The following is a 1,153,433-nucleotide window of genomic DNA, read 5'->3' on the forward strand; positions in this document are numbered from 1 at the left end:
TTTTGTTTGATTAAATTGCATCTGTATTGCTCAGAGTATCTCATAGTTAAAAGCAAGATGAAAATCAGATGAGAATACCTTTTGAAATCATTAAGAACTACAAACCAAACTTAAATGGTAAAATGAATGCAACTCCCCTGCCTTAAAGGGTCTTTGGTTCATGTAAACAGAAGTTAAGATGAAACACCTGAACAGTTTACCAGCTCATATTAAAAACATGTTTAAACCTAGAATGGTTAACTTGGAGCCACAGCCCAGGACCAGAATCCAGGGTGTTTGATTTCATTTTCTGTATTTACCACAGTCTTCACAGTCAGCACAGCTCTCTGAGAGCTAAAGTACAGCATTATTCAGAGAAGTAGGAGGAATCCTGCAAGGATTTCTCAAGATTTCAATGTTATAGAAATCTCTAGCTCAGGTAGAACTACAATAATGTCCAAGTAAAGATAGGAATGTGAAAATGCACCAGAGAAATGGGGCATGCTCTATGTCAGGAACTGATGATTAACAGACAGGCTGCAAAGAAAATCACTGAAAGTGAGTCTTTATTTGTGCAAATCTTTTCTCTTCCAAGCAATGGAGATGCAATCAGAGATCCAGCTACATGACTGGGTTACCAAAGGATAGACGATAGATTAGATGTCTGTGAAAGGAAGAGGAGCATCCAAGTGCAAAGTATCAAAGTATATTGCATATAAATATTGGATGTGGTAATAATATCAGGACAATGAAAACATTTTGGTGGAGCACATGGAAGGTACGAGGTTCTGCTTTTAGATGGTGAGTGGTCTTGAAACCAAAAGTAAATGTGCATAAAAGAAGAGATCGGTTGAGAGAAGTTTGAAGTACTTGTGATCATAACAGTACAAAAAAAAAAAAAAAAAAAAACTCAATTGAATTCCCATCCAGCTCAGGAGCTTTTTTCTTTGTGTCATATCAGAATGTTGAATTCTGGATGCAAAACTTCACTTTTTCTTTGGCACATAGACTCTTTCACCAAATGCTGGAAAAGATGGATCAGTGATCACATCCAAATGAATAGAAGTGATAACGGAGAAAGAGAAGTTTGACACATTTGCACACACATTGTCTTCACTGTGAAGTCAGGCAAAAGTTTAACAGAAGAGGAACACACATTTATAGATGTACAGTGCTTATCAGTGGGAAAAGAATGAAATGTGGTCAGCCAGCCCTCCGAATTCACCCACATCAGAATGCCACCACTGGGAATGTGGAAGGAGGCCAATACGCTGGGGTTTGCTATTACATGTTGTTGTGGTTGTGTCCCTTTCAAAAGCTGCACACAGTCATCATGGTCATCCTTTTTAATGACCAAGTGAACTTCAAGCAAACCCCATACTGCGCTCACTATATTTCACATAGCCACTCCTGTCTTTTTTCACATTTTTTATCTTGCTTTCTACATGTGCAACCAGTAAACAAATTCTGTTACAATCTTCCTGCTAATCTCATCTCAAATACCCTTAATGAGTAAACATTCTACTGTCTCTTCAATACTCATCAATATGATTTTAGGTATTATCAGTACAGTTCAGAGGGCTTTGTTGACTTGCTGTATTTCAGCACCTAAAGGCTCACAGGCGATAATTTGCAGAAATAAATATAACTATCTTCCTATCTCCTTCAAACGTTCTCTTTGAAATAATATAAGCAATTATTAAGAATATTAACTCATTCAAAATAGAAAGTATAGCAAGTAGAAAGGAAGTCTTAAAAATCCTGATTAAACTCCCCCTTCCCCCCAACAAAAAAAAAATATATATATATATAAATAAATCTGTGCAAATGCAGGCAATAGAGTAGACTCAGTAACTATTGTGTTGTCAGAACTCACTCATCCTAGCCAGACACAGGAAACAACAGAGAAACTGATGCCAAAATTCACTTTTGAGAGTTCCAGGATCTGTAATAGTGAGAGCACATACAAAAAATATGTGGCTGCATTATTTTTGTTATCTGACACAAGACGTTAGCAAAAGAAAGGTCCAAACAGTCCAATAATTTTAATAAATTATTTGTGGAAACAGTATCCTTTAATACTGGAATGTGCTCTTGATAGTAAACAGGTAGATATCTATATCTAGGGATACTAAATTTGGTTGGTAATGTGTTTAACTTCACAAAATGAATACAACGATTTCTCTGTACCCTCCAACTGAGAACTAAGTTTTATACCCCTCTCCACCAAGACAGCGGTCAAAGAGTAATTAGACCTGTTATGAAGTATTATAAAGCCATCATTATTTCATGCATGAGAGCTCAGATTTCAGTACATTAACACAATCACTGCATATCATATTTTATACAAACTCATGATGACAGATTTTGTAACTTACTAAAGCAAGACCTAGTGAAGTTCTTCCCTGTATGTGCATACCCACTGCACCTAACCAGCAATGATGGAGTAAATACTTTTACATCTAAGATTGTATAGCACTGCCATAGATCAAGTAGAGGCATATACTCGGTATTTACTTGAGACAAGAGAGAGAAAGGAAAGTATTTCATATAAGCCAAAATCCAAGAGATTCACATATCAGACCTCAGAGAATTCATCTGTAATCCACAAAGATTGACCAGTTTAAGTAGACAATGTCGCTTCCTTACGTGAAGCAAGGTGTTTGGATGTTAATGTCCAGTGTTACTGTGAACAAGCTGTGCCCATACTTAGGATGCAGATCACATCAGTGAATCCTGTCTGGGCTGGCAGGAGCAGAGACAACAGAGGGACATCTGACCTACTCAAGTATAGTGAATGCTCAAAGTATAGTGAATACTCAAGTATAGTGAAATGCTCAGCTGCATTTCAGGCTTGCAGGGATATTATAGCTTGTAAAACAGTATCTTTAAAAGTGTGCTAGGGAGGTATTGAATGAGGGCAACTTCTCTTCTAGACTGATAACTGTCAAGAGCTTCTCGTACAGATGACAGGCATCTGTTACGTTTTATGTTGTCTGCTTTTGTGTTCACACTATCGAGGAACAAAACTCGTGGAAATAACTACATTAGAAGCTCGGAGAGATTCAAGAAAACTTCTAGCTTTAGATGTTTCCTAGGCTGCAAAACTGTTGGCCAAAAGAAAGAGTGCAATTGAGGGCATCAGAGAAAGGAATGAGGGAATGAATCAGGATTGAAGACATCATGGTGCATCTGGTGTGCCTGCTGAAATGGTAGGGAATGGATTACATAGATTAATTGTGTCATCCTTCATCCTAGTGATCATATGATATCTCAGGTCTCAGTAATACAGTACATCTGGAGTGAAAAATGATTTAGTATGAAACAGTCATCAGCTTTGTCTGGACAGATGGCTACCAGTCCTTGAAAAGAAGCTAGAGGTTTGGAAAAGTCAAGTACACCCACATATACTGGGGTCAGAAATGGCAAATACTAACATGTATCTTGGGGAATTGACTGTCTTCTGGCTGCACCTGGGAAACAAATGAAGGACCCTTTTCCCCTATTCCGGTAGACCCCAGCAATAACAGTGGCCTGCCCATGACCTGCTAGTTCAAAAGTCCAGTATGTGGAAATGCTATGCTGAAAATGGAAAACATGCCTCCTTCTGAAGGAACTGCTGAGCTAAAGGTCAGTACTCATAAACATGCAAGCTCTTAAATGGAAAGACTATTTCTCGTTTATTTTTTTGTTTTAATGTGAAGCAAATCCCTCAATCTAAGCTCCACAATTCTGAAATACCCTGGACTTTCACTTTGGACACAGACTTCATGTTTGGCCTCTATGATAATAAGGAGCTGAGGCTATGATGAAGGTTCTTTTAAAATTTAGACTTCATTCAAATGTTGATGACTTGTGTTCTAAATAGAAATATGTTAGACTTTCTTTGACTCCTCTTATTCAAGCTCATTTTTTGTTGTATGTATTCGGAGGAAAGTACAGTCACACCGAGTGATGTAGAGAAAAGGTAAGTGGAGAAATAATGCAGATAATTGAAACATCTGTGAAAACTGAAAGGAATCAAAGCTACCTAAACAAGTACACCAGCATATGGATAATTAGCTCCAACACTGCTATCCTTCACACCATTTCAAAGTGTAAGTAATTAATTGATAAATTAATTGATAAAATCTTGCCGAGGCGACCGGCTCCGGGGCAGACGCGTGCTGCAGCGGAGCGCGGGATCGGGACAGGCAGGGCTATTTTTCGGGCATCGAGCCTATGTGAGGGAGCCGCCAGGCACCAGCAGCCCTCGTGAGGGAGGCTGACGAGGCGTAGGCGGAGCCAGCAGCGTCAGCGACAGCTCCTCCCCCCGGCCGTTCAAAGGCAGCCCTTAGGGAGCGCGAGCGACCAGGAGCGCGGCGAACAGGGCCGGCAAACAGGGAGTGACACGGCAGTTAGCGAGGCAGTGAGCGCGGGCAGGAAGGGCGGGGACCCATCGTCGCTCTGTTGCAGCTACCTCTCCCTTCCGTGCTTGTAACCTGCTTGCATAGAACCTGACCATGGTATCAACCAGGCAGAAAACCATGGCCTCCGCATCTCGTGCAGCATCTCCAGCCACGGTCACCACAGTGGCTACTCAGACGGAGGGATCCGGGAAAAACACAGCCGTCCAGGTCCTGGGCTGCAGAGTGTGCCCCAGCCTTCTGTCGGTCTCCGACAGCAGTGGTGGGTATGCCTGTGGGAGGTGTGCCCAGGTTGAAGAACTGCTCAGCCAGGTAGCGGTGCTCCGGGAGGAGGTGAACAGGCTCAGAAGCATCAGGGAATCAGAGATGGAAATTGACTGGTAGAGGTGCACTCTACCCTCTCTGAGGCAGGCTCACGAACCTGCCACAGCACAGGCGTCTCCTGTTATGCAGAAAACGGAGGTTCCCTCCTCCTGCCAGGCAACGGGAGGAGACCTAGATCATGGGGGGGAATGGAGACAGGTGCCTATTCGGGGTGGTAGGCGAGCCCTCTCTCTGCCCACCTCACCTTCTCATCTACCCTTAAATAATCGATATGAAGGACTAGAACAAGACAATCTGAATGACAAAGTAGATAAAAACCTGTCCCAGCTGGAGGGGGCGCCTAAGACAAGGCGATCTACACATCGCATTGCCACATCATCCTTCAAAAAAGAAAGAAGGACTATTGTTATGGGGGGCTCCCTTCTGAAAGGGACAGAGGGACCGATATGCCGACCGGACCCAACCCGCAGAGAAGTCTGTTGCCTCCCTGGGGCTCGGGTGAGAGACTTCGCCAAGAAAGTCCAGCGCCTGGTACGGCCCACTGACTACTACCCGCTACTGGTCTTTCAGGCTGGTAGCGGTGAAGTAGCAACGAGAAGTCCGAAGGCGATCAAAAGAGACTTTAGGGATTTGGGGCGACTACTTAGAGGATCAGGGGCGCAGGTTGTGTTTGCCTCTGTCCTTCCGATAGGGGGGATCGAAGCTGAAAGGCGTGCTGTTCACATAAACTCGTGGCTTCGAGACTGGTGTGACCGGCAGAACTTTGGGTTCTTTGATCACGGGAAGGTCTATGCTACACAGGGCCTGATGGCACCGGATGGGATGTGCCTCTCTCGAAGAGGGGTAAGGATCTTTGGTCAGGAGTTGGCAGGGCTGATAGATAGGGCTTTAAACTAGAGTCGAAGGGGGAAGGGGCTAAAACCAGGCACGCCGGTGAAGACCTAAGGGAAGGTACGCTAGAATCAGAGGGGCTGGGTGCCAGTGAGGTCCTTCGGGCAGATCCACAAGGTGCTGAGTGTAAGGAGACGCACCTGAAGTGCTTCTACACGAACGCACGCAGTATGAGGAATAAAATGGATGAGCTAGAAGTCCTGGCCCAGTCCCGCAACTACGACATCATCGGCATAAGCGAAACCTGGTGGGATGAGTCCTGTGACTGGGGTGTTGCGATAGATGGTTACAGGCTCTTCAGGAGGGACAGGCAGGGTAGGCGAGGTGGTGGGGTGGCGATGTATGTGAAGCAGGGGCTGGACTGTGTGGAACTTCAGGTCGGCGATGGCAAAGTTGAGAGCCTCTGGGTAAGGATCAAGGGACGAACGAATAAAGGGGATGTCGTTGTGGGAGTCTATTACAGACCGCCTGGCCAGGATGATAGCGCCGATAAATTATTCTTTACAGAACTAAGAGAGGCCTCGAGATTAACTCCCCTTGTCCTTATGGGGGACTTCAACTTGCCAGACGTTAACTGGGAGTGCCACACGGCTGACACGAGCAAGTCCAGGAGGTTCATGAAGCACCTAGATGATAACTTCTTGGTGCAGGTGCTAACGGAGCCAACTAGGAAAGGTGCCCTCCTAGACCTGTTGCTGGAAAACAGAGAGGGTCTGGTGGGAGATGTGGTGATTGGTGGCCGCCTTGGTCAAAGCGACCATGAAGTGGTTGAGTTCAAAATTTACGGTGACAGAAGGAAAAGTGCCACCAAAACCTCATCCCTAGATATGGGGAAAGCGGACTTCAGGCTGCTCAGGGAACTAGTCAGCAAGGTCCCCTGGGAAACTGCTCTTGAAGGCCTCAATGTCCACCAGTGCTGGTCATTCTTTAAGCGATGCCTCCTAGAAGCACAAGATCAGGCAATTCCTAAATATCGCAAGTCAGGCAGGCGGGGCAGGAGGCCGGCGTGGCTGACCAGGAACATTCTAATGGAGATTAGGCGGAAACAGAGAGTGTTTCGCTACTGGAAGGAGGGCCAGGTGTCATGGAAAGAATACAGGGATGCTGTTCGTGTTTGTAGGCAGAAAATTCGTGTGGCCAAAGCACACCTAGAGTTGAAGCTGGCTGTGTCTGTGAGAGAAAATAAAAAGGGCTTTTTCAGATATGTGAATGGAAAAAGGAGAACTAAAGAATACATAGGGCCGCTCCTTGATAGGGAAGGTCTCCTCACAGACAATGACATAGGCAAAGCAGAGACGCTTAACGCCTTCTTTGCCTCTGTCTTCAATGCCGATGATGGGCTTCGGGACCCAGGGTGCCCTGAGCTGGAGGACCGGGACGGTGGGGATGACAAACTCCCAACCGACCCTGAACGTGTGCGGGATTTGCTACTCCACCTGGATCCCTACAAGTCCATGGGTCCGGATGGGATTCATCCCCGGGTGCTGAAAGAGCTGGCGGACGTCATCGCGGAACCTCTCTCAATTATTTTTCAACGATCCTGGGAATTTGGAGAGGTCCCGGTAGACTGGAAGCTGGCAAATGTTGTGCCGATTTACAAGAAGGGTCAGAAAGAAGACCCTAGCAATTACAGGCCTGTCAGTCTCACGTCAGTGCCTGGTAAAATCATGGAGAAGATGGTTCTCGAACTTATTGAGGCGCACCTGGGGGACAAAGCAGTCATTGGTCCCAGCCAGCATGGGTTTGTGAAGGGTAGGTCCTGCCTAACTAACCTGATTTCCTTTTATGATAAGATCACCTGTATGATGGACCAAGGGAAACCAGCTGATGTGATTTTTTTGGACTTCAGCAAGGCTTTTGACACGGTTTCCCATAGGATCCTACTGGACAAAATGTCCACCATACAGCTAAATAAAAACATCATACGATGGGTGAGCAATTGGCTAACGGGCAGGGCCCAAAGGGTTATGGTAAATGGGGCTGCGTCAGGCTGGCGGGCGGTCACCAGTGGTGTCCCTCAAGGCTCCATTTTAGGGCCGGTACTTTTCAATATTTTTATAAACGATCTGGATGTAGGAATAGAAGGTATTTTGAGCAAGTTTGCTGATGACACCAAACTTGGAGGAGTTGTGGACTCAAATGAGGGTGGAAAGGCCTTGCAGAGGGATCTGGATCGGTTGGAGAGCTGGGCGATCATCAACCGCATGAAGTTCAATAAGAGCAAGTGCCGGGTCCTGCACCTGGGACGGGGAAACCCTGGCTGCACGTACAGACTGGGTGATGAGACGCTGGAGAGCAGCCTAGAAGAGAGGGATCTGGGGGTCGTGGTAGACAGCAAGTTGAATACGAGCCAGCAGTGTGCCCTGGCGGCCAGGAGGGCCAACCGTGTCCTGGGGTGCATCAAGCACGGCATCGCTAGTAGGTCAAGGGAGGTGATTGCCCCCCTCTACTCTGCGCTGGTGCGGCCTCACCTCGAGTACTGTGTGCAGTTCTGGGCACCACAGTATAAAAAGGACATGAAACTGTTGGAGAGTGTACAGAGGAGGGCTACGAAGATGGTGAAAGGCCTGGAGGGGAAGACGTACGAGGAACGGCTGAGGTCACTGGGCCTGTTCAGCCTGGAGAAGAGGAGGCTGAGGGGAGACCTCATCACAGTCTACAACTTCCTCGTAAGGGGGTGTCGAGAGGCAGGAGACCTTTTCTCCATTAACACCAGTGACAGGACCCGCGGGAACGGGGTTAAGCTGAAGCAGGGGAAATTTAGGCTCGACATCAGGAGGGGGTTCTTCACAAAGAGGGTGGTTGCACACTGGAACAGGCTCCCCAGGGAAGTGGTCACTGCACCGAGCCTGTCTGAATTTAAGAAGAGATTGGACTGTGCACTTAGTCACATGGTCTGAACTTTTGGGTAGACCTGTGCGGTATCAAGAGTTGGACTTGATGATCCTTAAGGGTCCCTTCCAACTCAGGATATTCTATGATTCTATGATTCTATAATTCCAGGAAGCCACCTGAGGCACAACAGTAGCATAGAAACTATCACAAACTGTACATAAATTGGGCCAACTGTGATGTATAAGAAATGTTTGTTCATTATTTTTCATGGCTATATTAAGAAGGGAACAAAAGGAGCTGCTCAAGCAGCGGTAAAAACCTTGAGACATCCTGCCTGTTGATGTCTCAGATATACGGTTGAGAGAACTTTGTGTAAACAGTACAATTGCCAACCCGATAACCCACTGCCCTATCTTAAGAAAAACTAACATGACCAAATAAGGAGGAGAAACGCTGCAAACTAAGCAGAGGAAGACTACTGCCTTCATCCGCGCGACCACCAGAGGGACAGAGACGACCCCCTAGCAACAATCGACGCAGCCGCAGTACTAGAAAGGGGCCACGTAACCCCGGAAGAACCTGATGATAAAAGGGGACTGCGAAAGGGGGAGGGCGCGCGCCGTTTGGAGGAGCATGGACTCCCCGGCCGTCCAGCGCTGTTTTGCTTGCTGATCGCTTACTCAATAAACTAATTCTTTCTGGCTAAAAGAGTAATTTATAACAAATTTGGTGCCGTGACTCGGATAGAGGTAATTTGATCGAGAAACCTATCGAAGGGGGCGCCCCGCCGATTTCGGCGGCCTTCGCCGGGACTACTCCCGTTCAAGCCCTCTACCGACGAACCCTAAATTTCGGGCAGCAAGCAAATAAAGCCGGCAAAACCTCTAGGTAATCTCTGTGCACGAAGGCCAAACGAAGACCCACGGGGTGGGTAAGTATAGGCCGGTGATCCGTTCGGTCGGGGTTGGTGATCCCGGAGTGCGTCTGTGTGAGACGTCCAATTGCGGACGAAGTGAGTGCGGACCCCTCAGTAGTGCGGTTCCCACATCCCACGAGGGACTGGGCCACGACAAGGGGGAAGCGGCTGTGTGTGTGTGTGAAGGCACTCCGGAAGATGGGACAGAAGAAGAGTAGGCCTTCTTGTCCCATGGGTGGGGTAATGCCTAGTGCTAGGTTGCCCCCTATTCCCCCAGATAGCCCACTGGGGTTAATGATTAAGAATTGGAGTGATTCCCCTTCTAGGCGAGGAAAGGATAAAGTAAAAATAATTCATTATTGTGTTGAAGTTTGGGGAGGTAGGCAAATTATTGGCCCATATCTGGGTCGTTTGACGACTGGGTGTGCCAAGCCTTAAATGTTTATGTAAATGCAAAGGAACCTTTTTGTTTAGAGGAGAGCGAATATGCGAGCTTTTGGATTGGCTCAGAGAATCGAGTTAATCTGTACCCTTTAAAAGAAAAAGGAGGGGCAAAATTAAAAATTGTGGAGCCAAAATTACAATTTGTGGAGCAAGAGGTAAAGTACCTGGGTCACCAGTTAAGTAAGGGGACTAAGAAGTTAGACCCAGACAGAATCAGTGGAATATTGGCTTTAGCGTCCCCGCGAACTAAAAGGCAGGTATGACAATTACTAGGATTAATAGGCTATTGTAGACAATGGGTAGAGGATTATAGTGGAAAGGTAAAATTTCTCTATGAAAAACTGACTAGAGACAGGTTGCTGAAATGGACTCGGGAAGATGAGGAACGACTGAACAAGTTAAAGGAGGAACTAGTACGCCCCCCAGTGTTAAGCTTACCAGATTTAAGGAGGCCGTTTTGTTTTTTTTGTGAACAGCGCAGAAGGCACGGCATACGGAGTGCTGGCCCAAGAATGGGCAGGGAGTAAAAAACCTGTGGCCTATTTGTCTAAATTATTGGATCCGGTTAGCCGGGGTTGGCCAAACTGTTTGCAGGTAGTGGTAGCTGCTGCCTTGTTAGTGGAAGAAGCACAGAAGATCACTTTTGGGGGGGAAATCAAAGTAATATCTCCACACAATATATGCGGGGTACTGCAACAGAAGGCAGAGAAATGGATCACTGACGCCAGATTATTAAAATATGAAGGAATTTTGATTTCCTCTCCAAAATTAACATTAGAAACAACCTCCCTACAGAACCCTGCTCAATTTCTTTATGGGGAACCAAATGAGTCCTTAGGACATGATTGCCTCCGAAATATAGAAGAGCAAACGAAATTGAGACCTGATCTAGAAGAGGTGGAATTACCCATCGGTGAACAGATATATGTGGATGGTTCCTCGAGAGTAGTTGAGGGAAAGCAAAAATCAGGATAGGCGTTAGTAAACGGGAAAACATTTGAGATAGTGGAATCTGGACCTTTGAGCCCTAGGTGGTCTGCCCAAGCTTGCGAGCTATATGCCATATTGCGGGCCCTAAAATTGTTGAAAAATAGAAGCAGTACAATATATACAGATTCAAAATATGCTTATGGGGTAGTACATACATTTGGTAAAATATGGGAAGAAAGGGGGCTCATCAATTCACAAGGAAAGGGTTTAATACATCAGGAATTGATTACCCAGATTTTACAAGCTATCAGAGAGCCCAAAGGAATTGCCGTAGTACATATAAAAGGGCATCAAAAAGGCCTCAACCCTCAGGTTAGGGGTAATAATCTAGCAGATCAGGAGGCAAAAAGGGCATCATTAATGAGTATAAGAATTATAAGAACGAGGGAAGATTGCCCAGACTGTGGGAAATAGTTAATACTTATACTTAATACTTAATATATAATAATTAATATAATAATTAATAATATAATAAATATATAATAATACTTAATATAATATTTAATACTTAATACTGTGGGAAAGACTTAAAGGAATTTCCATGTTATGATTGCTGGAAGGATTTTGGTTTTGATGCCATACAATGTAGTTGCTCGTTCTGGGAAAAGGAGGAAGGGAAAAATCCGCATTGCTACTTGCACGGGCCCATATATACATTGCTCTGCTTTACGCAGCCAGAAAAAGGATAAAATGGCTCAAATGGGTATAAAAGAGATGGGGGTAAATGGGTATTGCCCGATGGACGGGAGATGCTCCCTAAGTCTGCAGCTTTAAGAGTGCTACGGAGGTTTCATGAAAACACTCATTGGGGAGCTCAAGCACTAGTGGATCAATTTGCTACAAGGTATATGTGTATTGGGATATACAATGTAGCAAAACGAGTTGTGAATGATTGCCTTGTCTGTAGGAGAGTGAACGCCCGACAAATGAGAAAAAGAGTGTTAGGAGGTCGGGAATTGGCGCACCGACCTTTTGCCAAAATCCAGATGGATTTCACAGAGCTTCCAAAAGTAGGAAGGTATAAATACTTATTAGTGATTGTAGACCATCTCACGCACTTTGTCGAAGCTTTCCCGACGACGAGAACAACGGCCCATGCCGTGGTGAAAATACTATTAGAAAACATTATCCCGAGATACGGGATTATAGAAACAATTGATTCTGACCGAGGCCCGCACTTTGTATCGAAAGTGTCCCAAGAAACTATGAAAGCTTTGGGGACAGATTGGGAATATCATACTCCGTGGCACCCTCAAAGCTCTGGAAAGGTGGAACGAATGAATGGTGAAATTAAAAAGCAACTAACAAAGCTTATGATGGAGACAAAAACCTCCTGGGTGAAATGTTTACCGCTTGCACTATTGAATATCCGGACACAGCCCCGAGCCGATGTCGGAATCTCACCTTTTGAAATGCTGTATGGTATGCCTTATGATTTAGAGATGCCATCTGATCGCCCCCAGGTACAGGATATCCAATTAAAAGCTTATTTAATACAGCTTATGAACCGACGGAGGGAGTTGCAAGCGAAAGGCTTGGTGGCTAGATATAGCAATCCATAGGATACAACCTGGAGATAGGGTTCTAATTAAGACATGGAAAGAAACGTCTTTAACACCACGGTGGGGAGGCCCCTATGTTGTTTTACTTATCACAGAGACGGCTATCCAGATGGCTGAGAAGGGGTGGACGCATGCCAGTCACATGAAAGGACTGATCCAGAAAAGCGAATGGGAAGCGGTCGCAGGCCCTGATGACTTAAAGCTCACGTTGAAACGAACTCGATAAATATGGTCTAACTGTCTATGTATCGTAAAAAAAGGGGGAGAGGGGACCCTGTTTGATCAGAAAAAGGTTGCAGTTACCCGAGAAACTCCCCTGAAGAACACTGCTGCTGCCGAGAAGAACCTGCACCTTGTAGTTCGCTGCAACCGAACTGACAAGCGAGGCAGAGAGTGAAACAGTGGGGAATTACGTGGCCAGGTAAAGAACTCCGGAAAATGGGCCCTAGCCATTTTTTTGCGATACATAGTAATGGGTACGATTGTTTTCACTGTTCCTGAGTCTGCGCACCCTCACAAACCTTTTAAATGGAGCCTGATTAGATGGGAAGATCACCATGTTGTTCAGCAGATAACTACTGCTGGGGGACTGATAGGGGAGGCATCATCTATATAAAGAAGGAAGAGACTAAGAGTCCCCAACGGGTGGGACCAAATCAGGAACTGTCGGGGAGTGTTTTGAGGATTCAGCCTACACAAACTTTTAGAATGCTAACTCCTAATAGCCCTAAACCACTGGAGGTTGCTAATAAATCAGTAAACCCGGAGTACGGGATTAGAAATGAAGGGCTGACCGGGAGAAACATATGGAGAATCATGAATGCTAGTTATCAGTTGTTGAATCAAACAAATCCAGACGTGCCTAGACCTTGCTGGTTATGTCTTGATATAAGGCCCCCATATTACGACGCCATTGGGGATCTGGGAGAGACCACCCGTTCAAACGAAACCGATCCCCCACAATGCAATTGGGGAAGGGGTAGGAATAACATTAACGGAAGTAACTGGCAATGGCAGGTGCGTAGGCACGGTCCCTGGTGAGAAGTTCCATCTATGCAATATTACAGAAAATGTTACACAATTAGACAAAGAAAAATGGTTAATACCAGCAGATAACACTAGATGGGTCTGTTCATTGATGGGTGTTACTCCTTGCTTATCACTCAAACTCTTTAATGTGTCTCAAGATTTCTGTATACAGGTAATAATTGTACCAAGAATTCTGTACCATTCTGAAGAGTGCTGTGTATATGCAGACCACACTGGAGTAGTGAGGGATACAATGATGAAACTCAGAGAAGGATTGGAAAAGAGGAAACGAGAGAATGAAGCCAGGCAGAATTGGTACGAATCTTGGTTTAATTATTCACCTTGGCTTACAACTTTGCTGTCAGCAATAGCAGGACCCTTGTTGTTATTAGTGTTAGGGCTAACCTTTGGACCATGTATTTTTAACCGAGTAATCGCGATTGTAAAAAGCCGTTTAGAGGCAGCGCATTTGATGCTTATCCGTGCTAAATATGAGCCTGTAACTATGGATGAGGATGCAGAAACTTTAATGCTCAGTAGTCAGGCATACCAGGAATTAATGAACAAAATAACTAGCTAAAAGAAAAAGGAGGGATTGTGATGTATAAGAAATGTTTGTTCATTATTTTTCATGGCTATATTAAGAAGGGAACAAAAGGAGTTGCTCAAGCAGCGGTAAAAACCTTGAGACATCCTGCCTGTTGATGTCTCGGATATACGGTTGAGAGAACTTTGTGTAAACAGTACAATTGCCAACCCGATAACCCACTGCCCTATCTTAAGAAAAACTAACATGACCAAATAAGGAGGAGAAACGCTGCAAACTAAGCAGAGGAAGACTACTGCCTTCATCCGCGCGACCACCAGAGGGACAGAGACGACCCCCTAGCAACAATCGACGCAGCCGCAGTACTAGAAAGGGGCCACGTAACCCCGGAAGAACCTGATGATAAAAGGGGACTGCGAAAGGGGGAGGGCGCGCGCCGTTTGGAGGAGCATGGACTCCCCGGCCACCCAGCGCAGTTTTGCTTGCTGATCGCTTACTCAATAAATTAATTCTTTCTGGCTAAAAGAGTAATTTATAACACAACCACTTTCTCTGCTATATTGTGAATGCATGCATTACAGAAACCAAATTTTCCACATGTACTTTGACGCCTGTATAGGACACATCCTACATGATTGAATGACTTTCCTTTCAGATGGCCTCTGGAGCAGAAAATGCTGTGAAGTCTGTCCTAAATCCAGTAACTGCTGTACTTCGGGAAATTAACCATCCATAAGTCATGACTGCAATGGAAATAAATATTACTGATCGTACACGAAATGTGGCCATGCAGACAGAAAGTGAAAAGCAAGAGAGGAGATAATGGAAACACAGGCACATAAATCAATGAATTTAAGACTACTAAGAGAAGGGAATTCATTCAACAAGATAGTTCTATTAACATCCGGGTTTTAACATAGAAGATAAGATGGTTTTGAGCCACTTATCTCAAGTGAATTAAATGACAATTGTAATGTAAGTAGTGCCCTTCATTCACCACAAATAAATGATGTGCCCAGAGTAAAACAAAGCAAATAGAAACCAACTCACAGGATGAGGTTGGCAGTGAAATCCGAGAACATTTCCATGTCCTATTTACACAATTAGGGGCACCTGCAAGGAGAATAGACTATTTTCTTTTCTAGTGAAATTAAAAATAAAGAGGCAGCTTGCCTCAGGATGGATGCTACTACTTGCAGAGAATTTCTGAGACAATAGGTTAGTGCTTCTAATATATGCAGCCTTGAATTCAATGTCTTATTACAGAATATAGTGAAATAGATATACAAGTACTCAAGAAGAACAGACAGAAATGTTTTAGAGTAAAATTGAATGTTTAATAGTAAGCATTTTAATAATTACTGAGATGTGAATTAATTGATTTGAAACAAAAAAATGTTTCCCACTGTTTTGTGCTAAATTAGCAGCCAGTGCTTTTACCTCCACTGAGACAGAGCATGCTGGAAAATGAGAATGGGAGTTGAGATACACAGCCACAATTGTCTGCCTCATGTTTGATCTTGAGAAACTCCCTTGTATCCAGTGCAAACTGCTCACAGCGCCCCTCTTGAGTAAAAAGCTGAAGATATTATTGTATCTCTGCTCACAGGTTATCCACCAGTGAATCTCACTTAATTTGCCTGTCCCCCCTCCCCAGCCCCAACCCCAACCCCAAATAAGAGTTACCATTGTTTTATTTTTACAAGTGGAAGCAGAAAAAGACAAAGTGATGCTGCAGCAGGTGCCAAAGACAACTGCATTGGAGCCAGTGGCTGATGAATTCTGCTCTATGTGCCCTTCAGATTGTGCTCCCTGCCCAAACAGTACTGTAGAAGACTACCACAATACCAACTTTTTTCCACTAACTGAATACAAGCAGAGTGATCCAAAAGCAGAAGCCAAGCTCAGTAACCCTTTGCTTAGTAGGCAAAGGATGCTAAGATGTGAACATCAGCAGGCTTGTGTTGTCACATAGCCTCTGCAGGCAGAAGTGCTGTGCTCTCCTTCAAGCCAGAGGAGGTCACAGTCCAGTCATAAAAGTTGTGTGACCATTTCTATGGGAAGGATGTAATGCAAAAGCAAAAAAGGTCTAAACCAGAACACATCTTAACTACGCTTAATGTTGGGAATCTGCCTCAGGACAGAAACTTCTGCAAAATGAGAGGCAGGATTCTCAGTCAGGATTATCTATGAAACCCTAAGGCCTTGATTTCATTTTGAATATAGGACATTTTACACTGAGCCACACAGAGAAGAAAGAAAACACTTTTGAGCAAAAGACTGAATTTCCCTTGTCTGAAATAATAAGCTGTCTGCACTGAGTGGTATCATCAAGTGTTTGTTCATCATGAATACAAGCAGAAAACTGTGCTAAGAATGGAGACTTCTTTGATACCCATTTTAGAGCCCTTCAAGTCTGATGTGGGAAAGCTACTCTGTATTTCACAAAGGTCTGCCAGTTGCTGCCACAACTACTGGTACTGCTGCCACAGTAGAAGTCAACTTCCTCTGTGTCACAGGGAGTCCCTCCCCTCTGCTCGCACAACAGGCTCTTCCGTATCTCATCTCTCAGTGACAGTGTTCTTCAGAAAGGAGGAATTCTCTGCCCTGTCAACCCTGACCCCTCCCAGAATCTCACGCATTTTTTCAAGGCACATCTCAAAACCTGTGGACCATATGCACATCTGCAATCCCAGCCTGGAGTCGGTGTAATTCCTTTACGCAGAGTGCAGATCCAGCCCCACAGTATGCTTTTTTCTGGTGCCTTTGCTTTTTCTTCAGCTGTGTTCCTGCTTCAGCATGTTCTGAAAACTTCGATGACACCTGATGTGGTGGTGGGATGCTTTGCAATCCGCGTACCTTCTGACCACAGCCTAGTGTCCTCAAATCTATGTAAGATTTAGAAAAAATGTTTTTAGAAAAATAATTATACAATTAATTTATTATAATAAAGGGGAAATTAATTTCCTTTCATCTTTGGAAAAAAACAGTAATTATGATAAACAGGCAAATGGACTTTAAAAACTGTCTTAGATTCAGAGAAACTAGAGAAATACCCTAGCTAATTTCCTTTTACACTAGTGAAACGAAGAGCTATTCCTCTGCAGTCAGTAGATTTAAACCAATGTACAACAGCAGCACTTAAGAAGAAAATAAGGTCCTGTATTCTTTTAATAGGACTTGAGCTTGGTACCATAGTAAAAATGAATGCTGCTGCAAAACACATGCTAAAAGCACACTTTCAACAAGTGTTCTAGTTTTCAGGAAGCATAAGAAGAGTGCTGATAAAACTTTGGCAGAAGGTCTCCAACATCTGCTTACTGTGATCCCTGTTGGATAGGATAGGATAGGATAGGATAGGATAGGATAGGATAGGATAGGATAGGATAGGATAGGATAGGATAGGATAGGATGGAACGGAACGGAACGGAATAGAACAGAATAGAATTGAACAGAACAGTTGGAAGGGACCTAAAAAGATCATCTGACCTCTTCAGGGCTGTCCAAAAGCCAAAGCATGTTACTGAGGGCATTGTCCAAACGCCTCGTGAACACCGAGAGGCACGGGGCACCAACCACCCAGCTAGGAAGCCTGTCCCAGTGCCTGACCACCCTCACGGCACAGAAATGTTCCCTAACGCCCAGCCTGGCCCTCCCCTGGTGCAGCTCTGTGCTGTGCCCGTGTGCCCTGCCATCGGTGACCAGGAGCAGAGACCGGCACCTCTCTGCTGCTTCCCCTCCTCAGGGAGCTGCGGGGAGCCATGGGGTCACCTCTTGGCCTCCTCTTCTCCAGGCCGGACAGCCCGAGTGTGCACAGCCTCTCCTCACGGGCATGCCCTCCAGGCCTCCTGCCGGCCCTGCTGCCCTCCTATGGGTGCCTTCAAGTACCTGAACACCCTTTTTGTGCTGTGGGGCACAGACCTGCACACAACATGCAAGGCAAGGCTGCACAAATGCTAAATATAGCAGAGGAATCACCTCTATATGCTGTGCTGTGTTAATGCACCCCAAAATGCAGTTTGCCCTCCTGGGTGCCAGAGCACACAGCTGGCTCATGTTGAACTTGCTGTCCACCAGCACCCCCAGGTCCCTTTCTGCAGGGCTGCTCTCCAGCCACTGGTCTCCAAAACTGTGCCTGTGTCCAGCATTACTCCGTACCATCTGCAGCACCTGGAATTTTCATTTATTGAGCTTCATATGTCATTTCATGCCATTGCTAATCGCCCAGTGCGCCATCCTATTCAGATCCCTCTGCAAGGCCTCTCATCGCTCCTGGGGGTTTTCTAATTCCTAAAACTTTCAAATGTGCTCTGCATAAAGCAAACTAAGAAGGGAAGGGACATGAGGAAAAAAGAGATTTACAAACAACTCCCTTGCTCCTACCTACATCAAATTTGTTTCTCTCTCTCTAAAAGGAAAGGCACTTTTTCACCATCTCTATTTTTCTGTTGAATTTACAACCTGAAGTGATATAGGAAAGCCTGGTTAGCAACATGGCAATACAGTCTGACAAAATAATAAGTTTGGAAAGTGGAAACAGCTTGCATATGCGTCCTTCTAGCTCAGAGAACTGCAGGCAAATTTTGGCTGTTAAAAGAAACAGTCACCTTGCCAGGATGGGAGTTCTTAAGCCATAAAAACCTTTTGATATTTAAAAAAAAAATCAAACAAAGGAAGTTAAACACCAGGAAAAATTAAGGTTTCCTGTTGGAAAAATAAATAAATAAATAAATAAAAATCTTGCCTTTTCCACCCCCACCCCCCCCCCCCCATTTCTTCCTATCTCTCCGTTTCTGAAACAGTCAGTTTTCACTACTGGTTGGTGATGGGCTTCCATATTTCCAAATTTGTAAAGTAAGAACACAATCAGTCTTTTTGGGGAGAGATTAATTTCCTAGTCTTTCCATCCTTCCCTTTATAAAATGGCTTTCATATTTTAATCTCTGTTTTGTCAGACTGTCAGACCTTCACAAGCTGTAAATTAGAACTGAATCCTGAATTATTGACAGGCTTTCTTGGACAACATTCTTTCATCTTTAAAAAAAAAAGGAAAAACAAGAAATGCACTGTCCATACCCCAGAGAGGTTTTGTTAACTTCGCTTCTGAAAAAGCCCACATTTCAGATGAAAACTCTGAGCGGTCTTACTTTCTGCAGACAGATACGCATACTGGACATCAAACTGAACCTATTCATAGTGGGTTCATTATAGGGCCCTCAAAGCAACAGCCGAACAACAGTAGCTACCATCACTTTTTATTTATTGACTATTTTTACAAGTATGAGAATGGCAAGAGAAAAAAAAATAGCAAAATAATAACTTGCATAGAAATATATAATTTGTTTTCTGCCATGATGCTTACACTGGAAATCTATATTATTGTTGTATTTGACTATTTATGCCCCCAGTGCTAAAGGTACACATAACAATTGATAGTCATTTTTACTATGCTCTTTGTCATGAACACAGATAGGCTAAGGAAGTGCTGTTACTCACACTTTCCAGACAGAGAACTATAGCACTGACAAATGCAGTAGGCTGTTGTCTGTGGAACAAAAACTAAAAGCAATTTTTCTAGCTTTTCAGAAGCTCCAGATAGCATCACCTCCTTCTTACCTCCCCAGAGCACTTGGCTACCAGCACATTAGCACCAATGAAATGCTATGATAGCATGCTGGGCATCAGGAAAACTATTATCATCATGTATCAGCACCCCAAGAGAGTGTGTCCTGACTACCTCAAGCTATTTTGTATCTTACAAATAGGAAGGAGGAAAAATTAGGTTCATTGGAAATGTCTTTCACTGTTTTGTTTCTTGAACTTATGTTACCACACCAAAAGTAGTTCTATATATCCTCTCACTTTCAGCTTTTCTGATCAAAAATATATATACATATCAAAAGCATGAAGTCCCCTTTCATGGGGGACTTTGAAAATTATGGCCTTTCTATCCCTAAACATAAATATTTAATTACATCCCTGTCAAATCAAACACAAAAAAACTCCTCAGGTCAAACCAAAACAATGCGTAAGGGAAGCAATTTGGGTAGAAAGAATAATACAATGACATAAATATTTCCACAAGTCTCCACAAGATATCTATTTAAATATTAATCAAATTTTAAACTGTGGTTCATGTGCCACAGTGAACAACCAGTTTTTCAGAAACTCTTTGCATCAAGCAGATGTGGAAATGAATATGGAATTTAAGAAAATACATTTCTTTCAGGAAGATACTTAGCTAGAATACAGGCTACCATTTTAAGATTTTTTAGCAAGTGTAGAGTTCACAAAATATATTAAGACTACAAGTTCCTCTACAATTACAAATCATTATATTCAAGGCAAATGCTCCACAAAAGTCAGTGCATTATGAAAGTAGGTCACACTAAGTAGTCATGTGTCCTGCAAGGCTTGGAAATTATTTACAAAACTATTAAGGGCCATAGTTACCTATCTTCTCTTTGAAGTATATTACTACAGGTTATTTATTTCCGATATTTACAAGCATTTTAAACAAAAGACAGGGCATTTCTTGGAGAGATGCCAATGCAATAACAAATTGGTTACAACCATTCAAAAGGGACACCAACCTCCAGAGTACACCCCCTTTGTTTTATTTCAGTACAATCAGTATACTCTTTCTGAGAACTTGTACCAGGCTGCAGCACATCAGACTATTTATTCATGAGGCAGTTGCTTGAACATTTAAATAAAGAGCAGTAAGAATTATGAAAGGATTGATAGCATTTCAGACACATAATCTGCCTGAAATACTTGTCCATGTACCCAACTTACTTTACTTAGTTACAAATTTCTGGCTTTGCCTTTGGCTAGCTCTTTCAGCGCATGATGGCTAAACTTTTCTATTCTATGTGCAAGAATTTATCAGCTTGTTTTCCTAAAAACTTTAGAGAAACCTAAGATACTTCCAGATTACACAACTTGTAATAATGACAAATTTTCACAAAGTGAATTCCAGATGCTTCTCAACAGCCATTTGTAATAATTTGGATGTTAGAGTCCTTTCAACAGAAAAAAAAAAAAAAAAAAAAGAGGCCTTCACAGACTGTAAACAAGAATTTGTAACACTAAAAAAGAGAATTAATCTCTCATAAACTTTAGGTAGGTTTCTAAATACCAGTATTTACTACAATCAGATTAACTAAGATCCATTGTTAGGTTTCAACTGGGGAAATGCATTCTTTTAATTAAAACCAGTAATTTTTAATTAAATTTTTTTTAATTAAATCCAGTACCTAGAGGGGGCCTACAGGAGAGCTGGCATGGGACTCTTTGCCACGGAGTGTAGTGACAGGACAAGGAGTAATGGGGCTTTGGGCAACCTGGTCTAGTGAGAGGTGTCCCTGCCCATGGCAGGGGGGGGGGTTGAAATAAGATGATCCTAAAAGGTGCCTTCCAACCCATACCATTCTGTGATTCTATGAAAACTGCCACAATATTTTCTGGGATTTCCTGCCTGGAAGATACAACTTGCGTACTTCATAAAAGGCATAACCTTTTAAACTTTTTTCATCAGGAAGCCACATGCTCATGAGCACAACGCACCTAGAACATTGGCCAAAGCATTCCAGCCTTTCCAAACACCTGGAAAGAAGTGTCTAAATCACAGCAACACTCAGCACTGCATTCAGCTTTGGCCGGAATAGTTAGCAAACATCCCACAGCAGAACAAGTTAAAAAATAGTTGCAGAAGCACTACATATGCCTTTCAGGCCAGCCTCCTGTCCCCAGGGGTGTGTTGCCACCCTTTGGAGCCCAGATGCACAGCCAAAAAGAGCAAGGACAGGGACCAGCAGTGCTTGGTCGCATCAGATCACTTTCCCTTCAGATCAATGCTTCTGCAGCATCACGGGGCTCTCTGGGCTTCTCTCTTCCTTGCAAACGCTCTCCCCAGGACCTAGGCTGTACGATACTGAGGATTTGAAGTATCTCTTACTCTGTACTGGGACAGGACATTATGGGTGTGACCAGGTTTCATGTCACATAAACAGTGAATAGATAAGGGCTGCACTTCCTCACTGGCTATCTAGAGAAAAGGAAACCTAAGAAGCAGGGTCGCAAAAATCCACCAGAAGCCACGAGAAGGAACAGATTCCTGCATACCTTCACCTTACCGAGATATGGAACCAAAACTTGCAGGGTCAGGCAATGCTAGGTTATGCCTGTTTGAAGCAGCAAAAAGAAACCCTCAGTGGAGATTCAAAGACATGTCAGGAGATGTGGGAGGGGACAATGCTCTTTTGTTTTATTTCCTTTATCGTTTTGTCAAGTGATTCTACAGGTGACAGAAGGAATAGGCACTGGAAATATTGCACATACTCAGCTTAAAGGCCTAGTCAAGCTGCAAAATACCTCATATTCTGACCCTGGCCTTCAACAAAACAGGCGAGGCATCAGCTGAGTCCTGTACACCAGCTCATGTCCCATTGCCAAGCGCCAAGAACAGAAAAGCTGGAGGCTAAAGGCTGCAAGTAGAGGATCTGAATTTTCTGCTCATCCTTTATGTTCTGCAGCCAGCAAGATCTGTGGGATGACCCTACCTTCTCTCCTCCCAGTACAGATGTCAGCATCCAGGAAAAAACAAGGAGGGAGAAGTATCTGAAAGCAAAAGTTTTCCCACTTGCCTGGTGAAAGAGTTGATGGAGTGCAGTTTAAGCAGCTGGAAATGCAAAGCACTTTCTATCTGAATTTAAAGAAAATTAATAGGAACAGATTGCCCACATTAAATCCAAGTTATTTTTTTTCTTTGAAATTGAGTAGCCATTAATATAAACTCAAGTCTGGGTTGTTGTGTTCCTATGCTTGAAAATTGGGAGAGGGCTGTGCTCTTGTAAACCTGCATTGCCCATATTTCCATCATGCGCTCCAAGAGACTGAATTTCTGAAAATGTTCCTAGGTTATTTGAGTTGGCTGTGAAGTAAAGTGGGTAAGCTACCTTCTCAAAAAATGGTAGTACTCCAACCAGTAGCAAACTTAGACATGCTGTTGGAAATCCTAGTTCACTATGACAGATCATTTCTTGGACAATATTTTTACAAGGCAAATGTCACAAGGAAAATGAAGCCTACCCAGAAGTATTGTTCAAATAAATATTGACTACATCTAATGGCACTAACTAAATAGATCAAGCTAATATGAGCAGGTGTCCTGGTTCCAGTTAGGACAGAGTTAATTTTCCTCATAGTAGCTGGTAGGGTGCTATGTTTTGGATTAGGATGAGAAGAGTGCTGATAACATGCTGATGTTTTAATTGTTGCAGAGCAGTGTTTACACCAGGCCAAAGACTTTTCGGCTTCTCGCTCTGTCCTGCCAGCGAGCAGGTTAGGGGTGCAGCAGGATCTGGGAGGGGACAGACCCAGGACAGCTGACCCCCAACTGGCCAAAGGGGTATTCCATACCATCTGACGTCATGCTAAACAATATATAGGGGTGGCTGGCCAGGGTGGGGGGCCGGCTGCTCGGGGATAGGCTGGGCATCGGTCAGCGGGTGGTGAGCAATTGCATTGTGCATCACTTGTTTCTTACACATTATTATTAGTAATACTATTATCATTATCACTATTATTATTATTGTTATTATTATATTCCTGTCTTAATAAACTGTCTTTATCTCAACTCACAGGCTTCACTTTCCCATTTCTCTCCCCCATCCCAGAGAGGGAGTGGGGAGGGTGAGCGAATGGCTGTGTGGTGTTTAGCTGCCAGCCGGGATAAACCACAACAGCAGGGAAAAAAAAAAAGCAAAGACCAATAGATAAATTTTGTCATGCATCTGTCGCTAACCTCATACTTTTTGCCATGCATTTGGAGTGGGAGACCAGAAGGAGACAAATTGGAGAAGGGGGACAGATACTATGCCTTGTTCATTCCCATTGAAAGCACAGCTCCTGCAGATTTCCTATCAGAAAAGGCTCTGCAGCAGTCAGATATGTGGAGGGAAAGAAGCTGCAAGCAGATGCTCCCAAGTGCATAGAGATGTGAGAAATATGCTGGGGGTGGAAGCAGGAGAGGAAAACACCTGCTACTGAAATGAGCAAAAGTGCTTAGGGGGAGGATGGGGATAAACAGTGCAGGAAGACAATTTCTGGACTTAGACAAGAGGACAGAGAGTGTAGAGGGATGCTGACGGATTGGAGGGAAATACTGAGAGCCCTCAGAGGTAAAGAGAAACCCAAAGATTAAGTGGGAAGGAAGAAGTGTGGGAAAAGGCAGGAGAAGAGGTGTCCAAGTGCTAGGAAGAACAGCTACTTTGGAAATGGATTTGCCTTCAGTGAATAATTATACTATTAGGTGATTTGGACTAGTTTTAGAAACACACTGGCAAAAACACACTGTCTTTGGCATGTTAAAGCCTCCTTACTCTGCTGCATTAAAGTGCAGCTACATGAACTCACAAGAGCTCACTAGCGAGAGGTATTCAGTCCCTTTAAAAAAAACAGATATAACGAGATTGAAAGTACATGTGTGGAGACTTTCAATGCTAAGTAGACCACATATTAAGATTTTTAATAAGAAGTATGTATGTGAATGGTTGAAATCTGACATCCTTCATTCCTGCCCTTTTGGCTTATGCAAAGCTGGTCATGAAAATGAGCCAGTTCACTGGTGCTCACTTCAAAAGTCAGTGCAAATCCTAAACTAATGGATTGTTACAAGTCAGAGAACTTCTGCCATCTTGCACATTGAAAGTATTATTTTGATAATGATTTATGTTGTGTTTTTTTTCCATAAATATGTTTGGAAGGCTGCTCTCAAATTATGGAATGCAGTTTTCTGGAGTAATATGCCTCTCAAGGAGTACTGCTCGGTTCTTATGAGAGTTAATAGAACCAATGGTGAAAAACAAAGCGTTCAGAAGCTAGGAAACATTGCAATTACAGCTGCTCGTGGAAGATCAGTCCAGACACATTGTCTCTGTGGAATATACTACAATTTAAATAACACAACCAAACAACGTCTCCACAGGAAAAGACTCATTGAGAGTCAGTTCAAAAATATTTTGGTCTTTTGCTTATTTGTTAGTTTGGGAGTGGCTAGCTTGTTTTGCTGTAACAGATCAGTAAAAATAGCTGCTGGCACATCGATGCTACAGATGTGAACTAGAAATCAGTATGTGGGAATCAACAAGTGCCCTCTTGGACTCAGTCCGTTGTTTGTCTTTGTTAGCTGCCAAGTGGGTCTTGGCAAGCCCAAGTGATCTCAGGCCAGGTAATTTCTTAGAATCATAGAGTCATAGACTTATTAAGGTTGGAAAATACCTCCAAGATCATCTGGTCCAACCATCCCCCTACCACCGATGTCACCCACTAAACCATGTCCCTAAGCACCACGTCCAACCTTTCCTTGAACACCCCAGCGACAGTGACCCCACCACCTCCCTGGGCAACCCGTTCCAGTGCCTGACTGCTCTTTCAGAGAAGAAATGTCTCCTCATTTCCAACCTGAACCTCCCCTGGCACAACTTGAGGCCATTCCCTCTAGTCCTAACACTGTGAGAAGAGGCTGACCCTCAGCTCCCCACACCTTCCTTTCAGGTAGCTGTAGAGAGCAATAAGGTCTCCCCTGAGCCTCCTCTTCTCCAGACTCAACTTATTCTTACGTGCCTTGCCATTTTGAATACCTCAGAGAAGCACAACCTAAGATACACATGGAAATCTGAAGATTTGGCATTTTTATCAAAACCTAGAGCGATGGTAAGTGATCACACTGACTAGATTTGGTGTTTTACTTAAGAAATTACATTCTTCAGAAGGAGATTTTTGCCATTGGTAAAGTTATTCTGAGTTATCTGAACACTTGAAAATAGCCAATCCATACATGTATCGAGACTGACATTTCATGCTTGTTAATAACATGATAACTGAAATAACAATATGGCAATCTGTAAGCAATCTGGGTGACTTCTGGAGTGCACTGAGGATAACATCTTGCTGCAGACAGCAGATAGCCCAATGAGAGAAATGTTACTGGACCTGATGCTCACCAACGCAGATGAACTAATTAAAGAGGTCAAGACTGGAGATGGTCTGGGCTCCTGCAATCATGCCCTAGTAGAGTTTGTTATCTTGAGGGATATTGGCCTGGCAAAAGAGTCAGGACCCTGAATTTTAGAAGAGCAAAAAGTTGTTTACAGATTTAATGGGTGAGATCCCTTGGAAAACTGTCCTTATGGATAAAGGAACTGTTCAGGCTGGCAGGACTTGTCATAGAGCACAAGAGCTCTCAATTCCCATGCATAAAAAATCAAGCAGAGAAGACAGGAAACCGGCATGGCTTAACAAGGACCTGCTGATGCAAACTGAAGAGTAAGAAGGAAATGCACAGGCAGTGGATGCAGGGATGTGCGGCCTGGGAAGAGTACAGGGACACCACACGGACACGTAGGGGTGAGATCAAGAAATCCAAGGCACAATTAGAGCTGAATGTAGCAAGGGTTGCAAAGAATAATAAGTGATTCTACATGAACATTAGCCAGAAAAATCTAAAGAGAGTGTACCTCCTCTGATAAACAAAATGGGAGAAATGATGACAACAGACAGGGAGAAGGTCAAGGTACTCAACTTTTTTTTGTCTCAGCCTTCACTGGCAAATCACTCTTCCCACATCTTTCAAGTCCCTGAACCTTAAGGCAGGGACTGTCAGAGCAAAGTCCCTCCCACTGTAAGTGAAAATAGAGTTCAAGTCCACCTGATGAACCTGAACCTACATAATGCTGTGGGGCCCGATGACATGCATCCCAGGGGCCTGAGGGAACTGGCTGATGGAGTTGCCAAGCCATTCTCTGTCATATTTGAAAAGTCCTGGCAGTCAGACAAAGCCTCCAGTATCTGGCAGAAAGGAAACATCATTCCCATTGTTAAAAGGGATAGAAAGGAAGAACCTGGGAAGTACAGATGAGTAAGCCTCACCTCTGTGCCTGGGGAGATCATGGAACAGACCCTCCTCAAAACCACATAAAGACACATGGAAGACAAGGAGGTGATTCAAGACAACCAACATGGACTCATCAAGGACAAATCAATGCCTGACCAATCTAGTGGCCTTCTGTGATGGAATGACTACATCACTGGACAAGAGATGAGCAGCTGATGTTATCTACCTGGACTTCTGTAAGCCCTCTGATATGGTCCCATACAACACCCTTTTCTCTAAATCAGAGAGAGATGGATTTGAAGGGTAAACTATTTTATTAATAAGGAATTGGCCAGATGGACACATCCAAAGAGTTGTGGTCAATGGCTCGTGTCCAGGTGGAGATCGGTGATAAGCAGTGTTCCTCAGGGGTCTGTATTGGGACTGGTGCTATTTAATGTCTTTATCAATGACAGACAGTAAGATCGAGTGCACCCTCAGCAAGTTTGCAGACAACACTAACCTTACAGGTGCAGCTGAAAAAACAGAAGGAAGGGAATGCCATCCAGAGGAGCCTGGACAGGCTTGAGAAGTGAGCCCCTATGAAGTTCAATAAGGCCAACTGCAAGGTGCTGCACCTGGGTCAGGTCAGTCCCAAACATCGGTACCAACTGGGTGATGAATGGATTGAGAATAAGTCTGTACAGAAGAATTTGGGGGTAGTGATGGATGGAAATTCGGACATGAGCTGGCAGTGTGTGCATGCAGCCTAGAAAACCAACCATATCCTGGGCTACATCAAAAGCAGCGTGGCCAGCAGGTTGAGAGAGGTAATTTTCTCTCTCCCTCTGCTCTCATAAGACCCCACCTAGAGTCCTGAATTCAGTGCTGGGGTCCCTAATATAAAAGGGTATGGAGCCATTAGAGTGGCTCCAAAGGAGGGTCATGAAGATGACCAGAGGGCTAGAGCACCTCTTCTTTGAGGACAGGCTGAGGGAGTTGGGGCTGTTCAGCCTGGAGAAGAGAAGGCTCCAGGGAGACCTTATAATAGCCTTTCAATACTTAAAGAGGGCTTATAATAAAGATAGAGACTTTTTACAGGAGCATGTAGTGATAGGACAAGGGATAACAGTTTTAAACTGAAAAAGGATATATTTAGATTAGATTTTAGGAAGAAGTTCTTTATTGTGAGGGTGGTGAGGCACTGGCAGAGGCTGGCCAGAGAAGCTGTGGATGTCCCATCCCTGGAGGTGCTCAAGGCCAGGCTGGATGGGGCTTTGAGCAACCTGGTCTGGTGGGAGGTGTCCCTGACCATGGCAGGGAGCTTAGACAAGATGGTCTTAAAAGTTTCTTCCAACCCAACCTATTTTATAATTTTATAAATATTTACTACAATAAAGATTAATTTATGGCTACAGGGTTAAAAAAAAAAATCTTTTCTTTGGCTAACATAGCTTATTTTCCACTAAAGATACCACAAAACATCTGTCATAGCTGCTGAACTCCACATTTTTTAATCAATATTTACATAGGCTTCTCAGTGCAAACAGGAATTATTTCTGCATCATACAATATCAGTTCCAGTTCTTTCTCCAATTTCGCTTTCTCATAGAAAACGTACATCCAGACTTAACTGAAGTTTATTGCCAGGCAAATTAATTCTAACAGAATGAAACATTTTCCTGAACTGAAAGGCAATATGCAATAAATACAAACTAATTTAAGCATCAGCTCCACCTGCTTTGATTTTTCTTCCAAACTAAATGCTATTGAGATGCTGACAAGTGAAAGTCTGTCATTGATGTTTAGGAACAAAAGCCAAGACTTGAAGAGGACTGCAGGCCAGACAGACAGACAGACCTACAAAGCCACAAAACTGCTTGACACACAGTGCTTTGCAATGTCTATTTTCACACTGTCAGCTATGGCAAACTACTCAGTTCCAAATATTTAGAACCATATCACAAAATTTATCAAACAATAAGCGTCAGGAAAGTTTGTGACTAACATCAGCCTGCTGCCATCTTCTGGTGAAAAAAATCAGGACATTGACGAACCACGGGCAAAACCAATCAGTTCTCGCTTGCTCCCATTATCCTGGGCTTTTATCTTACAGTCAGCAGATGGTACACATGACTCATGCAGTGATATAACTTTGAGAGAACAAGCTGATTAAAATTGTCTCTCGTGGGATCACAAAATAGTGATTTCACAGGGAGTAACGATCCTTTTCACAAACCCCCTTTCACTGACCCTTTACTGTACCTAGAGTAATGGGAACAGTTGTCCAGAGGAACAAGGCAGCTTCAGCAGTAAGTAGTACTGCTGTTCTACCCAAAGAAATGCACCAATCCAACAACACTAAAATACACCTCAAACGCCATCTATTTACATGCACTGTAAATAGACAAAATAATCTCCTATTGTTCTTCTAAAATTCTCTAATTCTCCTAAAATCAGGAAAGATGGAATTTGATACTAAACAGGTAAAGCGGGTTTATGTTAACCAAGCCAGATCTGCAAGGGTATAAGCAGGTGGCACTCCACTGATGTCTCCTACCACTTAGTCTTGATTCTTGCCTGTTCTTTTCGTTGAGTGTGTGCAGCTGTGGAATGTTCTTCACAGCGTGAGGCATCCTGCGATTTGAGAAACCTGTATGTGGTGACTCCAAGGGGAAATCCAGGATTCACATCCCCAGGTCACTTCTTTCCATACATGCAAAGAGCAGCAAATTCTTCACGATGTAACCAAACTGATGGAGAAGGAAGACAGAGGAGAAAGCTGTTTAAGGGGCACTGTGACATTAGCTGTGATGCTTGGGATGTCTAGCAGAAAGATGACAACTTGCAAACCTTTAGCCCTTTTATTCCAGCCACAACTAGCTCTTGAACTGAAGTTGTCTCACAAGTCGAACTATAATTTAGAGACACTATTTCAAATATTTAGACCAACACACTTGAAGTAAGTTTACTCATAAGGCACTACTGCCATAGGTCAATTGAGTGTCAGCTATTGCTAGAGGCACAAAATGCAGGTCTGCAAATTATTCTGGCAAACCATGTAACAAAAAGGCATATGCACGATTTGCAGAAGACCACGAGGCTCACAAAAATACACTACTCATATACAGCACCGCCACTATTTTCCTTACAAACTATTTTCCACTCACAAACAAGTTTCACCAGAGCCTGAAAAGCAAAGAAAGGATTCTAGCAAGGAAACTGAAAATGGATTGAAGGTCACAAGTGCCCTGCTGACTTCAGAAACACAACACATGTAGCAGTTCCTATCTTCAAAACCCCACCAAGAGCAGTTGTGCTTTCATAACCCTGACCTAGTTTCAATAGAAAGACCCCATCATTTTTGAACACTGTCTTCCATCAGAAGGTATAGTTAGTCGTTCAATGACCCATGAAAATACATAGATTTTGAAGCAACATAATTAAGCTATTTTTTTGTTTCTTGCTAGGCTATCTTCATTTTAACCCATCTAATAGTTTGAGACTTTAATGTTTTATTGTTTTCCAGAATTGTATACTGCTATAATGCCATGTTGAGGCCTATGAAAGAAGATATCTCAGAATGCCTAACATCACAAAAACTCTTCTCTTCTGGATACATTTGCTTTACCCCTATGTAAAAAGAATTTTTGAAATGACAAATATTAATTTTGCACTCCTACCTATTCAAAAAAAAAAGACAATACTGCCAAATTGATAAACGGTAAACCCTTGATAAAATCATGATTTTATGATATTAGCACTTCCCACGTTTGTGAAACAGTGGCTATAGACGTATGTTGAATAAAGCTTACTCAGCTGAAAATACACTCTTGACTAAATCTTGAAAGGTAACTTGAAGAGACAACTACCAGCATTGCCACAGATTGTTCTTCCTACTGCAGAAAACCTGCCTGGAAAATCAGCATAGCTGGTCAAGCCCCAGGAAATGACTCTTGCCTTGCACAAATTGTCTGCATTTTAGTTCAATATCAACTGCTTTGATTTCCTATAAATGGCTGTTGATACTCCCTGAATGCCTGTGTTACACAGTGAGAGCGTGACCTTTGAATCTGTCTCAGCCTTGGTCTCTGCTGAAGACCAGCCTTCAGCTGTCCCATGTCTGACATTAGCAGGTAAGTCCAGGGAAAGGAAGACTTACCTCTAGCGGAGGAGGATCACATTAAGAAACTTACACAAACTGGACACATCCAGATCCATAGGACCTGATGGAGCACCCACAAGTGCTAGACAAACTCACCCATATCATTTTGAGGACACTCTCAGTTAATATTGAAAGGTTGTGGCAACCAGAATCACAGAATTGTAGGGGTTGGAAGGGACCTCAAGAGATCATTGTGTCCAACCCCCAAAGAAGAGGCTCCTCAGGACTGGGGGGGGATCAACTGTCATTCCCATCTTTAAGACCAAGAACAGGAAAAACAGGCCAGTCAGCCTCAACATCACCCTGCGTAGATGGCAGAGCAAACAATGCTGGAAAACCAATTCCAGGCAAGAAGGTAATTTGGAGAGGTCAATATAGATTTATGAAGGGGAAATCAGGGTTAAACCAACCTGATAGCTTTCTGTAATGATAAAACTGGCTTGGTGGATGAGAGGTAAGCAGTGGATGTTGCTTACCTCAACCTCAGTGAGGCTTTTGACATTGTCTCCCTTAATGTTCTCACAAACAAACTGGTGAAGCATGGACTAGGTAAGCAGACAGGACGATGGACTGAATAATGGCTGAGCTGCCTGGATTCAGAACCTGAGATGATCTACACTGCAAAATTCACAATCAAGCACCTTTGATAGAAGTTACTACCAGGAATTTTGATTTAGTCCTTCCATTAAAATGAACTGACTGAGATCTAAACACTATTTCCATCTCATAAGAGCATGTAATGCAACATGGAACCAGAATAGCTATAAGCAAACCTGTTCCAAGGACAGGGGAAACATATTTCTCAGTTTACCTAATGATCTTTGATTATCTGTACAGCACTGTTCCTGCATACATGTACAGCTTTCTGTGTTATTCTGAATCACATTGGTAACACACAGCCCACCACTTCCTTTCTTTCTCACAGGCTACTTTAGCTACCATCTACTTTACTCGCAACAGCTACCAGTTATGTCCCGTCATTTCATTCAACTATTACCTGCAGGAGCTACAGCATAGACATCATCAGTCCTATTTGGATTTAAAACATCTATCTTCCACACCTCTAATTAGACTTCTTGCATTGAATTGTCTTCACCTAAAAGTTTCTTGGGACAAGGACTGTTCTTAGTCTATTTGTCTTTGCTCAGTTGTTTCACTTATTTTTTTATGAAGGATACTGTGTAAATAAGCTCTTTAACCAATTAAAGGTGTCCACACACAAACACAAATGATATAATTGTGTCCCTGGCTCCTGTGGTGCTTTCCATTAAACATGAAACTGCTTTTTGCAGCTTTGCTTGCCTAGTTTTCATAATTGCTTACTGCTAAAATGCTTGCAGCTGGAAGAGACAGTTAAGTAGCCAGAAAGAACATGTATGAGTGATTATGGATTAGATCCACTTGTTGGGGATGTCTCTGCCTACATGTAAATGTATCAGAAACCACTGTTCGTGACAAAGCAAAGCACCACCAGATGTGATACATGACTTAGAATTGTTGATGTACCCAGAATAGGAACAGAAAGATACTCTAACCCTCTGCATTTCTGCTTTATGCCAACTAAACAGAGTTCCCCATCTGTGAGCCTACACACAATGCACCAGGCACAGCTGAACAGCCTCGCATAGACTGGAGTGCAGGTAGGTAACACCAGGTAGGTAGCATGGTCCAGAAGCTGCTCTCCATATTATATGGAAGAGCCACTTCCAAGCGGTACCACATTTAACAAGTTAGCCCACCTGAAGTTGCGTAAGTGCTGCAGGTGGAAAGACAGAGCTCTTCTGCAAATCACTAGCAGAAACTGGATAGAGTAATTTTTTGGCAAAGTTTTTCCAAATGATGCAACCCACAACAGTGAACCAGAACTATCAAGCCATGAATGTAATTCAAGCTTGCTAAAGGACCACATGACTCATCTCAAACTGGAGTACTCTCTTTTAAATTCCTACTCATCTTCTTCCTCTCACCAATTAAAAAATAAAATATTTGTTAGCTACTTTTATTTTATGTCATCTACCAGTTCAACTCTGAGAAACCTCTCCATAGCTACACTGAAGATGAACAAACTCTTCTCCATACAAAACAATGAAAAGTTATGAGTTACTATGCAAAAGCATACAATCATTTCAACATACATATATATATAAACTATAAATAAATGCTACACCATGTTACAGCACATAATTTTGTCCTGTTCCCTTACAGAATAGAACAGTGGTAGTTGGAAGGAGCCTACAAAGACCATCAGGTCCAATTGCTGGACCACTTCAGGGCTAACCAAAAGTTAAAGCATACTATTGAGGGCATTACCCAAAAGCCATTTGAACACTGACTGGCACAGGGCATCAACCACCTCTCTAGGAAGCCTGTTCCAGTGTTTGACCACCCACCCTCACGGTAAAGAAATTTTTCCTAATGTCTTATCAAATACACTGAATAAAAATCTGCCTCGTTCTCACTGATCCCCATGGAACTGTGAAAACTGCTCATCTCTTGAGCAAGGCATTACGATGGCCTCAGCTGTGAGCTTATGGCCTATGGGCTCAGTATTACTTCCTTGTGCATAAACGTACCCGATATGCACCACCAAGGAAGGAAGGAAGCCTTGTTTGCAGTTGCTCTTGCCCATGTACATTCTTAGTTTCAGAGATTTTAGTCAGAAGACACAAATTGTTGGGATGGGAAAAAAGAAAACAGCTACAAACTCACTGTCTGAAACACCTCAGTGTTGCTGCTGCTACAAAAAGCCAGTTTGTGTGACTGCTCTCTAGTACAGAAGTCACAAAAACATTGCACAAAATTGTATCTGTAGCTGCTACGAACACACTGTTGTTCCCCCAACTCCACCTCCTCACTGCTCCACAAGGGAAGGATTTCATCCTAAATCTCAACATAATTATGATGTCACCCTAATATAAACCTAACCAAAATTTTAAAGTATTCACCACAAACCAATAGGCAGGCGAACTACTACCTACAGCACAAAATCCATAATTTTCTAGTTGCCTGTAATCAATTAAAAAAAAGATTCCTAAAGCACACAGATATTTTTTCTTTAATATATACTACTTGCAGTCAGAGGCCAGGTATTCACAGGAAACAAACAACATCCATGCTCAAAGTTCTTTGCTGTTACTTCTTAATCCAGAACTGTGAACATGGCAGCAATCCAAAATCCAGTTTAATTTTTCTTAAGGTAAGCCATAATAAAGGTATTATCTACATCTTTAATATTTAGCTACTCTAGCAGTTCATCTAGCTCCTTTGGGGACTCAATTGTCTCTGCAGGTCCCTTCCAACTCAGGATATTCTATGATTCCTGAAAGACTACTGAGAGGCTCAAAGACGGGCCTATGTGGTACTTGGTCAGAACCAGAGGATCCCTTTCAACCCAGATCTGAGTGCTATAAATTTAGGTCCTTGATACCGTGGCCCCCTAACAGGATAATCAAATCACTGTTGTTCCTCTCTTTAACACGTTCCAAAGTCAAATCTAAATAACAATCAAAAAAAGGAACAGTAAATACAGGATGAAGAATGGAAGGAGCAGTGGTGTTTGTATCTTATCGGTAAGACTTTGATAAAAAAACTTAAGATACAGCTTAGTAGTCTGGTAACATTTGTATTAGTTTTCTTTTTGGAGTACATGCATTTGTTACTCATGATGAATAAAAATAATGCATACCAGGCTGATGTGAACTCTGTGTGGGCATCTTTCGCTTTTTACTGTCTTTAACAACAATAATTTAACAACTTTAAAGCAAACTAAGGCAAGAGTCAGATTATTTTTTCTACCTAATCATAATTTTTACTTTTAACCTGCAAGCATGGGAGAACAGATCTCATGCCAGAAGGCCTAAAGTTCATTACTACTTTCAAGAAAAGAGCTTGCGTACACTCACAAGAATTACACTTAACAAAACTACTAATGCGTCCTGCTATTTTCAGTTGTCTCTTGCATGTGTAAAGCTCTCACCCTTCGTCTTTTCCAGAATTTGCATGTTTACAGAGGAAGTATCACTTTGTACTAAATAAAACACTTACCAAAGACAGTAACACCTATTCAAAAGCCGGTTTGTAGGCAAAGTTTAAAGCTCTCCTCCTGGAGAGGCAATCCACTTACATAAGCCAAAATGGGAAGTCTCTCTGACACGTTTACTCTTATGACAAAACCAAGAACCATAACATTCAATAGGCACTATGTGGAAAAAATCATTACTGTTTTAAAACTGCTCTAAAATACCTTTATTTCTAATTTTCCATATGCAACTTATAGCAGTCAAAAACATCTGCAGCCGTAAGGAGCAATGCAGCTTGCTAGCCAAGGAACTACTACTCCAAACTCCTTCCCCCATCCTCTTTTACATACCCGCAGGAGCGCAGCTGACAAACGCATTTCTTCAAGGATGCAACCTTGTGCAAAGGCACAGGAGACGTGGGAGGCATGTTTGCTAAGAAAAACGGTTACAGATCAGGTAATGCTCTATAGTGGAAAAATCTCCTTAGCAGCAGCAGTCCCTGGAGACAGTGGTATCAGAAAAGAATCTGGGAACCTCCAGAAGCATCATTAGAGCGCACAACGATGGTACAGACTGTACTGACAGAGCACATCCCAGCTCATCAGCTCCTTTCCTGGCCTGGTGGTGTCCTGACCAGAGCTCTGTGGGTCCTGCTTTCAAGGCCCTCCTGATCAGGGCACCACTCCTTGGGACAGTCACCTAGGAAGCCTTTGTGAAGTCACCAGCGCCAGGCTGTAGAGCACACAGTTCTGCAAGCAACACGGCTCTGTTTATTCCAGACAGCCCACAGATATTGTCTGAGCTTCCAATTCTGTCTCTGACCATGACTAGATCAACATGGAAATGGAGTATTACAAAACATTCCCCTCTTAGCTGTTCTGCTGCTAGTGCTTTGGTACAAGAACAAAGTATCTTCAATGAGTTAGCAGTCAGCAGCCACCTTATAACTTCCACAACTGGCCACATAAATCTCTTTTCATTAAACCTGTCAAATTCTGCTTTAAAAGGAAAATGTCATATATACGTTTTAAGAAGAATCTCAACCTTTCTCCAACTGTTTTGGAAGAAAAGATGAGAAAGATACACCAGAACTGAAAAACAAAATTGCTTTGAAATGCTTCAAAATACTGTAAACACATAAGGTTAGGGGTCAGTACTCCTGTAGTACATAGTTTATCTGGCGGAATTTGAACTTTTACAATTTTTTCCCCTATTTTATATATTGTCAGTTAGCTACATCACAATGTCATAAACATGTATGTATACATAATATACATACTTATAAAAATTAGATAATATCTACTGTTCAGAAATAAAGTAGCATTAACACTATCACAAACCATAAATTTTTAAAACTTCATTTAAAAAATTTTATTCAGTAAACTGTCTAAAAGAATATGCACTTCAGTGTCAGTTTTTTGTTTTTTTTTTTTTTTTAAATAAAGGGGGGTCTTTATCAACCGGGAAAACCGATGGTAATACTTGACTAGAAGTCTCAAAAGGAGAGGAGAATCATACGAAGAGAGAGCACAAAATACACACGTTTTTCAAAAAGGCAAGACAGATTTTAATAAGGAGTTCATTACTTCTCATTTGAGTCTGTTTTTCCATTTTCTAAAATTACATCATACCCACATCATCTGCTATTTTTTAAACTGTGTTTACAAAATATATCATTTTGTACACAGCTGATGGGCTGTTCGCAGAATACTGAAGTGGATTACATAGAATTGGAGGAACGAGGGAAGGCAACTGACGCTTGAACAAGCGGTCTGGAATATAGGCTCAGCAAGAAATAAAAGGAACACAGCTTCTCATCTGGGTAGTGTTTGGAGAAGATACTACACTCACAAGTGCACCATAATTATAATACTATGGTTATGCTTATGCTCTACAAATTCTATCCTGATGATGGTTCCTTTGTGCCCAGCTTCTCATTCAACTGCTCTTCATCTGGAATAAAAAACGTATTAGTTAACATCGTGTAATATTCAATTAACTGACAGAAATACTGTTCCAGAAATATCTGGCGTATATTAAAAGAAAACATATAAAATGTTACTTCTAATTTTTTTAGTTGTTTCCAGTCTGATAAAATTATCTGCTACCAATACAGCTTTTGCTTAAATTTGTGGCTAAGTTACTTTATTGCACCTGTACAGCAGAATTAAGAGGAAAATAGATAGCACGAGTGTTCATGTTCCATTTCAAGAGAATGCTTGGAAGCCTTGCTCAGGTTGCCTCCTATACTGGCAGTATCTTAGTCCAAAATATCTTCTATTCTACCCTTTGATAAGGAAAATAAGAAAAAGGCACAGTCATGCTCACAATCAACTTCCGTCACAGCCTCACCTGCTCTTTTCACAAAATAATACACTAAAACAACACTAAGTGTTAAGTTCTGTATTACAGCACTGGGGGAAAAGACTATGCGCCTTAGAAAGTCAAAGTTATTTTTCAGAGCTGTAACTAGCAGACTCACAGCAGCAGAATTTTATTTCTCTTACTTCAAGTGAGGTTACTGTAAAGCAGAACTAAGCAATCTAACCTAAACCACTTACAAATAAATTTACAAATAACATGAGTCATGCATACAGTAAGCTTTCCTCCTCAAGCACCACTTGAAAAAGCATCACAAACTTTGTTTGATAATTTAAACTGGTAATCCATAGCAAAACACAAATCTCACTCGTCCTTGAGACTGACCTGTTCTGCTAAACTCCTAGCATGCCACTAAAAATATGTTTTGGTGAAACAATCTTCTGTATAGCTATTACTGGCTCATCTTCATTTATGTATATCAAAAGTCAACCTTGGATCTAATAAAGCACTGCAACAATGGTTAACCAAAGAGGACGCTATACTGGAAGCACAGGGGACAGGCTGGAATTCAGGAGAGAACCATAGAATGGTTTGAGTTAGAAGGGACCTTAAAGATCACCTGATTCCACCCCCCCCACCATAAGCAGGGACACCTCCCACTAGACCAGGTTGCTCAAAGCCCCATCTAGCCTGGCCTTGAACACTTCCAGGGATGGGAATATTTCATAGTAAAAAGTGTACCAGTAAGTATTATAGACTGAACACCTGACTGAAACCAAAAAAGTTCCAGTTACCTACAGTGCATTTCTAAATAGCCAAATTTGCTCAGAGTAAACATTATTTCATATCAACCTCATGAATTCTCAAAATTTAACTTCAGATTCAGCTGCAGATTTCCTTAGAAAGTCAAAGAATAACTTTTCTCCTACTTGCAAGATGCTGATAAAACTAGAGAAAGGAAGCCTGTTTGCTTTGCTTTTGTCTCACCTTCCATAGGGAATAAGCATACAAATAATCTTTCATCCCACACTTCCCTATCAAGGTTCAGCTGTTCAGAGTAGGACACCTATGGCAGTATATCTGGAGTCAAAATGGACAACACCTTGTTACTTTAGCACAAATACGTGGACACTTACCCTTCAGTTTATGTATTAAGTCTAATGGGATTTTGTGTATCCTTGATGCCATTTCCTCCAGATCTTGAGAGAACACCAGCAAAGGCAACAGGGAATGATTTCCTTTGGGAAAAGATAACGGTGATGGTGTCTTGGTAAATTCTTCATCCAACCTGAACAGATCCAGAGCGCTGCAAAAATCATCTCTTTCTTTTTCTGGTCTAAGATTTAGGTCTGATATATAACTTACAGATTCATCTCCAGTATGTGTCTGATGCAGTTTCTCTCTATTTCCAGATGCAATCTTTTTCAGCATTTCGTATCTGCTGAACTGAGACTGTACATCTAGATTTGATTTTTGAGCACAGTCTTTAATTTTTGTACTACCTGGTACATCCTTGCTGTTCAATACATCAAAATCAGACTCCGAGCTTGTAGATTTATTAGCATCTATGCTATCAAAATCTTTTGGAAGAGTCTCATGCAGTATTCCTGCCTCAGCTACTTCACAGTTGTCAGAACTTAACACTGAAGGTGCATCCCACTGCAGAATTCTATCCACTAGAGAATCCCAAAGTTGGTTTGAGGGTACAGTATTTATTTTACTATTGCTTTCTGAAAAAATATCCAGAGTATTTACACTGTTCTCTACATCTAGACAAGTAGATTCTTCTGTCTTTTGTACAAAATTTCTGCTCAAAACAGTGTGCTCTAATTCCTGTTCTTTATCACTCTCATTCTCTTGCACTCCAGATGTTTCCCAAACTGGACATCCACTGATATTATTTATCCTCATCTGGTTCTGAGCTGTAAATTCTGTACAACTTAGTTGGGACTTTGTTTCTAACAAGGGAGAATCAAAGTCAGGTACAGGAGATGAAGAGGTAGACCAGACTAAAGTAGGATCTGCTTTATTCTGTACTGTAGGACTAGCATCCATTGGAGCTTCTTCTGTCATGACTTCAGCTGGGGCCAGCTCTGTGTCTGATGAGTTGTCAGTCTGAATAGCTTTTCTCCACGAGCTTCTGATTTCAGTAACTAAATGAAACAAACCCAGGTAAAATTTTAGTTCTTTCATACTCTCCATTAATGTATTTCTCTTCGGTCACTTTAGTAACATAAACAATCCACAAAAGAGGATGTAATTACTGCTTTATACTGCGTACGCTAGTTTTCCCAGCCATTTGCCCCACAACAGAAAGGGGACTCCACACACAGGGCACATCCACGTTAAAGCAAATTTACAGTGTGTTCATTAGTCATAGTACACTGTGTTACACAAAAAGGAGCCGGTTAGGATAACTTGCAGCTTCACTAAGTGAATTACTTTTCTTCTTGTGTGGTATCTACAATGTCAATGAATTAATCACATTTCTAATCAGTGACAGAGTATTATAAAAGCAGGGTTTAGACTTACGCAGATTTTCAGGAGTTCGGGGAATTTGCCGCCTTGTCAAAAATGGGTTAAAAGTCAGTGAGCTAATGAGATCTTCTAATGTTATTCCTTCTCCACCACCACTCTGAGGTGACTCAGATGTCACGGTTTTTACAACCTGTAGGATGTTAGAAAAGCGCAAATTCTGAGAAAACAAAATTGTAACTTCTTTGTTTCTGCCAACCTATGGACCCAAGCAAATACCATTCTTCAAATCATCTGAAGAATCTGGAACCTCTTGACTCGTCTGCAGTTTACTGTTTGGGCTTAAAAATGAGCACAGTGACCTACAAACATAAAATTAAGATACAGGAGTGAAATCAGAATTTGATTTGAAGCTCCCTAGTCGTCTATGAATCCATCTTAAAAATAAGAAAATGGGCTCAGAAGATACTTGAGACGCTGGTCAAGAATAGTACAAGAATGAAGATTAGAGCTACATTTCCAACAACAGAACATCTCAGCAGATGACAACCAACTGCCCCCTTTCAGTGAAAGATGTAATTTACTTTCCAAATCAAGCTACAGTAAATTTAATAAGTTTTCTAAAGGAATACCTCATTTAAATCTTAACTAAAATATTGGAAACAAAGAAGTTAAATCCTTGCCTAGAAACCCCAAGCCTGTTAAATATTTAGCTCATAGAATTTCAGAAACAAAAAAGGACTGCTAAATTCTAAATATATGCAGTCATTTGTAGATTAAAATACAAAAGGTGGTAAAAATCATACCATGATTCTACTGAAAGCACTACTCACTTCATGATGGCTGTACTGGGTCTGGCTGGGATGGAGTTAACTTTCCCTGCAGCAGCCAATACAGTGCTGGCACAGCATCAGGAATCCCTCTAACCCCCCCAAGAGCCAGCAGGCTGGGGGTGGGCAAAAGGTGAGAAAGGAACATCACCAGGGCAGCTGACCTAAAGCAGCCAAAGGAGTATTCCATACCATATGTCACATACAGCAATAAAAGGTGGAAAAAGGAAGAAGAGGGGAGGGGTGGGCTCTCATTGTAAAAACATCTGTTTTTACACGTGTGCTACATGCGTTGAGGCCCTGCTTTAAGAACGTGGTCAAGCATCGCTAGTTTGTAGGAAGTAGAGAGTAATTTCTTTCCTCTGCACTTCCACACAGCCTTTGCCTGTTATTTTTTTTTCCCTTTTGCCCTTTCCCTTTTTTCCCTTTAGTTAAATTATTTTATTAATAATATTTTTTCCTTCAATTAAGTTATCCTTATCTCAACTCATGAGTTGTTTCTTCCCTTTTCTTCTTCCCCTCCTCTTCTGAGTTGTGGTGGAGTTCAGCTGCCTAGCAAGGTAAAACCACCACAATGGCTTAAAATTATAACTGCTCAAGCTCTACGCTTTCAGGTTTAGTTAACTGGGTGGTCACTCCTCAAATTTGGTGATTACTACCTAACAGAAAAATCTGTTCATATAAACAGATTAGAAGAGGTATTTATGATAACATTGGCAATTTGTTCTCTGAACTTAACGACCATTTATGTAAAAAAAATTTTTTTGAAAATCACAACATTTCCTAACCTCTTCTGCCAGTTCCTCTCTGGCTTTCTTAAGAGGGTCTTCCTTTTGGACAGCAGACCCTGTCTGGATAACTGTATTCTCCAATGATTCTGAAATGGTGAGGTCCTCCTCCGTCTCCTCTGAGATCTTTGGAGTGACAGGTTTTTCTTTCCCATTGTAAGTTTCAATATGGAAGTCCTAGAGGAATACACAGGAATTATTAGAAGTTTTAAATTCAAGCGTCCGAAAACTAGCATGAAGGAGCTGCTGCGCAAATTCTGAGAGCAATGGCTTCTGTGTTTATGTCAATGAAAATATCTCAAAGTCTTAAATTCTAACTAATCACAAACCATTTTGACACTCGTATTTTTGAAAAAGTAGAACATAAATAGCAGCTACAATAAACTATTGTACAGAACACATGATTTATCACCTGCAATTACCTTTAAACACACTGCAGTGAACAACTGTACAATGGTCAACTGCACATCCAAGTTGCCTTTAGGCCCCATTATACCCCTTAATTTCACACACAGCTTAAAGGAACCAGTGTGACCATTGTTCATATCAAAAAAACTGTTTCAGCTGGCAGGGAATCTGTGACAAACAGTATGTTGTGCTAGAAGTCAGCAGCAAGTGCCTATATTTCTTCTTGTCCTTTCCTAGTGCTTACAGAAGTTTGTGGCAGTTAGCTTTCACTGTCTACGACTCATTCAGAAACGTAGTCATATGATTTAAAAAAAAAGAAAAGCATGCTAGGTCTAGGCTCCAATCAATGCAAAAAAGCAAGTACTACAGAAGTTTAACTTCTTTGACATTTAGGACAATACTGAAGAATAACCTTTTCAATTAACGTGTCACTGCTTTCAGATGCTTCTGACAAGTCCAAAGATTCTGAAGAGATCCTAAAAAGAAAAAACCCATTTTAGAAAGAAAATAAGTGGCATGCAAGCCTTAGTAAAATGCCATCATATACTTGTGCACACCGTATCTGTCCGTTACGATTTCTCTCAGTTCGTCCCGGTCATCAGAAGGCAACTTTACTATAGGGAGAACATGTGACAATTAGAGCAGATTCAGCCCTACTTGTGTATCAGTCTCCCAAACTTTATAATTATGAAATTCTTTTACTTGATTACCACATAGAAAAATAAGTGTTTTTGCAGTATTTTTTGCAAACAAGTCTTCTACATTCTGCTATCAAACATAACTGCAAAGTCTTCTGCAGACTTGATAACGTACTTTTCCCTAGATATTCTTCCTCCAAATCCCTCTGATATCCACAGATCTGCCTGAAAGCAAACTCATAAATATTTAAACACACATCATCTGGTTACCAAATACTCAAGTCTTATCAGTTCTGATGACTGTAGTGTTAATGGCAACACTCTACCATCTGATGTACAGCCCTCATTAGTTAAGAACGTTATCAAAATTAGTTAAGAATAATGGCAACTTTAACTTACTGGTAGCTGTCTTTACAATCACAAATAGACAAAAAAATGCTGTGTCAAGTCAGTGAGAGAAATACACGATTTAATTGTTAACTACTTGGACAACTTTTGAGATTCATATGCAAATACATCTGCTGATGACTAAGTATAGGACAGCCTCCTTTGCTAACTCCCTCTCTCTTCTATTAGGCAACTTGCAACTATCTGTAGGATTTCTATCCTGAAACAGCATTATTCAAAAAGGGCATTAAACTTTCCTGCACTTACAAAATGACAGGTCAAAACCTTTCATAATACTGTATATAATACTATAGTCTTGTGTTTTAATCTTTTGTTGGAACTGTAATAACAGAAGTGACAAAGTGATTTTAGAAGACTTGTGAGAAAAGCCCCATTCATAAAGTATTAGCACGATAGTTTTGCTCAAGTCTGGGATTTCCGTTTGGTTTTGTTTGGAGTTTTCTTCTTTTTTTCTTTTGTTGTTTTACTTTTTTCTTTAAACACAAAACCAGGGAACATGTGAATATCTGTTCTCTTGGTCTCAGGCAGTAACAACTATGTATTGGCTACCTCATCCCAGCCTGAGAAAGAGAGTTCTCCATTTTTTCCCCTCTGCCTCTTGAAACTTGAATGAATGTTGTTAAAAAGTTGCAGCTAAAAACTTGCAACTCCACTGCTGCACATTCTACCTGGCAGCAGCCAGTTGGTCCCTCTGTCTTCAGATGGAGAAAGCCACAGTTACATCAGGACCATCTTGCCCAATTAGGTAGTTGTGACATGTAAGGAGTGGGCTAATGAAATATATTCCTTTGATGCTTACAAATAAGCTTCTCTGATTTCCACTGCCCTTTTTTTCCCCAATCAATTTCTCATTGAAGTCATACCATCTTGTTGGTTGTAGTGTTGAATTATCCATCATACTTCCCGATGTCTCATCATCTTTCTTGTAATTTATATCATAAATGGAGTCACAAATATCTAGAAAATGTCAGAGTTTTAGTATTGCTTCTTTTGTTTTGCTATCATTCAGGCTTCCCAGGTGATAAAAGCGACTCAGACCACCTCTGTACAATATTCACAAGATGGAATTCATTAACACTTCAAGCAAATTCATAACCAGTGCAAGTGGATCTTAATATTTTTGCTTGGGAACCACCTGCAGCCACAGATGCCACTAACAGCCACCACCTATTTGTGTTGTTTCAGAATGCATGTTCCAGAGATAGGATTCTATCTGCTCCCCTACACATATTAATGAAGATGAAAGAACGTTAGGCAATTGTGACGAGCATTCATTCAGAACCAGGTTATCAAAGACTGTCAAAGAGACTTGCAAACAAAAGTAGGAAGTCTTCCAGACTCAAAGGAACTTCTTTTCCCTCTTCCCACCACAATTGATAGAAGCTCCTCTGGTCCACATACCTGGAATTCATGTTGTAAGGTAACATGAGACTGTATCCTCATAAGCTTCTTCTGCAGTATGAAGAGAGTGACATAGCTTGTAATAAATCAAGATCCTATCAAAAGGAAAAAAAAATACAAGCAAGCTGAGTAAAAGTGTGTAACATCAGCAATTAACACATTTACAATAGCTTTTCTTCAAAGCAGCACCCAGACTCAACATGAAACTTTTGCTGTCTCTGCTGTGTGCCTAGGCAAGGGTATAATCTTGAATCTCTGTAGAAATACGAGTGTCTGAATGAAACCGTTGGTCATATAACACTTTAAAGGGGAAAACCACAACTCTGCAGATGTTCAGTGACAGCACATGAAAGCTCTATTTCCAGAGCAGAGGGAAAAAAAAAGTATTAACCCTTATTTATGCTGATCTACTGTCTTGACAAAGTAGTTCCACTCACCATCTCAAATGAAGACACCAGCTGTCTTTAAGTTAAGCGCATCTTCTTTGCAAAAAGAAAAACTAGTTCATAAAGCAATTTCTGCTACGCTGTACTATCTAATTCACTAACCTTATATACAAAGCTTAACAGAGCTATATAGCATTCTATTGCAATAAAACACATCAACTTAGACGTATACCCCTCCTATCTTCATTCTTTTTCTTCCCCAGAATCAGATAAACTGAACAGTACTTACTGGATCTGGACCTCTCTTTAAACAAAAAGCACACTAGTCAAGAAAGCTTTTCCACTTCATTTCCAACTCCTTCTGTTTTCCAGAAATCGATTCTCTCAATGACATACAATGTTGCTCTTCTATTTTTTGCCTATAACATGAGCATGAAAAATGAACAGGAATACATTTGTTGTTGGCGATAAAAATTCTGCTTAAAAATGGAGCATATTACATGTTCCCCTCATGCTGCAAAACCTTTGATATGCAGGAACTTATTCATGCATTTGTTCTTGCACAAAAAAATAAATAAAATTCACAATCTAAAAATCAGCTGCTAGATTGTCCTTGTGCTTCTTTACAGCAGAATTAGAAAAACCATGCTAAAATACAAGCTTAAACTTTCCCTAAGCTAGTTTCAGTTCAAGTTTTAAAATCACAGAGCTAATTATGTAATAGGAAAAAAGCAGATCATCTAACAAACCAGACCTCCAAGAACAAACCCTAAAATATCCATGAAGCAAGGGCAAGAGAATGAAGTTACCTAGTGAAGAATTACAAAGATTACTTGAATGGACAATCAAGACAAAGGTGAATTTGTCAGAGGCAGAGGGGGAAAAAAACAGAACTAACGTTCTCACTATAAACAATAATTTTAGAAAAGATTCTAAGACAATCTTCAAACTAAAGAACAAGACAAAAATTCCAGACAAATACCTCACTGCTTTCAAATTCGATAGTATTTTATTTTGGAATTCACTTGTATTCTTGATGTCTTGGAAATGTTTTGATTTAAATTGACAACATTCATCTCTTAAGATCCTCAGGGCTTCATTTAATAACTGAATGACTGTTAAAAAATTCAGTTTTTCACCTTCATATAAATTTCCTGTACACACCTTGAAGTATTCCAAGAGAAAAAACGTATACGTGAACAATCACAACACATCAATATCAGAAAGTTATGTCTTCTATATTCAGCACAAGCACACAATGTTCCAGTTTGCAGTTTGATTCCATCCCTGTTTGTTAGATTTAAGCTTCAGGTTGGTTTTCCTGATTAGCATCATCTGCTTGAAGACAGGCTAAAAAGCTGTACGAACTAAGAATGCTTCAACTAATGGGGTATTCTTTTTAAAGACTGCCTCAGAAGATGGTGCAGGCCTAAACAGCACATATACTGCACACTAGAAACAAAATCCATTAGGAATGATAGTTCAAATGGCCAAGTTTTATAATGTCTGACCAATGAAAATTCAAGTGGTAATCAGACAGATTTAACAATGCAGTTACTTAAAAGTTCATAACTTAAACACCACCAATACAGAACAGCAGCATAATCACAACAAACTTTTACATACTTTTTTTAGGACAAAAGGACAAAAAATCACTTACTTCGTGCATTTCACTTTCAACTTTGTCAGCCAACAGCTGTGGAACATTGACATTAGTTCCAGCTAAAGTGTACTGATCAACATGCCCTTCAATTACAGAGTCTACGATTTCAGTTTCCTTTTTCAGAGATGTCCATTACAAATGTCCACATATTGCGGACCTTAATAGGCAAGAAGGACAAAAATACTACATTAAAATGTTTGCTGAAATACTATAATGGCACAATATCAAAACAGCGTAAGAGCAGATGAAAGGGCTAGCATAATCATAGGCAGACAATCAGAAATACCAGTATCTGAGAGCAAGTGTTGTAAAAACGTTAGAAATACAGTAATCTGCCACAGATTAAGAATACTCACCTTTTGAATTCTCTCTGTTTTGTCATTTTTGTTTTGGTCATTGAGTTTCATCCTACACGCACATGCAAGACAGAAGTGGACTACAATGAAATTATGGTTCATAACATTTCTTAGAGCTAAGAAATTCATTTTATATATGCTAACTTAGCTCCAAGGAAAAGTACTTACTTAAACAACTGTTGCTGGTGGTATGCATATTCAGATTTTATCTGTTTTATTTCTTTAATTAAAAACCTAAGGAAAAAAAAATCAACAGTTACCACAGATTTTTTTTTTAATATAGTTTTTCTCTGCTACTCTCAGAATTCCTTACAATCATTATGTGATTACACTTATTCTTTCCAAATCTGCATACTGGAGCAGTTTTGGAACAATGCAAACATGGATATACAAGTTCCTTACCATGACACTGTAGAGAAAATGACACTGTACAGCCTGGAAAGCCACTAAGATATTTATAAATTTAGCTGTAACTTATTCTATTGCAATGGCATGGCTTTTATTAGACCAAGTACATTAATGAAGTTACTAGTTACTACTATACTCAGCATCATTCCTATTCAGCACACCCACTGACTGCATTACCAAGTCATCTTCAGTGCAGTCAAAAAGTTGCCCAGATTGCTCACACATGACTGTATTGCTTTTCCAGCTAATATCAGGGTATGTTCAAGTTATCAGTAAGAATTAGGATCTGAAAGCCTAAAATGTGTTTGACTTGCTTTAAGAAGCAAACTTTCCCAGATCAAATTTTCATCAGCTTTCTCTGATTGAGGGGTGTGTAGCAGACACACACCACGTGTCTTAGCGGCAATGCCTCTGATTTTTGATCCAAAGTCATGAAACAGACTGATCCCCTTTTACGCAGCTAAGTTCCATGCACTGAAACTGCTCTTTTACCTACACTGCATCCCCTCCTCCTTTTCTGCTCTTTCCCAAATAGCTTGCAACCGCCCGCTACAGTACCCCTGTCATGTGAAGTATCCTACCCAATTTCTGTAAATTCCAGTGATATATAACTATGTAACTGACCAAAGTTCCAGTTATTCTTGTTTCCCAAACTGCAAGTGATTTTCATAAACAAGAATAAAGAAAAAGCATAATGTTGGTGAAATAATTAAGGGCTATGCAAATAAGACGTGTCCCACACTGATAAAGCAATGACCAAATATCTCATCCTGAAACAGTTTTATTCTACGATATGATCCTTAAAGTATTAAGAAATCATAGTGCTATACATGCAGAATTCCTGGATCATTTTTAGTGCCCAGGTAATCCTATCTTCCAGTATATAGCACCTCCTAACTGAAAAACTAATTTCTTCCAAACAGTAGAACAGTTGATTAAAGGAGGCAAAGGGGGAAAAAAATAGGACATTCAGCAAAACTCACAAGGAAAAAATCAGATGCATTCTACTCAAATCCTTTTAAAAACACATGCAAAAAAGTTTTATGAAAATACTCGATTTCTTTAAATACATTACTTACTGTGATTTTTTGTTATATTCTCGAATAATATCCTCCTTTTGCAAAATTTGCAGGAGTTTATTACATGCCACACTACATCTTACTTCTGCCTTGTACATACCCTCAGGCATTAAGTTTACAGCTTCAGCAAAAGATGTATTGCTGCCTAAATGAAAGTTAATAATTGAGTTATATCATTCACTTTTAGCAAATAGACAACTTCCTGTTCTACCTAGTTTTAATTAAGAGAATCACAAACAAGGTTGCCCATTTTACCTGGACTGAAGTAGAGTATTCAGGATACTATCTTTTTTGCCAGTTCTTTCTATTGCATACATCCTCCCTCCTTCACTCTCACCCACTTTCCCCGTTCTTTATGTCACCAAAAGAACATTAAATGCCTAGAACAGACAGTCCTGATCTTTCAGAATTACTCATGTTGTGAAAAAGAGCACAGGCTGAAAAGAATACTTTTGAACTGAACCATTGCACGCGTGCACAGACAACCCACCTCCACATCACACAGACAAACTTAGGAACAAGATCTATAAAACAACAGCAAGGAAAATAATCTGCATTGTTCTACCGGCAACAGCTTTATGCTAGTGCACAGCAACCCTGTTAAAAACTTTGAACTGAGCAACCAACACTGACCTAACTTAAAGCTCTTGGCATATGTTAAAGCACTTCACAGATTCACCATCAAACCAGACAAGTGAAATAATGTTATTATTCTGTTACAGCTTACCTACAGAGTTCTTTCTCAGGTTCTCAATCATTACATATCTTGCAAACCGATACATTAGGTGAATAAATTTATGACCAGCAGGAGAAAGAAATGAAGAAGTTGCAATTTGAGGAAGACAGCTTTTGCTTTCATTCTTGAACAAGTTAAATAGATTTTAAACACAAAATTAGACTAAGGAATAAAACCTAAACAACAGCCATCAAACACTCTGCTGAGTACAAAAACACTGCAGCCTACTTATTAGCAAGTCCGATGCAAAGCTAATTTACCTTGCCACCATCGTTGACGCTTTTTCTAGTCCAAGGAAGAGACTGACACTTTTTGAACATTCTACCACCACCCCTAGTTCCGTATATAAAAAATAGCTCTGAGGCAAAGACTGAAATCAGTGTTAGGTAAATATTAAAAACTTCTGCTCTCCTCACTCCTAAATGTAATCCCTTCCGATTCATATTTTCTACTGAGGTCATTAATCAGTGTATTTTGTCACACTTTTATCTTGCTCAAAGATTTTGTATGGCTGGCTTTCACCTTGTCAAAAATAAAAGTGCTCCAGTACCTTAAAGATCTAGAAATCAGATCTTTATTAAAACAAATGCAGCATGAGAAGGCATAGTAATCAATGATTCCTGAAGCAAGCCATTTTGTCTCTTTCCATTTAGAAAGCCTGCCTTAAACTTTATTCTCTTTTCCCCATGAAGAAAGATTAACATTAAAAGTTTTTCATGCATCTGAAACCACTTTTACAATAACAAACACTCTCTCATTTAATTTAAGCAATTATCTCCCACGTTGAAGCAAATTATTCTCAATGATGGAAGGAATCTCACACAGATTTTAGATGATACTGGTAGGTCCCTTCCAAATCAGTATACTCTACAATTCTATGACTTCTGTGTAATAAAATATTGTCATCCAAAAGCAATACACAACAGTTTTCTGATCCAAAATTAAGACTTTGCCACCTATGCTCTGCCAAACAATTTTTTTAAGAAGTCTATCATCAGCTGTGTGAAATAAGGCATAAGATAAAACCTATTTGTCTAGTAAAGCAACTTTATTTAAAACTCAAATATGTTCTCTCAAAACAAAAGAATGAGGTCACAGAAACCAGCAGCATATCAATTCCCACTCTTGTAATACTTACTGTGATATCTTTTAGCCATGAACAACATTGCTTCCTAAATTCACTATCTCTGGTTATTTGTTCTGGTAACATACAGTCCCTTTTCCATGCAAAAACAGCAGAGGGGAGAAGAGAGGGAAAAAAAAAAGCAACTTCAAAACATACCCAAATACTCAGTTACATAATTAACCACTACAACATCTGAACTAAGACGAAGTTTTCTTAGTGATGTCCCCTGGAGAACTCAGAGAATATGGTAATATTGCCTACGAGAAGAATAGCTACAAGTCTGTTAAATAGCTAGGTCTTCTTGCCATAAAAAGTTAATTACAGACTATTTCAGAAACAAATTTGTCTGCAGTTCTTTTTAACTCAGGAAAAGAAAGTGAAAAAGCAGCCTGAGAACTTATAATTTTCTTAACAATGGTTCTCCTCCAGCCATTTCTTTAAATTGTACGGTAAAATAGTTCAGCTATATGAGAATACATTAAGATAGGGTTCTCACAATGTTGAAGATTTTAGCAGGTATTCATAAAAGGAAGAAGTTACTTGATGTTTGGTAAGGGAAATGAATGGAAGAGATAAATTATTTTTCAGCTAGGAAAAATTTTTACCAAACTTGTCAAGTTACAGCTACTGTCAGAAACCTTTTTAACTAGGGCAAGTTTTCTTATGCATTACAGACTTGTGATAAAAGGGAAATGAGTTCTGTGACAGCACGTTCTTTACCTACAGTACTCCTCGGGAGACCGTTTTTTTACTTCAGCACCCATGCAAACCACATGGTTCGTTATGTGCACAGCACGAACTGAGCAACCCAAAGGCTCACCTGAAAACTTCTTCTGCACGCATCTCATCCAACTTGGTAAACAAGAACTGGGCAACAACGCGGAAAGCACCTACGTTTGGTGTATCAAACATAGACCTAGCAAACAAACACACAGCTGCGTCAGGAACGGTTAGGCTAAGGAGTTTATAGAGCGTTTTTACCGGTCGCTCAGGACTAATGCGGGATACCATTTTGTAACGCCATTCGGACACGTCCCCCTCACCACGCACCACAGAAGGCCCCCACACACAAACACACACACCCCGCCATGTTCTCCCCCTCCCCGGCCGCCCCCGGGGCTCACACGCCCAGATCGAGCTCCCTGTCGAAGAACTCCGCAGCAGCATCCGGGTCGAAGCCGAGCGCCAGCAGGCAGAGCCAGAGGTGGGTTCGCTCCCAGTCGCTGCCCATGGTACCGGCTGGAACATCCGCCGCCGCCGCCGCCGTCTCCCCCTGCCCCTGCTCCCACCCCTGCCTCCGTCGCCCCGCTGCCATTTTCCCCGTCCCGCCAAAACCGCGCTCCCGCCGCGAGACGCCTCGCCGTGCCCTGATTGGCCGCGCTCCGCGCGCTGCCCGCTGGGAAGTGTAGTCCGGGAGGTGGTGCTCCCTGTCCCGGGCACCGCCGCCATCTTGCGGCCGCCGCCTGGGCGGGGCCGGTCAGGCGCCTCCGCCCTTATTCCTTGCTAATCCCCTCACAGACCCGAGGCGGACACCAGGCTGCGCAGTTCAGTCTTTTATTTCAAGGCATTTCCGTGACTCGGAAGTTCTCGCAGCAGCCCGCCCGGCGGCCCCGTCACATCCCCCAGCCGCGGGCTCGGCCTGATCCCCAGAGAGACGTGCAGCGAGCGCTGCTCGCCGGGCGCCCACCGTCCCCGCTGCTACAGGAAGCTAGCCCGGGTCCTCGTTAAAAAAAGATTATCGCTGACACCAGAAATACCTCTACCTTCGGTTCCCTCTCTTGACCGTCATTATTATTTTTTTTAATTATTTTTCTATTGTCCAAACCTGTTTCTGTCTCTTCCCTTTTCCCTCGCTCTTTCCAACGTCTTCCCCTTTCATTTTTAGCTCCCGTCCTTCCTTCTGGAAGGAACATCCTGTTATAAATGACTGAGTCCCAAATAGGATTACAATCAAAGTTTACAATTTATTAAATGAATAGAGGCAAGCAAACAGCGCTGGGTGCACCGGGAGTCTCTGCTCCACCAGGACGCACACCTGTTACGTAAGGCGGCTGGTTTTTATGCTCCTAGGCTAATACATATTCATTACTACTTCTAGAAGAGGCAGGGTTATTATAATTGGTTTCCCGAATCCGAAGTCCTCCCAGGTGCACCTGCTTATCAGTCTCTGTTGGTTTCTCGGGGGCCGCTCGGACAGGGAGGCTCGTATTCTTCCTCCTTATCTAGTGGTCTCTTGGCCGGCTGTGAGAAGTTACTGCACGTCTGTGCAAAGTCAGCAGTTTTTCTCTGAAGAAATCCCTTTGTTCTCTTCTCACCTAAACCCAGGCCTCAATGTTAACCCTTCACACCCCTTAGTGGCACGAATTGCTGGACTATTCCTTACAATTCCTCCCTTTTTTTTTTTCAATATCATCAATTCGTGTCTCTTCTTCAACTTTTGTTAGTAGCAGTTGGATTTCATCAGTCAGTTCTCGGGGTGTCCATTTCTTAAGCATCATTATCGACACATCACCTTTTCTCTCCCAAAGTCATCACAAATTGGGTGCTATTTATTATCTGCCGTATCAACAACGTAAAGCAAGGTATCATACAAGGTATAAACAATAATGTCATTACACCACATAAAAATAAAAATAGCATTCTTTTAACCCATGGTCCACCGGGCAACCATGGAAAGAAATCCCAATCCATACCCTTCCAAGTTTGTACTGGGACGTGGGCTAGCTTTTTAATTTCTTTTGTTATCTGCTTAACCACTTTCCCATTATCATCAATTTGTAAACAACAATTAGAATCGTTCAGTTTTCCACACACTCCCCCTTCTTCTGCTAGTAAATAGTCTAAGACCATTCTACGTTGAAAGATAGCATTCCTCATCTGAGTGGATTGATCAGCCAGAAGATCCAAGGTCGTCGCTGTTTGATTGGTTACAACTTCGAGGATAGCTTGCGACCTAATTGTTCGGTTCAAATTATAAATAGGTTCTCGGGCTCCTGACACCAACTCATTCGGGTTCCAGGTAGCTGGCCCATAATGCTGTATGATTCTTTCAGGAGGCCATTCATCCTTTCCCCATTTTTGGGCACTATCCCCGGATAAGGAAGTATCAATAGATCGTTTTACTCTGTTCAGGTCATCATATAATCTTATTCCTAAATGATTTCCTTGTGTTTGTGACAATAAAAAGAACAAGGGTCTTATGTACCCCACATAGCATATTCCCGACCAGTTTCCGGGTAGCCTCTTGTAAGCATGTTTGCCACACACCCAATAATGTCTCTTTAGGGCCCACGTCCCGTTTGGAAAATGACCATCCCATCCATCTTTACCCTTTGGGGCGTGATAATACAGAGTGTCCTTGTTACCGAGTGGTCCTGTTACAATGTCTGCCCCGTTTGTACTCATATATGCACGCTTCCAAGCTCCCACGTTGGGTTTCCACTTACAGTCACAATTCAGTTCTCTTTGGCGACCTGTCATATTATAAGCCTTTTTCGCCGTCCAATCTTGAGAGTGTGGGAAGCGCCTTCAATCATGGGGTTGGGCCCGCTTTCAAAGCTTGTGTTACCATTCAGCCCTTCAGGGTGATCCAGCTCCTGGAAAAACTAATCACAATTTTATTATGGGTTTAAAAGGTTCTCATGTTATTTTTCTCAGGACAAACTGATCTTGGTGTGGGAGAAGTCCGGTCGAGGCACTCTCACTCGGCGGTCAATACCCATAGGGGTTGCCTCCCTCGGTAGACCATACACGCCGCAGTGGAGGGTCCTACCCCGGTCTTGCCTTCTCCCTTTCCTCCCTTCAGCCTTGTCCTCTTTATCCAGTGCCCTTAATTCATGCAGAACCTCATTGCTGGGATATCAGTTCCTCTTTAGTCTCAGTTTCAGTTCCCCAGGAGTGGACTCAACCCTCCAGGCTTCGGTAGTTATTGGTCCTTTTATTCTGGATGCGTGGGTCCAACCCCTTTCTGCTGTTCTCACAGCTGTTTCAGTAGTAAGTAAAACAAGGTACAGTCCCTCCCATCGGGGGTTCAATGATTCTTCTCTCCAGGTTTTTATTAAGACCTTGTCTCCTGGTTGTATTTTATGAATAGCAAATCCTAAAGGTGGTGTCTGAGTCATCATCCCAATTTCTCTTAGCTCCTGTAATCTCCTTCCAATGGTAATTATGTATTTCTGGATACTATGATCCTCAACTACATTGTTCCCTAGGGGCATCCCTTGAGAATAAGGCATACCATATAACATTTCATATGATGATAACCAGTCTCACTGTGTGGTTTAGTTCTTATGTTTAAAAGTGCCAATGGTAAGCATTTCGTCCAGGGCAGCTGTGTCTCGATCATTAACTTAGCCAATTGTTGTTTTATTGTTTGATTCATCCTTTCTACTTTCCCTGAGCTCTGTGGGTGCCACGGAGTGTGGTATTCCCACTGAATACCTTTCAAGGGGTACATCCTTCAAATCTTTGTGGCTGGCGTATGTTCGATTATTTCCACACAATTGTGTTCCAACGGTCCTTCTTCTGGAACGGTTCCTAGAAATACTGCTGGATATAACAGGTTAGTCGTTTTCAAGGTTATGTCATCTTGTTCAGTTAGGATTGCCTGATATTTCATCATCCAGCTGGGTGATAACCAGTGCCCCCCCCCCCCTTTGTTCCAAAACGGTTGTTACCATATGTGGTCCAAAAACTTCAATATGTTTTCCCATTTGAAGGCAAATAATTTTCTACTATCTTTATCAAGAGGTATGCAAAAGAAGGCATCCTTTAAATCTATCACGGTAAACCATTTATATTTCCCTTTCACAGATGTTAACAATGTGTAAGGATTAGCTACTACCGGGTGAATATTCTTTGTTATTTCATTTATTGCTCTAAGATCTTGTACAAATCTATACTCGCCATTCGGCTTCTTTACTGGAAAAATTGGAGTATTGTATTCCGACTTACATTCTTCCAGAATCTGATATTTGAGAAATTTGTCAATAATTTTCACCATTCCTGTGCCTAGCTTCTATCTTAAGTGGATATTGTTTGATTCAAACAGGTTTGGCTCCTTCCTTTAATTCCACCTTTACCAGTTGTGCCAGTTTCGACTTCCCTGGTACATCTGTTTCCCGTACTGTTGCTATAACTGCATTTTCTACTTCTCTTGGAATATTAACAAAGGGTTTATCTTTGATCATTAGGATTTGGCCTACTTTGGACTCAGGTACCTTCATTATTAATTCTCCATCCTCAAAGGTTATTGTTGCATCTAATTTGGCTAATAGATCCCGTCCCAAGAGTGGCATCGGGCATTCTGGTACATACTAAAATTCATGGGTTAGTTCCTTACCCCCAAAACGCAAATCAAGGGGTTGTAAGAATGACCATTCCTCCTCTTTCCCTGTGGCTCCAATTATTGCAGTTGTCTTAGTTCCTAATCGTCCTTTTAAACTATTTAACACTGAATATGTTGCTCCTATTACATTTACAGCCTAATTAACACAGAGAAAGAAGCTCCCATAACCAACAAAAAATTCAAGCCTCTGTCTTCGTTTCCTAGCTTTATTTCAACTAGTGGACCTGCTAGGGTAGATGCCCCAGGTCCCCATCATTCCTGACTGTTGTAAGTTTGTCCTGCAGCCTAAGACAATTTCTTTCTGATATCAGGGGCTGATTGCCCTGGAAAGAGGCTAGCCAGTTGCCTCTCTCTCTCTTTTTTTTTTTTTTTTTAAGCCAGGTCCATTTTTTTTTTTCATTGCATTTCAAAGTTGGTCCAGAAATTCAAAAATTCCATAAATTCCATAGGGGTTTCTTTTGGACCTTGTTGGAACAGATTCTCAACTCCCAATAGCCAATTTAACCAGATTTTAGTATTTACATAATTTCCGGGGTGATTAGGATCTCAGTGAGGGGGTCGGTCAGGGGAATGCAATCGTTGAAAGTTCCCTGAGCGGTCCCATTGGCAATCTGAGCTCACACAGGAACTCAGGTTGTTTCAAGAGTTAGCTGCTTTTCTGTTTCCACGACAACTCTCTCGGACCCATCACGGTCCCCCTGCCCCAGAGGGTTCACACCCGCGATTTAGAGATCTCAGCCTCGGGTTGAGACGGAACTATTAACATTCCTACATCCTCCTTCCCTGCTCATTCAACTTCAAACAGCTCTGTTAAATACTACATGCCACACAACCTTTAACACCTTCAACAATCCTTTTAACACTTCCTTTATCTTTCTCCAGCCCGTACTTTTCTAATGCCAACACCAAAGGCTCAGTCAGGGGCCAACTTAATTCCAAACCTTTTCCCTCCAACATGCTGAAACAACATATCACTATACAACATTTCATCCTATTTTCCTTCTCTCCTCAAAAACATTAATTGCAAGACACTATTATAGTCGATTGATACATAAAGTGGCCATTTAGTTTATATAGTGGCCACCATTGATTGCAATACTTAGTGGAAGTCCTCTTGCTTTCTGTGCCCCCATTTCTAACAATATCCTTCCAATGTGCCAATATGCACCCAAGGAGGCTTTTTTTTTTTTTTTTTAGGACGCCTTTTTTTTTGGATTTTCCCCTTTTCCTTGATTTCCCATTCCCTTTTATTTATTTATATTAGTTACTGTCCCTTGTTTCAATTTCCACGCAAACCTTTTTATTGCAGGTTTTTACTATCTTTTCCTAATCTTCTTCCCAAATGTCCCAATTCTCTGGGATTAAACTCTTCTTTCCACATACAAACTTTACTATTTCAGATTATTAATGAGCCCCATTCCAATCATAAATCCGCAGGACTTCGGAAAAACACCTGAAGCACTCAGCCTTCTGTCTTCTAGACAAACAATAACACCTTTTCCACAAAATTTACATTTCAATAAGACCGAATTTCAAGCCAAATGCTAATTTTTCTCATGCACTTTGTTAGTAAGCCTACACAAAACAAGGAATCACTCCTGTGTATCCGTCAAGATGGGGGTTTAAAAAGGTATTGAGGCCTAAATAAATTCGCTCTCCCCCTTCTTACCGAATTCCCAGGGCTCAGGCCCGAACCACCAAAGAAGTTACTCTCCGTTCTACCACTTTGATAATCAGTCAGCCCCCCTCCCCCGATACTTGGGAAACTGACCGAACACCACCGCGAATATACCCAAACTTCTAAACTGTTACTTAGATAATGCTCCCACCTTCCTCCTTGACACAGTCAAAACATTTAAGAACAAAACAGGATTACAAGATGCACCACCGGGGGTGGATTGTTAGGATATAGAGGTGGTAGGTTATCCAATGACTCCCATTCATCATCTTTTTCTTTTTCCTTTTTTTTTTTATTTTTTACTTTTTTGTTCTCTTCTTCGTCAAACTTCTCGTCTGCTTTTAGTGTAAATATTGAGGCTGGAAAAGGACGTGAGATCCTGATCCATAATCCTGCATAATCACTTTCCTCCTGGCTAAAAGGTTCCTTTGAATTAACATGTATATTTAAGGCCTGGCAAACCCAGTCTTCAAAGGATCCGAAAACGGGCCAAAAGACATGTGGTCTTAAAGGCTCCTTTGGCCATTCTGTCATACAATACTGGACCATTTTTAATTTACTTTTTCCCTTTTCTGGGGCCCCTATCGTTCCAATTTCTAATCATTATCCCTAATGGACTTTCTGGTGGTATGTCTGGTAATTTGCTCCCTTTTCTCTGGTCCCGGGTCTTCAATTTTGTCTGACCCATCTAGGAATTTTACTGTGGCAATTCCTACAGCCCTTGGTTGCCTTAGTGAGAGTGTCTTGCAGGGGGTTTAGGACCTATCACCCACCCACGAATCCTATAGGAATCGCTTCGGTCCTTCACCGGCCAAGTCCCTCGCGGGAGATTGGAACCGCGGTTAGAAGACCTCCACAATCGCTTCGGAACTACGTTCCGTCTCAGTCACACTCTCACACACACAGGCAACCGAATCCCACCCAACCGAACGGTATACGCCTTAAATACTTACGACTCCGTCGTCTTCGTTCGGATCTTCGTGCGCAGAATTACGGGCAAAATATAGTGCTGCAGCCGGCAAAGGGAGCTCATAAAGAAATCTAAATCTTTGCTTGCCCTTATTCAGGTTCAAGATGGCATTAGCCCTGACCTGACTCGAACAGGAGCCACCAAATGGTGGGGGCGCCCCTCCTAGATCAAGTCAGAATTCAGGAACCAAGACCATCCCGGACGAGCCCCCAATTGTTATAAATGACTGAGTCCCAAATAGGATTACAATCAAAGTTTACAATTTATTAAATGAATAGAGGCAAGCAAACAGCGCTGGGTGCGCCGGGAGTCTCTGCTCCACCAGGACGCACACCTGTTACGTAAGGCGGCTGGTTTTTATGCTCCTAGGCTAATACATATTCATTACTACTTCTAGAAGAGGCAGGGTTATTATAATTGGTTTCCCGAATCCGAAGTCCTCCCAGGTGCACCTGCTTATCAGTCTCTGTTGGTTTCTCGGGGGCCGCTCGGACAGGGAGGCTCGTATTCTTCCTCCTTATCTAGTGGTCTCTTGGCCGGCTGTGAGAAGTTACTGCACGTCTGTGCAAAGTCAGCAGTTTTTCTCTGAAGAAATCCCTTTGTTCTCTTCTCGCCTAAACCCAGGCCTCAATGTTAACCCTTCACACCCCTTAGTGGCACGAATTGCTGGACTATTCCTTACAATCCCTTTCTAAGCATTTACCCTCTTCTAGTCTCAGGTCCCATAACCAATACTATCAGGATGACCAAAATTTTTTGCACGCAGAAGGCATGTAGAGAGAAAGGGCATCCTTTTGTGCATAAAGCATCCTTGGATAAAGCACCCAAAGGGACCCTACTCTAATCTCTGTAGGCACAGTGCCCAACAAAAAAAAAAAAACTGAGAGAATCTGAGACAGCCAAAACCTCCTGTCCTTTCCAGCAGCAAAGAGGTAGATGCAGAAGAGCTTTCCATGTAGACTTGAAAGGGGAAACTTCGTGGGCAAATCTTCATCAACTCCTTTTGTTGGCAGCCCTTTATGCAAAGCACTGGTGTGTTCTCTTGGCTGTTGCCAACAGGAGAACAAACAGCTATACAAATATTTAACAAAGACTAGATCAGTTGGATGCACTGGCTAAGCTATACCTGGTTTATAGAGCAGGAGCGTGACACACAAGCTAATGAATTAACCTAGCATGTAATCCTCAAGGGGTAATAATCAGTTTTGATGCAGCTAAGTGAAATAGCACTGATTTTAAAAAGTCCAAAGCTAGGTAGGATCAGCTTCAAAAAGGAGAAATATAGGTTAAACATGGCAAAAATACATTGTATCAAAAAGATGTTTTTCTGCTTTTCTTCATTCAACTCTTTGCCCTGTGGTGTATGGGCCATTTGTGCGTGAAAAGTCTTGTTGATCTTCATCCAAATCCAAAATGTCTGGGATATCATCTGACTCTGAAGAGAGGTCTGTAATAGTGAAATCTGGAACCTGTATAGGAACAAAATTTCAATCAATTCCAAAGTAAAACTAAATAAATTTGTGCAGTATTCCTGACTGAAGTCAGGAGATGAAGATGCTCAGCATCTCTAGAAATCAGACCCAAAGTACTGAATAGGGAGTGAAATATGATCAGTCACACATTGAACATAAATATAGCATTAAGACCAAATATTATGCAAGATCTAAATCAGTTGCTTGGAAGACAGGATTTGGTAGTAGAAGTGGAACAGAGCTAAACACACTGAGTGCATTTAGTGAAAACAATGACTAGAAAATTAAAAATTGAAGATTTTAAACTTGTTTTGCCTTTCTTCTTTCCTTGGGATCAATGGGTTATACAATGGAGAAGCCTAGAGAAGCTTGATATAGACTGCTTTGTACTGCCCTGCCTGCCTACCACATCAAACCTTTCCCAAGGACACAAATATCCGGAACTGGAAAAATACGCTGACCTCTATTTCAACTGCATATATTGTATTCTGTATTTTAAGCAGCTACTGGGTTTCAGAAATAGTTAGACATTAGTGGACACATGGATGTTACACACTTCTAAAAACCTTGGCTAAGACACTCAGGAGCTTAAGTCCCATTAGCAGGACTTAAATTACTTTGCCTCTTCTGAAAAATGAGATAGAATTAAGCAATTTACTCATAACCAGAAGTTTTCTACCCCAAGTGAAAAATTCATATATGTACAGTTTGATTCATGGTTAGGTTTAATGTTGGTAATATGATGAATACTTGAAGACAGACAGGATCATCACGTGCTTGCTCATGGGACTTTGGTTCTGTATGTCTGAAGAAGCAGTGACTTGAAGAGGCTTCTAAGCGTTTAGAATCACAGAATCCTGGAATGGTTTGGGTTGGAAGGGACCTTAAAGATCATCTGGTTCCAACCCCTCTGCCATGGGCACGGACACCTTCCACAAGTTTTTAAACTTGTTTTGCCTTTCTTCTTTCCTTGGGATCAATGGGTTATACAAAGGAACCTGCCTAGAGATAAGGTTGCCCAAAGCTCCATCCAACCTGCCCTTGCACACTTCCAGGGATAGGGCATCCACAGCTTCTCTGGTCAGCCTGTACTGGCTGGAGAAGCACTTTTAATTCATTCAGTAACTGCAAAACACCTTGCTTATGATCAATTTTATGGAAATTTTATGGAATATTTTACCAATTTTATGACCAATTTTTAGGAAAAACATACAAAAGAGAAGTCTATGCTTTGCCTTCCCTGAAGACATGCCAGAAGAACAGAGAACACACCAAAGGAGAAAGATTGCTACTGCAGCTATCAGGCTGTAGACAGCATTGAAGCACTGAATGTGAATTACTCAGTTCCTTGGAGAGTAGTTGGCTGTAGGACACCGGGTACTTAGAAATATTAATTAAAATATTAATTAAAACTGAGCTTTGGTAGACTTTAAGCAGCATGCCATGTATCAGGCAATAGTATGAGTACAATGAAATGCCTACACCACTTTGAGAGCCTAAGCTTGCTCAAAATTAAATCAGTATTAAATCTTCTCCTAAAACTCAAATGGCAGCAGGAATGTGGGAAACACATTCTTCAACCAGCAAGAATCATCCTGCATCTTTCTGCTTATTGCATTTACCGAAATCTCTAATTACTGTACTTAGAAAAACAATATATTTTGTCATTATCAGCAGATGACCCCATACCTCATATCATAGTACAAATGGAGATATGTAACAAGTCTAAGGCAAAGTAGCTCTTGGGGAATTTGGAGTTCGTTTGCAAATTCATTTAAAAATATGCCCAAATAGATAGTTTAACCAACTGGTTTATCCCCAGCACAAATATAGGGGAGAGAATGAGTTGAGAGCAGCTCTGAGGAGAGGGACTCAGGGATGTTGGTGGATGAAAAACTCCAAATGAGCTGGCAAAGTATTCTTGCAGCACACAAAAGTCAACTGCATCCTGGGCTGCATCAAAAGAAGCCTAGCCAGCAGGTCAAGAGAGGCGATTCTGCCTCTCTGCTCTTGTGAGACTCCAACTGGAGTCCTGTGTTCAACCCTGGGGCCCCCAGCAGAAGAAGGACATGGACCTGTTAGATCAGGTCCAGAGGAGGGCCACAAGGATGACCAAAGGGCTAGAGCACCTCTGCTACAAAGACAGGCTGAGGGAGTCGGGGTTGTTCAGCCTGCAGAAGAGACGTTCCAGGGAGACCTTATGGGGGCTTCCAGTACCTAAATGGGGCCTACAGGAAAGCTGGGGAGGGACTCTTTGTCAGGGAGTGGAGTGATAGCATAAGGGGGAATGGCTTTAAACTAAAAGAGGGTAGATTTAGATCAGATATATGGAAGAAAACCTTCACTCAGAGGGTGGTGAGGCACTGGCACAGGTTGCCCAGAGAAGCTGTGGATGCCCCATCCCTGGAGGTATTCAAGGCCAGGCTGGATGGGACCTTGGGCAGTCTGGTCTGGTGGGAGGTGTCCCTGCCCATGGGAGGGAGGTTGGAACTGGATGGCCTTTAAGGTCCCTTCCAACCCAACTCTGTGATTCTATAATTCTGTATTTAGACTGAGCAGGGTACATAACCATGCTCAGTAACTATGTCTGACCATTGGTAATTTTCACTACAGCATAGGTATGTCACCTCTATTACTTATGTCCATGTTTCTCCTACTGATAATAGGATAATCAACATTTCCATTTAAGTTTATGCTCTCTTTACATCCTTAGTGCGCACATAAAGGAGTCAACTGCTTACAAATATACTAGTAAGATGTTCATAGCCATTAAATAATTTTAAATGGGAGTGTAGCTGTGCATGAGAGTAAAACAGCATTGGTGTCAGTATCATTTATCTCAGTTTTGAACATACTAAGTTGTTTTAAAAGCACACTGCCACCTGCACCAGTCTAAGTAAATCCCAGTCTAAGTAAATCAATGCAAAGCCTCCACTGTTACGGGCTTGCTTAGATAAAGGACTTTCACTTCTGTATCACCTTTGTGTTTAATTGTACTCTCATTTCATAGTTGCTAGGAAGTTGAAACAAAGCCATAAGACAATTCTTGCAAGAATAGGGCTAGATATGACCCTTCTTTGTACTTTTCCTCTGTAAGATGGAGTTAGATCTTCTGAAATGAAATAGCATAAAACTTGCAGAACCCTTGCATGGAATAGTGTAGTAGGTTCTGCTCTGTTAATATTTTAGGTTTTCTTCATTCCATGTGAGATTTTTCAGCAGTTATTAGAACGCACATCAGCTTCAGTTCACAGGTTCTGGAAGATGTCCAAGACATCCATGCCTCCAGTGGGCAATTTAATCGGCATTCTACCTGTGCTAGAAAAAGTTATGTTCTGTCTGAAGTCCCTTAATTGCAATAAAGACTAGAGACATGCTATACTAAATTACCAGCAAGAAGATATCCATGCCATAAAAACTACAGTTCAGTTCCAACACCCAGCGCTGTCCTCATTAAGATGATCCAATAATCTAAATGCAAGGATTTGTACTGGGTACAATAAACCAAGAACATACTAATTCACCATTATTTAGCCTTCTCTTCTTCCAAGAAAGAGCTCCCTATTCCACTGGGAGTTGGAAACTTAATATTCTGTATACGTGGTTTCTATGTGGGGAAAAAAGTCACAGTACGAAAATGCAGGAGTTTTTGTAGTGTGTTGGTGTAACAGGCTATCAGCACAAACACATAAACACAACCAGGCATTGCTCTAGTTGTGACCACCAGTTGTACTTCAGCTCTAAAAGGCCAGAGTAACTTACAGAGTTACCCAGAGTTACTTAGTGTTTTGATTCACACTGTTTAGCAACTTCTTTGAAGCTGAGACCAACATTGCTAAATTAAATGACTGCAATGCACAGTTGCCTAGGGTATGCATCAAGAACACATCTTACCTGGACAGCAATAAACCAAGAAAGCTTTTTTCCCAAGTAACAGTAATTCTCATCAAGGGAAGGGAGTTATAGAAGTTACTAGGGAACAACTCCACTCAAGTAGATGAGTGTTAATTCACATTAGTCACTCAAGTTCAAAAGAGGGTACATAAAGTAAAAGAAAAAAAAAAAGATTAAAGCTTGCATTGACAGTTGAAGAGTACACACTCCTACCAAGTCAGCAGCCAAGGCAGGTAGCTGGGAGTCTCATACAGACAACATCTACTAGATGGGGAAGACTGATTTTTTCTTTCCTATATCCTTTTTTCCTCACTGTAAGGCCATCCACCTGTTCACAGTCTGGACAGGTAACAGTAAGCACAAAAAAAGCAACAGTAAAGCAAAGACTGAATGGAAGGGAAGAAGGAAACACTGCAGCAATGTTATCTATGCACACAAATAGATTTAGATTTTCAATGTGTCTACTTCATTTGCATTGCAAGCTTGCTTTCTCTTGGACCCAGATTAAAGGAGTCACAGAACAGCAAGTTATGTTTTACACACCATACAAATGGAGACAGACTTTGGCTGCTGAAGCATTTATTACTAAGGTACAAAATGTATTACAAAAAGTTGGCTACAAAAAGCATACAACAGCAGGCACCTGAGTATGAACAGCATGAATCTTGTCTTTATACTGTCAAAAATATACTTTGATAATGATTTGGTCAGGTTACTGTGTAATACAATAGTAAGTTTATATCGTTAATATTAGCACTGTCACAGCATTCAACTCCAGCTGACTCAGTCAGAAACCCCACTTTCAGCTTTGGAATTCTGCCCTCACAGAATCCTCATGAATCATGTAACAGTTCAATTTGAGACAGTCATTAAAAAAATAATCAAATGCATGATCTGCAGCAAGTACAGAATTCAGGCATACCTCGCTAGAATGCAAGGCTTTTAAAGGCATTTCATAGCATGTAAGGCTTTTATATTACTCTGGTAGAGATTAAGCAGCAGATCAAATGCTTTCAGCTGGGATAAGAATCATTTAGAGTAAGGATATTACTACCATTAATAAGCATAGTGAGGTTTCTCAACTGTACAAACAAGGCATCTTGACAACTGTAAGCTGCCAGTATTTAGGCACTTCTGTTTGTTTTAGAGTGTCTTTACTACTCAGGACAATACAATGCATTTATAGGAGAGTGTCCTCTCTAAATCACTTCCCCACTCGTAAGTTTTTTCCCTAAAGCTTTTTGACAGCTACAGTTGTTAGTCACTTGTTTGGTCAGTCTGCAGAGTACATGTATGCTATGCAGTTTACTCAATAAGGTGTTCAAGCTGTTTGTCTTCCTGGCTGGAATTTTTCTCCCCTTCACCTTTGCTCTCAGCATGCTGAATGCCAGGCAGTTGTGGGTAAAAGGGACCTACCAGCCAGTTGAGCAGCGTGTTGTTAACAAGATAATCCATCACATCATCCAGAGACTCTTTCATTTTCTTTAGTTGTCCTTTGCTAGTAGCAAAAAAGCTGTCTGATAGTTCTGGAAAAGAGGATGCTGACTGGAAGATCTGGTAGACATCACCTGCCATTGACCCAACACTGTAAACCTGGTCCTGCACATTCTGTGGCAGACCCTGTAGGCTTGAGACCAGTGTGAGGCAAGTGGTCTGAAGCTGCTGAGTGAGGCTCTGTGCAATAGCTAGAGTTCTCGACTCTATGTGCTGGAAACAAAAACATAATAATCGCCTGTCAGTATCTTTTTGTGACTGTAGCAGTTTTATGTTATTTAAGAGACAAGGAAGCAAAGTAAAAGGGGTGAAAGTAAGATACAGCAGATAACATAAGGATTAAGCAAGAAGAGTAACAGACAGCTTCAAAGTACTTGATTTCTCCAATGTTCAAGTACTTTGGAACAGAAGCATTGGTAGTATCTACCCAACAACAGATAAGGAAGCTCTTGTATCAACTCTGGATAGCAAGTTAAAGCAGAGGAGTATTCTAGTGGATGAACCGCTATTCAAAGCTCTATAAGACTCAGTGAGTCTGTTCCTCAGGCTGCTTTATGCTGAGGAATTGCTATTTCCAGTTTGGCCATATGAGATAAGTGAATCCTAGCTGGTCTAGATATGGTTAATATCCCAACAAGTTCGCAGAATGAGGATTCTCTTGAAAGGAGAATAACCCTTTAGTGTTTGCAGGAAGTAGGCTCATTTAAGAGTTAGGATGTCCTCTGCTTTTCATAAGAGGAAATGGCAGATGCCTGAACTTCATCATTTAGATTCCACTTTTGTATAGAAGCATTCTGTGCTGTTAAAATGAGATGCTGTGCACTTTGGGGACTGTTAGTTAGCCAGTGTTACCTCGACAGTATGCAGTCCATTTATTTCCAGTTTACATTTACATCTATTTACCTCAGCACTATGCGACTCATCACCATCATTTTGACCTGTATATTTCTTCCATTCTGCCCAGGATTGACAGAGTTTTTCCTGAGCATTAAGAAGTTTCTGATTGGCACTATTCACGTTCTTTCTGGCATACTCGATCTGAAATACAGCCAAACAAGGAAGTAAAGTAAGAGTCCAAACAGTTCTATTAGGGCTACCCTAAAATACCAGCTTTGTATTTTTTTTTTTAAACACTTAAAGTTCAAACGAAAGGCTTTGGAGAACATAAGGATATGCTCCTTCTCCACAGAAAAAGCTAGAAGCAGTTTCAAGATGTTATGTAGTCTACCCCTCTACACCTCAACTATTTCATCCTTCCCCACTGAACTCGTATACATGGAGCTCTAAGTATATAGAAGACCATAACTATGTACAGTTTGTGCTGTACATAAAGGTACATAGTTAGGATCAGATGACTGAAGCACTCAGGAATGCTCAGAGATACCCACAGCAAGAATAGCAAGCCCATGAAGAATCCTACATTTTGTTAATATAAAGACTGAAGTAAAGCACTGAAGTGTTTCTAAATTGCAAGACACTTTCTTCAATGAATAAATGTGTCAGAACTGACCCTTTACAACAAAAACACCTTTTAAACATTACTTCTATTTATGCAGTGCTTAAAGTTACAAGTAATTGGTCTGTTTTTACAGATCAACTTGATTTAGGACTTCTCCTGACTGGTGGTAAAAAGCTCCATTGGGAAGTGCTTTATATTTTGAAAATCAATTTAGTCACAGCTATCTGATTTTTCCCTGTTTGTTCTCTACATTCGAAAGCTATACCAACGATTTTATATCTAAAGTGAGAACTTGAACTTACCAGATTAACAGTATGGTGGAGCTGAGAAATCGTCTCCTGGCTTTTCTGTTTAGCATCTCTAACTTTGTTTAAGGCTTGCTGGTAGGCACGTGCACGGACCTTTGATGACAGAGATCCTAGCTGAACATAGTAACTTGGCTTTTGAACTCCAAGTTCAAAACCTTCAACTTTTGCAGCTTCTTCTTCTAGAAAAGTGGAAAGGGAGCAGATTGACCAGTGGAACAACACTTAAGAGGCCTGACGATATTTCATTTGCTTCATAATAACTGAATATTGGATTTGTTTAGTAGTCCTTTAACAGCAGGTTTGGTTGACAGGCACACATGTAACCCTTAGGTTCATTCTGCTTGCCTGTCAAGAAAACGCTATTACAACCAGGAAGGCCAAAGACAGTTTGGGAAGCACATGCTCCCTCCCTGCTATGAGGTAATAAATGGATGACTGCTTGTTTCTCTCCAATACATGTATACCATCAAAATTAAACCTGAATTGTTCTTACCTAGTTTTGCTTCTGTGAGTGGGAGATACTGGTCCACTAGGGTCTCTGATTTAGTGTGAGCAGTGGAATGGACAGTGCTCTCCATCTGCACCACACGACTTCTCAAGACAGTGTTAATGCCACCATTAACAACGGACTTGGTCATTTCTACACTGTCTTGCATCGCTTCTTTAGTCTTGCCCACAACTCCAGTGATTGTGTGAGCAACAGTTTCCTTGGCACCAGTCACAGTGGTTGTTACAGCTTCTCTGGCTCCAACAACTACATCCTTAGCATTGGCAACAGCCTGACAATGAAAATAGGTTGATTCACTAAAAATATTTGATAAAAAGAGCTACATAATCCAGGAAACAGAATTATATTAAGGCTCATACAAGTATTATCTAGGAAGAACTTGCACTGAAAGCACATAGACAAAACAAAGATATGATTGTCATGCAGCCTTCAGCTCAACACTCTTCAGTGAATGTAAATCAGTTTGTTTTACAATGAGCAAGAAAAAGTTTTTACAGGATGCCCACCAGTGAACAGCAGCTACAGATATATCAAGTAGCAGGCTAATGTAAAAAAAAAAAATAAATAAAAAATAGCTCAGTGACCTTCCAAAAGCAAACGATTCTACAGAAATGCACTCCATCTCCTCACTACATCTAAGCTGTGAAACAAGTGCAGCTTACAGGAACTCCCCTCACTGCATTTTTCATATCAACAGCAAAGAGACAGGTATAGAGATCTTCTGCTCAGCATATGTACATGGAGAAGACTTACCTTGTCAGTGGGTTGATTCAGTATAGGCAGTCTCTCTTCAATTTTGTCTAGACCCATACACGTGTAGTTGTTGGCAACTACAACTATAAAAGAGATTACAACAGTTCAACAGTTGATTTTAGGTTTTGTTTTACCTTAGTATAAATAACTCCAATTGTTATTTGTTTTTGAAACGGAGCTCACACAGCAGCACATTTAAAGTAGCTTCTCTCCCCTTTTCAGGGGAATTTGAGGTAGCAAAGCCCCACAAGAAGGCTGGTCTACAGTGCCTTAAGCAAGCTCACTTGCAGGCAGAGGAAGTCTGTTCATATACCTTACAAGCAACTGTTGTAACAGGTTGAAACACCTGGCCTACTGCCAGTTGAAGAAACTAAGGCTTCTAGTTACAACAGCCTTTTGACACAGTTGCCAAATTTAACCACAAGTTACAAGAGAGAAAGCACAAAACACTTGAAAGTAGGTGAAAGGTGAGGAAGGTGTTGCACAAGCAACTACACAGTCACCTTGCAAATCACAAGGAGCCAGTCAGTTCAGTATTATGAAAGCTGGAATCAGCTTTGGCTCTGGATTCCACCACTCCCCCAAGTCATACCTATCTGTAATAAGTTACTCAACAAGCCTTGCTTGTTGAGATGGTTGTCAGCTAGCTGAAATAACACTCCAGACCAGCATGACTGTGCTCAACTGTAAGCACATGTTAATATATAAAGCAATCAGTTGAATTAAAGGTATCAACAGCTCCATCTTTGCCTTACTTTGTGGTTCCAGTTTCTAGATGATAGGCATAGCACTTGTCATGGCTACTGAAGTAATTGTCTTCACTCCTTTCTCTGCTATCTCACATACTGACTTCAGATAGGGATGGTTATCCTTTGTGGTAACATAGGCTGTCGATACCATATCATAGGTGGAGCTCACCAAAGGAAGGTTTGCTACCCTTGATACAATGTTCTGTTTAAAGAGAAAGAGGTTAATTGACTATTTTTCTGAACTATACATTAAAAACCCTACTGGGCTATCTTAAACATACCTGTTGTGGATCAATTGCTGCTAATGCCATTTTTTCAGGTCTTCAGTCTTACACAGCCTATGAAAGAAGCATGTCAGAGTTAGGACATCCTCATATCCACTTCATTTAAACACCAGGCTTTCAAACCAATAATTGCTTTATAATCAACCCCACCAGATCAAGGGGATTAAGGATGTTTGTTCTTGCATATAGGAGATCCTTTTTATTTTAACAATTTAAAAGTCCAAAAGCTTTGTTTCCTAATGCTTTTCATTGGTTTAAGCAATACGAGTACGCCAGATGCAAGAAACAGGCTTTGAAATACAGCAGTTCACTACAGAATTACAACTTGAGTCATGTCTTTTTTCTAGGAGAACTACATATACTTGGTCTCAACTGTTGAGCCAGGGTGAAGGAAACCTACCCAGCTGTTCTTAAGCTAAGAGTTTATTAAAACTCTCATTTAGGAAGTCTAAAGGACAGATGAAGACTCTACCACCAGTATCTTTAATCAGATTAACAAAAGGGAGTCAAGTTTGAAATGTGATTAGCTGTTGTTGTCCAAATATTGTGGACACTTGAAGACTGCGGTGAAATACTTATCTCTAACCTCAAATTAATTCTCACCCAAGTTACTCCACTAAACACAGTGGGCTCATTATCTCTGCTGCAGTGTCTGATGCCCACACAGGGTTTCCACTGCTCAGTTACTCAAGAGTTAGAATTCCTGTAGCATGCACAGTCAGAACTCTCCCACAACAGGAAATAACTTTCCTTTGTGCTAATTTAGGAATTACTACCAAGCCCACATTGAAACAGGCTGGGGAGAGCAGTTGTTCAGCAAGCCTATGCTACGCAATTATCTATCTTATTATGTTGTGGTTTAACCCGGCTGGCAGCTAAACACCACACAGCCGTTCGCTCACCCTCCCCCCTCCCTCTCTGGGATGGGGGAGAGAAACGGGAAAGTGAAGCCGGTGAGTTGAGATAAAGACAGTTTATTAAGACAGGAAAATAATAATAACAATAATAATAATAATAATAGTGATAATGGTAATAGTATTAACAATAATAATGTGTAAGAAAACAAGTGATGCACAATGCAATTGCTCACCACCCGCTGACCGATGCCCAGCCTATCCCCGAGCAGCCGGCCCCCCCACCCCGGCCAGCCACCCCTATATATTGTTTAGCATGACGTCAGATGGTATGGAATACCCCTTTGGCCAGTTTGGGTCAGCTGTCCTGGGTCTGTCCCCTCCCAGCTCCTGCTGCACCCCCAGCCTGCTCGCTGGCAGGACAGAGCGAGAAGCTGAAAAGTCCTTGGCCTGGTGTAAACACTGCTCTGCAACAATTAAAACATCAGCATGTTATCAGCGCTCTTCTCATCCTAATCCAAAACATAGCACCCTCCCAGCTACTATGAGGAAAAATTAACTCTGTCCTAACTGGAACCAGGACAGATATCCACCCCTTATTCCATACCATTTATGTCATGCTCAGGTTACACTCTGTCCAATACATTCTAATTAATCACCATTTTTCATCTATGATATATAGCAATCATGGTAGTGATGACATACAGTATTATATAATAATTAACATACTACAATTCAACTCATGGGCTATTCTCACCCAGTATCAAATCCCCTTGAGGTACACACCGGACCTCCCCATTCTTTTGCATTACCCACCAAGTGCATCCAGGTCCCTGAGCAAAAGCAATTCCACGAATGGGTTTGCCTTTTCCTGAGGCAGGAGTAGCCCAGACTGTTTTACCCAGCATGTTTCTTACGTGCACTACAGGAACTTTATCCCCTTCTACAGTGCGTAACAGGTTTGATTGGGCAGGTCCAGCTCGGTTGGCAGATCCCCTGGTATTGACTAACCAGGTGGCCTTTGCCAAATGTGTATCTCAATTTTTGAATGTCCCAGCACCCATTGCTTTCAGTGTAGTCTTCAACAGTCCATTGTATCGTTCAACTTTTCCAGAGGCTGGTGCATGACAGGGGATGTGATACACCCACTCAATACCATGTTCTTTGGCCCAAGTGTCTATAAGGTTGTTTCGGAAATGAGTCCCATTGTCTGACTCAATTCTCTCTGGGGTGCCATGTCGCCATAGGACTTGCTTTTCAAGGCCCAGGATAGTGTTCCGGGCGGTGGCATGGGGCACAGGATATGTTTCCAGCCATCCGGTGGTTGCTTCCACCATTGTAAGTACGTGGCGCTTGCCGTTGCGGGTTTGAGGGAGTGTGATGTAATCAATCTGCCAGGCCTCTCCATATTTATATTTCAGCCATCGTCCTCCATACCAAAGAGGTTTTGACCGTTTGGCTTGCTTGATTGCAGCACATGTTTCACAGTCATGAATAACCTGTGCTATAGTGTCCATGGTCAGGTCCACCCCTCGATCACGAGCCCATCTGTAGGTTGCATCTCTACCTTGATGGCCTGAGGTGTCATGGGCCCATCGGGCTATAAATAATTCACCTTTATGTTGCCAGTCCAGGTCCACCTGAGCCACTTCAATCTTAGCAGCCTGATCCACCTGCTGGTTGTTTTGGTGTTCTTCAGTAGCCCGATTCTTGGGCACATGAGCATCTACATGGCGTACCTTTACAACCAGGTTCTCTACCCGGGCAGCAATATCTTGCCACAATGCCGCAGCCCAGATGGGCTTGCCCCTGCGCTGCCAGTTGTTCTGCTTCCATTGCTGTAACCACCCCCACAGGGCATTTGCTACCATCCATGAATCAGTATAGAGATAGAGAACTGGCCACTTTTCTCGTTCAGCAATATCTAAAGCCAGCTGAATGGCTTTTACTTCTGCAAACTGACTCGATTCACCTTCTCCCTCAGCAGCTTCTGCAACTCGTCGTGTAGGACTCCATACAGCAGCTTTCCATCTCCGATGCTTTCCCACAATACGACAGGACCCGTCAGTGAACAAGGCATATTTCTTCTCATTTTCCGGTAGCTTGTTGTACAGGGGGGCTTCTTCAGCACGAACCACCTCCTCCTCTGATGATATCCCAAAGTATTTGCCTTCTGGCCAGTCCATAATCACCTCCAAGATTCCTGGGCGACTGGGGTTTCCTATTCGAGCCCGCTGAGTAATCAGTGCAACCCACTTGCTCCATGTAGCATCAGTTGCATGATGCGTAGAGGGGACCCTTCCTTTGAACATCCAGCCTAGTACCGGCAGTCGGGGTGCCAGGAGGAGCTGCGCTTCAGTACTGACCACTTCCGAAGCAGATCGAACTCCTTCATATGCTGCCAATATCTCCTTTTCAGTTGGAGTATAGCGGGCCTCAGATCCTCTGTATCCCCGACTCCAAAACCCCAGGGGTCGACCTCGAGTTTCCCCAGGTTCTTTCTGCCAGAGGCTCCAGGTGGGACCATTCTCTCCGGCTGCGGTGTAGAGCACATTCTTTACATCTGGTCCTGTTCGGACTGGCCCGAGGGCTACTGCATGAACTATTTCCTGCTTAATTTGTTCAAAGGCTTGTCGTTGCTCAGGGCCCCATTCAAAAGCATTCTTCTTACGGGTTACTTGGTAGAGCGGGTTTACAATCAGACTGTAATTTGGAATATGCATTCTCCAAAACCCCACGACACCTAGGAAAGTTTGTGTTTCTTTTTTGCTAGTTGGTGGAGACATAGCTGTTATCTTGTTGATCACATCCATTGGGATTTGACGACGTCCATCTTGCCATTTAATTCCTAAAAACTGGATCTCTCGTGCAGGTCCTTTAACTTTATTCTGTTTTATGGCAAAACCGGCCTTCAGAAGGATTTGGACTATTTTCTTCCCTTTCTCGAAAACTTCTTCTGCAGTGTCACCCCACACAATGATGTCATCGATGTACTGCAGGTGTTCAGGAGCTTCCCCCTGCTCCAGCGCAGACTGGATCAGTCCATGGCAAATGGTAGGGCTGTGTTTCCACCCCTGGGGCAGCCGATTCCAAGTATATTGGACTCCCCTCCAAGTGAAAGCAAACTGTGGCCTGCACTGTGCTGCTAGAGGGATGGAGAAAAATGCATTAGCGATATCAATTGTGGCATACCACTTGGCTGCCTTTGATTCCAGTTCATACTGGAGTTCTAGCATGTCCGGCACTGCAGCACTCAGTGGTGGCGTGACTTCGTTCAGGCCACGATAGTCCACTGTTAGTCTCCACTCACCATTAGACTTTCGCACTGGCCATATGGGACTATTAAAAGGTGAATGAGTCTTGCTGATCACTCCTTGGCTCTCCAGTTGACGAATTAGCTTATGGATGGGACTCAGGGAGTCTCGGTTGGTGCGATATTGCCGCCGGTGCACAGTTGTGGTAGCGATCGGCACTTGCTGTTCTTCAACCCTCAGCAACCCCACAACAGAAGGGTCCTCTGAGAGACCAGGCAAGGTAGACAACTGTTTAATGTCCTCTGTCTCCAAAGCAGCTATGCCAAAAGCCCAGCGGAACCCTTTTGGGTCCTTGAAATATCCTCTTCTAAGATAGTCTATGCCAAGGATGCACGGAGCATCTGGGCCAGTCACAATACGGTGCTTTTGCCACTCATTACCGGTTAGACTCACTTCAGCCTCCAATACAGTTAACTGCTGGGATCCCCCCGTCACACCATAAATACAGATGGGCTCTGGCCCTTTATAGCTTGATGGCATTAGAGTACATTGTGCACCGGTGTCTACCAAAGCCTTATACTTCTGTGCGTCTGACGTGCCAGGCCATCGAATCCACACAGTCCAATAAACTCGATTGTCCCTTTCCTCCCCCTGGCTGGAGGCAGGGCCCCTCTAGTCCTGGTCAGAATCTTCATTTCCGTGTTTAAAGGACTGCCTGCTGGAAGTTGGAGCAGCAAACCTTTCAGAGAACTCCTTTTTCCCAATTGTTTTCCTTTGCAATTCACGTACCCGTGCCTCTAGGGTCGCAGTAGATTTTCCATCCCATTTTCTCATGTCCTCTCCATGGTCACGTAGGTAAAACCACAGGGTGGCGCGGTGTGTGTGCCCACCATATTGTCTTCCTTGCATAGATGAACGTTTACCCCTAATAGCTGAGACACTGGTTTGTACAGGTGGGGAGGAAAATAATCTCTCTTCAAGTTGGTGGATCTTCTCAGAAAGTTTCTCCAAGGTATTCTCTTTTAGCTGGTGGACACTGGTTCGTTCAGGTGAAGGGGAAGATAATCTTTCTTCAAGTTGGTGGATCTTTTCAGAAAGTTTCTCCAAAGCATTCTCTTTTAGCTGGTGGACACTGGTTCGTTCAGGTGAAGGGGAAGATAATCTTTCTTCAAGTTGGTGGATCTTTTCAGAAAGTTTCTCTAAAGCATTCTCTTTTAGCTGGTGGACACTGGTTCGTTCAGGTGGAGGGGAAGATAAATTCTCTTTAAGTTGGTGGACCTCTTCAGAGAGTTTCTCCACAGCTGAGACACAGGCCTGTAGGGAAGAGGAGAGATTTCCTTCGTACTGCCGGAGTATTTTAGTCACTTCATTCACTGTGGGATTCTCCTCCGCTTTCCAGGCTAGTATTGCCAATGAGCTGGCATATGATGATGGGGCACTCTGTACAAACTTCCGCCACATGGGTAGTGTACACCGGACTGCATCTGGATCTGCGGATGTTTGTGCGTCGTCTAGGTCCTTATAAATTACTTCCCGTACGGCCAATTCCCTCAGGTACTGAATTCCCTTCTCCATGGTGGTCCATTTGCTTGGTAAACATACAAGTTCTTCCTTGAAGGGATACCTTTCCTTCACAGCTGACAGGAGACGCCTCCAGAGGCTGCGAGATTGTGCTCCATCTCCAATTGCTTTGTCAATGCATGCGTCCCTAGCAAGGGATCCCAGCCGCCTGGCTTCCTTGCCCTCCAATTCCACATAATTGGCTCCCGTGTCCCAGCACCGGAGCAGCCAGGTGACAAGCTGCTCGCCTATACAGCGACCAAAATCTTTTCGCACATCTCGTAGCTCACGCTGGTATAGAGTCCGGGTAATTACTGTTGATTTTTCGACATCCTCATCCTCATCTTCAGTCTTCTGCACCTTTGATGGCCGGTGTAGAGTCCGGGTAGTTACTGTTGATTTTCCGACATCCTCATCCTCATCTTCAGTCTCCTGCACCTTTGATGGCTGGTATGGAGTCCGGGTAGTTACTGTTGATTTTTCGCCATTCTCATCCTCATCTTCAGTCTCCTGCACCTTTGATGGCCCAGCCTCGTCTTCACTACGCCCAGACCTAGCAGAAGACTGTCTGCGTTTTAAACGACCTGAGCCTCTATACCATTTCTTCACCTTGTCTACAGGGGCAACTTGCACTGCTACAGCTCGTTTCTCTGACCCAGACACAGGGTCTGCCACAGGGGTTGGAATACCCTCTGCGGGGTCAACTTGCACTGCTACAGCTCGTTTCTCTGACCCAGACACAGGGTCTGCCACAGGGGTTGGAATACCCTCTGCGGGGTCAACTTGCACTGCTACAGCTCGTTTCTCTGACCCAGACACAGGAGTGGGAGCAGCTGCACGAGCTGGGGCAGCTGCAGGAGCTGGAGCGGCTGCAGGGGCTGGAGCTGGAGCGGCTGCAGGAGCTGGAGCTGGAGCGGCTGCAGGAGCCGGAACGGCTGCAGGAGCTGGAGCGGCTGCAGGAGCTGGAGCTGGAGCGGCTGCAGGAGCTGGAGCGGCTGCAGGAGCTGGAGCGGCTGCAGGAGCTGGAGCTGGAGTAGCTGCAGGAGCTGGAGCGGCTGCAGGAGCTGGAGCTGGAGTGGCTGCAGGGGCTGGAGCTGGAGTGGCTGCAGGGGCTGGAGCTGGAGCGGCTGCAGGAGCCGGAACGGCTGCAGGAGCTGGAGCGGCTGCAGGAGCTGGAGCTGGAGTAGCTGCAGGAGCTGGAACTGGAGCGGCTGCAGGAGCTGGAGCGGCTGCAGGAGCTGGAACTGGAACGGCTGCAGGAGCTGGAGCTGGAGCGGCTGCAGGAGCTGGAGCGGCTGCAGGAGCTGGAGCTGGAGCGGCTGCAGGAGCTGGAACTGGAGCGGCTGCAGGAGCTGGAACTGGAGTGGCTGCAGGAGCTGGAGCTGGAACGGCTGCAGGAGCTGGAGCTAGGTTGCTAGTAGCATCAATTGCAGCTCGATAGGCACAAGCCAGACCCCAGCACGCTACAGTGATTTGTGTCACTTTGGAACTGCCAGAGTCATGACACCTTTTTTTCAAGCATTCTGCCAGCTTTTTAGGATTTTGCAGTTGTTCAGGGGTGAATGTCCAAAACACTGGAGGTGACCACTGCTCTAGAAACCTGCCCATATCCTCCCACACTCCCTGCCACTCGCAACTATCCCGCCTCAAGACAGATCTCCGGATGAGATTCCTAAGTAGTTGTTTAACCCTCCACAAAATCTGAAGCGCATTCAGGAGACATAACAACAAGAGCAGGCTGGTCTGAGTATCCCAAGGATATTCAACATCTCGGAGAGCCACCGTAACTAGCTCGGGGGATAAGAGGGTGGTGGTGAAGGAGAAAGGGAGAGTGAACAGGTAGGGAAACATGTCTTCCCCTGTCCCCTTCACAGATTGGCTCCCTAACGAAAACAGGCAATAGGTGTAATTGCTAATAGTTTCCGAGATATGGGTTCCAAAGTATAGAGTCGACGTCAGTGCTGAGTACAAATACCAGGTTAAAGTCGTGACCAGATATTTCATCATTTCATAAGCCATTGCTACACCGCACAGTACCATAACAATCTTAAACCAGGGCCCGGAAAGGATAAACAGTGCAACAGGGAGCACATACAGAAAGTAACGCACCATAAAACTCAATTTGGAATACAGGTACAGCAGACTGGAGATTAAGGCAATCAACATCGTGACTAGCAACTATTAAGCAGGTCCGATACTTATACCAATTTTAGTTTAACACACTCTGGTCAGATTTGTCGATATCTCAACCCTTCGGGCCCCACGTTGGGCGCCAAGAGGACTGTTGTGGTTTAACCCGGCTGGCAGCTAAACACCACACAGCCGTTCGCTCACCCTCCCCCCTCCCTCTCTGGGATGGGGGAGAGAAACGGGAAAGTGAAGCCGGTGAGTTGAGATAGACAGTTTATTAAGACAGGAAAATAATAATAACAATAATAATAATAATAGTGATAATGGTAATAGTATTAACAATAATAATGTGTAAGAAAACACGTGATGCACAATGCAATTGCTCACCACCCGCTGACCGATGCCCAGCCTATCCCCGAGCAGCCGGCCCCCCCACCCCGGCCAGCCACCCCTATATATTGTTTAGCATGACGTCAGATGGTATGGAATACCCCTTTGGCCAGTTTGGGTCAGCTGTCCTGGGTCTGTCCCCTCCCAGCTCCTGCTGCACCCCCAGCCTGCTCGCTGGCAGGACAGAGCAAGAAGCCAAAAAGTCCTTGGCCTGGTGTAAACACTGCTCTGCAACAATTAAAACATCAGCATGTTATCAGCGCTCTTCTCATCCTAATCCAAAACATAGCACCCTACCAGCTACTATGAGCTACTTAACTCTGTCCTAACTGGAACCAGGACACAAGCCCACATTGAAACAGGCTGGGGAGAGCAGTTGTTCAGCAAGCCTATGCTACGCAATTGTCTTCCAACGTGCACTCCCATGGAGAAAACAGTAATACTCCTCCCCATATAAACCCTATAAAAGGGAGAAGGGAAAGAGATAATGCAGTACCACTTCAAGAAAACACACAAATATGAATACTCAGAAGTGCATTGTCATTCTGTGAATACACAGAAGCCAAACAAGATCTGTAAGCACTTTTTGCTTTGACAGCTCCACAGAGCACTTCACTCCTGAAAGGATGGCAGTTCTGAAGGCTGTGTTGCTAGGTGTGCCAGAAAGCCCAACAGCAGCTTTCCTTTTTACATATATGATAATATCAAAACAGGATGCATTAATTTTTTGCTTCGGGTCAAGTAAAAATTTCTCTTTCGTTACATAACAGGCAATGACAACAGCGTGCTGTTAACACTTTGCAGGCGCATTTGCACACACCAGCGCGCACACGTGCCAGAAGGCAACTCCTGTAATGTGATTAACCGCTGTATACGAAGCGTGCAAGCAGGTAATAAACACGGGCTACGAGAATAACAGAGGAGCCCCCCGTCCCACCCACCGAGCACTCCCACAACCACCACACGCCCCGCAGCCGCCCGCGCGGCGCCGCACGCCGGGTCGCGGCTGATGCCGGCCGGCAGGAGGAGGGGCCCTCGCCTGAGAGATTATTCGAGGCTGGCAGCGCGTCCCAAAAGGCCCGGCCGCAGGCAGCGAGGCTGCGTGATTTCATTCGGCAAGGGGCGAGCTCGGGCCGGCCGCACGGGTACTCGGAGCCTCCGGAGCTACCCCTGCGCCCAGCGGGGGCAGAGGGGCAGACCCCGAGGCGCAGCCCACGCTGTGAGGGCGCCGTGCCGGGCCGGGGGCGGCCATGTCCATGTGGTGGAGCCGCGCGGAACTCACCTGGGCTGGGAGCGCGTGAGAAGGGAGGAAGGGAGAGCTGCGCGCGCGTCACGGCCGCTCCTCGTCACGAGGTGGGGTGGGGAGAAGAGAATTAGTTCCTAAAACAAAACAAAACAAAAAAATAAAACCGCGGAGAAACTTTATTACAGGGAACTCTTGTTCAGCCTTTCTGTCAGAAGGTCCCGGTAGCTTTAATTGTTTAAAGGTGGGAAATGGCAAGGAACCAGCGTATCTGTCAGCCTCAGAACACCGAGACTCCTTTCTGCCCCATTACTGCACCCTAAACAGCAGTCATCCTGCAAATGCTGTTTTAACTTTTACTGCTCTTTACACAGACCGACATCCTCTTCTGATTATCACTGTGCCAGGACAGCAAATTCCTCTAATACAGAGCAGTACAGTAAAAAGTATTGTTATCTGCCCAGGATGGGGACAGAAGGCTTCCTGCAAAAGCTTGGTAGAAAAATACAAAAACCATCTCTCCTTCTTATCTGTTATTCCCTTGTTGCAATACCCTTTGTCTACTGCTATAGAGATTCTGACCCTTGCTCCCACAGGACACTATCTTCCTAATACAAAAGGGTAGATTTAGATTAGATATGAGGAGGAAATTCTTCACTGTGAGGGTGGTGAGGCACTGGCACAGGTTCCCAGAGAAGCTGTGGATGCCCCATCCCTGGAGGTGCTCAAGGCCAGGCTGGATGGGGCTTTGGGCAACCTGGTCTGGTGGGAGGTGTCCCTGCCCATGGGAGGGGGTTGGAGCTGGGTGGTCTGTAAGGTCCCTTCCAACCAAACCTTTCTGTGATTCTGTGATTCCTGGACTTTGGGAAAGAGCATATGTTTGTTTGTTATTCAACCTGTTCAAAAAAGACCTTCCCAGAATGGTGTTTCAGTTTGTTTCTGCAAAGTAAAATCAGTTCACTCTTCTTGTTTCAGAGCAGAACAGATTAGAAAACTATTCTGGAACAAAATAGGGATTTTCACTTCTCTGAAGTGCTTTATCATGCCTCTGTTAGGACCCATACCAAACACTTCACAGGCACAGGCACTCCACTTTTTCTCCTTGTAGTTATCTGAGACCTCCATTTGTTTCTCATTCACAGTCATATGACTTCTCAGGTGTAAAACATTCAATTGTCAGAGATATCTGTACTGGGAATTCCATAGTATTCCAGGCATTTTAGATACGAATACGCATCACTGTTATTTGTAGTACAGGGACACCTGCAACTCTTGCAGTCCAGGGACGTACTCTGCCAGAACACAGCTGGGGCACAGTCGGGATAGCTGACCCCAACTGACCAAAGGGATGTCCTGTGCCATGCAGTATCATGATCGGCAACAAAACTGTGGGGAGAGAAGGGGGAAGGAGGGGCAGTTGGAGTGATGGCACTTGTCTTCCCAAGAAACCATTATGTGTGATGAACCTGGCTTTCCAGAAAATGGCTGAACATTTGCCTGCCAGTGGGAAGCCATGAGTGAATTCCTTATTTTGGTTTGGTTGCACAAGCAGCTTTCGGTTTACCTATTAAGCTGTCTCTATCTACCCACAAGTTTTCTCACTTTCACCCTTCTGATTCTCTTCCCCCATCCTGATGCAGAGGAAATGAAGGAGTGGCTGTGTGGAGCTCAGTTGCTTACTGGGGTTAAACCACAAGATATGCTGAGCCAGGGTCAACTGACAGATAGAAAGATAGTCTATTTGTAAGAACTTGTACAAAGATTTTCATTTGGCATCATGCCTAGTGGATGAAGAGATATCATGGGGAGTCGAAAAGGAAGCAGTGAAGTCAATGTTTACTTCAGTATACATAGTCTGTGTTAACCTTCCACCATACCTGGAGGTTCTATTAGACTCCAGAGGTACACATGGAAGTCAGGCAATGTGATGTATCATTTGTACTTCATATATAAATTGATATTATCTGCAGTACTGTTTAAACAAGATCATACGTGTCCACTGTAATTTACACATACCATGCAGATGACATTTCAGACCCTTGCATCAACAGCTGCAACCAATCATCTTTAGAGTTACAATGCATCAAAATTATCTTCAGGTAACGCAGATTTTGCCATGATGGTGTCATTCATATCTCAGTATTTCTGTATCTGAGTGTCTGTAAACTTGCTTCAAATCCCTATCTTGTAAAGAAATATGTATGTACTTAGTTTCATGGAGATAACTGCCAATTTACAAAAATAGTTCACTACCTACTTTAGATTTGCACAGAGGTAATTGGATATGCCATTCAGTATTTGCTGAATAAAGCTGTAAATAATTTCACTGATTTCATCAGACCTATTCATATGGTTGTATCCACTGAAGGATCAGTGTTGCAAAGTCCAAGTAGTTATTGAGATGTATTACAAAGAAAATCAAAGCAATCAAATGGGAATGGGATTAGAAAGAGAAGAAGAATCTTTGATCAAGAATTCTAATTGCAGCCACATCCTTTGCCACACCACCCTCTGTAAGAAAGTTATTTACCTCTTAAGATTTTGATAATAGGCATTTAGAGTGCTTATTAATACAGTGAGCCCTCCTATCCAGCTGCCTCCTGGCCATCCAGGGGCCTTGTGAACGTACTGCCAGGGTGTACTTTGTAGTTTACTAGCGCTGAAATCAGGCATACTGTTTGCAGCCAAAATACCACCTCGAACTGCTTGTTACCCTTTGGGGATTATGCCCTCCTCAGATTTGTTTGTGTAACAGCCTGTTGTTGCCTGTTTATAACTAAATGTTATCATACATATTTGTAATGGTTATTTTTTTTCTAACACAGACCATTTTAACCATGGTAGGAGAAACTCTCCATGATCTTGGCCTGCAAAACAGTGAGCACAGAAAGGTGGCCCTCTGGAGTAGTCAAGAATCATGTCCAACACCACAGCTTTAGGAAAATGGCGGGCTTTAAAGAAGTGCCTCCGGTGACAGTTTGAGGTTGTTTGGAGTGAGCTAGAGGCACGAGACAACTGAGGCATACCTTCCATGTGCCTCAGGTTCTTACACGTAACACTGGCACTGCATTGCTTCTCAGCAGTCAGGATTGCCCTAGGGACACTAAGAGAAAGAAATTATTCAAGGTCCTGAAAGATAGATGATTTTCAGCATCCATAACATATATAATCAAGTCGATTATTATGGTTCCTCTGCTTTTAAATATTTCTAATGTTCAAAGCATGTATTTTTTTCACAGTGTTTATAAAAGTTGCTTTGTCATGAGATACAAGTGAGTCCAAATGAACTGGGAAGCAGCGTACTTGTCTTGGCCACCTTGAGGCTGTTGTCTGTGACCAAACATAACAATCAAAGTTATCTTCCCGCAGCTGTCTCTCACTGTTCTTCTTTACTTCCAATCCCACATTAATTCATTTCTAGGCTTTGCGGTCCTGCCTTGCACTGTTCTGTCTTTGGACCTGTAACTACCTCCTTATCCACTTAAGCTGTCTATCTACCTTACATCTTGGTTTTGGGGTTAAGTCCTCGGTATATTGCTGCATGAAAGCTTTCCCCTGGTCTTGGTTAATTATGTCAATAGCTTCTCTGCTGTGGCTTACTTGACTTTTTCTCTCCTAAGGAGGGGATATCAGATTTGTGAGGCATGATCCTCCTTTTCTAAGTCCACATTAATCATCTTTATAAGAATAGCAACCTTATTCTGCTCTGCCCAGGAGCACAGCACTCTTTTGATTCTGAGCAGCATGATCTGCAGTTTTTCTCTATTACACGCTTCATTTCTAGAATGTACTTATCTTCTGATAGGTCATGTTTTTTCTTAGCTGTCCAAAGATTATTACCTCTTACCTCTTCAGCTGTGACTGTCAGCTGATTTAAAAGAGAGGAATTGGATAGGAGGTAGCTCTGCTGTGGACTCCTGAAGAAAGGCAAGGGCAAGCAGAAGTATAGGCAAGCTGATACTGTTGCCCACGTCGTGAGTACAGTAGATCTGAGATGTTTAATTAAGACAGAAGAGGAGGGGAACTCATCCTAGCTTGAGAGGGACAGGGAGTCAATTACACACTATACATACCTACATATTGCACAGAGGTGTTTTTTTTGTTGTTGTTGTTTTTTTTTTGTTTTGTTTTGTTTCATTTAATTAGTGGTGTCTCTGCTCCTGCCAGATGTCTTTGGAAAGCTAAGCAGCAACACATTGTTGAAACATATTGAAACATGCAGCACTTTCAGAAAGATCACAGAAAGCCTTCGTCTCATGTGACATACACGTTATAGCCCTGTAGCTTTCATGCTTTACATGCCATAAAACACTGGATGAGGCCATGACAGAAGTTAACAGAAGTATCAACACCCAGAAAATATAGTTATCGGAAAGAATTTTGTTATCATAGATACAAGACAAGCACAGGAAAAAAATACCCAGGCCCTATTCTAGAATTAAGGAATGTATCTGTTATCACCAGGGGAAACAGGTCAGAAAATGATAAGGATTTAAACTATTTTAATATCATATTCAGTGCAATGGAGAGAAGGGAGATGTAACCATAAGCCACCAACTGAGGTGTCCATGGACACTTATCTGGTGTCATAATTTATAACTGCCTAAAAGCTGCAAGAGAAACCATTCTGCTAACCAGAGGCCAGACAATTTTGCTCCTGAGCACTTCTGACAAGCATATGCACTTGCAGCACATGTCCTTAAGAAGAGGGCATAGAGTAAGGGAATTATGGTTACTACTTGTAACTCAGTGCTAAAAATAAAAATTAAAAAAAAAATTAAAAAATAAAAAAATCCAGCTCTTCATTTTCAGACTGTTTTTCAGTTTTCTTAAGAAATCAACATTCCAAAAATATTTCAGTGTATTTATATAAAGTTATCATGGCTTATTCCTCTTTGAGAATGTCATGTTGTTTCATTGATGTTAATTACCAAGTCAGTACTGTAGTCAGTACTGTTCATGTTTATCTGCAGTGATAACAATGGCATTCAAGACTTCTCAGCATGCTGCACAGATAAAGTTCCTTGAACACAGTTCTTTCAATATTAGCTGGGTGAATCTCATGCAATTTCATTTTCACAGAATTTAGCCCTTGTTTTGGATTTATAGGTACTAGATGTAAACCATAGATTCCTTGCTAGACAATAAAATTGTAATATATTTAGTTAGCTGCATAGAATAATAGTTATCATATGCATTTGACTGATGCAATGGGAGTATTGACTACAACACTTAAAATGGATTGTGCTATGAAGACATCATCAGTCTATAAAGCTACTCCAATACCTTTACTCGTTTCTACTTCACTAACATGCTTTTATTTTGCTCTGTATGCTACGCCTATGAATGACATCATTGCTTATACGTAAAATGATCTCAGAATGTATAACATAATCGGAGGACACTCTACTGGATGCTTTCTATGTAATCTAATATAGAAGCTATTTTTAAGAGTGCAATATTATTTCAGTCTGTGAGTGTGGGAAGGATAAGGGGTTGAATAATAATTTAATATCGGTAATTGCTCTGCTAGAGGTGTATTGTCGCAGCAAAGATCAGTACATTTTAGACAATGGACAGATAAGAAAAATTTCTGGTTTTGTATGATGTTTTACTTGTCAACTGGTGGTCTGACAAAAAAAAAAGTATAATAGTGGAATATAAGTAGCATAAAATGACCTTCATGTTCACTCAAGAAATTTTATAAAACCCCTCATGCTGATGAAGCCTGTATCAGTCAAACAGCAACACCAAGAAATTTTAATACATCAGAACAATAGTTTATTAGCAGTAGTTGCTGGTCTATCAGGATTTCGTTTTGGTTATGCTAGGATGTCTCTGATGGTTATGGCTTTAAATGTCAGGGATCAAAAAGTGCCTGGTCTTTAAGGCAAAAAAGCCATGAGTCAAGTGTGCCCCCAGCACAAGCAGTGCCCTCAGTGGCAGGATACAGTCCCACAGGGTCTAAACAGGGTCCCCAAGCAGGGTCAGGGCCCATCAACAGTCTAGTAGCCATCAGGTAAGGCAAAATAATTAATCAGGCCCTAGGTCATTGGAATGGAGGACTACATGCTTTAAAAGAGAGACAGGCAGGGAAGAAAAGGTGGGGGCGTTGCTCTTTGTGTTAAGAAATTGATAGATTGTGAAGACTTGCCTCTGAGAAACAGCCACGAGCAGGTTGAAAGCCTGTGGGTAAAAATTAAGAACCAGACCAGCAAAGGGCACCTTGTGGTTGGGGTCTACTACAGGCCGCCCAATCAAGGGGAGCCTATGGATGAGGCCTTCTTGCTCCAACTACAAGAAGCTCACAGGCTCTCATCCTCCTGGGATCACCTGCATGTCTGCTGGGAAAACCATGTGGCAAGCAGTAAGCAATCCAGGAGACTCCTGGAGTGCATTGAGGACAACTTCCTCGTCCAGTTATTAGACAAACCAATCAGAGGAGAAGAGTTACTGGAGCTGGTGCTCACCTATGTGGAAGAGCTCATTAAAGAGGTTAAGACTGGAGGCAGCCTGGGTTGCAGTGACCACACCCTGGCTGAGTTTGTGATCTCGAGGAATACGGGCCTGGCAAAGAGGAAAGTCAGGACCTTGAACTTCTGAAGAACAAACTTTGAGCTATTTAAAGACCTAGTGGACAAGATCCCATGGGACACTGTCCTTAGGAACAAAGAAGCTGAACAGAGCTGGCAACTCTTTAAGGTTGTTTTCTTAAAGCACAAGAACCCTCCGTGGCCATTTGTAAGAAAGCTAGCAGGAAAGGCAGAAAGCTGGGAAGAATACAGAAACAGTGTCCAGATGTACAGGGATGGCATCAGGAAAGCCAAGGTACTGACAGATATAAACTTGGTGAGGGATGCAAAGAACAACAAGAAGGGGTTCTACAGGTACACTGGCAGCAAAAGAAAGACTAGGGAGAGTGTAGTGCCTCTGATAAATGAAGACGAAGAACTGGTAATGGCAGACATGAAGGTACAGGCAGAGGTACTTATCAACTTCTTTGCCTCAGTCTTCACTGGTAGTCAGGCTTCCCACTTCTCTTGAGTCCCTGAATCTCTAGGCAGGGGCTGGGGGAGCAGAGTACCTCCCACTGTAAGGAAAGAGCAAGCTCGAGACCACCTGATGAAACTGAGCAGGTACAAGTCTATGGGGCCTGATGACATGCATCCCAGGGTCCTGAGGAAATCGGCTGATGCAGTTGCCAAGCCTCTCTCCATCATATTTGAAAAGTCCTGGCAGTCAGGCTAAGTCCCTGGTGACTGGAAAAAGGGAAACATCTCTCCCATTTTTAAAAAGGGTAGAAAGGAGGACCCAGGGAACTACAGACCTGTGAGCCTCACCTCTGTGCCTGGCAAGACCATGGAACAGACCCTCCTGGAGGCAATGTCAAGGCACATGCAAGACACTGAGGCAATCCAAGACAGCCAGCATAGCTTCGCCAAGGGCAAATCATGCCTGACCAATCTGGTGGCCTTCTTTGATGGAATGACTGCATCAGTTGACACGGAAAGACTGACCAATGTCATCTATCTGGACTTCTGTAAGGCTTTTGACACAGTCCCACATGACATCCTGATCTCCAAACTGGAAAGATATGGATTTGAAGGGTGGACCACTGGTGGATAAGGAATTGGCTCTGTGGCCACACAGAGAATGATGGTCAATGGCTCTATGTCCAGGTGGAGGCTGGTGGCAAGCGGTGTCCCTCAGAGGTCTGTCTTGGGACCGGTGTTATTTAATATCTTTATCAGTGACACAGACAGTGGGATCGAGTGCAAGTTTGCAGATGACACCAAGCTGAGTGGTGCAGTTGATACAAGAGAAGGAAGGGAAGCCATCCAAAGGGACCTGGACAGGCCAGAGAAGTGGGCCCATGTGAACCTAATGAGGTTCAACAAGTCCAAGTGCAAGGTGCTGCACCTGGGTCAGGCCAATCCCAGACTTGAGCACAGACTGGGAGAAGAACTCACTGAGAGCAGCCCTGCAGAGAAGGACTTGGGGGTTCTGGTGGACAAAAAGCTCGACATGAGCCAGCAGTGCGTGCTTGCAGCCCAGAAGGCCAACTGCATCCTGGGCTGTATCAACAGAGGGATAGGCCGCAGGTGGAGGGAGATGATTGTGCCCCTCTGCTCTGCCCTTGTGAGGCCCCACTTGGAGTGCTGCGTCCAGGTCTGGGGCCCCCAGCACAAGAAGGATGTGGGGCTGTTTGAGCAAGTCCAGAGGAGTGCCACAAAGATGATCAGAGGGCTGGAGCACCTCTCCTATGACAAAAGGCTGAGAGAGCTGGGGATGTTCAGCCTGGAGAACAGAAGGCTCCAGGGAGACCTCATTGTGACCTTTCAATACTTAAAGGGGTCTTATAAAAAGGATGGAAAGGGACTCTTTATTAGGATGGATAATGACAGGACAAGGGGGAATGAAGAGGAGGCTCGGGGGCGACCTTATCGCTCTCTACAGGTACCTTAAAGGAGGCTGTAGCGAGGTGGGGGTTGGTCTATTCTCCCACGTGTCTGGTGACAGGACGAGGGGGAATGGGCTAAAGTTGCTCCAGGGGAGGTTTAGGTTGGATATTAGGAAGAACTTCTTTACTGAAAGGGTTGTTAGGCATTGGAATAGGCTGCCCAGGGAAGTGGTTGAGTCACCATCCCTGGAGGTCTTTAAAAGACGTTTAGATGTAGAGCTTAGTGATATGGTTTAGTGGAGGACTTGTTAGTGTTAGGTCAGAGGTTGGACTCGGTGATCTTGGAGGTCTCTTCCAACCTAGATGATTCTGTGATTCTGTAAACTAAAAGAAGATAGATTTAGAATGGATGTTAGGAAGAAATTCTTCACTGTAAGGGAGGTGAGGCACTGGCACAGGTTGCCCAGAGAAGCTGTGGGTGCCTCATCCCTGGAGGTGTTCAAGGTCAGGCTGGACAGGGCCTTGGCCAATCTGATCTAGTGGTTGTCATCCCTGCTTACGGCAGGGGGGTTGGAAATAAATGATCTTTAAGTTTCCTTCCAACACAAGTCATTCTGTGATTCTGTGATTCTAGGTGAAGCCAGGAAATAAAAACAACGATTTAGGAGCAGTAGAAAGCAGGAATGGAGAAAGGTATACAGCTCAGGCCTAAACTTAAATGGTGTGCCTGGGCCATGAGCAGAGGGTCTGTGGGTGCTCAGTGAGACCAGTCACAGCAATTAAGGTTTTTATAAGTGCACTCAGAGCTCTGACATAAAGTTGCAATTAAAGCCCTTAAGAAGTCCTATGGATGCAGAGATTCTTACATTTTCCTTCACCTGCTTATCTAGGTGATACTAATGACTCTCTATCAGCTGATGGGATGTCAGTTATCCTAGAAAAGAGAGGGCTGAGACACATTGTAAGAGATCATTATTTCACTCCCTTGTCTACAATAGTATTTGTCGTTTCTGGCAGGAATCTGTTAAACCTGTTTTTAAGACCCTCTGACAACGAGTTTCATAACCAATCCAGGCAATCTGAATCTTACCATTTATAATGGTTACACTGAGTGACTCACAGTGCATTTCAAGGACTTTGGTGGCTCTTCTGTGCTCTGCAAAAATAGAGATCAGGTACTATTCTTCTTTTCTTTAGGCTGAAGGGCTCTATTTCATTCAGCCCTTCTTTGGCCATGTTTGTTAGCCTGATGATCCTCATTCTTCTTCTGAAGTAGAAGCTGTGTTCTTATATTGAAACACTTCTGGTCAATCCATATTACCAGGATCTCACTATGATATTGACCTTTATCCTAGATTTAAAGCAATGGTTAGAGCTAGGCTGTAATCTGTTATGATCTTCAGAGTCTTCCCTGAAGAACGACCTCACAAATGGTTCATTATCCAGTGCCTGTGCAGACATCTTGACATCAAGCAACATTTTGCATTCAACTTCAGTGAATTTCATCCTTTATCCTCATTTGGACAGTATCTCCATTTTCTCTAATAAGCCAAGTTAATTTCAAAAGCTTTCCTACATATTTCAAGTTATTTATTGTGGTGTATATTTCCACGTTTCAAGAGGATGAATGCCAGTGTAACACAATACTTCAGATGGCCAGAGTAACATTCAGATGCCCTTCATAAGTGTGCAATAAGTTACTGAAGTTTTCTGAAAGACCTGTTACCATTCATCAGATAACTCCTGACCTTTGCAATATGATAAGGTGTGACTGAGATTACTCGTGACATTACTTAGACTATTTCCTTGAAGAAAATTAATGTTTTGTTGTTGCTGTTGTTATTCAGTAACACTGCAAAAATCTAACTACATTCTAGGCCCATAGAGCTAAACACAGAGCAAACCTAAGTAATACAACACACAGTGGGGCAGGATGCTGGAATGAAAGAGGTTGCTATAGTTGTTTATGAGAGATATGGAAAGTTAGAAGTGACTTATCTGAAGTCATATAACAGATCATTGGCAGTACCGAAAGGAGAACTGAATGAGTCAGATATCTCAAATTGAAAAATAACCAGAAGTTCTTTGTTTCTGTGCCTTCCTCTGCAGCCTCCTCCAGTTCAACAAAAGATTGAACAATTTCAAAGAAATTGTATTTAGCACCCAACAATGCCTGCAGGAGTTTATATTAGGCACTATTAGAAATTTTCACTTTTGGAAAGCATTTCAGGTTATTATTGTTTTTTTAATTAAATATTAAACTTGACCACACAAAGCATAGTTTATATTAGTGTCACTTACTTACTTAGCTTTCTAGAATATATCTACCTTGCCGAGGCGACCGGCTCCGGGGCAGACGCGTGCTGCAGCGGAGCGCGGGATCGGGACAGGCAGGGCTATTTTTCGGGCATCGAGCCTACGTGAGGGAGCCGCCAGGCACCGGCAGCCCTCGTGAGGGAGGCTGACGAGGCGTAGGCGGAGCCAGCAGCGTCAGCGACAGCTCCTCCCTCTGGCCGTTCAAAGGCAGCCCTTAGGGAGCGCGAGCGACCAGGAGCGTGGCGACCAGGGTGGGCAAACAGGGAGTGATGCGGCAGTTAGCGAGGCAGGAAGGGCGGAGCGCTCACACCCGCCCATAGGGACAACTCCTCCAACGGCACTCTCCCGTCAGCTGGGCGGCAATGGTCTCCACCAGGCACGGTGCTTTCTCTAGGAAGTCAGTACGCACCCAGACCGACTGCCCGTCCAAACATGCGGCAGTTCAGGTCTCCGGATGCGGGGAGTGTCTGAGCCTCTTGCTGCCATCGGCGGGAGGCAGAGAGACTGCTTGCGTGAGGTGCGAGCAGGTGGATGACCTGGTCCGCATGGTGGCGGAACTCAAGGAGGAGGTGCAGAGGTTGAGGGATATCAGGGAGTGCGAGCGGGAGATAGACTGGTGGAGCGACTCCCTGCAGGACCAGAGGGAGAGGGACCAGGGTGAGACGCTCCAAAGGGGGGTGGACCCCCTGCCCTGCCTCCATCGGGCAGAGGGAGGGGACCTGCGAGTTGAGGAGGAATGGAGACGGGTCCCTGCTCGACCTCGCAGGAGATGCCCTCCCCTTCCGGTGCCGCCTTCCCAGGTGCCCTTGAACAATAGGTTTGAGGCCCTGGAGCTGGAGAGACCGGTGGGTGAGGATGAGGTAGGAAGCCTACCCAGGAGGATGCCTGAGGTGAGGAAGTTGACTCCACGCCTCAGGACTGCCTCCACCAAGAAAGAAAGAAGGGTGATTGTTGTGGGCGACTCCCTCCTCAGGGAAACGGAGGGCCCTATTTGTCGGCCTGACCCCACACATAGGGAAGTCTGCTGCCTCCCTGGGGCCAGGGTCAGAGACGTTACCAGGAAGCTTCCCAACCTGGTTCGCCCCTCTGACTATTACCCGCTTTTGATAGTCCAGGCTGGCAGTGACGATGTTGAAAAGAGAAGCCTCAAGGCTATCAAACAGGACTATAGGGGGCTGGGACGATTGGTGGAGGGAGCGGGAGTGCAGGTGGTGTTTTCGTCTATCCCTACGGGGGAAGGGAGAGGCACGGGGAGGACACGGAAAGCTCGCGTGGTTAATAGGTGGCTCAGAGGCTGGTGCCAGCACAGAAATTTTGGGTTTTTTCACCATGGGGAGCTTTACTCGGCACCCGGCCTGATGGCCCCAGACGGGTCCCTATCTCCAAGGGGAAAACGGATCCTAGGCCAGGAGCTGGCGGGGCTCATAGAGAGCGCTTTAAACTAGGTAAGAAGGGGGACGGGGCTCAAACAAGGCTTGTTGGAGCTGTGCCGGGGGAAACAATGGCTAGGCCGGGGAAGAAGGCGATGGCCCAGCTGAAGTGCATCTACACTAATGCACGCAGCATGGGTAACAAACAGGAGGAGCTGGAAGCCATTGTGCAGCAGGCAGGCTACGACTTGGTTGCCATCACGGAGACGTGGTGGGACCGCTCCCACGACTGGAGTGCTGCAATGCCTGGCTATCGGCTCTTCAGGAGGGACAGGCAGCACAGAGGGGGTGGTGGCGTGGCTCTCTACATTAGAGAATCTTTTGATGTTGTGGAACTCCAGGCTGGGAATGATAAGGTTGAATCCCTGTGGGTTAGGATCCGCGGGAAGGCCGGCAAGGCTAGCTTCCTGGTCGGGGTCTGTTATAGACCGCCGAACCAGGATGAGGAGACGGATGAGGAGTTTTATAGGCAACTGACAGAAGTTGCAAAATCGTCGGCGCTTGTCCTCGTGGGGGACTTCAACTTCCCGGACATATCCTGGAAACACAACACGGCACAGAGAAAGCAGTCTAGGAGGTTTCTGGAGAGCGTGGGAGATAGCTTCCTGACGCAGCTGGTCAGTGAACCTACCAGGGGTGGTGCCCCGCTAGACCTTCTCTTCACAAACAGAGAAGGACTGGTGGGAGATGTGGTGGTTGGAAACTGTCTTGGGCAGAGTGACCACGAAATGGTAGAGTTCTCTATTCTTGGCGAGGCCAGGAAGGGGACCAGTAAAACTGCTGTATTGGACTTCCGGAGGGCTGACTTTGAGCTGCTCAGGACGCTGGTTGGCCGAGTCCCTTGGGAGGCGGTTCTGAAGGGCAGAGGAGTCCAGGAAGGCTGGGCGCTCCTCAAGAAGGAAATCGTGATGGCACAGGAGCGGTCCGTCCCCACGTGTCCAAAGACGAGCCGGCGTGGAAGAAGACCGGCCTGGCTCAACAGAGAGTTGCGGCTTGTGCTTAGCAGAAAAAAGAGGGTTTATAATCTTTGGAAAAAAGGGCGGGCCACTGAGGAGGACTACAAGGATGTAGCGAGGCTGTGCAGGGAGAAAATTAGAAAGGCCAAAGCTCATCTGGAGCTCAACCTGGCTACTGCCGTTAAAGACAACAAAAAATCCTTTTACAAATATATCAATGCGAAACGGAGGACTAAGGAGAATCTCCATCCTTTACTGGATGCGAGGGGAAACCTAGTTACTAAGGATGAGGAAAAAGCTGAGGTGCTTAATGCCGCCTTTGCCTCAGTCTTTAGGGGCAATACCGGTTGTTCTCTGGATACCCAGTGCCTTGAGCTGGTGGAAGGGGATGGGGAGCAGGATGTGGCCTTCGCTATCCATGAGGAAATGGTTGGCGACCTGCTACGGAGCTTGGATGTGCGCAAGTCGATGGGGCCGGATGGGATGCACCCGAGGGTACTGAAAGAACTGGCGGAGGAGCTGGCCGAGCCGCTTTCCATCATTTATCGGCAGTCCTGGCTATCGGGGGAGGTCCCAGTTGACTGGCGGCTAGCCAATGTGACGCCCATCTATAAGAAGGGCCGCAGGGCAGACCCGGGGAACTATAGGCCTGTCAGTTTGACCACAGTGCCAGGAAAGCTCATGGAGCAGATTATCTTGAGGGTCATCACGCTGCACTTGCAGGGCAAGCAGGCGATCAGGCCCAGTCAGCATGGGTTTATGAAAGGCAGGTCCTGCTTGACAAACCTGATCTCCTTCTATGACCAAGTGACGCGCTTGGTGGATGAGGGAAAGGCTGTGGATGTGGTCTACCTTGACTTCAGTAAGGCTTTTGACACAGTTCCCCACAACATTCTCCTCAAGAAACTGGCTGCTCGGGGCTTGGACTGGCGTACGCTTCGCTGGGTTAGAAACTGGCTGGATAGCCGGGCCCAGAGAGTTGTGGTGAATGGAGTCAAATCTGGTTGGAGGCTGGTCACTAGTGGTGTCCCCCAGGGCTCGGTACTGGGGCCGGTCCTCTTTAATATCTTTATCGATGATCTGGGTGAGGGCGTCCAGTGCACCCTCAGTAAGTTTGCAGATGACACCAAGCTAAGTGCGTGTGTCGATCTGCTCGAGGGCAGGAAGGCTCTGCAGGAGGATCTGGATAGGCTGGAGCGATGGGCTGAGGCCAACTGTATGAAGTTCAACAAGGCCAAGTGCCGGGTCCTGCACCTGGGGCGCAACAACCCCAAGCAGAGCTACAGGCTGGGAGATGAGTGGCTGGAAGGCTGCCTGGCCGAGAAGGACCTGGGAGTATTGGTTGATAGTCGGCTGAATATGAGCCAGCAGTGTGCCCAGGTGGCCAAAAAGGCCAACAGCATCCTGGCTTGCATAAGAAACAGTGTGGCCAGCAGGTCTAGGGAAGTGATTGTGCCCCTGTACTCAGCTCTGGTGAGGCCGCACCTTGAGTACTGTGTTCAGTTTTGGGCCCCTCGCTACAGGAAGGACATGGACGTGCTCGAGCGAGTCCAGAGAAGGGCGACCAAGCTGGTGAGGGGTCTGGAGAACAAGTCTTACGAGGAGCGGCTGAGGGAGCTGGCGTTGTTCAGCCTGGAGAAGGGAAGGCTCAGGGGCGACCTTATCGCTCTCTACAGTTACCTTAAAGGAGGCTGTAGAGAGGTGGGGGTTGGTCTGTTCTCCTACGTGCCTGGTGACAGGACGAGGGGGAATGGGCGAAAGTTGCGACAGGGGAGTTTTAGGTTGGATGTTAGGAAGTACTTCTTTACCGAAAGGGTTATTAAGCATTGGAACGGGCTGCCCAGGGAGGTGGTGGAGTCACCATCCCTGGAGGTCTTTAAAAGACGTTTAGATGTAGAGCTTAGCGATATGGTTTAGTGGAGTACTTAGTGTTAGGTCGGAGGTTGGACTCGATGATCTTGAGGTCTCTTCCAACCTAGAAATCTGTGATACTGTGATACCTCATGCAGCACAAGGGAATACAGCATAAATAAGGCAATCATAAAAAGATAAGCCAATCTCTGTGGTTGTAGCATAGAATATCCTATCCTTTTAGTTTGATTTTCCTTATTTATCATCTTTGTACAGTCTGTTTTTTTTACGTTTTGATGAAAAGCTTTTACTATAGTCAGAACCAGGTCCCATATTACTGTGCTGAATGCTGATTGTGGATTCCAAAGCAAACAAGGATTCAAGATCAGGTCCTCTGTCTTGATACTGATACAGATGGGATTTGGCCACTTCTGACCCATTCACTTGCAAATCGCATACACTTGTAAAGGAAAGATCTGTAAGGAAAGATGAATTGATTGTTGGCTGGTACCATATGTGAACAGTATTGTATTTTCTTTTGACAGCTTTCTATCTTTCTTTCAATAATGAAGAATACTATTCTATCCTGTTTTCCCTATGACAAAAGAAATTTGCCAGAGGTCTCTAACACCTAAAGGATTAAATTCTAAATAAAACATTAACTTCACAAAGACAGTATTTTTAAAGCAAATGCTTAAACAATCTCTTTAAGTTCTAGGAGAAAGCTGTTCAACAGAAAACTAATGAGCTACACATCCTCAAAGATAAAGGAACAGCATTCCTTTTCAGAGGAGCAGTTTCCCCCTTCTCTCATATGCTCTCATGTAGACTCCCCCACCACAAAAGCCAAGATACGTCCTATAATTCACCTAAACCACCTTTTCTTTCTTTCTTTTCTTTTCTATTATTATTATTATTATTTTTTAGAAATTAGCTACTTATTATTAGTTAACTGCAACTTTTTCATCTGTGATTGAGAATTTCTTTTATTAAGCTCAAAGAGCTGCCTTACTGGACGAAGACTATTTAATACATTTCACAGAAAACTAAAAGGAGGTTCAAGCTTTCTCTGCTTATGTTTCCTTATACTTGACAGAGAAAGAGAAAACAAGGCCAGCTAGTCAGCTACTGTAAATCATTTCAGCATTACTGATTTCAGTGGATCTGTGCTGACTTAGCACCAAAAGATCTTGCTTTAAAAGCTTTTGGAGACAGAATCAAGTCTAGGGTCTCACTGCATGAGAAATGTTCTTCTGCTGGAATTCAAAGAGGCTTCCACTGCAGCTTCGCTCCTCCTCCTTCACGTGTCCTTCCCTGCTACTTTGAGGTTTTCACAAACTCCCCACCTCTACGGCTTTTTTCTTAAACATGGCTAAATATGTTTCTCTTCTAAAGCATGTTGGTGTTGCTGGAGCACACTGGACAGTGTCCTTTTGACAAGATAGTGGCCTTGAATATGAGTTACTGGTGTGTAACTTGTGCACAGTAACTTTAACAAACTCTGGTTAAACTCCACTTGGCTGCTTTGACACCATCTATAAACAATGATTCATCTTTTGCTGTAGCACATAGTTCACCAACCTGCTAAATCAAACATTGCTATTAAAACTGACTATTACATGCTTGCTGAACTGTATTCCATGGAGCTGGCCTGCGATTCCAGAATTATTCCACGTGTACACAAGATGATGTATTCTGGTCAGTGATGCAGGGGAGTGAGAATCAGCAGATCAAGGTTCAAAATTCACTGGTAACGAAGAGGGCCTCCCCTAGACTTCATACTGGCTAAATATAAAACTAGTGATATAGAAGTTCTGGCACATTGTTAACATGGCATTCCTCTCACACTCATTAGCTGCATTGAGAGGCAGAGCATATAAGTTTGGGTGTCCCATTTCATTCAGTTGCATGGCTTCCAGACTGCAGATGCTCATCTCCCAGTGAGACTGGAGCATAAAACCATTGAGCTGGTGTCCACCTGTGTTGATCTATCCTAACCTACAGAGTTTGGGGCTAGTTACTTTGTTTTTTCCATGGTAGTTAAATGCTCCACATGGATGTTGTGACATTTAATAGCTTGTTTACTTCTGAATGTTTTTCTGATGCTCAGAAATACAGCCCCTCACCCACAGTGCTCAAAATCAGCAGTAAAGCCAACCCATAATGCTAATGTAACTGTTTTAAATGAATATCTTACTGTGTTTTATAATGTAGAATTTTCCTTTAAGAAATGGGAAAACCTAGGCAGGGAGATAACATTACTCTACACAGGAACAAACTCTTCCTCAGCTCCAGCTAGAGATCCTGGATACTCAACGTTTCTGAAAGTCATGCCCAAATTGGACATTCATTATCAGAGGCTATCAGAGTAGTTGAGTTCTAGCTTCAGTGTTTTTATCTTCCCAACTGTAAAACAAAAATGTTGAGTTCACTTTGTTATTAACATATAAATATGAGATGCCCTTAATGAGCTTCAGCCTCTGGGGAAGTTTTAATCTGCAGTCCTGAATAGCTATGTGTTCAACAAGTTCTTGACAGAGGCTCAGGAATGTCAAGAAGCCAAAGAAGAAAAGGTTTTATAAACCAGATCCTGGTCTTTGATAACATCTCAGATGAAACAGGAATGACTGAAAGGAGGAGTAAGGGAACAGATGACAGTCAAAAGCGCTGAACCTTTGGTTTACCAACCATAGACAACCAGTCAATGATTTCTGCTGGCTAAAGTAACAGGACTCAACCAAGAATGATCCACACTTAATGAAAACTGGTCTGTTTAAACATCGTGAGGCTCACTCATGTTGATTCCCTTTTCTTCCATGACATTTCCTGGCTATGTGCATTGGGGGTAATAGGTTTGCTTAAAGAACAAAGCACAGAGACTGTCAAGGTATATAACAGTACAGCTGGAACAGAAGCTCAGGGCTGCCTGCAATATCTGTTAGGAATACTGGACTTCCTGTAATCTGATTGTTAAGAAAATGTTTTTCGTAAATCATCTGATTTGTTAAGGGACAGTAAACAACAGCTGTTTTGGCAATGATTGTGAATTCCACTTTGATATTTTAATCCTTGTTTTAATGGTCTAAAGTTCTAAATTTCTCTTTGACTGAAGTCTTCCCAAAGAATACAATCCAAACATCTGTGCTGTGCTTTCCTGGAGTTGAGATGGGCTAGAGAACTGCAGAAGAGCTGCTTTGGAGTGGCTCTTTTATCTCTAACCTTGATTAATGTACTGTTCCACTTTGTTTCTACCACAAAGGGCCTGTGAATCAGGCTGCCATGAGCATTCACAAAAGCTTCCGTGTGCAAAGACATTCATGAGTATCCCTCAAGCAGGGATAACACGTACTATTAATAGTACATGTATATGCTCTGAAATGTTGCTATTCTGGGCATTAGAACTATATTGATTCTGTAGTGAAGGATTTCTATACTGGTAGGTAGGGAGTTACAGAGCACATTATAAATCATGCACAACATTGATTTCTGTATTAGTCATTCCTGTCTTCACATTTTTGGTTTGTTAATATTGCACAAGGGACTTTATTTCATCAGTACCAAACATCTGGATAACTCCTTGCTTAGGAGTTAAATCAATGTCTACTGAAATCAATGGAAAAGCTCCTATTAGTTTAGAGGCATCTGTATCTAAACTAGCACTCTTTTAGCTTTGTCTTTTTTACAGGAGCAGGAAGTTTTCTGAATCTGAGCAACAAAATATTCTTCCTCTGAACTAACTCAGAATGAATCATAATGAAGGAAAGGTTTGTAGATTTTCTAGAAGTGAGAGACTTTGAAAAGCTTAGTTTTTAATCCGTTAGTTTGTGTGAACCTTCACTGATTTTACATTCAGTAGGCTAATTTAAGAGTACTTTGTTTTTGAGAGAAGGCTAAGAGACTGTAGTCGCCATCCTTCTTTTCCTTTGCAAGTTGAAGAGGTTATTTTCCCTAGCTGTTTGTCTTCCTTTGGCTCTATGAAGTTACTTAGTATGAAGTCCTTAGATTTACTGGCAAAGGACTCCCTGGGAGTATTACTTAATTCAGTTCTGGCAAGATCAGTTAAACTAGCTTAGGCAGGTTCAAGGCAGACAACAAGCAACTCAGGCTGTGGGAGGATGTTTCTCAATGTTCTATCCCCTGAAGTTCAAGGAAAGCTAGTAAAATGGACAGACACTGAAGGCTGTTCCTTGCCAGCTCTTGCTTCCACTTAACACAACAGGAGTACAGACATCAGGAAGTCCATGACAGTCCAGGAGTGTAGCAGCAACTGTAATGGAGCCCGGCAGAAGAAAATGCACTTACAGCAGAATAAAAATAAATGGTATCTCCACAAGTTTAGTTGAATTTCTGAAAGTGGAGAAGTTCTGCTGAGAAGATAATTTTGTGGAGTGCATTCTAAAGGTTTAAAGGACCTGGTCTTCCTTTCTGCACACCTTACTATTATTCCATCATCTAGCTATCTATAACATAACACAAGTGCAAAACTCCATCTGTCATCATCTTTTATTAAACTATTTTGATAGCTTAGTAATTATCCATCATAATGTATCCACTTGTATCAACTTCACACATAATTAATGTATCAACTGTATTAATACCCTTTTTGTTTTGGAGGGGAGCAACTACGTCTGTTTTAGGATATTATGACCCAGCATTCTGAAACCTGTTAAAAAAAAAAAAAAAGTGAGCTGAAAGGCATTTTTGTCAACAAAACCACCAAGTTCATATTTCTCTGATTCCCCAGTCAGGCAAATCTCAAAGACAACACGATACAAAGCAATGGAGAAAAACTGCTACCCTATCTTGTTCCCATCTATTTACTGTTCCTTGCCATATCAGATAAAAATAACCCTCTCAGATCTGCCCAATGAGCCAATTGTGTAATGCTCCCCAGTCCAGGTCCATCAAAATAAAGTAGGCTGTTTCAGACTGCTTAAATATCTTTGTTAACTCATGTGGGTTAGTGAATGAATATTCATACATGCAGCTCAACTGCTAGATCTGAAACTGTGGTAACCTTCAGTAAGGGTTACAATCTCTTGCATCAGCACTGGTGAAATGAAAGGAGATTGTGTCTTTCCCACCCAAAACTATAATCATGCAGTAAGATCATCATGGAACAAAACTTGGTAGAATCACATTCTCACTAAAGTAAAATTTCATGATTAGTGATTAGTTGTTCCTAGGATTTCAATTTTAAATTTATTTCAGATCAAAACTTTGAATGAGGTCTTTGCCCTTGCTCTATTTGTAAAGCTCTCTTGTGTAACCAAATGAACAATAGATGCTGACTTGTACCTATGAAAAACTGTACAGGAAGCCTGTGCACTGAGCTCATAAGAGATTTCAGATCAAAGGTAAAAGCAGATTGAATTACAAGGGTAGAAAAAGAACAAAGCACATTTGTTGGAACTGCATATTCCAGTCCTCCAGTAGATCATGTAAGTAACAGCAGTTTGACTATAAAAAGGAAAGATGTAATGGAAAACTCAAGATTACCAGTAACTTTGGGGGAGTGAGTGCATTGCCCTCAGCTGATACTGGAGTGGAATTCTGCATGCAGATAAACTCCTAAAGATATGTTTGTCATTTTGAAAATCTGGTGTATTTGTTACAGCCTGGCATAGTTCCATTCCCCTTTGTGCTCAGCAGTTTGCTGTAAGCAGACTTAATTTTGGTTTTTAAGCCCCTAATTCCCTGGGTTTGGACATTCACTGTTTATTGTTCTGATGCTGTTATGCTGTTCACAGGCACAATTTTCTTCCAGGATGCCAAGCAGTCCAACTGCTTTAAACACCAAAAGAAATGCCCAAACCTCGACACATGTATGTATACTAACATATATAAAAATTAGCAAAAACTGTGTTTAATCCTACATCCCATAAAGCAAGACGTTAGGAAAGTAACAGCCCTCAGTGAGTGTAAGCACTGTGAGAGCATCCCTTCTCCTGGAGGTTTGGCTATCTGTGCTCAGGACTGAAGAAGGCCTGAGCTAACCATCACCATGCAGCATGGGCCAGCTGCTCCCTAGGGGAGGGGAGCTGGGAGCTGAGGGAGATCCCAACAGCTTGCAAGCCACAGAACTGTCTCACAACCCTGAGCAAGGTGAGTAGGGCATGGCCAGGGATGGCAGCCAGAGTCAGCTCAGAGCCCATCACATCAGGCATGTTCAAGGTGAAGGCCAAGGTCAAGCCAGGAATGCAAGTCAGAAAATTAGGGTCACGATCAGGCTCTGTGAGGGTCACCAGGCAGGTCCACAGTGATGAGGAAGGTCCAGTATAAGGCCGGGGTGTCAGCGTGTCAGTCAGCATCTGGGCCTGGATCAGTGGGCCCATGGCCAGGCGTAGGCAGGGCTGCAATGCAGTGGCAGCTGTAGCTCAGCTGGGAGCCAAGCACTAGAAGGGCAGCTTAAATCAGCTCCCATGGGAAGCCCCGGCTTCCCTGCAGTGCTGTCTGGGAGGAATCTCTCCAGAAACACCAGAGGGAGGGGACAGGTGTCAGCTGCACTGTCTCTGCATTGCCCCTGAGCCCAGGCAGCCAAAGCCCCAGGAAGAGAGGTGCTCTCTAGGCCCTTACAGAAAATACATTTCATAGCCACAGTAGGCAATGGCTGCAGAGAGGATTAAAGAGAAACAAAACAAAACCTCACTAACTCAAGACCTGAGAACCCTTTTCATGTTCTGGCAAGCCAACTTCTTGCTCCTTCCAGCCTCCTTTGTCTCTTTCCTGCTTCATCTGGATACTTAAAGTTTCTATAATTAAGCTTAAAAGAAAAAGGATGATACAAAAGGGAAGGAGAGGGGACTTGTCTAAATTACCACATGCCAGCTATAAAGACGTAACAGGATGTCTCTTTTTTCCTCAGAGAAGTTGGGCCAATAGATTGAGAAATTCATCCCAGTTTAGCTGCTTGGTAAGTAAATAACATTGTGACTGGTCTTTCAAATAAGAACTAGGGCAGTTGTCTAGTAACAATGACAAAATTGTTGAAAGTGCTTATAAAATCACGTAAGAACGAACACAAAGAATCCTCTGAGGGTGATTTTTTTTTCATCCAAATCCCAGCAAGCACACACTGAACCCAAGATGCACACAGATCCGTTTGAATATCCCTGTCCTTCCTGCCTCAGCAAAGGGGAGGATTGCAGCAGGTTTATTTTCTGAAGACATTTTGTGAACATCTGCAAAATACTCTGTGGGCAGCATCTTCCCTTGTTATCTTAAGCAGGTGGAACCCACCTTAGTCATTATCTATAAAGGTATCACTAATATTTCTTTCTGTCACCTAACAAAATCCCAGGCTTCCCCACCTTTTCTTATTTTTCTTACAATCTGGTTTTATTGCAGGTATTTTTTTTACGTCAGTTGATATTGTTCTTCTAGCTAAACAGACATTTGAAAACAAAACAAAACAAAACAAAGCAAAACAAAACAAAACAAAACAGAACACTGTATGTCATGTAAAGTTAAAACCCATTTCCTTCCTATTGCTTACACTTACAATGAAACCTGATTTTTCCTTGACTTTCCTCAACTACTCAGCTGATTCTAAAGTCCTCTTTTTGTAAGGATCCACTTTTTCTGTCTGTGAAGGAACAGTGAGTCATTGAGTCAGCAGATAGCAGGCTTCCTGAGTGAGTCAACAGACCCTATCCCCTCCTATTCTGCGGCATTAGTATTCTGTAACACAGTATGATGTGTCAGACAAGCACTGCCGGACTGCTATATACTTCATCCTTGACCTTTCCCCTAGTTTCTTTTTCCTTTTTATCTTTTTGTACTTTCCCAGTCTTTTGTGCCAAAACTAATGCCCTTATGGTTAAAAAAAAAAAAAAAAGGAAACAGGTTCACAAATTAGGGTGATCTTTCCCCCCAGTTCTTTGTTACTTGATCAGCCCTCTGATCAGTAACTGCATTTACACAAATATTGAAGGCAAAACTAGTCACATAGCAGAGATAAAATAATTTCTTCTACTAAATTATTAATGTCAGCACCCCGTTTTTTTTTCTAAATCTCTTCAGTGGAGCCTACTTATAAAGCTGTCTTTCTGATAAAGCTGGAAGATCACAGAGCCTCTAGCAGAAACAAACATCATGGCTTCCTTTAAAGGCATGTAATATTTCTCGGAACAGCTGCAACTAAGAAAAGCAAAACAAAACAAACACACACACACACAAAAGAATAACTGCATGTTAGTGTTTCATACGAACTTCTAAATTTTGGACCCACAATCAGTCACATTTGTAAATGTCATTCTGAAGAAAAAAACATTAACTTTTCAAAAGCACAAGGGTGACAAGTGATCTGTCCACCATCCCTCAAGAAGCAGACAAATTCTAACATGTATTGCATGAATCTCTCAGGATTTAGAGGCCATTCTTGTTCTATGACAGTTATTCCGGGGAAAAAGGTTGTATTTTCTTGGGTTATTGGCAGATAATGATTCATTTAGATATGAATCAAACCAAAAATAAAGCATTGTGCTGTAAGATGGCTGGTATTCATAAGCTGAGACACTACACTGAACAATGAAAGCACATGTAATTTAATATTTTTGATGCAAAGGGTCTGCTACCCTAGGTGAAACAGTCTCACTTAGTCTTGAGCTCACTTTTTAGAATGACTTAACTTTCATGCTCACTTTCACATCACTTTTTCAAAAGATCGCACTTATGAAGTTATTCAAATTCCTTGAGTCTACTGGCTTCCAGCAAACTCTAGTGCACATTGTATTTGAATAAAAAATGAGTAGACCTGACCTATGGACTGCTACAGTAGATAAATATATAATGCATAAGGCCACTAATCTTTCTCCTTGTCAGCAACTATGGCTTTAGCAGCTTTTCAGCATTTTTTTAAGATGCTTTTAACCCAGCACTTACCTTTCTAGGTTTTCCCACAAAGCTTCGAACAATATATATAAATAATTTAAAATGAGTGTGCATTTCTTTCCTTGATCTTTGATGTGGATTACTGGGGGGGGGAATCTATTTCATTTGTTTCATAATACTGTCTAAGTATTAGCTCCACCCATGTTACTAAAATTATTTGCATATACACATAATGCTTTTCAGTACCAGTGAAGTACGGGAACTTCTGCAGCTGCATCATAGCTAGATGACATTTAATATTTCACAGTGAAATGAACTAAAGTTAACTATTAAAAACTCCTGAAATTTATTACAAAACTAATGTTTGTTTTTATGTAGAAAGAAAGGTATAATATCATGAACAGTAATTTTGAGTAATTTTGAGATTGTCACCTACTTCTTACAATGATAGGTATTTCATACAAGTTCTCTTCCATGCTTTACTTGCTCCTACAAGCTCCTGTAAGTTCTTTTGTTACTATAGTACTGCTTTGAATCCTTCTGTAAAAGTTATTTCTGCACAACTGTATGATATTAAGAATAATTTTGATAATCTATTTAGGAAAGACTCACTTCTTATTTCTGTTTATTGACATACGTACGTAGTATCACACTAACCTTTTGGTATTTTCTAAATATTGAGATACCATTTTGATATCCTGCAACACTTACATGATTTTGTAACATGAAAAATAACTCATTTTGATCATATGGTCTTACTGATATTTTCTCTCCTTATACAGAACCTATGGAAGTTACAAGAATTTATGACATTTTTTGTTCATAACAGATCCCACTAACATTAATAAAAAGTTTACTGCAGATATCAGCTAGAACAAATTTTTAAGGAAAAAAGTGAATGAAGACATGGTAGTGAAAATATGTCTGACCTTCTTGCTAATATTTGCATGTGGGCTACTAAATGAAAGCTCATTCTGAATACCTCATTGTTTCCTCGTATGTTACTAAGCTGTGTGGCACATTATCTGTACTTGAAAAGAGTACTGCACATTCTGGTCATGCCTATCCCCGTAAATAACAATTAGAAATACAACAGGCAATATGATTTTTCTGACAATACTAATTCTGTACCTAATGACTTTTTTCTTTCCAGCATTCCAGTTCACAGAATTACAGAATTACTGAGTCTTGAAGACACTACGGGAAGTCTCTAGTCCAACTCCATGCTCAGAGCAGGGTATCACAGTATCACAGTATCACAGTATCACAGTATCACAGATTTCTAGGTTGGAAGAGACCTCAAGATCATCGAGTCCAACCTCCGACCTAACACTAAGTACTCCACTAAACCATATCGCTAAGCTCTACATCTAAACGTCTTTTAAAGACCTCCAGGGATGGTGACTCCACCACCTCCCTGGGCAGCCCGTTCCAATGCTTAATAACCCTTTCGGTAAAGAAGTACTTCCTAACATCCAACCTAAAACTCCCCTGTCGCAACTTTCGCCCATTCCCCCTCGTCCTGTCACCAGGCACGTAGGAGAACAGACCAACCCCCACCTCTTTACAGCCTCCTTTAAGGTAACTGTAGAGAGTGATAAGGTCGCCCCTGAGCCTCCTCTTCTCCAGGCTGAACAAGCCCACCTCCCTCAGCCGCTCCTCGTAAGACTTGTTCTCCAGACCCCTCACCAGCTTGGTCGCCCTTCTCTGGACTCGCTCGAGCACGTCCATGTCCTTCCTGTAGCGAGGGGCCCAGAACTGAACACAGTACTCGAGGTGCGGCCTCACCAGAGCCGAGTACAGGGGCACAATCACTTCCCTAGACCTGCTGGCCACACTGCTTCTGATACAGGCCAGGATGCTGTTGGCCTTCTTGGCCACCTGGGCACACTGCTGGCTCATATTCAGCCGACTATCAACCAATACTCCCAGGTCCTTCTCGGCCAGGCAGCTTTCCAGCCACTCATCTCCCAGCCTGTAGCTCTGCTTGGGGTTGTTGCGCCCCAGGTGCAGGACCCGGCACTTGGCCTTGTTGAACTTCATACAGTTGGCCTCAGCCCATCGCTCCAGCCTATCCAGATCCTCCTGCAGAGCCTTCCTGCCCTCGAGCAGATCGACACACGCACTTAGCTTGGTGTCATCTGCAAACTTACTGAGGGTGCACTGGACGCCCTCACCCAGATCATCCAGATCATCGATAAAGATATTAAAGAGGACCGGCCCCAGTACCGAGCCCTGGGGGACACCACTAGTGACCGGCCTCCAACCAGATTTGACTCCATTCACCACAACTCTCTGGGCCCGGCTATCCAGCCAGTTTCTAACCCAGCGAAGCGTACGCCAGTCCAAGCCCCGAGCAGCCAGTTTCTTGAGGAGAATGTTGTGGGGAACTGTGTCAAAAGCCTTACTGAGGTCAAGGTAGACCACATCCACAGCCTTTCCCTCATCCACCAAGCGCGTCACTTGGTCATAGAAGGAGATCAGGTTCGTCAAGCAGGACCTGCCTTTCATAAACCCATGCTGACTGGGCCTGATCGCCTGCTTGCCCTGCAAGTGCAGCGTGATGACCCTCAAGATAATCTGCTCCATGAGCTTTCCTGGCACTGAGGTCAAACTGACAGGCCTATAGTTCCCCGGGTCTGCCCTGCGGCCCTTCTTATAGATGGGCGTCACATTGGCTAGCCGCCAGTCAACTGGGACCTCCCCCGATAGCCAGGACTGCCGATAAATGATGGAAAGCGGCTCGGCCAGCTCCTCCGCCAGTTCTTTCAGTACCCTCGGGTGCATCCCATCCGGCCCCATCGACTTGCGCACATCCAAGCTCCGTAGCAGGTCGCCAACCATTTCCTCATGGATAGCGAAGGCCACGTCCTGTTCCCCATCCCCTTCCACCAGCTCAAGGCACTGGGTATCCAGAGAACAACCGGTATTGCCGCTAAAGACTGAGGCAAAGGCGGCATTAAGCACCTCAGCCTTTTCCTCATCCTTAGTAACTAGGTTTCCCCTCGCATCCAGTAAAGGATGGAGATTCTCCTTAGTCCTCCGTTTCGCGTTGATATATTTGTAAAAGGATTTTTTGTTGTCTTTAACGGCAGTAGCCAGGTTGAGCTCCAGATGAGCTTTGGCCTTTCTAATTTTCTCCCTGCACAGCCTCGCTACATCCAGGGTCAGCTGCAACAGGTTGCCAGGGATTGAGTGCAGTTTAGTTCTGAGTATCTCCAAGGATGGACTGTTCACAACTCATCTTGGCAATCTGGTCCAGTGTTTGGCCACCATCACAATAAAACTCCAGAGCATGCACGCTGGAGTTCCAAAGGGACATGAAAAGGACCTGAGTTGGCATGACTGTTAAATGAGATGATGCTATCTTCCCCCTGCCATTGAATCCTTGCCCAGTTTGTGCTCATTGTCTCCTGTGCCATCACTGGACACCACTGAGAAGTCTGGTTCTATCTTCTCTTCTCATGTTCAGAACAGGGACAGCTACAACAGGTTTCCAACGTCTGTGTACAGTTGAGTTCTGAATATCTCCAAGGATGAACAGTCCACAACTCTTCTGGACAATCTGGTCCAGTGTTTAACCACCATAACAATAAAAAAAGGTGTGCTTTTTTTTTTTTCCCTTATGTTTAAGTGGAATTTCCAGTATTTCAGTTTGTGCTCATTGCCTTCTGTCCTGTCAGTGGGCACTACTGAGAGGTCTGGTGCCATCTTCCCTACTGACACCCCTCAATAGGTATTTGTGCATGCTGGTAATATATACCTGACACTTCTCCATGCTAAACAGTCCCAGCTCTCTCAGCCTTTCCTAATAGGAGATAGGCTCCAGTATCTTAATCATTCTTGTGGTCCTTTGTTGGAATGTCTCCAGTAGCTACTTGTCTCTCTTGTACTGGGGAGCCCAGACTTGGACAAAGAACACAGATGTGCCTCACCAGCACCAAGTACAGGGTCTGTACTTGATCACAGACATGTACAAGATCACTTCCTTCAACCCTCTGGCAATACTCTGCCTACTGCATAGGACACTATTGTCCTCTTCTGCTGCAAGGGCACACTGATGGCTCATCAACAGCTTGGTATCCAGCTGTACCCCAAGAGCCTTTTCTGCTGAGCAGCTCTTCAGCTGGTCAGTTCCCAGCATGTGAGAGCGCACAAGGCAATTCCACTACAGATGCAGAGCTTGGAAGTTCTCTTTATTGAACTTCATGAGGTTCCCATCAGCCCATTTCTCCAGGCAGTTGAGATCTCTATAGCAGCACGGTCTTGATGTGTACATTTAAGAGCATGCTCTCCAAGGTTCCAAAAGGCCATGAAAATGAGCTGGGTTAGCATAACTGTTAAAAGAGATGACCTTCTCTTCCCCCACCATTGACTTCTTGTTTTTGCCTCTACTTCTGCATTAGCCTGCTCTTTTACACTAGCAAAATTATCTGGGCAGCTGCTTAGTTAATTACTTTGCAGAATTAATTATTGTAATTTTAAATTAAACATTTCTGTGAGGTTAAAATCACCACAACCTATATGAACACCTCTGCTGATACTATGGATCATGGCAGCTGGAACAGAAGCAAGCACTAGGGAACAAATATAGTGATATCCACCTTTTACCATGGCAGTAATAGTCTGATTCAGCTTGCAGCACTATAATACTTGCATTTAAAATTTTAAGTGAACAAATCAAACAAGCCCAAAACAGCCTGTATATCCAGTTCAGCAAAGCTCTTGGGGAGTGGAGTCAACAGCCTAACTCATGCTTTAGTTGAAGTGCAGTATTTAGGTCTATATAAAACAGATATATTACACACAAGGAGAATGTCGGTACTATACACAGAGTTACAGAACAGGGGCAATGATTTCATCTTGCTGCAATAATTTATTGATTAGTGGCAGGACCAGTATATATGCATATGAAATATATGTCAGGCCCCTGAGTGCACTAACAGGCTCTAATTGCACTGACCAGCCCTGTAACCATCTTTCTGTGTAATTTTCTTATGCAGCTGCTTCCAGCACTGAGCTATCAGATTTGTTGTCTTTGTTTCAGAGCTGCTCTAATCAGTGCCACTGTGCAGCACTGGACAAGACTAATGTGAAAACAGCTGTGTTGAGTCTGCTGTCAACCAGTATCCCCATATCTCTTTCTGCTCTCCTGCCACTTGCCTCCCAATCTGTACCTGTGTCTGGCATTACTACATCCTAGATGCAGAATCTGGCATTTGTTCTTGTTAAATTTCATGCCATTGCTATTGGCCCAATGCTTCGACCTATGTAGATCCCTCTGCAAAGGCTCCCATTCCTTAAGAGAGTCAACATCACCTTCCAGTTTAGAATTACCAGCAAGTTTACTAAGGATGCATTCAACTCCTGCATCCAGATCATTGATAAAAATGTTGTCCAGAACTGGAACCAAGACTGAGCCTTGGGGAATGCTTCTAGTGACTGGTCACTGGCCTGATGCAGTCCCATTCACTACAACCCTTTAAGCTCTACCATTCAGCCAGTTCTTCACCCGGTACATCATGTACCTGTTCATCTCACAGTTGGACAATTTCTCCAGAAGGATACCGTGAGGGGCAGTATCAAAAACTTTGTTAAAATCCAGAAAAACTATATCCACTGCCTTCCCTTCAACCACTAAGTGGATTATCTTCTCATAGAAAGATATTGAATTAGTGAGACAGGACTTTTCCTTTGTGAGCCCATGTTTGTTGGGCCTGATGACAACATTATCCTTTAAGTGCCTTTCAGTAGCACCCAGGATAATCTTCTCCATAATTTTTCCAGACACTGAAATTAAAATTATAGGTCTGTACTTTCTGAGGTTTTCTCTTATGCCCTTCTTTTAAACTGGGATAACACTGGCTAGTTTCCAGTCAATGGGGACCTCCCCAGACCTTTTGTAGACAATTGAGAAGGGTTCTGCTATACCATCTGCTAACTCCCTCGGTACCCAGGGATGAATCACATCAGATTTATAAACATTCAGATGATACAACTGATTCCTTACAATGGCGATGGCAACAAATGTGGACTGCAGCTCTGTAGTCTTCCTGTGTGGCCTGATCTTGCTTAGAGAGATCATATGCTTTCTTTTTCTGTTTGAGTTCCATCAAGAGTCCCTGTTCAGCCAAGCAGGTCTTCTGCCCTACTTACTCAACTTACAACGCAGTGGGATTGCCTGTTTTTAAAAGGTGACTCTTAAAAAGTAACCAGCTCCTTTGGACCCCTAAGGTCTGAAAAGCAGATTCCCAGGGAACCCTGCTAACTCCTTAAGTTAGTATATATTCCTATCTTTTTTAAATTGTATTTTTGAGGGAATTTTTGATTGAAAAATGCTTTTCTAAGTCACTCCTGATATTGTGCTATGACACAGCTGACCTTACCAGTAATTCCAGTACATTGTCCTTTGGTTAGAGTCTACAGAAGATACACAGCATAAAGCCTGTCACTATCATGAGACTGATCAAAGTTTCATACAAAAGTAACAGTTCTGTTGTGCAATTCCACATACATCAGCATAAAAGCATAAAATCTGCAGAAGAGGAAGAAGAGGAAAACAATGGTTCAAGAGGAAGTGATTCAGGAGTAAGCATACCATGTTCTATAAAATACATATGAAACCCTTAACCATACTAGCGGGATAGCTGAACGTTTCTGTTCAGCACAGAAATAATCACTGGAGTAAAAAAAATCATGTTGTGGTTTAACCCGGCTGGCAGCTAAACACCACACAGCCGTTCGCTCACCCTCCCCCCTCCCTCTCTGGGATGGGGGAGAGAAACGGGAAAGTGAAGCCGGTGAGTTGAGATAAAGACAGTTTATTAAGACAGGAATATAATAATAACAATAATAATAATAATAGTGATAATGATAATAGTATTAATAATAATAATGTGTAAGAAAACAAGTGATGCACAATGCAATTGCTCACCACCCGCTGACCGATGCCCAGCCTATCCCCGAGCAGCCGGCCCCCCACCCCGGCTAGCCACCCCTATATATTGTTTAGCATGACGTCAGATGGTATGGAATACCCCTTTGGACAGTTTGGGTCAGCTGTCCTGGGTCTGTCCCCTCCCAGCTCCTGCTGCACCCCTAGCCTGCTCGCTGGCAGGACAGAGCGAGAAGCTGAAAAATCCTTGGCCTGGTGTAAACACTGCTCTGCAACAATTAAAACATCAGCATGTTATCAGCGCTCTTCTCATCCTAATCCAAAACATAGCACCCTACCAGCTACTATGGGGAAAAATTAACTCTGTCCTAACTGGAACCAGGACACTGTTATATTAATATGGATATGGATGTACTGGACAGTAGGAGTAACTAATCATACTAAGTCTAAAAAAAAATTTGTCATTCCATGTCTACCTATTTACTTGTTTTCTTCTAAGAATCTTTGTTAATCCTACAAAATGTTAACAAATGGTCCACCCTAGTCACATGGCTGTTGTGACTAACAGTTATCAGAGGGCAAGCAACACCATCCCAAAACACATGAAATTCCTCCTGACTTCTGAAGCTTCCTCAGCAGACCAGAATTCACTGTGCAAAGGGGCAGGAATGAATTCTTTTCTAGAGGGGAAAAGCCTTCAATAGATTGAGACAGCTAATTAGGATTATTTAACTTGAGAACAAAATAGTCTCTGAACCAGAGTCCAAAATAGTGACAACCAGTGGAGGTGGTAATTATCATTTCAGTCAAAACAGCATTATGCAGTACTGCAGCAGGTTATGGTTTCCAATTTCTGTCCTTCAAATACCACAAGATAATGAGTTATCTGACATTTTTTTTTCTTTTTTTTTTTTTTTTCTTCCCAAGGTACAACTTTCTGCTCAATAAAAACAGTTGAATTGGATGATTTGCTTTTGCCTTTCAGGTGTCATCTACCCAATTCAATAATATTCTACAGCTTACAGTTTATAGGCTTTTTTAAACAAAAGACATAAATTAAACATATTAAAAGAATGTTAACTTCTACATTTGTATGACATGTAAAGAAGCATGTGTCATGACAGGAAGGAAAGTTTAAACAATTCTGTAAAATTTGAAATATCTCCTTATGAATGCTGCACACATTACTAAAAAATGCAGAATCCTTACAAAAGGCTATAGTATGAAGGATGGTGGGAGGGAACAGCCAAGAATTCTTCAAATAATCTCTGTGGAATATTAACAAATCACAAACTTAAACAGTGGCTTTTTCTATGTATAATTCGTAACCACAAACATATTTACAGGGTTTTGGAAGGTGTAGCTAGAAATTAAAATATTTTCCTTTTTTTCTACAAAAGTAACACTATTGTTAACACTTTTAGAACTACCAGGCTTCCTCCCAACACCACATGGAAGAATAAATCCTATAAACCACAAATCTTCCCCTTTCTTCCCTCTTTCAATACTTCTGTATATTCTGTAGGTTGCAAATAAAAGTAAGACACTCACATTTGAAATTACAGCCTGCTATTCTAACTGAAGCTTTGTTCACTAACACTGTCCACACAAAGTCCATGTAACATCAACAGGACCCAATACATTTAAATTCACTTGCAGTGTCAAGATGTTCCACATTATCAATTTTAGCCTGCTTTTACAATAGAAAGTCTACATCAAATAGTTAGGTAAGTATTAAGGTCCATGTGAAAAGCAGGCTTAACTCAATCTATTAGTGCACCAATTCTGACATGAGGAATACGTGAGATCCAATCTAGTAAGGTGATTAAATAGTCATTTAACTTAAATAATATTGCTGAACATACTGATTTAGGGAGTTTCACAACCACATAGAATCATAGAATCACAGAATATCCTGAGCTGGAAGAGACCGACAAGGATCATCGAGTCCAACTCCTGGCACCACACAGGACCACCCAAAAATCAGACCCCATGTCTCAGAGCATTGTCCAAATGGTTCTTGAACTCCAGCAGCACGGAGCTGTGACCACTCCCTGGGGAGCCTGTCCCAGTGCCCGACCACCCTCTGGGTGCAGAACCTTTCCCTAACACCCAGCCTGACCCTCCCCTGTCCCAGCTCCATGCCGTTCCCTCGGGTCCTGTCGCTGTCCCCAGAGAGCAGAGCTCAGCGCCTGCCCCTCTGCTCCCCTCGTGAGGGAGCTGCAGGCCACCATGAGGCCTCCCCTCAGCCTGCTCTGCTCTGGCCTGAGCATGCCAAGGAACCTCAGCTGCTCCTCATACGTCTTGCCCTCTAGAGCCTTCACCATCTTTGTTGTCCTCCTTTGGATGCTCTCTAATGGTTTTGTTCTTATATTCTTCTTATATTGTGGTGCCCAAATCTGTACACAGTATTCAAGGTAAGGCCACACCAATGTCTTGAACATAGACATATCCTTAAATCCTCTCTGACCCTGCGTTTCTCCTTCTAGAAAACAACGTGTCTGTAAGGATTCAGTATGCATTAGCATGAAGCATTTTAGAATCATGGAATCATTAAGGTTGGAAAATACCTCCAAGATCATCTGGTCCAACCATCCCCCTACCACCGATGTCACCCACTAAACCATGTCCCTAAGCACCACGTCCAACCTTTCCTTGAACACCCCCAGGGATGGTGACTCCACCACCTCCCTGGGCAACCCATTCCGATGCCTGACTGCTCTTTCAGAGAAGAAATGTCTCCTAATTTCCAACCTAAACCTCCCCTGGCACAACTTGAGGCCATTCCCTCTTGTCCTATCACTAGTTACCTGTGAGAAGAGGCTGACCCCCAGCTCCCCACAGCTTCCTTTCAGGCAGTTATAGAGAGCAATGATGTCTCCCCTGAGCCTCCTCTTCTCCAGACTAAACAACCCCAGTTCCCTCAGATGCTCCTCACAGGACTTGTGTTCCAGGCCCTTCACCAGCTTCATGGCCCTTCTCTGGACACGCTCCAGGGCCTCGACGTCCTTCTTGTAGTGAGGGGCCCAAAGCTAAACACAGTACTTGAGGTGCAGCCTCACCAGAGCAGAGTACAGGGGGATGATCACCTCCCTGGTCCTGCTGGCTATACTATTCCTGATACAGGCCAGGATGCCATTGGCCTTCTTGGCCACCTGGGCATACTGCCAGCTCACGTTCAGGCAAGCATCAACCAGCACCCCAGATCCTTTTCCTCTGCACAGCTTTCCAGCCACTCTGCCCCAGGCCTGTAGCATTACATGGGGTTGTTGTGGCCAAAGTGCAGGACCCGGCACTTAGCCATGTTGAACCTCATCCCATTGGCCTCTGCCCATTGACCCATCCTGTCCACAACCCTCTGCAGGGCCTTCTTTCCCTCCGGCAGATCGACACTTCCCCCCAATTTGGTGTCATCTGCAAACTTACTGAGGGAGCACTCAATTCTGTCATTCAAGTCATCAATAAAGATGTTAAAGAGGATGGGCCCCAACACTGACCACTGGAGAACACCACTGGTGACCGGTCGCCAGCTGGATTTTACTCCATTCACCAACCTCTGGGCCCAGCCGTCCAGACAGTTTTTAACTCAGCACTAACAACAACAGAAATATTTAACACTATGATAAACATTTCACACTCTGTAGACAGTACAGCTTGAAAATGAAGTCTTCACTCTTAAGATTCTTATTGCTGGACTTTTGAAAATATTTACAGAAACTGAAGTCAGAAGTATTCTGAGAAAACCTACATAAAAAGGCCATACTCTACCATGAAAAACTGAAAGCATATCAAAACCAAATAGAGGTGGGGATAACTTGATGGAAAGGAATGAGATCAACGTTTCAATTTGCAGGATTTTTAGCTCCACCTAATGGTCGGAATGGAAAAGATTTTCCTATCCACCTCATATTTTCTATATAATTGCTATTCAAAGACATGACTCCCTAGGGTACAAATAAAACAACAGACATCATTATATCAAAACAACACTAAGAGTGGCACTTATGGCAGCAATAGTGAAGAAGCACCAGTAGTCTTCATATAATCAACAGCTCATGAACATTTGCTGTCATTGGAGCTATGTCAATATTTAGCACGGCTGCTTCCAAAGAACAGGACATTCTGTTACCCTATTCATACTTTAAATAATACAAAAGATTCTTAGTAGGCAAAGATTGGCAGTGTTTGAGGGAACTACATGAATTTACATTGATGCAGATCTGATCATTATGTTCTGCTTTATTTGCTGAAGCTTTGTTCTATATTGTGTTAGTTACTTGTGTAACACGCTTTCTTTGGATAAAAAGAAAGTCTTTCACGCATGCCACTCAAAGATTTATGCACTAATTCATTAGGTATTTACAGTTTCTTTGTTTTTTTCCAACCAGGCATGAACTTGGAACACAGAACATCAAGCAAAGTCAGTGACATGCTGTGGATAATTATTATTATTAATTTTTTTTGGTAGATATGTACAAATTCTGTATTAACTCCAGTGCACGTAATGAAAAGCACTCTTCTCATAATTTTTGGGAATGACAATGGGAAGGTACATATGGTAGCATAAACTGGATTCTTATTGTAAGTAATTCAGTTGGAATATTCTTGTGAACATAGTAATATGTAAGCTAAAATATATTATCCCACAGTGCCATAAATTACTAAGGTTTGAAATATTTTGTCCTCTTCCAAAAAATAATGCTGTTCTCATACATACATAGCTGAATCCGTATACCCTGCATTTACACTATGACAGACAGAATACCTTCAGTAGTGATAGATCTCTATGAAACGTTTTTTAGTTTTTTAGTTTTTTAGCTTTTAGTACAATAGCTTTTATGTTGTGGTGTTTCTCAGGGTCTAGATGCTAAGCCACCAAAGAATGGGCATCAGATTCAGGCTGAGTTACTAATTGTCTATGAAGGACAAGAATATAGATGAGATATATATATATAATATATATATATCATATATATATATATATATATTATGATACTGACTTGCTTAGTTGTTTGCTCCAGAGAAGGGTAATTTTCTCCTAGTCTGTGTGTGAAAGCAGATAACCTTTCCATGCTTCCCTGCATGGTAATTCAATGTTAGATGAACATTGTGGCATAAGTGCTCTGCAATCAACAGCAACCAATAACATACCACAAGATACTTCAAAAAGCATTTTATTCACTATTCTTTGAATAAAATTATTCTTTAATAGGATTACAGCTCAATGTACATTCTAGTTGCCAATATCACCGTTTTCTTTCCTTGTGATTTTTTTTTTCTACTTAAAAACAGAAAAAAGCCAAAAGGAGAAAACCAGAACTAGATAGACATGGATAATGATAAGACCCTAGTAAGAGATTATCATGCGCTAATACAAATACTTGTAACAGTAAGGAAAAGTATAGAAAATAATGTTTTAAAATATTTAGTTTGATCAAATTTGAGAAGAAAGTGTTTGCTAAACCTAAACTGCACTTTCCCTAAGTAACTTTTTATTAGAATGCATTGTCATTAATACTGCTGTAACGATAGGCAGTTCTGAAAAATTTCCTAAGTGTTTAAAGTAAAAACAGTAAACTTATAACAGGAATCACTGAACCATAGAATATCCATACTTGGAAGGGACCCATGAGGATCATTGAGTTCAACTCCAGACTCTACACAGTGCAACCAAAGAGTTAAACTATATATCTAAGAGAACGTTGTCCAAACACTTCTTGAACACTGGCAGACCTAATGACATAATCACTGCCCTGGGGAGCCTGTCCCAGTGCCCGACCACCCTCTGGGTGCAGAACCTTTCCCTAACACCCAGCCTGACCCTCCCCTGTCCCAGCTCCATGCCGTTCCCTCGGGTCCTGTCGCTGTCCCCAGAGAGCAGAGCTCAGCGCCTGCCCCTCCGCTCCCCTCGTGAGGGAGCTGCAGGCCACCATGAGGCCTCCCCTCAGCCTGCTCTGCTCTGGCCTGAGCAAACCAAGGGACTTCAGACACTACTCATATGTTTTCCTCTCTAGATCTGTAACCATCTTTGTTGCCCTTCTTTCAATACACTCTAGTGTCAAAATACATGACACTATGGAACATACAATACTAGTCTCTCACTGTTATAAATGACTGAGTCCCAAATAGGATTACAATCAAAGTTTACAATTTATTAAATGAATAGAGGCAAGCAAACAGCGCTGGGTGCGCCGGGAGTCTCTGCTCCACCAGGACGCACACCTGTTACATAAGGCGGCTGGTTTTTATGCTCCTAGGCTAATACATATTCATTACTACTTCTAGAAGAGGCAGGGTTACTATAATTGGTTTCCCGAATCCGAAGTCCTCCCAGGTGCGCCTGCTTATCAGTCTCTGTTAGTTTCTCGGGGGCCGCTCGGACGGGGAGGCTCATATTCTTCCTCCTTATCTAGTGGTCTCTTGGCCGGCTGTCAGAAGTTACTGCACGTCCGTGCAAAGTCAGCAGTTTTTCTCTGAAGAAATCCCTTTGTTCTCTTCTCGCCTAAACCCAGGCCTCAATGTTAACCCTTCAAACCCCTTAGTGGCACGAATTGCTGGACCATTCCTTACATCACCAAGGTACATAGTGATCCAGTTTCTAATCACACAAAAGGTCCTTCATGTCTTTTTTAGCACTGTCTAGAGCCTTTCTATTTCTACAGTTTTGCAAATTAGAACACTTGTTATTCTGGAAATGTGGGAATTATGATTACATAAATTTAGATTTCCAGCTACAGTACAGTACTATTTTGAAATTGATTTAGATCACTATATATGTGTTAAATTGTTCATATATGCTTATAATATAAAACACCAAAAGTAAGCTTCTGGTGATGTATAACATCTGATTCTGAATATTCAAAGATCTTCATCAAATATTAATCATTCAGTCATTTTAAACATTCATATATTCAAAATAAAAAAAATGTACAGTTAATAGCTTCCATGTTTTTGATATGACAAAGAATACTAGAATGTATACAAAGCTTGAACTGTCTCATCATACACATACATTAAAAAGAACATCCAAGCATCACTGCACTGCAACAAATACCTTAGAAGTTATACTTCTACAGACTGTCATAGAGCACATGACATTAGTCCATGCTTTCAGTTAAATCTAGCTACTCTGTCGTGCTTGGGAAACATACAAGCAAGGCTGACTACTTTACCAGGCAAACATAAGCTATTTCTGAACTAATTCATATCAGTGTCTTTCACTCAGTGCTAACCACAGATTTATTCATGCTTTTACGTATTTGTAAGACAACATTTACTTTTGGACAACTGAAGGAAAATCTGTTGTTTGTGTGTGTTTGACTTACCTCAGATTGAAACAAAGTCTTAGCAGGGGTTTGCAGTGTTTCATGTATAAACCCACATAATAGTTCAATGAAGTCTGAAAACGTTACAGCAGAAATATTTTCCTATTTGAGTCCTGAGTTTTCTGGTTATTCAATAATAATGAACAATTACAGTACTTTGTTGTGTTTTCATCCTGAAATCTTCCCATATGTTAGAGAAAATATTATTTATACAATATTATAATCAGCATAGAGAGATTAAGGGATTCATAGAAACACAGAATTATAGAATATACCAAGCTGAAAGGGACCCACATGGATCATCGAGCCCTGGCTCCACACAGGATCACTCAAAAATCAAGCCATTTGTCTGAGAGCATTGTCCAAATGCTTCTTGAACTCCAGCAGCACGGAGCTGTGACCACTCCCTGGGGAGCCTGTCCCAGTGCCCGACCACCCTCTGGGTGCAGAACCTTTCCCTAACACCCAGCCTGACCCTCCCCTGTCCCAGCTCCATGCCGTTCCCTCGGGTCCTGTCGCTGTCCCCAGAGAGCAGAGCTCAGCGCCTGCCCCTCCGCTCCCTTTGTACAAGCTAGTTTGAAACAGATGGGGAGAGGTAGAAATACAATGTCTGTTTCCTGAAAAGATACGCTTTTCAGGCTTTGAAATTTATATGTAAACAATAAGGTTCTGTTTTTGGAGGAGGAATCAAGTTATGCTCCCTATAATCCTAATATTGCACTGGAGGCAGCGGCAGCTGCTCCAGGAGGGGAGACAGGGACTGCAATTGACGCTGTCCCTGGAGAAGTTGCGCCGGGGGTTGCAGAGCGGCAGGAGCGGAGGCTGGGGGGGGGGGGGGGTCCTGGTGGGGCCTCGGGGCCATGCAGGGCTGATTCGGGGCCGGCGCCACTCCCCCCTTACCAGCAGAGAGGTTAGGAGTTTTAAGAAGGAAATGAAGTCTTTAATTGAGGGCCTAGCAGAACAGTCAAATCCGTTTCTAAGGCCTAATTTGCATTCCTGGGGGGAAAATGTCAATCTTGAGTATGTTGTTCACTGGAGAAGAATGTTTAGGAGGGGAACGATTCGGCAGGCAGCTATGCAAGAATGGGAAAGAACTAACACCTTCCCCCAGACCGAGAGAAATTCCAATAGAGCAGAAATATCCGCTTATCTAACTGCGATAATAACAACCTACAACATAGAAATCATATGAGAGACTTGGGGTCAGAATTAGAAAGTACTCGGGGATGAATCCTGAGGACCCGGTAGCCCAAGGGCTCTTGAAAGTTCATTTTGTGATTAAAGCCTGGCCAGATATACAGAAAAAGCTCCAGAAGGTGGGAGGATGGAGGGAACAGTGTAGGTAGTATGAAGGTGTATGCCAGGAAGGGAGATGAGAAGGAAAAGCAGAGAGCGAAACAAATGGTATTCACAGTGTACTGGGTAGTGAGGCAGAGGAGGAGCTGGGCCCAGGATGGAAAGGAGAGGAAGAGAGACGGAGGAATGGCAGACAAGGAAAGCTACCTGTGTTGCAGCCTAAATCCTAGCAGGGACAGGCTTTGAGATGTTTTAAGTGTGGCCAGGCCGGCCACTTCAAATAGGAATATCCAGAGTGGAAGAAGGAGGAGAGATTGCTGTTATAAATTCAGAGTAGGGGAGTCAGGGCTTCTCAGAAAGCTAGTTCACTGATAAATGAAAAAGCGTACCTCAAGGGTTCCTCAAGTGTACCTCAAAGGGGATCACTCTACAGTTATCACTGCAGGCAAAACAGACTTAGCATAGAAAGATTAATAAAATATTACCTATTGCTGATGGGCTGGAGTGGTGAGAAACAAGGTTGGGGCACCTTCCCCCATTCACTCTCTTCCACTTCTTCCCTGCCCTGAGTGGCACGGGGCGGGGGGGGGCTGCAGTCAGTCCATGGTGCTTTGTTTCCACTGCTCCTTCACGGTCACTCCCCCCCCCCGCTCTGTTGTGGGGTGCCAACCTTCCTGGACTGGTCCTGTGTGGGTTTCTCCACAGGCAGCAAAAAACAGGCTCTTTGGGAGCTGCTCTGGTGTGGGGTCCCTCTCATGGGGTGCCGACCTTCCTGGGCTGTTCCTAAATAGGCTGCAGTGTGGAGATTGGCTCTGCCGTGGTACACCATGGGCTGCGGAGGGGGGCATCTGCCTTCCCCACCAGGGGCCTCTCTGTGGGCCATGGGGAGGCTTTGGCTCCAGCACCTAGAGCACCTCTGCACTGCACTCCCCCTCCTCTGCACTGACCTTGCTGTCTGCAAGGAGATTTCTCACTCCTCACTCTCCCAGCTGCTGTTGTGCAGCAGTTTTTTTTTTTTTTTCCTTCTCTTGGATGTGCTGTGATAGAGATTTAAACTGCATTGCTCATGGCTTGGCTCTGGACAGTGGTGGGCCCCTTTGGAGCCAGCTGAAACTGGCCCTTATCTAACATGGGGCACCTGCTGGATTCTTCTCACATGGACTAGCACTGCAGCCCCCTCCCTGCTACCAGAACCTTGCCATGTGAACCCAATACACTGGGGCAGCTAGGTCATTACTGGCCTGTAAAGTATCAAGGCTTAAATTAACTAATGAAACCCTAAATGTGATGGGGGTAGAAGGGACTGGGATAACAGTGCCACTTTTGGGGACACCAACCTGAGACTAGGGATAGAATGATCACTGGGCAATTATTGTATGTACCTGAGGCAGGGACTAACTTGTTGGGAAAGGTGTTGATAATGAAATTGGGCATTCAAATAGTAAATTGTTAGACTGGAGTAACAGTGTTATTAATGGGGTGCTCTCAGACCCTGGGAGCAAAGATACATTTGCCTTTGAGTGGAAAGACCCTGAAATGGGGCAGAAGCAGCAATACAGATGGACAATTTTACCTCAGGGGTTTACAGGGCCACCAATTTATTTGGGCAAGTTCTAGAACAAATTTTGGAGCAATTCCAATCTCCAAAGGGAGTGTTGCTGTTACAATATGTGGATGATCTTTTATTGTCAGGACAGGAGAAAACAGTTGTGAAGGAAGCCACTAACAAGCTATTCAACTTTCTGGGAAAACAGGGCTTGAAAGGATTGAAAAATAAATTAAAATTCGTAGTAAGAGAAATCAAGTATTTAGGGCATCTACTGTCTGAGGGAGAACAAAGAATAAATCCAGAGAGGATTCAGGGAATTGTTGAGCTACCCCTACACAAAGCTAAAAAGAAGTAAAAAGTTTAAAGAGAAAGAGGTTTTTAAAGAATGAGGAGTCACGAAGTCCAAAGGAAAACAGATGTTCCCTGAGGGGAGAGAAATGATGAATAAAGTGCTAATGAGGCAAATATTAACTGTTTTGCATCAAGAGGGTCATTGGGGAATTCAAGCAAGGTGTGACACTGTGCTGTGGAAATACGTATGTGTAGGAATATATATATACTCTGGCTGAACAAGTATGCAGGAGTTGTGTAGTATGCTGAAAGGTAAATAGGAAAACTGTCTGCAGTCAGCCCAAAGGGGGCGAGAACCAGGAATTCAACGCTTCCAAAATGTACAGGTAGATTTTACAGAACTCATTACCGAAGGTAGATTTAAATACTTATTAGTCTTGGTTGATCATTTGTCAGGGTGGGTGGAAGCTTTCCCTTCAGTATCTGCTACTGCGAAGATAGTAACTAAAGTGATTCTAGAACAAGTAACTCCCAGGAATGGAATTGTTGAAAATATTGACTCTGATCAAAGAAATCACTTCATGTCAGAAATATTGCAAGGGCTAATGTGGACTCTAGAAATTAAGTGGAAATTTCACACTCCTTGGCATCCTTCCCCTTCTGGAAGAGTGGAGAGGATCAGACACTAAAGAAGCAATTGACTAAGCTCTGGAAACTCACCTTCCCCAAATGAAATGCTTACCTTTGGCACTTCTCCGAATTCAGACTCCACCAAGAAAAGATGTGGGAGTTTCACCATATGAAATATTATTTGGATTGTTGTCCATGGACAAAGGGAATGAATTACCTCAGTTTCAGACAAAAGATGCTTTTCTTAAAAACTATATACTTGGGCTGTCATCCTCTTTGTCATCTCCCAGGACCTGCGGATCATTAGCTCAAACGCCACCTTTGGAAGTCCTGATCCATCCGTTCCAAGCAGGAGATTGGGATCTCATGCGAACATGGAGAGATTTGAAACTGCAACCTGAGTGGGACGGACTGTTCCAAGTGTTCCTGACTACTGAGACGACAGTAAGAACGGCTGAGAAAGGGTGGACTCATACCTGGGTAAAAGCATCAGTTAACCCTGATACCTGAGAGACTGCATTAACAAAGACTTTTAAGGTTAAAACTGTTAAAACTATCTATTGTAAACCTTTAACTTCTCCTTAGAAGAATTCTTAATGAATTAATGAGTAAAAGGGATTGAATTACACAGAATTGGAGTGTTTCCAGGGAACACTCCCTGGAAGTGGGAGAAAAAGAAAGGATGGTATTCAATCCCCACTAAAAGAATCCTTATTAGTTTGTGATTGTTACTGTTTTTCTTAATTATTATAGGGGTGTATATATATACATAGAAATGATGTATTTTAAGTTTATCATAGTAATACCTATTCTCAATGGATTAGTGATAGGATGGAGGGAAAAATCAACGTTTCCAATTAATCCAGAACATCTCTTGAGTTCTGTCTCGAAATAATTGTTGGATTTGCACCCAGATGCCTAGAAAGACTGAAGAGGCCTTGTCCCTGATTGCTATTTCCAGCAGCAACTGTGTCTGGATTCTCTAGATTTCTAAAAATGACAGATCATACTGAGTCCCGGGAAGGAATAATTTTGAAGTTGAGCTCCCTACACATAATCCTGGCTACAATATAAAGTGCTATCAAAGGTGCCTTTTAAACAACACTGATAGAAACTCAGGGGGCAATAGTACTGACCCCGGGTGTGGAAATATTTATGAAATAGGGAATAATCCATACTGTACTGAATATGGTAGCCACAGGAATGCTAATATACATAATGCATGTCTGATACAACATGAAAATCCTGTAACCGGATGGCCTGTCCCGAATGGAAGGGAGTGGTACTGGCTAGATAGCAATAAAGCCAGGAAGGTGTTGCCCCTAGGATGGAAGGGAGCTTGCAACCTGGGGGCAATAATTCCAAATGTAACTATTATTGAAGACCCACAAAGCCAAAGCCCCCTTTAGACCCCAAGCAGAATTAAGCGGACTCCAGATAATCCTTTAGTAAAATTATCTAGCATTTCACAGTTTTGCAAGGTGGTTTTTACCTTGGTTAGGGGTGAGTGAATTAGAAAATGCCATTGTAAATATCTCAGCTATAATTGAAGATCTAGAAAATAAGTTAGATAAGTTTGCAAAAATAGTACTCTAGAATCGAATAGTATTAGATTTATTACTAGCCTCATAAGGAGGAGCATGCACTGTAATTAATACTAGTTGCTGTATATATGTAGATCAAGTGGGACGAATTTGACTGATCTCAAAAATATTTGAGGAAAAAAAAAAAGATCCTACATAGAGTAGCTCAAGATGACACTTCCTGGGGATTTAGAAACATTTGGGAGAAACTAACTTCGTGATTACCTGAATAGAATTGGCTCAGACAACTATTTGTTGGTATTATAATAATAATGGCATTATATATCTGTCATCCCCCGTGACATCCGAAGAAGAATGTTGCACCTTAATGTTGGAAAAACTCAAGAGTGCGGTATGTGAAGAGGTGCAAAAACAACAATAGGAGTAAGAAAAGAAGAGGGGGGAATTATGAGAAACTAAGTTGTGTTTTTGCAGTAGAGAATTACTTTTCTGTATTCCAAGGTAGCTGTGCAGTCATAACAAGGAGAAATGCTAAGTAGATAAGCGGACAGTAGAAGGCCTCACTGTTCCAAAATAAGGTAGAAGCTTGAGAAAAACAGGATGAGCAGTGTGAGAACAGTAAAACAAAGATCACAAGTTCTCAAAATATAAGAAAGGAGGAAAAAAAAGTGAAAAAGGAGAAATTTGAAGAAAAAAAAATTGTACATATATGGTATAGAGGAGCGTCGAGTAGCTTGTGAACCTGTAGTACTCAGCCAATGAGGAAACAGAGGAGGTGATCAGGTGTCAGGTAATAGGGAATAAAAGGTTATAATATGTTTACTATAATGTGCTCCTAATTGGCAGGACACCTGCCATTGCAGTCGCAAATAAAATAGCTTCACAGAAGGTCCTGTCTGAAGAAAATTTGAGATTTTTCTCATAGGGGGAACATCAAATCCCACATTAGCATACATTAGCATTTTGATGGGTTTGATTTTTAATATGTTAATGACCCTTAATGAGCAAAAGGCTACTATAGGTCAGCCTGGAGCTGTTTTTCTCCTTCTTGATTTTTACCTTTTATTCCTTATCTTCCCTGCTTCTGCTAGCTCAAGGCTACCTGTCTCTTACTTTGAGCTAAAAGACTACACAAGCTACAGGCCTCCCTATTTTCTTCAAGGTTTTCTTATTTTTTACCGGCTTTGGGACTACAGTTTCCCCCCTTTGAGACTATGAACCTCACTTTCAGTCTTCATAGTTCTCACTGCATAGTTCTTGTCCATTTCTATTAATTTGAAGAAATATTCTATATTATCTATATCTTGTTTCACTAACATTACCTGGTGAGGTTTGCGCTTGCTGAATCACGTACTATATGAATTCAAACAACTAGGCATGCATCACAGAACACAACTACATATCACTACTATTGCTACAATTATTATAATAATTAAAAACAGTTGTCTTAACCATCCAAAATCTGGCAACCACGACCACAGCCAGGAAAAATCTGGTCCACTACCAAGGGTTGCATCCTGGGATATTTGGTGAAACAGGTGAGATGCTTGCCACACTTGGTTAATGTCTGTTTGAATTTGGTTCTTCTCATTTACATAGACACAGCAGCTGTGGTTTATCACAGCACAAACACCTCCCTGGGCTGCAAGTAGCCCATTTAAGGCAAGATGGTTTTCTAAGGCTATTTGGGATACTTGTTCTATTTCTGTTTGTATTCGACCAAGAGCATCAGTAGTGGCATTGCTTATGATTTCTAAAGTTGCAGAAATATTTACTATTGCTCTCTCAAGTTCTATTACTCCCAATGCAGGAATTAATCACAGAATCACAGAATTGTAGGGGTTGGAAGGGACCTTGAAAGATCATCGGGTCCAACCCCCCTGCCAAAGCAGGTTCCTTAGAGCAAGCTGCCCAGGTAGGCATCCAGACGGGCCTTGAATATCTCCAGAGAAGGAGACTCCACAGCCTCCCTGGGCAGCCTGTTCCAGTGCTCCGTCACCCTCATCGTGAAGAAGTTCTTTCGCATGTTGGTGCGGAACTTCCTGGGCTCCATTTTGTGGCCATTACCCCTTGTCCTGTCCCCACAAACCACTGAAAAGAGGTTGGCCAAATCCCTCTGTCTCCCACACTTCAGGTATTTGTAAACATTAATAAGATCCCCTCTCAGTCTTCTTTTCTCCAGGCTGAACAGACCCAGGTCTCTCAGCCTTTCTTCATAGGGAAGATGCTCCAGGCCCCGTATCATCTTTGTGGCCCTCCGCTGGACTCTTTCCAGGAGATCCCTGTCTTTTTTGTACCGGGGAGCCCAGAACTGGACACAGTACTCCAGGTGAGGCCTGATCAGGGCAGAGTAGAGGGGGAGGATCACCTCCCTTGACCTGCTGGCCACACTCCTTTTTATGCACGTCAGCATCCCATTGGCCTTCTTGGCCACCAGGGCACACTGCTGGCTCATGGTCAACCTGTTATCTACCAGGACCCCCAGGTCCTTCTCCTCAGAGCTCCTCTCCAGCAGGTCATCCCCCAGCCTGTACTGATACATGCAGTTGTTCCTTCCCAGGTGCAGGACTCTACACTTGCTCTTGTTAAACTTCATTTGGTTTCTTCCTGCCCATCTCTCCAGCCGGTCCACATCCAGCTAAACGATATACAGGGGTCGCTAGCCGGGGTGAGGGGGCCGGCTGCTCAGGGATAGGCTGGGCATCGGTCAGTGGGTGGTGAGCAATTGCATTGTGCATCACTTGTTTCGTACACATTATTAGTAGTAGTACTATTATTATTATTTTCCTGTCTTAATAAACTGTCTTTATCTCAACCCACAGGCTTCACTTTCCCCTTTCTCTCCCCCATCCCAGAGAGGAAGGGGGGAGGGTGAGCGAAAGACTGTGTGGTGTTTAGCTTCCAACCGGGTTAAACCACAACAGTCACCTAAACACAAATGCAAACTCCTGCTGTGTGGGATGCCATTAGGCATGCTTGATGATGGATCTTTGAAATTTTTAGGTTCAATCTCTAGTCAGAACAAAGTCATACAAATAAAATAAGCTGCTGAAGTGTTGTCCGTAGTTTCATGTCTGGTGCGTGGCGCCAATACGCACACAGAGTCAGAATCCACACAAAGGTCTTTTAATTAAATAATTAATTATATAACTCTGCAGAGTCAGGTGCCTGGTGATCTTTTGCAAAGCAAGCACACCTCTGACTCGGATCACCGCCATTTATACACAGCAAACTTGTGAAAACTATCTCTGGCTACTTTTGATTGGCTATTACAGCTCACCTAACACATCTCTACTGAATTTGTGCATTATAGAGGAAAACAACTAGCCTGTGATCTTGAAGCTTGAAAGACCCCTTCGGGAAAAGGGGACACTATTGTAATACACAAATGATAGCTACTGAAACAGATCCGGCTCCTTTTCAGGGTCTATAGGGCCTGGATCAATAGGATAGTCCATGTCATCAGGGGGCATAACAGCAAAGGCCTGCCATGGCAGTAGTGGCGGGGGGACCGATGGCATAGCAGGCGGATCAGTAAATGAGCCCACAACTCCCTCACTATCTGGCAAACCACATGTTTCTGACTGTGGTCCCACATGGCTCTTTAAGGCCTCAAAGACTGCTCGCTAGGTGCTGAGCAATCCACCCTCAACCTTGTCGTTTTTAGTAGCAGAGTCCCACACCTTGACCTCAATTTGGTCCCATGTTTCAGGATCGTAAACTTTCTGATTCGTAATAGAGAGAATAAGCTGGAAGGTTCCCAGGACAGTCTTTGTTTCTAAGGACATATGATTCCCCATGGTGCACAACTGCTTACCTTTGGCCAGTGAGAAGCAGTTGTGTGCGCGGGTATGCTTCTCTCAGCACAATGCTTCTTTCAGCAACGTTTCTTTCAGCTTGAGCTTCCTTTCAGCTCGGGTGTGCTTCCATTCAGCGCGGGACCCACTTCTCTCATCAGCTTGAGCTTCCTTTCAGCGTGAAGTTGCTTCTTTCAGCTTGCTGGGTTCGGCCAAACCTATCTTCATGAGGCGATCAGTGTCCCTGTCCCTGTTCTGTTAGCCTGTCCCTGTGATTTGCGGAAATCAGACTCTATAATCGAGGAACAGTTATAAAGCAGGTATGTTTATTTGGCACTGCACACGCACGCCGGGTGCAAGGGGGATAGCTCCATCTAACTTGTGCACCAACCGTTATTGTCAGTGTGCTTATATTAGTGGGACAAATACATATTCATTTCATTTCGTTTCCCATAACTCTCTTGCATATACATCAGGTCTCCAGAAGAATCATTAATGTAGGTTCCCATCTCTATTTGTATGCGTACTGGAGTCCTTGGGTGGTCGTCCAGGGTGCTCTGGTGGTCTTTTGTTGAAGGCCAGAAGTCTTCCTCGCTGCTAATCTGGCCTTTCCTGTCTTTGACAGACTTCAGTAGTCAAGCCAGTTCTTGCTGGTTCCATTATCTATGCATACAGTCTCTTACTCCCTTATCTTTGGGTTGTTAACATACAGTTGTGCTAGCTAAAACCTAGGAATCAGCATCCTTTATCTTATTCCCTGTCTCACCTGTTCCATTAGCCTGTCCCTGTTCATTCATTTTCTGTTTTTGTCCCTGTTCTGTTAGCTAGTCCCTCTTCTTCAAGTCCTTGTTCATGTCCCTGTTTTTCAGGTCCCTGCTGGGGCGCCATTTGTGGCGTAATGACCACACGGAGGCCAGGGTTTCTTTTAGGATCAATAACTTCAGCTACCACTTTATTGAGGACAGGCTCCCTTCTTATACCATTAGCTCTACAAGGGGTGCTTTCTCCCTAGCTAGTCCTTGGGTAAAAACTTCCCCTCGCAACAGCAAACATTTAGCAACTTCCATGTCTTAACAGTTGGAGAACAAGCAGTTTGAGACAGCAAGGGGTCTCATGAATCACTCTTCTTTGTTCTTTCTAACTTGTTTACATTCCTCATGGCTTCATCCTTATGAGTCTGATGATATCACCAACCATGGGGCTTGTCGACCCCCATAGTGATACTCCCACAGCCCCACACCATGATGTCAATGTACTGCAGGTGTTCAGGAGCTTCCCCCTGCTCCAGCGCAGACTGGATCAGTCCATGGCAAATGATAGGGCTCTGTTTCCACCCCTGGGGCAGTCGATTCCAGGTGTATTGGACACCCCTCCAAGGGAAAGCAAACTGTGGCCTGCACTCTGCTGCTAAAGGGATGGAGAAAAATGCATTAGCAATATCAGTTGTGGCATACCACTTGGCTGACTTTGATTCCAGTTCGTACTGGAGTTCTAGCACGTCCAGCACTGCAGCACTCAGTGGTGGCGTGACTTCATTTAGGCCACGATGTTATAAGCGAGACCACGTAATTTTCTGGTCTATCGAAGATATTTTATTAAGTAAGCAGGCACAAGCAAAACAGCGCTGGGCGGCTGGGGAGTCTCCGCTCCACCACAGCACGCAACTTCCCTTTCCAGCGTCACTGTTTTATAGCATTCAAGTTCCGGCTTGTCAGGACTTGTTGAGCCTTCTGAAGCTGCGCGGTCCGTTATTGGGGGTCGTTGTTTTTCACGCGTTGTACTCGTGTTCAAGGGGGGGGGGGCGGGTCGTGAAGTGGCAAACAGGATGTCTGGCGGTGGGTTTCTTCACAGAATCCTTTGTTTTAACAAGGATGTTTTCCCAACCTCCCTTCCTCATTATCTACTCGCTTAATCCCCTTATCACAATGTTGTGAATTGCGAAACCTTATCAGATTCTTTACATCCTTGAAGACAATGAACAAACCCCCTACTAATTTATCACAATGATAGTCCACTGTTAGCCTTGACTCGCCATTAAACTTTCACACTGGACATATAGGACTATTAAAGGGAGAGTGAGTCTTGCTGGTCACTCCTTGGCTCTCCAGTTGACGAATTAGCTTATGGATGGGAATCAGGGAGTCTCTGTTGGCGTGATACTGCTGCCGGTACACCATTGTGGTAGCGATTGGCACCTGCTGTTCTTTGACCCTCGGCAACCCCACAACAGAAGGGTCCTCTGCGAGACCGGGCAAGGTAGACAAATGTTTAATGTCCTCTGTCTCTAAGGCAGCTATGCCAAGAGCCCAGCGGAACCCTTTCGGGTCCTTGAAAAATCCTCTCCTGAGGTAGTCTATGCCAAGGATGCACGGAGCATCCGGGCCAGTCACAATAGGGTGTTTCTGCCACTCATTCCCAGTTAGTAGGCTCACTTCAGCTTCCAATACAGTTAACTCTTGGGATCCCCCGTCACTCCAGAAATGCAGATGGGCTCTGCCCCTTTATAGCTTGTTGGCATTAGAGTACACTGTGCACCGGTGTCTACTAAAGCCTTATACTTCTGTGTGTCTGACGTGCCAGGCCATCGAATCCACACAGTCCAATAAACTCGATTGTCCCTTTCCTCCCCCTGGCTGGAGGCAGGGCCCCTCTAGTCCTGGTCAGAATCTTCATTACTGTGTCTGGAGGACTGCCCGCTGTAAATTGGAGCAGCAAGTTTCTCAGAGAACCCCCCTTCTGCGATTGTTTTTCCTTGCAACTCACGTACCCGTGCCTCTAGAGTCGAGGTAGATTTTCCATCCCATTTTCTCATGTCCTCTCCATATTCATGTAGTTAAAACCACAGGGTGGCACGTGTTGGGTACCCACTATATCTTCTTCCTTGCACAGAAGGATGCTTACCCCTGATAGCTGAGACACTGGTTTGTACAGGTGGGGAGGAAGATAAATTATTTTTAAGTCGGTGGACCTCTCCAAAAAGTTTCTCCACAGCCAAGATACAGGCCTGTAGGGAAGAGGAGAGACTTTCTTCATACTGCCTGAGTTGTTTAACCAGTTCATCCACCGTGGGTTCGTCATGGTCTTTCCAGATCATTACTGCCAATCAGCTGGCATATGATGATGGTGCACTCCGTACAAACTTCCGCCACATTCGTCGTGTACACTGGACTTCATCTGGATCTGTGGATATCTGTTCATTGTCTAGGTCCCTATAAATTTCCTCCCACACAGCTAATTCCCTCAGGTACTGAATTCCCTTCTCCATAGTGGTCCACTTGCCTGGTTGACATCCAAGATCTTCCTTGAAGGGATACCTTTCCTTCACAGCTGACAGGAGACGCCTCCAGAGGCTGTGAGATCGTGCTCCATCTCCAATTGCTTTGTCAATGCCTGCGTCCCTAGCAAGGGATCCCAGCCGCCTGGCTTCCCTGCCCTCTAATTCCACACAATTGGCTTCGGTGTCCCAGCACCGGAGCAGCCAGGTGACAAGCTGCTCACCTGGGCAACGACCGAAATCTTTTTGCATATCTCATAGCTCACACTGGTATAGGCCTTGGGTAGTTATAGATGATATTATGATATCTTCATCTTTCTCTTCCTCTGATGGCCCTGCCACTTCAGAGTAGACTGCCTCGTCTTCTTCTTCCCACCCAGTCTGAGTAAGAGTTCCTCTGCATTCTAAACTACCTGACTTTCTCATCCGTTTTTTCATCTTGGGTACAGGTGCAATTGACACTGGTACAGTCTGTTTCCCTGGCTCAGCCTTGGGGCCCATCGTAGGAATTGGAGTAGCCACTAGGCCTTCCTCAGGGGCTGAAGTGGTGTCGATTGCAGCTCAGTAAACATAGGCCAAGACCCAGCACGTTGCAGTGATTTGTGTGTTTCTGGAATTGCCAGAGTGGTAACACACCTTTTTCAAGCATTCTGTCAGTTTTTTAGGATTTTGCACTTGTTCAGGGGTGAATTTCCAAAGCACTAGAGGTGCCCGCTGCTCTAGATGCCTGCCCATATCCTCCCACACTCCCTGCCACTCATACCTATCCTGCCTCAGGACAGATCTCTGGATGAGATTCCTAAGTAGTTGTTTAACCTTAAACAAAACCTGAAGCGCATTCAGGAGACATAACAACAAGAACATGCTGGTCTGAGTATCCCAAGGATATTCAACATCTTGGAGAACCACCGTAACTAGCTTGGGGGATAAGAGGGTGGTGAAGGAGAAAGGGAGAGTGAACAGGTAGGAAAAAATATCTTCCCCTGTCCCCTCCACAGATTGGCTCCCTGATGGAAAAAGGCAATAGGTGTAATTGCTAATAGTTTCCGAGATATGGTTTCCAAAGTATAGAGTCGACGACAGTGCTGAGTACAAATACCAGGTTAGAGTCATGACCAGAAATCTCATCATTTCATAAGCCATTGTTACACCGCACAGTACCATAACAATCTTAAACCAGGGCCCGGAAAGGATAAACAGTGCAACAGGGAGCACATACAGAAAGTAACGTGCTATAAAACTCAATTTGGAAAACAGGCACAGCAGACTGGAGATTAAGGCAATCAACATCGTGACTAGCAACTATTAAGCAGGTCCAATACTTATACCAATTTTAGTTTAACACACTCAGGTCAAATCTGTCGATATCTCAACCCTTCGTGCTCCGCGTTGGGCGCCAAAAGGACCGTTGTGGTTTAACCCGGCTGGCAGCTAAATACCACACAGCCGTTCGCTCACCCTCCTCCCCCCCCTCTCTGGGATGGGGGAGAGAAACGGGAAAGTGAAGCCGGTGAGTTGAGATAAAGACAGTTTATTAAGACAGGAAAATAATAATAACAATAGTAATAATAATAATAGTAATAATGATAATAGTATTAATAATAATAATGTGTATGAAACAAGTGATGCACAATGCAATTGCTCACCACCCGTTGACCGATGCCCAGCCTATCCCCGAGCAGCCGGCCCCCCCACCCCGGCCAGCCACCCCTATATATTGTTTAGCATGACGTCAGATGGTATGGAATACCCCTTTGGCCAGTTTGGGTCAGCTGTCCTGGGTCTGTCCCCTCCCAGCTCCTGCTGCACCCCTAGCCTGCCCGCTGGCAGGACAGAGCGAGAAGCTGAAAAGTCCTTGGCCTGGTGTAAGCACTGCTCTTAATAACACCATGTTAGTCTGAACATCCCAAGGATATTCAAAGTCTTGAAGAACTATTGTAACTAGCTTGGAGGATAAGAGGGTGGTGAAGGAGAAAGGGAGAGTGAACAAGTGGGAAAAACCATCTCCCCCTGTCCCCTCCATGGACTGGCTCCCTGAAGAAAAAGAGTAAAATGCGTAATTATTAATAGTTTCTGAGGTAGGGTTTCCAAAGTATGGAGTCGATGGCAATGCTGAGTACAAATACCAGATTAGTCTCATGACCAGTAATTTTATCATATCATAAGCCAGTGTTACACCGTACAGCAAAATAATAACCCTATACCAGCCCCCAGAAATGATAAGCAGCACGACAGGGAACACATACAGTAAGTAATATGCTATATAACTCAATTCGGAAAACAGGCACAGCAGACTTGAGATCACAAAAATCAACAATGTGTTTAGCAACTATTAAACCAATGTAACGCTTAATAGAATTTTGTTTTAACACGCTCTGTTCAGATCTGTCGTTATCTCAACCCTTCATGGCCCACATTGGGCGCCAAAAGGACTGTAGTGTTTTAACCTAGCCAGCAGCTAAACACCACACAGCCGTTCGCTCACACTCTCCCCTCCCTCTCCGGGATGGGGGAGAGAATTGGGAAAAAAGAAAGAAAGCCTGTGGGTTGAGATAAAGACAGTTTATTTGGACAGAAAATAAAATATTAATCATAATGATAATAGTACTACTAATAATTAATTATTACTAATAATTAATTAGGCTGGAGCGATGGGCTGAGGTCAACTGTATGAAGTTCAACAAGGCCAAGTGCCGGGTCCTGCACCTGGGGCGCAACAACCCCAAGCAGAGCTACAGGCTGGGAGATGAGTGGCTGGAAAGCTGCCTGACCGAGAAGGACCTGGGAGTATTGGTTGATAGTCGGCTGAATATGAGCCAGCAGTGTGCCCAGGTGGCCAAGAAGGCCAACAGCATCCTGGCCTGTATAAGAAGCAGTGTGGCCAGCAGGTCTAGATTGTGCCCCTGTACTCAGCTCTGGTGAGGCCGCACCTTGAGTACTGTGTTCAGTTTTGGGCCCCTCGCTACAGGAAGGACATGGACGTGCTCGAGCGAGTCCAGAGAAGGGCGACCAAGCTGGTGAGGGGTCTGGAGAACAAGTCTTACGAGGAGCGGCTGAGGGAGCTGGGATTGTTCAGCCTGGAGAAGAGGAGGCTCAGGGGCGACCTTATCGCTCTCTACAGTTACCTTAAAGGAGGCTGTAGAGAGGTGGGGGTTGGTCTGTTCTCCTACGTGCCTGGTAACAGGACGAGGGGGAATGGGCGAAAGTTGCGACAGGGGAGTTTTAGGTTGGATGTTAGGAAGTACTTCTTTACCGAAAGGGTTATTAAGCATTGGAACGGGCTGCCCAGGGAGGTGGTGGAGTCACCATCCCTGGAGGTCTTTAAAAGACGTTTAGATGTAGAGCTTAGCGATATGGTTTAGTGGAGTACTTAGTGTTAGGTCGGAGGTTGGACTCGATGATCTTGAGGTCTCTTCCAACCTAGAAATCTGTGATACTGTGATAATAATAATGTGTACAAAACAAGTGATGCACAATGCAATTGCTCACCACCCGCTGACCGATGCCCAGCCTATCCCCGAGCAGCTGGTACTCTCCATCCCAGCCAGCCACCCCATATTAATTGTTCAGCATGATGTCATGTGTTATAGAATACCCCTTTGGCCAGTTCGGGTCAACTGTCCTGGTTCTGTCCCCTCCCAGCTCCTGCTGCACCCCCAGCCTGCCTGCTGGCAGGACAGAGCGAGAAGCTGAAAAGTCTTAGTGTAAGCGCTGCTCTGCAACAATTAAAACATCAGCATGTTATCAGCACTCTTCTCATCCTAATCCAAAACATAGCACCCTACCAACTCCTAGGAAGAAAATTAACCCTATCCTAGCCGAAACCATGACAACAAAGGGAGAGGACATTCAGGAATATATAAAAATTTGTCTGTCAAAACCTTCCCTCCAATCTCACAATCCATGGGTTGTAAAAAGGGTCTTGAAATCCACTTCCCTGTCTCTCTGACAGTCAGGATTTTTGCTTTATTTAACGATAATTTATTTCTATTATTGGAATTTGTTACTTATGAATGAGTTGCTCCAGTATCTAAAAGGAAATCAGTTATTTCTCCCACCAGGTTCAGTGGAACCAGGGGATCTGCTGGGCAAACTGGAAGTTCATCCCACGGTCCCTGTCAGTCTGAGTCCTCCAGCATAATCAAAGCATGCTCTCTTATCAGCATGCTGGATAGCTTGCTTCATCTTCTGTCAAGTGTGAAGCGCTACTGGGCTAAAATTAGAATCATCCTGAGCCTCGGGAGAGGCCTCCCATGTCCCTGCAGAAACCTCAGAAGCCTGAACCTCAGGAGAGGTCTCTGAAGTCCCCACAGAAGCCTCGGAAATAGGGGAAACATCTGGATTATACAGTGGTAGTGGTGAGGGTACCAGTAACTGAACCTCTTCTTGTTCTAGATGCAGATAAATTGTGGGTTCATCACTTCCTTTCTCTCCTTTCTTTTCAGTGCATAGCATAATATCATCTTCCCACAATCCATATTACGCCTGATTTCTCAAGTCCCAGTACAATGACATAAAAGCACTAACATACATCACCTAGTCCCATGTTCTTTCCTGCCAGCAAAATAATATTAATTGCAATATGGTATTATAATTGAAGGATCCATTTTTTGGCCGTTGTTCCCCCTCGTCCAGTTTGTACTGAGGCCACCCCTGATTACAATATTGCCTCATTTTACCCTTTGTCATATATTCACTACAAAATTTAGATCAATTTTTAAGGATACATCCAAGGGGGGAGGAAGGGGGATTCTGGACTGACTGCTTCCCATTTTCCCTTTGGCAGCTGCTCACACTCGGCTTTGATTTTAACCCATGAATCAGGTTGAGTAGCTCACAGGGCCATCTCCCATTCTTGCCAAACCACAGCATCTACGCATGAGGCTGACAATACACTCTCCAGAAATTCATAGGAAGGTATAAACTGTTGTCCTGGTTCCAGTTAGGACAGAGTTAATTTTCCCTCATAGTAGCTGGTAGGGTGCTATGTTTTGGATTAGGATGAGAAGAGCGCTGATAACATGCTGATGTTTTAATTGTTGCAGAGCAGTGTTTACACCAGGCCAAGGACTTTTCGGCTTCTCGCTCTGTCCTGCCAGCGAGCAGGCTGGGGGTGCAGCAGGAGCTGGGAGGGGACAGACCCAGGACAGCTGACCCAAACTGGCCAAAGGGGTATTCCATACCATCTGACGTCATGCTAAACAATATATAGGGGTGGCTGGCCGGGGTGGGGGGCCGGCTGCTCGGGGATAGGCTGGGCATCGGTCAGCGGGTGGTGAGCAATTGCATTGTGCATCACTTGTTTTCTTACACATTATTATTATTAATACTATTATCATTATCACTATTATTATTATTATTGTTATTATTATATTTCTGTCTTAATAAACTGTCTTTATCTCAACTCACCGGCTTCACTTTCCCGTTTCTCTCCCCCATCCCAGAGAGGGAGGGGGGAGGGTGAGCGAACGGCTGTGTGGTGTTTAGCTGCCAGCCGGGTTAAACCACAACAACTGTACTCACCCTGACTTCCCCTTTATCCCCAGATATTTGGTGGATTCCTTAAAGTGTTGAGCCACTGTACCACTCACTGTCCCCAGACTTTCAGAGGGCTGAGGAAGGACCCCAATAAAATCACTGGTGTGTGCTTGGTCTCTGGCATCTTGCCTTCCGACACCAAAGCTGACGAGTTGGACCGGGCAAGGCTAATTTAGGAGTCCCATCTGGGTTGACAAAGCTATTATCTGTAGGTTCATTCCTGGTGCACATGGGCAATAAGCAGAGTCATAATCCACACGAAGGTCTTTTAATTAAATAATTCATTATAACTCTGCAGTCAGGTGCTTGGTCATCTTTTGCAAAGTAAGCACACCTCTGACCTGAATCATCATTATTTATACACAGCTAACTTGTGCAACTATCTTTCTAGCTACTTTTGATTGGTTGTTTTAGCTCACCTAACATATCTCTATTGAGCATGCGCATTACAGGGGACCGGTGAAGTTGGGTCACCTGTAGTGGTTTTACCCAGCTGGGCAGCTGAGCTCCACCACAACTGCTCTCTCACTCCCCCTCCCCAAAAGAAAAGGGGGAGAAAATACGATGGAAAGGGCTCAAGGGTTAAGATAAGGACAGGGAGATCACTCAACAATTATGATCATGGGCAAAACAGACTCAGCATAGGGAGATTAATGTAATTTATTACCTATTACTAACAAGCTAGAGCATTGAGAAACTCAAAACAAACTAAAAACACCTTCTCCCCATCCACCCTCTTTTACATAGTCCCCCCAAGCAGTGCTGGGGAACGGGGGTTGCGGTCAGTCCATAGCACTTTGTCTCCGCTGCTCCTTCACGGTCACTCTCTTCCCCTGCTCCAACATGGGGTCCCTCCCACGGGATGCAGTCCTTTTGAACTGATCCTGCGTGGGCTTCCCACAGGCAGCAGCTTTTCAAGAACTGCTCCAAATATGGGTCCGTACCATGGTGTCCATCCATTAGGAGCACACTACTTCAACATGAGTCCCCCGATGGGTAGCAGCTCCTGCCAGATCACCTGCTCCAGCATGGGCTCCTCTCCACAGGCTACAGGTCCAGCCCAGAATCTGCTCCAGCAGGGGTCTTCCGTAGGCCACAGCATCCTTCAGGGCAGATCTACCTGCTCCACCATGGGGTCCTCCGTGGGCTGCAGCATGGAAATCTACTCCACTGTGGTACTCCATGGGATGCAGGGGGATAGCCTGCTTCACCATGGTCCTCTCCACAGGCCACAGGGGAACTTCTGCTCTGGCACCTGGAGCACCTCTCCCCTTCCTTCTTCACTGAACTTGGTGTCTGCAGGGGTGTTTCTCACTCCTCTCTCTTTCAGCTGCTGTTGCACAGCAGGTGTTCCTCTTTCTTAAATATGCTCTCACAGAGGCGCAAACAATGTTTCTTATTGTCTCAGCTCCAGCCAGTGGCAGGTCCCTTTTGGAGCTGGCTGAAACTGGCTCTTATTGTGAGAAACACTTATTAGCCAATAATGCAATCTCAGGCAAGAATCTCAGTGAAGTAACATTTTATTCGCAATTGCAATGGCAGGCATCTTGCAAGCAGGAAAGCCCTGTTCCCAAGACAGACCCATGAGGGACACTGCTTGTCACTGGCCTCCACTTGGACATAAAACCATTGACCACTACTCTCTGGGTGCGGCCATCGAGCCAATTCCTTATCCACCGGATAGTCCACTCTTCAAATCCATATCTTTCCAATTTAGTGATCAGGATGTTGTGTTGGTGTGGTGGTTTTACTCAGGTGGGCAGCCGAGTTCCACCACGGCCGCACTCTTACTCCCCCCTCCTCAAAGAGGACGGGGAAGAAAATACGACGCAAAGAGCTTGAGGTCTGAGATCAGAATGATTTAATTAAAGGGAAAGGGAATGGGAAAAAAAAAAAGAAAAAAAGAACAAGGCCGCTCGGAAGCACAGAGAGAAAGGGGAAAAAAAAACCAAGTTATTCTCTACTTCCCATCAACGAGAGATGTTCAGCCACGTCCTGGGAAGCAGGGCCTCAAAACGTGTAACAGTTGTTCGGGAGGACAGCCCCCTCCCCCACAAGAGCCCCCCTTTTTATTTCTGGGTGTGACATCAGGTGTTATGGAATATCCCTTTGGTTGGTTTAGGTCAGCTGCCCTGGGCCATGTCCCTTCCCCATCACTTGCCCACCCCCAGCCTGCTGGCCCCTCTTGGGGGCTTGGAGGGAGTCCTGATGCTGTGCCAGTACTATACAGCAATAGACACAACACTGGAGTGATACCAGTGCTGTTCCAGCTACGAGTGCAGAGCACAGCACTGTGTGGGCTGCTGCAGGGAAAAGTGACTCCATACCAGACAGACCCAGCACAGTTGGACCGTGTCAAAGACCTTACAGAAGTCCAAGTAGATGATATCGTTTGGTCTTCCGTTGTTGACTGATGCAATTACTCCATCACAGAAGGCCACCAGATTGGTCAGGCATGCTTTGCCCTTGGTGAAGCCACACTGGCTGTCCCGGATCACCTCCTTGTCCTGCATATGCCTTAACGTTGCCTCCAGGAGGATCTTTTCCATGATCTTCCCAGGCAAAGAGGTGAGGCTCACCGGTCTCTAATTCCCTGGGTCTTCCTTTCTACCCTTTTTTAAAATGGGAGTGTTGTTTTCCTTTTTCCAGTCACTTGTGGACTTCACCTGACTGCCATGATTTTTCAAATATGATGGAGAATGTCTTGGCGAGTTCATTAGCCAATTCCCTCAGGACCCTGGGATGCATGTCATCAGAGCCCATAGACTTGTATTTGTTCAGTTGCATCAGGAGTTCCCAGACTTGGTCTTTGCTTACAGTGGGAGGGACTATGCTCCCCCAGCCCCCCCTAGAGGTTTGGGGACTCGAGAGATGTAGGAAGCCTGACCACTAGTGAAGACTGAGGCAAAGTTGTTAAATACCTCTGCCTTCTCCACATCTGTTGTTACCAGTTCTCCATCTTCATTTGTCAGGGGCGTTACACTCTCCCTAGTCTAGTTCCCTGTTTCCCTTGTAACAACTTTAGTGCTTGATTTAAGGCATATAATTCACAAGTTTGAGCTGACCAATTACTAAGTAGTCTTCCTATTTCCTCAGGTTTCCCATCTGTCCCTTTGATGATGGCATAACCATTACATCGTCTTTCTTGTACCATCCTAGAAGATCTGTCTATAAACAATATTTCCCCTTCATCCAAGGGTACATCTTGTAAATCTAATCTTATCTTTGGTAATTTATTAGAAGGAGTTATGTTCCACATCCATTGGATCTTCAATTCCCTTTGACAGGAAGGAGGCAGGATTCAAAATATATTCCATATAGTTAAATCATCTTTTTCAGTTGGTATAGAATCATATTTAAGTTTTCTAGAGTCTGTCAGACACTTTTCTGCGTTCTGAGTAAGGATAGTCTTCACTTGGTGAGGGGTAACAACAATCAATTGTCCCCCAAAGGTCAATTTCCTGCTCTCTTCTACCAGTAAGGCAGTTGCTGCTACTGCCTGAACACACGCTGGCCATCCCTGGGATACAGGATCTAATAATTTAGACGGATATGATACAGGTTTTCTTTTATCTCCCCATTCTTGGGTTAAGACCCCCGAAGTAGCACCCTCACTTACAGTTATAAAAAGATGAAATTATTAGTTAGGGCAGGAAGAGCTAAGACTGGTGTCATAATCAGATTTTGTTCTAATTTTTCCACTATTTCTTTCCCTTCTTCTGTCAAATTCAATATATTGGGTTTTTCCTCCAATAATTTGAGATATAATCTCTTTGTTTTCTGCGCATATGTCTCTATCCATAGTCCGCAATATCCAATTAAACCTTAAAATTTCCTTAATTCCTTCTTGTTCTAGGGAGAGGAAGTTGCACAATTCCCTGAATCCTTTCAGGGTTTATTCTCCCTCTGCCCTCAGAGACTAAATGTCCCAGATATCTGACTTCTTTTTTCCACATATTGTAATTTATCCTTAGATAACCTTAGCCCATGTTCTCCTAAAAAAAATCAGGGGTTCATTTGTTGCTTCTTTTACCTTTGATTTTTCTACCCCAGATATCAACAAATCATCTACGCCTTGTAACAACATCACCCCTTCTGGGATCTGAAATGTTTCTAAAATCTTCTCCAAAACTTGCCTGAACAAATTAGGGGATTCAGTGAATCCTTGAGGCAAAACAGTCCATCTATATTGCTATTTATGGCCCGTTTCCAGGTCTTCCCATTCAAATGCAAAAATATCCCGACTTTCAGGATCCAATGGGCAAGCCCAAAAGGCATCCTTCAAATCTATAACACTGAACCATTCGTGTTCATAAGGAGTTTTACTCATCAGGGTATAAGGTTAGGAACTACTCGGTGGCGCTTTCGTATTATCTCATTAACCTTTCTCGGATCTTGTACTAATCAGTACAAACCATCTGGCTTTCGTACCAGTAAAATTGAAGTGTTATATGGTGACATACAAGGCTCCAAAAGACCACGCCTAATTAAAGTTTGCACTACAGATTCCAGGCCCATTTTTCCTTCAAAAGAGATAGAATATTATACTATAATATACTATTCCACTCCCTTCTTGAACAGTTATCTATAAGGGAGTTATACTAAGTCCCCCTCAATTTTCTTCCTTTACCCATACCATGGGATTTATTTTGTTTTCATCATTCTCTGTTAATAAAGTCATTGAGACTGTTATTCCTTTTTCACGGATCTTCAACTGCAATCCTAATTTTACTATTAAATCTCTTCCTAATAATTTGGTTCCTGCTTTGAGTACATATAACAATTCCCCGATGACTGTTTTAGTCCCCTAGTTTAATTCAGTAGTCTCAAAAAGTGACACTACCATACCAAATCTTTCTACCCCTGTTACTCTTAAGGTATTACGAGTCAAATTAAGTCCTGGTATCCTATAAGCTAAGGATGATCTGGTTGCCCCTGTATCTACTAAGAATGCAACCTCTTTTTATTAGGTCCCACCTCCAAATTTATCAAGGGCTCTTGGTGGGACCACTCTTCAGAGAACCCCCTATTCGGAGTTTATGATAGTGAACAATCTCTCTTCCCTTTTCAATTCAGGGCATTCTCGTTTAAAATGACCTATCTTCCCACATTTAAAACATCTTCTCTGTACCTGTTCCTGCTGTGGCTGGGGAGGAGGTGGCCACTTTGATTTTCCACTCATTTCCTATTTCTTCTTGATTTCACCCTGAACCTTGTCTTTCTAGTAAGCTCTTTTCCTGTTGGCTCTCCATTCTCTGTCTCACCACTTGATCCACTGTGGAGACCATAATTTTTGACTTTTGTTTCTGCTTTTCATCTTTCCTTCTGCATACACTTTCTGGGCTTCCCTCAAAAGGTTTTCTAATGGTTATTCATTTCACCTTTCTATTTTCTGAAGTTTCCTTTGTATATCTAGCCGTGCTTTCATCACAAAATTAACCTTTAAAAGCCCCTGTGTTACAGGGTCATCAGGTTTCATTCCTGAATACTTGAATCCTGAATTCCTGAATCCTGTCTCTAAGCATTTCCAATAAATCACTTGGAGTTTCATCTTTACTCTGCTGAACCTCAAAGGTTTTAATAAAATTCTGAGACTTAGGTACTGTTTCTCTAATTCCTCTAATTACAATTTCTCGCAAGTCCCTCTTATTAACCCTATGCTGCGCATCGGTCAGCGGGTGGTGAGCAATTGCATTGTGCATCACTTGTTTTCTTACACATTATTATTATTAATACTATTATCATTATCACTATTATTATTATTATTGTTATTATTATATTTCTGTCTTAATAAACTGTCTTTATCTCAACTCACCGGCTTCACTTTCCCGTTTCTCTCCCCCATCCCAGAGAGGGAGGGGGGAGGGTGAGCGAACGGCTGTGTGGTGCTTAGCTGCCGGCCGGGTTAAACCACAACATAAGTGGTGACTGAGCAAGTGAGCAGCATCCTGTGGGGGCCTGGGTGGCCCTAAAGGGGAAGGGGGGATGTGCTTACCAAGGATGGTGCCAGATCAGAGCCTGCCCTGTTTACAGAAGCCATCCTCCCTTGGGAGATAACAGAAGCCATCCTGCCCTGCAACAAAGAACCACCAGTCTGAAGGAACAGAATATATATGTGTTGAGAACTGATTGGACTATAGTGGACAAAATGAAGATTGTACGGATATAAGAATACAGTGAAAATTTTGAGTATGCTTCCTCTTTGGAGGCACCCAGCTTGAGCTAATACATGGGCACCATTAAATTCTTGCTGCTTTAAATGAGTCAACTCTTTGAGTGAATTCCGGATGCCTGGGGAGCCCCGTTCTGCTAGAGGAAACAATGGGATCCCCTAACAGCATTCAGGCACCAATAATCAATTGTTAAACACCACTTCCTGTCTGGTTTCTGAACTGGCCAGACAGGTGAGTTATATGGGGAGTGGGTTCTGGAGATAATGTGTTGTTTCTCCAAATCAGCTATGACTTCAGAAATCCCATTTTGTGCTGCAGCAGAAATTGGATATTGCAGTACATTAGTAATTTTTGAACCAGGGAGTGCAGGGGCTGCGTGAAGTACATGCGCTGTAGCGTCCCTATTTCTACTGTGTTTGGGATCAGTGTTTGAGCCGAAGGACCATACACTGGCATTCAGCAAACAACAGGTTTGTCTGTTTAAAACATTGAAACCTAAAATATTTTTATCATGGTCTTTAATTGCAAAGGAAGTAGTGGATATGTGCTTCTCACCTGGGAGCCATAAACTGACTTTGGCAGTTTGGCAAATAATGCTCACTCCATTCATACCAGTAATCTTTCACACCCAGCTTCTCGGCATCTTGTTGTGTTAGTATTGAAATTCGTGCTCCCTTATTTATTAAAAACTTCACCAATTGTCCTCGAGGACCAACTGGTATTAAAATATATAGGCCATCATCACTTATACACTGATAAGCCTCCACTCTCCAGACAGGCAGACCCAATTGCCTTCTGGGCATTACTCATTTTTTGGCCTGCAAATCCTCCATAAGGGGAAGGAAGGGGTTGTCTCCCTCTCTGGGAACTGGCACCAAAGAAGTCAAAATACATTCCCTCCCTTCACCGTTATCTTGTTTCTGGAATGCTTCAATCAGACTCAAGATAATGCCAGTAGGCTGACCTTGAATTTTCTGCTCTGGGAATGCCTAGGGCTAATGCTTTCCTCCATAACTCATTTTTCCATTCTCGAGATTATGTTTGCAGGTTTTTAGATTTATTTCCCTTTGATTTAGTTTCTTTTCCCTGTTTCATAGGTCTCACCTTATGATCTCCTCTCCGGAGCTTCACGTTTGTTTTCAGTTGGTGCATTATCTCATTTCACAGCTGTAGTTAACAATGACATTTATTAATTTTGCCCATGTAGGGAGTTGTCTGAGAGCATTATAAGCATTATCACCTTGTTTTTGATTATATTCTGTATCTATTTTAATCTCATCTTGTTTTGCAACTAGATGGGGTTTAAGAATTGTCGGGGCTCCTCTAATGAATGCTTTGACCGTTGCAAAATCTACTGTAGCAGATAGTGGGACATTATGGGGTCCTCATTCGTGCAAGGCTGGTATGCAAGCGGCTTTTGTGACGTCTGTAGAAAGTTCACTTACAGATTTAATAGAGATTAAGGAGGGTTCACCTCACTCCATGGTGTCTATTTCCCCAGCCCAATAAGCTACTTGACTGGTGATAGAATGGACTTTATCTGCCAGGTTGGGTCCTACATTTGAGAAAACTCCCAGACCCCAATAGCAGTTTGCTTCATCCTCACTCAGCATTATCTGGTCGCCACCACTTAGGCATATTCACCACAAGTATTCAGTTTCACCTGGTTTTCTGCTATATGTCTTGCAAATTTGTCAGTCGTAATGGATCTCAGGGGATGGTTTGTGTAGTATCTCGCAGAGTACCACCCCAAGTTCCTTCAATTATTTCTGTTTTAACAATGAGTCTAGCTTCATATTCAGGGGGATTTGAGGGGAAAAAAGGATCATCATCTTCTGTCTCACTAACATCAGGATCACCCCAGATGTCTCCATCCCAATCTTCAGGGGATACTATTACTTTTCTAATATATATGATGTCGGGGGGGTAGGGAGCTGTACTGGCTTTACGAGGCAAGGTTTTGGTAGTGGGGGGCTGCAGAGGTGGCATCTGTGAGAAGAATCCAGATGCTGCCCCATGTAAGATAAGGGCCAGTTTCAGCTGGCTCCAAAGGGGCCCACCGCTGCCCAGAGCCAAGCCATGAGCAACACAGTCCATGCCTGTGTGAGAGCACATCCAAGAAAACGAAAAGAAAGAAAGAAACAAACAAAAAACTGCTTCTCAACAGCAGCTGGGAGAGCAAGGAGTGAGAAACCTCCCCACAGACACCAAAGTCAGCACAGAAGGAGGGGGAGGAGGCGCTCCAGGTGCCGGAGCTGAAGCCCCCCTGCGGCCTGTGGAGAGGCCCCTGGTGGAGCAGGATGTTCCCCTCCCTCCACCCCCCCCCCCCCCGGCCCCCCGATACTTGGGAAACTGACCAAACACCACAGCAAATATACCAAAACTTCTAGAATGTGTGAGAAACAGTCCGTAGCCAATAACTTAGGCTCAGGCAAGGATCTCAGTGAAGTAGTAATTTATTCGCGATTGCAATGGCGGGCGCCCCACAAGCAGGAGAGTGCCTGCTGGTTCCAAAACACAGTTTATATACTTTTTGATGACAGGACCCTCCCTTGTTTCCCCACTGAGTGGGTAATCCAGGTTCACAATCTATCTGATGCTTCCCAGACAATGCATGGCCTTCAGTTGCCGGCCTGTTAAATTTCAAATTTCTTTTGACTTTTTTACTGTTTGAAGTGGTAATGTTTCTTCACTTATCTGACTTAACACCGTGATTTTCACCTAATTGTTCTAAGGAGTCTGGTTGTCTGCATTTTACAAGGTCACCTGCTAAGTTTTCTTATCGCTGCAAGCATATCTCAATACCCCATTCCTTACCTCTAAGCAATGTAACTCTGCAAAAACAACATTTCCATTCCCACAATTCCCCCCTTTTCTTTTTTTATAAATTGTTGATTTTTGCAAAACTTTTCTCTAAGGTGTAATTTGGTAGATATCTTCCTCTTCTTCACCTTCTTTGCTTACCATCTCCTCTAATATAATCACCTTATCTGAGTAAGGTGGTGGCTCCATGGTCATTTGTTTCAATAGTGCAGTTTCAGTTAACCACTGTACTAGTCCTCTTACACAGGGGATAATGCAACAACCAACGGCTGTCAAAACTCCTGCTACTACGATCAAGGATGTAAATATGCCTGATTTTTCTGCCAATTCACTGGCAAGGGTGGTAAACCCTTGCAATGCTCTAGTTACTATGCCATCCGGGGCAGTATTGTTGGGTATAAAAGTGCAACAATGGTTGCTCAGTATCACACACACACACCTCCTTTCTCCACAAGCATCATATCTAATGTTATTCTCTTTTCCTAAGCCATTTTGCTGGTGGCATCTAGTTGTTCAGCGATTCCTCTTATCGCATCCCTTGTATAATTTATGAATCTCTGCTGATTATAATAAATATAAGTAATCCAATCCACATTCTTATTGATTGTTACCCATCAGAGCAGTGACTCAAACCCTGCAGCAATTTGATTCCTGGCTTCCTGTTCATCGGGAACTCCTCTAGGCACCCCAATAGAATCTATGTACGCTCTATCATCAAATGATACTCCTAAGCTTCTTTTACTTCTTCTGGGTATTTGTGATGTTTCTCTTTCAAATGCCAGGGTGAAGGGTATAGCTAATTGAACAAGTGCACAAGTGCCTCCCCAGTTAGATGGTAGGGTGGACCGGAAGATCTTCCCTCCACAGTACCACCAGAGATCTGCCCTGGGGATCTCAACTCTTGAGCAGTTTCCCATCAAGTGCCTGGTAGCATTCAAGGTCCTCGTGCACAAGGCAAATTCTCCCAGATGCTGGGTAGCACTCACACCCTGCCGTGAGAGGCAAGCTGTATGGTTACCTATAGCTGTGGAGAATGCAGGGGGAGCCCTGATATTGCTATCATGCAAGGAAGGGAACAGCAAAGAGAGAGACTTACAGGCCTCATTTCCCTGGGCAGTCTTTTCTTGGTACAATGCAATCATACATCGCATCCCCTGGGAATCCTTGGTCCACCCCAATGGGCAGGGCACTATCTGGGCAATCAGTCATCCCGAGGCACAAGCATAGCAATTGCTATGGTTGAGACTCTGGACAGTATATTTGACCCATTCTATCCAGGCATTCACATCCCCATACCCTGTTTCAATCTCCAATGTTTGAACTGCCGCATTTCAAAGAGGGCCTCCTGTTTTCTCTCCTGTTTTCTCCTTGAGTTTCTCCCTTTCTCTGATGGAAATAGAGGATCATTTCCATATAGCTATTCTCAATCTGGCTGTTGGGCCTCTCCCAGTTATTTGTTCTCTCTGCTCAATTGTCGTTGGGCATTTTAAATCTCCACAAGCTAACACCTCACAAGCATCAAACATGACAGATTGTGGTACATAACCCTCTGTCACATTCACCCATATTTTGACGGGGTATCCCATCTTACTATTATCTGGTCATGCCTTTTCCAAGTTGCCAATTGACCAAGGCTTTCTCTGAGGCCTACAATCACTAAAACCAAAATTAATAATTGATTTTTCCCTGTCATTATTTTTAAACCTCAGGTTTCCAAATAATTATCAATACAAAGAATAAGATGTACACTACTACTATAACAAACCCCCCTTGGGAGCACTTCAATTCACTATAGGTCTGTCCTTTCTCTCAATCACAAGTCATACTCATTAATTACCTGTGAAAATAAAAGGTTAGTTTACAATTGCAAGCTCTTATCCCACTCAGCGTCCACTATGAGATTTTTCTCTTCGATTTCAGCTTCCAACAAGTCTTCTGTAGGAACAGCTTCCCAGGTACTAGGGTCGACGGATGCCTTCACTCGAGTATAGCGAGTCCAACCTTTTTCCGCAGTTCTTATGGCTGTTTCAGTGGTTAGTAGTACTTGGAAGTGTCCTTCCCATTCAGGCCGGAGTTGATCCTTTCCAGGTCTGAATCAGGACCCAATTTCCCACGGGTCCTGAGAGATGACAAAGAAGAGGACAACCCCAGAATACAGTTCTTAAGAAAACTCTCTTGTTTCGAATTGCGGTATCTCATCCCTTCTGCCCAGATAGGGTAATCCGAACAGCATCTCATACGGTGAATTTCCTATATCGTTTCTTGGTGCTGTTTGAACCTGGAGCAGTGCTAAAGGTAAGCATTTTACCCAAGGAAGTTGGGTTTCTAACACTAATTTAGTTAATTGCTTCTTTAATGTCTGGTTCATTCGCTTTGCCTTCCCAGAAGAGGAGGGGTGCCAGGGGGTGTGAAAATCCCACTCAATCTCTAAGGCCTGCATTAACCCTTGCAGTACTTGTGAAGTGAAGTGACTTCCTTGATCTGAATCAATGTTTTCAGCTATCCCATATCTAGGGACTATTTGCTCCAGTGATACCTTAGACACCGTGTTTGCAGTTGCAGATACCGAGGGGAAAGCTTCCACCCATCCAGTCACGTGGTCAATTAGGACAAACAAGTACTTAAGTCTCCCTGCTTTAGGTAACTCAGTAAAGTCTACCTGTATACTTTGGAAAGGTCGAATCCCTGGTTCCCATCCCCCTCTAGGTGACTTATGGATGACCTTTTTATTTACCTTTAGGCATATGGTTCATCCTCTGCATATTTGCTTCACTGAAGTGTATATTCCTACACAGACATACTTTCTTAGCACAGCATCACACATTGCTTGCACCTCCCAATGACTCTCTTGATGTAAAACATCATATTTGCCTCATTGGTGCTTTATTCAGCATTTCTCTCCCATCAGGGAGTATCCGTTTTTCCTTCAGAATTCGTGGCTCCTGATTCCTTAAAAAAAAAACCTTTCTCTTAAAAACTTTTTACTTCTTTCTTAGTATTCAACAATTCCCTGAATCCTCTCTGGATTTATTCTCAGTTTTCCCTCAGACATTAGATGCCTTAAATACCTGACTTGTCTTTCTACATACTGTAATTTATTTTTCAATACTCCCAAGCCCTGCTTTCCCAGAAAGTTGAATAGCTTGTTAGTAGCTTCCTTCACAACTGTTTTCTCCTGTCCTGACAATAAAAGATCATCCACATATTGTAACAGCAACACCTCCTCAGGAGGTTGGAATTGCTCCAAAATCTGTTCTAGAACTTTGCCCAAATAAATCGGTGGCCCTGTAAACCCCTGAGGTAAAATTGTCCATCTGTATTGATGCTTCTGCCCCGTTTCAGAGTCTTTCCAGTCAGAGGTGAATATATCTTTGCTCTCAGGGCCTGAGAGCACTCCATTAATACCACTGTTATTGCAGTCTAACAATTTACTATCTGAATGCCCAATTTCATCATCAAATCCCTTCCCAACAAGTTAGTCCCTGCCTTGGGTACATACAATAATTGCCCAGAGATCATTTTATCCCCTAGTCTCAGCTTGGTATCCCCCAAAGGTGGCACTGTTACCCCAGCCCCTTCTACCCCCATCACTTTTTAGGGTTTCATTAGTTAATTTAATCCCCGATACTTTATAGGCCAGTAATGACCTAGCTGCCCCTGTGTATTGTGTTTGATGGCAAGGTTCGGGAGGGGGCTGCAGTGGCAGCCCAAGGAGGAGAATCCAGAAACCACCCCGTGGCAGATAAGGGACAATTTCATCCGGCCCCAGAGGGGCCCACCGCTGCCCAGAGCCAAGCCATGAGCGACACAGTCCGTGCCTCTGTGAGAGCACATCCACGAAAACAAACGAATGAACAAACAAAAACCTGCTGCTCAACAGCAGCTGGGAGAGAGAGGAGTGAGAAACCTCCCCGCAGACACTAAAGTCAGCACAGAAGGAGGGGGTGGAGGCGCTCCAGGCACTGGAGCCGAAGCCCCCTGTGGCCTGTGGAGAGGCCCCTGGTGGAGCAGGCTGCCCCCCCCCCCGGTCCCCCCCCGTCCTGGTTCCAGTTAGGACAGAGTTAATTTTTCCTCATAGTAGCTGGGAGGGTGCTATGTTTTGGATTAGGATGAGAAGAGCGCTGATAACATGCTGATGTTTTAATTGTTGCAGAGCAGTGTTTACACCAGGCCAAGGACTTTTCGGCTTCTCGCTCTGTCCTGCCAGCGAGCAGGCTAGGGGTGCAGCAGGAGCTGGGAGGGGACAGACCCAGGACAGCTGACCCAAACTGGCCAAAGGGGTATTCCATACCATCTGACGTCATGCTAAACAATATATAGGGGTGGCTGGCCGGGGTGGGGGGGCCGGCTGCTCGGGGATAGGCTGGGCATCGGTCAGCGGGTGGTGAGCAATTGCATTGTGCATCACTTGTTTCTTACACATTATTATTATTAATACTATTATCATTATCACTATTATTATTATTATTGTTATTATTATTTTCCTGTCTTAATGAACTGTCTTTATCTCAACTCACCGGCTTCACTTTCCCGTTTCTCTCCCCCATCCCAGAGAGGGGGGGAGGAGGGTGAGCGAACGGCTGTGTGGTATTTAGCTGCCAGCCGGGTTAAACCACAACGGTCCTTTTGGCGCCCAACGTGGGGCACGAAGGGTTGAGATATCGACAGATTCGACCTGAGTGTGTTAAACTAAAATTGGTATAAGTATTGGACCTGCTTAATAGTTGCTAGTCACGATGTTGATTGCCTTAATCTCCAGTCTGCTGTGCCTGTTTTCCAAATTGAGTTTTATAGCGCGTTACTTTCTGTATGTGCTCCCTGTTGCACTGTTTATCCTTTCCGGGCCCTGGTTTAAGATTGTTATGGTACTGTGCGGTGTAACAATGGCTTATGAAATGATGAAATATCTGGTCACGACTTTAACCTGGTATTTGTACTCAGCACTGACGTCGACGCTATACTTTGGAAACCATATCTCGGGAACTATTAGCAATTACACCTATTGCCTGTTTTCGTTAGGGAGCCAATCTGTGAAGGGGACAGGGGAAGACATGTTTCCCTACCTGTTCACTCCCCCTTTCTCCTTCACCACCCTCTTATCCCCCGAGCTAGTTACGGTGGTTCTCCGAGATGTTGAATATCCTTGGGATACTCAGACCAGCATGTTCTTGTTGTTATGTCTCCTGAATGCGCTTCAGGTTTTGTTTAAGGTTAAACAACTACTTAGGAATCTCATCCGGAAATCTGTCTTGAGGCGGGATAGTTGCGAGTGGCAGGGAGTGTGGGAGGATATGGGCAGGTTTCTAGAGCAGTGGTCACCTCCAGTGTTTTGGACATTCACCCCTGAACAACTGCAAAATCCTAAAAAGCTGGCAGAATGCTTGAAAAAAAGGTGTCATGACTCTGGCAGTTCCAAAGTGACACAAATCACTGTAGCGTGCTGGGGTCTGGCTTGTGCCTATCGAGCTGCAATTGATGCTACTATCAACCTAGCTCCAGCTCCTGCAGCCGTCCCAGTTCCAGCTCCTGCAGCCGTTCCAGTTCCAGCTCCTGCAGCCACTCCAGCTCCTGCAGCCGTTCCAGTTCCAGCTCCTGCAGCTGCTCCAGCTCCAGCTCCTGCAGCCGCTCCAGCTCCTGCAGCCGCTCCAGCTCCTGCAGCCGCTCCAGCTCCAGCTCCTGCAGCCACTCCAGCTCCTGAAGCCGCTCCAGCTCCAGCTCCTGCAGCCGCTCCATCTCCTGCAGCCGTCCCAGTTCCAGCTCCTGCAGCCGCTCCAGCTCCTGCAGCCGCTCCAGCTCCTGCAGCCGCTCCAGCTCCAGCTCCTGCAGCCGCTCCAGCTCCTGCAGCCACTCCAGCTCCAGCTCCTGCAGCCGCTCCAGCTCCTGCAGCCGCTCCAGCTCTAGCTCCTGCAGCCGCTCCAGCTCCTGCAGCCGCTCCAGCTCCTGCAGCCGCTCCAGTTCCAGCTCCTGCAGCCGCTCCAGTTCCAGCTCCTGCAGCCGCTCCAGCTCCTGCAGCCGCTCCAGCTCCTGCAGCCGCTCCAGCTCCAGCTCCTGCAGCCGCTCCAGCTCCTGCAGCTGCTCCCACTCCTGTGGCTGGGTCAGAGAAACGAGCTGTAGCAGTGCAAGTTGACCCCGCAGAGGGTATTCCAACCCCTGTGGCAGACCCTGTGTCTGGGTCAGAGAAACGAGCTGTAGCAGTGCAAGTTGCCCCTGTAGACAAGGTGAAAAAATGGTATAGAGACTCAGGTCGTTTAGAACGCAGACAGTCTTCTGCGAAGTCTGGGCATAGTGAAGACGAGGCTGGGCCATCAAAGGTGCAGGAGACTGAAGATGAGGATGGGGATGTCGAAAAATCAACAGTAACTACCCGGACTCTATACCAGCGTGAGCTACGAGATGTGCGAAAAGATTTTGGTCGCTGTATAGGTGAGCAGCTTGTCACCTGGCTGCTCCGGTGCTGGGACACCGGAGCCAATTATGTGGAATTAGAGGGCAGGGAAGACAGGCGGCTGGGATCCCTTGCTAGGGACGCATGTATTGACAAAGCAATTGGAGATGGAGCACGATCTCGCAGCCTCTGGAGGCGTCTCCTGTCAGCTGTGAAGGAAAGGTATCCCTTCAAGGAAGAACTTGTATGTCTACCAGGCAAATGGACCACCATGGAGAAGGGAATTCAGTACCTGAGGGAATTGGCCGTACGGGAAGTAATTTATAAGGACCTAGTCGACGCACAAACATCCACAGATCCAGATGCAGTCCGGTGTACACCACCCATGTGGCGGAAGTTTGTACGGAGTGCACCATCATCATATGCCAGCTCATTGGCAATACTAACCTGGAAAGAGGAGGAGAATCCCACAGTGAATGAAGTGACTAAAATAGTCCGGCAGTACGAAGGAAATCTCTCCTCTTCCCTACAGGCCTGTGTCTCGGCTGTGGAGAAACTCTCTGAAGAGGTCCACCAACTTAAAGAGAATTTATCTTCCCCTCCACCTGAACGAACCAGTGCCCACCAGCTAAAAGAGAATGCTTTGGAGAAACTTTCTGAAAAGATCCACCAACTTGAAGAGAGATTATTTTCCTCCCCACCTGTACAAACCAGTGTCTCAGCTATTAGGGGTAAACGTTCATCTATGCAAGGAAGATAATATGGTAGGCACACACCCCGCGCCACCCTGTGGTTTTACCTACGTGACCATGGAGAGGACATGAGAAAATGGGATGGAAAATCTACTGCGACCCTAGAGGCACGGGTACGTGAATTGCAAAAGAAAACAATTGGGTAAAAGGGGTTCTCTGAAAAGTTTGCTGCTCCAACTTCCAGCAGGCAGTCCTTTAAACACAGAAACGAAGATTCTGACCAGGACTAGAGGGGCCCTGCCTCCAGCCAGGGGGAGGAAAGGGACAATCGATTTTATTGGACTGTGTGGATTCGATGGCCTGGCACGTCAGACGCACAGAAGTATAAGGCTTTAGTAGACACGGGTGCACAGTGTACTCTAATGCCAACAAGCTATAAAAGGCCAGAGCCCATCTGTATTTATGGTGTGACGGGGGGATCCCAGCAGTTAATTGTATTGGAGGCTGAAGTGAGTCTAACCGGTAATGAGTGGCAAAAGCACCGTATTGTGACTGGCCCGGATGCTCCGTGCATCCTTGGCATAGACTACCTCAGGAGAGGATTTTTCAAGGACCCAAAAGGGTTCCTTCCGCTGGGCTCTTGGCATAGCTGCCTTAGAGACAGAGGACATTAAGCAGTTGTCTACCTTGCCCGGTCTCTCAGAGGACCCTTCTGTTGTGGGGTTGCTGAGGGTCGAAGAACAGCAAGTGCCGATCGCTACCACAACAGTGCACCGGCGGCAATATCGCACCAACCGAGACTCCCTGATTCCCATCCATAAGCTAATTCGTCAACTGGAGAGCCAAGGAGTGATCAGCAAGACTCATTCACCTTTTAATAGTCCCATATGGCCAGTGCGAAAGTCTAATGGTGAGTGGAGACTAACAGTGGACTATCGTGGCCTGAACGAAGTCACGCCACCACTGAGTGCTGCAGTGCCGGACATGCTAGAACTCCAGTATGAACTGGAATCAAAGGCAGCCAAGTGGTATGCCACAATTGATATCGCTAATGCATTTTTCTCCATCCCTCTAGCAGCAGAGTGCAGGCCACAGTTTGCTTTCACTTGGAGGGGAGTCCAATATACTTGGAATCGGCTGCCCCAGGGGTGGAAACAGAGCCCTACCATTTGCCATGGACTGATCCAGTCTGCGCTGGAGCAGGGGGAAGCTCCTGAACACCTGCAGTACATTGATGACATCATTGTGTGGGGTGACACTGCAGAAGAAGTTTTCGAGAAAGGGAAGAAAATAGTCCAAATCCTTCTGAAGGCCGGTTTTGCCATAAAACAGAATAAAGTTAAAGGACCTGCACGAGAGATCCAGTTTTTAGGAATAAAATGGCAAGATGGACGTCGTCAAATCCCAATGGATGTGATCAACAAAATAACAGCTATGTCTCCACCAACTAGCAAAAAAGAAACACAAACTTTCCTAGGTGTCGTGGGGTTTTGGAGAATGCATATTCCAAATTACAGTCTGATTGTAAACCCGCTCTACCAAGTAACCCGTAAGAAGAATGCTTTTGAATGGGGCCCTGAGCAACGACAAGCCTTTGAACAAATTAAGCAGGAAATAGTTCATGCAGTAGCCCTCGGGCCAGTCCGAACAGGACCAGATGAAAAGAATGTGCTCTACACCGCAGCCGGGGAGAATGGTCCCGCCTGGAGCCTCTGGCAGAAAGAACCTGGGGAAACTCGAGGTCGACCCCTGGGGTTTTGGAGTCGGGGATACAGAGGATCTGAGGCCCGCTATACTCCAACCGAAAAGGAGATATTGGCAGCATATGAAGGAGTTCGATCTGCTTTGGAAGTGGTCGGTACTGAAGCGCAGCTCCTCCTGGCACCCCGACTGCCAGTACTAGGCTGGATGTTCAAAGGAAGGGTCCCCTCTACACATCATGCAACTGATGCTACATGGAGCAAGGGGGTTGCACTGATTACTCAGCGGGCTCGAATAGGAAACCCCAGTCGCCCAGGAATCTTGGAGGTGATTTTGGACTGGCCAGAAGGCAAATACTTTGGGATATCATCAGAGGAGGAGGTGGTCCGTGCTGAAGAAGCCCCACTGTACAACAAGCTACCGGAAAATGAGAAGAAATATGCCTTGTTCACTGACGGGTCCTGTCGTATTGTGGGAAAGCATCGGAGATGGAAAGCTGCTGTATGGAGTCCTACACGACGAGTTGCAGAAGCTGCTGAGGGAGAAGGTGAATCGAGCCAGTTTGCAGAAGTGAAAGCCATCCAGCTGGCTTTAGATATTGCTGAACGAGAAAAGTGGCCAGTTCTCTATCTCTATACTGATTCATGGATGGTAGCAAATGCCCTGTGGGGGTGGTTACAGCAATGGAAGCAGAACAACTGGCAGCGCAGGGGCAAGCCCATCTGGGCTGCGGCATTGTGGCAAGATATTGCTGCCCGGGTAGAGAACCTGGTTGTAAAGGTACGCCATGTAGATGCTCATGTGCCCAAGAATCGGGCTACTGAAGAACATCAAAACAACCAGCAGGTGGATCAGGCTGCTAAGATTGAAGTGGCTCAGGTGGACCTGGACTGGCAACATAAAGGTGAATTATTTATAGCCCGATGGGCCCATGACACCTCAGGCCATCAAGGTAGAGATGCAACATACAGATGGGCTCGTGATCGAGGGGTGGACCTGACCATGGACACTATAGCACAGGTTATTCATGATTGTGAAATGTGCTGCAATCAAGCAAGCCAAACGGTCAAAACCTCTTTGGTATGGAGGACGATGGCTGAAATATAAACATGGAGAGGCCTGGCAGATTGATTACATCACACTCCCTCAAACCCGCAACAGCAAGCGCCACGTACTTACAATGGTGGAAGCAACCACCGGATGGCTGGAAACATATCCTGTGCCCCATGCCACCGCCCGGAACACTATCCTGGGCCTTGAAAAGCAAGTCCTATGGCGACATGGCACCCCAGAGAGAATTGAGTCAGACAATGGGACTCATTTCCGAAACAACCTTATAGACACTTGGGCCAAAGAACATGGTATTGAGTGGGTGTATCACATCCCCTGTCATGCACCAGCCTCTGGAAAAGTTGAACGATACAATGGACTGTTGAAGACTACACTGAAAGCAATGGGTGCTGGGACATTCAAAAATTGAGATACACATTTGGCAAAGGCCACCTGGTTAGTCAATACCAGGGGATCTGCCAACCGAGCTGGACCTGCCCAATCAAACCTGTTACGCACTGTAGAAGGGGATAAAGTTCCTGTAGTGCACGTAAGAAACATGCTGGGTAAAACAGTCTGGGCTACTCCTGCCTCAGGAAAAGGCAAACCCATTCGTGGAATTGCTTTTGCTCAGGGACCTGGATGCACTTGGTGGGTAATGCAAAAGAATGGGGAGGTCCGGTGTGTACCTCAAGGGGATTTGATACTGGGTGAGAATAGCCCATGAGTTGAATTGTAGTATGTTAATTATTATATAATACTGTATGTCATCACTACCATGATTGCTATATATCATAGATGAAAAATGGTGATTAATTAGAATGTATTGGACAGAGTGTAACCTGAGCATGACATAAATGGTATGGAATAAGGGGTGGATATCTGTCCTGGTTCCAGTTAGGACAGAGTTAATTTTTCCTCATAGTAGCTGGGAGGGTGCTATGTTTTGGATTAGGATGAGAAGAGCGCTGATAACATGCTGATGTTTTAATTGTTGCAGAGCAGTGTTTACACCAGGCCAAGGACTTTTCGGCTTCTCGCTCTGTCCTGCCAGCGAGCAGGCTGGGGGTGCAGCAGGAGCTGGGAGGGGACAGACCCAGGACAGCTGACCCAAACTGGCCAAAGGGGTATTCCATACCATCTGACGTCATGCTAAACAATATATAGGGGTGGCTGGCCGGGGTGGGGGGGCCGGCTGCTCGGGGATAGGCTGGGCATCGGTCAGCGGGTGGTGAGCAATTGCATTGTGCATCACTTGTTTCTTACACATTATTATTATTAATACTATTATCATTATTACTATTATTATTATTACTATTGTTATTATTATTTTCCTGTCTTAATGAACTGTCTTTATCTCAACTCACAGGCTTCACTTTCCCATTTCTCTCTCCCATCCCAGAGAGGGAGGGGGGAGGGTGAGCGAACGGCTGTGTGGTGTTTAGCTGCCAGCCGGGTTAAACCACAACACCCCCCCTTCTCCATACTTGGGAAAATGACCAAACACCACAGCAAATATACCAAAACTTCTAGACTGTTACTTAGATAATGCCTACATCCTCTTTCCCTGCTCATTCAACTTTCCTAAATCATTCAAAAAACAGCTCTGTCAAACATTACGTACCACAGCTTTAACACCTTCAATAACCCTTTTTAACACTTCTTTTCATCTTTCTCCAGCCTGCACTTTCCCATTTTCCTTCTCTCCTCCTATTCAAAGGCTGTCCCTGATCTTTCCTTGCCTGCCATTCCTTCATCTCTCTTCCTCTCCTTTCCATCCTGGCCCTGACTCCCCCTGAAGATTTTCTTCCTCTTTCTCCAACCCTCTGCCTGACTACCTGCTACACTGTCAAGACCATTAGTTTCACTCTCTACTTTTCCTTCTCATCTCCCCTCCTGACACACACCTTCAGGGCCTCCCACAGGAGGGCCCCCCAGTGACTGTTCACTACATCCCCCCACCTTCTGGAGCATTTTCTGGGTATCTTGCCAGGCTTTAATCACAAAATGAACTGTCAAGAGCCCTTGGGATACCAGGTCCTCAGGATTCATCCTCAAGTACTTTCTCATTCTGACCCCAAGTCTCTCATATGATTTCGGTGTTGCGCATTATTATTATTCCAGCCAGGATCGGCAAGTGGGTATTTCTGCCCTGCCGGTATTACCCCTGGTCCTGGAGGATGAGCTCTTTCCCATTTTTGTATAGCAGCTCTCCTCCTGATCATTCCCATTTCTTTCCCTGTAAACAGCATATTTATATACATAATTCCCTCCCCCCCCCCAAGAGTATAAGTCAGGTCCTAGGAACTGGTCTAATAGTTCAGCTAGCCCGTTGGGGTCCTCAATTAAAGACTTCATCTCCTTAAAACTCCTAACCTCTCTGCTGGTAAGGAGGGGGGGAAGTTCACTTAAGAGGATACACAGTTAGTGTTAGTACTGTTAGTATCAGGGAAGGCAAAATTCTCAGTACCTCTTCTACCTTGTTCTAATTCTGTGAGAGCCTAGAGTACGCTCTTCTCTAGGGACAGTGTTAATTGCAGTCCCTGTCTCCCTTCCTGGAGCAACTGCTGTTGCCATCGGTGCAATATTAGGATTATAGGGAGCATAACTTGGCTCCTCCTCCGAAAAAAAAAGCAATCTTATTGTTTACACATAAATTTAAAGCCTGAATTTTCATCAGACCCGTATTTCGGCCAAAATACTGCAGTTTCCCTAATTGGTTCTTTTGTCCAGACTAATACACAATATTTAACCATTTTTTTTTATCATCTCCTCTAATTTTGAGATTATTTTTCCAATTTCTTGTAATTCTTCAGGAAGAACTGTCGGTAGGCACTCCCCCAGGGATATTTCCCTGTCCCCTGGAACTCATAGTTCCCATTTTTCCTAGCCCTTGTCAGTGTGCTGCTACAGAAATTTCCCTCCTGCAGGGTACCACACGCTAACGTTCCGATTCTGGAAAATGGGGGTGTACTTCCAAGCACTTCCCCGTGCAAGGGGTACTGTACACCAAATTTCCCTGGTGTACTGCCAAGCACTTCCCTGTGCAAGGGGTACCGTACACCAAATTTCCCGAGACTCTTCCTTTCTCTCTTATCTCACGCTTCGTCCATCTCTGGCCGCGCCCCTCGCGGAGCTACGGAACTGCGGATCAGGACTCCACACTCGCTTCGTACAAAAGTACGTCTCAATCACACATCACACAGAGTCTCACCTGACCCCCAAGGCAATACTTAATATTTCTTACCCTGGTCTGTGCACAGAGTTACCGGATCAATTCTTAAACCCAGAGTGCCTACCTTCCCTTCTCCAGTACTTGATGGATCCTGCCTCTTTAATCAGTCTCGGGCCCTCTGTCAGCTCTCCGCAGAACCGCCACCGTTGATGCACAGGACCGCTGAAATCAGCGGGGCATGCCTTCCTGCTGCGGCGGTGGGGCTCCCCAGTAGGCGACTGGATCCCGGACGAACCCTCAAATCGTGAGAAACAGTCTGTAGCCAATAACATAGGCTCAGGCGAGGATCTCAGTGAAGTAGCATTTTTATTCGCGATTGCAATGGCGGGCGCCCCACAAGCAGGAGAGCGCCTGCTGGTTCCAAAACACAGTTTATATATATATACATATATTTTTTTTTTCTCGACGACCGGGACCCTCCCCTGTTTCCCCATTGACTGGGTAATCCAGGTTCACAGTCTATGCAGTGCTTCACAGACAATACATGGCTTTCAGTTGCCGGTATGTTATAAGTCAAATTTTGACTTTTATACTCTTTGAGGTGGTGATGTTTCTTACACAGTGATTTCCGCCTAATTGCTCTAAGGAGTCTGGTTATCTGCATTTTACAAGGTCGTCTGTTAAGCTTTCTTATCACTGCAAGCATATCTCAATACCACATTCCTTCCCTTTAAACAATGTAACTCGGTGCAAAACCAACATTTTTATTCCCACATGGGAAATCGTAATAGTTTCTGACAACTGATGCATTTCTGCCAGGTTCTGCCTACAAGGTCCGACAGAGTGTTTCCAGTTTAACAAACCCGATGTTGTAAACGGAATATGAACAAAAAGAGATTCTCCTCCTGGTCCCACTGCCTGTCTTAACGGAGCCTGGATAACTGGCCCTACCCTTTGTCAGGTTCAAAGTACTATTGGACTATAATTAGAATCATCCTGGGCCTGGGGAGGTGTGGTGGTTTTACTTGGGTGGGCGGTCGAGCTCCACCACAACCGCTCTCTCACTCCCCCTCCTCAAAGAGGAACGGGGAGAAAATACGATGAAAAGGGCTCAAGGGTTGAGATATGGACGGGGAGATCGCACAGTAATTATCGTGACGGGCAAAACAGGCTCAGCATAGGGAGACAGTAAGATTTATTGCCTATTACTAACAAGCTAGAGAAGCGAGAAACAAAGGAAAGAAACCAAAAGCACCTTCCCCCCCATCCACCCTCTTCCATCTCCTCACCCCGAGCGGCGCAGGGGAACGGGGGAATAGGGGTTATGGTCAGTCTATAGCGCTTCTTCGCCACCGCTCCTTCTCGGTCACTCTCGTCCCCTGTGCTGTGGGGTCCCTCCAATGGGATGCAGTCTTTGGTGAACTGATCCGGCGTGGGCTTCCCACAGGCAGCAGCTCTTCAAGAACTGCTCCAGATATGGGTCCATACCACTGGGTCCATCCCTCAGGAGCGAACTGCTCCAACCTGGATCCCCCACGGGCAGCAGCTCCTGCCAGGTCACCTGCTCCTGCATGGGCTCCTCTCCATGGGCTGCAGGTCTGGCCCGGAATCTGCTCCGGCAGGGGTCTTCCACAGGCCGCAGTCTCCATCGGTGCAGGTCCACCTGCTGCACTGTGGTCTCCTCCACGGGCTGCAGGGTGGAACCCTGCTCCACCGTGGTACTCCATGGGCTGCAGGGGGACAGCCTGCTTCACCATGGTCCTCACCACAGGCCGCAGGGGACTTCTGCTCCGGCGCCTGGAGCACCTCTCCCCCTCCTTCTTCACTGACCTTGGCACCTGCAAGGCTGTTCCTCACTCCTCTCACTCTCCCAGCTGCTGTGTGTGGTGCAGCGCTTTTTCCCCCTGTCTTAAATATGCTCTCACAGAGGCGCAAAACAACATCACTTATTGGCTCAGCTCTGGTCAGCAGTGGGGCCCTTACCAGTTATCTCAACTCTTCGGGCCCACATTGGGCGCCAAAAGGACTGTTGTGGTTTAATCCGGCTGGCAGCTAAGCACCACACAGCCGTTCGCTTACCCTCCCACCTCCCTCCCTGGGATAATAATAATAGTAACGGTAATAGTACTACTACTACTAATGTGTACAAAACAATTGATGCACAATGCAATTGCTCACCACCCACTGACCGATGCCCAGCCTGTCCCTGAGCAGCTGGTACCCTCCATTCTGGCCAGCCACCCCATATTAATTGTTCAGCATGACATCATATGGTATGGAATACCCCTTTGGCCAGTTGGCCAGCTGTCCTGGGTCTGTCCCCTCCCAGCTCCTGCTGCACCCCCAGCCTGCCCGCTGGCAGGACAGAGCGAGAAGCTGAAAAGTCCTTGGCCTGGTGTAAGCACTGCTCTGCAACAATTAAAACATCATCATCTTATCAACATTATTCTCATCCCAAATCCCAAACACGACACCCTACCAGCTACTAGGAGGAAAATTAACTCTATCCTAGCTGTAACCAGGACAAGCATAAGGAGAGCACCAACCTAACCTCTCTGAAGAAACAGTGTCCCACCATGAGGGCTAGACCCCACCATGAGTACTGGCCACACATGTGATGAAACAAGGTGATTAAAAAGAAGTGGTATGTATTCTATGAAAAGAAGTTGCCACACAGATGATATTTTGTGTTGTTGTTTGTTTTTTGTTTTTTTCTTCTCAGAATTGTCTAACATGCTATTTTGCATTGTACAGCATTTCTTTTAGTGGCTTTATTTATAATTAAATATATATAGCTTATCAGTTTGGTCATTTATTGTAAAAAGAGAGTGAAATTTTCATCAGCTTTTGATGAGAAGATTGTAACTTGCTCCTAAATTTAGCCCCTCCATGTACTTACTCTTGAAATAACTGGGCATGCTTTGACTGACTGACATTTCTTTCTAAAAGTTTGTTCTTGTTTAACTGGTGACGTTTAAGAGCAATTGCAGTAACACAGAAGGGGAGACACAGAAAACTCAATTCACAGATTACATCTGTTCTATCTTTTTTCTTTGTAATAAGAGGAGTTATATAGTGGAATGTGATGGTGTATCCCATCCTCCCCCCCCCATCTGACCTTTCACTGTTAACCCTGCTCAAGCAGTAATCACCAGTGGCAGCTGTGATGGCTGCATCTGGCTCAGAATGGATTCTGGGGAGACAGATAATAACACAGTATCCAAGGGCTAATTGAGCATGCACCAGTAAAATGTAGCTTGTATGCAAACATGTCTGAGTCAATCATCTTACGCCATAAATAGGGGACAGCCCAGAGCCCATTGAAACCTCCTGCACAGCAGCAGGCTGTATGCCAGGATCTCCCTTTGAGTAGGGATACCTCTCAAGGTTACTCTTCGAGGTTGAGAGATTCCTTACATGCAACAGATCCTCAGCAAGTGACTAATAGCATGTTGAAACTTTGCAAACTTTGCTAAGTTGCATCTCGGATTGATTGTGCACATAAATCTTTTAGACATAAACTGTTGACTAAGTCTGGGACTAAGACTGCATCCAGCCACACCCAGACTCCTCTGAGAAGGAGTTTGGAAAACAAGGAGGTCTACTCTGAACCTCATGACTCAACAGGAGAGTCTCCTTGATGATTTTGTCTGACCCTTTCCTCTGTGCAATAAATAACTGTGTACCTTGCCATTGAATCTTGTTAAACTACTCTCTTATTTACCATTAACTTTGTTAAATCACCATCTTATATCAATAAAACATATTGTGGTGGTTTTATTCAGGTGGGCAGCTGAGCTCTACCACTCCCCCTCCTCAAAAGAAAAGGGGGAGAAAATACGATGGAAAGGGCTCAAGGGTTGAGATAAGGACAGGGAGATCACTCAACAATTATCATCACGGGCAAAACAGACTCAGAGTAGGGAGATTAATGCAATTTATTACCTATTACTAACAAGCTAGAGCATTGAGAAACTCAAAACAAACTAAAAACACCTTCCCCCCATCCACCCTCTTCTACATAGTCCCCCCAAGCAGTGCTGGGGAACGGGGGAATGGGGGTTGCGGTAAGTCCATAGCACTTTGTCTCCGCTGCTCCTTCACGGTCACTCTCTTCCCCTGCTCCAGCGTGGGGTCCCTCCCATGGGATGCAGTCCTTTTGAACTGATCCTACGTGGGCTTCCCACAGGCAGCAGCTTTTCAAGAACTGCTCTAAATATGGGTCCATACCACGGGGTTCCATCCATCAGGAGCAAACTGTTCCAACCTGGGTCTCCCATGGGCAGCAGCTCCCCCCAGATCACCTGCTCCAGCATGGGCTCCTCTCCATGGGATACAGGTCTGGCCCAGAATATGCTCTGGCAGGGGTTCTCCACAGGCCACAGCCTCCTTCAGGGCAGATCCACCTGCTCCACCATGGGGTCCTCCATGGGCTGCAGCATGGAAATCTACTCCACCGTGGTACTCCATGGGCTGCAGGGGGACAGCCTGCTCCACCAGGGGCCTCTCCTCTGGCCACAGGGGAACTTCTGCTCTGGCACCTGGAGCACCTCCTCCCCCTCCTTCTGTGCTGACTTTGGTGTCTGTGGGGAGGTTTCTCACTCCTTGCTCTCCCAGCTGCTGTTGAGAAGCAGTTTTTTGTTTGTTTCTTTCTTCCTTTTAGTTTTCTTGGATGTGCTCTCACACAGGCATGGACTGTGTTGCTCATGGCTTGGCTCTGGGCAGCGGTGGGCCCCTCTGGGGCCGGATGAAATTGTCCCTTATCTGCCACGGGGAGCCTTCTGGATTCTTCTCATGGGGGCTGCCACTGCAGCCCCCCCAGAACCTTGCCATGTGAACCCAATACACTGGGGCAGCTAGGTCATTACTGGCCTGTAAAGTATCAGGGATTAAATTAACTAATGAAACCCTAAAAAGTGATGGGGGTAGAAGGGGCTGGGGTAACAGTGCCACCTTTTGGGGATACCAAGCTGAGACTAGGGGATAAAATGATCTCTGGGCAATTATTGTATGTACCCAAGGCAGGGACTAACTTGTTGGGAAGGGATTTGATGATGAAATTGGGCATTCAGATAGTAAATTGTTAGACTGCAATAACAGTGGTATTAATGGAGTGCTCTCAGGCCCTGAGAGCAAAGATATATTCACCTCTGACTGGAAAGACTCTGAAACGGGGCAGAAGCATCAATACAGATGGACAATTTTACCTCAGGGGTTTACAGGGCCACCGATTTATTTGGGTAAGTTCTAGAACAGATTTTGGAGCAATTCCAACCTCCTGAGGAGGTGTTACTGTTACAATATGTGGATGATCGTTTATTGTCAGGACAGGAGAAAACAGTTGTGAAGGAAGCCACTAACAAGCTATTCAACTTTCTGGGAAAGCAGGGCTTGGGAGTATTGAAAAATCTAATCTAGGCATCTAATGTCTGAGGGAAAACGGAGAATAAATCCAGAGAGGATTCAGGGAATTGTTGAATACTAAGAAAGAAGTAAAAAGTTTTTAAGAGAAAGGTTTTTTTTTAAGGAATCAGGAGCCACGAATTCTGAAGGAAAAACGGATACTCCCTGATGGGAGAGAAATGCTGAATAAAGCACCAATGAGGCAAATATTAATTGTTTTACATCAAGAGTGTCATTGGGAGGTGCAAGCAATGTGTAATGCTGTGCTAAGAAAGTATGTCTGTGTAGGAATATACACTTCAGTGAAGCAAATATGCAGAGGATGTACCATATGCCTAAAGGTAAATAAAAAGGTCATCCATAACCCACCTAGAGGGGGATGGGAGCCAGGGATTCGACCTTTCCAAAGTACACATGTAGACTTTACTGAGTTACCTGAAGTAGGGAGACTTAAGTACTTGGTTGTCCTAATTGACCATCTGATTGGATGGGTGCAAGACCAAAGAAGCTTACAGCAAGTGTAACTCAGCAGAGCATAACAGAATCTAAAAGCTAGACTCCAGAAAGTTTGCGTCATTAAATCTAGTTCAGATAGTTCAAACATTTACATCTACAGCCAGTTTTGTGAACATTGTGCAAGTGTCTCAACAGTGTGATTTCTTACTAAAAATATGATGAAATGGATCATGGTAGAAATTTAAGCTATTTATGTCTTTGCAGGTCTGGAGCCAGGAATTGTCACTAGATGGGATTGTGGTGGTTTTACTTTGCTGGGCAGCTGAACTCCACCACAACCGCTCTCTCACTCCCCCTCCTCAGAAGAAGAGGGGGAGAAGAAAGTATGCTGGAAAGAAAAAAGCCTCATGGGTTGAGATAAGGATAATTTAATTAAAGGGAAAAGAAAGAGGGAAAAAAAAGAAAAAAGAAAGCAAAGGCCATGCAGAAACACACAGAGAGAGAAAAAACACATTCTCTACTTCCTGTTAACGAATGATGTTTGGCCACATCCCGGGAAGCAGGGCCTCAGTATGCATAGCAGGTGTTTGGGAGGACAGACGTCTTCATAACAAGAGCCCCCACTCTCCTTCCCCTTTCCCACCTTTTATTGCTGAGTGTGACATCATATGGTATGGAATATCCCTTTGGTTGGTTTAGGTCAGCTGCCCTGGTGATGTCCCCTCCCCACCTCTTGCCCAGCCCCAGCCTGCTGGCTCTTGGTGGGGGGGGGGTTGGAGGTAGTCTTGATGCTGTGCCACTATTGCTCAGCAGTAGACAAAACACTGGTGTGATACTTTTTTTCCAGGAGCTTCTGAGTAACATGGTAGCTGGGGCAGTAGCCTGAGCATATGTACCACACCTTCGGTCAGAACAAGGTATGTATATCTGAACTGGAAAGCACACCAACATACTCCTTGCAAAGGCTTATACTGGTCCATGCAGCAGACTGGCTTAACCAATATGGAGGTCTAAATATCATTGTAAACATTCTATGTGTTAATAATTTTGTAAGAATTAAAACTGATCTTGGAGCGGGGTGAGGAGGCAGTAGGAGACCTCCAAAAATTCTCAACCCTCTTTAAAATGAAGATTTGTTCTGAATTAATGTGAATGTAATTCACGAAAATTAAGATTGAAAACTGACAATGCTGTAAAAACAGCTCCTAATGGTGAGTGGCTTATGGTGTTCCTTTTGAGGATGAAAAGATGCTTTTTAAAAGCATAGCATTTAATTGAGTACTTGCATTCATCTTTCTGTATCTAAATAGAAAGTCATTCTGTGCAAGTTAGATGATGCTTTGCAATGATGTTTTAAGCCACAGGTCATTTAGTATTGTGAGGTGCTGGAAAAAAAAGTACTAAATTTCCTTTTCTTTATTTAGGGCAAGAAAAGAATACTGTGAGAATCTGAGGCTTGCTTCAGGCAGGCCATACTGTCCCTTCAGTGTCAAAGCCAGATGGCTGGGGAGTGACCAAAGGAGCCAGGGAACTGATGCAGCAGAAAGAAGCAACAACTGAACAACAGCTGAAGGAGCTCTTCCAGAAACAGAAGTTCTAATCCACTGCAGTTGTCTGAATGTTAGAATGATTTATCTACAGAACAACTCATGCTTTACAAGAAAATTTGTGAAGATGAGTACCCTGTTAATTTAGCAGTTAACTTTTAATAAAAGACAAAATTCAGGGACAATGTGATTATGGATTACACATGTAAAACATTGATAAAATCTTTCTTTGGGCATATATTTTAGAGTCAGAAGGAGCTTCTCTTAGCTAGGTACCATTAACTGGGTAGACACAGAAATACACTGAAAGCAATAATTGGCTCAATTAACCTACAGAAAGAGAAAAGCCATCTATAAATACTTTATCAATAGACTTCCACTCCTGAGTCTGTTTTCAATTTGGGATTATGTAGGAGCTTCCTCAGACTTCAGGATTTGTTAAAGGCCACTTCAGGTACACACAAGCTGCCCATGCTTCAGACACAGTTACCTATAGTCACATTCTTGACATCAAAACAATAAAAGTAAACTGGAAAATATATTGTTTAAATGGAATCAAAGGGGAGAGAAATGAGATGTTGAAGAAATTTCTTACATGCAGAAGAATGTTTCAGAGAAAATTTGAGAAAAAAAAAAGAGTGACAGGTAAATAACTCATTTTTTGTCTCAGGATACTATGTATACAAGATGTATTCCTTTGGAGAGTGAGTCTTAAGAGATTCTGAAATTTAAAAAAACAAATAAATTAAAAGTAATATGATGGAATAGGATCATATTATAGAATCATAGAATGCCTTAGGTTGGAAGGGACCTTAAAGATCATGTAATTCCAACCCCCCTGCCATGGGCAGGAACACCTTCCACTAGACCAGGTTGCTCAAAGCCCCATCCAACCTGGCCTTAAACTCTTCCAGGGAGGGGGCATCCACAACTTCTCTGGGCAACCTGTTCCAGTGCCTCACCATCCTCACAGTGAAGAATTTATTCCTTATATCTAATCTAAATCTACCCTCTTTTAGTTTAAGGCCATTACTCCTTGTCCTATCACTACACTCCCTGATAAAGAGTCCCTCCCCAGCTTTCTTGTAGGCCTCCTTTAGGTATTGGAAGATTGTTATAAGGTCTCGCCTTCTCTTCTCCAGGCTGGGCAACCCCAACTCCTTCAGCCTCTCTTAATAGGAGAGGTGCTCCAACCCCTTGATCATCTTTGTGGCCCTCCTCTGGACTTGTTCTAATACTTCTGTATCCTTCTTGTGCTGGAGGCCTCAGAGCTGAACACAGTACTCCAGGTGAGGTTTCACAAGAGCAGAGTAGAGGGGGAGAATCACCTCCCTCAACCTGCTGGCCACACTTCTTTTGATGCAGCCCAGGATATGGTTGGCTTTCTGGGCTGCAAGCGCACATTGCCAGCTCATATCTCGTCAACCAAAATCCCCAAGTCTTTCTCATCAGGGCTGCTCTCAGTCCATTCTCTGCCCAACCTGTATTTGTGCTTGGCATTACCCTGGCCCAGATGCATGACCTTGCACTTGGCCTTGTTGAACCTCATGAGGTTCGCACAGGCTCACCTCTCAAGCCTGTCAAGGTCCCTCTGGATGGCATCCCTTCCCTCCAGCATGTCGACTACACCACACATCTTGGTGTCATCGGCAAACTTGCTGAGGATGCACTTAATTCCATTGTCCATGTCACCAACAAAAGATGTTAAACAGTGCCAGTCCCAATACTGACCCCTGAGGAACACCACTCGTTACTGATCTCCACCTGGACATCAAGCCGTTGACTGCAACTCTTTTAGTGAGACCATCCAGCCAATTCCTTATCCACCCCCAAGTGTGGACCATCCATCAAATCCATCTCTCTCCAATTTAGAGACCAGGATATCATGGGGGACACAGTGTCAAATGCTTTGCATAAGTCCAGGTAGATGATGTCAGTTGCTCTTCCCCTATCCACCAATGCTGTAACCCCATTGTAGAAGGCCACCAGATTTGTCAGGCATGATCTGCCCTTAGTGAAGCCATGTTGACTGTCACCAATCACTTCCTTATTTTCCATGTGCCTTAGCATAGTTTCCAGGAGGATCTGCTCCATGATCTTGCCAGGCACAGAGGTGAGACTGACCGGCCTGTAGTTCCTTGAGTCTTCCTTTTTTCCCTTTTTAAAAACGGGGGTTATGTTTCCCCTCTTCCAGTCAGTGGGAATGTCACCGGGCTGCCACAACTTCTCAAATATGATGGTTAGTGGCTTAACAACTTAATCTGCCAGTTCCCTCAGAACCTGTGGATGCTTCTCATCAGGTCCCATGGCCTTGTGCACCTTCATGTTCCTTAGATGGTCTCAGACCTGATCTTCTTATTGAGTGCACCCTCAGTAAGTTGGGGGGGAAGTGTCAATCTGCCAGAGGGTAGGAAGACCCTTCAGAGGGACTGGAAATTTTGCCTGAAAGCCAAAAGCAGATAAATCAAGAAAGTGGATATTTTAAAATGTAGATTATTTTGAAAACAAGCATGTAAGTATATATGCACTACATTAAACTCCTTTCCTTCTTAAACTCTTCTGGATGTTCCCCCTGCAGAAAGTGGAATAATGCAAAATCTCTGAAACAAAACAGCCAGATCTTTGATCACCACCAAAATGCTCACAGCATTAAAGATGTATGCATGATAAGGTGGCTTAAAATAGAAGCTGCCTACAACTGGTAAAGAAATGTTTTGAGCAATTCTTACTAGTTTAGGGACTTCCTGTGGGAAAGATTGCAGCTTGACTGTTTTGTTTTTTGTTTTTTTTTTAAATGTCCAACACAGAATTTTTAAGAACCATGATATTTAAGAAGATGATCATATATGATTTTAAGCACTTAATTTTAGATACTCAATTTAAAAAGGACAAAATTTAACAGACACTAACAATGACAATAAACATTGAAAAGGAATTTTGAAGCCATTCAAAATGGACTGGACCCAAGGGGGAAGCTACACAACCCCTGTTTGATTCTTGTCCCAGGCTGGGCTTAGAAAAGATTTGACGATGAGATGAAAATTAGTTGATAGGGTGTTTTATTGATCACTACAGTACACCTAAGCCCTCCGTAAAAAAAAAAACACAACTCCAAAAAAATGCAAAACTGAGCAGCAAAGCTGCAAAGCCAATAAAGCTTTGTTTCCCATTTCCTTCTGTATAATGTCTTAGTGAGGGGTAACGGAACTTAGATTTGTTAACGCTTTCTAAGCGTTATTACATGAGTTCCTGGTTTATTACGTGAGTTGTTAAGGAATCAAGAGAGAGACTGATAGTACAATTCTAGGAAATTTATTTCCTTAGGAAGCCTGTCTGAAAAGTTAGATAATTAGAGGTGAAAGAGACTTTAGAAGATCACCACCTCTATTTAGTATCCTAAGGTAGGATCAACTAATCATAGGAGACATTTGTTTAAACTGTTTGGAAATAGATTAATGATGGAGATTTTGTGCCAACGCCAGGCAAACTTCATTCTTCTTAACAAACTTTTCCTAATCTGAATACTTCTTGATGGAAATTAAATCCATTATTTTTTCCAGATCATTACAGACATGAAGAATTTATTCCTTTTGTCTTAGCTGAAGGAGTTCATCTACAGAAGAGAAAATCCAGTCTTTACTATCTAAATAAACCTTTACTCACAAGACTGAATGTAAGGACAAGAGGGATCTCAACAAACCATAAACTTTGGAAACTTTCTACAAGTTCACTGGGCTGTACATCAGAAGATGGCTGTATTTATAGTCAACTCCAAAATTTTGAGGAACCCCATGCAAAAGCATTCTGTCCTGTGGCCTAAAAACCTGCAGTTCGATGGTCAGGTATCCCTTTATCCAACCTGTTGGACTGATTCATCTATAAACTGCAGGAAAGCAAGGAGTTTTGCATTTATTTATTTATTTACTGCAAAGAATGAAATTCTGGACTAAGGTACAAGATCACAAAACAACCTTTTTTCTTTTTTTTTCCTGTTGTGGTGGTTTTACCTTACTAGGCAGCTGAACTCCACCACAACTGCTCTCTCACTCCCCCTCCTCAGAAGAGGAGGGGAAGAAGAAAAGGAAAGAAACAACTCAAGGGTTGAGATAAGGATAATTTAATTAAAGGAAAAAATAATTATTAGGGGAAAATTATTATAAATTAAATAATTTAACTAAAGGGAAAAGTGAAAGGGAAAAAGGGAAGTAAAAAAAAGCAAAGGCCGTGTGGAAGCACAGAGGAACGAAATTACTCTCTACTTCCCACCAACGAGCGATGCTTGAGCACGTCCTTGAAGCAGGGCCTCAACACACGTAGCCATTGTTTGGGAGGACAGACGTTTTCACAGCAAGAGCCCACCCCTCCCCCTCCTTCATTTTTCCACCTTTTATTGCTGAGTATGACATCATATGGTATGGAATATCCCTTTGGTTGGTTTAGGTCAGCTGCCCTGGTGATGTCCCCTCCCCACCTCTTGCCCACCCCTAGCCTGCTGGCTCTTGGGGAGGGGGGGTTGGAGGTAGTCTTGATGCTGTGCCACTATTGCTCAGCAGTAGACAAAACATTGGTGTGATACCAATGCTGTTCTAGCTACAGGTGCAGAGCACAGCACTGTATGGGCCGCTGCGGGGAAAGTTAACTCCATCCCAGCCAGTATACCTGTTCCTTTCAGAGGAAAGTTTTCTAGGAATTGTACAGAACTTGAAATCTCCATATCCCACAAATACCTTCCTAAAGCAATTTGTAGGTCATACCTTCTTTTTCAACTCAATAGATAAATGCAGTGGTAGGTTCAGTGACATTTTTTACCTAAGTATTAACATAAGTGGATTCATATATTCATCTTGTTCTACTATTGTCCTAGACCCGCTAAACTTGAACAGGAAAAAGAGATATTGGCAGCGTATGAAAGGGTTCAAGCTCCTTCGGAAGTGGTTGGTACTGAAGCACAGCTCGTCTTGGCACCCCAACTGTCGGTGTTGGGCTGGATGTTCAAAGGGAGGGTCCCCTTTACACATCATGCAACTGATGCTACATGGAGCAAGTGGGTTGCACTGATTACTCAGCGGGCTCGAACAGGAAACCCCAGTCGCCCAGGAATCCTGGAAGTGCTTATGGACTGGCCAGAAGGCAAATACTTTGGGGATATCACAAGTTGACACGTGCTAAAGAGGCCCCACTGTATAATAAACTACCAGAAAATGAGAAGCAATATGCCCTGTTCACTGATGGGTCCTGTCGTATTGTGGGAAAGCATCGGAGGTGGAAGGCTGCTGTCTGGAGTCCTACACAACAAGTTGCAGAAACTGCTGAAGGAGAAAGTGAATGGAGCCACTTTGCGGAAGTGAAGTGCTCTATTTCTATGCTGATTCACAGATGGTGGCAAATGCCTCGTGGGGCTGGCTACAGCAATGGAAGCAGAACAACTGGCAGTGCAAAGGCAAACCCATCTGGGCTGCTGCATTGTGGCAAGATATTGCTGCCCAGGTAGAGAACCTGGTTGTAAAGGTACGCCATGTAGATGCTCATGTGCCCAAGAATCGGGCTACTGAAGAACATCGAAACAACCAGCAGGAGGATCAGGCTGCTAAGACTGAAGTGGCTCAGGTGGACCTGGACTGGCAACATAAGGGTGAACTATTTATAGCTTGATGGGCCCTTGCCTACCCCCGATAATGCCTCCCTGGGGGCCCGAGCTTTCGACCCGCGGGAACGATGGGAGCTAGTGCGCCAGGAAGCGCTAAAGGACCTGGTAGGAACGGCTTTCCCGGTGCAGGTGCGACCCAACGGTCCAAATGAAAATGCAATGCTAACGCAGGGTCCAGCGCCACCTGCACCCCCGCTGTCACCTCCGGGCACCCACCCACCCGCTCCGCCGCCGGCTGCTGCGTTTCTCAGGTTTGAGCGCCCGCCCGTACGCACCGGGCGCTGCCATGTTCTGCCTGCTGCTGCGCCCGGGCCCGCCGCCTCGCGGGCCCTCGCTCGCCGCCTCCCGCCGCCGCCGCCGCTGCTGCCCCCCCGCCATCCCCTCCACCCCCCACCCCCGGGCTGGCCTCCCCTGAGCCCGCCGGCCCATCTGCTGGCGCTGCGGGCCGCTGCCGGCAGCTCGGCCAAGGATGTGGGTGGATCCCCTGAACAGGCAGCCACAGATCTCAGCAGTGAACACAAACTCAATAAATCCCAGCAGCTGAAAAAAGTTTTCAAAGAATGTGGTGCTGTAGGGGTTTCATTCCATGTTGGAATTTCATTACTATCTCTAGGAATCTTCAACCTGTCTGTTAGCGTTCGCGAGGACCCATAACCACAGAGTGATTATATGAAGGTGCTTTTATTAGGCGCCGGAAGTTAGGGGCATGTCTGCCCAAATCTAACTTCATTCGATTTGTACACACAACAAATATTTATACTATTTAGAAACACACATTTGCATAATATACTCGTAATCATCAGTTATCTTCATATTCATTGGATGAATGTATATTCCATCTTCTATAATCATAGCCCCCTTATTAATCTGATAGGTCCCTTTTTCAGTTACTTAGATACTTTCCTGATTACATTAGATTTCAATGGTATTTACCTTAGTTTCCAAACCATTTATTCACCCAGCAATAATCTCCCAGATACCCCTAATATTTATCCTAACTGCTATCTCTAGATCAAATGAGCATTTATGGTATGCATTGTTAGCAGCAATACTGGTTTTACTACTAATACACCTGTTGCCATGTTAACTTTTACCAACATGGCTGTGTCAAGTGGTGTGGATATGACTGCAGTTCTCTTCAAACTTGGTTTCAGTGAATCATCGCTGCAATCTAAAAGGGCTGCTGGTACAGGCACATTTGTGTTGGCATATGCTATTCACAAATTGTTTGCTCCAGTACGAATAATTTGTGTGCCAGTGATACGGACGGCAATGTTTAACAACAGGAAAACATTACATTGTTCCTTATCCAGCTAAATTAGACGGCTAAGTACCTAAACATGCTTCCTCACAAACCACCGTGTCCCCTGCTCACCACCTTTGGGTTTTTCCAACTAAAACAAGAGTTGCTGTTGTAACATCACAATTTGCGTGAATAACAATCTGTGTGGCTCAAAAGATTACACTGTTTCTCTCTCTTGGGATAGAATATTTGCATTGTGCCAAATGCTAGTAGATATTTTCATATATTTTCTATGCTCTGTGATACCTTAACATATGCAGATTTTCAGACTTGTGTCCTCTTGCATTAGAGATAAAAACCATACATGATGGAGAAATTACATTGTAAATGTGTCTTAGGCTGTTAAATATTTGTTTTTCAGATTTTTTTAAAATGTATGTATTTAAGTACATTTGTTAGCATATTTTTGACAATTTATGTTCATAAATGTTTTGAAGTAATTGTTTCAGGGAAAGTATCTGTGCTGCACGCTCAATAAAAATGTGTTAAATAAAAAAAAAAAGACAAAAAAAAGAAAAAAGGAAAAAAAGAAAAAAGAAAAAAAACTAGTACCTTTGAATATTGTATCGGACTCGCAATACGCTGTAAGTGTCGCTCAGCGCATTGAAAGGGCACATTTGAGACATATCCCAAAGGAAAACTTGTTTCTAAAACTTAAAGAGCTGTTATTTTTGGTAGAGCAGCGAGTGCACCCGTATTGTATTATTCATATGCAGAGCCACGCCATGTTACCTGGTATTTTTGCAGAGGGTAACACACGCGCTGACCAGCTAACTAATATGACCCTGACTGCCCTGGTGCCTAAGGTGCTGGAGCAAGCACGGTTATCCCATGCCTTTTTCCATCAATCTGCCAAAGTCTTGGCGAAACAATTCACTATATCGATCACTGATGGCAAATTGATTGTCCAAACATGTCCTGACTGTCAACAACATGTTTCGACCCCGTCTTTAATGGTAAACCATAGAGGTCTACGGTCCTTACAGTTATGGCAGACCGACGTAACGCATATTCCAGAATTTGGTCGCTTGAAAAATGTTCACTTATCGGTAGATACTTTCTCTCATGCTATTTGGGCGACAGCTGCGGTGGGTGAAACTAGCCGCCACGTCCAGGCTCACTTCCGTGTCGTTTTCGCAGCGCTAGGCATCCCAAAGGAAATAAAAACTGACAGTGGCCCCGCCTATACTAGTCATTCCCTTCAAACCTTTTTTCAAACTTGGGATATCCGACACATCAAAGGCATTCCTCATTCCCCCATGGGTCAAACCATTGTTGAGCGCACACATCGCACCTTGAAAACACTGCCAAATAAACAAAAAGGGGGAGACACCCAGGAAACACCACAGAACAGGTTGGGAAAGGCACTTCACGTAATGAATCACCTATCATTACCCTTTCCTCACGAAGAGGTACCGCCCATAATAAAACATTACAAAAATATGAATTCTGCACTGTCACGGGTGCCACAAGCAGAGCAAGCCTTAGTAATAGTAAAAAATTTAAATACAGGTCTTTGGGAGGGACCCCAGCCTCTAATAACTTGGGGTCGAGGGTATGCTTGTGTCTCCACAAGTCATGGACCAAGATGGGTACCAGCAAGGGGGTAACGCCATGGTCGACCTCCTCCTCACAATCGCCGCTGTCATCGGTTATTGCCAGCCCTGGGTCTCCATCCAACCACGCCGCAACATCTGGGTCACCCTCGCCAACATGACAGGACAAGAAGCACTGTGCCTGTCCCTGGCTAGTGCTAATGACCCATTTACGATATGTCTGGTGGGGAACCCGGCAGATAACAAAGACTGGACTGTCTACTTATGGCAAGCGCCCCTAGAGCCACAGGAATTAGATATCCTGGGATGTGAAACAGCAACAGCATGTGTAAGGTTCAATTGCTCAGGCAAAAAATCCAATCATGAAACAAATGGTCAATGCCACTCTTGCTCCTTATTGCAATGCATCTCTTTGGTGTAATTATACAAAACTATAATAGCATCCTTCCTTGCGCCAGGAGCCACTCTGCTCGGCTGTGGGATCGACTGTGGAACAGACGCCCCCAAGGTGCACCCCGAGCATTTTCCTCAGAAGGGTCTCCACTCTCAGCCGCTCACCACGGGAGTAGACAAGGACCTCCTGAAGCCGCGGACAAATTATTTTAAGTGATGTTTTCTTGTGGCATGAATGAGAAATGCAAGAGGCCTCTTTGCGTGATTGTGTGATTGTGCTGTGCGAGTGAGAAGCAGCATCGCTGCGAAGCAACATCCCTAGCGCTTAGTGGCTTGTTGACTGATGTAGATTCTAGTAGGCATGCTACTTTACAATCGTAATTCTGCATGTGATTCTTACCCTGTTGCTTATTGTACCGTGCTTATTGCAATGTCTGTGGTGATTGATAGAAAAATCTATAGAAAGCGTTTAGTTGGTTGAAAATAAAAAAAGGGGGAATTGTGGGAAAGGAATTTGCAGGTGGCTTCGCGCTGTTTCACACATCCCTGAATTAGAGATAATGAGGAAACAAGCGGTAGAAACAAAAACTTGAGCAAGGTTGAGATAAAGTAAATTGGCTACAGTGTTAAAGATGAGCTTTGGGCAGTGGCCAATTGCTGGCTGGCTCGAGGCGTGTCTGAGGCTCTCTAACCAGTTGTATGACAGATTCAGGCACGTGGACAGCGTGTGGGGCTACGGGGGAAAGTATATGTAGTAGTGAAAAAGGGCAATAAAGGTCTCCTGTTCAAGAGCCATCAGGAGTCCGTGTCTTTCATCCCTTCAAGGAGCAACCCCCCTCTGTCATACAAAGGCAGCCTGTAGTGAGCTTGAGCAACCAGGAGTGCAGCAACCAGGAGCGTGGCCAGCAGTCCATGCAGGAAGGGTGCAGGGTCAGTCTTTTTTGTGTTCTGGGATCAGTAGATGAAGGGCCTTCTCCTGCAACAGAAATGGTGTCCACCTGCCAGTCTGAGGCTGAAACCCAGATGGGGGGGCCACAACCTCCCCAGGCAGGTGCCTACATCCAGACAGGCCTCCCAAGTATCGAAAGAGCGGCCCACACCCTCAGTTCCAGGGAACTCCAGTCTGGAAGTCCCCCCTAGGTCCTGAAGGCAGAGGTGGGTGTCATGGGTGCAAGTGTGCCCAGCTGGATGAGCTTTTCAAACAGGTGGCTCTGTTGCGAGAGGAGCTCACCAGACAGGGTAGCATTCGGGAATCTGAGGAGGAGATTGACAAATGGTATTATATGCTGACATGGTCCGAGCAACAGCCCTGCCTTAAGTCCAGGCAAGGGATAGGTAAACAAGCTTGCAGCCCTGAACAAGCACATTAGAAAGACTCACTGGACAAGGGAGAGCGGACCCTTGTCTCTGATCAGAGCCTGAGGAGGAATCTCTCCCTTGCCCCCGAAGTGCCCCTGCACAATAGATATAATGTTCTAGGACAGGAGAGAGGGGACTCTGAGAATATTAGTAAAGACCTCAGAAAGGCCAGCCACGCAAAGTTGGCTCAGTCTCCCACCTGTATCAGAACCAGTTCCACAAAGAAGGCATGAAGGGTGTTAGTCATTGGAGACTCCTCTCTGAGAGGCATTGAGGCCCCCACTTGCCATCCAGACAATCTCTCCAGAGAGGTTTGTTGCCTGCCTGGGGCCTGTATTTGTGATATTACTAAGAGGCTACCAAGTCTGGTGGGTCCCAAACACTACCACCCCTTCCTCCTTTTTCAAGTAGGATCAAAGGATGCTGAAACAAGGAAACTCCAAAATATCAGAAAGGATTTTTATCACAGAATCACAGAATCACAGCATCATCTAGGTTGGAAGAGACCTCCAAGATCACCGAGTCCAACCTATGACCTAACACTAACAAGTCCTCCACTAAACCATATCACTAAGCTCTACATCTAAACGTCTCTTAAAGACCTCCAGGGATGGTGACTCAACCACTTCCCTGGGCAGCCCATTCCAATGCCTAACAACCCTTTCGGTAAAGAAGTTCTTCCTAATATCCAGCCTAAACCTCCCCTGGCGCAACTTTAGCCCATTCCCTCTAGTCCTGTCACCAGGCACGTGGGAGAATAGACCAATCCCCACCTCTCTACAGCCTCCTTTAAGGTACCTGTAGAGTGTGATAAGGTCACCCCTGAGCCTTCTCTTTTATGTCCCTTGGAAAGATGTTGAAGGGATTGGGAGCACAAGTAGTGTTGTCTCCAGTCTTCCCAGTTGGTGACTGGGACTCAGGAAGAAGGAGATGAACAGGCCGAGTGAATGATTGGCTGTGAGGCTGGTGCCATACGCAAGGTTTTGGGTTCTATGACCTTGGATGCACTTTTGAAGGACCGGACATGCTGACACCAGATGGGGCAGAGCTGACCAGGTGGGGCAAGATTGTTCTGGGCGATAAGCTGGCTGGCCTTATTAGCAGGGCTTTAAACTAGATGTGGTGGGGGAAGGGGATGTACCTCTGAGTGAAGAAATCATACCTGAGAACACTATCACTCTAAGTAACAACAGGAAAATACTTGTGAACTGTCCCAATGCAATTAGGAAGGGTTCTGGAAACTTGATATGACCGATTGCCCAGCTGAAGTGCCTCTACACCAAAGCACGCAGCATGGGAAACAAGTAAGAGGAACTGGAAACCATGGTGCAATTAGACAAATATGACCTGATTGCTATCATGGAAACATGATGGGATGGATCACATAACTGGAACATTGGAATAGAGGGCTACAAACTCTTCAGAAGGGATAGACAGGGAAGGAAGGGAGGGGGTGTTGCCCTCTACATTAGGGAAGGTATTGATTGGGAAGAGTTGCCTCTGAGAAACAGCCATGGACAGACTGAGAGCTTGTGGGTGAGAGTTAAGGACCACACCAATAAAGGACACCTTGTGGTTGGGGTCTACTACAGGCTACCCAATCAAGGGGAGCCTGTGGATGAGGCCTTCTTGCTTCAACTACAAGAAGCGCCACACTCTCACATGGTCATCTGTCCCTGGTGAATGGAAAAAGGGAAACATTACTCCCATTTTTAAAAAGGGCAGAAAGGAGGACCCAGGGAACTACAGACCTGTGAGCCTCACCTCTTTGCCTGGGAAGATCATGGAACAGATCCTCCTGGAAGCAACATCAAGGCACATGCAAGACAAGGAGGTGATCCGAGACAGCCAGCATGGCTTCACCAAGGGCAAACCATGCCTGACCAATCTGGTGACCTTCTATAATGGAGTGACTGCACCAGCTGACAAGGGAAGACCGACTGAAGTTATCTACCTGGAATTCTGTAAGGCCTTTGACACCTGACATCCTTGTCTCCAAATTGGAGAGAGATGGATTTGATGGGTGGACCATTCAGTGGATAAGGAGTTAGCCTGAAGGTCGCACCTAGAGACTGGTGGTCAAGGGCTCTATGTCCAGGTGGAGGCTGGTGATGAGTGGTGTACCTCAGGGGTCTATCTTGGGAATGGTATGATTTAATACCAGTGACATAGACAATAGGGTATAGTGTACCCTCATCAAATTTTCAGATGGCACCAATCTGAGTGGTGCAGTTGATACAAGAGAAGGAAAGGATACCATCCAAAGGGACCTGGACAGTCTTGAGAAGTGGGCCAACGGGAACATAATGAGGTTCAAAAAGTCCAAGTGCAAGGTGCTGCACCTGGGTCGGGGCAATCCTGGACATGAGTACAGACTGGGAGAAGAACTCATTGAGAGCAGCCCTGCAAGAAGGACTTGAGGGTTCTGGTGGACTAAAAGCTTGACATGAGCCAGCAGTGCGTGCTTGCAGCCCAGAAGGCCAACTGCATCCTCAGCTGCATCAAAAGAGGAGGGGCCAGCAGGTTGAGGGAGGTGATTGTGCCCCTCTACTCAGCCCTTGTGCGGCCTCACTTGGAGTACTACGTTCCAACCTTCCTCACAGCAGGCTGCAGGGGAGCTTTTGCTCTGGCACCTGGAGCACCTCCACCCCCTCCTTTTTCACTGACCTTGGCGCCTCCAAGGCTGTTGCTCACTCCTCTCTCTCTCCCAGCTGGTGTTCTCCAGCATTTTTTTTCCCTTTCTTAAAAATGCTCTCACAGAGGCACAAGCAATATTGCTGATTAGCCCGGCTCTGGCCAGCAGCGGGACCCTTATCAAACATGGGGCAGCTTCTAGATTCTTCTCGCAGAAGCCACCCCTATGGTCCCCCCCGCTACCAAAACCTTGCCACGTAAACCCACTACAAGTACCCTCCCCACCAGAAAAGCAGATATTTAGTGAAAAAGAGAAAGAGGTTTTTAAAGAATTAGGAGCCACGGCGTCTGAAGGAAAATGGATACTCCCTGATGGAAGAGAAACGATGAATAAAGCCCTAATGAGGCAAATATTAACTGTTTTACATCAAGAGGGTCATTGGGGAGTTCAAGCAATGTGCGACACTGTGCTATGGAAATGTGTATATGTAGGAATATATATACTCTGGCTAAAAAAGTATGCAGGAGTTGTGTAGCATGTCAAAAGATAAGTAGGATAATCATCCACAATCAGCCCAGAGTGGGGTTGAGAACCAGGAGCCTTCCAAAGCATACAGGTAGATTTTACAGAACTCCCTAGAGTAGGTAGATTTAAATACTTATTAGTCTTGGTCGATCACTTGTCAGGGTGAGTGGAAGCTTTCCCTTCAGTATCTGCTACTGCGAGCTTGGTAGCTAAGGTAATTCTAGAACAGATAATTCCCAGGAACTGAATCGTTGAAAATATTGACTCTGATCAAGGAAATCACTTCATGTCACAAATATTGCAAGGGCTAATGTGGACTCTAGGAATTAAATGGGAATTTCACACTCCTTGGCATCCTTCCTCTTCTGGAAGGGTGGAGGGGATCAGACAGTAAAGAAGCAACTGACTAAGTTCTGGAAACTCGGCTCCCCTGAACAAAGTGCTTACCTTTGGCACTTCTCTGAATTCAACTGGCGCCAAGAGAAGATGTGAGAGTTTCACCATATGAAATATTATTGCTGTACCTGGGCAAAGGGAATGAATTACCTCAATTTGAGACAAAAGATGCTTTTCTTAAGAACTATATACGCGGGCTGTCGTCCTCTTTGTCATCTCTCAGGACCCGTGGATTGTTAGCTCAGACCCCACCCTTGGAAGTCCCGATCCATCCATTCCGAGCAGGAGATTGGGTTCTGATACGAACATGGAAGGAATTGAAGCTAAAACCTGAGTGGGACGGACCGTTCCAAGTATTCCTGACTACTGAGGCGACAGTAAGAACAGCTGAGAAAGGGTGGACTCATTACAACTGGGTGAAAGCATCAGTTGACCCTGAGGCCTGAGAGACTATAAAAGAACCTTTAAAATTAAAAATTAGAAGGAGGTGTGAATCATAGTTATAAACTAACCTTTAACTTCTCCTTTGGAAAAAAAATAATGAATACCATGTGTAATTGGGGAAAAGAGTTGAATTACATAGAATTAGAGTGTTTCCCAGGGCATTCTGTTTTTTATATTAGTATGTATATCATTCTTCATATTCAAATTCAAATGCAAATTCAGAAGGCAATAATATTGACCCTGGGTGTGGAAATATTACCTCTGAGGCAGGGAATTATCTACACTGTACCAAATATGGTAATTATGGGAGTGCTAATATATATATAATGCACACCAGACACAACATGGGAATCATCCTGTAACTGGATGGCCAGTCCCAAATGGCAAAGGGTGGTATTGGCTATGTGGTAATAGAGACAGGGAAGTGTTGCCCCCAGGATGGAAGGGTGCTTGCACCCTGGGGGCAGTAATTCCGAACATAACCATTACTGAGGATATGTAAAGCATAGGCCTCCTTGGGACCCACCTACGCAGAATTAAGAGGACTTAAATTAATCCTCTAGTGGAGAGAGGAACGGCATTTCACAGTTTGGCAAGGTGGTTTATCCCTTGGTTAGGGGTGAGTGAATTAGAAAAAGCTATTGTGAATATCTCAGCCATAGTTGACGAATTAGAAAATAACACTCTAGATGTGATCTGGGCACTGCAAGAGGAGGTAGCAAGTCTGTAAAAGATAGTATTCCAGAATCTAATGGTACTGGATTTATTACTGGTCTTGCAAGGAGGGTTGTGCTCTATAATTAATGCAAGTTACTGTATGTATGTAGACCAAACGGGGAAAATTGAGACTGATCTCAAAAATATTTGGGAGGAAACCAAAATCTTACATGAGGTGGCCCAAGATGACACTTCCTGGGGATTTAGAGACATATTGCACCCTAATGTTGGAAATGCTGAGTGATGTGAAAAGGTGCAAAGCCAAAAATAGGAGTAAGAAAAGAAGGAGGGGGGGGAACTGTGAGAATTAAAGTTGTGTTTTTGCAGTGGAAAATTCCACTGACCTTGCATATTCGAAAGTGATAGTGCAGGCATAGCAGTGGGGAGTATGTCAAGCAGATAAGGAGACAGTGGAAGGTCCCACTGTCCCAAAATAAGGAGGATGACTGAGAAAAACAAGACAAGTAGTTGCAGAATCAGCAAAAACAAAGGACATGACAGATTGCATCTATCCATAATGTTGTGATGACATCACTACATCATCTGTGATGCAGGCTGGAATTAAGAGACCTCAATACATGACCTTAAGTAGCTTTGCATGGACAAAAATTGGGATCAAAAGGATCTTCACATCTCCTGTCGCAAAAAGAGCGTGTTTCAATCATCTAATCCCTGTATATGTTTCCAACAAAATTAATTTAAAAGGTGGTGGATGATTCTCCTTTTCTAACCAAACAAACATTACTTTAAAAAATTCTTGACCCCATATATCCCATGTACACTTCATTGATTTTGCTACAAATATCATTCCAAATATATGTATATCAGTATCATGATGAAATATATAGGCCAGTCAGCCTCACCTCCATCCCTGAAAAGGTGATTGAACAGCTCATCCTGAAGGTCATCTCCAAGAAAGTGGAGGATAAGGAGGTGATCAGGAGTAGTCAGCACGGATTCACCAACAGGAAACCATTAACCATGATGGGATGACTGGCTGGGTAGATGAGGGGAGAGCAGCGGATGTTGTCTACTTCAGCAAGGCTTTCAATACTGTCACCCATAACATCCTCATAGACAAGCTCAGGAAGTGTGGGATAGATGAGTGGACAGTGAGGTGGACTGAGAACTGTCTAGAAGGCAGAGCTCAGAGGGTTGTGCTTAGTGGTGCGGAGTCTAGTTGGAGGCCTGTAGCTAGCGGTGTCCCCCAGGGGTGCAGTTAGTACTGGGTCCAGTTTTGTTCAACTTATTCATCAATGACCTGGATGAGGGAACGGAGCGCACCCTCAGCAAGTTTGCTGATAACACAAAACTAGGAGGAAGTGGCTGATACCCCAGAGGGCTGTGCTGCCATTCAGAGGGATGTGTACAGGCTGGAGGGTTGGGGCAGAGAGGAACCTCATGAAGTTCAACAAGGGCAAGTGCAGGGTCCTGCACCTAGGGAGGAATAACCCCAAGCACCAGTACAGGCTGGGGGCTGACCTGCTGGAGAGCAGCTCTGCAGAGAGGGACCTGGGAGTCCTGGTGGACAGCAGGCTGACCATGAGTCAGCAATGCGCCCTTGTGGCCAAGAATATCCTGGGGTGCATTCGGAAGAGTGTTGCCAGCAGGTCCAGGGAGGTGATCCTGTCCCTCTATTCAGCCCTGGTGAGGCCACACCTGGAGTACTGTGTCCAGTTCTGGGCTCCCCAGTACAGGAGGGACATGGAACTACTGGAGCGAGTCCAGAAGAGGGCTTCTAAGATGATTAGAGGACTGGACCACCTGTCGTGCAAGGACAGGCTGAGAGAACTGGGCCTGTTTAGCCTGGAAAAGAGAAGACTGAGGGGAGACCTCATCAATGTGTATAAATATCTGAGGAGATGGTGTCAAGAGGGTGGAGGCAGTCTCTTTTCAGTTGTGCCCAGTGACAGGACAAGAGGCAACGGGCACAAACTGAATCACAGGAAGTTCTGGCTGAATATGAGAGGGCACTTCTTTACTGTGAAAGAGCACTGGAACAGGTTGCCCAGAGAGGCTGTGGAGTCTCCTTCTTTGGAGATATTCAAAACCCTCCTGGATTCCATCCTGCGCAATGTGCTCTAGGTGATCTTGCTCGGCAGGGGGGTTGGACTAGATGATATTCAGAGGTCCCTTCCAACCTCAGCCATTCTCTGAAAGTATTCACAATGACTAAAGCTGTGAAAGAATTCTGTGAAATCTGAAATGTTTTATGAACAGATCGGTCAAACCTTTACTATGTTTAGTTAGATAGAAGGAAGTTTAGAAACTTTGTACGTGTAAATGATGACCCAGGCCTGGAGGATGTGTCTGAAAAGATTAGGTGAGGAACTCATGGTATGCACATGTCCTCGGATGTGTAAATGACTCAGCTTAGTATGCATGCCTAAATTGACTATCAGGCTATGGATGAACATCAGAAGAACCTGAAAGACCACCAGTAGAAACAAATGTGCATACTTACTTTAATGAGTTCCAGGAAATAGTGTGGATATGTTAATTAATTTTTTCTCAGAAATCTAATGAATATGTATGTTTTGATTGGATATAACCCCTGTAGCTTGAACAATTCGGCATGCACACTAGATGGAGCGATCCCATGTGCGTCCAGCACAGCAATTAAGGAATGCCTGCTATCTAAGACTCCAAATTGAGTCTCAGAGAGTTTCTTTGACCAATTTTTACGGTATCAATTTGGCGACCCAGGTGGGATTTAGCTCTTGAGCCTTGACGGTTCCTGGGATTGTGGAATCTCAGCTGGTGCCGAGAGATTCTCAGAGAGGACCTCAATCCCCAGACCGAAGAAAGAGCCCCTGAGCAAAGACTACTGTTTTATAAGTATAAAGGCATTCTTTTGGAAAATTTGGTTACCTGCCCATAAGACACAGCAGCAAAAGCTATGCAGGGTTGGGTTTAGGGCCTAGGCAGGGGTTCAAGTCCGCATTTGGTTTGAAAAAGCGGTTAGAGTCCCCAGCTTGGCTAACTGAATTTTGGGTTGTTAAGGTTGGTTTAAAGTCCCATAAAGACATAAGGAGATGTCCTATGCAGGGCATGGTCAAGGCCACCAGCATTTGGTGAGTTCAAGTCTCGCCAAAAGGAGGAGGGGTTCGAGTCCCTTGGGGTTCAAGTCCTCTGGATTAGGTACATTCTAATGGGATTGATCACCATCGGGTTATTGGGTGGATTTGCAGATGTAATTTTTGTGTTGCTTTTTCTGTGTTACTGTCAGAATAAGAGTTGTGTATGTCCACTGGTGTGAATGAGTGGATGGTGTGCTGGTGTGAATGACCGGATTCCCAGGGGATCCCAGCAAATAATTCCTTGAGCAACCGGAAGTTTGCTCTCCTGAAGTTCAGGGTCCTGACTCTGCTTTTTGCCAGACCCATATTCCTCAAGATCACAAACTCCACCAGGGCATGGTCGCTACAGCCCAGGCAGCTTCCAGTCTTAACCTCTCTAATGCTCTCTTCCACATTGGTGAGCACCAGGTCTAGTAAGGCTTCACCTTGGGTCGGTCCATCTATTACCTGGACGAGGAAGTTATCCTCAACAGACTCCAGGAATCTCCTGGATTGTCTGCAACCCGCCATGCCGCTACCCCAGCAGATATCCGGGTGGTTGAAATCCCCCATCAGGACAAGAGCTTGTAAGCGCGACGGTTCTTGCAGCTGAAGCAAGAAGGCCTCATCAACAGATTCCCCCAATCAGGTGGCCTGTAGCAGACCCCAACCACTAGATGTCCTTTACTGGACTGATCCTTGATTTTCACCCACAAGCTCTCAACCTGGTCATGGCTGTTTCTCAGGCACAGCTCTTCACTATCTATCCACTTCCTAACATAGAGGGCAATTCCTCCTCCCCTCCTTCCTTGCCTATCCCTTCTGAACAGCTTGTAACCATCAACAGCCACACTCCAGTCATGGGAATCGTCCCACCAGGTTTCTGTGATGGCAACTACATCATAGTTCCCTACTAGCATGGTGGCCTCCAGCTCCTCCTGTTTGTTACCCATACTGTGTGCATTAGTGTAAATGCACCGCAGCTGGGCCACCTTTTGGGAGGGAGAAGCCCTAATACCCTCTTGACCATACTCAGGTGTTTCCATAGTTACCAACCTCTCACCAACCCTTGTGTCCTTCCTGCAAAATGTTATGTCATCCTCATCCTTCACAAGACACAAGACTGCGAGGTCTTGCTAGCACATTCCTCACCCACAAGAACTGGCATGTTACATTCAGGCTCCTTTCTAGTGACCCCGGTTCCACCACCACCCCCCTTCATACCTAGTTTAAAGCTCTGTCAACGAACCCTGCCAACTCCCATCCTAAAACCCTTTTCTGCCGGTGGAATAAGCTATTCCTGTCTGTTGTCAGCAGGCCTGGTCTCATGTAAATTGAGCCAAGGTCAAAAAACCCAAACACCTGCCGGTGATACCAAGCTCAGAACTAAATATTAATCTGCTGGCTCATCGTGTCCAGTCCCACATTATTTCCTATAACTGGAGGGATAGAGGAGAACACGACTTGTGCTCCCAAACCCTTGACCAGTCTCCCCAAGGCTCTGAAGTCCTTCTTCATAGCCCTTAGAGGAGTTCTTCCTATTTCATCACTGCCTACCTGAAACAACAAAAGAGGATAATAATCCGAGGGCCGTACTAGTGAAGGAAGTTTCTTCCTTACATCTTTAAGTTGGGACCCTGGGAGGCAGCAGACCTCCCCGTGTAGCAGGCCTGGTCTGCATATCGGGCCTTCCACTCCCTTCAGCAGTGAGTCACCAATGACAATGACCCGTCTTTTACTCTTTACTGAGGAGGTTTTAATGCAGTGGGTAGTCTGATTAGACTTTGGTGACACCTCCAAGTAGGATGGTGGGCTGAGACTCACTCTTATTGTATGTTTCACCAAATGAATGAATGTGACCCAGTTTTTGAAGGGTTTGCTTGTTGAGGTTGCAATAGGTGGATGAAAGAGCTCTATTGAACAGGGGAAGTAGAGATTATGAAAATTATTTGTGGGAATCAGAAGTTTATTGAGAATCACAGAATCATCTAGGTTGGAAGAGACCTCCAAGATCACCGAGTCCAACCTCTGACCTAACACTAACAAGTCCTCCACTAAACCATATCACTAAGCTCTACATCTAAACGTCTCTTAAAGACCTCCAGGGATGGTGACTCAACCACTTCCCTGGGCAGACCATTCCAATGCCTAACAACCCTTTCAGTAAAGAAGTTCTTCCTAATATCCAGCCTAAACCTCCCCTGGCTCAACTTGAGGCCGTTCCCTCCAGTCCTATCTCTGGTTATCTGTGAGAAGAGGTCGACCCCCAGCTCCCCACAATTTCCTTTCAGTTAGTTGTAGAGAGCAATAAGGTCTCCCCTGAGCCTCCTCTTCCCCAGACTAAACAACCCTAGTTCCTTCAGGCACTCCTCATAAGACTTGTGGTCCAGACCTTTCACCAGCTTCGTAGCCGTTCTCTGGACACGCTCCAGGAACTCAATGTCTTTCTTGTAGTGAGGGGCCCAAAAGTGAACACAATATTTGAGGTGCGGTCTCACCAGAGCTTAGTACAAGGGGAAGATCACCTCCCTGGTCCTGATGGCTACACAATTCCTGATACAAGCCAGGATGCTGTTGGCCTTCTCGGCCACCTGAGCACACTGCCAGCTCATGTTCAGGCAAGCGTCGACCAACAACCCCAGATTTCTTTCCTCTGCACAGCTTTCCAGCAATTCTCCCCCAAGCCCCAAGCACTCACAGAAGTCAGTTATCAGCAGGAACATGGTAGATACTATTAGGCCAGTCACAGAGAGGTGTGAAATATGTTGTAGGAATAATCCAGAAACAGAATAGAATACAATTTGGAAAAAAACTATTGAGGGGTAGGCACCTGGAGAGTATTGACAAATAGACTTTACTGAATTGCTAACAAAAAGAGAGCTAAAGTATTTGTTAGTCCTCGTGGACACATACAGGTTGGCCTGAGACTTTTCTGTGGTGTACCAATAAGGCAAGAGAAGTAGTAAAAGCTTTGTTAAAAGAAATAATTCTGAGATTTGGAATAGCTTTGGGAATGTCATCAGATAGAAGTCCACATTTTATAGCCAAGGCAATTACCGAGATAAGCAGACTACTAGGTATTGGTTGCGATCTGCATACTCCCTACAGGCCCCAGTCTAGTGGCAAAGTAGAAAAAATGAATCATACTCTCAAGACTCAGTTAGGCAAGCTGTGTCAAGAAACCTCAGTGAACTGGACACAGGTTTTACCTTTAGCTTTTTTGAGAATTAGAGTCGAACCTCAAGGTAGACAACATTTCAGTCCGCATGAGCTGAGGTATGGACAACCACACCAAACACCTGGATTGACAGGATAAATGCGAGTGCAAGGAGAAAATGATATGAGAAATTGGCTAATTGCTCTTGGGAGAGTTTTGCAAGAATTGAATAAATATGTAGTTTTGAATAAATCTTTAGGTCTTGATTCCCCAGGGCATCCATTCCAGCCTGGAGATTGGGTATACGTCAAATCCTGGACTTCTGAACCACTACAAGAAAAGTGGAAGGGGTCATTTCAAGTTTTGCTAACCACACACACAGCAGTCAAGTTAGAAGGCAGATGCCAGGGCATTCAGGAAGTGGAGTCACTTCCCCCTGGAATTAACTGGACGAGCCCACACAAGGGTCACAAGGAGCATGCACTCTGTGTGAGAAACAATCAGTAGCCAATAACACAAGCTAAGGCGAACATCTCATGAAGTAGCATTTTTATTCGCAATTGCAATGGCGGGCGTCCTGAAAGGAGGAGTGTGCAGTAAAAGTATATCATAACCTTATATTCCCTATTACCCGACGCTTGATTCCTTCCCTGTTTCCTCATTGGCTGAGTACTACACGTTCACAAACTACTCGACGCTTGTTACTGTACTATATATGTACAATTTGATTTGACCAGCTGTTAATTTCTCCTTTTTCTTTTTTTTTTCCTTTTTCTCTCGTGACTAGAGGGCTGTCCTGGTTCCAGTTAGGACAGAGTTAATTTTCCTCCTGGTAGCTGGTAGGGTGCTATGTTTTGGATTAGGATGAGAAGAGCGCTGATAACATGCTGATGTTTTAATTGTTGCAGAGCAGTGCTTACACCAGGCCAAGGACTTTTCAGCTTCTCGCTCTGTCCTGCCAGCGGGCAGGCTAGGGGTGCAGCAGGAGCTGGGAGGGGACAGACCCAGGACAGCTGACCCAAACTGGCCAAAGGGGTATTCCATACCATCTGACGTCATGCTAAACAATATATAGGGGTGGCTGGCCGGGGTGGGGGGGCCGGCTGCTCGGGGATAGGCTGGGCATCGGTCAACGGGTGGTGAGCAATTGCATTGTGCATCACTTGTTTCATACACATTATTATTATTAATACTATTATCATTATCACTATTATTATTATTACTATTGTTATTATTATATTCCTGTCTTAATAAACTGTCTTTATCTCAACTCACCGGCTTCACTTTCCCGTTTCTCTCCCCCATCCCAGAGAGGGGGGGAGGAGGGTGAGCGAACGGCTGTGTGGTATTTAGCTGCCAGCCGGGTTAAACCACAACGGTCCTTTTGGCGCCCAACGTGGAGCACGAAGGGTTGAGATATCGACAGATTTGACCTGAGTGTGTTAAACTAAAATTGGTATAAGTATTGGACCTGCTTAATAGTTGCTAGTCACGATGTTGATTGCCTTAATCTCCAGTCTGCTGTGCCTGTTTTCCAAATTGAGTTTTATAGCACGTTACTTTCTGTATGTGCTCCCTGTTGCACTGTTTATCCTTTCCGGGCCCTGGTTTAAGATTGTTATGGTACTGTGCGGTGTAACAATGGCTTATGAAATGATGAGATTTCTGGTCATGACTCTAACCTGGTATTTGTACTCAGCACTGTCGTCGACTCTATACTTTGGAAACCATATCTCGGAAACTATTAGCAATTACACCTATTGCCTTTTTCCATCAGGGAGCCAATCTGTGGAGGGGACAGGGGAAGATATTTTTTCCTACCTGTTCACTCTCCCTTTCTCCTTCACCACCCTCTTATCCCCCAAGCTAGTTACGGTGGTTCTCCAAGATGTTGAATATCCTTGGGATACTCAGACCAGCATGTTCTTGTTGTTATGTCTCCTGAATGCGCTTCAGGTTTTGTTTAAGGTTAAACAACTACTTAGGAATCTCATCCGGAAATCTGTCTTGAGGCGGGATAGTTGCGAGTGGCAGGGAGTGTGGGAGGATATGGGCAGGTTTCTAGAGCAGTGGTCACCTCCAGTGTTTTGGACATTCACCCCTGAACAACTGCAAAATCCTAAAAAGCTGGCAGAATGCTTGAAAAAAAGGTGTCATGACTCTGGCAGTTCCAAAGTGACACAAATCACTGTAGCGTGCTGGGGTCTGGCTTGTGCCTATCGAGCTGCAATTGATGCTACTATCACCCTAGTGACAGACCCTGCAGCCGTCCCAGTTCCAGCTCCTGCAGCCGTTCCAGTTCCAGCTCCTGCAGCCGCTCCAGCTCCTGCAGCCGTTCCAGTTCCAGCTCCTGCAGCTGCTCCAGCTCCAGCTCCTGCAGCCGCTCCAGCTCCTGCAGCCGTCCCAGTTCCAGCTCCTGCAGCCGTTCCAGTTCCAGCTCCTGCAGCCGCTCCAGCTCCTGCAGCCGTTCCAGTTCCAGCTCCTGCAGCTGTCCCAGTTCCAGCTCCTGCAGCCGCTCCAGCCCCTGCAGCAGCTCCAGCTCCTGCAGCCGCTCCCACTCCTGTGGCTGGGTCAGAGAAACGAGCTGTAGCAGTGCAAGTTGCCCCTGTAGACAAGATGAAAAAATGTTATAGAGACTCAGGTCGTTTAGAACACAGACAGTCTTCTGCTAGGTCTGGGCATAGAGAAGACGAGGCTGGGCCATCAGAGGTGCAGGAGGATGAAGATGAGGATGAGGATGTCGAAAAATCAACAGTAACTACCCGAACCCTATACCAGCGTGAGCTACGAGATGTGCGAAAAGATTTTGGTCGCTGTATAGGTGAGCAGCTTGTCACCTGGCTGCTCCGGTGCTGGGACACCGGAGCCAATTGTGTGGAATTAGAGGGCAGGGAAGACAGGCGGCTGGGATCCCTTGCTAGGGACGCATGTATTGACAAAGCAATTGGAGATGGAGCACGATCTCACAGCCTCTGGAGGCGTCTCCTGTCAGCTGTGAAGGAAAGGTATCCCTTCAAGGAAGAACTTGTATGTCTACCAGGCAAGTGGACCACCATGGAGAAGGGGATTCAGTACCTGAGGGAATTAGCCGTACGGGAAGTAATTTATAAGGACCTAGACGACGCACAAACATCCACAAATCCAGATGAAGTCCAGTGTACACGACCCATGTGGCGGAAGTTTGTACGGAGTGCACCATCATCATATGCCAGCTCATTGGCAATAATGGCCTGGAAAGAGGATGACGGACCCACAGTGGATGAAGTGGCTAAACAACTCCGGCAGTACGAAGAAAGTCTCTCCTCTTCCCTACAGGCCTGCGTCTCGGCTGTGGAGAAACTCTCTGAAGAGTTCCACCAACTTAAAGAGAATTTATCTTCCCCTCCACCTGAAGGAACAAGTGTCCACCAGCTAAAAGAGAATACTTTGGAGAAACTTTCTGAAGAGGTCCACCAACTTAAAGAGAGTTTATTTTCCTCCCCACCTGTACAAACCAGTGTCTCAGCTATTAGGGGTAAACGTTCATCTATGCAAGGAAGACAATATGGTGGGCACACACCCCGTGCCACCCTGTGGTTTTACCTACGTGACCATGGAGAGGACATGAGAAAATGGGATGGAAAATCTACTGCGACCCTAGAGGCACGGGTATGTGAGTTGCAAAAGAAAACAATTGGGAAAAAGGGGTTCTCTGAAAAGTTTGCTGCTCCAACTTCCAGCAGGCAGTCCTTTAAACACAGAAACGAAGATTCTGACCAGGACTAGAGGGGCCCTGCCTCCAGCCAGGGGGAGGAAAGGGACAATCGAGTTTATTGGACTGTGTGGATTCGATGGTCTGGCACGTCAGACGCACAGAAGTATAAGGCTTTGGTAGACACCGGTGCACAATGTACTCTAATGCCATCAAGCTATAAAGGGCCAGAGCCCATCTGTATTTATGGTGTGACGGGGGGATCCCAGCAGTTAACTGTATTGGAGGCTGAAGTGAGTCTAACCGGTAATGAGTGGCAAAAGCACCGTATTGTGACTGGCCCAGATGCTCCGTGCATCCTTGGCATAGACTACCTCAGGAGAGGATTTTTCAAGGACCCAAAAGGGTTCCGCTGGGCTTTTGGCATAGCTGCCTTAGAGACAGAGGACATTAAGCAGTTGTCTACCTTGCCCGGTCTCTCAGAGGACCCTTCTGTTGTGGGGTTGCTGAGGGTCGAAGAACAGCAAGTGCCGATCGCTACCACAACTGTGCACCGGCGGCAATATCGCACCAACAGAGACTCCCTGAGTCCCATCCATAAGCTAATTCGTCAACTGGAGAGCCAAAGAGTGATCAGCAAGACTCATTCACCTTTTAATAGTCCCATATGGCCAGTGCGAAAGTCTAATGGTGAGTGGAGACTAACAGTGGACTATCGTGGCCTGAACGAAGTCACGCCACCACTGAGTGCTGCAGTGCCGGACATGCTAGAACTCCAGTATGAACTGGAATCAAAGGCAGCCAAGTGGTATGCCACAATTGATATCGCTAATGCATTTTTCTCCATCCCTCTAGCAGCACAGTGCAGGCCACAGTTTGCTTTCACTTGGAGGGGAGTCCAATATACTTGGAATCGGCTGCCCCAGGGGTGGAAACACAGCCCTACCATTTGCCATGGACTGATCCAGTCTGCGCTGGAGCAGGGGGAAGCTCCTGAACACCTGCAGTACATCGATGACATCATTGTGTGGGGTGACACTGCAGAAGAAGTTTTCGAGAAAGGGAAGAAAATAGTCCAAATCCTTCTGAAGGCCGGTTTTGCCATAAAACAGAATAAAGTTAAAGGACCTGCACGAGAGATCCAGTTTTTAGGAATAAAATGGCAAGATGGACGTCGTCAAATCCCAGTGGATGTGATCAACAAAATAACAGCTATGTCTCCACCAACTAGCAAAAAAGAAACACAAACTTTCCTAGGTGTCGTGGGGTTTTGGAGAATGCATATTCCAAATTACAGTCTGATTGTAAACCCGCTCTACCAAGTAACCCGTAAGAAGAATGCTTTTGAATGGGGCCCTGAGCAACGACAAGCCTTTGAACAAATTAAGCAGGAAATAGTTCATGCAGTAGCCCTCGGGCCAGTCCGAACAGGACCAGATGTAAAGAATGTGCTCTACACCGCAGCCGGAGAGAATGGTCCCACCTGGAGCCTCTGGCAGAAAGAACCTGGGGAAACTCGAGGTCGACCCCTGGGGTTTTGGAGTCGGGGATACAGAGGATCTGAGGCCCGCTATACTCCAACTGAAAAGGAGATATTGGCAGCATATGAAGGAGTTCGATCTGCTTCGGAAGTGGTCGGTACTGAAGCGCAGCTCCTCCTGGCACCCCGACTGCCGGTACTAGGCTGGATGTTCAAAGGAAGGGTCCCCTCTACACATCATGCAACTGATGCTACATGGAGCAAGTGGGTTGCACTGATTACTCAGCGGGCTCGAATAGGAAACCCCAGTCACCCAGGAATCTTGGAGGTGATTATGGACTGGCCAAAAGGCAAATACTTTGGGATATCATCAGAGGAGGAGGTGGTCCGTGCTGAAGAAGCCCCACTGTACAACAAGCTACCGGAAAATGGGAAGAAATATGCCTTGTTCAAGGATGGGTCCTGTCGTATTGTGGGAAAGCATCGGAGATGGAAAGCTGCTGTATGGAGTCCTACACGACGAGTTGCAGAAGCTGCTGAGGGAGAAGGTGAATCGAGTCAGTTTGCAGAAGTGAAAGCCATCCAGCTGGCTTTAGATATTGCTGAACGAGAAAAGTGGCCAGTTCTCTATCTCTATACTGATTCATGGTTGGTAGCAAATGCCCTGTGGGGGTGGTTACAGCAATGGAAGCAGAACAACTGGCAGCGCAGGGGCAAGCCCATCTGGGCTGCGGCATTGTGGCAAGATATTGCTGCCCGGGTAGAGAACCTGGTTGTAAAGGTACGCCATGTAGATGCTCATGTGCCCAAGAATCGGGCTACTGAAGAACATCAAAACAACCAGCAGGTGGATCAGGCTGCTAAGATTGAAGTGGCTCAGGTGGACCTGGACTGGCAACATAAAGGTGAATTATTTATAGCCCGATGGGCCCATGACACCTCAGGCCATCAAGGTAGAGATGCAACATACAGGTGGGCTCGTGATCGAGGGGTGGACCTGACCATGGACACTATAGCACAGGTTATTCATGATTGTGAAACGTGTGCTGCAATCAAGCAAGCCAAACGGTCAAAGCCTCTTTGGTATGGAGGACGATGGCTGAAATATAAATATGGAGAGGCCTGGCAGATTGATTACATCACACTCCCTCAAACCCGCAACGGCAAGCGCCACGTACTTACAATGGTGGAAGCAACCACCGGATGGCTGGAAACATATCCTGTGCCCCATGCCACCGCCCGGAACACTATCCTGGGCCTTGAAAAGCAAGTCCTATGGCGACATGGCACCCCAGAGAGAATTGAGTCAGACAATGGGACTCATTTCCGAAACAACCTTATAGACACTTGGGCCAAAGAACATGGTATTGAGTGGGTGTATCACATCCCCTGTCATGCACCAGCCTCTGGAAAAGTTGAACGATACAATGGACTGTTGAAGACTACACTGAAAGCAATGGGTGCTGGGACATTCAAAAATTGGGATACATATTTGGCAAAGGCCACCTGGTTAGTCAATACCAGGGGATCTGCCAACCGAGCTGGACCTGCCCAATCAAACCTGTTACGCACTGTAGAAGGGGATAAAGTTCCTGTAGTGCACGTAAGAAACATGCTGGGTAAAACAGTCTGGGCTACTCCTGCCTCAGGAAAAGGCAAACCCATTCGTGGAATTGCTTTTGCTCAGGGACCTGGATGCAATTAGTGGGCAATGAAAAAGAATGGGGAGGTCCGGTGTGTACCTCAAGGGGATTTAATACTGGGTGAGAATAGCCCATGAGGTGAATTGTAGTATGTTACTTATTATTTAATACTGTATGTCATCACTACCATGATTGCTATATATCATAGATGAAAATGGTGATTAATTACAAGGTATTGAAAAGAGTGTAACCTGAGCATGACATAAATGGTATGGAATAAGGGGTGGATATCTGTCCTGGTTCCAGTTAGGACAGAGTTAATTTTTCCTCATAGTAGCTGGTAGGGTGCTATGTTTTGGATTAGGATGAGAAGAGCGCTGATAACATGCTGATGTTTTAATTGTTGCAGAGCAGTGCTTACACCAGGCCAAGGACTTTTCAGCTTCTCGCTCTGTCCTGCCAGCGGGCAGGCTAGGGGTGCAGCAGGAGCTGGGAGGGGACAGACCCAGGACAGCTGATCCAAACTGGCCAAAGGGATATTCCATACCATCTGACGTCATGCTAAACAATATATAGGGGTGGCTGGCCGGGGTGGGGGGGCCGGCTGCTCGGGGATAGGCTGGCCATCGGTCAACGGGTGGTGAGCAATTGCATTGTGCATCACTTGTTTCATACACATTATTAATATTAATACTATTATCATTATTACTATTATTATTATTACTATTGTTATTATTATTTTCCTGTCTTAATAAACTGTCTTTATCTCAACTCACAGGCTTCACTTTCCTGTTTCTCTCTCCCATCCCAGAGAGGGAGGGAGGAGGGTGACCGAACGGCTGTGTGGTGTTTAGCTGCCAGCCGGGTTAAACCACAACAATACCAAAGAGGCTTTGACCGTTTGGCTTGCTTGATTGCAGCACATGTTTACCCCTAATAGCTGAGACACTGGTTTGTACAGGTGGGGAGGAAAATAAACTCTCTTTAAGTTGGTGGACCTCTTCAGAAAGTTTCTCCAAAGTATTCTCTTTTAGCTGGTGGACACTTGTTCCTTCAGGTGGAGGGGAAGATAAATTCTCTTTAAGTTGGTGGAACTCTTCAGAGAGTTTCTCCACAGCCGAGACGCAGGCCTGTAGGGAAGAGGAGAGACTTTCTTCGTACTGCCGGAGTTGTTTAGCCACTTCATCCACTGTGGGTCCGTCATCCTCTTTCCAGGCCATTATTGCCAATGAGCTGGCATATGATGATGGTGCACTCCGTACAAACTTCCGCCACATGGGTCGTGTACACTGGACTTCATCTGGATTTGTGGATGTTTGTGCGTCGTCTAGGTCCTTATAAATTACTTCCCGTACGGCTAATTCCCTCAGGTACTGAATCCCCTTCTCCATGGTGGTCCACTTGCCTGGTAGACATACAAGTTCTTCCTTGAAGGGATACCTTTCCTTCACAGCTGACAGGAGACGCCTCCAGAGGCTGTGAGATCGTGCTCCATCTCCAATTGCTTTGTCAATACATGCGTCCCTAGCAAGGGATCCCAGCCGCCTGTCTTCCCTGCCCTCTAATTCCACACAATTGGCTCCGGTGTCCCAGCACCGGAGCAGCCAGGTGACAAGCTGCTCACCTATACAGCGACCAAAATCTTTTCGCACATCTCGTAGCTCACGCTGGTATAGGGTTCGGGTAGTTACTGTTGATTTTTCGACATCCTCATCCTCATCTTCATCCTCCTGCACCTCTGATGGCCCAGCCTCGTCTTCTCTATGCCCAGACCTAGCAGAAGACTGTCTGTGTTCTAAACGACCTGAGTCTCTATAACATTTTTTCATCTTGTCTACAGGGGCAACTTGCACTGCTACAGCTCGTTTCTCTGACCCAGCCACAGGAGTGGGAGCGGCTGCAGGAGCTGGAGCTGCTGCAGGGGCTGGAGCGGCTGCAGGAGCTGGAACTGGGACAGCTGCAGGAGCTGGAACTGGAACGGCTGCAGGAGCTGGAGCGGCTGCAGGAGCTGGAACTGGAACGGCTGCAGGAGCTGGAACTGGGACGGCTGCAGGAGCTGGAGCGGCTGCAGGAGCTGGAGCTGGAGCAGCTGCAGGAGCTGGAACTGGAACGGCTGCAGGAGCTGGAGCGGCTGCAGGAGCTGGAACTGGAACGGCTGCAGGAGCTGGAACTGGGACGGCTGCAGGGTCTGTCACTAGGGTGATAGTAGCATCAATTGCAGCTCGATAGGCACAAGCCAGACCCCAGCACGCTACAGTGATTTGTGTCACTTTGGAACTGCCAGAGTCATGACACCTTTTTTTCAAGCATTCTGCCAGCTTTTTAGGATTTTGCAGTTGTTCAGGGGTGAATGTCCAAAACACTGGAGGTGACCACTGCTCTAGAAACCTGCCCATATCCTCCCACACTCCCTGCCACTCGCAACTATCCCGCCTCAAGACAGATTTCCGGATGAGATTCCTAAGTAGTTGTTTAACCTTAAACAAAACCTGAAGCGCATTCAGGAGACATAACAACAAGAACATGCTGGTCTGAGTATCCCAAGGATATTCAACATCTTGGAGAACCACCGTAACTAGCTTGGGGGATAAGAGGGTGGTGAAGGAGAAAGGGAGAGTGAACAGGTAGGAAAAAATATCTTCCCCTGTCCCCTCCACAGATTGGCTCCCTGATGGAAAAAGGCAATAGGTGTAATTGCTAATAGTTTCCGAGATATGGTTTCCAAAGTATAGAGTCGACGACAGTGCTGAGTACAAATACCAGGTTAGAGTCATGACCAGAAATCTCATCATTTCATAAGCCATTGTTACACCGCACAGTACCATAACAATCTTAAACCAGGGCCCGGAAAGGATAAACAGTGCAACAGGGAGCACATACAGAAAGTAACGTGCTATAAAACTCAATTTGGAAAACAGGCACAGCAGACTGGAGATTAAGGCAATCAACATCGTGACTAGCAACTATTAAGCAGGTCCAATACTTATACCAATTTTAGTTTAACACACTCAGGTCAAATCTGTCGATATCTCAACCCTTCGTGCTCCACGTTGGGCGCCAAAAGGACCGTTGTGGTTTAACCCGGCTGGCAGCTAAATACCACACAGCCGTTCGCTCACCCTCCTCCCCCCCTCTCTGGGATGGGGGAGAGAAACGGGAAAGTGAAGCCGGTGAGTTGAGATAAAGACAGTTTATTAAGACAGGAATATAATAATAACAATAGTAATAATAATAATAGTGATAATGATAATAGTATTAATAATAATAATGTGTATGAAACAAGTGATGCACAATGCAATTGCTCACCACCCGTTGACCGATGCCCAGCCTACCCCCGAGCAGCCGGCCCCCCCACCCCGGCCAGCCACCCCTATATATTGTTTAGCATGACGTCAGATGGTATGGAATACCCCTTTGGCCAGTTTGGGTCAGCTGTCCTGGGTCTGTCCCCTCCCAGCTCCTGCTGCACCCCTAGCCTGCCCGCTGGCAGGACAGAGCGAGAAGCTGAAAAGTCCTTGGCCTGGTGTAAGCACTGCTCTGCAACAATTAAAACATCAGCATGTTATCAGCGCTCTTCTCATCCTAATCCAAAACATAGCACCCTACCAGCTACCAGGAGGAAAATTAACTCTGTCCTAACTGGAACCAGGACAGCCCTCTAGTCACGAGAGAAAAAGGAAAAAAAAAAGAAAAAGGAGAAATTAACAGCTGGTCAAATCAAATTGTACATATATAGTACAGTAACAAGCGTCGAGTAGTTTGTGAACGTGTAGTACTCAGCCAATGAGGAAACAGGGAAGGAATCAAGCGTCGGGTAATAGGGAATATAAGGTTATGATATACTTTTACTGCACACTCCTCCTTTCAGGACGCCTGCCATTGCAATTGCGAATAAAAATGCTACTTCATGAGATGTTCGCCTTAGCTTGTGTTATTGGCTACTGATTGTTTCTCACACAGAGTGCATGCTCCTTGTGACCCTTGTGTGGGCTCGTCCAGTTAATTCCAGGGGGAAGTGACTCCACTTCCTGAATGCCCTGGCATCTGCCTTCTAACTTGACTGCTGTGTGTGTGGTTAGCAAAACTTGAAATGACCCCTTCCACTTTTCTTGTAGTGGTTCAGAAGTCCAGGATTTGACGTATACCCAATCTCCAGGCTGGAATGGATGCCCTGGGGAATCAAGACCTAAAGATTTATTCAAAACTACATATTTATTCAATTCTTGCAAAACTCTCCCAAGAGCAATTAGCCAATTTCTCATATCATTTTCTCCTTGCACTCGCATTTATCCTGTCAATCCAGGTGTTTGGTGTGGTTGTCCATACCTCAGCTCATGCGGACTGAAATGTTGTCTACCTTGAGGTTCGACTCTAATTCTCAAAAAAGCTAAAGGTAAAACCTGTGTCCAGTTCACTGAGGTTTCTTGACACAGCTTGCCTAACTGAGTCTTGAGAGTATGATTCATTTTTTCTACTTTGCCACTAGACTGGGGCCTGTAGGGAGTATGCAGATCGCAACCAATACCTAGTAGTCTGCTTATCTCGGTAATTGCCTTGGCTATAAAATGTGGACTTCTATCTGATGACATTCCCAAAGCTATTCCAAATCTCAGAATTATTTCTTTTAACAAAGCTTTTACTACTTCTCTTGCCTTATTGGTACACCACAGAAAAGTCTCAGGCCAACCTGTATGTGTCCACGAGGACTAACAAATACTTTAGCTCTCTTTTTGTTAGCAATTCAGTAAAGTCTATTTGTCAATACTCTCCAGGTGCCTACCCCTCAATAGTTTTTTTCCAAATTGTATTCTATTCTGTTTCTGGATTATTCCTACAACATATTTCACACCTCTCTGTGACTGGCCTAATAGTATCTACCATGTTCCTGCTGATAACTGACTTCTGTGAGTGCTTGGGGCTTGGGGGAGAATTGCTGGAAAGCTGTGCAGAGGAAAGAAATCTGGGGTTGTTGGTCGACGCTTGCCTGAACATGAGCTGGCAGTGTGCTCAGGTGGCCGAGAAGGCCAACAGCATCCTGGCTTGTATCAGGAATTGTGTAGCCATCAGGACCAGGGAGGTGATCTTCCCCTTGTACTAAGCTCTGGTGAGACCGCACCTCAAATATTGTGTTCACTTTTGGGCCCCTCACTACAAGAAAGACATTGAGTTCCTGGAGCGTGTCCAGAGAACGGCTACGAAGCTGGTGAAAGGTCTGGACCACAAGTCTTATGAGGAGTGCCTGAAGGAACTAGGGTTGTTTAGTCTGGGGAAGAGGAGGCTCAGGGGAGACCTTATTGCTCTCTACAACTAACTGAAAGGAAATTGTGGGGAGCTGGGGGTCGACCTCTTCTCACAGATAACCAGAGATAGGACTGGAGGGAACGGCCTCAAGTTGAGCCAGGGGAGGTTTAGGCTGGATATTAGGAAGAACTTCTTTACTGAAAGGGTTGTTAGGCATTGGAATGGTCTGCCCAGGGAAGTGGTTGAGTCACCATCCCTGGAGGTCTTTAAGAGACGTTTAGATGTAGAGCTTAGTGATATGGTTTAGTGGAGGACTTGTTAGTGTTAGGTCAGAGGTTGGACTCGGTGATCTTGGAGGTCTCTTCCAACCTAGATGATTCTGTGATTCTCAATAAACTTCTGATTCCCACAAATAATTTTCATAATCTCTACTTCCCCTGTTCAATAGAGCTCTTTCATCCACCTATTGCAACCTCAACAAGCAAACCCTTCAAAAACTGGGTCACATTCATTCATTTGGTGAAACATACAATAAGAGTGAGTCTCAGCCCACCATCCTACTTGGAGGTGTCACCAAAGTCTAATCAGACTACCCACTGCATTAAAACCTCCTCAGTAAAGAGTAAAAGACGGGTCATTGTCATTGGTGACTCACTGCTGAAGGGAGTGGAAGGCCCGATATGCAGACCAGGCCTGCTACACGGGGAGGTCTGCTGCCTCCCAGGGTCCCAACTTAAAGATGTAAGGAAGAAACTTCCTTCACTAGTACGGCCCTCGGATTATTATCCTCTTTTGTTGTTTCAGGTAGGCAGTGATGAAATAGGAAGAACTCCTCTAAGGGCTATGAAGAAGGACTTCAGAGCCTTGGGGAGACTGGTCAAGGGTTTGGGAGCACAAGTCGTGTTCTCCTCTATCCCTCCAGTTATAGGAAATAATGTGGGACTGGACACGATGAGCCAGCAGATTAATATTTAGTTCTGAGCTTGGTATCACCGGCAGGTGTTTGGGTTTTTTGACCTTGGCTCAATTTACATGAGACCAGGCCTGCTGACAACAGACAGGAATAGCTTATTCCACCGGCAGAAAAGGGTTTTAGGATGGGAGTTGGCAGGGTTCGTTGACAGAGCTTTAAACTAGGTATGAAGGGGGGTGGTGGTGGAACCGGGGTCACTAGAAAGGAGCCTGAATGTAACATGCCAGTTCTTGTGGGTGAGGAATGTGCTAGCAAGACCTCGCAGTCTTGTGTCTTGTGAAGGATGAGGATGACATAACATTTTGCAGGAAGGACACAAGGGTTGGTGAGAGGTTGGTAACTATGGAAACACCTGAGTATGGTCAAGAGGGTATTAGGGCTTCTCCCTCCCAAAAGGTGGCCCAGCTGCGGTGCATTTACACTAATGCACACAGTATGGGTAACAAACAGGAGGAGCTGGAGGCCACCATGCTAGTAGGGAACTATGATGTAGTTGCCATCACAGAAACCTGGTGGGACGATTCCCATGACTGGAGTGTGGCTGTTGATGGTTACAAGCTGTTCAGAAGGGATAGGCAAGGAAGGAGGGGAGGAGGAATTGCCCTCTATGTTAGGAAGTGGATAGATAGTGAAGAGCTGTGCCTGAGAAACAGCCATGACCAGGTTGAGAGCTTGTGGGTGAAAATCAAGGATCAGTCCAGTAAAGGACATCTAGTGGTTGGGGTCTGCTACAGGCCACCTGATTGGGGGAATCTGTTGATGAGGCCTTCTTGCTTCAGCTGCAAGAACCGTCGCGCTTACAAGCTCTTGTCCTGATGGGGGATTTCAACCACCCGGATATCTGCTGGGGTAGCGGCATGGCGGGTTGCAGACAATCCAGGAGATTCCTGGAGTCTGTTGAGGATAACTTCCTCGTCCAGGTAATAGATGGACCGACCCAAGGTGAAGCCTTACTAGACCTGGTGCTCACCAATGTGGAAGAGAGCATTAGAGAGGTTAAGACTGGAAGCTGCCTGGGCTGTAGCGACCATGCCCTGGTGGAGTTTGTGATCTTGAGGAATATGGGTCTGGCAAAAAGCAGAGTCAGGACCCTGAACTTCAGGAGAGCAAACTTCCGGTTGCTCAAGGAATTATTTGCTGGGATCCCCTGGGAATCCGGTCATTCACACCAGCACACCATCCACTCATTCACACCAGTGGACATACACAACTCTTATTCTGACAGTAACACAGAAAAAGCAACACAAAAATTACATCTGCAAATCCACCCAATAACCCGATGGTGATCAATCCCATTAGAATGTACCTAATCCAGAGGACTTGAACCCCAAGGGACTCGAACCCCTCCTCCTTTTGGCGAGACTTGAACTCACCAAATGCTGGTGGCCTTGACCATGCCCTGCATAGGACATCTCCTTATGTCTTTATGGGACTTTAAACCAACCTTAACAACCCAAAATTCAGTTAGCCAAGCTGGGGACTCTAACCGCTTTTTCAAACCAAATGCGGACTTGAACCCCTGCCTAGGCCCTAAACCCAACCCTGCATAGCTTTTGCTGCTGTGTCTTATGGGCAGGTAACCAAATTTTCCAAAAGAATGCCTTTATACTTATAAAACAGTAGTCTTTGCTCAGGGGCTCTTTCTTCGGTCTGGGGATTGAGGTCCTCTCTGAGAATCTCTCGGCACCAGCTGAGATTCCACAATCCCAGGAACCGTCAAGGCTCAAGAGCTAAATCCCACCTGGGTCGCCAAATTGATACCGTAAAAATTGGTCAAAGAAACTCTCTGAGACTCAATTTGGAGTCTTAGATAGCAGGCATTCCTTAATTGCTGTGCTGGACGCACATGGGATCGCTCCATCTAGTGTGCATGCCGAATTGTTCAAGCTACAGGGGTTATATCCAATCAAAACATACATATTCATTAGATTTCTGAGAAAAAATTAATTAACATATCCACACTATTTCCTGGAACTCATTAAAGTAAGTATGCACATTTGTTTCTACTGGTGGTCTTTCAGGTTCTTCTGATGTTCATCCATAGCCTGATAGTCAATTTAGGCATGCATACTAAGCTGAGTCATTTACACATCCGAGGACATGTGCATACCATGAGTTCCTCACCTAATCTTTTCAGACACATCCTCCAGGCCTGGGTCATCATTTACACGTACAAAGTTTCTAAACTTCCTTCTATCTAACTAAACATAGTAAAGGTTTGACCGATCTGTTCATAAAACATTTCAGATTTCACAGAATTCTTTCACAGCTTTAGTCATTGTGAATACTTTCAGAGAATGGCTGAGGTTGGAAGGGACCTCTGAATATCATCTAGTCCAACCCCCCTGCCGAGCAAGATCACCTAGAGCACATTGCGCAGGATGGAATCCAGGAGGGTTTTGAATATCTCCAAAGAAGGAGACTCCACAGCCTCTCTGGGCAACCTGTTCCAGTGCTCTTTCACAGTAAAGAAGTGCCCTCTCATATTCAGCCAGAACTTCCTGTGATTCAGTTTGTGCCCGTTGCCTCTTGTCCTGTCACTGGGCACAACTGAAAAGAGACTGCCTCCACCCTCTTGACACCATCTCCTCAGATATTTATACACATTGATGAGGTCTCCCCTCAGTCTTCTCTTTTCCAGGCTAAACAGGCCCAGTTCTCTCAGCCTGTCCTTGCACGACAGGTGGTCCAGTCCTCTAATCATCTTAGAAGCCCTCTTCTGGACTCGCTCCAGTAGTTCCATGTCCCTCCTGTACTGGGGAGCCCAGAACTGGACACAGTACTCCAGGTGTGGCCTCACCAGGGCTGAATAGAGGGACAGGATCACCTCCCTGGACCTGCTGGCAACACTCTTCCGAATGCACCCCAGGATATTCTTGGCCACAAGGGCGCATTGCTGACTCATGGTCAGCCTGCTGTCCACCAGGACTCCCAGGTCCCTCTCTGCAGAGCTGCTCTCCAGCAGGTCAGCCCCCAGCCTGTACTGGTGCTTGGGGTTATTCCTCCCTAGGTGCAGGACCCTGCACTTGCCCTTGTTGAACTTCATGAGGTTCCTCTCTGCCCCAACCCTCCAGCCTGTACACATCCCTCTGAATGGCAGCACAGCCCTCTGGGGTATCAGCCACTTCCTCCTAGTTTTGTGTTATCAGCAAACTTGCTGAGGGTGCGCTCCGTTCCCTCATCCAGGTCATTGATGAATAAGTTGAACAAAACTGGACCCAGTACTAACTGCACCCCTGGGGGACACCGCTAGCTACAGGCCTCCAACTAGACTCCGCACCACTAAGCACAACCCTCTGAGCTCTGCCTTCTAGACAGTTCTCAGTCCACCTCACTGTCCACTCATCTATCCCACACTTCCTGAGCTTGTCTATGAGGATGTTATGGGTGACAGTATTGAAAGCCTTGCTGAAGTAGACAACATCCGCTGCTCTCCCCTCATCTACCCAGCCAGTCATCCCATCATGGTTAATGGTTTCCTGTTGGTGAATCCGTGCTGACTACTCCTGATCACCTCCTTATCCTCCACTTTCTTGGAGATGACCTTCAGGATGAGCTGTTCAATCACCTTTTCAGGGATGGAGGTGAGGCTGACTGGCCTATATATTTCATCATGATACTGATATACATATATTTGGAATGATATTTGTAGCAAAATCAATGAAGTGTACATGGGATATATGGGGTCAAGAATTTTTTAAAGTAATGTTTGTTTGGTTAGAAAAGGAGAATCATCCACCACCTTTTAAATTAATTTTGTTGGAAACATATACAGGGATTAGATGATTGAAACACGCTCTTTTTGCGACAGGAGATGTGAAGATCCTTTTGATCCCAATTTTTGTCCATGCAAAGCTACTTAAGGTCATGTATTGAGGTCTCTTAATTCCAGCCTGCATCACAGATGATGTAGTGATGTCATCACAACATTATGGATAGATGCAATCTGTCATGTCCTTTGTTTTTGCTGATTCTGCAACTACTTGTCTTGTTTTTCTCAGTCATCCTCCTTATTTTGGGACAGTGGGACCTTCCACTGTCTCCTTATCTGCTTGACATACTCCCCACTGCTATGCCTGCACTATCACTTTCGAATATGCAAGGTCAGTGGAATTTTCCACTGCAAAAACACAACTTTAATTCTCACAGTTCCCCCCCCTCCTTCTTTTCTTACTCCTATTTTTGGCTTTGCACCTTTTCACATCACTCAGCATTTCCAACATTAGGGTGCAATATGTCTCTAAATCCCCAGGAAGTGTCATCTTGGGCCACCTCATGTAAGATTTTGGTTTCCTCCCAAATATTTTTGAGATCAGTCTCAATTTTCCCCGTTTGGTCTACATACATACAGTAACTTGCATTAATTATAGAGCACAACCCTCCTTGCAAGACCAGTAATAAATCCAGTACCATTAGATTCTGGAATACTATCTTTTACAGACTTGCTACCTCCTCTTGCAGTGCCCAGATCACATCTAGAGTGTTATTTTCTAATTCGTCAACTATGGCTGAGATATTCACAATAGCTTTTTCTAATTCACTCACCCCTAACCAAGGGATAAACCACCTTGCCAAACTGTGAAATGCCGTTCCTCTCTCCACTAGAGGATTAATTTAAGTCCTCTTAATTCTGCGTAGGTGGGTCCCAAGGAGGCCTATGCTTTACATATCCTCAGTAATGGTTATGTTCGGAATTACTGCCCCCAGGGTGCAAGCACCCTTCCATCCTGGGGGCAACACTTCCCTGTCTCTATTACCACATAGCCAATACCACCCTTTGCCATTTGGGACTGGCCATCCAGTTACAGGATGATTCCCATGTTGTGTCTGGTGTGCATTATATATATATTAGCACTCCCATAATTACCATATTTGGTACAGTGTAGATAATTCCCTGCCTCAGAGGTAATATTTCCACACCCAGGGTCAATATTATTGCCTTCTGAATTTGCATTTGAATTTGAATATGAAGAATGATATACATACTAATATAAAAAACAGAATGCCCTGGGAAACACTCTAATTCTATGTAATTCAACTCTTTTCCCCAATTACACATGGTATTCATTATTTTTTTTCCAAAGGAGAAGTTAAAGGTTAGTTTATAACTATGATTCACACCTCCTTCTAATTTTTAATTTTAAAGGTTCTTTTATAGTCTCTCAGGCCTCAGGGTCAACTGATGCTTTCACCCAGTTGTAATGAGTCCACCCTTTCTCAGCTGTTCTTACTGTCGCCTCAGTAGTCAGGAATACTTGGAACGGTCCGTCCCACTCAGGTTTTAGCTTCAATTCCTTCCATGTTCGTATCAGAACCCAATCTCCTGCTCGGAATGGATGGATCGGGACTTCCAAGGGTGGGGTCTGAGCTAACAATCCACGGGTCCTGAGAGATGACAAAGAGGACGACAGCCCGCGTATATAGTTCTTAAGAAAAGCATCTTTTGTCTCAAATTGAGGTAATTCATTCCCTTTGCCCAGGTACAGCAATAATATTTCATATGGTGAAACTCTCACATCTTCTCTTGGCGCCAGTTGAATTCAGAGAAGTGCCAAAGGTAAGCACTTTGTTCAGGGGAGCCGAGTTTCCAGAACTTAGTCAGTTGCTTCTTTACTGTCTGATCCCCTCCACCCTTCCAGAAGAGGAAGGATGCCAAGGAGTGTGAAATTCCCATTTAATTCCTAGAGTCCACATTAGCCCTTGCAATATTTGTGACATGAAGTGATTTCCTTGATCAGAGTCAATATTTTCAACGATTCAGTTCCTGGGAATTATCTGTTCTAGAATTACCTTAGCTACCAAGCTCGCAGTAGCAGATACTGAAGGGAAAGCTTCCACTCACCCTGACAAGTGATCGACCAAGACTAATAAGTATTTAAATCTACCTACTCTAGGGAGTTCTGTAAAATCTACCTGTATGCTTTGGAAGGCTCCTGGTTCTCAACCCCACTCTGGGCTGATTGTGGATGATTATCCTACTTATCTTTTGACATGCTACACAACTCCTGCATACTTTTTTAGCCAGAGTATATATATTCCTACATATACACATTTCCATAGCACAGTGTCGCACATTGCTTGAACTCCCCAATGACCCTCTTGATGTAAAACAGTTAATATTTGCCTCATTAGGGCTTTATTCATCGTTTCTCTTCCATCAGGGAGTATCCATTTTCCTTCAGACGCCGTGGCTCCTAATTCTTTAAAAACCTCTTTCTCTTTTTCACTAAATATCTGCTTTTCTGGTGGGGAGGGTACTTGTAGTGGGTTTACGTGGCAAGGTTTTGGTAGCGGGGGGGACCATAGGGGTGGCTTCTGCGAGAAGAATCTAGAAGCTGCCCCATGTTTGATAAGGGTCCCGCTGCTGGCCAGAGCCGGGCTAATCAGCAATATTGCTTGTGCCTCTGTGAGAGCATTTTTAAGAAAGGGAAAAAAAATGCTGGAGAACACCAGCTGGGAGAGAGAGAGGAGTGAGCAACAGCCTTGGAGGCGCCAAGGTCAGTGAAAAAGGAGGGGGTGGAGGTGCTCCAGGTGCCAGAGCAAAAGCTCCCCTGCAGCCTGCTGTGAGGAAGGTTGGAACGTAGTACTCCAAGTGAGGCCGCACAAGGGCTGAGTAGAGGGGCACAATCACCTCCCTCAACCTGCTGGCCCCTCCTCTTTTGATGCAGCTGAGGATGCAGTTGGCCTTCTGGGCTGCAAGCACGCACTGCTGGCTCATGTCAAGCTTTTAGTCCACCAGAACCCTCAAGTCCTTCTTGCAGGGCTGCTCTCAATGAGTTCTTCTCCCAGTCTGTACTCATGTCCAGGATTGCCCCGACCCAGGTGCAGCACCTTGCACTTGGACTTTTTGAACCTCATTATGTTCCCGTTGGCCCACTTCTCAAGACTGTCCAGGTCCCTTTGGATGGTATCCTTTCCTTCTCTTGTATCAACTGCACCACTCAGATTGGTGCCATCTGAAAATTTGATGAGGGTACACTATACCCTATTGTCTATGTCACTGGTATTAAATCATACCATTCCCAAGATAGACCCCTGAGGTACACCACTCATCACCAGCCTCCACCTGGACATAGAGCCCTTGACCACCAGTCTCTAGGTGCGACCTTCAGGCTAACTCCTTATCCACTGAATGGTCCACCCATCAAATCCATCTCTCTCCAATTTGGAGACAAGGATGTCAGGTGTCAAAGGCCTTACAGAATTCCAGGTAGATAACTTCAGTCGGTCTTCCCTTGTCAGCTGGTGCAGTCACTCCATTATAGAAGGTCACCAGATTGGTCAGGCATGGTTTGCCCTTGGTGAAGCCATGCTGGCTGTCTCGGATCACCTCCTTGTCTTGCATGTGCCTTGATGTTGCTTCCAGGAGGATCTGTTCCATGATCTTCCCAGGCAAAGAGGTGAGGCTCACAGGTCTGTAGTTCCCTGGGTCCTCCTTTCTGCCCTTTTTAAAAATGGGAGTAATGTTTCCCTTTTTCCATTCACCAGGGACAGATGACCATGTGAGAGTGTGGCGCTTCTTGTAGTTGAAGCAAGAAGGCCTCATCCACAGGCTCCCCTTGATTGGGTAGCCTGTAGTAGACCCCAACCACAAGGTGTCCTTTATTGGTGTGGTCCTTAACTCTCACCCACAAGCTCTCAGTCTGTCCATGGCTGTTTCTCAGAGGCAACTCTTCCCAATCAATACCTTCCCTAATGTAGAGGGCAACACCCCCTCCCTTCCTTCCCTGTCTATCCCTTCTGAAGAGTTTGTAGCCCTCTATTCCAATGTTCCAGTTATGTGATCCATCCCATCATGTTTCCATGATAGCAATCAGGTCATATTTGTCTAATTGCACCATGGTTTCCAGTTCCTCTTACTTGTTTCCCATGCTGCGTGCTTTGGTGTAGAGGCACTTCAGCTGGGCAATCGGTCATATCAAGTTTCCAGAACCCTTCCTAATTGCATTGGGACAGTTCACAAGTATTTTCCTGTTGTTACTTAGAGTGATAGTGTTCTCAGGTATGATTTCTTCACTCAGAGGTACATCCCCTTCCCCCACCACATCTAGTTTAAAGCCCTGCTAATAAGGCCAGCCAGCTTATCGCCCAGAACAATCTTGCCCCACCTGGTCAGCTCTGCCCCATCTGGTGTCAGCATGTCCGGTCCTTCAAAAGTGCATCCAAGGTCATAGAACCCAAAACCTTGCGTATGGCACCAGCCTCACAGCCAATCATTCACTCGGCCTGTTCATCTCCTTCTTCCTGAGTCCCAGTCACCAACTGGGAAGACTGGAGACAACACTACTTGTGCTCCCAATCCCTTCAACATCTTTCCAAGGGACATAAAAGAGAAGGCTCAGGGGTGACCTTATCACACTCTACAGGTACCTTAAAGGAGGCTGTAGAGAGGTGGGGATTGGTCTATTCTCCCACGTGCCTGGTGACAGGACTAGAGGGAATGGGCTAAAGTTGCGCCAGGGGAGGTTTAGGCTGGATATTAGGAAGAACTTCTTTACCGAAAGGGTTGTTAGGCATTGGAATGGGCTGCCCAGGGAAGTGGTTGAGTCACCATCCCTGGAGGTCTTTAAGAGACGTTTAGATGTAGAGCTTAGTGATATGGTTTAGTGGAGGACTTGTTAGTGTTAGGTCATAGGTTGGACTCGGTGATCTTGGAGGTCTCTTCCAACCTAGATGATGCTGTGATTCTGTGATTCTGTGATAAAAATCCTTTCTGATATTTTGGAGTTTCCTTGTTTCAGCATCCTTTGATCCTACTTGAAAAAGGAGGAAGGGGTGGTAGTGTTTGGGACCCACCAGACTTGGTAGCCTCTTAGTAATATCACAAATACAGGCCCCAGGCAGGCAACAAACCTCTCTGGAGAGATTGTCTGGATGGCAAGTGGGGGCCTCAATGCCTCTCAGAGAGGAGTCTCCAATGACTAACACCCTTCATGCCTTCTTTGTGGAACTGGTTCTGATACAGGTGGGAGACTGAGCCAACTTTGCGTGGCTGGCCTTTCTGAGGTCTTTACTAATATTCTCAGAGTCCCCTCTCTCCTGTCCTAGAACATTATATCTATTGTGCAGGGGCACTTCGGGGGCAAGGGAGAGATTCCTCCTCAGGCTCTGATCAGAGACAAGGGTCCGCTCTCCCTTGTCCAGTGAGTCTTTCTAATGTGCTTGTTCAGGGCTGCAAGCTTGTTTACCTATCCCTTGCCTGGACTTAAGGCAGGGCTGTTGCTCGGACCATGTCAGCATATAATACCATTTGTCAATCTCCTCCTCAGATTCCCGAATGCTACCCTGTCTGGTGAGCTCCTCTCGCAACAGAGCCACCTGTTTGAAAAGCTCATCCAGCTGGGCACACTTGCACCCATGACACCCACCTCTGCCTTCAGGACCTAGGGGGGACTTCCAGACTGGAGTTCCCTGGAACTGAGGGTGTGGGCCGCTCTTTCGATACTTGGGAGGCCTGTCTGGATGTAGGCACCTGCCTGGGGAGGTTGTGGCCCCCCCATCTGGGTTTCAGCCTCAGACTGGCAGGTGGACACCATTTCTGTTGCAGGAGAAGGCCCTTCATCTACTGATCCCAGAACACAAAAAAGACTGACCCTGCACCCTTCCTGCATGGACTGCTGGCCACGCTCCTGGTTGCTGCACTCCTGGTTGCTCAAGCTCACTACAGGCTGCCTTTGTATGACAGAGGGGGGTTGCTCCTTGAAGGGATGAAAGACACGGACTCCTGATGGCTCTTGAACAGGAGACCTTTATTGCCCTTTTTCACTACTACATATACTTTCCCCCGTAGCCCCACACGCTGTCCACGTGCCTGAATCTGTCATACAACTGGTTAGAGAGCCTCAGACACGCCTCGAGCCAGCCAGCAATTGGCCACTGCCCAAAGCTCATCTTTAACACTGTAGCCAATTTACTTTATCTCAACCTTGCTCAAGTTTTTGTTTCTACCGCTTGTTTCCTCATTATCTCTAATTCAGGGATGTGTGAAACAGCGCGAAGCCACCTGCAAATTCCTTTCCCACAATTCCCCCTTTTTTTATTTTCAACCAACTAAACGCTTTCTATAGATTTTTCTATCAATCACCACAGACATTGCAATAAGCACGGTACAATAAGCAACAGGGTAAGAATCACATGCAGAATTACGATTGTAAAGTAGCATGCCTACTAGAATCTACATCAGTCAACAAGCCACTAAGCGCTAGGGATGTTGCTTCGCAGCGATGCTGCTTCTCACTCGCACAGCACAATCACACAATCACGCAAAGAGGCCTCTTGCATTTCTCATTCATGCCACAAGAAAACATCACTTAAAATAATTTGTCCGCGGCTTCAGGAGGTCCTTGTCTACTCCCGTGGTGAGCGGCTGAGAGTGGAGACCCCTCTGAGGAAAATGCTCGGGGTGCACCTTGGGGGCGTCTGTTCCACAGTCGATCCCACAGCCGAGCAGAGTGGCTCCTGGCGCAAGGAAGGATGCTATTATAGTTTTGTATAATTACACCAAAGAGATGCATTGCAATAAGGAGCAAGAGTGGCATTGACCATTTGTTTCATGATTGGATTTTTTGCCTGAGCAATTGAACCTTACACATGCTGTTGCTGTTTCACATCCCAGGATATCTAATTCCTGTGGCTCTAGGGGCGCTTGCCATAAGTAGACAGTCCAGTCTTTGTTATCTGCCGGGTTCCCCACCAGACATATCGTAAATGGGTCATTAGCACTAGCCAGGGACAGGCACAGTGCTTCTTGTCCTGTCATGTTGGCGAGGGTGACCCAGATGTTGCGGCGTGGTTGGATGGAGACCCAGGGCTGGCAATAACCGATGACAGCGGCGATTGTGAGGAGGAGGTCGACCATGGCGTTACCCCCTTGCTGGTACCCATCTTGGTCCATGACTTGTGGAGACACAAGCATACCCTCGACCCCAAGTTATTAGAGGCTGGGGTCCCTCCCAAAGACCTGTATTTAAATTTTTTACTATTACTAAGGCTTGCTCTGCTTGTGGCACCCGTGACAGTGCAGAATTCATATTTTTGTAATGTTTTATTATGGGCGGTACCTCTTCGTGAGGAAAGGGTAATGATAGGTGATTCATTACGTGAAGTGCCTTTCCCAACCTGTTCTGTGGTGTTTCCTGGGTGTCTCCCCCTTTTTGTTTATTTGGCAGTGTTTTCAAGGTGCGATGTGTGCGCTCAACAATGGTTTGACCCATGGGGGAATGAGGAATGCCTTTGATGTGTCGGATATCCCAAGTTTGAAAAAAGGTTTGAAGGGAATGACTAGTATAGGCGGGGCCACTGTCAGTTTTTATTTCCTTTGGGATGCCTAGCGCTGCGAAAACGACACGGAAGTGAGCCTGGACGTGGCGGCTAGTTTCACCCACCGCAGCTGTCGCCCAAATAGCATGAGAGAAAGTATCTACCGATAAGTGAACATTTTTCAAGCGACCAAATTCTGGAATATGCGTTACGTCGGTCTGCCATAACTGTAAGGACCGTAGACCTCTATGGTTTACCATTAAAGACGGGGTCGAAACATGTTGTTGACAGTCAGGACATGTTTGGACAATCAATTTGCCATCAGTGATCGATATAGTGAATTGTTTCGCCAAGACTTTGGCAGATTGATGGAAAAAGGCATGGGATAACCGTGCTTGCTCCAGCACCTTAGGCACCAGGGCAGTCAGGGTCATATTAGTTAGCTGGTCAGCGCGTGTGTTACCCTCTGCAAAAATACCAGGTAACATGGCGTGGCTCTGCATATGAATAATACAATACGGGTGCACTCGCTGCTCTACCAAAAATAACAGCTCTTTAAGTTTTAGAAACAAGTTTTCCTTTGGGATATGTCTCAAATGTGCCCTTTCAATGCGCTGAGCGACACTTACAGCGTATTGCGAGTCCGATACAATATTCAAAGGTACTAGTTTTTTTTCTTTTTTCTTTTTTTCCTTTTTTCTTTTTTTTGTCTTTTTTTTTTTATTTAACACATTTTTATTGAGCGTGCAGCACAGATACTTTCCCTGAAACAATTACTTCAAAACATTTATGAACATAAATTGTCAAAAATATGCTAACAAATGTACTTAAATACATACATTTTAAAAAAATCTGAAAAACAAATATTTAACAGCCTAAGACACATTTACAATGTAATTTCTCCATCATGTATGGTTTTTATCTCTAATGCAAGAGGACACAAGTCTGAAAATCTGCATATGTTAAGGTATCACAGAGCATAGAAAATATATGAAAATATCTACTAGCATTTGGCACAATGCAAATATTCTATCCCAAGAGAGAGAAACAGTGTAATCTTTTGAGCCACACAGATTGTTATTCACGCAAATTGTGATGTTACAACAGCAACTCTTGTTTTAGTTGGAAAAACCCAAAGGTGGTGAGCAGGGGACACGGTGGTTTGTGAGGAAGCATGTTTAGGTACTTAGCCGTCTAATTTAGCTGGATAAGGAACAATGTAATGTTTTCCTGTTGTTAAACATTGCCGTCCGTATCACTGGCACACAAATTATTCGTACTGGAGCAAACAATTTGTGAATAGCATATGCCAACACAAATGTGCCTGTACCAGCAGCCCTTTTAGATTGCAGCGATGATTCACTGAAACCAAGTTTGAAGAGAACTGCAGTCATATCCACACCACTTGACACAGCCATGTTGGTAAAAGTTAACATGGCAACAGGTGTATTAGTAGTAAAACCAGTATTGCTGCTAACAATGCATACCATAAATGCTCATTTGATCTAGAGATAGCAGTTAGGATAAATATTAGGGGTATCTGGGAGATTATTGCTGGGTGAATAAATGGTTTGGAAACTAAGGTAAATACCATTGAAATCTAATGTAATCAGGAAAGTATCTAAGTAACTGAAAAAGGGACCTATCAGATTAATAAGGGGGCTATGATTATAGAAGATGGAATATACATTCATCCAATGAATATGAAGATAACTGATGATTACGAGTATATTATGCAAATGTGTGTTTCTAAATAGTATAAATATTTGTTGTGTGTACAAATCGAATGAAGTTAGATTTGGGCAGACATGCCCCTAACTTCCGGCGCCTAATAAAAGCACCTTCATATAATCACTCTGTGGTTATGGGTCCTCGCGAACGCTAACAGACAGGTTGAAGATTCCTAGAGATAGTAATGAAATTCCAACATGGAATGAAACCCCTACAGCACCACATTCTTTGAAAACTTTTTTCAGCTGCTGGGATTTATTGAGTTTGTGTTCACTGCTGAGATCTGTGGCTGCCTGTTCAGGGGATCCACCCACATCCTTGGCCGAGCTGCCGGCAGCGGCCCGCAGCGCCAGCAGATGGGCCGGCGGGCTCAGGGGAGGCCAGCCCGGGGGTGGGGGGTGGAGGGGATGGCGGGGGGGCAGCAGCGGCGGCGGCGGCGGGAGGCGGCGAGCGAGGGCCCGCGAGGCGGCGGGCCCGGGCGCAGCAGCAGGCAGAACATGGCAGCGCCCGGTGCGTACGGGCGGGCGCTCAAACCTGAGAAACGCAGCAGCCGGCGGCGGAGCGGGTGGGTGGGTGCCCGGAGGTGACAGCGGGGGTGCAGGTGGCGCTGGACCCTGCGTTAGCATTGCATTTTCATTTGGACCGTTGGGTCGCACCTGCACCGGGAAAGCCGTTCCTACCAGGTCCTTTAGCGCTTCCTGGCGCACTAGCTCCCATCGTTCCCGCGGGTCGAAAGCTCGGGCCCCCAGGGAGGCATTATCGGGGGTAGGCAAGGGCCCATCAAGCTATAAATAGTTCACCCTTATGTTGCCAGTCCAGGTCCACCTGAGCCACTTCAGTCTTAGCAGCCTGATCCTCCTGCTGGTTGTTTCGATGTTCTTCAGTAGCCCGATTCTTGGGCACATGAGCATCTACATGGCGTACCTTTACAACCAGGTTCTCTACCTGGGCAGCAATATCTTGCCACAATGCAGCAGCCCAGATGGGTTTGCCTTTGCACTGCCTCGTAGGTTTGCCTTTGTAGGCCTCGTATCAGAACCCAATCTCCTGCTCGGAATGGATGGATCGGGACTTCCAAGGGTGGTGTGCAAAAGATCAGCGGAGAAGGTACAGGTGATTGGGGCCAAAGGGGAACTGTTTGGGGTCCCCGTTATAAAAGAAGTGCTGATTGAATCTAATTCGAAACTGGGGATAGGGTCTTTACTTTTGGTACCTGAGGCAGATTATAATTTATTGGGTGGGGACTTAATAATAGAATTAGGCATAAGTCTGGAAGTAATAAGGAACTGAAAGTTAAATTGTGTCCTCTGAGAGTAGAGGATGAGCAAGATATAAATCCAGAAGTTTGGTATACTCCTGACAGTGTGGGAAAATTGGATATTGCACCTTTTAAGGTGACTATAACCAACCCAAGTGTGCCAATACGAATTAAACAATACCGCCTGTCTGAGGAAGGCAGACGAGGGTTAAAGCCTGAGATCGAACGATTGCTACAACAAGGGTTATTAGAACCCTGTATGTCCCCCTTTAACACCCCAATTTTGCCAGTAAAGAAAAAAGATGGTAAATATTGGTTGGTTCACGATTTAAGGGAAATTAATAAGAGAACAGTAACTAGATTTCCAGTGGTAGCCAACCCCCATACCCTGCTAAGTCATTTACACCCGGAAGATAGATGGTATAGAGTGATAGATTTGAAGGATGCATTCTGAGCGTGTCCCCTGGAAGAAAAGAGCAGAGATTATTTCGCTTTCGAATGGGAAGATCCGGATACCCACTGTTATAAATTACTCTTTTAGCCAGAAAGAATTAGTTTATTGAGTAAGCGATCAGCGAGCAAAACAGCGCTGGGCGGCCGGGGAGTCCATGCTCCTCCAAACGGCGCGCGCCCCCCCCCCCCCCCTTTCGCAGTCCCCTTTTATCATCGAGTTCTTCCGGGGTTACGTAGCCCCCCTTCCTGGTACTGCGGCTGCATCGACTGTTGCTAGGGGGTCGTCTCCGGTCCCTCTGGTGGTCGCACGGATGAAGGCAGTAGTCTTCCTCCGCTTGGTATGTGGTGTTTTCCCCTCCTTAATTGGTCATGTTGGTTTGTCTTAAGATAGGGCAGTGGGTTATCAGTTTGGCAATTATGTTGTTTACACAAAGTTCTCTCAATCTTATGTCTGAGACATCAACAGGCAGGGTGCCTCAAGGTTCTTACCGCCACCTGGGTGACTCCTTTTGTTCCTTCTTAATATAGCCATGGGAAATAATGAACAAACATGCTTCATACATCACACCCACCGAAAACAACAATTGCGGTGGACAGTACTTCCCCAGGGGTTCACCGAATCCCCCAACTTATTTGGACAAGCATTAGAACGAATTCTGCAGGGTTATGACAGGGTACCAGGAGTAACCTTAGTACAATACGTAGATGATTTACTACTAGCAGGAAAGGATGAAACTGCTGTTAGACAAGCCAGTATATGGCTGTTAAATTTCCTCAGCCTACAGGGACTAAAAGTTTCAAAATCAAAATTACAATTTGTGGAGCAAGAGGTAAAATACCTGGGGCACCAGTTAAGTAGGGGAACTAAGAAATTAGACCCAGACAGAATCAGTGGAATATTGGCTTTAACGTCCCCACGAACTAAAAGGCAGGTACGGCAATTACTGGGATTAATAGGCTATTGTAGACAATGGGTAGAGGATTATAGTGGAAAGGTAAAATTTCTCTATGAAAAAGTAACTAGAGACGGGTTGTTGAAATGGACCAGGGAAGATGAGGAACGACTGAACAAGTTAAAAGAGGAACTAGCACGCCCCCCAGTGTTAAGCTTACCAGATTTAAGGAGGCCGTTTTTTCTGTTTGTGAATAGTGCAGAAGGCACGGCATACGGAGTGCTGGCCCAAGAATGGGCAGGGAGTAAAAAACCTGTGGCCTATTTGTCTAAATTATTGGACCCAGTTAGCCGGGGTTAGCCAAATTGTTTGTAGGTAGTGGTAGCTGCCGCCTTGTTAGTAGAGGAAGCAAAAAAGATCACTTTTGGGGGGGAAATCAAAGTAATATCTCCACACAATATACGTGGGGTATTGCAACAAAAGGCAGAGAAATGGATCACCGATGCCAGATTATTAAAATATGAAGGAATTTTGATTTCCTCTCCGAAATTAACATTAGAAACAACCTCCCTACAGAACCCTGCTCAATTTCTTTATGGGGAACCAAATGAGTCCTTAGGACATGATTGCCTCCGAAATATAGAAGAGCAAACGAAATTGAGACCTGATCTAGAAGAGGTGGAATTACCCATCGGTGAACAAATACATGTGGATGGTTCCTCAAGAATAGTTGAAGGAAAACGAAAATCAGGATATGCGCTGATAAACGGGAAAACATTTGAGACAGTAGAATCTGGACCTCTGACCCCTAGCTGGTCAGCCCAAGCTTGTGAGCTATATGCCGTCTTGCGGGCCCTAAAACTGTTGAAAAATAAAAGTGGTACAATATATACAGATTCAAAGTATGCTTATGGGGTAATACATTTGGTAAAATATGGGAAGAAAGGGGGCTCATCAATTCACAAGGAAAGGGTTTAATACATCAGGAATTGATTGCCCAGGTTTTACAAGCTATTAAGGAGCCTAAAGAAATTGCCATAGTACATATAAAAGGGCATCAAAAGGGCCTCACCCCTCAGGTTAGGGGTAATAACCTGACAGATCAGGAGGCAAAAAGGGCATCATTAATGAGTATAAGAATTATAAAAACGAGGGAAGATTGCCCAGACTGTGGGAAAGACTTAAAGGAATTTCCATGTTATGCTTGTTGGAAGGATTTTGGCTTTGATGCCATACAATGTAGTTGCCCGTTCTGGGAAAAGGAGGAAGGGAAAACCCCGCCTTGCTACTTGCATGGGCCCATATATACATTGCTCTGCTTTACGCAGCCAGAAAAGGATAAAATGGCTCAAATGGGTATAAAAGAGACCGATGGGGGTAAATGGGTATTGCCCGATGGACGGGAGATGCTCCCTAAGTCTGCAGCTTTAAGAGTGCTACGGAGGTTTCATGAAAACACTCATTGGGGAGCTCAAGCACTAGTGGATCAATTTGCTACAAGGTATATGTGTATTGGGATATACAATGTAGCAAAACGAGTTGTGAATGATTGCCTTGTCTGTAGGAGAGTGAACGCCCGACAAATGAGAAAAAGAGTGTTAGGAGGTCGGGAATTGGCGCACCGACCTTTTGCCAAAATCCAGATGGATTTCACAGAGCTTCCAAAAGTAGGAAGGTATAAATACTTATTAGTGATTGTAGACCATCTCACGCACTTTGTCGAAGCTTTCCCGACGACGAGAACAACGGCCCATGCCGTGGTGAAAATACTATTAGAAAACATTATCCCGAGATATGGGATTATAGAAACAATTGATTCTGACCGAGGCCCGCACTTTGTATCGAAAGTGTCCCAAGAAACTATGAAAGCTTTGGGGACAAGTTGGGAATATCATACTCCGTGGCACCCTCAAAGCTCTGGAAAGGTGGAACGAATGAATGGTGAAATTAAAAAGCAACTAACAAAGCTTATGATGGAGACAAAGACCTCCTGGGTGAAATGTTTACCGCTTGCACTATTGAATATCCGAACACAGCCCCGAGCCGATGTCGGAATCTCACCTTTTGAAATGCTGTATGGTATGCCTTATGATTTAGAGATGCCATCTGATCGCCCCCAGGTACAGGATATCCAATTAAAAGCTTATTTAATACAGCTTATGAACCGACGGAGGGAGTTACAAGCAAAAGGTTTGGTGGCACAGCGTCCCCCGTTAGATATAGCAATCCATAGAATACAACTTGGAGATAAGGTTCTAATTAAGACATGGAAAGAAACGTCTTTAACACCACGGTGGGAAGGCCCCTATGTTGTTTTACTTACCACAGAGACGGCTATCCGGATGGCTGAGAAGGGGTGGACACATGCCAGTCGCGTGAAAGGACCAATCCAGACAAGCGAATGGGAAGCGGTCGCAGGCCCTGATGACTTAAAGCTCACGTTGAAACGAACTCGATAAGTATAATATATACTGTCTATGTATCGTAAAAAGGGGGAGTGGGGACCCTGTGTGATCGGAGAAAGGTTGCAGCTAACCAAGAAACTCCCCTGAAGAACACTGCTGCTGCCGAGAAGAACATGCACCTTGTAGTTCGCTGCAACCGAACTGACAAGCGAGGCAGAGAGTGAAACGGTGGGGAATTACGTGGCCAGGTAAAGAACTCCGGAAAATGAGCCCTAGCCACTTTTTGCGATACATAGTAATAGGTGTGATTGTTTTCACTGTTCCTGGGTCTGCGCACCCTCATAAACCTTTTATATGGAGCCTAATTAGATGGGAAGATCACCATGTTGTGCAGCAGATAACTACTGCTGGGGGCCCTAGCTTTAAGGTCTCACTGTGTGACTTTGTAACATGGGGTCAAAATATAGCAAACGTGTTTTAATCAATTAAGCTTCTATATGTGCCCAAGTTCTAACACGGGAAGGCCGTATTGTAATTATCCAAATGAATACTATTGTGCTTATTGGAATTGCGAGACTATCGCCACAGACTGGAATACCGGGGCTGGAGCAGATAAATATTTGAAGGCGGGGCACGGGCCACCAGGATGTAACTGGAAGAATAGGGGCGGACCAACGAACCACCATGGTGGAAGTCTACAGCACTACAGGTCAGATCACATGAATTGCAAATTCACATACATCAATGTAACCCAACCGGATGATCAAAGATGGACCCTAGGACAACGTTGGGGAATCAGGTTTTATGAACCTGGAGCTGATAGGGGAGGTATAATATATATAAAGAAAGAAGAGGCTAAGAACCCCCAACGGGTGGGACCAAATCAGGAACTGTCAGGGAATATTTTAAGGATTCAACCTACACAAGCTTTTGGAACACAAACTCCTAATAGCCCTAAACCACTGAAGGTTATTAATAAATCAGTGGGTCAAAAATACGAGATTAAAAATGAAGGGATGACTGAGAATAACATGTGGAGAATCATGAATGCTAGTTATTATTTATTGAATCAAACAAATCCAAACGTACCTAGACCTTGCTGGTTATGTCTTGATATAAGGCCCCCATATTACGACGCCATTGGGGATCTGGGAGAGGCCACCCGTTCAAGTAAAACCGACCCTCCACAATGCAATTGGGGAAGGGATGTAGGAATAACATTGACGGAAGTAACTGGAAATGGCAGGTGCGTAGGCACGGTCCCTGGTGAGAAGCTCCATCTATGTAGTATTACAGAGAAGGTTACACCAGGAGGTAAAGAAAAATGGTTAATACCCGCAGATAACACTAGATGGGTCTGTTCATCGATGGGTGTTACTCCTTGCTTATCACTCAAACTCTTTAATGTGTCTCAAGATTTCTGTATACAGGTAATAATTGTACCAAGAATTCTGTACCATTCTGAAGAGTACGTATATACACAGCACACGGTAGCAGAGCACCATCTAACAAGAAGAGAAACAATCACGGCTGTAACACTGGCTACATTAATAATTCTGGGAGGTACCGGGGTAGACACTGGAGTTGCCTCTCTAGTCAGACAAAGTCAGGAGTTCACCTCCCTACGTGTGGTTGTAGATGAAGATTTAACTCGAGTTGAACAATCTATTACAGCCCTGGAAAAATCAGTAAGGTCACTATCAGAAGTTGTTTTGCAAAACCGTAGAGGACTAGATTTGATATTTTTGCAGCAGGGTGGATTATGTGCCGCTTGAAAGAAGAATGCTGTGTATATGCAGACCACACTGGAGTAGTGAGGGATACAATGATGAAGCTCAGAGAAGGATTGGAAAAGAGAAAGCGAGAGAATGAAGCCAGGCAGAATTGGTATGAATCTTGGTTTAATTATTCACCTTGGCTTACAACTTTGCTGTCAACAGTAGCAGGACCTTTGTTGTTATTAGTGTTAGGGCTAACCTTTGGACCATGTATTTTTAACCGAGTAATCGCGATTGTAAAAAGCCATTTAGAGTCAGCGCATTTGATGCTTATCCGTGCTAAATATGAACCTATAACTATGGATGAGGATGCTGAAACTGCTGAAACTTTAATGCTCAGTAGTCAGGCATACCAGGAATTAATGAACAAAATAACTGACTAAAAGAAAAAGGAGGGATTGTGATGTATAAAGAATGTTTGTTCATTATTTCTCATGGCTATATTAAGAAGGAACAAAAGGAGTCACCCAGGTGGCGGTAAGAACCTTGAGACATCCTGCCTGTTGATGTCTCAGACATAAGATTGAGAGAACTTTGTGTAAATAATATAATTGCCAAACCGATAACCCACTGCCCTATCTTAAGACAAACCAACATGACCAATTAAGGAGGGGAAAACACCACATACCAAGCAGAGGAAGACTACTGCCTTCATCCGAGCGACCACCAGAGGGACCAGAGACGACCCCCTAGCAACAGTTGACGCAGCCGCAGTACCAGGAAGGGGGGCTACGTAACCCCGGAAGAACTCGATGATAAAAGGGGACTGCGAAAGGGGGGGGGGGGCGCGCGCCGTTTGGAGGAGCATGGACTCCCCGGCCGCCCAGCGCTGTTTTGCTTGCTGATCGCTTACTCAATAAACTAATTCTTTCTGGCTAAAAGAGTAATTTATAACATAGTGCACGTAAGAAACATGCTGGGTAAGACAGTCTGGGCTACTCCTGCCTCAGGAAAAGGCAAACCCATTCGTGGGATTGCTTTTGCTCAGGGACCTGGATGCACTTGGTGGGTAATGCAAAAGAATGGGGAGGTCCGGTGTGTACCTCAAGGGGATTTAATACTGGGTGAGAATAGCCCATGAGGTGAAATGTAGTATGTTAATTATTATACAGTACTGTATGTCATCACTACCATGATTGCTATATATCATAGATGAAAATGGTGATTAATTAGAATGTATTGGAAAGAGTGTAACCTGAGCATGACATAAATGGTATGGAATAAGGGGTGGATATCTGTCCTGGTTCCAGTTAGGACAGAGTTAATTTTCCTCCTAGTAGCTGGTAGGGTGCTATGTTTTGGATTAGGATGAGAAGAGCGCTGATAACATGCTGATGTTTTAATTGTTGCAGAGCAGTGCTTACACCAAGCCAAGGACTTTTCGGCTTCTCGCTCTGTCCTGCCAGCGGGCAGGCTAGGGGTGCAGCAGGAGCTGGGAGGGGACAGACCCAGGACAGCTGACCCAAACTGGCCAAAGGGGTATTCCATACCATCTGATGTCATGCTAAACAATATATAGGGGTGGCTGGCCGGGGTGGGGGGGCCGGCTGCTCAGGGATAGGCTGGCCATCGGTCAACGGGTGGTGAGCAATTGCATTGTGCATCACTTGTTTCATACACATTATTATTATTAATACTATTATCATTATCACTATTATTATTATTGTTATTATTATTTTCCTGTCTTAAGAAACTGCCTTTATCTCAACTCACAGGCTTCACTTTCCCGTTTCTCTCCCCCATCCCAGAGAGGGAGGGGGGAGGGTGAGCGAACGGCTGTGTGGTGTTTAGCTGCCAGCCGGGTTAAACCACAACAAGGGCCTGTGATTTTTTTGTTTTTACTGATTTCGCACTGCTCGTCTTGTTTTTTTTTTTTAGCTATCTGCCTTATTTTGGGACAGTGGGACCTTCTGCTTATGTGCTTAACATACCCCCCACTGTTATGCCACTGTTATGCCTGCACAATCACTTTTGAATATGCAAGGTTAGTGGAATTTTCCACTGCAAAAACACAACTTTATTTCTCACATCTGGGAGCTCTATTTCTTAATATGACAGTAATTGACAAATTACATAAGCAAAATGGCTGGGTAAAAACTTCTTAAACAAACCAGAACTGAAAGCCCCCCCCAATGCTATTGCTGTCCACCCTTACGGGTTCCATAGTTTTGTGAGGTGGTCCCTCCCTTGACTTGGAGTAAGTTAAAAATTAACTTCGTGGTTACCCAATTGGTCTTGGATAAAGGAATTATGTTTGTTAATCATCTGCTAAGGTGATCGGATCTGGGGTAGACGCGTTCTGCAGCAGAACAGGGGATCAAGGGGGACAGGGTTTTTTCCTGCATCAAGGCCACTCGAGGAAGGTAGCCGCGAGGGCCGCCAGGACCCGCAGCCCTCCAGGGCAGCTGACGAGGTGTGGGCGGAGCCAGCAGCCCCCCCTGTTGAACAAAGGCAGCCCCTAGGGAGCGCAGTAAACAGGGTGTAGCGTGGCAGTTTGCGCAGCAGTTCACGCAGGCCGGACACTCACTGCTGTTTTCCAACGGTGGTTGTAACCTGCTGTCCCCCTTTCCCTTTGAGGAATGGGAGTGAGAGAGTGGTTGTGATGGAGTTCAGCTGCCCAGGTGAGTAAAACCTCCACAACTCTACTTACTGATATATTGTTAACATATACAGTTCAGTGAATCCTAGCTTTTAAGAAAAAATTCTTCGTATTTTGACATTATCGTTACCATAATATAATTCATATTCAGATACCTCCAACCAACTGGCCAGGTCTGCCTACACTTTGGCATCATGAAAATGTGTGTTTTTCACAAGAACGTTGTTAATTCAAACTTTCTTTTAACCCTTTTTTGTGGTTGAACCCATCAGGCACCTAAGCACCACAAAGCAGTTCACTCCCCCTCCCCCTCCCTCGCTGGGATGGGGGACAGAATCGAAAAAAAAAAGTGAAAGCCTGGGGGTTGAGATAAAGACAGTTTATTAGGACAGAAAATAAAGGAAAATAATAATTATTATAATGATAATAGTACTACTGATAATGATGTGTACAAAACAAGTGATGCACAGTGCAATTGCTCACCACCCGTTGACCGATGCCCAGCCTATCCCCGAGCAGCAGTTCCCTCCCACCCCGGCCAGCCACCCCACATTAATTGTTCAGCATGATGTCATATGATATGGAATATCCCTTTGGCCAGCTTGGGTCAGCAGTCCTGGGTCTGTCCCCTCCCAGCTCCTGCTGCACGCCCAGCCTGCCCACTGGCAGGACAGAGCGAGAAGCTGAAAAGTCCTTGGCTTGTTGTAAGCACTGCTCTGTAACAACTAAAACATCAGTGTGTTATCACCATTATTCTCATCCTAAATCCAAAACCCAGCACCATACCATCTGCTAGGAGGAAAATTAGCTCTATCCTAGTCTAAACTAGGGCACTAGTAATCATAGAATCATAGAATTATAGAATCACAGAATAGCTCTGGTTGGAAGGGACCTTAAAGATCATCTAGTTCCAACCTCCCTGCCATGGGCAGGGTCACCGTCCACTAGACCAGGTTGCCCGAAGCCCCATCCAACCTGGTCTTGAACACTTCCAAAGATGGATCATCCACAACCACTATGGCAACCTGTTGCAGTGCCTCACCACCCTTGAACCTCTGGGCGTGACCTTCAAGCCAATTCCTTATCCACTGAATGGTCCACCCATCAAGTTCATATCTCTTCAATTTGGAAATCAGGACTTCATGTGGGACTGTGTCAAAGGCCTCGCAGAAATCTGGATAGATGACATCAGTCGGTCTTCCCTTGTCAATTGATACAGTCACTCCATCATAGAATGCCAACAGATTGGTCAGGCACAATTTGCCCTTGGTGAATCCATGCTGGCTGTCTTGGATCACCTCCTTGTCTTGCATGTGCCTTGACATTGCTTCCAGGACGATCTGTTCCATGATCTTCCCAGGCACAGAGGTGAGGCTCACAGGTCTGTAGTTCCCTGGGTCCTCCTTTGAAGGGATGAAAGACACGGACTCCTGATGGCTCTTGAACAGGAGACCTTTATTGCCCTTTTTCACTACTACATATACTTTCCCCATAGCCCCATGCGCTGTCCACGTGCCTGAATCTGTCATACAATTGGTTAGAGAGCCTCAGACACGCCTCGAGCCAGCCAGCAATTGGCCACTACCCAAAGCTCATCTTTAACACTGTAGCCAATTTACTTTATCTCAACCTTGCTCAAGTTTTTGTTTCTACCGCTTGTTTCCTCATTATCTCTAATTCAGGGATGTGTGAAACAGCGCGAAGCCACCTGCAAATTCCTTTCCCACAATTCCCCCTTTTTTTATTTTCAACCAACTAAACGCTTTCTATAGATTTTTCAATCACCGCAGACATTGCAATAAGCACGGTACAATAAGCAACAGGGTAAGAATCACATGCAGAATTACGATTGTAAAGTAGCATGCCTACTAGAATCTACATCAGTCAACAAGCCACTAAGCGCTAGGGATGTTGCTTCGCAGCGATGCTGCTTCTCACTCGCACAGCACAATCACACAATCACGCAAAGAGGCCTCTTGCACTTCTCATTCATACCACAAGAAAATATCACTTAAAATAATTTGTCCGCGGCTTCAGGAGGTCCTTGTCTACTCCTGTGGTGAGCGGCTGAGAGTGGAGACCCCTCTGAGGAAAATGCTCAGGGTGCACCTTGGGGGCGACCATTCCACAGTCGATCCCACAGCCAAGCAGAGCGGCTCCTGGCGCAAGGAAGGATGCTATTATAGTTTTGTATAATTACACCAAAGAGATGCATTGCAATAAGGAGCAAGAGTGGCATTGACCATTTGTTTCATGATTGGATTTTTTGCCTGAGCAATTGAACCTTACACATGCTGTTGCTGTTACACATCCCAGGATATCTAATTCCTGTGGCTCCAACGGGGCTATCGGTAATTGGACCACCCAACCATCCCAGTTGTTCATTGCCTCTCTGGAGGCATTTCCTCTATCTGAGAGGTCCACACCCCCACAAGGTGTGGCCCTGTTGATGTGCTGCTAACCAAATTTGTCAGATCCTTATCTTCTAGAGGAATCCCGACTAGGCAGGTCATGAACGGATTTCCCGTGCTGGCCAGAGACAGACACATATGGTTTTGTCCGGTCATGTTGGCAAGGGTGACCCAGATGTTTCATCTGGGCTGGATTGAGACCCAGGAGGCGCCGAAGCTGCAGAGGCGGACAAGGATGATGGTCCCAATCATGGTCGCACGCCACGAGCCCGCACCCATCGTGGTCCTTGCCCTGTGGAAACACAATCATACTCTCGCCCCCAGGTTATTAAGGCATATGGTCCTTCTCACCCCCCAGTATCCAGATTTCTCATCATAACCATCGCTTTTCCTGTTGGAATGGATGTTAGTCCTGATTCCATTAATTTAAAATGCTTAATTATAGGTGGTATTTCTTTGTATTGAAAAGGTAGTGTCAAATGATTCATGACATATACCACTTTGTTTAATCTATTCTGCAGGGTCTCCTGTGTCTCCCCCTTTTTCTGTTTTGCCAATAAGTCCTTTAATATGCGGTGAACACGTTCTACTATTGCTTGTCCTGTGGGTGAGTGTGGGATGCCTGTCTTGTGAGTGATGCCCCAGGTATGGAAAAAGCCTGCGTAGAGCGGCTCGCATAAGCCGGGCCATTATCAGTTTTTATTTCTTTAGGGATTCCGAGGGCGGCGAAGGCTGCACGGAAATGCACCTGTGCGTGACGGCTTGTTTCACCCGTCATCGCAGAGGCCCAGAGCGCATGCGAAAAAGAATCTATGGACACGTGAACGTATTTTAGCCTCCCGAACTCGGGAATGTGAGTAACGTCAGTTTGCCAAATCTGAAGAGAAGAGAGGCCCCTAGGATTAACTGTAGTCAGTGGGCCTGATCATTTTTGACAATCTGGGCAGGTCTGTACTATAAGCTTAGCATCTCCTATGGGGATGGCAAACTGTTTGGACAATGCCTTTGCTGCCTGGTGGAAGAATTGATGTGATAAATGAGCCTGGGACAATGTATTTGGCACTGGGACTTGGAATGCAATGCTAGTCAATTGATTGGCCCGGGCATTTCCTTCTGTAAAGAATCCCGGGAGTGTCGTATGACTTCTAATGTGGATCACGCAATAAGGGTGGGTACGGTGCTCTACAAGAAATAATAACTCTTTAAATTTTTAGAATAGTGCTTTGTTGTGGATGTGTTTGATCTGAGATCTTTCAATTCGTTGTGCTACTCCTACTGCATAATGTGAATCAGAGACAATATTTAGTGGAGCCTGGTCCCGTTGCTTGAATGTCATTGCTACCGCATGTAATTCTACTATCTGAGGGGAGCCCTGTATTGTTTCTATCACATGTTGCCAGTGGCCTCCTTGTTCCCACACGACTACAGCTTTTCTTGTTCTCCCTGACCCGACTGTGAATACTGTTTGTCCTTGGACTGGGTGCCATCAATATAGTGGCTTGTCCTCAACCTGTACATTATTATAAAAGGTAAGCATTTTATGAGATGGGAGATGTATATCAAGTTGACCCTTGAAACCCAAAAAGGCTGATTGTAGCTCTAAGCTATTCTGGAGGCACCAATCAAGATAGTCTTTAACTATCGGAATGATAATGGATTTTGGCTCTTCTCCGGCCATTTCTATAATTTGTTCTCTACCCTTCCTAATCAAATCTGAAAACATTTCAATGCGGGTGGCAAGCGTCTTTGTCGGTTGGTGGGGTAGAAACACCCATTCTAATAGCAGCAACGGGTCTGTTGCATTGGAGTCCCATTGCGCAATAATAGCTAAAGGTTATGGATTCTGGTTGCATATGTAGAGCTGAATGGGTAAATTTTCTGCTTGCTGCTGGCATTATTGGGCAGAGATCTTCTCCTCTATATGGTTTAGTGCTGCCCTGGCTTCATTAGTCAGGCGGCAGGGCGCATTAATATCAGTGTCCCCTTTTAACAACTCGAACAGGGGTGCTAGTGTATGGTTGTCAATTCCGCATTGCGTCCTTATCCAATTTATATTGCCTATAAGCTTCTGGACATCATTGAGCGTGCGAATTTCCATTGTAATGGCTACATTTTGGGGTTGAATACTTTGCTGCAGTATCTTCCAGCCTAAATATTTCCAAGGCGCCTCCATTTGAATTTTTTTCCCGTGCGATTTGTAATCCCCATTTCTGTAACTCCTGCCATAGAGCAGGCAGTACCTCTTGCGTTTTCTGTCGGACTGGAGAGCAATATGTCATCCATATAATGATAGATGTATACGTGCGGGAATCGTTTGCGTACGGGGCATAGTGCTCCTGCTACGTATGTTTGGCAAATTGTTGGGGAGTTTTTCATCCCTTGGGGCAGCACAGTCCAATGATACCTATCGATTGGTTCGGTCTTACTGATTTTTGGGACCGAGAACGCGAATCGAAGAGCATCAGCAGGGTGAAGTGGAATAGTAAAGAAGCAGTCCTTTAAATCAGTAATTAAGATATTCCAATTGCGAGGGAGCATAGCGAGAGAAGGTAATCCAGGCTGGGGAGCTCCCATGTCCTCCATTGCATTGTTTATTTGATGTAAATCGTGAAGTAATTGCCATTTCCTGCTTTTCTTTTTAATAACAAACACAGATGAATTCCAGGGGCTGGTTGTGGGGGTAATGTGTCCCAATTGTAACTGTTCTTGGACAAGTTCTTGGAGAGCAGCGACCTTTTCCGCAGGGAGCGGCCATTGATTCACCCACACAGGATTATTAGTCCTCCAGGTGAGTCTCATGCGCGGTCATTTGTCAATGGCCACTATCAAAAATTTTCCGGAAAGCTCAGGGTGAACTCGCCCTGTCCCATCACATCCCTCCCCAGGAGACTGACAGGTATGAGGGCAGCATATGGCCGGACATTATAGAGTGAGCCTTCATGAGTCTTAATGGTAAGCATATAACGGCTCTGAAAAGTATCGGAGACACCACCAACTCCCACAAGGCCTTTTGTGGTGGAATCTAACGGCCAACCTTTGGGCCAATCCTGAAGAGCAATTACTGTGACATCTGCCCCGGTATCCATTAATACGGTTATTTGTGCACTCGAGGGGTTGGCCTTTGGGTGATGAAGTGTTAGGGTCAGTGTAGGTCTCTTAATGGTGATGGCCGAGGCCCAAAAAACTGATGGGAGTCCCACCGATCCAAACCCCGCGTCGTGTCAGTCACGCGTCTCTGCTTGTGGAACTATGGCTTTAAATAGTATTAACTGTGCAATTCTAGTCCCCTTGGGTATGAGCATTGGAGGAGAAGGAGTCCATGCCATTGCTTGTATTATTCCTTCATGTAAGGAATAGTCCAGCAATTCGTGCCACTAAGGGGTGTGAAGGGTTAACATTGAGGCCTGGGTTTAGGCGAGAAGAGAACAAAGGGATTTCTTCAGAGAAAAACTGCTGACTTTGCACGGACGTGCAGTAACTTCTGACAGCCGGCCAAGAGACCACTAGATAAGGAGGAAGAATATGAGCCTCCCTGTCCGAGCGGCCCCCGAGAGACTAACAGAGACTGATAAGCAGGCGCACCTGGGAGGACTTCGGATTCGGGAAACCAATTATAATAACCCTGCCTCTTCTAGAAGTAGTAATGAATATGTATTAGCCTAGGAGCATAAAAACCAGCCGCCTTACGTAACAGGTGTGCGTCCTGGTGGAGCAGAGACTCCCGGCGCACCCAGCGCTGTTTGCTTGCCTCTATTCATTTAATAAATTGTAAACTTTGATTGTAATCCTATTTGGGACTCAGTCATTTATAACACTTCATATTCAGCATCGATTACTCCAGGCAGTACAAAAAGACCCGTTAGTGGGGTGCTAGACCGCCCTAGCAAGAGGGGGCTGCATCCCTTCCCTATTGGTCCCTTTACGTTTAGAGGTATTTTGCGGACCCGAGTGTCCCAAAGGGTGCAGCTCGTTACTGTGGAAACATCTAATCCGGCGCTTCCTCAGGTTCTGGCTGTGAGGGAATCCACGGTGACGTAGTGGACGGGATCGCTGGAGCAGTGGGCGGCTGCGGTCGCAGCCCGGTAGTCATCATCGCCCAGGGCGGTGACTTCCGCGAGGACGGCCCGCCCACGAAGGAGGGCCGGGGCACTTGTGTCATCGCGCGGCCTCGCCCCGCGCTCTGCTTCCTGTTTCCCTGCCGCGGTTGTAAAGGTTGTCCCTCTGCATTATGCGTCGAACGGCACTGGCTAGCCCAGTGCCATCCCGTGCCGCACCGTGGGCAAACAGTGGGAGGGGCAGAGTTACCGCGTTCCCCCCCCCGCTCCTCGCTGTGGGCATTCGGTGGCAAAATGCCCCGTGGCTCGACAGCGAAAACACCGTTTTCGCCCGGTTTTAAGCGCAGCAGCAAAAGCTCCGGCCAAAGCGGCAGTGTGATGTTCTATGGATCCGACTCGATTGCAAGCCTCTATCATTTGTACCAGTGTAGTATTAGCAGGCAGGGCTTGGAGTATTTTCTTACAGTCTGTGTTTGCATTTTCCACTGCCAGTTTTAGTATAAGGGCCTCTTTGGCCTCGCGGTTGTCAATTTGTTTGTCCAAAGCGTCTCGCAATCTATCAATGAATTGCATATAAGGCTCGGTAATTTGTTGCCTAATGCTGGTAAATGATGGCTGGACTTTTCCAACTTCAGGCAACTTCAACATAGCCTGGAAGGCCAGAGACGCGGACTGCCGCAGGATGGCATCGTTGAGCCTAGCCTGCAATCTCGGATCAAATAACGGCTCAGTCCCCATCAACTGTGGGATCCCGGCTCCCCGGAGGGGGTAGCCAGGCTGCCATTCTATGTTACCCAGGGGGGCTAATTCGCACCCTTCTTTCCATTTTTGCTCCCAGAGTAATTTTTGTGTTGGCGTTAAAATCATCGCGGCTATCTGACGGCAATCGTACGGCACCAGCAAGTGACCAGTCATAACGTTTTCTAACAATGACTGAGTAAATGGTGCATGTAATCCATATGTAGTCACAGTCTTTCTCAATTCCTTAATTAGATCCCATTGGAAGGCATTATATTCATTTGGACCGTTGGGTCGCACCTGCACCGGGAAAGCCATTCCCACCGGGTCCCCGTCTTTTAGCACTTCTCGGCGCACCAGCTCCCATCGTTCCCGCGGGTCGAAAGCTCGGGCTCCCAGAGAGGCATTATCAGGGGCAAGCAAGGCGGGAGCCGAGGGGGTCAGCGGGGAGGGGTTCTGCGGCGGCAGCGGGGAGGGGCTCTGCGGCGGCGGTCCACGGCCCTCTTCCTTGTCATCCCCCAGGTCTATCAAATTGCAGTGCTCTGGTGACCTTGCAGGCTCTGATCTCGGTTCGGCTGCTGTTATTGCCTGGGCAGCGGCATTCTGTACTTCCTTTTCTGCCTGCCACGATCTTAAAGCCTCTGTCACCAGCCGCCACGTAGTCATCACCTCAGCAGCATTAGTATCCCCACTGGATGCTGCTTCCCATATTTTTTCCCCCGCTTGGTCCCAAGTTTTTACATCAAATACTGCGGAAGCCATTGAGGGGAACCCTTGTTTTCGCAAAAATTTCAATAATAGCTTTATCTTAAACAGATCATTTTTTACTCCCCTGTCTATTAGGAGTTGCGTTAGTAATTTCACTATAGCCTCTTCCTCTGCCGAAAGGCTAGCTCCCATGATCAATGCCCAGCCGCTCACCTGTCCGTCAGGTGATGTCCCGGGGTTGAAGCTGCAGTCCAGCTGCGAGCTTGACTTGTTCAGCTGGGTTCCCTTCGGACGCTCGTGCAGCGCTGCTCCTCCCACGTCGGGGTCACCATTTGAAGGGATGCAAGACACGGACTCCTGATGGCTCTTGAACAGGAGACCTTTATTGACATTTTTCACCACTACATATACTTTTCCCGTAGCCCCACGTGCTGTCCACGCGCCCGAATCTGTCATACAATTGGTTAGAGAGCCTCAGACACGCCTCGAGCCAGCCAGCAATTGGCCACTGCCCAAAGCTCATCTTTAACACTAGCCAATTTACTTTATCTCAACCTTGCTCAAGTTTTTGTTTCTACCGCTTGTTTCCTCATTATCTCTAATTCAGGGATGTTTGAAGCAGCGCGAAGCCACCTGCGAATTCCTTTCCCACACTCCTTTCTGCCCTTTTTAAAAACAGGACTGATATTTCCCTTTTTCCAGTCACCAGGGACTTTGCCTGACTGCCAGGACTTTTCAAATATGATGGAGAGAGGCTTGGCAACTACATCAACCAGTTCCTTCAGGACCCTGGGATACATGTCATCAGGCCCCATAGGCTTGTACTTGTTTATTTTCACCAGGTGTTCTTGAACCTGTTCTTCTCTTACACTGGGGAGGGGAATTTGCTCCCCCATCCTCCATCTGTGGGCTCAGGGAAATTAAAGACTTGGGAAGCCTGACTGGCAGTGAAGACTGAAGCAGAGAAGTTGTTGACTACCTCAGCCTTCTCCATGTCTGTTGTTACCAGTTCAGCCTTCTCATCCATCAGAGGGGGTACGCTCTCCTTGGCCTTTTTTTTCTGAGCAGTGTACCTATAGAAACCTTTCCTGTTATTCTTTGCTTCCCTTGCCAAGCTCAGTTCCATCTGTGCCTTGGCTTTCCTGATCCCATCCCTGCACATACGGACAGCATCCCTGTACTCTTCCCAGGCCACATGTCCCTGTTTCCACTGCCTGTGCATTTCCTTCTTGAGCCTCAGTTTGACCAGCAGGTCCTTGCTCAGCCATCCCAGTTGTCTGCCCTCCCTGCCCGCTTCCTTACGCTTTCTTTCTTTCTTTCTTTCACAGACAAGGACATAGGCAAAGCAGAGACGTTTAATGCCTTCTTTGCCTCCGTCTTCAACACTGATGATGGGCTTCGGGACCCAGGGTGCCCTGAGCTGGAGGACCATGACGGCGGGAATGATAAACTCCCAACTGACCCTGACATGTGCGAGATTTGCTGCTCCACCTGGATCCATACAAGTCCGGATGGGATTCATCCCAGGGTGCTTAGAGAGCTGGCTGATGTCATCACGGGACCTCTCTCAATTATTTTTCAATGGTCTTGGTAATCTGGAGAGGTCCCAGTTGACTGGAAACTGGCAAATGTTGTGCCAGTTTTCAAGAAGGGAAGAAAGAAGACCCTAGCAATTACAGGCCTGTCAGTCTCACGTCAGTGCCTGGTAAAATTATGGAGAGGATGATTCTTGAAGTTATTGAAGCGCACCTGGGGGACAATGCAGTCATTGGTCCCAGCCAACATGGGTTCATGAGGGGTAGGTCCTGCCTAAAAAATTAGATTTCCTTTTACGATAAGATCACCCATCTAGTAGATCAAGGGAAACCAGCTGATGTAATCTTTTTGGATTTCAGTAGAGCTTTTGACACAGTTTCACAGAGGATCCTACTGGACAAAATGTCCAGCATACAGCTAAACAAAACCATCATACGATGGGTGAGCAATTGGCTGACGGGCAGGGCTCAAAGGGTTGTGGTAAATGGGGCCGCATCAGGCTGGTGGACGGTCACTAGTGGGGTCCCCCAAGGCTCCATTTTAGGGCCAGTCCTCTTCAATGTTTTTATAAAAGATTTGGATGTAGGACTAGAAGGTGTATTGAGCACATTTGCTGATGATATTAAACTTGGAGGAGTTGTTGACTCCCTTGAGGGTGGAAAGGCCTTGCAGAGAGATCTGGACAGATTGGAGAGCTGGGCAACCACCAACCCGCATGAAGTTTAACAAGAGTAAGTGCCGGGTCCTGCACCTGGGATGGGGCAACCCTGGCTATACGTACAGACTGGGCAATGAGGCGCTGGACAGCAGCCCCACAGAGAGGGATCTGGGGGTTGTTGCTGATAGCAAGCTGAATATGAGCCATCAGTGTGCCCTGGCAGCCAGGAGGGCCAACCGTATCCTGGGATGCATCAAGCACGGCATTGCTAGTCGGTCAAGGCAAGTGATTGTCCTACTCTACTCTGCGCTGGTGCGGCCTCACCTCAAGTACTGTGTGCAGTTCTGGGCACCACAGTACAAAAAGGACATTAAGCTGTTGGAGAGTGTCCAGAGAAGGGCTACTAAGATGGTGAAGGGCCTAGAGGGGAAGACGTATGAGGAGCAGCTGAGGTCACTGGGCCTGTTCAGCCTGGAAAAGAGGAGGCTGAGGGGAAACCTCATCGCGGTCTACAGCTTCCTCACGACGGGGAGTAGAGGGGCAGGCGACAATCTAGACAATCTATTCTCTTTAGTGACCAGAGATAGGACCCGCGGGAATGGTGTCAAGCTGCGGCAGGGGATGTTCAGGCTAGACACCAGGAAGAGGTTCTTCACTGAGAGCGCTGTCACGCATGGAACAGGCTCCCCAGGGACGTAGTCACTGCACCAAGCCTGTCAAATTTTAAGAAGCGTTTGGACTGTGCTCTTAGTCATATGGTCTGAATTTTTGGGTAGACCTGTGTGGTGCCAGGAGTTGGACTCGATGATCCTTGTGCATCCCTTCCAACTCGGGATATTCTATGATCCTATGATTCTATGATTCTATCCACGAGCAGCCAGTCCCCCCACCCCATCCAGTCACCCCGTATTAATTGCTCAGCATGACATCATATGATATGGAATACCCCTTTGGCCACTTTGGGTCAGCTGTCCTGGGTCTGTCCCCTCCCAGCTACTGCTGCACCCCCAGCCTGCCTGCTGGCAGGGCAATGTGAGAAGCTGAAAAGTCCTTGGCTTAGTGTAATCACTGCTCTGCAACAACTAAAACATCAGTGTGTTATCACCATTATTCTCATCCTAAATCCTAAACACAGCACCCTACCATCTGCTAGGAGGAAAATTAACTCTGTCCTAGCCGAAACCAAGACACCTTCCTTTCAGTAAATCCTTGGTGCATGATAAATAACCTCTAAATCCCAAGCTCAACTGCTTGGCCAAGATAAGTTCAAAGCAGTCTTGACATTCATCAGCATACTGTCCCTGATGGAAATTTTTGCATTAGGACAGTGACTGTTTGTTAAATGAAATGCAGAAACTGAGTTTGGTTTAAATACAGACAGTATCATAAAGACAAAAATTATACACGTGACCCACCAACAACCCTCATACAACACAGAATAGGGCTGTAAGCTCCCTGACTCAAAAAGGAGTTCAGTGAACAGACTGAATGTGCTCAACTGTTGTAAGGATGCAGGCAAAAACCTTAATTCTTATTTGGTAGTGAGAACTATATTGAAAATAAAAACAGAATGAGTGAAAACAATATTTGTTTTTTCTCAAAACATCCTTTCATTTTTGGATGCATTTGAAAGCAGCAATCTGCTGCAAATAATTTAAGAATATAAGAGTCACCTTGAAATAGAGCAAAGCTCAGCCTAGTCCAGCACTGAAAGCAATAGCTGCCAGCTGATGGCAACTGCTGCAGGGGAACCTCCTCCCTCTCAAATAGATAGTTTCCCAAATAAAAAACAACCATGTAACAATGGTGAAAGAACACCCTAATATGCCTTTCAATTTTGTTCCCACCTGTTATAACTGACTGAGTCCCAAATAGGATTACAATCAAAGTTTACAATTTATTAAATGAATAGAGGCAAGCAAACAGCGCTGGGTGCGCCGGGAGTCTCTGCTCCACCAGGACGCACACCTGTTACGTAAGGCGGCTGGTTTTTATGCTCCTAGGCTAATACATATTCATTACTACTTCTAGAAGAGGCAGGGTTATTATAATTGGTTTCCCGAATCCGAAGTCCTCCCAGGTGCGCCTGCTTATCAGTCTGTTAGTCTCTCGGGGGCCGCTCGGACAGGGAGGCTCATATTCTTCCTCCTTATCTAGTGGTCTCTTGGCCGGCTGTCAGAAGTTACTGCACGTCCGTGCAGAGTCAGCAGTTTTTCTCTGAAGAAATCCCTTTGTTCTCTTCTCACCTAAACCCAGGCCTCAATGTTAACCCTTCAAATCCCTTAGTGGCACGAATTGCTGGACCATTCCTTACACACCTGTGTTAATACTACTGTGGCTGTATAATGACCCCATACAAAATTACATTCAAATCCATTTCAGACTGGCCTATGGGGAAGTGCAAGCATCCAGAATTACAAAGCACAGGAGACTTGATTTTGCACTACTTGAAGAAAACTGTTTTCCATGTTCTAAAACAAGACAACAAAAAAAGAAACTTTCAAAGGAGTATTCTAGAAGGAGTTGTGCCTTTTCTCTAGCATGAAGTAAAAAAAAATGTGAAAACAGAACTACTAAAAAACAAAGCAACTGGAAGGGTGTTTCTTATACTTGCTCAAAAGGTTCTTGAAGCTGCTCAGCAATTTCTTTGCTTTGACAAATTTATAAAGAAGAAAAGGGGGGAACTGGAGGAACAAAAATGTTTTTGCACCAGAATTGGTCGCCAAAATGTTAGCGTAGCAACCACATAACCACCAAGTGATTATATGAAGGTGCTTTATTCAGCGCTGGAAGCCGGGGCAGGTGCCCAAATCTGGCTTCGAGTCCCGTTACTTCCCAGCCATTATTTATACATCCAACATTACGTAAGGTATACATATTCATTACAGGTTGCAACATCAGCCTCGCATTCCATTCTAATTAGCTCCCCTCCCCTTTGCACATGCGTGGCGCACTCTGGTGGTCGTCCAGGTGGTCGTCCAGATGAAGTAAGGAGTCTTCCTCTCCGCTAAACTTTTCACCTTTCTCACTCGACGCATGCTCCCTCCGCTCCTTGGTTCTGCTTCAACTCATTTCAGCATTTCCAGGCCCTTATCCAAGGTCAGGTTGTACCTGTTCCCTTCCAGGGTTCCCCTTCAACGATTCCTTTAAATGTTCAGTGTACTCCCTAAGTTTCCAGTGTACATAGATTAATTGATAATGTAAGTACATTTGGCAATGCTTAATTATACTGTATGTCCCATCACCTAAGAGACATTAGTAAAACATCCATTCGATTCTCCCCAACACTAACATTTCCCCCCTTTGAAAATACTTCACTCATACCAAGAGCAAGTATTTTCATTACTATTAGGTTGAATCAGGTTAGTAGAGGTTAGTGAGTATAACTTGATATAGAGATTAGTAAGTATAATCTTAACGCATCTTCGTTAGTCTACTATCTTATTGATTCCTCTATGCCTGCTTGTTAACGCCAGTACTATAGGATGGGGGTGGAGTAAGTGGGATAGGGTGTTCTGGGTGATTCCCAGTAACCTACTAACCTCCTTAACCACATTGGCAATGAAATGTGGTCCCCTGTCTGAAGAAATACCCAATGGTACACCAAATCTAGGGATTATTTCCTGTAGTAACCATTTTACCGTTTCCTTTGCTTGGTTGGTGCGACAGGGAAGGGCCTCCGGCCATCCTGAAAAAGTATCAACCCCTACCAATAGGTATTTATAACCTCTTGCTTTAGGCAGTTCTACGAAGTCTGTTTGCCAGTAATCTCCAGGCTCTATCCCAGCTCTAGTTCTTCCCATCTCAGCATGTTTCCTTGCTACCGGATTATTCTTTAAGCAAAGCTCACATTTTGACATTACTGACTTTGCCATTGTTAACATGTGTACCGAGATGACACCTCGTTTCAAATAGGTCACCATTGCTCCTGCACCCCAGTGACATTCATTATGTTTTATTTGTAAGATTTCTCGCATTACTATAGGAGGCACTATGAGTTGTCCTGTCGTAGTCACATACCATCCGTCAGGATTCTTCTGGGCCTTCATCAAATTTGCAAGTCTCTCATCTTCTGCCAAATACTTTGGGTCTTTAGGTAATTTAAAACAAGAGAGGCCTACCTTTGATGGAATTAGAGCCATTACTTTCCATACTTCACGCGCAACCTTCCGGGCCGTCAAATCTGCCAGTCTGTTACCTTCTGCAATCTCTGACGCCCCTCCTTGATGGGCTTTACAATGCATTATGGCCACCTGTTGGGGTTTCTGTACAGCTGTTATTAATTTCAATATTTCTTCCTGGTATTTTATATTAGTCCCTTGTGAGGATAGCATTCCCCTTTCTTTCCATAATGCCCCATGTACGTGGACTACCCCGAATGCATATTTTGAATCTGTCCAAATATTCACGTTCTTACCCTCGCTTAGTTCCAGGGCTCGTGTCAGGGCGACTATTTCTGCTCGTTGGGCTGAAGTCCCCGGAGGTAGGGAATTTGCCTCGATCACTACCTTTGATGTTGTTACCGCGTATCCTGCATAACGAGTCCCATTTTCCACAAAGCTGCTTCCATCCGTGAAAAGTTCCCAATCCGGTCTCCCCAGAGGCTGATCCTTTAAGTCTGTTCTGCTGGCATAGGTATGTTCGATGATCTCCACGCAATCATGACTGAGGTCTCCTTCCTCCGTAGTTGTTCCTAGAAACACTGCTGGGTTCAATAAGTTAGTAGTTCTTAAGATTACATCATCTTGCTCAGTTAGTATAGCTTGATATTTCATCATTCGGCTGGGCGATAGCCAATGGCCCCCTTTTTGCTCCAATACCGTAGTCACCATATGTGGCACGAACACTCAATTTGCTTCCCTAATGTGAGCTCCCTGGCTTCCTGTATTAAAAGGACTGTGGCTGCCACGGCCCTTAAACACGAGGGCCATCCGGCGCTTACCGCATCCAATTGTTTAGAAAAATACCCCACAGGTCTTTTCCAGCTCCCAAGTCGCTGGGTCAGTACTCCTAATGCCAATCGTTGTCTCTCATGCACAAACAGCTGAAAGTCCTTTGATAAGTCCGGCAAGCCCAAGGCAGGCGCCTTTATCAGGGCTTCTTTTAATTTTTAAAGGCCTCTTGGGCTTGTCCCAGGAAAATGAGTGCTAATTGAGCTTTAGCTTGCTCAGTCTCTACGTCTAAATCTGTATATTTCTTAGCAGTTTCTTTCAATCTCTCTAAAAAGGCGGAAGGTGATTCCGCTTTTTCTTGCCTGACATTATACAATTTTGACCAATTTATGGTCCGGGGCATGGCATTCTGTACCCCGACTTGTACCCAATCTTGATATCTCTTCAGCCTCCTTATTCCATCCCCTGTGTTATAATCCCATTGGGGATCCTCGGTGGGGAAGTTTTGATCTAGATTTCCAAGCACTAATCCATTTCGTATAACTTCTCGGGCTCTCTCTCTGGCTGCCCGCAATACCATGTCTTTTTCTGTCGAGTCCATCAAAGTATCCAGGATCACCTGGAGATCATCCCAATCGGGATTTTGGGTTTTAATTATCATTTTCATTACCCTAGCTACTTTATTTGGGTTTTCCCTGTAGGTGCCGGCTGCTTGTTTCCATATCATTAAATCCCCAGCTGAAAAAGGCACCTTAACATATACCGGTCCTTCTGTCCCCACTCCTTGCCTGAGGGGAGCGATTATTTTCCCTCCCTGTCCTGGCTCTTCCGGCGGAGCCAACGGCGCAACTTCCAGATCAATATTTCCATTATTCATTTCCCATAATACTTATTATTCTCTATTGCCTGATGCTGTATACAGCGTCCCTCCTTAGTACATGCACAACAACGTTCCTCAGTTGAAACCTCAAGCACCATTATTCCACAAGCATGCTGCCATTCAGGCTTTCGGCGCAAATAAAAGAATAATTCCACATACGGCAGTTCATCATATTTTCCTTCCCGCTTACAGAATAGCATCAATTGTAAAATTGTATTATATTGCAATGTTCCATTCTCAGGCCAAGTTTCTTGGTCCTCTAGTTTATACTGTGGCCACCAAATATTACAATAATCAATCAGCTTTCCTTTCCGCATTTCTTGACCAAAACCTCCCTCTTTCCAGTGTGCTAGCAAACACCCCAGCGGGGATGTCCGCGGGATAGGTACATCTTTTCCCAGAATTCCTTTGATCTTTTTCATTTTGAGCTTATGATACAAACCCAAAAGCTGCCGGAGCAGCAGCACACTTTCCCAGAAGCTGCCGGAGCAGCAGCACACTCTCCCAAAAGCTGCCGGAGCAGCAACACACTCTCCCGAAAGCTGCCGGAGCAGCAACACACTCTTCCGAAAGCTGCCGGAGCAGCAACACACTCTCCCGAAAGCTGCCGGAGCAGCAACACACTCTTCCGAAAGCTGCCGGAGCAGCAACAGCACACTTTCCAGAAGCTGCCGGAGCAGCAGCGTGCTTTCCCAAAAGCTGCCGGAGCAGCAGCGTGCTTTCCCAGAAGCTGCCGGAGCAGCAGCAGCACGCTTTCCCAAAAGCTGCCGGAGCAGCAGCACGCTTTCCCAGATGCTGCCGGAGCAGCAGCGTGCTTTCCCAGAAGCTGCCGGAGCAGCAGCGTGCTTTCCCAGAAGCTGCCGGAGCAGCAGCACGCTTTCTACATACCAATAATACCAGGTGCTGACCCTTCAGCACAAACCAATACCAAACCACCAATGCCGAACCTGCAGAGCTTTCGCTCTGTCTAACGGACGGCGCCTAGGCTTACCCCGGGAGCTCCCTGCCCAACCGAGCGTGGCTTTCGCCGCGTCTGACCGGCAGGCTTTCCCAACCAAATCGGTACCGAATACCCAAAGTTGAAAGCACCTTTGCTTACCACTCCAGTGGTACGTCGTGAGCAGCGGAGGTCGGTCGTGGTCGACTGCTCCCCGAGAATCCCTCGGTGCCGGCTGGAGCGAAACCGAGACACGATCCGCCTCAGCAGTGCCCACGCCGTCCCATCTGGGTCGCCAAAATGTTAGCGTAGCAACCACATAACCACCAAGTGATTACATGAAGGTGCTTTATTCAGCGCTGGAAGCCGGGGCAGGTGCCCAAATCTGGCTTCGAGTCCCGTTACTTCCCAGCCATTATTTATACATCCAACATTACGTAAGGTATACATATTCATTACAGGTTGCAACATCAGCCTCGCATTCCATTCTAATTAGCTCCCCTCCCCTTTGCACATGCGTGGCGCACTCTGGTGGTCGTCCAGGTGGTCGTCCAGATGAAGTAAGGAGTCTTCCTCTCCGCTAAACTTTTCACCTTTCTCACTCGACGCATGCTCCCTCCGCTCCTTGGTTCTGCTTCAACTCATTTCAGCATTTCCAGGCCCTTATCCAAGGTCAGGTTGTACCTGTTCCCTTCCAGGGTTCCCCTTCAACGATTCCTTTAAATGTTCAGTGTACTCCCTAAGTTTCCAGTGTACATAGATTAATTGATAATGTAAGTACATTTGGCAATGCTTAATTATACTGTATGTCCCATCACCTAAGAGACATTAGTAAAACATCCATTCGATTCTCCCCAACACTAACATAAGCACAGGAAGTACCAGACATGTTGCTTCTTAGGAATGCCCAATGTGGGGGGGGGGGGGGGGGGGGGGGAGGGGGGGGGCGGGCCGAGAACAGGGAGAAAGACAAGTACTAAATTGATATTCAACAGAAAAGCATTTACTGGGTGTATGTGACCATGTAAGAAAGAGTTTTTTCTAGAGATGTCATATTGTTTAGAGGAAAGGAATGTGGTATTGAGATATGCTTGCAGTGATAACAAAGCTTACCAGACCACCTTGTAAAATGCAGACAACCAGTCTCCTTAGGTCTGGTTGAATTAGGTGAATTTCACGGTAATTAGGTGAATAGGTGAATAGGTGGATTAGGAGAATTAGGTGAATTTCACGGTATTTAGGTGAAATTAGGTGTCAAGTCAAGCCAGATAAGGGAAGAAACATTATCACCTCAGAGTAAAAAAAGTCAAAAGAAATTTGAAAAATAACAGGCTGGCAACTGAAAGCCATGTATTGTCTGTGAAGCACTGGATAGACTGTGAACCTGGACTACCCAGTCAATGGGGAAACAGGGGAGTGTCCTGGTCATTGAGAGATAAAGAATATAAACTGTACTATGTGACTAGTAGGTGCGCTCTTGCTTGTGGGACACCCGCCATTGCAATCGTGAATAAAAATGCTACTTCACTGAGATCCTCACCTGAGCCTATGTTATTGGCTACAGAGTGTTTCTCACAATTTGGGGGCTCGTCTGGGATCCAGTCACCTACCGGGGAGCCCCGCCGCCACTGCAGCAGGAAGGCATGACCCGCTGATTTCAGCACTCCTGTGCTGTGGTGACAGTGGTTCTGCAGAGAGCTGACAAAGGAACCGAGACTGGTTAAGAAGGCAGGATCAGTGAAGAATTAGGGAAGAAAAAAAAAAAAAAAAAAGGGTAGGCACTCCGGTTTTGAGAACTGATATCGTTGAGAACTGATCTCGTAACTGTGCATGGTTTAGTGGCTGATATTGGTAGTAGGGTGATGGTTGGACCAGATGATCTTGGAGGTCTTTTCCAACCTTAATGATTCTGATTCTATGATAAGGCATACCTAGGAGAGTACTGGACTGGTGGTGCTGTTAGTGTTATGGAGAACCAAATGGATGTTTTATTAATGTCTCTTAGGTGATGGGTCATAAAGTATAATAAGCATTGTCAAATGTACTTACATTATCAATTAATCTATGTATACTGAGATATTTAGGGAGTATACCGAACAGTCAAATGAATCTTTGAAAGGGAACCCTGGGAGGGAACAAGTACAACCTGACCTTTGATAAGAACCTGAAAATGCTGAAATGAGTTGAACCAGAACCAAGGAGCAGAGAGAGCATGCGTCGAGTGAGAAAGGTGAAAAGTTTAGCAGAGAGGAAGACTCCTTACTGCATCTGGACGACCACCAGAGAGCACCACGCATGTGCAAATGGGAGGAGAGCTAATTAGAATGGAATGCGAGGCTGATGTTGCAACCTGTAATGAATATGTATACCTTACGTAATGTTGAATGTATAAATAATGGCTGGGAAGTAACGGGACTTGAAGCCAGATTTGGGCACCTGCCCCGGCTTCCAGCGCTGAATAAAGCACCTTCATATAATCACTTGGTGGTTATGTGGTTGCTATGCTTACAGTGCTACTGGGGAGGGATAGTGGGGAAATAATATTTAATCCTGATTTTTCTTTAAGTACATTATAGTTGTCATAGTTCTTCCTGCTTTCAATCAATGGCCAAATTAAACAAACAAAAAAATGTGTTCTTCCTGGGTTTTATAAACATAAGTTTGAGTTAATCTAGGTAGACTCAAACAGCAAAGTGAAGATTGCTCTGCTGAGTGTTTTGTCCTAATTTATTATCTGTTTTAAAGATGATACTTTAATTGTGGCATTTAAGTAAAATTTGAATATTATTGCTTTTTGTAACACAGGAAGGCAATCTGAAGAGATATCCAACTCCATATCCTGATGAACTGACGAATATGGTCAAAACTGTCCAGACAATTGTTCATAGACCGAAGGATGAAGAATCTACTGAAGATATTGCCAAGGAGTCGAAACAAGAAAGCCAGAGAGTTTCTGTAAAAGATGTTGGGGTAAAGGTTAGATACAGTATTCTTTTCTGATTTCATCGATTCCTTTTAATTCTCTTCTCCCTCCCCACTAATGCTTTAGCAAGGAAAAAAAAATCAAAATAAAGGACAGAACCTACCTGTTTACCATCTTAAGAAGTCTAATAAATGTTTGTTTTGCAGTAGCAATTTTCCTCTGACACTAAGAACAAGGAATGTGACTTGGGAGCTGGCTGCTTTGGTTTCTGGAGGATAGCAACTTTATCATCCTCTGATTCTTTAACCGCCAAACTTCAAAAGGAAAATCAGGATCTCTCAGTATCTTGCCGCTGCCCTCATGACTTGAGGTTTTACAAGATAAGTTGTGTAAGGAATAGTCCAGCAATTCGTGCCACTAAGGGGTGTGAAGGGTTAACATCGAGGCCTGGGTTTAGGCGAGAAGAGAACAAAGGGATTTCTTCAGAGAAAAACTGCTGACTTTGCACAGACGTGCAGTAACTTCTGACAGCCGGCCAAGAGACCACTAGATAAGGAGGAAGAATATGAGCCTCCCTGTCCGAGCGGCCCCCGAGAAACTAACAGAGACTGATAAGCAGGCGCACCTGGGAGGACTTCGGATTCGGGAAACCAATTATAATAACCCTGCCTCTTCTAGAAGTAGTAATGAATATGTATTAGCCTAGGAGCATAAAAACCAGCCGCCTTACGTAACAGGTGTGCGTCCTGGTGGAGCAGAGACTCCCGGCGCACCCAGCGCTGTTTGCTTGCCTCTATTCATTTAATAAATTGTAAACTTTGATTGTAATCCTATTTGGGACTCAGTCATTTATAACAATTGGGGGCTCGTCCGGGATGGTCTTGGTTCCTGAATTCTGACTTGATCTAGGAGGGGCGCCCCCACCATTTGGTGGCTCCTGTTCGAGTCAGGTCAGGGCTAATGCCATCTTGAACCTGAATAAGGGCAAGCAAAGATTTAGATTTTTTTATGAGCTCCCTTTGCCGGCTGCAGCACTATATTTTGCCCGTAATTCTGCGCGCGAAGATCCGAACGAAGACGACGGAGTCGTAAGTATTTAAGGCGTATACCGTTCGGTTGGGTGGGTTTCGGTTGCCTGTGTGTGTGAGAGTGTGACTGAGACGGAACGTAGTTCCGAAGCGATTGTGGAGGTCTTCTAACCGCGGTTCCAATCTCCCGCGAGGGACTTGGCCGGTGAAGGACCGAAGCGATTCCTATAGGATTCGTGGGTGGGTGATAGGTCCTAAACCCCCTGCAAGACACTCTCACTAAGGCAACCAAGGGCTGTAGGAATTGCCACAGTAAAATTCCTAGATGGGTCAGACAAAATTGAAGACCCGGGACCAGAGAAAAGGGAGCAAATTACCAGACATACCACCAGAAAGTCCATTAGGGATAATGATTAGAAATTGGAACGATAGGGGCCCCAGAAAAGGGAAAAAGTAAATTAAAAATGGTTCAGTATTGTATGACAGAATGGCCAAAGGAGCCTTTAAGACCACATGTCTTTTGGCCCGTTTTCGGATCCTTTGAAGACTGGGTTTGCCAGGCCTTAAATATACATGTTAATTCAAAGGAACCTTTTAGCCAGGAGGAAAGTGATTATGCAGGATTATGGATCAGGATCTCACGTACTTTTCCAGCCTCAATATTTACACTAAAAGCAGACGAGAAGTTTGACGAAGAAGAGAACAAAAAAATAAAAAAGAAAAAAAAAAGGAAAAAGAAAAAGATGATGAATGGGAGTCATTGGATAACCTACCACCTCTATATCCTAACAATCCACCCCCGGTGGTGCATCTTGTAATCCTGTTTTGTTCTTAAATGTTTTGACTGTGTCAAGGAGGAAGGTGGGAGCATTATCTAAGTAACAGTTTAGAAGTTTGTGTATATTCGCGGTGGTGTTCGGTCAGTTTCCCAAGTATCGGGGGAGCGGGGCTGACTGATTATCAAAGTGGTAGAACGGAGAGTCACTTCTTTGGTGGTTCGGGCCTGAGCTCTGGGAATTTGGTAAGAAGGGGGAGAGCGAATTTATTTAGGCCTCAGTACCTTTTTAAACCCCCATCTTGACGGATACACAGGAGTGATTCCTTGTTTTGTGTAGGCTTACTAACAAAGTGCATGAGAAAAATTAGCATTTGGCTTGAAATTCGGTCTTATTGAAATGTAAATTTTGTGGAAAAGGTGTTATTGTTTGTCTAGAAGACAGAAGGCTGAGTGCTTCAGGTGTTTTTCCGAAGTCCTGCGGATTTATGATTGGAATGGGGCTCATTAATAATCTGAAATAGTAAAGTTTGTATGTGGAAAGAAGAGTTTAATCCCAGAGAATTGGGACATTTGGGAAGAAGATTAGGAAAAGATAGTAAAAACCTGCAATAAAAAGGTTTGCGTGGAAATTGAAACAAGGGACAGTAACTAATATAAATAAATAAAAGGGAATGGGAAATCAAGGAAAAGGGGAAAATCCAAAAAAAAAAAAAAAAAAAAAAAAGACGTCCTAAAAAAGAAAAAGCCTCCTTGGGTGCATATTGGCACATTGGAAGGATATTGTTAGAAATGGGGGCACAGAAAGCAAGAGGACTTTCACTAAGTATTGCAATCAATGGTGGCCACTATATAAACTAAATGGCCACTTTATGGATCAATCGACTATAACAGTGTCTTGCAATTAATGTTTTTGAGGAGAGAAGGAAAATAGGATGAAATGTTGTATAGTGATATGTTGTTTCAGCATGTTGGAGGGAAAAGGTTTGGAATTAAGTTGGCCCCTGACTGAGCCTTTGGTGTTGGCATTAGAAAAGTACGGGCTGGAGAAAGGTAAAGGAAGTGTTAAAAGGGTTGTTGAAGGTGTTAAAGGTTGTGTGGCATGTAGTATTTAACAGAGCTGTTTGAAGTTGAATGAGCAGGGGAAGAGGATGTAGGAATGTTAATAGTTCCGCCTCAACCCGAGGCTGAGATCTCTAAATCGCGGTGTGAGCCCTCTGGGGCAGGGGGACCGTGATGGGTCCGAGAGAGTTGTCGTGGAAACAGAAAAGCAGCTAACTTTTGAAACAACCTGAGTTCGTGTGTGAGCTCAGATTGCCAATGGGACCGCTCAGGGAACTTTCAACGATTGCATTCCCCTGACCGACCCCCTCACTGAGACCCTAATCACCCCGGAAATTATGTAAATACTAAAATCTGGTTAAATTGGCTATTGGGAATTGAGAATCTGTTCCAACAAGGTCCAAAAGAAACCCCTATGGAATTTATGGAATTTTTGAATTTCTGGACCAACTTTGAAATGCAATGAAAAAAAAAAAATGGACCTGGCTTAAAAAAAAAAAAAAAAAAAAAAAAAAAAAGAGAGAGAGAGGCAACTGGCTAACCTCTTTCAAGGGCAATCAGCCCCTGATATCAGAAAGAAATTGTCTTAGGCTGCAGGACAAACAACAGTCAGGAATGATGGGGACCTGGGGCATCTACCCTAGCAGGTCCACTAGTTGAAATAAAGCTAGGAAACGAAGACAGGCTTGAATTTTTTGTTGGTTATGGGAGCTTCTTTCTCTGTGTTAATTAGGCTGTAAATGTAATAGGAGCAACATATTCAGTGTTAAATAGTTTAAAAGGACGATTAGGAACTAAGACAACTACAATAATTGGAGCCACAGGGAAAGAGGAAGAATGGTCATTCTTACAACCCCTTGATTTGCGTTTTGGGGGTGAGGAACTAACCCATAAATTTTAGTATGTACCAGAATGCCCGATGCCACTCTTGGGACGGGATCTATTAGCCAAATTAGATGCAACAATAACCTTTGAGGATGGAGAATTAATAATGAAGGTACCTGAGTCCAAAGTAGGCCAAATCCTAATGATCAAAGATAAACCCTTTGTTAATATTCCAAGAGAAGTAGAAAATGCAGTTATAGCAACAGTACGGGAAACAGATGTACCAGGGAAGTCGAAACTGGCACAACTGGTAAAGGTGGAATTAAAGGAAAGAGCCAAACCTGTTTGAATCAAACAATATCCACTTAAGATAGAAGCTAGGCACGGGAATGGTGAAAATTATTGACAAATTTCTCAAATATCAGATTCTGGAAGAATGTAAATGGGAATACAATACTCCAATTTTTCCAGTAAAGAAGCCGAATGGCGAGTATAGATTTGTACAAGATCTTAGAGCAATAAATGAAATAACAAAGGATATTCACCCGGTAGTAGCTAATCCTTACACATTGTTAACATCTGTGAAAGAGAAATATAAATGGTTTACCGTGATAGATTTAAAGGATGCCTTCTTTTGCATACCTCTTGATAAAGATAGTAGAAAATTATTTGCCTTCAAATGGGAAAACGTATTGAAGTTTTTGGACCACATATGGTAACAACCGTTTTGGAACAAAGGGGGGGGGCACTGGTTATCACCCAGCCGGATGATGAAATATCAGGCAATCCTAACTGAACAAGATGACATAACCTTGAAAACGACTAACCTGTTATATCCAGCAGTATTTCTAGGAACCGTTCCAGAAGAAGGACCGTTGGAACACAATTGTGTGGAAATAATCGAACATACGCCAGCCACAAAGATTTGAAGGATGTACCCCTTGAAAGGTATTCAGTGGGAATACCACACTCCGTGGCACCCACAAAGCTCAGGGAAAGTAGAAAGGATGAATCAAACAATAAAACAACAATTGGCTAAGTTAATGATTGAGACACAGCTGCCCTGGACGAAATGCTTACCATTGGCACTTTTAAACATAAGAACTAAACCACACAGTGAGACTGGATTATCATCATATGAAATGTTATATGGTATGCCTTATTCTCAAGGGATGCCCCTAGGGAACAATGTAGTTGAGGATCATAGTATCCAGAAATACATAATTACCATTGGAAGGAGATTACAGGAGATAAGAGAAATTGGGATGATGACTCAGACACCACCTTTAGGATTTGCTATTCATAAAATACAACCAGGAGACAAGGTCTTAATAAAAACCTGGAGAGAAGAATCATTGAACCCCCGATGGGAGGGACTGTACCTTGTTTTACTTACTACTGAAACAGCTGTGAGAACAGCAAGAAGGGGTTGGACCCACGCATCCAGAATAAAAGGACCAATAACTACCGAAGCCTGGAGGGTTGAGTCCACTCCTGGGGAACTGAAACTGAGACTAAAGAGGAACTGATATCCCAGCAATGAGGTTCTGCATGAATTAAGGGCACTGGATAAAGAGGACAAGGCTGAAGGGAGGAAAGGGAGAAGGCAAGACCGGGGTAGGACCCTCCACTGCGGCGTGTATGGTCTACCGAGGGAGGCAACCCCTATGGGTATTGACCGCCGAGTGAGAGTGCCTCGACCGGACTTCTCCCACACCAAGATCAGTTTGTCCTGAGAAAAATAACATGAGAACCTTTTAAACCCATAATAAAATTGTGATTAGTTTTTCCAGGAGCTGGATCACCCTGAAGGGCTGAATGGTAACACAAGCTCTGAAAGCGGGCCCAACCCCATGATTGAAGGCGCTTCCCACACTCTCAAGATTGGATGGCGAAAAAGGCTTATAATATGACAGGTCGCCAAAGAGAACTGAATTGTGACTGTAAGTGGAAACCCAACGTGGGAGCTTGGAAGCGTGCATATACGAGTACAAACGGGGCAGACATTGTAACAGGACCACTCGGTAACAAGGACACTCTGTATTATCACGCCCCAAAGGGTAAAGATGGATGGGATGGTCATTTTCCAAACGGGACGTGGGCCCTAAAGGGACATTATTGGGTGTGTGGCAAACATGCTTACAAGAGGCTACCTGGAAACTGGTCGGGAATATGCTATGGGGGGTACATAAGACCCTTGTTCTTTTTATTGTCACAAACACAAGGAAATCATTTAGGAATAAGATTATATGATGACCTGAACAGAGTAAAACGATCTATTGATACTTCCTTATCCGGGGATAGTGCCCAAAAATGGGGAAAGGATGAATGGCCTCCTGAAAGAATCATACAGCATTATGGGCCAGCTACCTGGAACCCGAATGAGTTGGTATCAGGAGCCCGAGAACCTATTTATAATTTGAACCGAATAATTAGGTCGCAAGCTATCCTCGAAGTTGTAACCAATTAAACAGCGACGACCTTGGATCTTCTGGCTGATCAATCCACTCAGATGAGGAATGCTATCTTTCAACGTAGAATGGTCTTAGACTATTTACTAGCAGAAGAAGGGGGAGTGTGTGGAAAACTGAACGATTCTAATTGTTGTTTACAAATTGATGATAATGGAAAAGTGGTTAAGCAGATAACAAAAGAAATTAAAAAGCTAGCCCACGTCCCAGTACAAACTTGGAAGGGTATGGATTGGGATTTCTTTTCATGGTTGCCCGGTGGACCATGGGTTAAAAGGATGCTATTTTTATTTTTATGTGGTGTAATGACATTATTGTTTATACCTTGTATGATACCTTGCTTTACGTTGTTGATACGGCGGATAATAAATAGCACCCAGTTTGTGATGACTTTGGGAGAGAAAAGGTGATGTGTCGATAATGATGCTTAAGAAATGGACACCCCGAGAACTGACTGATGAAATCCAACTGCTACTAACAAAAGTTGAAGAAGAGACACGAATTGATGATATTAAAAAAAAAAAAAAGGGAGGAATTGTAAGGAATAGTCCAGCAATTCGTGCCACTAAGGGGTGTGAAGGGTTAACATCGAGGCCTGGGTTTAGGCGAGAAGAGAACAAAGGGATTTCTTCAGAGAAAAACTGCTGACTTTGCACAGACGTGCAGTAACTTCTGACAGCCGGCCAAGAGACCACTAGATAAGGAGGAAGAATATGAGCCTCCCTGTCCGAGCGGCCCCCGAGAAACTAACAGAGACTGATAAGCAGGCGCACCTGGGAGGACTTCGGATTCGGGAAACCAATTATAATAACCCTGCCTCTTCTAGAAGTAGTAATGAATATGTATTAGCCTAGGAGCATAAAAACCAGCCGCCTTACGTAACAGGTGTGCGTCCTGGTGGAGCAGAGACTCCCGGCGCACCCAGCGCTGTTTGCTTGCCTCTATTCATTTAATAAATTGTAAACTTTGATTGTAATCCTATTTGGGACTCAGTCATTTATAACAGTTGGGAAGGCAAGAGTAGCCAGTTGGCACACAAGTCACTTAAGATGCAGCATACAAGTGAGGTGATAAGTGCTGTTTGGTGCTGATGTCTCATTACAGATATTTCTGGCCTTTTTTTACTTAACTGGAAGCTTAACGGTATGAATTTACTCCAATAAGGAGGAGAGTAGAAACAATTGGCAAAGACTGGGGACTATATCTCAGTAATCTACAAAGATTTTTGCAGATTACTACAGATTTTTGTAGATTACTACAAACCTGGGCTGGTCCTTCGTGGGTTTCTCCACTGGCAGCATCTCTTTTGGGAGCTGGTCCAGGTGTGGGTCTGTGCCACGGGGTCCATCCATCAGGAGGGGGTTGCTCCAGCTTGGGACCCCCCCATGTGGGAATAGAAATGCTGTTTTTGCAGTGTTACATTGTATAGAAGGAAGGAATGTGGTATTGAGATATGCTTACAGTGATAAGAAAGCTCAGCAGGTGACCTCCTAAAATGCAGACAACCAGACTCCTTAGAGCAATCAGGTGAAAATCACTATGTTAAGTCAAGCCAGATAAGGGGAGAAAACATTACCATCTCAAAAACAGGCCGGCAACTGAAGGCCAGGCATTGTCTGTGAAGCATCAGATAGATTGTGAACCTGGATTACCCACTCCAGTGGGGAAACAGGGGAGGGTCCTGTCATCAAAAAGTATATAAACTGTGTTTTTGGAACTAGTAGGTGCGCTCTCCTGCTTGTGGGGCGCCCGCCATTGCAATCGCGAATAAATTACTACTTCACTGAGATCCTCGCCTGAGCCTAAGTTATTGGCTACAGAGTGTTTCTCACACCCACCCCCACCCCGATCACCTGCTCCTGCATAGGCTCCTCTCCATGACTAAGAAAGGACTAAAAAGTTTTAAGAGTAATAGGTTTTTAAGGAATCAGGAGCCACGAAGTCTGAAGGAAAATGGATACTCCCTGATGGGAGAGAAATGCTGAATAAAGTGCTAATGAGGCAAATATTAACTGTTTTACATCAAGAGAGTCATTGGGGGGTGCAAGCAATGTGTGATGCTGTGCTAAGAAAGTATGTCTGTGTAGGAATATACACTTCAGTGAAGCAAATATGCAGAGGATGTACCATATGCCTAAAGGTAAATAAAAAGGTCATCCATAACTCACCTAGAGGGGGACGGGAGCCAGGGATTCGACCTTTCCAAAGTATACAGGTAGACTTTACTGAGTTACCTAAAGCAGGGAGACTTAAGTACTTGTTGGTCCTAATTGACCACGTGACTGGATGGGTGGAAGCTTTCCCCTCGGTATCTGCAACTGCGAACACGGTGTCTAAGGTATCACTGGAGCAAATAGTCCCTAGATATGGGATAGCTGAAAACATTGATTCAGATCAAGGAAGTCGTTTCACTTCACAAGTACTGCAAGGGTTAATGCAGGCCTTAGAGATTGAGTGGGATTTTCACACCCCCTGGCACCCCTCCTCTTCTGGGAAGGTGGAGCGAATGAACCAGACATTAAAGAAGCAATTAACTAAATTAGTGTTAGAATCCTGACTTCACTGGGTAAAAAGCTTACCCTTAGCACTGTTCCAGGTTCAAACAGCACCAAGAAAGGATATAGGAATTTCACCATATGAGATGCTGTTCGAATTACCCTATCTGGGCAGAAGGGATGAGATACCGCAATTCGAAACAAGAGAGTTTTCTTAAGAACTGTATTCTGGGGTTGTCCTCTTCTTTGTCATCTCTCAGGACCCATGGGTTGTTGGCTCAAACCCCACCTTTGGAATTCCCCATTCACCACCATCAGCCAAGAAACTGGGTCCTGAGCCTGAGGCTATGTTATTGGCTACAGAGTGTTTCTCACAAGGTGCTCCAGGCTCCAGAGTAAAAGTTCCCATGCGGCCTGTGGAGAGGACTGTGGTGGAGCAGGTTGTCCCCCTGCAGCCCATGGTATACCACAGCAGAGCAGATTTCCATGCCCATGGAGGAGCCCACGGTGGAGCAGGGGGAGCAGGTGGATCTGACCTGAAGGAGGCTGCGGCCCATGGAGAGCTCCAACAGGAGCAGATTCCGGGATGGACCTGTAGCCCATGGAGAGGGAACCACACAGGAGAAGGTGACCTGGCAGGAGCTGCTGCCCGTGGGGGATCCAGGTTGGAGCAGTATGCTCCTAATGGATGGACCCCGTGGTATGGACCCATATTTGGAGCAGTTCTTGAAGAGCTGCTGCCTGTAGGAAGCCCACACAGGATCAGTTCGGAAAGGACAGCATCCCGTGGGAGGGACCCCATGGCGCAGGGGAAGAGTGACTGAGAAAGAGCAGTGGAGACAAAGTGCTATAGAGTGACCACAACCCCCATTCCCCCATTCCCTTGTGCCGCTCAGGGGAAGGAGATGGAAGAGGGTGGATGGGGGGAAGGTGTTTTTGGTTTCTTTCCTTTGTTTCTCACTTCTCTAGCTTGTTAGCAATAGGCAATAAATCTTACTGTCTCCCTACTCTGAGTCTGTTTTGCCTGTCACGATAATTGTTGAGCGATCTCCCCGTCCTTATCTCAACCCTTGAACCCTTTGCACTGTATTTTCTCCCCGTTTCTCTTTGAGGAGGGGGAATGAGTGAGTGGTTGTGGTGGAGCTCGGCTGCCCACTTGAGTAAAACCATCACAACTGCTACGTCTTAATAGCTTCAAAAAGAATTTTCATTTTCTACACTATTTAAAGCTGTGAAGCACGTTCTTTTAAAAACAAATAGGTTTGGAAAACTATGCAAGTTTCTTTTCTGACATAATAGTTAAACCAGGCCACAGACAACTTTTTTGGTTAAGTCAACTGCTGCACAATTGTATTATCCTGAAAGGCTGATTTACTCCTTGCGTACTATAGACACCACAATAAATTTTTTCTCCCCAGTGTATATTATACACAAAAAATATATTTTCTTAGTGTCTCACTGTAGCAAAATGCATACTTATGCGTTTAAACTAAAGAAAAAAAAAGTAGTCTCAAGAGCTTTATCTCCCTGAATTGAACCACAAGAGTACCAGAAGAGAATAATAAAGTTGGCAGCTCCACATATACTGCAGATCATTAAGGAGGTGCTGCAGAGGACATCTTCATGACAGCTACTGTTTAGTTTTCCAGCAAAGATGAAACCCTGAAAACACCGGTCAGCAAAAAAAATTGCCGGCAGCTTCAACAGAAATTGCATTTAGCCTAAATACATTATAGCATTTATTTAAATGTCTCTTATCACTACAAGAGACCTCCATAAACTACTCTTTTCAAAATATTGCATATAATTCATGCTATTAGGGTTAATTATTGCAATTAAGGTCGGAGTAATTTTGTAAACAAAATTTATATTAGATATATGCTTTAATTATAGCTACTGTTCCTCAGTTGGGAGCAACTTAATTTACATAGCTACCGTCCCAAATTATATGCCCTTTAATTTTTACTGAAAATTAGTGACATCAGAAAGAACAAAGGAGGATAGAAAGTATCTATATCACATGAATGAGTAGAATGTTTCACACCTGAAAGACTTAAATTCACACTTTCTGATGCTATACATTTCATTTTGGCATTTTTATACTGCAGACACCACAGCATGGTAGCTATACACACAAAAAGGGTACTCCAATGGAACATACAGTTTTCCAGAGTCACTAAGAAAACTGTCTGCTGTACTTTAAGGGCCAGCAATTCATACTTTAGCTTACCGCATGCAATTAATTCTCTACTAGAATGATCTGGACAGATTGAATATTCAATTGTTAGCTCCTCCTCTTCTCAACCAAAATACATGAAACCAGTACTCCTATTTACCAGTTACTGTTGCCAGAGGAAGACACCTTTTATTGCACATCACAAAATATTCACGACTCTATAGCTGGTTATTCATATCCCATCTTTGGGATCTCTGTTTCTCTCTTTATTGACATTTTGTACCTTTGTTAACCTCCTTAGATCTCCAGGATCCAACTCTGAAAATTCAGAGCATTCCTCTAGCTCATAGAAACAGCAGGAACTGCAAAACCATCAACCTGCTTTTAAGCTGTGATCTACTTCCCAATATGCACTACATTTTTAGTCTAACTATAGAAAAAAAAAAACATCCAAAGTATTTTAAATAAATTTAATACAGACTTATTTTGGCAATATTTTTAACTGGTTTTGTCTAAGTTCCAATATCTGGAGTTTAGTTAATCTGTTAGATAAGAGAATAACAAATTATCGTAATATACTGTATTTTATGATAAAAGCAATCTCATAACTTATTTATATTGCTAAATTTACATTTCAAAAAAAATCTATACATTTGAAATAATTTTTTGTTTTAAGAACAAAAATATGTTTTGTGCATAAGTCTGCGTGCTATTTTAAATTAATTTATTCATTTGGGTTTGGTTTTGGTAAAGCAGCTTGTTATAAATTAGTTCTGGTAGAAATCATTCCCGACACATCGTGGGTAAGGTAGATTGAATTTCAATTTATTTGAGCATTTCAGCAAGCAGCGATAAGTAAAACAGCGCTGGGCAGCCGGGGAGTCTCCTGCTCCGCCAACGGCATGCACCTAAGCCCGCCAGAGTCTCGATTTATAGCCTAGTAGTTCCGGGTTTAGTGGCACCTCCTGGTGTCTTCTACAACTGCGCGGCCTGTTGCTAGGGGGTCTTCGTCAGTCCTCTGGTGGTCGTGGGGATGAAGATCGTCGTCTTCCTCTGCGTTGGGGTCATGACTTTGCTGCAGTATGTGTGTTCTCATGCGAGGGGGAATGCCATTTTGCCCTTATTTGGAGCTGGTTTCTACTGCAATTGTTAACTTAACAGGAAGCTCCCATACTTGTTTTTTTCCTTCAACAGGATATTGGGGGGTATAAGCAATCAACCGTTGAAACCTCCCATCAGCAACATTTAATGAACAAACAAGGCTTTACCCATTACACAGCTGATTCACGGAAGAACTCTACAACTCAAAAGCAAATGAGTTATAAAGTAGGTATGTGGTTTATTTTGGCGCCGGGCGCATGCGGGATAGTTCCCAAAGACATACGCAACAATTCGCTCACCCGCATTCTCTTTTATCCCCTAAAATATTACATATGCCTTGTTTCGCAACACATCAATGCATATTCATTTCCTAGCTCCGCCTAGCCCCGCTTTGTATGCTAATTGTCTTATCAGTCCTTCTGCGCTTGCGTTGTACTCTCTGGTGGTCATCCGGGTGGTCGTCGGGATGAAGTAAGACGTCTTCATCAGAGTTGAACTTTTCACCTCGTCTCCTTGCGCGTGCTCTCTGAGCCCTTGGTCACAGTCCGAACCATAAGGTTGGTTTGATCTGGTTCTCGGGGTCCGAGGGGCTCCTGTTACGTCAAGGCCTTGCAAGTTTGGCATTCTTTATCTTGTCCTTTTACAAAAAATGTGAAAACAGAACTACTAAAAAACAAAGCAACTGGAAGGGTGTTTCTTATACTTGCTCAAAAGGTTCTTGAAGCTGCTCAGCTATTTCTTTGCTTTGATTGGCTTCAAGGACTTTAAATCAAGTTCATGGTAAAATCACATGGCAATATCTCTCCAGGGAGACTTTTAGGCCTTCCAGTACCTAAAGGGGCGGAAAGGCGGGGGGGGGGGGGGGGGGGGCAACAAGAAAGCTGGAGAGGAACTCTTTATCAGGGAGTAGAGAGACAGTAACAGCTTTAAACTAAAAGAAGGTATGTTTAGAGTAGATATAAGGAATAAATTCTTCACTCTGAGGGTGGTGAAGCACTGGAACAGGTTGCCCAGAGAAGTTGTGGATGCCCCCTCCCTGGAAGTGTTTAAGGCCAGGTTGGAAGGGGCTTTGAGCAACATGGTCTAGTGGAAGGTGTCCCTGCCCATGGCAGGGGGGTTGGAACTAGATGATCTTTAAGGTCCCTTCACTGGCATCTTGAGGCACCTAGATTTTGCTTAAGGTTCCACCGGACATGCAGGAAACATTTTCCCATAATGATTTACTATCTTAGTCTGCTGCAGGACTTTCTCAATTCCTCGCATTTTTCTGCAACCAGGTGCCTAGCAGCAGCTCAGTTTTATCATCAAGGTAATTCTTTTTTCACATCAAGGAGCTACCACATTTTTCCTATGTGCCAATACATGGACAGGAACTGGGAGCCCACGCTAATGGCAAAACACTGGAAATCTCAAACCAGTGGTACCGTAAAAGTCGGTCAAAGAAACTCTCTAAGACTCAGTTTGGAGTTTTAGAAAGCAGGCATTCTTTAATTGCGGCGCCAGACGCACAGGGGATCGCTCCACCTAATGTGCGTGCCGAATTGTCCAGGCTACAGGGGATATATATAGTCAAAACATACATATTCATTAGATTTCTGAGAAATAATTAACATATTCGTACTATTTCCCGTAATTCGTTAAAATCTGTAAATGTCCCTGATGCATGCGCATTTGTTTCCACTGGTGGTCTTCCGGGGGTCTCTGGTGGTAGTCAGTAGTCTTCCTCACTAAGTTTGTTGCTTGAACCCAGTTCTTGCGCATGCTCAGACCATCTCGTTCTATCTCGTTCTTTCTTATGTTGTTGTTCCAACTTAACCATGCATACTAAACTAAGCATTTACACATCGAAGGACATGTGCATACCAGGAGTTCCTCACCTATTCTTTACAGGCACATCCTCCAGGCCTAGGTTATTCACCCCCCCCCCCCCCCCCCCCCCCACCTGGGATACAATTCTGTATGGTCTTACAGATAAGGCAGATTCTTTAGTGAGTAATGTAGCATTAGACATACAAAGTTTCTAGTCTTCCTTCTATTGACTTGCAGAAAACAGACTCCACAACCTGCAAAGTTGTAAAGTAGAACCAAATCTCCATTCATATGTTAAACTATGCACACCCACACTTTGTTTGACTTTAGCCAGAACCCACTGTACTACACTTTTAATAAGCCAGTTCCGTGAACTTAAAGACTGCTTTTGGTGAAAGAAAGGTTCATAGCTTTGCGACCTTGTTTCATATTGTGATATATGGAGTAATAATTCGTGTCAAGAAGATGGTTGATGTTAATAAAGAAGGGGGAGATGTGGGAGTGTGGCCATGGGGGTCGACAAGCCCCATGGTTGGTGATAACATCGGACTCTTAAGGATGAGACCATCAGGAATGTAAAGAGTTGAGAGGGAACCAAGAAGGGTGATTCAGGAGACACCTTGTTGTCTCGGGTTGCTTGTTCTCCCGCCGTTAAGGCATGGAAGTTGCTGGGGGTTTGCTGGTTGCCGGGCAAAGTTGTTTGACCAATGAAGAGTTAGTGGAAAAGGACTGCTGTGGGGCGAATAGTATAAGAAGGGAGCCTGTGCTCAGTATGGGATGCAACACGATATGATGAAGTTCTGTCATCAATAAAGTAGCAGCAGTTACTGATCCTAAAAGAACCCTGGTGTCCGTGTGGTCGTTACGCTACAAATGGCACCCGAACAGGGACCTGAAGAAAACGAACAGGGACCTGAAGAAAATGAACAGGGACATGAAGAAAAATAGGGACATGAACAACAGGAACAGGGACAGGCTAACAGAACAGGGACCAGGACAGGAACAGGGACACTGATCGCCTAATGAAGATAGGTTCGGCCAAACTCAGCAAACCGCTCTAAGACGCTCGTATAGAAAGTCGCTGGAAATAGGCGCACCGGAGCTGGAAGGAAGCTCAAGCTGAGAGAAATGGACCCGCGCACACAACTGCCCCTTGCTGGCTGAAGGTAAGCAGTTGCGTGCTTTGGGGAATCATACGTCCTTAGAAACAAAGACTGTCCTGGTAACCTTACAGCTTATTCCCTTTATTAACAATCAGACAGTTTATGATCCTGAAACATGGGACCAAATTGAGGTCAAGGTGTGGGACTCTGCTACTAAAAACAACAAGGTTGCGACAGGATTGCTTGGCACCTGGCGAGCAGTCTCTGAGGCCTTAAAGAGCCATGTGCGACCGCAATCAGAAACGTGTGGTTTGCCAGATAGTGAGGGAGCTGCGGGCTCGTCCACCGATCCTTCTGCTACACCATCGGCCCCCCCGCCGCTACTGCCATCGCAGGCCTTTGCTGTTACGCCCCCTGGTGATCTGAACGTTCCTTTCGATCCAGGCCCTATAGGCCCTGAAAAGGAGCCGGATCTGTTTCCCTTCAATCCGGGAGGAATAGGATACATAAGGCCTGAAGGCCGAGTTGCTTAACAACTTAAAGCGAAACATATTGTTCCCACGACTAGCCCTGGAACTCTCTGGTTTTTGTAATCAAGAAAAGGAATGGAAAATGGAGACTGTTATATGGTCTGAGAAAAATTAATGAAGTCATGGAAGATATGGGAGCACTTCAACCAGGATTACCAACTCCAACTATGTTCCCCCAGTCATGGACATTAATAGTAATAGACTTAAAGGATTGTTTGTTAAACACTTGCCAGAATTCGGAAAACTTTGCCATGTTTATGTTTCAATTGATACCTTTTCTGATTGTACATATGTATAGGCGTACTCGGGTTTCTTATGAATATCTAAAAGCAATGTTCTATATATTTAGAAAGTTCGACGGTTGTGTGTGCGTGCTGGTAGAGCGTAGACTCCCCGTGCACCCAGCGCTGTTTACTTGCCTTTTATAAATATTACTAAATTCAGATTGAGTTGTATCTTCATTTATAACAATGTTCTACTCTCTCTTACGCTAATCCTAAGAGATTGAAGATACAAATATCTAATTTCTTATGTGTAGAGCAGAGGCTACTAGGGAAACTTTTTCAACCTCTCCTGGCTGGGAGATACAGGTTGTGTCTAAACTAGTAATTTTCTTGCAGTAATTAATGAGAAATATTGGCCTGAAGCAGTTGGCATTTCTCTCATTGTAACTGGGAGGATTAATTCAAGTTTAATATAATAATACACATCAAATACTTAGACTAGCTGCTCTTTAAACTGCTGGCATAAACACCCATGTTAAGCATTTGAATTGTTACAGTGGAACTGAAAACCTGGTTCCCGCCCCTATTCGCATGTGTACTGGAGTCCTCGGGTGGTCATCTGGCATACTCTGGTGGTCTTTTGATGAAGGCCAGAAGTCTTCCTCGCTGCTAACATTCTGACCTTTCCTTTCTTTGACAGACTTCAGCAGTGAAGCCAGTTCTTGCTGGTTCCCTTATCTATGCATACAGTCTTTTACTCCCTTATCTTTGGGATCTTCCTGTCCTTGTGGTTAACATACAATAGCGTTAGCTAAGACTGTGAGAAACACTCCGTAGCCAATAACTTAGGCTCAGGCGAAGATCTCAGTGAAGTAGTAATTTATTCGCACTTGCAATGGCGGGCATCCCACAAGCAGGAGCGCGCCTACTAGTCACACAGTACTGTTTATATACTTTATTTTTCGATGACCGGGACCCTCCCCTGTTTCCCCATTGACCGGGTAATCCAGGTTCACAATCTATCCGATGCTTCACAGACAATACATGGCCTTCAGTTGCCGGCCTGTTAAATTTCAGATTTCTTTTGACTTTTTTACTGTTTGAAGTGGTAATGTTTCTTCACTTGTCTGACTTGACTTGACACCGTGATTTTCACCTAATTGTTCTAAGGAGTCTGGTTGTCTTCATTTTACAAGGTCACCTGCTAAGTTTTCTTATCACTGCAAGCATTTCTCAATACCCCATTCCTTACCTTTAAACAATGTAACTCTGCAAAAACAACATTTTTATTCCCACAAGACCTACAGAATGAGCTGATGTGCGGAAAACAGACACCACAAACTGTAAAGTTGTAAAGTATCACAGAATCACAGAATTGTAGGGGTTAGAAGGGACCTCGAAAGATCATCGGGTCCAACCCCCCTGCCAAAGCAGGTTCCTTAGAGCAGGCTGCCCAGGTAGGCATCCAGACGGGCCTTGAATATCTCCAGAGAATGAGACTCCACAGCCTCCCTGGGCAGCCTGTTCCAGTGCTCCGTCACCCTCATCGTGAAGAAGTTCTTTCGCATGTTGGTGCGGAACTTCCTGTGCTCCATTTTGTGGCCATTACCCCTTGTCCTGTCCCAACAAACCACTGAAAAGAGGTTGGCCAAATCCCTCTGTCTCCCACACTTCAGGTATATATACACATTGATAAGATCCCCTCTCAGTCTTCTTTTCTCCAGGCTGAACAGACCCAGGTCTCTCAGCCTTTCTTCACAGGGAAGATGCTCCAGGCCCCGTATCATCTTTGTGGCTCTCCGCTGGACTCTTTCCAGGAGATCCCTGTCTTTTTTGTACCGGGGAGCCCAGAACTGGACACAGTACTCCAGGTGAGGCCTGATCAGGGCAGAGTAGAGGGGGAGGATCACCTCCCTTGACCTGCTGGCCACACTCCTTTTAATGCACGCCAGGATCCCATTGGCCCTCTTGGCCACCAGGGCACACTGCTGGCTCATGGTCAACCTGTCATCTACCAGGACCCCCAGGTCCTTCTCCTCAGAGCTCCTCTCCAGCAGGTCATCCCCCAGCCTGTACTGATACATCCGGTTGCTCCTTCCCAGGTGCAGGACTCTACACTTGCTCTTATTAAACCTCATTTGGTTTCTTCCTGCCCATCTCTCCAGCCCGCCCGGGTCTCGCTGAATGGCAGCACAGCCTTTGGCGTGTTGGCCACTCCTCCCAGCTTTGTGTCATCGGCGTACTTGCTGAGGGCGGACACTATTCCCTCATCAAGGTCGTCGATGAAGATGTTGAACAAGACCGGACCCAGCACCGACCCCTGGGGAACACCGCTAGTCACAGGTCTCCAGCCGGACTCTACGCCGCCAGTCACCACCCTCTGAGCTCGGCCAGTCAGCCAGTTCTCAACCCACCTTACTGTCCACTCATCTATCCCACACTTTCTCAGCTTTGCTAGCAGGATGTCATGGGAGACAGTATCGAAAGCCTTGCTAAAGTCAAGGTAAACGACATCCACTGCTCTCCCCCTATCTACCCAGCTGGTGATGCCATCCTAGAAGGCAACGAGGTTGGTCGAGCACGACTTCCCCTTGGTGAATCCATGCTGACTACTCCTCATAACCTTCTTCTCTTCCAATTGCTTGGAGATGGCATCCAGAACAAGCTGTTCCAACACCTTGCCAGGGACAGAGGTGAGACTGACTGGCCTGTAGTTTCTCAGATCCTCCTTCTTGCCCTTCTTGAAGACCGGAGTGACATTGGCTGTCCTCCAGTCTTCAGGCACCTCTCCTGTTCTCCAGGACCTTTCAAAGATGATACAGAGCGGTTCGGAGATCACCTCTGCCAACTCCCTTAGCACACGTGGATGCATCCCATCGGGGCCCATGGATTTGTGTGCGTTGATCCCACTCAGACGCTCCCGAACCACTCCTTCGTCAACCAGGGGGGAGCCCTCCATTTCCCAGACCCTTTCTCCTCCCACCAGGCTCCAGGAGGCCCGGGGGGAAGTCCTTGAAGCAAAGACTGAAGCAAAGAAAGCATTCAGTATCTCCGCCTTCTCAGCATCTCCCGTTACCAGGACACCCCCCTCGTTCAGCAAGGGACCCACATTATCCCTAGTCTTCCTTTTACTGTTTACATACTTAAAAAAAAAACAACAAACCCTTCTTATTATCCTTTCTCTCTTTTGCAAGCTTAATCTCTAGGTGGGCTTTAGCCTTCCTCGTCGCGTCCCTGCAGGCCCTGACAACACTTCTGTACTCCTCCCAAGAGGACAGGCCCTTTTTCCACATTTCATAGACCTTCCTCTTCCTTTTGATCTTGTCGATGAGCTCCTTGCTCATCCACGCAGGTTTCCTGCCCCCCTTCCCTGATTTCCTACTCTTAGGGATGCACCGATCCCGAGCTTGGAAGAAGTGCTGTTTAAATGTTGCCCAGCTCTCACAAGCACCCTTGACTTCTAGTAATGTAGCCCATGAGACACCCCCAAGCAAGTCCCAGAAGAGGTCAAAGATGGCTCTCCGAAAGTCCAGGGTAGCAATCCTGCTTTTTGCCTTACTTCTTCCACCATCTTGAACTCCACCATCTCATGGTCGCTGCATCCCAAGCTGCCCTCAACCTTCACATCCCTAACAAGCCCATCCCTGTTGGTAAGGACAAGGTCCAGAAGCACCCCCTGCCTCGTCGGCTCCTCCACCACCTGCATCAGAAAATCGTCTTCAATGCATTGTAGGAACCGTTTGGACTGCACGTGCCTGGCCGAGTTGCTTTCCCAACAGACGTCTGGATAACTGAAGTCCTCCGTGAGAACCGGTGCCTGGGATCGTGAGGCTACTACCAGCTGCTTGTAGAAGGCCTCATCGACCTCCTCCTCCTGATCTGGTGACCTGTAGTACATCCCCACAACAGTGTCCCCCATACCAGCCCACCCTTTAATTCTCACCCACAAGCTCTCCACTTGTCCTTCACCCTCCCCCAGGTGGAGCTGGGTACACTCTAATTGCTCCCTCACATAAAGGGCAACCCCACCCCACAAGTAGGTATGTTTATTCAGCACGCAGTAACCATTCAGCGCTGGGCAGCACAGGGGGTCACCCCACCACAATCGTGGGCACCCGCCACAGTAGTTCATCTTGTATTTATACAGAAGGGGTTACACAGGTAAGGAAACGCCTATACATATTCATAACCTCTCCCCAAAAGGGCGGTCTTTATTACAATGAGTTCCGAGAAATCGTTTCCATCGTCTCTGCCTTTAACTCCTCCCGACTGTGCACGCGCAGTGCCTCCTGGTGGTCGTGGGCCGGGGTCTTCAGGATGAAGGTTGTATATCTTCCTCATTACGGGCTGGGGTCTTCAGCTGCAAAACTCGTCTAACCCGGTTCTTGCTTAACAGGGAATGTGCTATCTTCACAATGGCCTGGGCTATAGACATCCCTTATCTTCCAGAGCTATCCTGTAGGAATCCTTTATCTTCCAGAGCTATCCTGTCTCAGTCCTGTCCTTGTGATTAGTTTACAATATCTACAGAAATCCCTTATCCTCCAGGGCTATCCTGTCTCAGTCCTGTCCTTGTGATTAGTTTACAATATCTATAGAAATCCCTTATCCTCCAGGGCTATCCTGTCTCAGTCCTGTCCTTGTGATTAGTTTACAATATCTATAGAAATCCCTTATCCTCCAGGGCTATCCTGTCTCAGTCCCTGCTATAGTTCTATAGTTAACCCTTTAGCATCCATTTCTTACTTCACAACATCCTTTACCTTGTTCCCTGTCTCAAGTCCCCCCTTTTCTTTATCCTAAGCAAATTCTTTTGCTTATAACACTCCTCCTTGATTCAAAGTTTTCATAAAATTCTTACCAGTTTCTACTTGATGCTTGATTCGGTTACACTTCCAGGTTTCATAATCATCTAGTCCTTTCATACAGCACCAAAATGCACACTGTACCAATACACAGGTTAAGAATACTAGTAAAAGCAAGATCAATATTCCTATAAACATTTGCTTAAGCCAATAAAAGTTGGGTAACCAAGAGGTCAGTTTGCTCCATAATTCTCAAAAACCCCACGAGGTGTCATCTTGAACTACCCTATGTAAGATATTGGTCTTTTCCCAAATGTTTTTGAGATCAGTCTCAATTTATTTACATACATACAGCAACTAATATTTATTAATGTGCATACTCCCCCTTAGGAGGCTGATAAAAGGTCTAGTGCCTAAAATGTTCTTATTGATTTGTTTTAGTTGCTTGCCCAAAACTATAATATGTTGTCATAAATATTGGTTTCCTACTTGTGTTAGAACTTCTCCTTTGTATGGCATTTGGTAAGGCCTGCCATACAATATTCCAAAGGAGCTTAATTTTTCCTTGGACCTAGGCCTAGTTCTAATTCTAAGAAGTGCCATAGTAGTGCCTGATACCAATACATGTTGGTTTCTTGACAGCTTTTAGCAATCTGTTGTCTTATCAAATGATTCATTTTTTCCACTTGGCCACTCGCCTGTGGCCTATATGGAGTGTGTAGTTGTCATTCAATCCCCAGCACTTTGATGACCTGTTGGATCAGTTCTGCAGTGAAGTGTGGTCCCCTGTCAGATGACATTACTGAGGGTACACCAAATCTTGGTATAATTTCATTCAACGATACTTTGGACACTTCTCTGGCTTTGTTAGTTCTACATGGGAATGTTCCTGGCCATCTGGAAAAGGTGTCTGTTAGTACCAATAGGCATCTAAACCCCCCTTTCCTTGGGAGTTCGAAAAAATCAATTTGCCACTGTTTCCCAGGAACATTTCCCTTCCCTATTGTTCCCATTTGGGGTTTGATTCCTGTCTGTGGGTTATTTTTAAGACATATGACACATTGTTTCAATACCTATCTGACAATGGTATACAAATTAAGTCCCATCTCTTTTCTACTTAAAAACGGTTATAATATTTCAGCTCCCCAGCATGTTTTATTATGTTCTCCAATTACCATCCAATATAATATGGTATCACGATTCTCCCATCATTTATTTGTGCTAAACCTGTAGGTAACATTTTCCATTTACATCTTCAATTAATTGCTTATTGATCTTAGAATATTCTACTTCATCTTCTAAGGCTTTTGTTAATGCCTGGTTTTCTGTTCCTGGTACTAGTGCCAAAATTTGACTCTCAGATGCCCGTTCTGCTGCCCCTTTGGCTTCTGCGTCAACCAATCTATTTCCTCTTTCAATATCAGTATCCCCTGTTTGATGTCCTTTACAGTGCAAAATGGCAACTTCAGGAGGCAGGCATACCGCTAGGAGTAACTTCAGCATCTCTTCTGCATGTTTAATTGAGGAAGATGAGTCCTCTCTCCATCCAAATTGCCCCATGTGCATGCACCATACTAAAGGCATATTTCAAATCTGTCCAAATGTTAATTCTTTTCCCTTTTGCCAGCTCAAGAGCTCTTATCAAGGCGATGACTTCTGCCTTTTGGGCTGATGTTTGTTACCGCATATCCTGTGAGGCGAACTCCCTGGTGGATGAAGCTGCTGCCATCTATATACCAATTCTCTGCATCTTCTAGGGGCGTATCCTTTAAATCTGGTTGGCTGGAGACCGTTTCCATGGTCTTGATGCAATCATGAATGGGCGATCTGGAAACTCTGTTACTGAGGAAAGAGGCTGGGTTCACAGTATTAGTGCCAAAAAATGTAGTAACTAATAGTCCATTCTACACATTCCTTTTCTTCTTCAGTAGCTATCAACAGGTCATCTACGTATCAGCTACGTAAATTGGCCTAAGAGAGAGGGAATGTCAGGGGAGATACCATCACGAGGGAATATACCATCACGAAGACCTCCTGACTTCTGGGATCAGTCGACGGGCTGAGCCTCTCTTCCCCCCCCCCATTGGGATGCCTTTGGGTGAGATTTGAACACTTGGTTATACTGGGTGTCTCCACAGAAACTTAGAAATCTCTACAGAGTCTTTGTGCCTTTTAACGCGTTAATTTCCATGCTGTGCACCTGTGTATTTCATGCATGCTAGCTTGCTTTTCCAGACAGTAAATTATCGCTGGAAATCCAAAGAACCTGTGTACCTGTTTGTCCTGGTTCCAGTTAGGACAGAGTTAATTTTCCTCATAGTAGCTGGTAGGGTGCTATGTTTTGGATTAGGATGAGAAGAGCGCTGATAACATGCTGATGTTTTAATTGTTGCAGAGCAGTGTTTACACCAGGCCAAGGACTTTTCAGCTTCTCGCTCTGTCCTGCCAGCGAGCAGGCTAGGGGTGCAGCAGGAGCTGGGAGGGGACAGACCCAGGACAGCTGACCCAAACTGGCCAAAGGGGTATTCCATACCATCTGACGTCATGCTAAACAATATATAGGGGTGGCTGGCCGGGGTGGGGCGCTGGCTGCTCGGGGATAGGCTGGGCATCGGTCAGCGGGTGGTGAGCAATTGCATTGTGCATCACTTGTTTCTTACACATTATTGTTATTAATACTATTATCATTATCACTGTTATTATTGTTATTATTATATTCCTGTCTTAATAAACTGTCTCTATCTCAACTCACCGGCTTCACTTTCCCGTTTCTCTCCCCCATCCCAGAGAGGGAGGGGGGAGGGTGAGCGAACGGCTGTGTGGTGTTTAGCTGCCAGCCGGGTTAAACCACAACACTGTTGCTGTAATAAATTGCACTTAATTGCACTGTTCCTAGCCATGATAGTTCTCATTGAACGCGACTAGAGTAAGGGCATGTTACGTTGTTGGTGAATCTGTGACCGTGATAGTTCAGTACCCTGAATCCTACCAGACCCGTAACGGTTAATTGGCTACACCCCTTAACGCGACAGAGAAATTGGCGTAGTCGGCAGGATTGCTATGGATAAACTGCTGCAAAAATACAAATGTGCCCCTTCCCAGGCTGGGAAGGAGCGGGCCCAAAAATTTTGGAAAGATGAGAAAGTGGTAGAATGCATTGAGCAGTGTCAGGCTTCACGAAAGATTGGAGAACGGAAGGGTAAAGGTGTGATTTGTGCTGTGTTAGGAGCCTGTTTGTCTTGTGCTCAGCAAGATGCTAAGGAAACTCCTGCTCCCAAACTAATTTCTGATTTCTAATTTCTGTGTTACAGCTTTGAAATCAGAGATTGAGGTGTTGAAGTTATCATTGGCCTTTGAAAGGGAGAAGGGAAAAACAGCAGGAATCAGATTGGATAAACTTTTGAATGAGAATAACGAACTTGTGACTGAAAATGATAAACTTTTGAATGAGAATAATCATCTTAAACAATTACTGGAGAGGTTTAATCACCTGTTAAATAGAACACAGCCTTCTGCTCCGGTTAAGCAGGTTCATAGATTGATGCATAGTGCAGACCCTGAAAGCTGGAATGGTGGTTTTTGGTTTGACAGTGATGACAAAGAAACTGCTGATTCTGAACCTCAGTCGATTTCCTTGAGACCTTTGGTTAAAACTGAAACTACTGTTGATGATGATGATGAGATCCATACTACTGTGCGAATGATTCCATGGTCACCAGCAGAGTTGGTTAAAATACAGCAGAAGTTCTCAAGGCGGTCAGGAGAATCGGAAGTTGAGTATGTGTGGTGAGTTCCTCTTGAAAGAGGAGATCGAAATATGTTGAGTGAGGAAGAAGCAAGAGGCTTTTGGGGACCTGGAGTATTTTTAACTAACACACCAGAAGACTATTATTACTCTATAACTGCACGGACTGCATATTTGCCTTTGAGTAGAAAGACTCTGAAATGGGGCGGAAGCAGCAATACAGATGGACAGTTTTACCTCAGGGGCTTACAGGGCCACCAATTTATTTGGGCAAGTTCTAGAACAATTTTTGGAGCAATTCCAACCTCCAGAGGAGGTGTTACTGTTACAATATGTGGATGATCTTTTATTGTCAGGACAGGAGAAAACAGTTGTGAAGGAAGCCACTAACAAGCTATTCGACTTTCTGGGAAAACAGGGCTTGAAAGTATTGAAAAATAAATTAAAATTTGTAGAAAGAGAAGTCAAATATTTAGGGCATCTAGTGTCTGAGGGGGAGCGAAGAATAAATCCAGAGAGGATTCAGGGAACTGTTGAGCTACCCCTACACAAAACTAAAAAGAACTAAAAAGTTTTAAGAGAAAGAGGTTTTTAAGGAATTAGGAGTCACGAAGTCCAAAGGAAAACAGATGCTCCCTGATGGGAGAGAAATGCTGAATAAAGTGCTAATGAGGCAAATATTAACTGTTTTGCATCAAGAGGGTCATTAGGGAATTAAAGCAATGTGTGATGCTGTGCTATGGAAATATGTATGTGTAGGAATATATATACTCTGGCTGAACAAGTATGCAGGAGTTGTGTAGTAGATGCTTTTCTTAAGAACTATATACTCGGGCTGTCGTCCTCTTTGTCATCTCTCAGGACCTGTGGATCATTAGCTCAAACCCCACCCTTGGAAGCCCTGATCCATCCACTCTGAGTGGGATCTGATGTGAACACGGAGATATTTGAAACTGCAACCTGAGTGGGATGGACTGTTCCAAGTGTTCCTGACTACTGAGACGGCAGGAAGAACGGCTGAGAAAGGGTGGACTCATACCTGGGTAAAAGCATCAGTTAACCCTGATACCTGAGAGACTGCATTAACAAAGACTTTTAAGGTTAAAACTGTTAAAACTATCTATTGTAAACCTTTAACTTCTCCTTAGAAGAATTCTTAATGAATTAATGAGTAAAAGGGATTGAATTACACAGAATTGGAGTGTTTCCAGGGAACACTCCCTGGAAGTGGGAGAAAAAGAAAGGATGGTATTCAATCCCCACTAAAAGAATCCTTATTAGTTTGTGATTGTTACTGTTTTTCTTAATTATTATAGGGGTGTATATATATACATAGAAATGATGTATTTTAAGTTTATCATAGTAATACCTATTCTCAATGGATTAGTGATAGGATGGAGGGAAAAATCAGCATTTCCAATTAATCCAGAACATCTCTTGAGTTCTGTCTCAAAATAATTGTTGGATTTGCACCCAGATGCCTAGAAAGACTGAAGAGGCCTTGTCCCTGATTGCTATTTCCAGCAGCAACTGTGTCTGGATTCTCTAGATTTCTAAAAATGACAGATCATACTGAGTCCTGGGAAAGAATAGATTTTGAAGTTCAGTCCCCTACACATAATCCTGGTTACAACATACTGTGTTATCAAAGGTGCCTTTTAAAACAACATTGATAGAAAACTCAGGGGGCAATATTACTGACCCTGGGTGTGGAAATATTATCCGTGAAATAGGGAATAATCCATACTGTACTGAATATGGTAGCCATGGGAATGCTAATATACATAATGCACACCAGGTACAACATGAGAATCCTGTAACCAGATGGCCTGTCCCAAATGGCAAGGGGTGGTACAGGCTATGTGGCAATAAAGCCAGGAAGGTGTTGCCCCTAGGATGGAAGGGAGATTGCATCCTGGAGGCAATAATTCCAAATGTAACTATTATTGAAGACCCACAAAGCGAAAGCCCCTTGAGACCACACGCAGAATTAAGCAGAGTCCAGATAATCCTCTAGTAAAATTCTCTAGCATTTCAGTTTTGCAAGGTGGTTTTTACCTTCGTTAGGGGTGAGTGAATTAGAAAATGCTAAAGTAAATATCTCAGCTATAATTGAAGAACTAGAAAATAAGTTAGATAAGTTTGCAAAAATAGTACTCTAGAATCAAATAGTATTAGATTTATTACTAGCCTCATAAGGAGGAGCGTGCACTGTAATTAATACTAGTTGCTGTATATATGCAGATCAAATGGGATGAATTTGACTGATCTCAAAAATATTTCAGGAAAAAAAAACAAAAAAACAAAACACAACAAGATCCTACATAGAGTAGCTCAAGATGACACTTCCTGGGGATTTAGAAACATTTGGGAGAAACTAACTTTCTGATTACCTGAATAGAATTGGCTCAAACAACTATTTGTTGGTATTGTAATAATAATGTCATTGTATATCTGTCATCCCCCGTGACATCCGAAGAAGAATATTGCACCTTAATTTTGGAAAAACTCAAGAGTGCGGTATGTGAAGAGGTAAAAAAACAACAATAGAAGTAAGAAAAGAAGAGGGGGGAATTGTGAGAAACTAAGTTGTGTTTTTGCAGTAGAGAAATACTTTTCTGTATTTCTGCACGGAGCATCCGGGCCAGTCACAATATGGTGCTTTTGCCACTCATTTCCAGTTAGACTCACTTCAGCCTCCAATACAGTTAACTGCTGGGATCCCCCCGTCACACCATAAATACAGATGGGCTCTGGCCCTTTATAGCTTGATGGCATTAGAGTACATTGTGCACCGGTGTCTACTAAAGCCTTATACTTCTGTGCGTCTGACGTGCCAGGCCATCGAATCCACACAGTCCAATAAAATCGATTGTCCCTTTCCTCCCCCTGGCTGGAGGCAGGGCCCCTCTAGTCCTGGTCAGAATCTTCGTTTCTGTGTTTAAAGGACTGCCTGCTGGAAGTTGGAGCAGCAAACTTTTCAGAGAACCCCTTTTTCCCAATTGTTTTCTTTTGCAACTCACATACCCGTACCTCTAGGGTCGAGGTAGATTTTCCATCCCATTTTCTCATGTCCTCTCCATGGTCACGTAGGTAAAACCACAGGGTGGTGCGGAGTGTGTGCCCACCATATCGTCTTCCTTGCACAGATGAACGTTTACCCCTAATAGCTGAGACACTGGTTTGTACAGGTGGGGAGGAAAATAATCTCTCTTTAAGTTGGTGGATCTTTTCAGAAAGTTTCTCCAAAGCATTCTCTTTTAGTTGGTGGACACTGGCTCATTCAGGTGGGGGGGAAGATAAATCCTCTTTAAGTTGGTGGAACTCTTCAGAGAGTTTCTCCACAGCCGAGACGCAGGCCTGTAGGGAAGAGGAGAGACTTTCTTCGTACTGCCGGAGTTGTTTAGCCACTTCATCCACTGTGGGTCCCTCATCCTCTTTCCAGGCCATTATTGCCAATGAGCTGGCATATGATGATGGTGCACTCCGTACAAACTTCCGCCACATGGGTCGTGTACACTGGACTTCATCTGGATCTGTGGATATTTGTGCGTCATCTAGGTCCTTATAAATTACTTCCCGTACGGCTAATTCCCTCAGGTACTGAATTCCCTTCTCCATGGTGGTCCACTTGCCTGGTAGACATACAAGTTCTTCCTTGAAGGGATACCTTTCCTTCACAGCTGACAGGAGACGCCGCCAGAGGCTGCGAGATCGTGCTCCATCTCCAATTGCTTTGTCAATGCCTGCGAGATTGTGAGAAACTAAGTTGTGTTTTTGCAGTAGAGAATTACTTTTCTGTACTCCAAGGTAGTTGTGTAGCCATAATAAGGAGGAAAGCTAAGTAGATAAGTGGACAGTAGAAGGCCTCACTGTTCCAAAATAAGGTAGAAGCTTGAGGAAAACAGGATGAGCAGTGTGAGAACAGTAAAACAAAGATCACAAGTTCTCAAAACATAAGAAAGGAGAAATTAAAGGGTTGAAAAAAAGAAAAATTGTACATATACGGTATAGAGGAGCGTCGAGTAGCTTGTGAACTTGTAGTACTCAGCCAATGAGGAAACAGGGGAGGAGATCAGGTGTCGGTTAATAGAGAATAAAAGGTTATGATTTGTTTACAAAAATGCACTCCTCATTGACAGGACGCCCGCCATTGCAATCGCAAAAAAAATAGCTTCACAGAAGATCCTGTCTGAAGAAAATTATTTGAGATTTTTCTCACAGTTTCCAAATAATTATCAATACAAATAATAAGATGTACACCACTACTAGAACAAAAAACCCCTTGGGAGCACTTCAGTTCCCTATAGGCCAGTCCTTTCTCTCAATCACAAGTCACATTCATTAGTAACCTGTGAAAATAAAAGGTTAGTTTACAATTGTAAGCTTTTATCCTGCTCAGAACTATGAGATTTTCTTTCTGATTTTAATTTTCGACAAGCCTTCTGTAGAAACAACTTGCCAGGTGCTAGGGTTGACAGATGCTTTCACTCGAGGGTAGTGAGTCCAACCTTTCTCCGCAGTTCTTATGGCTGTTTCAGTGGTTAGTAGTACTTGGAATAGTCTTTCCCATTCAGGCGAGAGTTTTGATTCTTTCCAGGTCCAAATCAGGACCCAATTTCTTGGTTGATGGTGGTGGGGATTTGAGCCAACAACCCATGGGTCCTGAGAGATGACAAAGAAGAGGACAACCCCAGAATACAGTTCTTAAGAAAACTCTCTTGTTTCGAATTGCGGTATCTCATCCCTTCTGCCCAGATAGGGTAATCCGAACAGCATCTCATACGGTGAAATTCCTATATCCTTTCTTGGTGCTGTTTGAACCTGGAGCAGTGCTAAGGGTAAGCTTTTTACCCAGTGAAGTCAGGTTTCTAACACTAATTTAGTTAATTGCTTCTTTAATGTCTGGTTCATTCGCTCCACCTTCCCAGAAGAGGAGGGGTGCCAGGGGGTGTGAAAATCCCACTCAATCTCTAAGGCCTGCATTAACCCTTGCAGTACTTGTGAAGTGAAACGACTTCCTTGATCTGAATCAATGTTTTCAGCTATCCCATATCTAGGGACTATTTGCTCCAGTGATACCTTAGACACCGTGTTCGCAGTTGCAGATACCGAGGGGAAAGCTTCCACCCATCCAGTCACGTGGTCAATTAGGACCAACAAGTACTTAAGTCTCCCTGCTTTAGGTAACTCAGTAAAGTCTACCTGTATACTTTGGAAAGGTCGAATCCCTGGCTCCCGTCCCCCTCTAGGTGAGTTATGGATGACCTTTTTATTTACCTTTAGGCATATGGTACATCCTCTGCATATTTGCTTCACTGAAGTGTATATTCCTACACAGACATACTTTCTTAGCACAGCATCACACATTGCTTGCACCCCCCAATGACTCTCTTGATGTAAAACAGTTAATATTTGCCTCATTAGCACTTTATTCAGCATTTCTCTCCCATCAGGGAGTATCCATTTTCCTTCAGACTTCGTGGCTCCTGATTCCTTAAAAAAACCCTTTCTCTTAAGAACTTTTTAGTTCTTTCTTAGTTTTCAACAGTTCCCTGAATCCTCTCTGGATTTATTCTTCGTTTTTCCTCAGACATTAGATGCCTTAAATACCTGACTTCTCTTTCTACGTATTGTAATTTATTTTTCAATACTCCCAAGCCCTGCTTTCCCAGAAAGTTGAATAGCTTGTTAGTAGCTTCCTTCACAACTGTTTTCTCCTGTCCTGACAATAAAAGATCATCCACATATTGTAACAGTAACACCTCCTTGGGAGGTTGGAATTGCTCCAAAATCTGTTCTAGAACCTGCCCAAATAAATTGGTGGCCCTGTAAACCCCTGAGGTAAAACTGTCCATCTGTATTGTTGCTTCCGCCCCCACTTCAGAGTCTTTCCAGTCAGAGGTGAATATATCTTTGCTCTCAGGGCCTGAGAGCATCCCGTTAATAACACCATTATTCCAGCCTAATGATTTACTATTTGAATGCCCAATTTCATCATCAAATCCCTTCCCAACAGGTTAGTCCCTGCCTTGGGTACATACAGTAATTGCCCAGTGATCATTTTATCCCCTAGTCTCAGCTTGGTATCCCCCCAGAGTGGCACTGTTATCCCAGCCCCTTCTACCCCCATCACTTTTTAGGGTTTCATTAGTTAATTTAATCCCTGATACTTTACAGGCCAGCAATGACCTAGCTGCCCCAGTGTATTGGGTTCACATGGCAACATTCTGGGGCAGCTGCAGTGGCAGCCTCTGTGAGAAGAATCCAGAAACCACCCTGTGACAGATAAGGGCCAGTTTCAGCCAGCCCCAAAGGGGCCCACCGCTGCCCAGAGCCAAGCCATGAGCAGCACAGTCCATGCCTGTGTGAGAGCATATCCAAGAAAACGAAAAGAAACAAAACAAAACAACAGCAAAAAAAACCTTGCTTCTCAACAGCAGCTGGGAGAGCAAGGAGTGAGAAACCTCCCCGCAGACACCAAAGTCAGCACAGAAGGAGGGGGATGAGGCGCTCCAGGGGCCAGAGCCAAAGCCCCCCTGCGGCCTGTGGAGAGGCCCCTGGTGGACCAGGCTGTCCCCCCCCTCCCCCCGATACTGGAAAACTGACCAAACACCACAGCAAATATACCAAAACTTCTAGACTGTTACTTAGATAATGCCTACATCCTCTTTCCCTGCTCATTCAACTTTCCCAACTCATTCAAAAAACAGCTCTGTCAAGCACTACATACCAACACCTTTAACACCTTCAATAACCCTTTTTAACACTTCTTTCTATCTTTCTCCAGCCTCTACTTTGAACAAAGGCTCAGTCAGGGGCCAACTTAAGTTTATACCTTTTTCCCCCCAGGATGCTGAAACAACATATCAGTATACCATATTTCATCCCATTTTCCTTCTCTCCTCCTTCTTCCACTCCGGATATTCCTATTTGAAGTGGCCAGCCTGGCCACACTTAAAACATCTTATCAAAACCTGTCCCTGCTAGGATTCAGGCTGCAACACAGGTAGCTTTCCTTGCCTGCCATTCCTTCATCTCTCTTCCTCTCCTTTCCATCCTGGCCCTGACTCCCCCTGAAGAGTTTCTTCCTCTTTCTCCAGCCCTCTACCTCACTACCTGGTACACTGTGAATACCATTAGTATCGCCCTGCTTTTCCTTCTCATCTCCCCTCCTGACATACACCTTCAGGGCCTCCCTCAGGAGGGCCCCCCGTGACTGTTCACTACTTCCTCCCACCCTCTGGAGCCCCCCCCCCCATTTATCTGTCCAGGCTCCAACCATAAAATGAACTTTCAAGAGGCCCCGGGATACCGGGTCCCCGGGACTCATCCCCGAGCACTCCCCCACCCTGACCCCAAGTCTCCCACATGACCCCTGTGCTGCGCACTATCACCACTCCAGCCAGGATCGGCAAGTGGGCACCCCTGCTCTGCCAGTACTACCCCCGGTCCTGGAGAATGAGCTCCCCCCAACTTCCGCACAGCAGCTCTCCTCCTGATCACTCCCCTTTCTTCCCCTGTAAACAACATACTTAGTATAGACATAATTTTCCCCCAAGAGTATAAGTTAGGCCCTAGGAACTGGTCTAATAGTTCAGCTAGCCTGATGGGGTCCTCAGTTAAAGACTTCATCTCCTTCTTAAAACTCCTAACCTCTCTGCTGGTAAGGAGAGGGGGGAGTTCACCTAAGAGGATACACAGTTAGTGTTAGGACTGTTAATATCAGGGAAGGCGAAATTCTCAATCTCTCTTCTACCTATTTCTAATTCTTACCAGAGCCTAGAGTACGCTCCTTCTCTAGGGACAGTGTTAACTGCAGTCCCTGTCTCCCTTCCTGGAGCAACTGCTGCTGCCTCCGGTGCAATATTAGGATTATAGGGAGCATAACTTGACTCCTTCTCCGAAAAAGGAATCTTATTGTTTACACATAAATTTCAAGCCTGAATTTTCATCAGGCCCGTATTTTGGCCAAAATACTGCTGTTTCCCTAATTGGTTCTTTTGTCCAGACTGATACACAATATTTAACCATTTTCTTCTTTTATCATTTCCTCTGATTTTGGGATTATTTTTCCCATTTCTTTTCATTCTTCAGGAAGAACTGTCGGTAGGCACTCCCCCAGGGATATCTCCCTGTCCCCTGGAACTCATATTTCTCATTTTTCCTAGTCCTTGTCAGTGTGCTGCTACAGAAATATACCTCCTGCAGGGTACAACACACTAATGTTCTGATTCTGGAAAATGGGGATGTACTGCCAAGCACTTTACCGTGCAAGGGGTACCGCACACCTATGAGTTTTCCAGATTCCCTGGTGTACTGCCAAGCACTTCACCGTGCAAGGGCTACTGTATACCAAATTTCCCGAGACTCTTCCTTTCTCTCTCTTATCTCACGCTTCATCCGTCTCCGGCCGCGCCCCTCTGAAACATGGGATTAGAAATTAGAGAGCGATTGATTAAGAATGAATATGTAGGCAACAGTCATTGCTTAATATGTGGCACATTTGCGATATACTGTTCCTGTGCTGCTCTTAGGCCTCCAGATAACAGGAGCCCCTGGGACCCCAAGAACCAGATCAAACCAACCTTATGGTTCGGACTTTGACCAAGGGCTCAGAGATAAGGAGGACTGTTCACAAAAGGACAAGATAAAGAATGTCAAATATGCAAGGCCTCGAGATAACAGGAGCCCCTCGGACCCCGAGAACCGGACCAAACCAACCTTATGGCCTAGATTGTGACCAAGGCCTCAGAGAGCATGCGCAAGGAGACGAGGTGAAAAGTTCAACCCTGATGAAGATACCTTACTTCATCCTCACGACCCTCAGCGCCTACCACAAGAAGGCACCACGCAAGCGCAGAAGGGAGAAGTTTATGAAAATGACTTCTTGGAGCTAATTTTAATACTAAGTGGGGACAGGTCATGCATATGTATAGGCGTACTGGGAAACTTCATGCATATGTAACTCTTTACTGCATATAACCAAAGCAAGTTGTCGCGTTAGGGGCGCACGACTTTGGTGGGACTACCCCCCGTGCTGCCCAGCGCTGAATAAACATACCTACTTTACAATCTTACTGATTGTGGAGTCCGTTTCCGTGAATCACCTCGCAGAGCTACGGAACCACGGATCAGGACTTCACACTCGCTTCGTACAAAAGTACGTCTCAATCACACGTCACACAGAGTCTCACCCGACCCCCAAGGCAATACTTAATATTTCTTACCTTGGTCTGTGCACAGAGTTACCGGATCAATTCTTAAACCCAGGAGTGCCTACCTTCTTCCCTTCCCCACTACTTCATGGATCCTGCCTCTTTAATCAGTCTCGGGCCCTCTGTCAGCTCTCCGCAGAACCGCCACCGTCGTCGATGCACAGGACCGCTGAAATCAGCGGGGCATGCCTTCCTGCTGCTGCGGCGGTGGGGCTCCCCGGTAGGTGGCTGGATCCCGGACGAGCCCCCAAATTGTGAAAAATACTCCGTAGCCAATAACATAGGCTCAGGCGAGGATCTCAGTGAAGTAGCATTTTTATTCGCGATTGCAATGGCAGGCGTCCCACAAGCAGTAGCGCGCCTACTAGTTCCATAACACAGTTTATGTACTTTTTTTTTTTCTTTTTTTTTTTTTTTCTCGACGACCGGGACCCTCCCCTGTTTCCCCATTGACTGGGTAATCCAGGTTCACAGTCTATGCAGTGCTTCACAGACAATACATGGCTTTTAGTTGCCGGCCTGTTATAAGTCAAATTTCTTTTGACTTTTTTACTCTTTGAGGTGGTGATGTTTCTTACACAGTGATTTCCGCCTAATTGCTCTAAGGATTCTGATTGTCTGCATTTTACAAGGTCGTCTGTTAAGCTTTCTTATCACTTCAAACATATCTCAATACCACATTCCTTCCTTTGAAACAATGTAACTCGGTGCAAAAACAACATTTTTATTCCTACACTTAAGTCATTAAAAGAAATACAGCTTCATACAATGGAACTGCAAGATCCAGAATACAACAATAATAACTTAAATACTTGTACATTAAATACAACTCAGTCAACATATAAGCCTTGGGTAAGATATAAGGAAAGACAGCATAATATATTCATAAAAATGCCTCTACTTACATTTGGCGATAGACATCCGTTACAATACAATATATACAATGAAATGCTATTGCATATTGCACAACATTTGAATTAATGTGTTCACAAACCTATTATCACTCAGACTGATGACTTTTAATTTCTGCATACCACCCATTTCTTCAGGGAGAAATTCAAGCTTATTATAATGCAGAAACAACACGGTTACATACTTCCATTTTTCAATCTGAAAAAAAGAAAAGAATGAATTCATCTTCACAGCTCTAAATACACAATTTCAATTGTTTAAAAATAACTAGCATTACAGCTATTTTTGCCTGTAAAGTATGATAAGATTTATTTTCACATATTCAAGCTCCTTTTAGTCTCAATACAATAGCAACTAACTTCTACTTCTTGCTTCAAAAAAATCAGATTTAATTTAATTATTTAAAAACACAGAAAATCTACTCAACATTTATTAACTTGTTATTCAAATAAAATTTGTCCAGATTTTACAGTTTAAAATACATGATTTTTTTTTACAGTTTTGTAACTAAATACATATCTCTGGTGGCAGCTGTGTTAAAAAGTTATGATCTGCAGCAAATGTCCTTATGTTAGAGAGCTGCCCAACAGATGAAGGCAATGTTTCAATCTCATTAAAAATACAGTCTAGTTCTTCTAAGGATATTAACCTGAAAAAAAAATTACTCCTCTATAGAGTGAGAGGAGGCTGAAAGAATTTTAGTAGATAAGATAGGCTAATGAGCATGTAAAAGGAAGCCAAAAGAATTTCAGTAGATAAGATAGGCTAATGAACGTGTGAAAGGAAGCCAAAGGAATTTTAGTAAATAAGACAGGCTAAGGGACATGTACTATGTCTTCCGCTACCTATTGCGCACGAAAAACAGTTCCTGATAGAAACAGGAAACACATTTCAAGAACCAACTGAAACCGAGTCTGCAGTTTAAGCAGAAGCTGAGAAGCTTATGAGTCTGCGCTGAGACGAGAGGTCAACCAGCGGTGACTAGGAAGACTCACTAATCTTCATCCCCACGACCCCTGGCGACCACTACCAGAAAACACTGTGCAAGCGTGGATAGGAGAAATCTATGAAAATGATTCCCTGGAACTAATTTTATTACAAAGCGGGGATAGGTCATGCATATGTATAGGTGTATCGAGAAACTTGATGCATATGTAACTCTTCACCACATATAACCAAGGCAAGTGCCGCGTTGGGGTGTGCACGGCTTTGGTGGGGCTGCCCCCGTGCTGCCCAGTGCTGAATAAACATACCTACTTTACAGTCTTACTGATTGTGGAGTTTGCTTTCCGCACGTCAAGAGGTTAATTCATCCAACATTAACTGCACACTTTAAGTTTAAATTATATTAATATTACAAATTACAAAATTACAAATGAAATTCAAAATGAAACTCTGAAACCCAAGTGAAATTCAAATCCAAGAAAAAATCCTTTATTAATTGCCTTCTTTAAAAAAAATATAATCATTTACATTATATATATGAGAGCTCTCAGTGAAAACAGGGGGATCAGCAACATCAAATTTTTCTGCAGTACACAAAAACATGCTACTGCAAGGCATAGGAGAAAAGAAATGGGAACAAATACCCTTCATCTGTATAGCACTTAATTCTGAACCAATTATTTTTGCCATCATTTGCACGTTTTAAATTAAATTCATGAACACAAAATTATACATTAAAAAATACTGCTGCTTAACATGTGAAAATACTCAGTATATGAAAAAAAAGATAAATGTGTGTTCAGATTCACTTTTTACAAGCTTTTTGATACTGGTTCAATCATTTGCAATATTTAACACAGACAGAAAAAAAAACACTTTCACTTTCAGGTAGCTGCATGCCTTTGTAAACATTTTGTTTTCTTTCATATTCAGCTTTTCTGTTATAGATTGGTGGCTGCATTAATGACTGAGGAACACAGGTCTTTTGATATTAAATTCTATGTAAAGAGCATACAAGCTGAAAGCTATAAGAAATATGAAGGCGGTTGCTATCAATTTTATTGACATTATATGTAGAATAAATTAAATCAAGTAGAGAAATGTAAAGCAATTCAAAAGAGGAGCCACTGTTACAGAAAAGCTTCCAGAAAGGCAATGCAATGTTTTCTTCAGGTGAAATACTGTTGTGGTTTAACCCGGCTGGCAGCTAAGCACCACACAGCCGTACGCTCACCCTCCCCCCTCCCTCTCTGGGATGGGGGAGAGAAATGGGAAAGTGAAGCCTGTGGGCTGAGATAGAGATAATTTATTAGGACAGGAAAAAAATACGATAATAGTACTACTACTACTACTGTGTATGAAACAAGTGATGCACAATGCAATTGCTCACCACCCGCTGACCGATGCCCAGCCTATCCCCGAGCAGCCAGCGCCCCACCCCGGCCAGCCACCCCTATATATTGTTTAGCATGACGTCAGATGGTATGGAATACCCCTTTGGCCAGTTTGGGTCAGCTGTCCTGGGTCTGTCCCCTCCCAGCTCCTGCTGCACCCCTAGCCTGCCCGCTGGCAGGACAGAGCGAGAAGCTGAAAAGTCCTTGGCTTGGTGTCAGCACTGCTCTGCAACAATTAAAACATCAGCATGTTATCAGTGCTCTTCTCATCCTAATCCAAAACATAGCACCCTACCAGCTACTAGGAGGAAAATTAACTCTACCCTAGCTGAAACCAGGACAAATACCTACCCTCCTATGGAGTTCGGCAAATAAACCTCAAAAGCAATAATGAGTCAATAATTGTACTGAACTGAAGAACACAACAAGCCAAAATATAAGCTTTTATTACATTGTCATATGAATGAAGAATAAGCTTGAAGATTTATATGCACATCTACTAAAATCTTTATGGGAAGATACAGTTGCTTTCACAAATACAGTTTCACTTTTACTGTGAAGTGGAAAGGTTTGACATCCACTCAACTCTTCTCAAGGAAGAATTAGCTGAAGTGAGGAAAGTAAAGACTACTGATCAGGCAAGATCGCTTCATGTCAAAAGACTGCTAATGATTTTAAGTCTGAAAACAAACCATCTGCTTCCCAAATGTCAGATACTATTTTACTAGAACATAAACACAGGTTCACAAATACTAAGATAATAGGTCATTGTACTACAATAATTGGTCATCCTGGACCCCATGTAATTCTGAGACATGTCAGGAACCTAGATGAAATGGACAGATCATTTCCCCAGGAATTTCCTATGCTCTGTGTACATATGGCATAAAATCCTCAACAGTCATTGCTTACTTTACAACCACTACCAGTAAAAATCCACACAACTTTTATCCTGTAAATTCTTGCTTGCTTTCTAATACATAATTCCTTTTTTGGAAGGACTGGGCAATGCTAAATTTGATCCAGGATTTGATCTAGGATTTTTACCCCTGAATTGGAACATAAATTTTAGAGGAGAGAGTTTTTGACTTCAGTGCCAGGGAAGCTCATGGAGTAGATTGTCTTGAGTGTCATCACGCGGCACTTGCAGGGCAACCAGGCGATCAGGCCCAGTCAGCATGGGTTTATGAAAGGTAGGTCCTGCTTGACTCACCTGATCTCCTTCTATGACAAAGTGACGCGCTTAGTGGATGAGGGAAAGGCTGTGGATGTGGTCTACCTTGATTTCAGTAAGGCTTTTGACACCGTTTCCCACAACATTCTCCTCAATAAACTGGCTGCTCATGGCTTGGACTGGCGTATGCTTCGTTGGGTTAAAAACTGGCTGGATAGCCAGGCCCAAGGAGTCGTGGTGAATGGAGTCCAATCCAGTTGGAGGCCGGTCACTAGTGGAGTCCCCCAGGGCTCAGTACTGGGGCCAGTTCTCTTTAATATCTTTATCAGTGATCTGGATGAGGGGATCGAGTGCACCCTCAGCAAGTTTGCAGATGACACGAAGTTAGGTGCATGTGTCAATCTGCTCGAGGGTAGGAAGGCTCTGCAGGAGGATCTGGATAGGCTGGACCGATGGGCTGAGGCCAACTGTATGAAGTTCAACAAGGCCAAGTGCCGGGTCCTGCACCTGGGGCACAACAACCCCAAGCAGAGCTACAGGCTAGGAGATGAGTGGCTGGAAAGCTGCCTGGCCGAGAAGGACCTGGGAGTATTGGTTGGTAGTCAGATGAATATGAGCCAGCAGTGTGCTCAGGTGGCCAAGAAGGCCAACAGCATCCTGGCTTGCATAAGAAACAGTGTGGCCAGCAGGACTAGGGAAGTGATTGTCCCCCTGTACTCGGCTCTGGTGAGGCCGCACCTCGAGTACTGTGTTCACTTTTGGGCCCCTCACTACAAGAAGGACATGGAGGTGCTCGAGCGAGTCCAGAGAAGGGCAACGAAGCTGGTGAGGGGTCTGGAGAGCAAGTCTTATGAGGAGCGGCTGAGGGAGCTGGGGTTGTTTAGCCTGGAGAAGAGGAGGCTCAGGGGTGACCTCATCGCTCTCTATAGGTACCTTAAAGGAGGCTGTAGAGAGGTGGGGGTTGGTCTATTCTCCCACGTGCCTGGTGACAGGACGAGGGGGAATGGGCTAAAGTTGCGCCAGGGGAGGTTTAGGTTGATTATTAGGAAGAACTTCTTTACTGAAAGGGTTGTTAGGCATTGGAATGGGCTGCCCAGGGAAGTGGTTGAGTCACCATCCCTGGAGGTCTTTAAAAGACGTTTAGATGTAGCCCTTAGTGATATGGTTTAGTGGAGGACTTGTTAGTTTTAGGTCAGAGGTTGGACTAGGTGATCTTGGAGGTCTCTTCCAACCTAGATGATGCTGTGTGATTCTGTGAAATATTTTTGAAAAAAGCATTATGTTTCAACTGGGGCTCACAATAAATAAATCTGTGTACAAATCCCTCTCTCATAGAGGAGGTCTAAAAACCCTTAAATTTCACCAACTCAGAAGAGCTTTTTTCAAAACCCACGAAGTGTACAAGATATTGACCTAGAAAACTTGGAAACAAATTTTAATTTTCTAGCAGCAAACAAATGATGCATCTGTACAATACAAGCAAACCAGTCTATCCCAAAAGTAAAGTGCAGGATGTGCTCCCATTACAATTTATTGTTAGTAGTATCTTATGTATCAGGGAAAGGTAAAACATCCATGCTGCATATGATTTCTTACTTAAACTTCCCTCATGAGAAAGTAATACAAAACAGGTGCTACTGCAGCTTAACAACTACAACCAAATTCAGTTAAATGCAACTCTTTTTTTTTTTTTTTTTATACTGTAAGTATATAGTATTCCTACATAAATTGCAGTCCTGGCTCCCATAAATTAATTTTTCAAGAGAATATCTTAAACTTCTTTTTATTTTTTTGTTAATCAATGAAGACTACCTTTCAGACAGATCTTTAACCAAAAAAGCAGTTTCAAAACTTTTTGTGCTATTTCCAAAAGATCTTAATGAAATACATTACCAATAATTGACTCTTCTAGATAAAAGGCTGAGAGAGATGAAGCAATTAGTCAGTAATATACCCAAACAGGTAATTTTACAGCCTAAACTTAGTTCCTGTCTGTTATGGCATAATGTGGGCTTAGACATGTTAGTTTAGAGCTCCCACAAGGCATATCTACACTGTAATGAGAATATGTCAGTAACGGTTATAAGTGTAATACTAATGAAAAAATCCTTAAAAACAATTCTTTATCTACTAAACCATACAGCTCTGCATGATCTGTGGCTAATGAAGTACCTGCTGGTGGTACACAGTGGCTTGACTTTATCATATGGCAGGTCAGTATGTTCCACTATAATTCTATTTGTTTCAATTCTCTGTGCTGGTTTTGGATGGGGTGGAGTTAATTTCCTTCATAGTAGCCTGTATGGCGCCCTATTTTGGATTTAGGATGAAAATAATGTTAATATGTGATAACATGGCATGGTAACACGATGACAAGTTGAATATGAGTCAACAGTGTGCCCTGGTAGCCAAAAGGGCCAACCATATCCTGGGGTACATCAAGCACAGTAGAGCTAGACAGTCAAGGGAAGTGATTGTCCCACTCTGTTCTGTGCTGGTGCGGTCTCACATCAAGGGCTGTGTATAGTTTTAAGCACCAAAACATAAGAAGGATCTAAAAGTATCAGAATGCATCCAAAGGAGGGCAACAGAGATGGTGAAAGGTCTAGAAGACAAGACATATGAAGAGTGGCTGAGGTCACTTGGTTTGCTCAGCCTAGAGAAGAGGAGACTGAGGGGAGACCTCATCCTGGTCTATAGCTTTCTCATGAGGGGGAGCAGAGGGGGAGGTGCCAATCTCTTCTCTCTGGTGACCAGTGCTAGGACCCAAGGGAATGGCATGAAGCTGTGTCAGGGTATGTTGTGGTGTGATTGCCTAAAGTAACTTGGAAAATCAAACTACTATTCATATTCTAAAAAGAAAAGTACAGCACTGAAGAGGTTTTCAGGGCAGGGCGCAGCTGCATGACCTGAGTGTTCCCTAGGCTTCTAACCTTGGATGTTACCGTACCAGGGGAACCTGGTGTGGTAACTCTAAGAAACAATATGGAGTGTAGAGTGGCGTGGAGACACCACAGCTAGGCTCTGACAAGAGGGGGGACTCGATTGTTCTTGTGCACACTGAAACTGATAAACTGCACATTTGCCACCTTGAGCGGACGACCTGTCATGTTTTTGACAAAATGCTGTACTCTAGTGAACTTTTGCTCATTATAACATCATTACAACACCAAAACACACCTCCATCCCAAAAGCTACCCGCCTCCGAGGTACGACCACCCCTCATGGAGCATGTGCTCGGAATTTCTCGGAGCCTATACCTTTAAACGAAGGCAAGAAAACTTTTCACCAATCACAGTTAAGATATGCTTGACTAGAGTCACTCAAGCTCCACCTAAAAGACAGAAAATAATATAAATTGGCTCAAGAGAAATGGAATGTTGGGGAAGATACCATTTTCAGGAAAGATACCATCACGAAGATACCATTGTGACTTCTGGATCAGTCGATGGGCCGAGCCTCTCTTCCCCTCCCCCCGCCCCCCCCCCCCCCCATTGGGATGTCTTTGGGTGAGATTTAAGCACTTGAATAATCTCTAGAGTCTCTGTACCTTTTAATGCATTAATAGCCAGGCTGTACACATGAGTATTTAATGCATGCTAGCTTGCTTTTGCAGACAGTAAATTATCGCTGGCAATCCAAAGAACCTGTGTACCTGTTGCTGTAATAAATTGCACTTAATTGCATTGATCCTAGCTGTGATAGTTCTCATTGAGCACGACTAGAGTAAGGGCGTGTTACGTTGTTGGAGAATCCGTGACCATGATAGTTCAGTATCCTGAATCCAGCCGGGCCCACATCGGTTAATACGTTAGTGGTGAATCTGTGACTGTGATCTGTGATAGTTCAGTACCCTGAATCCAACCAGATCCGTAACGGTTAACCAGCTACACCCCTTTAACGCGACAGATGTTCAGATTGGATATCAGGAAAAGGTTCTTCACCGAGAGGGTGGTCGAGCACTGGAACAGGCTCCCCAGGGAAGTGGTCATGGTCCTAAGCCTGTTGGAGTCCAAGAAGTATTTAGACAATTGTCTCGGACATATGGTCCGATTTTTGGGTGGTCCTGTGTGGAGCCAGGAGTTGGACTTGATGATCCTTGTGGGTCCCTCCCAACTCAGCATATTCTATGATACCTGATTGTATGATACAGAGTCAAGGACATATTCTCGTGCTGCCCTGCCAGCGAGGAGGCTGGTTGGGATGCACAAGAAGTTGGGAGAGGACACAGCCAGGACAGCTGACCCAGACTGACCAAAGGGTTATTCCATACCATACAACGTCCTGCTAAGCAATAAAAGCTAGAGGGAAAGGTAGAGGAAAGGGGGGAGGTTTGGAGCGATGATACTTGTCTTCAAAAAAAAAAAGGTTACATGAGATGGAACTCTGTTTTCCTAGAAATGGCTGAATATCTGCTCACCACTGGGAATCATAGAATCATAGAATGGTTTGGGTTGGAAGGGGCCTTGAAGATCATCTAGTTCCAACCCCCCTGCCATGGGCAGGATGTGATAAACAAAGTTGTGTTTTTGGAATAGAAGGTGTTTTTGCAGTGGAAAATTCCACATATTCAAAAGTGATTGTGCAGCATAGCAGTGGGGAGTATGTTAAGCAGATAAGGGGAAGGTCCCACTGTCCCAAAATAAGGAGGATAGCTAAGAAAAACAGGGTGAGCAGTACAAAATGAGTAAAAACAAAAATCAGGGGCACTCTAGTCATGAGAGAAGAAGGAAAAAAAAAAGGAAAAGGAGAAATTAATGGTTGGTCAAATAAAATTGCACATATATGGTACAGTAACAAGCGTCGAGTAGTTTGTGAACCTGTAGTACTCAGCCAATGAGGAAACAGGGAAGGAATCAAGCGTCGGGTAGTAGGGAATATAAGGTTATGATATACTTTTGCTGTGTGCTCCTGCTTGGAGGATGCCCACCATTGCAATCACGAATAAAAATGCTACTTCACTGAGATCCTCGCCTTAGCTTGTGTTATTGGCTCCAGATTGTTTCTCACACCCAATGAACAGATCCTGATAACAGAAACTATGACTGAACAGCTAATGAAAGACTTACATGAAGGGACACACTTTGGCACTGATGCCATGGCAGATAGCCTAAAGCACTTTGCAATAGGACTAAAAATGCAAATTATCGGAAACCAAGTAGTGCGAAAGTGTCTTGTATGCTGTGCAAACATCCCCAAGATCCAGCCAAAACAGCCGCCGGGGAGACAAGAAAAGGGATGAAACCTGGGGAGTACTGGCAAGTGGACTTTTCCCAATTGCCTAGACAAGGATCATAGCGATATCTCCTAGTGCTGCTGGACATGTTCACTGAATCGCTAGAAGGCTTCCCATGTCAAACTAATAAAGATAGGGAGGTTGTAAAGGCTTTACCGAAAGAAGTAATCCCACACTTTGGAATACCAGAGGGACTAGATCCCTATATCTCCTAAATCTAGGATCACTAGATCACCTAGATCTTTAGGTGATCCTGCTTGGCAGGGGGGTTGGACTAGATGATCTTCACAGGTCTCTTCCAACCTCATCCATTCTGTAATTCTGTGACTCTCCTCAGACAATGGACCTCATTTTATATCAAAAGTAGTTCAAGAAATATCGAGAGCATTACAGATTAGGTGGGACTTACATACTGCATGGAGACCACAATCGAGCAGACAAATAGAATGAATCAAACACTGAAAAAGCAGTTCACTAAAATTTGACAAGAAGCTCAACTAAAGTGGCTGGAAGCCTTACCAATAGCTTTGCTAAGAATTAGGGTAGCCCCCAGAGCCAGAGAAATAGTTAGCCCATTTGAATTATTATATGGCAAACCATAACCTGTAAATGAATTGGTGACAGAAGGGAGTCAAATGCATGTCAGGGGGGAGGGTTGGGTCAGACAATATTTGTGTCTTTGTCTTCCATGGTGTCCTCTCTCCATAGATATGTACAGGAGTGACTACCGATTCCATTGGATGTTCCAGCACACCCATTCCGACATGGACATCAGGTGCTGATCTGAACGTGGAAAGGCTTTCCACTTCTCTAAAGGAGAAGTGGAAAGGACCTTATACTGTTTTGCTCCACTTCTGCACTGCAGTGGAAGGGATCAAAAGAAAAATTGATTGTGGATTCACTACATTTGTGTAAAAGCAGCACCACCAGAAGAGGAAAAGCGAGACACACCATCAGAAGAAAGAGCACAAGAGAAATTGTGGCAAGTTGAACCAACTGTGGACTTGAAACTGCTGTTTAAAAGGACAAAATTATCTTTATTCTGGTTATACTTTCCTTAACAAGGCTGACTTATGGTTCCAATTCTTGGATACAGAATTCTATAGTTCGATTAGCTTTAAAATTAACCCATTTTGCAAATATATCGTCTTGTTGGGTGTGTACATCCATGTACCTGCCTCAGCATGAAGGAACTCCTGTCTATGCTATACCACTCACTGTGAACAAGACAGACGTGTGGCAATTAGCAAACTCGAGTAATGCTCTATCCTATAGATAATGCTCTATCTAGTTCCTCTATCCCTGTATATACTAGCAAAAGAGAAAATCTATCATGTGTATACTCAATTAGTAGAAGTAGGGAGAATGCTGCCCAGGGATCATATGTTTCCTATTCGAGCCCGCTGAGTAATCAGTGCAACCCACTTGCTCCATGTAGCATCAGTTGCATGATGTGTAGAGGGGACCCTTCCTTTGAACATCCAGCCTAGTACCAGCAGTCGGGGTGCCAGGAGGGGCTGCGCTTCAGTACTGACCACTTCCAAAGCAGATCGAACTCCTTCATATGTTGTCAATATCTCCTTTTCGGTTGGAGTATAGCGGGCCTCAGATCCTCTGTATCCCCGACTCCAAAACCTGAGGGGTCGACCTCGAGTTTCCCAGGCTCTTTCTGCCAGAGGCTGCAGGTGGGGCCATTCTCTCCAGCGGCAGGGTAGAGCACATTCTTTACGCCTTGTCCTGCTTGGACTGTCCGAAGGGCTACTGCATGAACTATTTCCTGCTTAATTTGTTCAAAGGCTTGTCGTTGCTCAGGGCCCCATTTGAAATCATTCTTCTTACGAGTTTCTTGCTGAAAAGTCCTTGGCCTAGTGTAAGCACTGCTCTGCAACAATTAAAACATCAGTGTGTTATCAGCACTCTTCTCATCCTAATCCAAAACATAGCACCCTACCAGCTACTAGGAGGAAAATTAACTTTATCCTAGCTGAAACCAGGACAATTTCACAGGCAGATTATTTTGCCTGTGTTGTGTAAGGAGTGGAGCATGTGTATGTCATGTGTTGAAGAAGCTTTGTAACAAGCAGCTGTGGCTGTTGCTAACTCTTTCCCCACTAGCACGTTTCTGCTTCTACATGCTTTCTGAAAATGCTGGTTTTGAACATTTTTCTTTAGTTTAAAAACGTAATTTCAGAAAATCATATTAGTTGTCTAACAACAGTGGCAGTAATTCTTTGAATCTGGCTGTACACTAGTTAGCGAGGCAGCAGTGCTTAGTCATTCAGGAATACTGAATTCCTTACTTCCACGTAATAACCTGCTGGTAACTCTGTTACAGGTGAACCCAGTTATCTATTCCGGTTGTGGAGAAATAGATTGTTTTCTTTTTTTTTTTTTTTATCTTTTTTTTTAATGGAGACTATCGTACTGTGTTTGCTATTTCTCAGTCAGGTTTGTCCTCCTCTACTCCAGTCTAAAGAACTGGCCAGGTAGTTAGGTGGTGCTCCAGTAGGTTCTACACATTAAATGTTATGAAACTTGTAAGAAAAAGTTTTTGACATTTTGTCATTACATTGACAGACTTCTTCTGCAATCTGTGACATGGATTTTGTAGCATTTGTAAGAAGTATGCTTGTTAGAAAGAAAATTTCACTTTAGGTAAGGAAGTTTTTCTTTTTTTTTTCTTCAAAATATTACTGAAAACAACTGCTTTTTTAAAGATGATAGGAGTATAGGTCTGGCAGTAGGATACCAAATCTATTGCATGGCTGCTTTTGCAGGCAGCTTCATCAGTTAATCTCTTTCGTAAGTGCACTGAGTTCCATCTTATGTTTAGGAACTAGTGATTTCTATCTTAAATCTATTCAACATCACTTTACTCCTCTGTCACTGTTGTTCTTGAAGTTAAATAATTTCTCTTCCTTTTGAAATTCACCCTCCAATATAAATTTCAAGATATAAACCCACTTTCTTTTTTTTTCTTTTTTTTTTTTGCTACACTAGACAAGCTAAGCTCATTCAATCTTTTCTCACAGCATATCTCCATTCCTAAAATAATCTTGATAATGCTACTCTGTAGCTGTTATAGTTTCAGTTTGAGCTCTTTTCTGCAGAACCAATACCCAGCTCGTCAGTCTGGGGTGTTTGCTGGTTCAGTGATAATGTAATGGAAGTCAACACTGGGAGGAGAGAAGCAAACATAACTGATGTGTCTTAACAGGAGTAAACTGATAATTCATTAGTACATTTAAGACCTTAGATAGAGCAGCGTGTGCAGTTTTGAGCACTGAAATTCAATGAAGGTGGAGAGCAATTACATAAAGAGTCCAAAGAGAGCAATAGCAAGTATTAGTTATCAAAGGTCTAGAGAACTTGTAAGGAAAACTGAAAGTATTGGTGTCCTTTAGCCTAAATATGTGAAGTCCTTGGGGCAAGGGGCAGGGGAGGAGATGCACAAGAGCAGCTTTACAATACGTGGAAAGTAACTGCAGAGAGAAAAGGAATAAATTGTAACCCATTTCCACTGGCAGTGGGACAAAAAAAGTTGTAATGCAATAGCATAAATACTTCCTTATCTGTTACTGGAAAGTTTGTATTTGTCACATCATGTTAATATCTATTACTATGTCATTGAATGATGATGTAAAATGATGGGTGTTGTTTTCTTCTGACATAAACTGAACTGGAAGTTCTCTCCAGTGGTGAAACAGAGGTTGCATCTGCTTGTTCTGAGTAGGTTCTTGCAGCCGAAGTTACCACCAGTTTGACTATCATTCTCATGGCGTTCATCACTGACAATCAAGCCAGTATATGCTGCTTCCTAAAGATAATTCTGTGGCAAAAGTTACTAAATTCAGTTGACTTGCACTACAAACGCACTACACAACTGTTATGTTATGTTGCTCATTTCTCTTTTTCTCTTTTATTGTTCAGTGGGTGACAGTTTAGATGGCACTTACTTAACCTTTAAGCACTTATTTAAAATGCACAGCATTCAGTTTTTTTTTCCTTTAACAGGATTCAGAACTCTCCTCTGATGAAGAGATTAAAATGGCAGAAATGCAACCACCGCTGATAGAAACCTTGATAAACCAACCAAAAGTGGTAGCTCTCAGCAATAATAAAAAAGGTTATATAACATAAAAAGCAATAGGTGTTACATGATTCAGATGATTCCTTGACTCAGAATGGCTAATTTTTCCAATTAAATTATGTAAAAGATTATTTGTGTTTTAAAAGAAATATGATCAATTCTCATGTTAAGCAATGAAAGCAGAAAAGAATTCTTTAGTATCTTATACTTACTTGAGTGTGGGGTAGAGAAAGCTGTATTGACATCCTAATTTTCTTGATTCTTGTCATCAGTTTAAAAGCAGAGGGGGAAAGGGTGTCTTCTGTTTTGGGGGACTGTTAGCTTGAACACACTTGATATGTTTAAGAAGGAACTGTGTATGCTTTCAAAGTTCTGCATGTGAAGCAGTGTACTTGGTTTTCATAGGGGCTAATAGATTCATGCAATTGAAAACTTTGGAGTCATTGCAAAAACAGAAAATCATTTGATGGATATTTTTGGGAAATATTGCATTATGCAACACTATGTAACACTAGCTTATACCAAGGAAACTTGGAATAAAGCAACGAGTTCAATTTCTTTAACAGTTGAGGGCTATTTATGTCAAGCCCAATATTTCAAAAATAGGAACTATTGTCAACAGTCTTTTGTGAGTTTATAGTTTGCAAAGGTGTTAGCTTATATGTTATTTTTCCAGTAATAAATATCACTGAAGAACAAGATACAGTTTCTAAACACCATAACGTAAACACATTAAATGGTTATTAAACAGATATATGTCTAACTAAATTGGCAAATTTTTTGTTTCAGATGATTCAAAAGATGCTGATTCGTTATCAAATGAAGTTACCCACAACAGCAATCAAAAAACCAGCAACTGTTCCTCTCCTTCTCAAATGTCAGAATCTGTTTCCTTAAATACTGATAGTAGCCAAGATATTTCTCTCTGTTCTCCAGACAAAGAAACATGTGCTGCTGTTTTATCCAAGATAAGGTTTGTAAAATACAGTATACCACTGAGCAAGTATAATAGAAAAATATTACTTAATCTTTCATATTACATGTCAATTTCTTAATTTACTAATCATTCATTTATCATTTATCAAATAATTTAAATGTTAATGTTTTAAAATAATGTTAAGTAACAAAATAGTTCTTTCAAAACAAAACTTTAGGACAATTAAATTCAGAGACCAATTTTAGTATCCAAGACATGGTTACATCTCTTCTAATAATAGGGTATAATAATCTCATCCTTAATAATCTCTGTTATCCCTGCAAAACACTTCCAATACAACATTTTAAAAGCTCTGTTTTTATTTGCATAATGTTGAAGATCAATTTGAGTATTAACATAACTATAAAAAAAACTTTTAGAAACTTATAAAAATGGACTTAGTTTGCTACTCTTTTTGTGGTTTTAGTTAAAATGCGCCATTCTTTTTAAAATGTGGCAATAGAAACAAGACTTTTCTCCAAAATTGTCATTGAACTTGGAAGTATATGATAAGAAATTTAAGTTATTGTCACTTTGTACTTTTTGATACTTTTAAAACGTCTTTAATCATTCCTGTTGCATTTAATTAACCTTCAGAAATCAGTACATGATCATGTAATTGACACAAACGAGTTGCCAAAGTGAGCCCTCTGTATAATGTATTTTTGTAATGGTAAGATAGAAAATCATAAATTTGGTTTTATACTGATCTTTCTCCTGTATTGTGTGCGCAGTATTGCTGTGTTGCATCCTAATGATTAATTTTTCTAAACCAGTTCTTAAAGGAATATCTTGGAATATCTTTCGGAATTTCTTTTAAGAGACATCTTTTCTTCCAGGAGAGAAGATGAAAATTTGAATAACCTTTTGCAAAATGGAGGTGAATTGAGCATTATAGTAGAAGAAAAAATAAATGTGCAAGAGAAGGTTACAAATTTGTCTCAATATGAATTAAGCACTGAAGAAAGATTAGGCCTGGTAGGAAAAGGTGTTGATCTAAGCACTCATATGGAGAAGTTTCACAAATTAGACCAAATAAAAGTGCATATCAATAAACTGGTTAATGAAAAGGCACTGCCAGTTCCTGTAGAAAAGTTAAAAACACAGGAAATAGCATCAGTAAAGGGCTTTTTGAATAATAATATGAAAAGAAAAAAGTGAGAATTTGGAAAATGGAAATCAATATCCTATAAATAAAGTTAATGGACATCCTGAGGAAGCAGTACAGTCTCCCAGTAAAGGTGAACTAATGAGAAGCACTACAGTTGATTTCGATTCTTCTGCTGAGGTGTCTATTTCAAGGAGCACTGAAGATCTGTCCCCACAGAGGTGTGGACCTGTGATGAAATCTCATAGCAACACCAGTATGGACACTGGTGGACTGAAAATCTATGATATTGTCAATGGCAATGTATTTCCACAACCATACTCAGTGGTAGTGCAGATGGGAAAAACATAGTCCAAAGTAAATCCACTACTCTTCTATATGATCAACCTTTGCAAATTTTTCCTGGGTTGTCATTGTCATCATCTGATTTAATATCTTCTACAAAAACTGTGTTCAAGTTTGACTCAAACCACAATCCTGAAGGTGCTAATGTAGTGAGAGGATCAGTGACAGGTGTTGCACAGATGTTCTGCACTCCCCAATATAATATTCAGTACAGCAACAATGCAACAGGAAAAGACACTTCATGGTCCCAGAAACAAAACACTCAACTAGAACAAGCCAGCTTACCTCCTTCACGTCTGCTAAGGTCTGACAGCACAGAAACCCCCAGCTATGTAAAGCATTCTGCCAATATGAATTTTTCCGAGCACAATGTCCGAACCAGTTGTGGTGGTTTTACCATGCTAGGCAGCTGAACACCACAACCACTCTCTCACTCCTCCTCCTTAGATGAGGAGGGGAAGAAGTAAAGGAAAGAACAACTCACGGGTTGAGATAAGGATAATTTAATTAAAGGGAAAAAATAATTATTAAGGAAAGATTATTATTAATCAGACAATTTAACTAAAGGGAAAAAAGGAAAAGGGGAAAAGGGAGGGGGAAAGGGAAAAAAAACAAAACAGAACAAAACAAGTAAAGGCTATGTGGAAGTGCAGAGGAAAGAAATTACTCTCTACTTCCCACAAATGAGCGATGCTTGACCACATCCTTGAAGCAGGGCCTCAACGCACGTAGCCGGTCTTCAGGAGGGCAGACGTTTTTGCAACGAGAGCCCACCCCTTCCCTCTTCTTCCTTTTTCCACCTTTTATTGTTGAGTGTGACATCATATGGTATGGAATATCCCTTTGGTTGGTTTAGGTCAGCTGCCCTGGTGATGTTTCTTTCTCACCCCCTAGGGGGTTTAGAGAGAGTCCTGATGCTGTGCCAGCACTGCTCAGCAGCAGACACAACACTGGTGTGATACAACTGCTGTTCTAGCTACAAGTGCAGAGCACAGCACTGTATGGGCTGCTGCAGGGAAAGTTAACATCCCAGCCAGACCCAGTACACCAGTGTTGCATATAACACTCATCAGTGGATGTCTGGAAGACATATAGATATATGGGCTGTTCCACGAAATGATAAACTGCTCCCCAGAGCAACCAGACACACTCTTCAAAGACAGAGCACTGTATCCTTTACAGCTTCTATAAATGTTGGTGATACTGGACCTTCAAGCCAGGCCCCGGTTCCTGAAGGAGACTATTTAACATACAGAGATTTGCATTCAATGGGAAGAGCTCCACCAATAATATTTGGGCAACAGAGACCTCTTTCTGCCAGGACATATAGCATTGATGGTCCAAATGTACCTCGACTGCAGATTGCTCAGCCATCAGTGAATGAAATGCCAGAAAGAACTGTGTCAGTTAGTGACTTTAATTGCTCATGGACTAGCCCCTCAAAGAGATCAAACCCAAAGGTTAACTCTGAGCACTCTTTTTTAGACCGTCCAGGAAAAAGTAAAGTCATCATGACTGGAGGGAATGGGTGTTGCAACATATTGAGGCTAAAAAGCTAGAAAAGGTAAAAATAATTTCAAACTTTTCTATATTTCTGTCATCCATTTTATATGGAATAAATAAATAATCTGTTTCAAACTGCTTTTAATTACCAGTGAAAATGTACTTCTGATACTGCCTTAAAAAGGATAAACATGCTGAATACTGGAGAAACAGTCAAATGGTAGACTGTAAATGAACTTTTCCCCCCCAAAGAAAAGTCTCTTGTTTTTACATCATATTCCCTTATGCTTCTTGATCTTTCTGTTCTGCCTTTTTTTTTTCTTTTTTTTCCTCTCTATTTTTTCCCTTTAAGAACAAGGAAAGAAAACCAGTAAAATCTATTTGGAAATATAGCTCTACACCTTCAGTTGCTGAAGAATTCAAAAGCCATAATTAACATATATTTGTCTACAAGCTAGTTGTCTCTTGAACTTGGATATTTGACAGACTGTTGAATTAATATTTATTGTTGTGAGATGAGAACACTTAAAAATTGTGTTCATTTCAGGAAATCACAGGAGGTTTTGATATAACTAGAGATGACAAAGAGCATTCTTTATGTACTTTAAATGATATCAAAAATCTGAGATGATTTATAGAGCTGAAAAATTAAATATCTTCAAAGACATCAAGTAGAGACTGGAAGATTATAATGTCCTATGCTGTCCAGTTAAACCACTTTAAAAAATCATCACTAAATATCGGGCAGAATGTCATTAGTCTGATCCTGTTTCCTTGGAGGGAAAATGAGTAAAGCAGGAAAAATGCATTTTGATTATTCCAGCTAGATGGATTTTCTTTTTAAATGTATTTTGAAAAAACATAGTTTGGTTTGTGATTATTATGCCCTACTTCAATATCCTTGATAGCTAAAGAACTTTATTTGGAGATGGTTGAAAAAATTAAACTCTGTATGTGATTTTTATTTGTTGAGGGTTGATTATTTTTTTTTTCATGAGGCTCCTGGAGTACTGGTTTGTTAGTAACTGGAAAGAGAGAGGGGGAGAGGGAGACTTAAACCACTGTGTCTGCTTGTTAGCCAAAATTGGAGAAGCTGGTTATTATTTTATTAGACCTTTTCACCTGATGAAGGTGTAAAAAAACCTTTCAAGGGTTTAATTTGCATAAGGAGTGATATAGAATAGTTTTAAGTCCTGCAAAAATGATTAACAATAGATTCCAGCTAAGTAACCAACATTTATAATCCATTTGACAAGATGTATGAGGGCATATCCAGATAAACTGATAAACTACGATTATCCATCTGGTTGAAGGAAAGTGAAAACAGTTCATGAGACCATTTGTAAAGAGAAATTTGCATATATTCAAGAGAAACAATTTGCATATATGTTGCAAAGAATATTTTATTGAGGGATAAAGAAGAAGGTTGTACTTCCTTTGTCAACTGATGCGGTCACTCCATCATAGAAAGCCACCAGATTGGTCAGGTACGATTTGCCCTTGGTGAAGCCAAGCTGGCTGTCTTGGATCACCTCTTTGTCTTGCACGTGCCTCGACATTGCTTCCAGGAGGATCTTTTCCATAATCTTGCCAGGCACAGAGGTGAGGCTCCACCGGGTCCTCCTTTCTACCCTTTTTTAAAATGGGAGTGATATTTCCCTTTTTCCAGTCACCAGGGACTTTGCCTGACTGCCAGGACTTTTCAAATATGATGGAGAGAGGCTTGGCAACTACATCAGCCAATTCCTTCAGGACCCTGGGATGCATGTCATCAGACTTGCATGTGTTTAGTTTCATCAGGTGGTCTCGAACCTGCTCTTCACTTACAGTGGGATGCAACAATAGATTTTCTAACTTGAGTAATTTCAGTTGCATTTCTACAGACATTAGTTATTGGGAATTTGCATAGTTGTTGATACATATTGCATATGTAAACTTTGACAATGCAAAAAAATAGTTTTCCCATGATCCTTTAGATTTTTTAGAAAGAAAAAAAAGTGGAAAATCTTGTAAATTGAATACATCTGATCTGAAGATATACATACACATTGACATTTCTTAGAATCGCTTTGGCATAGTGATTAGACATAATTTGACATTATATCTTTATCAGTGATATGGACAAGGGGATCAAGTGTACCCTCAGTAAGTTAGGCGCGACCAAGTAAGTTAGGCAACACCAAGTTAGTCATGAGTGTTGATCTGCTCGAGGGTAGGAGGGTTCAACAGAGGGATTTGGATAGGCTGGACCAGTGGGCAGAGGCCAACTATATGAGGTTAACAAAGCTAAGTGCTGGGTCCTCACTTGGGGCACAACAACCCCATGCAATGCTACAGGCTGGGGGAAGAGTGGCTGGAAAGCTGCCCAGCGGAAAGGGACCTGGGGGTATTGGTTGACAGTCGGATGAATATAAGCCAGCAGCATGCTCAGGTGGCCAAGAAGGCCAACAACATTCTGGATTGTATCAGAAATAGCATGGCCAGCAGGACTAGGGAAGTGATTGTCCCCCTGTACTCGGCTCTGGTGAGGCCGCATCTAGAGTACTGTGTTCACTTTTGGGCCTCTCACTACAAGAAGGACATGGAGGTGCTCGAGAGAGTCCAGAGAAGGGCAACGAAGCTGGCGAGGTGTCTAGAGAACAAGTCTTACGAGGATCGGCTGAGGGAGCTGGGGTTGTTTACCCTGGAGAAGAGGAGGCTCAGGGGAGACCTTATCACACTGTACAATTACCTTAAAGGAGGCTGTAGCGAGGTGGGGATTGGGTTCTTCTTCCAAGCACAAAGTGATAAGATGAGGGATTGGCCTCAAGTTGTGTCAGGGGAGGTTTAGGTTGGATATTAGGAAAAATTTCTTCACTGAAAGGGTTGTGAAGTATTGGAACAGGCTGCCCAGGGAAGTGGCTGAGTCACCATCCCTGGAGGTCTTCAGAAAAGCATATAGATGTAGTACTTAGTGACAAGGTTTAATGGTGGATTTTGCAGTGCTAGGTTAAAGGTTGGACTAGATGATCTTAGAGATCTTTTCCAACCTAAATGATTCTATGATTCTGTGACAGAAACTCATCTTAACAGAATGGGTTTTGATGTGTGCCCATTCACAAAGCATAGTTAAAGGTTGAAATTTGCGTACTTCAGTTATTTATAATATTGAGAAATAGAGTATTTTAATATCCTTGTATCCTATAACTAGTGAGATTATGGTAGTAGACAGAAAAATCTGTAACTCAAGACTATAGCATTTATGGAACATGGGAATCCTACAGAGGGATGACTGACTACTTAGGCTGGGTAAGAGTGTGAGGAAGGAAAGGCTGCTCATCTCAGTGCAGAGCTGAACAGCAACTGGGGTTTCAGTAAGAAATGTTGTCATCTCCAGCATCATATTAATGAAATGTTTTGAATACACTGAATGTCTTTACAGCTGTGTACCTTACTGCTGTCATTATACCTATCAAATCAGTGGCAGGTGTCTTTAAAAAATTAATAATAATATTTATTAGAAATATCATCATTACAGTTTTAGTATTAAAATCTCGAGTTTGTATGTGAATCTGCACAGGAAGTTTTCTGGTGAAGTGGTCACAAAAGGTGCTCAGAGAGCATAAAAATTATGTCTGGTAGCTTTGTAGGATTTTTATTTTGTGTATGATCTATTGGGAATTGTTGCAAAATCTCTGAATTGCAAACAATAACAATATAAAGTAACTGTCAATGCTGTCAATCGCACTGCCAGGAAATAGTAGTTGAGATAACTCAGTGAAACAAGTGCTAATAGCAAAGAAAATTTTGTCTAGTTTGATCGAGTATATTAGATTTCAAAGTAAGGTTTTATTTTTCAGATTTGTTCTCAGAAGGTCAGAGCTGATGACTATAATGAAATTTGAGTGAAATGGTACATGATCCAGAAGAATAGTTTTAGTAACGTTCCTAAAATTAAAAGCAGTCAAGCACGAGAAATACTGAAATAATTAAGGAGGAATTGAGAATCACTACTTATAACCTGTATGGCATTAAGAATATTTTTGTTTTATTCAGATATCTTTGACAAATGGACAAATGTGCCAGCCTCAAAGACCTCAGGCAAGCTACAGCCAAGTCCATCATCTCCCTCCTCGATCATCAGTAGCAAGACATCCATCTAGAAAACAATTAATTGATTATCTGTTGTTGAAAGTTGTCCACCAACCTGCCTATACCCAGTCTCAGTGTTCTCCCAGAAAAAGACATGAATTGGAAAAGCAAGAGGTAAGGGTAAAACCTAACAAACGTATGACATGTCAGAGGTAGTGAATTATTATATTTTCATTTACTACTGTTTCTCTATAGATGGTGACAGAAATCATATAGGAATTGATCTCCAGCAGAAGGCAATGTTATCTCAGTGGAGTTCTACTACTGAAATCACACATTCCTTCTAGTTTTGAGCTCTTTTTCCTTTTTATGTGAACATTTTTAAAAAGAAATGTGGTAGATTTTTAACAGAATGTACCAGAAACTTATGTTTGCATCTTTTTACTGTGATAGAAAATTATTTCTTGACTACATTTATTGATCACAACTCATTACTTATGAGAAACTTAAAAGTAAGAAGTAACAGTACAACTTAGAGTACTTTGCATCTATTCATTGCTATCCACAATGGTTCAAAAACCTGCAAATGTAGAAGTGTGCAGCCCTAAACAAAAGCTAGGATTAAAAAAAAAGTGAAAATCTGATGCATGCCTGATAATTATCAATTTTATTTATGGTAGGCAGATGGGGGTAAGAAATTCTTATAACATTTAATGGCTCTCTTTCATTGTCGGCAACCTTTCTGCTCTTGGACACAGGATGTTTCCTCTGTATTGTTTTTTTTGTTTTTTTTTTTTTTTGTTTTTTTTTTTTTTTGAGAAAGTACTGAGAGCTGTGTTTTCATTCTGTGCTAGAATGAGAATGTTCACTTTTTGTATAAAATTAAGCTTACTAATCAATTCTTCCGGCAAGAGAAAGGGGGATACAGTGTAAATACTATGTAAAACTTAGGAAATAGGAGCTAGGTTTGATTTAAACTTCAGCTAGAACTTCTTGCATATGAACATGTATATTTGCTGGGGGCATTAAATTCATTTACATATGTGGTGGGTTGACCCTAGCTGGCTGCCAGGTGCCCACCATGCCATGCTCTCACTCCCCCTCCTCAGCAGGATAGAGGGAGAAAATATGATGGGGGAAAAAAAAACAACAACTTGTGGGTTGAGGTAAGGACAGAGAGATCACTCACCAATTGCCATCATTGAAAAAACAGTCTTGTCTTGAGGAAGATTAAATTAATTTATTGCCAAATAGTAATAGAGTAGGGCAGTGAGAACTAAAAGGCAACTAAAAACACATTCCCCCCACCCCCTTTCTTTGACCTCCTCCCATCTAGTGGCACGGGGGGGGACAGGCAATGGGGGTTGCAAATGATTCGTGCTGCTTTGTCCCTGTCACTTTTCCATCATCACTCTCTTCCCCTGCTCCAGCATGGGGTCCTTCTCAATGGGATACAGTCCTTCCCAAACTGAGCCAACATGGACTCTTCCCACAGACTGCAGTTCTTCAAGAACTGCTACAATATGGGTCCATACCACAAGGTGCAGTCCTTCAGGAATGTACTGTTCCACCATGGGTCCCCCACGGGCTACAGCTCCTGCCAGAACACCTGCTCCAGCATGGGCTCTTCTCCACAGGCTGCAGGTCCAGATCAGAGTCTGCTCCTGCATGGGCTCTCCATGGACTGCAGCTTCCTTCAAGTCACATCCACCTGCTCCAGTGTGGTACACCATGGGCTTCAGGGGGACAGCCTGCTCCACCATGGTCCTCTCCATGGGCTTCAGGGGAACTTCTACTCTGGTGCCTGGAGCACCTCCTCCCCCTCCTTCTTCACTGACCCTAGTATCTGCAGAGTGGTTTCTCTCACATTTTTCTCACTCCACCCTCTTACAGATGCTGCACAGCATTCTTTACCCTTTCTTAAATACAGTATCACAGAGATGCAACCAGCAGCACTCATCTTTGGCCAGTGGTGAGTCCCTTTTGGAGCCAGCTGGAAGTGGCTCTGTCCAACATGGGGCAAGCTCCTGGTTTCTTTTCACAGAGACCACCCCTGAAGCCTCCCTGCTACCATAAACCATGCCACATAAACCCAATACAAGTTATCTAAATATCTCTGAATTTAAAGCTTACATGGACTACTATAATTATAATAATAGTGATATTGGAGTAAAGCCTGTACAGTGATGTAAGATGTTGTATTGGAACCTTGTTCTGAATTAATATTATAATTACAATATTCTAATATTAATATTACGATAGCCTTGAATTGTGATAAATGCTTTTTTGCATTTCTTTTCAAAAGCTTTTGTTCATCTGAATTCCTTTGTAATAATTTAATTACAGTAGCTTTGTATGCAATTTTTCAGCCAGTTCTTCTAACTTTGTTTGTAACTACTTAGATTCAAGTGAGAACTGACAAAGATCCTGAACTTGGATTAACTATATCAGGAGGAATTAGTGGTAGAGGGCATCCATTCAGACCTGAAGATGATGTGAGTATTTTATACTAATGCATCTTAAAATTATTCTGATTAGCAAATGTTTCCAATGTTCACCAAACGGGGGTGGGGGAATCCCCCAATCCCCCAAACCACTAAACTCCAGGACTCAATGGGAGCAAAGTAAGGACAGATAATTATGGAAAATCAAGGTGGTAGATGACCACTGTGGCCACATGGCAACACAGAGGATTATTCTAGCTGAGTGTTTCTTACACTGTTCCAGGTATTAGTCAACAAATCTGAGATAGCGAATTATGGAGTTTACAATTAGAAAGCCTCTTGAGAGAACATGATTTCACCTACAGCCTTATTTCTGGTGGTTCATAATTTATCTTGACATAAACATCTGCCAAATTAAACAAAGAATTGAGTTAAACATCAGGCAGATCAGAATTTGCCATTAAGTACTCCTTTAAAGGCAATTTTCCTGGATTTAACATCAGTAAAGGAAGGCAGTCACAAAAGCCAGTCGATCTGTAGAATATTATTGCATTCCCTTCTACTTAAGATGGAAAATTGAAATAATGGTTTGAATTTCATCTGTACACCCTATTAATTATGAAATAAGTTGTCAAAAGTGTTTTCCACCTCTGTTTTTCAAGGGACCAGCATCTAAACTGTTGCAGCCTGGAGATAAAATAATTCATGTATGGTAGCCATCTAATTAGCTAGCCTGTGTAATATACCAGTTCATTTGTAGTTTGCTTCTTTTCTAAGATCAGAATCTTTTTATATATATATATATATACATTGCCAGTATCTTTTCCAGAAATATTCTTATATTCTGAGATGATGCTTTTAGTTTTCTTCCACATAACATTAAGATAGGTGATATGGGCTGAGGCATTAATCAGTTGGATCATTTTTTTTTAAATTCTGAACATTTTTCACACTTTTAAAGTGTCCCAATGTCATTTAAGATGGAACATGAGTGTGTTCTTTAGGCTTTACTATTATTATTTAACCTGTGGTCATTCATGGGCAGTATTCTGAACAATGCACTGTCTGAACACCAGCAGTTACCCCTCATGACCCACTTTCCCCAGCTGCATACCTCTGTTACGTCCCATTCCATCCTGCAGTTCCTGACAGCTTTTGCTGCCTCTCCCCCAGCTGATAGGCTGAACATGTGCAAGCACCGGCAGAAGCTACCTCTATGCTGACTGATACCTGGCTGGTCATAGCATTTATCTCCTTGCTGAGATATTTTATTCCTGACTTAATGGAATTTTATTTATCTGCATGACATCTATGATGAAGTTTCCTTTTGTTGTTGTCATGCTGGCACTCTGCTTGGGTTTTGCTTTTTGTTTAATGAGGAATTTATAGTTTGAAAAAGCTGAGGAACAAGTTGGATTTGCATGCTTAGAAAATTACAGCCTGCCTCATTTTTCATAACTATTTTTTTTTGTGTAGCAGCACGTTCTCTATACTCGTGATAATCCAAGTGACAATGTAATGACAGTCCTACTCTGTCTTGTTGACATTTAGACAACTTCTGAAGTTTTTATGACTGAACATCATATTTCCCAAAATGACTTTGCTTGGTTACACAACATTCTCTGTAAAACATGGGTTAGACATGAATATCATAATGTATGTCAAATAAAAATATTCTACATGACTAGTGACTAAATAATTGTATTCAAGTCTTAATATACTGTTGCATATTAGGTATGGGCTAGGACAGCCTGTACAGATGATGATTTGGAATGATTATTGCCACTTTTGCTCTCTGAACAGTTTATATGTAAAACTTTCTTTGCAACCCTAGACAGATTTTAAAATTACTGCCTTTATAACAAAGGATCTTGCTGGTAGCTACAGCAAATGTTATGTAACAGCATGAGTGGGCACAACTCCAAAACAGAACAGCTAAGGTGCATGACTGGTCCCTTCTGTCGCTGCATAAGGAGCAATAGCTCAAGGAGAAAGGTGGGATGCACAAGTAGAAGCAATAACAGTTTAAACTGGTCAAATCTAACTATCATTCTGCAAGATTTTACCACCCAGATTGAATATGAATTTACAGTAATACACCCTGAGAAGCTGTTGTGGTTTAACCCGGCTGGCAGCTAAACACCACACAGCCGTTTGCTCACCCTCCCCCCTCCCTCTCTGGGATGGGGGAGAGAAACGGGAAAGTGAAGCTGGTGAGTTGAGATAAAGACAGTTTATTAGGACAGAAAATAAAATAATAATAATAATAATAATAATAATAATAGTACTACTAATAATAATGTGTAAGAAACAAGTGATGCACAATGCAATTGCTCACCACCCGCTGACCGATGCCCAGCCTATCCCCGAGCAGCCAGCGCCCCACCCCGGCCAGCCACCCCTATATATTGTTTAGCATGACGTCAGATGGTATGGAATACCCCTTTGGCCAGTTTGGGTCAGCTGTCCTGGGTCTGTCCCCTCCCAGCTCCTGCTGCACCCCTAGCCTGCTCGCTGGCAGGACAGAGCGAGAAGCTGAAAAGTCCTTGGCCTGGTGTAAACACTGCTCTGCAACAATTAAAACATCAGCATGTTATCAGCGCTCTTCTCATCCTAATCCAAAACATAGCACCCTACCAGCTACTAGAAGGAAAATTAACTCTGTCCTAACTGGAACCAGGACAGATATCCACCCCTTATTCCATACCATTTATGTCATGCTCAGGTTAAACTCTTTCCAATACCTTGTAATTAATCACCATTTTTCATCTATGATATATAGCAATCATGGTAGTGATGACATACAGTATTATATAATAATTAACATACTACAATTCAACTCATGGGCTATTCTCACCCAGTATCAAATCCCCTTGAGGTACACACCGGACCTCCCCATTCTTTTGCATTACCCACCAAGTGCATCCAGGTCCCTGAGCAAAAGCAATTCCACGAATGGGTTTGCCTTTTCCTGAGGCAGGAGTAGCCCAGACTGTTTTACCCAGCATGTTTCTTACGTGCACTACAGGAACTTTATCCCCTTCTACAGTGCGTAACAGGTTTGATTGGGCAGGTCCAGCTCGGTTGGCAGATCCCCTGGTATTGACTAACCAGGTGGCCTTTGCCAAATGTGTATCCCAATTTTTGAATGTCCCAGCACCCATTGCTTTCAGTGTAGTCTTCAACAGTCCATTGTATCGTTCAACTTTTCCAGAGGCTGGTGCATGATAGGGGATGTGATACACCCACTCAATACCATGTTCTTTGGCCCAAGTGTCTATAAGGTTGTTTCGGAAATGAGTCCCGTTGTCTGACTCAATTCTCTCTGGGGTGCCATGTCGCCATAGGACTTGCTTTTCAAGGCCCAGGATAGTGTTCCGGGCGGTGGCATGGGGCACCGGATATGTTTCCAGCCATCCGGTGGTTGCTTCCACCATTGTAAGTACGTGGCGCTTGCCGTTGCGGGTTTGAGGGAGTGTGATGTAATCAATCTGCCAGGCCTCTCCATATTTATATTTCAGCCATCGTCCTCCATACCAAAGAGGCTTTGACCGTTTGGCTTGCTTGATTGCAGCACATGTTTCACAGTCATGAATAACCTGTGCTATAGTGTCCATGGTCAGGTCCACCCCTCGATCACAAGCCCACCTGTATGTTGCATCTCTACCTTGATGGCCTGAGGTGTCATGGGCCCATCGGGCTATAAATAATTCACCTTTATGTTGCCAGTCCAGGTCCACCTGAGCCACTTCAATCTTAGCAGCCTGATCCACCTGCTGGTTATTTTGATGTTCTTCAGTAGCCCGATTCTTGGGCACATGAGCATCTACACGGCGTACCTTTACAACCAGGTTCTCTACCCGGGCAGCAATATCTTGCCACAATGCCGCAGCCCAGACGGGCTTGCCCCTGCGCTGCCAGTTGTTCTGCTTCCATTGCTGTAACCACCCCCACAGGGCATTTGCTACCATCCATGAATCAGTATAGAGATAGAGAACTGGCCACTTTTCTCGTTCAGCAATATCTAAAGCCAGCTGAATGGCTTTCACTTCTGCAAACTGACTCGATTCACCTTCTCCCTCAGCAGCTTCTGCAACTCGTCGTGTAGGACTCCATACAGCAGCTTTCCACCTCCGATGCTTTCCCACAATACGACAGGACCCATCAGTGAACAGGGCATATTTCTTCTCATTTTCTGGTAGCTTGTTGTACAGTGGGGCTTCTTCAGCACGGACCACCTCCTCCTCTGATGATATCCCAAAGTATTTGCCTTCTGGCCAGTCCATAATCACTTCCAGGATTCCTGGGCGACTGGGGTTTCCTATTCGAGCCCGCTGAGTAATCAGGGCAACCCACTTGCTCCATGTAGCATCAGTTGCATGATGTGTAGAGGGGACCCTTCCTTTGAACATCCAGCCGAGTACCGGCAGTCGGGGTGCCAGGAGGAGCTGCGCTTCAGTACCGACCACTTCCGAAGCAGATCGAACTCCTTCATATGCTGCCAATATCTCCTTTTCAGTTGGAGTATAGCGGGCCTCAGATCCTCTGTATCCCCGACTCCAAAACCCCAGGGGTCGACCTCGAGTTTCCCCAGGTTCTTTCTGCCAGAGGCTCCAGGTGGGACCATTCTCCCCGGCTGCGGTGTAGAGCACATTCTTTACATCTGGTCCTGTTCGGACTGGCCCAAGGGCTACTGCATGAACTATTTCCTGCTTAATTTGTTCAAAGGCTTGTCGTTGCTCAGGGCCCCATTCAAAAGCATTCTTCTTACGGGTTACTTGGTAGAGCAGGTTTACAATCAGACTGTAATTTGGAATATGCATTCTCCAAAACCCCACGACACCTAGGAAAGTTTGTGTTTCTTTTTTGCTAGTTGGTGGAGACATGGCTGTTATTTTGTTGATCACATCCATTGGGATTTGACGACGTCCATCTTGCCATTTTATTCCTAAAAACTGGATCTCTCGTGCAGGTCCTTTGACTTTATTTTGTTTTATGGCAAAACCAGCCTTCAGAAGGATTTGGACTACTTTCTTCCCTTTCTCGAAAACTTCTTCTGCAGTGTCACCCCACACAATGATGTCATCGATGTACTGCAGGTGTTCAGAAGCTTCCCCCTGCTCCAGCGCAGACTGGATCAGTCCATGGCAAATGGTAGGGCTGTGTTTCCACCCCTGGGGCAGCCGATTCCAAGTATATTGGACTCCCCTCCAAGTGAAAGCAAACTGTGGCCTGCACTGTGCTGCTAGAGGGATGGAGAAAAATGCATTAGCGATATCAATTGTGGCATACCACTTGGCTGCCTTTGATTCCAGTTCATACTGGAGTTCTAGCATGTCCGGCACTGCAGCACTCAGTGGTGGCGTGACTTCGTTCAGGCCACGATAGTCCACTGTTAGTCTCCACTCACCATTAGACTTTCGCACTGGCCATATGGGACTATTAAAGGGTGAGTGAGTCTTGCTGATCACTCCTTGGCTCTCCAGTTGACGAATTAGCTTATGGATGGGAATCAGGGAGTCTCGGTTGGTGCGATATTGCCACCGGTGCACTGTTGTGGTAGCGATTGGCACCTGCTGTTCTTCGACCCTCAGCAACCCCACAACAGAAGGGTCCTCTGAGAGACCGGGCAAGGTAGACAACTGTTTAATGGCCTCTGTCTCTAAGGCAGCTATGCCAAGAGCCCACCGGAGCCCTTTTGGGTCCTTGACATATCCTCTCCTGAGGTAGTCTATGCCAAGGATGCACGGAGCATCCGGGCCAGTCACAATAGGGTGCTTTTGCCACTCATTACCGGTTAGACTCACTTCAGCCTCCAATACAGTTAACTGCTGGGATCCCCCCATCACACCATAAATACAGATGGGCTCTGGCCCTTTATAGCTTGATGGCATTAGAGTACATTGTGCACCGGTGTCTACTAAAGCCTTATACTTCTGTGCGTCTGATGTGCCAGGCCATCGAATCCACACAGTCCAATAAACAGCTGTCCTGGGTCTGTCCCCTCCCAGCTCCTGCTGCACCCCTAGCCTGCCCGCTGGCAGGACAGAGCGAGAAGCTGAAAAGTCCTTGGCCTGGTGTAAACACTGCTCTGCAACAATTAAAACATCAGCATGTTATCAGCGCTCTTCTCATCCTAATCCAAAACATAGCACCCTACCAGCTACTAGGAGGAAAATTAACTCTGTCCTAACTGGAACCAGGACAGAAGCTGAACTGTTGCCATGTTTTCCCCCATCTTCTCTAGGTTGCTTAGGCCTGCCTGTGTTTGCCAAGACTGTCTTAAGAATGATAAAGTTGCTTAAGAGTCATAAGAAAACTGAAACGGGGGATGATCTTAGGAGATCTCAAGCTCAACTTCCTACTCAATACAGGATCAGCTTGAAGACTGGAATCATAGAATCATAGAATATCCTAAGCTGGAAGGGATCCACAAGGTTCATTTAGTCCAACTCATGGCTCCAAACAGTACTACCTAAAAATTAAACCATATGTCTGAGAGCATTGTCCAAATGCTTCTTGAACTCTGGCAGGTTTGGGGCCATGACCCCTTCCCTGGGAAGCCTGTTCCAGTGCCCAACCATTTTATTACAATTTATTACATTAAGTCTGAACTGGGAAAAAGGGGAGTAAAGTCCTAAAGTGGCTCCCAATGCCATGAATGTTTTTTGTTAAAGGCTTCAATAGTTTTAATTTATCACAAATGCCATTTGGTATCATACTTAAAGGATCCGTTTTCTGGCCGTCGTTCTCCAGCATCTAATTCGTACTGAATCCACTCCTGATTACAATAGTGCCTCATTTTATCCTTTATCAAATAACCACCACCAAATTTAGACCAATTTCTGAGAATGCATCCCAGGGGAGAAGAAGGGGGGGTTCTGGACTGACCGCTTCCCATTTCCTCTAGCGGCTGCTCACACTCAGCTTTATTCTGATAGCTCACTGCGCAGTTTCCCGTTCTTGCTAAATCACAGCACCAATCAAGTAGCTCACAGAGCTATTTCCCATTCTTGCTAAATCACAGCATCTACATGTGAGGCTGACAGTTCGCTCTCTGTATACCCATAGGAAGATATAAATTGTACTCACCAGTCCAGTGACTCCCCTTGACCCCCAGACGTTCAGTGGATTCCTCAGAGCATTGCGTCGTTGTACCACTCGCCTGCCATGGACTCTTGGAGGGTCAAGGCCGGACCCCGATAAAATCACTGGTGTGCACTTGGTCTCTGGCGTGCTCCCCTCTGATGCCGATGCCTTTGAGATGGACTGGGCAAGGCTAATTTAAGGGTCCTATCTGGGTCACCAAAACTGTTGTCCGTAGGTTCGTGCCCGGTGCAATGCACCAATAAGCACGGAGTTGGAATCCACATGAAGGTCTTTTAATTAAATAATTATATTGAGACAGGGAACAAGATAAAGGATGATGATTCCGTAGGTCTTAGCTAGCACAATTTTATGTTAACAACCCCAAAGATTAAAAAAGAATAAAAGACTGTATGCTTTGTATATTTTAATATTTTAGTTAATTCAGTAATATTTACATAGGAAAGTTTTTTATATATTAGTAGAAATGTGCTGTATTTTGATAAAAATTCACTTATTTTCTGTGCTGTTAATCTTTAAAGAAAAGAATGAGCTATAGCTATATAATGGCAGGCTTCAGTGGTTCCCTTCTGAGATGTGTTTTGTTATTGCTTAGTTTCTATTTTTACTGAAAATGTAAAATATTCACACCACGTGTTCATTGCTTTTAATCATGTTATTTTTATCACACACTGCCTTTTAAATGGAAGGCATACAGACAAGTCCTAAATTAATTTGGTCTTCTACATAACCTGTACCTTTAGAAAGGGAAAAGTCCGTAAAGCAGAACTGATTCTTTACTGATCTTGGACTGGCTTTGTATACATTTTGCAGTACGTTTACGTATATCACTGAGGAATTATACTGTGTTGTATTTTTCTTTAATGTCAACAGAAGAACTATATTGTGTCACCTAATTTTTAGCTTTATGTATCACAGGACAATTCTACCAAAAACTGTTTGGCTATGGTAGAACTGTAGGAGTAGAGATTTATATCAGGAAGTTTAGTACTTCTTGGGAAAATACTTGGACAAAGCTAATTTACTAATTTACTTTAGTAAATTAGCAAATGAACCATCAAATAAAACATGGATTATGCTGATTTTACTCAGTAAACTGTGGAGTTTTTAATGGACTGAAATGTGTTCCTTCCTTCTGTGTTTGTGTGTAAAGGTAAATAAATGTCAAGCTAGATTTTGAAGGAGTGGGAGAAAGATGTCTCCTGAGCTAGTCCAGACAGCATTCAGCAAGAGGAGAGATGATGTGGGCACTTTTCATTTTGAATGCATCTTAAACTACATTTTGAATAGAATAAAATCCATTATCAGCATAAGTTACTAAGCATGGCAGTGAGTTGAAGCAAACTCTGTTAATTCTTTCTATTCTTAATAATTCATTAAAGAATCCATTCAACTGATGTAATGAAAAGATGAAGTCTCCCACTTATTATGTAAATATATATATAAATATTTTTGGACTGGAGCTAAAAATAGAAATAAAAATATGTATATACTTGAAAGCATTTTATGAACACAAACATAGCAATAAGCAACACAGAATCAAACCTTTATGATTATTTTGTTGTTTGTTCAAAAATATTCCCTTGTCAACAGCTACAAAATGGTTTTTATTCATCAGCATTTATTCAACATTTCAAATTTTTGTATATAATTAGGTGGTTCTTGAGGTAGCACATGGGGAATAGATAATAAACTAATGTTCTTTAAAGCTATGTGTAATTGACTTATTTAATTTCTAGGAAATTCTCCATAACACAGTTTTATTCTTATGTAGTTTATATAGACCTTAATCCTTTATCAATATCCATTAGTAAAGGCAAATTTGTATTTCAGACCCCTGGGCACTGAGATCATAGAATCATTAAGGTTGGAAAAGACCTCCAAGATCATCTGGTCCAACCATCCACCTACCATCAATATCACCCACTAATATCGTGTCCCTAAGCACCAAGTCCAACCTTTCCTTAAACACCCCCAGGGACGGTGACTCCACCACCTCCCTGGGCAACCTGTTCCAATACCTGAATAGATCATAGAATCATAGATGCACGGAGCCAGCTGTAACTGACTGGGTTATCCACAATAAAAAAAATGCTCAAAATAAAAACAAAGAATATTCAAAATAAAAAAATAAAATCAACTAGGGTAGCCAGTGGCTCTTTTCCTTATAGAAATGAGTAGTCTGTTTATGTCTGAGGCAAATTAAGTAGTTTCAATAGAAGAGAGGGGTGACTAAGTCAACAAGGAGTGTTAAAATTGAGTGTCTTTAGAGTTATTGTGTAAAGAAAGTGAAGACCTAGGAACAAAATAGTATGAGACAAAAATGCAAACATACATGCACTTTTATTGAAAACCACCTGACAACATGTATTGAACTTATGTGGCAAGGTTTTGGTAGTGGGGAGGCTGCAGGGGTGGCCTATGTGAGAAGAGTCCAGAAACTGCCCCATGGCAGATAAGAGCCAGTTTCAGATGGCTCCAAAAGGGACCTACCACCACCCAAAGCTGAGCCAATGAGCAATGCTTGTTGTACCTCTGTGAGAGCACAGTTGAGAAAGAAAGAAAAAAAAAAACTTCTGCACAACAGCAAATGGGAGAGAGGAGTGAGAAAATGTACAAAAACAACCCTGCAGACACTAAGATCAGTGAAGAAGGAGAGAGAAGGTGTTCCAGGCATGAGAGCAGAAGTTCCCCTGCAGCCCATGGAGAGAACCATGGTGGAGCAGACTCAGGGCTGGAACTGCAGCCCATGAAGAGGAGCCCAAGGTAGAGCAGGTGATCTGGCAGGAGCTGCCACCTGTCATACTGGAGCAGTCCATTCCTGAAGTACCACGTGGTACAGACTCATATTGTAGCAGTTCTTGAAGAACTGCTGTATGTGGGGATAGTCCACGTTGGATCAATTTGGGAAGGACTATATCCCATTGGGAGGGACCCCACACTGCAGCAGGGGAAGAGTGGACATGAAAGAGTGGCAGATGACGATGCAACTCCCATTCCCTGTTCCCCTGTGCTGCTTTGGGGGGAGGACTTAGAAGAGGGTGGATAGGGAGGTGGTTTTAGTTTGCTTTTAGTTCTCACTGTCCTAGTCTGATATCAGTAGGCAATGAATTATATTAATCTCCTAATGATGAGCACATTTTGCCTGTGATCTCTGTCCTTATCTCAACCCTTGAGCCCTTTTTCGTCATGTTTTCTCCCCCATTTCCTTCGAGGAGGGGGAGTGAGAGAGCGATGTGGTCAAGTTTAGCTTGCCATCAGTGTGAAACCACCATGCAACATAATAAAACAAGTTGTTTAGTATTTTTTTCCTTTTATAGGTGGATCTGGCATATCAATCTCACTACGTGACTTTTCCTACTTCTACAAAGAAACCTGACATTAACCGTAACAGTTTACAGCCCTGTGTACTGGGTCTGGCTGAGATGGAGATAGCTTTCCCTGCAGTGGCCCATATAGTGTTGTGCTCTGCACTTGCAGCTAGAATAGCCCTGATATCATACCAATGTTTTGTCTATTGCTGAGAAGTTCTGGCACAGCATCGAGACTCTTTCCAGACCGCCCCCAGAGCCAGTAGGCTGGAGGTGGAGAGGGGACATCACCAGGTCACCTGACCTAAACTGACCAAAGGGATATTCCATACCATATGATGTCACACAGCAATAAAAGCTGGGAAATGTGAAGGAGAACAGGGGGATATCATTATGAAGATGTCTGTCTTGTGGAACGACCGCTACATGTATTGAGGCCCTGTTTCCAAGGTCATGGGTGAACATTGCTCATTGATGGGAAGTAGAGATATTTTTCTTTCTTTATGCTTCCACTTGGCCTTTACTTGTTTTTTCCCTCTTTCTTTTCCCTTTAATTAAATTGTCCTTATCTCAACCCCTTTTTCTTTACCTTCTTCTACCCATCTTCTTTTGAGTATGAGTGAGAGAGTGGTTGTGGTGGAGTTTAACCGCCCAGCAATGTAAAACCATCAAAGACCTTTTTGGTGCCCAACGTGAGGCTTGAAGGGTTGAAATAACAATAGATTTGATCAGAGCTCTTTAGAGAGCACTTGAAATTATCATAGTTAACAGTTGCTAGTCATGTTGTCTTGTTTGCTCTTAATATTGTTTTATGTGATCTATGCCATGTTCTCCCTTTTGCTATAGAGCAGATCTGAGAGCTTGCTATGGTGTGTGAGAAACAAAGGTGTGTTACTGCAATAGAAGGTGTTTTTGCAGTGGAAAATCCTCTAGCCTCACATATTCAAAAGTGATTGTGCAAGCATGACAGTAGCATAGCAGTGGGGAGTATGTTAAGCAGATAAGGGGAAGGTCCCACTGTCCCAAAATAAGGAGGGTAGCTAAGAAAAACAGGACAAGCAGTGCGAAAGCAGGAAAAACAAAAATCACAGGCCCTCTAGTCACGAGAGAAGGAAAAAAAAAAAAAGGAAAAGGAGAAATTAATGATTGGTCAAATAAAATTGTACATATATGGTTTAGTAATAAGCGCCGAGTAGTTTGTGAACCTGTAGTACTCAGCCAATGAGGAAACAAGGGAGGAATAAAGCATTGGGTAATAGGGAATATAAAGTTATAATATACTTTTACTGTGCACTCCTGCTTGCAGGACGCCCGACATTGCAATCGTGAATAAAATAGCTTCACAGAAGATCCTGTCTAAGAAAATATTTCTCAAATAGTGTTTGTTCTTTTCTGTTCACTGTACTGTAAAGCACTGGCCTTGAGCCAAATCTGGTATTCAGGCCATGGGTTGCTATCATCTCTGTCCTTTGGGAACTATCTCTTGGAGAACAATAACTACACTCTTTTTTTTTCCTCTGGAAATCAACTGGTAGAGGATACCAGGAATGGTAGCTCCTCCTTCTTTCTCTATGGGCTAATTACAGTAACTTTTGAGTATTTTTGTCCTGGTTTCAGTTAGGATAGTTAATTTTCCTCCTAGTAGCTGGTAGGGTGCTATGTTTTGGATTTAGGATGAGAAGAGTGCTGATAACATGCTGATGTTTTAATTGTTGCAGAGCAGTGCTTACACTAAGCCAAGGACTTTTCAGCTTCTCGCTCTGTCCTGCCAGCGGGCAGGCTAGGGGTGCAGCAGGAGCTGGGAGGGGACAGACCCAGGACATCTGACCTCAACTGGCCAAAAGGGTATTCCATTCCATCTGATGTCATGCTAAACAATATATAGGGGTGGCTAGCCGGGATGGGGGGCCGGCTGCTCGGGGATAGGCTGGGCATCGGTCAGTGGGTGGTGAGCAATTGCATTGTGCATCACTTGTTTCTTACACATTATTATTATTAGTACTACTATCATTATTATTATGATTATTATTATTTTATTTTCTGTCCTAATAAACTGTCTTTATCTCAACTCACCGGCTTCACTTTCCCGTTTCTCTCCCCCATCCCAGAGAGGGAGGGGGGAGGGTGAGCGAACGGCTGTGTGGTGTTTAGCTGCCAGCAGGGTTAAACCACAACAGGTAGCCAGGAATTAGAAGTCAAGGAAGCTAAGCAGCTGGAATGCCTCTCTAGAGAAAGGGTCACTGACAGAGAAATTGGGAGAGAGGCCCAGGTTCTCAGTCTCCCGAGGCAACTCCTGTCAGGTGTGAAGGAAAGGTATCCCTTCAAGGAAGATACTGTATATCAACTAGGCAAGTGGACCACCATGGAGAAAGGTCTCCAGCACCTGAGGTAATTAGTTGTGCTGGACATGGTTTATAGTGATTGGGACAATGACCAGACACGCAAAGGTTCCGATGAAGTCCAGTGCATGCCATCCATGTTGCAGAAGTTTGTACGGAGCATAGCATTATCACATGCCAGCACGGTGGCAGCGATGAATTGGAGAGATGGGATGGGACCAGCAGTGGAACGTGTATCTAGCCAACTTGGGCAATACGAAGAAAAATCTCTCTGTATGGGCCTGCATCTTGGCTGTGGAGAAATTGTCCCAACAGCTCCATCACCTTGAAGAACATATATCTTCCTCCTCACCCAGATGGACCAGTATCTCAGCTCCTAAGAGTCAGCATTTTCCTGCTTGAGGGAGAGAGTACCATAGACACACAGCACGTAGTACCCTGGGGTTTATCTGCACGATCACAGGGAGAACATGAGGAAGTGGGATGGTGAACCTACCTTGACCCTAGTAGCTCAGGTACGTGAACTGCAAGGAAATACAGCAGCCAAAAGGGTGTCCCCTAGGAAAATTACTGTTCCAGTTTCTGTTGGACAGTCCCCCAGAGAGAGTAGAAGGGCTGATGATACTCTGGACCCTGATGGAGGGACTTCTGCTTGGCATTTGCAGGAATTAAGTGACAGATACTCCAACCAAGGCTAAAGGAGGCCTGCCTCTGGTCAGGCAGAGGAAAGGGACAACAGGATTTACTGGACCAGGTGGATCCGATGGCCTGGCACATTGGACCCGCAGGAGTACAACGCTCTAGTGGACACCAGCGTGCGGTATACCCTAATGCCATCAGGCTACCAATGGGCAGAACTCATCTGTATCTCTGGAGTGACAGGGGGGGATCCCAACAGCTAACTGTATTGGAAGCTGAACTGAGCCTAACCAGGAATAAGGGGCAAAAGCAGACCAGTTGTGACTGCCCGGAGGCTCTGTGCATCCTTGGCATAGACTACCTCAGGAGAGGGTACTTCAAGGACCCAAAAGGGTACCGGTATGCTTTTCGCATAGCCATCTTCAGTGCAGAAAAGATAAAGCAGCTGTCTACCCTGCCTGGCCTCTCAGAAGACCCTTCTGTTGTAGGATTGCTGAAGGTTGAAGAACAGCAGGTGCCAATCGCTAACACAATGGTGCACCAGCGGCAACACCACACCAACCGAGACTCCCTGATTCCCATCCATGAGCTGGTTCATCAGCTGGAGAGCCAAGGAGTGATCAGCAAGACTCACTCATCCTTCAGTAGTCCCATATGGCCAGTGCAAAAGTCTAATGATGGGTGGAGACAATCAGTGGACTACCGTGGTCTGAAGGAAGTGACGCCACCGCTGAGAGCTGCAGTGCTGGACATGCTAGAACTTCAGTATGAACTGGAGACAAAAGCAGCCAAGTGGTATGCCACAATCAATATCGCTAATGTATTTTTCTCCATCCCTTTGGCGGCAGCAGCAGCATGCAGGCCACAGTTTGCTTTTACTTGGAGGGGTGTCCAGTACACCTGGAAACAACTGCCCCAGGGGATATCAATTGTAGCATACCACTTGGCTGCCTTTGACTCTAGTTCATACTGAAGTTCTAGCATGTCCAACACCACAGCACTCAGCGGTGGCGTGACTTCATTTAGGCCACGATAGTCTACTGTGAGTGGCTGCAGGCGTGGCCTCTGTGAGAAGAATCCAGAAGCTGCCCCATGTTAGATAAGGGCCAGTTCCAGCCAGCTCCAAAAGGGACCTGCCACTGACCAGAGCCAAGCCAATAAGCAATGTTGTTTGCGCCTCTATGAAAGCATATTTAAGAAAGGGAAAAAACTGCTGTGCAACAGCAGCTGGGAGAGGGAGGAGTGAGAAACAATCCTGCAGACACCAAGGTCAGTGAAGAAGGAGGGGGAGGAGGCGCTCCAGGTGCTGGAGCAGAAGTTCCCCTGTTGGGGGGGGAACAGTATTTTCAGCAGCAAAGGACTCAGGAGCGCAGGTAGTTTTTTTTTTCATCAGCCCTGTTGGTCAAAGGGAAGGGGATTGAAAGGGCCAGATGAATCTGGCAAATCAACAGATGATTACAGGACTGGCGCCACAGACAGGGTTTCGGCTACTTAGACCATGGGACTCACTTTGAGAAACCTGGTCTGCTGGGGCTGATGGAATCCACCTGTCAGAGGAGAGGAAGAGCATCTTCAGTCGCAGGCTGGTGAAGAGGGCTAAACTAAATTCCTGGGGGAGGGGAACCTCAGTCCATCCCACTCCTCCCAGTTTGACTCCGGTGTCAGTGACAGATGTCCAGAGCCTGGAGAAGGGTCATGGGTCAGCAGGAGAGCAGCTCAAAGGAAGTCCAGCCACTCCAGCCAGTGAGTCAGCCTCACCAGGGGCCCAACTGAAATGCCTCTATGCTAACAAACATAGCATGTGGAATAAACAAGAGGAGTTAGAGATGTATGCATGCCTGCAGGGCTATGACCTCATTGGCATTACAGAGACATGGTGGGATGGCTCCCATGACTGGGGTGTTGGAATTGAAGGATACAGGCTCTTTAGAAAAGACAGGCACTAGAAACAAGGAGGGGGTGTTGCCCTCTATGTCAATAACCAGCTGGAGTGCATGGAGCTCTACCTGGGGATGGATGAGGAGCTGACAGAGAGCTTATGGGTCAGGATTAAAGGGAGGGCAGGGACAGGTGACATTATAGTGGGGGTCTGCTACAGGCCACCCAACCAGGAAGACTGAGTGGATGAGGCCCTCTATAGACAGATAGAAGCAACCTCACATCCACAAGTCCTGGTTCTCATGGGGGACTTCAACCACCCCAATATCTGTTGGAGGGACAACACATCAGGGCATAAGCAATCCAGGAGGTTCCTGGAGTGCATTGATGTAACTTCCTTCTCCAGGTGGTAGAGGAGCTAACAAGGAGAAGTGCTATGCTGGACCTTGTTCTCACCAACAAGGAGGAGCTTGTGGGAAATATGAAGCTCAAGGGCAGCCTTGACTGCAGTGACCGTGACGTGGTGGAGTTCAAGATCCTTGGAGTTCAAGAGAGTACAGCAAGCTCTCTACCCTGGACTTTGGGAGAGCAGACTTTGGCCTCTTCAGGGATATGCTTGGTAGAGTCCCATGAGGTAAGACCCTAGAGGGAAGAGGGGCCCAAGAAAGCTGGCTAATACTCAAGGATCACCTCCATCAAACTCAAGAGCAATGCATCCCAACAAAGAGGAAGTCAGGCAAAAATGCCAGGAGGCCTCCTTGGATGAAGAACGAGCTCCTGGAAAAACTCAGGCATGAAAAGGAGGCCTACAAAGGGTGGAAACAAGGACAGATAGTCTAGGAGGAATACAGAGACATTGTCCGAGCAGCCAGGGATCAGGTTAGAAAAGCTAAAGCCTTATCAGAACTAAATTTGTCTAGGGATGTCAAGGGCAACAAGAAAGGCTTCTATAGGTACATCAATGATAAAATGAAGACTAGGGAAATTTGGGGCCCTCTCCAGAAGAAAACAGGAGACCTGGTCACCTGGGATATGGAGAAGGCTGAGATACTCAACGACATTTTTGCCTCAGTCTTCACCAACAAGAGCTCTAGCCACACCACCCAAGTCCCAGAGGGCAAAGGCAGGGAGTAGGGGAATGATGAACCACCCACTGTAGAAGATCAGGTTAGAGACCAGCTAAGGAACCTAAAGGTACACAAGTCCATAGGACCTGATGAGTTGCATCCGTAGGTCCTGAGGGAACTGGCAAATGTAGTTGCTAAGCCACTATCCATCATATTTGAGAAGTCATGGCAGTCCGGTGAAGTTCCCACTGACTGGAAGAGGGGAAATATAACCCCCATTTTTAAAAAGGGAAAAAAGGAAGACTCAAGGAACTACAGGCCAGTCAGTCTCACCTCTGTGCCTGGCAAGATCATGGAGCAGATCCTCCTGGAAACTACGCTAAGGCACATGGAAAATAAGGAAGTGATTGGTGACAGCCACCATGTCTTCACTAAGGGCAAATCGTGCCTGACTAACTTGGTGGCCTTCTACAATGGGGTTACAGCATTGGTGGATGGGGAAGAGCAACTGACATCATCTACCTGGACTTGTGCAAAACATTCAACGTTGTCCCTCATGATATCCTTGTCTCTAAGTTGGAGAGACATGGATCTGACGGAGGGACCATTTGGTGGGTAAGGAATTGGCTGGATGGTCTCACTCAGAGAGTTGTGGTCAACAGCTTAACCAGGGAGTATATTGAAACAAGGAGTAATGGTTTAAATGGAATTTAATTAAATCTTTTTGATTGAGGGTTGATTTAGGTTAGATAAAAGGAAGAAATTCTTTATTATGAGGATGGTGAGGCACTGGAACAGGTTGACCAGTGAAGTTGTGGATGCCCCATCCCTGGAAGTATTTAAGGCCAGGTTGGATGGGACTTTGAGCAACCTGGTCTAGTGGGAGGTGTCCCTGCCCATGGCAGGGGGTTTGGAACTAGATGAGCTTTACAGTCCCTTCCAACCCAAATCATTCTAAGATTCTATGAAATATCAGATTTAGAGAGGGGGAAAATAAGATTTTTGTTGCTGTAGTGGTTAGAATCCCCAGCTATATGTGAGCCCAATTTGGTATAGACCGTAGGATCATAGAATCATAGAATCATAGAATCATAGAATCATAGAATGGCCTGGGTTGAAAAGGACCTTAAAGATCATCTAGTTTCAACCCCCCCTGCTCTGGGCAGGGTTGCCAACCGCTAGAGCAGCCTGGCCAGAGCTGCATCCAGCCTGGCCTTGAATGCCTCCAGGATGGGGCATCCACAACCTCCCTGGGCAACCTATTCCAGTGCCTCACCATCCTCTGAGTGAAAACCTTTCTCCTAATTTCTAACCTAAATCTCCCCTGTCTTAGTTTAAAACCATTCCCCCTTGTCCTATCACTATCAACACATGTAAACAGGCGTTCCCCCTCCTGTTTATACGCTCCCTTCAAGTACTGGACGGCCGCAATGAGTTCTCCCCGGAGCCTTCTCCTCTCCAAGCTAAACAAGCCCAGTTCCCTCAACCTTTCTGCATAGGAGAGGTGCTCCAGCCCTCTGATCATCTTAGTGGTCCTCCTCTGGACCCGTTCCAAGAGCTCCACATCCTTCTTGTGCTGGGGGCCCCAGGCCTGCACGCAGTATTCCAGGTGGGGTCTCACAAGAGCAGAGTAGAGGGGGACAATCACCTCCCTCTCCCTGCTGGCCACCCCTTTTTTAATGCAGCCCAGGACATAGCTGGCCTTCTGGGCTGCAAGCGTGCACTGCTGGCTCATGTCCAGCTTCTCGTCCAGCAGGACCCCCAAGTCCTTCTCTGCAGGGCTGCTCTCAAGTTCTTCTTCTCCCAGTCTATATAAATACCTGGGATTGCCCCAGCCCAAGTGCAACACCTTGCACTTGGCCTTGTTCAACCTCATTAGGTTCTCATGGGCCCACTTCTCCAGCCTGTCCAGGTCCCTCCGGATGGCATCCCTTCCCTCTATTGTATCCACTGCACCGCTCAACTTGGTGTCATCTGCAAACTTGCTGAGGGTGCACTCGATTCTGTCATCTATGTCGTTGATAAAGATGTTGAAGATGTCCGCCCCAAGACAGACCCCTGAGGGACACCACTTGTGACTGGCCTCCACCCAGACATAGAACCGTTGACCACAACCCTTTGGCTGCGACCGGCCAACCAATTCTTTATCCACCTAACAGTCCATCCTTCAAATCCATACCTCTCCAATTTAGAGAGAAGAATGTGGTGAGGGACCATATCAAAGGCTTTGCTCAAGTCCAGGTAGATGATATCCATCACCCTTCCTTTGTCCACCGATGCCATCACTCCATCATAGAAGGCCACCAGATTGGTTAGGCAAGATCTGCCTTTGGTGAAGCCGTGCTGGCTGTCTCGGATCACCTCTTTATCTCGTGCATGCCTTAACATGTCTTCCAGGAGGATCTGCTCCATGAGCTTCCCAGGCACAGAGGTGAGGCTCACCGACCTGTTTTTCCCTGGGTCTTCCTTTCTCCCTTTCTTAAAAATGGGAGTAATGTTTCCCTTTTTCCAGTCACCAGGGACTTCACCCGACAGCCATGATTTTTCAAATATGATGGAGAGCGGTTCGGCAACCACATCAGCCATCTCTCTCAGCACCCTGGGATGTATACCATCTGGCCTCATGGACTTATATACATCCAGTTTCCTTAGGCAGTCCCGGACTTGTTCCACTGTCACAGTGGGACAGAATCTGCTCTTCTTGTTATAAGTGAGACCATACAAATTTCTTGGTCTATCAAAAATATTTTATTGAACAGATGATTAAGTAAGCAAGCACAAGCAAAACAGTGCTGGGCGGCTGGGGAGTCTCCGCTCCACCACAGCACGCAACTTCCCTTTCCAGCGTCACTGTTTTATAGCATTCAAGTTCCGGCTTGTCAGGACTTGTTGAGCCTTCTGAAGCTGCGCGGTCCGTTGTTGGGGGTCGTTGTTTTTCACGAGTGGTACTCATGTTCAAGGGAGGGAGGGTCGTGAAGCAGCAAACAGGATGTCTTGCGGTGGGTTGCTTCACAGAATCCTTTGTTTTAACAAGGATGTTTTCCCAACCTCCCTTCCTCATTATCTACTCGCTTAATCCCCTTATCACAATGTTGTGAATTGCGAAACCTTATCAGATTCTTTACATCCTTGAAGACAATGAACAACCCCCCTACTAATTTATCACAATCCCTCCTTTTTCTTTTTCCAACATATTTTGTTCATTGAACTTCTGGAGTATTCGCTTGCTTAACACTAAAGTCTCTGCACCATCTTCCTCCTGCTCCAGGGATTCATATCTCGTGCGCACAAGCATAAGATGAGCAGCCTCCAACCGGTTTTTTACTATCGCGATTACTCGACTGAATATACATGGTCCGAAAGTCAGTGCTAATATAAACAACAGTAAAGGTCCTGCTATGGTTGATAGTAAGGTAGTGAGCCAAGGCGAGTAATTAAACCAGGATTCGTACCAATTTTGGCAGGCTTCATTTTCTCTTTTTCGTTTTTCTAACCCTTCCCGCAGTTTTGCCATGGTGTCTCTTACTACCCCAGTGTGATCAGCATATACACAACACTCCTCTCGTAGGGCTGCGCATAGTCCTCCCTGTTGTAAGAAAATTAAATCCAATCCTCTACGATTTTGAAGCACCACTTCAGATAACGATCTAACAGATTTCTCTAAAGCTGATATAGATTGCTCGATATGGGCCAAATCCTCATCTACAGCAATGCGTAGAGAGGTAAATTCTTGACTTTGTTTTACCAGAGAGGCAATTCCAGTTCCGGCTCCTGCAGCCCCTAGAACCATCAGAGTGGCTAAAGTGACAGCCGTAATAGGCTCCCTCCTCTTTAAGTGGTATTCTGCCACAGTATGTTGGGTGTACATATATTCCTCAGAATGGTAAAGAATCCTTGGGATAATTACTACCTGTACACAGAAATCATGAGACGAGTTGAACAATTTCAAAGATAAGCATGGAGTTACCCCCAGAGATGAACATACCCATCTGGTATTATTGGCGGGGATCAACCAGTCATGTGACTGATGCCCGTTCTCGATAATATTACATAGGTCTATTTTCCCTTTTGGAACTGTCCCTATACATCTACCTCTTCCCGTAACTTGAGTTAGCGTTATCCCGACCTCCTGTCCCCAACTACATTTGTGGGGGTTGGTTTCATTCGAGTACTCAGGGGTCCCCACATCTCCTATTGCTTCTTAGTACGGAGGCCTAACACTAACACATAACCAACACCCTCTTGTTATGTCTGGGTTTGTTTGATTGAGCACTTGGAAACTGGCATTTATAACTTTCCACATACCACTTATAGGGGCAACCATATTTCCCTCAGTAACGCTGGGGAGTTGTGTTAGAAAGGGTGCTGTTTCGGTTGTACTCGTGCTTCTGCTAGATTGTGTGGAACGGGGCACTTTATGAAGTTGTTCTTTATCTCCCAAACCTCGGTTGGACCCGATGAGTTGCGGTGTCCCTGGTGGCCTGTTTTTCTTAATTAGAATAAATCCTCCTCTGTCGGCCCCATGCTCATAGTATCGTACTCCCCAAGTTCTCCCAAGAATCCATCCCTGATCCGTAGGGTTAGTTACATTCATCCACAGAAACGTGCAGTTCCCTTTTTGTACGGTCCCTGCTCTACGGTGATAGACCGCCTCAACCCTATTCCGATTACTGCAACCCTTAGGCCCAAATTGGACAGTTAAATATTTATCTTTTCCCGCACCTGGATTCCATGCTGAGGCAATAGTTTCACAACCCCAGTAAGCGCAATAATACTGAGCTGGGGAATTACAGTAACCTTTTCCTGGGTTAGAGGCTGGACAAAGATAGAAATCTGATTGATTATTGCACGGTTTTACGGTTGTTATGTTGCAAAGGTCAGTCTTAAAGCTAGGGGCACCAGCCGTGGTGATTTGCTGTACCACAGTGGCGTTGTCCCATCTTATGAGACTCCACTGAAAAGGCTGGTGTGGGTGATGTTGAGTCGTGATGCAGGATGCAATCACCGCGAGAACCCTCAAATACCGGTAGGAATGGCCGAGGCTCATTTTTCCCCACCTATTCACTCCTCTGCCTCACTCGTCAGTTGGGTTGCAGCCAACTACAAGGTTATAGTTCTTCTCGGCAGCAGTAGTGGTCTTCAGGGGCTAGGAGAGCCTCTGCCTCTACCCACGATACTTATCGGGTCCGTCGCAGGGTGAGCTTCAGATCCTCAGTTCCTGGAGTAATCTCCCACTTTTCGTCGTGGATCGGTCCCTTAATGCGACTGGCGTGTGTCCACCCCTTTTCTGCGGTTCGGACTGCTGTTTCTGTAGTGAGCAAAACAACATAGGGACCTTCCCATTGTGGTGTCAGTGAAACTTCTTTCCAAGTCCTTACCAGGACTTTATCTCCTGGCTGTACTTTGTGTATTGCCATGTCCAACGGGGGACGCTGTGCAACTAGACCCTTTTTCTGCAACTCCTTACGCCTATTCATTAATTGTATTAGGTAGGGTTTTAATTGGGCATCTTGCAGATGGGGATGATCAAGGGGTACTTCCAGATCATAAGGCATACCATACAACATTTCAAAAGGCGAGATTCCCAGATCGGTCCTGGGTTTAGTGCGTATATTTAGCAAAGCTAGTGGTAGGCATTTTATCCAAGAAGTTTTTGTTTCTAACGTTAGCTTAGTCAGTTGTTTTTTAATTTCCCCATTCATTCGTTCTACTTTTCCTGAACTCTGAGGATGCCATGGAGTATGATATTCCCAATTAATTCCTAAAGCTTTCATAGTGTCACGGGATACCTTAGACGCGAAATGTGGTCCCCTGTCGGAATCAATTGTTTCTATGATCCCATATCGGGGAATTATATTTTCTAGCAATATTTTCACCACGGTTTGCGCGGTAGCTCTTGCCGTAGGGAATGCCTCGACAAAATTCGTGAAGTGGTCTACAATGACTAACAAATATTTGTATCGCCCCGTTTTTGGAAGTTCGGTGAAATCCAGCTGAATTTTTGCAAAGGGTCAGTGTGCCAATTCCCGTCCACCCGGAACCCTTTTTCTCATATGTTGCGCATTTACCCTCCGGCAAGTCATGCAATCGTTTACAATTCCCTTTGCTATGTTGTATGCCCCTATACACATGTAATTCATGGCAAATTGATCTACCAGCGCCTGGGTACCCCAATGCGTGTGTTCATGTAACCTCCGTAGCACCCTCAGTGCCATTGTTTTTGGCAATACTTTATGCCCATCAGTTAGGACCCATTCCCCTTTTTCAGTTTCCCTTATTCCCATCTGTTTCATTTTCTGCTTTTCTATAAGGGTAAAACAAAGCAATGGAAGCGGAATAGGTCCACTTGACCACAGCGAATTGGCCGGCCCACATTTGTAACAATTTTTATAAGGAGGTGTTTCTTTCTCAGAGCAGTTGCACTCTATTCCCTCGACTCCCCACTCACTCCAGCAATCATAGCAGGGGAATTTCTTCAAATCTTTTCCCCTTCCACAGCTCGGGCAATCTGCTCTTTTCGTTACCTCATATACATACATGAGGGCCGCCTTTTTTGCCTCTCGATCAGCTAGGTTGTTTCCCCTAACCTGAGGACTCAGTCCTCTCTGATGTCCTTTTACGTATACCACAGCAATCTCCTCTGGCTCTCTAACGGCTTGTAAAACCTGAAGAATTAATCCCTGATGAATCAGCCCTTTCCCTTGAGAATTCATAAGTCCTCTCTCTTCCCATATTTTCCCAAAGGTGTGTATTACCCCACAGGCATATTTAGAATCAGTGTATATTGTACCACTTTTATCCTTTAGCAATCTCAGAGCTCTCAGCATAGCATATAATTCACAGGCTTGTGCCGACCAGCTCGGGCTCAAAGGGCCTGATTCTATTACTTCAAACGTTCTCCCATCTATTAGTGCATATCCCGATTTTCTTTTCCCTTCCACTACCCTCGAGGATCCATCTATATATATTCGTTCCCCTAAGGGTAATTCTACATCTTCTAGGTCGGGTCTTAGTTTTACCTGTTCCTCTATATTTCTGAGGCAATCATGTTCAGGCTGTTCACTCGGTTCACCATAAAGGAATTGGGCGGGGTTTTGTACTGAGGTTGTTTCTAACGTTAACTTTGGTGAGGATATCAAGATTCCCTCATATTTCAACAGCCTTGCATCTGTAATCCATTTTTCAGCCTTCTGCTGGAGAACCCCGCGTATATTGTGGGGAGAGATGACTTTAATTTCTCCCCCAAAAGTAATCTTTTGAGCTTCTTCTACTAACAGGGCAGCTGCCACTACCACCTGTAGACAGCTAGGCCAGCCACGACTAACAGGGTCTAGTAGTTTAGATAAATAAGCCACAGGTTTTTTGCTTCCTGCCCATTCCTGGGCAAGCAACCCATAAGCAGTTCCTCCAGTGCTATTTACAAATAAGAAAAATGGTTTCCTTAGTTCAAGGAAGCTTAAAACTGGGGGATGTATAAGTTCTTCTTTTAACCTTTCTAACTGTTCTTCATCTTCCCTGGTCCATTTGAGCAACCCATCCTTGTCCAATTTCTTATACAAAAACTTGACCTTTCCGCTATAATCTTCTATCCACTGTCTACAATATCCTGTGAGCCCCAATAGTTGCCTCACCTGCCGTTTGGTAGATGGGGCTTTTAATGCTAAAATTCCCTTGACCCTCTCTGGGTCTAATCTTTTAGTCCCTTTGTTCAGTAGGTGGCCTAAATACTTTACCTCTTCTTCCACAAACTGTAATTTTGATTTGGAGACTTTCAGTCCTCGCGAGCCGAGGAAATTTAGTAAATCAATACTGGCTTGTTTTACAGCCGATTCTTCTTTCCCTGCCACCAGCAGGTCATCTACATATTGAATCATTGTTGTGCCTGGCACTTTATTGTACTCTTGTAAAATTTGCTCCAGGGCCTGCCCAAACAGATTTGGAGATTCCGTGAAGCCCTGAGGAAAAACTGTCCACCTCAATTGTTGTTTTCTATGTGTATCTGGGTCCTCCCATTCGAAAGCAAAATAGTCTCTGGATTTTTCGTCCAGGGGGCATGCCCAAAATGCATCTTTCAGATCGATTACACTATACCATCGATCGTCCGGATGTAGTTGACTCAACAGGGTATGTGGGTTTGCCACCACAGGGAACAGAGTAACAGTTCTCTTATTAATTTCCCTTAGATCATGTACTAGTCTATATTTACCGTCTTTCTTCTTTACTGGTAAGATAGGGGTGTTAAAGGGAGACATGCAAGGCTCTAACAGTCCCTGCTGGAGCAGTCTTTGAATTTCGGGTTTTAGTCCCCTCCTACCTTCCTCTGAAAGGGGATATTGTTTTATCCTGACTGGTACCTCCGGATTGCTTATGGTTACTTCAAAAGGGTTTATATTTAATTTTCCTACACTTTCTGGAGTGTACCAGACCCCAGAAACAATGTTAGCTTCGTCTTCTACTTGAAGCGGGCATAATTTGATTTCTAACCGTTTATCTATTACCTCTAACCCTATTCCCAATTCTATGATTAAATCCCTACCTAACAAATTATATTCAGCCTCCGGTACTAGGAGTAACGATCCCTTACCCATTTTAGAGTCTGACTCGACTGTCACTTCTTTTATAACAGGGACCCCGAAGGGCTCCCCTTTTGCTCCAATTACCTGAACTTTTTCTGCGGAGGCCCTACATCCAGTGGGTAAGGTTTGGACTGTGGATCTTTCAGCCCCTGTATCTACAAGGAATTCTACCTCTTCGCGCTGGGGACCCACTTTTAATTTTATCAAGGGCTCGCACTTATTTCGGGTCCCCAGCAAATAGAGCCCCTGACACCCCTATTCACTCTTAAACATTCTTTCGTCTTCCTTTCTTTGTCTACACTCTCTCTTCATGTGACCCTTCCTATTACAATAAAAGCAGGTCACGTTTCTTTGTTCTTGATTACCCTTCTCATCCTTTCGAAACTTCCCGTGGATTGGGCCAGACCTCCGACTTGGTCTGATCCCTCTCTGACCTTCCCGTACTGCTGCCATCATCATGCGTACTTGCTTTCGCTCCTTCTCATCCTCCCTGCGAACATATACTTTCTGTGCCTCTCTCAAGAGTTCATCCAAGCCCCCGTCCTTCCAATCCTCTATTTTTTCTAATTTTTTTTCTAATATCTACCCATGACTTTGCTACAAACTGAGTTTTGAGCAGCGCCTCCCCTACCGGGGTTCCTGGATCTAATCCACTATATAGCTGCAGGCTCTTTCGCAGCCTTTCCAACCATTCCGTAGGGAATCTTTCTTTTGCTGCTCATTGAAGGCTTTATTTATATTTTGCCCTCTAGGGACCGATTCCCATATTCCTTGAATTATGATGGTTCTTAGGTCTTGCATGTGACCTCTATGTACGGGATCCTGATTATTCCAATTTGGCGACTGCATTGGCCACTTAATATCTGCAGCCGGGCCTTGCTGGTGCTGCTGGTCCCAAATTCGCATACCAGCGCGCTTTATCATTCCTCTCTCCTCTGAGGTAAAGAGGATTCCCAGGATGGACTGTAATTCCTCCCAGGTATATATATTCGGACCCAAAAATTGGTCTACTCGCTCGGCCACTCCCAGTGGGTCCTCTAATAAATTTCCCATTTCCTTCTTGAAGTCTCTTACATCCCCTGAGTTAATGGGAACAGCCACGTACCCCATTCCCGGCTGAGGTCCCCCTATTGCTATTTCCCACAAAGGGTATAATCCTTCCTTTAAGTCAAATCTTTGATTTCTTGCCCTGCTCCTAGTTACTGACCCTTGTGTCTCGTAGTCCGATTCTGATTCTCCTGATACTGTTGACTCAGAGGGTCCATTAAGGACGGGGGCCGTCGGTGCAGGCGGTGGAACATAGGGCGGGGGTGGTGTTGGGACTTCTAAGTCTTTCCTCTTTTTATCCCACCCTCCTTTTTCTTTTAAGGGATACAGATACGTCCTTGTGTCTGAAATTATCCAAAGGTAGGCATACTCACTTTCTTCCAAGCTAAATGGCTCCTTAGAATTCACGTAGATATTGAGGGTCTGACAGATCTTCAAAAGAGCCAAACGGGGGCCAGAAAACACTGTCCCCTTTTATGGGCTTATTACCCCACACTTCAATGCAATAATAAATCATTTTAACTTTGCTCTTTCCCCGCCTAGAAGGGGAATCACTCCAATGTTTAATCATTAACCCTAACGGACATTTAGGGGGAATAGAAGGTATCCCTATGTCACTAGATCCCCCTCCCATGAGGCCAGAAGGCTTACTTTTCTTCTGCCCCATCTTCTGGAACACCTTCACACACACACACAAACGCTTCCCCCTTTTCGTGGCCCAGTCCCTCGCGGGATATGGGAACCGCACTACCGAGGGGTCCACACTCGCTTCGTCCGCAATTGGACTTCTTGTTTATTGTGTTCCGGGATTCCCAACCCCAACTGAATGGATCACCGGCCTATACTTACTCAATCCTGAGTCTTCATTCGGTCTTCGTGCACAAAGATTGCTTGGGGTTACCGGTTTTATTTGCTTGTGCCTAATTTAGGGTTCGCCGCTGAAGGGCTCGAGTGAGGCTTTCCGTTCCAGGGGCCACCGAAATCGGCGGGGCGCCTCCCCCGAAAGGATCCTCAGTCAATCCGCCTTCATCCGAGTCACGGCACCAAATTTGTTATAAGTGAGACCATACAAATTTCTTGGTCTATTGTAAAGAATGGTCCAGCAATTCGTGCCACTAAGGGATTTGAAGGGTTAACATTGAGGCCTGGGTTTAGGTGAGAAGAGAACAAAGGGATTTCTTCAGAGAAAAACTGCTGACTCTGCCGGTCAAGAGACCACTAGATAAGGAGGAAGAATATGAGCCTCCCTGTCCGAGCGGCCCCCGAGAGACTAACAGAGACTGATAAGCAGGCGCACCTGGGAGGACTTTGGATTCGGGAAACCAATTATAATAACCCTGCCTCTTCTAGAAGTAGTAATGAATATGTATTAGCCTAGGAGCATAAAAACCAGCCGCCTTACGTAACAGGTGTGCGTCCTGGTGGAGCAGAGACTCCCGGCGCACCCAGCGCTGTTTGCTTGCCTCTATTCGTTTAATAAATTGTAAACTTTGATTGTAATCCTATTTGGGACTCAGTCATTTATAACAATTGGGGGCTCGTCCGGGATGGTCTTGGTTCCTGAATTCTGACTTGATCTAGGAGGGGCGCCCCCACCATTTGGTGGCTCCTGTTCGAGTCAGGTCGGGATTAACACCATCTTGAACCTGAATAAGGGCAAGCAAAGATTTAGATTTTTTTATGAGCTCCCTTTGCCGGCTGCAGCACTATATTTTGCCTGTAATTCTGAGCGCGAAGATCCAAACGAAGACGATGGAGTCGTAAGTATTTAAGGCGTATACCGTTCGGTTGGGTGGGTCCACCACCAGAAAGTCCATTAGGGATAATGATTAGAAATTGGAACGATAGGGGCCCCAGAAAAGGAAAAAAGTAAATTAAAAATGGTCCAGTATTGTATGACAGAATGGCCAAAGGAGCCTTTAAGACCACATGTCTTTTGGCCCGTTTTCAGATCCTTTGAAGACTGGGTTTGCCAGGCCTTAAATATACATGTTAATTCAAAGGAACCTTTTAGCCAGGAGGAAAGTGATTATGCAGGATTATGGATCAGGACCTCACGTCCTTTTCCAGCCTCAATATTTACACTAAAAGCAGACGAGAAGTTTGAAGAAGAAGAGAACAAAAAAATAAAAAATAAAAAAAAAGGAAAAAGAAAAAGATGATGAATGGGAGTCATTGGATAACCTACCACCTCTATATCCTAACAATCCACCCCCGGTGGTGCATCTTGTAATCCTGTTTTGTTCTTAAATGTTTTGACTGTGTCAAGGAGGAAGGTGGGAGCATTATCTAAGTAACAGTTTAGAAGTTTCGGTATATTCACGGTGGTGTTCGGTCAGTTTCCCAAGTATCGGGGGAGAGGGGCTGACTGATTATCAAAGTGGTAGAATGGAGAGTCACTTCTTTGGTGGTTCGGGCCTGAGCCCTGGGAATTTGGTAAGAAGGGGGAGAGCGAATTTATTTAGGCCTCAATACATTTTTAAACCCCCATCTCGACGGATACACAGGAGTGATTCCTTGTTTCCTATAGGCTTACTAACAAAGTGCATGAGAAAAATTAGCATTCGGCTTGAAATTCGGTCTTGTTGAAATGTAAATTTTGTGAAAAAGGTGTTATTGTTTGTCTAGAAGACAGAAGACTGAGTGCCTTGGGTGTTTTTCCGAAGTCCTGTGGATTTGTGATTGGAACGGGGCTCATCAATAATCTGAAATAGTAAAGTTTGTATGTGGAAAGAAGAGTTTAATCCCAGAGAATTGGGACATTTGGGAAGAAGATTAGGAAAAGATAGTAAAAACCTGCAATAAAAAGGTTTGCGTGGAAATTGAAACAAGGGACAGTAACTAATATAAATAAATAAAAGGGAGCTGGGGTTGTTCAGCCTCGAGGAGGCTCAGGGGAGACCTCATCGCTCTCTATAGGTACCTTAAAGGAGGCTGTAGAGAGGTGGGGGTTGGTCTATTCTCCCATGTGCCTGGTGACAGGACGAGGGGGAATGGGCTAAAGTTGCGCCAGGGGAGGTTTAGGTTGGATGTTAGGAAGAATTTCTTTACTGAAAGGGTTGTTAGGCACTGGAATGGACTGCCCATGGAAGTGGTTGAGTCACCGTCCCTGGAGGTCTTTAAAAGACGTTTAGATGTAGCCCTTAGTGATATGGTTTAGTGGAGGTCTTGTTAGTGTTAGGGCCGAGGTTGGACTAGATGATCTTGGAGGTCTCTTCCAACCTAGACGATTCTGTGATTCTGTGATTCTGTGATTCTGTGATTCTGTGATTCTGTGATTCTGTGATTCAATGGTCAAATCTTGAGCTGTCAGCGTGATAACACCTCTAAGGAATAGCATGTGGTGCGGGTCTATCGTTGGAAATGGCAGAATGAGAATGGGAGGCGAGTGTTCTTTAAACATTTCTGGTCAGCTTATAATATGACAGGCCGCCAAAGAGAACTGAATTGTGACTGTAAGTGGAAACCCAACGTGGGAGCTTGGAAGTGCGCATATACGAGTACAAACGGGGCAGACATTGTAACAGGACCACTCGGTAACAAGGGCACTCTGTATTATCACGCCCCAAAGGCTAAAGAGGGATGGGATGGTCCTTTTCCAAACGGGACGTGGGCCCTAAAGGGACATTATTGGGTGTGTGGCAAACATGCTTACAAGAGGCTACCCGGAAACTGGTCAGGAATATGCTATGTGGGGTACATAAGACCCTTGTTCTTTTTATTGTCACAAACACAAGGAAATCATTTAGGAATAAGATTATATGATGACCTGAACAGAGTGAAACGATCTATTGATACTTCCTTAGCCGGGGATAGTGCCCCAAAATGGGGAAAGGATGAATGGCCTCCTGAAAGAATCATACAGCATTATGGGCCAGCTACCTGGAACCCGAATGAGTTGGTATCAGGAGCCCGAGAACCTATTTATAATTTGAACCGAATAATTAGGTCGCAAGCTATCCTCGAAGTTGTAACCAATCAAACAGCGACGACCTTGGATCTTCTGGCTGATCAATCCACTCAGATGAGGAATGCTATCTTTCAACGTAGAATGGTCTTAGACTATTTACTAGCAGAAGAAGGGGGAGTGTGTGGAAAAATGAACGATTCTAATTGTTGTTTACAAATTGATGATAATGGGAAAGTGGTTAAACAGATAACAAAGGAAATTAGGAAGTTAGCCCACGTCCCAGTACAAACCTGGAAGGGTATGGATTGGGATTTCTTTTCGTGGTTGCCCGGTGGACCATGGGTTAAAAGGATGCTATTTTTATTTTTATGTGGTGTAATGACATTATTGTTTATACCTTGTATGATACCTTGCTTTACGTTGTTGGTACTGCGAATAATAAATAGCACCCAATTTGTGATGACTTCGGGAGAGAAAAGGTGATGTGTCGATAATGATGCTTAAGAAATGGGCACCCCGAGAACTGACTGATGAAATCCAATTGTTACTAACAAAGGTTGAAGAAGAGACACGAATTGATGATATTAAAAAGAAGGGGAGGAATTGTAAGGAATGGTCCAGCAATTCGTGCCACTAAGGGATTTGAAGGGTTAACATTGAGGCCTGGGTTTAGGTGAGAAGAGAACAAAGGGATTTCTTCAGAGAAAAACTGCTGAGTCTGCACGGACGTGCAGTAACTTCTGACAGCCGGCCAAGAGACCACTAGATAAGGAGGAAGAATATGAGCCTCCCCGTCCGAGCGGCCCCCGAGAAACCAACAGAGACTGATAAGCAGGCGCACCTGGGAGGACTTTGGATTCGGGAAACCAATTATAATAACCCTGCCTCTTCTAGAAGTAGTAATGAATATGTATTAGCCTAGGAGCATAAAAACCAGCCGCCTTACGTAACAGGCGTGCGTCCTGGTGGAGCAGAGACTCCCGGCGCACCCAGCGCTGTTTGCTTGCCTCTATTCGTTTAATAAATTGTAAACTTTGATTGTAATCCTATTTGGGACTCAGTCATTTATAACATCTATCAAAAATATTTTATTGAATAGATGATTAAGTAAGCAAGCACAAGCAAAACAGCACTGGGCGGCTGGGGAGTCTCCGCTCCACCACAGCACGCAACTTCCCTTTCCAGCGTCACTGTTTTATAGCATTCAAGTTCTGGCTTGTCAGGACTTGTTGAGCCTTCTGAAGCTGCGCGGTCCGTTGTTGGGGGTCGTTGTTTTTCACGCGTTGTACTCGTGTTCAAGGGAGGGGGGGTCGTGAAGCAGCAAACAGGATGTCTTGCGGTGGGTTGCTTCACAGAATCCTTTGTTTTAACAAGGATGTTTTCCCAACCTCCCTTCCTCATTATCTACTCGCTTAATCCCCTTATCACAATGTTGTGAATTGCGAAACCTTATCAGATTCTTTACATCCTTGAAGACAATGAACAAACCCCCTACTAATTTATCACACTCTCACCCTCTCCTCGAGGTTCAGTGTCCTGACAGACATAGGAAACTTGACCACCAGTGAAGACCGAGGCAAAGCACTTATTGAGTACCTCAGCTTTTTCCATTTCTGAGGAAGCCAGTTGATGTTTCGTAAAACAAATTTATCATGGCTCCTGTATCACTGGAAAGAATACTTGTGTCCTGGTTTTGATGGGGATAGAGTTATTTTTCTTCTTAGTAGTTGGTATGGTGCTGTGATTTGAATTTGGGATGAGAATAATGCTGATAACACAGTGTTGTTTTTTAATTGTTGCTGGGCAGTGTTTACGCAGACTTAAGGACTTTTCTGCATCTCATAGTCACCAGCCAGTGAAGAAGCTGGGAATGCACAAGAAGCTGGGAGAGGACACAGCTGGACAGATGACCCCAGGGAAGGGAAGATGTAACGAGACTCTACTATTGCTAGTAACAGTCTTTCTGGTCAAAAAAGAGGCATGCAACCTTTTCAATATCAGAATAAAAAATTCATTAACACAATATGGTACATTGCACAACAAAAACCTTGTCTTGTATCAAATTTGGCACTCGATTATTTTAATATAGATAATGAATCAAAATTAAGTGTAAACTGAAATTTTCCAGAACAAAATATATAAACAGCTCAAATTCACTTTTGCTGTCAGTGTCCCCCTCTATTAAGCTCAATAATCATGAAACTGCCACAACATTTTTCTTGCCCTCTTACATATGAAGAGTTCACTGTTTCAGAAAACATCATAAAAAACAGAATTCATAGAAGGAGAAGGTGAATTGAGCCAATTTGTGGAAGTGAAGGCCATCCAGTTGGCTTTAGACATTGCTGAACGAGAAAAGTGGCCAGTTCTCTATCTCTATACTGACTCATGGATGGTAGCAAATGCCCTGTGGGAGTGGTTACAGCAATGGAAGCAGAGCAACTGGCAGCGCAGAGGCAAACCCATCTGGGCTGCTGCATTGTGGCCAGGTAGAGAACCTGGATGTAAAACTACGCCATGTAGATGCTCACATACCCGAGAATGAGGCTACTGAAGAACATCAAAACAACCAGCAGGTGGATCAGGCTTGAAGTGACCCAGGTAGATCTGGACTGGCAACAGAAGGGTGAATTATATATGGTTCATGGGAAGATATGGGCAGGCACCTAGAACAGTGGGCACCTGCAATGCTTTGGAACTTTACTCCTGAACAAGTGCAGAATCCTAAAAAAATAGCAGAATGCTTGAAAAAGGTGCATCACCACCCTGGCAATTCCAAAGAGACACAAATCACTGCAACATGCTGGGGCTTAGCCTATGCTTACCGAGCTACAATCAACGCCACTACAACCCCTGTGACAGACCCTACAGCTGTTCCAACCCCTGCAACCGGCCCTACAGCCGCTCCAACCCATGACGGGCCCTGCAGTCACTCCAACCCGTGTGACAGGCCCCAAGGCTGGGTCAGGGAAACAAACTGCCAGTGTCAGTTGCCCCTGTGCAAAAGATGAAACAATGGATGAGAAAGGTCGTTTAGAAAGCAAAGGAACTCCTACTCAGACTGGGGAGGAAGAAGAAGAAGATGAAGCAGGCTACTCCGAAGTGGCTGGGCCGTCAGAGGAATAGGAAGACAGAGAGGAAGACAACATAAAAGCATCGATAACTACCTGAGGCCTATACCAGCGTGAGCTATGAGATATGCAAAAGGATTTTGGTCGTCGTCCAGGTGAGCATCTTGTCACCCGGCTGCTCTGGTGTTTGGACAGTGGAGCCAATAGTCTGCAATGAGAGAGCAGGGAAGCCAGGCAGCTGGGATGCCTCACTAGGGAACTGGGCATTGACAAAGCAATTGGAAAATGAGCACAAATCTTCACCCTCTGGAAGCTCCTCCAGTCAGGTGTGAAGGAAAGGTATCCCTTCAAGGAAGAACTTGTATGCCAGCGTCCTGGTTTCAGTTAGGATAGAGTTAATTTTCCTCCTAGTAGCTGGTAGGGTGCTATGTTTTGGATTAGGATGAGAAGAGTGCTGATAACATGCTGATGTTTTAATTGTTGCAGAGCAGTGCTTACACTAAGCCAAGGACTTTTCAGCTTCTCACTCTGTCCTGCCAGCGGGCAGGCTGGGGGTGCAGCAGGAGCTGGGAGGGGACAGACCCAGGACAGCTGACCCAAACTGGCCAAAGGGGTATTCCATACCATCTGACGTCATGCTAAACAATATATAGGGGTGGCTAGCTGGGGTGGGGGGCCGGCTGCTTGGGGATAGCCTGGGCATTGGTCAGCGGGTAGGGAGCAATTGCACTGTGCATCACTTGTTTCGTACACATTATCATTAGTAGTACTATTATCATTATTATTATTATTATTTTCCTGTCTTAATAAACTGTCTCTATCTCAACCCACAGGCTTCACTTTCCCGTTTCTCTCCCCCATCCCAGAGAGGGAGGGGGGAGGGTGAGCGAATGGCTGTGTGGTGCTTAGCTGCCGGCCAGGTTAAATCACAACAGTCTTTTTTGGCACCCAACGTGGGGCCTGAAGGGTTGAGATAATGACAGATCTGATCAGAGCGTTTTAAACCAAAGTTTGTATAAGTATTAGACCTGCTTAATAGTTGCTAGTCACAATGTTGATTGCTTTAATCTCAAGTCTGCTGTGCCTGTTTTCCAAATTGAGTTTTATAGCACGTTACTTACTGTATGTGTTCCCCCTCGTGCTGTTTATTCTTTCCGGGCCCTGGTTTGAGATCGTTATGGTACTGTGCGGTGTAACAGTGGCTTATGAAATGATGAAATTTCTGATCATGACCCTAACCTGGTATTTGTACTCAGCAATGTCGTCAACTCTGTACTTGGGAAACCATATCTCGGAAACTATTAACAATTACCCCTATTGCCTTTTTTCGTCAGGGAGCCGATCTGTGGAGGGGACAGGGGGAGATATTTTTTCCTACTTGTTCACTCTCCCTTTCTCCTTCACCACCCTCTTATCCTCCAAGCTAGTTACAGTAGTTCTTCAAGATTTTGAATATCCTTGGGATGTTCAGACCAGCATGTTCTTGTTGTTATGTCTCCTGAATGCGCTTCAGGTTTTGTTTAAGGTTAAACAACTACTTAGGAATCTCATCCAGATATCTGTCCTGAGGCGGGATAGTTGTGAGTGGCAGGGAGTGTGGGAGGATATGGGCGGGTTTCTAGAGCAGTGGTCACCTCCACTGTTTTGGAAATTCACCTCTGAACAGCTCCAAAATCCTAAAAAACTGGTAGAATGCTTGAAAAAAGGGTGTCATGACTCTGGCAATTCCAAAGAGACACAAATCACTGTAGCACGCTGGGGTCTGGCCTATGCCTATCGAGCTGCAATCGATGCTACTGTCAACCTAGTGACAGACCCCGCGGCCACTCCAAGTCCTGTGACAGGCCCAACGACCACTCCAACCCCTACGATGGACCCTGCAGCCGCTCCAACTCCCTCAGCTGCTCCGGCTCCCACAGCCTCTTCAGCCCCTGCAGCCACTCCTGCCCCTGCAGCCGCTCCAGCTCCCGCAGCCGTTCCAGCTCCCGCAGCCGTTCCAGTTCCCGCAGCCGTTCCAGCTCCTGCAGCCGTTCCAGCTCCTGCAGCCGCTCCAGCTCCCGCAGCCGTTCCAGCTCCCGCAGCCGTTCCAGCTCCTGCAGCTGCTCCAACCCCTGTGATGGGCCCAGCATGTATTCCAACTCCTGTGGCAGGCCCTGTGGCTGGGTCAGAGAAACGAGCTTTAGCAGTGCAAGTTGCCCCTGTAGACAAGGTGAAAAGATGGTATAGAGATTCACGTCGTTTAGAACGCAGACAGTCTTCTGCTAGGTCTAGTTATAGAGAAGACGATGCTGGGCCATCAGAGGTGCAGGAGGATGAAGACGAGGATGTCAAAAAATCAACAGTAATTACCCGAAACCTATACCAGCATGAGCTACGAGATGTACGGAAAGATTCTGGTCGCTGCATAAGAGAGCAGCTTGTCACCTGGCTGCTCCGGTGCTGGGACACCGGAGCCAATTGTGTGGAATTAGAGGGCAAGGAAGCCAGGCGGCTGGGATCCCTTGCTAGAGACGCAGGCATTGACAAAGCAATTGGAAATGGAGCACGATCTCGCAGCCTCTGGAGGCGTCTCCTGTCAGCTGTGCAGGAAAGGTATCCCTTCAAGGAAGAACTTGTATATCTAGCAGGCAAGTGGACCACTATGGAGAAGGGAATCCAGTACCTGAGGGAATTCTCTCCCCCATCCCAGAGAGGGAGGGAGGAGGGTGAGCAAAAGGCTGTGTGGTGTTTAGCTGCTGACCGGGTTAAACCACAACAGCCAGACAGACAAGTGGAGAGGAGTATCCAGTACCTGAGGGAATTAGCTGTATGGGAGGTGATTTGTAGGGACCTAGACAACGAACAAATATCCACAGATCCAGATGAAGTCAAGTGTACATGACCCATGTGGTGGAAGTTTGTACGGAGTGCACCATCATCATATGCCAGCTAATGGCAGAAATGACCTGGAAAAAGTGAGAGGAACCCACAGTGGATGAAGTGACTAGACAACTCCGGCAGTACGAAGATAGTCTCTCTTCTTCCCTAAAGGCCTGTGTCTCGGCTGTGGAGAAGCTTTCTCAAAAGGTCTGCTAATTTAAAGAGAATAAATTTTCTCCCTACCTGTACAAACCGCTGTCTCAACTACTAGGAGTAAGCGTCCCTCTGTTCAAGAAGATACAGTGGGTAAACGCCCCGTGCCACCCTGTGGTTTTACCTACGTGACCATGGAGAGGACATGACAAAATGGGATGGAAAATCTATCTCGACCCTGGAGGCAGGGGTATGTGAGTTGCAAGGAAAAACAACTGCAAAAGGGGCGTTCTCTGAGAAAACTGATGCTTCCATTTCCAGTGGGCAGTCCTCCAGACACAAAAATGAAGATTCTGACCAGGATTAGAAGGGCCCTGCCTCCAGCCAGGGGAAGGAAATGGACAGTCAATTTTACTGTACAGGACCTTCACAAGAGATCCATTTTTTAGGAATAAAATGGCAAGATGGATGTCATCAACAAAATAACAGCTATGTCTCCACCAACTAGCAAAAAAGAAACAAAAACTTTCCTAGGTGTCGTGGGGGTTTTGGAGAATGCATATTCCAAATTACAGTCTGATTGTAAGCCCGCTCTACCAAGTAACATGCTGTAATGATTTCAAATGGGGCCCCGAGCAACAACAAGCCTTTGAACAAATTAAACAGGGGATAGTTCATGCAGTAGCCCTCGGGCCAGTCCGAACAGGACAAGGTGTAAAGAATGTGCTCTACACCGCAGCCGGGGAGAATGGCCCCACCTGGAGCCTCTGGCAGAAAGAACCTGGGGAAACTCGAGGTCGACCCCTGGGGTTTTGGAGTCGGGGATACAGAGGATCTGAGGCCCGCTACACTCCAACCGAAAAGGAGATATTGGCAGCATATGAAGGGGTTCGATCTGCTTCGGAAGTGGTCGGTACTGAAGCGCAGCTCCTCCTGGCACCCCGACTGCCGGTACTAGGCTGGATGTTCAAAGGAAGGGTCCCCTCTACACATCATGCAACTGATGCTACATGGAGCAAGTGGGTTGCACTGATTACTCAGTGGGCTTGAATAAGAAACCCCCGTTGTCCAGGGATCTTGGAAGTGAGTGTGAACTGGCCAGTAGGCAAACATTTTGGGATATCACTGTAGGAGGAGGTGACACATGCTGAAGAAGCCCCCTGTTGGGCACCAAAAGGATTGTTATGGTTTAACCCAGCAGGCAGCTAAGCACCACAGAGCTGTTCGCTCAACCTCCTCCCCTTGTGCGATGGGGGAGAGAATCGGGAAATGAAAAAGTAAAAGCTCGTGGGTTGAGATAAAGACAGTTTAATAGGACAGAAAAGAAATAAATAACAATAATATGTACAAAGGAAGTGATGCACAATGCAATTGCTCACCACCCGCTGACCTATGTCCATCCCATCCCCGAGCAGTGGTCCAGTCCTGTTTCCGTGCCCCCAGCCAGCCACCCCATATTATTGTTCAGCATGACATCATACAGTATTGAATATCCTTGGCCAGTTTGGGTCAGCTGTCCTGGTTCTGTCCCCTCCCAGCAACTTGTGCACCCCCAGCCTCCTCACTGGCAGGGCAATATGAGAAGCTGAAAAGTCCTTGGCTTAGTGTAAGCACTGCTTTGCAACAATTAAAACATCGGTGTGTTAGCATTATTCTCATCCTAAATCCAAAACTCAGTACCATACCAGCTAGTAGGAGGAAAATTAACTCTACCCTAGCTGAAACCAGGACACAGTGCTTTAGTTTTCAATATTATTTTAATTACTTTTCAACATACAAAAATAAAACTAAGGTACAGGCTGAAAACTTTTTGTTTGTTTGTTTGTTTACATATTAGCAAACAAAAACTAAGTTTTAGATTCTCTTTAGGTAACAGCACTAACAGTATTTACAGATTTCAACTGTCCACACTCCATTTTCTGGTGAGACAACTAAATCTATCTGAACTAAGTGCCTGCTGATTTACATCATTTTGGCCATTTAGAGATCTGAGCATGCATCACTAAGTCCAATTCACACTTTTAAGATTATGACAATGCCAAAGGCAATAATCCATTGACATAAAACTTAGTATCACCAAGTGGCATGTTGGACCCATAATATGCTCCAATTTGCAATACTCCATTGTTCAGAATTCATGTATTTAGAAGTTGTTTTACGGTTATAATTCTGCTTTCAGACTAACATTTATGGAAATCAAGATGATTAGTCTCCTCTCTCCCAAATGAATGACTAGCAAAATTAAAATGCATGAACTCGAATCTTGTTTCATTACAAACTGAGTGATTTAGAGATGCTTCATATCTACATGTAGAAAATACACACATCACTATAGTATTGCTGCTTTCAATGGTCATACACATGAATGAAAAAAAAAAGTCTGAAAACAGGAATAAAGACACATATGCAGTACATAAGAATTTGTATCATATAAAGCCGCCTTTACTTATCTCTTGCTTAAACCAGAAGAAAAATAACAAAGAATCCCTAAATCTAATAACCATTACAAAGTGTCAGTAAAAGCTAAAGGCAACACAGAGAAGCTACCATATAACAAATAGATTTGGAGAGTTCCAAATTAACTTCAAGTTTTGCCTTAGATGCAGCTGTGGTGAAAAACACTAGCAAACAAATAACAAGCAACGCAGAGCATGATATATACTGCAGAATTTATCTTTTTAGCAGCAGAGTAAAAACACTCAAAAGGTCAGTTCATTCTAGAATCCAAGCTGTGTGCAGGTTGCTGCTGTTAGCCAGCTGACTAATTTAAAGCTAGATGTATCTATCTGAAATTGCTATCAAAAATTAGCAGGTGACTAATGGGTAGACAGAACCCATATCTCACCAATTTCTCAGGCATTCTTTCGATGTTTCTAGTTTCCAAATGAGATGTTGTCCCCCCCACTTAGTTACAACTCTGAAATCTGGAAAAGTGTTTTTTTTGTTTGTTTTGTTTTGTTTTTTAACACCATGTTAATATCAATGTTTGTGAGCAAATTTTCATCCCTCATACCTATGTAAACTTATTGACTTCACTGAATTTATTTGAGTGACAGTCACCTCTATTTTGAGCTTGGATTCCTGTTTCATCCACCAACAGTTGTCTTCTGCTACCTTCCCCTTTTAAAATCCAAAGAAAAATCCTATCTGTTATCCAGAAACACAGTTATGAAATAACTGTGGTCACTAATGGAAGCTTCTGCATATGTGCTTTAAATGCTCTTAGCAAAATGGCACCATATTGTTACTTTTCTGAGCTGACTTATGAGTCACAACATTTTCAATTAAAGGCCGACTCAAATAAAATTACATTTAAAAACAATACAGCTATAATGAATTATGCTGTTCTCAAAATCTTTGCTTAATTTCATCTATTTTATAAAGTGCAAAACCAAACAACCTGACATTGCAGCTCAGCATGCAAACTTACTACAATGAAGACAATGGACTTCCAGTGAAAGATAGACACATTTAATGGGTGGAGCAAGCACGAACACAATTAATTTACACAATCCTGGTGGAGCAAGCATGAACTTCATTACTGTGCTACACTACTGATTTAAAAATGATCTACCCTCTATGGAGACAAGTGTTTTGCAGAACATTAGTTCTCTAGTGGCAGCATTTTAGGAAGAGAAGAACTGTAAACCCCCTAATACAAATACATATAACTTAACAACCCTCACAAATCTGCAAAATATGTGCAAAGCAAAACTAGAAAATAAAAATTTATAAAGATATGGCTTGGGGTGTGGAGGAAGTGTGTGTATTTGGTGTATTTCCTCCCCCCCTCCTTTTGGTCTTTAAAACTTTTTTCTAAGGTAACCTTTAATTCACATAGAATATAACATAATATGTTGCATATGGACTTACATGTGATAAATTAGCTAGTAAGGCTGCCATCCTTAATTATCATTCTTTAAGGTATTTTTTCTTATCTAACTGTGCACAATCCTTTACATATTCTGTAACTGCTATATAGTGAAGCTATGCAATTTTAGAATAACAAAATGCAGGAAATCAAACTAAGTAACTGAAACACAATATGCTACAAGAATTCTGATTTCTCTCAGAGAAGGAGAAACAGCTTTTTAAAGATATTAAAAATAATATACGTATATTTTCACTTGTATCCACATTTCAAATCAAAATAGGCTACCTGAATAAGACCAGATGATCAACTAAAAATATTCCTTTAATGTGTACATGCCAACAGAAACTTCCCTCTAAAATACCTAATTTTATTAGTGAAATGGTGCCAAAGATAACAAGTATACAATCTCTTTGCTTTATGTTACTTACACATTATAAGACAGTTGTTGTTGCAAGACATGATACTTCAGTCTTTCCATAAGCATACAGATTTTTTTTTAAAATCAGAATAAGCTGTTTACCAGCCAACAGCATATGGCTTAAATATCACAAAAAATACTGTCTATACTTTATACGGTAAAGCACTTTCTAGTCTTAAATGGACACGGTGGCAAGAACATTAAATTCTACAAAAAAATAAGAACAATTAATCAGCTTCACAATCAAATTGGGTTTCATTACCTTAGAAATTGGGCTTATTTCTCATTCCCTTTACTGTGTTTTGATTTTCCTTCCATAAGAATTAACTATGCAAATGAAAAGAAACAGTGTTTTTTTTTGTTTTGTTTCTTGCTTTTAACTGAAAGAAATTCTTCCCATGAATTAAGGCAATATAGTCATTTGATTGTACTAAGTTGTATTAAAAATAATCTACTTGATTAGGTACAAGTTCTAAAGATATGACTTTAAGACATCTCACAATGATGAAACTGATTATATTAGTTTAAATAGCACAAGTCATATCTTGACTTAACAAAAATATTTGCTTTTCATTCTCTTTCTTACGTGCTTTCTCCCCAAAGAACGAAAAAAGAAACTACCATACAAATCCTTTGTAAATTAGAACATTTTTTCCCAAATTATTTGTCCCCCCATCAGTACAATTCCTTTGATATCACTCAACAGGCATTAGAGAAAATGATGGAGAGGTAATGATTAAAGCTATCCAAATGTAGATCAAATGTCTAAAGGGCTGTCTGATGCAGGTGATCAAAAAATACTTTGTATTTAGCTGCTACTTTAGTACACTGGTGGTCCCCAAAATTAATCTTTGCTTTCACCTATAAATCTCTCCTAAAAATAAAAAAAATGGAACTTTAGTATTTTAACAAGTGAATTAAGCAACCATTCTGACAAATCACTTGCAGTCTTGTCTACAGTATGGCGATGGCAAAATAGCAAAAGAGAACATGTAAGATTTAGCTGAAAATGAGTATTATCACATATATATTTCTAGAAAATACCACATTTTAAGAAGGCACTAAAGCTTCTGCTTGTGCTCCCGTTTTTGTTTTTTGTTTTAAATAAAAAAAAATATTTTCATAGTGGCACCTGTACTATTTGCAACTGAACAGACACTGCAGTATGTCTCAAAACAAAGATCTAACTTCTGATAATATCATACAGGTGTGCTCACTTCTGGAAGGAGCAAAGAAAACAACAAAACCAAACCCCAAAATAACCCAATAAGCTAACATATTATCTATATTATCACAATATTCCTTTTAAGAACAGGAAAGTAGCATGCACTTCTCAAATACTTTAAAAGAAATATTTGTTTTAGGAATATTAGTAAGAAATTGTTTTAAATAATAAAACCCAAGAAACTCAAGCAATGAGCAAATGAAAAACATAGTAGTCAGTGGGCATTTAACATAACCATAAAACTTTGTTTATGTTTAAAAACCCCTTTTTCTATAGTTGCCATTTGCAACAAAAGAAAACATATATACTTACACACCACTTCCAAGAATAAACAGTACACATTGTTTTTGTGGATTTTTTAACCTATAAGGTAAAACAATACAGAATTCATCAACAAGCAATATTTTAAACAACCTTCAATGCATATCAACTTTTTTTGATAGACAGGTTTACATCTTTGAGTTTCTATTTATTTGGAATAGCTTACAACAAGACTTAACATAAATCATTTTACAAATAAGTACAGCCATCACAGAAACGCATGTATTTTCAGAAACTAATAGTTCTGATAACATCTGCCTTTTTATGGTATAACTACTGGTCCGTGCTCTCTTGCTTTAGAGTATGACGACAAAAAAGTTATCAAAAGAATTGGAAGAGCTACTAGTACTATCAACATATTCAAGTTGATTGTTTTGACATTTTCTTCCTCATTCTGGGAAATAAAAATATTTGGATTTCATTCCTTAGTTGAGTCAAATGTCCATTCTTTGCTCTAAACCTCTTCCATTTTAATTGAGAGGCTTTCTTCATTTGGTTGACAGTTCCCATTCTGTTGTAGTTTGATTTCATCTGTCCTTTGTGTATCTCTGTTGTCTACTTCCTTGTCAGTTTCTGAATTTTGATCCTTGTGATCTTTGTCCTACCAAAGACAAAGTTATTTACAAAAAAAAAAAAAATGCTCATAGCATTAGAGGATATGACAGTATATGACTTCCAACCAACTCTTGGTATTTTGGTTGTCTCAATTTTCACATGCCTATCTTGTGTTGGCAATTTTTAGAATAGATGTATCAACACATTTTTTTTAAAAGGCTTTCTTTTCAAGTGACTGAAGTTAGGCACTTGTAACAACCTGTCATCCAAGAAATCATTGCTGTAAAGTAATCTGTCTTGATCATCAATATTGACATAAAACAGAACAAATAGTACCATGAAATCTATGAGAAACAGCTCCAGAAATTAAGACTTATTCATATTTTCTAAATAAAACAGGATTACGAATTTTCATTCATATTTTTTTGTCAGATAACTAATGCATTTTAAGAGACTTCTTGTGTAAGAGAATTACTTAAACATACTGTGGACAATCACCTAAATCAGTTGTTTTATAACAGTTGAATAATTCTGAGTATAAGCTACTTTTTAAAGGCACACTGCTTTTCAAATTCTAAGATTAAACAATTTGAAGATGTTTCTTTTAATCACACCACCTTCTATTTTGCAAAAGAAAATCCCATACTATTCTTCCCCAAATCTTCAACTTTACTTCCTGCAGAGTCCAATATGCAACCCACGACCAAAGCAAGCAGGGAGAGGCTGAACTGCAGAGTGAAAATTTATTAAAAATAAAATCTTTTGAGCTTGACAGCCAAGATGTTCCTGAACCCTACTTTTTGACTAAACAATCTGCTTCCTGCCTCCTCATACAGATAGGCAGCCAGCCAACTCCTAACATATGGCACCAAACAGAAAAAAGAGAGAAACCAAAACCAAGTGTTTCCATAGCCTATACATACAAGCTCTTATGGGTCCAGTAAAGTTCAAACACAGAGACTTAGCAAACTAGACTACTAGTTGCAGAATGACTCATGTCTCCTACTGGCAAAAGCTAAACCCAAGTGTCTCAAGTGACAATATTTTGGTAAGGAAAAAGGAGAAAATAAAGAAGGAGGGAAATAAAAAAAAGAGGGAAGGAATTCCAGTAATCACTCCACTTGCAGCACTCCACTACTTATCATTTGGTCACACAGCTTACCTTCAAATTAGTGGTGTTTTGATCAGATTGCTCCTTTCTATCTTTTTCTTTATCACTTTTTTTCTTGGAGGTGGAGCATTCTCTCTCTCTTCTTTCATTATTTGTATCCCTTTCTCTTTTTTTTTCTTTCTTGTTTCTGTTTAAGAAAACTTTTACTCAAATCAGAATTTGATCCAAAAGCAAATGTACTAACAATAGTTACATCAAGTGTATTGTACATGTGTATTTGCAAGTACAAGTATTGTACAAGTGTATTTGCATTGCTGACAGATTAGAAACTCTCTAAAGAATACTGAAGCTCAAATCCTATGAACATTTGTTGTTGTTTTTTTAATTGAAACTGAATCATACTGGCCATTGTCATCTGAGATGACTAGTGCAAAGACAGTAAACCAGTGAGAATACTTCCAAAATTGTATCTGTATCCACATTTGATTGCTCTGTTCATTGAAAAACACTGACCCTTTACTTAGAAAAACGAATGACAAATATTAAAGAGCTCCTTGTATAACAAAAATATAAATAAAATCAGAACCACAAATTGAGTTCAGTTCCTTTCATAATGGTGATCTCTATGTCCCATTTAAATTTAACAAAAAATATTACAACTTTTTCCTCCTTTACTGCTTATTAACTTTTATGTTTACATCAAACTGACCTTCTTGGAGAAGGAGTTCGTGAAGACTTTCTTTTTGTTGCTTTGGATGTTTTAGGAGACTTGGAAGGACTTCTACTCTTCCTTTTATGTCTTTCTCTGCAGGACCAAGAAATTCAAGATCAGTAAAGAGACCAAGAATAAACTCAGAAACTGCATAAAAAAAGAAAGCTCTTAAAATGATTTCCCACAACAACTAAGTAAATATCCCCGAGTTTAACATTATATATCACCAACAGTATATGAATTGTACATAGTTTAAAAAAAAATGTTTTTTCATGTTTCAGTTTGGTGGAAAAGGGGAGAATGGAAGTAGAAAGGAGGGAGAAAAAAAAAGTTGCGCCCTTTCAGATTTCAGTTTTGTGTTCATCTTCACATGCTTGTATTCACACCTGATAACAATGGAAGCACAATGAATTCGCTAATACTGTATTTAATAAGAGTTTCTCCAGTCAAGAAAAGAATGCAATTGAATGAGGAGCCACAAGATAACAAGATACATAACTTCAGTAATATGAACTTCAAAACATTACAAGCTCGAGATCACTGGAATTTCAGTTCAACCTGACTCAAGTTTAATTCCTGAATATATAAGCTAGCATTCCTATTGGTTTAGAAGCAAACAGTCAGTGTAAAGTGAAGCTCAAGCTGTTGTCCAAATCAAAATGGATAAGTTTATATTTATTATTTATCATTCTATAATGCACCAAAGAGCTCGTAATACTTTGGAAACCAGCTGTTTTATGCAGGTATGGAATTTGCTGAAGTTGCTATTCTGGAATCTGATCTTGAATAGAACACAACATTTAATGGAATGAGCCTTGCTAATACCAGCAGAAATTGCCAGTGGAACATATGGAATCCCACTGCCTTCTTCATGCAAAAAGAAACAAAAATTTAAGAAAAAAATCTCTGACAGACAATATTCAATGTCTAAGACTGACTGAAATTGATATTACACAGCCTTCAGATTGGGTAATTACTGTGTTATGAATGAAGATACCACTTCAGCCATCAAGAAATCTCTTATTTGTGCTATTGATGAAGATGTTCAATAATACTGGCCCCAGTATTGATCTCTGGGGTACACCACTATTGATTGTTTTTAAAGCTGGACTTCATGCAGTTTTGAAGAGAGTTGGGGTTTTTTGATTGTTTATTTTTTGTTTGTTTAAAGAGAGCAGGTATTACTGACCAGTATTCCAGTGTTATTTAAAAAGGGACAGTGTTTTACTTAAGATTTTGTGTTGACAGCAATGCAACAGGTTATCGGGTCCTGAAGTATCCATTTATATGCTACTAGAAAATAATTGGTTCTGGGAAACAGCTCATGATAAAGGAAACTTCATTAATGAGATAATTCAGAGTGGAAAACAGCATGGAATCTGTGGCATGACTTTATCAGCTGATATATTTGAAAAGAAAAATAATTAACTCCTGTTGGATTTACTGTAATGGAGAGACGCACCACCTCTTACTATCTTCCCAATTTGCTGTCTTAAATCAGTGGAGGGAAAATTTCTTTTGCACATATAGCAGGGAAAACAAAGCCAGTCCTAGGAAAGTTTCAGATGTATTTTTAATTGTTTTGTTTAAATTGTTTCTCAGTACTTCATTCCATGAATCGAAAATTCAGCATTGTTTATAATGTGGCATCTTCTGGGCTGAATAAAAACAGCTTGTTCTGCTGCTATATCGTTAAGTGCTAGCTATTGGTTTCTTGGACAGATGGACTCCATTGGGTAACCAGTGAAACAAGGAAATGGAAGGCAGAGGTACTATCTGTCAAATTTACCTTTCTCTCCCATACAGTATTAATTAACCATGCCATCGTGTCACTATTTCCTTTTCCTTTAGTTTTACTTCCCTTCACCAGAAACAGTAAACTTGCTAAGCTTGTAAACGGAATAAACCACTCTGTGGTTAGCAATTTATACCTGTTATATGGTTTAAAAAAAAAAAAAAGTTTTCATTCCTTATTTGTCAATATTGATGACATTTTTTTTTTAAATGTTAAAATGTAAGTAACCAAGCAGAAGCCACAAGATGAACTAGAAAATAATCAAATGTGAGATTCTTTTGTTGCACGTGCATAATAACAGAGTATGTTCAGACACGATTTCTCATACCTTCTAATAGTAAGGCAGGATCTGTACTATGTTTTATTGTCACACTTGATCAGATGAATGTGTTGTAAAAATAAATAAGCATATTTCATCAGTGGTCTGTAGTCATGATGATCTCTTCCTTGCTCTTAAACACATGATGAAAGAAATATAGCTGGAACTTATGCTACTGAAAGAATTTCATTTGAAGGCTAAATATCAGCTACAGGGCTTTTTTTTTGGTGCAGCAATACTAGCAAAAGAAAGTAGTATATCTTCTTCACAAGTCAAAGTAACATTTAAGATTTTGTTGATTTCTGTGAGGTAAAGATGTTTGCGTGCTTTTTGATGGGCTATATTCAATAGCCATGGCAATCTGAGTGCAATGTAACCCAAATTAGATGAGACCTTAGTAATTCCTTATCCACTTATAACACTTGTTGTAGCAAAAAGGAATATTAGCAGTGGTTGAAGGCATCTGACTCAATTTGATTGACTCAGCATTAGAAATTGAAGCTTGTATGTTTTCTGATTGATATACTGCATCCCTGGTGTTGTGGTTTTGGATGGGATTTAGTTAATTTTCCGCATAGGGGGCTGGTAAGTGCCATGAGAAAAATAATGCACACCAATGCTTACACTAAGCCAAGGACTTCTTGCCGACAGGATCATATGAGAAGCTGAGGAGGCTGCGGGTGCATATGAAGCTGGGAGGGGAAAGAGCCAGGACAGGTGACCAAAGGGATATTCCATACCATGTGACATCATGTGGGACAATAAAAACTGGGAGTGTTGGCAGGGGAATGTAGGACTGCTCCTTGGGGAGTGGCTGGGCATTGTTTGGTGAGTAGTGAGCCATTGCATTGTGCATCACACCATTGCACTGAGGAGGAAGCAGGGCAAAAAGTAGGATTGCGACCCTGGACTTCAGGAGAGCAAACTGTCCTCCAGATGAGTGGTCAGTGAGGTGGATGGATCGATTGGATGGATGGATGGACGGACGGACAGACTGGTTGGATGGCAGAGCTCAGAGGGTCGTGCTCAGTGGTACTGAGTCTAGTTGGAGGCCTGTAGCTAGTGGTGTCCCTCAGGGGTCAGTACTGGGTCCAGTGTTGTTCACCTTATTCATCAGTGACCTGGACGATGGAATAGAGTGCACCCTCATCTAGTTCGCTGATGACACAAAGCTGGGAGGAGCGGCTGATACCCCAGAGGGCTGTGATGCCATTCAGAGGGATGTGTACAGGCTGGAGGGTTGGGCCGAGAGGAACCTCATGAAGTTCAACAAGGGCAAGCGCAGGGCCCTGCACCTAGGGAGGAATAATCCCAAGCACCAGTACAGGCTGGGGGATGACCTGCTGGAGTGCAGCTCTGCAGAGAGGGACCTGGGAGTCCTGGTGGACACCAGGCTGACCATGTGTCAGTAATGTGCCCTTGTGGCCAAGAATATCCTGGGGTGCATTCGGAAGAGTGTTGCCAGCAGGTCAAGGGAGGTGATCCTGTCCCTCTATTCAGCCCTGGTGAGGCCACACCTGGAGTACTGTGTCCAGTTCTGGGCTCCCCAGTACAAGAGGGACATGGAACTACTGGAGCATGTCCAGAGGAGTGTTACTGAAATGATTAGAGGACTGGAGCACCTGTCGTACAAGGACAGGCTGAGAGAACTGGGCCTGTTTAGCCTGGAAAAGAGAAGACTGAGGGGAGACCTCATCAATGTGTATAAATACGTGAGGAGATGGTGTCAAGAGGATGAAGCCAGTCTCTTTTCAGTTGTGCCTAGTGAGAGGATGAGACTCTTCACAAGTCAAAGTAACATTTAAGATTTTGTTGATTTCTGTGAGGTAAAGATGTTTGTGTGCTTTTTGATGGGCTACATTCAACAATACTGGCCTCATCATTGCTCCCCTAATGATAATTCTTTCTGATGAAAGAATTATGAATCTATAGAGGGAAAAAAAGAATCTCTCTCTCACCTTTCACCTTCAAAAAGAAAATTGTCCTTGTTTAGTATCATCTGTATAAAAATTTAACTTCATATCAAAATAGAGCTTTGTAGCGAGTACATTAGAAGAGATGCACTAAATTTCACTAGAATTCTCTGCCTCAATATATAGCATTTGATCCTTTCATATTCTTTTCTTAAATAGCAAGATTCTTAAAGGGGAGCATAATTAACACTAAAATATTAATTTTTAAAATATACTTGGTGGGTTTTCCACCAGTACTCTTATATAAGCTATACATTTTCAAGATCCTGAATCTTTTTTCTACATTTATTTAATTCAATACTCCTGAGGTATACAGGCAGAAAATCTTACATTTTCAAAGGTGGCAAAACTCTGTACAAATCTTCAACCCATGAAATAATGTTAAAAATTAAATTAAAATAGGAATCTGCATTTGCTCAAAGAAACCACAATATTTTGCTCATAAACCTCCCAAAACAGCATGGACACTTCATCCAAGTCAAACAGAACGTTTAGAAACCATTACAGCCTTTTCTGCGTTATATGTATCACAAACTCCTAAACTTTGATGGCTATGGGAACTTTGCTTTTGTCCAGTGATTATAATATGTAGAAGTTTTCCACAATTCATCCAGAATTACATTCCCTCAAGGTAACAGATGAAATTCTGTATCTAAATTTGACATATGATATTACCGAACTGTGGAATTGTTGAGGTATTCGGAAAAGATTTTCTCCACCTAAGCTTCTGAACTTAAGTTAGATGCAACACTTTAGAATACGCCTGAGTTAGCCCACTTACAGAACTTATAATCAGTATAGTAAAAGGAGGCTGTGAGATTGAACATTTTCGTATTTCCATCCAGTTTATCCTCCTTCAGAGGCAAAAACAACAGCTAGATTAACCTTGAATGCTTTTTTGTTTACTATCAGTATGGTTAAGGAACGTTACCTTTTACTTGTACCTGGCCATCTAACTAGCTCTATTGGGTTTACATGACAAGGTTTTGGTGGGAGGCTACAGGGGTAGGCACACTCTTCCAACACGGGTCCCCTATGGGCAGCAGCTCCTGCCAGACCACCTGCTCCCACGTGGGCTCTGCTCCACAGGCTAGAGGTCTGGCCTGGAGTCTGCTCCTGCAGGGGGCTCTCCATAGTCCACGGCCTCCTTCAAGTCAGATCCACCTGCTCCACCGTGGGTTCCTCCATGTGCTGTAGTGTGGAAATCTGATCCACCATGTGTCCTGGTTTCGGCTAGGATAGAGTTAATTTTCCTCCTAGTAGCTGGTAGGGTGCTATGTTTTGGATTTAGGATGAGAATAATGGTGATATCACACTGATGTTTTAATTGTTGCAGAGCAGTGCTTACACCAGGCCAAGGACTTTTCAGCTTCTTACACTGTCCTGCAAGCAGGCAGGCTGGGGGTGCAACAGGAGCTGGGAGGGGACAGACCCAGGACAGCTGACCCAAACTGGCCAAAGGGGTATTCCATACCATCTGACATCATGCTAAACAATATATAGGGGTGGCTAGCTGGGGTGGGGGGCCGGCTGCTCAGGGATAGGCTGGGTCAGCGGGTGGTGAGCAATTGCATTGTGCATCACTTGTTTGTACGCATTATTATTAGTAGTACTATTATCATTATTATTATTATTTTCTGTCCTAATAAACTGTCTTTATCTCAACCCACAGGCTTTCATTTCTTTCTAATTCTCTCCCCCCATCCCAGAGAGGGAGGGGGGAGGGTGAGCGAACGGCTGTGTGGTGCTTAGCTGTCAGCCAGGTTAAACCACAACACCGTGGTACACCATGGGCTGCAGGGGGACAACCTGCTCCACCATGATCCTCTCCACAGGCTGCAGGGAAATTTGTGCTCTGGCACCTGGAGCACCTCCTCCCCCTCCTTCTTCACTGACCTTACTGTCTGCAGGGCTGTTTCTCACTCCTCGCTCTCCCAGCTACTGTTTTTTTTTTTTTTTTCCTCTTCTTTCCCCCTTTCTTAAATATGCTCTCACAGAGGTACAAACAACATTGCTTATTGGCTCAGCTCTGGCCAGCAGAGGGTCCATTTGGAGATGGCTGAAACTGGCCCTTATCTAACACGAGGCAGCTTCTGGTCTCTTCTCATAGAGGCCACCCCTGCAACCCCCCCACTACCAAAACCTTGCCACGTAAACCCAATAGGTTAGCTCAACAACATACCCTTATCTTTCAACTGAGATATATATATTTTTGAATGGATAGCCAGGCAAGTGACATACTTGTTTCCTGCTGTTCAACCATCCAGCCAAGAAAATTCATTGCTTGCCTGCCATCCCTAAGATGGTCTAGTGGCAAATACTACCACCCAACTGTTTGTAAGCTCAACAGACCAACACTGCACAGTATGTAAGCAAGCAAGGAACAATGTAACGATGATTAACTTTAATCAGGACAAAGATAACATGCGATGACCCTCTATCAAAACTTCTGGATTGCTCCAACACAGAAACAGCACAAGAACCATCTACTTACTATATTCAAGGACTATACTACACAGTTAAGTGTAAGGCAAGCACCAGCAGAACAACAGTAAACTATGTTCTGTCAGGTAACATACAGAGCTCTTTGTAATAGATTTTACTTTATACTAAAATCTACAAACAGCAAGAATACAAACTGAATTAGTGAGATGATATTGATACATAAACATTAGAATGTGTGTATTTCACGGTGCCTAACTGTACCGACAAGTCCAAAAAAGCATGAAAAAAGTCTAAACAAACCTGCTGGAGCTGCGAGATCTTCTTGAAGAGCTGTAGCTTCTTGGGGGTGTTCTGGATCGCTTCTCTTTCTTTCTTTTATCATCTCTTCCTTTTTGTTGCTCCTTCAACTTATCCCCATCTTTTCCCTTTTCTTTGTCTCTATCTTTCTCTTTGTCCCCTCCTTTGTCCTTATCTCCCTCCTTGTCCTTCACCTTCTCTCTGTCTTTTACCCCCCCTTCCTCAATATCTTCTTTTTCCTTGTTCTGGTGTACTTCTTCCCTGTCTTTTTCCTTCTCCTTATCTTTCTCCTTTTCCTTGTCCCTGTCCCTATCTTTGTCCTTGTCCCCAACACTCTCTCGATCTTTGTTTCGCTCTCCATCTCTCTCTTTCTCCTTTTCTTTGGTCTTTTCTTTTTCCTTGACCTTTTCTTTGTCTCTCTTATTTTCCCTGTGAAAAGCCAAACACAAATCCATTAATTAATCTTTGAACTTTCTAATAAAAAATACAAGCAACTCTTCAGCATATATTAATTGCTCAAGAGAAAATATGTCTCTGTTTAAAATTTTTGAATAATTATTAATTTTCATTTTCCACCTGTTTACCATGAAAGAGTAGCTATAACAGCTAGGAAAAGTTTGGAAACCAAATGGGGGGGAGGGGGGGAAAGGAGGTAAAAATCAAATCAAACTGTGATCTTCAGATTGATGTTACTATACTTTAATAGAATAAGTTTCTTCACCTCACAGTTACATTACTATACGTACGTAGATTTTCAGCATTTTCTCAGGAGTGCAACAAAGCATACAACTTGTAAATCCATTCTTTACTAAAATTGTGAAATATGTCAAATATGTGAAAATGTAAAATAGACTGCGGATTAACCACCCCCACATGAATAATGATAGCTGACTGGACAGAAGTCTTTATTCTAGTGTTCTCTCACACACACACATCCTGGAACTGCTTGATAGTCCAACATCAATGAATATACAGAAAGAAAAATACAAGGATAAAATTTCACCAAACAAATACTCTCAAAAGGCAAATGTAAGGTCTAAACTCAATCAAGACAATTCAATCATCTGTAATGTCATTAGGAATTCAAAAACAATTGAAGCATAGGAAAATCCAGTAGGATGGTAAAAACAGAAGGAAGGATAACAGAACAAGTCACCTTCTCTAGGACAGACAGAATGATACCTGTTCATAAAAAGAAAAACAGCAAGAAGAAAAAAAAAGGATGTTCCAGTTGTTGAGACAAATAAAAAATGATTAGATTACAGCTCTGGCTGGAAGAGTACATTTTTATATAGGATTATTTGAAAGCATGAGACTCCAAACCATCTTTCCTTTCTTAGCAGACATGAGTTGCCTCAAGGACATATGAAAATGAACAATTGTTCAGAGAGAAACAGGAGAAAGTACAATAGGAGGACTTAATTAACAGGCAGTTTCAAATCCAGGAGAACTAGACTGAAAAAGAGTTGTGTCTATTGGTATTGGTACCTATTCTAGGATTCTTAAAAGAGACTCCTTCAGACACGAAAGGCCCTAAGCACAACCCACACTTTCATTCATTGGAACAAGTGTTTGACTGTATCTTTTTTTCAACTTGAATAGTAGGCCATTTTATGTTCTATAACCTTATGACTTTGGTTCCTATCAGGTTTTGGCAAATATCTCTTTAAGTATCTCACAGAAGGAATGTAAGATCATAAAGATGAAACAGCACACAATCCCTGCAATAGCAAGGGGTCTCACAGCGCCCCAAGAAAAGCCTTCCAGTTATTTATTGCAGATATTTCATTGGACTTCCCCCTTCCAGTGATTAGATCTCTCAAGAAGCTCCATCAAACGAGCAATTGAGAGTCAAAAGGATTGTCATCCATCAAAGCCCAGCTATGTAGCCTACTCCTAAGTGTTCCCACTGATGTCGGCAGATCTGCAGTTCTCTTTCCCAGAAGAAAAAAACAAAAACAAAACAAAAAAAAAAAAACTGCACAACCTAAGTATGAAGGTCCCTTTAAATGAGTTAGGGGCATTACAGAGATGAACCAGAGGAAAAAAAGTACCAAGTCTTCTATTCATGAAGCTACTTTTATAGGCACTTCAGTTTTGTGAATATTCACTATTTCATCCTCAGAAAATCATATTATCATCTGTTGGTTAAAGTCTGGCAGTTAATTAAAGTTACCTTCTTTTGGTGAGCTTAAACATTGATATAAATGTAGAATAGACTTTGGTATCAAAGTTTAGGTACCTCAGTATAAAAAATTACTTTCTATTCTTTTCTCCTATCGTAGGGGATGGGACAAGCCTAGGAACAGAATAAAGCATTTAGAGATTCCATCCTTTACCCATCACCTAAAATGCTGGTTAGATCCCCCCCCAAAGAAAACAACAAAACTTTGTACTGTGTGCTAAGATGAACAGTATCACTTCTCAGGAATGGAAACTCACCGAGAACGAGAGCGACTACTTGATTTCTGCCTTTCCCTAGATCTAGACCGTTTTGTCAGGGGACTTCTGGATTTGCATCTCTCCTTGTGTCTTGAGATTGATCTGTTACCAGATCTACTTCTATATGAACAACACCAGAAGAAAAATACTTTAATACTGAAACTTCAGAAAAATTAGGTCAGCCAAGATATAGGGGGGGAACAACACGCAAATCTCGCCTCACTACAGAAAAGCATATAATTACATCTCAGTAATATACTGCCTACCAGCATTTTTGCAAATATGTATACATTAAGTTTCACCAGTTGCACATGTTCTCTTTTGAAACAATACACCATTTAAGTAATGCTCATATTTTATTATGACCTCCATAAATATTCTGGAAAATATCAATTATCATCATACTGGGATAGCTTTCCTTAATAAATTACAGTGCATAAAATCTACTATAAACAATTTCAAGCAGCACGTAAAAATAGTTAGTTGCATTTTTCTTCTTCTCCAGGCCCAGTCGCTTATTGTAGTCTTGGTCACTGAAGAAAGATAGCATTAACTGGCCTCTTTTTGCTTGGTTCTCCAGCCTTACAATTTAAATGAACAAAAAATAAATAAAAAAACCAACCAAACAAAACACTACCTGTGGTTCAGCATTTAGTCAAGTTACTTTCTCAGTTGAAAGTATTTGTAAGCATTTGCTACATGATAAATAAGGAATGCAAATAATGTGCAAACACTCCAATAGAAATACGTTTAAAGTCTTCTGATATACATATATAGTATAGTCTCAGAGTTGATGAAGAAAACAACTTAAAAATTACTATACTCTTCCCCCCCCCCCCCCCCAAAAAAATATTCCCTATTTTTATAGGATCATAGTCCCTAGGAAAATGAATCTTCAAATTCAGCTTTTTATTTCAAGTTTCACAAAACACATCATTGGATACTTTGACTGAGAGGTTAAGGTACCTTGAAGTTAAACTTACCAAAGACAAAAATGCCATATATATTACTCAATCCTGAAGAACAGAAAGATACAAAAAATACCAGCTCCACCTTTCTTCTGCAGCTCAAGACACAAAAAGTAAAAATATACCAAGAGGATAGGAGAGGTAACCACTTTATACCTACAGCTTTGCTCCACATATAAGTTTAGAAAAACTAATTAGAGGGCAAATTGCTTACAATTTAGTCAAGCCCTTTAATAAAATTTGTATCATAGTGATGAAATGGATTTAGGGGTTTTATAAAACACTAAAAGAGGAAAGTGGTCAGCATAGTTTATTCTTACAGATGAAACTGCTTCAACAGCCCAGAGGCTCTTTTTTCAGCATGTACTCAAAACTGACAGTAACAGTGGTAAATCATTAAAACAAAACATAACTATCAACAGATGTTTAAAACACAAGTTTTCTGCAAGTGAAAAAATGCAAATTTATCTTCTAAAACTCAATTTGGTTTGTGTGTATACAAAATACCACAGATTACTGGAATGTTACACAAAGATTATTGTTCAGTTGTATCCTGAGTTACAGAAACAACAGAGAAGCATACAATAAGGAAGCCTGCAAATGATTCTTCTTGTATTAAAAAGGTACCCAATGGTTTAATGTTATTAGATAGCAAGATACTGCAGTACATGTTATTAAAAAAATGAAGCCTGCACTTAGATCACATTTCTTTGGTTGTATGTGGTATGCCCCTCTGACCAGCTTTTCTGTATGTAAAAGAATTCTAGTTGCCCTGTTAAAAGACAATGCATGAAAGGATGCAACAGAGCTGTTGGTGCAACACTGACACCTTTTTAAAGTTTAAGCTATCAAATGCATTGAGTTTCTCCCCGCTCCCCAGAATGAGAGAAAAAAAAAATTACAGAAGAATGGAGAAAAGTTTACAGGAAAAAAAAACAACTTACAGAAAAGTGATTTACATTGAGACTGTAAATGCTCAGAAGACATTCTTGACATTGGAAGAATACGAACCATTTCAGAAAGTGTCACACACTAGACTGTCTCATTCTTTGAAAAAACGTTAATGGATAAACATTAAGGGTTATCTAGTAATTTAATTTCTTCCCATATTCCAAAGACTGTTTCAGAAGTTAACGATTTTAGCAAAGCAAACACTCTGAAGAATGAAAAACTGCCCCTAAAACCTTTTTCTTCTGACTTTTAAAAACTTAACTTTACATTTTAAGTACAGTAAACAGAAACACTGCATTTGTTAACTAGATGTTTAGAAGTTCAAGACAGCAGGAACTTTCTACTAGCAAAACCAGACAGCCTATCAGAGTTGAGGGTGTTAACAGTAAACTAAATGTTCCATCCACAAAATACAGATAACTATTTTAAAAATACATAGGTCAAAAAATGAAATATGGTTTTCATGACACAAAAGTACCTTCTAGTGTGTTTTAACTGAAAGCAATCCTGAAAATGTTTAGCATTTAGAGGGAAAGAGTATCTGTTCAGAGATAAAGATCACAGTTACTCTGATCTGGTTAGTAAAAGTTACTTATCTTCCCTACAGTGGTACTTGTTTCATAACTCAATAAGAAATCTCAGTAACCACCATCACTCAAGAAAAACAGTATGATCTCAGTCCAAAATAAAAGACATACCTACCTGTGTTTTGAATGTGATCTTTTCCTTCTAGATTGGGATTTTGAGCTAGACCTGGATTCTGAACGAGAATGGGAACGAGATCGACCGCCTTTTCTTTCACTGCTCTTTCCAGACTCTGAGAGGAAAAAACCACTTTGCAGTGTAAGCTCAGAACATTTAAAGATTCCAGTTAACAGTCTGGCATAAGTGGAATGTACCACATATAGTGCAAGGGGCCTACTCTTTGCACATCTTCCTTCTTTGCAAATATCCTTCAGAAACATCCAAGAAAGTCATTGCATATACTCGTTGAGTGCAGCCATCCTGCAGCAGTACACATAAACCAGATAATTATAAAAAGCTAGCTCTATTAGGAAGGGGATTTATGTTGCTGCCACAACGCACAAGATTACAGCAACATATTCTCCTCCTAGTGTATTATTTAATACAGCTACTATATTTTATTTTTTAAATAACCTGAGAAGAATAAATTTAGAGGGCATAATTATTGTTTACATTTTATGCTCATTTTCAAAATTAGGACTTTCCATACTTTTTTGATATTTTAACCATTGTAAAAATATGGAAGTTTTATTCCTCAAACATTATTTGGAGGAGGAAGGGATGGAGAGAAGGGGGGTGAAAAGTTTGATCCAAAGGCCAGGAAGTCAATGGAAAGCTTACCAGTGACCTCAGAAGACTTTGGTTCAGACTCTAAAAGATTGTTATTCTGCTGCTTAACATTAAGGAAACGTTAGAGCTATTTTCTTCCAACCCTAAAAAAAAAACACCAATTGGGGAAAAAAATAAAATCAAGCCCACCAACACCCATCTACTACCTAACCTACATAAGTCAAAGTCTGAGTTTGTTAATAAGAATGACAAAATCCCACTGATCAAAATAAAAAGGAAGATTTCAATTGAAAGCTTAATGAGTTGAGAATTTTTATGCTATGGTTTTCCAAGCAGTTTAAGTCAGCATAAATCAGCACTGAAATGTCCATCTAACCTCTCAACCCATCGACACTTTCCTTTCTTTGACCTTGTGTTTCAGCGTTAACAGGGATCAAGAAACCATTCTGGATGGAAAAAAAGTCCGTTAAGTTTTATCCCAGATTCATTTTCTGATCCCATTTGCTGTGAGGCTGCATATAGTCTTGAGCTAGTATAAGAGCATAGCACAGGGACAAACTTAACCCGCTGAAAGTAAAGAAAGCATAATATTGCTGCTTTCAGCAGCATGCTAGCTTCCCTCTGATCATGAAACTATGGCATTAATGTGTGCTAGAGAATAAAACAAAGCAATTTCTTTTAAAAGTCTGTAAGTGCTTTAAACTGAAAAGATGCCAACATCAAGTCTTACTTAGTTTAGCACTGACTACATATTTTTGAAAACATTCAGCGAGCATGTATCTGAAAATAAGATATGAGGAAATAAAGTCAACTTCATTCTACTGCTTTCTTGCATGAATACAATTTTGATTATTTTCATTATTATTATAATTTGCTTCAATAATATAATTATGAAATAATATAATGAACATGTATTATTTTCATTGGCATGTACCAAAGTATAAACATGTCTGTTAGGTAGCGAACCTAATATACCTACCTGGCTCAATAGCAGCAGATATGAAAGACTGGGCTTCCCTTACTCTCTTCATCACTTCTTCCAGTTCTTTGGCAGCAGCTTGTGGCGTCATTTCAGGAGGCTTCACTATTGCATTGTTGGAGTGATTTATTCTAAATTAGGGAAAAAAGCCGTTAACCCACAAATGCTTTAAAAGGAAAAATGAAAAATAAGAAAGGAAAACACCTTAACTCCCACATATAACTGAAAACTCTAAAGTTCAAGCAAAACTACAGATTTTTCCTAACACTCATTTATGCCATGTCTAAATATCTAAAATGTCTGGCTTTTACTGCTTTCAAATCTTAGAGCTTTTAAATAAGTGAGGCACAACACTTTTGTATTATTCTATATAAATACAGATTAAAGTCTAGAAACCTATTTCTCTATTTTAGATAAAATCTCTAAGGCCTACTGATTGCATAGACAACATATATAAAGTTTAATTAGTACCAAGGACTTTGCAGATTCTCTCGCTGTTATAGCTTTCACTACTTTAAGATTAAATGTAATTATATTTTACTCTATGCCACCCAGATTCTTCTTAGAGAAAGTTATGCCCAACCCTGAAATCGGAGTTTATAAAAGTGTTCCAGTTTGCTAACAGGTCCTTATATTGAATAAATATTAGTCACAGCAGTTTATTGCAGATCAAAATCATAAACATATAAGGATACTAAGAAACCTCTCATTCAATATTCACATTGGTAATTAATTTCTTACTTCAGTGGCCTGTCTCCAAACATAACTCCATTAAAGGCAAGAGCTCGTGGTACAGAATTTTGGTCTGCAAATTCCACAAAAGCAAACCGTGTTGGTTGTGTCTCATCACCTGCCATTCGCACAAATTTGACTTCTCCAACTTGTTTAAAGAATTCAAGCAGTTGATCTGCTGTTGTAGTCTAGAAAGAGACGAAGAGCTCAGCTGAAGTAAAACATATAATGAAAACTACTTATCAAACATAACAGATAATCTAAGAGCTACATAGGTTTTGGAAAGACATCACACCATTATTACATAGGCAGCATGAATTTGGTAATGTTACACTTCAGGAAATACAGATACTATTTTTTTTCTTCCATTAACCTAAAGAATATACTATAATTTAAGACAGTACAACCACAAGCCCTCAAGTAAAACCCTGAAGATCTATATTTAGGTTACAAATACACTTGCACAGGATATTGCACTTTTCAGGCAAATAATTTGAGATAATTGATGAGGGAATTCTTTATACACCTACATCCAAGCTATTTCTGGTACTGGTTGTGATTTTTGATCAACAGAAACAACAACAGACAAACAAACAAAAAAAAAACAAAACCAGAACTTTAAGTCAACTTTTAATCTGTTTCTCCAATAACTTACAACTAGTTTTATTTTTTTGTGATTGATAATACTCTAGTACATACTTCAGCAGTCAAATAAACACTAAAATCAAATACTTAAATTGCCATCAGTCAAAAACAATTATTTTTTCAATTAATTAAATAAAAAAATCGCTGGAAAAAAAATAATCTCTGACAGTCCTAGCTTTCCTGTCAGAAACTCACAGAATGACTGAGATTGGAAGGGACCTCTGAAGATCATCTAGTCCAACCCCCCTGCCAAGCAGGATCAACTACAGCACATTGCGCAGGATGGTATCTAGGAGGGTTTTGAATATCTCCAGAGGAGGAAACTCCACACCTCTCTGGGTAACCGGAGTCTAAATCTATCCTCTTCTAGTTTAAGACCATTACCCCTTGCCCTACTCATTATCTACCCAAGAAAAGAGTCCTTCTCAATCCTTTTTATAAGAACCCTTTAAGTATTAAAAGGCTGCAATGAGGTCTCCCTGGAGCCTTCTCTTCTCCAGGCTGAACAGCCCCAGCTCTCTCAGCCTTTCTTCATAGGCGAGATGCTCCAGTCCTCTGATCATCGTTGTAGCCCTTCTCTTGGCTTGCTCTAACAGATGCACATCTTTCATGTGCTGGGGGCCCAAGACCTGGATGCAGTATTCCAGGTGGGGCCTCATGACAGCAGAGTAGAGGGGCACAATCACCTCCCTTGACCTGCTGGTCACACCTCTTTTGATGCAGCCCAGGATGCAGTTGGCCTTCTGGGCTGCAAGCACACACTGCTGGCTCATGTTGAGCCTTTCGTCCACCAGAACCCCCGAGTCTCTCTCCACAGGGTTGCTCTCAATGAATTCTTCTCCCAGTCTGTACCCATGCCTGGGATTGCCATGACCCAGGTGCAGTACCTTGCACTTGGCCTTGCTCATAATATAGAATCATATCATAGAATCGTTAAGGTTTGAAAAGACCTTCAAGATCATCCGCTCCAACCATCACCCTACTACCAATGTCACCCATTAAACCACGTCCATAAGTACCATGTACAACCTCTCCTTAAACATCCCCGTGTGGGTATTTAAGGTGACTCCACCACCTCCCTGGGCAACCCGTTCTTATAGATATATATATATATAGATATATAGATAGATATATATATATATATATATAAATATATATATATATATAAAAACTTATAGAAGCCAAAATCCCAAGTTAACAACACATAACTGGTCTCCTAGTATGTTGAAAAACATTTCTAAGCTATATGAGTATTTAGCATACTAGAGTACATATTCAAGGCAGAAGACCTGTCACACCCTGCAAACCAGCTTCAGATTTCAACTGTACTGCAAACATAGTGATTTATAAAAACTGTTCTGTCTTGTTTAGAACCGTGAAAGAGTAGCCGTATGTCCTGTTCTCACAAAACTCTAAGTAATCAAAAGAAAGACACCAAATTAATACTCAATTGATCACCACATTTTGTAAGTTTCAATATAAATAATTTTAGGCTGTTAAAATGAACAACAACAACAACAAAAACACACCACACAGCAGAGACAAAAATTTCAGGGAATAGCCTACAAAACATGGAACACAGCATTCTATCTCATGTTACTGCATATTCAAATGTTGGCATCACTTACCACACAAGTAGTACTGAAACCAAAGGGTTTTGATTAATGAAAATAAAACACAAATAGACAAACTACCAAAAAGCACTGCACGATTTAACTTAACATTAAAAAGTCTGCTCAATCCACTCTGGGATACAAAATAAAGGACTGTAACAGAAACTGCTACTTTAAAACCACAGTCTTCAGATACTAATTGCTGGGAAAAGTCACTAGGTTCAGGAAGTTCACTGAGAACACTAAAGAGTCATCTTAAAGAACTCACATTTTATTTAATGCATTAGAAAACTGAGGTGGTTTCTCTCTCCCCCTCCACATTTTGCATGCTTACAAGAACTTTAAATAGTCTATTAGAGCAGTTCACTTGATGTAATCTGTAACTAATTACACTCAGCATTGGAGGTTTCCTTTTAGTTGTTTTTGTGGTTTTTTTTTTCTTTAATAATTTTTCTGCTGCATCCTATAAAACCAAGGGATGTTAGTGATAGGAGACTGGAAAAAAGTAGAAAAAAAAATCAGTAAAAAGGAATTCATCTCTCTAATAATACTAGTTCAGACAACCATAGCATAGCCCTATATTTTGTTCTAAAATCACTGAAACACCATAGATGCCAGATTTATCATCCTTGCTTCCTATTAAATCATAGCCTTCTTTTTTTCATTCAAGTCAGCAGTAAAGTGGCTAACAATGAGTTATAGTGGAACAGTGCTATCAAAGAAATCTCCTATAAAGTGGAAATTATCACCTGATCAAATTCACCATTGCTACAAATGTTTTGGATTACTCTGACAGAGGAAAATAACCCCCCCTAATCCTCTAATAACACATAATGCTGCATCTTCCAAAAATAGGAAAATAATATTTCCAAAAAAAAGTTGTCAAGAGCAATGTTCCAAAATGTATACGTCTTTAACCAAGTTAATTCATAAATACCAGAATAAGACTTATTTCCTTTCAACCAAAAAATTAGCTTTGTTAATGAAAAAACTGTTGAAATTAAATCCATAAAAACCATTCTATGAAATACTCAGATTAAGGGGAAGAAGTAGAAGGCTGACAAACATGACTGACTTGGAAGAGGTAAGGAATAATTTATACTTTTATTCGGAAATACCTTAATGCTTGATTAGAAAAAAAAGAAAACTTATATTCTTTATAAAGTGTATGCACATATATATATATATATTCTGTTAACTCTTGTGCATCATCAACAGAACTGAAAGTTCACATCCATTAGAAATAAGCATGCCCAGCAAAGGGAATAGGATTACAAATGTTACAGTAAACCTCTTAACTTGAATGCTCTTTTAAAACAAACAAACAAAAAAACCCATACAGGAGAGTACAACTTCACTGTTCTGAAAAATCATGCTTGATTAAATAAAAATAGTGGGTACACTGAATGTCTGCAACACCAAATTAGAAAAAAAAATAGATTACAATTCTACACAATGCAACATGTAACTTTCTTTGACACTTTTCTCTATTAAAAAGTTAGTCTAATACTCTTAATATTACACCTTATATTATTCTTTAAACAAGAACTGGAATTCTGGAATGACTGAACGCTACCATGCCACCATCCTCCTGCCCGATCCCCCCCCAACCTACACACACATAACTCAGGGAGGTGCCTGAGCGAAAAAATCTGGACTACAGAATAGGTATTTCAGTAAAGGGAGGAAAAAGAGAGACGTGCGCCGCGGAAGAGCTTTGGGGACAATCTCTGAGCACGCGTCTCCCTAGGCCTTAGATTGTGACTCAGTGCCGGCATCACCCAGCAAGCGGCCGAGCTCTTGCCGCTACCACTAAGCCACAGAACTCGCCGTGCTCCTACAGGCCACTCCGGAGATGCCGCAGGTACTTCAGGACGGGACCGCCATCTTAAGTTCGGATGGAGCTCCTTTCCCCTACCGTTCCTGTCATACAAAGGGGTAGGACCACGTGACCCCGCTCCCCGTGTGGGAGGTTGCGGTGCCCACAGTCAAGATGTGGGGAAGTCAAGTAGGGCCTTCTCACAACTCTCACAACCCCTCTAGACCTTTTCATTCTCCCAGGTCTCTATCGCTCCGGAGACCGGTGCAGGCCCCACTTACTCTGGGGGATAGAGACGCAGCTCCTCAATATCTCCCAGGAAGCCGAAGAGAGTCCGCATCTGCTCGCTGGTTACCGCCGAAGACAGGTTCGTGACCTGGATGACAGATGTGGGGCCCAAGGGGAAACCCAGCGGCACCCCGATTCCTCCGCTGTTCATCATGGCGGAGCCCGCACGACCGCTCCGCTCGCGGCAGTGTCACACGCAGCCAGAGAGACGGACCTGACGACAGAGAAGAGTGTGCGGCGCCCGCCAGAGCGTCCCAGTGTTCGGACGCTCTAGCGGCGAACTCGATTGCTCACCGGAGGTGTTACTTGGCGGGCAGCTGCTTATTCCCTGCCAGATGAGGCGCTTCGGGGAACGGCCGCCCTCAAACCTGCCAGTAGCGCTGAAACTCCTAGCTCAGCCGTAAACGCCCCCCCCCGCCCAAGAGAAGAGAAATCCGTCGCTTCCCAAGGAACCGGCAGGACAGCCTCCTACTGAGAGAGGGAGTTAGGAGAATACAATAATTTACTAACTTTTTAGAAAAGAACTTACTAACGTTTTAGAAAATTATTTACTAACCTTTTAGAAAAGGGGGGACTGAGAGAGGGAGTTAGGGGAATCTTATCAAGTAGAGATAGAGTGCTGACGGCATGAAACTAGGATCCTACTTAGTGTCTTTACTAACTATGGTGCTTGTGCAAATTAATTAAAGCAAGAAGCCTTGGGCCCCTTTACCAAGGTCAGTCTCTTAATAAGAGAGTGAGCCTATCTTAAGAAACTGGTAGAAACTGGTCCTGTGGATGGACAAGATCCAAGAAGCAACTGAGTCTGCGCAGAGACAAGAGGTCAACTAGCGGTGATGAGGAAGAGTCATCAATCTTCATCCCCACGACCCCCGAAGACCACCACCAGAATACACTGCGCAAGTGCACATGGGAGGAGTTTACGGAAATGACTCCTTGGAACTAATTTTAATACGAAGCGGGGACAGGTTATGAATATGTATAGGCGTATTGTGAAACTTCATGCATATGTAACTCTTTGCTGCATATAACCATGGCAAGTTGCTGCGTCAGGTGCGCACGATTTTGGAGGGGCTACCCCCCCGTGCTGCCCAGCGCTGAATAAACATACCTACTTTACAATCTTACTGATTGTGGAGTCCGTTTTCCGCATGTCACTACCAGCTGATGCGCAGGTGATGACCGGGCCACTGCTATAAGGGTGAGACCATCGTGGACTCTCGGCCCTGCCTAGGAAGGAGTGCGGGACCGAAGGCACGGCCTAGCTGTTAACAGCCACATCCCGCCCAGCTTTCTTTCACGCATATGCTGCCTGCTTCCTGAGGATTGGAGAGTAATCCTGTTGGGGGTCATAGAATCAGTAAGGTTGGAAAAGACCTTCAAGATCATCTGGTCCAACTGTCCCCCTACCATCAATATCACCCACTAAGCCATGTCCCTAAGCACCACATCCAACCTTTCTACCCTCAGGGACAGTGACTCCACCAACTCCCTGAACAACCCATTCCAATGCCTGACTACTCTTTCTGAGAATAAAGGTTTCCTAATTTAAAAACTAAACCTTGCCTGGTGCAACTTGAGGCCATTCCCTCTAGTCCTATCACTAGTTACCTGTGAGAAGAGGCCGATCCCCAGCTCCCCACAACTTCCTTTCAGGTAGATGTAGAGAGTAATAAGGTCTCCCCTGAGCCTCCTGTTCTCCAGATGAAACAGCCCCAGTTCCCTCAGCGGCTCCTCATAGGACTTGTGTTCCAGGCCCCTCATCAGCTTCGTAGCCCTTCTCTGGACATGTTCCAGGTCCTTCTTATAGCGAGGGGCCCAAAACTGAACACAGTACTGGAGGTGTGGTCTCAACAGAGCAGAATACAAGGGAACAATCACCTCCCTGGTCCTGCTGGCTACACTATTCCTGATACTAGCCAGCATGCCGTTGGCTTTCTTGGCCACCTGGGCACACTGCTGGCTCATGTTCAGGTGAGCAATCAGCACCCCCAGATCCGTTTCCTTTGCACAGCTTTCCAGCCACTCTGCCCCAAGCCTGTAGCACTGCATGGGGTTGTTGTGACCAAAGTGCAGGACCTGGCACTTAGCCATGTTGAACCTCATCCCGTTGGCCTCTGCCCATTGACCCATCCTGTCCAGGTCCCTCTGCAGGGCCTTCCTACCCTCCAGCAGATCGACACTTCCCCCCCAACTTGGTGTCATCTGCAAACTTCCTGAGGGTGCACTCAATTCCCTCGTCCAAATCATCAATAAAGATATTCAAGAGGATGGGCCCCAACACTGTCCCCTGGGGGAACACCACTCATGACCGGTCTCCAGTTGTATTTCACTCCATTCACCACCACTCTCTGGGCCCAGACATCCAGCCAGTTTTTTACCCAGCAAAGAGCATACGTGTCCAAGCCATGGGCTGCCAGCTTTTCCAGGAGAATACTATGGGAGACTGTGTCAAAGGCTTTGCTGAATTCTAGATAGACTACATCAACAGCCTTTCCCTCATCCACCAGGCGGGTCATCCGGTCATGGAAGGAGATGAGGTTGGTCAGGCAGGACTTGCCTTTCATGAACCCATGCTGACTGGGCCTGATCCCCTGGTTGTCCCGCAAATGCTGCGTGATTGCATTCAAGATGACCTGTTCCATCACCTTTCCTGGCACCGAGGTCAGGCTGACAGGCCTGTAGTTCACCGGGTCCTCCTTACAACCCTTCTTATAGATGGACATCAGAGTAGCAAGCCTCCAATCATACGGGACCTCTCCGGATCACCATGACCTCTGATAAAGGAAAAGCGGCTTGGAAATCACATCCGTCAGCTCCCTCAGCACCCTCAGTTGGATCCCATCTTGCCCCATGGACTTGTGACAGTCCAGGTGGAGCAGCAGGTCTCTAACTGTTTCCACCTGAACTGTGGGGGGTTTCTTCTGCTCCCCGTCCAAGACTTCCAGGTTGGGAGGCTGAGTACTCCGAGAATAAGTAGTCTGGTTAGTAAAGACAGATGTAAAAAAGACATTAAGAACCTCAGCCTTTTCCTTATCCTCAGTACCCGCAATGCACATGTTTTCCAGATGCTGTGGGAAGAATCAATCTCGGCTGCTGGGAGCTGGCACCCTCATAGCAGAGGAAACAAGCACGCCAGCCCAGAAACCACATGCAGTGCCCTACACGGGTGATTGCTGACAGAGAGGCTGTGAGATTGCTCCATCGTATGTGGGAACAATGCTAACTGGTTCTCTTTTACTTTAGCAGAGTGAAAGGCTTCTTGAATAAGATATTTTAAACCCAAAATACCAAAGAGTCTAGGTATAAAACCTCACCTTTAATAGGTCAGCTTTGGCTCTATAATTGATTTGGCATGAAATTCACTAACTCTGCTAACAGGAAGGGTTGTAATGGAATAAGCTGTTAATGGTTTTGTTATAACTTGACTGGGAATCTATCCCAATTAAATTGATTTTTACCTAGAGTTATAGTTCAAATTCTCTTTAAAAAATTAAATTAACTATAGAAAATGAAACTGAGCGCTATGCATATGAGTGATCAGTTGTTTTAACTGCAGTCTTTCTTAGGTGGCAAAGAACTGCATCTTGGCACTGAAAGACTATGGTTTCAGACAATATTTTAATTTTTAAGAATTTCCATACCCCAAACCTGAACTGAAAATGAACTTAAGTACTTAAGTATTCTTGAAGCTGTCTGGGCTGAAAAAAAAATGTACATTTGTGATACTTCCATGAGCAAGTAAGTTAGTTGTTAAGGAATCTCCATGGATAAGTGGGGGTAATGCTCCATATATTGATGCTTGTATATTTCAATTGACAGTAAACTACTACTTTACAAAGAATAAGTTAAAGACTTTTAAATAAAATAAATCTTGGACAATTGCTTGAGATTACTTTAAATGTGTATGTTTCAGGTAGTACTTATTGAAAATCATAATCAGTACAGTCATTCTTTTTGTAAATGGAATCCGGATTCTAAAAATGCAAGATTCAAGATCCAAATTAAATGTTGTTTTTTGTTTGTTTATTTTTTTTTCAGACATCCTGATAGCTTTGTAATTAGCCAAAGCTTAGATAACTTTAACTGGAGAATTCAAGATCTTTTATTACATTTTATGCAAAAATAAAGTCTGGTATGATTATTCTATCATTACATAAAGCATTACATTAAAAATATATATACCGGTATATCTTGTCGAAAGACTGTTAGCAGAGGTGTAGAAATTATTACTGCTCTGAAGATTCACATCCTTTCTCCTTACATCTCTCAGTGGAGGTTACCAGAAAAATGAGCTCTAATTCATCATGAGAAAAAATCTGTAATGTCAGAACTGACTGGGATACCCTCCTTAATGTAAAGTCTTTAATAATAAATATGAAATTTTGAGCTACTTGTCTCCTTCCCAAAAACAGAACAGAAGAAAAACACTTTAGATTTGGTATTTGTCAGCCACAGGATAAAATTAACTTGGAAAAAAAATCTGAAAAAAAAATTGGATTTCAGAAGATGTGGTGGTTTCACACCAATGGACAGCTAAACTCCACCACAACTGTTCTTTCACTCCCCCTCCTCAGAGGAAGAGAAGGAGAAAATACAATGAAAAGGGACTCAAGGGTTGAGATCAGGAAAAGGAAATGGCTCATCAATTACTGACACGGGTAAAACAGACTAATCGTAGGGAGATTAATATAATTTATTATACTAACAAACTAGAGCAGTGAGAAACTAAAAGCAAGCTAAAAACACCTTCCCCCCCCATCCACCTATCCCAGACCTTGAAAAGCAAGTCTTATGGCAACATGGCCGTTACCTTGCCACATAAAGCCAATACAGAAGGGCTTCTACAAACATAGCAGCAGCAGAAGGAAGACAAGGGAAAACATGGGCCCACTGCTGAATGGGCCAGCAGTCCTATTGACAAAGTACATGTAAAAGGCTGGAACACTTAAAATCATAGAATATCCCAAGTTGGAAGGGAGCCATAAAGATCATCATTACAATTCCTAGCCCCACACAGGACGACCTAAAAATTAAACCATATGTCTGAGAGCGTTGTTCAAATGCTTCTTGAACTCCAGCAGGCTTAGTGCTGTGAACACTTCCCTGGGGAGCCTGTTCCAGTGCCCAACCACCCTCTTAGTGAAGAAACTTTTCCTGCTATGCAAATTGACCTTCCTCTGATTCAGCTTCATGCTGTTCCCTCAGGTCCTATCGCGGGTGTCACAACAGGAATTATACACTTCACTCGTAAGAGAGAAGCAGCAATATATTTATTGATGGAAATAGTGATTTAGCAGGGCTTAATTGTGGATGAGACAGCGATTTAACAAAGTTCTAATGGTAAATGCTACATTAACAATATTTATGATGGCAAGGTCACTTGATTATTTACTGCATAGAGGATAGGGTCAGATTAAAAGTGTCAGGAAGACCCTCACACTGAGTCACGAGGTTCAGAATGGAGCCCCTTTTGCCATCCAAACTCCAAGGAGTATAGATATGACTGGATCCTATCCCAATCCCAGACTTAACGATTTATGCCTAGGGGATTATATACACAATCAATCCTTTATATCACTTAGCTAAGATTATGTTGTGGTTTAACCCGGCAGGCAGCAAAGCACCACACAGCTGTTTGCTCATTCCCCCCTAACCCCTAGAGCTGGATAGGGGAGAGAATAAAAAAAAAAAAAAAAAGGTAAAACTCATGGGTTGAGATAAAGACAGTTTAATAGAAACATAGAATCATAGAATCATTCAGGTTGGAAAAGACCTCCAAGATCAAGTCCAAACTTTAACCTAGTACTAAAGTCCACCACTAAACCATGCTCTAAAGTTCTAAATCTACACATTTCTTGAAGACCTCCAGGGATGGTGAATCAACAACTTCCCTGGGCAGTCTATTCCAATGCTGCACAACTCTTTCAGTAAAGAAATTTCTCCTAATATCCAACCTAAACGTCCTCTGGTGCAATTTGAGGCCATTTCCCCTCATCTTATCACTTGGTGCTTGGGAGAAGAACCCAGTCCCCACCTCTCTATAGCCTCCTTTAAGGTAATTGTACAGCGTGATAAGGTCTCCCCTGAGCCTCCTTTTCTCTAGGCTAAACAACCTCAGTTCCCTCAGCTGCTCCTTGTAAGACTTGTTCTCTAGACCCTTCACCAGCTTCGTTGCCCTTCTCTGGACTCGCTCGAGCACCTCCATGTCCTTCTTGTAGTGAGGGGCCCAAAAGTGAACACAGTACTCAAGGTGCGGCCTCACCAGAGCCGAGTACAGAGGGACAATCACTTCCCTAGTCCTGCTGGCCAAGCTATTTCTGATACAAACCAGAATGCTGTTGGCCTTGTTGCCCACCTGAGCACACTGCTGGCTCATATTCAGCCGACTACCGACCAATACTCCCAGGTCCTTCTCTGCCAGGCAGCTTTCCAGCCACTCATCTCCCAGCCTGTAGCTCTGCTTGGGGTTGTTGTGCCCCAGGTGCAGGACCCGGCACTTGGCCTTGTTGAACTTCATACAGTTGGCCTCAGCCCATCGGTCCAGCCTATCCAGATCCTCCTGCAGAGCCTTCCTACCCTCGAGCAGATTGACACACGCACCTGACTTGGTGTCATCTGCAAACTTACTGAGGGTGCACTCGATCCCCTCATCCAGATCATCGATAAAGATATTAAAGAGAACTGGCCCTAATACTGAGCCCTGGGGGACTCCACTAGTGACTGGCCTCCAACTGGATTTAACTCCATTCACCAGGACTCTTTGGGCCCGGCTATCCAGCCAGTTTTTAACCCAACAGAGCATACACCAGTCCAAGCCATGAGCAGCCAGTTTCTTCAGGAGAATGTTGTGGGAAACGGTGTCAAAAGCCTTACTGAAATCAAGGTAGACCACATCCACAGCCTTCCCCTCATCCACTAAGCGCGTCACTTTGTCATAGAAGGAGATCAGGTTTGTCAAGCAGGACCTGCCTTTCATAAACCCATGCTGACTGGGCCTGATCGCCTGCTTGCCCTGCAAGTGCCGCGTGATGACACTCAAGATAATCTGCTCCATGAGCTTCCCTGGCACTGAGGTCAAACTAACAGGCCTATAGTTTCACGGGTCTACGCTCCGGCCCTTCTTGTAGATGGGCGTCACAGGCATCTTAACATTAAGATTGTAATTTATGAGTTATAATTCTACATCCTCCATTACTATTTTCAACCAAAAAAAAAGCTACCTGTGAATTCAAGTTTCCAACGTAGACTGTTCTCCTGATTTCATCAATTTTGGATGGATCCACATTCCCCATAATTGGTGGCTGTGGTATTTCTCCCAGTGCTGTAATGTTAGGGTCCAGTGATGCTGCTGATATTGCCCCCAAACTGCCAAGTGAAACACTGAGCTGGAAAACAAACAAACAAACAAAAAAGTACGCACAGGCAGAATATACTTCACTTGTTAATACTTATCTTCCTTGTGCCTTTCTGTAAAAGTCAATTCAATGAACGTAGGCAATATTTTAAACTGCATGATCCCAGTTGAGTAATTATTTCTTTTAAGAATAAAAATCTACCTACAAATAACCATATATAGTTAAGATTTTCTGTATGCTTCTGTAGTGGTGTAACCCAGCCAGCACCTAAGAACCACACAGATGTTTTCTCACACTATCCACCCTCGATTTTCCTGGAGGCTGGTACATGATAGGGGATGTGATACACCCACTCAATACCATGTTCTTTGGCCCAAGTGTCTATAAGGTTCTTTCAGAAATGAGTCCCATTGTCTGACTCAATTCTTTCTGGGGTACCATGTCGCCATAGGACTTGCTTTTCAAGGCTCAGGAGAGTGTTCCGGGCGGTGGCATGGGGCACAGGATATGTTTCCAGCCATCCGGTGGTTGCTTCCACCATTGTAAGTATGTGGCGCTTGCCGTTGCGGGTTTGAGGGAGTGTGATGTAATCAGTCTTCCAGGCCTCCCCATATTTAAATTTCAGCCATCGTCCTCCATACCAAAGAGGCTTTCACTGCTTGGCTTGTTTGATTGCAGCACATTTTTCACAATCATGAATAACCTGTGCTATAGTGTCTATGGTCAGGTCCACCCCTCGATCACGAGCCCATCTGTATGTTCCATCTCTACCTTGATGGCCTGAGGTGTCATGGGCCCATCGAGTTATAAATAATTCGCCCTTATGTTGCCAGTCCAGGTCCACCTGAGCCACTTCAATCTTAGCAGCCCGATACACCTGCTGGTTGTTTTGATGTTCTTCAGTGGCCCAATTCTAAGGTGTTAGAAATCTTCAGCAAGACACCAGTAACTTTTTTTTTTAAATGTAACAAAAATAAACTACTCAGCTTTGCCTTGAAATCATCCTTTCATTATTCAACAAAAAGGGACAGATAGCTTGACTTCCTCTTTTATAGTGTAAAATTCACAAATAATTTATTAAAGATTTTATATAAAAACAAAGCAAATATACCTTGGAAGGTTAGTTTAGAAACAGATGTCTCTAAATAACACAATTATACTTCATTAGAAACAATGATAAAGTGGAAGCACAAGTAAGCACATTTTGGTCTAGGAAGTGCCTGAACTATCACTTCCCAAGTCAATGAGAGCAATATCGCCTATTTCAAGACAGGGGAAAAAAAGCCATCATTCTTGTGAACTAAAAGTGATTTTCAAATCCATGCAATTTCTCTTATACAATGACCATTATGAACCATAAAGAGAATTAACATCAAAACATCTAATTGGTGATTTTGATCCCACTGTTTCATTATTTGTACGCTCTAAAACAGGTGTTGGAGGACAAGTTTCAAAAAGGATGCTGACCTATATGTGCAGATTTATTAAATATTGCTTTAACCAAGTTTTATTCTGCAACTTCTTTTTTATGAAAGGAAGGAAAGAAGGAAGATACTAAACATTAATTTCTTTTAGGATGCTGATCAATAGCTGTTAAGAATATAAAAGTGGAAATATTGTTTCTAGTAATGGAGACAAAAGAATAATTTAAGGACAGATTTGGGACTCTGCACATGCACATCTTGCAGTCTACCCTCAGAAGAGGCACCACAGCTAAATCTTCATTGATTTAGCATATAAGAGGACAACATCGATGGATCAGATAGTTGTTGTTCTCTGAACACAGAAAAGGCTATTGAGTATAGAAGAAACCAGAAATCAAATAGCAACTGAATTTTACTTACTGTAGTCAAAGGGGTCGGTGTAGGTATAGGAAGCAACCCTGCACCAGGCATCAGGCTTGTCATAGCAGGAGCAGGTGCCAATAGAGAAAGGGCTTTGGCTTCATCTGGGATTTTACCTGAAGAAGCAATTGAAAGCGTTATATGGTGTTGGAACGCTACACAGATTTTCTACACGCTCTATGATTTTACAATTACCCTTACATTTAAAAAGGTTCATTCTTATTTATTACCTGTCTATGACATCCTTACAAAGAAAGTAGTAAGAACAAAAGCAAGGAATAAGTTTTTCCTTTTACCCTGCTCTACTTGGAAAAACAGAAGTGAGCAAAACTTCAAAGACTAGCAATCTCATTAATGGATTATTTTTAAAACTGAACAATGCACACAATCATTTAACACTTTGAACTGTGGGTCACCTGTACTGGAAACTTAATGTTCATGAACCAAACGATATCAAGCATGGACGATTTCCCAGGGCGGTGTTTTCATGGTGATCGAAAGTTGTTTTACACATGACAACCATTCATGTTGGTTGCATCACTAATAGCACACAGAACATCAGATACAGAAAAGAATATCAGTTTTTAAAGTTTAATCCCCAGAAATGGCAAATAACCAAGTCAGTAAAAGAAGAGAGGGGGGGAAGAAGAAGAAGAAAAAAAAAGTATTTGCTATCTGAAATTTGTGCCGACCCCCCCCCCCCCAATCTGGTGTTACCTATCTCTGATATAAAAATAAAATAAAAAACTACTGTGATTCTACACAATTGTCCTGGTTCCAGTTAGGACAGAGTTAATTTTCCCTCATAGTTGCTAGTCACGATGTTGATTGCCTTAATCTCCAGTCTGCTGTACCTGTATTCCAAATTGAGTTTTATGGTGCGTTACTTTCTGTATGTGCTCCCTGTTGCACTGTTTATCCTTTCCGGGCCCTGGTTTAAGATTGTTATGGTACTGTGCGGTGTAACAATGGCTTATGAAATGATGAAATATCTGGTCACGACTCTAACTTGGTATTTGTACTCAGCACTGACGTCGACTCTATACTTTGGAAACCATATCTCGGAAACTATTAGCAATTACACCTATTGCCTGTTTTCGTCAGGGAGCCAATCTGTGAAGGGGACAAGGGAAGACATGTTTCCCTACCTGTTCACTCTCCCTTTCTCCTTCACCACCACCCTCTTATCCCCCGAGCTAGTTACGGTGGTTCTCCGAGATGTTGAATATCCTTGGGATACTCAGACCAGCCTGCTCTTGTTGTTATGTCTCCTGAACGCGCTTCAGGTTTTGTTGAGGGTTAAACAACTACTTAGGAATCTCATCCGGAGATCTGTCTTGAGGCGGGATAGTTGCGAGTGGCAGGGAGTGTGGGAGGATATGGGCAGGTTTCTAGAGCAGTGGTCACCTCCAGTGTTTTGGACATTCACCCCTGAACAACTGCAAAATCCTAAAAAGCTGGCAGAATGCTTGAAAAAAAGGTGTCATGACTCTGGCAGTTCCAAAGTGACACAAATCACTGTAGCATGCTGGGGTCTGGCTTGTGCCTATCGAGCTGCAATTGATGCTACTAGCAACCTAGCTCCAGCTCCAGCTCCTGCAGCCGCTCCAGCTCCAGCTCCTGCAGCCGCTCCAGCTCCAGCTCCTTCAGCCGCTCCAGTTCCAGCTCCTGCAGCCGCTCCAGCTCCAGCTCCTGCAGCCGCTCCAGCTCCAGCTCCTGCAGCTGCTCCAGCTCCTGCAGCCGCTCCAGTTCCAGCTCCTGCAGCCACTCCAGCCCCTGCAGCCGCCCCAGCTCCAGCTCCTGCAGCCGCTCCAGCTCCTGCAGCCGCTCCAGCTCCTGCAGCCACTCCAGCCCCTGCAGCAGCTCCAGCTCCTGCAGCTGCTCCCACTCCTGTGTCTGGGTCAGAGAAACGAGCTGTAGCAGTGCAAGTTGACCCCGCAGAGGGTATTCCAACCCCTGTGGCAGACCCTGTGGCTGGGTCAGAGAAACGAGCTGTAGCAGTGCAAGTTGACCCCGCAGAGGGTATTCCAACCCCTGTGGCAGACCCTGTGTCTGGGTTAGAGAAACGAGCTGTAGCAGTGCAAGTTGCCCCTGTAGACAAGGTGAAAAAATGGTATAGAGGCTCAGGTCGTTTAGAACGCAGACAGTCTTCTGCTAAGTCTGGGCATAGTGAAGACGAGGCTGGGCCATCAAAGGTGCAGGAGACTGAAGATGAGGATGAGGATGTCGAAAAATCAACAGTAACTACCCGGACTCTATACCAGCGTGAGCTACGAGATGTGCGAAAAGATTTTGGTCGCTGTATAGGCGAGCAGCTTGTCACCTGGCTGCTCCGGTGCTGGGACACGGGAGCCAATTATGTGGAATTAGAGGGCAAGGAAGCCAGGCGGCTGGGATCCCTTGCTAGGGACGCATGCATTGACAAAGCAATTGGAGATGGAGCACAATCTCGCAGCCTCTGGAGGCGTCTCCTGTCAGCTGTGCAGGAAAGGTATCCCTTCAAGGAAGAACTTGTATGTCTACCAGGCAAATGGACCACCATGGAGAAGGGAATTCAGTACCTGAGGGAATTAGCCGTACGGGAAGTAATTTATAAGGACCTAGACGACGCACAAACATCCGCAGATCCAGATGCAGTCCGGTGTACACTACCCATGTGGCGGAAGTTTGTACAGAGTGCACCATCATCATATGCCAGCTCATTGGCAATACTAACCTGGAAAGCGGAGGAGAATCCCCCAGTGAATGAAGTGACTAAAATACTCCGGCAGTACGAAGGAAATCTCTCCTCTTCCCTACAGGCCTGTGTCTCAGCTGTGGAGAAACTCTCTGAAGAGGTCCACCAACTTAAAGAGAATTTATCTTCCCCTCCACCTGAACGAACCAGTGTCCACCAGCTAAAAGAGAATGCTTTGGAGAAACTTTCTGAAAAGATCCACCAACTTGAAGAAAGATTATCTTCCCCTTCACCTGAACGAAACAGTGTCCACCAGCTAAAAGAGAATACTTTGGAGAAACTTTCTGAAAAGATCCACCAACTTGAAGAGAGATTATTTTCCTCCCCACCTGTACAAACCAGTGTCTCAGCTATTAGGGGTAAACGTTCATCTATGCAAGGAAGACAATATGGTGGGCACACACACCGCGCCACCCTGTGGTTTTACCTACGTGACCATGGAGAGGACATGAGAAAATGGGATGGAAAATCTACTGCGACCCTAGAGGCATGGGTACGTGAATTGCAAAGGAAAACAATTGGGAAAAAGGAGTTCTCTGAAAAGTTTGCTGCTCCAACTTCCAGCAGGCAGTCCTTTAAACACAGAAACGAAGATTCTGACCAGGACTAGAGAGGCCTGGCAGATTGATTACATCACACTCCCTCAAACCCGCAACGGCAAGCGCCACGTACTTACAATGGTGGAAGCAACCACCGGATGGCTGGAAACATATCCGGTGCCCCATGCCACCGCCCGGAACACTATCCTGGGCCTTGAAAAGCAAGTCCTATGGCGACATGGCACCCCAGAGAGAATTGAGTCAGACAACGGGACTCATTTCTGAAACAACCTTATAGACACTTGGGCCAAAGAACATGGTATTGAGTGGGTGTATCACATCCCCTATCATGCACCAGCCTCCGGGAAAGTTGAACGATACAATGGACTGTTGAAGACTACACTGAAAGCAATGGGTGCTGGGACATTCAAAAATTGGGATACACATTTGGCAAAGGCCACCTGGTTAGTCAATACCAGGGGATCTGCCAACCGAGCTGGACCTGCCCAATCAAACCTGTTACGCACTGTAGAAGGGGATAAAGTTCCTGTAGTGCACGTAAGAAACATGCTGGGTAAAACAGTCTGGGCTACTCCTGCCTCAGGAAAAGGCAAACCCATTCGTGGAATTGCTTTTGCTCAGGGACCTGGATGCACTTGGTGGGTAATGCAAAAGAATGGGGAGGTCCGGTGTGTACCTCAAGGGGATTTGATACTGGGTGAGAATAGCCCATGAGTTGAATTGTAGTATGTTAATTATTATATAATACTGTATGTCATCACTACCATGATTGCTATATATCATAGATGAAAATGGTGATTAATTAGAATGTATTGGAAAGAGTGTAACCTGAGCATGACATAAATGGTATGGAATAAGGGGTGGATATCTGTCCTGGTTCCAGTTAGGACAGAGTTAATTTTCCCTCATAGTAGCTGGTAGGGTGCTATGTTTTGGATTAGGATGAGAAGAGCGCTGATAACATGCTGATGTTTTAATTGTTGCAGAGCAGTGTTTACACCAGGCCAAGGACTTTTCGGCTTCTCGCTCTGTCCTGCCAGCGAGCAGGCTGGGGGTGCAGCAGGAGCTGGGAGGGGACAGACCCAGGACAGCTGACCCCAACTGGCCAAAGGGGTATTCCATACCATCTGACGTCATGCTAAACAATATATAGGGGTGGCTGGCCGGGGTGGGGGGCCGGCTGCTCGGGGATAGGCTGGGCATCGGTCAGCGGGTGGTGAGCAATTGCATTGTGCATCACTTGTTTTCTTACACATTATTATTATTAATACTATTATCATTATCACTATTATTATTATTATTGTTATTATTATATTCCTGTCTTAATAAACTGTCTTTATCTCAACTCACCGGCTTCACTTTCCCGGTTCTCTCCCCCATCCCAGAGAGGGAGGGGGGAGGGTGAGCGAACGGCTGTGTGGTGTTTAGCTGCCAGCCGGGTTAAACCACAACAACAATAAATACTACAAGTGAAGTTGGGAGTTGGGGAGGGCAGAAAAATTTAGATTTTTACTGTCTTACATTCTAGGTCATCTCAGCTTATCTGAAACTTTGATGCAAGCTGCAAATTTACTGAGATTGAAGAAAATCATAACCGATCAGCTAAGCAAGCTATATTTTCCTAAAATATGTATTTACTACAATTTCAAACAAATTATATTCTCCCTGTCATGCTAACAGTTTAAGTAATATCTTATCTGAACTAAACGCAGGTTTAATTCAAAGTCAGTTACAATTAGACTGCTAAATTAACCCCCCAAAATCTTCAAAAATTAAAAGATACAATAGTTAAGCCATTTCTTAAATGCACATACTAAATTTGAAATACAAAGGGATATAAACTAGTACAAACACTTGAAAAGTTCTAATTATACTAGGTATCGATCATCTTTTCAAAATTGTTGGTGTAACTATAGATGACGCCTAACTGAACCCTCTGGTATTACCCCATGCACTTAAATAAAGTAAATGCTTTTATTTAAGTGTTGTTTTAAAAGTCAAGATATCTACAAAGAATGTGCCAGTGTCTTTTACTGCTTTGGTTAGAACTGTGTATTTTAACTACAAACCCCTAACTTTAGGGATTTAAAAAGAAGATATTAATATTCTTATCAAAAACAAAATACTGGAGAATTTTCAAAACTGTTCAATTTTAGCTATGCAAGTTCCAATAAACTCCACAGGAATCATACTACTTAAAAAAAAAAAAAAAGAAAGGAAAAAAAAGTGTTGCAAGCCAGTACTGCAGGTCTGCAGCAAGGATTGAGTTACAATAGGATGCGACCAAAGGACAAAAGAAATCTAAATTAAAATTATTAAACAATTAAAAATATTTAAGAAATATGCAGCATGGGTGGAATAGAAGAGAAAAACAGTACCCATTTTTTCCTCACACCTCCGATTTACATTTATTTATGTTTTGAGGCACCTTGCTCCTTAACATGTAACAAACCACTTTATTTTGCTATCTAAAGCAGAAAGATGAGAAAATTATTAGCTCTTAAAATTAACTGTACAATAATGTCTTCCAGGACTTTTTAAAACCATGCACAAATCTGAGTCATCATCTCAATGTTGAGCACTCTTTACAGGTCTCATTTTGAAGTCAGGCATGCAATGATAGGTGTACCGGATTTGCCCGACTGCTCATGAGAATGAGGTACTCTGCATCTAACTAAATAACCTTCCAAATATACGCTTCCAGTAACTGTGCATGCAAATTAGGCATACAATTATATACCAGTTCTTCTGAAAAAAATCAAAATAATTGTTTTCAAACAAATGATGAACTAGACCATTAACTATTGGACCTTTATTCTGAACAGCCGGCATCTTGCAATTAACTGTATACTCATGCAGGTTTCCACAGGACCAACAGACAGCTCAAGTAAATCCAGTGACAGAAATGGTTCCTAAAATTGTGTGACTGCATTCTAATTTAGATCCTTGGTCAGTCATGTACATAAACATATGCCTAATTTAAGTATGCACTTACATACAGCCAATTAATACACACTTAAACAGATAAACTTAACAGATTAAGGTATTTAGCCTTTTTACATAAATAGGAATTGAGTTAAGCACATAACTAAACAATGACTTAAGTTCAGAAATGTACTTAAATGACAAACCTAAACTTTAAGAATATAGCCCATCTTACTGAATAACTGGAATTATTAATTTGCTCAAATGTTGCTTAAGGAATACGCTAAGCACTTCCATATTCAATAGTCAACTATTATAGCAGTTCAAAGAATGAAGACCATACATATCTAAATTATATGTTAGCAGCATTGTTTCCAGGATATTTTGGTCTCTCAACAACGTAATGCTTTGTTTTAAGTACAAAATCCCAACGGTGAGTTCTGTAAGGAATAGTCCAGCAATTCGTGCCACTAAGGGGTGTGAAGGGTTAACATTGAGGCCTGGGTTTAGGCGAGAAGAGAACAAAGGGATTTCTTCAGAGAAAAACTGCTGACTTTGCATGGACGTGCAGTAACTTCTGACAGCCGGCCAAGAGACCACTAGATAAGGAGGAAGAATATGAGCCTCCCTGTCCGAGCGGCCCCCGAGAGACTAACAGAGACTGATAAGCAGGCGCACCTGGGAGGACTTCGAATTCGGGAAACCAATTATAATAACCCTGCCTCTTCTAGAAGTAGTAATGAATATGTATTAGCCTAGGAGCATAAAAACCAGCCGCCTTACGTAACAGGTGTGCGTCCTGGTGGAGCAGAGACTCCCGGCGCACCCAGCGCTGTTTGCTTGCCTCTATTCATTTAATAAATTGTAAACTTTGATTGTAATCCTATTTGGGACTCAGTCATTTATAACAATTGGGGGCTCGTCCGGGATGGTCTTGGTTCCTGAATTCTGACTTGATCTAGGAGGGGTGCCCCCACCATTTGGTGGCTCCTGTTCAAGTCAGGTCGGGGCTAATGCCATCTTGAACCTGAATAAGGGCAAGCAAAGATTTAGATTTCTTTATGAGCTCCCTTTGCCGGCTGCAGCACTATATTTTGCCCGTAATTCTGCGCGCGAAGATCCGAACGAAGACGACGGAGTCGTAAGTATTTAAGGCGTATACCGTTCGGTTGGGTGGGATTCGGTTGCCTGTGTGTGTGTGAGAGTGTGACTGAGACAGAACACAGTTCCGAAGCGATTGTGGAGGTCTTCTAACCGCGGTTCCAATCTCCCGCGAGGGACTTGGCCGATGAAGGACCGAAGCGATTCCTATAGGATTCGTGGGTGGGTGATAGGTCCTAAACCCCCTGCAAGACACTCTCACTAAGGCAACCAAGGGCTGTAGGAAGTGCCACAGTAAAATTCCTAGATGGGTCAGACAAAATTGAAGACCCGGGACCAGAGAAAAGGGAGCAAATTACCAGACATACCACCAGAAAGTCCATTAGGGATAATGATTAGAAATTGGAACGATAGGGGCCCCAGAAAAGGGAAAAAGTAAATTAAAAATGGTTCAGTATTGTATGACAGAATGGCCAAAGGAGCCTTTAAGACCACATGTCTTTTGGCCCGTTTTCGGATCCTTTGAAGACTGGGTTTGCCAGGCCTTAAATATACATGTTAATTCAAAGGAACCTTTTAGCCAGGAGGAAAGTGATTATGCAGGATTATGGATCAGGACCTCACGTCCTTTTCCAGCCTCAAAATTTACACTAAAAGCAGACGAGAAGTTTGAAGAAGAAGAGAACAAAAAAATAAAAAATAAAAAAAAAGGAAAAAGAAAAAGATGATGAATGGGAGTCATTGGATAACCTACCACCTCTATATCCTAACAATCCACCCCCGGTGGTGCATCTTGTAATCCTGTTTTGTTCTTAAATGTTTTGACTGTGTCAAGGAGGAAGGTAGGAGCATTATCTAAGTAACAGTTTAGAAGTTTGGGTATATTCGCGGTGGTGTTCGGTCAGTTTCCCAAGTATCGGGGGAGAGGGGCTGACTGATTATCAAAGTGGTAGAACAGAGAGTCACTTCTTTGGTGGTTCGGGCCTGAGCCCTGGGAATTTGGTAAGAAGGGGGAGAGCGAATTTATTTAGGCCTCAATACATTTTTAAACCCCCATCTTGACGGATACACAGGAGTGATTCCTTGTTTTGTGTAGGTTTACTAACAAAGTGCATGAGAAAAATTAGCATTCGGCTTGAAATTCGGTCTTATTGAAATGTAAATTTTGTGGAAAAGGTGTTATTGTTTGTCTAGAAGACCGAAGGCTGAGTGCTTCAGGTGTTTTTCCGAAGACCTGCGGATTTATGATTGGAATGGGGCTCATTAATAATCTGAAATAGTAAAGTTTGTATGTGGAAAGAAGAGTTTAATCCCAGAGAATTGGGACATTTGGGAAGAAGATTGGGAAAAGATAGTAAAAACCTGCAATAAAAAGGTTTGCGTGGAAATTGAAACAAGGGACAGTAACTAATATAAATAAATAAAAGGGAATGGGAAATCAAGGAAAAGGGGAAAATCCAAAAAAAAAGACGTCCTAAAAAAAAAAAAAAAGCCTCCTTGGGTGCATATTGGCACATTGGAAGGATATTGTTAGAAATGGGGGCACAGAAAGCAAGAGGACTTTCATTAAGTATTGCAGTCAATGGTGGCCTCTATATAAACTAAATGGCCACTTTATGGATCAATCGACTATAACAGTGTCTTGCAATTAATGTTTTTGAGGAGAGAAGGAAAATAGGATGAAATGTTGTATAGTGATATGTTGTTTCAGCATCTTGGAGGGAAAAGGTTTGGAATTAAGTTGGCCCCTGACTGAGCCTTTGGTGTTGGCATTAGAAAAGTACGGGCTGGAGAAAGATAAAGGAAGTGTTAAAAGGATTGTTGAAGGTGTTAAAGGTTGTGTGGCATGTAGTATTTAACAGAGCTGTTTGATGCTGAATGAGCAGGGAAAGAGGATGTAGGAATGCTAATAGTTCCGTCTCAACCCGAGGCTGAGATCTCTAAATCGCGGGTGTGAGCCCTCTGGGGCAGGGGGACCGTGATGGGTCCGAGAGAGTTGTCGTGGAAACAGAAAAGCAGCTAACTCTTGAAACAACCTGAGTTCCTGTGTGAGCTCAGATCGCCAATGGGACCGCTCAGGGAACTTCCAACGATTGCATTCCCCTGACCGACCCCCTCACTGAGACCCTAATCACCCCGGAAATTATGTAAATACTAAAATCTGGTTAAATTGGCTATTGGGAATTGAGAATCTGTTCCAAGAAGGTCCAAAAGAAACCCCTATGGAATTTATGGAATTTTTGAATTTCTGGACCAACTTTGAAATGCAATGAAAAAAAAAAAAATGGACCTGGCTTAAAAAAAAAAAAAGAGAGAGAGAGGCAACTGGCTAGCCTCTTTCCAGGGCAATCAGCCCCTGATATCAGAAAGAAATTGTCTTAGGCTGCAGGACAAACTTACAACAGTCAGGAATGATGGGGACCTGGGGCATCTACCCTAGCAGGTCCACTAGTTGAAATAAAGCCAGGAAACGAAGACAGAGGCTTGAATTTTTTGTTGGTTATGGGAGCTTCTTTCTCTGTGTTAATTAGGCTGTAAATGTAATAGGAGCAACATATTCAGTGTTAAATAGTTTAAAAGGACGATTAGGAACTAAGACAACTACAATAATTGGAGCCACAGGGAAAGAGGAGGAATGGTCATTCTTACAACCCCTTGATTTGCGTTTTGGGGGTAAGGAACTAACCCATGAATTTTTGTATGTACCAGAATGCCCGATGCCACTCTTGGGACGGGATCTATTAGCCAAATTAGATGCAACAATAACCTTTGAGGATGGAGAATTAATAATGAAGGTACCTGAGTCCAAAGTAGGCCAAATCCTAATGATCAAAGATAAACCCTTTGTTAATATTCCAAGAGAAGTAGAAAATGCAGTTATAGCAACAGTACGGGAAACAGATGTACCAGGGAAGTCGAAACTGGCACAACTGGTAAAGGTGGAATTAAAGGAAGGAGCCAAATCTGTTTGAATCAAACAATATCCACTTAAGATAGAAGCTAGGCACGGGAATGGTGAAAATTATTGACAAATTTCTCAAATATCAGATTCTGGAAGAATGTAAATCGGAATACAATACTCCAATTTTTCCAGTAAAGAAGCCGAATGGCGAGTATAGATTTGTACAAGATCTTAGAGCAATAAATGAAATAACAAAGGATATTCACCCGGTAGTAGCTAATCCTTACACATTGTTAACATCTGTGAAAGGGAAATATAAACGGTTTACCGTGATAGATTTAAAGGATGCCTTCTTTTGCATACCTCTTGATAAAGATAGTAGAAAATTATTTGCCTTCAAATGGGAAAACGTATTGAAGTTTTTGGACCACATATGGTAACAACCGTTTTGGAACAAAGGGGGGGGGGCACTGGTTATCACCCAGCTGGATGATGAAATATCAGGCAATCCTAACTGAACAAGATGACATAACCTTGAAAACGACTAACCTGTTATATCCAGCAGTATTTCTAGGAACCGTTCCAGAAGAAGGACCGTTGGAACACAACTGTGTGGAAATAATCGAACATACGCCAGCCACAAAGATTTGAAGGATGTACCCCTTGAAAGGTATTCAGTGGGAATACCACACTCCGTGGCACCCACAGAGCTCAGGGAAAGTAGAAAGGATGAATCAAACAATAAAACAACAATTGGCTAAGTTAATGATCGAGACACAGCTGCCCTGGACGAAATGCTTACCATTGGCACTTTTAAACATAAGAACTAAACCACACAGTGAGACTGGATTATCATCATATGAAATGTTATATGGTATGCCTTATTCTCAAGGGATGCCCCTAGGGAACAATGTAGTTGAGGATCATAGTATCCAGAAATACATAATTACCATTGGAAGGAGATTACAGGAGCTAAGAGAAATTGGGATGATGATTCAGACACCACCTTTAGGATTTGCTATTCATAAGATACAACCAGGAGACAAGGTCTTAATAAAAACCTGGAGAGAAGAATCATTGAACCCCCGATGGGAGGGACTGTACCTTGTTTTACTTACTACTGAAACAGCTGTGAGAACAGCAGAAAGGGGTTGGACCCACGCATCCAGAATAAAAGGACCAATAACTACCGAAGCCTGGAGGGTTGAGTCCACTCCTGGGGAACTGAAACTGAGACTAAAGAGGAACTGATATCCCAGCAATGAGGTTCTGCATGAATTAAGGGCACTGGATAAAGAGGACAAGGCTGAAGGGAGGAAAGGGAGAAGGCAAGACCGGGGTAGGACCCTCCACTGCGGCGTGTATGGTCTACCGAGGGAGGCAACCCCTATGGGTATTGACCGCCGAGTGAGAGTGCCTCGACCGGACTTCTCCCACACCAAGATCAGTTTGTCCTGAGAAAAATAACATGAGAACCTTTTAAACCCATAATAAAATTGTGATTAGTTTTTCCAGGAGCTGGATCACCCTGAAGGGCTGAATGGTAACACAAGCTCTGAAAGCGGGCCCAACCCCATGACTGAAGGCGCTTCCCACACTCTCAAGATTGGACGGCGAAAAAGGCTTATAATATGACAGGTCGCCAAAGAGAACTGAATTGTGACTGTAAGTGGAAACCCAACGTGGGAGCTTGGAAGCGCGCATATACGAGTACAAACGGGGCAGACATTGTAACAGGACCACTCGGTAACAAGGACACTGTATTATCACGCCCCAAAGGCTAAAGAGGGATGGGATGGTCATTTTCCAAACGGGACGTGGGCCCTAAAGGGACATTATTGGGTGTGTGGCAAACATGCTTACAAGAGGCTACCCGGAAACTGGTTGGGAATATGCTATGTGGGGTATATAAGACCCTTGTTCTTTTTATTGTCACAAACACAAGGAAATCATTTAGGAATAAGATTATATGATGACCTGAACAGAGTAAAACGATCTATTGATACTTCCTTAGCCGGGGATAGTGCCCCAAAATGGGGAAAGGATGAATGGCCTCCTGAAAGAATCATACAGCATTATGGGCCAGCTACCTGGAACCCGAATGAGTTGGTATCAGGAGCCCGAGAACCTATTTATAATTTGAACCGAATAATTAGGTCGCAAGCTATCCTCGAAGTTGTAACCAATCAAACAGCGACGGCCTTGGATCTTCTGGCTGATCAATCCACTCAGATGAGGAATGCTATCTTTCAACGTAGAATGGTCTTAGACTATTTACTAGCAGAAGAAGGGGGAGTGTGTGGAAAAATGAACGATTCTAATTGTTGTTTACAAATTGATGATAATGGAAAAGTGGTTAAACAGATAACAAAGGAAATTAGGAAGTTAGCCCACGTCCCAGTACAAACTTGGAAGGGTATGGATTGGGATTTCTTTTCATGGTTGTCCGGTGGACCATGGGTTAAAAGGATGCTATTTTTATTTTTATGTGGTGTAATGACATTATTGTTTATACCTTGTATGATACCTTGCTTTACGTTGTTGATACGGCAGATAATAAATAGCACCCAATTTGTGATGACTTCGGGAGAGAAAAGGTGATGTGTCGACAATGATGCTTAAGAAATGGGCACCCCGAGAACTGACTGATGAAATCCAACTGCTACTAACAAAAGTTGAAGAAGAGACACGAATTGATGATATTAAAAAAAAAAAGGGAGGAATTGTAAGGAATAGTAAGGAATAGTCCAGCAATTCGTGCCACTAAGGGGTGTGAAGGGTTAACATTGAGGCCTGGGTTTAGGTGAGAAGAGAACAAAGGGATTTCTTCAGAGAAAAACTGCTGACTCTGCACGGACGTGCAGTAACTTCTGACAGCCGGCCAAGAGACCACTAGATAAGGAGGAAGAATATGAGCCTCCCTGTCCGAGCGGCCCCCGAGAAACTAACAGAGACTGATAAGCAGGCGCACCTGGGAGGACTTTGGATTCGGGAAACCAATTATAATAACCCTGCCTCTTCTAGAAGTAGTAATGAATATGTATTAGCCTAGGAGCATAAAAACCAGCCGCCTTACGTAACAGGTGTGCGTCCTGGTGGAGCAGAGACTCCCGGCGCACCCAGCGCTGTTTGCTTGCCTCTATTCATTTAATAAATTGTAAACTTTGATTGTAATCCTATTTGGGACTCAGTCATTTATAACAGTTCCATGCCACAAACAAAGATGTCCTCATTTATTTTATTCAATAATGGAGAAGGGTCTCTCTCTACAGACAGAACCCTGAAAATTTGTCTGTATTTTCAGATAAACTGTCTTCACAAGTTCACCCTCCAGTTTTTAAAATCAGATCAACTAATCAAACTTTTAAACAATTCTATAGAAAATAAATTGGGGGGGGGGTGCTAAAATATCTTATCAATTTCCTTTCCTGTTCTTTAGACATTTTTGAAAAACAAATCAATATGTGAAGCTAACTAACCTAACAGCCATTAGGTTTTGGAATTTTATCTCCTTAATATTTAGAAAAGGAATACAAAGCCCACAAAGATATACAGCAGAACGTATCAGTTATGACAACAATTTTGGACATTAAGAATTATTTAAAATAACTGCTTTGCTGTTTAAATTCATGCTTTTAATCTCAAGACAAATGGAAATGAAGTAAAGATATTTATGTTCTAATAAGGGGAAATTGTCAAAAATAAATATGCCACATATATACCACGTACTTAGAAATATTTCCTAGAAGTTTTTGAGCTTTACCTTGATCAGAGGGTTGGAGCAACTCTCCTATGAAGAGAGGCTGAGAGAGTTGGGGTTGTTCAGCCTGAAAAAGAGAAGGCTCTGGGGAGACCTTATAGAGGCCTTCCTGTACCTAAAGGGGGCCTACAAGAAAGCTGGAGAGGGACTCTTTGGGAGTGTAGTGATAGGACAAGGAGCAATAGTTTTAAACTAAAAGAGGGGATATTTAGATTAGATATTTGGAATAAATTCTTTACTCTGAGGATGGTGAGGCACTGAAACAGGTTGCCCAGAGAAGTTGTGGATGCCCCATCCCTGGAAGCGTTTATGGCCAGGTTGGATGGAGTTTTGAGCAACCAGGTCTAGCAGAAGGTGTCCCTGCCCATGGCAGGGGGGTTGGAACTAGATGATCTTTAAGGTCCCTTCCAACGCAAACCATTCTGTGATTCTATAAATAGAAATACTACTCTGAGATCTTTTTAATTAAAGGGCTGGCACATCAAGCAGGTGTTCTCCTATGTCTCTTGCCAGTTGAGGCCTGTTCTGTTAATACTATGTATTTGAGATAAGTCTGGTCTCAGGCTATATCTGGCTACTTTCAGCTCAACATCTTCCAATGCATAGAACTGGTGTTTGCACACCCAACTGAGATGAAACTCCTCAAATGGCCTCCACATATTCAGGGAGTTGGAAACAGATGATCTTTAAGGTCCCTTCCAACCCAAAGCATTCTATGAGTTTGATCATCACACCTTTAATCTAATTATTTATTTATTTACTCCTTCCTTTGCAAAGCAATCTGTAAGCAAACAGATTAGTTCTGCATTGTCTAGAAATATTTTATGCTTCTTAGGAAGCATACAGTTGTTCTAAATATGTTATGATTGTTACTTTTTCCCATCAAAATGTTTAAGAGCCCTAGTTAACCTAATCCATACCAGCATTCATTTTGCTAAATGCTGAACAGAAATACCTGTGTTAAGCAAGTACTAATCACAGTATTTTATTCTTCTCCAAGTACTCAGAAAAAATTAATTTCATATTCTTCTTACTGAAAATACATGCTTAATCCTCCCCCCAAAACTGCTTTGACATTAAGTTCGTTTTAAAAATACTTCCTGTTCACATCTACTCTAAACATAAAGAATTTTTCTGCTTTTTTAAAAATCAATGGCAAACGCACACTTACAAATAAAATAATTTGTGTGATTCAATTCATGATTCTTATTGGATTTAGCAGTAGTGATTAAAGAGATTACAACTACTGGCAATTACCTCAACTGCCACAACTAAATCCAACAGAGATCATAAAGCTCTCTCCAGCTGCAGTTCACAGCTTGGTGCATTACCAAAGTGAAACCCATTGATTTAAATGCACTTAGCTAGGAAGAACAGTGTCTGAGATGAGATACACCACCCACCCCATCACTTCTGCTTCAGTGGTTCCATTTCACAAGAAAGAAGTAAGACCATCACCTAGAGACAATAACCTTCTCAATCACTCCAGCATGAACTGCCAAGGCTTGTAAGATTATGAGATGACCAAGACAAAAAAAAAAAGTGTTAAAACCTCTTTTAGAAATAACCACCACTGGAGCATGTAGAAGTGCAATACACACATACAAAACTGATTCAATCTTCCCACAAACAACAGTGTTAAAAGACAATGTGCCTCATACAACATGTTCCAACCAAAACCTCAGGTTGCATCTGCACTTATGAGTGATAAACGTTTTCTCTAAAAATTACAAAAACGGAAGGATGAAGTCTTACTGCCACTGACCTCACTGGAACAAGACTGTATTCACAAGTATTTCATGACATTCAGTATCCATGAAAGTTCAATTTCAGAAATAATTAAACTCTTCATATTAGACATAAATAGAAAGCCTTCTTTTAAACAGACCACGCAAATTGGTATATTTTTCACTATTCTAGTCTTCTGACACAATGTGCTCATCTGTTGATTTTAGATGCTTAAATGTATTCCAAACCAAATTTGTCTGTCATTCACAGCATGAAACTTAGTTAATCATATTCAGTGTATACCATCCATCACTGATAAACAGCTTTAGGTCAACTTCAAAATGAAACACTGTGAACTCTTTACAGAACACCATTTTTAAAGAACCAAAGTACCAGTACACAAAGGAAAGAGACTGAACACAACAAAACAAAAAAGGGACAAAACAAAATAAACCAAGGAAAAAAAGCAAAATAAAATAAAAACAGAGACAAGGCATCTATCTTCAGCAGGCCAGACTTCAAACTCATTTCCCCCATGAAAGTTTCACTTGATGGCAGGTTTAGTGGCATGGCAAACAACGCCTAACTCAGGCAAGTGTAACAGGTCTGTCTTGGCCAGTCTAGTCATCTAATAATGCACAAATATCACACAGAAAACATACATAACCAAATTAATAGTCAAAATTCATCTACCAGATAGCGTGGTCATAAGATTTAGAATGGTTAGGATGGCATCTTTTTCTTTCAACCTTTGAGCTCTCAAAGTATAACATTTAAAGAAAAAACTACTGATACATACAAAAGAAAGTCATATTTTGACAGCTTGATGCCACGTCATTTACAATTACATTTTGTTAAATTGTTTAATAAATGTCACAAAATTAACATTGATTTAATTGTGTATTGATTCCCTCCTCATGCTCCCTTGATTTACCACTGTTTAAATGCACTCTAAATTTCAGATGTTATTCTGTTTTTTTAAAACCAAGTTTTCAGAGTTCCATTTTACCTCTCCTCTATGTTCAATTCAGTGCATAAACTATTTGATTAGTGGCACTGTTGGCCAACAATATAATTTAACCTCCCAGTAGAATATAGCCATTGCTACTTTTAAAGTCTGTGATACACTCCACTGATTCCATTAACAATGTATTATATGATACATAGTAAATCAAAAAATGTTGCACTGTGGTCTCCAAAACCATACTTCTACGCAATAAATTCCTCAGAAAGTTAAACCTATATGATTTCACATCTTTACAATTTAAGATCAGTGACTCTGTTAGAAAGTTGCATGGAAAGAGCAAACAGCATTCTGACATTAAAAAAAAAAAAAAGAAAAAAATTGACCTTACAACCCAATCACTTGTTTACCTAATTACATACAAATCTCTGTGGGGTCTAGAATGATTTAGAACAGTGATACTTTTTCCATAATATGTTTTCATCAGAAATACCTAATAAGTCAGCTACAAATGGTGTTGGAAGAAGATTTCTCAGAACTTTGACTTTATTTTCCTTCCATTCATTGTCTACCATTAAGAGACAGGAAAATGTAGCTTTACCTGCCTGTTCTCCTATCACGTCAGGCAGTGATCTCATCACAGGAAAAACACCAGGAAGTGTTGTTCGTACATTAGATGGCAATCTTCCCTCTCTGGTAGTACTGAACCAGTGTTAAGGTCTTTTGGATGAAACATAAAACTAAGATCCTGAATAATTTATAGTCAATTATTTAGGGGCAATTTTACAGTATTAAGGACTCTGGTCCAATACATTTTGCTTACACAAAAGCTTCAAGTGGATATAGCAATAACTTCTTTGGGGTTTAAGAATAAGTTCAAAAATTAAAATCAAAAAGCTCCCAAAGCAAAGGATAAAATCAACTAAAAAAATCTAAGTTTCACAAAGACAAAAATATATGCCCATATTAACAAGACTATGAGAACTGACAGTATATTGTAGGTTAGTATAACCTTTAGTTAAACTGGTTTTAGAATCTATGAAATTTTGGAGACTTGTCAGAGTTTGCTATGAACATCCCAGACCATTATTACAGCAGCACTAATCTCATACTATCCATGTCATGATTTTGCAAACATGCCAAAAAAATAAAAAAACAGTACTCTGGGACCACTGTTAATGGACTCCAAAAAGTCAATAGCATTTTCTGAGCCAAAACCTGGCTCTTGCAGTTAGAAAAGTCATGTAAATAGCAGATATTTCTGTACTTGCTACAGTTTATGGTTCAATCATTCTAAATATTGTAGTTCATGGCAAAACAGCTACCATGTTTGAAGTGAATTTAGCTTTATTCCACCAGCTGGCATGTTTCTACTCCAAAGAGGTAAAAAAAAAAAAAAATCCAGATTCAAATGGGCAGATGCTCAATTCAACGAAGATCCCAATGAAGTCAATGGGGCTTCACCTAACTGCAGTTATCTGCCTATACATTCTTCAGCAATAGTAGGGCCATTCTTCATAGAACTGCACTCAGATCTGGGATATTACATTAACAATAAGAATTTCCTTATATTCAACATATTTGTAAAAGTATGGCCTCTGAGCTAATTAAAGGAACACCTGTAAATTTAGTAAACAACAAACATTTTTATTTTATTAAGAGTTATAAAAATATTTTACACTGAAAGCATTCTGTGCAGATAATTGCATTTTTCCAAGAGATATCTAAAAAAAAGGAGTACCAGAATGCATAAGAAAGCCTTTTTATTGCAAATAAAGTAATATTTTCCACAGTAAGAAGGGGAAACTTAAATCTTTTTATTAAACTAGCAGGTAAACATTTATATGTAAAAAGTAATTATCACCATAAATAACAAATATTTTAAATTACATAAAACTAAAGTGGTCAAATGCATATATAACATGTCTATAAGACAGACTGGAATTCGGTCTTAAAAACACCACCGCCACTCATACCAAAGGTGGTGCATTAAGATCCAAACTGCAATGTTACCTGTGCCAGGAAATTGCCTAATCTTTTCAGTGCTCCACTGACTTCAGTGAGAACTTTATGTGGGAATAAGCTAGCCAACACAAATCATATTGAACGGGAAAACAATTTATTATACCTTCTTCTCCCCCAAAATATATAACAAATATGGAAAACAGAATTATCCTAATTAAAAACATTTTTTTTCCTAATGCTGAATTGAATTAAATCTATATAATTAGGTTGCTTCATTCAATTTTGTTTCAAGATTTTTTTTTCAAAAAGCAATAAAACAAAATAACAGAGCACCACCTCCTTACATGGAAAGCTTAAAACAATTAGCAGACAGGACAAAGACCAAAATTACAGAAGAATGTCTAAAATACCAACCTTCTGCACAGGGCACAACTATCAAAGCTCTGTCAATAAAAACTGTGTTAGTTAGATGCTGGGCCACACCAACACTCGATGCCTCACGAAACTTAATATAACATACTTTGGAAGAAAAAGCAAGAGGTGCGTTGCTGCAAGATAAAAGGAAAAAAAACAATTAGTTACATTGAATAAATTTTTGTGTGTTTTTTTGGTACACTCATTGCAGCCTTCCAGTACTTGAAGGGAGCGTATAAACAGTAGGGGGAATGCCTGTTTACATGTGTTGATAGTGATAGGACAAGGGGGAATGGTTTTAAACTAAGACAGGGGAGATTTAGGTTAGAAATTAGGAGAAAGTTTTTCACTCAGAGAGTGGTGAGGCACTGGAACAGGTTTCCCAGGGAGGTTGTGGATGCCCCATCCTGGAGGCATTCAAGGCCAGGCTGGATGCAGCTCTAGGCAGCCTGCTCTAGCGGTTGGCAACCCTTCCCAGAGCAGGGGGTTTGAAACTAGATGATCTTTAAGGTCCTTTTCAACCCAGGCCATTTTATGATTCTATTATATGCTTTTTTAAATTAAAAAAAAATAATATTTTTTAGACTTCCTGGAAAAATTACCCAAAAGACAAGAATATAGAAATTTACTAACTTGTCTACTTAATATAACTAAAAAGTGATATTAACACCTCCTCCTTTTTATGGAAACTTATAGAAGCCAAAATCCCAAGTTAACAACACATAACTGGTCTCCTAGTATGTTGAAAAACATTTCTAAGCTATATGAGTATTTAGCATACTAGAGTACATATTCAAGGCAGAAGACCTGTCACACCCTGCAAACCAGCTTCAGATTTCAACTGTACTGCAAACATAGCGATTTATAAAAACTGTTCTGTCTTGTTTAGAACCGTGAAAGAGTAGCCGTATGTCCTGTTCTCACAAAACTCTAAGTAATCAAAAGAAAGACACCAAATTAATACTCAATTGATCACCACATTTTGTAAGTTTCAATATAAATAATTTTAGGCTGTTAAAATGAACAACAACAACAACAAAAACACACCACACAGCAGAGACAAAAATTTCAGGGAATAGCCTACAAAACATGGAACACAGCATTCTATCTCATGTTACTGCATATTCAAATGTTGGCATCACTTACCACACAAGTAGTACTGAAACCAAAGGGTTTTGATTAATGAAAATAAAACACAAATAGACAAACTACCAAAAAGCACTGCACGATTTAACTTAACATTAAAAAGTCTGCTCAATCCACTCTGGGATACAAAATAAAGGACTGTAACAGAAACTGCTACTTTAAAACCACAGTCTTCAGATACTAATTGCTGGGAAAAGTCACTAGGTTCAGGAAGTTCACTGAGAACACTAAAGAGTCATCTTAAAGAACTCACATTTTATTTAATGCATTAGAAAACTGAGGTGGTTTCTCTCTCCCCCTCCACATTTTGCATGCTTACAAGAACTTTAAATAGTCTATTAGAGCAGTTCACTTGATGTAATCTGTAACTAATTACACTCAGCATTGGAGGTTTCCTTTTAGTTGTTTTTGTGGTTTTTTTTTTCTTTAATAATTTTTCTGCTGCATCCTATAAAACCAAGGGATGTTAGTGATAGGAGACTGGAAAAAAGTAGAAAAAAAAATCAGTAAAAAGGAATTCATCTCTCTAATAATACTAGTTCAGACAACCATAGCATAGCCCTATATTTTGTTCTAAAATCACTGAAACACCATAGATGCCAGATTTATCATCCTTGCTTCCTATTAAATCATAGCCTTCTTTTTTTCATTCAAGTCAGCAGTAAAGTGGCTAACAATGAGTTATAGTGGAACAGTGCTATCAAAGAAATCTCCTATAAAGTGGAAATTATCACCTGATCAAATTCACCATTGCTACAAATGTTTTGGATTACTCTGACAGAGGAAAATAACCCCCCCTAATCCTCTAATAACACATAATGCTGCATCTTCCAAAAATAGGAAAATAATATTTCCAAAAAAAAGTTGTCAAGAGCAATGTTCCAAAATGTATACATGTCTTTAACCAAGTTAATTCATAAATACCAGAATAAGACTTATTTCCTTTCAACCAAAAAATTAGCTTTGTTAATGAAAAAACTGTTGAAATTAAATCCATAAAAACCATTCTATGAAATACTCAGATTAAGGGGAAGAAGTAGAAGGCTGACAAACATGACTGACTTGGAAGAGGTAAGGAATAATTTATACTTTTATTCGGAAATACCTTAATGCTTGATTAGAAAAAAAAGAAAACTTATATTCTTTATAAAGTGTATGCACATATATATATATATATTCTGTTAACTCTTGTGCATCATCAACAGAACTGAAAGTTCACATCCATTAGAAATAAGCATGCCCAGCAAAGGGAATAGGATTACAAATGTTACAGTAAACCTCTTAACTTGAATGCTCTTTTAAAACAAACAAACAAAAAAACCCATACAGGAGAGTACAACTTCACTGTTCTGAAAAATCATGCTTGATTAAATAAAAATAGTGGGTACACTGAATGTCTGCAACACCAAATTAGAAAAAAAAATAGATTACAATTCTACACAATGCAACATGTAACTTTCTTTGACACTTTTCTCTATTAAAAAGTTAGTCTAATACTCTTAATATTACACCTTATATTATTCTTTAAACAAGAACTGGAATTCTGGAATGACTGAACGCTACCATGCCACCATCCTCCTGCCCGATCCCCCCCCAACCTACACACACATAACTCAGGGAGGTGCCTGAGCGAAAAAATCTGGACTACAGAATAGGTATTTCAGTAAAGGGAGGAAAAAGAGAGACGTGCGCCGCGGAAGAGCTTTGGGGACAATCTCTGAGCACGCGTCTCCCTAGGCCTTAGATTGTGACTCAGTGCCGGCATCACCCAGCAAGCGGCCGAGCTCTTGCCGCTACCACTAAGCCACAGAACTCGCCGTGCTCCTACAGGCCACTCCGGAGATGCCGCAGGTACTTCAGGACGGGACCGCCATCTTAAGTTCGGATGGAGCTCCTTTCCCCTACCGTTCCTGTCATACAAAGGGGTAGGACCACGTGACCCCGCTCCCCGTGTGGGAGGTTGCGGTGCCCACAGTCAAGATGTGGGGAAGTCAAGTAGGGCCTTCTCACAACTCTCACAACCCCTCTAGACCTTTTCATTCTCCCAGGTCTCTATCGCTCCGGAGACCGGTGCAGGCCCCACTTACTCTGGGGGATAGAGACGCAGCTCCTCAATATCTCCCAGGAAGCCGAAGAGAGTCCGCATCTGCTCGCTGGTTACCGCCGAAGACAGGTTCGTGACCTGGATGACAGATGTGGGGCCCAAGGGGAAACCCAGCGGCACCCCGATTCCTCCGCTGTTCATCATGGCGGAGCCCGCACGACCGCTCCGCTCGCGGCAGTGTCACACGCAGCCAGAGAGACGGACCTGACGACAGAGAAGAGTGTGCGGCGCCCGCCAGAGCGTCCCAGTGTTCGGACGCTCTAGCGGCGAACTCGATTGCTCACCGGAGGTGTTACTTGGCGGGCAGCTGCTTATTCCCTGCCAGATGAGGCGCTTCGGGGAACGGCCGCCCTCAAACCTGCCAGTAGCGCTGAAACTCCTAGCTCAGCCGTAAACGCCCCCCCCCGCCCAAGAGAAGAGAAATCCGTCGCTTCCCAAGGAACCGGCAGGACAGCCTCCTACTGAGAGAGGGAGTTAGGAGAATACAATAATTTACTAACTTTTTAGAAAAGAACTTACTAACGTTTTAGAAAATTATTTACTAACCTTTTAGAAAAGGGGGGACTGAGAGAGGGAGTTAGGGGAATCTTATCAAGTAGAGATAGAGTGCTGACGGCATGAAACTAGGATCCTACTTAGTGTCTTTACTAACTATGGTGCTTGTGCAAATTAATTAAAGCAAGAAGCCTTGGGCCCCTTTACCAAGGTCAGTCTCTTAATAAGAGAGTGAGCCTATCTTAAGAAACTGGTAGAAACTGGTCCTGTGGATGGACAAGATCCAAGAAGCAACTGAGTCTGCGCAGAGACAAGAGGTCAACTAGCGGTTGTAAGAAATGGTCCAGCAATTCGTGCCACTAAGGGGTTTTGAAGGGTTAACATTGAGGCCTGGGTTTAGGCGAGAAGAGAACAAAGGGATTTCTTCAGAGAAAAACTGCTGACTTTGCACGAATGTGCAGTAACTTCTGACAGCCGGCCAAGAGACCACTAGATAAGGAGGAAGAATATGAGCCTCCCTGTCTCCCTGTCCGAGCGGCCCCCGAGAAAGTAACAGAGACTGATAAGCAGGTGCACCTGGAAGGACGTCGGATTCGGGAAACCAATTATAATAACCTTGCCTCTTTTAGAAGTAGTAATGAATATGTATTAGCCTAGGAGCATAAAAACCAGCCGCCTTACGTAACAGGTGTGCGTCCTGGTGGAGCAGAGACTCCCGGCGCACCCAGCGCTGTTTGCTTGCCTCTATTCGTTTAATAAATTGTAAACTTTGATTGTAATCCTATTTGGGACTCAGTCATTTATAACAATTGGGGGCTCGTCCGGGATGGTCTTGGTTCCTGAATTCTGACTTGATCTAGGAGGGGCGCCCCCACCATTTGGTGGCTCCTGTTCGAGTCAGGTCGGGACTAATGCCATCTCGAACCTGAATAAGGGCAAGAAAAGATTTAGATTTTTATGAGCTCCCTTTTGCCGGCTGCAGCACTATATTTTGCCCGTAATTCTGCGCGCGAAGATCCGAACGAAGACGACGGAGTCGTAAGTATTTAATGTGTATACCGTTCGGTTGGGTGGGATTCGGTTGCCTGTGTGTGTGTGAGAGTGTGATTGAGACGGAACGTAGTTCCGAAGCGATTGTGGAGGTCTTCTAACCGCGGTTCCAATCTCCCGCGAGGGACTTGGCCGGTGAAGGACCGAAGCGATTCCTATAGGATTCGTGGGCGGGTGATAGGTCCTAAACCCCCTGCAAGACACTCTCACTAAGGCAACCAAGGGCTGTAGGAATTGCCACAGTAAAATTCCTAGATGGGTCAGATTAAATCGAAGACCCGGGACCAGAGAAAAGGGAGCAAATTACCAGACATACCACCAGAAAGTCCATTAGGGATAATGATTAGAAATTGGAACGATAGGGGCCCCAGAAAAGGAAAAAGCAAAGTAAAAATGATTCAGTATTGTATGATAGAATGGCCAAAGGAGCCTTTAAGACCACATGTCTTTTGGCCTATTTTCGGATCTTTTGAAGACTGGGTTTGCCAGGCTTTAAATCTACATGTTAACTCAAAGGAACCTTTTAGTCAGGAGGAAAGTGATTATGCAAGATTATGGATCAGGACTTCACATCCTTTTCCAGCCTCAGTATTTACACTAAAAACAGAGGAGGAGTTTGAAGAAGGAGAAGAAAAACGGGAAAAAGAAAAAGAGGATAAATGGGAGCCATTAGATAATTTACCACCTCTATATTCTAACAATCCACCTCTGGCAGTGGCCCCACCTCCGGCAGCTGTGGTATCTCCACCGCCGACAGCACTGGAATCAGACCGACCCCCGGCTGCATGTACGAGAAGTAGGACTGCCACATATGAGGGAGCTTCTCTATATCCCTTAAGAGAGGTACCCCTGGGAGGCAATCAGGGAGGCATTGGGTTTGTGGAAGTCCCCTTAAATACCACAGATGTAAGGAATTTCAAGAAAGAAATGGGGGCCTTATTAGATGACCCCCTCGGAGTAGCTGAAAGACTGGACCAATTCCTAGGTCCCAATACTTATACCTGGGAAGAAATACAGTCCATTTTAGGGATCTTATTTACTGTCGAGGAAAAAGGAATGATTAGGCAAGCTGGAATGAGAATGTGGGAGAGACAGAATCAGGCAGGACCCCCAGGAGACCAAAAATGGCCAAACGTGGATCCCCACTGGGATCATCAACAACCCCAAGGAAGACAGAATATGAGGGATTTGAGAACATTAATCATACAGGGAATAAGGGAAGCTGTTCCCCGAGGGCAAAACATTAATAAAGCATTTAATGAACAACAAGGGAAAGACGAATCTCCAACAGAATGGTTGGAGAGATTAAGGAGAAGTTTACAAATGTATTCTGGAATTGACCCAAATACAGTGGCTGGAACTGCACTCCTTAGAACGCAATTCGTAGCTAAATCCTGGGGGGACATAAGGAGGAAATTAGAGAAGCTGGAAGATTGGCAAGAGAGGGGATTAGAAGAGTTACTTAGGGAAGCACAGAAAGTATATGTTAGGAGAGATGAGGAAAAACAAAAAGCAAAAGCTAAGATTTTTGTAGCAGCAGTAAGAGAAAGTCAGAGAAATAAGACTCTGTCCGGAGAAAGGAGGGAGAAGGGAATAGAGAAAGCCCCTAGGGGGCAGTCTTGTCGAGAGAAATCCACCATTCCCGCTTGTTACTATTGCAACAAGAAGGGACACATTCAGAGGAACTGTCGTAAGCGGGAGCAAGATGAGAAAACATTCAAAGAAGAATAGGGGTGTCAGGGGCTATATCTTCTGGGGACGTCAACATCAACGGAGCCCTTGATAAAACTACTAATTGGTCCCCATAAAGAGGAAGTTTTGTTTTTAGTGGACACAGGAGCTGAAAAATCTACTATTCAAAAACTTCCAAAAGGAGTAGAGGAAGGGAACAATTATATGTCAGTGATAGGGGCAAAAGGAGAGCCTTTTAGAGTGCCTGTCTTGAAAAATGTAAAAGTAGAAACTGGGAAGAAAACTTATGTTAATGATTTTCTTTTGCTCCCTGAAGCGGAGTACAATTTACTGGGGAGAGATTTGATTTTAAGATTGAATTTGAGCATTCAGAGTCAAGGGGACGAATTGCAGATTAAATTATACACTTTGACACAAAAAGATGAAGAAGTCATTAACCCTTTAGTATGGTATAAGGAGGGGGAGACTGGAAGGATAGAAATGGACCCCATAAATATTCAAATAATGGATCCCCATCGTCCAATCCGAGTCAAACAATACCCTATACCAATGGAGGGTCGAAAGGGGTTAAAACCTGTGGTTGACAGACTTCTGGAAAAAGGAACTTTAGAACCGTGCATGTCGCCTCATAATACACCCATCCTCCCCGTAAAAAAATCGGATGGGTCATACAGGATGGTGCAAGACCTGAGAGCTGTAAATCAGCGAACACTCGCTAAATTCCCTGTGGTGGCAAATCCTTATACTTTATTGAGTCGCATATCTCCCAAACATACCTGGTATAGTGTAATAGATCTGAAAGATGCATTTTGGGCCTGCCCTCTGGATGAGAGATCCAGAGATTATTTTGCCTTCGAGTGGGAGGACCCCGAAACGGGACGAAAACAACAATTAAGATGGACTGTGCTACCACAGGGGTTTACAGAGTCACCAAATCTATTTGGACAAACTTTAGAAAAAATTTTACAAGATTTCACGTTACCTAGGGGGGTCAAATTATTGCAATATGTGGATGATCTATTAATAGCAGGAGAAACTGAAGAGGGAACCCGAGAAGCTACTATTAAATTGCTAAACTTTTTAGGGGAAAGGAGATTAAAGGTGTCTCGATCGAAATTACAGTTTGTGGAACAGGAAGTAAAATACTTGGGGCACTGGCTGAGTAAGGGGAAAAAGAAATTAGATCCTGACAGGGTATTAGGGATTCTATCTTTAAGACCCCCACAAACTAAAAAGGAAATTCGGCAAGTATTGGGATTATTAGGATATTGTAGACCGTGGCTTGAAGGCTACAGTGAAAAGGTCAAATTCTTATATGAGAAATTAACTAATAACCAGCTTAAGTGGTTCACAGAGGATGATCAGAAATTTGAGGAAATAAAAAGGGCTTTAATACAGGCACCTGTACTGAGCCTTCCAGATCTGGAAAAACCTTTCTATCTCTTTGTAAATACATCGAACCAAACAGCATATGGAGTTCTCACTCAAGATTGGGCAGGGATTAAGAAACCTGTAGGGTATTGCTCTAGGTTGCTTGATCCAGTAAGTAGAGGGTGGCCTGCTTGTCTTCAAGCTCTGGTCGCTACAGCATTACTAATAGAAGAAGTTAGGAAGATTACCTTTAGTGCTCCTTTAAAGGTGTATACTCCACACAATGTTAGAAGTGTCTTACAGCAAAAAGCAGAAAAATGGTTAACGGATAGTCGGATCCTAAAGTATGAAGCAATACTAATTGACTCACCTGACTTAGAACTGAGGGTAACCTCTGCTCAGAGCCCAGCACAATTTTTGTTCGGAGAACCACAGGAGGGAGTACAACATAACTGTTTAGAGGTAATTGAGACTCAGACAACAGTGAGGCCGGATTTAAAGGATGCTGAGTTGGAGAAAGGAGAGGCACTGTTTGTAGATGGCTCCTCCCGAGTAGTGGAAGGAAAAAGAAAATCAGGATATGCAATAATTAATAAGAACTTAGAACCTGTGGAATCCGGACCTTTGAGCCCATCATGGTCAGCTCAGGCTTGTGAGCTGTATGCCCTATGTAGGGCCCTGGAACTATTAAAAGGGAAAAGTGGGACGATATATACAGACTCTAAATATGCATATGGGGTGGTCCATACTTTTGGAAAAATTTGGGAAGAAAGAGGTCTAATTAATACTCAAGGGAGGAATCTTATACATCAAGAGTTAATAATAAAAATTTTAAGGGCATTAAGAGAACCAAAGGAGATAGCAGTGGTACATGTAAGAGGACACCAAAAGGGATTGGATTATCGAATCACAGGAAATAATCTAGCAGATAAGGAGGCCCAGGAAGCAGCCCTGAGGACTCAGGTTGTTAAAATCAATGTGATACGAGAGGAAGAAAGGCGAGAAAGAGAAGAAAAGAAATTTACCCCTGAAGAACAAGCAAAATTGGAGAAAATAGGGGCTAAGTTAGAACAAGGAGAATGGACACTGCCTGACGGGCGAGAGATATTGCCAAAAGCCTATGCGAGGCAAATACTGGAACGTTTACATGCACAAACACATTGGGGTATGAAGGCATTAAGCGATCATTTCCTTAAACAATTTGGTTGCATTGGAATTTTTGAAATAGCGAAACAAATTACACAAGGTTGTTTAACTTGTCAGAAAATAAATAAGAAAGTGTTTCGACAAGCAGCTATGGGAGGGAGAAAAACAGCTTATAGGCCTTTCGAGAAAGTACAAGTTGATTTCACTGAATTGCCCAAGGTAGGGAGAATGAAATATCTATTGGTAATCGTAGATCATTTAACACAATGGGTAGAAGCTTATCCTGTAGCACGAGCTACTGCACAGACAGTGGTAAAAATTTTATTGGAACATTTAATACCAAGGTATGGGATAATCCAGTACATTGATTCTGATCAGGGCACACACTTTACTTCTAAAATAATAAAATTGTTGTGTCAATCATTAGGTATTCAGTGGGAATACCACACTCCCTGGCACCCACAGAGCTCAGGGAAAGTAGAAAGGATGAATCAAACAATAAAACAACAATTGACTAAGTTAATGATCGAGACACAGCTGCCCTGGACGAAATGCTTACCATTGGCACTTTTAAACATAAGAACTAAACCACACAGTGAGACTGGATTATCATCATATGAAATGTTATATGGTATGCCTTATTCTCAAGGGATGCCCCTAGGGAACAATGTAATTGAGGATCATAGTATCCAGAAATACATAATTACCATTGGAAGGAGATTACAGGAGCTAAGAGAAATTGGGATGATGACTCAGACACCACCTTTAGGATTTGCTATTCATAAGATACAACCAGGAGACAAGGTCTTAATAAAAACCTGGAGAGAAGAATCATTGAACCCCCGATGGGAGGGACCGTACCTTGTTTTACTTACTACTGAAACAGCTGTGAGAACAGCAGAAAGGGGTTGGACCCACGCATCCAGAATAAAAGGACCAATAACTACCGAAGCCTGGAGGGTTGAGTCCACTCCTGGGGAACTGAAACTGAGACTAAAGAGGAACTGATATCCCAGCAATAAGGTTCTGCATGAAGTAAGGGCACTGGATAAAGAGGACAAGGCTGAAGGGAGGAAAGGGAGAAGGCAAGACCGGGGTAGGACCCTCCACTGCGGTGTGTATGGTCTACCGAGGGAGGCAACCCCTATGGGTATTGACTGCCGAGTGAGAGGGCCTCGACCGGACTTCTCCCGCGCTAAGATCAGGTTGTCCTGAGAAAAGTAACATGAGAACCTCTTAAACCCATAATGAAATTGTGATTAGTTTTTCCAGGAGCTGGATCACCCCGAAGGGCTGAATGGTAACACAAGCTCTGAAAGCGGGCCCAACCTCATGATTGAAGGCGTTTCCCACACTCTCAAGATTGGACGACGAAAAAGGATAAGAAATGCTATACTTTCTGGTATTGTTTTTACAGGGGCAATTGGGCCATGGGCAAGAATGGAGGAATAACTTTTTCACTTTGGGGGAGGAAGTGGCTAGGGCCTTTAACCTTAGTAACTGCTGGATTTGTGGAGGACCGGGGGGAACTGAAAGTTGGCCCTGGGTAGCAGGCCCAGTTGAACCCAAGTGGTGGGTCAGTAATCTGAGCGAAGTTCATAATGGGACGCAATTTTGGAAAGAGGAAGGAGGCCCATGGCAGTTACACTCATCAGCTCGGGGTGTATACTGCTTGAACAGAACAGGAACAGTGGCGGTGGGAAAAAGCATTTGCAATTGGACTCTGTCTCCTGGATATGATTGTACCGATCCTGGATGTAGTCCTATAAACTGTACAGCACGTAGTGGGAAATGGAACACCACACATGTTCAGCTGAGAAATGGGACTTGGCTGAAATGCTCATACAGAGAATTTTTTGGATCCGGATGTAAAACTGTGGCAAGAGCACAAGCGGGGGGACAATTTGATGGTCAAATCTTGAGCTGTCAGCGCGATACCACCACTAAGGAACAGCATGTGGTGCGGGTCTATCGCTGGAAATGGCAGAATGAGAATGGGAGGCGAGTGTTCTTTAAGCATTTCTGGTCAGCTTATAATATAACTGGCCACCAAGGAGAACTGAATTGTGACTGTAAGTGGAAACCCGATGCGGGAGCTTGGAAGTGCGCATATACGAGTACGAACGGGGCAGACATTGTAACAGGACCACTCGGTAACAAGGACACTCTGTATTATCACGCCCCAAGGGCTAAAAAGGGATGGAATGGTCCTTTTCCAAATGGGACATGGGCCCTAAAGGGACATTATTGGGTGTGTGGCAAACATGCTTACAAGAGGCTACCTGAAAATTGGTCGGGAATATGCTATGTGGGGTACATAAGACCCTTGTTCTTTTTATTGTCACAAACACAAGGAGATCATTTAGGAATAAGATTATATGATGACCTGAACAGAGTGAAACGATCTATAGATACTTCCTTAGCCGGGGGTAGTGCCCAAGAATGGGGAAAGGATGAATGGCCTCCTGAAAGAATCATACAGCATTATGGGCCAGCCACCTGGAACCCGAATGAGTTGATATCAGGAGCCCGAGAACCTATTTATAATTTGAACCGAATAATTAGGTTGCAAGCTATCCTCGAAATTGTAACAAATCAAACAGCGACAGCCTTGGATCTTTTGGCTGACCAATCCACTCAAATGAGAAATGCTATATTCCAACATAGAATGGTCTTAGACTATTTACTAGCAGAAGAAGGGGGAGTATGTGGAAAACTGAACGATTCTAATTGTTGTCTACAGATTGATGATAATGGAAAAGTGGTCAAGCAGATAACAAAGGAAATTAGAAAGCTAGCCCACGTCCCAGTACAAACTTGGAAGGGTATGGATTGGGATTTCTTTTCATGGTTGCCTGGTGAACCATGGGTTAAAAGGATGCTGTTTTTATTTTTATGTGGTATAGTGACATTATTGTTTATACCTTGTATGATACCTTGCTTTACGTTGTTGATACGGCGAGTAATAAATAGCACCCAATTTGTAATGACTTCAGTGGAGAGAAAAGGTGACGTGTCGATAATGATGCTTAAGAAGTGGACACCCCGAGAACTGACTGATGAAATCCAATTGTTACTGACAAAGGTTGAAGGAGAGACACGAATTGATGATTAAAAAAAAAAAAAAAAGGGAGGAATTGTAAGAAATGGTCCAGCAATTCGTGCCACTAAGGGGTTTTGAAGGGTTAACATTGAGGCCTGGGTTTAGGCGAGAAGAGAACAAAGGGATTTCTTCGGAGAAAAACTGCTGACTTTGCACGAATGTGCAGTAACTTCTGACAGCCGGCCAAGAGACCACTAGATAAGGAGGAAGAATATGAGCCTCCCTGTCTCCCTGTCCGAGCGGCCCCCGAGAAAGTAACAGAGACTGATAAGCAGGTGCACCTGGAAGGACGTCGGATTCGGGAAACCAATTATAATAACCTTGCCTCTTTTAGAAGTAGTAATAAATATGTATTAGCCTAGGAGTATAAAAAATTAGATGCCTTACGTAATGGGTGTGCGTCCCGGTGGAGCAGAGACTCCCGGCGCACCCAGCGCTGTTTGCTTGCCTCTATTCGTTTAATAAATTGTAAACTCTGATTGTAATCCTATTTGGGACTCAGTCATTTATAACAGCGGTGATGAGGAAGAGTCATCAATCTTCATCCCCACGACCCCCGAAGACCACCACCAGAATACACTGCGCAAGTGCACATGGGAGGAGTTTACGGAAATGACTCCTTGGAACTAATTTTAATACGAAGCGGGGACAGGTTATGAATATGTATAGGCGTATTGTGAAACTTCATGCATATGTAACTCTTTGCTGCATATAACCATGGCAAGTTGCTGCATCAGGTGCGCACGATTTTGGAGGGGCTACCCCCCCGTGCTGCCCAGCGCTGAATAAACATACCTACTTTACAATCTTACTGATTGTGGAGTCCGTTTTCCGCATGTCACTACCAGCTGATGCGCAGGTGATGACCGGGCCACTGCTATAAGGGTGAGACCATCGTGGACTCTCGGCCCTGCCTAGGAAGGAGTGCGGGACCGAAGGCACGGCCTAGCTGTTAACAGCCACATCCCGCCCAGCTTTCTTTCACGCATATGCTGCCTGCTTCCTGAGGATTGGAGAGTAATCCTGTTGGGGGTCATAGAATCAGTAAGGTTGGAAAAGACCTTCAAGATCATCTGGTCCAACTGTCCCCCTACCATCAATATCACCCACTAAGCCATGTCCCTAAGCACCACATCCAACCTTTCTACCCTCAGGGACAGTGACTCCACCAACTCCCTGAACAACCCATTCCAATGCCTGACTACTCTTTCTGAGAATAAAGGTTTCCTAATTTAAAAACTAAACCTTGCCTGGTGCAACTTGAGGCCATTCCCTCTAGTCCTATCACTAGTTACCTGTGAGAAGAGGCCGATCCCCAGCTCCCCACAACTTCCTTTCAGGTAGATGTAGAGAGTAATAAGGTCTCCCCTGAGCCTCCTGTTCTCCAGATGAAACAGCCCCAGTTCCCTCAGCGGCTCCTCATAGGACTTGTGTTCCAGGCCCCTCATCAGCTTCGTAGCCCTTCTCTGGACATGTTCCAGGTCCTTCTTATAGCGAGGGGCCCAAAACTGAACACAGTACTGGAGGTGTGGTCTCAACAGAGCAGAATACAAGGGAACAATCACCTCCCTGGTCCTGCTGGCTACACTATTCCTGATACTAGCCAGCATGCCGTTGGCTTTCTTGGCCACCTGGGCACACTGCTGGCTCATGTTCAGGTGAGCAATCAGCACCCCCAGATCCGTTTCCTTTGCACAGCTTTCCAGCCACTCTGCCCCAAGCCTGTAGCACTGCATGGGGTTGTTGTGACCAAAGTGCAGGACCTGGCACTTAGCCATGTTGAACCTCATCCCGTTGGCCTCTGCCCATTGACCCATCCTGTCCAGGTCCCTCTGCAGGGCCTTCCTACCCTCCAGCAGATCGACACTTCCCCCCCAACTTGGTGTCATCTGCAAACTTCCTGAGGGTGCACTCAATTCCCTCGTCCAAATCATCAATAAAGATATTCAAGAGGATGGGCCCCAACACTGTCCCCTGGGGGAACACCACTCATGACCGGTCTCCAGTTGTATTTCACTCCATTCACCACCACTCTCTGGGCCCAGACATCCAGCCAGTTTTTTACCCAGCAAAGAGCATACGTGTCCAAGCCATGGGCTGCCAGCTTTTCCAGGAGAATACTATGGGAGACTGTGTCAAAGGCTTTGCTGAATTCTAGATAGACTACATCAACAGCCTTTCCCTCATCCACCAGGCGGGTCATCCGGTCATGGAAAGAGATGAGGTTGGTCAGGCAGGACTTGCCTTTCATGAACCCATGCTGACTGGGCCTGATCCCCTGGTTGTCCTGGGCTGGTCCTGTGTGGGTTTCTCCACGGGAAGCGAAAAACGGGCTCTTTGGGAGCTGCTCCAGGTGTGGGTCTGTGCCATGGGGCCTATTCATCAGGAGCGGGTTGGTCCGGCTTGGGCCCCCTTGGGCTGTGGGGAGGTCTGCCTTCCCCACCAGGGGCCTCTCTGTGGGCCGCAGGGGGGCTTCAGCTCCAGCACCTGGAGCACCTCTGCACTGCACTCCCCCTCCTCTGCACTGACCTTGGTGTCTGCAGGGAGGTTTCTCACTCCTCACTCTCCCAGCTGCTATTGTGCAGCAGTTTTCCTTTTCTTGGATGTGCTCTCACAGAGGCACAAATTGCATTGCTCATGGCTTGGCTCTAGGCAGCAGTGGGCCCTTTTGGATCCAGCTGAAACTGGCCCTTATCTACCATGGGGCAGCTGCTGGATTCTTCTCACAGGGGCTAGCACTGCAGCCCCCCACTACCAGAACCTTGCCATGTGAACCCAATACACTGGGGCAGCTAGGTCATTACTGGCCTGTAAAGTATTAGGGATTAAATTAACTAATGAAACCCTAAATGTGATGGGGGTAGAAGGGACTGGGATAACAGTGCCACTTTTGGGGGACACCAAGCAGAGACTAGGGATAGAATGATCACTGGGCAATTACTGTATGTACCCGAGGCAGGGACTAACTTGTTGGGAAAGGTGTTGATAATGAAATTGGGCATTCAAATAGTAAATTGTTAGATTGGAATAAGTGTTATTAATGGGGTGCTCTCAGACCCTGGGAGCAAAGATACATTTGCCTTTGAGTGGAAAGACCCTGAAATGGGGCAGAAGCAGCAATACAGATGGACAATTTTACCTCAGGGGTTTACAGGGCCACCAATTTATTTGGGCAAGTTCTAGAAGAAATCTTGGAGTAATTCCAACCTCCCGAGGAGGTGTTACTGTTACAATATGTGGATGATCTTTCATTGTCAGGACAGGAGAAAAGAGTTGTGAAGGAAGCCACTAACAAGCTATTCAGCTTTCTGGGAAAACAGGGCTTGAGAGTATTGAAAATAAATTAAAATTCGTAGAAAGAGAAATCAAGTATTTAGGGCATCTTGTGTGTGAGGGGGAACGAGGAATAAATCCAGAGAGGATTCAGGGAATTGTTGAGCTACCCCTACACAAAACTAAAAAGAACTAAAAAGTTTTAAGAGAAAGAGGTTTTTAAGGAATTAGGAGTCACGAAGTCCAAAGGAAAACAGATGCTCCCTGATGGGAGAGAAATGATGAATAAAGTGCTAATGAGGCAAATATTAACTGTTTTGCATCAAGAGGGTCATTGGGGAATTCAAGCAGCGTGTGAAACGCCACCCTTGGAAGTCCTGATCCATCCATTCCAAGCAGGAGATTTTGTTTTGATGTGAACATGGAGAGAACTGAAACTGCAGCCTGAGTGGGATGGACTGTTCCAAGTGCTCCTGACAACTGAGATGACAGTAAGAACAGCTGAGAAAGGGTGGACTCATACCTGGGTAGAAGCATCAGTTAACCTGTTGTCCTGGTTTCAGCTAGGATAGAGTTAATTTTCCTCCTAGTAGCTGGTAGGGTGCTATGTTTTGGATTTAGGATGAGAAGAGTGCTGATAACATGCTGATGTTTTAATTGTTGCAGAGCAGTGCTTACACCAAGCCAAAGACTTTTCAGCTTCTCGCTCTGTCCTGCCAGCGGGCAGGCTGGGGGTGCAGCAGGAGCTGGGAGGGGACAGACCCAGGACAGCTGACCCAAACTGGCCAAAGGGGTATTCCATACCATCTGACGTCATGCTAAACAATATATAGGGGTGGCTGGCCGGGGTGGGGGGCCGGCTGCTCGGGGATAGGCTGGGCATCGGTCAGCGGGTAGGGAGCAATTGCATTGTGCATCACTTGTTTCGTACACATTATCATTAGTAGTACTATTATTATTATTATTATTATTTTCCTGTCCTAATAAACTGTCTCTATCTCAACCCACAGGCTTCACTTTCCCGTTTCTCTCCCCCATCCCAGAGAGGGAGGGGGGAGGGTGAGCGAATGGCTGTGTGGTGTTTAGCTGCCGGCCAGGTTAAATCACAACAGTCTTTTTTGGCACCCAACGTGGGGCCTGAAGGGTTGAGATAATGACAGATCTGATCAGAGCGTTTTAAACCAAAGTTTGTATAAGTATTAGACCTGCTTAATAGTTGCTAGTCACAATGTTGATTGCTTTAATCTCAAGTCTGCTGTGCCTGTTTTCCAAATTGAGTTTTATAGCACGTTACTTACTGTATGTGTTCCCCCTCGTGCTGTTTATCCTTTCCGGGCCCTGGTTTGAGATCATTATGGTACTGTGCGGTGTAACAGTGGCTTATGAAATGATGAAATTTCTGATCATGACCCTAACCTGGTATTTGTACTCAGCACTGCCGTCGACTCTGTACTTGGGAAACCATATCTCGGAAACTATTAACAATTACCCCTATTGCCTTTTTTCGTCAGGGAGCCGATCTGTGGAGGGGACAGGGGGAGATATTTTTTCCTACTTGTTCACTCTCCCTTTCTCCTTCACCACCCTCTTATCCCCCAAGCTAGTTACAATAGTTCTTCAAGATTTTGAATATCCTTGGGATGTTCAGACCAGCATGGAGTTATTGTTATGTCTCCTGAATGCGCTTCAGGTTTTGTTTAAGGTTAAACAACTACTTAGGAATCTCATCCAGATATCTGTCTTGAGGCGGGATAGTTGTGAGTGGCAGGGAGTGTGGGAGGATATGGGCGGGTTTCTAGAGCAGTGGTCACCTCCACTGTTTTGGAAATTCACCTCTGAACAACTCCAAAATCCTAAAAAACTGGTAGAATGCTTGAAAAAAGGGTGTCATGACTCTGGCAATTCCAAAGAGACACAAATCACTGTAGCACGCTGGGGTCTGGCCTATGCCTATCGAGCTGCAATCGATGCTACTGTCAACCTAGTGACAGATCCCGAGGCCACTCCAAGTCCTGTGACAGGCCAAACAGCCACTCCAACCCCTGCAGCCACTCCAACCCCTACGATGGACCCTACAGCCGCTCCAGCCCCTGCGGCTGCTCCAGGCCCTGCGGCCGCTCCAACCCCTCTGATGGGCCCAGTGGTCATTCCAGCTCCTGTGACGGGCCCTGTTGTTGTTCCAATCCCTATGACGGGCCCAGCGTGTATTCCAACTCCTGTGGCAGACCCTGTGGCTGGGTCAGAGAAACGAGCTGTAGCAGTGCAAGTTGCCCCTGTAGACAAGGTGAAAAGATGGTATAGAGATTCACGTCGTTTAAAACGCAGAGAAACTTCTGCTAAGACTAAGTATAGAGAAGACGAGGCCGGGCCATCAGAGGAACAGGAGGATGAAGATGAAGATGTCAGAAAAGCAACAGTAACTAACCGAAACGTATACCAGTGTGAGCTACGAGATGTACGGAAAGATTCTGGTCGCTGCATAAGAGAGCAGCTTGTCACCTGGCTGCTCCAGTGCTGGGACACCGGAGCCAATTGTGTGGAATTAGAGGGCAGGGAAGCCAGGCGGCTGGGATCCCTTGCTAGAGACGCAGGCATTGACAAAGCAATTGGAGATGGAGCACGATCTCACATCCTCTGGAGGCGTCTCCTGTCAGCTGTGAAGGAAGGGTATCCCTTCAAGGAAGAACTTGTGTGTCTACCAGGCAAGTGGACCACTATGGAGAAGGGAATCCAGTACCTGAGGGAATTAGCTGTACGGGAGGTGATTTATAGGGACCTAGACAACGAACAAATATCCACAGATCCAGATGAAGTCCGGTGTACACCACCCATGTGGCGGAAGTTTGTACGGAGTGCACCATCATCATATGCCAGCTCATTGGCAGTAACGGCCTGGAAAGAACATGAGGAACCCACAGTGGATGAAGTGGCTAAACAACTCCGGCAGTATGAAGAAAGTCTCTCTTCTTCCCTACAGGCCTGCGTCTCGGCTGTGGAGAAACTTTCTGAAAGTGTCCATCAACTAAAAGAGAATACTTTGGAGAAACTTTCTGAAAAGGTCCACCAACTTGAAGAGAGATCATTTTCCTCCCCACCTGTACAAACCGGTGTCTCAGCTATCGGGGTAAACGTTCATCTGTGCAAGGAAGATGATATAGTGGGTACACACCCCGTGCCACCCTGTCATTTTACCTACGTGACCATGGAGAGGACATGAGAAAATGGGGTGGAAAATCTACCTTGACCCTAGAGGCATGGGTACGTGAGTTGCAAAGAAAAACAATCGGGAAAAATAGGTTCTCTGAGAAGCTTGCTGCTCCAACTTCCAGCAGGCAGTCCTCCAGACACAGTAATGAAGATTCTGACCAGGATTAGAGGGGCCCTGACTCCAGCCAGGGGGAGGAAGGGACAATCGAGTTTATTGGACTGTGTGGATTCGATGGCCTGGCACGTCAGACGCACAGAAGTATAAGGCTTTAGTAGACACCGGTGCACAATGTACTCTAATGCCATCAAGCTATAAAGGGCCAGAGCCCATCTGTATTTATGGTGTGATGGGGGGATCCCAGCAGTTAACTGTATTGGAGGCTGAAGTGAGTCTAACCGGTAATGAGTGGCAAAAGCACCGTATTGTGACTGGCCCAGATGCTCCGTGCATCCTTGGCATAGACTATCTTAGAAGAGGATATTTCAAGGACCCAAAAGGGTTCCGCTGGGCTTTTGGCATAGCTGCCTTGGAGACAGAGGACATTAAACAGTTGTCTACCTTGCCCGGTCTCTTAGAGGACCCTTCTGTTGTGGGGTTGTTGAGGGTTGAAGAACAGCAAGTGCCGATCGCTACCACAACTATGCACCGGCGGCAATATCGCACCAACCGAGACTCCCTGAGTCCCATCCATAATCTAATTCGTCAACTGGAGAGCCAAGGGGTGATCAGCAAGACTCATTCACCTTTTAATAGTCCCATATGGCCAGTGCGAAAGTCTAATGGTGAGTGAAGACTAACAGTGGACTATCGTGGCCTGAACGAAGTCACGCCACCTCTAAGTGCTGCAGTGCTGGACATGCTAGAACTCCAGTATGAACTGGAATCAAAGGCAGCCAAGTGGTACGCCACAACTGATATCGCTAATGCATTTTTCTCCATCCCTCCAGCAGCAGAGTGCAGGCCACAGTTTGCTTTCACTTGGAGGGGTATCCAATACACCTGGAATTGGCTGCCCCAGGGGTGGAAACAGAGCCCTACCATTTGCCATGGACTGATCCAGTCTGCGCTGGAGCAGGGGAAAGCTCCTGAACACCTGCAGTACATCGATGACATCATTGTGTGGGGTGACACAGCAGAGGAAGTTTTCGAGAAAGGGAAGGAAATAGTCCAAATCCTTCTGAAGGCCGGTTTTGCCATAAAACAGAATAAAGTCAAAGGACCTGCATGAGAGATCCAGTTTTTAGGAATAAAATGGCAAGATGGACGTCGTCAAATCCCAATGGATGTGATCAACAAAATAACAGCTATGTCTCCACCAACTAGCAAAAAAGAAACACAAACTTTCCTAGGTGTCGTGGGGTTTTGGAGAATGCATATTCCAAATTACAGTCTGATTGTAAACCCGCTCTACCAAGTAACCCGTAAGAAGAATGCTTTTGAATGGGGCCCTGAGCAACGACAAGCCTTTGAACAAATTAAGCAGGAAATAGTTCATGCAGTAGCCCTCGGGCCAGTCCGAACAGGACCAGATGTAAAGAATGTGCTCTACACCGCAGCCGGGGAGAATGGTCCCACCTGGAGCCTCTGGCAGAAAGAACCTGGGGAAACTCGAGGTCGACCCCTGGGGTTTTGGAGTCGGGGATACAGAGGATCTGAGGCCCGCTACACTCCAACCGAAAAGGAGATATTGGCAGCATATGAAGGGGTTCGATCTGCTTCGGAAGTGGTCGGTACTGAAGCGCAGCTCCTCCTGGTACCCCGACTGCCGGTGCTGGGCTGGATGTTCGAAGGAAGGGTCCCCTCTATACATTATGCAACTGATGCTACATGGAGCAAGTGGGTTGCCCTGATTACTCAGCGGGCTTGAATAGGAAACCCCATTTTTCTCTTTCAGCAATTTCTATGGTCAGGTGAATTGCTTTCATTTCTGCATACTTACTTGACTCATGATTATAATCATGAAAATGATTATTAGTTAAATAATTTAACTAAAGGGAAAAGGAAATGGGGAAAAAAGGAAACAAACAAACAAACAAAAACACAAGCAAAGGCCCTGTGGAAGCGCAGAGGAAAGAAATTATTCTCTACTTTCCGCCATCGAGCGATGCTTGACCACGTCCTTGAAGCAGGGCCTCAACACACGTAGCCATTGTTTGGGAGGACAGATGTTTTCACAACGAGAGCCCACCCCCACCCTCTCCTTCCTTTTTCCACCTTTTATTGCTGAGTGTGACATCATATGGTATGGAATATCCCTTTGGTTGGTTTAGATCAGCTTCCCTGGTCTTCCCAGGGAAGCTTCCCCTCCCCCTTCTTGCCTCCCCCCAGCCTTCTGGCTCTTGGGGGGTTAGAGGGAGTCCTGATGCTGTGTCAGTATTGCTCAGCAGTATATACAACACTGGTGTGATACCAGTGCTGTTCTGGCTACAAGTGCAGAGCACAGTGCTGGATGGGCTGCTGCAGGGAAAGTTAACTCCATCCCAGCCAGACCCAGTACACCTCCCTTGACCTGCTGGCAACACTCTTCTGAATGAATTGGTAGTTATACTGTCAAGTAATTCTTCTCAGTTTGTGAGCAGTAAATCTAGAAATGCGCTGTTCCTAGGTGGCATGTCCAGCATCTGTTGCAGGAAGCAGTCCTCAGTGCATTCCAGGAACCTGATGGACAACTTGTGCACCTCTGTGTTGTTTTCCCAACAAATGTCTGGGTAATTGAAGTCACCCATGAGGACCAGGTTCTGACAGCCTGAGACCTCCTCAAGCATCCAAAGTAAGGTTTCGTCAGCCTTGTCATCTAGGTCGGTAACAGATACCTAACATAAGATCCCCCTTTGGTGATAATCCCTCTAAACTTGATCCAGAGGCATTCGATAGAACTTTTGTCATCTCCATAGTTCACCTCCATGCACTTGGATTTCTTTTTTACATAGAGTGCAACTCCACCTCCTCTTCTTCCTTTCCTATCTTTCCAAAAGAGCTTGTAGCCATCCATTGTGGTCTTCCAGTCATGTGAGTTTTCCCACCATGTTTCTCTGATTCCTATGGCATCATAACTCTCAAACTAGGCACAGAGCTCCAGTTCTTCCTGTTTGTTGTCCAGACTGCACGCATTGGTATACCCGTGCTTGAAGTGGCTGGACATAGGGTTGTTTCTGAATGTGCAGATGTCACAGCTTTGGACATTTCCACCCAAGTTTGTTAGTTTAAAACACGATTCACCAAGTCCTCCAGTCTGCTAGCAAAGATTTGATGCAAAGGGGATCAAATATGTTGGCAGTTTTGGCAATGTTTTTTGATGTATTTAATTATTTTTTATTGATAAGAGTTGGGTTGCAACTGCAAAATCTGTGGTCACCCTCCAGCTTTGAGTCAGTGATCATTTATAATGGCTTTTACTTAGCTTTGTCTTCATACTAATTTTCGTGCAATGTCCATATTTCAAAGTGAAAGTTTGGGCAGCTAAAGCATTTTTGAATAAACAACAGGAAAACTGAAATATTTGTTTTGGTCATAACAATTAAATTTTTAAGGAATTAATTATGTGAGTAATAAAGAGGTTAGCCTTAAAAAATATCTATATCCTAAAAGCTACAAGTATTTTAAAACTATCACAATCACAGTGAAGATGAAAAGCAGCTATTTAATTTATTGTTACAAAGCATCAAACATGGTTATCACTATATTCATAAATAAATAGAATAGATATCATTATGTATTATAAATTTAATTACCAATGCCTTTTATTTGATTATTATCACTACTGGCCTCATATCTTAACTGCATTTTACAAATAAATATTAACATTTTGTTTAAAACTTTTAGTTGAAAGTGGTATGAAATACACTTTATTGCAAAACAAATTGAGTTCAGTATTAATGCTTAAAATTCTTTCAACATTTTGCTCTCTTAAGATGCCTTAAAAATAACATATGGGTATTAACGCTATAATAGAATAATTACAATCTACAATTAAAAAAAACACCACACGTCACTTACTACAGAGTTGATTCCATAATTCAAATGATTAAGTGTATTTTCATAACTTTTTGAATTAAAATGCAATAGAAAAAAATATTTGGAAGTTTTATCTATTTGGAGATAAACCCAGATAATCTTTACAGCATGGTTTCTAACCCTTGCATGCAGCAACACCAACCCCATCAGTCATTTCATATTGCAATTAGTAATTGAGACTATTTTACATGATATTTCATTTTTCCCAGAATTTAATAGTACATCAGCTAACCAAATGTAAAAATTTTTTTCAGTGTTTATTAGAAAACCTTACTTTTTCAGTAGAGGAGCCATGGCTTTTAACTGAAGTACTTCTGGCAGAAATGTTCTCAGCAAAAAATACCTTCTCCATTGTCTGGGCAGGCAACAGGAACAACCACAGACTTGCAGCTAAAATGCAAAGAGTAGATTTCTTCTCATTACCTCGCCAACCAGGGGATCCCCGAAGCAGCACCCAGACAGAGGTACACGAGCACAGGCACACAAGCGGGAACACAGGAACCGCTAAACAGGGTCCATGCTAGGAGATCGCCAGCCTGCTGGTTTCACCTGTTTTTATCAAGACTTTGTGCAGGTGCAGTTTTTACCACCATGCTGTCTTTCTCACTGTGCTTCTTTGATCTCTGTACCAAGACCGGGAGCTCAAGCACAACCAATAGGCCACCTCCAAGTTCACCAAACACCTATGTTATCTATGCACAGGTGTGCTATTTGTCAAACACACAGAGCACAAACAGCAGCAGACATAATTTATATGTTTTTCTACATTGCTGCTCCCCAGACTTTACGCATTCCCAGCTGCAAGGTCACTTGAGCGTATTTATAATCCTCCTCACCAGTCTTTGGCTTTTAACCCATTCCTCCCAACATTCCACCCCCTTTTGCTCAAGTGACCACTGCTGCTGGGCCTGGGAATGTGGGACAGGCTAATTTATAAGGCACACAATAAAGTACATAGGGAAAGGAATAAACATAACCCATTCCCCTCCCTGTCAGGGAATTGAAGCACTCAGCTAGCCAGGTAGCACCAGTAGATTGTTTAATTTAAAGCATTAAGTCCTGAAGACGTTGAATGTTGTCCTCCACGCTAGCTGATTCATCTGTTAAATTGAAGCATCACATGCCTTCAAACCCAGAGCAGCGTCTATGATGTTGAAGAAGAAAGTAGTCCATCATCAATCAGTGTTGTAGGGTTTCTTGGGGTACAGCAGTCACTTTTGAATTTAAGGCAATAATTTCCTTTTATGTCCAATGTAAGCCCTGTGCAAGGGCACACACCAGGTGCTCTATATTTGCTACTTGAAAAGAATAACAATAAGAAGTTAGTTACAGTAAAAAGCCAACCACATTCAAGTATTTACATACTGATCTTGCAGAAATGTATCCAGGGTGTGTGCTTGTAGTACAAAGTTACAAGGCACAATGAGCCAGCCTGTGATAAGGGAGGAAAATAGGAGTGTCATTTCCTTCCAGTAATACATACGCCATTGCTCCAGCTTCTTCAGCTAATATTACCTTGAGATTAGTAACTTGAGACAGATCAATTGCCCATACAGATCAAAGAGCTATGATTTGCACATTTTCAGGTTGAACTTCAATTCGATATTGGATTCGTGACACCAACAACATCATCCCAATACTATCTCCCCTAGATAAGGCACAGGTATTCGTCGAAGATACCTGAAATATGAGAACTCGAGAATCTGATATTAACAGAGGATGTAGAATAAGGAGAGAAACTGGAGTACAGAACCATACTGCATTCTCAGGAGTTGTTATGTGGATTTTCACATCTAGATTAATAGGTTGTGGTCCCACCATACAATCTGTCAGTGTAAACAGTTTCATTTCCCCTGTGGTTAGTATTTTGGGGGAGACACAATGTAGAATTTCAGTCCTCACCATGTTATAATCATAGGGTATCTGATTGTGAATATTCTGGTTGATTAACAAAAAAGCGGCTTAAAGTAAACTCCAATGTTGTAAAGTTCTAGTACTGGTTAACTTTCTAGATTGTTCCTTCAGCATCCCATTCATTCTGTCAATCAAGCCATTAGCTTGGGGATGGTAGGCAGCGTGGAATATCCAATCTGTTCCTTGGTCACTTTGAGTTTGATGAGGAGGTATGTACTGATGGATGAGTTGTTCCAGTGCTTCAATTATGCTATGCTGATTAGCATATTTGGTGGGTTTAGCAAAGAACAATCCTGATACTGTATCCACAGCAGTGAATACATGTCGCCACCCCCTTGATGGGGGCAGGGGGCCAATGTAATCCATCTGCTGGGTATTCAAAGCCCACTGACTAGATGCCTGTACACCTGTTTGCCATGATATAATTTCTGGAGCCAGAGCACATGCAAGTGCTCTCCCTTGTCTTTGTCCAGTTGCCGTGTATATTGTACTCCTGTCTGTAAACCAGGCATCTTTTTTGTGCTTTTCTATTAACTCATCATAAGGGGGTGCTTCATCCACAGGAGATGGAGGGAGATCTCGGCGGGGGGGGGTCCATTAGTGTGGGCACATGATTAAAGGATATGCTTACTAGAAGAGTGGCCATAATCAATAGATCATCAATATAATGGTAAACAGTAACCATAGCCAACAATATTGCTACATCAGTTGCTATCATTTGGTGGCAAATAGAGGGACTGTGTTTATATCCCTGGGGCTATACTTGGAAAGTATATTGCTTTTGTTGCCAGGTAAAGACAAACCGGTCCAGGCTTTCTGAAGCAAGGGCTATTGAAAACAAAGCATTAGGAAGATCCATCACCACCTTCCGGTGTTGTAAATTTTTGTTAATTCTTTCTATGGGAGTAACCATGCCTGTTAGTCATAACTGCAAGTGGGGAGGTGACTTTATTTATTTTTCTATAATCTACAGCCATTCTCCAAATGCAGTCTGATTTTTGAACGTGACAACTAGGATTATTAAAAGCAGTCATGGTTTCTTTAACGATTCCCACTTGTTGAAGTGCCTGAAAGTTTTCAGCAATTTCCTCCTCCCCCCCCGCCCCCCGAATGTGGTACTCTTTTACAGTCACCATTTTGGCAGGCATGGGCAGCACAACAGGATCCCACTTTGCGAATTCACACAAAACAGTTACAGATTGAATAGTAAATCCTCCTTGCAAAGTCCCGAAGCAGAAGCGACGATTTACCATTTCAACTGATATTGGCAGCATATGAAGGAGTTCAATCTGCTTCGGAAGTGGTCAGTACTGAAGCGCAGCTCCTCCTGGCACCTTGACTGCCAGTACTAGGCTGGATATTCAAAGGAAGGGTTCCCTCTACACATCATGCAACTGATGCTACATGGAGCAAGTGGGTTGCACTGATTACTCAGCGGGCTCGAATAGGAAACCCCAGTCGCCCAGGAATCTTGGAGGTGATTATGGACTGGCCAGAAGGCAAATACTTTGGGATATCATCAGAGGAGGAGGTGGTCCGTGCTGAAGAAGCCCCACTGTACAACAAGCTACCGGAAAATGAGCAGAAATATGCCCTGTTCACTGACGGGTCCTGTCGTATTGTGGGAAAGCATCGGAGGTGGAAGGCTGCTGTATGGAGTCCTACGCGACGAGTTGCAGAAGCTGCTGAGGGAGAAGGTGAATCGAGCCAGTTTGCAGAAGTGAAAGCCATTCAGCTGGCTTTAGATATTGCTGAACGAGAAAAGTGGCCAGTTCTCTATCTCTATACTGACTCATGGATGGTAGCAAATGCCCTGTGGGGGTGGTTACAGCAATGGAAGCAGAACAACTGGCAGTGTAGGGGCAAACCCATCAGGGTTGCGGCATTGTGGTAAGATATTGCTGCCCGGGTAGAGAACCTGGCTGTAAAGGTACACCATGTAGATGCTCACTTGCCCAAGAATTGGGCTACTGAAGAACATCAGGACAACCGGCAGGTGGATTGGGCTGCTAAGATTGAAGTCGCCCAGGTGGATCTGGACTGATAACAGAAGGGTCAGATTTTTATAGCCCGATGGGCCCATGACACCTCAGGCCATCAAGGTAGAGATGCAACCTACAGATGGGCTCGTGATCGAGGGGTGGACCTGACCATGGACACTATAGCACAGGTTATTCATGATTGTGAAATGTGCTGCAATCAAGCAAGCCAAACGGTCAAAGCCTCTTTGGTATGGAGGACGATGGCTGAAATATAAGTATGGAGAGGCCTGGCAGATTGATTACATCACACTCCCTCAAACCCGCAACGGCAAACGCCACGTACTTAAAATGGTGGAAGCAACCACCGGATGGCTGGAAACATATCCTGTGCCCCATGCCACCGCCCGGAACACTATCCTGGGCCTTGAAAAGCAAGTCCTATGGCGACATGGCACCCCAGAGAGAATTGAGTCAGACAATGGGACTCATTTCTGAAAGAACCTTATAGACACTTGGGCCAAAGAACATGGTATTGAGTGGGTGTATCACATCCCCTATCATGCACCAGCCTCCGGGAAAGTTGAACGATACAATGGACTGTTGAAGACTACACTGAAGGCAATGGGTGCTGGGACATTCAAAAATTGGGATACACATTTGGCAAAGGCCACCTGGTTAGTCAACACTAGGGGATCTGCCAACCGAGCTGGACCTGCCCAATCAAACCTGTTACGCACTGTAGAAGGGGATAAAGTTCCTGTAGTGCACGTAAGAAACATGCTGGGTAAGACAATCTGGGCTACTCCTGCCTCAGGAAAAGGCAAACCCATTCGTGGGATTGCTTTTGCTCAGGGACCTGGATGCACTTGGTGGGTAATGCAAAAGAATGGGGAGGTCCGGTGTGTACCTCAAGGGGATTTAATACTGGGTGAGAATAGCCCATGAGTTGAATTGTAGTATGTTAATTATTATATAATACTGTATGTCATCACTACCATGATTGCTATATGTCAGTGTCCTATTAATGGTATCACAGTAACAGCCACACAGATAATAATGAATGAATTTTGATAGAATTGGACAAGCACAGAGAGGTGATGGAATGAGAACGGGCTTCAGCATATGACGATCCAACATCATATACCATCTCTTCTGCCCTGAAAGACTGCTGTGACAGATGGAGCCCGAAGTCAGTCACGGACTATGCAAACTCAGTGGACATTCTATATACCATAGATGAAAATGGTGATTAATTAGAATGTATTAGAAAAGGTGTAACCTGAGCATGACATAAATGGTATGGAATAAGGGGTGGATATCTGTCCTGGTTTCAGCTAGGACAGAGTTAATTTTCCTCATAGTAGCTGGTAGGGTGCTATGTTTTGGATTAGGATGAGAAGAGCGCTGATAACATGCTGATGTTTCATTTGTTGCAGAGCAGTGTTTACACCAGGCCAAGGACTTTTCAGCTTCTCGCTCTGTCCTGCCAGCGAGCAGGCTAGGGGTGCAGCAGGAGCTGGGAGGGGACAGACCCAGGACAGCTGACCCCAACTGGCCAAAGGGGTATTCCATACCATCTGACGTCATGCTAAACAATATATAGGGGTGGCTGGCTGGGGTGGGGCGCCGGCTGCTCGGGGATAGGCTGGGCATCGGTCAGCGGGTGGTGAGCAATTGCATTGTGCATCACTTGTTTCTTACACATTATTATTATTAATACTATTATCATTATCACTATTATTATTATTGTTATTATTATATTCCTGTCTTAATAAACTGTCTTTATCTCAACTCACCGGCTTCACTTTCCCGTTTCTCTCCCCCATCCCAGAGAGGGAGGGGGGAGGGTGAGCGAACGGCTTTGTGGTGTTTAGCTGCTGGCCGGGTTAAACCACAATACACATTATTATTAGTAGTGCTATTTTCATTATTATATTTTTTTTCCTGTCTTAATAAACTGTATCTCAACCCACAGGCTTCATTTTCCTGTTTCTCTCCCCCATCCCAGAGAGGGAGGGGGGAGGGTGAGTGAATGGCTGTATGGTGCTTAGCTGCTGAGGTACTCAATAAGTGCTTTGCCTCGGTCTTCACTGGTGGTCAAGTTTCCTATGTCTTTCAGGACCCTGAACCTCAAGGAGAGGGTGAGAGGAGCAGATTCTGTCCCACTGTGACAGTGGAACAAGTCCGGGACTGCCTAAGGAAACTGGATGTGTATAAGTCCATGAGGCCAGATGGTATACATCCCAGGGTGCTGAGAGAGATGGCTGATGTGGTTGCCGAACCGCTCTCCATCATATTTGAAAAATCATGGCTGTCGGGTGAAGTCCCTGGTGACTGGAAAAAGGGAAACATTACTCCCATTTTTAAGAAAGGGAGAAAGGAAGACCCGGGGAAAAACAGGTCGGTGAGCCTCACCTCTGTGCCTGGGAAGCTCATGGAGCAGATCCTCCTGGAAGACATGTTAAGGCATGCACGAGATAAAGAGGTGATCCGAGACAGCCAGCACGGCTTCACCAAAGGCAGATCTTGCCTAACCAATCTGGTGGCCTTCTATGATGGAGTGATGGCATCGGTGGACAAAGGAAGGGTGATGGATATCATCTACCTGGACTTGAGCAAAGCCTTTGATATGGTCCCTCACCACATTCTTCTCTCTAAATTGGAGAGGTATGGATTTGAAGGATGGACTGTTAGGTGGATAAAGAATTGGTTGGCCGGTCGCAGCCAAAGGGTTGTGGTCAACGGTTCTATGTCTGGGTGGAGGCCAGTCACAAGTGGTGTCCCTCAGGGGTCTGTCTTGGGGCGGACATCTTCAACATCTTTATCAACGACATAGAACTGAGTGCACCCTCAGTTTGCAGATGACACCAAGCTGAGCGGTGCAGTGGATACAATAGAGGGAAGGGATGCCATCTGGAGGGACCTGGACAGGCTGGAGAAGTGGGCCCATGAGAACCTAATGAGGTTCAACAAGGCCAAGTGCAAGGTGTTGCACTTGGGCTGGGGCAATCCCAGGTATTTATATAGACTGGGCGAAGAAGAACTTGAGAGCAGCCCTGCAGAGAAGGACTTGGGGTCCTGCTGGACGAGAAGCTGGACATGAGCCAGCAGTGCACGCTTGCAGCCCAGAAGGCCAGCTATGTCCTGGGCTGCATTAAAAAAGGGGTGGCCAGCAGGGAGAGGGAGGTGATTGTCCCCCTCTACTCTGCTCTTGTGAGACCCCACCTGGAATACTGCGTGCAGGCCTGGGGCCCCCAGCACAAGAAGGATGTGGAGCTCTTGGAACGGGTCCAGAGGAGGACCACTAAGATGATCAGAGGGCTGGAGCACCTCTCCTATGCAGAAAGGTTGAGGGAACTGGGCTTGTTTAGCTTGGAGAGGAGAAGGCTCCGGGGAGAACTCATTGCGGCCGTCCAGTACTTGAAGGGAGCGTATAAACAGGAGGGGGAACGCCTGTTTACATGTGTTGATAGTGATAGGACAAGGGGGAATGGTTTTAAACTAAGACAGGGGAGATTTAGGTTAGAAATTAGGAGAAAGGTTTTCACTCAGAGGATGGTGAGGCACTGGAATAGGTTGCCCAGGGAGGTTGTGGATGCCCCATCCTGGAGGCATTCAAGGCCAGGCTGGATGCAGCTCTGGGCAGGCTGCTCTAGCGGTTGGCAACCCTTCCCAGAGCAGGGGGTTTGAAACTAGATGATCTTTAAGGTCCTTTTCAACCCAGGCCATTTTATAATTTTATGATTGTCTTTCAGCAATTTCTAGGGACAGTTGTATGGCTTTCACTTCTGCATACTGACTCGACTCGCCTTCCCCTTCCATGGCAGCCACGACTCCTCGTGTGGGACTCCACACAGCAGCTTTCCATTTCTGATGGCTCCCTACCACATGGGGGGATCCGTCAGTGAACAACACATACTGCTTTCTGTCTTCTGGCAATTCATTATATGGTGGTGCCTCTTCGGCATGAATTACCTCTTGTCAGTGCTCCAAAATCCCTGCCCTCTGGCCAGTCCATGATCTCTTCCAGGATTCCTGGGTGATTAGGTTTTCCCATTCGAGCCCGCTGTGTAATTAACGCTACCCACTTACTCCATGTAGCGTCGGCTGCTTGGTGTGTAGTGGGAATTTTCCCTTTGAACATCCAATGTAACACAGGTAGCCGTGGTGCCAAGAGGAGCTGTGCTTCTGTACCAACAACTTCTGAAGCAGCTCGAACCCCCTCATACGCTGTTAGTATCTCCTTTTCAGTTGGGGTGTAATTGGCTTCTGATCCTCAATAGCCCCGGCTCCAGAACCCCAGAGGTCGACCTCGAGTTTCTCCTGGGGTTTTCTACCAGAGGCTCCAGGTGAGGCCATGCTCCCCTGCTGCAGTGGAAAGTATGTTTTGCACAGCTAGTCCGGTATGGACAGGCCCAAGGGCTACTGCACGAGCTATTTCTTGTTTGACTTGTACAAAGGCCAGTTGTTGCTCGCTGCCCCACTCGAAACAGTTCATCTTTCAAGTCACTTGATATAGAAGACTCACAAGCTGAATAGAACATGCCTAGAACATGCATTCTCCAACAAGCCTAGAACATGCATTCTCCAGAATCCCACAAGACCTAGGAAAACTTGTGTTTCCGTTTTGGTAGTTGGTGGAGACATAGGTGTTATTTTGTTGATCACATCCATTGGGATTTGACGACGTCCATCTTGCCATTTTATTCCTAAAAACTGGATCTCTCGTGCAGGTCCTTTGACTTTATTTTGTTTTATGGCAAAACTGGCCTTCAGAAGGATTTGGACTATTTTCTTCCCTTTCTCGAAAACTTCCTCTGCTGTGTCACCCCACACAATGATGTCATCGATGTACTGCAGGTGTTCAGGAGCTTCCCCCTGTTCCAGCGCAGACTGGATCAGTCCATGGCAAATGGTAGGGCTCTGTTTCCACCCCTGGGGCAGCCGATTCCAGGTGTATTGGACACCCCTCCAAGTGAAAGCAAACTGTGGCCTGCACTCTGCTGATGGAGGGATGGAGAAAAATGCATTAGCGATATCAGTTGTGGCGTACCACTTGGCTGCCGTTGATTCCAGTTCGTACTGGAGTTCTAGCATGTCCGGCACTGCAGCACTCAGCGGTGGCTTAACTTTGTTCAGATAGTCCACTCTCCATTAGACTTTCGCATTGGCCATATGGGACTATTAAAATGTGAATGAGTCTTGCTGATCATTCCTTGGCTCTCCAGCCGATGAACCAACTCATGGATGGGAATCAGGGAGTCCCAGTTGGTGTGATCTTGCCACCGGTGTACTGTTGTGGTAGCGATTGGCACCTGCTATTCTTCAACCCTCGGCAATCCTACAACAGAAGGGTCTTCTGAGAGACCAGGAAGGGTAGACAGCTGCCTAATCTTCTCTGCACTCAAAGCAGCTATGCCAAAAGCCCACCGGTACCCTTTTGAATCCTTGAAGTACCCTCTCCTGAGGTAGTCTATGCCAAGGATGCATGGAGCCTCAGGGCCAGTCACAATGGGATACTTTTGCCACTCATTCCCAGTTAGACTCACTTCAGCTTCCAATACAGTTAACCTTTGGGATCCCCCTGTCACTCCAGAGATACAGATGGGTTCTGTCCCTTGGTAGCCTGATGGCATCAAACTTGCTCTTCGTTTACAGTGTTAGGGACTCTGCTCCCCCAGCCCCTGCGTAGAGGTTCGGAGTCTTGAGAGATGTGGAAAGCCTGACTGCCAGTGAAGACTGAGGCAAAGAAGTTGTTAAGTACCTCAGCCTTATTCATGTTTGTTGTTTCCAGTCCTCCATCTCCATTTTTCAGAGGTGGTACACTCTCCTTAGTCTTTCTTTTATGGCCAATGTTCCTGTAGAATCCCTTCTTGTTATTTTTTTGCATCCCTCGCCAAGTTTAGCTCAGTCAGTGCCTTGGCTTTCTTGATCCCATCCCTGCACGTCCGGACAGCATTTCTGTACTCTTCCCAGGGCACACGGCCCTGTTTCCACTGCCTGTGCAGTTCCTTCTTTTGCCTAAGTTTGACCAGTGTGGTGTAATTGCCTAAAGTAACTAGGAAAATAAAACTAATATTCACTTAGAGTTGGAATGATTCTCTAAGAATGGCTGAACTTCAAGCCACTTCTGGCCAGACAATACAAATCAGTTGCCGGATAACTAACGGATCTACTTACAATAGGCCAGCTGAAATTAAGACAATTTATGCTGATTCTTCCAGACCACCAAATTATAGTCACAATTTTATTTTCACCAAACCGAAAATTGTGTACTGTCTTTGGGGTTATAGAGGCACAGAATTCAAAGGATAAGAAGCCTCTGCCCCCGCAGATATTTGAAACTGTACCAACTCGGCCTCCCATTAGTCTAACTCCTTCCATCTTCACACAGGTCCTTACAGAATTAAAAATGTGGGACAACAACAAGTTCTCTTTAACCCTAGCTGGTCTCTAAAAAAGGTAGAGCTAGCGCTGCACATTAATATCTCAGAAATCAACTCAAAATGTACCACCTTTGTGAGAAACTGCCTACACCGGCTGGTTAGCATGGTTACATGGACGTTCTCTGAAACAATCTCGGCGCATGCCATGGGATGCAACTGGGTTACTGGGAACAGGATTAGGTATATTAAATAGCATAGATGCTGAGGTCCTAATGAGTAGAATAACTGCTACTACAGATGACCTAAGGTAATTGGAATGACCAATAAAATCATCCTTATCAGACATTTTACACCATTTGGAACAAATTGAAGAAAATGATCATCAATTAATTGTAAATGCCCTTGGAAAAACCCAAGGCAATACCTCCCTTGCCTTGAGCTGCATCCAAGCGCAGTTACGGATACAGTCTGTAGCAGCAGCTATTATTAGAGAGGGAGAAGGAAGAACTTCACCCACTGAAATTCAAAAATTGATTTGGGATAATGCTTCAGAATTTGAAAAGGAGTTTCAAACATGGTGACAATTAGTCAACTTTACCTGTTATGCAGAAAATTATAAAATTATTGCCTTTATACTTACCATAAGCAATGCCACCGTATGCAATGTATATCCAATCATTGCATTAGGACTCAATCATAATGGAACTATATTTTATCCTAAGGAGCATAAAGTATGGGCCCATCAAAAGGGAGGAAAGTGGCAAACAATTGATGTAAATGCATGTATTGTGTGTGAACAAAAAGGCTTCATCTGTGAAAGTAACACATTCGACGGCCAAGTCTTGACACTGAACAAAATATTTGCCACTTCAAGATACATCCTAATGAAACCCTTGAAACTGTACTTGTATATATTGGGAAAGTCTGTGTTTGCAGGAGAACCCATTGTGATTCTATAGTCATAGCTAATACTATTGTAAATGCAAGTGATCACTCTAATGTTTGTGTTTGTAACTTTACCAAAATTCTAGGATGTGATTTTAGTTACTCAGCTCCTGTCACCTCTTATCAACTTGTTATATTCAATTATATTCTGCTTCATGATCTGCTGCCTACTCCTATTGGAATGAACCTTGCCTTGGTGAAGAAATTACTGTTACATGAAGACTTAAAGGGGCTGATGAAACAAGTCCGAGAAAATGGATGAAAGACTGATTACTGTCCATCATGATAAAGAAGAAATACATCGAGTGATGGAAAGAGTAAAGAAAGATGAAAAACACCATTGGTGGGACACTTTGTGTGGATGGTCGCCAGCTGCCACAGGAATCTTCAACAAGATGCTTCACCCTGTTGTCATTTTGTTAATGCTCACTGTATTATGCTTTATGATGACAATTAGATTGTATGTTAAAGTCTGGATTATGATGAAACGTTTAGCATCCCTACACAATGTACATACACTCCATAAAACTCATCCCGAGAATGTATGTGATATCCCCGACATATTCCGAATGTCATGAAGCTTGAGTGACTATAGTCATGGGGTGGATTATGTGGTGTAATTGCCTAAAGTAACTAGGAAAATAAAACTAATATTCACATTTTAAAGAAAATGTACAGCATTGAAGAGGCTTTCAGGGTAGGGCATGGCTGCATTACCTGAGCCTTCCCTAGGCCTCCAACCTTATATGCTGTCACACTGGGGGAACCTAGTGTGCTGATTCTAAGGAACAGTATGGACCGTAGAGCAGAGTGGAGACACTGCGGCTAGGCTCTGTGGCCAGGTGGGGACTCAATTGTTCTTGTGCACACCGAGACCGATAAGCTGCACTTCTGCTACCCTGAGCCAACGACCTGTCATGTTTTTGACAAAATGCTGTACTCTAGTGAACTTTTGCTCATTATAATATCATCATAATACCAAAACACACCTCCATCCCAAAAGCTACCCGCCTCCAAGGTGCGACCACCCCTCACTGAGCACGCGCTCTGAATTTCTCAGAGCCTATACCTTTAAACGAAGGCGAGAAAACTTTTCATCAGTCATAACTAAGATATGCTTGACTAGAGTCACTCAAGTTCCACCTAAAAGATAGAAAATAATATAAATTGTCTTAAGAGAGAGGGGATGTTAGGGAAGATACCATCGTCAGGGGAGATACCATCATGAGGGAATATACCATCACGAGGACCTCCTGACTTCTGGGATCAGTCAACAGGCTGAGCCTCTCTTCCCCCCCCCCATTCAGATGCCTTTGGGTGAGATTTGAACACTTGGTTATACCAGGTGTCTCCGCGGAAACTTAGAACTCTCTATAAAGTCTTTGTGCCTTTTTACGCGTTGATTTCCAGGCTGTGCACCTGTGTATTTCATGCATGCTAGCTTGCTTTTGCAGACAGTGAATTTATCACCAGCAATCCAAAGAACCTGTGTACCTGTTGCTGTAATAAATTGCACTTAATTGCACTGTTCCTAGCCGTGATAGTTCTCAGTGAACGCGACTAGAGTAAGGGCATGTTACGTTGTTGGTGAATCCGTGACCATGATAGTTCAGTACTCTGAATCCGACCGGACCCATATCAGTTAATACGTTATTGGCGAATCTGTGACCGTGATAGTTCAGTACCCTGAATCTGACCAGACCCGTAACGGTTAATTGGCTACACCCCTTAATGTGACACCCATTAATCACATGTACTTCAAGTGACTAGTAGTACAGCACCCAACGTAGAACGTCTTCTGCGCTTTACAGGTACCTTCCAAAGCAACGGTATTCCAATCAAACAAAATTCCAAAAAGAATACCTTTGCAAAAGATGGCCCTTGTCTGTCCCTGCGGTGAGCCAGCTGAGGCGAGGAGTACCTCCAAGAATTTCCCAGGGCGCACCTAGAGAGTCCCACATCTCAGCGGCTCCCACAGCTAAACAGAGGGTCCCATCTAGGTCACCAAATTGACGCAGTAAAAACTCAATAACCAAAGTTATTAAGCAGGTATTCTTTATTACGGCGCCGGGTGTGGGGGGGGATCGCTCCGCCTAACACACACACCAAGGGTTACTGGCAGTGTGCCAGTATATTAGTGGGATATATACATATTCATCTCATTTCCCGTAAGTCTCTTGCGTATTCATCAGGTCTCCGAAGAATAATTAACATAGGTTCCCGCCCCTATTCGCATGTGTACTGGAGTCCTCGGGTGGTCGTCTTGCGTACTCTGGTGGTCTTTTGATGAAGGCCAGAAGTCTTCCCCGCTGCTAATCTTCTGGCCTTTCCTGTCTTGGACAGACTTCAGCAGTCAAGCCAGTTCTTGCTGGTTCCCTTACCTAAGCATACAGTCTTTTACTCCCTTATCTTTGGGGTCGACCTGTCCTTGATGTTAACATACAATTTTCTCCAGGCTGAACAGATCTTTCAGCCTTTCTTCATAGGGAAGATGCTCCAGGCCCCGTATCATCTTTGTGGCCCTCCGCTGGACTCTTTCCAGGAGATCCCTGTCTTTTTCGTACCGGGGAGCCCAGAACTGGACACAGTACTCCAGGTGAGGCCTGACCAGGGCAGAGTAGAGGGGGAGGATCACCTCCCTTGACCTGCTGGCCACACTCCTTTTAATGCACGCCAGGATCCCATTGGCCCTCTTGGCCACCAGGGCACACTGCTGGCTCATGGTCAACCTGTCATCTACCAGGACCCCCAGGTCCTTCTCCTCAGAGCTCCTCTCCAGCAGGTCATCCCCCAGCCTGTACTGATACATCCGGTTGCTCATTCCCAGGTGCAGGACTCTACACTTGCTCTTATTAAACCTCATTTGGTTTCTTCCTGCCCATCTCTCCAGCCCGCCCGGGTCTCGCTGAATGGCAGCACAGCCTTTGGCGTGTCGGCCACTCCTCCCAGCTTTGTGTCATCGGCGTACTTGCTGAGGGCGGACACTATTCCCTCATCAAGGTCGTTGATGAAGATGTTGAACAAGACCGGACCCAGCATCGACCCCTGGGGAACACCGCTAGTCACAGGTCTCCAGCCGGACTCTGCGCCGCCGATCACCACCCTCTGAGCTCGGCCAGTCAGCCAGTTCTCAACCCACCTTACTGTCCACTCATCTCCATCCCACACTTTCTCAGCTTTGCTAGCAGGATGTCGTGGGAGACAGTATCAAAGGCCTTGCTAAAGTCAAGGTAGATGACATCCATTGCTCTCCCCCTATCTACCCAGCTGGTGATGCCATCCTAGAAGGCAATGAGGTTGGTCGAGCATGACTTCCCCTTGGTGAATCCATGCTGATTACTCCTCATAACCTTCTTCTCTTCCAATTGCTTGGAGATGGCATCCAGAACAAGCTGTTCCAACACCTTTCCAGGGACAGAGGTGAGACTGACTGGCCTGTAGTTTCCCGGATCCTCCTTCTTGCCCTTCTAGAAGACCGGAGATGGGTAGGTATGTCACAGAATCACAGAATCGTCTAGGTTGGAAAAGACCTCCAAGATCACCTAGTCCAACCTCTGACCTAACACTAACAAGTCCTACACTAAACCATATCACTAAGTTCAACATCTAAACGTCTCTTAAAGACCTCCAGGGAAGGTGACGCAACCACTTCCCTGGGCAGCCCATTCCAATGCCTAACAACCCTTTCAGTAAAGAAGTTCTTCCTAACATCCAACCTAAACCTCCCCTGGTGCAACTTTAGCCCATTCCCCCTCGTCCTGTCACCAGGCACGTGGGAGGATAGACCAATCCCCACCTCGCTGCAGCCTCCTTTAAGGTAATTGTACAGCGTGATAAGGTCACCCCTGAGCCTCCTCTTCTCCAGGCTGAACAATCCCAGCTCCCTCAGCCGCTCCTCGTAAGACTTGTTCTCCAGACCCCTCACCAGCTTCGTTGCCCTTCTCTGGACTCGCTCGAGCACCTCCATGTCCTTCTTGTAGCGAGGGGCCCAAAACTGAACACAGTACTCGAGGTGTGGCCTCACCAGAGCCGAGTAAAGGGGGACAATCACTTCCCTAGACCTCCTGGCCACACTGAAATGTCTTTTCATTCTATAGGTCTTTCTCGGAAAATGTTCATAAGAACTGTTGACTATTTGGTCTTCATCTGCCAAAGTGGTCACTCAGAGCAGGCGGAGTTGGATGTCTGGACGCCAGCACCAGCTTAGCTCAAGTCCTTGTTGCACTTGTCCGGTTCCTTGCGAAGTTGACCTGTCGTTGATCCTGCAGCGTCTTCCTACAACATATAACTTAGATTACAGATTAGTTTTCGCTCAAGGTTAAATCTCCTTGAGGCATGCACTTGATATCCCCATTCTTTTGCATGACCCACCAGGTATACCCCGGTCCTTGGGCGAAGACAATCCCATGAGTGGGTTTGCCTTTTCCCGAGGCAGGAGCAACCCACACTGCCTTCCCCATCCACTTCCCTACATGCACTACGGGGACTTTAGCTCCTTTCACCGTGTGTAGGGGTTTTTTTTTCGGCAGGACCAGCACGGCTGTCAGACCCCCTGTTGTTAACTAGCCAAGTGGCTTCTGGTAGATTTATGTCCCATTGTTTCCATGTCCCAGCTCCCAATGCTTGTAACATAGTCTTTAACAGTCCTTTCTACCTCTCAGCCTTCCCAGAGGCTTGTGGGTGATAAGGGATGTGATACAGCCACTCAATGCCATGCCTCTTGGCCCAGGAGGTGACCAAATTGTTTTGAAAATGACTCCCATTGTCAGACTCAGTTCTCTCTGGTGTACCATGACACCACAGCACTTGCCTTTCTAGGCCCAAGATAGTGTTTCGGGCCGTGGAATGGTTTACGGGGTATGTTTCCAGCCACCCAGTAGTTGCTTCTACCATGGTGAGTATGTGCCGTTTACCTTAGCGGGTTTGTGGGAGTGGTCCGATATAGTCAATTTGCCATATTGAAACCCTAGCCACCTCCTCCTGTTCCAGGGAGATTTTACCTTCATGGCTCTCTTAATTGCAGCACAGGTCGCACACTCATGGGTAACCTGTGTGATGGCCTCAATGGTCAAGTCTACCCCTCGATCACGAGCCCATCTGTATGTGGCATCCCTCCCCTGATGTCCTGATGTTTCATGGGCCCATTGAGCTACAAACAGCTCACCCTTACGTCCCCAGTCCAGGTCCACCTGAGCCACTTCAATTTTTGAAGCTCGATCCACTTCTTCGTTGTTCTGATGTTCTTCAGTTGCGCGGCTCTTGGGCATGTGGGCATCTACACGACGCACTTTTACATCCAGGTTTTCTACCCGAGCTGCAATATCTTGCCACAGGGTAGCAGCCCAGATAGGTTTACTTCTGTGCTGCCAGTTGCTCTGTTTCCATTGCTGCAGCCACCCCCACAGAGCATTTGCCACCATCCATGAATCAGTGTAGAGATACAGTACTGGCCATTTTTCTCTTTCGGCAATCTCTAGGGACAGTTGTATGGCTTTCACTTCTGCATACTGACTCGACAGGGCAGGAAGGCTCTGCAGGAGGATCTGGATAGGCTGGAGCGATGGGCTGAGGTCAACTGCATGAAGTTCAACAAGGCCAAGTGCCGGGTCCTGCACCTGGGCTGCAACAACCCCAAGCAGAGCTACAGGCTGGGAGATGAGTGGCTGGAAAGCTGCCTGGCCGAGAAGGACCTGGGAGTATTGGTGGATAGTCGGCTGAATATGAGCCAGCAGTGTGCTCAGGTGGCCAAGAAGGCCAATGGCATCCTGGCCTGTATAAGAAGCAGTGTGGCCAGCAGGTCGAGGGAAGTGATTGTGCCCCTGTACTCGGCTCTGGTGAGGCCGCACCTCGAGTACTGTGTTCAGTTTTGGGCCCCTCGCTACAGGAAGGACATGGACGTGCTCGAGCGAGTCCAGAGAAGGGCGACCAAGCTGGTGAGGGGTCTGGAGAACAAGTCTTACGAGGAGCGGCTGAGGGAGCTGGGCTTGTTCAGCCTGGAGAAGAGGAGGCTCAGGGGCGACCTCATCGCTCTCTACAGTTACCTGAAAGGAGGCTGTAGAGAGGTGGGGGTTGGTCTATTCTCCCACGTGCCTAGTGACAGGACGAGGGGGAATGGGCTAAAGTTGCGACAGGGGAGTTTTAGGTTGGATGTTAGGAAGTACTTCTTTACCGAACGGGTTATTAAGCATTGGAACGGGCTGCCCAGGGAGGTGGTGGAGTCACCATCCCTGGAGGTCTTTAAAAGACGTTTAGATGTAGAGCTTAGGGATATGGTTTAGTGGAGTACTTAGTGTTAGGTCGGAGGTTGGACTCGATGATCTTGAGGTCTCTTCCAACCTAGAGAAATCTGTGAATCTGTGAATCTGTGACTCGCCTTCCCCTTCCATGGCAGCCACGACTCCTCGTGTGGGACTCCACACAGCAGCTTTCCATTTCCGATGGCTCCCTACCACACGGCGGGATCCGTCAGTGAACAACACATACTGCTTTCTGTCTTCTGGCAATTCATTATATGGTGGTGCCTCTTCAGCACGGGTTACCTCTTCTGTCGGCACTCCGAAATCTCTGCCTTCCGGCCAGTCCATGATCTCTTCCAGGATTCCTGGGTGATTAGGTTTTCCCATTCGAGCCCGCTGTGTAATTAACGCTACCCACTTACTCCATGTAGCGTCGGCTGCTTGGTGTGTAGTGGGAATTTTCCCTTTGAACATCCAATGTAACACAGGTAGCCGTGGTGCCAAGAGGAGCTGTGCTTCTGTACCAACAACTTCTGAAGCAGCTCGAACACCCTCATATGCCATGAGTATCTCCTTTTCAGTTGGGGTGTAATTGGCTTCTGATCCTCAATAGCCCCGGCTCCAGAACCCCAGAGGTCGACCTCGAGTTTCTCCTGGGGTTTTCTGCCAGAGGCTCCAGGTGAGGCCATGCTTCCTGACCACAGTGGAAAGTATGTTTTGCACAGCTAGTCCGGTACGGACAGGCCCAAGGGCTACTGCACGAGCTATTTCTTATTTGATTTGTTCAAAGGCCAGTTGTTGCTCGCTGCCCCACTCGAAACAGTTCATCTTTCAAGTCACTTGATATAGAGGACTCACAAGCTGACTATAGCCTGGAACATGCATTCTCCAGAATCCCACAAGGCCTAGGAAAGCTTGCGTTTCTTTTTTTGCTAGTTGGTGGAGACATTGCTGTTATTTTATTGATCACATCCATCGGAATATGGCGACGTCCATCCTGACATTTTACCCCCAAGAATTGGATTTCCTGTGCAGGTCCCTTGACCTTACTCTGTTTAATGGCAAAATCAGCTTTCAGGAGAATTTGGATTACTTTCTTCCCTTTCTCAAAAACTTCTTCTGCTGTGTTGCCCCACACGAGGATGTCATCAATGTACTGCAGATGTTCAGGAGCTCCCCCTTGTTCCAGTGCAGACTGGATCAGTCCATGGCAAATGGTAGGGCTGTGTTTCCACCCCTGGGGCAGTCGATTCCAGGTGTGTTGGATGCCCCTCCAAGTGAAAGCAAACTGCGGCCTGCATGCTGCTGCCAGAGGGATGGAGAAAAATGCATTAGCGATATCAGTTGTGGCGTACCACTTGGCTGCCGTTGATTCCAGTTCGTACTGAAGTTCTAGCATGTCCGGCACTGCAGCACTCAGTGGTGGTGTGACTTCGTTCAGGCCGCAATAGTCCACCGTTAGCCTCCACTCACCATTAGACTTTCGCACTGGCCATATAGGACTATTAAAGGGTGAGTGAGTCTTGCTGATCACTCCTTGACTCTTCAGCCGATGAACCAACTCATGGATGGGAATCAGGGAGTCCCAGTTGGTGCGATATTGCCATCAGTGCACCGCTGTGGTAGCGATTGGTACTTGCTGTTCTTCGACCTTCAGCAATCCTACAATGGAAGGGTCTTCTGAGAGACCAGGAAGGGTAGACAGCTGCCTAATCTTCTCTGCGCTCAAAGCAGCTATGCCAAAAGCCCACCGGTACCCTTTTGAATCCTTGAAGTACCCTCTCCTGAGGTAGTCTATGCCAAGGATGCATGGAGCCTCAGGGCCAGTCACAATGGGATGCTTTTGCCACTCATTCCCAGTTAGACTCACTTCAGCTTCCAATACAGTTAATTGCTGGGATCCCCCTGTCACTCCAGAGATACAGATGGGTTCTGTCCCTTGGTAGCCTGATGGCATTAAGGTTCATTGTGTGCCAGTGTCCACTAAAGCTTTGTATTCTTGTGGTTCCAATATGCCAGGCCATCGGATCCACACAGTCCAATAAATCCGGTTATCCCTCTCCTCTACCTGGCCAGAGGCAGGGCCCCTCTAGTCCTGGTTGGAGTATCTGCCACTTAATTCTTGCAAATGTGAAGCAGAGGTCCCTTCATCAGGGTCAAGAATAACATCAGCCCTTCTACTGCCTCTGTGGAACTGCCCAACAGGAGTAGCATTTTTCTTAGGAGCCCCTCTTCTTGCTGCTGCATTTCCTTTCAGTTCACGTACCCGAGCAATTAGGGTTGAAGTAGGTACACCATCCCATTTCCTCATATCTTCCCCGTGGTCACGCAGATAAAACCACAAGGTGCCATGTGGTGTGCGTCTTGGGTACTCTCTCTCGAGCAGGAAAATACTGATTCTTAGTGGCTGAAATATCACTCCATCTGGGTGAGGAGGGATATGCTCGTTCTACGAGGTGGTCAAGTCTTTCAGACAGTTTCTCCACAGCTGAGACACAGGCCCGTAGCGGAGCAGAGAGGTTGTCTTCATATTTTTGAAGATGGCAGGACAGATTATACACTGTTGGTCCCATCCCCTCATCCCAATGAATTCCTGACAGTGTACTGGCATGTGATGATGGTGCATTCCGCACCAATTTACGCCACATGGATGTTGTGCACTGGACTTCATCGGGATCTTGAGGTGTCTGGGCATTGTCCAAATCACTATAAATCATCTCCAGCACAGCTAATTCCCGCAGATGTTGGAGACCTTCATCCATAGTGGCCCACTTGCCTACTTGATATACAATATCTTCGTTATGGGGATACCTTTATTTCACAGCTGCCAGGAGTCGCCTCCAGAGGCTGAGAACCTGTGTCCCTCTCCCAATTCCTTTGTCAATTACCATTTCTCTAGAGAGGGATCCCAGCTGCTTGGCTTCATTGCCTTCTCATTTTTGGCTATTGGCCCCAGCATCCCAGCATCGAAGGAGCCAGGTGAGGATGTGTTCACCTGGGTGTCGACCATAATCCTTTCGTATTTCTCGCAACTCACTCAGGGATAGGGATCGAGTGGTTTCTGATTCCTTTATGATTTCCATCTCTTCTTCCTGCTGTTTTTGTGATGGCTCTGCTTTAGAGGTGCCTGCCTTCTCCCCTTCTCCCTCCTTCTTAGGAGAGGCTTCTTCCCTTACTAAACGAGCTGACTTCTGTTTCCATTGTTTTGACTTGACTATGGGGGTGACTGATACCATAGTCGGTTGGTCCTCTGGGTCAGCCACAGCATGTGTTATCTGGTCATCAGATTCAGATACTTCCTCCCTCTCTTCAAGGTGCTGGATGATGTTAAACAGTGTTTGATATGCGTAAGCCAGGACCCAGCACAATGCTGCAAGCTGTCGTTCTCTGGCATTATCAGGGTCAGGGCATACGACTCTCAAACATTCTATCAGGTTTTTAGGATTTTGCACTTGTTCAGGGGTGAAGTTCAAAACTATTGGAGGAGACACCCGTGACAGGTACCTGCCGATATCCTCCCACACACCTTGCCACCTGCCACAAAACTTTTTCGGGACAGATTCCCGGGTAAGCTTTCTAAACAATCGAATAATCTTAGAGAGAAGAGGAAACCCGTTATTCAGAATTAGAAATAGCAATATATGGGTTACACATGGATATTCAAAATACTCAGAAAGCATTGTAATTAGCCCGCTGTGAAAGAAGGAGGAGGTACCATTCCTGATATTATTCATAAACTGACTTCCAGATGAGGAAAGGAAGGCAGTGTAATTCTGAATATTCTCTAAAAGATAGTTTCCATGAGACCCAAATGATAGCAGTGCAGAGCCTGAATGCCAGATTAAACTCAAGGCCAGTGCTTGGCAGCACAGTGAATTAAAAAAAAAAACAGATAGTAGCACATTCTCGGATCGGATATAGAGGAGAAAGGAGAACATGACATGGATTGCACGACACATGATCAAACACGCCAATATTAACAGGACACTGAACATGGTGACTAGCAAGTAAGTGTGTTAGTTGTAAGCGTTTTAATCAATTCTACTGTTATCTCAACCCTTCGAGCCCCACGTTGGGCGCCAAAAAGGACTGTGGTGGTTTTACCGTGCTAGGCAGCTGAACACCACAACCGCTCTCTCACTCCCCCTCCTTAGATGAGGAGGGGAAGAAGTAAAGGAAAGAACAACTCACGGGTTGAGATAAGGGTAATTTAATTAAAGGGAAAAAATAATTATTAAGGAAAGATTATTATTAATTAAACAATTTAACTAAACAATTTAACTAAACAATTAACAATTTAACTAAAGGGGAAAAAAAAAAGGAAAGGGGAAAAGGGAGGGGGAAAAGGGAAAACTAAACAAAACAAGTAAAGGCTATGTGAAAGTGCAGAGGAAAGAAATTACTCTCTGCTTCCCACAAATGAGCTATGCTTGACGACGTCCTTGAAGCACGGCCTCAATGCACGTAGCCGGTGTTCGGGAGGAGGACGGACGTTTTCACAACGAGAACCCACCCCTCCTCTCTTCCTCCTTTTTCCACCTTTTATTGCTGAGTGTGACATCATATGGTATGGAATATCCCTTTGGTTGGTTTAGGTCAGCTGCCCTGGTGATGTTTCTTTTCTCACATTTTTGCCCACCCCCTAGGGGGGTTAGAGAGAGTCCTGATGCTGTGCCAGCACTGCTCAGCAGCAGACACAACACTGGTCTGATACCATTGCTGTTTTAGGTACGAGTGCAGAGCACAGCACTGTATGGGCTGCTGCAGGGAAAGTTAACATCCCAGCCCGACCCAGTACACCCATCCCTGGAGGTATTCAAGACCAGGCTGGATGAGGCCCTGAGCAACCTGATCTAGTGGGCAGCATCCCTGCCTATGGCAGGATGGTTGGAACCAGATGATCTTTAAGGTCCCTTCCAACCCAAGCCATTCTATGATTCTATGATTCTATGATTATATGAAATAGGTTGTGTGACCCCCCCCCCCATCACCAGTGGAGAGGTTAGGAGTTTTAAGAAGGAAATTAAACCTTTAATTGAGGACTCCATAGGACTAGAGGAACACTTAGATCAGTTTCTAGGGCCTAATTTATATCCCTGGGGAGAGATGATTTCAATCCTATGTTATTCACTGGAGAAGAGTGGGGATTAATTAAGAGTGCACCTAACCACCCCTCCCCGCCCCGGACCAGGAGCAATTCCAGTAGAGCAGAAATATCCACTTGCCGATATGAGAGACTTAAGGGACATAATAATGGGGATTAGGGAAGCAGTAACAAAGTCCCAGAATTTTACTGAAGCATTTGAAATCTGACAACAAAAGGATGAATTCCCTAATGACTTTCTGCAAAGACTGAGGGATGGAATGAGGAAGTACTCGGGGATGATTCCTGAGGACCCTCTAGCCCAAGGGCTTTTGAAAGTACACTTTGTGACTAAAACCTGGTTGGACATACAGAAAAAGCTCCAGAAGATGGAAGGATGGAGTGAACAGCCACTAGAGACCCTCCTGCGGGAGGCCCTGAAGGTTTATGTCAGGAGGGGAGAGGAGAAGGAAAGACAGAGAGTGAAACTAATGATATCCACAGTGAATCAGGTAATGAAGCAGAGGATTGGAGATGAAGGGAGAAATTGTCAGGATAAGTCGGACCCAGGGTGGAAGGTTGAGGAAGAGAGATGAAAGAATGATAAGCAGAGGAAGCTACCTGTGTTGCAGTCTAAATTACAACAGGGACAAAGAAGATGTTTCAAGTGTGGTCAAGCTGGTCACCACAGCTGTTATAAATTCAGAATAGGGGAGTCAGGGCTTCTCAGAAAGCTGGTCCCACTGAGAGCCCTTGATAAATTTAGTGGTGGGACCTACTGAAGAAGAAGTTGTATTTTTAGTAGATACTGGGGCAGATAGATCATCACTGGCCCATAAATTAACTGATGAAATCCTAAGGGTGACAGGGGTAGAAGGGATGGGGATAACAGTGCCTCTTTTGGGGGATACCAAAATGAGACTGGGGGATAAAACAATCACTGGGCAAGTACTGTATGTACCTGAGGCAGAGACTAATTTGTTGGGGAGGGATTTGATGATGAAATTGGGTATTCAAATATTAAGTTGTCAGGTGGGAATAACGGTATCAATGAAGTTATTGACAGAAGATGATGAAAAAGAAGTAGACCTCATAGTTTGGGTCAAGGAGGGAAATAGAGGAGGAATTAATATTACCTCCCTAAAGATAGATATACAGGAAGGATATGAGGCAATAAAGCAGAAGCAATACCGTATTTCAGCTGAGGGACAAAATGGTCTTAAATCAGTAATAAGAGAATTGATTAAAGATGAATTATTGGAACCATGCATCTCTCCTTTTAACACTCCTGCCAGTAAGAAAGGCTGATGGTTCTTACCAACTGGTACAGGATCTAAGAAAAAATACAGAGATAGTGCGGAAGCGCCACCCTGTGGTTCCAAATCCATACATTGTGATGAGCAAGATCCCACATGAGCATAAGTAGTTCAGTGTGATAGATTTAAAAGATGCCTTTTGACCCTGTCCACTGGACCCTGTGAGCAGAAACATATTTGCCTTTGAGTGGAAAGACCCTGAAACAAGTCAGAAACAAAAATATAGATGGACTGTTTTACCTCAGGGGTTCACAGAATCACCAAATTTATTTGGGCATGTTTTAGAGCAGATTTTAGAGCAATTCTTGCCATGTAGACCCAAGACACTAGAACCTGGAGCACCTTCTCCCCTCCTTCAATGATTTTGTGAAGAAGGTATAGAAAGGCATCGAGTAGCTTGTGAACCTGTAGTACTCAGCCAATGAGGAAACGGGAGGAATCAAGCATCGGGTAATAGGGGATATAAGGTTATGATATACTTTTGCTGGGCGCTCCTGCTTGCAGGACACCCACCATTGCAATCGTGAATAAAATAGCTTCACAGAAGATCCTGTCTGAGAAAATTATTGAGGTTTTTCTCACACTACAGGTGAGTCAGTCTCACCTCTGTGCCTGGCAAGATCATGGAGCAGATCCTTCTGGAAACCATGCTAAAGCACGTTGAAAATAAGGAGGTGATTGGTGACGGCCAACATGGCTTCACTAAGGGCAAATCATGCCTGACATATCTGGTGGCCTTCTATGATGGGGTTACAGCATTGGTGGATAGAGGAAGAGCAACGGACATGGACTTGCACAAAGCATTTCACACTGTCCTGTACAATATCCTTGTCTCTGAATTGGACAGACATGGATTTGATGGATGGACCACTCAGCGGGTAAGGAATTGGTTGGATAGTCGCACTCAAAGAGTTACAGTCAACAGTTCAATATCCAAGTACAGATCAGTAACGATGTTGTTCCTCAGGAGTCGGTATGGGGGGGACCGGTGCTGTTTAACAACTTTGTCGGCAGCATGGACAGTGGGATCAAGTGCACCCTCGGCAAGTTTGCCGATGACACCAAGCTGTGCGGTGGAGTCGACACGCTGGAGGGAAGGGAAGCTGTCTAGAGGGACCTTGACAGGCTTGAGAGGTGTGCCTGTGCAAACCTCATAAAGTTCAACAAGGCCAAGTGAAAGGTCCTGCATCTGCATTGGGGCAATCCCAACACAAATACAGGCTGGGCAGAGAATGGATTGAAAGCAGCCCTGATGAGAAGGATCTGGGGGTGTTGGTTGATGAGAAGCTCAACGTGAGTCGGCAATGTGCGCTTCCAGCCCAGAAAGCCACCGTATCCTGGGCTGCATCAAAAGAAGCATGGCCAGCAGGTCGAGGGAGGTGGTTCTGCCTCTCTACTCTGCTCTCATGAGATTCCATCTGGGGTACTGCATTCAGCTCTGAGGCCCCCAGCACAAGAAGGACGTGGACATATTAGAACAAGTCCTGAGGAGTGCCACAAAAATGATCAAGGGGCTGGATCACCTCTCCTACGAATAAAGACTGAGAGAGTTGGGGTTGTTCAGCCTGGAGAAGAGAAGGCTCCACTGGAGCCTTCCATTACCTACAAGGGGGCCTACAGGAAAGCCTGGAAGAACTCTTTATCAGGGAATATAGTGAAAGGACAAGGAGTAATAGCTTTAAACTAAAAGAGGGAAGATTTAGGTTGGATATAAGGAAGATATTCTTTACTATGAGGGTGGTGAGGCACTGGAACAGGTTGCCCAGAGAAGCTCTGGGTGCCGCATCCCTGGAGGTGTTCAAGGCCAGGTTGAATGGAGCTTTGAGCAACCTGCTTTAGTGGAAGGTGTCCCTGCCCATGGCAGGGGAGATGGAACTATATGATCTTTAAAGTCCCTTCCAACCCAAACCATTTTATGCTTCTATGATTCTATTCTCTTTCTCTTAACAGTTATCTTCCCATTCCATAAGCTTTCTCCAAAATAACCATAAGACCTGGGAATGACTTTGGCCCCATCTGTCAAGGTGGTTGCTGAGGAAAGCAACCTATCATCGGTTACCAGGGATAAGAGATCGGCACTTCCCTTTCCACTTCCCTTCCTCGGGAAGTTGTAGAGAGCAATGAGGTTGCCTCTGAGCATTCTCTTCTCCAGACTAGACAACCCAAGTGTCCTCAGACTCTCTCATAGGACATGCCTTCCAGTGCTTTTACCAGCTTTCTTTCCCTCCTCTGGACACTTTCAAGGACCTTAACATCCTTTTTATATTGTGGAGATCAGAACTGCACACAATATTCAAGGTGAGGTTGCAACAACCTTAGGGCTACAAAGATGATGAAGGGCCTAGAGGGGAAGATGTATGAGGAGTGGCTGAGGTCATTTGGTCTGTTTGGCCTGGAAAAGAGGAGGCTGAGAGGAGACCTCATCGCAGTTTAAAGCTTCCTCACGAGAGGGAGCAGAGGGGCAGGCATTGATCTATTCTCTCTGGTGACCAGCGGTAGGACCCAAGGGAATGGAGTCAAGCTGCAACAGGGGAGGTTCAGGCTGGATATCAGGAAAAGGTTCTTCACCGAGAGGGTGGTTGCACACTGGAACAGGCCCCCCAGGGATGTAGTCACAGCATCAAGCCTGTTGGAGTTTAAGAAGTGTTTGGACTATGCTCTTAGCCATATGGTCTGAATTTCTGGGTAGACCTGTGTGGAGCCAGGAGTTGGACTTGATGATCCTTGTGGGTCCCTTCCAACTCGGGATATTCTATGATTCTATGACTCTGTGAACAATGCTAAATATACTGGGAGGATCACCTCTTTTTTTACTGGCTGGCTATGATGTGTTTAATGCATCCCAAAATGCAGTTTGCCCTCTTGGCTGCCAGGGCACACTGCTGACTCATGTTCAGCCTGTTGTCGACCAGCACCCCCAGATCACCCCTAGAGACCAGCTGAGCTGCTCTCTAGGCACTCGTCTCCCAAGCTGTGCCTGTGTCCAGCATTACTTCATCCCAGGTGCAGAACCCTGGATTTATCTTTGCTGAACTTCATGCCACTGATGATTGTCCAGTGCTCCAATGGATCTAGATCCTTCTGCAAGGCCTCCTGTCCCTCCAGGCAGTCAACAGAACCTCTCAGTTTAGTATCATCTGAAAACTTGCTGAGGATGAATTCCACTCCTGCATCCTGATCATTGATAAAAATTTTGAATAGGACTGGCTCTAGAACTGAGACCTGGGGAACACAGCTAGTGACTGGCTGCCAGCCAGATGTAGCCCCATCCACTACAACTCTTTGAGCTCTACAGTTGAGCCAGCTCATTACCCAGCATAGTGTGAACCTCTTCAATACACAGTTGGACAATTTGTCCCAAAGGATGCCGTGCGGGACAGTATCACAGAATAGTTGAGGTTGGAAGGAACCTTGTGGTGGTTTTACAGAGTTGGGCAGCTGAGCTCCACCACGACAACTCTCTCACTCCCCCTCCTCAAAGGGAAAGGGGGAGAAAATATGATGAAAAGGGCTCAAGGATTGAGATAAAGACAAGGAGATCACTCAACAACTATCATCATGGGCAAAACAGACTCAGTGTAGAAACGCCAGTAATAAATCCAGTACCATTAGATTCTGGAATACCATCTTTGACAGACTTGTCACCTCCTCATGCAGTGCCCAGATGGCATCCAGAGTGTTGTTTTCTAATTCTTTGATTACAGCTGAGATATCAAAATAGCTTTTTCTAATTCACTCACACTTAACCAAGTGTTAAACCACCTCACAAAACTGTGAAATGCCCTGTTCCTTTTCACTACAGGACTAGCTGGATTCCTCTTAATTCTGTGTTTATGGGTCCCAAGGGAGCTTTGGCTTTGTATGTCTTCAGTAATAGTTCCATTTAGAATTATTGCCCCCAGGGTGCAAGCTCCCTTCCACCCTGGGGGCAACACCTTCCTAGCCCTATTACCACATAGCCAATATTACCCCTGGCCGTTCAGGACTGGCCAGCCAGTTACAGGATGATTCCCATGTTGTATCTGGTGTGCATTATATATATTAGCATTCCTGTAGCTACCATATTTGGTATAGTATGGATAATTCCCTACCTCACAGGTAACATTTCCACACCCAGGGTCAGTATTATTGCCCCCTGAATTTCCATCAGTATGAAGAATGATATACATATTATTATAAAAAACAGAATAGCCTGGGAACACTCTATGTAATCCAACTCTTTTTCCCCAATTACATGTGGTATTCATAATTTTTTCCTAAGGAGAATTTAAAGGTTAGTTTACAACCACGATTCACACCTCCTCCTAATTTTTAATTTTAAAGGTTCTCCTATAGAAACAGTCTCTCAGGTCTCAGGGTCAACTGATGCCTTCACCTGGGTATAATGAGTGCAATGAGTCCACCATTTCTCAGCTGTTCTTACTGTCATCTCAGTAGTCAGGAGTACCTGGAATGGTCTGTCCCACTCAGGTTGTAGCTTCGATTCTCTCCATGTCTGTATCAGAACCCAGTCTCCTGCTCAGGATGGATGGATCGGGGCTTCCAAGGGTGGGGTTTGAGTTAACAATCCACAGGTCCTGAGAGATGACAAAGAGGATGACAGCCCAAGTATATAGTTTTTAAGAAAAGCATCTTTTGTCTCGAATTGAGGTAATTCATTCCCTTTGTCCATGTACAGCAATCCAAATAATATTTCATATGGTGAAACTCTCACATCTTTTCTTGGAGGTGTTTGAATTTGGAGAAGTGCCAAAGGTAAACACTTTGTTCAGGGGAGCCGAGTTTCCAGAACTTAGTCAGTTGCTTCTTTACTGTCTGGTTCATCCTCTCCACCCTTCCAGAAGAGGAAGGATTCCAAGGACTGTGAAATTCCCATTTAATTCCTAGAATCCACATTAGTCCTCGCAATATTTGTAATGTAAAGTGAGTTCCTTGATCAGAGTCAATATTTTCAACAATTCCATTCCTGGGAATTATCTGTTCTAGAATTACCTTAGCTACCAAGCTCGCAGTAGCAGATACTGAAGGGAAAGCTTCCACCCACCCTGACAAGTGATCAACCAAGACTAATAAGTATTTAAATCTACCTACTCTGAGGAGTTTGTAAAATCTACCTGCACACTTTGGAAGGGTTGAATTCCTGGTTCTCGCCCCACTTTGGGCTGACTGCGGATAATTTTCCTATTTACCTTTTGACATGCTACACAACTCCTGCATACTTGTTTAGCCAGAGTATGTGTATTCCAACACATACATATTTCCATAGCACAGCGTCACACATTGCTTAAATTCCTCAATGACTCCCTTGATGTAAAACAGTTAATATTTGCCTCATTAGCGCTTTATTCATCATTTCTCTCCCATCAGGAAGTATCCATTTTCCTTTGGACTCTGTGGCTCATAATTCCTTAAAAACATATTCCACTAAATTCCTTAAATTCCTTAAAAACTCTTTTCCACTAAATATCTGCTTTTCCAGTGGGGAGGGTACTTTCAGACACTAGATGCCTTAAATACTTGACTTCTCTTTCTACATATTGTAATTTATTTTCCAATACTCTCAAGCCTTGTTTTCCCAGAAAGTTGAATAGCTTGTAAGTGGCTTCCTTCACAACTGTTTTCTCCTGTCCTGACAACAAAAGATCATCCACATATTGTAACAGTAATGCCTCCTGAGAAGGTTGGAATTGCTCCAAAATTTGTTTTAGAACTTGCCCAAATAAATTCAGTGACTCTGTAAATCCCTGAGGTAGAACTGTCCATCTGTATTGTTGCTTCCGCCCGATTTCAGGGTCTTCCCACTCCAAGACGAATATATCTTTGCTCTCAGAGTCTGAGAGCATCCCTTTAACAGCACCATTATTCCAGTCTAACAATTTACTATTTGAATGCCCAATTTCATTGTCAAATCCTTTCCCAACAAGTTAGTCCCTGCCTCAGGTGAAGGCATGCACGACATGGACAGCTGATGGCTCTTCAACAGCAGGACCTTTATTGCCATTTTTCACCACTACATTTATTTTCCCCGTAGCCCCACACGCTGTCCATGCGCCTGAATCTGTCTTACAATTGGTTAGAGACCCTCAGACGCGCCTCGAGCCAGCCAGCAATTGGCTACTGCCCAAAGCTCATCTTTAACACTGTAGCCAATTTACTTTATCTCGTCCTTGCTCAAGTTTTTGGTTCTACCGCTGTTTTCCTCATTATCTCTAACTCAGGGACGTGTGAAACAGCATGAAGCCACCTGCGAATTCCTTTCCCACAAAACAGCACAAAGCTCCCTGCGAATTCTTCTCCCACAATTCCCCCTTTTTTATTTTCAATCAACCAAACACTTTCTATAGATTTTTCTATCAATCACCGCAGACACTGCAATAAGCAAGGTACAATAAGCAACAGGGTGAAAAATCACATGCAGAACTACAATTGTAAAGTAGCGTGCCTACTAGAATCTACATCAGTCAACAAGTCATTAAGCGCTAGGGATATTGCTTCGCAGCGATGCTGCTTCTTACTCACACAGCACAATCACACAATCACGCAAAGAGGCCTCTTGCATTTCTCATTCATACCACAAGAAAATATCACTTAAAATAATTTGTCCACAGCTTCAGGAGGTCCTTGTCTACTCCCGTGGTGAGCGGCTGAGAGTGGAGACCCCTCCGAGGAAAAAATGCTCGGGGTGCACCTAGGGGCGTCCGTTCCACAGTCAATCCCACAGCCGAGCAGAGCGGCTCCTGGCGCAAGGAAGGATGCTATTATAATTTGTATAATGACAGCAAAGAGATGCATTGCAATAAGGAGCAAGTGTGGCATTGACCTTATTTTTTTTTTCTTGAGCAATTAAATCTTACACATGCTATTACTGTTACACATCTCAGGATATCTAATTCCTGTGGCTCTAGGGGCGTTTGCAGTAAGTAGACAGTCCAGTCTTTGTTATCTGCTGGGTTCCCCACCAGACATGTTGTAGATGGGTCGTTTCATTGGCTCCACCAGATCCAGGAACCTCCTCCCATCTAACCTTTAGTGCACTGCTGTATTAATCAGCTCCAGATTATCACCGAATGGGTCACCCACAGTCTGGGCTGGACTGAGACCCAGGAGGCACCGAAGCTGCAGAGGTGGACGAGGATGATGGTCCCAATCATGGTCGCATGCCACGAGCTGGCACCCATCGTGGTCCTTGCCCTGTGGAAACACAAGCGTACCCTCGCTCCCAGGTTATTAGGGGATATGGTCCTTCCCACCCCCCAGTATCCAGATTTCTCATCATAACCATTGCTTTTCCTGTTGGAATGGATGTTAGTCCTGATTCCATTGATTTAAAATGCTTAATTATAGGTGGTATTTCTTTGTATTGAAAAGGTAGTGTCAAATGATTTATGACATATACCACTTTGTTTAATCTATTCTGCAGGGTCTCCTGTGTCTCCCCCTTTTTCTGTTTAGCCAATAAGTCCTTTAATGTGCGGTGAACACGTTCTACTATTGCTTGTCCTGTGGGTGAGTGTGGGATGCCTGTCTTGTGAGTGATACCCCAGGTATGGGAAAAAAGTCGCGTAGAGCAGCTTGCATAAGCTGGGCCATTATCAGTTTTTATTTCTTTAGGGATTCCAAGGGCAGTGAAGGCCGCACAGAAATGCGCCTGTGCATGACGGCTTGTTTCGCCCGTCATCGCAGAGGCCCAGCGCGCATGCGAAAAAGAATCTATGGACACGTGAACGTATTTTAGCCTCCCGAACTCGGGAATGTGAGTAACGTCAGTTTGCCAAAGCTGAAGAGAAGAGAGGCCCCTAGGATTAACTGTAGTCAGTGGGCCTGATCATTTTTGACAATCCGGGCAGGTCTGTACTATAAGCTTAGCATCTCCTATGGGGATGGCAAACTGTTTGGACAATGCCTTTGCAGCCTGGTGGAAGAATTGATGTGATAAATGAGCCTGGGACAATGTATTTGGCACTGGGACTTGGAATGCAATGTTAGTCAATTGATCGGCCCGGGCATTTCCTTCTGTAAAGAATCCCGGGAGTGTCGTATGACTTCTAATGTGGATCACGCAATAAGGGTGGGTACGGTGCTCTACAAGAAATAATAACTCTTTAAATTTTAAGAATAGTGCCTCGTTCTGGGTGTGTTTGATCTGAGATCTTTCAATTCGTTGTGCTACTCCTACTGCATAATGTGAATCAGAGACAATATTTAGTGGAGCCTGGTCCCGTTGCTTGAATGTCATTGCTACCGCATGTAATTCTACTATCTGAGGGGAGCCCTGTATTGTTTCTATCACATGTTGCCAGTGGCCTCCTTGTTCCCACACGACTACAGCTTTTCTTGTTCTCCCTGACCCGACTGTGAATACTGTTTGTCCTTGGACTGGGTGCCATCAATATAGTGGCTTGTCCTCAACCTGTACATTATTATAAAAAGTAAGCATTTTATGAGATGGGAGATGTATATCAAGTTGACCCTTGAAACCCGAAAGGGCTGATTGTAGCTCTAAGCTATTCTGGAGGCACCAATCAAGATAGTCTTTAACTATCGGAATGATAATGGATTTTGGCTCTTCTCCGGCCATTTCTATAATTTGTTCTCTACCCTTCCTAATCAAATCTGAAAACATTTCAATGCGGGTGGCAAGCGTCTTTGTCGGTTGGTGGGGTAGAAACACCCATTCTAATAGCAGCAACGGGTCTGTTGCATTGGAGTCCCATTGCGCAATAATAGCTAAAGGTTGTGGATTCTGGTTGCATATGTAGAGCTGAATGGGTAAATTTTCTGCTTGCCGCTGGCATTATTGGGCAGAGATCTTCTCCTCTATACGGTTTAGTGCTGCCCTGGCTTCATTAGTCAGGCGGCAGGGCGCATTAATATCAGTGTCCCCTTTTAACAACTCGAACAGGGGTGCTAGTGTATGGTTGTCAATTCCGCATTGCGTCCTTATCCAATTTATATTCCCTATAAGCTTCTGGACATCATTGAGCGTGCGAATTTCCATTGTAATGGCTACATTTTGGGGTTGAATACTGTGCTGCAGTACCTTCCAGCCTAAATATTTCCAAGGCGCCTCCATTTGAATTTTTTCCGGCACGATTTGTAATCCCCATGTCTGGAACTCCTGCCATAGAGCAGGCAGTACTTCTTGCGTTAAGTTTTCTGTCGGACTGGAGAGCAATATGTCGTCCATATAATGATAGATGTATACGTGCGGGAATCGCTTGCATACGGGGCGTAGCACTCCTGCTACGTATGTTTGGCAAATTGTTGGGGAATTTTTCATCCCTTGAGGCAGCACAGTCCAATGATACCTATCCATTGGTTCGGTCTTACTGATTTTGGGGACCGAGAACACGAATTGAGGAGCATCAGCAGGGTGAAGTAAGTGGAATAGTAAAGAAGCAGTCCTTTAAATCAATAATTACTATATTCCAATTTCAAGGGATCATAGCAGGAGAAGGTAATCCAGGCTGGGGAGCTCCCATGTCCTCCATTGCATTGTTTATTTGATGTAAATCGTGAAGTAATCGCCATTTCCTGCTTTTCTTTTTAATAACAAACACGGGTGAATTCCAGGGGCTGGTTGTGGGGGTAATGTGTCCCAATTGTAACTGTTCTTGGACAAGTTCTTGGAGAGCAGCGACCTTTTCCGCAGGAAGCGGCCATTGATTCACCCACACTGGAGTATCAGTTCTCCAGGTGAGTCTCATGCGCGGTCGCTCGTCAATGGCCGCTATTGAAAATTTTCCGGAAAGCTCAGAGTGAACTCACCCTGTCCCATCACATCCCTCCCCAGGAGACTGACAGGTATGAGGGCAGCATATGGCCGGACATTATAGAGTGAGCCTTCATGAGTCTTAATGGTAAGCATATAACGGCTCTGAAAAGTATCGGAGACACCACCAACTCCCACAAGGCCTTTTGTGGTGGAATCTAACGGCCAACCTTTGGGCCAATCCTGAAGAGCAATTACTGTGACATCTGCCCCGGTATCCATTAATACGGTTATTTGTGCACTCGAGGGGTTGGCCTTTGGGTGATGAAGTGTTAGGGTCAGTGTAGGTCTCTTAATAGTGATGGCCGAGGCCCAAAAAACTGATGGGAGTCCCACCGATCCAAACCCCGCGTCGTGTCAGTCACGCGTCTCTGCTTGTGGAACTATGGCTTTAAATAGTATTAACTGTGCAATTCTAGTCCCCTTGGGTATGAGCATTGCAGGAGAAGGTGAGAGAGGGAGTTAGGAGAATATAATAATTTACTAACTTTTAGAGAATTTACTAACTTTTTAGAAAAGGGGGGACTGAGAGAGGGAGTTAGGGGAATCTTATCAAGTAGAGATAGAGTGCTGACGGCATGAAACTAGGATCCTACTTAGTGTCTTTACTAACTATGGTGCTTGTGCAAATTAATTAAAGCAAGAAGCCTTGGGCCCCTTTACCAAGGTCAGTCTCTTAATAAGAGTGTGAGCCTAGAAAGAAAGAAAGAACCACAGGGGTTCAAGAATAGCCCCACCATATTCGGGAAACAACTAGCCTGTGATCTTGAAGCTTGAAAGTCCCCTTCGGGAAAAGGGGACACTGTTGCAGTATGAAGAAGAAAAGGAATGTGTATAATGGACTATTAGTTTACTAAATGTTTTTTGGCACTAATACTGTGAACCCAGCCTCTTTCCTTAGTAACAGAGTTTCCAGATTACCCATTCATGATTGCATCAAGACCATGGACACTGTATACTCCAGCTAACCAGACCTAAAGGATACACCCCTAGAAGATGCGGAGGATTGGTATACAGATGGCAGCAGCTTCGTCCGCCACGGACTTCGCCTCACAGGATATGCGGTAACAAACATCAGCCCAAAAGGCAGAAATCATCGCCTTGATAAGAGCTTTTGAGCTGGCAAACATTTGGACAGATTTGAAATATGCCTTTGGTGTGGTGCATGCACACAGGGCAATTTGGAAGGAGAGAGAGGACTTTTATCTTCCTCAATTAAACATGCAGAAGAGATACTGAAATTACTCCAAGCAGTATACCTGCCTACTAAAGTTGACATTAAAGGACATCAACTAGGGGATACTGATATTGAAGAGGGAAATAGATTGGCTGATGCAGGAGCCAAAGGGGTGGCAGAACGGGCCCCTGAGAGTCAAATTTTGGCACTAGTACCAAGAACAGAAAATCAGGCATTAACAAAAGCTTCAGAAAATGAAGTATAATATTCTAAGATGTAAATGGAAAATGTTACCTGCAGGTTTAATGTAAATAAATGATGGGAGAATTGTGATATCATATTAAATTGAATGGTAATTGTAGAACATAATAAAACATGCTGGGGAGCTGAAGTAGTATAAGAGTTTTTAAATAGAAAATGGATAGGGCCTAATTTGTATACCATTGTTAGACAGGTATAAAAGTAATCAAGCTCCAAACAGTGGCAAATTATTTTTTTGAACTCCCAAGAAAAGGGGGGTATCAGTATTTATCGGTATTAACTGACACCTTTTCAGGATGGCCAGAAGCATTCCCAACTAGAACAGCCAAGGCTCGGGAGGTAATTAAGATACAAGAAATAATACCACATTTTGGAGTTCCAGCAACTATATCCTCTGACAGGGGACCACACTTTATCTCAAGAGTGGTACAAGAAATTAGCCGCCATTTGGGTACAGACTGGCAACTTCATATCGCCCTCAGTCGAGTGGCCAAGTAGAAAAATGAACCACTTAATCAAACAGCAAATTGTGAAACTGGGAGAAGATGCAAATTTGGTCTGGCCTCAGTCTCTTCCTTTAGCCCTTTTGCGTATACCAAGGGCAAAGGAAGGGTTAAGCCCCTTTGAAATCTTATATGGATGACTCTATGGAATACAAAGAGGGATATCCATGCAAGCTGGGGATGAAATTATGACCTCCTATATGGTGGCCTTAGGTAAACAGCTCGATGAAATTGGACAGCATGTGAGTGGGACTTGGGGTAGTGGGTTAGATGGACCAGTGCACAATATACAACCTGGAGATTATGTGTATGTAAAGTCTCTTGCAGAGAAGACCTTGAAACCACAGCGGGAAGGACTGTTCCAGGTCACAGCGACAAGAATCAAGGAGCAGAATGCCTGGATCTATCACACCAGAGTGAAAAAGGCACCCAAGACCCCATGGAAGGTTACTCAGGTGCAACCTGGAAGGTTACATTTCTCACAGTCTTAATGGTATCATTGGTCAAGGAAACTGAACAGTGGGTGCACAATACCTATGTGAAACTCACCCAGGCAGTGAGTGATAGTTTCAACCTTTCTGACTGTTGGGTGTGCACAGTGCTGCCTAGAGGCAACCTAGAATTCCCCGTATGGGGCATATGCAGTATGAATTGGACATTGACCTTTGCGTACCCAAGAAATGGAACATGTCCATTTGGCAAGGATGATCGTGAACATCTAGGGGAGAGATTTGAACTACTCCCACACGAAAATGTTAACGTATACATGAGATGCTTAAATGATAAAACCTCATGCATAGGTATAGGTCCACTTAGTTATTTAGCCCAGGAACCTGACAACTGTAGTATGGCAGAATATGTAGGAACTTTTAATCTTACTAAAATTAGAGATTATGGTGTAGGTGTCACAATATGTGCTGATAAAAAGGATACAAACTCAGGATCTCACAGCCTCAATTCTCTCATGCAAATTTGCAAGCTACAAAAAGGATTCTATTGCCTATGTGGAGATGGGCGTGCTAGGAAAAGCTTACCCTTAAATTGGAAGGGTCATTGTATTGGGGGCTATCTTAGCCCTCGAGGGGGTATATTCACTAAACCACCTCCGGGAATAGTCCGGACCTTATGGAGACAAACACGTACTGTTCCGAATAACCCCCTCGTGATGAGACCCACGGGATTCCATAGTTTTGTAAGGTGGTTGATTCCATCCCTGGGAATAAGTGAAATAGAAAAACCTATAATATCTCAGCCACATTAGAAATTATTGAAAATACCACAGCTGATGTTCTTTCGGCATTACAGGAAGAAATTTCCTCCCTACACAAAGTAGTACTTCAGAATAGGATGGGATTAGATATGCTTTTAGCCAAGGAGGGAGGACTGTGTACAATCATAAACCAAACTTGCTGTGTATATGTTAACAAACAAAAACAGATTGAGACCGACCTGGAGAAGATTTGGGAAAGGAATAAAATTTTGCATGCAGTAGCTCAGGATGACACGTCCTGGGGATTTACAGACTTGGTAGAAAAATTGACTTCCTGGTTGCCAAACCTAACCTGGTTGAAACAGTTGTTTATCACAGTAACCGTGGTCGTGGTTTTGTTCATGGTTCTTTGTGTAGTGATCCGATGTATCTTATGGTGTTTTAAGAGTACGGGAAACTCCTACAGCGAGTAGAAAAAGAACCAACTCAGACGGAAACTGGAGTCTAACAGATACTTTGAAGGAGTGTTAGATAGAGAAACACTATATTGAACCTAGAAATAGTAAAAGAATTTACTAACTTTTTAGAAAAGGGGGGACTGAGAGAGGGAGTTAGGGGAATCTTATCAAGTAGAGATAGAGTGCTGACGGCATGAAACTAGGATCCTACTTAGTGTCTTTACTAACTATGGTGCTTGTGCAAATTAATTAAAGCAAGAAGCCTTGGGCCCCTTTACCAAGGTCAGTCTCTTAATAAGAGTGTGAGCCTATCTTAAGAAACTGGTAGAAACTGGTCCTGTGGATGGACAAGATCCAAGAAGCAACTGAGTCTGCGCAGAGACAAGAGGTCAACTAGCGGTGATGAGGAAGAGTCATCAATCTTCATCCCCACGACCCCCGAAGACCACCACCAGGAGACACTGCGCAAGCGCAGGTGGGAGGAGTTTATGGAAATGACTCCTTGGAACTAATTTTAATACGAAGCAGGGACAGGTTATGAGTATGTATAGGCGTATTGTGAAACTTCATGCATATGTAACTCTTTACTGCATATAACCAAGGCAAGTTGCCGCGTCAGGCACGCACGACTTTGGCGGGACTACCCCCCGTGCTGCCCAGCGCTGAATAAACATACCTACTTCACAATCTTACTGATTGTGGAGTCCGTTTTCCGCAAGTCAAAGGAGTCCATGCCATTGCTTGTATTATTCCTTCATATTCAGCATCGATTACTCCAGGCAGTACAAAAAGACCCGTTAGTGGGGTGCTAGACCGCCCTAGCAAGAGGGGGCTGCATCCCTTCCCTATTGGTCCCTTTACGTTTAGAGGTATTTTGCGGACCCGAGTGTCCCAAAGGGTGCAGCTCGTTACTGTGGAAACATCTAATCCGGCGCTTCCTCAGGTTCTGGCTGTGAGGGAATCCACGGTGACGTAGTGGACGGGATCGCTGGAGCAGTGGGCGGCTGCGGTCGCAGCCCGGTAGTCATCATCGCCCAGGGCGGTGACTTCCGCGAGGACGGCCCGCCCACGAAGGAGGGCCGGGGCACTTGTGTCATCGCGCGGCCCCGCCCCGCGCTCTGCTTCCTGTTTCCCTGCCGCGGTTGTAAAGGTTGTCCCTCTGCATTATGCGTCGAACGGCACTGGCTAGCCCAGTGCCATCCCGTGCCGCACCGTGGGCAAACAGTGGGAGGGGCAGAGTTACCGCGTTCCCCCCCCCGCTCCTCGCTGTGGGCATTCGGTGGCAAAATGCCCCGTGGCTCGACAGCGAAAACACCGTTTTCGCCCGGTTTTAAGCGCAGCAGCAAAAGCTCCGGCCAAAGCGGCAGTGTGATGTTCTATGGATCCGACTCGATTGCAAGCCTCTATCATTTGTACCAGTGTAGTATTAGCAGGCAGGGCTTGGAGTATTTTCTTACAGTCTGTGTTTGCATTTTGCACTGCCAGTTTTAGTATAAGGACCTCTTTGGCCTCGCGGTTGTCAATTTGTTTGTCCAAAGCGTCTCGCAATCTATCAATGAATTGCATATAAGGCTCGGTAATTTGTTGCCTAATGCTGGTAAATGATGGCTGGACTTTTCCAACTTCAGGCAACTTCAACATAGCCTGGAAGGCCAGAGACGCGGACTGCCGCAGGATGGCATCGTTGAGCCTAGCCTGCAATCTCGGATCAAATAACGGCTCAGTCCCCATCAACTGTGGGATCCCGGCTCCCCGGAGGGGGTCGCCGGGCTGCCGGTCCAGGTTACGCAGGGCGGCCAATTCGCACGCTTCTTTCCATTTTTGCTCCCACAGTAATTTTTGTGTTGGCGTTAAAATCATCGCGGCTATCTGACGGCAATCGTACGGCACCAGCAAGTGACCAGTCATAACGTTTTCTAACAATGACTGAGTAAATGGTGCATGTAATCCATATGTAGTCACAGTCTTTCTCAATTCCTTAATTAGATCCCATTGGAAGGCATTATATTCATTTGGACCGTTGGGTCGCACCTGCACCGGGAAAGCCATTCCCACCGGGTCCCCGTCTTTTAGCACTTCTCGGCGCACCAGCTCCCATCGTTCCCGCGGGTCGAAAGCTCGGGCTCCCAGAGAGGCATTATCAGGGGCAAGCAAGGCGGGAGCCGAGGGGGTCAGCGGGGAGGGGTTCTGCGGCGGCGGTCCGCGGCCCTCTTCCTTGTCATCCCCCAGGTCTATCAAATTGCAGTGCTCTGGTGACCTTGCAGGCTCTGATCTCGGTTCGGCTGCTGTTATTGCCTGGGCAGCGGCATTCTGTACTTCCTTTTCTGCCTGCCACGATCTTAAAGTCTCTGTCACCAGCCACCACGTAGTCATCACCTCAGCAGCATTAGTATCCCCACTGGATGCTGCTTCCCATATTTTTTCCCCCGCTTGGTCCCAAGTTTTTACATCAAATACTGTAGAAGCCATTGAGGGGAACCCTTGTTTTTGCAAAATTTTCAATAATAGCTTTATCTTAAACGGATCATATTTTACTCCCCTGTCTATTAGGAGTTGCTTTAGTAATTTCACTATAGCCTCTTCCTCTGCCGAAAGGCTAGCTCCCATGATTAATGCCCAGACGCTCACCTGTCCTCCAGGTGATGTCCCAGGGTCGAAGCTGCAGTCCAGCTGCGAGCTTGATCCGTTTGGCTGGGTTCCGTTCAGACTCTCGTACAGCGCTGCTCCTTCCTGATCATGTCGGGGTCACCAATTGAAGGCAAGCACGACACGGACAGCTGATGGCTCTTCAACAGCAGGACCTTTATTGCCATTTTTCACCACTACATATACTTTTCCCGTAGCCCCACACGCTGTCCATGCACCCGAATCTGTCTTACAATTGGTTAGAGACCCTCAGACGCGCCTTGAGCCAGCCAGCAATTGGCTACTGCCCAAAGCTCATCTTTAACACTGTAGCCAATTTACTTTATCTCGTCCTTGCTCAAGTTTTTGGTTCTACCGCTGTTTTCCTCATTAACTCAGGGACGTGTGAAACAGCATGAAGCCACCTGCGAATTCCTTTCCCACAAAACAGCACAAAGCTCCCTGCGAATTCTTCTCCCACACTCAGGTACATACAATAATTGCCCATTGATCATTTTATCCCCTAGTCTCAGCTTGGTGTCCCCAGAATGTGGCACTGTTATCCCAGTCCCTTCTACCCCCATTACCTTTTAGAGTTTCATTAGTTAATTTAAGCCCTGATACTTTGCAGGGCAACGATGACCTAGCTGCCCTAGTGTATTGGGTTCACATGGCAAGGTTCTGGTAGTGGGGGGCTGTAGTGGTGGCCTCTGTGAGAAGAATACAAAAGCTCCCACGTCAGAAAAGGGCCAGTTTCAGCTGGAAGAAAACAAAACCAAAACGAAACACTGCTGCACAACAGCAGCTGGGAGAGTGAGGAGTGAGAAATACCCTTGCAGACACCAAGGTCAGTGAAGAAGGAGAAGGAGAAGGTGCTCCAGGTGCTGGAGCCAAAGCCCGTGGAGAGGGCCATGATGGAGCAGGTTGTTGTCCCCCCTCGCAGCCCATGGTGTACCATGGCAGAGCAGAACTCCACAGTGCAGCCCGTGGAGAGAAGCCAATGCAGGAGCAGGTGATCGGGGGGGGATCTGCTGCCCATGCAGGTCCCAAGATGGTGCAACCCGCTCCCAACGGATCCTACAGCACAGACCCACACATGGAGCAGCTACCAAAGAACCGCTGCCTATGGAGAAACCAACACAGGACCAGCCCAGCAGGGGTGGCACCCCCACCTGAAGGCTATCAAACGGGACTTTAGGGGACTGGGGCAGTTAGTAGATGGAGCGGGAGTACAGGTGGTGTTTTCCTCCATCCCTACAGTGGCAGGGAGGGGTACAGAGAGGACACGGAAAGCTCACCTGATAAACACGTGGCTCAGAGGCTGGTGCCAACACAGAAGTTTTGTTTTTTTTGACCACGGGGAGATTTACTCGGCACCCGGCCTGATAACTGCAGGTGGGTCCCACCTATCTAAGGGGAAAACGGATCCTAGCCCAGGAGCTGGCAGGGCTCATTGGCAGGGCTTTAAACTAGGTAAGAAGGGGGACGGGGATGAAATAAGGCTCGTTAGAGGTGTGCCAGGGGGAACAAAGTCAGGGCCGGTGGAGAGGGCAATGGCCCAACTGAAGTGCATCTACACTAATGCACGCAGCATGGGCAACAAACAAGAGGAGCTGGAAGCCATCGTGCAGCAGGCAAGCTATGACTTGGTTGCCATCACGGAAACGTGGTGGGACCACTCCCATGACTGGAGTGCTGCAATGACTGGCTATAGGCTCTTCAGAAGGGACAGGCAGCACAGAAGGGGTGGTGGTGTGGCTCTCTACATTAGAGAATCTTTTGATGTTGATGTTGTGGAACTCCAGGCTGGGAATGATAAGGTTGAGTCCCTATGGGTTAGGATCAGTGGGAAGGCCAACAAGGCAGGCATCCTGGTGGGGGGCTGTTATAGACCACCAAACCAGGATGTGGAGACGGATGAAGAGTTCTACAGGAAGCTGGCAGAAGTTGTGAAATCGTCAGCACTTGTTCTTGTGGGGGACTTCAACTTCCCAGATGTATCCTGGAAATACAATACAGCTTAGAGGAAGCAGTCTAGGAGGTTTCTGGAGAGCGTGGAAGATAGTTTCCTGATTCAGCTGGTTAGTGAGCCTACTGGGGGAGGTGCCCCGCTAGACCTTCTGTTCACAAACAGTGACGGACTGGTGAGAGATGTGGTTGTCAGGAGCTGTCTTGGGCAGAGTGACCACGAAATGGTATAGTTCTCTATTCTTGGCGAAGTCAGGAGGGGGAACAGTAAAACTGCTGTCTTGGACTTGCAGAGGGCAGACTGAGCTGTTCAGGACACTGGTTGGCAGAGTCCCTTGGGAGGTAGTTCTGAAGGGCAGAGGAGTCCAGGAAGGCTGGGCACTCTTCAAGGAGGAAATCTTAAAGGCTCAGGAGCGGTCTGTCCCCCCCCACGTGCCCAAAGATGAGCTGACGCAGAAGAAGACCGACCTGGCTGAACAGAGAGCTGTGGCTAGAGCATAGGAAAAAAAAGAGGGTTTATGACCTTTGGAAAAGAGGGCGGGCCACTCAGGAGGACTATAAAGATGTTGTAAGGCTTTGCAGGGACAAAATTAGAAAGGCCAAAGCTCATCTGGAGCTCAATCTGGCTACTGCTGTTAAAGATAAAAGAAAATGGTTTTATAAATACATAAACACGAAACGGAGGACTAAGGAGAATTTCCGTCCTTTACTGGATGCGGGGTGAAACTTAGTGACAAGAGATGAGGAAAAGGCTGAGGTGCTTAATGCCGCCTTTGCCTCAGGCTTTAGCGTCAAGACCAGTTGTTCTCTGGATACCCAGTACCCTGAGCTGGTGAAAGGGGATGGGGAGCAGCATGTGGCCCTCATAATCCACGAGGAAGTGGTTGGCGACCTGCTACAGCACTTAGATGTACGCAAGTTGATGGGGCCGGATGGGATCCACCCGAGGGTACTGAGAGAACTGGCGGAAGAGCCGACCAAGCCGCTTTCCATCATTTATCAGCAGTCCTGGCTATCAGGGGAGGTCCCAGTCGACTGGCGGCTAGCAAACGTGACGCCCATCTACAAGAAGGGCCGGAGGGTAGACCCGGGAAACTATAGGCCTGTTAGTTTGACCTCAGTGCCAGGGAAGCTCATGGAGCAGACTGAGTGTCATCATGCGGCACTTGCAGGGCAACCAGGCGATCAGGCCCAGTCAGCATGGGTTTATGAAAGGCAGGTCCTGCTTGACGAACCTGATCTCCTTCTATGACAAAGTGACGCGCTTAGTGGATGAGGGAAAGGCTGTGGATGTGGTTTACCTTGATTTCAGTAAGGCTTTTGACACCGTTTCCCACAGCATTCTCCTGAAGAAACTGGCTGCTCATGGCTTGGACCGGCATACGCTTCGCTGGGTTAAAAACTGGCTGGATAGCCGGGCCCAAAGAGTCCTGGTGAATGGAGTTAAATCCAGTTGGAGGCCGGTCACTAGTGGAGTCCCCCAGGGCTCAGTATTAGGGCCAGTTTGTGGCGAAATGACCACACGGACACCAGGGTTCTTTCAGGATCAGTAACTGCTACTACTTTATTGATGACATAACTTCAACTCTCTCTTACTGAGGGCGTAACTTCATCTCTCAGAGTGAGGGCACAACTTCATTCTATCCCTTATTCAGGACAGGCTCCCTTCTTATACCATTCGCCCCACAGCAGTACTTTTCCACTACCTCTTCATTGGTCAACAACTTTGCCCGGCAACAGCAAACACCCAGCAACTTCCATGCTTTAACGGCTGGAGAACAAGCAACCCTAGACGGCATGGCATCTCCTGAATCACCCTTCTTTGCTCCCTCAAAACTCTTTACATTCCTGATGGCCTCATCGTTAAGAGTCCGATGTTATCACCAACCATGGGGCTTGTTGACCCCCATGGCCACACTCCCACACCAGTTCTCTTCAATATCTTTATCGATCATCTGGATGAGGGGATCGAGTGCACTGTCAGCAAGTTTGCAGATGACACCAAATTAGGCACGAGTGTCAATCTGCTCGAGGGTAGGAAGGCTCTGCAGGAGGATCTGGATAGGCTGGACCGATGGGCTGAGGCTATCTGTATGAAGTTCAACAAGGCCAAGTGCCGGGTCCTGCACCTGGGGCACAACAACCCCAAGCAGCGCTACAGGCTGGGAGATGAGTGGCTGGAAAGCTGCCTGGCAGATGTGAGAAACACTCCGTAGCCAATAACTTAGGCTCAGGCGAGGATCTCAGTGAAATAGTAATTTATTCGCGATTGCAATGGCGGGCGCCCCACAAGCAGGAGAGCGCACCCACTAGTTCCAAAACACAGTTTATATACTTTTTGATGACAGGACCCTCCCCTGTTTCCCCATTGACTGGGTAATCCAGGTTCACAATCTATCTGATGCTTCACAGACAATGCCTGGCCTTCAGTTGCTGGCCTGTTAAATTTCAAGCTTCTTTTGACTTTTTTACTGTTTGAAGTGGTAATGTTTCATCACTTATCTGATTTGACTTGACACCGTGATTTTCACCTAATTGCTCTAAGGAGTCCGGCTGTCTGCATTTTACAAGGTTTTCTGTTAAGCTTTCTTATCACTGCAAGCATATTTCAATACCACATTCCTTCCTTCTATACAATGTAACACTGCAAAAACAACATTTCCATTCCCACAATTCCCCCCTTTTCTCTTTTTATAATTTGTTGATTTTTGCAAAATTTTGCTCTAAGGTGTAATTTGGTAGATGTCTTCCTCTTCTTCACTTTCTTTGCTTTCCATTTCCTCTAATATCATCATCTTATCTGAGTAGGGTGGTGGATCCATGGTCATTTGTTTCGAAAGTGCAGTTTCAATTAACCGTTGGACAAGTCCCCTTACACAGGGGATAATGCAACAACCAATGGCTGTCAAAACTCCTGCTACTACAATCAAGGATGTAAATATGGACACTACCATTCCTTTCCATTTACCAAACCAAGATTCCAACCATCCTGTGATGGAAGTGTCTGTTCCTGAGTTTTCTGCCAATTCATTGGCAAGGGTGGTAAGCCCTTGCAATGCTCTAGTTACTGTGCCATCCAGGGCAGTATTGTTAGGGATAAAAGTACAACAACGGTTGCCCAGCATCACGCACACACCACCTTTCTCCGCAAGAATCGTATCTAATGCTATTCTGTTTTCCCAAGCCATTTTGCTGGTGGCATCTAGTTGTTCAGCGATTCCTCTTATCGCATCTCTTGTATAGTTTATGAATCTCTGCTGATTATAATAGATATAATTAATCCAATCCACATTTTTATTAATTGTTACCCACCAGAACAGTGACTCAAACCCTGCAGCAATTTGATTCCTGGCTTCCTGTTCATCAGGAACTCCTCTAGGCACCCCTATAGAATCTATGTATACTCTATCATCAAATGATATTCCTAAGCCTCTTTTACTTCTTCTGGGTATTTGTGATGTTTCGCTTTCAAATGCCAGGGTGAAGGGTATAGCTAATTGAACAAGTGCACAAGTGCCTCCCCAGTTAGATGGTAGGGTGGACCGTAAGATCTTCCCTCCACAGTACCACCAGAGATCTGCCCTAGGGATCTCAAGTCTTGAATAGTTTCCCATCAAGTCCTCGGTAGCATTCAAGGTCCTCGTGCACAAGGCAAATTCTCCCAGATGCCGGGTAGCACTCACACCCTGCCGTGAGAGGCAAGCTGTATGGTTACCTATAGCTGTGGAGAATACAGGGGGAACCCTGATATTGCTATCATGCGAGGAAGGGAATAGCAAAGAGAGAGACTTACAGGCCTCATTTCCCCAGGCAGTCTTTTCTTGGTACAATGCAATCATACATCGCATTCCCTGGGAATCCTTGGTCCACCCCAATGGGCAGGGCACTATCTGGGCAATCAGTCATCCCGAGGCACAAGCATAGCAATTGCTATGGTTGAGACTCTGGACAGTATATTTGACCCATTCTATCCAGGCATTCACATCCCCATACCCTGTTTCAATCTCAAATGTTTGAACTGCCGCATTTCAAAGAGGGCCTCCTGTTTTCTCTCCTGTTTTCTCCTTGAGTTTCTCCCTTTCTCTGATGGCAATAGAGGATCGTTTCCATACAGCTATTCTCAATCTGGCTGTTGGGTCTCTACCAGTTATTTGTTCCCTCTGCTCAATTATCGTTGGGCATTTAAATCTCCACAAGCTAACACCTCACAAGCATCAAACATGACAGATTGCGGTACATAACCCTCTGTCACATTCACCCATATTTTTATGGGGTATCCCATCTTACTATTATCTGGTCATGCCTTTTCCAAGTTGCCAATTGACCAAGACTTTCTCTGAGGCCTACAATCACTAAAAACAAAATTAATAATTGATTTTTCCCTGTCATTATTTTTAAACCTTAGGTTTCCAAATAATTATCAATACAAAGAATAAGATATACACTACTACCATAACAAACCCCCCTTGGGAACACTTCAGTTCACTATAGGCCAGTCCTTTCTCTCAAGCACAAGTCACACTCATTAGTTACCTGTGAAAATAAAAGGTTAGTTTACAATTGCAAGCTCTTATCCTGCTCAGAGTCCACTATGAGATTTTTCTCTTCGATTTCAGCTTCCAACAAGTCTTCTGTAGGAACAGCTTCCCAGGTACTAGGGTCGATGGATGCCTTCACTCGAGTATAGTGAGTCCAACCTTTTTCCTCAGTTCCTATGGCTGTTTCAGTGGTTAGTAGTACTTGGAAGTGTCCTTCCCATTCGGGCCGGAGTTGATCCTTTCCAGGTCTGAATCAGGACCCAATTTCCCACGGGTCCTGAGAAATGACAAAGAAGAGGACAACCCCAGAATACAGTTCTTAAGAAAACTCTCTTGTTTCGAATTGTGGTATCTCATCCCTTCTGCCCAGATAGGGTAATCCGAACAGCATCTCATATGGTGATATTCCTATATCCTTTCTTGGTGCTGTTTGAACCTGGAGGAGTGCTAAAGGTAAGCATTTTACCCAAGGAAGTTGGGTTTCTAACACTAATTTAGTTAATTGCTTCTTTAATGTCTGGTTCATTCGCTCCACCTTCCCAGAAGAGGAGGGATGCCAGGGGGTGTGAAAATCCCACTCAATCTCTAAGGCCTGCATTAACCCTTGCAGTACTTGTGAAGTGAAATTATTTCCTTGATCTGAATCAATGTTTTCAGCTATCCCATATCTAGGGACTATTTGCTCCGGTGATACCTTAGCCACCATGTTTGCAGTGGCAGATACAGAGGGGAAAGCTTACACCCATCCAGTCACGTGGTCAATTAGGACAAACAAGTACTTAAATCTCCCTCCTTTACGTAACTCAGTAAAGTCTACCTGTATACTTTGTAAAGGTCGAATCCCTGGCTCCCGTCCCCCTCTAGGTTAGTTACAAATGACCTTTTTATTTGCCTTTTGACATATGGTACATCCTCTGCATATTTGCTTCACTAAAGTGTGTATTCCTACACAGACATACTTTCTTAGCACAACATCACACATTGCTTGCATCTCCCAATGACTCTCTTGATGTAAAACATCATATTTGCCTCCTTGGTGCTTTATTCAGCATTTCTCTCCCATCAGGGAGTATCCATTTTCCCTCAGGCTTCGTGGCTCCTGATTCCTTAAAGAAATCTCTCTTAAAAACTTTTTAGTTCTTTCTTAGTTTTCAACAATTCCCTGAATCCTCTCTGGATTTATTCTCAGTTTTCCCTCAGACATTAGATGCCTTAAATACCTGACTTCTCTTTCTACGTATTGTAATTTATTTTTCAATACTCCCAAGCCCTGCTTTCCCAGAAAGTTGAATAGCTTGTTAGTAGCTTCCTTCACAACTGTTTTCTCCTGTCCTGACAATAAACGATCATACACATTTTGTAACAGAAATTCCTCCTTGGGAGGTTGGAATTGCTCCAAAATCTGTTCTAGAACTTTGCCCAAATTAATCGGAGGCCCTGTAAACCCCTGAGGTAAAACTGTCCATATGTATTGTTGCTTCCGCCCCCACTTCAGAGTCTTTCCAGTCAGAGGTGAATATATCTTTGCTCTCAGGGCCTGAGAGCACTCCATTAATACCACTGTTATTCCAGTCTAACAATTTACTATTTGAATGCCCAATTTCATCATCAAATCCCTTCCCAACAAGTTAGTCCCTGCCTTGGGCACATACAATAATTGCCCAGAGATCATTTTATCCCCTAGTCTCAGCTTGGTATCCCCCAAAGGTGGCACTGTTATCCCAGCCCCTTCTACCCCCATCACTTGTTAGGGTTTCATTAGTTAATTTAATCCCTGATACTTTACAGGCCAGTAATGACCTAGCTGCCCCTGTGTATTGTGTTTGATGGCAAGGTTCGGGAGGGGGCTGCAGTGGCAGCCCCCACGAGGAGAATCCAGAAACCACCCCGTAGCAGATAAGGGACAATTTCATCCGGCCCCAGAGGGGCCCACCACTGCCCAGAGCCAAGCCATGAGCAACACAGTCCGTGCCTCTGTGAGAGCACATCCACGAAAACAAACAAACAAACAAACAAAAACCTGCTGCTCAACAGCAGCTGGGAGAGCAAGGAGCGAGAAACCTCCCCGCAGACACCAAAGTCAGCACAGAAGGAGGGGGTGGAGGCGCTCCAGGCGCCGGAGCCGAAGCCCCCTGCGGCCTGTGGAGAGGCCCCTGGTGGAGCATGCTGCCCCCCCCCCCCGCCCCCGCCCCTTCTCGATACTTGGGAAACTGACCAAACACCACAGAAAATATACCAAAACTTCTAGACTGTTACTTAGATAGTGCCTACATCCTCTTTCCCTGCTCATTCAACTTTCCCAACTCATTCAAAAAAAACAGCTCTGTCAAACAATACATACCACACCTTTAACACCTTTAATAACCCTTTTTAACACTTCTTCCTATCTTTCTCCAGCCTGTACTTTCTCCAAAGTCTCAGTCATTAGCCAACTTAATTCCATACCTTTCTCCCTCATCCCATTTTCCTTCTCTCCTCCTTCTTCCACTCCGGATATTCCTACCTGAAGTGGCCAGCCTGCCCACACTTAAAACATCCTATCAAAGCCTGTCCCTGCTAAGATTCAGGCCACAACACGGGTAGCTTTCCTTGCCTGCCATTCCTTCATCTCTCTTCCCCTCTTTTCCATCCTGGCCCTGACTCCCCCTGAAGATTTTCTTCCTCTTTCTCCAACCCTCTGCCTCACTACCTGCTACACTGTCAATACCATTAGTTTCACTCTCTGCTTTTCCTTCTCATCTCCCCTCTTGACACACACGTTCAGGGCCTCCCACAGGAGGGCCCCCCAGTGACTGTTCACTACATCCCCCCCACCTTCTGGAGCATCTTCTGTGCATCTTGCCAGGCTTCAATCACAAAATGAACTTTCAAGAGCCCTTGGGATACCGGGTCCTCAGGATTCATCCCCAAGTACTTTCTCATTCTGACCCCAAGTCTCTCATATGATTTCTGTGTTGCACACTATTATTCTTCCAGCCAGGATCGGCAAGCGGTTATTTCTGCCCTGCCGGTATTACCCCTGGTCCTGGAGGATGAGTTCTTTCCCATTTTTGTATAGCAGCTCTCCTCCTGATCATTCCCATTTCTTTCCCTGTAAACGACATATTTATATACATAATTCCCCCTCCCCAAGAGTATAAGTTAGGTCCTAGGAAACTCCTAACCTCTCTGCTGGTAAGGAGGGGGGGAAGTTCACTTAAGAGGATACACAGTTAGTGCTAGTACTGTTAGTATCAGGGAAGTGTAAGAAATGGTCCAGCAATTCGTGCCACTAAGGGGTTTTGAACTTAAAACTTTTAAACTTTTAAACATAAGAACCAAACCACACAGTGAGACTGGATTATCATCATATGAAATGTTATATGGTATGCCTTATTCTCAAGGGATGCCCCTAGGGAACAATGTAGTTGAGGATCATAGTATCCAGAAATACATAATTACCATTGGAAGGAGATTACAGGAGATAAGAGAAATTGGGATGATGACTCAGACACCACCTTTAGGATTTGCTATTCATAAAATACAACCAGGAGACAAGGTCTTAATAAAAACCTGGAGAGAAGAATCATTGAACCCCGATGGGAGGGACTGTACCTTGTTTTACTTACTACTGAAACAGCTGTGAGAACAGCAAGAAGGGGTTGGACCCACGCATCCAGAATAAAAGGACCAATAACTACCGAAGCCTGGAGGGTTGAGTCCACTCCTGGGGAACTGAAACTGAGACTAAAGAGGAACTGATATCCCAGCAATGAGGTTCTGCATGAATTAAGGGCACTGGATAAAGAGGACAAGGCTGAAGGGAGGAAAGGGAGAAGGCAAGACCGGGGTAGGACCCTCCACTGCGGCGTGTATGGTCTACCGAGGGAGGCAACCCCTATGGGTATTGACCGCCGAGTGAGAGTGCCTCGACCGGACTTCTCCCACACCAAGATCAGTTTGTCCTGAGAAAAATAACATGAGAACCTTTTAAACCCATAATAAAATTGTGATTAGTTTTTCCAGGAGCTGGATCACCCTGAAGGGCTGAATGGTAACACAAGCTCTGAAAGCGGGCCCAACCCCATGATTGAAGGCGCTTCCCACACTCTCAAGATTGGACGGCGAAAAAGGCTTATAATATGACAGGTCGCCAAAGAGAACTGAATTGTGACTGTAAGTGGAAACCCAACGTGGGAGCTTGGAAGCGTGCATATACGAGTACAAACGGGGCAGACATTGTAACAGGACCACTCGGTAACAAGGACACTCTGTATTATCACGCCCCAAAGGGTAAAGATGGATGGAATGGTCCTTTTCCAAATGGGACATGGGCCCTAAAGGGACATTATTGGGTGTGTGGCAAACATGCTTACAAGAGGCTACCTGAAAATTGGTCGGGAATATGCTATGTGGGGTACATAAGACCCTTGTTCTTTTTATTGTCACAAACACAAGGAGATCATTTAGGAATAAGATTATATGATGACCTGAACAGAGTGAAACGATCTATAGATACTTCCTTAACCGGGGGTAGTGCCCAAAAATGGGGAAAGGATGAATGGCCTCCTGAAAGAATCATACAGCATTATGGGCCAGCCACCTGGAACCCAAATGAGTTGATATCAGGAGCCCGAGAACCTATTTATAATTTGAACCGAATAATTAGGTTGCAAGCTATCCTCGAGGTTGTAACAAATCAAACAGCGACAGCCTTGGATCTTTTGGCTGACCAATCCACTCAAATGAGAAATGCTATATTCCAACATAGAATGGTCTTAGACTATTTACTAGCAGAAGAAGGGGGAGTATGTGGAAAACTGAACGATTCTAATTGTTGTCTACAGATTGATGATAATGGAAAAGTGGTCAAGCAGATAACAAAGGAAATTAGAAAGTTAGCCCACGTCCCAGTACAAACTTGGAAGGGTATGGATTGGGATTTCTTTTCATGGTTGCCTGGTGAACCATGGGTTAAAAGGATGCTGTTTTTATTTTTATGTGGTGTAATGACATTATTGTTTATACCTTGTATGATACCTTGCTTTACGTTGTTGATACGGCGAGTAATAAATAGCACCCAATTTGTGATGACTTCAGTGGAGAGAAAAGGTGACGTGTCGATAATGATGCTTAAGAAGTGGACACCCCGAGAACTGACTGATGAAATCCAATTGTTACTGACAAAGGTTGAAGGAGAGACACGAATTGATGATTAAAAAAAAAAAAAAGGGAGGAATTGTAAGAAATGGTCCAGCAATTCGTGCCACTAAGGGGTTTTGAAGGGTTAACATTGAGGCCTGGGTTTAGGCGAGAAAAGAACAAAGGGATTTCTTCGGAGAAAAACTGCTGACTTTGCACGGATGTGCAGTAACTTCTGATAGCCGGCCAAGAGACCACTAGATAAGGAGGAAGAATAAGAGCCTTCCTGTCTCCCTGTCTCCCTGGACCACTAGATAAGGAGGAAAATATGAGCCTCCCTGTCTCCCTGTTCGAGCGGCCCCTGAGAAAGTAACAGAGACTGATAAGCAGGCGACATCGGATTCGGGAAACCAATTATAATAACCTTGCCTCTTTTAGAAGTAGTAATAAATATGTATTAGCCTAGGAGTATAAAAAATTAGATGCCTTACGTAACGGGTGTGCGTCCCGGTGGAGCAGAGACTCCCGGCGCACCCAGCGCTGTTTGCTTGCCTCTATTCGTTTAATAAATTGTAAACTCTGATTGTAATCCTATTTGGGACTCAGTCATTTATAACAGAAGGCAAAATTCTCAGTACCTCTTCTACCTTGTTCTAATTCTTGCCAGAGCCTAGAGTACGCTCTTCTCTAGGGACAGTGTTAATTGCAGTCCCTGTCTCCTTTCCTGGAGCGACTGCTGCTGCCACCGGTGCAATATTAGGATTATAGGGAGCATAACTTGGCTCCTCCTCCAAAAAAAAAGGAATCTTATTGTTTACACATAAATTTCAAGCCTGAATTTTCATCAGGCCCGTATTTTGGCTAAAATACTGCTGTTTCCTTAATTGGTTCTTTTGTCCAGACTAATACACAATATTTAACCATATTTATTTATTTATTTATTTTACCATCTCCTCCAATTTTGAGATTATTTTTCCAATTTCTTATAATTCTTCAGGAAGAACTTTCGGTAGGCACTCCCCCAGGGATATCTCCCTGTCCCCTGGAACTCATATTTCCCATTTTTCCTATCCTGGAAAATGGGGGTGTACTGCCAAGCACTTCCCCGTGCAAGAGCTACCGCACACCTATGAGTTTACCAGATTCCCTGGTGTACTTCCGAGCACTACCCCGTGCAAGGATTACCGCACACCAAATTTCCCTGGTGTACTTCCGAGCACTACCCCGTGCAAGGCTTACCGCACACCAAATTTCCCTGGTGTACTTCCGAGCACTACCCCGTGCAAGGATTACCGCACACCAAATTTCCCTGGTGTACTGCCAAGCACTTCCCCGTGCAAGGCTTACCGCACACCAAATTTCCCTGGTGTACTGCCAAGCACTACCCCGTGCAAGGCTTACCGCACACCAAATTTCCCTGGTGTACTTCCGAGCACTACCCCGTGCAAGGATTACCGCACACCAAATTTCCCTGGTGTACTGCCAAGCACTACCCCGTGCAAGGCTTACCGCACACCAGATTTCCCTGGTGTACTTCCGAGCACTACCCCGTGCAAGGATTACCGCACACCAAATTTCCCTGGTGTACTGCCAAGCACTACCCCGTGCAAGGCTTACCGCACACCAAATTTCCCTGGTGTACTTCCGAGCACTACCCCGTGCAAGGATTACCGCACACCAAATTTCCCTGGTGTACTGCCAAGCACTACCCCGTGCAAGGCTTACCTCACACCAGATTTCCCTGGTGTACTTCCGAGCACTACCCCGTGCAAGGATTACCGCACACCAAATTTCCCTGGTGTACTTCCGAGCACTACCCCGTGCAAGGATTACCGCACACCAAATTTCCCTGGTGTATTGCCAAGCACTTCCCTGTGCAAGGGCTTACCGCACACCAAATTTCCCTGGTGTACTTCCGAGCACTACCCCGTGCAAGGCTTACCGCACACCAAATTTCCCTGGTGTACTTCCGAGCACTTCCCCGTGCAAGGCTTACCGCACACCAAATTTCCCTGGTGTACTTCCGAGCACTACCCCGTGCAAGGATTACCGCACACCAAATTTCCCTGGTGTACTGCCAAGCACTACCCCGTGCAAGGCTTACCGCACACCAAATTTCCCTGGTGTACTTCCGAGCACTACCCCGTGCAAGGCTTACCGCACACCAAATTTCCCTGGTGTACTTCCGAGCACTACCCCGTGCAAGGATTACCGCACACCAAATTTCCCTGGTGTACTTCCGAGCACTACCCCGTGCAAGGATTACCGCACTCCAAATTTCCCTGGTGTACTTCCGAGCACTACCCCGTGCAAGGCTTACCGCACACCACATTTCCCTGGTGTACTTCCGAGCACTACCCCGTGCAAGGCTTACCGCACACCACATTTCCCTGGTGTACTTCCGAGCACTACCCCGTGCAAGGCTTACCGCACACCACATTTCCCGAGACTCTTCCTTTCTCTCCCTTATCTCACGCTTCGTCCGTCTCCGGCCGTGCCCCTCGCGGAGCTACGGAACCGCGGATCAGGACTCCACACTCGCTTCGTACAAAAGTACGTCTCAATCACACATCACACATCACACAGTCTCACCCGACCCCCGAGGCAATACTTAATATTTCTTACCTTGGTCTGTGCACAGAGTTACCGGATCAATTCTTAAAACCCTGAGTGCCTACCTTCTTCCTTTTCCCCACTACTTCACGGATCCTGCCTCTTTAATCAGTCTCGGGCCCTCTGTCAGCTCTCCGCAGAACCGCCACCGTCAATGCACAGGACCGCTGAAATCAGCGGGGCATGCCTTCCTGCTGCTGCGGCGGTGGGGCTCCCCGGTAGGTGACTGGATCCCGGACGAGCCCCCAAATTGTGAGAAACACTCCGCAGCCAATAACTTAGGCTCAGGCGAGGATCTCAGTGAAGTAGTAATTTATTCGCGATTGCAATGGTGGGCGCCCCACAAGCAGGAGAGCGCACCCACTAGTTCCAAAACACAGTTTATATACTTTTTGATGACAGGACCCTCCCCTGTTTCCCCATTGACTGGGTAATCCAGGTTCACAATCTATCTGATGCTTCACAGACAATGCCTGGCCTTCAGTTGCTGGCCTGTTAAATTTCAAGCTTCTTTTGACTTTTTTACTGTTTGAAGTGGTAATGTTTCATCACTTATCTGATTTGACTTGACACCGTGATTTTCACCTAATTGCTCTAAGGAGTCCGGCTGTCTGCATTTTACAAGGTTTTCTGTTAAGCTTTCTTATCACTGTAAGCATATTTCAATACCACATTCCTTCCTTCTATACAATGTAACACTGCAAAAACAACATTTCCATTCCCACACAGAGAAGGACCTGGGAGTATTGGTTGATAGCCAGCTGAATATGAGCCAGCAGTGTGCTCAGGTGGCCAAGAAGGCCAACAGCATCCTGGCTTGTATCAGAAACAGTGTGGCCAGCAGGACACGGGAAGTGATTGTCCCCCTATACTCGGCTCTGGTGAGGCCACACCTCGAGTACTGTGTTCACTTTTGGGCCCCTCACTACAAGAAGGACATGGAGGTGCTCGAGCGAGTCCAGAGAAGGGCAACGAAGCTGGTGAGGGGTCTGGAGAACAAGTCTTACGAGGATCGGCTGAGGGAGCTGGTATTGTTCAGCCTGGAGAAGAGGAGGCTCAGGGGCGACCTTATCACTCTCCATACCTTAAAGGAGGCTGTAGCGAGGTGGGGATTGGTCTATTTTCCCACGTGCCTGGTGGGACGAGGACGAGGGGGAATGGGCTAAAGTTGTGCCAGGGGAGGTTTAGGTCGGATATTAGGAAAAACTTCTTTACCGAAAGGGTTGTTAGGCATTGGAATGGGCTGCCCAGGGAAGTGGTTGAGTCACCATCCCTGGAGGTCTTTAAAAGATGTTTAGATGTAGAGCTTAGTGATATGGTTTAGTGGAGGACTTGTTAGTGTTAGGTCAGAGGTTGGACTAGATGATCTTGGAGGTCTCTTCCAACCTAGATGATTCTGTGATTCTGTGATTCTGTGGGAGGGACCCCCATGCCAGAGCAGGGGAGAGAGTGACCGTGAAGGAGCAAAGGAAATGAAGCACCATGGACCGACTGCAGCCCCCACTCTGGACCCCTTGCACCACTCAGGGCGGGGAGGTGGAAGAGTGTGGATGGGGGAAGGTGCCCTCAGCTTGTTTCTTTGTTTCTCACTGCTCCAGCCCGTCAGCAATACGTAAGTACCCCGAATACTTTCTCATTGTTGTGGTTTAACCCGGCTGGCAGCTAAACACCACACAGCCTTTCGCTCACCCTCCCCCCTCCCTCTCTGGGATGGGGGAGAGAAACGGGAAAGTGAAGCCGGTGAATTGAGATAAAGACAGTTTATTAAGACAGGAATATAATAATAACAATAATAATAATAATAGTGATAATGATAATAGTATTAACAATAATAATGTGTAAGAAAACAAGTGATGCACAATGCAATTGCTCACCACCCGCTGACCGATGCCCAGCCTATTCCCGAGCAGCCGGCCCCCCCACCCCGGCCAGCCACCCCTATATATTGTTTAGCATGACGTCAGATGGTATGGAATACCCCTTTGGCCAGTTTGGGTCAGCTGTCCTGGGTCTGTCCCCTCCCAGCTCCTGCTGCACCCCCAGCCTGCTCGCTGGCAGGACAGAGCAAGAAGCCGAAAAGTCCTTGGCCTGGTGTAAACACTGCTCTGCAACAATTAAAACATCAGCATGTTATCAGCGCTCTTCTCATCCTAATCCAAAACATAGCACCCTACCAGCTACTATGAGCTACTTAACTCTGTCCTAACTGGAACCAGGACACTCATTCTGACCCTAAGTCTCTCATATGATTTCTGTTTTGCTGGTTGTTATTATTGCAGTTGGATAAGCGGATATTTCTGCTCTATAGGAATTACTCCCAGTTGGAGGGGGGGGGGGGGCATTGGTTCTTTACCATTCTTACATAGATGCCCGCCTAATCATTCCCCTCCTGAACATTCTTCTCCAGGGAATAACATACTCAAGATTGACATCATTACCCCCCAGGAATACAAATTACCCCCTAGAAACTGATCTGACTGTTCTGCTAGTCCTGTAGGGTCCTCAATTAAAGAGTTCATTTCCTTCTTAAAACTCCTAACCGCTCTGCTGGGAAGGTGGGGGGAGTTCACATAACCTATTTGTCCTTCTCCCACTGGGACCTCCCTAAGAGGATACATAGGAGTGTTAGTACTGCTAGTATCAGGGAAGGCGAAATTCTCAGTATCTCTTCTAGGTTGTTCTAATTCTTGCCAGAGCCTAGAGTGCACTCCTTCTCCAGGGACAGTGTTAATTGCAGGCCCTGTCTCCCTTCCTGGAGTGGCTGCTGCTGCCACCGGTGCAATATTAGGATTATAGGGAGCATAACTTGACTCCTTTTCTGAAAAAGGAGTCTTACTGTTTACATATAAATTTTTTGCCTGAAGTTTCATCAGACTCGTATTCAGAATACTGAAGTTCCTTTTATTGGCTCTTTAGGCCAGACAATTACAAAATATCTTACAATTGTTTTTTTTTCCTGTTTTTGGGTTTTTTTTTTCCAATTCCTTATCATTCTTCCCAAAGGACTATCTTTAGGCACAATTCTGGGGTCTCCATCACCATTCTGCTGTTCCTTGGAGCCCTTATTCCCCATCTCTTCCTGATGTGCTGCTGTGGACTTCACCGCCCATAGGGGTACCACACGCCTGTATCTAAGATAAGGAGAGAGGTGGGTCACACTGCCAAACAATTTACTGTGCCCAGGTTACCATACACCTAAAGGCTCCTAATTCCCCGAGACTCTCTTTCACTCTATGTTTCACTTCGTCTGTCTCTGGCCGCACCCTTCACAGGACCACAGAACCGCAGATTGGGACTCCACACTCGCTTCGCACTAAAAGTGCGTCTCATTCACACTCCACACAGAAGTCTCCCCGAACCCCCCAGGCAATACACTAAAGCTTGCCTTACCTTGGTCAGTGCATGGAATTATTGGGTCTCTTTCAATAATTGTACCTGTACCTACTGTTCTCCCTTCTCCCTAGTCCTTCAGAGAACCTGTCTTCAGTTTAACAGTTTTGGTTCTTTGTCAGCCATCCCGAGACAACCCACCACCCCCGACGGGACTGCTGAAATCAGGGGGGGTGCACCTTCCCGTCCATGATGGCAAGAACTCTCCAGTAGGCGACAAGATCCTGGATGAGCCCCCAAATTGTGAGAAACACCTCAATAATTTTCTCAGACAGGGATTTCTGTGAAGCTATTTTATTCTTGATTGCAATGGCGGGCATCCATATATGTACAATTTGATTTGACCAACCATTAATTTCTCGTTTTCCTTTTATTTTTCTTTCTTCTCTAGAGCCTAGAGGGCCTGCATTTTTTTTGTTTGTTTGTTTTTCCTGCTTTCGCACTGCTTGTCCTGTTTTTCTTAGCTATCCTCCTGATTTTGGGACAGTGGGACCTTCCCCTTATCTGCGTAACATACTCCCCACTGCTATGCCACACAATCACTTTTGAACATGCAAGGTTAGTGGAATTTTCCAATGCAAAAACACATTCTACTGCAAAACCACAACTTTGTTTCTCACAGTATGAACTAAAACTAGAAGTGAACTCCATCCTCTGAAAAATAAGCATTCAAGAAACAAAAATTCAAACCTAACATCAATATGACTAAGCTAGTAGGGTCAGGATCTTCAGGTAGTAAAAAAAAGACTAAGTAGCAAGGTCTGGTATTTCTTCTTTATGTAAAAGTCCTGTTCCCAGAACAAAGGAAGAATAAAACATCAAAAGAATATTTCATCACTCCGAGACCTCAAAAATCTGTTCAGACATGAACTGCTTAAATCCTTCTTCTCTAAGGTTTCCAACAGGACCACACAAAAGAGCAGCAGCTCCAGTCACGCAGTCTTAACTGAAATGAATCATTTCTCCCCACCATCCATACCTATTGCTATCAGAACAAATATTTAACCAACTCCTCACAACATAGTTCACATTCCTCAGTAGCTGTTTTAACCTTTGCTTTTAGCAGTCTCTTACTTAGAGTCTCTTACTTAGAGTCTCTTACTTAGAGCTGATTCATTTTTGTTCCCCACAGTTGTTTGGGTATAACCATTGCTGTTTTAGATCAGCCTATTATAGCTATATTATAAAAATATTAGTTAACATGCATTCATTAGTTATCAGTGAACACCCTACCACAAAACTGAAGTTCTACATCTCAGAATGTTAGCAAGAATGTGAGACAAGGAACAAGATAAAGGATGTTGATTCTGTAGGTTTTAGCTAACATAATTGCGTGTTAACGACTCCAGAGATAAGGGAGTAAAAGACTGTATGCATACATAATGGAACCAGCAAGGACTGGCTTGACTGCTGAGGTCTGTCCAAGACAGGAAAGGCCAGAAGATTAGCAGCGGGGAAGACTTCTGGCCTTCAGCAAAAGACCAACAGAGTACCCTGGACGACCACCCAAGGACTCCAGTATGCGTACGAATAGAGACGGAACCTATGTTAATGATTCTTTGGAGATCTGATGAATATGCAAGAGACTTATGGGAAATGAAATGAATACATATTTATCCCACTAATATAAGCACACTGCCAGTAACCCTTGGTGTGTGTGTTATGCGATCCCCCACCCACCCGGTGCCGTAATAAAGAATCACAGAATCACAGAATTGTAGGGGTTGGAAGGACCTCGAGAGATCATTGGGTCCAACCGCCCTGCCAAAGCAGGTTCCCTAGAGCAGGTTGCCCAGGTAGGCGTCCAGATGGGCCTTGAATATCTCCAGAGAAGGAGACTCCACAACCTCCCTGGGCAGCCTGTTCCAGTGCTCCATCACCTTCACCATGAAGAAGTTCTTTCACATGTTGGTGCGGAACTTCCTGTGCTCCATTTTTTGACCATTTTAATACCTGCTTAATAACTTTGGTTATTGAGTTAGCACTGTGTCAGTTTGGCGACCCAGGTGGGATACTCTCTGTTCGGCTGCGGGAGCCACGGAGACATGGGACTCTCTAGGCGTGCCCCGGAAAATTCTTGGAGGGACTCCTCGCCTCAGCTGGCTCACCATGGGGACAGACAAGGACCATCTTTTGCAAAGGTATTCTTTTTGGAATTTTGTTTGATTGGTGTACCGTTGTTTTGGAAGGTACCTGTAAAGCACAGAAGACGTTCTACGTTGGGTGCTGTACTACTAGTTACTGGGTGTGATTTCGTTGGTACGTTGTTTTAACTTTGTTTAGTTTTGGATTTTTTCTGGCACTTTGACTCTGAACATGTTCTTGACATTGAATAACGGAAAACACTTAACGGATCATGATTTATGCTGGGAAATTTGTTGTAATAAGTGACACTATTTATAGTAGTGATTGCTATTCTGTGTTGCTTGAGTGAGAAGTGTAAGAGGCCTCTTTGTGTGATTGCGTGATTGTGCTGTGTGAGTGAGAAGCAGCATCGCTGAGAAGCAAGTGCGGAGTCCCGATCCGCAGTTCTGCTATTCCGCGAGGAATACAGCCAGAGACGGATGAAGTGTAAGAGATTGAGAAAAGACATCAGAATGGGAAGAACTTTGAGTACTATTAATAAAAAGACCCCTCTGGGTTGTATCTTGGCCCATTGGAAGGACATTGGTGGGCCACATGGAAGAAACGTTAATTGTAAGACCGTAACTAAGTATTGTAACCAATGGTGGATTTAATAGAGAGAAGAAAAAAAAAATCAGGATCCAGACTGGGGAAACATTGATCTAATATTGAGGGAGATGATGGAAACAGAAAAACAGCTAATTCTTAAAACAGCCTGAGTTCATGTGCAAGCTCAGATTGCCAATGGGACCACTCAGGGAACTGTAGATGATTGCGTTCCCCTGACCGACCCCCACTGAGACCCTAATCACCCCGTAAATTATGAACAGTTATGTAAATACCGAAATCAGATTAAATTGGGAATTGAGAACGTGGTTCCAAAAGCTATAAATCATTCAACCCTGTATAGTATCCAGCAAGGTCTGAAAGAGACCGCTGCGGAATTTTTGGCCCAACTTTGAAATGCAATGAGAAAATATACCAATCTGGACCCAGCTTCGGAAGACGAACGGATGCAATTGGCTAGCCTCTTTCTAGGGCAATCGGCCCCTGATATAAGAAAGAAATTACAGAAATTGGAGGAACAAGACTTGGGAAACCCAGAAAAGTTATTGAATGCAGCGTGTAAAGTATTTAGGAATAGGGAAGACGCGAAGGACAGAAGTTATCTAAGGTGATAGCCACGGCTATCACCTTAGATAAGGCTAACAGTGGCTGCACTAGAACAGAAAGAGAGAAGGGGGGGAGGGAAGGGGGAATTGAGAAAGGTAAAGAGAGGACTTTAGGAGGGTTTAGAGGAACATTAGGACAGAACCAGCATGCGTACTGCAAGAAGGAAGGACATTGGGGGAAAAAAAAAAAAAAAAAAAAGATTGCCTTAGGTTGCAGGATAAACTTGCAACAGTCAGAGCAGGAATGACGGGAACCTAGGGAACAAAGAGAGAGGCATGGACTTTTTTGTTGGATACAGCAGCTTCTTTCTGTGTTAATTCAAAAATTGATTCTGGAAAAGCGCTGAGTCTGTAAATGTAATAGGAGCAACTGGCCAACAGGAAAAGACGTTCTTTTTGCAATGCTTGAAATTTAAATTGGGGAAAAATGATTGGAATACATCCATTTTTATACTTACCCAATTTGCCAAGGCCCTTATTTTTTTCACGAGGACCTCGCGCGGATCGGCTGCAGCGAGGGCTCCTGGCAGGGAGACGAACGGATCCAACCTCTAATCCCCTCCCCCCCAATAACGAGGCACAGAGCCGCTTGGTCAGAGCCGCAGCCCCGCCCCGCCCCCCCCCCCCCGAGCAGGCAGGAGATGTGCTTGTGCCGCCGCGGGCGCTGACGTGCTGAGGGCGGAGCCAGGGGTGATAGCAGCCCACCCCCTGGCGCTATAAAAGCAGTCCCTAAGGAGCGCCGCGATGCGAGAGCGCTGCAAGCAGGACCGGCTTGGTAGTTAGCACAGGCAGTTTGCGCGTGGCAGGGAGGAGTGCGAGGTGGATCCTCTCCTCCCTTTCCTGCCTCCCGTTCTCTTCCCCTCCCCTCCCCTCCCCTCCCCTCCTCTCGTCGGGGAACTCTGCCTCTTTGCACCTAGAATTCACCCTGGTGAGCACCTGTTGCAGCAGCCAGGCTGAGGCAGCAACCCAAACGGAGGAGATGATGCCTCTCTGGGTTCATGTGGGCACTCAGGTGGATCCCCTGAGAGGGGAAGTAGCAGTCCAGACAGGTGACTGCAGGGAGCTCCAGAATCTGGAGGCCCACCCTGGGTCCTGAGGGAAGAGAGGGCTGTCATGGGTGCAGGTGTGCCCTGCTCAAGGAACTCCTCAAGCAGGTGGCTGGGCTGCAGTGAGAAATTTGCAGCCTGAGGGGCTCCTGGGAGTCTCTGAGGGAGACGGATAGGAGGTGTCAACCTGCCCCTTCTGATGCTCAGCAGCCCCTTCCGAAGTCCCTACAAGGGGTAGTAGGTGACCCAGCTGATCACATGCAGTACAGAGGGCTTGATTGCCCACAAGACAAAAGGGGCTGGACCCTTGTCTCAGCTTGAAGCAGAAAGAGCCGTTTGCCACCGACACCCACGGTGCCGCCAACCCCCATGGTGTCCCTGGGTGTCCTGGTTCCAGTTAGGACAGAGTTAATTTTTCCTCATAGTAGCTGGTAGGGTGCTATGTTTTGGATTAGGATGAGAAGAGCGCTGATAACATGCTGATGTTTTAATTGTTGCAGAGCAGTGTTTACACCAGGCCAAGGACTTTTCGGCTTCTCGCTCTGTCCTGCCAGCGAGCAGGCTGGGGGTGCAGCAGGAGCTGGGAGGGGACAGACCCAGGACAGCTGACCCAAAGTGGCCAAAGGGGTATTCCATACCATCTGACGTCATGCTAAACAATATATAGGGGTGGCTGGCCGGGGTGGGGGGCCGGCTGCTCGGGGATAGGCTGGGCATCGGTCAGCGGGTGGTGAGCAATTGCATTGTGCATCACTTGTTTCTTACACATTATTATTATTAATACTATTATCATGTTATAAATGACTGGGTCCCAAATAGGATTACAATCAGAGTTTACAATTTATTAAACGAATAGAGGCAAGCAAACAGCGCTGGGTGCGCCGGGAGTCTCTGCTCCACCGGGACGCACACCTGTTACGTAAGGCGGCTGGTTTTTATGCTCCTAGGCTAATACATATTCATTACTACTTCTAGAAGAGGCAGGGTTATTATAATTGGTTTCCCGAATCCGAAGTCCTCCCAGGTGCGCCTGCTTATCAGTCTCTGTTAGTTTCTCGGGGGCCGCTCGGACAGGGAGGCTCATATTCTTCCTCCTTATCTAGTGGTCTCTTGGCCGGCTGTCAGAAGTTACTGCATGTCCGTGCAAAGTCAGCAGTTTTTCTCTGAAGAAATCCCTTTGTTCTCTTCTCGCCTAAACCCAGGCCTCAATGTTAACCCTTCACACCCCTTAGTGGCACGAATTGCTGGACTATTCCTTACAATTCCTCCCTTTTTTTTTTAATATCATCAATTCGTGTCTCTTCTTCAACTTTTGTTAGTAGCAATTGGATTTCATCAGTCAGTTCTCGGGGTGTCCATTTCTTAAGCATCATTATCGACACATCACCTTTTCTCTCGCAAAGTCATCACAAATTGGGTGCTATTTATTATCCGCCGTATCAACAACATAAAGCAAGGTATCATACAAGGTATAAACAATAATGTCATTACACCACATAAAAATAAAAATAGCATTCTTTTAACCCATGGTCCACCGGGCAACCATGAAAAGAAATCCCAATCCATACCCTTCCAAGTTTGTACTGGGACGTGGGCTAGCTTTTTAATTTCTTTTGTTATCTGCTTAACTACTTTTCCATTATCATCAATTTGTAAACAACAATTAGAATCGTTCAGTTTTCCACACACTCCCCCTTCTTCTGCTAGTAAATAGTCTATGACCATTCTACGTTGAAAGATAGCATTCCTCATCTGAGTGGACTGATCAGCCAGAAGATCCAAGGCCGTCGCTGTTTGATTGGTTACAACTTCGAGGATAGCTTGCGACCTAATTATTCGGTTCAAATTATAAATAGGTTCTCGGGCTCCTGATACCAATTCATTTGGGTTCCAGGTAGCTGGCCCATAATGCTGTATGATTGGGCACTATCCCCGGATAAGGAAGTATCAATAGATCGTTTTAGTCTGTTCAGGTCATCATATAATCTTATTCCTAAATGATTTCCTTGTGTTTGTGACAATAAAAAGAACAAGGGTCTTATGTACCCCACATAGCATATTCCCGACCAGTTTCCGGGTAGCCTCTTCTAAGCATGTTTGCCACACACCCAATAATGTCCCTTTAGGGCCCACGTCCCGTTTGGAAAATGACCATCCCATCCATCTTTACCCTTTGGGGTGTGATAATACAGAGTGTCCTTGTTACCGAGTGGTCCTGTTACAATGTCTGCCCCGTTTGTACTCGTATATGCACGCTTCCAAGCTCCCACGTTGGGTTTCCACTTACAGTCACAATTCAGTTCTCTTTGGCGACCTGTCATATTATAAGCCTTTTTCGCCGTCCAATCTTGAGAGTGTGGGAAGCTCCTTCAATCATGGGGTTGGGCCCGCTTTCAGAGCTTGTGTTACCATTCAGCCCTTCAGGGTGATCCAGCTCCTGGAAAAACTAATCACAATTTTATTATGGGTTTAAAAGGTTCTCATGTTATTTTTCTCAGGACAACCTGATCTTAGCGCGGGAGAAGTCCGGTCGAGGCACTCTCACTCGGCGGTCAATACCCATAGGGGTTGCCTCCCTCGGTAGACCATACATGCCGCAGTGGAGGGTCCTACCCCGGTCTTGCCTTCTCCCTTTCCTCCCTTCAGCCTTGTCCTCTTTATCCAGTGCCCTTAATTCATGCAGAACCTCACTGCTGGGATATCAGTTCCTCTTTAGTCTCAGTTTCAGTTCCCCAGGAGTGGACTCAACCCTCCAGGCTTCGGTAGTTATTGGTCCTTTTATTCTGGATGCGTGGGTCCAACCCCTTCTTGCTGTTCTCACAGCTGTTTCAGTAGTAAGTAAAACAAGGTACAGTCCCTCCCATCGGGGGTTCAATGATTCTTCTCTCCAGGTTTTTATTAAGACCTTGTCTCCTGGTTGTATTTTATGAATAGCAAATCCTAAAGGTGGTGTCTGAGTCATCATCCCAATTTCTCTTATCTCCTGTAATCTCCTTCCAATGGTAATTATGTATTTCTGGATACTATGATCCTCAACTACATTGTTCCCTAGGGGCATCCCTTGAGAATAAGGCATACCATATAACATTTCATGTGATGATAATCCAGTCTCACTGTGTGGTTTAGTTCTTATGTTTAAAAGTGCCAATGGTAAGCATTTCGTCCAGGGCAGCTGTGTCTCGATCATTAACTTAGCCAATTGTTGTTTTATTGTTTGATTCATCCTTTCTACTTTCCCTGAGCTTTGTGGGTGCCACGGAGTGTGGTATTCCCACTGAATACCTTTCAAGGGGTACATCCTTCAAATCTTTGTGGCTGGCGTATGTTCGATTATTTCCACACAGTTGTGTTCCAACGGTCCTTCTTCTGGAACGGTTCCTAGAAATACTGCTGGATATAACAGGTTAGTCGTTTTCAAGGTTATGTCATCTTGTTCAGTTAGGATTGCCTGATATTTCATCATCCGGCTGGGTGATAACCAGTGCCCCCCCCCCTTTGTTCCAAAACGGTTGTTACCATATGTGGTCCAAAAACTTCAATACGTTTCCCCATTTGAAGGCAAATAATTTTCTACTATCTTTATCAAGAGGTATGCAAAAGAAGGCATCCTTTAAATCTATCACGGTAAACCATTTATATTTCCCTTTCACAGATGTTAACAATGTGTAAGGATTAGCTACTACTGGGTGAATATCCTTTGTTATTTCATTTATTGCTCTAAGATCTTGTACAGATCTATACTCGCCATTCGGCTTCTTTACTGGAAAAATTGGAGTATTGTATTCCGATTTACATTCTTCCAGAATCTGATATTTGAGAAATTTGTCAATAATTTTCACTATTCCCGTGCCTAGCTTCTATCTTAAGTGGATATTGTTTGATTCAAACAGGTTTGGCTCCTTCCTTTAATTCCACCTTTACCAGTTGTGCCAGTTTCGACTTCCCTGGTACATCTGTTTCCCGTACTGTTGCTATAACTGCATTTTCTACTTCTCTTGGAATATTAACAAAGGGTTTATCTTTGATCATTAGGATTTGGCCTACTTTGGACTCAGGTACCTTCATTATTAATTCTCCATCCTCAAAGGTTATTGTTGCATCTAATTTGGCTAATAGATCCCGTCCCAAGAGTGGCATCGGGCATTCTGGTACATACTAAAATTTATGGGTTAGTTCCTCACCCCCAAAACGCAAATCAAGGGGTCGTAAGAATGACCATTCTTCCTCTTTCCCTGTGGCTCCAATTATTGTAGTTGTCTTAGTTCCTAATCGTCCTTTTAAACTATTTAACACTGAATATGTTGCTCCTATTACATTTACAGCCTAATTAACACAGAGAAAGAAGCTCCCATAACCAACAAAAAATTCAAGCCTGTCTTCGTTTCCTAGCTTTATTTCAACTAGTGGACCTGCTAGGGTAGATGCCCCAGGTCCCCATCATTCCTGACTGTTGTTTGTCCTGCAGCCTAAGACAATTTCTTTCTGATATCAGGGGCTGATTGCCCTGGAAAGAGGTTAGCCAGTTGCCTCTCTCTTTTTTTTTTTTTTTTAAGCCAGGTCCATTTTTTTTTTTTCATTGCATTTCAAAGTTGGTCCAGAAATTCAAAAATTCCATAAATTCCATAGGGGTTTCTTTTGGACCTTGTTGGAACAGATTCTCAATTCCCAATAGCCAATTTAACCAGATTTTAGTATTTACATAATTTCCGGGGTGATTAGGGTCTCAGTGAGGGGGTCGGTCAGGGGAATGCAATCGTTGAAAGTTCCCTGAGCGGTCCCATTGGCAATCTGAGCTCACACAGGAACTCAGGTTGTTTCAAGAGTTAGCTGCTTTTCTGTTTCCACGACAACTCTCTCGGACCCATCATGGTCCCTCCGCCCCAGAGGGCTCACACCGTGATTTTGAGATCTCAGCCTCGGGTTGAGGCGGAACTATTAGCATTCCTACATCCTCTTTCCCTGCTCATTCAGCATCAAACAGCTCTGTTAAATACTACATGCCACACAACCTTTAACACCTTCAACAATCCTTTTAACACTTCCTTTATCTTTCTCCAGCCCGTACTTTTCTAATGCCAACACCAAAGGCTCAGTCAGGGGCCAACTTAATTCCAAACCTTTTCCCTCCAAGATGCTGAAACAACTCAGTATACAACATTTCATCCTATTTTCCTTCTCTCCTCAAAAACAACATTAATTGCAAGACACTGTTATAGTCGATTGATCCATAAAGTGGCCATTTAGTTTATATAGTGGCCACCATTGATTGCAATACTTAGTGAAAGTCCTCTTGCTTTCTGTGCCCCCATTTCTAACAATATCCTTCCAATGTGCCAATATGCACCCAAGGAGGCTCTTTTTTTTTTTTTTTTTAGGACGTCTTTTTTTGGATTTTACCCATTTCCTTGATTTCCCATTCCCTTTTATTTATTTATATTAGTTACTGTCCCTTGTTTCAATTTCCACGCAAACCTTTTTATTGCAGGTTTTTACTATCTTTTCCCAATCTTCTTCCCAAATGTCCCAGTTCTCTGGGATTAAACTCTTCTTTCCACATACAAACTTTACTATTTCAGATTATTAATGAGCCCCATTCCAATCATAAATCCGCAGGTCTTCGGAAAAACACCTGAAGCACTCAGCCTTCGGTCTTCTAGACAAACAATAACACCTTTTCCACAAAATTTACATTTCAACAAGACCGAATTTCAAGCCGAATGCTAATTTTTCTCATGCACTTTGTTAGTAAGCCCACACGAAACAAGGAATCACTCCTGTGTATCCGTCGAGATGGGGGTTTAAAAGGTATTGAGGCCTAAATAAATTCGCTCTCCCCCTTCTTACCAAATTCCCAGGGCTCAGGCCCGAACCACCAAAGAAGTGACTCTCCGTTCTACCACTTTGATAATCAGTCAGCCCCCCTCCCCCCATACTTGGGAAACTGACCGAACACCACCGCGAATATACCCAAACTTCTAAACTGTTACTTAGATAATGCTCCCACCTTCCTCCTTGACACAGTCAAAACATTTAAGAACAAAACAGGATTACAAGATGCACCACCGGGGGTGGATTGTTAGGATATAGAGGTGGTAGGTTATCCAATGACTCCCATTCATCATCTTTTTTTTCCTTTTTTTTTTTTTTCTTCTTCTTCAAACTTCTCATCTGTTTTTAGTGTAAATATTGAGGCTGGAAAAGGACGTGAGGTCCTGATCCATAATCCTGCATAATCACTTTCCTCCTGGCTAAAAAGGTTCCTTTGAATTAACATGTATATTTAAGGCCTGGCAAACCCAGTCTTCAAAGGATCTGAAAACGGGCCAAAAGACATGTGGTCTTAAAGGCTACTTTGGCCATTCTATCATACAATACTGGACCATTTTTAATTTACTTTTTTCCTTTTCTGGGGCCCCTATCGTTCCAATTTCTAATCATTATCCCTAATGGACTTTCTGGTGGTATGTCTGGTAATTTGCTCCCTTTTCTCTGGTCCCGGGTCTTCAATTTTGTCTGACCCATCTAGGAATTTTACTGTGGCACTTCCTACAGCCCTTGGTTGCCTTAGTGAGAGTGTCTTGCAGGGGGTTTAGGACCTATCACCCACCCACGAATCCTATAGGAATCGCTTCGGTCCTTCATCGGCCAAGTCCCTCGCGGGAGATTGGAACCGCGGTTAGAAGACCTCCACAATCGCTTCGGAACTACGTTCCGTCTCAATCACACTCTCACACACACACAGGCAACCGAATCCCACCCAACCGAACGGTATACGCCTTAAATACTTACGACTCCGTCATCTTCGTTCAGATCTTCGCGCGCAGAATTACGGGCAAAATATAGTGCTGCAGCCGGCAAAGGGAGCTCATAAAAAAATCTAAATCTTTGCTTGCCCTTATTCAGGTTCAAGATGGCATTAGCCCCGACCTGACTCGAACAGGAGCCACCAAATGGTGGGGGCGCCCCTCCTAGATCAAGTCAGAATTCAGGAACCAAGACCATCCCGGACGAGCCCCCAATTGTTATAAATGACTGAGTCCCAAATAGGATTACAATCAAAGTTTACAATTTATTAAATGAATAGAGGCAAGCAAACAGCGCTGGGTGCGCCGGGAGTCTCTGCTCCACCAGGACGCACACCTGTTACGTAAGGCGGCTGGTTTTTATGCTCCTAGGCTAATACATATTCATTACTACTTCTAGAAGAGGCAGGGTTATTATAATTGGTTTCCCGAATCCAAAGTCCTCCCAGGTGCGCCTGCTTATCAGTCTCTGTTAGTCTCTCGGGGGCCGCTCGGACAGGGAGGCTCATATTCTTCTTCCTTATCTAGTGGTCTCTTGGTCGGCTGTCAGAAGTTACTGCACGTCCGTGCAGAGTCAGCAGTTTTTCTCTGAAGAAATCCCTTTGTTCTCTTCTCACCTAAACCCAGGCCTCAATGTTAACCCTTCAAATCCCCTAGTGGCACGAATTGCTGGAGCATTCCTTACAGGTGATTGATAACATAAAAGAGGATGCAGAGTCAAAGCAAAAGAACTAGGATGGAAGAATTGTAAAAGGAAATGAATCACCATATAGGCTGTGGTTACACACAGCCTTGAAAAAAAGTCTACGTGGTTTGATTTTGGTGATGAAGGACTGGCTTTGTGCCTGGAAGGCCACATTGCAGCAGCTGTTTAGTGCAGCATTGCCCCAGATGGATCACTGAAAGAAAAAAAAAGGGGGGGGAGGCAGGGTCGAAAGAAGAAAAAACATGGACACAGGAACATAAACAAGACAAAAGTACTACATCTAAATGTGTTTTTTTTTAAGTAAAAAATAAATACTCCAAGAATCATGAAGGATTTCTGCTGACGGCAGAAAAACAATCTAAGACAGGGTGACAAGTTACAAAAGGAAACGACAGGTGCTGAAAGCCAGAAAGGGGCTGAGAAGTACAGCCATGTGCTAGGGACCACTCATTGAGCCGGACGCAGGGAAGAATCGATCCCATTCCAGGGGCCGGGGGCTTAGCCTCACACCCTCACTCGACCGTACAAATCAATTTTCTTTTTGAGCTGCGGCATGCAGGAGTCTAAAGATCTCCGCAAGCATTTGCTACAGGGACGGCACCACCTGAGCAACCCCTAACTTCTCCCGCGGTGACGGTGACAGCTCTGCCCACCGCCGCAGAGGAGGAGGTGACTGCACATGCGCTGTGCGACACGGCGTACCTCCCTTCCGGCCGCCATCTGGCTATCTGCCGCGGCTGTACTTGGCCCCTTGTTCCTGTTTGCGGTTTTCGTGTTTTTTCCCGTTTCGGTAGCGCTGTGCTTGCCCCAGGAAGGTACAAGGGAGACCGTGGGGGTGGTTGGGAGGGTTCGTTACGTGTCTGGGGATGGCGGCGGTGGCTGGGGGGGAGGGGAATAGTAAAGGAAAGACGGTTATGGGCTGAGGTGCTGCGCGCGAGCAGACTATTTTCTCCGTCCCGCCATGGCGGGGTTGGGGCGTCTTCCTGCTGGGGAGTGTGTGGCTGCATAGACTGATGCATACTTGCTCCACCGCTGGGTTGCTGTGGCTTGTGCTGTTGGGTGCTTCCTGGCTTGTTTCATAGGCTTTCTTGTTGCTTCTGCAGATGAAAGAAACAATCATGAATCAAGAAAAGCTTGCCAAGCTCCAGGCTCAAGTGCGCATTGGTGGCAAGGTAGGAATTGCTTCCCCTTCCTGTCTCCTGGCCCGTGAGACTGTACGTCTCTGCCCACATGCAGGGCCTGGGACACGAGGTCCTGAAAGCTTGGGTGGGGAGCAGTCCTGAGGGCTCTCAGTTTGGCTTGACTGTAGGGGAAGCTGCCCTGCTGCAGTGATCTCTAGTCAGTTCAACGGAAGCAGAATGTAGGAGATGAACTTCCAGCTTTTTCTGTTCGGATTTGCTATGTTATAGCTGATTAGAAGCATATGTTCTTGTATGGGCAGTTAGAAGGCACTTAAGGTTTGAAGTAGACCTTAGAGCAAGTGAGCTCAGGTATAGCTCTCATAATAAATTTTAGAGGGTTATGTTCCAAATTCAAGTCGTACATCCTTAAGTTGACCATGGCAGTTTTCTTGCCTTTTAGGACAGCTGAAATTTCTGTACTTGTCATGCTCTTATTATTGTAGAATTAGGAAGTATAATGCGCTTGGAAGACCCTCTTATTTTATCATGACATTTGGATACACTTATAATCGGGGAAAAAAAAAAAGGAAAGACTTTGAACATGTGTATGCTAGCAAATGTTTAAGTTACGGTTTGAGTTTTTTAGCAAGGACTCGTTAATATTGGTTTATATATTTGAGGAAATATACATGTGTTATTTTGGAATACGAACTATTCAACAGAACTATTACTGACAGTCTCCAGTAGCTTTCATTTCTGTGTGGAAGTTTTTGTCTTCAGCTGGAGACTTAGCCTTAAATCAGAGGAAAACTAGTTTTTAACTAGCTTGATGATTTTGCATGTTCTTTAAATGGGTTACTAGTTAACCAGAAAACTATTATATTGTTGATTATGTGTATGTTACTGACATGTATTCTAACACGTTTCTGTCATTGATCATGTAAGAGTATGCATTCAGATTGCAGCTCTTACAACTCTGTGCTCAATATAGGTCTTCTAGAGACATTAAGTGATGCTTATAATATGCTGGTGATGCTGCCATTCAGCTTTGAAATTGGCCTGTGAAATACTTATACTGGGTCTGGCTGGGATGTTAACTTTACTTGCAGCAGCCCGTATGCAATACTTTGAATGTCTGAGCTTGATGGTTTTTTGTTTGTTGGTTTTATAACTGGAAATGATTACTAGAATTCTTCGTGACAAAGTCACCGTATAAATGGAGATTGCCTCCTCCACACCCAAAGTAATCAGCTAAGGGGGAAGAGTAATTTCTGCTTGTGTGAAAAGGCTGCACGTTCTCTGCTGAAAAATTTTCGTGACATTGCAAGGCTGCAGATCTTACAAGCTAAATATTATATTTAGGTGGAGGGGTATTGCACTTCATGTGTAATTTGAGATTTTTGTATAGGGTGTTGGTACAGCTAAACATCATGTCTTCTCTTCCAAACCTTCTTAGAAGACTGGCAAATGAATCTGTGGTCTGCTGTATCCACATTGTTCAGTACAGAGGTAGAGGGGTGTGAACAGCATGTCTCAGCTTGATCAGGGTAGAATTTGCTTACTAAAATCCTGTAATCTTCAGAAGCTTAAATTTGCGGAGATAAAAGCAGCAGCTATTCACTTCAAATTAACTTCAGATTGTCTGAAGCTTGATATCTGTATGTAGTATAGGTAAAAGTGTGTGTGGGGGGGAGGTACATGTTCCTACATAGCCTTTGATTCAAGACAATTTGTAAAAACTTACTGAGAAGTTTTTTGTCCAGAGAAATTTAACATAGGCCTTATGTTGCTCGATTTGTGTGGTAGTCAAGGTACATGAATGAAGCCATTTCTTTCATTACTGTCAGGGAACAGGGAATCTACATAAAGCTTTCTAGACAAAAGACTAAATTTTTGAGTTGTAGTCTTCCACGTTTTAGCTTCATGTGATCTAAAGACAAATTACAGAATCACAGAATGGTTGAGGTTGGTCCAACCCCCCTACCAAGCAGGGTCACTTAGTGTGTGTTGCACAGGATAACATCCAGGCAGGTTTTGAATATTTCCAGAGAAAGAGATTCCACAACCTGTGCCAGTGCTCTGTCACCTGCACAGAAAAGAAGTTCTTCCTAATGTTCAGATGGAACTTGCTGTGCTTCAGTTTGTATCTGTTGCCTCTTGTCCTGTTGCTGGGCACCACTGAAAAGAAAAGAGTCTGGCCCCATCCTCTTGACACACCCTCCCTTCAGATATCTGTATGTGTTGATAAGATCCTCTCTCAGTCTTTTCTTCTCTAAGCTAAACAGGCCCGGCTCTCTCAGCCTCTTCTTGTATGAGAGATGCTCCAGTCCCCTTGTCATTTTCGTAGCCCTCCGCTGCACTCACTCCAAGAGCTCCATGCCCCTCTTGTACTGGGGAACCCAGAACTGGACATAGTACTCCAGGTGAGGCCTCACCAGGGCTGAGTAGAGGGGAAGGATCACCTCCCTCAACCTGCTGGCAACACTCTTCCGAATGCACCCAGGATACCATTGGCATTCTTAGACACAAGGGCACATTGTTGGCTCATGGTTAACCTGCTGTCCACCAGGACTCCCAGGTCCTTCTCTGCAGAGCTGCTTTCCAGCAGATGAGCCCCCAGCCTGTACTGGTACATGGGGTTATTCCTCCCCAGGTGCAGGACCCTGCACTTGCCTTTGTTGAACTTCATGAGGTTCCTCTCGGCCCAGCCCTCCAGCCTGTCAAGGTCCCTCTGAATGGTCCCTCACACTTCCCCTTCCATTGTTTTGTCTTGACTATGGGGGCGAATGTTACCATTGACAGTTGGCCCTCTGGGTTAGCCAAAGTGTGTGTTATCTGGTCATCGGATTCAGAGACCTCCTCCTCCATTTGAGGGTGCTGGGTAGTGTTAACTGCCGTTTGATAGGTGCAGGCCAGGTCCCAGCACAGTGCAGCAAGCTGGAATTCTCCAGCATTGTGAGGGTCAGGGCATACATCTTTCAATCATTCTGTCATTTTTTTAGGATTTCGCACTTGTTCAGGGGTGAAGTTCAAAACCATCGGAGGAGACAACTGTGACAGGTACCTGCCCATATCCTCCCGCCCACCTTGCCACCCACCACCATGCTGCCTCGGGGTAGAATCCTGGGTGGTATTCTTCACTAATTGTTCACTCCATTCACTACTGCTCTCTGGGCCCATCTGTCCATACAGTTTTTAACCCAGCAAAGGGTGTACCTGTCTCTTAATATGCTTTAAATTTTGGTTAGCCCTGAAGTGGTCAGGCAGTTGGACTAGATGATCTTTGGACGTCTCTTCCAACTGAACTATTCTATTCTATTGCATGAACCACATAAAACAGGATCACATAGTACAATCACAGAATCACAGAATAGCCGAGGTTGGAAGGGACCTCTAAAGATCATAGAATCATAGAATGGCCTGAGTTGGAAAGGACCACAAAGATCATCTAGTTCCAACCACCCTGCCATAGGCAGGGACACCATCCACTAGATCAGGTTGCTCAGGGCCTCATCTAACCTGGTCTTGAACACCTCGAGGGATGGGGCATCCACAACCTCTCTGTGCAACCTGTTCCAGTGCCTCACCACCCTCTGAGCAAAGAACTTCCTCCTAGCCTCTAATCTAAATCTCCCCTCTTTTAGTTTAAAACCATTCCCCCTTGTCCTGTCATTATCTGATTGAACAAAGAGTCACTCTCCATCTTTTTTATAAGTCCCCTTGAAGTACTGAAAGGTTGCAGTGAGGTCACCCCAGAGCCTTCTCTTTTGTAGGCTGAACAGCCCCAGCTCTCTCAGCCTTTCTTTGTAGGAGAGGTGCTCCAGCCCCTTGATCATCTTTGTGGCCCTCCTCTGGATCTGCTCTAACAGCTCCACATCCTTCTTGTGCTGGGAGCTCCAGACTTGGACGCAGTACTCCAAGTGGGGCCTCACAAGGGCTGAGTAGAAGGGGACAATCACCTCCCTCGACCTGCTGGCCACTCCTCTTTTAATGCAGCCCAGGATGCAGTTGGCCTTCTGGGCTGCAAGCACGCACTGCCAACTCACATCGAGCTTTTCATCCGTCAGAAAAAATCACAGAATCACAGAACGGATGAGGTTGGAAGGGACCTCTGAAGACCATCTAGTCCAACCCCCCTGCCGAGCAGGATCACCTAGAGCACGTTGCACAGGATGGCATCCAGGTGGATTTTGAATATCTCCAAAGAAGGAGACTCCACAACCTCTCTGGGCAACCTGTTCCAGTGCTCTTTCACCCTCACAGTAAAGAAGTGCCCTCTCATATTCAGCCAGAACTTCCTGTGATTCAGTTTGTGCCTGTCACCTCTCGTCCTGTCGCTGGGCACAACTGAAAAGAGACTGCCTCCACCCTCTTGACACCCTCCTCTCAGATATTTATACACATTGATGAGGTCTCCCCTCAGTCTTCTCTTTTCCAGGATAAACAGGCCCAGCTCTCAGCCTGTCCTCGTACAACAGGTGCTCCAGTCCCCTAACCATCTTCGTAGCCCTCTTCTGGACTCGCTTCAGTAGTTCCACGTCCCTCTTGTACTGGGGAGCCCAGAACTGGACACAATACTCTAGGTGAGGCCTCACCAGGGCTGAGTAGAGGGACAGGATCACCTCCCTTGACCTATTGGCAACACTCTTCCTAATGCACCCCGGGATACCGTTGGCCTTCTGGGCCACAAGGGCGCATTGCTGACTCGTGGTCAGCCTGCTGTCCACCAGGACTCCCAGGCTCCTCTGCAGAGCTGCTCTCCAGCAGGTCAGCCCTCAGCCTGTACTAGTGCTTGGGGTTATTCCTCCCTAGGTGCAGGACCCTGCACTTGCCCTTGTTGAACTTCATGAGGTTCCTCTCGGCCCAACCCTCCAGCCTGTCAAGGTCCCTCTGAATGGCAGCACAGCCCTCTGGAGTATCAGCCACTCTTCCGACCTTTGTGTTGTCAGCAAACTTGCTGAGGGTGCACTCCCGTTCCATCATCCATGTCGTTGTTGAATAAGTTGAACAAGACTGGACCCAGTACTGACCCCTGGGGGACACCGCTAGCTACAGGCCTCCAACTAGACTCAGCACCACTGAGCACAACCCTCTGAGCTCTGCCATCCAGCCAATTATCCATCCACCTCACTGTCCACTCATCCATCCCACACTTCCTGAGCTTGTCTATGAGGATGTTATGGGAGACAGTGTCAAAAGCCTTGCTGAAGTCAAGGTAGACCACATCCACTTCTCTCCCCTCATCTACCCAGCTAGTCATCTCATCATAGAAAGCTATCAAATTGGTTAAGCATGATTTCCCCTTGGTGACTCCATGCTGACTACTCCTGATCACCTTATCCTCCACATGCTTGGAGATGATCTCCAGGATGAGCATCGCCTTTCCAGGGATGGACGTGAGGCTGACTGGCCTGTAGTTGCCTGGGTCCTCCTTCTTGCCCTTTTTGAAGACTGGCGTGATATTGACTCTCTTCCAGTCCTCAGGCACCTCCCCTGTTCTCCATGACCTTTCAAAGATGATGGAGAGTGGCCTAGCAATAACATTGGCCAGCTCCCTCAGCACCCATGGGTGCGTTCCATTGGGGCCTGTGGATTTGCGGATGTCAAGTTTGCTTAGATGATCCTCTTCGACCGAGGGAAATCCTCCTTTCTCTGGACTTCCTCTCTTGTCTCCAGAGTCTGAGATTCCTGAGGGCTTATCTTAGCAGTAAAGACTGACGCAAAAAAGCCATTCAGCAACTCTGCCTTCTCTATATCCTTTGTCACCAGGGCACCCGCCCCATTCAGCAGCAGGCCAACATTTTCCCCAGTCTTCCTTTTTCTACTGATGTATTTAAAGAAGCCCTTCTTGTTGTCCTTGACATCCCTTGCTAGATTTAATTCCAAATGGGCCTTAGCCTTCCTTGTCGCATCTCTGCATACGCTGACAGTGTCCCTATATTCCTCCCAAGTGGCCTGTCCCTTTTTCCACATGCTGTAAACTTCCTTCTTCTGTCTGAGCTTCACCAGGAGCTCCCTGTTCATCCATGCAGGTCTCCTGCAGTGCAGCAAGCTGGAATTCTCCAGCACTGTGAAGGTCAGGGCATACGTCTTCCAAACATTCTATCAGTTTTTTAGGATTTTGCACTTGTTCAGGGGTGAAGTTCAAAACCATCGGAGGAGACAACTGTGACAGGTACCTGCCCATATCCTCCCACATACCTTGCCACCCACAACCACACTGTCTTGGGGCAGATTCCTGGGTGGTATTCTTAACTAATTGCTTAACCTTAGGGAGAAAGAGAAACACATTGTGCAGACCTAGCAATAGGAGTATGTTGGTTACCCATGGGTATTCAAAGTACTCAAAAGCTGCTGCAAGTAGTCCATGGGGAAAGAAGGAGGAGGTACCATTCCTGATATTATTCATAAACTGACTTCCAGATCAGGAAAGGAAGACAGTGTAATTTTGAATATTCCCAAAAAGATAATTTCCAGGAGACCAAAATGATAACAATGCAGGGCCTGAATACCAGATTATACTCAAGGCCAGTGCTTTACAACACAGCAAATTAAAAAAGAAAACAAACAAAAACGAACACAGATTTTAGCACATTCTCCGAACGGATATAGAGGAGAAGGGAGAACATGGCACAGATTATATAAGACAGGATCACATCATAGAAGGTTGGTCATAGGTCTTAGAATTTACAGAAGGCTGTGCTCAGTCTTCGGTTTTATGCCTGTGATAACAGTTGAGGGTAAACTTGCAATTTTTCTTTTTTAAGTACGATGCTGCAGAATTCCCATGAGAAATTGTGGAATGAACCTTCTCTAGTGTATTACTTTCTAAAAGCTACACGCTTCTCAGGAGCATGCAAAGCTTGCCTTATAGGAAGGGAAAGACTGCTGCAGTGTGGTTGGAAGGGTGGAGTGGTGTGCGCCATAACACAGAAACGGGACTTTGTATATTAAGTTGATTTGTGGATGACTGCAGAGAAGTTATGTGACTCTGAGGATTGGAGTTTGTGAAGAACTACCTAAATACTTGTTGTGGTTTAACCCGGCTGGCAGCTAAACACCACACAGCCGTTCGCTCACCCTCCCCCCTCCCTCTCTGGGATGGGGGAGAGAAACGGGAAAGTGAAGCCGGTGAGTTGAGATAAAGACAGTTTATTAAGACAGGAATATAATAATATAAGGAATATAAGGAATATAATAATAACAATAATAATAATAATAGTGATAATGATAATAGTATTAATAATAATAATGTGTAAGAAAACAAGTGATGCACAATGCAATTGCTCACCACCCGCTGACCGATGCCCAGCCTATCCCCGAGCAGCCGGCCCCCCCACCCCGGCCAGCCACCCCTATATATTGTTTAGCTTGACGTCAGATGGTATGGAATACCCCTTTGGCCAGTTTGGGTCAGCTGTCCTGGGTCTGTCCCCTCCCAGCTCCTGCTGCACCCCCAGCCTGCTCGCTGGCAGGACAGAGCGAGAAGCCGAAAAGTCCTTGGCCTGGTGTAAACACTGCTCTGCAACAATTAAAACATCAGCATGTTATCAGCGCTCTTCTCATCCTAATCCAAAACATAGCACCCTACCAGCTACTATGAGCTACTTAACTCTGTCCTAACTGGAACCAGGACAATACTAATTTTATTTTACTTTCTGCAAAGGGTACTGCCCGCAGAAAGAAGAAGGTGGTCCACAGAACAGCTACAGGAGATGACAAGAAACTTCAGTTTTCTTTGAAGAAACTGGGAGTTAACAATATTTCTGGTATTGAAGAGGTAACTGCTTCAAAGGGGAAAAAATGCTTTTCTATATAGAAATATAAAATGTATCAATATTAATTTTCTGGTAATTAACATCTTAATCTGGTCTGTTTAAGTATATTAGTAAGTCTTTATTGAGCTCTAGGAGCTTCAGCTAGTTTCCTGTTAAATTGAAAAATCATGCTAAACTGCTTGAAGTGTATTGGATTTTTTTTTTTTCTTTCAGGTAAATATGTTTACCAACCAAGGAACAGTCATTCACTTCAATAACCCTAAAGTTCAGGCATCTCTGGCTGCTAACACTTTCACTATTACTGGCCATGCTGAGACAAAGCAGCTGACAGAAATGCTTCCTAGTATCTTAAATCAGCTTGGAGCTGACAGTCTCTCCAGCCTGAGGAGATTGGCAGAAGCCCTACCCAAGCAATGTAAGTTGAAACTTGTCTGCTGACAGCATGAAGTGCATTCATAGGCTTACTTGTATAGCTGCAGTGAAATTCAATGCACTCCTACTTTCTGCAAACGTATTTTAACGTGATTATAAAGAAATGGAACTCAGATCTTATTTATAGCTCAAATCCAACAAAGCATATAACTGAATAAAGCAGATGCACCTGTTTCTCAGTATATCTTGCAGTTGTTCTAGGTCTAGAAAGTTGTTGCTGGAGTTGATTTCATGGTAGCTTACTTCTTGATGTGGCTACCGTATTTAACTCTGGAAGAGTTAAATTCTTAAAAGATATGTTTTGAATATGTTTGTTTTTCCACTTTGAATGGAAACATGAGTGACTTGAGGACAGGCATCTTGGTAATGCTTTGCATCCTCACAGGTATGATGAAGGTATTTCTTGTGTGGGCTTTTTGATAGCTAAGAGGGAATTACACAGTTTTCATCTGAAAATGTTATAATTTCTGTATGTGTGTAGGACAGTGTAGAGAACAGGACTGGTATGAGCATTAAGCTGGATATGCCAACTTCTATTCTATCCTTAAATTAGTAAAAGAACAAACATTCAGTTTCTCCCTAGAATTGTGTGGGAAAAGTAGAGGAGAAACTTAAGTATGTGGTGTTTGGAAAAGGTGGTACTGCTATAGGTTGAGAATTGGGAGGAAAAAGACAGGCTTGTAGACACTGGGAATGTTCCTCATGTCCTGCAGGTAGGGTCTTCCTACTTCCTCTTCTCAAATACTTTGTTCCATACCTTGGAAGGAATGGACTTCCAAAACACAGAAAATGAAGAAGCTTATCAAGGTGTCCAGTTTCTGGTAGTAATGAACTTGATTGTTACATTTCTTTTTTTCTGTGCTTTGTTGTCAGCTAAGACAGCCTCTTTTTCCATTCCTAAAGTTGATGTTACTTCCCTCCTGTTAACTTCCTACGGAAAAAAAACCCACTAGAAGTAGTTCTCAGGAGGTGGTAAACTGCTTCTTTCCCAATGCAGCTCAGGTCCCTCCTTCCTAATGTCATCTCTGTAGCTTCTGTGTGGTAGTAGCAGGGCTTGAAAGAAAGAAAACTTGAAGGGTTAAAAATGATCCACTAAGATCTCTCTTCTCATAACCAAGATCTTTCTTCTCATAACAAAATGGGTATGTTCTGGATAAGCTAAATTGTGCAATTTTAATATTAGGGAAGCTTGTTTAAAATGCTTCCTTTTGTACGACTTGGTAAATGGCTATTTTTTTCTACTTTGGGTGGATGTCAAAGTAGTTGCACAAAACTTTCCATTCAGTATTGTCTGCTAGATTTGGAAGCCTGACATCAAAAGAGTGAAGTATCTGAGATGACTGTATTTGTAGGTGCTAAAGGAAACTTAGTCTGGTTCTAGGGGTGAGAGAAAAATGCAGACAGCTTAGGAGGAAATAACATGGTAACAGCTTTCTGCTGTTAAAAACAAAAAGAGTTAGTGATGACCTCATCACAAGCCCTTTCAGACCAAAGTTTCTGCATTGATCTGTCCTAGTTCTCTAGGAATCAGGTTACAGTGATTTCAGAGGTCTGGTATAAACCCATCTCTCCTCGTGTTTTCCTTGAAAACTGAGAAGGATTAATTAGAATAGACTGAGATGATTGAAAATGTGGGACAGCTTAACCTAGGTAGTACAGCTAAGAATAGCAGTAGTAGTAGTGGCACAGGCACCCAGGGACCTGAGTTAAGTATTCCTAGCATTAGAGTGCTACGGTTTCACAGATACTAATTGGCCTGCTACATTGGACGTGATTAAGTCCCAGTATCTCCAGTAAATGGGAATAGTGACTGAGTTTGCAGAGATGTGGACCAAAACACGTGGTTACCTCAATTGATTAAGTGTAAAATTGTGCATCTAGTTTCATATTCCTCTGACTTTTCCAGGGAACAAGATTATCTTTAAGAGCCTTTAGTCATAGCTGTCTGCCTGCAGCTTCAAAATTACACCTTAATTTTTCTTGAAGCCCAAGGATCATAAGGACTCATCTCTTTTCCTTATAACTTGATGTTGTAAAATAAGTAAGCTTTGAGAACCTCTGAGTAGTCAGTAAACCAAGATGCTTTTAAGATAAATTGGTCTTGGCTCTTGTGTGGTAATCATTTTCAGCTACAAGGCACTCAGTGGCTCTAGATACAGGATAGTAACTAGCAAACTGTTTCTAGCATGCATCTTCCCATTTCCAGCGTTGGGCTGTTTGAGCATGATCAGTAACAAAGGGAATGTGAGCTTCCTAGGCTAGTTGTGTTTATTTAGCAGGGGAATTGTTTAGAGCATTGCAGCTTAACTCAGACTCTTAGATAATGTTTTCAAAAAAAAAAAAAACACAAAGAAAAACAACTTTGTAATCAAGATGCCTATGGTGAGCTTGAATAATGCTTTGGAACTACTTGCTCTTGCAGCTGTGGATGAGAAAGCACCACTTGATACTGGTGAAGATGATGAAGTTCCAGGTAAGAACAAACATGAAATGGAGGATAAGGAAGTGATTTTCTGAGAGAGAACATGTGTAGCATAAGGTTAGGCCAACGACAGAAGGAGTATTGACTATTCACTTGCTGTTACAGAATTTCTATGAACGGGTTACGTATCTGTTTTCAGACACAGTGTGAGACTAGGTGAACCATTGGTTTGAGGTAGCATTTGTCCTGTGTAAGAGTAATAACTATGGCTAAGTTAATTATTTAATCTTCAATAAGAAGGCTGGGAAGAAACTGCCTTTTTAGTATCACTTGGCTTAGTTGTGGGTATAGTAAAGTTAAATGATAGTAGGTGGTTCATTATAATGCATAATTCTAAAAGTTCTCGACAAGAAGAATGAACCCTGGAGCTCTTAAACGTTATTTGATCTGTATTTTATAAGATGACTTTTTTTAACGTTGTAAGTGCTTGATATGAAGTAGAACTTGAGAAAAAAATATGTTTGGCAAAGCAGAAGCAGATCAAACTTTGATATCAATGTTTATTTTTCTAGATCTTGTTGAAAACTTTGATGAAGCTTCAAAGAACGAGGCAAACTGAACCAAGTGTCACTTTGAATAAAGTTAAAACTCAAAAAAGCTACATGGAGCTGCTATTTTATATTGTGACTTTTATTTGAATTTATTTCCTGATGAGTTCTCAAAACTTGTAATTGAAAACTCCTTGAACCTGCAGCTCTTCTTAGTTACTGTTTGTATACAATATTATTTTTGTGGCCTGATTGAATAAACTTATGCTTTGAAATAAGTCAGATTGCTGATGAATCTCTGCCTAGACACAACTTTTGAGTAACTTGTATGCAGTCAAAACCCCATCTCTAATGAACTTTGGTATACAATTAAAAATACATTTAAAAAAAAAAACCACAAAACTTTTTGATGTGGCTTCTTGTCAGAAGTATGTGTGTGTGGGGGGAGAAATAGTCATAAATACTAAATCATAAAGGGTATTGCTTTTCTGCAGAAAAGCATCTTCCTCTTGTGGAATTAGAAAACTGGCTTCAATAAAAAATCTGTGTATAATTCAGCATTTTAGATTTAATTAGTGATCTTTCCATTGTTTACGGCACGTGGGAGCACATAATGATGAGTTTAAGTCACTTCGTAATTGTACTGGGTCGGGCTAGGGTATAATTAACTTTCCCTGCAACAGCCCATACAGTACCATGCTCTGCACTTGCAGCTAGAACAGCATTGGCATCACACCAGTGTTTTGTATATTGCTGAGCAATACCGGCAGAGCATCAGGACTAGCTCCAACCGCCACCCCAAGAGCCAGCAGGCTGGGGGGGGGGGGGGTAAGAGGTGGGGAGGGGACATCACCAGGTCAGCTGACCTAAACTGACCAAAAGGATATTCAATACGATATGATGTCACATTCAGCAACAAAAGGCGGAAAAAGGGAAGGGGCAGGCAGGATCTCATTATGAAAACGTTTGTCCTGAACAACGGCTATGTGTATAGAGGCCCTGCTTCAGGTACATAGCCAAGCATCACTCGATGGGAAGTAGAGAATAAGTCTGCTTCCACATGGCATTTTCTTGCCCCCCCCCCCCACTTTCCTTTTCCCTTTATTTAAATGATTTTTACATTAATAACTTTACCTTAATAATTATTTTTCATTTAATTTAAGTTATCCTTATCTCAATCCATGACTTGTTTTGGTTTTTTTTCCTTCCTTCCCTCCTCTTCTGAGGAGAGGGAGTGAGAGCGGTTGTGGTGGAGTTCAGCTGCCTAGCAAAGTGAAACTACCACTCTAATCTCCTAAACTGAAGAAATAAAATGAATTTCTGGAATTACTGGATCCTGTTTGTGTTTGTAGGGAGAAAATTCGTGGGGTCAAAGCCCAACTAGAGTTGAAGCTGGCCATGTCTGTGAGAGACAATTAAAAATGTTTTTTTAGATATGTGAACAGAAAAAGGAGAACCAAAGAAAACATAGGTCCACTACTAGATGGGGAGGGTCTCCTGACAGACAATGACATAGGCAAAGCAGAGACGTTAAACATCGCCTTCACCTTTGTCTTCAACACTGATGATGGGCTTCGGGACCCAGGGTACACTGAGCTGGAGGACTATGACAGTGGGAATGACAAACTCCCTACCGACCCTGAACGTGTGCGGGATTTGCTGCTCCACCTGGATCCATACAAGTCCATGGGTCTGGATGGGATACATCCCAGGGTGCTTAAAGAGCTGGCTGATGTTATTGCGGGACCTCTCTCAATTATTTTTCAACAATCTTGGGAATCTGGAGAGGTCCCAGTGGACTGGAAGCTAGCAAATGTTGTCCCAATTTTCAAGAAGGGTAAGAAAGAAGACCCTAGCAATTACAGGCCTGTCAGTCTCACGTCAGTGCCTGGTAAAATTATGGAGAGGATGATTCTTGAAGTTATTGAAGCGCACCTGGGGGACAATGCAGTCATTGGTCCCAGCCAACATGGGTTCATGAGGGGTAGGTCCTGCCTAACAAATTAGATTTCCTTTTATGATAAGATCACCCATCTAGTAGATCAAGGGAAACCAGCTGATGTGATCTTTTTGGACTTCAGCAAGGCTTTTGACATAGTTTCCCATAGGATCCTACTGGACAAAATGTCCAGCATACAGCTAAACAAAACCATCATACGATGGGTGAGCAATTGGCTGACGGGCAGGGCTCAAAGGGTTGTGGTAAATGGGGCCGCATCAGGCTGGTGGACGGTCACTAGTGGGGTCCCCCAAGGCTCCATTTTAGGGCCAGTCCTCTTCAATGTTTTTATAAATGATTTGGATGTAGGACTAGAAGGTGTTTTGAGCAAAGTTGCTGATGATATTAAACTTGGAGGAGTTGTGGACTCTGATGAGGGTGGAAAGGCGTTGCAGAGAGATCTGGACAGATTGGAGAGCAGGGCAATCACCAACCCACATGAAGTTTAACAAAAGCAAGTGCGGGGTCCTGCACCTGGGACAGGGCAACCCTGTCTATACGTACAGGCTGGGCGACGAGACGCTGGAGAGTGCCCCAAAGAGAGGGATCTGGGGGTTGTGGTTGATAGCAAGTTGAATATGAGCCAGCAGTGTGCCCTGGCAGCCAGGAAGGCCAACCGTATCCTGGGATGCATCAAGTACGGCATTGCAAGTCAGTCGAGGGAAGTGATTGTCCTGTTCTACTCTGCGCTGGTGTGGCCTCACCTCGAGTACTGTGTGCAGTTCTGGGCACCACAGTACAAAAAGGACGTGAAACTGTTGGAGAGTGTCCAGAGGAGGGCAGCAAAGATGGTGAAGGGCCTAGAGGGGAAGACATATGAGGAGCGGCTGAGGTCACTGGGCCTGTTCAGCCTGGAGAAGAGGAGACTGAGGGGGGACCTCATCGCAGTCTACAACTTGCTCGCGAAGGGGAGTGGAGAGGCAGGTGACCTATTCACTGTAAATACCAGTGACAGGACCCGCGGGAACGGTGTTAAGCTGAGGCGGGGGAAGTTTAGGCTGGACATCAGGAAGAGGTTCTTCACCGAGAGGGTGGTTGCACACTGGAACAGGCTCCCCAGTGAAGTAGTCATGGCACCAAGCCTGTCTGAATTTAAAAAGAGATTGGACTGTGCACTTAGTCATGTGGTCTAAACTTTTGGGCAGACCTGTGCGGTGCCAGGAGTTGGACTTATGGGTCCCTTCCAACTTATAAGTTATAAGTTATAACTTATAACTTATAAGTTATCCTTATGGGTCCCTTCCAACTTGGGATATTCTATGATTCTATGATTCTACTATATGATGTTGTAATATATTGTGGGTTCATAAAGGGAAAGTCCTGCCTCAGTAATTTGATCTCCTATGATAAGGTCACCTGCTTAGTGGATGAAGGGAAGGCAGCAGATGTAATCTATCTTGATTTTTTAGTATCTTTTTAGATGAATTATCCACCTGTGAGATAAACAGGTTCATGCTATGCTGTGTGATGAACTGGCTGGATGGTAGAGCTCAAAGGGTTGTAGTAGGTGGGGCTGCATCTAACTGGCAGCTGGTCACTAGTGGTGTTCACCAGGGATCAATTCTAGGGACAGTTCTGTTCAATATTTTTTATCAATGATCTGGATGTAGGAGCTGAATGCATCCACAGCAAGTTTGCTGATGATACTAAACTGGGAGGTGCTGTTGACTCCCTTGAGGGATGGGAGACCTTGTAGAGGGATCTAGATAGATTGGAGCACTGGACAATCATCAGTGGCATGAGGTTCAATAAAGGTAAATCCAGGGTTCTGAACCTGGGATGGAGTAATGCTGGGCATGAGTGCAGCCTGGGAGGGAGCCAAGTGGCTAGAGAGCAGCTCAGCAGAAGGGGATCTGGGGGTGCTGGTTGACAGTAGGCTAAACATGAGTTGGCAGTGTGCCCTAGCAGCGAAGAGGGCAAACCACATTTTGGGATGCATTAAACATAACATAGCCAGCTGGTGAGAAGAGGTGATTCTCCTGCCATATTTAGCATTAGTGCAGCCTCACCTTGAATATTGTGTACAGTTCTGGTCTCTACAATATAAAAAGGATGTTACAGTCTTTGAAAGTGTCCGGTGGAGGGCAGCAAAGCCGGTAAAAGTGTTGGAAGGCGTGTCTTATGAGAGAGACTGAGGACACTTGGGTTGTCTAGTCGGGAGAAGAGAATGCTAAGAGGCAACATCATTGTTCTCTACAACTTCCTGGGGAGGGGAAATGGAGAGGGAGATGCTGGTCTCTTTTCCCTGGTAACTAATGATATGACGCATGGGAATGGCACGCAGCTGTGCCAGGGGAGGTTTGGACTGGACATTAGGAAAAGTTTCTTTACTGTGGGGGGTGGCTGAACAATGGAATAGGCTTCCCAGCGAGATGGATGATGCCCCATGCCTGTCGGTTTTTAAGAGGCATTTGGACAATGCCCTCAAGAATATGCTTTCACTTTTGGTTAGCCCTGTAGAGGTCAGAAAGTTGGATTTGGTGATCTTTGTTAGGTCCTTTCCAGCTGAACTATTCTATTCTATAAAACATGCAGGTTGAGAGAGAACTTTGCTTGGCCTTGAAGAATAATTGCAGGCTGTTGACATCCTGGGATAACTCAATGCTAATGTTACATTTTTGTCTTCAGGGAGTGTTTAATAGATCTTTTCAGGGTGTACCTAATTAGAATCAAATAATACTGTCCCCGTATTTTATTTTTACTTATCTGAAAAAGTCAGTTATGTGCAGGAATAAAGTACATAGGAAGGGAGAGAAAAGACTAAATAGAATTGGTTATGGTTCTTAATGAAATGTTTAACATCTTCAGACATACTGATGTTTCAGGAATATGTTCTTTCTGTTGCTTTTACGTGTTCCAGAGAATGTTCTTGGGCACAAGAGTTCTTAAACTGTGCTCTGACCTTTGTGTAGCTGAAGCTCCCTGGGGGGTGATGGCTAAACTTTACATTTTGGAGCCTTTGCTGTTAATCATTTCCATAATGATTCTAGCTAAGCTAGAAGAGGGCTTGACAACCAGCCTTCTAAGGTTGTCTCTTCAGAGCAAATACTTCTGGAAGTGGAAACGTATCCTGTCTTGTGCAGGATAAAATTCGAGGTAGAACTTTGCTTAATAGATATAGCCATAACATAAAGTTTGCATTGTGCCTGGTACAGGGTGGGGCTCTTTCTGACTTATTATAGCAATGACTTGCCAAGAATGTTTGTCATTGTATTGGGAAAGAGTGGAGGAACTTGTTCAAGCCACGCAGCTCCTGTGGTATGAGGTAAGACAGCAGTTGGATGTGAGCATGACATGACTGAGGTCAGGTGCGAGAACAATTTGTTTACTTGTCTCAGTTCACAAGTACTTTATCATTAAATTACACTTTTTGTTTTGAATTAAATAAGTGCATTCATGGAATTGTGGCAATAAGGTGGAAAAGCTAAAATGCAAAATAAACTGAGGCTCAGGGGAGCCCATTGAGCCTATTTGTAGCTCGATGGATCTGTGACACCTCAAGCTGTAAGAATTAAAGTTGTGCTTTTGCAGTGGAAAATTCCACTAACCTTGCATATTCAAAAGTGATTGTGCAGGCATAACAGTGGGGGGTATGTTAAGCAGATAAAGGGACAATGGAAGGTCCCACTGTCCCAAAACAAGGAGGATGGCTAAGAAAAACAAGACAGTTGTGGAATCAGCAAAAACAAAAAATCACAGGCCTCTTCAATCACGAGAGAAGAAGAGGAGGAAAAAAAAAAAAGGAAAAAGGGGGAAAAGGAGAAATTAAAGGTTGGTCAAATAAAACTGTACATATATGGTACAGTAACAAGTGCTGAGTAGGTTGTGAACCTGTAGTACTCAGCCAATGAGGAAACAGGAGGAATCAAGCATCGGGTAATAGGGGATATAAGGTTATGATACACTTCTGCTAGGTGTTCCTGCTTGCAGGATGCTTGCCATTGCAATCGCGAATAAAAATGTTACTTCACTCACTGAGATCCTCGTCTGAGCCTGTGTTATTGGCTGCAGCTTGTTTCTCACAAAGCCATCAAAGAAGAGATGCAACGTAGAGATGGCCTCATGATCAAGTGGTGGACCTGACCATGGACACGATTGCACAGGTTATCCATGATTGTGAAATATGTGCTGCAATCAAGCAAACCAAGCAGTTAAAGCCTCTCTGGTAAGGAGGAAGAGGTCTGAAATATCAATGGGGGGGGGAGGGGGGGGAGGCTGGCAGATTGATAACATCACACTCTTGCAAATCAGTCACAACAAGTGCCATGGGCTTACAATGGTGGAAGTAACCACTGGATGGCTGGAAACATATTCTGTGCCCCATGACGCTGCCCGGAACACTATCCAAGGCCTTCAAAAACAAGTCTTATGGTGATAAGGCACCCAAGAAAGAATTGAATCAGACAACAAACAAAACAACTTCATAGATGTGTGGGCCAAAGAGCATGGCATTGAATGGGTGTATCACATCTGCTTTTGTGCACCAGCCGCTGGGAAAATAGAATGATACAATGTACTGTTAAGGACTACACTGAGAGCCATGGGTGCTGGGATATTCAAACATTGGGCTATGCATTTAGATAGGGCCACCTGGTTAGTCGACACTAGGGGATCTACCACCTGAGCCCAATCAAAACTATTATGTGCTGTAGAAGGGGATAAAGTCCCTGCAGCGCACGTTAAAAAAACATGCTGGGGAAGACAGTCTGGGCTATTCCTGCCTTGGGCAAAGGCAAACACATGCGGGAGCTGGGAGGGGACAGACCCAGGACAGCTGACCCAAAGTGGCCAAAGGGGTATTCCATACCATCTGACGTCATGCTGAACAATATATAGGGGTGGCTGGCTGGGGTGGAGGGACCAGCTGCTCAGGGATAGGCTGGCCATCGGTCAGCGGGTGGTGAGCAATTGCACTGTGCATCACTTGTTTTGTACACATTATTATTAGTATTACTATTATCATCATCATTTTTTTTTCTTTTCTGTCCTAATAAACTGTCTTTATCTCAACCCACAGGCTTTCATTTCTTTCTAATTCTCTCCCCCATCCCAGAGAGGGAGAGGAGAGGGTGAGCGAATGGCTGTGTGGTGCTTAGCTGCTGACTGGGTTAAACCACAACAGCATGTCATCAGGAGTTATACCTGTTGAGTTTCATCAGGTGGTCTCAAACCTGCTCTTTGCTTACAGTGGGAGGGACTTTGCTCCCCCAGCCCTCACCTACAGGTTCAGGGAAATGAGAGACATGTGAAGCCTGACTGGCAGTGTGTGTTAGGTCTGTCAAGGATGGAGTCACCTTTCCCTGCAGCAGCCCACACAGTGCTGTGCTCTGCACTCGTAGCTGGAACAGCACTGTTATCATTCCAGTGTTGTGTCTATTGCTGCATAGCTGCTTCAAACCTTTTTTCAAACTTGGGGTATCTGACACATCACAGGCATTCCTCATTCCCCCATGGGCCAAGCCATTGTAAAGCGCACACATCGCACCTTGAAAACACTGCCAAATAAACAAAAAGGGGGAGACACCCAGGAAACACCACAGAACAGGTTGGGAAAGGCACTTCACGTAATGAATCACCTATCATTACCCTTTCCTCACGAAGAGGTACCGCCCATAATAAAACATTACAAAAATATGAATTCTGCACTGTCACAGGTGCCACAATCAGAGCAGGCCTTAGTAATGGTAAAAAATTTAAATACAGGTCTTTGGGAGGGACCCCAGCCTCTAATAACTTGGGGTCGAGGGTATGCTTGTGTCTCCACAGGTCACGGACCAAGATGGGTACCAGCAAGGGGGGTAAGGCCATGGTTGGCCTCCTCCTCACAATCGCCACTGTCATTGGTTATTGCCAGCCCTGGGTCTCCATCCAACCACGCCGCAACATCTGGGTCACCCTCGCCAACATGACAGGACAAGAAGCGATGTGCCTGTCCCTGGCTAGTGCTAGCGACCCGTTTACGACATGTCTGGTGGGGATCCCGGCAGATAACAAAGACTGGACTGTCTACTTATGGCAAGCGCCCCTAGAGCCACAGGAATTAGATATCCTGGGATGTGAAACAGCAACAGCATGTGTAAGGTTCAATTGCTCAGGCAAAAAATCCAATCATGAAACAAATGGTCAATGCCACTCTTGCTCCTTATTGCAATGCATCTCTTTGGTGTAATTATACAAAACTATAATAGCATCCTTCCTTGCGCCAGGAGCCACTCTGCTCGGCTGTGGGATCGACTGTGGAACGGACGCCCCTAGGTGCACCCCGAGCATTTTCCTCAGAGGGGTCTCCACTCTCAGCCGCTCACCACAGGAGTAGACAAGGACCTCCTGAAGCTGTGGACAAATTATTTTAAGTGATGTTTTCTTGTGGTATGAATGAGAAATGCAAGAGGCCTCTTTGCGTGATTGTGTGATTGTGCTGTGCGAGTGAGAAGCAGCATCGCTGCGAAGCAACATCCCTAGCGCTTAGTGGCTTGTTGACTGATGTAGATTCTAGTAGGCACGCTACTTTACAATCGTAATTCTGCATGTGATTTTCACCCTGTTGCTTATTGTACCGTGCTTATTGCAGTGTCTGCGGTGATTGATAGAAAAATCTATAGAAAGCGTTTGGTTGATTGAAAATAAAAAAGAGGGCATTGTGGGAAAGGAATTCACAGGGAGCTTTGTGCTGTTTCACACGTCCCTGAGTTAGAGATAATGAGGAAAACAGCGGTAGAACCAAAAACTTGAGCAAGGTCGAGATAAAGTAAATTGGCTACAGTGTTAAAGATGAGCTTTGGGCAGTGGCCAATTGCTGGCTGGCTCGAGGCACGTGTCTTAGGGTCTCTAACCAATTGTAAGACAGATTCGGGCGCATGGACAGCGTGTGGGGCTACAGGGAAAGTATATGTAGTAGTGAAAAAGGGCAATAAAAGTCCTCCTGTTCAAGAGCTATCAGGAGTCCATGTCTTGCATCCCTTTATGTAGGGAAGTGGATGGGGAAGGTGGTGTGGGTTGCTCCTGCCATGGGAAAAGGCAAACCCACTCGTGGGATTGTCTTTGCCCAAGGACCAGGGTATACCTGGTGGGTAATGCAGAAGGATGGGGATATCAGGTGTGTGCCTCAAGGAGATTTAACCTTGGGAGAAAATTAATCTGTAATCCAAGTTATGTGTTGTAGGAGGACACTGCAGAACCAACGACAGGTCAGCTTCGCAAGGAACCGGGCAAGTGCAACAGTGACGTGAGCTAAGCTGATGCTGGTGTCAAGAAAACCAACTTCGCCTGCCCTGAGTGACCACTTTGTCAGATGAAGCTGAAACCATCAACAGTTTTTATGAACATTTTGGGGAAAGACCTATGGAATGAAAAGAAGTACAGACTTATAAATACTTTAATGGACAGAGAACAATGGTGATGAGAATATCTATATATTAAACTATGTGGGACCTGAGTGTGACACAAATTTATGGAATAAGGGGTGGAGGTTGTGTTGGGTCTGTCTAGGATGGAGTCACCTTTCCCTGCAGCAGCCCACACAGTGCTGTGCTCTGCACTCGTAGCTGGAACAGCACTGGTGTCACTCCAGTGTTGTGTCTATTGCTGCATAGTGCTGGCACCGCATCAGGACTCCCTCCAAGCCCCCAAGAGCCAGCAGGCTGGGGGTGAGCAAGTGATGGGGAGGGGACATTGCCAGGGCAGCTGACCTAAACCAACCAAAGGGATATTCCATAACACCTGATGTCACACCCAGCAATAAAAAGGGGGGGCTCTCGTGGGGGAGGGGGCTGTCCTGAACAACCGCTACGCGTTTTGAGGCCCTGCTTCCCAGTACGTGGCCGAACATTGCTCGTTGATGGGAAGTAGGGAATAATTTTTTTTTCTTTCTCTCTGTGCTTCCGCGCGGCCTTATTGTTTCTTTTGTTTCTTTTTCTCCCCATTCCCTTTCCCTTTAATTAAATCATTCTCATCTCAAACCTCGAGGTCTTTGTGTTGTATTTTCTTCCCCTTCCTCTTTGAGGAGGGGGGGGGAGTGAGAGAGCGGTTGCGGTGGAGCTCGGCTGCCCACCCGAGTAAAACCACCACACAGTGAAGAGTGAGACAAAGAAGTTGTTGAGTACCTCACCTTCTCCATGTCTGTCATTACCAGTTCTCCCTTCTCGTTTATCAGAGGGGGTACATTCTCCTTGGCCTTCTTTTTCTAAGCAATACACCTATAGAATCTCTTCCTGTTATTCTTTGCGATCCTTGCCAAGCTCAGTTCTATCTGTGCCTTGGTTTTCCTGATCCCATCCCTGCACATCCGGACCGCATTCCTGTACTCTTCCCAGGTGCCATGTCCCTGCTTCCACTGCCTGTGCATTTCCTTCGTGCACCTTGGTCTGACCAGCAGGTCCTTGCACAGCCATGCCAGTTTTCTGCCCTCCCTGCCCGCTTTCTTACGCAGGGGGATGGAGAGTTCTTGAGCTCTAAGGAAAACATCCTTGAAGAGTTGCCAGCTCTGATCAGCTCCTTTGTCCCTAAGGACAGTGTTTCAGGGGATCTCATCCACTTGGTCTTTAAATAGCTTGAACTAGAACAGAATAGCTTGAATAGAACTTGACTCTGCTCTTCGCCAGGCCCATATTCCTCAAGATCACAAATTCAACCAGGGCAAGGTAACTGCAGTCCAGACAGCCTCCAATCTTAACCTCTTTAATGAGCTCATTTAATGAGCATTGGTAAGCACCAGGTCCAGTAATGCTTCTCCTCTGGTTGGTTTGTGTAATACCTGAACCAGGAAGTTATCCTCAGCGCACTCTAGGAATCTCCTGGATTGCTTACAGCCTGCTGTGTAGATTTTCTAGCAGACATCCGGGTAAAGTCTCCCATCAGGATGGGAGTGTGCAACCATGATGCTTCTTGTAGTTGAAGCAAGGCCTTATCAACAGGCTTCTTGTGATCTATTGCAGGTGGCCTGTAGTAGACCCCAGCCACAGGGTGTCCTTTATTGGTGTGGTCCTTAACTTTTACCCACAAGCTCTCAGCTTGTCCGTGGCTGTTTCTCAAAGGCATCTCTTCACAATCAATCCATTCCCTAACATAGAGGGCAGCACCCCTGCCTGTCCTTCCCAGTTATGTGATCTGTCCCACCACATTTCTGTGATAGCAATCAGGTCATATTTTTCTAATTGCATCATCGTTTCCAACTCCTCCTGCTTGTTTCCCATGCTGCATGCACTGGTGTAGAGGCACTTCAGCTGGGCTACCAGTCACATTGCCTTTTCAGAGGAACCCTTCCTAATTGCTTTGGGACAGTTCACAAGTATTTCCCTGTAGTTTCCTAAAGTGACAGTGTTCCCAGGTTCGTTTCTATCATTCAGAGGTACATCCCCTACCCCCACCTCATCTAGTTTGAAGCCTTGCTAATAAGGCCAGCCAGCTTACCACCCAGAACACTCTTGCCCCACCTAGTCAGGTGCACCCCATCTGGTGTCAGCATGCCTGGTCTCTCAAAAGTATGTCTGAGATTGTAGAACCCAAAACCTTGAGCATGGCATTAGTCACTCAGCTTAATCATTCACTCGGTCTGTTCATCTCCTTGTGTCCCAGACACCAACTGGGATGATGGAGGAGAACACTACTTGCACTCCCGATTCCTTCAACATCTCTCCGAGGGACATGAAGTCCCTTTTGATATTTCAGAGTCTCTTTGTTGCAGCCTCATTTGATCCTCCATGAAAGAATCGGAATGGGTGGTAGTTTTCAGGCTCTACCAGGCTTGGTAGCCTCTTCATAATATCAGGAATGCGGGCCCAAGGCAGCCAGTAAACCTCTCTGGAGAGATTATTTGGATGGCAAATGGGTGCCTCAATGCCTCTCAGATAGGAGTTTCCAATTACTAACACCCTTCGTGCCTTTTTTGTGGCACTGGTTCTGATACAGGTGGTTGACGGAGACAACTTTATATGGTTGCCCTTTTCGAGGTCTTTGCCATTACTCACACAGTCTTTTCTTTCCAGACATATAGCATCATAGCTGTTGCGTAGGGATACTTCAGTGGCAAGGGGGAGACTCCTCCCCCTGCTCCTAGCAGAGATGAGGATCCAATCTCCCTTGTCTTGAGTTGTTGAAGTTTGTTGGTTTAGGCCTGGAAGCTTGTTTGCCTTCCCCTTGCCAGGACTTAAAGCAGGGCTGTTGCTCGGCCTGTGTCAGCACATAATACCATTTATCAATCTCCCACTCAGATTCCTGGATGCTATGTTGCCTGGTGAGCTCCTCTTGTAACAGAGCCACCCGTTTAAAAAGTTCATCCATCTGGGCACACCTGCACCCATGACACCCACCTCTGCCTTCAGGACCTAGGGGGACTTCCAGATTCTGGAGTGGCCTGAAATTGAGGGTCTGGGCAGCTCTTTGGGTCCTCGAGAGGTCTGTTTGGGTGTAGGCACCTGCCTGGGAAGATTGCGGCCCCTCCATCTGGGTTTTCATCCTCAGCCCGGCAGGCGTGGCGGGTAGACACCATTTTTGTTTCACAGATTCACAGATTCACAGATTTTTCTAGGTTGGAAGAGACCTCAAGATCATCGAGTCCAACCTCCGACCTAACACTAAGTACTCCACTAAACCATATCCCCAAGCTCTACATCTAAACGTCTTTTAAAGACCTCCAGGGATGGTGACTCCACCACCTCCCTGGGCAGCCCGTTCCAATGCTTAATAACCCTTTCGGTAAAGAAGTACTTCCTAACATCCAACCTAAAACTCCCCTGTCGCAACTTTAGCCCATTCCCCCTCGTCCTGTCACCAGGCACGTGGGAGAATAGACCAACCCCCACCTCTCTACAGCCTCCTTTCAGGTAACTGTAGAGAGCGATGAGGTCGCCCCTGAGCCTCCTCTTCTCCAGGCTGAACAAGCCCAGCTCCCTCAGCCGCTCCTCGTAAGACTTGTTTTCCAGACCCCTCACCAGCTTGGTCGCCCTTCTCTGGACTCGCTCGAGCACGTCCATGTCCTTCCTGTAGCGAGGGGCCCAAAACTGAACACAGTACTCGAGGTGCGGCCTCACCAGAGCCGAGTACAGGGGCACAATCACTTCCCTCGACCTGCTGGCCACACTGCTTCTTATACAGGCCAGGATGCCGTTGGCCTTCTTGGCCACCTGGGCACACTGCTGGCTCATATTCAGCCGACTATCCACCAATACTCCCAGGTCCTTCTCGGCCAGGCAGCTTTCCAGCCACTCATCTCCCAGCCTGTAGCTCTGCTTGGGGTTGTTGCAGCCCAGGTGCAGGACCCGGCACTTGGCCTTGTTGAACTTCATGCAGTTGACCTCAGCCCATCGCTCCAGCCTATGCAGATCCTCCTGCAGAGCCTTCCTGCCCTCGAGCAGATCGACACACGCACTTAGCTTGGTGTCATCTGCAAACTTACTGAGGGTGCACTGGACGCCCTCATCCAGATCATCAATAAAGATATTAAAGAGGACCGGCCCCAGTACCGAGCCCTGGGGGACTCCACTAGTGACCGGCCTCCAGCCAGATTTGACTCCATTCACCACAACTCTCTGGGCCCGGCCATCCAGCCAGTTTCTAACCCAGCGAAGCGTACGCCAGTCCAAGCCCCGAGCAGCCAGTTTCTTGAGGAGAATGTTGTGGGGAACGGTGTCAAAAGCCTTACTGAGGTCAAGGTAGACCACGTCCACAGCCTTTCCCTCATCCACCAAGCGCGTCACTTGGTCATAGAAGGAGATCAGGTTCGTCAAGCAGGACCTGCCTTTCATAAACCCATGCTGACTGGGCCTGATCGCCTGCTTGCCCTGCAAGTGCCGCGTGATGACCCTCAAGATAATCTGCTCCATGAGCTTCCCCGGCACTGAGGTCAAACTGACAGGCCTATAGTTCCCCGGGTCTGCCCTGCGGCCCTTCTTATAGATAGGCGTCACATTGGCTAGCCGCCAGTCAACCGGGACCTCCCCCGATAGCCAGGACTGCCGATAAATGATGGAAAGCGGCTCGGCCAGCTCCTCCGCCAGTTCTCTCAGTACCCTCGGGTGGATCCCATCCGGCCCCATCGACTTGCGCACATCCAAGCTCCGTAGCAGGTCGCCAACCATTTCCTCATGGATAGCGAAGGCCACATCCAGCTCCCCATCCCCTTCCACCAGCTCAGGGCACTGGGTGTCCGGAGAACAACCGGTATTGCCGCTAAAGACTGAGGCAAAGGCGGCATTAAGCACCTCAGCCTTTTCCTCATCCTTAGTAACTAGGTTTCCCCTCGCATCCAGTAAAGGATGGAGATTCTCCCTAGTCCTCCGTTTCGCGTTGATGTATTTGTAAAAGGATTTTTTGTTGTCTTTAACGGCAGTAGCCAGGTTGAGCTCCAGATGAGCTTTGGCCTTTCTAATTTTCTCCCTGCACAGCCTCGCTACATCCTTGTAGTCCTCCTCAGTGGCCCGCCCTTTTTTCCAAAGATTATAAACCCTCTTTTTTCTGCTAAGCTCCAGCCGCAACTCTCTGTTGAGCCAGGCCGGTCTTCTTCCACGCCGGCTCGTCTTTGGGCACGTGGGGACGGACCGCTCCTGTGCCATCACGATTTCCTTCTTGAGGAGCGCCCAGCCTTCCTGGACTCCTCTGCCCTTCAGAACCGCCTCCCAAGGGACTCGGCCAACCAGCGTCCTGAGCAGCTCAAAGTCAGCCCTCCGGAAGTCCAAGACAGCAGTTTTACTGGTCCCCTTCCTGGCCTCGCCAAGAATAGAGAACTCTACCATTTCGTGGTCACTCTGCCCCAGACAGCTTCCGACCACCACATCTCCCACCAGTCCTTCTCTGTTTGTGAAGAGAAGGTCTAGCGGGGCACCACCCCTGGTAGGTTCACTGACCAGCTGCGTCAGGAAGCTATCTCCCACGCTCTCCAGAAACCTCCTAGACTGCTTTCTCTGTGCCGTGTTGTGTTTCCAGGATATGTCCGGGAAGTTGAAGTCCCCCACGAGGACAAGCGCCGACGATTTTGCAACTTCTGTCAGTTGCCTATAAAAACTCCTCATCCGTCTCCTCATCCTGGTTCGGCGGTCTATAACAGACCCCCACCAGGATGCTAGCCTTGCCGGCCTTCCCGCGGATCCTAACCCACAGGGATTCAACCTTATCATTCCCAGCCTGGAGTTCTACAACATCGAAAGATTCTCTAATGTAGAGAGCCACGCCACCTCCCCTTCTGTGCTGCCTGTCCCTCCTGAAGAGCCGATAGCCAGGCATTGCAGCACTCCAGTCGTGGGAGCGGTCCCACCACGTCTCCGTGATGGCAACCAAGTCGTAGCCTGCCTGCTGCACAATGGCTTCCAGCTCCTCCTGTTTGTTACCCATGCTGCGTGCATTAGTGTAGATGCACTTCAGCTGGGCCATCGCCTTCTTCCCCGGCCTAGCCATTGTTTCCCCCGGCACAGCTCCGACAAGCCTTGTTTGAGCCCCGTCCCCCTTCTTACCTAGTTTAAAGCTCTCTCTATGAGCCCCGCCAGCTCCTGGCCTAGGATCCGTTTTCCCCTTGGAGATAGAGACCCGTCTGGGGCCATCAGGCCGGGTGCCGAGTAAAGCTCCCCATGGTGAAAAAACCCAAAATTTCTATGCTGGCACCAGCCTCTGAGCCACCTATTAACCACATGAGCTTTCCATGTCCTCTCCGTGCCTCTCCCTTCCCCCGTAGGGATGGACGAGAACACCACCTGCACTCCCGCTCCCTCCACCAATCGTCCCAGCCCCCTATAGTCCTGTTTGATGGCCCTGAGGCTTCTCTTTTCAACATCATCGCTGCCAGCCTGGACTATCAAAAGCGGGTAATAGTCAGAGGGGCGAACCAGGTTTGGAAGCTTCCTGGTAACGTCTCTGACCCTGGCCCCAGGGAGGCAGCAGACTTCCCTATGTGTGGGGTCAGGCCGACAAATAGGGCCCTCCGTTCCCCTGAGGAGGGAGTCGCCCACAACAATCACCCTTCTTTCTTTCTTGGTGGAGGCAGTCCTGAGGCGTGGAGTCAACTTCCTCACCTCAGGCATCCTCCCGGGTAGGCTTCCTACCTCATCCTCACCCACCGGTCCCTCCAGCTCCAGGGCCTCAAACCTATTGTTCAAGGGCACCTGGGAAGGCGGCGCCGGAAGGGGAGGGCATCTCCTGCGAGGTCGAGCAGGGACCTGCCTCCATTCCTCCTCAACTCGCAGGTCCCCTCCCTCTGCCCGATGGCAACAGGGCAGGGGGTCCACCCCCCTTTGGGGCGTCTCACCCTGGTCCCTCTCCCTCCGGTCCTGCAGGGAGTCGCTCCACCAGTCTATCTCCCGCTCGCACTCCCTGATATCCCTCAGCCTCTGCACCTCCTCCTTGAGCTCTGCCACCATGCGGACCAGGTCGTCCACCTGCTCGCACCTCACGCAAGCAGTCTCTCTGCCCCCCGCCGATGGCAGCAAGAGGCTCAGACACTCCCCGCATCCGGAGACCTGAACTGCCGCATGTTTGGGCGGGCAGTCGGTCTGGGTGTGCACTGACTTCCTAGAGAAAGCACCGTGCCTGGTGGAGACCATCGCAGCCCAGCTGACGGGAGAGTGTCGTTAGAGGAGTTGTCCCTATGGGCGGGTGTGAGCGCTCCTCCCTGCCTGCCCGCCCTGCCTGCGCCAACTGCCTCGCTAACTGCCGCGTCACTCCCACCGCGTCACTCCCTGTTTGCCGGCCCTGTTCGCCGCGCTCCCTAAGGGCTGCCTTTGAACGGCCGGGGGGAGGAGCTGACGCTGACGCTGCTGGCCCCGCCTACGCCTCGTCAGCCTCCCTCACGAGGGCTGCCGGTGCCTGGCGGCTCCCTCACGTAGGCTCGATGCCCGAAAAATAGCCCTGCCTGTCCCGATCCCGCGCTCCGCTGCAGCACGCGTCTGCCCCGGAGCCGGTCGCCTCGGCAAGTGGCTCTGAAAAGGCGGTGGTGCCCGATTTAAAAGGCCCGCCGCTGACGCTGTCGCTGACGCTGACGCTGCTGGCCCCGCCTACGCCTCGTCAGCCTCCCTCACGAGGGCTGCCGGTGCCTGGCGGCTCCCTCACGTAGGCTCGATGCCCGAAAAATAGCCCTGCCTGTCCCGATCCCGCGCTCCGCTGCAGCACGCGTCTGCCCCGGAGCCGGTCGCCTCGGCAAGTGGCTCTGAAAAGGCGGTGGTGCCCGATTTAAAAGGCCCGCCGCTGACGCTGTCGCTGACGCTGACGCTGCTGGCCCCGCCTACGCCTCGTCAGCCTCCCTCACGAGGGCTGCCGGTGCCTGGCGGCTCCCTCACGTAGGCTCGATGCCCGAAAAATAGCCCTGCCTGTCCCGATCCCGCGCTCCGCTGCAGCACGCGTCTGCCCCGGAGCCGGTCGCCTCGGCAAGTGGCTCAGTAGAAGGCTCCCTTCTCTGTTGCTCCCAGAATAGAAAGTGACCCACCTTCCGCCCTCCCTGTGCACTCTCCCGTGTAAACTGCTGTGCCGCTCCCTGGCTGATGCGCCACACACTGTTTGCCCGCCCTGGTCACTCACGCTCCCTAGGGGCAGCTTTTGTACATGGGAGTGGCTGCTGCTGCCGGCCCCACCCAAGCCTCATCAACCGCTCTTGCAAGGTGTCCTGGTTTCAGTTAGGACAGAGTTAATTTTCCTTCTAGTAGCTGGTAGGGTGCTATGTTTTGGATTAGGATGAGAAGAGCATATCTTAGAATATCTTGGCATATCTTAGAAGAGGATATTTCAAGGACCCAAAAGGGTTCCTCTGGGCTTTTGGCATAGCTGCCTTAGAGACAGAGGACATTAAGCAGTTGTCTACCTTGCCCGGTCTCTCGGAGGACCCTTCTGTTGTGGGGTTGCTGAGGGTTGAAGAACAGCAAGTGCCGATCGCTACCACAACTGTGCACCGGCGGCAATATCGCACCAACCGAGACTCCCTGATTCCCATCCATAAGCTAATTCGTCAACTGGAGAGCCAAGGAGTGATCAGCAAGACTCATTCACCTTTTAATAGTCCCATATGGCCAGTGCGAAAGTCTAATGGTGAGTGGAGACTAACAGTGGACTATCGTGGCCTGAACGAAGTCACGCCACCACTGAGTGCTGCAGTGCCGGACATGCTAGAACTCCAGTATGAACTGGAATCAAAGGCAGCCAAGTGGTATGCCACAATTGATATCGCTAATGCATTTTTCTCCATCCCTCTAGCAGCACAGTACAGGCCACAGTTTGCTTTCACTTGGAGGGGAGTCCAATATACTTGGAATCGGCTGCCCCAGGGGTGGAAACACAGCCCTACCATTTGCCATGGACTGATCCAGTCTGCGCTGGAGCAGGGGGAAGCTCCTGAACACCTGCAGTACATCGATGACATCATTGTGTGGGGTGACACTGCAGAAGAAGTTTTCGAGAAAGGGAAGAAAATAGTCCAAATCCTTCTGAAGGCCGGTTTTGCCATAAAACAGAATAAAGTTAAAGGACCTGCACGAGAGATCCAGTTTTTAGGAATAAAATGGCAAGATGGACGTCGCCAAATCCCAATGGATGTGATCAACAAAATAACAGCTATGTCTCCACCAACTAGCAAAAAAGAAACTCAAACTTTCCTAGGTGTCGTGGGGTTTTGGAGAATGCATATTCCAAATTACAGTCTGATTGTAAATCCGCTCTACCAGGTAACCCGTAAGAAGAATGCTTTTGAATGGGGCCCTGAGCAACGACAAGCCTTTGAACAAATTAAACAGGAAATAGTTCATGCAGTAGCCCTCGGGCCAGTCCGAACAGGACCAGATGTAAAGAATGTGCTCTACACCGCAGCCGGGGAGAATGGTCCCACCTGGAGCCTCTGGAAGAAGGAACCTGGGGAAACTCGAGGTCGACCCCTGGGGTTTTGGAGTCGGGGATACAGAGGATCTGAGGCCCGCTATACTCCAACTGAAAAGGAGATATTGGCAGCATATGAAGGAGTTTGATCTGCTTCGGAAGTGGTCGGCACTGAAGCGCAGCTCCTCCTGGCACCCCGACTGCCGGTACTAGGCTGGATGTTCAAAGGAAGGGTCCCGTCCACACATCATGCAACTGATGCTACATGGAGCAAGTGGGTTGCACTGATTACTCAGCGGGCTCGAATAGGAAACCCCAGTCACCCAGGAATCTTGGAAGTGATTATGGACTGGCCAGAAGGCAAATACTTTGGGATATCATCAGAGGAGGAGGTGGTCCGTGCTGAAGAAGCCCCACTGTACAACAAGCTACCAGAAAATGAGAAGAAATATGCCCTGTTCACTGATGGGTCCTGTCGTATTGTGGGAAAGCATCGGAGATGGAAAGCTGCTGTATGGAGTCCTACACGACGAGTTGCAGAAGCTGCTGAGGGAGAAGGTGAATCGAGTCAGTTTGCAGAAGTGAAAGCCATTCAGCTGGCTTTAGATATTGCTGAACGAGAAAAGTGAATGAGAGATTCACTGTTGTGATGAAGATCGAGGGGTGGACCTGACCATGGACACTATAGCACAGGTTATTCATGATTGTGAAACGTGCTGCAATCAAGCAAGCCAAACGGTCAAAGCCTCTTTGGTATGGAGGACGATGGCTGAAATATAAATATGGGGAGGCCTGGCAGATTGATTACATCACACTCCCTCAAACCCGCAACGGCAAGCGCCACGTACTTACAATGGTGGAAGCAACCACCGGATGGCTGGAAACATATCCTGTGCCCCATGCCACCGACCGGAACACTATCCTGGGCCTTGAAAAGCAAGTCCTGTGATGACATGGCACCCCAGAAAGAATTGAGTCAGACAATGGGACTCATTTCCGAAACAACCTTATAGACACTTGGGCCAAAGAACATGGTACTGAGTGGGTGTATCACATCCCCTATCATGCACCAGCCTCCGGGAAAGTTGAATGATACAAAGGACTGTTAAAGACTACACTGAAAGCAATGGGTGCTGGGACATTCAAAAACTGGGATGCACATTTGGCAAAGGCCACCTGGTTAGTCAATACCAGGGGATCTGCCAACCGAGCTGGACCTGCCCAATCAAACCTGTTACGCACTGTAGAAGGGGATAAAGTTCCTGTAGTGCACGTAAGAAACATGCTGGGTAAAACAGTCTGGGCTACTCCTGCCTCAGGAAAAGGCAAACCCATTCGTGGAATTGCTTTTGCTCAGGGACCTGGATGCACTTGGTGGGTAATGCAAAAGAATGGGGAGGTCCGGTGTGTACCTCAAGGAGATTTGATACTGGGTGAGAATAGCCCATGAGTTGAATTGTAGTATGTTAATTATTATATAATACTGTATGTCATCACTACCATGATTGCTATATATCATAGATGAAAATGGTGATTAATTAGAATGTATTGGAAAGAGTGTAACCTGAGCATGACACAAATGGTATGGAATAAGGGGTGGATATCTGTCCTGGTTCCAGTTAGGACAGAGTTAATTTTCCTCCTAGTAGCTGGTAGGGTGCTATGTTTTGGATTAGGATGAGAAGAGCGCTGATATCACACTGATGTTTTAATTGTTGCAGAGCAGTGCTTACACCAAGCCAAGGACTTTTCAGCTTCTCGCTCTGTCCTGCCAGCGGGCAGGCTGAGGGTGCAGCAGGAGCTGGGAGGGGACAGACCCAGGACAGCTGACCCCAACTGGCCAAAGGGGTATTCCATACCATCTGACGTCATGCTGAACAATATATAGGAGTGGCTAGCTGGGGTGGGGGGGCCGGTTGCTTGGGGATAGGCTCTGCATCGGTCAACAGGTGGTGAGCAATTGCATTGTGCATCACTTGTTTCATACACATTATTATTATTATTGTTATTATTATTTTCCTGTCTTAATAAACTGTCTTTATCTCAACTCACCGGCTTCACTTTCCCGTTTCTCTCCCCCATCCCAGAGAGGGAGGGGGGAGGGTGAGCGAACAGCTGTGTGGTGTTTAGCTGCCAGCCGGGCTAAACCACTGCACAAGGGCTGCTGGATGCTGGTGGCTCCCTCCACTCCCTGGGGTTGCCTTGATGCAGGAACCCCCCTGCACACTGTGATCCCCTGCTCTGCTGCAGAACGCGCCTGCCCTGGAGCCGATCGCCTTGGCAATTCATCCACCATGAGTTCCTCTCCATCTTTCCAGGTCATTACTGCCAGCGAGCTGGCGTACGCTGATGGTGTGCTCTGCACCAACTTCCACCATTTGGGCCATGTGCACTAGACTTCATCTTTGGATATCTGGTCATTGTCCAGGTCACTATAAACCACCTCCAGCATGACTAATTCCCTCAGGTACTGGATACCTCTCTCCACGGTGGTCCACTTGCCCAGGTGACATACAACATCTTCCCTTCAGGATACCTTTCCTTCACACCCAACAGGAGTTACCTCCAGAGGCTGAGGACTTGTGCCCCTTTCCCAATCACTTTGTCAATGCCTCCTTCCCTAGAGAGGGATATCAGCTGCTGGGCTTCCTTGCCTTCTAATTCCTGGCTTCTGGCCCCCTTATCCCAAAATCAGAGCAGCCATTTGACAATGTGCTCACCTGGACGGTGGCTGAAATCTTTTTGCATATCTCATAGCTCACTCAGGGACAGGGATTGGGCAGCTACTGTCTCGTTTATGACTTTCTTCGTCTTTGTCCTCCTGTTCTAATGATGGCCCTAGTTTGGAGCTGCCTGCCTCTTCTGAGTCTTTCTCCTTCCCCCTCCTAGGATAAGTTCCTTCTCTTACTAAACATGTTAGTTTCTGCTTCCACTGTTTCTTCTTGAATATAGGGCCGACTGATACCGGCACGGGTTGGCTCTCTGGTTCAGCCACAGTGTCTGTTGCAATCTTTGCATTAGCCAGTGTGTGTCGCCAGAGCTGGATCTTTTCTCTACTTCCTAGTATATATACTTGGTTTTAAAAAAATAAGGTCCTTGCTGAAACAACACCTTTGCAATGCAAAATAATGTTAAACCCATGAAAAGCAACCATGGGACGTCTATGGAAGTCTACATGCTAAGAATACTCCCAGTCAGGAATACTCAGTCCTGGACTCAACATTGTCATGATTTCCTCTCAGTAAGGAGTTTGATTACAGTCCTAGTTTGTCATTAGCTGTCAGAAACTGAAAATAGTTGGGTTAGTGTTTCTCGGTAGCTTGAACTTCCATTTAACCATACTGTAATTATGCCATTAGGGACCCACAAAGGTCAAAGGATCCACTTGCTCAAAAAAAGTGGCTTCATATCTCTGTTCCAAATATATTGGACAATGGAGAACTGAAAACAAACACCTACATTTCTATTGAAACACAGGTCTGTTTGAATTTTTATTTTGAAAAAGCTAAGGGAACATTCTGGTTCTGTCACATTAAGCTTCGTAACATCTTGATTCCAATGCAGTAGTGGGCACTAATGAATTTTTTCATCAATTTTGCAACAGATTTTTAGAAATATCTTTATAATTGTTAAGCTTATGCTTTAAGGGATCTGCTCTTGTTTAAAATTACTTTCTTCTAATAGAAAAGCAATTAAAATAATTGGTGAAACTATATATTTTATTATGTGTGTGCATATACTTAAGGCAATGTATTGCTGCCTGGATAGAGAATCTGGTTGTAAAAGTACATCACGTAGATGCTCAGGTACCCAGGAGTGGTGCCAATGAAGAACATCAAAACAACCAGCAGGTGGATTGGGCTGCTAGAATTGAAGTGACTGAGGTGGATCTGGACCGGCAACATAAGGGTGAGTTATTCATAGCTTGGTGGGCCCATGACACCTCAAGCCATCAAAGAAGAGATGGAACATATAGATGGCCTTGTGATCAAGGGGTGGACCTGACCGTGGACAGCATTGCACAGGTTATCCGTGATTGTGAAACGTGCTGCAATCAAACAATCAAGTGGTTAAAGCCTCTCTGGTATGGAGGACTGTCTCTAATGAAATTATATACTTCACTCATAAGAGGGAAGCAGCAATATATTTATTGATATCATGTAGTGATCCAACAGAGCTTAGTTGTAAATCAGACAGTGACTTACGAAGATTTGAGATGGCAAGGTACACTTGATTACTTACTTCATAGAGGACGGGGTAAGTCAGATGGGTCAGGGAGACCCTCCTATTGAGTCATGAGGTTCAGAGTGGACCCCTTGCTTTCTAAACTACCTGAACCAAGGAGGTAAGGAGCCTAGGTACAGCAGAATCCACTCCTAGTCGCAGACTTGGTCAATGGTTTATGTCTGAGGATTATATGTTGTAGTGGTTTTCCTCAACTGGGCAGCCAAGCTCCACCACAACCGTTCTCTCACTCCCCCTCCTCAAAGTGAAAGAAGAAAATATGATGAAGAGGGCTCAAGGGTTGAGATAAGGACAGGGAGATCACTCAACAATTGTCATGGGAAAAACAGACTCAGCACAGGGAGATTAATATAATTTGTTGCCTATTACTAACAAACTAGAGCAGTCAGAAAGAAAGAAAAACAAACTAAAAACACCTAAAACAAACTAAAAACACGAACCAGGATGAGGAGACGGATGAGGAGTTTTATAGGCAACTGACAGAAGTTGCAAAATCGTCGGCGCTTGTCCTCGTGGGGGACTTCAACTTCCCGGACATATCCTGGAAACACAACACGGCACAGAGAAAGCAGTCTAGGAGGTTTCTGGAGAGCGTGGGAGATAGCTTCCTGACGCAGCTGGTCAGTGAACCTACCAGGGGTGGTGCCCCGCTAGACCTTCTCTTCACAAACAGAGAAGGACTGGTGGGAGATGTGGTGGTCGGAAACTGTCTTGGGCAGAATGACCACGAAATGGTAGAGTTCTCTATTCTTGGCGAGGCCAGGAAGGGGACCAGTAAAACTGCTGTATTGGACTTCCGGAGGGCTGACTTTGAGCTGCTCAGGACGCTGGTTGGCCGAGTCCCTTGGGAGGCGGTTCTGAAGGGCAGAGGAGTCCAGGAAGGCTGGGCGCTCCTCAAGAAGGAAATCGTGATGGCACAGGAGCGGTCCGTCCCCACGTGCCCAAAGACGAGCCGGCGTGGAAGAAGACCGGCCTGGCTCAACAGAGAGTTGCGGCTTGTGCTTAGCAGAAAAAAGAGGGTTTATAATCTTTGGAAAAAAGGGCGGGCCACTGAGGAGGACTACAAGGATGTAGCGAGGCTGTGCAGGGAGAAAATTAGAAAGGCCAAAGCTCATCTGGAGCTCAACCTGGCTACTGCCGTTAAAGACAACAAAAAATCCTTTTACAAATATATCAACGCGAAACGGAGGACTAAGGAGAATCTCCATCCTTTACTGGATGCGAGGGGAAACCTAGTTACTAAGGATGAGGAAAAGGCTGAGGTGCTTAATGCCGCCTTTGCCTCAGTCTTTAGCGGCAATACCGGTTGTTCTCTGGATACCCAGTGCCTTGAGCTGGTGGAAGGGGATGGGGAGCAGGATGTGGCCTTCGCTATCCATGAGGAAATGGTTGGCGACCTGCTACGGAGCTTGGATGTGCGCAAGTCGATGGGGCCGGATGGGATGCACCCGAGGGTACTGAAAGAACTGGCGGAGGAGCTGGCCGAGCCGCTTTCCATCATTTATCGGCAGTCCTGGCTATCCGGGGGGTCCCAGTTGACTGGCGGCTAGCCAATGTGACGCCCATCTATAAGAAGGGCCGCAGGGCAGACCCGGGGAACTATAGGCCTGTCAGTTTGACCTCAGTGCCAGGAAAGCTCATGGAGCAGATTATCTTGAGGGTCATCACGCGGCACTTGCAGGGCAAGCAGGCGATCAGGCCCAGTCAGCATGGGTTTATGAAAGGCAGGTCCTGCTTGACGAACCTGATCTCCTTCTATGACCAAGTGACGCGCTTGGTGGATGAGGGAAAGGCTGTGGATGTGGTCTACCTTGACCTCAGTAAGGCTTTTGACACCATTCCCCACAACATTCTCCTCAAGAAACTGGCTGCTCGGGGCTTGGACTGGCGTACGCTTCGCTGGGTTAGAAACTGGCTGGATAGCCGGGCCCAGAGAGTTGTGGTGAATGGAGTCAAATCTGGTTGGAGGCCAGTTACTAGTGGAGTCCCCCAGGGCTCAGTACTGGGGCCGGTCCTCTTTAATATCTTTATCGATGATCTGGATGAGGGCGTCCAGTGCACCCTCAGTAAGTTTGCAGATGACACCAAGCTAAGTGCGTGTGTCGATCTGCTCGAGGGCAGGAAGGCTCTGCAGGAGGATCTGGATAGGCTGGACCGATGGGCTGAGGTCAACTGTATGAAGTTCAACAAGGCCAAGTGCCGGGTCCTGCACCTGGGGCACAACAACCCCAAGCAGAGCTACAGGCTGGGAGATGAGTGGCTGGAAAGCTGCCTGGCAGAGAAGGACCTGGGAGTATTGGTTGATAGTCGGCTGAATATGAGCCAGCAGTGTGCCCAGGTGGCCAAGAAGGCCAACAGCATCCTGGCCTGTATAAGAAGCAGTGTGGCCAGCAGGTCTAGGGAAGTGATTGTGCCCCTGTACTCGGCTCTGGTGAGGCCGCACCTTGAGTACTGTGTTCAGTTTTGGGCCCCTCGCTACAGGAAGGACATGGACGTGCTCGAGCGAGTCCAGAGAAGGGCGACGAAGGTGGTGAGGGGTCTGGAGAACAAGTCTTATGAGGAGCGGCTGAGGGAGCTGGGCTTGTTCAGCCTGGAGAAGAGGAGGCTCAGGGGCGACCTTATCGCTCTCTACAGTTACCTTAAAGGAGGCTGTAAAGAGGTGGGGGTTGGTCTGTTCTCCTACGTGCCTGGTGACAGGACGAGGGGGAATGGGCGAAAGTTGCGACAGGGGAGTTTTAGGTTGGATGTTAGGAAGTACTTCTTTACCGAAAGGGTTATTAAGCATTGGAACGGGCTGCCCAGGGAGGTGGTGGAGTCACCATCCCTGGAGGTCTTTAAAAGACGTTTAGATGTAGAGCTTAGCGATATGGTTTAGTGGAGTACTTAGTGTTAGTTCGGAGGTTGGACTCGATGATCTTGAGGTCTCTTCCAACCCAGAAATCTGTGATACTGTGATACCTTCCCCTCATCTGCCCTCTTCTACCTCCTCCCCCCGAGTGGCACAGGAGAACGAGGAAGGGGGGGCTGCGGTCAGTCTGCAATGCTTCATCTCCGCCACTCCTTCATGGTCACTCTCTTCCCCTGCTCCAACATGGGGTCCCTCCCATGGGATACAGTCCTTCCCAAACTGATCTTGCGTGGACTTCCCACAGGCAGCAGCTCCTCAAGAACTGCTCCAAATATGGGTCTGTACCATGGGGTCCATCCACCAGGAGCAAACTGCTCCAATATGGGTTCCCCCACAGGCAGCAGCTCCTGCCAGGTCACCTGCTCCTGCATGGGCTCCTCTCCACTGGCTACAGGTCTGGCCCAGAATCTGCTCCGGCAGGTGTTCTCCACAGGCCACAGCCTACTTCAGGCTAGATCCACCTGCTCCACCATGGGCTCCTCCACAGGCTGCAGTGTGGAAACCTGCTCCACTGTGGTACACCATGGGCTGCAGGGGGACAACCTGGTCCACCATGGGCCTCTCCATAGGCCGCAGTGGAACTTCTGCTCCGGCGCCTGGAGCACCTCTCCCCTCCTTCACTGACCTTGGTGTCTGCTGGGCTGTTTCTCACTCCTCACTCTCCCAGCTGCTGTTGTGCAGCAGTTTTGTTTGTTTTTTTCCCCTTTTTTAAATATGTTCTCACAGAGGTGGAAACAACATTGTTTATTGGCTTGGCTCTGGCCACCGGCAGGTCCCTTTGGAGCTGTCTGAAACTGGCCCTTATCTAACATGGGGCAGCTTCTGAACTCCTCTCACTGAGGCCACCCCTGCAGCCCCTGCTACCAAAACCTTGCCACAGAAATCCAGCAGAGGTGTGTGGCCCACAAGGGGGGCAACCACGTTCCCCTGGCGGCTGAGCCCCAGAGGGGTATGGAGGTCAGGGCATTTTTGGCCTTTGAGGGAGCCAGTCTCAGAAAGAAGTCTGAAAGCTGCTTCCCCTGGAGGGGGTTTTCTCAAGTCCTCCCAAAATGCTGCTGTTCCTTAGGGTCTTGCCGGTCCCCAGGCGAGGAGGGGATCCTGCCCTGCCCTTCCCGGAGTCTTCTTTGGGTCGGCGCTCTCTGCCCGGCGCTCTCTGACGGTAGGTGGCATCCCCGTCCGCGGAGAGCACCGCCTTCAGCGCAGAAGAGCGGTGCCGCGGTACGGGGACCGCTGCGCTCCCACGCGTCCTGGGGACAGGGAAACCCCATAGTTGGGGTCCCGGGGTCAGCGGACATCGAGCGCCGGTGCCCTGCGTGGGGAAATGCGTTTACCTCCGCCCCTCGCTGTGACGCCGCTGTTCGCCTTTCTTCTCTCCTTCCTTTCCTTTTTAAGAAGGCGTATGCAAGGTTGGGAAGGGAACAAGTGGGAGAAGCTATCCTGGCAGAATGACAAGTCGTGATCTCCAGGGACATGCAGGGACTGCAATAACACCAGGTCTTAATTGTCCGCCCTGAGGGCTGACTCAGCTGTCCTCTAGACGGCAAGTCCCTCGTCTTCCTCCTCTGCGACGGGCGATGGCTGAAAGTATTGTCCAAATCTACAAGGGGGGTCCCCAACCCCCCGCCCCCCCCCCCCCCCCCGCGAGGGACCCGCCACCCACCCCTGCCGGCCACATCCAGGAGGAGCCGAGGCCCTGCCGGCACGGCGGGCTCGTTTGTGCTGCCAGGTAACCGGTGCTCTCAAAGAGCTGCCTGTGTCACATGCTCAGTGACACCGGTGCGCAATGTGAAGGTTATAGCAAGAGATCACAGGCAGATCCGACTCTTTTGCTTCTGCTGTCTTACTACAGCGGTCCTTCCCTATACATTTTAAACTCAATTCTTCCTATTTAGAGCCTGGTGGTTTTGTTTTGGTTGTGGTTTTGTTTTGTTTTGGTTTTTGTTGGTGGGTTTTTTTTTGTGTTGTGTGTGTGTGTGCACATGCATGTAGTTTTTTGTTTGTCTGTTTGTTTGCTTAAGATGGTTTTAAACATCCAGAAGCATCAGCAAGTACCAGGAGAAAAGCAAGAATAAAAGGAACAAAATGAGAGCAAAAGGGAAAATGCTAAGTTTTTGTAAAGAGGAAAAACCTCTCAGAGATGAAAATTTTCTTTCTGCATTCTTTTTACTAACCCCAAAAACTAATTAAAATGTCAATTTACTTCTTATTATCTGCAAATATCAAATAACGTTATCAATCTTTCCACAGTAGAAATAGTAGTCAATACTTCATTACTGGTATTGGGTGTTGTTTGCTTGTTTGTTTGTTTCTCTTATGTAACTTTTTGTGGTATTCTCCTGCATGCGTCTTAGTATTGAACAAAATGTACATAGGAATATTTGGAAATAGTAGAAAGGATTGTGTTGTAAATCCATGAAACTGGGTTTGAAACAGGATGCCTTGAAACTTTGAATGAAGACAACCTATATTTCAATAAAATAGTGTGCTTCAGTTTTTTGAAAACTGAGATTTGAGAAGTGAGGATGCTAGACACCAGTCCGACGATTTCTTTTTGAGCACAAAAAAAATGTGCTGCTCCAGCTCTAATTGGATTCCAGTTGTGGGACTGGTGAATTTTCAAGACGTTTCTTTTTAAGACCCCAGTGATTGCATTTATGTCCAATGTATTTTTTTTTTCCCGCTGTGAGCCCCCGCATAAAGGTGGTCTCTGCTCTTTTGCTATCCTCACATCAAGTATCACCTGAAACGGAGGACCAGTGGGGACTTACTTACGAATCAGTCCTTTGTGTTGCTTTCTTTGGGTTGTTGCTCCTGCAATCAAAACAGAATTGGCATTTTAACGGCCAGTGGATTGTTTAACATTGCATAAGAAAGAGTTAAAAACTCATTTCCTGTTAGTCTTTTCCATGATGGAGTGTGCTACTTCTCTTCAGTTAAAAACAATAGCCTTACAACTACACTGTGAGATTAGTGGTGTGCTTTAGAAGCAGTTCTTCAAGAGCTTGCAAGGTCGACTCTTAGAGATATTTGATTTCCTTCTTAAATTAATTAAACTCAGGAAGGGGAAGAGGAAGGAGGGGGTAAAGATATTTCGAAAGCCATCCTGCAGACAGAAGTCTTCATCTGAAGTTTGTTAGCTCACCACCTCCCTCTCTGGTCTGATCAACATCTCTCCTTCTATGACCATGTGACCCACCTAGTCGATGAGGGAAAGGCTGTTCACGTAGTCTACCTAGACTTCAGCAAGGCCTTTGACATGGTCTCCCACAGTATTCTCCTGGAAAAGCTGGAGGCCCATGGCTTGAACAGGTACACTCTTTGCTGGGTTAAAAACTGGATGGACGGCTGGGCCCAGAGAGTGGTGGTGAATGGAATTAAATCCAGCTAGCGACCAGTCACGAGTGGTGTTCCCCCGGGATCAGTTTCGGGGCCCATCCTCTTTAATACCTTTATTGATGATTTGGACGAGGGAATTGAGTGCACCCTCAGGAAGTTTGCAGATGACACCAAGTTGGGGGGAAGTGTTGATCTGCTAGAGGGTAGGAAGGCCCTGCAGAAGGACCTGGACAAGTTGGATCAATGAACAGAGGCCAATGGGATGAGGTTCAACATGGCTAAGTGCCGTGTCCTGCACTTTGGTCACAACTCCATGCAGCGCTACAAGCTTGGGGCAGAGTGGCTGGAAAGCTGTGCAGAGGAAAAGGACCTGGGGATACTGATTGATGCTCACCTGAACATGAGCTGGCAGTGTGCCCAGGTGGCCAGGAAGGCCAGCGGCATCCTGGCTAGTATCAGGAATAGTGTAGCCAGCAGGACCAGGGAGGGGATTGTTCCCTTGTATTCTGCTCTGTTGAGACCACACCTCCAGTACTGTGTTCATTTTTGGGCCCCTCACTACAAGAAGGACATGGAGGCCCTGGAATGCGTCCAGAGAAGGGCTACGAAGCTGGTGAAGGGTCTGGAACACAAGTCTTATGAGGAGCGTCTGAGGGAACTGGGGCTGTTTTGTCTGGTGAAGAGGAGGCTCAGGGGAGACCTTATTGCTCTCTACAACTACCTGAAAGAAAGTCGTGGGGAGCTGGGGGTCAGCCTCTCCTTGCAGATAACTAGCGATAGGAGTAGAGGGAATGGCCTCAAGTTGCGCCAGGGGAGGTTTAGGTTAAAAATTAGGAGACCTTTCTTCTCAGAAAGAGTGTTTGGGCATTGGAATGGGTTGCCCAGGGAGGTGGTGGAGTCACCATCCCTGAGGGTGTTTAAGGAAAGGTTGGATGTGGTGCTTAGAGACACAGTCTAGTGGGTGATATTGGTGGTAGTTGTATGGTTGGACCAGATGATCTTGAATGCCTTTTCCAACCTTAATGATTCTATGATTCTATGAAAAGTCCACCGGTGCCATTTTGGGTCCTTGAAGTACCCTCTCCTGAAGTAGTCTATGCCAAGGATGCACAGAGCCTCTGTGCCAGTCACAGTGGGGCGCTTTTACCGCTCATTCCCAGAGAGGCTCACTTCAGCCTCCAATACAGTTAACTGTTGGGATCCCCCGTCCATCCATAAATACAGATGGGTTCTGCCCCTCCGTAGCCTGATGGTATTAGGGTACACTGCATGCTGGTGTCCACTATAGCCTTGTACACCTGCAGGTCCAATGTGCCAGGCCATCGGATCCACACTGTCCAGTAAATCTGGTTGTCTCCTTAATCTGCCTGACCAGAGGCAGGGACCCTCCAGTCCTGCTTTCAGTACACATCACTTAATAACTGAAAATGCGAAGAATAGGTCTCTTCATCAGGTTCAGGAGTACCCCGATGTTGTGGTTTAACCCGGCCGGCAGATAAGCACTACACAGCCATTCGCTCACCCTCCCCCCTCCCTCTCTGGGATGAGGGAGAGAATCAGGAAATTGAAGGCTGTGGGTTGAGATAGAGACAGTTTATTAGGACAGAAAAGAAAGCGAAATAATAATAATAATAGTACTACTACTAATAATATGTACAAAACAAGTGATGCACAATGCAATTGCTCACCACCCACTGACCGATGCCCAGGCTATCCCTGAGCAGCCTGTCCCCCGACCCTGGCCAGCCCCCCCATATTAATTGTTCAGCATGACGTCAGATGGTATGGAATACCCCTTTGGCCAGTTTGAGTCAGCTGTCCTGGGTCTGTCCCCTCCCAGCTCCTGCTGCACCCCTAGCCTGCCCGCTGGCAGGACAGAGCGAGAAGCTGAAAAGTCCTTGGCCTGGTGTAAGCACTGCTCTGCAACAATTAAAACATCAGCATGTTATCAGCGCTCTTCTCATCCTAATCCAAAACATAGCACCCTACCACCTACTAGGAGGAAAATTAACTCTGTCCTAGCTGAAACCAGGACATATATCCACCCCTTATTCCACACCATTTATGTCATGCTCAGGTTACACCTTTTCCAATACATTCCAATTAGTCACCACCTTCATTTATGGTATACAGAATGTCCACTGAGTTTGCGTAGTCCGTGACTGACTTCGGGCTCCATCTGTCACAGCAGTCTTTCAGGGCAGAAGAGATGTTGTGTGATGTTGGATTGTCACACGTTGAAGCCCGTTCTCCTTCCATCACCTCTCTGTGCTTGCCCATTTCTATCAAAATTCATTCATTATTATCTGCGTGGCTGTTACTGTGATACCATTAATAGGACATTGACATATAGCAAACATGGTAGTGATGACATACAGTATTATATAATAATTAATATAATTCAACTCATGGGCTATTCTCATGCAATATTAAATCCCCTTGAGGTACACACCGGACCTCCCCATTCTTTTGCATTACCCACCAAGTGCATCCAATTCCCTGAGCAAAAGCAATTCCACGAATGGGTTTGCCTTTTCCTGAGGCAGGAGTAGCCCAGACTGTCTTACCCAGCATGTTTCTTACGTGCACTACAGGAACTTTATCCCCTTCTACAGTGCGTAACAGTTTTGATTGGGCAGGTCCAGCTCGGTTGGCAGATCCCCTGGTGTTGACTAACCAGGTGGCCTTTGCCAAATGTGCATCCCAGTTTTTGAATGTCCCAGCACCCATTGCTTTCAGTGTAGTCTTTAACAGTCCTTTGTATTGTTCAACTTTCCCGGAGGCTGGTGCATGATAGGGGATGTGATACACCCACTCAGTACCATGCTCTTTGGCCCAAGTGTCTATAAGGTTGTTTCGGAAATGAGTCCCATTGTCTGACTCAATTCTTTCTGGGGTGCCATGTCCTCACAGGACTTGCTTTTCAAGGCCCAGGATAGTGTTCCGGTCGGTGGCATGGGGCACAGGATATGTTTCCAGCCATCCGGTGGTTGCTTCCACCATTGTAAGTACGTGGCGCTTGCCGCTGCGGGTTTGAGGGAGTGTGATGTAATCAATCTGGCAGGCCTCTCCATATTTATATTTCAGCCATCGTCCTCCATACCAAAGAGGCTTTGACCATTTGGCTTGCTTGATTGCAGCACATGTTTCACAATCATGAATAACCTGTGCTATAGTGTCCATGGCCAGGTCCACCCCTCGATCACGAGCCCATCTGTAGGTTGCATCTCTACCTTGATCGCCTGAGGTGTCATGGACCCATCGGGCTATAAATAATTCACCTTTATGTTGCCAGTCCAGGTCCACCTGAGCCACTTCAATCTTAGCAGCCTGATCCACCTGCTGGTTGTTTTGATGTTCTTCAGTAGCCCGATTCTTGGGCACATGAGCATCTACATGGCGTACCTTTACAACCAGGTTCTCTACCCGGGCAGCAATATCTTGCCACAATGCAGCAGCCCAGATGGGTTTACCTCTGCGCTGCCAGTTGTTCTGCTTCCATTGCTGCAACCACCCCCACAGGGCATTTGCTACCATCCATGAATCAGTATAGAGATAGAGAACTGGCCACTTTTCTCGTTCAGCAATATCTAAAGCCAGCTGAATGGCTTTCACTTCTGCAAACTGACTCGATTCACCTTCTCCCTCAGCAGCTTCTGCAACTCGTCGTGTAGGACTCCATACAGCTGCCTTCCACCTCCGATGCTTTCCCACAATACGACAGGACCCGTCAGTGAACAAGGCATATTTCTTCTCATTTTCCGGTAGCTTGTTGTACAGTGGGGCTTCTTCAGCACGGACCACCTCCTCCTCTGATGATATCCCAAAGTATTTGCCTTCTGGCCAGTCCATAATCACTTCCAGGATTCCTGGGCGACTGGGGTTTCCTATCTGAGCCCGCTGAGTAATCAGTGCAACCCACTTGCTCCATGTAGCATCAGTTGCATGATGTGTAGAGGGGGCCCTTCCTTTGAACATCCAGCCTAGTACCGGCAGTCGGGGTGCCAGGAGGAGCTGCGCTTCAGTACCGACCACTTCCGAAGCAGATCGAACTCCCTCATATGCTGCCAATATCTCCTTTCGGTTGGAGTGTAGTGGGCCTCAGATCCTCTGTATCCCCGACTCCAAAACCCTAGGGGTTGACTTCGAGTTTCCCCAGGCTCTTTCTGCCAGAGGCTCCAGGTGGGGCCATTCTCCCCGGCTGCGGTGTAGAGCACATTCTTTACATCTGGTCCCGTTCAGACTGGCCCAAGGGCTACTGCATGAACTATTTCCTGCTTAATTTGTTCAAAGGCTTGTTGTTGCTCAGGGCCCCATTCAAAAGCATTCTTCTTATGGGTTACTTGGTAGAGCGGGCTTACAATCAGACTGTAATTTGGAATGTGTAATTCTCCAAAACCCCACGACACCTAGGAAAATTTGTGTTTCTTTTTTGCTAGTTGGTAGAGACATAGCTGTTATTTTGTTGATCACATCCATTGGGATTTGATGACGTCCATCTTGCCATTTTATTCCTAAAAACTGGATCTCTTGTACAGGTCCTTTGACTTTATTTTGTTTTATGGCAAAACCAGCTGATCAGCCCTTCTACTCCCTCTGGGGGACTGCCCAACAGGAACCAGAGCAGTAATTTTCCTTGGAGACACCATTTTGGCTGCTGTATTTCCTTGCATTTCACGTACCCGAGCTACTAGTGTCAAGGTAGGTTCCTCATGTCTTCCCCGTGATCATGGAGATAAAACCATAGCGTGCCATGTGCTGTGTGTCCATGGTGCTCTCTCCCTCGAGCAGGAAAATGCCGACACTTAATGGCTGAGATACTGCTTCATCTGGGTGAGTAGGAAGATATATGTTCTTCAAGGTGGTGAACCTGTTGGGACAATTTCTCCACAGCCAAAATGCAGGCCCGTAGTGAGACAGAGAGTTTTTCTTCATATTGCTGAAGCTGGCTGGACATGACATCCACTGTTGGTCCCATCCTATCTCTCCAATTCATCTCTGCCAGCATGCTATCGTGTGATGATGGTGCACTCTGTATAAACTTCTGCCACATGGACAGTGTGCACTGGACTTCATCAGAATCTTTGGGTGTCTGGTCACTGTCCAAATCAGTATAAACCATCTCCAGCACGACTAATTCCCTAAGGTGCTGGAAACATTTCTCCGTGGTGGTCCACTTGCCTAGTTGATATACAATGTCTTCCTTGAAGGGATACCTTTCCTTCACACCTGACAGGAGTCGCCTCCAGAGGCTGAGAACCTGCGCCTCTGTCCCAATCTCTCTGTCAATGACCCTTTCCCTAGAGAGGGATTCCAGCTGCTTGGCTTCCTTGCCTTCTAATTCCTGGCTATTGGCCCCAGTGTCCCAGCATCGAAGCAGCCAGGTGAGGATGTGCTCGCCTGGGTGAAGAGTGAAGAGTGAAATCCCTTTGTATATCTCACAACTCACTCAGGGATAGGGATTGGGTGGTTTCTGACTCGTTTATGATTTCTGACTCTTCCTGCTGTTTTTGTGATGGCTCTGCTTTAGAGTTGCCTGCCTCTTCCACTTTTCCCTCCTTGCATTTTTTAGAAGGAGCTTCTTCCCTTACTGAACGAGCTCACTTCCCCTTCCATTGTTTTGTCTTGACTATGGGGGCGAATGTTACCATTGACAGTTGGCCCTCTGGGTTAGCCAAAGTGTGTGTTATCTGGTCATCGGATTCAGAGACCTCCTCCTCCATTTGAGGGTGCTGGGTAGTGTTAACTGCCGTTTGATAGGTGCAGGCCAGGTCCCAGCACAGTGCAGCAAGCTGGAATTCTCCAGCATTGTGAGGGTCAGGGCATACATCTTTCAATCATTCTATCATTTTTTTAGGATTTCGCACTTGTTCAGGGGTGAAGTTCAAAACCATCGGAGGAGACAACTGTGACAGGTACCTGCCCATATCCTCCCGCCCACCTTGCCACCCACCACCATGCTGCCTCGGGGTAGAATCCTGGGTGGTATTCTTCACTAATTGTTCACTCCATCCACTACTGCTCTCTGGGCCCATCTGTCCATACAGTTTTTAACCCAGCAAAGGGTGTACCTGTCTCTTAATATGCTTTAAATTTTGGTTAGCCCTGAAGTGGTCAGGCAGTTGGACTAGATGATCTTTGGACGTCTCTTCCAACTGAACTATTCTATTCTATTGCATGAACCACATAAAACAGGATCACATAGTACAATCACAGAATCACAGAATGGCCGAGGTTGGAAGGGACCTCTAAAGATCATAGAATCATAGAATGGCCTGAGTTGGAAAGGACCACAAAGATCATCTAGTTCCAACCACCCTGCCATAGGCAGGGACACCATCCACTAGATCAGGTTGCTCAGGGCCTCATCTAACCTGGTCTTGAACACCTCGAGGGATGGGGCATCCACAACCTCTCTGTGCAACCTGTTCCAGTGCCTCACCACCCTCTGAGCAAAGAACTTCCTCCTAGCCTCTAATCTAAATCTCCCCTCTTTTAGTTTAAAACCATTCCCCCTTGTCCTGTCATTATCTGATTGAACAAAGAGTCACTCTCCATCTTTTTTATAAGTCCCCTTGAAGTACTGAAAGGTTGCAGTGAGGTCACCCCAGAGCCTTCTCTTTTGTAGGCTGAACAGCCCCAGCTCTCTCAGCCTTTCTTTGTAGGAGAGGTGCTCCAGCCCCTTGATCATCTTTGTGGCCCTCCTCTGGATCTGCTCTAACAGCTCCACATCCTTCTTGTGCTGGGAGCTCCAGACTTGGACGCAGTACTCCAAGTGGGGCCTCACAAGGGCTGAGTAGAAGGGGACAATCACCTCCCTCGACCTGCTGGCCACTCCTCTTTTAATGCAGCCCAGGATACAGTTGGCCTTCTGGGCTGCAAGCACGCACTGCCAACTCACATCGAGCTTTTCATCCGTCAGAAAAAATCACAGAATCACAGAACGGATGAGGTTGGAAGGGACCTCTGAAGACCATCTAGTCCAACCCCCCTGCCGAGCAGGATCACCTAGAGCACGTTGCACAGGATGGCATCCAGGTGGATTTTGAATATCTCCAGAGAAGGAGACTCCACAACCTTTCTGGGCAACCTGTTCCAGTGCTCTTTCACCCTCACAGTAAAGAAGTGCCCTCTCATATTCAGCCAGAACTTCCTGTGATTCAGTTTGTGCCTGTCACCTCTCGTCCTGTCGCTGGGCACAACTGAAAAGAGACTGCCTCCACCCTCTTGACACCCTCCTCTCAGATATTTATACACATTGATGAGGTCTCCCCTCAGTCTTCTCTTTTCCAGGATAAACAGGCCCAGCTCTCAGCCTGTCCTCGTACAACAGGTGCTCCAGTCCCCTAACCATCTTCGTAGCCCTCTTCTGGACTCGCTTCAGTAGTTCCACGTCCCTCTTGTACTGGGGAGCCCAGAACTGGACACAATACTCTAGGTGAGGCCTCACCAGGGCTGAGTAGAGGGACAGGATCACCTCCCTTGACCTACTGGCAACACTCTTCCTAATGCACCCCGGGATACCGTTGGCCTTCTGGGCCACAAGGGCGCATTGCTGACTCGTGGTCAGCCTGCTGTCCACCAGGACTCCCAGGCTCCTCTGCAGAGCTGCTCTCCAGCAGGTCAGCCCTCAGCCTGTACTAGTGCTTGGGGTTATTCCTCCCTAGGTGCAGGACCCTGCACTTGCCCTTGTTGAACTTCATGAGGTTCCTCTCGGCCCAACCCTCCAGCCTGTCAAGGTCCCTCTGAATGGCAGCACAGCCCTCTGGAGTATCAGCCACTCTTCCGACCTTTGTGTTGTCAGCAAACTTGCTGAGGGTGCACTCCCGTTCCATCATCCATGTCGTTGTTGAATAAGTTGAACAAGACTGGACCCAGTACTGACCCCTGGGGGACACCGCTAGCTACAGGCCTCCAACTAGACTCAGCACCACTGAGCACAACCCTCTGAGCTCTGCCATCCAGCCAATTATCCATCCACCTCACTGTCCACTCATCCATCCCACACTTCCTGAGCTTGTCTATGAGGATGTTATGGGAGACAGTGTCAAAAGCCTTGCTGAAGTCAAGGTAGACCACATCCACTTCTCTCCCCTCATCTACCCAGCTAGTCATCTCATCATAGAAAGCTATCAAATTGGTTAAGCATGATTTCCCCTTGGTGACTCCATGCTGACTACTCCTGATCACCTTATCCTCCACATGCTTGGAGATGATCTCCAGGATGAGCATCGCCTTTCCAGGGATGGACGTGAGGCTGACTGGCCTGTAGTTGCCTGGGTCCTCCTTCTTGCCCTTTTTGAAGACTGGCGTGATATTGACTCTCTTCCAGTCCTCAGGCACCTCCCCTGTTCTCCATGACCTTTCAAAGATGATGGAGAGTGGCCTAGCAATAACATTGGCCAGCTCCCTCAGCACCCATGGGTGCGTTCCATTGGGGCCTGTGGATTTGCGGATATCAAGTTTGCTTAGATGATCCTCTTCGACCGAGGGAAATCCTCCTTTCTCTGGACTTCCTCTCTTGTCTCCAGAGTCTGAGATTCCTGAGGGCTTATCTTAGCAGTAAAGACTGACGCAAAAAAGCCATTCAGCAACTCTGCCTTCTCTATATCCTTTGTCACCAGGGCACCCGCCCCATTCAGCAGCAGGCCAACATTTTCCCCAGTCTTCCTTTTTCTACTGATGTATTTAAAGAAGCCCTTCTTGTTGTCCTTGACATCCCTTGCTAGATTTAATTCCAAATGGGCCTTAGCCTTCCTTGTCGCATCTCTGCATACGCTGACAGTGTCCCTATATTCCTCCCAAGTGGCCTGTCCCTTTTTCCACATGCTGTAAACTTCCTTCTTCTGTCTGAGCTTCACCAGGAGCTCCCTGTTCATCCATGCAGGTCTCCTGCAGTGCAGCAAGCTGGAATTCTCCAGCACTGTGAAGGTCAGGGCATACGTCTTCCAAACATTCTATCAGTTTTTTAGGATTTTGCACTTGTTCAGGGGTGAAGTTCAAAACCATCGGAGGAGACAACTGTGACAGGTACCTGCCCATATCCTCCCACATACCTTGCCACCCACAACCACACTGTCTTGGGGCAGATTCCTGGGTGGTATTCTTAACTAATTGCTTAACCTTAGGGAGAAAGAGAAACACATTGTGCAGACCTAGCAATAGGAGTATGTTGGTTACCCATGGGTATTCAAAGTACTCAAAAGCTGCTGCAAGTAGTCTATGGGGAAAGAAGGAGGAGGTACCATTCCTGATATTATTCATAAACTGACTTCCAGATCAGGAAAGGAAGACAGTGTAATTTTGAATATTCCCAAAAAGATAATTTCCAGGAGACCAAAATGATAACAATGCAGGGCCTGAATACCAGATTATACTCAAGGCCAGTGCTTTACAACACAGCAAATTAAAAAAGAAAACAAACAAAAACGAACACAGATTTTAGCACATTCTCCGAACGGATATAGAGGAGAAGGGAGAACATGGCACAGATTATATAAGACAGGATCACATTAAAATAATAACAGCAAGCTGAACATGGTGACTAGTAAGTAAGTGTGTTAGTCGTAAGCGTTTTAATCAGTTCTACTGTTATCTCAACTCTTTGCGCCCCACATTGGGTGCCAAAAATGACTGTGGTGGTTTTATTCAGATGGGCAGCAGAGCTCCACCACAACTGCTCTCTCACTCCCCCTCCTCAGAGGGAAAGTGGGACAAAATACGATAAAGAGGGCTCAAGGGTTGAGATAAGGACAGGGAGATCACTTAACAATTATCGTCATGGGAAAAACAGACTCAGCATAGGGAGATTCATGTCATTTATTGCCTATTACTAACAAACTAGAGCAGTCAGAAAGAAAGAAAAACAAACTAAACACATCTTCCCCCCATCCGCCCTCTTCTACCTCCTCCCCCCAAGTGGCGCAGTGGAATTGGGGAATGGGGGTTGCAGTCAGCCTATAGCACGTTGTCTCTGCCGCTCCTTCACAGTCACTCTCTTCCCCCGCTCCAATGTGGGGTCCCTCCCATGGGATACAGTCCTTCCCAAACTGATCCTACATGGGCTTCCCACAGGCAGCAGCTCCTCAAGAACTGCTCCAAATATGGGTCCGTATCACGGGGTCCATCCATCAGGAGCAAACTGCTCCAATATGGGTCCCCCACGGGCAGCAGCTCCTTTCAGGTCACCTGCTCTTGCATGCGCTCCTCTCCACAGGCTACAGATCTGGCCCAGAGTCTGCTCCGGCAGGTGTTCTCCACAGGCCACAGCCTCCTTTAGGTCAGATCCACCTGCTCCACTGTGGGTTCCTCCACGGGTTGCAGCGTGGAAATCTGCTCTGCCATGGTACACCATGGGCTGCAAGGGGACAACCTGGTCCACCACGGTCCTTTCCACAGGCCGCAGGGGAACTTCAGGTCCAGCGCCTGGAGCACCTCCTCCCCCTCCTTCTTCACTGACCTTGGTGTCTGCTGGGCTGTTCCTCACACCTCACCCAGCTGCTGTTGCGCAGCAATGTTTTTCCCTTTCTTAAATATGCTCTCATAGAGGCACAAACATCGCTTATTGGCTCGGCTCTGGGCAGCGGCAGGTCCCTTTGGATTTGGCTGAAACTGGCCTTTATCTAACATGGGGCAGCTTCTGGAGTCTTCTCGCAGAGGCCACCCCCTGCAGTCCCCCACTACCAAAACCTTGCCACATAAATCCACTACAAGATGACACCAAGCTGAGTGATGCAGCTGATACTTCAGAGGGAAGAGATGACATCCAGAAGGACCTGGACAGTCTTGAGAAGTGGGCTCATGTGAACCTCGTGAAATTCAGCAAGGCCAAGGGCAAGGTCTTAAATCTGGGCTGGGGCAATCCCAAACATCAGTACAGACTGGGGGATGAATGGATTGAGAGCAGCCCTGAAGAGAAGGAAATTAGAAAAGTCATTAGCTCACTCTTTTTTTACAATGAACAAAATTTTCCGTGTCAGGCAATCCGCTTACAAATTAACAATCAGCTCTGCTGTAGAGATATCAGAGCAAATCAAGTATACACACATATTCTCTCTCTCTCTCAGCACAGCCTTGACAAAGCCTTGGCTCTGGGAATTACTACATTAATCAATACAGAAGGATAAATTAAGTATGAGCATAGTCTTATAGATATAGGAACGAAAGGAATCGTTTATTGAGGATATTCCAGACAAAAAATGATTTAAAAGGCATTAACATACAGGTTGAGATGACAAGGTCAGTAATATTTCTAATGATGCCAGAAGGCCCATCAGATTCGGTTGTGGTGATGATGGGGGCAAGATTGCAGAGCAACACAGCTTCTCTCTCATGTCACATGGTGAGCATGTGCAGCACTGATGGGATCACCAGCCTGCCTCCTCCATAAATCTCCTGCACCCTTTTATGCAACACAGGCCCAAAGCCCACAAAGACTGCTCAGCTTTCTGCATGGTGATAATCGTCACTGGAGCCTGATATATGAGTTCCCGATAATTGTGAGATTAGACCCAACAGACTCCTCAGAGTGGGCAAAATGAAACACAGTAGTAAACCTCTGAAGAACTGAAATTTCAGACTATGAATGATGAGGAACACAGGCCAAGGAAATGGGTTTACAAATGTTCAAATGTAGCAGCAACTGCTTGAGTTAGAGCCTTGGAGGTGTGCACTTAATTCTCAGAACAGGATTCAGATAATACAGAAAAATATTCATATATATATTCAGATGGTATAGAAAAAGAGCATGTTCAGACCTCAGTGATGCAAAACATCACTACAGAAGAAAAGTTCTGAGAACCAAAGAGAGTGCAAACAGCGTGTTCAACAAGAAGAGAACAGTTGCATATGGGTGTGTTATAAATGACTGAGTCCCAAATAGGTTTACAATCAAAGTTTACAATTTATTAAACGAATAGAGGCAAGCAAACAGCGCTGGGTGCGCCGGGAGTCTCTGCTCCACCAGGACGCACACCTGTTACGTAAGGCGGCTGGTTTTTATGCTCCTAGGCTAATACATATTCATTACTACTTCTAGAAGAGGCAGGGTTATTATAATTGGTTTCCCGAATCCAAAGTCCTCCCAGGTGCGCCTGCTTATCAGTCTCTGTTAGTCTCTCGGGGGCCGCTCGGACAGGGAGGCTCATATTCTTCCTCCTTATCTAGTGGTCTCTTGGCCCGATGTCAGAAGTTACTGCACGTCCGTGCAGAGTCAGCAGTTTTTCTCTGAAGAAATCCCTTTGTTCTCTTCTCACCTAAACCCAGGCCTCAATGTTAACCCTTCAAATCCCCTTAGTGGCACGAATTGCTGGAGCATTCCTTACAGGTGATTGATAACATAAAAGAGGATGCAGAGTCAAAGCAAAAGAACTAGGATGGAAGAATTGTAAAAGGAAATGAATCACCATATAGGCTGTGGTTACACACAGCCTTGAAAAAAAGTCTACGTGGTTTGATTTTGGTGATGAAGGACTGGCTTTGTGCCTGGAAGGCCACATTGCAGCAGCTGTTTAGTGCAGCATTGCCCCAGATGGATCACTGAAAGAAAAAAAAAAGGGGGGGAGGCAGGGTCGAAAGAAGAAAAAACATGGATACAGGAACATAAACATGACGAAAGTACTACATCTAAATGTGTTTTTTTTTGTTTGTTTTGTTTTTTTTTTTCTTTTCGTTTTTTTGGAAGTGAAGGGGAAGGTCTCCTGCCCCTTTGCTTGCCTTCTTGCTCATAGGGATGCACCAATCTTGAGCTTGGAGGAAGGGCAACAACCAACACAACTCCAAACCTTGTGACGGACCCTGCAGCCACTCCAACCCCTGCGATGGGCCCTGTGGCCACTCCAACCCCTGTGACAGTCCCTGCAGCAACCCCAACCCCTGCGATGGGCCCCATGGCTCCGCCAGAGAACCAACCTGTGCCAGTATCAGTCGCCCCTATATGCAAGACAAAACAGTGCATGTGAAAGTCAGTTCAGGAGGCCTGTGCACCTGAAAGCTGAGATTGTCTTTGCAGGAGAGGGAAGGAACCTGAACTGAGAAGTGTTTGTTCCATCTTTCCTTCCATAGGAGTGCTGACAGAGTTGCTTATAAATAGCGGCAATCTAGGGTCAATCTAGAAAAAAGTTAATTAAAAGGTAACTGAATCAGATTTGAATGTGAACTCGATTTCAGAAGTTACTTGGGATATGAGGTATGAAAGTCACATGAAAAGAGGTACCGTGGTGTTAGGGGCAGAAAGATGCATTTGTCTGTTTTGCTTTCACTTCCTAGGAGGAGGGAACTGCAATAGCTTGTCTTTCCTAGCGTATCTGCTACACTTAAATTGGGTAAAGCCCCAGCCCATGAGAAAATAAAATACAAGCTTTACCTAGTCAGATCAAAGTCTATATAGTTTCATATCTTTTAACAGGTGTCAAGGATAGGAGAACAAGGCAATACTTCTGTGTGAAACACCTGCCATTGGATATTTGTGGAGGACCTAATGGGAGCCAAACTGCTCTGTGAGACACTCAGCTAGGTAGCTCACCTGCCAGACTACATTCAGGTATGACCACAGCTCACCCTATGTTCAAAGGAGCCTGTCTCTACGGTCTTTACAATTAGTCACAAGTTTTGTAGTTGCTTTAGACCTTTCCTTTCTCCACTGCTGTGGGTCCCTTGGTCACTGGGAGCCTCAGCCATGCTGTTCAGGAGCCTCTGCATGGTCCCTGAGCTGCCTGGCCTCTTCAGGTTGCCCATATTAATGTGAGCCCAAACTCCCAGTATTCTAAGGACCACCGGTTGGGCTTCACACACTACTATTTCCAGTTTCAATCATGTTTTAATTCGTTTAATGAATGCGGTTCAGTGAAAAAGTTAATAAGCAATCAGGCAGTTAAGGGCTTTATCATAATACATTCAAGGGGCAGTGTTAAGGTTGTGTGCACATTTTGCAATTGGGAGTCCTAGGGTTAGAAACATGACTACATTCTAGCATGACTACGCTATTCATTAACACTGGGTCCTTTCTCTTATTTACTGTATGAGACACCATGGAATCCATTGTCTGTAATACTAAGAAAGTTGGAAAAAGGAGGCTTCATCATAATATTTTCCCCTTCCTTTTTCTGAACTGCTTTCCCAAAACTATGATTTTAAGAATGGAAGTTGTTTCTTGTGGGATTCTAATAGCAAGCATGTGCACAGTAAGAAAGGCATGGAAAAAAATAACCTGCCTCCAGCACAACCATCTTCAGCTGTTCAGTATTTTACTCAGTATGGTTTCCACAGCGTCAGAAGAGCTGACAGAAATGAGAAACCCCCTGCACAAGATCTAATAATTTTACATATGACTTTTGACTGAACTTGCCTGACTAATGTGCTTTAAAATAAAACCACATGCTTAACAAATCCAACTTGGAATATTTTCTTTGGCTTCCAGTTCCCTGGCATTCAAGCACTGCTGCTTAATCATCACACTAAAAAAAAATGATTAATTCTAACTTGCAGCAGTTCCAGGCTTCCAGTGACAACATTGTTTTGCATTGTTTATATTTCTGAAAGACTGTTTCTCTAGGACATATTGAGGCCAAACACTTCTATGGATTCAGTCAGTACAGCATCACTGAATCCAGTGAATGCAGAGCTAGTTTTCCTCAGATGTTAATCTGGCATATTTATATTCCTGTCTATTTGTTATGGGATTAAAGCAGCTCTAGCTGCGCAGGTTATTTTTGAATGCCTGTAGTTGCCAAGCCAATTGACCACAACACTCTAGGTCCTAAGGAACTAATTTGGGTATCTTCAGAGTTGCTGTGCAGAGATGAGGAGACAGGACCTGGGCACAGGTGTCAAGGCACATTTTGTTGAGTGGAGATAGCTCATTGAGATGAGGCCCTGTGCAAGACCAAGGGAGACACAGGTACTAGCACCAGAAATATGCAGTGGAGTGAAAACTGCCGAGGTCAAAGCTGAGCCCATGCAAAGGAAGTGGAAGTGGAGGCAAGAAGGAGACCAAGGAAAAAAAAAAAAAAAGAAGGCCATGTACTGCTGAAGAGAAAGGGTAACTGCCAAATAGTCTGAATGTGGTCTGAAAAGCTAATAATTTTCTTCCTCTTCCATAAAATTGTTTTTGTGGGGAAAACAATTTTACTAAACATTACTAAACAAGGGAAATAAGAGTGATCATAGAATCATAGAATGGCCTGAGTTGGAAAGGACCTCAAAGATCATCTAGTTCCAACCCCCCCTGCCATAGGCAAGGGCACCACTCACTAGATCAGGTTGCTCAGGGCCTCATCTAACCTGGTCTTGAACACCTCGAGGGATGGGGCATCCACAACCTCTCTGGGCAACCTAACCTGTTCCAGTGCCTCACCACCCTCTGAGCGAAGAACTTCCTCCTAGCCTCTAATCTAAATCTCCCTAGTCACTACTGGGTGGCTGGAAACATACCCCGTAAACCATGCCACAGCCTGAAACACCATCTTGGGCCTGGAAAGGCAAGTGTTGTGGCATCATGGTACACCAGAAGCAATCGAGTCCGACAATGGGAGTCACTTCTGAAACAATCTTGGAGCTAAAGTGGGAGGAGCTAAAGTCCTTGTAGTGCATGTAGGGAAGTGGATGGTGAAGGTGGTGTGGGTTGCTCCTGCCTCGGGAAAAGGCAAACCCACTTGTGGGATTGTCTTCGCCCAAGGACCGGGGTATACCTGATGGATCATGCAAAAGAATGGGGATATCAGGTGTGTGATAAAAGGAGATTTAACCTTGGGAGAAAACTAATCTGTAATCTAAGTTATGTGTTGTAGGAAGTCACTGCAGGATCAATGACAGGTCAACTTTGCAAGGAAGCGGGCAAGTGCATCAATGACTCAAGCTAAGCCGGTGCTGGCATCCAGAAATCCAACTCTGCTTGTCCTGAGTGACTACTTTGTCAGATGAAGACTAAATCATCAACAATTCTTATGAACATTTTGGGGATAGGTCTATAGAATGAAAAGAAGTACCTATCTATCAAGCTGTGAAAAGACAGGGAACAGTGGTGATGAGAATACCTATATACTAAAGTATGTGGGATCTGAGTGTGACACAAATGTTATGGAATAAGTGGTGGAGGTTGTACTGGGTCTGTCTGGGAGGGAGTTAATCTTCCCTGCAAGAGCCCAAACAGTGTTGTGCTTTTCACTTGTAGGTAGAACAGCATTGATATCACACCAGTGTTTTGTCTAGTGCTCACTGAGCACGCGCTCTGAATTTCTCGGAGCCTATACCTTTAAACGAAGGCAAGAAAACTTTTCACCAATCATAACTAAGATATGCTTGACTAGAGTCACTCAAGTTCCACCTAAAAGATAGAAAATAATATAAATTGGCTTAAGAGAGAGGGGATGTTAGGGAAGATACCATCGTCAGGGGAGATACCATCATGAGGGAATATACCATCACGAGGATCTCCTGACTTCTGGGATCAGTCGACAGGCTCAGCATCTCTTCCCCCCCACACTGGGCCTCCTTTGGGTCAGATTTGAACACTTGGTTATACTGGGTGCCTCCGCAGAAACTTAGAAATCTCTAGAGTCTTTGTGCCTTTTAACACGTTAATAGCCAGGCTGTGCACCTGTGTATTTCATGCATGCTAGCTTGCTTTTGCAGACAGTAAATTATCGCCGGCAATCCAAAGAACCTGTGTACCTGTTGCTGTAATAAATTGCACTTAATTGCATTGTTCCTAGCCATGATAGTTCTCATTGAACGCGACTAGAGTGAGGGCGTGTTACGTTGTTGATGAATCCGTGACTGTGATAGTTCAGTACCCTGAATCTGACCGGACCCATACTGGTTAATCGGCTACACTCCTTAGCGTGACACAATCCTTGTTGCCCTTCTCTGGACACTCTCCAATAGTTTCACATCCTTTTTGTACTGTGGTGCCCAGAACTGCACACAGTACTTGAGGTAAGGCCGCACCAGCGCAGAGTAGAGTGGGACGATCACTTCCCTCGACCGACTAGCAATGCTGTACTTGATGCACCCCAGGATACAGTTGGCCCTCTTGGCTGCCAGGGCACACTGATGGCTCATATTCAGCTTGCTATCAACCAAAACCCCTAGAACCGTCTCTGCAGGGCTGCTCTCCAGCGTCTCATCCCCCAGTCTGTACATATAGCCAGGGTTGCCCCGTCCCAGGTGCAGGACCTGGCACTTGCTCTTGTTAAACTTCATGCGGTTGGTGACTGCCCAGCTCTCCAATCTGTCCAGATCTCTCTGCAAGGCCTTTCCACCCTCATCAGAGTCCACAACTCCTCCAAGTTTAATATCATAAGCAACTTTGCTCAAAACACCTTCTAGTCCTACATCCAAATCTTTTATAAAAACATTGAAGAGAACTGGCCCTAAAATGGAGCCTTGGGGGACCCCACTATTGATCAGCCACCAGCCTGATGCAGACCCATTTACCACAACCCTTGGAGCCCTGCCTGTCATCCAACTATTCACCCATTGCATGATGTTTTTATCTAGCTGTATGCTGGAAATTTTGTCCAGTAGGATCCTATGGGAAACTATGTCAAAAGCTTTACTGAAATCCCAAAAGATCACATCAGCTGGTTTCCCTTGATCGACCAGGTGGGTGATCTTATCATAAAAGGAAATCAAGTTAGTCAAACAGGACCTACCCCTCGTGAACCTATGTTGTCTGGGACCAATGACTGCATTGTCCACCAAGGTGCACTTCAATAACTTCAAGGAAAATCTTCTCCATAATTTTACCAGTCACTGACATGAGACTGACAGGCCTGTAGTTTCCAGGGTTCTCTTTCCTGCCCTTCTTGAAAATTGGTACAACATTTGCCAGCTTCCAGTCTACTGGGACCTCTCCAGATTCCCAAGACCATTGAAAAATAATTGAGAGAGGTCCCACAGTGACATTAGCCAGCTCTTTAAGCACCCTGGGATGAATCCCATCCAGACCCATGGACTTGTATGGATCGAGGTGAAGCAGCAAATCCTGCACACATTCAGAGTCGGTTGGAAGTTTATAATTCCCGCCGTCATGGTCCTCCAGCTCAGGGCACCCGGGCATGCACCAGTCTCTGGGAAAATAGAACGATACAAGGGATTGTTAAGGACTACACTGAAAGCAATGGGTGCTAGGACATTCAAACTTTGGGATACACATTTAGTAAAGGCCACCTGGTTAGTCAACACTAGGGGATCTGCCAACTGAGCTGGACCTGCCCAATCAAACCTGTTACGTACTGTAGAAGGGGATAGAGTCCCCATAGTGCACATAAAAAACGTGATGGGGAAGACATTTTGGTTTATTCCTGCCCAGGGAAAAGGCAAACCCATCCATGGGATTGCTTTTGCTCAGGGACATGGGTAGACTTGGTGAGTATTGCAGAAGAATGGGGAGGTCCGATGTGTACCTCAAGGGGGTTTAATATTCCGTGGGAATAGCCCATGAGTTGAATTGTATTATGCTAGTTGCTATATAATACTGTATGTCATCATTACTATGGTTCCTGTATGTCCTACAGTATCACAGTGATAGTCACCCAGATAATTATGAATTAATCTTGATAGAACTGGACAAGCACAGTGGTGTGATGGAACCAGAATGGGCTTCAGCATGTGACGATCCAACACCACACACCATTTCTTCTGCCCTGAAAGGCAGTTGTGACAGATGGAGACCAAAGTCAGTCACACTCTAAACAAAATCAGTGGACATTTTATATAGATGTATGAAAAGCAGTGATTAATTGGAATGTATTGGAAAAGGTGGGACCTGAGCATGACATAAATAGCATGGAATAAGGGACATAAATGGTATGGAATAAGGGGTGGATATTGTCCTGGTTTCAGTTAGGATAGAGATAATTTTCCTCCTAGTACCTGGTATGGTGCTCTGTTTTGGATATAGGATGAGAATAATGTTGATAATACGCTGATGTTTTAATTGTTAGAGAGCAGTGCTTACACCTGCCAGTGAGGAGGCTGAGGGTGCACGAAAAGCTGGGAGGGAATAGAACCAGGACAGCTGACCCAAACTGGCCAAAGGGATATTCCATACCATCTGACGTCATGCTGAACAATTAATATGGGTTGGCTGGCTGGGGTAGGGGGACTGCTGCTCAGGGATGGGTTGGGCATCGGTCAGTGGGTGGTGAGCAATTGTGTTATGCATCAGTTGTTTTGTACACATTATTATTATTACTATTATAATAATTATTATTTTTCTTTCTTTTCTGTCCTAATTAACTGTCTTTTCTCAACACAAGAGCTTTTACTTTTTTTTCTGATTTTCTCCCCCATCCCACTGTGGGGGCAGGGTGAGCTGCCGGCTGGGTTAAATCACAACAAATGAATACTAGAAGGACTGAGCAGAGTTGTACCCTTTTACATCCCTAACCAATAACTGAGGGTCCTGGGTGAGTAGAAAGAAAATGGCTTGTGAGCTCTCCTTCCACCATCTGTTCTTCTGACACTGCTGAAGCTGAAGTTCTGGGATATATGGTCCATTTGGTTTGGCCATAGGGTACTTAGAATCATAGAATCATTTAGGTTGGAAAAGACCCATATAATCATCAAGTCCAAGCATCATCCTAACACTACGAAGTCAGCCACTAAAGCATGTCCCTAAGCACCACATCTACACGTCTCTTAAATACCTCCAGGGATGGCAACTCCACCCCCACCCCCCACCCCCCGCCCCAAGCAGCCCATTCCAATGCTTAACCACTGTCTCCATGAAGAAATTCTTCCTAATATCCAATCTAAACATCACCTGGCACAACTTGAGGCTTTTTGCATCCTATCATTTGTCACCTGAGAAAAGAGACCAACACCCACCTCGCTACAGCCTCTTTTCAGGTAGTTGTAGAGAGTGATGAGGTCTCCCCTCAGCTTCCTTTTCTCCAGATTAAACAGCCCCAGTTCCCTCAGCCGCTCCTCATATGTTTTCTTTTCTAGTCCCTTCACCAGCTTTATTTCTCTTCTCTGAACATGTTCCAGCAACTCAGTATCTTTCTTGTAGTGAGGGGTCCAAAACCGAACACAGTACTTGAGGTGCGGGCTCACCAAAGCCAAGTACAGAGGGACAATCACTTCCCTAGTCCTGTTGGCCCCACTATTTCTGATACAAGCCAGGATGGTATTGGCTTTCTTGGCCACCTAGGCACACTGCGGGCTCATGTTCAGCCAGCTGTTGACCAGCACCCTCAGGTCCTTTTCTGCTGGGCAACTTTCCAGATACTCTTCCCCAAGTCTATACCACTGCATTGGGTTGTTATGACCAAAGTGCAGCAGCACGTGGCACTTAGCCTTCTTGAATGCCATACAATTGGACATGGCCCATCATTCTAGACTATCTAGATCCTTCTGCAGAGACTTTCTACCCTCAAGGAGATCAACACTCCTGCCCAACTTACTGCAAACTTACTGAGGGTGCATTTGATCCCCTCATCAAGATTGCTGATAAAATTTTAAACAAAACTGGCCCCAATACTACATTCTTCATTCTACTTGCATTCTTCATTTCTGCCTTATAGCATAAGATAAGAATCAAACACTTGGACTTCTACTTTCCATCATGACAAGAATGGTACTTATTGAAAAGCTATCCATCCAGATGAGAAAGTCAATAAGTCATTACTTATTAAATTATAGAGACTGGAATTAGTGGAAAAGAAACAAATTCAAATATATTTGTTCAGCTTCAACTTTTGTTTCTATGCTAGCAGCTTGAAAGGACTGTTCTCAGACTGGAGAAGTAGTATTTAAATCACCTATTGTTTTGGACTGGTGGAACATAAAAAAAATCAGAAATAATTACTTTAATCTTTCCACTGTTTTTTTTTTCTTCCTGTGCATTCAACAAAATATATGCTTATTAAGGAAGTTAGGGGATGTATAGCATTTGATAGCACTGTTTAGGGAAAGCAGCTAAAAGTTGGTTCATGTCTACAACGGCAAGATTTTTCTGATAAATGTCACAGAATCACAGAATCACAGAATTGTAGGGGTTGGAAGGGACCTCGAAAGATCATTGGGTCCAACCCCCCTGGCAAAGCAGGTTCCTTAGAGCAGGCTGCCCAGGTAGGCATCCAGACGGGCCTTGAATATCTCCAGAGGAGGAAAGATATCTGCAGTTTTGCCTAATCTGATATTAGTTAAGCATACCAATTTAGTAAAGGCACAAGTAATTGTAAACACCTTCCCAAGCATTCCAGTTTAGTAAAGGTGCAGCTCTTTGCAGAAGCCATCTTTCTACCCACCTTCTCTGTGGTGTCTTTTAAATATAGAAAAAAGTTCATAAATATTTCTACCACTTATCACATACAAATCAATTAAGATTTTAAAATATTTGATACAAGCATGGTTTTGTTCTATTATCACAGCTTGGAAGTGCTGTGGGAATAATTGCAAAAGTATCATCAATATAAAGCAGTATTTAAATTACATATTACATGTTTATTATGGGTGTATTTTTTTAAATTTTCATATTATGAAAAATCAGATGTATTTAAAATTTTTGTAAGATAAATTGTGTGCTCTAATTTACAGTTTGATGTAGTAATAATCCATAAAAGTTCAGGTCCTTTAGAGTTGTGTTTGCAAATTAATTTTCTTAGGAAGCAGCTACAAAGGATATTGCTGTTTACACAAACAAGAACCAGCTTGCTACATTTTTTTTTCATCAGATAGCTAAATGCACTTTTTATGTTGTTTCAGAGTTTTGTTTTTTTTAAAAAGTTTATATAGAAATTTATATGTGTTGTGGTTTAATCCTGCCGGCAGCTAAGCACCACACAGCTGTTCGCTCACCGTCCCCCCTCCCTCTCTGGGATGGGGGAGAGAATCAGGAAAATGAAGCCTGTGGGTTGAGATAGAGACAGTTTATTAGGACAGAAAAGAAAAGGAAAATAATAATAATAATGATAATAGTACTACTAATAATAATGTGTACAAACAAGTGATGCACAATGCAATTGGTCACCACCTGATGACCGATGCCCAGCCTATCCCCGAGCAGCCGGCCCCCCACCCCGGCCAGCCACCCCTATATATTGTTTAGCATGACGTCAGATGGTATGGAATACCCCTTTGGCCAGTTGGGGTCAGCTGTCCTGGGTCTGTCCCCTCCCAGCTCCTGCTGCACCCCTAGCCTGCCCGCTGGCAGGACAGAGCGAGAAGCTGAAAAGTCCTTGGCCTGGTGTAAACACTGCTCTGCAACAATTAAAACATCAGCATGTTATCAGCGCTCTTCTCACCCTAAATCCAAAACATAGCACCCTACCAGCTACTAGGAGGAAAATTAACTCTGTACTAGCTGAAACCAGGATAATATGGCTTCAAAATTGTAACCTGCACCCAATGCAAATGTACATATAATCACCTGAATGAAGGCTAGTTTAAAAGTGCTGAAACATAGCTACTTCATTTAGCTTAGAAACGAAAGTAGTGGCCGATTAAAAAATGTAATACAGTTTGGGGTTTTCATTAATAAAATATTGTAATGTTAAATAGTTTGGTTGCAAAGCAGATTACAATTAAGATTCCAGTAAAAAAGACTGTACCATTTCTTGAGTTAGAAATTCACCATTCAGTAAGATTAGCAAATTAAGAGCCAAATATAATCTTCTAATCAAATCTACAGTACAGGATGTACTTAGTGCTAATTAGTATTTATACAGTATCTACAAAGCTTAATTTATTATAAAGCTTTAGCAGTCAAATTCATTACTGATTTTACACAAATTAGTTCAAGCATGTTTTATCGTTTTAACAGAGAATTTGAACTATATATTGTTATTCATAATGGTCATATAAAATTCCCACCTGCATGTTACTAAATAATTTTGCTCTAACACTTTTGGTTGCTGCGTTGAAAAAACACTTGATAATGCAAACACATAAAAGATTTTCTAAATTATTGACTTACTTTGACACATTGTTACTAACGTGTTACTTCCCTGTGCTTAGGCTGTGGCAAACAGACTAGATGATGACTATTAAAAGTGGTGGTTATGGATAAAATTTAAACTAATAAAAATGGCAGTAATTGTCATCCTGCTCTTATAAAATGCCCTTCTAAAATTCTATTCCTCCCAAAGTACTATGTTTACATCCATATCACATAATTCCAGAAGACTTGCAGTCAAAGTGAAAGGAAATGCTCCTTGATTTAGAAGTTTGCTTTTACTGTCTTCAGTGATTTTTTTTTAGGATTTGCATCTTTGGTGACATTAAAGTTACCATATCAAAGTTTCAAAGTCCTGCATGATGCATCTCCCTTTACCATGGTTGCATTTATTGTAATTACCCCATGAAGAATTAATACGTTATTTTAAACCTCTTTTAAAACAATCTCTAGTTTTTGCAAATCTCCCTTCTAAATCTCAGTTAAAGGAATTTTTATAAAGTTGTATGTATTATACCAATGCCATGCTTTCTTTATGAAGAACAAAACACTGAAAAAGGAAGTGAGGCACTTCACTAACAAATTGGATAAGCACAGCTCTTTTTAAAGGCACAAATGTTATGCAATTCATATAAAAATAAATTAAATCTACAGCATTAATTCAAACAATCACAATGCCCATAAAATTTACTAACTGCAGAAGTAAACTCTTCTGTCTTTTGCAATTTTGTAACACATTGCACTTAGGAAAATAAAAAACTATATATAACAACTTACATGTTAATAATATATGATAAATGGGCATCAAATTACATTTTTTATGCATCTCTAACTCAACTGTTTTTATGGCATGAGTGGATGGAAGAACTACATGAGACTTTGCCTCTGTTTTCTTTACAAACTAGCAATTAAAGAAGCTGAAAAATGAATATTAATTACAGAAAGCTCAAATATTTCTTACTTGCTTTTCTACTTGTTCAGGTTTAATATAACGGTATAACATATAATTTCATATTTTCATTACTGATTACTATTTTGACTTTATCTATATAAATTTACTAAAATTTTAATACATTTTCCCAAATATTGCAGTTGATCATTTACAGACAGTGTTGAAGTTAACTTCAGTGCTACTGTGAAATAATAAAAAGTTTGCAAAATTACTTTTAAAAGTGCATTTTCTGTTCTGTAGTTCAGCCTCAAAGTAGGTTAACATTTAAAAAAAAAAGAAAGCATGTTAAAATAGTGTTTGAAAAGTAGAGAAGGCTGAGTGAGCTTCTTGCACTTCTTTGATCCAATGACTTTTATGGGTTCATCAGCAGTCTGCCATATACAGTCCTGAAAAATAAAGGTAGTTTTTGCAGTCAGTAGACAAAACAGATTCTGTCACTGTTTTCCTGGGAACAGTTTGACTAACTATGGAAAAACAAAAAAATGTGAAATATTTTAGCCATATTTTAAATAAAGGTAACTATTTATGCATCATTAATCATTTCATAATGTTATAATTTAGCACTACAGAATATATATCATATTAATTTGAATATGTAAGGATATCAGTGTCTTACCAGTGGCAAATTTCTTCTTAAGAAGGGAAAGACAATAACCAGTGCCTACTAGCTCTACATCTACACTTGAAAGGGTGCTTCCTTCACCAATGAATTGCACTGCAAGTATTGATGGTTTACTGGGTCCTTCTGAAAGTTCAAATTTTGCCGTGAGAGCTCCAGAACCTAAAAATAACAGAACTGAAAGGCTGGTTGTTTTGCAAGAACAAGACAATCTCCCAAATGTTTTAGTAGTAAGAAGTAAAAATAACATGACGCTCTTTAAGATCTATTCCTAGAGGCTGTCCTATATAAATTTTTATAAGAGATGAGAGTACAAATCTGTTTTTGCAATAATCTGTTTAAGAAGATGACTAGTGAATGATTTAGAGATAAGTAACATGCATTTGTATGAGATTATATTCAGAAGAATTTGTATACCTGTGGGGGTTTTATCCAGCTGGGCAGCTGAGCTCTGCCACAACCACTCTCTCACTCCCCCTCTTCAAAGGGAAAGGGGGAGAAAATACGTTGGAAAGGGTTCAGGGGTTGAGATAAGGACAGGGAGATCACTCAACAGTTATTGTCATGGGCAACACAGAGTCGGCCTAGGGAAATCAATGTAATTTACTAGCTATTACTAACAGACTAGAACAGTGAGAAACTAAAATCAAACTAAAAACACCTTCTCTCCTTCTTCTACCTCCTCCCCCTTGAGCAGCACATGGGAACAGGGAATGGGGGCTGCAGTCAGTCCATAACACTTTGTCTCCACTGCTCCTTCACGGTCACTCTCTTCCCCTGCTCTGACATGGGGTCCCTCCCACAGGATGCTGTCCTTCCCAAACTGATTCTACATGGACTTCCCACAGACAGCTCTTCAAGAACTGCTCTAATATGGGTCTGTACCACGGGGTCCATCCATCAGGAGCAAAATGCTCCAACATGGATCCCCCATGGATGGAAGGTCCTGCCAGCCCACCTGCTCTGGGGTGGGCTCCTCTCCACTGGCTAGAGGTCTGGCCCAGAGTCTGCTCCTGCTGGAGCTCTCCATGGGCTGCAGCCTTCTTCAAGTCAGATCCACCTGCTCCACCGTGGGCTCCTCCACGGGCTGCAGCGTGGAAATCTGCTCTGCCGTGGTACACGTGGCTTCAGGGGGACAACCTGCTCCACCATGATCCATGAAATTTGTGCTTTCATAATGGCCTTTCCATTACACCACAATTCTATTTCTCTACGGTGGCTTTGTGGATGAGATGCTTCCCTTTGGCCCCTGCTTTTCTACTTCAGAAAAAACATTGCATCTGTAAAAGCTGCAAGGGCTGTGACAACAAAAGGACCTCAGGGAAAGGCAGCTGGGCTGAGAATAACTATTGGCACCCTACCATATGCTATATAAATTAACACTCTGAGCAGATATGCAGAGATTCATTTTTTTTCCTGGAGTCACATATGGTCAAAACAAAGACCTTCAAAATGTTGGTTAAGTTAAATGTTATCTATAGTTGAGCCTATCTCAGTACAGGATTTTTTTTCCAGTTCTTCCACTTACCTCTTCCTACTTTATCTCAATTTTCAGTGTGTGGAAAAACAGAACACATATTAAATGTATTTTTATTTGAATAACTGCTCATTTTCAAATAGCATTGATGTAATAATTTCCTTACCGAGTCTAAGCTCCATTTTAGCGCTACTAATTGCTTTCAAAGGTTTTCACTATTTTTCCTTTTATAATTCATTAATAAATTTATATTTTGACATCTCACTGTTAACAGAATCTCTCAAGAGGAATTTCACTGAGAAGGTGAACTGGTAAACGATACAGCATGAGAAGAAATGTAAACAGGCATGAGGATGTAGAGGTCGAAATGATCACATTTTACTCTTACCATATTTATGTCAAAGAAAACAAAACAAAACAGTTCAACTTGCCTCCATTATCAGAGTTCTCTGAAATGCTAGATATTTTCCAATAAGCATTCATCTGTTCTGCATTCCTGTAAAAGAAAGGTAGTTTATAGTTACAAGCACCAATTTTTAGAGTATTATTTCCCTAAATTTACACTGGTACCTTACAGACCATGTATGTATAACCTACATCTCTAAATGGAAGTTTATAGAAAATCTTGGTCATTAAAATTATCATTAAAACTTAATTGTGTGGAAAACTATACAAAGCAAACAGGTTCAGTGCATCTGATCCTTCATCAGAGCTCAGAGGTACACACCGCCTTTTTATATAATTAACACTGTCCTATGCCCAGGTTATGGCTCCACTTCGAAAACCTTTGTGGTCTCAAAGGCAGCACTGGACAGGCAGCACTGGAAACAGTTTGAAAGCTGGGTCTTTATGCTTCGTGATGATGGTGTGAGGGGAAGCAATGCTGATTGCTCTCACCTATGTGAGACTCCTGGCTGTATGAATTTTATTCCATTTCCATTCTAGTAGAGCTAGTTGACATAAGTGACACACAGTTTAACTTCTGACTCTGCAAAGGAGCAGAAAATAAAAAGGCACCAAGAACCAGAAGCTCTGTGATAGGGCATTTTAACTCTTCGAGCACTTTGCAGCTGTTCCGTCAAAGGAAAGTGAGCAACTTAAAGCTGTTAGTGGCATGAAGTGCTGATAGGTCTGAAACTGTCTTTGGCATTGGTGTAGCAGGAGCGAAATGGTCACACAAGCAACACAGATGATAGTGGTCACTTGCATAAGGTAGAATTATAAAAAAAATAAATTCTTAAAACAAAAACCCACCACGCAACCCACTAGACCAAACATGTAGCACAGCACAAATACTAGAGCTGCCTGGGACACGACTGTATTTTTTTGGTCACCTTTAAGGCTCAAAATTCTAGCCTTTGGTGGTTGTCTAGGTGAAAGGCAGAATACCCAGGCTTGAATCCCTTACTCCAATGACTCCACAATGAAACTGTCACTAAGTTTTGAGTTTTCCTAGCTAACACTAGGTGTTCTTGAGAGGATGTTCCTGCTTTCACTCAGGTTTCATTACTGAAAGGTTTGTAGAAGAGGGAGAGGGGAGACTGGTTTCACCAAAAGTTCTGGTCATGTTGTATAGGTGGGATGGTGAATCTGCCCTTTCTGCAGTGGAATAAGATTAAGATGATCTGGTTAAATGTATTTCTTCCTTGAAATACCAGGTCAAGAAAGATTCAGTCTCTTGTCCACTTAAAAAGATACTGTATTACCACCTTGTCCAATGAACAATGAACATTTAAGTGGATTGCCTCCAGAAACATCAGAACCTACCTAATAAATGCATCAGGTTTATTTTTCTTCTGAACCTTGCTTTATAAGGTAAACTGATGTATAAATGAGAAGGTTAACAAAATCTGACTTCCCTTGGCTTGGTATTCTTGGCTCTCTTAACCTTCATGTCCTCCTCAGCTAAAAAGACCCTCCTGATCCACTTAGGAAAAAAAAAAAAAAGGTCCAGAAATTAAGTTACAGCTGGGTAAGCACATACATACCTCCAAACTATAGGTGGTGGAATTCTGCTCACCTTTTTCTCCAGGGATCGTAGAATGGCTTGGGTTGGAAGGGACCTCAAAGATCATCTAGTTCCAACCCCCCCTGCCATGGGCAGGGATGCCACCTACTAGAACAGGTTGCTCAGGGCCTCATCTAACCTGGTCTTGAACACCTCCAGGGATGGGGCATCCACAACCTCTCTGGGCAACCTCTTCCAGTGCCTCACCACCTTCTGAGTGAAGAATTTCCTCCTAACCTCTAATCTAACTCTCTGTTCTTTTAGTTTAAAACCGTTCCTTCTTGTCCTGTCATTATCTGACTGAACAAAGAGTCACTCTCCATCTGTTTTATAAGTCCCCTTGAAGTACTGAAAGGTTGCAATGAGGTCACCCCAGAGTCTTCTCTTTTGTAGGCTGAACAGCCTCAGCTCTCTCAGCCTTTCTTTGTAGGAGAGGAGCTCGAGCCCCTTGATCATATTTGTGGCTTTCCTCTAACATCTGCTCTAACAGCTCCTTCTTGTGCCTGGGGCCCAGACCTGGACGCAGTACTCCAAGTGGGGCCTCACGAGGGCAGAGTAGAGGGGGACAATCACCTCCCTCGACCTGCTGGCCACTCTTCTTTTGATGCAGCCTGGGATGCAGTTGGCCTTCTGGCCTTCTGGGCTGCAAGCGCGCACTGCCGGCTCATGTCAAGGATCTTTTGTAGCTCAACTTCAGTGAAGCTTGTCACGTGGTATTACATGAGAAATTATCAGTTTATGTGGAGAAGATACAGAAACTAGCATAAGATCAACAAGACAGCCAAAGGAGTTATAGTGAAAGGGGAAATGTCTGGCTGGAAGGAGGTTACCGAGAGAGCTCTTCAAGGGCTGATCTTGCACTACACTTCTTTAAGCATTTCATTAATGACAATAATAATGACTTGGTATGAAGCATGGGAATGTGCTAATGACACTTGTTATCAACACGGAAGAAGGGGGTATTCTCAAAATGGTGGAGAGCCAGAATATATGACAAGAAAAAAAGAATTAGTTTAGGATTGAAGCAATAGAAATAGGATAAGAGTCATTAGTAGAAATTGCAAGACCATGGTAAATAACAGGGATTTCATAATAAACTTTAAGCTTGTCAATTGAAAATAACAGGAACAGAGAAAAGATATAGCCATAATATAGTAAAGAATAATTAAAGTGTGATTATAGTATATATCAGAAGAGGCATTTACAGTAGATAAAAAGGGACTGATGCCGATCTCTCAGGTGCCGGTGAAGCCCCTGAAAAAAATGTACAGTTCTGTGCACCTGTGTTTCAGGAAGAATTCGAATGGGAACAGAGACAAAGAAGGGCTGCTTGGGAATGTATTTAGAGGAACAGAGAACTGATCTCACAAGAGAAAACTAGAATTGCTCAGCATGCTTAGCCCAGCAAAACAAAGGTTGAGAGACAATCTGCTTGCTGCTTATAAATCTACCACAAGGACTGACGTATTGTCCTGGTTTCGGCTAGGATAGAGTTAATTTTCCTCCTAGTAGCTGGTATGGTGTTCCGTTTTGGATATAGGATGAGAATAATGCTGATAACACACTGAAGTTTTAGTTGTTACTGAGCAGCGCTTACACTAAGACAAGGACTTTACAGCTTCTCATACTGCCCTGCCAGCAAGGAGGCTGGGAGTGCACAAGAAGCTGGGAGGGAACAGAACGAGGACAGCTGACCCAAACTGGCCAAAGGGGTATTCCGTACCATACAACGTCAGGATGAACAATTAATACACAGTACTCCAAGTGGGGCTTCACAAGGGCAGAGGAGAGGGGGACAATCACCTCCCTCGACCTGCTGGCCTCTCCTCTGTTGATGCAGCCCAGGACGCAGTTGGCCTTCTGGGCTGCAAGCGTGCACTGCTGGCTCATGTTGAGCCTTTTGTCCACCAGAACCCCCAAGTCCTTCTCTGCAGGGCTGCTCTCAATGTGTTCTTCCCAGTCTGTACTCCTGTCTGGGATTGCCCTGACCCAGGTGCAGCACCTTGCACTTAGACTTGTTGAACCTCATTAGGATCACATTGGCCCACTTCTCAAGCTTGTTCAGGTCCCTTTGGATGGCATCCTTTCCTTCTGTTGTATCAACCGCACCACTCAGCTTGGTGTCATCTGCAAACTTGCTGAGGGTGCACTCAATCCCACTGTCTATGTCGCTGATAAAGATATTAAACGGTACTGCTCCCAGGACAAACCCCTGAGGGCCACCACTTGTCACTGGCCTCCACCTGGACCCTTGACCACAACTTCATCAGTATATTATTTCTAGTGAATGTTTTAGTGCTGAACATCTGTAATGTTAATGCTCAAATATTTGTTAAGCAGCTTTTCGGTTCTGAAAACTATGAGATATATGGAAAATATGGTGGCAAAGGTGAAGTAATGCATTATAAAAGGTAGATGGTGTTGACTGTCAGATGTGTGTAGTAAGACAATCTCTGCAATTTAAATAGAGAAGGTAGATGGTGAGTAAGATGGGACACCAGAGCACAGAGAGGTGAACAGATCTCCCTAAGATCATGCAGCAGCTCAGTGCTGCCTTCCATTATGGGTTTTCCTTTATTTTCCCTCACAGTAAAACCCTGTTTTTTCACGTGAAAGCCATAAAGAACTGTTTAAGTGGTGCAGCACAAGAGATAGCAATGCATGACTTTTACAGCTGTCTTAATGGATGCAGGAGCAAAGGTAGCTCATTAGACAGCTGCAAATACCATCTACTGTGAGGGCATGCCAGTGCCTTGAACACTGTGTTTCATATATGTGACACCAATCTGTAGTGTAACTACGTTTATACAAAATATCTATGCACATTGATACTGTGATTTCTTGTATAGTATTTTGTTAGATGAAGGCTTTATCTATTTGTGTAAACAAATGCACATTCATAAATACATAATGGATTGGCAACTACATGGAAAGTGTGCTGCTGTAGTTCCCCCAAACTTCTCTGAGTTGTAACACTCAGAGAGATGTTTTGGGGAGGTGGAATTAAAGGATAAACAGTTGTTTCTGGGTATTTTCCATTAACCAGGTAAGAAATGAGTGGATTGTGAGAAAGACAATGGCAGTACCATGTTTGGAGGTGTTAGTGTCATTGAGATATTATTTGATTTTCCTAGGATGTAGCCAGGTAAAATCCTTATTGTGTAAGAAATACTCCGAATGCATTTTTTGTTTCCTTTTTTTGTATGCACCACAGTGGTATATTAACTGTCTTACACATAATCTGCGCTCCTATAATGCAACATCGGTATTCTGATCACGTTTTAAAAAATCCCTGAACTTTCAGAAAAGCACTGTCAGTACAGATGTGGATCTAGGTGGTCCAGAAATCTGGTAAGTAATTTCAACTGCTGTTTACAAGTTTTGATTTGCTTTATACTAGCAATTTTACAAAAATGGTGCTGATTTGAACCAGCATTTTGTGGTATATCTCACTGGTGTTTTCCTATCGGTGCTGGAATGCTAAGTGCTTATCGGTGCTAAGAGTTCAGGCTCTGCACTGTTATCATTTGGCTCTCATGGAAACTATCTTTTAGAGAATATTCAGAATTACACTGCCTTCCTTTCCTCATCTGGAAGTCAGTTTGTGAATAATATCAGGAATGGTACCTCCTCCTTCTTTCACAGTGGGATAATTACAACAGTTTTTGAGTACTTTGAATATCCATGTGTAACCAATATACTCCTATTGCTAAGTCTGCATAATGTGTTTCCTCTTCTCTCTAAGGTTAATCAATCAGTTAGAAATCTCACCCAGGAATTTGCCCCGAGACAGTGTGGTGGCGGGTGCCAAGATGTGTGGGAGGATATGGATCTGTCACAGTTGACTCCTACGATAGTTTTGAACTTCACCCCTGAACAAGTGCAAAATCCGAAAAACCTGATAGAATATTTGAGAGTCGTATGCCCTGACCCTGACAATGCCAGAGAACGACAGCTTGCTGCACTGTGCTGGGTCCTGGCTTACGCATATCAAACAGTAATTAACACTACCCAGCACCCTCAAGGGAGGGAGGAAGTCTCTGAATCTGATGACCAGATAACACATGCTGTGGCTGACCCAGAGGACCAACTGACTATGGTATCAGTCACCCCCACAGTCAATGGGCAAAACAATGGAAACAGAAGTCAGCTCGCTTAGTAAGGGAAGAAGCCTCTCCTAAGAAGAAGGGAGAAGGAGAAAAGGCAGACAGCTCTAAAGCAGAGCCATCACAGAAACATCAGGAAGAAGATATGGAAATCATAAAGGAATCAGAAACCACCCGATCCCTATCGTTGAGTGAGTTGCGAGAAATATGAAAGGATTTCAGTCAACACCCAGGTGAACACATCCTCACCTGGCTGCTTTGATGCTGGAACACTGGGGCCAATACCCAACAATTAGAATGCAAGGAATCCAAGCAGCTGGGATCCCTCTCTAGAGAAAGGGTCATTGACAGAGTAATTGGGAGAGACACACAGGCTCTCAGCCTCAGGAGGCAACTCCTGGCAGCTGTGAAAGAAAGGCATCCCCACAAGGAAGATATTGTATATTGTATACCAGCTAGGCAAGTGGACCACCATGGATAAAGGTCTCCAGCACCTAAGGGAATTAACTGTGCTTGAGATTTTTTATAGTGATTTGGACAGTGACCAGACACCTAATGATCCCAATGAAGTCCATATGGTGTAAGTTTGTGTGGGGTGCACCATCATCACATGCCAGTATGCTGGTAGCAATTAATTGGGATGAAGGGATGGGACCAACAGTGGATGCTCTGTCCAGCCAGCGTCAAAAATATGAAGAAATCTCTCTGTTCCACTATGGGCCTGCATCTCGTCTGTGGAGAAACTGTCCCAAACGCTCCACCACCTCGTAGAACGAGCATATCCCTCCTCACCCAGATGGAGTGATATTTCAGTCATTATGAATCAGTATTTTCCTGCTCGAGGGAGACAGTACCCGGGACGCACACCACGTGGCACCTTGTGGTTTTATCTGCGTGACTACAGGGAAGATATGAGGAAGTGGGATGGTGAACCTACCTCGACCCTAGCTGCTCGAGTATGTGAACTGCAAGGAAATACAGCAGCAAGAAGAGAGTCTCCTGGAAAAAAATGTTTCTCCGGTTTCTGTTGGGCAGTTCCCCAGAGGCAGTAGAAGGGCTGATGTTATTCTTGACCCTGATGAAGGGACATCTGCTTCTCATTTGCAAGAATTAAGTGACAGATATTCCAACCAGGACTAGAGGGGCCCTGCCTCTGGCCAGGTAGAGGAGAGGGATAACCGGATTTATAGGACTGTGTGGATCCGATGGCCTGGCACATTGGAACCACAGGAATACAAAGCTCTAGAGGACACTGGTGCACAGTGTACCTTAATGCCATCAGGCTACCAAGGGACAGAACTCATCTGTATCTCTGGAGTGACAGGGGGATCCCAACAGCTAACTGCTGTTAGCTGTTCCAGCCAGGGGTGGAAACACAGCCCTACCATTTGCCATGGACTGATCCAGACTGCACTGGAACAGGGGGGAGCTCCTGAACACTTGCAGTACATGGATGATATTGTGTGGGCAACACAAGAGAAGACAGAAAGCAGTATGTGTTGTTCACTGGTGGATTCTATTGCATGGTAGGGAGCTGTCAGAAATGGAAAGCTGCTGTGTGGAGTTCCACACAACGTGCTGTGGCTGCCATGAAAGGGGAGGGTGAGTTGAGTCAGTATGCAGAAGTGAAAGCCATCCAACTGGCCCTAGAGATTGCCGAAAGAGAAAAATGGCCAGTACTGTATCTCTACACTGATTCATGGATGGTGGCAAATGTTCTGTGGGGGTGGTTAGAGCAATGGAAACAGAGCAACTGGTAGCGCAGATGTAAACCTGTCTGGGCTCCTATACGGTGGCAGGATATTGCTGCCTGGGTAGAAAACCTGGATGTAAAAGTACGTTACATAGATGCTCACATGACCAAGAGTCGCGCCACCGAAGAAAATCAGAATAACGCAGAGGTGGACCAAGATTTGAAAACTGAAGTGGATCAGGTGGACCTGGACTGGGGATGTATGGGTGACCTGTCTGTAGCTCAATGGGCCCATGAAACATCAGGACATCAGGGGAGGGATACCACATACAGATGGACTCGTGATCGAGGGATGGACCTGACCATTGAGACCATCACACAGGTTACCCATGAGTGTGCGACCTGTGCTGCAATTAAGAGAGCCATGAAAGTAAAATCTCCCTGGAACAGGGGGAGGTGGCTAGGGTTTCAATATGGTGAGGCCTGGCAAATTGACTATATCGGACCACTCCCACAAACCCGCTAAGGCAAACGGTACATACTCACCATGGTAGAAGCAACTACTGGGTGGCTGGAAACATACCCCGTAAACCATGCCACGGCCCGAAACACTAGCTTCAGCCTGCAAAAGGCAAGTGCTATGGCATCATGGTATACCAGAAAGAATTGACTCCGACAATGGGTGTCATTTCTGAAAAAATCTTGTCACCTCCTGGGCCAAGAGGCATGGCATTGAGTGGCTGTATCACATCCCCTATCACCCACAATCCTCTGGAAAGGTTGAGAGGTAGAAAGGACTGTTAAAGACCATGTTATGTGCATTGGGTGCTGTGAAGTGGAAACACTGGGACATAAATCTACCAGAAGCCACTTGGCTAGTTAACAACAGGGAGTCCGACAACCATTCCTGTCGAAACAAAACCCCTACACACGGTGAAAGGAGCTAAAGTCCCCGTAGTGCATGTAGGGAAGTGGATGGTGAAGGCAGTGTGGGTTGCTCCTGCCTCGGGAAAAGGCAAACCCACTCCTGGGATTGTCTTCGCCCAAGGACCGGGGTATACCTGGTGGGTAATGCAAAAGAATGGGGATATCAAGTGCATGCCTCAAGGAGATTTAACCTTGAGCGAAAACTAATCTGTAATCTAAGTTATATGTTGTAGGAAGACGCTGCAGGATCAACGACAGGTCAGCTTTCCAAGGAACCGGGCAAGTGCAGCAACTACTCGAGCTAAGCTGGTGCTGATGCCCAGAAATCCAACTCCGCCTGTCCTGAGTGACCACGTTAGAAGATGAAGCTTAAATCATAACCACTTCTTATGAACATTTTTTGAGAAAGGCCTATAAAATGATTAGAAGTACCTACCTATCAATCTGTTAAAGGGTAATGAACAATGGTGATGAGAATACTTATATACTGAAGACTATGGAACCTGAGTATGACACAAATGTTATGGAATAAGGGGTGGAGGTTGTAATGGGTCTGTCTGGGAGGGAGTTAACTTTGCCTGCAGCAGCCCATTCAGTGCCGTGCTCTGCACTTGTAGCTAGAACAGCACTCATATCACACCAGTGCTGTGTCTATTGCTGAGCAATACTGGCACAGCATCAGGACTCCCTCCAACCCCCGAAGAGCCAGCAGGATGGGGGTGGGCAAGAGGTGAGGAAGGAACATCACTAGGGCAGCTGACCTAAACCAACCAAAGGGATATTCCATAACACCTGATGTCACACTCAGCAATAAAAGCTGGAAAAAGGAAGGAGAGGGGAGAGGTAGGCTCTCGTTAAGGAAATGTCTGTCTTCACAGAATCACAGAATCACAGAATCGTCTAGGTTGGAAGAGACCTCCAAGATCATCTAGTCCAACCTCAGCCCTAACACTAACAAGTCCTACACTAAACCATATCACTAAGGGCTACATCTAAACGTCTTTTAAAGACCTCCAGGGATGGTGACTCAACCACTTCCCTGGGCAGCCCATTCCAATGCCTAACAACCCTTTTGGTAAAGAAGTTTTTCCTAATATCCAACCTAAACCTCCCCTGGCGCAACTTTAGCCCATTCCCCCTCATCCTGTCACCAGGCACGTGGGAGAATAGACCAATCCCCACCTCGCTACAGCCTCCTTTAAGGTAACTGTAGAGAGCGATAAGGTCGCCCCCGAGCCTCTCCTCTTCTCCAGGCTAAACAACCCCAGCTCCCTCAGCCGATCCTCGTCAGACTTGTTATCCTCACCAGCTCCAACTTGTTCTCCCTCACCAGCCTCATTGCCCTTCTCTGGACTTGCTCGAGCACCTCGATGTCCTTCCTGTAGTGAGGGGCCCAAAAGTGAACACAGTACTCGAGGTGCGGCCTCACCAGAGCCAAGTATAGGGGGACAATCTCTTCCCTAGTCCTGCTGGCCACACTGTTTCTGATACAAGCCAGGATGCTATTGGCCTTCTTGGTCACCTGGGCACACTGCTGGCTCATATTCAGCCGACTATCAACCAATACTCCCAGGTCCTTCTCTGCCAGGCAGCTTTCCAGCCACTCATCTCCCAGCCTGTAGCTCTGCTTGGGGTTGTTGTGCCCCAGGTGCAGGACCCGGCACTTGGCCTTGTTGAACTTCATACAGTTGGCCTCAGCCCATCGGTCCAGCCTATCCAGATCCTCCTGCAGAGCCTTCCTACCCTCGAGCAGATCGACACACACACCTAACTTGGTGTCGTCTGCAAACTTACTGAGGGTGCACTCAGTCCCCTCATCCAGATCATCGATAAAGATATTAAAGAGAACTGGCCCTAGTACTGAGCCCTGGGGGACTCCACTAGTGACCGGCCTCCAACTGGACTTAACTCCATTCACCAGGACTCTTTGGGTTCGGCCATCCAGACAGTTTTTAACCCAACAAAGCGTACGCCAGTCCAAGCCATGAGCAGCCAGTTTCTTGAGGAGAATGCTGAGGGAAAAGGTGTCAAAAGCCGTACTGAAATCAAGGTAGACCACATCCACAGACTTTTCTTTGTCCACTAAGCGTGTCACTTTGTCATAGAAGGAGATCAGGTGAGTCAAGCAGGACCTGCCTTTCATAAACCCATGCTGACTGGGCCTGATCGCCTGCTTGCCCTGCAAGTGCCGCGTGATGACCCTCAAGATAATCTGCTCCATGAGCTTCCCTGGCACTGAGGTCAGACTGACAGGCCTATAGTTTCCTGGATCCTCCTTCCAGCCCTTCTTGTAGATGGGCGTCACGTTTGCTAGCCACCAGTTGACTGGGACCTCCCCTGATAGCCAGGACTGCTGATAAATGATGGAAAGCGGCTTGGTCGGCTCCTCCACCAGTTCTCTCAGTCCCTTTAGGTGGATCCCGTCCGGCCCCATCAACTTGCGTACATCTAAGTGCTGTAGCAGGTCGCCAACCACTTCCTCGTGGATTATGAGGGCCACATGCTGCTCCCCATCCCCTTTCACCAGCTCAGGGTACCAGGTATCCAGAGAACAACTGGTCTTGACGCTAAAGCCTGAGGCAAAGAAGGCATTAAGCACCTCAGCCTTTTCCTCATCTCTTGTCACTAAGTTTCACCCCTCATCCAGTAAAGGATGGAGATTCTCCTTAGTCTTCCTTTTCGTGTTTATGTATTTATAAAACCATTTTCTTTTATCTTTAACAGAAGTAGCCAGATTGAGCTCCAGATGAGCTTTGGCCTTTCTAATTTTGTCCCTGCAAACCCTTACAACATCTTTATAGTCCTCCTGAGTGGCCCACCCTCTTTTCCAAAGATCATAAACCCTCTTTTTTTTCCTATGCTCTAGCCACAGCTCTCTGTTCAGCCAGGTCGGTCTTCTTCTGCGTCAGCTCATCTTTGGGCACGTGGGGGGGGACAGACCGCTTCTGAGCCTTTAAGATTTCCTCCTTGAAGAGTGCCCAGCCTTCCTGGACTCCTCTGCCTTTCAGAACTACCTCCCAAGGGACTCTGCCAACCAGTGTCCTGAACAGCTCAAAGTCTGCCCTCCGGAAGTCCAAGACAGCAGTTTTAATGTTCCCCTTCTTGACTTCGCCAAGAATAGAGAACTTCCCGAACAACGGCTACGTGCGTTGAGGCCCTGCTTCAAGGACGTAGTCAAGCATCACTAGGTGAGAAGCAGAGAGTAATTTGTTTCCTCTGAGCTTCCACGTGGTCTTTGCTTTTTTGTTTGTTTGTATTTTCCCTTTTCCCCTTTCCCTTTTGCCTTTAGTTAAATTATTTAATTAATAATAATATTCCCTTAATAATTATTTTTCCTTTAATTAAATTATCCTTATCTCATCCCGTGAGTTTCTTCCCTTTTCTTCTTTCCCTCCTCTTCTGAGGAGGGGGAGTGAGAGAGAGAGCAGTTGTGGTGGAGTTCAGCTGCCTAGCATGGTAAAACCACCACAAACCTCATGAAGTTCAACAAGGCCAAGTGGAAGGTCCTGCACCTGGCTCGGGGCAATCCCAAGCACAAATACAGATTGGGTGGAGAATGAATTGAGAGCAGCCCCCAGAAGAAATAGACTTGGGGGTGTTGGTTGACGAGAAGCCTGTGTGCTTGCAGCCCAGAAAGCCAACCAACTGTATTCTGAGCTGCATCAAAAGAAGTGTGGGTGACCAGCAGGTCAAGGGAGGCAATTCTCCTTTTACTCTGCTCTTGTGAGACCCCACCCAGAGTACTACATTCAGCTCTGGGGCCCCCAGTACAAGAAGGACATGGAAGTATTAGAAGGGCCACGAGGACGATCGAAGGGCTGGAACAGCTCTCCTATTAGAACAGGCTGAGGGAGTTGGGGTTGTTCAGCCTGAAGAAGAGAAGCCTCCGGGGAGACCTTATAGTTGCCTTCCAGTACCTGAAGGGGGTTTATAAGAAAGTTGGAGAGGGACTCTTTATCAGGAACTTTAGAGATAGGATAAGGGTAATGTTTTTAAGCTGAAAGAGGGTATATTTAGATTAGATATTCAGAAGAAATTTTTTACTGTGAGGGTGGTAAGGCACTGGAGCAGGTTGCCTGGAGAAGTTGTGGATACCCCATCCCTGGAAGTGTTTAAGGCCAGGTTGGTTGGGGCTTTGAGCAACCTGATCTAGTGGGAGGTGTCCCTGACCATGGCAGGGGGATTGCAACTTCATGATTCCATTGCAGCGCTCCAGTCATGCAAGCCATCCCACCGTTTTTTTGTGATGGCATCTATGTCAGTCTTCCTGCTGCACAGTGGCTTCCAGCTAACCTCTTTAGATTCACGTGGGCTTACTTTTCTAGGTTGTCCAAGTCCCTTTGGATGGCATCCCTTCCTTCTCTTGTATCAGCTGCACCACTCAGCTTGGTGTCATCTGCAAACTTGATGAGGGTGCACTTGATCCCATTGTCTATGTCACTGATAAAGATTAATAACAGTACCGGTCCCAGGACAGACCCCTGAGGTGCACCAATCGTCACCTGCCTCCGCCTGAACATAGAGCCCTTGACCACCACTCTCTGGATGCCAAGTCCTTATCCACTGAATGGTCCACCCTTCAAATTCCATCTCTCTCCAATTTGGAGATCGGGATGTCAGGTGGGACCATGTCAAAGGCCTTGCAGAAGTCCTGGTAGATGACATCGGTCAGTCTTTGTTGACTGATGCAGTCACTCCATCATAGAAGGCCACCAGATTGGTCAGGCACGATTTGCCCTTGGTGAAGCCATGTTGTCTGTCTTGGATCACCTCTTTGTCTTGCATGTGCCTCAGTATTGCTTCCAGGAGGATCTTTTCTATGACCTTGCCAGGCACAGATGTGAGGCTCACCGGTCTGTAGTTCTGTAGGTCCTCCTTTCTACCTTTTTTAAAATGGGAGTTATGTTTCCCTTTTTCCAGTCACCAGGCGCTTTGCCTGACTGCCAGGACTTTTCAAATATGATGGAGAGAGGCTTGGCCAGTTCATCAGCCAGTTCCCTCAGGACCCTGGGATGCATTTCATCAAGCCCCATAGACTTGTACCTGTTCACTTTAATCAGGTGGTCTCAAACCTGCTCTTTGCTTACACTGGGAGGGACTTTGCTCCCCCAGCCCTCATCTACAGGGTCAGGGAAATGAGAGATGTGGGAAACCTGACAGGCAGTGAAGACTGATGCAAAGAAGTTGTTGAGTACCTCAGCCTTTTCCATGTCTGCTGTTACCAGTTCTCCCTTCTCGTTTATCGGAGGGGGTACACTCTCCTTGGCCTTAGTCATATGGTCTGAATTTTTGGGTAGACTTGTGTGGTGCCAGGAGTTGGACTCGATGATCCTTATGGATCCCTTCCAACTCAGGATATTCTATGATTCTATGATTCTATGATTCTACTCTTCCCAGGCCACATGTCCCTGCTTCTACTGCCTGTGTATTTCCTTCTTGCACGTCAATTTGACCAACAGGTCCTTGCTAAGCCATGCCAGTTTTCTGCCCTCCCTGCCCTCTCTCTTACACAGGGGGATGGAGAGTTCTTGTGGTCTAAGGAAAACATCCTTAAAGAGTTGCCAGCTCTGTTCAGCTCCTTTGTTCCTGAGGACAGTGTTCCAGGTGATCCCATCCGCTAGGTCTTTAAAAAGCTGGAAGAATAGGCACTGCTCTGCCTATTCCCAGTACTTTCTGCTTGTTTTCACAAACTTGTACAAACATAGTTATCTGAGAATCACTTCCAAGTACTGCTGTAAATGGCCTGAAGGCCAAGGTAGTGGCAGGTAGTTGCAAGTCACATAATAATCAGCACAATGCTTGAATTGCAGGATAGTGCTACCCGGCTTATAAAGAGCTCCTCATCTACTGAGTTTTTTTTAAAAGAATTTCAATTAGAATCTAATTTTTAAGTTAGAATAATCATCTTTTTAAGAACTGCATTTATCCTGCTCTCTTCTCAAAGCTCATCTGGAGCTCAATCTGGCTACTGCCGTTAAAGATAACAAAAAACGTTTTTACAAATACATCAACACAAAAAGGAGGACTAAGGAGAATCTCCATCCTTTACTGGATGCGGGTGGAAACTTAGTTACAAAAGATGAGGAAAAGGCTGAGGTGCTCAATGCTTTCTTTGCCTCAGGCTTTAGCGGCAAGACCCGTTGTTCTCTGGATACCTGGTACCCTGAGCTGGTGGAAGGGGATGGGAAGCAGGATGTGGCCCTCGCTATCCATGAGGAAATGGTTGGCGACCTGCTACAACACTTGGATGTACGCAAGTCGATGGGGCCGGATGGGATCCACCCGAGGGTACTGAGAGAACTGGCGGAGGAGCCGGCCAAGCCGCTTTCCATTATTTATCGGCAGTCCTGGCTATCAGGGGAGGTCCCAGTCGACTGGCAGCTAGCAAACGTGACGCCCATCTACAAGAAGGGCTGGAAGGAGGATCCAGGAAACTATAGGCCTGTCAGTCTGACCTCAGTGCCAGGGAAGCTCATGGAGCAGATTATCTTGAGGGTCATCACGCGGCACTTGCAGGGCAAGCAGGCGATCAGGCCCAGTCAGCATGGGTTTATGAAAGGCAGGTCCTGCTTGACTCACCTGATCTCCTTCTATGACAAAGTGACACGCTTAGTGGACAAAGAAAAGTCTGTGGATGTGGTCTACCTTGACTTCAGTAAGGCTTTTGACACCATTCCCCACAACATTCTCCTCAAGAAACTGGCTGCTCATGGCTTGGACTGGCGTACGCTTTGTTGGGTTAAAAACTGTCTGGATGGCCGAACCCAAAGAGTCCTGGTGAATGGAGTTAAGTCCAGTTGGAGGCCGGTCACTAGTGGAGTCCCCCAGGGCTCAGTACTAGGGCCGGTCCTCTTTAATATCTTTATTGATGATCTGGATGAGGGGATCGAGTGCACCCTCAGTAAGTTTGCAGATGACACCAAGTTAGGTGCATGTGTCGATCTGCTCGAGGGAAGGAAGGCTCTGCAGGAGGATCTGGATAGGCTGGACCGATGGGCTGAGGTCAACTGCATCAAGTTCAACAAGGCCAAGTGCCGGGTCCTGCACCTGGGGCACAACAACCCCAAGCAGAGCTACAGGCTGGGAGATGAGTGGCTGGAAAGCTGCCTGGCAGAGAAGGACCTGGGAGGACTGGTTGATAGTCGGCTGAATATGAGCCAGCAGTGTGCTCAGGTGGCCAAGAAGGCCAACAGCATCCTGGCTTGTATCAGAAGCAGTGTGTCCAGCAGGTCTAAGGAGCTGATTGTCCCCCTGTACTCGGCTCTGGTGAGGCCGCGCCTCGAGTACTGTGTTCAGTTTTGGGCCCCTCGCTACAAGAAGGACATGGAGGTGCTCGAGAGAGTCCAGAGAAGGGCGACGAAGGTGGTGAGGGGTCTGGAGAACAAGTCTTATGAGGAGCAGCTGAGGGAGCTAGGATTGTTTAGCCTCGAGAATAGGAGGCTCAGGGGAGACCTCATCGCTCTCTATAGGTACCTTAAAGGAGGCTGTAGAGAGGTGGGGGTTGGTCTATTCTCCCACGTGCCTGGTGACAGGACAAGGGGGAATGGGCTAAAGTTGCGACAGGGGAGGTTTAGGTTGGATGTTAGGAAGAAATTCTTTACTGAAAGGGTTGTTAGGCATTGGAATGGACTGCCCAGGGAGGTGGTTGAGTCACCATCCCTGGAGGTCGTTAAAAGATGTTTAGATGTAGCCCTTAGTGATATGGTTTAGCGTAGGACTTGTTAGTGTTAGGGCTGAGGTTGGACTAGATGATCTTGGAGGTCTCTTCCAACCTAGACAATTCTGTGATTCTGTGATTCTGTGATTCTCTTTATATAATCCATATGTATTTATACACACATACACGTTTTTTAACCGTTAAGAGATTTTGGTTTCAAATCACATTATTAAAAATTTATTAAAAATTATTTAAAATTTCTATACTGTCTATTGTCTAAAAGAAAGCAAAAGTAAATTTCATAAAGGCTTGTATTATTATACAGTTGGAATAGGTGAATGTAGTCTGTACTGGGTCGGACTGGGATGTTAACTTTCCCTGCAGCAGCCCATATAGTGCTGTGCTCTGCACTTGTAGCTAGAACAGCACTCATATCACACCAGTGTTGTGTCTGCTGCTGAGCAGTGCTGGCACAGCATCAGGACTCTCTCTAACCCTCCTAGGGGTAGGCAAAAATGTGAGAAAAGAAACATCACCAGGGCAGCTGACCTAAACCAACCAAAGGGATATTCCATACCATATGATGTCACACTCAGCAATAAAAGGTGGAAAAAGGAGGAAGAGAGGAGGGGTGGGCTCTCGTTGTGAAAACGTCTGTCCTCCTCCCGAACACCGGCTACGTGCGTTGAGGCCCTGCTTCAAGGACGTGGTCAAGCACCGCTCATTTGTGGGAAGCAGAGAGTAATTTCTTTCCTCTGCACTTCCACATAGCCTTTACTTGTTTTGTTTAGTTTTCCCTTTTCCCCCTCCCTTTTCCCCTTTCCTTTTTTTCCCCTTTAGTTAAATTGTTAATTGTTTAGTTAAATTGTTTAATTAATAATAATCTTTCCTTAATAATTCTTTTTTTTTCCTTTAATTAAATCATCCTTATCTCAACCTGTGAGTTGTTCTTTCCTTTACTTCTTCCCCTCCTCATCTAAGGAGGGGGAGTGAGAGAGAGGTTGTGCTGTTCAGCTGCCTAGCATGGTAAAAACCACCACAAAGGCCCACCAAAAGGGTGATCATGATATAATAATAGGGAACAGGAAAGCTGATTTAGCAGACAAAGAAGCAGCTAGAAGGGCACCAGAAGACCTACAAGGCATGTTAGTCCCCTGTGCAAAGACTTTACTTAATCCGCCACAACACTCTGCTAAATAGATGCAGTTAGCAGAAAAGCTACAATACATGAAGCGAAAGGATGGGTGGTGGGAGACCCCACCACCAAGTGATGTTAGTGAAACAAGATATAGATAATATACAGTATTTCTTCAGATAATATACAGTATTTCTTCAAATTCATAGAAATGGACAAGAACTATGCAGTGAGAACTATGAAGCCTAAAAGTGAGGTTCATAGTCTTAAAGGGGGGAAACTGTAGTCCCAAAGCTGGGAAAAAACAAGAAGACCTTGAAGAAAATAGGGAGGCCTGTAGCTTGTGTAGTCTTTCTATAGCTCGTGTAGCCTTTTAGCTGAGAAAATAAGGGAAGAAAGAGACAGGATCGACTGTGGAGCAGACGCCCCTAGGTGCACCCCGAGCATTTTCCTCGGAGGGGTCTCCACTCTCAGCCGCTCACCGCGGGAGTAGACAAGGACCTCCTGAAGCCGCGGACAAATTATTTTAAGTGATATTTTCTTGTGGTATGAATGAGAAGTGCAAGAGGCCTCTTTGCATGATTGTGTGATTGTGCTGTGCGAGTGAGAAGCAGCATCGCTGCGAAGCAACATCCCTAGCGCTTAGTGGCTTGTTGACTGATGTAGATTCTAGTAGGCATGCTACTTTACAATCGTAATTCTGCTTGTGATTTTCTCCCTGTTGCTTATTGTACCTTGCTTATTGCAATGTCTGCGGTGATTGATAGAAAAATCTATAGAAAGCATTTGGTTGGTTGAAAATAAAAAAGGGGGAATTGTGGGAAAGGAATTTGCAGGTGGCTTCGCGCTGTTTCACACATCCCTGAATTAAAGATAATGAGGAAACAAGTGGTAGAACCAAAAACTTGAGCAAGGTCGAGATAAAGTAAATTGGCTACAGTGTTAAAGATGAGCTTTGGGTAGTGGCCAATTGCTGGCTGGCTTGAGGCGCATGTCTGAGGGTCTCTAACCAGTTGTATGACAGATTCGGGTGCATGGACAGTGTGTGGGGCTACAGGGAAAGTATATGTAGTAGTGAAAAATTTCAATAAAGGTCTCCTGTTCAAGAGCCATCAGGAGTCCGTGTCTTGCATCCCTTCAGGAAGGGACCTCTGAAGATCATCTAGTCCAACTCCCTTGCCGAGCAGGATCACCTAGAGCACATTGTGCAGGATGGCATCCAGGTGGGTTTTGAATATCTCCAGAGAAGGAGATTCCACAACCTCTCTGGGCAACCTGTTCCAGTGCTCTGTTACTCGCACAGTAAAGAAGTGCCCTCTCATATTCAGCCAGAACTCACTGTGCTTCAGTTTGTGCCTGTTGCCTCTTGTCCTGTTGCCAAAAGAGTCTCGCCCCATCCTCTTGACACACCCTCCCTTCAGATATTTGTATATGTTGATAAGATCCCCTCTCAGTCTTCTCTTCTCTAAGCTAAACAGGCCCAGCTCTCTCAGCCTCTTCTCGTATGAGAGATGCTCCACTCCCCTTATCATTTTCGTAGCCCTCCGCTGCACTCACTCCAAGAGCTCCATGCCCCTCTTGTACTGGGGAACCCAGAACTGGACATAGTACTCCAGGTGAGGCCTCACCAGGGCTGAGTAGAGGGGAAGGATCACCTCCCTCAACCTGCTGGCAACACTCTTCCGAATGCACCCAGGATACCATTGGCATTCTTAGACACAAGGGCACATTGTTGGCTCATGGTTAACCTGCTGTCCACCAGGACTCCCAGGTCCTTCTCTGCAGAGCTGCATTCCAGCAGATGAGCCCCCAGCCTGTACTGGTACATGGGGTTATTCCTCCCCAGGTGCAGGACCCTGCACTTGCCTTTGTTGAACTTCATGAGGTTCCTCACCACCCAGTGCTCCAGCACATCCAGGTGTCTCTGAATGGCAGCACAGCCCTCTGGTGTACATCCACCAATCAGTTCCTCTGTGTTTTGTTAACAGCACCAGGTATGGTCTTTTCCACTTTTCAGCTAGGGGTCTTCCCTCCAGGTTTGCCAGTAAACTTGATCTCCAGGAGGAATCACCCTTAATAGTACATATCTGTGGATAAGACTCAAAGTTTTTGCTAAAGAGAAAAAATAACATGTAAGGGCTTGATTCCCAGTTACATTCGTCTGACTGGATTTTCCAGTTAAATTTACTGCATATGATTTTCCATATAGTATTTCAAACGGGCTTACTTTTTCCCAAGCCCTTGGAGTTATCCAAATTCTTAGCAATGCTATTGGAAATACCTTGGTCCATATTAACTGCGTTTCTTGGCACAATTTTCTTGTAGTCCCAAAGCTGGGAAAAAACAAGAAAACCTTGAAGAAAATAGGGAGGCCTGTAGCTTGTGTAGTCTTTCTATAGCTCGTGTAGCCTTTTAGCTGAGAAAATAAGGGAAGAAAGAGACAGGTAGCCTTGAGCTAGCAGAAGCAAGGAAGATAAGGGATAAAAGGTAAAAAACAAGAAGGAGAAAAACAGCTCCAGGCTGACCTGTAGTAACCTTTTGCTCATTAATGGCCATTAACATATTAAAAATCACACCTATCAAAACGCTAATGTATGCAAATGTGGGATTTGGTCATGTGTCATCCATCCCCCCCGCACACACACTGTTCCTCTGTAATGCGCAAACTCGGTAGAGATAAGTTAGGTGAGCTGTAATAGCCAATCAAAAGTAGCCAAAGAGATAGTTTTCACAAGTTTGCTGTGTATAAGTTATGGTGATTCAAGTCAGAGGTGTGCTTGCTTTGCGAAAGATCGCCAAGCACCTGACTCTGCAGAGTTATATAACTAATTATTTAATTAAAAGACCTTCGTGTGGATTCCAACTCTGTGCGCTTATTGGCGCGGCGCACCGGGCACAAACCTACAGACAACATCCTTATTTGTCCCTTCAGCATTTGGTTCATTCTATCTACGTGGCCACTAGATTGTGGCCTCCATGGGGTGGTATTTAAGTGCCATTTTGTATTCAATATTCTAGCCATTTCTTTAATAACCATTGTCACAAAATGTGGTCCCCTATCAGAAGACATTCCCTCCGGCACTCCAAATCTCTGTGTTGTGGTTTAACCTGGCCGGCAGCCAAACACCACACAGCCGTTCGCTTACCCTCCCCCCTCCCTCTCTGGGATGGGGAAGAGAATCAAGAAAATGAAGCCTGTGGGTTGAGATAAAGACAGTTTATTAGGGCAGAAAAGAAAGGAAAACAATAATAATAATGATAATAGTACTGCTAATAGTAATGTGTACAAAACAAGTGATGCACAATGCAATTGCTCACCACCCGCTGACCGATGCCCAGCCTATTCCCGAGCAGCCGGCCCCCCCACCCCGGCTAGCCCCCCCATATTAATTGTTCAGCATGACGTCAGATGGTATGGAATACCCCTTTGGCCACTTTGGGTCAGCTGTCCTGGGTCTGTCCCCTCCCAGCTCCTGCTGCACCCCTAGCCTGCCCGCTGGCAGGACAGAGCGAGAAGCTGAAAAGTCCTTGTCTTGGTGTAAGCACTGCTCTGCAACAATTAAAACATCAGTGTGTCATCAACATTATTCTCATCCTAAATCCCAAACACAGCACCCTACCAGCTACTAGCAGAAAAATTAACTCTATTCTAGCTGAAACTAGGATGCGACACTTGGGATTATTTCTTTCAACAGACATTTCTCTACTTCCCTAGCCTGATTGCTTCAACACAGGGAACCTTCTGACCAACCAGAAAAGGGATCCACAAACACAAGTAAATACTTATATTGATTACACCTAGGTAATTCAGAAAAATTGACTTGCCAGCACTTACGTGGATTGATTCCATTTTTTTACCTCTCCAGGAGGAGGTTTTACCTTTATTTTAGGATTGTTTTTAAGGCACAGCTCACACTTTTGAGTTATACTTTTTACAGTCAATACCATCTTAGCTCCAATAGAATATCTTTTGACACTCTTTACCAGAGCCTCAGCTCCCATATGGGTTTCTCGATGGACCTGGGTCATCAGTTGTCTTATCATTAATGGTGTAACAATGCATTGTCCATGGGCAGTTATCCACCATCCATTTGAGTCTTTCACACATTTTAATAGCTCAGCCAGCTTTACTTCTTTTCTCTATAGTCAGGAATTGTTATCAATATTTCTCTAGTTGGTAATAGGAGATTTATAGTTCGCCTGATGTCTGCTTGTTTGGCAACTTCATCTGCCTTTTGGTTTCCCTTAATAATAGCGGAGTTGCCACTTTGATAAGCTTTGTAGTGTATTACCGCCACCTCTTTAGTTTTCTGAACTGTCTCGAGTAGTTTCAGGATTTCACTTCCATGTTTAATTGGAGTACCTTTTGATGGCAGTAGTCCCCTTTCCTTCCATATAGCGCCATGAGCATGTATGTACATCCAAATGCATATTTTGAATGTGTATTCAAACATTATAAACATGTATACATATTAACTCACTTTCCTTCAGCTAGCTCCAGGGCTCTTGTTAGTGCTATTAATTCCGCTTTCTGTGCTGAGGCGTTAGATGGTAATACTCCTACCTGCTTTTCTTTGTTTAATGTCATCTGGGTTTTCAGGAAGCATGTCCTTTAGATCTGGTCGGCTGGCATACACTTGCTCAATAGCCTGTGTGCAGTTATGGTTAATTTCTTCTCCTTGATCAAGGCACTACTCATTTTTAACTGAACATCATCTTGTTCCATTAGCAAGGCATGGTATTGTACCAGGCGGCAGGGTGATAACCAGTGGTGTCCTTTTTGTTCTAATACTGCCGCTGCCACATGCGGTATATATACTGTTATTTTTGTCTCATTGTCAACTTCCAAGATTCCTGTATCAACAAAACCGTTGCAGCTACTGCTCTTAAACATCCAGGCCACCCCGAGCTCACTTTATCCAGCTGTTTTGAGAAATAAGCTACAAGTCTTCTCCAGTCTCCTAAATATTGTGTTAGTACTCCCAATGCTACATGCGCCTTTTCAAGGATAAACAGTTCAAATGGTTTGGTTAGGTTAGGAATTCCCAAGGCAGGGGCTTCCATTAAAGCTCTTTTGATGATATCAAATCCTTGTCTGCATTCCGAGGTCCATTCTAACAGTTCCTCTAGAGCTTTAACAGCTTCATATAGGGGTCTAGCCATCAACCCATAATTCGGAATCCACAACCCAGAATTCCCCCAAACCCCCTTAGTGTCTTGAAAATTGGGATATTATATTCAGACTGGCATTCTTTTAATAATCCATATTGTAAGAAGTTATCGATCACTGGCTCCAATCTTTTTTCCTTCTTACGGGTCTTGTTCCCATTTGGAGTTGTACCTTCACCGGTTCTGCTGATCTCACTTGCCCAGGTTTCTCCGTTGCCCACACAAACAGCACTACCACATACTTGATTTCAGATGGTACTTGACTCAATCCTTCTCCCGGAGCATGTTCGAAATTCCCCTATAACAAATATACTTGTGCCTGACAGGCATTATTTTCAGGAATATGTACTTGGATTTTTCCTTTATGAAGGTTATCTGAGCACAGTTTATTTAATAGGTCTCATTCTAACGGAGGCAAAGGACATTCCGGCAAGTATAAAAATTCATGAGTCGATACTCATTTCCCAATTTCACATTTAATTAGTTGCAAAAAGGGTTCAGTCTCTTGCTTTCCTGTGGCCCCAATCAATGGATAATACATAATGCTAATTCTACATTCTTACAATCCAGATTATGGAACAGTGACTAGACCTAATGATAGTTGCCCTAGTCCCATTTGTGGATTTGTTAGTGCAGCCGCTAGCATCTTAAACTTCTGAGATTACACGGGATGAAGGGCCCTAAAGAAATTTGAATTAAACAAAAAAAGTTAGGATTAAAAAAAAATGCTTTAGAATTTTAAATGTTTCACATAATTTGTTGTAAGATAATGCTGTTTTCATGACTGGTGTTTCCCTTTATTGCAGTAAAGCAAGGGGGGGAGACAGCATGTGGGGAGAAGGGACATCTATATTAACTGCCCATTTTGGGAAAGCGTAAAATAATCTAGTAGGTGTGATTAAGAAGAAAATATATTTAAAATCTCCAAGTTAACTTCATAGATCTCAGTGAAAAGTGGGACCTGCTTGCTGAAATTTGCTGCACAACTTCCATCTCTTTATTGGCTTGAAGGTCACACTCAAAGAGTGGTGGTCAATGGCTCTATGTCCAGGTGGAGGCTAGTGATGAGTGGTGACCCTCAAGGGTCTGTCCTGGGACTGGTACTGTTTAATATCTTTATCAGCGATATAGACAGTGGGATCAACTGTACCCTCAGCATGTTGGCAGATGACACCAAGCTGAGTGGTTCAGTTAATAGAACAGAAGGATGGGATGCCATCCAAAAGGACCTGGACAAGCTTGAGAAGTGGGCCCACATGAACCTAATGAGGTTCAACAAGTCCAAGTGCAAGGTGCTGCACCTGGGCCGGGGCAACTCCGGACAAGAGTACAGACATGGAGAAGAACTCATTGAGAGCAGCCCTGCAGAGAAGGACTTGGGGGTTCTGGTGGACGAAAAGCTTGACATGAGCCAGCAGTGCATGCTTGCAGCCCAGAAGGCCAACTGCATCTTGGGCTGCATTAAAAGAGGAATGGCCAGCAGGTCGAGGGAGGTGATTGTCCCCCCTCTACTCTGCCCTCGTGAGGCCCCACTTGGGAGTACTGCATCCAGGTCTGGGGCCCCCAGTACAAGAAGGCTGTTGATCTGTTAGAGCGGGTCCAGAGGAGGGCCACAAAGTTGATCAGAGGGCTGGAGCACCTCTCCTATGAAGAAAGGCCGAGAGAGAGGGGGATGTTCAGCCTGAAGAAGGGAAGGCTCTGGGGTGACCTTACTGCAGCCTTTCAAAACTTAAAGGGGTCTTATAAAAAGGATGGAGAAGGACTCTTTACTCAGGTAGAAAATGATAGGATAGGAGCGAATGGTTTTAAACTAAAAGAGGGGAGTTTTAGACTAGAGGTTAGGAGGAAATTCTTCACTCAGAGGGTGGTGAGGAACTGCAACAGGTTGCCCAGAGAAACTGGGGATGCCCCATCCCTGGAGGTGTTCAAGACCAGGTTGGACGAAGCCTTGGCCAACCTGGTATAGTGGGTGGCATCTCTGCCCATGGCAGGGGAGTTGGAACTGGATGATCTTTAAGGTCCCTTCCAACCCAAACTGTTCTATGATGATGATTCTCTCTGGCAATTCTTAAGTAACCTAGAGTTTATCAGACTGTGTTTTACAGTCTTCCCTATCAGAGAAGAACACATTGTTGAAACAGTGAGGTGAATTTTGGGGGCGGGGGGGTAGCTGGCCTCTGTTAAAATGAAAATGTTAATCTGATCTTCATATCGGTGTGCGTTTTGGTACTAAGCATGAGTGTCTCTTGAAATAAATTTCTTTTCCAAAAAAAAACCAAAAAAAAACTTCAAAGACAAATGTTAGGCAAGAGTAATGGACAAAATATAAATACTTTGATGTGTTGTTAAAGAAAAATCTTTGCTTTCTGCTTGTGTTAGAAGTGAAAGTTAAAGATATTGACCTGAAGTAAGTATGAGTTTTACCTGATCCTTGAATATTTATATATTTTAATCATTAATGTAAGTCTTAAAAATCTTTGGATCACTCTTAGTAGCTGGGAAGGATAAAGAAAAAAGATGGAATTCTGAAAAAGCTTTAGTATTGTTTTTCTCTAAAACTACGTTTGTCTGTTTTTTAAAAGTTTTCTTTCCTCTGTTTTTCTTTTGGCGATGAGTGTTTGTGGTTGGTTTGGCTTGTATTTTTTTCCTGGCCAAATGGCAATATGTATAGAAGGAAGAAACAGAAGTAGTTGCTTGAAACCTTAGCAAACTCATGAAAAATGTATTGTCATAAGTGTAGTGTTGAATAAGTAATAGATTTATTCTTCAGCTTCTATGTTTTATGGTATTTTTCTGAATTTCTTGCTCAATATATTTCAACAGTAGCATTTAAATACCTAAAATAAAATGTTAATGAAATCACTGTAGGGATGTGGACATTCTCTGACTCAGTTTTTCTGGGTTTTGGTGGTGGTGTTTTTTGTTCTGTGAGTGTGGTGGTTTAACAACTGATGGGTAGCTAAGCGCCACCATGCCACTCTCTCACTCCTCCCCCTCAGAAGGACGGGGGAGAAAATATGATTAAAAGAAGGAAAAGCTTGTGGGTTGAGATAAGGAGCAGTTTAATGAAAACAAACAAACAAAAAACGCAAAGGCCATGTAGAAGCAAAAGGAGGAAAATTATTCTCTATTTCCTATTAGCAAGTGGTGTTCATCCACTTCTTGCGAAACAGGACCTCAATATGCATAGCTGTTGCTTGGGAAGACAAACACTTTCATAGTGAGAGTCCCCCCCCCATTCTTCTATTGTTGAGCATGACGTCATATGGTATGGAATATCCCTTTGGTCAGTTTATGTCAGCTGATTTGTCCCCTCCCCACCTCTTGCCCACCCCCAACCTACTGGCCTTTGTGGGATGGGCAGGGGAGTTGGAGAGACAGCCTTGATGCTGTGCCAGCACTGCTCTGCAATACCCAAAACATCAGTGCCATATCAACTAGCTACAAGTGCAAAGCACAGCACTATATGGGCTGCTGTGGGGAAAGTTAACTCTATCCTAGTGTGGGAATAGAAATGTTGTTTTTGCAGTGTTACATTGTATAGAAGGAAGGAATGTGGTATTGAGATATGCTTACGGTGATAAGAAAGCTCAGCAGGTGACCTCCTAAAATGCAGACAACCAGACTCCTTAGAGCAATCAGGTGAAAATCACTATGTTAAGTCAAGCCAGATAAGGGGAGAAAACATTACCATCTCAAAAACAGGCCGGCAACTGAAGGCCAGGCATTGTCTGTGAAGCATCAGATAGATTGTGAACCTGGATTACCCACTCCAGTGGGGAAACAGGGGAGGGTCCTGTCATCAAAAAGTATATAAACTGTGTTTTGGAACTAGTAGGTGCGCTCTCCTGCTTGTGGGGCGCCCGCCATTGCAATCGCGAATAAATTACTACTTCAATGAGATCCTCGCCTGAGCCTAAGTTATTGGCTACGGAGTGTTTCTCACACTAGCCAGATCCAGTACAGTGAGATACCTGTATTTTCTGATTTGTGGAGCACACTGAAACAAAACCTGAAGCGCATTCAGGAGACATAACAACAAGAGCAGGCTGGTCTGAGTATCCCAAGGATATTCAACATCTCGGAGAACCACCGTAACTAGCTCGGGGGATAAGAGGGCGGTGAAGGAGAAAGGGAGAGTGAACAGGTAGGGAAACATGTCTTCCCCTGTCCCCTTCACAGATTGGCTCCCTAAAGAAAACAGGCAATAGGTGTAATTGCTAATAGTTTCCGAGATATGGTTTCCAAAGTACAGAGTCGACGTCAGTGCTGAGTACAAATACCAGGTTAGAGTCGTGACCAGATATTTCATCATTTCATAAGCCACTGTTACACCGCACAGTACCATAACAATCTTATACCAGGGCCCGGAAAGGATAAACAGTGCAACAGGGAGCACATACAGAAGGTAACGTGCTATAAAACTCGATTTGGAAAACAGGCACAGCAGACTGGAGATTAAGGCAATCAACATCGTGACTAGCAACTATTAAGCAGGTCCAATACTTATACCAATTTTAGTTTAACACACTCTGGTCAATTTTGTCGATATCTCAACCCTTCGAGCCCCACGTTGGGCGCCAAAAGGACCGTTGTGGTTTAACCCGGCTGGCAGCTAAACACCACACAGCCGTTCGCTCACCCTCCCCCCTCCCTCTCTGGGATGGGGGAGAGAAACGGGAAAGTGAAGCCGGTGAGTTGAGATAAAGACAGTTTATTAAGACAGGAATATAATAATAACAATAATAATAATAATAGTGATAATGATAATAGTATTAATAATAATAATGTGTAAGAAAACAAGTGATGCACAATGCAATTGCTCACCACCCGCTGACCAATGCCCAGCCTATCCCCGAGCAGCCGGCCCCCCACCCCGGCCAGCCACCCCTATATATTGTTTAGCATGACGTCAGATGGTATGGAATACCCCTTTGGCCAGTTTGGGTCAGCTGTCCTGGGTCTGTCCCCTCCCAGCTCCTGCTGCACCCCCAGCCTGCCCGCTGGCAGGACAGAGCGAGAAGCTGAAAAGTCCTTGGCCTGGTGTAAACACTGCTCTGCAACAATTAAAACATCAGCATGTTATCAGCGCTCTTCTCATCCTAATCCAAAACATAGCACCCTACCAGCTACTATGAGGAAAAATTAACTCTGTCCTAACTGGAACCAGGACACTTTGTTTTATTGCGAATTTAATGGAGAGCAAAGGAGAAGGGATTGAAGAGCAGCTTAAATTGTCCATGTATTTATAATATATTTCAGAATGAGAGTTGTTCAGAATTTGTATTTTGCCTTGTCATATTGAATAATTTGAAGTTATTTAATAATTTAAATTTAAAGGGCAGTTAAGACTGCCATTTGAAATTGGCCTTTTAATATTCTGTTCTGAAAAGCTTCACTTGGAAGCCAAATAATTACATTATGATAAATGGGATATTAATGGGTTCTAGACCTAGATTTTCATCCTGCTGTTGGTTTTACAAGCACCCGTTTTGTTTGTTTGTTTGTTTTATTTTACCAGAAGGGAAAATTTTGCAGATGTGGTCTTAATTACAATAAATACAAGTCATTATTTTGAGCAAATCTTTTTAAAAAAACAAAACATTAGAGGCCAGCAAGATTTAAAAAAAATATCTGGTAGATTTTATCTACTATGTCTAAAATAATTCAATTCGCTTGACATCAATTAGTATGGAGTTGCAACATCACTTTCTCAATTGCCTTATTGTTTGATGTAAGCATAACTTTTCATTTGCAGTTTTGAGAAATGCTATCAAAATGTAGTTTATACTGAGTTGAATGCCATTTTACACTGCAAGAGTTAAATATACATTGTAGAGGTTACATTGCACATATAACCATTTGAGGTACTTAACTGCATAAATCAATTACAAATTAATTCCATTTGGGTAATTCACAATGCTAATTCACAGCCGAATTATTTTTTACTTTCATTGTGGCATCTCTAATTGCAGCACAATGATTTGCTATGTTGTACTATATAAAAACAAACTGAAGCTTGTTGTCTCCATGTTTCTTGTATCTAAGTTCTGTTTGTATCAGATACTTACTTTAAGACTATGAGTATGACATTCATTTTGAAAAGAGTACAAGTGAAAACACTGGAAAATGCTTACTTGTACACTTTTTATTTGATGAAAAAACACCCTTGCACAGCTCTTGCTTTTATGGTGGATGTTCAAGAACAATCATAATTTCATAATAAAGATAAATCAGAGTATGTACTAGCACATGTTTTGGGGCAATAGTGGAAGTAGTTTCTGCATTTGAAGTTTCCACAGTCACTTTACTTCCAGTCGTTTAACTGAAATTTTCCAAGATTTCAATCTTTCACTTGAAGTAGTTGCATAACTCCAGTGAGAGGGGAGGGGTGAAAAAGTTTGGCTGTCTTACAGAATTGGGAACAGTTTTTTTTCCCCTCCCCCTATCTTATCTGTAATGTGTGCATGCATGAACTTGTGTGTATTCCCTCAAAATGATTACATAGAGATGAGTGACAGCGTGTGACAGCGTTAACATGCTAAACATGTTTACTTTTGTGGATACAGTTGCAAGCTACTGTTTTAAACATGGGTCAAGTGTTACCGTAAAAGCCGGTCGAAGAAACTCTCCAAGACTCAATTTGGAGTTTCATAAAGCAGGCAGTCTTTATTGCGGCACCGGGCACACAGGGGATCACTCCACCTAGTGTGTATGCCGAATTGGTCAAGCTACAAGGGTTATATGCAATCAAAATATACATATGAATCAGATTTTCAAGAAATAATTAACATATTCATACTATTTCCCGGAGCTCATTAAATATGTAAACGTCACTGACATTTAATGTGTAAATGTCCCTGACATTAAATATGCACATGTCCCTGCGCATTTGTTTCTACTGGTGGTCTTTCCGGGTCTTCTGGTGGTCGTAGATAGTCTTCCTCACTGTGCTTGCTGTTTGAACCCAGTTCTTCCACATGCTCAGACCATCTCATTCTTTCTTCTCTTATTATTTCAGTTTAGGCATGCATACTAAGCTTAGTCGTTTACACATCGAAAGACATGCATACCATGAGTTCCTCACCTAATATCCCCTCCCCCCTCAAACATCTTATCCTCGCTTTGAGATACAAGTCTGTATTTTCTTAAAAATAAGCTGGCTAATTATTAACCTAAGGTAACAAAGGGGCCAATTCTTAGTTGGGGCTGAAAGTAATGGCACCTTTCTGCGTGTTCTCTCTGCTTTCATGGAGTCATAGAATCAGAGAATGGCTTGGGTTGGAAGGGACATTAAAGATCATCTAACTCCAACCCCCCCTGCCATAGGCAGGGATGCCACCCACTAGATCAGGGTGCCCAGGGCCTCATCCAACCTGGTCTTTTACACCTCCAGGGATGGGGCATCCACAACTTCCCTGGGCAAAAGTCCTCACCTAATCTTTCTTTGCACTTGCACAAATGCTGGTGTGATTCTGCCATTTTTAACTCCCTGCACAAGATCTTATGGAAAACCACTGTTTTGGTTTTTTTGTGTTGTTTTTTTTTTTCCCTGCAAGTTTAGCTCCCTAAAATGGATCATAGTGTGGGGTTAAACAAATTCTAGACCTAGCCAGATTGAAGGAATTAAAGTTAGGACTGCCCTTTGCAATGACAACTGACTGTTACCTTGTGTCAACTATAATAGGAAGCCATAATAATGAATTTATTTACATACTGCACTTAAACAATGCTGTTTGCTTTTTTTGTCTTGTTTAGTCTTAATGAGCTTTTTAAAGTTCTTTTATCTTCTTTGTTGTTCTATGTTCTGCATCTCACTTTTAACTGCCTAGGTTATTGGCTATGAAGAGAAAACAGAGGAACTAACAATACAGTTAGCGAAAGTGTGAAGCTATGCTTTTTTCATTTTAAATTTTTCTTTACATAGCTCTTTCAAGAAAATAAGATAAATCTAAATCTTTGCACTGATGTATGCAATTTTAAATGAGAAGAGGAAACAAAGTAGAAATGCTTCATGTAGTTGTAATGATTTGTGAAAATCAGACTCTATAACGTCGAGATAGTTATAAAGCAGGTATGTTTATTCGGCGCTGCGCACCCACGCCAGGCGCAAGGGGGATAGATCGACCTAACTTGCGCACCAAGGGTTACTGGCAGTGTGCTTATATTAGTGGGACAAATACATATTCATTTCATTTAATTTCCCGTAAGTCTCTTGTATATTCATCAGGTCTCCAAAGAATCATTAACGTAGGTTCCCGTCTCTATTCATATGCGTACTGGAGTCCTTGGGTGGTCACCCAGGGTACTCTGTTGGTCTTTTGCTGAAGGCCAGAAGTCTTCCCTGCTGCTAATCTTCTGGCCTTTCCTGTCTTGGACAGACTTCAGCAGTCAAGCCAGTTCTTGCTGGTACCATTATCTATGCATAGTCTTTTATTCTCTTATCTTTGGGTCGTTAACAGACAGCTGTGCTAGCTAAGACCTAGGAATCAACATCCTTTATCATGTTCCCTGTCTCAGTAATAACAGGCAATTAAATTGTATTTGGAGAGTGTGCACTAGTATTTTACGTTTTCAGTATGAAAGTGAAAATATTTAATGATTTGCTGTACACATGAGTTTGCAATCTGTTTGACCATTGACAGGGCAATCGTTTTCAGTTACCACCAACATTTTAAATTAGATTATCTAGTATTTTCAGGAAATATTAATAGTGGTTAAAATATCTTAGGGTTTGACCTTCATTTGAGATTAAATTTAACATAATATTTAACCTAATAACTTCACTGTCGTTTCTTTAAGGCTTTATTGAATTTGAAGAATGTAAAACATCCAGCGCACTTGAAGGTGAGTTGTTGTAGCATAGTTATTTACAGAACAGCATAGTGGATAGGACCTGAAACTGAGCAGTGAAGTGTATTCAGCATGTAAATTTGTAAAACTTGAAAGTATTCCAATAGACTAAAATGCAGTTGTTCTTTTGAGAAACAAACTTCTACAAAAATAAGACCTACAGTGATTTATAAGCCTAATGCACAACTGCCAGGGAATTTTAATGATTCTTATAATTATACTTTGGCTAAGCCTCTGAATTTGCGATGGTTTGGGTTTGGTTCACTAATGACTGTGTAACTTAAATGACAAATGTCAAAATATGGCTCAGGCTTTTCCCATTTTTGCCATACTACTTAAACCAATTCTAATGCAGTATTGCGGTCACAAAGGCTTCCTATGTTGTTGTAATTTATTTTGCTTAGGGGATTGTTTTAAGTGTTTTTTTTGTTGTTTGTTTGTTTTTGTGAGAAACACTCCGTAGCCAATAACTTAGGCTCAGGCGAGGATCTCAGTGAAGTAGTAATTTATTCGCGATTGCAATGGCGGGCGTCCCACAAGCAGGAGCGCACCTACTGGTTCCAAAACACAGTTTATATACTTTTTGATGACAGGACCCTCCCCTGTTTCCCCACTGAGTGGGTAATCCAGGTTCACAATCTATCTGATGCTTCACAGACAATGCATGGCCTTCAGTTGCCGGCCTGTTAAATTTCAGATTTCTTTTGACTTTTTTACTGTTTGAAGTGGTAATGTTTCTTCACTTATCTGACTTGACTTAACACCGTGATTTTCACCTAATTGTTCTAAGGAGTCTGGTTGTCTGCATTTTACAAGGTCACCTGCTAAGTTTTCTTATCGCTGCAAGCATATCTCAATACCCCATTCCTTACCTTTAAACAATGTAACTCTGCAAAAACATTTTTATTCCCACCATTCCCCCCTTTTCTTTTTTTTTGTTGTCCTGGTTCCAGTTAGGACAGAGTTAAGTAGCTCATAGTAGCTGGTAGGGTGCTATGTTTTGGATTAGGATGAGAAGAGCGCTGATAACATGCTGATGTTTTAATTGTTGCAGAGCAGTGTTTACACCAGGCCAAGGACTTTTCAGCTTCTCGCTCTGTCCTGCCAGCGAGCAGGCTGGGGGTGCAGCAGGAGCTGGGAGGGGACAGACCCAGGACAGCTGACCCAAACTGGCCAAAGGGGTATTCCATACCATCTGACGTCATGCTAAACAATATATAGGGGTGGCTGGCCGGGGTGGGGGGGCCGGCTGCTCGGGAATAGGCTGGGCATCGGTCAGCGGGTGGTGAGCAATTGCATTGTGCATCACTTGTTTTCTTACACATTATTATTGTTAATACTATTACCATTATCACTATTATTATTATTATTGTTATTATTATTTTCCTGTCTTAATAAACTGTCGTTATCTCAACTCACAGGCTTCACTTTCCCGTTTCTCTCCCCCATCCCAGAGAGGGAGGGGGGAGGGTGAGCGAACGGCTGTGTGGTGTTTAGCTGCCAGCCGGGTTAAACCACAACAACCCTTTTGGCGCCCAACGTGGGGCCCGAAGGGTTGAGATATCGACAAATCTGACCAGAGTGTGTTAAACTAAAATTGGTATAAGTATTGGACCTGCTTAATAGTTGCTAGTCACGATGTTGATTGCCTTAATCTCCAGTCTGCTGTACCTGTATTCCGAATTGAGTTTTATGGTGCGTTACTTTCTGTATGTGCTCCCTGTTGCACTGTTTATCCTTTCCGGGCCCTGGTTTAAGATTGTTATGGTACTGTGCGGTGTAGCAATGGCTTATGAAATGATGAAATATCTGGTCACGACTTTAACCTGGTATTTGTACTCAGCACTGACGTCGACTCTATACTTTGGAACCCATATCTCGGAAACTATTAGCAATTACACCTATTGCCTGTTTTCGTTAGGGAGCCAATCTGTGAAGGGGACAGGGGAAGACATGTTTCCCTACCTGTTCACTCTCCCTTTCTCCTTCACCACCACCCTCTTATCCCCCGAGTTAGTTACGGTGGTTCTCAGAGATGTTGAATATCCTTGGGATACTCAGACCAGCCTGCTCTTGTTGTTATGTCTCCTGAATGCGCTTCAGGTTTTGTGGAGGGTTAAACAACTACTAAGGAATCTCATCTGGAGATCTGTCTTGAGGCGGGATAGTTGCGAGTGGCAGGGAGTGTGGGAGGATATGGGCAGGTTTCTAGAGCAGTGGTCACCTCCAGTGTTTTGGACATTCACCCCTGAACAACTGCAAAATCCTAAAAAGCTGGCAGAATGCTTGAAAAAAAGGTGTCATGACTCTGGCAGTTCCAAAGTGACACAAATCACTGTAGCGTGCTGGGGTCTGGCTTGTGCCTATCGAGCTGCAATTGATGCTACTATCAACCTAGTGACAAACCTTGTAGCCGCTCCAGTTCCAGCTCCTGCAGCTGTTCCAGTTCCAGCTCCTGCAGCCACTCCAGCTCCTGCAGCCGTTCCAGTTCCAGCTCCTGCAGCCGCTCCAGCTCCTGCAGCCGCTCCAGCTCCAGCTCCTGCAGCCACTCCAGCCCCTGCAGCTGCTCCAGCTCCTGCAGCTGCTCCCACTCCTGTGGCTGGGTCAGAGAAACGAGCTGTAGCAGTGCAAGTTGCCCCCGCAGAGGGTATTCCAACCCCTGTGGCAGACCCTGTGGCTGGGTCAGAGAAACGAGCTGTAGCAGTGCAAGTTGACCCCGCAGAGGGTATTCCAACCCCTGTGGCAGACCCTGTGTCTGGGTTAGAGAAACGAGCTGTAGCAGTGCAAGTTGCCCCTGTAGACAAGGTGAAAAAATGGTATAGAGACTCAGGTCGTTTAGAACGCAGACAGTCTTCTGCTAGGTCTGGGTATAGAGAAGATGAGGCTGGGCCATCAAAGGTGCAGGAGGATGAAGATGAGGATGAGGATGTCGAAAAATCAACAGTAACTACCCGAACCCTATACCAGCGTGAGCTACGAGATGTGCGAAAAGATTTTGGTCGCTGCATAGGTGAGCAGCTTGTCACCTGGCTGCTTCGGTGCTGGGACACCGGAGCCAATTGTGTGGAATTAGAGGGCAGGGAAGCCAGGCAGCTGGGATCCCTTGCTAGGGACGCATGTATTGACAAAGCAATTGGAGATGGAGCACGATCTCGCAGCCTCTGGAGGTGTCTCCTATCAGCTGTGCAGGAAAGGTATCCCTTCAAGGAAGAACTTGTATGTCTACCAGGCAAATGGACCACCATGGAGAAGGGAATTCAGTACCTGAGGGAATTAGCAGTACGAGAAGTAATTGATAAGGACCTAGACGACGCACAAACATCCACTTGTTTCATACACATTATTATTATTAATACTATTATCATTATCACTATTATTATTATTGTTATTATTATATTCCTGTCTTAATAAACTGTCTTTATCTCAACTCACAGGCTTCACTTTCCTGTTTCTCTCCCCCATCCCAGAGAGGGAGGGGGGAGGGTGAGCGAACGGCTGTGTGGTGTTTAGTTGCCAGCCGGGTTAAACCACAACAAATTGTAAACTTTTATCCCGCTCAGCGTCCACTATGAGATTTTTCTCTTCGATTTCAGTTTCCAACAAGTCTTCTGTAGGAACAGCTTCCTAGGTACTAGGGTCGACGGATGCCTTCACTCGAGTATAGTGAGTCCAACCTTTTTCCGCAGTTCCTATGGCTTTTTCAGTGGTTAGTAGTACTTGGAAGTGTCCTTCCCATTCAGGCCGGAGTTGATCCTTTCCAGGTGTGAATCAGGACCCAATTTCCCACGGGTCCTGAGAGATGACAAAGAAGAGGACAACCCCAGAATACAGTTCTTAAGAATACTCTCATTTCGAATTGCGGTATCTCATCCCTTCTGCCCAGATAGGGTAATCCAAACAGCATCTCATATGGTGATATTCCTATATCCTTTCTTGGTGCTGTTTGAACCTGGAGGAGTGCTAAAGGTAAGCATTTTACCCAAGGAAGTTCAGTTTCTAACACTAATTTAGTTAATTGCTTCTTTAATGTCTGGTTCATTCATTTTACCTTCCCAGAAGAGGAGGGGTGCCAGGGGGTGTAAAAATCCCACTCAATCTCTAAGGCCTGCATTAACCCTTGCAGTACTTGTGAAGTGAAATGTCTTCCTTGATCTGAATCAATGTTTTCAGCTATCCCATATCTAGGGACTATTTGCTCCGGTGATACCTTAGACACCGTGTTTGCAGTGGCAGATACAGAGGGGAAAGCTTACACCCATCCAGTCACGTGGTCAATTAGGACAAACAAGTACTTAAGTCTCCCTGCTTTAGGTAACTCAGTAAAGTCTACCTGTATACTTTGGAAAGGTCGAATCCCTGGCTCCCGTCCCCCTCTAGGTGAGTTACAGATGACCTTTTTATTTGCCTTTTGACATATGGTACATCCTCTGCATATTTGCTTCACTGAAGTGTATATTCCTACACAGACATACTTTCTTAGCACAGCATCACACATTGCTTGCATCTCCCAATGACTCTCTTGATGTAAAACGATTAATATTTGCCTCATTGGTGCTTTATTTAGCATTTCTCTCCCATCAGGGAGTATCCATTTTCCCTCAGGCTTCGTGGCTCCTGATTCCTTAAAAAAATCTTTCTCTTAAAACTTTTTAGTTCTTTCTTAGTTTTCAACAATTCCCTGAATCCTCTCTGGATTTATTCTCCATTTTCCCTCAGACATTAGATGCCTTAAATACCTGACTTCTCTTTCTACGTATTGTAATTTATTTTTCAATACTCCCAAGCCCTGCTTTCCCAGAAAGTTGAATAGCTTGTTAGTAGCTTCCTTCACAACTGTTTTCTCCTGTCCTGACAATAAACGATCATACACATACTTGTAACAGTAACACCTCCTTGGGAGGTTGGAATTGCTCCAAAATCTGTTCTAGAACTTTGCCCAAATAAATTGGTGGCCCTGTAAACCCCTGAGGTAAAACTGTCCATATGTATTGTTGCTTCCGCCCCCACTTCTGAGTGTTTCCAGTCAGAGGTGAATATATCTTTGCTCTCAGGGCCTGAGAGCACTCCATTAATACCACTGTTATTCCAGTCTAACAATTTACTATTTGAATGCCCAATTTCATCATCAAATCCCTTCCCAACAAGTTAGTCCCTGCCTTGGATACATACAATAATTGCCCAGAGATCATTTTATCCCCTAGTCTCAGCTTGGTATCCCCCAAAGGTGGCACTGTTATCCCAGCCCCTTCTACCCCCATCACTTGTTAGGGTTTCATTAGTTAATTTAATCCCTGATACTTTACAGGCCAGTAATGACCTAGCTGCCCCTGTGTATTGTGTTTGATGGCAAGGTTCGGGAGGGGGCTGCAGTGGCAGCCCCCACGAGGAGAATCCAGAAACCACCCCGTGGCAGATAAGGGACAATTTCATCCGGCCCCAGAGGGGCCCACCGCTGCCCAGAGCCAAGCCATGAGCAACACAGTCCGTGCCTCTGTGAGAGCACATCCACGAAAACAAACAAACGAACAAACAAAAACCTGCTGCTCAACAGCAGCTGGGAGAGCGAGGAGTGAGAAACCTCCCTGCAGACACCAAAGTCAGCACAGAAGGAGGGGGTGGAGGCGCTCCAGGCGCCGGAGCCAAAGCCCCCTGTGGCCTGTGGAGAGGCCCCTGGTGGAGCATGCTGCCCCCCCTGTCCCGCCCCTCCCTGATACTTGGGAAACTGACCAAACACCACAGCAAATATACCAAAACTTCTAGACTGTTACTTAGATAGTGCCTACATCCTCCTTCCCTGCTCATTCAACTTTCCCAACTCATTCAAAAAACAGCTCTGTCAAACATTACATACCACACCTTTAACACCTTCAATAACCCTTTTTAACACTTCTTCTTATCTTTCTCCAGCCTGTACTTTCACCAAAGTCTCAGTCATTAGCCAACTTAATTCCATACCTTTCTCCCTCATCCCATTTTCCTTCTCTCCTCCTTCTTCCACTCTGGATATTCCTACCTGAAGTGGCCAGCCTGGCCACACTTAAAACATCCCATCAAAGCCTGTCCCTGCTAAGATTCAGGCCACAACACGGGTAGCTTTCCTTGCCTGCCATTCCTTCATCTCTCTTCCTCTCTTTTCCATCCTGGCCCTGACTCCCCTGAAGATTTTCTTCCTCTTTCTCCAACCCTCTGCCTGACTACCTGCTACACTGTCAATACCATTAGTTTCACTCTCTGCTTTTCCTTCTCATCTCCCCTCTTGACACACACGTTCAGGGCCTCCCACAGGAGGGCCCCCCAGTGACTGTTCACTACATCCCCTCCACCTTCTGGAGCATTTTCTGTGCATCTTGCCAGGCTTCAATCACAAAATGAACTTTCAAGAGCCCTTGGGATACCGGGTCCTCAGGATTCATCCCCAAGTACTTTCTCATTCTGACCCCAAGTCTCTCATATGATTTCTGTGTTGCACACTATTATTCTTCCAGCCAGGATCGGCAAGTGGTTATTTCTGCCCTGCCGGTATTACCCCTGGTCCTGGAGGATGAGTTCTTTCCCATTTTTGTATTGCAGCTCTCCTCCTGATCATTCCCATTTCTTTCCCTGTAAACAACATATTTATATACATAATTCCCCCTCCCCAAGAGTATAAGTTAGGTCCTAGGAAACTCCTAACCTCTCTGCTGGTAAGGAGGGGGGGAAGTTCACTTAAGAGGATACACAGTTAGTGTTAGTGCTGTTAGTATCAGGGAAGGCAAAATTCTCAGTACCTCTTCTACCTTGTTCTAATTCTTGCCAGAGCCTAGAGTACGCTCTTCTCTAGGGACAGTGTTAATTGCAGTCCCTGTCTCCTTTCCTGGAGCGACTGCTGCTGCCTCCGGTGCAATATTAGGATTATAGGGAGCATAACTTGGCTCCTCCTCCAAAAAAAAAAAAGGAATCTTATTGTTTACACATAAATTTCAAGCCTGAATTTTCATCAGGCCCGTATTTTGGCCAAAATACTGCTGTTTCCTTAATTGGTTCTTTTGTCCAGACTAATACACAATATTTAACCATATTTATTTATTTATTTATTTTACCATCTCCTCCAATTTTGAGATTATTTTTCCAATTTCTTATAATTCTTCAGGAAGAACTTTTGGTAGGCACTCCCCCCGGGATATCTCCCTGTCCCCTGGAACTCATATTTCCCATTTTTCCTATTCTGGAAAATGGGGGTGTACTGCCAAGCACTTCCCCGTGCAAGGGCTACCGCACACCTATGAGTTTACCATATTCCCTGGTGTACTTCCGAGCACTACCCTGTGCAAGGATTACCGCACACCAAATTTCCCTGGTGTACTTCCGAGCACTACCCCGTGCAAGGATTACCGCACACCAAATTTCCCTGGTGTACTGCCAAGCACTTCCCCGTGCAAGGCTTACCGCACACCAAATTTCCCTGGTGTATTGCCAAGCACTTCCCAGTGCAAGGGCTTACCATACACCAAATTTCCCGAGACTCTTCCTTTCTCTCCCTTATCTCACGCTTCGTCCGTCTCCGTCCGTGCCCCTCGCGGAGCTACGGAACCGCGGATCAGGACTCCACACTCGCTTCGTACAAAAGTACGTCTCAATCACACATCACACATCACACAGAGTCTCACCCGACCCCCAAAGCAATACTTAATATTTCTTACCTTGGTCTGTGCACAGAGTTACCGGATCAATTCTTAAAACCCTGAGTGCCTACCTTCTTCCTTTTCCCCACTACTTCATGGATCCTGCCTCTTTAATCAGTCTCGGGCCCTCTGTCAGCTCTCCGCAGAACCGCCACCGTCGATGCACAGGACCGCTGAAATCAGCGGGGCATGCCTTCCTGCTGCTGCGGCGGTGGGGCTCCCTGGTAGGTGACTGGATCCCGGACGAGCCCCCAGATTGTGAGAAACACTCCGTAGCCAATAACTTAGGCTCAGGCGAGGATCTCAGTGAAGTAGTAATTTATTCGCGATTGCAATGGCGGGCGCCCCACAAGCAGGAGAGCGCGCCCACTAGTTCCAAAAACACAGTTTATATACTTTTTGATGACAGGACCCTCCCCTGTTTCCCCACTGGAGTGGGTAATCCAGGTTCACAATCTATCTGATGCTTCACAGACAATGCCTGGCCTTCAGTTGCTGGCCTGTTAAATTTCAAGCTTCTTTTGACTTTTTTACTGTTTGAAGTGGTAATGTTTCATCACTTATCTGACTTGACTTGACACCGTGATTTTCACCTAATTGCTCTAAGGAGTCCGGCTGTCTGCATTTTACAAGGTTTTCTGTTAAGCTTTCTTATCACTGTAAGCATATTTCAATACCACATTCCTTCCTTCTATACAATGTAACACTGCAAAAACAACATTTCCATTCCCACATACTCATAATGTGTATGAAACAAGTGATGCACAATGCAATTGCTCACCACCCGCTGACTGATGCCCAGCCTATCCCCGAGCAGCCGTCCCCCCACCCCGGCCAGCCACCCCTATATATTGTTTAGCATGACGTCAGATGGTATGGAATACCCCTTTGGCCAGTTTGGGTCAGCTGTCCTGGGTCTGTCCCCTCCCAGCTCCTGCTGCACCCCTAGCCTGCCCGCTGGCAGGACAGAGCGAGAAGCTGAAAAGTCCTTGGCTTGGTGTAAGCACTGCTCTGCAACAATTAAAACATCAGCATGTTATCAGCGCTCTTCTCACCCTAAATCCAAAACATAGCACCCTACCACCTACTAGGAGGAAAATTAACTCTATCCTAGCTGAAACCAGGACATATATCCACCCCTTATTCCATACCATTCATGTCATGCTCAGGTCACACCCTTTCCAATACATTCCAATTAATCACCATTTTCATCTATGGTATATAGAATGTCCACTGAGTTTGCATAGTCCGTGACTGACTTCGGGCTCCATCTGTCACAGCAGTCTTTCAGGGCAGAAGAGATGTTGTGTGATGTTGGATTGTCACACGTTGAAGCCCGTTCTCCTTCCATCACCTCTCTGTGCTTGTCCATTTCTATCAGAATTCGTTCATTATTATCTGCGTGGCTGTTACTGTGATACCATTAATAGGACATTGACATATAGCAAACATGGTAGTGATGACATACAGCATTATATAATAATTAACATAATATAATTCAACTCATGGGCTATTCTCATGCAATATTAAATCCCCTTGAGGTACACATCGGACCTCCCCATTCTTTTGCATTCCCCACCAAGTGCATCCAGGTCCCTGAGCAAAAGCAGTTCCACGAATGGGTTTGCCTTTTCCTGAGGCAGGAGTAGCCCAGACTGTTTTACCCAGCATGTTTCTTACGTGCACTACAGGAACTTTATCCCCTTCTACAGTGCGTAACAGGTTTGATTGGGCAGGTCCAGCTCGGTTGGCAGATCCCCTGGTATTGACTAACCAGGTGGCCTTTGCCAAATGTGCATCCCAATTTTTGAATGTCCCAGCACCCATTGCTTTCAGTGTAGTCTTTAACAGTCCATTGTATCATTCAGCTTTCCCGGAGGCTGGTGCATGATAGGGGATGTGATACACCCACTCAATACCATGTTCTTTGGCCCAAGTGTCTATAAGGTTGTTTCGGAAATGAGTCCCGTTGTCTGACTCAATTCTCTCTGGGGTGCCATGTCGCATGGCACATATTTCAGCCATCGTCCTCCATACCAAAGAGGTTTTGACCGTTTGGCTTGCTTGATTGCAGCACATGTTTCACAATCATGAATAACCTGTGCTATAGTGTCCATGGTCAGGTCCACCCCTCGATCACGAGCCCATCTGTATGTTGCATCTCTACCTTGATGGCCTGAGGTGTCATGGGCCCATCGGGCTATAAATAACTCACCTTTATGTTGCCAGTCCAGGTCCACCTGAGCCACTTCAATCTTAGCAGCCTGATCCACCTGCTGGTTGTTTTGATGTTCTTCAGTAGCCCGATTCTTGGGCACATGAGCATCTACATGGCGTACCTTTGCAACCAGGTTCTCTACCCGGGCAGCAATATCATGCCACAATGCAGCAGCCCAGATGGGTTTGCCCCTGCGCTGCCAGTTGTTCTGCTTCCATTGCTGTAACCACCCCCACAGGGCATTTGCTACCATCCATGAATCAGTATAGAGATAGAGAACTGGCCACTTTTCTCGTTCAGCAATATCTAAAGCCAGCTGAATGGCTTTCACTTCTGCAAATTGGCTCGATTCACCTTCTCCCTCAGCAGCTTCTGCAACTCGTCGTGTAGGACTCCATACAGCTGCCTTCCACCTCCGATGCTTTCCCACAATACGACAGGACCCATCCGTGAACAGTGTATATTGCTTCTCATTTTCTGGTAGCTTGTTGTACAGTGGGGCTTCTTCAGCACGGGCCACCTCCTCCTCTGATGATATCCCAAAGTATTTGCCTTCTGGCCAGTCCATAATCACCTCCAAGATTCCTGGGCGACTGGGGTTTCCTATTCGAGCCCGCTGAGTAATCAGTGCAACCCACTTGCTCCATGTAGCATCAGTTGCATGATGTGTGGACGGGACCCTTCCTTTGAACATCCAGCCTAGTATCCCCCGGCAATCGGGGTGCTAGGAGGAGCTGTGCTTCAGTACCGACTACTTCCGAAGCAGATCGAACCCCTTCCTATGCTGCCAAGATCTCTTTTTCCGTTGGAGTGTAGTGGGCCTCAGATCCTCTGTATCCCCAACTCGAAAACCCTAGGGGTCGACCTCGAGTTTCCCCAGGTTCTTCCTGCCAGAGGCTCCAGGTGGGGCCATTCTCCCCAGCTGCAGTGCAGAGCACATTCTTTACATCTGGTCCTGTTCGGACTGGCCCGAGGGCTACTGCATGAACTATTTTCTGCTTAATTTGTTCAAAGGCTTGTTGTTGCTCAGAGCCCCATGTGAAATCTTTCTTCTTACGGGTTACTTGGTAGAGCGGGTTTACAATCATACTGTAATTTGGAATGTGTAATTCTCCAAAACCCCACGACACCTAGGAAAGTTTGTGTTTCTTTTTTGCTAGTTGGTGGAGACATAGCTGTTATTTTGTTGATCACATCCATTGGGATTTGACGACGTCCATCTTGCCATTTTATTCCTAAAAATGGAATCACTTGTGAAGGTCCTTTGACTTTGTTTTATGGCAAAACGCTCAGTGGTGGCGTGACTTCGTTCAGGCCACGATAGTCCACTGTTAGTCTCCACTCACCATTAGACTTTCGCACTGGCCATATGGGACTATTAAAAGGTGAATGAGTCTTGCTGATCACTCCTTGGCTCTCCAGTTGACGAATTAGCTTATGGATGGGACTCAGGGAGTCTCGGTTGGTGCGATATTGCCGCCGGTGCACAGTTGTGGTAGCGATCGGCACTTGCTGTTCTTCAACCCTCAGCAACCCCACAACAGAAGGGCCCTCCGAGAGACCGGGCAAGGTAGACAACTGTTTAATGTCCTCTGTCTCTAAGGCAGCTATGCCAAAAGCCCAGCGGAACCCTTTTGGGTCCTTGAAATATCCTCTCCTGAGGTAGTCTATGCCAAGGATGCACGGAGCATCTGGGCCAGTCACAATACGGTGCTTTTGCCACTCATTCCCAGTTAGCCTTACTTCAGCCTCCAATACAGTTAACTGCTGGGATCCCCCTGTCACTCCATAAATACAGATGGGTTCTGGCCCTTTATAGCTTGATGGCATTAGAGTACACTGTGCACCGGTGTCTACTAAAGCCTTATACTTCTGTGCGTCTTTAAGTTGGTAGAACTCTTCAGAAAGTTTCTCCACAGCCGAGACGCACTCGTGTAGGGAAGAGGAGAGACTTTCTTTGTACTGCCAGAGCTGTTTAGCCAGTTCATCAGCTGTGGGTTCCTCCTGTTCTTTCCAGGTTATTATTGCCAATGAGCTGGCATATGATGATGGTGCATTCCGTACAAATTCCGCCACATTTGTCGTGTACACTTGACTTCATCTGGATCTGTGGATATTTGTTCGTTGTCTAGGTCCCTATAAATCACCTTCTGGATGGCTAATTCCCTCGGATACTGGATTCCCTTCTCCATGGTGGTCCATTTGCCTGGTAGACATACAAGTTCTTCCTTGAAGGGATACCTTTCCTTCACAGCTGACAGGAGGTGCCTCCAGAGGCTATAAGGTGTTGCTCCATCTCCAATTGCTTTGTCAATGCCTGCGTCCCTAGCAAGGGATCCCAAGCCGCCTGGCTTCCCTGCCCTCTAATTCCAGACAATTGGCTCCGGTGTCCCAGCACCAGAGCAGCCAGGTGACAAGCTGCTCACCTATACAACGACCAAAATCTTTTCGCACATCTCGTAGCTCACGCTGGTATAGGTTTCGGGTAGTTACTGTTGTTTTTGAGACATCTTCCTCTTCATCCTCCTGGGTCTGTCCCCTCCCAGCTCCTGCTGCACCCCTAGCCTGCCCGCTGGCAGGACAGAGCGAGATGCTGAAAAGTCCTTGGCTTGGTGTAAGCACTGCTCTGCAACAATTAAATCATCAGTGTGTCATCAACATTCTTCTCATCCTAAATCCAAAACACAGCACCCTACCAGCTACTAGGAGGAAAATTAACTCTATCCTAGCTGAAACCAGGAAAACTACTTAGAAGAGACAGGGGCTTGCAGCTACTGGGAGCACTCAGGGAAATAAGAACAGGGTGTTGAACTGCAGTAGCTGAGAGAGGCAGGGTTCAGTTTCTGATTCAAGTGCATTGGTTATTCAGGACTTCCATGAGCAATAGCTCTTCTATGAAATAAGTGGCAGTATAGCATATTCAACATGAAAAGTTGCATGTACAGTGCAAATCACTTTTATAAGGATTTATTTTATTATTGTGTTTCTTTAACCATATTTTATTTTTATTTTTTTGTTGGTATGCTACTTAACAACATACTGAAATAATATTACAGATATTTTGCGTTCCCTTAATTTGCCTTCATACGTGCCTCCACAGTTAAATTTTTGTGTGATTAATTATGGCAGCATTTAAAAGGTATCGATATTGGTATGCACCAGTGTTTGACATTGCTAAATATATACTCATCTCTGATCTTTAAATGAAAAATGTTTTTTTCCGTAGGGATAAAACCTCGGAAGAGAAAGACTTTTGTTTTATCAGGAATAATGAAAAAAGAAAAAGATGTTGAATCTATGTAAGTATAGTTTCAGACTGAAGCTTTGCCTTGTATGAAAACTAGTAAAAGTATGGAGATAAACATGAGCTGATATTTAATAAAAAATGTTTTTTTAACAAGTTTAGAGGAATGCTAACAATATGAAAACATCAATGCTATTTAAGAGTTTTGTAACTTAGGATTTTAAGGTAATAATGTATTCATAGTAGTCTACTCATGTTTCATTATTTCCTTTGTGTAGGTAAGTAGTTCTCCTTTGTTTTACATTTGAACATTGTAGATAATGTGATTCTCAAATGTACTCTTAACAAAATAACAGCTGTAGATGTGGAAAAAATACTGTATGTCTGTGTTTGCAGAATTGAAGCTTATGTTATTCTTAGAAAACTTTTATGTACAGTACAGGACAGATTTTTGAATGCTTTCTCAGTAAATGATGTGCACACTCATTTCTGAAAGATCATCATTTTAACTCATAATTAATATCCCAGCTATACCCTTTGTCATATTCATTGCACGCTTTGTGTCTCTCAAGAGTTAAGACTCTCCAGAAAGTGAGCATGAATAAAAGTTCTTAGATGGATTGATAGCATTCTCTGTATTAGTAATTATAATATATAAAGTAAAATAAGTGACAGTTGCAAATGAAATTGATATGCTAATTTTTATTTCCTTAATTAAGCCTTTTCTTGTTGTTTACAAATGTGTGTTGTCTTCAATTATATGTAACAGAGATTGCAGCTCCCTATAGCTACATTAAAGAATAATTTACAGAATGGTTTAAGTGACATTGTGTAGACTGAGTTGTTTTTCAGTTCATTTATTTGGATGCCAATTATATTAAACAACTTAAGTTTCCAAATTCACCTGTTGTGAATTTTTCTTCTTTGCATTTAATATCTGTGAGTTTTAGTACCTAATATAAAAACTTTTTTTTTTGAGAAACTTGGATTAGAAAATCTAGTAGATCCATTCTTCTAAATAAGGAAAAGTAATTTTTGCCACATAATAGAACTATATGTGTATGAACAGCCTTGTAAGCATCATTCGAGGCGGTTATTTTATTCTGTACAAGGTCATCTTGATTTACAGCAGATTTCTTTTCCCAGGTACATTTAAAGTAAAGTAACTTTAGAATTAACCCTATAATTATTAGTCTTTTAATGGAAATAATGTCTTTTGACAGCTCAGATTGAGTCACTGAGTTTGATTTGCAGTGTTTATTTTCCTCCTTCCTTATTCTGGCCTCAACATTTTAAAAAAATAATGAATTAAGCAAATTCAACTGCAAATGTCTGACATTCTTTCTGGGTGCATGAAACACAGCACATGATCATCTAAGTTAATTGTTCTGTGTAGATACAATTTGTATGCTTCTAAACAACAGCAACAAAAACACTCTAACTTTCATATTGCCTAACAACAAAACTGATACTTTCATTACATTCTCTTTTATGCTCAGTGTTTTATGCATTTTATGCATATATAAATGCATATATAAATGCATTTGTAATTTAAAATCTGGTCTATCATTTCTTCTTGCTTTTCACAAGCAACAGTATTATTCTGAATGCTAGAATGCTTTCATAGGAGAATTCTTTACTGTCATTCTTATGAAAAATGATGCAGTATACCATAGATGAGATTCATTTCACCCCTTACAATCAACTCGTCCCTAGAGTGGTTTTAAGTTCTAGGGCTGGCATCCTCCTCTGGAAGGTTCTATTTCAGATTTTTATTTTTATTGCCATCCATGTTGTTATCTCTGAGGATTGTTTTGTATACATCTTTGCAATGAATTGCACATTTCAAGAAATTGAACTTGGAAAAGTATTACTGCAAAAAGAAAAAGTAATTGTTATTTTTATCTGTTTGCTAAAAAGAATTCTGAGGACCAGTCCTCAGAAAATTCAACTTATTAAGGTTTCCCAATTATGATTTTGGTCAACTTTGGTCACACACTGAAAAATCTCAATGTCTGGCTTTTATGTTAATGTGATCTTTTTATAAATGGTGGCTTTTGTTTATTTGTCGAGAATTGGAATTGTTGTTCTCTGTGAGAATGGAATATAGGTAGGAGATAACCTCTCTACAATTATTTATTGCAATTTGTAATTATAAATATTGAGGTAAATATATTGAATTTTTAGAAATCAAGGATCCAGTAAGAACTGCCTTGAATACTTTATCTACCAGTTTTATGTAATATTGTGGATCTTTGAAAATATAGTATGTAGACAATTCCATTACAGTCATATCACTAGACCAAAATGTATAATCCAGTGTGTTCTAACTTGTATACTCTGTTTTCAGAAAACAAAACAATGAGATGGTCCTAAGAAATGTCTTTTGTACCAAAATGGAAGTTCTCAAATTTATCTGTGGCAAGCTATCTGATTACGCTTATCCTTTTTTTATAGCTTCCAGTTTATACACATATTGGAAAACATAATGCGTATGAATAAAGTGTTAATTCCTCTCAAGATCTTTTTGTAATTTCTATAAGGGGGTTTTATGTGATCACAAATAGGAAGAGAGCTGTGAACTGAGAACTGGTATTTGTTAAAAAGGTTGACTGCTTCAATAAGTAGTCTCTGTTTAAATGTAGATTCCAGTATGTCATGAGATTTAAAATTCCTGTGCTGTTATATATCAATCTACACATGTAACTTCCACTAAGTTAAGCCTTGATAATTAAGAAAAATAGAAAGTTAACTGTGGGTACTGTAGAAAGAGCTTTGGAACTGTATGCATTTATTACCTAGCAAGATGTTCTATGGGCAGAGCTAATTGTCTTGTTTCCCATGGATTTGCCATGTCTCTAGGGATGGTCTATAGGAAGATATAAGCACTAGCGTGGTGATTTTACTAAGCTGGGCAGCTGAGCTCCACCACAACCACTCTCTCACTCCCCCTCCTCAAAGGGAAAAGGGGAGTAAATACAAGGAAATGGGCTCAAGGGTTGAGATAAGGACAGGGAGATCACTCAACAGTTATCATGATGGGCAAAACAGACTCAGCATAGGGAGATTAATAAAATTTATTACATTTTACTAACAAGCTAGAGCAGTGAGAAACAAACAAACAAAAAAAAACTAAAAACATCTTCCCTCCTCATCCACCCTCTTAAACGTCCTACCCATGAGTGGCGCAGGGGAACGGGGGATGGGGGTTGCGGTCAGTCTGTAACACTGTCTCTGCCACTTCATGGTCACTCTCTTCCCCTGCTCCAACATGGGGTCCCTCCCACGGGATACAGTCCTTCCCGAACTGATCTTGCGTGGACTTCCCACAGGCAGCAGCTCTTCAAGAACTTCTCCAACATGGGTCTCCCATAGGCAGCAGCTCCTGCCAGATCACATGCTCCTGTGTGGGCTCCTCTCCACGGGCTAGAGTTCCGGCCCGGAGTCTGCTCTGGCGGGGGCTGTCCACAGACCGCAGCCTCCTTCAGGTCAGATCCACCTGCTCCACAGTGGGCTCCTCCATGGGCTGCAGCATGGAAATCTGTTTTATTCTGTGAAAGTATTTACAAGGCTCCACTTGTGTCCAGTAAGATCCGAGTTTGGACTGCAGTCCTTCCCTTGGTTGGGATATTTGCAGATCTCTCTCTTCTACTTGGCTGCCTATTTTCATGAAGATTCTAGTAAAGTAACTATTTTGAGTACTCTGTCCTCTCTATGAAATCCATTTGAAATTGCCCAGTAAGTACAGAAGTAATTACGAAGGGAACCACGGATGTACATAACATAATGATGTACCTTTTTTCATAGGAAACTGGAGTGCACACAAATGCACCAAAACTTTTCATTAACATCTTTAAATACTGTTGCGTTAAAGAGGTCTTATCAGAGTTCGATGTCTGCCTGTTTCAGATCCCTGTTAAGGACTTTGACTGAGACAGTTTAACAAAGTTGAACATATTTAATAAGGCGACAGATATAACAGATTTGGAATTGCCGTAGATAAATACTCTTACTGCAGTAGTGCTAATATATGATAATAGTGCTAGCAAAATGCTATTCTGGCTATTCCTCACCAAAGGGTGAAGGCACAGAGCTTATCAAGAAGATGTCCCTGTCTTGGTGGAGGAGAAGGAGCACAACTCGTCAACTGCCTCTTCTAGGTTTCCAATTTCTTCTTCCCCCCCCCCCATCTCTTCTTTTTTCCTCACAAAAATTTTTTTCCCTAACACTAATTTCTTCTTTCTTCTTCTTTCTTCTTCTTTCTTTTTTTTTTTTTTTTTTTTTTTTTTTACTAACTCCTAGCACTCTTTTATATCCTAACATTATCTGTTCCCTCCCTGGGGCGACATTTAGCATGATTTGGGTGAAGAGTTGAATACTATAGTCATATATGTTTACCATGTACTTCATTAAACTCATTAACATATTTAGGGCTGTGAACTTTAATATTCATTTTAAAAATAATGAAGCAAAAGGTTTCACTGGGGCACCCTGGCCATCTTGCCATCCCTCAAGACTCTCTCCTTCAGCAACCTCTTATACCAAGTCTGTGGACCTCCATCCACAAAGTTTGTATAAGAGATAAGCAAGAACAAGCTGCTCAGTTCCCCTTTGCCCAAGGCTAGTACTTATCAATGACACTAACAAGTCTGAATATTTCTCCACACATATATAGCATCATTAAATTTTCATAGAATCATAGAATCATTAAGGTTGGAAAAGACCTCCAAGATCATCTGGTTCAACCACCCTGCTACCACCAGTATCACCCAATAAACCATGTCCCTGTGCACCACATCCAACCTTTCCTTAAATACACCCAGAGACAGTGACTCCACCACCTCCTGGGAAACCCCTTCCAATGCCTGACTACTCTTTCTGAGAAGAAATGTCTCCTAATTTCCAACCTAAACCTCCCCTGGCACAACTTGAGGCCATTCCCTCTTGTCCTATCGCTCATTATCTGCGAGAAGAGGCCGACCCCCAGCTCCCCACAACTTCCTTTCAGGTAGTTGTGTCATAGAATCATAGAATGGTTGTAGAGTTATAGAGAGCAATAAGGTCTCCCCTGAGCCTCCTCTTCTCCAGACAGCTCCCTCAGCCTCTCCTCATAGGACTTGTGTTCCAGACTCCTCGTCAGCTTCGTAGCCCTTCTCTGGACACGTTCCAGGGCCTCGATGTCCTTGTAGTGAGGGGCCCAAAAGTGAACACAGTACTTGACGTGAGGCCTCACCAGAGCAGAGTACAGGGGGACGATCACCTCCCTGGTCCTGCTGGCTACACTATTCCTGATACTAGCCAGGATGCCATTGGCCTTCTTGGCCACCCGAACACACTCATGTTCAGGTGAGCATGGACCAGCACCCCCAGATCCTTTTCCTCTGCACAGCTTTCCAGCCACTCTGCCCCAAGCCTGTAGTGTCATACGGGGTTGTTGTGACCAAAGTGCAGGACCTGGCACTAAGCCATGTTGAACCTCATCCCACTGGCTTCTGCCCTTTGATCCAACCTGTCCATTTTCCTCCACAGGGCCTTCCTACCCTCTGGCTGATCAACACTTCCCCCCAACTTGGTGTCATCTGCAAACTTCCTGAGGGTGCACTCAATTCCTTCGTCCAAATCATCAATAAAGATATTAAAGAGGAGGGGCCCCGAAACTGACCCCGGGGGAACACCACTCGTGACCGGTCTCCAGCTGGATTTCACTCCATTCACCACCACTCTCTGGGCCTGGCCTTCCAGCCAGTTTTTTACCCAGCAAAGAGTGTACCTGTTCAAGCCATGGGCTGCCAGCTTCTCCAGGAGAATACTGTGGGAGACTGTGTCAAAGGCCTTGCTGAAGCCTAGGTAGGCTACGTCAACAGCCTTTCCCTTATCCACCAGGCGGGTCACCCGGTCACGAATCCATGCCTTTCATGAACCCATCCTGGCTGGGCCTAATCCCCTGGTTGTCTTGCACATGCTGCGTGATTGCATTCAAGATGACCTGTTCCATCACCTTTCCTGGCACTGAGGTCAGGCTGACAGGCCTGTAGTTCCCCGGGTCCTCCTTACGACCCTTCTTATAGATCGGCATCACATTAGCAGGTTATATAAAATTATACACCATTTTTATTGCTAGGGAACAATTGAATTTGTAGCCATCGTACTCTTAAATTGTGTAACCGAAGTGTAACCTTAATTATATATAGGTAATTATATTATATTCAAATGTTTTAATTCACATTTTATAATGTTTAGTTTTGACATATTTTGAATACCTGCTGTTGATCCAGGGTAAGAGGCTTTGTAGTCACAGTACACAAAGGGAGCACTTTGAATACCTGTTTTTCTTCTGCATCTCTGGCAGTGGAAGAAAGTGGCTGGCTGCTCTTTTTTTCCATGTCTTTTTGGCAAAGGGCAGGAGAGGAAGCTGAGAATATGTAAAACTTCTGTTTTCACCAAAGGATATACTTGGGGCAAATTTACATCTCAAATATGTCAGAAATAGAGGCTGCTTTTTCTCTTTTCCAGTCAATGAGCTTCAACTGCTTGCTTTGATTTTGCTTTCGTCCTCATCTGGATGTACAGGAAGTCAGATCAGTTCGAAAAAATGGCAAAAAGTTCATCTGGAAAAAAAAAGAAGCAGTGAGCTGTTCAGCTCAGCAGTATCATGAAGAATACCCTGAGGAAGACTTGATAAGGTGCTCTCATAACCAGTCATAGAATCATAGAATCATTCAGGTTGGAAAAGTCCTCTAAGATCATCTAGTCCAACCTTTAACCTAGTACTGAAGTCCACCACTAAACTATGCTACCAAGTTCTAAATCTACATGCTTCCTGAAGACCTCCAGGGATGGTGACTCAACCACTTCCCTGGGCAGACAATTCAAATGCCGCACAACTCTTTCACCAAAGAAATTTCTCCTAATAGGCAACCTCAACCTCCTCTGGTGCAACTTGAGGCCATTTCCCCTCGTCCTATCACTTGGCACTCGGGAGAAGAGCCCAATCCACAACTCACTATAGTCTCCTTTAAGGGAATTGTACAGCGTGATAAGGTCTCCCCTGAGAATCCTGTTCTCTAGGCTAAACAACCCCAGCTCCCTCAGCCGATCCTCATAAGACTTGTTCTCTAGCCCCTTCACCAGCTTCATTGCCCTTATTTGGACACGCTCGAGCACCTCCATGTCCTTCCTGTAGTGAGGGGCCCAAAAGTGAACACAGTACTCGAGGTGCGACCTCACCAGAGCCGAGTACAGGGGGACAATCACTTCCCTAGTCCTTCTGGCCACACTGCTTCTGATACAAGCCAGGATGCTGTTGGCTTTCTTGGACACCTGAGTGCACTTCTGGCTCCTGTTCAGCCGACTATCAACCAATACCCCCAGGTCTCTTTCTGTCAGGCAACTTTCCAGCCGCTCATCTCCCAGCTTGTAGCGCTGCATAGGGTTGTTGTGCCCCAAGTGCAGGACCCAGCACTTAGCCATGTTGAACTTCATACAGTTGGCCTTGGTCCATTGGTCCAGCCTATCCAGATCCATCTGCAGAACCCTCCTACCCTCTGGCAGATCAACACTTGCGCCTAACTTGGTGTTGTCCGCAAACTTACTGAGGGTGAACTCGATCCCCTCATCTAGATCATTGATAAAAATATTGAAGAGAACTAGCTCCAATACTGAGCCCTGGAGGACACCGCTAGTGACTGGCTTCCAACTGGATTTAGCTCCATTCACCACGACTCCTTGGGCCCAGCCAGTTTTTAATCCAGTGAAGCATACACCAGTCCAGGCCTTGAGCAGCCAGCTTCTTCAGGGGAATGCTGTGGGAAACGGTGTCAAAAGCCTTACTGAAGTCTAGGTAGACAACATCCAAAGCCTTTCCTTTGTCCACTAAGCACGTCACCTTGTCATAGAAGGAGATCAGGTGAGTCAAGCAGGACCTGCCTTTCATAAACCCATGCTGACTGGGCCTGATTGCCTGGTTTTCCTGTAAGTGCCGCGTGATGACACTCAAGATAATCTGCTCCATGAACTTCCCTGGCACCGAGGTCAGACTGACAGGCCTGTAGTTTCCTGGATCCTCCTTCCAGCCCTTCTTGTAGATGGGCGTCACATTTGCTAGCCGCCAGTCGACTGGGACCTCCCCTGATAGCCAGAACTGCTTATAAATGATGGAAAGCATCTTGGTGAGCACTTCCGCCAGCTCCCTCAGTCCCCTTAGGTGGATCCCGTCTGGCCCCATAGACTTGTGCACATCTAAGTGGAGTAGCAGCTCACTAACCATTTCCCCTTGGATTTTGAGGGCTTCATTCTGCTTCCTGTCCCTATCTGCCAGCTCAGGGGCTGAGTACCCAGAGAACGACTGGTCTTGCTGCTAAAGACTGAGGCAAAGAAGGCAATAAGTACCTCAGCATCTTCCTCATCTCCTGTCATTTTGTCTCCCCCCACATCCAAAAAAGGATGGAGATTCTCCTTAGTCCTCCTTTTCTTGTTTATGTATTTATAAAAACATTTTTAATTGTCTAGCAATTGTCTAGCAATAGCCAGATTGAGCTCCAGTTGGGCTTCGGCCCTTCTAATCTTCTCCCTACACAGCCTCACAACATCTTTGTAGCCCTCCTGAGTGGCCCGTCCCTTCTTCCAAAGCTCATAAACCCTCTTTTTCTTCCTGAGCTCTAGCCACAGCTCTGTGTTCAGCCAGGCTGATCTTCTTATGTGCTGGCTCGTCTTTTGGCACGTGGGAACAGCCTGCTCCTGTGACTTTAGGCTTTCCTTCTTGAAGAGTACCCAGCCTTCCTGGACTCCTTTGCCCTTCAGGACTGCCTCCCAAGGGACTCTGCCAACCAGTCTCCTGAACAGGCCAAAGTCTGCCCTCCGGAAGTCCAGGATGGCAGTTCTGCTAACCCTCCCTCCTTACTTTTCCAGGAATCGAAAACTCTGTTATTTTGTGATCGCTGTTCCCAAGACGGCCTCCAACCTTCACATCACCCCCAAGTCCTTCTCTATTTGCAAGCAAAAGATATCCCAAGAGAAATGAAAATGGGCAAAAATCAAGCTGAAGTGCAGTTAAGGGTCTTTGCTTCTTGACCACGTGACCAATCTGTGAACGGTGTTAATATTGCTGAGGAAAGGAAAAATGAAATAGCTAGACTGAAATATACTCCAAATATTCCTCTCTTATCCTTTGTATGTACCTCAGAGGAATCAGTCTTGTGGTAATGTTTTGGGTTCTTCCAATGCTTTTAAATGCCAGTTATTCCCAGTTTTGGGAAGAGAATACTCAGTCTGCATGCTTTTTGTATAGGCAGTTTTACTTTGTTGGTTACTATGTCCTTATGGCATATTTCTTTAAAAATTTATTGCTGTGGTTTAACCCAGCAAATTCCCTCCAGTTTTATTGTTGAGCATGACATCATATGGTAAGGAATATCCCTTTGGTCCATTTGGGTCAGCTGTCCTGTCTGTGTCCCCTCCCGGCTTCTTGTGCACTCCCAGTCTCCTTGCTAGCAGGACAGCATGATAAGCAGAGGAGGCTGCTCTGCAACAACTAAAGCATTGGTGTATTATCAACATTATTTTCATCCTAAATCCAAAACATAGCACCATATGAGCTACCATGAAGAAAATTATAGAGTAGTTTGGGTTGGAAAGGACCTTTAAAGATCATATATTTCCAATCCCCCTGCCATGGTCAGGGACACCTCCCACTAGATCAGGTTGCTCAAAGTCCCATCCATCCTGGCCTTGAACACTTCCAGGGATGGGGCATCCATAACTTCTCTGGGCAACCTGTTCCAGTGCCTCACCACTCTCTGAGTAGAGAACTTCTTTCTAATGTCTAATCTAAATCTACCCTCTTTCAGTTTAAAACCATTACCCCTAGTTCTATCACTACACTGATCAAGAGGCTCTTCCCAGCTTTGCTGTAGGCCCCCTTTAGGTATTGGAAAGCCACTATAAGGCCTTCCTGGAGCCTTTTCTTCTCCAGGCTGAACAACCCCAACTCCTTCATCCTGTCTTCATAGGAGAGATACTCCAGCCCTTTGATCATCCTCGTGGCCCTCTTCTGGACTCATTCTAATAGGTCCGTGTCCTTCTTATACTGTGGGCCCCAGAGCTGAATGCAGTACTTGAGGTGTAGCCTCACCAGGACCGAGTACAGGGGGAAAATCACTTCCCTAGTCCTGCTCACCACACTATTCCTGATACAAGCCAGGATGCTGTTGGCCTTCTTGGCCACCTGAGTACACTGCTGATTCATATTCAGATAACTATCCACCAGTACCCCCAGGTCCCTTTCCAACTGGCAGCTTTCCAGCCACTCTTCCCCCAGAAGCTCTATCAGGAAGCAATTATTTACTGCATGGGTGATGGAGCACTGGAATGGGTTTCCCAGAGAGGTAGTGAAGTCTCCTTCCTTGGAGATCTTCAATAGCTGTCTGGACCTGCTCCTTGACAACCTGCTCTACACATCCCTGCTTGAGCATGGGGGATGAACTAGATGAACTCCAGCGGTCCCTTCCAACCTTAACCATTCTGTAATTCTGTGATCCCAGCCAAAACCAGGAAAATATCCACCCTTTATTCCATACCATTTACAGCATGCTCAGGTCCTACACTTTCCAATACAGCCACATTAATCACGACCATCCTTCCCATCCTTCTGATATACGCAAACAGATATCATTCCCTTAGTCTATGGGCCATCCCTCTAAAATATCCATTGATTTCATTTAGTCCATGACTTTGGGCTCCATCTGTCACAGTGGTCCTTCTGGACAGGAGAGATGGTGTGTGGTGTTGGACTGTTGCATGCTGAACCCAGCTCTGGTTCCATCACTGCTGTATTTGTCCAGTTCCTTACAAGATTCATTCTTAGTTTGCATGACTTTTACTGTAATACCATTGATATGACATATAGCAGCCATAGCAGTGGTGACCTACAGCATCATATGATAGTTGGCATCATACAATTCAAATCATGTGCTATTCTTACCCCAAATCAAATCCCCTTCAGGTACACTTCAGACTGTCCCATCCTTCCCCATTACCCATCAGTTGCACCCAGATTGTTGAACAAAAGCAATCCCATGAATGGGTTTGCCTTCTGCCTGAGGCAGGAATAACCCAGGCTGTCTTCCCCAGCATGTTTTTTATGTGCACTACAGGGACTTTAACCTCTTTTAAAGTGCGTTAAAGTTTTGATTGGGCAAGGCCAGCTCGACTGGTAGATCCCCCAGTGTTGACTAACCAGGTGGCTTTTACTAAATGTGTAGCCCAATGCTTGAATGTCCCAGCACCCATGGCTCTCAGTGTAGTCTTTAACAGTCCATTGTATTCTTTGATTTTCCTGGAGATTGGTGAATGATAGGGGATGTGATCAACCCATTCAATGCCATGCTCTTTGACCCCAGTGTCTGCGATGTTGTTTTGGAAATTAGTCCTGTTGTCTGACCTGTCTGAGGCAGGTTTTGAATATCTTCAGAGAAGACGACTCCACAGCCTCTCTGGGCAAGCTGTTCCAGTGCTCTCTCACCCTTCCAGTAAAGAAGGTTTTCCTCATATACAGATGGAAGGATCATCCTGTGTTTCAGTTTGTGCCTGTTGCTTTTCGTCCTATCGCTGAGCACTAGTAAAGAGTCCGGCCCCATTGTCTTGACACACTCCCTTAAGATATTTATATACGTTGATAAGATCCCCTCTTTGACTTCTCTTCTCCAGCTAAATAGGCCCAGCTCTCTCAGCCTTTCCTCATAAGAGAGATGCTCCAGACCCCAGTCATCTCTGCTGGACTCTCCAGGAGTAATAATAACGCTTTTTATCTTCTGATAACTCATTATATGGTGGTGCCTCTTGGGCCTGAGTCATCTCTTCAGGTGATACTCCAAAACCTCTACCTTCTGACCAGTCCATGATCTCTTCCAGAATTTCTGGGCCGTTGGGTTTCCCCATTTGAGCCCGCTGCGTGATTAACGCTACCCACTTACTCCATGTAGCGTCGGTTGCATGATATGAAGAGGGGATCCTCCCTTTGAACATCCAATGTAGCAGAGGTAGTCGTGGTGCCAAGAGGAGCTGTGCTTCTGTACCAACAACTTCTGAAGTGGATCAAACCCCCTCATATGCTGCTAGTATCTCTTTTTCAGTCGGGGTGTAATGGGCTTCTGATCCTTGATACCCCTGGCTCCAGGACCCTAAAGGTTGACCTCAGATTTCTCCTTGTGTTTTCTGCCAGAGGCTCCAGGTGGGGCCACACTCCCCAGCTGTGGTGTAAAGCACATTTTGCACAGCTGGTCCTCTCTGGACAGGCCCAAGGTCAACCGCGTGAGCTGTTTCCTGCTTGATCTGTTCAAAGACTTATTGTTGCTCAAGACTCTGCTCGAAATAGTTCCTCTTCGAGTCACTCGATATAGAGTGCTCACAAGCTGACTATAGCCTAGAACAAGCATTCTCCAGAATCCCACAAGGCCTAGGAAAGCTTGTGTTTATTTCTTCTTACTTGGTAGGGACATAGTTGCTATCTTATTGATCACCTCCATAGGGATGTGGTGACGTCCATCCTGCCATTTTACTCCCAGGAACCGGATCTCTTGCGCAGGTCCTTTGACCTTGCTGTGTTTTATGGCAAACCGTTTTTCAAAAGAACTTAGATTATTCTCTTCCCTTTCTCAAAAACTTCTTCTGCTGTGTTGCCCCACACAATGATGTCATCAATGTATTGCAGGTGTTCGGGGGCTCCCCCCTGTTCCAGTGCAGTCTGGATCAGTCCATGGCAAATGGTAGGGCTGTGTTTCCACCCCTGGGACGGTCAATTCCAAGTGTACCGGATGCCCCTCCAGGTAAAAGCAAACCGTGGCCTGCATTCTGCTGCCAAAGGGATTGAGAAAAGCAAATTAGCGATATCAGTTGTGGCGTACCACTTGGCTGTCTTTGACTCCAGTTCGTACTGTCTCTGTCTCCAAGGCAGCTATGCCGAAAGCCCACCGGAACCCTTTTGGGTCCTTCAAATATCCTCTCCTGAGACAGTCTATGCCAAGGATGCATGGAGCATCTGGGCCAGTCACAATACAGTGATTTTGCCACTCATTCCCAGTTAGACTCACTTCAGCCTCCAATACAGTTAACTGCTGGGATCCCCCCAAGCAGTTAAGATCCCCCTTGTGGGTCTAATGTGCCAGGCCGTCGGATCCCCACAGTCCAATAAGCCTGGTTGTCCCTTTCCTCCACCTGTCTGGAGGCAGGGCCCCTCTAGACCTGGTCATAGTATTCGTTACTCACTTATCTCAACTCCTGGGTTGAGATAAGATGGTTTAGTAAGAAAGAAAGAAAAGAAAAACAAAGAAAAGAAAGAAAACAGGTGATACAAAACGTAACTGCTCACCACCAGCCGACTGATGCCCAGCCAGTCCCTGAGGAATGGCAGCCCTCCCCCGGCCAACTCCCCCTACATTTCTTGTTGAGCATGACATCCTATGGTAAGGAATATCCCTTTGGTCCTTTTGGGTCAGCTGTCCTGGCTGTCTCCCCTCCCAGATTCTTGTGCACCCCCAGCCTCCTTGCTAGCAGGGCAGCACGAGAAGCAGAAGAGCCCTTGACTTAGCGTAAGCACTGCTCTGCAACAGCTAAAACATCTGTTATCAACATTATTCTCATCCTAAATAAAAACACAGCACCGTTACCTTTTCAAGAGTAAGAAAGAAGACCCTGGTAATTACAGGCCTGACAGTCTCACTTCAGTGCCTGCTAAAATTATGGAGAATATTATTCTGGGAGTTATTGAAAAACACCTGAAAGCAGTCATTGGTCATAGCCAACATGGGTTCATGAGGGGAAAGTCCTGTCTAACTAACTTAATCTCCTTTGATGACAAGGTTATCCATCTAGTTGACCAAGGGTTTATGAAAGGCAGGTCCTGCTTGACTCACCTGATCTCCTTCTATGACAAAGTGACGCGCTTAGTGGATGAGGGAAAGGCTGTGGATGTGGTCTACCTTGATTTCAGTAAGGCTTTTGACACCGTTTCCTACAGCATTCCCCTCAAGAAACTGGCTGCTCATGGCTTGGACTGGCATACGCTTCGTTGGGTTAAAAACTGGCTGGATAGCCAGGCCCAAGGAGTCGTGGTGAATGGAGTTAAATCCAGTTGGAGGCCGGTCACTGGTGGAGTCCCCCAGGGCTCAGTATTAGAGCCAGTTCTCTTCAATATCTTTATCGATGATCTGGATGAGGGCGTCCAGTGCACCCTCAGTAAGTTTGCAGATGACACCAAGCTAAGTGAGTGTGTCGATCTGCTCGAGGGTAGGAAGGCTCTGCAGGAGGATCTGGATAGGCTGGACCGATGGGCTGAGGCCAACTGTATGAAGTTCAACAAGGCCAAGTGCCGGGTCCTGCACCTGGGGCACAACAACCCCAAGCAGAGCTACAGGCTGGGAGATGAGTGGCTGGAAAGCTGCCTGGCAGAGAAGGACCTGGGAGGACTGGTTGATAGTCGGCTGAATATGAGCCAGCAGTGTGCTCAGGTGGCCAAGAAGGCCAACAGCATCCTGGCTTGTATCAGAAGCAGTGTGGCCAGCAGGTCTAGGGAGGTGATTGTCTCCCTGTACTCGGCTCTGGTGAGGCCGCACCTCGAGTACTGTGTTCAGTTTTGGGCCCCTCACTACAGGAAGGACATCGAGGTGCTCGAGCGAGTCCAGAGAAGGGCAACGAAGCTGGTGAGGGGCCTGGAGAACAAGTCTTACGAGGATCGGCTGAGGGAGCTGGGGTTGTTTAGCCTGGAGAAGAGGAGAGGCTCGGGGGCGACCTCATCGCTCTCTACAGGTACCTTAAAGGAGGCTGTAGCGAGGTGGGGATTGGTCTATTCTCCCATGTGCCTGGTGACAGGACAAGGGGGAATGGGCTAAAGTTGCGCCAGGTGAGTTTTAGGTTGGATATTAGGAAAAACTTCTTTACCAAAAGGGTTGTTAGGCATTGGAATGGGCTGCCCAGGGAAGTGGTTGAGTCACCATCCCTGGAGGTCTTTAAAAGACGTTTAGATGTTGAGCTTAGTGATACGGTTTAGTGGAGGACTTGTTAGTATTAGGTAAGAGGTTGGACTGGGTGATCTTGGATGTCTCTTCCAACCTAGATGATTCTGTGATTCTGTGATTCTATTATGAATAAAATTAACTCTATCCCAGCCAAAACAAGGACACTTATTCAGCCCAGAATGTTCATAGAACATGCTAATGACGGAGTTATAAACCCTAATTTTTTTATGTACATTTAAAACTATATTTTACGTTAATCAGTAATGTGTTGTATTACATCTGCAAACATAGGGAAAACTCTGCTTTTTATATCTGTATGTTTAATTGCTTAATAGAACCTGTGAAAATATGTAGCCTTATTCCAAGGAAGTCCAGATTTCCAGTGACTTCCCCAGAGTTCAAGTCATGATTGAACATTTTTTTCCTCCAAATACTGCAAATAAAGTGTTGGGTAGGGGGCTAGACCTTCATCCCCAATCATATTAATAACTAGTTCTTATGGAAAAACATCATTTGCAAAGATCTTCTTCCTCTGTGTTCCAGTATAAAGATGACGTGTATACATGGAGGTTGTGTTTTTTTCCTCAGTTCAGCACGGTAAGCAAATCAGGTCTTGACTTTATTTTGTGCCTGGTACTTAAAAGACGCATCATGATCCACCACATAACATCGAGTTCTGTCTTTGTAGGAGTGTGGAGAAGGGAGTAAGAGTTAGTCAAGTAAATGTAAATGCCTTCATTAACATCATTTGTGAATATGCCTCTCACCCGAAGGGCTATGTCTTCTACCACTGTTACAAAACATAGGTGAGTAAATAAAAGTCTGATGTTTCGGAAAGTAAGAAGCGTTCACCATGAAAACAATATTTTGAAATTACTACTTAATTCGTAAGTAAGATTTTGAGGTACCGTTTTCCTTGTATGTGACACATTTTGTCTTTTTCAATGCAAAGGTACATTAAGTATCTCTTCCACCCTTTTCTTCTAATAGTTTATACAAAAATGTAAATTCGGTATCTCATTAAGGAAAGCAGAAAGTGTTTTAAGAATGATCAGAAATTTGTACAAGATAAATCTGAATCATTGACAAAGCTGGAAATACAAAGCTGATGATTTCTGGCTCTAATACACTGTGTATGGTCTGAAGTTTTAAATTGCATTTATTTAAATTTTAAAAATGGAAAAAAAAAGAAGTACAAATCGAGTACTCTGCAAAGTGTTAGAAAAAAAGTAGTAATCTAGGTCTGCTGAAGTAGGAACAATGATTATTTCAGTTCATGTTTTCAGAACTTAATCTGTAAAGCTTCTATCTCTGTTATATATGTATTAAGTTTGACTTTTTGTCTGAAATTATGAATGTAGGCTATGTGCTAAAGTGACATTGCTGAGGAACAGATGTTTCAAATTTCTTTGCAAGATCAGAAATAGTTAAGATGAAAATATAATAAAGAAATTTAATACTTTAAGAACTTTAAGATTTTGGTGCTTTCTATAGATTTGATTTATCCTAGAGATTATTCAGTAAATTAAAAATAATGCAATGAAAATACCTTCTGCAAGCTAAGTTTTTTCATGATTTTATACCAAAATAGGCAGATTTGCCAACTATGTTGTTTGTGCTGTGTTTCCATAGTAATAATATCATTTACATATATGGCCTGGCTGGAAGAAAAACTAACTGTCGTATATTTAAAGATTTTTATTGTTTTTCAGTTCATCTTAACCATGAATGATCCCGATCTATTGAAAAGTGCCTATTATTACAACTAAAATCATTTCAGAATTCAAAAGTTTTATCACTGTAGGAACATGTACCTACCATCTAGCTATATGTTTTTACTGTTTATTTTGATGTCAAGTTTCACTAGCATTTTTTGACATATAAGCAAGGTCAGCCTGAGCTAAAAGCCCTGACTTGAGCAAGTAGAGCTTAGGTACTAGACTGTGTGATCCTACCTGTAATGGGTAAAGCCTTGCTTGTTCATTAAATGTTGCTGATAGGGGGGTTTCAACGGTTGACTGCTTATACCCCCCAATATCCTGTTGAAGGAAAAAAACAAGTATGGGAACTTCCTGTTAAGTTAACAATTGCAATAGAAACCAGCATGGGAACACAGATACCGCAGCAAAGTCACGACCCCAACGCAGAGGAAGACGACGATCTTCATCCCCACGACCACCAGAGGACTGACGAAGACCCCCTAGCAACAGGCCGCGCAGTCGTAGAAGACACCAGGAGGTACTACTAAACCCGGAACTACTAGGCTATAAACCAAGACTCTGGCGGTCTTAGGTGTGCGCCGTTGGCGGAGCAGGAGACTCCCCAGCCGCCCAGAGCTGTTTTACTTATCGCTGCTTGCTGAATTGCTCAAATAAATTGAAATTCAATCTACCTTACCCACGACATGTCGGGAATGATTTCTACCAAAACTAATTTATAACACTACCCTTATTACTTTTTTTTCTTTTCCTTTTTTGGTTATTTTTGGTTCTCTTGCCGAGGCGATCGGCTCCGGGGCAGACGCGTTCTGCAGCGGAGCGGGGGATCGAGACAGGCAGGGCTTTTTTTCGGCATCGAGGCCACTAGAAGCAGCCGAGGGAGCCGCCAGGACCCGGCAGCCCTCGCGAGGGAGGCTGACGAGGCGCAGGCGGAGCCAGCAGCGCCCCCTCCCCGGCCGTTCAAAAGCAGCCCCAAGGGAGCCCGGCGAACAGGGCGGGCAAACAGGGCGTGGCGCGGCAGAAGGGAGTGGCGCGGCAGTTCGCGCGGCAGTTCGCGCAGGGAGGGCCCCTCGCCGCTGTCTTACAGCGGTCTTTCCCTTCGGTACTGGTAGCCTGCTTGCGAGAAACCTGGCCATGGTATCGACCAGGCAGAAAACCATGGCCTCCGCATCTCTTGCGGCTTCTCCAGCCGCGGTCACCGATGTGGCTACTCAGACAGAGGGCTTGGGGAAACACACCGCCGTCCAGGTCTTGGGCTGCAGGGTGTGCCCGAGTCTTCTGTTGGTATCCGACAGCAGCAGCGAGGGGTATGCCTGTGGCAGGTGTGCCCAGGTTGAAGAGCTGCTCAGCCAGGTAGCGGAGCTTCGGGAGGAGGTGAGCAGGCTCAGGAGCATCAGGGAGTCAGAGAGGGAAATTGACTGGTGGAGGTGTGCTCTGCCCTCTCTGAGGCAGACTCAGGAGCCTGCCGCAGCACAGGTGCCTCCTGCTACTCAGAAGACAAAAGTCCCCTCATCCCACCAGGCAGTAAGAGGGGACCTAGGCCACGGGGGGGAATGGAGGCAGGTTCCTGTTTGGGGGTGGTAGGCGAGCCCTGTCCCTGCCCACCTCACCTTCCCATCTACCCTTATGTAACAGGTATGAGGCTCTAGAACACCATAGTCAGAACAATGAAGTAGACGAAAGCCCGTCTCAGTTGGACAGGGTGCCTAAGGCAAGGCAACCTACCCCCTGCATTGCTACATTGTCTGTCAAGAAAGACAGAAGAGTTATTGCCATGGGGGACTCCCTTTTGAAAGGGACAGAGGGCCCAATATGCCGACTGGACCCAACCCACAGGGAAGTCTGTTGCCTCCCTGGGGCTCGGGTGAGAGACTTCGCTAAGAAAGTTAAGCGCCTGGTACGGCCCACCGACTACTACCCGCTACTGGTCTTTCAGGCTGGTAATGACAAGGTAGCAACGAGAAGTCTGAGAGCAATCAAAAGGGGCTTTAGGGCTTTGGGGCGACTACTTAAAGGATCAGGGGCACAGGTTGTGTTTGCCTCTGTCCTTCCGATAGGGGGGATCGCTGCTGACAAGCGGGCTCACCACATTAACACGTGGCTTTGGGACTGGTGCAACTGACAGAACTTCGGGTTTTTCGATCATGGGAAGGTCTACGTGACGCCAGGCCTGCTGGCACCAGATGGGATGCGCCCCTCTCAGAGAGGGGTAAGGATTTTGGCTCAGGAGTTGGCAGGGCTAATAGATAGGGCTTTAAACTAGAGTCGAAGGGGGAAGGGGATAAAACCAGGCACGCCGGTGATGAGCTAAGGGATGGTGCGCTAGAATCAGAGGGACTGTGTGCCAGTGAGGTCCTTTGGTTGGCTCCACAAGGTGCTGTGTGTAGGGAAGCGCATTTGAAGTGCTTCTACACAAACGCACGCAGTATGAGGAATAAAATGGATGAGCTAGAAGTCTTGGCCCAGTCCCACAGCTACGACATCATCGGCATAAGCGAAACCTGGTGGGATGAGTCCTGTGGCTGGTGTGTTGCAATAGATGATTACAGGCTCTTCAGGAGGGACAGGCAGGGTAGGCGAGGTGGGGGGGGTGGCAATGTATGTGAAGCAGGGGCTGGACTGCATGGAACTTCAAGTTGGGGATGGCAAAGTTGAGAACCTCTGGGTAAGGATTAAGGGACGAACAAATAAAGGGGATGTCGTTGTGGGAGTCTATTACAGACCACCTGCCCAGGACGACAACGCCAATGAATTTTTCTTTGCAGAACTAAGAGATGCCTCGAGATCAACTCCCCTTGTCCTTATGGGGGATTTCAACTTGCCAGACGTCAACTGGGATCACCACACGGCTGACACGAGCAAGTCCAGGAGGTTCATAAAGCACCTAGATGATAACTTCTTAGTGCAGGTGCTAAGGGAGCCAACTAGGAAAGGTGCCCTCCTTGATCTGTTGCTGAAGAACAGAGAGGGTCTTGTGGGGGATGTGGCAATTGGCGGCCATCTCGGTCATAGTGACCATGAAGTGGTTGAGTTTAGAATTGATGGTGACAGAAGGAAAACTGCCACCAAAACTTCAGCCCTGGATATGGGGAAAGCAGACTTCAGGCTGCTCAGGGAACTAGTCAGCAAGGTCCCCTAGGAAGCTGCTTTTGAAGGCATAGGCATCCATCAGTGCTGGTCAATCTTTAAGCACTGCCTCCTAAAAGCACAGGATCAGACAATTCCAAAATATCGGAAGGCAGGCAGGCAGGGCAGAAGGCCGGCCTGGCTGACCAGGGATCTTCTACTGGAGCTTAGGCGGAAAAAAAAGGGGAAGGCTACTGGAAGGAGGGTCAGGCGACGAGGAAGGAATACAGGGATGCTGTTCGTGTTTGTAGGGAGAAAATTCGTGGGGCCAAAGCCCAACTAGAGTTGAAGCTGGCCGTGTCTGTGAGAGACAATTAAAAATGTTTTTTTAGATATGTGAACAGAAAAAGGAGAACCAAAGAAAACATAGGTCCGCTACTGGACGGGGAAGGTCTCCTCACAGACAATGACATAGGCAAAGCAGAGACGTTTAATGCCTTCTTCACCTCTGTCTTCAATGCTGATGATGGGCTTCAGGACCCTGGGTGCCCTGAGCGGGAGGACCATGATGGTGGGAATGACAAACTCCCTACCGACCCTGAACGTGTGCGGGATTTGCTGCTCCACCTGGATCCATACAAGTCCATGGGTCTGGATGGGATCCATCCCAGGGTGCTTAAAGAGCTGGCTGATGTTATTGCGGGACCTCTCTCAATTATTTTTCAACAATCTTGGGAATCTGGAGAGGTCCCAGTAGATTGGAAGCTGGCAAATGCTGTCCCAATTTTCAAGAAGGGTAAGAAAGAAGACCCTAGCAATTACAGGCCTGTCAGTCTCACGTCAGTGCCTGGTAAAATTATGGAGAAGATGATTCTTGAAGTTATTGAGGCGCACCTGGGGGACAATGCAGTCATTGGTCCCAGCCAACATGGGTTCATGAGGGGTAGGTCCTGCCTAACAAATTAGATTTCCTTTTATGATAAGATCACCCATCTAGTAGATCAAGGGAAACCAGCTGATATGATCTTTTTGGACTTCAGCAAGGCTTTTGACATAGTTTCCCATAGGATCCTACCGGACAAAATGTCCAGCATACAACTTAACAAAACCATCATATGATGGGTGAGCAATTGGCTGACAGGCAGGGCTCAAAGGGTTGTGGTAAATGGGGCCACATCAGGCTGGCGGATGGTCACTAGTGGGGTCCCTCAAGGCTCCATTTTAGGGCCAGTCCTCTTCAATGTCTTTATAAATGATTTGGATGTAGGACTAGAAGGTGTTCTGAGCAAATTTGCCGACGACACCAAACTTGGAGGAGTTGTGGACTCGGATGAGGGTGGAAAGGCGTTGCAGAGAGATCTGGACAGATTGGAGAGCTGGGCGATCACCAACCACATGAAGTTTAACAAAGACAAGTGCGGGGTCCTGCACCTGGGACAGGGCAACCCTGGCTATATGTACAGACTGGGCAATGAGACGCTGGGGAGCAGCCCCGTAGAGAGCTGGAGAGCAGCAGGGAGGTGATTGTCCTGCTCTACTCTGCGCTGGTGTGGCCTCACCTCGAGTACTGTGTGCAGTTCTGGGCACCACAGTACAAAAAGGACGTGAAACTGTTGGAGAGTGTCCAGAGGAGGGCGACGAAGATGGTGAAGGGCCCAGAGGGGAAGACGTATGAGGAGCGGCTGAGGTCACTTGGCCTGTTCAGCCTGGAGAAGAGGAGGCTGAGGGGGGACCTCATCGCAGTCTACAACTTGCTCGCGAAGGGGAGTGGAGAGGCAGGTGACCTATTCACTGTAAATACCAGTGACAGGACCCGCGGGAATGGTGTTAAGCTGAGGCGGGGGAAGTTTAGGCTGGACATCAGGAAGAGGTTCTTCACCAAGAGGGTGGTCGCACACTGGAACAGGCTCCCCAGTGAAGTAGTCACTGCACCAAGCCTGTCTGAATTTAAAAAGTGGCTTGACTGTGCACTTAGTCATGTGGTCTAAACTTTGGGTAGACCTGTGCGGTGCCAAGAGTTGGACTTGATGATCCTTATGGGTCCCTTCCAACTTGGGATATTCTATGATTCTATGATTTTTTTTTTTTTTAATTAAATAGTGGTGAAAGCCAGGCCTTATGAGTTTTTCAAGAAATTGCATCTATATGTTCCATATTTGGAGGTTTGAGTTTAAGGATATTTTTTTTGGCCTTAGTTTGATGTGCTGTTTAATTAGGTGCTGTATTACATCTATGCGGTATATTTCTTACTCCTTTTAGCAGAAAGTTTGATCTATATCTAAATTAATTCCATTGAATTGAGAAGTGCTAGATTTAGAGAGCTGTACAGAGAAATTTTTCTTATTAAAATATCAGACATCCCATTTGTGATACCTATAAAAGGAATAGAGGGACGACTATATTTTTATGGTTTTCTTCTGTAATTCAGAAGATATTTAAGGTGAGCATTTCTTTGAACTTGGGTTCAAATTCTAGGTGCTAGCCCACTTGAAGTCTCCAGTATAAGTTATTTCCTTATATCTCATGATTTGTATCAGCAAGATATGTTTGCCTATAAAGTATATTTCTCTTTGAGTCAAACTGCCTCCCAGTACCTGCTTTCTGATAGAGTAAGGATAAACTGATTGATACATTAGAATAAATAACTGTTTTTCTATGAATCTTGTCATTTTTTATAAGAAATTTATAACTGGTGAAATCGCTACATTTTGAAGATATCTGGGTTGTGTTTTTATTAATAACCTCACTGTGGCAGCTCAGTTCACATAGATTAACTATGCATACAAAGTCATTAGTGGGCTTTTCTTTTGTTGTTCTGCTTTGAATGGGGAAAGTATCTGTGTATCCAAGCGTACCCCTTTATATATAGCATGCACATGAGTATGGGGTATTTTTTTTTTTTCTTCACATTTTAAAATTTAGATTATCATATTAGAGACTTGTTTCTCTCTGTCCCAAAGCACTTTTATAAAAACTAAGTGCTTAGCTAGGCATTCTAAATTATTTTTAACATAATTCTCTCCAATTTACATTTAATTGCCTGCGAGAACTAAAAAACCAAACTAGTTTGAAGTTCCTGGATGCTTATGAACTTTGAAAATTCAGGATAGTGCTGGGAATGTATTTTAAGTTTCATCCATGGTTTTTATTTAATGTCAATATTCTTTGCTAAAGCTACAGTACAGGCTTGTTGCCTTTTCAAGGGAGAGAGAGGAAGCTGTAACCTGTAAAACCTGGAATGCTTTTATTCTCATATTAAAGTATTGACTAGTACTTAATAAAGGTTATGCTCCTGCACCATCAGAGCCTCCAATGACTTAGCTGAAAGTATTAGATGTAGAAATTGGGAAAACATTTGGGGCCAAGTGAATTGTGGGCTCAATTAACACTCAGTAGTAAAGCTAAAATGCTTCTGACCCTTTTGATAGAATACCAGTAAAAGCAGATGCATTAAAACTTGTGAGTTGACCTTGGCTGGCTGCCAGGTGCCCACCAAGCTACTCTTTCACTCCCTCTCCTCAGCAGGACAAGGGGAGAAAAATACCATGGAAAAGACTTGTGTGTTGAGACAAAGACAGGGAGACCGCTCGCCAATTACTGTCACAGGCAAAACAGAATTGGCTGGGGAAGATTAATTTAACTTATTGCCAATAAATATGAGCAGCATAGTAAGAACTAAAAGCAAACTAAAACTATCTTCCCCCTCTCTCCCCACTTCTTCCCAGGCTCAACTTGAATCTCAAGTCTTCTACCTCCCCCCTACTCGCCAAGTGGTGCAGGAGGATAGGGAATGGGAGTTGCAGTCAGTTCGTAACACTTTCTCTTCTCTCTGCCACTCTTTCCTCCTCACACTCTTCCCCTGATCCAGCGTGGGGTCCCTCTCATTGCATACAGTCCTTTATGAACTGATCCAATGTGGGTCCTTCCCATGGGCTGCAGTTCCTTAAGAACTGCTCCAGTATGGGTCCATACCATGGGGGGCAGTCCTTCAGGAACCAAGTGCTCAAGTGTGGGTCACAGTTCCTGCCAGACAACCTGCTCCAATGTTGGCACCTCTCCACAGGCTGCAGTTCCTGCCAAGAGCCTCTTCCAGCATGGGATCTCCACGGGCTGCAGCCTCCTATAGGGCATATCCACCTGTTCCAGTGTGGGGTCATCTACGGGCTGCAGTGTGGATATCTTCTCTGACATGGTATACCGTGGGCTACAGGGGGGACAGCCTGCTCCACCATGGTTCTCTCGATGGGCTGCAGGAGAACTTCTGTTCCGTCGCCTTCCCCTCCTTCTTCACTGACCTTGGTGTCCACAGAGTAGTCGTTTCTCTCATATTCTCACTCCTTTCTCTCCCAGCTTCTGCACAGTGTTTTTTAGCCTTTCTTAAATATGTTATTGTAGAAGTGCCACCAGCGTCACTCTGGCTCAAACTTGGCTATCAGCAGGTCCCTTTTCAAGCCAGCTGGAGCTGGCTCTTATCTAACATGGGGCAGCTTCTGGGCTCTTCTCACAGAGGCCACTCCTGCAGCCCCTCCCGCTACCAAAATCTTGCCATGTAAACCCAATACAACTTGCCAGTTTTCATAGGAAATTTAGAGGTTGTTTTGTTGCATTCTGTTCTTGAGGTGTTTTATCTGTCACACTACTTCTGAACTATAGAGCATAACTTGAGATAACTGTAATAATTAGTAGTGAATAACAATTACTTTCATGAGCTGTCATAACCAAATTTCAATCTGTTGATGATATAAAATTCAATCTGATGTAAGAACAACATTTTTTTTGGTTCTTTGTCAGTCCCATAATTTTTGTTGTTGTTTTTTAGAACATTCCTGATGTAGATGATGAAGGATACAGCATTAAGTCAGAAGCAACACAGGATATCCTTTTCACTAATATTGTGTTACATTATTTGATGTCGTTACAATCCTTTGAAGAGGGGAAGTACCGATTAAAGTGTTAAATAAAGGAAGATGTCATTTATGCTTATGTTGCAACTTTGTATTTTTATGTTCATAGCTTCTGCAAAATGTACAAAATTTTGTCTAGCCTAGATTTTGTGTGTGTAAATCTTACAGGTTAGATCAGATGTCTTAGGAACTGTAAGAGGATGGTTTTTGTTTGACAGTATAAAACAAACAAACAAACAAAACAACCACACAACAAAAAGCCTGAACAAAAGCTTTAAGGTGACCATGCAGATCTTTCTCCATGAAAAGCTTTTATGTAGAATAGGTTTTTGTCATGAGTATTTTTGTATGGAGGCTCATGATTTTCTCTGCTCTTTCTTTGAAGGAAAAGATTCTTGTCTTCTTTTTTTTTTGCCTACCGGAAATGGAGGGAAGCTCTACTCAAGAGCTGGGAATAATTGATATAGATCTATGCAAGCCTACTATGTTAGCAAGATAACTAGTTTTGGAAAGGTATTCACTGATTTGTTGGTGTTTTTTTTTTTTGGGGGGGGGGAACTAAAGATAAAAGATAAACTTACACTTTGCAATTATCATAAATTGTGGAAACTTTTAACCAGTTGAGAGCAGCTTAAGGTGGGTCAGTCCATCACAGCTCCTCAGTTTTCATCAGCTTTGCAGAATACGTCTGTGATGCCCCTGTTGAAGAATTTTGTGTGATTTTGTGTGTTTGTGAAAATCTCGACCAGATTCAGGAAGTCATCAGGTCCATTCCTCTTTTCCTCCCTCTAGCCTCCAAAAGTGGATATTTGTTCTGCTTATGGGAACTCTTAACATGATTTTTTTGGAGGACATTATTTTACCATAATGGCAGTTGGTCTTAGTTAGGCTAGTCTTAAGTGCTGGAAAAACACTCATTCTAAAGATTGCTGCCTGACCTTTCAGTTCATGGCATTTAGATCTAAAGTGAACTTTGTAACCATTTAATAGACCTCAATGGTCAGGTTGTGCCACTTTACAAGAGCTGCCTGATTTGTAGGTGTTGAATCTTGAAGCTCTGTAATAGCTTTCAAGGCAAGAGATCTTTTTGCAAAATTAAAAATGACTTGTTTTTTAAATTTTCTTTTCCAGATGTGATCCATTTTCAGGGACAGATAGTCTGTAATATATAGATGTTTGAATTTTTCCTCACCAAAGCTCAAGGATTCTTTCAGTTCGGTTGGATTTGGAATGCCTTTAGGATTTAGGGTTTCTGTCATTGTCAGGAGATATTGTGAAGAGATTTCATTCAGATGGCTGGCATATTTCCAAGTGAAAATAACAGAGTCATAGAACCATAGAATCATTTAGGCTGGAAAAGACCTCTAAGATCATCTAGTCCAACTGTTAGTGTTGGGGAGAATCGAATGGATGTTTTACTAATGTCTCTTAGGTAATGGGACATACAGTATAATTAAGCATTGCCAAATGTACTTACATTATCAATTAATCTATGTACACTGGAAACTTAGGGAGTACACTGAACAATCAAAAGAATCGTTGAAGGGGAACCCTGGGAGGGAACAGGTACAACCTGACCTTGGATAAGGGCCTGGAAATGCTGAAATGAGTTGAAGCAGAACCAAGGAGCGGAGGGAGCATGCGTCGAGTGAGAAAGGTGAAAAGTTTAGCGGAGAGGAAGACTCCTTACTTCATCTGGACGACCACCTGGACGACCACCAGAGTGCGCCACGCATGTGCAAAGGGGAGGGGAGCTAATTAGAATGGAATGCGAGGCTGATGTTGCAACCTGTAATGAATATGTATACCTTACGTAATGTTGAATGTATAAATAATGGCTGGGAAGTAACGGGACTTGAAGCCAGATTTGGGCACCTGCCCCGGCTTCCAGCGCTGAATAAAGCACCTTCATATAATCACTTGGTGGTTATGTGGTTGCTACGCTAACACAACCGTTAACCTAGCGCTGCCAAGTCTAACACTAAACCATGTCCCTAAGCACCACATCTACACATCTTTTAAATACCTCCAGGTATGGTGACTCAACCACTTCCCTGAGCAGCATGTTCCAATGCTTCACAATCTCCTCAGTGAAGAATATTTTCCTAATCTTCTGTCACTATGTTTCCCCCCACATCCAAAAAAGGATGGAGATTCTCCTTAGTCCTCTTTTTGTTGCTAATGTATTTATAGAAGCATTTTTATTGTCTTTAACGGCAGTAGCCAGATTGAGCTCCAGTTGGGCTTTGGCCTTTCTAATCTTCTCCCTGCACAGCCTCACAGTATCTTTGTAGTCCTCCTGAGTGGCCCACCCATTCTTCTAAAGGTAATAAACTCTCTTTTTCTTCCTGAGTTCTAGCTAAAGTTCTCTGTTCAGCCAGGCCAGTCTTCTTCCCCACCATCTTGTCTTTCAGCACATGGGGACAGACTGCTCCTGCGCCTTTAAGATTTCCTTCTTGAAGAGTATCCAGCCTTCCTGGACTCCTTTGCCCTTCAGGACTGCCTCCTAAGGGACTCTGCCAACCAGTCTCCTAAACAGGCCAAAGTCTGCCCTCTGGAAGTCCAAGGTCACAGTTCTACTAAGGCCCCTCCTTACTTTTCCAAGAATCAAAAACTCTATTATTTTGTGATCGCTATGCCTAAAACAGCCTTGGTTGATGTCTAGAATATGTGTACTCCCCCTATGTGGAGATAAACTTTTATGTTTGATTAGAGGAAATTTTTGAAGTTGTTTCTTGTCAAAACAAAGTCATCTGTTAAGACTTAGTATACACCTTTCAGAGCTTTTGTTCAGTGCCATTCCTGTGCACATAAAGAACCAAGGCTAAATTCGCATCATAATTTAACGTACAGAAATGCATCATAAATTTAACGTACAGAAATGTTACTCCTGTAGAACATTTCATTTATCCTGATGCCTTCAAATACGCAGTTGTTCAGTTATATAACATAGTATGTTTCATAACAGGATGCCATTATGTACATGAATTGGATATAAAGCCTAAAATTTCTTTGAATTTTGGACAGCAGATATTTTTAAGTGTTTGCATAAACGCAGAAAAAGCTTAGTTACCATTGTTTATCTGTGATGTTTATTTAATGAGCATTTTGTTGAGAGTAATTACAAAATGGAATAAGCAGATGAATTTTAAATACTTCTACCTTAACTGAGAAAAACATTTGAAAGAGAACCCAGTGATTCTGACTCTGAAGATGATGAACCCAGGAGGTTCCATGTAGAAATAAAACCTCTACAGACAAATAATATCTCTCAATATACCATGCCTTCCTTGGATGAATTAAAAGCATCTATAGGCAACATTGCTCTTTCTCCAGCAATATCTGTAAGTAATTTTGTACCTTGTATTTTTAATGAGTAGAGAAGAAAAGTGGTAAGGAATCTTTAGTGTAAACATGTATTTTACTGTTCAGAATTTATTCTAGGTTTAAGTGTGATGATTCTTTTTTTCTTGTGCACTAGGTCCTCATTGATACACTCGATTGCAGTGTAACATTAAGTAATTCTCCTCAAATTTTAACTTTGCTTTGAGTCTTAGGAGTGCTCAGTCTTTGTCTCTCTGCTGTTGCCACCACAATACATTTTGAATACACGTGGAATTAGCTGAGCATTCCTTTTAACGTAATTTACTAATTACTATTTGGTAATACACAGACCTATAAAACAGATCATATAATGTGAATGCATATAACTTTCACAGTGCAGCTTTATTGTATATGTTCTGCCAAACCACAGAATGATCCTTTATTACAAGGGATGATATTACAATTAAATAGTTTTAAAATATGCTTGTACAATATTCAGACCAAGATAAGGATGGCTCTGATTTTAAGGAAAATGTTATGCATAATATTTAAAAATATTAATGATGATTTATCTCTTTTTCCCCATGTTTTGAAAGCAGAGACACAATCCTGTAAGTACAGAATGGCTTTTTATTCATGTTTTTAAATTAAAACTAAGTGTTGCATGTGAGGGAGTTATTGAGAAAAACTTAGGAATATTTCTATTCTTACCTGTCAGACATACCATGCGATATAAAAGCTGTTAAAACTGGCCCAAACTGTAAAGGGATTTAGTAATACTGTTCCCTTTGTCAGCTCTGCCGTCATCTTTCCTGCCTTTTCTTATCCCATGTGGTGGGTGTGCACTGGTTGCTCTGTGCTGGCTCATGTCCTAGTCTTCTGCAAGCTCCAGAACATTCTACCTGGCATTGAAAGCAAAATATCTCATGGAAAGTTCAGTGGAAATATGAACCCTGGGACTATTAAGCGTTTTATTTGACAGTTGGTTAAAAAAGAACAAAATGTTCCTACTTTTTTTTTTTCCCCATTTCAGGCAGAAATGAATCCAAATTCATCCAGTAAGTGTGAATATTTAACTTTTAGTCTATGTTAATTTTTTAATTAGCATGAAAATAGATTTTTTTAATTGTTGAAGAAATAAACTTATTAATTATTAGTATTTTAAGTAGAAAACAATATTTCTATTGTCAGTTTTGGGTAACTATGATATTTGCTTTTGAACTACTCACAGTAAATTCAAAGGACAAAATTAAGTTATTTGGTCAAAATGTGAAAGCAGCTGGAAGCCACCCAAAGATCTCTTCATTTTCTATATACTCTGCTGTTCCCTTCTCTGGGAAACAGATAAGGCAGTATGTGACAGTGATGATGAACAAGTCCGAGCCAAAGGGGGGGGGGGGGGGGGGGGGGCATGGAAATGACTCCTGTGTAAGTTCTTAAAACTCTTCCAACTTCTCAAGTTTAGTATGATCCACAAACCCGCAAAGCAATCACTCTCTGTTTTGTAGTCAAACACACAAAATGTGCCAATGAATAGAGAGGACAGAGCATTAGTCTCAGTCCCTTAGGGGTGGGTTTTTTTTGTTTGTTTGTTTGTTTTCCAGTGGGAACTAAGCCAAGTTTGTTAAAGAATAAAATTGATGTAAACAGTATAATTTAAGGAAGAATTTTCAATTGATCGACACTTACTCTATAGTCCTCACCTTTTAGAAGATATTTCAAGAACATCTGAATTGATATTATGAGAAATAATGCATTTTCTTCTTTCCATTTTAATAATTTATAATTATTTTTGAATTGCAACTGTTAACATTCACTATTTTTTTATAATGAAGCTGAGAGATTTTTTAGTGTCACAGCTTTGGTCATAATACTGTGTCTTTTGTTTAGATGAAGAGTTAACAAAATCAAAGCTTTCTGCTCCAACTAATGAGTAAGTTCAACCTTTAAAATTATATCAAATGCAGTTTGGGGGAAAATTGGTCTTATTTTGATCCAAGTCCCAGAAACTCACTGGAAATATCAGATGACTGCTATTTTAAGCATCTAATGCATCGTAAGAGTTAAGGAGTAATAATGTAACAATGGAGATTTCTAGTCACTTGTTTTCCCCTTCTAATGCACGTGCTTCATCGTGTCTTGATTGAAATTTTTAATTACATGATTACAAAATATTGTGTTTTTTTTTTTTAATTGAAAACTCAGGTTTTAAATAAGACATTTAGTTTTCATCGTATAGCATTCCATTCTAAAGTGTTCAAGATCACAAGCCCAAAATTTGGACAGGTATATATACATTGCTCATATATATATATATATATATACACACTGAAACAAATCAATTTGTAGATGTATGTCTTATTGAAGATGAAAATAAGTTACTGACATGTATGGCCACATACAAACTTGCACCAAGGTAATAAAAGCTAAGATAGTTTACTTATGTTTAAATCAGTTCCTTGAACTTTAATCTGTAATTACTTTTTATTTTTAGATGCAAAGACTAATTAATACAGAAGATGAATTATCAAAGTTGCAATTTGATTTTTATGAGTATATATATACATCTTTCATTTATATTCCAATTGTATCTTTTACTATAGAAAAGGGAACAATGACCTTCTGTCATGGGATCCACTCTTTAGCAGATTCACAGATTCACAGATTTCTCTAGGTTGGAAGAGACCTCAAGATCATCGAGTCCAACCTCCGACCTAACACTAAGTACTCCACTAAACCATATCCCTAAGCTCTACATCTAAACGTCTTTTAAAGACCTCCAGGGATGGTGACTCCACCACCTCCCTGGGCAGCCCGTTCCAATGCTTAATAACCCTTTCGGTAAAGAAGTACTTCCTAACATCCAACCTAAAACTCCCCTGTCGCAACTTTAGCCCATTCCCCCTCGTCCTGTCACTAGGCACGTGGGAGAATAGACCAACCCCCACCTCTCTACAGCCTCCTTTCAGGTAACTGTAGAGAGTTAGGTAACTGTAGAGAGTCAGGTAACTGTAGAGCAGTTCTCTTGAATCTTCCTCTTCAGCCTTCTTGGCATCCTCATCCTCCTCAGGTAAAATATTTGATAGAAAAAAATGTTTTCTGCATATTCTTCAGGGTGTTGTGTTGTTTCTTTTTCAGTTTTTGCAAGGGGATGTGCTTTGATCATTGAAATGAAAGACTTTTGTAAAGCAGTATCCTATGTTATGAATAATACACAACTGAGGGTGCAATATGTCAGGCTTTCAAGCTAGGGAACGTGGAGGGAGAGGGAACACTAGAAACTTTAGGAAAATTCTCATTTTTGTCTTTTTTCCCTCTTTTTCTCTCCCTTTCAAAAAAATTATCATCATCTATGCTGGAGGAAGAATATAACCTACTTTTTTCAGCTGGTAGGGTTGGGAGATTAAATAGAGGTTGTTGCAGCAATTGTGAGACAAGCTGAGCTTGGACTCTGAATAGGGATCTATTTCTTCTTTCCAGGAAAGCCCGCTGAGCTACATAGTACAAAGCCACCGTGGATCTTTGTTGTGAGGAACTTGTTTCCTGTAGGAAACCATGATTCTGTTAGGAGATGTGTGGGCAGAATCCAGGGTGAGTGGGAGAAAAATGTCAGGATTGAGACTGGAATTAAGGGGAAGTTCCTGGCACCACCGCAGAGCAGGTGCACTGGGGGGAAGAGTGTAGAATGAGGAGTACAGGAGGTGGAGAGGGGAGCAGATGCTGTGTGGGAATTTTGGATGCAGGATTTTGGAGAATATTAGTATGGTTTTAACTGGAACTTATTCTTCCACTACAAATTCATATTCCTTATGGTTTTTTAACAAATGTAGCTTATGGAAATCATTAGATTGTTTCTTCTTCATTTAGGTAACCAGCCAATATTATTGTCTAGTGAATCCAAATTTGTAACATATTTAAGGATAATATATATATATATTAATGGAATATGTTCAAAAATGTTGTGCTTTCTCAAAATAATCTCTTTTGCTAGATGTATTATTGCTTTGCTCTGGTGTTGGAGTCTGTAGAGGGAGGCAGAGGACACTTAGCTTGTTGTGCTGGTAGTTGTTACTATCACAGAATCACAGAATGGTTAAGGTTGGAAGGGACCTCTGGAGGTCATCTGGTCCAACCCCCCTGCTCAAGCAGGGACACTTAGAACCGGTTTCCCAGGACAATGTTCAGACAGCTTTTGGAGATCTCCAAGGAGGGACATTGCACAACCTCTCTGGGCAACCTATGCTAGTGCTCAGTCACCTGCACAGTAGAGAAGGGCTTTCTGATGTTCAGATGGAACCTCTTGTGCCCATTGCCTCTTGTCCTTGCACTGGACACCAATGAAAAGAGCATGGCTCCACCCTCTTTGTATCCACTCTTCAGGTATTTATAGACACCGATGAGATCCCCTCGAGCCTTCTCTAGGCCGAATAGTCCCAGCTGTCTCAGCTTTTCCTCATAGGAAACATGCTCCAGCCCCTTAATCATCTTGGTGGCCCTTTGTTGGACTGTCTCCAGTAGCTCCATGTTTCTCTTGTACTAGGGGCCCAGAACTGGAAACAGGACTACAGGTGTGGCCTCACCAGTGCTGAGTAGAAGGGAAGGATCACCTCTCTTGACCTGCTGCCAATACTTTGCCTAACGCAGCCAAGAATACTGTTAAATTTCTTTGTGGCAAGGGCACATTGCTGGCTCATGTTCAACTTGGTGGCTACCAGGACTTCCATGTCCTTTTGTTGAAAGCTGCTTGCCAGCTGGTGGCTCCCAGCATGTACTGGTGCCTGGAGTTGTCCCTCCCCAGGTGCAGGACTTTGCACTTCCCCTTGTTGACCTTCATGAGGTTCCTGCAAGCCCATTTCTCCGGCCTGTCCAGGTCCCTCTAGAAAAAAAAAAATCAATTTATTAAATTAAAGGCATTGCTTTTTCTTAACTATATGGAGCTTTGCTTTTCTAGAAATATGAATGTACTTTTGTGGAATGTCAGCACAATGATATTAAATGACTGACTTTGCAAAAACAATTAAATTCTTAAACAGCTGCATTCTTAAATGCCTTTGTATAGATATTTTCAGATTAAATAAAGTTAAATAAATTGAGTTACAAACTGTTCCTTTTTAACACCCAGTATTTTGAAGAGTGGATGATATTATGATATAATCTGACATTTCTAATATTGATTTCCTTAAATTTGCTTTCTTTCAGCAAGGCCGACAACTCCTCTTTCTGGAGGCACCGTTGTACCCCCTCCAACGTCTGCTTCAAGACCAAAGCTGTCTACAAGGAAACTTAGTGGAATTAATGAAATAGTATGTCTTGAGTTTTTAAAATTCTTCCTTGTAACTCAATTTCAGATATACCATCTGTTACAGATATACCGCTGTTACTTTCCAGCCAATGTTCAAGGAATCACATACTCAGATTTTCACCATTGTCAAATAGGCATGGGAGTTGTTCATGACAAATATATTGCTATAACAAAAATAATTCTTAACTGAACTAAAAAGGTCCAAAACATAAAATTTTCCATCAGCTGAATGTTTTTAATTGAACAAATAAATAATTTGAAAGTGAAAGGATAGCATATATACGGGATTAAAGTTTTCAAAAAGTGAAGTTCTATCAAAGTTATTATCAAAGCTCTACTGATACAGGCTTATCACCAGAACTTTGGGGAACGAGTGGTAGATCATTGTCAGTCATGTGTTGACACAAGTAGCTATGCTGTGACTTCACCCTGCCCTTGATGCTGTTTGGTGGTGAAGGGAGGTGGTGGACTGCAGAACTACCTGCTCAAAGAAGGGCTGACTTCAAAATTGCATCAGATTGCTCAGGGATATACCGAGTTTTGAAAATTTCCAGAGAGGGAGATCTCCCAACCTCTTTGGGCAACCTGTCCCAGGTTACAAGAAGGACTTTTTTTCCCCATGTTCAACTGAAATTTCCTTTGCTATAGCTTTTGCACCTTTGAGAAGAACCTGAGTCCTCCTTCTTTCTAGCCCCCTTTAGCTGGTGAAAGACTCCTATTAGATCCCTCCTGAGGCTTCTTTTCTCCAGGTCCTTCAGCCTCTCCCTCTCTCTCATGTTCTGCAGTCACCAACTATTTTAGTGGCCCTCTGCTGGACTTGCTTCCAGTTTGTTAGTAGCTCTCCTTTAACTGTGAAAATCCGCATTTGCTGAACATGTGCAAAGGGCTGTAGGCTTAGGTTCTGCTGTGATATAGCTCAGTTATTGACAGGCTGTTACACAATCAAATATATTAACAACATTTTATGAAATCACAGAATCACAAAATGGTTGAGGTTGGAGGGGACCTCTGGAGATCATCTAGTCCAACCTCCCTGCTCAAGCAGGGTCCCCTGAGCACATTACCCAGGATTGTGCCCAGATGGAGACAATAATGGAGTTGATTTCCAGGGAAAATGTGGGTTCTCTGTTTTACACTAAAAACTAGGATAGAAAAAGCATTAGAGGAAATATGTTAAGAAACACTATGAAATTTATTGGGGAATGAAATGAAGAACTCTTCTACGGAGAGTCTTTTTCATCTTTTTCAAATCACTTTCTGTCTGTTTAATACTCGTGATTTCTCGTGTTCAGCCTAGGCCATTCAGCCCTCCGTTGACCTCTAACTTAAGTAAACCACCTGCCACACCCTTGGCACATGCAGAAAGCATCTCCTCAATATCCTCTTCTACTTCTCTCAGTGCAGCAAACACCCCTACAGTTGGTAAGTTAAATTAACCATTCAAACTTATTTTAGAAATGGCGCAATTCCACAACGAAGTTCCATAGCTTAGGAAAACCATTCCTTGGAGTTAGTTGTTCCACAAGTGAGTCCAGTCTAGGTACTTCAAGCATCCTTTGAAATACCTGCTTCTAAATGACACTGAGAGACATGGCACTGGATATGATTTGATTAGATCATTGATCCAATTATTGCATGTTCTTTAGTGAAATATTTTTCAAAATTAAAAAAACTCCATGAATTCATATTTGGTGCGCTTGTATATCTGTTCATCAAGAACAACACGCTATCATGTATTTGTTTGGAAGATATTATTGTATAGGTGCAGAAATATTTTGGGATATGATAAATTTGAATGAATATAAATGTTCACAAAACTGCGTTATTTTTATTTTGTTTGTTATCCTGTAATTACATTTTCAAAAAAAAATATGAAACTGATTGTTGTGGTTTAACCCAGTCGGCAGCTAAACACCACACAGCCGTTCGCTCACCCTCCCCCCTCCCTCTCTGGGATGGGGGATAGAAACGGGAAAGTGAAGCCTGTGAGTTAAGATAAAGACAGTTTATTAAGACAGGAAAATAATAATAATAATAATAATAATAGTACTAATAATAATAATGTGCACAAACAAGTGATGCACAATGCCATTGCTCACCACCCGCTGACCGATGCCCAGCCTATCCCCGAGCAGCCGGCCCCCCACCCTGGCTAGCCACCCCATATTAATTGTTCAGCATGACGTCAGATGGTATGGAATACCCCTTTGGCCAGTTTGGGTCAGCTGTCCTGGGTCTGTCCCCTCCCAGCTCCTGCTGCACCCCTAGCCTGCCCGCTGGCAGGACAGAGCGAGAAGCTGAAAAGTCCTTGGCTTGGTGTAAGCACTGCTCTGCAACAATTGAAACATCAGCATGTTATCAGCACTCTTCTCATCCTAAATCCAAAACATAGCACCCTACCAGCTACTAGGAGGAAAATTAACTCTATCCTAACTGAAACCAGGACACTGATGCATCCTTTTCTTCAAGTTAGTGAAGTATATAAGCTAAATAGAGGTGGTTAGTAAAAGCAAAAAAACAACCGATCAAAAAAGTTGAAGATGAAAAGCAAATCGGTCTTCATGTGCTGCCACTGATTTCAGAAGGTTTTCTCATGTATTTAAAAGCTTAAAGTCCTTTAGTTTTGATATTTGTTTATAACAAATAGCAAGAAGACTTGTGGGTTTTTCTTTTTCTTTTTTTTTGTCATTTTATCTTGTTTCTTTAGCAGAACTGAGGTATAATATTTAATTTATGAACACTATTGCCAGTTTAATCCCAAATTAAATCAAACTCTGCGTTAACATCAGTTTATCTGTGAATGTTACTGATGCCGGGGATTTCTCACCCAGGCTCAGCACAGCTGAGCATCTGAACAGCTTCTAAGAGGGAGTTCTGCATTGAAAGCAGTGCGTCTGTTTCCACCCTGTGCAGGACCTAAGCTAGTAAGATCAGCCCAGCTTTAGCTGCTGCAGTGCTGGCACAATTCAGTGTCCACCAGTTTCCCAAATGCTGAGAAGCATCATAGAAAGATAATTGATATTTTGGTTGCCCAAGTCCATCCAGGCTCACTTCCTCAAGCCTCAGTAATGGTGCCAAGGAAACAGAAGTTGGCAGCAGCAGCATAAATAGCTGTATGTGCGTGTGTCATTGTGGGGGGGGTGGGTGGTGTAAGAGTAAGAAAGTGTGATCTCCCACCGAGCTTTGGCATGGTTTCTAACCTGGCCTAGCAAAAATAAATAGGGCCAGTTCTGTCTGTGCTGACTGTATGAATTAAATAGCCCTGGAGAGTTGGGAAAGGCAGTGCAAACAGCTGAATTACTTTGGGGCATGAGGATATACTCTGCAGTACTGTCTGCATTCTTTTGGCTTTTGCACAATCCAGTGTTTCCCTTACTCCATTTGTTCTGAATAATGGGGAGTTGTTCCAAGAAAACTTGTAGGCATGCATAGCTGTATGTTTCTTTTATGCTTTAGCCTTATTTTCATTTGCAAAGTATTTAGATATATATTTGATTAACATCTAATTTTGCTTGAAATATTTTGTTTTCTTGCAACATTTTGTTTCATTTAAACATAATAGAGAATGATCTTTTGCTTGTAACACTTCCTACAATAGAAAAGCTTTGTGGTGCACCACCAGGTATTGTATTAGAAGCAGATTTACATGTTAACTAATCAAACTAATGTGCTAAACCTAATAAAATTGTATTTCTTTCAAAACAAGTTTCTCCAACTATTTCTGGTGTCTGGCAGATACAAGTAGCTTGAAAGCTCAAGTTATATGTTTCTGAAATCACCAAAACCTGATATAAACACTTCTATACAGCAATCTTCCATCTATCCCCCTCAACAAGGTGAAACTTGGTTTCGCTTCTTGAGTTTTTCATCGCTACTTTCTTTCAAGAAAAAGGAATCTATTTTTACTGTGACAATCTTTATCCTCATAAGACAAGTAGGTAAAAATATTTTTATATTTTCATATAATGCAAAGCTTTGAAGATACAGATGTTAGGGGATCCCATTATTTCCTCTATTTCATACTGTGGCCTAAGGGACAGTATGAAGTATGAATTTCATACTGTGGCCTATCCCCTTCACTAAATTTACTCTACTAATGTGAAACAATAGCTACCCAAATTTCTTACATATCAGTGGCTTGTTTCCCTTTCAGATAATAAAAATAATTCTTCTTTAATAAATTTTATTTGCATCACAACAGTTTAGCCAATATTGAAATTACCCAAGTCTTTGTTCCTAAACTGAACTAAAAACATTTGGTGAAATGTATTTTCCCTTTTTATGACCAATGGTACAGTCTTTTATTCTGCAGTTTGGCAACTTCCTCAAGTGTGTCAATGCAACTATTTGCATGGTTGTGTCACTTGCTCTTGGATCAGCACAGCTGAGGGGCTGTTAACCATGTGAGGGCATCATCAGGGTTGTGGTGAGTGGAAGGGCATCAAAGACAACTTCGCTGGTGCTGCTGAAGGTCCTACAACGGGAACCTTGAACTGGGCTTCAGCTTGATATGTAGCAAGTCTGCCTTGCTACAGCTCTGTGATGTCCCATCCCTCTGAGAGCTTGCAGAAGACATAGAAGTGTTATCCGTAGGATCGTGCCCGGTACACCCCGCCAATAAGTACACAGAGTCAGAATCCACACAAAGGTCTTGTAATTAAATTATATAACTCTGCAGAGTCAGGTGCATGGCAATCTTTCGCAAAGCAAGCACACCTCTGGCTTGAATTACTGTTATTTATACACAGCAAAATTATGAAAACTATCTCTCTGGCTACTTTTAATTGGCTGTTTCAGCTCCCCTAACTTATCTCTACTGAGGACCAGCTGGGGGGGAGAACACCAAATCCCACATTAGCAGGCATTAGTATTTTGATGGGTGTGATTTTAAATATGTTAATGACCCTTAATGAGCAAAAGGTTACCATAGGTCAGTCTGGAATCTTCCTGCAGCTGTTTTTCTCCTTCTTGTTTTTTACCTATTATCCCTTATCTTCCTTGCTTCTGCTAGCTCAGGGCTACCAGTGTCCCTGTTTTCTTTAAGGTTTCCTTATTTTCTCAGCTAAAGACTACACAAGCTACAAGCTTCCCTTTTTTCTTCAAGGTTTCCTTTTTTTTTTTTTTTCCAGCTTTGGGACTACAATTTTCCCGCTTTGAGACTATGAACCTCACTTTTAGTCTTCGTAGTTCTCACTACATAGTTCTTGTCCATTTCTGCTAATTTGAAAAAGTACTCTATGTTATCTATATCTCATTTTGCTAACATTACTTGATGAGGCTTGCTGAATAAAGCACTATATGAATTTAGACAACTAGGCATGCATCGCAGAACACAACTAGATATTACTACCATAGCTACAACTATTATGATAATTAAAAACAGTTGTTTTAACCATCCAAAATCTGGCAACCATGTTCACAGACAGGAAAAATCTGGTCCATTACTAATAGTTGCAACTTGAGATATCTGGTGAAACAAGTGAGATGCTTGCCAGATTTGGTTAATGTCTCTTTGAATTTGCTTCCTCTCATTTACATAGACACAGCAGCTGTGGTGTATCACAGCACAAACACCTTCCTGGGCTGAAAGTAGCCCATCTAAAGCAAGACGGTTTTCTAAGGCTATTTGGGATACTTGTTCTATTTCTGTTTGTATTCGACCAAGAGCATCGGTAGTGGCATTGCTTATGATTTCTAAAGTTGCAGAAATATTTACTATTGATCTCTCAAGTTCTATTACTCCCAGTGCAGGGATTAATGCCCTCCACAAAGTATGAAACCAGGTATTTCTGTTTGAAAGGGGACTATAAATTCCTCGTTTCTCCCGAGGTGTCATAAAGATGCCCTGTGATCTTAGCCAACCCCTTATGTCTGCATGTTTATAGAGTCTAACGTCTGGAACTACAGCTCCCAGGGCACAAGTCCCGTACCATCCAGGAGGAAGTGCTTTATGCGCTCGTGGACCACATAGCCAATATACTCCTCCCAGGGATATCCACCAATGGAGGCCGATAGGTCCACTTCTGTTTCCATATTTTTTTTGTGACAGTATAATTGGTAGTTTCAACTACAATCATTGTTTTACATTGTCTTACAATTGTTTTACAATTGTTTTACAATTGTAAAATCTGTACACTTGTACACTTGTACACTTGTACACTCTTTACAATTGTTTTACAATTAGATTCCAGGAACCTACATATGATCCCTGGGCCACATTCTCCTTACTTCTCTTAATTGAGTATATACTCAATTGATCCCTTCCACCTTGACTGCAGTGTAGGTGTGGAGCAAGACAGTAAAGGGTCCTTTCCACTTTTCTTTAGAGGCTCATCTTTCCACGTTCGAATCAGTACCTGATGTCCAGGTCGGAATGGGCGTACTGGAACATCCAATGGAATCGGCAGTCACTCCTGTACATATCTATGGAGAGAGGACAACACGGCAGACAAAGACAGCAAATATTGTCTGACCCAACCCTCCCCCCCCCCCGACATGCATTTGACTCCCTTCTATCACCAATTAATTTACTGGATATGGTTTGCCAAATAATAATTCAAATGGGCTAACTTTTTCTCTAGCTCTGGGGGCTATCCTAATTCTCATCAAAGCTGTTGGTAGGGCTTCCGGCCACTTTAGCTGAGCTTCCAAATTTTAGTCAACTGTCTTTTTAGTGTTTGATTCATTCTTTCTACCTGCCCACTCGATTGTGGTCTCCAAGCGGTTTGTAAATCCCACTTAATCTGTAATGCCCTCGATATTTCTTGAACTACTTGTGATATAAAATGAGGTCCATTGTCTGAGGAAAGTCCCTCTGGTATTCCAAAACGAGGAATTACTTCTTTCAGTAAAACCTTTACGACCTCCCCAGCTTTATTAGTTCGGAAAGGGAAGGCCTCTGGCCATTCGGTGAATGTGTATACCAGTACTAGAAGATATCGATATAGTCCTTGTCTAGGCAATTTGGAAAAGTCCACTTGCCAATACTCCCCAGGCTTCATTCCTTTTCTTGTCTCCCCTGGTGGTGGTTTTGGCTGAATCTTGGGGTTGTTAGCACAGCATACAGGACATTTTTGCGCTATTTGGTTTGTGATAGTTTGCATTTTTGGTCCAATTGAAAAGCGCTTCAGGCTATCTACCGTGACATCAGCACCGAAGTGTGTTCCTTCATGTAAGTCTTTCATTAACTGTTCAGTCATAGTTTCTGTTATTAGGATCTCTTCATTGGGGGTCTCCCCCCATCCATCCTTTCACTTTGTACATTTTAGTTTTTCTGCTAACTGGATCTATTTAGCAGAGTACTGTGGTGGTTTAAGTGAAGTCTTTGCATAGGGACTAACATGCCTTGTAAGTCTCCTGGTGCCCTTCTAGCTGCTTCCTTGGCTGCTAAGTAAGCTTTCCTGTTCCCTATTATTATATCATAATCACCCTTTTAGTGGGCCTTGCAGTGCATTACTGCTACAGCTTTGGGCCTTTGCACTGCCTCCAACAACTGTAAAATTTCTGGACCGTGCTTGATTGGTCCTCCAGATGTTGTCAATAGTCCTCGCTCTTTCCAGATGGCTCCATGGGTGTGCAAAACTCCAAAGGCATATTTAGAATCTGTATAGATGTTGAGGGTCTTCCCCTCTGCTAATTCCAAGGCCCTAGTCAAGACAATTAATTCATTTTTTTGTGCTGAGGTATTGTGGGGTAGTGGTTTTGCTTCTACAGTGTCCCAGAGGGTCACGACCGCATATCCCACTTTACGCTGTCCCTTTTCCATGAAGCTGCTGCCATCTGTAAAATACTCAAGATCTACATTAGTGATTGGTTCATCCCTAAGGTCAGCTCGACTGGCATATGTGTACTCACACAGTCACAATGGATTTCTCCTGCCTCCTTGGTTGGAAGGAGCATAGCAGGGTTCAAGGTGCTGACCACGGACAGCTTTATGTCTCCTTGGTGTACTAATACAGCTTGATATTTAGCCATTCGACTTGGGGATAGCCAGCAGTTTCCTTTGGCTTCCATTACAGCTAGAACTGCATGTGGCACAAATGCCATCAAAGGTTGTCCCAAAGTCAGTGTTCTTGCTTCCTGAATTAGGAGTGCAGTTGCTGCTACTGCCCTTAAGCAAGACGGCCATCCTTTACTTCTTTCATCTAGCTGTTTGGAAAAGTAGGCCACAGGCCTTCTCCAGCTCTCTAACATCTGGGTCATTACACCAGCTGCCACCCCCCTTCATTCATAACCAAACAATTGGAAAGGTTTTTTCCATGTTTGGCAGCCCCAGGGCTGGTGCTGACATTAGGGCCCTTTTTATATCATCAAATCCCTTTTGGCACTCAGCAGTCCACTCCAACACATTTTCTGGCCCCTTTGTTGCTTCGTACAAAGGCTTTGCTATTAGTCCAAAACCGGGGGTGCAGATTCGACACAAGCCTGCCATCCCTAGGAAGCCTCGCAATTGTTTTTTCGTTCTGGGAACAGCAATTCGGCATATAGCTTCTTTTTGCTCTGGACCTAATGCTCGCTGTCCCTGAGAAACATTGAATCTCAGGTACCGTACTTTCTGCTGGGCTATCTGTGTCTTTTTCTGGGATACTTGGTATCCGGCCGTTCCCAGGTGATTTAACAAGCTAATAGTCAACTGTAAACATTTTTCTTTGGTTGGGGCTCCTAGCAGCAAGTAATCGACGTACTGTAATAAGGTCCCTTTATTCTTGCTTTGCCAATTGTTTAAATCTGCCCCTAAGGCAGTCCTGAATAATGTGGGGCTATTCCTTAATCCCTGTGGCAGTACTGTCCATCACATTTGGGTCTTTTTCCCTGTCGTGGGATTTTCCCATTCAAAAGCAAATATAGTCTGGCTATCAGGCTCTAGAGGTATACAAAAGAAGGTGTCTTTAAGATCCAATACCGTGAAATAAGTATCTCTTTTGGATAGTGTTGTTAGAAGGGTATATGGGTTTGTCACTACAGGGTAGATGTCCTCAGTTATTTTATGTCCCACAAATCCTGCACAAATCTATATTCACTGCTTTTCTTTTTTTTTTTTTTCCGGCAGTATTGGGGTGTTGAAGCTAGATTGGCATTCATGGATTAGTCCATAAGATAGGAAACTCTTTATCAGAGGCTCCAGCCCCTTCCTTGCTGTAAGGCTAATTGGATATTGCGGTACCCGTACAGGTACAGCTCCTGGTTTTAGCTCAATCTGAACTGGAAGTGCATTTTTTGCTCTCCCAGGCTGTTTTCCTGCCCATACAAAAGGAGCCACTGCATTTAACACCTCTTCAGGGGTCTGTTGTCTTTCCTCTGCCTTTGGTTCTGTCAATAAACAAATTTGTGCCTTCCATGAATTCTCAGATGGAATTTTGTTATCCCATTTGTGGAGAAGGTTACCTGTGCATGTAGTTTGCACAGCAGATCTCTTCCCAACAAAGGGAGAGGACATTCAGGCATATATGTGGGAATAAAAATGTTGTTTTTCCAGAGTTACATTGTTTAAAGGTAAGGAATGGGGTATTGAGATATGCTTGCAGCGATAAGAAAACTTAGCAGGTGACCTTGTAAAATGCAGACAACCAGACTCCTTAGAACAATTAGGTGAAGATCACGGTGTCAAGTCAAGTCAGATAAGTGAAGAAACATTACCACTTCAAACAGTAAAAAAGTCAAAAGAAATTTGAAATTTAACAGGCCGGCAACTGAAGGCCATGCATTGTCTGTGAAGCATCAGATAGATTGTGAACCTGGATTACCCACTCAGTGGGGAAACAGGGGAGGGTCCTGTCATCAAAAAGTATATAAACTGTGTTTTGGAACCAGTAGGTGCGCTCCTGCTTGTGGGGCGCCCGCCATTGCAATCGCGAATAAATTACTACTTCACTGAGATCCTCGCCTGAGCCTAAGTTATTGGCTACGGAGTGTTTCTCACAATTTGGGGGCTCGTCCGGGATCCAGTCGCCTACCGGGGAGCCCCACCGCCGCAGCAGCAGGAAGGCATGCCCCGCTGATTTCAGCGGTCCTGTGCATTGACGGTGGCGGTTCTGCGGAGAGCTGACAGAGGGCCCGAGACTGATTAAAGAGGCAGGATCCATGAAGTAGTGGGGAAGGGAAGAAGGTAGGCACTCCGGGTTTAAGAATTGATCCGGTAACTCTGTGCACAGACCAAGGTAAGAAATATTAAGTATTGCCTTGGGGGTCGGGTGAGACTGTGTGATGTGTGATTGAGACGTACTTTTGTACGAAGCGAGTGTGGAGTCCTGATCCGCGGTTCCGTAGCTCCGCGAGGGGCGCGGACGGAGATGGACGAAGCGTGAGATAAGGGAGAGAAAGGAAGAGTCTCGGGAAATTTGGTGTATGGTAAGCCCTTGCACTGGGAAGTGCTCGGAAGTACACCAGGGAAATTTGGTGTACAGTAATCCTTGCACGGGGAAGTGCTTGGCAGTACACCAGGGAAATTTGGTGTACAGTAATCCTTGCACGGGGAAGTGCTTGGAAGTACACCAGGGAGTCTGGTAAACTCATAGGTCTGCGGTAGCCCTTGCATGGGGAAGTGCTTGGTAGTACACCCCCATTTTCCAGAATCGGAACATTAGTGTGTGGTACCCTGCAGGAGGGAAATTTCTGTAGCAGCACACTGACAAGGGCTAGGAAAAATGGGAACTATGAGTTCCAGGGGACAGGGAAATATCCCTGGGGGAGTGCCTACCGAAAGTTCTTCCTGAAGAATTATAAGAAATTGGAAAAATAATCTCAAAATTAGAGGAGATGATAAAAGAAAAAAAATGGTTAAATATTGTGTATCAGTCTGGATAAAAGAACCAATTAAGGAAACAGCAGTATTTTGGCCAAAATACGGGTCTGATGAAAATTCAGGCTTTAAATTTATGTGTAAACAGTAAGATTCCTTTTTTTTTCGGAGGAAGAGCCAAGTTATGCTCCCTATAATCCTAATATTGCACCGGTGGCAGCAGCAGTCGCTCCAGGAAGGGAGACAGGGACTGCAATTAACACTGTCCCTAGAGAAGAGCGTACTCTAGGCTCTGGCAAGAATTAGAACAAGGTAGAAGAGGTACTGAGAATTTTGCCTTCCCTGATACTAACAGTACTAACACTAACTGTGTATCCTCTTAAGTGAACTTCCCCCCCTCCTTACCAGCAGAGAGGTTAGGAGTTTTAAGGAGATGAAGTCTTTAATTGAGGACCCCAACAGGCTAGCTTAACTATTAGACCAGTTCCTAGGACTTAACTTATACTCTTGGGGGGGGGGGAATTATGTATATAAATATGCTGTTTACAGGGAAAGAAATGGGAATGATCAGGAGGAGAGCTGCTATAGAAAAATGGGAAAGAGCTCATCCTCCAGGACCAGGGGTAATACCGGCAGGGCAGAAATAACCACTTGCCGATCCTGGCTGGAATAATAATAGTGTGCAACACAGAAATCATATGAGAGACTTGGGGTCAGAATGAGAAAGTACTTGGGGATGAATCCTGAGGGCCTGGTATCCCAAGGGCTCTTGAAAGTTCATTTTGTGATTAAAGCCTGGCAAAATACACAGAAAATGCTCCAGAAGGTGGGGGGATGTAGTGAACAGTCACTGGGGGGCCCTCCTGTGGGAGGCCCTGAAGGCGTGTGTCAGGAGGGGAGATGAGAAGGAAAAGCAGAGAGTGAAACTAATGGTATTGACAGTGTAGCAGGTAGTCAGGCAGAGGGTTGGAGAAAGAGGAAGAAAATCTTCAGGGGGAGTCAGGGCCAGGATGGAGAGGAAGAGAGATGAAGGAATGGCAGGCAAGGAAAGCTACCCGTGTTGTGGCCTGAATCTTAGCAGGGACAGGCTTTGATAGGATGTTTTAAGTGTGGCCAGGCTGGCCACTTCAGGTAGGAATATCCAGAGTGGAAGAAGGAGGAGAGAAGGAAAATGGAATGAAATATGTTATACTGATATGTTGTTTCAGCATCCAGGAGGGAGAAAGGTATGGAATTAAGTTGGCCAATGACTGAGCCTTTGGTGAAAGTACAGGCTGGAGAAAGATAAAAAGAAGTGTTAAAAAGGGTTATTGAAGGTGTTAAAGGTGTGGTATGTAATGTTTGACAGAGCTGTTTTTTTGAATGAGTTGGGAAAGTTGAATGAGCAGGGAAAGAGGATGTAGGCATTATCTAAGTAACAGTCTAGAAGTTTTGGTATATTTGCTGTGGTGTTTGGTCAGTTTCCCAAGTATGGAGAAGGGGGGGGGGGCAGGGGGGGGCAGCCTGCTCCACCAGGGGCCTCTCCACAGGCCACAGGGGGCTTTGGCTCCGGCGCCTGGAGCGCCTCCACCCCCTCCTTCTGTGCTGACTTTGGTGTCTGCAGGGAGGTTTCTCACTCCTCGCTCTCCCAGCTGCTGTTGAGTAGCAGGTTTTTGTTTGTTCGTTTGTTTGTTTTCGTGGATGTGCTCTCACAGAGGCACGGACTGTGTTGCTCATGGCTTGGCTCTGGGCAGCGGTGGGCCCCTCTGGGGCCAGATGAAATTGTCCCTTATCTGCCACGGGGTGGTTTCTGGATTCTCCTCGTGGGGGCTGCCACTGCAGCCCCCTCCCGAACCTTGCCATCAAACACAATACACAGGGGCAGCTAGGTCATTACTGGCCTGTAAAGTATCAGGGATTAAATTAACTAATGAAACCCTAACAAGTGATGGGGGTAGAAGGGGCTGGGATAACAGTGCCACCTTTGGGGGATACCAAGCTGAGACTAGGGGATAAAATGATCTCTGGGCAATTATTGTATGTATCCAAGGCAGGGACTAACTTGTTGGGAAGGGATTTGATGATGAAATTGGGCATTCAAATAGTAAATTGTTAGACTGGAATAACAGTGGTATTAATGGAGTGCTCTCAGGCCCTGAGAGCAAAGATATATTCACCTCTGACTGGAAACACTCAGAAGTGGGGGCGGAAGCAACAATACATATGGACAGTTTTACCTCAGGGGTTTACAGGGCCACCAATTTATTTGGGCAAAGTTCTAGAACAGATTTTGGAGCAATTCCAACCTCCCAAGGAGGAATTTCTGTTACAAAATGTGTATGATCGTTTATTGTCAGGACAGGAGAAAACAGTTGTGAAGGAAGCTACTAACAAGCTATTCAACTTTCTGGGAAAGCAGGGCTTGGGAGTATTGAAAAATAAATTACAATACGTAGAAAGAGAAGTCAGGTATTTAAGGCATCTAATGTCTGAGGGAAAACTGAGAATAAATCCAGAGAGGATTCAGGGAATTGTTGAAAACTAAGAAAGAACTAAAAAGTTTTTAAGAGAGATTTCTTTAAGGAATCAGGAGCCACGAAGCCTGAGGGAAAATGGATACTCCCTGATGGGAGAGAAATGCTGAATAAAGCACCAATGAGGCAAATATGATGTTTTACATCAAGAGAGTCATTGGGAGATGCAAGCAATGTGTGATGTTGTGCTAAGAAAGTATGTCTGTGTAGGAATATACACTTCAGTGAAGCAAATATGCAGAGGATGTACCATATGTCAAAAGGCAAATAAAAAGGTCATTTGTAACTAACCTAGAGGGGGACGGGAGCCAGGGATTCGACCTTTACAAAGTATACAGGTAGACTTTACTGAGTTACGTAAAGGAGGGAGATTTAAGTACTTGTTTGTCCTAATTGACCACGTGACTGGATGGGTGTAAGCTTTCCCCTCTGTATCTGCCACTGCAAACATGGTGGCTAAGGTATCACCGGAGCAAATAGTCCCTAGATATGGGATAGCTGAAAACATTGATTCAGATCAAGGAAGACATTTCACTTCACAAGTACTGCAAGGGTTAATGCAGGCCTTAGAGATTGAGTGGGATTTTTACACCCCCTGGCACCCCTCCTCTTCTGGGAAGGTAAAATGAATGAACCAGACATTAAAGAAGCAATTAACTAAATTAGTGTTAAAAACCCAACTTCCTTGGGTAAAATGTTTACTTTTAGCACTCCTACAGGTTCAAACAGCACCAAGAAACTATATAGGAATTTCACCGTATGAGATGCTGTTCGGATTACCCTATCTGGGCAGAAGGGATGAGATACCGCAATTCGAAATGAGAGTATTCTTAAGAACTGTATTCTGGGGTTGTCCTCTTCTTTGTCATCTCTCAGGACCCGTGGGAAATTGGGTCCTGATTCACACCTGGAAAGGATCAACTCCGGCCTGAATGGGAAGGACACTTCCAAGTACTACTAACCACTGAAACAGCCATAGGAACTGCGGAAAAAGGTTGGACTCGCTATACTCGAGTGAAGGCATCCGTCGACCCTAGTACCTGGGAAGCTGTTCCTACAGAAGACTTGTTGGAAACTGAAATCGAAGAGAAAAATCTCATAGTGGCCGCTGAGCGGGATAAAAGCTTACAATTTGTTGTGGTTTAACCCGGCTGGCAACTAAACACCACACAGCCGTTCGCTCACCCTCCCCCCTCCCTCTCTGGGATCGGGGAGAGAAAGTGAAGCCTGTGAGTTGAGATAAAGACAGTTTATTAAGACAGGAAAATAATAATAACAATAATAATAATAGTGATAATGATAATAGTATTAATAATAATAATGTGTATGAAACAAGTGATGCACAATGCAATTGCTCACCACCCGCTGACCGATGCCCAGCCTATCCCCGAGCAGCCGGCGCCCCCACCCCGGCCAGCCACCCCTATATATTGTTTAGCATGACGTCAGATGGTATGGAATACCCCTTTGGCCAGTTTGGGTCAGCTGTCCTGGGTCTGTCCCCTCCCAGCTCCTGCTGCACCCCTAGCCTGCTCGCTGGCAGGACAGAGCGAGAAGCTGAAAAGTCCTTGGCCTGGTGTAAACACTGCTCTGCAACAATTAAAACATCAGCATGTTATCAGCCCTTTTCTCATCCTAATCCAAAACATAGCACCCTACCAGCTACTAGGAGGAAAATTAACTCTGTCCTAACTGGAACCAGGACAGATATCCACCCCTTATTCCATACCATTTATGTCATGCTCAGGTTACACTCTTTCCAATACCTTGTAATTAATCACTATTTTCATCTATGATACATAGCAATCATGGTAGTGGTGACATGCAGTATTATATAATAATTAACATACTACAATTCAACTCATGGGCTATTCTCACCCAGTATCAAATCCCCTTGAGGTACACACCGGACCTCCCCATTCTTTTGCATTACCCACCAAGTGCATCCAGGTCCCTGAGCAAAAGCAGTTCCACGAATGGGTTTGCCTTTTCCTGAGGCAGGAGTAGCCCAGACTGTTTTACCCAGCATGTTTCTTACGTGCACTACAGGAACTTTATCCCCTTCTACAGTGCGTAACAGGTTTGATTGGGCAGGTCCAGCTCGGTTGGCAGATCCCCTAGTGCTGACTAACCAGGTGGCCTTTGCCAAATGTGTATCCCAATTTTTGAATGTCCCAGCACCCATTGCTTTCAGTGTAGTCTTTAACAGTCCATTGTATTGTTTAACTTTTCCAGAGGCTGGTGCATGATAGGGGATGTGATACACCCACTCAATACCATGTTCTTTGGCCCAAGTGTCTATAAGGTTGTTTCGGAAATGAGTCCCATTGTCTGACTCAATTCTCTCTGGGGTGTCATGTCGTCACAAGACTTGCTTTTCAAGGCCCAGGATAGTGTTCCGGGCAGTGGCATGGGGCACAGGATATGTTTCCAGCCATCCGGTGGTTGCTTCCACCATTGTAAGTACGTGGTGCTTGCCGTTGCGGGTTTGAGGGAGTGTGATGTAATCAATCTGGCAGGCCTCCCCATATTTATATTTCAGCCATCGTCCTCCATACCAAAGAGGTTTTGACCGTTTGGCTTGCTTGATTGCAGCACATGTTTCACAATCATGAATAACCTGTGCTATAGTGTCCATGGTCAGGTCCACCCCTCGATCACGAGCCCATCTGTATGTTGCATCTCTACCTTGATGGCCTGAGGTGTCATGGGCCCATCGGGCTATAAATAATTCACCTTTATGTTGCCAGTCCAGGTCCACCTGAGCCACTTCAATCTTAGCAGCCTGATCCACCTGCTGGTTGTTTTGATGTTCTTCAGTAGCCCGATTCTTGGGCACATGAGCATCTACATGGCGTACCTTTACAACCAGGTTCTCTACCCGGGCAGCAATATCTTACCACAATGCAGCAGCCCAGACGGGCTTGCCCCTGCGCTGCCAGTTGTTCTGCTTCCATTGCTGTAACCACCCCCACAGGGCATTTGCTACCATCCATGAATCAGTATAGAGATAGAGAACTGGCCACTTTTCTCATTCAGCAATATCTAAAGCAAGCTGAATGGCTTTCACTTCTGCAAACTGACTCGATTCACCTTCTCCCTCAGCAGCTTCTGCAACTCGTCGTGTAGGACTCCATACAACAGCTTTCCATCTCCGATGCTTTCCCACAATACGACAGGACCCATCAGTGAACAGGGCATATTTCTTCTCATTTTCTGGTAGCTTGTTGTACAGTGGGGCTTCTTCAGCACGGACCACCTCCTCCTCTGATGATATCCCAAAGTATTTGCCTTCTGGCCAGTCCATAATCACTTCCAAGATTCCTGGGCGATTCGGGTTTCCTATTCGAGCCCGCTGAGTAATCAGTGCAACCCACTTGCTCCATGTAGCATCAGTTGCATGATGTGTAGAGGGGACCCTTCCTTTGAACATCCAGCCTAGTACCGGCAGTCGGGGTGCCAGGAGGAGCTGTGCTTCAGTACCGACTACTTCCGAAGCAGATCGAACTCCCTCATATGCTGCCAATATCTCCTTTTCAGTTGGAGTATAGCGGGCCTCAGATCCTCTGTATCCCCGACTCCAAAACCCCAGGGGTCGACCTCGAGTTTCCCCAGGCTCTTTCTGCCAGAGGCTCCAGGTGGGACCATTCTCCCCGGCTGCGGTGTAGAGCACATTCTTTACATCTGGTCCTGTTCGGACTGGCCCAAGGGCTACTGCATGAACTATTTCCTGCTTAATTTGTTCAAAGGCTTGTCGTTGCTCAGGGCCCCATTCAAAAGCATTCTTCTTACGGGTTACTTGGTAGAGCGGGTTTACAATCAGACTGTAATTTGGAATATGCATTCTCCAAAACCCCACGACACCTAGGAAAGTTTGTTTCTTTTTTGCTAGTTGATGGAGACATAGCTGTTATTTTGTTGATCACATCTGTAAGGAATAGTCCAGCAATTCGTGCCACTAAGGGGTGTGAAGGGTTAACATCGAGGCCTGGGTTTAGGCGAGAAGAGAACAAAGGGATTTCTTCAGAGAAAAACTGCTGACTTTGCACAGACGTGCAGTAACTTCTGACAGCCGGCCAAGAGACCACTAGATAAGGAGGAAGAATATGAGCCTCCCTGTCCGAGCGGCCCCCGAGAAACTAACAGAGACTGATAAGCAGGCGCACCTGGGAGGACTTCGGATTCGGGAAACCAATTATAATAACCCTGCCTCTTCTAGAAGTAGTAATGAATATGTATTAGCCTAGGAGCATAAAAACCAGCCGCCTTACGTAACAGGTGTGCGTCCTGGTGGAGCAGAGACTCCCGGCGCACCCAGCGCTGTTTGCTTGCCTCTATTCATTTAATAAATTGTAAACTTTGATTGGAATCCTATTTGGGACTCAGTCATTTATAACAATTGGGGGCTCGTCCGGGATGGTCTTGGTTCCTGAATTCTGACTTGATCTAGGAGGGGCGCCCCCACCATTTGGTGGCTCCTGTTCGAGTCAGGTCAGGGCTAATGCCATCTTGAACCTGAATAAGGGCAAGCAAAGATTTAGATTTTTTTATGAGCTCCCTTTGCCGGCTGCAGCACTATATTTTGCCCGTAATTCTGCGCGCAAAGATCCGAACGAAGACGACGGAGTCGTAAGTATTTAAGGCGTATACCGTTCGGTTGGGTGGGATTCGGTTGCCTGTGTGTGTGAGAGTGTGACTGAGACGGAACGTAGTTCCGAAGCGATTGTGGAGGTCTTCTAACCGCGGTTCCAATCTCCCGCGAGGGACTTGGCCGGTGAAGGACCGAAGCGATTCCTATAGGATTCGTGGGTGGGTGATAGGTCCTAAACCCCCTGCAAGACACTCTCACTAAGGCAACCAAGGGCTGTAGGAATTGCCACAGTAAAATTCCTAGATGGGTCAGACAAAATTGAAGACCCGGGACCAGAGAAAAGGGAGCAAATTACCAGACATACCACCAGAAAGTCCATTAGGGATAATGATTAGAAATTGGAACGATAGGGGCCCCAGAAAAGGGAAAAAGTAAATTAAAAATGGTTCAGTATTGTATGACAGAATGGCCAAAGGAGCCTTTAAGACCACATGTCTTTTGGCCCGTTTTCGGATCCTTTGAAGACTGGGTTTGCCAGGCCTTAAATATACATGTTAATTCAAAGGAACCTTTTAGCCAGGAGGAAAGTGATTATGCAGGATTATGGATCAGGATCTCACGTCCTTTTCCAGCCTCAATATTTACACTAAAAGCAGACGAGAAGTTTGACGAAGAAGAGAACAAAAAAATAAAAAATAAAAAAAAAGGAAAAAGAAAAAGATGATGAATGGGAGTCATTGGATAACCTACCACCTCTGTATCCTAACAATCCACCCCCGGTGGTGCATCTTGTAATCCTGTTTTGTTCTTAAATGTTTTGACTGTGTCAAGGAGGAAGGTGGGAGCATTATCTAAGTAACAGTTTAAAAGTTTGGGTATATTCGCGGTGGTGTTCGGTCAGTTTCCCAAGTATCGGGGGAGAGGGGCTGACTGATTATCAAAGTGGTAGAATGGAGAGTCACTTCTTTGGTGGTTCGGGCCTGAGCCCTGGGAATTTGGTAAGAAGGGGGAGAGCGAATTTATTTAGGCCTCAATACCTTTTTAAACCCCCATCTTGACGGATACACAGGAGTGATTCCTTGTTTTGTGTAGGCTTACTAACAAAGTGCATGAGAAAAATTAGCATTTGGCTTGAAATTCGGTCTTATTGAAATGTAAATTTTGTGGAAAAGGTGTTATTGTTTGTCTAGAAGACCAAAGGCTGAGTGCTTCAGGTGTTTTTCCGAAGTCCTGCGGATTTATGATTGGAATGGGGCTCATTAATAATCTGAAATAGTAAAGTTTGTATGTGGAAAGAAGAGTTTAATCCCAGAGAATTGGGACATTTGGGAAGAAGATTAGGAAAAGATAGTAAAAACCTGCAATAAAAAGGTTTGCGTGGAAATTGAAACAAGGTACAGTAAGTAATATAAATAAATAAAAGGGAATGGGAAATCAAGGAAAAGGGGAAAATCCAAAAAAAAAAAAAAAAAAAGACGTCCTAAAAAAAAAAAAAAAAAAAGCCTCCTTGGGTGCATATTGGCACATTGGAAGGATATTGTTAGAAATGGGGGCACAGAAAGCAAGAGGACTTTCACTAAGTATTGCAATCAATGGTGGCCACTATATAAACTAAATGGCCACTTTATGGATCAATCGACTATAACAGTGTCTTGCAATTAATGTTTTTGAGGAGAGAAGGAAAATAGGATGAAATGTTGTATAGTGATATGTTGTTTCAGCATGTTGGAGGGAAAAGGTTTGGAATTAAGTTGGCCCCTGACTGAGCCTTTGGTGTTGGCGTTAGAAAAGTACGGGCTGGAGAAAGATAAAGGAAGTGTTAAAAGGATTGTTGAAGGTGTTAAAGGTTGTGTGGCATGTAGTATTTAACAGAGCTGTTTGAAGTTGAATGAGCAGGGGAAGAGGATGTAGGAATGCTAATAGTTCCGTCTCAACCCGAGGCTGAGATCTCTAAATCGCGGGTGTGAACCCTCTGGGGCAGGGGGACCGTGATGGGTCCGAGAGAGTTGTCGTGGAAACAGAAAAGCAGCTAACTCTTGAAACAACCTGAGTTCCTGTGTGAGCTCAGATTGCCAATGGGACCGCTCAGGGAACTTTCAACGATTGCATTCCCCTGACCGACCCCCTCACTGAGACCCTAATCACCCCGGAAATTATGTAAATACTAAAATCTGGTTAAATTGGCTATTGGGAATTGAGAATCTGTTCCAACAAGGTCCAAAAGAAACCCCTATGGAATTTACGGAATTTTTGAATTTCTGGACCAACTTTGAAATGCAATGAAAAAAAAAAAAAATGGACCTGGCTTAAAAAAAAAAAAAAAAAAAAAAAAAAGAGAGAGAGGCAACTGGCTAACCTCTTTCCAGGGCAATCAGCCCCTGATATCAGAAAGAAATTGTCTTAGGCTGCAGGACAAACAACAGTCAGGAATGATGGGGACCTGGGGCATCTACCCTAGCAGGTCCACTAGTTGAAATAAAGCTAGGAAACGAAGACAGAGGCTTGAATTTTTTGTTGGTTATGGGAGCTTCTTTCTCTGTGTTAATTAGGCTGTAAATGTAATAGGAGCAACATATTCAGTGTTAAATAGTTTAAAAGGACGATTAGGAACTAAGACAACTACAATAATTGGAGCCACAGGGAAAGAGGAAGAATGGTCATTCTTACGACCCCTTGATTTGCGTTTTGGGGGTGAGGAACTAACCCATAAATTTTAGTATGTACCAGAATGCCCGATGCCACTCTTTGGACGGGATCTATTAGCCAAATTAGATGCAACAATAACCTTTGAGAATGGAGAATTAATAATGAAGGTACCTGAGTCCAAAGTAGGCCAAATCCTAATGATCAAAGATAAACCCTTTGTTAATATTCCAAGAGAAGTAGAAAATGCAGTTATAGCAACAGTACAGGAAACAGATGTACCAGGGAAGTCGAAACTGGCACAACTGGTAAAGGTGGAATTAAAGGAAGGAGCCAAACCTGTTTGAATCAAACAATATCCACTTAAGATAGAAGCTAGGCACAGGAATGGTGAAAATTATTGACAAATTTCTCAAATATCAGATTCTGGAAGAATGTAAATCGGAATACAATACTCCAATTTTTCCAGTAAAGAAGCCGAATGGCGAGTATAGATCTGTACAAGATCTTAGAGCAATAAATGAAATAACAAAGGATATTCACCCGGTAGTAGCTAATCCTTACACATTGTTAACATCTGTGAAAGGGAAATATAAATGGTTTACCGTGATAGATTTAAAGGATGCCTTCTTTTGCATACCTCTTGATAAAGATAGTAGAAAATTATTTGCCTTCAAATGGGAAAACGTATTGAAGTTTTTGGACCACATATGGTAACAACCGTTTTGGAACAAAGGGGGGGGGGGGCACTGGTTATCACCCAGCTGGATGGTGAAATATCAGGCAATCCTAACTTAACAAGATGACATAACCTTGAAAACGACTAACCTGTTATATCCAGCAGTATTTCTAGGAACCGTTCCAGAAGAAGGACCGTTGGAACACAGTTGTGTGCAAATAATCGAACATACGCCAGCCACAAAGATTTGAAGGATGTACCCCTTGAAAGGTATTCAGTGGGAATACCACACTCCGTGGCACCCACAAAGCTCAGGGAAAGTAGAAAGGATGAATCAAACAATAAAACAACAATTGGCTAATTTAATGATCGAGACACAGCTGCCCTGGACGAAATGCTTACCATTGGCACTTTTAAACATAAGAACTAAACCACACAGTGAGACTGGATTATCATCGTATGAAATGTTATATGGTATGCCTTATTCTCAAGGGATGCCCCTAGGGAACAATGTAGTTGAGGATCATAGTATCCAGAAATACATAATTACCATTGGAAGGAGATTACAGGAGATAAGAGAAATTGGGATGATGACTCAGACACCACCTTTAGGATTTGCTATTCATAAAATACAACCAGGAGACAAGGTCTTAATAAAAACCTGGAGAGAAGAATCATTGAACCCCCGATGGGAGGGACTGTACCTTGTTTTACTTACTACTGAAACAGCTGTGAGAACAGCAAGAAGGGGTTGGACCCACGCATCCAGAATAAAAGGACCAATAACTACCGAAGCCTGGAGGGTTGAGTCCACTCCTGGGGAACTGAAACTGAGACTAAAGAGGAACTGATATCCCAGCAATGAGGTTCTGCATGAATTAAGGGCACTGGATAAAGAGGACAAGGCTGAAGGGAGGAAAGGGAGAAGGCAAGACCGGGGTAGGACCCTCCACTGCGGTGTGTATGGTCTACCGAGGGAGGCAACCCCTATGGGTATTGACCGCCGAGTGAGAGTGCCTCGACCGGACTTCTCCCACACCAAGATCAGTTTGTCCTGAGAAAAATAACATGAGAACCTTTTAAACCCATAATAAAATTGTGATTAGTTTTTCCAGGAGCTGGATCACCCTGAAGGGCTGAATGGTAACACAAGCTCTGAAAGCGGGCCCAACCCCATGACTGAAGGCGCTTCCCACACTCTCAAGATTGGACGGCGAAAAAGGCTTATAATATGACAGGTCGCCAAAGAGAACTGAATTGTGACTGTAAGTGGAAACCCAACGTGGGAGCTTGGAAGCGTGCATATACGAGTACAAACGGGGCAGACATTGTAACAGGACCACTCGGTAACAAGGACACTCTGTATTATCACGCCCCAAAGGGTAAAGATGGATGGGATGGTCATTTTCCAAACGGGACGTGGGCCCTAAAGGAACATTATTGGGTGTGTGGCAAACATGCTTACAAGAGGCTACCTGGAAACTGGTCGGGAATATGCTATGGGGGGTACATAAGACCCTTGTTCTTTTTATTGTCACAAACACAAGGAAATCATTTAGGAATAAGATTATATGATGACCTGAACAGAGTAAAACGATCTATTGATACTTCCTTATCCGGGGATAGTGCCCAAAAATGGGGAAAGGATGAATGGCCTCCTGAAAGAATCATACAGCATTATGGGCCAGCTACCTGGAACCCGAATGAGTTGGTATCAGGAGCCCGAGAACCTATTTATAATTTGAACCGAATAATTAGGTCGCAAGCTATCCTCGAAGTTGTAACCAATTAAACAGCGACGACCTTGGATCTTCTGGCTGATCAATCCACTCAGATGAGGAATGCTATCTTTCAACGTAGAATGGTCTTAGACTATTTACTAGCAGAAGAAGGGGGAGTGTGTGGAAAACTGAACGATTCTAATTGTTGTTTACAAATTGATGATAATGGAAAAGTGGTTAAGCAGATAACAAAAGAAATTAAAAAGCTAGCCCACGTCCCAGTACAAACTTGGAAGGGTATGGATTGGGATTTCTTTTCATGGTTGCCCGGTGGACCATGGGTTAAAAGGATGCTATTTTTATTTTTATGTGGTGTAATGACATTATTGTTTATACCTTGTATGATACCTTGCTTTACGTTGTTGATACGGCGGATAATAAATAGCACCCAGTTTGTGATGACTTTGGGAGAGAAAAGGTGATGTGTCGATAATGATGCTTAAGAAATGGACACCCCGAGAACTGACTGATGAAATCCAACTGCTACTAACAAAAGTTGAAGAAGAGACACGAATTGATGATATTTAAAAAAAAAAAAAGGGAGGAATTGTAAGGAATAGTCCAGCAATTCGTGCCACTAAGGGGTGTGAAGGGTTAACATCGAGGCCTGGGTTTAGGCGAGAAGAGAACAAAGGGATTTCTTCAGAGAAAAACTGCTGACTTTGCACAGACGTGCAGTAACTTCTGACAGCCGGCCAAGAGACCACTAGATAAGGAGGAAGAATATGAGCCTCCCTGTCCGAGCGGCCCCCGAGAAACTAACAGAGACTGATAAGCAGGCGCACCTGGGAGGACTTCGGATTCGGGAAACCAATTATAATAACCCTGCCTCTTCTAGAAGTAGTAATGAATATGTATTAGCCTAGGAGCATAAAAACCAGCCGCCTTACGTAACAGGTGTGCGTCCTGGTGGAGCAGAGACTCCCGGCGCACCCAGCGCTGTTTGCTTGCCTCTATTCATTTAATAAATTGTAAACTTTGATTGGAATCCTATTTGGGACTCAGTCATTTATAACACATCCATTGGGATTTGGCGACGTCCATCTTGCCATTTTATTCCTAAAAACTGGATCTCTCGTGCAGGTCCTTTAACTTTATTCTGTTTTATGGCAAAACCGGCCTTCAGAAGGATTTGGACTATTTTCTTCCCTTTCTCGAAAACTTCTTCTGCAGTGTCACCCCACACAATGATGTCATCGATGTACTGCAGGTGTTCAGGAGCTTCCCCCTGCTCCAGCGCAGACTGGATCAGTCCATGGCAAATGGTAGGGCTCTGTTTCCACCCCTGGGGCAGCCGATTCCAAGTATATTGGACTCCCCTCCAAGTGAAAGCAAACTGTGGCCTGTACTGTGCTGCTAGAGGGATGGAGAAAAATGCATTAGCGATATCAATTGTGGCATACCACTTGGCTGCCTTTGATTCCAGTTCATACTGGAGTTCTAGCATGTCCGGCACTGCAGCACTCAGTGGTGGCGTGACTTCGTTCAGGCCACGATAGTCCACTGTTAGTCTCCACTCACCATTAGACTTTCGCACTGGCCATATGGGACTATTAAAAGGTGAATGAGTCTTGCTCATCACTCCTTGGCTCTCCAGTTGACGAATTAGCTTATGGATGGGAATCAGGGAGTCTCGGTTGGTGCGATATTGCCGCCGGTGCACAGTTGTGGTAGCGATCGGCACTTGCTGTTCTTCAACCCTCAGCAACCCCACAACAGAAGGGTCCTCCGAGAGACCGGGCAAGGTAGACAACTGTTTAATGTCCTCTGTCTCTAAGGCAGCTATACCAAAAGCCCAGCGGAACCCTTTTGGGTCCTTGAAATATCCTCTCCTGAGGTAGTCTATGCCAAGGATGCACGGAGCATCCGGGCCAGTCACAATACGGTGCTTTTGCCACTCATTACCGGTTAGACTCACTTCAGCCTCCAATACAGTTAACTGCTGGGATCCCCCCATCACACCATAAATACAGGTGGGCTCTGGCCCTTTATAGCTTGATGGCATTAGAGTACATTGTGCACCGGTGTCTACCAAAGCCTTATACTTCTGTGCATCTGACGTGCCAGGCCATCGAATCCACACAGTCCAATAAACTCGATTGTCCCTTTCCTCCCCCTGGCTGGAGGCAGGGCCCCTCTAGTCCTGGTCAGAATCTTCGTTTCTGTGTTTAAAGGACTGCCTGCTGGAAGTTGGAGCAGCAAACTTTTCAGAGAACCCCTTTTTCCCAATTGTTTTCTTTTGCAACTCATGTACCCGTGCCTCTAGGGTCGAGGTAGATTTTCCATCCCATTTTCTCATGTCCTCTCCATGGTCACGTAGGTAAAACCACAGGTTGGCGCGGTGTGTGTGCCCACCATATTGTCTTCCTTGCACAGATGAACGTTTACCCCTAATAGCTGAGACACTGGTTTGTACAGGTGGGGAGGAAAATAAACTCTCTTTAAGTTGGTGGACCTCTCCAAAAAGTTTCTCCAAAGTATTCTCTTTTATCTGGTGGACACTGGTTCCTTCAGGTGGAGGGGAAGATAAATTCTCTTTAAGTTGGTGGACCTCTTCAGAGAGTTTCTCCACAGCCGAGACACAGGCCTGTAGGGAAGAGGAGAGATTTCCTTCGTACTGCCGGAGTATTTTAGTCACTTCATTCACTGTGGGATTCTCCTCCTCTTTCCAGGTTAGTATTTCCAATGAGCTGGCATATGATGATGGTGCACTCCGTACAAACTTCCACCACATGGGTCGTGTACACCGGACTGCATCTGGATCTGCGGATGTTTGTGCGTCGTCTAGGTCCTTATCAATTACTTCCCGTATGGCCAATTCCCTCAGGTACTGAATTCCCTTCTCCATGGTGGTCCACTTGCCTGGTAGACATACAAGTTCTTCCTTGAAGGGATACCTTTCCTGCACAGCTGATAGGAGACACCTCCAGAGGCTGCGAGATCGTGCTCCATCTCCAATTGCTTTGTCAATACATGCGTCCCTAGCAAGGGATCCCAGCCGCCTGGCTTCCCTGCCCTCTAATTCCACACAATTGGCTCTGGTGTCCCAGCACTGGAGCAGCCAGGTGACAAGCTGCTCACCTATGCAGCGACCAAAATCTTTTCGCACATCTCGTAGCTCACGCTGGTATAGGGTTTGGGTAGTTACTGTTGATTTTTCGACATCCTCATCCTCATCTTCATCCTCCTGCACCTTTGATGGCCCAGCCTCGTCTTCTCTATTCCCAGACCTAGCAGAAGACTGTCTGCGTTCTAAACGACCTGAGTCTCTATACCATTTTTTCACCTTGTCTACAGGGGCAACTTGCACTGCTACAGGTCGTTTCTCTAACCCAGCCACAGGGTCTGCCACAGGGGTTGGAATACCCTCTGCGGGGTCAACTTGCACTGCTACAGCTCGTTTCTCTGACCCAGCCACAGGGTCTGCCACAGGGGTTGGAATACCCTCTGCAGGGGCAACTTGCACTGCTACAGCTCGTTTCTCTGACCCAGCCACAGGAGTGGGAGCAGCTGCAGGAGCTGGAGCTGCTGCAGGGGCTGGAGCGGCTGCAGGAGCTGGAACTGGAACGGCTGCAGGAGCTGGAGTGGCTGCAGGAGCTGGAACTGGAACAGCTGCAGGAGCTGGAACTGGAGCGGCTGCAAGGTTTGTCACTAGGTTGATAGTAGCATCAATTGCAGCTCGATAGGCACAAGCCAGACCCCAGCACGCTACAGTGATTCATGTCACTTTGGAACTGCCAGAGTCACGACACCTTTTTTTCAAGCATTCTGCCAGCTTTTTAGGATTTTGCAGTTGTTCAGGGGTGAATGTCCAAAACACTGGAGGTGCCCATTGCTCTAGATGCCTGCCCATATCCTCCCACACTCCCTGCCACTCGCAACTATCCCGCCTCAAGACAGATCTCCGGATGAGATTCCTAAGTAGTTGTTTAACCTTAAAACCTGAAGCACATTCAGGAGACATAACAACAAGAGCAGGCTGGTCCGAGTATCCCAAGGATATTCAACATCTCGGAGAACCACCGTAACTAGCTCGGGGGATAAGAGGGTGGTGAAGGAGAAAGGGAGAGTGAACAGGTAGGGAAAAATATCTTCCCCTGTCCCCTCCACAGATTGGCTCCCTGATGGAAAAAGGCAATAGGTGTAATTGCTAATAGTTTCCGAGATATGGTTTCCAAAGTACAGAGTCGACGTCAGTGCTGAGTACAAATACCAGGTTAGAGTCGTGACCAGAAATCTCATCATTTCATAAGCCACTGTTACACCGCACAGTACCATAACAATCTTAAACCAGGGCCCGGAAAGGATTAACAGTGCAACAGGGAGCACATACAGAAAGTAACGCGCTATAAAACTCAATTTGGAAAACAGGCACAGCAGACTGGAGATTAAGGCAATCAACATCGTGACTAGCAACTATTAAGCAGGTCCAATACTTATACCAATTTTAGTTTAACACACTCTGGTCAAATTTGTCGATATCTCAACCCTTCGAGCCCCACGTTGGGCGCCAAAAGGACCGTTGTGGTTTAACCCGGCTGGCAGCTAAACACCACACAGCCGTTCGCTCACCCTCCCCCCTCCCTCTCTGGGATGGGGGAGAGAAACAGGAAAGTGAAGCCGGCGAGTTGAGATAAAGACAGTTTATTAAGACAGGAAAATAATAATAATAATAATAATAATAGTGATAATGATAATAGTATTAATAATAATAATGTGTATGAAACAAGTGATGCACAATGCAATTGCTCACCACCCGCTGACCGATGCCCAGCCTATCCCCGAGCAGCCGGCCCCCCACCCCGGCCAATCACCCCTATATATTGTTTAGCATGACGTCAGATGGTATGGAATACCCCTTTGGCCAGTTTGGGTCAGCTGTCCTGGGTCTGTCCCCTCCCAGCTCCTGCTGCACCCCTAGCCTGCTTGCTGGCAGGACAGAGAGAGAAGCCGAAAAGTCCTTGGCCTGGTGTAAACACTGCTCTGCAACAATTAAAACATCAGCATGTTATCAGCGCTCTTCTCACCCTAATCCAAAACATAGCACCCTACCAGCTACTATGAGCTACTTAACTCTGTCCTAACTGGAACCAGGACACAATTGTAAACTAACCTTTTATTTTCACAGGTAATGAGTATGACTTGTGATTGAGAGAAAGGACAGACCTATAGTGAATTGAAGTGTTCCCAAGGGGGGTTTGTTATGGTAGTAGTGTATATCTTATTCTTTGTATTGATAATTATTTGGAAACCTAAGGTTTAAAAATAATGACAGGGAAAAATCAATTATTAATTTTGTTTTTAGTGATTGTAGGCCTCAGAGAAAGCCTTGGTCAATTGGCAACTTGGAAAAGGCATGACCAGATAATAGTAAGATGGGATGCCCCGTCAAAATATGGGTGAATGTGACAGAGGGTTATTTACCACAATCTGTCATGTTTGATGCTTGTGAGGTGTTAGCTTGTGGAGATTTAAATGCCCAAGGACACTTGAGCAGAGAGAACAAATAACTGGGAGAGACCCAACATCCAGATTAAGAATAGCTAAATGGAAACGATCCTCTATTGCCATCAGAGAAAGGGAGAAACTCAAGGAGAAAACAGGAGAGAAAACAGGAGGCCCTCTTTGAAATGCGGCAGTTCAAACATTGGAGATTGAAACAGGGTATGGGGATGAGAATGCCAGGATAGAATGGGTCAAATATACTGTCCAGAGTCAACCATAGCAATTGCTATGCTTGTGCCTCGGGACGACCGATTGCCCAGATAGTGCCCTGCCCATTGGGGTGGACCAAGGATTCCCACGGGATGCGATGTATGATTGCATTGTACCAAGAAAAGACTGCCCAGGGAAATGAGGCCTGTAAGTCTCTCTCTTTGCTGTTCCCTTCCTTGCATGATAGCAATACCAGGGTTCCCCCTGCATTCTCTACAGCTATAGGTAACCATACAGCTTGCCTCTCACGGCAGGGTGTGAGTGCTACCCGGCATCTGGGAGAATTTGCCTTGCACACGAGGACCTTGAATGCTACCAGGCACTTGATGGGAAACTGCTCAAGAGTTGAGATCCCCAGGGCAGATCTCTGGTGGTACTGTGGAGGGAGGATCTTACGGTCCACCCTACCATCTAACTGGGGAGGCACTTGTGCACTTGTTCAATTAGCTATACCCTTCACCCTGGCATTTGAAAGAGAAACATCACAAATACCCAGAAGAAGTAAAAAGAGGCTTAGGAATATCATTTGATGATAGAGTATACATAGATTCTATAGGGGTGCCTAGAGGAGTTCCCGATGAACAGGAAGCCAGGAATCAAATTGCTGCAGGGTTTGAGTCACTGTTCTGGTGGGTAACAATCAATAAGAATGTGGATTGGATTAATTATATTTATTAGAATCAGCAGAGATTCATAAATTATACAAGGGATGCGATAAGAGGAATCGCTGAACAACTAGATGCCACCAGCAAAATGGCTAAGGAAAACAGAATAGCATTAGATATGATGTTTGCGGAGAAAGGAGGTGTGTGTGTGTGATACTGAGCAACCATTGTTGCACTTTTATACCCAACAATACTGCCCCGGATGGCATAGTAACTAGAGCATTGCAAGGGTTTACCACCCTTGCCAGTGAATTGGCAGAAAAATCAGGCATATTTACATTCTTGATCGTAGTAGCAGGAGTTTTGACAGCCGTTGGTTGTTGCATTATCCCCTGTGTAAGAGGACTAGTACAGTGGTTAATTGAAACTAAACTATTGAAACAAATGACCATGGAGCCACCACCTTACTCAGATAAGATGATGATATTAGAGGAGATGGAAAGCAAAGAAGGTGAAGAAGAGGAAGATATCTACCAAATTATACCTTAGAGAAAAGTTTTGCAAAAATCAACAATTTACAAATGTTGTGGTTTAACCCGGCTGGCAGCTAAACACCACACAGCCGTTCGCTCACCCTCCCCCCTCCCTCTCTGGGATGGGGGAGAGAAACGGGAAAGTGAAGCCTGTGAGTTGAGATAACGACAGTTTATTAAGACAGGAAAATAATAATAACAATAATAATAATAATAGTGATAATGGTAATAGTATTAACAATAATAATGTGTAAGAAAACAAGTGATGCACAATGCAATTGCTCACCACCCGCTGACCGATGCCCAGCCTATTCCCGAGCAGCCGGCCCCCCCACCCCGGCCAGCCACCCCTATATATTGTTTAGCATGACGTCAGATGGTATGGAATACCCCTTTGGCCAGTTTGGGTCAGCTGTCCTGGGTCTGTCCCCTCCCAGCTCCTGCTGCACCCCCAGCCTGCTCGCTGGCAGGACAGAGCAAGAAGCCGAAAAGTCCTTGGCCTGGTGTAAACACTGCTCTGCAACAATTAAAACATCAGCATGTTATCAGCGCTCTTCTCATCCTAATCCAAAACATAGCACCCTACCAGCTACTATGAGCTACTTAACTCTGTCCTAACTGGAACCAGGACAACAAAAAAAAAGAAAAGGGGGGAATGGTGGGAATAAAAATGTTTTTGCAGAGTTACATTGTTTAAAGGTAAGGAATGGGGTATTGAGATATGCTTGCAGCGATAAGAAAACTTAGCAGGTGACCTTGTAAAATGCAGACAACCAGACTCCTTAGAACAATTAGGTGAAAATCACGGTGTTAAGTCAAGTCAGATAAGTGAAGAAACATTACCACTTCAAACAGTAAAAAAGTCAAAAGAAATCTGAAATTTAACAGGCCGGCAACTGAAGGCCATGCATTGTCTGTGAAGCATCAGATAGATTGTGAACCTGGATTACCCACTCAGTGGGGAAACAGGGGAGGGTCCTGTCATCAAAAAGTATATAAACTGTGTTTTGGAACCAGTAGGTGCGCTCCTGCTTGTGGGACGCCCGCCATTGCAATCGCGAATAAATTACTACTTCACTGAGATCCTCGCCTGAGCCTAAGTTATTGGCTACGGAGTGTTTCTCACAAAAACAAACAAACAACAAAAAAAACACTTAAAACAATCCCCTAAGCAAAATAAATTACAACAACATAGGAAGCCTTTGTGACCGCAATACTGCATTAGAATTGGTTTAAGTAGTATGGCAAAAATGGGAAAAGCCTGAGCCATATTTTGACATTTGTCATTTAAGTTACACAGTCATTAGTGAACCAAACCCAAACCATCGCAAATTCAGAGGCTTAGCCAAAGTATAATTATAAGAATCATTAAAATTCCCTGGCAGTTGTGCATTAGGCTTATAAATCACTGTAGGTCTTATTTTTGTAGAAGTTTGTTTCTCAAAAGAACAACTGCATTTTAGTCTATTGGAATACTTTCAAGTTTTACAAATTTACATGCTGAATACACTTCACTGCTCAGTTTCAGGTCCTATCCACTATGCTGTTCTGTAAATAACTATGCTACAACAACTCACCTTCAAGTGCGCTGGATGTTTTACATTCTTCAAATTCAATAAAGCCTTAAAGAAACGACAGTGAAGTTATTAGGTTAAATATTATGTTAAATTTAATCTCAAATGAAGGTCAAACCCTAAGATATTTTAACCACTATTAATATTTCCTGAAAATACTAGATAATCTAATTTAAAATGTTGGTGGTAACTGAAAACGATTGCCCTGTCAATGGTCAAACAGATTGCAAACTCATGTGTACAGCAAATCATTAAATATTTTCACTTTCATACTGAAAACGTAAAATACTAGTGCACACTCTCCAAATACAATTTAATTGCCTGTTATTACTGAGACAGGGAACATGATAAAGGATGTTGATTCCTAGGTCTTAGCTAGCACAGCTGTCTGTTAACGACCCAAAGATAAGAGAATAAAAGACTATGCATAGATAATGGTACCAGCAAGAACTGGCTTGACTGCTGAAGTCTGTCCAAGACAGGAAAGGCCAGAAGATTAGCAGCAGGGAAGACTTCTGGCCTTCAGCAAAAGACCAACAGAGTACCCTGGGTGACCACCCAAGGACTCCAGTACGCATATGAATAGAGACGGGAACCTACGTTAATGATTCTTTGGAGACCTGATGAATATACAAGAGACTTACGGGAAATTAAATGAAATGAATATGTATTTGTCCCACTAATATAAGCACACTGCCAGTAACCCTTGGTGCGCAAGTTAGGTCGATCTATCCCCCTTGCGCCTGGCGTGGGTGCGCAGCGCCGAATAAACATACCTGCTTTATAACTATCTCGACGTTATAGAGTCTGATTTTCACAAATCATTACAACTACATGAAGCATTTCTACTTTGTTTCCTCTTCTCATTTAAAATTGCATACATCAGTGCAAAGATTTAGATTTATCTTATTTTCTTGAAAGAGCTATGTAAAGAAAAATTTAAAATGAAAAAAGCATAGCTTCACACTTTCGCTAACTGTATTGTTAGTTCCTCTGTTTTCTCTTCATAGCCAATAACCTAGGCAGTTAAAAGTGAGATGCAGAACATAGAACAACAAAGAAGATAAAAGAACTTTAAAAAGCTCATTAAGACTAAACAAGACAAAAAAAGCAAACAGCATTGTTTAAGTGCAGTATGTAAATAAATTCATTATTATGGCTTCCTATTATAGTTGACACAAGGTAACAGTCAGTTGTCATTGCAAAGGGCAGTCCTAACTTTAATTCCTTCAATCTGGCTAGGTCTAGAATTTGTTTAACCCCACACTATGATCCATTTTAGGGAGCTAAACTTGCAGGGAAAAAAAAAAACAACACAAAAAAACCAAAACAGTGGTTTTCCATAAGATCTTGTGCAGGGAGTTAAAAATGGCAGAATCACACCAGCATTTGTGCAAGTGCAAAGAAAGATTAGGTGAGGACTTTTGCCCAGGGAAGTTGTGGATGCCCCATCCCTGGAGGTGTAAAAGACCAGGTTGGATGAGGCCCTGGGCACCCTGATCTAGTGGGTGGCATCCCTGCCTATGGCAGGGGGGGTTGGAGTTAGATGATCTTTAATGTCCCTTCCAACCCAAGCCATTCTCTGATTCTATGACTCCATGAAAGCAGAGAGAACACGCAGAAAGGTGCCATTACTTTCAGCCCCAACTAAGAATTGGCCCCTTTGTTACCTTAGGTTAATAATTAGCCAGCTTATTTTTAAGAAAATACAGACTTGTATCTCAAAGCGAGGATAAGATGTTTGAGGGGGGAGGGGATATTAGGTGAGGAACTCATGGTATGCATGTCTTTCGATGTGTAAACGACTAAGCTTAGTATGCATGCCTAAACTGAAATAATAAGAGAAGAAAGAATGAGATGGTCTGAGCATGTGGAAGAACTGGGTTCAAACAGCAAGCACAGTGAGGAAGACTATCTACGACCACCAGAAGACCCGGAAAGACCACCAGTAGAAACAAATGCGCAGGGACATGTGCATATTTAATGTCAGGGACATTTACACATTAAATGTCAGTGACGTTTACATATTTAATGAGCTCCGGGAAATAGTATGAATATGTTAATTATTTCTTGAAAATCTGATTCATATGTATATTTTGATTGCATATAACCCTTGTAGCTTGACCAATTCGGCATACACACTAGGTGGAGTGATCCCCTGTGTGCCCGGTGCCGCAATAAAGACTGCCTGCTTTATGAAACTCCAAATTGAGTCTTGGAGAGTTTCTTCGACCGGCTTTTACGGTAACACTTGACCCATGTTTAAAACAGTAGCTTGCAACTGTATCCACAAAAGTAAACATGTTTAGCATGTTAACGCTGTCACACGCTGTCACTCATCTCTATGTAATCATTTTGAGGGAATACACACAAGTTCATGCATGCACACATTACAGATAAGATAGGGGGAGGGGAAAAAAAACTGTTCCCAATTCTGTAAGACAGCCAAACTTTTTCACCCCTCCCCTCTCACTGGAGTTATGCAACTACTTCAAGTGAAAGATTGAAATCTTGGAAAATTTCAGTTAAACGACTGGAAGTAAAGTGACTGTGGAAACTTCAAATGCAGAAACTACTTCCACTATTGCCCCAAAACATGTGCTAGTACATACTCTGATTTATCTTTATTATGAAATTATGATTGTTCTTGAACATCCACCATAAAAGCAAGAGCTGTGCAAGGGTGTTTTTTCATCAAATAAAAAGTGTACAAGTAAGCATTTTCCAGTGTTTTCACTTGTACTCTTTTCAAAATGAATGTCATACTCATAGTCTTAAAGTAAGTATCTGATACAAACAGAACTTAGATACAAGAAACATGGAGACAACAAGCTTCAGTTTGTTTTTATATAGTACAACATAGCAAATCATTGTGCTGCAATTAGAGATGCCACAATGAAAGTAAAAAATAATTCGGCTGTGAATTAGCATTGTGAATTACCCAAATGGAATTAATTTGTAATTGATTTATGCAGTTAAGTACCTCAAATGGTTATATGTGCAATGTAACCTCTACAATGTATATTTAACTCTTGCAGTGTAAAATGGCATTCAACTCAGTATAAACTACATTTTGATAGCATTTCTCAAAACTGCAAATGAAAAGTTATGCTTACATCAAACAATAAGGCAATTGAGAAAGTGATGTTGCAACTCCATACTAATTGATGTCAAGCGAATTGAATTATTTTAGACATAGTAGATAAAATCTACCAGATATTTTTTTTAAATCTTGCTGGCCTCTAATGTTTTGTTTTTTTAAAAAGATTTGCTCAAAATAATGACTTGTATTTATTGTAATTAAGACCACATCTGCAAAATTTTCCCTTCTGGTAAAATAAAACAAACAAACAAACAAAACGGGTGCTTGTAAAACCAACAGCAGGATGAAAATCTAGGTCTAGAACCCATTAATATCCCATTTATCATAATGTAATTATTTGGCTTCCAAGTGAAGCTTTTCAGAACAGAATATTAAAAGGCCAATTTCAAATGGCAGTCTTAACTGCCCTTTAAATTTAAATTATTAAATAACTTCAAATTATTCAATATGACAAGGCAAAATACAAATTCTGAACAACTCTCATTCTGAAATATATTATAAATACATGGACAATTTAAGCTGCTCTTCAATCCCTTCTCCTTTGCTCTCCATTAAATTCGCAATAAAACAAAGTGTCCTGGTTCCAGTTAGGACAGAGTTAATTTTTCCTCATAGTAGCTGGTAGGGTGCTATGTTTTGGATTAGGATGAGAAGAGCGCTGATAACATGCTGATGTTTTAATTGTTGCAGAGCAGTGTTTACACCAGGCCAAGGACTTTTCAGCTTCTTGCTCTGTCCTGCCAGCGGGCAGGCTGGGGGTGCAGCAGGAGCTGGGAGGGGACAGACCCAGGACAGCTGACCCAAACTGGCCAAAGGGGTATTCCATACCATCTGACGTCATGCTAAACAATATATAGGGGTGGCTGGCCGGGGTGGGGGGCCGGCTGCTCGGGGATAGGCTGGGCATTGGTCAGCGGGTGGTGAGCAATTGCATTGTGCATCACTTGTTTTCTTACACATTATTATTATTAATACTATTATCATTATCACTATTATTATTATTATTGTTATTATTATATTCCTGTCTTAATAAACTGTCTTTATCTCAACTCACCGGCTTCACTTTCCCGTTTCTCTCCCCCATCCCAGAGAGGGAGGGGGGAGGGTGAGCGAACGGCTGTGTGGTGTTTAGCTGCCAGCCGGGTTAAACCACAACGGTCCTTTTGGCGCCCAACGTGGGGCTCGAAGGGTTGAGATATCGACAAATCTGACCAGAGTGTGTTAAACTAAAATTGGTATAAGTATTGGACCTGCTTAATAGTTGCTAGTCACGATGTTGATTGCCTTAATCTCCAGTCTGCTGTGCCTGTTTTCCAAATCGAGTTTTATAGCACGTTACCTTCTGTATGTGCTCCCTGTTGCACTGTTTATCCTTTCCGGGCCCTGGTATAAGATTGTTATGGTACTGTGCGGTGTAACAGTGGCTTATGAAATGATGAAATATCTGGTCACGACTCTAACCTGGTATTTGTACTCAGCACTGACGTCGACTCTGTACTTTGGAAACCATATCTCGGAAACTATTAGCAATTACACCTATTGCCTGTTTTCTTTAGGGAGCCAATCTGTGAAGGGGACAGGGGAAGACATGTTTCCCTACCTGTTCACTCTCCCTTTCTCCTTCACCGCCCTCTTATCCCCCGAGCTAGTTACGGTGGTTCTCCGAGATGTTGAATATCCTTGGGATACTCAGACCAGCCTGCTCTTGTTGTTATGTCTCCTGAATGCGCTTCAGGTTTTGTTTCAGTGTGCTCCACAAATCAGAAAATACAGGTATCTCACTGTACTGGATCTGGCTAGTGTGAGAAACACTCCGTAGCCAATAACTTAGGCTCAGGCGAGGATCTCAGTGAAGTAGTAATTTATTCGCGATTGCAATGGCGGGCGCCCCACAAGCAGGAGAGCGCACCTACTAGTTCCAAAACACAGTTTATATACTTTTTGATGACAGGACCCTCCCCTGTTTCCCCACTGGAGTGGGTAATCCAGGTTCACAATCTATCTGATGCTTCACAGACAATGCCTGGCCTTCAGTTGCCGGCCTGTTTTTGAGATGGTAATGTTTTCTCCCCTTATCTGGCTTGACTTAACATAGTGATTTTCACCTGATTGCTCTAAGGAGTCTGGTTGTCTGCATTTTAGGAGGTCACCTGCTGAGCTTTCTTATCACCGTAAGCATATCTCAATACCACATTCCTTCCTTCTATACAATGTAACACTGCAAAAACAACATTTCTATTCCCACACTAGGATAGAGTTAACTTTCCCCACAGCAGCCCATATAGTGCTGTGCTTTGCACTTGTAGCTAGTTGATATGGCACTGATGTTTTGGGTATTGCAGAGCAGTGCTGGCACAGCATCAAGGCTGTCTCTCCAACTCCCCTGCCCATCCCACAAAGGCCAGTAGGTTGGGGGTGGGCAAGAGGTGGGGAGGGGACAAATCAGCTGACATAAACTGACCAAAGGGATATTCCATACCATATGACGTCATGCTCAACAATAGAAGAATGGGGGGGGGACTCTCACTATGAAAGTGTTTGTCTTCCCAAGCAACAGCTATGCATATTGAGGTCCTGTTTCGCAAGAAGTGGATGAACACCACTTGCTAATAGGAAATAGAGAATAATTTTCCTCCTTTTGCTTCTACATGGCCTTTGCGTTTTTTGTTTGTTTGTTTTCATTAAACTGCTCCTTATCTCAACCCACAAGCTTTTCCTTCTTTTAATCATATTTTCTCCCCCGTCCTTCTGAGGGGGAGGAGTGAGAGAGTGGCATGGTGGCGCTTAGCTACCCATCAGTTGTTAAACCACCACACTCACAGAACAAAAAACACCACCACCAAAACCCAGAAAAACTGAGTCAGAGAATGTCCACATCCCTACAGTGATTTCATTAACATTTTATTTTAGGTATTTAAATGCTACTGTTGAAATATATTGAGCAAGAAATTCAGAAAAATACCATAAAACATAGAAGCTGAAGAATAAATCTATTACTTATTCAACACTACACTTATGACAATACATTTTTCATGAGTTTGCTAAGGTTTCAAGCAACTACTTCTGTTTCTTCCTTCTATACATATTGCCATTTGGCCAGGAAAAAAATACAAGCCAAACCAACCACAAACACTCATCGCCAAAAGAAAAACAGAGGAAAGAAAACTTTTAAAAAACAGACAAACGTAGTTTTAGAGAAAAACAATACTAAAGCTTTTTCAGAATTCCATCTTTTTTCTTTATCCTTCCCAGCTACTAAGAGTGATCCAAAGATTTTTAAGACTTACATTAATGATTAAAATATATAAATATTCAAGGATCAGGTAAAACTCATACTTACTTCAGGTCAATATCTTTAACTTTCACTTCTAACACAAGCAGAAAGCAAAGATTTTTCTTTAACAACACATCAAAGTATTTATATTTTGTCCATTACTCTTGCCTAACATTTGTCTTTGAAGTTTTTTTTTGGTTTTTTTTTGGAAAAGAAATTTATTTCAAGAGACACTCATGCTTAGTACCAAAACGCACACCGATATGAAGATCAGATTAACATTTTCATTTTAACAGAGGCCAGCTACCCCCCCGCCCCCAAAATTCACCTCACTGTTTCAACAATGTGTTCTTCTCTGATAGGGAAGACTGTAAAACACAGTCTGATAAACTCTAGGTTACTTAAGAATTGCCAGAGAGAATCATCATCATAGAACAGTTTGGGTTGGAAGGGACCTTAAAGATCATCCAGTTCCAACTCCCCTGCCATGGGCAGAGATGCCACCCACTATACCAGGTTGGCCAAGGCTTCGTCCAACCTGGTCTTGAACACCTCCAGGGATGGGGCATCCCCAGTTTCTCTGGGCAACCTGTTGCAGTTCCTCACCACCCTCTGAGTGAAGAATTTCCTCCTAACCTCTAGTCTAAAACTCCCCTCTTTTAGTTTAAAACCATTCGCTCCTATCCTATCATTTTCTACCTGAGTAAAGAGTCCTTCTCCATCCTTTTTATAAGACCCCTTTAAGTTTTGAAAGGCTGCAGTAAGGTCACCCCAGAGCCTTCCCTTCTTCAGGCTGAACATCCCCCTCTCTCTCGGCCTTTCTTCATAGGAGAGGTGCTCCAGCCCTCTGATCAACTTTGTGGCCCTCCTCTGGACCCGCTCTAACAGATCAACAGCCTTCTTGTACTGGGGGCCCCAGACCTGGATGCAGTACTCCCAAGTGGGGCCTCACGAGGGCAGAGTAGAGGGGGGACAATCACCTCCCTCGACCTGCTGGCCATTCCTCTTTTAATGCAGCCCAAGATGCAGTTGGCCTTCTGGGCTGCAAGCATGCACTGCTGGCTCATGTCAAGCTTTTCGTCCACCAGAACCCCCAAGTCCTTCTCTGCAGGGCTGCTCTCAATGAGTTCTTCTCCATGTCTGTACTCTTGTCCGGAGTTGCCCCGGCCCAGGTGCAGCACCTTGCACTTGGACTTGTTGAACCTCATTAGGTTCATGTGGGCCCACTTCTCAAGCTTGTCCAGGTCCTTTTGGATGGCATCCCATCCTTCTGTTCTATTAACTGAACCACTCAGCTTGGTGTCATCTGCCAACATGCTGAGGGTACAGTTGATCCCACTGTCTATATCGCTGATAAAGATATTAAACAGTACCAGTCCCAGGACAGACCCTTGAGGGTCACCACTCATCACTAGCCTCCACCTGGACATAGAGCCATTGACCACCACTCTTTGAGTGTGACCTTCAAGCCAATAAAGAGATGGAAGTTGTGCAGCAAATTTCAGCAAGCAGGTCCCACTTTTCACTGAGATCTATGAAGTTAACTTGGAGATTTTAAATATATTTTCTTCTTAATCACACCTACTAGATTATTTTACGCTTTCCCAAAATGGGCAGTTAATATAGATGTCCCTTCTCCCCACATGCTGTCTCCCCCCCTTGCTTTACTGCAATAAAGGGAAACACCAGTCATGAAAACAGCATTATCTTACAACAAATTATGTGAAACATTTAAAATTCTAAAGCATTTTTTTTTAATCCTAACTTTTTTTGTTTAATTCAAATTTCTTTAGGGCCCTTCATCCCGTGTAATCTCAGAAGTTTAAGATGCTAGCGGCTGCACTAACAAATCCACAAATGGGACTAGGGCAACTATCATTAGGTCTAGTCACTGTTCCATAATCTGGATTGTAAGAATGTAGAATTAGCATTATGTATTATCCATTGATTGGGGCCACAGGAAAGCAAGAGACTGAACCCTTTTTGCAACTAATTAAATGTGAAATTGGGAAATGAGTATCGACTCATGAATTTTTATACTTGCCGGAATGTCCTTTGCCTCCGTTAGAATGAGACCTATTAAATAAACTGTGCTCAGATAACCTTCATAAAGGAAAAATCCAAGTACATATTCCTGAAAATAATGCCTGTCAGGCACAAGTATATTTGTTATAGGGGAATTTCGAACATGCTCCGGGAGAAGGATTGAGTCAAGTACCATCTGAAATCAAGTATGTGGTAGTGCTGTTTGTGTGGGCAACGGAGAAACCTGGGCAAGTGAGATCAGCAGAACCGGTGAAGGTACAACTCCAAATGGGAACAAGACCCGTAAGAAGGAAAAAAGATTGGAGCCAGTGATCGATAACTTCTTACAATATGGATTATTAAAAGAATGCCAGTCTGAATATAATATCCCAATTTTCAAGACACTAAGGGGGTTTGGGGGAATTCTGGGTTGTGGATTCCGAATTATGGGTTGATGGCTAGACCCCTATATGAAGCTGTTAAAGCTCTAGAGGAACTGTTAGAATGGACCTCGGAATGCAGACAAGGATTTGATATCATCAAAAGAGCTTTAATGGAAGCCCCTGCCTTGGGAATTCCTAACCTAACCAAACCATTTGAACTGTTTATCCTTGAAAAGGCGCATGTAGCATTGGGAGTACTAACACAATATTTAGGAGACTGGAGAAGACTTGTAGCTTATTTCTCAAAACAGCTGGATAAAGTGAGCTCGGGGTGGCCTGGATGTTTAAGAGCAGTAGCTGCAACGGTTTTGTTGATACAGGAATCTTGGAAGTTGACAATGAGACAAAAATAACAGTATATATACCGCATGTGGCAGCGGCAGTATTAGAACAAAAAGAACACCACTGGTTATCACCCTGCCGCCTGGTACAATACCATGCCTTGCTAATGGAACAAGATGATGTTCAGTTAAAAATGAGTAGTGCCTTGATCAAGGAGAAGAAATTAACCATAACTGCACACAGGCTATTGAGCAAGTGTATGCCAGCCGACCAGATCTAAAGGACATGCTTCCTGAAAACCCAGATGACATTAAACAAAGAAAAGCAGGTAGGAGTATTACCATCTAACGCCTCAGCACAGAAAGCGGAATTAATAGCACTAACAAGAGCCCTGGAGCTAGCTGAAGGAAAGTGAGTTAATATGTATACATGTTTATAATGTTTGAATACACATTCAAAATATGCATTTGGATGTACATACATGCTCATGGCGCTATATGGAAGGAAAGGGGACTACTGCCATCAAAAGGTACTCCAATTAAACATGGAAGTGAAATCCTGAAACTACTCGAGACAGTTCAGAAAACTAAAGAGGTGGCGGTAATACACTACAAAGCTTATCAAAGTGGCAACTCCGCTATTATTAAGGGAAACCAAAAGGCAGATGAAGTTGCCAAACAAGCAGACATCAGGCGAACTATAAATCTCCTATTACCAACTAGAGAAATATTGATAACAATTCCTGACTATAGAGAAAAGAAGTAAAGCTGGCTGAGCTATTAAAATGTGTGAAAGACTCAAATGGATGGTGGATAACTGCCCATGGACAATGCATTGTTACACCATTAATGATAAGACAACTGATGACCCAGGTCCATCGAGAAACCCATATGGGAGCTGAGGCTCTGGTAAAGAGTGTCAAAAGATATTCTATTGGAGCTAAGATGGTATTGACTGTAAAAAGTATAACTCAAAAGTGTGAGCTGTGCCTTAAAAACAATCCTAAAATAAAGGTAAAACCTCCTCCTGGAGAGGTAAAAAAATGGAATCAATCCACGTAAGTGCTGGCAAGTCAATTTTTCTGAATTACCTAGGTGTAATCAATATAAGTATTTACTTGTGTTTGTGGATCCCTTTTCTGGTTGGTCAGAAGGTTCCCTGTGTTGAAGCAATCAGGCTAGGGAAGTAGAGAAATGTCTGTTGAAAGAAATAATCCCAAGTGTCGCATCCTAGTTTCAGCTAGAATAGAGTTAATTTTTCTGCTAGTAGCTGGTAGGGTGCTGTGTTTGGGATTTAGGATGAGAATAATGTTGATGACACACTGATGTTTTAATTGTTGCAGAGCAGTGCTTACACCAAGACAAGGACTTTTCAGCTTCTCGCTCTGTCCTGCCAGCGGGCAGGCTAGGGGTGCAGCAGGAGCTGGGAGGGGACAGACCCAGGACAGCTGACCCAAAGTGGCCAAAGGGGTATTCCATACCATCTGACGTCATGCTGAACAATTAATATGGGGGGGCTAGCCGGGGTGGGGGGGCCGGCTGCTCGGGAATAGGCTGGGCATCGGTCAGCGGGTGGTGAGCAATTGCATTGTGCATCACTTGTTTTGTACACATTACTATTAGTAGTACTATTATCATTATTATTATTGTTTTCCTTTCTTTTCTGCCCTAATAAACTGTCTTTATCTCAACCCACAGGCTTCATTTTCTTGATTCTCTTCCCCATCCCAGAGAGGGAGGGGGGAGGGTAAGCGAACGGCTGTGTGGTGTTTGGCTGCCGGCCAGGTTAAACCACAACACAGAGATTTGGAGTGCCGGAGGGAATGTCTTCTGATAGGGGACCACATTTTGTGACAATGGTTATTAAAGAAATGGCTAGAATATTGAATACAAAATGGCACTTAAATACCACCCCATGGAGGCCACAATCTAGTGGCCACGTAGATAGAATGAACCAAATGCTGAAGGGACAAATAAGGATGTTGTCTGTAGGTTTGTGCCCGGTGCGCCGCGCCAATAAGCGCACAGAGTTGGAATCCACACGAAGGTCTTTTAATTAAATAATTAGTTATATAACTCTGCAGAGTCAGGTGCTTGGCGATCTTTCGCAAAGCAAGCACACCTCTGACTTGAATCACCATAACTTATACACAGCAAACTTGTGAAAACTATCTCTTTGGCTACTTTTGATTGGCTATTACAACTCACCTAACTTATCTCTACCGAGTTTGCGCATTACAGAGGAACAGTGTGTGTGCGGGGGGGATGGATGACACATGACCAAATCCCACATTTGCATACATTAGCGTTTTGATAGGTGTGATTTTTAATATGTTAATGGCCATTAATGAGCAAAAGGTTACTACAGGTCAGCCTGGAGCTGTTTTTCTCCTTCTTGTTTTTTACCTTTTATCCCTTATCTTCCTTGCTTCTGCTAGCTCAAGGCTACCTGTCTCTTTCTTCCCTTATTTTCTCAGCTAAAAGGCTACACGAGCTATAGAAAGACTACACAAGCTACAGGCCTCCCTATTTTCTTCAAGGTTTTCTTGTTTTTTCCCAGCTTTGGGACTACAAGAAAATTGTGCCAAGAAACGCAGTTAATATGGACCAAGGTATTTCCAATAGCATTGCTAAGAATTTGGATAACTCCAAGGGCTTGGGAAAAAGTAAGCCCGTTTGAAATACTATATGGAAAATCATATGCAGTAAATTTAACTGGAAAATCCAGTCAGACGAATGTAACTGGGAATCAAGCCCTTACATGTTATTTTTTCTCTTTAGCAAAAACTTTGAGTCTTATCCACAGATATGTACTATTAAGGGTGATTCCTCCTGGAGATCAAGTTTACTGGCAAACCTGGAAGGAAGACCCCTAGCTGAAAAGTGGAAAAGACCATACCTGGTGCTGTTAACAAAACACAGAGGAACTGATTGGTGGATGTACACCAGAGGGCTGTGCTGCCATTCAGAGACACCTGGATGTGCTGGAGCACTGGGTGGTGAGGAACCTCATGAAGTTCAACAAAGGCAAGTGCAGGGTCCTGCACCTGGGGAGGAATAACCCCATGTACCAGTACAGGCTGGGGGCTCATCTGCTGGAAAGCAGCTCTGCAGAGAAGGACCTGGGAGTCTTGGTGGACAGCAGGTTAACCATGAGCCAACAATGTGCCCTTGTGTCTAAGAATGCCAATGGTATCCTGGGTGCATTCGGAAGAGTGTTGCCAGCAGGTTGAGGGAGGTGATCCTTCCCCTCTACTCAGCCCTGGTGAGGCCTCACCTGGAGTACTATGTCCAGTTCTGGGTTCCCCAGTACAAGAGGGGCATGGAGCTCTTGGAGTGAGTGCAGCGGAGGGCTACGAAAATGATAAGGGGAGTGGAGCATCTCTCATACGAGAAGAGGCTGAGAGAGCTGGGCCTGTTTAGCTTAGAGAAGAGAAGACTGAGAGGGGATCTTATCAACATATACAAATATCTGAAGGGAGGGTGTGTCAAGAGGATGGGGCGAGACTCTTTTGGCAACAGGACAAGAGGCAACAGGCACAAACTGAAGCACAGTGAGTTCTGGCTGAATATGAGAGGGCACTTCTTTACTGTGCGAGTAACAGAGCACTGGAACAGGTTGCCCAGAGAGGTTGTGGAATCTCCTTCTCTGGAGATATTCAAAACCCACCTGGATGCCATCCTGCACAATGTGCTCTAGGTGATCCTGCTCGGCAAGGGAGTTGGACTAGATGATCTTCAGAGGTCCCTTCCTGAAGGGATGCAAGACACGGACTCCTGATGGCTCTTGAACAGGAGACCTTTATTGAAATTTTTCACTACTACATATACTTTCCCTGTAGCCCCACACACTGTCCATGCACCCGAATCTGTCATACAACTGGTTAGAGACCCTCAGACATGCGCCTCAAGCCAGCCAGCAATTGGCCACTACCCAAAGCTCATCTTTAACACTGTAGCCAATTTACTTTATCTCGACCTTGCTCAAGTTTTTGGTTCTACCACTTGTTTCCTCATTATCTTTAATTCAGGGATGTGTGAAACAGCGCGAAGCCACCTGCAAATTCCTTTCCCACAATTCCCCCTTTTTTATTTTCAACCAACCAAACGCTTTCTATAGATTTTTCTATCAATCACCGCAGACATTGCAATAAGCAAGGTACAATAAGCAACAGGGAGAAAATCACAAGCAGAATTACGATTGTAAAGTAGCATGCCTACTAGAATCTACATCAGTCAACAAGCCACTAAGCGCTAGGGATGTTGCTTCGCAGCGATGCTGCTTCTCACTCGCACAGCACAATCACACAATCATGCAAAGAGGCCTCTTGCACTTCTCATTCATACCACAAGAAAATATCACTTAAAATAATTTGTCCGCGGCTTCAGGAGGTCCTTGTCTACTCCCGCGGTGAGCGGCTGAGAGTGGAGACCCCTCCGAGGAAAATGCTCGGGGTGCACCTAGGGGCGTCTGCTCCACAGTCGATCCTGCAGCCGAGCAGAGTGGCTCCTGGCGCAAGGAAGGATGCTATTATAGTTTTGTATAACTACACCAAAGAGATGCATTGCAATAAAGAGCAAGAGTGGTGTTGACGATTTGTTTCATGATTGGATTTTTTGCCCGAGCATTGAACCTTACACATGCTGTTGCTGTTACAATCTAATTCCTGTGGCTCTAGGGGTGCTTGCAGCGAGTAGACAGTCCAGTCTTTGTTATCTGCCGGGATCCCCACCAGACATGTCGTAAACGGGTCATTAGCACTAGCCAGGGACAGGCACAGTGCTTCTTGTCCTGTCATGTTGGCGAGGGTGACCCAGATGTTGCGGCGTGGTTGGATGGAGACCCAGGGCTGGCAATAACCAATGACAGTGGCGATTGTGAGGAGGAGGCCAACCATGGCCTTACCCCCCTTGCTGGTACCCATCTTGGTCCGTGACCTCTGGAGACACAAGCATACCCTCGACCCCAAGTTATTAGAGGCTGGGGTCCCTCCCAAAGACCTGTATTTATTTTTTTTTTGCCATTACTAAGGCCTGCTCTGATTGTGGCACCTGTGACAGCGCGGAATTCATACTTTTGTAATGTTTTACTATGGGCGGTACCTCTTCGTGTGGAAAGGGTAATGATAGGTGATTCATTACGTGAAGTGCCTTTCCCAACCTGTTCTGTGGTGTTTCCTGGGTGTCTCCCCCTTTTTGTTTATTTGGCAGTGTTTTCAAGGTGCGATGTGTGCGCTCAACAATGGCTTGGCCCATGGGGGAATGAGGAATGCCTGTGATGTGTCGGATATCCCAAGTTTGAAAAAAGGTTTGAAGGGAGTGACTAGTATAGGCGGGGCCACTGTCGGTTTTTATTTCCTTTGGGATGCCTAGCGCTGCGAAAGCGACACGGAAGTGAGCCTGGACGTGGCGGCTAGTTTCACCCACCGCAGCTGTCACCCAAATAGCATGAGAGAAAGTATCTACCGATAAGTGAACATTTTTCAAGCGACCAAATTCTGGAATATGCGTTACGTCGGTCTGCCATAACTGTAGGGACCGTAGACCTCTATGGTTTACCATTAAAGACGGGGTCGAAATGTTGTTGACAGTCAAGACACATTTGGATAATCAATTTGGCATCAGTGATCGATATAGCAAATTGTTTCGCCAAGACTTTGGCGGATTGATGGAAAAAGGCATGGGATAACTGTGCTTGCTCCAGCACCTTAGGCACCAGGGCAGTCAGGGTCATATTAGTTAGCTGGTCAGCGTGTGTGTTACCCTCTGCAAAAATACCGGGTAACATGGCGTGGCTCTGCATATGAATAATACAATATGGGTGCACTCGCTGCTCTACCAAAAATAACAGCTCTTTAAATTTTAGAAACAAGTTTTCCTTTGGGATATGTCTCAAAAGTGCCCTCTCAATGCACTGAGCGACACTTACAGCGTATTGCGAGTGCAATACAATATTCAAAGGTACTAGGTTTTTCTTTTTATTCCCTTTTTTCTTTTTTTTCCTTCTTTTTTCTTTTTTTCTTTCTTTTTTTTCCCTTTTTTTATTTAACACATTTTTATTGAGAGTACAGCACAGATACTTTCCCTTAAACAATTACTTCAAAACATTTATGAACAGAAATTTTCAAAAATATGCTAACAAATTTACTTAAATACATACATTTAAAAAAAATCTGAACAACAAATATTTAACAGCCTAAGACACATTTACAATGTAATTTCTCCATCATGTATGGTTTTTATCTCTAACACAAGAGGACATAAGTCTGGAAATCTGCATATATTAAGGTATGACAGAGCATAGAAAATATATGAAAATATTGTTATAAATGACTGAGTCCCAAATAGGATTACAATCAGAGTTTACAATTTATTAAACGAATAGAGGCAAGCAAACAGCGCTGGGTGCGCCGGGAGTCTCTGCTCCACCAGGACGCACACCTGTTACGTAAGGCGGCTGGTTTTTATGCTCCTAGGCTAATACATATTCATTACTACTTCTAGAAGAGGCAGGGTTATTATAATTGGTTTCCCGAATCCGAAGTCCTCCCAGGTGCGCCTGCTTATCAGTCTCTGTTAGTTTCTCGGGGGCCGCTCGGACAGGGAGGCTCATATTCTTCCTCCTTATCTAGTGGTCTCTTGGCCGGCTGTCAGAAGTTACTGCACATTCGTGCGAAGTCAGCAGTTTTTCTCCGAAGAAATCCCTTTGTTCTCTTCTCGCCTAAACCCAGGCCTCAATGTTAACCCTTCAAAACCCCTTAGTGGCACGAATTGCTGGACCATTTCTTACAATATCTACTAGCATTTGGCACAATGCAAATATTCTATCCCAAGAGAGAGAAACAGTGTAATCTTTTGAGCCACACAGATTGTTATTCACGCAAATTGTGATGTTACAACAGCAACTCTTGTTTTAGTTGGAAAAACCCAAAGGTGGTGAGCAGGGGACATGGTGGTTTGTGAGGATGCATGTTTAGGTACTTAGCCGTCTAATTTAGCTGGATAAGGAACAATGCAATGTTTTCCTGTTGTTAAACATTGCCATCCGTATCACTGGCACACAAATTATTCGTATTGGAGCAAACAATTTGTGAATAGCATATGCCAACAGAAATGTGCCTGTACCAGCAGCCCTTTTAGATTGCAGCGATGATTCACGGAAATCAAGTTTGAAGAGAACTGCAGTCATATCCACACCACTTGATACAGCCAGGTAGAAGATTCCTAGAGATACTAATGAAATTCCAGCGTAGAATGAAACCCCTACAGCACCATATTCTTTGAAAACTTTTTTCAGCTGCTGGGATTTATTGAGTTTGCGTTCACTGCTGAGATCTGTGGCTGCCTTTTCAGGGGATCCACCCACATCCTTGGCCGAGCTGCCGGCGGCTCGCAGCGCCAGCAGAGGGGCCGGCGGGCTGAGGGGGTGCCGACCCGGGGCGGTCGGCGGGGGAGGCAGCGGCGGCGGCGGCGTGCGGCGGCGAGCGGGGGCCCGCGGGGCAGTGGGCCCGGGCGCAGCAGCAGGCGGAACATGGCAGCGCCCGGTCCGTGCGGGCGGGCGCTCAAACCTGAGAAACGCAGCAGCCGGCGGCGGGGCGGGCGGGTGGGTGCCTGGAGGTGACAGCGGGGGTGCAGTTGGCGCTGGACCCTGCGTTAGCATAATCACAGTCTTTCTTAATTCCTTAATTAGGTCCCATTGGAAGGCATTATATTCATTTGGACCGTTGGGTCGCACCTGCACCGGGAAAGCCATTCCTACCGGGTCCCCGTCCTTTAGCGCTTCCCGGCGCACCAGCTCCCATCGTTCCCGCGGGTCGAAAGCTCGGGCCCCCAGGGAGGCATTATCGGGGGTAGGCAAGGCGGGAGCCGAGGGGGTCAGCGGAGAGGGGTTCTGCGGCGGCAGCGGGGAGGGGCTCTGCGGCGGCGGTCCGCGGCCCTCTTCCTTGTCATCCCCCAGGTCTATCAAATTGCAGTGCTCTGGTGACCTTGCAGGCTCTGATCTCGGTTCAGCTGCTGTTATTGCCTGGGCAGCGGCATTCTGTACTTCCTTTTCTGCCTGCCACGATCTTAAAGTCTCTGTCACCAGCCTCCACGTAGTCATCACCTCAGCAGCATTAGTATCCCCACTGGACGCTGCTTCCCATATTTTTTCCCCTGCTTGGTCCCAAGTTTTTACATCAAATACTGTGGAAGCCATTGAGGGGAACCCTTGTTTTTGCAAAAATTTCAATAATAGCTTTATCTTAAACGGATCATTTTTTACTCCCCTTTCTATTAGGAGCTGCATTAGTAGTTTCACTATAGCCTCTTCCTCTGCCGAAAGGCTAGCTCCTATGATTAATGCCCAGCCGTTCACCTGTCCTTCAGGTGATGTCCTGGGGTTGAAGCTGCAGTCCAGCTGTGAGCTTGACTTGTTCAGCTGGGTTCCCTTCGGACACTCATGCAGCGCTGCTCCTATTACGTCGGGGTCATCATTTGAAGGAATGCAAGACACAGACTCCTGATGGCTCTTGAACAGGAGACCTTTATTGCCCTTTTTCACCACTACATATACTTTCCCCGTAGCCCCACGTGCTGTCCACGCGCCCGAATCTGTCATACAATTGGTTAGAGACCCTCAGACACGCCTCGAGCCAGCCAGCAATTGGCCAGTGCCCAAAGCTCATCTTTAACACTGTAGACAATTTACTTTATCTCAACCTTGCTCAAGTTTTTGGTTCTACCACTTGTTTCCTCATTATCTCTAATTCAGGGACATGTGAAACAGCGCGAAGCCACCTGCAAATTCCTTTCCCACAGCTTCCAACCTTGTCCATTCTGTGATTCTGTGATTGATAATATCCAGAAACCAGGGCAGGTTCGAGTCCCACCTCATACCAGGGCAGGTTCAAGTCTCCCCTCATGTCAAGGTAGTTTCAAGTCCCTCCCTTGCTGCAGCAGCAAGAAATGTAGAGTGAAAGGAACTGTGTCTGTGTGCATGTGTGCATATTGGAGTCTAAACGGGGCACCTGTCGGCTTTCTGGAATTGCCCTCCACAAAGGGGCTGCAAAGTCCTAGTAGATAAAGTCTCGGGTAGTGTGAGTGAGACTCTGTGACTGGTGAGGCAAATGCGGTTCCTTTAGCAAAGGGGTTAGAGAAAAGAAAGAGAGAAAGCAAGATCTGCAGGGAGACTTGCACAACCTGATCAGGGTACCATGCAAACAGAGCTTCAGGTACTCAGAAAATATCGGGAATGTCCCAGGATTAGAGAAAGGGACCCCTTTAGCAAAAGTGTTAGAAAATTGGGGAAAAAAATAAATAGATAGGACCATTGGACTATCAAAGAAGCAGGCTATGACCCTATGTAAAGAAGAGTGGCCTTTCTACACTTGGGATGGTGACTCACAACTGCAGTGGCCACCGAATGGGACCTTCAGTCATCAGAAATTAACCTTCCTTTGGTATCACCTGGAAGATCAACATCCTTATCGAATGGACTACTGGTATGTATGAGAGGAGTTGGGTGAGAAAACACCCTACCCAGAGGGAGGTTGGAGACACAGTGATAAGGTAAAAGAGGAAAGGACAGTAGGATTAGGATCTGCTTTAACCCCTTCAATGGCTCCACCCTACTGGCTCTCTCCCCAGAGCCAGTAGGAATGTGTCCTATGGTACCCCATGCTATCCCAAACCCTGCAGCAATGGGAGGTGGACAAGGGAGAAGGGCAACAGATTCCTCCTGGGATACAGGTATGGGCTAGTAGACCATGGAATCCTGGGGACTGAGCACTCTGGGGAAGTAAGATACCTAGATTATGAGAAGACGCTGAAAGACGTGCCCAGCTATTCTCTAATATTTGCACTGGTTATAATCCAAATTGGCAGGACACAAATTCTCTTGAGAGTGCTGTTTAGAGTCTGATGAGAAAGATAAAATTTTGGCTAAAGATGTGGAACTAGAGCAACAAGTAGGAGGAAAATAGGAATCCTTGGCCCCTGAATGACCACAATTAGGACTATAATCATCTGGGGGATGGGGCAGCATGTCAAACAACTCTGAAAAATGTGGTTGAGGCCGTTCAAGAGCATGGAGAAATAAGGGTGAATTGGGCCAAGGTACAAGAGCGCAGATAAAGAATAAATGAACATCCAAGTGATTTCCGGAGGTGATTACAACAAGCATTGCTCAAACATGGGGGGATGACTCCCCAGAATTTTAATGATGCCCTATCCATAACTGCTTTTGTAGATCAGGCTGCCCCAGACATTTGTAAATATTTTAAGAAACATGTGCCGGGCTGGCAAGGGGAAATGTTGATGAAGAATTTGAGCATAGTGATATTTAGTTATAACAGGCGAGAGGAAAAACAAAACATGGAAATGATGAAAGAACAAAAGAGAACCAAGGAACGGGAGAGTGATTTATTGGCAGCAGTGCTCGCGAGGAATTTGCAGTCCAAGGAAGGGGAAAGTTAGGCCCTGGATTGGGTCAAGGAAGGGAGACTGGATATAGGGAGAGTAATAATAGGGGATGTTGTGGTTTAACCCAGCCAGCAGCTAAGCACTACACAGCCATTTGCTCACCCTTCCCCCTCCCTCGCTGGGATGGGGGAGAGAATCAGGAAAATGAAGCCTGTGGGTTGAGATAGAGACAGTTTATTAGGGCAGAAAAGAAAGGAAAACAATAATAATAATGATAATAGTACTACTACTCATAATGTGTACAAAACAAGTGATGCACAATGCAATTGCTCACCACCCGCTGACCGATGCCCAGCCTGTCCCTGAGCAGCCGGTCCCCCGATCCCGGCCAGCCTCCCATATTAACTGTTCAGCATGACGTCAGATGGTATGGAATACCCCTTTGGCCACTTTGGGTCAGCTGTCCTGGGTCTGTCCCCTCCCAGCTCCTGCTTCACCCCCAGCCTGCCCACTGGCAGGACAGAGCGAGAAGCTGAAAAGTCCTTGGCTTGGTGTAAGCACTGCTCTGCAACAATTAAAACATCAGTGTGTTATCAGCATTATCCTCATCCTAAATCCAAAACACAGCACCCTACCAGCTACTAGCAGAAAAATTAACTCTATCCTAGCTGAAACCAGGACAGGGGAGAAAGTAGAAAATGCTACGACTACGGGAATATGGGACATTTGCAGCAGGAGTGCCCAAGCCCCCACCCACCCAGCAATTGAACAGACCACCAGGAAAGCAACTGAGTGGAGAAAATCTACCAGGTTTTGAGCAGGGTTCTTCCTTAGAGTCGACTGAGTGAATTCTGGATGCCTGGGGAGACCCATTCTGCTAGGGGAAACAACAGGATCCCCTAACACTGGAACTCCAGAGTGAACTCAAGTCAGAGGGACTGTGACTTGTGGATGATTCCATGTGGTAGCACATACAACCCAAAGTGTCTGTAGCCATGGAGAAGTCCGTGCCATAGCAGGTACACATTGCAGTGGCTGTGGATAAGGCCATGCTAGAATACCTAGAAGCATCTGTGGCTGTGGATGAGACCAAGACACAGCAGGTGTCTGAAGAGACGTATGAATAGACTGTGGCCAATAGATAAGGCCACACCAGAACAGGTACACCTTGAAGTGACTGTGGCTGTAGATAAGTCCATGCCACAACATGTACACCTCTGAAGAGACTGCAGTCCATTAAAAATGCCACACCACATAAAGTACACCTCAAAGCATCTGTGGCTGTGGATAAGTCCACAACACAGTAGGTAGACAGGGACTGTGGCCAAAGGACAAGCCCAGGCTGGAGCAGGAGTGAGGGGAGGAGTTCACTGCAATGTTAAATGCTGTGGCCTGGCCCAAAAGAACAAGGGGTGGAAATTGTAATTGATATGCCCTTGAACCGCTGCAACCCATGATCTGAGTAACATGTTATAGGAAGTCCTCTAGCAGGAACCACTCAAAGTGACAGAGGATGAGCCTCACAAGAAGCAGTGCAAGTGCAGCAGTGACCCAAACATAAGCTGACTTTGGAGTCCAATAACTCCACACAACACATCACCTCTCCTGTCCTTAGCAACCACCATAACAAATGGAACCTAACTCATGGACTAAAAGAGTTCAGTGGACATTTCACAAGCATGGCCCATAGACTACGGGAATGCTATTCGTGTATGAAACGACAGGTGGTGGTTCATGGGGTATTGGTCAATTAAAGGAGGCTATAGCGAGTCGGGGAATCAGTCTTTTCTCCCAAACGCCAAGTGATAAGACAAGAGGAAATGGCCTTAAGTTGCGCCAGAGGAGGTTTAGGTTGGATGCATATGGTATGGAAAAGGGGATGGAGATTGTCCTGGTTTTGGCTGAGATAGAGTTAATTTTCTTCCTAGTAGCTGGTATGGTGTTGTTTTGGATTTAGGATGAGAATAATGTTGATAACACACCGATGCTTTAGTTGTTGCTGAGCAGTCACAAGCCACTCTCTTTAATATTTGCTCGATCATGGTGACTGAAAGAAGTGCCCAAAGATTGTAGGAAAGCAAATGTCACTACTATCTTCAAGAAGGGCAAGGAGGACCCACGCCACTTGCCGAGGCGACCGGCTCCGGGGCAGACGCGTGAGGGAGGCTGACGAGGCGTAGGCGGAGCCAGCAGCGTCAGCGACAGCGTCAGCGGCGGGCCTTTTAAATCGGGCACCACCGCCATTTCAGAGCCACTTGCCGAGGCGACCGGCTCCGGGGCAGACGCGTGCTGCAACGGAGCGCGGGATCGGGACAGGCAGGGCTATTTTTCGGGCATCGAGCCTACGTGAGGGAGCCGCCAGCACCGGCAGCCCTCGTGAGGGAGGCTGACGAGGCGTAGGCGGAGCCAGCAGCGTCAGCAGCGTCAGCGACAGCTCCTCCCCCCGGCCGTTCAAAGGCAGCCCTTAGGGAGCGCAAGCGACCAGGGCCGGCAAACAGGGAGTGACACGGGGGGAGTGACGCGGCAGTTAGCGAGGCAGTGAGCGCAGGCAGGAAGGGCGGAGCGCTCACACCCGCCCATAGGGACAACTCCTCCAACGGCACTCTCCCGTCAGCTGGGCTGCGATGGTCTCCACCAGGCACGGTGCTTTCTCTAGGAAGTCAGTACACACCCAGACCGACTGCCCGTCCAAACATGCGGCAGTTCAGGTCTCCGGATGCGGGGAGTGTCTGAGCCTCTTGCTGCCATCGGCGGGAGGCAGAGAGACTGCTTGCGTGAGGTGCGAGCAGGTGGACGACCTGGTCCGCATGGTGGCGGAGCTCAAGGAGGAGGTGCAGAGGCTGAGGGATATCAGGGAGTGCGAGCGGGAGATAGACTGGTGGAGCGACTCCCTGCAGGACCGGAGGGAGAGGGACCAGGGTGAGACGCCCCAAAGGGGGGTGGACCCCCTGCCCTGTCGCCATCGGGCAGAGGGAGGGGACCTGTGAGTTGAGGAGGAATGGAGACAGGTCCCTGCTCGACCTCGCAGGAGATGCCCTCCCCTTCCGGTGCCGCCTTCCCAGGTGCCCTTGAACAATAGGTTTGAGGCCCTGGAGCTGGAGGGACCGGCGGGTGAGGATGAGGTAGGAAGCCTACCCAGGAGGATGTCTGAAGTGAGGAAGTTGACTCCACGCCTCAGGACTGCCTCCACCAAGAAAGAAAGAAGGGTGATTGTTGTGGGCGACTCCCTCCTCAGGGGAACGGAGGGCCCTATTTGTCGGCCTGACCCCACACGTAGGGAAGTCTGCTGCCTCCCTGGGGCCAGGGTCAGAGACATTACCAGGAAGCTTCCAAACATGGTTCGCCCCTCTGACTATTACCCGCTTTTGATAGTCCATGCTGGCAGCGATGATGTTGAAAAGAGAAGCCTCAAGGCTATCAAACAGGACTATAGGGGGCTGGGACGATTGGTGGAGGGAGCGGGAGTGCAGGTGGTGTTTTTGTCCATCCTTACGGGGGAAGGGAGAGGCACGGAGAGGACATGGAAAGCTCATGTGGTTAATAGGTGGCTCAGAGGCTGGTGCCAGCACAGAAATTTTGGGTTTTTTCACCATGGGGAGCTTTACTCGGCACCCGGCCTGATGGCCCCAGACGGGTCCCTATCTCCAAGGGGAAAACGGATCCTAGGCCAGGAGCTGGTGGGACTCATAGAGAGCGCTTTAAACTAGGTAAGAAGGGGGACGGGGCTCAAACAAGGCTTGTTGGAGCTGTGCCGGGGGAAACAATGGCTAGGCCGGGGAAGAAGGCGATGGCCCAGCTGAAGTGCATCTACACTAATGCACGCAGCATGGGTAACAAACAGGAGGAGCTGGAAGCCATTGTGCAGCAGGCAGGCTACGACTTGGTTGCCATCACGGAGACGTGGTGGGACTGCTCCCATGACTGGAGTGCTGCAATGCCTGGCTATCGGCTCTTCAGGAGGGACAGGCAGCACAGAGGGGGTGGTGGCGTGGCTCTCTACATTAGAGAATCTTTTGATGTTGATGTTGTGGAACTCCAGGCTGGGAATGATAAGGTTGAATCCCTGTGGGTTAGGATCCGCGGGAAGGCCGGCAAGGCTAACTTCCTGGTCGGGGTCTGTTATAGGCCGCCGAACCAGGATGAGGAGACGGATGAGGAGTTTTATAGGCAACTGACAGAAGTTGCAAAATCGTCGGCGCTTGTCCTCATGGGGGACTTCAACTTCCCGGACATATCCTGGAAACACAACACGGCACAGAGAAAGCAGTCTAGGAGGTTTCTGGAGAGCGTGGGAGATAGCTTCCTGGCGCAGCTGGTCAGCGAACCTACCAGGGGTGGTGCCCCGCTAGACCTTCTCTTCACAAACAGAGAAGGACTGGTGGGAGATGTGGTGGTCGGAAACTGTCTTGGGCAGAGTGACCACGAAATGGTAGAGTTCTCTATTCTTGGCGAGGCCAGGAAGGGGACCAGTAAAACTGCTGTATTGGACTTCCGGAGGGCTGACTTTGAGCTGCTCAGGACGCTGGTTGGCCGAGTCCCTTGGGAGGTGGTTCTGAAGGGCAGAGGAGTCCAGGAAGGCTGGGCGCTCCTCAAGAAGGAAATCGTGATGGCACAGGAGCGGTCCGTCCCCACGTGTCCAAAGACGAGCCGGCGTGGAAGAAGACCGGCCTGGCTCAACAGAGAGTTGCGGCTTGTGCTTAGCAGAAAAAAGAGGGCTTATAATCTTTGGAAAAAAGGGCGGGCCACTGAGGAGGACTACAAGGATGTAGCGAGGCTGTGCAGGGAGAAAATTAGAAAGGCCAAAGCTCATCTGGAGCTCAACCTGGCTACTGCCGTTAAAGACAACAAAAAATCCTTTTACAAATATATCAACGCGAAACGGAGGACTAAAGAGAATCTCCATCCTTTACTGGATGCGAGGGGAAACCTAGTTACTAAGGATGAGGAAAAGGCTGAGGTGCTTAATGCCGCCTTTGCCTCAGTCTTTAGCGGCAATACCGGTTGTTCTCTGGATACCCAGTGCCTTGAGCTGGTGGAAGGGGATGGGGAGCAGGATGTGGCCTTCGCTATCCATGAGGAAATGGTTGGCGACCTGCTACGGAGCTTGGATGTGCGCAAGTCGATGGGGCCGGATGGGATGCACCCGAGGGTACTGAAAGAACTGGCGGAGGAGCTGGCCGAGCCGCTTTCCATCATTTATCGGCAGTCCTGGCTATCGGGGGAGGTCCCAGTTGACTGGCGGCTAGCCAATGTGACGCCCATCTATAAGAAGGGCCGGAGGGCAGACCCGGGGAACTATAGGCCTGTCAGTTTGACCTCAGTGCCAGGAAAGCTCATGGAGCAGATTATCTTGAGGGTCATCACGCGGCACTTGCAGGGCAAGCAGGCGATCAGGCCCAGTCAGCATGGGTTTATGAAAGGCAGGTCCTGCTTGACGAACCTGATCTCCTTCTATGACCAAGTGACGCGCTTGGTGGATGAGGGAAAGGCTGTGGATGTGGTTTACCTTGACCTCAGTAAGGCTTTTGACACAGTTCCCCACAACATTCTCCTCAAGAAACTGGCTGCTCGGGGCTTGGACTGGCGTACGCTTCGCTGGGTTAGAAACTGGCTGGATAGCCGGGCCCAGAGAGTTGTGGTGAATGGAGTCAAATCTGGTTGGAGGCCGGTCACTAGTGGTGTCCCCCAGGGCTCGGTACTGGGGCCAGTTCTCTTTAATATCTTTATCGATGATCTGGATGAGGGCGTCCAGTGCACCCTCAGTAAGTTTGCAGATGACACCAAGCTAAGTGCGTGTGTCGATCTGCTCGAGGGAAGGAAGGCTCTGCAGGAGGATCTGGATAGGCTGGAGCGATGGGCTGAGGTCAACTGCATGAAGTTCAACAAGGCCAAGTGCCGGGTCCTGCACCTGGGGCGCAACAACCCCAAGCAGAGCTACAGGCTGGGAGATGAGTGGCTGGAAAGCTGCCTGGCCGAGAGGGACCTGGGAGTATTGGTTGATAGTCGGCTGAATATGAGCCAGCAGTGTGCCCAGGTGGCCAAGAAGGCCAACAGCATCCTGGCCTGCATAAGAAGCAGTGTGGCCAGCAGGTCTAGGGAAGTGATTGTGCCCCTGTACTCGGCTCTGGTGAGGCCGCACCTCGAGTACTGTGTTCAGTTTTGGGCCCCTCGCTACAGGAAGGACATGGACGTGCTCGAGCGAGTCCAGAGAAGGGCGACCAAGCTTGTGAGGGGTCTGGAGAACAAGTCTTATGAGGAGCGGCTGAGGGAGCTGGGCTTGTTCAGCCTGGAGAAGAGGAGGCTCAGGGGCGACCTTATCGCTCTCTACAGTTACCTTAAAGGAGGCTGTAAAGAGGTGGGGGTTGGTCTGTTCTCCTACGTGCCTGGTGACAGGACGAGGGGGAATGGGCGAAAGTTGCGACAGGGGAGTTTTAGGTTGGATGTTAGGAAGTACTTCTTTACCGAAAGGGTTATTAAGCATTGGAACGGGCTGCCCAGGGAGGTGGTGGAGTCACCATCCCTGGAGGTCTTTAAAAGACGTTTAGATGTAGAGCTTAGGGATATGGTTTAGTGGAGTACTTAGTGTTAGGTCGGAGGTTGGACTCGATGATCTTGAGGTCTCTTCCAACCTAGAAATCTGTGATACTGTGACCCAGGGAACTACAGGCTGGTCAGCCTCAGATGGATCCCTGGGAAGGTGATAGAACAGTGAATCCTGGGAACCATTTCCAGGCACATGAAGGAGAAGAAAATCATCATGCAGAGTCAGCATGGGTTCACCAAAGGGAAGTCATACCTGGCCAACCTGATAAGCTTCTATGATGAAACAGCCTGATAGATGAAGGGGGAGCAGTGGATATTGTCTTCCTGGACTTCAGGAAGGCTTTTGACACTGTCCCCAATAAGATCCTCATAGAGAAGCTGTTCAAGTATGAGCTGGACAAGCAGACAGTGAGGTAGATGGAAAACTGGCTGAATTGCTGGACCCAGAAGGTAGCAGTCAGTGGTGCAAAATCTAGTTGGAGGCCAGTAACTAGCAGAATACTCTAGGGGTCAATACTGGGACCAGTCTTGTTCAATATCTTCATTAAGGATCTGGACAATGGGGTAGAGTGCACCCTCAGTAAATTCGCAGATAACATGAAACCAGGGGGAGTGGCTGACTCACCAAAGGGCTGTGCAGACATCCAGAGGGACCTTAACAGGCTGGAGAAATGGGCTTGCAGGAACCTCATGAAATTCAACATGAAGTGCAAAATCCTGCACCTAGGGAAGGATGACCCCATATTCACAAGCTAGGGGCTATCCAGCTGGAAAGCAACTCTGCAGAAAAGGACCTGACGGTCATGGAGGACACCAAGTTGAACACAAGCCAGCAATGTGCCCTTGCCGCTAAGAAGGTTAACAGTATTCTTGGCTGCTTTAGGCAAAGTATCACCAGCAGGTTGAGGCAGGTGATCCTTCCCCTCTACTCAGAGCTGGTGAGGCTGCACCTGGAGTCCTAATGTCCAGTTCTACACTCCACCCCACCACCACCCCCCCAGTACAAGAGAGACATGGAAATACCAGAAAGAGTCCAATGGAGGGCCACCAAGATGGTTAAGGGACTGAAGCATCTCTCCTATGAGGAAAGGCTGAGAGAGTTGGGAATCTTCAGCCTGGAGAAGGCTCAGGGGGGATCTTACCAATGTCTATAAATACCTGAAGGGAAAGTGCAGTGAAGATGGAGACAGACTCTTTTCATTGGTGGCCGGTACCAGGGCAAGAGGCAATAGGCACAAACTGGAACACAAGAGGTTCCATCTGAACATCAGAAAGCCCTTCTCTACTGTGCAGGTGACTGAGCACTGGTATAGGTTGCTCAGAGAGGTTGTGCACTGTCCCTCCTTGGAGGTCTCCAAAAGCCACCTGGATGTGGTCCTGGGCAACCTGCTCCAGGTGTCCCTGCTTGAGCAGGAGAGTTGGACCAGATGACCTCCAGAGGTTGCTTCCAACCTTAATCAGTCTCTGATTCTGTGAAGGACTTTTTGGCTTCTCATGCTGCCCTGCTAATGAGGAGGCTAAGGGGGTGCACAAGGACTTGGGAATGGACACAACCAGGACAGCTGACCCAAACTGACCAAAGAGATATTCCATACCATATGACATCATGCTCAGCAATAAAAGCTGGGGGGAAAAGAGGAAGAGGGGCATATGTTCAGAGTGATGGCATTTGTCTTCCCAAAAAAACATTATGCATGATGAGCTCTGCTTTACTGAAGTGGACGAACATTCACTACTTCCCATCAGCAGGCAGATGAAATACTTGTTTTGCACGCAGCTTTTGCTTTACCTAGTAAACTTGTCTTTATCTTAAACCCATGAGTTCTTGCACTTTTACCTCTCCGACTCTCTCACTCTCTCCCCCCTCCCACTGATGGGGAGTGAGCAAGCAGCTGTGTGGTGCTTGGCTGTCTACTGAGTTAAACAATGATATGCTTAAAACAGTCATGCTAAAAAGGAAAACTTTAATTGGCTTCCTCAGAGTATCACGTTTGCAGTCCAGCCTGCCAAATAATGTTAAATTCCCAGTTGTTTGGCATACTCAGTGCAATGCTACCAGTCTTCCACATGCATTAAGAGACTTTTGGAACAAAACCCATACAGTTATAATTCTCCAGACCATTAAAAATAAAGAAACCTTTTATTCTCTTTCAACTAAAACAAGATTGCAACTTAGGTATATGTAATTATTAAAAATCTTTTCTGGCAAACAAGGCTTCCTAAAGTCCACATCAGCTTTGGCAGGTTTTTTTTCTATGAATGGACCCAATATTTGCAGGTAAAATCAAATAGAGAGCTAGGTCAGGAGCTAAGGTACATTTGTACAGCTCTTGAGCTTGCACCTCCTCTCTGAAAACAGAGCTCTACAACACAGGACCCTTAAATACTGAAATAAATAAATGTCTGCTTCAAGTCATAGAATCATAGAATCATAGAATGGCCTGGGTTGAAAGGGACCTTAAAGATCATCTAGTTTCAACCCCCCTGCTCTGGGCAGGGTTGCCAACCGCTAGAGCAGCCTGCCCAGAGCCACATCCAGCCTGGCCTTGAATGCCTCCAGGGATGGGGCATCCACAACCTCCCTGGGCAACCTGTTCCAGTGCCTCACCACCCTCTGAGTGAAAACCTTTCTCCTAATCTCTAACCTAAATCTCCCCTGTCTTAGTTTAAAACCATTCCCCCTTGTCCTATCACTATCAACACATGTAAACAGGAGTTCCCCCTCCTGTTTATACGCTCCCTTCAAGTACTGGACGGCCGCAATGAGGTCTCCCCGGAGCCTTCTATTCTCCAAGCTAAACAAGCCCAGTTCCCTCAACCTTTCTGCATAGGAGAGGTGCTCCAGCCCTCTGATCATCTTAGTGGTCCTCCTCTGGACCCGTTCCAAGAGCTCCACATCCTTCTTGTGCTGGGGGCCCCAGGCCTGCACGCAGTATTCCAGGTGGGGTCTCACAAGAGCAGAGTAGAGGGGGACAATCACCTCCCTCTCCCTGCTGGCCACCCCTTTTTTAATGCAGCCCAGGACATAGTTGGCCTTCTGGGCTGCAAGCGCACACTGCTGGCTCATGTCCAGCTTCTCGTCCATCAGGACCCCCAAGTCCTCCGCAGACTGCTCTCAAGTTCTTCTTCTCCCAGTCTATATAAATACCTGGGATTGCCCCAGCCCAAGTGCAATGCCTTTCACTTGGCCTTGTTGAACCTCATTAGGTTCTCATGGGCCCAACTAAAACATGAGTGTGTTAGCAACATTCTTCTCATCCTAAATCCAAAACACAGCACCCTACCTGCTACTAGGCGGAAAATTAACTCTATCCTAGCTGAAACCAGGACACCTGTTGTCCTGGTTTCAGTTACGACAGAGTTAATTTTCCTCCTAGTAGCTGGTAGGGTGCTATGTTTTGGATTAGGATGAGAAGAGCGCTGATAACATGCTGATGTTTTAATTGTTGCAGAGCAGTGCTTACACCAAGCCAGGGACTTTTCAGCTTCTCACTCTGTCCTGCCAGCGAGCAGGCTAGGGGTGCAGCAGGAGCTGGGAGGGGACAGACCCAGGACAGCTGACCCAAACTGGCCAAAGGGTATTCCATACCATCTGACGTCATGCTAAACAATATATAGGGGTGGCTGGTCGGGGGGGGGCACCGGCTGCTCAGGGATAGGCTGTGCATCGGTCAGCGGGTGGTGAGCAATTGCATTGTGCATCACTTGTTTCTTACACATTATTATTATTAATACTATTATCATTATCACTATTATTATTATTGTTATTATTATATTCCTGTCTTAATAAACTGTCTTTATCTCAACTCACCGGCTTCACTTTCCCGTTTCTCTCCCCCATCCCAGAGAGGGAGGGGGGAGGGTGAGCGAACGGCTGTGTGGTGTTTAGCTGCCAGCCGGGTTAAACCACAACACCTGTCTATCCCTTCTGAAGAGATTGTAGCCCTCTATTCCAATATTCCAGTTATGTGATCCATCCCACCACGTTTCCGTGATAGCAATCAGGTCATATTTGTCTAATTGCACCATGGTTTCCAATTCCTCTTGCTTGTTTCCCATGCTGCATGCGTGGGTATAGAGGCATTTCAGCTGGGCTATCAGTCGTATTGCGTTTCTAGAGCCCTTCCTGATTGCATTGGGACAGTTCACAAGTATTTCCCTGCCGTTACATAGAGTAATAGTGTTCTCGGGTATACTTACTTCACTCAGAGGTGCATCCCCTTTTCCCAGCACACCTACTTTAAAGCTCTCCTCATAAACCCAGCCAGCTTACTGCCCAGAACACTCTTGCCCCACCTGGACAGCTGCGCCCCATCCGGTGTCAGCATGCCCGGTCCCTCAAAAGCACGTCCAGGGTCATAGAACCCAAAACCTTGGGCACGGCACTAACCTCTCAGCCAATCATTCACTTGGCTCGTTCGTCTCCTTCTTCCTGGGTCCCAGCCACCAACTGGGAGGACAGAGGAGAACACTACTTGCGCTCCTAATCCCTTCAACATCTTTCCAAGGGACATAAAATCCTTTTTGATATTTTGGAATTTCCTTGTTACAGCTTCATTTGGTCCTACTTGAAAAAGTAGGAAGGGGTGGTAGTCATTGGGACCCACCAGACTTGGTAGCCTCTTCATGATATCACAGAATCACAGAATTGTCTAGGTTGGAAGAGACCTCCAAGATCATCTAGTCCAACCTCAGCCCTAACACTAACAAGACCTCCACTAAACCATATCACTAAAGGCTACATCTAAATGTCTCTTAAAGACCTCCAGGGATGGCGACTCAACCACTTCCCTGGGCAGCCCATTCCAATGCCTAACAACCCCTTCCGTAAAGAAGTTCTTCCTAATATCCAACCTAAACCTCCCCTGGCGCAACTTTAGCCCATTCCCCCTCGTCCTGTCACCAGGCACGTGGGAGAATAGACCAACCCCCACCTCTCTACAGCCTCCTTTAAGGTACCTATAGAGAGTGATGAGGTCTCCCCTGAGCCTCCTCTTCTCCAGGCTAAACAACCCCAGCTCCCTCAGCCACTCCTCGTAAGACTTGTTCTCCAGACCCCTCACCAGCTTCGTTGCCCTTCTCTGGACTCTCTCGAGCACCTCGATGTCCTTCCTGTAGTGAGGGGCCCAAAACTGAACACAGTACTCGAGGTGCGGCCTCACCAGAGCCAAGTACAGTTTGTTGTTGTTTTTTTTTTTTGTAATTGTTCACAGAGAAGGCAGGGTTGAGCCTCCGTGCTTTATTCTCCTGCACTAAATACATTTTGCTGCTTCCTTCCTCTGCTATACTCGCGCTGAGAATTGAAAGCTTTACTTTCCGTGCATGTTTTTCCTCGTAGACTCTCACACACATGCACATCTAAGCAGCAAGGGCCCAATTAACACTTAGCTCTGGGTACTTGTTGATAAGGCCGAGAAGTCTCCGCTTGCGAGGCGGCCGTGCTCAGCAGCTGGCCAGCACGCTCGTAGGACAGCCCACTTGTGCACGCTCATGGTAGATATCGCTTAGCTTTTGGCAATCTGATGTCAGGAAGGCTGATGATTTAACACCACTTCTCTGACTTTCCAAGAGACAGAAAACACTAGGATACACTGCGTAAGAACACAGCTACCATCGGGATCATGTTCTTTAAGACTGTTTAATTAGGCCATGAGTCTCACATGATACAACAGTGCGCAATGCAGTTTGGGGAGAAGCAGGCTTTAGCCGCGACTGTGAGATAGTGGGGTTTGGTCCCTTGGCCTAGAGGAATCTCTTTTTCCCACTGATCAAAAGAAGTCAAAATTAGAGGAGCAAAATCAATCAATTGTGGCTGTCTGAGTGGTGCTTGGAAAGCTATTGCTGGCACTGTAACATAGCACTCCCTGCGTACACCCTCTGCCATGCGAAACCAGTAGAGTCACTACCCGAAACTAGAATCACCAGTTTGTTTTAAGTTTGTGTGTCTAGTTATTGTTAATTCTCTCTTTAGGTGTCTGTGCTCCTGCTTAATTACCCCAAGTCTCTGCCTCTGGGCAGTGGCAACTCATACAGTCACACACCTGTATCTCCAGCTATGTGAAGGAAAGCACCTTCTGTCCCCTTCACACAGAGTCCAAACCCTTTAAAAAAGGGTCTGCAGGTGACACCGACCCCATTACAGCCAGCCACAGCTGACTTTCCAGGGCCTGAGCTTCACGCCAACTGTTCAGTTCACTTCCCAAAACACCATCATCTCACCGGGGTAATAAGCATGTTTTAATGGCCAGCAGCTTCAAGAGCAGTGCTCACTTTAAGAGCATTGAAAATACGACTTTTTTATTATTATTATCACAGAATCAAATATATATAAAATATATCACAAATACGGGCCCCAGGCAGGCAGCAAACCTCTCTGGAGAGGTTGTCCGGACGGCAAATGGGAGCCTCGGTGCCTCTCAGAGAGGAATCTCCAATGACTAACACCCTTCGTGCCTTCTTTGTGGCACTGGTTTTGATGCAGTTGGGAGACTGAGCCAACTTTGTGTGCTTGGCCTTTCTGAGTTCCCTGTGGTTGGTCTTTCTGAGGTCTTTACCAGTTCTCCCGGAGTCTCCTCTCTCCTGCCTTAGAACCTTGTATCTATTGTGCAGGGGCACTTCAGGGGCAGGGGAGAGACTCCTCCTCCAGCTCTGATCAGAGACAAGGGTCCACTCTCCCTTGTCCTGTGAGTTTTTCAAATGTGCTTGTTTTGGGCTGCACGCTTGTTTCCTTACCCCTTGCCTGGACTTAAGGCAGGGCTGCTGCTCGGCCCATGTCAGCATATAATACCATTTGTCAATCTCCTCCTCAGATTCCTGAATGCTATGCTGCCTGGTGAGCTCCTCTCGCAACTGAGCCACCTGTTTGAAGAGCTCATCCAGCTGGGCACATTTGCACCCATGACACTGCCTTCAGACCCTAGGGGAACCTCCAGAGACTGGAGCTCCCCAGAACTGGGGGTCTGGGCCTCTCTTTTGATCCCCGGGAGGTCTATTTGAGTAGAGGCATCTGCCCAGGGAGGCTGCGTCCCCCCCATCTGGGTTTCAGCCTCAGACTGGCAGGCTCAGTGAGTGGACACCATTTCTTCAGTAGAAGGTCCTTCCCAGAACACAGATATGACTGACCCTGCTCACCCTCCTTGCTCGAACTGCCATGTAAACTGCCATACTGCACCTGACTGATGCACCTTGCCCTGTTTGCCCAACCTGTTCTCCGAGCTCCTGGTCACTTGAGCTCACTAAGGGCTGCCTTTGTATGGCAGGGAGGGGGGCGCTTCTGGCTCCACCCACGCCTCATCAGCCACTCTCATGAGGGCTGCCGGGTCCTGGAGGGCTTCCTTTGCTGCCTCGAGTGGCCTTGACACAGTAAACCCTCTGACTGCTTCAATCCCCAGCTCTGCTGCAGAACGCGTCTGCCACTGAGTCGATCACCTCGGCGAGTCGAGAACTAACCCGGTAACTCTGTGCATGGGCCAAGGTAAGAAATATTAAGTATTGCCTTGGAGGTTGGGTAACACTCTTGTGTGAAGTGTAATTGAGACGTACTTTTGTACGAAGCGAGTGTGGAGTCCCAATCTGCGGTTCCGTAGCTCTGCGAGGGGCACGACCAGAAACGGACAAAGTGAAAGTAGAAGGGAGAAAGGAAGAGTCTTGGGGAAATCTGGTGTACGGTACTCCCTTGCACGGTACAGTGCATGGCAGTACGCCAGGGAATCTGTTTAACCCATAGGTGTACAGTACCCCATGCACGGTAAAGTGCTTGGAAATACACCCCCATTTACTAGAACTTTAACGTTAGTGTGTGGTACTGTGGGAATGGAAATGTTGTTTTTGCAGTGTTACATTGTATAGAAGGAAGGAATGTGGTATTGAGATATGCTTACAGTGATAAGAAAGCTTAACAGAAAACCTTGTAAAATGCAGACAGCCGGACTCCTTAGAGCAATTAGGTGAAAATCACGGTGTCAAGTCAAATCAGATAAGTGAGGAAACATTACCACTTCAAACAGTAAAAAAAGTCAAAAGAAATTTGAAATTTAACAGGCCAGCAACTGAAGGCCATGTATTGTCTGTGAAGTATCGGATAGGTTGTGAACCTGGATTACCCAGTCAATGGGGAAACAGGGGAGGGTCCCGGTCGTCGAGAAAGAAAGTATATAACCTGTACTATGTGACTAGAAGGTGCGCTCCTGCTTGTGGGGCGCCCGCCATTGCAATCGCGAATAAATTACTACTTCACTGAGATCCTCGCCTGAGCCTAAGTTATTGGCTACAGAGTGTTTCTCACAATCTGGGGGCTCGTCCGGGATCCAGTCACCTACTGGGGAGCCCCACCGCCGCAGCAGCAGGAAGGCATGCCCCGCTGATTTCAGCGGTCCTGTGCATCGACGGTGGCGGTTCTGCGGAGAGCTGACAGAGGGCCCGAGACTGATTAAAGAGGCAGGATCCGTGAAGTAGTGGGGAAAGGAAGAAGGTAGGCACTCCGGGTTTTAAGAATTGATCCGGTAACTCTGTGCACAGACCAAGGTAAGAAATATTAAGTATTGCCTTGGGGGTCGGGTGAGGCTCTGTGTGATGTGTGATGTGTGATTGAGACGTACTTTTGTACGAAGCGAGTGTGGAGTCCTGATCCGCGGTTCCGTAACTCCGCGAGGGGCGCGGCCGGAGATGGACGAAGCGTGAGATAAGGGAGAGAAAGGAAGAGTCTCGGGAAATTTGGTGTATGGTAAGCCCTTGCACAGGGAAGTGCTTGGCAATACACCAGGGAAATTTGGTGTACGGTAATCCTTGCACGGGGTAGTGCTCGGAAGTACACCAGGGAAATTTGGTGTGCGGTAAGCCTTGCACGGGGAAGTGCTTGGCAGTACACCAGGGAAATTTGGTGTGCGGTAATCCTTGCACGGGGTAGTGCTCGGAAGTACACCAGGGAATCTGGTAAACTCATAGGTGTGCGGTAGCCCTTGCACGGGGAAGTGCTTGGCAGTACACCACCATTTTCCAGGATAGGAAAAATGGGAAATATGAGTTCCAGGGGACAGGGAGATATCCCTGGGGGAGTGCCTACCGAAAGTTCTTCCTGAAGAATTATAAGAAATTGGAAAAATAATCTCAAAATTGGAGGAGATGGTAAAATAAATAAATAAATAAATATGGTTAAATATTGTGTATTAGTCTGGACAAAAGAACCAATTAAGGAAACAGCAGTATTTTAGCCAAAATACGGGCCTGATGAAAATTCAGGCTTGAAATTTATGTGTAAACAATAAGATTCCTTTTTTTTTGGAGGAGGAGCCAAGTTATGCTCCCTATAATCCTAATATTGCACCGGTGGCAGCAGCAGTCGCTCCAGGAAAGGAGACAGGGACTGCAATTAACACTGTCCCTAGAGAAGAGCGTACTCTAGGCTCTGGCAAGAATTAGAACAAGGTAGAAGAGGTACTGAGAATTTTGCCTTCCCTGATACTAACAGTACTAGCACTAACTGTGTATCCTCTTAAGTGAACTTCCCCCCCTCCTTACCAGCAGAGAGGTTAGGAGTTTCCTAGGACCTAACTTATACTCTTGGGGAGGGGGAATTATGTATATAAATATGTCGTTTACAGGGAAAGAAATGGGAATGATCAGGAGGAGAGCTGCTATACAAAAATGGGAAAGAACTCATCCTCCAGGACCAGGGGTAATACCGGCAGGGCAGAAATAACCGCTTGCCGATCCTGGCTGGAAGAATAATAGTGTGCAACACAGAAATCATATGAGAGACTTGGGGTCAGAATGAGAAAGTACTTGGGGATGAATCCTGAGGACCCGGTATCCCAAGGGCTCTTGAAAGTTCATTTTGTGATTGAAGCCTGGCAAGATGCACAGAAGATGCTCCAGAAGGTGGGGGGGATGTAGTGAACAGTCACTGGGGGGCCCTCCTGTGGGAGGCCCTGAACGTGTGTGTCAAGAGGGGAGATGAGAAGGAAAAGCAGAGAGTGAAACTAATGGTATTGACAGTGTAGCAGGTAGTGAGGCAGAGGGTTGGAGAAAGAGGAAGAAAATCTTCAGGGGGAGTCAGGGCCAGGATGGAAAAGAGAGGAAGAGAGATGAAGGAATGGCAGGCAAGGAAAGCTACCCGTGTTGCGGCCTGAATCTTAGCAGGGACAGGCTTTGATGGGATGTTTTAAGTGTGGGCAGGCTGGCCACTTCAGGTAGGAATATCCGGAGTGGAAGAAGGAGGAGAGAAGGAAAATGGGATGAGGGAGAAAGGTATGGAATTAAGTTGGCTAATGACTGAGACTTTGGTGAAAGTACAGGCTGGAGAAAGATAAGAAGAAATGTTAAAAAGGGTTATTGACGGTGTTAAAGGTGTGGTATGTAATGTTTGACAGAGCTGTTTTTTTGAATGAGTTGGGAAAGTTGAATGAGCAGGGAAGGAGGATGTAGGCATTATCTAAGTAACAGTCTAGAAGTTTTGGTATATTTGCTGTGGTGTTTGGTCAGTTTCCCAAGTATTGAGAAGGGGGGGGCAGGGGGGGGCAGCCTGCTCCACCAGGGGCCTCTCCACAGGCCACAGGGGGCTTCGGCTCCGGCGCCTGGAGCGCCTCCACCCCCTCCTTCTGTGCTGACTCTGGTGTCTGCAGGGAGGTTTCTCACTCCTCGCTCTCCCAGCTGCTGTTGAGCAGCAGGTTTTTGTTTGTTCGTTTTCGTGGATGTGCTCTCACAGAGGCACGGACTGTGTTGCTCATGGCTTGGCTCTGGGCAGCGGTGGGCCCCTCTGGGGCCGGATGAAATTGTCCCTTATCTGCCACGGGGTGGTTTCTGGATTCTCCTCGTGGGGGCTGCCACTGCAGCCCCCTCCCGAACCTTGCCATCAAACACAATACACAGGGGCAGCTAGGTCATTACTGGCCTGTAAAGTATCAGGGATTAAATTAACTAATGAAACCCTAACAAGTGATGGGGGTAGAAGGGGCTGGGATAACAGTGCCACCTTTGGGGGATACCAAGCTGAGACTAGGGGATAAAATGATCTCTGGGCAATTATTGTATGTACCCAAGGCAGGGACTAACTTGTTGGGAAGGGATTTGATGATGAAATTGGGCATTCAAATAGTAAATTGTTAGACTGGAATAACAGTGGTATTAATGGAGTGCTCTCAGGCCCTGAGAGCAAAGATATATTCACCTCTGACTGGAAAGACTCTGAAGTGGGGGCGGAAGCAACAATACATATGGACAGTTTTACCTCAGGGGTTTACAGGGCCTCCGATTAATTTGGGCAAAGTTCTAGAACAGATTTTGGAGCAATTCCAACCTCCCAAGGAGGAATTTCTATTACAAAATGTGTATGATCGTTTATTGTCAGGACAGGAGAAAACAGTTGTGAAGGAAGCTACTAACAAGCTATTCAACTTTCTGGGAAAGCAGGGCTTGGGAGTATTGAAAAATAAATTACAATACGTAGAAAGAGAAGTCAGGTATTTAAGGCATCTAATGTCTGAGGGAAAACTGAGAATAAATCCAGAGAGGATTCAGGGAATTGTTGAAAACTAAGAAAGAACTAAAAAGTTTTTAAGAGAGATTTCTTTAAGGAATCAGGAGCCACGAAGCCTGAGGGAAAATGGATACTCCCTGATGGGAGAGAAATGCTGAATAAAGCACCAATGAGGCAAATATGATGTTTTACATCAAGAGAGTCATTGGGAGATGCAAGCAATGTGTGATGTTGTGCTAAGAAAGTATGTCTGTGTAGGAATATACACTTCAGTGAAGCAAATATGCAGAGGATGTACCATATGTCAAAAGGCAAATAAAAAGGTCATTTGTAACTAACCTAGAGGGGGACGGGAGCCAGGGATTCGACCTTTACAAAGTATACAGGTAGACTTTACTGAGTTACGTAAAGGAGGGAGATTTAAGTACTTGTTTGTCCTAATTGACCACGTGACTGGATGGGTGTAAGCTTTCCCCTCTGTATCTGCCACTGCAAACATGGTGGCTAAGGTATCACCGGAGCAAATAGTCCCTAGATATGGGATAGCTGAAAACATTGATTCAGATCAAGGAAGACATTTCACTTCACAAGTACTGCAAGGGTTAATGCAGGCCTTAGAGATTGAGTGGGCTTTTCACACCCCCTGGCACCCCTCCTCTTCTGGGAAGGCAAAGCGAATGAACCAGACATTAAAGAAGCAATTAACTAAATTAGTGTTAAAAACCCAACTTCCTTGGGTAAAATGTTTACTTTTAGCACTCCTCCAGGTTCAAACAGCACCGAGAAACGATATAGGAATTTCACCATATGAGATGCTGTTCGGATTACCCTATCTGGGCAGAAGGGATGAGATACCGCAATTAGAAACAAGAGAGTTTTCTTAAGAACTGTATTCTGGGGTTGTCCTCTTCTTTGTCATTTCTCAGGACCCGTGGGAAATTGGGTCCTGATTCAGACCTGGAAAGGATCAACTCCGGCCCGAATGGGAAGGACACTTCCAAGTACTACTAACCACTGAAACAGCCATAGGAACTGAGGAAAAAGGTTGGACTCACTATACTCGAGTGAAGGCATCCGTCGACCCTAGTACCTGGGAAGCTGTTCCTACAGAAGACTTGTTGGAAGCTGAAATCGAAGAGAAAAATCTCATAGTGGACTCTGAGCGGGATAAGAGCTTGCAATTGTAAACTAACCTTTTATTTTCACAGGTAACTAATGAGTATGACTTGTGATTGAGAGAAAGGACTGGCCTATAGTGAATTGAAGTGTTCCCAAGGGGGGTTTGTTATGGTAGTAGTGTATATCTTATTCTTTGTATTGATAATTATTTGGAAACCTAAGGTTTAAAAATAATGACAGGGAAAAATCAATTATTAATTTTGTTTTTAGTGATTGTAGGCCTCAGAGAAAGTCTTGGTCAATTGGCAACTTGGAAAAGGCATGACCAGATAATAGTAAGATGGGATACCCCATAAAAATATGGGTGAATGTGACAGAGGGTTATGTACCACAATCTGTCATGTTTGATGCTTGTGAGGTGTTAGCTTGTGGAGATTTAAATGCCCAAGGACACTTGAGCAGAGAGAACAAATAACTGGTAGAGACCCAACAGCCAGATTGAGAATAGCTGTATGGAAACGATCCTCTATTGCCATCAGAGAAAGGGAGAAACTCAAGGAGAAGACAAGGGAGAAAACAGGAGGCCCTCTTTGAAATGCGGCAGTTCAACCATTGGAGATTGAAACAGGGTATGGGGATGTGAATGCCTGGATAGAATGGGTCAAATATACTGTCCAGAGTCTCAACCATAGCAATTGCTATGCTTGTGCCTCGGGATGACTGATTGCCCAGATAGTGCCCTGCCCATTGGGGTGGACCAAGGATTCCCAGGGAATGCGATGTATGATTGCATTGTACCAAGAAAAGACTGCCCAGGGAAATGAGGCCTGTAAGTCTCTCTCTTTGCTATTCCCTTCCTCGCATGATAGCAATATCAGGGTTCCCCCTGTATTCTCTACAGCTATAGGTAACCATACAGCTTGCCTCTCACGGCAGGGTGTGAGTGCTACCCGGCATCTGGGAGGATTTGCCTTGTGCACGAGGACCTTGAATGCTACCGAGGACTTGATGGGAAACTATTCAAGACTTGAGATCCCCAGGGCAGATCTCTGGTGGTACTGTGGAGGGAAGATCTTACGGTCCACCCTACCATCTAACTGGGGAGGCACTTGTGCACTTGTTCAATTAGCTATACCCTTCACCCTGGCATTTGAAAGAGAAACAGCACAAATACCCAGAAGAAGTAAAAAGAGGCTTAGGAATATCATTTGATGATAGAGTATACATAGATTCTATAGGGGTGCCTAGAGGAGTTCCTGATGAACATAAAGCCAGGAATCAAATTGCTGCAGGGTTTGAGTCACTGTTCTGGTGGGTAACAATTAATAAAAATGTGGATTGGATTAATTATATCTATTATAATCAGCAGAGATTCATAAACTACACAAGAGATGCGATAAGAGGAATTGCTGAACAACTAGATGCCACCAGCAAAATGGCTTGGGAAAACAGAATAGCATTAGATATGATTCTTGCGGAGAAAGGTGGTGTGTGCGTGATGCTGGGCAACCGTTGTTGTACTTTTATCCCTAACAATACTGCCCCGGATGGCACAGTAACTAGAGCATTGCAAGGGCTTACCACCCTTGCCAATGAATTGGCAGAAAACTCAGGAACAGACACTTCCATCACAGGATGGTTGGAATCTTGGTTTGGTAAATGGAAAGGAATGGTAGTGTCCATATTTACATCCTTGATTGTAGTAGCAGGAGTTTTGACAGCCATTGGTTGTTGCATTATCCCCTGTGTAAGAGGACTAGTACAGTGGTTAATTGAAACTGCACTTTCGAAACAAATGACCATGGATCCACCACCCTACTCAGATAAGATGATGATATTAGAGGAAATGGAAAGCAAAGAAAGTGAAGAAGAGGAAGGCATCTACCAAATTACACCTTAGAGAAAAATTTTGCAAAAATCAACAAATTATAAAAAGAGAAAAGGGGGGAAATTGTGGGAATGGAAATGTTGTTTTTGCAGTGTTACATTGTATAGAAGGAAGGAATGTGGTATTGAGATATGCTTACAGTGATAAGAAAGCTTAACAGAAAACCTTGTAAAATGCAGACAGCCGGACTCCTTAGAGCAATTAGGTGAAAATCACGGTGTCAAGTCAAATCAGATAAGTGAGGAAACATTACCACTTCAAACAGTAAAAAAGTCAAAAGAAATCTGAAATTTAACAGGCCGGCAACTGAAGGCCATGTATTGTCTGTGAAGTATCGGATAGGTTGTGAACCTGGATTACCCAGTCAATGGGGAAACAGGGGAGGGTCCCGGTCGTCGAGAAAGAAAGTATATAACCTGTACTATGTGACTAGAAGGTGCGGTCCTACTTGTGGGACACCCGCCATTGCAATCACGAATAAATTACTACTTCACTGAGATCCTCGCCTGAGCCTAAGTTATTGGCTACAGAGTATTTCTCACAATACCCTGCAGGAGGAAAAATTTCTGTAGCAGTACACTGACAAGGGCTAGGAAAAATGGGAAATAAAGGTTCCAGGGGACAGGGAGATATCCCTGGGGCAGTGCCTACCGATAGTCCTTCAGGAAGAATGATAAGAAATTGGAAAAATAATCCCCAAATTAGAGGAAATGATAAAAAGAAAATGATTAAATACTGCGTATTAATCTGGACAAAGGAGCCAATTGAGGGAACAGCAGCATTTTGGCCAAAACACGTGTCTGATGAAAATTCAGACTTTAAATTTATATGCAGACAATATGCATATAGTTTGTGTACTATGCATATAATATGAATATATACTCTTCCGCCTCCTTTTTCAGAGGAGGAGTCAAGTTATGCTGCTTGCTGGGTGCAGGGGTAAGTCATTTTTTTTCTGAAAAAGGGTCAGGACCAGGAGAAAGAGGAGTCAGAGAGAAGGACGGGTCGATGGGAACCCTTGGATAATTTACCCCCCTCCCTATAATCCTAATATTGCACTGGTGGCAGCAGCAGCCGCTCCAGGAAGACAGCCAGGGACTGCAATTGATGCTGTACCAAGAGGAGTGCACTCTAGGCTCTGGCAAGAATTAGAACAATGTAGAAGAGATACTGAGAATTTCCCCTTCCCTGATACTAGCAGTACTAACACTCCTATGTATCCTCTTAGGGAGGTCCCAGTGAGGCAAGGACAAATAGGTTATGTGAACTCCCTCCCCTTACCAGCAGAGAGGTTAGGAGTTCTAAGAAGGAAATGAAGTCTTTAACTGAGGAACCTATAGAACTAGTGGAACAGTTAGATCAGTTTCTAAGTTAGATCAGTTTCTAGGTCCTAATTTGCACTCTGGGGGAAGGGGGGGATGATGTCAGTCTTGAGTATGTTATTCCCTGGAGAAGAATGTTCATGAGGGGAATGATTAAGTGGCAGCTATACAAGAATGGGAAAGAACCAACCCCCCTGGACCGGGAGCAATTCTGATTCTGAGCAGAAATATCCACTTATCCAACAAGGATAATAACAACCCACAACACAGAAATCATATGAAAGACTTAGGGTCAGAATGAGAAAGTAGTCGGGGATGAATCCTGAGGACTCAGTAGCCCAAAGGCTCTTGAAAGTTCATTTTGTGATTAAAGCCTGGCCAGATATACAAAAAAAGCTCCAGAAGGTGGGAGGATGGAGTGAACAGTCACTGGAGACTCTCCCGCGGGAGGCCTAGAAGGTGTATGTCAGGAGGGGAGATGAGAAGGAAAAGCAGAGAGCGAAACTAATGGTCTCCACAGTGGACCAGGTAGTGAGGCAGAGTGTTGGAGATAGAGGAAGAAAACTTTCAGAGGGAGTCGGGCCCAGGATGGAAGGGAGAGGAAGAGAAATGAAGGAATGGCAGGCAAGGAAAGCTACCTGTGCTGCAACCTAAAGCCTAGCAGGGACAGGCTTTGAGAAGATGTTTAAGTGTGGCCGGGCCAGCCACTTCAAATAGGAGTATACAGAGTGGAAGAAGGAGGAGAGATGGTTTGCTGTTATAAATTCAGAATAGGGGAGTCAGGGCTTCTCAGAAAGCTAGTCCCACTGAGAGCCCCTGATAAATGAAAAGGGCTCAAGGGTTGAAATAAGGACAGAGAGATCACTCTACAATTATTGTCGCGGGCAAAACAGACGTAGCATAGGAAGATTAATAAAATTTATTACCTATCACTGATGGGCTGGAGCAGTGAGAAACAAAGAAACAAGCTGGGGGCACCTTCCCCCATCCACTCTCTTCCACCTCTTCCCTGCCCTGAGTGGCGCGGGGAGGCCAGGAGTGGGGGCTGCGGTCGGTCTGTGGTTCTTCGTTTCCACCGCTCCTTCATGGTCACTCTCCCCTTCTCTGGCATGAGGTCCCTCCCGCGGGGTGCCATCCTTCCTGGGCTGGTCCTGTGTGGGTTTCTGTGTGGGCAGAGGCTCTTTGGGAGCTGCTCCAGGTGTGGGTCTGTGACACGGAGTCCATCCGTTGGGAGCGGGCTGCTCCGGCTTGGGACCCCCAGGGGCGGCAGCTTCCCCCAGATCACCTGCTCCACCGTGGGCTCCTCTCCATGGGTTGCAGCGTGGAGATCTGCTCCGCCGTGGAACACCATAGGCTGCATGGCGGGGGGGGGGGGGGGGGGATAGTGTGCTCCACCATGGGCCTCTTTCCACAGGCTGCAGGGGAACTGCAGCTCCAGCGCTTGGAGCACCTCCTCCCCCTCCTTCTGCACTGACCTTGGTGTCTGCAGGGCTGTTTCTCACTCCTCACTCTCCCAGATACTGTTGTGCAGCAGTTTTTTTTCTTTTTAATTATTATTATTATTCTCCCTTTTCTTGGGTGTGCTCTCACAGAGGCACAAACAACATTTATTGGCTCGGCTCTGGGCAGTGGCAGGTCCCTTTGAAGCCAGCTGAAACTGGCCCTTATCTAACATGGGGCAGCTTCTGGATTCTTCTCAGAGAGGCCAACCTTGCAGCCCCCCCATTACCAGAACCTTAAAGACGTAAACCCAATACACTGGGTAAGCTAGGTCATTGCTAGCCTGTGAAGTATCAGGGCTTAAATTAACTAATGAAACCCTAAAGGTGACGGGGGTAGAAGGGACTGGGATAACGGTGCTACTTTTTGGGAACACCAAGCTGAGACTAGGGGATAAAATGATCACTGGGCAATTACTGTATATACTCGATGCAGGGACTAACTTGTTGGGAAGGGATTTGATGATGAAATTGATCATTCAAATAGTAAATTGTTAGACTGGAATAACGGTGTTATTAATGGGGTGCTCTCAGACCCTGGGGGCAATAATTCCAAATGTAACTATTATTGAAGACCCACAAAGCCAAAGCCCCCTTGAGACCACATGCAGAATTAAGTGGACTCCAGATAATCCTCTAGTAAAAAGAAACAGGGCATTTCACAGTTTGGCAAGGTGGTTTTTACCTTGGTTAGGGGTGAGTGAATTAGAAAAGGCTATTTTAAATATCTCAGCTATAATTGAAGAACTAGAAAATAACACTCTGGATGCAAGAAAAAGGAGATACTTTTGCAAAAATAGTACTCCAGAATCGAATGGTATTAGATTTATTACTGAGCTCACAAGGAGGAGCGTGCACTGTAATTAATGCTAGTTGCTGTATATATGTAGATCAAATGGGACGAATTTGGCTGATCTCAAAAATATTTGGGAAAAACAAAAACAAAAAAAAACAAAACCAAAACAAAACAAAACAAAAACAAGATCCTACATAGAGTGGCTCAAGATGACACTTCCTGGGGATTTAAAAACATTTGGGAGAAACTAACTTCGTGGTTACCTGAATGGAATTGGATCAAACAACTGTTTGTTGGTATTATAATAATAATGGCATTTTATATCTGTCATCCCCCGTGACATCCGAAGAAGAATATTGCGCCTTAAAAACTCAAGGGTGGGGTATGTGAAGAGGTGCAAAAACAACAATAGGAGTAAGAAAAGAAGAGGGGGGAATTGTGAGAAACAAAGTTGTGTTTTTGCAATAGAAGGTGTTTTTGCAGTGGAAAATTCCACTGACCTTGCATATTCAAAAGTGATTGTGCAGCATAGCAGTGGGGAGTATGTTAAGCAGATAAAGGGAAGGTCCCACTGTCCCAAAATAAGGAGGATAGCTAAGAAAAACAGGATGAGCACTACGAAATCAGTAAAAACAAAAATCACAGGTCCTCTAGTCACGAGAGAAGAAAAAAAAAAAAAGGAAAAGGAGAAATTAATGGTTGGTCAAATTAAATTGTACATATATGGTATAGAAGTGCGTCGAGTAGGTTATGAACCTGTAGTACTCAGCTAATGAGGAAACGGGAGGAATCAAGCGTCGGGTAATAGGGAATATAAGGTTATGATAAACTTTTATTGTGTTCTCCTGCTTGCAGGATGCCCGCCAGTGCAATCGCAAATAAAATAGCTTCACAGAAGGCCCTGTCTGAAGAAAATTATTGAGATTTTTCTCACAAAAGGTAATTCTAGAACAGACAATTCCCAGGTATGGAATTGTTGAAAATATTGACTCTGATCAAGGAAGGCACTTTACGTCACAAATATTGCAAGGGCTAATGTGAATGAAGTGCTTACCTTTGGCACTTCTCCAAATTTAAACGACGCTAAGAAAAGTTGTGGGAGTTTCACCATATGAAATATTATTTGGATTGCTGTACCTGGGCAAAGGGGATGAATTACATCAATTCGAGACAAAAGATACTTTCCTTAAAAACTATATACTCGGGCTGTCGTCCTCTTTGTCATCTCTCAGGACCCGTGGACTGTTAGCTCAGACCCCACCCTTGGAAGCCCCAATCCATCCATTCCGAGCAGGAGATTGGGTTCTGATACGAACATGGAGGGAATCAAAGCTGCAACCTGAGCGGGATGGGCCGTTCCAGGTACTCCTGACTACTGAGACAGCAGTAAGAACGGCTGAGAAAGGGTGGACTCACTACACCTGGGTGAAGGCATCAGTTGACCCTGAGACCTGGGAGACTGTTCCTATAGGAGAATCTTTAAAATTAAAAATTAGGAGGAGGTGTGAATCGTAGTTGTAAACTAACCTTTAACTTCTCCTCAGGAAAAAATAATGAATACCATGTGTAACTGGGGAAAAAGAATTGGATTATGGGAGTGCTAATATATATAATGCACACCAAACACAGCGCAAGAATCGTTCGGTAACCGGATGGCCCATCCCGAATGGCAAAGGGTGATATTGGCTATGTGATAATAGGGCCAGGAAAGTGTTGCCCCTAGGATGGAAGGGAGCTTGCACCCTGCAGGCAATAATTCTGAACATAACCGTTACTGAGGATATGCAAAATCAAAGCATAGGCCTCCTTGGTACCCACCTACGCAGAATTAAGAGGACTTCAATTAATCCTCTAGTGGAGAGAGGAACGGCATTTCACAGTTTGGCAAGGTGGTTTATCCCTTGGTTAGGGGTGAGTGAATTAGAAAAAGCTATTGTGAATATCTCAGCCATGGCTGAAGAATTAGAAAATAACACTCTAAATGTGATCCGGGCACTGCAAGAGGAGGTAACAAGTCTGTCAAAGATAGTATTCCAGAATCTAATGGTACTGAATTTATTACTGGCCTTGCAAGGAGGGTTTCACACTATAATTAATGACAGTTGCTGTATGTATGTAGACCAAACGGGGCGAATTGAGACTGATCTCAAAAGTATTTGGGAGAAAACCGAGATCTTACATGAGGTTGCCCAAGATGACACTTCCTGGGGATTTAGAGACATTTGGGAAAAATTGACCTTGTGGTTGCCTGGATGGGATTGGCTCAAGCAACTGTTTGTTAGTATTCTAGTAATAATGGCATTCGTATCTGTCATCCCCCGTGACATCCGAAGAAAAATATTGCACCCTAATGTTGGAAAAACTCAAGAGCGGGGGATGTGAAGAGGTGCAAAAACAACAATAGGACTGAGAAAAGAAGAGGGGGGAATTGTGAGAATTAAAGTTGTGTTTTTGCAGTGGAAAATTCCACTAAGCTTGCATATTCAAAAGTGGTTGTGAAGGCATAACAGTTGCATAACATTGGGGAATGTGTTAGGCAGATAAGGGGAAGGTCCCACTGTCCCAAAATAAGGAGGATAGCTAAGAAAAACAGGATGAGCACTACGAAATCAGTAAAAACAAACAAAAAAAAATCACGGGCCCTCTAGTCACGAGAGAAGGAAAAAAAAGGAAAAGGAGATATTAAAGGTTGGTCAAATTAAATTGTACATATATGGTATTGTAATAAGTGTCGAGTAGGTTGTGAACCTGTAGTACTCAGCCAATGAGGAAACGGGAGGAATCAAGCGTCGGGTAATAGGGAATATAAGGTTATGATATATTTTTGCTGTGCGCTGCTGCTTGCTGGACACCCACCATTGCAATTGTGAATAAAAATGCTACTTCACCGAGATCATCGCCTTAGCTTGTGTTATTTGCTACAGATTGTTTCTCACATTTTCTGCCATGCCATAAATGAATTTTACAAGGAACATGGAGCAGCAGCCTATCACAAACAGAAAACTGATTCATCTGAAGTGCCCAACAACATTTTTCATCAACACTGCAGGATCATAAGGTAACAGAGGCATCTTCCAACTGATGGTATTAAACCTGCTGTTAGACCTAAGAGCAGGAACATATAAACCTGAGAAAACTATTCAGATAACATATTAAAATTTGACCTGAAACTTGATTGGTTATTGCAGGTCCTGCCACCTCTGTTTTTCAATGCTTTAACATTTAAGTGATTTTTTTCAGTTAAAATTAAAAGATTTGCAACTAGATGTATGTGGCCTTTTTTAATGCTGAATGGAAGTAAGAAAACAAATAATGAATACAACTTCTTCAAATACTGTATACTAAATACTAAAATTTAAAAACTATCTAAAAATATTTAAAGCTAATTCAGTAAGAATTAGGTGATAAAGATGACTAGATAAGTTATTTAGGTAGCAGTTAAAAAAGAGCCCTTGTAAGGAAGTCCATAAATGAAGTTAAAGAACTCACAAAGCATTACTGCTTGAAAGAAATCTTATTTGTACTAGAAAAACTGTGTTAAACTCTAAAAGCCCCTGTATATTAAGACTTCAGGTGACAGAAATTAGCCACTAGAGGGAGACCATATGATCTGGTGTATGGGACATCATTGTACAAAGAAATTAGATATGCAGATGAGAGATTAATAAAATAGTTGCCTATATCGAGAAACCTTTATTGTAAATTGTTTATATTCTACACAATAAAACATCCCTCCTATAGTACTTTCTTTTAGATTCCTATTTTTATTCTATTCCTATTTTTATTACTGTAAAAATGGGAATGTGAACTGCGCTGTAAAGTACTATAGCTAAAATATACTGAAATAAATTAAAATACTTTGTTATGCATTATCCTTTTAGTTCATTTTGTTCTCAAAATTCAGTATGCAGTAATTCAGAATGCAACCCACCAACCGATTCAGTATATTAGCCCACAAATAATATGGGAGGGAAAAGGCTTACACAGTCCAAAGGATTTTTAAAGAATTACTTTCAAATAGATTCAAGACTAGATTCTTAAGTAACAGTGACAGCCATAAAACATATTTCCTACTTTTTTAATATTGCAAGTCGGTATAATTTTTATACATTGAATACTTAGATTTATCGCAGAAGTCATCTCCTTATCCAGTGTAATTACTAAGTTCACTTCACAGAAAGACTTCTAGCTTTTGCTCCATGAGTTTAAATATTTTTCTATTAAGAACAGTTCTGAATTTTGGAAAAGTTGTGGGTTTGTTTGTTTGTTTGTTTGTTTGTTTGTTTTTGAATCAAGAAAAAGCAGTCCCTCCCAGACTGGATGTTTCCATTTCATTCTTAGAGGACTGATACCTCAATTTGCCTTCCAAATCTTTGTAATTGTCAAAGCTATATGATTTTATATAATAGAAGCAGAAAGTGTAATTAACATCACAAGTGGTCTGTTTCCAGTCTCCTATATTTGACATTTCATAATTTCTTGCAAAATTGTATTCTTTTGCTGCTGAATTTGCCTACGCTTTCCCTCTGCACCATGACCACTTTACAAAGTTGATATAAATACAATAATTTCACTCTGTATAGAAATTCAAGGTGAATGCATTTCCACATTAAAAACATAATCTTTCCTTAAAATATTTTGCTGTTAAAATAGTTGTAGGATTGAAGAAATGAAATTTGCCATGGCAAAAGCTTTTATTTGGCCTCAAAGAAATACAAATGGGATTTGATAAACTCTATAAAGCAGCAAATAAGTATATGGTGTGTGCAACTTCTTCCACTAAATTCAAAAGTGAAGTGTTACTTTTCTTATCGTTACTATGTAGCAAAAAAAACACAATAATACAGTAGATGACCTGAAGTGCATAGTGCTCTAGGATACATTAGCAATGGTCTTTGTATTCCAGGGAGTCAGCATCCAATGCAAGACAGATCCCTAACCATGATACCTCAGCAATAGCTAGCCAAAGAGGTCTGAATACTGAATTTTCACCTGTAAAGACAGGTAAAAATTTTCACCCGTAAAGACAGTCCTGACTTCAGTCCAACTGAACATAAATCTACTGAATTTCATACTTTTTCTTTCTTACTCTTTATTGAAAAAATTGCAAAATATACAGGAAACATTCAACAGTTCTTCCATATACAGTCTTACCTCAGCCCAATCAGGTGTCAGCATTAGCAGATCACAGAGTGAATATGAAACAATGTTATATTAAAAACACCTAACAGAGGCATCGTAAGATATTTAGTAAACAGATTTAACAATTCAATATAAATGCTCAAATCTACTCTGTCATGTACATCCTTGTTCTGAAACAAAACTTTGTGCTTTTGTACTAGAAGGCAGAGATGCTAGCCAGGACTCCCAACACTCAAAGAAAAATGATACTACCAAATACCTGTACTCACACAACTAGTAACCACGTACTCACACCCAAATATTGAAGCAAACTCCATATTTTTCCCATAACGTTAGATTCACAGTACTGTGAGATTGTCTTTTTATGCCTGTCCAGGAAAGTCTTATACACTACACCCAAAAAGCAGTACTTTCAGGAAGTACTGTTCAATTTGCTACTTAGTAAAGAAACAATCTACATATGATCTATTAAAATGCATAATTTTGTAAGATGACCAAATAAATCAATGGAACTGTTTCAACAGCTCTATAAGCAGCTTTACAGACATCTGTTCCGAATATATCCATCAATTTATATTAATTAAAGTATGGAAATATTTATGCAGAAGCATATAGCACAGGTAAGTTTGTGCAAGGAATTTAGGTTTCTTGACAAATTTCACTGACGTACCAAGGAACAGTATAGTTTAAGAGCTTCCTTAAAGGTCTACACAGAGGGACTCAGAGTTATAAATTGCTATGCTTTATGAACACAAGTCCTACACATATATAATACATTGTGTTGTTGAATTTCTATGAATAATTTAATATCAAAGCTAATGAATTCCAAAAATTTTGAAATTGTAAGTACATTACAACTATAACACATTAACAAATAGGGCTTGACCTTTTATAGGAGTGGAAATCTACAGTTTTTAAAATTAACATTTCCTACTCTGTTATTCTTAATCTCTTACTGGGTCTTTCCTTGCCAGTTCCTTTTGACTCGGCAAATTTCTGTATTAAACTTTCAACTGTAGTATTTGTCATGTTATTAATAAACTCTTCGTGTACCTTCAAAAAAAATTACCACACACAAAGGGAATTTAAAAAACAGTAATTAACAGAATATAATTGACTTTAAGAAGTGTTTACTTTTAACTCTAGAGCTACTGTTCAAAAATACTTCCTTCAAAAATATATTTAAAGGGTTTCCAGAAATCAGTAGACATTTTATCAAGGAAATCCCTTCATTGCTTTAGTATTAGCCAGTGTGTGTATAATACAGATAGAAATGAGTGATGAAAGAATACAGCTTGATGAGTGGTCTGGGATTTACTTCAATTTCTTCCATCTAAACCACTTTCGTATACATCATTTTCTGAAATTGTCAACATGTCCCACTACAATGTCAGGAAGACACTCTGCCTCTTAAGCCAACACCAGTTAAGGGTGTGAATAGTTCCCACTGTATTATCACAGTTCCCACCTGTTTGAATAAAAGCACTACTGTTGTAATGTTTTTGGTCTCACAAAGGAACAACCACATGTTTTTCCAACAAGGAAGTATGTATATGCTTTAGAAATAAATAGCACGACCCTTGTGACCATCATTCATTAGCAGAAAACCTCAAAACTAAGGAAAAGTGACTCAAATTAAGCGCACGCAAATAAAACTACATTTCAACACATCAAAAATTAAGGAATACTTATAAGAGTTGCATCTAAAAAACAACTTGAATCTAAATAAAAGATACTATAAAAGCTTCTTTTAACACTGTTACTAAAGGCCTTTTGCTCATAAAAACTGAAGTGTATCAAAAATTTGGAAGCTTTTCAGACTGATAATTTCAAGTTTTAGTTAAAATAAAATTACAAGTATCCCATTATGTGTAAAATTAGTGCTAATTTAATATCTAAAGAACAGAACTTTGAAATACACTAATAATTCTTCAAATTGTCAAAATATTTTCTGTTAACACAAAATGTAATCATTATTCAGCCTTATTCTGTAAAATTTGTGATATTGAATGTATAAATGCACCAAGAAGCAGTAAAATTTCTGGTTTATATTGAATTTAGATATTAAAAAGATTTCTAATACAATGAACAAAATTAGAGGATGATCTACTCAATAAAAATTTTTAGAGAGGCTTGAATAAGGGAACATATATATACAAACATCACAAAAAGTCAAAATGACAATTTAATAAGCATTCAAATCTCCTTCAAACATCTGATAAAAAAGTTCAGTACCTGTATAACGTTTGATATTTGTGGTAAAAAGAACCAAATCTGCTTGAAAATCTTTTGAATCTTATGGATCATTTCTATTTATCTCCTCTTTCTCATTCCAGTTTTAAAAGTTACTGTCATTTGAAAGATGTGATCTTGTAATTACCACAAACACAGTAAGAAATGCTTCATTTAGTATGGACCATAATCCAAATTAAAAAAAAAAATTAAAAAATGATAATATAAAAATTATTTCTCCTATTTGTGAATGAATTTCTTTTATGATGTTTGAGAATGATTCTATAATCTCTTTCATATGAAGATGCGTTTCTTCAATATCTTGAAATTTCTGTAAACCAATATAAGCAATTATTCATAATGAAAATAATTCTTAAACTACTAAATCTTAATTTTTAATACTTAAATATGCTAAACAGAAAAAAAAATATTTTTCAGACATTTATCAGCGATTACACTGTTTAAGAAAGGAAGTTGCATAATTCACAGTTACAAAATAATGTACTTTAAAATGACATCCTGATCTCCAAATTGGAGAGAGATGGATTTGAAGGATGGACCATTCGGTGGATAAAGAATTGGCTTGAAGGCCTCACCCAGAAAGTGGTGGTCAATGGCTCTATGTCCGGGTGGAGGCCGGTGACGGGTGGTGTCCCTTGGGGGTCTGTCCTGGGTCTGGTACTGTTTAATATCTTTATCGCCAACATAGACAATGGGATCGAGTGCACCCTCAGCAAATTTGCAGATGACACCAAGCTGAGAGGTGCAGTTCATACAACAGAAGGATGGGATGCCATCCAAAGGGACCTGGACAAGCTTGAGGTTCAAGTGTGCCCATGTGAACTTAATGAGGTTCAACAAGTCCAAGTGCAAGGTGCTGCACCTGGGTCAGGGCAATCCCAGACATGAGTACAGGCATGGAGAAGAACTCATTGAGACCAGCCCTGCAGAGAAGGACTTGGGGGTTCTGGTGGACGAAAAGCTTGACATGAGCCAGCAGTGCATGCTTGCAGCCCAGAAGGCCAACTGCATCTTGGGCTGCATTAAAAGAGGAATGGCCAGCAGGTCGAGGGAGGTGATTGTCCCCCCTCTACTCTGCTCTTGTGAGGCCCCACTTGGGAGTACTGCATCCAGGTCTGGGGCCCCCAGTACAAGAAGGCTGTTGATCTGTTAGAGCGGGTCCAGAGGAGGGCCACAAAGTTGATCAGAGGGCTGGAGCACCTCTCCAATGAAGAGGGGCTGAGAGAGCTGGGGATGTTCAGCCTACAGAAGGGTAGGCTCTAGGGTGACCTCATTGCGGCTTTTCAATACTTAAAGGGGGCTTATAAGAAAGATGGAGAGCAACTTTTTGCTCGGGCAGATAATTACAGGACAAGAAGGAATGGTTTAAAAGAGGGGAGATTTAGACTAGAGGTTAGGAGGAAATTCTTCACTCAGAGGGTGGTCAAGCACTGGAACAGGTTGGCCAGAGAGGTTGTGGATGCCCCTTCCCTGGAGGTGTTCAAGACCAGATTGGACGAGGCCCTGGGCACCCTGTTCTAGTGGGTGGCATCCCTGCCCATGGCAGGGGGATTGGAACTAGATGATCTTTAAGGTCCCTCCCAACCCAAGCTGTTCTATGAATCTATGAAAATTTAATAGATCCTTCTAGAACCGTTATTCAACTTCTGAGTTTTTTAAACTTTCACCTATAATTGTTTTTCAAAACATTTGACCTATTTCTACCAAGTGAAAATAAGGTTAGAGAGTATTTAAAAAGTCTCCTTTCTGCATTAGTGAATAGTCTCATCTCCTTTTTCATCTAATCCCAGAAACCCTATTTCTGTATCTGTTTTGCATCGGCACCCTCTCTTCCTGCTTACAATATACACATGCTTTCTCTTTCTCAAGTTAAATCTATTTCCTTTGCTTCTTTACTCTACGTATCACATGCCCCCGTACTCTGATTCACAAACACAAGTACAACTCCATACAGACAAATCAAATCTCTCTGTCTTCTAAACTCTCAGTCTTTACTTTGCCATACTTATATGCCTCTCTAGCCACGAATCAAGCAGATTAAAATAGGATTTTTCCTCCAGCAGCCTTCCTTCTTGATTAAAGAGGATACAGTCATCCTCTGCAGCTTATTTATAATATTACTACTTTTAGTGATTGCTTGATTTTATATATACAGTTTATATACTGTATTATTTTGCTTTGAAAGCTATCTATGGTCCATGTCTATAATATCTGCTCTTAATCACTATCGTGGCCACATATTATTCTCCTTTAAACTCTTCTCTATAATGCGTATCAAAACAGATGGCCAAATCTTTTTATTATATCAGTGGATAGTGCACCCACCCCCCACCCATTCCACTTCAATATTTCTTGCTTATTGTTTTATACTTAGTATTTAAAATGTTTGAAGTAGTAAATTTTTTATAGTACATAAAACAAAGGTTCTGATCAAAGACTAAAGCAATCTAGGCACTATAATACACACCACAGATATAATCATTAACCAAATAGTTTATTTGCACTTTTAAAAGATCAGTCTATTTTGAAAAGATGTACTGAAACAATTCTGTAATGTTAATGACCCAAGTACAAGCCATTTTTTTTTCTTCTTATTGTAGCATAGAACACGAAGATCTTTGTCAGTATCTTTAGCTGTTCAATTCATACACAGCATACACAGTTTAAGCATCATTCCTTTTTATAAACGTTTTCCTTTCAATTTAAAAATGTAAAGAATTATTCCTCATTCTTGAACTTTATATGCAGATTGCTCAACACCAAAGTCATCCAAACAGTCAACTGTACTCAATTCTAGTTAAGACAGGTTTTCCAAGAACTGACTGGGAGTGTCACAAGCAGTGTTTGCAAGCAGGGACAGAGAGGGCGTGACAGTTTGTGCAGAAGGGCAGCACATTCTGACAGTAGGAGGGCTGCTGCCTGCTCTGCTCACCAGCAGGCTTGGGCTGCAGCCCTGATGGCCTCCTCAACCAACAGCAACGTATTAAACAACATTCTGTCAGGTGTGTGGCAGCAAGGAGGCACAGACATGGTGACCACTTGACAGAAAGCCACACCCTCTGCTTCTGTTCCTCTGCCACCTGGTAGAACTAACGCAACCACCCTGACAGAGCTCCAGGCAGTTCATGCAACCACCCACCTCTCAGGCTGTAGGGTGTGCCTGAGGCTACTCCCTGAGGTGGAGGACAACAGCAAGCACACCTGTGGGAGTTGTAAGTCATAAGAGGATCCCCTGTCCATCCACTCAGCTTCCATTACTGAATAGATATGAGGCTCTGGTATGGTAGATGAGGGATGTGAGAAGACGGAAGAAGAGGCATCAAAACCAGTGCCGTGAAGAAACAGTGGCAAGTTGTAGTCATAGGTGACTCCCCTTCTGAAGGGAACAAAGGCTCCCATCTGCAGACCAAACCCTCTTCCCAGAGAAATTTGCTGCGTCCCCAGGGCTCAGATCAGGGATGTTACCAGGAAGCTTTCAAGCATAATACAGCCTCCAGACTATTACCCACTTGTACTGGGTCTGGCTGGGATGGAGTTAACTTTCCCTGCAGCAGCCCATACAGTGCTGTGCTCTGCACTTGTAGCTAAAACAGCAGTGGTATCACACCAGTGTTGTGTCTGCTGCTGAGCAGTGCTGGCACAGCATCAGGACTCCCTCTAACCCCCCAAGAGCCAGCAGGCTGGGGGTGGGCAAGAGGTGGGGAGGGAACATCACCAGGGTAGCTGACCTAAACAAACCAAAGGGATATTCCACACCATATGACATCACACTCAGCAACAAAAGGTGGAAAGAGGAAGGAGAGGGGAGGGGTGGGCTCTCATTGTGAAAATGTCTGTCTTCCCGAACAACATCTACGCGCGTTGAGGCCCTGCTTCAAGGACGTGGTCAAGCATCGCTCGTTGGTGGGAAGTAGAGAGTAATTTCTTTCCTCTGCACTTCCACATGGCCTTTGCTTGTGTTTTTTTTTCTTTTTTTTTTCCCTTTCCCCCTTTTCCTTTTAGTTACATTTTTTCATTAATAATAATTTTCCCTTAATAATTATTTTTCCTTTAATTAAATTATCCTTAGCTCAACCTGTGAGTTGTTTTTTTCCTTTTCTTCTTCCCCTCCTCTTCTGAGGAGGGGAGTGAGAGAGCGGCTGTGATGGAGTTCAGCTGCCTAGCAAGGTAAAACCACCATACCACCCCTCCTCTATCAAGTGGGTACCAATGATGTAGTTACAGGAAGCCCAAAGTCAATGAAAACACATTTCAGGGCCCTGGGAAGATGGTTGAAGGACTCAGGAGCACAGTGTTTTCCTCAATCCTCCCAGTAATGGGGAGAGAAAAGGAAAGAAACAAGCAAGCTCAGGTCATCAATGCCTGTCTCCAAGACTGGTGCCTCTGACAGAATTCTGGGTTTTATAATCATGGAAGAATCTTCAAGATGTCTCAATGGGGGAAATGTTTCATAGCCTGTAACCTGTCAAGACTGACTGAGAGGGCTTTAAACTAGGATCGATGGGAGAAGGGGGAATACCATTAGGAACACTGAGGTTAAGCCAAGGGATGGTACAGCACCTTCTGAGGGTGGCAAGGCTAATGGGAGCATCTAAGCTGCTCCAGGGAGCACTGCAAGTTCAGGAGCACAACTGAAATACTTGTATACCAATGCACACAGCATGAGGAACAAACAGGATGAACTCGAAGCTTTGGTCCTTTCCCAGAGTTACGATATCATTGGTATTAGTGAGACTCAGTAGAATGAGTGGCACAAGTGGAGTGCTGGGATGGAGGGATGGAGGGGTATTGGCTGTTCAGGAAGGATAGGCAGAGCAGGCGAGGTAGAGGTGTTGTACTGTATGTAGGGGAAAGATTAGACTGTACAGCCCTTGCCATTAGGGATGATGTGGTAGAGAGCCTCTGGGTGAGGATTTAAGGGAATGGATAGCAAAGCAAATGTTGCCATGGGTGTCTACTATCAAACGCCCACGCAGGACGATAGCATGGATGAGCTATTCTATAGGCAATTACAGGAAATCTCAGGATTGGTTGCCCTTGTCCTTATGGGAGACCAACTTCAACCTTAACTGGGAATACCATACTGCTGTGAAAAGCAAGTCTGGGAAATTCCTAGAGCATGTTGAAGATTATTTGAGACTGGAAGTTCTGAGAGAAAAATAGGAAAGAAGCCCTCCTAGACCTGTTTGAGAATAGGGAAGGCCTTGTGGGAGAGGTGATGGGAGGTGGCTGTCTTGGCCACAGTGATCATGAAATAGTTGAGTTCAAAATTTTTGGTGTAAGGAGAAAAAAGGTCAGCAGAGTTGCCACCCTGGACTTTAAGAGAGCAGACTTTAAGCTTCTCAGGGAGCTAGTTAGAAGTCTCCCCTGAGAATCAGCTCTAGAGGGTTTTGGGGTCCATGAGCTGGTCGCTTTTCAAGAACCGCCTCTTAAAAGCTCAGGAGCAGGCAATCCCACTGTGCTGTAAGTCAAGCGAATGGGGCAGAAGACCAGCCTGGCTGAACAGGGCAGAAAAAGAAGATATGTGACCTCTGGAAGCAAGGTCTGGCTTCACAAGGAGAGTACAGATCTGCAATTCGCATCTGCAGGGAGAAAAAAAGAAAAGCTAAACCTCAACTTGAGTTGACGCTCGCCACTGTGGCGTCAGACAACAAAAAAGACTTTTTCAAGTATGTTAACAGCAAGAGGAGGTCAAAGGAAAACACTGGACTCATACAGAAAAAAAAAAGGCAGCAAACTTTAACAAGGTGGAATAACTGGCAAATAATGTTTTCTTAGCAACTGCATATAATACAACTATAGTTTTACTCAATCTTTCAACATGAGCAATTTCTGTCAAATCCAATTTCTAAACAGCAAAGTAAACTATATTTTCATACTTTAATCACAATAAAATCTTCCATGTTTATTGCAGCAAAAACTAACTTGTAATTCAAGATTATGAAAATCATGTTTCAAAATTCAGTCTATCAAAATCATGCATCACAAGTCACTTTGATAATGCAGGTAAGATAGTAAATGACAAATACATAAAAAAAAATACATAAAACCTGTACCACATCAGTTCAAGATGCTAGTGTTCTTTATTTGAACAGTCCAAGAAAGATTTAAGTTAAGCCAACTGATTTTGCACTGAAACAGCTGAGAATGTTCACACATTTAATTTCTTTTCAGAACTAGTATATTTAAAGTGAAATATACTACAAATTAAGATCATCTAGGGTATATGTGATTTAGTAAGGGACTTTCACATATTTATACATTTTGTTATTTTTCCTATCCCATCATATGTAAAGGAGCTGTCCTGCAACCAAACTGTAGATGCAGCAACACCATTCTATTTAAATAAAATTGAACAGATCGGACTTATACTGGCAGAATTCCAATTTTCACTTCCAATATATAGCTGTGGAAGGTAGTAAGAATTTTACGTTGACCATTATCATAAGTGAAAATTTAAATTTAGAGTAAAAGGGTTGTTACAGTTGAAGAACTAAGGACATTTAGACAAGTATGGTTTGTAATGAGATATAAATTTGTACTATTTGTGCACTGGAGAAGAAAAAAAAGAAAAAAGCCCAGAAGTATGGTCAGGCTTTCCCAGATGTAATATCTGGTATAGTAAAAATATTTTTTCCTCTCTCCAGATACCTCAATCAGGTTGAAATACCCAATATCTACCAATACCTACCTATTAACACAAATAAGGAGGAAAAAAAAAAGCATCTTCATATTCTGTTACTAGATAAGAATTGATCCTTTTCTTCTTTTGTTGTAGTGGATTGTTTAAATGGCTTTTTTTTTTTTTTTTAAGCACATTATGAAAAGCCCAGATAGTTTGCTTGCTGAAAGCCCTACGTTTTCCTTCACCTACTCTTATTTGTGGAACATTTCCAGGAGTAATGTTACACTTCAGTGGCAAAGATTCTTTTATTACTATTATACTTGTTTCCAAGAACTGATTTTAAAATACAAGTTTAAAGAAGTTGTCCAGTCCCGAAATTCACAAGTGATTGTAATCACACATGCAAATGTCAATCCCAATCAAACTGCCTAGGGATGAACCACAAATATTCTAGTTACAGAGAGACACAATCCTAAAGCAACAGATGCAAATCTATAAGGTGGACACACATTCAGTTAAATCCAGATCAGCATCTCACACACTTTAAGCTGGCTTAAAGACCCAAGTCTCTACCCTTGGTACCACATTGCCTCTTCCTTTGTGCCAACACAAATGCTCGCGTGATCTCATAACAAAGATGACCCCAGACCTCTTCTGGGTTAAAGCCAACCTTCATCAATACATTAGCTTTTGTCTGGATTAGTTCCACAAGAAAGATCCTCACACAAACGCACAACAAAGGAAGAAGCATGGAAAGAGGACAACTGCTGCTTTTGACAGCAATGCTAACTTAAAATATATATTGAAAACAGCTTCACACATCAGAGATGAGAGAGAAGGACAACAGGCCTTATAACCTAGACCATGAATTTTCTTGGTGAATTTTTTATTTTTTAACGCAAGTGGTTTTTATACCACTGAATAACTGCAGTCATCACCCAGTCTTACACTAAAAAACAACAACAAAAAAATGCACTTAAGAGTCACATTTTTAAAGAGAGAAAAATAACATACTTGAGCAAATTTAACTCCAACTGGTAAGACAAGCATAGGGGGTTATAGTTCCTCCAACCAGAACCTAGTCAAGATACTGGGAAAAAAAAAAAAAAAAAGACAACACCACACTACAACACTATGATAGATCCCAGTATTATAACTCCTATGAATGAATTCTGGCTCACCAACAATTCACAGGATTTTCCGCACAATCACAAGGCTTCCAGAATATATAATACTTAATAATTATAATTTATATAATATATATAATATATAATACTTCCAGAAGTTCATTTTTTGTTTTCTTCCTAAAAATTTCTTCAGAAAGTCTTTCTAGAGTGCTAGTATTCCAACGTGTCATTCAAGAACACTTTCATCACAGGTCGAGAGCCTGCCTTTCAAACCTATTATTTTTGACAGTATATTTTTATATAAATTCGAAAGGAGATCATTCTATCTCGGAGCAATTTTTCAAAAGCTTCAGATATCTTCAGAAAGATAAAATAGAACATATTAACCTATACTGAGTTACCTTTTAAAATAACACTCCCCTGTGCAGTTTCTGTCATTTTCTGTTCAAAATCAGATTTAACCACAGCATATTTCTCCACATATAGTTTATAGGTATTTGTAGCTTTTTTCAATTTAACTGCTGCCTACAGATCAGTACAAAAAAAGCGTCAAATGGTCAAGCATCCAATCTGATCCAAGGATTTTAAAGTCACTATTAAGAGAAAGCCTAGGATGACCTATAAAAATATTCAGAGGCATATCAAAACAGTAAAGTGTCATAACAAAATTTTACCACCAAATAACTTTAACAAGCCAACAGAGATTTCTGTTTAAAGCTAAACATAAACCACATAAAAAGGTAACAAAGTAATTATGTCATTTAAATCCCTTCCCCTTATCAAGGATGACTAACTTGTAATATATGTTCTGAAATCAATATTTGAAAGCATGCATTGCTGAAGTTAACTAATTAGCTGATATGTAAAATATTCAGATCAGCAACAGAAAAGCATGAAGACAGCAGGGTTGGAATTCAGAACAAACAGCTATTAGTGCAATTCTAAAAGAGTCAAGGGTGAAAAACAAAAACAAAAACAAAAACAGAAACAAAAACAAGAAGGCACAGCTCTATTTGAAGTGAAATAAGAAAAATAAGGAAAAACACATTCAAAAGTACAGGTGCTACATCAACATAAATGTTAAGATTAAGAGAAGATATTTGAAAGTGAAGTTAATGCAGAACATACTGAGGGCCAGATTCATGCAGATTAGACTTGTTTATAATAGTCCTTTTTGGCTTTATAACAAAAAAAATTATTTGTTGTTAATAAACCAAAATTTTCTTTTTGTGGGCTTGATATTCCTGGAAGACAAAGAAATGCAGGAGAATCCCAATACTGACTGAACTTTCTTTTTGTTTCCAACTGGACAAGAGATTGCAATGTTATATCTTAAAAGCAAGCCTTGCATCAAGTCTTCTCCTACTGAAAAGTTTAAATCTATTTACAAGAGATCACAAAAAATATTTTGAACGGGCTGACATCTGCCATCCCACACATTTCTGATTCATGTCTAGAAACCAGTAGTGATTGTCATCTGAGACAGAAACCAGGAAAAAAAAAAAAAAGGATTTGTATTAAAGATAAAACAATCAGAACATGGTCAACAGGATCACTTTTGTCATCAGTGACAAGACAATAACCAACTATCTTCTCCACTAAGACAGAATGGTCTTATTGCTTTTCTTCTAACAAGAACAGTCCTACACAGATCAGATAAATGAAATGGAAATATGCAGAGGTATCAACATTTAAAAAAGATAATACAGGGAAACATAACCACTTTCCTCTACTATTACTTTGTTTCCTGAAAACCAGAAAAAGTTTCAGTGTTGCTAGCAGGTTGACAGGTGATCCTTCCCCTCTACTCAGCACTGGTGAAGCCACATCTGGAACAGTGTCCAGTTCTGGGCCCCCCAGTACGAGACACATATGGAATTCCTGGAAAGAGTCCAACAAAGGGCCACAAAGATGATTAAGGAACTGAAGCATCTCTCCTATGAGGAAAGACTGAGAGAGCTGGGACTCTTCAGCCTAGAGAAGAAAAGACTTGGGGGGAATCTCATCAATATATATAAATACCTGAAAGGAGGGCATGAAGAGGACAAAACCAGAGCCAGGCTCTTTTCAGTGGTGCCCAGCAAAAGGACAAGAGACAATGTGCACAAATGGAAACATAGGAGGTTCTGTCTGAACCCTTAAAAAAAAAAGTCCTATTAAAGCCCTACGAGAATTAAATTAAAGCCCTACGAGAATTAAATTTGGCCAAGGACATCAAGGGCAACAAGAAAGGCTTGCATAGGCATGCCAGTAAAAAAAAAAAAAAAAAGAAGACTAGGGAAATTGTGGGCCCTCTCCAGAAGGAAACAGGAGACCTGGTTACCCAGGATACAGAAGAGAAGGCTGAGGTAGTTAATGACTTCTTTGCCTCACTCTCCACCATCAAGAGCTCTAGCCACATAGCCCAAGTCCCAGAAGGCAAAGGCAGGGACGAGGGGCCCCTCCCCTGGAAGAGGAGAAACATAACCCCCATTTTTAAAAAGGGAAAAAAGGATGACCCGAGGAACTACAGGCCAGTCAGTCTCACCTCTGTGCCCAGCAAAATCGTGGAGCAGATCCTCCTGGAAACTATGCTAAGGCACATGGAAAATTAGGAGGTAATTGTTAACAGTCAGGATGGCTTCACTAAGGGCAGATGGTTCCCAACAAATGTGTTGGCCTTCTATGACGGGGTTACAGCATTGGTGGATAGGGAAAGAGCAAGTGACATCATCTACTTGGACTTGTGCAAAGCATTTGACACTGTCCCCCATGATAATCCTTGTCTCAAAGTTGGAGGGACATGGATTTGATGGGTGGACCATTCGGTGGATAAGGAATTGGCTGGATGGTCACATTCAACCAGTTGCAATCAACAGCTCAAGGTCATGCATCTGGGCTGGGGCAATCCCAAGCATAAATACAGATTGGGTGGAGAATGGATTGAGAACAGCTCTGAGGAGAAGGACCTGGGGGCGTTGGTTGACGAGAAGCTCGACATGAGCCAGCAATGTGTGCTTGCAGCCCAGAAAGCAAACTGTATCCTGGGCTGCATCAAAAGAAGCATGTCCAGCAGGTCGAGGGAGGTGATTCTCCTCTCATGAGACCCCACTTGGAGTATTGCATCCAGCTCTGGGGCCCCCAGCACAAGAAGGATGTGGATCTGTTAGAACGTGTCCAGAAGAGGGCCAGGTTGGATGGGGCTTTGAGCCCTGATCTAGTGTAAGGTGTCTCTGCCCATGGCAGGGGGGCTGGAATTAGATGATCTTTAAGGTCCCTTCCAGTCCAAACCATTCTATGATTCTATGAACATCAGGAAACTTAAAACAAAAAACAACAGGTTGCCCAGAGAGGTTGTGGAGTCTCCCTCCAGGTTCTGGGCAGCCCTGCTTGAGCAGGGGGTTGGACAAGATGACCTCCAGAGGTCCCTTCCAACCTCAACCGTTCTGTAAATGAATCAAACTCTCCCATGACCCAAGGATAGTACTAAATACATCATCAATACTCATCCCTTGAGTTTTTGGTCCAAGTAATTGTGATGTCTTAAATTAGTATCGAAAGTAGCATTAACTTGTTTTTCTTCTCAATGGAACAGATTTCTAATAGTCCTATAATTAGCTATTTTGTCTCAGTTGAAGTGACAGCACAAGACTTCCTACTCCTTAATTTAAAAAAACAAGGGCACTGAGTGTTTATTTACCTAAGAAAATTTATCCAAAATCATAATAGATGCTGAATCAATTATACATAATTTCTGTAAAAGCCACTAAACAAAATTATCATATGATGTAGGTAATTACAAAATAAATAATTAGAACTGCAGTGCAGTTAGAGAGTACAGATGAAGCGTAAACAAAATATAACTAGGCATTCAAAGTACGTACGTTATAAAATAACCACTATTTACCTACTTTTAGTCCTTTTAGAGCATTTCAATTACTAATACAAGGTGAACGCATTACAGATTGACAACACAATGAATTTAACGTGTCACAGAACTACCTTATTGACTTCCCTCTGTGTTGCTCCTTCTTTTTTCAAACGTACTTGTTCAATACACTTTGCATTGTAGTTTTCCTTTGACTTCTGTAAGGCCTGAGTGATACTTTGAATGTTTTGCACTGCTTCTAATGTTCCAGAATCATCTTCTTTATTCTGCCAAATATAACATCGTTGTCAAAACCAAATCATTTTAATTTTCATGTTAAGAAGTCATTGGACACGCATACAATAAAAAATAACCTTTTTATAAGCTTTCATTTGTTCATCTCCATACTTGTGAACTTCTTTTATTAGTTCTTGTAATCTCCGCACAAGATCCAAGTGGCAGCTTGCTAGTTTTTCTGTTGAGGTTTTGAAAACATCCCACACTGGTGCAAATGTCCTGGATTGAGAGGAAAAAAAATATTTAATGCTCATCTGGATTTTTTCCTTTCAGTCAACTATGTTTTGTTTTTTTTTTTTTTTTTACATAGTGCTAAATCATAACTGATATGCTTACAGAAGTTCCACTGTGTTCCTAATACTGAAACAAACAAGAAACCCACCAACTGCTATAAATGATGTTCTTATTAAATACATTTCAAATGTGCTTGGAATCCTAACTTTTCAGTGTGTGCATTTTTCTTCTCATTTCTCTATCAGCAACACATAAGAATGATAAGTGATATTCCTAAAGATGATGCAAGAGCAACTCAAGAAATTTAACATGTATAAATATTTTATGTGCATACTTGAATAGCACAAAGAAAAGACTTAGCTAATCAAGTTTCCAGTTGTCTTACATCATTATAGCTGCAAGATGCGGGGAAAAATATTGGCAAAGATGGTCTGCCACTAGAAGAGATTTACTGATTAACAGAGATTAACCATATGGTAAAGGAAAGCAGGTGATGGGTCATTCCTCAAACTTAGATTTCTATACTGAATGGATTTATTCAGCTGTTCTAAAGGTACACTCTTACCTCAGTTTCCTAATCAATGGTGCTGAAAAAAATTAATACCACGTCTAAGCTTTAAAGCACTGATGTTCGCACTAACATGCAGATACAGAACCTTTCAAGAGCAGCAACAACTGGTTATCGAAATATCCACTTATGAAAGCTCTCCACATTTATAGCTGCAATTACTATAAATAAACCTTTAGCCTCATCTAGCAAGTCTGAGCTGCTGGCATAATCTTTCTAATGAAAAAGCATCCATTAATCACTCAATTTTTAAAAACTTAGATCATGTATAAAATTTTAATGAAAGTATAGACTAAATCTATTGAAAAGTATCATTCTTAACATCTCTGAGGACAGAGATAACACCTGAGAAAATAGAAATAACAGAAATAAATTTACTGCCATGTTTGTAGACCACACGTTCCCTCCTCAGAATAAATACTATAGGCTGGAAAGCACAATAAAGAATGTAACTTTCTATTATGTATACCTGTGGTGGTCTTACCCAGCTGAGCAGCTGAGCTCCACCACAACCACTCTCTCACTCCCCCTCTGTAGTGGGTTTACGTGGCAAGGTTTTGGTAGCAGGGGGCCATAGGGCTGGCTTCTGTGAGAAGAATCTAGAAGCTGCCCCATGTTTGGTAAGGGCCCCACTGCTGACCAGAGCCGAGCCAATAAGTGATGTTCTTCGCGCCTCTGTGAGAGCATATTTAAGACAGAGGGAAAAAAAAATGCTGCTACACAGCAGCTGGGAGAGTGAGAGGAGTGAGGAACAGCCTTGCAGGAGCCAAGGTCAGTGAAGAAGGAGGGGGAGAGGTGCTCCAGGCGCCAGAGCAGAAGTTCCCCTGCGGCCTGTGGTGAGGACCATATTGAAGCAGGCTATCCCCCTGCAGCCCATGGAGTACCACGGTGGAGCAGGGTTCCACCCTGCAGTCCGTGGAGGAGACCATGGTGGAACAGGTGGACCTGCACCGACAGAGGCTGCGGCCTGTGGAGGACCCCTGGCGGAGCAGATCCTGGGCCAGACCTGTAGCCCGTTTAGGGGAGACCACGCAGGAGCAGGTGACCTGGCAGGAGCTGCTGCCCGTGGGGGATCCAGGTTGGAGCAGTTCGCTCCTGAGGGATGGACCCCGTGGTACGGACCCATATGTGGAGCAGTTCTCGAAGAGCTGCTGCCTGTGGGAAGCCCATGCATGATCAGTTCAGCAAGGACTGCATCCCGTGGGAGGGACCCCACAGCACAGGGGACGAGAGTGACCGAGAAGGAGCGGTGGAGACAGATTCACACAGATTCACAGATTTCTCTAGGTTGGAAGAGACCTCAAGATCATCGAGTCCAACCTCCGACCTAACACTAAGTACTCCACTAAACCATATCCCTAAGCTCTACATCTAAACGTCTTTTAAAGACCTCCAGGGATGGTGACTCCACCACCTCCCTGGGCAGCCCGTTCCAATGCTTAATAACCCTTTCGGTAAAGAAGTACTTCCTAACATCCAACCTAAAACTCCCCTGTCGCAACTTTAGCCCATTCCCCCTCGTCCTGTCACCAGGCACGTGGGAGAATAGACCAACCCCCACCTCTCTACAGCCTCCTTTCAGGTAACTGTAGAGAGCGATGAGGTCGCCCCTGAGCCTCCTCTTCTCCAGGCTGAACAAGCCCAGCTCCCTCAGCCGCTCCTCGTAAGACTTGTTCTCCAGACCCCTCACCAGCTTGGTCGCCCTTCTCTGGACTCGCTCGAGCACGTCCATGTCCTTCCTGTAGCGAGGGGCCCAAAACTGAACACAGTACTCGAGGTGCGGCCTCACCAGAGCCGAGTACAGGGGCACAATCACTTCCCTCGACCTGCTGGCCACACTGCTTCTTATACAGGCCAGGATGCCATTGGCCTTCTTGGCCACCTGAGCACACTGCTGGCTCATATTCAGCTGCCTATCCACCAATACTCCCAGGTCCTTCTCGGCCAGGCAGCTTTCCAGCCACTCATCTCCCAGCCTGTAGCTCTGCTTGGGGTTGTTGCAGCCCAGGTGCAGGACCCGGCACTTGGCCTTGTTGAACTTCATGCAGTTGACCTCAGCCCATCGCTCCAGCCTATCCAGATCCTCCTGCAGAGCCTTCCTGCCCTCGAGCAGATCGACACACGCACTTAGCTTGGTGTCATCTGCAAACTTACTGAGGGTGCACTGGACGCCCTCATCCAGATCATCAATAAAGATATTAAAGAGGACCGGCCCCAGTACCGAGCCCTGGGGGACTCCACTAGTGACCGGCCTCCAACCAGATTTGACTCCATTCACCACAACTCTCTGGGCCCGGCCATCCAGCCAGTTTCTAACCCAGCGAAGCGTACGCCAGTCCAAGCCCCGAGCAGCCAGTTTCTTGAGGAGAATGTTGTGGGGAACGGTGTCAAAAGCCTTAAAACGAAGCACTATAGACTTAAAGACGAAGCACTATAGACTGACCACAACCCCCATTCCCCCGTTCCCCTGTGCCGCTCGGGGGGAGGAGGTGGAAGAGGGTGGATGGGGGGAAGGCATTTTTGGTTTCTTTCCTTTGTTTCTCACTTGCTTGTTAGTAATAGGCAATAAATCTTACTATCTCCCTATGCTGAGTCTGTTTTGCCCGTCACTATAATTGTTAAGTGATCTCCCTGTCCTTATCTCAACCCTTGAGCCCTTTTCATCGTATTTTCTCCCCCTTCCTCTTTGAGGAGGGGGAGTGAGAGAGCGGCTGTGGTGTAACTCGGCTGCCCACCCGAGTAAAACCACCACTCTCCTCAAAGGGAAAAGGGAAGAAAATACAAGGAAAAGGGCTCAAGGGTTGAGATCAGGACAGGGAGATCACTCAGCAATTATCATCACGGGAAAAACGGACTCGGCATAGGGAGATTAATAAAATTTATTACATTTTACTAACAAGCTAGAGCAGTGAGAAACAAACAAAAAAACTAAAAACACCTTTCCCCCCCATCCATCCTCTTCCAACTCCTCCCCCTGAGCAGCGCAGGGGAATGGGGGAATGGGGGCTGTGGTCAGTCCGTAACACTTGGTCTTTGCTGCTCCTTCACGGTCATTCTCTTCCCCTGCTCCAACGTGGGGGTCCCTCCCGTGGGATACAGTCCTTTCAGAACTGATCCTGCGTCAAACTGGCCAAAGGGGTATTCCATACCATCTGACGTCATGCTGCACAATTATATGGCGGGGCTGGCTGTGGTGGGGGGACCGGCTGCTCGGGGATAGGCTGGGCATCGGTCAGTGGGTGGTGAGCAATTACATCACAATTACATCACAAGTGCATCACTTGTTTTGTACACATTATTATTAGTAGCACTATTATTTTTTTTCTTGTCTTTTCTGTCCTAATAAACTGTCTTTATCTCAACCAACAGGCTTCATTTTCCTGATTCTCTCCCCCGTCCCAGAGAGGGAGGGCGTGGGTGAGCGAATGGTGTGTGCAGCTTAGCTGCCAGCTGGGTTAAACCACAACAGTCCTTTTTGGCGCCCAACGTGGGGCATGAAGTGTTGAGATAATGACAGATCTGACTAGAGCGTGTTAAAACAAAATCCTTATAAGCATTATATCAGTTTAATAGTTTCTAATCACAATGCCGATTTTTGTGATCTCAAGTCTGCTGTGCCTGCTTTCCGAGCTGAGTTATATAACGCATTACTATATTTGTACTCAGCATTGCCATCAACTCCGTACTTTGGAAATCCTACCTCAGAAACTAATAATAATTACACATTTCATGCTTTTTCTTCAGGGAGCCAGTCTATGGAGGTGTCAGGGGAAGTTGTTTTTTCCCAATTGTTCACTCCCCCTTTCTTCTCCTCCAGGCAAGTTATGGTAGCTTGACAAAACTTTGAATATCCTTGGGATGTTCAGACCAGCGTGTTCTTATTGTTAGGTCTCCTGAATGCACTTCAGGTTTTGTCTAAGGTTAAACAAATACTTAAGAATGTCATCCAGAGATCTGTCCTGAGGCGGGATAGTTATGAGTGGCAGGGAGAGTGGGAGGATATGGGAAGGCATCTAGAGCAGTGGGCACCTCCAGTGCTTTGGAAATTCACCCCTGAACAAATGCAAAATCCTAAAAAATTGGTAGAGTGCTTGAAAAAGGTGTGTCATCACTCTGGCAACACCAGACATACACAAATCACTGCAACGTGCTGGGGCTTGGCCTATCCTTACCGAGCTGCATTCAATGCCAGTATAACCCCAGTGACAGACCCTGCGGCCACTTCAACCCCTGAGACAGGCCCAGTGGCCACTCTAAGCCCTACAACGGGCCCCAAGGCTGAGCCAGGGAAACAAACTGTACCAGTGTCAGTTGCACCCGTAACCAAGATGAAAACATGGTTTAGAGACTCAGATCGTTTAGAACGCAGAGAAACTCCTGCTAAGACTAGGTATGGAGAAGACAAGGCCGGGCCATCAGAGGAACAGGAGGATGAAGATGAAGATGTCGCAAAACAACAATAACTACCCGGAACCTATACGTAGCGTGAGCTACGAGAAGTGCAAAAAGATTTCAGTCGTTATCTAGGTGAGCACCTTGTCACCTGGCCGCTCCAGTGCTGGGACACTGGAGCCAATTGTCTGGAATTAGAGGGCAGGGAAGCCAGGTGGCTGGGATCCCTTGCTAGAGATGCAGGCATTGACAAAGCAATTGGGAAAGGAGCACCAGGCTTCAGCCTCTGGAGGTGTCTCCTGTCAGCTGTGAAGGAAAGGTATCCCTTCAAGGAAGAACTTGTATGTCTACCAGGCAAGTGGACCACTATGGAGAAGGGAATCCAGTACCTGAGGGAATTAGCCGTACGGGAGGTGATTTATGATGACCTAGACAACGAACAAATATCCACAGATCCAGATGAAGTCAAGTGTACAAGACCCATGTGGCAGAAGTTTGTATGGAGTGCACCATCATTATATGCCAGCTCATTGGCAGGAATGACCTGGAAGGACCATGAGGAACCCCCAGTGGATGAATTGGCTAAACAACTCTGGCAGTATGAAGAAAGTCTCTCCTCTTCCCTAATGGCCTGTGTCTCGGCTGTGGAGAAACTTTCTAAAGAGGTCCACCAACTTAAAGAGAATTTATCTTCCTCCCCACCTATAAAAAACAGTGTCTCAGCTAACAGGGGCAATCGTCCTTCTGTCCAAGGAAGAAGATATAGGGGGTACACACCCCATGACACCCTGTGGTTTTACCTACATGACCATGGCGAAGACATGAGAAAATGGGATGGGAAATCTACCTCGACCCTAGAGGCACGGGTACGTGAGTTGCAAGGAAAAACAATCGGAAAAAAGGGGTTCTCTGAGAAACTTGCTGCTCCAGCTTCCAGCGAGCAGTCCTCCAGACACAGTAATGAAGATTCTGACCAGGCTTAGAGGGGCCCTGCCTCCAGCCAAGGGGAGGAAAGGGACAATCGAGTTTATTGGACTGTGTAGATTCGATGGTCTGGCATTTCAGACGCACAGAAGTATAAGGCTTTAGTAGACACCGGTGCACAGTGTACTCTAATGCCATCAAGCTATAAAGGGCCAGAACCCATCTGTATTTCTGGAATGACAGGGGGATCCCAGCAGTTAACTGTATTGGAGGCTGAAGTGAGTCTAACTGGGAATGAGTGGCAAAAGCACCCTATTGTGACTGGCCCAGAAGCTCCATGCATCCTTGGCATAGACTACCTCAGGAGAGGATATTTCAAGGACCCAAAAGGGTTCCGCTGGGCTTTTGGCATAGCTGCCTTAGAGACAGAGGCCATTAAACAGTTGTCTACCTTGCCCGGTCTCTCAGAGGACCCTTCTGTTATGGGGTTGCTGAGTGTCGAAGAACAGCAGGTGCCAATCGCTACCACAACAGTGCACCGGCGGCAATATCGCACCAACCGAGACTCCCTGATTCCCATCCATAAGCTAATTCGTCAACTGGAGAGCCAAGGAGTGATCAGCAAGACTCACTCACCCTTTAATAGTCCCATATGGCCAGTGCGAAAGTCTAATGGTGAGTGGAGACTAACAGTGGACTATCGTGGCCTGAACAAAGTCACGCCACCGCTGAGTGCTGCAGTGCTGGACATGCTAGAACTCCAGTATGAACTGGAATCAAAGGGAGCCAAGTGGTATGCCACAACTGACATTGCTACTGCATTTTTCTCCATCCGTTTAAAAGCAGAGTGTAGGCCACAGTTTGCTTTTACTTGGAGGGGTATCCAATACACCTGGAATTGACTTCCCCAAGGGTGGGAACACAGCCTTACCATTTGCCATGGACCGATCCAGTCTACACTGGAACAGGGGGAATCTACTGAACACCTGCAGTACATCGATGACATCATTGTGTGGGGTGACACAGCAGATGTTTATAAGAAAGGGAAGATGTGGGGAAGGAATTCGCAGGTGGCTTTGCGCTGTTTCACACGTCCCTGAACTAGAGATAATGAGGAAATAAGCGGTAGAAACAAAAACTTGAGCAAGGTAGAGATAAATAACTTGGCTGCAGTGATAAAGATAGACTTTGGGCAGTGGCCAATTGCTGGTTGGCTTGGGGTGCGTTCTGAGGGTTTCTAACCAACTGTATGACTGATTCGGGTACGTGGACAGCGCATGGGGTTACGGGGAAAGTATATGTAGTGGAGAAAAACGGCAATAAAGGTCTCCTGTTCAAGAGCCATCAGGAGTCCATGTCTTTCATCCCTTCAAATGGTGACCCCGATGTGATCAGGAAGAGAGCAACGCTGAGAGAAGCGTCTGAAGGGACCCCAGCCAAACGACTCAAGCTGGCGGCAGGACCGCGGCTTTAATCCTGGGACATCACCTCAAGAAGCAGGTGAGCGGCTGGGGCATTAACTATGGGAGCTAATTTATCGGCCGAAGAGGAGGTGATAGCTAAGCTACTGAATCAACTCCTGGTAAAAAGGGGAGTGAAATATGACCCGCATAAAGTGAAACGATTGCTAAAGTTCTTACGAAAGAACGGGGCCCCGATAACAGCTCCGGCAGCGTTTGATGTAAAAACTTGGGAGAACGCGGGGACAACTATATAGGACGCTGTCTCGCGGGGAGATACAACAGCTGCTGAGGTGATAACGACCTGGCACTTAGTAACTGAGACACTGAGATCATGGCGAGCGGAAAAAAGGGAGCGGACAGCGGCCGCTCAGGCTACGCAGGTGGGTGAAAAAAAAAAAGCGGTGACTGCGTACCGCCAGAGGAAGTAAACCTGACAGACTTGGGAACAGAGTCGGAGACAATGTCTCAGCGGCCGTCAGCACCGCCGCTGCCACCGCCCACAAGGCCAGCGGATCCGCCCGCGGGGAATCCTTTTGACCCCCCAGATCGTTGTAAACAACTTCAGAGAGAAGCAATGGGGGGGGGGGGGGGGGGGTAGGGCTCGTTTTTCTAGCCCAAGTTCAGGATCGTGGGCAAAATGACTGGAACCCCTTCCAGTGGGACCTTATTAAAGAACTGCGTAAGACGGTGACCACTTATGGGTTATCGGCCCCGTTTACGCAGTTCCTGCTGGAGAACGTCATGACGGGTCAGCTTTTAACCCCCTTCGACATACGACAAATGGCAGCGATTATATTAACTCCGACACAAAAATTATTATGGGAACAGAAATGGAAAGAGTTGTGCGAACATGCAGCACTCCAAAATTTAGAAAGGCAGCCGGGGGATCCGCTTTTCGGAGCCGGTATACCTCAACTGATGGGTACGGACCCGATAGCAGATCCGCGCCTTCAGGCGCGTCTAGATCCAGGCATCCTCCGGCTGACTGCGACCCTAGCCCTCCAGGCAATGTTAAGAATTCCAGAGACCGGGAAGCCCGCGCAGCCCTTTACAAAGGTCCAGCAAGGGGTGTCTGAACCATACATGCAGTTTATTGATCGGCTTCGCGATGCATTAGATAAGCAGATCGACAATCAGGAAGCAAAAGACGCCTTGCTACAAAGGCTAGCGGTAGAAAACGCAAATACCAACTGTAAAAAGGTGCTACAGGCTCTGCCCGTGAATGCAACAATAGTTCAGATGACAGAGGCGTGTAACCGAGGGGTTCTATCGAACATCATACCGAATCGCTGGCGTCCGCTTTTGCAACAGCACTAACCATCAGCCAGGACCCCAAGGGTCAGAAAAAATGCTATCGGTGTGGAGACCCGAGCCACCTAGTCTTCGCATGCCCCCGGCGTAGGCGGGGGGGCGGCCCGCGGGCAGTTCCGCCCACTTTGTGTCCCAGATGTGGAAGGGGACGCCACTGGGCGAGCCAATGACGCTCTAAATACAACGCGGAAGGGCAGCCTTTGCCACCGCGGCAGGGAAAGGGGAGGAGGAGCGCGGGGCGGGGCCGCCCGACGACACAAGCACCCCCGCCTCCCGGTCAAAGGAGGAACCTCCCACAAGGGAGGGCTCTAAATGTAAGGCTAACGCAGGGTCCAGCGCCACCTGCAGCCCCGCTGTCACCTCCGGGCACCCCCCCGGCCGCCCCGCCGCCGGCTGCTGCGTTTCTCAGGTTTAAGCGCCCGCCTGCACGCACCGGGCGCTGCCATGTTCCGCCTGCTGCTGCGTCCGGGCCCGCCGCCCCGCGGGCCCCCGCTCGCCGCCGCCCGCCGCCGCCGCTGCTGCCCCCCGCCACCCCCCACCCCCGGGCCGGCCTCCCCTCAGCCCGCCGGCCCCTCTGCTGGCGCTGCGGGCCGCCGCCGGCAGTTCGGCCAAGGATGTGGGTGGATCCCCTGAACAGGCAGCCACAGATCTCAGCAGGGAAAACAAGAAACTCAATAAATCCCAGCAGCTGAAAAAAGTTTTCAAAGAATATGGTGCTGTAGGGGTTTCATTCCACGCTGGAATTTCATTAGTATCTCTAGGAATCTTCTACCTGGCTGTATCAAGTGGTGTGGATATGACTGCAGTTCTCTTCAAACTTGGTTTCAGTGAATCATCGCTGCAATCTAAAAGGGCTGCTGGTACAGGCACATTTGTGTTGGCATATGCTATTCACAAATTGTTTGCTCCAGTACAAATCAGCATTACTATAGTTTCTGTGCCATTTATTGTCCGATACTGCCGGAAGATTGGTTTCTTCAAACCTCCTACCCCAAATCCGTGATAACTTCTTATTGTTTTTTACTCACCCAACATGGGGCTCAAGGAATTTGAGATAAGGATGATAGTTGAGAGAAGTAACGGGCAAAACATGGACTGGATGGTTTTTTTTATGAATGTAATAGTTGTGAAGAATTTAAGAAAGCAGCAATTGTGAGGAATATGTTTCATATTAGTGTGGTAAGGGACGAGGGGTGGTGTGTATGTAAATTGTCCACCTCGTCGGTGTTGTGATGCTGTTATGTTTATTTTGGTGTGGGGAATTCTTTTTCTTTTTGATGTAAGTGAAGTTTGTGAAGCTTGTGATGACTGTAAAGTAAGAGTATATTGTGATTATTCTTAAATATGCTTTTCACAGAGGCGAGGGGTGGAATGTAGTGGGTTTACGTGGCAAGGTTTTGGTAGCAGGGGGCCATAGGGGTGGCTTCTGTGAGAAGAATCTAGAAGCTGCCCCATGTTAGGTAAGGGCCCCACTGCTGACCAGAGCCGAGCCAATAAGTGATGTTGGTTGCGCCTCTGTGAGAGCATATTTAAGACAGGGGGGAAAAAAAACCAAAACAAAACAAAAAAAAAAACCCACAAACCACACTGCGCTTCACAGCAGCTGGGAGAGTGGGAGGAGTGAGGAACAGCCTTGCAGGTGCCAAGGTCAGTGAAGGAGGGGGAGAGGTGCTCCAGGCGCCGGAGCAGAAGTCCCCTGCATCCCGTGGTGAGGACCATGGTGAAGCAGGCTGTCCCCCTGCAGCCCATGGAGTACCACAGTGGAGCAGGGTTCCGCGCTACAGCCCAGCTGCCATGGTTACCACTGTGGACACCTTCTCAGGAAGAACCAGAGGGAGTGCCGGAGTGGATGTCTCCACAGTAAGAGACGCCACCTTGTGGGGTACTCACGTTCATAAAATTCCATTGAACGTCAAAGGACCAATTGGGAATGACTGTAGTGCATTGCTGCTAGGACGATCAAGTGCAACTTTGACCGGATTGTTTGTTTTGCTGGGAATAATTGATGCCAACTATAATGGACAAATCCAAGCTATGGCTTGGATACCGTCTCCACCACTGTCAATAACAAAGGGAATGAGAATTGCTCAATTGATTCTTTTCCGAGCAGTAGTCTGCAGGAGTTGGTTCAAGAACAAATCCAACAAGGACATATTGTTCCGACAAACAGCCCATAGAATTCACCAGTGTTTGTCATCAAGAAGAAGTGTGGGAAATGGAGATTATTGCATGATTTGCGCCGAATCAGTGCAGTGATCGAGGGCATGGGCTCCTTGCAGACAGAAAACAAAACGAAACAAAAAAAAAAGAGAAAAAAAGGAAAAAAAAAAAGAAAAAAAACAGTACCTTTGAATATTGTATTGGACTTGCAGTATGCTGTAGGCATTGCTCAGCGCATTGAGAGGGCACTTTTGAGACATATCCCAAAGGAAAACTTGTTTCTAAAATTTAAAGAGCTGTTATTTTTGGTAGAGCAGTGAGTGCACCTGTATTGTGTTATTCACATGCGGAGCCACACCATGTTACCCGGTATTTTTGCAGAGGGTAACACACACGCTGACCAGCTAACTAATATGACCCTGACTGCCCTGGTGCCTAAGGTGCTGGAGCAAGCACGGTTATCCCATGCCTTTTTCCATCAATCCGCCAAAGTCTTGGCGAAACAATTTGCTATATCGATCACTGATGGCAAATTGATTATCCAAATGTGTCTTAATTGTCAACAACGTTTCGACCGCGTCTTTAATGGTAAACCATAGAGGTCTACGGTCCCTACAGTTATGGCAGACCGGCGTAACGCATATTCCAGAATTTGGTCGCTTGAAAAATGTTCACTTATCGGTAGATACTTTCTCTCATGCTATTTGGGTGACAGCTGCAGTGGGTGAAACTAGCCGCCACGTCCAGGCTCACTTCCGTGTCGCTTTCGCAGCGCTAGGCATCCCAAAGGAAATAAAAACCGACAGTGGCCCCGCCTATACTAGTCACTCCCTTCAAACCTTTTTTCAAACTTGGGATATCCGACACATCACAGGCATTCCTCATTCCCCCATGGGCCAAGCCATTGTTGAGCGCACACATCGCACCTTGAAAACACTGCCAAATAAACAAAAAGGGGGAGACACCCAGGAAACACCACAGAACAGGTTGGGAAAGGCACTTCACGTAATGAATCACCTATCATTACCCTTTCCTCACGAAGAGGTACCGCCCATAGTAAAACATTACAAAAGTATGAATTCCGCGCTGTCACAGGTGCCACAATCAGAGCAGGCCTTAGTAATGGTAAAAAAATTTAAATACAGGTCTTTGGGAGGGACCCCACCCTCTAATAACTTGGGGTCGAGGGTATGCTTGTGTCTCCAGAGGTCACGGACCAAGATGGGTACCAGCAAGGGGGGTAAGGCCATGGTTGGCCTCCTCCTCACAATCGCCGCTGTCATTGGTTATTGCCAGCCCTGGGTCTCCATCCAACCACGCCGCAACATCTGGGTCACCCTCGCCAACATGACAGGACAAGAAGCACTGTGCCTGTCCCTGGCTAGTGCTAATGACCCATTTACGATATGTCTGGTGGGGATCCCGGCAGATAACAAAGACTGGACTGTCTACTTATGGCAAGCGCCCCTAGAGCCACAGGAATTAGATATCCTGGGAAGTGTAACAGCAACAGCATGTGTAAGGTTCAATTACACGGGCAAAAAACAAACCATGAAACAAATCGTCAACACCACTCTTGCTCTTTATTGCAATGCATCTCTTTGGTGTAGTTATACAAAACTATAATAGCATCCTTCCTTGCGCCAGGAGCCACTCTGCTCGGCTGCAGGATCGACTGTGGAGCAGATGCCCCTAGGTGCACCCCGAGCATTTTCCTCGGAGGGGTCTCCACTCTCAGCCGCTCACCGCGGGAGTAGACAAGGACCTCTTGAAGCCGCGGACAAATTATTTTAAGTGATATTTTCTTGTGGTATGAATGAGAAGTGCAAGAGGCCTCTTTGCGTGATTGTGTGATTGTGCTGTGCGAGTGAGAAGCAGCATCGCTGCGAAGCAACATCCCTAGCGCTTAGTGGCTTGTTGACTGATGTAGATTCTAGTAGGCATGCTACTTTACAATCGTAATTCTGCTTGTGATTTTCACCCTGTTGCTTATTGTACCTTGCTTATTGCAATGTCTGCGGTGATTGATAGAAAAATCTATAGAAAGCGTTTGGTTGGTTGAAAATAAAAAAGGGGGAATTATGGGAAAGGAATTTGCAGGTGGCTTCGCGCTGTTTCACACATCCCTGAATTAGAGATAATGAGGAAACAAGAGGAAACAAAAACTTGAGCAAGGTTGAGATAAAGTAAATTGGCTACAGTGTTAAAGATGAGCTTTATGCAGTGGCCAGTTGCTGGCTGGCTTGAGGTGCATGTCTGAGGGTCTCTAACCAGTTGTATGACAAATTCGGGCGCGTGGACAGCATATGGTATAGTATAAGTAGTGGAGAAAAAAGGGCAATTAAGGTCTCCCGTTCAAGAGCCGTCAGGAGTCCATGTTTTTCATCCCTTCAGGGATCTTATCTATGTTTACAAATATCTTAAGTGTGGGAGACAGTGGGATTTGGCCAACCTCTTTTCAGTGGTTTGTTGGGATAGGACAAGGGGCAATGGCCAAAAAATGGAGCACAGGAAGTTCCGCACCAACATGCAAAAGAACTTCTTCACAGTGAGGGTGCCGGAGCACTGGAACAGGCTGCCCAGGGAGGTTGTGGAGTCTCCTTCTCTGGAGATATTCAAGGCCCGTCTGGACGCCTACCTGGGCAACCTGCTTTAGGGAACCTGCTTTGGCAGGGTGGTTGGACCCGATGATCTCGTGAGTTCCCTTCCAACCCCTACAATTCTCATAGTCTGTGATCATTTTTTAAAAGAAATGATTCTTAATTAGACAAACAAAGTTCTGAGTTGTTCCTGTGGGCAATCAGTTGCTTCTATCTTCTTCATATATCCACAGCTCCCTTTTAAACACTGACATTTTATGGACTGATAAAGCAGTCATTCAGCTGAGTGAATGCTTGCAACAAGTGAGAGGTAGCTTCCATCTATTTTTGGCCCAAGTAAGACAATTTTTGGTGTAAAGCCTTCGGAATTAAGAAAGATGGGGATAAAGAAAACTAAAGTTAGCTACATCTTGCTATGGAAGAGTACTGGAGAAAGTGATGCAACTATCTTACTCTCCTATGCTAAGGTATATAAATAAGAAAACGGCCACTTGAATTCTTATTTTGTCATGCCATTCATCTGTTCTTTCTAGTATTTCCAACACTAGAAGGAAAAGATGCATGTAGTTACAGGCCTGGGATTATTTTGGACATGGCTCCAAAATGTTTATTTGAGCAACCACATTTCAGAATGAAAAACTATATATGCAAACCAATGACTACACATATGTAAAATGACTGAAATTTCTTTTCAAATATTATAAAGTTAAAGAAAGGCAATGAAACATGCCCTGTGTCAAGATGCAGTTCTGGGAATAAAAGCACCTCCTTTTTATTTATTTAAATCAAAGTCTTTTTTTTTTTTCATCTTTTTTTTCTTTTTATGCTCTCATTCATTATGTTTGAGTATTCAGACTATGGAACCTTTTCAATTCACACACCTCTACGTGTGACATTCCTTGACAATCATTTCAAAGTAAAAGGACCAACAAATTACATTGCTTCTCATTCTGTACAATACTTTATAAGAGAAATGTAAATGCCACATATAATTTTGTTAAGCATTGGGGGAGCAAAGAAAAATAATGAACAAATTAAAATATTGATATTAGTGATAGTAACTTTGTAAAAAGTTATGCATCCAAATTAAACTGTATGCTGTAAACACAGGGGAAGACTAAGTATGCTTAACAGAGAAAATTCATGACTATCCATTTTGCCAAGGGGTAAAAGGAAAAATAGGTAAGAAAATTATCAGTGTAATATCTTGACATGTTTTATTTCGATATTTTAAATGCAAAATTAGATTTCACAAAAATTTGGACAGGTATACTCTTTGCTGGATTAAAAACTGGCTGGATGTCTGGGCCCAGAGAGTGGTGTTGAACAGAGTGAAATCCAGCTGGCGACCAGTCATGAGTGGTGTTCCCCAGGGGTCGGTGTTGGGGCCCATCCTCTTTAATATCTTTATTGATGATTTGGACTAGGGAATTGAGTGCACCCTCAGGAAGTTTGCAGATGACACCATGCTGGGGAGGGGGGGGAAGTGTCAGTCTGCTGGAGGGTAGGAAGGCCCTGCAGAGGGACATGGGCAAGTTGGATCAAAGGGCAGAGGCCAGTGGGATGAGGTTCAACATGGCTAAGTGCCGGGTCCTGAACTTAGGTCACAACAACCCCATGCAACGCTACAGGCTCGGGGCAGAGTGGCTGGAAAGCTGTGCAGAGGAAAAGGATCTGGGGGTGTTGGTCAGTGCTTGCCTGAACATGAGCCAGCAGTGTGCCCAGGTGGCCAAGAAGGCCAACGACATCCTAGCTTGTATCAGGAATAGTGTAACCAGCAGGACCAGGGAGGCGATCTCCCTGTACTCTGCTCTGATGAGGCCGCCCCTCGAGTACTGTGTTCACTTTTGGGCCCCTCACTTCAAGAAAGACATTGAGGCCCTGGACCATGTCCAGAGAAGGGCTATGAAGTTGGTGAAGGGTCTGGAACACACGTCTTATGTGGAGTGGCTGAGGGAGCTGGGGTTGTTTAGTCTGGAGAAGAGGAGGCTCACGGAAGACCTTATTTGCTCTCTACAACTACCTGAAAGGAAGGAAGCTGGGAGTCAGCCTCTTCTCACAGATAAACAGTGACAGGACTAGAGGGAATGGCCTCAGGTTGCACCAGGGGAGGTTGAGGTTGGAAATTAGGAGACATTTCTTCTCAGAAAGAGTAGTTAGGCAGTGGAAGGGGTTCCCCAGGGAGGTGGTAGAGTCACTGTCCCCGGGTGTGTTTAAGGAAAGGTTGGACGTGGTACTTAGGGACATAGTTTAGTGGGTGACAGTGGTGGTAGGGGGATGATTGAACCAGATGATCTTGGAGGTCTTTTCCAACCTTAATGATTCTATGAAAAAACTTCATATCTGAAGTTGGAAAATAGAGTACCTCAACTTTCACTTTTATAGTTTAAATTGGCAAAACAAACAAACAAAAAAAAAAAACCAACTGAGGTAAAAAAAATTGAAAACCTGAATGATTCAAAAGTAATTCCTTATTAAAGCATGTGTGTGTAAGTGATGGCATAAAGATGTGCATCATAATTCCACCTCTTTTCCTTAAAGTGGACAGATCATTGGAGAAAAAAATATTTCAAGTCTGCCATTATTCAGATTAGTACTTGGGTATCTTTTTAGAGGTTTCAATGGTATATATTGTTCATTTTATGCAAAACAATGGTAAACGCCTCTGAAAGAAATGCACTTTCCCTTAATACTTTTGCTGTGTTTTAAGGCGGTAGGCAGCTAAGCACCAAACAGCCATTTGCTCACCACTATCACCCTCCTACAGTGGGATGTAGTAAAAGCTTGGGGGCTGAGATAGAGTTTAATGGGACAGAAAAAATATGATAAAATAATAATAACAGAACGTACACAAAGCAAGCGATACAGAATGCAATTGCTCACCACCCCACCACCCACTTGACCCCCCCCCCCCCCCCCCCGCCCACATCAGCCCACCACTCCATATTAGCTGTTCAGCATGACGTCAGATGGTATGGAATATCCCTTTGGCTAGTTCGAGTCAGCTGTCCTGGCTCTGTCCCCTCCCAGCTTCTTGTACACCCCCAGCCTCCTCGCTGGCAGGGTGGTATGAGAAGCTGAAAAATCCTCAACTTAGTGTAAGCAGTGCTCTGCAACAACTAAAACATCAGCGTGTTATCAGCATTAATCTCATCCTAAATCCAAAACACAGCACCATACCAGATACTAAGAGGAAAATTAACTCTATCCTAGCCAAACCCAGGACAACTTTATATAAGCAGTATGTTTCATTGAGTCATTCTGAGATAACAAAAGCTACTAACATTTATTTTTTTGAACGTTTAACATGTAAGAAATTATTTTATGTACAAAATATTCCTATTGAAATGCTTTATTTTTATTCAAGTCCATGTTTATATTAAAAGCAAAAGTAATACATATATATTTTAAAAGGAATAGCATGACATATGTTGTAAAGACAATCCTTTGCCCCATTGCAATCTGACTATGAACTTATTTATAACACTCATTTCACTTATTCAAGATGTTAATACTTACTCTACTCATCTCATTTGTGTAAACAAATAGTAATTAACCTCAGACTCAAAATTAGATGCCACAGCTAAAGAGCAAAGCACTTACCAGTCATTACCCAACAGACATTAATTTCAGTTCAGGTAAACCTCCCACGTCTACACTGATCTGCCCCCAAGCAGCATGAAGCATCTAAACTGAACTGACCGTAACATATCCAAAGATCATTTTCTTTCAGATAAAATGAAATTCTTCCTTATTCAAGGATGGACTCCAGAACTTCCATGTGTGAAACAGAAGAGTGCACTACTGAGTCAGACAAAACAAACTGAACATGAAATTTTCATCTTTCATTAAAAACTGGAATGCAACATCTATATTTAAACAACTTTATTAACATATTCAAGCAGTGATTAACATTCATATTGTGTCACATCATACAAATGTAAACACAAAATTACTACAGTACAATATATATATATAGTCTGCATGATCCAAAATTTGGTGGCCCCAAAAACTCTTTAAAATTCAGCACCTTATCAAAAATTAAAACCATATTCTATTTAAAATGAAGTTCTGTTAGCACATAGGCAGACTTCAAGACATATCACTCAATTTAGTGGTTTGAGATGTTGCAGGAGGATATGTTTGAAGTAAATATTCCAACAGTGTGGCAGATACAGAAACACCAGATTTAAAGCTTTCAAGCAAAACTTATATAACCTAAGTTGCCAGCAGAAAGATCCAGTCATTTTTCATTTAGAACTATTTTATATACTGCATCTGATTTAAAATTTTTAGAAGCGTTTAGTATAAGTCAGACAATGTACAATATATCTACCTATCTCTTCCCATTTAAAAAACAAACAAAAAAATACAAACCTTACTATTATACTGGAGATTTCAACAGCCAAATAAATCTGCTTATACCAATCTATTTTTTCTAATCACTGTCCCCACAAAAGTCACCCAGACCTTCTCAATTTTGTTGCTTATCCAAAGTAAATAGATACCTATGGCTGGAGTAGCACAATAGAACCAGCTTATAAAAAGTGACAGTATACTGTAACACCACACAGGGATACATTTTTATAGAGCCATTTTAACTTCCCTTACAAATATATTCAAGTGAGTAAATATCCTTATTATTTTAGCAGAATATAATCTATAAGGCAAGCAACAAGAGTACTCACCTCAGATTTTCCCATTTAAATTAATCTAAAACTGGCTTAGTCCAACCATTAAGTTAAAAGAGCATCAGTGGCAGACAAAAAGCATCAGTGGCAGACAAAAAATTTCTATTGGAGAATACTTCTGATAGACCGATGGATGCAAGTAATTCTGGAGAACACATAGGTGAGTGAAATACACAGCTACTGATTGAGCTTTATTTACTCAAGACAAAGTTACTCGATATACTTATGTAATATATAACATACATATACAAACATCAATGTTTGAGATAACTGCAGGATGTTTTATAATGTACAGGAGTCACTTCATTGTAGAGCTTAACCTTTAAGATAAAAGGTTATTCTTTAGACCCTATATAGAAGCTTTATGCATCTATCATCCACATGAAAGAGCATCGAGGAAATTAGCATTGTTGCAACTTCTTTCCTTGACAAAATCTGAAATAAAAGATTTCCAATACAGTGTTGCATTTAAAGCATTTTTTCCAGAAATATTTCAGTTGTTTGAATACGGATGCATTCTCTTCAAGGGAAGAATGTTTTTGCACCTTTATCTGTTAATACATTCAATATGAATAAAATGGGTGAAGCACAAGTCATTATTGTCCCACATTAGAAGGTTAATTTAGAGTAAGATTATGTATTTCATATTAGGCACTGTCTTAAACTGATAATAATTAAGACATTTTTATAAGTATTTATTCTGAACAAAAAAGGTACAAGAGTATTCACCTGAGATAAAGTTAGTATTTGAATATTTCTAAGTAGCAATGAGTTTCACTGGAGGAAATCCACTTCAAGTTTTAGAATATACATTTTACTATTATACAATATATGCAGTTTAAGTAATACCGATTGATGCTAACATAAAAACCCTAATAAAAATAAAATAAAAGTGTATCAGTATTGTTAGTTACAAAATTAATGCTACTTGATAACATTTAAAAATTAAAATGATTAAATTTTAAACCCATCCTTCTAAAGTGATATTTTAAGTACAAGCTTTGAGGAGCAATAAACTAAAGCATAAGAATTACCTTATATTTCAAAAATATACATATTCACTGATTTAGAAAATAAGCTTTGGAAAAAAATACAAAACTGATTTTTTTGCTTGCAGTGGTTAAAATAGCGAACTATTCTAATTTTGTTTTCCTAAATGAAAAGAGCTGTTTCCTGAACGTGTAATGAAAACAAAGAAATAGGATTGTACTTCACCTAACACTAATTGAACAGCAATTTAAAACCGCCAAAGAGATACATTTATACTGATTTTAAATACATTTTCTGTTACCAACTTAGGTTCAGCAGCTGATCAGCAGCTTTTGTGTGCTCTCAGAATCCTTCAGAAAGGGAAACTCAAAACGGGAAAAAGGCATATATAAAAAAACTGTAACACTAGTAAACACCGACCTCCTGAGGTTCCTACAACAAAAATATTTAAGTAGCAAATCTACATCATTTACTTAGCAGTAGCTATTTCTGTAGTTTAGCACACTAACAGAACTTTATTCAGTGCCTAAGTAGCAAATGAAGTAAGCAGTGCTTTTAGCATGCTGAGAGGCAGAAACACTAGAATGTAACAAAACCTCACAGTTCTACCAATATAAATATTCAATCAACATTCAAGAATTGTCAAGACTATACCACAAGAATTAAGATGCTCTTTAATATATCCCATGAGGCAATATTTTAATTATAATTGTTAATGCTGATTCAGAACTTCTCTTACCTCACATTATACCCTAAATGCTTCTGCGAATTTCTGCACTATATTATGCACTAGGAATATGGTTTATTTGCTTTAAGATATACCATGAGAGGACTTACTGATACAAAAGACTACTTTTTGTCAGTACTGTTTATTTTTGCCTTATTTTAATTACTTTCCTTGTTGTTATACCAAATCAGTTCACATCTCTACAAATACCAATTAAAATATATATGTACAAAAGTTACATCCTAAACTAATTTGACATGAGGTGGAGTGGTCTTATTTGATTAACAGGGCTTTCTGAAATTTAAAAAGTTTAGTTAAACTCAGATTCTAGCTGTAATGCTAGTGTTAATTAGGCAGGTTTTCTAATCTACGATTATTGCATTTTAAATGTCATTTCTCTGAAACTCTTTTCTAATACTTAAACATACTCAAAATTAAAGCAAGTTGGGGGCTAAAATAATATCACACTTTGCTAAATCTTAAAACTTTTTTTTTCCTTCTTTCAGAATTTGATTTAGAGGTGACTAAAACCATTACCAATTTACTTCAGAGTTATTAGCAAATACAAAATTCCTTCTGAACTAGCAATGTAATTTGAAAGCAAGTTATCACATGCCATTGCTATTGTCAATGTTATGCACATTGACCAAATTGAGTAAAAACTATGTACAAGTATTAGGGAATATACTTCATTCAGTACGTCTGAACTACTCTCTATTCAATCTTGCAAAGTCAACAAAAAGGGGGAGGGAAGCATGTAAAACACATGCTATCATGCATTTAAAAAATTAAAAAAACCTCTTTAAACAGCATATGTTCACACTCACAGCTCAAACTTCAGTGCAATGACTAAGTCATTTAACACTCAAAGAACAGAACCATGCAAAGAAGAGCAAGTTCTTAAAAACAAACAAACAAACAAAAAATCACACACAAAAAAACTTATTCAGTATCCATTCTGCAATGTAAAGGTAAGAAACTAAATCTATAAAAAGGCTGTTATGGATTAATTTTGTTTTGCAGATTAATTATGCAGCACTTGAAAAATGGAAAGGTGCGGCTTCACCTCTGACCAGCAGAGGCTAGAGAGTTAAAAAATCTCTCCATTTTCCTTTATCATCATGGGATATTCTTTATGCTCTAAGTTAATAAAGACTTGAGATGGACACAAGATCAAGTGTACCAGTTAGGATTTCACATTCACAGTACATAAGAAAATACACATTGAAGGAAAAGTAAAGGGTTAACTTAACAAGGATTTATTTACAGGAATACATGTAAGTAGAGAAAAAAAACAAAAAAAGAAAAACCTACAAAAAAAGCTAAACAAATGAAATGAAGAGGATCCAAACCAATTTCACTCTGTAGTTTTAAACTTGCACACTTGTGCATTTAACTATATCACAAAGGGCCACCAACATGCATCAGTCAATACAGTGTAGATACCCTGCATTACATACATAAACATCTCTAAAATCATGCTTTGAACAAAAGGAAAGCATAGAAGGTAATATGTTAAGAGGAAATAAACACAAATAGAGCAGTCGTCATCAACTTCACAATTTTCTTCATGTGCCAACCAACATTTATGCAGCCTTTAACGGTTCTTACCATGTAACTTATTTTTAGAGATTCTGATAAAAATCACTATATAACCATGAAGAAAGCACATCACATTGACAGCAGAGGCAAGTATTTTGCACAGCTATTTCAGCTTTCCATATTGTGCAGGTTACACACAATACAATCTTATTGTTAACAGCTCCTAAAGATATTTCAAGGCCTAATTGTTAGCTACAGTACTTTATGTTCTCAATAAAAATAAAATCCACAGAATTTTAGAAAAGGAATTTTAAATGCAGGGCTATATTGAATTGGTAAACCACAACACAGAACTGGTGCAAAAATAGGTAAATGTATAACAATTTTACTTCATGCAATGCAAAAGCATGCTACTTCCCCCACTAATTTAAATTACTTCTGATCACTATGAGCCAGAATGCATGCCTGAACCTTAAACTGCATGCTAAGAATAATGCCTTACTTTAGAAATTAAACCTAAATAAGTACAATAATCAAATCTACTCATATCATAATCATATCTACTACTTTAAATTTAAAAAAGAACGTAGAAACGAAAGGGGTGACTCATTTGGCAGCTTGCAGGGTGCTTCATTTTGTCCAAATTAACCTTTATTAGTTTACAATGGAGTTTCTATATTGTACACTGCAAGTGCCTGTTCCTAATACAGACACAAGCTGTATTTTAACTGTACTAGGTTCATTTGTGTAGTTCTTCATTAACATGCAGATACCTAGGAATCCCATCAAGCAGGATGAAATAATGTAGGAAAACCTTACTTTAAAAAAAAATTAAAAGAAAAAAAGAAAGCCTTGTACTGTTTGTGATCCCCCATTCTTAGGTTTCCTTTATTGTGTGCAAAATAGTTTTCCTCTTTACATATCCCTATAGTTCAATTATGTGTTTCTTGTTTTGGTACAATTCCCCACAATATTCCAGGAAGTGCTGTTTTGTGAATATTTTTTTCCTTCTTCTTCACGTCCATTGCAGAGTTGTAATAGGAGATAGATTTCAACTTACAAAGGCTCCAGATGTTTAAATATTTCCCAACATTGACTTAATACAGTGACAGCAACTTCCCTCCCGCCCCTCCCAGTACGGTTGGGATTGTACTGTATTCCCTACTGGTTTACCCTTCCCCCCCGGTAAAGGGTAATATTTCCCTGGGTGCAGAGACTCCCTCATAGACTCCCAGACTGAAGGACCTGTAAAAAGAAGAGATAGAGGTATAGTTAAATCTTACTTCGCATCTTAACTGACAGACCTGTGCATAAACAAAGAGTTTTTTTGCCTTTTTTTAAAGCAGTAGGTACCAACCTTCAAAGGGAAAATCTAGGCAAAAATTTGTTTTTAAGTTTGTATTTATACCAGGTAAGATTATTATCCATGAAATAACAATGCATGCTTTAAAGCTATACCTTCAGTCCCACTGCTGTGGCTAAGCTTAAGATTTAAGCAGTCCTATATATTTTAACAAGCTTTTGCCCATTTAGTACAAAATTATGTGGTAGTTATGACATTGAAAAAGAATATTAAACATACCTTCTATTAACCTAATGATTTGATCTTTAGGTGGATTAAAAACAAACAAACAAACAAACAAACAACACCACAAGGCATCTCCCTCAATACAAACTGAGAATTTTATCATTTTGCATTCTTCCTCATTAGGAGGAAAAACAAACAAACAAACCTTATGTCAAAACTACAATGCCCTCATAGATAAACACATAAATGTTTGAAGTTGTTTTATTTTTAATGTGTTGTTCAGATCAAAGATGTAATTAAAACAGTATTTCTTATATTGCTAACTCCAAAAAATTTTAGGCTGACTTTAAAACAGTTGTCCATTCAATAATAAAGCAGAATTGCATGATTCACTCCAATAATTTCAGTACAAAAATTCTACATCAAATATTAAAATTATATAACAATTAAATGAATAAACTTAATTTTCCCTCTTTTTTGGGTAGTATAATAACCTCCTCACAGTATCAGACTACTTTCAACATGAGAACTTTGCTTTATACAGTGTGCACAGAGAACATACAAAGCACGGTGGCATAATAATAACTATTCTAGAATGGACAATCACTGTTCTTTGTTGAAGTATTCCCTGTGACAGAACTGTATGCACCAATTCAGAATTGCTGAAGTGGAACACTGCAATAACGAACACATCAACCTAACCAAAACATAAAGCTCTACAGTCAGAAGAGTTACAGATTAGCATAACATCCTTTATTCAGTGCAAAGATCATCTAATGTGCGATAAGGAATGTATTGGATTTCTCATGGCTAACATGTCTTAACGAAGTTGCTTTCCTATCCTAGAAAAAATATTCCTGCTTAGACCACATCTGCCATCTACTTATTCATAACACACACAGGGAGTCTGTGTCTTTAGTATGATGACTTGAGGATCATATTAATTACTTTGCTTACTAAACCTGATCAAGCACTTTTTTACAGAAGGAAAGATGGAAAGAGTGAGTGTATAATATGCATGGTAGCGTAGCAAGATAAGATTGGTAATGTAGATGTAACAGAGTCAGACAACTGCTTTTGCTACAGCTATGCTACCAACATTTAGGCACACTATCTTCCCCCTGCCCCTTCTTATAGGAAGGGAAGATATTTGCCCCAGTGCATCTGAAAAATTGTAATCTAGCCAATTATGTTTCATATAATGCCAATATAGGGAGGAAGTCTGTTATACAGCTCTGTTTAGCAAGGAAGATTTGTGTGCCTACCTTTAATTATGGGACTGCAGCTACAGTGCACGGAGGTTAAACTCCATAGTAAGCTGCAAGGCGCTCTTTTAAGGGAAGAGGAAATTGGTCAGAGAAATGCCTCCAATTCTCATCCCCAACTTGATTTTTAAATCCATGAAGAATCTACAAATGGGGGGAAGGTAAAGAATTACTAAACAGTAGATACATGATCATTATTTTCTAGCAATGTATGCAGTAGGCCACAGATCCTGGATTGTGCATCTGTCAAATATTTAATTGGAGAATTCAAATGAAGTGTTAAACAAAGGAAATTTAGTAATGCCTTTCTTAAAAGAAAAAAATATTTCAGTTAAGCATGGCATGTAGAATAATATAGCTATCCACACAGATTAATAGTAATATATATATATATTGCATGGAGAAAAGCACAAGATTATACACTGTAAAAAGCAAGTATGTCCTTATGCCAAGTGACCATAAAACATTGCATCTAGCTTGAATGCATTAGATCTCATATGAATATGTTGGAAAGAATATGAAAAGAAAAAAAAGCTGAATTATTGAAGCAAGCATTCAGTGCTGAAGAACTAGTACAAAAACATGCACTGAAACTGCTTTGGATAATCACCACAGAGAGCATCATGGACTTTCTTTTAATCTTGTAAGTATTTGTTGTTTCCTTCTGCCGACACTAGAATACTTAACTGTGCATTTCCTGAACCTAATGTTCTTTTCAAAGCCTCTTAGCCTGTCTCCTAACTAGTACAGTGAGATTTCTTTCCTCCTCAAGATGGGATTCAAAATTTCTAGCTTCTGTCCTGATGTTCACACTTGGCATTACTTAAAGTGCCAATGCTGACCCATAATCCATGTAAGAAATATACCGTATTTTAGCTTTAAAAGAAGTATCATTAACTTTTCACATACACCCTTCCTAAAAAGAGATATCTCACTTTACAACATATGAAGAAAGCCATACTACTGAACAGTAACAGCATTTGTTCATGAAACTAAAATAAGGATGTTTTAGGTTAAAAAGACACTAATGCCAAGACATAGTCTATCACTTCCTAGTTTTTTTTTTTTTGGTTGTTTGTTTTTTTCCTGCTTATTTTACACAAGGTAAATAACTCTTTGGCTTAAACTTGATTGACACTTTGTCTATGGATGTATTCTTGGGTATCAATGTACATTAGTTTCTTGAAGATTTGTTCATCTAAGAAGGCTTCAGCAAAAGCAAGATTAACAGATCACGATAACATTGAAATATTTTTATTTGCAATTTTCTAGATATTTCTCTAAAATAACATAGACATCTTCGTGGCCAAAAAAAAAAAAAAAAGTCTTGAACCATATAGATCTCATTTTCTAAAAAAAAAACCAAAGTCTTTATGTGGTATGAAAAAAAAAAAAAAAATCTTCCAAATACAGTCAAAACATAGCAGGCTGGCATTGTGAAAAGCTCTTTGAAGATGATTATACTTTCAAATAAAATCCCAAATGAACTTTTCAACACTATTAAAAAAGAAGAAAATAAGTTTGGAATAATTGGGTTGCATCATAAGAAGCATGGCCAGTAGGTTGAGGGAGGTGATTCTCCCCCTCTACTCTGCTCTCCTAAGACCCCACCTGGATTGCTGTGTTCAGCTCTGGGGCCCCCAATACAAGAAGGATACGAAAGTATTAGAACAAGTCCAGACGAGGGCCATGAAGATGATCGAGGGGCTGGAAGCACCTCTCCTATGAAGACTGGCTGAGGGAGTTGAGGTTGTTCAGCCTGAAGAAGAGAAAGCTCTGGGGGGAGACCTTATTGTACCCTTCCAGTACCTAAAGGGGGCCTACAAGAAAGCTAAAGAAGAACTTTTGTCAGAGAGTGTAGTGATAAGACAAGGAGTAATGGCTTTAGACTAAAAGAAGGTAGATTTAAATTACATATAAGGAAGAAATTCTTTACTATGAGGGTGGTGAGGCACTGGAAGAGGTTGCCCAGAGATGTTGTGGATGCCCCATCCCTGGAAGTGTTCAAGGCCAGGTGGGATGAGGCTTTGAACAACCTGGTCTAGTGGAAGATGTCTCTGCTCATGGCAGGGTGGTTGGAACTAGATGATCCTTAAGGGTCCCTTTCAACCCAAACCATTCTATGATTCTATAAATACAGAATAATGCATAAGTGAAATGTACAGAAAAATTCAAAAAAAGATAGAGGCTCAATTCTTGTGTTTCAGGGAGAAGGATTCCAGGCAAAGGAGAGAGAAATTCACCTTAATTTTCCTCTCACAAAATATTACATTGGTGTAGCTTTATTTCAGAGCCGTGGAGACTGAAGAGCAAAGTCATATTCTATTCTAGACATTTAACATTTTAAAAATGTCTTCCTTGTCATGCTGACTATTTAAGTAATGTATCCAAAGCTGAAACAGAATCTTCCCTAGCCAAGTTTTAAAAATGAAGGGGTGGTTATTATTATTATTGTTTGTTTTTGTTTTGTTTGTTTTTGAAAAGCCTGGAATGCCTCTGAAAAACAGATCCTCAACACAAAAAAACAACCCTGACAAATGCCAAAATTATTTTATTTTAAATAAAGTTATTTTAAAGAGTTATTTTAAATAAAGTTCATTATTTACATATTCATATTTTACATTATTTACATATTCACTGCAAGTGAAAGACAAAAGTTGACTGTAACACTACTACTCATCTCCTCCTTCCCATATGTGATAATTACTGAAGAAGGATTCCTGAACTATCATGATACGTATCATCGCAATATAAACATTTTGGTCTCCTTGACCTCAAAATAAAGCTACATCAGGTACTACAGGGAATCAACATTGAGCTAAAAATTTTAATATTTCATATATAGCTTTTACTACAGAAGAGAGAAAAGATCTATTCATGCATCTTACTTGGACTACTCCACTGGGGTTGACTGAAATCACTGTACATATCCCACGGAATGCTGAATCCTTTTCCTCGTTGTCCCTTATGTTTCGCAGAGATGTACACCTAATAAATTGGAAAGCAAATCTTAGCTAATTCTACTACTAATTCTACTACTTTTTCATTCAGTCAGGACAGAATTAGATTACAGTATTTGATGGAGTAAGTCACACTAAGATGACATTATTTTGAACACTTAGAAAAACACTTGTTGCACAGTGTTTACTACTATATTCCCATTATGCATCACCTCTAGAATCTGGTTCTCCTGTTGCACTACATATAATTAGGAAGTGTGACCTGTATTCCATTAAATACAAAAGAAACATGCATCCAAAATATTACAGGAACTATCATCATTAGAAGTGGAACATATATTATCACAGTATGAATTATGTTAGATACGACTTACAGAACATTTGTTTAACTTTTACAGCAGCAAGCAAGCTATTTTATACATAAAAAGTCTATAACATTCCTTACAGCAATTCAAGTCTCAGACTGAATTTTAAGTAATGCACGGTTTAAATTTTACAGTATTTACATGCATTCTGGTGGATTTTAAAATGCTCTTTCATAGTCAAGCTTTAACACAACAAGCATGTGACAATCTTATCCCATGCATAAATTGGTTGTTAGCCACAACATAAAGAATACATGGTGGTGCTACTGAAAACTCACAAACCTGATAGGACAAGATTAGTCACATGGTTGGCAATGATTAAGGATTGAGATTTTGAAACCAACTGAAAATATATCTAAAAGTGAGATAGAGAGAAGGAAAGAGTGAAGAAACATGAATTTTAAGAAAAGAAGATTGAATAATACACACCAGGGTCTTATAAACTGCTGTAGCACGGGGGCCACCTCTTGAGGACAAACGTAACCAAGATGACCAATTGTTATTGCTAAGGTAACGCAGTCACGGTTATACACCACCAAACGCCAACCAAGACATGAGCAAATGAAGGGGAGGAGGAAAAAAATAAAGAAAAAACAACAAATAACTAAGAAACAGAAATCAACAGAATCTGTGCATGATAAACATAAGATTTCACCAGTGCATTATCACCACCCCCTAAATAAGGGGCAGCAACATATATGGTATACTCTCCAGGGTAAAAGAAAAATTAAATTATTAAATGAGAGAACACCAAAATCACAATTTAAAATCCAAAGTTTTTCTTTCTGATTTAAGCAGTCATTTTGCCCTCCTCAGACTTCTCTACTACATAAAAGTGTATGTAGGTAAATTTAAAAAGTTTTTATTCAGATGTACTATTACGGATACTCTTGATAAAAAGGAATTATCCATTTTAAGTTTTAGCATTAAGTACTCTAATTTTTTTCCTATATTTAGAATTCAAGATTTTAATAGGTCTACTATTTATCAGTAAAAATACATTTAGAAATAAGTTTACATTGAATATATCACTGCAACTAACTGCAGAAAATTAATTCTTTAATCCCAATTTCTCCTGTTCACAACAGGCTTCCTCATAAAAGTCATGTGAGAATATAACTTCTGATACAGAGGCATAAGAATACATGAAAAGCAAAATCACATCTTGAGATGATTCGGCAATTTGGTTATTTGTTCTGAGGGCCCAACTGAAGAAGATATCATCATGTAAGTGTGTTTTAACGGTGTTTGCTCAACTCACAACGATTAATCTTTAGAGAAAGGTGGGGAATTAAGTATCAGGATTACTTGAAGCAAAATACATTAATACTAAAATCCAGCAGAATTATATGAAGCAGAAAAAAAAAACAACTATGTTTAAGGGACATACTATGCAACAGTAATTAACAGGCATTTGTGAACAGTTTTTATGAAACATGCAATAAAGCAGATGATGCATTCTCCAATAAAAGTTTGGTGTAGGACATACTAGCAGTTTGAAACATACTCATTCAACGAAAGCTGCAGCTCAATGGTAATGTACTGTTTTACCTGACATTAACTCAATTTCAATATGCAGCATCTAAAATTTTCAGCAGATCTAACTTATAAAATTATATAGTGCTGAAGTACTACTTTCAAATGAAAATGTACTCTTAAGTTTTATCTGCAATTTCTTACAGCTACAGTCTCTACAAGGGATAGTAATAGAAGTTTTTGACGTACTCATTTGCTATGCAACTACTTTTACTTAACGTGGTCTCATATGTTTCCATAGAAGTGTTTACATAGCTCATTACATAGCAAGCTAAATCGACAACAAAATAATATTCTTGCACATACCAGTGACACACAGAACAATATCCCACAAAAAAACCTTTATAATAAGAACATCACACAACATTTATTTGCAGTTATGCATCCACATTTAAAGTAACTATTAAGCGAATAAAGAAAATGTCAGTATTTGGATGCTTCCAGAAATTCTCTAACAGTAAAGGAAGCAAAAGTTTAAGTACTAGATGCTTCAAAATTATCTTTTCAAAAAGCAGTACCTATAATATGCTAGACAACTAAGGTAATTTTTCCTTCAAGTTCACCTTCCATACTAAATTGGGGGTGGGTAAAAGAGGGTAGAGAAAGTGCAGCTTTTATGTTTAGAGAATACTGGAAGAAAAATATGCACTGAAAAAAAATCTCTCTCCAATTTACCTCATGCTTAGCATCAACTGTAGCACTGAACTTGTATCATTTTCAATCATGTCAGGTAATAATGACTAAACTATCATTTTCTTACAGGATTAGTTTTCAAGGAAAAAAAAAAGATTCTCAATGAGTAAAACAGTAAAACAGAAACCTGACAAATTATTAATAAAGCTTTGCTAAAGTATAGAAGGTGCTCTTCATAGCAGAACATGCCTTCTATAAATGCAAAATAAACAAGCCTCAGAAATTCAGATTCAATAAGGCATTTGGGGACTGTTCCTAATTTGGAAGGCAAAGCTGTTGGCCAGAACATAAAATATGCATTGCGCTGCTATGACTTTATAACAAATTTCCAAAAACAAGTTTCAGATAATAGAAGTTATACATAATTTTTGTTATGCTGTGGTAAAACTGCTATCACAGATCTAGGTTTTTGTGCATGATACCACAAATTAATATTAAAGTGTATTTTCTTTGTAAATTTAAAGAGTTATTTGTTTTATATATGCCAATTGATTTTGTTTCAAACACTATATATCCACACACACGTAAGGACATGCACATAATAAAATCAGCATAAATTAAAGCCACCAAGTGTTTAAGTGTTATTGCATATATTTATCATATCTAATTGTCCTGGTTCCAGTTAGGACAGAGTTAATTTTCCCTCATAGTAGCTGGTAGGGTGCTATGTTTTGGATTAGGATGAGAAGAGCGCTGATAACATGCTGATGTTTTAATTGTTGCAGAGCAGTGTTTACACCAGGCCAAGGACTTTTCGGCTTCTCGCTCTGTCCTGCCAGCGAGCAGGCTGGGGGGTGCAGCAGGAGCTGGGAGGGGACAGACCCAGGACAGCTGACCCAAACTGGCCAAAGGGGTATTCCATACCATCTGACGTCATGCTAAACAATATATAGGGGTGGCTGGCCAGGGTGGGGGGGCCGGCTGCTCGGGGATAGGCTGGGCATCGGTCAGCGGGTGGTGAGCAATTGCATTGTGCATCACTTGTTTTCTTACACATTATTATTATTAATACTATTATCATTATCACTATTATTATTATTATTGTTATTATTATATTCCTGTCTTAATAAACTGTCTTTATCTCAACTCACCGGCTTCACTTTCCCGTTTCTCTCCCCCATCCCAGAGAGGGAGGGGGGAGGGTGAGCGAACGGCTGTGTGGTGTTTAGCTGCCAGCCGGGTTAAACCACAACACGAATACATAAATAAAATTGGAAGAATGCTTAAAAATTAAATAGATGACAAATATAATAAGTCTTATAAAGGTGAGAAAGCAACAACTTTAAGAATCTAGATATATGATAGATGGTTTGCTGCAAGACAGATTTTAGGAGCTACTGCAAAACAGAGTTGGTTTTCTTATAAAAGCCAAATACATAGCAATAAAATCAGTTCTGGTGTGGTAACCCAATGCAATAAAAAAATATATTTACATATCTATAATTCCCTTCAAATGAACGGTTCAGTTTTTAGGTACCTGTGTTCTCTAACAATGTCTTTGGTGTGCTGGGTCTGTTAATTATTTCTACAAGCTGGTGCAACACCATTGGAATATAAGGCTGCATCTCTATACCTGAAACAGCCAAAAATGAAGATGCAGAAGAAAATCACAATTAATATATATAATCTAAGTAGATTTGGCACATTGAACATATCAAGGACAAGAATCTCAATTTAAATCTCAACATGAAAGTATCATGCACACACACACACAAAAATACAAACCATGCTAAATGTGCAAAGATTCAAAGAAAAAAAAATCTTACCCATCTGGATGGAGATTTCTCCAATTGCCCAGGTGGCATTGTTACACACAGAAATGAATTCAGGATTTAGGTTGGTTCCCAAAATGGGCATGAAGTCAGCTAGAAAGAACAACATTTCAAAAAAATCTCATTACACAATAAAATCACTTTGCCCAGTACTCTAACATCACATACAAATAAGTGTTTTGTTTTTTTAAGTCATGTAAACCTATTAAATGCTCAGAATGTGTTATACCCGAGTTAACAAGAGCTATATTTCTGCTATATATCAAATTAACTTGGATTTTAGAACCTAAGCAGATCAGTGCAAATATTTTCAAACTATCATTTTAAAAATGTTTCTAATAGGTTTTGTGTAACTCTAAAAACCTTTATTTCTCCCCTTCTGGGGGGCACTATGTATTCAAGAACTTATCAAAGAAAGCAATTGTTTTAATTAAAGTTTAAGTACATCTGTTTTTCTGTATTACAGCACAACAGGCAACTTGTTACATTATAAAAATCAGGCAGCAAAATGAGCTTTTGCACTGTCTACAAAAGAATGTGTCTTTTAAACACAGTTTGAAGAAGGAAAGACTACAGGCCCTTGCTGATAAAGGAAAACAAAAACTTACATCATGACAACGCAAGCCACAGAGAAGGGAGATTAACAATGGCTAAAACAGCCTCTTATCAGTTTGTAAAAAAAGTTAATTGCTTAACACATGAAAGAAACATACCAATGCAAGGCTTAACATGCTGAAAACATGCCTTTGTCAGATCACCTAACAATGCAAAAGAACTCTGCCGTACCTCAGGCATTTTATCCTAAAGAAAAGGAGAAAGAAGACGACAATTCTAGAAGTGTTTTCGATTCTCTTAAGAAAGAAAATCCTTGGATCAAACAGGTTACTCATCTCACCTGCATGCATTGGTACATTAGTGTCAGGATATTGCTGCAAGCCACTAACTGTTCAATGTTGCCTCTAAGTCCTTCAGCTAAACCACTGAGTAAATCAAGAGCCACAATCATGAAGTCTTTATCTGGAGCCTCATATTGGTCTGGCTGAGCATTGTGCAACTGCAACAAATAAATATGCATTTTCTGAATAAGTATTAGATACTCTCAGGGGTATGCATAAAAGTTAGAACAATTAGTTTCAGAACTGCAGCTTCATTTAGACGCTTAATAGTTATAGTGCAAATCTCCCTGCAAACACGTAATTTTACATAGTTAATACATTGGTTTAAGGAGATATTCTGAAAACCTTGGAATAGCAATAGAAAAATACCACAGCTTGTGCAAGGGTCTTCTGCACCAGATTTACACAACGCTGGTACACAGGTTCACAATATGGAAGAAAGCCAGATTGCAAGGCAGTAGCAACTGATGACAGGCACTGGAAAAGAGAGAGAGATGACCAACTTTCCTCACCTCCCCCAAGTGCTTTTTACTTGGGAGAGGTAAATTAAAAGACTGGCATTTTCAGTATAGCAACATGTAACTGATTAAGTAAACGTAACCTAGAAAAGCAGTACCAATTAGCTGATCCAAGGCAACTGTCAACTATTTGTTCCTCTCTCTTAAATATGCCAGTTGAGAAAATTTCTCAGAAGCAGTATCTTATTTCTTGGCCACCTCTAAGTGCATGCAAAGACAGCTACTGTAATTCAGTCAACACTTGATCATGTACAAGCCCTAACATTACCTAAAAGTTATGAAACTATTTTTCTAGAAGTGTTTTCCTGCTTCACATTCAGAAAGTATAGAGAATAGACTAAACAGTCTGGTTCATACCTTCAATTTGTCCAACAGTTCTTTTAATGGAAGGATAAGAGGAGAGCGAGAAGAGAACGGAACTTTGGGATATTTTTTTTTTTTGAAATTAAAAGAAAAAAAAGATGACATTCAAGAATGGCAGAAATGTCATTAGATTTAGCAGAAATCTTTTAGGTTTTTCAGTCATAAGTTTTTCTCACTACAATCAGAACATTTTCTCCATAATAGGAAATACCTAAACACTGTTAACTTTCATAGTTACACTTCCTAGTAGGAAAGTATAATTCCTAAAATAAGTTGATAAATGATATCCAAATTTTAATATTTACCTCTAGCAAAGCGAAGAGATCTTTATCTTCATCCTTCAACATATTCCACTTCTGGATTAACGGAGGCATTAGCATCTGAATATATTCCTGTTTAGGATGAAAATGCATCAGCTGCTGAAACTTCATTGCATACTAGTTTACTTTAAAGCTACAAAATTGATTTATTAAGAACTGCTTCTATTTTTTCAGCAAAAGAAAACTGGTGCATTGTAATCCAATCGTTGCAATAGGCAGAAGTAGTTTAATATTACAGTTTGTAACTTACGTTTTAAGATTTTTTTGCTGAGGCACATAAGTACCAGGTTTGATTTCAGTCTAGCAACTTTTAATAGCTGCTTGAGTTGTTACAAAGTTATGGGATTGCCTCAGGGCCTATGGAAAATGTTTTTACCAGCAACACAGTCTGCCTCCTGCTTTTCTCAACCACTTCCCATTATTCTGAAGCTACAACCCCCCCCCATGTTCCTGAAGCTTCTTCCTCAAACAACTAACCATTCATGAAGAAAGTAATTTTTCTGTCCCTCCAGAAGGATGCACTTACTCATTCTGTATCAAGTTGTTGAATCTTACCTGCCACTGCTCTGTCATAAGGATGTTGAGCAAGGCATCCCTATAGTACTGTTGCTCTCAGAAGGTATCAAAAGAGCCAACAGATGTTGTCAGCTAATGCTATGTTCAAAGACACACTATTCTAAGTGACTGAAGAAAGTCCCACCATCACCAGGATCTTGCATGTAGCTTCCTTCCTTCAGGTGCTGTCAAATGTTAAGCTGGCCAGGGCCAGAGAGAGATTGAGAAAAAGGTCCTTTGATAGTATGGGATCTTGGACAGCAAGTAAAATACCATGGCAACAACCCAAATTGTTTTATTCTAGCGCACCTGTGCCATGTGATGCACTACATAGAAATAAAACAAATTTCAATAGCTGTCATAAGAAGATGCACACAACACATATGCATATGCTATTAACAAACAAATGTATGCTACAAAACAAAAAAAGACAAAAAATATGTTTTTTGCCTATGTTGTGTGTTATCTGTGCTTTGTCCAAAGGATTCTGTGTTTATACATAAATTTGCATGTCTATTGTACTCTCTGATAAAGCAATTTCTACCGATGATGTGCTCCACTACACTGGAAAAGGGACACACAGAACAGCTTAGCTATACTGAAAGTGGTTACCCCCCCCCCCCCCCAAAAAAAAAAACAACCACCACTCCTTAGAAATTAGCACACATTGCACCAATTTCTATGAAGTCCTATTTAACATTTATATTGATATACGTATCTCCTCTGAGCTGAAAAATTCTGAGAACAGGAAAAAAAATCATGATGAAAAGCACATTTCACAAGCCACCACATACACAGACATTTATTAAAAATGGAGAGTATTTGTATAATAGTAGAATAATTTTGTATAATTTGTATAATAGTAGAATAATTGTGTAATAGGCAAGGCAGTCTATGTATTTTACATGTATATATTTAGTATTTAGAAATCTACACAGAAAGATCAGCATTTCTCTTTTGTAATGTGTAAAGCACATTGCAATAACCACTGAGCCAGTTTTTCAGTATATGACAAGTGCTTTTACAGAACATAAGGTATACTCACTGGTTTATTTAGATGATGTCCTACAGAATCTGCTAGAGTTCCTATAGCATCATAAAGAATCAGCAGATTTTTATGCTGGTATTTACTAAATGCGAAGACCAAAGTATCAAGTATATATGCAAGATAAGGAACAAGCTCTGTACAAGCCTCTTCTTCTAGAGTAGCAAAGGCACTTAGGGACCAAAACAAACAAACAAACAAAACAAACAAACAAAACCCACAAAAACACAAGTCAGTCAGTACCTTGAAAAACAACACCACCCCACACTACCCATTTCTGTTTAAACATAAAATTGTATTTAGTCCTCAAATTCATCCAAGGTATGTTTTTAAAATGGTATTACTGAGGTAATCTCAATCTATTTTGAACAAACACATAAGGATTCGGCTCTTAAACTGTGATCAAGAAAATTCAAAAATATTCCTGTTATGTGTACACAGGAAGCCTCCCCCAATGCCCCCCCCCCCCCGCATTACTATACACAAGTTACAATGTATTAATTGAAATAGTAGGAACCATAACAATAAATGTTTATTTCAGCTAAAAACAGCTCACTATATTTAATGTCTGCTGCTGTAGCTGCATCTAGAAGCCCCAGTGCTGTTGTGCCAGTACTGCACCAATATCAGACTGTATTCTCAGTAGTTAACTACATAGAAAAACAGACACAAAGACATGGAAAACTAGAAGCAAAGACAGGTGATAAACAATTTTAGCCAGCCTTGGTTAATGCACATATCATGACATCATGGAAACTTTACAGCTCCTCTGTCAAGTGTTAAACAAGCATTAAACAAAACAAAACAAAAAACAAAGCAAACAAAAATCCCCAATACATGCCACTTCAGAGAAACAATAAAAGGAAAAAATATGAGCTGTTGAAGATATACTGGCCTAGCTTGTGTAAACAAGATTATTATTAGTGTCCCAATACAAAAAAACTGCATGCATCACCATATGAGATGAACAAGCTCCTACTTAGCCCTCTACCAGGTACACAAATGCCTTTTTCTTAACAATGCAACTGTGAATGCTTTGAGTGACTAGCATTATTTTATTTATTCTTTTATTATATTATTTTGAAGTATTCTTTCAGAAAGGCATAGAACATGAGCAGGAAAACATGTTTCAATATCTTTTTGGGTATCCCCAACTAAAGGAGCAGTTTCTCAGTAGCACAGAAATGAAAGTTAGGCATCTGAGATGATACAGAAGATAGTGATGAAAACATATAGTATCCTACAACCAATTTTCAATATAGTAGACTAATGCTTCGTGCAGCTATTCACTGTAAGGATGCAGGTTGTTTTTGCTCCTTTCCAAGAAGTATTGATAAATTGTATTGCTATTTATAAAGCTAGTGTGTTTTGACTTGACATTTTGCAGCCACTCACCGAGGTGATCGGCTCCGGGGCAGATGCATTCTGCAGTGGAGCAGGGGATCAAGGTGGGCAGGGCTGTTTTTCCTGCATCAAGGCCACTCGAGGCAGCTGAGGGAGCCGCCAGGACCCTTGACGTATTACAACTCAAGAGTAATTTGTGACTACTCAAGAAACAGCTGAACCTACTCAAGTTTAAAAAAAAAAAAAAAAAAAAAACCTAAACACTAGAAATGAAGTCATGCATTCATTGATAAAGGCATTAAAATAGCTTTCCATAAAAAAGCAGTGTCATGAACAGTACTTTTTGGTTTTGAAGCTTCGGCTTACCTGCAGGCAGCTTCTTGTACTCTCTTGTTGCTATCCAGGATACGCTTTAGCAACTCAGTCATTAATGGCTTCAAGTATGTGTCTGGGGGTTGACTAACTACCCAGTGTGCATAGCGACTAAGAGTCCAGCATGTAATGGAGTGCACGAGAGCCTTTTTGTTGGAAAGGCACTGAATAAGGTGAGGGATCAGCTCAGGAAGATATGTAATCATACCCTGCATGCAGCCTATAAGGAAAAAAATATAGTTATTGCAGTACCAGAACCAACAGCATTTTTTTTTAATTTCCTAGAAGGGACATATTTTCATTCTTTATCATGTAGCAATACATTTTAACAATATACAAAGCAAGCCTAAGTCCTAAAAAGAAACCTTACCATAAACAATAAATAAAATCTACAATCAAATTTATATTAACTTCAACCATATTTCTAATTCAGTGTTTTGCCAATCTCTAGAAATTCTGTTTTATTAAATGGAGTACAACACGTACATCTAAGTAAAATGAGTTTATAAAACTTGCATGTCCTACATCAGTCAACTCAGTGACTAAAACAAGTAGAGAAAAATTTGACCTTTATAACAAATAATCACATCATTTAAAAGGATTCATTGAGAAATCTAATTTTCTTGTCTTCTCCTAGCATCACACAAATACTGAGCAGCAATAAAAGCTACACCTTTCAAGTCAACAAGGGCAGTAATACACTTGCTAGAAGAACTTTTACCTTGCTTGTCTTGAAATCAAAATCAACAAAAGTTTTCTAGCAACAAAGAAAAAGGCACTGTGAAAAAGAAAGATAATCCAGGAATGAACCCAAATGTATTCCTTCATTTTGCAAAATGGACATAGATGCTGGAAATACAGACAAAAGGCCAAGCTTGTGAGTAAGAACAAAGAAATAGAAGTTATCATAGAATGGCTCGGGTTGGAAGGGACCTCATAGATCATCTAGTTCCAACTCCCCTGCCATAGGCAGGGATGCCACCCACTAGATCAGGGTGCCCAGGGCCTCATCCAACCTGGTCTTGGACACCTCCAGGGATGGGGCATCCACACCCTCTCTGGGCAACCTGTTCCAGTGCTTTACCACCCTCTGAGCGAAGAATTTCCTCCTAACCTCTAATCTAAATCTCCCCTCTTTTAGTTTAAAACCATTCCCCCTTGTCCTGTCATTTTCTGCCCGAGCAAAGAGTGGCTCTCCATTTTTTTTATAAGCCCCCTTTATGTACTGAAAGGTTGCAATGAGGTCTCCCCGGAGCCTTCTCTTCTTTAGGTTGAACAGCCCCAGCTCTGTCAGTTTTTCTTCATAGGAGAGGTGCTCCAGCCCCTTGATCATCTTTGTGGCCCTACTCTGGACCCGCTCTAACAGATCAACAGCCTTCTTGTGCTGGGGGCTCCAGACCTGGATGCAGCACTCCAGGTGAGGCCTCACAAGGGCAGAGTAGAGAGGGACAATCACCTCCTTTGACCTGCTGGCCACTCCTCTGTTGATGCAGCCCAGGATGCAGTTGGCCTTCTGGGCTGCAGGCGCACACTGCTGGCTCATGTCAAGCTTTTCGTCCACCAGAACCCCCAAGTCCTTCTCTACAGGGCTGCTCTCACCACTCGTAACTGGCCTCCACTTGGACATAGAGCCCTTGACTACCACTCTCTGGGTGTGACCTTCAAGCCAAGTCCTTATCCACTGAATGGTCCACCCATCAAATCCATATCTCTCCAATTTGGAGATCAGGATGTCATGTGGAACCGTGTCAAAGGACTTGCAGAAGTCCTGGTAGATGACATTGATCGGTCTTCCTTTGTCAACTGATACAGTCACTCCATCATAGAAGGCCACCAGATTGGTCAGGCACGATTTGCCCTTGGTGAAGCCATGCTGGCTGTCTTGGTTCACCTCTTTGTCTTGCATGTACCTCAACATTGCTTCCAGGAGGATCTTTTCCATGACCTTGCCAGGCACAGAGGTGAGGCTCACCTATCTGTAGTTCCCCAGATCCTCCTTTCTACCCTTTTAAAAATGGGAGTGGTGCTTCCCTTTTTCCAGTCACCAGGGACTTTGCCTGACTGCCAGGACTTTTCAAATATGATGGAGAGAGGCTTGGCAATTACATCAGCCAATTTTTGACACTTATATTATGACACTTAAATCAGAGAATTGCCCACAAGAAGCAGCTCAGGGCACTGAAGTTCAAAGACTGGTCTTTTCTATTTCTAAAAACAGTGAATGAAATGTAAATCTCAAATTTATTAAATATTCTTCTTGTATCAAGTCAATGTAGTACTCCATGAGTGACCAATAAATACATACTGCAGAGTTAAGAAAGGGAGGAATAAAAGAAAATAAATTTAAGTTTTTTAGCCCCTCAAACATGCATAGCTTTGAAAATGAAAAATTAAATAACTGTAATCACCAACTAATAGAGATTAATCACCAAAACCAAATCAGCTAAGGACATATACTTCTTTACACAAGTAAATGCACCTAGAATGAATCACAGAGCTACTTTAGAGCCAATTAAAAATTCAGCAATCTGATACGCACTGTTGCCTTACCTTCAGCAATTGCTCCAAGGACAAGAATACCAGATTCTTTAACTACCCATTCGGGATGGAAGAGCAGTTCCTTCAAAAGAGGCAAGATGTATGGCAGAAGTTCATCATGAAATACATTGGCCAGGACATCTAAAGCAGCAGCAGAACATTTCCCTGAGGGGAATCAACAGCATCAATCTTTGCTTATTATACAACCAGTTGTAGTTAGTATAATTCTTATTTTAACTTTGAGCCGCCAGTGAAGTCTCAGGGCATTAGAAAGAAGGATACTTCAATTTCATTACAATACACAGTGATCTACTGTGTGCTGATGCAAAGCTACAGCTACCAGTTTTGCAGCATTTAGAATAACCACTAAAAAGACGTATACACTGGGGAAGTTGAAACACTCACTTACAGGAACCACACAATCATATTGCAACATTATATACACTACATAATTTCAGGATGGTGTAACACTAAGGAAGAGGTAAGGTCTGTGACATGAATGTAACATACTGGAGAAACTAAGGAGCAATGACCTAAAAAAAATTAGCATTTGATTCAAACAAAAACGTTCAAACACGATCCATGTCTCAAAATAAAGTAAAAATAAATTAATATAAATAATAATAATAAAAATCAATCTCTACAGACTGAAAGGAATCCATCAACCTCTGTTCTGAGCTCTTATACATTATTGCTTTTTTCTGATGCACCAGTACAAAGAACACCTCAAAATTAATTTGAAAACTTTTAATCTTGTGTTTTTACCAAATAAAAACACATAAAAGAAAAATCAGTAACAACTTCAAAATATGATTAAGAAATCCTTACTATTTTTCTGCTGTGATGTTGTCATGTCTAGAAAAACAAAACTAAGATTGTTTTGTAAAGAAACTTTGTATTACAGAATTTATACTGCATTTTTTGGTTATTAAGATCTCAGCTCCTTATTAATCTCTTAGAAAGAATCCAACTGGAACAAAATTACATACAAGACAGGTATCAGGCAAAACATACGCAGCATATGTAACATGCAGAAATCCTAAACTGGACCCGAACAGCTAGTAGACCCAAATATGACACAGGTAAGTTTCAGCCAGGAGGTAGGAATTATTAGAATAGATAATAAATATAAACCTTTCTGCTCTGCTCCTAGATGCAGTCCAACAGGTTTGCATGAAACAAAACATAAGCCCTCAACTCAGAGCACATCTCAACTACAAAATAATAAACATCACCAACTCTCAACAAAGACCAATAGGTGCTGTTATCAGCTAAGGCTGTTTCAGCTTTCTACTAGAGGCAAAAAATGGAGGGCTCCCGTAATTAATTACCAGGTGTCATTAGTAAACAATGCTGTTAACTGTTAGGCTGCACTGATGTTTCCTCTGTTCAAATTGGAAAGCAAATATACAACAGAGGATAAGAAATAGGGCACAAAATTCTGAATTTCAGATAATCCAAAATCTCTCAAGTCCAGATGACATATTTCAATACTGATTTCCCCAACTGTTCTGCTCTTTCTCTTTCAGGCTACCACTCACGGTCAGCTTTAGCTTCCTCACCATCTTAATCAAAACTCTGGACCACAGGGCATTCTCTGTCAATTTCAACTATGATTTTCAGGAAATATGTATTTACTTCTGCAATCTCTACACACAACAGTGACAAAAACAGTGTTATGAATCTAAAAACTAACTAATAAGAGACTTCATAAAAATAAGCATATTTATGCCCATATTTTCTTCAAAAATAATAATGTATTGTTCTTGCATGGCAAGGGTTTGGTAGCAGGGGGCTGTAGAGATGGCCTCTGTGAGAAACAGCCCTGCAGACACCAAGGTCATAGAAGAAGGAGGGGGAGGAGGTGCTCCAGGTGCCAGAGCAGAAGTTCCACTGCGGCCTGTGGAGAGGACCATGGTGGAGCAGGCTGTCCTCCTGCAGCCCATGGTGTACCACGGTGGAGCAGATTTCCACACTGCAGCCCATGGAGGAGCCCATGGTGGAGCAGGTGGATCTGACCTGAAGGACACAGCAGCCCATGGTGAGCCCCTGATGGAGCAGACTCCGGGCCAGACCTCTAGCCCATGGAGGGGAGCCCACACATGAGCAGGTGACCTGGCAGGAGCTGCTGCCTGTGGGGGACCCAGGTTGGAGCAGCGTGCTCCTGATGGATGGACCCCATGGTACGGATCCATATTTGGAGTTCTTGAAGAGCTGCTGCCTGTGGGAAGCCCAGGCAGGATCAGTTTGGGAAGGACTGCATCCCGTGGGATTAACCCCACGTTGGAGCAAGGGAAGAGAGTGACCGTGAAGGAGTGGCAGAGACGAAGTGCTATAGACTGACCGCAACCCCCATTCCCCTGTGCTGCTCAGGGGGAGGAGGTCAAAGAGGGTGGAGGGGGGAGGGAAGGTGTTTTTAGTTTCTCACTGTTCTAGTCTGCTAGTGACAGGTAATAAATTATATTAATCTTCCTACGCTGAGTCTGTTTTGCCTGTGACAATAATTGGTGAGTGATCTCCCTGTCCCTATCTCAACCTTTGAGCCCTTTCCATCATATTTTCTCCCCTGTTTTCTTTTAGGAGGGGGAGCAAGAGAGCAGTTGTGGTGGAGCTCAACTGCCCAGCAGGGTAAAACCACCACAAATAATTTAAAAATTCAGATATGTGTCAAAATTGTTTGAACCATAAACTTCAAGGTACATTCATCTGTTGTGAAAACTCAAGGCTCTGTAAGAAAAAATAAAAATTATGTGGATGAATAATCTAAATTTCAAAACTGAAAAAAGGGTTCTTCAGGGAAGAAACTTTTCTGTAATATGTATTTCATTATACAGTGAGAAGAAAAAAACAATAGTGCAAGGACAAGTTGAAGTACAAGGGTTGAGAACCTTCTGAACCAGAACTGAGGCAGCCACCAAGATCAGGCATTTCATTTCTATGGCTTCTCAGGGGCTGAATGAAGTAGTTCAAAATCACATTATTAAGTTGTCAAAAACCCCCTACAGTATGATTTCCTATTTATATAAGTAAATCTAATTATAGACTTTATAGATTCAAAAAGAATACATATTTTCTCAAGTTAATCCACATCAAACACAAATTTCTAATGGTCCCAAGCAGTCATACTTCCTCACTTTATCTAAAGGATCATAACTGAGAAGTCAGCTCTTGGACTGGAAATAACCCTTCAGAAACAATATGAAGTTTAACAAGAGCAAGTGCCATATTCTGCACCTGGGAAGGCACAACCCTGGTTATACATACAGACTGGGGGACGAGATGCTGGAGAGCAGCCCTGCAGAAAGGGATCTGGGGGTTCTGGTTGACAGCAAGCTGAACATGAGCCAGCAGTGTGCCTTGGCGGCCAAGAGGGCCAACCCTATCCTGGGGTGCATCAAGAACGACATTGCTAGCCGGTCAAGGGAAGTGATTGTCCTGCTCTACTCTGCACTGGCGCAGACTCACCTTGAGGACTGTGTGCAGTTTTGGGCACCACAGTATAAGAAAGACATGAAGTTGTTAGAGAGTGTCCAGAGGAGGGCTACAAAGATGGTGAAAGGTCTAGAGGGGAAGACGTACGAGGAGCGGCTGAGGTCACTTGGTTTGTTCAGCCTAGATAAATAAGAGAAGACTGAGGGGAGACCTCATTATAGTCTACAGCTTCCTCATGAGGGGGAGCAGAGGGGCAGATGCTGATCTCTTCTCTGGTGACCAGTGATAGGACCTGAGGGAATGGCTTGAAGCTGTGACAGGGGTGGTTCAGGCTGGATATCGGGAAAAAGTTCTTCACTGAGAGGGTGGTCAGGCATTAGAACAGGCTCCCCAGGGAAGTGGTCATGGCACCAAGCATGCCGGAATTTAAGAAGCATTTGGACAGTGCTCTCAGACACATGGTCTGATATTTTGGGTGGTCCTTTGGGGACCCAGGAGTTGGACTCGATGATCCTTGTGGGTCCCTTCCAACTTGGGATATTCTATGATAACCCACTTGAGAACCTGTTCTACCTTTTGAGGTGGTCAGCACCAGAACCAACAAAAAAGACAGTGTGACAGCTACAGATGTATCTCATGTGGAAGCAGATAGTCAGAAGACAAATCCTTGCCTGTTCCAGAATGAGGCTGCTTGCAAAGTATATTTAAATCAGATTTGCCAAAATTCTGCTTGCTGTCTTCTATCACTGAACTTAAAATAATAATAATAATAAAAAAAAAAATCCTGAAGATCCTATGACACATACACAGACCATCAAAACTGTGGTTTCCTCACAGCTATCTCCAACTCTTCATAACTGAGGTACTATTTTCTGGTTAGAAGCAAATTTCTCATCAGTAGCCAGTTTCAGAGTGTAGACTGAAGTAAAAGAAAGCATTATTTAAGCTTCCCCCAGCTATGAACAATGTGTAAGAACTTTTTTTTTAAAGGTAAAGCTAAACAGGTGATCTATGATTTGTATTATCTTGTAGAATTAAAATTCTAAGTCCAAAGCATCTGTTAAATTACATCCAGTATGTTTGCAGCTCCATCTGCCATATTCACAATAAGAAATAAGCTTACAGATAGCAAGCTTTTCTCAATGCAGTTATATAGTTCAAATATCATCTGAAAGAACACCCCCCCCAAACCACCAATTATATCAGGAGATGATTCTTTTTCTGTTTTTCTGTTCAAAAGCAAAGTTTCTGTATTCCTATACAAAGTCCCATTTTTACTGTGGGATTTTTTTTAGTTCTATTTTAAAACATTTTACATATTACTTTGACATACTTAAATTCCAGTCAGAAATAGTATCATCATCATCAAGTTCATCATCATCGTCATCATCTTCAATACCATCTTCTTCATTTTGCTGAGCCATTGTCCGTGAACGATGAAAACGAGGTCTTATGTCCTGTTCACTATCTGGAATAGCTTCATCTTCTTCAATATCCCCCTGTCATCAAAATATTTCATCAGTGTAACTATATTGCTTAAGGAAGTTAAGAATGCAGTATAAATTTCAGTTCAAAATTTCATAACCACATGAAAGATTCACCTCCCACTTGTGCTGCCCAGCTAACTAAAAATGTTATTATTCCTGCATTCTGCTACAGTATTTACCAGAAAATAACAGGAAAAAAAAAAAAGCAAGAGAGGTAAGCTCACATAAAAGCACAAAGTATCTGTCTTGTTAAGAAATCACTCTTGATGTGAATGAATTGGAAAGAAGTGATAGAGAAATTCTGGTACAGAGGCATATCCTAAAACACTGTGATGGAAAAAGTGTAGTTCAGTCTAGAAGGGCATTAGAACTAATTCTGAACATTTTTTTTAGGCTGCATTGTTACAATAGTTCTTGGGTAAAAGTATCCCAGCTCTGCCTAAGTTGGGTGAGAGAGGGTCGGGGCAAAGCAGGAAAGGCCATAGATTATTTTCCAACAAGCATGGTAGCAGTTAGCATTCAGTAGTTGGAACAGCACACCTTGCCCCACAAAGATAATTCTCCATGGAACAGATCGAAGACCAGGTCTGGCCTACCAGCTGAATCATTCTGATTTACAGGTGTGTTCATTTGACTGGGATCAAGTTATTTTTCTTCATAGAGGCTTGTATGGTGTTAAGTTTTGGATTTGTGATGAAAATAGTGCTGATACACACCAATGTTTTAGTTGTTTCTGAGCAGTGCTTACATAGAGTCAAGGACTCTTCTGCTTATGCTACCCTGCCAGCAAGGAGGCTGGAGGTACACAAGAAGCTGGGAGGAGACACAACCAGGACAGCTGATCTAAACTGTCTAAAGGGCTATTCCTTACCATACGATATCATGCTCAACAATAAAACTGGAGGGAATTAGCCGGGGTGTTACCATTGTTTGGGGCCTGGCTGGTCATTGGTGAGCTGGTGGTGAGCAAATGCATTGTGCATTACTTGTTTTGTTTTTCCCTTTGGTTGGGGGGGTTATTGTTTTTTTGCCCTCCCCCCCCAACTGTCTTTATCTCAACCCCACAAGTTTTCTCACTTTTGCCTTTCTGATTCTCTTCCCCGCGTCCAGCTAGCATGAGCAAGAGGCTGTGTGGTGCTTAGCTGCCTGCTGGGTTTAAACCACAACAACAGGTCAGAAGCTAAGCAGATATTCCCACAGAGTAAAAGAAATCAATGCTCACCTTCAGCAAAATAATATCTATCTCTGAATATCTCATACCATTTACCAGCACAGGTATCAGCCTGCAAAGAAATATTGATACATGTCAAAATAATACATAAATAAGGCAAGCTAATTTTCAGTTATCTGGGCCATAATTTTGATTGTAATCATCTCCCTCCCCCCAATTAAAAAAACAAAACACACAAACCACAAACTAAAAAACACAACAAAAGAAAAGAAAAACCCACAACTTCACCCTGATAACAAAAGCTAGTACCTAAACTAAGTTTCACTTCATGAAGTTCATCAATACTTTGTAATCTGCAGAAGTGTTAATTTCAAGTTACAAGCTTTCTAACTAGAGGCAGACAGGTGGCACAACTGAGTTTTACACTTTAAAAACAGGATATTTTTCCATAAGATGAAACTTATTCTGAAACACCTTTCAGATATTGTCTAAAGCTTTTCAGTAAGAATTCAAACTCTCATAATATTCTTGATAAATAAGTTGGTTCTCTCCAATAGTACTTGTCACTTTATTTTTGGCTGAGGACCCTATCTCACTACTGAAAGATGGAAGTTTTCACCTTCTGTGATTACTTTGAAGTATCACTCCTTAAGGCAAGTCCCCAACATAGAGATCTTGACTAATCTATATGAGAACTTCACTTAGTTATTGAACTGTTAATAGCTATGAGACTCCAACTGTAAAAAACTGAAAAAGTACTAGGGGGAAAAAAGTCAAATAGTTTACATGAAAAATACATTCACCACAACAAAATCTATAAAAATAAAAATTATGTATTACAAATCAAATCAATCTAATAAAATCACCATGGACTGACCCAGCACCTGTGACAGACTCAATCCCTGTACATTCTGAAACTAAGGAGTAATCAGGCCAGCAATAACATTCACACATTTCAATGGTATGTTACTTTCTGAACTTTTAATGAAAGAATAGTAAGTATTCAGATTAATACCAATTCGCTGGCATTTCTGCAACATACTTCATGAAGTACGCAGAAGCTATGTATTTTGTAAGAAAGCCTACAGGAGCAAAATGGAACAAGAGATTAGATACCACATAAACAGGTTTTTAGAAGATCTTGTCCCACCCTTAATTTAATATAAAATTTTTTGAGGTTGTCATCAAGTATTGACAGACTTGCAGAGCGCCCTATTCAAACTGGACTCATCAACAAACAAGTTGCTTGCAACAAACATAACATCGAAAGATCATGAGAGAAATGTAACATTACTAATCTGTTTTCCTAGAAATTTAAAAGCTTCTTTAAAAAAAAAATCAACCATAAAGCTCTTGCAATGTCAATGCTTATACAGGTCAGAAGAGGTTAAAATTTCATACTATTCACCTTCTCAGTGTAAATATGATGTGTAGTGGGAAGGGGGGTGAGTAGAATCAAGAATTATACTATCATTCTTTTGTCTTTTGAGCTACAGGAGTAGGAATTAAGTAAAATCATTTTAAAACTTTAAAATCATTTCTCATAACATTATTTTCCATTTTCAACCCCTACTTTCAGTGCTAAAAATATGTTTTAATCTCAATTCTCTACTTTCTGATTGCTTATAAAAACTGAAATTTTGTCGATTTTTAAAATTGATTCTCATCTAAAATTCTCATTTCTGTCAAAAAGAAAGTATCTTTACTCTCAACATCTTGAGAGTAAGAACAGAATCATAGACAGAACTGCCCTAGTATTTTCAAAAAACTTCCATGCATACATAAAAAAACAGTCTCCATTTACTGGGAACATTGAAGAATCCATTAATTATTACAAAAGACTTTAGTCTGAAACAAGCTACAAACACTGCTGCAGACATGCAGATGTTTAAATCTCAAACATGGATATTCATTCCCATTCAATCTAGGATCTACATTTTGAGGCTTATAATAACTTTTTAGAACTTACAAAACACTATAGGCAATCTGGTCTGAAGAAGTATAAAGGAACACATTATACATGCTTTGTTCAAGTCTAAATTGCAGTGACAATTAATACAAAATTGATTCCTAGATCAAAGTGATCTTATATCATTTTGTTATGTTCTTTATAAAGATGGGCATGACTATGCACCCAGAAGCATTGCACAGGGATCCCCAAAATGGCAGTCATCAAGATGACATGTTCATGTGTACTGTGTTATGCCAGATATTATAGGCAACGTCACGTGGAGATGTTTGAGCTTAAACACACATTATATCTTTGTATCCATTTGATGCTTAACAGGCTGTTAAGCCTGAGGTAAAGCACCACAGTGACAGAGTTAGGTTGCTTCTGGAGCTAGCTGGGTAGGAAATTCTCAAAAGTCTTTTCAATGAACTGTGCTACAACCATTTTTACTATGTAGAACTAGCTACAGGAAATTTCTTCTAAACATGCTGCAAGCTAGATACAATCTTTATAAGAGTAACTAGGAACAAGTCAATTGAAGTTTAAAGATGACTATTTCAAAAAAATAACTAAGAGTTGTAATTACTAATACTTACTTAGTAAGATGCCGACATAATACATCTTTACAAATGGGCTGTTCAGCCAAAGTAAGCCAAAACTCACAAGCCTCCAAAGTAACATTTTCATCTTGGTCCTGGGTCCTTTGAAGCATGTACTACACAATATAGAAAGAAATTACTTGTATAAGATAGAAGTTTTAAGTACCCAGAAGCTACCAACATTGCAAACTGTGTTTGCAAAAACAGAGTATGCCACCATAATAATTTTTTTTCTTTGGGGAAAGGGGAAGAAAGAGACTTAAGAGACTACTTAAGGCTATGGTGAGAATAAGCTAAGAGACTTCTTTCTTAATCCTAGATGATTCAGATTCTAAAGTCCTTCACTGTTTAAGTGAGAACATTATTACCAAGAAACTATGGACAGAGACCCAAGATAAACAAACAGCAGTTTCCTGTGCATAAGTTTTTGTTTTGTTTTTAAAACCACTCGCCTACCTTTTCACTTTGGAATAAAAGGTGCAACTATACAATTAAGATGGAAATACTTTATATTTCCAGTACCATAAAAAAGCTTCCAAATCAATTAAGTAGAACCTATAACGTGTGGGAGGAAGCAGTCTCACATTTTTCTAGCATGAATGGTAATTCAGAGATTCAGTATAAAATCTTTAAGCTTGCTATTAAAATTGAATCCCCCTTAAACCAAAAATAATCAAATACCTGCATAAACAGAAAGTCTAAGTATACCATTGCAACATCACTTTCTTACACACAACTACCAGAACAATTTAGGGAAGATGCTTGCAACAACCAAAATAGTAATTTCTACATTCTTCCATGCTGGCCCTTATTTCTGAAAGAGTTGGTGGTTCTACTCAGTATAGAAGCCTTATGGAAGTCCATGCAGCTACCTTTCCTCATATATGGATTTAAAACAACAAAAGAAAACCTTCTTCAGTTGCTTCAGAATACTATTTTTCTCTTAAAACTAAATAGAATGGGGTGACCTTTTTTATCCTTATGTATTTCAGGGATGCAGGATTTTCCATGAACACACCCCTTCCTACAGAATTACACTAAATTGCAAGCTTTTCCTAAAGGTTTGCTATTGTGATTAAGAACACACAGTAACAGAAATACTGTTCTAGTCTGAGTTGTTAGCAGATTACAGCTTGGAAAATTGAAAAATGCTCTAATGACCTTCCAATTGCAAACGAGACTTCATTAATGCAACTGAAATTAAGAGATTTGGCATTTTCCCTGAGAGGGCTTAAAAAATCACTATTTTCTTGTATCCAGTTATTTGTCAGGAAGACAAAAACAGAGTAACAAAAAGTAATTTCTGAAGGCACTCCTCACTGTTGTTATTTCCTCTTTAATTATGCATTATATGTATTAATAGTATATGCTCCATGAAGTTAGATATTAATAGATTAAAAAGGCTACTTAAACCCAGTGGTATAAGATAACCATATGCACAGCCTGGAAATCATAGAAAGAACAGTGTACATAGTAACAAAGCAAAATGTGGGAAGGGTATTTAAAGGTTTTTTTTTAATATTATCATGCCAAATTTTAATAAGTACTTCCAATGGTAAGCTATAAAGTTCTACTGACTTCAGGCAATGGAAATAGTTGCTTTGTAACCATAAATTACAAAATAGTATAGGAAGATTATTCAGTACAGTTTTGTATACTCTATAACAAACAGTGTTGCGTTAGTCTTATTAAGTCAAAAAATCAGGAAAAGAATGGCAAGATACACAAAGCATTAAATCAAATACTTTATGGAATAACAGACATCTTTATCTGAAGAAAGCAACAGGATGCACACAATCTTATGACTTCAGCAACAAGCTGAGTTTCTGTTATAACTTCATATCATCAATACACCATTCATTACAAGAAATCTCATTATGCATCGTATAATAAAAAGACAGGATTTCTACTGATAAAGACCTTAGGAGCCATGCATTTAGATAAATGTTGTCTGTGAACATACAAGTACAATCTAATAATTGAAATCTGTTAGATCTACTCCTGACATATCCTATTATCATGTTTTCAGACAAAAAACAAACAACAACAAAAACAACTAAACACCCATCTGCTTCTGCCCACCTGGAAGTGATGAACAAGGAGCTCTTGACCAAATTTAAACAGAAAAAGACAGCCTACAGAGAGTGGAAGCAAGGACAGATAGCCTGGGAGGGATACAGAGACATTGTCCGAGCAGCCTGACATCAGGTTAAGAAAGCCAAAGCCGTTTCTTTTAGAATTAAATTTGGCCAGGGACATCAACGGCAATAAGAAAGGCTTCTATAGGTACATTGGTGATAAAAGGAATACCAGGGAAATTGTGGGCCCTCTCCGGAAGGAAACAGGAGACCTGGTCATGCAGGATATGGAGAAGGCTGAGGTACTTAATGACTATTTTGCCTTGGTCTTCACTGACAAGGGCTCCAGCCACATAGCCCAGACCCCAGAACACAAAGGCAGGGACTGGGAGAACTGCCCAGTGTAGGAGAAGATCAAGTTCAAGACCATCTAAGGAACCTGAAGGTGTGCAAGGCCATGGTTCCTAAGGAAACTGGTGGATGAAGTTGCTAAGCCACTATCCATCATATCTAAGAAGTTGTGTCTGGTGAAGTTCGCACTGACTAAAAGAGGGGAAACATAACCCCCATTTTTAAAACGGGAAAAAAGGAAGACCCGGGGAACTACAGGCCAGTCAGTCTCACCTCCGTGCCTGGCAAGATCATGGAGCAGATCCTCCTGGAAGCTGTGTTAAGTCACATGAAAAAAAAAAGTGATTGGTGACAGCCAACATGGCTTCACTCAGGGCAGATTGTGTCTGACAAATCTGGTGGCCTTCTACAACAGGGTTATAGTATTGGTGGATAGGGATAGTATTGGTGGATAGGGGAAGAGCAACTGACAATCATCTACCTGGAATTATGCAAAGCATGTGACACTGTCTCCCATGATATCCTCATCTATAAATTGGAGAGACATGGATTTGATGGATGGACCACTTGGTGGGTAAGGAATTGGCTGGATGATTGCACTCAAAGAGTTGCAATCAACAGCTCAGTGTTCTGGTGGAGATCAGTGACAAGTGGTGTTCTTCATGGGTTGGTATTGGGACCAGTGCTGTTTAACTTCTTTGTTGGTGACATGGACAGAGAAATTGAGTGCGCCCTCAGTAAGCTTTCTAACGACACCAAGCTGTGTGGTACAGTCGACACGCTGGAGGGAAGGCATGCCATCCAGAGGGGCCTTGACAGGCCTGAGAGGTGGGCCTGTGCGAACCTCATGAGGTTCAACAAGTCCAAGTGAAAGGTGCTGCACCTGGGTTAGGGCAATCCCAAGCTCAAATACAGGCTGGGCAGAGAATGGATTGAGAGCAGCCCTAATAAGAAGGACCTAGGGGTGTTGGCTGACGAGAAGCTCAACATGAGCTGGCGATGTGTGCTTGCAGCCCAGAAAGCCAACTGTATCCTGGGCTGCATCAAAAAACGTGGCCAGCAGGTCGAGGGAGGTGATTGTCCCCCTTTACTCTGCACTCGTGAGACCCCAACGAACTACTGTGCTCAGCTCTGGGACCCCCAGCACAAGAAGGACATGGAAGTATTAGAACAAGTCCAGACGAGGGCCATGAAGATGATCACAGGGCTTGAGCACCTCTCCTACGAAGACAGATTGAAGGAGTTGAGGTTGTTCAGCCTGGAGAAGAGAAGGCTCCAGGAAGACCTTATAGTGGCCTTCCAGTACCTAAAGGGGGCCTACAGGAAAGCTCGAGAGGGACTCTTTATCAGGGAGTGTAGTGATAGGATGAGGGATAATGGCTTTAGACTAAAAGAGAGTAGATTTAGATTATAGATTATATATAGGTCCAGGTCTGGAGCCCCCAGCACAAGAAGGATGTGGATCTGTTAGAGCGGGTCCAGAGAAGGACCACAAAGATGATCAAGGGGCTGGAGCACCTCTCCTATGAAGAAAGAATATGAGGGCTGGGGCTGTTCAGCCTAAAGAAGAAAAGGCTCCAGGGAGACCTCGTTGCAGCTTTTCAGTACTTAAAGGGGACTTTTAAAAAAGATGGAGAGCCACTCTTTGCTCAATCAGATAATGACAGGACAAGAGGGAATGGTTTTAAACTAAAGAGGGGAGATTTAGATTAGAGGTTAGGAGGAAATTCTTCACTTGGAGGGTGGTGAGGCACTGGAACAGGTTGCCCAGAGAGGGTGTGGATGCCCCATCCCTGGAGGTGTCCAAGACCAGGTTAGATGAGGCCCCAGGCAACCTGATCTAGCGGGTGGTGTCTCTGCCTATGGCAGGGGGGTTGGAGTTAGATGATCTTTAAGGTCCCTTCCAACCCAAACCATTCTATGATTCTAAGTGCATGCTCAAAAAGCCCACTGAAAACTTAGCCATTCCTGTCTGCTCCAGGAACTTGGCATGAAAGTTAATGCTAAATCTTTTTGCTTCAAAAGCATTATACTCTAAGACCTTCTGTCTTAGAATCTCTACTGGATCATTTATACTCTTAATTCCTTTTAAAAGTGATTCTCTATAAGCATAGGGAACATCATGTGAATACAAGTTTCTCTCTTGTTAAGACTTCCTTCACTTATTCAGAGCAGCCAACATCTGCAGCCATTCAAGCTTCCAAGTGGCAAAAAACTGACTCATTTAAATGCTGAACAATAGTCCCAGTTCTGAGGTATTACATTTGCACATGCAAGTGCAGCACCCAGCACTTAGCCTTGTTGAACTTCATACAATTGGCCTTGGCCCATCAGTCCAACCTATCCAGATCCCTCTGCAGAGCCTTCCTAGCCTTGAGCAAATCAACACTTGCACCTAACTTGGTGTCATCTGCGAACTTACTGAGTGTGCACTCAATCCCCTTGTCCCGATCATTGATAAAGATACTGAAGAGAAGTGTTGCCAATACTGAGCCTTGGGGGACACCACTAGTGACTGGCCTCCAACTGGATTTAACTCCATTCACCAGGACTCTTTGGGCCCGGCCACCCAGCCAGTTCTTAATCCAATGAAGCGTACACCCGTCCAGGCCTTGAGCAGCCAGTTTCTTCAGGAGAATGCTGTGGGAAACAGTGTCAGAAGCCTTACTGAGTCTAGGTAGACCACATCTACAGCCTTTCCCTCGCCAATGAGCGTGTCACCTTGTTGTGGAAGATCAGGTTCGTCAAGCAGGACCTGCCTTTCATAAACCCATACTAACTGGTCCTGATCACCTGGTTGTCCTGTAAGTGCCACGTAATGGTGCTCAAGATAATCGGCTCCATGAATTTCCCCAGCACCGAGGTCAGACTGACAGACCTGTAGTTTCCTGGATCCTCCTTCCAGCCCTTCTTGTAGATGGGCATCACATCTATTAGCCACCAGTCGACTGGGACCTCCCCTGATAGCCAGGACTGCTGATAAATGATGGAAAGCATCTTGGTGAGTACTCCTGCCAGCTTCCTCAGTACCCTCAGGTGGATCCCTTCTGGCCCCATAGACTTGTGCACATCTAAGTGGTTTAGCAGCTCGCTAACCATTTCCCCTTGGATTATAAGGGCTTCATTCAGCTCCCCATCCCTATCTACCAGCTCAACAGGCTGGCTACCCAGAGAACATCTGGTATTTCTAGTAAAGACTAAGGCAAAGAAGGCCTTAAGTACCTCAGCCTTTTCCTCATCTCTTGCCACTATGTTTCCCCCCACATCCAATAAAGGATAGAGATTCTACTTAGCCACCCCTTTTCTTGTTTATGTATTTATAAAAAAAAAATAAAAATTAATTGTCTTCAACAGCAATAGCCAGATTGAGCTCCAGTTGGGCTTTGGCCCTTCTAATTTTGTCCCTGCACAGCCTCACAACACAGCCTCTTTGTATAGTCTTCTTGAGTGGCCCGTCCCTTCTTTCAAAGCTCATAAACCCTCTTTTTCTTACTGAGCTCTAGCCACAGCTCTCTGTTCAGCCAGGCCATTCTTCTTCCATGCTGTCTCGTCTTCTGGCACATGGGGATGGCCTGCTCCTGCACCTTTAGGATTTCCTTCTTAAAGAGTGTCCAGCCTTCTTGGACACCTCTGCCCTTCAGGACTGCCTTCTAAGGGACTCTGCCAACCAGTCTCTTTAACAGGCCAAAGTTTGCCCCCTGGAAGCCCAGGGTGGCAGTTCTGCTAACCCCCCTCCTTACTTTTCCAAGAATCAAAAACTCTATTAATTCATGATCATTATTCCCAGACAGCCTCCAACCTTCACATCACCAAGTCCTTCTCTAAGCTTTTGCTTCTCCGAGGAAAAGGTCCAGAAGGGCACCGTCCCTAATTGGCTCACTCACCATCTGTGTCAGGAAGTTATCTTGCACACACTCTAGAAACCTCCTAGACTGTTTCCTCTCTGCTGTGTTGCATCTCCAGCAGACATCTAGTAATTTGAAGTCCCCCACAAGAACAAAGGCTAGTGATTCCAAGACTTGTCCCAGTTGCTTGTAGAATATTTTGTCTGCCTCTTCAGCCTGGTTAGGTGGTCTATAACAGATGCCCACCATGACATCTGCCTCACTGGCCTTCCCCCTGATTCTTACCCATAAACATTCTACCCTGTCATTGCCATTATTAATCTAAAGACAATCCAAACACTCCCTAACATACAGGGCTACTCCATGGCCTCTCCTTCCTAGCCTATCCCTTATGAAGAGTTTGTAGCCATCCACTGCAGCACTCCAAACATGCGAGCTGTCTCACCATCTTTCAGTGGGAGCAACTGTCATAGTTTTCCTGCTGCACAATGGCTTCCAGCTCCTCCTGTTTATTGCCCATACTGCGTGCATTGGTGTAGATGCATTTAGGTTGAGCTAGTGATCCTGTCACCTTTTTGGGGGGAGAAGCCTTAAAACCTGCATGACCATTTCTGGGCACTTTTGTGATTTCTAACCCATCAACGTCCCATGTGCCTTTGCTACCACATGACTCTCCATCCCCTACCTCAACAGGGGCGGCAGACCAATGGACCTTGCTACCACACTGTCCCTTAACCATTGCTATATCACCCCAAGGCTTGTCTCTGTCAAGCCTGGTTTTATCCCTTTCCCCCTTCAAATCTAGTTTAAAGCCCTTTCTATGAGCCCTGCTAAGTCCTGAGCAAAGATCCCTTTCCCCCTTAGACACAGGTGAACCCCATCCATTGTCAGCAGGCCTGGTGTCTTGTAAAATGACCCATGATCAAAAAACCCAAAGTTCTGCCAGTGACACCAGGCTCAGAGCCAGATATTGATTTGCTGCCTCTTCCTGTTCTTTGCCTCATCATTCCCTGCAACTGGAAGGATAAAGGAAAACACCACCTGTGCTCCTGATCCCTTAACTAGTTGTCCCAAGGCCATGAAGTCTCTCTTAATTGTCAACTTGCAAAGCTTCATACCTATTGTGCACAAGCACCTGGGAAGGTGGGGAACTCCCTTAGGGGATGCACCTGCCACACTGGGCAGGGACTTGTTGCCATTGCCCCTTATCCCCTAGGTCAGTGCTTTCAGCTGGGTGGAGAAAAGATAGGGAAACCCCTCTATCAAGCATCCCTTCTGCCTGCTGGGCTTGTCTCAGGGAAGGTAGGGAGCAACTCCAGTAGTCTACCTCCCTCTCAGACACCCTGATACTCCTCAGCCTATTCACCTCTTCCTGGAGTTCTGTCACTAGGTGGAGAATTACCTCAACCTGGGCATACTTCCTACAGATGTGCTCACTCTTGCCATCTTGAACAGGCATAAGAGTAGGGCACATTCTGCAGCCTGACACCTGAGTAGCAGCATGTTCCCCCTGGAGCTCTGTCTGTGAGGCTGCATCACTTGTGGGGGGTGCTAAGCTCCTAGAGGCCTTGTGCCAGGTGGATCCTATTTGCTCCCTGATAAAGCTGGCCAAGCTTCTGGGTTCTCTCACACAAACTGCCGTACCATCCCCTGACTGCCTGTCCTGGTCATTGTGCTTCCTAGGGGCTGCCTTTGTACGGGGCAGGTGGGGGGGGGGGGGGGGGAGGGTGTGCTCCTGACTCCGCCCAAGCCTCATCAGCTGCTCTCTAGAGGGTTGGCAGCTCCCTCAAAATGCCTCGATGCAGGAAACCCCTTGCACTCCATGATCCCCCACTCAGCTGCAGAATGTGTCTGCCCTGGAAAGTGACTGTTAAAGAGTTACGAGGGGTTTAAATGTCCTGCCGTTGTTCCTGGCTCTGCCCAAGCCTCATCAGCTGCTCTCGTGAGGACTGACAGTCCTGGTGGCTCCCTCTGCTGCCTCGGTGCAGGAAACCCCTTGCATGCTACGATCCCCCCCTCCGCTGCAGAACACATCTGCCCCGGAGCCCATCACCTCAAGAATGTGATCTTCTCATTTGTAGTCAGACAATACCTGTCTGCTCCATGGTATAGCTGATCGTGGCCATTTCAAGATCAATTAAATTAATTAAGAATAAACAACTGTCATATGTGTTGGTCTGTCAAACACAATGTCAAGTTGACAATTAGCTATAAAGTTTCACAATCTCAATCTTGAAAGAAAATGAAGAGTAGGCAAATGCAAGAGTAAACATACTTGTTCTGATGAATGCTTTTTATGTTATTATTTCTGCAACCACAAACAGGTTTCAATAATGGGAAAGGAGACTCACCTCAACTATACTAATCATATGAGGAAGAAGGCGATCCATTCGAACTTCCAGCAACATTACAAGAGCACGGCAAACATTTTTGCGTACTTCAGGCTCCTCATCACCAGCCAGTGCAAAAAGATTCTGTTGGAAAGTAATACCAGTTAAAAAGCCTCAATTCATCTAGTTCAATTTGTATTTAAATTGACATTACTGGCAAACTACAGTATGCAAAAATGTACTTCTGTTACCTTCCAACCCCCATACCTCAGAATACCATATTATTTCCTACAAGCATCTGGTTTAGCAAATAACACTTTCAGATTCTCAATTTGTATGGCACATGTGACCAAAAAATACTGGTTGACATTAGACACTGGCACAAGAACATTATTTCCTGGACTTCTTTTTTTCCCTAAACATAAAGGAAGTTCTGAAGCCAGAAAACTGCTTCAATACATAACAGCAACAAATCAAATACTCTAGATAATTCCAAATAACAATTTTCTAGTCCACGTTCAGTGGTAATATTCAAGACACCCATCATCCAGACAGGCTCAATAATGTAATGATCTCCATACAGAATTCTCCATCACAAAGATGGGATAGACTACTATCATTACTTGTACACCTTTATGCAACACAAGTTTCCTCTACTTATGAAAAGGAAACATCTTTTAAAATGCTATTTATTTATGCTGGGAGAGTGCATAGACTAATCAACTTGGAGTACAAGCATACACAATGAACTTCAATCCATAGGGTAGATATAAACCTAAGAACGGGAAGACAGAAATAGGGAGTCTGGGGGCAGTGGTGACTGTAAAACATTATTCAGAGCTCTTGATAAATCAAATATGCAATTTGACTTAACCCACCCCCCAACCAAGAATGCACACCCACCTCAATAAAAGAATCTATGTGCAACATAAGAGCTTGAGTTCTGCTGATGATAAATTGATTGATGCATGCAACAGCATGAGACCTAGAAATGGAAGAGTTAAAATATGCATTTTTCATGACTTAAAAATCTTTTCTGAACTATATGTGGACATCAAAAAATTAGGAAGCAAATCACATTGACAAAAAATCACCAAGAGCCAGGAGGGAACAAATCTACCCATCTAGAGTATTAACAAGGAAAACATTTTAAAGTACAGACTTATACTTTCATACATCATAATACATACATAATTATTATTATGTAAAAATAAAGTAATAGGTAAATAAAAAACAGAGCAGGATGTCAATACCTGGCACATTTGTTCTAAACAATATGTAGATATGTTCTTTCTAAGTACATTATGATTATTGATCTTCTTCAATATTAAAAATTCCATAAAAGTCAACATGGTGAAATTTCAGTATGTCCTTCACCAGGAGCATGGTGAACAGGGTGGGCAAACAGGGCTTGGTGTGTCAGTCACCCAGGCGTGGTGTGGCAGTTTGCGCAGCAGTTCACAGAGGCAGGGCGAGCAGGGAGGTTGAGCAGGGTCAGTCATATCTGTGTTGTGGGAAGGGCCAGAAGAAATGGTGTCCACCCGCCAAATCTGCTGGTCTGCAGCTGAAACCCAGATGGGGGGGCCGCAACCTCCCTGGGCAGATGCCTCCACCCAAACAGACCTCCCGGGGATCGAAAGAGAGGCCCAGACCCCCAGTTCCAGGGAGCTCCAGTCTCTGGAAATCCCCCTAGGGCCTGAAGGCAGAGGTGGGTGTCATGGGTGCAAGTGTGCCCAGCTGGATGAGCTCTTCAAACAGGTGGCTCAGTTGCGAGAGGAGCTCACCAGGCAGCATAGCATTCAGGAATCTGAGGAGGAGATTGACAAATGGTATTATATGCTGACATGGGCCGAGCAGCAGCCCTGCCTTAAGTCCAGGCAAGGGGTAAGGAAACAAGCGTGCAGCCCAAAACAAGCACATTTGAAAAACTCACAGGACAAGGGAGAGTGGACCCTTGTCTCTGATCAGAGCTGGAGGAGGAGTCTCTCCCCTGCCCCTGAAGTGCCCCTGCACAATAGATACAAGGTTCTAAGGCAGGAGAGAGGAGACTCCGGGAGAACTGGTAAAGACCTCAGAAAGACCAACCACAGGGAACTCAGAAAGGCCGACCACACAAAGTTGGCTCAGTCTCCCAACTGCATCAAAACCAGTGCCACAAAGAAGGCACGAAGGGTGTTAGTCATTGGAGATTCCTCTCTGAGAGGCACCGAGGCTCCCATTTGCCGTCCGGACAACCTCTCCAGAGAGGTTTGCTGCCTGCCTGAGGCCCGTATTTGTGATACCATGAAGAGGCTACCAAGTCTGGTGGGTTCCAAAGACTACCACTCCTTCCTACTTTTTCAAGTAGGTTCAAATGAAGCTGTAACAAGAAAACTCTGAAATATCAAGAAGGATTTTATGTCCCTTGGAAAGATGTTGAAGGGATTGGGAGCGCAAGTAGTGTTCTCCTCTGTCCTCCCAGTTGGTGGCTGGGACCCAGGAAGAAGGAGACGAACGAGCCAAGTGAATGATTGGCTGAGAGGTTAGTGCCGTGCCCAAGGTTTTGGGTTCTATGACCCTGGACGTGCTTTTGAGGGACCGGGCATGCTGACACCGGATGGGGCGCAGCTGTCCAGGTGGGGCAAGAGTGTTCTGGGCAGTAAGCTGGCTGGGCTTATGAGGAGAGCTTTAAAGTAGGTGTGGTGGGAAAAGGGCATGCACCTCTGAGTGAAGTAACTATACCTGAGAACACTATCACTCTATGTAACAGCAGGGAAATACTTGTGAACTGTCCCAATGCAATCAGGAAGAGTTCTGGAAACGTGATACGACCGATAGCCCAGCTGAAATACCTCTATACCCATGCACGCAGCATGGGAAACAAGCAAGAGGAATTGGAAACCATGGATGGGGGACAGAATCAAAAAAAAGGGTAAAAACTCATAGATTGAGAAAAGGATGAATTAATAGGATAGAAAAGAAAGGCAGAAAATTAGAAGAATTAGAAGAGTTAGAAGAAGAATTAGAAATGTTAGAAGAGTTAGAATAATTAGAAAAAGAAGAAGAAGAGGAAGAAGAGAAGGCAGAATTAGAAGATGAATTTGAAGAACAAGAAGTATTAGAAGAAAAAAATAATTAGGAGAAAAAATAGATGTAGAAGAATTAGAAGAAGAAAAAGAATAAGAATAACAAGAATAAGAATTTGAAGAAGAATAAGAATTTGAAGAAGAATAAGAACTAGAAAAAGAATAATTAAAACAAGCAGTTTTGGGTACGACAGTATAAGAAAGACATAAAACTGTTAGAGAGTGTCCAAAGGAGGGCTACAAAGATGGTGAAAGGTCGAAGGGAAGACGTATGAGGAGTGGCTGAAGTCACTGTTTTATTCATCCCAGAGAAGAGGAGACTGAGGGGAGACCTTATCATGGTCTGTAGCTTCCTCACAAGGAGGAGCAGAGGGGCAGGTGATGATCTCTTCCCTCTGGTGACCATGGTGAGCATGAAGCTGTGCCAGGGGAGATTCAGATTGGATGTTAGGAAAAGGTTCTTCACCAAGAGGGTGGTCGAGCACTGGAACAGGCTCCCTAGGTAAGTGGTCACGGCCCAAAGCCTGACAAGAGTTCAAGAAGCATTTGAATAACACTCTCAGAGATATGGTTTGATTTTTCGGTGGTCCTGTGTGGAGCCAGGAGTTGGACTTGATGATCCTTGTGAGTCTGTTCCAACTCAGGATATTCTATCATTACATAATTCTATGATTCAAACAAACATAAGAATTAAATTCCTGGAACTCCTCTGAATCAACATGTGAAAGAACTCATGAGTTTTAAAGGTCTTGGTAGTTTTTAAGAGTTGGCTGAAGATCTTTCAGAGGTCCTAGAAGTGTTTTCAGAGACTGAAAAATAGTCCGTCTATACACACAATAATACATGCTCTTTCCAGCCGAGGAAACGGGAAATCCAACATGACTACATATCACTGAGCATTCTTATGCCAGCTGGGCTGACCTTAAGGATGAGCCAATCGCTAATGCAGACCTTGAGTATTTTACAGATGGTAGTAGTTTTCTGGAAAACAAACAGCATAAAGCAGGATATGCAGTAGTGACCCTGTGGGACAGTGTAGAAACAAAGTCACTCCCCCATAATACCTCAGCACAAAAGCTGAATTAATTGCCTTGACTAGGGCCCTGGAATTAGCAGAAGGGAAAACCCTCAATGTCTATAAGATTCTAAATAGGCCTTCAGAGTTTTGCACGTTCTGGAGCCATCTGGAGGGAAAAAGGGCTATGGACAACAGCTAGAGGACCAATTATGGTCCAGAAATTTTACAGTTGTTAGAGGCAGTGCAAAGGCCCAATGCTATAGCAATAACGCATTCTAAGGCCCACCAAAAGAGTGATCATGACATAATGAAAGCTCACTTAGCAGCCAAGGATGCAGCTAGAACAGCACCAGGAGAAAAACTAAAATGTACAAAGCAGAAAGATGGATGGTGGGAGAACCCCAAGCACTTTGCTATAGGACCAAAAATGCAAACTACAGCAAACCAAGTATTGCAAAAGTGTTCTGTGATCTGTGCAAGCAACCTCAAGATCCAACCAAAGCCACCGCCAGGTGAGACGAGGAAAGGGATTAAAGCTTGTGAGTACTGATAAGTAGACTGTTCCAAATTGACAAGACAAGGATCACATCAATATCTCCTAGTGCTGGTGGGCATGCTCACTGGATGGCCAGAGGCCTTCCCATGTCAAACTAATAAAACTAGGAGGTAGTAAACGCATTACTGAAAGAAGTAATTCATTGTTTTGGAATACCAGAGGGACTCTCCTCCGACAACAGGCCTCACTTTATATTAAAATTTGTTCAAGAAATATCAATAACCTTACCACTTACGTGGGGCTTACATACTGCATGAAGACCAAAGTTGAGAGGATAAGAAGACAGACCGAATCAAACACGGAAAAAGCAGTTAAAGTTTGCCATGAAGCACAATTAAAAAGGCCAAAGGCCTTGCCAATACCTTTGCTGAGAGTTAGGCTAGACCAGACAGCAAGGGACAAAGCCCATTTGAATTGTTATATGACTGCCGTGGTTTACCCAGCATGCAGCTAAGAACCAAACAGCCATTCACTCATGAACCCACCAACCAACACACCGGGATGGGGGACGGAATCAAAAAAAAGGGTAAAAACTCATAGATTGAGAAAAGGATGAATTAATAGGATAGAAAAGAAAGGCAGAAAATTAGAAGAATTAGAAGAGTTAGAAGAAGAATTAGAAATGTTAGAAGAGTTAGAATAATTAGAAAAAGAAGAAGAAGAGGAAGAAGAGAAGGCAGAATTAGAAGATGAATTTGAAGAACAAGAAGTATTAGAAGAAAAAAAATAATTAGGAGAAAAAATAGATGTAGAAGAATTAGAAGAAGAAAAAGAATAAGAATAACAAGAATAAGAATTTGAAGAAGAATAAGAATTTGAAGAAGAATAAGAACTAGAAAAAGAATAATTAAAACAATAATTAGAAGAAAAATAGAAGAATGAGAAGAAAAGGAAAAATTTGAAGATTAAAACAGAAAATGAATTATAATTATACTTATAATTAATTAGAGGAAGAGGAAGAGGAAGAGGAAGAGGAAGAGGAAGAGGAAGAGGAAGAGGAAGAGGAAGAGGAAGAGGAAGAGGAAGAGGAAGAGGAAGAGGAAGAGGAGGAGGAGGAGGAGGAGGAGGAGGAGGGAGGAGGAGGAGGAGGAGGAGGAGGAGGAGGAGGAAAAGGTCAAGAAAAGAGAATTCTAAGAGGCAAAAGAATTAGAACAGGAAAAAAAAGAAGAAGAATTCGAAGAATGAGAATTAGAACTAGAACTGAAACTGGAATTAGAATTAGAAGAATTAGAGGAAGAAGAAGAAGAAATAGAGGAGAAAAAGGAGAAGGAGGAAGAAGAGAAGGAAAAGGAAGAGAATCACAGAATCACAGAATCACAGAATTGTAGGGGTTGGAAGGGACCTCGAAAGATCATCAGGTCCAAGCCCCCTGCCAAAGCAGGGTCCTTAGAGCAGGCTGCCCAGGTAGGCGTCCCGACGGGCCTTGAATATCTCCAGAGAAGGAGACTCCACAACCTCCCTGGGCAGCCTGTTCCAGTGCTCCGTCACCCTCACAATGAAGAAGCTCTTTTGCATGTTGGTGCGGAACTTCCTGGGCTCCATTTTGTGGCCATTACCCCTTGTCCTGTCCCCACAAACCACTGAAAAGAGGTTGGCCAAATCCCTCTGTCTCCCACACTTCAGGTATATATACACATTGATAAGATCCCCTCTCAGTCTTCTTTTCTCCAGGCTGAACAGACCCAGGTCTCTCAGCCTTTCTTCACAGGGAAGATGCTCCAGGCCCTGTATCATCTTTGTGGCCCTCCACTGGACTCTTTCCAGGAGATCCCTGTCTTTTTTGTACCGGGGAGCCCAGAACTGGACACAGTACTCCAGGTGAGGCCTGACCAGGGCAGAGTAGAGGGGGAGGATCACCTCCCTTGACCTGCTGGCCACACTCCTTTTAATGCATGCCAGGATCCCATTGGCCCTCTTGGCCACCAGGGCACACTGCTGGCTCATGGTCAACCTGTCATCCACCAGGACCCCCAGGTCCTTCTCAGAGCTCCTCTCCAGCAGGTCGCCCCCCAGCCTGTACTGATACATGCAGTTGTTCCTTCCCAGGTGCAGGACTCTACACTTGCTCTTATTAAACCTCATTTGGTTTCTTCCTGCTCATCTCTCCAGCCGGTCCAGGTCTCGCTGAATGGCAGTACAGCCTTCTGGCGTGTCAGCCGCTCCTCCCAGCTTTGTGTCATCGGCGTACTTGCTGAGGGTGGACACTATTCCCTCATCAAGGTCGTCGATGAAGATGTTGAACAAGACCGGACCCAGCACCGACCCCTGGGGAACACCGCTAGTCACAGGTCTCCAGCCAGACTCTGCGCCGCCGATCACCACCCTCTGAGCTCGGCCAGTCAGCCAGTTCTCAACCCACCTTACTGTCCACTCATCTATCCCACACTTTCTCAGCTTTGCTAGCAGGATGTCGTGGGAGACAGTATCAAAGGCCTTGCTAAAGTCAAGGTAGATGACATCCACTGCTCTCGCCCCATCTACCCAGCTGGTGATGCCATCATAGAAGGCAACGAGGATGGTCGAGCACGACTTCCCCTTGGTGAATCCATGCTGACTACTCCTCATAACCTTCTTCTCTTCTAATTGCTTGGAGATGGCATCCAGAACGAGCTGTTCCAACACCTTGCCAGGGACAGAGGTGAGACTGACTGGCCTGTAGTTTCCCGGATCCTCCTTCTTGCCCTTCTTGAAGACCGGAGTGACATTGGCTATCCTCCAGTCTTCAGGCACCTCTCCTGTTCTCCAGGACCTTTCAAAGATGATAGAGAGTGGTTCGGCGATCACCTCTGCCAACTCCCTTAGCACACATGGATGCATCCCATCGGGACTCATGGATTTGTGTGCGCTGAGCCCACTCCTCCCAAGAGGAGAAGGAAAAGGAAGAAGAAAGGGAAGGGGAAGAGGAAGAGGAAGAGAGGAAGATGGAGAAGATGAAGACAGAGATGGAGAGTAAGACGAAGACAAAGATGATGACGATGATGATAGAGAAGGAGAACAAGAAAAAGAAGAACAACAGTGGTGCCATTAGACAAATATGACCTGATTGCTATCACAGAAACGTGATGGGATGGATCACATAACTGGAATATTGGAATAGAGGGCTACAAACTCTTCAGAAGAGATAGACAGGAAAGGAAGGGAGGGGGTGTTGCCCTCTACATTAGTGAAGGGACTGATTGCGAAGAGTTGCCTCTGAGAAACAGCCACGGACAGGTGGCTTGTGGGTGAGAGTTAAAGACCACACCAATAAAGGACAGTTTGTGGTTGGGGTCTACTACAGGACGCCTGATCAAGGGGAGCCTGTGGATGAGGCATTCCTGCTTCAACTACAAGAAGCGTCGCGCTTGCATGCTCTCAACCTGATGGGGGACTTCAACCACCCGAATGTCTGCTGGGAAAACTACACAGCAGGCTGTAAGCAATCCAGAAGATTCCTAGAGTGCGCTGAGGATAACTTCCTGGTCCAGGTATCAGACAAACCAACCAGAGGAGAAGTGTTACTTGACCTGACGCTCACCAATGCAGAAGAGCTCATTAAAGAGGTCAAGATTGGAAGCAGTCTGGGCTACAGTGACTACACCCCGTTTGAGTTTGTGATCTTGAGGAATACGGGCCTGGCAAAGAGGACCCTTTTGCCAGGCCCCTGGCCCCCTGACCCCAAAGTCAGGACCCTGAAATTCTGAAAAGCAAACTTCAAGCTATTTAAAGACATAGTAGCTGAGATCCCCTGGAACACAGTCCTTAGGGACAAAGGAGCTAAGCAGACCTGGCAACTCTTTAAGGATGATTTCCTTAGAGCTCAAGAACTTTCCATCCCCCTGTGTAAAAAAGCGGGCAGGGAGGGCAGACAACTGGGATGGCTGAGCAAGAACCTGCTGGTCAAACTGAGGCACGAGAAGGAAATACACAGGCAGTGGAAGCAGGGACACGTGGCCTGGGAAGAGTACAGGGGATGCAGACCGGACTTGTAGGGATGGGATCAGGAAAGCCAAGGCATGGATGGAACTGAGCTTGGCAAGGGATGAAAAGAATAACAGGAAGGGATTCTAGAGGTACATTGCTCAGAAAAGAAAGGCCAAGGAGAGTGTACTTGCTCTGATGAATGAGAAGGCTGAACTGGTAACGACAGACATGGAGAAGGCTGAGGTACTCAACAACTTCTTTGCCTCAGTCTTCACTGATAGCCAGGCTTCCCAAGTCTTTCATTTCCCTCAACCCGTAGATGGAGGCTGAGGGAGCAAAGTCCCACCCATCGTAAGCAAAGACCAGGTTTGATACCACCTGATGAAACTAAACAAGTACAAATCTATGGGCCCTGATGACATGCATCCCAGGGTCCTGAGGGAATTGGCTGATATAGTCGCCCAGCCACTCTCCATCATATTTGAAGAGTCCTGGCAGTCAGGCAAAGTCCCTGGTGACTGGAAAAAGGGAAACATCACTCTCAGTTTTAAAAAGGGCAGAAAGGAGGACCCGGGGAACTACAGATAGGTGAGCCTCACCTCTGTGCCTGGCAAGATCATGGAACAAATCCCCCTGGAAGCAATGTTGAGGCATATGTAAGACAAAGAGGTGAACCAAGACAGCCAGCATGGCTTCACCAAGGGCAATAGTGCCTGACCAATCTGGTGGCCTTCAATGATGGAGTGACTGTATCAGCTGACAAAGGAAGACCGATCAATGTCATCTACCAGGACTTCTGCAAGTCCTTTGACACAGTTCCACATGACATCCTGATCTCTAAATTGGAGAGATATGGATTTGATGGGTGGACCATTCAGTGGATAAGGACTTGGCTTGAAGGTCACACCCAGAGAGTGGTGGTCAAGGGCTCTATCTATGTCAAAGTGGAGGCCGGTGACGAGTGGTGTACCTCAGGGGTCTGTCTTTGGAGTGGTACTGTTTAATATCTTCACCAGCGACACAGACGGTGGGACCGAGTGTACCCTCAGCAAATTTGCAGATGACACCAAGCTGAGTGGTACGGTTGATACAATAGAAGGAAGGGTTCTCATCCAAAGGGACCTGGACAAGCTGGAGAAGTGGGCCCACATGAACCTAATGAGGTTCAACAAGTCCAAGTGCAAGGTGCTGCACCTGGGCCAGGGCAATCCTGGACATGAGTACAGGCATGGAGAAGAACTCATTGAGACCAGTCCTGTGCAGAGAAGGACTTGGGGGTTCTGGTGGATGAAAAGCTTGACATGAGCCAGCAGTGCACCCACTCCTATGAAGAAAGAATATGAGGGCTGGGGCTGTTCAGCCTAAAGAAGAAAAGGCTCCAGGGTGACCGCATGGCAACCTTTCAGTACTTCAAGGGGACTTATAAAAAAGATGGAGAGCGACTCCATCTGTGATTCTATGAAAATTTTCACAGCTAAAGGAAAGACTATTTGAAAACAACTTTAAGCATTCTTAAGGAAGGCTTCCCCCAGACAACAACATGATAACATATCAGGAAATACTTCTAGATGCATAGGCAAGAATCAACTTGAGGCCACCATCCCTTTCCAACTGAGACATACAAAGTTCAGAACTGCCATGTATGGCATTACAAGCTTTTTATACAAGTCTTAGTCTTTGCTGCTCTTTCATCATCACTCTTCCCCTGCTCCACTGTGGGGTCCATCCCATGAAATGTAGCCCTTCCCAAACTGATCCTACATGGGCTTCCCACATACTGCAACTCTTCAAGAACTGCTCCGTTATGGGTCTGTACCACGGGGTCCACCTGTCAGGAGCAAACTGCTCCAACATCGGTCCCCCACGGGTGGAAGCTCCTGCCAGATCACCTGCTCCTGTGTGGGATCCTCTCCACGACCTACAGGTCTGGCCTGGAGTCTGCTCTGGCGGGGGTGCTCCATGGGCCGCAGCCTCCTTCAGGCCAGTTCCACCTTCTTCACCATGGGCTACTTCACAGGCTACAGCGTGGAAATCTGCTCTGCTGTGGTACCCCATGGGCTGCAGGGGGACAGCCTGCTCCACCATGGTCCTGTCCACGGGCTGCAGGGAAACTTCTGCTCTGGTGCCGGGAGTATCTCCTTCCCCTTCTTCTCTGACCTTCGTATCTGCAGGGTTGTTTCTCTCAGCATTTTCTCACTCCTCTCTCCCAGCTGCTTCTTTGCAGCATTTTTACCCTTTCTTAAGTATGCTTTCACAGAAGCACGACCAGCATTACTCATTGGCTCAACTTTGGCCACCAGTAGGTCTCTACGGAGCTGGCTGGAACTGGCTCTTATATAACGTGGGGCAGCTTCTGGCCTCTTCTCACAGAGGCCACACCTGAAGCCTCCCTCCTCCTTCATAGGCTGCCAATATCCCTTTTTCAGTTGGCTTCAGATCCTCTGTATCCCTGACTCCGAAACCAGAGGGGTCAATCTCAACTCTCTCCAGGTGCTTTCTGCCAGAGGCTCCAGGTGGGGCCATTCTCCCCAGCTGTGGGGTAGAGCACTTTTTTAACCTCTTATCCTTCTTGGACTGGCCCAAGGGCTACTGCATTAACTATCTCCTGTTTAATTTGTTCAAAGGCTTGTCGTTGCTCAGGCTCCCACTTGAAATCATTCTTCTGGGTAACTTGATCGACAGGGCTTACAATCAGACTGTAATTTGGAATGTACATTCTCCAAAAACCCAGAACGTCTAAGAAAGCTTGTGTTTCCTTTTTGATAGTTGGTGGAGACATAGATGTTATTTCATTGATCACATCCATTGGGATCCGATGAAATCCATCTTGCTGTTTTATTCCTAAAAACTGGTTCTCCTGTGTGGGTCCTTTGACCTCATTTTGTTTTATGGCAAAACCAGAATTTGGACTATTTTCTTCCCTTTCTCAAATACTTCTTCTCTGTTTCACCCCATGTCATCAATGTATTGCAGGTGTTCAGGAGCTTCCCCCTGTTCCAGTGCAAACAGGATCAGTCTATGGCAAATGGTAAGGCTGTGCTTCCACCCCTGGGGAAGTCGATTCCAGGTGTATTGGACACACTGTGGCCTTGTGACGGTGTACTTCCCCATTTCCCCTGTAACCCTGCTCAAGTGAGTGCACTGGTGGTCATGATGGGTGCATCTGGCTTAGGTTAGACTCTGGGGAGACAGATAACAACACAACACCAAAGGACTACTTGAGCTTGCACCAACCAAATACAGCCTGTATGCACATATGAATAGTAGTCAGTCATCTTACCCCATACATAGGGGACAGCCCAGAGCCCATTGAGCTCTCTTGAACGGCAGTGGGCTGCACGCCAGGATCTTCCCCTGAGTAGGGACACATCTCAAGGTTAGTCCTCGAGGCTGAGAGATTCCTTACCCATGACAGATACTCATAAGTGACTAATAGTATACTTTGTAACCTTAGCTAAGTGATATAAGGGATGAACCGTGCATATAATCCTTTAGACATAAACTGCTGACCATGTCTGTAACTAAGATTGGATCCTGCTGCACTCAGTCTCCTCTGAGAAGTTTGGAAAGTAAGAGGGTCCGCTCTGGACCTTGTGACTCACTCAACGGGAAGGTCTCCCTAACAGTTTTGTCTGACCCTATCCCCTATGTAGTAAATAATCAAGTATACCTTGCCATCAAAACTTTCTAAATCGCAGTCTTGTAACAACAGAACATACTGCTGCTACTCTTTAATGAGTGTAATTCATCACCCACTTGTCCATGACAAGCCTTCGCTCTGCTGGCAAATGGATTGAGAAAAACACATTAGTGATATCATTTATGGCATACCACTTGGCTGCCTTTGACTCCAGTTTGTATTGAAGTTCCAGCATGTCCAGCACGACAGCACTCAGCGGTGGTATGACTTCATTCAGGCCATGATAGTCCACTGTTAGCCTCCTCTCCATTAGACTTTTGCACCGGCCGTATGGGACTGTTAAAGGATGAGCGAGTCTTGCTGATCACTCCTTGGTTCTCTAGGAGACCAATCAGCTTACGGATGGGAATCAGGCAGTCTCGGTTCGTGCGATATTTCCACTGGTGCACTGTCATGGCAGCGATTGGTACCTGCTGTTCTTTGACCCTCAGCAACCCCACAACAGAAAGGTCCTCCAATAGATTGGGCAAGGTAGAAAACTGTTTGATCTTCTCCATCTCCAAGGCAGCTATGCCAAAAGCCCACCGGTACCCTCTTGGGTCCTTGAAATATCCTCTCCTAAGGCAGCCTATGCCAAGGATGCACAGAGCCTCTGGGCCAGTCACAAACAATGGGGTGCTTTTGCCACTCATTCCCAGTTAGACTCACTTTAGCCTCCAGTACAGTTAACTGCTGGGATCCCCGTCACCCCAGAAATACAGATGGGTTCTGCCCCTTTATAGCTTGATGGCATTAGGGTACACTGTGCGCCGGTGTCCAATAGACTTATACTCCTGTGTGTCTGTTATGCTAGGCCATTTGAATATACGCAGTCCAATAAACTCGATTGTCCCTTTCCTCCCCCTGGCAGGAGGCAGGGCCCCTCTAGTCCTGGTCATAGTATTCATTACTCGCTTCTTGTAAATGCAAATCAGAAGTCCCTTCGTTAAGATCAGAAGTAAGATCAGCCCTTCTACTCCGTCTGGTGAACTGCCAACTGGAACCTGGAGCAGCAATTTTCCTGCAAGAACCCCCTTTTGTGAATGTTTTTCCTTGGAACTTACGTACCTGTGCCTCTAGGGTCGAGGTAGGTTTTTCCATCCCACTTGTCCTCCTGATGGTCATGCAGGTAAAACCACAGGGTGACGCTGTGTACCCACTATATCCTCGCTCTTGAGAGCAGAGAAATGCTTACTCCTAATAACTAAGATACTGGTCTGTACAGGCAAGCGAAAAGACCTTCTTTCTCTCTTCAAACTGCTGAATCAGTTTCTCCACAGCTGAGATACAGGCCCCTAAGGAGGAAGAGAGACTTTCTTCGTATTGCCGGAGTTGGCTAGCCAATGCATCCACTGTTGGTTCCTCTCCATCTTTCCAGCTTTTGAATTAGTGTATGACGATGGTGCGCTTTGCACAAACTTGCACCATGTGAACTGCGTGCACTGGATATCATCTGGATCTTTAGGTACCTGGTCATTGTCCAGGTCACCATAAATTGCCTCCAGCATGGCTAATTCCCTCACGTACTGGATACCCCTCTCCATGGTGGTCCACTTACTTGGGTGACATACAACATCTTCCTAGAAGGGATACCTTTCCTTCATTTCTGACAGGAGACACTTCCAGAGGGTGAAGATTTGTGCTCCTTTTCCAATTGTTTTGTCAATGCCCCCTTCCCTAGAAAGGGATCCTAGCTGCTTGGCTTCATTTCCTTCTAATTCCAGGCTATTGTCGCTGTTATCCCAGCATTGGAGCAGCCCGGTAACAATGTGCTCGCCTGGACAGCACCTGATTTTTTTTTGCATATCTCAGAGCTACTCGGCTTCATTTCCCTCTAATTCCAGGCTACTGTCGCTGTTATCCCAGCATTGGAGCAGCCCGGTAACAATGTGCTCGCCTGGACAGCACCTGATTTTTTTTTGCATATCTCACAGCTACTCAGTGATAGGGATCGGGTGGTTTCTGAGTCGTTTATGGGTTCTGTCTCTGCCTCCTTTTTGTTTGAAAACAAACAAAAAATCCCCCCCCCCAAAAAAAACAACACACAACCACCAAATAACCCTAAAACAGCAATCCAAATGGAGCTAGAATATATCCTTTAGTGAGCTCCATTGTACTCCACTTACAACTCCTATGAAGGGACAAGCAAGCATGACTTCTACAACCTGAAAGTACAAAAGTACTTGCCACTCAGAACTTGTATATACTGTCATTAAGGAAATGGAGCATTAATAAAATTCACAGTAAAGCAATTACATAAGTGATGAGACAGCAGGAAAAAGCTAAGAGATTTTTGCTAAGAAAAATGCTAAGGCATTTTTCTCTAGTTCAAAGTAAATAACAGATGTCTGGAGAAGGAAGGCTATAGAAAAAAAAACCACAAAGGATTCTACGGGGGCAGTAACTGGTAGATTATTTTATATGCTTGCTGAGCTGACAGGAGTCAGCTGATACAAGCTGAATTTCTTTCTGAACTGCCACCTGCCCCTGTTTTTCATTTTGTACTCAAATATATCATTTATGTTTATTTTACTTTTTTTCTATTTTCTGTAGTGGACAAGGAAAATTACTACAATTAGGGGAAATCATATTCTCCAAGAGCAGACAGAAAAGCAACTCTACTAGGAATGGTGGGGGAAAGGGATACCACCAGGAATGCTGAAGGTAAACCAAGGGATGGCACACTTAATAGGAGCATTTACACTGGGAGCACTGAGGGTTTGGGAGCCCATGTGAAATGCCTGTACACCAATACATATAGCATAAGAAACAAACAGGAAGAATGGGAAACTTTGGTCCATTCCCAAAGCTACAACACCACTGGTATTAGTAAGACTTGGTGGAACGAGTCCCATGACTGGAGTGCTGGGATAGAGGACTATAGGCTGTTCAGGAGAGAGGCAGGGCAGGTGAGGTGGAGATGTTACAGCTTATGTAAGGGAGAGGTTTGATTGTACAGCCCTTTTGCTTAAGGACGATGTGGTTGAGAGCCTCTGGGTAAAGATTAGGGGGATGGACAATAAAACAGATGTTGTTGTGGGTGTCTATTATTGATAACCCAGCCAGCATGATTGTACTGATTTTATAGGCAATTGGGAGAAATCTCTGGATCAATAGCATTTGTCCTTATGGGAGATTTCAACTTTCTTGACATAAACTGGGAATATCATACTGCTGCAACAAGCAAGTCTGGGAAATTCCTGAAGTATGTTGAAAATAACTTCCTGTCACAAGTACTTAGTGAACCAACCAGGAAAGGTGTCCTCTTAGACTTGTTTGTGAATAGAGAAGGCCTCATGGGAGATGTAACAGTAGGAGGCTGCCTTGGCCACAGTGATCACAAAATGGTTGAGTTTAAAATTTTTGGTATAAGGAGAAAAAAAGGTCAGAGTTACCCCAGATTTTAAGAGAGCAAACTTCAAACTACTCTGTGAGTTTGTTAGCAGGGTCCCCTGGGAATGTGTTTTTGAGGGCTTAAGGATACATGAGAGATGGTTGCTTTTCAAGAACCACCTTTTAATAGCACAGGAGCAGGCAATCCCATTGTGTCGCAAGTCAAGTAAGCGGGGCAGAAGACCAGCTTGGCTGAACTGGGAAATTCTTCTTGGAACTCGAGCAGAAAAAAAAGTGTATAATCTCTCAAAGAGAGGTCAGGCCACACAGGGAGATTACAGAGCTGCAGTTTGCATTTGCAGAAAGAAAACACAAAAGCCAAAGCTCAACTAGAGTTGGCACTGACCAGTGATGTCTCAGGTAACAAAAAAGTGATGTCTCAGGTAACAAAAAAGGCTTTCTAAAGTATGTTAGAGGAGGCTTTCTAAAGTATGCAAGAGGAGGTCTAAGGAAAATATTGGACTGTTACTGGATTAAACTGTTCACTTGACAAATAGGGATGATGAAAAGGCAGAGGCATTTAATGCTTTTTTTGCCTGTCTTTAATATTAATTATAGGACTTGGGTTGCCTGGTCTTGCAAGTTGGAGGACCTTGACTGGGGGAGCAGCAACTTTCCATTTGTTGACATCAAAACTGTAAGGAATCAATTGAACATTTATAAATCCATGGGGTCTGATGGGATTCAGCCCAGAGTACTGAGGGAGTTAGCGGATGTGACAGCTGGACCCTCTCAATTATCTACCAAAGGTCTTGGGAATCTGGGGAGGTCCCCACTGACTGGAAAGTAGCCAATGTTATCCCAATTTACAAGAAGGGCATGAGAGAAGACCCTGAAAATTACATATCTGCTAGTCTAACCTTAGTACTGGGAAAAATTATGGAGAAGATTATTCTGAGCACCACTGAAAGGCACTTAAAGGATAATGGAATCATCAGGCACAGACAACATGGGTTCAAAAAAGCAAAATCCTGTCTCATTAATTTGCTATCCTTCTATGATAAGATCTCCTACTTAGTGGATGAAGGGAAGGCGGATATAGTTTTTCTGGATTTTAGGAAGGCTTTTGATACTGTCCCTCACACTATCGTTCCGGACAAATTGTCCAACTGTGAGATGAACAGGTACATGCTACACTGGGTGAAGATTTCGCTGAACAGTAGGGCTCAAAAGGTTGTAGTGAATGGGACATCTGGCCACATCTTGGGGTCAGTTATTTTCAACGTTTTTATCAATGGTCTGGATGCAGGAGCTGAATGCATCCTTAGCAAGTTTGCTACAATACTAAACTGCAAGGTGCTATGGACTCTCTGGAGGAACAAGAGGCTTTGCAGAAAGATCTAGATACAAAGGAGCATTGAGCAATTATCAATGGCATGAGATTTAACAAGAACAAATGCCAGATTCTGCACTTGGACAGAATAATGTTGGACACAGGTACAGATGGAGATGAGTGGCTACAGAGCAGCTCAGCAGAAAGGGATCTGGGGGTGCTGGTCAACAGTAGGCTCAGCAGTGTGCCCTGGCAGCCAAGAAGGTGTGGTGGTTTTACCTTGCTAGGCAGATGAACTCCACCACAACCACTCTCTCACTCCTCCTCCTCAGAAGACGAGGGGAAGAAGAAAAGGAAAGAAATGGAAAAAAACAACTCACCGGTTGAGATAAGCATAATTTAATTAAAGGAAAAATAATTATTAAGGAAAAAATATTATTAATTAAACAATTTAACTAAAGGGAAAAAAAAGGAGAGGGGAAAAGGGGAAAAAAAACAACAAGCAAAGTGCAGCGGAAAGGAATTACTCTCTACTTCCCACAAATGAGTGATGCTTGACCATGACCTTGAAGCAGGGCCTCAACGCACATAGCCGTTGTTCGGGAGGAGGACAGACGTTTTCACAACAATAGCACACCCCTCCCCTCTTCTTCCTTTTTCCACCTTTTATTGCTGAGTGTGACATCATATGGTATGGAATATCCCTTTGGTTGGTTTAGGTCAGCTGCCCTGGTGATGTTCTTTTTTCACTTTTTGCCCACCCCCAGCCTGCTGGCTCTTGGGGGGGGGGGGGGGTAGAGGGAGTCCTGATGCTGTGCCAGGATTGCTCAGCATTAGACACAACACTGGTGTGATACCAATGCTGTTCTAGCTACAAGTGCAGAGCACAGCACTGTATGGGCTGCTGCAGGGAAAGTTAACTTCCCAGCCAGACCCAATACATAGGGCAAACCACATTTTGGGATGCATTACACACAGCATAGCCAGCCAGTCAAAAGAGGTGATTATCCTGCTATATTTAGTGTTGGTGCAGTCTCACCTTGAATACTGTGTGCAGTTCTGGTCTCCACAACACAAAAAGGCTGTTAAGGTCCTTGAAAGCATCCAGAGGAGGGCAACAAAGCTGGTTAACGGGCTGGAAGGCATGTCCTATGAGGAGTGGCTGAGGACACTTGGGTTTATCATGCTTGGAGAAAAAGAGGTGGAGGGGTGACCTCATTGCTCTCTATAACTTTCTGAGGAGGGGAATTGGAGAGGGAGGGGCGGCCCTGAAGTAGTCTGTCAGTTGGACTTGATGATTAGAATAAAAATTTAGAATAAAAATTCTGCTATACAACCAAAGCAGGTGTTAGAAGTTACCCAGAAATAAGTAAAAAATGCAAATATGCTTATATTATGGAAGAGGCACACTATAAGACAGTAGTTAGGAAATCAAAAATCCATGTACCAACAAAAAAAAATCTAGCTGATGTTCTCTTCACCATACTTTATCTACTGTTTTCTGACAGAAGAGAATAGGAAGCAAAATCATAGAATCATTAAGGTTGGAAAAGACCTCCAAGATTATCTGGTCCAACCATCCCCCTACCACCAAGATCACCCACTAAACCATGTCCATGTGTTATGTATGACTTTCATATATTCCCACTGAAGATGAATATCAGCAACAAAACATGGTGAAGTTACAGAATCACAGAATCACAGAATCGTCTAGGTTGGAAGAGACCTCCAAGATCATCTAGTCCAACCTCAACCCTAACACTAACAAGTCCTACACTAAACCATATCACTAAGGGCTACATCTAAACGTCTTTTAAAGACCTCCAGGGATGGTGACACAACCACCTCCCTGGGCAGTCCATTCCAATGCCTAACAACCCTTTCAGTAAAGAAGTTCTTCCTAACATCCAACCTAAACCTCCCCTGGCGCAACTTTAGCCCATTCCCCCTCGTCCTGTCACCAGGCACGTGGGAGAATAGACCAACCCCCACCTCTCTACAGCCTCCTTTAAGGTACCTATAGAGAGCGATGAGGTCTCCCCTGAGCCTCCTCTTCTCCAGGCTAAACAATCCCAGCTCCCTCAGCCGATCCTCATAAGACTTGTACTCCAGACCCCTCACCAGCTTCGTCGCCCTTCTCTGGACTCTCTCAAGCACCTCCATGTCCTTCTTGTAGTGAGGGGCCCAAAAGTGAACACAGTACTCGAGGTGCGGCCTCACCAGAGCCGAGTACAGGGGGACAATCACCTCCTTAGACCTGCTGGCCACACTGCTTCTGATACAAGCCAGGATGCTGTTGGCCTTCTTGGCCACCTGAGCACACTGCTGGCTCATATTCAGCTGCCTATCAACCAGTCCTCCCAGGTCCTTCTCTGCCAGGCAGCTTTCCAGCCACTCATCTCCCAGCCTGTAGCGCTGCTTGGGGTTGTTACGCCCCAGATGCAGGACCCGGCACTTGGCCTTGTTGAACTTCATGCAGTTGACCTCAGCCCATCGGTCCAGCCTATCCAGATCCTCCTGCAGAGCCTTCCTTCCCTCGAGCAGATCGACACATGCACCTAACTTGGTGTCATCTGCAAACTTGCTGACAGTGCACTCGATCCCCTCATCCAGGTCATCGATAAAGATATTAAAGAGGACCGGCCCCAGCACTGAGCCCTGGGGGACTCCACTAGTAACCGGCCTCCAACTGGATTTGGCTCCATTCACCAGGACTCTTTGGGTTCGGCCATCCAGACAGTTTTTAACCCAACAAAGCGTATGCCAGTCCAAGCCATGAGCAGCCAGTTTCTTGAGGAGAATGCTGTGGGCAACAGTGTCAAAAGCCTTACTGAAATCAACGTAGACCACATCCACAGCCTTTCCCTCATCCACCAAGCGCGTCACTTGGTCATAGAAGGAGATCAGGTGAGTCAAGCAGGACCTGCCCTTCATAAACCCATGCTGACTGGGCCTGATCGCCTGGTTGCCCTGCAAGTGCCGCGTGATGACACTCAAGATAATCTGCTCCATGAGCTTCCCTGGCACTGAAGTCAAACTAACAGGCCTATAGTTCCCCGGGTCTACCCTCCGGCCCTTCTTGTAGATGGGCCTCACGTTTGCTAGCCGCCAGTTGACTGGGACCTCCCCTGGTAGCCAGGACTGCCGATAAATGATGGAAAGCGGCTTGGCCAGCTCCTCCGCCAGTTCACTCAGTACCCTCGGGTGGATCCCATCCGGCCCCATCGACTTGCGTACATCCAAGTGTTGTAGCAGGTCGCCAACCATTTCCTCGTGGATAGCGAGGGCCACATCCTGCTCCCCATCCCCTTCCACCAGCTCAGGGTACTGGGTATCCAGAGAACAACCGGTCTTGCCGCTAAAGACTGAGGCAAAGAAGGCATTGAGCACCTCAGCCTTTTCCTCATCTTTTGTAACTAAGTTTCCCCCCGCATCCAGTAAAGGATGGAGATTCTCCTTAGTCCTCCTTTTGGTGTTGATGTATTTGTAAAAACGTTTTTTGTTATCTTTAACGGCAGTAGCCAGGTTGAGCTCCAGATGAGCTTTGGCCTTTCTAATTTTGTCCCTGCACAGCCTCGCAACATCCTTATAGTCCTCCTGAGTAGCCCGCCCTCTTTTCCAAAGATTATAAATCCTCCTTTTTCTCCTAAGCTCGAGCCACAACTCTCTGCTCAGCCAGGCCGGTCTAGTTCCGCGCCGGCTCGTCTTTGGGCACGTGGGGACGGACCGCTCCTGAGCCATTAAGATTTCCTTCTTGAGGAGCGCCCAGCCTTCCTGGACTCCTTTGCCCTTCAGAACCTCCTCCCAAGGGACTCTGCCAACCAGTGTCCTGAACAGCTCAAAGTCAGCCCTCCGGAAGTCCAAGACAGCGGTTTTACTGGTCCCCTTCCTGACTTCGCCAAGAATAGAGAACTGAACCATTTCGTGGTCACTCTGCCCAAGACAGCTCTCGACCACCACATCTCCCACCAGTCCGTCACTGTTTGTGAACAGAAGGTCTAGCGGGGCACCTCCCCTGATAGGCTCTCCAACCAGCTGCGTCAGGAAGCTATCTCCCACGCTCTCCAGAAACCTCCTAGACTGCTTTCTCTGGGCTGTGTTGTGCTTCCAGGATACGTCTGGGAAGTTGAAGTCCCCCACGAGAACAAGCGCTGATGATTTCGCGGCTTCTGCCAGCTGCCTGTAGAACTCCTCATCAGTCTCCTCATCCCGGTTCGGTGGTCTATAACAGACCCCCACCAGGATGCTTGCCTTGTTGGCCTTCCCTCTGATCCTAACCCATAGGGACTCAACCTTATCATTCCCAGCCTCAAGTTCCTCAACATCAAAACACTCCCTAATATAGAGAGCCACACCACCACCCCTTCTGTGCTGCCTGTCCCTTCTGAAGAGCCTATAGCCAGACATTGCAGCACTCCAGTCATGAGAGTGGTCCCGCCACGTTTCCGTGATGGCAACCAAGTCATAGCCTGCCTGCTGCACGATGGCTTCCAGCTCCTCCTGTTTGTTGCCCATGCTGCGTGCATTAGTGTAGATGCACTTCAGTCGGGCCATTGCCTTCTTCCCCGGCTTTGCCATTGTTCCCCCCGGCACAGCTCCAACAAGCCTTCTTTCAGCCCCATCCCCCTTCTTTCCTAGTTTAAAGCCCTCTCAACGAGCCCTGCCAGCTCCTGGGCTAGGATCCATTTTCCCCTTAGAGATAGGGACCCGTCTGCGGCCATCAGGCCGGGTGCCGAGTAAAGCGCCCCATGGTCAAAAAAAACAAAATTTCTGTGTTGGCACCAGCCTCTGAGCCACGTGTTAATCAGGTGGGCTTTCCGTGTCCTCTCGGTACCCCTCCCTGCTACTGCAGGGATAGATGAAAACACCACCTGTACTCCCGCTCCATCCACTAACCGTCCCAGTCCCCTAAAGTCCCGTTTGATAGCCTTCAGGCTTCTCTCATCAATATCATCACTGCCAGCCTGGACTATCAAAAGAGGGTGGTAGTCAGAGGGGCAAACCAGGTTGGGAAGCTTCCTGGCAATATCCCTGACCCTGGCCCCAATTGCAACAATTGTTGGAAGCAAACAGTTTTCAGAGTTTAAAAACTCTTCATCCCAACTAGTGCAGCTACAATCTATATCAATAACTTTTTCAGTATGCAGAATATAGCAATAAGAGCAAACTCACCTACAGTGGCTCTAATTAAGGGGGAGGAATCACCAATATTGTTCATACATTCACTTTTAATGAAGTCAGTTACCCCATTTGGAAAGCTGTGGAAATGTGTTTTTACATTATTCTTCAAGATGAGACCGCTCAAGGAACGTGTTGATTCATCTGCAACAGAAAATAAGTTACATTCAACCTTCGTTTGGCCCATAGGAGAAGGCAGATTTCCAGAACAACGCTACAAAAGCAAAGCTTATAATGAAAGATATTAATCTTTATTTCCTTATCTCTTCTTCCAGCTACACACATCAATTTATGTAGTAAAGCTTTTAATGTTCGGAATTCATTTTATTTATTTATTTATTAAAAATAAGAATATCAGTATTGTCAATTCTACACATTTTAAGAGAAAGTTTTCTAAAGATAAAAGCAATAAATAGATCTGAAGTCACAGGATATAGGAGACTCATGGAAGACACTGGTCAGCCAAAGACATTCAGACATTCTGACTATACAAGACAAGTTTGCTATAGCACTGTTACTATAAGAAATTGATAACAACCCAGCTTTCACCACAATAAGACCTAAAAATGAGGTAGGGACTATGCAGCAAGTCCTTTCCCCCCAACTGTCACAGAAATACATTGTTCAATTTTTCTACAAAATATTATACTCCCTTCAGATACCAGCTGTTCTATTAATCTATTAAATTAATAATCAGAGGGAGATGAAAAAAGGCTTTATAAATGTTAACAGGTAAGTGCTATATAGTGTGACCCATAAGAAAAAAGCTACTAGAATTGACCTAAACAGAGTAAGAATTTAAGTTTAAGCAAAAATTTGAGTTCTCTTCAATGAGCTATTTTTCTCCTGCATATTCCTCTAAATTATTGGGACAAGAGGGGAAAAGGAAAAAGAACAGCCAAGATTTTTCAGTTATACTGCAGCAGCCTCATGTTTGCTTCTTCAACCATTTTAAGGGCCAACAACTTGTAAATGGGGTTGCATCAGGCTGACGACCTGTCACTAGTAGGGTTCCCTGGGGCTCCAGGGACCAGTCCTCTTCAATGCTTTCATAAACGATTTGGATGAAGGACTTGAAGGTTTTTTGAGCAAGTTCGCAGACGATACCAAATTGGGTGGAGCTGTTGACTCCGTCAACGGTGGTGAGGCCTTGCAGAGAGATCTGGACAAATTAGAGATCTGGGCAATTGCCAACAATATGCAGTTTAACAAGAGCCAGTGTCATATTCTGCACCTGGGAAGGCACAACCCTGGTTATACATACAGACTGGGGGACGAGATGCTGGAGAGCAGCCCTGCAGAAAGGGATCTGGGGGTTCTGGTTGACAGCAAGCTGAACATGAGCCAGCAGTGTGCCTTGGCGGCCAAGAGGGCCAACCCTATCCTGGGGTGCATCAAGAACGGAATCAAGAACGACATTGCTAGCCAGTCAGGGGAAGTGATTGTCCTGCTCTACTCTGCACTGGCGCAGACTCACCTTGAGGACTGTGTGCAGCTTTGGGCACCACAGTATAAGAAAGACATGAAGTTGTTAGAGAGTGTCCAGAGGAGGGCTACAAAGATGGTGAAAGGTCTAGAGGGGAAGACGTACGAGGAGCGGCTGAGGTCACTTGGTTTGTTCAGCCTAGATAAATAAGAGAAGACTGAGGGGAGACCTCATTATAGTCTACAGCTTCCTCATGAGGGGGAGCAGAGGGGCAGATGCTGATCTCTTCTCTGGTGACCAGTGACAGGACCTGAGGGAATGGCTTGAAGCTGTGACAGGAGCGGTTCAGGCTGGATATCGGGAAAAAGTTCTTCACTGAGAGGGTGGTCAGGCATTAGAACAGGCTCCCCAGGCAAGTGGTGTCCTGGTTCCAGTTAGGACAGAGTTAATTTTCCTCCTAGTAGCTGGTAGGGTGCTATGTTTTGGATTAGGATGAGAAGAGCGCTGATAACATGCTGATGTTTTAACTGTTGCAGAGCAGTGTTTACACCAGGCCAAGGACTTTTCAGCTTCTCGCTCTGTCCTGCCATCGGGCAGGCTAGGGGTGCAGCAGGAGCTGGGAGGGGACAGACCCAGGACAGCTGACCCAAACTGGCCAAAGGGGTATTCCATACCATCTGACGTCATGCTAAACAATATATAGGGGTGGCTGGCCGGGGTGGGGGGCCGGCTGCTCGGGGATAGGCTGGGCATCGGTCAGCGGGTGGTGAGCAATTGCATTGTGCATCACTTCTTTCTTACACATTATTATTATTATTAATACTATTATCATTATCACTATTATTATTATTGTTATTATTATTTTCCTGTCTTAATAAACTGTCTTTATCTCAACTCACCGGCTTCACTTTCCCGTTTCTCTCCCCGATCCCAGAGAGGGAGGGGGGAGGGTGAGCGAACGGCTGTGTGGTGTTTAGCTGCCAGCCGGGTTAAACCACAACGGTCCTTTTGGCGCCCAACGTGGGGCTCGAAGGGTTGAGATATCGATAAATTTGACCAGAGTGTGTTCAACTAAAATTGGTATAAGTATTGGACTTGCTTAATAGTTGCTAGTCACCATGTTGATTGCCTTAATCTCCAGTCTGCTGTGCCTGTTTTCCAAATTGAGTTTTATAGCGCGTTACTTTCTGTATGTGCTCCCTGTTGCACTGTTTATCCTTTCCGGGCCCTGGTTTAAGATTGTAATGGTACTGTGCGGTGTAACAATGGCTTATGAAATGATGAAATATCTGGTCACGACTCTAACCTGGTATTTGTACTCAGCTATTAGGGGTAAACGTTCATCTGTGCAAGGAAGACAATATGGTGGGCACACACCCTGCGCCACCCTGTGGTTTTACCTACGTGACCATGGAGAGGACATGAGAAAATGGGATGGGAAATCTACCTTGACCCTAGAGGCACGGTTACGTGAATTACAAAAGAAAACAATTGGGAAAAAGGGGTTCTCTGAAAAGTTTGCTGCTCCAACTTCCAGCAGGCAGTCCTTTAAACACAGAAACGAAGATTCTGACCAGGACTAGAGGGGCCCTGCCTCCAGCCAGGGGGAGGAAAGGGACAATCGAGTTTATTGGACTGTGTGGATTCGATGGCCTGGCACGTCAGACGCACAGAAGTATAAGGCTTTAGTAGACACCGGTGCACAATGTACTCTAATGCCATCAAGCTATAAAGGGCCAGAGCCCATCTGTATTTATGGTGTGACGGGGGGATCCCAGCAGTTAACTGTATTGGAGGCTGAAGTGAGTCTAACCGGTAATGAGTGGCAAAAGCACCGTATTGTGACTGGCCCAGATGCTCCGTGCATCCTTGGCATAGACTACCTCAGGAGAGGATATTTCAAGGACCCAAAAGGGTTCCGCTGGGCTTTTGGCATAGCTGCCTTGGAGACAGAGGACATTAAGCAGTTGTCTACCTTGCCTGGTCTCTCAGAGGACCCTTCTGTTGTGGGGTTGCTGAGGGTTGAAGAACAGCAAGTGCCGATCGCTACCACAACTGTGCACCGGCGGCAATATCGCACCAACCGAGACTCCCTGATTCCCATCCATAAGCTAATTCGTCAACTGGAGAGCCAAGGAGTGATCAGCAAGACTCATTCACCTTTTAATAGTCCCATATGGCCAGTGCGAAAGTCTAATGGTGAGTGGAGACTAACAGTGGACTATCGTGGCCTGAACGAAGTCACGCCACCACTGAGTGCTGCAGTGCCGGACATGCTAGAACTCCAGTATGAACTGGAATCAAAGGCAGCCAAGTGGTATGCCACAATTGATATCGCTAATGCATTTTTCTCCATCCCTCTAGCAGCAGAGTACAGGCCACAGTTTGCTTTCACTTGGAGGGGAGTCCAATATACTTGGAATCGGCTGCCCCAGGGGTGGAAACACAGCCCTACCATTTGCCATGGACTGATCCAGTCTGCGCTGGAGCAGGGGGAAGCTCCTGAACACCTGCAGTACATCGATGACATCATTGTGTGGGGTGACACAGCAGAGGACGTTTTCGAGAAAGGGAAGAAAATAGTCCAAATCCTTCTGAAGGCCGGTTTTGCCATAAAACAAAATAAAGTTAAAGGACCTGCACGAGAGATCCAGTTTTTAGGAATAAAATGGCAAGATGGACGTCGTCAAATCCCAATGGATGTGATCAACAAAATAACAGCTATGTCTCCACCAACTAGCAAAAAAGAAACACAAACTTTCCTAGGTGTCGTGGGGTTTTGGAGAATGTATATTCCAAATTACAGTCTGATTGTAAACCCGCTCTACCAAGTAACCCGTAAGAAGAATGCTTTTGAATGGGGCCCTGAGCAACGACAAGCCTTTGAACAAATTAAACAGGAAATAGTTCATGCAGTAGCCCTTGGGCCAGTCCGAACAGGACCAGATGTAAAGAATGTGCTCTACACTGCAGCCGGGGAGAATGGTCCCACCTGGAGCCTCTGGCAGAAAGAACCTGGGGAAACTCGAGGTCGACCCCTGGGGTTTTGGAGTCGGGGATACAGAGGATCTGAGGCCCGCTATACTCCAACTGAAAAGGAGATATTGGCAGCATATGAAGGAGTTCGATCTGCTTCGGAAGTGGTCGGTACTGAAGCGCAGCTCCTCCTGGCATCCCGACTGCCGGTACTAGGCTGGATGTTCAAAGGAAGGGTCCCCTCTACACATCATGCAACTGATGCTACATGGAGCAAGGGGGTTGCACTGATTACTCAGCGGGCTCGAATAGGAAACCCCAGTCGCCCAGGAATCTTGGAGGTGATTATGGACTGGCCAGAAGGCAAATACTTTGGGATATCATCAGAGGAGGAGGTGGTCCGTGCTGAAGAAGCCCCACTGTACAACAAGCTACCGGAAAATGAGAAGAAATATGCCTTGTTCACTGACGGGTCCTGTCGTATTGTGGGAAAGCATCGGAGATGGAAAGCTGCTGTATGGAGTCCTACACGACGAGTTGCAGAAGCTGCTGAGGGAGAAGGTGAATCGAGTCAGTTTGCAGAAGTGAAAGCCATCCAGCTGGCTTTAGATATTGCTGAACGAGAAAAGTGGCCAGTTCTCTATCTCTATACTGATTCATGGATGGTAGCAAATGCCCTGTGGGGGTGGTTACAGCAATGGAAGCAGAACAACTGGCAGCGCAGGGGCAAACCCATCTGGGCTGCGGCATTGTGGCAAGATATTGCTGCCCGGGTAGAGAACCTGGTTGTAAAGGTACGCCATGTAGATGCTCATGTGCCCAAGAATCGGGCTACTGAAGAACATCAAAACAACCAGCAGGTGGATCAGGCTGCTAAGATTGAAGTGGCTCAGGTGGACCTGGACTGGCAACATAAAGGTGAATTATTTATAGCCCGATGGGCCCATGACACCTCAGGCCATCAAGGTAGAGATGCAACCTACAGATGGGCTCGTGATCGAGGGGTGGACCTGACCATGGACACTATAGCACAGGTTATTCATGACTGTGAAACATGTGCTGCAATCAAGCAAGCCAAACGGTCAAAGCCTCTTTGGTATGGAGGACGATGGCTGAAATATAAATATGGAGAGGCCTGGCAGATTGATTACATCACACTCCCTCAAACCCGCAACGGAAAGCGCCACGTACTTACAATGGTGGAAGCAACCACCGGATGGCTGGAAACATATCCTGTGCCTCATGCCACCGCCCGGAACACTATCCTGGTCCTTGAAAAGCAAGTTCTATGGCGACATGGCACCCCAGAGAGAATTGAGTCAGACAATGGGACTCATTTCCGAAACAACCTTATAGACACTTGGGCCAAAGAACATGGTATTGAGTGGGTGTATCACATCCCCTGTCATGCTCCAGCCTCCGGGAAAAGTTGAACGATACAATGGACTGTTGAAGACTACACTGAAAGCAATGGGTGCTGGGACATTCAAAAATTGGGATACACATTTGGCAAAGGCCACCTGGTTAGTCAATACTAGGGGATCTGCCAACCGAGCTGGACCTGCCCGATCAAACCTGTTACGCACTGTAGAAGGGGATAAAGTTCCTGTAGTGCACGTAAGAAACATGCTGGGTAAAACAGTCTGGGCTACTCCTGCCTCAGGAAAAGGCAAACCAATTTGTGGAATTGCTTTTGCTCAGGGACCTGGATGCACTTGGTGGGTAATGAAAAAGAATGGGGAGGTCCGGTGTGTACCTCAAGGGGATTTAATACTGGGTGAGAATAGCCCATGAGTTGAATTGTAGTATGTTAATTATTATATAATACTGTATGTCATCACTACCATGATTGCTATGTATCATAGATAAAAATGGTGATTAATTAGAATGTATTGGAAAGAGTGTAACCTGAGCATGACACAAATGGGGAATAAGGGGTGGATATCTGTCCTGGTTCCAGTTAGGACAGAGTTAATTTTCCTCCTAGTAGCTGGTAGGGTGCTATGTTTTGAATTAGGATGAGAAGAGCGCTGATAACATGCTGATGTTTTAATTGTTGCAGAGCAGTGTTTACACCAGGCCAAGGACTTTTCAGCTTCTCACTCTGTCCTGCCAGCGAGCAGGCTAGGGGTGCAGCAGGAGCTGGGAGGGGACAGACCCAGGACAGCTGACCCAAACTGGCCAAAGGGGTATTCCATACCATCTGACGTCATGCTAAACAATATATAGGGGTGGCTGGCCGGGGTGGGGGCGCCGGCTGCTCGGGGATAGGCTGGGCATCGGTCAGCGGGTGGTGAGCAATTGCATTGTGCATCACTTCTTTCTTACACATTATTATTATTATTAATACTATTATCATTATCACTATTATTATTATTGTTATTATTATATTCCTGTCTTAATAAACTGTCTTTATCTCAACTCACCGGCTTCACTTTCCCGTTTCTCTCCCCCATCCCAGAGAGGGAGGGGGGAGGGTGAGCAAACGGCTGTGTGGTGTTTAGCTGCCAGCCGGGTTAAACCACAACAGTGGTCATGGCACCAAGCATGTTGGAGTTTAAGAAGCATTTGGACAACACTCTCAGACACATGATCTGATTTCTTTTTTTTTTTTTTTTGGGGGAGGGTGGTCCTTTCGGGACCCAGGAGTTGGATTCAATGATCCTTTTGGGTCCCTTCCCCCTCAGATATTCTATGATTCTATGATTCCATGACCTTTTCTGGGAGAATGGAGAAGGAGGGAAGAAAGGCTTTGTTATTTAAAATAAAAATAATAGAGACTGGATGTGTGATGATATTTTTTTCTCAACCACAGAACTTACGGGTTAAGAGTTAAGAGTTGTGACAAATATTATTTTTACTCTGCAAGTCAAATCAAGTAATTCTGTCATTTTATTTAAAGTTTTGAAGATATCATCAATAAAGGTCAGTTGGAGAACGACCTAAAGACAGAAGCCCTCACTTAAATGCTTGATCAGTCTCAGGTTTGACTGAAATACTCTCAGAATTAAAAATAAAATCTCCGTTTCAACTATTATACCAATTTGATATGTCAAATGGATTACTTTACATAAATTCTAATCCACTGATAGCACATCTTCAAGAAATCCAGTCCTTCATAAATGATTAAGATTTAGAGTTCTGCCTATGTACCTGGCCAGGAAGGAAGCCAAAGGAGACTTCCTTTCATTTCCATATGATTTAAAGCCCTTACAAGCGACAATGTCGACAAAGCGACATCATCTTCAGCAACCAGCTAGACACAGAATACAGTGGTTGCTCATTCTTTATCAACCAGCAGTGTCTTCCTGTGGTGGAGCTGAAGGAACTCACCAAAGTTCCAAACAAAATTCTGATTATAATATTGTACATTAGCGAGTATTAATATAAACTATAGTGAGACGATATTAAAGATATTAAACAGTGCATTTAGGAAAAATGTTTATCCTTTAGAATGCCTGGCTGTGACTACAAAAGAAACAAGGCAACAGATTCAGTTAAACCAAGCAGACATAGAGATACTACCATGGAATCATAGAATCATTATGGTTTGAAAAGACCTCCAAGATCATCTGGTTCAATCATCCCCCTACCACCACTGTCACCCACTAAACCATGTCACTAAGCACCAAGTCCAACCTTTCCTTAAACAGCCCCAGGGACAGTGAATCCACCACCTCCCTGGGCAACCCATTGCAATGCCTGACCACTCTTTCTGAGAAGAAATGTCTCCTAATTTCCAGCCTAAACCTGGCACAACTTAAGGCCATTCCTTCGTGTCCTATCACTGGTTATCTGGGAGAAGACACCAACCCCCAGCTCCCCACACCTTCCTTTCAGGTAGTTGTAGAAAGCAATAAGGTCTCCCCTGAGCTTCCTCTTCTCCAGACTAAACAACCCCAGTTCCCTCAGTCACTCCCCATAAGACCTGTGTTCCAGACTCTTCACCAGTTTTGTAGTCCTTCTCTGGACATGGTCCAGGGCCTCAATGTCTTTCTTGAAGTGAGGGGCCCAAAAGTGAACACAGTACTTGAGGTACGGCCTCACCAGAGCAGAGTACAGGGGGACGATCACCTCCCTGGTCCTGCTGGCTACACTATTCCTGATACAAGCCAGGATGCCGCTGGCCTACTACTTGGCCACCTGGGCACACTGCCAGTTCCTGTTCAGCTGAGCATCGACCAGCACCCCCAGATCCTTTTCCTTTGCATAGCTTTCCAGCCACTCTGCCCCAAGCCCATAGTGTTGCATGGGGTTGTTGTGACCAAAGTGCAGGACCTGGCACTTAGCCATGTTGAACCTCATCCCATTGGCCTCTGCCCAGCGATCCAACCTGTCCGGGTCCCTCTACAGGGACTTCCTACCCTCCAGCAGACCGACACTTCCCCCCAACTTGGTGTCATCTGCAAACTTCCTGAGGGTGCACTCAATTCCCTCATCCAAATCATCAATAAAGATATTAAAGAGGGTGGGCCCCAACACCGACTCTGGAGGAACACCACTCATGACCGGTTGCTAGCTGGATTTCACTCTGTTCACCACCACTCTCTGGGCCTGGCCATACAGCCAGTTTCTAACCCAGCAAAGAGCATACCTGTCCAAGCCATGTGCTGCCAGCTTCTCAAGGAGAATACTGTGGGAGACCGTGTCAAAGGCTTTGCTGAAGTCCGGGTAGACCACATCCACAGCCTTTCCCTTATCCACCAGGTGGGTCACCCAGTCATAGAAGGAGATGAGGTTGGTCAGGCAGGACTTGCCTTTCATGAACCCATGCTGGCTGGGCCAGATCCCCAGGTTGTCCGTTGCTACCAAAACCTTGCCACATAAGCCCATTACAGTGATCTAGTCTGTGATGGCTCCTAGGAAGCAACATCATCACCATTTCTAGATTTTCAGAAAGCAGACTTGCTGTGAAACTTTACGAGGGTGTCAGAAGTTTCTTACACTGCAGGTATACTTGTTTAGCTTCATCTACATGAAGCCAAATATAACCTTTTAAAAGGCCTATTACCACTTCTTACACTGGTCATATCAGAATAAGAATGCCTTTCCTATACCACCAAACAGGAGTGGAAACCAGAGAACAAATACTTCTCGATAACACCAATAATAGCACCCACAGTATTTTTGCCAGCTGCAGAGCTGAGTACCTTTCCTGAAGGCAATCTGAAGAGCCCATGTAAAAGTGTGTCTTCATCCCACAGTCAAAATATCTGATGCTGATAAAATTGACGTCAGTAACTGGCCACACGTTATCCCTGCTTTTGCAAATGATTTTAAAATTATTTCCCTTCCTTCTACCATGACATAATTCTCACTCCTCAGAATGTGGTGGTGCAGTCCTGCCCCCCCCCCCCCCCCTCGCTGGACTACTCTGCGATCTCAAGATAAACTAATGTTATGTTCTTCTCATTATTACAAGTTGTTGTGGTTTAAGCCGGTCGGCAGCTAAACACCACACAGCCGTTCGCTCACCCTCCCCCCTCCCTCTCTGGGATGGGGGAGAGAAACGGGAAAGTGAAGCCTGTGAGTTGAGATAAAGACAGTTTATTAAGACAGGAAAATAATAATAAAATAATAATAATAGTACTACTAATAATAAAGTGTACGAAACAAGTGATGCACAATGCAATTGCTCACCACCCGCTGACCGATGCCCAGCCTATCCCTGAGCAGCCGGCCCCCCCCACCCTGGCCAGCCACCCCTATATATTGTTTAGCATGACGTCAGATGGTATGGAATACCCCTTTGGCCAGTTTGGGTCAGCTGTCCTGGGTCTGTCCCCTCCCAGCTCCTGCTGCACCCCTAGCCTGCTCGCTGGCAGGACAGAGCGAGAAGCTGAAAAGTCCTTGGCTTGGTGTAAGCACTGCTCTACAACAATTGAAATATCAGCATGTTATCAGCACTCTTCTCATCCTAATCCAAAACATAGCACCCTACCAGCTACTAGGAGGAAAATTAACTCTGTCCTAACTGAAACCAGGACACAAGTGCAGTGAGTTGGGATGATTAGGCACTCCCTAACTGCACCTGGAATTCCTGCTAACTGGATACCAGAACTGTACGATCTGGAATATACCTGGAAATGTATGGTTGGAGGGCAACAAAAGAATTACACAACCTGAATTGTGGCCAGGATGGAAAAATACTGACTAAAGCCAATCATCTCGCAGTCCTATAAATACTGGTCCTAGGCAAAACATCCCTTTGACTTCTCCAGGACCACAGCAGGCTATGACGTGGGATCTCTCTCTGAGGTGGGATGCCTTTCAGGGCAAGACTCCTCAAGGTTCAATCATAGAATCATAGAATATCCCTAGTTGGAACGTACCCACGAGAATCATTGAGTCCAACTCCTGGCACCACACAGGTCTACCCAGAAATTCAGACCATATGACTAAGAGCATAGTCCAAATGCTTCTTAAACTCCGACAGGCTTGGTGATGTGACTACATCCTTGGGGAGCCTGTTCCAGTGTGCAACAACCCTCTCAGTGAAGAATCTCTTCCTGATATCCAGTCTGAACCTCCCCTGTCGCAGCTTGACTCCATTCCCTTGGGTCCTATCACTGATCATTAAAGGGAAGAGATCAGCGCCTGCCCCTCCACTCCCCCTCATGAGGAAGCTGTAGACCTCGATGAGGTCTCCCCTCAGCCTCCTCTTCTCCAGGCTGAACAGGCCAAGTGACCTCAGCTGCTCCTCATACGTCTTCCCCTCTAGGCCCTTCACCATCTTAGTAGCCCTTCTCTGGACACTCTCCAATAGTTTCACGTCCTTTTTGTACTGTGGTGCCCAGAACTGCACACAGTACTCGAGGTGAGGCCGTACCAGCGCAGAATAGAACAGGACAATCACTTCCTTCGACCGACTAGCGATGCCGTGCTTGATGCACCCCAGGATACGGTTGGCCCTCCTGGCTGCCAGGCCACACTGCTGGCTCATATTCAGCTTGCTATCAACCACAACCCCCAGATTCCTCTCTGTGGGGCTGCTCTCCAGTGTCTCATCCCCCAGTCTCATCCCCCAGTCTGTACATATAGCAAAGGTTGCACCTTCCCAAGTGCAGGACCCGGCACTTGCTCTTGTTAAACTTCATGCGGTTGGTGATTGCCCAGCTCTCCAGTCTGTCCAGATCTCTCTGCAAGGCCTTTCCACCCTCAGCAGAGTCAACAACTCCTCTAAGTTTAGTGTCATCAGCAAATTTGCTCAAAACACCTTCTATAGTCCCACATCCAAATTGTTGATAAAAACATTGAAGAGAACTGGCCCAAAAATGGAGCCCTGGGGGACCCCACTGGTGACTGGCCACCAGCCTGATGTAACCCCATTTACCATAACCCTTTGAACCCTACCCATCAGCCAATTATTCACCCATCATGTGATGTTTTAATCTAGCTATATGCTGGACATTTTGTCCAGTAGGATCTTATGGGAAACTGTGTCAAAAGCTTTACTGAAATCCAAAAAGATCACATCGGCTGGTTTCCCTTGATCGACTGGATGGGTGATCTTATCATAAAAGGAAATTAAATTTGTTAAGCAGGACCTACCCCTTGTGAACCCATGTTGGCTGTGACCAATGACTGCATTGTCCCCCAGGTGCGCTTCAGTAACTCCCAGGATCATCTTCTCCATAATTTTACCAGGCACTGACGTGAGACTGACAGGCCTGTAATTGCTAGGGTCTTCTTTCTTGCCCTTCTTGAAAACTGGCACAACATTTGCTAGCTTCCAGTCCAATGGGACCTCTCCAGATTCCCAAGACCAGTGAAAAATAATTGAGAGAGGTCTTGCGATGATGTCAGCCAGCTCTCTAAGCACCCTGGGATGAATCCCTTCTGGACCCCTGGACTTGTATGGATCCAGGTGGAGCAGCAAATCCCGCACACATTCAGGGTCGGTAGGGAGTTTTTCATTCCCACCATCACGGTCCTCCAGCTCAGGGCACCCTGAGTCCCGAAGCCCATCATCAGCATTGAAGACGGAGGTGAAGAAGGCATTAAATGTCTCTGCTTTGCCTATGTCCTTGTTTGTGAGATGATCATCCCCATCAAGAAGTGGACCTATGTTTTCTCTGGTCCTCCTTTTTCTGTTCTCATATTTTAAAAAGCCCTTTTTATTGTCTCCCACAGACATGGCCAGCTTCAACTCTAATTGGGCTTTGGCTGCACGAATTTTCTCCCTACAAAGGCCAACAGCATCCCTGTAGTCCTTCCATGTTGCCCGACCCTTCTTCCAGCAGCCAATGACTTTCTTTTTGTGCCTAAGCTCCAGAAGATCCCTGGTCAGCCAAGCCAACCTTCTGCCCCGCCTGCTTGACTTCTGATATTTTGGAATTGCCTGATCCTGTGCTTTTAGGAGGCAGTGCTTAAAGATTGACCAGCACTGATGGACACCAACGCCTTCAAAAGCAGTTTCCCAGGGGACCTTACTAACTAGTTCCCTGAGCAGCCTGAAGTCTGCTCTCCCCATATCCAGGGTTGAAGTTTTGGTGGCAGTTTTCCTCCTGTCACCAAAAACTTTAAAATCAACCACTTCATGGTCACTATGACCAAGACAGCTGCCAATTGCCACATCCCCCACAAGACCCTCTCTGTTCTCCAGCAACAGGTCTAGGAGGGCACCTTTCCTAGTTGGCTCCCTTAGCACCTGCACCAAGAAGTTATCATCTAGGTGCTTTAGGAACCTCCTGGACCTGCTTGTGTTGGCCATGTGATATTCCCAGTTAACGCCTGGGAAGTTGAAGTCCCCCATAAGGACAAGGGCAGTTGATCTTGAGGTATCTCTTAGTTCCTCAAAGAATAATTAATCGGTGTTGTCATCCTGGCCGGGTGGTCTGTAATAGACTCCCACAACGACATCCCCTTTATTTGTTTGTCCCTTAATCCTTACCCAGAGGCTCTCAACTTTGCCATCACCAACTGCAAGCTCCACACAGTCCAGCCCCTCCTTTACATACATTGCCACCCCACCACCTCATCTGCCCTGCCTGTCCCTCCTGAGGATCCTGCAACCATCTATTGCAACACACCAGCCACAGGATTCATCCCACCAGATTTCGCTTATGCTGATGATGTAGCTCTGGGACTGGGGCAAGACTTCTGGCTCATCCAGTTTATTCCTCATACTGCATGTGCCTGTGTAGAAGCACTTCAAATGCACCTCATTGTATGCAGCACGTCATGGAGCAGACCGAGGACCTCACTAACCCACAGTCCCTCTGATTCTGGCACGCCATCCCTTAGCTTATCACCGGTGGGCCTGGTTTTATCCCTTTCCCCCTTCGAGTCTAGTTTAAAGCCCTATCTATCAGCCCTGCTAACTCCTGGGCAAAAGTCCTTTTCAGTGATCATCTGCTGTATACACCAATGTAGAGGGTGAGGAATTCACCGAAAGAGGAAAAGTTCTTAAGCACACAACTGAGTTTAGAAATCTCCAATACCTTGTTGTATAAAAATGACTTATACCTTGCCGTAAGTCTTGTGTCTTTAACTAAATTGCTGTTCTGATTGTAGCAAACACTAATTATTATGTTAAATAGACTAACAATTAACTGATGATTAAGTGCTACTAAAGAAAAAATCATAGTCTAATTTGTGATTTACCATAAATGATTTAATAAATCATAAATTGCTGATATATCAGATCTGTGTAAAAATTTCATCCACGACACAGAACCATGTAAGATTTTACTCAGCTTCGCCATCTGCTTTCAAAAGCCAGTCAGGTACAACAGTGTCATAAGTACCAATAATTGCTACGGTCTGCATTCAGCTCAGTATATGTAGCTTACAACAGCTTAGCACTGCAGTACTGGACTGATTAATGACACTCCTTCCTGGTGAGGTTGCATGCTTCATCTCAAGTGGCACACACTGGCTGGCTATTCAAGCAAGTATACATTCAACAGTAGAAATGGATCTGGCTGGGATGGAGTTAACTTTCCCTGCAGCAGCCCATATAGTGTAAGTGCTCTGCACTTACAGCTAGAACAGCATTGGTATCACACCAGTGTTGTGTCTATTGCTGAGCAATGTTGGCTCATCATCAAGACTCTCTCTAACCCCCCCAAAGCCAGCAGGCTGGGAGTGGGCAAGAGGTGGGGAGGGGACATTGCCAGGGCAGCTGACCTAAACCAACCAAAGGGATATTCCATACCATATGACATCACACTCAGCAATAAAAGGTGGGAAAGAGGAAGGAGAAAGGGGGGGGGGGGCTCTCATTATGAAAATGTCTGTCCTCCCAAAAAAACACTACATGTATTGAGGCCCTGCTTCCCAAAATGTGGCCAAACATCACTTGTTGATAGGAAGTAGAGAATAATTGGTTACTCTCTTTCTTTGCTTCCATGTAGCCTTTACTTCTTTTTTTTTCTCTTTCTTTTCCCTTTAATTAAATTATCCTTGTCTCAAACTGTGATCCTTTTTCTTTCCCATCATACTTTCTTCCCTGCACCTCTCTTTTGAGGAGATGAGGAGGAATGAGAGAGCGGTTGTGGTAAAGTTCAGCTGTCAATCAGGGTGAAAACACCACAGTCCTTTTTGGCAACCAACGTGGGGCTCAAAGGGTAGAGATAACAATAGATTTGATTAGAGCACTTCAGAAAGAACTTAAAATTATCATATTTGTTTAACAGTTGCTGTTCACAGTGTTGACTAGTTTGCTCTTGATATTTTTCTATGTGATCCTGTTTTATGTGATCTGTGCCATGTTCTCCCTTTTGCTATATATCAGATCTGAGAGCTTGTTAAAGGCTGTGTTTGTCTTTTTCAGTTCTCTGTGCTGTAAAACACTGGCCTTGAGCCTAATCTGGTATTCAGGCCCTTCAATGCTATCATCTCTGTATTTTGGGAATGATCTCTTGGAGAACATTAACTACACTCTTTCTCACCACTCTTTATCAGCCAACTGGTGGAGGATATACGGAATGGTACCTCCTCCTACTTTCCTTATAGGTTAATTACAATAGCTTTTGAATATTTTGAACTTCTTTGGATAAGCAACATACTCCTATTGCTAGGTCTCCAGAATGTGTTTCTTAACAATTAGTTAAGAATACCACCCAGGAATCTGCCCTGAGGCAGTGCAGTAGTGTGTGGCAAGGTGTGTGGGAGGATATGGGCAGGTACCTGTCACGGTTATCTCTTCCAATGGTTTTGAACTTCACCCCTGAACAAGCAAAGAATCCTAAAAAACTGACAGAATGTTTGAAAGAAGTATGTCCTGATCCCAGCAATGCTGGAGAGTTACAGCTTGCTGCACTGTGCTGGGGCCTGGCCTGCACCTCTCAAATGATATTCCACACTATTCAGCACCCTCAGGGGGAGAAGAAGGTCTCTGAATATGACGACCAGATAAGACACTATGGCTAAACCAGAGGGCCAACCATCCATGGTATCAGTCACCATCAGAGTGAGGAACAGCCTTGCAGGCGCCAAGGTCAGTGAAGGAGCGGGAGAAGTCCCCTGCAGCCTGTAGTGAGGACCATGGTGAAGCAGGCTGTCCCCCTGCAGCCCATGGAGTACCATGGTGGAGCAGGGTTCCACCCTGTAGCCCAATGAGAGGAGACCACGCAGGAGCAGGTGACCTGGCAGGAGCTGCTGCCCATGGGGGACCCAGGTTGGAGCAGTGTGCTCCTGAGGGATGGACCCCGTGGTACGGACCCATATCTGGAGAAGTTCTTGAAGAGCTGCTGCCTGTGGGCAGTCCACGCCAGATCAGTTCAGCAAGGACTGCATCCCGTGGGAGGGACCCCACAGCACAGGGGACGAGAGTGACCGAGAAGGAGCGGCGGCGAAGAAGCGCTATAGACTGACCATAACTCCCATTCCCCCGTTCCCCTGCACCGCTCGGGGGGAGGTGGTGGAAGAGGGTGGATGGTGGGGAAGGTGCTTTTGGTTTCTTTCCTTTGTTTCTCACTTCTCTAGCTTGTTAGTAATAGGCAATAAATCTTACTATCTCCCTATGCTGAGTCTGTTTTGCCCGTCACGATAATTACTGTGCGATCTCCCTGCCCTTATCTCAACCCTTGAGCCCTTTTCATCGTATTTTCTCCCCGTTCCTCTTTGAGGAAGGGGAGTGAGAGAGCGGTTGTGGTGGAGCTCGGCCGCCCACCCGAGTAAAACCACCACAACACCGTGGCCAGGCTCTGTGATAAGATGGGAACTTGATTGTTCCTGTGCACACCGAGACCGATAAGCTGCACATTTGCTACCCCGAACCAACGGCCTGTCATGTTTTTGACAAAATGCTGTCTTTTGCTCATTATAATATCATTATAATACCAAAACACACTTCCATCCCAAAGGCTACCTGCCTCCAAGGAGTAACCACACCTCACTGAACATGCGTTTAAAAATTTTTCTGGTCTATACATTTAAAGCAAAGCAAGAAAATTTTGCACCAATCATAACCAAGATATGCATGACTAGAGTTACTCAAGCTCCACCTAAAAGATAGAAAATACTATAAATTGGCTTAAGAGAGAGAGGATGTTAGGGAAAATACCATTGCGAAGGATACCTTCTGATTTCTGGGATCAGTTGATGGGCTGAGTCTCTCCCTCCCCCCCCCCACACCTTTGGATGAGACAGAGAACAAGATAAAGGATGTTGATTCCATATGTCTTAGCTAGCACAATTGTATGTTAAGGACCCCAAAGATAAGGGAGTAAAAGACTCTATGCATAGATAATGGCACCAGCAAGAACTGGCTTGACTGCTGAAGTCTGTCAAAGAAAGGAAAGGTCAGAAGTTTAGCAGTGGGGAAGACTTCTGACCTTCATCAAAAGACCACCAGAGTACACCGGATGACCACCCAGGACTCCAGTATGCATGCGAATAGGGGTGAGAACCTGTTATTGATTCTTTGGAGACTTGATGAATATGCAAGAGACTTATGGGAAATTAGATGAATATGTATTTGTCCCACTAATATAAGCACACTGCCAGTAACCCTTGGTGTGTGTGTGTTAGGCGGAATGATCCCCCCACATACCCGGCGCCGTAATAAAGACTACCTGCTTAATAACTTTGGTTATTGAGTTTTCACTGTGTCACGGGTAAGATTTGAACACTTGGTTATACCAAGTGCCTCCCTGGGAAACTTAGAAATCTCTATAGAGTTGCTTTATACCTTTTAAAGTGTTTATAGCCAGGCTGTGTTACTCATACTTTTGGTATTTGAGTGTGCTTCACAGACAGTGAATTTATCAATGGCAATCCAAAGAACCTGTGTACCTGTTGCTGTAATAAATTTCACGAGATTTTATTAAACCTAGCCATGATAGTTCTCATTGAACGCGACCAAAATCTTTAAGTGTGGCCGTGGTAGTTCACGGAACGCGACTAGAGTGAGGGTGTGCTACGTTATTTGTGAATCCATAATCATGATAGTTCAGTACCCTGAATGCGACCGGACTTATAACAGCTAATTGGGCATCACTCTCAATTACTTTAAGCTTTAATGAATCAGAAAAAATTGGCATAGTCGGCAGGACTGCCATGGATAAACTGCTGCAAAAATACAAATGTGCCCCTTCCCAGGCTGGGAAGGAGTGGGCTCAAAAATTTTGGAAAAATGGAGGGAAAGTGGTAGAACACATTAAGCAGTGTCAGGCTGCGCAGAAGATTGGAGTGAAAAAGGGTAAAGATGTAATCTGTGCAGTATTAGGAGCCTGTTTGTCTTGCGCTCAGCAAGAAGCTAAGGAAATTCCTGCTCCCAAACTAATCTCTGATGTGGAATATACAGCTTTAAAATTGGAAAATGAGGTGTTAAAGTCATCGTTGCCCTTTGAAAGGGAGACAGGAAAAACACTGGGAATCAGAGCTGATAAACTTTTGAATGAGAATAATCATCTTAAACAATTGCTGGAAAGGGTTAATCATCTGTTAGATAAAATACAGCCTTCTGCTCCAATTAAGCAGGTTCGTAGATTAATGTGTAGTGCAGACCCTGAAAGCTGGGATGGTGATATTTGGTCTGACAGTGATGATGAGGTCAAAGAGACTGCCAAACCTCAATTTATTTCCTTGAGACTTTTGGTTAAAACTGAGACCACTGTTGATGACGATGATGAAATCCGCACTACTGTGTGAACAATCCCATGGTCACCAGCAGAGTTTATAAAAATACAGGAAACCACTGGAAATTAGAGCCACAGGCTATTCCATCTTGGCTGTCGCAGTACAGAAAGCAGCCTGCATACAGGCGATATATGAAAGAGAGAAATTTAGGAAATTCCCCGTGTTAGCCCCTATCGACCCAGCACGATTAACCCCTCTTATCCGTGGCCTCCCTGATTGTCTCAAGATGTTTGTAGCAAATACCAAGGATCACATACAAGCTGCTCGTAGGGATGGTGATCATGGTCGTAGATGAAATCCGCACTTCCCCATTCCCACCTGGAGTGAATTTGTACGAGACATAGATAAGTATGGACGTCGAATGGGCTGGATCAGTTCATCCAGTACTAAGCCCCCAGATCGCTCCCAGAAAGTTCGCCAAATCCACACTCAAAAACCCAGATACCCCAAATTCAAAGAGAGGTTCAAACCTAATAGGGAACGGGGCGAGTTGTGGTGTAAGGCCCTAGATTTGGGTGTACCCCAACCAATCTTGCTTGGTGTCTCTACAGAGGATCTCCCTACATTAGTCCAATCTCTGGGTAAGAAAAATATTCCATCTGGGGAGAAATGCCTAGCTGGAAAACTCCCAACCCATAAGGAAAGTGCACCTTCTGCACCAAGCCCAGTTGGCAAGGCAGAATCTCGGCAAGAAAACTCCTATCCCCGGGGAGGGCAGTGAGCCACCCTGCTCAACTGGCATTAGCAATTAAATGGTTCTTTAAAGAACACTCTGACCCTATCATTGCCATTCCCATTGGACCCCGAAAAATATTGATAAACTTTCTCATGGACACCGGGGTCCAAATGTCAGTGATTACCGATGAGACAGCGCAAATGGCTAATTGGGTATACTCTTAATGCAACATAGCATCAGTAGCCGCTACATGAAGTGAGATAGGGACTGCAATTAACACTGTCCCTAGAGAAGGAGCACACTCTAGGCTCTAGCAAGATTTAGAACAATGTAGAAGAGAGATTGAGAATTTCCACTTCCTTGATACTAACAGTACTAACACTAACTGTATCCTCTTAAGGAGGAGTTCCAGTGGGAGAAGGACAAATAGGTTATGTGAACTCCTCCCCCCCCCCCCGCCCCCCAAGCCCTTACCAGCAGAGAGGTTATGAATTTTAAGAAGGAAATAAAATCTTTAACTGAAGACCCTACAGGACTAGCAGAGCAGTCAAATCTGTTTCTAAGGCCTAATTTGTTTTAGGTGGGGGGGGGGGAATATAGAGCTGTGCAAGAATGGGAAAGAACCAACCCGAGACTGGGAGTAATTCCAATAGAGCAGAAATATCCACTTATCCAACAGGGATAATAACAACCCACAACACAGAAATCATATGAAAGACTTAGGGTCAGAATGAGAAAGTACTCAGGGATGAATCCTGAGGACTCGGTAGCCCAAGGACTCTTGAAATTTGATTAAAAGTTGAAAGTTGATTAAAGACTGGCAAGATATACAAAAAAAAGCTCCAGAAGGTGGGAGGATGGAGTGAACGGTCACTGGAGGCCCTCCTGCGGGAGGCCCAGAAGGTGTATGTCAGGAGGGGAGATGAGAAGGAAAAGCAGAGAGCGAAATTAATGGTATTCATAGTGGACCAGTTAGTGAGGCAGAGGGTTGAAGATAGAGGAAGAAAACTTTCAGGGGAGTCAGGCCCAGAATGGAAGGGAGAGGAAGAGAGATGAAGGAATGGCAGGCAAGGAAAGCTACCTGTGCTGCAGCCTAAAGCCTAGCAGGGACAGGCTTTGAGAAGGTGTTTTAAGTGTGGCCGGGCCAGCCACTTCAAATAGGAGTATACAGAGTGGAAGAAGGAGGAGAGATGGTTTGCTGTTATAAATTCAGAATAGGGGAGTCAGGGCTTCTCAGAAAGCTAGTCCCACTGAGAGCCCCTGATAAATGAAAAGGGCTCAAGGGTTGAAATAAGGACAGGGAGATCACTTTACAATTATTGTCACGGGCAAAACACACTTAGCATAGGGAGATTAATAAAATTTATTACCTATCGCTGATGGGTTGGAGCAGTGAGAAACAAAGAAACAAGCTGGGGGCACCTTCCCCCATCCACTCTCTTCCACCTCCTCCCTGCCCTGAGTGGCACGGGGAGGGCCGGGAGTGGGAGCTGTGGTTGGTCCATGGTGCTTCATTTCCACTGCTTCTTCATGGTCACTCTCTTCCCCTGCTCCAGCGTGGGGTCCCTCCTGCGGGGTGCCATTCTTCTAAAGGATTGAATTACACAGAATTGGAGTGTTTCCAGGGAACACTCCCTGGAAGTGGGAGAAGGGAGGGTATTTAATCCCCACCAGAAGAATCCTTGTTAGTTTGTGATGTTTTTTTCTTAATTATTATAGGGGTGTTTTTATATATATAGAAATGATGTATTTTAAGTTTATCTTAGTAATACCTATTCTCAACGGATTAGTGATAGGATGGAGGGAAAAATCAGCATTTCCAATTAATCCAGAACATCTCTTGAGTTCTATCTCGAAATAATTGTTGGATTTGCACCCAGATGTCTAGAAAGACTGAAAAGGCCTTGTCCCTGATTGCTATTTCCAGCAGCAACTGTGTCTGGATTCTCTAGATTCTCTGGATTCTCTAGAAATGACAGATCATACTCAGTTCTGGGAAGGAATAGATTTTGAAGTTCAGTTCCCTACACATAATCCTGGCTACAATATACTGTGTTATCAAAGGTGCCTTTTAAACAACATTGATAGAAACTCGGGGCAATAGTACTGACCCTGGGTGTGGAAATATTATCCATGAAGTAGGGAATCATCCATACTGTACCGAATATGGTAGCTACGGGAATGCTAATATACATAATGCACACCAGGTACAACAGGAGAATCCTGTAACCGGATGGCCTGTCCCAAATGGCAAGGGGTGGTACTGGCAATGTGGCCATAAAGCCAGGAAGGGGTTGCCCCTCAGATGGAAGGGAGCTTGAACCGTGGAGGCAATAATTCCAAATGTAACTATTATTGAAGACCCACAAAACCAAAGCCCCCTTGAGACCACATGCAGTATTAAGCGGACTCCAGCTAACCCTCTACTAAAAAGAAACAGGGCATTTCACAGTCTTTCAAGGTGTTTTTTACCTTGGTTAGGGGGTGAGTGAATTAGAAAAAGCTATTGTAAATATCTCAGCTATACTTGAAAAACTAGAAAATAACACTCTGGATGCAGTCCAGGAACAACAAAAGGAGTTAACAAGTTTGCAAAAATAGTACTCCGGAATCGAATGGTATTAGATTTATTCCTAAGCTCACAAGAAGGAGCGTGCACTGTTGTCGTGGTTCCAGTTAGGACAGAGTTAATTTTTCCTCATAGTAGCTGGTAGGGTGCTATGTTTTGGATTAGGATGAGAAGAGCGCTGATAACATGCTGATGTTTTAATTGTTGCAGAGCAGTGTTTACACCAGGCCAAGGAGTTTTCGGCTTCTCGCTCTGTCCTGCCAGCGAGCAGGCTAGGGGTGCAGCAGGAGCTGGGAGGGGACAGACCCAGGACAGCTGACCCAAACTGGCCAAAGGGGTATTCCATACCATCTGACGTCATGCTAAACAATATATAGGGGTGGCTAGCCGGGGTGGGGCGCTGGCTGCTCAGGGATAGGCTGGGCATCGGTCAGCGGGTGGTGAGCAATTGCATTGTGCATCACTTTTTTCTTACACATTATTATTATTAATACTATTATCATTATTATTATTATTATTATTGTTGTTATTATTATTTCCCTGTCTTAATAAACTGTCTTTATCTCAACTCACCGGCTTCACTTTCCCGTTTCTCTCCCCCATCCCAGAGAGGGAGGGGGGAGGGTGAGCGAACGGCTGTGTGGTGTTTAGCTGCCGGCCGGGTTAAACCACAACAACTGTAATTAATGCTAGTTGCTCTATATATGTAGATCAAATGGGACGAATTTGATCTCAAAAATATTTGGAAAAAAAAAAAGATCTTACATAACATGACTCAAGATGGCACTTCCTGGGGATTTAGAAACATTTGGGAGAAACTAATTTCGTGATTTCCTGAATGGAATTGGATCAAACAACTATTTGTTGGTATTATAATAATAATGGCATTGTATATCTGTCATCCCCCGTGACATCCGAAGAAGAATATTGTCCTGCCAGCGGGCAGGCTGGGGGTGCAGCGGGAGCTGGGAGGGGACAGACCCAGGACATCTGACCCAAACTGGCCAAAGCGGTATTCCATACCATCTGACGTCATGCTGAACAATTAATATGGGGGGGCTGGCAGGGGTGGGAGGACCGGCTGCTCGGGGATAGGCTGGGCATCGGTCAACGGGTGGTGAGCAATTGCATTGTGCATCACTTGTTTTGGACACATTATTATTATTACTGTGAGAAACAAAGTTATGTTTTTGCAGTAGAAAATTCCACTAACCTTGCATATTCAAAAGTAATTGTGCAGGCATAACAGTGGGGAGGATGTTAAGCAGATAAGGGTAAGGTCCCACTGTCCCAAAATAAGGAGGATAGATAAGAAAAACAAGACAAGCAGTGCAAAATCAGTAAAAACATAAAATCACGGGCCCTCTAGTCACAAGAGAAGAAGGAAAAGAAAAGGAGAAATTAATGGTTGGTAAAATAAAATTGTACATACATAGCATAGTAATAAGCATCAAGTAGGTTGTGAACCTGTAGTACTAAGCCAATGAGGAAACAGGGGAGGAATCAAGTGTCAGGTAATATGGAATATAAGGTTATGATATACTTTTGCTGTGCGCTCCTGCTTGCAAGATGCCTGCTATTGCAATCGTGAATAAAAATGCTACTTCACTGAGATCCTTGCCTGAACCTGTGTTATTTGCTACAGATTGTTTCTCACAAATTGGGGGCTCGTCCGGGATCTAGTTGCCTTCTGGGGAGCCCTGTTACCATCGTGGCAGGAAGGCATGCCCAGATGATTTCAGCAGTCCTGTGCTGTGGTAACAGTGGTTCTGCAGAGAGCTGACAAAGGAACTGAGACTGGTTAAGAAGGCAGGATCGGTGAAGAATTAGGGAAGAAAGGAAGGTAGGCATTCTGGTTTCGAGAACTGACCTGGTAACTCTGTGCACAGACCAAGCTAAGAAATATCAAGTGTTGCCTTCTGGGTCAGGCAAGACTGTTGTGTTAAGTATGATTATGACATACTTTGGTACGAAGCGAGTGTGGAGTCCTGATCCGCGGTTCCATAGCTCTGCAAGGGGCACGGCCAGAGCAAGGGGCACAGCCGTGCGCCTGTACGTGATGGCTTGTTTCGCCCGTCATCGCAGAGGCCCAGAGCGCATGCGAAAAAGAATCTATGGACACGTGAACGTATTTTAGCCTCCCGAACTCGGGAATGTGAGTAACGTCAGTTTGCCAAAGCTGAAGAGAAGAGAGGCCCCTAGGATTAACTGTAGTCAGTGGGCCTGATCATTTTTGACAATCCGGGCAGGTCTGTACTATAAGCTTAGCATCTCCTATGGGGATGGCAAACTGGACAATGCCTTTGCTGCCTGGTGGAAGAATTGATGTGATAAACGAGCCTGGGACAATGTATTTGGCACTGGGACTTGCAATGCAATATGGTCAATTGATCGGCCCGGGCATTTCCTTCTGTAAAGAATCCCGGGAGTGTCGTATGACTTCTAATGTGGATCACGCAATAAGGGTGGGTACGGTGCTCTACAAGAAATAATAACTCTTTAAATTTTAAGAATAGTGCCTCGTTCTGGGTGTGTTTGATCTGAGATCTTTCAATTCGTTGTGCTACTCCTACTGCATAATGTGAATCAGAGACAATATTTAGTGGAGCCTGGTCCCGTTGCTTGAATGCCATTGCTATTGCATGTAATTCTACTATCTGAGGGGAGCCCTGTATTGTTTCTATCACATGTTGCCAGTGGCCTCCTTGTTCCCATGTGACTACAGCTTTTCCTTTTCTCCCTGACCCATTTGTAAATACTGTTTGTCCTTGGACTGGGTGCCATCGATATAGCAGCTTGTCCTCAACCTGTACATTATTATAAAAGGTAAGCATTTTATGAGATGGGAGATGTATATCAAGTTGACCCTTGAAACCCGAAAGGGCTGATTGTAGCTCTAAGCTATTCTGGAGGCACCAATCAAGATAGTCTTTAACTATCGGAATGATAATGGATTTTGGCTCTTCTCCGGCCATTTCTATAATTTGTTCTCTACCCTTCCTAATCAAATCCGAAAACATTTCAATGCGGGTGGCAAGCGTCTTTGTCGGTTGGTGGGGTAGAAACACCCATTCTAATAGCAGCAACGGGTCTGTTGCATTGGAGTCCCATTGCGCAATAATAGCTAAAGGTTGTGGATTCTGGTTGCATATGTAGAGCTGAATGGGTAAATTTTCTGCTTGCCAATGGCATTATTGGGCAGAGATCTTCTCCTCTATATGGTTTAGTGCTGCCCTGGCTTCATTAGTCAGGCGGCAGGGCGCATTAATATCAGTGTCCCCTTTTAACAACTCGAACAGGGGTGCTAGTGTATGGTTGTCAATTCCGCATTGCGTTCTTATCCAATTTATATTGCCTATAAGCTTCTGGACATCATTGAGCGTGCGAATTTCCATTGTAATGGCTACATTTTGGGGTTGAATACTTTGCTGCAGTATCTTCCAGCCTAAATATTTCCAAGGCGCCTCCATTTGATTTTTTTCTGGCATGATTTGTAATCCCCATTTCTGTAACTCCTGCCGTAGAACAGGCAGTACCTCTTGCGTTAAGTTTTCTGTCGGACTGGAGAGCAATATGTCATCCATATAATGATAGATGTATACGTGCGGGAATCGCTTGCATATGGGACGTAGTGCTACTGCTACATACGTTTGGCAAATTGTTGGGGAGTTTTTCATCCCTTGGGGCAGCACAGTCCGGTGATACCTATCGATTTGTTCGGTCTTACTGATTTTTGGGACCGAGAACGCGAATCGAGGAGCATCAGCAGGGTGAAGTGGAATAGTAAAGAAGCAGTCCTTTAAATCGATAACTACTATATTCCAATTTCAAGGGATCATAGCGGGAGAAGGTAATCCGGGCTGGGGAGCTCCCATGTCTTCCACTGCATTGTTTATTTGATGTAAATCGTGAAGTAATCGCCATTTTCCGCTTTTCTTTTTAATAACAAACACGGGTGAATTCCAGGGGCTGGTTGTGGGGGTAATGTGTCCCAATTGTAACTGTTCTTGGACAAGTTCTTGGAGAGCAGCCACCTTTTCTGCAGGGAGCGGCCATTGATTCACCCACACTGGAGTATCAGTTCTCCAGGTGAGTCTCATGCGCGGTCGTTTGTCAATGGCCGCTATTGAAAATTTTCCAGAAAGCTCAGGGTGAACTCGCCCTGTCCCATCACTTCCCTCCCCAGGAGACTGACAGGTATGAGGGCAGCATATGGCCGGACATTATAGAGTGAGCCTTCATGAGTCTTAATGGTAAGCATATACCGGCTCTGAAAAGTATCGGAGACACCACCAACTCCCACAAGGCCTTTTGTGGTGGAATCTAACGGCCAACCTTTGGGCCAATCCTGAAGAGCAATTACCGTGACATCTGCCCCAGTATCCATTAATACGGTTATTTGTGCGCTCGAGGGGTCGGCCTTTGGATGATGAAGTGTTAGGGTCAGTGTAGGTCTCTTAATGGTGATGGCCGAGGCCCAAAAAACTGATGGGGGTCCCGTCGATCCAAACCCCGCATCATGTCGGTCGTGCATCTCTGCTTGTGGAACTATGGCTTTAAATAGTATTAACTGTGCAATTCTAGTCCCCTTGGGTATGAGCATTGGAGGAGAAGGAGTCCATGCCATTGCTTGTATTATTCCTTCATATTCAGCATCGATTACTCCAGGCAGTACAAAAAGACCCGTTAGTGTGGTGCTAGACCGTCCTAGAAAGAGGGCGCTGCATCCCTTCCCTATTGGTCCCTTTACGTTTAGAGGTATTTTGCGGACCCGAGTGTCCCAAAGGGTGCAGCTCGTTACTGTGGAAACATCCAATCCGGTGCTTCCTCGGGTTTTGGCTGTGAGGGAATCCACGGTGACGTGGGGCGGTGATTTCCGCGAGGATGGCCCGCCCACGAAGGAGGGCCGGGGCACTTGTGTCGTCACGCGGCCCTGCCCCGAGCTCTGCTTCCCGTTTCCCTGCCGCGGTTGTAAAGGTTGTCCCTCTGCAGTATGCTTCGAATGGCACTGGCTAGCCCAGTGCCATCCCGTGCCGCACCGTGGGCAAATAGTGGGAGGAGCAGGGTTACCACGTTCCCCCCCCTGCTCCTCGCTGTGGGCATTCGGTGGCAAAATGCCCCGTGGCTTGACAGCGAAAACACCGTTTACCCCCGGTTTTAAGCGCAGCAACAAAAGCTCCGGCCAAAGCGGCAGTGTGATGTTCTATGGATCCGACTCGATTGCAAGCCTCTATCATTTGTACTAATGTAGTATTAGCAGGCAGGGCTTGGAGTATTTTCTTAGAGTCTGTGTTTGCATTTTGCACTGCCAGTTTTAGTATAAGGACCTCCTTGGCCTCGCGGTTGTCAATTTGTTTGTCCAAAGCGTCTCGCAATCTATCAATGAATTGCATATAAGGCTCGGTAACTTGTTGCCTAATGCTGGTAAATGATGGCTGGACTTTTCCAACTTCAGGCAACTTCAGCATAGCCTGGAGGGCCAGAGACGCGGACTGCCGCAGGATGGCACCGTTGAGCCTAGCCTGCAATCTCGGATCAAATAACGGCTCAGTCCCCATCAACTGTGGGATCCCGGCTCCCCGGAGGGGGTAGCCAGGCTGCCATTCTATGTTACCCAGGGCGGCTAATTCGCACCCTTCTTTCCATTTTCGCTCCCAGAGTAATTTTTGTGTTGGCGTTAAAATCATCGCGGCTATCTGACGGCAATCGTACGGCACCAACAATTGACCACTCATAACATTTTCTAACAATGACTGAGTAAATGGTGCGTGTAATCCATATGTAGTCACAGTCTTTCTTAATTCTTTAATTAGGTCCCATTGGAAGGCATTATATTCATTTGGACCGTTGGGTCGCACCTGCACCGGGAAAGCCATTCCTACCGGGTCCCCGTCCTTTGGCGCTTCCCGGCGCACCAGCTCCCATCGTTCCCGCGGGTCGAAAGCTCGGGCCCCCAGGGAGGCATTATCGGGGGTAGGCAAGGCGGGAGCCGAGGGGGTCAGCGGGGAGGGGCTCTGCGGCGGCGGTCCGCGGCCCTCTTCCTTGTCATCCCCCAGGTCTATCAAATCGCACTGCTCTGGTGACCTTGCAGGCTCTGATCTCGGTTCGGCTGCTGTTATTGCCTGGGCAGCGGCGTTCTGTACTTCCTTTTCTGCCTGCCACGATCTTAAAGTCTCTGTCACCAGCCACCACGTAGTCATCACCTCAGCAGCATTAGTATCCCCACTGGATGCTGCTTCCCATATTTTTTCCCCCGCTTGGTCCCAAGTTTTTACATCAAATACTGTGGAAGCCATTGAGGGGAACCCTTGTTTTCACAAAAATTTCAATAATGGCTTTATCTTAAACGGATCATTTTTTACTCCCCTGTCTATTAGGCATTGCGTTAGTAGTCTCACTATAGCCGCTTCCTCTGCCGAAAGGCTAGCTCCCATGATTAATGCCCAGCCGCTCACCTGTCCTTCAGGTGATGTCCTGGGGTTGAAGCTGCAGTCCAGCTGCGAGCTTGACTCGTTCGGCTGGGTTCCGTTCAGACTCTCGTACAGCGCTGCTCCATCCTGATCACGTCGGGGTCACCATTTGAAGGGATGCAAGACACAGACTCCTGATGGCTCTTGAACAGGAGAGCTTTATTGCCCTTTTTCACCACTACATATACTTTCCCCGTAGCCCCATGCGCCCAAATCTGTCATACAATTGGTTAGAAACCCTCAGACATGCGCCTTGAGCCAGCCAGCAATTGGCCACTGCCCAAAGCTCATCTTTAACACTGCAGCCAATTTACTTTATCTCGACCTTGCTCAAGTTTTTGGTTCTACCTCTTGTTTCCTCATTATCTCTAATTCAGGGACGTGTGAAACAGCGCAAAGCCACCTGCGAATTCCTTCCCCACATGAACCTGTGTTATTGGCTACAGATTGTTTCTCACATTACTGTTATCTGTATTATTATTATGTCTTCCTTTTCTGTCCTATTAAACTGTCTTTATCTCAACACATAAGCTTTTACTTTTTTTTTCTGATTCTTTCCCCCATCCCACTGTGGCGGGAGGATGAGCGAACGGCTGTGTGGTGCTTATCTGCCAGACGGGTTAAACCGCAACAAGATTAATGAATTATTCAGTCATTGTTTGCACATTTGAGGTACCTTCCATTATTTCATTAAATTTCAGTTTATATACCACTAAAACTTATTTGATACAAACCACACCTTTTATAGAATGGCTTGCATTACAAAATGGTTGTGTCATGTGTGTGTTGCTAGGAAAACAGGTGATATTAAGTGAGAACAAACCCAAATTAATATTATAGGATGAGGTTATGGGTCAGGTGGTGTTTTCGTCTATCCCTGCAGTGGCAGGGAAGGGTACCGAGAGGACACGGAAAGCTCACCTGATTAACACGTGGCTCAGAGGCTGGTGCCAACACAGAAATTTTGGGTTTTTTGACCATGGGGCGCTTTACTCGGCACCCGGCCTGGTGACCGCAGATGGGTCCCTATCTCTAAGGGGAAAACGGATCCTAGCCCAGGAGCTGGCAGGGCTCGTTGAGAGGGCTTTAAACTAGGAAAGAAGGGGGATGGGGCTGAAATTAGGCTTGTTGGAGCTGTGCCGGGGGGAACAATGGCAAAGCCGGGGAAGAAGGCAATGGCCCGACTGAAGTGCATCTACACTAATGCACGCAGCATGGGCAACAAACAAGAGGAGCTGGAAGCCATCGTGCAGCAGGCAGGCTATGACTTGGTTGCCATCACGGAAACGTGGTGGGACCACTCTCATGACTGGAGTGCTGCAATGTCTGGCTATAGGCTCTTCAGAAGGGACAGGCAGCACGGAAGGGGTGGTGGTGTGGCTTTCTATATTAGAGAGTGTTTTGATGTTGAGGAACTTGAGGCTGGGAATGATAAGGTTGAGTTCCTATGGGTTAGGATCAGAGGGAAGGCCAACAAGGCAAGCATCCTGGTGGGGGTCTGTTATAGACCACCGAACCAGGATGAGGAGACTGATGAGGAGTTCTACAGGCAGCTGGCAGAAGCCGCGAAATCATCAGCGCTTGTTCTCGTGGGGGACTTCAACTTCCCAGACGTATCCTGGAAGCACAACACAGCCCAGAGAAAGCAGTCTAGGAGGTTTCTGGAGAGCGTGGGAGATAGCTTCCTGACGCAGCTGGTTGGAGAGCCTACCAGGGGAGGTGCCCCGCTAGACCTTCTGTTCACAAACAGTGACGGACTGGTGGGAGATGTGGTGGTCGAGAGCTGTCTTAGGCAGAGTGACCACGAAATGGTTCAGTTCTCTATTCTTGGCGAAGTCAGGAGGGGGAACAGTAAAACTGCTGTCTTGGACTTCCGGAGGGCTGACTTTGAGCTGTTCAGGACACTGGTTGGCAGAGTCCCTTGGGAGGAGGTTCTGAAGGGCAAAGAAGTCTAGGAAGGCTGGGCACTCTTCAAGAAGGAAATCTTAATGGCTCAGGAGCGGTCCGTCCCCACGTGCCCAAAGACGAGCCGGCGCGGAACTAGACCGGCCTGGCTGAGCAGAGAGTTGTGGCTCGAGCTTAGGAGAAAAAGGAGGATTTATAATCTTTGGAAAAGAGGGCGGGCTACTCAGGAGGACTATAAGGATGTTGCGAGGCTGTGCAGGGACAAAATTAGAAAGGCCAAAGCTCATCTGGAGCTCAATCTGGCTACTGCCGTTAAAGATAACAAAAAACGTTTTTACAAATACATCGACACCAAAAGGAGGACTAAGGAGAATCTCCATCCTTTACTGGATGCGGGGGGAAACTTAGTTACAAAAGATGAGGAAAAGGCTGAGGTGCTCAATGCCTTCTTTGCCTCAGTCTTTAGCGGCACGACCAGTTGTTCTCTGGTTACCCGGTACCCTGAGCTGGTGGAAGGGGATGGGGAACAGGATGTGGCCCTCACTATCCACGAGGAAATGGTTGGCGACCTGCTACAGCACTTGGATGTACGCAAGTCGATGGGGCCGGATGGGATCCATCCGAGGGTACTGAGTGAACTGGCGGAGGAGCTGGCCAAGCCGCTTTCCATCATTTATCGGCAGTCCTGGCTATCAGGGGAGGTCCCAGTCAACTGGCGGCTAGCAAACGTGAGGCCCATCTACAAGAAGGGCCGGAGGGTAGACCCGGGGAACTATAGGCCTGTTAGTTTGACTTCAGTGCCAGGGAAGCTCATGGAGCAGATTATCTTGAGTGTCATCACGCGGCACTTGCAGGGCAACCAGGCGATCAGGCCCAGTCAGCATGGGTTTATGAAGGGCAGGTCCTGCTTGACGAACCTGATCTCCTTCTATGACAAAGTGACGCGCTTGGTGGATGAGGGAAAGGCTGTGGATGTGGTCTACGTTGATTTCAGTAAGGCTTTTGACACTGTTGCCCACAGCATTCTCCTCAAGAAACTGGCTGCTCGTGGCTTGGACTGGCATACGCTTTGTTGGGTTAAAAACTGGCTGGATGGCCAGGCCCAAAGAGTTGTGGTGAATGGAGTTAAATCCAGTTGGAGGCCGGTCACTAGTGGAGTCCCCCAGGGCTCAGTGCTGGGGCCGGTCCTCTTTAATATCTTTATCGATGACCTGGATGAGGGGATCGAGTGCACCCTCAGCAAGTTTGCAGATGACACGAAGTTAGGTGCATGTGTCGATCTGCTCGAGGGAAGGAAGGCTCTGCAGGAGGATCTGGATAGGCTGGACCGATGGGCTGAGGTCAACTGCATGAAGTTCAACAAGGCCAAGTGCCGGGTCCTGCATCTGGGGCGTAACAACCCCAAGCAGCGCTACAGGCTGGGAGATGAGTGGCTGGAAAGCTGCCTGGCAGAGAAGGACCTGGGAGTATTGGTTGATAGCCAGCTGAACATGAGCCAGCAGTGTGCTCAGGTGGCCAAGAAGGCCAACAGCATCCTGGCTTGTATAAGAAGCAGTGTGGCCAGCAGGTCTAGGGAAGTGATTGTCCCCCTGTACTCGGCTCTGGTGAGGCCGCACCTCGAGTACTGTGTTCAGTTTTGGGCCCCTCGCTACAAGAAGGACATGGAGGTGCTCGAGAGAGTCCAGAGAAGGGCAACGAAGCTGGTGAGGGGTCTGGAGAACAAGGCTTACGAGGAGCGGCTGAGGGAGCTGGGGTTGTTTAGCCTGGAGAAGAGGAGGCTCAGGGGAGACCTCATCGCTCTCTATAGGTACCTTAAAGGAGGCTGTAGAGAGGTGGGGGTTGGTCTATTCTCCCACATGCCTGGTGACAGGACAAGGGGGAATGGGCTAAAGTTGTGCCAGGGGAGTTTTAGGTTGGATGTTAGGAAGAACTTCTTTACTGAAGGGGTTGTTAGGCATTGGAATGGACTGCCTGGGGAGGTGGTTGAGTCACCATCCCTGGAGGTCTTTAAAAGACGTTTAGATGTAGCCCTTAGTGATATGGTTTAGTGGAGGTCTTGTTAGTGTTAGAACAGAGGTTGGACTAGATGATCTTGGAGGTCTCTTCCAACCTAGACGATTCTGTGATTCTGTGATTCTGTCAGCATCTACCAATATGACATGGAGGCAGAGGAAAAAAGGTAAAGTAAATGAGCTTGCTTTCATTTAAAGTATACATCAATCATTTTTCCTTCTGGTCATCTGGGTAGTCAATGAATATTTCAAGAAGCAAAATCAAGAGTTTCATCTCCAGTCATTTCTTTAACTACCGTTTTATTTGGACATTTAAGTTTAGATGAAACTCAGCAACTGAACAAGTGACAAAGTGTTCATTCACTTCAGCAGGGCTTCATATACCACCTTTACATGCCAACAATGAACCAATGCCTTTTTGACTTGTCATCAGCTAAGCACCCAGAAATACTTTAGCCTTCATTCGAAATTGGTAACTCAGTCACTTTCCACACACAATATAAAATGTTACCATTATAAGCTTTAGTTACCACAGTTAATTTTTAGGCATTTAATCTAGTGGCCTGAATTGAAAAGTTCATATTCCTTATAGCCTTATCAGGCTTTCAGTACCTAAAGGGGTGGTGAGGCAATGGAACAGATTGCCCAGAGAAGTTGTGGATGCCACATCCTTGGAAGTATTCAAGGACTTTGAGCAACCTGGTCTAGTGGGAGGTGTCCACGCCCATGGCAGGGGGGTGGTGGAATTAGATGATCTTTAAGATCCCTTCCAACCTAAATCAATCTATGATTCTATGATTCCTTGGTTCCCGTTGCAATGAGCAGAGGAAAAGGGGCACTCTTGCACAGTGCTGTTCACAGCACCCAGGTTAGGCTCCTGCTCTGAACACCATCTCATCCTCTTCTAACGATATAGGAAGCAAGCAGATTTCCTTCCTAACCCGGACACCCAAGCCTGGCGTCTTGCTTAGAGAGAATAACTGCTCCCAATGTTCAGTGCAGTTTTCAAACTTAACTTGTAATTGCTATCGTTGGTAAATACTTATGTAGTCATTATCCAATATACATGTATGCAGCATAAGTAGTAATACAAAAGGATATACCATTATGTCATTAAGACTGCAATGAAGACAAGATACAGTTATTGTGGTCTGGACTAGAGAAATGCTACAAATTTTAATCTGCTAGTATCCCAAAGCGGTAAAACAACCAGGCCTCAATTCTTGTCCCATTAATACAAGTGAAATTTTTGAAGTGACTTTCATTAGGCCCCAGATTCAACCCAGTGTGAGCTAAGGCTCGGAGAGGTGAACAAACAAATTTGAAAACCAAGGCAATAATTGATTAAACCTGTGTACTGGGTCAGGCTGGGATGTTAACTTTCCCTGCAGCAGCCCATACAGTGCTGTGCTCTGCACTCGTAGCTAAAACAGCAATGGTATCACTCCAGTGTTGTGTCTGCTGCTGAGCAGTGCTGGCACAGCATCAGGACTCTCTCTAACCCTCCTAGGGGTGGGCAAAGATGTGAGAAAAGAAACATCACCAGGGTAGCTGACCTAAACCAACCAAAGGGATATTCCATACCATATGATGTCACACTCAGCAATAAAAGGTGGAAAAAGGAGGAAGAGGGGAGGGGTGGGCTCTCGTTGTGAAAACGTCTGTCCTCCTCCCGAACGCCGGCTACGTGCGTTGAGGCCCTGCTTCAAGAACGTGGTCAAGCATCGCTCATTTGTGGGAAGTAGAGAGTAATTTCTTTCCTCTGCACTTCCACATAGCCTTTACTTGTTTTGTTTAGTTTTCCCTTTCCCCCTCCCTTTTCCCCTTTCCTTTTTTTTCCCCCTTTAGTTAAATTAATTGTTTAGTTAAATTGTTTAGTTAAATTGTTTAATTAATAATAATTTTTCCTTAATAATTATTTCTTTTTTTCCTTTAATTAAATCATCCTTATCTCAACCTGTGAGTTGTTCTTCCCTTTACTCCTTCCCCTCCTCATCTAAGGAGGGGGAATGAGAGAGCGGTTGTGGTGTTCAGCTGCCTAGCATGGTAAAACCACCACAACCTGACATAAGAGGACAAAGTGTCCATATTAAGTATATCCCATTTTCTGGAAATGTAACCTTTTAGGACAGGTTAAGTCAATTGAATGAAAATATAGTAAGCATTTCAAAAAAGAAGACTAGAAGCTATTTGGGGCAACTTACACATTATTACAATCCCTATGAAAAGTTTAGCATGCATCTAAATCATGGAGCTCATGCACACCTTGTTCCCTTGACATACCCTATGCTTACTCAAGGATGCTGCCTTATTCTGGCCCATCATCTAAACTTGAAATACCTGCAGTCAGTCTCAGCTTATAATAACACCCACAACTGCATTTCAGGGCTCTGCTTGGAGACTAATGGCCTATTACTATGCCTTGGGTCACATGTTTATCCCTGTCAATCATCAAAACAGCAGCAATGGTCATCCTTTGTCATTACTACTTCAGTCAATATCAGTCTATTTACTAAGCATATCTTTTTTTCCCAAGGTGGCTAAGATGTGATAACTGCATATCTGCAAGCAAACCAGATCATTCCCTACCACTATCCATGTTATGTATAAAAATAATTATTCCAGGTGGTTCAAAGCAATTAGCTATGTGCCTAACTACTCACCTAAGCATTCTGGGATTGCATAATAAAATACTACTTGTCATGTCTTATCACTTAATTATTATCAGCCTCCAGAATTTCAGTAAACTCAATATACTGTATAGTGAGGTTATACTAAGCCAGAGGCATTGTATCACAAGTAGAAAGAGAGCTATGCCACTATATTGTACTGGATACACTATTACCCCAACACTGAAAACTTTTCAGTCTCATATTTTGACTTGAAAAAAAATGTGTTTATAGTAGACCTTTTTTCAGTGTGCCTGAATTTTAAATTCTCAGAGATACAATAAACTCCTGTCCTGGTTTCAGCTAGGATAGAGTTAATTTTCCTCCTAGCACCTGATACGGTGCTGTGTTTTGGATTAGGATGAGAAGAGTGTTGATAACATGCTGATGTTTTAATTGTTGCAGAGCAGTGCTTACACCAAGCCAAGGACTTTTCAGCTTCTCATACTGTCCTGCCAGCAAGAAGGCTGGGGGTGTACAAGGAGCTGGGAGGGGACAGACCCAGGACAGCTGACCAAAACTGGCCAAAGGGATATTCCATACCATCTGACATCATGCTGAACAATTAATATGGGCTGGCTGGCTGGGGTGGAGGGGCTGCTGCTCTGGGATAGGCTGGGCATCAGTCAGGGGGTGGTGAGCAATTGCATTGTGCGTCACTTGTTTTGTACATGTTGCTATTATTATTATTGTTATTATTTTCTTTCTTTTCTTTCCTAATAAACTGTCTTTATCTCAACACATAAGTTTTTACTTTTTTTTTTCTGATTCTCTCCCCCATCCCACTGTGAGGGAAGGGTGAGTGAACGGCTGTGTGGTGCTTAGCTGCCAGATGGGTTAAACCACAACAACTTCCTTTGTTAGTATTATAACAGCATGCTAAAAGTGTATCTGGAGAGTAGATGAGCAGACCTCAGATGAGATGTCTCAGGCTAAGAGACAGCAAAAGGGAAAACAAACAAGAATGATAATTCTCTCATGTTATGAAATCTCACATTCAACTAATTTACATGGTGACAGCATCTCTCTGCTTTTTAAATCAATGACATCAAGCAGATAAATGATTAAGGTAAAGAAAATAATAGAGGAACATTAGGAGAAAAATCCTTAAAAGTAAAATATACATGTAGGAAAATGAGGGGAAGAAAATAAATGTAAACAAAAATGCAGAGAATAAATACTTCTATTTTTGCTAAGAACTGAATATCTTCTAGCAGAACATGGCTAAATGTGGCCAATAATTTGAAAAAGTATTAATCCTTGGTGCATCTACTTTTTATCATGTATTTCAAACAGCTTTCAAAAGAAGAGCAAGTATTACTATCTTCAGTTTATAAATGAGAAAAGAATAATGAAGGTCAAATATGTGATTCAATATAAATGCATTTGTGACAAATATAAAATACATTGGTTTCATTAGCAAATTGCCTCCTCCCATTCTTTCAGAATTACCTTAGCTTACTTTACTTGCTAAAATAAGATTTTACTATTTTTTTACTGCCATTAGCAGTACAGAACAAATTCAGATCTTGGAGGATGAGCTGGATTTTATTCTGATTTACTTACCATCAAAATAATTGTTAATTAAATTCTCAGTGCAAAATATCACTGTAGATGCATCAGCCCAAAATAATACAGCTTGACTTTCAGTGTTTATTATATTCTAGTGTATGTTTTCCTGTTCGTGCTCAGGAAAAACAAAAAACAAACAACAAAAAAAAAACAACTAAGCAAAGCAAAGCAAACCAACCAACCAACCAAAAAAAAAAAAGGAACCAAAATCTAAAAAAAAACCTTTTAAATGGAAATTTGTCTGGAAGTCACTGGAAAACAATTCTTCTGGAATGAAACTGTTAGTGGCTACCCTCAGTGAGAAAGCAAGGCAAAGCCAAGCTGGAAATAAGTTAGATGTCCCTGACTAGTGCTTGTGCATTTGTTACTGGTGCAGGCCAGGTCACCAGTAACACAATGAGAGAGGTAGAAGGAGGCAGGGGTCTGCAAGCAAACTTGCAGTCTTGCAATTTCTCCCCAAAGGCATGGAGTTCAGTATGCTTGTTCACAGTATGCTTGCTCTGAAAAATGCTTACTCATGAGAGCATCCCATTAGATTTCAGACTTGGAGCCTTTACATCTTGACATTGCTTGAAAAGAAGTTAAAAAGCAGCACACTACAGCAATCCCGCTACATGATGCTATGCTCCTACTTTGGACAAACAGTCCTGTTGATTGCAACAGGTTTTTTGTATTGTGGTCTGCAGGTCCATGGAAATCTGCAGGTGCTATCTCAGGGGATGTGGAAGGCAACTTGGAAAATCTAGTCTGTTGTAAACAGGTTTAAATTTTAAATCTTCACCTTCATGGGACTGTCTGTACATTTGATAAAGGCTGAAATTGGATTAAAATCATACGGAGCTGTTTGATCTGTCTTAAAACCCTGATGGTGCTTAATGAGAGCAGTCAGTACTGGTCACCTTTCAGAAGAGCCTAGAGGAGAAAATGGGAGCTGTTGTAGGGTTCCTGACAGTCAGGAGATTGCAGAGATAGTGACTACATGGCTGAGGCTCTGGCAAAAAAACTCATCAGCCCTGATCATGCTTGGAGCATAAAAACAAAACCTAGAATTCAGAGAACATTTCTGAGGTAGAAAATAGTTCTTTGACTATTTCATTATAATTTCACCATGTTCTTTGTGTTTTGTCTCCCAATCTTTTCTTCTTCAATTTATGACTCTTCTCAGTAGATTGCATTATGACCTGGTTTTAATGTCTTTCTTCTACATATACTTTTACTGGTCCTTCTACTGTGGTCTTAATTACATTTTCCATTAAATTGGCCATGAGTGGCTGCTTAATACTCCCCACACTGAGACACTAATTGAATGCGAGGAAAATGTTATGGTGAAACCGGAGGCTTGAGCCTAGAGCTTTGAGAGGCTGTAAAATGAAAAGGTAATCAGAGACTCCTCTGCGGATAAGCAAAACTTTTCATTGAATGAATTACAGAATCATAGAATATCCCAAGTTGGAAGGGACCCATAAGGATCATCAAGTCCAACTCCTGGCACCGCACAGGTCTACCCAAAATTTTAGACCATGTGACTAAGTGAACAGTCCAATCGCTTCTTAAACTCCAACAGGCTTGGTGCAGTGACTACTTCACTGGGGAGCCTGTTCCAGTGTGCGACCACCCTCTCGGTGAAGAACCTCTTCCTGATGACCAGCATAAACTTCCCCTGACTCAGCTTAACACCGTTCCCATGGGTCCTATCACTGGTGTTTACGGAGAATAGGTCCCCTGCCCCTCCACTCCCCCTTGCGAGGAAGTTGTAGGCTGCGATGAGGTCCCCCCTCAGCCTCCTCTTCTCCAGGCTGAACAGACCAAGTGACCTCAGCCGCTCCTCATATGTCTTCCCCTCTAGGCCCTTCACCACCTTTGTCACCCTCCTCTGGACACTCTCCAATAGTTTCACGTCCTTTTTGTACTGTGGTGCCCAGAACTGCACACAGTACTCGAGGTGAGGCCGCACCAGCGCAGAGTAGAGCGGGACAATCACCTCCCTCGACCGACTAGCAATGCCGTGCTTGATGCATCCCAGGATACGGTTGGCCATCCTGGCTGCCAGGGCACACTGCTGGCTCACATTCAGCTTGCTATCGACCAAAACCCCCAGATCCCTCTCTTTGGGGCTGCTCTCCAGCATCTCGTCGCCTAGTCTGTACATATAGCCAGGGTTGCCCCGTCCCAGGTGCAGGACCCGGCACTTGCTCTTGTTAAACTTCATGTGGGTTGGTGGTTGCCCAGCTCTCCAATCTGTCCAGATCTCTCTGCAAGGCCTTTCCACCCTCATCCGAGTCCACAACTCCTCCAAGTTTGGTGTCGTCAGCAAATTTGCTCAAAACACCTTCTAGTCCTACATCCAAATCATTTATAAAAACATTGAAGAGGACTGGCCCTAAAATGGAGCCTTGAGGGACCCCACTAGTGATCATCTGCTAGCCTGATGTGGCCCCATTTACCACAACCCTTTGAGCCCTGCCTGTCAGCCAATTGCTCACCCATGTTATAATGTTTTTTTTTTTTTAGCTGTATGCTGGACATTTTGTCCAGTAGGATCCTATGGGAAACTGTGTTGAAAGCTTTGCAGAAATCCAAAAAGATCACATCAGCTGGTTTCCCTTGATCGACCAGATGGGTGATCTTATCATAAAAGGAAATCAAGTTAGTTAAACAGGACCTACCCCTCGTGAACCCATGTTGGCTGAGACCAATGACTGCATTGTCCCCCAGGTGCGCTTCAAGGATCATCCTCTCCATAATTTTACCAGGCACTGACGTGAGACTGACAGGCCTGTAATTGCTAGGGTATTCTTTCTTGTCCTTCTTGAAAACTGGCACAACATTTGCTAGCTTCCAGTCCAATGGGACCTCTCCAGATTCCCAAGACCATTGAAAAATAATTGAGAGAGGTCCCGCGATGACGTCAGCCAGCTCTTTAGGCACCCTGGGATGAATCCCTTCCGGACCCATGGACTTGTATGGATCCAGGTGGAGCAGCAAATCCCGCACACGTTCAAGGTTGGTTGGGAGTTTGTCATTCCCACCGTCATGGTCCTCCAGCTCAGGGCACCCTGGGTCCCAAAGCCCATCATCAGCATTGAAGATGGAGACAAAGAAGGCATTAAACGTCTCTGCTTTGCCTATGTCATTGTCTGTGAGGAGACCATCCCCATCTAGTAGCGGACCTATGTTTTCTTTGCTCCTCCTTTTTCTGTTCACATATCTAAAAAAAACCTTTTTTATTGTCTCCCACAGACCTGGCCAGCTTCAAATCTAGTTGGGCTTTGGCCCCACGAATTTTCTCCCTACAAACACAAACAGCATCCCTGTATTCCTTCCTTGTCGCCTGACCCTCCTTCCAGCAGCCGTACACTTTCTTTTTTCGCCTAAGCTCCAGTAGAAGATTCCTTGTCAGCCAGGCCGGCCTTCTGCCCCGCTTGCCTGACTTCCGATATTTTGGAATTGCCTGATCCTGTGCTTTTAGGAGGCAGTGCTTAAAGATTGACCAGCACTGATGGATGCCTATGCCTTCAAAAGCAGCTTCCCAGGGGACCTTGCTGACTAGTTCCCTGAGCAGCCTGAAGTCTGCTTTCCCCATATCCAGGGCTGAAGTTTTGGTGGCAGTTTTCCTTCTGTCACCATCAATTCTAAACTCAACCACTTCATGGTCACTATGACCGAGACGGCCGCCAATTGCCACATCCCCCACAAGACCCTCTCTGTTCTCCAGCAACAGATCAAGGAGGGCACCTTTCCTAGTTGGCTCCCTTAGCACCTGCACCAAGAAGTTATCATCTAGGTGCTTTATGAACCTCCTGGACTTGCTCGTGTCAGCCGTGTGGTGATCCCAGTTGACGTCTGGCAAGTTCAAAATCCCCCATAAGGACAAGGGGAGTTGATCTCGAGGCATCTCTTAGTTCTGCAAAAAATAATTCATCGGCATTGTCGTCCTGGCCGGGTGGTCTGTAATAGACTCCCACAGTGACATCCCCTTTATTTGTTTGTCCTTTAATACTTACCCAGAGGCTCTCAACTTTGCCATCGCCAACTTGAAGTTCCACACAGTCCAGCCCCTGCTTCACGTACATCGCCACCCCCCCCACCTCGCCTACCCTGCCTGTCCCTCCTGAAGAGCCTGTAACCATCTATTGCAACACACCAGCCACAGGACTCATCCCACCAGGTTTCGCTTATGCCAATGATGTCGCAGCTGTGGGACTGGGCCAAGACTTCTAGCTCGTCCATTTTATTCCTCATACTGCGTGCGTTTGTGTAGAAGCACTTCCAATGCGCCTCCCTGCACGCAGAACCTTGTGGAGCAGACCTCACTAGCACACAGTCCCTCTGATTCTAGCGCACCATCCCTTAGCTTATCACCGACGTGCCTGGTATTATCCCTTTCCCGCTTCGAGTCTAGTTTAAAGCCCTATCTATTAGCCCTGCCAACTCCTGAGCAAAAATCCTTTCCCCCTTCTGAGACAGGCGTATCCCATCTGGTGCCAGCAGGCCTGGTGTCACGTAGACCTTCCCATGATCAACAAACCCAAAGTTCTGTCAGTTGCACCAGTCCCGAAGCCACGTATTAATGTGATGAGTCTGCTTGTCAACATCAATCCCCCCTATCGGAAGGACAGAGGCAAACACAACCTGTGCCCCTGAACCTTTAAGTAGTCGCCCCAAAGCCCTAAAGTCCCTTTTGATCGCTCTCAGACTTCTCCTTGCTACCTCATCATTACCAGCCTGAAAGACCAGTAGCGGGTAGCAGTCGGTGGGCCGTACCAGGCGAGTGACTTTCTTAGCGAAGTCTCTCACCCAAGCCCCAGGGAGGCAACAGACTTCCCTGTGGGTTGGGTCCGGTCGGCATATCGGGCCCTCTGTCCCTTTCAGAAGGGAGTCCCCCATGACAATAACCCTTCTTTCTTTTTTGAAGGATGATGTAGCAATGCAGGGGGTAGGTTGCCTTGCCTTAGGCATCCTCTCCAACTGGGATGGGCTTTTGTCTACTTCGTTGTTCTGACTGTCGTGTTCTAGACCCTCATACCTGTTATATAAGGGTAGATGGGAAGGTGAAGTGGGCAGGGACAGGGCTTGCCTACCACCCCAAACAGGAACCTGCCTCCATTCCCCCCCGTGGCCTAGGTCTCCTCCTACTGCCTGGTGGGATGAAGGAACTTTTGTCTTCTGCGTAGCAGGAGACACTTGTGTTGTGGCAGGCTTGTGAGTCTGTCTCAGAGAGGGTAGAGTACACCTCCACCAGTCAATTTCCCTCTCTGACTCCCTGATGCTCCTGAGCCTGCTCACCTCCTCCCGAAGCTCCCCTACCTGGCTGAGCAGCTCTTCAATCTGGGCACATCTCCCACAGGCATACCCCTTGCTGCTGCTGTCAGACACCGACAGAAGACTCGGGCACACCCTGCAGCCCAAGACCTGGATGGCTGTCTCCTCAAGCCCTCTGTCTGAGTAGCCACATCGGTGACTGCGGCTGGAGAGGCCGCAAGAGATGCGGAGGCCATGGTTTTCTGCCTGGTTGATACCATGGCCAGGTTCCTCACAAGCAGGTTACAAGTACTGATGGGAAGACCGCTGCAAAAGAGCGGCGAGGAGACCTCCCTGCTCGCCCTGCCTGCGCGAACTGCCGCACCCCGCCCTCTCTGACGCGCCACGCCCTGTTTGCCTGTCCTGTTCGCCGCGCTCCTGGTCGCTCCCGCTCCCTAGGGGCTGCTTTTGAACAGCCGGGGAGGGGGCACTGCTGGCTCCGCCTACGCCTCGTCAGCCTCCCTCGTGAGGGCTGCCGGGTCCTGGCGGTTCCCTTGGCTGCTTCTAGTGGCCTCGATGCCGAAAAAAAGCCCTGCCTGTCTCGATCCCCCGCTCCGCTGCAGAACGCGTCTGCCCCGGAGCCGATCGCCTTGGCAAGTCTACAATTATCTACAATTATTTTAATGTTGTTAAATTAAAAAAATGTCTACAAATTATCTACAATTATTTTAATGTTCTTAAAAATACAATGTGTGAATGAAGAAATATAACAATAAGCTATTTTATGGTGCATGGGTCATAAGGAATTGTTTGGGTGCCTTTTCTCAATGACAAAAACTGCTGTGACTGAACTTAGTGTAAAACCTCCATAGAAAACATGCAGTCCTTGTGGTAAGGATGTCAAAATAAATAACCTTGTTTCCGTAATTTATTAGTAAAATTATTTCCTATTACAGAGTTGATATATTATGGTTTGCATAAATGTGATATTCTCCATAAAATGTGAAAACACAACTCTGACCATTTGTTGCTAAAATCCAGAGCCTTTGTATTACCCAGTGTGGTGGTTTTACCCAACTGGGCAGCTGAACTCTACCAGAACCACTCTCTCACTCCCCCTCCTCAAAGGGAAAGGGGGAGAAAATATGATGAAAAGGGCTCAAGAGTTGAGATAAGGACTGGGAGATCACTCAACAGTTATTGTCACAGGCAAAACAGACTCGGCATAGGGAGATTAACATAATTTATTGCCTATTACTAACAGACTAGAGCAGTGAGAAGCTAAAAGCAAACTAAAAACACCTTCCCCCCATCCACCCTCTTCTACATCATCCTCCCGAGCGACACAGGGGAATGGGGGTTGTGGTCAGTCCAGAACACTTCGTCTCCACCCCTGCTTCATGGTCACTCTCATCCCCTGTTCCAACGTGGGGTCCCTCACATAGGGTAAAGTCCTTCCTGAACTGCTCCTATGTGGGCTTCCCACAGGCAGCAGCTCTTCAAGAACTACTCCAATATGTGTCTGTACCACAGGGTCCATCTGTCACAAGCAAACTGCTCCAACATGGGTCCCCCATGGGCAGCAGCCACCTTCAGGACAGATCTACCCGCTCCACCATGGGCTCCTCCACAGGCTGCAGTGTGGAAATCTGCTCCGCCATGGTACACCATGGGCTGCAGGGGGATAACCTGCTCCACCATGGTCCTCTCCATGGGCCATAGGGGAACTTCTGCTCCGGCACCTGGAGCACCTTCTTCTTCTTCAGTGACCTTAGTGCCTGCAAAATCGTTTCTCACTCCTCTCTCCCAGCTGTTTTTGTGCAGCAGTTTTTTTGTGTGTGGGTTTTTTTTGTTTGTTTGTTTGTTTTTCCCTTTCTTATATATGCTCTCACAGAGGTGCAAACAACATTACTTGTTGGCTTAGCTCTGGGCAGTGGTGGGTCCCTTTGGAGCCAGCTGAAACTGGCCCTTATCTAACATGGAGAAGCTTCTGGATTCTTCTCACAGAGGCCACCCCTGCAGCCCCCTGATACCAAAACCTTGCCACGAAAACCCAATACACCCAAAAGTGGGGATTACATTCTGCCTGCACAATGTAATTCAGTGAATTTATTTGGAGGGGTTATATTTTTTACACTTCCTTTCACAAAACTGAGTACAACTACAGCATGCTGTGTTTTATCTCAGAAATAGCAGCCTCTCAGCACTGGACAAAATTATTCCTATATGTAGAAAATTGTAGTTTTGGAATTACTGGGAATAGAAAGAGCATGTATCAGTGGGCATTTAAATACATATTATTGTGCCAGATAATGACATTATAATAGTAAAATATGTCAGATCTGGCTAACATAAACCTTGCCTTCTTTGTGTTTTGAAGACTAAACCTTTTAAATTTGTAATTTAAAAACTTGTTGGAACGAACATAACAGAGGTTCAAAAGAAAAGTTCATGCTATCTTGGGTAAAACCGAATGAAATACTTTGAAAAGAACACAAAATAATGCTTCTTTTCTGCATTTTGATATTTGCTTGGTAGCGGAGCTATGTTTTTGTATTGGAAATCATACTTTTCAGCAATGGCTTTAATATTGTCACTCTACTGCATTTGCAAATACTGAAAAAGAACAAAACTTTTACATATTTCAGAAACATGTTGAGAGCACTAGCATTATCCAAAGAAGTTGTCATACAACATTTGCTAAACACTGGAACCTGACAAAAACTGGGACAATTCTTTGGCAGAAATCATGGAGGGCTCCTGCCTTTCCCAATGTGTCATTACAGCTCCACAAGGGCTCTTGGGGCACTGCCTTGGCAGGACCAGCAAAGACCCCCATGGGTGCAAGGCAAACACTGACTGTGAGCCCTTGTACATCAGAGCGCACTGTGGTGGTGGTCTCTACCCACTCCCAAAAATAGGGGCCCTTAAGCAAAATGCTCTGCTTACTGCCCTCTCTAGGCACCCCTGATGCATGCTTTCTACTCGGGCCATTGACTAAATTCTGCAGTGTGACTCAGTCAGCAAATCTCAACCTACTGTGTAATATTGATGACTAGGAATGACATTAAATTAAAGAGCGGATAAAGTAGAAAGAAAGAAGATATCAGAGGAAAAACATCCTTAAATCATCTTTACTTTGTATCAGCCTATTGGGAGTGCATGGAACAGACAGATAAAATGAGACAGAAACAAACTGGAAGCCAAAACCAACCCAAAATGATGCTGCAAAACTGTATGGATAGTAACATTGCTCTTAAGCCATAATAGAAAGGGCAAGATGATGGAGAAGAAGCAGATGGTTACTCATGTAGATGGTCTGAATGAACAGCTCTGGTGTTTTGTTTTCAGAGATGTAACATGAAGTTAACCATGCCTCCTGTTTGTTCCATAAGCATAGCAAGTTCTAAGGAAAACTATGAGCTTTTGTTGTAACTGAAATAAAGAACTGGATTATCATGGAAGTAAGGCTAAAAGACACTTCAGTAGAATGACTAAAACCTGTCAAGGCAGTATCAATCACAAAATATTCCCATAAGAGTAGGCCACATTTCATTGTAACATACTAGACATCTTTAGGTGAAATCTAAAGTTCTTGAAAAAGAAATAGAATGAAACATGGTTTTAGCTGGGATAGAGTTAATTTTCTTCCTAGTAGCTGGTATGGTGCTCATTTTTTTGATATAGGATCATAGAATTATAGAATGGCTCGGGTTGGAAGGGACCTTAAGGATCATCTAGTTCCAACTCCCCTGCCATGGGCAGGGATGTCACCCACTAGATCAGGGTGCCCAGGGCCTCATCCAACCTGGTATTGAACACCTCCAGGGATGGGGCATCTACAGCCTCTCTGGGCAACCCGTTCCAGTGCCTCACCACCCTCTGAGTGAAGAACTTCCTCCTAACCTCTAATCTAAATCTCCCCTCTTTTAGTTTAAAACTATTCCCCCTTGTCCTGTCACTGTATGCCTGAGCAAAACGTTGCTCTACATCTTTTTTATAAGCCTCCTTTAACTATTGAAAAGCTGCAATAAGGTCACCCCTGCATCTTCTCTTCTTCAGGCTGAACATAGAATCATAGAACCGTAGAATCATAGAATGGCTTGGGTTGGAAGGGACCTTAAAGATCATCTAAGTCCAACCCCCCTGCTATAGGCAGGGATGTCACCCACTAGATCAGGTTGGCCAAGGCCCCATCCAGACTGTCCTTGAACACCACCAGTGTGGAATGGGGCATCCACAACTTCTCTGAGCAACCTGTTCCAGCGCCTAACCACCCTCTGAATGAAGAATTTCCTCCTAATGTGTAGTCTAAAACTATCCTCTTTTAGTTTAAGATCATTCCCCCTTGTCTTGTCATTATCTACCTGAGTAAAGAGCCCTTCTCCATCTTTTTTATAAGACTCCATTTAAGTATTGAAAGGCCACAATGAGGTCTCCCCAGAGCCTTCTCTTCTCCAGGCTGAACATGCCCAGATCTCTCAGCCTTTCTTCATAGGAGAGGTGCTCCAGCCCTCTAATCATCTTTGTAGCCCTCTGTAGTGGGTTTACATGGCAAGGTTTTGGTAGCAGGGGGCCATAAGGGTGGCTTCTCTGAGAAGGATCTAGAAGGTGCCCCATGTTTGGTAAGGGCCCCACTGCTGACCAGAGCTGAGCCAATAAGTGATGTTCTTCGCGCCTCTGTGAGAGCATATTTAAGACAGGGGAAAAAAAACGCTGCGCCACACACAGCAGCTGGGAGAGTGAGAGGAGTGAGGAACAGCCTTGCAGGAGCCAAGGTCAGTGAAGAAGGAGGGGGAGGAGGTGCTCCAGGCGCCAGAGCAGAAGTCCCCTGCAGTCTGTGGTGAGGACCATGGTGAAGCAGGCTGTCCCCCTGCAGCCCATGGAGTACCATGGTGGAGCAGGGTTCCACCCTGCAGCCCGTGGAGGAGACCACGGTGGAGCAGGTGGACCTGCACCGATGGAGACTGCAGCCTGTGGAAGACCCCTGCTGGAGCAGATCCTGGGCCGGACCTGTAGCCCGTGGAGAGAAGACCACGCAGGAGCAGGTGACCTGGCAGGAGCTGCTGCCCGTGGGGGATCCAGGTTGGAGCAGTTCACTCCTGAGGGATGGACCCCGTGGTACGGACCCATATCTGGAGCAGTTCTTGAAGAGCTGCTGCCTGTGGGCAGTCCACGCCAGATCAGTTCAGCAAGGACTGCATCCCGTGGGAGGGACCCCACAGCACAGGGGACGAGAGTGACCGAGAAGGAGTAGTGGAGAAGCACTATAGACTGACCGCAACCCCCATTCCCCCGTTCCCCGGTGCCTCTTGGGGGAAGAAGGTAGAAGAGGGTGGATGATGGGGAAGGTGCTTTTGGTTTCTTTCCTTTGTTTCTCACTTCTCTAGCTTGTTAGTAATAGGTAATAAATCTTACTGTCTCCCTATGCTGAGTCTGTTTTGCCCGTCACGATAATTACTGTGCGATCTCCCTGCCCTTATCTCAACCCTTGAGCCCTTTTCATCGTATTTTCTCCCCGTTCCTCTTTGAGGAGGGGGAGTGAGAGAGCGGTTGTGGTGGAGCTCGGCCGCCCACCCGAGTAAAACCACCACACCCTCCTCTGGACTCGCTCTAACAGGTCCACATCCTTCTTGTGCTGGGGATCCCAGACCTGGATGCAGTACTCCAAGTGGGGCCTCACAAGGGCAGACTAGAGGGGGACAATTACCTCCCTCGACCTGCTGGTCACACCTCTCATGATGCAGCCCATGATGCAGTTGGCCTTCTGGGCTGCAGGCGTGCACTGCTGGCTCATGTCAAGCTTTTCATCCACTAGAACTCCCAAGTCCTTTTCTGCAGAGCTGCTCTCAGTGAATTCTTCACCCAGTTTGTGCTCATGTCTGGGATTGCTCCAGCCCAGGTGCAGCACCTTGCACTTGGACTTGTTGAACCTCATTAGGTTCATGTGGACCCACTTCTCCAGCCTGTCCAGGTCCCTTTGAATGGCATCTCTTCCTTGTTTGGTATCAACCGCACCACTCAGTTTGATGTCATCTGCAAACTTGCTGAGGGTGCACTCAATCCCATTGTCTATGTTGTTGATAAAGATATTAAACAGTATCGGTCCCAGGACAGACCCCCGAGGGCCACCACTCATCAGAAGCCTCCACCTGGATATAGAGCCCTTGACCACTACTCTTTGGGTATGACCCTCAAGCCAATTCCTTATCCACTGAATGGACAATAATGTTGATAACACACTGATGTTTTAGTTGTTGCTGAATTGTGCTTGCATTACGTCAAGGACTCTTGTTTCTCATGCTGCCCTGCTAGTGAGAAGGCTGGCAGGTACACAAGAAGCTGGGAGGGGACACAACCCAGACAGCTGACACAAACTCACAAAAGGAATATTCCATATCCTGTGACACCATGCTGAAAAAGAAAACTGGAGGGAGTTGGCATGGGGGGCAGCCAATGCTCGGGGGCTCAGGTGAACCAGTGTACTGGCTACACCTGAGGCCTTGCTCATGCATAGAGGGACAAAAATATCGGCTCAAACTGGGTGCTGGAGAAACTGACAGATAGAGGTCTTGCTCAGCAGCTGAGGGTCAATGTAGCACATGCCAAGAAAAAAAAAATATGACTCTTAATCCATCATCTTACCCCATAAATAATGAGCAGGACAAGGGCCCTTTGAGCTCTTCTGCATGGCAGCTGACCGCTACATGTTCTCCCCTTAAGTAGGGACACCTCTCAAGGTCACACTTGCTGCAGAGAACCCTTACTCCTTGCAAGAGATTCCTTTCCACGACAGATCTTCGGTAAGTGATTAATAGCTTGCTAAACTTTGTAAGCTTCACTAAAATTATATCTTAGATTGATTGTGCACATATAACCTTTAGATATAAACGGCTGAACAAGTCTGGGACTAGGAGTGGATTCAACCACACCTAGGCTCCTTACCTCTTTGATTCAAGGAGTTTAGAAATCATGGAGTTTTAGAAAATAAAACCAAAATGCATAGACAGTGGAGACAGAGATACTCATCCTGGGAAGATTATAAGGGTATGGCCCAGTGTACTGGGTCTGGCTGGGATGGAGTTCTTTCCCTGCAGCGGCCCATATAGTGTTGTGTTCTGCACTTGTAGCTAGAACAGCATTGGTTTCACACTGGTGTTTTGTCTATTGCTGAGCAATACTGGCACAGCATCAAGAGTCCCTCCGAACCCACCCAAAAGCCAGCAGGCTGGGAGTGGGCAAGAAGTGGGGAGGGGACATCACCAAGGCAGGTGACCTAAACCAACCAAAGGGATAGGTTCTTTGCTGACCAAGGACAGCAAAGGAAGTTAAAAGAAACTTTATCCCCACAGTGAGTGAAACAGAAGACCCAGCTACAGGCGACATGGAGAAGGCTGAGGTACTCAATAATTTTTTTGCTTCAATCTTGACTGGCAAGTGCTCTAGACATATAGCCCAAGTCACAGAATCCAAAGGCAGGGACTGGGAGAATGAAGAACTGCTCACTATAGGAGAAGATCAGGTTTGAGACCATCTAAGGAACATGAAGGTGCACAAGTCCATGGGACCTGATGAGATATATCTGCGGGTCCTGAGGGAAGTGGTTGATGAAGTTGCTAAGATACTGTCCATATGTGAGAAGCTGTGGCAGTCTGGTGAAGTTCTCACTGTGTGGAAGAGGGGAACAGATCCCCCATTTTTAAAAAGGGAAAAAGGAAGACCCGGGAAACTACAGTCCAGTCAGTCTCACCTCTGTGCTCGGCAAGATCATGGAGCAGATCCTCCTGAAAACTATGCTAAGCCACATGGAAAATAAGGAGGTGACTGGTGACAGCCAACATGGCTTCACTGAGGGAAAATTGTGCCTGACAAATTTGGTGGCCCTCTATGAAATGGTTGCAGCACTGGTGGATAATGTTGTGTCTTAGTTTTGGCTGGGATAGAGTCTCTATGAAGAGTCCAGAAGCTGCCCCATGTTAGATAAGGGCCAGTTTCAGCCGGTTCCAAAAGGGACCCACTGCTGGCCAGAGCTGAGGCAATAAATAAGGTTGGTTGAACCTCTGTGAGAGCACATTTAAGAAAGGGGAAAAAACTGCTGCGCAACAGCAGTTGGAAGAGAGAGGAGTGAGAAACAGCCCAGCAGACACCAAGGTCAGTGAAGAAGGAGGGGGAGGAGGTGCTCCAGGCGCCGGAGCTGAAGTTCCCCTGCGACCTTTGGAGAGGACCATGGTGAAGCAGGTTGTCCCCCTGCAGCCCATGGTGTACCATGGCGGAGCAGATTTCCACACTGCAGCTTCTGGAGGAGCTCACGGTGGAGCAAGTAGATCTGGCTAGAAGGAGTCTTGTGTACACTGAGACCGATAAGCTGCACTTTTTGCTACCCTGAGCCAGCGACCTGTCATGTTTTGACAAATGCTGTACTCTAGTGTACTTTTGCTCATTATAATATCATCATAATACCAAAACACACCTCCATCCCAAAAGCTACCCGCCTCCAAGGTGCGACCACCCCTCACTGAGCACGCGCTCTGAATTTCTCGGAACCTATTCCTTTAAACGGAGATGGGAAAACTTTTCATGTCATAACTAAGATATGCTTGATTAGAGTCACTCAAGCTCCACCTAAAAGATAGAAAATAGTATAAACTGGCCTAAAAGAGGGAATGTCGGGGAAGATACTATCATTAAGATACCACCGTCAGGGGACATACCATCACGAGGGAATATACCATCCCGAGGACCTCCTGACTCCTGGGATCAGTCGACGGGCTGAGCCTCTCTTCCCTCCCCATTGGGACGCCTTTGGGTGAGATTTGTACACTTGGTTATACTGTGTGTCTCCGCGGAAACTTAGAAATCTCTATAGAGTCTTTGTGCCTTTTAACGCATTAATTTCCAGGCTGCGCACCTGTGTATTTCATGCATGCTAGCTTGCTTTTGCAGACAGTAACTATTGCCGGCAATCCAAAGAACCTGTGTACCTGTTGCTGTAATAAATTGCACTTAACTGCATTGTTCCTAGCCGTGATAGTTCTCATTGAACACGGCTAGAGTAAAGGCGGTTATACGTTATTGGTGAATCCGTGACCGTGGTAGTTCAGTGCTCTGAATCCGACCAGACCCATATCGGTTATACGTTATTGGTGAATCTGTGATTGTGATAGTTCAGTACCCTGAATCCTACCGGACCCGTAACGGTTAATCAGCTACACCCTTTAACGCGACATCCTGATGGATGGACCCCAAGGTACAGACACATATTGGAGTAGTTCTTGAAGAGCTGCTGCCTGTGGGAAGCCCACATAGGAGCAGTTCAGGAAGGACTTTACCCTATGTGAGGGACCCCACGTTGGAACAGGGGATGAGAGTGACCATGAAGCAGGGGTGGAGACGAAGTGTTCTGGACTGACCACAACCCCCATTCCCCTGTGTCGCTCGGGAGGATGATGTAGAAGAAGGTGGATGGGGGGAAGGTGTTTTTAGTTTGCTTTTAGCTTCTCACTGCTCTAGTCTGTTAGTAATAGGCAATAAATTATGTTAATCTCCCTATGCCAAGTCTGTTTTGCCTGTGACGATAACTGTTGAGTGATCTCCCAGTCCTTATCTCAACTCTTGAGCCCTTTTCATCATATTTTCTCCCCCTTTCCCTTTGAGGAGGGGGAGTGAGAGAGTGGTTCTGGTAGAGTTCAGCTGCCCAGCAGGGTAAAACCACCAAAAATGGCAAGTGTATACTCCAACCAGGACTATAGGGGCCCTGCCTCTGGCCAGGTGGAGGAAAGGGATAACTGGATTTACTGGACTATGTGAATCCGATGGCCCGGCACATTGGACCCGCAGGAGTAGAATGCTCTAACAGACACCAGCACAATGTACCCTAATGCCATCAGGCTACCAAGGGGCAGAACTCATCTGTATCTCTGGAGTGACAGGGGGATCCCAACAATTAACTGTATTGGAGGCTGAAGTGAGTCTAACTGGGAATGAATGGCAAAAACACCCTATTGTGACTGGCCCAGAGGCTCCATGCAACCTTGGCATAGACTACCTCAAGAGAGGGTACTTCAAGGACCCAAAAAGGGGTACCGGTGGGCTTTTGGCATAGCTGCCTTAAGTACAGAGAAGATTAAGCAGTTGTCTACCATGCCTGGCCTCTCAGAATCCCCCTTCTGTTGTGAGATTGCTGAGGGTCAAAGAACAGCAAGTGCCAACTGCTGCCACAACAGTGGCAGCAATATCGCACCAGTCAAGACTCACTGATTCCCATACATGAGGTGGTTCATTGACTGGAGAGCCAAGGAGTGATCAGCAAGACTCACTCACCCTTTAATAGTCCCATATAGCCAGTGCAAAAGTCTAATGGAGAGTGGAGACTAACAGAGGGAGGTGATTCTCCCTCTACTCTGCTCTCGTGAGACCCCATCTGGATTACTTCATTCAGTTCTGCGGCCCCCCAATATAAGGACATGGACATATTAGAACAAGTCCAGAGGAGAGCCATGAAGATAATCAAGGGGCTGGAACAGCTCTCCTATGAAGACCAGGTGAGAGGTTTGGGGTTGTTCAGTCTGGAGAAGAAAAAGCTCCAGGGAGCGACCTAATGAAAACCTTCAAATACATAAAGGGGGCCTACAGGAAAGCTGGGGAAAGACTCTTTATCAAGGAATGTAGTGATAGGACAAGGAGTAATGGCTTTAAACTAAAAGAGGCTAGATTTAGATTAGATATAAGGATATATTATTTAGAATATACATATATATTCTTTACTCGGAGGGTGGTGAGACACTCGAACAGGTTGCCCAGAGAAGTTGTGGATGCCCCATCCCTGGAAGTGTTTAAGGCCAGGTTGGATGGGGCTTTGAGCAACCTGATCTAGTGGAAGGTGTCCCTGCCCATGGCAGAGAGGTTGGAATGAGATGATCTTTGAAAACCCTTCCAACCCAAACCATTCTATGATTCTCTTAAATTAGGAGTGTAGTGTTACATATGGGGGAGTGGGAGTATTGAGAGTGACATTAAGTCACATTGTGAAGTCATCAGCTGAGGTACAAAATGTTATGTGTATTATTTGCTATAATATTGGTGGCATGTTCTTGACTTCTTCATGCATCAGGAAACAGTTCTTTATTGTGAGGACCACAGGTTGCTCAGAGAGGTTTTGGAGTCTCCCTCCTTGGAGACATTCAAGAGCTGTTTGGACATGGCCCTGGGCAACCTCCTCTAGGTGGCCCTGCTGGAGCATTGGAGTTGGACCAGATGACTTACAGAGGCCCCTTCCAACCTCAACCATTCTGTGATTCTGATCTCTGGTGTAGTCTGGCAAAACTTCATCTCCTAAATATATGTCTTATTGCCTCTTCTTATGAAAACCTACCCGCTTCATGAACCCACTTAATGACTGTGCAGTCTTCAGATAGATTATTTCTCTCAGTGAAGACAGACTATCTAAGAGCCTTCTGAACCACTTTGACTGAAGTTCTTAAATTGGTCTGAATTACACTGGTCTTAAATTGCTGAGGCAAAGTGGAAGGAATACAGGGACGCTGTTCATTTTGTACGGAGAAAATTTGTGCGGCCAAAGCCCAATTACAGTTGAAGCTGGCCAGGTCTGATCGAGGGTGACAATAAAAGCTGGGCAACCACCAACCCGCATGAAGTTTAACAAGAGCAAGTGCCGGGTCCTGCACCTGGGACGGGGCAACCCTGGCTATATGTACAGACTAGGCGACGAGATGCTGGAGAGCAGCCCCAAAGAGAGGGATCTGGGGGTTTTGGTCGATAGCAAGCTGAATGTGAGCCAGCAGTGTGCCCTGGAAGCCAGGAGGGCCAACCGTATCCTGGGATGCATCAAGCACGGCATTGCAAGTCGGTCGAGGGAAGTGATTGTCCCGCTCTACTCTGTGCTGGTACGGCCTCACCTCGAGTACTGTGTGCAGTTCTGGGCACCACAGTACAAAAAGGATGTGAAACTATTGGAGAGTGTCCAGAAAAGGGCTACGAAGATGGTGAAGGGCCTAGAGGGGAAGACATATGAGGAGCAGCTGAGGTCACTTGGTCTGTTCAGCCTGGAAAAGAGGAGGCCGAAGGGAGACCTCATCGAGGTCTACAGCTTCCTCACGAGGGAGAGTGGAGGGGCAGGCGACAATCTATTCTCTTTAGTGACCAGTGATAGGACCCGAGGGAATGGTGTCAAGTTGCGACAGGGGAGGTTCAGGCTGGATATCAGGAATAGGTTCTTCACTGAGAGGGTTGTCGCACACTGGAACAGACTTCCCAGGGACGTAGTCACGGCACCAAGCCTGTCAGAGTTTAAGAAGCGTTTGGACTGTGCACTTAGTCATATGGTCTGAATTTCTGGTAGACCTGTGTGGCGCCAGAAGTTGGACTTATGGGTCCCTTCCAACTCAGGATATTCTATGATTCTATAATACACATGGATATGTATTTCTTTTATGCTAGGGGTCACATCTGGCCTTGGACAATGGCCAGCCTAAAGGTTTGTGCAATACTGATAACTCATTTAAAACTTGAAGACAGTACTTGAACAAAGCCTCAGTATTAGTGCATAACAAATAGCATGCACCACCAAGAAGTATGTTCTAGATTTAGACTTCAAACGCTTTATATAAAACTACCTGTTTACTTTTTAAAAAATACATTTTGACAAGAAAAATCCAGCTCTGTGTAATATTCGACTATATTTGATTGTGGGATACCAATTTGGCATTAAATGTACTGATGGAACAAAATGAAACCAAAACAAAGCAAATAAAAAGCCAGACAGCAGTGGATATCAAAAATTGTCTCTTTAAAACAGCAAGACATATTCCATAGGCCACATGAACTTTTACTATTTCTTCTACTGAAGTGGCATATTTGTGTGATTTTGCTGCAGCTAGAAAGCTGATATCACTTTCAAACATTGAGGGTCACATGACAATGAGTCAGCGTTATACAGCACATCTCCACATTTCACCCAGCAGTGGATATGCTCCATATTGTGGAATATAAATGGGTTTCCAGATACATAAAGATGATGACAAACAAAACTACTGAAGTGAGATTCCAGTAGGGCAAGTTACAGTGTGAGTACTACCAATGGAGCTGAGAACCTGCAGCTTTCTCGGAGATGCATCCATAAGGTTAAAGCATCTTTTCTTCTTTGACTTCCATTTCAGATGAAGTGGCATATGCTTGTGAATACATGAGGGCAGAGGTCTGCATCCCTTAAAGAGTTTAGTGCAAGACCATTTTCTTCCAAATGTAGCCTCTTGTTCCTTAAGGTTTTAATATGTGAAACATGTCCCATCATCATACAGTTTGACTGTAACAGTTCACATTTTATACTCTATTCTAGATGCATATTCTTTTACAGCACAATATAAAATAGAGGACTACCTCAGCAGGCTATTTCAAATATATATGTATTACCTACCTGCATGCAAGCATTTTCTTCTTTGACATAATGTCCAGCTTTCGGCTAGAATAGAGCTCATTTTCCTCCTATTAGCTGGTATGGTGCTGTGTTTTGGATTTAGGATGAGAATAATGTTGATAACACTCTGATGTTTTAGTTGTTTCAAAGCAGTGCTTATGCTAAGTCAAGGACTTTTCAGCTTCTCATACCGCCCTGCCAGTGAGCAGGCTGGGGGTGCACAAGGAGCTGGGAGGGGACAGAGCCAGGACAGCTGACCCAAACTGGCCAAAGGGATATTCCATACCATCTGACATCATGCTGAACAATTAATATGGAGTGGCTGGCCAGGGTTGGGGGGGACTGCTGCTCAGGGATGGTCTGGGCATTAGTCAGCGGGTGGTGAGCCCACTGACTGATGCCCATTCCATCCCCAAGCAGTGGGGATTGCATTGTGCATCACTTGTTTCGTTCACTATTATTACTATTATCATTATTTTCTTTTTTTTTTCCTAATAAACTGTCTTTATCTGAACCCACAAGCTTTTATTTTTTTCTGATTCTCTCCCCCAACCCACCTGGGGGGGAAGGTGGAATGAATGCTGTGTGGTGCTTACCTGCTGGCCAGGTTAAATCACAACACAGAATATATCCATTTTGCCTTTTGTTCTTCAAATCCATGGACATTTTTTCAGTTATGTATGTCTTCATTTTTTCTTAAAATAACAAAGTGCTAAAAAGCATATATATCTTTTGTGCACTAGCATGTATTTCTCAGAGTAACACATTTAACCTGCTGTGCTTGTGAGGCAAGTAATTGTTTTACCTTTATGTCCAAGAACCACTATCACTCCATTTTGCAACCAGTTAGCAAGTCCCCTTAGAAAGCTCCTTCCTGTGGTGGTTTTACCTTGCCAGGCAGCTGAACTCCACCGCAACCGCTCTCTCACTCTCACTTCCTCAGAAGAGGAGGGGAAGAAGAAAAGGAAAGAAACAACTCACAGGTTGAGATAAGGATAATTAAAGGGAAAAATAATTATTAAGGGGAAAATATTATTAATTTAAAAATTTAACTAAAGGGAAAAAGTGAAAGGGAAAAAGGGATAAAAAAAAAAACAACAAGCAAAGGCTGTATGGAAGTGCAGAGGAAAGAAATTACTCTCTACTTCCCACCAACGAGTGATGCTTGACCACGTCCTCGAAGCAGGGCCTCAACGCATGTAGATGTTGTTTTGGAAGACAGACGTTTTCACGAGAGCCCACCCCTCCCCTCTACTTCCTTTTTCCACCTTTTATTGCTGAGTGTGACATCATATGGTATGGAATATCCCTTTGGTTGGTTTAGGTCAGCTACCCTGGTGATATTCCTTCCTCGCCTCTTGCCCACCCCCAGCCTGCTAGCTCCTGGGGGGTTAGAGGGAGTCCTGATGCTGTGCCAGTATCGCTCAGCAGTAGACACAACACTGGTGTGATACGAGTGCTGTTCTAGCTACAAGTGCAGAACACAGCACTGTATGGGCTGCTACAGGGAAAGTTAACTCCATCCCAGCCAGACCCAGTACACTTCCATACTCCAGAGACCAGATGCTCTTGTTGGTGATTGAAATAAATGCATACCCCAAAACTATGTATTGCAATTGGAGAAGCCAGAAGCTGGCTTCCTCTAATGGGCACCATGTGGCAAGTATTGAGGATATCTATAATAAGAATACAGACTATTAGTGTGGGGGTCACATAAGACATGGCCACAGTGGAGAGGACATTATTTCTAGATAAGCATCTGCACCCATATTAATTTGGGCCCAGCTATGCTATCTCATGGAAACTGCCAGGCTCAACAAGAAAACACTAGTCATAGAAGGGCTCAGACAAATGGGGGTACCCTAAGAACAACATTCTCTACCCATGAATACCTTGCCAACTTTAGAACTGCTACTAGTTCTTCTGCATCTATACGATTGCATTTGTTCTATCAGCAATGTAAGCTCTAGTGAAGAATGAGCACTGTTGCTCTTTATCTTTGCATTATCTCAGCCACCTGACATGGCTGTAAAAATGCTTGTCCACAGCCTACAACCTTAGCTGCTGCAATGGCAGCTCAGAATAGTCTCCTTTGAATGCAACATCCAAACACATCACACATTAGCCAAGGCTCTCAATGCTGTATTTATGTAGAACTATTCATATTAAAAATAGTAGCTGCTATAGGTACCTGAAACACACGTTAATTAGAATGAGTCCACTATGCCCTAAAACAACATATATATTCTAAGAAAACAGGACTGATGTATTGGTTCATCCAGGCAAGTACTGTTTCTGAGGAGTAGGCAGGGAATATGAACAGTCAGTACTGGAAGGAGCTGCACACAGAGGAAGTGTCATCTCAGTCAGGGACCAGAAGTTATCTAGGTCACAGTGAGATTTCTACCACATCACTTTAGCCATACAAACAAGATGCAAAATGTAAAACAGCGCCTGGTTCCTGTCAGTAAAGTGAGAGGAACATCTCATAGAGGCTGATTTATTTTAGACTGCTCTATCCCATTTTAGGGGAAAATAACACACTATTAGGAGGTGATTGAGTTTCTCTCAAGTGGGTCTCAGTGAGTATCAAAAAGCCGACGTCTAATATTTACATGGTAATCAAGAGGAATCCAGCCTTTGTTTCTGTAATTGTAGATGTTTTCTGATACTATTGCTCCCTGGAGTTGCTCAAACCTAATCAAAATTAGTTACTCAAAGCCCTTTGAACTTCTGGAGCCTTAAAATTATGGATTTTATCAGCTAGTCCAGAAACAGTGCTTTTCTGGGGTGAGTCAAATATATCCATGGGCCTTGAATACGTGCAAAAAGCTGCTTCCAAAAGAAAAAAAAGTAATAAGAATATTTAGATTGCCAGTTGTGAGGGGGGGAAAAACATGGCTCAAATTTTGTGGCAGTGTTACAGTAAGATGCAGGAGACTGGACTCGTGGCCTTAGACAACCGAGCTGCTTTTTTCATTCAGTCAGGAGTGCAGCTGGAGCCCCAATGCCAGCTTTTCCAGATGAACTAATGAGGTCTGCCAGGGATCACCTGTGGCTCCTCATGGCATGGCCACCAGGCTTCCAGGACAGCCAAGCCACAGGCTGAGATCTTAGGAAAGCCTTGGGGAGTGAGGGATGGCCAAGCCAGCAGAGTAAGACCAAGAGGGAACAAACAACACGGAATGACCAAACTGGGAGGGTGAGACCCCTGAAGGGCACAGAGGGAGAAAGGGAGGTGGAAACTGCACCAAAGCAGAGGGTGCCAAAGGAAGGGGCCCTCGCCCCCAGTCCCAGACAGGTCCTGCTGCAGGCCAGGGCACACTCCAAGGCTGTCCCCACAGTACCCCCTCAGGGCAATGTTCGCATCCCGTATCCTTCCTGCTTCCAGGGGCTGCCGCAGGGAGGATTTGCTGCAGATGACATCAGCTGTGGATGCTGGAAAAGCAGCAGTGGCAGTGCGGGGATGTGCTGGCTCCCCCCCTTCCTCCTCCTCCTCGTTGCCAGGTCCCTGCCCTGCACTATCTCTGTATAAAAGCGTCACCACCCTTCCAGTCGATCTCAGTCCCTACCGCTTGTAGATCTATCGCTGAGTGGCCCTCCTCCCCTCAGAGCACCGGGGTGGAGCGGGCGACCGCGATGGCCACTGAGGTGGTGGAAATGGACTCGGAGCCATCTTGTAGCATCCCCAACCCTACCTCATCCAGCCTTTCGCACCGCTTCCTGGACAACAAGTTTTACCTGCTGGTGGTTATCGGCGAGCTGGTGACCGAGGAGCATCTGCGGCGGGCCATCGCCAACATCGAGCGAGGTGAGGCGGCGGCAAGGTGCAGGACGGCCGCAGGCGCGGCTGCACCGCGGGGCGAGCCGGGGCGTCGCGGAGTGCGGGCGGCCACTCACGTCTACTACCGTCCGCCCCTTGCTGGTTGTGGGGAGCTAGGGGAGGAACAACACAAACATGATCTGCAAAATCTGTTCGCTTCTCATTTTATGAGGGGATTATCGTCCCGCCTGACTGCACGTCCCTCCTATTCCCCCCCCCCGCCCGGTCGTGTACGAGCGCCGGGGCGCGGCGGTCAGAGGCTACGGGCTGACCCCCCTGAGGCGTACGGCGGCGGCCCCTCGCTGCCAGCCGTACAAAGATCCACAGTCGTCTCAGCATGCGCCGCTCCTCCACCCCCGCTCTGCTGCTGGCGGCGGGCGAGGAGGGTGAGCCCCCTCCTCGCCATTGTCGGGGTGGAAGCGCTGGAGCTGCGGCAGAAACTGGGTACTTGCCAAGTCCGTCTGCTCGGAGACACCGACGGGTGGGTGTGGTGCAGTCCGCACTGCAGTCCCTATGGCAGCCCAGAGCGGACAAAGGACACCCGCGCCGCCGCTGAAAAACGCGTTTGGGTTAGGACGGCTTTTCTGTTTTCCCCCCTCGGCTCCCGAGCAAACAGTTCTCCTTCACCGCGAAATCAAACCGACGGAATTCGGGGATTTTTTCCTCTGGCTAGCAAATTCTTCCCGAGCAGGAATGCATCTGTGCCTATTGTGTCTAACTTTCAGCAATGAGACTTTCTATTTGCTACATTTTTTTTTCAGGACCTAAGCTTTATATACACACTCGTATGTATATTTAAACAAATAAAAATATATAGGTACAAGGCTAATATCTGAGTGTTCAGCCTCATTATTGTCCAGCTACAGGCTGCTATGACTCAATGTTTATTTGTGATACCTTCACGTATTGCTGTCTTAAGAAAGAGACAAATGAAATAACTAAATATTATAAGTTCTTGATGTAGTTTCTAATAAAATAGATAGCGGTGTACATGGAGAAGGGAAAAAAAACCCTGTTGCCATAATAGCGGTATGAAACACAAAGGAAACTGTTGCTGGACCCTATAGTTTAAGCTCAATTGAAACATGATTTTATAACATCTATTTTGTTCTGGTCTGTTGAAAGCAGAGATCAGAAACCTGCCATTAGAGAGGAGAAAGACCACGCAAGGGGGAACTGGTAGCAGCCTTGTCATGTGGGTGTGGTTCAGCAGTCTAGTTAGGACTTGAATAGTCTCTATTGTTTTCTCAAACATTGTTGGTTTAGTTGGCTATTTCTCTTGTTTCTTTTTCATGTCTGTGGTAAAGGGCTGCCTCATCACAGGTAACTAGCATTACTGTGACCTGTTCATCTTTATTGTGACTATTGTGTTTTAGGGAGAACTACTGAGGTAGATGCTTTGTCATTCAGAGCCTCTTCAGCATTGCACTTTCCTAATTTTATTTAAGTTTTGATTGTCAGAAGTGACTTGGCTGCATTTTAATTAAATAAAATTTATAGAGCAAAAAACTTCTACCCTCAAGACATCTGATGTCATCCTTCCTCTGAAGAAATGCCCTTCAGTCTCTTCTTGAAGCTTCTACTATACAGTTGCTGCTACCTCCTGTCACTAAGCATAACACCCACTTACAGTTTTAGATGTTCAGAGGGAATGCTTTGGCTTTTTCATCATTTTAGATTAGAAGTCACCTCACTGCTCCTGGTGTCAGACGGTCTGATGGGGATTTTTCTCACTAGGAAAAAACCTTGATCAAATTTTGCATTGTGTTGCTCTGGATGAGTATACTGGGAGTCTGAAGCTCTATCTGTGTGAGGCAAATATGGACTTGACTAATCTTTCTTTTGGGCAAGTATGCTGTAGTCTGGGGGAAGAAAAAAAACAAAACAGCTTCTTTCAAGCTTTATTCTCAGCAGAGCCTTAAATGAGTTTAGGGTTCTTGATTACTGCCTTGATGTCTTCGCTTGTACATCTCTTAAGTCATCACTGAAAAGTGTGAATTTATGCACTGAACTACAGAGCAATGTGTCAAAGACAATATTTGCTGATAACACAACAGTGGCGTGACGCTATACAACCTGGTAGAATGCAGAGTCATATCATGAAGCAGGAATGGCTTGAAGCTTCATTTCTTCATTTTTAAATGATTACATTTGGGATGACGTTTTTTTTGCAAAAGGGGCAATCCTCCAATCTGCTGTTCACCAAAAAATAAGGGAGGAGTGAAAAGAAAGCTTCAAGATCTTTCTTTCCACTGATTCAGCAGATGCTACTGGGTGTGCTGTCTGATTAGTCCTGTGTCTAGTGGCATTGCACTCCTAAGACTTCAGAAAGAAATAGCTCCAGCTCGGTCATACTTCCAGTAGTTAATTCCATCCTGTTAATGCTGTACATCGTTGGATTGACCTTGAATTTTACTTCCAGACTTACCTCCGTTCTATCCAAACATGATTTGGTTACATAATGAATATAATACATTATACTAGATTATAATGTACATGTACAATTTTTGCATTCAGAATGCTGAATCATGCAGCTGCAGATCTGGGATATTCTATCTAAATCCCATCTTCAGCTTCTAGGACTACCATGTGCATGGTATGTCTAGGCATTTTTAGCTATTTATTTTACATTGAGTGGTGTATTTTGGACACTGGCTCAGCAGTTTGACTATGCCTAATCAATCAGAACTTTATCCCTACCACAAATCTAGATTCACAACAAAGGTCTAGCAGAGGCAGTCTTTGGCAACAAGCTGACTAACCTAGTGAGGTGTGCTTTAAACTGAAGGCCTTGGGGGGTGGGGTCCATAATAACAATGCTTGTGCCATTGCAACGGACTAGGGAATGAGCCAGGCCAGCCTAATGAGCAACAAATGTTCCTTAGCTGCCTCCAATGACAGAAGCCAGAAGGCCAGCTACTTCAATAGTGACTATATCTATGGGAAATCCTCTTGCATCCCTCTAGGGATACCTGTACCCCCTGCTTCCCCAAAGTGCCTGTATACCAATGCATAAAGAATAAATAGGGAGAACTAGAGATCTGTGTGCGGTCACAGGGCCATGATCTCACTGTGATCACGGAGACTTGGTGGGACAGCTCACGACTGGAATGCTGTCCTTTTTAGGAAAGACAGGTCAGGGAGGTGAGGTGGTGAAACATCCCCTCATGTGAGAGAGCAACTGGAATGTATCGAGCGCCACCTGGAGGTGAATGATGAATGAGTGGAAAGCTTGTGGGTGAGAATTAAGGAGCAGGCTAATATGGGTGACACTGTTGTGGATGTTTACTACAGGCCACCTACAGGCTTTCTACAGACAGCTAGAAGTAGCTTCATGATCACAGGCATTGATTCTCATGGAGGACTTCAATCATCCTTATATTTATTGAATTAGCAACACTGCCAGGCACACATGATCCAGGAGGTTCCTGCAGTGCATTGAAGATAGCTCCTCTACCATCTGTATCAGAAAGTTAATGAGGAGAGATGTGCTGCTGGACCTTGCTCTTACTAACAAGGAAGGACTGGTTGGGGGCAGCCTAGGATGCAGCAATCAGAGATAATAGAGTTCAGGATCTTGTGTGGAAGAAACAAAGCAGTTAGTAGGACTGCAACCCTGGACTTCAGGAGAGCCAACTTTTACCTCTTCAAGGACCGACTTGGAGGTATCCTAGCTAGAGCGTTGGAAGGTAAGGGGGCCCAAGAGAGTTGGTTGACACTTAAACACAGCTTGTTCCAAGCTCAAATTGGTGCATCCCTAAGAGCAAAAAAACAGGGAAAGGTGGCAAAGGGCCTGCGCGGATGAGCAAGATGCTCAAGGATAAACTCAAAGGAAAGAAGAAAGTCTATGAAATGTGGAAAAAGGGCCTGGTCACTTAGGAGGAATACAGGAATGCTGTCAGGGCCCACAGGGATGCGACAAAGAAGGCTAAGGCCCACTTGGAATTAAATCTGGCAAAGGAGGTCAAAGATAACAAGAAAGTCTTCCTTTTACTATTGACATAAAAAGAAAAGCCTAGGGAACATTTGGGTCCACTACTGAATGAGGTGTGTGCCCTTGTAACAGGGGACACTGAGAAGATGGAAATGCTGAACGCCTTCTTTGCTTCAGTCTTTACTGCTAAGACTGCCCCTTGGGAATCCCAGACCCTGAAGGTAAGAGAGAGAGTCTGGAGAAAGGAAGACTTCCCCTTGGTTGAGGAAGATCTGATCAGAGAGCATCTAGCCAAAATCAGTGCACACAAATCCATGTTCCCTGATGGGATGCACCCATGTGTGCTTAGGGAGCTGGCAGATGTGATTGTTCAATCACTCTCTATCATCTTTGAAAGGTCATGGAGAATGGAAAGAGGTACCAGATGACTGGAGGATAGCCAATGTCACACCAGTCTTCAAAAAGGGCAAGAAGGAAGACTCAGGCAACTACAGGCCTCACCACCGGTCCCTGGAAAGGTGATGGAACAGCTTGCTCTGGATGCCATCTCCAAGCAATTTGAAGAGAAGAAGGTTATCAGGAATAGTTAACATGGGTTCACCAAGGGGAAATCATGCTCGACCAACCTAGTAGCCTTCCGTGATGTCATCACTGGCTGGGTAGATGAGGGGAGAGCAGTTGATGTTGTCCACGTGGCCTTCAGCAAGGCTTTTGACACTGTCTCCCACAACATCCTTTTAATGAAGCTCAGGAAGTGTGGGATGGATGAGTGGACAGTGAGGTGGATTGAGAACTGGCTGACTGGCAGAGCTCATAGGGTTGTGATCAGCGGTGCGGAGTCTAGTTGGAGGCCTGTAGCTAGCGATGTTCCCTAGGGGTTGGTACTGGGTCCAGTTTTGTTCAACATCTTCATCAGTTACCTGGACGAAGGGATAGAGTCCACCCTCAGCAAGTTTGCTGATGATACAAAGCTGGGAGGAGTGGTGCACCAGAAGGCTGCGCTGCCTTTCAGTGAAACCTAGACAGGTTGGAGAGTTAAGCAGAGAGGAACCTGATGAGGTTCAACAAGAGTAAGTGTAGTCTTGCACCTGGGGAGGAATAACTGCATGCGTTAGCACAGGTTAAGGGCTGACCTGCTGGAGAGGAGCTCTGCAGAGAAGGACCTAGGGGTCCTGGTGGACAACAGCAGTGTACCCTTGTGGCCAAGAAAGCCAATGGCATCTTGGGGTGCATTAAAAAGATCAGGGCCAGCAGGTTGAGGGAGGTGATCCTCCCCTTCTATTCTGCCCTGGTGAGGCCACATCTGGAATACTGTGTCCAGTTCTGGGCTCTCCAGTTCAAAAAAGAGATCTAGAGAGAGTCCAGAGGAGAACCACAAAGATGATTAAGGGCCTGGAGCATCTTCCATATGAGGAAAGGCTGAGAGACCTGGGTCTGCTCAGCCTGGAGAAGAGAAGAGGGGATCTGATCAACATTTATAAATATCTAAAATGTAGGAGGCAAACGGATGGGGGCCAGGCTCTTTTCAGTGGTGTGCAGCAATAGGACAAGGGGCAATGGCTAAAAATGGGAACACAGGAAGTTCCACACAAATGTGTAAGAACTTCTTTACAGTGAGGGTCACAGAGCACTGGAACAGGCAGCCCAGAGAGGTTGGGGAGTCTCCTTCTCTGGAGAGCTGGTCTCAAGACCTGCCTGGATGCTTTCCTGCTCAACCTACTGTAGGGAACCTGCTTTTAGCAGGGGGCTCGGACTTGATGATCTTCAGAGGTTCCTTCCAACCCCTACGGTTCTGTGACCCTGTGGTTAGGGATGGTGGACAGGCTCTGTCATTAACAGTATTGCTGAATTGTAGTCAATTTTGCTTAACTGATCTCCAGAAAACTTTGAAGCGCTCCCCCCCCCCCCAGCTTGCTGTTAGTGACCTGTTATCTTCTAGCTTCTTGAAGTTCAGCACTCATTCATTCAACATACATCAGCCTCATGATCAATATCAGTTTACTCATCAGTTTTCAAATGCATTGTACATGCATGGTATTACATAGTCTTTACTTTCCTCTTTTCAAATATTCCAACACCTGGAAAACATTAAAGCTTGTTGAGCTGTATTTGCCTGTCGATACCAAATATACCATATGGCCAAGAGGTTTCTGAGAAATGAAAATCAGGAGACTTGTAGAAGGATACTTGTTGCTTATGCCTCTGAACAATGACGCATAAGTGATTAAGTGGAGGTAGATGATCATAGTTCAGTTATATTTTAGAAGAGCTTCAGAGATACATACAGGCAATGCTGTATTTTGAAATCTATGTAAAGCTTAAAATACCAACTACTTAATAGCACATGCTTCTTATGGGGATACACTACTAGTTCATACCTTGACTGTCCTACTGACAAGGAAAAGTACTCAATGAGTTATCTCAGAAGAGGGATCAGACTCTTGAAATGCAGATATCCATAACTGCATGGAGAACCTCATCAGAGCTGCAATGGGAGATCAGCAGTACAGATCTGGTTTATCTGCTCTTCCCCCTCTTTTTCCTCCTTATCCTTCAACCCTACAACATGGCCTCTACCAGAGTGAGGCTTGACATTTCTGCTGCCTTGAAAGAGAATAAAATATGAGAGGTAGTGTTGACAGGAAAGTTAGCAGCCTGTAGTGCTAGTCTCATGGTAAGGGGTTGGCCATGCACCTCTTCAGGCTTTTCTTCCACCCCAAAAGGTACCAAATCTGAAAGTGATTTAACTCAACAATTTTATGCAAAGACATGTTCGGGCATGTGGGAAGGGGCCACTAGATCCTTCCTCACCTGCACTCCATTCTATATTTGCCAGTTGATTTGTATAAGTCTAATGACATTTTGTTAGGAATCAAAATCGCAGCAGTACCTAGGCTTACCTTTAGTGCAACTGCCTACTCATTATTTTTCAAAGCTTAACAAGAAAATTATAGAAAAATGTTAAAACATATTCTCCTGTTAGTAGTGTTGGAGGTTTTATTTTTTTTTGGTTTGTTTTTTCATAAAAATCTTATGGTAGGAATCTATATGTTTATCTTTTGGCTGCTGTGAAGTTTTTTCTTTTTCCCCAGTCAAATTTCAGTCCTTAAAATGTCTGCTTTCAAAATATCTTTTTATGTTCACATTATATGTCAAGTGTCTCACTTTTTAAGTAGCTGGGGGGGGAAGCTGTAGGGAATAAAGATGTGATATTTATTTTTATTTATTTATTTTTAAAGAAAAAGATCAAAAAGATCTATTTTTAAATCTCAAAACTAGATTTTAATATTTAATAAATAAAAGATCACTTAAATTTTAATTTAAAATATGGGATGCTTCAAAGCTTTTGAATGAAGAGGTCAGCATTTTAATACTTCATATTTAAGTATTAATTTACAACATGCTAGACGACGCTCTTTTTTCACAGGAGGACAAATAAAGTGGTCGTGGAATGTGGCTAAAGTATCTCCTGAGTGATTCACTCTACAATTTTGTAAATTGCTATTCTAAAGTAAATTCGGGGACATCAATAACTTCTCATAATGTCACTACTAGGATGCAGGGCCTTAAAGGACTGTTACCTCTTGGAAAGGCAAATTTCTTCTTGCTTTTGACTGATCCCTGTCCAGAGTGCTTCTTCTGAGCACTCAACACTTTGCAGAAGATGATTGTGTGGCTTGAAAGGAAGAGAGGCTGTTTTTGGAATTTAGAAATATGTAAATAACAAGAATGTAAACTGAGTAATAGTGAATTGAAACTTCTAGTGTTCATATGTCAAGCTAGATGTTTTGTATTCTGAATTTTAGGAATCCGGTCATGGGACACAAACTTGATTGAGTGCAACTTAGATCAAGAACTGAAACTTTTTGTGTCTCGCCATTCAGCTCGATTCTCTCCTGAAGTTAAAGGTGAGTTTTTGGAAGTTTATCAGTTTTTTTGAGAGGAGAATTAATAAATATGCTTAGGTATCTGATGGCCCATTTTTCTCTCTGGTTCTTTACAATGAATACTTTTTTCCTTTATTTTAAAATATGGTTTAAATTTGTCTTAACTTTCTGACAAAAGTAAATGTCACTTACAGAAGCTGTCACTTAAATGAAACTTTAAAATATTCAGTCTTTTACATTAGCTTGATGTGTATATGATCATGATTACTTTAGTAATACATGTTAGTTTTGGGGCACCATTAAAATTAACTGAAACTTACTTTTTGACTGAACAGTTTACGTAGTGCCAATCTATTAGTCCTGGAGACTTAAGCTGTTCCTTATTGTGGTAGGTAGAGCACATACAAAAAATAACCTGAAAGCTTAGCTCTACAGTTTGACAGAGCCGGAAATGGTGTCACAGCTGTTGTACAAGTGTAGCTCAAGCTGTGTTTCTCCCTCAATGGCTTGGAACTTTTTCTTGGTATAAAAAGCTGAGGGGTGAAGGGTCTATCTTGACTTACAGGATCTTTGTTTTTTATGAGAAAGTTAACATTTTACAGGACTCATGAGATTAAATCTGCTTCCTTTTCAAGGCTGTCCTTCTTTTAGAGGATTCATAAAATTAAAAATAAAAATTAAAAAAAAGTTTGAAGTGTAAAACTTGATTTTGTTCTGGTTGCATGGGACTCAAGTGTTTGGTAAGTTTTAACATCTCATTACTTTAACACAAATGCTGAGTGAGCATGTGTGAAAATTAATCTTGGTTTTCATATAAAAATATATAGCCTTCTCAAACGAGTACAGTTTGCTTTCATTGGTGAAATCATTGTGGCCATGTGCACATTGACCAGTAGAACCTAGTACTAATAAACGTTATAAATTCCAGCTTCAGCAACATCTCTTAAGTATGGTGAAAAGGGCTATGAAATGTTGTATCATACTACTATATCACATTCCTAGTGTCAGTTACTATACGCTGTTGACAAAGAGATCGTGATGTCTAGCTAACATGACAGCACTGACCTGATGGTGTTGTATAATGTACCAAAATGTCTTATGTAACTAATTATTCCTTTTGCAGCATAGATTATAGCAGACTTTGTCATATCTGCCCATAGCTATAAAGAGTAAAACATGGCCAGATTTAAGGAAAAGATATGCCTCTATTTTTTCCCTGGTTTGAAAACCAACAGATCTAGTGAATACTCTGAAGATTTAGGGTCAAGACGTGTAGTTACTGAATTACATGGAAGTAAACTCAGTCCTGGAATACATCTCTTATTTCAGTTTAAATACAGTGATGCAAATTCAACTTTTCAGTGACACCCATTGCCTTGTTTTACAGAGAGGGTATTCTGGTAAGTGAAACTAACAAAATTTATCTTTAAGAAATACAATGTGTGGTATACCTCATCTTTAACATGTACAAAACTTCATCTTTAAAACTTCAGGGGGAAAAAAGATCCTATGCTGCTTCTTCAGCAAAAATATTCTAGTGTGTTTAATAATTTTTGCTTTCTTTTTAAGATGTTATCTCTTGATAGCATTGCATGAATTAAATACTCTACTTTTATTTGGTAAATGAAAGATTATGCGCCTCTTTTTTTTCTTTCTATAGAAATATTATAGAATCCTTTAGGAATTGTATTTTTTGTTTGTTTTTCTTGTTTGTCTAGACCTGTCTGAGCCTGTCATTGTGTTGAATTACAGCTTAATTGCATGTGACTGGAATTAATCAACATCTCTATGTCAACCAGTAATGTATGTGTTTTTTCAGCACTGCTCAATCTTTAAACAATAAGTTGCCAAAATTGATGAGGGTCCTCTGTGTTTTCTCTACTGTTTGATGTGAAGGAGAGCTTTTTTTGTTGTTGTTGCCATATGTTCATAAAATTTTAGAATGTTTCATTTGTTACAATGCCCAAATGTTGAATTTTGGTGAGTGTTCAATCTATGAAACTGGCAACATAAATACTAAAACGATGGTTGTAAGTTCATATTTTCTTATGGTCTCAAATTCAGAAATTCCTTGTATAAGAAGCTACCCAAATTCTTCAGAAAGTGTTCATCCAAGGTGAGAGGATAGTGTATGGCATGTCAGATGGGATGTAATTAAACAGCTTTTTTTAATTCTCTGCAGCCTTCTGAGACTGAACTCTTTGTGTAACACGAAAATAGGGATAGTTTACTCCTGAGGAAGGGCAGAGGCATTTAGTGTGTCTGCACAGCTCTTACTGTAGTGAGGTTTGACTACTGACTGAAGCCTCTTTATTTATGCACCACCAGCTCAGTCTGTGTTTCAATGTGAAGGGTATGAGTCATTCTTAAAAAGGAAGCTTGGAGGAAATGGGGTCAAATCTGTCCCCACACCACATGCCTGCAGTGTTGTGGTGGTTTTACCCTGCTGGAAAGCTGAACTCCACAACTGTTCTCTCACTCCCCCTCCTCAAAAGAAGAGGGGGAGAAAAAAGTGTGCTTGAAAGAAAAAAAAAAAAGTCACAGGTTAAGATAAGGATAATTTTTTATTCTTTCTTTTCCCTTGAATTAAAAAAAACAAGCAAAGGCTGTGCAGAAGCACAGAGGGGAAAAAATTCTCTACTTCCCATCAACAAGCGATGTTCAGCCACATCTTGGGAAGCAGGGCCTCAATAGATGTGTTGGTTGTTTGGGAGGACAGACATCTTCATAAGGAGAGCCCCCCTCCTCCTTCCCCTTTCCCAACTTCACTTTCCCAGCTTGTATTGCTGAGTGTGACATAATATGGTATGGAATATTCCTTTGGTTGGCTTAGGTCAGTTGCCCTGGTGGTGTCCCCTCCCCACCTCTTGCCCACCCCTAGCCTACTGGCTGTGGGGGGGGTTGGAGAGAGTCTTGATGCTGTGTCAGCACTCCTCAGCAACAGACAAAATATCGGTGTGATGCCAATGCTGTTCTAGCTACAAGTGCAGAGCACAACATTATATGGGCCACTGCACGGAAAGTTAACTCCATCCCAGCCAAACCCAGTACAACCTCCACCACTTATTCCATAATGTGTGTCAAAATCAGCTTCTGCATATTTAGTATATTTGTATTCCCATCACCACTGTTCCCCGTCCTTGAACAGATATATAGGTACTTTTTTCCATTCCATGGGCCTATCCCAAAATGTCCATAGGAATTGTTTTTAGGCTTCATCTGCCAAAGTGGTCAGGACAGGTGGAGTAGGATTTCTGGATGCCAGTGCCAGCTTAGCTCCAGTTACTGCTGCACTTGCCCGCTTTGTTGTGAAGTTGATCTGTCATTGGTTATAGAATCGTTAAGGTTGGAAAAGACCTTCAAGATCATCTGGTCCAACCATCAGCCTACTACCAATGTCACCCACTAAACCATGTCCCTAAGCACCAAGTCCAAACTTTCCTTAAACACCCCCAGGGATCCCACCCACCACATCCCTGTGCAACCCATTCCAATGCCTGACTACTCTTTCTGAGAAGAAATGTCTCCTAATTTCATAGAATCACAGACTATCCCAAGTTGGAAGGGACCTACAAGGATCGAGTCCAACTACTGACATCGCACAGGTCTACCCAGAAATTCAGACCATATGACTAAGTGCACAGTCCAAACGCTTCTTAAACTCTGACAGGCTTGGTGATGTGACTACGTCCCTGGGGAGCCTGTTCCAGTGTGCGACAACCCTCTCAGTGAAGAACTTTTTCCTGCATAAACCTCCCCTGTTGCAGCTTAACACCATTCCCTTGGGTCCTATCACTGGTCATTAAAGGGAAGAGATCAGTGCCTGCCCCTCCACTCTCCCTCGTGAGGAAGCTGTAGACCTCGATGAGGTCTCCCTTCGGCCTCCTCTTTTCCAGGCTGAACAGACCAAGTGACCTCAGCTGCTCCTCATATGTCTTCCCCTCTAGGCCCTTCACCATCTTCGTAGCCCTTTTCTGGACACTCTCCAATAGTTTCACATCCTTTTTGTACTGTGGTGCCCAGAACTGCACACAGTACTCGAGGTGAGGCCGTACCAGCGCAGAGTAGAGCGGGACAATCACTTCCCTCGACCGACTAGCAATGCCGTGCTTGATGCATCCCAGGATACGGTTGGCCCTCCTGGCTTCCAGGGCACACTGCTGGCTCACATTCAGCTTGCTATCGACCAAAACCCCCAGATCCCTCTCTTTGGGGCTGCTCTCCAGCATCTCGTCGCCTAGTCTGTACATATAGCCAGGGTTGCCCCGTCCCAGGTGCAGGACCCGGCACTTGCTCTTGTTAAACTTCATGCGGGTTGGTGGTTGCCCAGCTCTCCAATCTGTCCAGATCTCTCTGTAAGGCCTTTCCACCCTCAACAGAGTCCACAGCTCCTCCCAGTTTAGTGTCATCAGCAAATTTGCTCAAAACACCTTCTATAGTCCCACATCCAAATCGTTTATAAACACATTGAAGAGGACTGGCCCTAAAATGGAGCCTTGAGGGACCCCACTAGTGATCATCTGCTAGCCTGATGTGGCCCCATTTACCACAACCCTTTGAGCCCTGCCTGTCAGCCAATTGCTCACCCATCTTATAATGTTTTTTTTTTTTAGCTGTATGCTGGACATTTTGTCCAGTAGGATCCTATGGGAAACTGTGTCGAAAGCTTTGCTGAAATCCAAAAAGATCACATCAGCTGGTTTCCCTTGATCGACCAGATGGGTGATCTTATCATAAAAGGAAATCAAGTTAGTTAAACAGGACCTACCCTTCGTGAACCCATGTTGGCTGAGACCAATGACTGCATTGTCCCCCAGGTGCGCTTCAAGGATCATCCTCTCCATAATTTTACCAGGCACTGACGTGAGACTGACAGGCCTGTAATTGCTAGGGTATTCTTTCTTGTCCTTCTTGAAAACTGGCACAACATTTGCTAGCTTCCAGTCCAATGGGACCTCTCCAGATTCCCAAGACCATTGAAAAATAATTGAGAGAGGTCCCGCGATGACGTCAGCCAGCTCTTTAGGCACCCTGGGATGAATCCCTTCCGGACCCATGGACTTGTATGGATCCAGGTGGAGCAGCAAATCCCGCACACGTTCAAGGTTGGTTGGGAGTTTGTCATTCCCACCGTCATGGTCCTCCAGCTCAGGGCACCCTGGGTCCCAAAGCCCATCATCAGCATTGAAGATGGAGACAAAGAAGGCATTAAACGTCTCTGCTTTGCCTATGTCCTTGTCTGTGAGGTGACCATCCCCATCAAGTAGCAGACCTATGTTTTCTTTGCTCCTCCTTTTTCTGTTCACATATTCTTAAAAGAGCTTTTTATTGTCTCCCACAGACCTGGCCATCCTCAACTCTAGTTGGGCTTTGGCCGCACAAATTTTCTCCGTACAAAATGAACAGCGTCCCTGTACTCCTTCTGCATTGCCTGACCCTCCTTCCAACAGCCATACACTTTCTTTTTATGTCTAAGCTCCAGAAGAAGATCCCTGGTCAGCCAAGCCAACCTTCTGTCCTGCCTGCTTGACTTCCGATATTTTGGAATTTCCAACCTAAACCTCCCCTGGTGCAACTTCAGGCCATTACCTCTTGTCCTATCAGTGGTTATCTGTGTGAAGAGGGCAACACCCAGCTTCCCACATCTTCCTTTCAGGTAGTCGTAGAGAGCAATAAGGTCTCCCCTGAGCCTCCTCTTCTCCAGACTAAATAACCCCAGTTCCCTCAGCTGCTCCTCATAAGAATTATGTTCCACACCCTTTACCAGCTTCGTACGCCTTCTCTGGACATGCTCCAGGGCCTCGATGTCTTTCTTGAAGTGAGGGGCCCAAAACAGAGCACGCCTTACCAGAGTGCAGGGAGACGATCACCTCTCTGGTCCTGCTGGCTACACTATTCCTGATACAAGCCAGGATACCGTTGGCCTTCTTGGCCACCTGGGCACACTGCTGGCTCATGTTCAGGCGAGCATCGACCAGCACCCCAAGATCCTTTTCCTCTGCACAGCTTTCCAGCCACTCTGCCCGGAGCCTGTAGTGTTTCATAGGGTTGTTGTGGCCAAAGTGCAGGACCTGGCACTTAGCCTTGTTGAACTTCATCCCATTGGCCTCTGCCTAGCGATTCAACCTGTCGAGTTCCCTCTGCAGGGCAGTTGTGGTTTAACCCAGCTGGCAGCTATGCACCACACAGCCGTTCGCTTACCCTTGCCCCTCCCTCTCTTGGATGGGGGAGAGAATCAGAAAAAAAATGAAAGCCTGTGGATTGAGATGAAGACAGCTTATTAGGAAAGAAAAGAAAGGAAAATAATAATAATGACAATAGTACTACTAATAATAATGTGTAGAAAACAACTGATGCACAATGCAATTGCTCACCACCTGCTGACCGATGCCCAGCCTATCCCCGAGCAGCCGGTTCCCCACACCGGCCAGCCTCCCCATATTTATTGTTCAGCATGACGTCAGATGGTATGGAATACCCCTTTGGCTAGTTTGGGTCAGCTGTCCTGGGTCTGTCCCCTCCCAACTCCTGCTGCACCCCTAGCCTGCCTGCTGGCAGGACAGAGCGAGAAGCTGAAAAGTCCTTGGCTTAGTGTAAGCACTGCTCTGCAACAATTAAAACATCAGTGTGATATCAACCTTATTCTCATCCTAAATCCCAAACACAGCACCCTACCAGCTACTAGGAGGAAAATTAACTCTATCCTAGCCAAAACCAGGACAGGGACTTTATCTTCCCGGATGTATGCTGGAAATACAATACAGCCCAGAGGAAGCAGTCTAGGAGGTTCCTGGAGTGCATGGAAGATAGCTTCCTTACCCAGCTGGTTAGTGAGCCTACTGGAGGGGGTGCCCTGCTAGACCTACTGTTCATGAACAGAGAAGGACTGGTGGGAGATGTGGTGGTCGGGAGCTGTCTTGGGCAGTGACCACGAAATGGTAGAGGTCTCTATTCTTGGCAAAGTCAGGAGGGGGGTCAGTAAAACTGCGACCTTGGACTTCTGGAGGGCAGACTTCGATTGTTCAGGACACTAGTATGGGGGGTCCCTTTGGAGGCAGTCCTGAAGGGAAGAGGGGTCCAGGAAGGCTGGACGCTCCTCAAGAAGGAAGTCTTAAAGGCCCAGAGGCAGGCTGTCCCTATGTGCTGTAAGATGAGCTGGCGGGGAAGAAGACCTGCGTGGTTGAACAGGGAACTTCTGCTGAGTCTCCAGGTGTACAGGATCTGGCTGGGATGGAGTTAACTTTCCCTGCAGCGGCTCATACAGTGCTGTGCTCTTCACCTGTAGCTAGAACAGCATTGGTATCACACCAGTGTTGTGTCTACTGCTGAGCAATACTGGCACAGCATCAGGACTCCCTCTAACACCCCCAAGAGCCAGCAGGCTGGGGGTGGGCAAGAGGTGGGGAGGGAACATCACCAGGGCAGCTGACCTAAACCAACCAAAGGGATATTCCATACCATATGATGTCACACAGTTCTGGTTTAACCCGGCCGGCAGCTAAGCACCACTCAGCTATTCGCTCACCCTCCCCCTTCCCTCTGGGGGATGGGGGAGAGAATCAGGAAAAAAATGAAAGCTTGCGGGTTGAGATAATGACAGTGTATTAAGACAGAAAAGAAATGAAACTAATAATAATAATAATATTAGTACTACTACTACTACTGTGTACAAAACAAGTGATGCACAATGTGATTGCTCACCACTCAACAACCAATGCCCAGCCTATCCGTGAGCATCGGTTCCCCCCACCCCGGCCAGCCACCTCATATTATTGTTCAGCATGACGTCATATGCTATGTATTATCCCTTTGGCCAGTTTGGGTCAGCTGTCCTGGTTCTGTCCCCTTCCAACTCCTGCTGCACCCTCAGCCTGCCCACTGGCAGGACAGAGTGAGAAGCTGAAAAGTCCTTGGCTTAGTGTCAGCACTGCTCTGCAACAATGAAACATCAGTGTGTTATCAGCATTATTCTCACCCTAAATCCCAAACACAGCACCCTACCAGCTACTAGGAGGAAAATTAACTCTGTCCTAGCCAAAACCAGGACAATATCCACCCCTTAGTCCATACCATTTATGCAATACTCGGGTCCCACACTTTCCATTATAATATTATGATAATTAATCACCACTTTTCATATATGTATATAAAATGTCCACTGAGTTTGTGTAGTCCATGACTGACTTTGAGCTCCATCTGTCACAACAATCTTTCAGGGCAGATCAGATAGCGTGTGATGTTGGATCGTCGCATGCTGAAGCCTGTTCTGGCTACAACACACCGCTATGCTTGTCCAGTTCTAATAACATTCACTCGTTGTTATCTACATGACTGTTAGTGTGATACCATGTCCTGGTTCCAGTTAGGACAGAGTTAATTTTCCCTCATAGTAGCTGGTAGGGTGCTATGTTTTGGATTAGGGTGAGAAGAGCGCTGATAACATGCTGATGTTTTAATTGTTGCAGAGCAGTGTTTACACCAGGCCAAGGACTTTTCGGCTTCTCGCTCTGTCCTGCCAGCAAGCAGGCTGGGGGTGCAGCAGGAGCTGGGAGGGGACAGACCCAGGACAGCTGACCCCAAATGGCCAAAGGGGTATTCCATACCATCTGACGTCATGCTAAACAATATATAGGGGTGGCTGGCCGGGGTGGGGGGCCGGGCTGCTCGGGGATAGGCTGGGCATCGGTCAACGGGTGGTGAGCAATTGCATTGTGCATCACTTGTTTTCTTACACATTATTATTATTAATACTATTATCATTATCACTATTATTATTATTATTGTTATTATTATATTCCTGTCTTAATTAACTGTCTTTATCTCAACTCACCGGCTTCACTTTCCCGTTTCTCTCCCCCATCCCAGAGAGGGAGGGGGGAGGGTGAGCGAACGGCTGTGTGGTGTTTAGCTGCCAGCCGGGTTAAACCACAACATACCATTAATAGGACATATAGCCATCATAGTAGTGATGACATACAGTATTATATAGCAATTAACATCATACAGTTCAAATCATATACTATTCTCTTCCCAAGTCAAATCCCCTTCAGGTACATAACCGATTTCCCTATTCTTCTGCATTACCCACCAAGCGCATCCAGGTACCTGAGCAAAAGCAATCCCAAAGTTTGCCTTTGCCTGAGGCAGGAGTAGCCTAGAGTGCCTTCCCCAGCACATTTTTTATGTGCACTACAGGGACTTTGTCCCCTTTTACAGCATATAACGGTTTTGATTGGGCAGGTCCAGCTCGACTGTCAGATCCCCTAGTGCTGACTAACCAGGTGGCTTTTGCCAAATGCGTATCCCAATGTTTGAATGTCCCAGCACCCATTGCCTTCAGTGTAGCCTTTAACAATCCATTGTATCGTTCAACTTTCCCGGAGGCTGGTGCATGCTAGGGGATATGATACACCCACTCAATACCATGCTCTTTGGCCCAAGTCTATAAGGTTGTTTCGGAAATGAGACCCATTGTCTGACTCAATTCTTTCTGGGGTGCCGTGTCGCCATAGGACTTGCTTTTCAAGGCCCAGGATAGTGTTCCGGGCGGTGGCATGGGGCACAGGATATGTTTCCAGCCATCCGGTGGTTGCTTCCACCATTGTAAGCACATGGAGCTTGCCGTTGCGGGTTTGAGGGAGTGTGATGTAATCAATCTGCCAGACCTCTCCATATTTACATTTCAGCCATCGTCCTCCATACCAAAGAGGCTTTAACTGCTTGGTTTGCTCGATTGCAGCACGTTTCACAATCATGAATAACCTGTGCAATAGTGTCCATGGTCAGGTCCACCCCTCGATCACGAGCCCATCTGTATGTTGCATCTCTACCTTGATGGCCTGAGGTGTCATGGGCCCATCGGGCTATAAATAACTCACCTTTATGTTGCCAGTCCAGATCCACCTGAGCCACTTCAGTCTTAGCAGCCTGATCCACCTGCTGGTTGTTTTGATGTTCTCCAATGGCTCGACTCTCAGGTATGCAAGCATCTACATGGCGTACCTTTACAACCAGGTTCTCTACCCGGGCAGCAATATCCTGCCACAATGCAGCAGCCCAAATGGGTTTGCCTCTGCGCTCCCAGTTGTTCTGCTTCCATTGCTGTAACCACCCCCACAGGGCATTTGCTACCATCCATGAATCAGTATAGAGATAGAGAACTGGCCACTTTTCTCATTCAGCAATATCTAAAGCCAGTTGGATGGCTTTCACTTCTGCAAACTGACTTGATTCACCTTCTCCCTCAGCAGCTTCTGCAACTCGTCGTGTAGGACTCCATACAGCAGCTTTCCACCTCCGATGCTTTCCCACAATACGACAGGACCCATCAGTGAACAGGGCATATTGCTTCTTATTTTCTGGTGGCTTTTTATACAGTGCGTCTTCTTCAGCACGGGTCACCTCCTTCTCTGGTGATATCCCAAAATATTTGCCTTCTGGCAAGTGTGTGATCACTTCCAAGATTCCAGATAAGACTTGGAGCAACTTCAGTGAAGTCCAAAGTTGGTGGCTTTGAGTCAGGTGGCCACCACGTATCTTTGTGTTATAAATGAAGATACAACTTGTTATAAATGACTGAGTCCCAAATAGGATAACAATCAAAGTTTACAATTTATTAAACGAATAGAGGCAAGCAAACAGCGCTGGGTGCGCCGGGAGTCTCTGCTCCACCAGGACGCACACCTGTTATGTTAGGCAGCTGGTTTTTATACTCCTAGGCTAATACATATTCATTACTACTTCTAGAAGAGGCAGGGTTATTATAATTGGTTTCCCGAATCCGAAGTCCTCCCAGGGGCGCCTGCTTATCAGTCTCTGGTAGTCTCTCGGGGGCTGCTCGGATGGGAGGCTCATATTCTTCTTCCTTATCTGGTGGTCTCTTGGCCGGCTGTCAGAAGTTACTGCACGTCCATGCAGAGTCAGCAGTTTTTCTCTAAAGAAATCCGTTTGTTCTCTTATCACCTAAACCCAGGCCTCAATGTTAACCCTTCAAATCCCTTAGTGGCACGAATTGCTGGACCATTCCTTACAAACTCAATCTGAATTTAGTAATATTTATAAAAGGCAAGTAAACAGTGCTGGGTGCGCGGGGAGTCTACGCTCTACCAACACGCACACACAACCGTCGAACTTTCTAAATATATAGATCATTGCTTTTACGTATTCATAAGAAACCCGAGTACGCCTATGCATACGTACAATCAGAGTGTGGGAAAAACCTTCAATCATGGGGTTGGGCCCGCTTTCAGAGCTTGTGTTACCATTCAGCCCTTCGGGGTGATCCAGCTCCTGGAAAAACTAATCACAATTTTATTATGGGTTCAAAAGGTTCTCATGTTATTTTTCTCAGGACAACCTGATCTTAGCGCGGGAGAAGTCCGGTCGAGGCACTCTCACTCGGCGGTCAATACCCATAGGGGTTGCCTCCCTCGGTAGACCATACACACCGCAGTGGAGGGTCCTACCCTGGTCTTGCCTTCTCACTTTCCTCCCTTCAGCCTTGTCCTCTTTATCCAGTGCTCTTAATTCATGCAGAACCTCATTGCCAGAATATTAGTTCCTCTTTAGTCTCAGTTTCAGTTCCCCAGGAGTGGACTCAACCCTCCAGGCTTCGGTAGTTATTGGTCCTTTTATTCTGGATGCGTGGGTCCAACCCCTTTCTGCTGTTCTCACAGCTGTTTCAGGAGTAAGTAAAACAAGGTACGGTCCCTCCCATCGGGGGTTCAATGATTCTTCTCTCCAGGTTTTTATTAAGACCTTGTCTCCTGGTTGTATTTTATGAATAGCAAATCCTAAAGGTGGTGTCTGAGTCATCATCCCAATTTCTCTTAGCTCCTGTAATCTCCTTCCAATGGTAATTATGTATTTCTGGATACTATGATCCTCAACTATACTGTTCCCTAGGGGCATCCCTTGAGAATAAGGCATACCATATAACATTTCATATGATGATAATCCAGTCTCACTGTGTGGTTTAGTTCTTATGTTTAAAAGTGTCAATGGTAAGCATTTCGTCCAGGGCAGCGGTGTCTCGATCATTAACTTAGCCAATTGTTGTTTTATTGTTTGATTCATCCTTTCTACTTTCCCTGAGCTTTGTGGGTGCCACAGAGTGTGGTATTCCCACTGAATACCTTTCAAGGGGTACATCCTTCAAATCTTTGTGGCTGGCGTATGTTCGATTATTTCCACACAATTGTGTTCCAACGGTCCTTCTTCTGGAACAGTTCCTAGAAATACTGCTGGATATAACAGGTTAGTCGTTTTCAAGGTTATGTCATCTTGTTCAGTTAGTATTGCCTGATTGCCTGATCATCCGGCTGGGTGATAACCAGTGGCCCCCCCTTTTGTTCTAAAACAGTTGTTACCATATGTGGTACAAAAACTTCAATATGTTTTCCCATTTGAAGGCAAATAATTTTCTACTATCTTTATCAAGAGGTATGCAAAAGATGGCATCCTTTAAATCTATCATGGTAAACCATCTATATTTCTCTCTCACAGATGTTAACAATGTGTAAGGATTAGCTACTACCAGGTAAATATCCTTTGTTATTTCATTTATTGCTCTAAGATCTTGTACAAATCTCTTGTACAAAAAACTCGCCATTCGTCTTCTTTACTGGAAAAACTGGAGTATTGTATTCCGATTTACATTCTTCCAGAATCTGATATTTGAGAAATTTGTCAATAATTTTCACCATTCCCGTGCCTAGTTTCTATCTTAAGTGGATATTGTTTGATTCAAACAGGTTTGGCTCCTTCCTTTAATTCCACCTTTACCGGTTGTGCCAGTTTCGACTTCCCTGGTACATCTGTTTCCCATACTGCTGGTATAACTGCATTTTCTACTTCTCTTGGAATATTAACTGTTGTGGTTTAACCCGGCTGGCAGCTAAACACCATACAGCCGTTCGCTCACCCTCCCCCCTCCCTCTCTGGGATGGGGGGAGAGAAATGGGAAAGTGAAGCCTGTGAGTTGAGATAAAGACAGTTTATTAAGACAGGGAAATAATAATAACAACAATAATAATAATAATAATAATAATAGTATTAATAATAATAATGTGTACGAAACAAGTGATGCACAATGCAATTGCTCACCACCCGTTGACCGATGCCCAGCCTATCCCCGAGCAGCCGGCCCCCCACCCCGGCCAGCCACCCCTATATATTGTTCAGCATGACGTCAGATGGTATGGAATACCCCTTTGGCCAGTTTGGGTCAGCTGTCCTGGGTCTGTCCCCTCCCAGCTCCTGCTGCACGCCTAGCCTGCTCGCTAGCAGGACAGAGCGAGAAGCTGAAAAGTCCTTGGCTTGGTGTAAGCACTGCTCTGCAACAATTAAAACATCAGCATGTTATCAGCGCTTTTCTCATCCTAATCCAAAACATAGCACCCTACCAGCTACTAGGAGGAAAGTTAACTCTGTCTTAACTGAAACCAGGACAAGGGGAAGTTTGCAGCCCTTGCTGACTTTCCAGCTGCTGTGGCTAAGCTGCTAATAGTTCCTGGAAAACCTCATTTAAAACCATCTGTGCATGTTACAGGACTGTGTAGTCTCAGCTATATCTGTGGTGTAGATAAGTCCATAAAAATACAGGGCCATATGCTCAGCTGGTGACAGTTACTCTAGTCCCTGATCCGCACCAGCTCAGTGAGACCAAGGTGAGTAACAGGGAGTCCTCCTGTCAGGGAGAAGGGGCAGGACCCATTGCTATTGCCAGTTTTTTTTCATTGCCTTGAATTTCTGGAGTTTCTGGCCCCTAGGACTGTTGTTTGAAAAAGCGGATCCTTTGCCCGGTGTGCAATAATCCAATTCTCACACACTCAGGAGAGCTATTGCTTTTATTTAGGCCTGGGTGCTTGTTGGATTTTCAACAAATGAAGCACACCTAATGCCAGTTTCTTGATTATATTTATCGTCGTACTTCTTGGCTCCTTTTCAGGACCTTCTGTGCATGCCTTCCTTTCTTTGGGGGTCCTTGGTGGTCTTTGGTGGTCTTTTCTGATGAAGTACCCTAACCCTTTTTAATCCATATATGGTCACATGTCACTTAAGGACAACTTAAGGCTACTTTCTCTTGCCAACTTTCTGTTGTTTCTTACAGAAGGAGTATTTTGTCTCTGATCAAAGGGAGCCTAGGTTAAATGATAAACATTTTTTTGGGTCCTGTACTACATAAATGATACTTGATTATAGGGATGTTTATTTAAACATAGACAATACCTCTTCTTTTCCAAGGGAGAGTTTGTTCCATTACAGGACAACATGATATCATATTTCTGAAGACATGAGCCAGTTCAGCTGCTGTGGCCAGTGTGTGATGCTCTTGGTTACCAGAGAGCTACTGAATGGTGGGACATATAGCTAGCTCATGGAAAGTGCTGGTTTAAACCATGCTGGATGGCTGGTTTAATTTAAATTTTCTTTTATTTTTTCCTCTCTGTGCTTGCAGGTCGGAAAATTCTTCACCATAGAAGTAATGTCTTAGAAACTGTAGTCCTGATCAATCCCTCAGATGAAGCAGTTAGTACTGAGGTAAGTCAGTCAGAAATATTTTATTGCATGGACCATAGTGTTACCGTAAAAGTCAATCAAAGAAACTCTCTAAGACTCAATTTGGAGTTTTAGAAAGCAGGCATTCTTTAATTGCGGCGCCGGACACACAGGGGATCGCTCCACCTACTGTGCGTGCTGAATTGTTCAAGCTACAGGGGTTATATACAATCAGAATACACATATTCATTAGATTTCCAAGAAAGAATCAACATATTCATACCATTTCATGGGACTCATTAAAATATGTAAATGTACCTGATGCATGCGCATTTGTTTCTACTGGTGGTCTTTCTGGGTCTTCTGGTGGTCATCGATAGTCAATTTAGGCATGCATACTAAGATCAGTCATTTACATATCCAAGGACCTATGCATACCATGAGTTCCTCACCTATTCTTTTTCAGACACATCCTCCAGGCCTGGGTTATCTTGACCTCCTCCCCCATCCTGGGATAGAGTTCTGTATGGTCTTATAGATAAGGCTGACTAATTAGTGGGTAAGGTGACGCTAGAGATACAAAGTTTCTAGACTTCCTTCTATCTAACTAAACATAGTAAAGGTTTGGCTCATCTGTTCATAAAATATTTCAGATCTGGTTCTATTACTCTGCCAGGGAGAAAACCATATGTCCTTCTGACTCAGTATCAACAGGAGCTGCATTAACTGTAAAATCAATTCGCCACTGTTTCCCAGGAACATTTCCCTTCTCTATTGTTCCCATTTGGAGTTTGATTCCTGTCTGTGAGTTATTTTTAAGACATATGACACATTGTTTCGATACCTGTCTGACAATGGTATACAAATTAGGTCCTATCCATTTTCTACTTAAAATCTGATTATTTCAGCTCCCCAGCACGTTTTATTATGTTCTTCAAATACCATCTGATATAACAGTTTGGAGGATATCACGATTCTCCCATCATTTATTTGCACTAAACCTGTAGGTAACATTTTCCATTTACATCTTCAATTAATTGCTTATCGATCTTAGAATATTCTACTTCATTTTCTAAGGCTTTTGTTAATGCCTGGTTTTCTGTTCCTGGTACTAGTACCAAAATTTGACTCTCAGATGCCCGTTCTGCTGCCCCTTTGGCATCTGCGTCAGCCAATCTATTTCCTCTTTCAATATCAGTATCCCCTGTTTGATGTCCTTTACAGCACATAATGGCAACTTTAGGAGGCAGGTATACCACTTGGAGTAACTTCAGCATCTCTTCTGCATGTTTAATTGAGGAAGATAAAAGTCCTCTCTCCTTCCAAATTGCCCCGTGTGCATGCACCACACCAAAGGCATATTTTGAGTCTGTCCAAATGTTAATTCTTTTCCCTTTTGCTAGCTCAAGAGCTCTTATCAAGGCGATGATTTCCACCGTTTGGGCTGATGTTTGTTACTGCATATCCTGTGAGGTGAACTCCCTAGCGGACAAAGCTGCTGCCATCTATATACCAATCCTCCGCATCTTCTAGGGGTGCATCCTTTAAATCTGGTCGGCTGGAGTATACTGTGTCCATGGTCTTGATGCAATCATGAATGGGTAATCTGGAAACTCTGTTACTGAGGAAAGAGGCTGGGTTCACAGTATTAGTGCCAAAAAAATTTAGTTAACTAATAGTCCATTCTACACATTCTTTTTCTTCTTCAGTAGCTATCAACAGGTCACTTATGTGTTGCAACAGTGTCCCCTTTTCCTGAAGGGGTTTTCCAAGCTTCAAGATCACAGGCTAGTTGGTTCCTGAATATGGTGGGGCTATTCTTGAATCCCTGAGGTAACACTGTCCAAGTAAGCTGAGTTTTTCATCCTCTATTGGGATTTTCCTTTTCAAAGGCAAAGAGTTTCTGGCTTTCAGTCACCACGGGCAGGCAGGAAAAGGCATCTCTTAAATCTAGTACCGTGAACCAAACTTGACTGTTTTCTAATTTTGTCAAAAGGTTATATGGGTTGGCTACTATAGGATATAAATCTTTTGTGATTCCATTGATGGCCCTTAAATCCTGGACTATAATATAGGTTCCATCTGCCTTTCTAACTGGGCCTATATGGAGTGTTATATTCTGACTCACATTCTACTAATAGTCCATATTTAAGAAAGTTACTGATTATTCCTTCCATTTCCCTTCTGTCTTCCACCTTTAGTGGGTATTGCTTTTGGCATACCCTGGGAGCATTTTCCTTTAAATCTTTTTTTTTTTTTTTTTTTTTTTTCAGGTACTGCATTCTTTGCTCTCTCAGGTATTCTTGTAGCCCAAACTCCTGGATACACTTGGTTCATAATTACATCCATCCAGGGAGTCCTGTCTGGAGCTTCCTCCGGACTTGCCAGGGATAAACTTCAGAGTTTAATATGTTACTTTTATTTCCATTTTCCCTTGTTCAAAATAAATTTTTGCATACAATTTTTTCCAGCAAGTCCCTTCCTAATAAGGGCCTTGGTGAATTGGGTAAGTATAAAAACTGATGTATTCCAATCATTTTTCCCAATTTAAATTTCAAGGATTGCAAAAAGAACACCTTTTCCTGACAGCCAGTTGCTTCTATTACATTTACAGACTCAGCGCTTTTCCAGAATCAATTTTTGGATTAACACAGAGAAAGAAGCTCCCCTATCCAACAAAAAAAATCCATGCCTCTCTCTTTGTTCCCTAGCTTTATTTAAACCAGTGGATCTGCTAGTGTAGATGCCCCAGGTCCCTGTCATTCCTGCTCTGACTGTTGCAAGTTTATCCTGCAACAACCTAAGGCAATCCCTTTCTTTTTCTTTTTTTTTCTTTTTTTTCTTTTTTTTCCAGCCTCCTTCCTTCTTGCAGTACGCACACTGGTTCTGTCCTAATGTTTCTCTAAACCCTTCTAAAGTCCTTTCTTTACCTTTTTCAGTTCCCCCTTTGCCGCCCTCCTTCTCTCTTTCTGCTGTAGTGCAGCCGCTGTTTGCCATGGCTATCATCTTAGATAACTTCTGTCTTTCGCATCTTCCCTATTCCTAAATACTTTCCACGCTGCATTCAATAACCCTTCTGGGTCTCCCAAATCTTGTCTCTCCAATTTCTATAATTTCTTTCCGATATCAGGGGCCTATTGCCCTAGAAAGAGGCTAGCCAATTGCCTCTGTTTGTCTTCCGAAGCCTGGTCCAAATTGGTATATATATATGTAGATATATTTTTTTTCATTGCATTTCAAAGTTGGTCCAAAAATTCCGTAGAGTTTTCTTTTGGACCTTGTTGGATACTATACAGGTTTGAATGATTTTTAGCTTTCGGAACTGGTTCTCAATTCCCAATTGAATCAGATTTTGATATTTACATAACCGTTCAAAATTTCCAGGGTGATTAGGGTCTCGGTGGGGGTCGGTCAGGGGAACACAATTGTCTACAGTTCCCTGAGCAGTCCCATTGGCAATTGGAGCTCGCACATGAACTCAGTCTGTTTTAAGAATTAGCTGATTTTCTGTTTCCATCATCTCCGCCAACATTAGATCAATGTCTCCCCAGTCTGGATCCTGATTTTTTTTTCTTCTCTCTATTAAGTCCACCATTGGTTACAATACTTAATTAAGGTCTTATGATTAACATTTCCTCCAGGTGGCCCATTAACGTCCTCCCAATGGGCCAAGATACAACCCAGAGGGGTCTTTTTATCAATAGTACTCGAAATTCTTCCCATTATGATGTCTTTTCTCAATCTCTTACACTTCGTCTGTCTCCAGCCATATTCCTCGCGGAATAGTGGAACCACGGATCGGGACTCCGCACTCACTTCACAGCGATGCTGCGTCTCACTCACACAGCACAATCACACAATCACACAAAGAAGCCCCTTATACCTTTCACTCAAGCAACACAAAACAGCAATCACTACTACAAATAGTATCACTTATTACAACAAATCTCCCAGTATAAATTGTGATCCATTAAGAGTTTTCCGTTATTCAATGTCAAGAACACATTCAGAGTCAAAGTACCAGAACAAATCCAAAACTAAAACAAAATACTGACTAAATCACATGGACACCCAGTGACTAGTAGTATGTGTGCGAAACACTCCGTAGCCAATAACTTAGGCTCAGGCGAGGATCTCAGTGAAGTAGTAATTTATTTGGGATTGCAATGGCGGGCGTTCCACAAGCAGGAGCGCACCTACTAGTCACACAGTATGGTTTATATACTTCATTTCCTCGATGAACAGGACCCTCCCCTGTTTCCCCATTGAGTGAGTAATCCAGGTTCACAACCTATCCGATGCTTCACAGACAATACATGGCCTTCAGTTGCCGGCCTGTTAAATTTCAAATTTTTTTTGACTTTTTTACTGTTTGAAGTGGTAATGTTTCTTCACTTATCTGACTGGACTTGACACCGTGATCTTCACCTAATTGTTCTAAGGGGTCTGGTTGTCTGCATTTTACAAGGTCACCTGCTAAGTTTTCTTATCACTGCAAGCATATCTCAATACCACATTCCTTCCCTTTAAACAACGTAACTCTGTGCAAAAACAACATTTTTGTTTCCACAATTCCCCCCTTTTCTTCTTTATAAATTGTTGATTTTTGCAAAACTTTTCTCGAAGGTATAATTTGGTAGATATCTTCCTCTTCTTCACTTTCTCTGCTTTCCATCTCCTCTAATATCATCATCTTATCTGAGTAAGGTGGTGGCTCCATGGTCATTTGTTTCAACAGTGCAGTTTCAATTAACCACTGTACTAGTCCTCTTACACAGGGGATAGTGCAACAACGAATGGCTGTCAAAACTCCTGCTACTACAATCAAGGATGTAAATATGGACATTACCATCCCTTTCCATTTACCCAACCAAGATTCCAACCATCCAGTCATGGAAGTGTCTGTTCCTAAGTTTTCTGCCAATTCACTGGCAAGGGTGGTAAGCCCTTGCAATGCTCTAGTTACTGTGCCATCCGGGGCAGTACTGTTGGGTATAAAAGTGCAACGATGATTGCCCAGCATCACGCACTCAACTCCTTTCTCTGAGAGCATCATATCTAATGATATTCTGTTTTCCCAAGCCATTTTGCTGGTGGCATCTAGTTGTTCAGCGATTCCTCTTATCGCATCCCTTGTATAATTTATGAATCTCTGCTGATTATAATAAATATAAGTAATCCAATCCACATTCTTATTGATTGTTACCCACCAGAACAGTGACTCAAACCCTGCAGCAATTTGATTCCTGGCTTCCTGTTCATCGGGAACTCCTCTAGGCACCCCAATAGAATCTATGTATACTCTATCATCGAATGATATTCCTAAGCCTCTTTTACTTCTTCTGGGTATTTGTGATGTTTCTCTTTCAAATGCCAGGGTGAAGGGTATAGCTAATTGAACAAGTGCACAAGTGCCTCCCCAGTTAGATGGTAGGGTGGACGGTAAGATCTTCCCTCCACAGTACCACCAGAGATCTGCCCTGGGGAATCTCAAGTCTTGAGCAGTTTCCCATCAAGTCCTCGGTAGCATTCAAGGTCCTCGTGCGCAAGACAAATCCTCCCAGATGCCGGGTAGCACTCACACCCTGCCGTGAGAGGCAAGCTATATGGTTACCTATAGCTGTAGAGAATGCAGGGGGAACCCTGATATTGCTATCACACAAGGAAGGGAATAGCAAAGAGAGAGACTTACAGGCCTCACTTCCCCAGGCAGTCTTTTCTTGGTACAATGCAATCATACATCGCATCCCCTGGGAATACTTGGTCCACCCCAATGGGCAGGGCACTATCTGGGCAATCGGTCGTCCCGAGGCACAAGCATAGCAATTGCTATGGTTGAGATTCTGGACAGTATATTTGACTCATTCTATCCAGGCATTCTCATCCCCATACCCTGTTTCAATCTCAAATGTTTGAACTGCCACATTTCAAAGAGGGCCTCCTGTTTTCTCTCCTGTTTTCTCCTTGAGTTTCTCCCTTTCTCTGATGGCAATAGAGGATCGTTTCCATACAGCTATTCTCAATCTGGCTGTTGGGTCTCTCCCAGTTATTTGTTCTCTCTGCTCAAGTGTCCTTGGGCATTTAAATCTCCACAAGCTAACACCTCACAAGCATCAAACGTGACGGATTGTGGTACATAACCCTCTGTCACATTCACCCATATTTTGACGGGGTATCCCATCTTACTATTGTCTGGTCATGCCTTTTCCAAGTTGCCAATTGACCAATGCCTTATCTGAGGCCTACAATCACTAGAAACAAAATTAATAGTTGATTTTTCCCTGTCATTATTTTTAACCCTTAGGTTTCCAAATAATTATCAATACAAAGAACAAGATATATGTACACTACTACTAGAACAAAAACCCCTTGGGAGCACGATTCGCTATAGGCCAGTCCTTTCTCTCAATCACAAGTCACACTCATTAGTTACCTGTGAAAATAAAAGGTTAGTTTACAATTGTAAGCTTTTTTCCTGCTCAGAGTCCACTATGAGATTTTTTTCTCTTCGATTTCAACTTCCAACAACTCTTCTGTAGGAACAGCTTTCCAGGTACTAGGGTCGATGGGTGCTTTCACTCAAGTACAGTGAGTCCAACCTTTTTCTGCAGTTCTTACGGCTGTTTCAGTGGTTAGTAGTACTTGGAATGGTCCTTCCCATTCAGGCTGGAGTTTTGATTCTTTCCAGGTCCGAATCAGGACCCAGTTTCCTGGGTGATGGTGGTGAATGGGGAATTCCAAAGGTGGGGTTTGAGCCAACAACCCACGGGTCCTGAGAGACGACAAAGAAGAGGACAACCCCAGAATACAGTTCTTAAGAAAATTCTCTCTTGTTTTGAATTGTGGTATCTCATCCCTTCTGCCCAGATAGGGTAATCCGAACAGCATCTCATATGGTGAAATTCCTATATCCTTTCTTGGTGCTGTTTGAACCTGTAGGAGTGCTAAAGGTAAGCATTTTACCCAAGGAAGTTGGGTTTCTAACACTAATTTAGTTAATTGCTTCTTTAATGTCTGGTTCATTCGCTCCACCTTCCCAGAATAGGAGGGGTGCCAGGGGGTGTGAAAAGCCCACTCAATCTCTAAGGCCTGCATTAACCCTTGCAGTACTTGTGAAGTGAAATGACTTCCTTGATCTGAATCAATGTTTTCAGCTATCCCATATCTAGGGACTATTTGCTCCAGTGATACCTTAGTCACGATGTTCACAGTGGCAGATACGGAGGGGAAAGCTTACACCCATCCAGTCACGTGGTCAATTAGGACAAACAAGTACTTAAGTCTCTCTGCTTTACGTAACTCAGTAAAGTCTACCTGTATACTTTGTAAAGGTCGAATCCCTGGCTCCCGTCCCCCTCTAGGTGGGTTACGGATGACCTTTTTATTTGCCTTTTGACATATGGTACATCCTCTGCATATTTGCTTCACTAAAGTGTATATTCCTACACAGACATACTTTTTTAGCACAACATCACACATTGCTTGCACCTCCCAATGACTCTCTTGATGTAAAACATCGTATTTGCCTCATTGGTGCTTTATTCAGCATTTCTCTCCCATCAGGAAGTATCCATTTTCCCTCAGACTTCGTGGCTCCTGATTCCTTAAAAAAAACCATTCTCTTAAAACTTTTTAGTTCTTTCTTAGTTTTCAACAATTCCCTGAATGCTCTCTGAATTAATTCTGTTTTCCCTCAGACACTAGATGTCATAAATACTTGACTTCTCTTTCCATATATTGTAATTTATTTTTCGATGCAATCAAGCCCTGTTTTCCCAGAAAGTTGAATAGCTTTTTAGTGGCTTCCTTCACAAATGTTTTCTCCTGTCCTGACAATAAAAGATCATCCACATATTGTAACAGTAACACCCCATCTCTGGAGGTTGGAATTGCTCCAAAATCTGTTCTAGAACTTGCCCAAATAGTTTCGGTGACTCTGTAAACCCTTGAGGTAAAATTGTCCATCTGTGTTGTTGCTTCCGCCCCATTTCAGGGTTTTTCCACTCGAAGGCAAATATATCTTTGCTCTCAGGGTTTGAGAGCACCCCATTAATAACGCCGCTATTCCAGTCTAACAACTTACTATTTGAATGATCAATTTCATCATCAAATCCCTTCCCAACAAGTTAGTCCCTGCCTCAGGTGCATACAATAATTGCCCAGTGATCATTTTATCCCCTAGTCTCAGCTTGGTATCCCCCAAAGGTGGCACTGTTATCCCAGCCCCTTCTACCCCCATCACTTTTTAGGGTTTCATTAGTTAATTTAATCCCTGATACTTTACAGGCCAGTAATGACCTAGATGCCCCAGTGTATTGGGTTCGATGGCAAGGTTCGGGGGGGGGGGCTGCAGTGGCAGCCCCCGCGAGAAAAATCCAGAAGCCTCCCTGTTATAAGTGAGACCATACAAATTTCTTGGTCTATCAGAAATATTTTATTAATTAAGTAAGCAGGCACAAGCAAAACAGCGCTGGGCAGCTGGGGAGTCTCCGCTCCACCACAGCACGCAACTTTCCCTTTTCAGTGGCGCCGTTTTATAGCATCCAAGTTTCGGCTTGTCAGGACTTGTTGGACCTTCTGAAGCTGTGCAGTTCGTTGTTGGGGGTCGTTGTTTTTCTTTCAATGATCATGCATTGTGCTCGTGTTCAAGGGGGAGGGTAGTGAAGCGGGAAACAGTATTTCACAGAGTCTTTGTTTTACCAAGGATGTTTATCCAACACCCCCACCCCACTATCTACTTGCTTAGTCTTCCCCCTTAACAAGGTCGTAAATTGCAAAACCTTATCTTCTCAGCAGATCCTCTGAATTCCTTTTAAAGACAATGAACAAACACCCGCTAATTTATCACAATCCCTCCTTTTTCTTTTTCTAACATATTTTGTTCATTGATGAATTTTTGAAGCACTTGTTTGCTCAATATTAAAGTTTCTGCGTCATCCTCCTCCTGTTCAAGAGATTCATATTTCGCACGCACAAGCATAAGGTGAGCTGCCTCTAATCGGTTTTTTTACAATCGCGATTATTCGATTGAATATACATGGTACAAAAGTTAGTGTTAATATGAGCAGCAACAAAGGTCCTGCTATAGTTGATAGCAGTGTAGTGAGCCAAAGTGAGTAATTAAACCAGGATTCATACCAGTTCTGGTGGGCTTCATTTTCTATTTTTCGTTTTTCTAACCCTTCTCTCAATTTAGTCATTGTATCCCTTACTACTCCAGTATGATCTGCATATACACAACACTCCTCTCGTAGGGCTGCACACAATCCTCCTTGTTGTAGAAAAATCACATCTAATCCCCTACGATTTTGTCGTACAGATTTCTCTAAAGCTGATACAGATTGCTCGATACGGGCCAAATCCTCATCTACAGCAATGCGTAGAGAGGTAAATTCTTGGCTTTGTTTTACCAGAGAGGTAATTTCAGTTCCGGCTCCTGCAGCCCCCAGAATCATCAGAGTGGCTAAAGTGACAGCCGTAATAGGCTCTCTCTTCCTTAAGTGTTTTTTTTGCCATAGCATGTTGGATGTACATATACTCCTCAGAATGGTAAAGAATCCTAGGTATAATTACTACCTGTACACAAAAATCATGAGACGAGTTGAACAATTTCAAAGATAAGCATGGAGTTACCCCCAGAGACGAACATACCCATCTGGTGTTATCTGCTGGTATTAACCATTTTTCTTTGTCTAATTGTGTAACATTTTCTGTAATATTGCATAGATGGAACTTCTTACTGTGAGAAACACTCCGTAGCCAACAACCCAGGCCCAGGCGGGGATCTCAGTGAAGTAGCAATCCATTCGCGATTGCAATGGCGGGCGCCCCACAAGCAGGAGAGCGCACCTACCAGCTCCAAAAACACAGTTTATATACTTTTTGATGACAGGACCCTCCCCTGTTTCCCCACTGGAGTGGGTAATCCAGGTTCACAATCTATCTGATGCTTCACAGACAATGCCTGGCCTTCAGTTGCCGGCCTGTTTTTGAGATGGTAATGTTTTCTCCCCTTATCTGGCTTGACTTAACATAGTGATTTTCACCTGATTGCTCTAAGGAGTCTGGTTGTCTGCATTTTAGGAGGTCACCTGCTGAGCTTTCTTATCACTGTAAGCATATCTCAATACCACATTCCTTCCTTCTAAACAATGTAACACTGCAAAAACAACATTTCTATTCCCACATCACCAGGGACCGTGCCTACGCATCTGCCATTCCCAGTTACTTCCGTTAACGTTATTCCTACATCCCTTCCCCAATTGCATTGTGGGGGATCGGTTTCGTTTGAACGGGTGGTCTCTCCCAGATCCCCAATGGCGTCGTAATATGAGGGCCTTATATCAAGACATAACCAGCAAGGTCTAGGCACGTCTGGATTTGGTTGATTCAACAACTGATAACTAGCATTCATGATTCTCCATATGTTATTCCCGGTCACCCCTTCATTTCTAATCCCATACTCCGGGTTTACTGATTTATTAGCAACCTCCAGTGGTTTAGGGCTATTAGGAGTTAGCATTCTAAAAGCTTGTGTAGGCTGAATCCTCAAAACACTCCCTGACAGTTTCTGATTTGGTCCCACCCGTTGGGGACTCTTAGTCTCTTCCTTCTTTATATAGATGATGCCTCCCCTATCAGTCCCCCAGCAGTAGTTATCTGCTGAACAACATGGTGATCTTCCCATCTAATCAGGCTCCATTTAAAAGGTTTGTGAGGGTGCGCAGACCCAGGAACAGTGTAAACAATCGTACCCATTACTATGTATCGCAAAAAAAAAAATGGCTAGGGCCCATTTTCCAGAGTTCTTTACCTGGCCACGTAATTCCCCACCGTTTCACTCTCTGCCTCGCTTGTCAGTTCGGTTGCAGCGAACTACAAGGTGCAGGTTCTTCTTGGCAGCAGCAGTGTTCTTCAGGGGAGTTTCTCAGGTAACCGCGACCTTTTTCTGATCAAACAGGGTCCCCTCTCCTCCTTTTTTTTTTTACGATACATAGACAGTTAGACCATACTTATCGAGTTCGTTTCAACGTGAGCTTTAAGTCATCAGGGCCTGCGACCGCTTCCCACTTTTCTTTCCCGATGCTTTTCTGGATCGGTCCTTTCACGCGACTGGCATGCGTTCACCCCTTCTCAGCCGTCCGGATAGCCGTCTCTGTGATAAGTAAAACAACATAGGGGCCTCCCCACCGTGGTGTTAAAGACGTTTCTTTCCATGTCTTAATTAGAACCCTATCTCCAGGTTGTATCCTATGGATTGCTATATCTAGCCACCAAGCCTTTCGCTTGCAACTCCCTCCGTCGGTTCATAAGCTGTATTAAATAAGGTTTTAATTGGATATCCTGTACCTGGGGGTGATCAGATGGCATCTCTAAATCATAAGGCATACCATACAGCCTTTCAAAAGGTGAGATTCCGACATCGGCTCGGGGCTATGTCCGGATATTCAATAGTGCAAGCGGTAAACATTTCACCCAGGAGGTTTTTGTCTCTATCATAAGCTTTGTTAGTTGCTTTTTAATTCCACCATTCATTCGTTCTACCTTTCCCGAACTCTGAGGATGCCAGGGAGTGTGATATTCCCATTTAATTCCCAGAGCCTTCATCGTGTCTCGGGATACCTTTGACACAAAGTGTGGGCCTCGATCAGAGTCAATTGCTTCTATTACCCCGTATCTGGGTATGATGCTTTCTAATAATATCTTTACCACGGTTTGAGCTGTGGCCCTTGCCGTAGGGAATGCTTCAACAAAGTTTGTGAGGTGGTCTACAATAACTAACAAGTATCTATATCGCCCCGTTTTTGGAAGTTCAGTAAAATCTAATTGAATCTTTGCAAAAGGTCGATGTGCCAATTCTCGTCCTCCTCCCGGGACCCTTTTTCTCATGTGTTGAGCATTTACCCTCCGACAAGTTATGCAATCATTTACGATCCTCTTTGCTATATTATAAATCCCTATACACATATAATATGTGGCAAATTGATCCACCAACGCCTGAGTACCCCAGTGCGTCTGTTCATGAAATCTCCGTAGCACCCTCATAGCTACTGATTTTGGTAACACTTCCCGTCCATCAGGCAGTACCCATTTCCCTTTATCGTTTTTTTTTTGTTTTTTTTTTTGTTTGTTTGTTTTTTGTTTTGAACCCCCATTTGTGTCATCTTGTCTTCTTCTGTAATAGTGAAACAGAGTAAGGGGAGGGGAATGGGTCCATTCGACCACAGGGAGTTAGTCGGCCCGCACTTGTAGCAGTTTTTATAAGGCGGGCTTTCTTCCTCAGAACAATTGCATTCAATCCCATCAACTCCCCATTCACTCCAGCAATCATAACATGGAAATTCCTTTAAGTCTTTCCCACAGTATTAAGTATTATATTAAGCATTATTATATATTATTATATTATTATTATATTAATTACTATATCTTAAGTATAAGTATTAAGTATTTCCCACAGTCTGGGCAATCTTCCCTCGTTCTTCTAATTCTTATACTCATTAATGCTGCCCTTTTTGCCTCCTGATCTGCTAGATTATTACCCCTAACCTGAGAGGTGAGGCCTTTTTGATGCCCTTTTATATGTACTACGGCAATTTCTTTGGGCTCTCTGATAGCTTGTAAAACCTGGGTAATCAATTCCTGATGTATTAAACCCTTTCCTTGTGAATTGATGAGCCCCCTTTCTTCCCATATTTTACCAAATGTATGTACTACCCCATAAGCATATTTTGAATCTGTATATATTGTACCGCTTTTATTTTTCAACAATTTTAGGGCCCGCAATATGGCATATAGCTCGCAAGCTTGGGCGGACCAGCTAGGACTCAAAGGTCCAGATTCCACTATCTCAAATGTTTTCCCGTTTACTAACGCGTATCCTGATTTTTGCTTTCCCTCGACTACTCTCGAGGAACCATCCACATATATCTGTTCACCGATGGGTAATTCCACCTCCTCTAGATCAGGTCTCAATTTCGTTTGCTCTTCTATATTTCGGAGGCAATCGTGTCCTAAGGACTCATTTGGTTCCCCATAAAGAAATTGAGCAGGGTTCTGTAGGGAGGTTGTTCCTAATGTTAATTTTGGAGAGGAAATCAAAATTCCTTCATATTTTAATAATCTGGCGTCAGTGATCCATTTCTCTGCCTTCTGTTGCAGTACCCCGCATATATTGTGTAGAGATATTACTTTGATTTCCCCCCCAAAAGTGATCTTCTGTGCTTCTTCCGCTAACAAGGCAGCAGCTACCACTACCTGCAAACAGTTTGGCCAACCCCGGCTAACCGGATCCAATAATTTAGACAAATAGGCCACAGGTTTGTTTTTTTTTTTTTTTAACTCCTTGCCCATTCCGTATGCCGTGCCTGCTGCGCTGTTCACAAAAAAACAAAACAAAACAAAACAGCCTCCTTAAATCTGGTAAGCTTAACACTGGGGGGCGTACTAGTTCCTCCTTTAACTTGTTCAGTCGTTCCTCATCTTCTTTTGTCCATTTGAGTAATCCATCCTTATTCAGCTTGTTATATAAAAATTTAACCTTTCCACTATAATCTTCTATCCATTGTCTACAGTATCCGGTCAACCCTAACAGTTGCCGTACCTGCCTTTTAGTTCGCGGGGACGCTAAAGCCAATATTCCACTGATTCTGCCTGGGTCTAACTTCTTAGTCCCCTTACTTAACTGGTGACCCAGGTACTTTATCTCTTGCTCCACAATTTGTAATTTTGCCCCTCCTTTTTCTTTTAAAGGGTACAGAGGGTACAGATTAACTCGATTCTCTGAGCCAATCCAAAGGCTCGCATATTCGCTCCCCTCTAAACAAAAAGGTTCCTTTGTATTTACATAAATGTTTAAGGCTTGGCAAACCCAGTCTTCAAACGACCCAAATATGGGCCAATAATTTGCCTACCTCCCCAAACTTCAACACAATAATGAATCATTTTTACTTTATCCTTTCCCCGCCTAAAAGGGGAATCACTCCAATTCTTAATCATTAACCCCAGTGGACTATCTGTGGGAATAGGGGGCAACCTAGCACTAGGCATTACCCCACCCATGGGACCAGAAGGCTTACTCTTCTTCTGTCCCATCTTCCGGAGTGCCTTCACACACACACACAGCCGCTTCCCCCTGGTCGTGGCCCAGTCCCTCGCGGGATGTGGGAACCGCACTACTGAGGGGTCCGCACTCACTTCGTCCGCAATTGGACGTCTCACACAGACGCACTCCGGGATCACCAACCCCAACCGAACGGATCACCGGCCTATACTTACCCACCCCGTGGGTCTTCGTTCGGTCTTCGTGCACAAAGATTGCTTGGGGTTACCGGTTTTATTTGCTTGTGCCTAATTTTGGGTTCGTCGGTGAAGGGCTCGAGCGGGATTTCCCGTTCCCGGGGCCGCCAGAATCGGCGGGGCGCCTCCCCTAGAGGGATTCCCAGTCAATCCGTCTTTATCCGAGTCACGGCACCAAATTTGTTATAAGTGAGACCATACAAATTTCTTGGTCTATCAGAAATATTTTATTAATTAAGTAAGCAGGCACAAGCAAAACAGCGCTGGGCGGCTGGGGAGTCTCCGCTCCACCACAGCACGCAACTTTCCCTTTTCAGTGTCGCCGTTTTATAGCATCCAAGTTTCGGCTTGTCAGGACTTGTTGGACCTTCTGAAGCTGTGCAGTTCGTTGTTGGGGGTCGTTGTTTTTCTTTCAATGATCATGCATTGTGCTCGTGTTCAAGGGGGAGGGTAGTGAAGCGGGAAACAGTATTTCACAGAGTCTTTGTTTTACCAAGGATGTTTATCCAACACCCCCACCCCACTATCTACTTGCTTAGTCTTCCCCCTTAACAAGGTCGTAAATTGCAAAACCTTATCTTCTCAGCAGATCCTCTGAATTCCTTTTAAAGACAATGAACAAACACCCGCTAATTTATCACACTCCCCATGGCAGATAAGGGACAATTTCAGCCGGCCCCAAAGGGGCCCACCGCTGCCCAGAGCCAAGCCATGAGCAACACAGTCCGTGCCTCTGTGAGAGCACATCCAAGAAAATGAAAACGAACAAACAAAAACCTGCTGCTCAACAGCAGCTGGGAGTACGAGGAGTGAGAAACCTTCCCGCAGACACCAAAGTCAGCACAGAAGGAGGGGGAGGAGGCACTCCAGGCGCCTGAGCCGAAGCCCCACTGTGGCCTGTGGAGAGGCCCCTGGTGGAGCAGGCTGTCGTCGTCCCCCCCCCCCCGTCCCCCGTCCCTCCCTATTACTTGGGAAACTGACCAAACACCACAGCAAATATACCAAAACTTCTAGACTGTTACTTAGATAATGCCTACATCCTCTTTCCCTGCTCATTCAACTTCAAACAGCTCTGTCAACCACTACATACCACACCTTTAACACCTTCAATAACCCTTTTTAACACTTCTATCTTTCTCCAGCCTGTACTTTCACCAAAGGCTCAGTCATTGGCCAACTTAATTCCATACCTTTCTCCCTCCAGGATGCTGAAACAACATATCAGTATACCATATTTCATCCCATTTTCCTTCTCTCCTTCTTCCACTCTGGATATTCCTACCTGAAGTGGCCAGCCTGGCCACACTTAAAACACCCCATCAAAACCTGTCCCTGCTAAGATTCAGGCTGCAACACAGGCAGCCTTCCTTGCCTGCCATTCCTTCATCTCTCCTCCTCTCCTTTCCATCCTGGCCCCGACTCCCCCTGAAGAGTTTCTTCCTCTTTCTCCAATCCTCTGCCTGACTACCTGCTACACTGTCAATACCATTAGTTTCGCTCTCTGCCTTTTCCTTCTCATCTCCCCTCCTGACACACACCTTCAGGGCTTCCCACAGGAAGGCCCCCCACAGTGACTGTTCACTACATCCCCCCACCTTCTGGAGCTTTTTCTGTATATCTTCCAAGCTTTAATCACAAAATGAACTTTCAAGAGGCCTTGGGATACCGGGTCCTCGGAACTCACCCCCAAGCACTCCCCCACCCCAACCCCAAGTCTCCCACATGACCCCTTGTGCTGCACACTATCACCACTCCAGCCAGGATCAGCAAGTGGGTATTTCTGCCCTGCCGGTATTACCCCTGGTCCCAGAGGATGAGCTCCTTCTCATTCTTGTATAGCAGCTCTCCTCCTGATCATTCTCATTTCTTCCCCTGTAAACAACAGACTTAGTATAGACATCATTTCCCCCCAGGAGTATAAGTTAGGTCCTAGGAACTGGTCTAATAGTTCAGCTAGCCTGATGGGATCCTCAATTAAAGACTTCATCTCCTTAAAACTCCTAACCTCTCTGCTGGTAAGGAGGGGGGGAGCTCACCTAAGAGGATACATAGGAGTGTTAGTACTGCTAGTATCAGGGAAGGCGAAATTCTCAGTCTCTCTTCTAGGTTGTTCTAATTCTTGCCGGAGCCTAGAGTGCACTCCTTCTCCAGGGACAGTGTTAATTGCAGGCCCTGTCTCCCTTCCTGGAGCGACTGCTGCTGCCACCGGTGCAATATTAGGATTATAGGGAGCATAACTTGGCTCCTTCTCCGAAAAAGGAATCTTATTGTTTACATATAAATTTCAAGTCTGAATTTTCATCAGACCCATATTTTGGCCAAAATACTGCTGTTTCCTTAATTGGTTCTTTTGTCCAGTCTGATACACAATATTTAACCATTTTCTTCTTTTATCATTTCCTCCAATTTTGTGATTATTTTTCCAATTTCTTATCATTCTTCAGGAAGAATTTTCGGTAGGCACTCCCCCAGGGATATCTCCCTGTTCCTTGGAACCCATATTTTCCCATTTGTCCTAGCCCTTGTCAGTGTGCTGCTACAGAAATTTACCTCCTGCAGGGTACCACACACTAACGTTCTGATTCTGGAAAATGGGGGTGTACTGCCAAGCACTTTACCGTGCAAGGGGTACTGCACGCCTATGAGTTTACCAGATTCCCTGGTGTACTGCCAAGCACTTCCCTGTGCAAGGGCTTACCGTACACCAAATTTCCCGAGACTCTTCCTTTCTCTCTCTTATCTCATGCTTCATCCGGCTCTGGCTGTGCCCCTCGTGGAGCTACGGAACCGCGGATCAGGACTCCACACTTGCTTTGTACAAAAGTACGTTTCAATCACACATCACACAGAGTCTCACCCGACCCCCAAGGCAATACTTAATATTTCTTACCTCGGTCTGTGCACAGAGTTACCGGATCAGTTCTTAAACCTGGAGTGCCTACCTTCTTCCCTTCCCCACTACTTCATGGATCCTGCCTCTTTAATCAGTTTCGGGCCCTCTGTCAGCTCTCCGCAGAACCGCCACCGTTGATGCACAGGACCGCTGAAATCAGCGGGGCATGCCTTCCTGCTGCTGCGGCGGTGGGGCTCCCCGGTAGGTGACTGGATCCCGGACGAGCCCCCAGATTGTGAGAAACACTCCGTAGCCAATAACTTAGGCTCAGGCGAGGATCTCAGTGAAGTAGTAATTTATTCGCGATTGCAATGGCGGGCGTTCCACAAGCAGGAGGGCGCCTACTAGTCACACAGTATGGTTTATATACTTTCTTTCCTCGATGACCGGGACTCTCCCCTGTTTCCCCACTGAGTAGGTAATCCAGGTTCACAATCTATCTGATGCTTCACAGACAATGCATGGCCTTCAGTTGCTGGTCTGTTAAATTTCAAATTTCTTTTGATTTTTTTACTATTTGAAGTGGTAATGTTTCTTCACTTATCTGACTGGACTTGACACCATGATCTTCACCTAATTGTTCTAAGGAGTCTGGTTGTCTGCATTTTACAAGGTCACCTGCTAAGTTTTCTTATCACTGCAAGCATATCTCAATACCACATTCCTTACCTTTAAACAATGTAACTCTGCAAAAACAACATTTTTATTCCCACATACGGCACCCAACATAGAACATCTTCTATGCTTTATGGATACCTTACAAAACAATAGTATACCAACCAAACAAAATTCCAAGAAGAATACCTTTGGAAAAGATGGTTCTTGTCTGTCCCCACGGTGAGCCAGCTGAGGTGAGGAGTCCCTCCGAGAATTTCCTGGCACACGCCTAGAGAGTCCCACATCTCAGCAGCTCCTGCAGCTGGACAGAGTGTCCCATCTGGGTCGCCAAACTGATGCAGTGAAAACTCAATAACTAAAGTTATTAAGCAGGTATTCTTTATTACGGTGCCGGGTGTGTGTGGGATCGATCTGCCTAACACACACCAAGGGTTACCGGCAGTGTGCTTTTATTAGTGGCCTATATGCATATTCATCTAATTTCCCATAAGTCTCTTGCATATTCATCAGCTCTCCAAAGAATCATTAACATAGGTTCCCGCCCCCATTCGCATGCGTACTGGAGTCCTTGGGTGGTCATCCAGCATACTCTGGTGGTCTTTTGATGAAGGCCAGAAGTCTTCCTCGCTGCTAAACTTCTGACCTTTCCTGTCTTTGACAGACATCAGCAGTCAAGCCAGTTCTTTCTGGTGCTATTATCTATGCATACACTCTTTTACTCCCTTAACTTTGTGGTCATTAACATATAATTGTGTTATCTAAGACCTATGGAATCAACATCCTTTATCTTGTTCCCTGTCTCACTAGAGTCAAAGAACTGAGCATGTAGTTCAAAGACAAAACAGAAATTTTGCTAGTGAAGGCTGAAAAAATAGTGATAACTGCATTGCTAGCCAGTGCTGGGAAGCACTGACATGTTACAATTTCTTTTGGGAAATGAAGTGTCTCTGCTTGTAGTATTTCATTAAAAAAATCTATTTTTTGTCAACCTTAAATGATATTAAACACAAACAGGAAGAAACACACTGAAACAAATGAAGTTTCTAAAGTTTTAAAAGTTTAAAAAATGGATAAGTCGCCTTAGTTAATAGCAGTTCATTGAGTAAAATATTGAGTGGAAAAACTCTTACACTGCATTAGAGGTACTTATTAGCTGGGTAGCAGCTCTTTAAGTTGTCTTTAACACACTCAGGATTTCAGAGTAAAAAGCTATAAAGTGTATGTGTGTGGGGGGGTGGGGAGCAGAAGGAACTGCCAAAAATAGAGGAATGCTCTTTCTGTCACTGTTGCTTGTCATTCTTTTGTGTTGGGTTAAAGGGGACTTAGAGTCTGGAGTTTGCCTGTTTCATAGCCCTGTAAGGGCTTTCAGTGAGACAGTCTCACAAAGCTGAAATTATTTATGGTTCAATGTTTGCCAGTTTCAGAGCCCTGCTAAGAGCTTTCACTGAGACAGTTTCACAAAGTTGAACATATTTAATAAGGCAACAGATATAACAGATTTGGAATTGCCGTTGATAAATACTCTTACTGGAATAGCGCTAATATATGATAACAGTGCTTGCAAAATGCTATCCTGGGTATTCCTCATCAAAGGGTGAAAGCACAGAGCTTACCAAGAAGGCATCCCTGTCTTGGTGAAGGAGAAGGAGCACAACCCATCGACTGCCTCTTCTAGGTTTCCAATTTCTTCTCCCTGCCTCGCCCCAGCTCTTCTTTTTTCCTCACTCTAACTTTCTTCCTAACACTAACTTCCTCTTTCTTTTTCTTTTTTCTATTTTTTTCTTTCTTCTTCTTTTTTTTTTTCACTAATGTCTAACACTCTTTTGTATCCTAACCTCATTTGTTCCCTGCCCCTGGGGTGAAATTTAACATGATTTGGGTGAAGAGTCAAGTACTATAGTCATATATGTTTAGCATGTACTTCTTTAAGCTCATTATCATATTCTGGGGTGTGAACTTTAATATTTATTTTACACATAATGAAGCAAAAGGTTTTACTTGGTCACTGTGGCCCTCAAGATTCTGTTCTTGCCACCATGTTGGCTGTCACCAATCACCTCCTTATTTTCCATGTGACTTAGGATAGTTTCCAGGAGGATCTGCTCCATCTGCTCTTGCGAGGCTCAGAGATGAGACTGACTCACCTGTAGTTCCTGGGTCTTCCTTTTTCCCTTTTTAAAAATGGGGGTTATGTTTCCCCTGTTCCAGTCAGTGGGAACTCTACCAGACTGCCATGACTTCTCAAATATGATGGACAGTGGCTTAGAAACTTCATCCACCAGTTCCCTCAGGACCCATGGATGCACCTCATCAGGTCCCATGGACTTGAGCACCTTCAGGTTCCTTAGCTGGTCTTGAAACCGATCTTCTCCAGTAGTGGGAGGTTCTTCATTCTCCCAGTCCCTGCCTTTGCCTTCTGGGACTTGGGCAATGTGGTTACAGCTCTTGCTGGTGAAGACTGAGGCAAAAAATTCATTGAGTACCTCAGCCTTCTCTGTATTCCAGGTAACCAGGTCTCCTGTTTCCTTCCAGAGAGGGCCCACAATTTCTCTAGTCTTCCTTTTATCACTGATGTACCCATAGAAGCCTTTCTTGTTGCCCTTGATGTACTGGCCAAAGGGCTAAAAAGGGCTAAAAATTCTAAAAGGGCTTTGGCTTTCCTAACCTGATCCCTGGCTGCTTGGACAATTTCTTTGTATTCCTCACAGGCTATCTGTCCTTGCCTCCACTCTCTGTAGGCCTCCTGTTTCTGCTTGACTTTGACCTGGAGTTCTTTGTTCATCCATGGATGCCTCCTGGTGTTTTTGCCTGACTTCCTCTTTGTTGGGATGCATTGCTCTGGAGCTTGGAGGAGGTGATCCTTGAATATTAACCAGCTTTCTTGTGCCCGTCTTCCCCCCAGCGTTTTGTCCCACAGGACTCTACCAAGCAGATTCCTGAAGAGGCCAAAGTCTGCTCTCCTGAAATACAGGGTAGTAAGCTTGCTGTACTTTGTCCTCCTTGCCCTCAGGATCCTAAACTGCACCATGTCATGGTCACTGCAGCCAAGGCTGCCCTTGCGTTTCACATTCCCCACCAGCCCCTCCTTGATGGTGAGAATGAGGTCCAGCATAGCACCTCTCCTCATTGGCTCCTCTATCCCTTGGAGAAGGAAGTTGTCATCAGTGCATTCCAGGAACCTCCTGGATGGCCAAAGCCCTGCTGTGCTGTCCCTCCAACACATATCGGTGTGGTTGAAGTCCCCTATGAGAACCAGGGCTTGTGAATCTGAGTCTGCTCCTGTCTGTCTATAGAGGGCCTCATCTGCTTGGTCTTCTTGATCAGGTGGCCTGTAGCAGACCCCCACTATAATGTCATTTGCCCCTTCCCTCCCTTTAATCCTGACCCATAAGCTCTCTGTCAGCTCCTCATCCATCCCCAGGCAGAGCTCCATGCACTCCAGCAGCTCATTGACATAGAGGGCAACACCCCCTCCTTGTTTCTCGTGCCTGTCTTTTCTAAAGAGCCTGTATCCTTCAATTCCAACACCCCAGTCATGGGAGCCATCCCACCATGTCTCTGTAATGCCAATGAGGTCATAGCCCTGCAGGCATGTGTACATCTCTAACTCCTCTTGTTTATTCCCCATGTGTGAGCATAGAGACATTTAAGTTGGGCCCCTGATGAAGCTGACTTACTGGCTGGAGTGTCTGGAATTCCTTTGTGCTGCTTTTCAGGTGCTCTCCTGCTGACCCATGACCCTTCTCCAGGCTCTGGGCATCTATCACTGACACTAGCCTCAAACTGGGAGGAGCGGGATGAATTAAGGTTCCCCTCCCCCAGCAACTCCCATTTAGAGCCCTCTTCACCAGCTTGGCAAACCTATGACCAAAGATGCTTTTCCCCTTCTCTGACAGGTGGACCCCATCAGCCCCCAGCAGACCAGGTTTCTCAAAGCGATTCCCATGGTCATAGAATCATAGAATCATATAATTGTTAAGGTTACAAAAGACCTCCAAGATCATCTAGTCCAACTGATCCTTACCACGAATATCACCCAGTAAACCATGTCACTAAGCACCACGTCCAACCTTTTCTAAAACACCCCCAGGGATGGTGACTCCACCACCTCCCTGGGCAACCTCTCACAATGCCTAACTACTCTTGCTGAGAAGAAATGTCTCCTAAATTCCAACCTGAACCTCCCCTAGTGCAACTTGAGGCCATTCCCTCTTGTCTTATCACTAGTTATCTGTGTGAAGAGGCTGACCCTCAGCTCCCCACAACTTCCTTTCAGGTAGTTGTAGAGAGCAATAAGTTATCCCCTGAGCCTTCTCTTCTCCAGACTAAACAACCCCAGTTTCCTCAACCACTCCTCATAATACCTGTGTTCCAGACCCTTCATCAGCTTCTCTGGACATGCTCCAGGGCCTCAATGTGTTTCTTGAAGTGAGAGGCCCAGAAGCGGGCCCAGAACTGAACACAGTACTCAAGGTACGGCCTCACCAGAGCTGAGTACAGGAGGATGATCACCTCCTTGGTCCTGCTGGCTACACTATTCCTGATACTAGCCAGGATGCCGTTGGCCTTCTTGGCCACCTGGGCACGCTGCTGGCTCATGTTCAGGCAAGCATTAACCAACACCCCCAGATCCTTTTCCTCTGCACAGCTTTCCAGACACTCTGCCCCGAGCCCATAGCATTGCATGGGGTTGAGGTGGCCAAAGTGCAGGACCCAGCACTTAGCCATGTTGAACCTCATCCCATTGGCCTCTGCCCAGGAATCCAGCCTTCCCAGGTCCCTCTGCAGGGCCTTCCTACTCTCGGGCAGACTGACACTTCCCCCCAACTTGGTGTCGTCTGCAAACTTCCTGAGGGTGCACTCAATTCCCTAGTCCAACTCATCATTAAAGACACTAAAGAGGATGGGCCCCAACACTGACCCCGGGGGAACACCACTCATGACGAATTGCTAGCTGGATTTCACTCCATTCACCACCTCTCTCTGGGCCTGGTCATCCAGCCAGTTTTTAACCCAACAAAGAGCATACGTGTCCAAGCCATGGGCTGCCAGCTTCTCCAGGAGAATACTGTGGGAGACCGTGTCAAAGGCTTTGCTGAATTCTAGGTAGACTACGTCAACAGCCTTTCCCTCATCCACCAGGAGGGTTACCTGGTCATAGAAGGAGATGAGATTGGTCAGGCAGGACTTGCCTTTCATGAACCCATGCTGACTGGGCCAGATCCCCTGGTCTAAGTAGCTGAACCTCTGTCTGAAACACCAACCATCCTGGAACCATCCATTGATTTGCCAGATTTGACTGGCCCTTTCAATCCCCTTCCCTTTTACGAGCAGGACTGATGAAGAAAACATCTGCACTCCCAAGTCCTTTACTGCTGCTCCCAGGGCTCTGTAATCCCTCTTGATAATCCTCAAACTGCTGTTGGCTGCATCACTGGTGCCCACATGAAACAGCAGGAGTGGATAATATTCATTAGGCTGTACAAGGCTTCTCAGTCTCTTGATGACATCCGTGATACAAGCCCCAGGTAAGCATCAGACTTCCCTCAAGAGCGGATCAGGTCAGCAGATGGATGCCTCTGTACCTTTCAGAAGAGAGTCTCCTACTACTATCACCTTTCACCTTTTCTTAGGTGGACTAGATGTTACATGGGGAGCAGACCAGGCTGTCTTATTCAGCTCCACCCTCCCTGCAATATGTCTTTCCTTTTCAGTCCACAGAGGAGTGAAGCAATTCTGTAAGGAACTCGGGCTTTGGGGTAAGACTTTTCTTCCTGCTGGTTCTTGTTGTTGCCAGCTTCCACTTCCCTGTGTTATTGGCCCCCTTCCCTTCTGTGAATGCCAGTAAGGGAGTTTCAGGCTGTTTGGTCATGGGGTGTGGGTCCCCTGAAGACTGTACTAGGATCCAGCTGTCTTACTCCTCTTCAGCCTCCCTGATGCTAAGCAGCCTTCTCACTGCAGTTCGTCCACCTGGTGCAGGAGGTCCTCCACCTGGGCACACTTTTTTTCAGGCAGGTCTGCCACATGTCCCTGCCCCAGGGGAAAGATCTAGTCACTTCCAGCAGTCAAAAGTCTGCACTGCAACCTCACCCCTCGGTAGCTGTGTCTGGGTGGAGGCATCAGCCACCACTGGAGAAGACAGAACAGACCACGCAGCCAGAGCCGCAGCCTTTGCCCTGAGAAAAGTGCTCACTATTCTGCCTTGAGGAGCGGGAAAGATGGAAAAGATGTGTGCCCTTGGCCTGTGGAGATCTGGGTGCGGGGTTAAGGTGTACTATGCGCTTCCTGCTTGGATAGTGGAATGGCGCTTCCTCAAAGGGGTGCCTTCCCGCGCAAACTGCCATGCAAACTGCCACGCCACGCCCTGACTGATGCGCCATGCCCTGTTTGTCCACTTGAGCTCCCTATGGGTTGCTTATGGAGGAGTGGGGGGTGATGGATGTTACTGCTGGCCCTACCCACAACTCGTAGTTTTCTCACAAACCGCAAGCCCCTAGCAGGACTCTGTACTCCCCTGGAGCTTCCCTAGCTCAGGAAATCCCTCTCTATGCCGTGATCCTCCGCTCCACTGCAGAATGCGCCCGCCCAGAGCTGATCGCCTCGGCGAACATGAAAAGAACCAGCAGGTGGATCAGGCTGCTAAGACTGAAGTGGCATGGGTGGATCTGGACTGGCAACGTAAGGGTGAATTATTTATAGCTTGGTGGGTGATGACACCTCAGGCCATCAAGGAAGAGATGCAACATACAGATGGTCTCATGATCAAGGAGCTGACCATGGACACTATTGCACAGGTGTGGTGGTTTTAATCAGCTGTACAGCTGAGCTCCACCACAACCAATGTCTCACTCCACCTCCACAAAGGGAAAGGGGGAGAAAATAAGGTGAAAAGGGCTCAAGGGTTGAGATAAGCTCAACAGGGAGATCACTCAACAATTATGATGGGCAAAACAGACTCGGTGTAGGGAGATTAGAGAAATTTATTGCCTATTTGTAGCAAGCTAGAGCAGTGAGAAACAAAGAAAAACTAAAACCACCTTCCCCCCATCCACCCTCTTCCATCTCCTCCCCCCGAGCGGCACAGGGGAACAGGGGAATGGGAGTTGTGGTTAGTCTTCGCATTCAAAGATATCAAAGAGGCCTTAAAATCTGCTCCTGCACTGGGACTCACAGATTACCCCAAACCGTTTGATTTTTTTGATTTGGGTAAAACAAATTTGGCATTGGGGAGATTGATATAATTTATTGCCTATTACTAACAGACTAGAGCAGTGAGAATCTAAAAGCAAACTAAAAAAACCTTTCCCCTCCATCTACCCTCTTCTATGTCCTCCCCCCGAGCGGTGCAAGGGAACAGGGAATGTGTGTTGCAGTCAATCCATACTGCTTCATCTCCACCTCTCCTTCACCGCCACTCTCTTCCCCTGCTCCAATGTGGGGTCCCTCCCATGGGATGCAGTACTTCCCGAACTGATCCTGCATGGGCTTCCCACAGGCAGCAGCTCTTCAAGAACTGCTCCAAATAAGGGTCCATACCATGGGGTCCATCCATCAGGAGCAAACTGCTCCAACATGGGTCCCCCATGGACGGCAGCTCCTGCCAGGTCACCTGTTCCTGTGTGGGCTCCTCTCCACATGCTACAGGTCTGGCCTGGAGTCTGCTCCAGCAGGGGTTCTTCATAGGTCACAGCTTCCTTCAGGTCAGATCCATCTGCTCCACCGGGGGCTCCTTCATGTGCTGCAGTGTGGAGATCTGCTCTGCCATGGTACTCCATAGGCTGCAGGCGGACAGCCTGTTCCACCATGGTCCTCTTCACAGGCCACAGGGGAACTTAAGCTCCAACACCTGGAGCACAGCACCTCCTCCCCCTCCTTCTTCACTGACCTTGGTGTCTGCAAGGCTGTTTCTCACTCCTCACTCTCCCAGCTACTGCTGAGCAGCAGGTTTTTCCCCTTTCTTAAATATGCTCTCACAGTGTGGTGGTTTTACTTTGCTGGGCATCTGAACTCCACCACAATCACTCTCTCACTCCCCCTCCTCAGAAGAAGGGGAGGAGAAGAAAGTATGGTGGAAAGAAAAAAAAAAGACTCACAGGTTGAGATAAGGATAATTTAATTAAAGGGAAAAGGACCAGGGGGAAAAAACAAGCAAAAGCCACAAGGAAGCACAGAGAGAGAGAAAAGAAATTATTCTCTACTTCCCATCAACGAGTGATGTTCGGCCACGTCCCGGGAAGCAGGGCCTCAATATGCATAGTGGTAGTTTGGGAGGACAGACATCTTCATAACAAGAGTCCTCCCTTTCTCCTTCCCCTTTCCACCTTTTATTACTGAGTGTGACATCATATGTTATGGAATATCCCTTTGGTTGGTTTAGGTCAGCTGCCCTGGTGATGTCCCCTCCCCACCTCTTGCCCACCCCTAGCCTGCTGGCTCTTGGGGAGGGGGGGTTGGAGGTAGTCTTGATGCTGTGCCACTATTGCTCAGCAGTAGACAAAACATTGGTGTGATACCAATGCTGTTCTAGCTACAGGTGAAGAGCACAGCACTGTATGGGCCACTGCGGGGAAAGTTAACTCCATCCTAGCCAGATCCAGTACACAGAGGCTCAAACAACATCGCTTATTGGCTCAGCTCTGGGCAGCGGCAGGTCACTTTGAAGACGGCTGAAACTGGCCCTTATCTAACATGGGGCAGCTTCTGGACTCTTCAAATTAGACAAATTAGAGAGATGGGCAATTGCCAACAATATGAAGTTTAACAAGAGCAAGTGCCATATTCTGAACCTGGGAAGGCACAACCCTGGTTATACATACAAACTGGGGGATGAGATGCTGGAGAGCAGCCCCGCAGAAAGGGATCTGGGGGTTCTGGTTGACAGCAAGCTGAACATGAGCCAGCAGTATGCCTTGGTGGCCGAGAGGGCCAACCGCCTGTTGTGATTGAGAAGGGAAGTGATCGTCTTGCTCTACTCTGTGCTGGTGCGGCCTCACCTTGAGTACTGTGTACAGTTTCGGGTGCCACAGTATAAGAAAGACATGAAGTTGTTAGAGAGTGTCCAAAGGAGGGCTACAAAGATGGTAAAGGGTCTAGAGGGTAAGACATATGAGGAGTGGCTGAAGTCACTTAGTTTGTTTAGCCTGGAGAAGAGGAGACTGAGGGGAGACTTCATCGTGGTCTACAACTTCCTCATGAGGGGGAGCGGAGAGGCAGGCATTGATCTCTTCTCTCTGGTGACCAGCGATAGGACCTGAGGGAATGTCTTGAAGCTGCGAGATAGGAGAGGTTCAGGCTGGATATCAGGAAAAGGTTCTTCACCAAGAGGGTGGTTGGGCAGTGGAACAGGCTCCCCAGGGAAGTGGTCATGGCACCAAGCCTGCCGGAGTTCAAGAAGCATTTGGACAACACTCTCAGACACATGATCTGTTTTTTTGTTTTAGTTTGTGGTTTTTTGGGTGGTCCTTTGGGGACTCAGGAGTTGGACTTGATGATCCTTGTGGGTCCCTTCCAACTTGGATATTCTAGGATTCTATGAAAATGTAGAAGTGGAAGCCAGTTCTTTTATGGTTTGATTACAACTACAGCAGACAGAATTTCAGTAACACACATCAGACAGCCAGCTGCATGTATCTATATTCTTGTCTGAAACAGAAATAAATAAACTTGATCTAGCAAAGATATTGTTGAATTTATAATCATCTGGTGCAAATAGTGATAAACCAGCATTAGTCCTGTGTTTAATTAAAGGAACTTTATGCTGCTGAAAGTCAAGATCACCATTCTGGTTTAACTTAATTCTCCTTGAACAGAGGAATTGCTACACATGAGATTCGTACCTTACCTTAATTTGAATTGATGTTTCAGTGTTGGACAAGGCTTTTGAAATATTTGCAGAGTGTTTACTCAACAGTACATAGTCTTACAAAAGTTTTGTTTACTTTTGTTCTTCAATTTAAGTTGAATTCAGCCAATAGAAGTACACTGAATATATGGATTTTTCTTAGCATACAAGTAAATCTCCCCCTGGGTGGAAACAGGAATTATTACTAGCTGCAGTGAGGATCAAGTAACAAGAATCTACTTTAAAATAGTTGAGTTATTTTAAAATGCAGAAGAAGGTTATTTCTCGGTAGCAAGCTACTTTGAGGCATTAGGCATCCACATAATTTGCTAATGTTTATTGAAAAAGGTCTTTGGCTGCCACACTTTAAGAAGTTATAGTGCCCATACTTAGTGATATCATGAGATGTAAATGATGCATGTGACTGTATCTGAGTGCCTGAAGTTCAAGTTTATGATTATGGTGAAGCAGAATTGTGATTTGTGGCTGTTAATTTTCAGTGATGTTTTTGCAACTGAATGGCAAGTCATGCTGTATACTGGGAAAAAAAGAATGACCTTCCAAAAACTGAGTCTGACACATGTAGTTGTCCCTCATTATCATGTGTGAAACAGTTGGCCAAGGCTGTCCTGATACAGTGCTATTAAAATTCACCAAGTTACATAAGGAATGTATTTGTTCATGAAAATATTATTTTTTCATTCAAATTTTATTCTCTTCTGCTCCTTGTTCCTTTTTCCATGTTTTGTTTATTCATTAGGCCTTCTCTCTAATCACTCCTTGTGCCTCCTTTTTTCCCTTTTGTTCCTTGTAACTTGATAATATTTCAACAGTCCTGGAAGACTGGTGCAAAATATGTTTTTAATTAGGCAAGGTAAACTGCATGTTCTCAGAGAAATATAGAAACACATGGCAACTCCCATTATTGATGTGCTTCTCTCCTTCATTCTAGGTGCGTTTAATGATCACAGATGTTGCAAGACACAAACTCCTTGTACTAAGTGGACAGTGCTTTGAAAACACAGGAGAACTCATTCTTCAGTCAGGGTCCTTTTCCTTCCAAAACTTCATTGAGATCTTCACGGATCAAGAGGTGTGTTCAGAAAAGTGTCTTCCATGTGCTGTTATGTGATGGCACAAGTTTCTAGAAAACTAAAAATGGCCCTCTGTTAAGTTAGAGTTAGCACTGATAGCTTGATGCTGATGCTCTTTACTCTTTAATAGAGGATTTCTTTCAAAACGTATTTTATTTACTTTAGCTTTGATGTAAATTGCTTAACAAAAGAACTACATTTTAATTTGGGGAATTAAAATTGTGACTTTGAGAAACAGAAAACCAAGGAACCTTTTGACAATGGAAGGAGATATCTTTGTGTTTAAAGTATACTTTTTTTTATCTAAGGTGCACTAACAAAGTCAAGCAAGATGTCACACTTCTTAATTTGGCTGCTCTGCAAAGCATATAGTTAAATAAACTATATGGCTGCATCCCTAGGATTTTAGTTTCCAAAATTAATTAGGAGAATTTCAGTGGAGGGAAACTTGAAAGTTTGGCACTGAAAAAGCAAAGTTTGCATGAGCTCCAGTGTGACCTTATTGCATCTATTTGTTCCTATTCTCAAAGCCTCTTTGTTCAGCATGTGGTTGTAGAGTTGGGGAAAGAATTGGATTCCTGCTCTCTGAAATGCATCTGACCCCTAAAAGTCACTATCAGTTCACAGTTACTTTTCTGTGAAACCGGAAACCCAAGCTCCTTGCATCTCTGGCTAATTAGTTAAACATAATTACTTTATGACTACATGCAAAACTAGGGGCAAATCCTACTGTTACAGCCATTTCAGTTAAGAAGCCAAACAATTGACTACACATTTCAGCCACCAAGAGATTGCTGCAGTGGCAGGTGTCCAGGGGGTACCTCCCATGGGCTCTGAGGAGGCTCCCTTGGCTCATCTCCACTGGAACCATTAAATACTAGCTTTTAGTTCATCTTGGAACAGAAAAATAGCTCTCGATACTATGGCATAGAATTTCTTGTTTTCTGTGCCTTTATTTCAGCAGCTGTTTTTGGTACTGTCAAAATTAGTGGAGTCATTCTAGATTTTCACTTTTGTGGTCTGTGAGTTTAAAATCAAAGTATTAACAAGAGTATTTTTAATCCTAACATTTTTTTCTTGTTCTTTCTTTAGTCCCGACTTTATATATATTTTAATAAAACGGTATATATATATATTATCATATATTTATAAATATATGCACATATACACCTCACAGTCTCAGAAATACAAAAACTGTGACTCTTTGGATTTCCAAAGCAGCAAATCATTTCTTAGTGTTCTGAAAACCTGCCCTTCAGTCAGTCATACTAATCTCAGAGTGGTGCCAGCTTTTCAGGAGCAAGACTGCAGAAAGAACTGAAGTAATGATGGTGTCATGACATACAGCCCATGTGAGGAGGGGTGGGGAAGGCAACTGCCCCTGGGAGGATGCTGACCTCCTCCAGGCTGCAGGTATTCTGTGCCTGTTAAGAAGATGTGCTGTTTCCCTTAGGTATTTGGACAGCTCTTCTGGATGGACTGGGGCAGCACAGAGACTCTTGAGCCTATGGCAGAGATAGTGGCAGCTCTGGCAGCATTAGCTTCATAGCCCTCATCCCCTCTGAATATAAAAACTTGTACTATCCTCCTATAAAGAGAGAAGGAGGGAAGGGGGAACCTTGGAAAATACTGTGTGCTGGTATTAATTATTAAAAAATGAATCTACATGCATCTTCTTGTGTTTTTGTTTTAAAACCCTAGATTGGTGAATTATTGAGCACCACCCACCCTGCTAATAAAGCCAGCTTAACTCTTTTCTGCCCCGAGGAAGGAGACTGGAAAAATTCTAACCTTGACCGACACAACCTTCAAGACTTTATTAATATTAAACTCAACTCAGCTTCCATATTGCCTGAAATGGAAGGACTCTCTGAATTCACAGAGTATCTGTCAGAATCGGTAGAAGTACCATCACCCTTTGACATTTTGGAACCCCCAACCTCAGGAGGCTTTTTGAAACTCTCCAAACCCTGCTGTTATATTTTCCCAGGTGGAAGAGGGGACTCTGCACTGTTTTCAGTGCATGGATTCAACATGCTTATCAATGGAGGATCTGAAAGAAAATCTTGCTTTTGGAAACTTATCCGACATTTGGACAGGGTAGATTCCATTCTGCTCACTCACATCGGAGATGATAACTTGCCAGGAATCAATAGCATGCTTCAGCGAAAGATAGCCGAATTAGAAGAGGAACAGTCCCAAGGGTCTACTACCAACAGTGACTGGATGAAAAATCTGATCTCACCTGATTTAGGAGTTTTATTCCTTAATGTACCTGAGAACCTGAAGAACCTGAATCCTAACTTTAGAATAAAAAGTAGTATAGAAGAAGCTTGTTTTACTCTCCGGTATTTAAATAAACTGTCTATGAAACCAGAACCTCTTTTCAGAAATGTAGGAAATACCATTGACCCCATCATTTTATTTCAGAAAATGGGGGTTGGCAAACTTGAGATGTATGTGCTCAATCCTGTCAAAAATAGCAAAGAGATGCAATATTTTATGCAACAGTGGAGTGGTACTAGCAAAGATAAAGCTGAATTTCTGCTACCAAATGGCCAAGAACTAGACATTCCATTATCCTATTTTACCTCTGTCTCATCCCTGATTGTGTGGCATCCAGCTAATCCTACGGAAAAAATAATCCGAGTTCTATTTCCTGGAAACAGCACCCAATATAATATTCTAGAAGGACTAGAAAAACTTAAAGACTTAGATTTCCTTAAACAACCCATAGTTACACAAAAAGACCGAACTGTAAACATTGCTAGTCTGGCTGTGAAACAAGCAAAGCTGAAACAACGAACAGACAGCAAGGAGAGTCTCAAGCCTGCTGCAAAGACACCACCAAGCAAGATAGTCAGAAAAGAATCTAAAGAAACATGGGAGCCTGCAAAGCCTAGTCCAGCACTGGAAAAGACTCAGAAATTAGAAGGCAAAGAAAAAGTTCCAGTTAAAAAAGAGAAACCAGCAAAAACAGAGACCAAACCTATAGTGACAGAAAAAGATGGAACAAGTAAAGAAGAGCAAATAGTGAAATCTGAAACTCCTGAAAAACAAGTTACAGATGTAAAATCAAAAGTGGCAAAGGAGAAGACAGTGAAAAAGGAAGTCAAAACAAAACCTGAAGAAAAGAAAGAGGAAAAAGAAAAAACAAAGAAAGAGATTTCTAAAAAAGAGGAGAAAATACTCATCAAAAAAGAGGAAAAACACAAAAAAGAAGAGATCAAGAAAGAAGTTAAAAAAGATGTGAAAAAGGAAGAGAAGGAAAGTAAGAAGGAAGTAAAGAAAGATGCTCCACCAAAGGAAGCTAAAAAAGAAGCGAGGAAGGAAATTAAGAAGGAAGAAAAAGACGCCAAAAAGGACATCAAAAAGGTTTCTAAAGAAGCAAAGAAGACAACTGGTCCTTCAACTGAAGCCAAAAAGCCAGCAGCAAAGCCTAAATCACAAAAGAAGGAGGAGCCTGTTAAAAAGGAAGCAGTACCTGCTGGAAAGCCAAAGGAAAATGGAAAAATTAAGACTGTGAAGAAGGAGATCAAATTCAGTGGAGCACAAGCTGCCCTTGTAGCAGTTGGAACTGTTGCCACAACTGTAACAGTTCTAGCAGCTGCAGAAATTACAGCTAGTGGAAAACAACTTGAAGTGGAAAGATCCCTTATGTCTTCACCAGAGGATTTAACAAAGGATTTTGAAGAATTAAAAGCTGAAGAAGTAGAAACAATAAAAGAAACAAAACCTCAGATTGCATTCATAGAGGATGAACTGAAACTCACTGGCAAAGAACAAAAAGAGGCCTTTGATTCCCAAAAAGAAAAATTAGAAAATGAAGGACCTTCAGAGTCCTCTGATGAAGGTATAACTAACGCAGAGGCTGAGGGTGAGTGTGAACAGACACCCGAAGAATTGGAACCAGTGGAAAAGCACAGGGTTGATGACAATGAAAAGTTTAAAGATGAGGGAACTGGCTTGGCAGAATCATCTGAAGTGGAAGATTATGAGGAAAAGGCAGAGACAGAAGATGCTGAAGATCAAGGTGAAGATGAGGAAGAAAAGACATCATTGGACACCACAAAACTATACATGGAAGAAGCAAGAATAATGGAAGAGAGTTCAGAAGAAATAATGGTCAAAGAAGATGCTAACATTAAAGATGAAAAATATATTGAAAAGGCAGATTATGAGGCATCAGGTGAACAATGTGAAGAAGACGGGGAAGAAGCAGTAGAAAAGGCAGAAACTGAAGAAACTGAGGAAGAGGAGGAAGACAAAACAGAAGGCATCAGCGATAAAGAGGAGACTGAAAAAATAGAAGCTAAAGAAGATTATGTAATGTCTGTTGTAGATAAAGCTGCAGAAGCTGGTGAAGTTGAAGATAAATATGGCCTACTCATAATTACACCAACAAAATGCTCAGAGCCTCAGTCTCCAGCAGTTGAACTGGCCTCTCCAATCCATGATGAGACATTACCTGGTGATTCAGAAAGTGAAGCTATTGTTTCTGATGAAGAAAATAGAAATCAACCTGAGGAATTCACTGCTATTTTGGGTTATACACAGTCTACCATCGAAATACCTAGTGAACCAACTCCAATGGATGAAATGTCTACACCCCGGGATGTCATGAGTGATGAAACTAACAATGAGGACAGTGACTCAACTTATCAGGAGTATGCGAACATCACCAAGTATGAGGCATCACTGTACTCTCAAGAGTTTGGTAGACTTAAACTTTCTACACTTCTGGATGCTTTTAATGGATTATCTGAAGGAACCAAAACAGAGGCCACAGAAGGTAGAGACTATAATGCCTCAGCGTCTACCATCTCGCCACCTTCTTCATTAGAGGAAGACAAATTCTGCAAATCTGCATTCCAGGATGTATACTGGCAAAAAGAAAATGAAACCCAAGGCACTACTAAATTAGAAATCAAAGAAACCTGTTCAGAAAATGTTGGTGGAAAATGTAGTCCAGCCAAGAGTCCATCTGAGAATTTGTCCCCTCTATCACCAGTTGCCAAAACACCACTGAGTGAACGTAGTGTGAACTTTTCACTTACTCCCAATGAGATCAAGGTCTCGGCTGAGAATGTCCCCATTGCTACGTTGCCTGATGTACATCAAGAAGTTGCCAAAGAGCACTGTGCAAGCCTTGAAGATATAACATTAGAAGTAGTATCTCCCTCACAGTCTTCTGCTGGTAGTGCTGGCCACACACCTTATTATCAGTCTCCCACTGCTGAAAAATCCAGCCAGCTTCCCTCTGAAACCAGTGAAAAGTCAACAGAAGCTCCAGTTAGCTTTGAATTCAGTAAAGTCAAAGATGAGTCTTCAAAACCCATAATAAGCCCTATGGATGAACCTGTGCCAGATTCAGAATCTCCTATTGAAAAGGTTCTCTCACCTCTACGGAGTCCACCACTGATAGGTTCAGAGACCACTTACGATACATTTTTGAGCGATGATGTAAAGTGTCCCACCAGAGATTATGGAAGTCCCTCTAAGGGAATACCTGAAAAAGAAAAAACACCTGTTCAGATGAGCCCAGCTTCTGAAGGCAGCTCTGTGGGCCTTTGCCAAGAAAAAAAAGATGAAAAAAGCATGGAGTTTATGGTAATTAAGGAAAGCTTCAGCCTAGAAAGGAAAATGGAGGATACAGAACCCAGCAACTCCCAGTCTTCATTGGTCTTGGATGACCGGAAGTTAACAGGTGATCTCTCACCTACTCAAATAGATATCAGTCAGTTCAGTTCTTTAAAAGAAGACACCAAAATGTCAATTTCTGAAGGCACTGTTTCTGACAAGTCTGCAACTCCTGTTGATGAGGTCATAGCAGAAGACACCTATTCCCATATAGGAGTAGCTTCTGTCTCTACAGCATCTGTTGCTACTAGTTCATTTCCAGAACCAACTACTGATGATGTATCTCCTTTGCATGCTGAGGTTGGATCCCCCCACTCTACAGAAGTTGACGATTCCCTTTCAGTGTCAGTTGTACAAACACCAACAACGTTTCAGGAAACAGAAATGTCTCAGTCTAAGGAGGAGTGCCCAAGGTCTACGTCAATTTCTCCACCAGATTTCCCACCTAAAACCGCAAAATCAAAAACCCTTATGCATGATCACAGATCTCCTGAGCAGTCAGTAGAATTTGGCCAGGAGGCCCCTGAGCAGTCTTTAGCAATGGACTTTAGTAGGCAATCTCCAGAATATCCTACTGTAGGCACAAGTATACACCATATATCTGAAAATGGACCAGCAGAAGTAGATTATAGTCCTTCAGATATACAGGAGCCAACTTTTGCACAGATTTCCCCTGTGGAGCAGACATCTTACTCTCAGGAGAAGGATATTTCAGAAATTATTTCAGTTTCTCAAACTGAAGCTTCATCTTCAACTTCATCAGCTCATACACCTTCCCAGGTAACTTCACCACTGCTAGAGGAAACTTTTTCAGGTGCTGGTTCACCCAGAGATATGTCACTGCATTCTTCTTTTACCTCAGAAAAGGTACAGAGCCTAGGAGAAAGGCTGTTTCCAAAGTCTGACCCATCTCCACTAACTCCAAGGGAATCTTCTCCTCTATACTCTCCTAGTTTTCCAGATTCACCTCCTGTAATCACAGAAGTGGTTTCAGCTAGTTACACAGCTTCACTGTCACTGCAAGTGCCCTCTGACAAAGCATTTGGTAAACAGGCTGTCATATTACGGGAACCTCTAACAAAGCACAGCCCAGAACTTTTATTCAACCCAGAAAAAATAGGTTCAGCGATAAGCAGCAGGTCACCAGAAGAGCTTAGTTATTCTTATGAGGCCACAGAGAAAACTACTAGGTCACCAGAGGATATTAGCTACTCCTATGAGGCAGTTGGAAAATCTACTAGATCATCTCAGGCCACAGATTATTCCTATGAGAGAATTAGGAAAGCTACCAGATCACTTGATGCTATGGATTCTTCCTATGAGACAACAGGGAAAACCACTAAGTCACCAGAAGCCATTAGCTACTGCTATGAGACAACTGGGAGAACCACCAGGTCACCAGAGACCATGGCTTACTCCTGTGAAATAACTGGGAAAGCCACCAGCTCACCTGAAGTTAGTAGCTATTGCTATGAAGCAAGTGCACATTTTACTCCAGGAAAATCATTAGCAGAATCTTGTCAGGATGTTGATTTATGTCTTGTGTCCTCCTGCGAATATAAACATTCTAAAACTGAACTTTCACCTTCATTTATCAACCCAAATCCCCTTGAGTGGTTTGCAAGGGAACAGTTTCAAGATCAAGAAAAGCCATTAACTCAATCTGGGGGAGCCCATCCACCTTCTGGGGGAAAGCAGCAAGAGCGTCAGTGTGATGAAACCCCTCCTACATCAGTGAGCGATTCTGCCCCATCTCAGACTGATTCAGATGTTCCCCCCGAGACTGAGGAATGTCCTTCCATCACTGCAGATGCTAACATTGACTCAGAAGATGAATCAGAAACCATTCCAACAGACAAGACAATTGCATACAAACACATTGACCCACCACCTGTCCCAATTCAGGATCGCAGCCCTTCCCCTAGGCACCCTGATGTCTCCATGGTTGATCCAGAGGCTTTGCCAGTCGATCAGAATTTGGGTAAACCTTTGAAGAAGGACCTCAAAGAAAAGACAAAAACAAAAAAGCAGGGCACTAAGACCAAGTTGTCTTCTCCTGTTAAAAAAAGTGATGGTAAATCAAAAGAAGTGGCTTCACCAAAACCAGCTGTAAGAGATTCTTTAGACAAAATTTCCCAAACAGCTTCTCCAAAAAAGGAGTTTGTGGAGAAGAGAACCAAAAATATCTCTAATCCAGATGTGAAGTCCCAAGTGGAAGAGAAAGATAAGGATATCAAGAATGCAACAAATACAACAGCATCCAAGTCAGCAAAGACTGCAACCACAGGTAAAGGCAGATAGGATCTCCCTAGTGTTAAGATTTTCTTAGTTGTTTCAATGAAGTTAGGTTGTCTTTATGTCAGTTGAGAATGCAATTTACAGCAAACACCCAAAGAAAGTCCATGCTTTAAAAATAAATCCAGAGTGTAAAGGCTGCATTTAAATGAATGAAATATGCTGAATTAACTTTTGCAATCAGGGAAACTATATGCATCAGTTTGCTCAGATGTAAAGAATTAGAGTGAGTACATCAAATATAAAAAGATTAATACTAGCTGTCTAAATTAGTTAACCAACTAATAGAATTAAAAGTATTGCTTTTGTAGGTGAAGTGAAATTAGTAGTAAAGTGACCCATTTTATTCATTGTAAGAATCATGTAGGCATAATGCTCTTAACATAAACCAATTCATTTTAATTTTGTGAGAGGCAAAGGTGATATAGGACATTGGATGTGTTTATTACTTTGCTGGATTCTTTTTAAAGAGTATTTTAAAAATAGCAGTAAGAGCACTTTCAGTGAGCTAAGCATGTACATCACATAATCTGGTTAAAGTCTTATGCTATCAATGATGGCTAAACATATGGAAAGTTAATGTTATTTTGAATGACTGTTGTGTAGTCTAAGTAGTAATAAAATATGAATTATATCACTGAAGGAAGCATTGTGCTAATATGTTGTTTCTGGCAGATCTTGTTACAGAGCATTTTGAGGATACTTTGATTTTGCTGTTGTCATCAGGACTGATATTCTATTGAAAGCTTTTTACAAGACGCAAGTCTCGGATTCAGTACAAGCAAACCAGCATTCAGCTGTCTGTAGCTTCCCCATTTTCAGTGGTCTACTCTTCCTTTCATACACCATCATTTGCAGGTCTCTGTTAAGAGATGCTTTTCAAAGTAGTGGTATAGTTCCTCATGCTGTACATTTCTCCAGCACTTTAGCTCTCTATTAGATTCTTCTTCCTTGAAGCATACTTCTCAAACATACACTAGAGCTTAAGACAAGGCTCTATTTGATATTGACATTTAGGTGTAAAATATAATGTCTAATACTTTATCCAATGTTGGTATTCACAGTTCAAAAGGTCTATCACAGACTTTTTATCACAGATGATCAAAGATTTTATAACATATGCAGTAGTTAAAATGCTCTAATTCAGGAAAACTTATCATATTATGATGCTTATTTGACATATTGCTCTCTGATGAATATCATCAGGTCATGTTAGACAATTGTAATGGACTTTCCTGGCCTTTCAATATGTAACCCTTAATAAAGTGTATTGCTCAGATAATTTAGTTTACCAAACTTCATACTCCGTAATTTCATGGAGAGGTTAATAAAACATAAATGGTGATCATCTAAATACAATTACTGATTGAATCCTGATTGTCAGGTCACTCTGTGATTCAATGTGTGACAAAAGCAGCTTTTTTGAAATATTTTTAGTGCTAGTGTTTAAACTTTGAACTTCCTTTTGACTGAAGCTCTTCTTAGAACAGGTACTACACTATGTATAGCAGCAAAACCACTCTTCCCCTTACTTTTTGCGACGTGGCTAATTTGTGTATGCAAATAAGGAACTAGCAGGCAAACAAATACTTGTTCTTAGTTCCCTGAAGCAATTGAATTAGGAAATTTCACTGTCCTCCCAAGTTCCTCTTTGCCCCTCTTTCTGCTCTCATGTAGTAGCTTCCTGATGCTCCTGTAAGACAGCCTGAAAATATCAACAGCTGCTATGCTGATACCCCAAATCTCAAGACTGCTTAAAATCTGCATGACTTCCTGTGTGATCCTAAGTTTTATAATCATGCATACCCAAGACTTTTGAAAAGCTGTGATTCTTAACTTGAAAAATAGAATCACAGAATCATAGAATGGCCTGGGTTGAAAAGGACCTTAAAGATCATCTAGTTTCAACCCCCCCTGCTCTGGGCAGGGTTGCCAACCGCTAGAGCAGGCTGCCCAGAGCCGCATCCAGCCTGGTCTTGAATGTCTCCAGGGATGGGGCATCCACAACCTCCCTGAGCAACCTGTTCCAGTGCCTCACCACCCTCTGAGTGAAAAACTTTCTCCTAATCTCTAACCTAAATCTCCCGTCTTAGTTTAAAACCATTCCCCCTTGTCCTATCACTATCAACACATATGAACAGGCATTCCCCCTCCTGTTTATACGCTCCCTTCAAGTACTGGACGGCCGCAATGAGGTCTCCCCGGAGCCTTCTCCTCTCCAAGCTAAACAAGCCCGGTTCCCTCAACCTTTCTGCATAGGAGAGGTGCTCCAGCCCTCTGATCATCTTAGTGGCCCTCCTCTGGACCCGTTCCAAGAGCTCCACATCCTTCTTGTGCTGGGGGCCCCAGGCCTGCACGCAGTATTCCAGGTGGGGTCTCACAAGAGCAGAGTAGAGGGGGGACAATCACCTCCCTCTCCCTGCTGGCTACCCCTTTTTTAATGCAGCTGTTGTGGTTTAACCCGGCTGGCAGCTAAACACCACACAGCCGTTCGCTCACCCTCCCCCCTCCCTCTCTGGGATGGGGGAGAGAAACGGGAAAGTGAAGCCTGTGAGTTGAGATAAAGACAGTTTATTAAGACAGGAAAATAATAATAACAATAATAATAATAATAGTGATAATGGTAATAGTATTAACAATAATAATGTGTAAGAAACAAGTGATGCACAATGCAATTGCTCACCACCCGCTGACCGATGCCCAGCCTATTCCCGAGCAGCCGGCCCCCCCACCCCGGCCAGCCACCCCTATATATTGTTTAGCATGACGTCAGATGGTATGGAATACCCCTTTGGCCAGTTTGGGTCAGCTGTCCTGGGTCTGTCCCCTCCCAGCTCCTGCTGCACCCCCAGCCTGCTCGCTGGCAGGACAGAGCAAGAAGCCGAAAAGTCCTTGGCCTGGTGTAAACACTGCTCTGCAACAATTAAAACATCAGCATGTTATCAGCGCTCTTCTCATCCTAATCCAAAACATAGCACCCTACCAGCTACTATGAGCTACTTAACTCTGTCCTAACTGGAACCAGGACAGCAGCCCAGGACATAGTTGGCCTTCTGGGCTGCAAGCGCGCACTGCTAGCTCATGTCCAGTTTCTCATCCATCAGGACCCCCAAGTCCTTCTCCGCAGACTGCTCTCAAGTTCTTCTTCGCCCAGTCTATATAAATACCTGGGATTGCCCCAGCCCAAGTGCAACGCCTTTCACTTGGCCTTGTTGAACCTCATTAGGTTCTCATGGACCCACTTCTCCAGCCTGTCTAGGTCCCTCTGGATGGCATCCCTTCCCTCTACTGTATCCACTGCACCGCTCAGCTTGGTGTCATCGAGGGTGCACTTGATTCCATTTCCTATGTCATTGATAAAGATGTTGAAGAGCACCGGTCCCAAGACTGACCCCTGAGGGACACCGCTTGTGACCGGCCTCCACCCAGACATAGAACCGTTGACCACAACCCTTTGGCTGCGACCGGCCAACCAATTCTTTATCCACCTAACAGTCCATCCTTCAAATCCATACCTCTCCAATTTAGAGAGAAGAATGTGGTGAGGGACCATATCAAAGGCTTTGCTCAAGTCCAGGTAGATGATATCCATCACCCTTCCTTTGTCACTCCATCATAGAAGGTCACCAGATTGGTTAGGCAAGATCTGCCTTTGGTGAAGCTGTGCTGGCTGTCTCGAATCACCTCTTTATCTCGTGCATGCCTTAACATGTCTTCCAGGAGGATCTGCTCCATGATCTTCCCAGGCACAGAGGTGAGGCTCACCGGCCTGTAGTTCCCCGGGTCTTCCTTTCTCCCTTTCTTAAAAATGGGAGTAATGTTTCCCTTTTTCCAGCCACCGGGGACTTCACCAGATAGCCATGATTTTTCAAATATGATGGAGAGTGGCTCGGCAACCACATCAGCCATCTCTCTCAGCACCCTGGGATGTATATCATCTGGCCCCATGGACTTGTACACATCCAATTTCCTTAGGCAGTCCCAGACTTGTTCCACTGTCACAGTGGGACGGAATCTGCTCCTCTCACCCTCTCCTCGAGGTTCAGGGTCCTGACAGACATAGGATACTTGACCACCAGTGAAGACTGAGGCAAAGCACTTATTGAGTACCTCAGCTTTTTCCATATCTGAGGAAGCCAGTTCTCCCGTCTCGTTTATCAGAGGGGGAACACTCTCCTTGGCCTTTCTCCTCCTGCCTATGTATCTGTAGAACCCCTTCTTGTTATTCTTCACATCCCTTGCCAAGTTCAGCTCCATCTGTGCTTTGGCTTTCCTGATCCCATCTCTACACATCCAGACGACACCCCTGTATTCCTCCCAGGCTACACAACCCTGCTTCCACTTCCTGTACATTTCCCTCTTTTCCCTCAGTTTAAGCTGCAGGTCCTTGCTCAGCCATGCCAGTCGCCTGCCTCCTCTGCTTGATTTCTTCTGCTGGGGGATGGAGAGCTCTTGCACTCTCAGAAGGGTGTCCTTAAATTTTACTTACTTTACCTTAATTTACTGAATGGTAATTCAGTATTCATGGCCCTGCGTAGTAATTGTTGGATAATAATAGCATATTACTGGGAAAGGTTTAGTCAGTTGTTGGTTATGTGGTAGTGAGCTTTTATTGTATTGTATAGTTAGTTACATTTATTATTTTTTCCTCTTAGTACAGTCATAACTGGGATACAACAAATCTGGAAAGTGTCATTAGGAGGGTAATGCCATAACTGTTTCAGAGGACACAGAAGTACAGCTGTAGCTATGTAATGCTTAACAAACAGCAGCTATTTTAAGGAATATCACCTCAGCAATTATAACAGTAATTAGGAAATGCATGTTTTTAACCAGCCTATAACCAGATATATTCTTTTATTGTTTTATTTCCAAAGGAACTGGGAATACTAAGTTGGCAAAATCTACGGTGGTGCCTCCAGGACCTCCAGTGTATTTGGATCTGGTGTACATTCCCAACCACAGCAATAGCAAGAATGTCGACATTGAGTTTTTCAAGAGGGTGCGGTCATCCTACTATGTGGTGAGCGGGAATGATTCTACAGCCGAGGAACCGAGCAGGACTGTTCTAGACTCCCTGCTGGAGGGCAAAGCCCAGTGGGAGAGTAACATGCAGGTAAGCTCTTCACTAGTATTTCTACCTGGAACTTTAAACTTCTCTGGGAAGCAACTATGGGAAGCCAGAGCATTGCTGGAGTGGATGGCGACTGCTCGGGACATGGGATTTCCAGCCAGGGCACCTCGTTTCACCAATAATGTGAGAGGACACCCAAGTGAAGCACAGAGCTGCACCATACTCAGCCACTCCCCCATTTCTGGCCCATCTGACCTGTCCCTGGAGAATAAAACAGTTTGGAATTCCTGGTTTAGAGAGCCATTTAGCTGTTTCATGCTATTGCTATACCATATATGATCCAAGTTTGGAAACCTTGCAGTTTGTAGGTAGGAAAGAAAAGTGAATGTTTCATGATTTGTATAGTAATCACATACACTTGGAAACTTCTTGTACCTTTCCAACATGGTAAATAAATAAACAAAATATTTGGCCATAATCTGAAGAGCTATCAGTACAGACAACAGCCTGCTACTTCTCTGGAAAGCTGCATCTCAGCAGCTTATAGAACCAAAGCTGCTTCTTTACAGTCATTTCATCTTATTTACATATTTACTTATTTCCTTTTATCCATTCATTTACCTAAGTATTTATTGCATAAAGAGCCACTCTTTCCAAAAGGGAAACATGCTTGTTGGCCAGGACTTCTAACAGACATTTTTCTTATCAGTTGTTTCTGCTGTCAATTCCTGAGGAGTTATCCTGTTTTGTGTTGCAGGTGACCTTAATCCCAACCCATGACTCAGAAGTGATGAGAGAATGGTACCAAGAGACCCATGAGAAACAGCAGGACCTCAACGTCATGGTTTTGGCAAGCAGCAGCACTGTTGTCATGCAAGATGAATCTTTTCCCGCATGCAAAATTGAACTGTAAGAATGAGACCATGCACCACAACATTAAACTTTGTTTCCAGAAATTCTTCAGTTTGAAAACACCTTTTATAAAAATTCAACCCATCTATTTCAGCTGCTGAACTATATACCTGCCGAATGCTATACTGTGTCACAATGATGTAAGTCACTAATATTTTTCAGTCTTTGCTAATTACTAAGGGAAATAACAGTATTCCCACAGTAGGTTTCATAGCACTGTGACAGTACAGATCCAGTTTCATCTCCTCTGAATATTTGGAAAGCATGCACTAGCAACTCCAACTGACTTCTGTCAGATAGAGGCATTTGCCCTCTAAAGAAACACAAAGAGAGAGAAAGAGAGAGAGGGTTAGGAGGAGAAAGTAATAAAAAATTAGATCTGCTTTAGTCTCATGGCAACAGATGTATTGCTTGATGCAGTTTGCAGTTTTAAATTTGTATCAGTCTGAGCTATAGCAAAGGGGGTCCTTACTTTACAGAATTGTTAGCTGGAAAATAAGAAGCGGCAGAATGTGGCTGGGAAGGGATATACAACCTAAACTCTCATTAGCAGTTTTCCACTTTAATTTGAACTCTGCATACTGACATACCATAACAATCACAGGCCAAATATATACATAGTCTGAACCCATTCAGAATTTTAAAACCTTCCTTTCAACATGCAGAACTGTTGGTCTAAGGCATGCTCCCAGTGAAAATACACTTATGCCACTCAGAACTGACCAGTCCACATGCTTAACTGTCAACTGTTGATTGACTGAAGTAAAATATCAAAGCAGTTGGAAGTATATACAGTATACAATTTGCCTTAGAACGTGACTTGAATGTATAAAGAAACTTGCACTTATTTTTTACTGTTGAGACATCAAATTTATAAAACATCTGTGTAGGATCATAGTTACACCAGTAAAGTGTGAGTGTGCATGTATGGTACTAGAAACCTATCTGACTAGTCAAACAGCTTGGTGCTATGAATTACATATGTTAGTCATGTGTGCACTTCATTGATGCACCTGGACAGCTCAACAAGGCAAGGCAAGCATTTTTTCCAAAGTTTCTTTTGTATTGTGGAAGCAAGATTGAAGTGGTGTCCAGTATCAGAATTGCAAAACTTAGCAAAACATTCAGGATGATGAAAAAGGTTACCTGCAAGTCTGTACAGTATTCATCCTTCCTTGGTTTTACCTTGTTTTATTTGTTTAATTTAAGAGTGAATGTGGGAATAAATGTACAGAAACCTTTCTTTTAGTGCTGCATGAACTTTTAATAGATGAATTTTTAAAAAAAGTTTTAATTTACAGGAAAATGCAAAGAAAAAAAATTCAGGTAAAGGCAACTTTTTCTTAGTAGTTTTGTAAGACAAATGAATAATTTGTTTAAGGTTCTAGTAAGAATAGATATTGAGGTAAAATTTATTGAAAATAGTCAACTGCCAATACCTTGCAGTGGGGGGCACCCTGGTGGTAAAATTAACCTATTGATGATAACAGAAAACGGGATTTGAAATGTTGATTGCCTAATATTTACAAGGGTGTAGCCTACATTCTCAACCCTCACAAGATCTTGAAAAAAGATGCAATAAACTAAAACAAGTCTTTCCTTTCCTTTCCTTTCCTTTCCTTTCCTTTCCTTTCCTTTCCTTTCCTTTCCTTTCCTTTCCTTTCCTTTCCTTTCCTTTCCTTTCCTTTCCTTTCCTTTCCTTTCCTTTCCTTTCCTTTCCTTTCCTTTCCTTTCCTTTCCTTTCCTTTCCTTTCCTTTCCTTTCCTTTCCTTTCCTTTCCTTTCCTTTCCTTTCCTTTCCTTTCCTTTCCTTTCCTTTCCTTTCCTTTCCTTTCCTTTCCTTTCCTTTCCTTTCCCCCCTTCCTTACCTTCTCTAGATTGCTTGCAGAGGAAACAGCATATAGAACAGTTCCATGATTTAAAATAGTTTGGATTTTTTTTAACCTCAGAAGTTTTACCCCAATAAAAACATATTGTTACATTGTAGAAGGTTTGTGAACTGGAATTTGAAGAATGTGCAAAAGCCTCCAAAATGGAGATATGTGCTGGTCTGTATGATTCACCATTATGGCTGGTATTAAGTTTCATAATGTAGTGGACGGACTATGACCTCATTTTATTTTATTTACTTATAATTTATTTCAAATTTACATTTTGTAGGATATTTTTATTTAATAGGCATATGTTTGCGCTCCTAATTTTTGTGATTTTTTTTTTATATACTGCTTTACGACTCTTTAAATGTGGGCTCTTGAGGCCTGTTTAATACTGTAAATTACTGTTTGTCAGTTGTTGGGATTTTCAATTTATTTTTAACATTATCTGTTTTTTTTGTGTGTCTCTAGCAATATTGCTTTATTAACCTTTTAAGTTGAAAAGAATAACTCAGAGTTGTAAAGAATAACCCAGAATGACTATGGCACAAAAAACAGATGGAAATGTATTGTGAAATTAAGCGTGTTTGCTGGGCTCATAATCATTAACTTAAAATTGCCTTTGTAATACATAGCCTTCAAAGGCCTTTCTGCAATTCTTTCTGTTTTGTCTACTTTCTTACATAGGTAAGAAAGATTTCAAACTTTTTGAGTGGGTAGGAACAGATTTTCTGATTTTCTGACAATATCTGAAATGTTTTGTACCTCTGCTTTGATAGAAAATCTCTTTTAAGTACAGCAGTGGTCCAGAGACTAATCTAACTTATGCCAATGTGAATCAGGAACAATTTCACTGCAATCAGAGAAGTTAGAGTCATTTGGTCCTACTGTAAATGAAATTAGAATCAAGCCTTAAATCTCCCCAAGTAAGTTTGTGATGACTCAAGCATTTGTTTTACTTTAAAAAAAAAAAAAGTAGTTAAAACCAATCTTAAAATGTACATTCATTTTTTGCTACTACAATAATATTAAAAACCCAGTCTGGCTCTTCTGAGGTATTGTAATGCCTGTTCCATCTATTCCCTTTTAAATGGCAACTGTGTCTGGGTGTAACACAGTGATGAACTCCTCCATTAGCTCCTTTTACCCTTAATGTCTTTCCTGCCTGTGGAACTGATCTAACTGTGCTCGTCATAATACTACACGATTAGCTTAGTAACAGTCATCAAAATGTACTGTGTGCATTAACAATGAGTGCTGTTGATCAGCATAGATTTCTAGGAGCATGGTTTGTTATTGATTAATTATAAAAAAATCAGTATTTGAGTGCAAAGGGCACACCATTTAAATTATGGTATTATACATAATAGCATGCCCAGTCATGATCTTTATGCTATTACTATATTCGTTCATAAAATTAAATGAAGAATTAACTTTAGAGATCACCGCCCACTCCTGAACTTGGACAGGGTCTCTCTCGCATGCCTTTTCCAAGTCCTGTGGTGGGCCTAAATTCATTGACCTCAACTTTTCACCCCATCTTTTATAGAATTCACTTTTGATTTTTTAAAATTATCTTACATACTGTGGTGAATGGAGATAACTGTGTATATAATTCTTTTTAATTGTCTACAATAGCTTATGCATTTTAGGACAGTTCTGGTACTCATTTACTAATGTTTAATCAATTTGTTGAATTTTCAATCCCTCCCACCGCAAGCAAGTCAGCTCCACAGAGCGCTTATTGTGCATTTGGGACATTTTTGTCATATGCTTCACTTTGTTCGTCTGTTGCCAGAGGTTCTTGTTCAGTAATGTTTTGAGAGAAATAGTAATTTTGTTGGTCTGGACTTATTAGAAAAGGAAAAAGTATAATGTTTGCACTTGAAAGAAACTGTAAGCTTTCATCTTCACATAATTGAACAAAACACTAAAAGCAACTGGGGTAAGTATTTCTTAGAATGCAGTTATATCGTTCACCTGGTTTTAAAATGTTTGCTATTTAAAATTAAAAAAAAAAAAAAAAGAAAAAAGTCTGTTTATTGTGACAAAAAAATAAAAAAAAAAAACAACAAAAAATACTGAAAGGAGAAAAAAGGAAGGAAAAAAAATAAAAAGCTTCTCTGCACTAGATGGTGGGAGCTATCTGTTCAAGACTGAGCTGTAATCACAAATGAAAAAGAACAAATCTGAAATATGTTTTCATGCATTTGCATGCGGCCATTATTTTCCAAGCTATGGAAAGGAAGAGTCTTGTTGCTGTCTGAGAAGCACTTCACACACCTCCTCTCTCTTGTTCTGAATGGTGTTTGTGTCGGTCTGCAGCTGTGTATGGTATTATGTCTTATAATCCTGAATCACTTCTATTCTATCCAATCATATCTACCATAGAAAAGTAGTTTCCAGTGAAAGTAATATGTAGTGCTTTTATGATATTTGTGTGCAATATCCCCTCTTCCACTGAGGATATTTGATGTAAAGGAAACAAACTCAGTTCCACAATAAAATACAAAAGTGGTAAAGTGGTGTTGACCTGTTTCTTGTCCTTGTCTATGCATGTATTTGTAAGTTTTCCCTATCCTTCAGTCATGACTACCTACTATACAGAACTTTTTTCAAAAGATCAGTGACTATTTAAACACTAGATAAGAACCAAACTCTATTTAGAAATTGGAAAATAAATGAAGATTACTTTTATTTCTTATGGTGTAAAACATTACTATGATGTACCATGATGTGGCTTCTTTTAGTTCTCATTTCTGTATTCCTCAGTAGCATGAGAAAACACCTCATTTTCAGTAAGTACACATTCAAGTGGCTGTGTCAGAGATGATACCCAATAAAGCTACATCAAACTGAGCCCACCCTGGTTTGAAAAGAGATCTGTTCCACACCAGAGAGCTGCAAGTTAACAAGAGTGCATTGCTTGTCTCCAGAGAACATGGACCCTTCACAACCACTGTTGCCCTGTAATCCTGGTGAGAGGGGATGGGGTCAGCTAGCATGGAGTATTTGGGAGAAGCAGGGAGTCAAGACAAAACTGTACTTTCATGCTCTCAGTTTTTTGTGTTTTTTTTTTTTTTTTTTTTTTACTTTATAGACTCTTGTCCTCTACTCCTGTTAAAGGGATGTTGTATGATCAGGCTTTCTGCTTTTGTAGCCGACTTGAGGCCATTGCCTCACATCCTATCACTTGTCACCTGAGGAAAGAAACCAACACCCTACTTGCTACAACCTCCTTTCAGATAATTGCAGAGAGCAACGAGGTCTCCCCTTAGCCTCCTTTTCTCCAGACTAAAGAGCCCCAGTTCCCTCAGCTTCGCCTCATAGGTCGTTTTCTAGTTCCTTCACCAGCTTTGTTGCCCTTCTCTCTGCGCATGCTCATGCAACTCAATATCCTTCTTGTAGTGAGGGGCCCAAGAAACCACAAAGTACTCAAGGTATGGTCTCACCAGTGCCAAGTACAAGGGGACAACCACTTCCCTTGTCCTGCCAGTCACACTATTTCTGATGCAGGCCAGGATGCCACTGGCCTTCTTGACCACCTGGGCACACTGCAGGCTCATGTTCAACTGGCTGTCAACCAGCACCCCTAGGTCCTTTTCTGCTAGGTAACTTTCCAGACGCTTTTCCCCATGCCTATACTGCTGCATGCAGTTGTTCCTTCCTACCCTCAAGCTGATCAGGACTCCTGCCCAACTTGGTGTCATCTGCAAACTTACTGAGGGTGCACTTGACCCAGATGTTGCGGCGTGGTTGGATGGAGACCCAGGGCTGGCAATAACCAATGACAGCGGCGATTGTGAGGAGGAGGCCAACCATGGCCTTACCCCCCTTGCTGGTACCCATCTTGGTCCGTGACCTCTGGAGACACAAGCATACCCTCGACCCCAAGTTATTAGAGCCTGGGGTCCCTCCCAAAGACCTGTATTTAAATTTTCTACCATCACTAAGGCCTGCTCTGCTTGTGGCACCCGTGACAGTGCAGAATTCATATTTTTGTAATGTTTTATTATGGGCGGTACCTCTTCGTGAGGAAAGGGTAATGATAGGTGATTCATTACGTGAAGTGCCTTTCCCAACCTGTTCTGTGGTGTTTCCTGGGTGTCTCCCCCTTTTTGTTTATTTAGCAGTGTTTTCAAGGTGCGATGTGTGCGCTCAACAATGGCTTGACCCGTGGGGGAATGAGGAATGCCTGTGATGTGTCGGATACCCCAAATTTGAAAAAAGGTTTGAAGGGAGTGACTAGTATAGGCGGGGCCATTGTCGGTTTTTATTTCCTTTGGGATGCCTAACGCCATGAAAGCAACACGGAAGTGAGCCTGGATGTGGCGACTAGTTTCACCCACTGCAGCTGTCACCCAAATAGCATGAGAGAAAGTGTCTACTGATACGTGAACATATTTTAAGTGATCAAATTCTGGAAATATTATGACAAAATAATTAATTAGTTTGCATAGCAGCATTTTTTTCATTTCTTCCAAGAGCTATGCAGATATCCATTTGAGATACAAATACTAAAGTTAATATCTTATAAACATGTTAACATCTCATTACCTTTCAGTCTCTTACTTCTTTGAGTGTTTGATAAAGGAGCTCCTAATGTGGAAAAGTATGGGGAAGACTGACAGGATTAAAAAAATGAAAATATGTATAAAGATTTTTAACAATTACCCTTGACATATGCTTCATCTTGGAATCTGAACACTTTCCAAGTCATTTACTAAAGACAGTGCTCTGAAAATGAAGCACAAGGAGAATACAAGATAGATCTCTCCAAGAGATCTTAGAAATCCTAAATTTTTCGCTCAGGTTCTGAATAAAGAAGTCAAGACAAAACTCCTCAATTAATTAAAGAAAAATAAATCTCCTAACTGTAATTTAAGACACACACAGTTCATACAAAGAAATAATATTTTCTGTAAGACAAGTTGGAGTAGCTGGGAAAGGGGAATGAGCATTCTGTCGGTCCCTAATCACAGCTCTATTGGTGCAACAATTTGGTGAGGAGACTGCACCTAAAAGCTTGTCTTTCTTTCCCAGCTACATCAGCTAATCTTATTTACTTCTTTCTCCATGCTCTGTATCTTCTCTATTCTTAGGTCACTGCTAGGACAACAGCACTACTATTTGCAGCTGAAGGCAGGGAAATCTGACACAGGATATTTAAATAGAGGAAAGTGAAGCTAAAAGCCATTTGCAGGATAAATCATATAACTACTCCCTTTTCTGAGCCCTGCTTATTTATACCCCCTTTAAACATACCCCGAGATTATGAAGTTAATGGAAATGTATTCTGTGAGTACTAGTACAACACAGCACTCACAAGATCATAATTAGTTTGATGCAATACTACAGATGTAAAAGCTAGTCTCTGTGGTTTCACTCTACCATGGAATATTGCAAGCCTACTCTAAGACAGTAGGAAGTATAAAATAAAAGTGATTCATGAGTGACTCAATTTTGACCCCTTTAATTCATTTAAAACCAATAGCTTCAGGAAAAAAAGCTGGCTACAGATACAGTCCAAATGCTTAGATAATGATATTGCCCAAATGATTTGGGCAACCTGATCTAGTAGGTGGCTTCCTTGCCCATGGCAGGTGGGTTGGAACTAGATGATCTTTAAGGACCCTTCCAACCCAAACCAGTTCTATCATTCAGTGATTCTATCACAGAATTCTGCTCTCTGATCAGACCAGATGGAAGTATGGACATACTGAATTTTTGTTGAATATAAGGTTTGGCCTGTCCTGATCACAGAATCACAGAATCATCTAGGTTGGAAGAGAACTCCAAGATCACCTAGCCCAACCTCTGACCTAACACTAACAAGACCTCCACTAAACCATATCACTAAGCTCAACATCTGAACGTCTCTTAAAGACCTCCAGGAATGGTGACTCAACCACTTCCCTGGGCAGCCCATTCCAATGCCTAACAACCCTTTCAGTAAAGAAGTTCTTCCTAATATCCAACCTAAACCTCCCCTGGCACAACTTTAGCCCATTCCCCCTCGTCCTGTCACCAGGCACTTGGGAGAATAGACCAACCCCCACCTCTCTACAGCCTCCTTTAAGGTACCTATAGAGAGCGATGAGGTCTCCCCTGAGCCTCCTATTCTCCAGGCTGAACAATCCCAGCTCCCTCAGCCGCTCCTCATAAGACTTGTTCTCCAGACCCCTCACCAGCTTCGTCGCCCTTCTCTGGACTCTCTCGAGCACCTCCATGTCCTTCTTGTAGTGAGGGGCCCAAAAGTGAACACAGTACTCGAGGTGCGGCCTCACCAGAGCCGAGTACAGGGGGACAATCACTTCCCTAGACCTGCTGGCCACACTGCTTCTGATACAAGCCAGGATGCTGTTGGCCTTCTTGGCCACCTGAGCACACTGCTGGCTCATATTCAGCTGCCTATCAACCAGTACTCCCAGGTGCTTCTCTGCCAGGCAGCTTTCCAGCCACTCTTCTCCCAGCCTGTAGCTCTGCTTGGGGTTGTTGTGCCCCAAGTGCAGGACCCGGCACTTGGCCTTGTTGAACTTCATACAGTTGGCCTCAGCCCATTGGTCCAGCCTATCCAGATCCTCCTGCAGAGCCTTCCTACCCTCGAGCAGATCGACACATGCACCTAACTTGGTGTCATCTGCAAACTTGCTGAGGGTGCACTCGATCCCCTCATCCAGATCATCGATAAAGATATTAAAGAGGACTGGCCCCAGCACTGAGCCCTGGGGGACTCCACTAGTGACCGGCCTCCAACTGGATTTTGACTCCATTCACCACAACTCTTTGGGCCTGGCTATCCAGCCAGTTTTTAACTCAACGAAGCGTATGCCAGTCCAAGCCATGAGCAGCCAGTTTCTCCAGGAGAATGTTGTGGGCAACAGTGTCAAAAGCCTTACTGAAATCAACGTAGACCACATCCACAGCCTTTCCCTCGTCCACTGAGGGCATCACCTTGTCATAGAAGGAGATCAGGTGAGTCAAGCAGGACCTGCCCTTCATAAACCCATGCTGACTGGGCCTGATCGCCTGGTTGCCCTGCAAGTGCCGCGTGATGACACTCAAGATAATCTGCTCCATGAGCTTCCCTGGCACTGAGGTCAAACTAACAGGCCTATAGTTCCCCGGGTCTACCCTCCGGCCCTTCTTGTGGATGGGCGTCACGTTTGCTAGCCGCCAGTCGACTGGGACCTCCCCTGATAGCCAGGACTGCCGATAAATGATGGAAAGCGGCTTGGCCAGCTCCTCCGCCAGTTTGCTCAGTACCCTCGGGTGGATCCCATCCGGCCCCACCAGCTTGCGTACATCCAAGTGCTGTAGCAGGTCGCCAACCATTTCCTCGTGGATAGCGAGGGCCACATCCTGCTCCCCATCCCGTTCCACCAGCTCAGGGTACTGGGTATCCAGAGAACAACTGGTTTTGCCACTAAAGACTGAGGCAAAGACGGCATTAAGCACCTCAGCCTTTTCCTCATCTCTTGTAACTAAGTTTCCTCCCGCATCCAGTAAAGGATGGAGATTCTCTTTAGTCCTCCTTTTGGTGTTGATGTATTTGTAAAAGCATTTTTTGTTGTCTTTAACGGCAGTAGCCAGATTGAGCTCCAGATGAGCTTTGGCCTTTCTAATTTTGTCCCTGCACAGCCTTGCAACATCCTTATAGTCCTCGTGAGTGGCCTGCCCTCTTTTCCAAAGATTATAAACCCTCTTTTTTCTCCTAAGCTCGAACCACAACTCTCTGTTCAGCCAGGCCGGTCTAGTTCCGCGCCAGCTTGTCTTTCGGCACGTGGGGACAGACCGCTCCTGAGCCTTTAAGATTTCCTTCTTGAAGAGTGCCCAGCCTTCCTGGACTCCTTTGCCCTTCAGAACCTCCTCCCAAGGGTCTCTGCCAACCAGTGTCCTGAACAGCTCAAAGTCAGCCCTCCGGAAGTCCAAGACAGCGGTTTTACTGATCCCCTTCCTGATTTTGCCAAGAATAGAGATCTCTACCATTTCGTGGTCACTCTGCCCAAGACAGCTCTTGACCACCACATCTCCCACCAGTCCGTCACTGTTTGTGAACAGAAGGTTTACCGGGCACCTCCCCTGGTAGGCTCTCTAACCAGCTGTGTCAGGAAGCTATCTTCCACGCTCTCCAGAAACCTCCTAGACTGCTTTCTCTGGGCTGTGTTGTGCTTCCAGGATATGTCTGGGAAGTTGAAGTCCCCCACAAAAACAAGCGCTGGTGATTTCGCAACTTTTGCCAGCTGCCTGTAGAACTCTTCATCCGTCTCCACATCCTGGTTTGGCAGTCTGTAACAGACCCCCACCAGGATACTTGCCTTGTTGGCCTTCCCTCTGATCCTAACCCATAGGGACTCAGCCTTATCATTCCCAGCCTCAAGTTCCACAACATCAAAACACTCTAATATATAGAGCCACACCACCACCCCTTCTGTGCTGCCTGTCCCTTCTGAAGTGCCTATAGCCAGACATTGCAGCACTCCAGTCATGAGAGTGGTCCCACCACCTTTCCGTGATGGCAACCAAGTCATAGCCTGCCTGCTGCACGATGGCTTCCAGCTCCTCTTGCGTGTTACTCATGCTGCGAGCATTAGTGTAGATGTACTTCAGTTGGGCCATTGCCCTCTCCCCCGGCCCTGACATTGTTCCCCCTGGCACACCTCTAAAGAGCCTTATTTCATCCCCGTCCCCCTTCTTACCTAGTTTAAAGCCCTCTCAATGAGCCCTGCCAGCTCCTGGGCTGGGATCCGTTTTCCCCTTAGAGATAGGTGGGACCCGTCTGCAGCTATCAGGCCGGGTGCCGAGTAAAGCACCCCATGGTCAAAAAACCCAAAATTTCTGTGTTGGCACCAGCCTCTGAGCCACGTGTTTATCAGGTGGGCTTTCTGGGTCCTCTCTGTACCCCTCCCTGCCACTGTAGGGGTGGACGAAAACACCACCTGTACTCCCGCTCCATCCAGTAACCGTCCCGGCCCCCTAAGTCCCTTTTGATAGCCTTCAGGCTTCTCTCAGCAATATTATCACTGCCAGCCTGGACTATCAAAAGAGGATAGTAATCAGAGGGGCAAACCAGGTTGGGAAGCTTTCTGGCAACATCCCTGACCATGGCCCCAGGGAGGCAGCAGACTTCCCTATGGGTAGGGTCAGGCCGACAAATAGGGCCCTCTGTTCCCCTGAGAAGGGAGTTGCCTACAACGGTTACCCTTCTTTTTTTCTTGGTGGAGGCAGTCTTGAGGCGTGGAGTCGACTGCCTTGCCCTAGGCATCATCCTGGGTAGACTTTCTACTTCATCCTCACCCACCAGTCTCTCAAGCTCCAAGGCCTCAAAGCTGCTGTGTACACGCACCTGGGAAGGTGGGGCTGGTGGGGGGGGGGGGGGGGGGCGTTGCCTGCGAGGTCAAGCAGGGACCTGTCTCCATTCCTCCTCAACTCCTAGGTCCCCTCCCTCTGCTGGACAGCAACAGGGCAGGGGGGTCCATCCCCATTTGGGGTGTCTCACCCCAGTACCTCTCCTTCAGGCCTTGCAGGGAGTTGCTCCACCAGTCTATCTCCCGCTCACACTCCCTGATGGCCCTCAACCTCTCCACCTCCTCCCTGAGCTCTGCCACCAGGCGGACCAGGTCATCCACCTGCTCGCACCTCACACACACAGTATCTCTGCCTCCCTCAGATGGCAGCAACAGGCTCAGACACTCCCTGCATCCAGAGACCTGAACTGCCGCATTTTTGAGCGGGCAGTCTGGGTGGTTACAGACTTTCTAGAGAGAGCTCTCTCTGATGCATATATGCCAATTATAACTGTGGTCTCATGATCTGTATGCATAAATACAAGAGTGTTGATTAAGGGAGACAGTGTACATTACCTTTTTCTTGCTGTAGGTTCAACTTTTTTTAGAGGTACTTTGTTTCATTTCAAAGGAAAATAAACAATCACTTGTATATTGCATTAAAAATGTCTTTAAGGTAAGGTAGTTTGTAACTTTGCTGTTTAGCATTCATCTGATGGGTATACCTGGTAAACTGGAGCTGTTAAGATAAAGAATGATTTGGCCAAGTTCTGTAATATTTTTACCAAAGAAAGATGACTGAAGTCTTCAGTTTGGGCAAATCATATGCATTACATCGGTCTGCCATAAGTGTAAGGACCGTAGACCTCTAGGGTTTACCGTTAAAGACTGGGTCGAAACATGTTGTTGACAGTCAGGACATGTTTGGAAATCAATTTGGTGTCAGTGATCGATATAGTGAATTGTTTCACCAAGGCTTTGGTGGATTGATGGAAAAAGGCATGGGATAACCGTGCTTGCTCCAGCACCTTAGGCACTGGGGCAGTCAGGGTCATATTAGTTAGCTGGTCAGCGCGTGCGTTACCCTCTGTAAAAGTAACGGGTAACATGGTGTGGCTCTGCATGTGAATAATACAATATGGGTGCACTCGCTGCTCTACCAAAAATAACAGCTCTTTAAATTTTAGAAACAAGTTTTCCTTTGGGATATGTCTCAAATGTGCCCTCTCAATGCGCTGAGCAACACCTACAGCATATTGCGAGTTCGATACAATATTCAAAGGTACTAGGTTTTTCTTTTCTTTTCCTTTTTTTCCTTTTTTTCCCTTTTTTCTTTTTTTTCCTTTTTTTCCTTTTTTCTTTTTTCTTTTTTCTTATTTTTTTCTTTTTCCCTTTTTCTTTTTTCCTTTTTTTCCTTTTTCCTTTTTTCTCTTTTTTCCTTTCTTTTTTCTTCTTTTTTTCTTTTTTCTTTTTTCCTTTTTCCTTTTTTCTTTTTTTTCCTTTTCTTTTTTCTTTTTTATCTTTTTTTCCTTTATTATTTTTAGTTTTTTCTTTTTTCTTTGTTTTTTTCCTTTTTTCTTTTTTTCTTTTATTTCTTTTATTTCTCTTTTTTCCTTTTTTTCTCTTTTTTTTTTTTGTTTTGTTTTCTGGCTGCAAGGATCCCATGTCCTCGATCAGTGTATTGATTCGTCGCAAATCATGCAGTAATCTCCATTTCCCGCTCCTCTTGATAACAAACACTGGTGAATTCCATAGGCTGTTTGTCGGAACAATATGTCCTTGTTGGAGTTGTTCTTGAACCAACTCCTGCAGACTACTGCTCGGAAAAGAATCAATTGAGCAATTCTAGTTCCCTTTGTTATTGACAATGGTGGAGACGGTGTCCAAGCCATAGCTTGGATTTGTCCATTATAATCGGCATCAATTATCCCCAGCAAAACAAAAAATCCGGTCAAAGTTGCACTTGATCGTCCTAGCAGCAATACACTACAGTCATTCCCAATTGGTCCTTTGACGTTCAATGGAATTTTATGAACGTGAGTACCCCACAAGGTGGCGTGTGTTACTGTGGAGACATCCACTCCGGCACTCCCTCTGGTTCTTCCTGAGAAGGTGTCCACAGTGGTAACCGTGGCAGCGGGGCTGCAGCGCGGAACCCTGCTCCACTGTGGTACTCCATGGGCTGCAGGGGGACAGCCTGCTTCACCATGGTCCTCACCACGGGATGCAGGGGACTTCTGCTCCGGCGCCTGGAGCACCTCTCCCCCTCCTTCTTCACTGACCTTGGCGCCTGCAAGGCTGTTCCTCACTCCTCTCACTCTCCCAGCTGCTGTGAAGCGCAGCAGTTTTTTTTCCCTTATTTTTTTTTTCCTCTTTCCTACATCTACTCTCACGGAGGCTCAAACAACATCGCTTATTGGCGTGGCTCTGGTCAGCAGTGGGGCCCTTCCCTAACATGGGGCAGCTTCTAGATTCTTCTCACAGAAGCCACCCCTATGGCCCCCTGCTACCAAAACCTTGCCACGTAAACCCACTACATTCCACCCCTCGCCTCTGTGAAAAGCATATTTAAGAATAATCACAATATACTCTTACTTTACAGTCATCACAAGCTTCACAAACTTCACTTACATCAAAAAGAAAAAGAATTCCCCACACCAAAATAAACATAACAGCATCACAACACCGACGAGGTGGACAATTTACACACACACCACCCCTCGTCCCTTACCACACTAATATGAAACATATTCCTCACAATTGCTGCTTTCTTAAATTCTTCACAACTATTGCATTCATAAAAAAAAACATCCAGTCCATGTTTTGCCCGTTACTTCTCTCAACTATCATCCTTATCTCAAATTCCTTGAGCCCCATGTTGGGCGAGTAAAAAAAAATAAGTTATCATGGACTTGGGGTAGGAGGTTTGAAGAAACCAATCTTCCGGCAGTATCGGACAATAAATGGCACAGAAACTATAGTAATGCTGATTTGTACTGGAGCAAACAATTTGTGAATAGCATATGCCAACACAAATGTGCCTGTACCAGCAGCCCTTTTAGATTGCAGCGATGATTCACTGAAACCAAGTTTGAAGAGAACTGCAGTCATATCCACACCACTTGATACAGCCAGGTAGAAGATTCCTAGAGATACTAATGAAATTCCAGCGTGGAATGAAACCCCTACAGCACCATATTCTTTGAAAACTTTTTTCAGCTGCTGGGATTTATTGAGTTTGCGTTCACTGCTGAGATCTGTGGCTGCCTTTTCAGGGGATCCACCCACATCCTTGGCCGAGCTGCCGGCAGCTCGCAGCGCCAGCAGAGGGGCCGGCGGGCTGAGGGGGGGCCGACCCGGGGGGGGGCGGGGGAGGCAGCAGCGGCGGCGGCGGCGGGCGGCGGCGAGCGGGGGCCCGCGAGGCGGTGGGCCCGGGCGCAGCAGCAGGCGGAACATGGTAGCGCCCGGTCCGTGCGGGCGGGCGCTCAAACCGGAGAAACGCAGCAGCCGGCGGCGGGGCGGGCGGGCGGGCGGATGCCCGGAGCTGACAACGGGGCGGGCGGCGGCGATGGCGGCGCTGATGGCCGCAATGGCATCGAGCGCAGAGTGGCCGCCATGGGTTGGGATATTGTCTCTGCTTCTATTCCGAAGTCTATCAGGTTTGCTTTCTCTGGCGGTACGCAGTCACCACTTTTTATTTCACCCGCCTGCGTAGCCTGAGCGGCCGTTGTCTGTTATAAATTACTCTTTTAGCCAGAAAGAATTAGTTTATTGAGTAAGCGATCAGCAAGCAAAACAGCGCTGGGCGGCCGGGGAGTCCATGCTCCTCCAAATGGCGCGCGCCCCCCCCCCCCCTTTCGCAGTCCCCTTTTATCATCGAGTTCTTCCGGGGTTACGTAGCCCCCCTTCCTGGTACTGCGGCTGCGTCGACTGTTGCTAGGGGGTCGTCTCCGGTCCCTCTGGTGGTCGCGCGGATGAAGGCAGTAGTTTTCCTCTGCTTGGTATGTGGTGTTTTCCCCTCCTTAATTGGTCATGTTGGTTTGTCTTAAGATAGGGCAGTGGGTTATTGGTTTTGCAATTATATTGTTTACACAAAGTTCTCTCAATCTTCTGTCCGAGACAGCAACAGGCAGGGTGCCTCAAGGTTCTTACCGCCACCTGGGTGACTCCCTTTGTTCCTTCTTAATATAGCCATGGGAAATAATGAACAAACATGCTTTATACATCACATTGTCTGTACCCTTTTTTCCGCTTGCCATGATCTCAGTGTCTCAGTTGCTAAGCGCCAGGTCGTCATCACCTCAGCAGCTGTTGTATCTCCCCGTGAGGCAGCGTCCCATATAGTTGTCCCAGCATTTTCCCAAGTTTTTAAATCAAACACCGCCGAAGCTGGGGCCCCATTCTTTTGCAAAAATTTCAACAATAGTTTTATATTAAACGCATCATATTTCACTCCCCTTTTTGTTAGTAGTTGCATTAATAGTTTTACTATAACCTCTTCTTCTACTGTGAGGTTAGCTCCCACGATCAACGCTCAGCCGCTCACCTGTCCTCCAGGTGATGTCCCAGGGTTGAAGCTGCAGTCCAGCTGCGAGCTTGACTTGTTCGGCTGGGTTCCTTTTGGACGCTCGTGCAGCGCTGCTCCTCCCCTATCACGTCGGGGTCATCATTTGAAGGGATGAAAGACATGGACTCCTGATAGCTCTTGAACAGGAGACGTTTATTGCCATTTTTCACCACTACATATACTTTCCCCATAGCCCCATGCTCTGTCCACGCGCCCAAATCTGTCATACAATTGGTTAGATGGACAGACATGCGCCTCGAGCCAGCCAGCAATTGGCCACTGCCCAAAGCTCATCTGTAGCCAATTTACTTTATCTCAACCTTGCTCAAGTTTTTGTTTCTACCTCTTGTTTCCTCATTATCTCTAATTCAGGGACGTGTGAAACAGTGCAAAGTCACCTGCGAATTCCTTTCCCACTCTCCTTCACAAACACTCTCCTCCCCTGCTCCAGCGTGGGGTCCCTCCCACAGGATACAGTCCTTCCCTAACTGATACTACATGGATCAGTTCCCACAAGCAGCAGCTCTTAAAGAACTGCTCCAAATATGGCTCCATACCACAAAGTCCATCCTTCAGGAGCAAACCGATCCAACATGGGTTCCCCACGGGCAGCAGCTCCTGCCAGTTCACCTGCTCCTGCGTGGACTCCTCTCCATGGGCTATAGGTATGGCCCAGAGTCTGCTCCGTCAGGGGTTCTCCACAGGCTGCAGCCTCGTTCAGGTCAGATCTACTTGCTCCACCATAGGCTCATCCACAGGATGAAGCATGGAAATTTGCTCCACTGTGGTTCACCATGGACTACAGGGGACAGCCTGCTCCACCACTGTCCTCTCCAAAGGTCGCAGGGGAACCTCAGCTCCGGCGCCTGGAGCACCTCTTCCCCCTCCTTCTTCACTGACCTTGGTGTCTGCAGGGCTGTTGCTCATTCCTTGCCCTCCCAGCTGCTGTTGTGCAGCAGTTTCTTTTTTCCCCCTTTAATAAATATACTCTCACAGAGGTGCAAACAACATGTCTTATTGGCTCAGCTCTGGCCAGTGGTGGGTTCCTTTTGGAACCGGCTGAAAAAAACTGGCTCTTATCTAACAATGGAGCGGCTTCTGGACTCTTCTCACAGAGACCACCCCTGCAGCCCCCTGCTACCAAAACCTTGCCACGTAAACCCAATACACCCTGTCATCGCCATTGTTCAGATCTAGACAATTAAAACACTCCCTAACATACAGGTTTACCCCCCCTACACACACACACACCTCTCCTTCCTATCCTAATCCTTCTGATTTCCCCTTGGATTATAAGGGCTCCATTCTGCTCCCTGCCTCTGTCTTCCAGATCCATGGGCTGGGTACCCTCAGAAAAATTAGTCTTACTATTAAAGACTGAAGCAAAGAAGGCATTAAGTACCTCAGCCTTTTCCTCATCTCCTGCCACTATGTTTCCTCCTGTATCCAATAAAGGATGGAGGTTCTCCTTAGTCCTCCTTTTTGTGAGAAACAAAGTTGTGTTTTTGCAGCAGAGAATAACTTTTCTGTATTCCAAGGTAGTTGTGTAGTCATAATAAGGAGAAATGCTAAGTAGATAAGTGGACAGTAGAAGGCCTCACTGTTCCAAAATAAGGTAGAAGCTTGAGAAAAACAGGACGAGCAGTGTGAGAACAGTAAAACAAAGATCACAAGTTCTCAAAACATAAGAAAGGAGAAATTAAAGGGTTGAAAAAAAGAGAAATTGTACATTGATGTTATAGAGGAGCGTCGAGTAGCTTGTGAACCTGTAGTACTCATCCAGTGAGGAAACAGGGAAGGTGATCAAGCATCAGGTAATAGAGAATAAAAGGTTATGATTTGTTTACTAAAATGCGCTCCTGATTGACAAGACGCCTGCCATTCCAATCGCGAATAAAATAGCTTCACAGAAGATCCTGTCTGAAGAATATCATTTGAGATTTTTCTCACAATTTGGGGGCTCGTCCGGGATCTTGTCACCTGCTGAAGATTTCTTGCCACCACAGACAAGAAGGTGCACCCCGCTGATTTCAGCGGTCCCATCGGGGATGGTGGGTCATCTCGGTACGGCTGGCAAAAGACCGAGACTGTTAATCTGAAGACAGGCTCTGCGAAGCTCTGGGGAGAAGGGAGGCCAGCACAAACATACACAGACACAGCCCACATATAGTCCAGCCCGGACCGGGAACAGGCACGGGGATTACTGCTGATAACCCGGACCAGGAAGCCGTGCACGGCTGTGTTTTCCTTTGGACTTCGTGACTCCTAATTCCTTAAAAACCTCTTTCTCTTAAAACTTTTTACTTCTTTACGTTTTGGGTAGGGGTAGCTCAACAGTTCCCTGAATCCTCTCTGGATTTATTCTTCATTCCCCCTCAGACACTAGATGCCCTAAATATTTGACTTCTCTTTGTATGAATTTTAATTTATTTTCCAATACTTTCAAGCCCTGTTTTCCCAGAAAGTCGAATAGCTTGTCAGTGGCTTCCTTCACAGCTGTTTTCGCCTGTCCTGACAATAAAAGATCATCCACATATTGTAACACTAACACCTCCTTTGGAGGTTGGAATTACTCCAAAATTTGTTCTAGAACTTGCCCAAATAAATTGGTGGCCCTGTAAACCCCTGAAGTAAAATCGTCCATCTGTATTGCTGCTTCCGCCCCATTTCAGGGTCTTTCCACTCAAAGGCAAATATATCTTTGCTCTCAGGGTCTGAGAGCACCCCATTAATAACACCATTATTCTAGCCTAACAATTTACTATTTGAATGCCCATTTTCATTATCAACACCTTTCCCAACAAGTTAGTCCCTGCCTCAGGTACATACAGTAATTGCCCAGTGATCATTCTATCCCTAGTCTCAGCTTGGTATCCCCCAAAGGTGGCACTGTTATCCCAGTCCCTTCTACCCCCATCACATTTAGGGTTTCATTAGTTAATTTAAGCCTTGATACTTTACAGGCCAGTAATGACCTAGCTGCCCCAGTGTATTGGGTTCACATGGCAAGGTTCTGGTAGCAGGGAGGGGGCTGCAGTGGTAGTCCCTGTGAGAAGAATCCAGCAGCTGCCCCATGTTAGATAAGGGCCAGTTTCAGCTGGCTCCAAAGGGGCCCACCACTGTCCAGAGCCAAGCCATGAGCAATGCAGTTTAAATCTCTATCACAGCACATCCAAGAGAAGGAAAAAACTGCTGCACAACAGCAGCTGGGAGAGTGAGGAGTGAGAAACCTCCCTGCAGACACCAAGGTCAGTGCAGAGGAGGGGGACTGCAGTGCAGAGATGCTCCAGGTGCCGGAGCCGAAGCCCCCCTGCGGCCCACAGAGAGGCCCCTGGTGGGGAAGGCAGACCCCCGCAGCCCATGGTGTACTATGGCAGAGCAGATCTCCACGCTGCAGCCCATTCAGGAGCAGCCCAGGAAGGTCAGCACCCTATGAGAGGGACCCCACACCAGAGCAGCTCCCAAAGAGCCTGTTTTTTGCTGCCCGTGGAGGAACCCACACAGGACCAGCCCAGGAAGGTTGGCACCCCACAACAGAGCAGGGAGAAGAGTGACCGTGAAGGAGCAGTGGAAACGAAGCACCACGGACTGACTGCAGCCCCCACTCCCGGCCCCCCCGTGCCACTCAGGGCAGGGAAGAGGTGGAAGAAGGTGGATGGGGGAAGGTGCCCCCAGCTTGTTTCTCTTTTTCTCACCGCTCCAGCCTGTCAGCAATAGGTAATAAATTTCATTAATCTTCCTATTCGAAGTCTGTTTTGCCAGTAATGATAATTGTAGAGTGATCCCCATTGTGGTACACCGGAGGAACCCTTGAGGTACGCCTTTTCATTTATCAGGGAACTAGCTTTCTGAGAAGCCCCGACTCCCCTACTCTGAATTTATAACAGCAATCTCTCCTCCTTCTTCCACTCCGGATACTCCTATTTGAAGTGGCCGGCCTGGCCACACTTAAAACATCTTCTCAAAGCCTGTCCCTGCTAGGATTTAGGCTGCAACACAGGTAGCTTTCCTTGTCTGCCATTCCTCCGTCTCTCTTCCTCTCCTTTCCATCCTGGGCCCTCTATCTCCAGCCCTCTGCCTCACTACCCAGTATGCTGTGAATACCATTTATTTTGCTCTCTGCTTTTCCTTCTCATCTCCCCTCCTGGTCATACACCTTCATACTACCTACACTGTTCACTCCATCCTCCCACCTTCTGGAGCTTTTTCTGCAGATCTGGCCAGGCTTTAATCACAAAATGAACTTTAAAGAGCCCTTGGGCTACCGGGTCCTCAGGATTCATCCCCGAGTACTTTCTCATTCTGACCCCAAGTCTCTCATATGATTTCTATGTTGCGGGTTGTTATTATCACAGTTAGATAAGGGGATATTTCTGCTCTATTGGAATTACTCTCGGTCTGGGGGAAGGTGTTAGTTCTTTCCCATTCTTGCATAGCTGCCTGCCGAATCGTTCCCCTCCTAAACATTCTTCTCCAGTGAACAACATACCCAAGATTGACATTTCCCCCCCCCCCCCAGGAATACAAATTAGGCCTTAGAAACGGATTTGACTGTTCTGCTAGGCCCTCAATTAAAGACTTCATTTCCTTCTTAAAACTCCTAAACTCTCTGCTGGTAAGGGGGGATTGGCACTGGCCCCGAGTCGGCCCTGCACGGCCCCGAGGCCCCACCGGGACCCCCCCCACCTCTGCTCCTGCTGCTCCGCACTCCCCGGTGCGACTTCTCCAGGGACAGCGTCAATTGCAGTCCCTGTCTCCCCTCCTGGAGCAGCTGCCGCTGCCTCCGGTGCAATATTAGGATTATAGGGAGCATAACTTGATTCCTCCTCCGAAAACGGAACCTTATTGTTTACATATAAATTTCAAGCTTGAATTTTCATCAGACCCGTATTTTGGCCAAAATACTGAAGTTGTTTTATTAGCTTTTCAGACCAGACAATTACACAATATCAAACAATTTTTTTAATTATATAATTTTTAATCATTTTCCCTACTTTTTGGGTTGTTTTTCCAAATCCTTATCATTTTCCCCAAAGGACTATCTTTAGGCACAATCCCGGGGTCTCCACCCCCACCCTGCTGACTCTTGGAACCCTTAATCCCCAGCTCTTCCTGACATGCTGCTGTGGACTTTACCATCCACAGGGTACCACACACCTTCACCTAGGATTAGGACAGAGGTGGGGTGTACTGCCGAGCACCTCACTTCACTGTGCTCAGGGTACCGTATACCTAAGGGCCCAAACCCCCAAGACTCTCTTTCACTCCTCTCCTCTCTCTTTCGCTTCGTCCCTCTCCAGCCAAGGGGACTTTGTTCATCCCCTCGCAGGACCACCGAGCCTCGCGGATCGGGACTTCACATTCGCTCCGCACTAAAAGTGCGTCTCATTCACACTCACACTCATTCACACCAGAGTCTCCCCGAACACAACCCGAGGCAAGATACGGTAAAGTTTCACTTACCTTGGTCCGTGCACGGCTTCCCGGTCCGGGTTATCAGCAGTAATACCCGTGCATGTTCCCGATCCGGGCTGGACTATATGTGGGCTGTGTCTGTGTATGTTTGTGCTGGCCTCCCTTCTCCCCAGAGCTTCGCAGAGCCTGTCTTCAGATTAACAGTCTCGGTCCTTTGCCAGCCGTATCGAGATGACCCACCATCCCCGATGGGACCGCTGAAATCAGCGGGGTGCACCTTCTTGTCTGTGGTGGCAAGAAATCTTCAGCAGGCGACAAGATCCCGGACGAGCTGTCTCTTTTCTTTTTTTTTTTTCCCTGAGTTCCAGAAGAAACTCTCTGTTCAGCCACATTGGTCTTGTTCCCCACCAGCTTGTCTTTCAACATATATGGACAGCCTGCTCCTGTGCCTTCCGGATTTCATTCTTGAAGAAGGTCCAACCTTCCTGGACTCCTTTGCCCTTTAGAATTGTGTTCTAAACCCGTCAGCCAGGTCCCTAAATAGGCCAGTTCTGCCCTCCGAAAATCCAAATTAGCAGTTCTGCTGACTGTCCTCCTTGCTTCCCCAAAGATCAAGAATTCTCTCATCTCATGATCACTGGGCACAAGATGGCCTACAACCAAGACATCACCCACAAAGACCTTCCCTGTTGTTGTGTTAAAGGGTAAGGAAGTTTGGCAGGACCTAAACCCCCTTGCCTTCCAGCTTGTCCTCAGGTATCAGAGGGGCTGAGGGTGGCCGGGCTTAGATTCCGAGTGATGCCCAATTTGACACTATAAGTCTGGTCGCATTCAATATACTAAATTATATTAAATTATCACAATTATGGATGCACAAATAGCGTGATACACTTTCAGTCTGGTAAATGACTGGTGTAGTTTATTGAAGCAAGAGGAGTACAGGTTCTTTTGGTTTGCCTGCGATAAATACACTGTCTGCAAAGCACGTGCAAATACCCAGAATATGAAAAACACAACCAACTACACATGTACTAACTTATGAAACAACTCTATAGAGAATGTTAGGTTTCCCAGGGAAGCACTCGGTATAACCAAGAGTTCGAATCTCACCCAATAGGAGTCCCTGGGGGGGGGGGAAGAGAGGTTCAGCCCGTCAACTGATCCCCGAAGTCAGCAATGTCCTTACAACTTATCTGTGATGGTGTCTTCCCCTACATTTTCCTTCTCTTGAGCCATTTTTATGCTATTTTCTTACTTAGGTGGAGCTTGAGTGACTCCAGTCATACGTGTCTTCGTTGATTGGTATAAATTTTTCTCACATTTGTTTAAAGGTATAGGCTCAGAGAAATTCAGAGCGCATGCTCAGCGAGGGGTGGGTGCACCTTGGAGGTGGGTAGCCTTTGGGATGGAGATGTGTTTTGGCATTATAATGAGATTATAATGAGCAAAGTTCACCCAGAGGACATGACTTGGTTATCAGTTAGACTAAGGGCCGACCATGCAATCTATAAGTTCCATGGTACCATCAGGTTCCCCATCCCTGCACTGATAGCACAGAGCCTGGCTGCGGTGTCTTCACTCCACCTTCTGTGCTATATCTCTTAGAGTCAGCACACCGAACTTCCCTGATGCTACCAATACCTAAGGTTGCAGGCTATGTTGCCAAGGAGACCATCATGGAACAGATTCAATGCATAACTGTCGTATTTCACCCTGGAAATTTCTTCACCACTGAACCTTCTCTTAAGATGACAGGTATCCTTACACAATAGGTTTGAGGCTCTGGAGCTTGAGGAATGGGTAGGTGAGGATGTGGTGGAAGGACCACCCAGGAGGTTGTCTAGGACAAGGAAGTTTACTCCATGCCTCAAAACTGCCTCCACCAAGAAGGAAAGAAGGGTAGTTGTTGTAGGCAACTCCCTTCTGAGGGGAACAGTGGGCCCCATATATCAGCCTGACCCTACCCATAGGGAAGTCTGCTGCCTCCCTGGGGCCCAGGTCAGGGACATTACCAGGAAACTTATTGGCCTGGTTCGCCCCTCTGATTATTACCCCTTAGTGATAATTCAGGCTGGTGGCGATGAAATTGCTGAGAGAAGCCTGAAGGCTATCAAACGGACTTCAGGGGATTGGGGCAGTTAGTGGATGGAGTGGGAGCACAGATGGTGTTTTCCTCTCTCCCTTCAATGGCAGGGAGGGATACTGAGAGGACCCAGAAAACCCAGCTGATCAATAAATGGCTGAGAGACTGGTGCCATTGCTGGAATTCTTTATTTTTTTTTTGACCATGGGGTGGTTTACTTGGCACCTGGCCTGATGGCTGCAGAAGGGTCCCACCTATCTCAAAGGGGGAAAGGGATCCCAGCCCAGGAGCTGGTGGGGCTTGCTGAGAGGGCTTTAAACTAGGTATGAAGGGGGACGGGGATGACATGAGGCTCAATAGAGATGAGCTGGGGGGAGCAATGCCAGGGTTGGGGGTGAAGGCAATGGCTCAGCTGAAGTGTATCTACACTAATGCACGCAGCATGGGCAACAAACAGGAGGAGCTAGAAGCCACTGTGTGGCAGGCAAACTACAACTTAGTTGCCTTCACTGAAACGTGGTGGGACCACTCCCACAACTGGAGTGCTGCAATGGATGGCTACAAGCACTTCAGAAGGGACAGGCAACAAAGAAGGGGCGGTAGCGTGGCTCTCTGTATTAGAGAGTGTTTTGATGTTCTTGAGCTTGGGGCTGGAAATGATAAGGTCGAGACACTATGGATAAGGATCAGGGGGAAGGCCAACAAGGCAGACATTCTGGTGGGGATCGTTTATAGACCACCAAACCAGGATGAAGAGAAGGATGAGACGTTCTATAAGCAGCTGGCAGAAGTCACACAATTGCCAGCGCTTGTTCTCATGGGGGACTGTTGTGGTTTAACCTGGCTGGCAGCTAAGCAGCACACAGCCATTTGCGCACCCTCCCGCTGACCGATGCCCAGCCTATCCCCGAGCAGTTGGTCTCCCCCACCCCGGCCAGTCCCCCCATATTAATTGTTCAGCATGACGTCAGATGGTATGGAATACCCCTTTGGCCAGTTTGGGTCAGCTGTCCTGGGTCTGTCCCCTCCCAGCTCCTGCTGCACCCCTAGCCTGCCTGCTGGCAGGACAGAGCGAGAAGCTGAAAAGTCCTTGGCTTGGTGTAAGCACTGCTCTGCAACAATTAAAACATCAGTGTGATATCAACCTTATTCTCATCCTAAATCCCAAACACAGCACCCTACCAGCTACTAGGAGGAAAATTAACTCTATCCTAGCCAAAACCAGGACAGGGACTTTATCTTCCCGGATGTATGCTGGAAATACAATACAGCCCAGAGGAAGCAATCTAGGAGGTTCCTGGAGTGCATGGAAGATAGCTTCCTTACCCAGCTGGTTAGTGAGCCTACTGGAGGGGGTGCCCTGCTAGACCTACTGTTCATGAACAGAGAAGGACTGGTGGGAGATGTGGTGGTCGGGAGCTGTCTTGGGCAGTGACCACGAAATGGTAGAGGTCTCTATTCTTGGCAAAGTCAGGAGGGGGGTCAGTAAAACTGCGACCTTGGACTTCTGGAGGGCAGACTTCGATTGTTCAGGACACTAGTATGGGGGGTCCCTTTGGAGGCAGTCCTGAAGGGAAGAGGGGTCCAGGAAGGCTGGACGCTCCTCAAGAAGGAAGTCTTAAAGGCCCAGAGGCAGGCTGTCCCTATGTGCTGTAAGATGAGCTGGCGGGGAAGAAGACCTGCGTGGTTGAACAGGGAACTTCTGCTGAGTCTCCAGGTGTACAGGATCTGGCTGGGATGGAGTTAACTTTCCCTGCAGCGGCTCATACAGTGCTGTGCTCTTCACCTGTAGCTAGAACAGCATTGGTATCACACCAGTGTTGTGTCTACTGCTGAGCAATACTGGCACAGCATCAGGACTCCCTCTAACACCCCCAAGAGCCAGCAGGCTGGGGGTGGGCAAGAGGTGGGGAGGGAACATCACCAGGGCAGCTGACCTAAACCAACCAAAGGGATATTCCATACCATATGATGTCACACAGTTCTGGTTTAACCCGGCCGGCAGCTAAGCACCACTCAGCTATTCGCTCACCCTCCCCCTTCCCTCTGGGGGATGGGGGAGAGAATCAGGAAAAAAATGAAAGCTTGCGGGTTGAGATAATGACAGTGTATTAAGACAGAAAAGAAATGAAACTAATAATAATAATAATAATAATATTAGTACTACTACTACTACTGTGTACAAAACAAGTGATGCACAATGTGATTGCTCACCACTCAACAACCAATGCCCAGCCTATCCCTGAGCAGCGGTCCCAGCCTATCCCTGAGAAGCGGAGCTTACCATTGTGGGTTTGAGGAAGTGTGATGTAATCAATCTGCCAGGCCTCTCCATATTTACATTTCAGCCATCGTCCTCCATACCAAAGAGGCTTTAACCGCTTGGCTTGCTCGATTGCAGCACATGTTTCACAATCATGAATAACCTGTGCAATAGTGTCCATGGTCAGGTCCACCCCTCAATCACGAGCCCATCTGTATGTTGCATCTCTGCCTTGATGGCCTGAGGTGTCATGGGCCCATCGGGGTATAAATAACTCACCTTTATGTTGCCAGTCCAGATCCACCTGAGCCACTTCAGTCTTAGCAGCCTGATCCACCTGCTGGTTGTTTTGATGTTCTCCAATGGCTCGACTCTCAGGTATGCAAGCATCTACATGGCGTACCTTTACAACCAGGTTCTCTACCCGGGCAGCAATATCCTGCCACAGTGCAGCAGCCCAGATGGGCTTGCCCCTGCGCTGCCAGTTGCTCTGCTTCCATTGCTGTAACCACCCCCACAGGGAATTTGCCACCATCCATGAATCAGTATAGAGATAGAGAACTGGCCACTTTTCTCATTCAGCAATATCTAAAGCCAGTTGGATGGCTTTCACTTCTGCAAACTGACTTGATTCACCTTCTCCCTCAGCAGCTTCTGCAACTTGCCATGTAAGACTCCATACAGCAGCTTTCCATCTCCGATGCTTTCCCACAATACGACAGGACCCATCAGTGAACAGGGCATATTTCGTCTCATTTTCTGGTAGCTTGTTGTACAGTGGGGCTTCTTCAGCACGGGTCACCTCCTCCTCTGATGATATCCCAAAATATTTGCCTTCTGGCACGTTTACGATCACTTCCAAGATTCCAGATAAGACTTGGAGCAACTTCAGTGAAGTCCAAAGTTGGTGGCTGAGTCAGGTGGCCAGTATGTATCTTTGTTTAACTTTGCATATGACTATTCGCATTTCTTTTCTAACTACGTTAATTTGTTAGCTTCTATTTATATATGAAGCTTAGTTTTGCCTGAAGCAAAGTGTGTGTTGTCTGTTGCCAACTATTACATATGCAATTTCTATGGCAACTAAAGGGAGACAGTTTCTTTTGTTTCCTTTCCAGTGATAAAGACTAGTTTCAATAAACTCTGCCTAATCACTTCATCTGGGGGGAAGGGTGCAGGGATAACTAAATTGTCAGATCGTGGGGATCTTCTATTAACAGAGCAATTGGATGTTTTATTGTATGTAGCCTTATGTATGCATTCCTGTTAGGCAAGGAAGAAGAGCTATTAAAATAAAATGAATTACAAAGGCTAATGCCAGAACTGGATGCTACAGAGGGAGACCTGCCCTCTTTCCCTTTCACAATATACGGTCTGTCTCCTTTCAAATAAATACACCAAAAAGAACAGATGTTAAGAAAACTAGCTTTCTTTAAATGAGTTAGATCATTAGCCCCAAGTCTTTGTCACACACAAGACAATAAACAGCAACCCCATCTCACATTTTGAGAACATTATTTTTTCCCCCCCTTCTTATTTACTTTCTGTCATTTGATTATAAGCTTATATGCTTATATAAACGTGTTTATATATGCAGAGCTTCCCCAGAGCAACAGCAAAAGATGCATTGAAATTTGAGCTCAGTGAGCTCAAGGCAAGGAGGATAGGTGCGGGCAGGACCAGGAGGAGGAGGGGTGCAGGAGGGGTGCAGGCAGGGACAGGGGCTGTGTGGGAAAGGCTGGCTACCCACCCTCTCAGACTGCCTTGACACTGCTCTTGTTTTTTTCAGGAATGCAGTTTACTTGGAAGGGAAAGCTATTCTGGTTTTCAGACTAATTACCATTTTCTCAATGACAACACAGCTGCTAATTAATCTTACTGCAGTTCTCACAGAAAGACATGCTGATAAAGACTTGCCAATTACTGTAAGAAAAAAAATGTCAAGAGTAGTGTTGTGTTTTTCTTGCATCAAATCCCAGTCAGGTGAATATCATTATTAAATACACAGACTAAGTATGAAAGCCAATGGGCTGTGAGGCTGCACAAAAATTGCCTGCATATTATTCATCCAGGAGCTAGCTGTATTTTGCATGTCTGTTCACTCTTGTTGCCTATCATTGCTTGTTACAGTTTGTTAGGGGATCCCATCGTTTCCCCTAGCAGAATGGGTCTCCCCAGGCATCCAGAGTTCATTCAAAGAGTCGACTCTTATTTAAAGCAGCAAGAATTTAATGGTACCCATATATCAGCTTGAGCTGGGTGCCTCCAAGGAGGGACCCCACTCAAAAATTTCCCAGGGTTTTTCTACCTGTGCAGTCTTCATTTCATCCTCTATAACCCATTCAGTTCTTAACACATACATGTTATGTTCCTTCAGATTGTTCTTTGTTGCAAAGGAGGATGGCTTCTGTTAATAGTGCAGGCCCTGATCTGGTGCTGTCCTTAGTGAGCACCCCCCCCCCCTTCCCCCATCGGTGCCACCCAGGCCCCCCAACACAATGCCGCTCACTGTTGCTCAATCACCACTACATACCAGGTTCAGGTGATGTAGAGCTCATGCTGTGGCCTAAGGTTTCACTAAATTCACGAGGAGCATGGCGAACAGGATGGACAAAGAGGGCGTGGCACCTCAGTCAGTGCGTGGCATGTCAGGGCGTGGCGTGGCAGTTTGCGCAGGCGGGGCGAGCAGGGAGGGTGCTGTCACCACTGTTTTTTAACAGTGGTTGTAACCTGTTTGCGAAGAACCCAGCCATGGTATCCACCCAGGAGAAAGCCTTGGCCTCTGTGTCCCTTGCGGCCTCTCCAGCCACAGCTACCGATGTAGCTACCCAGACAGAGGTCTCAGGGAAACATGTGGCCGTCCAGGTCTTGGGCTGCAGGGTGTGCCCAAGTCTTCTGTCAGTGTCTGACAGCAGCAGCAGAGGGTATGCCTGTGGGAGGTGTGCCCAGGCTGAAGATGTGCTGTGGTGGTTTTACTCAGGTGGGCGGCCGAGCTCCACCACAACCGCTCTCTCACTCCCCCTCCTCAAAGAGGAACAGGGAGAAAATACAATGAAAAGGGCTCAAGGGTTGAGATAAGGACAGGGAGATCGCTCAACAATTATCATGATGGGCAAAACAGACTCAGCATAGGGAGATAGTAAGATTTATTGCCTATTACTAACAAGCTAGAGAAGTGAGAAACAAAGGAAAGAAAACCAAAAATGCCTTCCCCCCATCCACCTCTTCCACCTCCTCCTCCCCCGAAGCGGCGCAGGGGAACGGGGGAATGGGGATTATGGTCAGTCTATAGCACTTCTTCTCCGCAGCTCCTTCTTGATTACTCTCGTCCCCTGTGCTGTGGGGTCCCTCCCACGGGATGCACTCCTTGCTGAACTGATCCTGCGTGGGCTGCCCACAGGCAGCAGCTCTTCAAGAACTGCTCCAGATATGGGTCCGTACCACAGGGTCCATTCCTCAGGAGCACACTGCTCCAACCTGGGTCCCCCACGGGCAGCAGCTCCTGCCAGGTCACCTGCTCCTGTGTGGTTTCTTCTCCACGGGCTACAGGTCTGGCCCAGAATCTACTCTGACAGGGGTCCTCCACAGGCCGCAGCCTCCATCGGTGCAGGTCCACCTGCTTCACCATGGTCTCCTCCATGGGCTGCAGGGTGGAACCCTGCTCCACCGTGGTACTCCATGGGCTGCAGGGGGACAGCCTGCTTCACCATGGTCCTCACCACAGGCCGCAGGGGACTTCTGCTCTGGCGCCTGGAGCACCTCTCCCCCTCCTTCTTCACTGACCTTGGTGCCTGCAAGGCTGTTCCTCACTCCTCCCACTCTCCCAGCTGTTGTGAGGCATTCTGTTTTGTTTCTTTTTTTCCCCCTGTCTTAAATATGCTCTCACGGAGGCTCAAACAACATCGCTTATTGGCGTGGCTCTGGTCAGCAGTGGGGCCCTTACCTAACATGGGGCAGCTTCTAGATTCTTCTCACAGAAGCCACCCTTATGGCCCCCTGCTACCAAAACCTTGCCACGTAAACCCACTACACCTGCTCAGCCTGGTGGCAGCGCTTCGTGAGGAGGTGAGTAGGCTGAGGAGCATCAGGGAGTGAGAGAGGGAAATTGACTGGTAGAAGTATACTCTACCATTCCTGAGACAGATTCATCAGCCATCCACCACACAAGAGGCAAGGGTTCCCCTACCCCATCAGGCAGTAGGAGGGGACCTAGGATGTGGGGTGAATGGAACCAGGTTTCTGCTCGGGGTGACAGGTGAGCCCCCTCCCTGTCTACCTCACCTTCCTGGCTACCCTTAAGCAACAGGTATGAGGCTCTAGAACTTGACAGTCAAGCAAACAACGATGTAGACAAAAGCCCATCCCCGCTGGAAGGGGTACCTAAGGCAAGGCAACCTACCCACTGCATCACTACATCTTCCATCGAGAAAGACAGGAGGGTTATCATCATAGGGGACGCCCTTCTGAAAGGGACAGAGGACCGAATTTGCCGTCTGGACCCAACCCAATAGCCATATCAGTTGTGGCGTACTACTTGGCTGCCTTTGATTCCAGTTTGTATCGGAGTTCTAGCATGTCCGGCTCTGCAGCACTCAGAGGTGGTGTGGCTTCATTCAAGTCACGATAGTCCTCTGTTAGTCTCCACTCACCATTAGACTTTTTCACTAGCCATATGGGACTATTAAAGGGTGAATGAGTCTTGCTGATCACTCCTTGGCTCTCCAGTTGACAAATTAGCTTATGGATGGGAATCAGGGAGTCTCGGTTGGTGCGATATTGCCGCTGGTGCGCAGCTGTGGTAGTGATCGTCACTTGCTGTTCTTTGACCCTCAGCAACCCCACATAACAGAAGGGTCCTCCGAGAGACCGGGCAAGGTAGACAACTGTTTAATGTCCTCTGTCTCCAAAGCAGCTATGCCAAAAGCCCAGCGGAACCCTTTTGGGTCCTTGAAATATCCTCTTCTAAGATGGCCTATGACAAAGATGCACGGAGCATCCGGGCCAGTCACAATACGGTGCTTTTGCCACTCATTACTGGTTAGACTCACTTCAGCCTCCAGTACAGTTAACTGCTGGGATCCCCCTGTCACTCCATAAATACAGATGGGCTCTGGCCCTTTATAGCTTGATGGCATTACAGTACACTGTGCACCAGTGTCTACTAAAGCCTTATACTTCTGTGCGTCTGACGTGCCAGACCATCAAATCCACACAGTCCAATAAACTCGATTGTCCCTTTCCTCCCCTTGGCTGGAGGCAGGGCCCCTCTAATCCTGGTCATTATATTCATTGCTGTGTTTGGGGGACTGCTCGCTGGAAGCTGGAGCAGCAAGTTTCTCAGAGAACCCCTCTTTTGCATTTGTTTTTCTTTGCAACTCACGTACCCGTGCCTCTAGGGTCGAGGTAGATTTTCCATCCCATTTTCTCATGTTCTCTCCATGGTCATGCAGGTAAAACCACAGTGTGTCATGTGGTGTGTACCCACTAGATTTCCTTTCTTGAACAGAAGGATGCTTATTCCTGATAGCTGAGACACGGGTTAGTATACATGAGGAAGAAGACAAATCCTTTCTAAGTTGGTGGACCTCTTCAGAAAGAGACTCCTGACCTGGAAGCCTGGTGTGGGGACCAGAAGAATAGTTAGAGACCTGCTACTCCACCTGGGCTGTCACAAGTCCATGGGGCCAGATGGGGTCCACCCAAGGTTGCTGAGGGAATTGGAGGACATGGTTGCCGAGCCGTTTTCCATCATCTATCAGTGGTCATGGTCAACCAGAGAGGTCCCAGATGACTGGATACTTGCTAACGTGATGCCCATCTATAAGAAGGGTCATAATGAGGACCTGGGGAACTACAGGCCTGTCAGCCCGACTTTGGTGCCAGGAAAGGTTATGGAACAAATCAACATCACACAGCATGTGAAAGACAGCCTGGGGATCAGGCCCAGCCATCATGGGTTCATGAAAGGCAAGTCCTGCCTGACCAACCTCATCTCCTTCTATGACCAGGTAATCTGCCTGGTGGATGAGGGAAAGGCTGTTGACGTAGTCTACCTAGAATTCAGCAAAGCCTTTGACGCGGTTTCCCAAAGTATTCTCCTTGAGAAGCTAGAGGCCCATGGCTTAGACAGGTACACTCTTTGCTGAGTTAAAAACTGGCTGGATGACCAGGCCCAGAGAGAGGTGGTGAATGGAGTGAAATCCAGCTGGCGACCGGTCATGAGTGGTGTTCCCCCAGGGTCAGTGTTGGGGCCCATCCTCTTCAATATCTTTATTGATGATTTGGACGAGGGAATTGAGTGCACCCTCAGGAATTTTGCAGATGACACCATGTTGAGGGGAAGTTTGTCGTTCTGCCCGAGAGTAGGAAGGCCCTGCAGATGGACCTGGGAAGGTTGGATTCCTGGGCAGAGGCCAATGGGATGAGATTCAACATGGCTAAGTGCCAGGTCCTGCACTTTGGCCATCTCAACCCCATGCAACGCTACAGGCTCGGGACAGAGTGTCTGGAAAGCTGTGCAGAGGAAAAGGATCTGGGGGTGTTGGTCGATGCTCGCCTGAACATTAATGTACCCAGGTGGCCAAAAAGGCCAATGGCATCTTGGCTAGTATCAGGAATAGTGTAGCCAGCAGGACTAGGGAGGTGATCGTCCCTCTGTACTCAGCTCTGGTGAGGCCGTACCTCGAGTACTGTGTTTGCTTTTGGGCCCCTCACTACAAGGAAGACATTGAGGCCCTGGAGCATGTCCAGAGAAGGGCTACTATGAAGCTGGTGAAGAGTCTGGAACACAGGTATTATGAGAAGTGGCTGAGGGAACTGTTTAGTCTGGAGAAGAGGAGGCTCAGGGGAGACCTTACTGCTCTCTACAACTACCTGAAATGAAGGTGTGGGGAGCTGGGGGTCGGCCTCTTCTCGCAGATAACTAGCAATAGGACAAGAGGGAATGGCCTCAAGTTGCGCCAGGGAAGGTTTAGGTTGGAAATTAGGAGAAATTTCTTCTTAGAAAGAGTGGTCAGGCATTGGAATGGGTTGCCCAGGGAGGTGGTGGAGTCACCATCCCTGGGGGTGTTTAAGGAGTCCTTGGATCTGGTACTTAGGGACATGGTTTATTGGGTGGTATTGTTGGTAGGGCGATGATTGAACCAGATGATCTTGGAGGTCTTTTCCAACCTTAATAATTCTATGATTCTATCAATTTGGAAAATGCTTTTTGAATTAAAAGGAAGAGCTTTAACCCTTAAAGTGCTGGTGTTTCTCCTAACATCACCCGAATTCGTGCCAACATACTGAACAGGTTTTGCGTTTTTACTGGTTTATTTCTTTTGGCTAGCACCATTGAAAGAAGTGTCTCTCCCACACCTGGGGAAACACAGGGAAGCTTTTAACACCACCAAGGATGTGCAAGTCTGACAATGTTGTACCATAATAAATAGTGTAGGCAGGTATTATTTGGGTTGGTAGTTACTTTATTTGCATGCACATCTCAGCAACAAATGCATTGCTTCTAGCACTGGGAGATTTTTTTTTGTGCCTTTTGCTATATAGATACCAGATTAATGAGTGGGGAAATTACTCAGAATCTTTTATGAAGAAAGATACACTCCAGTAATTTAGAAATATGCTAATAAGGGAGAAACTGCAATAGCTTTCGTCCAAGTCACAGCTGTAGTCACAGGAAAACAGGATGTGAATGAACATTTCACAGAGAGATGATCCAAAAAAAGGAGATAATGTTACTACCAAGAAAGATTTAGGTCTGTCCCTGTTGTGGTTTAACCCGGCAAGCAGCAAAGCACCACAGAGATGTTCGCTCACCTCCCCCCCTCCCAGTGGGATGTGTGAGAAACAAAGTTGTTTTTTTGCAGTAGAGGTGTTTTTGCAGTGGAAAACTCCAGTAACCTTGCATATTCAAAAGTGATCGTGCAGGCATGACAATGGCATAGCAGTGGGGAGTATGTTAAGCAGATAAGGGGAAGGTCCCACTGTCCCAAAATAAGGAGGATAGATAAGAAAAACAGGATGAGCAGTATGAAATCAGTAAAAACAAAAATCATGGGCCCTCTAGTCACAAGAGAAGAAGGAAAAAAAAAAAGGAAAAGGAGAAATTAACGGTTGATAAAATCAAATTGTACATATATGGTATAGTAGTAAGCGTTGAGAAGTTTGTGAACCTGTAGTACTCAGCCAATGAGGAAACAGGGGAGGAATCAAGTGTCGGGTAATTGGGAATATAATGTTATGATATACTTTTGCTGGACACTCCTTCTTGCAGGATGCCCGCCATTGCAATCGCAAATAAAATAGCTTCACAGAAGATCCTGTCTGAGAAAATTATTGAGATTTTTCTAACAGATGGGGGAGAGAATCAGGAGGAGAAAAAAAAAAGTAAAAGATAGTAGATTGAGATAAAGACAGTTTAATAGGACAGAAAAGTAAGAGAAATAATAATAATAGTAATAATAATAATAAATAAAATTTAATAAGCAAGTGATGTGCAATGCAATTGCTCACCACCCGCTAGACTAATACCCAGCCCGTCCCCAGCTAGCCCAAGCCTAGACTAATATCCTCCCACCCCATCCAGCCACTCGATATAAATTATTCAGCATGAGATCACATGATATGGAATATCCCTTTCGCCAATTCGGGTCAGCTGTCCTGGTTCTGTCCCCTCCAAGAATCTTGTGGTCCCCAAGACTCCTTGCTGGCAGGGCGGTATGAGAAGCTGAAAAGTCCTTGACTTAGTATAAGCTCTTCTCTGCAACAACTAAAACATCGGTGTGTTATCAGCATTATTCTCATCTTAAATCCAAAATACAACACCATACCAGCTACTGTGAGGAAAACGAACTCTATCCCAGCCGAAACTAGGACCCATTATTCCATACCATCTATGTCATGCTTGGGTCCCACACTTTCCAATATATCCCAATTAACCACCGCTTTTCCTGTCCATATATGTGTATATATATATGCACGCATACAGATATCATTTTCTTAGTCTACATGCCATCCTTCTAAAATGTCCATTGAGTTTGTTTAGTCCGTGACTTTGGGCTCCATCTGTCACAACAATCTTTCAGGGCAGAAGAGATGGTGTGTGGTGTTGGATCGTTGCCTGCTGAAACCTGTTCTGATTCCATCACTGCTGTACTTGTCCAGTTCTATCAAAATTCATTTGTTATTATCTGGGTGACTGTTACTGTGATACCATTAATAGGACATATAGCCATCATAGTAGTGATGACATACAGTATTATATAGTAATTAACATCATACAATTCAAATCATGGGCTATTGTCACCCAACATTAAATCCCCTTGGGGTACACATCAGACTTCCCCATTCTTCTGCTTTATCCATCGTGAAGGCCTGGAGAGAGCTGTCCTGTACAACCCACTCAGAGGCTGATGATGTTCAAAGTACCCTTGGGCTAAATTAAGGTGACATAACACCAAACAATCGATTGAAAAATTTTATTGACAGCAGAAGCTATTCTGACAGAAACTGATTAAACCTTGTTGTTTATAACTGAAGCTATTTAAACCTTGTTATTTTACAAAGGGCTGATCAGCCCGTAACATACAATGAGAGAAAGAGAGAGAGGGAGAGTACGTTAGAAAGGTAGAAGTAGAGGAAAGGTCTGGATCACCACCCTGCGTTCCAGTGATGTCTCTGGTCCAATTCTTGTTGTGTCTTTGATAGTGTTGGGTGCACACATGGCCCCTCTGAGTTGTGCTATTTATGAGTCAGTTCCTACCCTAGCTCTCACTTCATATGCTAATTATTTCAATTCTATGCCCCAAAACCTCTTGAGTGGGGGGGTCGGCAGGGGATTGCTAATGCCTTTCTTCCCCCAACTACCAGAACCACTGGTGCCATGATGTCTCATATGGTTACCAAGATAAGGAAATAGGCCCCAGAAAAGTGCTATCCCACCTCCACAGGATACTCTTTTCCGACTGTATCTTATCTCATTATTATGATAAAACCTTTTCTCTGCCAAGTGTTTGAGACATCATTCTTTTTGGCTTTTCAGTCTCTTACACCACTCCGTGGCTCAAACAGTCAGTCAGATCTTGTTCCTGTAGTCCATCTTCTTCTAGGGTAGTAATCCAGACATAACAGACAGGAAAGAAAGAAATAGAAGAGAGTATACAGTTAACCATGCACCAAACTATCACTAAGCCAATTGTTAAAAACAAAATCACACACAATAACATCAATCCATTATTTACAAGCCTTCTCTGCTACCCCATGAGTCCAAGAGACTCCAGAAGAGAGGCAATCCAGGATCCAGGGCTGAGTCCCTCAAACCAGTCCTTTGGCTGCATGGCCTGGAAAAGATCTGACTGTTATAATATTTCCTTCATCTTCTCCCACACTTCCTCAATTGACATTGTAGCATTATGCTTAGCGATACAACATTGTATTGTTGTATCAACAATAACAACGTTTGAATGTCCCAGCACCCATTACCTTCAGTGTAGTCTTTAACAGTCCATTATATTATTCAGTTTTTCCAGAGTCTGGTGCATGATAGGGGACATGATATACCCACTTTCTTCGTACTGCCAGAGTTGGCTAGCCAATTCATCCACTGTGTGTTCCACTCGTTTTTTCCTGGTCATTACTGCCAGTGAGCCGGTATATGATGATGGTATACTCTGTACAAACGTCTGCCACATGAGTCGTGTACACTTGACTTCATCTGGATCTTTGGATATCTGTTTGTTGTCTAGGTTACTATAAATCACCTCCAGCACAGCTAATTCCCTCAGGTACTGGATTCCCCTCTCCATGGTGGTCTGCTTGCCTGGTTGACATCCAGGATCTTCCTTGAAGGGATACCTTTCCTTCATGCCTGACAGGAGTTGCCTCCAGACGGTGAAGACTTGGGGTCCTTTTCCTATTGATTTTTCAATGCCTCCTTCCCTAGAGAGGGATCCCAGCTGCTTGGCTTACTTGCCCTCTAGTTACAAGCTATTGGCCCCTTATCCCAGCACTGGAGTGGCCAGGTGACAATGTGCTCACCTGGACGATGACTGAAATCTTTTCACATATGTTGTAGCTCACCCTGAAATAGGGATTGTGTAGTTATTGGTGCTTTTATGATATTTTCCTCTTTGTCGTCCTATTCCTCTGATCACTCAGCCACTTCGGAGTAGCCTGTATTGTCTTCTCCTTCATCCTCTGTTTGAGTAAGAGTTTCTTTCCTTTCTAAACAACCCAACTTTCTCATCCACTGTTTCATCTTGCATATAGGGGCAGCTGACACTGGCACAGGTTGGTTTTCTGGCTCAGCCATTGGGCCTGTCGCATGGGTTGGATTGTCTGCTGGGCCTGTTACAAGGGTTGGAGTGACTGCATGGCCCGTCAAAGGGGTTGGAATGGTCGCAGGGTCTGTCGCAGGAGTTGGAGTGGCTACAGGGTCTGTCAGAGGGGTTGGAGTGGCATTGGTTGTGGCTTGGTAAGCATAGGCCAAGCCCCAGCATGTTGCAGTGATTTGTGTCTCTTTGGAATTCTCACGTCCTTGACACCATTGCACAGGTTATCTATGACTGTGAAACATATGCTGCAATCAAGCAAGCCTAGCAATTAAAGCCTTTCTGGTATGGAAGACAATGACTGAAATAAATACCGGGAGGCCTGGCAGATTGATTATAAGTGCTATGTGCTTACTGTGGTGGAAGCAACCACCAGATGGCTGGAAACATATCCTGTGCCCCATGCTACTGCCCTGAACACCATCCTGGGCCTTGAAAGGAAGCCTTATGGCGACACAGCACCCCAAAAAGAACTGAGTCAGACAATGGGACTCATTTCCAAAACAACCTTATAGACACTTGGGCCAAAGAACATGGTATTGAGTGGGTGTATCATATTCCCTATCATGCACCAGCCTCTGGGAAAATCGAGTGATATAATGGACTGTTAAAGACTACACTGAAAGCAATGGGTGGTGGGACATTCAATCTTTGGGATACACATTTGGCAAAGGCTTCCTGGTTAGTCAATACTAGGGGATCTGCCAACCGAGCCAGCCCTGCACAATCAAAGCTTTTATTTACTGTCGAAGGGGATCAAATCCCTGTAGTGGTATGTTGAATTTCTCTAACAAGAAACTGTAGAAGGGGACAAACGAGTACTGTAGAAGGGGACAAAGTCCCTGTACTGCACATAAAAAACACAGTCTGGGCTATTCCTGCCTCAGGCAAAGGCAAACCCATCTGTAGGATTTTTGCTCGGGGACCTGGGTGCACTTGGTGGGCAATGCAGAAGAATGGGGGAGTCTGATGTCTACCTTAAGGGGATTTGACGTTGGGTGAGAATAGCCCATGATTTGAACTGTATGATGTTAATTACTATATACGACTGTATGTCATCTCTACTATGGTTGCCATATATCCTATTAATGGTATCACAGTAACAGTCACCCAGATAATAATGAATGAATTTTGATAGAAATGGACAAGCACAGCAGTGATGTGGAGGGGGAGAAGTGAGCAACGACTGTGTAGTGCTTAGCTACCTGCTGGGTTAAACCACAACACGTCGCCATAAGACTTGCTTTTCAAGGCCCAGGAGAGTGTTCTGGGCGGCGGCATGGGGCACAGGATATGTTTCCAGCCATCCAGTAGTTGCTTCAACGACTGTAAGCATGTGGAACTTGCCTTGGTGTGTTTGAGGGAGTGTGATGTAATCAATCTGCCAGGCCTCCCCATATTTATTTCAACCATTGTCTTCCATACCAGAGAGGCTTTAACCACTTGGCCTGCTTGATTGCAGCACATGTTTCACAATCATGAATAGCCTGTGCAATGGTGTCCATGGTCAGGTCCACCCCTCAATCACGAGCCCATCTGTATGTTGCATCTCTGCCTTGATGGCCTGAGGAGTCAGGGGCCCATCAAGCTATAAATAATTCACGCTTCTGTTGCCAGTCCAGATCCACCTGAGCCACTTCAATCTGAGCAGCCTGATCCACCTGCTGTCTGTTTTGATGTTCTTCAGTAGCCTGATTCTTGGGTAGGTAAGCATCTACTTAGCGTACATTTACAACCAGATTCTTTACTTGGGTGGCAGTTTCTTGCCACAGTGCAGCAGCCCAGATGGGTTTGCCCCTGCGCTGCCAGTTGCTCTGCTTCCATTGCTGTAGCCACCCCCACAGGGAATTTGCCACCATCCATGAATCAGTATAGAGATAGAGAACTGGCCACTTTTCTCGTTCAGCAATATCTAAAGCCAGCTGAATGGCTTTCACTTCTGCAAATTGGCTCGACTGACTTTCTCCTTCAACAGTCTCTGCAACTTGTCATGTAGGATTCCATACAGGAGCCATTCATCTCCGATGCTTTCCCACAATATGACAGAACCCATCAGTGAACAGGGCATATCGCTTCTCATTTTCTGGTAGCTTATTATACAGTGGGGCCTCTGTTAAGAAGTAAACTCTTTACTCCAGGTAAGTTAAAATAGTTTTTTTTTTGAAAATGCTGAATATTCTTGGGGTGTTCAAATGAGTGTGATGCTATTGCTATGTGTCCTACATGTTTTTCCAGCTTTGTCTGTGTAATTTTTAGTTATGTGATCCAATAGAGTATCTGTTGCGCTGTGCTCTGAGGATTTCTGTGGTTTTGATGTATGTTGCTGAATAGTATGTAGTTACAGATAGCAGATGTGATGCAGGTTCCAGAAGGTGAAAGCTTTTGCAAATGGATAAGATTGCCTTAATGAAATAGTGCATCATAGGTATAGCTCTGATTTTATTTTGTTGTTATACACTGTTATAGACAAAATAGGTGTAACAAAATCAAAATTACTGTGACAGGGAGGAGAGAGATCTACTTTAGCATATATCTTCCTTTAGCATACATATGATGGGGAATGTTGATTTTCATATAGCTAGCTGTATTTATTTACAGAAATGGATGTTTGTGCTTTTGTAGGTTTGAAAAATGTTTGGTGAACAATCAGTTACTAAGACATTTAAAAAACTACCTGATTACATTCATCAGGACATAGATTTCTTTTTAGCCCGAGTAATAAAGAAATTTGAAAAGCTAGCCTACATTGCTTGATTCTGATGGTTCATTTTTTCTAAATACTTTCATCTTATTCAGAAATGTCCAAAAACATTAAAGTGCAGAAAGAAAATGAGAATATACAGATACATTTATCCAACTCATATAGTTGCTTATTTCTGCAGCATATAGATTCCTGCCTGTGAAAAAGTGTTCTACTTCCTAAGGGGAGAAGAAGCTTGAGTTGCAAACAGACCCACAAAACAACACTTTGCTGTAATTGATAGAGGTACTGGTAAGCAAAGGTTGTAGCTTAATATTTTCATGGGGTGATTTCTGAGGTTATTACTCTCTCGCTCTCTCTTTTCCAGAAATGAGAAATTAAGGCATGGATTTCTGAATGTAAGATGTCTAGTAGCAAAGTGAAAAAACAGTGAATTCAGGATGCCTACTTTTTTATTATACTTTAATAGTGAGCTATTTTAAAGCTCCATGCTCCAGGTAATATATTTATAGGAATCAGTATAGAGATAGAGCACCTGGAGCACCTCCTCCCTTCCCTCCTTCTTCACTGACCTTGGTGTCTGCAGGATTGTTTCTCTCTTACTGCCTGCTGTGTAGCTTTTCCAGCAGACATCCAGGTGGTTGAAGTGCCCCATCAGGATGAGTGCGTGCGAGCGTAACACTTCTTGTAGTCAAAGCAAGACGGTGTCTTTTATTGGCGTGGTCCTTAACTTTTACCCACAAGCTCTTAGCCTATCCATGGCTGTTTCTCAGAGGCATCTCTTCGCAAACAATCCCTTCCCTAACATAGAGGGCAAGACTCCCTCACCTGCCTATCTCTTCCAAGAAGCTTGTAGCCCTCTATTCCAGTGTTCCAGTTATGTGATCCATCCCACCATGTTTCTGTGACAGCAATCAGGTCCTATTTTTCTAATCACACCATTGTTTCCAACTCCTCCTGCTTGTTTCCCATGCTGCGTACATCATTATAGAGGCACTTCAGCTGGGCTAGCAATCGCATTACCTTTTCAGAGGAACCCTTCCTAATTGCTTTGGGATAGTTCACAAGCATTTCCCCGTTGTTTCTTAGGGTGACAATGTTCCCAGGTTCGCTTTGTGAAAAATAAAGTTGTGTTTTTCCAGTGGAAAATTCCACTAACATTGCATATTCAGAAGTGTTATTTGTGTTTCATTAGTTAATTTAAACCCTGCTACTTTACAGCAATGACCTAGCTGTCTGTAGTGGGTTTACGTGGCAAGGTTTTGGTAGCAGGGGGCCATAGGGGTGGCTTCTGTGAGAAGAATCTAGAAGCTGCCCCATGTTAGGTAAGGGCCCCACTGCTGACCAGAGCTGAGCCAATAAATGATGTTGTTTGAACCTCTGTGAGAGCATATTTAAGACGGGGGAAAAAACGCTGTGCCACACAGCAGCTGGAAGAGTGGGAGGAGTGAGGAACAGCCTTGCAGGCACCAAGGTCAGTGAAGAAGGAGGGGGAGAGGTGCTCCAGGCGCCAGAGCAGAAGTCCCCTGCAGCCTGTGGTGAGGACCATGGTGAAGCAGGCTGTCCCCCTGCAGCCCGTGGAGTACCACGGTGGAGCAGGGTTCCACCCTGCAGCCTGTGGAGGAGACCACGGTGGAGCAGGTGGACCTACACCGATGGAGGCTGCGGCCTGTGGAGAACCCCCACCGGAGCAGATTCCGGGCCAGACCTGTAGCCCGTGGAGAAGAAACCACACAGGAGCAGGTGACCTGGCAGGAGCTGCTGCCCGTGGGGGACCCAGGTTGGAGCAGTGTGCTCCTGAGGAATGGACCCCGTGGTACGGACCCATATCTGGAGCAGTTCTTGAAGAGCTGCTGCCTGTGGGCAGCCCACGCAGGATCAGTTCAGCAAGGAGTGCATCCCGTGGGAGGGACCCCACAGCACAGGGGACGAGAGTGATCAAGAAGGAGCGGCGGAGAAGAAGTGCTATAGACTGACCATAATCCCCGTTCCCCCGTTCCCCTGCACCGCTCGGGGGGGAGGAGGTGGAAGAGGGTGGATGGGGGGCAAGGTGCTTTTGGTTTCTTTCCTTTGTTTCTCGCTTCGTTAGTTTGTTAGTAATAGGCAATAAATCTTACTATCTCCCTATGCTGAGTCTGTTTTGCCGGTCACAATAATTACTGTGCGATCTCCCTGCCCTTATCTCAACCCTTGAGCCCTTTTCATCGTATTTTCTCCCTGTTCCTCTTTGAGGAGGGGGAGTGAGAGAGCGGTTGTGGTGGAGCTCGGCCGCCCACCCGAGTAAAACCAGCACACTGTCCTGGTGTATTGGCTTTACAGGGCAGGGTTCTGGTAGCGGGGGGCTGCAGTGGTGGCCTCTGTGAGAAGAATCCAGAAGCTGCCCCATGTTAGATAAGGGCCAGTTTCAGATGTCTCCAAAGGGACCCATGGCTGCCCAGAGTGAAGCCATGAGCGACGCTGTTTGTGCCTCTGTAAGAACACACCCAAAAAAAGGAAAAAACAAACAAACAAACAAACAACAAAAAAAGCAAACAAACAAAAAACTGCTGCACGCAGCAGCTGGGAGAGAGAGGAGTGAGAAACAGCCCTGCAGATACTAAGGTCAGTGAAGAAAAAAGGGGAGGAGGTTTTCCAGGTGCCGGACCTGAAGTTCCCCTGTGGCCTGTGGAGGCACAAGGTGGAGCAGGCTATTCCCCTGCAGCCTATGGGTCCCACAGTGGAGCAGATCTCCACGCTGCAGCCCATGGAGAGGAGCCCATGCAGGAGCAGGTGATCTGGTGGGAGCTGCTGCCCATGGGGATCCCAAGCCGGAGCAGCCTGCTCCCAACAGATTTACCCCGCAGTAAGGACCCACGCCTGGAGCATCTCCCGAAGAGCCGCTGCCCATGGAGAAACCCACTCAGGACCAGCCCAGAAAGAATGGCACCCATGGGAGGGACCCCACGCCGGAGCAGGGCATGACCGAAGAGAGTGACCGTGAAGGAGCAGGGGAAATGAAGCACCATGGACCAACCGCAGCCCCCACTCCCAGACCCCATCCACCACTCACATAAACTTTTTGCCCTTGTGTGGTGGTTTTACTCAGGTGGGCAGCTGAACCACGCAGGTGGTTTTACTTGGGTGGGCAGGTAGTTACTGAAATAAGCAGACTATTAGGCATTACTTGGGATCTGCGTACCCCACGTACAGGCCCCAGTCTAGTGGCAGAGTAGAAAGAATGAATCATTCTGTGCGTCCTGCCCCACAATTTAAGAATGCCTGCTTTCTGAAAGTCCAAATTGAGTCTTAGAGTGTTTCTTTGACCGGCTTTTATGGCATCAGTTTTGCCGAACCAGATGGGATTTAGCTCTTGAGCCTCGATGGTTCCTAGGATCGTGGAACCTCAGCCAACAATAGTTTTCTTTACCTTTTTTCACAGCATGTGGTGGTTTTACTTAGGTGGGCAGCTGAGCTCCACCACAACCGCTCTCTCACTCCCCCTCCTCAAACAGGAACGGGGAGAAAATACGATGAAAAGGGCTCAAGGGTTGAGATAAGGGCAGGGAGATCACTCAACAGTTATCATGATGGGCAAAACAGCATCAGAGTAGGGAGATAATAAAATTTATTGCCTATTACTAACAAGCTAGAGAAGTGAGAAACAAAGGAAAGAAACCAAAAACGCCTTCCCCCCATCCACCCTCTTCCACCTCCTCCCCCCGAGCAGCGCAGGGGAATGGGGAAATAGGGGTTGTAGTCAGTCTATAGCACTTCGTCTCCACCACTCCTCGATCACTCTCTTCCCCTGCTCCAGTGTGGGGTCCCTCCCACGGGATGCAGTTCTTGCTGAACTGATCCTGCGTGGGCTGCCCACAGGCAGCAGCTCTTCAAGAACTGCTCCAGATATGGGTCCGTACCACGGGGTCCATTCCTCAGGAGCACACTGCTCCAACCTGGGTCCCCCACGGGCAGCAGCTCCTGCCAGGTCACCTGCTCCTCTGTGGTTTCTTCTCCACGGTCTACAGGTCTGGCCCGGAATCTGCTCCGGTGGGGGTTCTCCACAAGCTGCAGCCTCCATCGGTGCAGGTCCACCTGCTCCACCATGGTCTCCTCCATGGGCTGCAGGGTGGAACCCTGCTCCACCGTGGTACTCCATGGGCTGCAGGGGGACAGCCTGCTTCACCATGGTCCTCACCACGGGATGCAGGGGACTTCTGCTCCTGCACTGGAGCACCTCCTCCCCCTCCATCTTCACTGACCTTGGTGCCTGCAAGGCTGTTTCTCACTCCTCTTTCTCTCCCAGCTGCTTTGCAGAAGCAGTTTATTTTTTGTTGTTTTTTTTTTTTTTGGTTGTTTTTGGTTTGCTTTGGTTCGGTTTGGTTTTTTTCCTTTCTTAAATATGCTCTCAAAGAGGTGCAAACAACATCGTGTATTGGCTCAGCTTTGGTCAGCAGTGGGACCCTTATCTAACATGGGGCAGCTTCTGGATTCTTCTCACAGAAGCCACCCCTATGGTCCCCTGCTACCAAAGCCTTGCCACATAAACCCACTTGCCTCACTGGGACCTCCCTAAAAGGATACATAGGAGTGTTAGTACTGCTAGTATCAGGGAAGGGGAAATTCTCAGTATCTCTTCTACATTATTCTAATTCTTGTCAGAACCTAGAGTGCACTCCTTCTCTAGGGACAGTGTTAATTACAGTACCTGGCTCCCTTCCTGGAGAGGCTGCTGCTGCCACCGGTGCAATATTAGGATTATAGGGAGGGGGTAAATTATCCCAGGGTTCCCATCGACCCATCCTTCCCTCTGACTCCTCTTTCTTCTGGTCCTGACCCTTTTTCTATAAAACCTGACCCCTGCACTCAGCAAGCAGCAATAACTTGGCTCCTTCTCCAGAAAAGGAGTCTTATTGTTTACATATAAATTTAAAGCCTGAATTTTCATCAGACCCTTATTTTGGCCAAAATATTGCTGTTTCCTTAATTGGTTCCTTTGTCCAGATTAATACACAGTATTTAATAATTTTCTTTTTATCATTTCCTCTAATTTGGGGATTATTTTTCCAGTTTATTATCATTCAAAGGACTATCAGTAGGCACTTCCACAGGGGTATCTCCCTGCCCCCTGGAACCCTTATCTCCCATTTTTCCTAGCCCTTGTCAGTGTGCTGCTACAGAAATTTTTCCTCCTGCAGGGTATCACGCACTAACGTTCCATTTCTAGTAAATGGGGGTGTACTGCCAAGCACTTCACCGGGTAAGGGTGTACCATACACCAGATTTCCCCAAGACTCTTCCTTTCTTCCTTATACCTCTCGCTTCATCTGAGTCCGGCCACTCCCCTCGCGGAGCTACAGAGCCGCAGACTGGGACTCCATGCTTGCTTCGTATAAAAGTATTTCTCAGTCACACCTCACACAAGACTTGCGCGACCCCCAAGGCATTTCTTACCTTCACCTGTGCACAGAGTTACCAGGTCAGTTCTTGAAACCGGAGTGCCTACCTTCCATTCTTCCCTAATTCTTCACTGTTCCTGCCTTCTTCACAGAATCACAGAAGCACAGAATCGTCTAGGTTGGAAGACTATTAATGACCACCAGAAGACCACAAAAGACAACCAGTAGAAACAATTGCGCATGCGTCAGGGACACTTACATATTTCAGTGAGTTACAGGAAATAGTATATGTTAATTCTTTCTTGGAAATCTAATGAATATGTATATGCTTACATATAATCCCTGTAGCTTGAACATTTCAGCATGCACACTAGGTGGAGCGATCCCCTGTGCATCTGGCACCACAATTAAAGAATGCTTGCTTACTAAAACTCCAAACTGATTCTTAGAGAATTTCTTTGACCAGATTTTATGGTATTAGTTTTGGCAACCCAGATGGGACTTAGCTCATGAGCCTTGATGGTTCCTGGGATTGTGGAACCTCAGCGAGCACCAGGGGATGCTCAGAGAGGACCCTGATCCCTGGACCAAAGAGCCCCTGAGTGAAGACCACTGTTTTGTAAGTACAAGGGCATTCTTTTGGAAATTTTGGTTACCTGCCCTTAATCACAGAATCATCTAGGTTGGAAGAGACCTCCAAGATCACCTAGTCCAACCTCTGACCTAACACTAACAAGTCCTCCACTAAACCATATCACTAAGCTCAACATCTAAATGTCTTTTAAAGACCTCCAGGGATGGTGACTCAACCACTTCCCTGGGCAGCCCATTCCAACGCCTAACAACCCTTTCAGTAAAGACGTTTTTCCTAATATCCAACCTAAACCTCCCCTGGCACAACTTTAGCCCATTCCCCCTCGTCCTGTCACCAGGCACGTGGGAGAATAGACCAACCCCCACCTCTCTACAGCCTCCTTTAAGGTACCTATAGAGAGCGATGAGGTCGCCCCTGAGCCTCCTCTTCTCCAGGCTGAACAACCCCAGCTCCCTCAGCCGCTCCTCATAAGACTTGTTCTCCAGACCCCTCACCAGCTTCATCGCCCTTCTCTGGACTCGCTCGAGCACCTCCATGTCCTTCTTGTAGTGAGGGGCCCAAAAGTGAACACAGTACTCGAGGTGTGGCCTCACCAGAGCCGAGTACAGGGGGACAATCACTTCCCTAGACCTGCTGGCCACACTGCTTCTGATACAAGCCAGGATGCTGTTGGCCTTCTTGGCCACCTGAGCACACTGCTGGCTCATATTCATCTGGCTATCAATCAATACTCCCAGGTCCTTCTCTGCCAGGCAGCTTTCCAACCACTCATCTCCCAGCCTGTAGCTCTGCTTGGGGTTGTTGTGCCCCAAGTGCAGGACCTGGCACTTGGCCTTGTTGAACTTCATACAGTTGGCCTCAGCCCATTGGTCCAGCCTATCCAGATCCTCCTGCAGAGCCTTCCTACCCTCGAGCAGATCGACACATGCACCTAACTTGGTGTCATCTGCAAACTTGCTGAGGGTGCACTCGATCCCCTCATCCAGATCATCGATAAAGATATTAAAGAGAACTGGCCCCAGTACTGAGCCCTGGGGGACTCCACTAGTGACCGGCCTCCAACTGGATTTAACTCCATTCACCACAACTCTTTGGGCCCGGCTATCCAGCCAGTTTTTAACTCAACGAAGCGTATGCCAGTCCAAGCCATGAGCAGCCAGTTTCTCCAGGAGAATGTTGTGGGCAACAGTGTCAAAAGCCTTACTGAAATCAACGTAGACCACATCCACAGCCTTTCCCTCGTCCACTGAGGGCATCACCTTGTCATAGAAGGAGATCAGGTGAGTCAAGCAGGACCTGCCCTTCATAAACCCATGCTGACTGGGCCTGATCGCCTGCTTGCCCTGCAAGTGCCGCGTGATGACACTCAAGATAATCTGCTCCATGAGCTTCCCTGGCACTGAGGTCAAACTAACAGGCCTATAGTTCCCCGGGTCTACCCTCCGGCCCTTCTTGTGGATGGGCGTCACGTTTGCTAGCCGCCAGTCGACTGGGACCTCCCCTGATAGCCAGGACTGCCGATAAATGATGGAAAGCGGCTTGGCCAGCTCCTCCGCCAGTTCTCTCAGTACCCTCGGGTGGATCCCATCCGGCCCCACCAGCTTGCGTACATCCAAGTGCTGTAGCAGGTCGCCAACCATTTCCTCGTGGATAGCGAGGGCCACATCCTGCTCCCCATCCCCTTCCACCAGCTCAGGGTACTGGGTATCCAGAGAACAACTGGTTTTGCCACTAAAGACTGAGGCAAAGAAGGCATTAAGCACCTCAGCCTTTTCCTCATCTCTTGTAACTAAGTTTCCTCCCGCATCCAGTAAAGGATGGAGATTCTCCTTAGTCCTCCTTTTGGTGTTGATGTATTTGTAAAAGCATTTTTTGTTGTCTTTAACGGCAGTAGCCAGATTGAGCTCCAGATGAGCTTTGGCCCTTCTAATTTTGTCCCTGCACAGCCTCGCAACATCCTTATAGTCCTCCTGAGTGGCCCGCCCTCTTTTCCAAAGTTTATAAACCCTCTTTTTTCTCCTAAGCTCGAACCACAGCTCTCTGTTCAGCCAGGCCGGTCTTCTTCCCCGCCAGCTCGTCTTTGGGCACATGGGGACCGTCTGCTCCTGAGCGTTTAAGATTTCCTTCTTGAGGAGTGCCCAGCCTTCCTCAGTTCCTCTGCCCTTCAGAACCTCCTCCCAAGGGTTTCTGCCAACCAGTGTCCTGAACAGCTCAAAGTCAGCTCTCCGGAAGTCCAAGACAGCAGTTTTACTGTTCCCCTTCCTGATTTTGCCAAGAATAGAGAACTCTACCATTTTGTGGTCACTCTGCCCAAGACAGCTCCCAACCACCACATATCCCACCAGTCTGTCACTGTTCTTAATCAGGCGGTTCCTCTGTCAACTCTCTGCAGAACCACCGTCACCAATGCACAGGAGCACTGAAATCAGCAGGGCATGCCTTCCTGCCGCGATGGTAACAGGGCTCCCCAGAAGGCAACTGGATCCCGGATGAGCCCCCAGTTTGTGAGAAACAATCTGTAGCCAATAACACAGACTCAGGCGAGTATCTCAGCGAAGTAGCATTTTTATTTGTGATTGCAATGGTGGGCATCCTGCAAGAAGGAGTGCCCAGCAAAAGTATATCATAACATTATATTCCCAATTACCCGACACTTGATTCCTCCCCTGTTTCCTCATTGGCTGAGTACTACAGGTTCACAAACTTCTCAAAGCTTACTACTATACCATATATGTACAATTTGATTTTACCAACCATTAATTTCTCCTTTTCCTTTTTTTTTTTTTCCTTCTTCTCTTGTGACTAGAGGGCATGCGATTTTTTGTTTTTACTGATTTTGCACTGCTCGTCTCGTTTTTCTTATCTATCCTCCTTATTTTGGGACAGTGGGACCTTCCCCTTATCTGCTTAACATACTCCCCACTGCTATGCCACTGTTATGCCTGCACGATCTCTTTTGAATATGCAAGTTTAATGGAATTTTACACTGCAAAAACACCTCTACTGCAAAAACACAGCTGTCTTTCTCACAAGGGGGAGATGACGACTCCTGTTCCAAGCAGAGATAAGGGTCCGGTCTCCCTTCTTTTGTGAGTCATTCAAGTTTGTCAGTTCAGGGCTGGAAGCTTGTTTACCTTCCCCTTCCAGGACTTAAAGCAGGGCTGTTGCTCGGCCCCTGAGAGCGCATAATGCCATTTATCAGTCTCCCACTCAGATTCCTGGATGCTACATTGTCTGGTGAGCTCCTATCGTAACAGCGCCACCTGTTTGAAAAGTTCCCCCAGCTGGGTATGCTTGCACCCATGACACCCACCTCTGCCTTCAGGACCTAGAGGGACTTCCAGATTCTGGAGTGTCCTGGAACTGAGGTCTGGGTAGCTCTTTGGGTCTTCGGGAAGTCTGTTTGGATGTAGGCATCTGCCCAGGGAGGTTGCAGCCCTTCCGTCTGGGTTTCAGCCTCAGCCTGGCAGGCACAGTGGCTGGACACCATTTTTGTTTCAGTAGAAGGCTCCTTCCTCTGTTGCTCCCAGAATGGCAAGCAACCCACCTTCCGCCCTCCCTGTGTGCCCTCCCATGCAAACTTCCCTCTTCATGAGCTTGGCAAGCCTATGACCAAAGATGCTCTTCCCCGTCTCTTACGGGCAGACCCCATCAGCACCCAGCAGAAAAGATTTCTCAAAGAAAGTCCTATGGTCTAAGTAGCTGAACCCCTGGCTGTGGCACCAGTACTGTAACCATCTGTTGATTTGCCAGATTCAGCTGGCCCTTTCAAATCCCTTCCCTTTGACCGGGAGGACGGATGTGAAAACCACCTGCTTTCCAGAGTCCCTTACCATTGGGCCCTGGTCTCTGTAGTCCTTGATACTCCTCACACTGCTCTTGGCTGTATCTCTGGTGCCCACATGAAACAACGGCAGTGAATAATAGTCATTGGGCTGTATGAAGCTTGGTAGTCTCTTGGTGACAGCCCTGATATGTACCCTGGTAAGCAACACACCACTCTCTGAGAGTGGATCAGGTCAAAGGATGAGTTCCTCTGTACCTCTTAGAAGAGAGTCTTCTATTACTATCACCCTTCACCTTCTCTTAGCTGGACTAGTTGTTACGTGGTTGTGGTGGTTTTACCCTGCTGGACAGCTGAACACCACCATAGCCACTCTTTCACTACCCTTCCAAAAAGAGGGAGAAAATACAGAATTATAGAAGAATAAAATCATTAAGGTTGGAAAAGACCTCCAAGATCATCTGGTCCAACCATCCCCCTACCACCAATATAACCCACTAAGCACCAAGTCCAACCTTTCCTTAAACACCCCCAGGGATGGTGACTCCACCACCTCCCTGGGCAACCTCTCCCAATGCCTAACTACTCTTTCTGAGAAGAAGTGTCTCCTAATTTCCAACCCGAACCTCCCCTAGTGCAACTTGAGGCCATTCCCTCTTGTCCTATTGCTAGTTATCTGCGAGAAGAGGCCAACCCCCAGCTCGCCACACCTTCCTTTCAGGTAGTTGTAGAGAGCAATAAGTTATCCCCTGAGCCTCCTCTTCTCCAGACTAAACAACCCCAGTTCCCTCAGCCACTCCTCATAGGACTTGTGTTCCAGACCCTTCACCAGCTTCATAGTAGCCCTTCTCTGGACATGCTCCAGGGCCTCAATGTCATTCTTGTAGTGAGGGGCCCAAAAGTGAACACAGTACTTGAGGTGCAGTTTCACCAGAGCAGAGTACAGGGGGACGATCCCCTCCCTGGTCCTGCTGGCTACACTATTCCTGATACTAGCCAAGATGCCACTGGCCTTCTTGGCCACCTGGGCATGCTGGCAGCTCATGTTCAAGCGAACATCGACCAACACCCCCAGATCCTTTTCCTCTGCACAGCTTTCCAGACACTCTGCACCAAGCCTGTAATGCTGCATGGAGTTGTTGTGGCCAAAGTGCAGGACCTGGCACTTAGCCATGTTGAATCTCATCCCATTGGCCTCTGCCCAGGAATCCAACCTTCCCAGGTCCATCTGCAGGGCCTTCCTACTCTCGGGCAGAACGACAAACTTCCCCTCAACATGGTGTCATCTGCAAAATTCCTGAGGGTGCACTCAATTCCCTCGTCCAAATCATCAATAAAGATATTGAAGAGGATGGGCCCCAACACTGACCCTGGGGGAACACCACTCATGACCGGTCGCCAGCTGGATTTCACTCCATTCACCACCTCTCTCTGGGCCTGGTCATCCAGCCAGTTTTTAACTCAGCAAAGAGTGTACCTGTCTAAGCCATGGGCCTCTAGCTTCTCAAGGAGAATACTTTGGGAAACCGCGTCAAAGGCTTTGCTGAATTCTAGGTAGACTACGTCAACAGCCTTTCCATCATTCAACAGGCAGGTCACCCGGTCATAGAAGGAGATGAGGTTGGTCAGGCAGGAATTGCCTATGATGGAAAGAGCCCATGGGTTGAGATAAGGACAGGAAGGTCACTCACTCATTATTGTCATGGGCAAAATAGACTCAACATATGGAGAGTAATAGAATTTATTGCCTGTAACCAGAAGACTAGAAGAGTGAAAAACTAAAAGCTAACTAAAAACACCTTCCCCCCCCCAACCACCCTCTTCTACATTGTCCCCCCAAGTGGCACAGGGGAAAGGGGAATGGGGCCTGCAGTCAGTCCATAACACTTTGTCTCTGCCACTCCTTCATGGTCACTCTCCTTCCCTAGTCCACTGTGGGGTCCTTCCCACGGGATACAGTCCTTCTCAAACTGATCCTACGTGGACCAGTTCCCACAGGCAGCAGCTCTTCAAGAACTGCTCCAAATAGGGGTCCAGACCATGGAGTTCATCCATTAGGAGAAACCCTTTACAACATGGGTCCCCCATGAGTGGAAGCTCCTGCCAGATCACCTGCTTCTGTGCAAGCTCCTCTCTACCGGCTACAGGTCTAGCCCAGTAGACTCCAGCAGGGGCTTTCCACAGGCCACAGCCTCCTTGTCCTGGTTTCAGCTAGGATAGAGTTAATTTTCCTCCTAGTAGTTGGTATGGTGATGTGTTTGGGATTTAGAATGGACATCATTATAACAACAGATCTGATCAGATAACGACAGATCTGACCAGAGTGTCTGTCCTGGTTTCGGCTAGGATAGAGTTAATTTTCCTCCTAGTAGCTGGTAGGGTGCTGTGTTTGGGATTTAGGATGAGAATAAGGTTGATGACACACTGATGTTTTAATTGTTGTGGAGCAGTGCTTACACTAAGCCAAGGACTTTTCAGCTTCTCGCTCTGTCCTGCCAGTGGGCAGGCTGAGGGTGCAGCTGGGAGGGGACAGACCCAGGACAGCTGACCCAAACTAGCCAAAGGGGTATTCCATACCATCTGACATCATGCTGAACAATTAATATGGGGTGGCTGGCCGGGGTGGGGGGGCTGGCTGCTCGGGGATAGGCTGGGCATCGGTCAGCAGGTGGTGAACAATTGCATTGTGCATCACTTGTTTGTACACATTTTTGTTGCTATTATTATTATTATTGTTATTATTATTATTATTATTATTTTCCTTTCATTTCTGTCCTAAGAAACTGTTTTTATCTTAACCCACAAGTTTTCATTTCTTTCTAATTCTCTCCCCTCATCCCAGAGAGGGAAGGGGGAGGGTGAGTGAATGGCTGTGTGGTGCTTAGCTGCTGGCCGGGTTAAACCATAACACCATGTTAAAACAAAATTCCTATAAGGGTTACATCAGTTTAATAGTTGCTAATCACAGTGCTGTTTTTTTTTTGATCTCAGGTCTGCTGTGCCTGTTTTCCAAATTGAGTTACATAGCACATTACTTCCTGTATGTGTTCCCTGTAGTGTTGCTTATCCTTTCTGGGATTGGTTTAGGGTTATTATTTTGCTGTACTGTGTAACACTGGCTTATGATATGATAAAATTACTGGTCATGAGACTAATCTGGTATTTGTACTCAGCATTGCCATCAACTCCATTCCTTGGAAACCTTACCTCAGAAACTATTAATAATTACACCTTCTACCCTTTTTCTTCAGGGAGCCCATCTATGGAGGGGACAGGGGGAGATGTTTTTTCCCACTTGTTCATTCTCCCTTTTGGAATTGCCTGATCCAGTGCTTTTAGGAGACAGTGCTTAAAGATTGACCATCACTGATGGATGCCTATGCCTTCAAAAGCATTTCCCAGGGGACCTTGCTAATTAGTTCCCTGAGCAGCCTGAAGTCTGCTCTCCCCATATCCAGGGCTGAAGTTTTGGTGGCAGTTTTCCTTCTGTCACCATAAATTTTAAACTCAACCACTTCATGGTCACTATGACCGAGACGGCCGCCAATTGCCACATCCCCCACAAGACCCTCTCTGTTCTCCAGCAACAGATCAAGGAGGGCACCTTTCCTAGTTGGCTCCCTTAGCACCTGCACCAAGAAGTTATCATCTAGGTGCTTTATGAACCTCCTGGACTTGCTCGTGTCAGCCGTGTGGTGATCCCAGTTGACGTCTGGCAAGTTGAAATCCCCCATAAGGACAAGGGGAGTTGATCTCGAGGCATCTCTTAGTTCTGCAAAGAATAATTCATTGGCGTTGTCGTCCTGGGCAGGTGGTCTGTAATAGACTCCCACAACGACATCCCCTTTATTTGTTCGTCCCTTAATCCTTACCCAGAGGCTCTCAACTTTGCCATCCCCAACTTGAAGTTCCATACAGTCCAGCCCCTGCTTCACGTACATCGCCACCCCCCCCACCTCGCCTACCCTGCCTGTCCCTCCTGAAGAGCCTGTAACCATCTATTGCAACACACCAGCCACAGGACTCATCCCACCAGGTTTCGCTTATGCCAATGATGTCGCAGCTGTGGGACTGGGCCAAGACTTCTAGCTCGTCCATTTTATTCCTCATACTGCGTGCGTTTGTGTAGAAGCACTTCAAATGCGCCTCCCTGCACGCAGAACCTTGTGGAGCAGACCTCACTAGCACACAGTCCCTCTGATTCTAGCGCACCATCCCTTAGCTCATCACCGACGTGCCTGGTTTTATCCCTTTCCCGCTTCGAGTCTAGTTTAAAGCCCTATCTATTAGCCCTGCCAACTCCTGAGCAAAAATCCTTTCCCCCTCTCTGAGACAGGCGTATCCCATCTGGTGCCAGCAGGCCTGGTGTCACATAGACCTTCCCAAAGTTCTGCCGGTTGCACCAGTCCCGAAGCCACGTATTAATGCGATGAGTCTGCTTGTCAAAATCAATCCCCCCTATCGGAAGGACAGAGGCAAACACAACCTGTGCCCCTGAACCTTTAAGTAGTCGCCCCAAAGCCCTAAAGCCCTGATCGCTCTCAGACTTCTCCTTGCTACCTCGTCATTACCAGCCTGAAAGACCAGTAGCGGGCAGTAGTCGGTGGGCCGTACCAGGCGAGTGACTTTCTTAGCGAAGTCTCTCACCCGAGCCCCAGGGAGGCAACAGACTTCCCTGTGGGTTGGGTCCGGTCGGCATATCGGGCCCTCTGTCCCTTTCAGAAGGGAGTCCCCCATGACGATAACCCTTCTTTCTTTCTTGACAGGTGATGTAGCAATGCAGGGGGTAGGTTGCCTTGCCTTAGGCACCCTCTCCAACTGGGACGGGCTTTTGTCTACTTCGTTGTTCTGACTGTCGTGTTCTAGACCCTCATACCTGCTATATAAGGGTAGATGGGAAGGTGAGGTGGGCAGGGACAGGGACAGGTCTTTCCTTTTCAGTCAGCAGAGCCATGAAATGTTTCTGCAAAAGCACCTCAGTTTTTTGGGAGGAAGACTCTTCCTCCCTCTTCCTCCGTCCTCGGTCGGCAGCTAAGCACCACACAGCCGTTTGCTCACTCTCCCCCCTCCCGCTCTGGGATGGGGGGAGAGAATTAGAAAGAAATGAAAACCTGTGGGTTGAGATACAGACAGTTTATTAAGACAGGAAAGAAACGAAAATAGTAATAATAATAGTATTGCTAATAATAATGTGTACAAACAAGTGATGCACAATGCAATTGTTCACCACCCGCTGACCGATGCCTAGCCTATCCCCGAGCAGTCAGCCTCCCCACCCCAGCCAGCCCACCCATATTAATTGTTTAGCATGACGTCAGATGGTATGGAATACCCCTTTGGCCACTTTGGGTCAGCTGTCCTGGGTCTGTCCCCTCCCAACTCCTGCTGCACCCCTAGCCTGCTCGCTGGCAGGACAGTGTGAGAAGCTGAAAAGTTCTTGGCTTAGTGTAAGCACTGCTCTGCAAAAATTAAAACATCAGTGTGTTATCAACCTTATTCTCATTCTAAATCCCAAACACAGCACCCTACCAGCTACTAGGAGGAAAATTAACTCTATCCTAGCTGAAACCAGGACAACCTTCATACTACCTACACTGTTCACTCCATCCTCCCACTTTCTGGAGTTTTTTCTGCATATCTAGACAGGTTTTAACACAAAATGAACTTTTAAAGAGCCCTTAGGCCACTGGGTCCTCAGGATTCATCCCCGACTACTTTCTCATTCTGACCCCAAGTCTCTCATGATTTCTGTGTTGTGGGTAGACACAGTTAGTTTTAGTACTGTTAGTATCAGGGAAGGCGAAACTCTCAATCTCTCTTCTACATTGTACTAATTCTTGCCAGAGCCTGGAGTGCGCTCCTTCTCCAGGGACAGCGTCAATTGCAGTCCCTGTCTCCCCACCCAGAGCAGCTGCTGCTGCTTCCAGTGCAATATTAGGATTATAGGGAGCATAACTTGATTCCTTCTCCGAAAAAAAGTCTTATTTGTGTGAAAGGAATTCGCAGGGAGCTTTGCACTGTTTCACACATCCCTGAATTAGAGATAATGAGGAAAACAGCGGTAGAACCAAGAACTTGAGCAAGGTCGAGATAAAGTAAATTGGCTACAGTGTTAAAGATGAGCTTTGAGCAGTGGCCAATTGCTGGCTGGCTTGAGGCGTGTGTCTGAGGGTCTCTAACCAATTGTATGACAGATTCGGGCGCGTGGACAGCATGTGGGGCTACAGGGAAAGTATATGTAGTAGTGAAAAATGTCAATAAACGTCTCCTGTTCAAGAGCCATCAGGAGTCTGTCTTGCATCCCTTCACTTACTGTTTACATATAAATTTAAAACCTGAATTTTCATCAGTCCCATTCTTTTGGCCAAAATACTGAAGTTCCTTTTATTGGCTGTTATTTATTGGCTTTTATTATTTATTATTTATTTATCGTTATTATTATTTAATTATTTATTATTTTATTATTTATTGGCTTTTACTATTTATTTCTATTTACTGGTTTTTATTAGGCCAGACAATTACACTATATCTAACCATTTCATTTTCTTTTTTTTTTTAATCTTTTTTCCCTAGTTTTTGGGTTGTTTTTCCAAATCCTTATCATTTTCCCCAAAGGACTATCTTTAGGCACAATCCCGGGGTCTCCACCCCCAACCTGCTGATTCTTGGACCCCTTAATTCCCATCTCTTCCTGACGTGCTGCTGTGGACTTTACGACCCACAGGGTACCACACACCTTCACCTAGGATTAGGACAGAGGTGGGTGTACTGCCAAGCACTCACCTCACCGTACTCGGGTACCGTACACCTAAGGGCCCAAACCCCCGAGACTCTCTTTTGCTTCGTCCGTCTCTGGCCGCGCCCCTCGTGGGACTACAGAACCGCGGATCAGGACTCCATAGTCTCTTCGCGCTAAAAGTGCATCTCATTCACACTCCATATGAGTCTCCCTGAACTCACCCTGAGGCACTATACTGTAAAGTTTGCCTTACCTCGGTCCGTGCACGGAATTCCCAGTCCGGGTTATCAGCAGTTATCCCTGTGCCTGTACTGTGTCTGGGCTGTGTCCGTGCTATGTCTGTGGTGTGTCTGTGCTAGCCTCCCTTCTCCGCAGTGCTCTGCATAGCCTGTCTTCAGATTAACAGTCTCGGTCCTTTGCCGGCCATACCGAGACAACCCACCACCCCTGACGGGACCGCTGAAATCAGCGGGGTGCACCTTCCTCTCTGTGGTGGCAAGAACTCTCTGGTAGGTGACAAGATCCTGGACGAGCCCCCAGATTGTGAGAAAAATCTCAAATGATATTCTTCAGACAGGATCTTCTGTGAAGCTATTTTATTCGCGATTGCAATGGCGGGCGTCCTGCAAGGAGGAGTGTACAGTAAAAGTTTACCATAACCTTATATTCCCTATTACCTGACACCTGATTTCTTCCCTGTTTACTCATTGGCTGAGTACTACAGGTTTACAACCTACTAGACGCACTTCTATACCATACATGTACAATTTTATTTGACCAACCATTAATTTCTCCTTTTCCTTTTTTTTTTTCCTTCTCTCATGACTAGAGGGCCCATGATTTTTGTTTTTACTGATTTCATACTGCTCATCCTGTTTTTCTTAACTATCCTCCTTATTTTGGGACAGTGGGACCTTCCCCTTATCTGCTTAACATACTCCCCACTGCTATGCCACTGCTATGCCTGCACGATCACTTTTGAATATGCAAGGTTAGTGGAATTTTCCACTGCAAAAACACCTTCTATTGCAAAAAAAACCAACTTTGTTTCTCACACAGGGGAGGGTCCCGGTTGTCGAGAGATAAAGTATATAAACTGTACTATGTAACTAGTAGGTGCGCTCCTGCTTGCAGGACGCCCACCATTGCAGTCGCGAATAAAAATGCTACTTCACTGAGCTCCTCACCTGAGCCTATGTTATTGGCTACAGAGTGTTTCTCACACAAATGCCCTTTGGGGATGGTTATAGCAGTAGAAGAAGAGCAACTGGCAGCGCAGAGGCAAACCCATCTGGGCTGCTGCATTGTGGAAAGATATTGCCACCTGGGTAGAAAACTTGGTTGTAAAAGTACGCCATGTAGATGCTCACATACCAAGCAATTGGGCCACTGAAGAACATGGAAACAACCAGCAGGTGGATCAGGCTGTTCAGATTGAAGTAGCTCAGGTGGACCTGGACTGGCAACATAAGGGTGAATTATTTATAGCCCGATGGGCCCATGACACCTCAGGCCATCAAGGTAGAGATGCAACATGCAGATGGGCTCATCATCATGGGGTGGACCCGACCATGAACACTATTGCACAAGTTATCCATGATTGTGAAACATGTGCTGCAATCAAGCAAGCCAAGCTGTTAAAGTCTGTCTGGCATGGTGGAAGACCTCAGTAATCGAGGTTGGCCGCCTCGGAGCCGGTGCAGCCACAGCCGCAGCACCTGACCATGAGTTACAGAGGGATCTCGGGCCCTTGCTTCGCCAGGGGTGGCCCGGGACAGCAGCGCGACCAGGCAGCACCTGCCAGCTCTGGAGGGAGAGACTGACAGGGAGTGGGCGTTGCCAGAGCAACGGCGACTGCGCACATGCCCTCTGCCTAGAAAAAGCCTGTGGGAGGACAGCGTCATTGCCCCTCCCTGTGCCTGGGGGAGAGCGACATGTCGCTGTCCACCAGGCATGGGGAGGGGCGACCAGCACGTGAGAACCACCCACAGCGTGCTGCAGTGGTGGGTGTACACTCACCAAGGCGATTGGCTCTGGGGCAGATGTGTTCCGCAGCAAAGCGGGGGGATCTTGGCGTGTGAGGGGTTTTTTCCTGCCCCGAGGTAACTCAAGGCAGCCGAGGGGGAGGCAGCCCTTGCGAGAGTGGTTGGCGAGGCGTGGGCGGAGCCAGGAGCAGCGGCCGTTCTGCGCCTCCTGTTCAAAGGCAGCCCCTAGGGAGCGCGAGCGACCCTGAGTGTGGCGAACAGAGTGGGCAAACAGGGCGTGGCACGTCAGTCAAGGCATAGCGTGGCAGTTTGCGCGGCAGTTCGTGCAGGCAGGGCATGCTCGGACAGGGCAGAGCATCCCTCCCCGCTCAGGAGAATAGCTCATCTGCTGGCTGTCTACCTGTAGCTAAACCAGCCATGGTCTGCACTAGGCAGAAAGATCCTTCTAGAAACTCTGGCGACCCAGACTGCCTGCTTACTCAAAAATGCAGCAGTTCAGGTCTCTGGATGCAGGGAGTGCCTGAGCCTGTTGCTGCCATCTGAGGGTGGCAGAGACACCATGTGTGTGAGGTGCGAGCAGGTGGATGACCTGGTCCGCCTGGTGGCAGAGCTCAGGGAGGAGGTGGAGAGGTTGAGGGCCATCAGGGAGTGTGAGCGGGAGATAGACTGGTGGAGCAACTCCCTGCCAGGCCTGAAAGAAAGGCACCGGGGTGAGACACCCCAGGTGGGGGTGGACCCCCTGCCCTGTCGCTGTCGGGCAGAGGGAGGGGACCTAGGAGATGAGGAGGAATGGGAACAAGTCCCTGCTTAGCGTTGCAGGCAACCCCCCTCCCTACCAGCCTCGCCTTCCCAGGTGCGTGTACACAACAGCTCTGAGGCCTTGGAGCTTGAGAGACTGGTGGGTGAAGATGTAGTAGAAAGTCCACCCAGGAGGTTGCCTAGGGCAAAGAAGTAGACTCCAGGCCTCAAGACTGCCTCCACCAAGAAAGAAAGAAGGGTAATCAACGTAGGTGACTCCCGTCTGAGGGGAACAGGGGGCCCCATATGTCGGCCTGACCCTACCCGTAGGGAAGTCTGCTGCCTCTCTGGGGCCAGGGTCAGGGATGTTGCCAGAAAGCTTCCCAACCTGATTTGCCCCTCTGATTACTACCCTCTTTTGATAGTCCAGGCTGGCAGCGATGAAATTGCTGAGAGAAGCCTGAAGGCTATCAAATGGGACTTCAGGGGACTGGGACGATTAGTAGATGGAGCGGGAGTACAGGTGGTGTTTTCGTCCACCCCTACAGTGGCAGGGAGGGGTACAGAGAGGACCCAGAAAGCCCACCTGATAAACACGTGGCTCAGAGGCTGGTGCCAACACAGAAATTTTGGGTTTTTTGACCATGGGGTGCTTTACTCGGCACCCAGCCTGATAGCTGCAGATGGGTCCCACCTATCTCTAAGGGGAAAATGGATCCCAGCCCAGGAGCTGGCAGGGCTCATTGAGAGGGCTTTAAACTAGGTAAGAAGGGGGAACGGGGATGAAATAAGGCTCTTTAGAGGTGTGCCAGGGGGAACAATGTCAGGGCCGGGGGAGAGGGCAATGGCCCAACTGAAGTACATCTACACTAATGCTCGCAGCATGAGTAACACGCAAGAGGAGCTGGAAGCCATCGTGCAGCAGGCAGGCTATGACTTGGTTGCCATCACGGAAAGGTGGTGGGACCACTCTCATGACTGGAGTGCTGCAATGTCTGGCTATAGGCGCTTCAGAAGGGACAGGCAGCACAGAAGGGGTGGTGGTGTGGCTCTCTATATTAGAGTGTTTTGATGTTGTGGAACTTGAGGCTGGGAATGATAAGGCTGAGTCCCTATGGGTTAGGATCAGAGGGAAGGCCAACAAGGCAGGCATCCTGGTGGGGGGTCTGTTATAGACCGCCAAACCAGGATGAGACGGATGAGGCGTTTTACAAGCAGCTGGCACAAGTTTCGCAATCGCCAGCGCTTGTTCTTGTGGGGGACTTCAACTTCCCAGATAGCTGTTGGAAATACAATACAGCTCAGAGGAAGCAGTCTAGGAGGTTTCTGGAGAACGTGGAAGATAGCTTCCTGACGCAGCTGGTAAGCGAGCCTACTGGAGGGGGTGCCCTGCTAGATCTGTTGTTCATGAACAGAGAATGACTGGTGGGAGATGTGGTGGTCAGGAGCTGTCTTGGGCAGAGTGACCACAAAATGGTAGAGTTCTCTATTCTTGGCGAAGTCAGGAGGGGGAACAGTAAAAATGTTATCTTGGACTTCCAGAGGGTAGACTTTGAGCTGTTCAGGACACTGGTTGGCAGAGTCCCTTGGGAGGCAGTCCTGAAGGGCAGAGGAACTGAGGAAGGCTGGGCACTCCTCAAGAAGGAAATCTTAAACGCTCAGGAGCAGACGGTCCCCATGTGCCCAAAGACGAGCTGGCGGGGAAGAAGACCGGCCTGGCTGAACAGAGAGCTGTGGTTCGAGCTTAGGAGAAAAAAGAGGGTTTATAAACTTTGGAAAAGAGGGCGGGCCACTCAGGAGGACTATAAGGATGTTGCGAGGCTGTGCAGGGACAAAATTAGAAGGGCCAAAGCTCATCTGGAGCTCAATCTGGCTACTGCCGTTAAAGACAACAAAAAATGCTTTTACAAATACATCAACACCAAAAGGAGGACTAAAGAGAATCTCCATCCTTTACTGGATGCGGGAGGAAACAGTTACAAGAGATGAGGAAAAGGCTGAGGTGCTTAATGCCTTCTTTGCCTCAGTCTTTAGTGGCAAAACCAGTTGTTCTCTGGATACCCAGTACCCTGAGCTGGTGGAAGGGGATGGGGAGCAGGATGTGGCCCTCGCTATCCACGAGGAAATGGTTGGCGACCTGCTACAGCACTTGGATGTACGCAAGTCGATGGGGCCGGATGGGATCCACCCGAGGGTACTGAGAGAACTGGCGGAGGAGCTGGCCAAGCCGCTTTCCATCATTTATCGGCAGTCCTGGCTATCAGGGGAGGTCCCAGTCGACTGGCGGCTAGCAAACGTGACGCCCATCCACAAGAAGGGCCGGAGGGTAGACCCGGGGAACTATAGGCCTGTTAGTTTGACCTCAGTGCCAGGGAAGCTCATGGAGCAGATTATCTTGAGTGTCATCACGCGGCACTTGCAGGGCAAGCAGGCGATCAGGCCCAGTCAGCATGGGTTTATGAAGGGCAGGTCCTGCTTGACTCACCTGATCTCCTTCTATGACAAGGTGATGCCCTCAGTGGACGAGGGAAAGGCTGTGGATGTGGTCTACGTTGATTTCAGTAAGGCTTTTGACACTGTTGCCCACAACATTCTCCTGGAGAAACTGGCTGCTCATGGCTTGGACTGGCATACGCTTCGTTGAGTTAAAAACTGGCTGGATAGCCGGGCCCAAAGAGTTGTGGTGAATGGAGTTAAATCCAGTTGGAGGCCGGTCACTAGTGGAGTCCCCCAGGGCTCAGTACTGGGGCCAGTTCTCTTTAATATCTTTATCGATGATCTGGATGAGGGGATCGAGTGCACCCTCAGCAAGTTTGCAGATGACACCAAGTTAGGTGCATGTGTCGATCTGCTCGAGGGTAGGAAGGCTCTGCAGGAGGATCTGGATAGGCTGGACCAATGGGCTGAGGCCAACTGTATGAAGTTCAACAAGGCCAAGTGCCAGGTCCTGCACTTGGGGCACAACAACCCCAAGCAGAGCTACAGGCTGGGAGATGAGTGGTTGGAAAGCTGCCTGGCAGAGAAGGACCTGGGAGTATTGATTGATAGCCAGATGAATATGAGCCAGCAGTGTGCTCAGGTGGCCAAGAAGGCCAACAGCATCCTGGCTTGTATCAGAAGCAGTGTGGCCAGCAGGTCTAGGGAAGTGATTGTCCCCCTGTACTCGGCTCTGGTGAGGCCACACCTCGAGTACTGTGTTCACTTTTGGGCCCCTCACTACAAGAAGGACATGGAGGTGCTCGAGCGAGTCCAGAGAAGGGCGATGAAGCTGGTGAGGGGTCTGGAGAACAAGTCTTATGAGGAGCGGCTGAGGGAGCTGGGGTTGTTCAGCCTGGAGAAGAGGAGGCTCAGGGGCGACCTCATCGCTCTCTATAGGTACCTTAAAGGAGGCTGTAGAGAGGTGGGGGTTGGTCTATTCTCCCACGTGCCTGGTGACAGGACGAGGGGGAATGGGCTAAAGTTGTGCCAGGGGAGGTTTAGGTTGGATATTAGGAAAAACGTCTTTACTGAAAGGGTTGTTAGGCGTTGGAATGGGCTGCCCAGGGAAGTGGTTGAGTCACCATCCCTGGAGGTCTTTAAAAGACATTTAGATGTTGAGCTTAGTGATATGGTTTAGTGGAGGACTTGTTAGTGTTAGGTCAGAGGTTGGACTAGGTGATCTTGGAGGTCTCTTCCAACCTAGATGATTCTGTGATTAAGGGCAGGTAACCAAAATTTCCAAAAGAATGCCCTTGTACTTACAAAACAGTGGTCTTCACTCAGGGGCTCTTTGGTCCAGGGATCAGGGTCCTCTCTGAGCATCCCCTGGTGCTCGCTGAGGTTCCACAATCCCAGGAACCATCAAGGCTCATGAGCTAAGTCCCATCTGGGTTGCCAAAACTAATACCATAAAATCTGGTCAAAGAAATTCTCTAAGAATCAGTTTGGAGTTTTAGTAAGCAAGCATTCTTTAATTGTGGTGCCAGATGCACAGGGGATCGCTCCACCTAGTGTGCATGCTGAAATGTTCAAGCTACAGGGATTATATGTAAGCATATACATATTCATTAGATTTCCAAGAAAGAATTAACATATACTATTTCCTGTAACTCACTGAAATATGTAAGTGTCCCTGACGCATGCGCAATTGTTTCTACTGGTTGTCTTTTGTGGTCTTCTGGTGGTCATTAATAGTCTTCCAACCTAGACGATTCTGTGCTTCTGTGATTCTGTGAAGAAGGCAGGAACAGTGAAGAATTAGGGAAGAATGGAAGGTAGGCACTCCGGTTTCAAGAACTGACCTGGTAACTCTGTGCACAGGTGAAGGTAAGAAATGCCTTGGGGGTCGCGCAAGTCTTGTGTGAGGTGTGACTGAGAAATACTTTTATACGAAGCAAGCATGGAGTCCCAGTCTGCGGCTCTGTAGCTCCGCGAGGGGAGTGGCCGGACTCAGATGAAGCGAGAGGTATAAGGAAGAAAGGAAGAGTCTTGGGGAAATCTGGTGTATGGTACACCCTTACCCGGTGAAGTGCTTGGCAGTACACCCCCATTTACTAGAAATGGAACGTTAGTGCGTGATACCCTGCAGGAGGAAAAATTTCTGTAGCAGCACACTGACAAGGGCTAGGAAAAATGGGAGATAAGGGTTCCAGGGGGCAGGGAGATACCCCTGTGGAAGTGCCTACTGATAGTCCTTTGAATGATAATAAACTGGAAAAATAATCCCCAAATTAGAGGAAATGATAAAAAGAAAATTATTAAATACTGTGTATTAATCTGGACAAAGGAACCAATTAAGGAAACAGCAATATTTTGGCCAAAATAAGGGTCTGATGAAAATTCAGGCTTTAAATTTATATGTAAACAATAAGACTCCTTTTCTGGAGAAGGAGCCAAGTTATTGCTGCTTGCTGAGTGCAGGGGTCAGGTTTTATAGAAAAAGGGTCAGGACCAGAAGAAAGAGGAGTCAGAGGGAAGGATGGGTCGATGGGAACCCTGGGATAATTTACCCCCTCCCTATAATCCTAATATTGCACCGGTGGCAGCAGCAGCCTCTCCAGGAAGGGAGCCAGGTACTGTAATTAACACTGTCCCTAGAGAAGGAGTGCACTCTAGGTTCTGACAAGAATTAGAATAATGTAGAAGAGATACTGAGAATTTCCCCTTCCCTGATACTAGCAGTACTAACACTCCTATGTATCCTTTTAGGGAGGTCCCAGTGAGGCAAGTGGGTTTATGTGGCAAGGCTTTGGTAGCAGGGGACCATAGGGGTGGCTTCTGTGAGAAGAATCCAGAAGCTGCCCCATGTTAGATAAGGGTCCCACTGCTGACCAAAGCTGAGCCAATACACGATGTTGTTTGCACCTCTTTGAGAGCATATTTAAGAAAGGAAAAAAACCAAACCGAACCAAAGCAAACCAAAAACAACCAAAAAAAAAAAAAAACCAACAAAAAATAAACTGCTTCTGCAAAGCAGCTGGGAGAGAAAGAGGAGTGAGAAACAGCCTTGCAGGCACCAAGGTCAGTGAAGATGGAGGGGGAGGAGGTGCTCCAGTGCAGGAGCAGAAGTCCCCTGCATCCCGTGGTGAGGACCATGGTGAAGCAGGCTGTCCCCCTGCAGCCCATGGAGTACCACGGTGGAGCAGGGTTCCACCCTGCAGCCCATGGAGGAGACCATGGTGGAGCAGGTGGACCTGCACCGATGGAGGCTGCAGCTTGTGGAGAACCCCCACCGGAGCAGATTCCGGGCCAGACCTGTAGACCGTGGAGAAGAAACCACAGAGGAGCAGGTGACCTGGCAGGAGCTGCTGCCCGTGGGGGACCCAGGTTGGAGCAGTGTGCTCCTGAGGAATGGACCCCGTGGTACGGACCCATATCTGGAGCATATCTGGAGCATAACCCATATCTGGATCTCATATCTTCCTCACTGTTCAGTGGTTGAACCCATTTCTTGCACATGCTCAGGTCATCTCGTTCTTTTTTATCTTATCGTTTCAATTTAGGCATGCATACTAAGCTAAGTCATTTACACATCCAAGGACATATGCACACCATGAGTTCCTCACCTATTCTTTCAGAAAAAAAAACAGCTTTCAAAAGGATTTGGATTATTTTCTTCCCTTTCTCCTTGAAACAACCTCTCCTGAGGTAGTCTATGTCAAGTATGCATGGAACCTAAGGGCCAGTCACAATAGGGTGCTTTTGCCACTCATTCCCAATTAGGCTGTATTGGGTTTACATGGTAAATTTACATGGATTGTTTTCGTTCAAGGACTTGGGTGCTCTTGGTGGGTAATGCATAAGTATGAGGAAGCCTGATGTGTACCTCTAGGGAATTTCACCTTGTGTGATGTCACAATTCAAAAGGGGAGCTACCCAGCTCGCAGATATGTAGCAGTCTTAACGATGAGTTCATAGGATTCCAAGGTATAAAAGGACACAGATACTTTGTTCACTAAAGATTTCTACTTATAGGTAACAAAAATAAATATAGTTAAATATATATATGTATATATAATTTAACTATGTATAGTTAGGTTGGTAACATGGTAAGTCATTCTTGAAGAATTACATCTATGAAGAAATCATTAGCATAGTTCTTAAAGAAACAAAAAGAAATGCTTCTCCAACTGGACAGTCATATAAATTAGAATATAACGTGTAACTTTCTTTTATGGGAAGACACAAGTAATTATTTATTTTTAATTGCTAGGAAAGAAAAGATATTTGATTAATAGAATCATAGAATCATTCAGGTTGGAAAAGACCTCTAAGATCATCTGGTCCAACCTTTATCCTAGCACTGCTGTGGAGTAATTGCCTAAAGTAGAAAAATTAAACTAATATTCACATTTTAAAGAAAATGTACATCATTGAAGAAGCTTCCAGGGTGGAGTGTAGCTGTACTACTTAAGCATTCCCTAGGCCTCCGACCTTAGATGTTAATCACACTGGGGGAACCTGGTGTGCTGACTCTAAGGAACAGTACAGAGCGTAGAGCAGAATGGAGACACCGCGGCTAGGCTCTGTGACAAGAGGGGGACTGAATTGTTCTGCACACAGAGACCGATAAGCTGCACATTTGCTACCCTGAGCCAAAGACCTGTCATATTTTTGACAAAAAACTGCACTCTAGTGAACCTTTACTCATTATAATATCATTATAATACCAAAACACACCTCCACTCAGAAAGCTACCCACCTCCAAGGTGCAACCGGAGCATGCACTCTGAATTTCTCGGAGCCTATACCTTTAAATGAAAGCGAGGAAACTTTTTACCAGTCATAACCAAGATATGCTTGACTAGAGTCACTAAAGCTCCACCTAAAAGATAGAAAATAATATATACTGGCTTAAGAGAAAGGGGATGTTAGGGAAGATACCATCACCGGGGAAGATACAATCACGAGGGAAGATACCATTATGAGGGACCTTCTGACTGAGGGATCAGTCAACGGGCTGAGCTTCTCTTCCCGCCCCCCCCTCCATCGGGACGCCGTGGGGTAAGATTTGAACACTTGGTTATACCAGGTGTCTCTGTGGAAACTTAGAAATCTCTAGAGTAAGGGCGTGTTACGTTGTTGGTGAATCCGTGACCATGATAGTTCAGTACCCTGAATCCGAACAGACCTGTAACAGTTAATCGGCTACATCCCTTAACGTGACAACTGCCAAGTCCACCATTAAACCATGTCACTAATCACTACATCTACATGTTTTCTGAAGACCTCCAGGTATGGTGACTCAACTACTTCTCTGGGCAGCCTGTTCCAGACTACCCCTTCAGGGAAGAAATTTTTCCTAATAGCTGTACTGGGTCTGTCTGGGATGGCGTTAACTTTCCCCGCAGTGTCCCATATAGTGCTGTGCTCTATGCTAGAACAGCATTGGTATAACACCAATGTTTTGTCTATTGCTGAGCAATGCTGGCACAGCATCAAGACTCCCTCCAAACCTCTTCACAGCCAGTAGTCTGGGGGTGGGCAAGAAGTGGGGAGGGGATATCACCAGGGCAGCTGACTGAAACCAACCAAAGGGATATTCCATACCATATGATGTCACACTCATCAATAAAAGGTGGGAAAGGGGAAGGAGAGAGATGTGCTCTTGTTATGAAGATGTCTGTCCTCCCAAACAACTGCTACGTGTATCGAGGCCCTGACTTGCAGAAAATGCTATATAAATTATTCCTGTATTATATAACAATTATAACAGTAACTTTGTATTCTATACTCAAGGTCTAAAAGCCAAAAAATTTTCTTTAACCATGAGTACTGTTTAATTTTATACCTTATCTCAGATTTGACTCGTAAAGAAATACATATATGCACAAACTCAAGATTTCAAAAGCATTCAATACACAGGAAGTTAACGGTGAATTTTTTGATTGTTAAGTTACACTCTGGAGTCTGGCTTAGAAAGGAAAACCTGCAGGCTAAAAAGTGACATTTGGAAGTTTATTTCTATATCATTAAAATATGCCATATTCTATGGCACTCATGTGTACATACATAAATTAGTGTATATAATAATCTGTTTATCATGTATATGATATACATAATATGTATATACATATGTATATACATATACATATATACATGATATGTATATACATATGATCATGTATCTCATATACATAAACCCAACAACATTGGGTCTACAGAATTATATATCTACCAATGAGAGATTTTACAAATAAAATCTCAGTATGAATTGCAGCCCTGTTCTTCGACCCCTATAGCTTCTGCATATTATAATTTTTTTTTCTCTCCCAACTATCATACATATGTGAGGTCTATCAATAGATATAGAAAACCTATCCAAACTATACAAATCGATGCTAAAAAGCAATGGAAAGAAGTACAGTAGGTGAAAAAAATACTGTTATATGCATTTAAGTGTTCATAGAATGAAATTAACTGATAAAATTCATTTCTGTGGTCAAAACTAATCCTAGGACCAGGAGCGCAGCAAACAGGGCAGGCAAACAGGGTGTGGCACGGCAGGTCAAGGAGGGTCAGTCATTTTTGTGTTGTGGGATCAGCAGAGGAAGGGCCTTCTACTGAAGAAATGGTGTCCACCCGCCGCACCTGCCAGTCTGCAGCTGAAACCCAGATGGGGGGGGGCTGCAACCTCCCTGGGCAGATGCCTCCACCCAAACAGACCTCCCGAGGATCAAAAGAGAGGCCCAGACCCCCAGTTCCAGGGAGCTCCAGTCTCTGGAAATCCCCCTAGGGCCTGAAGGCAGAGGTGGGTGTCATGGGTGCAAGTGTGCCCAGCTGGATGAGCTCTTCAAACAGGTGGCTCAGTTGCGAGAGGAGCTCACCAGGCAGCATAGCATTCAGGAATCTGAGGAGGAGATTGACAAATGGTATTATACACTGACATGGTCTGAGCAACAGCCCTGCCTTAAGTCCAGGCAAGGGGTAGGGAAACAAGCTTGCAGCCCATAAGAAGCACATTTGAAAGATTCACAGGACGAGGGAGAGTGGACGCTTGTCTCTGATCGGAGCTGGAGGAGGAGTCTCTCCCCTGCCCCTGAAGTGCCCCTGCACGATAGATATGATGTTCTAAGGCAGGAGAGAGGAAACTCCGGGAGAACTGGTAAAGACCTCAGAAAGACCAACCACAGGGAACTCAAAAAGGCCGACCACACAAAGTTGGATCTATCTCCCAACTGCATCAAAACCAGTGCCACAAAGAAGGCACAAAGGGTGTTAGTCATTGGAGATTCCTCTCTGAGAGGCACCAAGGCTCCAATTTGCCATCTGCACAACCTCTCCAGAGAGGTTTGCTGCCTGCCTGGGGCCCGTATTTGTGATATCATGAAGAGGCTACCAAGAGTCCCACCCCTTCCTACTTTTTCAAGTAGGATCAAATGATGCTGTAACAAGGAAACTCTGAAATACCAAAAAGGATTTTATGTCCATTGGAAAGATGTTGAAGGGATCAGGAGCGCAAGCAGTGTTCTCCTCTGTCCTCCCAGTTGGTGACTGGGACCCAGGAAGAAGGAGACAAACGGGCCGAGTTAATGATTGTTTGAGAGGCTGGTGCCATGTCCAAGGTTTTGGGTTCTACAAGCAAAGTCAGGACCCTGAACTTCCGAAGAGTGAACTTCCAGCTATTTAAAGACCAGGTGGATGAGATCCCCTGGTCCCCTGTCCTTAGGGACAAAGGAGATGAACAGAGCTGGCAATTCTTTAAGGATGTTTTCCTTAGAGCCCAAGAATTCTCCATTCCCGTGTGTAAAAAAGTGGGCAGGGAGGGCAGACAACCGGGATGGATGAGCAAAGACCTGTTGGTCAAACTGAGGCACAAGAAGGAAATGCACAGACAGTGGAAGCAGGGACATGTGGCCTGGGAAGAGTACAGGGATGCAGTCCGGATGTGCAGGGATGGGATAAGGAAAGTCAAGGCACAGATGCAACTGAGCTTGGCAAGGGATGCAAAGAATAACAAGAAGAGATTCTATAGGTACATTGCTCAGAAAAGAAAGACCAAGGAGAGTGTATCTGCTCTGATAGATGAGAAGGGAGAGCTGGTAATGACAGACATGGAGAAGGCTGAGGTACTCAACAACTTCTTTGCCTCAGTTTTCACTGAGTCTGGCTTCCCAAGTCTTTTGTTTCCCTGAACCTGTAGACGAGGTTCTGGGGGAACAAAGTCCCACCCACTGTAAGCGAAGAGCAGGTCTGAGACCACCTGATGAAACTAAACAAGTGCAAGTATATGGGGCCCGATGACATGCATCCCAGGGTCCTGAGGGAGATGGCTGATGGGGTCGCTAAGCCTCTCTCCATCATATTTGAAAAGTCCTGGCAGTCAGGCAAAGTCCCTGGTGTCTGGAAAAAGGGAAACATCACTCTCAGTTTTAAAAAGGCTAGAAAGGAGGACCCGAGGAACTACAGATCGGTAAGCCTCACCTCTGTGCCTGGCAAGATCATGGAAAAGATCCTCCTGGAAGCAACGTCAAGGCACATGCAAGACAAAGGGGTGATCCAAGACAGCCAGCATTGATTCACCAAGGGTAAGTTGTGCCTGACCAATCTGGTGGCTTTCTATGATGGAGTGACTGCATCAGTTGAGAGAGGAAGGCTGCCCAATGTCATCTGCCTGGACTTCTGCAAAGCCTCTGACATGGTCCCACATGACATCCTGGTCTCCAAATTGGAGAGAGATGGATTTGAAGGGTGGATCATTCAGTGGATAAGGACTTGGCTTGAAGGTCGCACCCAGAGAGTGGTGGTCAAGGGCTCTATGTCCAGGTGGAGGCCGGTGACAAATGGTGTACCTCAGGGGTCTGTCCTGGGAGCGGTACTATTTAATATCTTTATCAGCGACATAGACAGTGGGATCGAGTGCACCCTCAGCAAATTTGCAGATGACACCAAGCTGAGTGGTGCAGTTGATACAAAAGAAGGAAGGGATGCCATCCAAAGGGACCTGGAAAAGTCTGAGAAGTGGGACCACGTAAACCTAATGAGGTTCAACAAGTCCAAGTACAAGGTGCTGCACCTGGGTCAGGGCAACCCCAGACATGAGTACAGACTGGCTGGAGAACTCATTGAGAGCAGCCCTGCAGAGAAGGACTTGGGGGTTCTGGTGAATGAAAAGCTCGACGTGAGCCAGCAGTGCGTGCTTGCAGCCCAGAAGGCCAACTGCATCCTGGGCTGCATCAAAAGAGGAGTGGCCAGCAGGTCGAGGGAGGTGATTGTCCCCCTCTACTCTGCTCTTGTGAGGCCCCACTTGGAGTACTGCATCCAGAGTTGGCTAATATTCAAGCACCACTTCCTCCAAGCTCAGAATCGGTGCATCCCTACAAGAAAGAAGCTGAGCAAAGGGGACAGGAGACCTGCGTGGATGGGCAAGGAGATCTTGGGAAAACTTAAACAGAAGAAGAAAGCGTACATGATGTGGAAGAAGGGACAGACTGCTTGGGTAGAATATAGGAACACTGTCAGAGAATGCAGGGATGCAAGGAGGAAGGCCAAGGCCTGGTTAGAATTAAATTTAGCAAGAGACATCAAGGACAACAAGAAGCGCTTCTTCAAATACATCAGCAGCAAAGGGAAGACTAAGGAAAATGTGGGTGCGCTGCTAAATGAGGTGGGTGCCTTGGTGATGGTGGATACAGAGAAGGCAGTTACTGAATGCCTTCTTTGCTTCAGTCTTCGCTGCTAAGGCTAGCCCCCACACACTACCGAGCCCGGAAACAAGAGAGAAAACCTGGAAAGAGGAAGAATTTCCCCTGGTTGAAAAGGATTGGGTTAGAGGTTACTTAGGCAAGCTAGACACCCACAAATCTATGGGCCAGATGAGATGCACCCGAGAGTGTTGAGGCAGTTGGCGGATGTGATTTCTGGGCTGCTTTCCATCATCTATCAGCAGTCATGGTCTTCCAGAGAGGTCCCAGATGACAGGAGACTTCCTAATGTCATGTCCATCTATAAGAAGGGTCGTAAGGAGGAACCAGGTGTGGTGGTTTTACTCGGCTGGGCAGCCGAGTTCCACCACGGCCGCTCTCTCACTCCCCCTCCTCAAAGGGGAAGGGGGAGAAAATACGATGAAAAGGGCTCAAGGGTTGAGATAAGGATGAGGAGATCACTCAACAGTTACTGTAACGGGCAAAACAGACTCAGAGTAGAGACATAGTAAGATTTCTTGCCTATTACTAACAAGCTAGAGAAGTGAGAAACAAAGGAAAGAAACCAAAAATGCCTTCCCCCCATCCACCCTCTTCCACCTCCTCCCCCCGAGCAGCGCAGGGGAATGGGGAATGGGGGTTGCAGTCAGTCTATAGCACTTCGTCTCCACCACTCCTTCTCGATCACTCTCTTCCCCTGCTCCAGTGTGGGGTCCCTCCCACGGGATGCAGTTCTTGCTGAACTGATCCTGCGTGGGCTGCCCACAGGCAGCAGCTCTTCAAGAACTGCTCCAGATATGGGTCTGTACCACGGGGCCCATCCCTCAGGAGCAAACTGCTCCAACCTGGGTCCCCCACGGGCAACAGCCCCTGCCAGGTCACCTGCTCCTGCGTGGGCTCCTCTCCACAGGTCTGGCCCGGAATCTGCTCCGACAGGGGTCCTCCACAGGCCGCAGCCTCTGTCGGTGCAGGTCCACCTGCTCCACCGTGGTCTCCTCCACGGGCTGCAGGGTGGGACCCTGCTCCACCGTGGTACTCCACAGGCTGCAGGGGGACAGCCTGCTTCACCATGGTCCTCACCACAGGCTGCAGGGGACTTCTGCTCCGGTGCCTGCAGCACCTCTCCCCCTCCTTCTTCACTGACCTTGGCGCCTGCAAGGCTGTTTCTCACTCCTCCCACTCTCCCAACTGCTGTGAAACAGCGTGTTTTTTTTTTTTCCCCTGTCTTAAATATGCTCTCACAGAGGTGCAAACAACATCACTTATTGGCTCAGCTTTGGTCAGCAGTGGGGCCCTTATCTAACATGGGGCAGCTTCTGGATTCCTCTCACAGAAGCCACCCCTATGGCATCCTGCTACCAAAACTTTGCCATGAAAACCCACTACACCCATGAACTACAGGCCTGTCAGCTTGACCTTGGGTCCAGGAAAGGTTATGGAACAAATCATCTTGAATGCAAACATGCAGCATATGCGGGACAACCAGGGGATCAGGCCCAGTCAGCATGGGTTCATGAAAGGCAAGTCCTGCCTCATCACGTTCTAGGACCGGGTGACCTGCCTGGTGGATGAGGGAAAGGCTGTTATGTAGTCTACCTAGACTTCAGCAAAGCCTTTGACACAGTCTCCCACAGTATTCTCCTGGAGAAACTGGCATCCCATGGTTTAGACATATACACTCTTTCCTGGGTTAAAAACTGGCTGGATGGCTGGGCCCAGAGAGAGGTGGTGAATGGAGTGAAATCCAGCTGGTGACTTGTCACCACTGGTGTTCCCCAGGGGACAGTGTTGGGGCCTATCCTCTTTAATATCTTTATTGATGATTTGGACAAGAGAATTGAGTGCACCCTCGGTAAGTTTGCAGATGACACTATGCTGGGGGGTAGTGTCAATCTGCCAGAGGGTAGGAAGGCCCTGCAGATGGACCTGGGCAGGCTGGATTGATGGGCAAAGGCCAGTGGGATGAGGTTCAACATAGCTAAGTGCTGGGTCCTATACTTTGGCAACAACAATCCCATGAAACAGTACAGGCTCGGGGCAGAGTGGCTGGAAAGCTGTGCAGAAGAAAAGGATCTGGGGGTGTTAGGTCAACGCTCGCCTGAACATGAGCTGTCAGCATGCTCAGGTGGCCGAGAAGGCCAATGGCATCTTGGTTAGTATCAGGAATAGTGTAGCCAGCAGGGCCAGGGAGGGGATCGTTCCCCTGTACTCAGCTCTAGTGAGGCCGTACCTCGAGTACAGTGTTGACTTTTGGGCCCATCACTACAAGAAAGACATCAAGGCCCTGGAGCATGTCCAGAGAAGAGCTACGAAGTTGGTGATGGGTCTGGAACACAAGTCCTTTGAGGAGTGGCTGAGGGAACTGGGGTTGTTTAGTCTGGAGAAGAGGAGGCTCAGGGGAGACCTTACTGCTCTCTACAACTACCTGAAAGGAAGGTGTGGGGAGCTGGGGGTCGGACTCTTCTCGCAGATAACTAGTGACAGGACAAGAGGAAATGGCCTCAAGCTGCACCAGGGGAAGTTTAGGTTGAAAATTAGAAGACATTTCTTCTCAGATAGATTGGTCATGCATCGGAAGGGGTTGCCCAGTGTCCTGATTCCAGCTAGGATAGAGTTAATTGTCCTCCTAGTAGCTGGTAGGGTGCTATGTTTTGGATTAGGATGAGAAAAGGGCTGATAACATGCTGATGTTTTAATTGTTGCAGAGCAGTGCTTACACTAAGCCAAGGACTTTTCAGCTTCTCACTCTGTCCTGCCAGTGGGCAGGCTGGGGGTGCAGCAGAAGCTGGGAGGGGACAAACCCAGGGCATCTGACCCAAGCTGGCCAAAGGGGTATTCCATACCATCTGACGTCATGCTAAACAATATATAGGGGTGGCTGGCCGGGGTGGGGGGGGCCGGCTGCTTGGGGATAGGCTGGGCATTGGTCAGCAGGTGGTGAGCAATTGCATTGTGCATCACTTGTTTCATACACATTATTAGTAGTAGTACTATTATCATCATCATCATCATTATTATTATTATTATTATTATTATTTTCGTGTCTTAATGAACTCCCTTTATCTCAATCCACATGCTTCATTTTCCTGATTCTCTCCCCCATCCTAGAGAGTAAGGGGAGAGGGTGAGCGAACGGCTGTGTGGTGTTTAGCTGCCAGCCAGGTTAAACCACAAGAATCCTTTTGGCACCCAAAGTGGGGCACGACGGGTTGAGATAACGATAGATCTGACCAGAGTGTGTTAAACTAAAATTGGTATAAGTAGTAGACCTGCCTAATAGTTGCTAATCACAATGTTGATTGCTTTGATCTCAGGTCTGCTGTGCCTGTTTTCCAAATTGAGTTATATAGCACAATACTTTCTGTATGTGCTCCCTGTCGTGCTGTTTATGCTTTCCGGGCCCCGGTTTAAGATCATTATTTTACTGTGCGGTGTAACAATGGCTTATGATATGATGAAATTTCTGGTCATGACCCTAACCTGGTATTCGTACTCAGCACTGTCGTTGACTCTATACTTTGGAAACCATACCTCAGAAACTATTAACAATTACACCTATTGCCTTTTTTCGTCAGGGAGCCACTCTGTGGAGGGGACAGGGGGAGATATTTTTTCCTACTTGTTCACTCTCCCTTTCTCCTTTGCCCCCCTCTTATCCTCCAGCTAGTTACGATAGTTCTCCAAGATGTTGAATATCCTTGGGATGTTCAGACCAGCATGTTGTTATTGTTATGTCTCCTGAATATGCTTCAGATTTTGTTTAAGGTTAAACAACTACTTAGGAATCCAGAGATCCATGCTGAGGCAGGATGGCTATGAGTGGCAGGGAGTGTGGGAGGATATGGGCAGGCATTTAGAGCAGTGGTCACCTCCAGTGTTTTGGACATTCACCCCTGAACAACTGCAAAATCCTAAAGAACTGGTAGAATGCTTGAAAAAGGCATGTCATCACCCTGGCAATTCCAAAGAGACACAAATCACTGTAGTGTGCTGGGGTCTGGCCTATGCCTATCGAGCTGCAATCGATACTACTATAACCCTAGTGACAGACCCTGTGGCCACTCCAAGTCGTGTGACAAGACCAATGGCCACTCCAAACCCTGCACCAGCTCCAACCCCTATGATGGACCCCGCGGCCTCTCCAGCTCCTGCGGCTCCTCCAGCTCCCGTGGCCGCTCCAGCTCCCATGGCCGCTCCAGCTCCCGTGGCTCCTGCAGCTCCTGCGGCCACTCCAACCCCTGTGATTGGCCCAGCAGTCGTTCCAGCTCCTGTGACAGGCCCGGCGGTTGTTTCAAACCCTGTGGCTGGCCCAGCATGCATTCCAACCCCTGTGGCAGGCCCTGTGGCTGGGTCAGAGAAATGAGCTGTAGCAGTGCAAGTCGCCCCTGTAGACAAGGTGAAAAAATGGTATAGAGACTCAGGTCGTTTAGAACGCAGACAGTCTTCTGCTAGGTCTAGGTATAGAGAAGATGAGGCTGGGCCATCAGAGGTGCAGAAGGATGAAGATGAAGATGAGGATGTCGAAAAATCAACAGTAACTACCCAAACCCTATACCAGCATGAGCTACGAGATGTGCAAAAAGATTTTGGTCGCTGTATAGGTGAGCAGCTTGCCACCTGGCTGCTCCGGTGCTGGGACACCGGAGCCAGTTGTGTGGAATTAGAGGGCAGGGAAGCCAGGCGGCTGGGATCCCTTGCTAGGGACGCATGCATTGACAAAGCAATTGGAGATGGAGCACGATCTCGCAGCCTCTGGAGGCGTCTCCTGTCAGCTGTGCAGGAAAGGTATCCCTTCAAGGAAGAACTTGTATGTCTACCAGGCAAATGGACCACCATGGAGAAGGGAATTCAGTACCTGAGGGAATTGGCCGTACGGGAAGTAATTTATAAGGACCTAGACGACGCACAAACATCCACAGATCCAGATGCAGTCCGGTGTACACCACCCATGTGGCGGAAGTTTGTACGGAGTGCACCATCATCATATGCCAGCTCATTGGCAGTAATGGCGTGGAAAGAACATGAGGAACCCACAGTGGATGAATCGACTAAACAACTCCGGCAGTACGAAGAAAGTCCCTCCTCTTCCCTACAGGCCTGCGTCTCGGCTGTGGAGAAACTCTCTGAAAGTGTCCACCAACTAAAAGAGAATACTTTGGAGAAACTATCTGAAGAGGTCCACCAACTTGAAGAGAGTTTATTTTCCTTCCCACCAGTGCAAACTAGTGTCTCAGCTGTCATGGGTAAGTGTCCATCCGTGCAAGGAAGATGATAAAGTGGGTACACACCCCGTGCCACCCTGTGGTTTTACTTACGTGACTATGGAGTGGCCTGGCAGATTGATTACATCACACTCCCTCAAACCCGCAACGGAAAGCGCCACGTACTTACAATGGTGGAAGCAACCACCGGATGGCTGGAAACATATCCTGTGCCTCATGCCACCGCCCGGAACACTCTCCTGGGCCTTGAAAAGCAAGTCCTATGGAGACATGGCACCCCAGAGAGAATTGAGTCAGACAACGGGACTCATTTCCGAAACAACCTTATAGACACTTGGGCCAAAGAACATGGTATTGAGTGGGTGTATCACATCCCCTATCATGCACCAGCCTCTGGAAAAGTTGAACGATACAATGGACTGTTGAAGACTACACTGAAAGCAATGGGTGCTGGGACATTCAAAAATTGGGATACACATTTGGCAAAGGCCGCCTGGTTAGTCAGCACTAGGGGATCTGCCAACCGAGCTGGACCTGCCCAATCAAACCTGTTATGTACTGTAGAAGGAGACAAAGTCCCTGTAGTGCACGTAAGAAACATGCTGGGTAAGACAATCTGGGCTACTCCTGCCTCAGGAAAAGGCAAACCAATTCGTGGAATTGCTTTTGCTCAGGGACCTGGATGCACTTGGTGGGTAATGCAAAAGAATGGGGAGGTCCGGTGTGTACCTCAAGGGGATTTAATACTGGGTGAGAATAGCCCATGAGTTGAACTGTATTATGTTAATTATTACATCACTGTAATGTATATATATATAATGTGTATATATATGTATATATGTATATATATATGTAATGTATATAATGTATAATCACTACCATGATTGCTATATGTCAATGTCCTATTAATGGTATCACAGTAACAGCCACGCAGATAATAATGAATGAATTTTGATAGAAATGGACAAGCACAGAGAGGTGATGGAACGAGAACGGGCTTCAACGTGTGACAATCCAACATCATACACCATCTCTTCTGCCCTGAAAGACTGCTGTAACAGATGGAGCCCGAAGTCAGTCACGGACTATGTAAACTCAGTGGACATTCTATATACCATAGATGAAAATGGTGATTAATTAGAATGTATTGGAAAGAGTGTAACCTGAGCATGACATAAATGGTATGGAATAAGGGGTGGATATATGTCCTGGTTTCAGCTAGGATAGAGTTAATTTTCCTCCTAGTAGCTGGTAGGGTGCTATGTTTTGGATTAGGATGAGAAGAGCGCTGATAACATGCTGATGTTTTAATTGTTGCAGAGCAGTGCTTACACTAAGCCAAGGACTTTTCAGCTTCTCGCTCTGTCCTGCCAGCGAGCAGGCTAGGGGTGCAGCAGGAGCTGGGAGGGGACAGACCCAGGACAGCTGACCTAAACTGGCCAAAGGGGTATTCTGTACCATCTGACATCATGCTAAACAATATATAGGGGTGGCTAGCCGGGGTAGGGGGGCCAGCTGCTCGGGGATAGGCTGGGCATCGGTCAGCAGGTGGTGAGCAATTGCACTGTGCATCAGTTGTTTCATACACATTATTATTAGTAGTACCATTATCATTATTATTATTATTTTCCTGTCCTAATAAGCTGTCTTTATCTCAACCCACAGGCTTCATTTTCCCATTTCTCTCCCCCATCCCAGAGAGGGAGGGGGGAGGGTGAGTAAATGGCTGTGTGGTGCTTAGCTGCCGGCCGGGTTAAACCCCAACACCAGTGAGGTGGTGGAGTCACTGTCCCTGGGGGTGTTTAAGGAAAGGTTTGACATGTTGCTTAGGGACATAGTTTAGTGGGTGATATTGGTTGTAACGGTATGGTTGGACCAGATGATCGTCAAGGTCTTTTACAACCTTAATGATTCTATGATCTTTGAGGTAACTTCCAGCGCATGCCATTCTATAATATGAAATCAAAGTCACCAACATAATTAAGACATGAAAATAACAGAAAAGCGGTCCTAGCTGTTTCAAAAACAAGGTAAAGAAAAATCCTCCCCCTCTTGTGTTTCACTGGCAGAATGCCCACTGAGAATAACATATTGATTAGTGCATACTAGTTTCACAAACCTGTTTTTCAACTTTTTATGTGACAATGATACCAACACTCCACAAAAAGAGATTTCTACCACTGAGACATTTGAAAAATAAATTCTCTGTATTGATTTCAGCCCTGGTCTTTAAACTGTATAGATTCTGAATATTACCTTTGATGAAGTGGTATTCTACTTGGCCCTCTGCCACCCTCCTTTGAGGTCACAGCATCTTGGTGTGCCCAAAGCAGGAATAGGAAGGAAACTCAATTTAATTATACTCTACTCCAGCTTTGCCAGTCTGCTGGACAGCTCTATATGTACCTATCACTTGATTATAAAGGTAGCCTTGTCCCTGGGGTTGCTCTCATTTATACCACGAACCTAAAATTAACCAAATGTACCTGCGTTCTCTTGAATATCTGCATACAAGAATTCTTAAACTGGCATATAAATAAATATAGTGGAAATATTATGTCGGATAATCTAATAAAAGCATCACAAGGCATGCTTAGCTCCATTTAGCGGCTGTGCTTACATCTATATCACAGAATCACAGAATTGAAGGGGTTGGAAGGGACCTCGAAAGATCATCGGGTCCAACCCCCCTGCCAAAGCAGGTTCCCTAGAGCAGGCTGCCCAGGTAGGCGTCCAGACGGGCCTTGAATATCTCCAGAGAAGGAGACTCCACAACCTCCCTGGGCAGCCTGTTCCAGTGCTCCGTCACCCTCACCGTGAAGTAGTTCTTTCGCATGTTGGTGCGGAACTTCCTGGGCTCCATTTTGTGGCCATTACCCCTTGTCCTGTCCCCACAAACCACTGAAAAGAGGTTGGCCAAATCCCTCTGTCTCCCACACTTCAGGTATATATACACATTGATAAGATCCCCTCTCAGTCTTCTTTTCTCCAGGCTGAACAGACCCAGGTCTCTCAGCCTTTCTTCATAGGGAAGATGCTCCAGGCCCCGTATCATCTTTGTGGCCCTCCGCTGGACTCTTTCCAGGAGTTCCCTGTCTTTTTTGTACCGGGGAGCCCAGAACTGGACACAGTACTCCAGGTGAGGCCTGACCAGGGCAGAGTAGAGGGGGAGGATCACCTCCCTTGACCTGCTGGCCACACTCCTTTTAATGCATGCCAGGATCCCATTGGCCCTCTTGGCCACCAGGGCACACTGCTGGCTCATGGTCAACCTGTCATCCACCAGGACCCCCAGGTCCTTCTCCTCAGAGCTCCTCTCCAGCAGGTCGTCCCCCAGCCTGTACTGATACATCCGGTTGCTCCTTCCCAGGTGCAGGACTCTACACTTGCTCTTGTTAAACCTCATTTGGTTTCTTCCTGCTCATCTCTCCAGCTGGTCCAGGTCTCGCTGAATGGCAGCACAGCCTTCTGGCATGTCGGCCACTCCTCCCAGCTTTGTGTCATCGGCGTACTTGCTGAGGGCAGACACTATTCCCTCATCAAGGTCGTCGATGAAGATGTTGAACAAAACCAGACCCAGCACCGACCCCTAGGGAACACCGCTAGTCACAGGTCTCCAGCCGGACTCTACGCCGCTGATCACCACCCTCTGAGCTCGGCCAGTCAGCCAGTTCTCAACCCACCTTACTGTCCGCTCCTCTATCCCACACTTTCTCAGCTTTGCTATCAGGATGTCATGGGAGACAGTATTGAAAGCCTTGCTAAAGTCAAGGTAGATGACATCCACTGATCTGCCCCCATCTACCCAGCTGGTGATGTCATCATAGAAGGCAACGAGGATGGTCGAGCATGACTTCCCCTTGGTGAATCCATGCTGACTACTCCTCATAACCTTCTTCTCTTCCAATTGCTTGGAGATGGCATCCAGAACGAGCTGTTCCAACACCTTGCCAGGGACAGAGGTGAGACTGACTGGCCTGTAGTTTCCCGGATCCTCCTTCTTGCCCTTCTTGAAGACCGGAGTGACATTGGCTATCCTCCGGTCTTCAGGCACCTCTCCTGTTCTCCAGGACCTTTCAAAGATGATAGAGAGCGGTTTGGCGATCCGCTTGTAGGAACCATTTGGACTGCACGTGCCTGGCCGAGTTGCTTACCCAACAGATGTCTGGATAATTGAAGTCCCCCATGAGAAGCAGTGCCCGTGATCGTGAGGCTACTTCCAGCTGCTTGTAGAAGGCCTCATCGACCCCCTCCTCCTGATCTGGTGACCTGTAGTACACCCCCACAACAGTGTCCCCCATACCAGCCCACCCCTTAATTCTCACCCACAAGCTCTCCACTTGTCCTTCACCCTCTCCCAGGTGGAGCTGGGTACACTCTAATTGCTCCCTCACATAAAGGGCAACCCCACCCCCTCGCTTCCCCAGCCTGTCTTTCCTAAAAAGGACATAGCCCTCCATGACAGTGTTCCAGTCATGCGAGCTGTCCCACCACGTCTCTGTGATCGCAACGAGATCATGGCCCTGCGACCGAACACAGATCTCGAGCTCATCCTGTTTATTTCCCATGCTCCGTGCATTGGTATACAGGCACTTGAGGGAAGCAGAAGGCGCAGTTACCCCTGGAGGGATGCAAGAAGAAGATTCCAGATAAGGTATCGGGATCATTACCTTCTCTGAGGAGCCCTCAGACAATCCTATGGGACAACTCAGAGGTTTTTCCCTACTATCTTCAACAGTGACAGCAGTGACAACTTCCCCCAGCCTTTCTCTGTCACTTTTAGCTCCCCTCCTTTCCCCCGTCAAACCTAGTTTAAAGCCCTGGTAATCAGCCCAGAGAGCTTGCTCCTCAACGCAAGTGTGCCCCACTTGCTGAGTTGGAGTCGATCAGCAGCCCACATACCCAGCTTCTCAAAGGACTGCCCAAGATCAAAATACCCAAAGCCTTGGTCCAGACATCACCCCCTCAGCCAGTCATTTACCTGTCCCATTCTCCTCCTTCTTTCTGGGTCCCAGTCACCCAGCGGGAGGACAGAGGAGAACACTACCTGCACCCCCGACCCTTTCAACATCCTTCCCAGGGATGCAAAGTCCTTTTTAATATTCCCCATTTTTCTAGGTGCAGCTTTCTGGGATCCAACCTGAATGACAAGAGGATAGTAGCCCTCCGGTTTAATGAGCTGTGGCAGAGCCTTCCTAACGTCTCTGACACGTGCCCCCGGAAGACAGCACACCTCTCTGGATAGATTGTCTGGCTGACAAATGGGAGCCTCAGTGCCCCTGAGTAAGGAGTCTCCTATCACTAAGACTCTCTGTTCTTTTTTTGTGGCACTGGCTGTGATGCAGCGCCCCGTCCGGCTCCGATCCCTATGCTCAGTACTTCCCCCAATCTTGACACGCTTCTCCAGGTTGCTTCCCGGGTTCGGACTACTGTCCAGACCCTCAACCTCTTCCTTTTCCTGCCTGAGAGCCTCAAATCTATTTCCAAAGGACACCATGGGGGTTGGTGGCATCGTGGGTGTCGGGGGCAAACATCTCCTTCTGCTACGAGCTGTGACGAGGGTCCAGCCCCTTTTCTCTTGTGGGCGGTCAAGCCCTATGTCCTGCATGTGATCTGCTGGGTCAGCTTCTACCACTAGCAGGGACATAGGAGGGGGCTACAGGGTATCAGCAGGGGCAGGTTGACACCTCCTGTCTGTTATCCTCAGAGACTCCCAGGGGCCCCTCAGGCTGCGGATTTCTTGCTGCAGCCCAGCCACCTGCTCGAGGAGTTCCTTGAGCAGGGCACACCTGCACCCATGACAGCCCTCTCTTCCCTCAGGACCCAGGTGGGTCTCCAGATTCCAGAGCTCCCCACAGTCACCCGTCTGGACTGCTACTTCCCCTCTCAGGGGATCCACCTGAGTGCCCACAAGAGCCCAGAGAGGCAGCATCTCCTCCGTTTGGGTTGCCGCCTCGGACCGGCTGCTGCGACGGGTGCCCACCATGGTGAGGTCTAGGTGCAACGAGGAAGCACTGCCCGAGGAGAGGAGGGGAAGAGAAAGGGAGGTGGGAAAGGGAGGAGAGGGGCCTCCTCACACTCCTCCCTGCCCCGCTTGAACTGCCCCGCGTGAACTGCCTGTGCTAACTGCCAAGCCGGTCCTGTTAGCGGCGCTCCCTAGGGACTGCTCTTATAGCGCCAGGAGGTGGGTGGGCTGCCGTCACCCGTGGCTCCGCCCACAGCACGTCAATGCCCGTGGCGACACAAGCACAGTTCCTGCCTGCTCGGGCGGAGGGGGCTGGGGCTGCGGCTCTGACCAACGGCTCTGACCAACGGCTCTGCGCCGCGTTATTGGGGGGGGATTAGGGGTTGGATCCGTTCGTCTCCCTGCCAGGAGCCCTCACTGCAGCCGATCCACACGAGGTCCTCGCTGAAATGGCAGAATGGCTGTTAGTGGCTACAGATTGTTTCTCTCAGTAGGCAATAAATTATATTAATCTCCCTATGCTGAGTCTGTATTGCCCATGACGATAATTGTTGAGTGATCTCCCTGTCCTTATCTCAGCCCTTGAACCCTTTCCACATTATTTTCTCACCTTTTTCTTTATGGAGGGGTAGTGAGAGAATGGTTGTGGTGGAGTTTAGCTGTGTAGCAGGGTAAAACCACTACAGGGGGATGATGGGGAGGGGGGGGACTCTTGTTAGGAAAGCATCTGTCTTCCTGAGAAACTGCTAGGTGTATTATGGCCCTGTGAGGCGCGGAAAACAAATTTCACAGCTACTGAAGAGTTATAAAGCAGGTATGTTTATTGCAGCGCTGGATGCAAGGGGGATCGCTCCTCCTAGCTTGCACACCAAGGGTTACTACCAGGGTGCTTATATTAATGGGATATGTACATATTCATTTCAGTTGCCCCGTAAATCTCTTTCATATTCATTAGGTCTCTGAAGAATCATTAACATGGGTTCCTGCCCCTATTCACATGCGTGCTGGAGTCCTCGGGTGGTCGTCTGGCATACTCTGGTGGTCTTCTGATGAAGGCCAGAAGTCTTCCTCGCTGCTAAACTTCTGACCCTTCCCCTCATTTACAGACTTCAGCAGTCCAAGCCAGTTCTTGCTGGTTCTGTTACCTGTGTGTATGAAGTCTTTTCTTCCCTTGTCTTTTAGGGTCGTCCCATCCTCGTACTCCCTACCTCAGTCCTGCCGTTGTGGTTGATATGCAATATACTCCCTGCCTCAGTTCCGTCCTTGTGGTTGATATACAACATACTCCCTGTGTTAGCTAAAACCTGCAAAATCAACATGCTTTCCCTTTGTTCCCTGTCTCAGGTCCCCCCTTTTCTTTATCCTAAGCAAATTCTTTTGCTATATAACACCATTCCCTTTGAGGGTCTTGGTGAAATACTTGCCACTTTCAATGTTCTGCCTCAACTTGTGCTTTTTCCATTCCTCATATGAGCTTCCAGTTTGCTTACACATCCACATGAAACACGGCTACATACAACATATTAATAATCCTAATACGATAATTATAATGTCTGCAATAAAGAGTTGCTTTAGCCATGTAAAATTAGGTAGCCAAGAAGTAAGTTTTTCCCAAAGTTTTGAAAATCCCCAAGAAGTATCATCCCTTGTTATTTGGTATAAAATTTTAGTTTGTTTCCATATTTCGTTTATGTCCGTCTCAATCCTCTGAGTTTGGTCTATATGTGAGCAACAGCTACTATTGATTACCGTACATACTCCTCCGTCCTTGGCAAATAGGAAATAGCCATCCTGTTTTGAACTGAGAACTTTCTCAAACTCTCAGTCTCCTCTTGGGCTCTTATAGCATCTCCTGTGGCATTTAAAGCTATTTTCAATGTGGCGGAAATATTTACAATTGCCTTTTCTAATTCACTAACCCCTAGCCAAGGCAGAAACCATCGGACAAAACTATGGAATGAGGTAGGCCTTTCTACCAATGGGTTGGTACTTCGCCTAACTCTTACCCAGGGATTCCGTAGGATCCCCTGAGGTACCTGAGTCTGATTAATAATTTTATGCTGGGAAATTATACTTCCAAGTGTACATGTTCCCTTCCAGGATCTGGGCAATATTTTCTGGTCCCACCTGTCCCCACATAACCACCAAAATCCAGTAGGGGCCGGGCATATAGGTAAGGTGCTCATGGATCTACTCCTACTCTGAACTGTATGATTAAGGTAAATTCCTTTGAGGGTTACATCCAAATGTTTCAAGCCCAATTTGGATATTGTTTGGATGGATGATTCTTTACTGGTCAGATTAAGACTTCCAAAATGGGGAGCAAAACTGCAGGTTCCCATTGACTTATTCTTACATCCCTCTAGGAATATTCCTCCATTTAGAACTTGGAGGGTAAATCTGGGTCCTTTTCCCTCATATGTCACATTGTCTTTACATTGTAACTGAGACATGTTCCCAGCCTTCCACATATCGACACCTGTGGCATTATTGATCAAAGTCCAATTTGAGGTCATAACTCCGTATAGCGGTATTTCTAGGTCTCCCCTTGGCATGGCCATGCAGACACAACAATCTTTGGCTCCAGTCAAATTGACCCACATAGATGTCAATTTAAAGTAATAATTGGTTTCCCATGAGAGGGTGGGACCTAACCATAGGCTGAATAAAACCAGTATTATTGTCCATCTTTTCGCCAAATCCAGCGTTTCAGCGGTCCTATAGGTGCTGACTCCCCTAGTGGTCTAGATGCCCTCTTTATTCTGGTGTGATGTATCCACGATGCTTGTTCCTTAATCTTGACGGCTGTGTAAGTAGTCAATAACACCTGGAATGGGCCTTTCGTTTTCGATTCTGAAGGTGAATCTGAAAGAGATCTAACATATACATAATCCCCAGGTTCAATACTGTGCACAGGCCCATCAATACCTCGGGCCCTAGTTCCTAGGACCAGCTTCTCGACTTCACAAAGCTGTTTCTGCCAGCTTATTATATAATCTGTCAATATCTCTCTGCTGGTCTGAGTTGATATTTCAGACTGTACCATATAGGGCCTTCTGTACACTGTTTCGAAAGAACTCAACCCCTCCTTGACCCTGGGCTTAGTCCTAATTCTCAGAAGTGCTAAAGGAAATGATTGAGGCCAGGACAAACTGGCCTCCTGTCCTAATTTTACAATCTGTAGTTTAATTAGGTGGTTCATTTTCTCTACTTGACCACTCGATTGAGGGTTATATGGGGTATGTAGTTGCCAATCTATTCCCAGAAGCTTACTGACTTGTTGAATGACCTTCGCAACAAAGTGATGAAATGTTCTAATGAAATTACCACAGGAACCCCAAATCTCGTTGTAACATGTAACATTTACAATTTCCTGTAACAATGCCTTGGTTACCTCCTTAGCCTTGTTAGTTTGGCAAGGGAATGCTTCTGGCCATCCTGAAAAGGTATCTGTCAAGACCAACATATATCGAAACCCCCCTTTTCTTGGGAATTCTGAAAAATCAATTTGCCATTGCTGTCCTGGATAATTTCCTTTCCCTATTTGCCCAAGCTGGGCTTTAGGCCCCGTTTTGGGTTTTGATTCCTGTCTGTGGGTTATTTTTAAGGCATATGACACACTGTTTAGATACCTGTTGGACAATGGTATACAAATTGCCTCCTACCCATTTTCTACTTAGAAACTGATGTAATACTTCAGCTCCCCAGTGTGTTTTATCATGTTCTTCAATTACCATCTGATATAATAGCTTGGAGGATATCACGATTCCCCCATGATTTATTTGTGCTAAATCTGTAGGTAATATTTTTCCATTTACATCTTCAATTAATTGCTTATCGATTTTAGAATATTCTATTTCATTCTCTAATGCTTTTGCTAATGCCTGGTTTTCTGGTCCTGATACTAGTGCCAAAATTTGACTCTCAGATGCCTGTTCTGCTGCCCCTTTGGGCTCTTAATCAGCCAATATATTTCCTCTTTCAATATCAGTTTCCCCTGTTTGATGTCCTTTACAGCGCAAAATGGCAAAATTAGTAGGCAGGTATACTGCTTGGAATAACTTCAGTATATCTTCTACATGTTTAACTGAGGATAGTAAAAGTCCTCTCTCCTTCCAAATTGCCCCGTGTGCATGCACCACACCAAAGGCATATTTCGAATCTGTCCAAATGTTAATTCTTTTCCCTTTTGCCAGCTCAAGAGCTCTTATCAAGGCAATGATTTCTGCCATTTGGGCTGATGTACCAGGGGAAAGAGGCTTCGCCTCAATTACCTTATTAAATGTTGTTACCGCATATCCTGCAGGGTGAACTCTCTGGTGAATGAAGCCACTGCCATCTATATACCAATCCTCCGCATCTTCCAGGGGTGTATCCTTTAAATCTGGTCAGCTGGAGTATACTGTTTCCATGGTCTCAATGCAATTGTGAACCGAGGAAAGAGGCTGGGTTCACAATATTAGTGACCCGTTGCTGCACCAGCTGGGCTTTCTGTTGAGAAACTTGATATCTGATTAATCCAAGAAAATTTAGTAAACTAATAGTCCATTCTACACACTCCTTTTCCTCTTCTATAGCTATCAACAGGTCATCTACGTATTACAACAGTGTCTCCTTTCCCTGAGGGGTTTTCCAAGACTCAAGATCACGGGCTAGTTGGTTCCTGAATATGGTGGAGCTATTCTTGAACCCCTGTGGTAACACTGTCCAAGTAAGCTGAGTTTTTCATCCTCTATTGGGATTTTCCTTTTCAAAGGCAAAGAGTTTCTGGCTTTCAGTCACCACGGGCAGGCAGGAAAAGGCACCTCTTAAATCTAGTACCGTGAACCAAACTTGACTGTTTTCTTATTTTGTCAAAAGGTTATAGGGGTTGGCTACTATAGGATATAAATCTTTTGTGATTCCATTGATGGCCCTTAAATCCTGGACTATAATATAGGTTCCATCTGCCTTTCTAACTGGGCCTATATGGAGTGTTATATTCTGACTCACATTCTACTAATAGTCCATATTTAAGAAAGTTACTGATTATTCCTTCCATTTCCCTTCTGTCTTCCACCTTTAGTGGGTATTGCTTTTGGCATACCCTGGGAGCATTTTCCTTTAAAACAGTTTTTACAGGTAGTGCATTCTTTGCTCTCTCAGGTATTCCTGTAGGCCAAACTCCTGGATACACTTAGTTCATAATTACATCCATCCAGGGAGTCCTGTCTGAAGCTTTCTCTGGACTCACCAGGGATAGACTTAAGAGTTTAATATGTTCATCATCCTTGACTTTTAATTCCATTTTCCCTTGTTCAAAAGAAATTTTTGCATCCAAATTTTCCAGCAAGTCCCTTCCTAATAAGGGCCTTGGTGAATTGGGTAAGTATAAAAATTGATGTATTCCAATCATTTTTCCCAATTTAAATTTCAAGGATTGCAAAAAGAACTCTTTTTCCTGTCAGCCAGTTGCTCCTATTACATTTACAGACTCAGCGCTTTCCGGAATCAATTTTTTTGTTTAACACATAGAAGGAAGCTCCTGTATCCAATAAAAAATCCATATCTCTCTCTTTGTTCTCTAGCTTTATTTTAACCAGTGGATCTGCTAGGTTAGACTCCACAGGTCCTCGTCACTCAAGCTCAGCTAAGAACTCTGGTCCTGAGGCTCTATTTTAGTTATTTAAATCTGTGATTGAAAAGGGCACTTCTCACCACAACCAGACCATCCCTCTCAACTACCTGTCTCAACAGGGTTGCAACACAGTTCCCTGCCACTGGCCTTGTTCCCATGACAACTCTCTGGAGCTCATCATGATCCCTCTGCCCCGGAGGGCTCACACCCCTGATTTTGAGGTCTCTGCCTCAACCCCGGAGCTACTAACTGAGACATGGGGTTAGAAATTAGAGGGTGATTGATTAAGAATGAATATGTAGACAACACTCATTGCTTAATATGTGCTACGTTTGCGATGTACTGTGCTTGTGCTGCGCTTAGGCCTCGAGATAACAGGAGCCCCTCGGACACCGAGAACCAGATCAAACCAACCTTATGGTTTGGACTGTGACCAAGGGCTCAGAGAGCATGCGCAGGGAGACGAAGTGAAAAGTTCATCTCTGATGAAGACGTCTTACTTCATCCTGACGACCACCCGGACGACCACCAGAGAGTACTACGCAAGCACAGAAGGACTGATAAGATAATTAGCATACGAAGCGGGGCTAGGCGGAGCTAGGAAATGAATATGCATAGATGTGTTGCAAAACTTAATGCGTATGTAATATTCTAGGGGATAAAAGAGAATGCGAGTGAGCAAATTGTTGCACACAACTTTGGTAGGAATACCCCCCGTGCCGCCCAGTGCTGAATAAACATACCTACTTTACAATCTTACTGACTGTGGAGTCTGTTTTCCACAAGTCAGTTTGGTGAGCCAGGCAGGAGACACTCTGCTCGGCTGCAGGATCGGCTGTGGAGCGGACGCTCCTAGGTGCACCCCGAGTGTTTTCCTCGGAGGGGACTCCACTCTCAGCCGCTCACCACGGGAGCAGACAAGGACCTCCTGAAGCTGTGGACAAACGGTATGTTTTACAATACAGGAAGGGTCTGTAAGTCATACGCGTGGCCGGGGCAGCTGGTAAATCACGCAGAGACGTCTGGCGTGCAGCATAGTCCCCATAAGGGAGGAGGGTACCCTACAGGCTGACTGATAGAGCGGTCAAGGGGGATTTGGTGACCGATAGAGCGGCTGCTAGCGATCTTGGGAGTAGATCGAGCAAATCCGAGGTTACCGCTGCATCCCAGTTTTGGGAGCCAGGACGGACCTGCTAATGACTGTATAAGAAGCAGGAGAAGGGTAAGCGGGCCTCTCAAAATTGTGACAAAGTTACCTGGGTAATATTTGCAGCTGCTGGAGGGATATTAATTGGAGTGGTAATAATTGTATGTCTTATTTGTAGATGTCCAGGTATTTTGTGTTGAAAGTATTTGTGTAAGTGTATGTGTTTGAAACAAAGTACCCTTGTGGAGTGAGTCACTCCACGAAGAACACAGTCAGAGACAATACTTGTTTGGTTGGTTATTGTTCTAAATTATATATTCTTGTGGTATGAGCGAGAAGTGCAAGGGGCCTCTTTGTGTGATTGCGTGATTGTGCTGTGTGAGTGAGACACAGCATCGCTGTGAAGTGAGTGCGGAATTCCGATCTGCGGTTCCGTATTCTCTGCGAGGGGAACGGCCGGAGATGAATGAAGCGCATGACAGACCGAAAGGAAGTGCTGTTTTATCCAAGTTTGGATTGGTGGTGCCCAATATACAGGCCCGGAGGTGTATCTTGTAATCCTATTTTTGTTCTTAAATGTTTTGAGTGTGATAAGGAGGAAGGCAGGAGCATTATCTAAGTAACAGTATATTCGCTGTGGTGTTCGGTCAGTTTCCCAAGTATTGGGGAGGGGGGCTGACTGATTATCAAAGTGGCAGAAAGGAGAGAGTCACTTCTTTGGTGGTTCGGGCCTAAGCCCTGGGAATTTGGTAAGAAGGGGGAGAGCTAATTTATTTAGGCCTCAATACCTTTTTAAACCCCCATATTGACAGATACGCAGAAGTGATTCCTTGTTTTGTATGGGCTTACTAACAAAGTGCATGAGAAAAATTGGCATTCGGCTTGAAATTCGGTCCTGTCGAAAAGTAAATTTTGTGGAAAAGGTGGTATTGTTTGCCTAGAAGATGGAAGGCTGAGTGCTTCAGGTGTTTTTCCGAAGTCCTGTGGATTTATGATTGGAACGGGGCTCATTAATAATCTGAAATAGTGAAGTTTGTATGTGGAAAGAAGAGTTTAATCCCAGAGAATTGGGACATTTGGGAAGAAGATTAGGAAAAGATAGTAAAAACCTGCAATAAAAAGGTTTGCGTGGAAATTGAAACAAGGGACAGTAACTAGTAAGGAATAGTAATAAATAAATAAATAAATAAATAAAAGGGAATGGGAAAACAAGGAAATGGGTAATATCCAAAACAAAGACATTTTAAAGAAAGCCTCCTTGGGTGCATATTGGCACATTGGAAGGATATTGTTAGAAATGGGGGCACAGAAAGCAAGAGGACTTCCACTAAGTATTGCAATCAATAGTGGCCACTATACAAGCTAAATGGCCACTTTATGGATCAGTCGACTATAACACTATCTTGCAATTAATGTTGCTTTTGAGGAGAGAAGGGAAATAGGATGAAATGTTGTATACTGATATGTTGTTTCAGCATCTTGGAGGGAAAAGGTATGGAATTAAGTTGGCCCCTGACTGAGCCTTTGGTGCTGGCATTAGAAAAGTACAGGCTGGAGAATGATAAAGGAAGTGTTAAAAGGGTTGTTGAAGGTGTTAAAGGTTGTGTGGCATGTAGTATTTGACAGAGCTATTTGAAGTTGAATGAGCAGGGAAAGAGGATGTAGGCCGCCTCAACCTGAGGCTGAGATCTCAAAATCACAGGTGTGAGCCCTCTGGGGCAGAGGGATCATGATGGGTCCGACAGAGTTTTCATGGAAACAGAAAAGCAGCTAACTCTTAAAACAACCTGAGTTCCTGTGTGACCTCAGATTGCCAATGGGACCGCTCAGGGAACTGTCAACGATTGCATTCCCCTAACCGACCCCCCACTGAGACCCTAATCACCCCAGAAATTATGAATGGTTATGTAAATACCAAAATCTGATTAAATTGGGAATTGAGAATCTGTTCCAACAAGGTCCAAAAGAGCCCCCTATGAAATTTTTGGACCAACTTTGAAATGCAATGAAAAAAAACAAAACAAAACAAACAAACAAACAAAAAAAAAACAATTTGGACCTGGCTTCGGAAAACAAACAGAGGCAATTGGCTAGCCTCTTTCTAGGGCAATCAGCCCCTGATATCAGAAAGAAATTGTCTTAGGCTGCAGGATAAACTTAAAAAAGTCGGGAATGACGGGGACCTGGGTCATCTACCCTAGCAGGTCCACTGTATGAAATAAAGCTAGGGAACGAAGAGAGAGGCTTGAATTTTTTGTTGGTTACAGGAGTTTCTTTCTCTGTGTTAATTAGTCTGTAAATGTAACAGGAGCAACTGGCCAACAGGAAAAGGCATTTTTTGCAATGCTTGAAATTTAAATTGGGAAAAATGTTTGGAATTACAAAATGAGAAAAACAGTCAAGTTTGGTTCATGGTACTAGATTTAAAGGGTGCCTTTTTCTGCCTGCCCATGGCAACTGAAAGCCAGAAACTCTTTGCCTTTGAATGGGAAAAATCCTAATAGAGGACGGAAAACTCAGCTTACTTGGACAGTGTTACCGCAGGGGTTCAAGAATAGCCCCACCATATTTGGGAACTGTGATCTTGAGTTTGAAAGACCCCTTTGGGAAAAGGGGACACTGTTGCAATATGCAAATGATAGCTATAGAAGAAGAAAAGGAGTATGTAGAATGGACTGTTAGTTTACTAAATTTTTTTTCCGCACTAATATTGTGAACCCAGCCTCTTTCCTCAGTAACAGAGTTTCCAGATTACCCATTCATGATTGCATTAAGACCATGGACACGGTATACTCCAGCTGACCAGACTTAAAGGATACACCTCTGGAAGATGCGGAGGATTGGTATATAGATGGCAGTGGCTTCATTCGCCAGAGAGTTCACCCTGCAGGATATGCGGTAACAACATTTAATAAGGTAATTGAGGCGAAGCCTCTTTCCCCTGGTACATCAGCCCAAACGGCAGAAATCATTGCCTTGATAAGAGCTCTTGAGCTGGCAAAAGGGAAAAGAATTAACATTTGGACAGATTCAAAATATGCCTTTGGTGTGGTGCATGCACATGGGGCAATTTGGAAGGAGAGAGGCCTTTTATCTTCCTCAATTAAACTTGCAGAAGAGGCCGATAGCAGTTATTAGGGAAGAAGGAAAAAGGAGGCCCAGACAGGAACAGCCTTGGCTAGGCAAGGAGCAATGTGCCCTATGTAAGAAATTTGGGCATTGGAAAAATGAATACCCAGAACAGAAAAGAAATGGAAAAGGGAACCGGGGTAGGGAGGTGGTGTTCGCGCGTGCAAAAGACGACTGAAGAGGACCAGGGGAATCTACCCCAGCAGATCCGCTGGTTATAAAAATGAAGCTGGGGAAGGAGGGAAAAGAGGTGGAACTTATGGTGGATATGGGGGCAACATATTCAGTTTTAAATAAAGCATTAGTATCAGTGGGGAATGATTACGTTGTAGTGAAGGGGGCAACTGGCCAATCTGAAATAGCATATTTCTGCAAACCATTGAAATATAAATATGGGAAACAGTGGGGCGTTCACAAGTTCCTATACATGCCCAACTCCCCAGAGTCACTCCTAGGGAGAGATTTATTGGAAAAATTACAAGCAACCATTTCATTTAAAAATGAGGAGATTATTCTGGAGGTAAATGATCAAAGATATGTGGAAGTGTTGAGTTTGATATTGGCAGCTATTGAGTCCAAAGAGGAAATTAGTGAGGAAATCCTAAGTCAAGGGTTTCCCAGAGTATGAGCTTCTAATGTACCAGGGAAGGTGAAAAATGCACTTCCAATACAAATTAAACTTAAGGAAGGAAAACAGCCAGTCAGAATTAAACAGTACCCCTTGAAAAAGGAAGATAGAGAAGGAATTAGCCCGATAATTGAAAATTTCTTACAATTAGGGTTGCTAAAAGAGTGCCAGTCTGACTTCAACACTCCCATTTTACCTGTTCGAAAACCTGATGGATCATATCGGGTCATACGGGATCTACGAGCTGTTAACAAGACAACTGAGGATCTTTACCCTGTGGTGACAAACCCATATACTTTATTAACATGCTTAACACCAGAGCTAACTTGGTTTACCATTTTAGACCTGAAGGATGCCTTCTTTTGCCTCCCTCTCCATGAAGCCAGCCAGAAAATCTTTGCATTTGATTGGGAAAGCCCTAAGAGTGGGCGCAAAACACAGCTCACATGGACAAGGTTGCCTCAGGGCTTTAAGAACTCGTCCACCTTGTTTGGAGAACAACTTGCAAAGGACTTGGAGACCTGGGAAGCCCCATCAGGAGAAAGAAGGCTGTTGCAGTACGTAGATGACCTCCTAATAGCCACCCAGACAGAAGAAGCATGTGTGGCCTGGACGGTAAGCCTCCTAAACTTTCTGGGACTCCAGGGGTACAGGGTATCGAAGAAGAAGGCTCAGGTGGTAAAGCAGAAGGTGATCTACCTGGGTTATGAGGTTAGTGCCAGACAACAGACCTTGGGGCAAGATCGTAAAGAAGCGATATGTCAAACCCCAAAACCTGAGACAATACAGGAATTGCAAACCTTTTTTGGAATGATGGAGTGGTGCAGATTGTGGATCTATAATTATGGATTGCTTGTAAAGCTGCTGTATGCACTCATTGCAAATGGGAACAAGGACCTCCAATGGACAAAGGAGGCCACGCGAGCCTTTGACCAACTAAAGAAGGCTCTCATGTCAGCTCCAGCTCTGGGACTTCCAGATGTAAATAAGCCATTCTTCCTCTTCTCCCATGAGAAACAGGGGATTGCCCTGGGAATACTAGCACAGGACCTGGGCCCATATCGAAGGGCAGTTGCTTATTTTTCTAAGCAGCTGGATGCTGCCACCAAGGGATGGCCGGGATGCCTCAGAGCCATTGCAGCAGTGGTGCTAAATATCCAGGAAGCACGCAAGTTCACCTTGGGACAGAAAATAACTGTGCTAGTGTCTCACACAGTGTCCGCGGTGCTGGAAGTGAAAGGCGATCACTGGCTTTCCCCACAAAGGTTCCTGAAATACCAAGCTATCATGGTAGAGCAAGATGATGTAGACGTAATAGAATCTGGACCTTTGCCAACAGATACCTCTGCACAGAAGGATGCATTTGGGGTTGTACATGCACATGGAGCCATCTGGAAAGAAAGAGGACTGTTGAACTCGCAAGGGAAAAAACATCAAACATGCAAAAGAAATAATGAGATTATTGGAAGCAGTTCAGCTGCCTGAAAAGGTAGCAATCATGCACATTAAGGCACACCAGAAGGTGAGCTCAGAATTGGAGGAAGGAAATAATCTGGTGGACAGAGAGGCAAAAGAAGCAGCAAAAGGTGAGGTAGCAACTGAGGGAGCCCTGATTCCAGACGGGCAGATTCCCCTTGAAGGTAAGCCTGTATATAACAAAAAAGATAGAAAATTAATCGAAAGTCAAAAGGGAAAATATAACCAAGAGGGATGGGCTATTACCAAAGAAGCGAAGGGGAAGCTAGTCATCCCCTCCAATTTATTGTGGTCACTGGTAAAGGAAGAACACCAGAAAACACATTGGGGAATAGATGCTTTGTAACAATGTGATCTTTGTCTGTAGACTAACCCCAAAAATGCCCCCAAACCAAAACTGGGTCAAATTGGAAAAGGCCATGGGCCTGGACAACAATGGCAAATTGACTTTTCTGAACTTCCAAGAAAAGGGGGGTGTCGATATTTGTTGGTATTAACGGATACCTTTTCAGGTTGGCCAGAGGCTTTCCCCACTAGGACTGCCAAAGCCCGAGAGGTAACTGAGTCTCTTGTAGAGAAAACTTTGAAACCACAGTGGGAAGGACTATACCAGGTGCTCCTTACTACCTTCACCGCAATTAAGATCAAGGAACAGAGTGCCTGGATTCACCATTCTCGAGTGAAGAAAGCTCCAGAAGCCCCCTGGAAAGTAACGCTGGGTGACGGTGAACTGAAACTAATGCTCAGTCGAGCAAAATGAGGACATTACGGTTGGGAGTATTTAGTAATATAGTTTGCAGAAAATTTAGTTAACAGAATTTATTTAGTGTTTTATTTCTGTGGCTTATAGTCATAATTGTGATTCAAGAATTGGAAGGTGCCTCTATGATAACAGAGAATGGTGAGTGGCCTTGGTCCAAAGCCGTAACAACGGAGGATACCGAGATGGGAAAAGGCTGAAGACCAAGGCCATGAACTGATAATAGATGCACTTAGTATGGTTCAAGATAATGTATCTTTAGCTTTTAGTTGTATACAAGCACAGTTAGGGATGCAGGCAACAGCTCCCTTGATCATTAGGGAAGGAAGTGAAGGCGTTTTTCCGGTTGAAGTCCGAAAGGCTGTTTGGGACAATGCCAATGATTTTGAGAGGAAGTTCCAGTCTCGGTGGACTCTGGCAAATTTTACCTATGATCCCACTGTTAACAAGGCTACTGCCTTTGTGCTTACTGTACGTAATGCCACAGTTTATGTTATCCATCCCATCGTTGCACTAGGATTAAACCATGAGGAGACAGTGTTCTATCCTTCGGAGCATAGAACATGGACACAGATAATGAATGGGAAATGGCAGACTGTAAATCTGGAATCGTGTTACCCGGGAACAACAAGGATTTATCTGTGAAAGCAACACAATTGATTGATGCTCAGGACATATGTCTTGACACTGAGCAAGGTGTTTGCCACTTTGAAATTCATCCAAATACTAGTCAAAAGACTGTGCTTATATATATTGGTCTAGGCTGTGTGTGCTTAAAAACTGCTTGTGCTTTTGTAGAAGTAGATAAGGAAAACATAACTCTCCCTAGCAAAAAAAAAAAAAATCATTCTAACTTTTGTATTTGTAACTTTGTTAGAATTGTCGGGTGTGATTTTCTATATTTGGCACCAGTGGTATCCCACCAGTTGATCAAGTATCAGAGTTCTGCAAAGAGTAAAACAAGATGCAAATCACAACTGGTGGGATGCACTCTTTGCATGGTCACCAACTGCAACTGCGATTTTGAACACATTGTATCATCCAATTATTATTTTATTAATATTAGTTGGTATAAGTTTAGTATTGTTTTTTGTAATACTTGTTTGGAATTGGAAAATGTTACAACGAATGGCAATATTAGCTTCCTTGTCGAAAGTACATAGCAAGGCATTGAGGGATACATATCGTAGAGATTGGGAAGAAGAATTTTTGTATTAAGTAAAAGAATTTACTAGATTTTCTAGAAAAAAGGGGACTGAGACATAGGGTTAGAAATTAGAGGGTGATTGATTAAGAATGAATATGTAAACAACACTCATTGCTTAATATGTGCTACGTTTGCGATGTACTGTGCTTGTGCTGCGCTTAGGCCTCGAGATAACAGGAGCCCCTGGGACCCCGACAACTGGATCAAAACCAACCTTATGGTTTGGACTGTGACCAAGGGCTCAGAGATAGAGGACTGTTTGTAAAAGGACAAGATAAAGAATGCCAAACTTGCAAGGCCTCGAGACAACAGGAGCCCCTCAGACACCGAGAACGAGATCAAACCAACCTTATGGTTCAGACTGTGACCAAGGGCTCAGAGAGCATGCGCAGGGAGACGAAGTGAAAAGTTCATCTCTGATGAAGACGTCTTACTTCATCCTGACGACCACCCGGACGACCACCAGAGAGTACTACGCAAGCACAGAAGGACTGATAAGATAATTAGCATACGAAGCGGGGCTAGGCGGAGCTAGGAAATGAATATGCATAGATGTGTTGCAAAACTTAATGCGTATGTAATATTCTAGGGGATAAAAGAGAATGCGAGTGAGCAAATTGTTGCACACAACTTTGGTAGGAATACCCCCCGTGCCGCCCAGTGCTGAATAAACATACCTACTTTACAATCTTACTGATTGCGGAGTCGGTTTTCCACGTCACTAACATTCCTACATCCTTTTTCCCTGCTCATTCAACTTAAAACATCTCTGTCAAATACTACATGCCAAATGCTACATGACAAAAAACACCTTTAACATCTTTGTGAGAAACGCTCTGTAGCCAATAACATAGGCTCAAGCGAGGATCTCAGTGAAGTAGCATTTTAATTCGCGATTGCAATGGCAGGCAGCCCACAAGTAGGAGTGCACCTACTAGTTCCATAACACAGTTTATATACTTATTTTTTTTCTCGATGCCCGGGACCCTCCCCTGTTTCCCCATTGACTGGGTAATCCAGGTTCACAACCTATCCGATGCTTCACAGACAATACATGGCCTTCAGTTGCGGGCCTGTTATAAGTCAAATTTCTTTTGACTTCTTTACTCTTTGAGGTGGTAATGTTTCTTACACAGCGATTTTCACCTAATTCCTCTAAGGATTCTGGTTGTCTGCATTTTACAAGGTCCTCTGTTAAGCCTTCTTATCACTGCAAGCATATCTGAATACCACATTCCTTCCCTTTAAACAACGTAACTCTGTGCAAAAACAACATTTTTGTTTCCACAATTCCCCCCTTTTCTTTTTTATAAATTGTTGATTTTTGCAAAACTTTTCTCTAAGGTGTAATTTGGTAGATATCTTCCTCTTCTTCACTTTCTCTGCTTTCCATCTCCTCTAATATCATCATGTTATCTGAGTAAGGTGGGGGCTCCATGGTCATTTGTTTCAACAGTGCAGTTTCAAATAACCACTGTACTAGTCCTCTTACACAGGGAATAGTGCAACAACGAATGGCTGTCAAAACTCCTGCTACTACAATCAAGGATGTAAATATGGACATTACCATCCCTTTCCATTTACCAAACCAAGATTCCTACCATCCAGTGATGGAAGAGTCTGTTCCTGAGTTTTCTGCCAATTCATTGGCAAGGGTGGTAAGCCCTTGCAATGCTCTAGTTACTGTGCCATCCGGGGCAGTACTGTTGGGTATAAAAGTGCAACGATGATTGCCCAGCATCACGCACTCAACTCCTTTCTCTGAGAGCATCATATCTAATGATATTCTGTTTTCCCAAGCCATTTTGCTGGTGGCATCTAGTTGTTCAGCGATTCCTCTTATCGCATCCCTTGTATAATTTATGAATCTCTGCTGATTATAATAAATATAAGTAATCCAATCCACATTCTTATTGATTGTTACCCACCAGAACAGTGACTCAAACCCTGCAGCAATTTGATTCCTGGCTTCCTGTTCATCGGGAACTCCTCTAGGCACCCCAATAGAATCTATGTATACTCTATCATCGAATGATATTCCTAAGCCTCTTTTACTTCTTCTGGGTATTTGTGATGTTTCTCTTTCAAATGCCAGGGTGAAGGGTATAGCTAATTGAACAAGTGCACAAGTGCCTCCCCAGTTAGATGGTAGGGTGGACGGTAAGATCTTCCCTCCACAGTACCACCAGAGATCTGCCCTGGGGAATCTCAAGTCTTGAGCAGTTTCCCATCAAGTCCTCGGTAGCATTCAAGGTCCTCGTGCGCAAGACAAATCCTCCCAGATGCCGGGTAGCACTCACACCCTGCCGTGAGAGGCAAGCTATATGGTTACCTATAGCTGTAGAGAATGCAGGGGGAACCCTGATATTGCTATCACACAAGGAAGGGAATAGCAAAGAGAGAGACTTACAGGCCTCACTTCCCCAGGCAGTCTTTTCTTGGTACAATGCAATCATACATCGCATCCCCTGGGAATACTTGGTCCACCCCAATGGGCAGGGCACTATCTGGGCAATCGGTCGTCCCAAGGCACAAGCATAGCAATTGCTATGGTTGAGATTCTGGACAGTATATTTGACTCATTCTATCCAGGCATTCTCATCCCCATACCCTGTTTCAATCTCAAATGTTTGAACTGCCACATTTCAAAGAGGGCCTCCTGTTTTCTCTCCTGTTTTCTCCTTGAGTTTCTCCCTTTCTCTGATGGCAATAGAGGATCGTTTCCATACAGCTATTCTCAATCTGGCTGTTGGGTCTCTCCCAGTTATTTGTTCTCTCTGCTCAAGTGTCCTTGGGCATTTAAATCTCCACAAGCTAACACCTCACAAGCATCAAACGTGACGGATTGTGGTACATAACCCTCTGTCACATTCACCCATATTTTGACGGGGTATCCCATCTTACTATTGTCTGGTCATGCCTTTTCCAAGTTGCCAATTGACCAATGCCTTATCTGAGGCCTACAATCACTAGAAACAAAATTAATAGTTGATTTTTCCCTGTCATTATTTTTAACCCTTAGGTTTCCAAATAATTATCAATACAAAGAACAAGATATATGTACACTACTACTAGAACAAAAACCCCTTGGGAGCACTTCGATTCGCTATAGGCCAGTCCTTTCTCTCAATCACAAGTCACACTCATTAGTTAACTGTGAAAATAAAAGGTTAGTTTACAATTGTAAGCTTTTTTCCTGCTCAGAGTCCACTATGAGATTTTTCTTTTTGATTTTAACTTCCAACAACTCTTCTGTAGGAACAGCTTTCCAGGTACTAGGGTCGATGGGTGCTTTCACTCAAGTACAGTGAGTCCAACCTTTTTCTGCAGTTCTTACGGCTGTTTCAGTGGTTAGTAGTACTTGGAATGGTCCTTCCCATTCAGGCTGGAGTTTTGATTCTTTCCAGGTCCGAATCAGGACCCAGTTTCCTGGGTGATGGTGGTGAATGGGGAATTCCAAAGGTGGGGTTTGAGCCAACAACCCACCGGTCCTGAGAGACGACAAAGAAGAGGACAACCCCAGAATACAGTTCTTAAGAAAACTCTCTCTTGTTTTGAATTGTGGTATCTCATCCCTTCTGCCCAGATAGGGTAATCCGAACAGCATCTCATACGGTGAAATTCCTATATCCTTTCCTGGTGCTGTTTGAACCTGGAGGAGTGCTAAAGGTAAGCATTTTACCCAAGGAAGTTGTGTTTCTAACACTAATTTAGTTAATTGCTTCTTTAATGTCTGGTTCATTCGCTCCACCTTCCCAGAATAGGAGGGGTGCCAGGGGGTGTGAAAAGCCCACTCAATCTCTAAGGCCTGCATTAACCCTTGCAGTACTTGTGAAGTGAAATGTCTTCCTTGATCTGAATCAATGTTTTCAGCTATCCCATATCTAGGGACTATTTGCTCCAGTGATACCTTAGTCACGATGTTCACAGTGGCAGATACCGAGGGGAAAGCTTACACCCATCCAGTCACGTGGTCAATTAGGACAAACAAGTACTTAAGTCTCCCCGCTTCAGGTAAATCAGTAAAGTCTACCTGTATACTTCGGAAAGGTCAAATCCCTGGCTCCCGTCCCCCTCTAGGTGGGTTACGGATGACCTTTTTATTTGCCTTTTGACATATGGTACATCCTCTGCATATTTGCTTCACTGAAGTGTATATTCCTACACAGACATACTTTTTTAGCACAACATCACACATTGCTTGCACCTCCCAATGACTGTCTTGATGTAAAACAGTTAATATTTCCCTCACTGGTGCTTTATTCAGCATTTCTCTCCCATCAGGGAGTATCCATTTTCCCTCAGACTTCGTGGCTCCTGATTCCTTAAAAAAAACCATTCTCTTAAAAATTTTTAGTTCTTTCTTAGTTTTCAACAATTCCCTGAATGCTCTCTGAATTAATTCTGTTTTCCCTCAGACATTAGATGCCTTAAATACCTGACTTCTCTTTCTACATATTGTAATTTATTTTTCAGTACTCCCAAGCCCTGTTTTCCCAGAAAGTTGAATAGCTTGTTAGTAGCTTCCTGCACAACTGTTTTCTCCTGTCCTGACAACAAAAGATCATCCACATATTTGTAACAGTAACACCTCCTCTGGAGATTGGAATTGCACCAAAATCTGTTCTAGAACTTGCCCAAATAAATCGGTGGCCCTGTAAACCCCTGAGGTAAAACTGTCCATCTGTGTTGTTGCTTCCGCCCCCACTTCTGAGTGTTTCCAGTCAGAGGTGAATATAGCTTTGTTCTCAGGGCCTGAGAGCACTCCATTAATAACACTGTTTTTCCAGTCTACCAATTTACTATTTGAATGCCCAATTTCATCATCAAATCCCTTCCCAACAAGTTAGTCCCTGCCTTGGGTACATACAATAATTGCCCAGTGATCATTCTATCCCTAGTCTCAGCTTGGTAACCCCCAAAAGTGGCACTGTTATCCCAGTCCCTTCTACCACCATCATATTTAGGGTTTCATTAGTTAATTTAAACCCTGATATTTTACAGGCAAGTAATGACCTAGCTGCCCCAGTGTATTGGGTTCACAGGGCAAGGTTCTGGGGGGCTGCAGTGGCAGCCCCCGCGAGAAGAATCCAGAAGCCGCCCCGTGGCAGATAAGGGCCAGGTTCAGCCGGCTCCAAACGGGCCCACCGCTGCCCAGAGCCAAGCCATGAGCAGCACAGTCCATGCCTCTGTGAGAGCACATCCAAGAAAATGAAAACAAACAAACAAAAAACTGCTGCTCAACAGCAGCTGGGAGTACGAGGAGTGAGAAACCTCCCCGCAGACACCAAAGTCAGTACAGAAGAAGGGGAGGACGCACTCCAGGTTCTGGAGTTGAAGCCCTCCCGCAGCATGTGGAGAGGCCCCTGGTGGAGCAGTCCATCCCCCCCCCCCAAAAAAAAATAACTTCTAGACTGTTGCTTAGATAATGCCTACATCCTCTTTCCCTGCTCATTCAACTTCAAACAGCTCTGTCAACCACTACATACCACACCTTTAACACCTTCAATAACCCTTTTTAACACTTCTTTCTATCTTTCTCCAGCCTGTACTTTCACCAAAGGCTCCGTCAGGGGCTAGCTTAATTCCATACCTTTCTCCCTCCTGGATGCTGAAACAACACATCAGTATACCATATTTCATCCCATTTTCCTTCTCTCCTCCTTCTTCCACTCTGGATATTCCTACCTGAAGTGGCCAGCCTGGCCACACTTAAAGCATCTTATCAAAACCTGTCCCTGCTAAGATTCAGGCTGCAAAACAGGTAGCTTTCCTTGCCTGCCATTCCTTCATCTCTCTTCCTCTCCTTTCCATCCTGGCCCGGACTCCCCCTGAAGATTTTCTTCCTCTTTCTCCAGCCCTCTGCCTCACTACCTGGTCCACTGTGAATACCATTAGTTTCACTCTCTGCCTTTTCCTTCTCATCTCCCCTCCTGACACACACCTTCAGGGCCTCCCACAGGAGGGCCCCCAGTGACTGTTCACTATATCCTCCCACCTTCTGGAGCTTTTTCTGTATATCTGGCCAGGCTTCAATCACAAAATGAACTTTCAAGAGCCCTTGGGATACCAGGTCCTCGGGATTCATCCCTGAGCACTTTCTCATTCTGACCCCAAGTCTCTCATATGATTTCTGTGTTGCGCATTATTATTATTCCAGCCAGGATCGGCAAGTGGTTATTTCTGCCCTGCCGGTATTGCCCCTGGTCCTGAAGGATGAGCTCTTTCCCATACTTGTATAGTAGCTCTCCCCCTAATCATTCCCCTTTCTTCCCCAGTAAACAACAGACTTAGTACAGACATCATTTCCCCCCCAAGAGTATAAGTTAGGCCCTAGGAACTGGTCTAATTGCTCAGCTAGCCTGATGGGGTCCTCAATTAAAGACTTCATCTCCTTCTTAAAACTCCAAACCTCTCTGCTGGTGGTGGTGGTGGGGGAGTTCACCCAGGAGGATACACAGTTAGTGTTAGCACTGTTAGTATGAGGGAAGGGGAAATTCTCAATCTCTCTTCTACCTAGTTCTAATTCTTACCAGAGCCTAGAGCACGCTCCTTCTCTAGGAACAGTGTTAATTGCAGTCCCTGTCTCCCTTCCTGGAGTGGCTGCTGCTGCCACCGGTGTGTGAGAAACACTCTGTAGCCAATAACATAGGCTCAGGCGAGGATCTCAGTGAAGTAGTAATTTTATTTGCAATTGCAAAGGCGGGCGTCCCACAGGCAGGAGCGCACCTACTAGCCACATAGTACAGTTTATATACTTTACTTCTCGATGACCGGGACCCTCCCCTCTTTCCCCACTGAGTGGGTAATCCAGGTTCACAATCTATCTGATGCTTCACAGACAATGCATGGCCTTCAGTTGCCGGACTGTTAAATTTCAAATTTCTTTTGACTTTTTTACTGTTTGAAGTGGTAATGTTTCTTCACTTATCTGACTGGACTTGACACCGTGATTTTCGCCTAATTCCTCTAAGGAGTCTGGTTGTCTTCATTTTACAAGGTCATCTGCTAAGCTTTCTTATCACTGCAAGCATATTTCAGTACCACATTGCTTATGTTTCAACAATGTAACTCTGTGCAAAAACAACATTTCTGTTCCCACAGGTGCAATATCAGGATTATAGGGAGCATAACTTGACTCCTTCTCCAAAAAAGGAATTTTATAGTTTACATATAAATTTAAAGCCTGAATTTTCATCAGACCCATATTTTGGCCTATTTTGGTTGCTCTTTCCTTAATTGGTTCTTTTGTCCAGACTGATACACAATATTTAACCATTTTCTTCTTTTATCATTTCCTCCGATTTTGGGATTATTTTTCCAATTTCTTATCATTCTTCAGGAAGAACTGTCGGTAGGCACTCCCCCAGGGATATCTCCCTGTCCCCTGGAACTCATAGTTCCCATTTTTCCTAGCCCTTGTCAGTGTGCTGCTACAGAAATTTACCTCCTGCAGGGTACCACACGCTAACGTTCCGATTCTGGAAAATGGGGGTGTACTGCCAAGCACTTTACTGTGCAAGGGGTACCGCACACCTATGAGTGTACCAGATTCCCTGGTGTACTGCCTAGCACTTCACCGTGCAAGGGGTACCATACACCAAATTTCCCTGGTGTTCTGCCATGCACTTCCCTGTGCAAGGGCTTACCATACACCAAATTTCCCGAGACTCTTCCTTTCTCTCTCTTATCTCACGCTTCGTCCGGCTCTGGCCATGCCCCTTACGGAGCTACGGAACCGCAGATCAGGACTCCACACTTGCTTTGTACAAAAGTACGTCTCAATCACACATCACACAGAGTCTCACCCGACCCCCAAGGCAATACTTAATATTTCTTACCTTGGTCTGTGCACAGAGTTACCGGATCAATTCTCAAACCAGAGTGCCTACCTTCATCCTTTCCCCAGTACTTCATGGATCCTGCCTCTTTAATCAGTCTCGGGCCCTTTGTGAGCTCTCCACAGAACCGCCACCGGTCGATGCACAGGACTGCTGAAATCAGCGGGGCATGCCTTCCTGCTGCTGCGGTGGCGGGGCTCCCCGGTAGGTGACTGGATCCCGGACGAGCCCCCAGATTGTGAGAAACACTCCGTAGCCAATAACTTAGGCTCAGGCGAGGATCTCAGTGAAGTAGCATTTTCATTCGCGATTGCAATGGCGGGCATCCCACAAGCAGGAGCGTGCCTACTAGTTCCATAACACAGTTTATATACTTTTTTTTTTTTTTCTCGACGACCGGGACCCTCCCCTGTTTCCCCATTGACTGGGTAATCCAGGTTCACAGTCTATCCGATGCTTCACAGACGATACATGGCCTTCAGTTGCGGGCCTGTTATAAGTCAAATTTCTTTTGACTTTTTTACTCTTTGAGGTGGTAATGTTTCTTACACAGCGATTTCCGCCTAATTGCTCTAAGGATTCTGGTTGTCTGCATTTTACAAGGTTGTCTGTTAAGCTTTCTTATCACTGCAAGCATATCTCAATACCACATTCCTTCCCTTTAAACAATGTAACTCTGTGCAAAAACAACATTTTTATTCCCACAGCAAGTAGGCCATCTAAGGCAAGATGGTTTTCTAAGGCTGTTTGGGATACTTTTTCTATTTCTGTTTGTATTCGACCAAGAGCATCAGTAGTGGCACTACTTAGGATTTCTAAAGTTGCAGAAATATTTACTATTGCTCTCTCAAGTTCTATTACTTCCATTGCAGGGATTAATGCCCTCCACAAAGTATGAAACCAGGTATTTCTGTTTGAAAGGGGATTATAAATTCCTCGTTTCTCCCGAGGTGTCATAAAGATGCCCTGTGATCTTAGCCAACCCCTTATGTCTGCATGTTTATAGAGTCTAACGTCTGGAACTACAGCTCCTAGTGCACAAGTCCCGTACCATCCAGGAGGAAGTGCTTTACATGCTCATGGACCACATAGCCAATATACTCCTCCCAGGGATATCCACCAATGGAGGTCGATAGGTCCACTTCTGTTTCCATAATTTTTTATGATAGTATAACTGGTGGTTTCAACTACAATCTTCGCTTTACGCTGTCCAATTAGATTCCAGGAACCTACATATGATCCCTGGGCCATATTCTCCTTACTTTTATTACTTGAGTACACACATGATATATTTTCTCTCTCAGTAGGGTACACAGGGATAGAGGGAGACTGTGGTGGAGGAGAAATACTGGCATTGCTTGACTTTGCTAATTACCACACATCTGTCTTATTTACAATCAGTGGTATGGCATAGATGGGAGTTCCCTCATGTGCTGAAGCAGGTACATGTATACACACCCAACAAGATGCTATGTTTGCAAAGCGGGTTAAGTTTAAAGCTAACTGAACTATAGAGTTCTGTGTCCAACTATTGGAACTGTAAGTCGACCCTGTTAAGGAAATTCTAATCAGAACAGAAATCATTTTGTCCTTTTAAACAGCAATTTCAAGTCCTCGGTCAGTTCTACTTGCCACAAAGTCTCTTTTGCTTCTTTTGATGGTAGGTCTTGCTTCTCCTCTGCTGGTGGTGGTGCTGCCTTCACACGAGCGTAGTGAATCCACGATTTGATCCCTTCCACCTTGATTGCAGTGTAGGTGTGGAGCAAGACAGCGTAGGGTCCTTTCCACTTCTCCTTTAAGAGGATCATCTTTCCAGGTTTTGAATCAGTACCTTATGTCCAGGTCAGAATGGGTGTACCGGAACATCCAATGGAATTGGTAATTGCTCCTGTACATATATATGGAGAGAGGACAACACGGCAGACAAAGACAGCAAATATTGTCTGACCCAATCTTCCCCTCTGACATGCATTTGACTCCCTTCTGTCACCAATTCATTTACTGGATATGGTTTACCATATAATAATTCAAATGGGATAACTTTTTCTTTAGCTCTGGGGGCTATCCTAATTCTCATCAGAGCTATTGGTAGGGCTTCTGGCCACTTCAGCTGAGTTTCCTGGCAAATTTTGGTCAACTGTCTTTTTAGTGTTTGATTCATTCTTTCTACCTGCCCACTGGACTGTGGTCTCCAAGCAGTACGTAAATCCCACTTAATCTGTAATGCCCTCGATATTTCTTGAACTACTTGTGATATAAAATGAGGCCCGTTGTTTGAGGAAAGTCTCTCTGGTATTCCAAAGGGTGGGATTATTTCTTTCAATAAAGCCTTTACGACTTCCCTAGCTTTATTAGTTCAGCAGGGGAAGGCCTCTGGCCATCCAGTGAATGTGTATACCAGTACTAGAAGATATTGATATAGTCCTTGTCTAGGCAATTCAGAGAAGTCCAATGCCAATAATCCCCAGGCTTCATTCCTTTTCTTGTCTCCCCTGGTGATGGTTTTGGATGGATCTTGGGGTTCTTAGCATAGCATACAGGACATTTTCGCGCTATTTGGTTTGCTATAGTTTGCATTTTTGGTTCAATTGAAAAGCCCTATCCTGCTATCGCTATTCAGGCTATCCTGCCCATACAAAAGGAGTCACTGCTTTTAACACCTCTTCAGGGATCTGTAGCCTTTCCTCTGCCTTTGGTTCTGTCAATAAACAAATATGTGCCTTCCATGCATTCTCAGATGGAATTTTAACTGTTATTCTATTTGTGGAGAAGGTTACCTGTGCAGGTAGTTTGCATAGCAGATCCCTTCCCAACAAAGGGAGAGGACATTCAGGCGTATATAAGAACTGGTGTGTCAAAACATTCCGTCCGATCTCACAATCCATAGGTTTCACAATCCAAGCAAGCACACCTCTAACTTGAATAACCGTTATTTATACACAGAAAAATTGTGAAAGCTATCTCTTTGACTACTTTTGATTGGCTATTACAGCTCACCTAACTTACCTCTACTGAGATTGCACATTACAGAGGACCAGCGGGGGGTGGGGGAGTGGGGATGGGGGCAGACACGAAACGAAATCCAACATTAGCATACATTAGCATTTTAATTGGTGTGATTGTCTGTATGTTAATGACCCGTAATGAGCAAAAGGTTACTGTAGGTCAGTCTGGAACTCTTTTTCACCTTCTTTTTTACGTTTCATCCCTTATCTTCATTGCTTCTGTTAGCTCAAGGCTACCTGTCTCTCTCTTTCCTTATTTTCTCAGCTAAAAGACTACACAAGCTACAGAAAGACTACTGTTGTGGTTTAAACCGGCCAGAACATAAGCACCACACAGCCATTTGCCCACCCTTTCCCCTCCCTCCCTGGGATGGGGGAGAGAATCAGAAAAATGAAGCCTGTGGGCTGAGATAAAGACAGTTTATTAGGACAGAAAAGAAAGGAAAATAATAATAATAATGATAATAGTACTACTAATAATAACGTGTACAATTGCTCACCACCCAGCCTATCCCTGAGCAGACAGAACCCCACCCCGGCCAGCCACCCCATATTAATTGTTCAGCATGACGTCAGATGGTATGGAATACCCCTTTGGCCAGTTGGGGTCAGCTGTCCTGGGTCTGTCCCCTCCCGATTCCTACTGCACCCTCAGCCTGCCCACTGGCAGGACTGTATGAGAAGCTGAAAAGTCCTTGGCTTAGTGTAAGCACTGCTCTGCAACAATGAAAACATCAGTGCGTTATCAACATTATTCTCATCCTAAATACCAAACACAGCACCCTACCAGCTACTAGGAGGAAAATTAACTCTATCCTAGCTGAAACCAGGACATATATCCACCCCTTATTCCCTAACATTTATGTCATGCTCAGGTTACACCCTTTCCAATACATTCTAATTAATCACCATTTTCATCTACGGTATATGGAATGTCCACTGAGTTTGCATAGTCCGTGAGTGACTTCGGACTCCATCTGTCACAGCATTCTTTTATGGCAGAAGAGATGGTGTGTGATGTTAAACTGTCACACGCTGAGGCCCATTCTCATTCCGTCACACTGCCGTGCTTCTCCAATTCTATCAAAATTTGTTCATTATTATCTGCGTGACTGTTACTGTGATACCATTAATTGGACATTGACATATAGCAATCACAATGGTGACGACATACAGTATTAGATAATAATTAACATAATACAATTCAACTCATGGGCTATTCTCACCCAGTATTAAATCCGCTTGAGGTACACACCGGACCTCCCCATTCTTTTGCATTACCCACCAAGTGCATCCAGGTCCCTGAGCAAAAGCAATTCCACGAATGGGTTTGCCTTTTCCTGAGGCAGGAGTAGCCCAGATTGTCTTATCCAGCATGTTTTTTATGTGCACTACAGGGACTTTGTCTCCTTCTACAGTACATAACAGGTTTGATTGGGCAGGTCTAGCTCAGCTGACAGATCCCCTAGTGCTGACTAACCAGGTGGCCTTTGCCAAATGCGTATCCCAATGTTTGAATGTCCCAGCACCCATTGCTTTCAGTGTAGTCTTTAACAGTCCATTGTATTGCTGAACTTTTCCAGAGGCTGGTGCATGATAGGGGATGTGATACACCCACTCAATACCATGCTCTTTGGCCCAAGTGTCTATAAGGTTGTTTCGGAAATGAGTCCCGTTGTCTGACTCAATTCTCTCTGGGGTGTCATGTCGTCACAAGACTTGCTTTCCAAGGCCCAGGATACTGTTCCGGGCGGTGGCATGGGGCACAGGATATGTTTCCAGCCATCCGGTGGTTGCTTCCACCATTGTAAGTACGTGGCGCTTGCCGTTGCGGGTTTGAGGGAGTGTGATGTAATCAATCTGCCAGGCCTCTCCATATTTATATTTCAGCCATCGTCCTCCATACCAAAGAGGCTCTTACCTCTTGGCTTGCTTGAACGTAGCACATGTTTCACAATCACAAACCTGTACTATAGTGTCCATGGTCAGGTCCACCCCTCGATCACGAGCCCATCTGTATGTTGCATCTCTACCTTGATGGCCTGAGGTGTCATGGGCCCATTGAGCTATAAATAATTCACCTTTATGTTGCCAGTCCAGGTCCACCTGAGCCACTTCAACCTTAGCAGCCTGATCCACCTGCTGGTTGTTTTGATGTTCTTCAGTAGCCCGATTCTTGGGCACATGAGCATCTACCTGGCGTGCCTTTACCAACAGGTTCTCTACCCTGGCGGCAATATCTTGCCACAACGCAGCATCCCAGATGGGCTTGCCCCTGCGCTGCCAGTTGTTCTGCTTCCATTGCTGTAACCACCCCCACAGGGCATTTGCTACCATCCATGAATCAGTATAGAGATAGAGAACTGGCCACTTTTCTCGTTCAGCAATATCTAAAGCCAGCTGAATGGCTTTCACTTCTGCAAACTGACTTGATTCACCTTCTCCCTCAGCAGCTTCTGCAACTCGTCGTGTAGGACTCCATACAGCAGCTTTCCATCTCCGATGCTTTCCCACAATACGACAGGACCCATCAGTGAACAGGGCATATTTCTTCTCATTTTCCGGTAGCTTGTTGTACAGTGGGGCTTCTTCAGCATGGACCACCTCCTCCTCTGGTGATATCCCAAAGTATTTGCCTTCTGGCCAGTCCATAATCACTTCCAGGATTCCTGGGCGACTGGGGTTTCCTATTCGAGCCCGCTGAGTAATCAGTGCAACCCACTTGCTCCATGTAGCATCAGTTGCATGATGTGTAGAGGGGACCCTTCCTTTGAACATCCAGCCTAGTACCGGCAGTCGGGGTGCCAGGAGGAGCTGCGCTTCAGTACCGACCACTTCCGAAGCAGATCGAACTCCTTCATATGCTGCCAATATCTCCTTTTCAGTTGGAGTATAGCGGGCCTCAGATCCTCTGTATCCCCGACTCCAAAACCCCAGGGGTCGACCTCGAGTTTCCCCAGGTTCTTTCTGCCAGAGGCTCCAGGTGGGGCCATTCTCCCCGGCTGCGGTGTAGAGCACATTCTTTACATCTGGTCCTGTTCGGACTGGCCCAAGGGCTACTGCATGAACTATTTCCTGCTTAATTTGTTCAAAGGCTTGTCGTTGCTCAGGGCCCCATTCAAAAGCATTCTTCTTACGGGTTACTTGGTAGAGCGGGTTTACAATCAGACTGTAATTTGGAATGTGCGTTCTCCAAAACCCCACGACACCTAGGAAAGTTTGTGTTTCTTTTTTGCTAGTTGGTGGAGACATAGCTGTTATTTTGTTGATCACATCCATTGGGATTTGACGACGTGCATGTTGCCATTTTATTCCTAAAAATGGGATCACTTGTGAAGGTCCTTTGACTTTGTTTTATGGCAAAACCGGCCTTCAGAAGGATTTGGACTATTTTCGTCCCTTTCTCGAAAACTTCCTCTGCTGTGTCACCCCACACAATGATGTCATCGATGTACTGCAGGTGTTCAGGAGCTCCCCCCTGCTCCAGCGCAGACTGGATCAGTCCGTTGCAAATGGTAGGACTATGTTTCCACCCCTGGGGCAGGCGATTCCAGGTGTATTGGACACCCCTCCAAGTATAAGTAAACGGTGGCCTGCTTCAGCATTATTCCCTTATGGGTGGCAGCTCCTGCCAGACCTACTGCTCCTGCGTGGGCTCCTCTCCAAGAGCTGCAGTTTTGGTCCAGAGTCTGCTCCAACATGTGTTCTCCATGGGCTGCAACCTCCATCAGGCCATATCTACCTGCTCCATTGTGGCTCTCCATGAGCTGCAGCATGGATATCTGCTCCAGCATGGTACACCCTGGGCTGCAGGGGGACAGCTGCTCCACCAGTGTCGTCTCCATGGGCTGCAGGGGAACTTCTGCTCTGGACCTGGAACACCTCTTCCTTCTCCTTCTTCACTAACCTTGGTGTCTGCAGGGTTGTTTCTCTCTACATTTTCTCATTCTTCTCTCCCATCTGCTCCTGCACAGCCTTTTTTTCTCTTTCTTAAATATGTTCTCACAGAGGCACAATCAGCATTGCTCATTGGCTCAGCTTTGGCCTGCAGCAGGTCCCTTTTTATCTGTCTGGAGCTGGCCCTTATCTAACATGGGGCAGCTTCTGGACTCCTCTCACACAGACCACCGCTGCATCCCTCCCACCTGCCCCTTTTTGTCAGCTGCAACCAAATCTGACTGACAGATGGAGGTCTCCAAAAGTTAACTAAGTTCAAGTCTTGTGACAGTTAGTGGGGAGCCACGTAGAAGAGAGGGACTGTACTAATGAGGAAATGTGGGAAGGGGTAGGAGGGAAGGATATTTTCTGTCTGTTATACTGACAGTTCATCAGTACCAGCATACTGGCTAGTCCATCCTACACATGCAATTTGAAACCAACTTCATAATACTTTTTCACTCTGCTGTCAGTGCAAAGACGTGGGAAGGAGCTTGTGGTAACACATAGGGTTTACTGGATATGGGAAAGAACTAGAAATAGAGTTGAACTATGTCTTGGTTCCTGCTATAAGTATTTTGAAACAGTTATCACAGAATTACAGAATGTTAGGGACTGGAAGGGACCTTGAAAGATCATCTAGTCCAACCCCGCTGCCAGAGCAGGAACATCTAGATCACATTACACAGGAACACCCAGATCACGTCACACAGTTCATAGTACAATTGTGGCTACACTGCCTTTGTACTTCACTGTGGGAAAGGAATTCGCAGGGAGCTTTGCGCTGTTTCACACGTCCCTGAATTAGAGATAATGAGGAAACAAGTGGTAGAACCAAAAACTTGAGCAAGGTCGAGATAAAGTAAATTGGCTACAGTGTTAAAGATGAGCTTTGGGCAGTGGCCAATTGCTGGCTGGCTCGAGGCGTGTCTGAGGCTCTCTAACCAATTGTATGACAGATTCGGGTGCGTGGACAGTGCGTGGGGCTATGGGGAAAGTATATGTAGTAGTGAAAAAGGGCAATAAATGTCTCCTGTTCAAGAGCCATCAGGAGTCCGTGTCTTTCATGCCTTCACTTCACAGTCCTCAATTGCGAGAATAGCCTTTTTGGTGGCTACTGCAATTAGAGTAATCCAGGCTTAGTGTGGCCTTTCACTGGGTAGAGACCAAAAGAGGGAAGAATGAAAGATGAGTTACCTTTGCCTGACTTTAACCAGTTTTCAGGTAAATACAGAGTACTAACTTTCTGTCAACTTTCTTAAGATTTCTCTGTTTTCATAAACTTAAATATTTATAAGCAAGCAATGCATTTTCAGGAGCAGTTAGCTAGGCTCCATTGAAATACACCTTTGATCCACTTTTTTTCTACACTAAAAATACTTTTTCAACTACATGTAGGCAAGATGGTGTTCAGCTTTAGATGTTAGGTATCAGGTTACTTTCCATTTTGTATCACTACAGAGGAATAAGCTGCTTTCCTAATGTTTTTGCTTCACTATTGAAGATAAATTTAACAGTAGCAACTGAAACTGCTATTGCCTCAAGCATTCTGCATCAGCAATTTGTTTGAGATTAGTCATAGCATGCTAAGTACATTTTAAGTGGAATTAAAAATATAAATGCTCTGCAGTAAAATTGTATTGACATTAATGTGTTTAAAACAAACTAAATATACACTATTAAGGATGTAGTTTTGCTGGACAGGTTGAAGGTCAGAAAGATTAAAAGCTGGTATATTAAATGAATGGATGGGGAAAAGGTGTGAAGCAGGCTGTCAACATATAAACCAAGACTGGTGGCAGTTGGAGACACAATAAACAAAATAATCATCTGCCCAGGTAGCATTTTTAATAGAAAATTTTTCACAATCACTTTCTATCATCTTCATATTGTTCTTTGTTGGCTAGACGATTTTTTTCGGTAGAACACTGTATCCTGTTGGATTGCTGTTTCATAAAGCCACTGGTTGTCCATCTGGAAACAGTAAGAACTCATAGACAGAAGAAATCTTTGGATATCACCTGAAAGAGTCAAATGAGTTACATTGAGAATGCCATCTGTTGCCACTAACATTGTTTTACAAAAGTTTTTAACTTCTTTCTTGGGAATGGAAAAGTGACAGTAATAGAACCAACAGATGTAAGTGATGACCAGGCAAAGATTTTTTCATTTTTATTCTTTTTATTATGTGGGGACGACAGAATTAACAAAGAATGCAGTAGAGACACAGGTTGAGACCCCTTACTTCTATCTTTACAGTGAGTGAAGAAGTTCTGCAAAGGAGTTCTGAAAGCCCCCTCCTTATCTTCAGGAGCAGTGCTGGTGACTACATTAAATGGGGCGAAGGTCTGTATGTGAGTTATTTTCCAGATAGCAGTGCTGGAGGAGATTGAAAGAAAAGAAATACTGTGAGAAGTTAGAGATTGGCTGACTAGAGAAAGATGAAAAAATCTTGGTGAAGAACGAGAGAAAGAAAAGACACTAGAAAAAAGAGAAGGGTTATAAAAGAGAGAAGATAGTGGAGATGTCAGGTAGATCCAATATATAGGAGCAGTGGAACTGGGAATAAAAAGGACTCAGAAAGAGAAGGAGGATTGCCAGTTTTTTCCTCCTCCTTTTAATTTATCTAGTTCTTTTTTAGAATAAAGTATTGTATAACTTCCTTGATTTCAATTATTATGAGTTGTTATATCCTAAAGCAGCAAATTCCAAATGGTGAGGTGTAAACCCAGGTGTGGTGTGGAACCTACCTGGTGAAGCCCTCTTGTCCCTGAAGAGGCAGCATGGGTGTTGCTGCTGCTGCTCCTGCATGCTGGGGATCCAAGGCAGAGCCCACTGCAACGGTGACACGGGGTCCTGCCTGTCCCTGGTGTGCCTGGTTGAGTGAGAGTCCTGCCAGGACCAGCAGCATAGCTGGCAGAGCAAATGAGAAGTGGTGACAGGTCTGGGAGGCTAAACTCAGTGATCTATGGAATACCACTAATTTTTCAAAGAGCATCTTCAGCTAAAAAGAGTCTGGAAAAGGCTGGCCTAGAAATTGCAGAGGTTATCGGATTGTGTGATAGCTGGAAGTTCCATGCACAAAGAATGTATGTCCGTTGTGCCTAGAGTGATTACCAAATCCTTTAAAAAAGGATCAAGAGTAGTTTCAAGGTTCTGGATACAAGGGAGACCCAAGTGTTGTGGTTTAACCTGGCTGGCAGCTAAACACCACACAGCCGTTCGCTCACCCTCCCCCCTCCCTCTCTGGGATGGGGGAGAGAAACGGGAAAGCGAAGCCTGTGAGTTGAGATAAAGACAGTTTACTAAGACAGGAATATAATAATAACAATAATAATAATAATAATAGTGATAATGATAATAGTATTAATAATAATAATGTGTAAGAAAACAAGTGATACACAATGCAATTGCTCACCACCCGCTGACCGATGCCCAGCCTATCCCCGAGCAGCCGGCCCCCCCACCCCGGCCAGCCACCCCTATATATTGTTTAGCATGACGTCAGATGGTATGGAATACCCCTTTGGCCAGTTTGGGTCAGCTGTCCTGGGTCTGTCCCCTCCCAGCTGCTGCTGCACCCCCAGCCTGCTCGCTGGCAGGACAGAGCGAGAAGCTGAAAAGTCCTTGGCCTGGTGTAAACACTGCTCTGCAACAATTAAAACATCGGCATGTTATCAGCGCTCTTCTCATCCTAATCCAAAACATGAGGAAAAATTAACTCTATCCTAACTGGAACCAGGACATATATCCACCCCTTATTCCATACCATTTATGTCATGCTCAGGTTACACTCTTTCCAATACATTCTAATTAATCACCGTTTTCATCTATGGTATATAGCAATCATGGTAGTGATGACATACAGTATTATATAATAATTAACATACTACAATTCAACTCATGGGCTATTCTCACCCAGTATCAAATCCCCTTGAGGTACACACCGGACCTCCTCATTCTTTTGCATTACCCACCAAGTGCATCCAGGTCCCTGAGCAAAAGCAATTCCACGAATGGGTTTGCCTTTGCCTGAGGCAAGAGTAGCCCAGACTGTTTTACCCAGCATGTTTCTTACGTGCACTACAGGAACTTTATCCCCTTCTACAGTGCGTAACAGGTTTGATTGGGCAGGTCCAGCTCGGTTGGCAGATCCCCTGGTATTGACTAACCAGGTGGCCTTTGCCAAATGTGTATCCCAATTTTTGAATGTCCCAGCACCCATTGCTTTCAGTGTAGTCTTTAACAGTCCATTGTATTGCTGAACTTTTCCAGAGGCTGGTGCATGATAGGGGATGTGATACACCCACTCAATACCATGTTCTTTCGCCAAAGTGTCTATAAGGTTGTTCCCTCAGGTACTGAATTCCCTTCTCCATGGTGGTCCATTTGCCTGGTAGACATACAAGTTCTTCCTTGAAGGGATACCTTTCCTGCACAGCTGACAGGAGACGCCTCCAGAGGCTGCGAGATCGTGCTCCATCTCCAATTGCTTTGTCAATGCATGCGTCCCTAGCAAGGGATCCCAGCCGCCTGGCTTCCCTGCCCTCTAATTCCACACAACTGGCTCCGGTGTCCCAGCACCGGAGCAGCCAGGTGGCAAGCTGCTCACCTATACAGCGACCAAAATCTTTTTGCACATCTCGTACCTCATGCTGGTATAGGGTTTGGGTAGTTACTGTTGATTTTTCGACATCCTCATCTTCATCCTCCTGCACATTTGATGGCCCAGCCTCGTCTTCTCTATACCTAGACCTGGCAGAAGACTGTCTGCGTTCTAAACGACCTGAGCCTCTATACCATTTTTTCACCTTGTCTACAGGGGCAATTTGCACTGCTACAGCTCTTTTCTCTGACCCAGCCACAGGGTCTGCCACAGGGGTTGGAATACCCTCTGCAGGGTCAACTTGCACTGCTACAGCTCATTTCTCTGACCCAGCCACAGAAGCGGGAGTGGCTGCAGGATCTGGGGTGGCTGCAGGGGCTGGAGCGGCTGCAGGGGCTGGAGTGGCTGCAGGAGCAGGAACTGGAACAGCTGAAGGAGCTGGAACTGGAACGGCTGCAGGAACTGGAACTGGAACAGCTGCAGGAGCTGGAAGTGGAAGGGCTGCAGGAGCTTGAGCGGCTGCGGGACCTGGAGCGGCTGTAGGAGCTGGAACTGGAATGGCTGCGGGAGCTGGAGCGGCTGCAGGAGCTGGAACTGGAGCGGCTGCAGGAGCTGGAGCGCTGCGGGAGTTGGAACTGGAGCGGCTGCGGGAGCTGGAACCTTGTCCTTGTCCTGGACCAAGTCCTTTTCTTGGTGTAAGCACTGCTGTGCAACAATTAAAACATGAGCATGTTATCAGCACTCTTGTCATCCTAATCCAAAACAGAGCACCCTACCAGCTACTATGAGGGAAAATTAACTCTATCCTAACTGAAACCAGGACACCAAGGATACGCCTGTATGCATACCAGAATGTCCTGATAAAAATACATGTTGCAGTATTTTGCCTAAAACTTTTTTTTTTTCTTTTTTCTCAAAACTCTGCTCAAAGAGGTGGCAACATATCCTCATCTAGAGAATGAAAAAACACCAAATTCATTCTGTAATCAGGTCATCTAGATTTGTACTAGTTTTGACACAGCTGTGTTTTTTGTGTGCCCTCTTATAATGTATCCTTAGAAGAAATACAATAACTGATCCATTAGGACACACAGTCCCAAAGTGCTCAACCATGATGATATAAAAATAGAGCAACTGATTACTTGCTTTCCAGAAAGTTATATTTTTAAATAACATTACCAAAAGCGCAAATGGTGACATGACAAATGTAAATTGCACAAAGTATAAGAACTATATACATTATGAAACATTTCAGTATTGCGAATAAGAGGTGTTTTTTCTCCTCAATAAAAAACACTGCTCTTTCTCCCCAGTAAAAAAGGCTGTTGAACACAGTGAACTCAAAGCTGATTTCAAAATGGAAGATGGAATGATGAACATTTCAGGCGTAAGTGAAAAAATTACTCTCTCAAAAAAAGAAAGAATGAATAATTGAACATGTGTTTACTTAGATATTGTAAATTCATCAAAGGACAAATATCCCTGGAAAGTGTTCCAGTACAAGCTGTAAACATTCTTTCTAAGGAAACATTTTTAGAAAGGCATTAAGTGATCTTTCCTGGACAAAATAGCCCCCTAAACTTCTTTAAGAGGTGTAAGGAGAGATGAGCCTGAAAAAACTTCACAGTTCTAAACAGTTATAAACTGAGCTAAGTTAGTTTACAGCATGTGAAGTATTGAATTTGGTTGAATGGCAGCAGAGCTCTTGCTTTAGCATGTGTTTCTTCATGATCCTCAGAGGCACTCTGACTGCTGGCCAGAATCATCATACTAAGGCATTTATTGCGCAACCTTTCTTGTGCTTTCTGTTGCAGCTTGAAAACAATAATTTCATAGTTTGGGACCAAATTGTGTCTGATCTTATTGCAGATGTAAAAGGTGTGGAGACTACGCAATGTCATCTTAGTCTTTTTGCATATCATTGGGCTTCGAAAATTGTTAATTCTCACCTGATATCAAAGATGGAAGAGTAGGGAGGACATGGTAACTGTGGTCCTCTCTGCTATCTCTGCAAGCCTGGGCATCAGGAAGGACACTTCCAGATAGGCACACAGGGGATCTCAGAGAGGTACTTCGTACTGCACTGGGCACACTGTCACAAAAAAGAAAGTACACTCTAAGCTCCGATGAGAGTTATAACAATGTAAAAAAAGACATGGAAAATTTTCCCTTCCCTGATAATAATAGTGCTGGCACTTCTATGTATCCTCTTAGGGAGGTCCCAGCACGAAAGGGACAAATATGTTATGTGAACTCCCTCCCCTTAACAGCAGAGAGCTTAGGCGTTTTAAGAAGGAAATGAACCCTTTGATTTAGGACCCTATAGGACTAGCGGAACAGTTAGATCAGTTTCTAATGCCTAATTTGTATTCCTGGGGGGAAATTATGTCAGTCCTGAGTATGTTATTCACTAGAAAGGAGCAGGGAATGATTAGGTTGGCAGCTAAGCAAGAATGGGAAAGAATCAACACCCCCCCCCCCCCCCCCCCCCCCGACCGTGAGTAATTCCAGTAGAGCAGAAATATCTGCTTGCCGACCCTAACTGGGATAATAACAACCCACAGCACAGAAATCATGAGAGACTTAGGGGATATAATAACAATGGGAATTAGGGAAGCAGTACCAAAGTCCCAGAATTTTGTCAAGGCATTTGAAGTCCAACAACAAAAGGATGAATGCCTAATGACTTTCTGGAAAGACTTGGGGTCAGAACGAGAAAGTACTCGGAGATGAATCCCGAGGACCCGGTATCCCAAGGGCTCTTGAAAGTTCATTTTGTGACTAAAGCCTGGCCAGATACACAGAAAAAGCTCCAGAAGGTGGGAGGATGGAGCAAACAGTCACTGGAAGCCCTCCTGTGGTGATTCGTGGAAGAACTCTACAACTCAAAGCAAATGAGTTATAAAGTAGGTATGTGGTTTATTTAAGTGTTGGGCGCATGCGGGATAGCTCCCAAAGGCAGGTGCACCCCAACGCAGCAACTTGCCTTGGTTATATGCAGTAAAGAGTTACATATGCACGAAGTTTCCCAATACACTTATACATACGCATAACTTATCCCTGCTTCATATTATAATTAGTTCCAAGAACTAATCTACATGTGGTCCTCCCATCCACGCCTGCGTACTGCTCTCTGGTGGTCATCTCTGGTGGTCTCTTAAGATGAAGTAAGTCTTTTCCTTCCTCTTCCTCATATCTGAACTTTTCACCTTTTTCCCTGGAGCTTGTGCTTTTAAATCCTTGGCCTTTGTCCAAACCACAGGAGCAGTTTCAGCCGTTCTTGAGACAGGTTCTTCATCTTTATCAAGAACTATCCTTTGTGAGGGGCCCCAAAACTTCTCGCTTCGGTTAATTTGCACAATAGTTAGCAGCAACATCTACTAGTTCAATACAACAATTCATTAATCAGCATCCCATCTACTAAGATTCTCTTAACTCCCTCTCTCAGTGGGAGGCCCAGAAGGTGTATGTCAGGAGGGGAGATGAGAAGGAAAAGCAGAGTGAAACTAATGGTCTTCCCAGTGGACCAGATAGTGAGGCAGAGGGCTGGAGATATAGGAAGAAAATCTTCAGGGGGAGTCAGGGCCAGAATGGAAGGGAGAGGAAGAGAGATGAAGGAATGGCAGGCAAGGAAAGCTACCTGTGCTGCAGTCTAAATCCAGGCAGGGACAGGCTTTGGTAAGATGTTTTAAGTGTGGCCGGGCCGGCCACTTCAAGTAGGAATATCTGGAGTAGAAGAAGGAGGAGAGATTGGTGTTATAAATTCAGAATACGGGAGTTGGGGCTTCTCAAAAAGCTGGTCCTACCGAGAACACTTGATAAATATAGTGGTTGGACCTAATGAAGAAGTTGAAAATTTTAGTAGATACTGGAGCAGCTAGGTCATCACTGGCCCATAAAGTATCAGGTCTTAAATTAACTAATGAAACCCTAAAGGTGACAGGGGTAGAAGGGACTGGGATAACAATGCTACTTTTTGGGGACACCAAGCTGAGACTAGGGGATAAAACAATCACTGAGTAATTATTATATGTACCCGAGGCAGGGACTAATTTGTTGGGAAGGGATTTGATGATGAAATTGGGTATTCAAATAGTAAGTTGTCAGAATGGAATAATGGTGTCAATGAAGTTATTGACAGAAGATGATGAAAAAGAAACAGACCCCATAGTTTGGGTCAAGGAAGGAAATAGAGGAGGGCTTAATATCAATACCCTGAAGACAGGTATGCAGGAAGGATATGAGGCAATAAAGCAGAAGCAATACCCCATCTCATCTGAGGGAAGAACTGGTCTTAAATCAGTGGTAAAAAGGCTGATTAAAGGTGGATTATTGGAGCCATGCACGTCTCCTTTTAACACTCCTATCCTGCCAGTAAGAAAGGCTGACAGTTCTTACCGACTGGTAGAGGATCTAAGAAAAATTAAAGAGATAGTGAGGATGTGCCACTCTGTGGTTCCAAATCCATACACTCTGATGAGCAAGATCCCACATGAGCATAAGTGGTTTAGCGTGATATATTTAAAAGATGCCTTTTGGGCTTGTCCATTGGGCCTGACCCTGCGAGCAAAAACATATTCTCCTTCGAGTGGGAAGACCCTGAAACAGGGCAGAAGAAACAATACAGATGGACAGTACTACCTCAGGGGTTTACAGAGTCACCAAATTTATTTGGGCGAGTTCTAGAGCAGATTTTGGAGCAATTCTGTTAGCGTAGCAACCACATAACCACCAAGTGATTATATGAAGGTGCTTTATTCAGCGCTGGAAGCCGGGGCAGGTGCCCAAATCTGGCTTCAAGTCCCGTTACTTCCCAGCCATTATTTATACATACAATATTGCGTCAGGTATACATATTCATTACAGGTTGCAACATCAGCCTCGCTTTTCATTCTAATTAGCTCCCCTCCCCTTTGCACATGCGTGGCGCACTCTGGTGGTCGTCCAGGTGGTCGTCCAGATGAAGTAAGGAGTCTTCCTCTTCGCTAAACTTTTCACCTTTCTATTCGACGCATGCTCTCTCTCCGCTCCTCGGTTCTGCTTCAACTCATTTCATCATCTCCAGGCCCTTATCCAAGGTCAGGTTGTACCTATTCCCTCCCGGGGTTCCCCTCCAACGATTCTTTTGATTGTTCAATGTGCTCCCTAAGTTTCCAGTATACATAGATTACTTGATAATGTAAGTACATTTAATGATATTTAATTATACCGTATGATCCATCACCTGAGAAACATTAATAGAACATCCATTCGATTCTCCCCAACACTAACAATTCCAACCTCCAGTGGAGGTGTTACTGTTACAATGTGTGGATGATCTTTCATTGTCAGGACAGGAGAAAACAGTTGTGAAGGAAGCCATGAACAAGCTATTCAGCTTTCTGAGAAAACAGGGCTTGAGAGTATTGCAAAATAAATTACAATATGTGGAAAGAGAAGTCAAGTATTTAGGGCATCCAGTGTCTTAGGGAGAATGAAGAATAAATACAGAGAGGATTCAGGGAATTGTTGAGTTACCCCTACCCAAAACTAAGAGAGAACTAAGAAAGCTTTTGGGGTTAATGGGATAATGTCAATTACGGATAGAAGCATATGCTCAAAAGACAAAAGAGTTGTATCTTAAGTTATTAGAGGAGGAGCCTAATATACTTGAATGGACAGAAGAGGAAAATGATTTAACAGAAGAATTGAAGCAGAGCTTAATCACAGCACCAGTCTTAGCTCTTCCCGCATTAAATAAGCCTTTTTATCTCTTTGCTACTGTGGATTGGGAAGCAGCACTGGGAGTATTCACCCAGGAGTGGGGGGGGACAAGCGGCAGCCAGTGGCTTATTTATCTAAACTGCTGGACCTAGTTTCCAGAGGATGGCCTGAATTTGTTCAAGCTGTAGCTGCAACTGCTATTCTGGTGGAAGAGAGCAGGAAATTAACCTTTGGGGGTCGTCTGATAGTTACTACACCACACCAGGTTAAGACGCTCTTGACTCAGAGAGCTGGGCGCTGGCTGACTGATTCTAGGATTTTGAAATATGAGGCAACACTGATTGAGAGGGATGATTTAGTGTTAACCACAAAATCATGCTTGAATCCAGCTGCATTCCTATGGAGAGGAGAAAGGGCTGGAGAGGATATAGAACATAACTGCCTGGATTTAATCGAATGTCAGACTGTGAGAAACTAAGTTGTGTTTTTGCAGTAGAGAATTACTTTTCTGTATTCCAAAGTAGTTGTGTAGCCATAATAAGGAGAAATGCTAAGTAGATAAGTGGACAGTAGAAGGCCTCACTGTTCCAAAATAAGGTGGGAGCTTGAGAGAAACAGGATGAGCAGTGCTGGAACAGTAAAACAAAGATCACAAGTTCTCAAAACAGAAGAAAGGGAAAAAAAAGGGAAAAAGGAGAAATTAAAGGGTTGAAAAAACAAGGGTTGAAAAAAAGAAAAATTGTACGTCTATGGTATAGAGGAGTGTCGAGTAGCTTGTGAACCTGTAGTACTCAGCCAATGAGGAAACAGGGGAGGTGATAAGGTGTCAGGTAATAGGGAATAAAAGGTTATGATTTGTTTACTAAAATGTGCTCCTGATTGACAGGACGCCCGCCACTGCAATCGCAAATAAAATAGCTTCATAGAAGATCCTGTCTGAAGAAAATTATTTGAGATTTTTCTCACAAGACTAAAGTGAGACCTAATTTACAAGATATTCCCCTTGAGGAAGGAGATATTCTGTTTCGATGGATCCTCAAGGGTAGTACAGGGAAAAAGGTGTACTGGATATGCTATAGTTGATGGATTAAGTGAGGAAGTAAAAGAGATGAGCTGACTGCCCAATAACTGGTCAGCCGAAACATGAATTATATGCCTTGAATCAGGCACTCAAACTTCTTGAAGGAAAAGAGGGAACCATCTGTATCAATTCGAGATATGCATATTTGGTGGTTCACACATTCGGAAAATCTGGGAGGAACTGTGGTGGTTTTACCGTGCTAGGCAGCTGAACACCACAACCGCTCTCTCACTCCCCCTCCTTAGATGAGGAGGGGAAGAAGTAAAGGAAAGAACAACTCACGGGTTGAGATAAGGATGATTTAATTAAAGGGAAAAAAAAAGAAATAATTATTAAGGAAAGATTATTATTAATTAAACAATTTAACTAAACAAATAACAATTTAAATAAAGGGGGAAAATAGGAAAGGGGAAAAGGGAGGGGGAAAGGGAAAACTAAACAAAACAAGTAAAGGCTATGTGGAAGTGCAGAGGAAAGAAATTACTCTCTACTTCCCACAAATGAGCGGTGCTTGACCACGTCCTTGAAGCAGGGCCTCAACGCACGTAGCCGGTGTTCGGGAGGAGGACAGACGTTTTCACAACGAGAGCCCACCCCTCCCCTCTTCCTCCTTTTTCCACCTTTTATTGCTGAGTGTGACATCATATGGTATGGAATATCCCTTTGGTTGGTTTAGGTCAGCTACCCTGGTGATGTTTCTTTTCTCACATCTTTGCCCACCCCTAGGGGGGTTAGAGAGAGTCCTGATACTGTGCCAGCACTGCTCAGCAGCAGACACAACACTGGTGTGATACCATTGCTGTTTTAGCTACGAGTGCAGAGCACAGCACTGTATGGGCTGCTGCAGGGAAAGTTAACATCCCAGCCCGACCCAGTACAGGAACGTGGGGTGACCAAATTTAAGGGGAAGGAACTGGTCCACGAAGAGCTCGTAAAGCAAGACCTAGATAATTTGCACTTCCAGTATGTAATAATAATAGTGCGTATAGAAGAGCACCAGAAAGGGAATTCAGTCACTGCCCCAGGGAACTCCGTGGAAGATGAAAAAGCCTGGGAGGCAGCCTTACAATCAGAAATCACTATAAATTATCTTATACCTGAAGGAATTAGGAGCCACGAAGTCTGAAGGTAAATGGATACTTCCTGATGGGAGAGAAATGCTGAATAAAGTGCTAATGAGGCAAATATTAACTGTTTTACATCAAGGGAGTCATTGGGGAATTCAAGCAATGCGTGACGCTGTGCTATGGAAATATGTATGTGTGGGAATATATACTCTTGGTAAACAAGTATTCAGGGGTTATGTAGTATGTCAAAAGGTAAATAGGAAAATTATCCACAAGCAGCCCAAAATGGGGCTAGAACCAGGAATTCAACCCTTCCAAAGTGTACAGGTAGATTTTACAGAACTCCTTAGAGCAGGTAGATTTAAATACTTATTAGTCTTGGTCAATCACTTGTCGGGGTGGGTAGGAGCTTTCCCTTCAGTATCTGCTACTGTGAGCTTGGTAGCTAAGGTAACTCTAGAACAGATAATTCCCAGGTATGGAATCGTTGAAAATATTGACTTGGATCAAGGAAATCACTTTATGTCAGAAATATTGCAAGGACTAATGTGGACTCTAGGAATCAAGTGGAAATTTCACACTCCTTGGCATCCTTCCTCTTCTGGAAGGGTGGAGCGGGTGAATCAGACAATAAAGAAGCAATTGACTGAGTTCTGGAAACTCGGCTCCCCAAACGAAGTGCTTACCTTTGGCACTTCTCTGAATTCAAACGGCGGCAAAAAAGATGTGGGAGTTTGACCATAGGGAATATTATTTGGATTGCTGTACCTAGGCAAAGGGAATGAATTACCCTTGGACCCTACCCTTGAAAGTCCTTCCCTTCCAAGCAGGAGATTGGCTTCTGACATGGAGTAAATCGAAGTTACAACCTGAGCAGGATGGACCGTTCCAAGTACTCCTGACTACTGAGATGACAGTAAGAACAGCCGAGAATTGGGGGACTCATCACACCAATGTGAAAGCATCAGTTGACCCTGAGACCTGAGAGACTGTTCCTGCAGGAGAACCTTTAAAATTAAAAAATAAAAATAAAAACAGGAGGAGGTGAGAATCAGTTGTAAACTGACTTTTAACTTCTACTTGGGAAAAAAAATGAATAGCACATGTAACTGGGGGAAAGTACTGGATTACATTAAATTACAGTTTCCAGGGTATTCTGTTTGTTATATTAGTATGTGTATTATTCTTCATACTGAGGGAAATTCAGGGGGCAATAATACTTACCATGGGTGTGGAAATGTTACCTGTGAGGTAGGGAATTATCTGTACTGTCCAAAATATGGTAATTAAGGGAGTGCTAATATATATAATGCGCACCAAACAGTGCACGGGAATCATTACACTAACTGGATGGTATACCCCAAACGGCAAAGGGTGGTATTGGCTATGCGGTAATATGTAGAGTAATGACCACAGGGACACCCTTCGTTGTTCCCTCTCAACTCCTTACATTCCTGATGGTCTCATCCTTAAGAGTCCGATGTTATCAGCAACCATGGGGCTTGTCGACCCCCATGGCCACACTCCCACAACTCCCCCTTCTTTATTAACATATAAACCACGTGACTAACACAAATCAAGAAAGCACGATTAACACAAACTAAAACACAGAGAAAAACTGCCAGGCATGCTAAGTCTATCTTTAACGAACTTTGTAACCCCATCCCTGGGAGAGACAGGCACTGAGTGCTGCCCAGCCGGGGGGCTCTGGTTGCCCCTCCAGCTCCTGGAGTCCTTGTTTGTGGGTCCTGCATATGCCAGCGCGACCCTCCCATACAATGTTTTTTGTTTGTCCCTGTTCTGATAGCCTGTCGCTGTTCCTGTTCTTCATGTCCCTGTTTGTTTTCTTCAGGTTCCTGTTCATTTTCTTCAGGTCCCTGTTTGGGCGCCATTTGTGGCGTAATGACCACACGGACACCAGGGTTCTTTCAGGACCAGTAACTGCTACGTCTGTATTGATGCCATAACTTCAACTCTCTCTTACTGAGGGCGTAACTTCATCTCTCAGAGTGAGGGCACAACTTCATTCTATCCCTTATTCAGGACAGGCTCCCTTCCTATAACATTCGCCCCACAGCAGTACCTTTCCACTAATTATTCATTGGTCAACACCTTTGCCCGGCAACAGCAAACACCCACCAGCTTCCATGCCTTCACGGCTGGAGAACAAGGAACCCGAGACAACAAGGTGTCTCCTGAATCACCCTTCTTTGTTCCCTCTCAACTCTTTCCATTCCTGATGGTCTCATCCTTAAGAGTCCGAAGTTATCACCAACCATGGGCCTTCTCGACCCCCATGGCCACACTCCCACAACCCCCCCTTCTTTATTAACATATAAAACACGTGTGTTTTGGTTTAACCCGTCCGGCAGCTAAACACCACACAGCTGTTCGCTCACCCTCCCCCCTCCCTCTCTGGGATGGGGGAGAGAAACGGGAAAGTGAAGCCGGCGAGTTGAGATAAAGACAGTTTATTAAGACAGGAATATAATAATAACAATAATAATAATAATAGTGATAATGATAATAGTATTAATAATAATAATGTGTAAGAAAACAAGTGATGCACAATGCAATTGCTCACCACCCGCTGACCGATGCCCAGCCTATCCCCGAGCAGCCGGCCCCCCACCCCGGCCAGCCACCCCTATATATTGTTTAGCATGACGTCAGATGGTATGGAATACCCCTTTGGCCAGTTTGGGTCAGCTGTCCTGGGTCTGTCCCCTCCCAGCTCCTGCTGCACCCCCAGCCTGCTCGCTGGCAGGACAGAGCGAGAAGCTGAAAAGTCCTTGGCCTGGTGTAAACACTGCTCTGCAACAATTAAAACATCAGCATGTTATCAGCGCTCTTCTCATCCTAATCCAAAACATAGCACCCTACCAGCTACTAGGAGGAAAATTAACTCTGTCCTAACTGGAACCAGGACAGATATCCACCCCTTATTCCATACCATTTATGTCATGCTCAGGTTACACTCTTTCCAATACATTCTAATTAATCACCGTTTTCATCTATGATATATAGCAATCATGGTAGTGATGACATACAGTATTATATAATAATTAACATACTACAATTCAACTCATGGGCTATTCTCACCCAGTATCAAATCCCCTTGAGGTACACACCGGACCTCCCCATTCTTTTGCATTACCCACCAAGTGCATCCAGGTCCCTGAGCAAAAGCAATTCCACGAATGGGTTTGCCTTTTCCTGAGGCAAGAGTAGCCCAGACTGTTTTACCCAGCATGTTTCTTACGTGCACTACAGGAACTTTATCCCCTTCTACAGTGCGTAACAGGTTTGATTGGGCAGGTCCAGCTCGGTTGGCAGATCCCCTGGTATTGAATAACCAGGTGGCCTTTGCCAAATGTGTATCCCAATTTTTGAATGTCCCAGCACCCATTGCTTTCAGTGTAGTCTTCAACAGTCCATTGTATCGTTCAACTTTTCCAGAGGCTGGTGCATGATAGGGGATGTGATACACCCACTCAATACCATGTTCTTTGGCCCAAGTGTCTATAAGGTTGTTTCGGAAATGAGTCCCGTTGTCTGACTCAATTCTCTCTGGGGTGCCATGTCACCATAGGACTTGCTTTTCAAGGCCCAGGAGAGTGTTCCGGGTGGTGGCATGGGGCACAGGATATGTTTCCAGCCATCCGGTGGTTGCTTCCACCATTGTAAGTACGTGGCGCTTTCCGTTGTGGGTTTGAGGGAGTGTGATGTAATCAATCTGCCAGGCCTCTCCATATTTATATTTCAGCCATCGTCCTCCATACCAAAGAGGTTTTGACCGTTTGGCTTGCTTGATTGCAGCACATGTTTCACAGTCATGAATAACCTGTGCTATAGTGTCCATGGTCAGGTCCACCCCTCGATCACGAGCCCATCTGTAGGTTGCATCTCTACCTTGATGGCCTGAGGTGTCATGGGCCCATCGGGCTATAAATAATTCACCTTTATGTTGCCAGTCCAGGTCCACCTGAGCCACTTCAATCTTAGCAGCCTGATCCACCTGCTGGTTGTTTTGATGTTCTTCAGTAGCCCGATTCTTGGCACATGAGCATCTACATGGCGTACCTTTACAACCAGGTTCTCTACCCGGGCAGCAATATCTTGCCACAATGCCGCAGCCCAGATGGGCTTGCCCCTGCGCTGCCAGTTGTTCTGCTTCCATTGCTGTAACCACCCCCACAGGGCATTTGCCACCATCCATGAATCAGTATAGAGATAGAGAACTGGCCACTTTTCTCGTTCAGCAATATCTAAAGCCAGCTGAATGGCTTTCACTTCTGCAAACTGACTTGATTCACCTTCTCCCTCAGCAGCTTCTGCAACTCGTCGTGTAGGACTCCATACAGCAGCTTTCCATCTCCGATGCTTTCCCACAATACGACAGGACCCGTCAGTGAACAAGGCATATTTCTTCTCATTTTCCGGTAGCTTGTTGTACAGTGGGGCTTCTTCAGCACGGGCCACCTCCTCCTCTGGTGATATCCCAAAGTATTTGCCTTCTGGCCAGTCCATAATCACTTCCAGGATTCCTGGGCGACTGGGGTTTCCTATTCGAGCCCGCTGAGTAATCAGGGCAACCCACTTGCTCCATGTAGCATCAGTTGCATGATGTGTAGAGGGGACCCTTCCTTTGAACATCCAGCCTAGTACCGGCAGTCGGGGTGCCAGGAGGAGCTGCGCTTCAGTACCGACCACTTCCGAAGCAGATCAAACTCCTTCATATGCTGCCAATATCTCCTTTTCAGTTGGAGTATAGCGGGCCTCAGATCCTCTGTATCCCCGACTCCAAAACCCCAGGGGTCGACCTCGAGTTTCCCCAGGTTCTTTCTGCCAGAGGCTCCAGGTGGGACCATTCTCTCCGGCTGCGGTGTAGAGCACATTCTTTACATCTGGTCCTGTTCGGACTGGCCCGAGGGCTACTGCATGAACTATTTCCTGCTTAATTTGTTCAAAGGCTTGTCGTTGCTCAGGGCCCCATTCAAAAGCATTCTTCTTATGGGTTACTTGGTAGAGCGGGTTTACAATCAGACTGTAATTTGGAATATGCATTCTCCAAAACCCCACGACACCTAGGAAAGTTTGTGTTTCTTTTTTGCTAGTTGGTGGAGACATAGCTGTTATTTTGTTGATCACATCCATTGGGATTTGACGATGTCCATCTTGCCATTTTATTCCTAAAAACTGGATCTCTCGTGCAGGTCCTTTAACTTTATTTTGTTTTATGGCAAAACCAGCCTTCAGAAGGATTTGGACTATTTTCTTCCCTTTCTCGAAAACTTCTTCTGCAATGTCACCCCACACAATGATGTCATCGATGTACTGCAGGTGTTCAGGAGCTTCCCCCTGCTCCAGCGCAGACTGGATCAGTCCATGGCAAATGGTAGGGCTATGTTTCCACCCCTAATAGCTGAGACACTGGTTTGTACAGGTGGGGAGGAAAATAATCTCTCTTCAAGTTGGTGGATCTTTTCAGAAAGTTTCTCCAAAGTATTCTCTTTTAGCTGGTGGACACTGGTTCGTTCAGGTGGAGGGGAAGATAATCTTTCCTCAAGTTGGTGGATCTTTTCAGAAAGTTTCGCCAAAGCATTCTCTTTTAGCTGGTGGACACTGGTTCGTTCAGGTGGGGGGGAAGATAAATTCTCTTTAAGTTGGTGGACCTCTTCAGAGAGTTTCTCCACAACCGAGACACAGGCCTGTAGGGAAGAGGAGAGATTTCCTTCGTACTGCCGGAGTATTTTAGTCACTTCATTCACTGGGGGATTCTCCTCCTCTTTCCAGGTTAGTATTGCCAATGAGCTGGCATATGATGATGGTGCACTCCATACAAACTTCCGCCACATGGGTGGTGTACACTGGACTGCATCTGGATCTGTGGATGTTTGTGCGTCGTCTAGGTCCTTATAAATTACTTCCCGTACGGCCAATTCCCTCAGGTACTGAATTCCCTTCTCCATGGTGGTCCATTTGCCTGGTAGACATACAAGTTCTTCCTTGAAGGGATACCTTTCCTGCACAGCTGACAGGAGACGCCTCCAGAGGCTGCGAGATCGTGCTCCATCTCCAATTGCTTTGTCAATGCATGCGTCCCTAGCAAGGGATCCCAGCCGCCTGGCTTCCCTGCCCTCTAATTCCACACAACTGGCTCCGGTGTCCCAGCACCGGAGCAGCCAGGTGACAAGCTGCTCACCTATACAGCGACCAAAATCTTTTTGCACATCTCGTAGCTCACGCTGGTATAGAGTCCGGGTAGTTACTGTTGATTTTTCGACATCCCCATCCTCATCTTCAGTCTCCTGCACCTTTGATGGCCCAGCCTCGTCTTCACTATGCCCAGACTTAGCAGAAGACTGTCTGCGTTCTAAACGACCTGAGCCTCTATACCATTTTTTCACCTTGTCTACAGGGGCAACTTGCACTGCTACAGCTCATTTCTCTGACCCAGCCACAGGGTCTGCCACAGGGGTTGGAATACCCTCTGCGGGGTCAACTTGCACTGCTACAGCTCGTTTCTCTGACCCAGCCACAGGGTCTGCCACAGGGGTTGGAATACCCTCTGCGGGGTCAAGTTGCACTGCTACAGCTCGTTTCTCTGACCCAGACACAGGAGTGGGAGCAGCTGCAGGAGCTGGAGCTGCTGCAGGGGCTGGAGTGGCTGTGGGAGCTGGAGCTGGAGCGGCTGCAGGAGCTGGAGCGGCTGCAGGAGCTGGAGCTGGAGCAGCTGCAGGGGCTGGAGCGGCTGCAGGGGCTGGAGCTGGAGCGGCTGCAGGAGCTGGAGCGGCTGCAGGAGCTGGAGCTGGAGCAGCTGCAGGAGCTGGAGCTGGAACGGCTGCAGGAGCTGGAGCTGGAGCAGCTGCAGGGGCTGGAACTGGAGCGGCTGCAGGAGCTGGAGCTGGAGTGGCTGCAGGAGCTGGAGCGGCTGCAGGAGCTGGAACTGGAGCGGCTGCAGGAGCTGGAGCTGGAGCGGCTGCAGGAGCTGGAACTGGAGCGGCTGCAGGGTCTGTCGCTAGGTTGATAGTAGCATCAATTGCAGCTCGATAGGCACAAGCCAGACCCCAGCACGCTACAGTGATTTGTGTCACTTTGGAACTGCCAGAGTCATGACATCTTTTTTTCAAGCATTCTGCCAGCTTTTTAGGATTTTGCAGTTGTTCAGGGGTAAATGTCCAAAACACTGGAGGTGACCACTGCTCTAGAAACCTGCCCATATCCTCCCACACTCCCTGCCACTCGCAACTATCCCGCCTCAAGACAGATCTCCGGATGAGATTCCTAAGTAGTTATTTATCCTTAAACAAAACCTGAAGCGCATTCAGGAGACATAACAACAAGAGCAGGCTGGTCTGAGTATCCCAAGGATATTCAACATCTTGGAGAACCACCGTAACTAGCTCGGGGGATAAGAGGGTGGTGAAAGAGAAAGGGAGAGTGAACAGGTAGGGAAACATGTCTTCCCCTGTCCCCTTCACAGATTGGCTCCCTAACGAAAACATTCAATAGGTGTAATTGCTAATAGTTTCCGAGATATGGTTTCCAAAGTATAGAGTCAACGTCAGTGCTGAGTACAAATACCAGGTTAGAGTTGTGACCAGATATTTCATCATTTCATAAGCCATTTTTACACCGCACAGTACCATAACAATCTTAAACCAGGGCCCGGAAAGGATAAACAGTGCAACAGGGAGCACATACAGAAAGTAACACGCTATAAAACTTAATTTGGAAAACAGGCACAGCAGACTGGAGATTAAGGCAATCAACATCGTGACTAGCAACTATTAAGCAGGTCCAATACTTATACCAATTTTAGTTTAACACACTCTGGTCAAATTTGTCGATATCTCAACCCTTCGAGCCCCACGTTGGGCGCCAAAAGGGCTGTTGTGGTTTAACCCGTCCGGCAGCTAAACACCACACAGCCGTTCGCTCACCCTCCCCCCTCCCTCTCTGGGATGGGGGAGAGAAATGGGAAAGTGAAGCCGGTGAGTTGAGATAAAGACAGTTTATTAAGACAGGAATATAATAATAACAATAATAATAATAATAGTGATAATGATAATAGTATTAATAATAATAATGTGTAAGAAAACAAGTGATGCACAATGCAATTGCTCACCACCCGCTGACCGATGCCCAGCCTATCCCCAAGCAGCCGGCCCCCCCCACCCCGGCCAGCCACCCCTATATATTGTTTAGCATGACGTCAGATGGTATGGAATACCCCTTTGGCCAGTTTGGGTCAGCTGTTCTGGGTCTGTCCCCTCCCAGCTCCTGCTGCACCCCCAGCCTGCTCGCTGGCAGGACAGAGCGAGAAGCCGAAAAGTCCTTGGCCTGGTGTAAACACTGCTCTGCAACAATTAAAACATCAGCATGTTATCAGTGCTCTTCTCATCCTAATCCAAAACATAGCACCCTACCAGCTACTATGAGGAAAAATTAACTCTGTCCTAACTGGAACCAGGACAACGTGATTAACACAAATCAAGAAAGCACGATTAACACAAACTAAAACACAGAGAAAAACTGCCAGGCATGCTAAGTCTATCTTTAACGAACTTTTTAACCCTATCCCTGGGAGAGGCAGGCACTGAGGGCTGCCCAGCCGGGCGGCTCTGGCTGCCCCTCCAGCTCCTGGAGTCCTTTTTTTGGGTCCTGCATATGCCAGCGCGACCCTCCCATACCATGTTTTTTGTTTGTCCCTGTTCTGATAGCCTGTCGCTGTTCCTGTTCTTCATGTCCCTGTTTGTTTTCTTCAGGTTCCTGTTTGTTTTCTTCATGTCCCTGTTTGGGCGCCATTTGGGGAGTAATGACCACAAGGATACCAGGGTTCTTTCAGGATCAGTAACTGCTAACTCTTTACTGATGATGTAACTTCAACTCTCCCTTACTGAGGGCGTAACTTCATCTCTCAGAGTGAGGGCACAACTTCATTCAATCCCTTATTCAGGACAGGCTCCCTTCCTATAACATTCGCCCCACAGCAGTACCTTTCCACTAACTATTCATTGGTCAACAACTTTGCATGGCAACAGCAAACACCCAGCAGCTTCCATGCCTTCACGGCTGGAGAACAAGGAACCCGAGACAACAAGGTGTCTCCTGAATCACCCTTCTTTGTTCCCTCTCAGCTCTTTACATTCCTGATGGTCTCATCCTTAAGAGTCCGATGTTATCAGCAACCATGGGCCTTCTCGACCCCCATGGCCACACTCCCACATCTCCCCCTTCTTTATTAACATCAAAAAGCGCGATTAACACAAATTAAGAAGGCGCGATTAACACAAACTAAAACACAGAGAAAAACTGCCAGGCATACTAAGTCTATCCTTAACAAATTTTGTAACCCCATCCCTGGGAGAGGCAGGCACTGAGGGCTGCCCAGCCGGGGGGCTCTGGCTGCCCCTCCAGCTCCTGGAGTCCTGGTTTTGTTAGTGTTGGGGAGAATCGAATGGATGTTTTACTAATGTCTCTTAGGTGATGGGTCATACAGTATAATTAAGCATTGCCAAATGTACTTACATTATCAATTAATCTATGTACACTGGAAACTTAGGGAGTACACTGAACATTTAAAGGAATCGTTGAAGGGGAACCCTGGGAGGGAACAGGTACAACCTGACCTTGGATAAGGGCCTGGAAATGCTGAAATGAGTTGAAGCAGAACCAAGGAGCGGAGGGAGCATGCGTCGAGTGAGAAAGGTGAAAAGTTTAGCGGAGAGGAAGACTCCTTACTTCATCTGGACGACCACCTGGACGACCACCAGAGTGCGCCACGCAAAGGGGAGGGGAGCTAATTAGAATGGAATGCGAGGCTGATGTTGCAACCTGTAATGAATATGTATGCCTTACGTAATGTTGAATGTATAAATAATGGCTGGGAAGTAACGGGACTTGAAGCCAGATTTGGGCACCTGCCCCGGCTTCCAGCGCTGAATAAAGCACCTTCATATAATCACTTGGTGATTATGTGGTTGCTACGCTAACATTTTGGCGACCCAGATGGGACAGCGTGGGCGCTGCTGAGGCGGATCGTGTCTCGGTTTCGCTCCAGCCGGCACTGAGGGATTCTCGGGGAGCAGTCGACCGCGGCCGACCTCCGCTGCTCACGACGTACCACTGGAGTGGTAAGCAAAGGTGCTTTCAACTTTGGGTATTCGGTACCGATTTGGTTGGGAAAGCCTGCCGGTCAGACGCGGCGAAAGCCACGCTCGGTTGGGCAGGGAGCTCCCGGGGTAAGCCTAGGCGCCGTCCGTTAGACAGAGCGAAAGCTCTGCAGGTTCGGCATTGGTGGTTTGGTATTGGTAATTGTATTGGTTTGTGCTGAAGGGTCAGCACCTGGTATTATTGGTATGTGGTAAGCACGCTGCTGCTCCGGCAGCTTCTGGGAGAGCGTGCTGCTGCTCCGGCAGCTTCTGGGGGAGTGTGCTGTTGCTCTGGCAGCTTTTGGGTTTGTATCATAAGCTCAAAATGAAAAAGATTAAAGGAATTCTGGGAAAAGATGTACCTATCCCGCGGACATCCCCACTGGGGTGTTTGCTAGCACATTGGAAAGAGGGAGGTTTTGGTCAAGAAATGCGGAAAGGAAAGCTGATTGATTATTGTAATATTTGGTGGCCACAGTATAAACTAGAGGACCAAGAAACTTGGCCTGAGAATGGAACATTGCAGTATAATACAATTTTACAATTAATGCTATTTTGTAAGCGGGAAGGAAAATATGATGAACTGCCGTATGTGGAATTATTCTTTTATTTGTGCCGAAAGCCTGATTGGCAGCATGCTTGTGGAATAATGGTGCTTGAAGTTTCAACTGAGGAATGTTGTTGTGCATGTACTAAGGAGGGACGCTGTATACAGCATCAGGCAATAGAGAATAATAAGTATTATGGGGAAATGAATAATGGAAATATTGATTTGGAAGTTGCGCCGTCGGCTCCGCCGGAAGAGCCAGGAAGGGAGGGAAAAGAGAAAAGGAAGATAGCAGTAGTGATGGAGAATCCCCGACTTTAGTCTCCCCTGTGTCACATAGGACCCGGCAACAGCGAAGGGCAGGAGAAACTATAAATGAACAGAGAGGGAAAATAATCGCTCCCCTCAGGCAAGGAGTGGGGACAGAAGGACCGGTATATGTTAAGGTGCCTTTTTCAGCTGGGGACTTAATGATATGGAAACAAGCAGCCGGCACCTACAGGGAAAACCCAGATAAAGTAGCCAGGGTAATGAAAATGATAATTAAAACCCAAAATCCCGATTGGGATGATCTCCAGGTGATCCTGGATACTTTGATGGACTCGACAGAAAAAGACATGGTATTGCGGGCAGCCAGAGAGAGAGCCCGAGAAGATATACGAAATGGATTAGTGCTTGGAAATCTAGATCAAAACTTCCCCACCGAGGATCCCCAATGGGATTATAACACAGGGGATGGAATAAGGAGGCTGAAGAGATATCAAGATTGGGTACAAGTCGGGGTACAGAATGCCATGCCCCGGACCATAAATTGGTCAAAATTGTATAATGTCAGGCAAGAAAAAGCGGAATCACCTTCCGCCTTTTAGAGAGATTGAAAGAAACTGCTAAGAAATATACAGATTTAGACGTAGAGACTGAGCAAGCTAAAGCTCAATTAGCACTCATTTTCCTGGGACAAGCCCAAGAGGATATTAGGAAGAAATTGCAAAAGTTGGAAGGTGCAGATTTGAGAAATTTGGATAGGCTGTTGGAAATAGCCTGGAAAGTGTATAATAACAGAGAAAAGGAAACGACAAAAAGGCAACAACAGAACTTATTAGCAGTAATTCAAGGGAGAGAACATGCAGGATTAAGGGGCAGGGGAAGAGGAAATATTAACGGTTGAGGTAGAGGAACAGGGAGAGGCTACCCGAGCTCAGGGGGAAACCGGCTGGGTCTTAACCAATGTGCCCATTGTAAGGGGGAGGGTCATTGGAAAAACGAGTGCCCTCTCCGTGGACAGCTGATCGTTGGTGGGGGAAATTCGTTCCGAAACCAAGAAGCAGCTAAGGCGATGGTTCTGGGGGAGTATAGTAGCTGACTAGGAGATCCGGTAGCAGAAACTAAAGAGCCCTTAGTAAAAATTCAAATAGGAAATAAGGAAGTAAAATTTTTAATTGATACAGGGGCCACATATTCAGTACTCAATAGATTAAGTGGTAAGATAGGGGAAAGGAAAACTACTATTGTAGGTGCCACCGGGAAGGAGGAAATACGGCCGTTCTTACAACCCCCTGATTTATGGTTTGGAGGTAAAGAAATTACGCATGAATTTTTATATGTACCAGAATACCCTATTCCTCTTTTGGGACGGGATTTGCTAACTAAACTAAACGCTACCATAATGTTTGAAGATGGAGAATTGATTATGAGAATCCCGGAATCAAAAGTGGGACAAATATTAATGATTAAAGAGAAGGCTGTTCCTCATATACCAAAAGAGGTAGAAAATGCAGTAATGCCTATGATTTGGGAAACGGACATGCCCGGAAAATCAAAAGTAGCCCAGCCAGTAAAAATTGAACTTAAGGAAGGGGCCCGACCGGTACGGATTAAACAGTACCCATTGAAGCTAGAAGCTAGGCTAGGAATAGTAAAGATTATAGATAAATTTCTTAGCTACCACATTCTGGAGGAATGCAAATCTGAATATAATACCCCAATTTTCCCAGTAAAGAAACCTAATGGGGAATACAGGCTAGTGCAGGACCTTAGGGCAATAAACGAAATAACAAAAGATATTCACCCAGTGGTGGCTAATCCTTATACATTGTTAACATCTGTAAAAGAGAAATATAAGTGGTTTACGGTAATTGATTTAAAAGATGCCTTCTTCTGCATACCCATTGACAAGGATAGTAGAAAACTTTTTGCTTTTGAATGGGAAAATCCACGGAACGGACGAAAGATGCAACTGACCTGGACAAGGTTGCCTCAAGGATTCAAGAATAGCCCGACCCTCTTCGGCAGTCAACTAGCTAAAGAAATAGAAGATTGGAATAACCAAGGACAGATTCAGGTACCAAAGGATCGATACCTGCTGTTACAATATGTGGACGATATATTAATAGCTACCGAAGGAGAGTCAGAATGTATTCAGGTAACTATTGATATTTTGAATCAATTGGGACTAAATGGGTACAAGGTTTCTAAACAAAAGTCACAAATCGCGTGCACAACAGTAATTTATTTGGGATGTGAAATTTCTCAAGGACAAAGAAAATTGGGAGTTAACCGAATACAAGCTATTTGTGAAATCCCCGAGCCGCGAAATTTGCATGAACTACGGGCTTTCCTAGGTATGGCCGGGTGGTGCAGACTGTGGGTAATGGACTATGGACTCATAGCAAAGCCCCTCTATGAAACCCAAAAGGCCTGTACATTTACCTGGGGAAAGCCACAACAAGAGGCCTTTAAGAAATTAAAAGAAGCCCTGATAAAGGCGCCTGCCTTGGGCTTGCCGGACTTATCAAAGGACTTCCAGCTGTTTGTGCATGAGAGACAACGATTGGCATTAGGAGTACTGACCCAGCGACTTGGGAGCTGGAAAAGACCTGTGGGGTATTTTTCTAAACAATTGGATGCGGTAAGCGCCGGATGGCCCTCGTGTTTAAGGGCCGTGGCAGCCACAGTCCTTTTAATACAGGAAGCCAGGAAGCTCACATTAGGGAAACGAATTGAGGTGTTCGTGCCACATATGGTGACTACGGTATTGGAGCAAAAGGGGGGCCATTGGCTATCGCCCAGCCGAATGATGAAATATCAAGCTATACTAACTGAGCAAGATGATGTAATCTTAAGAACTACTAACTTATTGAACCCAGCAGTGTTTCTAGGAACAACTACGGAGGAAGGAGACCTCAGTCATGATTGCGTGGAGATCATCGAACATACCTATGCCAGCAGAACAGACTTAAAGGATCGGCCTCTGGGGAGACCGGATTGGGAACTTTTCACGGATGGAAGCAGCTTTGTGGAAAATGGGACTCGTTACGCAGGATACGCGGTAACTACATCAAAGGTAGTGATTGAGGCAAATTCCCTACCTCCGGGGACTTCAGCCCAACGAGCAGAAATAGTCGCCCTGACGCGGGCCCTGGAACTAAGCGAGGGTAAGAACGTGAATATTTGGACAGATTCAAAATATGCATTCGGGGCAGTTCATGTACATGGGGCATTATGGAAAGAAAGGGGAATGCTATCCTCACAAGGGACTAATATAAAATACCAGGAAGAAATATTGAAATTAATAACAGCTGTACAGAAACCCCAACAGGTGGCCATAATGCATTGTAAAGCTCATCAAGGAGGGGTGTCAGAGATTGCAGAAGGTAACAGACTGGCAGATTTGACGGCCCGGAAGGTTGCGCGTGAAGTATGGAAAGTAATGGCTCTAATTCCATCAAAGGTAGGCCTCTCTTGTTTTAAATTACCTAAAGACCCAAAGTATTCAGCAGAAGACGAGAGACTTGCAAATTTGATGAAGGCCCAGAAGAATCCTGACGGATGGTATGTGACTGCGACAGGACAACTTATAGTGCCTCCTATAGTAATGAGAGAAATCTTACAAATAAAACATAATGAATGTCACTGGGGTGCAGGAGCAATGGTGACCTATTTGAAACGAGGTGTCATCTCGGTACACATGTTAACAATGGCAAAGTCGGTAATGTCAAAATGTGAGCTTTGCTTAAAGAATAATCCGGTAGCAAGGAAACATGCTGAGATGGGAAGAACTAGAGCTGGGATAGAGCCTGGAGATTACTGGCAAATAGACTTTGTGGAACTGCCTAAAGCAAGAGGTTATAAATACCTATTGGTAGGGGTTGATACTTTTTCAGGATGGCCGGAGGCCCTTCCCTGTCGCACCAACCAAGCAAAGGAAACGGTAAAATGGTTACTACGGGAAATAATCCCTAGATTTGGTGTACCGTTGGATATTTCTTCAGACAGGGGACCACATTTCATTGCCAATGTGGTTAAGGAGGTTAGTAGGTTACTAGGAATTACCTGGAACTTACATACCCCATGGAGGCCTCAATCTAGTGGTCAGGTAGAGAGGATGAACCAAACTTTAAAAGGACAATTAAGCAAAATCTGTCAGGAAGCTAAGATACAGTGGCCACAGGCCTTACCGATAGCCTTGCTAAGAATTAGAATAAAGCCAAGAAGTGGGATGTCAGTAAGTCCCTATGAAATCATGTATGGAAAACCTTATGAGTCTCCTGAACCGAACCCGAATATGCATGTTACCGGTAAACAGGATGTATATAATTATGTTTTATCCCTTGGTAAGACTTTAGGTCAACTACGCAGCGTTCTGGTGTGGAACCGACCCCTGGCCTTGGAGAATCCAGTGCATGATATACAGCCAGGAGACAGAGTCTACATCAAAAATTGGAACGAGGAACCCTTGAAGGAACGGTGGGATGGACCTTACCAAGTTCTACTGATGTGGAAAATGACATATCCCAACTGGCTCATGTGGAAGACGAGCTAGAGGAAGAAAAGCAAGAAGCTGACCAAAATTGGTTGGGAGCAACTTTTGAGGGACTAGGCCTTCATCTGGAAGGATGGCTCAAGTCCCTCCTACAAAGCATTGTGCTGCTGTTAATTGTATTCGCTGCAATGGGAGTAATGTTCTCGTGTGTGAAAGGAGAAATAGTTAGGAGTAGTGCATGGAATCGCCGAATAATGAGAGTCCTTACTGGGAATCACCCAGAACACCCTATCCCACTTACTCCACCCCCGTCCTATAGTACTAGCGTTAACAAGCAGGCATAGAGGAATCAATAAGATAGTAGACTAACGAAGATGCGTTAAGATTATACTTACTAATCTCTATATCAAGTTATACTCACTAACATCTACTAACCTGATTCAACCTAATAGTAATGAAAATACTTGCTCTTGGTATGAGTGAAGTATTTTCAAAGGGGGGAAATGTTAGTGTTGGGGAGAATCGAATGGATGTTTTACTAATGTCTCTTAGGTGATGGGTCATACAGTATAATTAAGCATTGCCAAATGTACTTACATTATCAATTAATCTATGTACACTGGAAACTTAGGGAGTACACTGAACATTTAAAGGAATCGTTGAAGGGGAACCCTGGGAGGGAACAGGTACAACCTGACCTTGGATAAGGGCCTGGAAATGCTGAAATGAGTTGAAGCAGAACCAAGGAGCGGAGGGAGCATGCGTCGAGTGAGAAAGGTGAAAAGTTTAGCGGAGAGGAAGACTCCTTACTTCATCTGGACGACCACCTGGACGACCACCAGAGTGCGCCACGCATGTGCAAAGGGGAGGGGAGCTAATTAGAATGGAATGCGAGGCTGATGTTGCAACCTGTAATGAATATGTATACCTTACGTAATGTTGAATGTATAAATAATGGCTGGGAAGTAACGGGACTTGAAGCCAGATTTGGGCACCTGCCCCGGCTTCCAGCGCTGAATAAAGCACCTTCATATAATCACTTGGTGGTTATGTGGTTGCTACGCTAACAGTTTGTGGGTCCTGCATATGCCAGCGGGACCCTCCCATACGCTGTTTTTTGTTTGTCCCTGTTCTGTTAGCCTGTACCTCTTCATTCCTTTTTTGTTTTTGTCCCTGTTTTTTTAGCCTGTCCCTGTACCTGTTCTTCATGTCCCTGTTTGTTTTCTTCAGGTTCCTGTTGGTTTTCTTCATGTCCCTGTTTGGGCACCATTTGTGGCGTAATGACCACACGCACACCAGGGTTCTTTCAGGATCAGGAACTGCTACCTCTGTTGCTTTCGTAATTTCAACTCTCCCTTACTGAGGGCATAACTTCATCTCTCAGAGTGAGGGCACAACTTCATTCTATCCCTTATTCAGGACAGACTCCCATCCTATAACATTCGCCCCACAGCAGTACATTTCCACTAACTATTCATTGGTCAACAACTTTGCCCGGCAACAGGAAACACCCAGCAGCTTCCGTGCCTTAAGGGCTGGAGAACAAGCAACCCTAGACAACAAGGTGTCTCCTGAATCACCCTTCTTGGTTCCCTCTCAGCTCTTTACATTCCTGATGGTCTCATCCTTAAGAGTCCGATGTTATCAGCAACCATGGGCCTTCTCGACCCCCATGGCCACACTCCCACATCTCCCCCATCTCCCCCTTCTTTATTAACATAAAAAAGCGCGATTAACACAAATTAAGAAGGCGCGATTAACACAAACTAAAACACAGAGAAAAACTGCCAGGCTGTCCTGGTTCCAGTTAGGACAGAGTTAATTTTCCCTCATAGTAGCTGGTAGGGTGCTATGTTTTGGATTAGGATGAGAAGAGCGCTGATAACATGCTGATGTTTTAATTGTTGCAGAGCAGTGTTTACACCAGGCCAAGGACTTTTCGGCTTCTCGCTCTGTCCTGCCAGCGAGCAGGCTGGGGGTGCAGCAGGAGCTGGGAGGGGACAGACCCAGGACAGCTGACCCAAACTGGCCAAAGGGGTATTCCATACCATCTGACGTCATGCTAAACAATATATAGGGGTGGCTGGCCGGGGTGGGGGGGCCGGCTGCTCGGGGATAGGCTGGGCATCGGTCAGCGGGTGGTGAGCAATTCCATTGTGCATCACTTGTTTTCTTACACATTATTATTATTAATACTATTATCATTATCACTATTATTATTATTATTGTTATTATTATATTCCTGTCTTAATACACTGTCTTTATCTCAACTCACCGGCTTCACTTTCCCGTTTCTCTCCCCCATCCCAGAGAGGGAGGGGGGAGGGTGAGCGAACGGCTGTGTGGTGTTTAGCTGCCGGACGGGTTAAACCACAACAGCCCTTTTGGCGCCCAACGTGGGGCTCGAAGGGTTGAGCTATCGACAAATTTGACCAGAGTGTGTTAAACTAAAATTGGTATAAGTATTGCACCTGCTTAATAGTTGCTAGTCACGATGTTGATTGCCTTAATCTCCAGTCTGCTGTACCTGTATTCCAAATTGAGTTTTATGGTGCGTTACTTTCTGTATGTGCTCCCTGTTGCACTGTTTATCCTTTCCGGGCCCTGGTTTAAGATTGTTATGGTACTGTGCGGTGTAAAAATGGCTTATGAAATGATGAAATATCTGGTCACAACTCTAACCTGGTATTTGTACTCAGCACTGACGTCGACTCTATACTTTGGAAACCATATCTCGGAAACTATTAGCAATTACACCTATTGCCTGTTTTCGTTAGGGAGCCACTCTGTGAAGGGGACAGGGGAAGACATGTTTCCCTACCTGTTCACTCTCCCTTTCTCCTTCACCACCACCCTCTTATCCCCCGAGCTAGTTACGGTGGTTCTCCGAGATGTTGAAAATCCTTGGGATACTCAGACCAGCCTGCTCTTGTTGTTATGTCTCCTGAATGCGCTTCAGGTTTTGTTGAGGGTTAAACAACTACTTAGGAATCTCATCCGGAGATCTGTCTTGAGGCGGGATAGTTGCGAGTGGCAGGGAGTGTGGGAGGATATGGGCAGGTTTCTAGAGCAGTGGTCACCTCCAGTGTTTTGGACATTCACCCCTGAACAACTGCAAAATCCTAAAAAGCTGGCAGAATGCTTGAAAAAAAGGTGTCATGACTCTGGCAGTTCCAAAGTGACACAAATCACTGTAGCGTGCTGGGGTCTGGCTTGTGCCTATCGAGCTGCAATTGATGCTACTAGCAACCTAGCTCCTGCAGCCGCTCCAGTTCCAGCTCCTGCAGCCGCTCCAGCTCCTGCAGCCGCTCCAGCTCCAGCTCCTGCAGCCGCTCCAGGTCCTGCAGCCGCTCCAGCTCCTGCAGCTGCTCCAGATCCAGCTCCTGCAGCCGCTCCAGCTCCAGCTCCTGCAGCCGCTCCAGCTCCGGCTCCTGCAGCCGCTCCAGTTCCAGCTCCTGCAGCCGCTCCAGCCCCTGCAGCCGCTCCAGCTCCAGCTCCAGCCCCTGCAGTCACTCCAGCCCCTGCAGCTGCTCCAGCTCCAGCTCCTGCAGCCACTCCAGCCCCTGCAGCTGCTCCAGCTCCAGCTCCTGCAGCCGCGCCAGCTCCTGCAGCCGCTCCACCTCCAGCTCCTGCAGCCGCTCCAGCCCCTGCAGCTGCTCCAGCTCCAGCTCCCGCAGCCACTCCAGCCCCTGCAGCCGCTCCAGCTCCAGCTCCAGCTCCTGCAGCCGCTCCAGCTCCTGCAGCCGCTCCAGCTCCAGCTCCCGCAGCCACTCCAGCCCCTGCAGCAGCTCCAGCTCCTGCAGCTGCTCCCACTCCTGTGTCTGGGTCAGAGAAACGAGCTGTAGCAGTGCAAGTTGACCCCGCAGAGGGTATTCCAACCTCTGTGGCAGACCCTGTGGCTGGGTCAGAGAAACGAGCTGTAGCAGTGCAAGTTGCCCCTGTAGACAAGGTGAAAAAATGGTATAGAGGCTCAGGTCGTTTAGAACGCAGACAGTCTTCTGCTAAGTCTGGGCATAGTGAAGACGAGGCTGGGCCATCAAAGGTGCAGGAGACTGAAGATGAGGATGAGGATGTTGAAAAATCAACTGTAACTACCCGGACTCTATACCAGCGTGAGCTACGAGATGTGCGAAAAGATTTTGGTCGCTGTATAGGCGAGCAGCTTGTCACCTGGCTGCTCCGGTGCTGGGACACGGGAGCCAATTATGTGGAATTAGAGGGCAAGGAAGCCAGGCGGCTGGGATCCCTTGCTAGGGACGCATGCATTGACAAAGCAATTGGAGATGGAGCACGATCTCGCAGCCTCTGGAGGCGTCTCCTGTCAGCTGTGCAGGAAAGGTATCCCTTCAAGGAAGAACTTGTATGTCTACCAGGCAAATGGACCACCATGGAGAAGGGAATTCAGTACCTGAGGGAATTGGCCGTACAGGAAGTAATTTATAAGGACCTAGACGACGCACAAACATCCGCAGATCCAGATGCAGTCCGGTGTACACTACATATGTGGCGGAAGTTTGTACAGAGTGCACCATCATCATATGCCAGCTCATTGGCAATACTAGCCTGGAAAGCGGAGGAGAATCCCACAGTGAATGAAGTGACTAAAATACTCCGTCAGTACGAAGGAAATCTCTCCTCTTCCCTACAGGCCTGTGTCTCGGTTGTGGAGAAACTCTCTGAAGAGGTCCACCAACTTAAAGAGAATTTATCTTCCCCTCCACCTGAACGAACCAGTGTCCACCAGCTAAAAGAGAATGCTTTGGAGAAACGAAGATTCTGACCAGGACTAGAGGGGCCCTGCCTCCAGCCAGGGGGAGGAAAGGGACAATCGAGTTTATTGGACTGTGTGGATTCGATGGCCTGGCACGTCAGACGCACAGAAGTATAAGGCTTTGGTAGACACCGGTGCACAATGTACTCTAATGCCATCAAGCTATAAAGGGCCAGAGCCCATCTGTATTTATGGTGTGACGGGGGGATCCCAGCAGTTAACTGTATTGGAGGCTGAAGTGAGTCTAACCGGTAATGAGTGGCAAAAGCACCGTATTGTGACTGGCCCAGATGCTCCGTGCATCCTTGGCATAGACTATCTTAGAAGAGGATATTTCAAGGACCCAAAAGGGTTCCGCTGGGCTTTTGGCATAGCTGCTTTGGAGACAGAGGACATTAAACAGTTGTCTACCTTGCCTGGTCTCTCAGAGGACCCTTCTGTTGTGGGGTTGCTGAGGGTCGAAGAACAGCAAGTGCCAATCGCTACCACAACTGTGCACCGGCGGCAATATCGCACCAACCGAGACTCCCTGAGTCCCATCCATAAGCTAATTCGTCAACTGGAGAGCCAAGGAGTGATCAGCAAGACTCATTCACCTTTTAATAGTCCTATATGGCCAGTGCGAAAGTCTAATGGTGAGTGGAGACTAACAGTGGACTATCGTGGCCTGAACGAAGTCACGCCACCACTGAGTGCTGCAGTGCCGGACATGCTAGAACTCCAGTATGAACTGGAATCAAAGGCAGCCAAGTGGTATGCCACAATTGATATCGCTAATGCATTTTTCTCCATCCCTCTAGCAGCAGAGTGCAGGCCACAGTTTGCTTTCACTTGGAGGGGAGTCCAATATACTTGGAATCGGCTGCCCCAGGGGTGGAAACACAGCCCTACCATTTGCCATGGACTGATCCAGTCTGCGCTGGAGCAGGGGGAAGCTCCTGAACACCTGCAGTACATCGATGACATCATTGTGTGGGGTGACACTGCAGAAGAAGTTTTCGAGAAAGGGAAGAAAATAGTCCAAATCCTTCTGAAGGCCGGTTTTGTCATAAAACAGAATAAAGTTAAAGGACCTGCACGAGAGATCCAGTTTTTAGGAATAAAATGGCAAGATGGACGTCGTCAAATCCCAATGGATGTGATCAACAAAATAACAGCTATGTCTCCACCAACTAGCAAAAAAGAAACACAAACTTTCCTAGGTGTCGTGGGGTTTTGGAGAATGTATATTCCAAATTACAGTCTGACTGTAAACCCGCTCTACCAAGTAACCCGTAAGAAGAATGCTTTTGAATGGGGCCCTGAGCAACGACAAGCCTTTGAACAAATTAAGCAGGAAATAGTTCATGCAGTAGCCCTCGGGCCAGTCCGAACAGGACCAGATGTAAAGAATGTGCTCTACACCGCAGCCGGGGAGAATGGTCCCACCTGGAGCCTCTGGCAGAAAGAACCTGGGGAAACTCGAGGTCGACCCCTGGGGTTTTGGAGTCGGGGATACAGAGGATCTGAGGCCCGCTATACTCCAACTGAAAAGGAGATATTGGCAGCATATGAAGGAGTTTGATCTGCTTCGGAAGTGGTCGGTACTGAAGCGCAGCTCCTCCTGGCGCCCCGACTGCCGGTACTAGGCTGGATGTTCAAAGGAAGGGTCCCCTCTACACATCATGCAACTGATGCTACATGGAGCAAGTGAGTTGCACTGATTACTCAGCGGGCTCGAATAGGAAACCCCAGTCGCCCAGGAATCTTGGAGGTGGTTATGGACTGGCCAGAAGGCAAATACTTTGGGATATCATCAGAGGAGGAGGTGGTCCCTGCTGAAGAAGCCCCACTGTACAACAAGCTACCGGAAAATGAGAAGAAATATGCCTTGTTCACTGACGGGTCCTGTCGTATTGTGGGAAAGCATCGGAGATGGAAAGCTGCTGTATGGAGTCCTACACGACGAGTTGCAGAAGCTGCTGAGGGAGAAGGTGAATCGAGTCAGTTTGCAGAAGTGAAAGCCATTCAGCTGGCTTTAGATATTGCTGAACGAGAAAAGTGGCCAGTTCTCTATCTCTATACTGATTCATGGATGGTAGCAAATGCCCTGTGGGGGTGGTTACAGCAATGGAAGCAGAACAACTGGCAGCGCAGGGGCAAGCCCATCTGGGCTGCGGCATTGTGGCAAGATATTGCTGCCCGGGTAGAGAACCTGGTTGTAAAGGTACGCCATGTAGATGCTCATGTGCCCAAGAATCGGGCTACTGAAGAACATCAAAACAACCAGCAGGTGGATCAGGCTGCTAAGATTGAAGTGGCTCAGGTGGACCTGGACTGGCAACATAAAGGTGAATTATTTATTGCCCGATGGGCCCATGACACCTCAGGCCATCAAGGTAGAGATGCAACCTACAGATGGGCTTGTGATCGAGGGGTGGACCTGACCATGGACACTATAGCACAGGTTATTCATGACTGTGAAACATGTGCTGCAATCAAGCAAGCCAAACGGTCAAAACCTCTTTGGTATGGAGGACGATGGCTGAAATATAAATATGGAGAGGCCTGGCAGATTGATTACATCACACTCCCTCAAACCCGCAACAGCAAGCGCCACGTACTTACAATGGTGGAAGCAACCACCGGATGGCTGGAAACATATCCTGTGCCCCATGCCACCGCCCGGAACACTCTCCTGGGCCTTGAAAAGCAAGTCCTATGGAGACATGGCACCCCAGAGAGAATTGAGTCAGACAACGGGACTCATTTCCGAAACAACCTTATAGACACTTGGGCCAAAGAACATGGTATTGAGTGGGTGTATCACATCCCCTATCATGCACCAGCCTCTGGAAAAGTTGAACGATACAATGGACTGTTGAAGACTACACTGAAAGCAATGGGTGCTGGGACATTCAAAAATTGGGATACACATTTGGCAAAGGCCACCTGGTTAGTCAATACCAGGGGATCTGCCAACCGAGCTGGACCTGCCCAATCAAACCTGTTACGCACTGTAGAAGGGGATAAAGTTCCTGTAGTGCACGTAAGAAACATGCTGGGTAAAACAGTCTGGGCTACTCCTGCCTCAGGAAAAGGCAAACCCATTCGTGGAATTGCTTTTGCTCAGGGACCTGGATGCACTTGGTGGGTAATGCAAAAGAATGGGGAGGTCCGGTGTGTACCTCAAGGGGATTTGATACTGGGTGAGAATAGCCCATGAGTTGAATTGTAGTATGTTAATTATTATATAATACTGTATGTCATCACTACCATGATTGCTATATATCATAGATAGAAAAGGGTGATTAATTAGAATGTATTGGAAAGAGTGTAACCTGAGCATGACATAAATGGTATGGAATAAGGGGTGGATATCTGTCCTGGTTCCAGTTAGGACAGAGTTAATTTTCCCTCATAGTAGCTGGTAGGGTGCTATGTTTTGGATTAGGATGAGAAGAGCACTGATAACATGCTGATGTTTTAATTGTTGCAGAGCAGTGTTTACACCAGGCCAAGGACTTTTCGGCTTCTCGCTCTGTCCTGCCAGCGAGCAGGCTGGGGGTGCAGCAGGAGCTGGGAGGGGACAGACCCAGGACAGCTGACCCAAACTGGCCAAAGGGGTATTCCATACCATCTGACGTCATGCTAAACAATATATAGGGGTGGCTGGCCGGGGTGGGGGGGCCGGCTGCTCGGGGATAGGCTGGGCATCGGTCAGCGAGTGGTGAGCAATTGCATTGTGCATCACTTGTTTTCTTACACATTATTATTATTAATACTATTATCATTATCACTATTATTATTATTATTGTTATTATTATATTCCTGTCTTAATACACTGTCTTTATCTCAACTCACCGGCTTCACTTTCCCGTTTCTCTCCCCCATCCCAGAGAGGGAGGGGGGAGGGTGAGCGAACCGCTGTGTGGTGTTTAGCTGCCAGCCGGGTTAAACCACAACAATAAAAAAGCGCGATTAACACAAATTAAGAAGGCGCAATTAACACAAACTAAAACACAGAGAAAAACTGCCAGGCATACTAAGTCTATCCTTAACAAACTTTGTAACCCCATCCCTGGGAGAGGCAGGCACTGAGGGCTGCCCAGCCGGGGGGCTCTGGCTGCCCCTCCAACTCCTGGAGTCCTGGTTTGTGGGTCCTGCATATGCCAGCGGGACCCTCCCATATGCTGTTTTTTGTTTCTCCCAGTTCGGTAAGCCTGTCCCTGTTTGGTTTTTTTATGTCCCTTTTTGGGCGCCATTTGTGGCGTAATGACCACACGGACTCAAGGGTTCTTTAAGGATCAGTTGCTGCTACCTCTTTACTGATGATGTAACTTCAACTCTCCCTTACTGAGGGCGTAACTTCATCTCTCCAAGTGAGGGCACAACCACATTCAATCCCTTATTCAGGACAGGCTCTCTTCCTATAACATTCGCCCCACAGCAGTACCTTTCCACTAACTATTCATTGGTCAACAACTTTGCCCGGCAACAGCAAACACCCAGCAGCTTCCATGCCTTCACGGCTGGAGAACAAGCAACCCGAGACAACAAGGTGTCTCCTGAATCACCCTTCTTTGTTCCCTCTCAGCTCTTTACATTCCTGATGGTCTCATCCTTAAGAGTCCGAAGGTATCAGCAACCATGGGGCTTCTCGACCCCCATGGCCACACTCCCACATCTCCCCCTTCCTTATTAACATAAAACAGTGCGATTAACACAAATTAAGAAGGCGTGATTAACACAAACTAAAACACAGAGAAAAACTGCCAGGCATACTAATTCTATCTTCAACAAACTTTGTAACCCCATCCCTGGGAGAGGCAGGCACTGAGTGCTGCCCAGCCGGGGGGCTCTGGCTGCCCCTCCAACTCCTGGAGTCCTGGTTTGTGGGTCCTGCATATGCCAGCGGGACCCTCCCATACGCAGTTTTTTGTTTCTCCCTCTTCTGTTAGCCTGTCCCTGATCGTTTTTTTTATGTCCCTTTTTGGGCGCCATTCGTGGCGTATTGACCACACGGACTCAAGGGTTCTTTAAGGATCAGTTGCTGCTACCTCTTTACTGACGATGTAACTTCAACTGTCTCTTACTGAGGGCGTAACTTCATCTCTCAGAGTGAGGGCACAACTTCATTCTATCCCTTATTCAGGACAGGCTCCCTTCCTATAACATTCGCCCCACAGCAGTACCTTTCCACTAACTATTCATTGCTCAACAACTTTGCCCGGCAACAGCAAACACCCAGCAGCTTCCGTGCCTTCAGGGCTGGAGAACAAGGAACCGGAGAAAACAAGGTGTCTCCTGAATCACCCGTCTTTGTTCCCTCTCAGCTCTTTACATTCCTGATGGTCTCATCCTTAAGAGTCCGATGTTATCAGCAACCATGGGGCTTGTCGACCCCCATGGCCACACTCCCACATCTCCCCCTTCTTTATTAACATCAAAAAGCGCGAGTAACACAAATTAAATAAGCACAATTAACACAAATTAAGAAGGCGCGATTAACACAAATTATAAACACAGAGAAAAACTGCCAGAAATACTAAGTCTATTTTTAACAAACTTTGTAACCCCATCCCTGGGAGAGGCAGGCACTGAGTGCTGCCCAGCCGGGGGGCTCTGGCTGCCCCTCCAACTCCTGGAGTCCTTCTTTGTGGGTCCTGCATATGCCAGCGGGACCCTCCCATACTATGTTTTTTGTTTGTCCCTGTTCTGTTAGCCTGTACCTCTTCATTCCTTTTTTGTTTTTGTCCCTGTTTTTTTAGCCTTTCCCTGTTCCTGTTCTTCTTGTCCATGTTTGTTTTCTTCCGGTTCCTGTTTGTTTTCTTCATGTCCTTTTTTTGGCGCCATTTGGGGCGTAATGACCACACGGACTCAAGGGTTCTTTCAGGATCTGTAAGTGCTACCTCTTTACTGATGATGTAACTTCAACTCTCCCTTACTGAGGGCGTAACTTCATCTCTCAGAGTGAGGGCACAACCTCATTCAATCCCTTATTCAGGACAGGCTCCCTTCCTATAACATTCGGCCCACAGCAGTACCTTTCCACTAACTATTCATTGGTCAACAACTTTGCCTGGCAACAGCAAACACCCAGCAGCTTCCGTGCCTTCAGGGCTGGAGAACAAGCAACCCGAGACAACAAGGTGTCTCCTGAATCACCCTCCTTTGTTCCCTCTCAGCTCTTTACATTCCTGATGGTCTCATCCTTAAGAGTCCGATGTTATCAGCAACCATGGGGCTTGACAACCCCCATGGCCACACTCCCACATCTCCCCCTTCTTTATTAACATCAAAAAGCGCGATTAACACAAATTAAGAAGGCGCGATTAACACAAACTAAAACACAGAGAAAAACTGCCAGGCATACCAAGTCTTTCCTTAACAAACTTTGTAACCCCATCCCTGGGAGAGGCAGGCACTGAGTGCTGACCAGCCGGGGGGCTCTGGCTGCCCCTCCAACTCCTGGAGTCCTTCTTTGTGGGTCCTGCATATGCCAGCGGGACCCTCCCATACTATGTTTTTTGTTTGTCCCTGTTCTGTTAGCCTGTACCTCTTCATTCCTTTTTTGTTTTTGTCCCTGTTTTTTTAGCCTTTCCCTGTTCCTGTTCTTCTTGTCCATGTTTGTTTTCTTCCGGTTCCTGTTTGTTTTCTTCATGTCCTTTTTTTGGCGCCATTTGGGGCGTAATGACCACACGGACTCCAGGGTTCTTTCAGGATCTGTAAGTGCTACCTCTTTACTGATGATGTAACTTCAACTCTCCCTTACTGAGGGCGTAACTTCATCTCTCAGAGTGAGGGCACAACTTCATTCAATCCCTTATTCAGGACAGGCTCCCTTCCTATAACATTTGGCCCACAGCAGTACCTTTCCACTAACTATTCATTGGTCAACAACTTTGCCCGGCAACAGCAAACACCCAGCAGCTTCCCTGTCTTCAGGGCTGGAGAACAAGCAACCCGAGACAACAAGGTGTCTCCTGAATCACCCTCCTTTGTTCCCTCTCAGCTCTTTACATTCCTGATGGTCTCATCCTTAAGAGTCCGATGTTATCAGCAACCATGGGGCTTGACAACCCCCATGGCCACACTCCCACATCTCCCCCTTCCTTATTAACATCAAAAAGCGCGAGTAACACAAATTAAGTAAGCACAATTAACACAAATTAAGAAGGCGCCATTAACACAAATTATAAACACAGAGAAAAACTGCCAGGCATACTATTTTTATCTTCAACAAACTTTGTAACCCCATCCCTGGGAGAGGCAGGCACTGAGTGCTGCCCAGCCGGGGGGCTCTGGCTGCCCCTCCAACTCCTGGAGTCCTGGTTTGTGGGTCCTGCGTATGCCAGCGGGACCCTCCCATACTATGTTTTCTGTTTGTCCCTCTTCTGTTAGCCTGTCCCTGATCGTTTTTTTTATGTCCCTTTTTGGGCGCCATTTGTGGCGTATTGACCACACGGACTCAAGGGTTCTTTAAGGATCAGTTGCTGCTACCTCTTTACTGATGATGTAACTTCAACTGTCTCTTACTGAGGGCGTAACTTCATCTCTCAGAGTGAGGGCACAACTTCATTCTATCCCTTATTCAGGACAGGCTCCCTTCCTATAACATTCACCCCACAGCAGTACCTTTCCACTAACTATTCATTGGTCAACAACTTTGCCCGGCAACAGCAAACACCCAGCAGCTTCCCTGTCTTCAGGGCTGGAGAACAAGGAACCGGAGACAACAAGGTGTCTCCTGAATCACCCTTCTTTGTTCCCTCTCAGCTCTTTACATTCCTGATGGTATCATCCTTAAGAGTCCGAAGGTATCAGCAACCATGGGGCTTCTCGACCCCCATGGCCAAACTCCCACATCTCCCCCTTCTTTATTAACATCAAAAAGCGCGAGTAACACAAATTAAATAAGCACAATTAACACAAATTAAGAAGGCGCGATTAACACAAATTATAAACACAGAGAAAAACTGCCAGGCATACTAATTCTATCTTCAACAAACTTTGTAACCCCATCCCTGGGAGAGGCAGGCACTGAGTGCTGCCCAGCCGGGGGGCTCTGGCTGCCCCTCCAAATCCTGGAGTCCTTGTTTGTGGGTCCTGCGTATGCCAGCGGGACCCTCCCATACGCTGTTTTTTGTTTGACTCTGTTCTGTTAGCCTGTCCCTGTTCGTTTTTTTTTATGTCCCTGTTTGGGCACCATTTGTGGCGTAATGACCACACGCACACCAGGGTTCTTTCAGGATCAGAAACTGCTACCTCTGTTGATGCCGTAATTTCAACTCTCTCTTACTGAGGGCATAACTTCATCTCTTAGAGCGAGGGCACAACTTCATTCTATCCCTTATTCAGGACAGGCTCCCTTCCTATAACATTCGCCCCACAGCAGTACCTTTCCACTAACTATTCATTGGTCAACAACTTTGCCCGGCAACAGCAAACACCCAGCAGCTTCCGTGCCTTCAGGGCTGGAGAACAAGCAACCCGAGGCAACAAGGTGTCTCCTGAATCACCCTTCTTTGTTCCCTCTCAGCTCTTTACATTCCTGATGGTCTCATCCTTAAGAGTCCGATGTTATCAGCAACCGTGGGGCTTGTTGACCCCCATGGCCACACTCCCACATCTCCCCCTTCCTTATTAACATCAAAAAAGCGCGAGTAACACAAATTATAAACACAGAGAAAAACACAGAGAAAAACTGCCAGGCATCTTCCACATTCAATTCTATCTTCAACAAACTTTGTAACCCCATCCCTGGGAGAGGCAGGCACTGAGTGCTGCCCAGCCGGGGGGCTCTGGCTGCCCCTCCAACTCCTGGAGTCCTGGTTTGTGGGTCCTGCATATGCCAGCGGGACCCTCCCATACGCAGTTTTTTGTTTCTCCCAGTTCGCTAAGCCTGTCCCTGTTTGGTTTTTTTATGTCCCTTTTTGGGCGCCATTTGTGGCGTATTGACCACACGGACTCAAGGGTTCTTTAAGGATCAGTTGCTGCTACCTCTTTACTGACGATGTAACTTCAACTGTCTCTTACTGAGGGCGTAACTTCATCTCTCAGAGTGAGGGCACAACTTCATTCTATCCCTTATTCAGGACAGGCTCCCTTCCTATAACATTCGCCCCACAGCAGTACCTTTCCACTAACTATTCATTGCTCAACAACTTTGCCCGGCAACAGCAAACACCCAGCAGCTTCCCTGTCTTCAGGGCTGGAGAACAAGGAACCGGAGACAACAAGGTGTCTCCTGAATCACCCTTCTTTGTTCCCTCTCAGCTCTTTACATTCCTGATGGTATCATCCTTAAGAGTCCGAAGGTATCAGCAACCATGGGGCTTCTCGACCCCCATGGCCAAACTCCCACATCTCCCCCTTCTTTATTAACATCAAAAAGCGCGAGTAACACAAATTAAATAAGCACAATTAACACAAATTAAGAAGGCGCGATTAACACAAATTATAAACACAGAGAAAAACTGCCAGGCATACTAATTCTATCTTCAACAAACTTTGTAACCCCATCCCTGGGAGAGGCAGGCACTGAGTGCTGCCCAGCCGGGGGGCTCTGGCTGCCCCTCCAACTCCTGGAGTCCTGGTTTGTGGGTCCTGCATATGCCAGCGGGACCCTCCCATACGCCGTTTTTTGTTTCTCCCTCTTCTGTTAGCCTGTCCCTGATCGTTTTTTTTATGTCCCTTTTTGGGCGCCATTTGTGGCGTATTGACCACACGGACTCAAGGGTTCTTTAAGGATCAGTTGCTGCTACCTCTTTACTGATGATGTAACTTCAACTGTCTCTTACTGAGGGCGTAACTTCATCTCTCAGAGTGAGGGCACAACTTCATTCTATCCCTTATTCAGGACAGGCTCCCTTCCTATAACATTCGCCCCACAGCAGTACCTTTCCACTAACTATTCATTGGTCAACAACTTTGCCCGGCAACAGGAAACACCCAGCAGCTTCCGTGCCTTAAGGGCTGGAGAACAAGCAACCCTAGACAACAAGGTGTCTCCTGAATCACCCTTCTTGGTTCCCTCTCAGCTCTTTACATTCCTGATGGTCTCATCCTTAAGAGTCCGATGTTATCAGCAACCATGGGCCTTCTCGACCCCCATGGCCACTCTCCCACATCTCCCCCATCTCCCCCTTCTTTATTAACATAAAAAAGCGCGATTAACACAAATTAAGAAGGCGCGATTAACACAAACTAAAACACAGAGAAAAATTGCCAGGCTGTCCTGGTTCCAGTTAGGACAGAGTTAATTTTCCCTCATAGTAGCTGGTAGGGTGCTATGTTTTGGATTAGGATGAGAAGAGCGCTGATAACATGCTGATGTTTTAATTGTTGCAGAGCAGTGTTTACACCAGGCCAAGGACTTTTCGGCTTCTCGCTCTGTCCTGCCAGCGAGCAGGCTGGGGGTGCAGCAGGAGCTGGGAGGGGACAGACCCAGGACAGCTGACCCAAACTGGCCAAAGGGGTATTCCATACCATCTGACGTCATGCTAAACAATATATAGGGGTGGCTGGCCGGGGTGGGGGGGCCGGCTGCTCGGGGATAGGCTGGGCATCGGTCAGCGAGTGGTGAGCAATTCCATTGTGCATCACTTGTTTTCTTACACATTATTATTATTAATACTATTATCATTATCACTATTATTATTATTATTGTTATTATTATATTCCTGTCTTAATAAACTGTCTTTATCTCAACTCACCGGCTTCACTTTCCCGTTTCTCTCCCCCATCCCAGAGAGGGAGGGGGGAGGGTGAGCGAACGGCTGTGTGGTGTTTAGCTGCCGGACGGGTTAAACCACAACAGCCCTTTTGGCGCCCAACGTGGGGCTCGAAGGGTTGAGATATCGACAAATTTGACCAGAGTGTGTTAAACTAAAATTGGTATAAGTATTGCACCTGCTTAATAGTTGCTAGTCACGATGTTGATTGCCTTAATCTCCAGTCTGCTGTACCTGTATTCCAAATTGAGTTTTATGGTGCGTTACTTTCTGTATGTGCTCCCTGTTGCACTGTTTATCCTTTCCGGGCCCTGGTTTAAGATTGTTATGGTACTGTGCGGTGTAAAAATGGCTTATGAAATGATGAAATATCTGGTCACAACTCTAACCTGGTATTTGTACTCAGCACTGACGTCGACTCTATACTTTGGAAACCATATCTCGGAAACTATTAGCAATTACACCTATTGCCTGTTTTCGTTAGGGAGCCACTCTGTGAAGGGGACAGGGGAAGACATGTTTCCCTACCTGTTCACTCTCCCTTTCTCCTTCACCACCACCCTCTTATCCCCCGAGCTAGTTACGGTGGTTCTCCGAGATGTTGAAAATCCTTGGGATACTCAGACCAGCCTGCTCTTGTTGTTATGTCTCCTGAATGCGCTTCAGGTTTTGTTGAGGGTTAAACAACTACTTAGGAATCTCATCCGGAGATCTGTCTTGAGGCGGGATAGTTGCGAGTGGCAGGGAGTGTGGGAGGATATGGGCAGGTTTCTAGAGCAGTGGTCACCTCCAGTGTTTTGGACATTCACCCCTGAACAACTGCAAAATCCTAAAAAGCTGGCAGAATGCTTGAAAAAAAGGTGTCATGACTCTGGCAGTTCCAAAGTGACACAAATCACTGTAGCGTGCTGGGGTCTGGCTTGTGCCTATCGAGCTGCAATTGATGCTACTAGCAACCTAGCTCCTGCAGCCGCTCCAGTTCCAGCTCCTGCAGCCGCTCCAGCTCCTGCAGCCGCTCCAGCTCCAGCTCCTGCAGCCGCTCCAGGTCCTGCAGCCGCTCCAGCTCCTGCAGCTGCTCCAGATCCAGCTCCTGCAGCCGCTCCAGCTCCAGCTCCTGCAGCCGCTCCAGCTCCGGCTCCTGCAGCCGCTCCAGTTCCAGCTCCTGCAGCCGCTCCAGCCCCTGCAGCCGCTCCAGCTCCAGCTCCAGCCCCTGCAGTCACTCCAGCCCCTGCAGCTGCTCCAGCTCCAGCTCCTGCAGCCACTCCACCTCCAGCTCCTGCAGCCGCTCCAGCCCCTGCAGCTGCTCCAGCTCCAGCTCCCGCAGCCACTCCAGCCCCTGCAGCCGCTCCAGCTCCAGCTCCAGCTCCTGCAGCCGCTCCAGCTCCTGCAGCCGCTCCAGCTCCAGCTCCCGCAGCCACTCCAGCCCCTGCAGCAGCTCCAGCTCCTGCAGCTGCTCCCACTCCTGTGGCTGGGTCAGAGAAACGAGCTGTAGCAGTGCAAGTTGCCCCTGTAGACAAGGTGAAAAAATGGTATAGAGGCTCAGGTCGTTTAGAACGCAGACAGTCTTCTGCTAAGTCTGGGCATAGTGAAGACGAGGCTGGGCCATCAAAGGTGCAGGAGACTGAAGATGAGGATGAGGATGTTGAAAAATCAACTGTAACTACCCGGACTCTATACCAGCGTGAGCTACGAGATGTGCGAAAAGATTTTGGTCGCTGTATAGGCGAGCAGCTTGTCACCTGGCTGCTCCGGTGCTGGGACACGGGAGCCAATTATGTGGAATTAGAGGGCAAGGAAGCCAGGCGGCTGGGATCCCTTGCTAGGGACGCATGCATTGACAAAGCAATTGGAGATGGAGCACGATCTCGCAGCCTCTGGAGGCGTCTCCTGTCAGCTGTGCAGGAAAGGTATCCCTTCAAGGAAGAACTTGTATGTCTACCAGGCAAATGGACCACCATGGAGAAGGGAATTCAGTACCTGAGGGAATTGGCCGTACGGGAAGTAATTTATAAGGACCTAGACGACGCACAAACATCCGCAGATCCAGATGCAGTCCGGTGTACACTACATATGTGGCGGAAGTTTGTACAGAGTGCACCATCATCATATGCCAGCTCATTGGCAATACTAGCCTGGAAAGCGGAGGAGAATCCCACAGTGAATGAAGTGACTAAAATACTCCGTCAGTACGAAGGAAATCTCTCCTCTTCCCTACAGGCCTGTGTCTCGGCTGTGGAGAAACTCTCTGAAGAGGTCCACCAACTTAAAGAGAATTTATCTTCCCCCCGACCTGAACGAACCAGTGTCCACCAGCTAAAAGAGAATGCTTTGGAGAAACGAAGATTCTGACCAGGACTAGAGGGGCCCTGCCTCCAGCCAGGGGGAGGAAAGGGACAATCGAGTTTATTGGACTGTGTGGATTCGATGGCCTGGCACGTCAGACGCACAGAAGTATAAGGCTTTGGTAGACACCGGTGCACAATGTACTCTAATGCCATCAAGCTATAAAGGGCCAGAGCCCATCTGTATTTATGGTGTGACGGGGGGATCCCAGCAGTTAACTGTATTGGAGGCTGAAGTGAGTCTAACCGGTAATGAGTGGCAAAAGCACCGTATTGTGACTGGCCCAGATGCTCCGTGCATCCTTGGCATAGACTTCACTTTCCCGTTTCTCTCCCCCATCCCAGAGAGGGAGGGGGGAGGGTGAGCGAACCGCTGTGTGGTGTTTAGCTGCCAGCCGGGTTAAACCACAACAATAAAAAAGCGCGATTAACACAAATTAAGAAGGCGCAATTAACACAAACTAAAACACAGAGAAAAACTGCCAGGCATACTAAGTCTATCCTTAACAAACTTTGTAACCCCATCCCTGGGAGAGGCAGGCACTGAGTGCTGCCCAGCCGGGGGGCTCTGGCTGCCCCTCCAACTCCTGGAGTCCTGGTTTGTGGGTCCTGCATATGCCAGCGGGACCCTCCCATACGCCGTTTTTTGTTTCTCCCTCTTCTGTTAGCCTGTCCCTGATCGTTTTTTTTATGTCCCTTTTTGGGCGCCATTTGTGGCGTATTGACCACACGGACTCAAGGGTTCTTTAAGGATCAGTTGCTGCTACCTCTTTACTGATGATGTAACTTCAACTGTCTCTTACTGAGGGCGTAACTTCATCTCTCAGAGTGAGGGCACAACTTCATTCTATCCCTTATTCAGGACAGGCTCCCTTCCTATAACATTCGCCCCACAGCAGTACCTTTCCACTAACTATTCATTGGTCAACAACTTTGCCCGGCAACAGGAAACACCCAGCAGCTTCCGTGCCTTAAGGGCTGGAGAACAAGCAACCCTAGACAACAAGGTGTCTCCTGAATCACCCTTCTTGGTTCCCTCTCAGCTCTTTACATTCCTGATGGTCTCATCCTTAAGAGTCCGATGTTATCAGCAACCATGGGCCTTCTCGACCCCCATGGCCACTCTCCCACATCTCCCCCATCTCCCCCTTCTTTATTAACATAAAAAAGCGCGATTAACACAAATTAAGAAGGCGCGATTAACACAAACTAAAACACAGAGAAAAATTGCCAGGCTGTCCTGGTTCCAGTTAGGACAGAGTTAATTTTCCCTCATAGTAGCTGGTAGGGTGCTATGTTTTGGATTAGGATGAGAAGAGCGCTGATAACATGCTGATGTTTTAATTGTTGCAGAGCAGTGTTTACACCAGGCCAAGGACTTTTCGGCTTCTCGCTCTGTCCTGCCAGCGAGCAGGCTGGGGGTGCAGCAGGAGCTGGGAGGGGACAGACCCAGGACAGCTGACCCAAACTGGCCAAAGGGGTATTCCATACCATCTGACGTCATGCTAAACAATATATAGGGGTGGCTGGCCGGGGTGGGGGGGCCGGCTGCTCGGGGATAGGCTGGGCATCGGTCAGCGAGTGGTGAGCAATTCCATTGTGCATCACTTGTTTTCTTACACATTATTATTATTAATACTATTATCATTATCACTATTATTATTATTATTGTTATTATTATATTCCTGTCTTAATAAACTGTCTTTATCTCAACTCACCGGCTTCACTTTCCCGTTTCTCTCCCCCATCCCAGAGAGGGAGGGGGGAGGGTGAGCGAACGGCTGTGTGGTGTTTAGCTGCCGGACGGGTTAAACCACAACAGCCCTTTTGGCGCCCAACGTGGGGCTCGAAGGGTTGAGATATCGACAAATTTGACCAGAGTGTGTTAAACTAAAATTGGTATAAGTATTGCACCTGCTTAATAGTTGCTAGTCACGATGTTGATTGCCTTAATCTCCAGTCTGCTGTACCTGTATTCCAAATTGAGTTTTATGGTGCGTTACTTTCTGTATGTGCTCCCTGTTGCACTGTTTATCCTTTCCGGGCCCTGGTTTAAGATTGTTATGGTACTGTGCGGTGTAAAAATGGCTTATGAAATGATGAAATATCTGGTCACAACTCTAACCTGGTATTTGTACTCAGCACTGACGTCGACTCTATACTTTGGAAACCATATCTCGGAAACTATTAGCAATTACACCTATTGCCTGTTTTCGTTAGGGAGCCACTCTGTGAAGGGGACAGGGGAAGACATGTTTCCCTACCTGTTCACTCTCCCTTTCTCCTTCACCACCACCCTCTTATCCCCCGAGCTAGTTACGGTGGTTCTCCGAGATGTTGAAAATCCTTGGGATACTCAGACCAGCCTGCTCTTGTTGTTATGTCTCCTGAATGCGCTTCAGGTTTTGTTGAGGGTTAAACAACTACTTAGGAATCTCATCCGGAGATCTGTCTTGAGGCGGGATAGTTGCGAGTGGCAGGGAGTGTGGGAGGATATGGGCAGGTTTCTAGAGCAGTGGTCACCTCCAGTGTTTTGGACATTCACCCCTGAACAACTGCAAAATCCTAAAAAGCTGGCAGAATGCTTGAAAAAAAGGTGTCATGACTCTGGCAGTTCCAAAGTGACACAAATCACTGTAGCGTGCTGGGGTCTGGCTTGTGCCTATCGAGCTGCAATTGATGCTACTAGCAACCTAGCTCCTGCAGCCGCTCCAGTTCCAGCTCCTGCAGCCGCTCCAGCTCCTGCAGCCGCTCCAGCTCCAGCTCCTGCAGCCGCTCCAGGTCCTGCAGCCGCTCCAGCTCCTGCAGCTGCTCCAGATCCAGCTCCTGCAGCCGCTCCAGCTCCAGCTCCTGCAGCCGCTCCAGCTCCGGCTCCTGCAGCCGCTCCAGTTCCAGCTCCTGCAGCCGCTCCAGCCCCTGCAGCCGCTCCAGCTCCAGCTCCAGCCCCTGCAGTCACTCCAGCCCCTGCAGCTGCTCCAGCTCCAGCTCCTGCAGCCACTCCACCTCCAGCTCCTGCAGCCGCTCCAGCCCCTGCAGCTGCTCCAGCTCCAGCTCCCGCAGCCACTCCAGCCCCTGCAGCCGCTCCAGCTCCAGCTCCAGCTCCTGCAGCCGCTCCAGCTCCTGCAGCCGCTCCAGCTCCAGCTCCCGCAGCCACTCCAGCCCCTGCAGCAGCTCCAGCTCCTGCAGCTGCTCCCACTCCTGTGGCTGGGTCAGAGAAACGAGCTGTAGCAGTGCAAGTTGCCCCTGTAGACAAGGTGAAAAAATGGTATAGAGGCTCAGGTCGTTTAGAACGCAGACAGTCTTCTGCTAAGTCTGGGCATAGTGAAGACGAGGCTGGGCCATCAAAGGTGCAGGAGACTGAAGATGAGGATGAGGATGTTGAAAAATCAACTGTAACTACCCGGACTCTATACCAGCGTGAGCTACGAGATGTGCGAAAAGATTTTGGTCGCTGTATAGGCGAGCAGCTTGTCACCTGGCTGCTCCGGTGCTGGGACACGGGAGCCAATTATGTGGAATTAGAGGGCAAGGAAGCCAGGCGGCTGGGATCCCTTGCTAGGGACGCATGCATTGACAAAGCAATTGGAGATGGAGCACGATCTCGCAGCCTCTGGAGGCGTCTCCTGTCAGCTGTGCAGGAAAGGTATCCCTTCAAGGAAGAACTTGTATGTCTACCAGGCAAATGGACCACCATGGAGAAGGGAATTCAGTACCTGAGGGAATTGGCCGTACGGGAAGTAATTTATAAGGACCTAGACGACGCACAAACATCCGCAGATCCAGATGCAGTCCGGTGTACACTACATATGTGGCGGAAGTTTGTACAGAGTGCACCATCATCATATGCCAGCTCATTGGCAATACTAGCCTGGAAAGCGGAGGAGAATCCCACAGTGAATGAAGTGACTAAAATACTCCGTCAGTACGAAGGAAATCTCTCCTCTTCCCTACAGGCCTGTGTCTCGGCTGTGGAGAAACTCTCTGAAGAGGTCCACCAACTTAAAGAGAATTTATCTTCCCCCCGACCTGAACGAACCAGTGTCCACCAGCTAAAAGAGAATGCTTTGGAGAAACGAAGATTCTGACCAGGACTAGAGGGGCCCTGCCTCCAGCCAGGGGGAGGAAAGGGACAATCGAGTTTATTGGACTGTGTGGATTCGATGGCCTGGCACGTCAGACGCACAGAAGTATAAGGCTTTGGTAGACACCGGTGCACAATGTACTCTAATGCCATCAAGCTATAAAGGGCCAGAGCCCATCTGTATTTATGGTGTGACGGGGGGATCCCAGCAGTTAACTGTATTGGAGGCTGAAGTGAGTCTAACCGGTAATGAGTGGCAAAAGCACCGTATTGTGACTGGCCCAGATGCTCCGTGCATCCTTGGCATAGACTTCACTTTCCCGTTTCTCTCCCCCATCCCAGAGAGGGAGGGGGGAGGGTGAGCGAACCGCTGTGTGGTGTTTAGCTGCCAGCCGGGTTAAACCACAACAATAAAAAAGCGCGATTAACACAAATTAAGAAGGCGCAATTAACACAAACTAAAACACAGAGAAAAACTGCCAGGCATACTAAGTCTATCCTTAACAAACTTTGTAACCCCATCCCTGGGAGAGGCAGGCACTGAGGGCTGCCCAGCCGGGGGGCTCTGGCTGCCCCTCCAACTCCTGGAGTCCTGGTTTGTGGGTCCTGCATATGCCAGCGGGACCCTCCCATACGCTGTTTTTTGTTTCTCCCAGTTCGGTAAGCCTGTCCCTGTTTGGTTTTTTTATGTCCCTTTTTGGGCGCCATTTGTGGCGTATTGACCACACGGACTCAAGGGTTCTTTAAGGATCAGTTGCTGCTACCTCTTTACTGATGATGTAACTTCAACTCTCCCTTACTTAGGGCGTAACTTCATCTCTCAGAGTGAGGGCACAACCTCATTCAATCCCTTATTCAGGACAGGCTCTCTTCCTATAACATTCGCCCCACAGCAGTACCTTTCCACTAACTATTCATTGGTCAACAACTTTGCCCGGCAACAGCAAACACCCAGCAGCTTCCATGCCTTCACGGCTGGAGAACAAGCAACCCGAGACAACAAGGTGTCTCCTGAATCACCCTTCTTTGTTCCCTCTCAGCTCTTTACATTCCTGATGGTCTCATCCTTAAGAGTCCGAAGGTATCAGCAACCATGGGGCTTCTCGACCCCCATGGCCACACTCCCACATCTCCCCCTTCCTTATTAACATAAAACAGTGCGATTAACACAAATTAAGAAGGCGTGATTAACACAAACTAAAACACAGAGAAAAACTGCCAGGCATACTAATTCTATCTTCAACAAACTTTGTAACCCCATCCCTGGGAGAGGCAGGCACTGAGTGCTGCCCAGCCGGGGGGCTCTGGCTGCCCCTCCAACTCCTGGAGTCCTGGTTTGTGGGTCCTGCATATGCCAGCGGGACCCTCCCATACACAGTTTTTTGTTTCTCCCTCTTCTGTTAGCCTGTCCCTGATCGTTTTTTTTATGTCCCTTTTTGGGCGCCATTTGTGGCGTAGTGACCACACGGATTCCAGGGTTCTTTAAGGATCAGTTGCTGCTACCTCTTTACTGATGATGTAACTTCAACTGTCTCTTACTGAGGGCGTAACTTCATCTCTCAGAGTGAGGGCACAACTTCATTCTATCCCTTATTCAGGACAGGCTCCCTTCCTATAACATTCGCCCCACAGCAGTACCTTTCCACTAACTATTCATTGCTCAACAACTTTGCCCGGCAACAGCAAACACCCAGCAGCTTCCGTGCCTTCAGGGCTGGAGAACAAGGAACCGGAGACAACAAGGTGTCTCCTGAATCACCCTTCTTTGTTCCCTCTCAGCTCTTTACATTCCTGATGGTCTCATCCTTAAGAGTCCGATGTTATCAGCAACCATGGGGCTTGTCGACCCCCATGGCCACACTCCCACATCTCCCCCTTCTTTATTAACATCAAAAAGCGCGAGTAACACAAATTAAGAAAGCACGATTAACACAAATTAAGAAGGCGCGATTAACACAAATTATAAACACAGAGAAAAACTGCCAGGCATACTAAGTCTATTTTTAACAAACTTTGTAACCCCATCCCTGGGAGAGGCAGGCACTGAGTGCTGACCAGCCGGGGGGCTCTGGCTGCCCCTCCAACTCCTGGAGTCCTTCTTTGTGGGTCCTGCATATGCCAGCGGGACCCTCCCATACTATGTTTTTTGTTTGTCCCTGTTCTGTTAGCCTGTACCTCTTCATTCCTTTTTTGTTTTTGTCCCTGTTTTTTTAGCCTTTCCCTGTTCCTGTTCTTCTTGTCCATGTTTGTTTTCTTCCGGTTCCTGTTTGTTTTCTTCATGTCCTTTTTTTGGCGCCATTTCTGGCGTAATGACCACACGGACTCCAGGGTTCTTTCAGGATCTGTAAGTGCTACCTCTTTACTGATGATGTAACTTCAACTCTCCCTTACTGAGGGCGTAACTTCATCTCTCAGAGTGAGGGCACAACCTCATTCAATCCCTTATTCAGGACAGGCTCCCTTCCTATAACATTCGGCCCACAGCAGTACCTTTCCACTAACTATTCATTGGTCAACAACTTTGCCTGGCAACAGCAAACACCCAGCAGCTTCCCTGTCTTCAGGGCTGGAGAACAAGCAACCCGAGACAACAAGGTGTCTCCTGAATCACCCTCCTTTGTTCCCTCTCAGCTCTTTACATTCCTGATGGTCTCATCCTTAAGAGTGCGATGTTATCAGCAACCATGGGGCTTGTCGACCCCCATGGCCACACTCCCACATCTCGCCCTTCTTTATTAACATCAAAAAGCGCGAGTAACACAAATTAAGAAAGCACAATTAACACAAATTAAGAAGGCGTGATTAACACAAACTAAAACACAGAGAAAAACTGCCAGGCATACTAATTCTATCTTCAACAAACTTTGTAACCCCATGCCTGGGAGAGGCAGGCACTGAGTGCTGCCCAGCCGGGGGGCTCTGGCTGCCCCTCCAAATCCTGGAGTCCTTCTTTGTGGGTCCTGCATATGCCAGCGGGACCCTCCCATACTAAGTTTTTTGTTTGTCCCTGTTCTGTTAGCCTGCCCCTGTTCCTGTTCTTCATGTCCCTGTTTGTTTTCTTCAGGTTCCTGTTCATTTTCTTCATGTCCCTGTTTGGGAGCCATTTGGGGCGTAATGACCACAAGGACACCAGGATTCTTTCAGGATCAGTTACTGCTACCTCTTTACTGATGATGTAACTTCAACTCTCCCTTACTGAGGGCGTAACTTCATCTCTCAGAGTGAGGGCACAACTTCATTCAATCCCTTATTCAGGACAGGCTCTCTTCCTATAACATTCGCCCCACAGCAGTACCTTTCCACTAACTATTCATTGGTCAACAATTTTGCCCTGCAGCAGCAAACACCCAGCAGCTTCCATGCCTTCACGGCTGGAGAACAAGCAACCCGAGACAAGAAGGTGTCTCCTCAATCACCCTCCGTTGTTCCCTCTCAGCTCTTTACATTCCTGATGGTCTCATCCTTAAGAGTCCGATGTTATCAGCAACCATGGGGCTTGTGGACCCCCATGGCCACACTCCCACATCTCCCCCTTCCTTATTAACATAAAATAGTGGATTAACACAAATTAAGAAGGCGCGATTAACACAAATTATAAACACAGAGAAAAACTGCCAGGCATACTAAGTCTATCTTCAAACTTTGTAACCCCATCCCTGGGAGAGGCAGGCACTGAGTGCTGCCCAGCCGGGGGGCTCTGGCTGCCCCTCCAACTCCTGGAGTCCTGGTTTGTGGGTCCTGCATATGCCAGCGGGACCCTCCCATACGCAGTTTTTTGTTTGTCCCTGTTCTGTTAGCCTGTCCCTGATTGTTTTTTTTATGTCCCTTTTTGGGCGCCATTTGTGGCGTAGTGACCACACGGACTCCAAGGTTCTTTAAGGATCAGTTGCTGCTACCTCTTTACTGATGATGTAACTTCAACTGTCTCTTACTGAGGGCGTAACTTCATCTCTCAGAGTGAGGGCACAACTTCATTCTATCCCTTATTCAGGACAGGCTCCCTTCCTATAACATTCGCCCCACAGCAGTACCTTTCCACTAACTATTCATTGGTCAACAACTTTGCCCGGCAACAGCAAACACCCAGCAGCTTCCCTGTCTTCAGGGCTGGAGAACAAGGAACCGGAGAAAACAAGGTGTCTCCTGAATCACCCTTCTTTGTTCCCTCTTAACTCTTTACATTCCTGATGGTCTCATCCTTAAGAGTCCGAAGGTATCAGCAACCATGGGGCTTCTCGACCCCCATGGCCAAACTCCCACATCTCCCCCTTCTTTATTAACATCAAAAAGCGCGAGTAACACAAATTAAGAAAGCACGATTAACACAAATTAAGAAGGCGCGATTAACACAAATTATAAACACGGAGAAAAACTGCCAGGCATACTAAGTGTATTTTTAACAAACTTTGTAACCCCATCCCTGGGAGAGGCAGGCACTGAGTGCTGCCCAGCCGGGGGGCTCTGGCTGCCCCTCCAACTCCTGGAGTCCTTCTTTGTGGGTCCTGCATATGCCAGCGGGACCCTCCCATACGCAGTTTTTTGTTTCTCCCTCTTCTGTTAGCCTGTCCCTGATTGTTTTTTTTATGTCCCTGTTTGGGCGCCATTTGTGGCGTAGTGACCACACGGACTCCAGGGTTCTTTAAGGATCAGTTGCTGCTACCTCTTTACTGATGATGTAACGTCAACTCTCCCTTACTGAGGGCACAACTTCATCTCTCAGAGTGAGGGCACAACTTCATTCTATCCCTTATTCAGGACAGGCTCCCTTCCTATAACATTCGCCCCACAGCAGTACCTTTCCACTAACTATTCATTGGTCAACAACTTTGCCCGGCAACAGCAAACACCCAGCAGCTTCCCTGTCTTCAGGGCTGGAGAACAAGCAGCCCGAGACAACAAGGTGTCTCCTGAATCACCCTTCTTTGTTCCCTCTCAACTCTTTACATTCCTGATGGTCTCATCCTTAAGAGTCCGAAGGTATCAGCAACCATGGGGCTTGTCGACCCCCATGGCCAAACTCCCACATCTCCCCCTTCTTTATTAACATCAAAAAGCGCGAGTAACACAAATTAAGAAAGCACAATTAACACAAATTAAGAAGGCGCGATTAACACAAATTATAAACACAGAGAAAAACTGCCAGGCATACCAAGTCTATTCTTAACAAACTTTGTAACCCCATCCCTGGGAGAGGCAGGCACTGAGTGCTGCCCAGCCGGGGGGCTCTGGCTGCCCCTCCAACTCCTGGAGTCCTTCTTTGTGGGTCCTGCATATGCCAGCGGGACCCTCCCATACTATGTTTTTTGTTTGTCCCTGTTCTGTTAGCCTGTACCTCTTCATTCCTTTTTTGTTTTTGTCCCTGTTTTTTTAGCCTTTCCCTGTTCCTATTCTTCTTGTCCATGTTTGTTTTCTTCCGGTTCCTGTTCGTTTTCTTCATGTCCTTTTTTTGGCGCCATTTGGGGCGTAATGACCACACGGACTCCAGGGTTCTTTCAGGATCTGTAAGTGCTACCTCTTTACTGATGATGTAACTTCAACTCTCCCTTACTGAGGGCGTAACTTCATCTCTCAGAGTGAGGGCACAACCTCATTCTATCCCTTATTCAGGACAGGCTCCCTTCCTATAACATTCGCCCCACAGCAGTACCTTTCCACTATTCATTGGTCAACAACTTTGCCTGGCAACAGCAAACACCCAGCAGCTTCCCTGTCTTCATGGCTGGAGAACAAGCAACCCGAGACAACAAGGTGTCTCCTGAATCACCCTCCTTTGTTCCCTCTCAGCTCTTTACATTCCTGATGGTGTCATCCTTAAGAGTGTGATGTTATCAGCAACCATGGGGCTTGTCGACCCCCATGGCCACACTCCCACATCTCCCCCTTCTTTATTAACATCAAAAAGCGCGAGTAACACAAATTAAGAAGGCGCGATTAACACAAACTAAAACACAGAGAAAAACTGCCAGGCATATTAAGTCTATCTTTAACAAACCTTGTAACCCCATCCCTGGGAGAGGCAGGCACTGAGGGCTGCCCAGCCGGGGGGCTCTGGCTGCCCCTCCAACTCCTGGAGTCCTTGTTTGTGGGTCCTGCATATGCCAGCGCGACCCTCCCATAGGATGATTTTTGTTTGTCCCTGTTCTTTTAGCCTGCCCCTGTTCGTCTTTTTATGTCCCTGTTTGGGCGCCATTTGTGGCGTAATGACCACACGGACTCAAGGGTTCTTCCAGGATCAGTTGCTGCTACCTCTTTACTGATGATTTAACTTCAACTCTCCCTTACTGAGGGCGTAACTTCATCTCCCAGAGTGAGGGCACAACTTCATTCTATCCCTTATTCAGGACAGGCTCCCTTCCTATAACATTCGCCACACAGCAGTACCTTTCTACTAACTATTCATTGGTCAACAACTTTGCCTGTCAACAGCAAACACCCAGCAGCTTCCATGCCTTCACGGCTGGAGAACAAGCAACCCGAGACAACAAGGTGTCTCCTGAATCACCCTTCTTTGTTCCCTCTCAACTCTTTACATTCCTGATGGTCTCATCCTTAAGAGTGCGACCTTATCAGCAACCATGGGGCTTGACAACCCCCATGGCCACACTCCCACATCTCCCCCTTCCTTATTAACATCAAAAAGCGCGAGTAACACAAATTAAGTAAGCACAATTAACACAAATTAAGAAGGCGCGATTAACACAAATTATAAACACAGAGAAAAACTGCCAGGCATACTATTTCTATCTTCAACAAACTTTGTAACCCCATCCCTGGGAGAGGCAGGCACTGAGTGCTGCCCAGCCGGGGGGCTCTGGCTGCCCCTCCAACTCCTGGAGTCCTGGTTTGTGGGTCCTGCATATGCCAGCGGGACCCTCCCATACGCAGTTTTTTGTTTCTCCCTCTTCTGTTAGCCTGTCCCTGATCGTTTTTTTTATGTCCCTTTTTGGGCGCCATTTGTGGCGTATTGACCACACGGACTCAAGGGTTCTTTAAGGATCAGTTGCTGCTACCACTTTACTGATGATGTAACTTCAACTGTCTCTTACTGAGGGCGTAACTTCATCTCTCAGAGTGAGGGCACAACTTCATTCTATCCCTTATTCAGGACAGGCTCCCTTCCTATAACATTCACCCCACAGCAGTACCTTTCCACTAACTATTCATTGGTCAACAACTTTGCCCGGCAACAGCAAACACCCAGCAGCTTCCCTGTCTTCAGGGCTGGAGAACAAGGAACCGGAGACAACAAGGTGTCTCCTGAATCACCCTTCTTTGTTCCCTCTCAGCTCTTTACATTCCTGATGGTATCATCCTTAAGAGTCCGAAGGTATCAGCAACCATGGGGCTTCTCGACCCCCATGGCCAAACTCCCACATCTCCCCCTTCTTTATTAACATCAAAAAGCGCGAGTAACACAAATTAAATAAGCACAATTAACACAAATTAAGAAGGCGCGATTAACACAAATTATAAACACAGAGAAAAACTGCCAGGCATACTAATTCTATCTTCAACAAACTTTGTAACCCCATCCCTGGGAGAGGCAGGCACTGAGTGCTGCCCAGCCGGGGGGCTCTGGCTGCCCCTCCAACTCCTGGAGTCCTGGTTTGTGGGTCCTGCGTATGCCAGCGGGACCCTCCCATACGCTGTTTTTTGTTTGACTCTGTTCTGTTAGCCTGTCCCTGTTCGTTTTTTTTTATGTCCCTTTTTGGGCGCCATTTGTGGCGTAATGACCACACGCACACCAGGGTTCTTTCAGGATCAGAAACTGCTACCTCTGTTGATGCCGTAATTTCAACTCTCTCTTACTGAGGGCGTAACTTCATCTCTCAGAGTGAGGGCACAACTTCATTCTATCCCTTATTCAGGACAGGCTCCCTTCCTATAACATTCACCCCACAGCAGTACCTTTCCACTAACTATTCATTGGTCAACAACTTTGCCCGGCAACAGCAAACACCCAGCAGCTTCCGTGCCTTCAGGGCTGGAGAACAAGCAACCCGAGGCAACAAGGTGTCTCCTGAATCACCCTTCTTTGTTCCCTCTCAACTCTTTACATTCCTGATGGTCTCATCCTTAAGAGTGCGATGTTATCAGCAACCATGGGGCTTGTCGACCCCCATGGCCACACTCCCACATCTCCCCCTTCCTTATTAACATCAAAAAGCGCGAGTAACACAAATTAAGTAAGCACAATTAACACAAATTAAGAAGGCGCGATTAACACAAATTATAAACACAGAGAAAAACTGCCAGGCATACTAAGTCTATCTTCAACAAACTTTGTAACCCCATCCCTGGGAGAGGCAGGCACTGAGTGCTGCCCAGCCGGGGGGCTCTGGCTGCCCCTCCAACTCCTGGAGTCCTGGTTTGTGGGTCCTGCATATGCCAGCGGGACCCTCCCATACGCAGTTTTTTGTTTCTCCCTCTTCTGTTAGCCTGTCCCTGATCGTTTTTTTTATGTCCCTTTTTGGGCGCCATTTGTGGCGTAGTGACCACACGGACTCCAGGGTTCTTTAAGGATCAGTTGCTGCTACCTCTTTACTGATGATGTAACTTCAACTGTCTCTTACTGAGGGCGTAACTTCATCTCTCAGAGTGAGGGCACAACTTCATTCTATCCCGTATTCAGGACAGGCTCCCTTCCTATAACATTCACCCCACAGCAGTACCTTTCCACTAACTATTCATTGGTCAACAACTTTGCCCGGCAACAGCAAACACCCAGCAGCTTCCCTGTCTTCAGGGCTGGAGAACAAGGAACCGGAGAAAACAAGGTGTCTCCTGAATCACCCTTCTTTGTTCCCTCTCAACTCTTTACATTCCTGATGGTCTCATCCTTAAGAGTCCGAAGGTATCAGCAACCATGGGGCTTCTCGACCCCCATGGCCAAACTCCCACATCTCCCCCTTCTTTATTAACATCAAAAAGCGCGAGTAACACAAATTAAGTAAGCACAATTAACACAAATTAAGAAGGCGCGATTAACACAAATTATAAACACAGAGAAAAACTGCCAGGCATACTAAGTCTATCTTCAACAAACTTTGTAACCCCATCCCTGGGAGAGGCAGGCACTGAGTGCTGCCCAGCCGGGGGGCTCTGGCTGCCCCTCCAACTCCTGGAGTCCTGGTTTGTGGGTCCTGCATATGCCAGCGGGACCCTCCCATACGCAGTTTTTTGTTTCTCCCTCTTCTGTTAGCCTGTCCCTGATCGTTTTTTTTATGTCCCTTTTTGGGCGCCATTTGTGGCGTAGTGACCACACGGACTCCAGGGTTCTTTAAGGATCAGTTGCTGCTACCTCTTTACTGATGATGTAACTTCAACTGTCTCTTACTGAGGGCGTAACTTCATCTCTCAGAGTGAGGGCACAACTTCATTCTATCCCTTATTCAGGACAGGCTCCCTTCCTATAACATTCGGCCCACAGCAGTACCTTTCCACTAACTATTCATTGGTCAACAACTTTGCCCGGCAACAGCAAACACCCAGCAGCTTCCCTGTCTTCAGGGCTGGAGAACAAGGAACCGGAGAAAACAAGGTGTCTCCTGAATCACCCTTCTTTGTTCCCCCTCAACTCTTTACATTCCTGATGGTCTCATCCTTAAGAGTCCGAAGGTATCAGCAACCATGGGGCTTCTCGACCCCCATGGCCAAACTCCCACATCTCCCCCTTCTTTATTAACATCAAAAAGCGCGAGTAACACAAATTAAGAAAGCACGATTAACACAAATTAAGAAGGCGCGATTAACACAAATTATAAACACGGAGAAAAACTGCCAGGCATACTAAGTCTATTTTTAACAAACTTTGTAACCCCATCCCTGGGAGAGGCAGGCACTGAGTGCTCCCAGCCGGGGGGCTCTGGCTGCCCCTCCAACTCCTGGAGTCCTTCTTTGTGGGTCCTGCATATGCCAGCGGGACCCTCCCATACGCAGTTTTTTGTTTCTCCCTCTTCTGTTAGCCTGTCCCTGATCGTTTTTTTTATGTCCCTTTTTGGGCGCCATTTGTGGCGTATTGACCACAGGGACTCAAGGGTTCTTTAAGGATCAGTTGCTGCTACCTCTTTACTGATGATGTAACTTCAACTGTCTCTTACTGAGGGCGTAACTTCATCTCTCAGAGTGAGGGCACAACTTCATTCTATCCCTTATTCAGGACAGGCTCCCTTCCTATAACATTCGCCCCACAGCAGTACCTTTCCACTAACTATTCATTGCTCAACAACTTTGCCCGGCAACAGCAAACACCCAGCAGCTTCCGTGCCTTCAGGGCTGGAGAACAAGCAACCCGAGGCAACAAGGTGTCTCCTGAATCATCCTTCTTTGTTCCCTCTCAGCTCTTTACATTCCTGATGGTCTCATCCTTAAGAGTCCGATGTTATCAGCAACCATGGGGCTTGTCGACCCCCATGGCCAAACTCCCACATCTCCCCCTTCTTTATTAACATCAAAAAGCACGAGTAACACAAATTAAGAAAGCACGATTAACACAAATTAAGAAGGCGCGATTAACACAAATTATAAACACAGAGAAAAACTGCCAGGCATACCAAGTCTATTCTTAACAAACTTTGTAACCCCATCCCTGGGAGAGGCAGGCACTGAGTGCTGCCCAGCCGGGGGGCTCTGGCTGCCCCTCCAACTCCTGGAGTCCTTCTTTGTGGGTCCTGCCTATGCCAGCGGGACCCTCCCATACTATGTTTTTTGTTTGTCCCTGTTCTGTTAGCCTGTACCTCTTCATTCCTTTTTTGTTTTTGTCCCTGTTTTTTTAACCTTTCCCTGTTCCTATTCTTCTTGTCCATGTTTGTTTTCTTCCGGTTCCTGTTCGTTTTCTTCATGTCCTTTTTTTGGCGCCATTTGGGGCGTAATGACCACACGGACTCCAGGGTTCTTTCAGGATCTGTAAGTGCTACCTCTTTACTGATGATGTAACTTCAACTCTCCCTTACTGAGGGCACAACTTCATCTCTCAGAGTGAGGGCACAACCTCATTCAATCCCTTATTCAGGACAGGCTCCCTTCCTATAACATTCGGCCCACAGCAGTACCTTTCCACTAACTATTCATTGGTCAACAACTTTGCCTGGCAACAGCAAACACCCAGCAGCTTCCATGCCTTCACGGCTGGAGAACAAGCAACCCGAGACAACAAGGTGTCTCCTGAATCACCCTTCTTTGTTCCCTCTCAGCTCTTTACATTCCTGATGGTCTCATCCTTAAGAGTCTGATGTTATCAGCAACCATGGGGCTTGACAACCCCCATGGCCACACTCCCACATCTCCCCCTTCTTTATTAACATCAAAAAGCGCGAGTAACACAAATTAAATAAGCACGATTAACACAAATTAAGAAGGCGCGATTAACACAAATTATAAACACAGAGAAAAACTGCCAGGCATACTAATTCTATCTTCAACAAACTTTGTAACCCCATCCCTGGGAGAGGCAGGCACTGAGTGCTGCCCAGCCGGGGGGCTCTGGCTGCCCCTCCAACTCCTGGAGTCCTGGTTTGTGGGTCCTGCATATGCCAGCGGGACCCTCCCATACGCAGTTTTTTGTTTGTCTCTGTTCTGTTAGCCTGTCCCTGTTCGTTTTTTTTATGTCCCTGTTTGGGCACCATTTGTGGCGTAATGACCACACGCACACCAGGGTTCTTTCAGGATCAGAAACTGCTACCTCTGTTGATGCCGTAATTTCAACTCTCTCTTACTGAGGGCATAACTTCATCTCTCAGAGTGAGGGCACAACTTCATTCTATCCCTTATTCAGGACAGGCTCCCTTCCTATAACATTCGCCCCACAGCAGTACCTTTCCACTAACTATTCATTGGTCAACAACTTTGCCCGGCAACAGCAAACACCCAGCAGCTTCCGTGCCTTCAGGGCTGGAGAACAAGCAACCCGAGGCAACAAGGTGTCTCCTGAATCACCCTTCTTTGTTCCCTCTCAACTCTTTACATTCCTGATGGTCTCATCCTTAAGAGTGCGATGTTATCAGCAACCATGGGGCTTGTCGACCCCCATGGCCACACTCCCACATCTCCCCCTTCCTTATTAACATCAAAAAGCGCGAGTAACACAAATTAAGTAAGCACAATTAACACAAATTAAGAAGGCGCGATTAACACAAATTATAAACACAGAGAAAAACTGCCAGGCATACTAAGTCTATCTTCAACAAACTTTGTAACCCCATCCCTGGGAGAGGCAGGCACTGAGTGCTGCCCAGCCGGGGGGCTCTGGCTGCCCCTCCAACTCCTGGAGTCCTGGTTTGTGGGTCCTGCATATGCCAGCGGGACCCTCCCATACGCAGTTTTTTGTTTCTCCCTCTTCTGTTAGCCTGTCCCTGATCGTTTTTTTTATGTCCCTTTTTGGGCGCCATTTGTGGCGTAGTGACCACACGGACTCCAGGGTTCTTTAAGGATCAGTTGCTGCTACCTCTTTACTGATGATGTAACTTCAACTGTCTCTTACTGAGGGCGTAACTTCATCTCTCAGAGTGAGGGCACAACTTCATTCTATCCCGTATTCAGGACAGGCTCCCTTCCTATAACATTCACCCCACAGCAGTACCTTTCCACTAACTATTCATTGGTCAACAACTTTGCCCGGCAACAGCAAACACCCAGCAGCTTCCCTGTCTTCAGGGCTGGAGAACAAGGAACCGGAGAAAACAAGGTGTCTCCTGAATCACCCTTCTTTGTTCCCTCTCAACTCTTTACATTCCTGATGGTCTCATCCTTAAGAGTCCGAAGGTATCAGCAACCATGGGGCTTCTCGACCCCCATGGCCAAACTCCCACATCTCCCCCTTCTTTATTAACATCAAAAAGCGCGAGTAACACAAATTAAGAAAGCACGATTAACACAAATTAAGAAGGCGCGATTAACACAAATTATAAACACGGAGAAAAACTGCCAGGCATACTAAGTCTATTTTTAACAAACTTTGTAACCCCATCCCTGGGAGAGGCAGGCACTGAGTGCTCCCAGCCGGGGGGCTCTGGCTGCCCCTCCAACTCCTGGAGTCCTTCTTTGTGGGTCCTGCATATGCCAGCGGGACCCTCCCATACGCAGTTTTTTGTTTCTCCCTCTTCTGTTAGCCTGTCCCTGATCGTTTTTTTTATGTCCCTTTTTGGGCGCCATTTGTGGCGTATTGACCACAGGGACTCAAGGGTTCTTTAAGGATCAGTTGCTGCTACCTCTTTACTGATGATGTAACTTCAACTGTCTCTTACTGAGGGCGTAACTTCATCTCTCAGAGTGAGGGCACAACTTCATTCTATCCCTTATTCAGGACAGGCTCCCTTCCTATAACATTCGCCCCACAGCAGTACCTTTCCACTAACTATTCATTGCTCAACAACTTTGCCCGGCAACAGCAAACACCCAGCAGCTTCCGTGCCTTCAGGGCTGGAGAACAAGCAACCCGAGGCAACAAGGTGTCTCCTGAATCATCCTTCTTTGTTCCCTCTCAGCTCTTTACATTCCTGATGGTCTCATCCTTAAGAGTCTGATGTTATCAGCAACCATGGGGCTTGACAACCCCCATGGCCACACTCCCACATCTCCCCCTTCTTTATTAACATCAAAAAGCGCGAGTAACACAAATTAAATAAGCACGATTAACACAAATTAAGAAGGCGCGATTAACACAAATTATAAACACAGAGAAAAACTGCCAGGCATACTAATTCTATCTTCAACAAACTTTGTAACCCCATCCCTGGGAGAGGCAGGCACTGAGTGCTGCCCAGCCGGGGGGCTCTGGCTGCCCCTCCAACTCCTGGAGTCCTGGTTTGTGGGTCCTGCATATGCCAGCGGGACCCTCCCATACGCAGTTTTTTGTTTGTCTCTGTTCTGTTAGCCTGTCCCTGTTCGTTTTTTTTATGTCCCTGTTTGGGCACCATTTGTGGCGTAATGACCACACGCACACCAGGGTTCTTTCAGGATCAGAAACTGCTACCTCTGTTGATGCCGTAATTTCAACTCTCTCTTACTGAGGGCATAACTTCATCTCTCAGAGTGAGGGCACAACTTCATTCTATCCCTTATTCAGGACAGGCTCCCTTCCTATAACATTCGCCCCACAGCAGTACCTTTCCACTAACTATTCATTGGTCAACAACTTTGCCCGGCAACAGCAAACACCCAGCAGCTTCCGTGCCTTCAGGGCTGGAGAACAAGCAACCCGAGGCAACAAGGTGTCTCCTGAATCACCCTTCTTTGTTCCCTCTCAACTCTTTACATTCCTGATGGTCTCATCCTTAAGAGTGCGATGTTATCAGCAACCATGGGGCTTGTCGACCCCCATGGCCACACTCCCACATCTCCCCCTTCCTTATTAACATCAAAAAGCGCGAGTAACACAAATTAAGTAAGCACAATTAACACAAATTAAGAAGGCGCGATTAACACAAATTATAAACACAGAGAAAAACTGCCAGGCATACTAAGTCTATCTTCAACAAACTTTGTAACCCCATCCCTGGGAGAGGCAGGCACTGAGTGCTGCCCAGCCGGGGGGCTCTGGCTGCCCCTCCAACTCCTGGAGTCCTGGTTTGTGGGTCCTGCATATGCCAGCGGGACCCTCCCATACGCAGTTTTTTGTTTCTCCCTCTTCTGTTAGCCTGTCCCTGATCGTTTTTTTTATGTCCCTTTTTGGGCGCCATTTGTGGCGTAGTGACCACACGGACTCCAGGGTTCTTTAAGGATCAGTTGCTGCTACCTCTTTACTGATGATGTAACTTCAACTGTCTCTTACTGAGGGCGTAACTTCATCTCTCAGAGTGAGGGCACAACTTCATTCTATCCCGTATTCAGGACAGGCTCCCTTCCTATAACATTCACCCCACAGCAGTACCTTTCCACTAACTATTCATTGGTCAACAACTTTGCCCGGCAACAGCAAACACCCAGCAGCTTCCCTGTCTTCAGGGCTGGAGAACAAGGAACCGGAGAAAACAAGGTGTCTCCTGAATCACCCTTCTTTGTTCCCTCTCAACTCTTTACATTCCTGATGGTCTCATCCTTAAGAGTCCGAAGGTATCAGCAACCATGGGGCTTCTCGACCCCCATGGCCAAACTCCCACATCTCCCCCTTCTTTATTAACATCAAAAAGCGCGAGTAACACAAATTAAGAAAGCACGATTAACACAAATTAAGAAGGCGCGATTAACACAAATTATAAACACGGAGAAAAACTGCCAGGCATACTAAGTCTATTTTTAACAAACTTTGTAACCCCATCCCTGGGAGAGGCAGGCACTGAGTGCTCCCAGCCGGGGGGCTCTGGCTGCCCCTCCAACTCCTGGAGTCCTTCTTTGTGGGTCCTGCATATGCCAGCGGGACCCTCCCATACGCAGTTTTTTGTTTCTCCCTCTTCTGTTAGCCTGTCCCTGATCGTTTTTTTTATGTCCCTTTTTGGGCGCCATTTGTGGCGTATTGACCACAGGGACTCAAGGGTTCTTTAAGGATCAGTTGCTGCTACCTCTTTACTGATGATGTAACTTCAACTGTCTCTTACTGAGGGCGTAACTTCATCTCTCAGAGTGAGGGCACAACTTCATTCTATCCCTTATTCAGGACAGGCTCCCTTCCTATAACATTCGCCCCACAGCAGTACCTTTCCACTAACTATTCATTGCTCAACAACTTTGCCCGGCAACAGCAAACACCCAGCAGCTTCCGTGCCTTCAGGGCTGGAGAACAAGCAACCCGAGGCAACAAGGTGTCTCCTGAATCATCCTTCTTTGTTCCCTCTCAGCTCTTTACATTCCTGATGGTCTCATCCTTAAGAGTCCGATGTTATCAGCAACCATGGGGCTTGTCGACCCCCATGGCCAAACTCCCACATCTCCCCCTTCTTTATTAACATCAAAAAGCACGAGTAACACAAATTAAGAAAGCACGATTAACACAAATTAAGAAGGCGCGATTAACACAAATTATAAACACAGAGAAAAACTGCCAGGCATACCAAGTCTATTCTTAACAAACTTTGTAACCCCATCCCTGGGAGAGGCAGGCACTGAGTGCTGCCCAGCCGGGGGGCTCTGGCTGCCCCTCCAACTCCTGGAGTCCTTCTTTGTGGGTCCTGCCTATGCCAGCGGGACCCTCCCATACTATGTTTTTTGTTTGTCCCTGTTCTGTTAGCCTGTACCTCTTCATTCCTTTTTTGTTTTTGTCCCTGTTTTTTTAACCTTTCCCTGTTCCTATTCTTCTTGTCCATGTTTGTTTTCTTCCGGTTCCTGTTCGTTTTCTTCATGTCCTTTTTTTGGCGCCATTTGGGGCGTAATGACCACACGGACTCCAGGGTTCTTTCAGGATCTGTAAGTGCTACCTCTTTACTGATGATGTAACTTCAACTCTCCCTTACTGAGGGCACAACTTCATCTCTCAGAGTGAGGGCACAACCTCATTCAATCCCTTATTCAGGACAGGCTCCCTTCCTATAACATTCGGCCCACAGCAGTACCTTTCCACTAACTATTCATTGGTCAACAACTTTGCCTGGCAACAGCAAACACCCAGCAGCTTCCATGCCTTCACGGCTGGAGAACAAGCAACCCGAGACAACAAGGTGTCTCCTGAATCACCCTTCTTTGTTCCCTCTCAGCTCTTTACATTCCTGATGGTCTCATCCTTAAGAGTCTGATGTTATCAGCAACCATGGGGCTTGACAACCCCCATGGCCACACTCCCACATCTCCCCCTTCTTTATTAACATCAAAAAGCGCGAGTAACACAAATTAAATAAGCACGATTAACACAAATTAAGAAGGCGCGATTAACACAAATTATAAACACAGAGAAAAACTGCCAGGCATACTAATTCTATCTTCAACAAACTTTGTAACCCCATCCCTGGGAGAGGCAGGCACTGAGTGCTGCCCAGCCGGGGGGCTCTGGCTGCCCCTCCAACTCCTGGAGTCCTGGTTTGTGGGTCCTGCATATGCCAGCGGGACCCTCCCATACGCAGTTTTTTGTTTGTCTCTGTTCTGTTAGCCTGTCCCTGTTCGTTTTTTTTATGTCCCTGTTTGGGCACCATTTGTGGCGTAATGACCACACGCACACCAGGGTTCTTTCAGGATCAGAAACTGCTACCTCTGTTGATGCCGTAATTTCAACTCTCTCTTACTGAGGGCATAACTTCATCTCTCAGAGTGAGGGCACAACTTCATTCTATCCCTTATTCAGGACAGGCTCCCTTCCTATAACATTCGCCCCACAGCAGTACCTTTCCACTAACTATTCATTGGTCAACAACTTTGCCCGGCAACAGCAAACACCCAGCAGCTTCCGTGCCTTCAGGGCTGGAGAACAAGCAACCCGAGGCAACAAGGTGTCTCCTGAATCACCCTTCTTTGTTCCCTCTCAACTCTTTACATTCCTGATGGTCTCATCCTTAAGAGTGCGATGTTATCAGCAACCATGGGGCTTGTCGACCCCCATGGCCACACTCCCACATCTCCCCCTTCCTTATTAACATCAAAAAGCGCGAGTAACACAAATTAAGTAAGCACAATTAACACAAATTAAGAAGGCGCGATTAACACAAATTATAAACACAGAGAAAAACTGCCAGGCATACTAAGTCTATCTTCAACAAACTTTGTAACCCCATCCCTGGGAGAGGCAGGCACTGAGTGCTGCCCAGCCGGGGGGCTCTGGCTGCCCCTCCAACTCCTGGAGTCCTGGTTTGTGGGTCCTGCATATGCCAGCGGGACCCTCCCATACGCAGTTTTTTGTTTCTCCCTCTTCTGTTAGCCTGTCCCTGATCGTTTTTTTTATGTCCCTTTTTGGGCGCCATTTGTGGCGTAGTGACCACACGGACTCCAGGGTTCTTTAAGGATCAGTTGCTGCTACCTCTTTACTGATGATGTAACTTCAACTGTCTCTTACTGAGGGCGTAACTTCATCTCTCAGAGTGAGGGCACAACTTCATTCTATCCCTTATTCAGGACAGGCTCCCTTCCTATAACATTCGGCCCACAGCAGTACCTTTCCACTAACTATTCATTGGTCAACAACTTTGCCCGGCAACAGCAAACACCCAGCAGCTTCCCTGTCTTCAGGGCTGGAGAACAAGGAACCGGAGAAAACAAGGTGTCTCCTGAATCACCCTTCTTTGTTCCCCCTCAACTCTTTACATTCCTGATGGTCTCATCCTTAAGAGTCCGAAGGTATCAGCAACCATGGGGCTTCTCGACCCCCATGGCCAAACTCCCACATCTCCCCCTTCTTTATTAACATCAAAAAGCGCGAGTAACACAAATTAAGAAAGCACGATTAACACAAATTAAGAAGGCGCGATTAACACAAATTATAAACACGGAGAAAAACTGCCAGGCATACTAAGTCTATTTTTAACAAACTTTGTAACCCCATCCCTGGGAGAGGCAGGCACTGAGTGCTGCCCAGCCGGGGGGCTCTGGCTGCCCCTCCAACTCCTGGAGTCCTTCTTTGTGGGTCCTGCATATGCCAGCGGGACCCTCCCATACGCAGTTTTTTGTTTCTCCCTCTTCTGTTAGCCTGTCCCTGATCGTTTTTTTTATGTCCCTGTTTGGGCGCCATTTGTGGCGTAGTGACCACACGGACTCCAGGGTTCTTTAAGGATCAGTTGCTGCTACCTCTTTACTGATGATGTAACTTCAACTGTCTCTTACTGAGGGCGTAACTTCATCTCTCAGAGTGAGGGCACAACTTCATTCTATCCGTTATTCAGGACAGGCTCCCTTCCTATAACATTCACCCCACAGCAGTACCTTTCCACTAACTATTCATTGGTCAACAACTTTGCCCGGCAACAGCAAACACCCAGCAGCTTCCCTGTCTTCAGGGCTGGAGAACAAGGAACCGGAGAAAACAAGGTGTCTCCTGAATCACCCTTCTTTGTTCCCTCTCAACTCTTTACATTCCTGATGGTCTCATCCTTAAGAGTCCGAAGGTATCAGCAACCATGGGGCTTCTCGACCCCCATGGCCAAACTCCCACATCTCCCCCTTCTTTATTAACATCAAAAAGCGCGAGTAACACAAATTAAATAAGCACGATTAACACAAATTAAGAAGGCGCGATTAACACAAATTATAAACACGGAGAAAAACTGCCAGGCATACTAAGTCTATTTTTAACAAACTTTGTAACCCCATCCCTGGGAGAGGCAGGCACTGAGTGCTGCCCAGCCGGGGGGCTCTGGCTGCCCCTCCAACTCCTGGAGTCCTTCTTTGTGGGTCCTGCATATGCCAGCGGGACCCTCCCATACTATGTTTTTTGTTTGTCCCTGTTCTGTTAGCCTGTACCTCTTCATTCCTTTTTTGTTTTTGTCCCTGTTTTTTTAGCCTTTCCCTGTTCCTATTCTTCTTGTCCATGTTTGTTTTCTTCCGGTTCCTGTTCGTTTTCTTCATGTCCTTTTTTTGGCGCCATTTGGGGCGTAATGACCACACGGACTCCAGGGTTCTTTCAGGATCTGTAAGTGCTACCTCTTTACTGATGATGTAACTTCAACTCTCCCTTACTGAGGGCACAACTTCATCTCTCAGAGTGAGGGCACAACCTCATTCAATCCCTTATTCAGGACAGGCTCCCTTCCTATAACATTCGGCCCACAGCAGTACCTTTCCACTAACTATTCATTGCTCAACAACATTGCCCGGCAACAGCAAACACCCAGCAGCTTCCGTGCCTTCAGGGCTGGAGAACAAGCAACCCGAGGCAACAAGGTGTCTCCTGAATCACCCTTCTTTGTTCCCTCTCAACTCTTTACATTCCTGATGGTCTCATCCTTAAGAGTCCGAAGGTATCAGCAACCATGGGGCTTGACAACCCCCATGGCCAAACTCCCACATCTCCCCCTTCTTTATTAACATCAAAAAGCGCGAGTAACACAAATTAAATAAGCACGATTAACACAAATTAAGAAGGCGCGATTAACACAAATTATAAACACAGAGAAAAACTGCCAGGCATACTAATTCTATCTTCAACAAACTTTGTAACCCCATCCCTGGGAGAGGCAGGCACTGAGTGCTGCCCAGCCGGGGGGCTCTGGCTGCCCCTCCAACTCCTGGAGTCCTGGTTTGTGGGTCCTGCATATGCCAGCGGGACCCTCCCATACGCTGTTTTTTGTTTGTCTCTATTCTGTTAGCCTGTCCCTGTTCGTTTTCTTTTATGTCCCTGTTTGGGCACCATTTGTGGCGTAATGACCACACGCACACCAGGGTTCTTTCAGGATCAGAAACTGCTACCTCTGTTGATGCCGTAATTTCAACTCTCTCTTACTGAGGGCATAACTTCATCTCTTAGAGTGAGGGCACAACTTCATTCTATCCCTTATTCAGGACAGGCTCCCTTCCTATAACATTCGCCCCACAGCAGTACCTTTCCACTAACTATTCATTGGTCAACAACTTTGCCTGGCAACAGCAAACACCCAGCAGCTTCCCTGTCTTCAGGGCTGGAGAACAAGCAACCCGAGACAACAAGGTGTCTCCTGAATCACCCTCCTTTGTTCCCTCTCAGCTCTTTACATTCCTGATGGTCTCATCCTTAAGAGTGCGATGTTATCAGCAACCATGGGCCTTCTCGACCCCCATGGCCACACTCCCACATCTCCCCCTTCCTTATTAACATCAAAAAGCGCGAGTAACACAAATTAAGTAAGCACAATTAACACAAATTAAGAAGGCGCGATTAACACAAATTATAAACACAGAGAAAAACTGCCAGGCATACTAAGTCTATCTTCAACAAACTTTGTAACCCCATCCCTGGGAGAGGCAGGCACTGAGTGCTGCCCAGCCGGGGGGCTCTGGCTGCCCCTCCAACTCCTGGAGTCCTGGTTTGTGGGTCCTGCATATGCCAGCGGGACCCTCCCATACGCAGTTTTTTGTTTCTCCCTCTTCTGTTAGCCTGTCCCTGATCGTTTTTTTTATGTCCCTTTTTGGGCGCCATTTGTGGCGTAGTGACCACACGGACTCCAGGGTTCTTTAAGGATCAGTTGCTGCTACCTCTTTACTGATGATGTAACTTCAACTGTCTCTTACTGAGGGCGTAACTTCATCTCTCAGAGTGAGGGCACAACTTCATTCTATCCCGTATTCAGGACAGGCTCCCTTCCTATAACATTCACCCCACAGCAGTACCTTTCCACTAACTATTCATTGGTCAACAACTTTGCCCGGCAACAGCAAACACCCAGCAGCTTCCGTGCCTTCAGGGCTGGAGAACAAGCAACCCGAGGCAACAAGGTGTCTCCTGAATCATCCTTCTTTGTTCCCTCTCAGCTCTTTACATTCCTGATGGTCTCATCCTTAAGAGTCCGATGTTATCAGCAACCATGGGGCTTGTCGACCCCCATGGCCAAACTCCCACATCTCCCCCTTCTTTATTAACATCAAAAAGCGCGAGTAACACAAATTAAGAAAGCACGATTAACACAAATTAAGAAGGCGCGATTAACACAAATTATAAACACGGAGAAAAACTGCCAGGCATACTAAGTCTATTTTTAACAAACTTTGTAACCCCATCCCTGGGAGAGGCAGGCACTGAGTGCTCCCAGCCGGGGGGCTCTGGCTGCCCCTCCAACTCCTGGAGTCCTTCTTTGTGGGTCCTGCATATGCCAGCGGGACCCTCCCATACGCAGTTTTTTGTTTCTCCCTCTTCTGTTAGCCTGTCCCTGATCGTTTTTTTTATGTCCCTTTTTGGGCGCCATTTGTGGCGTATTGACCACAGGGACTCAAGGGTTCTTTAAGGATCAGTTGCTGCTACCTCTTTACTGATGATGTAACTTCAACTGTCTCTTACTGAGGGCGTAACTTCATCTCTCAGAGTGAGGGCACAACTTCATTCTATCCCTTATTCAGGACAGGCTCCCTTCCTATAACATTCGCCCCACAGCAGTACCTTTCCACTAACTATTCATTGCTCAACAACTTTGCCCGGCAACAGCAAACACCCAGCAGCTTCCGTGCCTTCAGGGCTGGAGAACAAGCAACCCGAGGCAACAAGGTGTCTCCTGAATCATCCTTCTTTGTTCCCTCTCAGCTCTTTACATTCCTGATGGTCTCATCCTTAAGAGTCCGATGTTATCAGCAACCATGGGGCTTGTCGACCCCCATGGCCAAACTCCCACATCTCCCCCTTCTTTATTAACATCAAAAAGCACGAGTAACACAAATTAAGAAAGCACGATTAACACAAATTAAGAAGGCGCGATTAACACAAATTATAAACACAGAGAAAAACTGCCAGGCATACCAAGTCTATTCTTAACAAACTTTGTAACCCCATCCCTGGGAGAGGCAGGCACTGAGTGCTGCCCAGCCGGGGGGCTCTGGCTGCCCCTCCAACTCCTGGAGTCCTTCTTTGTGGGTCCTGCCTATGCCAGCGGGACCCTCCCATACTATGTTTTTTGTTTGTCCCTGTTCTGTTAGCCTGTACCTCTTCATTCCTTTTTTGTTTTTGTCCCTGTTTTTTTAACCTTTCCCTGTTCCTATTCTTCTTGTCCATGTTTGTTTTCTTCCGGTTCCTGTTCGTTTTCTTCATGTATTTTTTTTGGCGCCATTTGGGGCGTAATGACCACACGGACTCCAGGGTTCTTTCAGGATCTGTAAGTGCTACCTCTTTACTGATGATGTAACTTCAACTCTCCCTTACTGAGGGCACAACTTCATCTCTCAGAGTGAGGGCACAACCTCATTCAATCCCTTATTCAGGACAGGCTCCCTTCCTATAACATTCGGCCCACAGCAGTACCTTTCCACTAACTATTCATTGGTCAACAACTTTGCCTGGCAACAGCAAACACCCAGCAGCTTCCATGCCTTCACGGCTGGAGAACAAGCAACCCGAGACAACAAGGTGTCTCCTGAATCACCCTTCTTTGTTCCCTCTCAGCTCTTTACATTCCTGATGGTCTCATCCTTAAGAGTCTGATGTTATCAGCAACCATGGGGCTTGACAACCCCCATGGCCACACTCCCACATCTCCCCCTTCTTTATTAACATCAAAAAGCGCGAGTAACACAAATTAAATAAGCACGATTAACACAAATTAAGAAGGCGCGATTAACACAAATTATAAACACAGAGAAAAACTGCCAGGCATACTAATTCTATCTTCAACAAACTTTGTAACCCCATCCCTGGGAGAGGCAGGCACTGAGTGCTGCCCAGCCGGGGGGCTCTGGCTGCCCCTCCAACTCCTGGAGTCCTGGTTTGTGGGTCCTGCATATGCCAGCGGGACCCTCCCATACGCAGTTTTTTGTTTGTCTCTGTTCTGTTAGCCTGTCCCTGTTCGTTTTTTTTATGTCCCTGTTTGGGCACCATTTGTGGCGTAATGACCACACGCACACCAGGGTTCTTTCAGGATCAGAAACTGCTACCTCTGTTGATGCCGTAATTTCAACTCTCTCTTACTGAGGGCATAACTTCATCTCTCAGAGTGAGGGCACAACTTCATTCTATCCCTTATTCAGGACAGGCTCCCTTCCTATAACATTCGCCCCACAGCAGTACCTTTCCACTAACTATTCATTGGTCAACAACTTTGCCCGGCAACAGCAAACACCTAGCAGCTTCCGTGCCTTCAGGGCTGGAGAACAAGCAACCCGAGGCAACAAGGTGTCTCCTGAATCACCCTTCTTTGTTCCCTCTCAACTCTTTACATTCCTGATGGTCTCATCCTTAAGAGTGCGATGTTATCAGCAACCATGGGGCTTGTCGACCCCCATGGCCACACTCCCACATCTCCCCCTTCCTTATTAACATCAAAAAGCGCGAGTAACACAAATTAAGTAAGCACAATTAACACAAATTAAGAAGGCGCGATTAACACAAATTATAAACACAGAGAAAAACTGCCAGGCATACTAAGTCTATCTTCAACAAACTTTGTAACCCCATCCCTGGGAGAGGCAGGCACTGAGTGCTGCCCAGCCGGGGGGCTCTGGCTGCCCCTCCAACTCCTGGAGTCCTGGTTTGTGGGTCCTGCATATGCCAGCGGGACCCTCCCATACGCAGTTTTTTGTTTCTCCCTCTTCTGTTAGCCTGTCCCTGATCGTTTTTTTTATGTCCCTTTTTGGGCGCCATTTGTGGCGTAGTGACCACACGGACTCCAGGGTTCTTTAAGGATCAGTTGCTGCTACCTCTTTACTGATGATGTAACTTCAACTGTCTCTTACTGAGGGCGTAACTTCATCTCTCAGAGTGAGGGCACAACTTCATTCTATCCCGTATTCAGGACAGGCTCCCTTCCTATAACATTCACCCCACAGCAGTACCTTTCCACTAACTATTCATTGGTCAACAACTTTGCCCGGCAACAGCAAACACCCAGCAGCTTCCCTGTCTTCAGGGCTGGAGAACAAGGAACCGGAGAAAACAAGGTGTCTCCTGAATCACCCTTCTTTGTTCCCTCTCAACTCTTTACATTCCTGATGGTCTCATCCTTAAGAGTCCGAAGGTATCAGCAACCATGGGGCTTCTCGACCCCCATGGCCAAACTCCCACATCTCCCCCTTCTTTATTAACATCAAAAAGCGCGAGTAACACAAATTAAGAAAGCACGATTAACACAAATTAAGAAGGCGCGATTAACACAAATTATAAACACGGAGAAAAACTGCCAGGCATACTAAGTCTATTTTTAACAAACTTTGTAACCCCATCCCTGGGAGAGGCAGGCACTGAGTGCTCCCAGCCGGGGGGCTCTGGCTGCCCCTCCAACTCCTGGAGTCCTTCTTTGTGGGTCCTGCATATGCCAGCGGGACCCTCCCATACGCAGTTTTTTGTTTCTCCCTCTTCTGTTAGCCTGTCCCTGATCGTTTTTTTTATGTCCCTTTTTGGGCGCCATTTGTGGCGTATTGACCACAGGGACTCAAGGGTTCTTTAAGGATCAGTTGCTGCTACCTCTTTACTGATGATGTAACTTCAACTGTCTCTTACTGAGGGCGTAACTTCATCTCTCAGAGTGAGGGCACAACTTCATTCTATCCCTTATTCAGGACAGGCTCCCTTCCTATAACATTCGCCCCACAGCAGTACCTTTCCACTAACTATTCATTGGTCAACAACTTTGCCCGGCAACAGCAAACACCCAGCAGCTTCCGTGCCTTCAGGGCTGGAGAACAAGCAACCCGAGGCAACAAGGTGTCTCCTGAATCATCCTTCTTTGTTCCCTCTCAGCTCTTTACATTCCTGATGGTCTCATCCTTAAGAGTCCGATGTTATCAGCAACCATGGGGCTTGTCGACCCCCATGGCCAAACTCCCACATCTCCCCCTTCTTTATTAACATCAAAAAGCACGAGTAACACAAATTAAGAAAGCACGATTAACACAAATTAAGAAGGCGCGATTAACACAAATTATAAACACAGAGAAAAACTGCCAGGCATACCAAGTCTATTCTTAACAAACTTTGTAACCCCATCCCTGGGAGAGGCAGGCACTGAGTGCTGCCCAGCCGGGGGGCTCTGGCTGCCCCTCCAACTCCTGGAGTCCTTCTTTGTGGGTCCTGCCTATGCCAGCGGGACCCTCCCATACTATGTTTTTTGTTTGTCCCTGTTCTGTTAGCCTGTACCTCTTCATTCCTTTTTTGTTTTTGTCCCTGTTTTTTTAACCTTTCCCTGTTCCTATTCTTCTTGTCCATGTTTGTTTTCTTCCGGTTCCTGTTCGTTTTCTTCATGTATTTTTTTTGGCGCCATTTGGGGCGTAATGACCACACGGACTCCAGGGTTCTTTCAGGATCTGTAAGTGCTACCTCTTTACTGATGATGTAACTTCAACTCTCCCTTACTGAGGGCACAACTTCATCTCTCAGAGTGAGGGCACAACCTCATTCAATCCCTTATTCAGGACAGGCTCCCTTCCTATAACATTCGGCCCACAGCAGTACCTTTCCACTAACTATTCATTGGTCAACAACTTTGCCTGGCAACAGCAAACACCCAGCAGCTTCCATGCCTTCACGGCTGGAGAACAAGCAACCCGAGACAACAAGGTGTCTCCTGAATCACCCTTCTTTGTTCCCTCTCAGCTCTTTACATTCCTGATGGTCTCATCCTTAAGAGTCTGATGTTATCAGCAACCATGGGGCTTGACAACCCCCATGGCCACACTCCCACATCTCCCCCTTCTTTATTAACATCAAAAAGCGCGAGTAACACAAATTAAATAAGCACGATTAACACAAATTAAGAAGGCGCGATTAACACAAATTATAAACACAGAGAAAAACTGCCAGGCATACTAATTCTATCTTCAACAAACTTTGTAACCCCATCCCTGGGAGAGGCAGGCACTGAGTGCTGCCCAGCCGGGGGGCTCTGGCTGCCCCTCCAACTCCTGGAGTCCTGGTTTGTGGGTCCTGCATATGCCAGCGGGACCCTCCCATACGCAGTTTTTTGTTTGTCTCTGTTCTGTTAGCCTGTCCCTGTTCGTTTTTTTTATGTCCCTGTTTGGGCACCATTTGTGGCGTAATGACCACACGCACACCAGGGTTCTTTCAGGATCAGAAACTGCTACCTCTGTTGATGCCGTAATTTCAACTCTCTCTTACTGAGGGCATAACTTCATCTCTCAGAGTGAGGGCACAACTTCATTCTATCCCTTATTCAGGACAGGCTCCCTTCCTATAACATTCGCCCCACAGCAGTACCTTTCCACTAACTATTCATTGGTCAACAACTTTGCCCGGCAACAGCAAACACCCAGCAGCTTCCGTGCCTTCAGGGCTGGAGAACAAGCAACCCGAGGCAACAAGGTGTCTCCTGAATCACCCTTCTTTGTTCCCTCTCAACTCTTTACATTCCTGATGGTCTCATCCTTAAGAGTGCGATGTTATCAGCAACCATGGGGCTTGTCGACCCCCATGGCCACACTCCCACATCTCCCCCTTCCTTATTAACATCAAAAAGCGCGAGTAACACAAATTAAGTAAGCACAATTAACACAAATTAAGAAGGCGCGATTAACACAAATTATAAACACAGAGAAAAACTGCCAGGCATACTAAGTCTATCTTCAACAAACTTTGTAACCCCATCCCTGGGAGAGGCAGGCACTGAGTGCTGCCCAGCCGGGGGGCTCTGGCTGCCCCTCCAACTCCTGGAGTCCTGGTTTGTGGGTCCTGCATATGCCAGCGGGACCCTCCCATACGCAGTTTTTTGTTTCTCCCTCTTCTGTTAGCCTGTCCCTGATCGTTTTTTTTATGTCCCTTTTTGGGCGCCATTTGTGGCGTAGTGACCACACGGACTCCAGGGTTCTTTAAGGATCAGTTGCTGCTACCTCTTTACTGATGATGTAACTTCAACTGTCTCTTACTGAGGGCGTAACTTCATCTCTCAGAGTGAGGGCACAACTTCATTCTATCCCGTATTCAGGACAGGCTCCCTTCCTATAACATTCACCCCACAGCAGTACCTTTCCACTAACTATTCATTGGTCAACAACTTTGCCCGGCAACAGCAAACACCCAGCAGCTTCCCTGTCTTCAGGGCTGGAGAACAAGGAACCGGAGAAAACAAGGTGTCTCCTGAATCACCCTTCTTTGTTCCCTCTCAACTCTTTACATTCCTGATGGTCTCATCCTTAAGAGTCCGAAGGTATCAGCAACCATGGGGCTTCTCGACCCCCATGGCCAAACTCCCACATCTCCCCCTTCTTTATTAACATCAAAAAGCGCGAGTAACACAAATTAAGAAAGCACGATTAACACAAATTAAGAAGGCGCGATTAACACAAATTATAAACACGGAGAAAAACTGCCAGGCATACTAAGTCTATTTTTAACAAACTTTGTAACCCCATCCCTGGGAGAGGCAGGCACTGAGTGCTCCCAGCCGGGGGGCTCTGGCTGCCCCTCCAACTCCTGGAGTCCTTCTTTGTGGGTCCTGCCTATGCCAGCGGGACCCTCCCATACTATGTTTTTTGTTTGTCCCTGTTCTGTTAGCCTGTACCTCTTCATTCCTTTTTTGTTTTTGTCCCTGTTTTTTTAACCTTTCCCTGTTCCTATTCTTCTTGTCCATGTTTGTTTTCTTCCGGTTCCTGTTCGTTTTCTTCATGTCCTTTTTTTGGCGCCATTTGGGGCGTAATGACCACACGGACTCCAGGGTTCTTTCAGGATCTGTAAGTGCTACCTCTTTACTGATGATGTAACTTCAACTCTCCCTTACTGAGGGCACAACTTCATCTCTCAGAGTGAGGGCACAACCTCATTCAATCCCTTATTCAGGACAGGCTCCCTTCCTATAACATTCGGCCCACAGCAGTACCTTTCCACTAACTATTCATTGGTCAACAACTTTGCCTGGCAACAGCAAACACCCAGCAGCTTCCATGCCTTCACGGCTGGAGAACAAGCAACCCGAGACAACAAGGTGTCTCCTGAATCACCCTTCTTTGTTCCCTCTCAGCTCTTTACATTCCTGATGGTCTCATCCTTAAGAGTCTGATGTTATCAGCAACCATGGGGCTTGACAACCCCCATGGCCACACTCCCACATCTCCCCCTTCTTTATTAACATCAAAAAGCGCGAGTAACACAAATTAAATAAGCACGATTAACACAAATTAAGAAGGCGCGATTAACACAAATTATAAACACAGAGAAAAACTGCCAGGCATACTAATTCTATCTTCAACAAACTTTGTAACCCCATCCCTGGGAGAGGCAGGCACTGAGTGCTGCCCAGCCGGGGGGCTCTGGCTGCCCCTCCAACTCCTGGAGTCCTGGTTTGTGGGTCCTGCATATGCCAGCGGGACCCTCCCATACGCAGTTTTTTGTTTGTCTCTGTTCTGTTAGCCTGTCCCTGTTCGTTTTTTTTATGTCCCTGTTTGGGCACCATTTGTGGCGTAATGACCACACGCACACCAGGGTTCTTTCAGGATCAGAAACTGCTACCTCTGTTGATGCCGTAATTTCAACTCTCTCTTACTGAGGGCATAACTTCATCTCTCAGAGTGAGGGCACAACTTCATTCTATCCCTTATTCAGGACAGGCTCCCTTCCTATAACATTCGCCCCACAGCAGTACCTTTCCACTAACTATTCATTGGTCAACAACTTTGCCCGGCAACAGCAAACACCCAGCAGCTTCCGTGCCTTCAGGGCTGGAGAACAAGCAACCCGAGGCAACAAGGTGTCTCCTGAATCACCCTTCTTTGTTCCCTCTCAACTCTTTACATTCCTGATGGTCTCATCCTTAAGAGTGCGATGTTATCAGCAACCATGGGGCTTGTCGACCCCCATGGCCACACTCCCACATCTCCCCCTTCTTTATTAACATCAAAAAGCGCGATAACACAAATTAAGAAGGCGCGATTAACACAAACTAAAACAGAGAGAAAAACTGCCAGGCATACCAAGTCTTTCCTTAACAAACTTTGTAACCCCATCCCTGGGAGAGGCAGGCACTGAGTGCTGACCAGCCGGGGGGTTCTGGCTGCCCCTCCAACTCCTGGAGTCCTTCTTTGTGGGTCCTGCATATGCCAGCGGGACCCTCCCATACGATGTTTTTCGTTTGTCCCTGTTCTGTTAGCCTCTACCTCTTCATTCCTTTTTTGTTTTTGTCCCTGTTTTTTTAGCATGTCCCTGTTCCTGTTCTTCATGTCCCTGTTTGTTTTCTTCAGGTTCCTGTTCGTTTTCTTCATGTCCTTTTTTTGGCGCCATTTGGGGCGTAATGACCACACGGACTCCAGGGTTCTTTCAGGATCTGTAAGTGCTACCTCTTTACTGATGATGTAACTTCAACTCTCCCTTACTGAGGGCGTAACTTCATCTCTCAGAGTGAGGGCACAACTTCATTCAATCCCTTATTCAGGACAGTCTCTCTTCCTATAACATTTGCCCCACAGCAGTACCTTTCCACTAACTATTCATTGGTCAACAACTTTGCCTGGCAACAGCAAACACCCAGCAGCTTCCCTGTCTTCAGGGCTGGAGAACAAGCAACCCGAGACAACAAGGTGTCTCCTGAATCACCCTCCTTTGTTCCCTCTCAGCTCTTTACATTCCTGATGGTGTCATCCTTAAGAGTGTGATGTTATCAGCAACCATGGGGCTTGTCGACCCCCATGGCCACACTACCACATCTCCCCCTTCTTTATTAACATCAAAAACCGCGATTAACACAAATTAAGAAGGCGCGATTAACACAAACTAAAACACAGAGAAAAACTGCCAGGCATACCAAGTCTTTCCTTAACAAACTTTGTAACCCCATCCCTGGGAGAGGCAGGCACTGAGTGCTGACCAGCCGGGGGGTTCTGGCTGCCCCTCCAACTCCAGGAGTCCTTCTTTGTGGGTCCTGCATATGCCAGTGGGACCCTCCCATACGCTGTTTTTTGTTTGTCCCTGTTCTGTTAGCCTGTACCTCTTTGTAATGGGTAAGATGTATTTGTTCATTGTATAAAGAAATAAAAAAAAAAAAAAAAAAAAGAAAAGGGATAAGATGGTTATAAAATAGATAGTATTTTACATGAGGTTGGGACAGAGCTTCCTGATCATAATAGAACCTTGATATATGATGACAAAGTTGGGGAGGGGGGGGATTTGCTAACTATCTGTAAGGAATTTGGGAATCTGCGAGGGAGATAAGGTTGCACAATGTTGCCTCAATGAAGGGGAGGCTTATTAGGCAGATAACAAGAAGGGGGGGTGTTGGGTAAACATCCTTGAACAGGCACAAAGACTCTGTGAAATACCCCATCGCAAGACATCCTGTCTGCTACTTCACTCCCCCCCACCCAAACATTAGCACAACGCGTGAGCACCAAAGAGAGGAAGCAGCCCCCCCCCCCCCTTTGGACTGCATAGCCGCAGCTGGTTCAACAAGCCCGGACAAGCTGGAACTCGGATACTATAAAACAGCACCCCCGGAGAAGGAAAATTGTGCGCCGCTGCGGAGTCGGAACTCCCCGGCCGCCCAGCGCTGTTTTGCTTCTGCTTGCTTACTTAATTAATTAATAAATTCTGTGATTAATAACATTTATTAACAGACCGACTTCGTATGCGAGTCTGTTCATAACAATTTGGTGCCGTGACTCGGATAGGCAATTTGATTGAGGACTCCCCTTTGGGGGTGGCGCCCCGCCGATTTTGGCGGCCCTCGAAGCAGGAAGTCTCATTCAGGCCTTCACCGACGAACCTCAAAAATTAAGCAGAAGCAAATAAAGCCGGCAAACCCTTAGCAATCTTTGTGCACGAAGACCGAACGAAGACCCACGGGGTGGGTAAGTATAGGCCGGTGATCCGTTCGGTAAGGGTGGGGAATCCCGGAGTACGGCTTCTGAGACGGCCAATCGCGGCCGAAGCGAGTGCGGACCCCTCGGTAGTGTGGTTCCCACATCCCGCGAGGGACTAGGCCACGAAAAGGGGGAAGTGTGTGTGTGTGTGAGTGAAGGTACTCCGGAAGATGGGACAGAAGAAAAGTAAGCCTTCTGGTCCCATGGGTGGGGGAAATAGCGGTAGGAATATTCCTCCTATTCCCCCGGATAGCCCGCTGGGGCTAATGATTAAGAATTGGAGTAATTCCCCTTCTAGGCGGGGAAAAAGTAAAGTAAAAATGATTCATTATTGTGTAGAGATCTGGGGTAATAAGCCCATAAAGGGGGACAGTGTGTTTTGGCCCCTTTTCGGTTCCTTTGAGGATTGGATATGTCAGGCTCTAAATATTTATGTTAATTCAAAGGAACCATTTAGTTTAGAGGAAAGCGAATACGCACATTTATGGATAAATTTTGAAACTGGGACCCAGTTATACCCTCTAAAAGAAAAAGGAGGGAAGGGAAAGAAGAGAGATTTGGAAGTCCCAGTTGCGCCACCTCCCTACGTGCCCTCTTTGCCAACAGCACCCTCTGCTGCCGAATCTGAGGATTCGGATGACAGTGCCTCGGTCCAAGGGAGACGAGGGCCAGTAACTAGAAGCCAGACTCGTCGCGCTAAAGAAGGGTTGTACCCCTTGCGGGAGATTGCAATGGGGGGACCTCAACCAGGGATGGGATATGTAGCCGTCCCCATTAATTCAGGGGACGTTAGAGACTTTAAAAAGGAGATGGGAAGTCTCTTAGAAGACCCGTTAGGAGTAGCCGAACAGGTAGATCAGTTTTTAGGGCCAAACATTTATACTTGGGAAGAATTACAATCTATTTTGGGAATATTATTTACATCAGAAGAGAGAGGAATGATAAGGAGAGCAGGTATGCGAATTTGGGACCAGCAACATCAGCAAGGTCCTGCTGCTGATATTAAGTGGCCAATGCAGACACCTAACTGGAATAACCAGGATCCAATACACAGGGGCCACATGCAGGATCTAAGAACAATCATAATACAAGGAATCAGAGAATCTGTGCCCAGAGGACAGAATATAAATAAAGCATTCAGTGAACAACAGAAAAAGGATGAAACTCCAACAGAATGGTTGGAGAGACTTCGTAAAAGTCTGCAATTATACAGTGGGTTAGACCCAGGTACCCCGTTAGGGGAAGCATTACTTAAGACACAGTTTGTGGCTAAGTCTTGGATAGATATCAGAAAGAAATTGGAAAAAATAGAGGATTGGCAAGATAGAGGTCTGGACGAATTATTAAGGGAAGCACAAAAGGTGTATGTTCATAGGGAAGATGAGAAGGAAAAGAAGCAAGTGCGAATGATGGTGGCAGCGGTGCGAGAAGGATCCAGAAGGGCTGGCAATGAACAAAGATGGAGGAATGAAGGGTTTACTAGAAGGAATAGGAAAGAGAAAAAGGGTGCCCAGGAAAGAAGAGATGTGACCTGTTTTTACTGTAATAAGAAGGGTCACATGAAAAGGGAGTGCCGACAGAGGAAAGAGGATGAGAAAATGTTTAGAAATGAATAGGGGTGTCAGGGGCTCTATTTGCTGAGGACCCAAAGGAACAGTGAGCCCTTGATAAAGTTACGAGTGGGCCCCCAGCGCGAGGAAATCGAATTCCTCATAGACACGGGAGCTGAAAGATCAACTGTCCAGACATTACCTTTAGGATGTAGAACTTCAAAGGATAGAATACAGGTAATAGGAGCAAAAGGGGAGCCTTTTGGGGTCCCCGTTATAAAAGAGGTACCGATTGAATTGGGATCAAAAAAGGGTACGGGGCATCTGCTTCTTGTGCCAGAAGCCGAATATAACTTATTAGGTAGAGATTTGATTAGGCATAGGACTAGAGGTAGTAGAAAAGAAACTGGAAATAAAGCTGTGTCTTCTTCGGGTAGAGGATGAGAAAGAGATAGACCCCGAGGTTTGGTATACCTCGGAGAGCGTTGGAAGGTTAAACATTAAACGATTTAAGGTAACTATCAAAGAGCCAGAAGTACCAATCAGGATAAAACAATACCCCTTGTCTGAAGAGGGTAGAAAGGGTCTGAAGGAAGACATACAACGATTATTACAACAGGGGTTGTTAGAACCCTGTATGTCTCCTTTCAACACCCCTATATTACCAGTTAAAAGAAAGGATGGTAAATACCGATTGGTACATGATTTGAGAGAAATTAATAAGAGAACTATAACCAGATTCCCCGTGGTAGCAAACCCACATACCTTATTGAGCCAATTAAGCCCAGAGGACAAGTGGTACAGTGTAATAGATTTAAAGGATGCTTTCTGGGCCTGTCCTCTTGATGAGGACAGTAGGAATTATTTTGCCTTTGAATGGGAGGATCCCGACACTCACAGGAAACAGCAACTAAGGTGGACAGTGTTACCTCAGGGGTTTACAGAATCTCCAAACTTGTTTGGCCAGGCCCTGGAGCAAATTCTAGAGGATTACGATAGAATGCCAGGGACCAAAATGATCCAATATGTAGATGACTTATTAATAGCGGGAAAAGATGAGAAAATCGTACGACAGGCAAGTATAAACTTGCTGAATTTTTTGGGCTCACGGGGACTAAAGGTTTCAAAAGCAAAATTACAATTCGTGGAGGAAGAAGTAAAGTATTTAGGCCATTTATTAAGCAAAGGAACAAAGAAATTAGACCCTGAAAGAGTTAGAGGTATTTTAGAACTCAGGGCACCAGAGACGAAAAAACAAATCAGGCAGTTGCTAGGATTGACAGGGTACTGCAGACAGTGGATAGAGGATTACAGCGGGAAGGTAAAATTTTTATACAACAAATTGAGTAACGAGGGCCATCTTAAATGGACAAAAGAGGATGAGGAACGACTGATGCTCCTAAAAGAAGAACTCGTGAATCCACCGGTTTTAAGCTTTCCCGAATTAAAGAAGCCCTTTTTCCTGTTTGTTAATACTACAGAAGGAACTGCGTATGGAGTACTGGCACAAGAATGGGCAGGATGTAAAAAGCCAGTGGCCTATTTGTCAAAATTGCTAGATCCAGTCACTAGAGGCTGGCCAAACTGTTTACAAGCAATTGCAGCAGCGGCCTTATTGGTTGAAGAGGCACAAAAGATTACCTTTGGAGGAGAAATTAGAGTAATATCTCCCCACAACATTCGCGGAGTGTTGCAGCAAAAAGCAGACAAATGGATCACCGACGCAAGGCTGTTGAGATACGAGGGGATATTGATCTCTTCCCCAAGATTGACTCTAGAAACTGCGCCAGTACAAAACCCTGCGCAATTTCTCTACGGAGAAACAAATGGCCATCTAGAACATGATTGTCTCAGCAACATCGAAGAACATACGAGATTAAGACCGGACTTAGAAGATACCGAATTGACTCATGGGGAACAGATATATGTGGATGGATCCTCTAGGGTAATAGAAGGGAAAAGAAAATCGGGGTATGCCCTGATAGATGGGAAAACATTTAGAGTCATAGAATCAGGACCCCTCAGTCCGAGTTGGTCAGCTCAGGCTTGTGAATTATATGCAATGTTAAGGGCTTTGAAATTATTGAAAGATAGAAGCGGAACCATCTATACGGATTCAAAATATGTTTATGGGGTAATACACACCTTTGGAAAAATTTGGGAAGAGAGAGGACTTATAAACTCCCAGGGGAAAGGACTAGTTCATCAAGAATTGATTGTTAGGGTTTTACAAGCGATTAGGGAGCCAAAAGAGATAGCGGTGGTACATGTAAAAGGCCACCAGCGTGGACTGACCCCGCAAATAAGGGGAAACAATCTTGCTGATCAAGAGGCAAAGCGGGTAGCCCTCATGACTAACTATGTAATAACAAAAAGGGCGGATTGCCCAACTTGTGGAGAGGATTTAAAGAGGGAACCTTGTTATGGGTGTTGGAAGAATTGGGGGATGGATGGAGTAGAATGTAATTGTTCAAAGGAAGAGAGCCCTCCTTACAAAAATTGTTTCAAACATGGCTTGCAAATGTCTTTGATAGGAGGGACTTTCTTCTCCCCCTTGTTGTGTTTTACTGTGCAAGAAAAAGGGAAAATGATACAAATGGGAATTAAGGAAAATAAGGAAGGGAGATGGTTGCTACCTGATGGGAGAGAGGTATTGCCTAAATCAGTAGCTGTGAGGGTGCTACGGAGATACCATGATCAATCCCACTGGGGAGTACAGGCCCTAGTGGACCAATTTGCATACAAGTATATGTGTATTGGAATATATGATATAGCAAAGACAATAGTTAATGGATGTATAACTTGCCGAAGGGTAAATGCCAAAAACATAAGGAAAAGGATTATGGGAGGAAGGGAATTGGCCCATCGACCCTTCGCAAAAATTCAATTGGACTTTACGGAACTCCCCAGAGTAGGGAGATATAAATATTTGCTCGTGATAGTAGATCATTTGACTAACTTTGTCGAGGCATTCCCTACGGCAAGGGCAACGGCACAAACAGTAGTAAAAATTTTACTGGAGAACATAATCCCTCGATACGGAGTTATTGAAATGATAGATTCTGATAGAGGGCCTCACTTTGTGTCAAAGGTTATACAAGAAATTATGAGAAACTTAGGAATCAAGTGGGAATACCACACTCCTTGGCACTCTGAGAGCTCGGGAAAAGTAGAACGAATGAATGGGGAAATTAAGAAACAACTTACTAAATTGATGATAGAAACTAAAACCTCATGGATAAAATGCTTACCTCTTGCTTTGCTAAACCTGCGTACGAAACCCCGAACTGATCTGGGGTTGTCACCATTTGAAATGCTATATGGGATGCCCTATGACTTAGAGATACCCGTCGATCACCCCCACATTCAAGATGAGAGTTTGAAGTCTTATTTAGTACAGTTAGGGAACAGAAGGAGGGAATTGCAGAAAAGGGGTCTGGTTATACAACGCCCTCCTCTGGATATGGCAATACACAATATACAGCCTGGGGACCAGGTCTTGATTAAAACTTGGAAAGAAACTGCATTGACCCCACGTTGGGAAGGTCCCTATATTGTTTTGCTAACTACAGAGACTGCTGTCCGGACTGCTGAACGGGGATGGACGCACGCCAGCCGAGTTAAAGGGCCAATACAGAACGACAGGTGGGAAGTGACTTCCGGCTCTGAGGACTTAAAGCTGACTCTGCGACGAACTCGGTAGGCATTACTGGAAAGGGGTGGAGGCTCCATGGTCCCTGAAGAATACTACTGCTGCCGAGAAGAATCATAACCCCGTAGGTGGTAGCACCCCATCTGACGGGCGAGGCAGAGTGGTAAAACAAGTGGGAATGGACCTTCACTACCCCCTGTGGTGCTTGGGGTTATTCGCGATGGTCATGCCACCCACCGCTGGTCAACACCACCCGCATCAGCCTTTCTTGTGGAGCTTGATAAGACTTTTCGATACTACGGTCGTACAGCAGATTGTTACGCCAGGGGCTCCCAGCTTTAAGACTGATCTCTGCAACCTCACAACGACTTTGGAGCTATGTAACAATCAGTCAGATTTCTACTTATGCCCAGCTTCTAACCCAGGGAAAAGCTACTGTAATTCCCCAGCACAGTATTACTGCGCTTATTGGGGTTGCGAAACTATAGCCACAGCATGGAATCCAGGCGGGGGAAAAGATAAATATTTAACTGTCCAATTTGGGCCTCAGGGTTGCAGTAATCGGAACACGGTTGAGGCAGTCTATCACCGTGGAGCAGGGACCGCACAAAAAGGGAATTGCGCGTTTTTGTGGGTTAACGTAACTAATCCGATGGATCCGGGGTGGATCCTTGGAAGGACTTGGGGAATAAGGTATTATGAGAAAGGAGCTGATAGAGGGGAAATAATTTTAATAAAGAAGGAAGAACCGCCTAAAACACCTCGAAAGGTAGGCCCCCTCTCACATTTGGAAAACAAAGGGACGTCTCGCCCCACGACAACTAAATTGACCCCCACGCGGCCTGGTAATAATAAAATGACGTCCATTCCCACTCCTACTCCCACTGCGATAGGAAGAAATAGGGATGATTCTTCCTTAAGTAGAATGTGGAAAATTATTGAAGCCAGCTATCAACTCCTTAATCAAACAAACCCGGAAATTACAAAAAAATGCTGGTTATGTGTCAGTGCCCAGCCTCCATATTACGAGGCAATAGGGGATATGGGTGCACTCGAATACTCGAATGAATCAAACCCCAGCAAATGTAACTGGGGGCAGGAAATCGGGATCACTCTAACACAGGTGACAGGGAAAGGTAGGTGTATAGGAACAGTCCCAAGAGGGAAAAGAGATTTATGCAGTATTACAGAAGATAGAAAACAACCCTCTAATTGGTTGATTCCGGCTAATAATACTCGATGGGTATGTTCGTCTTTAGGGGTAACTCCGTGTCTGTCTTTAAAATTGTTTAATTCGTCCCGCGACTTCTGTGTACAGGTAGTAATTATACCAAGAATTCTGTACCATTCTGAAGAGTATATATACATGCAACACACAATACCACAATTTAATCTAAAAAGGAGGGAACCGGTAACAGCTGTTACCCTAGCCACTTTAATGATTTTAGGGGCCGCGGGAGCTGGAACGGGGATTGCATCCCTAGTTAAACAAAGTCAAGAATTTACCTCTTTACGAGTTGCTGTGGATGAGGACTTGGCTCGCATAGAGCAATCGATAACGGCCCTAGAAAAGTCAGTCAGGTCATTATCTGAAGTAGTGCTCCAAAATCGCAGAGGACTGGACTTGATATTCTTACAACAAGGAGGACTTTGCGCAGCCCTGCGAGAAGAGTGTTGCGTATATGCTGACCATACAGGAGTAGTAAGGGACACTATGACAAAACTCCGAGAAGGATTAGAGAAACGAAAAAGGGAACACGAAGCTCGCCAGAGTTGGTATGAATCTTGGTTTAATTACTCACCTTGGCTTACAACATTGTTATCTACTATTGCTGGACCATTATTGTTGCTAATATTTGTGTTGACTTTTGGCCCATGTATCTTTAACCGGGTAATTGCTATTGTAAAAAGTCGACTGGAGGCTGCACATTTGATGCTTATACGTGCTAAGTATGAAACTGTAGATCAGGAAGAAGATACTGAAACCTTGATGATGTGTAAAAAAGCTTTGGAAGAATTTAATGAACAAAATAAGTAGCCTAAAAGAAAAAGGAGGGATTGTAATGGGTAAGATGTATTTGTTCATTGTATAAAGAAATTAAAAAAAAAAAAAAAAAAAAAGAAAAGGGATAAGACGGTTATAAAATAGATAGTATTTTACACGAGGTTGGGACAGAGCTTCCTGATCATAATAGAAACTTGATATATGATGACAAAGTTGGGGAGGGGGGGGATTTGCTAACTATCTGTAAGGAATTTGGGAATCTGCGAGGGAGATAAGGTTGCACAATGTTGCCTCAATGAAGGGGAGGCTTATTAGGCAGATAACAAGAAGGGGGGGTGTTGGGTAAACATCCTTGAACAGGCACAAAGACTCTGTGAAATACCCCATCGCAAGACATCCTGTCTGCTACTTCACTCCCCCCCACCCAAACATTAGCACAACGCGTGAGCACCAAAGAGAGGAAGCAGCCCCCCCCCCCCCCCCTTTGGACTGCATAGCCGCAGCTGGTTCAACAAGCCCGGACAAGCTGGAACTCGGATACTATAAAACAGCACCCCCGGAGAAGGAAAATTGTGCGCCGCTGCGGAGTCAGAACTCCCCGGCCGCCCAGCGCTGTTTTGCTTCTGCTTGCTTACTTAATTAATTAATAAATTCTGTGATTAATAACATTTATTAACAGACTTCGTATGCGAGTCTGTTCATAACACTCTTCATTCCTTTTTTGTTTTTGTCCCTGTTTTTTTAGCCTGTCCCTGTTCCTGTTCTTCATGTCCCTGTTGGTTTTCTTCCGGTTCCTGTTCGTTTTCTTCATGTCCTTTTTTTGGCGCCATTTGGGGCATAATGACCACACGTACTCCAGGGTTCTTTCAGGATCTGTAAGTGCTACCTCTTTACTGATGATGTAACTTCAACTCTCCCTTACTGAGGGCGTAACTTCATCTCTCAGAGTGAGGGCACAACTTCATTCTATCCCTTATTCAGGACAGTCTCTCTTCCTATAAAATTTGCCCCACAGCAGTACCTTTCCACTAACTATTCATTGGTCAACAACTTTGCCCGGCAACAGCAAACACCCAGCAGCTTCCGTGCCTTAAGGGCTGGAGAACAAGCAACCCGAGGCAACAAGGTGTCTCCTGAATCACCCTCCTTTGTTCCCTCTCAGCTCTTTACATTCCTGATGGTCTCATCCTTAAGAGTGTGATGTTATCAGCAACCACGGGCCTTCTCGACCCCCATGGCCACACTCCCACATCTCCCCCTTCTTTATTAACATAAAAAAGCGCGATTAACACAAATTAAGAAGGCGCGATTAACACAAACTAAAACACAGAGAAAAACTGCCAGGCATATTAAGTCTATCTTTAACAAACCTTGTAACCCCATCCCTGGGAGAGGCAGGCACTGAGGGCTGCCCAGCCGGGGGGCTCTGACTGCCCCTCCAAATCCTGGAGTCCTTCTTTGTGGGTCCTGCATATGCCAGCGCGACCCTCCCATAGGATGATTTTTGTTTGTCCCTGTTCTGTTAGCCTGTCCCTGTTCGTCTTTTTATGTCCCTGTTTGGGCGCCATTTGTGGCGTAATGACCACACGGACTCCAGGGTTCTTCCAGGATCAGTTGCTGCTACCTCTTTACTGATGATGTAACTTCAACTCTCCCTTACTGAGGGCGTAACTTCATCTCTCAGAGTGAGGGCACAACTTCATTCTATCCCTTATTCAGGACAGGCTCCCTTCCTATAACATTCGGCCCACAGCAGTACCTTTCCACTAACTATTCATTGGTCAACAACTATGCCCGGCAACAGCAAACACCCAGAAGCTTCCATGCCTTCACGGCTGGAGAACAAGCAACCCGAGACAAAAAGGTGTCTCCTGAATCACCCTTCTTTGTTCCCTCTCAACTCTTTACATTCCTGATGGTCTCATCCTTAAGAGTGCGATGTTATCAGCAACCATGGGCCTTCTTGACCCCCATGGCCACACTCCCACATCTCCCCCTTCTTTATTAACATCAAAAAGCGCGATAACACAAATTAAGAAGGCGCGATTAACACAAACTAAAACACAGAGAAAAACTGCCAGGCATACCAAGTCTTTCCTTAACAAACTTTGTAACCCCATCCCTGGGAGAGGCAGGCACTGAGTGCTGACCAGCCCGGGGGTTCTGGCTGCCCCTCAAACTCCTGGAGTCCTTGTTTGTGGGTCCTGCATATGCCAGTGGGACCCTCCCATACGATGTTTTTTGTTTGTCCCTGTTCTGTTAGCCTGTCCCTATTCATACCTTGTTTCTTTTTGTCCCTCTTTGTTAGCCTGTCCCTGTTCCTGTTCTTCATGTCCCTGTTTGTTTTCTTCAGGTTCCTGTTCGTTTTCTTCATGTCCCAGTTTGGGCACCATTTGGGGCTTAATGACCACACGGACTCAACGGTTCTTTAAGGATCAGTTGCTTCTACCTCTTTACTGATGATGTAACTTCAACTCTCCCTTACTGAGGGCCTAACTTCATCTCTTAGAGTGACGGCACAACTTCATTCTATCCCTTATTCAGGACAGGCTCCCTTCCTATAACATTCGCCCCACAGCAGTACCTTTCCACTAACTATTCATTGGTCAACAACTTTGCCCGGCAACAGCAAACACCCAGCAGCTTCCGTGCCTTAAGGGCTGGAGAACAAGCAACCCGAGGCAACAAGGTGTCTCCTGAATCACCCTTCTTTGTTCCCTCTCAGCTCTTTACATTCCTGATGGTCTCATCCTTAAGAGTCCGATGTTATCAGCAACCATGGGCCTTCTCGACCCCCATGGCCACACTCCCACATCTCCCCCTTCTTTATTAACATCAAAAAGCGCGATTAACACAAATTAAGAAAGCACAATTAACACAAATTAAGAAGGCGCGATTAACACAAACTAAAACACAGAGAAAAACTGCCAGGCATACTAATTCTATCTTCAACAAACTTTGTAACCCCATCCCTGGGAGAGGCAGGCACTGAGTGCTGACCAGCCGGGGGGCTCTGGCTGCCCCTCCAACTCCTGGAGTCCTGGTTTGTGGGTCCTGCATATGCCAACGGGAGCCTCCCATAGGTTGTTTTTTGTTTGTCCCTGTTCTGTTAGCCTGTCCCTGTTCATACCTTGTTTCTTTTTGTCCCTGTTCTGTTAGGCTGTCCCCTTTCCTGTTGTTCCTGTCCCTGTTTGTTTTCTTCAGGTTCCTGTTCGTTTTCTTCATGTCCCTGTTTGGGCGCCATTTGGGGCGTAATGACCACACGGACACCAGGGTTCTTTCAGGATCAGTAACTGCTACCTCTTTACTGATGATGTAACTTCAACTCTCCCTTACTGAGGGAGTAACTTCATGTCTCAGAGTGAGGGCACAACCTCATTCAATCCCTTATTCAGGACAGGCTCCCTTCCTATAACATTCGGCCCACAGCAGTACCTTTCCACTAACTATTCATTGGTCAACAACTTTGCCCGGCAACAGCAAACACCCAGCAGCTTCCATGCCTTCACGGCTGGAGAACAAGCAACCCGAGACAAAAAGGTGTCTCCTGAATCACCCTTCTTTGTTCCCTCTAAGCTCTTTACATTCCTGATGGTCTCATCCTTAAGAGTCCGAAGTTATCAGCAACCATGGGCCTTCTCGACCCCCATGGCCACACTCCCACATCTCCCCCTTCCTTATTAACATAAAACAGTGCAATTAACACAAATTAAGAAGGCACAATTAACACAAATTAAGAAGGCGTGATTAACACAAAATAAAACACAGAGAAAGACTGCCAGGCATACCAATTCTATCTTCAAAAAACTTTGTAACCCCATCCCTGGGAGAGGCAGGCATTGAGTGCTGCCCAGCCGGGGGGCTCTGGCTGCCCCTCCAGCTCCTGGAGTCCTTGTTTGTGGGTCCTGCATATGCCAGTGCGACCCTCCCATACGCTGTTTTTTGTTTGTCCCTGTTCTGTTAGCCTGTCCCTGTTCCTGTTCTTCATGTCCCTGTTGGTTTTCTTCCGGTTCCTGTTTGTTTTCTTCAGGACTCTGTTTGGGCGCCATTTGTGGCGTAATGACCATACATACTCCAGGGTTCTTCCAGGATCAGTTGCTGCTACTTCTTTACTGATGATGTAACTTCAACTCTCCCTTACTGAGGGCACAACTTCATCTCTCCCAGTGAGGGCACAACTTCATTCTATCCCTTATTCTGGACAGGCTCCCATCCTGTAACATTCGCCCCACAGCAGTACCTTTCTACTAACTATTCATTGGTCAACAATTTGCCTGGCAACAGCAAACACCCAGCAGCTTCCATGCCTTCACGGCTGGAGAACAAGCAACCCGAGACAACAAGGTGTCTCCTGAATCACCCTTCTTTGTTCCCTCTCAACTCTTTACATTCCTGATGGTCTCATCCTTAAGAGTCCGATGTTATCAGCAACCATGGGCCTTCTCGACCCCCATGGCCACACTCCCACATCCCCCCTTCTTTATTAACATCAAAAAGCGCGATTAACACAAATTAAGAAAGCACAATTAACACAAATTAAGAAGGCGCGATTAACACAAACTAAAACACAGAGAAAAACTGCCAGGCATACTAATTCTATCTGCAACAAACTTTGTAACCCCATCCCTGGGAGAGGCAGGCACTGAGTGCTGACCAGCCGGGGGGCTCTGGCTGCCCCTCCAAATCCTGGAGTCCTTCTTTGTGGGTCCTGCATATGCCAGCGGGACCCTCCCATACGATGTTTTTTGTTTGTCCCTGTTCTGTTAGCCTCTACCTCTTCATTCCTTTTTTGTTTTTGTCCCTGTTTTTTTTAGCCTGTCCCTGATCCTGTTCTTCATGTCCCTGTTTGTTTTCTTCAGGTTCCTGTTCGTTTTCTTCATGTCCTTTTTTTGGCGCCATTTGGGGCGTAATGACCACACGGACTCCAGGGTTCTTTCAGGATCTGTAAGTGCTACCTCTTTACTGATGATGTAACTTCAACTCTCCCTTACTGAGGGCATAACTTCATCTCCCAGAGTGAGGGCACAACTTCATTCAATCCCTTATTCAGGACAGGCTCCCATCCTATAACATTCGCCCCACAGCAGTACCTTTCTACTAACATTTCATTGATGAACAACTTTGCCCGGCAACAGCAAACACCCAGCAGCTTCCGTGCCTTCAGGGCTGGAGAACAAGCAACCCGAGGCAACAAGGTGTCTCCTGAATCACCCTTCTTTGTTCCCTCTCAACTCTTTACATTCCTGATGGTGTCATCCTTAAGAGTCCGATGTTATCAGCAACCATGGGGCTTGTTGACCCCCATGGCCACACTCCCACATCTCCCCCTTCTTTATTAACATCAAAAAGCGCGAGTAACACAAATTAAGAAAGCACGATTAACACAATATAAGAAGGCGCGATTAACACAAATAAACACGGAGAAAAACTGCCAGGCATAGGAAGTCTATTTTTAACAAACTTTGTAACCCCATCCCTGGGAGAGGCAGGCACTGAGTGCTGCCCAGCCGGGGGGCTCTGGCTGCCCCTCCAACTCCTGGAGTCCTTCTTTGTGGGTCCTGCATATGCCAGCGCGACCCTCCCATACGCTGTTTTTTGTTTGTCCCTGTTCTGTTAGCCTGTCCCTGTTCCTGTTCTTCATGTCCCTGTTGGTTTTCTTCCGGTTCCTGTTTGTTTTCTTCAGGACTCTGTTTGGGCGCCATTTGTGGCGTAATGACCATACAGACTCCAGGGTTCTTCCAGGATCAGTTGCTGCTACCTCTTTACTGATGATGTAACTTCAACTCTCCCTTACTGAGGGCGTAACTTCATCTCTCAGAGTGAGGGAACAAGTTCATTCTATCCCTTATTCAGGACAGTCTCTCTTCCTATAACATTTGCCCCACAGCAGTACCTTTCCACTAACTATTCATTGGTCAACATCTTTGCCCGGCAACAGCAAACACCCAGCAGCTTCCCTGTCTTCAGGGCTGGAGAACAAGCAACCCGAGACAACAAGGTGTCTCCTGAATCACCCTCCTTTGTTCCCTCTCAGCTCTTTACATTCCTGATGGTCTCATCCTTAAGAGTGCGATGTTATCAGCAACCATGGGGCTTGTCGACCCCCATGGCCACACTCCCACATCTCCCCCTTCTTTATTAAAATAAAAAAGCCCGATTAACACAAATTAAGAAGGCGCGATTAACACAAACTAAAACACAGAGAAAAACTGCCAGGCATACTAATTCCATCTTCATCAAACTTTGTAACCCCATCCCTGGGAGAGGCAGGCCCTGAGTACTGCCCAGCCGGGGGGCTCTGGCTGCCCCTCCAACTCCTGGAGTCCTTGTTTGTGGGTCCTGCATATGCCAGCGGGACCCTCCCATACGATGTTTTTTGTTTGTCCCTGTTCTGTTAGCCTGTCCCTATTCATACCTTGTTTCTTTTTGTCCCTCTTTGTTAGCCTGTCCCTGTTCCTGTTCTTCATGTCCCTGTTTGTTTTCTTCAGGTTCCTGTTCGTTTTCTTCATGTCCCTGTTTGGGCACCATTTGGGGCGTAATGACCACACGGACTCAACGGTTCTTTAAGGATCAGTTGCTTCTACCTCTTTACTGATGATGTAACTTGAACTCTCCCTTACTGAGGGCCTAACTTCATCTCTTAGAGTGACGTCACAACTTCATTCTATCCCTTATTCAGGACAGGCTCCCTTCCTATAACATTCGCCCCACAGCAGTACCTTTCCACTAACTATTCATTGGTCAACAACTTTGCCCGGCAACAGCAAACACCCAGCAGCTTCCGTGCCTTAAGGGCTGGAGAACAAGCAACCCGAGGCAACAAGGTGTCTCCTGAATCACCCTTCTTTGTTCCCTCTCAGCTCTTTACATTCCTGATGGTCTCATCCTTAAGAGTCCGATGTTATCAGCAACCATGGGCCTTCTCGACCCCCATGGCCACACTCCCACATCTCCCCCTTCTTTATTAACATCAAAAAGCGCGATTAACACAAATTAAGAAAGCACAATTAACACAAATTAAGAAGGCGCGTTTAACACAAACTAAAACACAGAGAAAAACTGCCAGCCATACTAATTCTATCTTCAACAAACTTTGTAACCCCATCCCTGGGAGAGGCAGGCACTGAGTGCTGACCAGCCGGGGGGCTCTGGCTGCCCCTCCAACTCCTGGAGTCCTGGTTTGTGGGTCCTGCATATGCCAGCGGGAGCCTCCCATAGGTTGTTTTTTGTTTGTCCCTGTTCTGTTAGCCTGTCCCTGTTCATACCTTGTTTCTTTTTGTCCCTGTTCTGTTAGGCTGTCCCCTTTCCTGTTGTTCCTGTCCCTGTTTGTTTTCTTCAGGTTCCTGTTCGTTTTCTTCATGTCCCTGTTTGGGCGCCATTTGGGGCGTAATGACCACACGGACACCAGGGTTCTTTCAGGATCAGTAACTGCTACCTCTTTACTGATGATGTAACTTCAACTCTCCCTTACTGAGGGCGTAACTTCATCTCTCAGAGTGAGGGCACAACCTCATTCAATCCCTTATTCAGGACAGGCTCCGTTCCTATAACATTCGGCCCACAGCAGTACCTTTCCACTAACTATTCATTGGTCAACAACTTTGCCCGGCAACAGCAAACACCCAGCAGCTTCCGTGCCTTAAGGGCTGGAGAACAAGCAACCCGAGACAAAAAGGTGTCTCCTGAATCACCCTTCTTTGTTCCCTCTAAGCTCTTTACATTCCTGATGGTCTCATCCTTAAGAGTCCGAAGTTATCAGCAACCATGGGGCTTGTCGACCCCCATGGCCACACTCCCACATCTCCCCCTTCCTTATTAACATAAAACAGTGCAATTAACACAAATTAAGAAGGCACAATTAACACAAATTAAGAAGGCGCGATTAACACAAACTAAAACACAGAGAAAGACTGCCAGGCATACCAATTCTATCTTCAAAAAACTTTGTAACCCCATCCCTGGGAGAGGCAGGCATTGAGTGCTGCCCAGCCCGGGGGTTCTGGCTGCCCCTCCAACTCCTGGAGTCCTTCTTTGTGGGTCCTGCATATGCCAGTGGGACCCTCCCATACGATGTTTTTTGTTTGTCCCTGTTCTGTTAGCCTGTCCCTGTTCCTGTTCTTCATGTCCCTGTTGGTTTTCTTCCGGTTCCTGTTTGTTTTCTTCAGGACTCTGTTTGGGCGCCATTTGTGGCGTAATGACCATACATACTCCAGGGTTCTTCCAGGATCAGTTGCTGCTACTTCTTTACTGATGATGTAACTTCAACTCTCCCTTACTGAGGGCACAACTTCATCTCTCCCAGTGAGGGCACAACTTCATTCTATCCCTTATTCTGGACAGGCTCCCATCCTGTAACATTCGCCCCACAGCAGTACCTTTCTACTAACTATTCATTGGTCAACAATTTGCCTGGCAACAGCAAACACCCAGCAACCTCCATGCTTTAATGGCTGGAGAACAAGCCACCCCAGACAACAAGGTGTCACCTGAATCACCCTTCTTTGTTCCCTCTCAACTCTTTACTTTCCTGATGGTCTCATCTTTAAGAGTCGGATGTTATCACCAACCATGGGGCTTTTAGGCCCCCAGGGCCACACTCCCACATCTCCCCCTTCTTTATTAATATAAGAAAGAGATATTAACTCCAGTTAAGGAAGCACTATTAACACAAACTAAAACACAGAGAAAAACTGCCAGGCATACTAAGTCTATCTTTAACAACCTTTGTAACCCCATCCCTGGGAGAGGCAGGCACTGAGTGCTGCCCAGCCGGGGGGCTCTGGCTGCCCCTCCAACTCCTGGAGTCCTTGTTTGTGGGTCCTGCATATGCCAGCGGGACCATCCCATACGCTGTTTTTTGTTTGTCCCTGTTCTGTTAGCCTGTCCCTGTTCCTGTTCTTCATGTCCCTGTTTAAGTTGTCTCCTGAATCACCCTTCTTTGTTCCCTCTCAAGGCTTTACTTTCCAGATGGTCTCATCTTTAAGAGTCCGATGTTATCACCAACCATGGGGCTTGTCGACCCCCATGGCCACGCTCCCACATATCCCCCTTCTTTACTAACATAAGAAAGCACAATTAACACAAATTAAGAAGGCAGGATCAACACAAAATAAAACAGAGAGAAAAACTGCCAGGCATAATAAATCTATCTTTAACAATCTTTCTAACCCCTTCCCTGGGAGAGGCAGGCACTGAGTGCTGCCCAGCCGGGGGGCTCTGGCTGCCCCTCCAACTCCTGGAGTCCTTGTTTGTGGGTCCTGCCTATGCCAGCGAGACCCTCCCATATGCTGTTTTCTGTTTGTCCCTGCTCTGTTGGCGTGTCCCTGTTCCTGTTCTTCATGTCCCTGTTTAAGGTGTCTCCTGAATCCCCCTTCTTTGTTCCCTCTCAAGGCTTTACTTTCCTGATGGTCTCATCTTTAAGAGTCAGATGTTATCACCAACCATGGGGCTTGTCGATCCCCATGGCCATGCTCCCACATCTCCCCCTTCTTTATTAACATAAGAAAGCGCGATTAACACAAATTAAGAAGGCAGGACTAACACAAACTAAAACACAGAGAAAAACTGCCAGGCATACTAAGCCTATCTTTAACAACCTTTGTAACCCCATCCCTGGGAGAGGCAGGCACTGAGTGCTGCCCAGCTGGGGGGCTCTGGCTGCCCCTCCAACTCCTGGAGTCCTTGTTTGTGGGTCCTGCCTGTTATAAGTGAGACCATACAAATTTCTTGGTCTATCAGAAATATTTTATTAATTAAGTAAGCAGGCACAAGCAAAACAGCGCTGGGCGGCTGGGGAGTCTCCGCTCCACCACAGCACGCAACTTTCCCCTTTCAGTGTCGCCGTTTTATAGCATCCAAGTTTCGGCTTGTCAGGACTTGCTGGACCTTCTGAAGCTGTGCAGTTTGTTGTTGGGGGTCGTTGTTTTTCTTTCAATGATCATGCCTTGTGCTCGTGTTCAAGGGGGAGGGTAGTGAAGCGGGAAACAGTATTTCACAGAGTCTTTGTTTTACCAAGGATGTTTATCCAACACCCCCTCCCCACTATCTACTTGCTTAGTCTTCCCCCTTAACAAGGTCGTAAATTGCAAAACCTTATCTTCTCAGCAGATCCTCTGAATTCCTTTTAAAGACAATGAACAAACACCCGCTAATTTATCACAATCCCTCCTTTTTCTTTTTCTAACATATTTTGTTCATTGATGAATTTTTGAAGCACTTGTTTGCTCAATATTAAAGTTTCTGCGTCATCCTCCTCCTGTTCAAGAGATTCATATTTCGAACGCACAAGCATAAGGTGAGCTGCCTCTAATCGGTTTTTTTTACAATCGCGATTATTCGATTGAATATACATGGTACAAAAGTTAGTGTTAATATGAGCAGCAACAAAGGTCCTGCTATAGTTGATAGCAGTGTAGTGAGCCAAAGTGAGTAATTAAACCAGGATTCATACCAATTCTGGTGGGCTTCATTTTCTATTTTTCGTTTTTCTAGCCCTTCTCTCAATTTAGTCATTGTATCCCTTACTACTCCAGTATGATCTGCATATACGCAACACTCCTCTCGTAGGGCTGCACACAATCCTCCTTGTTGTAGAAAAATCACATCTAATCCCCTACGATTTTGTCGTACAGATTTCTCTAAAGCTGATATAGATTGCTCGATACGGGCCAAATCCTCATCTACAGCAATGCGTAGAGAGGTAAATTCTTGGCTTTGTTTTACCAGAGAGGTAATTTCAGTTCCGGCTCCTGCAGCCCCCAGAATCATCAGAGTGGCTAAAGTGACAGCCGTAATAGGCTCTCTCTTCCTTAAGTGTTTTTTTTGCCATAGCATGTTGGATGTACATATACTCCTCAGAATGGTAAAGAATCCTAGGTATAATTACTACCTGTACACAAAAATCATGAGAAGAGTTGAACAATTTCAAAGATAAGCATGGAGTTACCCCCAGAGACGAACATACCCATCTGGTGTTATCTGCTGGTATTAACCATTTTTCTTTGTCTAATTGTGTAACATTTTCTGTAATATTGCATAGATGGAACTTCTCACCAGGGACCGTGCCTACGCACCTGCCATTCCCAGTTACTTCCGTTAATGTTATTCCTACATCCCTTCCCCAATTGCATTGTGGGGGATCGGTTTCGTTTGAACGGGTGGTTTCTCCCAGATCCCCAATGGCGTCGTAATATGAGGGCCTTATATCAAGACATAACCAGCAAGGTCTAGGCACGTCTGGATTTGGTTGATTCAACAACTGATAACTAGCATTCATGATTCTCCATATGTTATTCCCGGTCACCCCTTCATTTCTAATCCCATACTCCGGGTTTACTGATTTATTAGCAACCTCCAGTGGTTTAGGGCTATTAGGAGTTAGCATTCTAAAAGCTTGTGTAGGCTGAATCCTCAAAACACTCCCTGACAGTTTCTGATTTGGTCCCACCCGTTGGGGACTCTTAGTCTCTTCCTTCTTTATATAGATGATGCCTCCCCTATCAGTCCCCCAGCAGTAGTTATCTGCTGAACAACATGGTGATCTTCCCATCTAATCAGGCTCCATTTAAAAGGTTTGTGAGGGTGCGCAGACCCAGGAACAGTGTAAACAATCGTACCCATTACTATGTATCGCAAAAAAAAATGGCTAGGGCCCATTTTCCAGAGTTCTTTACCTGGCCACGTAATTCCCCACCGTTTCACTCTCTGCCTCGCTTGTCAGTTCGGTTGCAGCGAACTACAAGGTGCAGGTTCTTCTTGGCAGCAGCAGTGTTCTTCAGGGGAGTTTCTCAGGTAACCGCGACCTTTTTCTGATCAAACAGGGTCCCCTCTCCTCCTTTTTTTTTTTTTTTTTACGATACATAGACAGTTAGACCATACTTATCGAGTTCGTTCCAACGTGAGCTTTAAGTCATCAGGGCCTGCGACCGCTTCCCATTTGCTTTTCTGGATCGGTCCTTTCACGCGACTGGCATGCGTTCACCCCTTCTCAGCCGTCCGGATAGCCGTCTCTGTGATAAGTAAAACAACATAGGGGCCTCCCCACCGTGGTGTTAAAGACGTTTCTTTCCATGTCTTAATTAGAACCCTATCTCCAGGTTGTATCCTATGGATTGCTATATCTAGCCACCAAGCCTTTCGCTTGCAACTCCCTCCGTCGGTTCATAAGCTGTATTAAATAAGGTTTTAATTGGATATCCTGTACCTGGGGGTGATCAGATGGCATCTCTAAATCATAAGGCATACCATACAGCCTTTCAAAAGGTGAGATTCCGACATCGGCTCGGGGCTATGTCCGGATATTCAATAGTGCAAGCAGTAAACATTTCACCCAGGAGGTTTTAGTCTCTATCATAAGCTTTGTTAGTTGCCTTTTAATTTCACCATTCATTCATTCTACCTTTCCCGAACTCTGAGGATGCCAGGGAGTGTGATATTCCCATTTAATTCCCAGAGCCTTCATCGTGTCTCGGGATACCTTTGACACAAAGTGTGGGCCTCGATCAGAGTCAATTGCTTCTATTACCCCGTATCTGGGTATGATGCTTTCTAATAATATCTTTACCACGGTTTGAGCTGTGGCCCTTGCCGTAGGGAATGCTTCAACAAAGTTTGTGAGGTGGTCTACAATAACCAATAAGTATCTATATCGCCCCGTTTTTGGAAGTTCAGTAAAATCTAATTGAATCTTTGCAAAAGGTCGATGTGCCAATTCTCGTCCTCCTCCCGGGACCCTTTTTCTCATGTGTTGAGCATTTACCCTCCGACAAGTTATGCAATCATTTACGATCCTCTTTGCTATATTATAAATCCCTATACACATATAATATGTGGCAAATTGATCCACCAACGCCTGAGTACCCCAGTGCGTCTGTTCATGAAATCTCCGTAGCACCCTCATAGCTACTGATTTTGGTAACACTTCCCGTCCATCAGGCAGTACCCATTTCCCTTTATCTGTTTTTTTTTTTTGTTTTTTTTTTTTTTTTTGAACCCCCATTTGTGTCATCTTGTCTTCTTCTGTAATAGTGAAACAGAGTAAGGGGAGGGGAATGGGTCCATTCGACCAGAGGGAGTTAGTCGGCCCGCACTTGTAGCAGTTTTTATAAGGCGGGCTTTCTTCCTCAGAACAATTGCATTCAATCCCATCAACTCCCCATTCACTCCAGCAATCATAACATGGAAATTCCTTTAAGCCTTTCCCACAGTATTAAGTATTATATTAAGCATTATTATATATTATATTATTATTAATTATTATATTAATTATTATATATTAAATATAAGTATTAAGTATTTCCCACAGTCTGGGCAATCTTCCCTCGTTCTTATAATTCTTATACTCATTAATGCCGCCCTTTTTGCCTCCTGATCTGCTAGATTATTACCCCTAACCTGAGGGGTGAGGCCTTTTTGATGCCCTTTTATATGTACTACAGCAATTTCTTTGGGCTCTCTGATAGCTTGTAAAACCTGGGTAATCAATTCCTGATGTATTAAACCCTTTCCTTGTGAATTGATGAGCCCCCTTTCTTTCCATATTTTACCAAATATATGTACTACCCCATAAGCATATTTTGAATCTGTATATATTGTACCGCTTTTATTTTTCAACAATTTTAGGGCCTGCAATATGGCATATAGCTCGCAAGCTTGGGCAGACCAGCTAGGACTCAAAGGTCCAGATTCCACTATCTCAAATGTTTTCTCGTTTACTAACGCCTATCCTGATTTTTGCTTTCCCTCGACTACTCTCGAGGAACCATCCACATATATCTGTTCACCGATGGGTAATTCCACCTCCTCTAGATCAGGTCTCAATTTCGTTTGCTCTTCTATATTTCGGAGGCAATCATGTCCTAAGGACTCATTTGGTTCCCCATAAAGAAATTGAGCAGGGTTCTGTAGGGAGGTTGTTCCTAAGGTTAATTTTGGAGAGGAAATCAAAATTCCTTCATATTTTAATAATCTGGCATCAGTGATCCATTTCTCTGCCTTCTGTTGCAGTACCCCGCATATATTGTGTAGAGATATTACTTTGATTTCCCCCCCCAAAAGTGATCTTCTGTGCTTCTTCCACTAACAAGGCAGCAGCTACCACTACCTGCAAACAGTTTGGCCAGCCCCGGCTAACCGGATCCAATAATTTAGACAAATAGGCCACAGTTTTTTTTTTTTTTTATTTTTTTTATTTTTTTTTTTTACTCCCTGCCCATTCTTGGGCCAGCACTCTGTATGCTGTGCCTTCTGCGCTGTTCACAAAAAAAAACGAAACAGCCTCCTTAAATCTGGTAAGCTTAACACTGGGGGGGGCGTACTAGTTCCTCCTTTAAGTTGTTCAGTCGTTCCTCATCTTCTTTTGTCCATTTGAGTAATCCATCCTTATTCAGCTTGTTATATAAAAATTTAACCTTTCCACTATAATCTTCTATCCATTGTCTACAGTATCCGGTCAACCCTTACAGTTGCCGTACCTGCCTTTTAGTTCGCGGGGATGCTAAAGCCAATATTCCACTGATTCTGCCTGGGTCTAACTTCTTAGTCCCCTTACTTAACTGGTGACCCAGGTACTTTATCTCTTGCTCCACAATTTGTAATTTTGCCCCTCCTTTTTCTTTTAAAGGGTACAGAGGGTACAGATTAACTCGATTCTCTGAGCCAATCCAAAGGCTCGCATATTCGCTCCCCTCTAAACAAAAAGGTTCCTTTGCACTTACATAAATGTTTAAGGCTTGGCAAACCCAGTCTTCAAACGACCCGAATATGGGCCAATAATTTGCCTACCTCCCCAAACTTCAACACAATAATGAATCATTTTTACTTTATCCTTTCCCCGCCTAAAAGGGGAATCACTCCAATTCTTAATCATTAACCCCAGTGGACTATCTGGGGGAATAGGGGGCAACCTAGCACTAGGCGTTACCCCACCCATGGGACCAGAAGGCTTACTCTTCTTCTGTCCCATCTTCCGGAGTGCCTTCACACACACACACAGCCGCTTCCCCCTGGTCGTGGCCCAGTCCCTCGCGGGATGTGGGAACCGCACTACTGAGGGGTCCGCACTCACTTTGTCCGCAATTGGACGTCTCACACAGACGCACTCCGGGATCACCAACCCCAACCGAACGGATCACCGGCCTATACTTACCCACCCCGTGGGTCTTCGTTCGGTCTTCGTGCACAAAGATTGCTTGGGGTTACCGGTTTTATTTGCTTGTGCCTAATTTTGGGTTCGTCGGTGAAGGGCTCGAGCGGGATTTCCCGTTCCCGGGGCCGCCAGAATCGGCGGGGCGCCTCCCCTAGAGGGATTCCCAGTCAATCCGTCTTCATCCGAGTCACGGCACCAAATTTGTTATAAGTGAGACCATACAAATTTCTTGGTCTATCAGAAATATTTTATTAATCAAGTAAGCAGGCACAAGCAAAACAGCGCTGGGCGGCTGGGGAGTCTCCGCTCCACCACAGCACGCAACTTTCCCTTTTCAGTGTCGCCGTTTTATAGCATCCAAGTTTCGGCTTGTCAGGACTTGTTGGACCTTCTGAAGCTGTGCAGTTCGTTGTTGGGGGTCGTTGTTTTTCTTTCAATGATCATGCGTTGTGCTCGTGTTCAAGGGGGAGGGTAGTGAAGCGGGAAACAGTATTTCACAGAGTCTTTGTTTTACCAAGGATGTTTATCCAACACCCCCACCCCACTATCTACTTGCTTAGTCTTCCCCCTTAACAAGGTCGTAAATTGCAAAACCTTATCTTCTCAGCAGATCCTCTGAATTCCTTTTAAAGACAATGAACAAACACCCGCTAATTTATCACAATTAAAACAAATTAAGAAAGCAGGTTTAACACAAATTAAGAAGGCGCGATTAACAGAAATTAAGAAAGGAAGACTAACACAAATTAAGAAAGAACTATTAACACAAACTAAAATACAGAGAAAAACTGCCAGGCATACTAATTCCATCTTTTACAAACTTTGTAACCCCATCCCTGGGAGAGGCAGGCACTGAGTGCTTCCCAGCTGGGGGGCTCTGGCTGCCCCTCCAACTCCTGGAGTCCTTGTTTGTGGGTCCTGCCTATGCCAGCGAGACCCTCCCATACGCTGTTTTTTGTTTGTCGCTGTTCTGATAACCTGTCCCTTTTCATTCCTTTTTTGTTTTGTCCCTGTTCTGTTAGCCTGTCCCTGTTCCTGTTCTTCATGTCCCTGCTTAAGTTGTCTCCTGAATCACCCTTCTTTGTTCCCTCTCAAGGCTTTACTTTCCTGATGGTCTCTACTTTAAGAGTCCGATGTTATCACCAACCATGGGGCTTGTCGACCCCCATGGCCACACTCCCACATCTTCCCCTTCTTCATTAACTTAAGAAAGCGCGATTAACACAAATTAAGAAGGCAGGATCAACACAAACTAAAACACAGAGAAAAACTGCCAGGCATACTAATTCCATCTTTTACAAACTTTGTAACCCCATCCCTGGGAGAGGCAGGCACTGAGTGCTGCCCAGCAGGGGGGCTCTGGCTGCCCCTCCAACTCCTGGAGTCCTTGTTTGTGGGTCCTGCCTATGCCAGCGAGACCCTCCCATACGCTGTTTTTTGTTTGTCCCTGTTCTGATAGCCTGTCCCTATTCATTCCTTTTTTGTTTTTGTCCCTGTTCTGTTAGACTATCCCTGTTCCTGTTCTTCATGTCCAAGTTTATGGTGTCTCCTGAATCACCCTTCTTTGTTCCCTCTCAAGGCTTTACTTTCCTGATGGTCTCTACTTTAATAGTCGGATGTTATCACCAACCATGGGGCTTGTCGACCCCCATGGCCACACTCCCACATCTTCCCCTTCTTTATTAAAATAAGAAAGTGCGATTAACACATATTAAGAAGGCAGGATCAACACAAACTAAAACACAGAGAAAAACTGCCAGGCATACTAAGTCTATCTTTAACAATCTTTGTAAAACCAGCCGTGGGAGAGGCAGGCACTGATTGCTGCCCAGCCGGGGGGCTCTGGCTGCCCCTCCAACTCCTGGAGTCCTTGTTTGGGGGTCCTGCCTATGCCAGCGAGACCCTCCCATACGCTGTTTTTTGTTTGTCCCTGTTCTGATAGCCTGTCCCTATTCATTCCTTTTTTGTTTTTGTCCCTGTTCTGTTAGACTATCCCTGTTCCTGTTCTTCATGTCCCTGGTTAACTTGTCTTTTGAATAACCCTTCTTTGTTCCCTCTCAAGGGTTTACTTTCCTGATGGTCTCTACTTTAGTAGTCGGATGTTATCACCAACCATGGGGCTTGTGCACCCCCATGGCCACACTCCCACATCTTCCCCTTCTTTATTAACATAAGAAAGCACAATTAACACAAATTAAGAAGGCAGGATCAACACAAACTAAAACACAGAGAAAAACTGCCAGGCATACTAAGTCTATCTTTAACAATCTTTGTAAAACCGTCCCTGGGAGAGGCAGGCACTGAGTGCTGCCCAGCCGGGGGGCTCTGGCTGCCCCTCCAACTCCTGGAGTCCTTGTTTGTGGGTCCAGCATATGCCAGTGGGACCCTCCCATATGCTGTTTTTTGTTTCTCCCTGCTCTGTTAGCCTGCCCCTGTTCCTGTTCTTCATGTCCCTGTTTAAGGTGTCTCCTGAATCACCCTTCTTTGTTCCCTCTCAAGGCTTTACTTTCCTGATGGCCTCATCTTTAAGAGTCAGATGTTATCACCAACCATGGGACTTGTCGACCCCCATGGCCATGCTCCCACAACTCCCCCTTCTTTATTAACATAAAAGAGCTCGATTAACACAAATTAAGAAAGCAGGTTTAACACAAATTATGAAGGCACGATTTACAGAAATTAAGAAAGCAAGACTAACACAAATTAAGAAAGCACTATTAACACAAACTAAAATACAGAGAAAAACTGCCAGGCATACTAATTCCATCTTTAACAAACTTTGTAACCCCATCCCTGGGAGAGGCAGGCACTGAGTGCTGCCCAGCTGGGGGGCTCTGGCTGCCCCTCCAACTCCTGGAGTCCTTTTTTGTGGGTCCTGCCTATGCCAGCGAGACCCTCCCATACGCTGTTTTTTCTTTGTCGCTGTTCTGATAGCATGTCCCTATTCATTCCTTTTTTGTTTTGTCCCTCTTCTGTTAGCCTGTCCCTGTTCCTGTTCTTCATGTCCCTGCTTAAGGTGTCTCCTGAATCACCCTTCTTTGTTCCCTCTCAGGGCTTTACTTTCCTTATGGTCTCATCTTTAAGAGTCGGATGTGATCACCAACCATGGGGCTTGTCGACCCCCATGGCCACACTCCCACATCTCCTCCTTCTTTATTAACATAAGAAAGCGCAATTAACACAAATTAAGAAGGCAGGATCAACACAAACTAAAACACAGAGAAAAGCTGCAAGGCATACTAAGACTATCTTTAACAAACTTTGCAACCCCATCCCTGGGAGTGGCAGGCACTGAGTGCTGCACAGCCGAGGGGCTCTGGCTGCCCCTCCAACTCCTGGAGTCCTTGTTTGTGGGTCCTGCGTAAGCCAGCGTGACCCTCCCATAAGCTCTTTTTGTTCGTCCCTGTTCTGTTAGCCTGTACCTATTCATTCCTTTTCTGTTTTTGTCCCTGTTCCGTTTGCCTGTCCCTATTCATTCCTTTTTTGTTTTTGTCCCTGTTCTGTTAGCCTGTCCCTGTTCCTGTTCTTCATGTCCCTGTTTGTTTTCTTCTGGTCCCTGTTCTTTTTCATGTCCCTGTTGGGGGGCGATTTGTGGCGTAAAGACCACACGGACAACGGGGTTCTTTCAGGATCTGTAACTGCTACCTCTTTATTGATGGCATAACTTGAACTCTCTCTTACTGAAGGCATAACTTCATCTCTCAGAGTGAGGGCACAACTTCATTCTATCCCTTATTCAGGAAAGGCTCCCTTCCTATAATTTCCGCCTCACAGCAGTACCTTTCCACTAACTAGTCATTGGTCAGCAACTTTTCCCGGCAACAACAAACACCCAGCAACTTCCATGCTTTAATGGCTGGAGAACAAGCCACCCCAGACAACAAGGTGTCACCTGAATCACCCTTCTTTGTTCCCTCTCAACTCTTTAAATTCCTGATGGTCTCATCCTTAAGAGTCGGATGTTATTACCAACCATGGGGCTTGTCGACCCCCATGGCCACACTCCCACATCTTCCCCTTCTTTATTAACATAAGAAAGCACAATTAACACAAATTAAGAAGGCAGGATCAACACAAACTAAAACACAGAGAAAAACTGCCAGGCATACTAATTCTATCTTTAACAACCTTTGTAAAACCGTCCCTGGGAGAGGCAGGCACGGAGTACTACCCAGCCAGGGGGCTCTGGCTGCCCCTCCAACTCCTGGAGTCCTTGTTTGTGGGTCCAGCATACGCCAGTGGGACCCTCCCATATGCTGTTTTTTGTTTCTCCCTGCTCTGTTAGCCTGTCCCTGTTCCTTTTCTTCATGTCCCTGTTTAAGGTGTCTCCTGAATCAGCCTTCTTTGTTCCCTCTCAACTCTTTACTTTCCTGATGGCCTCATCTTTAAGAGTCGGATGTTATCACCAACCATGGGACTTGTCGATCCCCATGGCCATGCTCCCACATCTCCGCCTTCTTTATTAACATAAAAGAGCTCGATTAACACAAATTAAGAAAGCAGGTTTAACACAAATTTAGAAGGCGCGATTAACAGAAAATAAGAAAGGAAGAGTAACACATTAAGAAAGAACTATTAACACAAACTAAAATACAGAGAAAAACTGCCAGGCATACTAATTCCATCTTTAACAAACTTTGTAACCCCATCCCTGGGAGAGGCAGGCACTGAGTGCTGCCCAGCCGGGGGGCTCTGGCTGCCCCTCCAACTCCTGGAGTCCTTGTTTGTGGGTCCTGCCTATGCCAGCGAGACCCTCCCATACGCTGTTTTTTGTTTGTCCCTGTTCAGATAGCCTGTCCCTATTCATTCCTTTTTTGTTTTTGTCCCTGTTCTGTTAGACTATCCCTGTTCCTATTCTTCATGTCCCTGTTTAAGGTGTCTCCTGAATCACCCTTCTTTGTTCCCTCTCAAGGCTTTACTTTCTTGATGGTCTCTACTTTAATAGTTGGATGTGATCACCAACCATGGGGCTTGTCAATCCCCATGGCCACACTCCCAGATCTTCCCCTTCTTTATTAACATAACAAAGCACAATTAACACAAATTAAGAAAGCAGGATCAACACAAACTAAAACACAGAGAAAAACTGCCAGGCATACAAAGTCTATCTTTAACAATCTTCGTAAAACCATCCCTGGGAGAGGCAGGCACTGAGTGCTGCCCAGCCGAGGGGCTCTGGCTGCCCCTCCAACTCCTGGAGTCCTTGTTTGTGGGTCCTGCGTAAGCCAGCGTGACCCTCCCATAAGCTCTTTTTGTTCGTCCCTGTTCTGTTAGCCTGTCCCTATTCATTCCTTTTCTGTTTTTGTCCCTGTTCCCTTTGCCTGTCCCTATTCATTCCTTTTTTGTTTTTGTCCCTGTTCTGTTAGCCTGTCCCTGTTCCTGTTCTTCTTGTCCCTGTTTAAGGTGTCTCCTGAATCACCCTTCTTTGTTCCCTCTCAAGGCTTTACTTTCCTGATGGTCTCTACTTTAATAGTTGGATGTGATCACCAACCATGGGGCTTGTCAATCCCCATGGCCACACTCCCACATCTTCCCCTTCCTTATTAACATAAGAAAGCGTGATTAACACAAATTAAGAAGGCAGGATCAACACAAACTAAAACACAGAGAAAAACTGCCAGGCATACTAAGACTATCTAACGAACTTTGCAACCCCATCCCTGGGAGTGGCAGGCACTGAGTGCTGCCCAGCCGGGGGGCTCTGGCTGCCCCTCCAACTCCTGGAGTCCTTGTTTGTGGGTCCTGGGTAAGCCAGCGTGACCCTCCCATACGCTCTTTTTGTTCGTCCCTGTTCTGTTAGCCGGTCCCTATTCATTCCTTTTCTGTTTTTGTCCCTGTTCCGTTTGCCTGTCCCTATTCATTCCTTTTTTGTTTTTGTCCCTGTTCTGTTAGCCTGTCCCTGTTCCTGTTCTTCTTGTCCCTGTTTGTTTTCTTCTCGTCCCTGTTCGTTTTCATGTCCCTGTTGGGGGGCGATTTGTGGCGTAAAGACCGCACGGACATCGGGGTTCTTTCAGGATCTGTAACTGCTACCTCTTTATTGATGGCATAACTTGAACTCTCTCTTACTGAGGGCATAACTTCATCTCTCAGAGTGAGGGCACAACTTCATTCTATCCCTTATTCAGGAAAGGCTCCCTTCCTATAATTTCCGCCTCACAGCAGTACCTTTCCACTAACTAGTCATTGGTCAGCAACTTTTCCCGGCAACAGCAAACACCCAGCAACTTCCATGCTTTAACGGCTGGAGAACAAGCCACCCCAGACAACAAGGTGTCACCTGAAACACCCCTCTTTGTTCCCTCTCAACTCTTTAAATTCCTGATGGTCTCATCCTTAAGAGTCGGATGTTATTACCAACCATGGGGCCTGTCGACCCCCATGGCCACACTCCCACATCTTCCCCTTCTTTATTAACATAAGAAAGCGCGATTAACACAAATTAAGAAGGCAGGAGCAACACAAACTAAAACACAGAGAAAAACTGCCAGGCATACTAAGACTATCTAACAAACTTTGCAACCCCATCCCTGGGACTGTCAGGCACTGAGTGCTGCCCAGCCGGGGGGCTCTGGCTGTCCCTCCAACTCCTGGAGTCCTTGTTTGTGGGTCCTGCATATGCCAGCGGGACCATCCCATACAATTTTTTTTTGTTTGTCCCTGTTCTGTTAGCCTGTCCCTGTTCCTGTTCTTCATGTCCCTGCTTAAGGTGTCTCCTGAATCACCCTTTGTTCCCTCTCAGGGCTTTACTTTCCTGATGGTCTCATCCTTAAGAGTCGGATGTGATCACCAACCATGGGGCTTGTCGACCCCCATGGCCACACTCCCACATCTTCCCCTTCTTTATTAACTTAAGAAACCGCGATTAACACAAATTAAGAAGGCAGGATCAGCACAAACTAAAACACAGAGAAAAACTGCCAGGCATACTAAGTCTATCTTTAACAATATTTGTAAACCCAGTCGTGGGAGAGGCAGGCACTGAGTACTGCCCAGCCGGGGGGCTCTGGCTGGCCCTCCAACTCCTGGAGTCCTTGTTTGTGGGTCCTGCGTAAGCCAGCGTGACCCTCCCATAAGCTCTTTTTGTTCGTCCCTGTTCTGTTAGCCTGTACCTATTCATTCCTTTTCTGTTTTTGTCCCTGTTCCGTTTGCCTGTCCCTATTCATTTCTTTTTTGTTTTTGTCCCTGTTCTGTTAGCCTGTCCCTGTTCCTGTTCTTCTTGTCCCTGTTTGTTTTCTTCTTGTCCCTGTTCGTTTTCATGTCCCTGTTGGGGGGCGATTTGTGGCGTAAAGACCGCACGGACAACGGGGTTCTTTCAGGATCTGTAACTGCTACCTCTTTATTGATGACATAACTTGAACTCTCTCTTACTGAAGACATAACTTCATCTCTCAGAGTGAGGGCACAACTTCATTCTATCCCTTATTCAGGAAAGGCTCCCTTCCTATAATTTCCGCCTCACAGCAGTACCTTTCCACTAACTAGTCATTGGTCAACAACTTTGCCCGGCAACAGCAAACTCCCAGCAACTTCCATGCTTTAACGGCTGGAGAACAAGCCACCCCAGACAACAAGGTATCACCTGAAACACCCTTCTTTGTTCCCTCTCAACTCTTTAAATTCCTGATGGTCTCATCCTTAAGAGTCGGATGTTATTACCAACCATGGGGCCTGTCGACCCCCATGGCCACACTCCCACATCTTCCCCTTCTTTATTAACTTAAGAAAGCGCAATTAACACAAATTAAGAAGGCAGGATCAACACAAACTAAAAAACAGAGGAAAACTGCCAGGCATACTAAGACTAACTAACAAACTTTGCAACCCCATCCCTGGGAGTGGCAGGCACTGAGTGCTGCCCAGCCGGGGGGCTCTGGCTGCCCCTCCAACTCCTGGAGTCCTTGTTTGTGGGTCCTGCATATGCCAGCGGGACCATCCCATACGCTGTTTTTTGTTTGTCCCTGTTCTGTTAGCCTGTCCCTGTTCCTGTTCTTCATGTCCCTGTTTAAGGTGTCTCCTGAATCACCCTTCTTTGTTCCCTCTCAAGGCTTTACTTTCCTGATGGTCTCTACTTTAATATTCGGATGTGATCACCAACCATGGGGCTTGTCGACCCCCATGGCCACCCTCCCACATCTTCCCCTTCTTTATTAACATAAGAAAGCGCGATTAACACAAATTAAGAAGGCAGGAGCAACACAAACTAAAACACAGAGAAAAACTGCCAGGCATACTAAGACTATCTAACAAACTTTGCAACCCCATCCCTGGGACTGTCAGGCACTGAGTGCTGCCCAGCCGGGGGGCTCTGGCTGCCGCTCCAACTCCTGGAGTCCTTGTTTGTGGGTCCTGCATATGCCAGCGGGACCATCCCATACAATTTTTTTTTGTTTGTCCCTGTTCTGTTAGCCTGTCCCTGTTCCTGTTCTTCATGTCCCTGCTTAAGGTGTCTCCTGAATCACCCTTTGTTCCCTCTCAGGGCTTTACTTTCCTGATGGTCTCATCCTTAAGAGTCGGATGTGATCACCAACCATGGGGCTTGTCGACCCCCATGGCCACACTCCCACATCTTCCCCTTCTTTATTAACTTAAGAAACCGCGATTAACACAAATTAAGAAGGCAGGATCAGCACAAACTAAAACACAGAGAAAAACTGCCAGGCATACTAAGTCTATCTTTAACAATATTTGTAAACCCAGCCGTGGGAGAGGCAGGCACTGAGTGCTGCCCAGCCGGGGGGCTCTGGCTGACCCTCCAACTCCTGGAGTCCTTGTTTGTGGGTCCTGCATATGCCAGCGGGACCATCCCATACAATTTTTTTTTGTTTGTCCCTGTTCTGTTAGCCTGTCCCTGTTCCTGTTCTTCATGTCCCTGCTTAAGGTGTCTCCTGAATCACCCTTTGTTCCCTCTCAGGGCTTTACTTTCCTGATGGTCTCATCCTTAAGAGTCGGATGTGATCACCAACCATGGGGCTTGTCGACCCCCATGGCCACACTCCCACATCTTCCCCTTCTTTATTAACTTAAGAAACCGCGATTAACACAAATTAAGAAGGCAGGATCAGCACAAACTAAAACACAGAGAAAAACTGCCAGGCATACTAAGTCTATCTTTAACAATATTTGTAAACCCAGCCGTGGGAGAGGCAGGCACTGAGTGCTGCCCAGCCGGGGGGCTCTGGCTGACCCTCCAACTCCTGGAGTCCTTGTTTGTGGGTCCTGCATATGCCAGCGGGACCATCCCATACAATTTTTTTTTGTTTGTCCCTGTTCTGTTAGCCTGTTCCTGTTCCTGTTCTTCATGTCCCTGCTTAAGGTGTCTCCTGAATCACCCTTTGTTCCCTCTCAGGGCTTTACTTTCCTGATGGTCTCATCCTTAAGAGTCGGATGTGATCACCAACCATGGGGCTTGTCGACCCCCATGGCCACACTCCCACATCTTCCCCTTCTTTATTAACTTAAGAAACCGCGATTAACACAAATTAAGAAGGCAGGATCAGCACAAACTAAAACACAGAGAAAAACTGCCAGGCATACTAAGTCTATCTTTAACAATATTTGTAAACCCAGCCGTGGGAGAGGCAGGCACTGAGTGCTGCCCAGCCGGGGGGCTCTGGCTGACCCTCCAACTCCTGGAGTCCTTGTTTGTGGGTCCTGCCTATGCCAGCGAGACCCTCCCATATGCTGTTTTTTGTTTGTCCCTGTTCCGTTTTCCTGTCCCTATTCATTCCTTTTTTGTTTTCGTCCCTGTTCTGTTAGACTATCCCTGTTCATGTTCTTCATGTCCCTGTTTAAGGTGTCTCCTGAATCATCCTTCTTTGTTTCCTCTCAAGGCTTTACTTTCCTGATGGTCTCTACTTTAATAGTCAGATGTTATCACCAACCATGGGGCTTCTCGACCCCCATGGCCACACTCCCACATCTTCCCCTTCTTTATTAACATAAGAAAGCGCGATTAACACAAATTAAGAAGGCAGGATCAACACAAACTAAAACACAGAGAAAAACTGCCAGGCATACTAAGTCTATCTTTAACAACCTTTGTAAAACCATCCCTGGGAGAGGCAGGCACTGAGTACTGCCCAGCCGGGGGGCTCTGGCTGCCCCTCCAACTCCTGGAGTCCTTGTTTGTGGGTCCAGCATATGCCAGTGGGACCCTCCCATATGCTGTTTTTTGTTTCCTCCTGCTCTGTTAGCCTTCCCCTGTTCCTGTTCTTCATGTCCCTGTTTAAGGTGTCTCCTGAATCACCCTTCTTTGTTCCCTCTCAACTCTTTACTTTCCTGATGGTCTCTACTTTAATAGTCGGATGTTATCACCAACCATGGGACTTGTCGACCCCCATGGCCATGCTCCCACATCTCCCCCTTCTTTATTAACATAAAAGAGCTCGATTAACACAAATTAAGAAAGCAGGTTTAACACAAATTAAGAAGGCGCGATTAACAGAAATTAAGAAAGCAAGAGAAACACAAATTAAGAAAGCACTGTTAACACAAACTAAAATACAGACAAAAACTGCCAGGCATACCAATTCCATCTTTAACAAACTTTGTAACCCCATCCCTGGGAGAGGCAGGCACTGAGTGCTGCCCAGCCGGGGGGCTCTGGCTGCCCCTCCAACTCCTGGAGTCCTTGTTTGGGGGTCCGGCCTATGCCAGCGAGACCCTCCCATACGCTGTTTTTTGTTTGTCCCTGTTCTGATAGCATGTCCCTATTCATTCCTTTTTTGTTTTTTGTCCCTGTTCTGTTAGCCTGTCCCTGTTCCTGTTCTTCATGTCCCTGTTTAAGGTGTCTCCTGAATCACCCTTCTTTGTTCCCTCTCAAGGCTTTACTTTCCTGATGGTCTCTACTTTAATAGTCGGATGTGATCACCAACCATGGGGCTTGTCGATCCCCATGGCCACACTCCCACATCTTCCCCTTCTTTATTAACATAAGAAAGCGCGATTAACACAAATTAAGAAGGCAGGATCAACACAAACTAAAACACAGAGAAAAACTGCCAGGCATACTAAGACTATCTAACAAACTTTCTAACCCCATCCCTGGGAGTGGCAGGCAATGAGTGCTGCCCAGCCGGGGGGCTCTGGCTGCCCCTCCAACTCCTGGAGTCCTTGTTTGGGGGTCCTGCGTAAGCCAGCGTGACCCTCCCATACCCTCTTTTTGTTCGTCCCTGTTCTGTTAGCCTGTACCTATTCATTCCTTTTCTGTTTTTGTCCCTGTTCCGTTTGCCTGTCCCTATTCATTCCTTTTTTGTTTTTGTCCCTGTTCTGTTAGCCTGTCCCTGTTCCTGTTCTACATGTCCCTGTTTGTTTTCTTCTGGTCCCTGTTCGTTTTCATGTCCCTGTTGGGGGGCGATTTGTGGCGTAAAGACCGCACGGACAACGGGGTTCTTTCAGGATCTGTAACTGCTACCTCTTTATTGATGACATAACTTGAACTCTCTCTTACTGAGGGCATAACTTCATCTCTCAGAGTGAGGGCACAACTTCATTCTATCCCTTATTCAGGAAAGGCTCCCTTCCTATAATTTCCGCCTCACAGCAGTACCTTTCCACTAACTAGTCATTGGTCAACAACTTTGCCCGGCAACAGCAAACACCCAGCAACTTCCATGCTTTAATGGTTGGAAAAAATCCACCCCAGACAACAAGGTGTCACCTGAATCACCCTTCTTTGTTCCCTCTCAACTCTTTAAATTCCTGATGGTCTCATCCTTAAGAGTCGGATGTTATTACCAACCATGGGGCTTGTCGACCCCCATGGCCACACTCCCACATCTTCCCCTTCTTTATTAACATAAGAAAGCGCGATTAACACAAATTAAGAAGGCAGGATCAACACAAACTAAAACACAGAGAAAAACTGCCAGGCATACTAAGTCTATCTTTAACAAGCTTTGTAACCCCTTCCCTGGGAGAGGCAGGCACTGAGTGCTGCCCAGCCGGGGGGCTCTGGCTGCCCCTCCAACTCCTGGAGTCCTTGATTGTGGGTCCTGCCTATGCCAGCGAGACCCTCCCATACGCTGTTTTTTGTTTGTCCCTGTTCTGATAGCCTGTCCCTATTCATTCCTTTTTTGTTTTTGTCCCTGCTCTGTTAGACTATCCCTGTTCCTGGTCTTCATGTCCCTGTTTAAGGTGTCTCCTGAATCACCTTTCTTTGTTCCCTCTCAAGGCTTTACTTTCCAGATGGTCTCATCTTCAAGAGTCGGATATTATCACCATATCATTATCATCGGTTCTGAAGGGCAGAGGAGTCCAGGAAGGCTGGGCGCTCCTCAAGAAGGAAATCGTGATGGCACAGGAGCGGTCCGTCCCCACGTGCCCAAAGACGATCCGGCGTGGAAGAAGACCGGCCTGGCTCAACAGAGAGTTGCGGCTTGTGCTTAGCAGAAAAAAGAGGGTTTATAATCTTTGGAAAAAAGGGCGGGCCACTGAGGAGGACTACAAGGATGTAGCGAGGCTGTGCAGGGAGAAAATTAGAAAGGCCAAAGCTCATCTGGAGCTCCACCTGGCTACTGCCGTTAAAGACAACAAAAAATCCTTTTACAAATATATCAACGCGAAACGGAGGACTAAGGAGAATCTCCATCCTTTACTGGATGCGAGGGGAAACCTAGTTACTAAGGATGAGGAAAAGGCTGAGGTGCTTAATGCCGCCTTTGCCTCAGTCTTTAGCGGCAATACCGGTTGTTCTCTGGATACCCAGTGCCTTGAGCTGGTGGAAGGGGATGGGGAGCAGGATGTGGCCTTCGCTATCCATGAGGAAATGGTTGGCGACCTGCTACGGAGCTTGGATGTGCGCAAGTCAATGGGGCCGGATGGGATGCACCCGAGGGTACTGAAAGAACTGGCGGAGGAGCTGGCCGAGCCGCTTTCCATCATTTATCGGCAGTCCTGGCTATCGGGGGAGGTCCCAGTTGACTGGCGGCTAGCCAATGTGACGCCCATCTATAAGAAGGGCCGCAGGGCAGACCCGGGGAACTATAGGCCTGTCGGTTTGACCTCAGTGCCAGGAAAGCTCATGGAGCAGATTATCTTGAGGGTCATCACGCGGCACTTGCAGGGCAAGCAGGCGATCAGGCCCAGTCAGCATGGGTTTATGAAAGGCAGGTCCTGCTTGACGAACCTGATCTCCTTCTATGACCAAGTGACGCGCTTGGTGGATGAGGGAAAGGCTGTGGATGTGGTTTACCTTGACCTCAGTAAGGCTTTTGACACCATTCCCCACAACATTCTCCTCAAGAAACTGGCTGCTCGGGGCTTGGACTGGCGTACGCTTCGCTGGGTTAGAAACTGGCTGGATAGCCGGGCCCAGAGAGTTGTGGTGAATGGAGTCAAATCTGGTTGGAGGCCAGTTACTAGTGGAGTCCCCCAGGGCTCGGTACTGGGGCCGGTCCTCTTTAATATCTTTATCGATGATCTGGATGAGGGCGTCCAGTGCACCCTCAGTAAGTTTGCAGATGACACCAAGCTAAGTGAGTGTGTCGATCTGCTCGAGGGCAGGAAGGCTCTGCAGGAGGATCTGGATAGGCTGGAGCAATGGGCTGAGGTCAACTGTATGAAGTTCAACAAGGCCAAGTGCCGGGTCCTGCACCTGGGGCGCAACAACCCCAAGCAGAGCTACAGGCTGGGAGATGAGTGGCTGGAAAGCTGCCTGGCCGAGAAGGACCTGGGAGTATTGGTTGATAGTCGGCTGAATATGAGCCAGCAGTGTGCCCAGGTGGCCAAGAAGGCCAACAGCATCCTGGCCTGTATAAGAAGCAGTGTGGCCAGCAGGTCTAGGGAAGTGATTGTGCCCCTGTACTCGGCTCTGGTGAGGCCACACCTTGAGTACTGTGTTCAGTTTTGGGCCCCTCGCTACAGGAAGGACATGGACGTGCTCGAGCGAGTCCAGAGAAGGGCGACCAAGCTGGTGAGGGGTCTGGAGAACAAGTCTTATGAGGAGCGGCTGAGGGAGCTGGGATTGTTCAGCCTGGAGAAGAGGAGGCTCAGGGGCGACCTTACCGCTCTCTACAGTTACCTTAAAGGAGGCTGTAAAGAGGTGGGGGTTGGTCTGTTCTCCTACGTGCCTGGTGACAGGACGAGGGGGAATGGGCGAAAGTTGCGACAGGGGAGTTTTAGGTTGGATGTTAGGAAGTACTTCTTTACCGAAAGGGTTATTAAGCATTGGAACGGGCTGCCCAGGGAGGTGGTGGAGTCACCATCCCTAGAGGTCTTTAAAAGACGTTTAGATGTAGAGCTTAGCGATATGGTTTAGTGGAGTACTTAGTGTTAGGTCGGAGGTTGGACTCGATGATCTTGAGGTCTCTTCCAACCTAGAAATCTGTGATACTGCGATACCAACCATGGGGCTTGTCGACCCCCATGGCCACACTCCCACATCTCCCCCTTCTTTATTAACATAGGAAAGAGCGATTAACACAAATTAAGAAGGCAGGATCAACACAAACTAAAATAGAGAGAAAAACTGCCAGGCATACTAAGTCTATCTTTAACAATCTTTCTAACCCCTTCCCAGGGAGAGGCAGGCACTGAGTACTGCCCAGCCGGGGGGCTCTGGCTGCCCCTCCAACTCCTGGAGTCCTTGTTTGGGGGTCCTGCCTATGCCAGCGAGACCCTCCCATATGCTGTTTTTTGTTTGTCCCTGTTCTGATAACCTGTCCCTATTCATTCCTTTTTTGTTTTCGTCCCTGTTCTGTTAGACTATCCCTGTTCCTGTTCTTCATGTCCCTGTTTAAGGTGTCTCCTGAATCACCCTTCTTTGTTCCCTCTCAAGGCTTTACTTTCCTGATGGTCTCATCTTTAAGAGTCCGATGTTATCACCAACCATGGGGCTTTTCGACCCCCAGGGCCACACTCCCACATCTCCCCCTTCTTTATTAACATAAGAAAGCGCGATTAACACAAATTAAGGAGGCAGGATCAACACAAACTAAAACACAGAGAAAAACTGCCAGTCATACTAAGACTATCTTTAACAAACTTTTCAACCCCATCCCTGGGACTGGCAGGCACTGAGAGCTTACCAGCCGGGGGGCTCTGGCTGCCCCTCCAACTCCTGGAGTCCTTGTTTGAGGGTCCTGCATATGCCAGCGAGACCCTCCGATATGCTGTTTTTTGTTTGTCCCTGTTCTATTAGCCTGTCCCTGTTCCTGTTCTTCATGTCCCTGGTTAAGGTGTCTCCTGAATCCCCCTTCTTTGTTCCCTCTCAAGGCTTTACTTTCCTGATGGTCTCATCTTTAAGAGTCCGATGTTATCACTAACCGTGGGGCTTGTCGACCCCCATGGCCAGGCTCCCACATCTCCCCCTTCTTTATTAACATAAGAAAGTGCGATTAACACAAATTAAGTAGGCAGGACTATCGCAAACTAAAACACAGAGAAAAACTGCCAGGCATACTAAGTCTATCTTTAACAAGCTTTGTAACCCCATCCCTGGGAGAGGCAGGCACTGAGTCCTGCCCAGCCAGGGGGCTCTGGCTGCCCCTCCAACTCCTGGAGT

At 44.9% G+C, this 1,153,433-nt stretch overlaps 13 protein-coding genes and 11 long non-coding RNA genes across 35 annotated transcripts; 11 read left to right on the plus strand and 13 right to left on the minus strand.

Annotated features, from left to right (window-relative positions):
• Positions 1–33,558: 33,558 nt before the first annotated feature.
• Positions 33,559–51,293, minus strand: LOC310888608 (HAUS augmin-like complex subunit 6). Its single transcript, XM_083815483.1, is given in 17 exon segments — positions 33,559–36,937; positions 38,443–39,459; positions 39,839–39,974; positions 41,400–41,576; positions 42,220–42,283; positions 43,717–43,810; positions 44,926–44,944; positions 45,319–45,804; positions 46,301–46,433; positions 46,435–46,460; positions 46,660–46,711; positions 46,828–46,893; positions 48,147–48,291; positions 48,874–49,006; positions 50,021–50,099; positions 50,829–50,924; positions 51,133–51,293. Coding segments are annotated over 17 exon segments (2,883 nt in total). The 5' UTR covers positions 51,240–51,293; the 3' UTR covers positions 33,559–36,884.
• A 253-nt stretch (positions 51,294–51,546) lies between these two features.
• LOC310888673 (endogenous retrovirus group 3 member 1 Env polyprotein-like) lies at positions 51,547–57,309 on the minus strand. Its single transcript, XM_083815615.1, has 2 exons — positions 54,449–57,309; positions 51,547–53,613 (listed from the first exon to the last, which is right to left on the minus strand). Exon 2 carries the CDS (start codon positions 53,486–53,488, stop codon positions 52,517–52,519), a length of 972 nt encoding a protein of 323 aa, XP_083671741.1. The 5' UTR covers positions 53,489–53,613; positions 54,449–57,309; the 3' UTR covers positions 51,547–52,516.
• Positions 57,310–58,246: 937 nt separating this feature from the next.
• Positions 58,247–89,294, minus strand: LOC310888670 (perilipin-2-like; the record flags this gene model as incomplete). 2 transcript variants are annotated; one of them, XM_083815607.1, is made up of 10 exons in its annotated part: positions 58,247–59,472; positions 64,786–65,076; positions 65,767–65,901; positions 66,625–66,809; positions 67,124–67,409; positions 67,892–67,974; positions 68,647–68,842; positions 68,922–68,978; positions 78,395–78,492; positions 89,085–89,294. In XM_083815607.1, 6 exons carry the CDS (start codon positions 67,946–67,948, stop codon positions 59,341–59,343), a joined length of 1,086 nt encoding a protein of 361 aa, XP_083671733.1. In that variant the 3' UTR covers positions 58,247–59,340. The 2 variants fall into 2 exon arrangements, with proteins under 2 accessions (XP_083671733.1, XP_083671732.1); XM_083815606.1 differs by lacking the exons at positions 58,247–59,472; positions 64,786–65,076; positions 65,767–65,901; ... (1 more) ...; positions 78,395–78,492; positions 89,085–89,294 and adding an exon at positions 70,015–73,572 and having other exon boundaries at positions 66,677–66,809.
• LOC310888609 (uncharacterized protein) lies at positions 85,715–465,845 on the plus strand (the record flags this gene model as incomplete). Its single annotated transcript, XM_083815484.1, has 4 exons — positions 85,715–85,895; positions 156,102–156,157; positions 463,808–465,052; positions 465,840–465,845. The coding sequence occupies 4 exons, from the start codon at positions 85,715–85,717 to the stop codon at positions 465,843–465,845; spliced, it is 1,488 nt and encodes a 495-aa protein (XP_083671610.1).
• On the plus strand, positions 167,520–171,150 carry LOC310888601 (protein FAM210B, mitochondrial-like; the record flags this gene model as incomplete). The annotated part of the gene is made up of 3 exons (XM_083815479.1): positions 167,520–167,527; positions 169,749–169,984; positions 170,354–171,150. 3 exons carry the CDS (start codon positions 167,520–167,522, stop codon positions 170,647–170,649), a joined length of 540 nt encoding a protein of 179 aa, XP_083671605.1. The 3' UTR covers positions 170,650–171,150.
• On the plus strand, positions 222,990–226,473 carry LOC310888694. The gene is made up of 2 exons (XR_014576063.1): positions 222,990–225,479; positions 226,106–226,473. It is a non-coding gene; the product is annotated as an uncharacterized lncRNA (long non-coding RNA).
• Positions 225,487–237,994, minus strand: LOC310888687 (endogenous retrovirus group K member 5 Gag polyprotein-like). Its single transcript, XM_083815640.1, has 2 exons — positions 237,258–237,994; positions 225,487–233,552 (listed from the first exon to the last, which is right to left on the minus strand). Exon 2 carries the CDS (start codon positions 228,646–228,648, stop codon positions 226,993–226,995), a length of 1,656 nt encoding a protein of 551 aa, XP_083671766.1. The 5' UTR covers positions 228,649–233,552; positions 237,258–237,994; the 3' UTR covers positions 225,487–226,992.
• LOC310888691 lies at positions 238,092–246,740 on the plus strand. The gene is made up of 2 exons (XR_014576059.1): positions 238,092–240,071; positions 240,225–246,740. It is a non-coding gene; the product is annotated as an uncharacterized lncRNA (long non-coding RNA).
• Positions 243,314–273,775, minus strand: LOC310888698. The gene is made up of 2 exons (XR_014576068.1): positions 273,451–273,775; positions 243,314–252,588 (listed from the first exon to the last, which is right to left on the minus strand). It is a non-coding gene; the product is annotated as an uncharacterized lncRNA (long non-coding RNA).
• LOC310888686 (uncharacterized protein) lies at positions 318,812–392,188 on the minus strand. Of its 5 annotated transcripts, none has more exons than XM_083815638.1 (13): positions 389,994–391,967; positions 388,595–388,728; positions 369,539–369,654; positions 367,560–367,724; positions 355,981–356,159; positions 355,240–355,370; positions 353,649–353,763; positions 351,028–351,147; positions 348,589–349,014; positions 341,754–341,849; positions 341,096–341,231; positions 339,370–339,420; positions 318,814–319,232 (listed from the first exon to the last, which is right to left on the minus strand). In XM_083815638.1, the coding sequence occupies exons 1-13, from the start codon at positions 390,044–390,046 to the stop codon at positions 319,128–319,130; spliced, it is 1,827 nt and encodes a 608-aa protein (XP_083671764.1). In that variant the 5' UTR covers positions 390,047–391,967; the 3' UTR covers positions 318,814–319,127. The 5 variants fall into 5 exon arrangements, with proteins under 5 accessions (XP_083671765.1, XP_083671764.1, XP_083671761.1 ...); XM_083815635.1 differs by having other exon boundaries at positions 319,113–319,232; positions 391,828–392,046; XM_083815637.1 differs by lacking the exon at positions 318,814–319,232 and adding an exon at positions 329,526–338,706 and having other exon boundaries at positions 391,828–392,188.
• On the plus strand, positions 374,021–382,940 carry LOC310888693. The gene is made up of 2 exons (XR_014576062.1): positions 374,021–374,051; positions 374,364–382,940. It is a non-coding gene; the product is annotated as an uncharacterized lncRNA (long non-coding RNA).
• On the plus strand, positions 392,413–400,745 carry LOC310888696. Its single transcript, XR_014576066.1, has 2 exons — positions 392,413–393,377; positions 398,862–400,745. It is a non-coding gene; the product is annotated as an uncharacterized lncRNA (long non-coding RNA).
• On the minus strand, positions 426,508–429,046 carry LOC310888602 (uncharacterized protein; the record flags this gene model as incomplete). The annotated part of the gene is made up of 3 exons (XM_083815480.1): positions 426,508–426,698; positions 427,588–428,497; positions 428,963–429,046. The coding sequence occupies 3 exons, from the start codon at positions 429,044–429,046 to the stop codon at positions 426,586–426,588; spliced, it is 1,107 nt and encodes a 368-aa protein (XP_083671606.1). The 3' UTR covers positions 426,508–426,585.
• Positions 465,846–473,852: 8,007 nt separating the features above from the next.
• Positions 473,853–481,074, minus strand: LOC310888692. Of its 2 annotated transcripts, none has more exons than XR_014576060.1 (2): positions 479,826–481,074; positions 473,853–476,423 (listed from the first exon to the last, which is right to left on the minus strand). It is a non-coding gene; the product is annotated as an uncharacterized lncRNA (long non-coding RNA). The 2 variants fall into 2 exon arrangements; XR_014576061.1 differs by having other exon boundaries at positions 473,853–476,426.
• Positions 481,075–481,226: 152 nt separating this feature from the next.
• On the plus strand, positions 481,227–493,240 carry LOC310888688 (transcription factor BTF3). 2 transcript variants are annotated; one of them, XM_083815642.1, is made up of 6 exons: positions 481,227–481,360; positions 481,649–481,717; positions 489,333–489,446; positions 489,658–489,859; positions 492,299–492,349; positions 492,871–493,240. In XM_083815642.1, the coding sequence occupies exons 2-6, from the start codon at positions 481,649–481,651 to the stop codon at positions 492,915–492,917; spliced, it is 483 nt and encodes a 160-aa protein (XP_083671768.1). In that variant the 5' UTR covers positions 481,227–481,360; the 3' UTR covers positions 492,918–493,240. The 2 variants fall into 2 exon arrangements, with proteins under 2 accessions (XP_083671768.1, XP_083671767.1); XM_083815641.1 differs by having other exon boundaries at positions 481,243–481,353; positions 481,646–481,717.
• A 5,659-nt stretch (positions 493,241–498,899) lies between these two features.
• Positions 498,900–502,809, plus strand: LOC310888690 (uncharacterized protein). The gene is made up of 3 exons (XM_083815644.1): positions 498,900–499,010; positions 500,612–500,921; positions 502,008–502,809. The coding sequence occupies exons 1-3, from the start codon at positions 498,931–498,933 to the stop codon at positions 502,077–502,079; spliced, it is 462 nt and encodes a 153-aa protein (XP_083671770.1). The 5' UTR covers positions 498,900–498,930; the 3' UTR covers positions 502,080–502,809.
• A 17,618-nt stretch (positions 502,810–520,427) lies between these two features.
• Positions 520,428–539,771, plus strand: LOC310888699. The gene is made up of 3 exons (XR_014576069.1): positions 520,428–520,503; positions 535,519–535,653; positions 537,899–539,771. It is a non-coding gene; the product is annotated as an uncharacterized lncRNA (long non-coding RNA).
• LOC310888697 lies at positions 533,996–582,501 on the minus strand. Its single transcript, XR_014576067.1, has 6 exons — positions 575,584–582,501; positions 548,493–548,557; positions 546,582–546,746; positions 546,178–546,351; positions 539,765–540,181; positions 533,996–534,650 (listed from the first exon to the last, which is right to left on the minus strand). It is a non-coding gene; the product is annotated as an uncharacterized lncRNA (long non-coding RNA).
• Positions 582,502–662,373: 79,872 nt separating this feature from the next.
• Positions 662,374–882,590, minus strand: LOC310888700. Its single transcript, XR_014576070.1, has 2 exons — positions 882,536–882,590; positions 662,374–662,775 (listed from the first exon to the last, which is right to left on the minus strand). It is a non-coding gene; the product is annotated as an uncharacterized lncRNA (long non-coding RNA).
• Positions 708,718–730,156, minus strand: LOC310888695. 2 transcript variants are annotated; one of them, XR_014576064.1, is made up of 4 exons: positions 729,748–730,156; positions 720,962–721,103; positions 720,722–720,874; positions 708,718–709,298 (listed from the first exon to the last, which is right to left on the minus strand). It is a non-coding gene; the product is annotated as an uncharacterized lncRNA (long non-coding RNA). The 2 variants fall into 2 exon arrangements; XR_014576065.1 differs by lacking the exon at positions 708,718–709,298 and having other exon boundaries at positions 709,322–720,874; positions 729,748–730,152.
• LOC310888689 (protein FAM210B, mitochondrial-like) lies at positions 730,221–734,167 on the plus strand (the record flags this gene model as incomplete). The annotated part of the gene is given in 2 exon segments (XM_083815643.1): positions 730,221–730,244; positions 730,246–734,167. Coding segments are annotated over 2 exon segments (558 nt in total). The 3' UTR covers positions 730,780–734,167.
• Positions 740,208–860,338, minus strand: LOC310888685 (transportin-1-like). 3 transcript variants are annotated; one of them, XM_083815633.1, is made up of 20 exons: positions 858,643–860,338; positions 799,860–800,009; positions 778,704–778,785; positions 777,822–777,944; positions 769,194–769,312; positions 766,698–766,758; positions 765,322–765,487; positions 760,569–760,721; positions 758,013–758,238; positions 756,303–756,474; positions 754,688–754,774; positions 753,871–753,978; positions 753,501–753,659; positions 753,319–753,406; positions 752,600–752,698; positions 752,311–752,406; positions 749,034–749,109; positions 748,168–748,267; positions 745,280–745,423; positions 740,209–743,731 (listed from the first exon to the last, which is right to left on the minus strand). In XM_083815633.1, exons 3-19 carry the CDS (start codon positions 778,728–778,730, stop codon positions 745,316–745,318), a joined length of 1,968 nt encoding a protein of 655 aa, XP_083671759.1. In that variant the 5' UTR covers positions 778,731–778,785; positions 799,860–800,009; positions 858,643–860,338; the 3' UTR covers positions 740,209–743,731; positions 745,280–745,315. The 3 variants fall into 3 exon arrangements, with proteins under 3 accessions (XP_083671758.1, XP_083671759.1, XP_083671760.1); XM_083815632.1 differs by lacking the exons at positions 745,280–745,423; positions 799,860–800,009; positions 858,643–860,338 and adding an exon at positions 795,727–795,854 and having other exon boundaries at positions 740,208–743,731; XM_083815634.1 differs by lacking the exons at positions 777,822–777,944; positions 778,704–778,785; positions 799,860–800,009; positions 858,643–860,338 and adding an exon at positions 771,117–771,200.
• Positions 848,627–928,106, plus strand: LOC310888684 (microtubule-associated protein 1B-like). 2 transcript variants are annotated; one of them, XM_083815631.1, is made up of 8 exons: positions 848,627–858,103; positions 858,293–858,712; positions 866,465–866,566; positions 881,004–881,086; positions 909,644–909,784; positions 911,487–917,712; positions 922,598–922,836; positions 923,552–928,106. In XM_083815631.1, the coding sequence occupies exons 2-8, from the start codon at positions 858,337–858,339 to the stop codon at positions 923,705–923,707; spliced, it is 7,323 nt and encodes a 2,440-aa protein (XP_083671757.1). In that variant the 5' UTR covers positions 848,627–858,103; positions 858,293–858,336; the 3' UTR covers positions 923,708–928,106. The 2 variants fall into 2 exon arrangements, with proteins under 2 accessions (XP_083671757.1, XP_083671756.1); XM_083815630.1 differs by having other exon boundaries at positions 848,627–858,712.
• Positions 928,107–1,036,332: 108,226 nt separating this feature from the next.
• Positions 1,036,333–1,037,944, minus strand: LOC310888583. Its single transcript, XR_014575948.1, has 3 exons — positions 1,037,912–1,037,944; positions 1,037,244–1,037,406; positions 1,036,333–1,036,514 (listed from the first exon to the last, which is right to left on the minus strand). It is a non-coding gene; the product is annotated as an uncharacterized lncRNA (long non-coding RNA).
• Between the last annotated feature and the right edge of the window lie 115,489 nt (positions 1,037,945–1,153,433).

Source organism: Anser anser (assembly GCF_964211835.1).
Source record: "Anser anser genome assembly, chromosome: W".
Lineage (NCBI taxonomy): Eukaryota > Metazoa > Chordata > Aves > Anseriformes > Anatidae > Anser > Anser anser.

Excerpts from the sequence above, each read along its gene's own strand:
- LOC310888686 (XM_083815635.1), bottom strand. The coding sequence starts at position 391,988 with ATGATGAACAGCGGAGGAATCGGGGTGCCGCTGGGTTTCCCCTTGGGC. Across the intron at positions 353,764-355,239 it reads ATCTGCTGCTATTGAGCCAG|AGTCTGGAAAGAGCAGTGAA; the intron begins GTAGGTATATTA and ends TTTTCCTCTCAG. Across the intron at positions 339,421-341,095 it reads AAAACACCACTAATTTGAAG|GTTAAAAAATCCACAAAAAC; the intron begins GTAAGCTGTGTG and ends TTTACCTTATAG.
- LOC310888684 (XM_083815630.1), top strand. The coding sequence starts at position 858,337 with ATGCTGGAAAAGCAGCAGTGGCAGTGCGGGGATGTGCTGGCTCCCCCC. Across the intron at positions 858,713-866,464 it reads CATCGCCAACATCGAGCGAG|GAATCCGGTCATGGGACACA; the intron begins GTGAGGCGGCGG and ends TCTGAATTTTAG. Across the intron at positions 922,837-923,551 it reads AGTGGGAGAGTAACATGCAG|GTGACCTTAATCCCAACCCA; the intron begins GTAAGCTCTTCA and ends TTTGTGTTGCAG.
- LOC310888690 (XM_083815644.1), top strand. The coding sequence starts at position 498,931 with ATGGACACGATTGCACAGGTTATCCATGATTGTGAAATATGTGCTGCA. Across the intron at positions 499,011-500,611 it reads AAGCAGTTAAAGCCTCTCTG|GTCACGGACCAAGATGGGTA; the intron begins GTAAGGAGGAAG and ends GTGTCTCCACAG. Across the intron at positions 500,922-502,007 it reads GTGAAACAGCAACAGCATGT|GAGGACACTGCAGAACCAAC; the intron begins GTAAGGTTCAAT and ends TATGTGTTGTAG.
- LOC310888685 (XM_083815632.1), bottom strand. The coding sequence starts at position 795,833 with ATGCCTTCCAGCCCGTTAACCAGCTTTGTTGCCCTCCTCTGGATGCTT. Across the intron at positions 766,759-769,193 it reads TTATGTCGGCATCTTACTAA|GCTGATACCTGTGCTGGTAA; the intron begins GTAAGTATTAGT and ends ATTTCTTTGCAG. Across the intron at positions 749,110-752,310 it reads GACATTGTTAGAGAACACAG|CAATAACAATTGGTCATCTT; the intron begins GTACCTAAAAAC and ends GCGTTACCTTAG.
- LOC310888687 (XM_083815640.1), bottom strand. The coding sequence starts at position 228,648 with ATGACAGATTCGGGCGCGTGGACAGCACGTGGGGCTACGGGAAAAGTA.
- LOC310888673 (XM_083815615.1), bottom strand. The coding sequence starts at position 53,488 with ATGACAGGTCGCCAAAGAGAACTGAATTGTGACTGTAAGTGGAAACCC.
- LOC310888688 (XM_083815642.1), top strand. The coding sequence starts at position 481,649 with ATGAAAGAAACAATCATGAATCAAGAAAAGCTTGCCAAGCTCCAGGCT. Across the intron at positions 489,447-489,657 it reads ATATTTCTGGTATTGAAGAG|GTAAATATGTTTACCAACCA; the intron begins GTAACTGCTTCA and ends TTTTTCTTTCAG. Across the intron at positions 492,350-492,870 it reads TGAAGATGATGAAGTTCCAG|ATCTTGTTGAAAACTTTGAT; the intron begins GTAAGAACAAAC and ends TTATTTTTCTAG.